The 1,013,969-nt window shown below is 42.2% G+C and overlaps 5 protein-coding genes and 2 long non-coding RNA genes across 12 annotated transcripts; 1 reads left to right on the top strand and 6 right to left on the bottom strand.

Moving 5' to 3' along the window:
* Positions 1 to 39,096: 39,096 nt before the first annotated feature.
* On the bottom strand, positions 39,097 to 799,152 carry bcas3 (BCAS3 microtubule associated cell migration factor). Of its 3 annotated transcripts, XR_007957928.1 has the most exons (25): positions 798,782 to 799,152; positions 782,717 to 782,805; positions 777,457 to 777,511; positions 774,224 to 774,299; positions 766,306 to 766,412; positions 735,969 to 736,050; positions 702,647 to 702,719; positions 666,272 to 666,373; positions 643,139 to 643,215; positions 635,965 to 636,041; positions 633,021 to 633,104; positions 628,094 to 628,264; positions 601,038 to 601,134; positions 518,126 to 518,259; positions 507,730 to 507,994; positions 440,888 to 441,038; positions 428,555 to 428,599; positions 410,402 to 410,532; positions 405,716 to 405,881; positions 390,680 to 390,780; positions 378,983 to 379,086; positions 370,000 to 370,196; positions 368,472 to 368,569; positions 81,564 to 81,732; positions 45,266 to 45,393 (listed from the first exon to the last, which is right to left on the bottom strand). XR_007957928.1 is itself a non-coding variant. In XM_052035317.1 (24 exons), the coding sequence occupies exons 2-24, from the start codon at positions 782,785 to 782,787 to the stop codon at positions 45,245 to 45,247; spliced, it is 2,613 nt and encodes an 870-aa protein (XP_051891277.1). In that variant the 5' UTR covers positions 782,788 to 782,805; positions 798,782 to 799,152; the 3' UTR covers positions 39,097 to 45,244. The 3 variants fall into 3 exon arrangements, 2 of the variants coding, with proteins under 2 accessions (XP_051891277.1, XP_051891278.1); XM_052035317.1 differs by lacking the exon at positions 81,564 to 81,732 and having other exon boundaries at positions 39,097 to 45,393; XM_052035318.1 differs by lacking the exons at positions 81,564 to 81,732; positions 428,555 to 428,599 and having other exon boundaries at positions 39,097 to 45,393.
* Positions 799,153 to 806,196: 7,044 nt separating this feature from the next.
* LOC127581411 (protein phosphatase 1D-like) lies at positions 806,197 to 821,579 on the bottom strand. The gene is made up of 6 exons (XM_052035811.1): positions 821,166 to 821,579; positions 814,819 to 815,065; positions 814,439 to 814,563; positions 811,480 to 811,670; positions 809,607 to 809,843; positions 806,197 to 808,803 (listed from the first exon to the last, which is right to left on the bottom strand). Exons 1-6 carry the CDS (start codon positions 821,509 to 821,511, stop codon positions 808,381 to 808,383), a joined length of 1,569 nt encoding a protein of 522 aa, XP_051891771.1. The 5' UTR covers positions 821,512 to 821,579; the 3' UTR covers positions 806,197 to 808,380.
* A 6,484-nt stretch (positions 821,580 to 828,063) lies between these two features.
* Positions 828,064 to 840,175, bottom strand: LOC127581170 (pinopsin-like). The gene is made up of 5 exons (XM_052035252.1): positions 839,869 to 840,175; positions 838,395 to 838,577; positions 837,402 to 837,547; positions 832,605 to 832,844; positions 828,064 to 828,210 (listed from the first exon to the last, which is right to left on the bottom strand). Exons 1-5 carry the CDS (start codon positions 840,116 to 840,118, stop codon positions 828,064 to 828,066), a joined length of 966 nt encoding a protein of 321 aa, XP_051891212.1. The 5' UTR covers positions 840,119 to 840,175.
* Positions 840,176 to 855,006: 14,831 nt separating this feature from the next.
* On the bottom strand, positions 855,007 to 956,812 carry LOC127581461 (flotillin-2). Of its 4 annotated transcripts, none has more exons than XM_052035908.1 (11): positions 956,631 to 956,801; positions 922,409 to 922,490; positions 908,995 to 909,033; positions 881,919 to 882,042; positions 877,533 to 877,651; positions 866,724 to 866,837; positions 865,516 to 865,635; positions 862,952 to 863,166; positions 860,985 to 861,168; positions 860,302 to 860,451; positions 855,007 to 857,837 (listed from the first exon to the last, which is right to left on the bottom strand). In XM_052035908.1, exons 1-11 carry the CDS (start codon positions 956,792 to 956,794, stop codon positions 857,799 to 857,801), a joined length of 1,350 nt encoding a protein of 449 aa, XP_051891868.1. In that variant the 5' UTR covers positions 956,795 to 956,801; the 3' UTR covers positions 855,007 to 857,798. The 4 variants fall into 4 exon arrangements, with proteins under 4 accessions (XP_051891868.1, XP_051891871.1, XP_051891870.1 ...); XM_052035911.1 differs by lacking the exon at positions 908,995 to 909,033 and adding an exon at positions 897,970 to 898,060 and having other exon boundaries at positions 956,631 to 956,793; XM_052035910.1 differs by lacking the exon at positions 908,995 to 909,033 and adding an exon at positions 896,999 to 897,089 and having other exon boundaries at positions 956,631 to 956,793.
* A 14,753-nt stretch (positions 956,813 to 971,565) lies between these two features.
* On the top strand, positions 971,566 to 979,616 carry LOC127581467 (uncharacterized). The gene is made up of 3 exons (XR_007957957.1): positions 971,566 to 972,438; positions 974,856 to 975,054; positions 976,349 to 979,616. It is a non-coding gene; the product is annotated as an uncharacterized LOC127581467 (long non-coding RNA).
* Positions 979,617 to 983,478: 3,862 nt separating this feature from the next.
* Positions 983,479 to 999,016, bottom strand: eral1 (Era-like 12S mitochondrial rRNA chaperone 1). Its single transcript, XM_052035902.1, has 11 exons — positions 998,851 to 999,016; positions 995,542 to 995,697; positions 993,745 to 993,872; positions 991,064 to 991,141; positions 989,780 to 989,826; positions 989,621 to 989,682; positions 989,416 to 989,528; positions 988,048 to 988,512; positions 987,198 to 987,347; positions 986,090 to 986,170; positions 983,479 to 984,746 (listed from the first exon to the last, which is right to left on the bottom strand). Exons 1-11 carry the CDS (start codon positions 998,912 to 998,914, stop codon positions 984,624 to 984,626), a joined length of 1,467 nt encoding a protein of 488 aa, XP_051891862.1. The 5' UTR covers positions 998,915 to 999,016; the 3' UTR covers positions 983,479 to 984,623.
* Positions 999,017 to 1,007,470: 8,454 nt separating this feature from the next.
* Positions 1,007,471 to 1,013,935, bottom strand: LOC127581466 (uncharacterized). Its single transcript, XR_007957956.1, has 3 exons — positions 1,013,703 to 1,013,935; positions 1,008,988 to 1,009,095; positions 1,007,471 to 1,007,542 (listed from the first exon to the last, which is right to left on the bottom strand). It is a non-coding gene; the product is annotated as an uncharacterized LOC127581466 (long non-coding RNA).
* Positions 1,013,936 to 1,013,969: the final 34 nt, after the last annotated feature.

Genomic DNA, 1,013,969 nt, shown 5'->3' with positions numbered 1-1,013,969 from the left:
TCTGATAAATTATTAACGACCGTTAGATTCTACGGTCGCCATATAAATGAGCAGGTTATGTTGTCGCTTCTGGGATCCTGGGTTTTCACAATGGAATGCGCATTATGAAAGTCTCGGGTCAGGTAAAAAGTGATATGGTAGATATTAGATGCAGTTCCGCACTAACCTTCCCAATATAACTGTGACAGTGACTTGTTAATGGCCGGGACACGCGTATGGTTTCAGATAATTGGGAAACAGTCCTGCGAATCCGCAGATTTGAGACGGGTCCGATCACTAGGTGATCGAGTGCCGATGGAATACGTATCGATAGACAGGGTCGAAACCTCTAAATAACAGAAGGAAATTAGATGTGAAAACCTCGGAGAACAAGAACTGGCGCAATCTCGGCGGTAGTTAGGACAACAGGTGCTACCTGCTCGGGTTCAGAGTTCACAGCTCACCTGGATTTGAAATCTCCGATTCGCCGAACGGAGGAGGTTGTTTACCCTGCATCATCCAGGATACAGTAATAAACACTTCTAATCATCAGTACCTATTGCTAGTTTTTATTGAGTGGAAAGTTCCGACTGATGGTCACATTGCGGAGCTCAATGCATTCCGGCTCTAGGTGGTTCGTATCTCCCAGCCATTCCCACTGGGCTTTGGAGCAAGTGTTTAGGTCCAAGCATGATTCACTCAGACCCAGGGGAAGTGCGTCTTCCGTCCATACCTTTGGGAAAGTGATGGGAAGAAAACAATGACATGCCATTGCTATTTGTGTGTTTGTCCAAAGAACAAACATGGAAGGGAACATGAAAACTAGAAGTGGTGTGAGTTCGGAGCGCACATGTTTCCGCTGTTGGCCACGTGGTTCATCAGTTCAGGAAGATTCCTTTTTATTTACAATTTTTCGCGTAATTGCAAAAGCGAATAGAGCCAAAAACAGAAGCAGTGGAATACTTTGTGACCAGATTGTTACATCTACAGATACAACCCAATGCATTCCGCGACTCTGATAATCATGGAAATTATATAATTGTGCTGGTAATTGACAAATCCTTTTAGAAAACGCATTTTGTAGATTCGCGAATACAGAAATGGCGACAACTTTAATGGCCACCTTTATATCTACCTATCTGTTCGCCTATTTATCTGTCTGTCTGTCTAACTGCCGACCTATTTCCATCTGTCTGTCTATCTCTTCCTATCTATTTATCTATATACATCTATGTACCTGTCTAGCTGTCTATCAATCAGCTATCAATTAATGATTCATTATTTTATCTATCTATCTATCTATCTATCTATCTATCTATCTATCTATCTATCTATCTATCTATCTATCTATCTATCTATCTATCTATCTATCATTAGAATGTAATTAGGTAAACCAGTCCCTTGTGTCTGAGTCAGGTGTGATCACATTTTGGGATGTTCTTGTAAAATCCTCTTCCACTTCGTTATGGTCCCATACTTGGGATTATGAAAAATCTGTTTGTCCCCGAGCCGATCCGGGTTGGAAAGCGTTACGTGTAAAAATAGCCGGCGAAGCCAAGCAACCTGTGCACGGATCTTTATCTCAGCTTCTGTAAGTTGTACAAAAGGAGCGAGTAAAGCAAATAACTCTATTAGCAGAGGGGTTGTAGGGGGAAAGAATTTGATATAAACCGCTAATTAGTTGGGAATGTACGTTTAGCAGTGGGATCGACAAAGCAGCCAACTCCTCGGGTCATTTACTGTTGAATATTATATTCATCTATCCATTGAACGGCGAGAGCAATTTGTTACAAGGTTTACATGTCATGTGCGGTCACACTACCTATTATACACACCATAAACCGTGCGTTTCTGCATCGCTGGGAAAAATAACCCGCTTCCCAATGTCCTGGTGCTGCATAACCTACTAAATCGAAACATAATATTTAGTATGTATTAAATCAAACGCGTGGACGAGGCACGGAACTTATCACCAGTTTTACTGTCTCTGTGACTTTCATCCGTTTTTTCCAATAAAGTAATATTTCGGGTAACAATATTATTTTATTACCAACTCACACTCTTACTCGGTTGAAATATATTTACCCAAGTAATTTCTTAGTCTTTTAGCAGTTCCGTCGGACAGTAGACATGCGACAACAATTGCCTGAAATAAGGGCTAAATCTCAGTCCGAATCATTTCTATATAATTAAGGCAAGATGTCGTTTAGTGTAGCTGTAAGACGTAATTTATAGCAAATATAATCGCGATGCTCAAAAAACTGTAATCATTGGGCGCACGGTTTCAATTGCTCGCACCTTGTAGTTTCATCTTCATGCACATTTCATTTCAATGTTGGATTGAAGATCGCTTTGGCATGGGATATGTTAGTATGGCTGTATGTTCTCATTGACTAGACTGCCAGATTTTGGCTGATGCCAACGATTCCTTGGAAAGAATGATAAATCAGGACTAAAAACAGAAAATCTGAAACACTCAGCAGGCACGGCGATGATCGCTCATCAGAATTGGCTAATGAAAGGTCACCGTGAACTCGGTCTCTTTCTCCACAGATGTTGCCTGACCTGCTGAGTGTTTTCAACAACTTCTGCTTTTACCTCAGATTTTCAGATACATCTGGTTGGAATGAGCCATTCCATCGCCATAACCTTGTGGTGGCCAACTTTTTTTGACCCTAAACTCTTCCTCGGGTTGCTCTGCCTTCCGCGTCTTCAGCCGACGGGGTTGCAGTGATCTCTGTGCATTGCAGCAAGTCATTGCGACATCGCCCCTAATAACTGTTAGCCGTGGGGACATTGACAGTCTCCCGGTAAATCCCTCGCTCAATTAAATGGCTATTCACAGATAACATCAGACCAGACGCTTCCAGAATATCATTAATTTCCTCTGGTCATCTTTGCCCAAAGGCTAATGACAATATTGTGTCTATATTAATATTGATAAAAGATTAAATAATGTAGGAATGTCAAATCTTGCCGCGTCTGATCATAGTAACTCGGCACCGCGTATTAACATTCCACGACATCAATTTAATCACTTTCTGTTACTAGACAGAACTCCGGATCCAAACCATTACACACATTGGGGAGTTATATATTTATCCTCCAATATTATTACCGGAGAATAACGGTGTAATACTTTCCAGCACCATTTACCCCTGTCCTTAGAAAATTACTATCTGTGCCTTCACAGGTGCCGGGTGAGGGACTTTGTTCTTTCAAGTACAGGGCAAGAGACTGCATTAATACCACTGAGAAGTTCTTTACTCCTAGGTTTCTCACTTAAGGCAAAATTTCCGCGCAATTCTATACAAATCGAAAATCAATCAAATTCCAAGTATTTTCGTGTTTAATAAAGTAATTCTTTAAAAAAGATGAATCACAGAATAAACCCTGCGATTAATTTATCTGCTAATAATTTGCCTTGATTATCTGCTCCTTTTCTTTATTTGTCTTCAGATTGGCCGCTTTGTGCACGTGTGATGCTTTAATCAGTGCTGTTAAATTAGGGAAATATTGGTTTTAATGTCAACTAGGAACAGAAGACCAAAGAAACCAAGCCCACTACAGATTTTCCCTCGTCATTAGCCTTTTTTTTGTTTTTTAGTGTTAAAGCTCCATTTCAATAGTTATCAATTTTTTAAAAAATGAGGATTCCGTGGCACATATCCGACCTTGCGTTTGAGACTGAGATAAGCAAGATTCGGGTGTCGAGCACTGGATCCTTGCGCCAGGCGGAGATCTCAAGGTTCGTTTCTACCTGGTAAAACCGCACTGGAAAATTAAACAGACAGGCAAGCCAATAATCACAATCGCTTCACCCAACACTGAAACCTTCCACTGATCAGACGAAATTGAAACCTTCCTTCCAAGAACTTCTATGATTTTTAAGTATGAACAAAAGACTGTTGTGCTGTTCCCGTCAGCCCCTCACCCATCCCTCGCTAAATCGCTGCGGCGGGTGGGAATTGTCTGACGGACGTAATCCCTTCGTTGTAATTAACCCAAATCCGCAGACCATTTGCAAACTTTCGACGACTACGAGTGGCCCTAATTTGTTGCCTCTCTGCGTGTCCCCGGTTGATGCCGCAGAGTTTGATAGCTCTTTCTCTCTCTCTCTCCTTCTATCTCTCCCTCTTTGCTCCCCATCCTCCCCCCCCCCCTCCCCCTCCGCACCTTCTCTCTCACCGCCAGGTATCGGTTGGGGGCGCTGACACCAACAACTTTTCGCAATATTCTGGATCACAGAAAACTGGCGGGTCGCCGCAGTGATGCAGAACAAACAGCGCGGCCGCTGTGCACAGCAAACTCGCGGGTACTTTTCCAAACATAACAAGTATCGTAGTGAGCGCCTCCAAATAGAAATGTGCTTAACTGTTGTTGTTGAATGCAAATGAAGGCAGATTATTTGGGCTTCAGGACATCTCCGTTCAATTTTAAAACTTGCAAGTGTTTGGTTCAAACTTGGCTGCGAGTGTGAGGGTTAACGGACGAGAAACTAACATTAGACGCCAGGGGTGGCACTCCGTGGCCGAATGGTGGATCCTCTGGTACTGGGGATGCGCGTCTCACCGGTTCTGCCCATTGCAACCCGAGCGGTAGAAGGGACATACATTGCCAAAATGACGGGGATGAGATAATTCCAGATAATAAACGTGCAGATTGTCACTCGTATGAGGAAGCGGTAAAACGCATCTGGGGCCAGTGTTGTTCCAAGAATAGTGGACAGGGGGAATCAGACAAAATATTTTTTTAAGTTCATTTAATAATCTTCACAAACAAAATTCATTTATTGCATTCACTAAGGCACAAAGTATTAATTTATCATTCCTAATCTATTATATACGAATTAGTTATTTCTGATGCACCGGTCAAAAATATGAGCATTTGTAAATTATATATATGTTTCGTTAAGAATTACCTAATGATCGTCGCCATTGCCTAGAACGAACGACCGACCATTTCTTTAAAAGCATAAAACTATTGTTTGTTCTGATTAATGCCAAATTTCAAATGTTATAGCTAGATTCAAATGGTTTCTGAGAAAGGCTCTTATCAAAAGGTATCGTTGTGCTAATGTAAATACAGGGCTATCAATATCTTCCAAACAGTTTAATTTATATTAGAAAGAGAAAATATGTTTTTGCAGGGATGTTATAAAAATTGTGGTCTCTTCAATTCTAGGAATCTCTAAATTGCCATTGAGAGTTAAAAGACAAAAGAGGTATTTGCAAGTGAAAGGTTAATTTTAAATCAATCCTTTAAGTATAATCGAACACCATGGCACTTATCGTATCGACAACCATTGGTCAGCAGTAATCTCCACTTTAATAGAAAGAGTATGCAAGAAAGAGAGAGAATGGTCTTTGAAAGAGGGAAAGGGGTTGTTGCAGCAATGTTCTGGATGAGGTGGTCACATGGGGCAAGGAACAATTGATTGATTAACTAACAACGTCCCCTCGATTGTTTGCTTGGGAAGAGGAGGGAGGGGATGCAAAACGCAGATAACGAGTGAACGAGTGCGTGAAAAATATCCAGATAAGAAATGGGAGTAATTCGAAAATAATATCATCCCTGTGAGGGAATGTCGTTCAAGGAATAATAAGATTTAGCAATCGACTGTCCCTTGGAACTCAAAACAGAACAACGCGAAAAACGCCGTGATATTAATGATATAAATTGATTATTACGTATTTATACCACAGATTATTGTTATATCTATATTAGTTAATAGAGATGATTATATACATATATATCGATTAATAGAAATTATTAGATACGTGAAATTGATTGGTTGAAATATATTTCCATTAATACAGATTAATTTGTATAATGTATGTTAATATATATATATGTGAGCATAAAATAAAGCATTGTGAATACTGAAATCTGAAATTAAAAAGAGCTGGAAAACTAATAAGCGTTTCCTGCATTTTCTACATATATATGTAAAATATATATATGTATAAATAGATTGACATATAGGTCGACATATACAGAAATAACTCCATGAAGCAGTACACAGTTCGATACATAAGTATATAAACACACACAAACGTGGTAAACAAATGTCACTGGAGAGAAATAGAGACATTAGTTTAAAACTGCAGCTCATCCCACCGGGGCCGAGATGGGTGCAGTGATTTTCAGAGATCTCTGAAGCGCCCAGGGTGCAAGGGGGCTGGACTCACTGCGCCAACACGGTGCAGACATTCACTCAACTGCCATGAACAGGGAAAATTTATTAACAGTCTCCCGCTGCCTTTGATCAGGCAACTCTGACCCCGCCTGTAAATCAGTTGAATGGTGGAACAGGTGGATTTATTTTCAATCAAAAGTTTGCTCAGTAGCCTCCGGGCTCTGCTTATTGGGCCGAGTGAGGAGAGAGCGCTGTCGTGTCCGGCGCGGTGGAGCTGTGAACGCGGCCACTGACAGGCGGGGGACGCCCCGTCTCGGCCCCGGCACATTAGCTCATTCTCGCTGCCCCAGAAGCGGCTCCAGTTCCAATCAGCCGCCTGGCCAGCCGCTTTGATCAGAAAGCGAGCGACCAGCAGCGACTGACACCGAGAGTTAGGCTGTGCTGTTCTCTCCGCTCCTGTAACCGCGGGTACCAACCACTCCCGGCCCTCAGTATTTAAGGCCATTTAAGTGTCACCAGTCCAGTGAGATCAACACCAAACTTATTCCCCGCACATAATGAGGGCTGTCACGTCTCGTCAGACCAGCAGCAGCACTGCGCTGACCCGAGGAAATCTTTTCACCAACGTACCTGGCTAGCTTGCCATTCCTATCACTATCAGTGAGGCAGATGGAAGGGTTTGCCAGTATAACTGACATCCCACACTGACTACATGTGCCAGCGTCCCGCAGGAGGTTACAACAGCGGAGACTCCTGGGGCCCATTTACTGAGATTCATTGGAGTGTTTATTTTTGTAGAGAGGAGTCATTACAAAGAAAAAGACCTCAGAAAGCAAGTGACCTGGTTCGGGACTCGGCCGGTCATTGGGTCTAATCGCGGAGAACGCTCAGAAATCGAACTAAGTTTGTGAGTTGACAAGTGCTAAATGTGAGGGTGTTGATTCACTCTCTGGCAGCGTTAACCTTGTCCCAGGACCTCCGATACCCCGCCACCCACCCTCAGGATCCCACATTCGGTGCTGGAAATCCCAACCACGTAACCGGGGCTCCCTGCCAAACGCCTGGTGACACAGACCCGAGCACCGGGCGAAGGTCTTGAGTTGTGCAGTTCATCTTCAGCCTCCGAGCCAGAGAGGTCTCAATGGGAGCAAGTTCGCCGCGAAGGGGGGGGGGGGGGGGGGGGGGCAATAAGGATTTCATTAATAAGGAGCTCGTACGACGGGATCTTGGTACCTGAACCGCGCAACTCTGGAACGGAGGTAACGCGAGCTTCCTGCAACAGTCCAATGTCCTCGCCTCTGTGTAAGACAGGGTGGAACCGGTCCCAGAAGGATGGGACCGGTTCCACCCCGTGTACCACGGGCAAGGACGGCTGTAGGTAGGTGATGGGACATGTGAAATCTCGCTGGCTACAGATTGGTGAGCCATCAAATTCTTGCGCGCGTTGCAGAAATGGGGGAGTTCAGGGACAGGGGTTATTTCATTCGATTCGATAAAATCAAACCGAATCTCGATTCTGAAGCCAAATCGATTGGTTCCCGACTCCTTCACACCCTCAACCCCCAGGTCCCAGAACCAACTCCAACTCTCTGTTCCAGTGGAGAGAGAAACCCGACAATTTTAACATTAAAAAGAACATCAGCCAACTCGAGTTCATCAAACTGGAAACATTAATTGTTTCCAAACGTGCCGCAATGTCATTCCATCAGTTGTGAGGAAGGCAGCCTTTCGGCCCATCTTTACCCCCCTCCCCTTCTGTTCCCCATTCACTCGCCTGGCAGCCTGGTTTCCAATCTCCCCATTCCTCCTGACGGGGTTCCTGATATTCTGCTCATCAACCATGACACACGGCAAATCTCCGTTTTATGAGCTTGTTTAAGTGTTTTGAATCCTGGAGTTTTCATAACCTTATAAAATGCCAATGCTTTCTGAAAGAGATTGTAAAACCGCATAGCCCAGGGCTCACAACATGCCTGCCTTGCTCTGCCTAACACGGAAGCAAAGTGAATGGGGCGTGGTTGCGATGGAAAGGCCAGCATCTATTTTCCTCCCTAACTGCCCTTGGGAAGTTGGTGGTGAGCAACCTTCCTTAATCATCGCAGTCCTTGTGGGGAAGGTGTTCCCACAGAGCTGCTGTAGGGAAGGAGTTAGATCCAGCCCTGATGAAGGAACAGCAATATTCCAAGTCAGGATGGTGCGTGGCCTGAAGGGGAACCTGCGAGTGGTGGTGTTCCCAGAGGCCTGCTGCTCTTGTCCTTGGTGGTAGAGATAGCGAGTTTAGAAGGAGATATCCAAAAGAAAATGCAGAAGTTTAGAAAGTTTTTGGGATGGATTAGAAATTCCTCATTTCTGTCATGTGGACCCAGCACTGGATGGCAGGAAAAAGACACAGGCAAAATTGTTAATTTAATCATAAGATCACTAAAGACCACAAATAATTCTGTATTGTATAGCAAATTATTACAGAACACTATCCTGCCCCAAAGAGCTGAAGTACAAATATTAAAAAAATCCTTCCAACTTCCCATTACAACATGCCCAATTCAGTTGATACTGAATCTTTTTACTACAAGTTGTATTACTTCTGAATAAGATTATTTTAAGGAATGATTGCTTCATCAGAACTGAACACAAATGCCAACACAATCTGACAAAACAGGGCACCAAAACTGCAGGGCACAGTATAGAAGCAACTGCAGTTCACTCAGTCCTAATGTAATGTGGGTCATATGGGTGGGTATGAATGGGATAATGTCATTGCACAATCAGCTGCCTGGTGCAGAAGCTAATTTTCATCATGTCTCCAATTGACAGTGCTGCTCCCCCACCCCAACCCACCACCTTCCACCTCACACTCCCCATCTCACACCCACATACACACACACACACACACACACACAGACACACACACACAGCCACATACATACCCACATATGCACACCCACATACATACACCCACACATACATACCCACCCACACACACGCACACACGCACACACGCGCACACACGCGCACACACGTGCACACACACACACACGCGCGCGCACACACACACACACACACACACACACACACACACAAAGTAAGTTCTATCATTCACTATCATCTCTCATCTCACAATAAGAACCCATTTCTTAGATTGGTTGTTCAGGATGTGTTGTCATCACAAATGTGTCAGCACAAACCATTTTTGCAACATCAAAATGGACTCTCAGTTGAGTTGTGAGCACTGTTGTTCCTGGATAGGAACTTAGTCAAAGTGAAGGACATCAAGTGTTCAAAACACATGCACAGTGTAAGGAAAGCTGCAGATTGGTTCTTGTGTCCCTTCTAGAGCACTGGATTGTGGGAGGGTTGAATGTTTCAAACCCAATTGCTTTGTACAGAGAAGAGCAAAGAATTATACTGAGGTCCCTCCAAGGATGTGCCCGTTATTTGCTTATGTACCACGACTGCACAAGGTACTTGGCTCTATGTAAACCCACACAATCAACATGTGGTTACAGGAGGTATCACTTTAGAAATTGAGGCTTCATTTACATCAAATACACAGTTGAGTTATCCAGGAGTTATGCAGAAATATTGATCCTATATCCAATCTACATTTGTTAACCTTGTTTTGTTAGCATAGTTTCTGGGTATAACAATATGAGACAGTTTGATGAGAAATTACCTGACAATGTAAAGAAAGCAGGTTAAGGTCATTGAAGAAGTTCAGCAATATTGACCTACATCACTAAGCAAAGGTCCAGAGGCTTTAAGAAGAGCCTTCTCAACAACAGCTGACTGGAAGCCCCAATATACAAAATATTTTGGTGGATTAAAGCATTGCTTCTCAGTGTCACATGACTGACACAGAGTGGACAGTCCCATGATTTCAATGACTGGTGATCAAAGTGACGATGAATGATTACAGAAACAATGGCCCTGCTGTAGACAGTAAGAATATGTAATCCTGTTGAGTGGAAAATGGGTATAAATCATCCTACTTGGTATAAACTGTGAGCATAAAAAATGTTCCTGAATTTTATCAGTGATCATAATCTGTTTTTACAATGTTGTCACATATATACTGTCTGACAAACTGACACTCTTAATGTGTTTGCACATTGGGTAAATGTTGTGCAATTTATATCTAAGATTGTGATTTCACATGTGGTCCATGTACATGTGACTTCACTGGAATGAGTTAGATCAAAAGAAGAAATGTGTCATTACATTTGGTGAAGAAAGCAGAAATATTCACATTTCTATAACATTTTTTAGAACCTCCGGACATACCAAAGTGTTTCATAGCCAACAAACCTTTAAAGTATAATCATTGCTGTAAAGTTGGAAGGATTGTCCATCACCTCCCTATATGCAGAGGCAATACAATATTCCCATTTCCACAGGGTACTGAGTGGGTCAGTCAGTGTAAACCACTTGTACAGAGTGGCAATGAGTAATTCATTGGCTGGAGATGGGATATGTGAAATCTCACTGGGTACAGATTGGTGACACATCACATTCTTGCATGATTTCTCAGAAACCAGTGTGACCTTTATCATCCCTTACTCTCTTTCATTGATTGAAACCATTACATTTGCACTTTAACTGTTTGTACATGTATGTTGTAAAATAAAACATGATACACAACATTCTGGATCTCATTTGAACAATCATTTCTCATTCTTGGGAAAGAACTGATTGAGGTAAAATTAGATGCGACAGATCAGTGTCCAGTCACCTGTCGTTCACCCTCGTCAGGTGGTTGGAGCTGGTGGAAGGCCTCTCCACTGGGTGCTCATCCTGAAGTTCCTCCCCCAAATCCACTCTGGGTCTACAGAATCATTGGGATGTGACATGTAACATCCCATTCGTATGGAATGGGTAACCAGCAGAGGACAGATGGAACAAAGATCTCGACCACCCATGATATAGTTGAATGGTGTAATGTGTCTGTGATGCTGAAAGCCTCCTGCTGTTCCAGTGTTCCAGGCCATTGTCATATGGTTTGTACATTTAATGAGAACCTCTTCTCACTTTTTGGAGTAAAGTTCAGATTACGTTTCCACCTACTCTAATCTACCTCTAATATCTTCTCCCAGAATTGGCTGTTGCAGAATCAATGTTCAGCTTACTGACTCAGGTTGGAGGCATCACTCACATGCTGGACATCTGATTCCTGGGTGGTATCCAGCCTTTCTCCCCCATAAACTACAGTTCCTCCAAAAGACAATAACTCAAAACCAAAATCACCAAACAAATTCTGTGGATATTGGAATGGCTTCTTCAGAACTCCTCTCCCTACACACTAAATCACACCAAATTCACCCAGCACTCAATGCTCACTGACCTACATTGGCTCTCAATCAGGCAGCACCTGGAATTCATATCCTGGTGTCCAAATACATTTATGGCCTTGCCCTTTGTATTTCTGTATCCTCTATTTTCCCTCCCAGTCTCTAAGATCTCTGCCCTCCTCCATTTCCATCCTTTTGGCAATATCCTGCTTCTAATTGGTCCAAAATTGGCAACTGTGCCTTGAGCTGACAAGGTCTTGACTTCTGCAATTCCCTCCCTTCCTAGATGTCTCCATTGTGTTACCAGAACTTCCTTTTCATTAAGACGTGTCTTTAAATCTCTTTTTTAATCAATGTTTTGGTCAGCTGTGCTTGTAATGTTCTTTATGAACACAACTTTGTGTTGTTGACTTTTGTGTCTGGATATGGATGACAACCTTGGAGTGATAGTCCATTCCCAGTGAGTGGCTGAGTACAGAATACTGACAGTAAAACTAAACACCATGAATGAATCTAAAAATGAATGATTTTCACAGCACTATCATTCTACAAGAATGTTATGAAACAACCTATAAAATGGGTTTTTTAGTAATAAAAATATGAATATATCTCATATTGAACTCGAAAACTAATTTCTTTAACAAAATTAATCTTTTGGTTACAGTTATTCCAATACCCAGTGAGTTTATTGGGTGACACTTCTTTGACTTTAACTTTTAGTCTTTAACTATTACTAATTCTGAAGAATCAAGAAGAGATGTCGACATTGACATCAGTTAGATGGTGACACCCAAGCTGACATTGCAACATGGAACAATTCATTTCCTTCTGATAACACAGCCCAGTGCTGAATGAACAAACATATACAATTAATGGGATGTTTGCTTGTCCTAAAGGAAATGTATATGTCTGCAAAGGTTTGAAAGATTTGATAATGTTTCTGTAATATTATTCCACAGGGCAGGTGTGGAATATGAAGTATCTCAGCAAAGTGGGAGCTGATCCCAGGTGAGGAGACAGGGACTAGTGCATCCATTTGGTGAGGAAACAGGAGCATCTGTGCCAAACATGCAGACAGGGACCGTTGTCTACGTCCAGTGAGGAGATAGTGGTGTCTGTAGCTGAGGAGGAGTCAGGTTTCTATATCCATTGAGAAGATGCCGATGTCTATATCCAATTAGAGAGAGTGTTGTCAGTATCCAATGAGGGGGTCAGTGGTGCCTGTATCCAGTGAGCAGACAGTGGTGTCTCTCGGCAGTATGGGGTTAGCGATATCACTGTCTGCTCACAGGATACAGACACTATTGTCTCCTCACTGGATACAGACCCCAGCCTCTCCTCACTGGATACTGACTCCACTGATCCCTCACTGGATACAAACACCGCTGTCAATCAATGGATACAGACACTGCTCCCCTTGCTGGATTTGGACATCACTGACTGCTTACTGAATATAATGGGGATAGGGGTCAGTGGTGTCTAGAAGCATGACATGCCTTTTGCAATTCTGCTCCTGACTAGCTTAAGCTAAAATTGCCAGCTCTTCGAACATTGGGAAAGATTCAGGTTTCATCCAGTGACTGATATCTCCAGCAATGACGGACATCCTTTGCACTAAATGAAATCTCCATCAAACAGTGAAATTTCCAGTCAATGGCATCCCCTGCAATGGAGATCTATTCTACTAACATTAGAAAAGTAGCTGAGATCCCCTCCAGTGAGGAGATTCCCTCCAGTCAGTGAGATTCCCAGCACCTTATACAATCACCTCCAACGCTGCCCTGCTCTCCTCCTTCTGGTGACACAGAGGCCCTTTCCAACATCTAAGGATTTCATTAGTGAAACAAATCAGTTCTGGTGATAGATCCTTGATAATAATTTAAATATTCTCCCTGTGGATACTTGGTGACCTGTTCAAAAGTTTGCTTTTTGTCATATTCAAGATTTTTTTCAATCATTTGTATTTTCCAGATTGGTTGCTTTGTTCTCACCACATTAACAGTGGAGAAAATTCACCCTCAGTAATTTCAATGCAAATGTTATTGAAATAAAATGTAACTACTTTAAATAATCTGCAGATCAATGAGTGCATTCCACTGATGAAAACTGGTTGAACCGCAGCCTTACCTCCTGTGGCACATTCTCTACTCTTGTTCTTCTTAAGCAGTCCCAAGAGATTGGGGATGATTTCTTCCACTCTGTGGGTTCTGAGCAACTGATGATGCCAGTGTGGGATCCAGAGACCAGACAGGAGGTGCCTGATGAAGCAGGCAGGTGGATAGTTTGGGAGGTAGTGTGCTCTCTTCACATTTATGCTGGACTTCTGTCTGTTGCCAATCCAGGAAAATCAGTCTCTCAATACTACCCTAAAAGCTCTTTCTTCACTTTGAGCAGTCATGGGCCAGGGATTCCTGGGAGTTAATGGGAATGCTGCAATTCTTCAAGGAACATCCATGAATCTTTTCGTCTGTCCACCTGGTAGATTCTTCCCACAACAGAGCTTGGAACAGAGTGTGTTTCAGGAGTCTGGCACAGGGAATGTGAACAACATGGTCCACCCAATGGAACTGACTGAGTCTAACTAGGACCTCAGTACTGGGGACCTTGGCCTTGGTTGATGTTACTTCACCTGTCCTGCCAGTGAAGGTGAAAACTTTGCAGAGACTGCATAGGTGCTACCTCTGCAGTGCTTTGAGGGCCTGATGTAGGTAATCCAAGTCTCAGGAGCATATAGTAGGGAACTAGTCACTGCTGTCTGGTGAATCATGAGTTATATGGCAGTTTTGACATCAAAGTTTGTGCTGGTGCACAGAAGGCCATGGTAAATGTCATTATCAAGGCCTGCCTTTGGTGAGAGGTGGCTCACAAGATAGGGGAAATGGTCCACATTTTCCAAAGTCTCACCATGAACCTTTACTGATCAAAGGTGGCACATCAGAAATGGGTTGGATCAAGGGATTTTGGCTCGTAGATGTTGAATGCAAGGTCCAGACCTTTGTATCCTTCAGTGAATCAGTTAACAATGGTTTGGAGCTTGAACATTGAGCATGCACAAGTGCAAATGCTGAATAGCTACTGCAGCACCAATACTGACATAGGGATGGCTTGGATTCTAGAGTCAAAGCTTGAACAGTTTTCCATTAGTTCTGTCCATTAGCTCCACTTCCAGTGGGAAAACTGTGGAGGTGCATTAGAACAGTAAGAAAGATTGAAGAAAGAGTTGGGGTGATAACATGGCCTTGCTTGTCACCGGCCTGCATTGAGATTGGCTCTGTGGTCGACCCATTGGTCAGGATTACAGCCTGCTTGCCACTGTGAAGCAAGTGTAAGATGGAGATGAATTTCTATGGGCAGCTGAATTTGAGGAGAGTTCTCCACAATATCAGCTGATGGAGTTAAAGGCTTTAGTGAAGTTAGTAAAGGCCATGTATAAGCTTTTGTCACCTTGATCACTGAAACTTATAAGAGGTCAGGCCTGACAGTCAACATCCACAAGACAAAGGTTCACTCCCAACCTACCAATGCAGTACAACACAGCCTCCTGACAACAAAGGCCCACAGAACCCCCTGGAAAACATCTCATTGCTCTACAGTCCTTTCCAGTTGGCAGATAAAACCCTTCAGTGAGGTTGTTATAAAGCCACAGGGCTGTTCCCTGCAATTCTGTTGGAGTTGTGCGGAGCAGATCATGTTCACCGTTCCTCTAGAGGGACAGAATCTACACTGCTTTTTGTGGAGCAGCTCTTCAGCCACTGGGAGGAGGCAGCTGCGGAGAACCCTGGTGTTGACTTTCCTTGTGGCAAACAGCAGGGAAACCCCTCTGTGGCTGCTGCAATCTCAGTTGTCTTCTTTAGAACATAGAACATACTAAAGACGTATGGGTAGGTTAATTTGGGGTTTAAAATGAGTGGCACGGACTCGTTGGGCCAAAAGGGCCTGTTACCACGCTGTAAATAAAATTTAATTTAATAAAAAAAAGCAGAGGAACAGGCCCTTCAGCCCACCATGTCTGCACCAACCATGATGCCAATCCAAACTAATCCCATCTGCCTGCACATGGTCTGCATGCTTCTGTCCCCTGCCTGTTCATGTGCCTGTGTAAATGCCTCTTAAATGTTGCTATTGTATCTGCTTCTACCACCACCCCCACCCCCACACCCCCCCCCCCCGCAGCCTGTTCCAAGCACCTACCACTCTCTGTGTAAAAACCTGCCCCACACATCTCCTTTAAACTTTCCCCTCTCACCTGAGACTTATGTCCTCTAGTATTTGACATTTCCACCTCGGGATAACGACTGGCTATGCCTATCAATACCTCTCATCATTTCTGTCATTTCACCCCTTAGCCTCTGAAGCTCCAGAGAAAACAACCCAAGTTTGTTTAACCTGTCCTTATAACTAATACACTCCAGTCCAGGCAACATCTTGCTGAACTTCTTCAGAAACCCTCTCAAAAGCCTTCACATCCTTCCAATAGTGCAGCGACCAGAACTGCACACAATAATCCAAATGTGGCCTAACCAAAGTCTGACATGGTGATCTATTTACAGTTACAGTTTTTAGTCCCTTGACATTTCTGCACATCAGCCTAAGAACATAATTTGGGATAATTTCATTGTCTATCACCACCTTTGGGCCCAAAGTTGAAAGAATCCCAATCATATTTAGAGTCATAGAGTCATGGAGCTATACAGTATGGAAAAAAAGGCCCTTGAGCCCAACATGTTGACCAAGACGCCCAACTGAGCCAGTCCCATTTGCCTGTACTTGGCCCATATCCCCCTAAATGTTTCCCATCCATGTACCTGTCCAAGTGCTTTTTTTAAAATGTCATAATTGTACCCACCTCTACCACTTCCTCTGGCAGCTCGTTCCACACACCTTCCACCCTCTGTGTAAAATAGTTACCCCTCAAGTCACCTTTAAATCTTTCCCCTCTCATAAAGCTGTGCCCTTTGGTTTTGGATGCCTCAACCCTGGGGAAAACTCTGTGGCTAGACACCTTTTCTATGCCCCTCATGATTTTATAAGCTTCACCCCTCAGCCTCCAATGGTCTAAGCCTAGCCTACTCAGCCTCTCCTTATAACTCAAACCCTTTGGTCCCAGTGACATCCTCGTGAAACATTTTTTTTGCACCCTTTCCAGTTCATTATCATCCTTCCTATAGCTGGCGACAAGATTTTTTTGGCTGAAATAGTTTCCTGTTTAATGTTGGAATTATGTACAGTTCTTGAGAGTTGTTCATTTAAAGGTGTAATCAACTGAATACAAACTGGTGAATTATAAACGGGAATGGACATAAATATTCCAACATACAGACAACGAAACTTGAGTGAATTGGACTGGAAGGTGAGAGAGGTTCACAAGGGGAAGCTTGGAGCTGAAGTTCATTTTGATGCACAAAGCCGGAACATGCTGGAAACACTCAGCAGGTCAGGCAGCATCTGTGGAAAGAGAAATGGAGTTAATATTTCAGTTCGGTGATCTTCCCATCACTCTCCAGCGAACGGGGTTCGATCCTGACTCCGGGCGCTGTCTGTGTGGAGTTTGCACGTTTTCCCTGTGGGTTTCCCCCGGGTGCTCCGGTTTCCTCCCACATCCCAACGGCATGCGGGTCAGTGGGTTAATTGGCCGCTGTAAACTACCCCCTAGTGTGTGGGTGAGGGGTAGAATCTGGGGAAGGGGAGGGAATTGATGGGAAATGGTGGAGAATAAAAATGAGATTAGATTAGGATTGGTGCCAATGTGTGGTTGATGGCGCCGCCGACTGTCCTGTACTGTGTAACTTCATGATTCCATCTCCCCATGAAAGTTCTCTGGCTTACCCAGTGTTTCCAGAATTTTCTTTTTTTCCCCCAGATCTCCAACATCTGCAGTTTTCATTGAAATTCTATTCAAACGTCGGGGTTTTGAACCATTCGGGATACTTATACTTTACATTTAAATTATTGACGTCATTAAATTATTGAACATAACTGGGGACGCAAGAATTGCAATGCTGGCATCCGGAGCAAAACAAAACAAACTACTGGAGGAAGTCAGTCGGTCGAGCAGCATCTGTGGGGGGAGATGGACAGTCGACGGAAACGCGGAGGAAACCCACGCGGTCACAGAGACTCCACACAGACAGCACCTGAGGTCAGGATTGAACCCGGGTCACTGCAGAGTGATGGAAAGATCACCGACCCTGAATTGTTAACTCCGTTTCTCTTTCTACAGACGCTGCCTGAGCTGCCGAGCTCCTCCAGCAGTCTGTATCTTTGTACTGAACATGACTAGTTCCCTTTGGGAGGAGCGACCGCAGAGCGAACACAGACTTTGTGCAATGCGCCAGATCAAAAATAACAACTGGCGAGCGCTTGAACTGCGTCCGTATCATTCTAGATTAATAAAAATCGGGATTTGTTGAAGCATTCGACTAGTTAAAGCACTTGCAAGACCGAAGGAAGAGCATAGATTGATTTTGTGCCTGTATAAAATAATTTATAACCGTGTTCCGCCTGTTCTGAAGGGCAGGTCCCACAGCGGTTCCACTGCAGCCACGGGGAACAGAACGAAAGATCGGCAGGAGAGAGAGTTCCAACATTCATTCTGTTTTCTTTTCAAATCATGGCACCATCTTATTGCTGGGATTCAGTTTACTGAGTTCGAGTCTGTTAGGATTGCCCCGAGATAGCTGCCTCTCGTCAATGTTCTTGAAACTTTAGGAAGTGAATTAACTTGGCAGCGGCACTAATAAACACATCGCGATATTCGCGACAAATCGGAGTTAGGCCAGGGACCAGGGGTTTACAGACCCTTCCTTCCACACGGTTTCCTCTGCCGGGGGAGGTTCGATCCCCGCGCTGAGGGTCACACAGGGAGAAGATCCCTGGACTTGGCCAATATCTAAATCTTCAATGAACTCAGCGATGCTGGTCGGAGTTTGCGATTATCCTCCGTCTTGGCATTTGCTTTAAGAGCCCCCTGGATGATTTAAACCAACATTAATTTGCACAGAGTCACGTCTTGTTGGTGGGGACGTGGGAGGTGACGGACGCGCGACACAGAGAAAACCAGTTGTTTCTTAATGAGAATTTGATTTAGGAGGGACCGGGTTGGCAATCACCGAAACACTTGGGAAACAGCCACTGGAAGTGAAGAATGAACTGCCGAGGCCAGGAGTGAGCAGATCTGATTAGCTGCCAGTCTTTGCAGAGTGGGAGAATCCATTTAAAATCTTTTCTTTTAGTCGCAACTTTGACAAAAGTCCAAACAGAGATCTACAGACCGGGGATGCAGCGGGAGGACAGGAATGTATTCTGCAACCTAGCCCCCTAAACACCAAATGTATATTTGTTCCCTTTCAGGGGCTCTGTTGCTTTAATCGATGGGAAAATCCTTTCTTTGGAAGACAGCGACTTGACATCGATTTCAGGAGCACTTCGTTGTGTTCACCCCTGTGATTTTTGTCCGCTTGCTCCTTTCCTGGCTTTGTATTGGGCCACAACTTTAGCCTCTTCTGCGTGTTTTGGAGGGGCTAAAAGTGATAAAATATGACCAGGGATTATCGAGCGATTCTGTTGGGAATTTAATCTCGTCACACCAACATCATGTTATGCAGGCGACAAAGGAGAATTGATTTCCCCTATTTACCCATTATATTCTGTATCGGAGAGCCACTTTCGGCTGAAGCTGTATGGCATATGACACCATATCAAATCATTAACTTGTTCACAAGGAAGCTCTTCTACTCGATTCACGACTTAGTTGAACAGGGGTCTGAAGGGTTGAACTGAACGGTTTGATAAGTCTATCCTATATTGTAGAAAGTCCCCTCTCCTTTATTTCCTTGAACATCACAGGGTGTGACCCAGTTTGGGAACTTCTCCAAGGACAGGATGGAATTTGGTCCAATTCAGCGGCAATCCCACCGCTCTCGACGACACCGGTGGCCCCGGTTTCCCAGTTAACCTCGGCTTTAAACTCAGCCGCTGAGGATCATTGATCTGACTTCGTGTTTCCAAACCTACTTCAACGTCACCGCCACTCATGAAATATCTCAACGCGAAACCTCGAACGATGTAGAAAATCTGTCGCAATTTCGCCACGCTGACTTCAGTTGGACGAGTTTCAAAGGGCTCGCCGCAAACTAAACCCACTAAACCAACTCAGGCCACTAATGCTCGAAGAAGACTGGAAAACACGTGGAACTGTCAAATTTGCACATTAGCAGGAATAACGGAGAATAACATTAGCAGGAATAATCCCCGCCTTACACCGAGGGACAACCCTTGTGTCTGAACACTCTTCATTCCTCAGCCATCTAAAAAGGCATGATCTTGAAGAGACTTACCTCATTGACGGCTACTATGCTTATTTTGGCCAACAACCTCCTTACAACAGTGACGGATTTCAACGGCAATTCATTGATTTAAAGCGCCCAGGAGTGGGAAGGATTTTGCACGATTTGTAATGGGCCACTGTTAAATCTTCTGCTCTCACCATCGACACGCTCCAGGACATAGGACATCAATACTGGAAAAACATTTTCCATCAGAAATAGTCAAACATTGGTTTCCTGGGATTTAATGCAAAAAAAAGATGACCAAACTTTACAGGGGAAGTGTGGACACTAGCAGAGGCTCGCGTTTCAATCTTCACAAGGCACGGTTGGCAACATCTGTATCCTGGACACATGAAACTACCTTCTTTTGAGAAGGGTTTCTCTCGGCCCTTCCTGAACCCCCGAGTGAGGGCAGTCACACCTGCGCTGATTCCGTCAGTGAGAGTGTATGGGCCTGCGGAAACTCGCGGTATTTGTCTTAGAGAAACAGGCCGCTCGCACTTGCTGTACACGCAACTTTGCAGCGAAGTGGACATGCCGTCGGACACCGAGAGGCGCTGGAGGTGACTCAGGACGTACCTGTAGCCGGGACCGTTCACTGAGCCAGGGCAAGAGGTTACAGGATCATGGCTCCAAACATGAATTACAGCCTCTGCTGAAATCAAGATGTTTAAACCAGTTCTGCATTTGCCTGCTGGGACCCAGGAAATCGGAAATGTTTCGAGACAAACAACTCAATTTTGACTCGTGAATTAGTGTTTGAGTTACACCAAAACCCTAACACGCAATGTGCAGTCTATCCCGGCGGCATCAGCTCACGTTTATCTGCAAACCCCATTGAGTCGAAGATCAGAACTCGGCTGTATCCGTTCATTTTATACTCCTACTGTTGCAGCTTCAAGAACTTACCGCTTGGCCGTTTGATGGCGAACCGGCGTTCAGCCGTTGAACCTTCTGATCCTTTAACAACTCACCTGGTGACATCTTGACTCCTTCCCGGTCCAAATACTTCTTTTCAAATTTCAAAGTACCCACTCTGTCTATGAAATAAATTCTCCATCTTCCTGACCAACATGGGACAGAGACTCCAACCAGGCCGCTCAGGGAGATGCCAGGAAACACGGCTTCGCCCACAGGTTGGAGACGCGGGGAGACCTGGAAGCCTCCCCAGAACCCTGGGCGTCGACTGAAGCTTTCGAAACAGAGACTGGGGATTTTTTTTACTGGGGAAACTTATTCAGTGATGTGAAAGAGAGGCGAGTACATGAAGCTAAGCCGTGGATAGCATTGGCGGAACTGGGTAAAAGGGCAGAACCAACTCATCTGTCCTTACTGATGGATGATCGCACCATGTTCTCCCCAGTTTTAAGGCAGTTTGCAGCGGAAGCACTCATCTCCAGTGGAACATAGAACATACAACACAGAACATACAACATAGAACAGTTTCCCACAGGAAAAGCCCCTCCGGCCCACCACGTCTGCCCCGACCATGAGTGTGGCGACCAGAACTGCACACAATTCTCCAAATGTGGCCCAACCAAAGAAGTCAGCTGTAACATGACTTCATAATTTTTATACTCAGTGCCCCGACTGATGAAGGCAAGCGTGCGGTGTGCCTTCTTTACCACCTTATGCACTTGTGTTGTCACTTTCAGGGAGCTTTGGACTTGCACCCTAAGATCCCTTTGTGCATTTATGCTCCGAAGGATCCCGCGATTTACTGTAAACTTTCCTTTTGTATTCAACCTCCCAAAATACACCATCTCACACTTGTCTGGATTAAAATCCATCTGCCATTTCTCAGCCCACATTTCCAACTGATCCATATCCCGCTGTGTCTTTTGACAACCTTACTCACTATCCACAACACCACAAACTTTCATGTCATCTGTAAACTTACTAATCATACCACCTACAATTTCATCCAAATTATTTATATATATCACAACAGAGACCCCACCACTGATTCTTGAGGAACACCACTGGTCACAGACCTCCAGTTAGAAACACACCCTTCCACTACTACACTCTGTCATCTATGAACAACTCAGTTTTGGATCCACCATGGATTTAATTTTCTGGACCACCCTACCATGAGAGTCCTTGTCAAATACTTTACTGAAGTCCATGTAGACAGCATCCACTGCCCTTCCCTCATCAATCATCTTCACTACTTCCTGAAAAAATTCAATCAAATTTGTGAGATAGGCCCCCTCCTTGCACAAAGCCACACTGACTGTCCCTAATAAGTCCATGCTTTTCCAAATGCCAGTAAATCCTGTCCCCAAGAAACTTCTCTGCTAATTTCCCAACCACTGATGTAAGGCTCACCAGTCTATAGTTTCCTGGATTATCCCCATTGCCCTTCTTAAACAAAGGAACAACATTGGCTGCTCTCTAGCCTTCTGGCACCTCACCCGTGGCTAAAGAGGACACAAAGATCTCTGTCAAGGCCCCAGCAATCTCCTCCCTTGCCTCTTTCAATATCCTGGTTTAGATTCTATCAGGTCCTGAAGACTTACCCACCTTAATATTTTTCAAGAGACCCAACATGCCCCTGAATTTCAACATACCCCTCACTGATTTCACTGTCATCCTTCTCCTTGGTGAATCCTGATACAAAGTACTCATTGAGGACCTCACCCACTTCCTCTGACTCCACACATAAATTCTCTCTGCCTTTGAGTGGACCTACCCTTTCCCTAGCTACCCTCTTACTCCTAATATATGTATAAAATGCCTTGCGATTCTCCTTAATCCTACTTGCCAAGGACATTTCATGGCCCCTTTTGCCCTCATAAAGTTCCTTTATATTTCTCCAGGGTCTTGTCCGATTTCAGTTTCCTCTACCTTACATATGCTTCAAGAAACCCTCCACATATTTCCTATAGTGTGGCCACCAGAACTGCACACAATACTGCAAATGTGGCCCAGCCAAAGTCTTATATAGCTGTAACATGATTTGCCAACTTTTATACTCAGTGTCCCGACCGATGGAGATCTGACGAGAAGTCACCAGTTACCCCGAGTTCTGAGAGTAAAATCTTAGGTCAATTTTTGGCAACGCCGGAATTTATAGAGTGAGACAATCTCGGTTTTGCTCCCACAATGTGTAGTGTCCAGCCCAGGGCAGTGTGATCCCACCCCGCCGTTTGCAAGCTCAAACATCCATAATAAATATGGTCTTCGGACACAAAGTAATGAAGTAACACATTACACAGTCTTCAGCTAACAAAGCACAGCAGAGTCTGGAGACCCCAGGTTTAATTTTGGCGAGGTTGAGAACCCCAAGGTTAATCGAACTAAGAAGTCTTTGGCGGGGCCTGTAGTCAGCCTTTGATCGTTTTACATAACGTTAACGGAGGGGACGAGATCAGGATGAGAATTGCCCGCAGGTGTAGCCCGGACCAGATGCCGGCGATGAAACCTCACAGACAAGGGATGTGGCAGGAATTCCCGTCCCTTTTCGTCGCCCCCTGCAAACAACTGAAGCAACAGAAATGTGGATTTCATTTTTGATATTACTGATCCCTGCTTGTGCCAAACAACGTTAAGTCACCTAAGATGAAAACCCGCTGGCTACAATCAAGTGTTCTGAAACATTTTCAAAACAGATCATAAACATTATTGGATAGACCCTGTGCCTGATATTCACAGAGCGGTGAAAGGCTGCATCTTTCATCTGTATTTCCAGCAATTCAAAACTAAATTTATTAAGAGTGAAAGCTTCATGGATCAAGTGAGTCCAAGACCTAAGCAATTCCGCCCCCATATCTGCCAGCAATAAGCACCGTAGCAGGGAAGATTAACTCTCTATGGAGCCACATCCCCTAAATATCCTTGCAAAAGGGAAGGGGTTAAATCATGTAGATGTATCTTGGAAGAGGCAAATGTATGCAGGTCAACGCTACCAAAGATATCAAAGTGCTTCAAGATCTGGGTTTAAACTCAGAACCCAAAACCAGGGAGGGAAGTTCAGCTGGTGGTCCTGGGGGTCTGAATGGACAAATCAAGATTGGATGGTTTCATTTCTTATTGGGGGATTAGTTTTCAATGATTCACGCTTGGGACGCTACCGTCTTGGATACGGTTGAGGCTTACTACCAGTTTCAGGGCTTTTTTTTCACGGTTAGTAGCTCTTTCTGACCTGCTAGACTACCTCAGGCAGTGGTTCCTTGTTGTTCTGGGGCCAGAATCCCATCCAGGCCCGGAGAGCAGGGAACATGAATGTGGAGGTGTAAGGTCTTATCAAGTTGTCTCCTGAAGTATCCAGTAAGAGTTGGCAACTGAGAGTGACCATGACTCCTTCTCTAACACTGCAACCTGACATAAAACCAGCAGAGAGGAAAGAGAAAACAGAGCGGAGGACTGGAAATCGTGGCCCCAAATAAAAGGGGGTGTTCTATAAAATAAAGGATCTGGGCCTCTTTGATTTACCCGAATTTGTTCTGCTTGTACAGACAGTGAAGCCATTACTGACATCTCTCAGTTTTCAGATCAGCCATTAGTGTTTTAGGGCCTCTGTGTCTGCTCTTTGACTGGGAGTTTTGAAAGCTCCTGAGGGACAATTAAAGCTTTCGATCATTGGAGAAGAAACACAATTCACAGGAGCATGAAACCTAGCCCTGGTGAACTCTGGATCTCAGTCTAACTTAGGCAATTTGAAACAGTCTCCTCAAATTATACAGTGTTTTTACAAACCCAGGATGTCTTGAGGCACTTTATCGGCTGTAAATTCTTTTATAGACCAGTCACCACTGTGACAAGGAATCCCAGCAGCCAATTTGTGCCCAGCAAGCTCTCAGAGAAGCAGGGAAAGAATGACCAAATAATTTATTTTTAGTGTTGTCAGTTGAGGGATATATATTGTCCAAACTTTGGGAAGGAGTCTCCTATTCTTCCATTTCCCTGAGAGGCTGATGGGACTCAATTTAATACTTAATCTGGATAACAACATCTCTGACAGTGCAGTACTCCCTTAGTGCCAGACCGGAATATAAGCTTTGGGCCCTAACGCAGCTCTTGAACCCATGGGTTTAAAGCTGTGGGTGAAACTAACTGAGACATAGTTGACATCAAGGAAAACTAAATCTGTTTGTCAAGAACAGAAAATCCCCTTGAAGATTTATTCAGGAGTCTCAGATAAAAACATTTTGACTGACTAGAAAACCAGAAATGACGGAAGCTGGATTACACACGTTCTTGCTTGGACTGTGGAGACAAATTGATTGGTTGGGATACTGGATGACAGATTTAAGTAGAGTTTATAATATGCAACTATCCCATTTTGTATGAAAATTCTGTTATGATCTGTGGATAAAGGGTGGGCCAATTAGTTCTATTTCTTTTTGTTCAGGATTGTGAACCATTAGAAGTCTGTTGCTGTTCAGTCACTGTGGGTACTCAAGGCTGAGGTCGATATATTAATGGGCACCAAGTGAATGAGAGGTTGTGGGGTTAGTGCAGGAAAGTGGGCAAGGCACGATCCTAGGGGATGGCAGAGTGGCTTGAGAGCCCTTTAGACTTCTGTTTCTTCTGCCCTTATGATACAACTGATGATATGTATCGAGAATGGAGAATGGGAATCAGCAATCTCTCTCGACCCCTCCTTCCCCAAAACATAGAACATAGAAAACCTACAGCACAATTCAGGCCCTTCAGCCCACAAAGCTGTGCCGAGCATGCCCCTACCTTAGAAATTACTAGGCTTACCCATAGCCCTCTATTTTTCTCAGCTCCATGTACCTATCCAAAAGTCTCTTAAAAGACCCTATCTAATCCGCCTCCACCACCGTTGCCGGCAGCCCATTCCACACACTCACCACCAAGCTAACAACATGTCTATGGCTTCAGCTGGTAATTCCCAATGTGACTCAGCTCGTAACTGTCTTTGGTTACTGCCTGTCTAACCTGCGATCCTGGTCATTGACCACTGGAGCTTGCAGAGCCTGGCTGGTGTGTACTTGGTCAACCAGCAGAAAATGCAGGTTAAAAAAAGACTTTCAATGTCTTCTTCCACTCTGCACAAACCTGCAACGCAAAGGTACCACTTTTACGTAATTCACAGAGGAAGGAGAATAGGTGGAAACAGAACATCTCTTACTGTTGTCAGAAGGTCTTTGTTGGTAGCTCTGTTATCTCTCAGTTAGTCCATAAGTGAATGGTGCCGAATGGCACATTCCAGGGTGCAGGAGTCTGTGCTGAGGGATGTACTGAAGCTTGGTACAGCCACTGGAAAGGTTCTGTGGGGGAGGGCCGCGGTCTAGGACCCTGCTGCCACTGGACACTGAGAACCTGGGTCCTGGTGTAACAGGCTTTTAAATGTTTCGTGAGTGCATTGTATAACATGAGTAGCACTGACGCATTATAAGAGAATGTATTGATTTGATGGTAAACTGAATGTAGAGAAAGAAGTGTGACGACTGTATTTCCTCCTGCAAATATTATTGTGAATAAAATATATTTTCAAATTAAAAAATAGTTTCTGGATTCAAGCACATAACCAAGATTCCAGTGAGCACTGAGGGGTGTTGGCCACATTGTGAAAACTGTGTCAAATCCTATTATTGGTGCCAGCACGTTAATTAAACCTTTGTCTGTTGCAGGTTAAACCTTTACTGGGAGATGAGATAAGGAGCAAACAATGTACAGTTAAAGATAAGGTAACTCCACACCAATCTGGGTGCTGATTATTGGCAGTAATCTGGGAGTTGACCTGTGGATTACTCAACAGTATTACCCAGAATCCAGCCTTGAAGGGGAAACCTTTCCTTCTCACAGTGAAAACAGCCACCAAATGGTGCCCTCGTTGAAACTGATGGAAGAAAGCTAGGAAGGCAGTCTCTGGCATCACAATACTTAAGATATCACCACACCCCTCCTCTTCCTTCTCACATCACAGCCTGACTTCCAGCTGTGCCCGGTGGGAGCTCTCTCATCTCTGAAATCAGAAAATGAAGGTCCAAGCTATGTAATGCTGGCTGGAACCTGGTGCCAGGCGGAGGGAGTGCTCCCCTCCAAGTTCCTGTCTACCCTCTTAAGTGACTGTGAAGTAACAGTGATATTATTCAAGCAAGTTCCTCTGGTATCCTGACTTGAACTTAAAAACAGATAATCAAATTGATGTTTACGGGAACTTGCCATGCACAAATTGGCTGACTTTCTCCGCAATACAATAATGGCCACAGTTCAAAAGTATGCAGTTGGCCATCCCAAGGTAGAGTCATGGTGCTTTATATGGGAATGTTCCTTCAATGCATCATTTTTAATTCACCAAGTGACCGGCAACTATCAGAGAGTCACAGTACACCTCAAATTATAGAGGGGTTGTGTTAGAAAACTGTCTATATTACAATTTTCCGTGACACAAATTCTTGATAAAAATTGACAAAATTTGTTGATTCTTTTGCATTTTGTGTTTATCTTGATATTTTTTTCTCACATAAATTGACCTTGCATCTTATTGTCTGCCTGCACTGCACTTCCTCTGTAGCTGTTACACTTTATTCTGCATTCTGTTATTGTTTTATCTTGTACTACCTTGATGCACTGTACAATGAATTAATCTGTATGAACGGTATGCAAGACCAGCTTTTACATGTGACAATAATAAACCAATTCCAATTTTTATGGGAGTGATTTATAAATTCTGTGAGGTCGAATTTCTGTTACCCGAATGGCTGTAACATAGGGGTACATTGTACCTGGGTGCATTTCATACCTGCTCTAGGGTCTGGTCTCACAGCATCACTCTAGCCTGAATCTCAGGAAAGGAGTGGAACTCTAGTAGACTAATGGTCAATAGTTCTTCTCCTAACTAAGAAAAGTATTTCAAAGCAGCTTTGAGATACCTTTAAAACACAGCTGCTGTTTTCAGTTGGCATTCCAAGGGTCTATGAGCTGGCTCCCTGAGTTTACACTGTTACGTCTGACTCCTTTATCCTGTGATGGAATCTATTAGGAATGTAAACTTGAGCTGACAATGGCTGTCAGATATATGATCCATTAATGTCCTCAGCCAGGGCTTTCCGAGTGCCTGAATCCAGCTCTGTGTGTTACAGGCAGTCACATCCCACTGCCACTGGTGCACATCCCTCAGGGTTGATCCCCAGTTTGTGTCATGTTAGATGATTTGTCATGAAGCAGAGAGAAACAGTGCAGTACAATACGATGACCCTGAACTTGTGGAAGGAATTCGTGAGAATTTTCCATTGACCCCGACGGGTGTGTCCAGGTCAGCTGGAGGTGACAATAAGACTTGGCTCAGCTGTGATGCCTTCACAGTTGAATATCATGTCAACAAGCAGAGTCTGGGTGAAATATTGAGAAGGGCCAGTTCTCTCGCTGCTATCTCTTAACTCCGAGACAAATCAGCACTGTATCTGTTTTGCTCACCAGCGAAGGTCCCAGTTCCCATTCCAATATTTCATTGACTGACATCACTTCTGAGGGTGGCACGTGCTCAGGTACTGGGCCTCAGTATTGCTGACCTTGAGCAAGCCATGAGTGGGTGGTGTAGGGGCTAGCTCCCTCTGGAGAGTGGTTTCAGTGCCACTCTGCACTCTACAGTTACAATGCTGCACCAGACAATTCCGGTCAGGGAGACCTCCTGATGGAGAAGATAATAATAACTCAGAAAATAAATCTTTCTCATCTCAACTAAAACTATTTTGTTGCACACTTAACAGGAGTTCACCTCTAGAGTCTGTAGGTACCGTGGCTTGATTGTATTTACCATGGAGAAGCTGGAGGAAGCTGGGGAATTCAGTGACAAGAACAATGATGTCCCAACACATATTGATATTATGAAGTGAAGGTGGTCTTCAGGCACATAAAGGTGGATAAATCCCTGGGGGCTTATCAAGTGTACCCAAGGGTGTTGTGGGAAGCAAGGGAAGAAATTGCTGGGGCTTTGGCAGAGATTTTTGTACTTGCCTTAGCCACGGAGAGGTACCGGAAGATTGGAAGGTGGCGAATGTTGTGCCTTTATTTAAGAAGGACTGCAAGGACGAGACAGGGAACGACAGGCCGGTGCACCTAACAGCAGTGGTGGGGAAGTTACTGCAGGTGATTCTGAGACACAGGACCTACCTGGAGTTGGAAAGGCAAGGACTGATTAGGGATAGTCAGCATAGCTTTGTGCACAGGAAATCACGTTTCAAAAAATTTGATTGACTTTTTTGAAGAGGTGACAAAGAGGATTGATGAGGGCAGGGTGGTAGATGCTGTCTACGTGGACTTTAGCTAGAGAGGATGCCAGAGAGGGTGCAGAAAAGTTTCACAAATATGTTGCTGGGACCGGAGGGCTTGAGTTATAAGGAGACACTTGACAGGCTGAGACTTTTCCCTGGAGTGAAGAAGGTTGAGGGGTGACCTGCGAGAGAATTATTAAGTCATGAGGGACATAGATAAGGTGGATGGTCAGGATCTTTTTCCCAGGGTAGGGGAACATAAACTAGAGGGCACAGGTTTAATGTGAGAGAGGAAAGATTGAATGGGGACCTGAGAGGCAAGTCTTTCACACAGAGGGTGGTGGGGATATGGAATGAGCTGCCAGAGGAAGTGGAAGGGGTCACTACAATTACAACAGTTAAAAGATATTTAACAGGTTCATGAATAGGAAGGAAGGATATGGGTCAAATACAAAAAAAAATGAACTAGCTCAGGCAAGCAACTTGGTCAGCATGAGTGGGTTGGGCTAAGGGCCTGGTTTCAGTGCTGTACAACACTATGACTATATTAAACTCTATTTACTATACACCTTGATTCCAAACCACTTCAGTATTTTCTCATTTCATTGCTAGTTCTTTTGCCGATCACTTTATATCTAAGACTGTGGTGAGAGGGTTAAATTACCAGAATATCAATTTGGGAATACATTTGGGAATTTATTTTCCTCAGTGATGGTGTCCATGAAACTGACAAACTGTTATAAAAACTCATCTGTGTCAGTAACGTCCATCAGTGAAGGGAATCAACAGTCTTTACCTGTCCTGGTCTGTATGTGACTCTAAATACACAGAATCAGATTCAGAATTATTATCACTGACATATGACATTAAATTTGTTGTTTTGTGGCAGCAGTACAGTGCAAAGACATATATATGGCCAGGGACTGGTTCCAGGGCGACAGGGACGTGCTTTGTGCTGACATTGTTGCAACACCCACATCCTGTGCTCAGGTTCGTTAGGAATAAGACAGCTCCTTAAATCTGAGCCACTTGCTGTACAAACCTTCAGCCACAGGAAACAGTGAGGAGACCATCCCCACCATCTAACCCTCACCATGGAGTTGTGCAGCAGCGAAACAGGCCATTCGGCCCAACCTGTTCAAACAGACCAACTGGCACCCACCTGCACTAATCCTTTCTTCCAACACTTGGCACGTAGCCACCTAAGCCTTGGCGATTTAAGTTCTGGTCTGGACATTTCTTAAATGCTGTCAGCACCTCTGCTTCCACCATTCTCTCAGGCAGTGCATTCCAGGTGCTCACCACTCTCTGGGTGAAAAAAGTCCCCTTCCAGATCCCCTCTGAATTGCTAACCTCTTACCCTAAATCTATTTCCTTTAGCTTTATTCACCTCTGATAAAGGGAAAAGTTTCCTACAGTCTATCCGATCTATACCCCTCATATTTTTATATACCTCATCATGTCCCCTCTGAACCTCCTCTGCTCTAGGGAGAACAGACCCAGCCTCTCCAGTCTCTCCTCATCATTGCCTCCATCCCAGGCAACATCCGCAGTGAATCTCCTCTGTCTTTTTTTTGCTGGATACAAAAATGGTACCATTATATTCTGTATTGTAATCCCACACTCCTTCTCTGAGCACCTTGCTCTCGAGAGGACACCAGCCTTCAAAGTGGAGGAGAGAGGAACTTTAGATTGGAGTGCCCTATCCTGAATGGTGGTACTGGTCCTGCCTACAGACTGAATATCTTCATTGTGATCCTTTGTAAATGACTGTTAAAACAAGTTTGTAAGGCTCTACAACCAAGGCACTTCCCCAAGTCTCGTGAGCACCAAGGAGCAGGGCTCCAGCACCACAGACGTACACCTGATGGTTACCATCAGTGGGATCTGGAAATTGATGATTATCAGTCGCTTTTACTAATTACTTGATGGACTGGAGCAGTTCCAGATGCAGAGCCCCAACATCTGTGTGCAATTAATCAGAATAAATAATCAGGTAAATGGATTCAGGTGTAGTCTGGGCAGCTTCCACCAGGGTTAGCGAGGGCTTAAACCCTCATTGGATGGAGCCATTCTAAAGAGCAGACGGTGTCTCAAAGGGACAAGCTGAGGGAATCCCCCTGATGATTTGATGTAAGGACTAAAACATATGGGTCAGATGTTCCCTGCGTGGAAGTAGCTAATCTCAGCCCTGGGCACAAGACAGGGCTACAAACAGGCGAACAATATCAGGGTGGGAAGATACATTCCAGCTGTACAGATCTCTGGTTAGACCCCATATGAAGCACTGCATTAAATTACCTGCCCCCACCTCAGCAAGGCTATATTGGCCCTGGGGAGAGTGCAGTGCAGATTCACTAGAATGACGTCGGGGCTAAAAGGGCAGAGCTATAACAGGTTGCAGAGTCGAAGCTTCTATTTCCCAATACAGAAGTATAAGTACTCATCTAATTGAGTCAGTTAAAATGATTAAAGGGATTGATTGGTGGACGGAACCTATTTAGTGGTGGAATCCAAAGCAAGCGACATAAAAAGCAGGAGGTCAACAGGACATTTAAAAACTGAGATCAATATCATTTGTGTCTGGGGGGATATTAAAGGCGACTGGACTCAGGCAGGTAGATGGAGTCAAGGCACAGATCAGCCATGAAGTAGTTAAAAGGTGGCAGGGGGTGAAGGCTGAATGGACTGCATTTTCTTTGTTGTAACAATCCTTCTGGAATGCTGATTGACTGGTCACCCACTCTGGAATAATCTGTGTGAAAGGGCAGTGGACCTGGATTTTGCAGTAACTTTGAACGGGGAATAAGATCAATTCTTGAAAAGGAAAAGTTTACTGGGCCAAGGGGAGAGGGCAGGCCAGTGAAACTGATTCAAGAGCCCTCCCCGTGAGCCGGCACAAACACTGGGCACTGTGGCCTTTCTCATGCAGAAGGTTGTGTGATTGTAAAAAAACAAAATAACGTCTGCCGTACCAGCCGGGATCTCCCAGTGGCCAGCCATTTCAATTCCAATTCCCATTCTCACACTGACATGTCTGTCCGCGGCCCCCTCCACTTCCAGGTCATGGCCAATGGCGAATCAGAGGAACAACTCCTCCTATTTCACCTGGGCAGTCTCCAACCTGGTGACATGAACATCGAATTCTCAAATCTCTGGTAACTGCTCCCCCTCTGTCCCTTTTCCCCTATTTTCCCTTTTTTTCCTCTCTCCTCCTGATCCACCTCATCCTCATCTTTCCCCTGCCTCATCCTCTCCATCTGCCCATCGCCCACACTCTCCTCCCACTGGTTCCCTGCCCCACCTCCTTCCTTTTATTCTACGCACCACCTATCATATTCCATTATCTTCAGCCCTTTGTCACTTCCACCTACAGTATCACCTCCTGCCCTTATCTGCCCATCACTCCGCTCACTGGATCCACCTATCAGCTGCCAGGACTTGCTCCATCACCCCTCCAACCCAGCTTTTTATTCTGGCTCTCTCCTCTCTATCTTTCCAGTCCAGATGAAGGGTCTCGACCCAAAACCTCGACTATCCATTTCACTCCACAGATGCTGCCTGACCTGGTGAGTTCCTCCATTGCTTTTTGTGTGACTCTAAAAAAACTGCAGCCACTGACAATCTTCACTAAGTACCGACTCCTGAATGGACTTGAACAAAATGCAACCAGAAGCTGGCTCATTCACTACCTCAGGGGCGATTGCAAAGATCTGAAAACAATCAATTATTTGTTGCAAATTCACTGTTGAATTATAAATGAGTGGAATCAACAGCTTCAATGTCATTCCTATCAGAATATAGATCATAGAATCACAGAACAGTGTGGCACAAAAGGTGGTCATTTGCTCCATGTATCCCATGCTGGCTTGTTAAGCAATTTATACCCATTGCCACTGCAAATTACTTTCCTTCAAACACTGATCTGATTTACTTTCGATAGCCCTCTTTGACTCTACTTCCACCACCTCTGCAGACCACAAATTCCAGATCACAGCCACTGTCTGCATAAAAAGGTTTCTCTTCACATCCACTGCATGTCCTTTAATACATCTACTCTCACTAAATCTGAGTGACCTGTGTAGCCAGTATTTTCTGCTCTTGTTTTAGATTTCCAGTATATTTTCCTCTGTAAACAATGTTATACCACAATTATTCCACAGCTTCATCTCTGAAGCTCCTTAAAATATAGAAATATCAAATCACCAGAATTTCTTTCATGGTGAAGATAAAGGATGGATTATATTTACTTGCACTAATTCTCACCCACTTACATTACTCTACAGACTGCAATATCCTGGCCGTTCAGGATAATGGACTCTCTGTTCTTTTACATCATATGTAACAGCACCTCCTGTTAAATAGTTTCCTATTACAAACATTATTATGTGTATTGTAGAAACATTACACAGCAGTGATGCCACTATGCATTCTTATATGATGAATATTATCTACTTATAACCCTGTGGCTATTCTATACATTGCTTTTTGAGCTTTTACAATATTGATGTAATACCTTACTCATGTTTTACTCTGTATTGGAAGCTGTAACTTGTGTAATGTCATTGTTATCTTATGCAAGACATAGTACCTGTGTCATCGTTGATAATGTGTGTCTACACAGGTTATAGTGAAATGATACTTCTACATAATGTGCAGGGACATTAACAATCCGCATATGTTTTTCTCTCCATTATACACAGTGCACACATAATTCCATAAGGCTTCTGCTTTATGTCAAACTGTATTGTAATGATCTGTTCCAGTTAACGCATAATGTATCATGCCTTGGAATAATTTTGTATTATATTACCAATATCTAGTTAAGTTTTTATATATTTGAGATGTGTTTTTATAATGGTCACTGTACATAGTGTGGGATTCTCTGTATTTTTGCTATAGGCACATCAAATATCTGGAAATATTTACACCACACCCGAACCGATCTCTACCTTTTACATGTCCATTAATTCCTGGACCAAAACATGTTCCAGATCATGAGAAACCATTTTTTTTATTTAGCGGACGCAGGTGTCACTGGCAAGACCAGCATTTATTGCCCATCCCTAGCTGATGAGAAGATGGTTGTGAGGCACCTTCGTGAACCACTGCAGACCTTCTGGTGAAGGAGCCAGGGGCTCAGTAATGATGAATTTATTTCCAGATGAGGTTGGTGAGCAAGTTGTTGGTACATATTAACTTAGAGCGCTGTTGACAACATTTTCCATTGATCTGCTGATGATTGAGGAGACACTGATTAGGTGGTAGTTAGCTGGATGGAATGGGACATATTGGTATTGGTTTATTATTGTCACTTGTACCGAGGTACAGTGAAAAGCTTGTCTTGCATACTGATCATACAGGTCAATCCATTACACAGAGCAGTTACATTGGGTTAGTGCAGAGTTCATTGATGTAGTACAGGTAAAAACAATAACAGTACAAAGTGTCACAGCTACAAAGTGCAGTGCAATAAGATGCAAGGTCACAACAAGGTAGATCGTGAGGTCAGAGTCCATCTCATCGTATAAGGGAACCGTTCAATAGTCTTATCACAGTGGGGTAGAAGCTGTCCTTAAGTCTGGTGGTACGTGCCATCAGGCTCCTGTATCTTCTACCTGATGGAAGAGGAGAGAAGAGAGAATGACCCGGGTGGGTGGGGTCTTTGATTATGCTGGCTGCTTCACCAAGACAGCGAGAGGTAAAGACAGAGTCCAAGGAGGGGAGGCTGGTGTCCGTGATGTGCTGGGCTGTGTCCACAACTCTCTGCAGTTTCTTGCAGTCCTGGGCAGAGCAGTTGCCATACCAAGCCGTGATACATCCAGATAGGATTCTTTCTATGGTGCATCGATAAAAGTTGATGAGTGCCAAAGGGGACAGACCAAATTTCTTTAGCCTCCTGAGGAAGTAGAGGCGCTGGTGAGCTTTCTTGGCTGTGGCATCTACATGATTTGACCAGGACAAGCTGTTGGTGATGTTCATCCCAGGAACTTGAAACCCTCAACCCTCTCGACCTCAGCACCATTGATGTAGACAGGAGCATGTACACCGCCCCCTTTCCTGAAGTCAATGACCAGCTCTTTTCTTTTGTTGACATTGAGGGAAAGGTTGTTGTCATGACACCATTCCACTAAGCTCTCTATCTCCTTCCTGTACTCCGACTCATCGCTGTTTGAGATATGGCCTACAACGGTGGTATCATCTGCAAACTTGTAGATGGAGTTAGAGCAGAATCTGGTCACACACTCATGAGTGTATAGGGAGTAGAGTAGAGGGCTGAGGACGCAGCCTTGTGGGGCACCAGTGTTGAGAATAATCGTGCCGGAGGTATTGCTGCCTATCCTCACTGATTGCGGTCTGTTGGTTAGAAAGTCACGGATCCAGTTTCAGAGGCAACCGTATATTGTTACAGAGATACCTGGGCAATTTTCATCCTGTGGAGTAGATACCAGTATTGTAACTGTAGGATGCAGCAGGGGTAGAAATCTGGTGAATTCTGGCTGGCACGTTTATTGTCTGGGATATTGTCTGGACCCATAGACTTTGCTGTATTTCATTCTCTCAGCCATATTTTTATATCATGTAGGCTGAATAATATTGGAGAGTGGCATCTGTGATGATTATCCACATGGCGCTTCTGGCTGTATATGATTGCAATTGCTTCTGTCTTGTTATGGGGACTCAAAGAAGCATACAGCACAGAAACAGGCCCTTTAGCCCTCTATGTCGATGTCAACCATCTATACAGATCCCATTTAATAGCATTTGGTCTGTAACCTACTATCTCTTGATGACTCAATGCTCATCTATATACTTCTTAAATGTTGTGAGAGTATCTGTGTCTGTCACCCATGAAGATAGGAATATTCTTGGAGACTTCTCCTTCAGTTACTTGCCCACTACCATTCAGGATTGCAGTACTTTGATCTATAATTCTTTTTATTGCATGCTGATTTTGCTGTTAAGCACCCACACCAATTGTGTTAGCTTTGCTGTGTTAGGACTTCATTTTTAGGTACTGCTCCCAGCTTTCCTCATTGATCCAGGGAAATGAATAAATTAGAACAAGTTACATATGGGCCAGATCAGGTACAAACAGATTTAGAACATTCATGACTCGGGTGGGTTCTTACACGAATCTGGTCTTTGCATTACCAATTCTAGCTTTTTAAAACTCTATCAATTTCAATCTTGAAAAATTTAACCGATTCCAACCGCAGCCATCCACAGAGTCAGCTCCAGACTGTGCCACTCCTTGTATGAGAAACTTCTTCCAGATTTCACTCCGGCCTTGCCTCATTTTCAAGATTCCACCACAGAAAGAAATAATTTTCCTGTGTCCACCTTAGTAAATCCCTTAGTTGTGTTAGTCTCCATGAGGCCATTGCTGAAGCTTCCAAACTTAAGGAAAAACATGGCAAGTAAATGGAACTGAGGTGCAGAGTGAAAGAAACCAGGGTAGGAGCATAGAGTCATAGAGCAATACAGCACAGATACAGGCCCTTTGGCCCAACCAGTCCATGCTGACCATGTTGTCCACCCAGCTGGTCCCAATTTCCTGCGTTCAGCCCACATCCACATTGGGGGCCTCTGTTTTTGCTGAGGGCACCAAGCTGACTCCTTACAGAGAAACTTACACCTTGCTTGTCCCAGGTTGACAGCTCTGCAAAATTGTGGCCGTGGTCACATCATATTGGAACAGAACCAAAGGTCTGCCAAGTCTGTGACTGTAATGACAATGAAGCAGTGCCTCATGTTTGGGTAACTGCTCTTACTGTGTCCTCCTGCTCCAGAATTCTCCACCTCTGTCCTGGTCCCTGGTGTCACCAGCCCTCCACGATTTCCCTGGGGTGTCTGGGAATTGCTGATTAATCTCCAGAACATACAGCGAACAATCCATCAAAAATCATTGGGGTACTAAACATAATGGTGCAGTTATTTAATTTGTCTTGAACACTTTTGTCTATTAATTATAGAAATATTAGGACAAGGATAGGAAGGCAGTTTCAGTGACAAACAAGAATCATCCAATTAGGTTAAAACGTACATTCGCTTGCTGATAGGTTCCGAGCTACAAGGATGGAAGTGTCTTCTGACCAATGGCAGGAGAGCAGAGGCAGTGTTGTTGGCATGCGCTGAAAGCTCCAGAGCCGATAACCTTGGTTTAGGTCACCAGCTTGTACAACAGTTCCACAGCTCTGTTTGGGTAGGTCTAAACAAGTGTGGACACACTAGGTGTACACAACAAGGGGGATTTATTCTAGCCGCGTGAACTGATGGAAATGAAGGAAATCAAGAGGAAGACAAAGCATTCAGACATAAAGAAAGACAACCTGACTGGCGGCAAAGAAACCAGTCAAAAAGGAAAAAGAGACAGAAAGCACAGAGAGTATGTGATAGAAAGAATGAGAGAGAGGAGGAATAAACAGTAAAAACAAATAGCTCAGACAGGAAAGAGCAGAACAACGGGGAGATTGGCTGAAAGAAAAAAAATGTAACTGCAAAGGAAAATATTAAAAACAGAAAGGAAATATTGACAGGAGGAGGATAAGGGGGAGAGAGAGAGAGAGAGAGAGAGAAAGAGAGAGAGAGGATTCAATGATATAACAGAATTAGAACTGGGGCCTTGACAAAGATCTTGTATCCTCTTTAGCCACAGGCGAGGTCCCAGAGGACTGGAGAATAGCCAGTGTTGTTCCTGTTTACAAAGGGCAGTAGAGACAAACCAGGAAATTATAGGCGGGTGACCCTGGCATCAGTGGTAGGGAAATTATTGGAGAAGATTCTTACGGATACGATCTACCTGCACCTGGAAAAGCATAGACTTGATAGGGACAGTCAGCATGGCCTTGTGCAGGGGAGGTCATGTTTTATAAACTTGACTGAGATTTTTGAGGCTGATGATTGATGAGGGTAGGGTAGTACACATGGACTTCGGTAAAGCATTCAACAAAGACCCTCATGGTATGTCGATCCAGAAGATTAAGGCATATGGGATCCATGGTGACTTGGTAGATTGGATTCAAAACTGGCTTGGCCATAGCAGAGGATAGTGGTGGAGGGGTGTTATTCTGACTGGAGGTCTGTGACCAGTGGTATCCACAGGGATCAGTGCTGGGGCCTCTGTTGTTTGTAAAATATATCAATGATTTAGATGAAAATGTAGGCGGGTTGATTAGTAAGTTTGCAGACAACAAAAAAATTGCAGAGTTGTGGATAGTGAGGGAGGTTGTCAAAGGATTCAGCAGGATACAGACCAGTTGGAAATGTGGGAAAGAAGTAGCAGACGGAGGTCAAGTGTAAGAGGAAGGTATACAGTAAATGGCAGGACTGTAAGGAGCACAGATGTACAGAGGGATCTGGGGTGCAAGTCCACTGAAAGTGGCAACACAAGTAGATAGGGTGGTAAGGAAGGCATACAGCATTCTTACCTTCATCAGTCAGTGGGTAGAAAAGTCAAGACATCATGTTGCAGCTGTATAAAACTTTGGTCAGGCCACATTTTGAGTATCGTGTGCAGTTCTGGTCACTGCATTACAGGAAGGATGCGGAGGCTTTGGAGAGGGTGCAGAAGAGGTTCACCAGGATGTTGTCTGGATCAGAGAGTATTAGCTATAAGGAGAGGTTGGGCCAACTTGGATTGGTTTCTCTGGAGTGTTGGATGCTGAGAGGCAATCTGATGGGAGTATATAAAATTATTAGAGGCACAGACAGGGTAGACAGTCAGAGACTTTTTCCCAGGATGGAAATGTCAAATACTAGAGGGCATAGCTTTAAGGTGAGAGGGGGTAAATTAGAAGGAGATTTATGTGGCAAGTTTTTTACAGAGAGTGGTAGTTGCCTGGAACGTGCTGCCAAGGGAGGTGGTGGAAGCAGATCCAATAGCAATGCTTCAGAGGCATTTAGACAGATTACTGAGGGATGCAGAACATGTGCAAGCAGATGTGCAGTTTAAATTGGTGTCATGGTCAGCACACACACTGTGGGGTGAAGGGCCTGTACCTGTGCTGTACTGTTCTATGTTCTCTATGCAAGAAGCAGTCAGATTAATAAAGAAAGCCAGGCAGAGGCAAATGAAGTCTGAAACCCAGCTTTGCTAAGAGCTGTGGGAAGTTCACCTGTTTAAAGCACTCAAGACATTTTCACGCGTTAGATTTACAATCTATTTTTATTAATTGGACTGGTTGAAATTAGGAGTTAGCAATTAAATTAGCAGCAAAAACAGTACCCAGTATCATTACAAAATACAGGAAGTCAGTCACCGTGCATTGTATAGAAGCAAATCTACAGCCAGCATGGAGCAGACAGTGAGGTGGCAATTTACCAACTGCAGGGCGGAAGACAGACACTCCATTGGCAACTTGATAATGACAGGGATGAGGAAGAGTTCAATCCCTTTACTGCCTGCATGTCTGCCTTTGATCGTATGTGTGAAGGCTGGAGGCACAGTGCGTCTGATAAAAAGTGACAAATACAATTCACTGCAGGACCTGATGTTTTACTGTATTTACACCACAGGCCCTGATTAGGATCTAATCTGGATCAAAGAATGATGGGTGGAGAATCTGTGGTGGCGCCAGTTCATGGTTGTGATTCTGTATGTGGTGAGTTCCTGATTTCAAGGGCAGGAGGGAGGGGAGGAAGTGGTGAGTAGATGGAAAAAACTTAATGGAGTCAACAACAGAAAAAAAATTGGATAATTTGTGCTTGGCATCTGCCAGCAATTGGTCCAAAGGAAAGACAGACTGTCTTGAATTTTCATGCAATGTCTTTCAGAACCTGATGACATTACTATATCCTTCACAACCAGTGAAATATTCTTGAAGCATGGCCATTATTGTCGTCTAGGAAATGCAGCAGCCAATTTGACATGACAAGATCCCACAAATAACAATCTGACAATGAACCAGGTAATGTTTTAGTTTAATGATGTTGTGGAGGGATACATATTGTCCGGGACATCAGCGAGAACTCCCAGCACTTCTAACTGGTGCAACAAGATTGTTTACGTCTTCCCCAAGCCAGACAAAGCCTTGGCTTTAGCAACTCATCTGAAAGACTCACCCTCAGCACTGCACAAGCATCAGTTTAAGTTTTGTCTCTGGGGTGGGAATGAATCACAACCTTTTAACTTGAGTGGATCTAAAGGTGTGGAAGGTAATAGTTTTATATAAAAAACAGGAAACAAAATAAATAATTGGTTGATGAGATGAATCTAAGTGAAGCATTTAAAAAAATTTATCACTGTTCAAATCATGCAAGTAAGCAACTGACTCTCACCACAGATATCAGATCAGGTCCGAGCTCTCCTGCCTGTTTCCCTTCACACTGCTTCCGCCCATCAGCCATTGTTTGTCTGTGTGCCTGTGTGTGTGATGTATGTATGTACATGTGTGTGTACTGTGTGTGCATGTGTGGTCTATGTATGTAGTTGTGTGTGTGTCTGTGTGCGTGTGTACATGTCCATGTGTGAGATGTGTGTGTATGTGAATGTACGTGTGTACTGCCCACAGGGCAGGGCTTGATTCCAACCCACAATACAGAAACAAATGGTCACCTCGGTCTCTCTGCTGTGGTGCCTCCAGTATTCCTGGGTATTGCTCGTGCATGCTCCTCCAGTTTTCCTTATTATTTCAACTCCTCTGCATTCTTCTTCCCACCAGAGTTTTCTGCACATTATTCCCTTTCGATATATACTTTTCCTTCTGCTAATCCCTCACTCTATATTCCTCCCTGATAGTCCCCTCCCTTGTATCCCCTCCTATTCTTTACTTTTCCAGTTTCTCGATGATATTTATGAACATTTCCTTTTCCCAGGTGCCCTGGTGATATTACTGGAAGGAGTAGGAGAGAGAAGGGCTTCACTCTGAGCCCTCTGAATCTGGAGATTGGGCCCCTTGGACCTTCATCTGGTTCATTTCAGCAATGTGAAAGCAGCCTGACCCTCTTACCACTGTCCAGCCACATAGACAGACATAATCCATACTGTGATCACAGCACTAGGCCCACCACAAACATCTCCAAGGCTGTCCAAGCAGCCTTTGTGATTTCGAAAACTCCCAATGTAACCCTTCAATATGTCAACGCTCAAGCAGCAGGAAGTTCCCATAGGCACAAGACTATAAAATGGCTGATAACAATCTCACAGACTAAATCCTTAGATAAAACATAGGCATTTAACCAAACATCTCCACCATAGCATGACTCAGGGCAATGGTCATTAGGTTTCTGCTGCAGGAATAAATCAGTGAGCTTGATTTACACAAAGGATTTTGCAGCTCTAATTTGGATTCACAGGGTCATTTCTATACTGGCTGAAATATATTTTAAATAATTATTAATTCACTTCCATATTACAATTGTTGTGATTAAAAATAAAGTTATTTTAACTACTAGAACAAAAAAAAGTGTAAATGGCTGAGGGGATATGGAGCTCTGACAATCAGACCAGGAAGTCCCAGGTTCAGTGCTGAGTGATCTCATCTGCAGAGGACTACAACTGGCCTCAGAGTGAGGAGAGGGGGATGGGTTACGACAGGGGTGGTGCGGTGCTATGGTGGAGAAGGGGGAGTCAATTAAGGTACCTATTCCTGATTACAATGACTTTTTTGGAATGTATGGAGTGAATCGTTGCTTGGATTCAGCTCTCAATGATCAAATACGCAGCAGGCACACAGTGGCTGCAGTCACAAATCGAAAATGATCATTTGATCATTTGGGCAAAACACGAGAATGTATCCCAATTATCAGTTGGTGTCCATGGAGTTCATTCCCCATTGGTAGAGCCAATGGAAATCAAAGTCAAGTCAGAAGTAGTGCCAGTGGAACCCACAGCCTACTGTGGTGCTCAGAGAGTGTGCCAGTGAGGGTTGTAACCCAGTGATAGGACCCATGAGGCTCGGTCGTTAGTGATGGTTCCCACCATATTTCCAGGAAGCACCAGGGTACAGTGAGCCTGATGCTGTCAGCACTTATAGGAGTCAAACCCCACTGAAGTTAAAGTACCTTGGTGTCCATAGACACTGTCCCCCAGAATGGGTGGGTGTCCATGAGTCCCATATCCCAGGGTGGGTGGAGTCTGTGGGTCCCATTCCTCAGAATGGGTCGGTCTTTGGATCCAATACCCCAGGGTGGGCGAGTGTCCTTGGGTCTCATCCCCCAGAGTGGGTGTGTGTCTGTGGGTCCAAATAACTGGCTATGGATCCCCTCCCTCAGTGAAGGTGTGCCCCAGCCCCTAGGGTGAGTACCCATAGGTCCCATGCCCCAGGGTGGGTGGGTGCCCTTGGGTCCCATCCCCCAGGATGGGTGGGTGTCCATGGGCCCCAGCCCCTAAGGTGGGTGGGTGTCCATAGGTTCCATCCCCCAGGGTGGGTGGTGTCCATGGGCCCCAGCCTCTAGGGTGGGTGGGTGCCAATAGGTCCCATCTCCCAGGGTGGGTGGGTGACTATAGGCTCTAGCGTCTAGGGTGGGTGAGTGTCCATGGCTCTCATCCCCCAGGGTGGGTGGTGTCCATAGGTCTCATACCCCAGAGTGAATGGTGTCCATAGGTCTCATACCCCAGAGTGAATGGTGTCCATGGGCCCCATTACCCAGGGAGGTGTTGGTGATTGAGGGCCCTACTCCCCCAGGCTGGGTGGGGTTCTGGGGGTCCAAGGGTCCTGCCTCTCAGTGTAGCTGGGTCTCCATGGGTCCTGACCACAGGGTGGATCCTATCCTGCTTGCAATTGACGATAAAGTTAGTGACCTGACCAAATGAAACCAGGTATAAAACCTCAACGCATCTATAAAGTAACTAAATGGACACTATTCCCTTCCCCCACAGATGCTGCTCGACCCGCTGAGTTCCTCCAGTGGATTGTTTGTTGCTCCAGATTCCAGGAACTGCAGTCTCTGGTGTCTCCGGTAAACCTACCTACAAGGTTAAGGGCCGAGAGGTGGGAAGTGGGGTCATTCTGAATGGCTGGGTGTGTACGCAATGGGAAAAATGACCTCCTGTAATGTCGTAATTGGCTGTGATTCCACAAAAAAAACTGTTCTTTAGAGAAAAAAAACTTTTGTTTAAATGAAACTAATTTGCACTGGACTTGTCCTCTTCTGTGAGCCTCAGAACTGCTGTCACAGGACTGACATGTTTCACGATGATTCATGCAGCAAATCTTTGTGATGCTGTTTGTGGTCTGTGTGTTGTGGCTGTTCAGCCTGTCTCTAAGGGAGACCTCAGTCCGAGTGAGGTAACCAATGGTTGCAGATTACATTGGCAGCTTTGGGTGAGACAGTATTCCAGTGAGTGACGCACATTGGCTCTGGTCTAGTACCACACTCACTCAACCTGCAATCTGTGGCACAGCAAAATCCCATCACATGGGAGTGTACGGGGTCAATGCCGACGAGTGTTGGCAGCAGCTGCTCTAGGACTGCCTACATTTTGTTGGGAAGCTTTGGTTGAACACGAAAAACAGTGTGTGTTCCTACCAAGGAATTCAAGGGCTCTTTAAAAGTGCCTGTCTCTGTCAGGCAATAGTGCAGTTTAAAAGAAAAATACAATTTTCCTAATTTTAAAGCCAAATCCATTTAGCAAGTGGTATCTTCCATAGCTTGGCAATATGGCTGGTAGCAGACCACATCGGTGGCCTTGTCCCAAAGAGAGGCAGGTCAGTTCCCCTGAGACCCCTGTCCCAGAGACGGCCAGGTCAGTTCCCCTGAGACCTCTGTCCCAGAGACGGCCAGGTCAGTTCCCCCGAGACCCCTGTCCCAGAGACGGGGAGGTCAGTTCCCCAGAGCCCCCTGTCCCAGAGACGGCCAGGTCAGTTCCCAGAAACCCCTGTCCCAGAGATGGCCAGGTCAGTTCCCCAGAGACCCCTGTCCCAGAGACGGCCAGGTCAGTTCTCCAGAGACCTCTGACGCAGAGAAGGCCAGGTCAATTCCAGGGATGAGCCGTCAGCCTGTCTAGAGCACCTACCCAATACAGGGGTGCTTGCATGCCTAAGACTCGCATCTCATGGGCAGTCAGTACTTCAAAAGAAGAGTGACTAAACTGAGGGAAAAATGACATAGTTGGATGTAACATTTTTCCACTAGTAATTTACAGTAAATAAAAGAATTTTTGGGAACCTTACTGCCGGCACGTTTTTCTTTCAGTAATCTCTACCACTAGAATTCCTTGCACATTTTTATTTTTTAAATGTTTGACTAGTGATATATGAAGTATCTCTATTGATCCAGTGTGTCCTGACCACATCACTGGAACAGTTGGAGCACAGGGACCTCAGAGTCTGGGAACTGAACACTGAGCTGACTGTAATCAATTTACCCCTGTGATTCTTCTTGTTACATCAGTGAATGCTTTGGCCTTGAAGTTTCCCAATCATTTCTTCCAACCCCATTCCAAGAAGGTCAGTAGCACTCTTCGTCCAACTCGGATTTGCAGTAACCCTGCACTAATTTTGTATCCTGTATATACCATTTTTTGAACTATTTGTGCTTGCACAATTTTTCTGTCTGCATTTATTGTATGTTCTCTGTTCTATGTATGTCCTCTGTTGTGTGAGTCTGGGGGAAACGACATTTCGTTCCTCCATGTGTTTTACAGCATGTGGGTGAATGACAGTAAAGAATAACTTGAACTTGAACAACATGTTATGGATGTAAATGGAGTCCGTGGGCAAATGATCCCTGTACTTTTTAATGTCAGAAAACCAGTTATAGGAATCCACGTAAGAGTGGAAAATCTTTAGATGATAACAGGTTCTCAATAAAACCTAAATGGTATCAATTTAACATTCCTAGTCAGGCAACAGTGACTATTCTAACCCCAGAAATAAATTGTTGCAAGTATGAAATAACTGAAATAAAACAAAATAAAGATTGTACGTCCCTGATTTAGGAGCTTAGCTCATCCCTTTGTTAGTATCTGTAGCTGAGAATTCAGTAAGACCTAGAGGTCCAGAAAGCAAACACTTCACTGTATGGTACAAACCATGAACTAAGAGTTAAAGCTGTGATTGCATCCACCATTTGGATGACAGCGTCTCTCTGCAGCAATTACTGGAGAAAATGAGATAATATCCAATGTTCCATTTTGTTGACCTGGTCAGCATTGGCTCTAATTGATAGTGCACAGGAAATCACTGGCGGAAGGGGTGGAGGGAGGAGGAGGAGGAAGAGTGGGAAAGGGTAGGTTGAGGAGGAAGGGATATGGGGAGGGATAAATAGTGGGGTTTAGGGGAGTAGGAGAGGAAGGGGGGCTGGGGTGAGGAAGACGAAGAGGGGGAGAAGAAGAGGAGGCTGTGTGAGAGGGCTAAGGGAGAGGAATAGCTAAGGGGCTTAGTTGAAACTTGTTGGGAAGAGGCTGAGTGGCTGGTTCTCGTTGGTGGGCAGTGGTGAACGGTAACCCTCAAAATTGCGTGGGATGCTTCCGCTGGTGGAGCCTGAGCTGTTGCTAAGAGTCTCGATGCTCCCCTCTCGTTGAAGCTCTGCAAGAGAAATGAGAGAAGCCTTTCAGCCGACGTGGTGCAGGGGATCAGTGGGAAATCACAATATCTCTTGACACTTCACCCTTCTTTGTTAACTTAGATATTAAGTGAATCAAGGAATACGGGGTTAGTGCAGGAAATTAGTACTGAGGTAAATGATAAGGCATGATCCAGTTGAAGAATGGAGCAGATACCAGGCACCAAATGGACTACTCTTGCTTCTATTTCTTGTGGTCTAATATTAACTTCCTATCTCTGAAGGCAGAGAAGCAAAGTTATGAATGAACCATGTAGTCCCAATGACCCATTGCTTCAATGAGCCAGGACTAGGAGAAAAGGAAGAACATGCTATCCTCCACAATGTCCTTCACAATCTTGGAATGTACCACAGCTTCAGAACCAATGAAGCATGTTTTAATCTACAGTGACTGTAGTAAATTGAGAAAAGCAGAAGGCAAATGGCACACAATGAGTTCCCACAAGCAACAAGTGAGTAACCGACCAGGAAATCTGAATTGGTTCTGAATGAAGTCCATGGAGCTGGAAGATTGCTCAGGGCTCATATTTATTCTGCAATAAAAGCAGAAAATGCTGGAAACACGCAGCAGGTCAGACAGCATCAGAGGAAAGAGAAACAGGAGTTAACGTTTCAGGTTGAAGCCCCTCATCAGTTCTGAGGAGTCTTGAAGCTGAAGTAATTACTCTGTTTCTCGTTCCATGGATACTGTCAGACCTGCTGAGTGTTTCCAGCATTTTCTGCTTTTATTGCAGACTTCAGACATTTGTAGTTTTTTGATACTTATCCTTATCCTGTTTGGATAAATTATAAATGACAACCCTAGGGTCCCTAGCCATTGGAATCTGGAGATAATGGGGAATTTATGAGAAGGCATTTAAATACTATTGTGTCACTTGATTCACACCTCACTCTGTTCTCCTCATAAGACTATTGAATGGTCCTCTAGTATGTTAAAATGGACTCTTGACCTCACAATCTACCTCGTTATGACCTTGCACATTATTGTCTGCCTGCACTGCACTTTCTCTGCAGCTGTTACACTTTATTCTGCATTCTGCTATTGTTTTACCCTGTACTACCTTGATGCACTGTGTAATGAATTGATCTGTATGAACGGTATGCAAGACAAGCTTTTCACTGTACCTCGGTACATGTGACAATAATAAACCAATTCCATTTCCAATTCCAATCCGAGACTTATCGCAGTTGTCCTGATGGTGAATGATATCAAAGCTAACATCATTCTTGGCCATGCCTGATATTTATCCCACTGATTTTCCAGTGAACCTCACTGGGTAACGATCAGGAAGGTAGAATAAAAGTTAAAAAAAAACTGCATATGCAGGAAATCTGAAACAAAAATTAAAAAGTCCTGAAAAAACTGAGCAGGTCAGGTGGCATTTGTGAAGAGAAAACATTTCAAGTCTGGCACCCTTGATAAGAACTGAAAAAGTGAAGAGTTTCTCAGTTCTGATGAAGGGTTCAGGACCTGAAACATTAAATATTTCTCCTTCCACAGATGCTGCCTGACCTGCTGAGTTTTTCCAGCATTTCTTGTTTTTTTGTTGGGAAGAAAGAATGATCTTACAATCATTTTGTTACCACAGACCCCCAAAGCAATGCACAAGCAGTGAAGTGTAGTCACTGTTTTAATATAGGAAACCAGTATCCTATTTGTAAACCTCAGACTCCCACAGACAGCAACAAATCTGATTTTCTTGTGATGTTGAGAGATAAATGTTGGGCAGAACACTGATAAGAGCTGTCCCAGTCTTCTTTGAAAACAACTCTCACAGGATATTTTGCATTCACATGGGAGTGCAGTAAGGGCCTTGGATATCGTCTTGTTCAGCAGCAAGAACTCCTGTCCGACTCCTCACGCCTGTCTCCCTGACTTATGGCAACTAACCAGGGTGCGTCACCAGTGCGGAATCAGCAACCTCAGCACGGCCCAGAGATTGAAGCAGGCCCTGTGGTTCGGTTGCCCACCGGACTGTGCGGTTACCCACTGAGTCATCGTGTTCTGGAAGCAACGTTTGCTCAAAGCTGGAATAATCACTCTGTTAAAGAACACTGAGTGAAAATGCCACTAAGCCACGCCTTACTCCCCGCTCACTGGCTCGCTGCCTTGGCCAAAAAGCTTTCAGTAATAGTCAACATCTGCAAACGTATGCTTGAAGTTTGCTTTTGATTACTGAACTGAGTGTTTATGTTCCTGCAAACTCAGGCATTGTTTGCCAGGCTGGAGAAAAGGGAGGGGCAGGCACTGTGTTTATCTACCCCATTAGTACTGTTCTGCCACCCACCAGGAGCTGTACAGGGCTTGGCCTAAACTTTCCTCTCTGGAAATGCATCCTCTGAAGTTAACCTATGGCACAAGTTACAGGAGATAGGAGCCTGAAGACCCACACTCAGCGATTCAGAAACAGCTTTTCCCCTCACCATCAGATTTCTGAATGGTCCATGAACCCAAGAACACTACCTCGTTATTGCTTTTTTTTTGCACTACGTATTTGTTTTTGTAATTATTAGTAATCTTATGTCTTTGCACTGTACTGCTGCCACAAGACAACAAAGTTCACATTGTGTAAGACAGTGATAATAAATCTGATTCTGATTCTGAAAAGAGACTGGGAACTGACTGATGAATGGCAGGTATAGGTCATGGAGAGTTTCAAAGGATTTGAAGGACTCAGGCCAGCTAAACAGCAGCCTTGGTCCTACCACTACTGAAGGCACACACACCAACAAGCATTGGCTTCAGGACAATAACTCAGCATTTGGTGAGATCACAGGATCTGATAGAGAATAGCACAGGCTATCCAGCAAACCCTGCTTCCAGGCTTGTTTTATATTCTTTTAATACTAACTTCAATTTTTTGCTCTTCAGATTACCCCAGAGCCTCTTATCTGGGCAGGAAAGGAGACATTTTCAGACTCTCTGCTGCAGTGAGATGCAGCACCCACTGGTTGGGGCTGGAATCTAGAGAATTCTCTGACAGTCATGAATAAATCTAATAAGATTTTACGGAAAAAAACCTTCTTTATTCAGGTCAGTGAGAGTAGTGAACTCACCTCCACAAGGAGTAGCTGAGGGAAGCAGAGGAGTGAGAGGAATAGTGGATATGCTGATTGGAGGAGATGAAGAGATGAGCGAGTGGTGCAATGAGACTTGTGACAAATTAACACAAGCACAGACCTAATGGGCAGAATGATTGCAAACTCTGTGTCAAGGCAGTCCCCAGGTTACGAACACCTGAACTACGGACATCCATACATACCAACGAACTCCAATAATATTATTAAATTTCAAAAGTCCAATGTTCATACAGATGTTTGTTCCTACGAAAGGTGGAACGAGTTTCTTTTTCTCTCCACTCCTAGAAATTGTTTTTTTTCTTATTGGTCTTATGAGCTTTTGATGCCATTAATTTAAATGCTGTGGAGGTGCAGTTCCCATATCGAGTGATTTTTGTGTATTTTCTGACTTACGAACATAATTGACATGGATTCTAATGGGTGATGCTCTGACAGATAGCTCAGGAATGAAAAATCATCTCTCTTAAGTATAAGCAAATAATAAACATATTTCTGATCTCTGAATGCGGGGTGAGAGTTTTCAGAAATGCCACTGAAGTTTTTACACCTTATGATCTCCAGCATCAGTCTTATGCAGTCCTCTTATGTCAGAGACCTTTGCTGGCACATTCCACCCAGCCCAGAGCAGACAGCCCAGAGCCTGATGGTGGAGGCACAGTTTAGAGTGGGAAATAGGCCCTTCACCCCAGCGAGTCAGCGCTGAGCATCAATCACCCATTTACACTGTCTCCATTAATCCCTATATTCTCCCCTCCTCTCCAGATTCTACCCCTCATCTACACACTAGGAGCAATTTACAATGACTAACTAACCTACCAAACCACACTTCTTTGGGCTGTGATTGGAAACAGCAGCACTCGGGGAAAACCCCCACAGTCACAGGGAGAATGTGCAAACTCCACACAGGGAGTACCCGAAGTGAGGATTGAATCCGGGTCTCTTTTGTTGTGAGGCAGCAGCCCTACTAGCTCCATGACTGTGACTCCCATCGGGATTTGGGTTGCAGAGAGTTGGATGGAGGGAGAGGGAGGGCTGGGTCCATTTCCCCCGCTAGTAAAAACGTCATTTGATGTCCTTCAGAAGTCAGCATCCAGTTGTTCCTTTTCTCTGAGGGATCAAATTATCCACTGCCCAGCTGGACCCAAAGCCTTCTCATTCTGAGGTCAGATACAAGAGTGTTGGACAAATTCTGGTCAAGTGTTACAAGAGCTGTGGCCCAGAAGTTTCTATCCACCAACTTTAAGGTTACCCACAGGAGCAGTCACAACTTAAATCGTGTCAAGACAGATTTGTAGCTTAATACTGCTTATAGCATTATACCAAACTGACAGCTCCATCCAGAGATGATACAAGGTGACTGCACATTAGTAGTTTGAGTGAAGAAGGTGGGCTGCTCTTTACAGGCAGGGACTGTGACACACAGAATGAAATGGCACAACAGGAGACCATTCAACACATTGTGTTAGTTCTTGGAAAGAACTATCCAATAGGCCCAGCTTTTCTGTTCTGTCCCTGTTGCTCAGTGAATTTGTTCCTTTTCAAGCATATATTTATTTTCCTTTGAAAGCCTTGAATGAAGTTGCTTCCCCACATTTCAAGTGGCATATTACTGGGATAGAATGAAAGCTAGATGCTAAAACAGCATCATAATGCAAGGTCACCCAGAAAGGACATGAGCATGGCTGGTGTGGTGCAATGGTACACTCAGCGCCAACTTCGGGGAGAGGAAGGAGGAACAGTGTGGGAAAATATTAGAGAAGGAACCTTCTTTTGTCTGGTTTGTAGACCTCCAGATCTTTGAACATAAGTTCACTCCATCGTTCAGTGACCACCCCCTCCTCTCAATCTTTGTGCTGAATTCAGGAAGTTAATTTGATTCTGTGTTGACAACAGTGAACTATCCCACACTATTACATGACTTATCCTGTCTGATGTTTCGTCTTCATCTGGCACTGGAAGCAGCTGTCTCTAGTTAGACATCTCCTGTCTGGGCATTCAATGCACAGCATCCAATCCAAAGCTACAGTCAAACTCAGAGCTGTTTCCCATTGCATCCAGCCTCTGAATTTGCAATCTGTGGTTTAGGAAATCTCTTAAATTTCCCTCCTCCAGCAGTCTTTTGTTCACATGGTCTCCTGGGTGTGGGAGGGAGGGTGAGTGTCTCGCACTTGGCTGACAACACAATGAGATAGAATCTATTTACCACTGCGGATTGGGTGGGGCCATTGGCTGTAACGTTATCCATAGCACCTCTGAAAAGCTGGCAAAGGCTGATGAAATGTGGTCTTGTGAGAATCCTAAATACATGAGGTTAGAGGAGTGTCTTATTACAAGCACATTATAATAACTAGGCAGAAAATTAACAATCTCACTTGAGACTTTACAAAGGGTGGCTGGAGTGTTTATAGTGCTGTCACTGTGTGCTGCCATCTTGGGCAAACCTTGGGTGAAATGTCTAATACTAGAGGGTATACATTTAAGGTGAGAGAGGGAAAGTTCAAAGGAGATGTGTGGGGCAAGTTTTTTTACACAGAGAGTGGTGGGTACCTGGAATGTGCTGCCTGGGGTGGTGGTGGAGGCAGATATGATAGAGGTGTTTAAGAGGCTCTTAGATAGGCACATGAATATGCAGAGAACATGCAGAAAATATGCAGAGAATGGAGGGATATGGACCATGTGCAGGCAGAAAGGATTAGGTGTCATTCGCTTAATTAGTTTGGCACAACATTATGGGCCGAAGGGCCTGTTCCTGTGCTGTACTGTTCTGTGTTCTGTGTTCAGGCCTGAACATTGAGGGAGTTTGGTTGGAGATCTATCCTACGCAACTTGTGGTAAGTCAAAACCTTTATTCCAAATGGCAGAAAAAATGATTTGAGCAAATTTGATTCTCCTAAGGTCACTTTTAAACTGCATGGCATCATCAGATAAATAGAACCAGCCCTCAGCTGATACAACTTGCAACAGTGCTGAGCCAAACAGAGCAGGAGATCCTGCATTTAGTAGTTGTTCTGTGCTGAACACATTCACAGGCTGAGGAGAAAAGAAAACTGACGATTCTGCAGCTAGAATATAGCAATTTGCTTTCCAACTAATCACACTTGCCTCTGCTCTTTCATCACAGCCCTGCAAATTCTTATAGTTCAGGTACTTATCCAATTTCCTTTTGAAGGTACTATTAAATCTGGCTCTACCATCCTTTCAGCAGCACATTCCTGATCACAACTTGCTGAGTGAAAATATTTTTCCTCTTCACTATTCAGTTCCTTTGATGTTTATTTTAAATTTGTGTCCTCTGGTTACTGACTACAAACCAGAGGACAATGGAAACACTCTCCCAATTTACTCCTTCCAAACCCATTGTAATTCTGAGGATATGCACTAAATCGTCCTTAACGTTCTCTGTTCTAAAGCCACTGAATTATGTACATAATTGTTTTTTTTAATGCTTATCTATAATATTAACATTGGCATCAATTTATTGATAAAGTACTTTGGGATACATGACATGGTGCTGAACTGTCCCCTGACCTTTGCTGAAGGCTTTCTGCTGGGAACTTGTTTACTCACCCAGCCCAGTGACAAAACTGAATTGGGCTTGACTGCAATCCCTATGGCCAACCAGCCTGCTGATACTGTATAGGTTCACTCATCAGGATAGGTGGCTTGGGTTTGGTGCCTGGGGAATCACAGCCCAGCATAAGGCATGACTTCCAGGAGGGCAGTGTAGAAAAGCTAAATATCTTTCAACTTGAACAGATGGTGTTCCTATTTATTTGTTTGCTGTGTATTCAAATCCCACTGTGCACAAGCACTAGGCAGATACTTCCAGTGCTGAGGGAGTGCGCTACTGTTGGAGATCTCATCCTTTGGATAAGACAATAAACCCATGGCACTGTACTGAGGAAGAGCAGGAAAGGTTATCCTGGTCTCCTGACAATCATCATCTCATTCTATTGTGTTAAAACTGTGAATAATCTTCAAAGTGACTTCAATGTTGTAAAGTACATTGGGACATTCCGAAGTTGTGAAAGCAAGTCTTTAAACACTATACAATACGTCATGAGATAAACTGTACCAAACACTTGGTGCAGAGCAGAGACTCACTCAGTGGGAGAATTGGGCTGGAGAACTGATCCCAGCAGCAAGCATGCCCAATTAATTTTAAGGAATTGGAAATCATGACAGATATCTCAGTTCTCTGATCTTCCCTCCCTTCATAGATCGTTGTAAAGCTTTCCTTCTACCAGAGGTAATACCCTCTTGAGGGTACTCGCTGCTGAGTCAATATGTGACCACCTTAAGCAGTCATGGCGTGGATCACAGTCACGGAGATGGGAGCAATAGGATAAGTGATGGAATGATAGCTCAGTCACACCTTGTAATAATGATCTTTACACTCACCTCTAACAGGCATTGTACTCAAAGTTTAATTTTTAATAAATTCTTATTCTGAAGATACACATGCAGTAATTTTAACTGCTCACTACTACTTTTAGTCTGCACTGTTTAACCTCTATGCAATCCTTTATTTTAGGGTCTTTCCTCAGTTAAATCATTCATGAATGGCCTGTTGCAATAGTTTTATACTTCTCTGGGATCCTTTATTTATTCATTAATCATTCTTAATTTTCTCTTTCGCTCAAAACATTATTCCCATTTTTACAGTTCAGTGTTGAGTGTGTTTCTCTCCATTGCACTCTCTCCTCTCCTAATTCAGTATAACTGACTACAACTAAGAAATTAGTCTTTGAGCATGAACCTACGCAGCAAGAGTTGCAAGGGTATTGCACTATAAGAGCACTGCAGGGCAAGTCCCTCCCTCTGAAGAAAATGTGTCCCCTCTACCTCTCAAAGATCAATGGCTAAGTCAACAGAGTGCAGGGATTGAGCTTGGAATCTACCTGGCCTGCTGACCAACACACTGACAGCTGACCAACATGGCTGGCTATGTGCTTGCATCTCCCAGCCTGCTTACAGTGGATGAACATTTAAACACAGAGCAGTAATATCGGCCTCTTGTTGCATACACATCCATGCCAGGAATGCATGTAGATGGTGACTCACTGAGCCTCTCCCAACCCTACCAGCCCTGCAAGATGACACCTTCCTGGAAAATAGTCTCCACATAATTTCTCCTGACCACAGTCCCCCTCTCAGCAGAACTACTTGTGGGTTAATCTTGCACAGTTGTAACTCTGTAAAATCGACACAAACTCATATTTCTGTGGGCATGGCTTTGAGGTCCAGTGAACTGCGGTGGATGAGAATGGCAGAAAGCCTTGTCGGCAAGGAAGGTTTTGAAGTTGCCTGTTGCTACAGGGGGTCATGACCTTTAATTACTGCCATCTTAACACTTCCCATAAGGGCTGCAGAAAATAATTTAGCAGTTATTTCATCTTCCAGTTATTCTTTTCTCACGTTAAAAATAATCTGCTTTAATGGAAAATGTGATTTTTTTTTATTTCCCTCCCCAGCACTGCTTTGTTTTGATAGCTGCGAGAGGTGCGGGGGCTGGAGCTGGCTGAGGGGAACTGGCGACTAAGGGCCAGCTACAAGTAAAGGCAACAGTTCTGCATTAATGAAGAGCCAATGATGATTAACTACTGACTCAATCCCTGTGGCCTGACCCCCTGCTCATTGATGTGTCTCTGGTTTATGGTCTCTAGTTTTCAGATAAACTCTTTACAATCCATCTCGTTTCACTGCCACCTCATGTATTGACCATGTCTCCTTCAGTGGGAACTCAGTGGAACTCCCACACTCCACCGTGGCAAAAGAATATTAAAAGATATTGTCAGCCAATTGCAATGAAAACCTTGTAGTCATTTAGCACCTTCACTGTAGTAAAGCATCCCATGGTTTCTTAAAGGGTTCACTGGATCATTATCAGACAAAGATAAAGTATGTGCCCAAGGAGGTGACCTACAACTTGGTCAAAGAGTTTTGTCCTGAGGTCTACTGTAAAGCACCAGAGGGTGGAGAGGTTGAGAGCTCAGGGCCAAGACATGACAAGGTCTGGCTACTGTTGTTGACACGTATGATGATATGCCTCTATTTAGGTGCAATAGTCTAGAAAAGTAAAGATCTTCTTGTTCCCAGGAGAGATTTTGGGTGAACTCCCTGCTGGAAAGAATTTGGGTTGAGATTCATTCAGTTAATGACAGGGCCATGAAAATGGTATTAACGTAGGGTTAAAGTAAATGGGTGGTTGATGGTTGGTGCGGCTGAAGTGCCTGGTTCCATTCTGTATCTCTCTATGATTCAAAGAACTGTGGCTTCTAGAGCAGAGAAATATCTCAGCAGTGAGGTGGGCAGTACACACACACACACTTCTTTAATGCCAAGATTTTAATTCTCTTATGCAGCAATTATTGATTAAGATTTGCTCTGCTATCAATGACAACATATGTTTCCAGCACATCCCAGTGGTTGACCTGTTATCCCAGCTGTACAATGCAAACACCCACTCCCAGTCTCTCAGCTTTAAACAGACCTCTGTCCAATCACTGTCCCCACTGTATCTTTTCTAAATGGCGGGCACTCTAATGCTGTGGAAGGAAGTAGGGGTACATGGGAGGCCAACATTGGAGGAGTGCACAGTTTTTGGATGGTTATAGGGATGGATGAGGTTACAGAGTTAGGCAGTAGTGAGGCCAGGGAGGATTTGAACATAAAGAAGAATTATTTAATGCTGAGGCATTTCTGGACCAGAAGTGAAGGTAACTCAGTGAGGAAAAGGGTGAGGGGTGAATGCGATTTGGTGCAAGATACAGGCAGCTGTGCTTTGATGAGCTTGGCTATGGTGGGCAGTAAGGTCAGCCAGGATGGTTGCTGCTTATCCAGGGTCTTGACTAATGTTATGGTGGGACATCAGTTAAACCCTAGGAAATATTGTGGGCTCCCTTGACGAAACATGCACTTAAATCCAGAGACGGATGTCCTGAATTGCCTCCAATGTTGTTCCATTCACATGCAACAAACCTAATTATAATATTATGTGACAGCAGTACTGCCAATGAAATCCCAGACGTCTATCAGCATACAGCAACAATTGGATTTTAGCCTCTCAAACTTCCCACAATTAGAGCTGTCAGTGAAGAGAACTCGTGTGCCAAGAAATACTGAAACCCCCATCCAAGGCAAGAGATTGCCTTTGAATTTATTACAAGCAAGTCCAATAAAGTTTGCCTCTTCAGTTTCAGACCAAATATCTGGCTCTGTCACTACATAACCCTGCTCCACACACACACACGATGAGAGGATCACAATTTGGTTCCGTAGTATAAATTTCCAAACCTATTTATCCGATGGACTTTTACTTAACAGAAAATGCTTAGATTTGCTGAAAGAATGTTTCTCTTCATTAGAAGAGAACCAAGAAGTGGAAATTGAACAGAAAGAAGTTTCAGTTTATAGCACCTTTGATGATCTTGGGACATCTGAAAACACTAGCAGCCAGCAAATTACTTTTCAAATACAGTTCCTGTTGTAACATAAAGAAATCTGGCAGGTAACTTGGACATAGCAAGTTCCCACAAATACCAATGGGGGGAACTGATGGGATCCGATAAGAATAAAATGGGATTAGTGCAGGATTGGTATAAGTGGGTGTCCGATAGTCAGTGCTGACTCAGTTTCTGTGCTGCATGACTCTATGATTCTAAAACTTGGAAGCCAAGGGAACTGCGGAGTAGGACAGTAATAGACCAAGGAAATGTAGACAGGCTGGTGGAATGGGCAGGAAAGTTGGCAGATGAAATTTCATGCTCAGAAATCTGAACTGTTCCATTCCTGCAGGAAGGAATAGGAGATGGAACATAAACTTGTGGGACCAATGCTAAAAGGGGTACAAGAGCAGAGAAGTCTGGGAGTATATGTACATAGTTCATTGGAAATGACAGGGCAGGTTGAGAAAATGGCTGAAGAAATACATGTGATCCTGGAATTTATGGAACAGTGAGAATAAGAGCAAGGAAATTAAAATGAACTTTATAACACACTGGTCTGGCCACAACTAAGTTCTGTATTTAGTTCTGTAAGCCACACTTTAGGAAGAACTTGAGGCTTTCGAGAGGGTGCAGAAGAGATTTACTAAAATAATTCCAGGAATGAGGCAATTTAGTTCTATGGATCAACTGGAGAAGAGGGGCTGTCCTCCTTGGAACAGAGGAGGTTGTGAAGTGATCAGATATTTAAAATTATGAAGGGTACGGACACATAGATAGAGAGAGAGAGAGAGAGAGAGATAGAGAGGGAGAGAGGCTCTTCACATTGGCAGACTGGTCAAGAATGAGGGGACATAGAACAAAGATAATTGGCAGAAGAACCAAAGCTGTCATGAGGTTCTTGTACACAGTAAATGGCTAGTGCCTGGAATGGTAGTGGTGAAGTCACATTCAATTGTAGCATTCAGTAGGGAGCTCAGTAAGTATCTGAAAGAGCTTTCTGGTCTCAGGGAGAAGGTGGAGGAATGGGGAGAGCTGTATTGCTTTTATATTGAGCTGGTACAGAGTCAACAGGCTGAATGGCCTTCTTTCATGTTGTAACTGTCCTGTGATTCTGTGTTCTCATATTTAACTTTATCTCAGGAAGGGCTCACCTATTCTGGACTGCAAAGGGTCTTACCATCTGGCCCCTTTTTAAAATAATCAACCTGCCACCGTGAATTATTATTTAACAACTTTTGTTTATTATTATTACTGAATTTAATGTTCATTTGGTACTGATATCATGAGAAGAACTGGCTAAGTTAGATCACTAGGTCTGCCCACGGAAAGGGTCATGACTGAAGCTGAGAGAGGTTCTGGCTCTGTAAATTGGGGTGTTCAACGACTCTATTATTTTATCCTTGACCTTTACATTGTAAGGTCCCAGCGGTGCATGGAGAAAGTGTGGTCATGTCACAAGTGCTGCACAGTTTAAGAATGAAGCCCAACAGAAATACAATTATTTATATTCAATCTTAGGCGATCCTGTGCATGAAGATCAATGTCAAGATCATAATGTACTGTTTTAGTTCTCTCATTTAGGAAAGGATGCACTGTCACTGGAGGCAGTGCAGAAGAGATTTACTCAGCTAATTCCTGGGATGATGGGGTTGTCCTATCATGAACAGCTAAAATAATGTTAGGTCTGTATTCCCAGGAGTTTAGAAAAATGAAGCGTGACCTTAATGAAACATTTCAGATCCTGAGGGGGCATGAAAGGGTAGATGTTGAGACGTTTCTCCTTGTGTGAGAGTCTTGAACAAGGGGGGCATAGTTGCAGGAGGGTGGTCACTTAAAACTGAGCAGTCTCAGGATTTTGTGCCACACAGGGTGATGTATCTCTGGAATTCTCTCCCTCAAAGGGTTGTGGAAACTTGATCATTGGGGTATTTAAAGAGAAGGTAGACAAATATTTTTGAAGATCAGGAAGTGGAGAGCTATGTGGAACTGGTACAGAAGAGAAGTTGAGGTTGGAGCAGATCAGTATGATTGCAGTGAAGCGTGGAATAGCCTTGTGGGCTATTCCTGCTCTGATTTTTTTGCCTCGTTGTGGTCTTGTAATGTTGTTTGGATACCAATCACTTCTCTCATGAATTTTGGGAGTGAGAATTTTTAGCAACCAGAATCAAAAATGATGATTCATAATCATGGTACTTCACTCAGCCATTGAAGTAGATATCAACAGATCTTTTAACAGGGAACTGCTGAAAGCAAAGCCATTAAAGGTGATGGGGAACTAGCAGGAGATTAGGATTATGTGGGACTATTAATGAGGAGTAAAACATCAGCACGTTGGTTAAAATAGGCTGTTTTGGTCTTGCTCATTTACTTTTTTTAAAGTTGTCTCAAATCTGCTCTATTAGAAGCTTCCTATTATTTCTGTGTGATCTTTTTCTATATCATATACTTGCCATCCTATGGCCTAAATGAGATTGGCAATTAGTGCTGACATATTGGCAGTTCAGAATCAGAATTATTATCACCGACATATGATGTGAAATTTGTTGTTTTGCGGCAGCAGTACGGTGCAAAGACATAAAAATCTATAAATTACAACAATAAAAAAAAGTGCAAAAAAAAGGATAATGAGGTAGTGTTCATGGGTTAATGGATCGTTCAGAAATCTGTTAACTATGGGCCATTCCCCACTAAGAACTGCATTGTGGACAGTATATTCATTTTAATGGGAACAGGAGTGTCCTGAGCTTGTTCGGCCATTTAATTGGATCATGTCTACTTTGTAACCCAATTTCATTTTCCTCCTTTTGTTCAATATCCCTTAATAAGATAACTTAACAAAAATCTTCTAATAGGTCCTGAAAGTTTCAATTGACCTGAAGTATCCAGAGCATTTTATGAGAGAGAATTCCAGATTTCCAACATGGTTTCACTGCTGAATGGCCCAGATGTAATTTTAAGGTAATGCATCCTTGGCTTGGAGGCAGACACCAGACCCTCACTCTCTCTCTGTACTACTGAAGTACTTAAGCACTTTAAATGCTTCAGTCAGTCCACCTTTCTTCCTCAAGGTAACAATGCAACTTTAATTTTCCCCGTTAAGCCCTTCCGCAGAAAGTAGAGATTTTCATCCATCAGTCTGGGCTAAATTCGTACAAATTGGGCAGAAGGGCCTGTCTCTGAGCTGTATAATCCCATGACTCTATACATCAATGATGTTTAGAGTGGAGAACATCCGTCAGTGGCAAGATGGCACAGTGCATAAGTACCTTTGAACCAACCTGCACAACCCTAATCACTACAGTTTAGCAACACCGTGACCACTTTGATCACTTTGCACTAAAATGGACTTTGTTTTTATTTGTTCTTTCTTGTAAAAATTGTGTATAATTTATGCTTAATTTGTTTTTCTTGTGAATGCTGTTTATCTAATGCTACGTGCCTGTGATGCTGCTGCAAGTAAGTTTTTCATTGCACCTGTGCACACATGTACTGGTGCATATGAGAATAAACTCCATTTTGACTCTGACCTTTGCTAAACACAGTATTCCAGACTTTGTCCATATATATTTTTCGTAACAGGATATTCTTGCGATGTATTTTAAAATAAAGTGCATACACAAAGGGTTAAAAGAAGGCATGGGTTGCAGGCACCGAGGGTGTGGATCTGCTGGCAGACATGTCAACTTGTGGGGTATCACAGCTCACCTTCCATTTTACACTGATACCATCAGACTCGACCATCTCATCACACCCAATAATCGAAAATGACTGGGATTAAGCAGTGATTTTAAAATAATAAAACATCCCATTGCACTTTGCAGCAGCATTCTGAGATAAAGCAAGTCTCCTTGACACTTTTGGAAGGGTGACCAGCAGCTTGATCAAAGAGGTGAGTTATAAGCATCATATTAAAGGAGGAGAGAGAGAGGTTTGTGCTTGGGTAGCTGAAAGGAGAGAGTCAATAGGGGAAGAGGTTAAAAAAGGAAATGGGCAAATAGGCCAGTACAGAATGAGTCCAGAACGGCTGTGAACCCAATGAATGTCACATATACAGGGAGCAAGGCCTTGGTTGGGTTCTAGACTCCTCACCCAGAGGAATCATCCACCCTACATCTGCCTTGCTGAGCCCTTTTGCATATTTCAATGAGGTTATCGCTCATTCTTCTAAACTCTGGCAAATACAGGCCCAGCCTCACATCTTTGTACGACAGACCTACCATCCCAGGAACCAAAATTGTACATAATACTCCTGGTGTGATCTCACCAAGGCCCTGTAATTGTAGTCAGACGTCTTCACTCTTTTACACGAATCCTCTCGCAATAAAGGCAGATATACCATTAATCTTCCTAACTGTCTGCAGCAACTTATGTTAGCTTTCAGAGACCCAGGTCCCTTTGGACACCAACATTACCTCATATCTCGCTGTTTAAAAAGTACTCAGCACTTCTGTTTTTTTTCTACCAAAGTGGATAACTTCACATTTTACTACGTTGTACTCCACCTGCCTTGTTGCTGCTCACTTACTGAGTGTGCCCACATTCCCTTGAAGCCTCTTTGCATCCTCATCACTACTCGTGTTACCACTTAGTTTCAGCCCTTGCAGAGTCCCACTAGTCGCAGGCTGCTAGCCTGAGAAGGACCCATTTATTCCCACTCTTTATTTTCCATTTGTTAGCCAACTCTCAATCCACACTAATGAATGACGCCCCCCCAACCTCATGCTCTAACACTGTTCACCAGCTTTATGCGAGGGATCTTTCAGAAAGCCTCCTGAAAATCCAAGTTTACCACGTCCACTTGTTCCCCAATATCCTCAAAGGACTCCAATAGATTCGTCAAACACAATTGACCTTTAAGAATCCATGCTTACTTTGCTCAGTCATATCAATATTTTCTAAGTTTCTTGATATTACATCTGTAATATATTCCAGCATTTTCCTTTCTACCAATGGCAGACTAACAGACTTTCTTAAATGGTGGGATTACATTTCCTCTTTCCAATCTGCAGGAACCACTGCAGTGTATCGAGAATATTGGAAGATGATCACCAGAGCATTCTCTATCTCTCAAGTCTGCAACGTGGATCATCAGGTCCTTCGGGTTTATCAGTTTTCAGACATTAACTTCTCTAGTCTTATTTTTTAAATAATAATTTTATTTCCTGACTTGCATCAGACCCTGAGTTCTCCAGTATTTCTGGGAGGAATTTTGTGCCTTCTTCCGTGAATACGGATTTAATATCCCTGCCTTTTCCTTTTTCCCTATTTGGACCCACTGAAATTCACCTACCGCTACAACAGGTCTACAGCAGACGCAATCTGACTGGCTCTCCACTCTGCTTTGGAGCACCTAGACAACAGCAAAACATATGTCAGGCTGCTGCTTATCAATGACAGCTCAGCATTTAACACCACCATCCCCTCAGCACCAATTACCAAGCTTCAAAACCTGGGCTTCTGTACCCCCCTCTGCAACTGGATCCTTGACTTCCTTATCGAGAGACCACAGTCAGTGCAGATTGGTAATAAGATCTCATCCTCGCTGACAATCAACACAGGTGCACCTCAAGGATGCGTGCTTAGTCCACTGCTCTACTCTCTCTACACTCATGACTGTGTGGCTAAACACAACTCAAACTTAATCTAAAAATTCGTCAATGACACCACTGTTGTTGGTAGAATCTCAGATGGCGATGAGGAGGCGTACGGGATTGAGATAGATCGGCTGGTTGAGTGGTCTCGCAACAACAACCTCGCACTCAACGTCAGCAAGAACCCATGAACACTACCTTGTTATTCCTTTTTTTTGCACTCTTTATTTATTTTTGTAATTTATCGTAATTTTATGTCTTTGCACTGTACTGCTGCCACAAACAACAAAGTTCACATTGTATAAGTCAGTGATAATAAATCTGATTCTGAAGAGAGACTGGGAACTGACCGATGAGTGGCAGGTATAGCTCGTGGAGAGTTTCAAAGGATTTGAAGGATTCAGGCCAGCTAAACAGCAGCCTTGGTCCTACCACTGCTGAAAGTACACACACCAACAAGCATTGGGTTAAGGACAATAACTCAGCATTTGGTGAGGTCACAGGATCTGATAGAGAATAGCACAGGCTATCCAGCATAGCCTGTCACTGGCTCAGTGCCAGCAAACTCTGCTTCCAGGCTTGTTTCATATTCTTTTAATACTAACTTCAATTTTTTGCTCTTCAGATTACCCCAGAGCCTCTTATCTGGACATGAAGGGAGACATTTTCAGACTCTTTGCTGCAGTGAGATGCAGCACCCACTGGTTGGGGCTGGAATCCAGACAATTCTCTGACAGTCACAAATACATCTAAGAATTTTAAGAAAAAAAAATCTCCTTTATATGGGTCAGTGAGAATAGTGAACTCACCTCCACAAGGAGCAGCCGACACAAACAGCGGGTCATGCTTTGCTGAATTCCACTCATCAGGCTTTTTCTGACACCTGCCATCTTTATCTAGACTGGCCTAAAATGTGACTCCAGAACATAACTCATTCAGCCCAATGACAAGATTAAGCAGCAACATTGTACTGAAAGAATCTCTCTGGAAGACCTAAAATTTAGAGTCCCTCAATGCTTCCATCTGCAGGGCTGTGATCTGAATTCAGCCTTGACTGGCACAAGCAGAATTGTCAGTTAAATACAGATATGAAAGCAGTTTTGGTTGTTACAAACCAGTTCTTAGTGGATATTGGCATGCAGCAAAATTCCCTAAATGCCAATCCTACCAAGTGTTTTAACAAGGTGAACGCTGTTGTAGGAAACATTTTCCCACAGAGTAATTACTGGCATGAATAACATGTTCATTTTGTCAGCCTGAAGCCCTCAAAATTCAAACAAAATTAAACCAAAGCCATCAGAACCAATAGCAATATCTCATTTTCAATCTTTCCCCTGTGGCTGGTTCTGAAGTCAAGGTTTAACTAGATTGGCAAGTTACTTGAGTGAATAAAGATGGAAAGATGCTGACAAACGCAGATCAGCTGGGGCAGTGTCAGAATATAGTTTTTACTGAACGAGAGTAGCATTATTCTGAGATTGCTTCCTCCAAAAGTGAGCGTTGAAACAAAGCTTTCTCTGTACAGTAGCTGTTGCGTAGACATTAACAATATCTTGCATTTATATGACACCACTAATCTTGGATAACAGCCCAAGGCACTTTAAAGGCGCAATATCAGACAAAACTAGATGTCAAACTACATAAGAAGATACTGCGCAGAGGACTAAAGCTTGGTCAAATAGATTTTAAGCAGCATCTTAAATGGCGAGTGGTAGAGAGGGGAATTGTTTACATGGAAATTCCAGGGGGAGTCTAGATGAATAAAGGCACGGCTACCACTAGTGGTATGATGAAAATTGGGGGAGTGCAAAAGGTTAGAAACAGAGGAGTGTAGAAGTCTACAATAATTGTAGGAAGTTACAAAGACAGTGAAAAATGTAGCCATGGATGGATTCAAAAACAGGGATGTGAATCTTAATATTATGGTACCGGGAGAGCAGAGGTGTGTGCCTAGAAATTGGCTCATGTGGCACCTAAACAATTAGTGCTAATCTAGCAAACCAGTGTGATATTACCTGGAGTAAATCAAGTTTGTGATCATCTCTGGGTAAAATTGCAACCATTACAAAATTAAACGGGGCACTTCCTGCTGGCAGATCAGACCTGATCTTCGCAGAACATCAGAGACACATGCAATGATATCATAGCTTGGCATCATACCTGTCATGCTCTACTGATTGAATTGAGAATGACTGTCATATGGAATTCACAACAAAAGGAGCAAAACCCATGGTTTGTACCATCTACAGGATGTACTGCAGTAACTCACCAAGCCTCCTTAGAATGCAGCTTCCAAACCCACCACCTCTACCAGCTAGAAGGACCAGGACAGTAAAAGCACGGGGAACACCAGCCTCTGGAAGTTGCCCTCCAAGCCACAAACCATCCTGACTTGGAAATATATCGCTGTTCCTGCACTGACCTCCCTCCTTAACAGCATTGCAGGTATACTCACACCTCAAGAAGGCAGCTCACCACCACCTTCTCAAGGGCAACTAGGGACGGGCAAATAAATGTTGGCTCAGCCTGCAAAACCCACATCCCTTGAATGAATATAGAAAAGAAATCTGCAATGAAATGCAAATTTATCTCCATTCTGACTTTATCACATGATTGCAACATCTGAGATTCATATTTCATATGCCAAAATATTTTACCTTGCTCCATCATTGTGTGTGGCTTTTTACTTTAAGCACCTTAGTGCATCTTGCTGTAATACCTGCCTCACTGATCATCCTGCAGCTCACAGTGGTGTGGACCACTCATACCACAGGACTCCATCAGGGCATTATACTGTGTGGGAGGTTGCCACACACACTGACAACTGCATTGTCCCACCTCCCATGCATTTTTCCGCTCACTTTCATGGCAACATTTAATGCATCCTGAGCCAGGGTGCCTTGGGGATCTGTCCTTTCAGGTTTGACAGCCTTTTCTGCACACAGCTTGGCATTATGTACCGGTCGCCAGCTACTGTCATGAGTTACTGCTTCTTTCATATAGGAAGAGCACGGGGCACTTTCAGTGGTTCCTACAACCAATTTTGTGAACCCTTGAGGGAGTCGACCTGGCATTAGTACTCATTGCAACAACCTTTTGGGTAATTAAATGGGTCCAATCCAACTTCCAGACAGTGAAAAGTAGTAAGGTGTAAGTTAGGTATGGACACCGGAGTTTTATACTGGTACCTGTTAAGAGTGTTATGGTGCTTGCAGATCTGAGTTACACTGCCAGCTTGACAGTGATTTCCGAACCACAGAAAATTTTCTCTTTGCACTAGTTTTGGAGTGCTGCTTAGTTTTAAAAATTATTTTTCGTAAGGAATTAGCTGAACTGTGAACTTATGAACTGGAAAATGGTGTGCAAAATACGTCCTGGGATTTCTCAATGGCTATCCACCTTGACTCTGCATTAGTTGTGAAGCTGAAATCATGCGAGGTGTCAGTCATGACATAGCTCTTGATCCCCAGTCAGTAAGCTGGGGTTCTAGTCCAACTCTAGGGCCTTGTGGTAAGTAAGCTTGCCACTTCCAGGGGTGTGCAGCCCTTCACGAGGTTAACACCTCATGTGAAATGTGAGTTTAACATCTTACTTCTATCCTCTAAGCTATATGTCAAAGATCCCAATGTACTTTTTCATCATTGGGGGTGGTGGGTGTCAATATATATTCCTCGATCAATATCATTTAAAAACAGATATAACCGCTTCTGGGGCTTCGCCAGTTTTCTAAAGAGAAACACAAATCACAACTTTCAAAGTCCCTCCTTGGTGTTACACAAATTTGGAATGTTTTCAGAAATCCCTACTTATCTTGGTAATCTTCAGCTGACTACACTCAACATCTCCTGATAATTCAAAGCCATTACTGCACTATATTTTTAAAATTATTCAGTAATCCGTACATGTCAATATCAACAATACAACAAAGCGAATATAGAGCTAATAGATTTTAACTAACAGTAGCTTGTGTTGGTGTTAAGTCCTAGGTGCTTTACAAAAATACTGACCATGTAATGAACCACCCTATAAATCAGGCTACAGAATGGTGCTTAGACCCACAGCTCAAGGTGCTTTCTGCTGGTGATGTCATTGTCAATACACCCTGTCCCTCATGGGGCCAGTGAAGAGGCCCTTGGTGTCATTCAGCAATCATGAAGAGACCTCCCCACTTTGTAAAATAGCTCTCCTTTTGCCTGCCACTCTCCAGTAAATTGTTCTGAAGAACTATTTGCCGTGAGGACTGAATTCATTCTACCCATAAGTGACAGAGTGGCAAGATGCATAAATGATACAATGACATCCAGTCCTGATGTATCAGTGAAGGGGAAGCTAGGGCAGCTCTGAATAGAAGAGATTCTTCCTCATCATCTCATACTGTCACTGTGAATTATAGTCAGGTCCTGGGCAGTGAAAGCAGCATCCTCAAATCAATGGGACACAATTCTCCCCATAGAGCTCAGGAAAATGCAGGCCACTTTTCACACACTGGCCTTTCTTGCAAAGCACCGGGCTATTCAGGTCCAAGCTTAATGTTTGCTCCTTCCCTTTTCTATCTTGAGTGTCTCTTAAGTAGTGACTGCAGCATCGAAGAGCAGACAGCTGGCCTGAGGCTCCACACACACACAGACAAGACAATTAATTCCAACAGAAGAGGAGAATTCTGGATTAGCTCCTCGTCCTTGAGCCTCTCTGTTGTGGAATGTGCTGTCGCAATTACAAGCTAAAATCACACTTGGGACAGGAGTGGCAATTTTAAACAAGGCTGCCCCCTCACCCTGCCATAGACACAGAGGATTAAAACCAGTAGGTACACTCCCCATTTTAACACCATAGATCAGTAAGGCCTCAGGTCTAATCACTGGTCTGCAGCTGAGCTTGGGTTACAGGACAGGATGTCAAAGTAACTGGCAGGGCAAGCCCAGCTGATCCATCAAGCCTGCCCCATGCTCCTGGCAGCCAAATCATTACCAATGAATCGTTCTTTCTCCACCACCCACTGCATCCCTCATTCCCTCCACAGACACAGGAGAACCACAGGGCCAGTAAGGGGCTAGAATCACTGGAAGAAACCCTAACTTTTCCAAGTGATCAAAACCAAACCAGGAGACCCAAGGGTTACCTGCAAAGACTTGATATCACTCTGCAAGGCAGACATGAGGGAGGGAGTGGGCAGACATGAGAGGAGGGATCGGACAGAGATGAGGGCAGGTCTAAGCAGAGTCAAGGAGTGAGGAAGGGGAGGGTCAAAGGAGGGTTCTGGAGGGAGATGACGTCTGGGAAGGTACAAGCTGGGTCGGGATGTGGAAGAGACAAGCCAGGGATGTGGGCTGATAGAAGGGTCAGGGCAGGGCAGAGAGGAGGGAGGCTGGACAAGGCAAGGGTCATGGGGGCAGGAACTGAGGGATTAATTACCACATCTGACACAATAATCATCCTGTCCATATGTTGAAGCAAAGACTCATCTACTCTATCATTCCTGAAAATCCCAAATATATGAAATTCCTTACTCAGTCTTCTTTGCTTCCTACAATTGACTGTCTTTTAAAAGCTAAAATTAACACCATCCAGTCATTAATTCCTGGTTTACCTCATCTTCGCTTTTGCTCTTTTCAACCTTGATGTGTCCTACACCATGGACTTTGCCCGATTACCATCCACTTCATTAAACTTTAAGATCCTTGGCCCAAGGTACAGCTAAGGCAATCCCTTGCATAAGCAGATGAGTTAATTATCAGACAGAAAATTACAGAGATTCCCACATATCCACCAAAAACAGTGAGAAAGAAACAAAGGTTTATATTGTCAAGAAAAATTCAGAGAATTGCCTTCGGAGGGACTGTCTGTTATGCTGCCCGATTTCTCACCTGACTGAACCCTGATGAGACACAGTGCGGTAAACTCCCCCCCACAACACTCCCCAACCTGCCCCCCTCCCCTCAGTTTAGACTGATCTAAGAAGAAATGGTACGCATATGCACCTTAAATACCAGCCTACCACAGTAAGTGGCTCAGGCAGGACAAGATTCTGGTAGCCTGCCCTCATCAGAGGTCAAAGCAGCGGATAAAATTTCTTTCACAGGAGGCTGTGCTCACAGTTAAAAGGAAAACCTGCCCTTTGTCCATCTGAGAAATCCCATGCAGTGTTTTTGTAACCCAAGGGATATTTAGACAGTTTTGTGAGGGAAGGAATGGAGAAGGACCTCACATTTTGATCAGGAAAACTGAAATTTGTGGCATAACTGCTTGGAGAGAGACCGATGGGGAGAAAGGGAGTAAAAAAGAGAAAAGAAAGATCTGCCCAAAGCAACTTGTTGCTGTGGCCCAAATTCATTACAGAATGTCACCCTCTGGCTTCTGACTGATCGCTAGTTCTTCCCCCCTTCCTCCTTGAAGATGCTGGTTAGTGTTCAGGTTATTCCTTCTGGAAGGCTCTGATGGTACCATAGGTCTCAAGTATTCTTGCTGGGAGGATTGTTGAAGAGAGGATTGTACTTTTGCCAAAGTGTGGTTGGTTTGCTGCTGTCTGCAAGATCTGCCCCGTTTCAGGTCAGTGAACTATCATCTGGGCTTGCTGGCTAGTGCAGTCTTTGGCTGTTCTCCATGCACAGTCTCGCTGCCCAATGCGGTTTACATACTGCTCTGGCATCTCCACACATAATGAGCCTGGGATCTTTCTAGTTTGGAAGGTTGAGTTTAAATTAAAGTAGATCTGAGAATTTCCCAACCATTCTCAAATAAAAGCAGAAAATGCTGGAAATGCTCAGCAAGTCAGGCAGCATCTGTGGAGAAAGAAACAGAGTTAACGCTTCAGGTCAATGACCTGTCTTCAGAAATTCTGTCATCTCAAATATTCTCCATAGATTCAGCCCTATTTGTTTATTCCCTCCAACACATTTTGTGGATGGACAAATCTCCATGTAGCTAATTCTGATCTACTCTGACTTTATAATTTCTCTGAAGGAAGGCTCAAAGGGGAAAAGCAACTTTAATGGTCCCCTGACCAGTTGCTAAGGTACCAATCTCAGTAAACTTCAGCTCATCCAAAGCTCTGCTGCTCTATTCACCCATCACACCAGCTCCAGTCTGGCCAGGCTTTGAATTGTCAAATTTTCACCTCTTTAGTTCCCACCATCCATCAATTGTTCTCATCTCCATTTGTGACCTCTAACTTGCTCAAAATTTTGAGTTCTCTGCACTCCTAGCTTCTTGTGCATCCCTAAATTCCTTTGCTTCACCAGTAGTGACTGCCTTCAGTAGCTTGGACAAAATGCAGGTTACTTTTTTTGCCTGGAATCCTGTGACTAAACTTCTCTACCACCCTTAAAATCTAGTTCTTTGATCAAGCTTTAGATCTGTTTGTGTGACTTGGTGTCAAACTTTGACTGATAATGCTCTTCTGAAGTGCGTCTTGGGATAGGTTTACCATGCCGATAGAGCGATACACATGCAAATTATTGTTGTGAGGTAAATAGGTGCAACAGACAGGAACTGAAATTGACTGAGTCCCTTGGGCCAGAGTTTTGAGAGGTCTCCTACCCATCCTGTGTCTGCTAGGTGGGCAGATAGCCAAACCAGATGGACATTTCAGCACTGATTGCTGCTTTTGAGTACTCATGTACGTGAGGGGGTTAAAACCACAGCCGGAATGGTAGATTATAAACACTTGCTGCATGAAAAATGGTCCATCGGATCAGCACAGGATGTGTGTCCTTCTGACCGGATGCCTGGAAGCTGTCACTGATTTCAATAAATGAATCTCTTTGTAACAAGACCGACACTGGGTCATCCACAACAGCTTAAAAAAAGACCATTTTGAAAATGAACTGTTAAACCATTAGAGATTGTTTATTCTTGTTCCACCCAAAATTTACCCCATATTCCTTTTACCAAATTCACCATTCATGGCGATTTAACCCTTTGCTATTCTGCATTTTTTCTGTGCAGGTTGAGGGCACTTCTGCAACACCTACAGACTGCCTGACAGTCCTAGTACACTCCAGGGTCCCCAAGCCAGTCACTCCACAGGACTTTCACTCAGGCACTGTGAAGGGGAAACAATATTATGTGGGAGCTTGCTGACATACACATTTCCTACATTACAACACTGACTATGCTTTCAAAGTCCTCCACTGGCTGCGGATCTGTTTTAGGACATCATGAAGTTGTGAAAGGTGCTACAGTGAAAGAATAGTTGGGCAGGGTATTGGAAACCCAGTAGTAGTAGCTTACCTTGGCTCAGTGCTATCAAGGTGTGCTGTATATATTAGAACTCATTTCACCTCTTTACACAAGATGCTCAGACCATCTGTAAGTAATTTCAAGTCTGTCTGAATGGCTCATGCCTCATGGGATCTCATGGTGCATCTGAGCTTCTTGTTAGGAATGTTTTCTCTGATCAGTACTACACTACAAGAAAGACCAAACGTACAGAAGTACAAACCTCCTCTCCTCTGTTTCACCCTCCCCTGCAGCAACTCTCTCAAATCCAGCAATAGAAATCTAATCCTGGTGTCTTGTAGCTGGGATTGCAAAGAAATCATGCTTGAAAAATAGGTCCAAAAAAAACTCCAGTCAAAATGGCAATGCAGACAGTTAACAGGCCTGCATAAGCTACTCACAGATATTCTGCACAACCAGGCTTATTCTAAAATAGGGCAAGAGAAGAATCCTAATTTCTTTAATTAGGTACACAGAGTAGAAGGGTGCCTTTGGCATTCCTTCCTATGAAGATCAGTGGAGGTTTAGGATTATCTCACCTGCTATATTTGCCTGGTGAGATTGTTTGGCCTAAGAATCTTTGCAATTTCTCTTCATTGTCCAGTGAAGAGAACAGTGAACAGTGAAGTTCTGGGTGCACTAATAGAGTAACGATACAATGGGGTTATCACTCTTTCCTTCTGATCACGTAAAGAAGAAGGAGGAACTGCATCTCAGGATGTCCAAAGTGTTTTACCACACCTCTGATGTGCGATCACTGTTGTAATGTAAGGAAACACAACAATGGACACCAAGCTCTCACCAACTACATGATAATGGCTAGATAATGTTTTAGTAACATTGTTAAATATTGACCAGAACACCAGAGAGAAATTGAGTGTCATGGGATCTTTTGCATCCATCTAAGAGGATAGGCTGTCCTTGATTCAACAATTGATCGGTAAGCCTGCACGACTGACAGTGAGGACCCCCTCAATACCACACTGAAATGTTTGACCTAGACAATGGGCACCTGTCTCTGTGCAAGGCTAAGCAACACTCACCAACATGAGATGTGCTCTTCAGCTATCTCTCTGGCTTCCTTATTTGCAGCATTGCAGAAAGAGAGTTTTATTTCTTTAAATCACTGGCAAGTCTTCAAAGGGTCAAAATACAAAACATCTTTTAACCTTTTTTTCCTGAAATTTCCAATCAGAAACAATGAGCTCAGAGCTGATGTGTGTGGAGTGTTAGCCCCAGGAACCGGACAGATATTAATAAATCTCACTGGCTCATTTGACCTTATAGGTCTCTTATCTGCTATTGCAGGGTTAAAACATCCTGGTAACACTCAGTCATCACCACCTCAGGCATGCTATGCTGCGATAAATCACGCCTTTCATGAACTCTTGGGGTTAATGTCTTCGACTTGATGGTTTTGCCCTCTAGCTTTTCCTCATCCTATCTCAAGTGGCTGGGGTCTGCTCCCATGGATGCTGACAGCTTGCTAGTACCTCATCCAAGGAGCTATTCTTCATGTGCAAAACAAGTCCAACAACATTGCTAATCAAAGCTTGCCACTATTTGCCGGGTTCTCTGGGTGTGTCCACATTTATAAGGGTATCCTTGGACCATGTCAATATTTCCTTTAGTGTCATGATATTCTAACAATAGTTTCCTTTGTACTACGAGGAATGAAAAGCAATTTCCATTAATCTTTTCAGTTTTTACAACCTGTTTGCCATTAAACAAGAACATTAGAATATAGGGAACAGGAGCAGGAGTAGATCACATGACCTCTCAAGCTTTCTCTACCAAGTCAATAACTTCACACCCTATCCAAGTTCATCTCCACCTTCCTGTCTGGTTCCCATGTCCCTTCATTCCCTCAGATCACAAAATCACCCCCGAATATACCGAACAACTGAGCCTTACAGAACTGCAAAGATTCACAACCCTCCTGAGTGGAGAAAATTTCTACTCATTTCAGTATCAAATGCTTATCCTGAGATAATTCACTGTAATGATAAATTCTTCAACCAGAAGAAACAGCCCCATAATATAAGCCTCATAATTCGATCAGCGTTTGTAAGAAATTCCATCAATTTGTCAGGGTTGATGAGTGGTTCAGGCCCAGATCCCGTCTGCTACACTGATCACCCAATAACACCAAGGGTATTTTGACTGTGATGGGCTCTCTTTGTTGACCCAGTCTCCCCTTTCAGCTGCCCTCATGCTCCCCTCTTGCCCTTCCTCATGCTATCTCTCTGCTACGCACCTTCTACTTCCTCCTTTGTCCCCCCTCCATTGCTCACCTTTTTCTCCCTCATTCTCCCCTCCATTCCTCCTCTTAGTTTTTCCCTCCCTCACATCCCTCCTCCTTTGCTCCCCCTTTCCCTCCCTCACTCCCTTCCACCTAATCTCCCGTTCCCCTCCCTTGCTCATCCCTTTTACTCTCCCTATTTAAAACTTACCACCTCCCTATTTTTCCTTCCTCACTTTCCTCCTTATCCCCCTCCCCTCCCTACTTTCCTCTAGTCTACATTCTCCCCTCATTCCCTACTCCCCATCCCCTCTCGTTATCCCATCTCACCCCTCTTGCCCCCCTTCCCTCCCTTGTGCATCCCCTCCATTACTCTTCCCTTCGCCCCTCCCTCAGTCTACTTTTGCCCCCTCAAGTATCCCTCCTTTGTTTGGCTTCTTCCCTTCCCCTCCTTCATGTTCCTTTTGATATTCTCCACTCATTTCTGCTCCTCACCTCTCATCTCTTCCCGCTTGCTTCCCCGTTTCTCCTGTTTTCCCTTCCCTACTCTATCCTCTTGCCCTCCTTTTTCCCCTTTTCCTACTCTATGGTCTTCCCCTCCTTCCTTCTCCCCGCGCCCTCTTCACTTCACATGCTCTTCCATCGTCCTATCCTTCTCCCTGGCTCTCAGAGTTTCCACATAACATCTCCTGGCATGAAGCTACGTGCAAAAGTCGGGCCGACCCGACCTTTGTAAAGGAGTAATAATAAATGTCACATGACCATATATCACACAATGAGACAAACTGTGGCTAAGGTATCTCATGACCAAAGCTCCAAGGAGGCCAGCTGCCAGAGTTGGTGAACTTACTCGGCAGCTTTGCCCGGGGCACTTCCCATTCCTGATCACGAAGTGCTGATGATTCAGATCAGGAACAGAACTAGAATTAGGAGCTGTGCCTTCCCAAGGTCAGGATCCCACAGAGTGAATGGACACTGAGATGATCCACTGGATGTCCTGTGCAGCTGTGAGTGTACTCAACACTTCTCCAATGCACGGTGCAATATCATTCCAAATATTATAGAATTTTTCGCAATCTATTATTAATAACAATGTGTACATTAAAAATTGAACTTCTTCAAGTGTGAGTTCAGACTCTAATTTTCATAAAGAATCACTGCCCTGAGTGCTTGTTCGGTCCAGGGTTACACTATTTGTCCTTTGGAATAATCAAGTTATCACTGCAATGGCTTTGAATGGTGCAGGCTGTAACCCATGGCAACAGTGCCTGTGCATCTGCAGGACCGGCAATGGAGAAACAGTCTGGAGAACAGGCTGCGTGTTTGAGGACTACAGTGATGTCTCTCCATCCTCCCGCAGTGAGCCCCAGAGGAAGGAAGCTGCCTCCCAATGGAGCAGGGAGAGAGGATCAGTCAGTCAGCACACAGTACACTCTTGCCCATACGTTAGCCATAAGCACATGTGGATAATTGGGAATCCAGATGTGACTAATTGCATCTCTAATTAGCAAATAAAGAATTGAATAATAGACACCATTGCTAATCATGTAATCTTAACCCTAAGCAAAGGCTGTGTACAAGTGAGCTTGGTAAAGAGCAGTAATTGTTTTTGTTATTGTCTTTGATTACAGAATGGTGGTGATGGATAGTTGTTAAATAAATGTAAAATACGTTTATCTGTGTTGTGTGAAGTGAGAGGTAGTTTCTACTAAAATTAGTGGAACAGAGTGAAAGAGTTTCATAATATTAATCAGAAATTCAACCGGACCAGCCACATAGACACTGTGGCACAAGAGCAGGTTGCAGACTGGGTGATCTGTCACCTCTTGACACTGGAATACCCTTCCATTATCTCCAAGGCCCAAGTCAGCAGTGTTGGGGAACGCTGTGCACTTGCCTGGATGAGTGCAGCTCCAACAACACTCAAGCTTGACACCATCCAGAACAGAGCAGGCTGCTTGATTGGTGCCCCATCCATAACTCTAAACAGTCATTCCCTGAGATAGGGTCTTGGACCTGAAACGGTAACTGTTTTTCTCTCCACAGATGCTGCTTGACCTGCTGAGTGTTTCCAGTGTTTTCTGTAACTTCAAATTTCCAATATCTGTAGTTGTTTTGAAGTTCATCCCTTCAGTGACATGACATCTACAGAATCCACTAATTACTCAGTCGGCTATTCTGAAAGTGCCTCCCAAACCTGAGTGCTTTACCACCAGGAGGGACAAGGGAAGTAGGCACAAGGGAACACCAACAAACCCCCTCCAGATCACACACCAAACAAATATGTTTCCAAGATCAACAATCCTTCATTGTTGCTGGGTCTAAGTGCTAGAACTCCCTACCTGATGGCACCAGAAGGTATGCAGCGGTTCAAGAAGCTGGGTCCTTTACCATCTTCAGAGATAATTAGGGGTGGAAACTAAATGCTGGCAGCAATTAGAGCCAGCAATGTCCATGTCTCAAAAAATGAATAATGAAAAAAGCCTTACATGTAAGTTAGCAATTCCTTTAAACTCAGCCACACCTTTGTAAAAGCAAATAGTGTCACAGTGGTTAGAATGTTCTGCCCTCAGACCTCCTGGAATAGCATCAGCCAGAGTCAGTGTTTTCTATATTAGCAACTGGGACTTGTACTCGAGATCAATGAGGAGAAGCATCTGGAGTAGAGGCTGGGGAGTGAGTGTGTAACCAGCACAGAAGAGAAGTTGAGGCCTGGGACAAATCAGCCGTGGTGGGGCAGGTTTGAAGGGCTGAGTGGCCTATTCCTGCTCCTTTTTTCTTATGATGTGAGGTGTTTGTAAATTAAACAATTCAGAAGACCAATCAGCACTCCAGTGCTGCATTCAAATTTTCCACAAATTTATTGTTTTTATTGAACTTTTAGGACTCCAATCCCAGAGGCTCTGATTCAGTACATTCTTCCTTCTTGACAGAACCTCTGCAATTTGTCGTCTGTGGTTTTTATCCCCCAGACTAATCAATATACATATACGAATGATAGTTTCATTGACTTTCCATACAACAGCATCCCTATGGAATATTTCCTTCACAAACACCTGCTGGGAGAAAATAGTGTTTGGTCACTAGCACTAAACACAAGCGACAACATTAGGTACCATGATGCTGCTCTCCTAACATTCAGTTCCTTGACTTCACTGGAACCAAATATGCCAATTGCATCCAATCGATAGTTTTGCACCCACCTAGTGCTGGCAACCTGGAACCTCAGCACTCAGTGGTAGGAGCACCTCTGTCTGGATTCATTACATTGAAATTCCTTCCCTGCTAGTTATCCAATGGATAGCTGCTCTTTACAGTTAACTAACTCAGGTAAAACTGAACGGTTCCCTAGTCTGACAAGATGGACTCTTGACCTCACAATCTACCTCATTATGACCTTGCACCTATTGTCTGCCTGTGCTACACTTTCTCTGTAGCTGTAACACTATATTCTGCATTCTGTTATGCTTTTCCCTTGTACCACCTCAATGCACTGATGTGATGAAATGATCTGTATGGGTGGCATTCAAAACAAAGTTTCTCACTGTACCTTGGTACATGTGATAATAATAAACCAATTTTCCAATTTACTTTGTGCTAGATTCCTCTTGGCCCAATTTGTTAAATCACTGTTAACCCAACAAACCCACAGAGGAAAGTTATGCAATGAGTAAGAGGTTAAAGTCTTAAAATCTTCATGTTCATATTCCTCCTACGGCCCTACCAGCTTCCTTCACTGTAATCTAAGAACCAGGATTAGAGGATTCCATTGATTTCAGAGAGTTGTAGTGGTGAGGAGGCACAGAGACAGTGAGTGGCAAGGTCATGGAGGCATTTGAATGGGAATTTTAATTACAAATATTAATAACCATTGGTTTTCCTGCGGCTTGAATGTGCAGTAGGATTTTGTTGGCAATGTCAAACGAGAATTGGGCATACTTTACATCACTGTGTGTGCCCAGAGGCCTCTGCGTGCTAGCACGGAAGTACTAACAATAATTTGGTCCATGGTCTTTTGTTCTGGCCTGAAGATAGCCCTTGGGCACCTCTGCCATGGCTGCTGCTTTGTTTTAATCCAACCAATGCACAGCCTGATGATGTTGTCCTGACTGTTGCTCCACAAAGAGTTAAAACCCTGTTCTGCACAAAGCAGTGCTTAAGGGGGTGGGAGAAGGAAGGGGGGAGCATTGTAGGTAGATAGTGGGGGATGGGATTGGTGCTGGTGCTGTGGGATTGCTCAATGTGGTCAGTAATGAATTTTATGTTACATTAAAGCCACATAAATGGTCGGCCCAGCACAGACAACAAGTGGCCAGGCACCACGGGCTAATCTAATGATGTAAAAATAGAGACAGTACCAATTATATGGCAGCCCATACCACACTGCTGCAGGGACTCCCAATGAATAGCTACAAATTAAATTACAGGCTAATAGACGCACTACAAGAGGGGGCAGTCAATGCTAACTGCATTACAGCCTTGTGACCTTTCTGCTCTGAGCTGCACGGTCCAGACTCAGACTTACACCCTCTGGAATATGAAAGAGCCTGTTGTTAAGGGAAAGCAGTGGAACAAGGCAGTATCCCTAAATGAGTTAAACACTAAGCTGTCAAAGTTTCCCTTTGTTTATGTGTCACTCTCCCGATACCCGGCTCAACCTTTCCATTACAAGCACATGGGCAACAGTAAACACCTCGTACTTTCTGCTACTTTGTTCTCCTTCAGCCCTACGACCCTGAGAACTCTCCACTCCTCTATGGCCTCTTGCACATCTCCGAGATCCAACACTTCACCACTGATTGCCATTGCTTCAGCTACCAAGCTCTGGAACTCTCTCTGGGTACCATCCTGCCTCGTTACCCTAGTCTCATCCTTCTCTTCTTCTTAGGATCAAGGATATCTTCATTCCACTCCAGTTGTGTGGTTCTGAGGCAGCTCATGAGTGCTGCACAGGATCCACGGGATGTTCCACGGGATGGTGGATGTACTGTTTGGGATGTTGTTTGCTCCTTCTATGGTTTGCACTTGGCCTCTCATATTTTTTTCAAGGAGATTTTGAGAATGCATTTTAAGTATTTGCTCTGTCCTCCTGAGAATCTTTTCCCATGACAACAATATGCTTGTTACAGAAGTCTAGTGCTCAGTATGTCTGTACACCAGAGCTGAGTGGGCGTGATCAGAGCCTTGATGCTCAGGATGTCTGCTTGGAAGAGGATGCTGATGCTGGTTTGCTCATTCTGCCAACAGATGTGGAATATTTACTCAAGACAGTGCTGGTGGTACTTTGAGGTACCAGCTGGAGATTGTCCATGTCTCCAAAGCAGGGATCATTGCTGCTCTGTAAGGCTAAAAGTTCTGAGTTCGAGATCTTGGTCTTTTCCTCAGTTTGCCAGAAGGTGCTGGCTCGCTGGGGGTGGGGGTGGATTCTGCCACAGATTTCCATCTTCACTGAGAGGTGGCTCCTGGGATAGGGAAAGTGATCCACATTTTTCGAGATCTTGTTTAGGGCCTTGATTGTTGATAGGATGATGGTGTACTGACCTTTATCTTCCATTTGTTTAGTGTAAGGCACATCGTCTCATATGTCTCAGTAAATGAAGCAATGATGATTTGGAGCTCTTTCTTCTGGTGTGTGGAAGCATCCTCTGTGTAGTGTAACTTCATGACCAAGGCTGGAGTGACCTTGGCTCTGGAGTGGAGACTCACCTATCTCTTTGACCAAGCTATTGGTCACCTGTCCTGGTATCTTTGTGGCCACCACCAAATGACTCTCCTTTGAATAGTTTACTGTGTTAAAGGTACCATATAAATTTAATTTGTTATTTTTGCTTTGGAAATTTCAAAGAAATTACTCAAGCCTTTAAGATGCTAATATTTCCCCTTCCTTCCTAGCACTCCCTGTTATTAATCTCCCCCCTTGACTTTCTCTCAGCCAGCACCAGCAGCAGGGTCAATGGGGACAGCTCTGGGTTTGGCTCTGACCTTCCTTCTGTGGACAATCAGCTTGTAGCACTCACATAAAGACTCGGCTGGGTTGCCCACAAGGTGGAATTCTATCCCATTGCAATCACCGGCTAAAGGAGAAGAGGAAAGTAAGAGGGAGAATCCCTGGAGTATCAACGTCTGGACAATCAGCAGAATTGGACATGGAGTTGCTCCTCCCTTCTCCCTGTGTTACAATTACTATTGCCACTGCTCCAGGATTGTCCCGGGATCTCCACAGTAATCGAGGATTAATCTCCAACACACTGCCACAATCATCAACCAGCAGAATAACCAAGGGAGAAGTTACATCGAATGCTTTTCCTTACCAATTATAAAGCCACCTACTGAGAGCTAATCATCATATCATTGAGTAACAATCTGCGCTGTGAGCATGGGCGGGTCAGGCAACACAGGACTGGGTAAGTATTTTTGTAAGCAAGAGATGAAATCTCCAGGTCTACATCCAGCCACAGCTAGGAAGCCTGGATACAATCCCAGTAGCAGGGACTCTGTCGGGGGTTTGATGCCAGTCACGTCTCAAAAAACACAGAGTGAAAAATCAGGTAACAACTTCATTGGTGGGCTCAACAGTGGGGCGAGATGCACAGAAGTAAACATGAGGCAGAATTAACGTGTAATTGGAACAGGAAGTTCCAATGTTTTCAGGAATTTCCAGGAATTTCCAGGAAATCCCATATATTGCTAGGGCAATTCCAATGCCCTAGCAACAGATCAAGCTCCTGAACATCAGTAGGCCTCAGGTTTCTCTTCTAAATATATCACATAAGGTGGTTGTACATTGACAGTGCTGTTTGTGGGGGAAGGGATATTGTGTAGGGTCAGAGAGTCATATGATAAGATATAGTGAGGTTGACCCGGCCTATCTCCCAGCAGTTCTGCAGCTCTTACACTAAAAATGGATTAATGGATGTCAGACTGGAAGCATGTCAGCACATTCTTGAGTGTTTTTGAAGAAAGCATTATTTGAACAGTAATCAGCCTGTGAGCCAATGCAACCTTAATTTATACACACTTTTATCCACCTTAGCACTCTGCCCCCACCTTCCATCCCTCCTGCCGAACCCCACCTAATATTCCAATATTAAATTGGCACCAATAGGTTGACTGTCTAAAATTTACTAGACTCAGTAAGTACACATGCTAAGTGAGAGGAATTCCATTGAAAGCTGCTGGGTTTCTCTGGGACATAAGGCAGAACATCAGGAATGGCAAGTTAGGAGCAATTGGCTAACTTCATACCCAGACAGAAGGGCAGGATCAGGATTAACTGGGAGTGGGATCATGAAATCAATTTTGATGGCTGCTTTGCTGTTAATAAAGGAATGATAGTAACATGACAGCCTCCACAGTGAGACATGGTAAGGTGAATAATGTTAAAAGTCTTCACAAGATCACAAGACAAGGGAGCAGAAGTAAGCCATTCGGCCCATCGAGTCCGCTCCAAAGAAGAGAAAGGGAAAAAGAGAAAGAAAAAAGGGAAAAAGAAAAAAAAAGAAAAAAGAAATGAGAAATGGGGGCAAAAAGTCTGGTCCATGAGCTAAAGGAGAAAAAAAAACTATTCCTTTCTAGCCCCAATTTCGGGCCTTATCCCCATATCCCTTGATACCTTGACTAATTAGATACCTATCTATCTCCTCCTTAAACACCTCCAATGATCGGGCCTCCACTGCTGTACATGGCAAAGAATTCCATAAATTCAATACTCTCTGGCTAAAGAAATTTCTCATCTCTGTTTTAAACCTGTACCCTCTAATTGTAAGATTGTGCCCTCTAGTCCTGGACTCACCCACCAAGGGAAACAACTTGGCCACATCTACTCTGTTCAGTCCTTTCAACATTCTAAATGGTTCTATGAGGTCCCCTCTCATTCTTCTGTACTCCAGTGAGCACAGTCCAAGAGCCGACAAACGCTCATCATATGTAAGCCCTTTCATTCCGGGAATCATCCTCGTAAATATCCTCTGAACCCTCTCCAACATTAGCACATCCTTCCTAAGATATGGGGCCCAAAACTGCACACAGTATTCCAAATGAGGCCTCACTAGTGCCCCGTAGAGCCTCATCAACACCTCCCTACTTTTATACACTATACCTCTCGAAATGAATGCCAACATAGCATTCGCTTTCCTTACTGCCAATCCAACCTGGTGGTTAACCTTTAGGGTATCCTGCATGAGTATCCCCAAGTCCCTTTGTACTTCTGTACTTTGAATTTTCTCCCCTTCTAGATAATAATCTGCCCGTTTATTTCTGTTTCCAAAGTGTACAACGGCACATTTCTCGACATTGAATCTCATCTGCCATTTCCTTGCCCATTCTCCTAAACTATCTAGGTCTCTCTGCAACCTTCCTGTCTCCTCAATACTCCCTACTCCTCCACCTATCTTGGTGTCGTCTGCAAACTTAGCCACTGTTAGTGGTCTGCACCAGGGAATTTCCTGGGAAGTTCACTCCTCAATGATCCAATGATGATCCAATCCAAAGGCTGACAATGGCACCTACCTCTGACTGAAATGGCCCAATCCAGTAACTGCCTCATAATGCACTGATTCTAACTGTGAGCATCTCAGGTGTTGAGGTTGTCACATCACAGGCAGAGGGTCATAGTAACCTGAAGCAACAGTACAGTCAGGCCACGCATCGAAGTGTGTGTGCATTGGATTTACTCAAACTAGATCAGCTCGAAGTGATCATGTTGCAACATTGGAAGTTTCCTTCCCGACTTATTTCAGCAGGGTCTGCTTGGCCATTCAACACTGGCTGGTTTGCTTCCTATAGCACAAGCCTAAACTGGGCTCTCTTATAAGTGATCTAATGGTGGAGATGCTGAGAGTGTCTGGATGTAGGTCACGCTACCTGGGAAATAGATACAATCAAGAGTGCAGAGTGGCACTGTAGCTCCAGTGACCCAAATTCAATTCTGACCTTGGGTACTGTCTGTGCAGAGTTTGTGGGTTCTCCTTGTGAGTTTGTGGGTTTCCCCAGGGTGTACCGGTTTCCTGTCACATCCAGGTGATGTGCTGGTTGTGGGGTTAATCGGCCACTGTAAATTGCCTCTAATGTAGATGGGTGATAGGTAAATCAGAGGAGTGTTAATGGGCTCTGACAGCTGGCATAGACAAAGGGAATATGAAGAATGAAATCAGCTTTGCAACCCATTTAAAAAGTTACTCATTGTAAAGTATAATGGGCCATGGAGATGAAACCTACTCTGATCAGGTTATCATAACCTCCTACAAGGCTTATGCCACAGACAATTTAGTGCTTGTGCCTTGAAACTGTAAGGATAGATTTTGTACAGTGCCTAGAGCGAAGATGACCAAAATGTATTGAAAACTAATAAAGGAAATGGAAATTCATTTCCTATTTATGATTTTAACTGGCAATTTTAAGACTTCTTGAACCTAACAATACCGATAGCACATTGCTTTTATTGTAAGGTGGTAAAGATTCCAGTTGTCTAGGTGAGAGTCTCCCCAAGTAGTTATCTCAGTTTCACTGCAAGGTCTACTTTTGAGGATTATGCGCCAATGGGACTCCTTCCTTACCTGTTCCAGAGCCCACAATGTCCCTGCTGGGTGACTCAGACATGGCGTCTGCCAGACGCTCACGAAGACCTTCGTCTGTGTTATCGATAGAAGACATCTGTCGCAGTCCAAAGCTCTCTGGCCAACTGCCACATACTTCCAGTAGTGTCACACTAACGGTCAAACGTGCCTGAAACAAGAGAAGAGCCGGGGTGTCATTTACACTCGCTCCTTCCACTGTCTCCCTCTGAGGCTCCAGTAGAGCAGCTGGCCGAGCTCACACTCCTTCACAGCTTCCATAATCCTGATGTCCTGACCTCGTTTGTTGTTATTTGGTGGCCCATTTATGGATAGGGGATGTAAGTCACTTGAGACATGACATGTGGTGAGAACAGTGTACTTGGGTAGAAAAAGTGACTTTGCATATTTGACGTCTAAAGCTCTCCTTTGCTGGGGAGTTCCTTGACATATATTTCTGGGTGCGCTGTAGACTTGTTGATACAGGATGGACTCCTGTAAATGGTCATTAACAATTAGCAGGGTGGTGGACAGCAACTTGGAGGGATCTTGCTCTATTCCTTATCTCATATTAGAGCTTTTGGCATCAACAACTACCCTCTAGGCAGTAGCTTAGGGCTGAACCTCAACAGTAGACTAGGGCTGAACCTACATATCTTGACTCATGAATGGAGAGGAGAGCCTGATGCTTCTAAAGGGGTCAAACTCTAGTCCCAGGTGACTTTCCCCCTCTTCCCACAACAATTTGGAAAATATCTCGCCTTGTGGCCATGTTCAGTCCCCCAACCCCACCCCATTCTTCAAGTTGAAGCTCAGATTATGAGACCAAGCAGGTTAATTTCAATTTTCAGCAAGGTTCACACAGAGGTAGAGGAACCCTGGATGAAATTCCTCGCCATTGCAAACATAAGCAAAGTGTGCATGCTTCCTCCCCCAGCACAGAGGGAACAGAGCAGCACAGGGCACTGATTGTACGCAGAAACTGCCTGGGCAGGAAGGTGTTCAATCAATGGACAGTGCATTCGTCAACTGAGCTAGAAGACCTTCTGAATGCAGAACTGTAAAGAGCTAGTAACTCCATTCTTTGATCTGATTACACATAACATGAATCATCATATAATCATGCAACACAGGAGGCCATACGCCAGCTCTTTGAAAGAGCTATCTGGCTGATCCTTCACCCCTGTATTTTGTCAGTGCCTTGCAAGTATTTCCTTTTCACAACATATTTCATCTGAAAGTTACTCTTGGATCTGCTGACACATACTTTCAGACAACATGTTCCAGATCACACTATTTACTATGAAAAGAATTCCTCACTCTTACTTGTTCCAGTAAAACTAAATCTGTGTTCTCTTCTCAAGCCTTCTTACGCTGGAAACAGTATCTCCTTATTTACTCTGTCAAACTTTCATGATATTTGAATACTTCCAATAATTCTCTCCCTAACCTTCTCTGGAGAACAATGTGTTAACTGTTTGTCATCTGATATTATTTCTTATTGCATTTATCCCATTTTCCTTGCTGCGGTTTCCTCCACCAACTGCCCTGTGCAGGAAGTGTGCGTGTGCAGCGATAAAACTGGGAAATGATTAAGTGCTCAGTGTTCTAAGGATAGATTTCTTGGCTGTCACAGCCCTTAAGTGGGGCTGTACAACCTCACCCACACTGATGGCTACTGACAGGTTGCTGAGAGTCAAGGCAGACTGGGGTGGTCGGGGCTGTGGGTGCTACATGAGGTTGAAGCCCATCTTGAGAAACTCTGACCCATAAGAGCACTCTGCTAACTCCATGCATGAACCCTCAGGACCTGTTGGCAAAGTGGCTCAGATATGGTATGCTGTTATAATGACAGAATGAAGAGGGAGATAACCAGGATCTGGCCTCTACGGGCACCTGCCGACATTGCAGTAACTCCAAATAAACGTCAGCAGTGCAAGGCTGTGGGGGAATGAGCAACTGAGATAGCCTTGTGGAGAAACTGATGGTATTTGGTGTTCCGCAGTGAACATCTATGGCAGAGTTTCAGTTGGGAATCTAACTTTGATCTTGGGCACAGTGAAATGTGGGTTAGTGCAACAGAAATGGGACAAAGAAAGCAGATTTTTCCTAAGGCCATTGTCAAAAACTTACAAGATATGTAAGAGCAGCATTAGGCCATTTGGCCCATTGAGTCTACTCTGCCATTGAATCATGGCTGAATTTTTTTTTCAAACCCCTTCTCAACTTCCTGCTACCTAGCACATCTCCACTCCCTTTCTACATAGCACCTTTCATGACTTCATGGAAAAACTTGTGCTCCCTCAGTACCACACTGCAGTAAGTCCCTGGACTGGGGACCTAAAGTCAAAGCCTCCTGAGTTGGCTCCCACTGGGGCCATGGCTGACACTGGTTCCCTGGTATGATAAGATGGAGTCTTGACCTCACAACCTACCTCGTTATGACCTTGTACCTTATTGTCCTGCTGCACTGCACTTTCTCTGTAACTATACCACTTTATTCTGCTCTGTATTCTTTCCCTTGTACTACTTCAATGCACTGTGTAATGAATTGATCTGTACGAACGGTATGCAAGGCAAGTTTTTCATTGGACCTTGGTACATGTGAAAATAATAAATCAATTACCAATTTTTACCAGCACTATTTGTCAGAAAAAGGGGAGCATTCCGACACTGAGCCCTCGGTTCAAGAGAGGAGGCTTGTTCTGTGTAACACTATCGTCACTGTCCAAAATTTACAAGAACACCCACAAAAAATGCACACAGACAGACAAGGTACAAATGTACATAGAAACTCAGACAAATGTGGCTCTATCTCCGTACACCCTGTCAGAATCACATGCAAAGTGAAGTGCACATGCAAACAAGTGCATGTATCCAGTGAGCCATATGGACATTCTGAATTGTTCAAACCCACACTTTCCATGCTCTTTCCCCAGTGTTATTTTATTCTGTTTTGTCTCTCCACCTGCCGAGTCACTACAGGTTCAGACTCCAACCTCTACGTGACCCGACTTTACACCAGTGAGGAATTACTTTGAATGTCTTGCTTTCCTCTCACATTCCATTGAGGAACAGGAGCTCCCTGTGGAGTTGAGAGCAAAAGGAGAAAGAGTGCCAATGCAATCCTCATCTAATTGTAAAAACAGGCACTTTCAAACTAACCTCGATAGTTTGTGTACTTAATAATTGCATTTAGTTTTCTGCAGTTTAGACTGGACAACAAAGCTCAGCCATGAAACATCAGGTGTTATTGGGTAGAGTTCATAGAATGTCAAACTTTTAGGAGTGTCCTGGAATATCCAAGAATTGGTGATTTATCATCGGGACACTGCTGCAGGCAATACCGAGGAGAAAAATCAGAGTGGCATTAAACAAAATTGAGTTTATCCATTTCTATGAACATTCTCATTTATTAGTTCCAGAAATTTTGGATGGGTGTGTAAGTAAATTTATCAGCAGTTGATATTAATTCAATTGAGTCACATTGAGTCAATGCACTGTGAAAAGAAAACCGTCTGGTTCTTTGACCGCTAGGAGAAGTGAAATGGCAGGGCCATCTGAAACAGATGTCAAAAAATAAAATTTACAAAGTTGGCAAATGTTTCTGTTCTGGAACAAGAAAACCCAGTGAAAGACAGGTCTCTTGATCTTGCTACATGCTTTGAAAGTACTTGCTGCCTCCCACTGCATCCTACTTGTGATGCTGTCATCCCAACAGATGTATCTCTTGGTATCTTCCGATGATCTGGCAGTGGTCCCAAAGACATGGCCCAGAACTGAACAGAGTGCAGCAATCCAAGTAGCCCCCTTCAGCCCTCACGATCTCTGCACCCTTCTCTTGCACACCTCCCACGTTCATTGCTCCACCCGCTGCGTCTTGAGTAAAACTTTGGAATTCCATTTTTAAATCTCTCCATCTCTCTCTCCTCCTTTGAGAAGAGCCTTTAGGACAACTTCTAGCCAATGTTTTGTTGGCCCTAAGATCATCTCACTTGGATCTGTGTTAAATTTTGTTTGATAACGTTCCTGTGATGTTTTACCATAGTAAATATATAAGTGCAAGATGCAATGTAGAACTGCAGTATTCTAATTCTTGTCAACATGGTGCTTAAAAATATCAGCTTTCAGGAGGCACAGGTGGGCATGTAAACAAAAGCCTCATTGATCCAAAACCTCCCCAACTTTTGTTGGGAAATCCTTAAAACTATTTATAATGAAATATTAGGTCTGAATTTTGTGGACAGTCAAGAGGGTAATTCCCATGAATGCCCTGAATTCACCACTTAGATGAAGATGACCAAATTCAGGATCAGCTATTCTAATTGTGTCCTAATTTACTGAGTGGACAGATCGTGCTCACAGGATCGCAAGAGGTTGCAGAGGTTTGTAGACTCAGCCAGCTCCATCACAGGCATAATCCTCCCCACCATCGAGGGGATCTTCAGAAGGCAGTGCCTCAAGAAGGCGGCATCCATCACTAGGGACCCTCACGATCTGGGAAATGCCCTCTTCTCATTACTACCATCGGGGAGGAGGTACAGGAGCCTGAAGACCCACACTGGAACAGCTTCTTCCCCTCCGCCATCAGATTTCTGAATGGGCCTTGAACCCATGAACACTACCTCGTTATTCCTTTTTTTTGCATTATTTATTTATTTTTGTAATTTGTAGTAACTTCATGTCTTTGCACTGTACTGCTGCTGCAAAACAACAAATTTAGTGTCATCTAAGTCAGTGATAATAAATCTGATTCTGATGTCAGTCCAGCACTGGCTTTAGGGTTCAACTGGACACCATAAACATATTCCCAAATGTGGACTGACAGACAGTGAGAGGGTTGGCAGAGTTTTTATAAAGCTGGAAACTACAGGCCAGTTTGTCTTAAACATCTGTCATTGGGAAAATGTTAAAAACTATTACCAAAGATGTTATAGCAGAGCACTTGGAATAATCAGGAAATGAGGCAAGGATCAACATGAATCTTATGATGGAGTTACAAACAATGTGCTGGAGGAATTCAGCAGGTCATGCAGTATTTGTGGGAGGAAAGAAACTGTCGATGTTCGTGTTGAAACCCTGCAGTTTCAAACCAAAATGTCAACAATTTCTTTGTTCCCACAGACGCTGCTCGACCCACTGAGTTCCTCCAGCACATCGTTTATTTATCCAGATTCCAGCATCTGCAGTCTCTTGTGTCTCCATCATGTTGGAGTTCTTTGAAGTGGCATCACGTACTGTGGATAGAGGGGAACCAGAGGATGTACTGTACTTACATTTCCAGAAAGCATTTGATAAGGTGCTGCATCAAAGGTCATTGTGGAAAGTAAAAGCTCATGGTGAAGGAGGCATGGATAGAGGATTGGCAGGATGGTAGGAAATAGGCAGCAGGCAGATCTGGCTCTTTTTATGGTTGGCAAGTAACTAGGAAAGCTAACAATATTATTGGAATTGAACAGAAAAATAAGGAGACATAAGACTGCAGATGCTGGAATCTGGAGCAAAATTACAAGCTGCCAAAGGAACTTTTGAGGGAAATGGACAGTTGATGTTTCGGGTCCTGACTCTTCATCTGGACTGAAAGACAGAGGGGAGATAGCCATTAAAAAGTGAGAGGAAGGAGTGATGTAAGAGCTGGCAAGCGATAGGTGGATCCAGGTGAGGAGGGGTGATGCTTCAGTTATACTTTGGTGAGATCACATCTGGAGAACTGGATGCAGTATTGGTCTCCTCATTTATAAAGGAAGGAAATAAATGTGTTCAAAGCAGTTCAGATAAGGTTTATTAGATTTATACCTGAAATGGATAAGTTGTCTTATTAGAAAATGTTGGACAGGCTAGGGTTGTATCTGCTGAAGTTTAGAAGAGTGAGGGTATTGACTGATTCATATAAAATCCTGTGGAGTCTTTTGACAGGGTGGATGTGGAGAGGATGTTTCCTTGTGGGAAAATCTAAAACTAGGCTTTAAAAATAAGAGGTGGCCCACTTAAGAAAGAGAAGAGGGGAAGTGTTTTCTCTCCGAGGGTTGTGAGTTTTTGGCACTCTCTTCCTCATAGGTGCAGTGCAGGCAGTTTTTGAATATTTTAAGAATACTTGATAAGGAAGGAGTGAAAAGTTAATGTGTGGACAGGAATGCGAAGTTGAGGTAACAATTACATCAGCCTTCCACCATTTCTAAAACAGTGCCTACACTTTAAAAATGTATTTAATTAACAGTGAAATGTTGTGAAAAATTCTGAGGCAGTCTTTTAAGGGGCTATAAGAGTTGCAAGTCTTTTTCTTTATAGGTGACCTCTCATTGGTTGCACCCAGTTCCTTGTGCAATTGCATGGGTCACACAGTTAACACACAGCTTCTGCACTGTATCTCTGCCTTTTCCTGAAGTTCAAGCTCAGCCTCTGACGTTAGACCATTGGTATCTCTGAACGTTCTCAACCCTTACTATAAGTAGCTTTAGCATCAACAGGGAACTTGCACAAACCTCTGCCAGAGTCCAAATTTGGGCTGTCAACTCTCCAGGACTGTGTGATAGTTTGCAATTTCTTTTGTTTATTACACAAAAATAATCGAGATGAGACAGAAAGACCATTCAACCGATAGGGCTCATTCACTGAGATATTCCACAATGTGCATTGAAACAATTTGCCAACATTCTATCAACAGTTGAAGGATATGAGCAGCTGGCACACTATCAGTTCCCCTCTGACTTCAAACTATGTTGTTATCCCATTGCTCTGGTGGGACCATTTTCACCACACAGATCCCAGCAACTCAAGGAGGTGACTCACCTCCACTTTACACGGGCAGTAGATTCTGGCCTTGGCAGCCTTACATCAGGTGCTGTGAATAGATGAAAAACTAGAACCCGTTTGCTTCCATTTGGCTGTGGGTAGATGGCACATTGCACAGTGAAGGTGCCATACAACCGATAGAAGAATGAGTGACAGGGTTGATCTTGTGATGAAAGTTGAAATGACTGAACAGAACTGGCTATCCCAGTACAATAATTCTTCTTTTGTCTGGATTATGGGACAATAATATTGTTGAAGTGGTTAACCCAACACCTGTGATGGAACCTGGAATCTCTCACCTCTAAAACAAAGGCCGCAGCCTGAGTCAGTGCAGTTTTTATTTAACCTTCAATCCCCTGGTCCATTCCTGGTTTCACAGAGTTTCCTTTGGATTCTTTGACTGAATCTGTTTGGAACATGTGTCCTCATCTGCAATCAACAACTCTGTCACAGCAGAAATCCACAGCTGAATTTCTGTATCACTAGGTCTGAGGTACTTGCCCTTTAGGATTCATTGTAACTCAACCTTCTCAATTTAACTGGAGTTGTTTGTTTCTTTGTCCCTCTCTCTGTTTCAACTAGAGATCTGTGTTTTCTCAAGAAAACTAACCCTGCTTCTGTTTTCCTTTTGACAGTGTGGGTCCTCCTGCACAATGGCCTGTGGCCTACCAGCAGCCGCTGCAAGGCCAGCCAGGCTGCCTAAAGGTATCTCCTCAATTCTGGGGCAAGGTCCTGCCCTTGTCAGTTGTATTATGCAGCAGACAATTGGTGCCTAAATGGGGCAGGCAATATTTGTAGGTGGGATGATTGAGTGAAGAAATGATTATACCTGACACCGTCCTGCCCAAGGCGTTAGACCTTTCCACATGTCTCTTTCAGTTTCTAAACTGAGTCCTGGCATCAATGTAGTGAATTTACTGTCCCCTCTGCAAAACCCAGATTATAGGTAATTTAGTAAATTGCTAAATGGAGTTAGAGTCATAGAGAGATACAGCATGGAAACAGGACCTTCAGCCCATGGAGTCCGCACCACTATATACCACCCATTTACACTAATCCTGCATTAATCCACACTCAACAATTCAGAAACAGCTTCTTCCCCTCTGCCATCAGATTTCTGAATGGTTCATGAACCCAAGAACACTACTACCACGTTATTCCTTTCTTTTGCACTATTTATTTATTTTTGTAATTTATAGTAATTTTATGTCTTTGCACAGTACTGCTGCTGCAGACAACAAACTTCACGTCATATATGTCAGTGATAATAAATATGATTCTGATTTCTTTTTCATAGCAAATTCCCACAAACAGTGGTTGTCACATAAATGAAGGAGAACCTGCCAACACTGAATGGTATTCTTTACGTCAAACTGGGTGTTGGTTTAATCTCTCATTCGAAAGACATAACCTTCGGCAGTGAAGCGCTCCTGTGAAATGCACAGGGTTGCCAGCCTGGATAATTTATTCAAGCGTCCTGGAGTAGGACTTGAATCCACACCCTTAATCATTAGTCATTTTTATAATTCTCTTCACATTCCCATCAACTCCCTTGGATTCTATCACTCAATTACATACTGGGGGCAATGTACAGTGGCTAATTAACCTTCCAATCCTCATGCCTTTGGGATGTGGGAGGAAACCGGAGCACCCGGAGGAAATCCATGTGGTCACAGGGAGAACGTGCAAACTCTACACAGACAGAAGCCGAGGTCAGGATTGAACCCGGGTCTGTGACACTGAGGCAGTGGCTCCATTAGCTGCACCACTGGGCGCTCCTAATTACTCCCAAATTAGTTTTTTCAGTTTTCAGCGCACAAAACTGTTGAGAACCTTGCCACAGCACCATGAACTCTGGCCAAAACCTAGCACTGTAGTGCTGTGCCACTGTTATGCAAAGGAAGTTGGGATGGTTTTCACCTTTCACTATTTCAGGGTGGTCCAAGGCACTGTGCAGCCAAATGAGGTATTTTTAGACACCATGGTAATGTAAGAAAGGCAGAAGTCAATGTATGCATAGAAAATTCCCACGAACGGTGGTGTGTTGTGGGTTGGTTGTGACATAAATGAGGACGGACCTGCCCGTTCAGCTTCCAACACTGAATGATATTCTTTATGTCAACCTGAGAGAGCAAACTGGGTGTTAGTTTAATCTCTCATTCAAAAGGCGTAACATCCGACAGTGAAGCACTCCTGTGAAATGCACAGGGTTGTCAGCCTGTTCACGCCTCCTGGAATAGGATTTAAATCCATAGCCTTATGACTCAGTGGGAAGCAGCATCTGTGGAGGCAAAGGGATGGTCGATTTGCCTCCACAGACACTGCTTGACCCACTGAGTTCCTCCAGCAGTTTGTTTTTAGCTTTAGATTCCAGCATCTGCAATCTCTTTTGTCTCTAACTTAGAGGGAAAGGCTGACAACTCTCTTGTGACTCCAGTTCCTGAAATAGCCTCTCACAGACTCATCTTGAGAGGGCCATTGTACGGCACTGTCATCTTTGATCTTGAGAACAAATTCTTCAATTAGTTAATAAAAATCAGTCGCCAGTTTCCAGACAGAGTCTGACTTGGACCCTGTAGGATATGCTGGTTTAAGTATTCTGATGTACCGCACACCCACATCATATTTACAAGGAACCATTAGACCTTGGGGTAGAGATGGCAGATCCAAACCCCAGAGAGTCTTGGTTGGTGGATGCTGAACAAAGACACAGTTCACATGTTGAGTGCTCCTTACCTTGTAGCAAGTGAAAGGTGTTGTTAAATCCAGTGGCTACTTTGGGGAAACAATAATTAAAGCATGATTTTCTTTTCTCCTCTCTCATTATCAGTTCAGTGTAGCTCCTAGTTTTGCACAGTTTTACCATTACAGAAAGATCAAGGTTGTCTTTATTTTCCTTTCTGTGTGGGATTGGGATTTGTATTTACAACTCATGGTTGGGAGCTCCACAAGTATTGGCCCACTACTTTGCATTACAACGAGGCTGGGAGATCTGCCAGCTCTCCTCTTTTCAAACTCATCCCACTGTGATTGTTCTCAGGAGTGACCTCTGGTCACAATGGCCTTACTACTAATGCTACCTTGTTGCCATCTCACGAAGAGACCTGCCACCAGGAGTGACCTCACCTTCCTGACTCGGATCTTCATCCTAGTCATCGAGTCATACAACACCGAAATAAGCCCTTTTGATTTATTATTATTATTATTATTATTGTCACATGTACCGAGATACAGTGAAAGCTTTTGTTTGCATGCATCCAGACAGATCAATCCATACATAAGGACATTGAGGTTGTACAGAATGCAGAATATAGTGTTACAGTTACAAAGAAAGTGCAGTGCAGATAGGCAATAAGGTGCAAGGGCCATGATGAGGTAGATTGAGAGATCAAGAATTTATCTTTATCATTTAACAGGTCCATTCAAGAGTCTTATAACAATGTGGTAGAAGTTGATCCTGATTGTTTGTGAGTCTGAGCACACGCCTTCTCCCCAGTTCCCATGAACTTTCCCCAGACGCTACCACTCACCTGCACATTAGAGGCAATTTACAGTGGCCAATTAACCTCCCATCTGGCACGGCTTTAGGAGGAAACCGGAACACCTGGAGGAAACCCATGTGGTCACAGAGAAAATGTGCAAACTCCACACAGACAGCACCAGACATCAGGATTGAACCTAGGTCAGTGGAGCTGTGAGGCAGCAGCTCTACTAGCTGGGTTACTGTGCCATCCCTATCAGACCAAATCAAGGAATTAATCATTAGTAGCAGTGAGTCAGAATTTCCAGGGGTTCAAGTCTCCATCTAGAGATTTGAAGACAAAACCTAATCTGATTTCTACTGTAGTGCTATAGGAAAGCTATACTGTCAGAGGTGTTGTCTTTCAAGATGGAGGCCCTGGCTGTTCATTACAAACGAACCTAAATGATCCCATGGCACTTTTCAGAGAAGTGTCCCTGCATTCCCGGTCAACAATTTTCCTTCACTATAAAAGTTAACAGTTCATTATCGCAGTGTTGTTTATGAGATCTGCTTGTGCACTAATTACGTGCCGCATTCCTCACATTACAGCAATGACCATGCTTCAGAAGTATTTTGTTGACTGCAAGGCACTGAGGGATGCCCTGAGGTTATGCATGTTTTTTCCCTTGTATTTTACACATGTTGGCCCTACTTTCTGGAACTGTTTTTGAAATCCCAGCAGAGCAGCAGGTACCTTGTCAGCCATCTCATCTGACCATCCTGCATTGTCGCTCCACAGTGACACACCGCTTTTTAAAAAGCACGACATGAATGAAAGTTTTGTTGGACAGGATTAAATTCTTTGTCCTCTTTTACTCTAATCCATTTGGGATTTCATGGATCTTGCATTGGACTCATCAGGAAATCTTGTTTTACAGCACAAACAGTTTGGGCCAGAAAACAGTCTTGCATTATCATTGTCAGCAGGTTTCCAGTTTGATAGACCTTCTATAATCATTGACGATACAGCAGAGGTTGGAGGTAGGAACAAGGGGACGATGGCACAAATATCAGTCCCAGTACCACCTGCCTTGATGCGAGAGGAGACAGATATCAGATTAAATGATTAAATTTGTATCCACTGAGCTATTCATTTTTAATAACTTGTGAACTATTACAGACTGCTGCAGACAGGCAGGGAAGGCTGGTGAGATGAAATACTAGTACTGTGTACAGGGTCTCAAACCATTTGTTTGGCCACTTCATCTGCATAGCCTACTTATTACAGGAAGTGAAGAATCTGGAGTCAGCAGCCAAGACAACACCGAGTCGTACACTTCCTTCAGAAAACAAACCTCTCAATGAAGCAACTTTCTCATTAAAATTGTCAAGACTCAAGGACAGTGCTAGTTCTAAGAATGTGATCAAACCAGTTAGGAGGATGGAGGAAGGTAATAGAGAGACAGGAGGGATTATGTGCTTTGCTAATTAAAATTAAAACTTTAAAGTTGGGTTAACACTGAACAGTGAAGTGTGCAATGACATCTGTGTGTGTAATCAGCGGCTTGGCTTTCAACCACTGCCAACTAAAATAGCCAAATATAAAATCCACTTTACAGATCATCGCAGCAGTTCAGGGTCTGCCAAAGCAAACAGTCAAAGTCTGAAGTTTGCTTTACAAACCTGTGATTGGGGAGTTGAGAGAGGGCAGGCTTCCAGCAAAGTAATTGCAGCAAGCTTCAGACCCGAACCTAGGCATAAATCTATTGCACAGCCCAAATACGTCCACAGCACCAGGCATTAATGACATAGGAGCAGTCAGGAACCAAAACATACACGCACCAAGGTGGCCAGCAAAGACAACAGTCAACAAAACTTGGTCTATTTTAGCCCAGTTTTCTCCCATCCTCTTCTGAAAGTGTAAATTCTTAGAGGGTTACAGGTTCTAAAAGTTCCAAATCTTTGAGGTACCTGTTCCAAGGAAATATATTCAGCTTCCGTGGCCAATAACCTTCATTTCATTATGGGTTACACAGGCACCAGCTGTCAACACAACCTACACTGCACAGGTGCAAACTGTCACTGGGTTATGGATGCCATGCATACAGAATGGGCTATGAATTCTACGTGGGCTGAATCCCATCACAAAAGGGGTTAGTAGGTGTTGATTTTCATTGAAGTACAATTTCTATCGGCAATAAGCAGTTTTTAGTAAGTAATCCAACCAGCCATTCCTGGTGAATGAACTTAAACATAAACAAGATATCCAACTAAGGGAGGCAGCACAAACAGGTTTAATTTTGTTCTTTATATCTACCATTTGCAGTTTTCAGTGGTCAGCTGTGAACTTGATTTTACCTTCTTGACCTATACATGCTAAGGCCAATATTGACCTCAACTTACGTCTTCACTGAGGTCAGCTGTCAGCCCAAACCAAGGATCGAACTTGAAAGTTTCCAAGTCCATATGGCACAGACCCTTACAACTGCATGTTTAATAAATCATGTTGAAGGACCCAGTTCAACACTTCAAATAAGTAACTGCACTGCAAGGTTTGTCTTACAGTCAAAAGGATGCTGTCTCTTTCCCAAAACGCTGCAATCATTGGTTATTCTTCAGCTAAAGACCCATTAAGTATTGCCTGCTCAGCTACAGGCAATGACACCTTGCCTGATGCTGCTTTTTATACAATGTCTATGCTGGGTTAACATTAGGAACAGGATTTATGGTCACTATTTCCCTTCCTTACCTGAGGGTGATGAGATCATGAGTAACACCCCAGCTGAGTCCAGCTAGCTCAGTACAGGCATTGATCAAACCTGGAGCTCAGAATCACTGTGAATGGCCATTTGGTTCAGGGTACAAGTCAGTGTTTGTCTCTGAAAGCATCGAAAATGGTCTAGGCTAGTTCCTGCTTCCTTTCCTCCTCACAACCTTTTCTCACTTGCTGAAGTGTAGTAATGGAAAACCACACAATGTCTATCTGGTGAATGGGGAGCTGCACCTCTGTAGTTCCCAGAAATGGTGCCCACAGAACTAGGCTGCATCTACACTCTAACCACCACCTCTATCAGGCAGAAATTCATGCACCCCAGCCCCACTTACAACTTGCATTTAATACAGCATAATGTCCCAATGCACATACAGGAAACAGCATAAAAATTGCTCACTGAGCCACATAAAAAGAAGCTTGGGTAGATGATTCTTATGGAGGAGGTTTTAAAGGAAGTGAGATGTTGGACGGGACTTGGGAAGGGAACTCAGGAGCTCAGGGCCTTGTTAGCTGAAGCCATGGCCGCCAGTGGAAAGGTGGATACATCAAGGATATCTAAGCGACTAGGAATGGAGGAGAACAGAGAATGCAGGGGGTCATAGGTCTACAGTAGGTTACTGAGTTCAGGCTCAGTAAGAACACCAAGGAATATGAATACAAGAGTAAAAGTCAAACTATCTTGATAGGGGAATGGGCTGTAGCACATCAATAAGCATACCCAACATGGAACCTCTGGATTTATGACCCCTGACCTGGGACTTTCATGACACAGTTGTTTCCACTTGGGACAGTCAGGATACTGTGGCACAGCTGATATCTCATGGTACTATTATTAGACAATGATGCCAGCTTGCGGTCTGTTTGGCACCATTGCAAAGTGCCCAAAAGTGGCTTCATGAAATATATAAAACATGTGACCAAAAAAAACAAGTTAGTTTTACTCAAATACATTACACATTACTGACCTGACATCAGAGAGACAGATAACGTGCACTAAGTATCAGTCTACATCAACATACTTGCAATTCAGAGATTCCCATTCAGAAAAAATTACCCTGTAAGGAACCATCCACAAATTACCTGCTTTTTCATAGAAGCATCCACTGCAAAAAAATCAGCAAAAATGAAACTGATATTCAGATTATCAGCACTTTTGTCATAATAGTATATCTAAAAGTAACTGCGATTATAGATTATACTCATTTTCGATCTCTATATGTGAGGTAGTGATTGGTTTTAGACTGATGCTCAAGGAAATATTGGTGAAGAACGGAAGGAGCGCTGCAATAGAGGTGCCGACATTAAAGTGAGACCGCACCTCCTTCTATGGGTGGGTTTCCAGAGAACACTGAGTCACCCAAAGCCCTGTAAATGTTAACCCACTCAGGAGACTGCCTCAGAAAGGTTCCAGTCAGTATCTCCACAAATCCCTGCTTCAGCCAAAACTTGGTCACAGAATGGCCTTGAGAAAATATACTTGACTAATTTCAACAGGCACATCTTCTCCATTACCCTGAAAGTCTGGCTTGCATTCTGGGTGGCCATTTTCAGGAAGGTGGGTTTCAAGTTGAGTTATGTAGCAAAGAGGTGCAATGCCTTGACTCTTTCCAGACTCGAGCTGCAGCATGAAAGCAACTCATCAAGAGTCTGCCAGAAAAAAAGAAATAGCAATCTGGAGCTACACATGCAAAATGCTGGAGGAACTCAGCAGGTCAGGCAGCATCTATGGAGGGAAATGAATAGTTGACGTTTCAGGCCAAGACCATTTCATCAGAACTGGAAAGAAAGAGGGCAGAAGCCAGGGTCTCTTTATTTCCAGTCCTGATGAAGGGTCTTGGCCCGAAATGTTGATTGCTCATTTCCCTCTGTAGATGCTGCCTGACCAGCTGAGTTCCTCCAGTATTTTGTGTGTTGCTCCAGATTTCCAGCATCTGCAGAATCTCTTGTGTTTCCAAATAACAAACTGATAGATGATGGATAGGTGGGTTGGGTGAAAATGGGTGTGTGAGTAACACCAATAGTAGATATGGCCACCGAGCATCGGCTATGGCATTGAGTGCCTGGGGTGGTGTAGCGGTTAGCACGACACTATTACAGTGCCAGTGATCGGGGTTCGATTCCCGTCTCTGTCTGTATGGAGTTTGTACGTTCTCCCATGTCTGCGTGGGTTTCCTCCAGGTGCTCCGGTTTCCTCCCACATTGCAAAAGATGTACGGGTAGGTTAATTTGGGTTTAAAATGGGCAGCACAGACTCATTGGGCCGGAAGGGCCTGTTACCATGCTGTAAATAAAACTTAAAATTTTTTTTTTAATTTAACATTTGAAGTGGTGCTGTTTATAAGCAAGGTGCAGGGGTGTGTATAGTCTTTTAGAGCTCTCAGTTTGCACTGGCTGACTACAAAAATAGAAAAGCTTGTGTTCAAATGGTCTTTCACAATCCCAAGATAGCTCAAAGCACTCTTCAGCCAACAAAGTATGTTCTTTGAGGCGCAGTCAGAAGAGGATGTGGCTAAGGAAGCTGAATTTCATAGTAAAATGTATCACAGCAACATTATTAAGTGAACATCTGACACTAAACTACATTATGCTGGTAGATGTGTATAAGCTTAATCACAGTGGAGATTTTAAGAAATATCTTAGAGGTGGAAAGCATTTAGAATGGGAAATCCAGGGCGAGAGAAGTAGGTGAAAAATTCCAGTGATCTATGGATACACTGTTGCTGTTGCAAACTTGGCTGATTCCACTCTCATTCCGCCCTTGCTGTGCTAATTTGTTCAATTAGCCATGGTCCTCAGGTTGGAATTCACTGAAAAAAAGATGCCTGCTCTGTCAACAGATTAACTAACAATAAACTACATTTTACAGACACACTGCTTAAAGGACTATCAGTGGCAGACAAAGGAACGCCCTTGTCAAACATGGGGGCAGGAAACTTTCTTCACAGCTCTCTGGATAAGTCTGTGGCTGGAGGGATTTGCACAATCACAGCAAGGTCAGCACTAAACTTCACACCTCGAGTTGTGGCATCTAACACCACTGACCCTTCCTGGCGACATAAATCTTCCAGAGAAACTAGGGGATTATCTGGCTAAGAGTGTTACCCGTGTCGTGTGAGGTGACTGGGCCAGTTGCAGTAGAACTTAAGAGCTGTACGCAATAATAAACAAATAACATGTGCTGCTCTGGGCAGTGGCTTACACATTACCCCATTCTTGCATCATCCGAACTGGAGCACCTGAAGGAAACCCTTGTGGTCACAGGGAGAAAGTGTAAAGTCCACACAGACAGTGCCGGACAGCAGTCAGGATAGAACCTGGCAGGTTCATTAAAACTTACAAAATTTTTAGAAGGCTTAACTTTGAAGATATGGCAAGTATGTTTCCCCTGGCCAGGAGTCTAAAACTAGGGGGTCATATTCTCAGGATTTGAGGTAAACCATACAGAATGAAATGAGGAGAAATTACTTCACTCAGAGGTGTCACTCCAGTGCAATTCAAGAAGGCATCTCATTATCAACTTCTAAGTGGCTACTGGGAATGGGAAATTTAAATTGGCTTTGTCAGCAACACCAATATCCCATGGTAAATTGGTTTATTGTTGTCATATGTACTGAGCTACAATGAAAAACTTGTTTTGCATGCCATCCATAGAGATCATTTCATTACAACAGTGCTTTGAGGTAGTACAAGGGAAAACAATAATAGAATGCAGAATAAAGTGTTACAGTTACAGAGAAAGTGCAGTGCAGTCAGCCAGTAAAGTGCAATGCCATAACAAGGTAGATCATGATGTTAAGAGTCCATCTTATTGTACTAGGGGACTGTTCAATAGTCTCATACAGCAGGACAGAAACTGTCTTTGGGCCTGGTGGTATGTGCTTTCAGATTTTTGTATCTTCTGCCCGATGGGGGGGGGGGGGGGGGGGGGGGGGGGGGGGGAGAAGAGAGAATGTCCGGGGTTGAACAAATTTTAAAAATACTAGATATCCAGGTGAAGCAGTGATTCTCCTGCTTTTCTCCAACCTGGTGTACTGCATTCAGTATTCACAAAATGGTCTGTACATTGGAGAAACCAAATGCAGGTTGGGTGATCACTTGGCAGATTACCTCCATTCACTCTGCAAGGGTGACTTCAGCCAGACTCCTGAACCAATCACCTCTCTCACACTCCCTTCCTGGCAGTGCTGACACATTCTCATACCCTTCACTCTAACCCTCTCAGTTATTCTGTTATTGTCACATTGGCATTTCTTTTTTCACTACTTCAGAGTGCTCGACAATCTTTGTACCATTCTGCTGTTTTGTGCTCGTTGTTGTATTTATTGCTGTATTTACTCTGACCATGTATACTGTTCACCCTGTGAGCTTCATGTGAACAAGGCATTTCATTGCACCCTGGTGTATATGACAATAAACTAAACTAACCTAACCTAGTCATTCTCCATACAGCTCCCAATCTGACCTCTCTGTATTTGGCCTCCAGTACTGTTCTCACAAATCCTGACGTAAGTTCAAGGAATAGCATCTCATCTTGAATCTTGGTGCACTGCAGTCTTGGGACTCAATGCTGAATTCAATAAATTGAGGTAAATAGTCCTTCCTGCTTTTACCTCGTCCAACAGCACTTGCATTCTGGATTCCTTGGTCTCCATCCGATCACAGAGGTTTTCTTTATTTAACAATTCTCCCCCTTCACTGCAAATTAACGTTTTGTTCCTCCTTGGAATTCTCCATCCCAGAGTTATGGAAGCAAAGTCATTGAATGTATTCCATGGTGTTGGAATTATTCGGGAATCAAAGAGTATGTAGAGAGCGAGCAAGTAAGCGAGGGGGGGTGGAGAGAGAGAGAGAGAGAGAGAGAGAGAGAGAGAGAGAGAGAGAGAGAGAGAGAGAGAGAGAGAGAGAGAGAGAGAGAGAGAGAGAGAGAGAGAGAGAGAGAGAGAGAGAGAGAGAGAGAGAGAGAGAGAGAGAGAGAGAGAGAGAGAGAGAGAGAGAGAGAGAGGTGTTCAGGCTAAGATAGTCATGATCTAACTGAATAGCAGAGCAGGCTCCAGGGACAGATTGGCAAACCCTTGGTCTGCTTTCTATGTTTTTATGTTCTTACTTTTGCAGTTCTAATGAAAGGTCATTGACCTGAAACACTGACTCTGGTTCTCTCTCCAGAGATGCTGCTTGACCTGCTGAGTATTCCAGCATTTTCTGTTTTTATTTCAGCTTTCCAGCATCTGTGGTTTTTGACATGATTTCATTAGAAATGCTCATAATATTTTGTGTTTTTGTCCAATGGTATCAGGGTAAATAAGCTAATACAACAAAAGCAAGCATCGTCTGTGCACTGTAACTCAATGACTGAAATTCGGACTGGAGGTGAGCAAGGGTGAAGAGTTGCCCTTTGCCTTGTTTTTTAGCCCCATCCCAGTGGGAAACTTGTTGGAGATGTGGTGCAGTACTGCAGCAAGGAAGACTGAGAAGGACGTTGTTTTGGACATTAGAAACAGAAGCAGGAGTAGACCATTCAGCCTCTTTTCTGCCATTCAATAAGATCATGGCTGATCTCTAACCTCACCATTGCTTTCCTGCACTAACCCTGTATCACTTGATTTCCTCAACTCAGCGAGTTAGTATTGCACCTTGAGTTGAGGTGAGTTCCACCTCTCAGAGTCAGGAGTTGGAGCAATATTTGGAGCGGGACCTTTGAAAAGAGGTGAGTCTCTGTGCTTGTGAGCTTCACCTTGCAAAAGTCTAAAAGAGGCACATTTGCAAATTGTTACTAGTTGTTTGGTGAATTAACAGCAGCGAATAAAAGGAAGGCAGGTATAAGTGGAGCAGCAATTGTGGGAGTGGACCAGGGTTAGAGCGGAGCACTTGAGGCTTTTGGCTCAAGAGGCTTTGGCGAGAGGAAGCGGAAGCTAAGGTAAGTCTCTGGTAACTTTCTTTCTTTCTTTGAGTTTTCCTTTAGTACCAGGCTGGAGTAGTGAGAATGGCTCCTGGGTCAGTGGTGCGTTCATCTTGAGAGATGTGGGAGTTCTGGGAGACCTCCAGTGTCCCTGACAGCTACATCTGCACGAGGTGCATCCAGTTGCAGCTCCTTACAGACCGTGTTAGGGAACTGGAGCTGCAGCTGGATGACCTTCAGTCCCTACGGGAGAACAAGAAGTTCATAGATAAGAGCTACAGGGAGGTAGTTACTCCTAAGCTGCAAGGAGGCAGGTAGCTGGATGACTGTCAGGAGAAGGAAGGAGAATAGGCAGGTAGTGCAGAGTACCCCTGTGGCCATTCCCCTCAATAACAGGTATACTGCTTTGGATACTGTTGAGGGGGATGACCCACCAGGGGAAAGCTGCAGTGACCAGGTTTCTGGCACTGAGCCTGGTCATGTGGTGCAGAAGGGAAGGGGGGAGAAGAGGAGGGTGGTAGTGATAGGGGCTTCCATAGTAAAGGGGGCAGACAGGAGATTCTGTGGACGTGAAAGAGACTCCCAGATGGCTTGTTGCCTCCCAGGTGCTGGGGTCTGGCACATCTCGGATCAGGTCCACAGCATTCTGAAGGGGTAGGGTGAACAGTCCGAAGTTGTGGTACATATTGGTACCAATGATGTAGGTAGGAAAAGAGATGAGGTCCTGAAGAGGGAAAATAGGGAGTTAAGTAGGAAGCTGAAAAGCAGGACCTCAAGGGTAGTAATCTCTCGATTGTTGTCTGTGCCACGTGCCAGTGAGGGTAAGAATAGTTTGATTTGGCAGATGAATGTGTGGCTGAGGAGTTGGTGCAGGGTGCAGGGTTTCAGATTTGTGGATCATTGGGATCTCTTCTGGGGAAGGTATGACCTGTACAAAAGGGACTGGTTACACCTGAACTCGAAGAGGACTAATATTCTTGCAGGCAGGTTTGCTAGAGCTGTTGTGGAGGGTTTAAACTAATTTGGTAGGGGATGGGAACCAGAGTGATAGGTCAGAGGTTGGTGCATTTCGTGTACAAGTAGATGCAGCGTGTAGAAAGACTGTGAGGAAGGATAGGCAGTTGAAAGGGCAAAATTGCAGTCAGTTAAATGGGCTGAAGTGTGTCTACTTTAAGGTGAGAAGTATTAGGAACAAGGGTGATGAACTTAGAGCATGGGTACGCACAAGGAGCTACGACGTGGCCATTACAGAGACTTGGCTGTCGCAAGGGCAGGAATGGCTGCTGGATATTCTGAGGTTTAGATGTTTCAAAAGGGACAGGGATGGAGGTAAAAGAGGTGGGGGAGTGGCATTGCTGATCAGGGACAGTTTCACAGCTGGAGAAAGGGAAGATGTCCTGGAGGGATCGTCTACTGAGTCAGTGTGGGTGGAAGTCAGAAACAGGAAGGGAGCGATTACTTCATTGGGAGTATTCTACAGACCCCCACTTGCAGCAGAGACACTGAGCAACAGATCGGGAGGCAGATTTTGGAAAGGTGAAAAATTAACAGGGTTGTTGTCATGGGTGATTTCAATTTCCCTAATATTGATTGGCACCTCCTTAATGTAAAGGGGATGGATGGGGCAGAGTTTGTTAGGAGTGTCCAGGACGTTTGTGAGGATGGCGTACAACGGGCTGATATGCTAGGGCATGTCGACGTGGGGAAAGAGGATATGCTGGATCTTTTGAAAAACATTAGGATAGATAAGTCACCGGGGCCAGATGGGATGTATCCAAGGTTTTTATAGGAAGTGAGGGAAGAGATTGTTGTGCCTTTGGCGATGATCTTTGCATCCTCACTGGCCACAGGAGTAGTGCCAGACGATTGGAAGGTGGCAAATGGTGTTACTTTGTTCAAGAAAGGGAGTAGGGATAACCCTGGGAATTATAGGCTAGCGAGTCTTACTAGTGGTGGACAAATTACTGGATAAGTTTCTTAGAGACAGGATTTATCAGCATTCGGAAAAGCATAGGCTGATTAGGAACAGTCAGCATGGTTTTGTGAGGGGCAGGTCATACCTCACGAGCCTGATTGAATTATTTGAGGATGTGACAAAGCATATTGATGAAGGTAGAGCAGTGGATGTGCTGTACATGGATTTTGGTAAGGCGTTTGATAAGGTTCCTTATGGAAGGCTCATTCAGAAAGTCAGGAGGCATGGGATCCAGGGAGATGTGGCCGTGTGGATTCAGAATTGGCTCACCCATAGAAGACAGAGGGTAGTTGTAGATGGAGCATATTCTGCCTGGAGGTCGGTGACCAGTGGTGTTCCGCAGGGATTTGTTCTAGGACCCCTGCTCTTTGTGATTTTTATAGATGACTTGGATGAGGAAGGGTGGGTTAGTAAGTTTGCAGATGACACGAAGGTTGGTGGTGTTGTGGATAGCGTAGAAGGTTGCTGTAGGTTACAACAGGACATTGAAAGGGTGCAGAGCTGGGCTTAGAAGTGGCAGATGGAGTTCAACCCGAAACATGTGAAGTGATACACTTTGGAAGATCGAATTTGAAGGCAGAATACAAGGTTAATGGCAGGACTCTCAGCAGTGTGAGGAACAGAGGGATCTTGGGGTCCATGTCCATAGATCCTGCAAGGTTGCCATGAAGGTCGATAGGGTTATTAAGAAGGTGTATGGTGTGTTGGCCTTCATTAATCGGGGTACTGAGCTTAAGAGCCGTACGGTAATGTTGCAGCTCTATAGAACTTTGGTTAGACCACATTTGGAGTATTGTGTTCAGTTCTGGTCACCTCATTATACAAAGGATGTGGAAGCTTTAGAGAGGGTGCAGAGGAGATTTACCAGGATGCTGCCTGCATTGGAGAGCATGTCTTATGAGGATAGGTTGAGTGAGCTAGGGCTTTTCTCTTTGGAGAGAAGGAGGATGAGAGGGGACTTGATAGAGGTGTACATGATGACAAGAGGCATAGATTGAGTGGACAGTCAGAAACTTTTTCCCAGGGTGAAAAAAGGCTAACATGAGGGGCCATAATTTTAAGGTGATTGGAGGAAGGTATAGGGGGTCTGTCAGAGGTAAGTTTCTTACACAGAGAGTGGTGGGTGTGTGGAGTGCACTGCCAGCAGAGGTGGTGGAGGCAGATACATTAGGGACATTTAAGAGACTCCAAGATAGGTACATGAATGATAGAAAAATGGAGGGCTATGTGGGAGGGAAGGGTTAGATAGATCTTAGAGCAGGATAAAATGTCAGCACAACATCGTGGGCCGAAGGGCCTGTACTGTGTTGTAACGTTATATGTTCTGTAACCCCAGCTCCACCAAGCTTGGATCTGGTCCGTCAGTGGGACCATGGAGCAGATAGATAATGTTGAGGTATGTTTATAGACAGTCAAACTTCAGTCCAAACAGCGATTTTTCAGCCAGCATCAGAACCAATGGCCTCATTCTATGCCATCGTTGTGATTGTAGTGTTGACTACTGTTCACTCTGCCACAGAGAGAGAGAGAGACTAAGAAAATGGCATCCCAAGTCTGCATAACTTCAAAAAAACTTGCATTTCTGCAGCAGCTTTCCCAACTCGAGATTGTCCCAAAGCTCTCTCCCAAATTCAAGCTCTTTTGAGATATACTTACTTACTGTTGTAATTTAGAAAATGCAACAGCTAATTAATATGTGCAAACTCCCACAAACATGTGTCACAATCAAGCTTTAAGGTGATGGTTAAGGTATAAATATTAACAAGGAGACCTGGGAGAATACCTTTGCTCTTCTTCAGATATTTGTATAGGATCTATCAGTTCTTTCTGATGGGGATGAACTAGGGTTTGGTTTGACCTGTCGCTTGAAACACAGACACCTCTGACAGTGCAGCATTTCCTCATACAGGACTGAGAGTTTCAGCCTGGATTATGTGCTAAACCTCTGGAATAGGCCTAAAATCGACAAGCTCCTGACCTAAAGAGGAGGGACACTGTGATCAACTGAGGCACAGTTGTCAGTTGACTGAGCAGCAAATAGTTCCCTCTAATCAAGTTTCCATACAGTGGAGAGCTGAATTCATCTTGGGGACAAATCTTCCTAAACCTGCCACTGTTGTATTTGGAGTGATTAATGAGGAATCACTCAGTGGGATTTAGAACAGTTAAGGATTTTAACCAATTTAATCTCACCTAACACACAATCAGATCAAGACACTGTGTTTGGAAATTCAATGCACAGACTGGAATCGGCCTTTTTAGGTCAGACTTACTAAGCTTATTACTCCAAAAGCAGATCTGGGCCTGCCTTGTTTTGTCACATTATTGCTATGCAGAATGATATTGAGAAATTCTGTTTAATTGTGAGAATGAGTTTGAGTGGTTGGGATTATGTTCCACAGCCTTGGGCCACTCAGCGAATAATTATATACTTTCCAGCACAAACCATCACCAGACTAGCACAGGGGCTGGAGGTAACTCAGCATGGAAGAGCATCAGTGTGAACTGGGAGGGAGTTAGGGTGGTGGTGCCACTGGAGAAAGGATGAGGATACTAAGTATAGGTACAAGGGTGAAGAATTTTATCACAGAGACATTTCTGGGAGACGGTATAGGTCCTAGCACAGGAACCATTGGGTATTTGGGACTTGGCGTGAGCTGATATATGACTTGTAGAGCTTTAGATCAGCTGAAGTTTATAGAGGGTGTAAGGACCACAACCTACCTGGTTTGAATGGCTCAGTGACATACTGGGTGGTGTATTTCCTGAATAATCCATTGGGAGGAGCTCCATAAATAAAGGATATATTTAAAATTATTTTTTTAAATTGCATTGTATATTTTGAGAATAATTCACAGAACCATGGTGCTGATTGCTGATTTCTTGCCTCTTGTCTATAAATTCGCTATAAATAGACACTTGTCTCTAACCCTGGCTTGATTAAATTATTTTTTCTTTGGTTACAGAATCCGAGTGTCTGATCTCTTCATCTATAATCTCACATGGTCTGCTGTCACGGCAGGTTAGCAACCGTGTCACTGGTTGTCCGATCGAGAAGGAAAAATTGGATTTTTTTTGATGAAAACAATATCTGATACTGTCTGACTCGAAGGAGCACATCTGAACCTTGGAGGGCTGTAACTTGAGGAGAATTAGAAGCCGACCGCTGCGGAAATTATTGACAACATCACTGAAAATAATTTATCACAGATACATTTCCTTACTCTTGCTGTAATCTAATCTTCTGTAGGTTTAGACCCAGGGTTGAGATGAAGAGGATGTTAATCAGTTCTTATATATATATATATACACATACACACACACATATATATATATATATGAAAAAAAAGCACAAAAAAACTCTGCTCAACTCCCGTGTCAAATACAAGCACATATACTGACTGAAGGAACACAATCACTTATGGACCAATTGTAGCAAAAGGGAATTGGCAAAATCGAGAAGGGAACTGGCAAAGTTCATCTGCACAAACAGTTCATATCCCCAGGGACACAATCAGGATGTTTGCAGCGAGAAGAAAAATAGTCAGAGGCTCTCTACACTGTTTTCTCTTCAATCCTCTTGGGAGTATCCTGGCCCTGTCCTTGGGGGTAGTTTTGGGGCATGCACCTGTAGCTCAGCTGAGAGAGTATTCTTTGTGTGTGAAGCTAGATAGCCTAAGCAATGGGCTACTCAACTCTGGGAGAGGTGCACCCTAGCTGGATTCGCATTTCACCTGATGCCCACAGAAATGTACTGTCCATGGGACTCAGTGGACAGTGATCAGGATAGCTAACTCCAGAGTTTTTTCCTCTTAGTTCAAGGGCCTGGTGTTCAAAGGTTGCTGGTGCTCCCTCTAACCTTGCTGATATCAGCAAAATCAATACAAACCTTGGATCAAACCTGTACATCCCTATGTGTAGTCAAGCTGCTTTGCATTCTGCTTTGAAGCAAGGACAAAATAACAGACTCCAGAAGTTGTGCAGATTTCAGAATATTCTTTGATTGACAAAGCTTTTGGCAAAATATTGAAATATAGCAGTCCTCATTCAGGTGAGAATACCACTTTAAGAACATGAGGGTTCAGTTCTCAACTTACTTTATGCTCTGCTTCCAAGCACCTCAGTGATCAAGGTGACTTTTGACCCTTATATTTCATTGGTGAATTCTTGACAGTCACTTCAGGCCAGGATAATACTTGAACTCTGACCTCCTGAGGTGGTAGCTGAGAACGTTACAACCCTAAACCATCAGCAAAATAACCAAGGCACCTCATTACTCACTACTAACGCACTCTTTTACAAGTTTACCAATACTGTTTTAATCACCACGATCAGATGATATATGGAGTGACGACGACTCATGGACACCCCTTTCGATATTTCACACACATTCACACATGCACAAGCCCCTTAAAAGAAATTCAATCACAAACTGTCAGGACTAGCAATGGTTTTAAGTACACTGGTTGGCAAAAGTCAAGTTTTTTCCCCTCCACTCTTCTGATGTCCCTGATTCCTCCCTGGGTTATGGCTCCAATAAAGCCAAGCTCGTGAAGCTGGGGGCGGCACACTGGTACAGCTTGTAGAACTTGCCTCACGGCTCCAGCAACCTGGGTTCAATCCTGACCTCCAGCACTGTCTGTGTGGAGCTTGCATATTTTCCCTATGACTTTGTAGGTTCCCCCTGAGTTCTCCAGTTTCCTCCCACATCCCAAAGACATTTGGGTCAGTAGGTTAATAGGTCACTGTAAATTGCCCCTGGTGTGTAGGTGAGTGGGAGAATCATGGAATGGGGGCAAGGGAGAATTGATGGGAATGTGGAAGAAAAAAATGGGATTAGCACAGGATTAGTGTAAGTGGGTGCTTGATGGTTGGCACATACTCAATGGCCTGTTTCTGTGCTGTATGACTCTGTATGACAGTCAGTACCAAGCAAGCTACTTAATCAAGGTACACAGTCACCCAACAATCTCATACATAAAGACACACACTTTACATTTGGAATTAATGATCATGGACAAAAGAACTGGCTGTTTTCTTTTGCCCAAGGGGCACTGAAATATTGTTTAACCCACACCCAGCACAATCACCGCCTGTGATAAGATAGCCAACTCAGCATAGTGTGGTGGTTCCTGGTTCGTACAGCCAATGTATGTTGCTAACTACAGAGGGAGCCATTGATTATTTCCAGTGGTCTATGTCTGTCAGTAAAATCCCGAGTGTCAGTTGACCTCGGGACCATCGTCAAAAGAGAACCCAAAAAGAGCCAAAATTGATGTCCTAACAATGTGGCAATCTGTGTCATCAAGTACGGGAGATTATCAAACCTGTTTTATGTAAAGAAGGGTAAACAGCAGATGGTGAGCAGATGGCAGCTGGGGGTGGAGGTGGTGGGGGTGGGAGGAAGAACCAAAGACACAATTAAAGAGAAAGGGTTTTTAATAGCTAAGAGTGAGGTGGCAACATTGATGATTTAAAGAGGGGAGTTCCAGAGGCAAGGTGGTTGTGGCCGACTATATTTTATGGTACAGACCAGCCAGTACAGATTAAAGTTGATCCAATTGAGGTACTTAAGATGATAACATGATTTGAAAGGTAAATTGAAAGAAACTATTATCTTCATGGATTAGCTCAGAACAAGGAGCAAGCTCTTCAAATGAGAACCATACTCTTCAAGGGTGACATCCAGAAACACTCAAGCAGAGTGGTGGAAACCTGGAATCCTCTTAAGAGGATGCAGGTGATATGGATCAACAGAAAGGTTCAAAATTCAGATTGGTGGTTTTCTGTTTAGATAAATATCCTCAAGAAACCAAGGTGGGGAGATGAAGATATGCCATGATCTGACTGAACGACAGAACAGACAAGGGCTGAATGCCCTCCTCTTATTCCTATGGAAGAATAGTTGCTGCAGGTGACTTGTGAGGGAGCAGGAAAGAAGTAGTTGGGTATTAAAAGGCTGAAAGGTACAGCTGGGGTTTTAAGGCTGGAAGGGACTGCTGAACTGGATCTAACAGACCCTGGCAGGTATGGATCTTGAAGTGAACTTCCTGGAGCATGGGGCACCAGTGGAGACAAGAAATGGGAGCGTGGCACTTTACACAAATCCATCCACCCATCCATCCTGATGCAGGGCTTCGGGCTGAAACATTGACAATTCCTTCCCCACCCCCCCCCCCCCCCCCCCCCAACAGATGCTGCTTGACCCGCTGAGTTCTTCCGGCAGATAGTTTGTTGCACTATCCAGACTCCCTGATTCGATGAAATATGTCTCAAAGACTTAATACCTCTCTCTGCTGATAATTTCTCATGACTGAAATTAACTGGACAAGCTGTTTTAAATAAAAACTGGACAAACTGGACTACCTGACTTCTCTCTCCCACCCTTCTGAAATGATGCTCTGTCATTTGAGATTTTCGAATGAATGAATGAATTCTAAAACAGAACAGTTTTGGAAGATTATGAGTAACAATTTCCTCAGTTACTTCTTTGTTAAACCAAGATGGAACCTATCAGTTCCTGGAAATACGTCTATATTAATTCTTCTTATTTTCTCCATTACTTTTTCCTTTAATCCTTATTAAATCCACCAAGCTTCTTCCCTTCATTCATTTTCAGTTTCCTTTTACTGCTGGTATTTTGTCCTCTCTCACTATTTGTTTAATGTTTAATATCTGCCAATTTCTTTTGGTTGATTATAATATCAGATGTGTCTATCTACAGTGGGTTCATTTGCCAAATCTCCTAATGCATTAATAAAAATTTTACGGTTAATCTTAATAGGCTTTGCATGTTTTTTAAACAACATAGGAGCAGGAGTAGGCCACTCGGCCCCTCAATCCTACCCTGCCATTCAATACAATCATGGCTGATTTGCCCCAGGTGTCATCTCCTTTTCTGTGCCAGTTCTCCACAATTCTGATTTTTCAAAAAAGTATTATTCCTGCTTTAAATAGTTGTTTGGGATACAGAATTCCAGACATTCACCACCCCAGCGAAAGGAAGTTCATAAGCCTCTCAGTTTCAAATGACTGCCCTTCAGTCTTGTATATATGCCCTCTCATTTGAGATTCTCCCACTGTCAAGCCCCTTCAGGATCTTGTATGTTTTAGCAAAACCATTCCTCATTCTTCTAAACTCCGGAGATTATAGATCTAATTTCTGCAACTGTTTATGATAGGGCAAACTTCTCATCCCAAGAATTAGCCTAGTGAATCCCTGCTGGATTGCTCCCAATGGCAGTATATCCTTTCTTAAATAAAGGGACCAAAACCATGCACAGTAGACCAGGTGTGACCTCACCAATACCCTGTACAATTTCTAATAATTCTTTCCTATTTTGAAATTCCAACTCTCATGCAATAAAGGCCAATACGTTATTTGCCTTCCTAACCATTTGCTGTACCTGTTGATTTGGACACAAGAACACCAAGATCCCTTTGTAGTTCACTCATCTGCAATCTTTCTCCATTTAAATAATAGGCGCCTTTAGATTGCTCTTATCGAAGTGCAAGACCTAACACTTTCCCACATTAAACTCCATTTGCCAAGTTTTAACAAACTGACTCCGACCTATCAATATTCTGTTGCCGAGACCATATATCCAATATCACAATATAGAAATACCAGCCTGCTGGATTTTTTCTTTGTACTTCTGTGAACTTTTTCTTTTAACTTTAGACCATCTCTCACTTCATTTGTTGACTATCATTATCTAACATCTGATGAGATATTGCCTCAAGGCGCCAAGACAAATTCTCCACTCAAGCTGACTGCCATTACAGAAGCTGCTTTTGGGAGCCCAGGACCAAATTAAAGGGGAATTACTGGGACCTTGCTGCCAACCTTGTTCTCAGCCCACTTATAGTCACTCCCAAGTCTTGTCTATTCTACGCTGCCTAACCCCCTTGCATGATCCCCCTGCCAAGGCAATGGACTCTCTCCCCTTCCAACCCCTCCTTCTAGAATCTTGTCATCACTTGTTTGATATGTGGAGATGATCCAATCACTGACAACAACTAGAAATCAATAAGATTTGGTTCAGGGATTATTTCAAGAAAGCATCATTTCTCAAAATGTGATCAGTAGGACCTTTGTGTAAAATGAGCTTCAAGACCAGTATTTTACCTTACATGGACTGTTCAGAGCCTGATGGTGTAACCTTATCCCATTTGTTGAGTATATGTTTCATGAGAGTCTTCAAGTCCCCCTGTGCTCTCCCTTCCTCCAGGTTCTCTCCTTTGTTGTGGGAAAGAGCTCTTACTTTGAGGCATCGCTCCTGACAATTTAATAGTGAGGGAGTAGTTTTGCTTCCTCTGCTATCCTTGCTGATAGGGTTTTCTCAGCCAGCATCAACACCAGATTACCTCATGTTCACCACCTAGCTGTTTGTAGGATCTCACTATGTATAAATTGAACACTGTGTAAAGTGATGTGTGATGGGTGAGCTTGTGAAATGAACAACTTCCAGTGTCTGATATCAAATGTCAATTCTTCATCTGCGAGTCAAGACAGTGAGGGGTGGGATGGGGGCTGTCAGGGCAGGTCCTTTATCACATCCCAGCTCAGTCTGTCCTCACACAATGCATACAGTCATGGAGAGTCAGAAAGACATACAGCATGGAAACAGGAAAGGGTTAATTAAGATCCATTAAATGTCCTATGGAAAGATGCAGTTGCACACACATCACTTCGAGGGGGAACAAGACGTGACTGCATGCTTGTGCCACACTCTGAAGTGAGGACATCCCAAGTAGACTGCTGTTGCTTTGAATCTGCAACTGCTGGATATTCCTGCAGTCCTCAATCTTAATCACAGAAGCACTTCACAAGACTGACTCCAAACAACACTCACACTGAAAGCCACTCTCAGGAAGGCACTGCAAAAACAACCTGCAGTAGTTACAAGCTGCCCCTTTTACCGTCAGGCCGTGCTGGGCATAAGCAAACACTTGGAGCTGACGATGTGTCAGATATACGACTTGTTTGGTTATCTGGGTGGCTTGTTTGCTGTCTCGGACTCCTGGAGCCAGAGGTTAACCCAGCTCCTCCTCCACAAATGCTCACTTTGAATTGATAACTACTCTGTTCCCCTATCATGATCATTGTCTTGTGCTGTCCGGAGGTGGAAAATGCCTCTCTCCAGTTTGAATGAATCCATTCAAGTGATTCTGTCCAGTGAAATAGTGTGTTGAGAGTTTTATGTGTTTCCATGTATTCATTGACCTGTGAGCTGGTTGATGCACTCTAAGAAAATAATCATTTCTGCAAACCCCACACTGGTTTCTTGGAATGCCAAATGCCATTCGCTCATCTGCCTTGCTCATCTTCATTTGTTCCCAACCAACAACCCTTCTGGTTTAAAATCTTCATCCTTATTTTCAAATCTTTCTCCGTAACTAAAAGCTCTGCAAATTTCCTGCAATCCATCTCCAGTCTTGGCCCTTTAACACCTCTCTAATTTCCATCAATTCACCACTAACAGTGTTTGCAGCTTCCTAGGCCAAAGCTCTGGAATTTCTTCCCTAAATCTCGGTCTCTTTCCTTCTTTGATGTCATAATATCCCCTCATACTGTTCAGTGTGAAATTATATTTGATAATGCTCCTCTGAAGCACTTTGGGATACATCACACTAAAGGTGTCATTGGTGCTGTTGCCAGCAGACTCAGGAGATGGTTCATTGTTCACAGGTGCATAATACCAGCGTGGTAGGTTTAACATTTAGTGATGTCACTGTTGTCAACATCATATCAGAAGGTTTGCCAAATGGACCATCTTCAATGAACAGATCCAATGACTGTACCTGCCTGGGACTAGGCAAGGTTGTGTGAGGCAACTGCCAAGGTCAGCCTCTCAGGCAGCGCCTCAGTGTTGGAGATGATTTACTTCCACTCTGGTTCTGTGTTGTTTTGAGGTGCTTGATGAGACTAATGTGGGATCTGTAGACTCTGCTACAGGTGGGCAAGTGGGTATTAAGTGAAATGATGTACTCCTTCAACAAAGCTTCTGTGGGCTCCTGATGAATGGACCTGAGCATTTCAATGCCATCCCCAAAGTTCCTTCTCCACTTTGAAAGGTCGTGGGCCAGGGGTTCCCATCAACCAGTGAGGATTCAACACTATTTCAAGCAGGCTTTGATAATATGCTAATCGTTCCCTCCATCCATCTGGCAGTTTCTAACTGTGACTGAGCTTGGAGTAGGGTGTTGGTTTTGGGAATCTGGTGTCAAGCCTACTTATTGCAGTCACAGAGTTGGCCTGGGAGATGATGCTGACACTTGTCCTGCCTGTGAATTTGGAGGATTTTGTGGAGACAGCAGTCTGGTACCTTTCTGATGCTTTGAGATGCCTGCTGTAGGTCCTTCACGTTTCAGTAGCTCACAGGAGGGCAGGGATCACTGCTGTCGAGCACACCATGAGCTTTGTGCCTCATTTGAAGTCTTGAACTTCAAACACTGTCTTCCACAAAAAGCCAAAGGCTGTGCTGGTGCACAGAGGCAATGATGAATTTCACCATCCATCTGTACTTATACTGGAGAAATTAAAGGAACAAATGCTGATAAATTGCCAAGACCTGATGACCTGCGTCCATGGGTTTTAAAGTAGGTGGTAGATGGAAATAATTCCAGAATGATTTCCACAGATAGGACAGTAGCACATGTAACCCCATTAATTAAGAAAGGAAGAAAATAGAGAACAGGGAATTATAAACAAGATAGCTTGACATTGTTAGTAGCAAAAATTAAGAGCTCATAACAGGGTATTAACAATGGGAATGAGCACAGTTAACATTGATTTACGAAAGGGAAATCATGTTCAACAAATCTGCTCTTTGAGATTGTAACTGGCCGAATCGATAATAGAGAACCAATTGATGTGGTGTTTAGAAGGTCTTTGATGAAGTTCCACACAAGATGTTATTAAACAAGTTTAGAGCAATTGGGATGGGGATAATATACTGGCCCAGATAGAGCTTTGGACAGAGAACAGAGAGTAGGAATAAATGGTTCATTTTCAGATTAGAAGGTTGTGACAGCAGGGTGTCAAAGAAGTCGATACAGTATGAATGTATCAAGTGTAATATATCCAAGTCTGTTGATACAAAGCTGGGTGGCAGTGTGGGCTTTTGGAAGGAAGCAGAGAGGCCTTGAGGTTATAGACAGCTTAAGTGAATGGGCAAAGACGTGACAGATGGAAAATAATATATGTGGTCATTAACATTGGCAGAAAAAAACAGTAAGGCAGGGTATTTATTTAATGGTGGGGGATTAGGAGGCGTTGCTATTCAGAAGGTCCAGGTTGTCCTTGTACATAAATCACTGGAAATTATCATATAGGTATGACCAGCTAGTAGGGGGACAAACATTACATTGGACTCAAATCCTCTTGTAATAAAGGCCAAATCTAGAAATGTCTTGCTGTTATTATATATCCTAGTGACACCACATCTGGAATGTTCTGTATAAGTCTGGTCTTTTTATGTAAGGTAGGATATACTTGTTATAGAGGGAGTGCAGCAAAGGTTCACCAAATTGATTCCTGGTTTGGTAGGTTTATTATATGAGGAGAGATTAAGTTGACTGGGCCTTTCCTCTCTTGAGTTTAGAAAAGTGAGAAGTGATCTTATTGAAATGCACAAAATTCTTACTGGGCTTGACAGCGTAGATGCAGGGATGGCGTTTCCCCTGGCTGGGATGTCTGGAATCATGTGTTACGGTCTTAAAATAAGGGTTTGGTCTTTCAGGGCAGAGAAACAATTTCTTCAGTTAGAGTGTGGTGAACCTCTGGAATTCCTCGCACAAGGGAGCTGTGGAGGCTCAGTTGACTATAGACAGCAATAGATTTTTAGATATTAATGGATATGGGATTAGTGCAGGAAAGTGGCACTGAGGTAAAGGATCAGCCTTGATTGTATTAATGGTGGAGCAGGAATGAGGGGGTCAAATAGTCTACTGCTGTTTACACTTCTCATGTCTGCCCTCACTGGGAGACGTCACCTGAAATATGGGAAGGTTTCCATGTTTTCCAAGGTCTTGTCATGAACCTTTAAGGCGAGGGGAGGTTTTGTACAGAAGGGGTAGGACAATAGATCTTTGTTCTGCGATGTTGAATATAAGGCCCATTCTCTTGAATTCTTCAGTGAACAAGCTGACAAAGATTAAGAACTCAACCTCCAAACACAAGCACATGGAAGCCTTGACTACATATTGCAGATCGATAACTGAGGTTGGGATGTTCTTTGTTCTGAAGTGGAGGTAATGTAGGCAGAATAGTTTTCCATTTGCTTTGTAGATTAGCTCCCCTCCAGCAGAACACTTGTTGGAGATGAGGTGCAGCAATGCAGTAAGGAAGATTGAGAGAAGTATTGGGGTGAAGACAGCCTTGCTTGAGACCTGTCTGCACTGACATTTGGTCTGCTGTAGGCCCACTGGTTAAGATCACAACTTGCATGGCACCATGTAGCAGATGTGAAATGGGAGCCTGGTTTCCGTGGGTTGCTATGCTTAAGAAGTATGCTCGATAGAACCCCTTAATTCACAGGCTTTTGTGAGGTCAGAAGGGACCATGTTTACGATGATGCTGCTCCCCTGCATTTCAAATGAAGCTGTCATGCGGTAGAGATCATGTCCACAGTACCTCTGGATGGACAGAAACCTCACTGCAGTTTGGGGAGCAGCTCTTCAGCCACTGTGTGAAGATCACTGAGGAGAATGCTGGTGATGACTTGCCCTGTGCCAGACAGCAGGGAGACACCTCGGTCTCCTTTTTTGAAGATGGTTATGATTATGACTTCTCTGAGATGCGGTGCAGGTCCTCCTCTTCCCAGATGTGGATTTGTGACTAAAGTTGCTCTCTGCTGAGTTTCACTGCCTAGCAGGGATGTCATCTGTTACCAGGTCTTATTGTAGGGTAGCTGATGGCTAGGGCTGGCAGGTGGCATTGTGAAACAGCACACAATGATCATTAGCCCTACATCGTATGCCTGGAAGCTAAAGATATGGCTAAGGAAGACTTCTATTCTGACTGTGAAAAACTCTTGGTCCATTTCCCAGAGGGAGATAAACTGATCTTCCTGAATGGCTTTATGCTGGGCTTGTAAAAGAAGCAATCCTCACAAATGAAGAGACTATCAAGGAAGGGGTAGGGAACGCTAATTGCATTGGGGTTCTCATGCTGTCAATATTCTTGGACCGCGGTCTTGCCAGAACCAACATCCTGTTTCTCAGAAAGGCAAACACACAATCTCATGGCAACACCACCGCCCAGACACACGTTAGATTATGTCATCGCCCGAGCAAGGGACTGCAAAGATGTGCCCATCACCCACTCCGTGACAAAGACTGATGACGGTAGGAGTGGCCACTGCCTAATTCGCTCTATTATCTCGTTAGCCTGGCCTCAAACGACAGTGGCAATAGAAATACTGCTGCAAGAAAATCAGCTCTGAAGGTCTCAGGCACCCGATATGGGAAGCAAGCTCGTCTCTGACAGTACCTCACCGACATCCTGTCAAATAGTGGACACAGGTTTACATTTTTGATTCAGAAACAAATTTTGTCACCTTCCTTCTCTCCTCCCTCCTCCAAACCCCCTCTCCACCCCCACTGTTTACTCTCACACCAACTGGCTGATTGAATTGTTGACTGACCTTTGACCCATCGCAGTCTGCAGCCTTCAAGCCACCCTCCCATGCAGTGATTGGATCTCCTGCAGTTTTATGAAGTTGTTCTTTGCTAATAAAACACTAACTGCTGGGCTTAAGTGCTTCTTCATGACCCCCTGGTTACCACCTAGCGATGACCTCATGACCTTACTTCAGGCCCAGTCAATTTTGACCGTATTTTTGCTTTTGCTCTAGGCTCAGCTTTGAAGCAAATGCAACATTTCCTGTGTTTGAATCGAAGCCCCGGTATCTCTCTGGGGCTGTTGGCAGTCTTCTCCTGACCTCTGAAGTCCCACGATTTCCTGTCAATAACACCTATGTATTCCAGCTGCTAGTCAAAGCAAACAAGCCTTTTGGGTTGAATTCAGAAAATTCACTAGCGGCTCCAGAAAAATTAATGGCCTGGAGGCAACCCCCTCTCATCTACTGAACATGTCCATATATCCTGGACAGGCCGCCAATCCTTCAGAATTTTTCTGGGGTCTCCAGGAACTGAAACCTAATTTCCAGGACACACATGGCAATCAATACTCAAGAGAACGGAAATCAAAGATTATTAAAGAAATGAGGTGCTTTCATTTCCTTTAATGATCTTTGTTTTGACATTCTAAAGCTATTGGAGATGGGGCTGAGGGAAGGATGCTTCGCTGGGTGGACGATAGGTCAGGTGATGTAACCTCTAGGAATCTGTCCAACTAGATTTGGAAACCCTAATCCCAAGCCAAGGCCTCCCGGATGCCGGATGTTTTCTGTGTATGCAGCTGTCAATGGCAAGCAAATTTAAGAAGGAGATTTACGAGGAGAAAGAGTGAGACCGATTGCAAACCCACTTAAACACAAGTGTTTACTGTTAAAGCAGGTCGGTACTGCCAGCCTACTGATAGGTGGATTCACTGGGCCTCACACTGGGGGCATCATTATCAAGCCAATAGGGTTTGCCTTTTGGAAGTGGTCAAAATGCAGACTGGCTGACTTTACTTTCATGTCAGAAAAGGTTCATAGAGACCCTGTTTCCATGGAAACCTGATGCCATTAGGAACGACACAGTATATGTTGTAGTGGACAAGTCAGAGGCAAATGTGCCTCTCACAACCCCTCACAGTATCACCACTTGCAGCCCTAACAATGCTTTTTAAGCTCACCCTCCTGAGCTAAACAGTATGATGCAATTCAGAGCTCCCATCAGCAGGCGCTTGTTCCATATGTCAGTGGCACATGTGGAGTTATTTTTCAGGATTGTTCTGCAGTTTTTAGAAATTTAAACGTTATTTTCCAAGATACTCTCAAGGACAAAAAAATACAACCTAAAAAAACCTCCAAAATTTTTTTTCAACACATTTATGTGGGCTGTGAAACAGACAGCTTCGAATAAGAACAAAAGTACATTAGAAACAGGAGCAGGCCACTCGGCCCCTTGAACTTGCTCTGCCATTCAATAAGATCATGCCCTCAACACTTTCCCACTCATTCCCCATATCCCTTGATCATTTGTAGTTTAAATATTTTGCAACCTCTGCCTTAAATACATTCAATTAGTCCACCTTCATGGTTCTCTGTGATTAAGAATTCCTGAGATTTATGACCCTTTGATAGAAAAACAATCCTCCCCATCTTCCTTGGCCCCTTATTCTGAAACTAGGGAATTATCCTCTAAGCACCCACCCTATCAACCCTCCACAGAATCTTATATAAGATCAGTTCCCATTCTATTACATTCCAAAGAGGATAGGCCCTCTCTGCTTCATCTTTCTTTTAAGTTAACCCCTTCATTAAAGGAATTAACATAGTGAATTTACTCTGCACTGTCTCCACTGTAGGACCATCCTCCCTTAAATATGGAGAGCAAAACTGTATGCAATACTCTGGGTGCAGTCTCAACAGCACCCTGTAAAGTTGCTTCAATACTCCCCCACTTTGTTCTCAACAAAGGCCAACATTCCATTAGCCTTCCTGATTACTTGTTGCACGCTGACATTTTGTGTCTCACGTACTATGACCCTTATTTCACTCTATCCTGCAATATTTTGCAGTTTCACACAGTTTAAATAAAAACTTGCTCTTTCATTGTTCCTTCCAAAGTGGATAACCTCACATTTTCCATATTATCCTCCACCTGCCAACATCTTGCTGACTCACTTCCTAGCTAAATCCTTTTGCGAGCTCTTTGTGTCCTCCTTACAACTTGCAGAGCCATCTACTTTTGTATCATTGGCTTATCTGGCTACAATAGGTTCCTTCATCCAATTCACTAATATAAATTATAAATAATTGAGGCCCCAGCATTGATTCCTGAGGCACCCAATAGTTATTGACTGGCAATTGGAAAATGACCTATTTATACAGTCTCTGTTTTCTGTTAGCGTGTCACTGCCCTATCCACGGCAAACTGATGCGCTCTTATCTTGTTCAGTAACCTTTTAGGTGGCACTTTATCAAGTACCTTCTGGAAATCCAAATACTCTACACCTATATGTCCTTTATCCACCTTGTTTATTACATCCTCAAAGAACTCTAATGAGTTTGTTACACACAATTTCTGTTTCATAAATGGAGCACTTGAACTGCCAAGGCATAGAAGGCTATAGACCAAGTGCTAGCAAATGGGCTATCAATGAGTAGATGATGGTCAGCATGGACATGGTGGGCTGAAGGGCCTGTCTCTATGCTGTTTGACTCTATTACCCTAAACCATTCAATGGGTTACAAAGTTCACTTGTCTTCCAGAGTGATGTGATTGAGGAAAGAAAGTTAATCAGAACATCAGAATAAATTCCTACAGCTTGTCAAAAAAAACATTGCGGGGTCTTCCATAATCATCAGAAAATGGCATTAATTTAACATCTTATTCCAAGGAGAGCATTCCCTCAGTTAGCCCCCAACCTTCTGACCTGGAGGAGAAACCAGTACCAGAATGACCTGCTGCCTACTGTTGAATCAGTCTTCCATCACATCTGTGTCTGTTACCATCCATTGGTTGAGATAGCTGTAAACTTACAGCAGCATGTACCTCTGGGATGTACACATGGTCACTGCTGCTTTGGGCTGTGGTACCTATAGACTCAAGTGGGGGAAAGCAGGACAGGGGACGAGGGAAAGTATTTTCAAAGAGCCAGTCTATAACCTTCACAAATAAAAGGAACACATAAATGAACCTAAATGAGATTGTACAGCTCCTTATGAATCATGCAGTGTTTGTCTGCATGATTTGGTGTCCATACAGGACTGATGCTGGCCGGATATGAAACTAATGATGAGTGATCACTCTCTGAGGACTCAGCTCATACTGCACAATAAGACATGATGATTAAAGATCTTACTGATATACAAACCAGGAGGCCCTGGGTTCAATTCCCCAGTCTGCGCAGAATTAGCAGATCTCCAGGAGGGTAACAGGTCTACATTGGTTTCCAATTCCCTCGGGCAGGTGGGAAAGGGGAATAAGCCTGGCCCTTGCTCCTGATTGCAGTCAGTCATGGCAGTGATGACCTCCATTGTTGAATTGCTTGCCAATACCCACTATTTAAAGCTATATATTACCCAGAACTGTTTAGAGAGATGCAGGAGGATAGTGCATCCCTGGATCTGTTCCCCAGTGCCTTCAACTGAAGATGAAAGCTAATGTAAGACATATTGAGATTTTAGGAGTGTTGAAAACATAAAATGACACATTCAAGTTTATGTGCCATAAATCTGCAGTCAAGACAAGATGCTGCTCTAACCTTACACATCTCAGAAAGTGAAGAATTAGAGCTTTACAAAATCACAACAGAAGTGACTTTATTGGATAAATGCTGGATTAAGTCCCCAGCAACTGTAGCTTCACAACCGTCAGCAGGATCCGAGTACAGCAGGGCAGTCATTTGCTGACCTCATATGACCACGCTGGAGGTTTTCCAATGAAAACAATCAATACCAATAACTTTCATTTATATAGCACATTTAGAGTAAAACTTCCCAGACATGTCACAGGACAAAATCTGCCACTGAGCTGTTAAAGAAGACAGAATGGTAGAATTGTTTGTGCATAGTGTCCAGCTCTTTGTACAGCATTCCATTCAGTCCCATATCCCATGTTCTTTCTCCACCATCCCGCATATTGTTAACTTCCAATATTATCCAATTCCTTTTTAAAAGTGACAATGGAATCTATACCTTCCACACTTTCAGGCAGTACATTCCAAGCCATAAGCAGCTATTGTGTAACTACTTTCTTACCTCACATTCTTTCTCTATAGTGATTAAAGAGAAAGCATCTCATATGCCTGTATAACTGGCTTATTGACCTGTCCTGCTACCTTTAGGAATGTGTCAATAAATACACTCCTGTTTCCCCCACATCTCGCAATCTCCTCTTGCTGTCTATTCCCTTGCCATGTTGCAAGTGCATCACCTCACACTTCACGAAATTAGAATCAATGTGCAACTTTTCTGCCCAACTGATCAGACCATCTTTGTCTTCCTGTGGTCAAGTCTTCCTCCTCACTCTCAATCACAAGGCCAATTTTTGTAATCTGAAAATTTCTTCATCATAACCTTAACACTTTAGTCTATATTAACATATTTTGAAAAGCAAGAGATCATGTACTAAGCCCTGTGCAACCCAGTGGCAGATATCTTCCAATCACAAAAATCCATGTAAATCATTCTCCTCATTACCATTTGTGCCCAGCCACTGAACCAGTGTCAGATCCATTTTGCCACTCTCCCTTGGATCCCATGGGACTTTACTTTTTTGTTCAGCTTGCCGCATGGGACCTTGCCGAAGTCCATGTAGATTAAATTACATGCACTGGCCTCTTTGCTCCTTCCTTGATACTTCCTCAAAAAATTCATACATGGTATTCAAATTTGACCTTCTCTTGACAAAACTATACTAAGTATCCTTGGTTAATGTAAATGAAAATTTACACTGTCCCTCAAAATTGACTCCAATAATTTGCCCACTGTCAAAATTAAACAAATTATCCTGTAATTGCTAAGTTTTTCCCTTCAATTCTTTCTAAACAACAATACAATGTTTTCAATCCTTCAACCTTCTGGGATCACTCCTACAGCCAGGGAGGATTGAAAAATTATGGTCAGAATATTTGCAATTTCCTTCTTTACTTTTTTTTTAACAGCCTGGGATAATCTGATCTGGTTCTGGTGGTTTATCCACTTTCAAAAATGCTACATCCCTTTAAACTTCTTCTTATATCATGTTTATCTCATCCAATATTTCATACTTTTCCTCTTTAACTACGCCACTGGTATTGTCCCCAAAGCCAACTTCTCACCCATGCTACCAGTGACCCTTTTATTTCAGTCACCAAGGAATAAAATGGTCAGTGCTAGATGGATAATTTTGAAAATTAGCCTTTCATGTGGGACTTTATCAAACATTTTGTAAAGATCACATCAATGACATCTACCTCACTAATTTAATTTACCCGCTCTATCACCTCATCAAAAATATCCAATCAAGTTAGTTGAACACAATTTTTGTTGTTAACAAGGTGGCTCTCCTGTATCAATTCAGACCTCCCATTAATTTGTTTCTCTTATTATTATTCCCAAAAGGTTCCCCAACACCGAGATAAACCTGACTGGCCTGCAGTTGCTGAAAGAGTCCTTGCAGACCTGTTTGATTGCAGCCCTGTTTGAACAGGGTACGACATTTGTCATTCTTAGTCCTTTGGCATCTGTCTGAAGAGGACAGCAAGATTATGGCCAGCTCCTCAGCAATTTTCCTTCAATCGTCTATCAGAAAATTGTGCTGCATCCCATCCAAACTGGGTGTCCTTCCTTAAACATAGCCATCCTTCCTTATACATTTTCCATACAAATTTTCACTTGGTTCATTATCTTTACTACCTTCTCTTTTACTGAGAATTTAACAACTTCCTTTTCTTTGGTAAGAACAGACACAAAACACACATTAAATACTGATCATGCATGGAGCACATTTTTGTTTCTATATTTATTCATCTTATTAGCTTGAAGTCAGTTGCGATATTGTGAGCTTAGGGCAAACAATTATAACAATTTTGTAAATGAGATTATTCCAAAAATAAAGAGCATAAAGTCTCCGAGAAAACAACTTCTATTCATGCTGCCTTTAATGTAGAAAAATGTCTGAAAATGCTTTAATGAAGGTGTGGGGAGGAACCAAACATTGGGCCAAAGGCATTAAAAGCTGCTTTTATTCCAGAGATTTGTTTAGTACAACCTCATTTAGGTTGTGTAGGCATACTAGTAAAATTCGTGTTAGAGGTGGGGATGAGATATTGGTGAAACTTTTCCTCCAATGACTCACCTGAACATCAGATTTATTCATCAAATTTCAAAGGAAACCAGTAAATGGAAATCGTTCTGTCCTAACATTTTGTGTTGGAGGTTTTGGATGAGACAGTAAACTGAAGCCCTATCTGCCCTATTGGATGGGCGTAAAAATCCCAATATTTTATAAAGAATGAGGAGTTCTCCACAGTTTCCAGACAAACATTTAGCCCTCAATCAACAACACCAATATTATAAATACAAAAAACAATATTATATTTCTATTTGTGGGGATTTACTGTGCAAAACCACTCAGGCTTTCTATCCATCATCAAAGATCCCCACCATCTGGGCCATGCCATCTTCTCGCAGCTACCATCGGGCAGGAGGTATAGAAGCCTTTAGTCCCCACACCACCTGGTTCAAGAACAGCTACTTCCCTTCAACTGGCACAACCCTAATCACTACAGTTTAGCAACACAATGACCACTTTGATCACTTTGCACTAAAATGGACTTTGTTTTTTTTTGTTCTAATTGTGTTCTTTCTTGTAAAAATTGCGTATAATTATGATTTTCTTGTGAATGCTGCTTATATGATGCTATGTGCTTGTGATGTTGCTGCAAGTAAGTTTTTCATTGCACCTGTGCACACATGTAGTTGTGCATATGACAGTAAACTCAACTTTGACTTTACCTTACTGCAGGTAAATGGTTGTGGATTGCTTTAGGGAATGAAAGCAGATATATAAATGCAGTTATTTTCATAAAGAGTGAGCTTTAAATAGCATCTTAAAGAGGAAACTTGGAGAGAACTAAATACAAGATTTGTATTAAACTTGAGGTTTTGGGGAACTAGAGCCAAAGATGATGACCAAGTAATGGGAGCAATAAATGAGTAGGAATTGGTGCGGGGGAGAAAGGGGCAACTCAGCTGCTGATGCTGACATTTATGGAGAGTTGATGCTGGGATGTTGATCAGGGCAGCACTGGAATGTCCAAGTCTGGGGCTGATACCCATGTGGCTTTCAGCAACAAAGAGAGTTAGGCTCAGGCAGAGTTAGAGACAGGTGATGCGAGAAATGTGGAGGCAGGTAGCTCTTGAGAGGAGAGAATATGGGGTCAGAACTTCAGACTGAAGCTGAGCGGGATGCTGAAGGTCTGGATCAGCCTGGGACACTGGTCAGGAAGACAAATCCTTGGCCCAGTTATGAAGTACATGGAAGGGACTAGGAATTTTAGGTTCAGTTTACCCAATTTTACAGGAAATTATAGCTTACCCACGACTGGAAATCCGAAAGCCATTTAAAAACGGGTGAGATAAAGAGAGGTGCAGGTGGATATCTTCAGTGTACATGTGGAAAGTGAGCCCCCTCCATTTGCAATATAACACTAAGGTTTAGATGGAGATACAAGAAATTCTGCAGATGTTGAAACCTGGAGCAACACACACAAAACGCTGGAGGAACTCAGCGGGTCAGGCAGCATCTATGGAGAGAAATAAACAGTTGACGTTTCAGGTCAAGACCCTTCATCAGCACTGGAAAGGAAGGGGGCAGAAGCCAGAATAAGAAGGTCGGGGAAGGGGGAGGAGCACACGCAGGCAGGGGATAGGTGAGTTCAGGTGGGGGAAGGGTGAGAAGTAATAAGCTGAGAGGTGATAGGTAGAAGAGGCAATGGGTTGAAGAAGAAGGAATCGGGTAGGAGAGGGCATGAGTTGGGAGGAATCTCGGTGCTCATTCACTCCTTTTGCTTGCATTTATGTGCACTTGGAGGATGAACTCCAAGCGATCAACTCAATCACTGAAGCATTTCTAAACACACCACCGTGTGGCACTGAACACTGAGACCTGCATCTAAAGAAGTCCAAATTGATCACTGATTGAGCAGAATTGCAAATTCCCTACACCTGCAATCAACCAGGGTTCCTGACACCACAAATCACAGATGGACATCAAGACAGACAGAATTGACCTCAGTAGTGATGGCTACCAGTGTCAACCAGCAACTACAGTCTGGGCCTGTTTATGAAGGAAAGACTACTTAATGAGTTACTGGAGTGTTGATAGCAGCACACCGCCATTAACCTTGACGTTTAAGGTGGAGGGCACTGTGGGAGGAGAGATGTGGTGGAATCTCTTGTTCAACCCCAGCCTGAATACAAATAGGTTTTTTTTCATCAAATTTCAAAGGAGACTTTAATAAATGAGAATGGCTCTGTCCTGACATTACACAGTGCAGCTCAATCTCAAGCTGACTGCGAGGACTCTCTAATCTCTTGTGATTTATGGTGGGCTCTTCCTGCATCTCTGTGTTTCGGGAGGGCTGCATATGTTTGGAGACAGGCTGGCGTCCGCACTCACTCTGGCAGCTCCTGCTGCTCTACCTCCACATTGATTTACTTAACTCCTAGCGAGGTTGTATCTTAAAATAACGTACAGTTAAATTGCATTAAAACATCATTCATTTTTTTCTTTAAACATTCTCATCTGGTATTAATGTTACTCTTCTTAATTGCAGATACAAAGAATATTCAAAATGTTGGGCTTCAAATCCTGACCCAGAGTCGACGTTTACCTACAATTGGAAAACCTGTGGAATTTGGAGCCCCCTCCCCAATTTCCCTCCTCTCACCTTCCCCCCAACACCCTCTGTCCTCCACCCATGCAGCTTTTTTAAAAAAATACTCATTATAATACCGAGAATTATTAGACAAATACCAAGACAGAATCTATGGAACACAAGCAAACCTAAACATGAGTCCGTTCACGCACAAATACGCAGTACAAGTGCACACACAAAACTTTCCACCTCCCAGATATGACAAATGGAAGCCCCATTTGCCCCTGCACGTGGCAACATTTCAAAGAACAGCTGGGAGTTCTCCTTGATGTCCTGGTCCAATATTCATTTCTCAACTGATGTCACTAAAATAGATTATATGATCACTTAGCTGTTCAAGGCTTGTGTGTTCTTATGTTTTCTTCTTTATGACAATGATTATATTTAAGGTCAGCTCGAAGTTGCAAAAGGCGCTTTATAAATGCACCTTTCTTTCTTCTGCCTCAACACGAATGGTTTGATTTTAGATCCTTTTCTTGCCCTTGAGGAGGTTCAGCCTGCTGTGGTGTGGTTCTGCAGGCATTATCAGCCTCTCTCTCCAAGGTGGTCAGTCATTTGGCTTTCTCCCCATTGATGGGGAGGAGTGGAACTTGCCCCAATACCTTTCTCATACTAAATGCATCATATATACATTTAACAACAGAAGCCACGGGATGCTGATCAGCAGCAGGAACCCTGGCATATCTTCTCCTCCCCCTAACACGGTTGCTGAGACTAACTGTGACACTCAAACTGTGGGCATCTGGGATCAGCTGACACTGTGCAGATCAGAGCAACCCTGGTGCCATGAGCTTGGTTTTATTGCTTAGATCTGTAATTTATCTAGATTTTTAAAAGGCCTTCGATAAGGTGTCACATAGTAGATTAATGAAGAGGGTCAGAGCATGCGGAGTCACGGCAGAAGCAGCAGAATGCTCAGCTAGCTGGCTTCAAAATGAAAAGCAAAGAGCAGGGATTCAGAGTAGCAGAAGGTGGAAAATGGGAGCACACTTAAGAATACTGTTGTTTCAGTTTATATTAACAAATTACACTTAACAATCAGCAACACAATTTTTACATTTGAGTATGATATCAAATGGGGGGGGGATGGTCATTACCATGGGAGGACGTTTTACCATAAAATATAAGGAGACATTAATAAACTTCCAGAATGGGCAAATGAATTTCAAATCAGACAAGCGTGAGGGGTTACATTTGGATAAGAAAAGTAAGTAGGCCAAATATGACTTGGAAAGTAGAATCTAAATGGGAAGAGGAACAAGTCATTAAAGGTGATAGCACAAGGTAACAAAATTGCAAAACACAGGTTCATTTCCAAACAGGTAGAATTGAAAAGTCATAAACCTTGTGCTAAATATCAAGCTCTGTCCAGACCACACTAGAGCACCCTGTACAGTCCTGCTATCTATATTGTAATAAAGATATGGTGGACAGAGAAGGGTAATAGTTGGGATGTATTCTGCTTATCAAAAAAAGGATAAACAGTCTAAGTTTCTTTTCTCTTGGAAAGGGAGGACTGAGAGATGACCTGAAGAGGTCTTTAAAACTTCCACTTGAGAGGAAAAGAAAAAAAAACTAGTCGCCATTTACATAAGGTAATCACCATTAGATCAAGTAGGAGAAACCGAGAGTGGTGAGTACATGGGACTCATTGCCACAAGGAGTGGCTGAAGCAAATACTGTAGTTGCAATTACTTATCCTCAGAGGACAGATAAATATGTAAGAAAGGGAATAGAGAGCCATGCTGATATGGATAAGGAGACTCAAGCAGTAGATAATTGCCAGCACGGACCAGTTGGAGTGAATGGCCTGTTTGTGTGCTGTATATTCGATGTAATTTAATCCAAGGTAGACACAGATCAGAGTTTGGTTTATTTGGAGGAACAGATGAAAGAGACCAGAAGTTGGCAATTCCATAATTAAGTAAGAGGCACAGTATTCAATGTCACTAAACCCAATGGAAACTCTGAGATCCAACAGCCTAACTAAAGTCAATTTACAAATACTTGACCTCTGTACACAAAATTGCAGAGAACCTTTCCTTTTTGGGGGAAATAAGACAATAGGAAACAGATGCTGACTGATTAAAGACATGCAGATAGTGAGTGGACTAGTGCTTATATCAGTTTACATATTGTTTTTTAGTGAGCAGCTTTCTCGCTCTCAGTTTCACTGACAATCCATATATTAAGTCATAACATGCCCCTCCCAAGGGAGCTGTTACAGACCTGCATCTTACATTCAATCAAACACACTAATAGTGACAAGGCAGTCAGCAAATGGGCTCTCTGCTGGTGAAGGCTGTGTAAGTGGTGGAACATAGAAGAAACAGAAGCTGAAGTGGGCCATTCAGCCCCTTGTGCCTGGTCTGCCATTTGTTAAAATTATGGCCAATCTTTTACCTCAGTGCCCCTTTCCTGCACTGACCTCATACCCCTCGATACTCTTCATATCTAAAAATCTATTGTTCTCTGTTTGAACATACTCAATGACAAAGCATCCATAGCCATCATGGGTAGAGAATTCCAAAGATTTACTGTCCTCTTAGTGAAGAAATTTCTGACCTGAATGGCTTTGGCTGTGAAGTGCTTTAAGATATCCTGAAGTCACTTTAGAAATGTCAGTTCCTTCATTACATTCTTATCCTAGTAATGGCTCGAGTGGCTCCTTACATTACGTCATGTGTTTTAAAATTTGATCATCACATGGAGGGGGAGGGAACCATCCCTACCCTAAAACTCCTTTCCAAGAAGCCTTCCTTCTCACACTGCATTGGTCACCTCACTCTTCTAAATTATTTGCCCAGTTCAAGCAATTTGGGAAGAGATGTAAACTAATGCTGTCTGCTCTTTTGGGTGGACATATAAGATCCAATGGTACCATGCTGAGGAAGAGCAGGGGAGTTCAGCATATACAGCATAAAAAAAGATGATCAGGTCATTTATCTCTCTCTTCAGATGCTGCCTGATCTACTGGCTATTTAGAGTCATAGAGATACAGCAAGGAAAAAGGTCCTTCAGCCCACCAAGGCCGTACCAACCATAAACCACCCATTTACATTAATCCCCCACTAATCCCATTTTTATTCTCCTCCAGATTCCACTACTCACCTACACACCAGGGGCAATTTACAGTGGCCAAATGAACCAACAACCCGCACGGCTTTGGGATGTAGGAGGAAACCAGAGCACCCAGAGGAAACCCACACTGTCACAGGGAGAACGAGCAAACTCTTCACAGAGAGCACCAGAGGTTGGGATTGAAACTGGTTCTCTGGCATTGTGAGGCAGTGGCTCTTCTTGCTGCACCACTGTGCTGCCCATTTCTGGTGCCTTCTGTTTTATTTCATTGGGATTTGCAGGATCTTGCTGTGGTCAAATGACTGCCACCTTTCTTACATATAAGAACTGCAAAGCATTTTTAAATGTCTCCTTTAAGGTTACATGGTAATCCACTACACTTTGGTTATAAAATGCATTCAGACTTCCTGAAGTCAGTTCAGAAATACAAGTTCCTTCTTTACATTCTTATTCCAAAAAAGACTGGCGTGGTTCTCTGCTCTATGCGGCATGTTCTGTGAATTGAGGTTCTTAGCATTTGTCCAGGAGTTTGAAGAAAACTTGAGTTTGGTATTCTGTAGTTTGGAGTAATTGGTCTGATCGTCCAGAAAATGCAAATCTTTGAGACTTTAATTCATGCATTTTTAAGTATTTTACAACACACCATTTATATATTTTGATTTGTAGAATAAAATGGAGGAATTTGTGAATCAAGTAGGCTGTGGTATTCTACTGTTGACAAGGTAACATGTCTGTTTCTTGGTTCTTTGTTCAAGCTGGTTCTTACCATGTCACAGAGGAAATTTGAGCCCTGGGAACTACACGATGATATTGGCAGACGAAGGATTGTTACATAGGCTAATGCACCAGACACTTTGTGACGAATAACTGGGTAAATAAATTGTAGCACGGGTTGGTCAGGAGCCCATGGAGATCCCTGTTCTTCTTCATCTATTGTTCTGGGATCCTTGTTACCTACTGAAATGGACAGGTGGGGCTGCACACACGTTTTCTCAGCAATACCTTGGATTCTGTAGAGTGGGCTTGGAGTGCCCTGAGTTTCTGACTCAGAGGCACGGCACTACCATCAAAACACTGTGATGTTGAGCACTGGAGCTCTGTGTGGTATACTTGGGCAACCACTGAACAACAGAAACTCTGTGTCTTCTTTAGACAGGGCCAGAAGGGAGCTGGGCCTGAAACACAACAATGATAATACAAGCTCCCATCTGAAGACCTAAGATCACCGCAGAAAGATGCAAGGATTTCACTACTGAGAAATGTTAGACGAGGAGTGATTGATTTTAACTGGAGATACCTAGTTTTCTTTTTACACTTCCTGCAGGCAGGGTGCACACTTGTGCCATCCAATTCCCCATCAACAAGCTTCAGTTGTTACTGATGCAAAGTTTCTGGCCACCAGTCTTAATTCCCTCTATGTGGCTTTGTGTCAAATTTTGTTTGACACTGCTCTTGTAAAATGCCTTGGGATGTTTTACTACATTAAATGTGCTATATAAATGCAAGATGAGGCTGTATTGTCAAAGAAGAAGGGACACAGAGAAATTCCCAGCAGTAACTGAGCAGATCAAAGAGAAAAATCAGAGAGGCAGATACCCTGAGGCATTCTTGTGCAGCTTTTGGTCAACACCAGTATTCCTTGTTCAGATAACAGGAAATAATACAGAAAGGTATGAAGGAAAATGAAACATATAAAAATAGAAAGGCTTCTGAGATTGGGTTGAGAGCTTGCGGCACAATTACAAATGGCATTGTTTTTAATGCTTAGCGTGGGAATAACTTCAACAATTAGCAGTTGTAATCTTGTAATCCCTGCAGTATAAATTTTGGTAAATTGGCACATGTTCCAAGGTACAGTGAAAAACTCATCTTGTATACCGTCCATACAGATTAATTCATTACAACAGCGCAGTGAGGTAGTACAAGGGAAAACAATAACAGAATGCAGAATAAAGTGATACAGTTACAGTTGAAGTGCAGTGCAGGTAGACAATAAGGTGTAAGGCCAAAACAAAGTAGATTGTGAGATCAAGAGTCCATCTTATTGTATTAGGGGACCGTTCAATACTTATAACAGCCGGATAGAAGCTGTCCCTGAGCCTGGTGGTATGTGCTTTCTTCTGCCCGATGGGAAGGGGGAGAAGAGAGAATGTCCGGGGTGTATATTTGTGTGTGTGCATGTGTACATGGGTTTGCATGTATGTGCATTTGCTGTGCCTGTGTACATGCATGCTTTGTATGCATGTGAAAATGCTTGTGTTAATACCATATGTGCATGGAGAATAAATCAGGCATAAGTGCAATGGCTCTCATTGTTGAACAGCCATTAACCCTTAAGGTTTAGGCAGAACAGAATGGCCACTTGGAGTGCAGTACAAGATGCTCAACAGACTGTGTCCCACAGCAAAGAGTATTGCTTCCAGACAGTGGGGGGGGGGGGGGGGGGGGGGAATGTAAGGAGAGAAAGTCCTGTTCACTCACACCACTTTAAAAAAGCACAAGGGACTTTCAGCATCTACCACTTCCTCTCACACCACGGCCTGGCCTTTCCCTGACATCGACACATTCTGTCTTTCTGAGAAATTCCAAACAGCATTTCCTCAACAAAGATCAAACCGTGGGATAAACTTCTCTGGGAATCCTCATCCTCCTCACAGCCCATGACTGCAGGTACTAAGAATAAACTAAATTCCAGGAAGTCTTTGGACTCAGAAAGCTTCTCTGGGAAAACTTCTGGTAATCCTTAACAAAAGTGATCTTCAGGGTCAAAGACTTACAGTTGATCAAATGTTGTGACAAAAATATCACCTTTCTCAACACAGCAGCTCCTTGACTATATGAAATGCCAATATACTGGGTGTCAGATAGATTCAACACCACTCCCCACCCCTTCTCCACTTTACACACTGATGTCAAGTGTGGGAGTTGCAATCAAGTCTTTTTATCCAGCACCCACTGTCCAACCAAAGGTACAAGTCATGACTCCCTCTTTACTCTGCTTGGACCTTCATCAGGATAGGAAGGGGGTGAGGGAAGACACCAAAAATTTCATTTGGATATTCTTCCGTGGAATGTAGGTTATCTGTAGTTCCTGTAAACAAAAGTCAACAAATGTATAGGATATCGGTAAAGTGCGGGTGATATAGGAGTGTCAGAGTAAGTGATTTATCAATGTTACAGTGAGTAACCTGGTGACTATTACAGTGATGGATAGGGTATAGTAGAGATTGAACAAGTGAGGGTTGGGCACAGTAGTGTAGCAGTTAGCGTAAGGCTTTACAGCGCCAGTGACCCAGGTTCAATTCCGGCTACTGTCTGTCAGGAGTTTGTACGTTCTCCCCGTGTCTGCGTGAGTTTCCTCCGGGTGCTCTGGTTTCCTCCCACATTCCAAAAGACGTACAGGTTCAGAAGTTGTGGGCATGCTATGTTGGCACCGGAAGCTTGGTGACACTTGCGGGCTGCCCCCAGAATACTACACAAAAGATGTATTTCATTGTGTGTTTCGATGTACATGTGACTAAAAGATATCGTATCTACTAGAGAGTATTATCGTGAAAGGTTTAGGTACCTCAGAAAAGGTGAGGGGTTGGTATTTCAGAGAGTGAAGAAATTCCTCCTCGCCTCTGTCTTAAATGGATGACCACTCAAAGAACGTCTCAGCACTTACCTTGTTAAGCCCCCTCTGAACCTTATACGTTTCAGCAAGATCACTTCTCATTCTACTAAAACTTCCTCATTAGATATTCCCCTTATCCCAGGAGTTATTTTAATGAACCTTCTCTGCATTGCCTCCAGTGCATCATGTCCCTTTAGACAAAAGTTGTATGCAGTACTGAAGGAGTGATCTCAGAAATAGTCTGTGCAATTGTGGAAGGACTGCACTATTTTTATAGTGCTACCTCTTTGCAATAATGGCCAACATTCCACTTGTCTTCTTAAGTACTTCCTGCACCTGCATGCTAACTATCTATGTTTCATGCACAAGGACCCCCAGATCCCTCTGTACAGTAGCATTCTCTACCCTCCATTTAAATGACATGGCACTTTTCTGGTCTTGACACTAAGGTGATTAACTGCACACTTTCCCACATATAGTCCATCTGCCAAGATTTTGCCCATGCACTTAACCTATCCATTTCCCTTTTCAGATTCTTTATGTCCTCCTCACAACTTACTCTCCCACCTATCTTTAAATTATTAGCAAAACTGGCTCCATTCTTTCATCTCACACAACAAAATAAACTGTAAATGGTTGAGGCCCCAGCAGTAGTTGCTGTGGTACCCCATTTGCTACAGCTTGCCAACCTGATCCAGACCAGCCAGAATTCTCTTTCTATGCTAATATTTTATCCCCAACAACATGAGCATTAGGTAGTGCTCTGTCAAAGCCTTTTGGAAATTGAAGTATGTTGCATCTACTGGTTTCTCTTTATCCATCTTGTTGGTTACATCCTCAAAGAACTCCAATAAACTTGTCAAGCATATTCCTCTTTCACAAGCCTGTATTTTAATTATGATTTTCTAAAAGTCTTGCTACCACTTTCTTGATAATGGATTGAGTCTGACAGGGTAACACAGTGAGGGTTGCAGGGTCTTCAGAATGTTACAATGAGTGGTTTAGGTCTATCAGAAAATGTTACCTTCAGGTGTGTGGTATAACAGAGACTGCTATAAAGAAGGACTTAGGTTTCATAGAAAGGGTATGGTTTTGGGTCTGGTATCAGGGTGTTACAGTGAAGAGTTCTGGTGTACCAAAGTGTTATAATGAGGGATGTTAGAAATATCAGAATGTAACTGAGTGGTTTGGATTTGTTTGTGTAACAGTGTGATGTGTGGGATATATCAGAGTGTTACAGTAATAGGTGTGGGACTGTCGGTGTAACAATGAAAGGTTTTGGGAATGTCAAATGTTAAAGTGTAGGGTATTATAGAATGAGGGGATATAGTTGCATCATAGTTACAGTGAAGTGACAGAATATTACAGTGAAGGACTTTGGTCTGTCAGTGTTACAGTGAGGAATGTGGGGTTTATCAGAGTGTTTCATTGGCAGCTTGGGGTGCATTGGAATGAGGGATGTGGCATATATCAGAATGTTTCAGTCAGGTCTGGAGCAATGTCACAGCTTTACAGTCAGGATTCTGGGTCTGCACTGTTACAGTGAGGGGTATGAGGAACATTGGAATCACAGAACAACCAATCATGCAATGTAATGCTTTTTATTATTTCAGTGTATGAATAAAGCCCTTGTGAACTTGTCGCAATAAAATTAGACCTTGCATAGATGCATTTCTAAATCATAACCGAATGGCCTTTCCCTAAACTCCAAGAGACAGTGACCAGGCCCTGCATTTCATCATACTGTTTCCTGTGCAGCTTTCAAAATAACATCTGCAGAAGTGATTTCTGCATGAGAATCCTTAAACTGAAAACGTGGGAGTAAAATGTGAAGTCAGTAATGGGTGCTGAAATATCCATTGGAGTCTCTCCACTATAGTTGCTGCTCTCCACAGCCCACCGTTGATGTTTCATTTCAAGGAGTTGTGCTTCTTTTCTAGTTTTAAGGCTCCCTACCAGTCACTCACCAAGGGACATCCTTTGTGAGGCTGGATAGCAAGTGTCACCAGGCTACACGACTATGACTCAACAAGTGTGTGAATGCCTTCTAGCAGTAATCATTGGCTAACAATGAGGAGGAGAACACATGGTTGTTCCTTTTCCCTTCTCTGGTCCAATCCACAACATTTGACAGTAAGAGGGATGGAAGAAGAATCAATAGAAACTTCCAAAAGGGCACTGGATAATTATCTGAACAGGAATTATCCCGGGCAAACAGCACAAGCTGCAGTGACCAACGGGTCCTTCAAAGAGCCAGCACAGGCACTGGGGGTCAAAGATGTTAAATGATTCTCACAGTGATACAGCATGAAAACAGGCCCTTCGGCCCATCAAGGCCATGCCGATCATCATCCACACATTTACTCTAATCCCATTTTATTCTCCCTATGTTCCCTTCAATTCTCTGCAGATTCCACCCCTCACCTACACACCAAGGGCACTTTACAGTGTCCCATTAATCTACCGACCTGCACGTCCTTGGGATGTGGGAGACAACAGGAGCACCCGCGGGAAACCCATGCAGTCACAAGGAGAATGCGCAAACTCCACACAGACAGCACCAGAGATCACATTTGAACCCGGAATGTGAGGCAGCAGCTCTACTAGCTGCACTACGGTGCAGCTAAATGACTAATTCTTACTGACAGCAGAGCAAACCTAGCACAGGAAGGAATTTATCATCCTGCACTGCCACGCCGGGTAGTGCACATATCTGCTGGCTACTCCAGCAGCCTTGGGCTCAGGTAAGGGAGTTATCACCTTCATTCTTCAATGCTAATTTATGGTGGCAACTTTCTATGCTTTCTGCCATTCCACTTAGTGATACAGGTCCCTCCAATGTGAGAACTACCTGCTCTTTAAACCAACTGCATATGCATTCTGAAAGTTTTACAAACAAATTGTTAAACTTTTCAGCCAAAGATATAACTTCAGCAAAATCTCAATACTGAGAGTGAACACAAACTGGTGGGAAAATTACTGACCCACATTAAAGAAGGGGCTTCACTTCCCCATCTCCCTTGCATCTGAACCCCAATGGGAGAAAGACTCAATTTAACACCAGGGATCATAAGTTGAACTTCCTACTGGAAACTGTGGTAACTCATCCCTGTGAATAACAAATGGGTCACATCTGAGGGCACAGCTAAAAGTGGGAAAAGTATGGGACAAACATTTTGTTCCCAGGCTTTTTTTATTTACACATTTCTATTTAAAATAAAAAAAAGTTGTCAGTTCCCTGGTCCCAGAGTGCCTGCCTTCCCTCAGGAGCCCTTGGGTTATGTGAAAGTGCTCCATGCCAAGACACTGTGGAGGCAAAATGGAGCCTTCCCTTTGCTCACTAAGTGACATAGTCCTGATGGACTGTGTGGTCAGTGAACGGATCTTTGGAGGCCTGAATCCCAGCCAATGCTTGCACTTCAGCTTCCTGACCTGGCAGTCATTCAGACAGACCCTGCTAAGTGCTATTTCCTAAATACACCAGCATTTCATAACAGCCTTACCACATTGCTTTCCTCTACAACCCAGTTCACAGAGTCGGCATCCTTTCTGGTTAACCTACATTGGCTACATTTGGAAACCATGAGGCATCAGATCAACATATTCCTCACCTCTTCCCTTTTCTTCCAACATGTTTAAAAATTCTCACAGTGTTGCACAAACAAATGACAAAAGTGGATTTTTTTTCCACAGATTTTGTTGAGCAACTGCATCGAATTAAGGTTCAATAAATTGCACAGCTTGTCACCAAGCCTCTCGCGTTGCAAGTGACAAATACATTAATTGTCTAACAACCCGAAAATAACTTGGATTTATATAGCATTGTCAGCAAAGCATTCCAAATGCTTCACAGTGGCAAGATCAAACAAAATTTGACACAAATTAGGACAGAAAGCTTAATTAAAGATGTAGGTGTGATTGGAGTGTCTTTAAGGAAGGTGCTGAGAGATTTACGATTTTGCCGCCTTAAGCCAGAGATTCCAAAAATGAAACCATGGAAGTCAAGCATGGGAGTGACCAGAAATGGAGAATCACAGAGGAGGTTTGGAGGAGATAGGGAGGGACACTCACAGAACGTTTTGAAAACAAGAACTATCATAAAATTATTTCTTCGATAAGGTTTTCTAAATTAGCAACACTCATTATGTAAAATCACAATTTTACTCTTTGTGTATAGTTTAATGAAGGGCAATTCATTGCAATGAGAGATCTTGGTGCCTGGTGTGAGAAATCTGTCTCACTGTTGGCCAATTTTGATTAGCCTTGCACAAGTGGATTTCTTTATTATTCACTCGTGGAACATAGGCATCCCTGGCAAGACCTGATTGCCTTTGAGAAGATAAAATATGATATCTTTATTAGTCACATGTACATCAAAACACACAGTGAAATACATCTTTTTGCGTAGTGTTCTGGGGGCAGCCTGCAAGTGTCGCCACGCTTCCGGCGCTAACATAGCATGCCCACAACTTCCTAACCCGTACGTCTTTGAAATGTGGGAGGAAACTGGAGCACCCGGAGGAAACCCACGCAGACATGGGGAGAACGTACAAACTCCTTACAGACAGTGGCCGGATTTGAAGGCAGGTCGCTGGCGCTGTGAAGTGTTACACTAACCGCTACACTACAGTTCCTGCCCAGAAGAAGGTGGTGCTGAGCCACACATCTTGAACCTCTGCTGTCCATGTGGTGAAGAAGCTCCCACAGAGGTGTTGGGAGAGTGTTCTAGGTTTTAGACCAGAGATGATGTCCCATTGCAATTTGCCTATCGCCGAAACAGGTCTACAGCGGATGCCATCTCCCTGGCCCTACACTCAGCTCTGGAGCATCTGGACAGTAAAGACACCTACATTAGACTATTGTTTATTGACTACAGCTCTGTCTTCAATACAATAATCCCAAGCAAGCTTGTCACCAAACTCCAAGACCTAGGACTCAACACCTCCCTCTGTAACTGGATCCTTGACTTAACAAACAGACCGCAATCAGTGAGGATAGGCAGCAATACCTCCAGCACAATTATTCTCAACACTGGTGCCCCACAAGGCTGCGTCCTCAGCCTTCTACTCTACTCCCTATACACTCATGAGTGTGTGGCCAGATTCTGCTCTAACTCCATCTACAAGTTTGCAGATGGTACCACCGTTGTAGGCCTTATCTCAAACAGCGATGAGTCAGAGTACAGGAAGGAGATAGAGAGCTTAGTGGAATGGTCTCATGACAACAACCTTTCCCTCAATGTCAACAAAAGAGCTGGTCATTGACTTCAGGAAAGGGGGTGGTGTACATGCACCTGTCTACATCAATGGTGCTGAGGTCAAGAGGGTTGAGAGTTTCAAGTTCCTGGGAGTGAACATTACCAACAGCCTGTCCTGGTCGAATCATGTAGATGCTACGGCCAAGAAAGCTCACCAGCGCCTCTACTTCCTCAGGAGGCTAAAGAAATTTGGTGAGAGTCAAAAGGGACAAAGCCAGCCTCCCATCCTTGGACTCTGTCTTTACCACTTGTTGTCTTGGTGTAGCAGCCAGCATAATCAAAGACCCCGCCCACCCGGGACATTCTCTCTTCTCTCCTCTTCCATTGGGTAGAAGATACAGGTGCCTGAGGGCACGTACCACCAGACGTAAGGACAGCTTCTACCCCACTGTGATAAGACTACTGAACGGTTCCTTTATACAATGAGACGGACTATGACCTCACGATCTACCTTGTTGTGACCTTGCACCTTATTGCACTGCACTTTCTCTGTAGCTGTGACACTTTACTCTGTACTGTTACTGTTTTTACCTGTACTACATCAATGAGCTTTGTACTAACTCAATGTAACTGCACTGTGTAATGAATTGACCTGTACGATCGGTTTGTAAGACAAGTTTTTCACTGTACCTCGGTTGAAGTGACAATAATAAACCAATACCAATGAAGGATTAGTGATAGATTTCCAAATCAAAATGGTGTGCAGCTTGGAGGGGAACCTGAGGATTGTGGTGTTCCCATGTGCCCGCTGTCCTTGTTTTTCCTGGTGATACAGGCTATAGGTTTGGGAGGTGCTGTCAGAGTAAATTGGTTTATTATTGTTACATGTACCGAGGTACAGTGAAAACCTGATTTGCATACCATCCATACAGATCATTTCTTCAACATCAGTACATTGAGGTAGTACAACGGAAGAGCAATAACAGAATGCCACACAAGTGGATAGGGCAGTTAAGAAGGCGTATGGTATACTGGCCTTCATTAGCCGGGGGATTGAGTTCAAGAGCCGACAGGTAATGTTGCAGCTCTATAAGACTCTGGTTAGACCACACTTGGAGTATTGTGTTCAGTTCTGGTCACCACATTATAGTAAGGATGTGGAAGCTTGGGAGAGGTTGCAGAGGAGATTTACAAGGATACTACCTGGGCTGGACAGTATGTCTTATGAGGAGTTTGGGCTTTTCTCTTTGGAGTGACGTAGGATGAGAGGAGACTTGATAGAGGTATTTAAGATTATGAGAGGCAAAAACAGAGTGGACAGGCAGCATCTTTTCCTCAGGGTGGCAATGGCCAATACTAGAGGTCACCCGTTTAAGGTGCGTGGAGGAAAGTTCAGGGGAGATGTCAGAGGTAGGTTTTTTTTTTAACACAGAGAGTGGTGGGTGCCTGGAATGCTATTAGATAGGCACATGGACGAAAGAAAAATAGAGGGTTATGGGAGGTGAAGAAGAGAGGGGGATAGATTGAATGGGGATCAGCACAACATCGTGGACCGAAGGGCCCGTACTGTGCTGTACTGTTCTATGCTCTGTGTTCTAGAATACAGAATAAAGTGTTACGGTTACAGGGAAAGTGCAGTGCAGGTAGACAATAAGGTGCAAGGCTGTGACGAGCTGGGCTGCTTGCCCTGAATGCTGTTGATGTTTTTATGTTGTTGGACCTGCATTCATCCAGGTAAGTAGAGAATATTTTAATCACACTGTTGACTTATTTCATGAGGATATCTGGAGGTGAATCACCGGATACCCGGTATCCTGTGTGAAGCACGGGATACCCGGCCTTCGACCTGCTCTTGTAGCTATAGTATTCCTATGACTAGTTCAGTTGAGATAATTCCTAGGGTGTTGATGTGAGGGATTCAATTACGGTAATGCCGTTGAATGTCAAGAGTAGGTGGTTAGACTTTGGTCATTGCCTGACATTTGTGTGATGTGAATATCATTTGCCACTTATTAGACCATAGCTGCATGCTGTCTGGGCTGGCTGGATGAAGGTACGGACTGCTTCCTTTGTGGAGAAACTGTGAACAGTGTTTAGTGGACATCTTCACTTCTGACTTTGTGATGGAAGGAAGGTCATTGATGAAACAGCTGAAGGTAATTGGGCCTAGGTCACTGCCCTGAAGAATTCCTTCAGTTATGTCCTGGCACTGGGATAACTGACCACCAAGAACCATAACCATCTTCCTTCATGCAAGGTATGACTCCAACTATTGGAATGTTTTCCTTTTGACACCAACTGACTCAGGTTTTATCAAATGTTACCTAAAATCTCCCAACAGGCAGCGTATAGCCACACTGGACAGAAGGTTCTGCCGTTGGGTAATCTTTGATCTTTGCAGGGTCTGAGGCTGCATTCAGCATCTGGGTGAACTTACAGATAATTTACTTTGTCAAAGTACTTTAACATACAATGAAATGCCAGATCGACAAAAGGTTATGCAGCTCATCTGCTGAATATATCACAGGTTTTTACATATGTTACAAGTAAAAACTTTAAACTACAAAAACAGACGGAGCCCTGTGTCTGTGGACTATTAGAAAGTAATTTGTTTAAGTAACTTAATTAGCATCCGTCCTGTTTAATAAATGACCTGGCTTCCCCAACTCCAAACACAAATCCTGCTCCCAAATAGAAGGTCAGTTGATTACATAATTAATTAAAGGTGGCGGGACAGTGTGCTGGGGCACTGATGTCTCGTGCTATTTAACGAGGAAATGTGCTTATTGCATTTAAGTCTTGCATGCTTTTAAGTTATCAAATCTCCAGAATTGTCCCAGGAATTAATGATTAAACTTCTAGGCACAACTGCAAGCAACACCCGAGGAAAGAAACAATGGAGAATTAAAAAAAACTGTGCCATATAAAAACTTTTCTTTGCTTTCTTTCACAGAGAAGGAAACAGCCCCTTCAAGCCCAACTCATCCATGCCGATCAAATGACCATCTAAGCTAGTCCCATTTGCCTGTGTTTGGCCCATATCCCTCTAAACCTTTCCTATCCACGTACCTGTATAAATGTCTTTTAAATGTTGTTCCTGTACCTGCCACAATTATGTCCTCTAGCAGGTCGTTCTGTACATGCACCACCCTCTGTGTGAAGTTTCCCCTCAGGTCCCTTTTAAATCTTTCCCCTCTCACCTTAAAGCTGTCCCCTCTAGTTTTTGATTCCACTTCTCTGGGAAAGAGAGTGTATGCATTCATTTAGTAAAACTATGTTCAACTGACAGTCAAAATACACTCAATTGGATTTACAAGGAGTCTATTTGTTTTCCAATTGGGAATGGATAGGTGGGGAATCTAGATGATTGATGTATTGGGTGGCCAATGGTAGGGGCATGGGGCTTGAGTACAGCAGGGATGTATCTATCGGGCAACAAACAGGGAAGCTCATTGAAAGCTGGATGTCATGTGATGATAACTTTAAGGATTCAGTCAGGCAGGGTTGACAACCCAGCAGGATCACACTCCCTCTTACTCTGCCAAAGTGATTCAGATTATAAGAACAGCAAATATTGGAAACATTCAACAGTTCAGGTAGCATCTGTGGATAGAGAAACAGCGTTAAACATTTCAAGGTTTCTCTTTCCACAGATGCTACCCGAACTGTTGAATGTCTCCAACATTTCCTGTTTTTATTTCAGATTTCCAGCATCTGCATTTTTTTGATTTACATTTACAAGTACTAGGTTTAACCATTCCATTTCACCACTGGAGGAAACTACAGCTTTAATTTGCTACAATTACTAGTAACTGAAACACAAAAAAAATGTGGATGCTGGAAATCTCAAATTAAAAATAGAAAATGCAGCAGGTCGGGCAGCATCTGTGAAGAGAGAAACAGAGTTTCTGAAAAAGCATCTGGAAATGCATAGACTTGTTAGGGACAGTCAGCATGGCTTTGTGCAGAGAAGGTCATGCCTTACAAACTTGATTGAGTTTATTGAGGAAGTGGCAAAGATGATTGATGAGGGTAGGGCAGTGGATGTTGTTTACATGAACTTTAGTGAAGCATTTGACAAAGTCCCTCGTAGTAGACTGATTAAGGCACATGGGATCCACGGTGACTTAGTGGATAAGATTCAAAACTGGCTTGGCCATAGAAGACAGATGGTAGTGGTGGAGTGTTATTCTAACTGGAGGTCTGTGACCAATGGAACTCTGCAGGGATCAGAGTTGGGCCCTCTGTTTGTGATGTGATGGAAACTGTAGATGCGTTGATTAATAAATTGCAGATGACACAAAAATTGGTGGAGTTGTGGATGGTAAGGAATGTTGTCAAAGGATACAGCAGGATATAGACCAGTTGGAAATATTGTCAGAGAAATGGCAGATGGAGTTTAATCCAGATTAGTGTGAGGTGTTGCACTTTGAGAGGTCAGATGTAAGAGGGAAGTATACAGTAAATGGCAGGACCGTAAGGAGCACTGATGTACAGAGGGATCCTGGGGTGCAAGTCCATAGCTCCCTGAAAATGGCAACACAGCTAGATAGGGTGGTACAGAAGGCATATAGCATGCTTGCCTTCATCGGTTGGGGTGTTGAGTATGAAAGTCGGGAAGTCATGTTGTAGCTGGATGAAACTTTGGTTAGGCCACATTCACGGTATTATGTGCAGTTCTGGTCACTGCCTTATAGGAAGGATGTGGAGGCTTTGGAGAGGGTGCAGAAGAGGTTCATCAAGATGTTGCCTGGATTAGAGGGCATTAGATGTAAGGAGAGGTTGGACAAGCTTGGATTGTTTTCTCTGGAGCATTGGAGGCTGAGGGGAGACCTGATAGAAGTGTATAAAATTATGAGAGGCATAGATAGCAGTAGATAGAGTCTTTTTCCCAGAGTGGAAATGTCAAATACTAGAGGGCATAGCTTTAGTGTGAGAGGGGGAAAGTTTAAAGGACATTTATGAGGCATGTTTCTTTTTTACACAGAGAGTGGTGGGTACCTGGAACACACTGCCAGGGGAGGTGATGGAAGCAGACATGGTAGCAATGCTTGATGAGCCATTTAGACAGGCACATGAACAGGCAGGGAATGGAGGGACATAGACCATATGCAGGCAAATGGTCTTAGGTTAAATTAGCGTCATGATCGGCATAGACATTGTGGGCCGAAGGGCCTGTTCCTATGCCGTGGTTTTCTATATTCTATGAGATAATGTTTCATTTCATTGACTTTTCATCAAAACCAGGAGAAATTAGATATTGAACATGTTTTAAGTTGCAGAGAAAGGGAAGGGATGGAGAGAACAAAGGGAATGTCAGTGCTGGAGTGGAGAAGGCTGGAAATATTGCAGCATTCTCATATATTTCTCATTTTACGGTAGCATAGTGGTTAGCGTAACGCTTTACAGTGCCAGCGACCCGGGCTCAAATCCGGCCGCTGTCTGTAAGGAGTTTGTACGTTCTCCCCGTGTCTGCATGGGTTTCCTCCGGATGCTCTGGTTTTCTCCCACATTCCAACAGTCGTACGGGTTAGGAAGTTGTGGGCATGCTATGTTGGCGCCAGAAGCGTGGCGACACTTGCGGCCTGTATTTCACTGTGTGTTTCGATGTACATGTGACTAATAAAGAAATCTTATCTCTTGTATTACACAGAACCCGCTTGTTTTATCTCTCTCCTCTGTTGCCACTCATCTCCTTCCATTTACAACTGCTCAGCTACAGTTATCGTGTTCATTACCCCTCAGTCAGCACCCCCACCTTGTTTATCATTCACACTCTCTGTCTCCTCCCCATCAGACATTTTTTTTGTTCTCTCCACACCTCCTCCTTCTCTGCAACTCAAAACATGTCCAATTTTTAACTTTTCCTATTTCTGATGAAACGTCCACCTGAAACATCAATTCTGACTCCCTCTTCACTGACTTATGTGACTTGCCAACTATATCCAGTATTTCCTGATTTGGTTTCACAGAGGTGTCACTGAGTCATTCCTGTGTCCCTCCTCCACACTGTTCTGACCCACTCAGCTTTTGCCTTCCAAAAATTCAATTCATCCGAAACTTTGTCAGCTTGTCTTTCCACACTTTGTCCTGCTCGATTATAGGAAGAGGCAATGGAAACTCTACATTGGGTTCTTGTGTCCCCGAGTTTCCAGTTTAAAACTTTCTGTGATCAAGTCATAGAGTTGTATAGCACAGAAATGGGCCCCGTGGCTCATCACATCCGTTCTGACCTTTTTGCCTATTTGCACTAATTCCATTTGCACACATTGGATTTGTATCCTTTTATCAAAGTGGAGAGTGCACCTTGTAGAGCATACAGACCTCCATAACATGGTAGAAAGAGTGATATTTAGTGGGTAGAAAGTGTGATGTTTAGGGTGCTGGATGTTCTGATTAAGCAGGCTGCTTTATTCAGCATGGTGTTGAATCTTGTTCGAATTCCACTCCTCCAGACAATATTCACACACAGAACCTGCCTTGCAGACAATACAAGTCCCTTGGGGACTTAAAAGCTGCACCACTTACTGCTGGATACTTGGCCTCCGACCTCCCCTTGTAGCCACAGTATTGATGTGGCTGGTCCAGTTAGGTTTCTGGTCATTGGTGATCCCCAGGATGTTGATGGTGGTAAATTTAACAGATGTAATTCCACTGAAAGGCAAGAATAGATGGCTGGACTTCTTTGCTGTAGACAGTTATCGCCTTTTACATCGTGGCACAAATTATAAATGCCACGTCAGTGCATGCCCAGATATTGCAAGTGGACCCAGACTGCTTCATTGTTTGAGCAATTACAAATGGAATTCATAAGATTTGAAGAATTTTCCTCTCACTCACTTTGACTTAATTTTTCTTTGCACCTTTCAATGACCCCTTTTCCTCTGACAATGGTCCCTGGTGCGTTAGCCTCTTCCTTCACCTGATGATCAGCAAGTGTGCCTTCAACTGTCTTGACCCTAAGCTCTGGAATTCCCTCTTTAAATTTCCCCATCCACCTTTCCTTTTAAGATCTTCCTTAAAACCTCCTCTCTTTGACCAAGTATTTTTGTCATCCGTCCTAGCCATGCCCTCCTTCGTTCAACGTCTTTCAAATCACCTTTACCTACAATAAAGGCATTGTGATATTGAATGTTGATGATGACAGCAAACATTCACAAATAGCAATATAATAGTAAGCAGATAGTAATTTTAATTGAGGGATTAATATTGGCCAGGACACTGACAATAACTCTCTGTTCTTCCTTGAAGCTGTACCACGGGACCTTTGACACTGAGTGATAAAAAACACAGAAAAGATACAGGAAGTGAAAGAGAAGTTTATCTTTTGAAGGGTTAACTTTTAAAAATTTAATTGCATTTCTGATCTTCCCAATTTGAAAGGAAAGTTCAAGAAATTAACTGTTAAGTTAATGCAGGATTGAGATACAAAATAGCCCCATGCATGGGAACAGAAAACTACTGTGTACCAAGGGGTTAAAGCAAATATCTGTGCACATGAATAATGACATTAATAATGACATACATGATTGAACTGTTTGGGAGTCACCTCACCAACAAGCACACAGAAAACCTTCTGCACATTCCTCACTCACCGGGCGCCAAGTTTTACCAAACTGTTGTTTAACTAGGCTCCTCACTGCAGTAGCAATTCATGTCCAAATAATCATCCATTGTGTAATATAAACAAAGGGCACAGGCTGGCATTACTATGAAGTATGTTGTGCAAGTTCATTACCCTCAAGGCATAGAAGTACACACACTATTGCTCATTTACACACACAGACACACACAGCGTTACTTCACTGGTATCGTTGTTACAGTAACATATAATCAACATCTTTCTTCTAACAAGTCGTGCTTGAAGTTCAGACAAAGTTTAAAGGTGAATGGGTCAAGTTTTATGCCTGGGCTGTTTGAAGAAGGATGGAAGTATGTAGGGGTCTCCCGATTAAAGCAATCAGCAAGTTACCAATCTACATTCCTTCGAAGTATATGACCTACCTATCAGGACATATTGTACCCAACCTGCACTGTATACCAAGCTTAGGGTAATGTATGCAATGAATGAAACTACAACTGAAACTGACAGTCACTGTGTATGATACGAGTTTGGTTAAATGTACCTTGTGCTGTACCTCTGAGTACAACACAACATAACCTGTCCTGGAATCACATATTCAACATTTACTGGGATAGGCACATAATTCACCCAGTTTTCAGCTTTGCAGTGATTAACAGGGGTTAACAACGAATCATAAATGATAAAGAACTAGATATAGGTAGTTAACACCGAAATGCACAAATGATGCAGTACATGGTACAGTATAGTAGGATCCATGTGATATTATATTAGATTTACAGAAACAGGACAGAGGCACAAGGTTATAATATTCAATTTAAGGAGCTAACCATGAGACATAGATGATAAAAGTAATAGATAAGACTATTGTATGCAATGAAGTCTTAGAAACATGGAGTTAACAATGAAACAACACTCAATAGAAGTTAGCTATCAATGTTTGCTTGGCAAATGCTATATCAGAACACTGAGATACCAATGAATTGTTATCTTGCATTTTATGTGTGGTGCACATGTGCAGGATTATAAGGGAAGAAGGAATTGTCAGCATTGGTGGACTGTGTACTTAACTGGTTCTGGTGCTTAAACCGAGATGTATGCGGCCTGCATAAAAACAGGAATAGATTGCCAGCTTTACCTGTGTATACTGTGGAATAAACATCATTCCTGCATTCCCTGTTTAAAGCAATGAAGAACTCTCTGACCTGTGCTATCATCACAGTTTGTTTTGCATATGGACTCAATAAATATACCCAGATGTGATTTCAGGTGGTAAAGTTGGACAAAAATTAGATTCTGACTCCTGAATATCGCCCAATCACACGTGCAGAATGGACCAATTGCAGTGGATTCCATTTTCAATTTGTCATTTCAGATCCTCCTCAGGTTATGAACTCCCGACTTATGTACTGTGTTTGGGAGACCAGTGGGATGAATGGGCATGGACTTACCGGCTGCTACGGGGTTACAAGCATCTTCTCTCAGGTGGGAATGGGGCATTTCCACCTGCCTTCTGCCCCCTTTGTTCATTTCTGACTTACAAACAGATCTCAGGATTGGAACCCTGTCATAACCTCAGGACTGCCTGTATGTGATTGGCTCCAATTCATCTTTGCATCTTTCTTAAAAGAAAAAATAATTTTACATTTCTGATTGTTCCCTAAAAGAATCAGTCTCTGGCATCCTGATTTTCCAGATTCTGTTAATCTTATTGGAGTTAAAGGTGCTTTTTAGGATCAAATATAGAATCCATTTAAGATGTCTTGAGGAAAAGTTGATAGATTGTTAAGGGCCCATAGTTATCAGCACTGGTTTGGAGACTGGGATGTTTTACGTATGAATGTGGTTGTTGTAATGCAAGGATAAGACTGTGTCCAATGTTGATCACCATTTGGTTAGATATACAGGGAAGAACTGAAGAGCATCAGTATGTTATACATGCAGACAGTTAGTTCAGATGCTAGGAGGATTTCTACTTCAAACATTCACAAGAAAGTTGGAAGGCATCTTGAGTTGTGGAGGGAGATGGGTCGACAGGATGTCCTGGAGTTGGCTGGACCACCAATGGGGCTGAGAAAGGGATTTCACAAGAGAAGCTAGCTTCATATTTTGCCTTGCCCAGAGTTTTATGTAGATGTGGAAGTACGATTGTCAATCCTCTGGGATTTTCCTGATGTCCCTAGCAGTTGAAGATTAATTCCATAAGGACTGCTGAAGAACCCAGGAGGAATATGCAGGCTTCAAAATAAATCATTTGGACACTTTCTGTTATTGGTTATAAAAATACTGGAGGTGGAAAAATAAAATATTAGAGGCAGGTGGTACTGCAATGAAACTTCCAGAACTATGTCCAACCAGAACTGCCCCCCTATAGTGCAACCACAACTGCTGTGGCCCAGTGACCTGCTCCACTGACAGGGGCACAAACCCATCCACGAGCTGGTGTTTCCTGCTCTGAATCTTCTGTATGTAAAATCATGAACTATTAAAACACAACGTAGTCTCATCACAAGATTAAGAGAGGACTCAAAAGAAACTGACATTCACTCTGGAAAACTGAAGAGAAACATGCTTAATCTGTATTTTCATATTTCAGTCAGATTTATTAAAAAGGAATAACCCAAACTCTGACTCAATGTGAAGGGTAACACTTATTAGCAAATAATTCTTATCTCATTTGATAAATCCCTCTTTCTTCTTGCATATTGACCCTCCTGCAGTGGACAGAATAAATCACAAGTGAAGAATGAAACTTCCCAAAGACGTAACAACAGGAAGTTTCTGGAGTGGAGCTATGCGATTGGCTGAAGGGAGCACTTCCTACAGATCTGGCTTTTGTAAGACCTCACATAAGCATTTGGAATGCACTGTTACAGCCACATTTCTCTATAAAATTAGATGATGTTAGTTGAACAAATACTGCAAAGAAGTATGAGAAAGTTCTTTCAAAAAGTCTACCCTTGAGAGGTAAACAGTTGATTTCTTTTCTTTCCTTTGCCTAAATTTTGTTTCACTGCCCTCAGTTCCCATCTTAAGTGTCAGCTGTGCTCAGTAGCAGCATCCCAACCTCAGGGTAATAAGGCAGTGGATCCAAGTACCATTAAAGAGACTTGAGTACATAACCTAGGCTCATTCTGAGGGAGAACTGCACTGTCAGAAATGCCAACCTTCAGATGAAATATTAAATTGAAGTTCCTTCTGCTTTCTCTGGTGGCCAGCCACTATTCAAAGACAATTAACAGAGCACACCCTGTGTTCTGGCCTATATTTATTCCTCAACCAACATTCCTAAAATGGAATGTTTGGTCATTGCTGTTTGTTGGACCTTGTTCTGCACAAATTGGCTGCTGACTTTCCTACATTACAGGGGTGAGAGCACTTCAAAATGTTTCTTTGACTTAAAGTCTTTGAGATATCCTGAGGTCATGAAAAATCATATAATAATGCAAGTTCCTTCTTTTTCCTCCCTTCCCATTGCCCCTGTGTGGAACTAAGACTTTGCTATTGTTGACTAGAGCCCTGAGGGGCAAAAGGATCAGGTTGGGTGCACTCACATATCATTTGATTAAAATATCATCACTTGGCAACAGGATTGTGGAGAGGAATAGGTTACGTTTTGAATGGAACTTATGACTGATGCCAAACACTATCATTCAAGTAACCAATGTGTTAGGTGCCATCCTATAAACTTTACCAGATAGCATTTCAATCCAGACCCACACCAGTTTATTAATTTTTTTGATTGAAACTGATTCTAATACATTTATAAAGGATTAGCAGTAACTTTGCATTTCATGACTGTAGTGCTATGGTCATGCTTCGCGCTGAACCCTTAAATCACAATTTCATTTAGTGACAGATGAACAATGATGATTCTCACTCAATCATGTGACCAATGGAGTAGTCCTATGAATGTGGGGGAAGACTGTGAAATTCTTCTTTCAATGGATAATCCTTTTGATTGGTAATCCAGTTAGAAATCCAGAGATTGCTATGAAATGTGATTTCTAAGAATTGACTTCACCAGAAGGTCATTAATTACTCTTGATCCTGGCAAAGGACCATCCTATGAATACCTGACATAGAGATACACAGAATTTACAACACAGAAACAGCCAATTCGGACCAACTGATTTCTGTGAGTGTTTAGGTTACACATGAGCCTCCTCCCACAGTACTTCATCTCATACAACTGCATTTCCTTCTATCCCTTCCTTCCTCATGGACTTATATTGATTCTCTTTAAATGTACCTACGCTATTCACCTTACCCTCTCTATGAGGTTGTACGCATCACCTTCTGGGTAAAAAGCTTTTCATGGCCAATTCTCCTCTTTTCTTACAAGAAGTGTCAGGCCTCTGGTTTCAATGGTTGAAGGGTGCAAGATCCCGACCCTCATCAATCCTAAATTCCAGATTCCAGACAAAAGCAACCAGACAAACCAGCACTATTTCAAGAGCAAAATGCTGCAGATGCTGGAAATCTGAAGTAAAAACAGAAAATGCTAGGGATATTCAGCAGGGAAGTTGGCATTTGTGGAGAAAGTTAGTGTTTGAGGTTGATAACCTTTCATCAAAACTGGTGAAAGGTCAGTTGCATTGAAGGTCATCAACCTGAAATGTTAACTTTTTTCTATCTACTGGTGTTCCCTGACCAGCTGAGTACTATCAGAAATTTTGGATTTTTATTTCATATTTCCAGGATCTGCAGTATTTGCTTAATGATTACAGTTTAATTCACTGCCACTTCTCTTCCAGTAATGCCCAGCTTGAAGAGGCTCTGCTCCTTTACTGTGACCACTTTCACTGAATTCCATTTCTCTTCCTGATTTTGATGAAGTATTTACCAAAACTTGTTCCCACAGTCACCTCACCTTTCCTTGGAGAATATCTCGAGCTCTAATCTATTTCATGTGGATTCCAACTGAAATTCCACATCTCACATTTCGGACCCACCCATGATTACAGATATCTTTGAGATATTCAATGTTTCTCGAATGAACATTCTGGCCATTTTTGACAATTTCCAGCCCTCCTCTACAATTTATTTCCAGTTTTCCCAGGGCTTTGACTTCAAGTTCAAAGTATTCCAAATATAACTCATCACCAAGTTGGTTGTTGGGCTCCATCAATCAGCTACTATCTTTATTTATGGGTTATATTAAAAAAAGACTCCAGAACTTAAAACCTTTTTTGAGCAAAAAAAAACTTCCTGGTGCTTTTGAAGACAAGAAAAGTCTTAAATAACGAGTGTGTTGTTGTCTTTGATTCTTCTGATAGCTTTAAAATATTGCTCCTTCAGGTCATCTGGAAGAGGTGTCATGTTTTTAAAGTTCCGCCAAATCTCTGAAGGAAAACAGAACATTTATTGGTGCTGATGATGCAACATTTGTATGAAGCCTGTCTGGGAGTTTCTCTCATTTATTTGAACTTTCTCTAGTTCGGCCTGGTTTGGCAAACTAAGAGATCACATGAGCAAGGTCTCACCCTATCCCATAGGGTCCAAGGACGTGGACTGTGCTTGTCCAGCCAGCCCATGCCTGACTTTGAAATGTAAATTCTGTTAACGTATCGTTTCACTGCTGGTGAACATCCCTTCAGCTACTAGGCCCTAAGCACTTGAACTCCCACCGTTAACTGCTTTGCGTTTCTTTCTTCTTTTGAGAAGTTCTTTATGTCCTCTTTGTCTTAATAACTCTTTGTATAACTGGATGTCAGAGATTATTTTTATCTGGTAATGCTCCAGAGAAGAACCTTAAGATGTTTTCTTATGTTCAAGGCAAATTACTGTTATTATATCCAACGGATGGATTAACATATTGGCTTACAAACAATACAAGTGCCAAATGAGTCTGCATCGTGACCACTGAGCTCTGGCTTTAATTGAAGAAATTATCATTCCTTTACCCCAGCACGCTAGCATGCTTAACAACCTGATAACAAATAATGGTGTATTGCATGTGGAAAGAATAAGCCAATGCATATTTCACTCAACCCAATGCAAAATATGTGGAGTCTCTGCACATTATTATCATGTAGAAATACAGCCTTTCTATATGTATTTATCTCTGTCCGTCTCCATCTCCCCTCTGAACACAATGCAGCAAAGAACAAGGCCTCAAGACTTCATGTGTAGGAATTGTCCATCACATGGGCTCTATCATGCCCCAGATGGAATCTTTGGGGAATGTTTTACCACCCAAGTGCATTTTAAATAATGAACACCTGAAAAAAGTTTAGTACCAATTCCCATGGTTCTAGTTCAGGTACTGTAGATATACACCAGCCATGTAACCAATTCTTATTTCAGTGTCATCCAAGCAGCCTTGATGCTTTCACCTAACTCACTTCATGCAGTGGTGCTGATTAATTCCTCTTCTTAAAGGGGCAATGTAACCATGGTGCAAATCTTGCAGGATCACTGTTGATGATCATACCAATGGTTTGAATTTTTTTTAAATAACCTATTTTGAAAGCAATAACAGAAATTATAAAATGGCTCATATCAAAAACTCACAACAGAGTCCCAAATAGATCACTCCAAGAGCAGTCGATAGTCACTGGGATGAGAGTTACCTGAACGTGGGGAAAAAGATGAAGAGAATCATGTAATCTATCCCATGCATCCTGCATCTTCAAAGGTAATGGTCCACACACAGAAGATGCACTTGGGAAGAGTACCAGAGTGAGATGTGATAAGCTGAGTATTGGGTGAGTGAGCAGGAACAACTGGTGAACTCAGGGTTAAAAACAATTTTTAAAAGAAGCTCATAAACCTATGAATTCCAAGGTCATGACATTATGAGGCGTGAGATTTCAGAATGAAAAGCATGTGAGAGACACAGAGGGCTACTGTGTTCTGAGGCTGAGGCAAAATGTAACTGTAATGAGTTTAGTGCTGAGAATCACAAGTCTGAAATAAGACTGTGGAACACTGATTGTGGAATGAATCTTGAGGATAATAAATTAGATGAGGATGATACTAATTGGCAAGGAATGTGCAAAGTTCACAGAGTAGACACTTTCAGTACTGAACTGCAGAAGAATGTAATAAATTGGTTGCTTCTCACTTCTGTCCCATTTACCCACTTCTCCATAGGCTGGTGAGTCCTTGTTGGGGTCTGGGTGACCACTCTCTGTCACTCCGGTTAAACAACCCCTTTTCATGTGTCATTCTAGAAAGGGAATGCCATTTAGCAAGTTATCCCTGGGCAGCTAGATATAATAAAGTTCTCCACCAAATCCCACACACACATTTTTCAGTCGGGACAGTCATTAAGACTAGTCAAACCAAGCCAAAAAGACATCCTAAACTGGACCCCATGGTAGATGACCCTGTACAACAATTTCCTGTCGTAAGTAGTTTATCAAAACTACTGCTATCAGCACCTCTACAAAAAAACCCTTTTACCTCTCCATCATTGCTGTTTCCAATTTTGTTTTCTCCTCAAAGAGCTTGAATGTCTCACTGCCTTCTGATCCATTTTTCATCTTTCTCAACTAGTTGCTTGAAATTTGCCCCTCCTGTAATATTGAGGCAGCCCTAACGTAAACACTATTTTACCTGAGTACTCAGTCTTATGCCTCCTTTTCATACCCAACGTCTTTGACACAGCCAACCACATATCCTCATTCACCACCTCTCTTCCATTGTCTAGATCAGTAAGCCTGACCTCAGTCCTTATTCAATGGACATTTAGCAATCCTCTTCCAATCCTGAACACTATCACTGGAATCCCACAATCATTCATCCTTTTCCCCATCCATATGCCTACTGCCTAGAATGGAATCTGCTGCTTTTTCTGCTTCTCCTTAGGCTGTTCTTCAAGATCCAGGATGGCTTGCTTCCACTCCAGTTCTGTGGGTTCTGAGGCGACTCATAAGGCCAATGTGGGACATAGCTTTTGTCTGATGTAGGGCAGGAGGTGTTTGGCAGGGCAATCAGTTGTTGGTTGCTTAGTGGTGCACTCCTTCCATCATTTACACTGGACTTTTGGGTGCTCCCGATGCTTGGGCTCAAGGTTCCCAGTGCATCCTGAACTCTCCTTCTTCACTTTGAGCGGCCATGGTCCAGAGAATCCTACTAATTGGTTGGGGTGTTGCATTTATTCAAGGAGGTTGTGAGCACATCTTTGAATCTTTCCCTTCATCCACTGGGTAATCATTTCCTGTGACAGAGCTTGGAATAGAGTGTTCTGAGAGTCTGTCGTTAGGATATGAACGTTGTGTCCTATCCAACAGTGCGGACAGAGTGTAATCAAGGCCCCAATGCTGGGGATATTGGACTGAGAGGATGCTCAAGTGCACTGACAGCCCCAAGCTAAGCTCTATCTCTGTACTGACCTATCCCTGTATAATCTCTATCTCTGTAGCTGCAAGTTTGCTAGAAGTGACTTTGGATGAGTTTTGACCTCCTCACCCAAACAATGGTAATTGGTTTATATTGTCACATGTACCGAGGTACAGTGAAAAACTTTGTTTTGCATGCCATCCATACTGATCATTTCACCACATCAGTACATCAAGGTAGGTAAGGTCATCTTCAGGCCTGAGTCCAGACTCTGCTCCCAGACAGATGATTCCTCAACCACTGTCACAGCTCAAGCCAGTTTGTAACCTTGGTGGCTGTACAAACCTGAGCTGAGTTGTTGACCTCATGCTTTCCATCACAAGAATTATTTACTTCCATTTCAACCTGTCATAAAGCTTTCACTTTTTCAAGGTTTCATCATTCCAGAAAACCTTAATTATAACACCAATCTGGCCAGATTTTATTCAGCGAATCTCTTTTGTAAAGAAGGCTTTAACAGCACCATGTAGTTATGCTAACAGTTTCCTGTGCCTTTGCTGTTTTGATTTGGCCTTTCTATATTAACTTCTTGCTGAGACAGGTAAAAATTTTTACTGTTTGATGGAGAGGCTGTAGTGAAGTTATTCTCCTAACCCAAAAAATCAACAGAGCTGCTGTTACTGTGTAAGTACCTTCAATTATTTATGGAGCTGACAATGCCAGGTTAACTCTGCATTGTAGTTTCCTGAATCAAAGAGCCATTTTTATTTAATTTTTCATTACCTACCATGATTATACATTTATTTTTTGTACTAATTTATTTCAAGGCAGAAGAAGGGAAGACTAATGGCACCTGCTATTGATACCCAAAATATGGTCCACTGTGGGAACAGAAGGTACAGCAGAGAACCAGGTCACTTGGCCCAGCCAGTCTGTGTGCTGGTGATTTTGCTCCACACCTGCCACCTCCTTGTCTAATGTCATGTTTCATTCAGCATCACGTCAGAATGGATCCTGATCTTGCACAGTTTCTTGTCCTCTCACGTCTCGGAATAAGCTCACTAATTTAGTCTCACTTTCATACTATTTTGCAGCATTTGCATGATATCAACTCTCCTTCCTCCTTATGTGGAGACTATTAAAGAATCAAAGTTGTCTCAGTTTCAATACCTTACACCTAATTCAATCAAACTGTCCAAATCCAGTACTATAGGATATATTTCTCTACATAAAATACATGAAAAAGAACACATTTAAAGAAAAAAATAACCCAGACCTCACAGGGTTAATCAGCAGTTCATTTCCCACTTACATTTTAGCACATAAACTTTTCAGTAAAGTACAATAATCTGTCTTCAAATCTTCCACGGCTTCATCCCAATCTTTCCCTGTAACCTCCTCCAGTTCAACAAGCCTCTAAAATCTTTGTATCCAAGCAACACCAAACACAACACTTGTATATGTACAATTTAATATACAATAAGAAGATGCTTCGCAGGATTGTTACATCAGCCACTATATTGGATGACCAACAGCTTAACCAAAGTATTAAGTTTTAAGATGCTTCTTAAAGAAGGAAAAAGGGTAAGAGAGGCAGACGGATTTAGGGAAGAGATACCAAGATTACGGCCTTGCAGTCATGCATTGGATGTGGAAACTGCAACTGCGCCTTGTGTTAAGACATGCCTGGCTAAGACATGCCTGGCTGAATTTCCAAACTGGCACAGAACAACCTGAAAATGGTCGCTATTGCATTTCACTCTACAGCAAGCACATTTTCTAAAATGATCTAATTTCTTGGGCAACATCTTCAATAATTAAGTCCAAGTCATTAAGTTTGAAAATGAATGAATTCTGGAAATCAAATATGAAATGAAAGTGATGGAAATCCATAAAGGTTCACAAGGCACCTGAAAGAATCAAAGCTGCCTCATGTCTCTAATTCCATTTGGAACATTACTCTTTTTTCCTTTTAGATACTGACATTTTCTATTTATACTCAAGTGAAAAAAAGAAAGAGCTTGCATTTATACAAGCTGTTCATGACCTCAGGATTTCCCAAAGTAAGTTTACAGTCAATGATGTATATTTGAAGTGCTATCATTATAGAAAATAATGTCACCAATTTGCATACAGGAGCTCTCACATTTAGCAATGTGCTAATTACTAAATCAAATGTTCTTTCTCTAAGTGCTGATTCAGGGATAAACACAAACCAGGTCACCAGTGAGAGTTCCTCTGCCTCTCTTCAAAATACTGGGTGAGAGCTTAAATACTCAGCTAACAGAGTGAAGTTTGCTGTCTCTTCTGAAGATGGCACTCCCGACAGGGCGGCACCCTCTTAGTGTGGTGTTAGCTTGATTTTTGTGCTAAATATCATGGAGTGGGTCTTCAGTTCACAACCTTTTGACTTGTGAGAATGGGGCGGGGAGGGGTGGGGAGGGAGGGAGGGAGGGAGGGAGAGAGAGAGAGAGAGAGAGAGAGAGACAAAGAGAAAGAGGAGAGAGAGAGAGGTATAGCTAATACAGTGAAAAAGTGTATCTTGACCAGATTTAAAATCAATCACTCTTGATTTAATGTTATAATTCTGTCCCAATCTAACAGCGTATAAGCAAGCTAAACGTGTTTTAAAGCCTGGCTGTATGGAGTTCACTCACAGCTCCATGCAAATTAAAGTGCTGGCCAAAACCTCACTTCTCTGTTCTGACTACCTCCGTGGTATTTGCAGATGTAACAAAAATTGTTGCATTTTCCCACTACTTCCAGTTTAATTTTGCCTGAAAGACCCAAACCCAATTTTATGTTGGTCTTGAGAGGAAAGAGCCAGCCTATACATGAAATGGTTAATTGAGACGTTTGCATGACGAAAATCGCTCAGTGCATGTCGTATCGTCTCCACTGCACTGGTCGCAGGAGAAAGAGGCAGCTGGATGAGAAAGGAGGGCATGTCAATTCTAATCAGCAGAAATGGCTTTTCACTGCAGCTATTTGCAACCCTCCAAGGAGTCACAGAGACTGCCCATTAAAGCCCTGTTAAAACACTTCTGATGTTGTTGGGAGCGGAGAGCCGGAATAGCGCAAGGAACACTGAATCCTCTCTGCCTGAAGCTGCTCACTGGTACTGTCAATACTATGAGCAGTAAGGTGCAAGATGAACAACAACCTAATTTCTCCATCAAAGTTTTATAAGCTCCCTGGGCGAGAGAGATGTGTGGGTGATCAGACAAGCCAGCATCTCACCGTTCTCACGCCGACCTTCAGCTCTGAACCCTTTAAGACCTCTTTTTTTAAGCAAAGGGTTGTCCTTCTCTCAGCTTCTTTTTTAAAAAGAGAAACATAATAGAAGACAGATTGTCAGCTGGGCACAATATCCTGGTTTTTGTAAATGTCATCAGATAAATGAAGCATATTAATAAAAAAAAGTCATCTCAGCAAAAACAGGGAGTGACACAGTGCTAAACCAGCTGGCATGGCAAACATTATATATCACAATAGCGTTTTATCAGTTGAATGTAGTTACCACTTTGAATGAATTTTAATTGATGTCTGTTTTCACTCATCCTGTAACTTGAAGGAAAGGTAACTTCATTGGTGAGTACTTCGTCAACCCTATACTATAAATGTAACTACACTTGAGGAGTACTCCACTGGTGGTAAACTGCTTTGTCTGCCTTGACATTGGTAAAAGGTTAGATAAATGCATATCATCCATTCTTACCATCCCTGAGCAGTATTTAGAGTGAATGATAATCTGCCACACTTCTGCACGATTAAATATTATTCATGAAAGCAGTTACACAAGAAGCTACCTATCTTTTAATGACCTTTGGTGTTAAGCTTGGCTGGGTCAAGATGTAATGGACCAACAAGTGTGGTACAGAGCACAGCACAGAGTGAATGTATTCAGGAAAGAAAAAACAACATTAATTTACCACTTTAAAATTTGGGAGTACAACTTAAGTTTTCCAGTAAATGCTGCTAAAAGTTGATTCAACAATTCTGGTGATAGTCACTGAGGTGCCTGCAAGTGAAACCTGCTTCTGGTAGCTGAGACGATGGTCAGGCAATGAGGCACATGTAAAATAAAAACAGAAAATACTGGAAATACTCTGCAGATCAGGCTGCATCTGTGAGAAGAGAAACCAACGTTTCTAGAGACCCTTCTTCAGAACTGAAAAGGAGACAAAAGAAGCTTGTCAAGGTGCAGGGAGGATGTCTCTGATAGGATGAAACTGGCCAATGAGTGAATGGGGATAAGCTGGCCAATGAGTGAATGGGAACAGCTAGAGGGTGAGAATACAGACAAAAGAATATGGGTGTTGTGAAATGCAGAGCAGGAGGCCATTCCTGGTAGGTCAGGCTGAGCATGTCCTTCACTCCCAGAGAGAAAAAAAGCAAACTAAGCTGATATTACAGATGGACGACTGATACAGATCAAGAAATCAAGTTACCTTAAGTTGTAGAATTTAATATGGAGCGCAGAGGGTTGTTCAGTTTCAGCAAGCAGAAGCTGGGACTTGGAGCAAGAGCCCAGAAATTTCAAAGAGGTGAGTCTTGGGGCTTTGTGTTCAGCTTCAGCTAGCAGAAGCGTTAAAGAGGCACATTTGCATATTGTTAGTAATAATTGATTGGTTAATTAGCTAATTGGCAGCAGCCAATAAAACAAAGTTAGGGTCAAGCAGAGCAGCTGTTTTGGAGCAGTCATTATTGGAGTGGCGAGGCGAGGCGAGGCTTTGGTGTGAAAGGGCTGAGTAAGTGACCAACGTCTGGAGAGTGAGAGCAGCTCTTCAGGAAAATAAAGGGCTTCAGAGAGAAGACATAGGTAAGGTTTTTATTTTATTTTGTTGTTGTCATTGATTTGGCTTTAGTTTAGGAGGCTTTGGTGAGCAGAAGCCAAGGTGAGGTTCAGGTAAGGTCTTTTTTTTCTTATTCCACAGTTAGAGCAGTGAAATGGCAGTCAGGGCAGTAGTATGCTACTCTTGTAGGATGTGGGGAGACCTCCAGTGTCCCTGATGACTACACCTGTGGGAAATGCATCTGGCTGCAGCTCCTTACTGACAGTGTTAGGGAACTGGAGCTGGATGAACTCTGGATCATTTGGGAAATTGAAGAGATGATAGACAGGAGTTACAGGGAGGTAGTCAAACCTAGGGTGCAGGATACAGGTAGCTGGGTGACTGTCAGGAGAGGGAAAGAGGATAGGCAGTCAGTGCAGGGTACTCCTGTGGCTGTTCCCCTCAATAATGTTTATTGTATATAGTTTTGGATACAGTTGAGGGGATGACCTACCAGAGGAGAGCCACAGCAGCCAGGTCTCTGGCACTGAGTCTGGCTTGTGGCTCAGAAGGGAACGGGGGTGGGGGAAGGGGAGTGTGGTAGTGACAGGGGATTCATTGGTTAGGGGAACAAACAGGAGATTCTGTGGACGAGAATGAGACTCCTGGATGGTATGTTGCCTTCCAAGTGCCAGGGTCAGAGACATCTTGGATTGAGTCCACAGCATTCCTAAGGGGGAGGGTGAGCAGCTGGAAGTCGTGGTCCACATCAGTATCAATGACATAGGCAGGAAGGGTGATGAGGTCCTCAAAGTGAGTTCAGGGAGTTAACTGCCAAGTTAAAAGACAGGACCTCCAGGGTGGTGATCTCAGGATTGCTCATGTGCTAGTGAGGCAAGAAATAGGAAGATGGTGCAGTTTAACATGTGGCTAATGCGATGGTGCAGGAGGGAGGGCTTCAGATTTTTGGATCATTAGGCTCTCTTCCAGGGTAGATGGGACCTGTACAAACGGGATGGTTTGCACCTCAACTGGAAGGGGACCAATATCTTTGTAGGAAGGTTTGCTAGTGCTGCTGGGGGAGGGGTGTGGTTTAAACTAGAGTTGCAGGGGGGTGGGAACCAGAGTGGCAGGGCAGCAAGTGGAGTGGCTGTGGGGAAAGTAGATAGTAAGCCTACAAACGACAGAAATGGTTAATGAACATGGTGGGACTAATGTTCTAAGATGTGTCTACTTCTGTGCAAGGAGTACTATAGGCAAGGCATATGAGCATGGATCGGCACATGGAATTATAATGTTGTAGCCATTAGTGAGACTTGGTTGCAGGAGGGGCAGGACTGGTAGCTCAATGTTCCGGGGTTCCAATTTTTTGGACAAGATAGAGCAGGAGGTATTAAAGGGGGAAGGGTGGCATTACTCATCAGGCAAAATGTCACGGCTGTGCTCAGAGGACATACTGGAGGGATCGTCTACTGAGGCAATGTGGGTGGAACTGAAAAATAAGAGGAATGACCATGTTAATATGACTATATTATAGACCTCCTAAAAGTCAGTGGGATATGGAGGAACAGGTTTGTAGAGAGATTGCAGACAGTTGCAAGAAAAATAAGGTTGTGATAATAGGTGATTTTTAACTTTCCACATATTGACTGGGACTGCCATACTGTAAAGGCAGTGGATGGCATAGAGTTTGTCAAATGTGTTCAGGAAAGTTTCGTTAATCAATATGTAGAGGTCCCAGATAGAGAGCGTGATACTGGATCTCCTTCTAGGGAATGAAACCGGGTCGGTGACAGAAGTGTGTGTAGGGGAACACTTTGGATCTTGTGATCATAATTCCATCAGTTTCAAGATTTCTATGGAGAAGGATAGGTCTGGTCCTTGGAATGAGGTTCTAAATTGGAGTAAGGCTAAATTTGACGGCATCAGAAGGGATCAGGCAGGCGTGGATTGGGATAGGCTGTTTTCCGGCAAAGAGATGCTTGGTAAGTGGGAGGTTTTCAAAAGTGAAATATTGAGAGTGCAGAATCTCTGTTCCTGTTAGAGTAAAAGGAAAGGCTAACAGATGTAGGGAACCTTGGTCATCAAGGGATATTGAGGCCCAGGTAAAGAAAAATAAGGAGGTGCATATCAGGTATAGGCAGTTAGGATCAACTGAGGCACTTGAAGAGTACAAGAAATGCAAGAGAACAAGAAAGAAATCAGGAGGGGGAAAAAAGGAGTTGCTCTGGCAGACAAGGTGAAAGAGAATCCCAAGGGTTTCTATAGCTATATTGAGAGCAAAAGGGTAGCAAGGAACAAAATTGGTCCTCTTGAAGATCAGTGTGGTCATCTATGCATGGAGCCAGAAGAAATGGGGGAGATCGTAAATGAATTTTTTGCATCTGTATTTACTCTGGGGAGAGACACAGACTATAGAACTCAGGCAAAAGAGTAGTGTGGTCATGGACTGTACCCAGATTATGGAAGAGGAGGTGCTGGCTGTCTTTGAATTAGGGTGGATAAATCCCCAGGCCCAGACAAGGTGTCCCCTTTGGACCTTGTGGGAGGCTAGTGTAGAAATTGCAGGGGCCCTGGCAGAGATATTTAAAACATCCTCAGCCATGGGTGAGGTGCTGGAGGACTGGAGGATAGTTAATGTTGTTCAAGAAAAGCTCTAAGAATAAGCTGGGAAATTATAGGCCAGTGAGCCTGATGTCTGTTGTGGGTAAATTATTGGAAAGTATTCTAAGGGACAGGATATATAAGTATTTGGGTAGATAGGGCCTGATTAGGGATAGTCCACATGGCTTTGTGTGTGGTAGGTCATGTCTAACCAATCTTATAAGAGTTTATCAAGGAGGTTACCAAGAAGGTCTGAGGGAAAGGCGGTGGACGTTGTCTACATGGACTCTAGCAAGGCCTTTGACAAAGTCCCACATGGGAGGCTGGTCCAGAAGGTTAAGTTGCTTGGCATTCAGGATAAAGTAGCCAATTGGATTCAACATTGGCTTAGCGGGAGAAACCAGAGGGTGGTAGTAGATGGTTGTCTCTCTGATTGGAGGACTGTCTAGTGGTGTGCCGCAGGGATCGGTGCTGGATCCGTTGTTATTTATCATCTATATTAATGATTTAGATGGTAGCGTGGTAAACTGGATCAGCAAGTTTGCAGATGACACCTAGATGGGGGGGTGTAGTGGACAGTGAGGAAGGCTATCAAAGCTTGTAGTGTGATCTTGACCAGCTAGGAAAATGGGTTGAAAAATGGCAGGTGGAATTTAATGCAGATGTGTGACGTGTTGCACTTTGGGAGGACAAACCAGGGTAAGGCTTGCAGAGTGACTGGTAGGGCTCTGAGGTGTGTGGTAGAACAAAGGAACCTGGAATATAGATCCATGGTTTCTTGAAAGTGGCATCACAGGTAGATAGGGTCGTAAAGAGAGCTTTGGGCACATTGGTCTTCATAAATCAGGGCATTGAGTAGAGGAGTTGGGATGCTATGTTGAAGTTATACGACATTGGTGAGGCTGAATTTAGAGTATTGTGTGCAGTTCTTGTCGCCTACCTACAGGAAAGATATCAATAAGCTTAAAAGAGTGCAAAAAATTTACAAGGATGTTGCCGGGACTTGAGGGCCTGAGTTATAGGGAAAGGTTGAGTAGGTTAGGACTTTATTCCCAGACTGCAGGAGAATGAGAGGATATCGTATAGAGGTATACAAAATTGAGGGGTATAGATAGGGTGAATTCACGCAGGCTTTTCCCCTAAGGTTGGGTGAGACTTGGGTTTAGGGTGAAAGGTGAAATATATAAGGGGAATCTGAGGGGGAACTTCTTCACTCGGGTGTGAGTGTGGAATGAGCTGCCAGTGGAAGTGGTGGATGCAGGTTCAATTGTAACATTTAAGAGAAGTTTGGATAGGTACATGGTCTGGGTGCAGGTAGATGGGACTAGGCAGAAGATCAGGTTGGCATGGACTATGCTGTTTCTGTGCTGTAGAACTCTAACATGCTCAGAAAGAAGGCGAGGTGCTGTTCCTCAAGCTTGCGTCAGGCCTCACTGTGACAGTACAGGAGGCCACAGATCGATAGGTGAGAGTGAGAGATGGATGGGGAATTAAAGTGACAGGTAACGGAAAGCTCAGGGTCACATCTGTGGGCTAAACACAGGCATTCTGCAAAGTGATCACCCAATCTACATTTGGTTTCCCCACTGTAGGGGAGACCACATTGTGAACACCGAATGCAGTTCACTAGATTGGAAGGATTGCAAGTGAATTGCTGTTTCACCTGGAAAGAATGTTTGGGTCCCGGGATGGTGCAAAGGGAAGGCATGAAAGGAGAAGAGTTACATCACCTCTGGTTACAAGGGAAAGCACTGCAAGAAGAGAACTGATTGGTGGGAACAGAAGAGTGGACCAGGGAGTCACAGGGGGAACAGTCCCTATGAAATGCTGAAAGGGGAGGAGAGGGGAAGCTGTGTCTGGTGGTGGAATCCCTTTGAAGGCGGTGGAGGCTGGTGGGTTGGAAGGTGAGGACCCGGAGGAGAGGGAGTGAGAGCAGAAGTGTGGGAAATGGACGAGATGTTGTGAAGGGCTTTGCTAACAATGGAGGAGGAAAAGCTAAGGTTCAGAAATAAAGGAGATATTTCAGAGGCACCTATACCAGAAGTCTCAACATTGGAGAAAATACAATGGAGATGGAGAAATTGGGAGAATGGAAAAGAGTCCTTTCAGGAGGCAGGATGGGAGGAAGAGTAGTCAAGATCGTTGAAGGAGTCAGTAGGCTTGGAATGGATGTTAGTAGTTAGCCTATCTCCTGAGATGGAGACAGATTCAGAAAGGGAAGGAAGAGTCAGAGATTGATCATGTGAAGGCAAGGGCTGGATGGAAATAGGCAGCAAAAGTAATGAAATTTGAGTCCTGCATGAGTGCAGAAAGAATTGAGGGAGTGGACCCTGGCAAATGTGAAACACAGACTGCTCCACATATCCCATAAAAAGACAGGCAGAGCTTGGTAACCCATACAGAAGCCCACAGCTACGGATGGAGGGGAACTGGTTGGGCCTCTGCCCAAAGGAGGAGTGGGAGCAGAATGAGGCACGTGGTTTGCTCTGGAGAGGTTCCTTCACTTAGGTTTGGAGGATAGGTTTCTCATTCCCAAATGAGTTGTTGGGATGGACACCCTAGAAAAGAAGTGATAGCAACTTGCCTCTTCTCATTTTAAGTTGTCCACAGCAAGAGGGAATAACTGGACAAGGCAGTGTGGGTTCAGGATCAGTGCTGGGCCTGTGTGTGGAGGTATAATATAATCAAATTTTTCAATGGCTTTTCAAGAAGGCGAATGATGGTTACTCCTGCCTGACTCCTTGCTCCCTCCCCCGTGCTCCCCAACCAAATCCACTCCTAACCCCCACACCCAAGCCCAGCACTGACCCTGATCCCACACTGCCTTGTCCAGTTCCTATTTCTACTGGCCCTGACTGGTTGAGAGTTCACAGACAGCCTGGGTCTATTCAGCACAGCTTGTCTCCACTGTTGAAATGTTTATGAGTGGAGATGCTGTACAAATCAACAGTTCCAGATAAATATTTAAAAAAACATTGAAGATGTAAAACCACAAATGAAACAACAACATTAGAGGGGGGGAAAAAAAACAGGCTGTCCTCAAACTGCCATTTTGGGAAAGAGAGGATCCTAAAGCAGCTGTGGTTAATAGAGTCTGTATCATGGGGTCATCCAGGGTGCTGCCTACATTCTTCCAAAGGGCAAAGCACCAGCTCTCCGTAGCCACTGAATACCTGGAGTAATGGAAAATTCATTTATGTTCAAATATTCTGGAGGAGGAAAGAGTAACACATACTATCCCCAAGTATTTGTGAGGATTTTTATACGGTGATATGCCCTGCAGATAAATTTATTTTAACACATCTCAGGGAGCAATTTAATAGACCCAGCACAGTTCAGGATATCCTCAAAGCTTAAACAAAATGCAAGTTTAGTGCATTGGTCAAGGTGGATCTAATTGTGACCACTACTTTTTTTGATGGAACTTAATTTTTCATTTGCTTTTTGTTGTTCAAACTCCATTGTTTTCAATGTAATTTAGCTTCCTGTTACAGTAACGCTGTTCTCTGATGCCTTCATTCTGTTTGGAAGGTGGGGCATTCTGGGCTTCCTGTCACTCCTGTTGTCCAATAGCATCCCCCTGCAGGGGCAGAAAGAGCTCCCCTGGTGGTACAGAAGATAACTGCGCCACCTGCTGTGGCACAGAAAGATTCAAGCATACAAAATGGTTACGGTCCATCAAATGCCCTCCAGAAGCATTCAGGATAAGGGGGGAAATATACACAGCTTCTGGTCAAAACCTAGCAATTACATGGGAGATATATTAAAGTTCATGTTGATTGTTTTAGTTACAGTGCAGTAGTACAATGCAGGAAAGGATGTGTGGATGTGAGTGTGGATATTCCAGCAATGGTTCATATCCTGACATTAGTATCAAGGCAGATTCATGAAGGTTAGCAGCTGTGGGACACAACTTCACAAAATAATTTATTTCTAATATATATGCCAGGTGAGTAAAGCTCCATTCTGACAATACAAATGTATAAAGTTACTCCTAGTGAAACTCCTGGGTTCAGTTCCTATCATGAGCAGCAGAAGGTACTGGGGTAATTCTATTCTTGCATTTGCAGCACGTAGTGCATGTTTGCAACATCAAAGCTTTGATTCCTGACCCTGGGTAAGGCACAGGAATAATTCTGGTGCCCATGAAACCATAGCATTTGTGTGCCAGCTTCTTCAGAACAGAGGGAGACAACAGGAGCAGGAAAGGATATGAATGTCAGCTGTCAGTCTCACTATATAAGAGAATACAAGCCTCACCAAACATATTTCAATTCTGTTGCCAAATATTGGGGTTTACTTTCTTTTGAAATGTGGACCCAGCTGCCTTAACGTAACTTGAAGCCTTGGAATCTTCAAGTTCCTTTGTAGTTTTCTAAGCATGCACCTGGCTTCCATTAAACAATTTCTGTGAATGCCCTAAGATCTCTCAAAGCTGAGTATTATCGAGTAAAAATGCATGGGCTCGCAACAAATAGGGTACAATTAAAACAAGGAATATCAGAAATGTAAATGTAGCTTCAAAAAAAATTCTATCTTAAAACAAACCTTCTATCCCCATCTCTGAGCCATCAACCACCAGTACCGCAAGCTTCTCCCCCACCCCCCGACTATGACTGGAGTCTCTACTCTCCCGATGTGGTCATACACATTGTGCCTACTGGGAGCAAGTTGATTCACAAGAAGAATGAAAAAAGGAATGCCAGACTGACTAATCCAACCTGACACACTGTCTCCAGCTACAGAGAAACTTAGCATGTCAGTCAGGTCAGCAAAGGTCAACTAGACAGTCAATAAAATATTCAATAAAGCACTCTGATATCATGGATCTAATACTTCCCAAAAAGGCTGAAATCCCTAATTTCTCAACATGCAATTTAAATGGGACTCACTGATGCAGTCAGAGCATGCACAATTAACAGTTTTCAACCCACGTTACTATTACATCAAAGGTCTGCAGGGATTCTTCCACACAGCATCAACGTAAAAGGGAAAAATCAAATGCTGTCTGACCAAATTTTCACATTATATTTATTTTCCAAGTTCCTTACTATAGCAAAAAATCTTGTCCTGCTTTCTGTCACGATTTACCCAAAGTATTTATTTTAATAGCCAAACTACTGCCTTGCTGCTGTGGATTATGGCTGGCGAGATGCCATTCCTATTGGTCCAGCATTCTGGCATTGGAACTGCATACCACAGGACACCTCAAAATGTGCTTCACTTAGTGCTGCTTCATTGGCTGCTCTGACTTTTTTTTCAACTATATGTAGGCCTTTGGAGCTTGGACAAGAGCAAGAGTTCCTGAAACGGATCTGGAGCAGTGCCATTCTTGCACCAAACAGGCCCACAGCACAAATACTATCTGCAATCCAATACTCAATTTGGAATCTGAAAGTGTGATGAGCAAAATTCATTCATGAGATGTGGATGCTATTGACATATCTGCATTTAATATCCACTCAATTGGTAGTAGTCTCCAAAGTGATGGGGGCAGTTAACAGTCAACCACATTGGTGGGTCTGGCCAGTCTCAGTAATGAATGCAAATTTTCATCTGTGAAGGATATCAGTGAGTTTTGACGATGGTTTCATGACTACCATTAATAAGGTTAGCTTTTTGTAAAATTCCAGCTTTATTAAGTTCTTGAAATTAAATTCTCCAGTTGACGTGGTGGGATTCAAATGGTCTCTGGACCAATGTTCCACAATTCGCGGCCACTTCAGTAACATAACTCCTATGTTATTGTAGGCATTCATGAAATACTAGACAGGGATCAATGTCCAACCATTCAGTTCTGAAGAAACACCAAATATCCATGGTAGCTGCCTGATCTGCTGAATATTTTCTGTATTTTATGGTCTTATTTCAGATTTCCAGCATCTGAAGTACTTGGCCTTTGTGGAACTTTACACTGTATTGGAACCATTCCAAACAGGGGCAGTGTGACTTAGGACGGAGGGATAGGGGTGGAGGGTTGAGAATGGTGGGCAGGGGGAGTGTGGGGTGTTGGGGAGTGGGGAATGGTTGGATGGGGAGGGGTGGGGTGGTCGTGCATGATGCTGTCCAAAGTAAATTGTGATTCTTTTCCTAACAATACATGCCTGTGAAGATCTTGCTTCTGCCATTCTGCAGTGCCACATACCTAGAAATTCCTTTGTACAAGAAAGGCACTGTGTGGTTGAGTATTGGCTTAACCCAGAATAGTGGAATCTCACACCCATTTCGGGATGGCTTAGTGCCTGTCAGGAAATTCAACTCCTGACTTTTCAGGGGGCTTTTCCTTTGTGCCAGCACCTTTTTTTCTGGCATAAAACTTCACCACATGATGTCAACAACAGTGCAACATTGTAAACTGGACCCCACTGATCAGGAGTGGGAGAAGGTCACTCGGCCTCTCCTCTGCCATTTAATAAGAATGTGGCTAATCTGATTGTAACCCCAACACCATGCTGACGTTTACCAATAGTAACCTTTCATCCTTTGCTTATTAAGTATCTATCTATCTCACCTCAATGGGTCTTACTTACTCAGAACAACCGGGTTTTAGGAATTCCATTTCCCCTTGAACCTTGCCATTCCAAGGCCCAGCAGAATCTATGTTCCTTGTCCTCACTGAGCTCTGTGTACTCCTGTGACCAAACAAAGGCTAATCCTTGTCACATTTCATTTTGCTGCTCACTGCATGCATTGGGGAGGTCCCCCAAATTCCATACAGAAGGAGAGACCGCTCTACCTTCAGCCCCCCAGGAGCAGGATGAATGGGCAGGGGGATTTTTTGACAATGTAGGCTTCTCCAAAGCATAGGCATTCGTAGGCTGCACTCATACATCATTAGACCTTACAGAGACCTGTCAGGAGCACCTGGTTGTAGCAGAGGTTCCCTATAGCCCCCTTAAACCATAAACGTGCCTGCTGTGGATGCTGACACAAGAATCTGCAGATGCTGGAATCTGGAGCAATACAGAGAACTGGAAGAACTGCAAAACCTGCTGAGTTCCTCCAGTGCTTTGTGTGTGCTCCTGCTTGGATGCTGTCCTTTACCAGCCCATGAAGTAGTTGACAGGCCTGGTTTCCACTGTTCCACCCTTTAACATGTATTGAAGTTTCTGGTCTCACTATTTCTCACAACCCAAGAAGGAACTCAAAAAAAAAAAAGAACCCTTGCATTATTAAGGCTTTCTTTGAAGAGTTTCTCTTTCATATTTCTCCTTGGTAAAGTTTAATTCTGTCTAAAGCCCAGATCAAAGACTCGATTACCTAACTTTCTTCCAATAATTGAAAATTACTCAAAATGATTATGGTGCTTTTTAACATCTCACATCGCTTTGCAGTGACAGCACATGATGAGATCTGAACATGGCTGCGGTATTGATGTCATGCTGTACATCGGAAAGAGAAAGGAAAACTCCACCATAACATGTAAATAAAAGCATTTACATGCTGCCCACTTAAACTGATAGCCCACAGGCAACGGACATGTCTCTGTGGAAATTCTGTTTAAACACAGCAGTGGAGATTGCTTCTTGCTGGGTTACCACCATGTGACCCAGCTGTTACTTAACTGTACTTTTAGCCCATTAGGAATCAGCACTCAGAGCATTAAACTCTAACTGTCACTCTTTATAATATTTCTGCGGGATCCATTCAGCACCAGGCAACAATAAAGCCTCAGTCTTCCCACAGAATGATGTGCTTGTCCCTTGGTATTGCAAGTAACAAATAGTTACAGATCACCTAAACAGCTTTTGATTTCTACACAATAATATTCCTCAATGATATGAGTTTCTTACATTTCTTTTACACCCACACACCTCAGTAGTTTTTTATTCTGTGACCTGGTGCAAATCATTGCCAAGAAGTTCTCCAAACTCTTTCCTTATACTATGCTTGTTGAGTTAATGGTGTAGTCTTGAAGAAGTTATAGATTCATACAAAGCAATTGTAAATTGCAATACTGTGGAGATCTCAGGATTATATCTAGTACTGGCTGTACAGGAAATCGCTGCCTTTCAGAGAAAAGTGTGACACTGTGGAGTGCCAATGCACAGACAGGAGGGAGTGTACACTGGAGACACAAGAGACTTCAGATGCTAGAATCTGGAACAAAAATCAAGCTGCTGGAGGAACTCAGTGGGTCAGGCAGCATCTGTGGAGGAAAATGGACAGTTGATGTTTCAGGAATGAACAGTGCTGAAACACAGACCCATTTAAGTATTCACTGTTGCAAGAATGAAAATGTCCTCTAAGGTCCCGGATCAGTCAGAAGAGGCTGCTGATCCTTAATATTAACTTGCTAATCCAACAGTGTGCTGATACACTGTCTAATACACCATTTGGTACAGCATGCTGATGCAGTTCTGGGTACAGAATACTGATACACTGTCAGGTACAAAGAGGTGATATTCTGCTTGGTACCTGGCTGTCACTCTTTTAACTCACAGCATTAAATCAGCTAATAAAAGAGGCACATGTGGTGTGAAACTGCAGAAATTTGGGAATAAGCAAGAGGGAGGGTCCTGCTCATTCCAGATACAGAGGGATTCTGGGTGAGATACAGAGGCATGTTAATACAGACATATATTGGATGTCTGATAATATGATACATGTTTCGTGTTCACCACGCACACTGGAAGGTACAAACAAATGCTTGGAAATGAAACAACTCAACAACCCTACCAGTGGCTTTGCCACATTAAGGAATGATGATGATCATCACAAGAAATCTGTCAGCTTTTATTCAATAAGAGTTAAAAGTAATGTAGGTTGACAAATGGCATTGTGTACCAGGTGGGCTTGGAGAGTAGATGAGAGAGAAGAAGGGGTTAGAAAGCCATGAAAATGTTTCATTATAGGAAGGATGTGGAAGCTTTAGAGAGGGTGCAGAGGAGATTCACCAGGATGCTGCCTGGATTGGAGAGGAAGTCTCCATGAGGATAGGTTGAGTGAGATAGGGCTTTTCTCTTTGGAGAGAAGGAGGATGAGAGATGACTTGACAGAGGTGTACAAGATGATAAAAGGCATAGATCGAGTGGACAGTCAGAGACTTTTTCCCAGGGCGAAAGTGGCTAACGTGAGGGTGCATAATTTTAAGGTGATTGGAGGAAGGCATAAAGAGGATGCCAGGGGTAAGTTTGTTACACAGAGAGTGGTGGGTGCGTGGAACGCACTGCCGGCAGAGGTTGTGGGGGCAGATACAGTACATTAGGGACACTTAAGAGACTCTTAGACAGACACATGGATGATAGAGAAATGGAGGGTTATGTGGGAGGGAAGGGTTAGATAGATATTAGAGAAGGATAAAATGTCGGCACAACGTCGTGGGCTGAAGGGCCTGTACTGTGCTGTAATGCTCTATGTTCTAAAGCTCCTGCCAATCAGTGCTAAATACAGGGTGAAACTTTTATCCAAGTTGTAGGCTGGGTTGACCATAACTCATTTCACTTTGAAATCTTAGCAGAAGAGATGGATAACATTCTCACCTTTTGGAGCTGGATCTGAACTCCTGAATTCAAAGCCTGATCTAATTTCCACTTCACCTGAAGTCAAAGCCAATGGAGCAAGGCAGTCGCCTCAGATTGTTAGAATGAAGAGATCACCATTTACAATGACCACATTCACTCCACATAAAGTCAGTGTCGGGAAACAGAGCAAACTCAAATACTTTATGCCTCAGCCTGGTTCAGAACATGCTATTTTGACATCTATGCATGATGAAGCTACTTGGAAGAAAGAAAAACGTCTTGCATTTCTGTAACCCGTTTCACAACCTCATGATACCTCAAAACACTTTACAGCCAATGAAGTGCTTTGGAATTGTAGTCAAGCTGTCGGAAATATGACAGCCAATTTCTGAAAAGCAAGCTTTCACTGACAATGACCAGATAATCTGCTCTGGTGATTGTGGGTAAGAGGTGTATTGCCCAGGAAACCAGGGTAACTCCTCTGCGCTTTATTGAAATAGCATTTTGCGTGCAACAAATCTCATACAAAAGATGGCAGGCCAACTGTTGCAACACTTCCTCAAACTGCACATGGGTGTCAGCATCAATTCTTCTCCTGGAATCTTTGGAATGGGACATGAACCCAGAACTCAGAAGTGAGAGTGCTACTCACCGTGCCACAGCTGACACTGCCAATGTAGAGAATGTTTATTGGTAAATCATTCAAATAATGGCTCTGGGATGAATCTGGCAGTGTATAAGAATCTTTTGTTCACTATTTTTGAAAGATGTTAACCTGATTTTATTAAAGTACTCTTTTATATTGTGGAATTATAATTAAACTGTATTCAAAGTTCATTGTCTCCTTGCATTTGTGGGATGCTTTATAAACAAAGAATACATTTACAGTGCCTGCTGAATTTTACGACAACAAACTATTAACATAAACCTCTCTTTATAACAAACTGTTCTTCATGTCCCAGCAGAAACTCCACTAGTCAGCAGAGGGCCTCAGACCTATAGACACAATGTCCAATATTTGGGACTTTATCCCACTGCTCATTCAGACTAAAACTGACCGCCCCAGCTCCAACCACCTATATGACAGCACTGACTGTGTGTAGGACAAGACTGATTGTCCCAAATCTGCATAACAACATTAGCCGTGCATAGTAAGTACTGAGATAGTTTTGTTTTGCATAACAGCATTGATGATGTGTATACTGGAAATGAATACCTCAATACTAAGTGTGCAAGGAATAAAATTACCCTTTGCCGAGTTTGCTAAGGTCCTATTTATTTGTTTGTTTATTGGATGTAGCATTTATTGTCCATTTCCTTTTGTCAGGCAGGAGGTACAGAAGCCTGAAGTCCCACATCAACAGGTTCAGGAACAGCTACAACCATCAGGTTTGCGAACCAACCTGCACACCCTTAATCCTACCTCAGCAACGGAACACTATGGACCACCTCTTGCACTGCCATGGGCTTATCTCTGATTGCATTTCGTTTTGGAATAGTGTCTTGTTTTGCACAGCCTTTTATTCACTGTCTTGTATAATTTATGTTCTGTGTGTTGTCTGAATGCCTGTGATACTGCTGCAAGCAAATTTTTGATTGTGCCTGTACCTCACTGTACTTGTGCACATAACAATAAACTCAACTTGACTCCTTTAAGTGAGGAGAATCTTGGTGAGTCTGAAGTCACATATAGACCAGAGGGGGTGAAAGGCATTAGTGAACCAGATTAACTCAGGATACTAACAACCAGGTTAGGACATCAGCATCAATTTGCTTGCTTCAGTGTTGTATACATTGATCTCACTGTGTAAACACATGAATTAATGCTGCAGATAGCATGCTTTCTGATGTTAGAAAACATGGAAATGCCCAAATGAGGCTAAGAAATGGATTTTATTCCTTTCCTCTAAGAACCCCAGTTCAAAGGTACTTTGATAGGGATGAAATCTTGATAAATCCACAGGAAACAGGGGAGGCTAATACTGGACAGATGACAGATCCAGATTCCTCTACTTTGCAGCCAAGTTGGGAGGTTTTCTACCAAACACTGGTGCTTTTTGTTGGCTGTCCACTCTCAGCCCAGCATCGATTAAAAAGCTGGCAGAAAATGAAAACTGGCTATTCAAGGTCTGCCCTGAGGTCCTAAATTCAAATCAAATTTAACAGTGGCGCACAGGAACAATGGTTCCCAGTCCTCTAGCCTCAGCTGAAACTTTTATTTGTCACATTTTACAAAGAAACTCCCTCAAAAGCTCTCAGAGTACAAAGGCACACCAGACTTGAGCTGAGCCTTGAAATGGGTAAAAGGCACACACAAACACTTTCTACAGACACTTTTTACACGCGGCTTTTGTCATTCCTGACAATCAGAGCTTTTTGTTCCTATAAAATATTTTACATTTATTTTCTTTGAGACTGGTTCTGTCTTGTAATTTTTCTGAGCTGTTTGAACTCTGCCATTTCGGTCCTTTTGAAAGAATTATGGTGCTAATGGTCATGGCACTGAATATCTAGATAATTACATTTTATTTAAAAATTTTCCACCCCCATCTCACCGTCTCATCCTATCAATGGACAAGGGAGAGTGCAGAGCTGGAAAGGCCTGAAGCTCTATGGTATAAGGAGTAACTCAATGCCATAGTCACTATTCAGCACAACATCAGCTACAACAAACCCAACTACAGGGTGTTAGGGCTGAGTAGATGAGACAGTGCTCTCATGCTCGGTGGTGTGGTACAGTGGCTGTGGTTCAGCTAGTAGTTCACTCACCACTGTGCCAGAAGGTCATGGCTTTCAGCACACACCAGAACCTCCAGCACCAAATTCAGGCCATGCCTGTCAGAGGTGCCAACTAACTGAATGAAATGTTAAACAGAGGCCCCACCAGCATTCAGCTGGACATAAAAGAAGGAATGCAGAGGCGTTTTCCCCAGTGTCTTGCCAATATTTATCCTTAAAACATCATCGCAAAACAGATTACCTGGTTATACCACATTGCTGTTTGTGTGTGGGGGGGGGGGGGGAAGTGGTGTCACTGAGCATACTTTTGCTGCCCTGTTTCTTACATTACCATAGTGACTGCACTTCAAAGGTACTTAGTTATCATCAATGTGTTTTGGGACATCATAAGGTCGTGAAAGGCACCATAAAAATGCAAGTTCTTTCCATCAAGTTTTATTTATTCCCACAGAAGTGCAGAACAGACAGTTACTCTTAGTTTGGCCTCACATGAACACCTTTTCCTGGAAGGTCAGGGAACCAGCAGCAGGGACACAAAGTAGCCATTGCTTTTTCCCTCTCGATTGTGATGCCAGTGGTAGTAGATGTCAAATGTGCCACCTACAGTAGTGGCTGTCACTGGTTCTGGTGCCAATCCTCCAGCTTGCCCTTAAGGATCAATCTCCAAGTCAGTGCAACAAATAAAGCTACAGAGGCACCAGAGAGGAAATCTTTGTGCATGTTTGTTTACTAATGATAAAAATATTAGGCATGGTGAGAAAGGGCTAGTTGATTGAGAGTCAAGAATCATGCGATGGGATAATGAAGAGATTCCTAATGCCAATCACTCATTTGTGCAAGGGCAACTGGGGATGGACAATAAATGTGGCATTAGCAGCACTACCTACTTCCTTAATGAGCTCTTAAAAAGCAGTCTCCTGCTAAAATCATTTCAAGCCATAAGCATGACAGCAGAAATTCATCCTCTGTTATATGCACCAATATAATATCCTGCAGTAATGCTGCCAATGGAGCTGGATTTCAGAAGCAGAGTTCAATGATCAGATGCTATACATCACGCATTTAGCGCACATAAAAATTGATGAATTTCTATCCTTGAACTTTTCTTGCATCCTGAAATCCCAGTGCTAACAAGGATAATTTGATGGGGATTTCTTATTTATCATTAAAATTACATCAGCTGGAAGTTCTTGATGCTTGTTAACATGATGAATGGATTGACCCTAGAACACTTGCTTTGTAGTTGGCAGAAATAGTGGCTGGTGATTAGGATTGGACATATTCCTGGAAGTGTCATCACATGGCCCCATGCTTCTAACCCCATCTCCTTCCCCACTCTCCCACTGTGGGTCGCCCCAAAATACCCATCATTACTTCCTCCTTGCCCAAAAGGAAAACAGGGGACTAGTTTTTTATAACTCATATTAATGATGTGGGCATTGCTGGTAATACCAGCAGTCACTGCCCAATCCCAGTTGCCCTTGAATAAAGTTTGCCAGGACATTTGAAAGTCAGTTAAAACTCAACCACATAGGTGTGGGAATAGAGTAATAGAGCAATACAGCTCGGATAAAGGCCCTTCGGCCTAACGAGTCCATGCTGACCAGGTGCCCACCCAGTGAGTCCCAATTTCCTGATTTGGCTCATATCTCTCTAAGCTCCACCCATGTATGTACCTATCCAAGTGCTTCTTAAATGATGCTATTGTACCTTCCTCAACCGCTTCCTTGGCAGCTCGTTCCATGTACTCACCATTCTCTGTGTGAAAAAGTTGCCCCTTAGGTCCCTTTGACTATTGTAGACCTCTAAATTGCTAACACAAATTTTACTCTTTCATATCTGCTGCAGTGAGATCAGACCTGAGTTCAAGTGCAATCTGGTCCTGGGACAGTGATCTCCTCCAGCTACAAGAACCCTGCATGGAACAAGGCTCTGTATGACACTGGGCTCACAGCACAAAACTGGCAGTCTCTGTCAGAGTGGTGTGTGAAATGGGAATTTGCCAAGCTGGTGAGGGAAGGATTGCACTTCTGAGGTGGATGTTAAGGTACACTTAGAAGTTAAGGCATAATTGGAGATGTACTTGGCATTCCCTTGGCCATACCTTAAACAATTTTAAAGTTTACCTTGATGGACCTCTGCAGCCTGCCAGGTTTTGCTGAGTGGTATGTTAGAGAGTGAATATGACAATGGGCATAATGTTCCAAGTAAGACTCTGAGTGGTAGTGATTATAGAGGCTTCAATTTAATTTTTGAATCAAAAGGAGAATGGTCTGCCCACATTAAGGCCCTGGAAATGGCTGAAAGGGGTTAGTAAGTTTAACCCCTTCATCTTAACTTTCCTTGTGGAGGGAGTTGAAGTGTAATCCACCCAGTTAACTGCAGTATGTTCAATCCAGACACATTCAAGGGGCCCTGGCATCAGTTGTCTGCCACCCTGAACCCAGCCTAGTCATTCAATGCTCAGCAAAAGTACATGGGATGGTTCTCAGGGCTCAAGAGCATGGGAGACTGTGGGGAGCATGTGGGGAAGAGGAGGAACAGGGTTCAAATGGAGGAGAGCCAAGGGCTGGAAGGAAAGAGATGGGGACGTGCCCAACGCTGGGAGGGAAAGAGGGTGCCAAGTGGTAGGGTTCAAGGGAGAGGGATGGGGAGTAAGGTTTGGAGGGAGGAGATGTTAGGGAGTTGGGAGGGGATTAGAGGGTGACGGGGGTTGGGTAAGGGGGGGGTAGGATTAGACGTTGAAGAAGATTCAGTGAGAGGGAGAACTGAAGGTGAGAATGGTCAAGGGAACAGTAGATCCGGGGGAGGGGTGGTGGTGGAGCAAGGAGGAGGCTAGGACAATGGCATCTGTGCCTGAACCCACCTGTGGTACATGTGGGAGCATGTTTGCAGGTGGACATCTACGTGCATGCATGTGTGTGTTACTGTCTGTGCAGAAGAACCTGATCTCCACTCATCTTGGACCCCCTTGGCACAGGACCATGACCTCACTCTAATGAGTCTGTGTGGTGGCTGATGTGCAATGGCCAACCTGTGTCGACAGTCACTGCAGCAACTTGCACTATTGCACATGAGGTTTGGAACCTGGGGACTTGGAACTTCAGGACCGTCATGGGCAGTGACAGACCAGCATGTCACTCTGCTACCAAACTTTGGGAACTCAAACACTGTGACATTGACATTGCCTTGAGTGAGACACGAAGGGCAGGAGATGACCAGCTCTTCTGGAAGGGCAAACTGTACCAGGCACACCACCTTCATGGGGACGGTTTGGCTGTCAAGAATGAGCTAAGCTGGCATCTGAATGATTCCCTCCTGTGGGATGTGAATGTCTCATGTCTCTCCTGCTCACTCTAACACAAACAGCACATTGTGGTCATCAGTTTACTGACCCATCCCGGAAGCTGTGGGTTTGGACTAAGATGATTTCTCCTCCAACACTGGAAAAATCCCTCGCCTGCGTCCCAAAAGGAGACAAACGTAACTGCCCTGGGCAACTTCCGTGCCAGGGTCAGAAAAGATGCAGCCCTCTGGAAACGTGATGGTAAGCAAGGCTAATTCCAAGAGTCCTCCTCCTAATTTGTTATATTTCCTGAAGTGATGTAAACCATGTAATCTTTGTGAGTGAAAGAAGTTAAACACAGAACATTATGAAGCAATTTACCATAGAGTTTAAGCAATAAATCTCCTCAAATATTTGCATTCTGTAAATAAACTGGGCTAAGAATTGATTTTGCAAAATAAAGCATTTGCAAAGTTGAGGGCTCCATTTGTAGATGTTTCCGGAAGGAGTTGTAAACAGAGACAGCTTTAAGCAAGCACGATCTGTGACTTTGGCTGGAGGCTGAGGTTGGGCCATACATCAGAGAGGCGTAGGACGAGGAAGTGTTTGGGAAACAGTTAGTAAATCATGTGCTGGCCAGTCAAGCTGTCTCTAACAGCAGGGGAGAGCCACTGCCAGAAAGGCAGCTATTTGCAGCCTATCCACACGCAAAACATTCTCAGCCTTCGTAGGTACAACACTAGTAAATTAACACACACAGCAGGGCAGTCATTAACATGGTCAACCTTAGCTGCCCCCTGTAGTCATAAGCTAGAGCTCCAAAGCTCCTCCAAGACCATAAATCTGCCGGCAACAAGGGCCAAGTTTCATCAATGCTCTGGGCTGTGCATGAGTATCATTGGCAAAGTCTATGGCCTCTCCAGGGAAAGGATCAAGAGTGGGGAAGCCTTGAGTAAGAGATTAAAGATGGAGAAGTTAAAGGCCTCTCGTGAAAATTAGAACTGCATCTCACAGGGTGCTGCCTCATTCACTTCACTATTCCTGGACAGATTTTTGAAGGGCCCAGATACTTTAGATGGAATCTATTCTGTCTAAAAGCCTTTCTTAGTACTGCCTCTGTGTGACTCCCTCCTCCTTTAAGATATACCTTATCTCTTTAACTTTTGGATATGAACCCTGTAAAATCCTTCTTTTGTGGCTGGTGTCAAGCTTTGTTTTAACTAGTATAGAATTACTTTGGGATATGTTTCTTCAAAGAAGGTACCATCTTAATACAAATTGTTGTTACTGAAAATGCTCCTAAAAAGAGATTTCGATCACACTCTGGGACGACAGTAAATATCCTACCAACCTGCTGGGCAGCTTTCACACCTTCATCTGGAGAGAAGGGCTCATGGCCCCGGGTGAAGCTACTGCTACTTGAGGACAGTGCTTCTGGGGTCACTTGCCAATTGTCTGCATTTCTGTCCCTGGTCTTGCACAGAGTCTTCTGCTTAATAGATCAATTTGTGTGTTTGACATGTGCATCCAATCTGGTGGGCAATGTCAGTATCCAATATTTGTTACATGTAAAATAACTAATCACAAGTTAGAACATAGATTTCAAACAAGGGGCCAAATATCATAGGGAATCTGGTATTAATGTTGTTAGCTGAGGGATGTAGACTGGGATGCAGACTGGGATGCAAGTGAGAAATGTGTGGAGATCACCACACATTTCACCTGAGAGATGGTGGTTTTGACAATGCAATGTTCACTCAGTATTGGACACCAAAATGTTAGCCTGGATTGTGTGGTTACATTTCTGGGATTTGATCCCACACCCTTCTGACTCAGAAGTGAGAGAGCTACCCACTGCACCACAGTTAACACCAGAGAAACAGTGCATGGCAAGGCTCACTCCTGTATATACGTATATGAACCGCCTCCTTCAAGGAAATGATACTCTGCATTTGGCTACAAAGCATTGCATAACATGGTGAGCAGGCAGGGAAGGCAAACAGAAGCAATGAATAAGAAGAATATTATAAGGAGGACAATAAAAAAACACAAAAAAGATGATACTGGTTATAAAGAAATAAAGCCAGTGATTCATAGAATCATAGAGAAATACAGCATGGAATCAGGCCTTTCAGCCCATCGAGTGCATGCTGACCATCGAGCGTCCATTTATACTAATCCAAAAGTAACCCCCCCCTTTTTTTAATTCTCCCCACATTCTCGTCAACTCCTACCACTCACCTACACACAAGGCACAATTTATAGTGGTCAATTAATCTACTAACCTGCATGTCTTTAGGATGTGGGAGGAAACCGGAGTTCGCTGGGGAAACCTATGCAGTCACAGGGAGAACATGCAAACTCCACACAGACAGGATTGAATTGGGGTCTCTGGCACTGTGAGGCAGCGGCTCCACTCGCTCTACCACTGTGCTGCCCAATCACCTGCATTAATCCAAATTCGTGAATCACAATCTGTTTAATTAAAATATATTTTTGAAACAGGTTCTAAATCAAAGTACACAACTGCAGAGCAACACCAGGTGCTATCACTGTCCAGTGATTTTTCCAAAGCTCCATGCAACTACTTCAGATCAGTACCAGTCCTTTGCCAACTGCTTTAGCTGACGTGTCAAATCACTGAAGATATTGGTGCCTGAGTGGATCCCAATGTGGCAAGTTAAGAGGCTGAACTTAGGAGGGATGCTGAATGTAGCAGAAATCACACAACTGCAATGCTGCCAAACACACCTTCCATCTCACTTAGGAACTACCCCCTTCCTCTGCAGCACAGTACGAAGGAAGGCTTTTAGCATATGTTGGAAAGGTCATTGAAGGGCCCAGGTACTTCAGATGGAGTCTATTCGGTCTAAAAGCCTTTCTTAGTACTATTTCTGTATGACTCTCTCCTCCTTTAAGATACACCTTATCTCTTTATCGATATGAGCCCTCTGCACAGTACAAAGGAAGGCTTTTAGCATATGCAAATATTCAGTCAGCTAGTCAGGAATGTTTAGCTTGCCGTTCCTGTGATGCAGTATCATTCATGGCTGCTGACGTCTTCAACTCACCTGTGGAGCAAATTCAAGGTCATTTCTATGGATTCTCAAATATTGATAAAAGTCATCAGTTCTGCTTCATTTCCTACAGTGGTTTTGAATGCTTTGCCTATGTGACACTTCAATGCAGTTGTGTGAATTACTTTAAGAGATTTGCATGACGTAACAAGGTGTAATATAAAGAGGAGCACTTCTATTTTGACGGCTCCATTGCCAGCACACTGCACTTTGTTCCTCCACTAGTTCTGAAGGGACTTAAAGTGTACATTATTGGTCACCTTATGTAATGAAGGATGTTAATATATTGGAAACAGTTCAGAGAAGGTGTACGAGATTGATACCTGGAACAGGCAGGTGGTCTTAAGAGGAAAGAATGGACAGATTTAAACTGTGACCACTGGGGCAAAGAACCGAGATGACGATTGAAACATGTAAGATCCCGAGGAGTCCTGACAGGGTGAATGTGGAGAGGCTATTTACTCTTAAGCAACAATCTCAAACTAGGGATGTGTTTTATAAAAAGGGATTACCTGTAAGAAAAAGATGAGATTTTTTTTCTCTTTTAGAGGGTTGTAAGTCTTTGGAACTCTCTTCCTTAAAAGGGCAGAGGACGCAGAGTGTTTTGGATATTTTTAAGGCAAAGATAGTCAACTTCTCAGTAAGCATAGGGGAGAAAGATTATCGGGAGTACATGGGAATGCAGAGCTGAGGTTACAATCATATCACCCATTACCTTAATGAGTGGTGGAGAAGGTTTGAGGGGCTAAGTAGCTACTCCTGCTCCTAATTTGTACATATGTTTGAATGTTCATTGCTCCGCCTGTCCCTTTTAGCTCCTGCTTAAAGCTTCACAGCATAGAGTATTTGGCAGCTTTAAAGTTAAGTACTTCCTTGTGATGCCTGCGAAGGGTCATCAAAGAAAGTGCCCACTGTTGGAATTCGGCAAGCTGGCTTTTCTGTTAGTATAAATTTGATGGAAAGAATAATAATTTGGGGGCTGGGGGAAGGAGGGCTGGAGATTGGTGGAGATCAATGTTGAAATATAGTTATGGTGGAGAGCAGTGTGTTGGTGTGTGATTAGGTGGAGGGGGGATGGGGGCTGGGGTTCATAAAAAAGAGTAAAAACTGGAGGATTTTTAACATACAGAGGTGGTTCCTTGTAGAGGCAGAATCCATAGGCAGATCCCCTTTAAGTCCTGCTGAGGTAGGTCTCACATTGGTGGTGAGGTGCTGCTACTGAATCAGTTACCCAGATGCCTCTGCAGACTGGGACTTCATCATAAGATCACAAGACAAGGGAGCAGAAGTAGGCCATTTGGCCCATTGAGTCTGCTCCAAGGAAAAGGGAAAAAAGAAAAAAAATGAGAAATGGGGAGGAAAGGAAAAAAAACTATTCTAATCCCAATTTCCGGCCTTATCCCCATATCCCTTGATACCCTGACTATTTAGATATCTATCTATCTCTTCCTTAAACGCCCCCAATGACCTGGCCTCCACTACTGTACCTGGCAAGGAATTCCACAAATTAACCACCCTCTGGCTAAAGAAATTTCTCCTCATCTCTGTTTTAAACCTGTACCCTATAATTCTAAAATTGAGCCCTCTGGTCCTGGACTCACCCACCAAGGGAAACAGCCTAGCCACATCTACTCTGTCCAGTCCTTTCAACATTTTAAATGTCTCTATGAGGTCCCCTCTCATTCTTCTGTACTCCAGTGAGTACAGTCCAAGAGCCGACAAACGCTCATCATACATAAGCCCTTTCATTCCGGGAATCATCCTCGTAAATCTCCTCTGAACCCTCTCCAACATCAGCACATCCTTCCTAAGATATGGGGCCCAAAACTGTGCACAGTATTCTAAATGAGGCCTCACTAGTGCCCCGTAGAGCCTCATCAACACTTTTTTACTTTTATACACTATACCTCTTGAAATGAATGCCAACATAGCATTCGCTTTCTTTACCACTGATCCGACCTGGTGGTTAACCTTTAAGGTATCCTGCACGAGTACCCCCAAGTCCTTTTGTACTTCTGTACTTTGAATTTTCTCTCCTTCTAGATAATAATCTGCCCGTTTATTTCTGTTTCCAAAGTGTACAACTGCACAAATCTCATCTGCCATTTCCTTGCCCATTCTCCTATACTGTCTAGGTCTCTCTGCAAACTTCCTGTCTCCTCAATACTCCCTACTCCTCCATCTATCTTGGTGTCATCCGCAAACTTAGCCACAAAACCATTTACTCCATCATCCAAATCGTTAATGTGCAAGGTAAAAAGAAGCGGCCCCAACACCGACCCCTGCGGAACACCACTAGTAACCGGTAGCCAACCAGGACAGGATCCTTTTATTCCCACCCTTTGCTTCCTGTCAACCAGCCAATGCTCCACCCATTCTGTTATCCTACCTGTAATTCCATGACCTCTCATCTTATTAATCAGTCTCTTATGCGGTACCTGGTTGAAGGCCTTTTGGAAGTCTAAATACACAACATCTACCGCCTCTCGCTTATCCACCCTACCTGTGATTTCTTCAAAAAACTCCAATAGGTTGGTCAGGCAGGATCTTCCCTTCACAAAACCATATTTGGCTAGGACCTATCTTGCCTTGCACCTCTAGGTATTCCATAACCCCATCCTTGAGGATAGATTCCAATAACTTTCCCACCACTGACGTCAGATTAATAGGTCTGTAATTTCCTTTATGCTGCCTCCCACCTTTCTTATATATGCACAAAATTCATGGAATAAGTTTCCACTCCTGGACTTCTACAAACATCAGTCCCTTCTGGAGGCTCCATATAAATACAATCCTGGAGGCCAACTACAAATGCTGTCACACTCCCTACAAATGCTGGCACTCTGCATGGTGCCCCTCACAATTACTGGTATCCCCAACAAGGAAAACAGCACTATCAAAGAGTATGTATTTGTTAAGATACAACAAAATTAACAATACTAGCTATTTAAAAAATTAAAAATAAATCAAGAATTCTCAATATATTATGCTCACTATGGCTTTGTATGGATATAAATCTGATAGACTCCCAGAAAACAATGTACAGTTTGATTACTTGATGAACTTGGAGGCTGTTAAGGGTATGTCACAGGACAGTAGACTCATGGTTTTGCACCAAATCCCAGTGGCTGTAGTTGAAATCCCGACAGGGCAGTCCAAACGTTTGATCATTTGAGAGCTGCCATCAGATCGAACAACAACAATTAACATTCATTGTGTCCTTAACAAGGATCTTCAAACGGAGGATCAGGAAGAAATATTGATACCAAACCACAAAGGGAGTTATTATTTTAAGGAGGTAAAATCAGAGATATGCAGAGGTTTAGGGAAGAAGTTTGAGGGATTTGGCAGCAGAGGCACAATCACTAATGGTGTGACAAAGGATATAATGATGGTGTTTCAATGATGAGCAAGACCAGAACCACTGGGCTGTTGCTTCTGAGGTTCAACTGAGCATGAGCTCTGGTGACCTTAGAAATCTACTAAAACCCTTCAGATAAATGGGACATTCCACCTCCCCTTGCTCTTGCAAACATATGATTCCAGTACCATAATGAATGGTTAATCTTTTCAGGAAAACTAGAGATTGGCAGTAAACGCTGTCTTTCCAACATTGGCTAAATTCCAAGAGCACAAAGTAAATAAGACCAGCACACATTTATAATATAACTTTGCAAGAACCAAGCACTGGATAAAAGTTCAAAAATGAAATCTGTAAATCAGTAAGATCCCTTGATGTTGTCCAAAGAAATATTTCACTTAAAGATCTCACCAGGTTTATTAAAGAGCAAATCACTCAATTAAAAAAATGAACAGTAAAACCCTCTCATGAACCACTGTTAAGAGGATGAAGGGAAGTCACTTATTTGACTTCAAAGTAATCTGGTCATTCATGCAGGGCTTAATGATGAATGCTCAGTAAATAAGGTCTTTAACTCAGAAACTTTGGGAGTGCTTGTCGATTAAAGGGTTTCTAATTTGATGCCTGTTGAGTGCTGTCTCCATCGTTGCGTCACCTGTGCAACAAGCTTCTGGGTGTCTCAGAGGAAATCGGCCAATGCCATGGAATCAAGGAAGGCAAAAGCAAGCCAGGCCTGTGACCTTTAGGGTCAAGGGGTCATAACCTCCAGCCCTGAACAGTGAAGTGGAAGTCTTTAAGGATATGCCTGATGGCTTCAGGTAGTTTTAGATTACCTCACTTCCCAAGCCGAATGTATAGGAAATCAGATAGAATCTGGGGCACAAGCAAGGGACAGACAGTAAAGCTTGTGTGTGTGTGTGTGTGTGTGTGTGTGTGTGTGTGTGTGTGTGTGTGTGTGTGTGTGTGTGTGTGTGTGTGTGTGTCTGTGTGTGTGTGTGTGTGTGTGTGTCTGTGTCTGTGTGTGTCTGTGTGTGTGTGTGTCTGTCTGTGTGTGCGCGTGCGTGCACGCGCGGTGTTTGAAGGGAACGGACTGAAATTGACAAGTCCTATCTAAAAGCCTAATTAGTTAAAAAGATTGGAGATGCAAATTTGAGTCCCTGAGCAATAAGTGTCAGGAAATCATATGAAGCTGTAATTTGCTGTAAGCTCACTCTATGACTTAATTTTTAAAAGGTCATTCCTGGGTAAGCAATGTCTTTCTCTGCTTGTGGAGTGACATTAATTGTCAATATTAATAACAGATAAGCACTGATAATTGTGTCAAACTCCTCCATTGGAGTGAAACGATGACTGAAATATTTAAAACTCAACAGTCATCACAGAGAAACAAAGGACTGCAAATACTGGATTCCAGATGAAAAACACGATGATGCTGGAGGAGCATCCGTGGAGAAAAACAGGTGGTCAATGTTTCAGGTCAGGATCCTTCTTCAGGACTTCAAGCAGTCCTTCAAAGGATCAAGTGTACATTAGATAATAGGGGAGGGATGGGTTGGGATTATTCCTTTTAGTTGAGGGGTTCACACTTTACACCAATCAGAGTGTGAGACACTGGTGGGGAGAAGGGACCAGGATATATACTTCACCACAGTTTCCATTCTGCAGATTCAGGTGCTGTTGCTCACGAACTAGATGATCATTGGAGAACAGCACAAAAGTGAGATGTTTAATTAGCCCTTGTGTCAGATTGGTTGGTGTCAGTGGGAGAGTGTGGAGGGTGGCAGGATGGGGCGGGTGATCCGGTGATTTTGTTTTTTTGATGTTTTTAAATTGTCCGCCAGCAAAGGTGACATGGTTGGAGTTCTTAAATAATGTGTCATGCACACTGAACGATGACTGAAATATTTAAAACCCAACAGTCATCACAGAGAAAGAAAGGACTGCAGATGTAGGAATCTAGATGAAAAACACAATGATGCTGGAGGAACTCAGCAGGCCAGGCAGCATCCGTGGAGAAAAGCAAGTGGTCAACGTTTTGGGTCAGGATCCTTCTTCAGGACTTTAAGCAGGACTTCAAGCAGTCCTGAAGAAGGGTCCTGACCCGAAACGTTGACCGCCTGCTTTTCTCCACGTATGCTGCCTGTCCTGCTGAGTTCCTCCAGCATCATTGTGTTTTTTGACAGTCATCATGGCTGCTTTGAATGAAAATAACAGATTAAATCTGTGGCAGCCACTTTAGCTGTGGTCACATGAAAAGTAGTTAGACAAGCATACCACTGAAGTATTTCTGTTCTGCTTCACACCTAGTCCACACCTTCCAATATTGTTAATTTAACTGCTGATTAATGATTACACCTTCCTAAGAATTTCATCAAGTCAGATCATCCAATCCAAAGGAAGCAACAATACTGATTGGTAAAATTACTCATTGAAAAATAAATTTTTAAAAAGTTCTAATTCCCATGGGAGGAATCTGATGGACAGACTGCATATACAATATCTACAAAGCCGGTTAATTCATCCAGTCTCCACAGATGCTGCCTGACCTGCTGAGTTCCTCCAGCAGCTTGCTTTTTGCTCCAGATCCCAGCAGCTGCAGTCTCTTGTGTCTCCAATTCATCCAGGCTAATCTGGCATCACCTCCCAACCTCTCACCTCTACCACCAAAGGGACATTCCCCCAGCAGGTTCCCTTTCTAGTCACACCCCATCCTCTCTTGGAAATCTATCGCTGCTCCTTCATCATCACTGGGTCTAATTGCCTATCGAACAGCACTGTAGTGGTGAGCTGCATTCTTGAACTGCTGCTGTTTAAGAAGGTGGCTCACCACCATCTCCTCAAGGGCAATTAGGAATGGCCAATAAATACTGACCTTGCTGGCAATGTAAATATCCTGTAAAAATGAATAAAAGAAATTCTGATGGGAGGGCAATCTCAGAGGAATCCAAGTATCCCTGTTGGTGAGAGCTGGACATACACTGCCTTACCTTGTCTGATTAACTGAACACTTTGGTGGCACAATACTACGAAGTAATAGACTCTGGGAGGTCAGGCAATGGATGAGAACAGGTATCACACTGACATTACACTCCACTTGAACCTGTTGGTTACTCATGTGGTGAATTAAGTTAAAGTTTCCCCAGACATGCTTTGGGATAAGCCAGCTAATCCTTAAATTACCTCAGCATATCTCCAAACAAGTAAATAGGTTGAATGAAGCTGGTTGTTTGTCGTGTGCTCTCAATGGAGAAATGGGGTAAAAGGACAGAATGGAATGGGTGGAGTCAATGTCTGGATTTTCTTCTTCATTTGGTCACAGAGAATTTGTGCAAACTGTATCGAGAGGGGAAAAGGGTGACTGACATTCTGATAACTGCATTGATTCAATATTTAAATAACAAGACCATGAGAGAAAGGAAACATTTAAGAGCAGAAGGACATATCTGCCTTCTCAATGGGAGAATAGCATGTACAAAGCTCGCTGAAAGTGGCGTCACAGGTAGACAGGGTGGTGAAGTAGGTGTTTGGCCTGCATCAGTCATGGCACTGAGTATCGGAGTTGGGACATTATGTTGCAGTTGTACAAAATGTTGGTGAGACCACACTTGAAAGGGGAACTAAAAACTAGAGGTGATAGGTTTAAGGTGAGAGGTGAAAGATTTAAAAGGGACCTGAAGGGCAACTTGTTCACATGGAGGGTGTTGCGTATATGGGATGAGCTGCCAGAGGAAGTGGTTGAGGCAGGTACAATAACACAAAAGACATTTGGATAGGAGGAGTTCAGAGGGATATGGGCCAAACACGGGCAAATAGGACTAGCTTAGTGGGCACCATGGTCAGCATGGATGTGTTGGGCTGAAGGGCCTGTTTCCATGCTGTATTACTCTATGTCTCTACGTGGCACATCCAGAACGTGAGAACGGCAGGTTCAAACAGCTCAGCACATTCTGTAACATCGCAAATTTGGGGTAAAATTTCAAATGGGTAGGTACACAGAATAGATCAAAAATATATTCTGACCAACTGTCAGGTGGGCTGGTTCAAACATGTGGAAGTGATCCATCCTCTTTATCATTCCTGCCCAAGCTACATTCTGAATAAGATATCAATTATGAATGATCACATTCCTTTGATGGCATTCAGCAATCTCCATTTCTGCTGTTATTCTGGATTCATTAAGATTCCACTACAGTCCTAGAAGGGTTAATGTCAGACTTGAAACTTCCTACCCTGTGGCAAACCAAACGCAGCTACTTCACCTCATGGAAGAGCTACCTGTTTTATTAATTATTTGTGAATAATTTGCTCACCATGATACACTGCATTGTACAGCAAGGGTTCCATTTAATTTAATTCAAAACTAAAGTTATAGTGGCATCCAACCCACAGGGAGGATATCTACAGTGACAAAGAGCCACACCACCTGCAGAGAAATGGCCAATTTCATTCAAGCAAAGAACTGATAAGTGAAGGGTTTGTAAATGGGAAAAAATGAATGCCCTTAAAGCCATTTGTGTTAAACTTAGAAACTGAATTCCTGTGTTGTCATTGTTGGTGATGAATTTGTAGCTGATCTGCAACCTACAACCAGTTTGCAGCCTGAACAACTCAAAGTCAATAAGAATGTTTGATTGCATTCCAGTGAATGAAGGGCAGTTGGCTTCTGGAAGTTATAGAGAATTTACAGCAACGAAACAAGCCATATGGCTCAATCCATCTATGGCATGTTCATGCTCTGCATGAGCCTCTTCTCACCATATTTTATCTCAACCTATCAGCATATCTTTCTATTCCTTCCTACCTTATGTTTATCTAGTTTCACCCAAAATCCATCTATGTTATTCACCCTCATGTCTTGTGAGAGCAATTACCACATCCTAACTAGTCTTTCAGTTTATCCTGAAGTCTTTTATTGAGTCATTAACCATCTCCTTATACTTATAATTACAATGACTCTGCCTAATCCTGATGAACAGGAGGTGCTGCCTCAAGAAGACAACATCCATCATCAAAGATCCCCACCATCTGGGCCATCTTCTCACAGCTGTCATTGGGCAGGAGGTACAGAAGCCTGAAGTCCCACACCACCAGGTTCAAGAACAGCTACTTCCCTTCAACCATTTGGTTCTTGGACCAACCTGCACAACCCTAATCAATTTAGAAACACAATGACAACTTTGATCACTTTGTACTAAAATGGACTTGTTTTTTTATGTTCTAACTGTATTCTTTCTTGTAAAAACTGTTTTGAATTTATAATTTTCTTGTGAAAGCTGCTTGTATGATGCCATGTGCCTGTGATGCTGCTGCAAGTAAGTTTTTCATTGCACCCTTGCATACAGTACATATACTTGTGCATATGACAATAAACTCGACTTTGAGAATCTTTGTTTGTCATCTGCTTTTGCCTCCCTACCCTACTCCTGCCTCATTATGCCCATCTCATACCCTCCCTTTCATTTAAAATTGAGTTGTGTAGGAACTTGTCCTCGCAGAGGGTGGTGAATCTCCTGGAATTCTCTGTCCTGGAGGGTTGAGGAGGCTGGATTGTTAGGGGTACTTAAGGATCAGGGAATTGAGGGCCATGGGAGAATGGCAGAGAGGGGCACATCAGCCATGATCATAGTGAATGGTGGTGCAGGCTTGAGGGGCCAAGTGGCCTACTCCTGCTTCTATTTTCTTCTATTCCTTATGTTTCATGATGTTAGATTACAAACTTGAAATTGCTCACTGGGATCTTCTCCTTAGAAAATATGCAGCTTCTATATTACTGCGGAAGCTATCCTTTCTGGTCACAGTTTGAAACGTTAATGTAGAACCTTACTGTCACTTTGTGAATTGTCCTGATGATGTTCAGAGATGTGATTACTGATTAGGATTCAAGTGGTGAATCCCATGGTCAATAAACAGCTCTTTAATACTCCAAAATCCAATCCAATACTCCAAAATCCAATATTCCAAAATCCAATCTCACCTTTAAGGACAAAGAGATTGCATTCTGAAGCAGTGTGTGCAGCTACCCAATTCTCTGATCATAAACCACATTTGTAAAGGGATCTAACTGTACTAGCTAATCCAAATCATACAGATAAGCCTCCTCGAAGGCCATGTAAGGTTACAAACTGTTCATCGAGATTAGAGAAATGGGATATACCCAGAATTAATGATTTGGAAGATTTGCTTTTGTACTGGTTCTAAACGTGGAACAAAACCTTCATAATAAAAATCCTTGCATCTGTTGTGATTATAAGTATTACGACTTCTTCACTCGCTAAATCTGTGCTTACCTCTTTTTTTAGTTGGTCAGTTTCTACTTTTCTGTTTACCAAACAATCTTTTCTTCCCAATTCCAAACAATTTTGCAACTACATTCCACCAACAATTATTTAATCCAAGCATGTTCTGTAACATAACTACCCAATCACATCCCACCCCCCAAAAGAGGCTAGCCAATTCTCTAAGATGCAGTTACTATGAAATATCCTCAACAATTCCACCCATTGCTCCTCAAATACATCACTAAAACAAACAGGTCAGGTGCAGGTAGTGAGATAAAGTGGCGGAGAGGGAGAGGGAGAGGGAGAGGGAGAGGGAGAGGGAGAGGGAGAGGGAGAGGGAGAGGGAGAGGGAGAGGGAGAGGGAGAGGGAGAGGGAGAGGGAGAGGGAGAGGGAGAGGGAGAGGGAGAGGGAGAGGGAGAGGGAGAGGGAGAGGGAGAGGGAGAGGGAGAGGGAGAGGGAGAGGGAGAAATTGTGCACTGTTGATTGGGTGGTGGAGAGAAACAGGAACAGAAAACCATATTAATAGATGGAACACTTTTGGCTCTGCTGGGAGCAGGGTCTATGATTACTGTCACAATTTGTCAGGCCCAAAAAATGAAGCAAGTTCATTGTGATGTATGTAGTGGATTTACTATTTTATTACCATCAATTGGAAGCAAATTGCTGCTCCAATTATTGCAGATACTTCAACCATTTGGAGGAAAAACACAAACATTCTTTTGAAGTCCCGACAAAGGAACACTTCAGACCATTGGACCTGATTGGAAGTATCAATTCTAGTTAGCTTAGCTAGTGACTGAGAAAGTAATGTTGGATGGAGAACTCCCTGCTTTAGATTCTGCCATTGAATTCTTGCAGCACCAGAGCAGGAAGACAGGGTGTGACTTGATGTCTCATTTGAAGGAAAGCATCCAGGCAACTACGCTGCACTGGAGGATAAACTGAGCTTTTGGTTTCAGGCCCTGACCCAAGCAACATCAAGCTGTCCAAATTATATGTGGGAGAGTGGGGCAGGAAGGCAGATTGAGTTGAATAACAGCTTTAAACTGATGGATTCTGACCATCAAAACTTTCACTTCCAAGAAGCTGTTGAACCTTGGGGGATATGTGGTGGGGAGGAGTAGGGGGCGCAGTTGGTGGTTGTTCAGTTAGAAATTTCACAGCCGAGATTAATAGATTTTCATTGGATTAAAGCAATACATGGATGGAGAACTAATGGAGCAAATGGGATTAAGATATAGATCAGGCATGGTCTGGCTGCAAGGTGGAACGAGCTCCAGAGGCTGAATAACCCACTCCTTAAGACTGTTACAGAATAAGCTTCCTTACTAACTACAATAAGAATTAAATCAAGGACAGGGATGTAAATTTGTAATAAGATGTGAAAATTGTTGATTGTTTTAACAAAGAAAATACATTGATAACAGCTTTACTGACAAACCTGGGATTAAAGAATTCATTATGACAAGGTTCAACGACATCAGCTAGAAAATGATAGTGTAAATCTCAAGAGAAAACAGTTTAAGCTCCTAATTCTGCACACTGATGAAATTACTGTAACAGGAACTAGAGTGCGAGGCGGGGATTGCTAAATGCAATGTTTCCTTTCAAGGCCCAGTTTATCTGACACAATGAGACAAATAAAAGGCCCAGTTCCACAGTTACAATTTGCTGTTTATCTTCCTCCTTTCCAACCCCCACCTTCAACGGAAGTCCATGTGGAACACCCTGGCTAGCCTCGGCCTAACCTCCCCCATCTGGAAGGAGACTAACCAGCCTCTGGGCTACTTTCAACCCTTCCCAGCTGTTGGGTTTGGTTTTTTTTTGTTTTTGTGAGGTTGAGAGAGCATATTTGTATAAATGATTGCCATATCCCCAGCCAGCTGTTGACCCCACTCTGGTCCTATGCATGGCATGTTTTTCATTTCTCTTCACGGCAGTCTGGAGCTGACCTCAGTGGAGTTAGCACGCTAGCGACCAGCCTTACGTGTGAATGCCAGGATGGAGCAGACAAAAGATGCACAGTGTAGTTCCTGGGGCCGGTGTTTCGCTGCAGGCTAGTGTCAGGGACCTCAGTCAGGAGAGGTAGGATCACTGCACAGACAGGAGGTGCAGAGGTGGACGCCTACTTGATAGCTCACTTTTATTTGATTCAAAAAAGATTTTTATTGTTAGGACTAGATGAAATCTTAAAAAAAACACAGACAATAGATTCTGGTTGGTTCACTTAAAAAAATAAAGTAAGACCTGCGCCTGTGCATCACCAAAGTGCACTTTCAAAGAATCAAAAAAGCACGTTTTTTTAATTCAGTGATTGAGGAATTAGATTGTGCAGTGCTGTTTCTTTCAACACCACATGATTTAAAATAAACTTTGGATGAAGAGATACCCAGTAATGGTCATTTCTGAATTATTCTTCATCACTCCAGAAATCCGGGGGGTGGATAAAGAAGAATCAGCAAAGGGTCTTCAACTTGAAGACTTAACAGTGTTTCTCCTTCCACAGATGCTGCCTGACCTGCTGACTGCTTCCAGCATTTTCTGTTTTTAACCAGTGGAAGTATTGTGATTTCTGGAAGACATTTGATATTGCAATATAAAATGCTAAGAGCACATGAGGTTAGGAGCTAATATATTGTCATGGATTTGGAGTGGCTAGCTAACAGAAAACAGAGAACATCTTATCATCAGATTGATAGTCAGTAACTTGTAGAGTGTCACAGGGATCAGCGCTGGGGCCTCAACTATTTACAATCTATATCAATGATCTGGATGATAGGACCACGTATACTATAGCTAAATTTGTTGATGATACAAAGAGTATTGTTGTAAGTTCTGAGGAGGACACAAAGAGCTTGAAAAGGAGTATAGATAGACTGGGTGGGCAAGAAGTTCAGATGGAGGGAAGATGTAAGTTTAAGAGTCAGGAAGTTGTGTTGCAGCTTTATAAAACTCTGGTTAGGCTGCATCTGAAGTATGGCATTGAATTCTGGTTGCCCCATTATAGGAAGGATGTGGAGGCTTTGGAGAGGGTGCAGAAGATGTTTACCAGGAAGCTGCCTGGATTAGAAGGCATGTGCTATAAGGAAAAGTTAGACAAACTTGGGCTGTTCTCTCTGGAGCGGCAGAGGCTGAGGCGAAACCTGATTGAAGTTTATAAGATTATAAGAGGCATAGACAAGAGTGGACAGCCAGTATCTTTTTCCCAGGGTCGAAATGTCATTTAAGGTGAGGGGGGTAAATTCAAAGGAGATGTGCAGGGCCAGTTTTTACACAGAGAGTGGTGGGTGCCTGGAATGTGCTGCTAGGGGTGGTAGTCGAAGCAAATACGAATAGAGGCATTTAAGATGCTCTTAGATAGGCACATGCATGTGCAGAGAATGGAGGGATAGGGACATTGTGTAGGCAGAAGGGATTAGTTCAGTTAACCATTTAATTACTAATTTAATTAATTTGACATAGCATTGTGGGTTGAAGGGCCTGTTCCTGTGCTGCACTGTTCTATGTTCTCCACCTTGGAAGGAACAATGAAAAAGCAAATTATGATTTAAATTTCGTGTGACTACAAAATGCTGCAGTACAGGTGTTCTGGGGGCCCTAGTGCTTGAAACACATTGGGTTAGCATGTAGCTACAGCAAGAGATTAAGAAGGATCATGGAATGTTGGCCTTTATTGCAAGGAGAATGGAGTATGAAAGTGAGGAGGTGATTGGGGTAAAGTGAGATTGCAGAGTCAAGCTAAAGTCAGATTTGCCATCACCAGAGCAGGCAAAAGGGACTGAATGACTCACTTCTATCCCTAGTTCATACATTTGCATGAGTGAAGTTAGGAAATAATTATACATATGAAGATTGGTAGAAATTTGGAACCTTTCACTGAATGGCAATTGATGCTAGGTCAACTGTTAATTATAAATCTGACTTTGATAGAAAAGTAGGTGTGCAGAGTTAGAATGTATCAGCTTCAATCTAAGCAAATGATAGAAAAGGAATGAGGGTCCTATGTTCAGTGGAAGCAGGCAGGGGTAAAATGAGCTGCCAATTCTCTGCTTCATGCTAGCACCCAACATAATATCTACCCCAATGTCTGCTGAGAATCAAGATGCCTAGTGTTACTGGGCTTCATCACATCTACAAGAGGCCAAGCTAAGAAAACTTTCACACATCTGAGTGATGGGCCATGGCTAGCAACTGAACCCATGACCACAGTGGGAAGCATCACCAGAAATTAGCCACTCATTTTCACTATATGTGGGTTTAATTTAAATAATCATTACTTCTTTCCCCCTACACTTTGTGCAGCCAACTCTAATGACAAATAAAAGCCACAGGTCGAGGCAAAGGACGTGATTAACAAGCCAGGAGCATTGCCTTTTTCTGGGGCCACACTGAACTTAAACCTGTTCTGAAATAAATGTTTTCGTTCGACAGATAATCATCTTGTTAAAGTTTACCAGCTGCCCGAACTGCTCTACCGTCGTATAAATTAAGAAGGGACAGTGTGCCTGTGCTAGAAATTTCAGGTATTTGTTAGATGTTTATTCAAGTTCAGAATCGCAGGTCTTGCTGTTAAACAGCACAGAAACAGGGCCTTCAGCCCACCATGTCCATGCCATCCATGAAGAACCCACCTATACTAATCCTATTCCTCACAATAATAAATATCCTTTCATTACCCAGTCTCTAGATGAGTATGCTGTGTCCTAGATTGGGATCACAATGTGGCCCAGTGTTGGGACTGGGTACCATATTCTTTCAGATGTGACCTCAGGTACAAGTTCCCAATCTTCCAAAAAGGTGCATTAATTATCACTTTACCCTGGTTAGGCCAGATACAAATTCAGAATCTGCTTTACTTCATAGTCAGATGAGCCAACACTCAGAAAAAGAGCATTAGAAAATCTCACTTGATGTTAAACCACCCTTTCTTGCCTCTTGGCTAAGTAACTCCTCCAGGTCAGCCTCTCAATACAGAATTAGAGGTTTGCTCTGGGCTTGGTTGCCTCACCTTGGGAGAGACTGAGGATACCAGATGCCATGAACTTTAGTTCCCCTTCCAGATAGGACAATGAAAGCTTGATTTCTGACTGCTTCCCTGTAAAAGGATTGAAACGCCGAACAAAACAGGCCACTTAGAAGTTGATTTGTTAGAGATCAGAATGCCAAGTCTTCAGTCCCTAATGTGTGAACATTATAATGGATGCTCATTGTCTTGAGGCAATCTCGATAGTTGTTTCATCTGGCACTTGAGTCACATTCACAGCATTTGGCTGTTCTGCGAGTTTGACTCCCTTGAGACCAAACTTTATCTCGAAAACTGTATCTTAATATAAATTCCACACAGCTCCCTTCTGTAACAAAATGAGAAAAATCCCAAACATGACAGTGTGAAGCTGTGTTAGTTGAGAGAAAAAACAATGGATGTGCTGATCAGAAAACTCAATAGCCTTCCCAAATGAATCTTAACCATCAAATATCAAGCTGCATCTCTCTTCACATGGCAACAACAACATAATTTTTATCCTAAGATTAAATCCCAGCAATAATCAAAGCACCTACGCCTGAAATCTACTGGAGAGGCAGGAAAAGAGAGAATATGTGTTTTGGTGTGCTAAGTGTATAAAATGCTACACTCTGTATATTTCCTTCCTGGTTTTAAATCAGACAGTCTGCATGGCCTAAGAATTAAACTGGGCACCAAAATGCTAATTTTCAAACGAAAAAATGTGCAATTATTTCCATGTATTTCTGTGTTTTATGATGTGGAGGCGATAACTACTGATGTTATTAAAGAAGAAGGAAATTTCAAAGTTATCCCCATTTTATAGCAAGCAAAATAATAGTCTACAGAATGTTAATGAAATCATCAATTTTCCTAGCAGCATGTGGTGATGTTTCCCCCCAGCCCAACTACTTTGGAAACTTCCTACAGTAGCTCTATAACAGCAGGGGTGAGAACTTCAAACTGAACATGCAGCCGCTCTGGAGCTTGGGAACTCAACACTGCCACGTGATCGGCTGGGATGCGGATTTCAAAAGCACTCAAACATGAATTTCTTTCCGCATTACGATTTTCAAGGATCTTTCATGTTAACCAAGAAGCTCAAGCTGAGACCTTGGGGAAATCCCGGAGTTGTTGGATGAGGTAGGGGAAAGTGGAGGGGTTGACGGATGTCCCATTTCCAAGCTCTTGCCCTGTCCCCAAAAGAATCACAGAGTATGGAACTGAGCTGAGCCAGTGAGCTCAGTGCCATCTGAGAATAAGTGAACTGTGCACAGAGGTATGGAAGCCTAATGGCAACTTGTCTGGCAATGCAGAGGACTAGGCTGACAATCCAGTGATGTGAATTCCCCTTGGCAGCAGAGGAATTTAAATTCAGTAATTAAACAGATTTCAAAGCTAGTAGACACCATCACATTGTTGCAAGGATATTCACTATTGCTCCTTCGGGAAGGGAATCTGCTGCCTTTACCTAGTCTGATCTATACATGCCTCCATACCCCAGCAATGTGGTTGACTCTTAACTGTCTTCTGAATAGACTGGCAAACCACTCAGTTCAAGGGCAAATACAGATGGACATTGGGTTTGTCCTTGCCAACGATTCTTACATTAAGTAAAAGACACAATCCATTGCGTCTCAGTTCTACCAGTACATTTATGCCAAAGCCACTCTACATCAGTGCCAATTCAGTCTGATACCCTTGCCTTTTGTAGCACGAGTCAGTGAGTGGCATTTGTGGCACAAGGTTTGGATTCAAGTCACACTGCAGGAACTTGAGCAAAAGTCAAAGTTGATATACCAGTCAGACGTACTGTCTTTTAGATGAGCTTTAAATGAGGCCTCCCATATCAAACCAGAAACAGGTTATCAAATATTGATCAACAGATTGACACAGAGCCATTGGTGGAGCTGTCCCAGCCCAGAAACTGAGACCAGATTACTTCCAGACTGATGCTGCCACAGCTGAGGGAACATTGGAGGTGGTTGTGTTTTGGACAAGAGATTAAACAAAGGGCTTGCCTACGCTTGCAGGGGGACACCCCACAGTGCTTATTCAATACAACGAGGGGAGTTCTCCCTTTTGCCCCAACCAATTTTTAACCTTTAATCAATACCATTTAAAACATGATTATTTATTTTGTTATTGTTTATTGAAGCTTGCTGTGTGCAAATCGGCTGCTGGGGTTTCTACGTTATGGCAGTGAATACACTTCAAAAGTACATCATTGGCTGCAAAATGCTTTGTGAATTCTGGTCTTGCTGGAATGATCCAAAACAGAATGGAATAGTTTGCAAAGGGAACAAGACAGGAGGGTAGTACTAAATTCAATAAGCATGCCACAGAAATGAACTTGCAGCAATGGCGCAGATGTAGTATTGAACACATAAGTCCAGGCCACTGTTCCACAGTACTCTATCTTTACTTCTGGTCCTTTCCAGACACCATTCAATGGTGATCCTCATTGTAATGCACATATCTGAAATGGCTCATCTGCTGAGTGCAAGGGTGGAGGAAGTTGGCCTATGCTGCTGAAAGGTTGAACATATGCAATTGACTCTAAATATTGACATTGGCCAAAGCAACAGCGAGGGGTATTGTACACATTAAATCAGCCAGGATTTCAGCTTCCAATTAATAATCAGTGAAACCTGCTGGAAATGTATGTGAATGTGTGTTAAACACAGGAGTCTGATGGCTCCCATGATTGAATACCTTGCTAAAATGGTCTGGGCTCACACAATGAAGGCGACCACTTGGCAAGGCCCAGCTTTAGTATTCAATAATCTAGGAGCAGAAGAGAATCACTGAAAAATGCAGCACACTGCACATTCTGTACATTCAGATCTCCATTTAATCCCATTTTACAGCTCTTTCCCAAAGACATACTAATTTAAAAAAATGTTATCCTTTTGTCTTTTGAACCTAGTATTCTGAGTTTAGCTTCCACCACTTTCTGGCAATCTATGTTCTTTCTTTTTTCAAACTTCTCTTTTCAATTCTGGATACCTGTGTTAGTGGGATTAAGCAAGGTAGGTACTTTGGCTAGAGAACTGAGTGTTGTGTATCATCACCTCAGGTAAGGGACCAGCCATATACAATTACGATGAGGACACAGTCCCTCATGCAGTGGGCTGTGAATCTTGAGTCTCTATCCTGAGGACTGTGGATGCAATAACAAAACAATACAATGGGAGATTGAGCTGAGTTGGAAAATCAGTATTGATCTCATTGAACAGCAGAGCAGGCTTGAGGAAATTTACGGCACACTCCAGCTCCTAATTCTCATGTTTCTACTGGTAGTCACCAAACAGAAGTCTTTTTTTATTATTAATCCCATCAAAGTTTTGTAATTTTGAAAACTGCCATCAGATCTTCACTCTCACTGTTTTGTTAAAAAGAACCCCACTTTTCTGGTTGTTCCTTACAACCCAAGCCTCTCACCCTCGGTTTAACCAGCTGTTTGCTTTGGTTGTGCCATCACCACTGGGCTTTTGTACTCCGTGCCCTATTAATAAAACCTGAGATAGTTTCTGTTTTTTTGAAGAAAATGCATCAATGCTATCTCCCACCTTTAAAGATCTGTATATCTAAAGCCTCCAGCCCGTCTCCTCTTCTGTTCCTTTTAAATTTATTTTATCATTTAGTGTTTTGCATATTTTCTCTCCTATTAATCTTCCCAGAACATATCAGCTTGCACTTCTTCTTTGTTTCAACTGCTCTCTCACATAAAATCTCCAAGCAGCTAACTACATTCCTCATTTTTGTGCGATTTGCAAATTTTGATATTGTGCGTCCTGTACCCTAGGATTAATGGTCCGAGCTGTGTTTCCCAAGGGACCCCACTGATTACATCCACCAACAACTACTCTCTGTTTCCGGTTCAATCTTTCAGGGGAGAAGGGGTGAAAGTATGGTGGTAGTGGTGGGGGGTTTGGGTGAGGGGAGAGGCCAGGGGTTGTTTGGTGGCAGGGGAAGTAGAGGAAACAGTTGACATCAGTTTTGCACAAATCAATCTGTATCTCATTTAGCTGCCTTTCACTCGCCTGCCCCTCGAATAATTTGCACCAGTTTCAGATCTTCATCTTCCAGATAGCCAAGCTGATTTCATTTCCAGCTAACTGTCTTTGTTTGTAAGTCAGGAAGTTCGGGTATTACATGATACAACTTTAACACAATTAAAGGAATTAGAGTCTAAATTTAATAACGTAATGTTAAACCCAACACAGAAACGAGCTGTAAGAGGCTGTGCTGGTACAGAAACTATTACAAACAGTGAACTTTAACCTTTGGCAAACCACCAATGGTGCTATGAAGGTTGCTGTCAGCAGTCCACAAACCTGGTCTGTAAATCAGAATCACAAGCATCTGATTTATTTTGCTGATGCTTCTGGCATGATTTGTGAACAAAGTTCGCACTTAGTGCTGTTTTTAATAAGAGCTCTCCCTTCCCCCATCCCCAAAACATGAACCCTGTTTCTTTTGCTCCTTCTCTTTCACTTGTGTCTGATGTTAACAATTCAGTGCAGAACGAGTAAAGATGACAAGATCACAAGATCAAAATTATCAGCTCCCAACCAAGCGTTCACAACAGATGAACATTTTTGCGCCCCTCCTGCTGCGCCCTCACATTCATTCCCGATTTTCATCAGTCCACAAATGTGGCCATGCTTTCATCTACCTTGACAACCAGCTCTTGACCTTCCTCGTAATGCTTCTCTCACTCTCTATCCCTAAAGTCCCTCCTTTAAAGCATCCTTAGAATTGATCTCTTTGATCATACGTGTCTTAATATTCTCTTACAAAGTTCTGTGTCAACATTTCTTTCTATACTGCTGTTGAAAAGTATCTTGGGACACCTTACTACAGACACCACATACTTCTGGTTATTGTTGTTGCAAAGCCCTGCTTGAATTATTGCAATTAAGTTAAAAACAACCTTGCTGCAACAGTGAGGTCTCTTGAAAAGTAGCAAAAAAATGCTTTAAGTCTTAATTATTACAACAAGAAAAAATGGAAATATGCAGTGGTCTGCGAAAGAGCAAAGACAAATTAACATCTTGGGTGTGTGCACCCTTGCACTGACAGACTCACTCTGCCTTTCCTGGAGTCACTGTTTTCATTTCAAGCCTTCACAATCTGGGATGTCCCACAGAGACAGTGCATCTTTCCAAGTACAATAACTTACCATATGGAGCAAACTGCAACATTAGGAATTCATGGCATAAGTTCAATATGGATCAGTGGCCTAGAAAGTTTGGCAACCCAGCACTTTGTTGTAATGCTGGCATCAGACTCATCAATACTTTGTAAAACCGGACACCACCGGAATTTATGGTGTCAGCCAGTGCGTTTCCAATTTTAATGGAGCTGCCATTGGATATCATGACTGCTGGGGATATCTCTGGCACTTTCTGCAAGGAATCATGTAACTTGCATTCCATGACTTAAAATTTCTCATCAGTAGATAATTCTAAATGTCTGGCAGTGGAATCTACCCTCCTTCAAAGATCTGGTTCAATTGACTTAGCAGAACAAGGCAGGCACGGTAGTGTAGCGGTTAGCATAACACTTTACAGTGCCAGCGACCTGGGTTCAAATCCGGCCACTGTCTGTAAGGAGTTTGTACGTTCTCCCCGTGTCTATGTGGGTTTGCTCCGGGTGCTCCGGTTTCCTCCCACATTCCAAAGATGTACAGGTTAGGAAGTTGTAGGCATGCTATGTTGGCGCCGGAAGCGTGGTGACACTTGCGGGCTGCCCCCAGAAAACTACGCAAAAAGATGTATTTCACTGTGTGTTTCGATATATATGTGACTAATAAAGATATCTTATCTTATCTTAGAACTGAATTTCAACATGGAGTACTGTGCACAGCTACTACGGGATTGCAGGTTTAGCACAGGTGATCAAGGACTAATTTCAAGACACAAGAGACTGCAGATGCTGGAATCTGGAACAAAAACAACGAACTGCTGGAGGAACTCAGCGGGTCAGGCAGCATCTGTGGAGGCAGAGAGATGGTTGACGTATTGAGTTGAGACCCTGCATCAGGACTGAGAGTGTGAAGGGAAGATAGCCAGTGACATGAGAGGGAAGGGTGAGTGAGGCAGGGGCTGGCAGATAATAGGTGGGAGTACGTGAGGAGGGAGATGATGGACAGGTGGAGCTAGGTGGTGGAAGGGAGTTGTGGAATTGGGAGACAGTGGCCTGTGGTGATGGATAGAAACAGGTAAGGAGGTAAGATGGAGCCAGGTGGGGGAGGGGGAGAATGGAGGTAGAGACAGAGGCTGGAAAATGATAAGTGAAGACACAAGAGGCTGCAGATGCTAAAAGGACTAATTTCTAGTTGAATGTCTAATAACAGCTGTATCCTTTAGATATACTGTAGATCCTTTGCAAATCTTTTGCTTCTCATTTATTGACATGGTTAAAAAATTATTCAGCCAGTTGTCCTTTTGGCTGTCTGAACTAGTGTGTAATTTTTGTGTTCAGTAAAGTACCCTGAATCATGGGGTTCCAGAGGTTCCAAGGGTTCCAGATAAAAGGAGAAGGTGTGTTCCAACAGTCAAGATACCCAATGGCCTTAGCATAACATTTAGAAACCCACTGTCTGTCTCTGTGAACTCTGGCGGTGTCCAGTATTATGAAGTATTGATGAGTACAATGCCTGCATTAAAACATGATGGGGACTTTAAGATCTAGTGATCTATGTTGAAATTGTGCTGTCAATTCCTACTGCTACAGTTATCTCCACATAGTTCAAAAGGCAAGTGAATGCAGTACCAGCATTAGATCAGGAATAGGCATGCAGGCTACTGCTTCTGCATTGGGGATACCGATCACCAGTCCTCACTTCCACTCAGTTGAGACTGACTTGCTCAGAACAGGCCTATGCTTTGATTCTGACACCACCCTAACCTCAGCACTGAGACACCAAGACAGCCATAAGGAGGAAAAAGCTTGTCTCATCTTCCAAAGCACCTTGGGACACATTATAAAGCAGATTTGCAGGTCTGAGGGGTTAACTCATACCCCTAATTTGTATGTACATTAAAGACACTAAAGACACATGAAAGACACCATATAACTGCAAGTTATAGGAAAAGCCCTGCCCGAATCCTTAAAATTAAGTATGAAAAGAACCTTGGAGACACAAGGGACTTCAGATGCTATAATCCAGAGCACCAAACTAACTGCTGGAGGAATTCAGAAGGTCAGGCAGCATCTGCAGAGGCAGAAGGATGGTTGATGTTTCAGGCTGAGACCCTGCATCGGGACTGATGCAGGGCCTCGACCCGAAACATCGACCATCCCTCTGCCTCCATAGATGCTACCTGACCCGCTGAGTTCCTCTGGCAACTTGTTAAAAAGAACCTTGTCTCATCAGCGAGGCCCTTTAAGTAGTAGCAAAAGAAAGCAGCAACCTTAACAAGTTACCTTGTATTGTAATGAAGTACGTTTGAACTGCAGTGATAGTTGTGATCTGGGAGATCTGAACATCATTCAAACCTATGCCAAGTCAGAAATTATTTACAAATCACTCCAGTTCAAACCACATTTTTTTCAAAAAGCATTTGAACACTTTGTTTGCAACTGAACTCTTGTAGCAGACTCTGGAGTATTTTATCCATTTAACACTGCACTGCTCCAGTCTGCCTTTCTGTACTCAGGAGGACCCCATGTCCATACATCACAATTATCTTTATTCTTTATGATCGATTTAGGAGGCCCCAAGCAGATGAATGATTTGTTTCCACCTCCTGGCCAAAGACTTTACTTCTGAAGCTGAGTGTCATGCAAGTCAAACGGATACTTGTTTATCTCTCTAACCGAGTTGCTTCAGTCTGTTTGGTCCAGCTCTCTTATTCGGGCATCTTAACTCAATTAAAAGGAAATGAAGACTGTCTGACCGACATATGAACCAGTATTCAGCTGAGGGCAGTTCGTTTAAAGCTGGCATTTATCATTTGCAGTAATTGCCAGCAGGTGACTTCCGACTTGAAACTACTCTTAAGCTCCCCAAAATTTATGTCATTAAAGGTCCAGTGTGTCAGTTTGTTATGTCACTTGCAAGTGAAGAAATGAACTTATAAACCAGCTATGGTGGTGGAATTGTAGAGACCAGACGTTTCCCTGCTATTGAGCATTCTGACATAATATTTTTTTATTTTCTCTCCTTATCACCTCCTCCCCTGAAGCTACTGGTGCTTGCCTGAGGTATGACTTTACAGAGACTGACCGGAACCTTACTGTATGATCATTTTTCATGTGCAAACCAAGAAAGCAGGCTGTTCAGCTGTGGAGTATCTCATGCTATTGATAAATGTACACATCTATCTTCCAGTCAGGAGTAGTAGACAGCAATTGTTGCTGCCATCAAAGCTAATTATTTCCTTTCGTCAGGCAATATCATACTGAGACTTAGTGCAGCAGTCCAATGGTGTTTGTGTCAATGTTGGCTCTTCATTAGATCTATTGAAACAGTCCCTCTCCTCTGCCTTTTCCCTATAAAAACACTGAATGTTACCAATAAATTTACTTCTGCTGCCCTTTCAGGCACACTTTCTAGATTAAAGCTATCCTTTGAACTGAAGAAAGGGAAGGTGTCAGTCTCATCACATCCTTGACTCCTCCAAAACACACTGCTGCATAACTCTCCATCTCCGTTTACCATTACTGGCAGCAAATCCTCCAGGTTCTGCACAGTTTTTCACTGTACCTCGGTACAAGCGACAATAATAAACCAATACCAATACCAATACCAATACACCTGAGATCTCTCCAAACACAGAGTATAAAAGAAGTAAAGTCTTGCTAAAACTGTCTGGTGCACTGGTGAGACCATACTTGGGAGTAACTCTGAGAATTTTGGGTTTCCTTATTTTAAGGGAGGATATAATTATATTGGAGGCTCAATCGGCTAATCCTTGGGGTGATGGGGTTGTCTTATGAGGAAGGACTGAACAGACTTGGCCTGTATTCATTGGAGTTTGGAAAGATTAACAATGAACAATGAAATGTAAGATTCTGAGGCAGCTTGACAGGGTAGACCCTGAGGGGACATTTCCCCTTGTAGGAAAATCTAGAATTAGGGGACATCATTTCAGAATAAGATGGGGAGGGAAAAATTCTTCTCTCTGAGGATTGTGAATCTTTGGAATTCATGAGCTCAGATCTGTGGAAGTTGAATTATTGAATATTTTCAAAGCTGAAACAAAATTTTTGGGCTACTGGGGAGTCAAGGGTTATGGGAGACAGGCAGGAGACTGGAAAAGAGGTCCAAGGTCAGGTCAGCCTGAAGCTTACTGAGTACTGGCACAGGTTCAAGGGGCCAAATGGCCTTTTCCTGCATCATTTTTCTAATATTCTTCAAATGGCTTTCTCCTTTTTGAAATCTGCTTCTTCACATCACATTGTTGGAGCTTTTACACAATTCTACCTTGTTGTCTCATTCCTCCATAACTTCCAGGGATACGTTTTGTCATTAAGTGCTTTAATTCATACTTTAGGTGATCTAACTAAAACAACACCTTAGATTTATGTAGTGCCTTTAACACTTCACAGTTGCATGGCTCAAACAAAATTTGGCACAGAAGCACAAATGACCTTCAAATATTCCTTTCCTTGACCAACCAAAGGTCGTGTATTGAAAGTGATATTGAATTTCATGATCAAAGTCTGCCTTCACTGAGAGGTGGCACCAGAGATATGGGAAAAGCTCCATGTTTTCCAGGATCTTGATGTGGTTCTTTATTGTTGGAGAGCAGCGCAGGCAGGGCAGGTTGACAGAAGACCTTTATCTTGCAGACGTTGAGTGCAAGTCCCATTCTCTTGTGACAGCATTGGAGGTCGATCCCTGAGCACGCACCAACATCATGAGCATACTGTAGCACAACTGCTGAGTTTTGAGTAATCTTGGCTCTGGACTGCAGCCGCTGTAGCTTGAATAGCATCACATTAATGCTCAAGTTTATTGGAGGTGAGATGCAACACTGTGGCAAGAAAGATTGAGAAAAATGTTGAGACAATGATGCAGCTGAGTTTGACACTGGCCTTCACTGAGAATGGGTCTGTTGGAGACCCATTGGGTAATATCATGGCTTGAGGGATGTCGTGGAACAAGCGCAGGATGGAGACAGTTTTCTGTGGGCAGCCGAGGATGTTCCATAGTCCCTCCCAAATGCTAGAGTCAAAGGTTTTATTGAGGTTGAAAACAGTCATGTATTGTGGCTGGTGCTGTTCCTTGCATTTTTCTTGGAGTTGTCACACGGTGAAGATCGTGCCCACTGTGCCTCCCGATGGAGAAAGTCCCAAAAACTCACTGTGTACTAGGCAGCTCTGATCTTGTGAGATGAGAGGTGATGTCTCAGGATGGCAACATCCATCATCCAGGCCATGCTCTCTTCATGAGGTACAGGAGCCTGAAGACCCACACCTCAAGGTTCAACAACAGCTTCATCCCCACTGCCGTCAGGTTCTTGAAAAACCCAAACACTACCTTGATCCATATTTTTTTTCTTTCAACTTGCACTAATGTTGTTGTTTATTTTAGTTTATTTTGTCATGAAGTTATGTATAATTTACGTTAATTTATGTTAACATGTGTGTCCTCTTCTTGTAATGTACTATGCTGCTGCTGCAAAAAGGTAACTGTCATTGCATTTATACCCTGGGTATATATGCCTATGACAATAAACTTAAATTTGAAACTTGATTTTCTACCCTCTGTATGCTTCTGAGACCTAGACTATCCTGCTCAGTCACCTCAAAGCACTGGAAAAATCCTCCAAATTCACTGGAAGCATAAGCAAACCAATATCAGTGTTCTCTCCTCAGTCAATATTCCTGGTATTGAGGCCCTAGCTGTACTCAGTCAGCTATGCCGGGCAGCCACATTGTTCGTTTGCCCGATCCCTAAATCAGTCCCTGGGAGATTACTGCTCTCAATTTGCTAGTGCCTTGAATTTCTTTGTATGTTGATTTTAATAGTAAATTAAATTGGTAAAATGGTTTATTGTTGTCACATTAACCGAGGTATGGTGAAAAACTTTGTTTTGCATGCCATCCATACAGATCATTTCATCACATCAGTGCATTGAGGAAGTACAAGGGAAAGCAATAACAGAATGCAGAATAAAGCGTTACAGTTACAGAGACAGTGCAGCGCAGGCAGACAGTAAGGTGCAAGGCCATAACGACATAGCTATAAATTCAGCAAAAGTGCAGACAACTTTGCTATTTGAAGAAGAGCAGAGAACTCTTCTGTTTGACATTCCTCTCTCATCAGCACCAAATGATAAATTAACTGGTCATTTACTGGTTGATCTTGCCTGTGGAATCTTACTGCCCAGTTTACCAAGCTCACATTAGCCACTGCATTTTAAAACAGATTTCAGACATCTCTGTGAGAGTCTGTTAGGATACTGCAGAAAGGCAAATCTATCTGAAAGCAAATATTATAGAGAAACCAAACTTCCCGACTCTTTGTGCAGTTAGATCAATTTTAATCTGTTTGCCAAAGTTTTCTACAGGTGATGAGAGGACACAGATCATCAGGTTATTTTGAGGTCAGCCATGCAGTGAACCATATGGACAGGGTCTCAATAATTCCAAGGTCCATTTTCTGTATTAAAAATAAAGAAACACTACAGATACTGTAAGTCTGAAATAGAAACAGAAACTGCTAGAAACACTCCACATTTTGGGAAACTTCTGTGGAAAGAGAAACAGTTAACATTTCTGATCTAAAACGTTAACTGTTTCACTTTCCACAGTTGCTACTTGACCTGCTGAGTGTTTCAAGCATTTTCTGTTTTTTTTCATTTATTCTGTATGGTTTGATTTATAATTACTTTGTTTCTCTTCCTACATGCTGAAAGAAAAACGCTTTGTGCAATTAAAGAACTGTTTTCCTTTGGTTAGTTACACAGAGTTTTGGAAAACAGGAAATCTCAGCAACATGTCAATTTCTTCAAGTGGTCGAGGAGTGCATTAATTGTTATTTGGGGAGGGGCTGATATGGTGCTTAACATAAGAATAAAGAAATAGCAGAAGAAGGGTATTTAGCTCATCTTCAACTTCAGTACCCCTTTCTGCACTAACCTGACATCCTTGATTTCCTTTAATATTAATTTATTTTGAATATACTCAGTGACTGATCTTCCGCTGCCTCCTTGGGTAAATAATTACAAAGATTCAAAGATTCTGGTGAAGAAATTTCTTCTCATTTTTATCATCAATAGCTGATCTTTATTCTGAGACTGTGACCTCTGGTTCTGGACACCACAGACAGGGGAAACCACCCCCACACATAGCTTGATCATCACCATAATAATTTTGTACAAGCAGCATAAATTTTGTATGTTCCCAAGAGCATATTACTTGCGCATCCTGGGAATGTATGAATATTCACAGGGTATCCCCAGCAGGTTGCAAATGATTGCCAATAATTGTTTAAAATCACCATAGGTATTGGATCTCCAGAAGTGTGTCAATATTAGAAAGGATTCTCCAGAACTGTGCCAATATTTCCAAGACATCCCCAAGAATCGGCATGGGTTTGAAAGTGGTTCCTAGGAGTATATCAGGAACCACAGGGGATGTACAGCTAATGTGTGTTTGTAGGGGTTCTCGGTAGTGTAACATTAGATGCAGACAATTTCTCAGTAGTGTGTCAATAGTTGGCTTGGAACTGTCAGCATTGTGTCAATATCTGCATAGGATGCCCTAAAGTTGTAGTTTATTTTTGGGGATTCCCCAAGAGCTTGACAATACTTGCAAGCGATCCCCAGGAGTTGGTCAGCATTTGCAGTCAATTTTCCACGGAATATATCAATATTTGCTTGGCATCTCCAACTCAGAAACATTTTGTATATCCCATTTGGACACCAAATGGGGCATAAGCCAAGGATGTTTAACATTCTTCAGTTCAATATCACAGGGGAGAACCTACAGTGAAAAAAACTTTTGCTGTAAGGAAAATTTTGTGCTTTATAAGAAGTATACCGAACATGCAAAAATAATTTTAATAAAATATTTTCTCCCTGCAACTGAATACTTTTAAAAAGGAATTAAAAGTTTTTTTTATATTGAAGGAAATCCCTCCAAGTTAAAGGGTTACTGAGTTGCAGGAGGAACCACAGGCTGGCATCAAAGTCCTGTTGTGCCATGCTGGTACAAGTGCCCTCCCAGCAGTTAGCAGATTCTCTTTCTCTCTGTTAATTCTTTCTCCTCTGTTTAGTGAGTGATTTTGCCTTGTCCCAATGCCTGGGCTCAATGCCACTACTGCCACAGTACACTCCTGTTGTGTGATAAGGGAGGTGGACAGCTGAGGGTTGAAAGTTAATCAACCTTACAGATTAAAGCTAAATAAAACTGAAGACTGAGCAGAAACTCTGGTGTTCATTAACTCCGTGACTACTGGATTAGTGCAAGGGTTACATGGGCTGCAAAAATTTTACTGTGTCAAGTTATGGTTCAAATTGTTCCAACCTTTGAAGGACCATCAAGGGATTATACCTCTTCTTCACTGAATCAAATAAGAGGAACTGGAGTGAAAAACCTTGATCGGAAGGAAATTTTTGTACTTCATAGGAACACTCATCCACACATCAATGTGAAATAAACTATGTACTCCTTGCAACACTGATGCCTAAAAGTGAATTACTCAGCAACTTGTTTTGTGCACGATTTAATCCAATTTCCATGTAAAATAAAGCATAAATAAACATCAGGGCTTTAACTGGATGGATCACAATTCTTTTTGTGTTCTCCATGCATCAGACACACTAATGCCCAAAGGATGCCAAACATAAGCAGTGGCATCCAATGAGGAGCAATGCATATCTGGATACCTCTTTCATAATTTTCTGTGGTGCTTGCATGCTCTACGTATCACTCATACAGAGGCTGGCTTCCACAGTCCCTGTGAGACCTGCTTCTGTGCAACTTAAAGGGGATTTCCCTGAGCAGTTTTCAGGCAGATTCTCGCTCAGATCCTCTATTCACCACCCTCCCTCCGGGGTTTTGATTCCTACTCCACCAAGCTTTCAAACCTCACTGATCAACCATGTGACCAACCCATAGAACATAGAATATTACAGCACAGTACAGACACTTTGGCCCACAATGTTGTGCCGACATTTTATCCTGCTCTAAGATCTATCTAACCCTTTCCTCCCACATATCCCTCCATTTCTCTATCATTCATGGGTCTATCTAAGAGTCTCTTTAATGCCCCTAATGTATCTACACCCACAACCTTTGTTAGCAGTGTGTTCCATGCACCCACCACTCTCTGGGTAAAAAACTTACCCCTGAGATCCCCCTTATATCTTCCCCCAGTCACTTTAAAAGAACCCAATTTCATATCCTGACAACATAACTATATTCTCTGGAATTCTCTCCCTAAATATCTTTGCCTTTTCTTTATCCTTGCTGTGGGGATGTTTCCCCTTGTGGGCTCATCCATGGGTTTTGGAATAAGGAGCAGGTGGAGGTGTGAAGTGAGGTTTGAAAGCTTGGTGGAGATGCAATGGCTGTGAAAAAAACTCGAGGGTCAGCTACTTCTAATTTCAAACTCATCTCTGGTGAAGGTCAAGCACATAGGATGAAATTAATTGTAGTAGTTCAAGACTGTGGTTCTCCACCATCTTCTGAGCAGTAAATAGTGATGGGTAATAATAGATGGCCTTGCCTATATCCCATCAATGAATAAAGAAAGGTAATATTTCTTTGTTTAACCTAATTTCATTTTTCAATTTATTTCCCACTCTCTGTTGCCCACCATGGATGCATTCCGTGTCATCCCCCATCAAATGATGAGCTGTGCCCCTGTCCCAGGCCAGTTCAGGTGTCCAGGATACAGAGACATTTCTCCACGCCAGCCCTCGAACCCCAACTCTGACTGGCATCCAGTCACCACTTCCTTCCCACAAGAATTAGCTATTGGGTTAGTGGAGGATTGCGGGCACAAGCCTGTTCCTCCTCATGCAGGATATCAAGAGAGTTTTTGACCCATTGATGGAGAATTTCAGTGACAAGGTTAGAATGGAGAAGCTGGGCTTGCTTTCCTTGCAGAAAAAAGGTCAAGAGAGAAAGAAATGTGCAAGATCCTGACTGACTTGGAAGGATAAATATAGGAAAACTGTTCCTAACTGTACAAGACACTGGTGAGGCTGCACTTCACCTTGCTATAGATTATTATACTGTAAAGAGTGCAGAAAAGATTTATAAGGATGTTGCTGGGACTCAAGGGACTAAGTTATAGGGAGAGGCTAGACAGGCTAGGACTTTTTTCCTTGGAGCATAGGAGACTGAGAGGTGATCTGATGGAGGTGCATAAAATCATGAGGGGCATAGATAGGGTGAATGCACTCAGTCTTTTTCCCAGGGTTGGGGAATCAAGAATTAGAGGGCATAGGTTTAAGGTGAGAGGGGAAAGATTGAATTGGAACTTTTTTTTACAAGAAGGCTGGCATGTACGTGAAATGAGCTGCCAGAGGTAGTGGTTGAGGCAGGTACAATAACAACATTTTAAAAGACAGTTGGACAGGTACATGGATAGGAAGGTTTAGAAGGTTATGGGCCAAATGTGGGCAAACAGGACTAGCTTGGATGAGCATCTTGGTTGGCACGATGCAGTTGGGCCAAAGGGCCTGGTTAAATGCTGTATGACTCTGTGTTTCTATTAGCAGACAGACATGGAATTAAAACGCTTAGCAAAAGATGCAAGGAGGACATGAAGGAAATGCTTCTATGCAGAGTGGTGACGATCTGGAATTTGCTATTGTGAAGAGCATTTAAAATGGAATTGGTTTGGCACATGAGGGAAAACAACATGCAGGGTTTTGGGAAAATAATGGGGAATGGGACTGAACGGTTGCTCTAGAAAGAGCCAGCACAATTCAATGGGCTAAATGGCCTCCTTCTTGATCTGTTATGCTAACTTGATTCAAGCTGCACTGGGCTTGGTGGACTTGTGACAGATGTAGTGAGGGTAGACAGCTTGGAATATCATAGATAATTAGATAAAAAGTGGCCTAAAAACTATTTCTGACATCTGCACATGTCAGAGCTCACGGACAATAAGGTACTTGAATTAAACTTCTATTTTAATGGAAACATTAATACATTTTGACTAAACAGAGTAATTTCACGGTTATAATTAAGGAAGCAACATCAAATGCAAAAAAAATGGGAACGAACAACTTTCATTAATGCAGCATCTGTCACAACCTTTTGTAACACAGGAAATAAAACAATTTGACCCTTGTGGGCTCCCATAAACAACAATGTGATGATGACCGGATTTTGACCATGACAAGGGGATGATGGAGAGCTGGCCCAGTCAGCCATCCCTCTGCTACCCTGCTGCCAGAATGCAGTCAGAGGTTAGACTCACAGACTGCTTGGAGAGGGTTGGTAACAGTCCTCGGGGTAATAGCAAAAAGTTACTCAATGGTCTTTCGGAATGGGCAACTTCCCTTCTTCCAGAGACACAAAGTCAAATTAATTCTCTGGACTTTTTGCCAAATGACCATAGCAACAACATCAGCAAATTCTTGCACTTATGTAGCACTTTTAATTGCAGATATCATTTTTAGCTCATCTAAAACTCCACTAACATATTCCAATTTGAACCAAGCTCTTCATTGCTGTGCTCCTGTATTGGTTTTGCATGAATTTCAAAGTTCTGTTTCTTGATTTTAAATCTCAATATGCCTTCACTCCCCCTTATCTTTGTAACTTCCTCCAGTCCTAAAGGAACTCGGTGTTTCTCTAAATTACATAACCCTGACCTTAATCGCTCAGTCACTGGGAGCCATGCTTTCAGCCACTTGGGCCCCAAGTCTGGAATTCCTCCCCTGAACCTCTTTACCTCACTTTACTCCTTCAAGACATTCCTTACCCCTTTGGTCCTTACTTTATGTGTCTAACCTTCAAATTTTGTTTGAAGTGCTTGGGATATTTTATCTTGTCAATGTGTTGAAAGAAATGCAAATTTTGTTGCTGTCAACATAGTAAAACAGAGAATTCCTCAAAAGAGTGCCATGGGATTCTTTGCATCTATGTGAGAGGGAAGATGGTGCCTGCTCTGGGAAGTAGGACACTGATGAACAGAATCAACATAAAAAAACTTGTATTATGAACCAGGTTCAATTTTGCAGGTCTCCACAGTTGGACAGCCTGCTGATAATGTGTCTCACTCATCATCAAGGCTCATAGAACTGTACCACAGAAAGGTAATGTTTTGGAATAGAAATGAGAGCGGGGAATGGCGGAAATAAAAAGCTAAATATGTCTAATGATAATCGCATTGTGAAATATATTGTGAAGGATGTTTTAAAAATGAATGCAAGGCTACTGGGTTTTTCTCATGCTTAGGAAATGCCCTGGATGTTTATTCTGTGAAGTCGGAGGCCATTTTATCGTAGACAATGCAGGAAATATAATGGAAAGCAATTTTAATCATTTCAATGAAATTGACTGTTTGAACAAAAGGCATTTATTTTTCAGTTAAATTCAACTGCAGTCTTCATGTCTGACGATCCCACCCCCACCTAAGAAATCTACCATAAAGCAGACTGTTACAGCACCCTCATTACAGCATCTTTAACCAAACATTGTACAGTTCATGATTTTAAGGAGTTTTGAATTCTGAAGAAAGCCACATGTAACATGAGCTCCTGCTGAAACCCTGGACCCACACACAGCACTGGACAGCAATGTTACTGGTTGTTGCTGCAAACAGCCAGACTGAATGAGAGCAGTGCGATTTTCCGCAAGGCTGATCAAACAAGAGTGTAAATGCAATTGCCTGTTGAGCTAATAATACACAGAGAAGGAATCAGAGAGTCAAAATTTTATGTCAGATGATGTAGGTGAGTACAAAACGTGAGCAGAAGTGTGTGCACATAAGTGACTGCACAATCCTGTCAGTTGTCACTTATTTTAGTCTAAAATTCTCCAGTTTGCAGCTGCAGCCACAGCACTCTAATGCAGCAGGTGGGTTGGGTGGTTCAGGGCAGGATGTTGAGTCGTGACAGGAATACTTCAAGGATGTAAGCTGCACTGGCATGGATGCTGCTGAAATTCTCAAGTGTTATTGCAGCTACATTCATCCTGACTACTGGTCAATATTATCTCACTTTTGCCTTCTAGACAGTTGGGAAGGGGTGGGGTGGGGCTGAGAGGAGCTTTGAGACATCAGGAGGATAGTTCACCCTGCTCTAGTTGAATCATCATTGACCAGTAGAGCTTATGGTTCAAACTGATCTTTCGGCTGTTGAAGGTGGAATCCTCAATAATGTTGGTGTCACTGAAGGTGAAGACAGTTAACTGGATTTTCTTTTAAGATGGGCACCTATGTAGCATAAGTATTAATCAAGTCACATGTTATGAGGTCCTGTTGTAGGCTGATATGAGATGCTTCATTTTCAATGGCAATGGCCCAGGATGATTGACATGGGGAAATGTATACAAATAAGGCAGGAGTACAGTAGCAGTCATGACTTGAGCTTCAGGCTAAAGCACATGTTTGGGAAAACATGCAGAAAACCTTACTGTCAAGAGAATTTGATGCTGACTTTTTAATGGCTAAATAAAAAAGTCTTTCTTCTCCCTATAATACCCTTCACTGTGACATTTGAAAATTCTTTTAAAAATCAGTTGTTCCTGATGTAGTATGTTCAAGGTCGCAGAAGGACATGACATCAGTCTCCTTCCTCTCCCCCTTCTCAGCCGTATCCACTTGGAACGTCAAGACTGGCAGTCTTCAAAGGCTGAGATCTGACCACATTATTGGGCCAGAGCAGAGGGAGGGCTCCAGGCATCATTTTCTTTTTGTCACAGAAATACACCTGTGACTCAGCTGCATAAGATGCTGTATGTTCCATTACCTCAAAGACAATCATAACTATTTGTCCAAAAACATAAGAAACACTTTATTACTGGGGAGACCAGAGGTTTGGAATGACACTTTGAAATTGTTATTTATGTTATCAAATCCACCCATGGGCCTCTCTATCCCTGTAACTTTCTCTGGCTTTAATATCCACTGAAATTTCTCTGCTCCTTCAATTCTGGCTGCTTTTGGGTATCCCTGATTTCAGCTGCTCCCCAATTACTGGCTGTGCTGACGGTTTGAGCCCTCAAATTCTTTCTCTAAACATCTGCATCCTTCTTTACTTCCTCAAAGTCCCCCTTTAATCTTGTCACTTTGACGAAACTATTGATCACCTGTTCCAATAGCTCTTTGTATAACTCAACATCAAATTATGTTTGATTATCTGGAGGACAAGATTCAAGGATGTTCTCAAAGCATCCTTGAAAAAAAAATGCAATATCCCACTGATTCCCGGGAATCCTTGGCTCATGACTGCTCAAAAGAGCATTCAGATGGCACTCAGAACTTTCTGTGAGTCCATGCAACGGGAGCACACAGAAGCCCAGTGTAGATGGCAGAAGGGGGCATACCACCTGACAAACTACCAATCCCCCTGCCCTGTGAGGCACCTGCTGCTCCATCTGTGGAAGAATGTACAGGTCCCACACTGGCCTTACCAGTCACCACAGAACCCACAGAGCCAGACTGGAAGCAAGATGTCCTCAATCCTGAGTGAATGTCGAAGAAGATGATGGATGATGCGCTGGGATGTCAAAGGCTTGCTGAGGGCAGGGAATTTTGAAGCAAAAGGAGAGCAGCCCTGAAATGACTGTGTGAATATCAGTGAATGAATGCTTCGCATGTTCATACAAAATTCCTTGCAGAATATTTTAATGGAGGTGCCAAACTGTACTAAACAACACCTTTGTTTTAAAAGTGTTCAAAAGAATTTCACACGAACATGTTAAGAGTTAGTATGTTAACATTCACATACCCTGTAATTTTATAGCTAATGTTTCTTTGCACCTTATGCTAATGAAATGTAACAGGGCCCCATTATATTAGAATCTTTGTTGTATCCGTGCAAGGCATTAAGGAGCAAGTGAACCTACACTCCTGAACAGACCATTAGTTTAGTGATTTTGCTCTAGGCCTGAAATGACCGAGATTTCCCTGGAGTTACAGCTCCACAGTCTTCCTGTCTCACATAATCAATAATATCTGGCATTCTATACATAAAGGAGCTATGCAACATATGCAGTTGAACAAGCATGCAATACGGAACTTCCTGAGCTTATCTTGAACCATCCTGCTGGAGCAAAACGGATGCCGGATTCCAAAAAATCGAAGCGTTTCATAGGAGGGGAAGGGAAGCTGGTTTCAGCCTTGCAGGGAACGTTAGCTACACTGCAGCAGTGTCTGGAGACTGTTGTGGGGTTATGACCTTCCTGCATATTCATAAAAAGGGCCTCATTCATCATAATTCATCTCAAAACGTTAACCAAGCTAATGGGGTGATGTGTGAAAAGTGATTGGACGCTTGGAAATCAGTCTCCTGGCTCTGATGGAGAGGCTCTAATTGATTTCATTGTGTGGTAAATAACCCGCCTGCACACAGCATCAGATCATTATCTAACTGCATTTCAATTGATTTGCAGTAATCACAACATTTTTTTTGAAATAGACATGTTGAGAGCTTACTGTATGGGACAGTGCAGTCTTACAAAAATCAGAAGACAACTGGGGTAAAAGGACGATATGCTGCTTGTGCAGACAGGCAAGCTATTTGTTATTTTGAATGTTACACTGACTAACCATTCAAGAAAACTGTCTCCAATCCATAAAAGAAATTTGATTGTTTCTCCCCCCAGCTGAAAAATAAGGACTTTCTCCAATGGTCCACAAGTTTTGATACCTAAACGTCATCATCTAATTGCTAATTCTTGACTTCTCCCACCATTTCCCTGCAGGCCAGCTTTTATTGCCTGACTCTAGTTGCCCTTGTGGTGGTGGAGAGCACCTTCCTGAGCTTCTCTGGTCCTTCTGCTTAAAGTACTCCACTGTGCTTTTGGGAGGTAGTGCCAGGATTCAAAGTCAAAGTTTCGTAATTAATAATTAATAAATAAATAAATAAGGCTTTTGTTGTGAAAATACAAATCAGAAATACTGAGGAAGCAGGTAAATCAACAGTTGACATTGTAGTGATCCTATCTGTTGCCTGGCTGTGTTGGTATTGGTATTGGTTTATTATTGTCACTTGTACCGAGGTACAGTGAAAAACTTGTCTTGCATACCGATCATACAGGTCAATTCATTACACAGTGCAGTTACATTGAGTTAGTACAGAGTGCATTGTTGTAGTACAGGTAGAAACAATAACAGTACAGAGTAAAGTGTCACAGCTACAGAGAAAACGTGGTGCAATAAGGTGCAAGGTCACAACAAGGTAGATCGTGAGGTCCATCTCATTGTATAAGGGAACCGTTCAATAGTCTTATCACAGTGGGGTAGAAGCTGTCCTTAAGTCTGGTGGTACGTGCCATCAGGCTCCTGTATCTTCTACCTGATGGAAGAGGAGAGAAGAGAGAATGTCCCAGGTGGGTGGGGTCTTTGATTATGCTGGCTGCTTCACCAAGACAACGAGAGGTAAAGACAGAGTCCAAGGAGGGGAGGCTGGTGTCTGTGATGCGCTGGGCTGTGTCCACAACTCTCTGCAGTTTCTTGCGGTCCTGGGCAGAGCAGTTGCCGTACCAAGCCGTGATACATCCAGATAGGATGCTTTCTATGGTGCATCAGTAAAAGTTGGTGAGAGTCAAAGGGGACAAACCAAATTTCTTTAGCCACTGAGGAAGTAGAGGCGCTGGTGAGCTTTCTTGGCCGTGGCATCTACGTGATTTGACCAGGACAGGCTGTTGTTGATGTTCACTCCCAGGAACTTGAAGCTCTCAACCCTCTCGACCTCAGCACCATTGATGTAGACAGGTGCATGTACACCGCCCCATTTCCTGAAGTCAATCACCAGCTCTTTTGTTTTGTTGACATTGAGGGAGAGGTTGTTGTCATGACACCATTCCACTAAGCTCGCTATCTCCTTCCTGTACTCCGACTCATCGCTGTTTGAGATATGGCCTACAACAGTGGTATCATCTGCAAACTTGTAGATGGAGTTAGAGCAGAATCTGGCCACACAGTCATGTGTGTATAGGGAGTACAGTAGAGGGCTGAGGACGCAGCCTTGTGGGGCACCAGTGTAGACAATAATCGTGCCTATTTCAGCCAGGCAACAGAAAGGAATACCATAGTTAGCCTCAATGGTCCCAAGTTACAGTGGAGAAATATGATCAGGATTGAAGTCCCTGACTGATGTCATTGCATACTGTTCATGGAATTGTTACAGCACAGAAGGAGACCATTCCCTCTACTGAATCTCCCAGTTCTTTGTGGAGTAATCCAGTCAGTGCTCTTTCACTGTATCCCAGCAAATACTTCTAAATATTTGGCCAATTTCCTTATGAAATCCACATGTGAATCTGCATCCACATCCACCCCATGTTTGGACAGTAATTCCACATTATTTTTATTCATTATGCAAAAAAAAACTTTTGCTCAATCATTCCTAGATATTTTGTCAATCATTTAAAAGTTATGTTGTTGGCTTTAGTATTTCAGAGGAATGGACTTATGGTCGAGAAGCACAGGTTTAAATTCCACCGTACCAACTGGGAATTAAAATACAGTTAATTAAATAAATCTGGAAGAAAAAGAGAGTACTAATATCAGCCATGGGCAGCGTCCTAGCTTCAATCATTTGAAGCAATACATTATGTTAATGGTTAATGTATTGCTACCAAATGTATTGCTACCGAATTGGTTAATGTATTGCTACCAAACCCAATGAACTCCCCATTGTCTTTTAGGTAAGGAAGTCCTTACCCTGGTTGGCTCTTGTGTGATTCCACATCCTCACCAATGAGCTTGACTCATGCAAAATTGGGTAGATATCCCCAGCCTAGTCATACAACTAATAATGATGTAGCCATTACTTTCAGAATCATAACTTTCCTCACTTCTCTATCACCAGCCACAGGTCTGTTCTGTCCCACCAGAGGAGGTAGTACAGTGGGACATACAATTTTAAGGAAATAGTCCTATGGTCTGAGTTTAGTAATTAGATTAAGCTCTGCTGTCCTGAAGCATCCAGTTTCAAGGAATGCTCAGGAATTGCAATCTGATCACTTTTATAGCAGCATATTAACGTATACGCTCTTGTAAAGGTGCTTAACAGTTATATGAGGGGATAGGGGTACAGGGGATAGTACCCTGCTGGTCCCACCTTATGCATGCCCAATCCAATTGTGAATGGTAGTAGGCATTTAAACATCTAATGATAGGAAGAAGCATTATGAATATTCCAATCCTCAAGTAATGGAAAAGCCTACCACAAGAGTGAAAATGAGAAGACTGAAGTGTTGCAGAATCTTCAGCCAGCAGCTTCAAATAAATGATTTATCTCGGTTTCCTCTGGTCCCCACCAAGACAAATGCCAGTGATCACACCAAATGATATCAAGAAATGGTTGAAGGCATCGGCTGCAGCAAAGACTCAAGTCTTGAAGTCTTGTGTTCCAGAACTTATTGTGGCTCCACCCACGATTGTTCTGTATAGCAATACTAGTATCTACCAACATTGTGGAAATTTACTCAGATATATGCAGTCTACTAAAAGCAGGACAAATCTAACCTGGCCAACTCCCAATCCATCAGTCCACTCTCCATCACTTGCAAAGTGATGGAAGGTATTATCAGTAGTGCTCTTAGTGGCACTCATTGATCATTAGATAGGTTGCTGACATTCAGCTTTGGTTCTACAAGGAACACTCATCTCCAGACCTCCTTTTAGCCTTGGTACAGAAATAAGCAAAAGAGCTGAATTCCAAGGGTGAGGGGAGAGTTTGCTCTTGATAACAAGGCAATATTTGACTGCATGTGACTCAAGAAATCCTAGTAAAAATGAATTTGGGGAAAGACAGCAGTTGGAGTCATACCTAGAATTTGATGGCTGTGATGGTTAGAGGCCAATTATCTTGAGCCGCAGGGTATCGCTCCTGGAGTTGCTCAGGGCAGGATCCTGGCTTCAACCATTTTCAGTTGCTACATAATTGACTTCTCTCCATCATGAGGTCAGAAATGGGTATCTTCACTCATGAGTTCAACTACCCTGTCTTGGCATTCACTAAATCCTAATGACTAGAAATTTAATTGGAACCATCTCAAAATACAGTGGCCACTAGAGCAGGTCAAGAAGCCAGGTATTATGATGTGACTGACTCTGAAGCCTTTCCACTACCTATAAGCACAATCACAAGTCAGGACTGTGTTGCAATTCTCTCAGTTTGCCTGGGTGAATAAGGCTCCAACAATACATTCCAGGACGAAACAGCCTGCTTGATTTGGGACCCCATCCACTATCCTAAACATTTACCCCTTCCACAGGATCTACAGGATACACTGCAGCAATGAGACAAGCCGTGTTCAAAAGCATCAGGCAGACCTACCACACCCACAACCAGGAAGGACGAAGGCAACAGGCGTGTGATAACACCACCACCTACAAATCCCCCAACAAAGTTACGCACCATCCCGACTTGGAAATATATCACCAATCCTTCATTGCTGCTAAGGTCAAACTCCTGGAATTCCCTATATCTCAGAACTCTGGAGGTACCTTCAACTTATACAGTGGTTCATGAAGCTGATTTTCAAAGGCAATTAAGAATGGAAAATAAACGCTGGCTTTGCTGGTACCAGGAAGTAGCTGGAGTGAAGACAATTCATCAGATGGTATCAGATGTGCTGCATATTTCTGTCATTAAATTAGTAGTGTACTGAAATACTGTTGGACTCTGATGTACTTATGGGAAAGGAAGCCATTTATGTAGACCTTTAAGAATGACTGCAGGCGTCGGGTCATAGAGTTACACAGCACAGAAACAAGCTCTTCAGCCTAACACATCCATGCTGACCTAGAAGCCTACCTGAGCTAGTCCCATTTGCCTGTGTTTGGCCCATATCTCTCTAAATTTTCCCTATCCACGTACCTGTCCAAATGTCTTTTTGACACTGTAATTGTATCTGCCTCTACCACTTCCTCTGGCAGCTCGTTCCATACACCCACCATCCTCTGGAAAAAGTTGCCCCTTGGATCCCCTTTACATAGAACATAGAACAATACAGGCCCTTTGGCCCACAATGTTGTGCTGACCTTTAAACCTTGCCTAAGACTATCTAACCCCTTCATCCCACATATCCCTCTATTTTAAATTCCTCCATATGCTTATCTAGCAATCTCTTGAAATTGACCAGTGAACTTGCCTCCACCATCGCCCGAGGCAGCACATTCCATGCCCTAACCACCCTCTGGGTAAAAAACCCTTGAACTTCCCACCCATTACTTTAAAGCCATGCCCTCTTGTATTGAGCATTGGTGCTCTGGGAAAGAGGCGCTGGCTGTCCATTCTATCTATTCCTCTTAATATTTTGTACACCTCTGTCATGTCTCCTCTCATCCTCCTTCTCTCCAAAGTGTAAAGCCCTAGCTCCCTTAGTCTCTCCTCATAATGCATACTCTCTAAACCAGGCAGCATCCCCTCTCACCTGAAATCTATGCCCTCTAGTTTTAGATTCCCCTACCCCCGAGAAAAAGACTGTGACCATTCACCTTATCTATGCCCTTCATGATTTTATATAACGCTGTAAGGACATCCCTTAGCCTCCTTTGCTCCAGGGAAAATAAACCCCTGCCTTTGAGTATATTTCAGTATACACATTCCTCTGCTTGTTGATTTTAATGAGAAAGTAGAAGTGAGTTCGAAGGAGAAACAGAAGAAATTGTAAACCTTAATTAAAGAGGGAGAATTTGGCAGAAAGCAATGTGTGCAAAGCAAGTCCCTCCATCACAGATTCAGAGAATAAGAATAATACGATGCCGAAAAATTCATTTATGCAATGAGCGTAACACACTGTGATTTTCTTTGAAGTGTATTGTTCAGGAATTGCCGACCTATGACTCCCCAGGAGCATCTGTTTGTTTTTTTCAAAACCCTACGAGCCATCTTACCCTCTGGTAAACTCAGCCATTTACTTGATTAAAAGTATTAATAATTCATGAAAGGAGTGCGCTTGATGGCCAAATGGCCCAGTCTTGTTTTAATGCCACTTATTGTACAATTGTTATTAGGGAAGAATCCATTGCATGAAGATTTACAGTCTGTTAGAACTCAACACCAGAACCTGAGAAGAGAACCAGGGTTGACATTCTGACACAGTTCAAAAGAAGTAACAGAAGCACTTGTCCTCTGATGTGATGTTAAATCGAGATCCCACTTATTTTTTTCAGGTGAATATTAGGGAGTCTTGGTGCTATTTGAAGAACGGGAATGCCTCCCATAGTCTTGCCCAACATAAACCACCTAAAAAAGTTTCCATGGCTTTTCCCTCTGACTGTAGATCATTGAACGTAGAGAATCACCAGTATATTTATCAAAAGCAGCTCCTCCCAAATTCAAAGCCAAGCTCAAAGCACGAAACACGTTGAGGTGTTTGACATTGTAACAAGGTGCGATATAAAAGCATTTTATATACCAGGAACTCTGGTAAAGATCCTCTGCACCCACACCAAAGGCCTGATATCCTTCTTGGCAGGATGAACCCAGAATGCAACACAATTTTCCAGTTGTGGCCTAACCAGTGATTTAGCCAAACTTTCTTGCTTTTATACTCTGCATCCCATTATTGTCAAGGATCCTACAAGGTTTTAAAATAGATTTATCAAGTTTTTATGGCCAAATTCATCTATATTAGTTGGCATGTAGGCATATTCCAATGGAGTTCATGTATGGGCAGCTTGCAAATGCTTCCAGGCCCCTGCACTGCCCTGGGTTCAGATTCAGAGATGTTAACAAGAGGAAGCTTGTATACATAAAACTGAGACCACAAGGGAATATGGTTAAAAACTGGAGATCTGTGCTACATCAGCTTAGTTAGAGAGATAATAGAGGGGAAGGAGAAGAGTTTAATGCAGGAAAACATCTGTTTCAAAAGTTAATCCTGCAAGGAGTCTGTGATTTATACTGCACTATCAGAGGCAAAAAAACTATCATTCAAGAATATGTCTCTTTAGTTAAATCATCTTCTGAGACAGGAGCTTGTCGTACATACTTGTTTCAGAACTTTTACAGTTCCACACTATGTTTATTCACAAAATATCACATAGAAGGAGCTGCTCTTCTACGTGATTGCTTCTAAGATGGTCTTTCCTATTGTGATTTTCAGAACGTTGTACTAAAAGGCCAGCACACCTACCTCTCAAAACTAAATGTAGCATCTGTGATGAAAATGAACAGGACATTGTGCAAACTGTTGCACCTGTTTGGTGCCTATGTCATTCATTGCAGTGTAAATCTATTTAAATTGTTGGAGTGTGCCATCATGCTACTTCATGAAGATCAAGCTGTGTGTTCGTTCAAGAAACCAGACATGTTTTCATGATTAAAATTTCATTTTATGGCAATGAACAGATTCATTCCAACTGCTGTGGACTTCCCATGGGAACCCCTGCCCATGACCTCTTAAAACAACAAAGGGGCAGAAAATCTCAAATAAAATAACATCTGCCATCATGGCAAGTCAATTTAGCTGTAGGTTTGACTTTCCCTTTGTAAAATTAAGAAGTGTGCTACATTCACAGAATTAATGGTCCAGCCCTCTGGATTATCAGTCCAACAACATTAGTACGAGTGTGCCCTATTGTCATTGGAGACTCACTAGGAAAGACTATTGGAAATAGGAACAAATGAATATGAAGTGACAGCGATGTACATGGGTTAACAGCAATGTCAAGAATGTCAACCAGAGTCCAATTGAATTGGAATCAACTTTGCCACCAAGATCATCAGTTTCCACTTGATGGCACCTGGAGATCTCTTGTGGAACTTTATGACAACGATGCACAAATAGAAGCACTTATGCTTAGCCCCATGGTGTTGTTGGGGTCACAGACTTGATGCTCTTCCATACAACCAAGGTTCCAATTTTAACATTATCATTGAGGGCAGCTGTCTAATAAATGCCAGCTACTTTGTCTTCAAGTAGGGAGAGTTAACCTAGGAGTGCTCCAGTGCATGTCTGAACCATCACCTTGAGTTCAGTTGGTTTTGGAGGGACCATAAAAAAGATGATTGATAATCAAAACTGAAGGTTCATTCATAACAAAAAATTCCGTTGAATACTACTGATAAAGTTGAGGTAATTACGTTTCAGTACCTGGTCCCTTTATACAATTAGGAGCAGGAGTAGGACACTCAGCCCTTGAAACTTGCTCCGCCATTTAATAGGATCATGGCTGATCTGATTGTTACTGTGACTCCACATTCCCGTCTACCCCTGGTATTCTTTCACTTCTTGTTTATCAAGTATCTATCTCCCTTTGCCTTAAAAATATTCAAAGACTCTGCTTCTACCTACCCCACCCTCCAATTGAGGAAAAGAGTTGAAAAAACTGACTACCCTCTCAGAGAAAATAATTGTCTCATCTCCATCTTAAATGGACAACCCTTTATATTAAATGGTGATGCCTTGTTCTAGGACTTACTTTAAGAGGAAACATCTTTGCCACACCCATACTGTCAAGAACTTTCAGGATCTTACATGTTACAGTCAAGTTGCTTCTTATAAAGTCCAGCAGATAAAAGCCTAGCTACTTTAATCTTTCCTGAGAAGACAATCAGTCTGGTAAACCTTCTCTGAATTGTCTCTAAATGCATTAACATTATTCTTAAATAAGGAGACCAATACTGTACACTATTGTGCACCTCCCCAGCCACCATCAGTCCTCACAGGGTGAGTCCTTTGTCACAAGTGGCCCAATGTCTCTGTCAGTCCATGGCTCACTATTCAGGAAGAGTTGGCAGCATATCTGCCATGTACGTATATGATTTCAAAAGTCTACAATAAGCACTATGAGATCCAGCATGTATGTAACAAATGTGTGCAACACTGAAATCTCAGTCAGGAGCAGCAAACAGCAGCACATTAATGGCTCAGCTGTAAAGTATACCAGAAAATAATTATCTATAGGCATTGGAGCAATGTTTTCAAGAGAGAGGTAGAACATTCATTGAATAGAATATGAGAAGGTTCAGGTTGGGTCATACTACTCCACCACAGATCCAGTTAGTCATCTAGAACCTTTTTATCGCTGACTTGTTCAAAGGCTCCTTTCCAAGACACTAAATACATAACATATCTAGTTCAAGTGCACATTAATGTTCCATAATAATGTGAGTTTCTCCTGGCATCCTTCTCAATATACTTGTGTCAAGCATCACCAAAAAATCTGAACGTTTAGCTCATACAGAATATTGCAGATTATTCACTGCAATTGTCTATATAACAGCCACTGGACCTCAAAATCTAATTCAACATGTGAAATATTTTCAGTTCTTTCAGTGAGTGACATGTATGAAATTTAAATAAATGCAGGCTTTTATTTAATATTCTCTGAATTTCTCCATCTGAAATCTTTAGGGGCCCACAAGCATCTGCACCAAGGATCAGCTGAAACATCAAACTTGATGCAGATCAGTGTCCTCAATGACGACAAAACATTCTTGCAAGTAATCATTTATCCAATCACCTACCTTTTTAATCTACCAGTTTGTAGCCAATCTCTCTTCCTGAGGTTTTGCCAAGAGCTTAACATGTAGTTTTACTGTTAGCCAGTATGTGGGGTTTTACTCAGATCTAATTCAATTTTGAACCGTGCAGTGATGAACTAAGTACAACCATCTCTCTAAATGTGCCTGATTCTTCCATATTCAGATTTGCCTTCTTTTAATGTAGCTCAATAAACAAATCATTATTAAAAATTAGTTGCATTGTGGTTTGTGTGGAAAGAACATTGTTTAAAAGCAGATGGCACATATCAGGAAGAGCTATACCTTAATACAGTGTGGAATTGCTGGGCAAAGAATGGTAGAATGATAGAACACAGAAGGAGGCTCACTCCACATGTGCCAGCTCTTTATAATGAGCCATTCAATCAGTACCACTCCTATGTCCATTTTACCAGCTTCTGCAAAATCTTCCCCTTTAAACATGTTGAAAATAATCAGCTTCCCCGATCCTTTCAGTTAATGAACTTCACATAGCAGCAATATAATACATAAAAACACCTCGTTATCTCACCCTTCATTCATTGGTCACTTGTGTCCTCTGATTACTGACTGATGTTAAATCCCCTCTTGAGGATAAATGTATACCAGATCTCCGTATATTGCTGTCATGCTTCAGCTTTTTGACTATTTGTCCACAGAAAGGATTTGGAAACAGGTTATATTTGAATTGTTTGTTTAAAATTAAAGTGGGTTCTGAAAAGTTTACAAAAATTTCTTAAGGACACATGCTGTAGCTACTGAGACAAAGAGAAGGTATATGTTATGGGTCCTAATGGTTTCAATCCGATACGCCGAAAATTCCTTCTCCTCCCACAGATGCTGCTCGATCCATTGAGTTCCTTCAGCAGATTGTTTGTTGCTCCAGATTCCAGCATCTGCAGCCTCTTGTGTCTCCAAAGTTATATGTTAATGAGCCAAGCAGTGAAGCTATACTTACACAAAAGCCTGAAACAAATAGTTCACCTTCTTCTTAGGCAGCCCCAAGAGATCAAAGATGACTTGCTTCCACCCCAGTTCTGGGGATTCTGAGGTGATAAGGCTAACGTGGACTCACAGACTTTGTCATAGGTGGGGAAGGAGATAGCTTATGGGACAAGGATTGGGATGGGGGTCGTTTGTGAGGTGCTGCACTCTTTCTGCTGTTTGCATGGATCTTCCATGCCCTCCTGATTCATAGACCTATTTATGTTGTTCAGGTCAACTAGCTCGTGTTTGTAATGTACTGTACACTATGCTGCTGCTGCAAAAAGATATTTTTAATGGCATTTATACCCTATGTATGTCTATGACAATAAACTTGTTAAGCCAGTCCTGATGAAGAGTCATGACCTGAAACGTCAACTGTTTATTTCCCTCCATAGATGCTGCCTGAGTTCCTCCAACATTTTGTGTATGTCACTCTAGATTCCAGTATCTGCAGAATCTCTTGTGTCAGTGAGATGTTGCGCTTTTCAAGCAGGCTCTGAGAATGTCCTTGAATCTTTTCCTCTATCCACCTGGTCATCTCTTCCTGTCACAGATTACATTCAAATGGCTCTGTTGCATGGGCCTCATCTTTTGCATGCCTGACACCAAACTCCTGAAAGCAGTTAATTCATCACCTCACCACAGGCTCCCAACAAACATTTGCACCAATTACTGTTACAAATGTTCATCATTTGAACCCAGCATGGATGTCTGCCAAAACTCTTTCCTGTAAATGCAGAGGTAGACAGCTTTCTGATGTGAGAACTGGTACATCACTGAACTGGGAAGAGATAGGAGATCTACCACCTCCCATGGTCAGAGGTAACAAGAAAAGGATAATAAATGCTTAAAGTTGATCTGGATAGCCTACTGGGAAAAAGGTCTAGGTAGTTTATTAGAAGACTAGTGCCAACCAAGCAGGGATAGCAGAAAAGGAGGGTGAAGCTAAGATATTGGAATCATGCAACATAAAGCTGGATACAGTTAGAAGGACAGTGGCCTGAGTATTGTGAATAATCTGAGTTTTCCTTTTTCCTGCTTTAAACATATTGTCATTTTCCTCTTTTGAGGAATCTTGTTCTACACTTCACTCTACAGCCAAGATGAAGGACAACTAACCAACCTTTTCCAGTAATCCTCCAAAAGCAGGGAACAGGAAACATGAGCCTGTTTGCCTTGTTTTTACTCTTTCCCTGTAGGAATGGCAAGTTTACAATTCAGTCTTGGACTGAAGTGACGTAGGAAGAATAGCTGAGGAAAAAATATATGAGGTGTTTTGCCCAACACTGGAACAACCTCTTAGGACCCTAAACCCACGCAGGTCACCCTAACAAACTGCTCTGTCATGCCTCTCCACCACCAACATGACCTGTTAACTCCTTTATCCACAACACACCCACCACACTTTTGCACCCACACTACATTTCTCCAGCCTTAACCTGCATCAACAGCCCAAATAATTTCCCAATCTACATGTGTTAGCACATACTACTGATTGTTAGATGGTTGAACATTGGTTTCTCATTTGAGTTCTTCAAGAGAGCACCAACAGTAGAGCACTGCTATTGTCAGACCATTCCTGTGGAAAGGTCAAATGTGTACAGGAGCAATTGAGAAGTGATGCGTGTCAGTACTCAAGTTGATGTCTCTCATTCCTAACATATTGGCGTTAAGGCCAATTGCAAAATATCACCTGTTGTCTTGGCTGAAGTGAACTAAATGAGCATAGGCCAAAGATTAAACCTAAGAATTTTATCTGCATGGCTTACTACCTCTGCCAAATAAAGTTGGAAGGGAATCCCTCCAATCTAGTGTTGGAATATTTGGAATCAAGGCTTTGCAAATATTATTTGAAGTAACGTGGCCGATTCTGAGAGAATTGCCAGAGTTTGGTTTCTGGATTCAGATATATAATAGAATACATAGCATACATTATTCACCTGAGGCTAAGATCCAATCTCACCTTTTTGAGGTTAACGACAGTAATGCTCTAGGTAAGCAGCCTTCTTCCAAGAAAAAATGAGCATTTATTTCTCTCTGTTGCATTTATTCCCAGAGTTAGTGTTAGGATTAGAGTGGCATAAAGTGGGCACAGAGACCTGGAAGCATGCCATAAAAAATACTTGTTTGAAGTCAGATGTTTTCTGCTCAACCTTTAAGACTGGTTTTGAGAAAATACATCTATTTGCGACTCTCCACAGTATATTATAGCTGCTGAGAATCTACTTGGGGTGTCACAGTGGCTCAGTGGTTACATTCTGATTCCTGAGTTAAAATGTTAGTCCACAGTTGCACTCTAATAGTGAATGTGAAAGATGCCGAGGCATATTTTGATGAGCAAAGAATCTATCCCTGGCCACTATTCACATTACACAAGCAGATTATCTGGCTGGTCATTACCATGTTGCTGGCTGGGAGCTAGTTGTGTTTCATTCTATTAGTGACTACACTTTGCCAGTACTTCACTGACTGTAAAGCACTTTGTAACAACCTGCAAGGTGTTATATAAATGGAAGTCCTTTATAAGAAAAATTGCTGGAAACATAGTGGGTCAGTTTAACATCAAAGGAGCAGAATCACTCAGCTCCCAAAGGACAACATAAAACTGTCCAAATTTGGCACGAACTAACAATCTCATTCCAGGCTACTATTTGGCTGGTGTGGGAAACAAGAATATTGTCACATGGGTTCAGTCAGGAGGTGGGGTTCTCAGGCTAGGATTGAGTAATATTGTTAGCCAGAGTGGAGAAACTTTCCTGCGTCACACCTGACCTGTGAGTGTCTGATGCTTATGTGGAAAATGTTCCATTCCCAGGAAGAGCATCTCAGATCTCTGTCATAGTATGATAATTAAAAATAGAAACATGTAGTGACTGTTTGGGAAAAACAGTCACTGGGATATCAGACTCCCAGCTTGTCACTCTGTCTCAGTAAGGCTTGGGTCACAGGCATACAATTGAACACAGTTTTCTAAAGATGCACACTGTTAACTATTTTTATTTACCAAGGGCTGGCACAGATGCTCAAAGATTAGAGCTGAACGTCTGTAAATTTATATCAGAATATTGCTTTTGTTTGCTAATTACACAGATCTCTTTATTCACCTGGTTAAAATTCTAATTGAATAAGATCCACTTCATTCAACAAATATGACACAGCTTCTACAACTGTCATAATTTAAAAATTAAGAAAACGAAAAACTAGTGTTTAAGCTAACCCTATTTTAAAATAGAGGACTGAACCTGAGGTACAAGGAAGTTAACACAATAGGCCATATCTTTCAAACATGCAGAGTTATATGTAATTGGCTCAGTTTACATTAGACAAAAAAACTAATTGACTTTCTCTTGTTTAATGTTTTCATTCCTCTCACAGTGATACATGCCTGATGTAAGATATCTCCTGGTTGCGGTGCATTGCTTAGGTTGTTGAAGGATCATGTGATCCCGTAGGCAAAGATGCTCCACTGAAGAAACAGAAATGTAGGTGCCATGCAGCCCATCCCAACTTGGTAACAACATTCACTGAGGGAAAGACTGAAGGTTTGAGTTCCACTTCAGAGATATGGGTGCATACTCTAGGCTCACACTCCAGCGCAATAGTGAGTGAGCGCAGCGCCAGGTGTCATCATTTGAATAAAACAGTGAAAAAAAACTGGCACACATATAAAACCTTTCACAAACTCAGAATATCCCAAAGCACTTCACCATTGTTGAAGTATTTTTGAAGTGTAGCCACTGCTGCAAACTGGGAAGAACAATTTAAGCACAACAAGATCTTACAAGCAGCAAAATGTTGATTGCCAATTTTTTATATATGGAATGAATGATAAACAGTGGCTAAATAACTCCTCTGATCTTCCTTGAAACAATCCCATGGCCCACGTCTACTGCGAAGAGCAGCTCAGGCTAACGTCTCCTCTAAAAAATGGTGTGTCTGACAATGCCACAGTCTCTTTAGTGCAGGGGATGGTCCAGCCCTTGGACTGAGACTGGGCACCACAGCCTTCTGACCAGCTGAGACAGATGACATTTAACCTCTCATATGCAGCATCATAACCTAACGGTGGGTAGGGGAATCCCGATGTCCTTCCTAACATTCATTCCTGATATAATAATAATAAATGTTAAGAGGCACTAGAGTGGATATCCTGGTCATTTATCTCATTGACCTCACTGTGTGCACATTTTGCTGCCACATATTCCTCCTATATCAAAGCTGTGAGCTCTCCACATCCTCAGGGCATCCTGACATACTTTAAGGCCGATTAGCTACTTCTAAAATGCAGCTTCTGTCACAGCAGCCAAGTTCTGTACAGCAAAATCCTCAAACTGCAGCAAAGATACTGCCCAAATAATTCTTAGCAATGTTGGCTAGAGGCAGAGAGAGGTTCAGGACAGAACTGTTTATGGACACAAATGATCTCTCAATATCCCATTGCATATCCACCTGAACTCTCCATTTTATCTGCAATAGAATTTTGCACAAGTGACACTAAGTCTGAAATCACTTCACATGCCCTACACCCTGCAGGAGCCTGGTCAAATATCCAGGAGTGTGCTACTCATGCACCTTAGAAAGCATCCTATCTGGATGCATCATGGCTTGGTATGGCAACAGCTCTGCCCGTGACCGCAAGAAACTGCAGAGAGTTGTGGACAAAGCTCAGCACATCATGGAAACCAGCCACCCCTCTATAGACTCTGTCTATACTTCTCACTGCCTCAGTAAAGCAGCCAGCATAATCAAAGATCCCACTCATCCTTGACATTCTCTCTTCTCCCTTCTTCCATTGGGCATAAGATGCAAAAGCCTGAAAGCATGTACCATCAGGCTCAAGGACAGCTTCTGTTATAGGACTATTGAACGGTTCCCTAGTACTCCTGACTTCACAATCTACCTTGTTATGACCTTGCACCTTATTGTCTGCCTGCACTGCACATTCTCCGTAGTTGTTACACTTTATTCTGCATTCTTTTATTGTTTTACCTCGTACTACCTCAATGCACTGGGTAATGAATTGATCTGTATGGACGGTATGGAAGACAAGTTTTTCACTGTACCTTGGTACATGTGACAATAATAAACCAATTCCAATTCATGCACAAATGGCCTAATTACAGTTATCAACTGGGTTTTAGATGGCACTGATTCTTGTCACACAGTTGTCTTATTTGGGTCAAACTGGGGTAACCATTGAAAATGTCCGGCTTCACTCTCTCTTGGTCATCTTTAGCAGATGAGCTTGTTCTGAGCAGCAATAGCACTGAGCAGACAGATCTCTCTTCTTCCCCAACTGAGATGGCAAAATTTAGCCTTTTGTTCAGCTTCAAGTATGACTATCAGTCAACCAGTGGCCTGAAACTCATTCCTGCTGGCCATTGTGGGGAAGAAGAGTTAATCAGTATATTGATATTAGAAAAATCAGGCCTGGCTTAAGACATGTAATTCATCAAAAAATAATCTTGACATTTGACCAACATCACCCAAAGAAAGGGTTAAATGGTATAATATTAATGCATGAAATGTTCAAAGATAGCAAAGCAGTAAAAGTTTGTGGGAATGTGACCAGATTGCACTGATAGACCTGAAAATTGAACTCAGATTGCACTGAGCGCGAGGCTTACCAGAAAGTTAATGAACTGAAAGCGACCTTGATCAGTGAGTCAGAGACAGGGATGTGAGGCACTCCCCTCCTATGCTGCCAACCTTTGCTATAACATTCATCAAACTTCCCCCTTGATCTCTCAACCACAACTTGCATGTTTTCTAATCAGCTTCTAGGCCCGAAATACACCCCCCAAACATCGTGTAGACTGTACAACATCCACCAAGGGTTAACCCTTTGAGGATAATTATGATATTTATGAGTCTATAAGAACCAATATTATGATGATTTTATCAGCATATTAACATGGGAAAGCTGTAAATGGGAGAAAAGAAAGATACACTACAGAGGAAGGAAGTGCTACATGTGGTAAAACTGCATCAAAAGCGTACGAGGGCAGAACATAGGAGAGAAGAGGATGAGGAAGTCTGCTCAGTCCATCTAACTCATCCATGTAGAAAGGGAACAACAAACACTCTGCTGGAGGAACTCAGCGGGTCGAGCAGCATCTGTGGGAGGAAAAAAATTGTTGACATTTCCAGTCGAAACCCTGCATCAGGACTGGGATGCAGTCTACACGAAGAACTGCAGAAAGCGACTATAGCTCGCAGAAGCATCAGGAAACACACTAACAGCAGTAACAGCACAGTAGGAGTTACATTAGAAACAAGAACTATAGGAGCTATTTGGCCCTTTAAGAGTGCTCCACCATTCATCATAATCATGGCTTAATGGCATTTTCCTACACCATCTCCATATCGTTTGACTCCCTTAATCCAGGTTTATCAATCAATCGCTGATTTGAATAATTGAGCCTCCACAGCTATCCAGGGTAGGGAATTTCATGGATTCACCACCCTCTGCATGAAGGAATTTCTCCTTACCTCAGACCTATGTCTTATTCTGAGATGGTGAGCCCTGGTCCTAGACTCCTCAACCAGGGGAAACATCCTCCCTGTATGCAGCCTGTCAAGGCCTGTAAAATATTGTAAGTTTAAACTGAGATCTAAACTCTGAAACATACAACCTTAGTCCAGCCAATCTCATGTGGCAAACCTGTCATCTCTGGAATCAGTCCAGTGAAACTCCACTGCACTCCCTCTGCAGCAAGTGGATCAAAACTGTACACAATACTCCAGGTGTGGTCTCACCAAGGTCTTACATTATTGCAACAAGGCAACCTTACTCTTGCATTCAAATCCTCTTATAATAAAGACCAACATTCCACTTACTTTCTGCAGGAAGACACCTTGGTTCCTTGGAATATCAACATTACCCAATCTCTCACAATTTAAAACATGTTCTTTGCTTCTGTTTGGTGAATCAAAGTGGATAGTTACACATCATTCTACATTATGTTGCATCAGCCATGCTTTTGCCATTTACTCAGCTTGTCTATATCCCCTCAAAGCCTCTTCACATCCTCCTCCACAATGACAATAATGCTTAGTTTTGCGTCATCAGCAAACTTGGAAATATGACATTTGATCCCCTCAGCCTGATAGAGATCGCGAATAACTTGGTCCCAAGCACCTTCTCCTGTGCTGCATCATTCCACAAAGAAGCCCCTTGCCTTTAGCATACATACCCATCATAAATGATATTCAATAACAACTTGCCCTATTAGTCTAAGTATGAGCCAATATCTGAACAATAATATTATCAATAGCAGCTTCAAGGATAAAGAAAAGAGGCAAAATAATTTCAAATCAAATGTGCATTTCAGCACAGGAGGCTTAAGAAATTTGGCATGGTCCCCTTTGACACTCACCAATTTTTATCGATGAACCACAGAAAGCATCCTATTCGGATGCATCACAGCTTGGTATGGCGACTGCTCTGCCCATGACCGCAAGAAACTGCAGAGAGTTGTGGACACAACTCAGCACATCACGGAAACCTGCCTCCCCTCCATGGAGTCTGTCTACACTTCTCGCTGCCTCGGTAAAGCTGCCAACATAATCAAAGAATCCACCCACCCCAGATATCCTCTCTTCTCCTTCCTCCCATTGGGCAAAAGATATAAACGCCTGAAAGCACGTACCACCAAGCTCCAGAACAGCTTCTATCCTGCTGTTATAAGACAATTGAACGGTCCCCTAGTAAGATAAGATGGACACTTGACCTTACAATCTACCTCGTTATGGCCTTGCATCTTATTGTCTACCTGCACTGTACTTTCTCTGTAATTGCAGCACTTTATTCTGCATTCTATTATTGTTTTACCTTATATTACCTCAATAACTGTAGTACTGAATTAATGTGTCTGGATGGTATGCAAGACAAGTTTTTCACTGTACCTTGGTACAGGTGACAATAATAAACCAGTTCACTAATTTACATTATTCAAAGTGATTCAGCAATGGCTGAATGAGTAAACAAATTACTTGAGTGATATAGGAAAATAATACTTGAGTGATATAGGATGGATGTCATAACTCAATGGCATGGCATTTGTGGGCTGTCATTTTGTTGCCCTGCACTTTACTATCCAACTGCCTACTGAAAACTCTTCTATTTTTCAAGCTAGTGAGTGACCATTGGTTTACAGACTACTTTTGATGTTGGTGGCTCTTGCTTTTCTGCTCTTCCTGTCAGGATGGTGTACCTTTATTATTTAATGAAACGTGGGCAAATGGGACTACGTAAGATGGGAATCTTAGTTAGCTTGGACCAATTGGGCAGAAGGGTCCGCTTCTGTGCTGTATGACTCTATAACTCTATATCACCAGCACTGAACTGCAAACATAATTTCAGACTGGACCAGTATCTGATTAATAGTACTTCACAGGATTAAATGTTCTTCTGCATCCCAATGGTCTCTTTAATTTAAGGGCAATGCTGGAGTTCTTATTCCTTCTGTCTATTCATGACTTTTGTTGTTGGTTTCATACAGATGGTGCTGCTTGCAATGGCATCACTAGCTGGAATTTTCCTCGTGGTAGGCTAGACTCCGCAATCACTCCCCAACAGTCACTTCTTTTGAAGGTGGATGGGATACTTCTGATGATTATGAAGGATACGCTTGATCGTATATTATCTGTTCTTATCCTTGTGGTCTTTTAGTTCAGATGTTCAGTTTCATCTACATTCAGTTTAAATTTAACATTACTTGGAAGTTGCTGACCACCAATTTCAATAAAGAGATCCTTCTGTGTAATTATAAGTGACCATGCTTCAAAGGTATTTAATTGGATGTTAGAAGCCTGTTCACTCAATCTGTTAAATCTCCAACTTCCTCCAGTTCTGACAAAAGGTACATTGTGGCCTTCCAGACTTAATTTTGAATTCTCCAACTCCAGGTAACTATTTATTTCTTTCTGTATCAGCCATTTCTGCCTATCATCATTTTGGTTCCTTTCTTTTAATGCATATGGTCTGGCCTACTGGGCATGCTCCATACACGCACTATTAAGAATACTTGGACAAAGAAGCAAAATGTGCTTATAACTGCTACTCTAACTCCCTCCATCAACCCACTTGGTCTCACCCTATCAGAGATATTCCCTTTGTCCTATCCATCCCTTTGCTACTTTCTCTGGTACTGAAAACTAAATTACTTTTCTCTCCTGGTTCTGATGAAGGGTTCTGGACCTGAACAGTTAACTTCTTCTCTCACTGCAGATGCTGCCTGCCCTGATGAATATTTCCAGCATTTTCTGTTTTTATCCTGTTAACACATCAGTAATGTGATGTTGTAACTATGCCACTTACACCAGTTCTTACTGCAGGTGTATTCCATCTTATTGGAAAGACCCACCAAAGAGATGTCCTAACTTTCACTCCCTTGCATCCACTTCTCTTCATTTCTCTTTCCCTAATGAAAGATTCTTATTGGAGCACTCCATCTTGTGAAACCAGCTATCCTGCAGTATTTCAGCTGTGTGACAATTAAAGTGTAAGCTATGACAGATATAGCAGCAGTAATTCTAACATAGGGTGCACCTGAACTGAGCCTAATCAACCTCTCTATCAATATCCATGGACCCACACAAGGGTCACTGAACAGCAAATAGGGAAACTGACAGGTTTTCCTCTTTTTGTCCTTGGAATACTCAATATTCTAATCCATATGATATCAACTAATTGAACACAAAATGTGATCCACTGCAGAAACTAGCTGGTTTGTACAGCCAGTAGTGGAACCATCAATGTATCCATCTCCTAGGCCACCGGAAAACCTAAATACGCCCTCTAAATATGTAAAACTAAATTCCTAATCCTATGGAGGTACAACAGGTCCATTCCCTGTAATGTTTCCTTAACCAAACCCATTTACCTCACCCTGAAAAGTTAAAAAAGAGTCTCATATTGAAGCACTTTGAATTGCATTCCAGGTCTCCTTTGTAGTCACTTTGCATCCGCATATTTGAATATTAATTCACAAATAGTATTTCAAAAATGAAAGGAAGAAGGAAATTCCCAACGTTTTTCTGAATGTAGTTTTGAAGTCTCTGCTGCTATGCACACAGCCACAGTAAACCCTAGAGCTAACTGAAGCTTCACATGTTCACTTTTTGACAAGACCTAGCTTTCTTTAGGTTCTATAAAAGACTTAACTCCACATTGTGACCATAATTATCTGCAGATAAGGGTCTATATTTTGCTCAAACCTTTGTAAACCCCAAGATAAATCATTACACTAAATGAAGAAATATGGCCATTTGGCCGTACTTGCAGGTCAAAGCCTCTCAATCTGTCCTTGTTAAGTCACTGCCAAATGTACATCTGACTGAGCATGTGAACCAGCTGCCAGCAGACATCAAAGCTGTGGTGCGTGAGGGAAAGCAAGAACCAGTACTCAAGGTCTGTGTCACCAGCTCAGGGCTCGCCTATGTTCTTTCCAACCAGTACATTTACTTCCCATTATGAATCAGATACTCTCCCACTTCCTATTGATTGAAACCAATCAGTTATCATTAACCAGATTCACTTCCTATTCACCTGGATCGAATTCCTGATCACATTCATTTTCTCCTGAGATCGGTAGAATCTCCTTTTCAAGATCCAAATTCTTAAATTTTATTTACTGCTTACTGATTCAAATTGCTTGTCACACTCCATTCTGTTTAATTGTAAATTAAATTGGCCTTTGTGTTAACTTCCCAACCAGCAAGACCAAATCACGTCCTAATGATCCAAATGGAAGTTCAAACAGTATTATCATGTCTACTGAATCCATACCAAATCACAATATGCAATCCTAAAGCAAAATACTGCAGCTGTTGGAAATATGAAGTAAAACAAATAGTGCTGGAGATACTCAGCTGGTCAGGCTGTATAGGGGAACCGGCATCAACTTTTCAGGTTGATGGCCTTTCATCAGAATCCAGTTCTACAAAAAAATTTTGCCTTTCCACCAAATTTTTGAAATGCCTATAATAACCCATTCTGAAGAAAAGTTATCACCATATCACCCTGTTGCTCCAGATTCCAGCATCTACAGTCTCTTGTGTCTTCTCCCTGAAACATGAATTCTCTTTTTCTCTCCACAGGTATTGCCTGGCTTGCTGAGTGTTTCCAGCACTTTTTGTCTTACTTACATCATTAAATATTCTTACAATATAAACTAAATAACTAATCACATTCAACCTTAATAATTTCAAACTAAATTACACCTTGGCAACACGTTGAAGCTTATCCCAAAGAATTGCAGCAGAGGTAACCATGGAATATTTGCAGAGTTGCAGGCTATTATTCATTTGGAATACTGCAACCTTGATCTATCTTGTTCTTTCTCTCCTGCATCCCAAACTACAAGCAGAGCCCTCAAGTATTGCACAGCATGAGGCCAAGAAGGAAAAAATGAAGCCCATCTCTTCCGCAAGTTATCAAAGGCTTCAGATGGTTTGAATAACTTCAGATATTTTGTATAGTTTCCACCTTTTTTTGTATTAGATTTGAGTATATACATTGACCTGCACTGCAGTACTGATATCAGAGGTGCTCTTGTCTACTCTCCCATTCAGAGAAAATAAATACACATGTACTACATTGTACAACCTGAGCTTCTCCCCAGACAAACAGGATAAAGGCTTGTGTTTAAGTAGCATCAGTGCTGAGGAATCTGACAAAGCAATTCACAGCCAATTAACTACTTTTGGAATGTTATTTTGAAGCCAGAAAGAGTAGCTAATTAATCTGTCTGGATGGGGTGGTTGAGAGATAGATATGGGCCAGGATGCTGGAAGAATTCTTTTCTCTTCCTGAAGTAGCACAATGGGATGATTTACATCCACCTGGACGGGTGAATAAAGCCTCCATTTAATATATTTACACATTAAAGTAAAAACACTGGAAATACAATGTAAATACCTGGCCTTTCAACTCAGAAGCAAGCTCTCCTGTTAAATGCTGAAGCTTTGCCCCTGGAAGCCCATCTTCATCTTCTTTCTTCTCCCCATCTACTTGTATTTGCTTGGCAATGTAACCTGAAAAGATACTTCCAGGTTGCACTTCACTGCTGACACCCAGTCTTACATCTCCCTTGATTCATCCACTGCTGTGGTGTCATCAGTTTGCTCGTTCGATATCCAAATCTTGGTGGGATGCAATTTCTTTCTATTAAACTTTGAGAAGATCAATAATATTTAATCTCTCTCCACCACTATTTACAAGTTTGCAATGCAGATGTTACTACAGCCCTCCTCTGCAATATATCCTCTCATAGCCTGCCTTGCCCCACGCACTGCTGAAGCCCAGATCCATGCTTTCATTTACTTTAAATGAGGATTTTGATATCCTCCTGTTCACTCTCCCAGTCTCTTCCCCCACACAGGTATGAGGGAAGAGGAATGTTCCCTCATACAGGAAATGTTTTCTCCATTACAGAACTTCAAAGGAGCTCACTGATAGGATGTTATGAAAGGTAGTATTTTTATAAATGGAAGAGATCCTTTTTAAATGTGGAAAGTGCTGGAAAAGGTTCAGATGGGTCATGCAGCATCTTTTGAGACAGATACCAAGTTAAGATTTTAGGTCAATGATCTCTCACTGAGATTAATGAGAGTGTTCAGCTGAGGGTTTCAAACATTTTCTGTTTTTATTTCAAATATGGGCAAGTCTGAAGTTAAGTAAACATTTATGAGGCATTTAGACAGGCACAATAACAGGCAGAGGATGGAGGGATATGGACCACATGCAGGTAGATGGGATTAGTTTAAACTGGCATCATGGTCAGCACAGACATTGTGGGCCGAAGGTCCTGTTCCTGTGCTGTACTATGTTCTATGCTCTATTTGCTCTCACTTACGGAGGGAAACAGCACTTCCCACTCTCTTCATCATGATGTGTAAAAAAACTTACTGCCCTGCGATTTTCTTAACAGTTTAATCCTGCAAATCTTTTTTGTCTTGTTGTGTAAGAAATGACTAATACCAGTTCAGCTGCCAGACTGATGAATGCCTTCCCTTCATTTATGCTGGAGTACTCACATGAAAAAAACAGCCAAATTGCCCAGTGTCACACAAACTAAGATTTATTTGCACAAAATTGCATTCGGAAAGAAGAAGGGGAGATAAAATACCAGGGTAATAAAGAGCAAAGGAGAGGGGACAGCAGAGTAATCCAAGCAAGAAAGATCATCCATGAGATTACAATATGACAGAAACAGAGTGAATTCAAGAGCAACAGCAATTCAAGTCCATGTTGGGAATAAATGCAAAGCAGTACCCAGTAAGTTCTTAATGCAAATTCCTTTGTAGCTGGACTTTTGCATTTGTTCTGTTGATGATAAAAAAAGCTACATGTCCTAACAAATATCATACCCCTAGCTTTGAATTCCCATTATTTCCACTACTATCCTGAATAGTAGATTATAGCAACCTATATCATACCTTAGCATAATGAGATTTGTCCAGTATCTGATTTGAGTTTCATCATTATTGTCTCTGCCCTGATTATTTTAAAGTAATATTCAGGACTTGACGTATCCAATTTATATAATATTGTCAGAACTCATTCATGAATAATCAACTTCTTTCTAAGAATATTTAGAATTATTCTGCCTATTCTTTTCTGGGTCTTCTCCAATGCCTGTCTATCTCCTTCTGTACTAAGCAAAAGTGCTATCTGAAATTTGTAGTACACACCTTGCACATTTTCAGTATATATGTTTTCTAATGACAATCTATACCAATATGTTCCTAGGGAAATACTCCTGTAGCGTACTATCTGCTAAGACATTTGAGGAGGCTTATTCCTTTCACCCATTGTTTTAATGATTTTATGATTCTGATCATTTTTTTTGGTTTTAAGTAATTAAAAACCAAAGGAAAGCACCCCTGGAAGACCTACCTACAAAATAATTTTTTTCATCAATATAACTTTGAGCCAGCTCTAAATGTCAACTATGCAGAATTTGCATTTTCATTCATTTTATTACCATACATTGCTTTCAAAATGTTTGTACAGATTACTGCCTAACCTCATTGTTTGCCATTGCATGAAAGAAAATGGAGACTTTGTAGAAGAAATAATTAAGCTAAAGTCTGAACTGGTGTGCAGTTGTTACTCTTACCAATTTATTTGTTTTATACACTGAAAGTTGAGGCATAATTTGGCTTTTTAAAAAAATAATTGAAAATACCTGTTCCTGACACTAACAAAGACAAAAGGCCTTCAACAAGGTCCCACTTGATAGGCTGGTCTGGAAGGTTAGGTCCCGTGGAATCCAGGGAAAACTAGTTAGGTGGATTCAAAATTGGTTCGGAGGTGGGAAGCAGGGTATGGTGGTTGAAGGTTGTTTCTTGGAATGGAGACCGGTGACTAGTGGTATGCCGCAGGGTTCAGTGTTGAGACCCTTGTTATTCATTACTTATATTAATGATCTGAATGCAAATGTGCAAGGCTTGATCAGTAAGTTTGCAGATGACACAAAATTAGGAGGTGTTGTTGATAGTGAAGAAGGTTATTGTAGATTACGGGGGGATCTTGACCAGTTAGGGAAGTGGGCCAAGGAGCGGCAAATGGATTTCAATACGGATAATGTGAGGTGATGCATTTTGGAAGTCAAACCAGCATAAGACTTATACTATGAGTGGTAGGGCACACAGAAGTGTAATGGAACAAAGGGACCAAGGAGTACAAGTGCATAGTTCATTGAAAGCGGCGTCACAGGTAGACAGGGTGGTGAAAAAGACATTTAGCACACTGGCCTTTATCAGTCAGGACATTAAGTACAGGAGTTGAGACATTATGTTGCAGTTGTATTAGTTGTTGGTGAGGCCACACTTGGAGTACTGTGTAAGCTTTGGTCACCCTGTTATAGGAAAAATGTGGTTAGACTGGAAAGAGTGCAGAGAAGGTTTACAAAGATGTTGCCAGAACTAGAGGGCCTGAGTTAAAGGGAGAGGTTGGCCAGGCTGGGTCTTTATTCCTTGGAACACAGGAGAATGAGGGATGACCTTATAGAAATGTTTTAAATTGTGTGGTGTAGATAAGGTGGACGGTAACAGTCTTTTCCCAGGGTAGGAGAGTACAAAACAAGGGGGCATAGATTTAGGGTGAGAGGGGCAAGATTTAAAAGGGACCTGGGGGGCAACTTTTTCACCCAGAGGGTGGTGAGTAATGGAATGAGCTGCCAGAGAAAGTGGTTGAGGCAGTTACAATAGTATCATTTAAGATGCACTTGGAAAGGTACATGGAAGGGTGGGGCTTGGAGGGATGTGGGCCGAACGCAGGAAATTGGTACTAGCTGGTTGGGCACCGTGGTCAGCATGGACTGGTTGGGCTGAAGGGCCTGTGTCCATGCTGTATTGCTCTATGACTCTATAAAACCAGAAATAGGACCAAAAATGCAATCCCCAATTACACTACCGATGACTAATCCTACCCTGCTGTGATGACTACCCTTCAAATGTACCTTATTGGTCATAAAGCACTCTGGAACCTCCAGTGTTGTGAAAGGTTCTTTTTCTTACTATAAACTGAATGATGCAAATTTTCCAACCAGTTGTCTTAGATGTTCTTTAAAATGTTAAGAAAAGCTCCACAGATTCTGCAGAGAAATATTAGTCTTGTTACTTCAGATTTCACTGTTGGTTTTCTTGCCTGAAAAGGGATCTAAACTATAGCAGGTGAGTTTCTCTGCAAAGCTGATGTACCGATGCACTGCCATTTCTTAAACGTGCATGTTGCTACCTTTCATATTAGCTTCTTTCATTGACATCCTAAAGAACTTTATGCAATACTGTAAGAGCCATCCACCATCTAGCTGAATGTTCTCTACTTGTGCATTTGTGCAGGCCTCCACTGGCACTTTGCTCTCGTGAACGTACCTTGTTATTAAGCTCTCATATTCTAGTTCCACAATGCACACTGCAAGAGCACTTTTTAATAGTGCCTTTAATGAAGTAAAAACTTCTCAAGATGCTTGATGGAAACATTATCACACAAAGGTATTAGGGCAGGTAACAATGTTTATCAAAAAGAGCTGGGTTTCAAGGACTATCTTAAAGAAGGAATTTAAGGCAGACAGGTTTAATCAAGGAACTGCAGAGCTTAGAGTTTAGGCAGGTAAAAGTGTGGTCATCGACAATGGAGCATTGGAAATGTACAGCAATGTATAAGAAGCCAGAATTGGATAAGTACAGAAATCTTGGAAGGGTGTAGGGCTGGAGTAGGGTATGGAGTTAGGGACAGGCAAGGCCCTGAAGGGATTCTTGGAATGGCTCTGGAATAGCTCTTAAATTTGACAGTAAACCAGGATAAAAAAAAAGTATGATTTGGTGCAGTTCAGAGCTGCATGGTATCACAACAGTAGCGCTGACAGTAGGTAGTAACACGATGTAGTACTGCGGCCTTCTCCTGGTGGGCCCAGATATGGTATCGCCACAAGCAGTACTTTTTTTTCCAGACTTTGAGGATCACAAACAGTGATGTGTGCTGCATAAAATTACAGAGTAGGCACTTCCCTTTGTCTATACCAACTGAAGCAGTTATGTAAAAATAACATACTTGTTTTAATTTGAATGGTATTGAAAGTTTACTGGATGTTAAAGTTAATATTTACATATACTACATTGTTTACGTATTTAGTTCTAACACTGCTCATAATCCCATACCTTCATTACCTTTACACCAAACTATATCATACATTGCATATTCCATGTCAATTACAATTCTTTGGCCAACTGGGATCTATACTGTATCCACTGTCTAAAGGCACCCAAAGTAACCCAGTGCATAACTTACCTTGACCAAAGCTAACAGGGTCCATTTAGGATGTTACGCATAGCAGCTATCCCAAGGAGCACCATCTCCCCAGCCACTCGAAGTCACCAATGCACTATCCCTCCAAAGACCAAAGCCCTTGACAGCAGTGGCTCTGATGTTACCCTCACCATACTGCTCTTTATCAGCTGCTGAGAGCCAGTGGGTAAGATGTACAATACCAGACTCTACTTACTGGATGACATAAAGATTTGTGCCATTCCCACATCCATGCCTGAAAGACCCTCAGCAACCAGGAGGAGCCAAGGATCCCACAGATCCATCAAGTCCTCCTCAGTGTAAATAAAAACATAGAGGGAAACTTGTCAAAGACTTCATTTAAAGTTGGGTGCAAGAAGGGAGAAACCAGCAGAGACTCTGAAATTCAAAACCAGCCCTTTCATTTTGTACAGCATATGGCTTGGAACCAAGCCCCCAAAAGCAGTAGCAGATTCTGCTTTTACTCGTTTTCGTTCTGCAAATATGCTTGCCCAGAGTGAAATTTCACTGGCATGCTGTCTCTGATCTGATTGCAATGGAAAGAAAAATGAAAGACAGCGGCAGCATGTGCTTATTTCACCCCATAGTGAGACATAGAGAAAGGAACACGTGTGCACAGCAGAAATGAATTCAATTCAGTGGGCAAGAAAAGGCACAGCTTTTCACTGCTTTTCTCAATGGTACTTTTTAACCAAAATTCATTATGTAAAATGATAACAATTCAGTAATAGTACATAATTTAAAGTTTCATTTTCATAAGGTAGGTACTACCTACCCTGACTGCAGTCTTCACCCACAGAGTATTATGCAATGGTCCGGATGCTACACTATTTGGTAAGTTTATGCCAGTAAGGTAAAATGTAATTTTTTTTTCACAGAAGTATACCAAAATTATGACGGATTACAAATTCTACCTTTGATATAATTTATTTTGGATCCCAGGCAAAAGCCACACATTTTTATGCTTTTTATTTCTTCTATGATAATCATTGACAACAGAACTACCCCACATCAACCAAAAATATTCTTTAACAGAATTGAAGGAGAAAATAAGTCCTGAGGATAGGGAGCGAATTTCCTGCAAAATATAGTCTCATTTCATGAATTAAAATATAATAAGGTATACAGTTAAACAATGTTCAAAATGAATGTTCATGACTTATCAACACACTTATGTAGAATTATTTCAGGCTGATGTTTGACATAATTTGATCTAAACAACATGGTACAATGATGTCACATATGTAGCAACATTTGAACCTCACTATGAACACCACCAATATGAGTGGCAGAGGGTGCAAATTAAACGGAGATCATCTCAATCAACAAAAACAAGAGTAAAGTCTGCACTGACATCAGCAATACTGTGTCCAATCAAGCAGAGGGCTGCAATTTTCAACAGCATGGGGCAACATAAAAGGCAATCCATGCTTGAAAGTTGAAAAGTCAGTATTGCAAACTGCATAGAAAGAAGGGACGGGAAAAAGGAACGGAAAGAGTGAAGGGCAGTGAGGAAGATTGGAAGAAAAAATGACAGATAAGGCAGATAGCAGGAGACAATAAATAAAATCAATGCCTAAAGAGACAAGGTCTTCCCACTCCCTGGGAGCTGTATAAGAGGAAACAGTGTCCGTTTGTGGCTGGCGATAATACTTTCCATTCAATGGAGTTTGCAGCTTGCTGATTCATATGATTGCAGGCCGGCGCCCTGCTGGCGAGCCTCTCCACTGAAATTAAATCCACTCTCTTCAGTTATAAATTATAATGCTCTATAAACAACACTCCCACTGGGAATTGAGAGAGATCTGTGCACAGTCCACTCACTGTTTCTTGCTCTGCTCCTCTGCCACAAACAAGGGCACACTGTGTGTCTGCTGCTGTCAGGGTTCCTGTAGTAATTTACACAGTGTTTGATGTTTGGATAGAGAATGGGAATGGGCAAGAAACAAAAGCCAGGCTGGGGTGAGGGGGGTAAGGAGAGGGAAGGGAGAAATAAAGGGAGAAAAGAGAACTACAATGAGTAAACAAGGAATAATAAATTGAATCAGATAAATTAAATAGCTTCGAGAGTGGAAGGAAATGAAAAAGACAGATTTTAAAATTCCCGTTCTTGTTTTGAATTCACTACAGGGCTTTGCTGCTCCCTATCTCAGTAACCTTCACAGCCCTTGCAGACCTCTTTTAATTTTAAACACTCTGCCTCTGGTGGAGCCACCTGCAGCTGCCTCAACCCCAAACTCCAGAACTCTCTGCTCCACTCCATGCTTCTTTAAGAACCACCTTAAAATCTACCCCTTTCCTGTCATCTGACTGGGTTAAGTGATATGTGATAATTCTTTTGTGGTGCTTTGAGATATTTTTCCTTATAGTAAAGAATGAAAGTTGACGTTGTAGGAAAGACAATGATGTGCTGCCAGTCCATCGATCTTGAGTTGTACTTGAGTCACTGGTTTGCCATGTATGCAGGTGCGTAGCTAGCAGTAACACTAAAGTTAAGGTGATTGAGACTCATATCTTTCCATGGAACTTGGTTAATCCATTGTTAACTTCTGTTATGATTCACCAGTGAAGACTCCAGTGAGGTACAGGCAATTCTGTTATAATGATTCTTTCCCTAACGGTAATTGGTTATATTGCGATTGATGGATTAGATCAGAATATAGAACAGTATAGCACAGGAACAGGCCCCTAGGCTCACAATGTCTGTGTTGAACATGATACTGAATTAAACTAATTTTTTTTCTGCCTGCACATGATCCATATTCTCCCATTCCCTGTATATCCGTATGTCTAACAGCCTCTTAAACGCCACTATTGTATCCACTTCCACCACTCCCCCGGCAGCCCATTTCCAGGCACCTACCACTTTCTGTGTAAAAAACTTGCTCTGCACATCTTTAAACTTTCCCCCTCTCGTCTTAAATGCATGTCCTCTAGTACTTGACATTTCTACCCTGGGAAAAAAAAGAGTCTGACTGTCTACGCTATCTATGCCTCTCATAATCTTATAAACTCCTATGAGGTCACCCCTCAGTCTCCGATAAAGGAACACTATTAGTAATATGTGGGCTGCATTGGCTATAGAGCAATTGTGATCGGGGAAACCTGTTTAAATCTGTGCTTTGAAGGCAATTATTGCTGTAACGTGACTTTCTACAATGTGAGGTTTCTTAGGACTGTAACTATCGTGTTATAGTAGAACTACCTGTACCACAGCAAACATCAAAAGAGCCACAGGCAGAGAGGAAGATAAATACAGAAACCGAGCAAGGAAATCTAATAAATAGTCTGCATTTAGATTGTACACATTCATATAACTGCGAAGGCAAGAGGAAAGGAAGGAAGAAGTCACAGAGGGAACAGGTAAATTCAGTCCCAAACAAACACCAAAGAATCTCATTTTGTCTCATCTTGGCTACTCCTATTATTAACTATGGAAGGAATATTAACTCTTTCCATGTTATTTCTGCTGCTATGTATTTACCTGCTGTGCAATCTGCCCTCTCTCTCAGTCATGCATCAACTCAGCTCAACACCTTGCTCCAGATCAGAAATGGATGGGATATCATGGTGAAGAAGACAAACAATAGTTTCGAGTCCACTCCCTGATCAATCTGTAGTAAAATAAAGGGAAGATTTTGTGCACTTCTGTTGGTGCACTGGATTTGCTGCATGAGAATATCAGATACATTCTTCCTGGTAGGCATCAAAATTGCTGTCTATGCAGGAGCTTGTTAACATGGGAAGCCTTTTGCTGGGACATCTTATGGTATGAGGTGGGACACTAGAGAAAAATGAGAACATCCAAATGGATGAAGCAGTAACTTACTTGTACTTCCAATTTATTATACTCCAGTGCTCTACTGTGGAGAAGCCAAATGCAGATTAGGTGATTGTAGAACATCTTCATTCAATCCACAAGGGTGACCCTGAGCTTCCAGTACCTTGTCAATTAAATTCTCCATCTCACTCCGAGCTCTGTGTGTTTAGCCTCCTACACTGTTCCAATGAAGTCCTACACTAGTTCAAAATCAGTGCCCACTTTACAGTCTTCAGGACACAGCAGTGAACTTAACAGTTTTAGACAATTAACCATTCCAGACTTGTTTCTCACTTTTCCAGCAACTTGTTTCCTTCTCTCCTTTTCTGCTACTGCCAATGTCAATTATTTTCTCTTTCACAACTTCTTCAAACATATCTTTATTATCTTCTCTCAGCAAGGACTACTACCACTTTTGTCATTCAACTTCTGATCTCTGCCTACTCACAGATGTTTCCTTTTGTTCTCTCCCTCCTTTTTCCACAACTTAATACTTGCTTTATTTCTAACATTTCCCAGTTCTGATGAAAGGTGATCACCTTGATGGGATTATACCTAGAAGCAAAAACTAGAGGGGAAAACAGAAGACTGGGAAACTTTTAAAAACTTACAGAAAGAAACTAAGAAGGTCAATAGGAAAGAAAAGATGAATTACGAAAGGAAGTTGGCAGATAATATACAAAAGGATACTAAGAGCTTTTTTAAATATATGAAGAGTAAAAGAGAGACACGGGTAGATATAGGACCAGTTGAAAACGGGGCAGGAGAGATTATAATGGGTTACAAAGAGATGGCAGACGAACTAAATGAGTATTTTGCATCAGTCTTCACTGTGGAAGACATCAGCAATATACCTGATAGTTAGGGGTTTCAGGGGATAGAATTGAGGTCAGTCAAGATTACTAGAGAGAAGGTGCTCGGGAAGCTAAATGGACTAAGGACAGACAAGTCTCCCAGACCAGATGAAGTGCACCTCCGGGTTCTGAAGGAGGTGGCTTTAGAGATTGTGGAAGCATTGGAAATAATTTTCCAGGCATCAATAGACTCTGGCATGGTTCCAGAGGACTGGAAGGTCAGGAATGTAGTTCTGCTGTATAAGAAGGGAGGGAGACAGCATAAGGGAAATTACAGGCCTATTAGTCTGAAATCGGTGGTTGGAAAGTTATTGGAGTCGATCCTCAAGGATGAGGTTATGGAATACCTAGAGGTGAATGACAAGATAGGTCCAAGCCAGCATGGTTTCATGAAGGGAAGATCCTGCCTGACCAACATATCGGATTTTTTTGAGGAAATCTCAAGTAGGATGGATAAGGAAGAGGCTGTGGATGTTGTGTATTTGGATTTTTAAAAGGTCTTCGACAAGGTGCCGCACAAGAGGCTGCTTAATAAGATGAGAGCCCATGGAATTACAGGAAAGATATTAGAATGGCTGGAGCACTGGCTGCTAGGCAGAAAGCAAAGGGTGGGAATAAAGGGATTCTGTTCTGGTTGGCAGCCGGTTACCAGTGGTGTTCTTCAGGGGTTAGTGTTGGGGCCGCTTCTTTTTACACTGTATATCGATGAGTTAGATTATGGAGTAAATGGTTTTGTGGCTAAGTTTGCAGACGACACCAAGATAGGTGGAGGAGTAGGACGTATTGAAGAAACAGAAAGGTTGCAGAGAGACTTAGACAGTTTAGGAGCATGGGCAAAGAAATGGCAGATGAGATTCGATGTTGAGAAGTGTGCGGTTGTACACTTTGGAAGAAGAAATAAATGGGCAGATTATTATCTAGATGGGGACAAAATTCAAAATACAGAAGTGCAAAGGGACTTGTGGGTCCTCGTGCAGGATACCCTAAAGGTTAACCACCAGATTGGATCAGCGGTAAGAAAAGCGAATGCTATGTCGGCATTCATTTCGAGAGGCATAACGTATAAAAGTAAGGATGTGTTGATGAGGCTCTATGGGGCACTGGTGAGACCTCATTTGGAATACTGTGTGCAGTTTTTGGCCCCTTATCTTAGGAAGGATGTACTGATGTTGGAGAGGGTACAGAGAAGATTTACGAGGATGACTCCCGGAATGAAAGGGCTTACGTACGATGAACAATTGTCGGCTCTTGGACTGTATTCATTGGAGTACAGAAGAATGAGAGAGGACCTCACAGAAACATATTGAATGTTGAAAGGACTGGACAGAGTAGATGTGGCTAAGTTGTTTTCCTTGGTGGGTGAGTCCAGGACAAGAGGGCACAGTCTTAGAATTAGAGGGTACCCATTTAGAACAGAAATGAGGAGAAATTTCTTTAGCCAGAGGGTTGTGTATTTATGGAATTCATTGCCACATACAGCTGTGGAGGCGCGATCATTGGGGGTGTTTAAGGAGGAGATTGATAGGTATCTAATTAGTCAAGGTATCAAGGGATATGGGGAAAAGGCTGGGAATTGGGGCTAGATGGGAGAATAGTTTAGCTCATGGTGAGGTAGCAGAGCAGACTTGATGGGCTGAATGGCCTACTTCTGCTCTTTTGTCTTGTGATCTTGTGACGCCACAGGGCCGTCACCCCCAGCAGGAATTAGAGGAGCATACATGTAGGGAGATCACAGATAGATGTAGGAATAATAGGGTTGTAATAGTAGGCGATTTTAACTTTCCTAATGTTGACTGCGACTGCCATAGTACTAAGGGATTAGATGGAGCAGAATTTGTTAAGTGTGTACAGGAAAGTTCTCTGAAGCAGTATTTAGATGGCCCCACTGGACAAGGGGCTACACTCAGTCTCCTTTTAGGAAATGAGACTGGTCAAGTGGTTGATGTGTCAATGAGGGAGAACTTTGTGACAGTGACCAAAATTCTATCAGTTTCAAGATATGGAAAAAGATGGGACTGGTCCTCAGGTTGAAGTCCTAAATAAAGGGAAGGCTAATTTCGATGGTATCAGACAGGAACTTGCAAAAGCTGATCAGGAAAGCCTGTTTGCATGTTGAGGGGCATCTGGCAAGTGGGAAGGCTTTGAAAAGTGAGATAGGAAGAGTTCAGGGCCAGCATGTTCTTGTTAGAGTGAAGGGCAAGGCCAGCAAGATTAGGGAACTTGGTTTACGAGGGATATTAAAAGTCTGGTCAGGCAAAAGGAGGCATATGTCAGGCATAGCAGCGGGGATCAAGTGAGTCATTTGAGGGATGTAGGAGTATACTTAAGAAGGAAATTAGGAGGGCAAAAGGAAGACATGGGGTATCCTTGGCAGACAAGATAAAGGGGAATTCCAAAAGATTTGGTAAAGATATTAAAAATAAAAGGGTAGATAGGGAGAGCATGGGTCTCCTTAAGAATCAGTATGGTGAATTATGTGTGCAGCTATGGGAAATGGGCAAGGTTTTAAATGAATACTTTTCATCTGTATTTACCATGGATAAGGACATTGAAGTTAGTGAGATCAGGGGAGGGAACAGTGATATCCTGGAGCATATAAACATTACAAAGAAGGAGGCGTTGTAGGTCTTGAAAAGCATAAAGATGAATAAATCCTTGGGGCCTGACCAGATGTATCTAGGATGTTATGGGAACAACAGAGGAGATTGCCAGGGCCTTGGCAGAGACTTTTGTATCTTCATTAGCCACAGGTGAGGTTCTGGATGACTGGAGGATAGCTAATGTTGTGCCTTTATTTAAGAAGGGTAGCAAGGATAAGCCAGGGAACTATAGGCTGGTGAGCCTTCCATCAGTGTTGGGAAAGTTATTGGAAGGGATTCTGAGGGGCAGGATTTATTTGGAAGTGAGTTAGCAAATTGAGTACAAAATTGGCTTGGTGGTAGGAGGCAGAGGGTGCTAGTGGAGGATTGCTTTTGAGAGTGGAAGCTTGTGACAAGTGGTGTGCTGCAGGGATCAGTGTGCTGGGTCCTCTGTTGTTTATCACTTATGTTAATGATTTGGATGAGAATGTAGATAGCATGATTAGTAAGTTTGCAGTTGACACCAAAATTGGTGGTGTAGTGACAGTGAAGCAGGTTGTCTAGATTACAATAGGGTACCTATCAACTGGGAAAGTGGGTAAGGGAATTGCACATGGAATTTAACTCAGACAAGTATGAAGTGATGCAATTTGGGAAGTTAAATCAGGGCAGCACATGCACAGTGATTGGCAGGACCCTGAGGAGTGCTGTTGAATAGAGAGACCATTCCAGACTTGTTTCTCACTATTCCTGAAATATGTTTCCTTTTCTCCTCTTCTGCTGCTTCTGATTTCATTTATTTTCTCTTTCACAACTTCTTCAGACATATCTTTATTATCTTCTCTCAGCAAGGACCACAACCACTTTTGTCATTCAACTTCTGATCTCTGCCTACTCACAGATGTTCCCTTTTGATGAAGGCAAGCACACCGTATGCCTATCAACATTCCTAAGAGTCCTGACATTTACTGTATACTTTCACTTGTCTGGATTAAACTTCACCCGCCATTTCTCTGCCCAAATTTCCAACTGACCTGTACCCTGTTCTACCTTTTCACAACCTTCCTCACTATCCACAACTCCACCAATTTTTGTGTCATCTGCAAACTTTATTAATCAGACTACCTACATTTTCATCAAAATCATTTATATTACAAACAGGAGAGGTCCCAGCACAGAGCCTCACGGAAAACCACTGGTCATAAACCTCCAGTAAGAATAACACCCCTCCACAACTACCCTCTGTCTGCTATGACCGGGCAAATTTTGCATCCATGTTACCGATTCACTGTGGATCCCATATGATTTAATCTTCTGGATGAGCACTACCATGAGAGATCTTGTCAAATGCTTTACTAAAGTCCATACAGACAACATCTAATGCCCTACCCTCATTTATCATCGTCACGTCCTCAAAAAACTCAATCATATTTGTGGGACAGCACCCCTCCCGCACAAAACCATGCTGATTATTCCTTATAAGTCCAAGCTTTTGGGGATAATTGGAAGGAGGATTGGTTGGGAGATAGGGAAAAGTTTTTTTCATTCAGAGGCTCGTAGGGGTCTGCTCGTCACTGCCTGAAAGGTGGTACAGACAGAAAACCCTCATCCCATTTAATGAGTCCTCCCGTGAGCTTTTGAAGGGTAGTGATCTGCAGGGCTACGTACCTGGTGCTGGAAGGTGGGATTTGGCTATGTGGTCCTTTATTGATTGGCACAGACACATTGGGATGAATAGTCACTTCTGTGATATAAATTTATGATAACCCTGATTCTAAAGCACTTTGAGATATCCTGAAAGAGCTATGAAAGATAAATAAGTATCTCTTTGTTCTTCATTCATTTAAATCGTGGATGATCTGTGATCCTGAGCTTGCAGTCATTCATCATCTTAGTTCCCTGCCCCACTCCCTCTCTGAGCTCGCTGTCATCATCCTCTGGCACTGGTCCAACGATGCCCAATCTAAGCTTAGAAGCAATTTCAGGGATCACTTTTTGTTCTCTTTCCACAGATGTGGCTGCACCTCTGTTTCAGTTTGCTTCTTCTTTCTTTTCTGTCTCCAAATGCCAGGTTTTAGAGTAATTTCAACCTTGACAACTTTGCTCTCCACCCTTACAGATATTCTTTCTGTTCTCTCCAACCCTGTCTGCAACTTAACACAGTTCTCCATTTTTCTATTTCCGATGGAAAGCCCTTACCTTGAAACATTAACTCTATTTATCATATTATATTGCTGAGCTGGAGAAAATTCTCTCATATAGGGACGACTGCTGGGCTAACTGTAATCGCAACTAAAATAGCACTGAGACTTTTAAGACAGTGTCACTCAGTATTACAGCCAATTAATCCATGGACCAAATCTACCTGTATTTTTTTAAATATGTTAAGTAGCTCATGGCCAATAGCATGGATTATGGATAAATTTTGATTATAGATCAGTGGTCTTGGTTTATTTCAGTCAAATTCTGCAAAGAAACAACAAATGACATGTGACGGAAGATGGAAAGAAGCTGGAGAGTGCAAAGATTTATGGGAGTGGGGATACGCAGAAAGAACATAGAACAGTACAGCACAGGAACAGGCCCTTCAGCCCACAATGTTGTGCTGAACCAATTACATTAGTAATAAAGTGCCCAACTAAACTAATCCCTCCTGCCTACACAATGTCCATATCCTACAATTTCCCTCACATTCATGTGCCTATCTAAGAGCTTCTTAAATACCCCTATCGTATTTGCCTCCACCACCACCCCTGGCAGCACATTCCAGGCACCCACCACTCTCTGTGTAAAAAACTTGCCCCACACATCTCCTTTGAACGTTCCCCCTCTCACCTTAAATGCATGCACTCTGGTATTAGACATTTCAACCCTGGGGAAAAGATATTGGGTGTCTGCTCTATCTATGCCTCTCATAATCTTATAAACCTCTATCAGGTCTCCCCTCAGCCTCCGCCACTCCAGAGAGAACAACCCAAGTTTGTCCAACCTCTCCTCATAGCACATGCCCTCTAATCCAGGCAGCATCTTGGTAAACCTCTTCTGTAACAGTCTTCATGATTAGAAGTATTTAGTTTCCAAAATGGAAGGCTAACCTTTTCTTGGGGTCAGAATAAGGGTCCGTCATATGGAGTGTTGAAGTGGAGACGACCCACCCCCCTCCACCTAACCCTGCTTCTCTCTGTTGTTCTATTTGTATTTGTTTTCAATCAATATGGTTTTCATCGACTTATTTCAGTGTTGCCATATGTGATCTGTATCCTGATATAATGAAGTAGAGTGGAGTAAAAGTAATTTGAACTTTTGAGCTTGCATATCTGTCGTCCGTTTACAAACTGTTTAGGAACTATAAAGGCTCACTTGCTTGCATTATTGATGAAGAATTTAGAAGTGCAGATGTCACAAATGCTCCATTTAAGATTCAGCAGGTTTGCAAGCCCCCACTGAATCACTGTCTTGTCCAAAAGCAAAGCGCAGCAAAACGAGCCTCTTCTTCAAATACTGAGCCACCTAAACCCAAGTAGGGGTTTGGCTCTTAGTGGGAGCCTTCTTGATTGCATTCTCCATAACATTATCCAGTACATGCTTCTACCAAACCAGGTTCCTTGCAGAGTTAGTATGGCAAAAGGCTGGAGTGTGTTTCCAGAGCACATCATAATTAAAGGTGGCTCATGACTTCCTGAACTCTGGCAGTGAAGCTCAAACCATTTATGAAATTCAGTAAATTGAGATTATTTTATAATTCAAAACTCACCCAAATTATGGAACAACAGAAAGAAACTGAGTCACATTTCACTTCCTGTTGTTGTGAACAAGCTTTTAACTGGAGAAAAGCAGAGTTCACCAACAAGGGCGGCAGAGACAGGGTCAGCTTCTCCCCACGATGCCGTCCTTCAGCAACATCCAAGAGCAATGTTTTCAAGGCACCACTAACTCCTACCTTGAAAAGCAGGACACTAAACATTATAGAGATTCTTGGTTAGATTTTGTGTCACAAACCAGCAACAAAAGAAACACACTGAGCATGATTCAGTGTTAAAAACTATTTTATTAATCACTACTTATGATAATACGGAAAATAAAAGTAAAAATGTTAGTATTTTAGAATTCAAAAATGTTAAACCTCGAACGTTAACCCCAAAACTAAACTCTTCGTGTGTGTGTGTGACAAAGTCCAAAACTCCCAGTTCCTGAATGGTTCTTAAAGTTCAGTTCCGCAAGCCATAAGGTGAAACATGAGCAAGGGCTTCTTCAACAACCACCGTTGTCTGAAGATAAGATGTAGATGTAGAAAAACATAGAGAGAGTACATACGAAATCCAAATGTTCCACGATGGAACCCAAACGACACTTCAGTGTTTACTCGGTAGTGACTTCCTCACCCCGAAAAGCATCCGAATCGTGGTCGTCCACACACAAATACCTGTTTCCTTCTACAGGTCAGCAACAAAGTGAACTCCACCGGATTACTTCCAACTTCCATACATGGATTTCAGTGGCAAACACAGTTATTATTTCTCATCCATCGATAGAGAAAACAAGCAGGCTGGTGTCTCTCTCCCTTCTCTCTCTCTCTCCTTCTCCTTCTGACTTCTTCAACAATGTCATTACGTCCTTTATCTTCTATTGACGTAAGCACGCCCCACACACACATACACACACACTCTCTATCTTAAAGGGACTTTCACTGAGTCCATAACACCTCCCACCTAAAAAAAAATTTTTCCAAGAAAATTTTAACCGCGCATACAGTTAGTAATGTTAATAATTATCATGCTACACAACTACAGACTATCAGATTAGTACAGATACATGTTTCCCATTTAACATCGAGAAAGACAATCAGCAATCACATTATCTTTGCCTTTAATATGAGTTATCATGAGATCAAACTCTTGCAAAATTAAACTCCAGTTTAACAGCCTTCTGTTCTTGTTTTTGACTCGGCTCAGAAACACCAATGGGTTATGATCTGTATACACAGTCAATGGTTTCTGAGCGGTGCAAACATATACACTGAAATGTTGCAAGGCTAAAACAAGCGACAGTAATTCTTTCTCTATGGTGGAATAATTCTTTTGATGCTCATTAAATTTCTTTGAAAAGTAAGCTACAGGATGGTCAATATCATCAAGGTCACCCTTCTGCAACAACACAGCTCCTGCAGCTTCATCACTGGCATCTACTGCTAATGAAAATGGCTTTTCAAAGTCAGGTGTTTTGAGCACAGGATGGTAGCATAAAATGGCTTTCAGCTTCTTAAATGCTTCTTGACAAGAATCTGTCCAAACAAACTTTACTCCCTTCTTCAGAAGATTAGTTAGGGGAAGAGCAAATATCAGCAAAGTTTTTACAAAATTTTCGATAATATCCAACCATTCCCAAAAATCTTCTAACAGTCCTCGTACCTGTGGGAATAGGGAACTCAGATATTGCTTGAACTTTTGCCTGAATAGGAGCTTGCTTGCCTTGACCTACAACATAACCAAAATACGTCACAGTGGCATGGCCAAATTCACTTTTAGCCAAGTTAACTGTAAGGTTAGCCTTGGAAAGTCTTTCAAACAACCTTTCTAACGCAGAGATGTGATCCTCCCATGTATCATTCCCAGTCACTAAGTCGTCAATGTAGGCATCTGTATGTTTTAACCCATGAATCACTGAATTAATCATTCTTTGAAATGTTGCCAGAGCATTTTTCATTCCAAATGGCAAAACATTGTATTCATACAATCCAGAAGGGGTTACAAAGGCTGAAATCTCCCTTCCTCTATCTGTTAATGGAACACACCAGTACCCTTTTAATAGGTCAATCTTTGTAAGAAATTTTGCCTTTCCCACTCTATCTATGCAATCATCCACCCTAGGAATAGGGTAAGCATCTGACTTTGTTACAGCATTCACTTTCCTGTAATCTGTGCAAAATCTAACAGTTCCATCAGGTTTAGGTACAATAACACAGGGCGAACTCCAATTTGAAGTAGAATGTCTAATAATATCATTTTCCAACATGTATTTTATTTCCTGATCAACAAGTTTACTTTTTTCCACATTCATTCGATATGGGTGTTGTTTGATTGGTTTTGCATCCCCAACATCAACATCATGGGTAATTATCGATGTTCTGTTTGGAACATCTGGGAACAGATTTTTAAATTTTAAAATTAATTCTGTCATCTGTTGTTTTTGTGAAACTTGTAAATGGTCCAACTTCGTTTCAAGGTTCTCCATGATATTTTGGTTTTTCAGTTTCGATGGAACAATATTTGGTCTAAATTGGCCTTCCTCAACATCAACATCAGGCATTCTAGAAACAACCTTTTCACCATCCACCAAGGCCACAACTGAATCCCTCTCATAATAAGGTTTTAGCATGTTTACATGACAGAGTTGTGTTTTCTTGCGTCTATCTGGTGTTTTGATTATATATGTTAGATCAGTCACTCGAGATTCAATAACATAGGGTCCAGAAAAACGAGCTTGCAATGGATTATTTTGGCTAGGGAAAAATACCAACACCTTTTGCCCCACTGCAAATGTCCTAGGCCGAGCACATCTATCAAAATATGTCTTCATTCTTATCTGGCTGGTTTTCAAATTCTCTCTCGCTAGCTGGCAGACTCTCTCCAACCGAGTTTTAAATTTTTGGACATAGTCCAACAGACTCAAGTGAACTTCCTCATTAACCCATTGCTCTTTTAACAACTCCAAAGGTCCTCTCACCCTATGTCCAAACACAAGCTCAAACGGACTAAATCCGATTGACTCCTGGATCGATTCTCTAACGGCAAACAAAAGTAAATGGATACTTTCGTCCCAATCCTTGGTGTTTTCAAAGCAATAAGTCTTCAGCATATTTTTGAGAGTAGAATGAAATCTCTCCAGAGCTCCTTGAGATTCTGGGTGATATGCAGATGATACAATCTGCTTTGCTCCCAGCTCATAGACTATTTGTTGAAAAATTTTTGACATAAAATTACTACCTTGATCAGATTGGATTTCTTTTGGCAAACCAAACAAGGTAAAAAATTTTATAAGAGCCTTTGACACCGTCTTGGCCTTAATATTTCTAAGGGGTATTGCCTCTGGAAATCTAGAAGTGACACACATGATGGTTAACAAATACTGATTTCCAGTCTTAGACTTTGGTAAGGGGCCAACACAGTCCACAATCACCTTCGAAAAGGGCTCCCCAAAAGCAGGAATTGGCTTCAAAGGAGCCACAGGGGGTTTTTGATTTGGTTTACCTACCATCTGACATGTGTGGCAGGTTCGACAAAACATCACCACATCTTTTCTCAAACCAGGCCAATAGAATTGTTTCAAGATCTTCCCTACAGTTTTATTCACACCAAAATGACCACCCAAAGGCATACTATGGGCCAGGTTTAAAATCTCATCCCTATAAACTTTTGGAACAACAACCTGATGAATAACTTCCCATTCCTCAGTAACAGGAACATGAGGAGGTTATTCATCAGGTTGTTGTTCCAAAAGTTTATAGGGATGAGATTTTAAACCTGGCCCATAGTATGCCTTTGGGTGGTCATTTTGGTGTGAATAAAACTGTAGGGAAGATCTTGAAACAATTCTATTGGCCTGGTTTGAGAAAAGATGTGGTGATGTTTTGTCGAACCTGCCACACATGTCAGATGGTAGGTAAACCAAATCAAAAACCCCCTGTGGCTCCTTTGAAGCCAATTCCTGCTTTTGGGGAGCCCTTTTCGAAGGTGATTGTGGACTGTGTTGGCCCCTTACCAAAGTCTAAGACTGGAAATCAGTATTTGTTAACCATCATGTGTGTCACTTCTAGATTTCCAGAGGCAATACCCCTTTAGAAATATTAAGGCCAAGACGGTGTCAAAGGCTCTTATAAAATTTTTTGGACATGGGGAGGTCTCCATTTCCTCCTTAACACTCCATTTTTGACATAATATCCACTTGGCACTTTCTCAATCTCCTCACATGAGAGAGCTTTTTCTTTCAATTCTGTCAACTCAGGGTCCTTTGTCTGTTCCACCATAAAATCCTTCCTCGACAAAGACAAATCTTTAAATTCAGGCTCACTATAAGGATGTTGATCCTCCAGTGAAGACAGAAAAGTCTCAGATAAGGCATCATAATTTTCTTCCTGTTTAGGACTGTCACAAGGAACTACATCAGACTGCACCGGACTGTCTGTCTTGGCTAATTCTCTAGCTCTAGCTCGAGTCACCGCACATGATGGGTAAACATCTGGATCATTCTCAGACTCATCAATCCTTGGTTTGGTTGTTAACCGTACCACAGGATCACTTTCTCCATTTGCAAGGTCATTTCCCAATAACAAAGAAACTCCTTCCACTGGCAAACTAGGTCTTATCCCTATCTCAACTGGTCCTTCTACGAACTTTGACTTTAAAATCACCCTGTGAAAAGGGACAGACATGGTCTCACCTGTAACGCCTCGTACTAGATTTACTTCACCAGTGTCACTTTCTTCACCAAAATTTAAAACACTGTCCAGCAAGAGAGATTGACTAGCCCCAGTATCTCTAAGAATTTTCACTGGCACCTGGGGTGACTCATCATTCAGTGAAACAAAACCCTCTGATACATACGAACGGAATTCCTTTCTCACCTCCTCCAACTTTTCCGCTTTTCCCTCTTGCAAGGACTGATCTTTAACAGCATCTCCTGAACCTTTTTGATTTTTAATTGCCTGAAAGCAAGCATTGGGCCCAGCTTCCTTCTTTTTCTTCAAAAGGGCACAATTAGATATCACGTGGCCAGGTTTCCTACAGTAATAACAAGTACGCTCAACAGGTTTCTCCAGCCCTGGCTTCTTTTCATCTTTTCCTTTTTGATTACCTCCCAATTTAATCTCTGGTTTACCTGGATTGTCTTTGTAACTCTTTTGAAAGGTTTTAGGTTGTCCCCATTTGGATTTATGGGTTAAAGCATAATCATCTGCCAACCTAGCAGTTTCTTGTAAAGTTTCCACTGCCTTTTCATTTAAATATGTTGTTAATTCAGCTGGAACACATCTTTTAAAGTCTTCCACTAGTATCAATTCTGTCAATTTATCATAATCCCCATCTACATTTTTAGCCAGGCACCATCGTTCAAAACATATTCTCTTTCCATTGGCAAATTCCATATAAGTCTGATCTGCAGATTTCCTCAAGTCTCTGAATTTTTGTCTATAAGCCTCAGGGACCAATTCATAGGCCTTCAAAATAGCTTGTTTTACCTTGGTATAATCAGCTGCATCCTCAACAGACAAAGCAGAATAAGCTTTTTGAGCTTTACCTTTAATCACACTCTGTACCATAAGAGCCCATCCTTTCTTTGGCCAGTTTGAACTCACAGCAACCTTTTCAAAATGTTGGAAATACTGATCAACCTGATCTTCGTCAAAAGGAGGGACTAATCGAACCTCCCTGCTGGCTGAAAAACCATCATCAGAATCAGATTCCACACTCTTTTGCATCATTTGTAAATCATGCTGCCTCTGTTTCTCCTTCTCCTCACTATCCAGCTCCATCCTCTTCAATTCCATCTGCTTCATTGCTAGATCAGCCTCTATCTTCATCTGAGTTAGCTTTTGTTCGGCCTCTATTTTTAACTGGGTTTGTTCTCGTTCAGCCTCTAATCTCTTTTGTTCTCGTTCAGCTTCTAATTCATTTTTCTCTCGTTCAGCCTCTATCTTTGCCAGCTGCACCTGTGCCTCAGAAATTGCTATTTCACTGCCAGGAAACTGTTTTAACACTTCCTTCTCAAATACCTTCTTTTCCACATAATGGCCAGCTATCAGTCTCTGAATATCTGCCTTTCTCATAGACTGCTTTACTTCTGTAAGGTTTAGCCTTGTAGCAATCTTTATCAAATCATCCTTTTTCGCCACCTCCAATCCCTTTTGGGTTGGTGACTCCAAAAATGCCTTAATATCCATTGCTGCTGGTTTCCACACACACAAGCCAATTAAAAAGAATTTGGATTGAATCCCGAACAAATCTTGTCAATCTGGGGAACGATCCCAGACGACACTCGTTAATCTTTGGATTGGATCTCGAACAAATTTCGTCAATCTGGGGAACGATCCCAGACGACACTCGTTAACCTTGGGAACTATCCCGGACGAGCCCCCAATTTTGTCACAAACCAGCAACAAAAGAAACACACTGAGCATGATTCAGTGTTAAAAACTATTTTATTAATCACTACTTATGATAATACGGAAAATAAAAGTAAAAATGTTAGTATTTTAGAATTCAAAAATGTTAAACCTCGAACGTTAACCCCAAAACTAAACTCTTCGTGTGTGTGTGTGACAAAGTCCAAAACTCCCAGTTCCTGAATGGTTCTTAAAGTTCAGTTCCGCAAGCCATAAGGTGAAACATGAGCAAGGGCTTCTTCAACAACCACCGTTGTCTGAAGATAAGATGTAGATGTAGAAAAACATAGAGAGAGTACATACGAAATCCAAATGTTCCACGATGGAACCCAAACGACACTTCAGTGTTTACTCGGTAGTGACTTCCTCACCCCGAAAAGCATCCGAATCGTGGTCGTCCACACACAAATACCTGTTTCCTTCTACAGGTCAGCAACAAAGTGAACTCCACCGGATTACTTCCAACTTCCATACATGGATTTCAGTGGCAAACACAGTTATTATTTCTCATCCATCGATAGAGAAAACAAGCAGGCTGGTGTCTCTCTCCCTTCTCTCTCTCTCTCCTTCTCCTTCTGACTTCTTCAACAATGTCATTACGTCCTTTATCTTCTATTGACGTAAGCACGCCCCACACACACATACACACACACTCTCTATCTTAAAGGGACTTTCACTGAGTCCATAACATTTGTCACAATGTAATAATATTTTTACCATTTAAGATGTTATTTTACCTTTACATATCTCTTATATAAAACATTTCACATTTCATAATGTCAAGGAAGTTAAAAAAGGGAAATGGTTGCTTTGTGCTGCCTTAGATCTAAAGTTCTTCATCAAAAACAGAAATACTGGAAGAACTCAGCCAGTCAAGCAGCAACTGTGAAACAAGAAACCACTCAATGTTTTGGGTCAACGGCCCTTTCTTAGAACGGGAGAGAGGGGGGTATTGAGAGTTTACAGTTTTCAAAGCAGATCTGGGGGGAAGAGTGAGATTTAAGTCAAAAGAGATCAGTTGAGGTCAGGTGATAAGGAGCATGAGTACCGGCCATTAGCAAAGGATTTTATAGAAACTGGGTGAGAACAGGACAAAAGCACAATGATCGGAAATGATGAGAGACCAGAAGTTGGAGAACTCAATGTTCATTCCAGAAGGTTGCAAAGTGCCTGGACAGAAGATAAGATGTTGTTCTAATTTATGTTGGGCCTCGCTATGACAGTGGAGGACGCCATAGACAGACAGGTCAGAGAGGACGTGGGACGTTGATTGGTTTCTCTCTCTTCAGATGCTGCTTGACTGGCTGAGTTGTTCCAGGATTTCTGTTTTTGCTTCATATTCCAGCATCTACAGTTTTACTTGTTTTCTAAAGTTCCTTATACTTTTCTCAAACAGCATTTAAGTTAAAGAATCTGATCAGTTTAAATGCAGCATCACCTCACTAGCACAATGTCAAGAAATTGCAGGTGGGTTAAACAAAATATCTAATGGTCTAACAATGGATATAAAATTCAATGTAGACAGGTATTCCAAGTGGTGAATTGATCATGCACAAAACTTAAAATAACCAGAGGGTCTTTGAAGACTCAGTACTCAATAACACCATCTAGTGCAATCCATGAAACCGATGTTGAACTAAATTGCCAAACAACAGAATTCAAATCAGAGAAAATGGATGATAAAACCATTTGACTAAACCTTGAATACTGTCCTATTCTAGTCACTGAGCAGGGGAGTCACAGGGCTCTTCTTCCAGTGTGAAGCTCTAAGTTAACAAAAAAAGAGTTGGGGGAAAATAATTCATCTTTAGTTACTATTACACAAGTATCAGCTGCTGGCTGCAGTTGCCTTGGTACATTTGTTCTACTGAAGTCAATGGGAGAGAACGTGCAAAAAGCGTAGCTGGGTCCAATGCTCATGCACATGTTTTGCATTAGCAACAAAAGGCAAATTCCTCCCCTTGGGATCCATGCTGCAATAGAAGTTGATTTCACCAAAGTATTTAGGATAACTTTCCTCTTTGCACTTTGTTAAGACGAAAAATTACTCTACGATAAACTGAAGTAGGATAAGATAAAATTGAAACCAGTAAAAGATAACTTTTGTACTTATTACTGAAATTTATTTTTCATGGAGATCCATACAGTGGAATTGGCAAAAGGTCCTGAATCATTTAAGAAACCGTTAAATATGCTGGAGAGAGTGCAGGACTCTTGATATTAGGTAGCTCAAATGGCCTTTATCATAGGTTAACTGTACTGTAAATTCAGCACAGCAGTATTGATACAGAATGGGATACAGTTGTGCTGGTCTACTTAACATGGTCTTTACCACGTTTCTCTCTGAAAAAAACATTGATTTTCAATTATAGGATGCTGAAAAATAGTGTAACAGGATCTAGTTTCTCGCTAATTGTAGATAGAGGGGTGACTTGATTTAGGAGGTTCAAAGAAATTGATTGAGTAGAATGAAACACTTTATGATGGTTGGGTGCATGGAGTTCTAGCCTTAAAATGAGAGCCTGAGACTGAGAAGTGATGTTCAGAGACCTGGAGAGCTTGTACATGAATCACTAAATGTTAATGGCATGTACAGCAAGCAATTTGGAAGACAAATGGTACTTTGGTCTTTATTGCAAGAGAATAGAGTGCAAGAGGAGGGATAGCTTACTGCAATTATAAAAGATCCTGGTGCAAGAACTTCTGGAATGCTTTGTCCCAGTTTGGCCTCCCTACCCAAGGAAGGATAAACTTGCAATAAAAGGAGTGTAGCAAAGGTTCACCATATTGATTCCTGGGATAATGGGTTTGTCACGCAAGGAGAGATTAAGTAGACCGGGCCTATGCTTGAGTTTAGAAAAACTGAGAGACCGTACAGAGTAGGTAGAGTCAAAGAGCAATACAGCACTGATATAGGCCCTTTGGCCCAGCAAGATCATGCCAACCACAGTGCCCACCCAGCTAGTCCCAATTTCCTGCGTTCAGCCAATATCCCTCTAAGCCCCGCTCCTGCATGTACCTATCCAAGTGCTTCTTAAATGATGCTATTGTACCTGCCTCAACCACTTCCTCTGGCAGCTCGTTCCATATACTCACCAACCTCTGTGTGAAAAAGTTGCCACTCAGGTCCCTTTTAATTCTTTCCCCTCTCACCCTAAACCTATGCCCCCTAGTTTTGGACTCCCCTACCCTGGGGAAAAGACTGCTCCCATCCACCTTATCTATGCCTCTCATAATTTTAAACATTTCTAAAAGGTTGCCCCTCATTCTCCTACTTTCCAAGGAATAAAGACCTAGCCTGGCCAACCTCTCCCAATAACTCAGGCCCTTTGGTCCTGGCAACATCCTCGTAAATCTTTTCTGTACTCTTTCCAGTTTAACCAGAATCAGGTTTATTATCACTGACACATGTCATGACATTTGTTGTTTCGCGGCAGCAGTACAGTGCATGACATAAAGACATAAAAATTACTGTAAGTCACAAAAATAAATAAATAAATAATATGAAAGAGGAATAGCAAGGTAATGTTCATGGGTTCGTGGACTGTTCAGAAATCTGATGGCAGAGGGGAAGAAGTTGTTCCTGAAATGTGGAGAACAAAACTATACACAGTACTTCAAGTGAAGCCTCACCAACAACTTATACAACCTCAGGCCAGCATGCTAAACACCGTTTTCGCCACCCTGTCTACCTGTGACGCCGCTTTCAACAAACTATGCACTTGTACTCCAAGATCCCTCTGTTCCATTACACTCCCTAGTGCCCTACCATTCATTGTATAAGTGATGCTTGAACTCAAGCAATAAGAGGCTTTCCTCAAATAATCATAACTTTTTTCTCTTCTTTTACACATTAGTTGATTTCTAAGCCTTATTTTACCTGATGTATCTTTAAACATTTAACATCTTTCAGACTTGACATCCAATGGTTTGACTTTTCAAAATGCATCACCAGATGCAGGGACAAAGTTTTCCCTGGCTGGAGTGAAAAGAACAGCCTCAAAATAAAAGGCAGAACAAGAAATTCATCGCCCCGAGGATAGTAAATCTTTGGAATTCTTTTACTAAGAAGGCAGTGGAGACCCAGTCACTGAGTATATTCAGGACAGACATTGATAGATTTTTAAATATTGAGGGAATGAAGGGACATGGGGTTAGTGCAGAAAGTGGCACTGAGGTAAAGGATCAGCCACGACCTTATTAAATGGTAGAGCAGGCACATGTGGCTGAATGGCCTTCTCTTGCTATTTTTTACACTCTTATGTTCATTTGGGAGAGAAGGTAGGATACTGAATTGTGGAACTTTCTGCACCAGGAAGCAAAAGAAAACTGGAGAAACCAGAGAAAACCCATGCGGTCACAGGGAGAACTTGCAAACTGCACACTGACAGCAAAAGAGGTCAGGATTGAAACTGCATTGCTGCAATATGTGGCAGCAATTCTATTTGCTGCGCAACTGTACTGCCCAATTCAATATTGACTGTGAAAAGCTTGTGGCCCAGCACTGATCCAGGTGTCATTTCACTAGTCATAACCTTCCAACTTAAAAATGACCTATTTATTTCTTCTCGTTATTTTCTCTGTGTTAACCAATCCTCAATTCATGCCACAATGTTATACCCAATCTTTTTTCTCTTATTTTGTTTCACAACCTCTTGTGTGGCACCACACTGAAGGCCTTCTGGAAGTCCAAATACACCAAATCCACTGATTGCCCCTCATTATTCTGCTAGTTACAATCTCAGAAGACTCTAACAGATTTGCCAAACATAACTTCTCTTTCACAGATTCATAATGAATCTGTCTGACCCTGTTACTATTTTATAATTGCCCTGTTATTGCTTCATTAATAATAATGTAGCATCTTCCCTTCTACTGATGCCCGATACTCTATGTCAGGTATGCACTATTCACTATCAGTAGGTCTGCATATGTTTACCGGTATGGCTTAGTATTCATGAGATTTCCCAGTACTTCCAACATTACCCAAGCCTGCTGCCTGGGATAAGACAGCTGTAATACTGTGAAAATGAAATTGCAATTTTCTCGTATCGCTCTATAAAGTGACATGTTTATTGTATGCTTTCTGACCAGTTTAGTTTGGAAACTGAGATTGTGAAAATCGACATCCATGCAGAACGCCAGCTGTTGTGTCTTCCCACGGTTGTAATCTTGTTGTTTAGACGTTTAACTTTAAGTCATATAGACACTAAGGCAGTCTCCAGACTGTTGTCTCGGAAATGCTCACATCACTAAGACCTTCCTTTCAGCTTTCATCCTTAGATACTTACTCATGGTGATTTTGCTGAAGATTCCTTGGTAGTGCTGGTCAGTTTGTGCTTCATTCCAAATATGGTTAGGCATGCTCCAAACCACAATCCAATTTCAGTCTGATTATGCATCTGAATGACTGGATTTGGTGCATTTATAAAGCAGACCATGACTAATTCAGGAAATAAGTTTGGAGACACAAGAGACTGTAGATGCTGGAATCTAGAGGGAAAAACAAACTGCTGGAGGAACTCAGTGGGTTGAGCAGCATCTGTGGAGGCAAAAGGATAGTTGATGTTTTGGGTCGAGGCCCTACATCAGGACAAATTACTTTTCTGCAGTGCATAGAAATTAAAGAAAGAGATTCTGTAACTTCTGTTTATAGGAACTCTGCACCATAGTACAATTGATCAGTTGGGTTTATAGATACACTTCCCAATACTTATTATTCAACCAAAGTCTTAATAAAAATGGTCTAGTCATTATCACTTTGCTGTCTGTGGAAAAGCTTGCTGTGTGCAAACTGGGTATGACGTTTCCAGTTTTCTTCACTGTCCCATAATAACTTCACTACTTCTGCTCTTCTACTACTTGTGAAAATCAGTGTGTGTATTTGTGAGAGAAAGGTTGAGAGAGATGTGAAATTTAACAAATCCACCTCAGGATCAAAGAAGCAAATCTCAAATAAAATTAGAGAATATTTAGCAGCAATTGAATTGTGGAACTACAGGATTAATGGTGCAGGTGTAGAGCTTTGACCAGAATGCAGGAAGGTTTTGACGAAGTCTTAATATTGCCTGTTTTCCAATACTAATAGATTGCTTTGTGGAAGCAAAGTAATTTTGTTTTGATATTTCTTTGAGTTCCCACAATAGAAACACAGCCTAAAGTAATTTGTCCAAAGGAGCTCATGAGGATAACTGGTATGAAAAAAGTGTTGAACAAGGAACTGGGTGTCTCTGTGAGTCAGCTGCCTTGTGTAGACTCAAGGAGCAGTGAGCTGCAGGAGGGGTAATATGAAGTTTTTGACTGCAGTAATCATAGGCGTCTGTCCGGCAGCAGACTGCAAAAATAGCAGCAGCTGCTACTCCTTTCCACCAATCCACAGGCGTTTGAACACCTCCCAGCCAATTACCAGGCGAGTGACTGCACAAACATGGAATTATTGGTTCGGGTGGATGCTAACGCTCATGCTGGCTTTTCCTTCTGACTGCACTTGTACTCTTCATCTCTTCCCCCTCCTTCTCCTCCTTCCAGGCATGAGTACAATAGCAAACACCTGATAACCATCTCAACCTGCACTTCTGCACAGATTAAATTGCTACCACCTTTCTGCAGGCAGCCGTTGCAATTTACTGCAAAGCACCACAACTTCAAAAGAAAGTAGTCAGTCAGCCCAAAGCTTCACACACACAGACATACAGTGCTCTTATATTTAACCCTATGGTAACAACTCATAACCTAAAAACTATTTCATGTCAAAAATGAAAGCAACCGCAGAGTATTGTTCTGTAAATAAGAAGCAAGCTCTTCAGGCAAATCTTTGACCTTCAATGCATGCTGTGCACTGTGCCTTTCAGTGCCACCATCCTTAATAACATTTCCATTCTGATTTAATCTTTGCTTTCTGGACAATTTGACCAATAATGTTTTTTTGTGGAATGGAAAACTGCTAGAATGAAATAAAAGTCAAAATTCAAATGTGCAATGTGATATTTTTTGTTAAATAAAATGATTACTTTTCAAAAGTCCAAACTGTTCTGATTTTTGTTGCTGCAACAAGAAATGGGGATATTTGGTGGCAGAGTGAAAACAGGTGCAAAGTGGGTACTGGGCTATTGAAGCTTGTCTTTTGTACATCTGGTTTTAACCTGAAATTTTGGAGTGAATTGATGATCATTGTGATTTAAACATGCCTGTGGTGCTAAAACAGACACCTGTGGTTAAGCACTCATACACAGATTAGAAGCAACTGTTGTGGAGTACTAAAGATTTGAGGTATGCTGGCTGACATACCATGTTACATACGGAAAAAGGATAGGCAACTTTTTAGATGTGGAACCGGAGTTCAGGGTGAGGAGATGTCTTGGCTCTCAGCTCCCTCTTTCCTCTAGCAGCGGGTGCTGCTCTGTTGGCACTCATCTCCTCTTCCTCTCCAGTTCAAGAGGGATCATAAGCAAAGTCTCCAGGAATTCTCCTAGTCCAAGCACTTCTTTTGACCTGGTGTAGGAAAGGTTTCAGATAAAGTGGGGAAACAAGGCACTCACTTCCTCATGGTGAAGTTCTCAAAGAATTTCCAGGAAGGATTTTTAAGGGGAATCTGAGGGGGAGCTACTTCACTCAGAGGGTGGAGCGAGTGTGGAACGAGCTGCCAGCAGAAGTGGTGGATGCGGATTCAATTGTAACATTTGAGAGAAGTTTGGATAGGTGCATTGATGAGAGAGGTATGGATGGTTATGGTCTGGGTACAGGTAGATGGGACTGGGCAGAAAACTGGGCTAGATGGGCCAAAGGCCCGTTTCTGTGATGTAGTGCTCTATGACTCTATGAAGAATTGACAATATATTCCAGGAAGTCCCATGATATATCTCTTCCATAGATCTCTTCCATCTCCAGTGGCAAATCAACAATTCTTAATTCGTTTTATAGATTAGAAATAAAGCATCAAGATAACTCAAATTCAAAATGTTAAACTGAAAATCTTGAATTAAGTGGCTCTTTCAGAAACTTGATAGTTACGTCACTTTCGAAACAGTATTGTGGTCATTCAATGTAATACATGGGATAACTTGAATTTTAACATCGTGACCCCAAACCTATCAGATTTTTGTAATAAATCATCTGGTTCACTTCAGGGAAGAAAACCTGGGCTCCTTTTTCTTGTAAATGAACCACAACAATGTGGCTGACTTTAACTACCCTCTGTAATGGCCAATCAAGGCACTCGGTTTACAGAAAATAACAGATGGCAGAATGTGCTGGCCTTGCCAGAGATGCCCTTGTTCTGTGAAGGAAGCAGCGGATGTGATCAACGCCCACAAGAATTATTTGCAGGTTTCTTTAATGTAACCAATAACTTGGTATCAATCATGATGATACATGAAGTTATTCAGCTTCAATAAATGCTGGAGCATTATTTAGGCTTTCTCTTTCAGAAACTGAATATCCCATATCCAGAACTTTCTGTTATTAATTTATTTAAGACTTTGTTTACTCTGTGTGGGGCTCTCATGCAAATAATGACGCACGCACCGATCCCATCTCCTGAGAAACACTGCCCAGTTCCCTAAGATAAAAATATGTTAAATTTCAGACACTTAAGAAGTCTACGCAGCTTCATCTTGCAGATTCTTTCCCCAGATGAATGATCATGTTTTGGAATCATAATGTGACAGAATGCTCAATGTCAATCAACATTTTTGACATGGTCTTTTGCTCCAACCCAATCTTTCCCAAGATTTCGAAACTTTAATTCTTTGTCTGGCTCAGTTTGTTGTCTTCTCTCTCGAATCATGAGTCCCTTTGAGCCATCTTGTCCTTTTTCAGCATACCAAGAAACTGTCATTAAAATAAGGGAAATGAATTGTGTTGGATTCTGAGGAACAGGTGAAAGTTTACCACATTGGAATGCTGCCCTGTAGAGAAGCATACTGGTCTCCAACTCCAGTGTCACTCAGTTCCAATTATATCACTGATACTCTTTATACGAACATATTTTAAAAGCTATGTTCTTAATTTCTTGTCAAAGCCCTTAAATCATCCATCTTTCATCTTGGAACTGCAGGATGATGGTCATATTCATCATAGAGTACAAATAAAATGCAGCAAATACTAAAGAAAGAAAGAACAAATATGTATGCAGTGTCTTTCATGATCTCATTATGTCCCAGGTTGTTTTACATTTAATGAAGTGCTTTTGTAGTCACTGTTGTAAAAAAACACAGCAGCCAACTATTATGCAGAAAACAACAATTAAATAAATTACCAAAAATTTAGTTTTAGTTGCTGATTATGGGTTAAATGTTGGACAGGACAGCAAGGGAACCACTTGGCTCTTTGTTGAATGCTACTTTAGGATCTTGTACATCCCTCTGAAAGGTTTGATAGGCCTTCAATTAACTTCTCTAGCACATTTGACACTGCAGTGCTCCTTTGTGCTGGGATTTGAACCACAACTTTCTGACTCACTCATTAACAGTGGTCAATGTTCATGGTATATAAAAAATTTAAAGAAAACACAAGTCAAGCAGAGATAGATATCCTACCAGTCAACTTCTCAGTGTTTGAAATCATCACAGTTTGTTCATTGTCTTTGATACTAACCAGATAAAATTAGCTTTTGTATGGTAGATATTCATTTAGAGTGCAAATTTAAATACATAAAAATAGAAGAGATTATTTCATAATCTTGTATTCCTCCAGAAGACAGGATGCAAGTAGTACTACAGACTATAAAATCAGGACTGCAAACCCTACCTCTGTTCCACACATCTTTTGATGTAACAGAGTGACTGGGGTAACCTTTCTGGGTTGAAGAGTGAACACTTCTGTGTATAATTACAATGAAATCCATTTTAATCACTTATAATCTGTTTAAGAGTGTGGAAATTTAAAGCTAGAATCATATTACCCCTAAATCAGAATTCGAACCAATGTGCAACATTCTCTTATCCTGTGTTTCTGCTGTACCTGGTAATCTACTGAGTCAAGAAACAATTTCTCTGCTAAAGCATTCAATAGCTGATATAAGACAATGCCTAAGACCGAAGAGCACCTTTATTAATTGAAGCCCAGTTACTCCTATCTGTCAATAATAAATGATTTAAAAATACCACATTAAATCACTTAGAATTTCTGCACTGTAGCACTAGATAAGGTTTAACACATTGGTTTCAAAATATTACTGAAGAACATAAATAAACCAAAATTAAATACAGCTTGATCTGCCTATAAACTCTCCACTTGGGTACAAGTAAATTACTTAGGTAGAAACACAATAAACATTTTAGCTGGAGCAACAAACAATCTGCTGGAGGAACTCAGTGTGTCAAGCAGCAAGAAGGGGGAAAGAATTGTTGACGTTTTGGGTCGAAACCCTGCATCAGGACCGAAATGTTTTTTTCTGCTTTCTTATCAGTTCTGATAGGATCACACATGTTGACTGACCCCATTGATACCACTGTTGGGGATTCTAATACGAAACACTGCCCCCTCTCACAGGAAAAGCTTAATGAATGATAAGATAACATTGTTCATAAACTGGGTGACCACATGGGTTATGAGGAGGATGCAGAGAAGTTTGGGTGGCATATAGAAAGGCCAAGTGAATGGACAAGACGTAGATGGAATATGCTGTGAGGTCATCTATCTGATAAACAAAATAGGAACGTGGAGGATGTTTTTAAATGGTGAGAGGTTGAAAAGTGTTGGTGTTCAGAGGGACCTGGGATTCTTATGCATGAATCACTGTAAGTTAACGTAGATATAACAACCAGTTAGGAAGGCAAACAATATTTTGGCCTTTATCTCAAGAGAGTTTGAGTTCAAGGGTAAAGATGTCTTACCGCAATTAAATAAGATTTTTAACATCAGTGCAACCTTCCTGTAATTCCACGTCCTTGAACCTGCTCTGCCATTCAATAAGATCATAGCTAAGCTGACTGTAACCTCAGTGATGTATCCCTATTTACCCGTGATAACCTGTTACGACCTTGTTTATTGAAAATCTATCTACTCCTGCCTTAAGACTCTCCAAAGACTCTGCTTCCACACCAGTTAAAGAAGAGTTCCAAAGCCTTACAACATATTTTTGCGTCATCTCTGATTTAAATAGGTGACACCTTAGTTTTAAACCATGACTTCTACTTTGATATTCTCCTACGAAAAAAAAGTCCTCTCCATATCCAACCTGCCAAGACCCCTCAGGATTTCTCTCAATCAAGGCCACCCTCACTCTTCTAAACTCCACAGGACAAGCCAAGCCAGTCCAACCTTTCCTTATAAAACAATTTGCCTGATTCAGATATCAGTTTGGTAAACATCCTTAGAATTGCTTCCAACACATTAACATCCTCCCTTAAATAAAGAGACCAATACAATAAGGAGACTGATGTTGTACATAGTACAGATATGGTCTTACTGATAAAAACAGAAAATGCTGGAAACACTCAGGCAGGTCAAGCAGCAGAGGTAGAAAGAGAAAGACCTGAAACGGTAACTCTGCTCCGCTTTCCACAGATGCTGCCTGACCTGTGGAGTGTTTCCAGCATTTGTTTTTATTTCTGATTTCCAGCATCTGCAGTTTTTTTGATTTTCATGCTCTCAATAATGACCTGTATCACCTTTACTTTTGTCCTCAATTTCCTTTGCAATAACTAATAATATGTTAGCTTTCCTAATAACTTCCTTCACCCTCATATTAGTCTTTTGAGAATCATGAACTAGGACCTCCAGATCCCTCTGCACCTCCAAACTCTACAATCTTTCTCCTTTTAGATAATATGTTTTTTTAATTTTTCCTGCCAAGATGGGTAGTTTCATATTTTCTCACAAATTACTCTATTTGCCAGATCTTTGTCCACTCATTTAACCTATGTCCCTTTGTAGTTTCTTTATTTCGTCTTCATAACTTATTTTCCTTTGTGTCATCAGGAAACTTAGCAACCACTCCTTTGGTCCTTCATGCATTTATGTAGTTTGTTAAAAGTTGAGGACCCGGCACTGATCCCTATGGCACACCACATGTTACATCTTGCCAATCAGAAAATGAGATTTATGCCTACTCTCTGTTTCCTATTAACCAACTAATCTTAAATTACACCAATATGTTACCCCTACAACATGAGGTTTTATTTTCCGCAATAACCCTTGATTCTGCACCTTATCAAATGTTTTCTAGAAATCTAAGTGTAGTGCATCCAATGGTTCCCCTTTATCCACAGCAAGTGTTACTTCTTCAAAGAACTCCAATAAATTGGTCAAACATGATTTCTCTTTCACAAAACTTTGCCCAATTACTTTGAAGAAGGATGGTCCAGCCATAGCTAACTAAGGAAATTAAGCATGATATCAAATTGAAGGAAAAGGCATCCGTTGTTTTGAAGATTACTGCCAGATTAAGTAGGAAATAGCAAGGATGAAGAAATATAAATTATCTCAGAGATTTCTACAAGTATAAAAAAAAGCACATGACTAAGGTAAATGTTGGTCCTTTAGAGGATGGAATTGGGAAGTTAATAATAAGAAATAAGGAACTGGCAGAGATTTTGAATGGTGACAAGCATGAAAGGCGTCTCAATAATAGTAGAAAATCTAGGAACAAAAGAGAAAGAGGAACTTAAAACTGTACTTTCATTAGAAAAATGGTTACTGCATTAGGCAAATTAATGGGATTAAAGGCTGACATCTGAAGCTGACAGCCTGCTTTCAGGGGTGTTAAAAGAAGTGGCTGCAGGGTTAATGGCTGCATTGGTTGTGACCTTCCAAATTTCCTTAGATCCTGGAAAAGTCTCAGAAATGCGAAAGGTGCAAATGTAACAACTTTATTCAATAAAGGAAGGAGAGATAAAACAAGTAAACTATAGGCATCTGACATTGGGAAAATGCAATATTGAGGAGATATTGTAGACCTCTAAAAAAAATCTACTATACAACCATTTGGCTATGTCAATGATTTCAGCATCTGGGTCACTGGATGACATTTGCAATTTCCACTTACCTGTGCTCTCTTCCACTAACTGGGTCTCCGGTTCTCCTACTCCCTTCCTACTCACCATGTCCCCTGTTCCTGCACGCTCTTTAACCACTCGCTGGGGCCCCGGTTCCTGAGCTCCCTTTAAACTCACCTGGTTCTGTTTCCTACACTCCCTTGAAATTTAGTGGGTTTACTGAAAAGTTCCGTATAGCATCTTTTAAAAAAGAGAATTAAAAGCGTGTTGGAGTATTAACAAAGTGACATCCAATAGTTCCAAAAATCTGCTAGTATGTCACCACCAAAGTCCTAAGTGTGACGAACTAAAGTAATAGAGGATATTTAGAAAATGAAAATACAATCAAGCAGAGTAAACATGGAATTATAAAAGGGAAATCGTGTTTTACAAGTTTAATTGAGTCCCTTGAGGACATAACGAGTATGGTGATAAAAGGGAAATATATAGATAAAGTGAGTTGGCAAAGATTTGGCTGATGGAATATAATATAGGAAAATGCAAGGTAATGGGAAGAATAGAAAAGTGAGATATTGTTCAAATGAGGAGAGATTACAAAACGCTGAATAGAGAGGAACATGGCTGTCCTCATCCATGAAACAGTAAGTAAGCAATAAGGTACAGAAAGCAGTTGGGATTGCAAATGGACTGTTGGCCTTTATTGCAAAGGGAATGGACTCCAAAAGTAGGGAAATCTTCCTACAGCTGTAAAGGATGTTGGAGAACCACACCTAGAATACCATATACAGTTTTGGTCTCTATTTTGGGAGAGAGATACTTGCACTGGAAACAGTTTAGAGAAGGTATATTAAGTTGGTTCACAAGATCACAAGACAAGGGAGCAGAAGCAGGCCATTCGGCCCATCGAGTCTGCTCCAAGGAAAAGGGCATATAGGGATGCTTTATGAGGAAAGGTTGAGCTGGTTGGACCTAAACTCATTGCAGTTTAAAATGAGAGGTGATCTTATTGAAACATATAAGATTCTGTGGGGGCTTAATGATAGGTTCCCAGAGGATATTTCTCCTTATGGGGCAATCAAGAACTGGGGGAATAGTTCCAAGTTGCTATTACTGCACAATAACACGCCAAATTATGTGTTGATTTTTTTGCGAACAGTAAAGATGTTATTACCGGCATTACATATAAAATAATACACGTATATCATACAGGACATAGATAACATAATTTGCCTTTGGTTATTTGGCGGCATTCTGATGCGGTTTACAACAGTTTACCTAGCACAGGGTGGATAAATGTTACAGAACTCCAGTTAAGCTGTAACAATATACTGCCTCATCCCAGATGGTCATGTTAGGCACCTTAGTTCTTTATTTTCACCCAATTATGATCACTCCTGTCTTATGATCAATTTTTCTTTGCAAGACGAGGAATTGGAATTAAATCCAGTTCATTATGGTTAGACTAATATTGAATTTTTGCAAATCAATATAATTTTAAAAAAATGACTCCACTACCACACTGATCAATATTGCTTAACTCTACCACAGTGCACCCTAAGAGGCTGTCAATAATGTCTAGCACTGTATTCCATTCTCTGCAGACTTCATTAAACTCACTTACATGGACTCAACTAGTAAATTCAGAATCACTGGATCCTAACCGCTTCATTTCATTTCAAAGCTCTCTCAGCTTTCTGTGTCCATTTGTATTTGCCAGAACCTCCAATTAACAAATGCAAAAGGATTCAGTCTAATGTTATTAAATCTCCCCACTGAATCCCCCACACATGTCCTTCAAACCATAATTGCTTTGGCCTCTATTCTAACCCTTGGACTATATTTTTCTGGTCATGTTATTGATCCTGTTTTTGGGACACCCAATTTTAGACAATTCGCTAAATCTCTGCTGTTATGGTGCGTGTGTACTTTAATCTCTTAGATTACTTCTGAGAGAATCATAGAAAGCGGGACATGATAAAAAAAAAACATCTTCAGGTCTTGAAGGAGCGAGGGTTAGACAACCAAAACCAATTGCAATCATCTTCATTCAACTCACCAATCAACGCTTTTGGCTATAGGTTCATTCTGAGAAGTGTTCTGGTTAAATTGTTTGATTTGCCTTACACAGTGAATGATTCACACGGGGTTATTTTACACAGCAAGAAAGCAACGTTTGGAATGCTTTTTAGATAAAGGAAAGCACAAAGGATAAGACAACGAGTAAAACCAGAGATACACTAGCCTGTTTCAAGTCTCTTGTACAATGATGGGTACAGATGATGTAATATAAGCTACTTGATTAAACTCATTATGATTGTTTCACCTGAGCAAAATTGTTTGTTTACTAGGTTTATTATTAGATATGTTTCACTGAATGAAGTTTCTCCTTAGTGACTATCCATTTTCATGGCTTCCTTTGCTTTTAAAAAATAACCATGGGAGTGAAGAATGGTGTGGAGGAAGTACATGCCATTTAAGCACTGAATGGAAACTAGCCACAGAGGGGTGAAGAATCGGCAGCAGGTCAAATTCTACTCACAGTTGAGCCATTCCAATATTCTGAGTTAAATGACAGGACAAGGAGCACAAAATTAGACTTCAAAACAAATCTATTGTCTATAAAATGCTATGAGAAGTCCTGTGGATTTGTTAAAGATACTGCACAAACACAACTGTTCCTCTGCATGTCTGTACCTCTTAGAGAGCTTCTGCCCAATCAGCATCAGTTTTGAATTTCATCCTAACCCTAGGAAAGTTCTGAATGGCGCAGCTTTCTTTCCTGTTTTCCCTAATCTGTAGACTTTAAAAGCCTGATAGGTGCTTTAAATCATTAACACAATTCCGCCAATAGCTGTTAACATTAGAACAGGAGTAGTTTATTTAGTCTGAGTTTGCTTTAATCTTGGTAGATTTTTTAAATTCCTAAAGTTGTTGCACATCTTTTTTTAATACCTTTACTTCTCATGTAACTATATATCAACCTTTCTATTTTCTCAGTAGATTCTACATCTCCAGGGTCAGTATTTTCATGCATTCACACATCTCTAGGAGAAAATGTTCCTGAATCTGACTTTAACAAAGAAAAACTCTTAAAGGAAAATGCATGTTTGTCATTTGATCCACCTTGTTGAGTAGCCCATAATGTAGACAACTATAGCTTTATCCAAATGAGCGCTTCCATGATGCTTCAAAGCAAATTTGAATCTCAAAACCTGGATGATGCATATAAGTTCCCGTTCACTACAATACTACAGGTACTCTCACAATTAAATAGCATTGGATGAGCACTTGAATCCCCAAGGCATACTACGATATGGACCAAGTGCTGGTTAATGGAATTAGTATAGATAGGTACTTGATAGTTGGCATGGACATGGTGGGCTGAAGGGCCTGTTTTGTGCTATATGAAGCTATGACTGCTTTTTCAACTCAGCACAAAAATAAGCTGTTTCATCAGTTCCCCCACTTCCAGGCATGATGCAGCCTTTGATTGTTAAGAATCGAAGTTCAAATACGAACTACCCTTATGCTCAATGTTCTGAGGTAATGCCTGCAATGTCACATTAATAATTAGGAAGAGGGAACCATAAGTGGGGATTGAACACAAAACAAATAACAGATACACTAGAACCCGTTTTCCCAGGCCCCATGTACTCTGCTGTCCGTCACAATTCTTCCTGCTGGGTTTGTACACAAATTGATGGTGTGAACTGCAAATACTATCTAAAGATCTGCTGGATTACCCTGAGACAAACAATTTATTTCATTCTCAAAAATCAACTGTGGTGAAAGTTTGCGTTCTGTAAACCACAGAATTAATTCGTTGCTGGAATGAGGATATCTAGGGGGGCTGCAGCTGGAGATGAGAAACAGAAGATGGAGAAAGTCCTTCCTTGAGGATGTTAACAGAAGGCTCAGTGAAAGAAAGAAGTATGGCACAGATTTCAGTACTGACAGGAGAGATGCTCAGTTGTGAAATTTATCCTTTAGCCTCTACTTACTTCTGCAAAAAGTATGACTCGACCAATATAAGGATCCAAAATGGGTTAAATTATGAGAGCTTAATGATTAAGTTTGTATTCTTCTTTAATGTAGAATATTAAATGCTGATCTATTTGAGGTGTTTATCATGATTATACAATTTGACAGAGAAGCTAGAGAGAAACTATTTCCATTAGTAGAAGAATCCAGAAAAAAGAGGCATATTCTTAAAGTAAAACCATTAGAAGTCAAATCAGGAAGTTCTACTTCACACAAAAGGTAGTGAAAATCTGAAACTTCTGCACCGCCCACCATCCCCCACCAAAAGGCTGGGGTTCACTGAAGGTTTCAAACAGAAAATAAAGATTTGTGTTAAGAAAGAGTACTAAGAGAATAGTGGATAGATGAAGTTAAGTTAAAGATCAGCCAGATGCCTGATCAGAAAGACCTGCTCCTGTTCCTCAGTACACTCTCAGCACTGTCCTCTCTAACTCCCCAGGTACTACGATGACACCCCCAGAAAGCTGGATTAAAATTCACTGAACTGAGGTGAAAGCACGCAATCTGAGATGTCACTGTGAGTTACAAATGCTCAAATCAAACATGGAATGGCATGTAATACTCTCTCCAAATTAACCCAGGCCCAGTCACAGTAGAGATCAGTGCTCTCAATATCCCGATTCAAGTGGTGTTATTTTACCTCATTCCATTTGCACAACGAATATGACAGACAATGTTGTAAATAAACAGAAACCCATAAAGGTGCAAAAGAACTTGTCCTCATACTGATATCAGTACAACAGAGCATTAACCTGCATTTGGCTCATGTTTTACCTTATCTCAGGAGTGCCCATTGTTGATGCTGGGTCCCATCCAGCACTATAAACCAAGTCCATCATTCAGTTAGATTATGGTTGATCTCTACCTCAATTTCATTTCCCTGCTTTTTCCTGACGTCTTCATACCTTTATTTAACTAAAAAAAACTTAATAAAAGAACATAACTTTATTATCACTGAAAATTTAAATTAATGCCACTTTTGCAATCTTCTGGGGGAGATGATACAGATGTGAATGAGTGCATCATAATTTCACCTATTAACAATGCAATTATTACTTGTTACTTTCCCCATATTGCCTCTGCTTATCTGGCCATTTCTTTAAATCTGTTCACGCTATCAAAACTCTTCATGATTTTGAATACCTGCGTTATGTGCCTGTGATGCTGCTGCAAGTAAGTTTTTCATTGCACCTGTACATACATGTACTTGTGCATATGACAATAAACTCCACTTTGACTTACCTTCCTGAAACCTTCCACAATTTAAGAATAATAATCCTGGATTGTCTAGTCTCACATGTATCTGAAGTCCCACAACCTTATCATTCTCAAGGATGAGCTGGGATAATATCCACCACCTAAAACGTGCTGTCACTGACTGCTTAAGCTCAGGGATAAAGATAACCACTTGAGGAAGGTGCTTGAGGGCAGCTGTTGCAGGTGAATTCTGCTCCTGCAGGCAAGGAGGTGAGAAGATTGGCAGGGAATTTTAAAAAAACTTCTTCAATGCAGATGGTGAATAGTAGAAAGTATGGTGCAGAAATAATGGAATAAATGTTAGTTCAGAACTGATTGCATGGTTTATTTGAAGGCAAATTCACTGTTTCTCTTTGCATTCCTATCATCTGTTATCCTTTTTAAATAAATTTAACCTCAAGCTAACTATTAATAGACAATTAATAGACTCGTGACAAAAATTCACAGTAAACTCTGACTTTAGATGTCAGGTCCAAAATAGTTAAGGCAAGGACAGTAACGCCATTCTAAAAACACATTCCTGGGCAATAGTTACCCAGGCTTGCTGTTTCCTTCTGTTTTCCATCTTACATGGCTGTGTGTTCAGTAGCATGTAAAGTCTGCCTCTGTGCTCTTCTGTGAGTTTCCCTGGAGCTCCGCTGTGCCGGGAGCTGGGAACGTGAACTAGAGCAAATGCATTTGTGAATTAGGGGGAGGGGAGGGTCATGAGCATGAACCTGGGCAGGCTGCTCGTTCCCCCAGGCAAATCCCAACTGCTGCCCCAGGATGTGACCTGTCACTTCACATAGCTGGTGATGAGTTGCAGGACTGTTGGTAAAGGTGAACACTGTGCAGGGAGGGAGGAAGAGGGGGAGAGAGAGATAAAAAAAATTGCTTCAGACTGGTGGAAATAGTTTCGCAGAGAGAAAAGAAATCCAAACCATCCAGGAGAAGAAACCTGAAAAAAAAGGTTGCTATTTTTGAGGAAGGAGAAATCATTGCCAGTGCTGGAAGCCAAGGCACATCTCACTCTGAGCCTGGGCTTGATCTCCATTGTAAACATTTGACAGCTAGATTAAATGAGTTACTTCAGGTCCAAGAGTAATGAAGTGCTCGCCGCCCAAACTGCACGCCCTGCTTTTTGTTCGTTTGAACTTTGCTGTGCTTCAAGATAACTTTGCAAAATTGCAAACACGTTAGCATTTCTGGAGATGAAGGAACTGGTGCTGGAGAAGCAGGGTGCTCTGCCATACAGCTGGAATAAGAATCCACATCTCTGCAACTCCAGAGGAAATGTTCCCTTTCAAGGCTCACCACTGGATTCGAGAGGTTCTGAAGTTTAACATCTTACATGTGTGCATGCTTACACAAATTAAATAGGACCAGGGGTTTTCTAGAGCGGTGCCCACAAATGAGGAAAAGGAAGGGAAGGCTGAGCAAGCTACGTGTCCAGTTCTGTCAAGTGAATATCCAAGATTAGGCCAGTGGCTTAGGTTTAGGGGGATGCCGGACAGATGTGCATGCTAAGCAAGGTTGATTTTGTTTAAACAGATATTAACATATGAAAAATGTGGGAGCATAGGTTGGACCTAGAAGAATCCCACTGGTGAAATACTGTAAACATTGTGACCTAAAGCTAAGCAAGGTTGAGAATAGAAGGGGAAACACAGAGAGAACTGGCAAGGTGGGGGGTGGGGGAAGAAGTGGGGTGTAATGTTATGGTTTGGAAGAATTTCGGATGGAGCTAGGAGAGGGAGTTTAGCTGGGGTGAGGGGGGAATTTCAGGTGGTCTGGAAAGGGGTGTAGTTCGATTTGTAGCAATGTACTTGTAAGGCTGGGGCAGGGAAGGGTTGAAGGTGAAAGGTCATTGACCTGAAACATTAACTCTGTTTCTCTCTCCACAGATGCCACATGACCTGATTATTTCCAGCACTTTCTGTTTTTTATTGTTTCAGAAGAGGGGTCTTGGGTGGGGATGTAAGTGTGGTGTAGGCAGGGCTGGGAGGGGGTATTAGGTAGGCCAAGAAGGATCTACAGCTGCTGAGAAGGCAGAACCATGAGCAACGTACAGGGAATGCTAAGAGGAGGACTGGGTACTGGGAGTGGGATACAGAAGCATGGTGCAGGAGGGACTGGAAGTAGGTCTGGGCAGGGCTGGCAAAGTAGGGTACAGATGGGATTGATGGGGAGCACAGGTGAATTGGCTTGGCTGTATGGGCAGTGAGCTCCTTAAACCAAACAAAACTAGTGTAGGTGTCATGTTCTTCTGGTTCAATGCACAAAGAAATGTGCCCAGGAACATTCACCTCAGAAGTCAATATTAAGTACTACTGTAATTAAACACTCTCCTCATTGGCTGAGCTTGGATGGGAAGTGTCATGTGGAGAACTTGTTTTATTTGCATAATGTTACTTAACACAGAAAAACATCACATATTACACATGGTGTAACTTGAATTTGATGGACATCTGCATGCCATTTATTGCAGAAACATTCGCCACTGAGATGGGAATCCTCTCAACTAAATGGCCTCCTCTTAACCACTGGTTTCTTACATGTGAAGCAGTTAAAGTCTGCCCATATTTTCATCACAGGTACGGTGGTTATTCATAAACTGTACTCTGCCGCATTTGACACCTCTCTCCTCCATTATGGTATTAATTGTGCCTGAGAGGAAAATCACTTTGTTAGAAGAATGACTGCCTTTCTCCCCTTTGCTTGCATCTCCACTCTAGCTCTGGAAATGCATTGTTGATAGCATTGAGTAAAGCTCTGAGTAAAGTGTTTCTCACTGTGCAAGAATTCCAACAAAGACAGAATGAAATTTTTTATTTGGTTTTAAGGATCTGAGCACTGCTAGCTGAGAAGGTGGTGGTGAACCTTCTTTTTGAATCACCGCAGACCAGGCGGTGAAGGTGCTCCAACAATGCTGTTGGAGAGGGGGTTCCAGGATTGAGACCCCAGCAATGTTTAAGGAATGGCGATACATTTCTAAGACATAATATGCAGCTTGGAAGGGAAACATGTAGGTGGTGGTATTCCCACATAGCTGAAGCCCCTGTCCTTCTTGGCATTAGAGGGTGCAAGTTTGGCAACTGCAGGCTGAGTAGCCTAAGGAAGTTACCGCAAGGCATTTAGTGGACTGTACAGGTTGCATCGGTACCAGAGGAAGTGAATATTTGGGGTGGTTGATAGGATGCCATGCTTTGCCCTGGATGATGTTGAGTTCCTTGAGTGTTGGAGCTGTAACCATTCTTTGATCTGCTATGGCTGCACAGTATGTATATGGTTGGTCCAGCCCAGGTCAATGGTGTTGATGTTGATAGTGGGGAACTTAGTGATGATGGGGAACTCAGTGATGGTAATGCCATTTAATATCAAGGATAGGTGATTGGACTCTCTTGTGCCTGGCACCTTCATGGTACAAATATTTCATGTCACTTATCAACCCCTAAATGAGGTCTGGGTCTTGTTGCATGAAGGCATGGACTGCCTCATTTGTTGAGTTATAAATGGAATTGAACACAGTGCAATCATCAATGAACATCCACAGTTCTGACCTTATGATAGAAGTATGATCAGTGACTAAGCACCTGAGAATGCCTTTAGGAACTTCTGGAGTCATATCCTGGGGAAAGGATATTGAAATTCAATAACTGCAACCTTTTGGGCAGGTTTGACTCCAGCCACTGGAGTGTTTTCCCCTTGATGCCCACTGTCTTCAGTTTACCAAGGTTCCTTGAAGTCACACTCAGTCAAATGGTATCAAGAGCACTTAGTTTCATATCAGCTTTGTAATTCAGCTCTTTGGTCCACATTTGGACCAAGGCTGTGATGTCTGGAGCCAACTGGTACTGGCAAAAACCAAACTGGGCATTGTGAACAGGTTATTTATGAATAAGTACCTCTTGACAACAATGTTGACAATACCTTACATCACTTTGTTAATGATTGAGAGTAGACTGCAGTTATCTGAACTGGATTTGTCTTGTTTTTATGAACAATGCATACCTGGGCAAATTTCCACATTGTTGTGAAAAATGCAAAATACTGAACTAAGCAGAAAATGTTCTTCCAATTATCCAAGTCCTCTCTGCACAGAGCGACAGATATTGTCAGTCTAACACATGTCAATTGTCTTTTCCAAGCCAACAACCTTTGTGTGCAAACTAATCATACTTCAGTAAACTGCAGTTATAATCCCACCCAAACTGTTAGCCATGAATGCTTAATTTCAATATGTAAATAAATGCAGAAGACAGCACAACTGTGGTTTGAAGGAAGAATAATTTTCTTTGTCAATTGTGTTTCAGATTTGTTTTGTAACAAAAATTCCTCTATTGCTGATTCCCTACACTTGGCTTCACCTCTTTCCATCCAGTATTCATCTGTGTCAATCTGACTTCCAATGACAGTGTAAACAAAAGATGCTGCATCTGCTGTCTGTTATGCAGCTCTTCTAATTTTCATTTCCATCTCTCCCTTTGTCGTAGTGAATCCATGATCCGTAACGTCCCTTGCTTTCATATATTTCTTACAAGGGTGCCTTTAAATAATCAATTCAAATGTAACACTTTTTTCTTAATTTGTATGTGTTCCAGTAATATTTCATTATTTTAGAATCTTTGCCTCTCTCAGCCAGCTTCTAGGATCTGGGATTTGTGGCCAGTTTCACCCCACTTCTTTATCAAGTACAGAGACTCCAAACACAGGTAGCAAGAGGTGAAGAGACCTTCTGTTCATCAGGACAGTAATTACTTGCATTAAGTCGCTTGAGGATGGTCACAGTTGTTCACTGTTATTCTCCCAATTCTCAGTGAGACTTTTTTGCTTGGCTATATTTGGTATCAACAATATTCCCAGCCAGAATGCAGATTAATTAATTCATTTTTTGAGAAGGGGTCACTCCTAGCATAGCCATCATTTATTGCCTGTCTCATATTCCCTGCAGTCTTTTCAGTGAGGATGGTCCCAATGCTGTTGGAGAGTTCAAAGACTTGGATCCAGCAATGATACAGGGATGGTAATTTGTTTCCAATTCAGGATGACATGTAACTTGGAGAGGAATGGGCAGATTGTGGTATTCTTGTGGATCTGCTGCCAATGTCCTCCTTTTTGGTAGAGATTGTGGATTGAGGAGATGATGTTGAAATCAGCTAGGTAACTGCAAAGCTTTCTGTAGGTAGTACAAACTGCAGTCACTGTGCACTAATGATGGAGGGAGACAGTGTTTAGGGTGATTGATGGAATGTCAGTCACGTAGGCTGCTTTAACTTCAATGGTGTTGACTTACTTCAATGTTGGAGTTGCATTCAACCGGGCAAGTGGCCAGCATTCCATCAGTCATCTGTAGCTTGTAGTTGGTGGAAAAGGTTTGGGGTGTCAAGACTCGAGTCACTCACCACAGGATCTACAGCTGCTGAGAAGGCAGAACTATGAGCAACATACAGGGAACGCTAAGAGGAGGACTGGGTACTGGGAGTGGGATACAGAAGCATGGTGCAGGAGGGAGGCCTGTGATGTGCTCTTGTGGCCACAATACTCTCGTGGCTGACCGAGATGAGTTCCTGGTCAATAATGACGTCCAGGATGTTGATGGTGCAGGACCCGGCAAAGATGATGCAATATAAAAGTCAAGGGTCAGTAGTTAGACTCTCTCCTGTGGAGTTCTGGAGAAAATATTTTCCTTCAGTGATCAGCTCCATTTCAGTGGGAAACTTATGGAGGTAAGGTGCAACATTGTGGTGAGAAAGATTGAAAAAAAAACGTGTCTGGGGAAAGATTTGAAAAAAAGTGACACGGCTTTGCTTGACACTGAATTTCATTGACATCAGATCTATTGTGATGTACTAATTAAGGATCATGGATTGCAGGCGATTATGAGGCAAAGGTAACATGGAGATAAAATTCTGCAGGCAGCCAACCCTGGATCACAGGGTGACAAATATTAAACCTCAAGGCAACACCCATATGAAGTGCTGCCAGTTGCTACATCATAACTTCGACTGAGTGAGAGACTGCAAGTATGTCTACATCATCTGCATTCTGACAGGTGCTGAGTGTTGAATAATCAGCTTTGTTATATCCATCAACCGAGCCACAAAACAGCAATGACAATGGAAACACTACACAGAAAAACAATGGACCCCACAAAGATAGCTCTTCTTGGTACTTCACAGACAGCCTGAAGACCAATGGCTCACATGAGCTGCAGAATGTCCACACTATCTGGATTGGCTCGAAGTCCATAATGATCAGCAGTTGTGAAGATACTCTTTTTCCTCTACCAGAAAGCATCAGATCTAACAACAGATGCAAACATAAGGTGTTTCTGGATTGGAAGCTTCATCATGCCTCAAGGGTAGCAGAAAACCCGGGAATGTGGGTGGAGGGAGTGTAGGAAGTGCAGCAACTGGCTGACAACCATGACATGCAGATTCTTCACGAGATCAGAACCATCTCTGGCCCAAATACCCAAGGCCTCACATCACTGACAGGCAAGAATGGAGATGAACCTATCAAGGGTAGAGAGGCAGGCAGCACCTGTTGGAAGGAATACTTTGAAGACCCCCTCATTTGTGACTCTGCCTTTGACATGAGTGTCAGGAAGGCAAAAATGTAATGAAACAATGGAAGACCTTTAAAGTGGAGACATTGCCACGAGGGAGAAGTATTGGGAAATTAAAGCCAGACATTCATGAATGCCCAAAAAGATATAGTGCAAAATAGAACAGGAGAAAAGGAAGATACGGCAGATATTGTGCTGCTAATCCAAGTGAGAGTCAGGTTGATTACAGAGAGTTCTGAAGGGAAAAAGGAAGTAAGGGTGGCAAAGGAAACACATGAAAAAAGATCTGCAGTAAACATGAATGGGAATCCAAAAATATTCGACAGGCATCTGAACAAGAAAAAGATCTTCAGAGGAAAAGTGGGGCTGATCAGAAAGCACGAAGGAAATTTACTTATGGAGGCAGAATGAGTACTTTACATCAATCTTTGCTTCAGAAAAAAGTTGTGGCTGGAATCTCAGCAAGGAAGGATGAAGCTGAATTCTAGGTGAGATAAAAATTGTTGAAGAGGAGCTAATAGAAAGGCCAGCTGGACAAGCTGAATCAGATTGGATGCATGTTAGGTTGCTGAGGGAAGTAGGAGGAGACATTGCAGAGGCTCTGGACAAAGTCTTTCAAACACCTACAGATACAGGGATGGTGCCCAAGGACTAGAAAACTGCAAATGTTATGTCCCTTTTCAAAAAATAGTGTAGGGATAAACCCAGCAACTGCAGACCAGTCAGCTTAAGCAAGTGGTGGGGAAACTTCAAGAAGCAATAATCAGGGAGAGAATTTGCAGTCACTTGGAAAAGTGTGGATTTATTTACTAGAGAAAGCCAAGATGGATTTGTTAAAGTCAAATTGTGCCTAATTAAGTTGACAGACGTTTTATTGGTGACGTTACAGGCAGCGTCAATGAGGGAAGTGTGGTTACTGGACTTCCAAAAGACATTCAATGAGGTCACATAACAGTCTTGTCATTAAGACTGAAGGCTATGGAATACCATGATCTGTAGCAGTATGGATAGACAATTAGGAAATAGATAGTAGTAGTGAAAGATTTTTCTTTGGAATGCAGGGAATATATTGGTGCTCCTATGTTAGGACCACTCTTTTCTCAGTATGAGGAGGATAATAATAGACTTAGACAGGCTAGTGGATTGGGCAGAAAGGTGGCAAATGAAAATTAACGGTGAGAAATGTGGTGTTATATTTTGGTAGGAAGAATGAGAAAAGGGCACCATTTGAAATGGGATACAAGACCCCAAGTGGTCTGGGGATATTTATACATCATTCATTACATACATTGGCAGGACAGGTTGGAAAAAAAGGGTTAAAAGGTTAAGTGGTTAAAAAATTGCACAGGATCCCAGATTTTATAAATAGAGGCAAAGTCATAATGAACCTTCATAGATCAGTGACTTGGCCACTACTGGTATCTTGTGTCCAGTCCTAGGAGTCACACCTCGGGAAATTAGTTTGGAGCAGGGGCAGAAGAGATGAATCAAAATTATTCCAGGAATAAGGGAATTCATTATGTGGATGGTGAAGCTGACATTGTTCTCCTTGGATGTAAGAGTAAATAGAAAGAAACTCTTCTCATTGGTGATATGGCCAGCAGCTCGACTTTGTTAGGAGTTTGAGGAGATTCGGTATGTCAACACAGACTCTTGCAAATGTGTATAGATGTACGGTGGAGAGCATTCTGACTGGTTGCATCACTGCCTGGTGTGGAAGCTCCAACGTGCAGGATCAAAAGAGGCTGCAGAGGGTTGTAGACTCAGCCATCACGGGCACAACCCTCCCTACCATCGAGGACATCTTCAAGACGCGGTGCCTCAAGAAGGCAGCATCCATCATTAAGGACCCTCATCATCTGGTATATGCCCCCTGCTCATTACTACCAGTAGGGAGGAGGTACAGGAGCCTGAAGACCCACACCTAACAATTTAGGAACAGCTTCTTTCCCTTTGCCATCAGATTTCTGATTGGTCCATGAACCAATGAACACAGCTTTGTTATTCCTTTTATTTGCACTGTTTATTTATTTTGTAATTTATAGTAATTTTCATGTCTTTGCACTGTACTGCTGCCACAAAACAACAAATTTCATGACGTATAAGTCAGTGATAATAAACCTGATTCTGAACCAGAGGACATAGATTGAAGGTGATTGGCAAATGAATAAAAAATGGCAAGAGGAATTTTTTTTTGCAGGTGTCCCTTCCAGCAGGAATTGGCTAGGGTCTTGAATGCAGTGGAACTAAGGTGATAATTAATAAACTACTGCACAGAAATAAGGCAATCAATGTGATACAAGTCTCTGGAGTGTGACTCAAAGCCACTTTTCTCTTATTCAAGGTGAGAATGCTACCAACTGAGTCAAGGCTGGCACTTACAGGTCACTTAAGACACAGAGTTTTCACAAAAGCAAATAGTTTCTGAGAGTGGTCTGATATCTACATACTGTATGCTTCATCTGCTGGGCAATATCCTCAGCAAAGGCCAATCTAGATTAGCACACTCTCTTATTTAGGAACATGATCCAAAAGTGGAAGGTGTAAATTGAGAATGACCCTACAGTCCCCAGGCCACGAGTTGCTTCACAACTACTTTGCTTTTCTAAAGAATTTTAAAAGCTAGAATGTATTTTATGCCTTACAATTAAACAGTCAAGACCTCCTGAAACTAATTGGTCTCACACAATACACATAATGTAACATAACACATCCAAACTGAGGAAAAGCAGGACATAAAAAGCATCGAACAATTCATTATTTATCCATTCTGTTAAAAACACTAAAACACATTAGACTCGGTGAACTGCATATGTGACTGAAATCTTTAGGAAAGCACCGAATAGTCTATTGTTAGCATTCTGTCTGTCACAACATTCAGACAACCCAGAACTGATCTGTAATACAGACTGGCCTCCACACTTCCACCTATTACTAAAAATACAAAACACAAACACAGAACATCAGACTACACTGAGTTTTCTGTGACATCTTTTTAAAACAGGAGGAGAAAGAAATTCAGCAAAAAAATTTACTTATTGTTGGATGATGCAGTTGAATTTTAAGAGAAATTGGATCCTCAAAAAATTGCTGACAGAATAAAAATGAATAACTGTGGGCCTTACTGGCAAGGCCAATACTTTTACCCATTTCTAATTGTTCTCAGATGATGTTGTGGATTTTAATTTTTAAACTTTTACAACCTTGCAGTGCTTTGATAGCACTGACATACTTGGCAGATCACGTCAGACTCAATCACATTTATGCAGTGGGACTAGAGTCATGGATAGGTGCAGACTGGTTAACAATGGCTGGTTTTGTTCCTCATAAGATATTAGCAATCCAATTGGAATTTTCCAATAATCATCAACAATTCACTGATGCTAGCTTTTATCTCCAGATATTTTAAAATCAATTTCTTACACTGCTATCTGAATTTATATTTTCTGGATGACTAAACTACCAGTCTCCACAGTGTGCTTGCATCTATAAAGTGTGCCTGCCATCTTTCTTATGCATTGATGAAAGCCTAAACTTTGACCATTCAATATCACAGCAAATTATTGCCATTTTATGTTCAGTGCACAAGAGGGTAGGTTGCACCTTTAACAAGCTTTCTGCTGGAGTGGAGGTAATCTGCAGGACAAATGGGAGATAATTCAACCCCTGAAAAATTTGTCTCCATCCTCCGTTTGCTACATGATACCATGCAAGCTGTGATGTTAACCAGCAGATCCACAGTAGACTGAATGCAGACCAGTGACAAGCAGGGCTGTGTCATCACCCCAACATTTTTAATCAACTTTTCTCACCGCTTCACCTCCACTCCAGGGCCAAGGTCAGCCCAATGTCAAGGTGCAGTATACAGACAACACATGTGTATGTGCATGTTTGAAGGTCGAGCTCCAAGTAGTCATCATGTTGTTCAATGAAGCACACAGGAAAATGAGCTTTACATTAAAGATACACAGAAGTCTTGCTCCCATTGTACAACACCAGCCCCAGAAAATAACGAGACCCTAGGAAGTGTGGAATGCTTCCCTGATTTCAGGAGCTACCTATCAGCCTGATGATGACCATCACATTCAGTACACCAGCACAGACTTTGACTGTCTGAGTTCAAAGTTCACTCCTCAGCCTTGGCACAAAACCCATTGTCTATTGGGGAGCAGTGATCCTGTGTGTTTCTGAGATCTGGACTACCGACAGCAGGCAACTCACAGCACAGGAAAAGTATCAGCAATGTTGTTTCTACAAAATCTTCTAAATCCAGAGGCAAGATAAGCAAACCAATGTCAACATCTTCTCTAGTCACTCAGTAATTACACTTGGCTCCACTGGGCAGGCCATATCACTTGCAAACTCAAAACCACCCTCCTGAAATAGGCTCTACAAGTTTAATCAGAGCAAGGGATTACCAGGTGGACCAAGGAAACAATTCAAGCAGGTTCTCAAAAGTGTAACAACCCTCTGACTTGTGGGAATCCCTGGCCCATGATGGCTCAGAATGAAGAGTTTTCAGGATAGAATTGAGAACCTTAGTCCCTCCATCAGGAGCATGCATGTATAAATGGTGGAAGAAGTGTGCCATCTTCTGAACTGGCCAGCCACTCATCCCATCCGGCATCTCCTGCCCCACGTCTCCAGGACCCACACTGGCCTCATCAGCCACCTCAGAACCCACAGTATTGGAGTGGAAGCAAATCAGTCTTTACCTCAAGGGATTGCATAAGATGAAGAGATAAAGATTCAGAACATTAACATATACTTCCCAGATAGAAAATTGACAACTGCAGGAGGATAGGTCTGAGAGGCTGTGGCTTTAGGTACGCAATGCCCAGCCCAATTTCTTGCACTCTCCTATTAGGTTACAAGGCAAGATGATTCATGTAAGTATGTAATGCTTGTTTCATAGTCAAAAGGTTGAGTTTCAGGTCCCATTGCAAGATTTGAGCACAAAACCCAGTCTACTACTCCGGTGCAGTGCAGTGGATATGCTCCACTGGTGGAGTTGCCTGTCTTTCAATTGAGACATTATCACAGCTAATTGCAGAATAACTCACGATTCTAAGCAGAACAGGAGTTCTCCAAGGTGGCCTGGGACAATATTTTTCCATCAACCAAAGACACATAAATTAGAATCTCTGGTCACTGTATAAGGGCCTTGCAGTGTGAAACTGACTGCACGGTCACAACATTGTCTACAGGTCAAAAGTATTTCATTGGCTGTAAGGTGTTTTGGGAAAGGTGCCTTATTAATACAGATACTTTTTCTCATCGTGATCTCATTCAGATAACTGGCTGTACTTTGGGAATCTAGAGGACAGATGCCTGATCAGTGACACCAGTGCCAAGCTCCGGTTTCCAGGTTTAAATACTGGGAATTTAGGCATTCTGTCCTTCTAGTGCATCATCGACTGTGTGTATCTGCACAAAGGGCTGTGCTGGAAGTGCAAACCACAGGGAATTACGCAGCTCCACCCCCACTGTCGGCTCCACTCTCTGGGTCAGAAGGTTGCGGGCCTATCTCACAATGGGAAATGGGCAGGCAATCTAGGCTGCCTTGTCATAGTACCCGTTCTTCAGATGAGATGCCAGACCAATTTTAGAAGCTGCCTTTTCAGTGTAGTGTTGGAGGCCCTCCTGGGGAAAAACAGGCACTTTTCCCGGTGCACCACAGAACATTTCTCATTCAACCAACCCCACCACGATAGCAGATTCATCTCACAGGCCATGGGATCATGCTGGTATGAATGGCTGCTGCAATCACCCGCAAAGTATCATGACAGTTCAAAAATAAATTCACAGCATGGGACATTTTGGAGGAAGTGCTATAGCATGATAATAGATTCCTTTTAATCCCATTATACATGCTAGCACAGGAAACAAGGTGAGTTGTAGAAGGGTTTTTTTCTTGTTTGTTTTGCAAGTTGTTTAATGCAACAAGAATGAGGTGAATCTGAAAGTACAGTCATCGGCCTGATATATTTAAATAAAATACGGTATTTTATCCTTTTTATTTCCAACGCCAGACTGGCGTTCAGTTTTGCACTTGCTGTAGGGCAAAAATAACTGTCTGGCTGAACAGTCGCAGCATAGTAACACACCACAGCTGGGTCCAATTACCAGCTACATCCTTGTAATGCCTCTCACTAACAAGGATAATGCGAGTGCGACTGTGAGCCTATGGATGCCGTAAAAGTTAGGTCAGGCATGTGAGAATAACAAATGAAAATATGAAACTAAAGTGACAGGAAATACAGTAGCATCCATCTTAAATGAAAACATTCCTGTGAGACTGAGCCACAGTGGCGCCTTAACCCCTCTATGCTCTGCTGTTTAAAAATTTCTATTTTCAACAGCTAAGAGGTGTGTTATTGATGAGCAAGAGTTAATGGTATATAACATGAATCCATCTAACAGGTACAATATTTAAAAGGTGCTTCTGTGTCACTGTGCTATGTTTAGGAGAGCAACATTACTGCTATTTACTCTTTCACCCAGTGCTGTACATCAGCCAGGAGTAGAGTCAGAAATTTTGCCAGCAGTTCAAGGGACCCATGAGAAAATAAGTGAATGCTGCCTGAAGACCAAGAAAAGTCAGGCTTCTTCCTTTCCAAACACTCTGGCTGCACTGGTATGTATGATGTTACTCTTTCAAAGGGAAAGCTTTTTGTAACCGTCAGTGTAAGCCTGGCTGAACTAGAAGGTAGAAATATAGGTTCAATCCCCACTCCAGGACTTGTTCTGCAATGCATGCTGACACTATAATGCAGCAATGGTTGGAATTCAATGTAGAAATGGCTGTTATATTTGCTTCAAAACAACAGTACTTGCTCTTCAAATTAATCGTATGGGAAATGTTTTGACAAGTTTCAAAGAATGATGATTCGATTAAAAATCAAGCAAGTCAGATAAATGGGACACTCCTCTCAAGGAAGTCAGATAAATGAGATACCCCTCTCTCCTCCCGTTCAAAATACCTTGCACTGTGAGGGCTAGATTCACATCAAAAATCATTTACTAAAAATTCTCATTAACTTTTAACATCCTTCTGTGTTTTCCCAGTTTATGTTTCTTTCAACGTTGCTGTTTGAAGAGTGAGTGATAATGACTTCATCAGGTTTGCAGGACTTATCCAGAATGACAGTGTCAGGCAGATGAATTAATATACACTTCCACTGACACATCTCTGAAGCACTCTGGGTTAACGAGCATATCTCAACTCATGTTAATTCAACCCATGCTCATTATTGGGTTCGGTAACTCCTTCCTGACAGATTTCTTAGTCCTTCAGCACTTGTTTAAAATGAAACCAGAATCAAATTTAATTCCAGATAGTTGACCAGCACAATCAAACAACAAAGTGGGCACATGGCCAATCCTGAACAAAGTCACATCTCTTAAGTAGAGAAGAAACAGGGGAGTTGGCTGCACTCCCCCTTGAGTCTGCACCACTATTCAGTGGAATCATGGCTGATCTGATCTTTGGCCTCAAACTCCATTTTCCTGACCCCTCCCCACACCCTTGTCCAAAAATTCAGCTGTGAATGCATTCAGTGATTCAGGCTCCACTGCTCTATAGGATAGAGAATTCCAAAGAGTCACAACTCTCTTGAGGCAAGAACTTCCTCCCTATCTCATTTTTTAGTGGTTAATCTTTTAATCTGAGAACAGGGCTACAAATTCCAGATTACCCCAGCAGTGGAAACACCCTCACAAAACCTAGCCTGTCAAGGCCCTTCAGAACCTCTCATTCTTCTAGACTCAATGTTTCCTCATAAAACAATCTGCTAATCCAAAGGGTTGGTTAACCTACTATGTACCATTTCTGAGGCAAATACCTCCTTGCTGAAATAGCATCCATATCACCAGCATCCTCTCCTGGTCCCTCCATACTGATGCGGTGATCAAGAAAGCACATCAGTATATATTTCTTAGGCATCAGATGCACTATAGAAAGTATCCTGATGGGCTGCATCTCAGCCTGGAATGGCAACTGCTCTGCTCTAGACCGATGGAGCCTGCAGAGAGTGGTTAACACTGCCCAGCCCTTCACAGGCTCATCACTTCCTTCCATCCAGTCCATCCTCACTGTGCGTTGCTTCAGGAAGGCTAACAGTATCGGCAAGGATGCCTGCCACCTTGGCCATTCCCTTTTCTCTCTTCTACCTTCTAAGAGAAGATGCCGGAACTTGAAAGCCTGGATGACCAGACTCAAGAACAGCTTTTATCCCACTGCTGTCAGACTTGTGAACCAATCACCTCTTTCACATCCCCTTCCCAGTGGTGCTGCCACATTCTCATACCCTTAATTCTACCTCTTCCGTTATTGCCACTTCAGCATTTCTTTTTGCACTACTTCAGTAGGCACTACTATACTTTGCAGCATTCCATTGTTTTGCACTCATGTTGTATTTATTGCTGTATTTATTATTACCATGTGCACTGTTTTCTCTGTCAGCTTCAAGCAAGCAAGGAATTTCATTGCACCCTGGTGTTTATGACAATAAACTAATTTGAATCTGTGATCAAAACTTTATGCACTACTCCGGGTATGGTTTCACCAGTAACTTGCACAGTGTAGCAAGATTTCCTTACTCTTGTACTCCATCCCCCTTGCAATAAAGCTCAACATTTCATCTACCTGCATGATAATCTTCTGTGATTCTGTTCTGACTATCAATGAGACAGAAGGCAAAGACTTCCTTCAAAGAAGGAAATGTAGATGAAAGGTTGTCTCTAAATGATCCTGGCAAAAAAGCACTTTCACACTTAAACTAATTGCCAGAGGCTTCCACACAATTTCTTGCCTTTTAAACAACAGCTTTTGGAAGCTGTTTCTTTACTGTTGCTGAGCTCCTGCTATTCAGTGAGGGTCTTAAAAGTTATTTGTTCTCCTCATTTACCTTGCAGGGGCAGATATACTTACCATGATGGTCCACAGTCCATAAGACCATGAGACCATAAGACAAAGGAGCAGAAGTCCGCCATTTGGCCCATCGAGTCTGTCGCCGTTCTATCATGAGCTGATCCATTCTTCCATTTAGCCCCACTCCCCCGCCTTCTCACCATAACCTTTGATGCCCAGTCCAAGCAAAACCCTCCCCAAAATTCTCAAAGACAGTTAACCAGAGAAAAATTATAAATGCTTTTTTTTTCAGCTGCAGCAACAGGAACATTAGGAACAGGAAGAGGTCATTCAGCCTCTTGAAAATATTCTGCCATTCAACTAGATTATGGCTGATTAGGAGTCCACACAAAGGGGATGGAGTAAGGAACAGCAAGGGATGTTCAAGATCAGTAAATTCATATTTTAATTCCTTCACATGCCCCTGTGGCTGATCTGTATCGGAACTCCATCTATACTACCTTGGCCCCATATCCCTTAATACCCTTACCAAAATAAAATCTATCACTTGGTTTTGAAATGTTCAATTAACCCCTGGCCTCAACAGGTTTCCAGATTTCCACCTTGCTTAAGAAAGTCAATAAATATTGAAATCTGATTGAGAGAAATGGAGAGAAATCTGTTGGCTTTGGGTTTCCCACACGATCTTCCAGTTTGCAAACATCTGCTTTAAACAGAGGAGTGCAGCCAGTGCAAAGAGCTCAGCTGGATGCATTCCTTTGGTGATGAGTCCAGGTTGGTATAAATGGGAGTTCAAAAGAAGGCTGTCATTCCATCTTTTCCAATATATTGTTTTGGTAAATAATAGATATTCTAAAGTTAAAGAAAGTTTAATTAAACTAATCAGAGTTCATTGTAATAGTCTGATTTTGAGATCACCCTTTAACCGTTCTAACCCCTTCATTGGTACAGATCCCATGTTTAGCTATGAAGACAATAATCCAGAAATGGGATTGTTGAATTGTGCAAAAGCCCATTAACCTGAAGTAGCTATCCACTCCTGGCTAATACCAGCCACCTCCCTGTTCAGATCTTCTATTGGGTGCCTTGGTGGGTCACCTGCCCTCCTAGCAAAAAGGACGTTCCTCCTGGCCCCTACCTCCTGTACTAGGACCTCAATATCTCACAGAGTAAATCTGGGGCCTCTCGTCCTCTACCTCTTTCCTCCAAGACAGTCACTATGTGTGTTGCTGCTGACCAGCGGTCATGGGGAGTGTGCCTTTTGGTGCTCATCTGTCATTGGAGGCCAAAAAAGTATTGTCAACTGTGCCAAATTGAATGTGGTAACATCCAGAAATATGTAGGTCCCGCTTCAGTGCATGTGTCTCTGTGTAAACCATCCTAACACCAGATTAAATGCCTCTCAACAATTTCATGTTTTGCTGGGGACTGAATTCAGCATTAGGATGAAACATAACAGTAGTTCTAGTGCTTCAAAAAATGGTGAAATATAACTTCTCAGCTGATGTATTATCTTGCTGCTGTGAAGGCTTCAATGACATTTTATTAAGTCAGAATCACAATACAAATGGATTATTGTGGCATTAGAGTTTCCAACATCTGTCAACTTCAATGTTTTGTCCAATCAATGCTAATTCACACCCAAAGAGTTCTGGGAATGGGAGATTCCAGAACTAGATCCATTGAAATTTGGCAATTCCTAATAAATAGGTAAATTGGTAAATTGGTTTATATTGTCACATGTACCAAGGTACAGTGAAAAACTTTGTTTTGCATGCCATCCACACAGATCATTTCATTACAACAGTGCATTGAGGTAGTACAAGGGAAAACAATAACAGAATGCAGAATAAAGTGTTACAGTTACAGAGAAAGTGCAGTGCAGGTAGACAATAAGGTGCAAGCCCATAACAAGGTAGATTGTGAGGTCAAGAGTCCATCTTATCGTATTAGGGGACTGCTCAATAGTCTTATAACAGTGGGATAGAAGCTGTCCTTGCCTGGTGATACATGCTTTCAGGCTTTTGTACCTTCTGCCCGATGGGAGGGGGGAGAAGAGAGAATGTTCTGGGTGGGTGGGGTCTTTGATTATGCTGGCTGCTTTACTGAGGCAGTGAGGTGTAGACAGAATCCGGGGGGGGGGGGGGGGGGGGGTGGGGAGGTGGTGGTGGTGGGAGGCTGGGTTCTGTGACATGCTGGGCTGTGTCCACAACTCTCTGCAGTTTCTTGCGGTCACAGGCAGAGCAGTTGCCATACCAAGCTGTGATGCATCCAGATAAGATGCTTTTTATGGTTCACCAATGAAAATTGGTGAGGGTCAAAGGGGACATGCCAAATTTCTTTAGCCTTCTGAGGAAGTAGAGGCGGCGGCGAGCATTCTTGCCTGTGGCATCTAAATGATTGGACCAGGACAGGCTATTGGTGATGTTCACTCCTAGAAACTTAAAGTTCTCAACCGTCTCGGCCTCAGCATAGCTGATGTAGACAGGAGAATGTGCACCTCCCCCCTTCCTGAAGTCAATGACCAGCTCTTTTGTTTTGCTGACATTTAAGGAAAAGTTGTTGTCATGACACCAGGTCACTAGGCTCTCTATCTCCTTCCTGTACTCTGACTCACCGTTATTTGAGATTTGGCCCACTATGGTGGTGTCATCTGCAAACTTGCAGATGGAGTTAGAGCACAATCTGGCCAAGCAGTTGTGAGTGTATAGGGAATAAAGTAGGGGGCTGAGGTTCCAGCCTTGTGGGGCACCTGCGTTGAGGATAACCATGGTGGAGGTGTTGCTGTCTATCCTTACTGATTGTGGTCTGTTGGTCAGCAAGACAAGGATCCAGTTACAAAGGGAGGTGTGGAGTCCCAAGTCCAGGAGTCTGGAGATGAGCTTGCTTGGAATTATAGTATTGAAGGTGGAGCTGTAATCAATGAACAATGGTCTTTACTGTCCAGATGCCCCACAGGTGAGTGTAGGGCCAGGGAGATGGCTTCCGCCATAGACCTGTTTTGGCAGTAGGTGAACTGCAGTGGGTCGAGGTTGTCTGGGTGGCTGGAATTGATGTGTGCCCATGACCAGCCTCACAGAGCCCTTCATGATGGTGGATGTTAGAGCCACCATGGGTAATCATTAAGGCATGTTACTTTATTTTTTGTAGGTACTGGGATGATAGTGGTCTTCTTAAAGCAGGCGGTGTCTCAGATTGAAGTAGGGAGAGGTTAAAAATTATACAATTTACCCCCACCAGCTGATCTACACAGGATCTGAGAACACAGCCAGGGACTCCATTGGGACCAGATGCTTTCCGTAGGTTCACTCTCCGGAAGGCTGACCTGAAGTCTGCAATGGTGAATGCAAGGGTATCAGCAAGGTTTCTAGCCTTCTGCCAGTGTGACTTTGCAGCTGATCAACTGACATCCTCCTTCTCTTTCTGTGACTGGTGTCCTCAGCAACATAACTTGAACAAGAAATGTGACAAGCCGAAAGATTTTGTTTACTTGAGAAACAGCGAAGGAATAAGAGTTATAGTGCATTATTGAATAGAGTTGAAAATAAGTGGTGAAGCGTAGAAGACCATTCAGCCCATTTCATTCACTGATTCATAAAGATGGACAAATGCCTGATCACAGCAGTGAACTCTTTTGAATTATTGCAGAACCTTTGCACCCATTAATCCCCCAACAGACTATTCTGTTGTTGATTGGGGGAAACTGGGTTAATTGGGAAAGTTTTTAATTGGGGGAGGGCGAATTATGACATTATTTGGCAGGATCTTGGGAGTGTAAATTGGGAACAGATGTTCTCAGGGAAATGCACAGAAGAAATGTGGAGGCTGTTTAGGGAACACCTGCCATGGGGTTCTGGATAGGTTTGTCCCACTGAGACAGGGAAAGGATGGTCGGGTAAAGGAACCATGATTGACAAGAGACGAGAAATATTTAGTCAAGAGGAAGAAGGAAGCATACTAAAGCTTTAGGAAGCAAAGATCAGGCAGGGCTCTTGAAAATTATAAGGTAGCCAGGAAGGAGCTTAAGAAAGGACTTAGGAAAGCTAGAAGGGTACAAGAGAAGGCCTTGGCGAGTAGAATTAAGGAAAACCCCAAGGCGTATTACACGTACAGGAGGATGATTAGAATGAGGGTAGGACCACTCAGGGATAAAGGGGGAAATATGCCTGGAGGTGGAGGAGGTACAGGAGGTTCTTAATGAATACTTTGCTTCAGTGTTCACCAGGGAGAGGGATTTTGACAAATGTGAGGTCAGCGTAGAACAAGCTAATGTGCTAGAGCATGTTGAGGTTAAGAAACAAGTAGTGTTGGAGCTTCTGAAAAACATTAGGATAGATAAGTCCCTGGGACTGGATGGGATATACCCCAGGTTACTACGAGAGGCAAGGGAAGAGATTGCTGGGGCATTGACTATGATATTTGCATGCTCCAGAGTGGTAACAGAGGATTGAGGATGGCTAATGTTGTTTCCTTGTTTAAGAAAGGTAATAGCGATAATCCTGGTAATTATAGACCAGTGAGTTGTACGTCGGTGGTGGGCAACCCATTAGAGAGGATTCTTATGGACAGGATTTATGAGCATTTGGAGAAGCATAGTTTTATTAGGGACAGTCAGCATGGCTTTGTGAGGGGCAGGTTGTGCCTCATGAGCCTAATTGAGTTTTTTTGAGGAGGTGACAAAACAAATAGATGAAGGTAGAGCAGTGGATGTGGTGTATATGGACTCTAGTAAAGCATTTGACAAGGTTCCCCATGGTAGGCTCATCCAGAAAGTCAGGAGGCATGGGATCCATGGAGACTTGGCTGCATGGATTTGGAATTGCTTTGCCCACAGAAGGCAGAGGGTGGTAGTAGATGGAGAGTATTCTGCCTGGAGGTCAGTGACCAGTGGTGTTCTGCAGGTCCCCCTACTCTTTGTGATTTTTATAAATGACTTGGATGAGGAAGTGGAGGGATGGGTTAGTAACTTTGTGGATGACACAAAGATGGGAGGGGTTGTGGATAGTGAAGAAGGTTGTTATAGGTTACAACAGGATATAGACTGGATGTAGAGTTGGGCGGAGAAATCGCAGATGGAGTTCAATCTGGAAAAATGTGAAGTGATACACTTTAGAAGAATGAACATGAAGGCGGCGTACAAGGTTAATCGCAGGATTCTGAACAGTATGGAGGAACAGAGGGATCTTGGGGCCCAAGTCCATAGATATCTCAAAGGTGCTGTGCAAGTTCATAGTTTGGTTAAGAAGGTGTATGGTGTGCTGGCCTTCATTAGTCGGGGGATTGAATTCAAGAGCCGCGAGGTAATGTTGCAGCTCTACAAAACTCTGGTTAGACCACACTTAGAGTATGGTCTAACCAGAGTTTTATGTTCAGTTCTGGTCACCTCATTATGGGAAGGATGTGGAAGCTTTAGAGAGGGTGCAGAGGAGACATAACAGGATGCTGCCTGGCTTAAGAGAACATGTCTTATGAGGGAAGGTTGAGTGAGCTAGAGAATTTCTCTTTGGAGCGATGCAGGATGAAAGGCAATTTGATAGAGGTGTATAAGATTATGAGGGGCATAGATAAGGTGGACAGCCAGCACCTTTTCTCCAGGGCAGCAATAGTCAATACCAGAGGACATCCACTTAAGGTCAGAGGAGGAACGTTCAGGGGAGATGTCAGAGGTAGGTTCTTTACCCAGAGAATGGTGGGTACCAGGAATGTACTGCTGGGAGTGGTTGTAGAGGCTGATACAATAGGGACCTTTAAAAGGCTCTTAGATAGGCACATGGATGTAAGAAAAATGGAGGGCTATGGGCTGTATAGGAGGGAAGGCTTAGATTGATCATGGAGGAGGTGTTCATATAGTTCGGCACAACATCGTGGGCCGAAAGGCCTGTACTGTTCAATGTTCTATTCTAGGTATTATAACCTCTTTTATGAAAAAGTCCTGTCATTACTAGTTTGACCCTGCCCTCCACAAACATTCAAAGCTGTTGGATGGAATGAAAACAGGTCCCTCAAGCCTGCCCAAACCTTCAGTCATACTTCAGTTTAAAGTACTGCTTGGAAGAGCAGTAATGTTTCTCTTTCTGTTTTATTGCTAACGGATATCAATCTTATAGACTGGATATTAAGGTAATAAAGGAGTGTAGGAATAGGGCAGGAAAATGGCACAGAATTAGATCAGCCATGACCTTGATGAATGGTGAAGCAGGGTCAAATGGCCAGGTGGCCTGCTGCTGCTTTTAACTCTTGTGTTTTTATGTAAAAACAGAAATGTTGGGGATGCCCAGCAGGTCGTCCAACATCTGTGCAAAGAGAAAGAGTTGAGGTTTCAGGTCAACGCTCCTTCATTGTTCTTGTGTGTTGCTGGCAATGTGTGTGTAGGCCTGGGCATAACTTTCACTGCTTGACTGAAACTTTATAAACCAGAATGTCGAGGGGTTGAAGTTCACCTTTGGTCGCTGGTGCTGACTGGGGTGCTGCAGAATTATAATCAGGTTTATTACCACTAACATATGTTGTGAAATTTGTTGTTTAGCAGCAGCAGTACAGTGCAAGATCATGCAAGACATAAAGATATAAAAAATTACTAGAAGTTACAAAAATAAATAAATAGTGCAAAAGAGGAATAATGAGGTGGTATTCATGGGTTCACGGATCGTTTGGAAATCTGATGGCGGAGGGGAAGAAGCTGTTCCTGAAACGTTGAGTGTGGGTCTTCAGGCTCCTGTACCTTCTCCCTGATGGTAGTAATGTGAAGAGGGCATGTTCCGGGTGGTGACGGTCCTTAATGATGGATGCAGCCTTCTTGAGGCACCGCCTCTTGAAGATGTCCTCAATGGCAGGGGAAGGGTTGTGCCCATGATGGAGCTGGCTGAGTCTACAACTGTCTGCAGCCTCTTTTGATCCTGCACATGGGCGCCTCCATACCAGGCTGTGATGCAACCAGTCAGAATGCTCTCCACCGTATATCTGTAGAAATTTACAAGAGTCTTGAGTGACATACCAAATCTCCTCAAACTTCAGATGAAGTAGAGCCATTGGGGTGCCTTCTTCATGATTGCATCAATGTGTTGGGCCCAGATAGCTCCTCTGAGATGTTGATGAAGCTGTTCACTCTTTCCACTGCTGACCCCTCAATGAAGACTGGTGTGTGTTCTCCCAACTTTCCCTTCCTGAAATCCACAGTCATTTCCTTGGTCTTGGTTTCCTTGTTAATGTCACTAAGTTGTACTCCCCTCCTGGTGTTTATTAATGAAACTAAACGTCAGAAGGAGCATTTGTTTAACACTAATGAGCGAAGATGAGTTTCTAACCCCAACGTTCTTCACCACCATCAATTTATAGATTATAATGTTGTTGCTATTTTTCTCAGATTTCCTGACAGTTACTTACTACACATGTAAAGTATCTTATGTTACACAAATTAACAGCCAGTAATGGCTGTGATGTTGAAGATTGTATTTTCACTCCTCTGGGGATACAGTTCTCCAATTCATCCTCAACAATATGGTGAGAATGAGAATGAGAAACACATGATTATAACTTGAACTGTCAGAAAATACCAAAACATTTTATAATGTGAAATATTCAGATTATAACTGGTCATAATTAGAAAGTTTGACATAGAGGACTTTGTTCAAAGAAAGCTTTCAAATTTTTGGATTTTTATCACATCGTTTACAGTGTCCTGGATTTTCCTGAGGGGCAGCAGCAGTTCCATGTGAAGTTGCCACCAGTTCCCTTCAGAAGTGCGGGATCCACACAGTGTATGAATGTGAAAGTCTAGAACTTCCTCACCTGTCACTTTGTCAGAACCCTGATGTTGGATTCCTCATTTACTTTGTATTTAAAAACTTAAAAAAACTTCAACTGTATTATTAAATTTTAGTAGGAATTTAGCATTCAAACACTGACAGCCAAAGCTGTGGCTTAACTGGTTGCCAAAGCATTTCTGCGCACAGGGCTTGATATTTCCACAGGTCCTCATCGATCATGTCAAAGCAGACTTCTTGGATGAAACGCCACTGGAAGATCCACTCCAATAAGTGTGGACTTCCCAGGAAGGGAAGCAGTGAGCAAGGGCAGATTGCTGCTCCCAGGAATCAGCCATTAACTTTGAATTAGCAATGATAGTTGATCAGTTTGCATTCAGAACAATCATTTTGTTGAAAACTAGACCACTTAGTCTGATAATGATTGGGGCTAGAATGTTGTCCAGGACATCTGGAGTATCCCTTAGTCCACTATTAATGATAATGTAGCCTCTTTAATGCTTTAATAATTCAGTCTGAACAGGTAGACAAAACATCAGTTCAAATTTTCCAGTAATTCCGACAGTGCAGCATTCCCTTCCTCTCTTTTAAAAAGATAAGCAATATTATCTGTTCTTGCACTGCGGTGAGATTAGAAACCACAATCTTCTGAATAATAATAAAAATTTACAAATAATGTTGAAATCAATTAACATGCATTTCCATGCATTCCATGTCTTGAAAAGTTTATTTTATTTTTTGATGATATCCAAAACTTCATCTCAAATGTTCTTAGGGATAAGTTTTATATTCATCAAGGGAAATGATTTGTTACCCCCAGTCGAGTACTGCAGAGACATGTTGCTCAGGCCAGCTACTAATGCTCTGCAGTAACAATGAGGCAATTAGTTATCACAGCAGGCCACTTCGGTCTTCCTCGTGTAAAAGTTTGTAAAACCCTGTTACTCACTCTGAACCTTCTTCCTAACCAGTTCTGCTAAGTCTGAGAGTTTGTTCCCATAAAAACACTTAACTTTGATATTACTGTTTATTTCCTACTAAAGCTTGATCTTGTGGTGGCAGCTTGGCCAATGAAAGAAAACATTGCCAAATTTTAAAACTTCCATTTTGCCTTATTTAGCTGGCCTGCTCTAACCTGCTCTTTCTTGGAGCTATTTGAAAGAACTGTTAAAAGTACAACTTCATATCGCACAGAATATTTGCCCTGCCAGTTCATGACAGAGTCCTTTTCCCAGGATGGAAATGTCGAATACTGGAGGACATAGGTTTAAGGCGAGAGAGGGAAAGTTTAAAGGAGATATATGAGGCAAGATTTTTCCACAGAGAGTGATAGGTGTCTGGAACACACTCCCAGCGGGGTGATGGAAGCAGATGTGATAGCAATGCTTAAGAAGCATTCAGACAATCACATGAACAGGAAGGGAATGAAGAGATATAGACAATGTGCAGGCAGATGGGATTAATTTAATTTGGCATCATGATCAGCATAGGCATTGTGGGCTGAAGGGCCTGTTCCTGTCTGTACTGTTCTATGTTCTATAACCTAACTATAACCCTAGCTTCAGATTGGGAATTTTATCATTTCCCCAGTACAAAGAGATTAAAAGCTGGAAATACACTTGGAGTGGAAAATGCATCTTCCTTCTTGTAAACAGATCCTCATTTAACTAAATATCTTGGTGCACTATGACTGCCACCATCCCATTGATAGTTGTCACCCTCAATGCTCTTATTCTCGTGTTTGGCTGACAATTGCTACCTGGGTCCATTGCATGTCTGCTGTCCCTCCATCTCCTGAGTCACTCCATCATCATTATGTCAGTAGCCCTCCCGATCCCTGATGCTGCATCCCAAATGCCTGTACCCCCTGACACCTGCTGTTTCCTCTCCTGTTGCTGCTGATCCTTCACTGATTCCAGGCCTAATCCTCCCTACCCCCTGATTCCAGTTCTCTCTTTCATATCATCCAAGCATCCCCCAACCTGCAATGGTGGAGCTAGCATTTGAAAGGCCTGTCCTCTCTCATAAAACTTTTGGCCTCATGCACAATAGAATTTTGGTGCCAAGGGCCTTGAACAAAACTGGTGCAGACCCATGAGCAGTGCTGCCTTAATGTGCTTTCCAGCGCTGCAGAATTTCTATCCCCAGTTCCTCATTTAATGTGGAATTGCTAATAGGTTGGCGTGTTGGAATTAAATACTAGAAAGACATAGTTACATTGTGCTTTCATGAGTTTAGGTCATCCCAAAGAGTTCTTTTGTTGGAAGTGGAATGAGAGTGTCTAAACTTATTTCATGTAGAATCCCAACAGCCACAATGATGAGGGAAGTTCATTCCATTAACTTGGAATAGATCTGATCTACTGTCCTAGCTGTGGAAACCTCCTCCTGCACAGACCAGTTCTTCACTATTACCCTTTGACAGCATATTTTAGAAATTCACTTATTCATGTAAAATGAAACATGCCTCAATGATTTTTGGGGATGGTAACATATGCCAACACACAGGTAGTCTAGTTTATGTAGATTCCACCTGGATCAGTTTATTAACTGTTAGAACTTGTATGAGGAAATTGATTTGAGACAAGACTTGGCCAGGACCATGAATCCATGGTGATCATCAATAAAGCAGCCACGTCTCTCCTTGTTAAGTTTTCTAATTTATATACAAAATATAAGTCCCAGAAACAGGCTGTTCTTCCCAATTAGTCCATGCCAACATATACTTCTAGTTGAGCCTCCTCGTGTCTTCTTTTAAATGCATCTTTGCTATTTACTTCAATCATTCCCTGTGGGGGTGAGTTCCACATTCTCACTTTTCTTTAGGTGAGGAAGTTTCTTCCGAATTCCCCACTGGGTTTGTTGGTGACAATCTTATGACCTCTAGTATTGCTCCTACCCAGAAATGGAAATATTCTTTCTGCATCCATCCACTCTATATCAGATTTTTAAAGACCCTTATTAGTTCACCCCAGGGGACCTCAGTCTGATCAAACTTTCCTGAAAATACTTTCCATTTTTGATAACGTTCTTGTAAATCTTCTCTGCAACCTCACCAGTGCCCCTATATCCTTTTAATATGTGAGAGAACGATATGCATAAGTATAAGTTTGGTCAGATCAAGATATGCTGTAGGTTTTTCATAACTTCCCTACTTTGTTGCCTTATACTTCATGCTCTTTTTAAGTGCCTTTCTAACTTGTGACACAACTTGAGGAGATTGCTGTGTTTATACTCTGAGTTATTTAACTCTGTCTAGACTTGTATTTTCCAAGTAATTAGTGATCTCCCTATTCTTCCTACTACAGGGCACTACCTCACAGTTATCTGTTGAACTTTATTTGCTAATTATTTGCCTATTCTGCAACATACTTTAATATGCACACAGCTGAAGTGACAATAGGCTGAGGAAATGGTTGGAATAGGGCAGCCATTTATGCATGCTGTTGAAGGAGCAGTTGGTGCCGTTGAAGCCAACTCTTCATATGCACCTCACTTTCAAATGAATCTATCAACCAGAACTGTTTACCCTTTTGAGATTGCTTTTCAGCCAAGTAGCATCCACTGTCCAAAGCATGACAAACCAGTTCTACTAGGCATTCATTGTAGTTTATGATAACAGACACATCCAACATTTGAATACAACTATAATTTTGTGAACTTCTTTTTCTTAATTTCTGTTAGTAAAATTTCTTCAGGTTAGTACAGTGAGTGTTAGGTGATACACACAAAATAAAAGGATTTAATAGGTAAATATTGGGATGCCTGTGGATTTTGTTGAGCTCTGGGCTCAGCTGGTTGGGCTTGCTCTGAAGTGCGCCAATACTACTGATTCAAAGCATAAGCACAGCTGAAAGCAGGCTACTGTGGTGAAGTGACATTTACCTAATTCAGCTATAAATTTACTGATAATTACTGGGCAGCTGACAATGATGCACTCTGACGAATACACTACCAATGTCCTTAAAAATCACATGATTCCTACAGAGATTTTAACTTTTTAAAAGGCCAACTCCACCCTCATTAGAATTGCAGATAAAATAAAAGGTCACATATTATTAGACAACAGAAAACATTCAATAGAAAACTGACTAAGATCACGTCCCAGGTGGAACCTGTTTCAGGTGGGCAGTTGACAAGCAGGATAATGAGGCCCAGGCACTGAAACTGACCAGGTCTTCCAACATAGTAGCCTGCAGAGTGAGACACATGTACTGAGAGCTTCCCACCTGGTGGGTTCTCCACCTCCACCCCTCAACTGAGTGAATGCGTTTTCCTGTTCTTGACTGTGGGATCAACGTGAATAGACAAGAAGGAATGCAACAGACTTCAAGAAAACATCAATTTCTGCGATCAAGTACAAGAGTCAGAAGAACTGGAGGTGCTGTGGGTCAGCATACTATTGTCCGTCAGTTGCACTGGTCATCTGAGAGATGAGCCGAGGCCACATACAAACCATTTTGGTTGGCAGAGTCCTCACAGCCCAAACTTTGCTCTGAAAGGCCAGACCATTATCCAGAGTCTTAGTAAAAGCAACATCACTTTTCAATTGTGTGCTGCACACCCCTAATCCTCAGCAATTGTCCTGTAGAGTCATGGAGTCGTAGAGTAATACAGCACAGAAACAGGCCCTTTGGCTCATCTAGTCCATGCTGACATGATCTTCTGCCGAGTCCCATCTACCTGTACCCGGACCATATCCCTCCAAACCCCTCCCATCCATGTTCCTATCCAAACTTCTCTTAAATATTACAAATTAATCCACATCTACTACCTCCGCTGGCAGCTTGTTCCACACTTGCACCACCCTCTGAGTGAAGAGGTTTCCCCTCAGATTCCTCTTATATATTTCACCTTTCACCCTAAACTTATGTCCTCTAGTTCTAGTAAAACCCTACCTTGGGGGAAAAAGCCTGCATGCATTCACCCTATCTATACCCCTCATAATTCTGTATATATCTGTAAGATTTCCCCTCATTCTCCTGCGCTCCAGGTAATAAAGTCCTAACCTATTCAACCTTTCCCTATAACTCAGGTCCTCAAGTCCCAGCAACATCCATGTAAATTTTCTCTGCACTCTTCCAAGCTTATTGATATCTTTCCTGTAGGTAGGTGACCAGAATTGCACACAATACTCTAAATTCAGCCTCACCAACATCTTGTACAACTTCAACATAACATTCCAACTCCTGTACTCAGTGCCCTGATTTATGAAGGCCAAAGTGCCAAAAGCTTTCTTTATAAACCTATCTGCCCATGACGCCACTTTCAAGGAACTATGGATCTCCCTTTGTTCTACTGCACACCTCAGAGCCCTACCATTCACTGTGTATGTTTACCCTGGTTTGTCCTCCCAAAGTGCAACACCTTACACTTGTCTGCATTAAATTCCATCTGCCATTTTTCAGCCTATTTACTTTGCTGGTCAAGATCACACAGCAAGCTTTGATAGCCTTCCTCTCGGCCCATCACGACCCCAATCTTGGTGTCATCGCAAATTTGCTGATTCAATTTACCATGTTATCATCTAAATCATTACCATAGATGATAAACAACAACGGACCCAGCACTGATTCCTGCGGCACACCACTAGACACAGGCCTCCAGTCAGAGAGACAACCATCTACTACCACTCTCTGGTTTCTCCCGCTAAGCCAATGTTGAAGCCAACTGACTACTTCATCCTCGTAACCTGGGGAAACTTACTGCTGATGACTTAAAACACATCACAAGTTCAATACTGAATCCTTCATAATATTTAGAGGCTCCTTTTGATCTGTAAGTTCAATCCTGTTTGTTGGCAAAAAGCAGGAAGCAAAATAGTATTATTCAACGTCTTCCCTGATAACCAGTGCTTCATTCTCCACCATGATTATGGTTTCCTGGTTTGATAATGCCAGGCTGCTGCCAGTGAAGGGTGAATCTGTGCTGTGGATATACACACATTAGGAGCTGTGCTTGAGACTACTTTGAATCCTCGTGAAGAATGACTGTGCACCTTAGCTTAAGTATTGTAGTTTATAAAAGTCTGTAAAATAGTTCAAAATGAAGGTTTCATGTTTATCAAAATAATAAACAGCTCTTGCTTGGAAAATAAAAGAAAATGTAGATGCTGGAAATCTATAACAATAACAGAAAATGCTGGAAATATGCAGCAGGTCAGGCTACATTTGTGGGAAGGGAAACTGTGTTAAAGTTTCAGGTCAAAGACCCTTCGTCAGAACTAGGAAGGAGAGAAAAGAAGCTTGTTAAGCTGCAGAGAAGAGTTGGGGAGAGGGAATGTCTCTGATAGGCTGAAAATAAAGGATAAAATGTAATCTGGTCGATGAGTAAATGGGAGCAGTTAGAGAGTGAGAACACAGATAAGAGAATCACAGAATCACGGAAACATACAGCACAGAACTGGGTCCTTCCAGCCCACCTCGTCCATGCCAACTGTGATGCCTATCTACGCTAATCTCATTTGCCTACATTAGGCCCATATCCCTCTATTCCTTTCCTATCCTTTTTAAATATTGTATCTGCCTCGAGCATGTCCTCTGGAAGCTCATTCTCGATATTCACCACCCTCTATGTGAAAAACTTGTCCCTCAGATCTCTAATTTACCCTTCAGATCTCCAACCACCCCCCAGATGTTCTCTCTATATGAGAACACAGATAAAAGAATGTAGGAGATATGAAATGCAGAGCAGGAAGACACGCCCGGCAGGTCAGGCTGGGCATGTCCTGCACTTCCGCAGAATAGAAGGGGGAAAGAAAAGCAAACAAGCTGAGCCAATATAACAGAAGGTTGGCTGATACAGAGAGAGAAATCAAGTTACCTGAAGCTGTAGAACTCAACAGTGAGTCCAGCAATCTGCAACGTGCCCAGATGGAAGATGAGTTGCTGTTCCTCAAACTTGTGTTGGGCATCATTGTAATGCAAGGCTTGTACCTGTTTGCTCACCCATCATCACCAATGTCCACTGCATCCACCAATATTCCGGAGGTGTGTAGAATTGCAAAAAGTACCTCAAAAAAATGTAATAAGGCAATACAATCATTTGGACATGATGGACTACAATCAGGTGCTTAAGTATCCATCATTGTAGATGTCCAATATACAGTGACCCAAAAGTGAAATTCTCTTCTAGGCTATATCTTGTTATTTGAATTTTAAGAAGTGTTTGATGTTGATTTAAAGTATTCCTGCTGGACCTGTAATATGGCCTTGTCTATACACTAAGTACAAATGAGAAATTTTATGGCAACATGATCACATGAAAGACCATCAGCAGCACCATGGGAAGGGATGAAGCTATCAAAGAAGCTGGGGAGTAATATTCCACTTTGCTATTTTTAAGCTATGGAGAAGTTATCATGTGAACTCTCCTTTTAACAATAATAATGAAATAACTCAACAACCCTTCAAAATTTTGGGATCATTTCCTCTTGAACTTTGCTCGTTGCCCTCCAAAATACATATCTGGAGAATATATGACTAAGAAAGATGTAATAGAAAGGACGGAGGATACCAGGAAGACTGCTTTTCCCCAAAGTTTTCCTGTGAACCTTTTCACTTCCTTTTCTTGGCGACTTCTTTCTCTAATTTGCAGTAAAAATATACACTTGTTTCACTTCCAGCAAGAAGCCCATTCCTTATTTGGATAATCTGCCAGAATGTAAATGCATCTTGAGAATTGAAAGAAATCGCTTGCTGATTGTTCAGTAGCTAATGCTGGTTTCAGATGCAGTAAAGTCAACACACTGGATGATTGTTAGGGTTAATTGTGACCCTGCAGGAAAGTGGTAACAAGTAAAAGTGAAGAACACCCAAGAGGACAAATTCCTACAGTGCCATGAGAAATAAACAACGGGAGGGAATTATTTCCTTTGGCAACCGCTACCTCCTGACTTAAAGCTCAAAGGAGCAGTGGGAATGCCAAGGTCTAGCTCGCTCTGCATTTACTCTCCAACATTCGTCTGCATTACAATCCTAATTTTTTAAAATCACAATTAAATTTGTGTCATGATTTCTGCACAGCCCAAGGGTGAATCTCAGCTGTGATAAATCACCTTCCACTTCACAAGTTGCTAATCGTGCACTCAAAGAAAAAAAATAAAACCACCAAGCTACAGCCTCTGAAGGAGCAATGGAATCCTTTCAGGTTTCCAACCCAGGAAACTTTCTCAGCAATGCACATAAAAAGGTGAAAGGTGCTCAAATGAGGGCTTCCAGACTAAGCAAATTGTGTCAGAAGTATATTTTAGTACAGGTGCAGTTTGTCAATTTTGGAGGGATTTGCTCATGGATTAAATCAATTTCCTAATTGGGCCTTATTTCTCTCTCCCTGACATGCTGCACCCATTTCAAAAAAATGCTGTCATTAAAGTAGAAAAGTCATCAGATTAAAAGGTACAAAAATACACAGAGTATTTTTAAACATATTTTCAGTCTGAATAGGACTTATTCCAAAGATTAGGCTCGGAGGATTAATGCAACATTTCATGCAATGTTCCAGTGCAAATGCCAATCCATTGAAGTCAGTGAATATCATATGATGGGGTATTGGATTTAATAAAGTTGCTATCATGGGAGTTTGAGAGTACAGTACTTCTATAATTAAATTGAGAACTTATAAAGATGCAAAGGCTTTAGATATTATTCCCACTGACCACCATCACAGCCCCGAATCCCACCCCACCCCCCACCACCTCTGTATCCCTGATCCTGACCGCTATCAGCCATAGAAGGCCAAAGGGAGATGAGGGAGGGAAAAGAGAAAAGTGTTGTTCTCATTCACTCTGCTGTGATGAATTTCTCAGGAAGGGTCAAACAGAATTGCTGCCTCCATCCCTTGATTACTGATGGTCTTGTGACACTGTCCCAACGAAGGAAGGAAATCAGCTTTAAAACGCAATGTAGCATGCTAAAATTCAATATATTAAAACCCAATATTTATGGTAAAGTACCAAAGTTATGGACTGCAGCATGTAGTGCCTTACATATTTAATTAAAGGTGTTCCATTTAACAAAGATATTTGCCGAGAAATGAAATTTCACTCCTTTTGATGAACTAAATGGGTGCATCATCCATCAAAATTGTGAAGTTGGCAAACACACCTTTAAAAATTCATTAGGGTATTTTGCACCAAGAACCACATGCCAAAACAGGACCTGTGGGATTCCCGATGGCACCATTCAGTTTTACGCACCTGCAGACACTTTGCTCTCCCACAACACCCGCTGCCCTTAAAGGCACTGTCCCCATCACACAAATGCAGCACCAACAGATATTAGGTCAGTTAGGGAAGAGGGAGAGATGTTTAGATTCAGTTAACAGGACCTTGACCTCAATGGGAGAGAGCAGATAACACATTGGTGTGGATGGAAGACTGGCAAGCAGGAAACTGAACCGAGTCATAAACAGGGCTTTTTCTCATTGGCAAAATGTAATGATTGGAGTACACAGGGATCAGTGCTGCTGCTTCAACTTTTTTTTAATTACGTAAATGACTTGAATGAAGTCATAAGGTATGGTTACTAAATTTACTGACAGCACACGGATAGATAGGGAAGTAAGCTGTGAAGAGGACATCAGGAGGTTACAAAGGGATATAGATAGAACAAAGAAAGGAAAATGAAATATAAAGTGGAAAATAGCAAATTTTGGCAGGAAAAATGAAGCATATAATCTAAATAGTGAGAGATTGCAGAGCTCTGAGATGCAGTGGGATCTGGGAGTTCTCGTGCATGATTTGCAAATGGCTTATATGTAGATACAGCAAATCATTAGGAAACCTAACAGAAAACCAAAGTAGGGAGGTTATGCTTTAGTTATACAGGGCAATGGTGCAACCGCATCCTGCAATAGGCAGATTGTCTTATGAGGAAAGGTTAATTAGGCTAAAATAGTATCTCCTGGGGCAAAAAGCTCAGTGGGTCAGGCAGCATCTGTGGACGCAAAGAGATAGTCAACATTTTGGGTTGAGACCCTGCATCAGGACTTAGAGTGTAAAAGGGAGATGGTAAGTATGAAGAGGTGAGGGGGAGAGGTGGAGCAGGAGCTGGCAAGTGATAGGTGGATCCAGGTGAGGAGAGGTTGATAGGCAAATGGAGCCAGGTGGCAAGAGGGAAGGGTGGAGATAGTGACAGAGTCTGGGAGGTGATTGGTGGAGGCTACAAAGGGCTGTGGACTATGGAATCTGATAAGAAAGGAAGGTGATGAATGGAACCAAATAAGGGAGGGATGCTGGACAGATGCGAACAGTTGGGGGGAAGGGATAGGGGACCAAGTGAGTTGAGTATGATGGAGCCAGATGGGGGAGGGAAAAGAAACCGGGTAATCAAGGGCTGGGGTGGGGGGAGATATAGAAAGAAGGGTGTGTGTGAGAGGACCTGCGTAGTATCTCCTGGCATTTGGAAGACTGCAAAGAGGACTTGACTGAAACATATAAGATCCTGAGAAGTCCTGACAGGGTGGGGGTGGGCAGGTTATTTCCTCTTGTGGAGAATTTAAAACCAGGGCTATTGCTTAATGGGGTTGCCCTTTTAAGCCAGGGATGAGGAGAATTTTTTTCTCAGGGGGTCATGTGTCTTTGGAATTTTCTTACAGGGTGAGTCATTGAATATTTAAGGCAAACAAGTAGGGTGAAAGGTTACTGTGGTATTTGGGAGTGCAGAATTGAGGTTATAATCATATCAATGATGATCTTGCAGCAGGCTTGAAATGCCAAGTGTCCTATGCTTGCTCCTAGACTGTACATAATCCAGGGACAAATGCATGGCCTTAGGTTTTCCCCAAGCATATCACACATCTTTGTCATGAACGCCTTGGAAAATGAAGTCCAGATAAGATATGGCATTTCTGAACACTCTCCGGAACAGGCTCTCATTGTGTGCCTCCTGGCCTGAGGTCCCGACATAGCCAATTACCACCCTATTGATTCCTCCACTTACAGATAACTCCCACTAGACCACTGAGGTCCCCTTTAAAAGAGTGTGTGAGTACTTAAATTCAGGAGAAACATCAGTGAGGGTTGCAGCAGTTGCTGGAGACACTGGATGGTGTCCCAGGAGCATTGAATGAGCTCTGAAAGTGCCCAGAACAACTGTTCTGATGTCAACAGTGCCCCTTTCAATCAGGAACAAAATGGAAAAGTTGAACATTGAGTAAACTAAGAAACATAAGTTGCACCCAAAAGGCCCAAGTTAGGCCTTTGATGCTGGAAATGGGTGTCACAAACATTGATGAACTCAGTAGCCAGGTGATTGATGACAGGAAACCTTTCACCTTGCTGGAATGAGAGTGGGGTATCCAAGGCAATTTTGCAATGGGCACTATTTCTAAAATAAGTATACGCTATCCCTTTAAACAGCTTTTATGTGCTGTTCGTTTAGAAAAACTGGCATAAATGGGTTCCAAATTCTAAACAGTTAAATGTTAATTACAGAAAACAATGCAAGGAAAACAAAGCACCATTGAGCTGGTCACAAAACAGAAGAGTGCTGTGGTTATTCACAGAACCTGCTCGAGTGTACTCTGAATATGTTTAAAGACAACTATTCTATTCAAAGACAGAGGGGCAGAGACTGGAACCCACAGCACCTGTTTCATGCGGATGGACAAGGAGCAATTTTGTGTATCAAGTTCCCATCTGACCTGATACAACACTGGACCAATTTTCAGGTGTCTGTGGCAGTTGTCAAAAAACAGGCATTAAAGTCCCCAATCTAAATGACCAACTTAATTCTGGTCCCCTCTGGGATATAGTGTACCAATGAATAGAGCATGAACTGGGCTAACTCTGCTAAGCAGTCAACAAAAAGCCAAAAGGAATTTCTGTTCCGTAATCTCAAAATCAGCACTGGTTAAGAAAAGTACCATTAGATGAACACATTTCCTATTCCCTTCTATTGACTCTCTGTGGCAAGTAGAATCAGACGATCATTAGAAAAACAGGCTGGGAAGTCTGATGTCTGACCATATATTAGATGTGTGGTCATTAGCATAGACTGTTGTAGAAATCATGTCAAATTTTCCAGTTATTTCTCTGGCTCAGCTAGTTTTTCCTCTCTCTTTCATGTGTTAAAGATATCTGAGGTAAAATTCCAAGCTGGTGCAGCACTGGCCTAAGCAGCCATTAACCGAGTTGAGTCAATGGTTTTGTGCTACAGGTGTCAGTTGACAGCAGTTCAGAGTGGGAAATGTGGCTAAAGGAATACTGAGTTCAGCTGCGGCTCCTCAAGTGGCTAAAAAGGCATATTGGATTCTTTCCTTTTACAGACCTGGTTTGACCAGTTTACAGACCTGGTCACCACAAGAGGACAGGTGAGGGTATGGAGAAGACTTGTGGAGGTGTTGCCAGGACTGGAAAACTGCAGCTATGAAGAAAGATTGATCAATCTAGGGTTTATTTTCTGGAACAGAGGAGGTTGAGAGGAGACTTAATTATGGTGTGTAGATTTATAGAGTAAATAGGAAGGATCTATTTCCCTTAGCAGAAAATCAGGGACCATAGATTCGATAGACGGATTAGGGGAGAACAAATTTTTCTTCACCCAACTGGGACCTTGAACTCACTTCCAAGGGTGGGAGAGGCAGGAAGACTCATCACACTTAAAAAGCCTGAAGAACCCAGACTTATAGGGTTACGTACCCAATGCTGGAAGGTGGATTTAAGCTAGCACAAAAGCAATGCAGTGATTTGCCCTCTTTTGTGTTGTAATTTTTCAGTGGTTCTTTGATGACTAACTCAGCATCACTATAAATTCAATTCTAGGTTGTGTCTTTTCCTCAAAACAAGAAAAATTGATATCCAAATAGAATTTTTAACATTGTCAATTTTGGTGGTTCAAAGTCTATCACAAAAACCAGCCTCCCCTCCACGGACTCTGAATAAACTTCTCGCTGTCTTGGAAAAGCAGCCATCATGATTAAAGACCCCGCCCACCCTTATATTCTCTCTTCTCTCTCTTTCCATTGGGCAGAAGATTCAAAAGCCTGAAAACACGCACCACCAGGCTCAAGGACAGCTTCTATCCCGCTGTTATAAGACTCTTGAACGGATCTCTTCTACATTAAAGATAAACTCTTGTCCTCACAATTTACCTTGTCGTAGCCCTTGCATCTTATTGTCTACCTGCACTGCACTTTCTCTGTTACTGTAACTGTAATACTATACTCTGCATTCTGTTATTGCTTTTCTCTTGTATTGCCTCAAAGTACTTATGTTTTGAAATGATCTGTATGGATGGCTTGCAAGACTAAGTTTTTCACTATACCAATACCAATGACAACATTTGAATATATGCACAGTAGTGTAGTGGTTAGCACAACGCTTTACAGCGCTAGCAACCCAGGTTCAATTCCGGCCACTGTCTGTAAGGAGTTTGTACCTTCTCCCCGTGTCTGTGTGGGTTTCCTCCGGGTGCTCCGGTTTCCTCCCACTTTCCAAAGATGTACAGGTTAGGAAGTTGTGGGCATGCTACTTTGGTGCCAGAAGCGTGGCGACACTCGCGGGCTGCCCCCAGGACACCCTATGCAAAAAAGGTGCATTTCACTGTGTGTTTCGATGTACACGTGACTAATAAAGATGTCGTATCTTATCTATAGAGAGATAAAGGTTCAGTAAGGAAATATCAGAATATGGGGTCTGGGAAACATGGTGGAGCAACTAAAAACCTGAGATTTCGAGTGTTAGAATTGGAGGAGTGCAGTGACCTTGAAGCAGGTTGCAGAATTAGGGAGTAAATTAAAAACAACCTTGAGAGTTTTCAACTGATGTTGCTGTCAGGCCAGGATAATGGTTAGCAAGCAAAGGTTTACAGTGCAGATATTTTTGTTCCTTCTGAACCTTTCATAATATCATCCTCACACTTACTTTGAAACAATTAGTCTTCTACATTGTGCCCTATGCAGGTAAAATGATATCAAGTGAGAACTGGATTTCCCCCCCGCCCCCCCAGGTTTTTACACAGTGAAATCCGAGGCTCACAATATATAAGTGTGTATTTGGTCTCCAAGGCCAACACAACAAGCCTGACTGAGAGGGTGAAAGACCTGTTCCTTGCCTTCCACGGGTTCTTGAAATGACCACTGCATGATTTTACTTCCATTCATGCTGAGGGGACAGGGGAGCCCTTGGGCTCTGGACTGAGGGAGGCTTCACCACTAAACGGTTAAAATTGGACAAGTCAGGGATTGGAAATCACATATGTGAGCTTGTACCAAGGACTGAAACACTGTGTCACCCATGTGCTAAGAAATTAGAGTTAACATAACTGAAACTTACCCAGGACAAGAGTAAGCTTCATCATGATCATGCAGGGCTTGAAAAAGAGATAGAAATTGGACGTTGTTATGCCCATTTTAGAATTGTAAAACTGGTACTAACTAGGCACGATTTCTGGCAAACCAACATCCTATTGGGAAACTGTAGAAGGGCTTCTGCTTCTGTATTTAGCATGCTACATCTGTTCTTTGACTACTTGGTGCTGATACTAGGTGCTTAAAATGTTCTATTGCTAGCATCCTTAACAATAACAGAAAAAAAAAATCAGGAGACCTGGTTAAAGATGATAATAGACATTGGTATTGCCTTCTTATATTTCAGTTTCTATGAGCTGGCAATTTCCTTTCTTATTCTAAGCCCTTGAGGTGAGTGCAGCACAGCTATGCAGGCCTTTATTACATGTAAAGTTCACAACTCCTTGGCTGATCTCTTGATCCTATATCAAAACACCAGCTGAAGAACTGTTTCCTGTCGGGCTGCCTTGGCGTGAGTAGTCCTTCTCTACATCAGCTTGCCAAGCCTTCATCCCTATCGTGAGGAAACTACAAAATATTCATTACTGTTCCCCTCACCCTTTCCCCCATCTCCCCCCCCCTCCTCCCAACCCACCTCCCTCAATATATCCCAGGCTTGACAGCCGGAACTGGCTGGAGGAAGTACCTTAATGGTTACCAAACTTTGGGAACTGTTTTGGCTTTGCTGAACTAAACATGTGTTAAAAGCAGACAACATTGGCAATCGCCACTTGACCTTGAGAGAGAGCAGGGGGGTCACAAATTTTCAGAAAACCACAAACTTAACCAGTTAATATAAATGAGCAAAGGCATGAGTAGACCGAGGGGAGATGTGAGCACGCTGATTTCCAGATGTTTGACAAACTGCTACAGAAACATTGCAAACCGGGGTCAACGGTTTCCGTCACGGCTCTGTGGGGTTCCTGGCAAGAAAAAACACAAGACCTCTCACAAGCATCAGGATTCTACGCAGCTGTCAAACTATTTAGAATGAAAGGTGGGGCGGGGGAAGGGGAAGAAAAATTAAATGAATCAAATGCCTCAGCTCAGATAAGGGGCTTGAATAGGTTTCTTTAAATAAAAACCTTTAAATTTCACATGAATTTACACAAAAGCTATTTGCTCTTCCTCAGCATTTGCCTTTGCCATTGACACTATGCACATCTCCAGGAATCTCCACTTTTCCTTTACATATGATAAATCTGTACATGGCTCTCAAATTTAGATCTAATAACCATAACTCTCAGCATTAAAGAACTGCTATAAACTGTGCTCCTTTTAAGGCTCTCTCTTTACTCAGGGCTGTAGGTACAGGAACAAAATATAATCTCACTAAGCTGCCCACTTTATTAATAAATTGGGATCTAACACCAGTAACAGAAATTTTTTCACTTCAGTGAGTCCTGGTTATTATTACAGTCGCATGTTTTATAATGTGTGCAGCTTATGGAATTTCTCTATAAATCTATTTTTGGTAACCATGCAAGGAATGCCACTGAGGGTTGCAATGCTGTGCACAGGACACTAGATTAAGCTGTAATAATGCTCATGAAGACAGTTAAAAACAAACAAGTAAACACAGAAACATTTATAAAATTGGTCAACATTTGACATAAAATTTCATGGACAATTTCTGCTGTATAAAACAAAGCGGATTCTGATAGACAGTATTCAACATCGGAGTTTCTCTCAGTCATCATTCTCTGTTGTAATTTTTTGTTCACCCCTGCACCATGCGTGACTATGGAATGCAGCTCGATTCCCTGACAATGCTTTGAATTAGCTGTCCAAAGGTACATGAGAGTGACATCTGACAATTCCTCCAACTTTCCTTTACACAGGTACTTCCACTCCATGTGTCCCTGAAAGCCATCAGCTGCAATGAGGGATCTATTGTGTGGGAAAATGAGGAGAGTAGTTATTTCCTACCCTCCACACTACACTCTTGCATGGGTGGTTCAGGAGCTTCTACAACGTGATGTGATGGCTCTCTCCCATATATATTATTTTTCTGTAAATAGAGACCGCTTTTAAAATAATGCATTTATGTTAAAACCTTCTTCACAAGGAGAGTGAATTTAGGTGGAATAGATCACATTGGGAATTAGTGGCGATGGATTAAGCTTATGATGGAAATATTTTTGGTGGCAGACTTGGAAGAGGGAAAGTGCAGTGAGAAGACTTGAGGCTGGTCTGATGGAGGCTACTGGGTGTTTCAGTCCTGTATGTTTCTTGGTAAGTGGGACCTTTGGAAAGAAGGGGTATCTGTTATAATTATTACAAGTAAAGGAAAGGGGGGGTATCTGTTATAATTATTACAAGTATCACTAAGGATGGTTAATCAAACCTGGCCTTGCCAGCTATGCCTGATGTTTATGAATGAATAATGAGGAAAAAAGGAGTCAATGTATATATCTTGATTAACAGTGGTCAACTGGAGCTCGTTTGATTGCCTTGAGTATCAAGGAGGAATACCTGGTCCAGAAATTGGCTTTTTTGTTACACCTGCCTCAGGAACATAGGATTACAAATAGCTCCTTGAGGCTTATAACAGATACCTCTTCTTTCCAAATGGGATCATGGCTGATTTGTGAATTAACTACATATATCTGCCCTTTCATCATTTATCTTCATATTTGGTTACTTCTTTAAAAATATACATCAGATTTAGGAGGCATGACATACCCTTTACAGATTCAGTCTGGTTTTGTCTGATCAACTGAAAATTTTCAACAGGTGCTAAGGTAACTTGCTGATAACTCCCTGGTTTCCCTCTCTTACCTTTCTGAAATAATGGACTGACATGCACAATTTTCCAATCTAATGCAAAGATTCTCAAAAAAAGAGAACCTTGGAAAATTGTAGTTAGAACATAGAACATTACAGCACAATAAAAGCCCTTCGGCCCACAATGTTGTGCCGACATTTTATCCTGTTCTAAGATCTATCTAACCGTTCCCTCCCACACAGCTTTCCATTTTTCTACCATTCATGTGTCTATCTAAGAGTCTCTTAAATGTCCCTAAAGTATCCGCACCCACCACTCTCTGTGTAAAAATCTTACTTCTCACATCCCCCATACATTCCACCAATCACCTTAAAATTATGCCCCCTCATGTTAGCCATTTTGCCCTGGGAAAAAGTCTCTGACTGTCCACTCAATCTATGCCTCTTATCATCTGGTGCACCTCTATCAAGTCACCTCTCATAATCCTTCACTCCAAAGAGAAAAGCCCTAACTCGCTCAACCTATCCACATAAGACATGCTCTCCAATCCAGGCAGCATCCTGGAAAATCTCCTCTGAACCCTCTCTAAAGCTTCCACATCCTTTCAACAATGAGGTGACCAGAAATGAACACAATACTCCAAGCAGAGAAACAAAGGACTGCAGATGCTGGAATTCAGATGAAAAACACTATGAGGCCTCCTGAGTTCCTCCAGCATCATCGTGTTTTTCACAAGTGTGGTCTAACCAGAGTTTTATAGAGCTGCAGCTCTTGAACTCAATACCCCAACTAATGAAGGCCACACACTATTTGCCTTCTTAACAACCCTATCAACCTGTGCGGCAACCTTGAGGGATCTATGGACATGGACCCCAAGATCTCTCTGTTCCTCCACACTGCTCAGAATCCTGCCGTTAACCTTGTATTCTGCCTTCAAGTTCAATCTTCCAAATTTCACCTTTCAGGGTTGAACTCCACTTCGCAGCCCAGCTCTGCATCCTATCAATGTCCTGTTATAACCTACAGCAACCTTCTACACTATCCACAACACCACCAACTGCAAACTTACTAACCCACCCTTCCACATCCTCATCCAAGTCATTGATAAAAATCACAAAGAGCAGGGGCCCCAGAACAGATCCCTACGGAACACCACTGGTCACCGACCTCCAGGCAGAATACGCTCCATCTACCACCACCCTCTGTCTTCTATGGGCGAGCCAATTCTGAATCCACACAGCCAAGTTTCCCTGGATCCCATGCTTCCCGACTTTCTGAATGAGCCTTCTATGAGGAACCTTATCAAACACCTTACTAAGATTCATGTACACCACATCCACTGCTCTACCCTCATCAATGTACTTTGTTACACCCTCAAAGAATTCAATCAAACTCGTGAGGCATGACCTGCCGCTCACAAAGCCATGCTGACTATCCCTAATCAGCCTATGCTTCTTCAAATGTTCATAAATCCTGTCTCTAAGAATCTTCTCCAGTAATTTGCCCACCACTTAAGTAAGACCCACTGGCTTGTAATTCCCAGGGTTATCCCTACTCCCTTTCTTTAACAAAGGAACAACATTTGCCATCCTTCAATCATCTGGCATTAATCATGTGGCCAATGAGGACACAAAGATCATCACCAAAGGCGCAGCAATCTCTTCCCTTGCTTCCCGTAATAACCTTGGATATATCCCATCCTAATGTTTTTCAAAAGTTCCAGCACATCCTCTTTTTTCACATTGACATGCTCTAGTGTATCAGCCTGTTGTACGCCATCCTCACAAACATCAAGGTCTCTTTCACTGGTGAATACTGAAGCAAAGTATTCATTAAGGACCTCCCTTACCTCTTTCGACTCCAGGCACATGTTTTCTCTTTTATCCCTGATCGGTCCTACCCTCACTCTAGTCATCCTCCTATTCTTCACATACGCCGTGGGGTTTTCCTTAATCCTACTCGCCAAGGCCTTCTCATGCCCCCTTCTAGCTCTCCTAAGTTCATTCTTAAGCTCTTTTCTGGCTACCTTGTAACTCTCCTGAGCCCTGTCTGATCCTTGCTTTCTAAACCTTAGATAAACTTCTTTCTTCCTCTTGACAAGATATTCTACATCTCTTATCAACCACAGTTCCTTCACTCCACCATCCTTACACTGCCTCAATGGGACAAACTTATCCAGAACCCCATGCAAGTACTTCCGAAACAACCTCCATATTTCTGTTGTGCACTTCCCCAAGAACATCTGTTCCAAGTTTACGCTCCCAAGTTCCTGCCTAATAGCATCATAATTCCCCCTCCCCCAATTAAATACTTTCCCATATCGTCTGCTCCTATCCCTCTCCAAGGCTATGGTAAAGGTCAAGGAGTTATGGTCACTGTCTCCAAAATGCTCTCCCACCGAGAGATCTGAAACCTGATCAGGCTCATTGCCCAGTACCAGGTCCAGTATGGCTCTCCTCAAGTCAGCCTTTCCACATACTGTGTCAGGAATCCTTCCTGGACACTCCTAAAAAACTCTGCCCATCTGGCAACTTCATGACTTTCATTCAATATTAATCTTTCTTTGTGCTTCAGATTCTATTCTCATCTTCTCTGTAACTACTGATGTAAACCTGACTTTCATTTTCTTATTTTAATTTGCAGTATCACTTTCATCCGTTTTTCAGAGATTTGCACTGTTACTGACACCCCCTTTTCCATATATAACCGTAAACATTCTTGTGTTAATTTTAATATGCTTTGCACATTCCCTTCCACACTTTGTTCTTCATTCTGCCTATTTTGTAATCTTTTTCTCTTCTTTTATTTCTCCCAGTTGTCAAGATACGTGATAGTTTTTTCCTTTCTGCATGGTTTTTCTTTTTGGTTTTATGTTTCCTTCAGGGTCATCTGCAACTTTCTTTCCAGCAAATTCATGTCTTAACGGTATAAACAGGTTCTCTATCACGTTAAATTCTGATCATCTCCTACTGCTCCATTATGGTTTTACCTGTTAGTGGATTTGAACAATCTCTGTTTCATCACACGGAAGTCAGCTTTATCCAAAACTTGAACCTTAGTAGCCGCTTTGCATCAATCCCTTTTGTTTACAAAAGGAGTTAGTATTACATGTAACTGGTGAGAGTAGTATATGAGGTTACATCATCAAATGGAAAAGATGAACCTTCATTGGCTTGATGAGCTTTTCTTGTCAGTCAAAAAATATGTCCTGCCTTTCAGACACAAAAGTATTCTGCTCACAATAAATTGCTTAAAGATCAGCAAGAGGGCCAGTTAATTTGTTTTAGGAGGAGGAACAATGATCAAGATACTAGGAGAATTCCCCTCTCTTTAAACAGTTCCATGGAACATTCAATTTGTACCTACACGTGCACTTGAACCACTGGAGTTGGCAAACTGCACCACTGACTGATGTCTAATTCAAAGGACTGTATCTCTAACAATTCAACATGGAACACTACACTTGAACAATACCTGAGGTTAGATACTCTTGACCTGAACTGGGGCCTGTTACAATAACTTAGAAACTGACTTAGAAACAACAGCTCTGCTAACCACACCAGGTGGACACTATATATTGATTCTTTACCATTAGATTACTTTTATTTTCCAATTACTTTAACACATTAAGACATGAATTCAAATTAAGTGTTAGCAGTGTTATAGTCTATATCAATCATATTGTTAGAAGAGGTAACTCTTCATACTAGTCAATGACAACTGTAACCTACTTAAAAACGTAAGAGTCATACACCACAGAAACAGGCCTTTCAGCCCACTGTGACCATGCAGAGGTTTTGTGAAGAATCTATGGTAATTAATCTGTCAATGTAATCTGGAGCCAAAATAGTCTCTTCTGGGCACCAGTGCAAAGAAAATTTTGGCACCCTCCCAGGAAAGCTAGTTACCAGAGGCTCCTCCCTTGGTGACATTTAACCTTTTAAACCAGACAAAGCTTAGAATTGAGGTATGAGTGTGGCTTTATCACCTGGTCAGAAAGAAATGTGTGCAATGGACAAGAGAAGAAAAATATCGCATTTTTATAGCAGCTTTTCATTTTTTTCAGAAACATCCAAAAGTGCTTTGAGAGAGATAAGTTACTTACTTTGCTATATGCCAACCACTGCAGCTAAATATGACGTCCACTTTACAGACAGAAAAGAAATGAATGACCATAATTTACGGAGTATTAGCAGAAGAAAATCAGTTAAGGCATTGGGAGAATTTATCTAATTAATGGGGCCTCAGTTTAACATCTTATCCAAGGGAAAGCACCTCTGAAAATGTAGCACTCCCTCAGTACTGCACTGCAAAAATAGCTTAGGTAGTACGACAGAGGGAAGGAAATATTATTTTAGTAGAGATATATGTTGTAGAACTTCTAGCAACTGAGACACATGGCATAATGTTTTCAAAACTGTGTGGTTCAGACATTTATAAATAGCAATCCCGTTGTACTCTGTTTAACAGGCATTTAAACAACATTCTTCCTATTTGACAGAGTGCTATGTCAAGGATATACTTAATTTAATAAGCTTTGGTTTATGCATCACTGAAGGATTGTTTTCCATGATGGATTGGAGCACGTTTCTGCTTAATGTTTGGTCAACAATGTCCTTACCCCTATTCTCCACATTTCATTAAGGTTATTTGCAAGTTACATGGGAAATTGATGCTATAATTAATCTAACTCAGATCAGTAAATTAGAACTAATTAGCAAAAGTCAGCAGAAGGTTACCGCAGCAGCAAAACTATTATACCCTCAAAGTAAAAACTTGGATAATTCAGATGTGTAAATTGTATGTAATCAGCAAAAATGTTGTTTAAATTGGCAAGAGGGTATGGACTTCAGCCTATGATACAGAGCACCAATGAGGCTGAGAAGATGAATGCCAAGATATACCCGAAAGGGGTCATTAGATGCCGCCAAACTTGGGATTCAAGGATCTGTAGAGGCAAGGTGAGACTGTGGGAGGTAAGACACTCCATGGTTAATTTTAATACCAATGTTAAATTTACAGGATTTTGATTCAAACAAATGAAGCATTCTTCTGATAATGAGGCAGAATGGTTCCTAGACTTTTATTTAATTCATTGACTCATTGGGTCACCGTATCCATTCCTCTTGGAATGACTCAATAACTCCTATGAGTTATTTTCCAAAGTTTGGCATTTGGTTTTCTCTCTGGTACTCTATATTTTCCCTAGTTGTGCAAGTAGAAACTTAATAGAAGATGGATGTGGAGTAAAACAGAAGTCAATGTCACAAAGCCAAACTCTGCCATTGTTTTGTATATATTCCACGATAGGGCATTGGCAGTATATAGTGTACTTGCATCACCACATTGCCATTCTTGCCTGTACTCAATTCAACTTATGTAGCTGCATGTTTCAGAAACCTTCTCTGACAGCAACTGCACTTAAGCTTTGTTTTTCTCCAATGAAAACAAACCAAGGGTGTACTGTGTCAACCCATACCTCACACCTTCCATTCATTCACCACAAGAACACCCATTTCCACCCACCTGCCAATTATCTAAATCATATTCATGAACTGGTCCTCAGAATATTGTATCACTCTACTAACTGTACCTTAATTTTGTGCTGCTAAATCATGTCCATTAGTAACTTCAAATGCTGCACAATGGGCCTAATGTGGGCAAATGGGATTAATGTAGATAGTAGCACAGTCAACATGGACAAGGTGTGCCGAAACAATTGGTTTCTGTGCCGTACATTTCAATGACTATATTATTCAACCATGCCTGGTATTTCAGATTCTCAATATCATTCAAGATTTAGCCTTTTACTGCCCAAACTGGCTCAGATTTTAATTTCCAGATTATCATAGTGTTCAAAATGTGCCGCGTGGGTAATATATATGTGTGGATTGAACACTGACTGGCAGACAGGATCAAGAGTAGGGATAGATGGGGACACAAGAGACTGCAGATGATAGAATCTGGCGCAAAAAATGTGCTGCTGGAGGAACTCTGGGTCAGGCAGCATCTGTGGGGGGAAATGGAAAGTCAGTGTTTCAGGTCAAGACCCTTCATCTAGACTGAAAGAGAAGAGGGGAGATAGCCAGTATAAAGAGTTGAGGGCAGTGGGGGAGGGATAAAACAAGAACTGGCAAACGATAGGTGGATCCAGGTGAGGAGGGGTTAATTGACAAATAGAGTCAGGTAGGGGAGGGAAGGGTGGAGATAGTGATAGAAGCTGGGAGGTGATAAGTGGAGACAAAACAGATTGCAGATGAGGGAATTTGATAAGAAAGGAAGGTGAGGAGTGGAACCAAATAATGAACGGAAGGTGGACAGATAGGAATAATGAGGAAAGGGCATAAGGGACTCAGCTGGAGGAGCGTGTGGGTGATGGGCAGATGGAGTATGTGGGGGAGGGGAAAGAGTGTGATAGGGAGCTGGGTGGGGGGGTGGCAGGTGTTGGAAAGAAGGGTGTGTGTGTGTGTGTGTGTGTGTGTGTGTGTGTGAGAGAGAGAGAGAGAGAGGACCTCAGTAGATCAGAGGAGAAACAGAGACAGCAGGTTATCTGAAATTGGAAAATTCAATATTCAAGCCTTTAGGTTGTAGAATACCCAGGTGTTATTCTTCCAGTTTGTGTTTAGTCTCACCTTGGCAGTGGAAAGGAAAAAATGGGACTTTCACAGGAGGGCAGGCAGGGATTATTCGGGTACAGCTGGGATCAGTGCTTGGGCCCCAGTTCTTCAAAGTACACATCAATAACTCAGATGAGGGAACTGACTGCACTACTTTGGCAGTGACATGAAATTAGGTGGGGCTGCATGTTGTGCAGAGGATGCACAGGGGCTCCAAGGCAATTTAGACAAGTTGAGTGAGTGGGAAAATATATGGCAGATGCAGTATAATGTGGATAAACATGAAATAATCAACTTCAGCAGGGAACACAGAAACGCAGAGTATCACTTAAATGGAAATGAATGGGAACTATAAAGGGACCTGCATTTCGCTAAACACCAGTCGCCGAAAGGAAACATGCAGGCCGACTAAGCCAATTGTTGCGACTTTGACTGAGCCACATGAAGACCAGAGCTGTACATGTAACACATCTTGATTTAGCAGAAGCAGACACACAGAGGAGGTACAGCAGAAGAATCTCCTGGGAGAATCTCTCTGAACTCAAAATACATCAAGTTTTTACAGTCTTTAAGAACAAAGATAACAGCAGGTGATTAAACGCAGTTTCAATAGTTACAATTACATAGATTACTTCAATATTTTTGGATGCAGACAAGTGGTTTGTGGAATTACATATTTATAGTGGGAGTATATCTCGTGGGAGTATATCTCATGGGATAAGACCAACTCTGAATTTTTATACACTTTTGCTGGGACACCCAAAACAGCCTTTTTTCTACTACTGAGGGATGGTTCTTTGGTGCACGAATACCCCAAACATTGATTCACAAATATGACCATGATCATGTGTTAAATGGCAAAATGGGCAGTTGGACCTTTCCCTGATCTCATCCCGGAGGTTTCAAGGAAGGCTGATTAACATAGTTATTTATCCATTTCATTTTCCTGTGTATCTTACAATGGTGCAAAGCTCAGAATGTCCTGCGCCTAATGGGTGGTTTCAGTGCCGTTACGGTATCGATGGGTGTCACATTATTTAACAAAGTATCTTTATACACGTGTCAGAAGAGGTCGTCTTGTCCATTTCCAAAGCATAACTATTGAATGGCCTCCCACTGTGAGCTGGTAACCGGCTGTCTTAACAGAGTGGTGTTTATTCATGCAGCTGCCCTTGTGACTTTTAAACTGATTACTGCTTGTAGATGTTACATTTGAAATAGTTTGAAGACTGGTTCTCATTTGTATTAATTGTTACTACTCCATAACTCCTGATTAAAGTTGCTTTATCCCTCACAGTTGTTGAATGAGAGATGATAGAAACATAGAAAACCTACAGCACAATTCAGGCCCTTCAGCCCACAAAGCTGTGCCGAATATGTCCCTACCTTAGAAATTACTAGGCTTACCCATAGCCCTCTATTTTTATAGAAACATAGAAAATCTTTATAGATGTATAAAGGGATCTCATATCTCTATGCATCAGGCACAGAAGGGAAACATGCAGGTGCAGCAAGCCATTAAGAGGGCAACAGGTATGTTGGCCTTCATTGCAGGAAGTTTTGAGGACAGGAGCAAGGGTGCATTGCTGCAGTTATACAGGTTCTTGATGTGATTCAAACCTGGAGTATTGTGCACTGTTTTGGTCTCCTTACCTAAAAGGATATACTTGCTATAGAGGGAGTACAACAAAGGCTCACCAGACTCCATCCTGGGATGGCAGGACTGTTGTAGGAAGAGAGATTAGGTCAACTAGTTTATATTCACTCATGTTTAGAAGAATGAGAGACAATCCCTTTGAAATGTACAAAATTCTGACACAGCTAGAGACACTGGGGTCTAGAACGAGGGGTCAGAGAATCAGGATACAGGTAATACGTTTAAGACTGTAGTGGAGAGACACTTCTTCACTCAGCAGGTAGTGAATCTGTGAAATTCTCCACCACAGAAGAAGTGGAGGCCAAGACACTGAATATGTTTAAGAATGAGACAGACAGATAACTGGACACAAAAAGCATCAAAGGGTATGGGGAGAGCATGGAAACACGCTATTGAGATAGAGGATTAACCACGATCATAATGAAAGGAGAAGCAGGCTTGATGGACCAAATAGTCTACTCCTGCTGCTATTTCCTATCTTTATATGTGCTGTTAAAGTTTAGGGAGATCCTTTTTAATAGTAGCTGTATCCTGCCAATTGGTTTCCGCCTTTGTCATCCTGTTGTTTCAGTTACCTTGCTCCTTGATTTTCCGCTCAGCTTTATGAAACAGTTTCTCAGCCTAATGAACTACCTCTATCATATACCGCTGTTAAGATGGGAACTCATTGCAAAGACTCATCATGGCTAAGAATCCATGACCTATCACCTTGAGATCTGGTGGGAAGGTACTGTGAACTTTGCTATTAGTTATGCCAAACGTCTATTTCAAACTGCAGCATAAGAATAAGATCCTGGCATTTCTATGACCGGGTCTGAATCCATGTCAGATTTAGGAAGTTTCTTCTCACCAATGACTACAAGGTTTACAAGTGATACATCTTTAGACAGACTCAACCTGTGAACTCAGGGCACAGTGTGTTCAGTATAAACTATTATTTTCATGCTAAATGGACCAATTAAAAGTATAGCAGCCAAGCAGAATGAAAATGACGAGTGAAGTTGGTGTTGGGACACAATAAGGCAGTATATTATGAACTCTGCATTACACCTCACTCAGTGCTTTATAGGAAGGGAAGTAATTCAATCACCTAATTATTTGACAGCCTCATTTAAAGATGCAAGCAGATAATAAAGTACAATACAGTACTGAGATTACTGGAGATGTTATTCAGAGGACATCTCGGATTAAATCCAGTTTGTCTATTCTGATGGTTGACATGGAAAATAGAATGGAATTTCTTCAAGAAATTCTCCTCATGTCCTGGACAAAGATCCTTTCATAAGTAACTGCATCAAAAAAATAATCAACTGCTAGAAATATTCAGCTAGTCGGTCAGTATCTGTGGAGAGAGTTACTGACTTCAAGTTTCAGATCAATGACCCTTCTCAGAAAATTATGAGGCAGACATTCTGAAGAAAGGTCATTGATCTGAAACCTTAGTGCTGTTTCTCTCTCCGCAGGTGCTTCCCGAACTGTTCAGTATTTCAGCACTTTGCAAGTGCTGACAATCTGAAATTAAACAGTTTTTAATTTTCAATAATCAACTGCTGGTTCATTGCATTTGCAATTGAATTTAATCTGCATGGAATCAATGCCTATTTATTTAAGTAGAAGATATTTTAAAGATTGATAAGATGCCACAGAATGTAAGGCATTCCTCCCTTTGGTTAAGTACTAAAGTATGCGAACGTATTCAAAATTGTGTGTTGATTGAGTTATAATAAGGGGTTTCTAACAATGAGCATCACTGTCACCTAAAAGGTTATTATGAAACACAGTGGCAATAACAGCCTAACTTATGATAGTGTTGCACATCCTATGTAGCAATACCTGCACCAAGTTTGCCTGCTAAATTTGTAAATGACACAACAGTGGTTATTGTAGCAACGGCAATCTATAAAATCAAAACCAGAGAGCACAATTAATGCTGACAGCACATCCGCCACATCAAGGTATCCCTAATTATTATCTTTCACCAGCTCCAGTACACACAGAGCAGGAAACAGGAGATAACGAGTGAATGCTTCATCCAATGTATGGCGGTGCCACTGTGGCACACATGGTCAGCTTGGCATGACACAGGAGACTGAGAACAGCATGGTACCGGGGCAGAGTAAGGATGAAATTAGTGGAGTGCATGGGCTAACTGGCACAACACAAACCTCTCTTCACAGAATGATTTTGAACTTTGTTTTCCTTTAAGTGTTTAAATTAAATAGAATGAATTTATTGGCAGGTCAAATTCTTTGAGTGGTTGTTGCCATGTGAACTCAACTTCCTAAAACTCTTATCTGCTACTTGTGTTGAGTGGATGTCAGATCCTCTAATTTAGCAATCTGAAGGGTCTTTGTCATCCTTCAGTTATGTTTATAATTGTCATCTACATTATTCTTCCTGTCTTCCACATAAAGCAGTTAAATCAATATATTTCAGCCAGTAGAGAGGTTATCTTTATTATGAGCATTTCTGCCTTTGTGGGCACTACTTCTGGAATAATTTACTTTGAGAATTATTAGGCAGCCAAACTGGAGCCACAGAGCCAAATTTGGCTTCAAATAAACCAAACTTGGACTTACTGACTTGACCTTGCTCTGATATACAATTCCTGGATCCAAACTTTTTAATACAAATAGTAGCTAAAATTACCCAGAGGATATGTCTTTATCCATGACACTACTCCCCTTTTCTGTCACTCCAAGTAGTACAGTGGACTTAGTAATCATTTGCACCACTGGAATATCAAACTTGTGCTCGTTCATCAAGATGATAGGGTGGCTCACCTGTATGAGAAACATATTCTCCAAAGAACTCGAAAATAGTTACAGTGATATCAGCCAAAGCTGATATCTACAAGGTAGCATCAACTGGTTTGATTGAACGATGGGAAATATGGTTCAATCAAGTAAGGCTGAAAGGAAGGAGAGGTAGGGCCTGGTAAATGAACACAGTGGGGCTGATGGGCTGAAGAGCATTTATTTCAATGCAAGGACTATTAGGGGTAAGGCAGATGAACTCAGGGTCTGGATTAGTACATGGAACTACAAATGTTGTAGCCATTATGGAGACTTGGTTGACAGGCAGCTCAATGTTATACAGTTCAGATGTTTCAAACGTAAAAGAGGTCAGGGAGATTGTCACAGCAGCACTTAAAGAGGACATGCTGGAGGGCTCATCTATTAGGCAATATGGGTGGAACAGGAAGAAGGGAGATGCAGTCACTCTGATGGGTTTATACTATAGGCCTCTCAATAACCAGCGGGAGATAGAGGAACAGATATGTAAGCAGATTATGGAGAGATGTAAAAGCAACAGAGGCTGAGATGGGGCAGATTTTTTTAGGTGCTTATAGGAAGGTTTCTTGACATAGTATGTAGATAGTCAAACTAGGGAAGGGGCCATACAAGATGCTTTATTGGGAAATGAGCCTGGCCAGGTGATCAGTGTTTCAGTAGGAGAGATTTTTTGGAACAGTGATCATCACTTTGTGAGTTTTCAGATAGTGGGAAGTGGTATCTCTAAATATAATGCAAATGGCACTTAGTTCCAATATTAGTCAGCATGTTGGAACTGATATCAATGTCCATAAGGACTTTTGCATTCCCTTATGCAACGTGCCCACAGAAAGTGAAAAATAGTTTCCCTCATTTCTTTCCCCCCACATTCAGGGTTGGCAATTTTACCCTTTCATTTGGCTTTTTGTGTTAACCTCAGCCCTATTTTTCTTGGCTTTTAATTTCTCTTTACCTTTTTATCTTGGCTATTCACGTAAAGTTTATTATTAAACAATTCTGATTTCTATCTAGTGCCCAACCTCATAATCCAGTTCCCATTTTAACCAGGTTACAGATTATTTGACCATATTTTCCTGTTATTCTTCCTTGTTCATCACACACACATTTCATACAGATTCTACAAAATACTTACTCAAACTTAATTTTTCAGTTCTAAAAATGCTTTGTGACATCCTGAAGTCATGAAAGGCATTATAGAAATCGAAGTTATTTTATTCTCCAGATGTTGATTGGCCTATTGTGTTTTTATTTCCTCTATTTGTTATTCACATTGTTCCAACAGCATGTTCTTCATGTTATTTTAATTTTAGTCAGAGTCAAACAGTATGGAAATAGGCCCTTCGGCCCAACTGTTCCATGCCGAACAAGATTCCCACCTAAACTTGTCCCATTTACCTGCATTTGGCCCATATCCCTCTAAACCTTTCTCATCCATGTACCACTGTTGGATCTCACTAAAATAAAATTGATTCATAGCACCAAGGAGTCATTGAAAAAGCAGATTGCTTTTAATAATGGGATTAGATTTTATCCATTTTTAATCTCCTCTGAAAAGGTGATGGTAAACCACCTTCTTGAATAGATGCAGTCGTGGTGCATGTACCCCTACGATGCTATTGGGTAGGGAGTTTCAGGATTTAGACCCAGCAATGATGATATATATAATGTGTGACTTGGGGTGTGAGTGGTGGTATTTCCAATGCAACCACTACTTTTATCCTTGTATATGATGCTGGTCATAGTAGACTCAGCAAGTAACTGCATTCATTACGTGCTGAAGGTGGAGGGAGTGAATATTCAGTGTCATAAATGGGGACCCCATCAACTGAACTGCTTTGTCTTGTTTATAGTTGAGCTTCCTGAATAGTGGAGTATTGTTGGAGTTGCACTCAGTTATAGAAGTGGAGAGCATTCCATCACACTTCACACTCATGCCTTGTAAGAGTTGGAAGGTGAGTTGCTCTCCACAGAAAACCCAGACTCTGACCAGATTTTATTCCTACAGTATACTTCTAGCCAATGGTGACCCCCTGGGTACGTTATGGTGATGTGGTGATGGTAATGCTGATAAGTGTCATAGGTATGCGGTTAGATGCTCTCTTGTTGGTCATGGCCATCTGTTGGTGATTGCATAAAACAATTGTTACTTGCCACTTTTCAGCCCTTGCCCGAATATTGCTGAGATCATGCGGTCATAGGCAACTTTAATATGTGAGGAATTCAAAACTATTCAATCGTACCATTTTCTGATATTAAATTGGAAGGAAGGTCATTGTTGAAGTAGCTGAAGAAACTACTTCAGCAATGGTTGGGTCTAAAGCAAGTATTCTAAGAAAGTCCTTTGTGATGTCCTGGGGTTGAAATGATTGACCTCCAACAATCAATCATCTTTCAAGTGACTCGAGCCAGAGAAATATTTTCTTCCTCATTCCCTCCCACTTCCTCCCCCCATTTCCCTCAATATTGCACTCAGTCAAATGTTCCCTTGACACCAAGGTCAGCCACTCTCTCTTCATCCCTGAAATTCAGCTCTTTGGTCAATGTTGCAATGATGTCTGGAGCGTGGTGGCCCTGGTTGCCAAAAATATATCTGAGATAAGACAAGGAAAGTGAGAACAAGAGATTGATCTAAACTTGTAAGGATTGTAATCCTGGAAAAAACAAGACTGCCTATCAGGATTTGGAAAAAGGAAAGATTAATGCCCCTTGTCAGAACAGTGGGTGTGAGTGTTTCTGATGAAGGGGCTCTACGTGAATCATTAACCTGCTTATTTTCTTTTCATGTGTTCACAGACCTGTACTTTTGACAAGCACGCTATGTATTATTTCATAAATGTCACATGGAATTGATAAAATTCAAACTAATTAGTTTCCTGCATTAACCAAGGCTAAATTAAGGATATTAAAGATGGGTTTGATTGGCTGAGAAAGATTAGGAACAATTTCTTTCCTGTTCTACATGAAAGGTCCTTATATAGAGCTTTCTTCATGCAGGAAATGGGACAGGGTTTGAGAAGATAAACGATGCTCTTTCAAAGAGGTAAGTTTTAAAAGTGGGTGGAGAAGGCGCAAATCAAGGATGCTGACAGAACAAACTGCAGAGAGCTGGAACAAAAGGTGGAGGCAAGCACTGATGATGCCCATGCAACAGGGAAGTAGAGCTAGACAAGTGCAGCCAATGCACGGTGGGATGAAGAACTGAAGATTTGGGGGTAAAGTATGGAGTGGGTAACGAATGCTGAAATAATGACAAGGTGGAAGACAACTGCAGACTGCAAGTGATTGATTGAGGAGGAACCAAGTATCCTTTGTGTGCTGTTGACTGTACCTCATGCTGAAGTATTCACTTAGTGTATACAATGAACTATTAAATACATCCCTACATACAACACATACTTGCAACACAATACATTTCTGGAAGGAATTTGCACCACAAACTGACCCCACAGTGAATAAGCTAGAAAAAATATTCACGATTGCTGTCGCATACCTCCCAGTGACTAATGACATAGTAGTATCAACAGAAGACTGAGGACAGTGGTGAGGGACAATCAGCTGCTGAAAAATGGAAACGGTAAATACAACACTCAGAAAATAATTAATAAAATGGATGTTTCAAATAACATTTCACACTTTATATAATGTATTGCACTTTATATATATTCATTTACATTTATTGTGATGGATTGCTGGAAAATTTGTCAATCAAAGAAAAACTTTGAACATTTATATGCCTGCAAGCATGTATCTCACATGCAAAATCCCAGGTCTATGTTTTACTGCTGATCCATTTATTGAATGCATAGGACTCACTGAACCTATACTGCAGAAAGACATAAACTCTGTTGTCCTGAAATCCCAAAGCACTCCACAATCAATTATTTTTTTTACCCAAAAGTGCAATCACTTTGAACGCAAACTTGAGAGTCAACTTGGACTCAGGAAGGGTCCAACAAAAAATAACCAACTCATGTTGTTGATGCTGAGAGAAAAAAGTATCTCAGGCTACAAAATGAACTCTCTGCTGTTGTCTGAAATACATCAAGGAACCTTACATTTACCTGAACGGGCAGGCAAAACTTTTTAACATCTAATCTGAAATGCTGCGAAAAGAACAAATGCCAAACCCATTATTCTCCCTACCTCCAACATCATCAGTTAAAAGCACTATTAAGAGGTTTGCTGGGAACACTGTTGGTGAAGGGTTAATAAGTAAAACCACAACACTCTCAGTGCAAGTTAAAGGTTACTGTGAACAATCATTTGTTTGAAAAACATTACATAAACATTTTTCCGGATGCAATTTTCAGTCCAAGGATACATTTCCCAGTAGAAATCAGCAGCTAAAAAGGAAATCATTTAGTCTTGATAAGTGCCAAATTGTATCCTTGTTTTCCTGCTCTGGTTTACTTTTACTAGCAATATAACTCCTGAAATTCTTCTGATCCTGACTAGACAAACATTCTTAAAGTGACAGTGTCCATTCAGTGGCCTGAAGAGTGTTTTTTTCTCTTAACAAAAGTAACTGTTTGAAGGCTAGGCTCAGTAACTTGCATCTCCGCGTGGAATTTTGGAAAATAAATTCTATGCTTCGCTGGTACAATTTGATTAATTATTTAGTCTTTGGAATCATTGTTGGTGGCCTAACCAATGGCATGTTTGAGAAATTCATGAAAGGAGTTCACAATCATAGTTTGAAACACCAAATGTTACTGACCTTCCACTTTCTACTGTTAGGTCTTACTAACTTGAACATTTAAAAAGCAACAAAGTTGTTACAATCATTATCACACTAATTAAACACTGCTGTGAAAGTGTTTTGTTTGCCAGCCCTCTCTCCCACAACTGAATGTGCTGACTTCCCTTGCCAATACAGTTGTGTGTACCCCATTTAGATATCATCCAGTTTATCACAGATCACACATGAAAGATTGATACACTTTTATAATGTGCTTTATTGCATGTATTAGAAATATCACAAACACTTCACACACATGGAATCATATAGAATGTACAGCACTGGTCTATGTTACACACAAGCCTCCTCCCACTGGTCTTTACCTCACTTTACCACCATACCCTTCTATTCCTCTCTCCATGTATTATCAAGATATCCCCTGAAGGCATCTTTACTGCTTGCTTCAACTGTGATGGTGACTTACACATTGTAACCACTCTCTACATAAAGATGCTTTTTCACTATTTCTCCCAGGATCAGTTAGCTTTGACGAGTGGCATCATGGATAAACCTGCTCCTGAACTTTCCTAATAACTACCATTCCGACAGGGGGTTGTCACCGGTCAGAACTGGGCACTCTGGATAATTTATCCTTCTGTGCAGACTGTCTGGCCTACAAAACAGCCTGAAATCGGCACTAACTTAAGAACAAACCTGGAGTATAAACTTCAGCTACTCTTAGATTGAAGGACTGTGGGAGTTTGCACATTTCCATTACTATTTCAAAATATGCAAATATAGAGAATTGTCAAAATACTTCCATGGAAGAGCTTGCAGTTTCAAAATCATTGAAAAAGATCTTCCTTTGCAACGTTAACTTGTGTACTGGCATTGTAATGTCCAATATGACTGACAACTAGGACTCTTGTAGCCAAGCAGAGGTATTCTAACTCTTATTAAATTGACTCAAGGTGAATTGATCCCCTTTCTATAAACGGTAAGTGAAATGAGAAGTAAGGCATGCACCTGGGAGCCTCACACTGGGAAATGTCACAGCCTGATTTGGGTATATTATGCAAGCTTCACAGTAGCATTTCTGCTCTCTCATTATGTTAACTAAACATTAGTGTAGGTTTTAGTTTAATCCCAGACTATTCTTAGCCACACGATCCTCTTTTCTGTCACCCATAAATCACCAGGATTAATCCTTTGCCCTCACTAATATTTTCTCCTTCACATAGATCTCATCTAACTGTCCCCTTGGTTTCAAGAACCATTCAATGAAGGCAAAGGGTTAACTAAGAAGAAGGTCCTTTTAAATCCAAATAGGCTGTACAAAATTGTTTAATTTGTTTAACCCCCTGATGACCTAACATTACTGCAACCTCTATTAACTGATATTTTGTTAACTTTCATTCAAACACTGAGCTGTTCCACACATACAGGGAACTACTATGTAGTTACTGCTGTAACTTTGGCTAACTGAGCAGCTACTTTACAACTAAGAATCTCTCACACCAAAAACTGAAATGAAAGTCTAGTTCATTTGCATAAGGTGATGACTGTTGAAGGAGAGGTCCTGGCCAAGGAGTTCTCCTGAATCTTGCATCATGGGATCTGTAATACATCCTGAACAAAGAGGTGAAACCTCATTTTAATAATTCAATGAAGGACATATGGGAGTGAAGCAATATTTCCACCCAGGTTCTGTACTCAAGATGCTGCTGAACTTTTCCTGCATTTTCTGCTTCTATTTCAGTCTTTGAGTGGAAGTTGAACCTAACACTCTGAAACAGGAGCAAGTGTTGGGTTTGCTTCCACACAAAGAACAGTGCAAAATTCTAATTTAAACATAAATTAACGGTGTACTTTTTAACTGCACACACTTCTTAAAATGTATTTTCTGCACTTTTATTTGAAGATAAATACATTAGAGAATTGCCAAGCACAGGTTAAGGGTATCAGGAGATTTTGGTATTTTCAAGTCCAACCACCTACCTCATGGGTGGCTGAAATCTTCCAGTTTGTAAGAGCTTTAAATTGACATTGCCGGAAACCTAAACTATTACTATTGTGATACTGACTGTTTTTACCATTATCCCAAACTGTACAGCAATTAGCAACATTGCTGTTTCCTTTGGGAAATGATTTCAAAATAATCCCAATCTCTTATTTAGGACTGGTTTTACTTTCTTGTCTTGAAACACTGAGGGCACCTTTGCACTCATCTTAACAAGCATCCTGATTTTTATAATGAGTCTGTATTGACCAACAAGAGAAGCATTGCTAAGATAGAGGAATATTCAAAGATATGGTAGAGAGCAAAAAAGGGAAATGAATGCCTTGCAGCACCTGAGGTACTGTTGTTTCAAAAGAGATAGTTTCTGAGGTGAGATGGAACAAAGGCAGGCGGATTCAGGATGACAGTCTAAATCATAGGTTTGATAGAGAGAGGAGGGGGAACACACAGTGGTCCAGGATGTAAGTGGAGGGTAGTCAATGAGGTAGCTTGGACAAGGCACAGAGAGATCATCTCCATCAAACTACAGGGTGAGGAGCATGAGAGGAAGGATGACTGTCCTTGAGGTTATGGATCAAGAGATGATTGAGGTGGGCCCAGGCATCAAGGAGATCTTGAAGCTGACGGGATTTGGTAACTTGCCCAGTCTTCAAGTCACACAGCCTTCAATGGTAATGGCCTTCAGCACTCTGAGAGTCCAAAGTTATTTTTACATTATTCTAATAATAAAAAGATGAAAGGGGTTAAAAAAGAATTTTATGAAGAAATTGAATGCTCATTCTGTTTAAAAATTTACCGGTGTAACTTCTACAAAAATCCTGAGGCAAGCTTTTTTGAGAGACATCAAATAATATTCATGAAGCCGACTGAAACTTTTCTGTATTGAATCTTATAGTGGAAAAATGTGGATCTTGTCACATTCATTAAGAAGATAAAAACATGTTTTTTGCATCCTGTTTCACATCAGACATACACTTTCTAGAAGGGGCCAGACAAATATAATCTTCAGCTTCCTGCCGGGGTTTGGCAAAAAAAATATGGGAGGAGATAGTCACAACAGAAAACTCTTCGAAACTACGTCCAGCATCAAATTAAAAATAACAATAGTGGCAAGGGGAGAGACAAGAAGCAGAACAGTATAGCATGCAATGAGTGATGAAATAAAGACAAGAGTCTTTAAGAGCATTAGTTAACAACATTCAAGCTCCAAATTTGGATCAGGCACTGTCAATAGTTCAATGGGTAAATGTGCTGCACGTGCACTATTGAGCCATTCAGATCAACAAAGCCCTAAATACAATCCCAGCCTACTCTAAGATAAGACTGTGGCATTCTAGTAAATGGCACAACATACAGGATATGAAAGAATAAATCCTCTGAATCAAGATGTACAGTGTGCATAGAGGTTCAGCCCTTGTGCCAGTCACTTCAATTCCTCCTTTGAAGATGAGCACTAAACTAGGTTGACATTCTAGTACAGTAGTGAGGCAGTTCTTCACCATCACAGGGGCAGACTTTCAGATGAAGTGTTAAATAGATACACCATCTGCTCTCTCAGGTGCTTGTAGAAGATCCCACGTACCATTTTAATAAGATATTTATCCTCCTGCTAACATCATGAAAAAGACACAAGAGAATGCAGATGCTGTAATCAGGAGCAGAAAACAAACTGCTGGAGGAACTCAGTGGGTTGAGTAGCATCTGTAGAGGTGAAAGGAATTGTCTCTTTAAGGTGAGGGAACAAAGCCATTGTAAAGAGAAGGGGAGGGGTGAGATAGGGGCTGGTAGGTAGACTGAGGAGGGGTAAGGAATGATGGGCAGGTGGAGCTGGGTTTGGGACGGGGAGGGATGGAGTTGGGAGACAGAGGTAGGTGGGTTATAGGTGGAAGCAGACAAGGGACCGGTGTAAAGAGGAGAGGGGGAGAAGTGAGGCAATTTTGGCTGTGATCGCTTTGCTGTTGGGGGAAGAAATCTCAACAGACAATAAACATACACAAAGCTATAAATCTGGCTTTGCATACTGGCACTAAACATATGCAACCATATTGATTACCAGATGCACTCACCATCTACACAATGAAATCAATGGAACCCAACAGGTATAAATAGGTACTGCCAATGCCTGTATTTAGGACTGGTGGCTAAGAGCTAATTCCTTCTCTATAGACTTTTATAGCAGAGAAGTAGGCAATTCAGTCCCACAGGTCCATGCTGGTGATTATGCTTTTCGTGGACCTTCTCCCTTACTTAACTCACTTCTATTCCTTTCTCCCTGACATTATCCAGGTTCACTGCATCTTCTCTCAAACTAACTGCCTTTAACTTAATAGCATGTTCATAAAACAAACTACTCATGAGCCTACAGTATCAATGACACCACAAAACATCAGGAATTTCTCAGGCAAAGGGGCCAAGGTAAATTCGTTCATCTATTGTTTGCTTTCCTGTGATACAAAATCATCTCGAAAAAAGGGAGGATGACGGTCACATATGTGGTATGAAAGGTGACTTGCCTATAATGTATACTATTGACATAAAGTAAAGCTATTGATATGAACCTATAATTACAAGCAGCTTCTCTGAAATATGTGGAAGCAATTAAGTTATGATGTCTAGAGAGACTGAAGTCATTCACAGAAATTAATGTGAAAACACTGTAAGGTGCATCAAATAAAACATAATTTCAAGAATTATTCAGTGCAGAGAGCTATTCAGCCCATCGTGTCTCAGCATATTCTGTGAAAGAAGTATCCAATTAGTCCCATTCTTTTGCAATTTTCTGTGCAGATCAGCAATTGTTTTCTTGTTGAAAGTTACAATTGAATCTGCTTCGACTTCCGTTTCAGGTAGTGCATTCAAGATCACAATAACTCACTGCTTAAAAAATATCTTGTGTCACCTCTGGGTCCTCATCTATATCCTCTGGTCATTGACCCTACTGGCTCTATCAACAGTCTTGCCTTATTTATTCTAGCAAAACACTGTATGATCCTGAAGACCAGTAGTGGTGAATTCCTGGAATTCTCTCTCCTGGAGGGTTGTGGAGTCCAGATCAGTGGAGGTATTTAAAAACGGGAAGTAAATACATTTTTGAAAGATTGGAGAATTGAGAGATATGGGGAAATTAGCAGAGCAGAAATGCAATCTGGGGCAGCTTAGCCATGATCATATTGAATGGTGGGGCAGGCTTGAGGGGGCTTTTTTCCTCCTTTTCTGTGTTCATGTGGATAGATTTTCTTTTAGCCTTCATTTTGACATTATTAAAATGTCTCACACATCAAGGTGATGCAGCTGAATCTACATTTATGGCAGGTATTGTTGGAGGTGCTGTGTAGATAAATGTGAGAAGACTTTGTTCTGTTTCAGAGGGTGCTGTTAGATATTTTAACCTGTACCTGTGGTCATCTCTCCCTTCAGTTTACCAGATCATCTGAAGCTGCAGGGGACAATACATAATTCCTGCATTGTACTAGCACATTTCATTTGAAACTATTTAGTTCAATAAGTTGATTGTATTCCATAATAATGTCACTCTAATTTATACAGGTCTACTTTACACTGGGAGTTTCCAGGATCTAAACTGTGAAGACTCAGTGCAAGGTCATTGTCATTATCTTGTTACAGTGCATCATATTTTGTGTTGTAATTTCCTGGAATTTTCAAAATAATACATCTTTGAATAAGAAAGGAAAGTTTCTCTCTTTTTCACAGCTTAAATGAAATTATGTTTTGGAATCATACAAGGATGCACATGTTTTTATAAGATCACATTCTGTTCACATTGTAACTGAAATCATGGAATTTGTCATGGATTACGGTTCCAACTGCATATGATATGAGAGGTGGACAGAAATTTCATTCTGCTGTTTATGCAGTAACATATTCATTAAGACCAAAAACAAGGAGGTAGGTTTGGTAAGACATCAACCAGTCCTTAATTTCTTGTTTGCAATTTATGTTGTTCTGTGGATTTTTAAATAAATCTTAAAGCTTTCTATTGACATGGTTATGAACTGGCTAGGAGTTTCTTCTCCTGCTATTGTGACGATACTGAGTAAACATCAAGCAGTAAGGATGTTGAATCATTTTGGGTTAATGGCGGCAACCATTCATTTAAAACAAAACATGCATTAATTTAGCACCGTGTAACATTGAAATATTGCATACCACAATGAATGACTTGCTGAATTGCAGTAAACTAGTGCAGTAGTCCAATGTGGCAGATGTTTTGTACAAAGTGATACTGTAAACATGAGATGCATACGCTCTGAATTTAGTTTATTCATAATGAAAGGGCTTCCACTTGTACAGTGCCTTTCCTAACTTTGACATCCTAAAGTACTTTATAGGCACTGAAGTACTTTTTATTGAAGTGGGAAATGCAGCAACACTACACAGCAAGCCCCTACATAATGACTATGAGGGTTAAAAGGAGCACGCTAAGAGGAAGCGCTTCCCCAATCATCTTCTTATGGTGTCATCTTTTTGTCTTGGAATCTAAAAAGAAAGTTGATGGTTTGGTTCACATCTTATCTGAGACAGATGGTATTGCAGGTTAAGGTTGACATTGCCAATAAGACAATGACAGTCTCCTGGCTCTTCCACGCAACCCTCCTCACAATATTCTTCATGTCTGCTGACATTTGATGTTTTCATATCTTTTTATATCCATACAGACTTCCCTTCACAGAGTGTTTGAGAGCTAAGTTTCAAACCCAGATATATTTTATCACAAAGACTACCTACTTTCATTTCCATCTCTGTCTCAGTGTTCTGTCACCGAAACATTCATGTATATTTTTGTTACCTCCAGACTTGACTGCTGGATTGATCTCTCAACTTCCTTTCAACCTTCAAAATTTTTGGTTCATAACCAAGTTCCGCTCTCCCATCACTCTTGTGACCTGACCAATACTGGCTCCTGACACCAATAGCTCGATCTTGAAAGCCCCTTGTGGTAAGATCCCTCCATAGTTGCACCTCCTCCAATTTATGACCATGCATGTACAATACGTGGCCACTCATTTCATCCCATCACCAGAGACTGGGCTTTTAACCATCAAAGTAGCAAGCTTTGTAGTTCTTCCCTCCACCTTTCCTCCTTACAACCTATTTCCTTAACCAAACTTTCAGGCAGCTGATCCTCTAATATCTGCTTCTGTGGTTCTTTGTTTGATTGTGCCACAACAACATTTTCCACTGACATTAATGAAGTTACAAAAACACAGACTGTTAATTCCAGCTTGCCAGTATGAATTGGCTGTTGCCAACAGTGAACTGCTTTAGTTTCATCAATCTCATGCTACCAGCGCAGTACATCTACAAACTAAAGTTACAGTTGTGGTTGGATTGCTATAGATTCAGTGGATGGTTCCATGAATTCAGGCAGCTTTGATTTCCCAATCATGGACATCATAAGCAAACTACACGGCTCTCTAATGTGAATCCTTGAAGCCACATGGTAATACTACATTTCTTTGCCTTACTAGTTTAAAAAAAACTAAAACATTTTATGTATAGCCAGAAACAACCAATTGCGAGGGCAGGTGTTGCCACTTTTTAAAGAAAAACACTTGTTACAACTTCAGACCAACCATGTCTAGAAGCAGGGTCACTCAGGGGTTGATGCTAGCAATATTTAATTGTTTTGTTCAATTCCAAAAATTCCTGAGGATTAATTAACAGTTTTTGAAGCAGAGCCTTTTGCCCTATGTGGGAGAATTTCTCATTGCAAAATCACAAAATAGGGGAAATGACCAAAAATTTCAAATAAGCGCATATAAAAACATTAAGCCTACATCAAAGTGTAGCAATGTTTCACAAAGCTTTAATTGAAGAAATATTGAAGTCATTAAATTCCAGTTGGTTTTATGTGCTGCAGATGCGACTTGGTGGAGGTGGGAAATATCTTTGTCCCATTGTAGGGGTGGGGAACAGAGACTAAATCGACATGCAGATTAATCCTCAAATTCCACAGATTTCTTTTATAAAGGAAGTCGTAGGAGATAAAAACAGCTCTAAATATGTTGCTCCCACGATCAGAGTGTACTGAAAGACACAGACAGTGAAATCCCTGACCTTCCAACCAAACCTTTCCAGATTTTATCAGGATAATTTATACTGCACTCTCAGGAGAGTGCAGACATTTATTTCCTCAGCATAACTTTATCCTTCTGAGGACTGTGTGCGAATAAGTTTCAACCAGGGTTGAAAGCACAATCTTGCTAAGATTCCCACTGTCTTCATTTCTTGATCTATCATTTCTTTTAATTTCTTTCTTTAACTGCACGTTAAATTTTCATATAGCTCAATGCTTACTTATTCTGTAAAGTTAATCTGTGTCTTCTGGTAGTAGTGAATGGCCATGGTCAACGGACAAGCAAATCGGTCCAAATGGGCAGGAGGAAGGAAGTGGAGCTTGGATTTGGATCAAGCAGCTAGTCTCAAAGGAGATGTGAACTTACAGGAATATTCACATAATCTTGAAGGGTACAAAGAGAGCTGTTTCTGTCTCACAGTCCTCTCATTCATACAATTCACAAGGAAGATACTGATTCAATTTAAACTCCTCAGCTTCACTACCATTAGGAGCAACACGCCACACAGAGGTGAGCTGCCTAACGAACAGAGGCAAGGGAAGAAATCAGCAAAGTTTACTATCTAGTAATGATTGTCGTTAGCCAGAGAATTAAGATCATGGAAATGTTACCTACTCATCCTTCAAGACTGGGTCGAGGGTGTACAGCCTACCAAGCACAAAGCAAAGAAAGTGGATATAAGATTCACAGAAGGAAAAGGCTCACATCCTCCTTGCATTCCATTCCCAAAACTCTCATCAAAGAAGCCTTTCTTTCACTGATGAGAATAACACCTTTCCTGTTTCTTCACCCCTCAACCCCTCTTTCTTCCCATTGTCACATGTATCTGTTACCTGGAAGTAATTGGCATTATGGTTAATCCGCTTGCTACAACAATAAACAAAGCTTTCCTCTGTCACTGCCAGCCAGGTGAACAGAAATGATCTAATAACAGAGAAATTAACTTGTGCGCACATAACACAGGAAATTACCTGCTGGCAACAGTGCACCTGGAATTATCTTGGGCACACAGTCCAGAAGCACAGGCTCATTAAAAATATAAAAATGTATACACATTATTAATATGGTAATAACATTTTCTGCCCTTTTTTTACCTATTTCCTCTGTGTGCTTTTTACAAACAATGCTATAAATAACTATTAGCATCATATCAAAGGAGTACACAAACAGCCATTGATCTATAATGGCACCAAGATACCTCCTTCCACAGCACAGCTTCAACCTTTTCTGGGCAATGTACTTCAGGGAAGATTATATTAATCTAGGATTGGGTGCAGGTCATATTCACTCCAAGATACTGTGTTTAAATGGGTTAGCATTTGAAAGATTTGTATTCCCTTAAATGTGGAACATTAAGGTGATATAATTAAGTAAACTAAAGGGAGCTGATAACACGGAAAGATACTATTTCATCAAGTGGTGGATAGGGGGGAAGTGTGGGGTGGTGAGTGGCAATGGTGAAGTCCAGAATAATAAGACATAAATCTCAAGAAGCACTTCTTCAACAAACAGCAATGGGAATTTAAAACTCATCTCCTGGGCTGGGGATCAATTGGAAGTTCAGAAGCGATAATGATAAGGTAGGGATGATAGGGTTCATATATGCCACAAAACTGCGGGAACTAAAGGAAGACCATGATGAAAAACAGGTAAAATTGTATGAAAAGCAGCCTGACCAACACCTGCAGCTCCACAGTAGAGGGGGGAATCAGTGAGTGGTCCACCTCACAGAGTGACTGAAGCAGGGCCATGAACCCATGAACACTACTTCGTTATTCCTCTTTTGGACTATTTATTTATTTTTGTAACTTATAGTAAATTTATTCCTTGCACTGTACTGCTGCTGCAAAACAACAAATGTCACGACATATGTTAGTGATAATAAACCTGATTCTGATTCTGGCGGGGCATACAGAGACTGGTTTCCTCGAAAGCCTGGACTCCAGTGTCCATGGCAGTTCAGGATTATTACGTCAAGCAATGGCAAGTAGCTGCAGCATACTGAAATAAATTCTTATCTGACAGAGCTGCTGGGCACATTATTGTTCTGTACAGCAGAGTCTAGTCTTGAATCATCTTAGATATTCCTGCCATTAAGCTGCTTCATCCTGGACGGTATCAAGCTTGAGAGTTGTTGTAGCAGCACTCATCCAGCAAGTGGAGATGGCAGAAAGGCTTTGGTATCAGGTGATGGGTCATTTGCTGCAGAATACCCCAGCCTCTGACCTGCTCTTGTGGCCACAGTAGAATTTCTGATCAACGGTGTCCTCAGCAAGATGATGACGAGGGACTCAGAGTTGGTAATATCATTGAATAGCATGTATGTTGCTTGCCAATTATCAGCCCAAGCCCGAATGCTATCTTGGCCTTGTAACACATAGGCATGGGCTGCTTTGTTTACTGAAAAGTTTTGAATGGAATTGAACATTGTGCAATCATCTGCAAACATTTCACTTTTGATCTTATGATGGAAGGAAGGTCACTGATGAAGAAGCAGAAGATAGTTGTGCAAGGAAACAACATTGAGGAACACTTTCAGTGAAGTGCTGGAGCTGGGATGATTGACCACCAACAACCACTCCTATGTGTGTGCTTTGATCCAACCATTGGGGTCTTATCCCCTTGATACCCATTCATTTCAGTTTTACCAGAGCTCTATGATGCCACACTAAGTGATGTCTTGGCAAAAGAAAGTTATAATGATAGCTAAAGTGAGTGGGCAAAGATTTGGCAAATGGAATATCATGTGGGAAGATGTGAAAATGTCAATTTTAGTAGAAAAAAATAAAAAAGCATATTATTTAAATGGAGAGAGATTGCAAAACTCCTGAGATACTAAAGGATCCGAGTGCCCTACTGAATGATTCACAAAAGACTAGCATGCTAATAGGAAAGCTAACTGAATGTTATTATGTTTTGCAAGGAGAAATGAATACATTAATAGGGAGCTTATGAATCTGTTAATTAGGGCATTGGTGACACAATATCTGGAGTAATTGGTAATTGGCAATTGATTATTTTCACATATACCGAGATACAGTGAAAAACTTTTGTTTCCATGCCACCCAAACAGATCATTCCATACATAATTACATCAAGGTAGTACAAAAGGAAAGGAATAACAGTATGTAGAATAGGTTGTTACAGTTACAGAGAAAGTGCAGTGCAGGTAAAGAAATAAGGTCCAAGGGCCATGACGACGGAGACTGAGAGATCAAGAATTCACCTTTATCATTTAAGAGCACTGTTCAAGAATCTTATAGCAGCAGGATAGAAGCTGTCCTTGAGCCTGGTGGTATGTGTTCTCAAACTTTTGTATCTTCTGCCTGACGGAAGGGGGGAGAAAAGAGATGGACCAGGGTGGGAAGGGTCCTTGATTATGTTGGCTATTTTTCTGAGGCAGCAGGAAGTGTAGACAGAGTCAATGGAGAGGAGGCTGGTTTGTGTGATAGACTGGGTTGTGTTCACTACTCTATGCAATTTCTTGCCACCTTGGGAAGAGTAGTTTCCTTACCAAGCAGTGATGCATCCGGATAGGATGGTTTCTACAGTACATCTGTAAAAATTGGTGAGATTCACTGGGGACATGCTGAATTTCCTTAGTCTTCTGAGGAAGTAGAGCCGCTGGTGCGCTTTCTTGGCCATAGTGTCTACATGGCTGGACCAGGACAAGTTGTTAGTGATACTACACCTAGAAACTTGAAGCTCTCAACCATCTCCACCTCAGAACCACTGATACGGAGCGTGTACTCGGCCCCGCTTCCTGAAGTCAATGACCAGCTCTTTTATTTTGTACTATATATCATAGTGGTCAGATGTAAGTGCATTAGGAGCAGTTTGGAGAAAGCTTACTAGATGAATACATGGAATGGGTGGGTTGTCTTAAGATAACTGGTTGGTCAGGCTAGCCTTATATCTGCTGGAAGTTTATAAGAATAAGAGTGAACAACTGAAACATATAAAATGTTGAGGAGTCTCGACAGGGTGGATGTGGAGTCCGTGTTTCCTCTTGTGGGAGAATCTAAAACTATGGGTCACTATTTAAAAATAAGGGATTGCCCACTTAAGACTGAAATTAGGTGGATTTTTTTCTCTCAGTGGTTCACATTGTTTTGGAACTCTCTTCCTCTGAGTACAGTGGAAGCAAAGTCTTTCATTATCTTTAAATCCACGGAACATAGATTCATGCTATGCAAGGGGGTGAAAGGTTATTGGTGGTGGGCAGGAAATGCTGAGAACATAGAATAGTACAGCACAGTAACAGCCCTTTGGCCTACAATGTTGTACCAAACTAATTAAACTAGTAATTAGATGCCTAACTAAACTAGCCCCTTCTGCCTACACAAGGTCCATATCCCTCCATTCTCTGCACATTCATGTGCCTATCTAAGAGCCTCTTAAAAGCCTCTGTTGTATTTGCCTCCACTATCACCCCTGGCAGCACCCACCACTCTCTGTGTAAAATACTTGCCTTGCACATCTCCTTTGAACTTACCCCCTCTCATCTTAAATGTATGCCCATTTCGATCCTGGGAAAAAGATACTGGCTGTCTACTCTATCTATGCCCCGCATAATCTTATAAACCTCTATCAGATCTCTCCTCAGCCTCTGTTGCTCCAGAGAAAACAACCCAAGTTTGTCTAACCTCTCCTCATAGCACATGCCCTCTAATCCAGGCAGCATCATGGTAAACCTCTTCTGCACCCTCTCCAAAGCCTCCACATCCTTCCTATAATGGAGCGATCAGAACTGAATGCAATACTCCAGATGCGGCCCAACCAAATTGAAGTAACTGAGTTACTAACTGAGTTGAAGTAACAATCAGGTCACTCACGAACATCGAATAGTGGAGGAGGCTCAAGGGACTGAGCGGCTTACTCCAGTGACGTTGTTGCTGGAATTAAGCTCTTTGGTCCATATTTGGACCAAGGTTGTGATAAGGTCCAGAGCTGAGTGGTCCTGGCAAAACTCAAACTGACTATCAATGATTAAATGCCAGCAGTGGTAACAATATCTTCCAATACTTTACCGATGTTTGAGGGTTAACTGTGTTTTGTCCTGTATTTTATAAATAGGACAGACCTGGGCAATCTTCTACATCGTGGGGCAGATGCCAGTGTAGTATTTGTATTGGAACAACTTGGATAGAGGAGCCATTCTTCTAAAGTGCAGGTCTGGTTTCCAAAGCCTTTTATATATCCAGTTATTTCAGACATTTCTTGCTCTCGTGTGCAGTGATTCAATCCGGATGAAGACTGGCGTCTGTGATGCAAGAGAGCTCAGGAGGAAGCTGAGATGAATCGCTGCTCTGCACTTTTGGCTGAACATGATTGTGAATGTTTCAGCCTTGCCTTTAGCATTCACATCCTGGACTCGGTCATGTTTGAGGATGGGGGTGTTCTGGAGCCTCCTCCCATTAGCTGTTCAATTGTCTCAATTTTTACAACCAGTTGTGGTTGGAATGCAGAGCTTTGATCTGATCTGTTGCTTTTTTTGTCTACTGCATGCTGTTTTTGCTGCTTAGCACACATACAGTCCTGTGTTGTTGTTTCACTAGATTGACTGGTTAAGTATGCCTGGTTTAAACGTGCTCCCATAATGCTCTCCTGCAGTCCTCACTGAACTAGAGTTGCCCACTTGGTTGTACCATTGGTAGAATGTGGGGTACACTGGACCCTGAGCTTACAGATTGTGGTGGCACACATTAATGCTGCTGCTGATGATCCAGAGCACTTTAAGGATGTCTATTTTGACCTGCTAGATATATTTTTGTCTTTCCTGTTTAGGCACATGACACAACAGAGTGTCAATGTGAAGAATGGAATTTATCTCCACAAGCACTGTGCAACGGTCATTTCTACTAATGATATTGTGGACTGACACATCTCCCACAGGTAAGCTGGTGGGGATGAGTTCAGTAGGTAGCGGAGACACTGTAGTGTAACGGTTAGCATAATGCCATTACAGCGCCAGCGGCCTGGGATCAATTCCTGCTGCTGTCTGTAAGGAGTTTGTACCTTCTCCCCGTGACTGTGTGGATTTCCTCCGGGTGCTCCGATTTCCTCCCACATTCCAAAGACGTACGGGTTAGAAGTTGTGGGCATACTATGCTGGCGCCGGAACAATGGCGACATTTGCGGGCTGCCCCCAGCCCATTCTCAGTAACACAAAAAGATGTACATTGAAATACACAGTGAAATACATGTGACTAATAAATACGTTACCCTCTGTATTTGCTTTCTGACTAACCGCTGCAGGTCCAGTCTGCGGCTATGTTATAAAGTCATACAACACAGAAATGGGCCCTTCAGCCCACCATGTCCATGCTGACCTTTTTTCCCATCTGCGCTAATCCTATTTGCCTGCATTAGCACCATATCCTTCTATGCCTGGCCTATTTAAGTGTCCGTCTAAATCCCTCTTAAACATAGTAATGGTACCAATTCCACCACTCCTCTCTCCACTTATTCCCTTCAGGATTTAGCAGACTGGTCAGTGGTGGTGCCACCAAGCAAATAGTAAAGGACATTAAAACCCCCCAGCCAGATTACATTGTGTGCCCTAGTTACTTTCAATGCCTCTTCCCAGTGGCGCACTGCTTCATCAGGTGAAGTTGAATGGGTGATTCTATCCCACTCGTGGGTTTGGAGTCATTTAAAGGGTGAGGACAGAAGGTTTCTTCCCCTGAAAGTTAACAGTGAACCAAGTAAGTTTTACGACAATCCAGTAGTTTTGTTGTCATCAAGACTAAGACTGGTGTTGTATTTTAGTTCCAAATCCCAGATTATTAACTGCCATCAATAATTAACATTGGCAATGGATTCTGGAGTACTATGCCCATCTTTGGTCTCCTTATCCAAGGAGGGAGACACTTGCATTGGAATAATTTGGAGAAGGTTCACTTAGTTGATTCCTGAGTCAGAGGAGTTGACATGAGGGAAGATGAGAAGACTAGGCCTGTTCTAATTGGAATTTAGAAGAATCAGAGGTGATCTGACTGAAACATAAGTTTTCAGGTGGATTGACAAGGTAGCTGTTGAGAGGATGTACCTACTCATTGGGGGAATCCAGAACCAGGAGCATGGTTTCAAAATAAGGGGAGATGGAGATGAGGAGTCATGAACTTTTGGGTGCTTGTGGAGGCTGAGTCTGGGAATATATTCAAGGCTAAGATAACTAGATCTGTAGGGGAATCGAAGGTTATAGCGAAGAGGTAGGAAAGTGGAGATAAGGTTAAGATTAGATCAGCCATGAATGGTGGGGCAGGAATGTTGCCAACCTCTGCTCTGATTTTCTATGTTCTCTCTTGCTTGTGTCACTCCCATCTACATTTAGTCAGAGCAGAAGTTCTAATTTACTGCCAATATTGTCAAAGTTTGAAAATAGCAAAAGTTACAGGTTCTGCAATGCCCACCTTCCCCACAACCTTCACAGCTCTCCAGACAGCAGAATCACTGTGGTTAGCAGTGGTCTATTTTATGAAGTTTCAGCTGGCAGCAATGCATTGGTGATATCGACAGTTGACAGCAAAGCAGTCCTTTCTTTGCTTTGAGGACTTGAATACAAGGTATATCTCAGTAAGGAAGTTATCACTAAAGAGTGAACACCTGCTGTATCGTTCCTCACATATAAGAAGTACCCCTGCAACCATTCTGATAAGTCCTCACCTCCCTACCCCTCCTTGCTCCTTCTTGTTACTTGTCCTGCTTTACTAATACTCCCTGTTGCGTTAAGCTTTAAAGGGAACATCTACTAATGCACCACATCTGGAACAACTGGCTAAGGGAGAAGCAAGTGATAAGCAACTCTTTCAGTACTATGCACACCAGTCCATGTTGATTTTAGCAACTTTAAAGAAGTTTAGAAAGTACCTCAATAAGTTCATCAGCCAGTAGTACTATATCTGCATCTAACCTGCCAACAACTTTTGAATAGCACAGTCAAGGTGATCCTTTCTGTTGCTAAACATTTAGTCCTCTATGCATGCGTAACATATGACTTTAGCTGGAGCACTGAGTTCCATTTAACAGCACTGATGTCAAATCAGCTGGCTGATAATATCATTTGCCTCCACTCCAACTTTCGAGGACATTAGCTTTCTACATTTCTAATCTGACTCTGTCAAGTTCCACTATAAACGTGCACATGCCCATACTGAAATCAATAAGATACAATGGGTGGTGATGCATTTGAATTTTGTGCCCTAAGTGTCTGTATGATACTATCACAGTGCATATCCCTCTGTGTCAGTCTCACATCTAATCATGGAAGTGTTCATCTATACATAATAGATTCAATCAGAGAAAGCTTCACAGCTACTCAATTCTTTACCTCATATTGGATCCTGTTCCCAAATCCATCCTCTATTCCATTTCACTGAGTACATTTTACTTTGTACAAACACAAACATTCTATGTATTATCAGTAACCATTTTGAGTCACTCTAAGTCCAAGTATGTTCCTTATATTTTTCTTTTGCATATATTTTCTAACATTTGTCCTTGTCAAGTACATAACATAGAGAAAAATAAGGAAAAGATGATAGCCGTCCCTGACAGTCTCCTGAACACCATTATTTTTTAATTTTGGACAAGAGAGGCTCAGCTCTTCTGAGTTTTTCCAGCATATTTGTTTCACTTCAGATTTCCACCAACCATTATATTTTGCTTTTGCTTTACTCATGGACCTTGTATTGATTATTTTAAAGATAAAGAGATTGAGCATGATTTAAGGTACAATATATTAACAGAGATATTTTGACATACATATTTTGCATACACATTGTTCCTAAAAGCAAAATAATATTCAGCAGATCAGGCAGCATCTGCTGGTTTAAGAACAAGTTGACTATGCAGATTATGAAGTTATAATTAATTAACACATTGTCAATGAATGCCAGGTGAGTGCAATGATAGAATCCCAAAGAAATGTGACAAGAAACAAGATAGAAAGAAATCTCTGCTGGCTGGGGCTGAATTCAGCTTCAGGCTCTCCTAAGTAAAGAAACTGTGGCTTTGGGGGTCAATGTTTAAGTACTTATGCTCCTAATAGGAACCTATGGGTCTGTCAGCGTCATGACACAAGGTCATTGCTCCTCTGACGGTTGGAGGGGTTAGTTATCCAACTCCAAGCATTGCTGCTGGGTGTAAATCGGACTTCAGTGCATTTTCCTGTAGAATTGGTGCTCCCATGTTCCAACTGACGGACTGTAACCACCTGCACAGTGCACAGGATCAAGAGGCTGACCTGCTTATTGGAACAATCAATTCCCAGCTGAATGGAACATTGTCAAAAGGAACAAGGGCTGAGATGAAGTCTTTAGAACATGCTTCTGATCCACTCATTTAGACCTGCTGAGGTTTCCTAAACTGATATGCTACCTACTCTTAAATGAGGTTGATACAATACACTGACTTTTCTGCAAAAACATTAAGAGGCTGTCACAGGACTGCACCAAGTCTTAGTTACTCGTTCAGCTTCGCTGATCACATGTGAAAGAGGTCAAAACAAAAAAAAACTCACTCCTGAAATTAAATTAAGTTAAAGCCAACAGTGTCACAATTAGACCTGAAGAATTTACTCACAGTGAAATAGCATCTTGGGCTCAGGTGACACAATAAATCACAATGTTAAGTATCACATTTGCCTGCAACTATCTATACTACTTGTATGATTATAAATATTATAATATTTATCTAGAATATAATGTATCAGAAACAACCCTTTTTGTTCTGGATGGGAAATAAAGCAGCATGCATCCAGATACTTCAAACCCAAATTTACTATGATCACATATAGTCACACCAAAGTTAATGCTTTTTAAATGTCAAATGCTTGAAATTATTCCTGTGTTTCCTTTCTTGGGCAGTCAACTAAAATGGAAGTAAATCTGGGAATGTGCATTAGGAACAGCAGGAATGCCAACAGTCTATTTGTCCTGTCATCACACCTTCCATCAAACACGTCAACCAAAATATCACTATCCAGGTTTTATCTGAAATATCCCTTTCAATTTACATTCAGTGAGGAAATTGCTATCCCATAGTGACTAGAGAGGATCTTTTTCTTAAACTGCAATGACAATCATTTATTGGATTATCATCTGACAATCCTCACATAGGTATCCTTCAAGATTGGCTTCTGATCATTCATATTAATTATTATTGATATAAACAAATAGGTCTGTAGTTATTCAGATGTAATCCATCGCTTTTTCTGCATTTCATCTTGTTTACAATTTGGTAGAGCTTCCCCAGCAGTTAGTTACTCCCTCATGATCACTCTCAGCACTTCACAAATATTGCCTGTTCTTTCTCGGTACCCTGATGTAGATGCTTCTTTCCCTGGAGATTTTCTTCTTTTAAACATTAATGGCACCCTGTTGATGTTGGAGTCCATAAATCTTTGTGGATTATCCCCAGTAATGCAGGGCATTTAGTCTTTAGTGAAAACCTTAAGGAAATGGCTATTGGATACATTAGCTACTCTGAGCTCATTCAGTTTCATTCCCATTGGCACTGGGACAGGAGTACTGAATAGCTCGACTCAGTATACCTACTAATCAGTTACCAAAAGTAACAAGTGCTTATTATATATTATAGCAGTTGGACTGGAGTGCATTTTGCAAAATACTACGGTGTTAATAATGAGAGAAACTTGCAGTTTATCATTTCAGAATAATTCTGACATTGGCAGTATATGCTGGTTGATTGCAGCTCGATCGTTGCAGATATATTATTCTTTGCTCAGGGTGGTGCTCAACATACAGACAGGTGGTATAGTCGTGAGAAAACCTTTCCTTGCTTATTAAATCCATCCTAACTGCTGTCAATGATACCAAAGGGCAGAGTTTCTCTGCCTTCAACCTGCATTCTCAGAGCACAGCCACGCTCGTTGGACCTGAAAGCAGTCACTATTTGCCACAACAAACTGCCTTTATCCCTCCCAAGGTAATTACAGGCCCAGGTCAAGGACTCCAGACCATATCGATTACACTTCGTTGCATTGCCGACCCCCAAGCACAGGCCGTCTCCACTCAGGCACGGATAGCTTTTAAGTACACTAGACGCCAGGCCTTCTCAGAACTCTCAATGCCTGTAACTGGAAACCGGTGACCAGTCAGCCTTATCAGTTCTTGCCTGTGGCACTGGGGAGATCTGCCCTGGACCCAGTGTATTTTGTTTTCAATGACATGAGCATCACTTTCTGTCCCATACTCTAAGTGATTTCTCAAACACCTTTACTTCCTAAATCTCTTGCTTTCCAATAGAAAGACAAACCTGCCACAGCATTTACAACATTTTTTCCCATTACGTTGACCATATTTTCTAACTTATATCCAGGAACACATTAGAGAAGTCGCAGAATTCCTGATGATGACAACATAGAAGGACTCCAGTTATTGGCTGAGTTGCTCTGAGTGCATTCGTTTCTGAATGTTCATATTCTTTAGCAGTTTGTTTCAAAATTCAAGATAATATATAGTGAAATTTGCTTTGAAGGAGATGGCCTTTTGGAGTTCTGTATCTGGATTTTTCTGTTTACTATAGCTCATTTATGACAAAAAGATACTCTCCACCAGGAAAGCAAAGTTCAATTTGGCCAGTTACTTTCAGTTTATAGGTGGTACCATGTATTCTTTGAAATGGATGCTAACAGCATCACATTTGCAAATTACATTGATAGGTGAAAATGTAGCATTCTATTTGTACAGTTTACCTTTTACAAACTAGATTAGAGAAGTTACTTTGTCAAGCAGTGCATCTTTGTCAACAGAAAAATCAAGCCAATTTTTTTCTGCAGTCAACCCATTATGAGACAAAGAAACATAAACCATAAAAGGTTTTATGAAACATAAAACCTTCATCCTGTATCTTACACCTACTGTTCCTATTGGACCACTGTTTCTACGTGTGATATAAAAGAGGATCTTCCTAAAAGTCGTCCATTATGACACTGCACAGCAAATAGGCAAGGCAAGATTCAAGCTCCAGTTCTAATCTAGTTGTCTTCCCACTCTAATACATCAGTCACACATTGAGCTATGCAATGGAGAATTTTTAACATTGAGTGATGGTTCTGCAGGAACTAAATGGCCTCCAGTTGACTAAGGGATCAGTAAAAGAAAAGCATTAAATCTAAGAAATGTTTACTTTTTCTCTTTCCACCTTCCACTGAAATGTAGATGCCTTGCAAGACTTATGGTTTCTGGAGTTGGTGGGCTCCTTGGGTCATCTGCCAAGGTGAGCAGGGACAATGAGGGTCAACAGGTCATTCTATTGTTCCCATAACATACGAATGAAGGGTCTTCAACCTAAAATGTTAATTCTGTTTCTCTTCACACAGATGTAGCCTGATCTGCCGAGTATTCCCAGCACTTTTTTATTTTAGATTTCCAGCACTTGCAGTTTTTGTTTTGAATTTCACCTACTTGTCGAATTCATTGCCACTTCTCTTCCAGGAATGCCTAACCTGAAGAAGTTCAGGTGAGGAGGCGCTGGTGGACATGTGTGTGTACTTCCCTACTCCACATTGCCACATAACCAGAAGATCAGCTGATAAAGCTGGTGGCAGTGAAAACAGAGATTTGCTGAAAGGCAAGGGATATGAAGTTGCTCAATTTTAATTGGGACATGCTCCAATTTCATGCAGTGGGGACAAGTTACAATTCGTCCTCTTGAGATCAGAGGCTGGCCTGTGAAGAGGAGGAATTCATTAATTCCAAATTGTTGCAGTTCCATTTTCAAAAATGTCACAAATTGAACACCACCACCACCACAATCTGGCGTAACCATTGAAAGCTAAAGAAACTGGATGGCAGTTTCACTGACACCATTGCAGACTATCAATAGTTAAACAATTCCTTTTAAAAGGTAAAAACAATACAAGAGAAGGAGGCATCAAAGGCCCTAATGGTTCAGCCTTAATTATAATTATCAATAAAATTAACATAAAGGCCCGCTTGATGTTTTTCAGGTTAGACATAACGATAAAGTCTGATAAGAGAAGGCACCACAGCAAGCAATCAAAGTGCTAGATAAACATCAACTCATAAATTTCCATCAATCCAACTGCAGCAGCCATATCTGGAGGATCACTTCCTGGTTCACAGAAGGTTATAAAAATTTATGATCCAGTTGAACATACACTAATTCAAACCGACCCAATCTCTTTCATGAAAACTCGTGGTTAAATCTTCAACATGAATGTGGGTTATTCTATTAAACCTGTACTTTCTGTTTTTTTGTTGGATTTATTTCTTTGCACTAAAATTCAAAACAATAAAGCCACATAGAGTAGAAGGACTCATAATTATAATAAGATCAAGTTAGTAGTGAACACAGACACACATGCCGTCCCAACCATGATTGATTTCTGTATGTACTCAGACATTCAGGCAAAACAATCCTTACTTAACAATGAAAAACAACAGGTCATTGTGCTGTATTCACCCTTTTATAACAATGGCAACGTGGGGAAGGGAAGAACACCCATATGTCCATCAGTCCTTCCTCACCTGGATCCACCTATAACTTGCCAGATCCTGTCTCCCCCTCCCCTCTTTACACTGGATATCTCCCCTTTACACTCTCAGTCCTGATATAGGGTCTTGATCCAAAACGTCAGCTATCCCTTTGCCTCCACAGATGCTGCCTGACCTGCTGAGTTCTTCCAGCAGCTTGTTTTTCACGACGTACACAAGAGCTGTCTGACATTACCTGTGGTTATCACCACAAGAAATCACATGGCACAAGAACATTACATCACAGCAATAACTACATTTCAAAAAAGTACTGCATTAACTAAACGCTGCTTTGGGAGGTACTACATATTCTTTTAACCACAATATATACTGGGAAAAGCACAACCTATATTGTGTACAGCAAAAAAATGCAGACTTAAAATGCAAATGGCAGGGCCCTGGAAAGCATTGTAGAACAGAGGGACTTAGGGGTAGAGGTACATAGCTCCTTGTAAGTGGAGACACAGGTAGGCAGAGTGGTGAAGAAGGCACTTGGCATGCTTGCCTTCATCAGTCAGGGCACTGAATGCAAGAGTTAGGGTGTCATGTTACAACTGTACAAGGTGTTCGTGAGACTGCACTTGGATATAAGGGGACACAGAACAGGCTGGGACTTTTCTCCCTGGGGCATAGGAGGCTGAGGGGTGTCCTTATAGAGGTTTATGAAAACACGAGGGGCGTAGACAAGGTGAATGGTCACAGTCTTTTCCCCAGTGTAGGGGAGTCTAAAACTAAGGGCATAGGTTTAAGGTGAGAGGGGAAATATTTAAAAGGGTAACTCTTTCACACAAAGGGTGGAAGGTATAAGGAATGAGCTGCCAGAGGAAGTGATAGAGGCGGGTACAATTACAACGTTTAAAAGACATTTAGACATGTACACAGATAGAAAAGCTTTAGAGGAATATGGGCCAAATGTGGGGAAATGGGAGTAGCTCAAGTAGACAACTTGGTTGGCATGGGCGAGTTGGGCTAAAGGGCTATTTCTGTGTTGTATAGTTCTATGACTATCATATGTAGTTTATAAAGTATAATGTCCTGGTCCCAAGAACATCGCGTTTAATAACATTGTCAAAAATTAACTATTCAACTCAAGCTTTAGTCACCTTTCAATCTCACATTCTCTACACTGCAACTTATGAAAAGAGTCAATGACCTAGAAACTGTCCAGTGCCTAAAAACCTAAAGTAGTGTCATGGGAGGGGGGATGTGAGGAAGGCCAGCTATTCACAAGGCCCCAGGCACATGATCCGAGGGCATTGTGTACGGAAGAATGAACTCATAACTAAACTCATACTAAGGCTTTTCCTGCAAAATCTCCCACCATTGTGAAGATCACAGAGGAAGTGAATTGGAAACCAGAGGAGGTCTCAGGGAAAGCCCATGTCAGGAAGGGAGGAAATAAATGCAAATCGTACTTGGTTGGAGTTGAGAGGGAAGGGATGATCACTTTCCAGAAACCATCAGGGATAGTGTTTGACTATGGAGATGATTAGAAGAGGAGTCGGTCAGGAACACAATCAGAGTAGGCTGTATAGCACGTTTTCAAAATGAAAACTGTGTGCTGTCTGAGCTTACTGTACGTGCCCAACTATCTCCAGGTGTCATATGCACAGAGGATCAGATCTAATTTTAAGAGTTCATAACTGGTATCCAACTGCTTATGGCAGTGGTGGACAATCCGTTTTGAGGGGAGGCCAGAATGATAACCTTAATCACTTCTGTGGGCCACTAGCATGAATGTGGAAGCCCCATGCTTCCTGCAAGGTCTTTGCAGCTGTAATTCTATTTGCAGTCTAACATCGAACTCGCATGGAAGTGCGACAGCAGAGTGTCAACTTCCTACAGTTTCCCAGCAGTTACAGTGGGAAATCTGCAAGCTGAACCTGTGACTCCATTCATTCCAATGGTGAAATATGGCCATGAAGGAGAGAGGTCATGATTCAGCTGATGTACAACTTTTAAAAAATAACTGAAATACTACATGTATTTAAAATTTTTAGCTACTAATATTTTTAAATTATAAATAAAACATGTTGGGAAGAGACAAATTTTAATTGCTTTGGAATAACTTTTCTAAGTTTTTGTGAACTTCAAGCAACATTCATAAACCTTCCAAACAGCACCAATTCTAACAGCACCAATTCTAACAGCAGTAAGCCTGCGGGTGTGGCTTACAGAGCTGTCAAAACATTTCAGGGTAGGGTCTGCCTCACCAATCAGTAGCCAGTTTTGGGAACACTTAACAGGTAAGTGAATGTTGGGGAGCAGTGAGTGAGCCAAAAACATATTGCAAGCTATGCATCATTGGTACATGGTGATTAGGTGTTTTTAAAAACATTGTGCTATGATGAATCCCAAGCTGGAGTTTCTTTTAATTTCAAAAGTGGTATTTAAATGCTAGTGATTGATGGTGATTGACTTTTCTACTTCTCAACAAGCTATCTGACGACAAACAATCTGCTGGACAAACTCAGCAGGTCGAGCAGCATCTCTAGCTACCTGACATCAAGTCATGGATCATCAGCTGGAATTCTCCAGACAGCACTGCATCATTTCCCTCCTAGTGGGACTTAGTTGTGCACAAAAGACCTAGGTGTGTTTTTCCCCACTTCACAACAGTGACATTACTTCAAAAGTACTTCATGGATGGTGAAATCGTTAGAGATGCCCGAGACTATTAATATACTTTAAATACAATTCTTCCTTTGTCTCTGTTTCCTCAATTTATGGAAAGCCACTTACCTTTGTATTAAGAGGAAATTTCAAGATTGGCTCCACTTTATCTCTGCAGTCCTGTATGCAATCTGTTCTGCTTTATGATCCATTCCTCCCCCTCCTTTTGTTCCAATACCAGCAAACTTTCAGCTATTACACACATGCAGTCTGAAGCTCTGCCCAAAATTCTTCACCTTGCTACTTTGCCCATCTTCAAAAGCCTCCTCAAAATCTACTTCTTGGTTACACCTTCTGTAACGTCATTCCTAATTCCCATTCACTGTAAAGCACAGAGGGAAAATACGTAATTAACATGTTACAATCATAGAATTATACAACGGCTCATAGTCACAACACAGGAGGCCATTCAACCATTGCGCCTGTGCCAGCTGTTTGAAAGAACTATTCAACTATAATTTCCCATAGCTTTAAATATTTATGTAAATCCCTTTGGAAAGTTGCAAATGGATATGCTACTCAGGTAATGCAGTACGTTCCAAAACAACTCTGCCCAAAAAACACCTAATTTTCCCGCTTAAATCTGTATTGCTTGATTCCTAAACCCTTCTATCAGTGGAAACAATCTCTTTCTATTAAAACTCCTCATAACATTGAAACTAACCTTAAATCTTCCCTGCTTCTGTGAGGAACATCTTGGGTTCTCTATTCTCTACACATGACTTTAGAGTTAGAGTATTTCATTAAGATTTGAATGATTTTCAGAAAGTGACTCTAACTCTGCCTGAGATACATGTTCTTGTTAAACCATCTTCCAATCTTTACTGTGATTTTTTAAAAAAATGTTTTCATTTCAAAAATCCTGCCAAGTGGTTTGGGTTCACTACATAAACATCACCTCTAGTCCATAACTTAACACCCCATAATTATAATACAATGTAAGTAAAGTCAATTAGACTATCAGATTCAATATGCAGGCCCTGTCATGAAACGGCTAAGGAAACCACAAAATCAATGACCATAGTGCTGAGTTAAACCTCACCTATCTAAATAATCACCATTAAAAGACAACAGGTTTTAAAGACTAATTCAGTCAATTAATGATATTTAATGCCAATGTGTTTAAATAACCAGCTGTTAACCATTTAAACTACTTTTAAATACAAAATCATTTAAAAAACATGCTCTCAGGTCATGTCATAGAATCACAGAATCATACAGCATGAAAACAAGCCCTTCAGCCCAACTCATCCATGCCGACCAAGCAACTTTTTCACACAGAGGGTGCGAGATATGGACAAGCTGCCAGAGGAGTGGTTGAGGCAAGTACAATAACATTTATAAAACATTTAGACAGGTACATGAATAGGGAAGGTTCAGAGGGATATGGACCAAGCATGGACAAATGGGACTAGGTTTGTACAAGCTTTTTTTAAACTTCCAGATACATAGGGATAATTTTGAAATATGATCATACTGGGGAGTCAAATTTATTCAGTATCATCATGTCACCTTTCCATTTGTCGAATATACAATGGATTATTTTAAGGTTCTGTACCTAATCGTGACAGATATTTACATACCAAGAACCTGCAAACTAGTTAATCCAGTTAATCAACCATGGGAAGAACATTGATCAGAGTTCCAGAGGAAGACTCTGCTTCAATTTATTTGTGCAGCAGGCTCAAGAGGCTGTACTGCAATTTGTATTCATATATAGCACTTTTAGTTCAATCTCTCATCTGAAGAATGGCACCTTCAATCATAATAATGGTCCTTTGGTGCTGCACTAAAATATTGGTATATGTTCTAAGGGGCTGATGGCATGGCTTCTGTTGCCAATTGAGCAAAGCTGATTCACTACTAACAAAGCAGTTACTTGATATTTACAATATCATGTGAACTTTGTTGCGATTAAGGTGTATGATTATTCTCTACAAACACGAGGCAATTTTTTTAACATACAATTGATGTCAGGAAAGTATATTAAGATATCCCAGAAGAGTTTGAAAGCTTAGAGTTGTGGGTCTCCTTGTGAAGGGCAGCTAACAGTAGAGTACATACCACACACACAGAGTGTACAATGAAGAAAGACTGAAATTTATGCAGTTCTCAGAACTTCCTAGGGCACTTTAAATGCAGCATTTTGATGCAGTCACTGTATGCAGCCAATTTGCACAGCAGGTTCCTACAAACAACAAGAGATGATCTGTTTTTAGTGATGTTGATTAAGGGATAACTCTTAGCCAGAGCACAGGGATGAACTTACCTAGCCCTTCTTTTTTGAGTATTTCTGCAGTACCTTTAACTGAAAGGGCAGATGGAGCTTCCGTTAAATATCTCTCTGAAAGACGACACTTCTAACAGTACACTGTTCCATAAGTACTGCAATAAAGTAGTCAAATCTTTGCTGTGAGATTGGAAATCACAGCTGACTCAGGGACGTGAGTCACAGCTGACATTGTTTAGAATATCGTATAGTACGAGAGATATCAAATTCTTTATTTAATTCAACAAAACAGTACCTCTTCCTTTATTTTATATTTGGTTGAATGCTTGATTACACATCAACCAGAGTATAATTACACAATCTGAGATCCCTATGTATGGATATTGATCTATGTATCTACCGTGATCATTGAATATCAATAAGATGTCAATCAAAGTTAATGAATACAGGATACAGAGATGGCAGATATAGGACATAAAGAATCAAACTGAGTAAATCTTATTTTTTATACACAACTGCTCATGTGTGCTGACTCAGCTGATTAATTGACCTTGGCCAAGGTGGCAATAAAGATATAACAATCCTTTGCACATTCTGCTCACTAATACACATTACAAGTACATATTGACAGGGAAGTGTCCTAGCAATTCAGTGGCATGTCTCAAACTCTGAGGTATCAGAGTCTTATTAGTACTTGAGCTGTTTCCAACAATTCCTTTAGGAAAGCAGGAAAAGAGATAAAACTGAGGAGAGAATACACATCACGAACCGTGAAATGTTAATTACTAGATGGTTTCTGAACAACAGTTGCTTTAATCTCACTACAAATCACTTGTTTTTCTTTCATTCTTATAGAAAGGGAAATGCCCATATGTATATAAAACCTTATTATATTGTGATAATGACTCAAAGCACTTTACATAATAAATGTAATGGAGTGTAGCGGCCATTATGATGCAGAGCAATTTACAGCAAAATGTCATTCAGATATAAAGAGATGATCAACTAGTTAATCTACTTTGGCTGAGGAACAAATATTGCTGAAGTTACAAAGAAAACTGTCTTCTCTGTACAGTACTAAGGAATTGTTAACATTTCCCAAACATGTGAAAAGGCCAGTCCGGATGAAGTGTCTGGACCTGAAATGTCGACTGTCCATTTCCCTCATAGATGCTGCCTGACCTGCTGAGTTCCTCCAGCAGCTGTTTTTTTTTACTTTAATAGTCCTCTTTAAGGATGGTAGGTCCAAGGATGCAGCCCTCCTTCAGTGGTACACTGTGATGTCTGGCAGACTGTGTTTTAATTCTATTCACATAGTTACTAACCTGTGTGCATTTTTACTTCAATAACTGAACAAACTAAAGCACTGGATGGAAGACAATTGTGACATGGAACTTCTGAGCACTTTTACATCAATGTACTGAACAAACTAAAGCAGTGGATGAAAAATAATTGTGATGTGGAACTTTAAACAGACAGTTTGGAAAAATAAGCTAAAATAAATAATATGTTACATATTTACTGTCAGGTATAAAGTCAATAAATATGAAGTTATTCACATTGATAAGAAGAATATTTTTATAAATGTAGGGTAATTAATACTAGTTGATGTTTACAGAATCGGGTGTCTTGCACATAGTTCACAAAACATTGGTGTAGCAAGGAACTAGGAAGGCAAAGAACAAGTTGGGTTTTATTGAAAAGAGGTTGGAGTATAAGAGTGAGGACACCTTGCTACATTTGTACACAGCTGTGCAGTGACTTGACTTCAAATACTATGCACAGTTTTAGTCTCCTTTGCACAAGAAGGATATATGTACCTTGGAAACAATGCAATAATGGTTTACAACATTTTGAGAGGTCGTGGGGAAAGATTAAGGAGAATGGTCTTCTGTAGATGAAAAGAAACATATAAGCTAATGAAGGAGATTGATGGGATGGATGTTCAAATACCATTTCCATTGGTTGAAATTCCAGAATCAGGATGTGATTTTAGGAAACAGTTTGGACATTTACAACTGAGGTCAGGATGTAACTCTTCTTTCAGAGGCTGGGAACCTTTTGAATTCCCAGCCCTAGAGGGCTATCGGTGATCAATAGTTGAGTCAAGGCTGAGGAGGTAGATTTTTGGAATCTGGGGGATCAAGGAATGTAGGCAGGATAGTGGAATTGCACCATTACCTCAAGTGGATGAAATTCATCTTCAAGTCAGTATGTCAACAGAGCCTTGATTGACTGATAAAAAGGGAATTTGAAAATCAAGACCTCAAACCTGGCAGAAAACTCATGGTCTACCCATGCAGCAGTGATACCTGTCTGGTAGAAAATGAATTTGATGTTTATATGCTTTTGAGACCTGGACTACCTACAGAAGGCACTTCAAATCATTGGAAAGATACCATCACCACCTTCTCCAAAAACCCTTCCAAGCTCTCTGGGAGGATCACATTCTCTCCCAGGCCAGTATAAACTAGTATTGAGCTGCTAGTTACACTCAATCAGCTTGAGTGGACAGGTCTCGTTGTTTGCATGCCTGTGCCAGACTCCTGAAACAGACACCCTATTGAGCTTTGTCATGGGAAGAGATTACCAGTTGGACAGAGGATTCGAGAATGTTCTCAAGCCTCCCTTGCAGAGATGTTACATTTCCACTGACATGTCTGGTCCACTTGAATCTCTGGTCCATGACCATTCAAAAGTGAAGAGTCTAATGGATGACACAGAGAACCTTGAGTCCATGCGTCAGAAACACGCACAAGCTCCAGTAAACTACCTTACAAATCCAGTCACAATTCCAGTCAGGTACCTCCTGCCCCATCTGTATAAGAGTCTGGGGGCTTCTTCCTTGGCCTGGTGTGCTATCAAGTCATCCTTGTTCCTGGGGGATTGTCTCAGAAGAAGAATGGTGTATCAGGCTTGAAGGGCCAGGGAGCCTATCCCTGCCCTAATTTTTTATGTTCTTATTACTCGTTATGTTTATTATTTTTTACGTTTTTATTCTTATGACTCTACAAATCACTCTTTGATCTAGAAAGAATACATACACCAAATGCAAGTTGAAAAATGCAAGGTGGAAGTTCGCAACTGCAAATGAAAAAAATTCTTGATTTCTTCAATATTCAGAAATTAATTGATCTCAATTTTGATTGCAATCAATGACTGAGCCTCCATAGCCCTCTGAGGTAGAGAATTCCAAAGATACACTACCCTCTGAGTGGAAATTTGTCTCCTCCTAGACTCTTCAGCTGGTGGAAATGTCCTTCTAGCAGTCACCCTGTTGAGCCCTGTAAACATTTTGTCAGTTTCAATGAAATCTTTCAATCTTCTACACTCTATTGAATATAAGCCTTGTTTGCCTCATCTCCCTTCATTCAGCAGACCCACCATCCCAGGAGCTATTCTGGTGAACCTTTGGACTTCCCTGTGTGAGGAGACTGAAATAGTACGCAATACTGCAGCTGCAGTTTCACCAATATAATTACAGTAGGAGTCTTTTACTGCTGAACTGAAATCCTCTCATAATAAAGGCCAACATGCCAATTGCCTTCCTAATTGCTTGTTACACCTGCACGTCACCTTCTTGTGTACAAGGTCACTCAGATCCCTTTGAACGTCATTTAAAAATATTTGTGCATTGAAGTGGATGGACTCTTGCCCATGCCTATATCCCTTGAAGCAAGTATCATCATTACACTCTCCTCCACAATCACAATCCCACCAAGTTTTGAGTCTTGTGTCATCACCAAACTCGGAAATAAGACATTTAGTCCCATCAGCCAAATTGTTGATATAAATGATGACGAGGTGGGGCCAAGCACTGATTCCTGCAGGAGCCCAGAGCCTGCCAATCTAAGAAACTGTCACTTATTCATGCTCTTTGCTCTCTGTTAACTAATTCTCAAGTTATGCCAGTATATTACCTCCAATTCTATGTGCTCTCAACATGTTGACCAACCTCATCTCCAAATACCTAGACCTAGGACTCAACACCTCCTTTTGCAACTAGATCCTTGACTTCCTGACCAACAGACTGCAAGCAGTAAGAATAGGCAGCAACGCCTCCACCACGATTATCCTCAACACTGATGCCCCACAAAGCTGCATCCTCAGCTCCCCACTTTATTCCCTACATACTCATAACTGCATGGCATGATTCTGCTCTAACTCCATCCACAAGTTGCAGATAATACCACCATGTCGGGCCAAATCTCAAATAATGATGAATCAGGAGTACAGGAAGGAGATAGAGAGCCTTGTGTATGGTGTCATGACAACAACCTTTCCCTCAATGTTGGCAAAACAAAAGAGCTGGCCACTGACCTCAGGAAAGGAGGGTGGTCTACACATTCCTGTTTACCTCAATGGCTCTGAGGTCGAGAGGGTTGAGAGCTTCAAATTTCTAGGGGTAAACATCATCAATAATTTGTCCTGGTCCAACCACATAGACGCCATGGCCAAGAAAGCGCACCAGCGCCTCTACTTTCTCAGGAAGCTAAAGAAATTTGGCATGTCCCCTTTGATCCTCACCAAATTTTATAGATGCACCACAGAAAGCATCCTATATGGATGTATCACGGCTTGGTTTGGCAACTGCTCTACCCGAGACCACCAGAAACTGCAGAGAATTGTGGACACAGCTCAGCACATCATGAAAACCAGCCTCCCCTCCATAGACTGTGTTTAACCTTCTCGCTGTCTCAGTAATGTAGCCAACATAATCAAAGACCCCACCCACCCCGGACATTCTCTCTTCTCCTCCCTTCCATTGGGCAGAAGATACAAAAGCCTGACAGCACGTATCACTGGGCTCAAGGACAGCTTCGAACCCGCTGTTATAAGACTATTGAATGGTCTCCTAATATGATAAGATGGACTCCTGACCTCACAATCTACCTTGTTATGGCCTTGCACCTTATTGTCTGCCTGCACTGCACTTTCTCTGTAACTAATATTTTATTCTCCATTCTGTTATTGTTATAGGGCAGGCACGATAGTGTAGCGGTTAGTGCAACATTATTACAGTGCCAGCAACCTGGGTTCAATTCTGGCCACTGTCTGAAAGGAGTTTGTACGTTCTTCCCGTGCCCACGTGGGTTTCCTCCGGATGCTCCGGTTTCCTCCCACATTCCAAAGGTGTACAGGTTAGGAAGTTGTGGGCATGCTATGTTGGCGCCAGAAGCATGGGAACACTTGCGGGCTGCCCCCAGAACACACTATGCAAAAAGATGCATTTCACTGTGTATTTCGATGTACATGTGACTAATAAAGACATCTTATCTTGTACCACTTGAATGAACTGATATGACAAAATGTTCTGTATGGATGGCATGCAAAACAACGTTTTTCACTGTACCTTGGTACATGTGACAATCTCCTGTGAGGGACCTCATCGAAGGCCTTCTGAAAATGTAATCACTGGTTCCTTCTTTTCTATTTTTACATGTCACATCCTCAAAGACTCTAATAGATTAGTCAAATAATTTCTCATTCACTCATCCAAGATGACAATGCTCACATAAAATATATTCCACATTTTCTCTACCACTGATGTTAGGCTAACAGGTTGGTCATTCCCTGCCTTGTCTCTCCCTCCTTTCTTCAATAGTGGTGTCACATTTGCTATCCTCTAATCTGCAGGAACCATTCAGAATCTATGGAATGTTGAAAGATAATAAACAAAGCATCCAACATCTCTATAACCACCTCTTTAAAAAACTTTGGCAAATAATGATCAGGTCCTTGGGAATTATTGGCCTTCAGACTCACCAACTTCTTAACACTTATTTCCTTCAGTTCCTCATTCTTGCCAGACCCTTGGTTTTCTAGTATTACTGGCAGGTTTGTTTGGGTCTTCTTCCATGAAGATAGCAACAAAGTTTTTGTCTAAGTTCTTTGCGATTTCCTTATTCTTATTATAAATTATCCTGTCTCTGTAAGCAGCCACATTTGCCCTTGCTATTCATTTCCTTTTCACAAACCAATCAAAGTTCTTACAGTCCATTTTATGTTTCTCGCCATTTTACTCTTGTATTCTACCTTCCTTTTCTTCATCAATTTCTTGTCCTCCTTTGCTGAGTTCTAATATGTTTCCAATCCATAGGCATACTGCTATTTCTAGCAACTTTACAAGCCACTTCCTTTGATTTAATACTATCTTTAATTTCTCCTGTCTGCTACACACAGACCACTTCTCCTCTTAGATTTTTTTCCTTAAAGGTTTTATTTTTGAAGATCACACATTATTTACATGATTTCATAAAATCATGGTACTAATTAAGGGATGAAGAATAAATTACTACTCTATTTACAGACGGCATGATCTGTGTTTGGAATGCAACACTACCCCCAATTTGTTGCCCATATAGAATTACAGAAGCTAGTTATTTTAAACACATTTAGACGCAGCAACACCAATACTTACACATTCTTTCTAGCTTCTAGGTAATATATCATCAACATCACAACCAGAAGCCATTCTGAATTCTAAAAGTAATGCTCCAGTCCAAAATCAATATCTACACAGCTCCAAAGGTACGCAACTCTGATCTGAGCATGAAATCCCATATTTTTATTGTTTCCCGCTGTACAGAATTCACATCCAAATATTTAAAACATCTTACAATTAACTACTTTTAAAAAAATTCTCAACATAGTAAGTACATCTCAGTCTTCTGCCAAGTTTTCCCAAGAGATCACAGTGTAATTTAGCAATCTAATTGCTTTTGTGTAAAATGGAGTTTGTTCAGTGTTTTCTGTTTAGGTTCAGGAGCAGTGGCTGAATGGATATTTCAATGGGCCATGTTACAAAGATTTACAAATTGCTTATGTTTATTTGCATTTTATAGGAATCCTGATCCAAGCATAAAATGTTTCTTGGATGCTTACAGCACATTTATTAACCATGAATAACAACTACAGTGGAATGTTTTTCTGAAATGGTTTAAAAACTATATCAGATGCAACCACATAGTGTAAAATTAATCACTAGAAAGCCTATAGAAATAGAGATGGGCCAAGTTATGAATATAAATGAGTTAGTATATGTGTTAAAATGTAGACTAGGTAATACTGAGCACACTACTTTTTACAATCTGTCCACTTTGATCTATTTTTATTCTGAATATTGTATATAGTTACTTAAACATTTTGTGTTGTTGCCAGCATTGGACAAATGGAACTGATGGTGTGAGTGAACTGAATTTGCTCATATTCCACAGATAATCACCTCTTACTTGGTTATTCATAGCGGTTTCTCAATAATGTCAATAACACTCCTCATGAAGTCCTGAAACTTTTTATTGCTGTGCATTATCACACAGCCACTTGCGCATCAATACAGAACAGTCACTACTGTGGAATGATGCAACAATACAGCTCCAAAGTCAGCTCCGGGGAGATTCCCAAACAAGTTACCCCACTCCACAGGTTTTATAACGCAAGAAATACCGTACCAGTGCTGTATCAAAAAGCTTTGAAAAGATTTCCGACCTACTATGGCCTCTGGCTACTTCCTTAAGCATAGTTTAGTAGTCTTTTTTTTCTGTTGCTTTGGTCTTATGGATATTATAACCCATTCTTTCAATGGGTTTATAATTTACTGGCTAGGAGATGAGTTCCATGCATGTATCTAAATATGCATATATGGGCCTCTCTCTTGGCCATAGGATACCAAATTGCAGCCAGAAAATATAAATGATGAAAATCAATCCTGTAGACTGGTAGCTGCAGTAAAAATGCTGCCTTTAGTCCTTTGGCACTATTTGTTTTGTTTTTTTTAAATGGTCATTAAAGATAATGAAAGATGATTGAATATAAATGTTTGAGAAAATTGGCAGAAGTGGGTTTGGGCGGAAGACCAAAGCAAACCTCAATGTTAAAAGTTAAATTGGAAAGTGCCTTAGAAATTACATGTTAAACTACAGTACTACACTATTAACTCACTGCTCATTGCTGTTAACTGGGTGGCACCAAATCCAAATAGCTCAAGTCAATATGGACTTGGACTGTGTCACTGGGCTTGCACAGCAAGCTAGATTGTTAGAAAATATCATACATAACAGGAACTGGTGGTTCACTGAAAAACACTGAGCAACCACAAGCAGTGTAAGGTTTTTAGAAACTGACTCACAACCTTTATTTATGCCATTTGAGTTGTGTATCTGGATTACATCACACTGTGAGATTAAAATCAATGTAAAAAGAAGTTTTTCCAAAAATGTACTTGCCACATGCAGACTACGTGATGCATCCTTTACAATTCAAAGTCAATTTTAGCTTGACCAGCTTGTTGAGAACTAACAAGCTTGGGTGCAATGCTGGTTTTGTGCCCTACCTGATTCTATTTTACATTTAAGTCAACAGAGAGCATATTCAATTGGGTGTACAAGCAGATCCCATGGAATTTCCACCTGGAGACAAATTATAATTAACCCTTTATTCGGAGGTGAATAATGAACACATGTTTAGAAATATTACCAGATATGTCCAATATAGCAGAATGTGGAAATGTCACTAGTGAAACCTTTTCTGTTGTCACTGCTTGTGAAGCACAGCAAGACAGGCAATCCTGCAGATGCCTTCTGAATACATCAGCAACGATCCTTGATAAACTCACAGCTTCAATTTCTGTAGCAAGTGTTTCTCTCCTGTCTTACAGACATAAAATATACCCTTGAGAGGAAACAACAGTGTGAGTCACATGATTTGAACTTGAATTTTCTCGTGGAAGTTCAGGGAGTTCCACATGCTTAATCTATTCATTCATAAAGGTACATTAAAAAGTAAACACACATGTTTTTGCGGGAAATACTGTAAAGAGGAACTTTTGATCAATCATTCAGAACATCATGGCACCCACAGTAATTCTATGTTGACAAGTACAAGTGAAATGGCTTGAAGGTGGAAGAAAACATAACACTGTTTCATAATATGGTGTCAACTTACATGAAAGTGGAGAGTATCTTGCTTGCTACTTACAATCAAAATGAGGACATTTTAATTGTGAGTTGATTTAATTGTCTGATTTACCACTGGTGCTCCAGATCTGCTGGAGCAGAACACAAGAGTTCCAAACTACCAGATATTTAATGTGGGCATCAGGAAGCAGAAGTCCTGTGCAATGTGTTTAGGCAGACAGACCAAACAAAGGTGTCAGTTTTCTCCTATCAAGTTGTTAAGAAATTACTTTGCTATTGCAAATGGATACTTGCCTTGCCAAAAACACCCACCTCCCATAAATGAATAAAAAAGATTTAATGTAACATAAGCGGCTCACTCTCACAATGAAAATCATTAAATGCATAATCTAGTCACTATCAGCCATTCAATGATCACCCATTGACACTGTGCACAGCCAGTGCCAGTCTACCATCAGACAAAAGACATTTACAAGAGTATCAATTTTAAACACATTATTACTATTTCTTGAAATGGTTTTCAACACAGCAAAAATATCAAAGGAATTTGCCAATAACCCAACAATCTTAACTGGAGCATCACAAGCTTTCAATGAACAAAGTCTAGCAGTTAAAAGTATTACATCTCCTCCTCTCTCTTCACAAAATGCATTTTGGTTCCCTACCTGATCCAGCATCAATCACTGTTGAAAGAGTTCTCCGATCAGCAATTACCCTTGATGATCCAGGCATGCTCACAGGTTCTGAGCGGACGGGCTGGATTCTGCCACCGTAACATAGAGAAGTAAAGTGTTACACACCCAAATGGTGAAAGTAACTGGCCGGTTATTTACAAATAGAGCTTTCAATATAATGACTAAAATTACAACTAATCTTATCCATGAAGATGTTCTACAACTTGGTCAAATTCAACATTCTGCTGCTCAGTTTGTCTGTCAGAAATATAACAATGACAACCCTCCACAGACGAGTTGCAAATAGGTGCCTCAGACTACCACATGGGGAGATACTTCACAGCACTTTGGAGAGAATCTTCCCAGTCAGACAACCTCAGCTCCTTTGGTTACATTTTCACTGCTTAAGGTTTGTGAATTTATCCCATTGACTTAGGCTCATAATCAAAGCTGACACCCCATGCACAGTGAGAGAGGGCTGCACAACTGAAGTAGTTTAGATTAGATGTTAAATTGATCTCTCAGGTGAATGGAGAAAATCTCAAGCTCTATTTAAAGTAAGAAAGTTTTACTTATTATCCTGAGGCCAATATTTATCCTAAAACAAACATAATTAAAACAGATTATTTAGTAATTATCACAATATTGTCTGTGGAAAAACAACATATTGGGTAGCTGCACACTTATGGATTTGAATCCCTTCTTGCAAATGCCGATATTGGTATTGGCTTCTGGAACTTGTATTCTGTTGATAGAATCCTGAAATCTTGATAGTCAGAAAATACCCTTCACTCTCATTAGTTGATTTCCTTTACATTCGTAAAGCTCTGTGCAAATATGGGTTAATTTATGCAGTAATGTGCAGCTAGTGTAAGGATTTAATTCTATTACCATTTAGGAGCTAGAGGTGGACATCCCAATTGCTGAACCTGGGGCAGTTAATACAGTAGATACTGCCTCACTTGTGAAATGGAAATGCAGAAAACAGAACTCATCTAATGATCCAAAAAAATTGGTCTTTGCCCAGAGAGCAGTCTGAATAAAACTCCAGATCACTTTACACCAGAAGATGTGTCCTGAGGAATTGTTCATCTTCCAACAACCCATGCAGTGGTGTGGAAACAATCAAGTACTTAGTTTCAACCTATCTTATGCCAGCAATTTCCCAAAATGCCTGGGACATGCACCTTGGCAAAATGAAGACTTAACAAAAGGCAGAAGTTGGAAGAGACCAAAAAAGGTCTATAATGCCAAAAAAACAAGAGTGATTCCAACAAAGGTTAAACAGTATTAAGTCTAAAGTGGCCAGGCCTTCTTGACTGGGTGCCCACCATGTCAAATTTAGAGCCCCATCCAAACTCATGAATTATTGAAAAGAGGCTTGTCATGCTGATAGCAACTTCATTTCCTTATCCCAAGTTGTAGGCTATTCAAACACATGGTGTCGGGACCAGATCTTCCATTCCGAACAAAGCTCTGCAGCATCACTAATGTTCACAAATTTTGTTTATTTCCTTACCTCAGACTATTGAGTTCTAAATCATCAGTATCAAAGTCCATTAGTGGCTGTGGTGTGTCACAAGGCCCATGTGACTGAAGTACTGAGGAACTGGAAGAAATCACTGTTGTTTGTCCTGAAGGATGGATTGTCTTAAATTGAAATTGTGGGCCCATCCACAAACGCCTGTGGGGTCCTGTATGTGTCACAATCTCCACCTGAAAATAAACATGTCATGTTGAAAAGTCAAGAAAGCCATGGGAACATTTATGAACACTGTATATCTGTGGATACTGCATTAAACACAGACCACCAGAAAATCCTCTGTATGTAAATACCGTCATAGGAAATAGCAGCAGTAACAGAAGGGAGTCAGTCATCACCTCGAGCTTGCTCGCTACTCCCACAAGATGATGGTTATTTCAACACCATTTCCCTATCCTAGCCCCATATCCTTTGATTAATATCTAGATACTATGAATTTCCATTTTGAATCAACTCAATTACTGAGCCACTGCCATTCTCCAGGGCAGTGCATTCCAAAGATTTACCACCCTATATTAGCAGAAAATTTAAAAGGATCCCCAAAGGCTTGCATTCATTAATATGGCACCTTATCACACATTATTCCATATGAAGTGAAGTGCTATCACTGTTCCAGTTAAGTAAATCTTGCAGCCATTTTGTGTACAGCAAAATCACATGCACATCATTCAAACAGACAACAACCTGTCTTTAACAAACTAAAATGTTACAAGGCGCACTTCACAGTCATTTTCAGAATAAATTTGACATTGCAACAAATAAGAGGTAGGAAATGAAGTAGATTTTAAAGAACAACTCAAGGGAGTAAAAAGAGGAGAGGATGAAGGTTTAGGAAGGGAATTCTAAAGCGAATTTACCAATTTGTTTTTGATGATGGAGGATGCATTACTGACACGGATGCCTTGTACTTCAAGTAGTGCCATGGAACAGTGACACAGGGCCTATCTTTCATGCTTCATCTTAAGGCTGGAAAGATCTGAAAATGCAACACCTCTTCACCCCGGCAGTGGCTTTTTGTCTACATATTCAAGTCTGGATTTAGACTTAAATACATTCCAAAAATGTTTTCCAAAGTCCTTGTGAGTTGCTGTTAGACTAGGATTTTCAAAATCTTTGCTGCAAAGATTAAAAGGGTTAAGATGAGTCCAGAGTATGCAGATGAAATGAAAGCTGTGTGAGCATTTGGGCTGACGAGTAAAGAGGCCTTTGCTTTTTCTGCTTTACTACATACTCTTAGTGATACTAATTGCCTCCTTAGAAATAAGGCAAATGGGGCAATGGGTAGTGTAGTGCTGATTGCATGCTATCCTTTTACCATGGCAATCTACACTGTGCATCCAACACAGCCTGGCAAGGCTCATTTAGATAAAATGAGATAACTGGGTACTCAAGCACATACAAACCAAATCAAAGCTACCCTTCATTCAATCTGAATTGCAAAATGCATGCTGACATTATTCTTTTCACGCAAGCAATACAAAATATATTGAAAATATTTGGTGAAAACAGAACAAGAATAGTTTGAGTGGAAAATGGAATCATTCAAGAACTCTGACAGTGAGAGCTTCAAAAGAGCAAGGCACACCCTCACACACTCCCACAGGGACAATGAGGGGGATCCACAACTAAAACCACAATTCAAAAAGTGATATGTTGCAAGAGAAGCAGATGGGTACTTCTGCTTTGTTTTATCTATTTAATTCTCTCAAATAAAAGTAATGGTAGGGACTTTAGACTGTGGTAGGTAGTACCTGGGGTGGAATAAGGTCCCTAGAAAAATTAGTATTCCAGAGGGAGTAATTTAATCCAAGGGTTATTAACGGCAGGAAAGTTCAGCCCCATGCCATGCTCCTCCTGTACTATGTCGGAAATCAGGGATCATGTGTGTCCAGCTGCAGCTTGGAGCTGACAAGCTGGACAGCTGGATTGTGGATGGATTCATTGTGGAGCATCTGCATAGCATATTTAGAGACAGGCAGACCATGTGAAAGTGACAACATTATCGAGGAAGCAGCATCAATGCAGAGTAGGGATGTCTTGCAACAATTGTACAGCGCCTTATTATGTGCAGTTTTGATCTCCCTATCTACGCAAGGATGTTCTTGCTATGGAAGGAATACAGTGACAGTTCACTGGGCTAATTCCTGGGATGGCAAGAATAACATGAAGAAGGATTGGGTCAATTAGATCTATATTTGCTGGAGTTTGGAAGAATGAGAGGTGGTCTCATAGAAACTTACAAAATTCTAACAGGACCATTTTGTGCAGTTCTGGTTGCTAAATTATAGGAAGGATGTGGTTGCGCTCGGCAGAGTGCAGAGGCGATTCACCAGGATGTTGCCTGGATTAGGAACTTTAGTTATGGAGAGAGACTGTTTGCCCTGGAGTGGAGGAGGCTGGGTGACCTGATAGTGGTATATGAGATTATGAGAGACATAGATAGGTAGATAGTCAAGATCTTTTTCAAATGGTTGCAGTATCAAAAAACAAGATGGCATAGGTTTAAGGAATTTTAAAGGGAATCTGAGGGTAATTTTTTTTTACAAAGAGTGGTTGATATCTCAAACCTGCTGCCAGAGGAGGTGGTGGAATCAGATACAATTACTACATTTAAGAGGTATGTAGGCAGACACTTAAATAGGCAATGCACATGAGGGTATGGTCCTAATATGGGCAAATGGGATGAGCAACAAGGTTGGCATAGACATGATGGCTGAAGGACCCGTTTCTGTGCTGTATGACTATGACTGGAGAGGTTAGAGGCTGGGAGGATATTCCCATTGACAGGGAACTGCAGAGTCAGGGCTCACTATCCAAGGATAATGGATAAGCCATGAAGGACTGAGACGAGGAGAATCTTCTCTCAGAGGGTGGTGGACCTGTGGAATTCTGTATCACAGAAAGCAGTGCAAGTCAAATTATTAAATATATTCAAGAAGTTGGATATAGTTCTTGCGGCTAAAGAGATCAAAGGTCATGGGGAGCAAGCTGGAACGGGGTACTGAATTTGGATGGTCAGCTATGTTTATATTGAATGATAGAGCAGGCTCACAGACCAAGTACTACTATTTTCTATGTTTCCGTGTCAACAGAAGTATTTCAGAGATTAGGAACATTGTTTTGATAGTGAAAGGTGCTTTCCAAAATTTAACTCGACACACCTCACAAAATCATAAAGGACAGACGAAGCCTATTCAGTTCATCACACCAATGATGGCTCTTTGAAAGAACTATCCAATTAGTTTTACTTTGCTAATTTGGAAGTTAATCATAAAAGTGTTGTATTCACTCACAAAATAAAGTTTAAATAATGAAGCAAACAAGCACATGACTTATATCTTATTCACAACACACTTTACCAGATGGCCAGAGAAGCACAGGCTCCAGGGATTTAACTGAGAATATTTTTTCTGTTTCTGTTCATTACCCCCTCTCGTCCCCCTCCACCATCAACACAGGTCAGACTGACCTGCCTTTGTACAACAGAGTTGAGTAAGATCTCATGGGAATTATCCAATGCACAATTACTAAACTAAAACTTCCGCCATGTACAGCCTACCGCAGTTATGATAGCACATCAAAGTAACATTTAATCCAAACTGCACCCACAGTGAATATTTTTAAAATATTGAGCCAGATGCGGTCACACTAAGTATTGGAAGATTATGATCAGACAGTAAGTGATGAGTGTTCACGTCGACCTGAAGTGATGTTTTTCTGAAGCCGAAATATCCATGGGTGGCAGGTCAATGCAGTGTGCATAACGATGCCATGGACTTATTCCTCATTTCCTTCAATTCATCTTTACTGAAATCGATTCTCACCACGGGAGAAGACCGTCTGCTCCCAGGCCCCTGCTGCTCCTACTGTTACAGCTTTTGATCACAACCTGGAATATCTGTATGTTTTATAATGAAGACATTACTGACATCTAAACTAAAACCTTTTTTCGGTGGTAAGCATAGAACAATCAGCAAAATCTTAAAATTAAGGCTAATCACAGAAGGACTTCTTCAAACAAAAGGTAGTGGAGATCCAGAACAAACTACCCAACAACCCATCCCATCAGGCACCTCCCACCCCATCTGTGATAGAGTCTGCGAGTACCACATAGGCCTCATCAGTCACCGCAGAGCTCACGGAACTGGTGGAAGCCAGTCAGCCTCGAGCCAGCGGGACTGTCTAAGAAGTCCTCTTCTGATAAAAAAATGTCAGCGGTTCTATGTTGGCTAACCTTCAATCATCCTCTACCCTCTGCACCTGGACTTGTTCAGTTCCTTCTAACTGTGAGCCTAGCTGAGGAAGATATATAATATGCATCTCTGATTAGTTATATTACATGTACTTTGTGAATGCATTCCAGATTCCCTTTGACCAAAATTATAAAGGCTTCCATATCAAGCTCTTTACTCCATCACAAGAAAATTGAACAGAACGTATGTATGATGCCACCATACCTGGTGGTCAAATTCTTCCTTCCTTGCAGAGAAACTTGGTCTAAAACACACTGGTGCAAGAAAGCAGGCCAGAAGTAGGTCTCAAGCCCATTCCACCATTCAATTATATAACAGTTGATCTAAGTATTACCTCCATTCATGTAAATTCTAAATCTATATCTATGTGCCATAAAAATCTATTAAACTCAAGTTTTAAACTTTCAATCGGCCCTAACCAAAGCAGCTTTTGAGGGGAGGAAGTTGGAGATCTCCACTACCTTTAGTGTGCTGAAGTGTTCATCGGAATAGCCTCTTGTTCTGTGCATGCCACCAGAGAAAGGTTGCAGTTTGGATGTCAGTAATGTCTTCATTATAAAACATATTGCAGACTGTGTGATGATGATTATCAGTGTGCCAAAAATCTGCAGAAGGTCCTACTGATTTTTAACAGCAAGCCTTCTGAACCTGCTTGATTCTGGCACCAAAGGACCCTGTAACTTCAATTCTAGAAAATTTATCATGTGGATTTACAACTTCATCACCTGGACATTAAGCACTGCACAAGTGAAACACAGAGAGGAAATCTGGTCTGGCCAATATCCTTTCCACAACAGAAGTGATTTGAATGGAAGGTAGATCAGTCAGGTGCTAGTTTAGGAATATGATTCCTGCTCCTGATTTCCCAGGGAAAGTTTAATCCATTATTTCTTTGTTGTACCCAAAATGCTGTCAGACATGAGATGGCACCTTATTTACAGAGGATGACATAATGAACCCACACCAAGGCTTTCTCTGTGCAACAACAAGTTGGATTTATATGGCACCTCGAATGTAATTAAATGTCCCAAGATATTTTACAAGAGAGTTAGCAAATAAAATGTGAAACTGAGACACAGCATGACTGGTGATCAGAAGGTTGGTCAAAGATATAGATTTTAATCAGTGTGCAAAATAAGAGAAATAGGCAGAAAGAGTTTTAGAGTTGGAATTCCAGAGCTTAGTACCTAGGTTGTTGAAGGCATGGCTGCCTATGGTTAATGTTAATGTTAACTTCATTCCTTGACTACATTCTTGCTGGTAGGCTAATCTCTTCCAAGTTTCCTTTAACACTCTAAGCAAAGCCAGACGGTAACCAGAATTACAGTGCTGAGGGGAGGGACTCATGTCTTTTATATTTCAGCTCTGGTGGATTTTGGATTCTGGGTTATGATGTCAGCATAAGCCAGTACAATGGAGCTAATGAGAAAACATAAACATTGGCACTCTAGATTTAACAAATATAATCTAGGATTGCTATGCCGCAATAATGGAAAAGTAAAGCTAGAAAACAGTTAATTAACAAAGTATTAAAGGGCTTGAGGAAACACAGCCACCATTAACAGGATCCCACAAGCAGCAACGTAATTACCACACTGATTCAGGGTTAAATATTTAAATGGAGGAATGCGCTCATCCTTCTTTGAAAAAGGGAAATGGTATTTAACAGGACAGAAGGTCCTTGCTCTCATTTAGAAGACGGTTCACCTCTGACTCGATACTGGATAGGAAACTCAGATTATATATTCAAGAGTCTGAAGTCAGATTTAAATTCCTCTGCCACAGAGGTGAGATTCCTAGCACAAAGTCACTACTGACACCATCACTAGAATTTCAGCACACAATCGAGCAAATTATCTCTCAACAGATTTTACAGTGTCTATGATAGGTAATCTGCAAATATTGAGATTGCCACGCTTGAATTCACATCACATTTGTCACAACACTGTGACAGCTGCTTTAGGAAAAGTAATTGACCCAAAAACCGAATGAAACAACTCCATTAATGCACAATGCAGAAAAACATTCATTATGCAAAAAAACTGACACTTCAGAGTGTTTTCAAGGCTAATAACCACATCCTGAGGCTGATATGACAATTTTAAATTACTTATATCTAGTTCTCCTGGTTTATGAAGGCATCTGAACCCTCTCATTAGATTAATGATATATCATCACTTCTGCGTCTGCATTATTCTATTTCCTTTTGCACCTGAATCCTTCAATTAGATTCCAACCTATAATCTTTGCCTGGGTCAATATTTATCTATATGGAATAGATACCTGAACTCCTTGATTACTAAACCATCCCTCAATTAGATTCCTGTCTGAAACTCATTCCCAGGTGTCTATTACTGTATTTATAAACCACATGAAACTTTTGATTAGATTCCAGTCTGTAACTCATTCTCGTGCATCCGTTATTCTTTATACATAAATGATTTAATGTTTTAAATTTGACTCCTGCCTGTAATCTGTTCGGGTATCCATCATTCTTTATATAAAATATGTGAATCACTTGACCAGATTACCAGCCTGTGACCATCTATCTGTCTGTAATTATGGCTTTAGCACATGTTACAAATATGGTTATTGAAAAACCATGATGTGGGAATATCTGTAAAAATCTCTTGAAAGCAGACCTTGAAACTTGTTGCTTTAGAGTCTTCAACACTGTGTGAGAGGAACAAGCATATTGGCTGCTGAAGTTGATTGGTGCAAAAGAGGAAGTACAGGACAGAATACAGCACAAATTGGATCACAGTGGATTGCAATAATGTCTGGTCTCTCAACAGTCAACCTCTTCTGTTCTAGTTGAAGTGAAAAAAGTTAGACATCTTTTCAAAAGAAATAAAAGGAATCCCGCAATATTTTCACAACAGGGCAATTAATTTTTTCCAAATACACAGGGAAAAAAACACAGCAGCTTTACAGATTAAGCACTGACACCATCAGTGTTGCAGAGCTGAAAAATGAGCAGATGCTTGTGCAGTTTTCACTGAGGCTATGGACAGCTGTTACTGCTGAACCGGCTGTTCCATCGAATGCAGACATATTGTACCTACCTTGCATTCTGACAGCACGCATTAACTGCACTGCATGCTGAAGAGGAGATTTCAGCAACAGCTGCTCTACAGCACAGCACAGTAATGTTTGCATCACCTTTTCTTGTATTAAAACCTGTCTGGGACAGCCATCCCTTGGGACAGTCCTGATGTAGCTTTTAAAAGCAGGTGAGTTATTCTTCTTCCCCCCCGGAGCCAGGGGATAAACTCACTACAGCATATATGACACTGCATTAGAAAGAGGATGTATTATCCTGAACTCCCACTCAGAGGTTTCACAAGACTAATGTGATGAGAAAAAGTACCAGAGTGATCAGGATAATTAATGGCCTTTGTCCTTTTCCAACACACTGAATAGACAAAGATTTTACTCCATTCACGCAATTAAAGTGGTTATTATCAAAAACAACTTCATTTAAAGTTTGAGGCAACAGTAAAAGCAGAGGGCTTGTGATACACTGACAAACCATGTTTCAAAGTGATAGTGTCACAATTGCTGCCCAGGAGGCCAAAGGCATCACAGTCAGAGGTTTATCCTGCAAACTCACTAAACAGCAAATTCAATGGACTAACTTCCAAAAGGCAATTGGATAAAAACTCGAAGGGAAAAACTTACAGGACTATGGGCATAGAGCTAGAGTGGGAGTAATTGGATAGCTCTTTCTCAGAAACAGCACAGGCATGATGGGCTCACTGAACCAACTCCAACCAAAAATCCCATCAGAAACAGCTCAGATTACTTTTTTAATTCTTTCATAGGATGTGGCACTGCTGGCAAGTTAACGCCCATTCCTAGGTACACCTGAGAAGTAATAGTGATTTGCAGTGCTTGTGGGGAAGGTACTCCACGAGGTGATTATTGATCATTTTCCGTTAATGACATCTTGTTATTACTGAAACAACTGTGTTTGTAATTCTAAAATAAAATCATTAGTTGCATAGTGTTTTGGCCATCCTGAAGAAATGATAACTTGCAATGTATAACTGCAAATTTTTGATCCTAGAATTGGAACATTGGGCTAGAAGTCACTATAAAAACAAATGTTGAATTGAAGCAATGATCCAGGGATTCAATTCCTCTACAGAAAATGATCAAACAAGTTAACAACAACCTGCTTATGTGGCACCTTTAATGAAGGAGAGCACACCTGTGAAATGTTGTGGTGTATAAGGTGAAAACTGCACACTGAACCACATGAAAGGCTAGTAGGACTGGTATAAGAATTTGGTTATAAGCAATTAAGCAAGGAGTACAGAAGTTTAGAGAGGGAATTCCAAGACTAAGGACCAAGCAACTTAACTTACAGTTACCAAGAGCGAGGCACCAGAAATCATGTTAGTGGAAGAAACTAGAGATCTCTAAGAGTTGGAATGGAGGATGTTACAGAAAGAGAGGCATGCAAGGCTTTGGAAGGAAATAAATGTAAAGGTGAACATTTTAAATATAAGCCTTTCCCGGAACAAGACCCAAAATAGGCTAACAAATGCAGGACTGATGGATTAAAGGGATTTGGTGTCTGTTAAGAAATGGGCAGCACAGATTTGAGCAAGACCAAGTTTATGAAGGATAAAAGTCTATGTTTAGCACAAGGCTCTGCTTCATTAACAGTTAATAGAAAGATACCTCTTTGGAAACCTCACCTGTGATAACCATTCCTCATCTTCTTGGCCACTGTGGTCTGACCCAAGACTGTCACAAGACTCATGCCGTCTAAAGGTGGGTCCGGGACTGCCAGGTGATACCACTGTCAGACGGAGAAAATATCATTAGCACTTGTTGCTGACAATCTAACAGTTTTCACTCTCTGCCAAGTGCTATTTGCTCTGTTTTACTGCAGCATGTAGAACAGCAGTGACTATGCCTATGGGTGGCCTGTCAATATTGAAACATTCCTAGAGACCCCTAGGAATATGTACATAATCCTAAGAGCTCTTGAAAATACTGGCAACGTTGTTATGGGTCCTTTATAAGTGCTGGCACTCTCCAAAGGACCCTCTGAATTATCTGATTCTCCTGGGATCTCTCTATAAATAGTAGCACTCTCCTGGGGATTTACTACAAAAACATCACACGTCCCAGGATCCCTGTAAGACCCTGTAAGTTCTTACTTGCAAAAGACAGCATCAGCTACTCAAGGGAAAACTGTGGTATCAATGTGTAAAGCTATTTTTTATGATTGTATAGCAACACAATGAATATGCCAATAAGTACGGAAGAACAGAATGAAAATTCTTCAGCGCAGAAGCCAAAAAGTACATTATTTGCTTGGCCTCAGATGGTCAGAAACCTAAGAACTTTGACGACTGTTTGCAGTCCCTTTCCAGGCTCTAGAGTGCCCATGGCTCCTACAGTCAACACCAGCAAGTGACTGTTTAAATATTAAGTTGTAAGATATTGGCCTCTATTTTAGATCTGTTGATGTAACTGTGGGAAAGACCTAGTTATTGCAAATGCTTCCTGTCCACAGAACAATCAAATTCATGAAGGAAGTGCTTGCAGCAGGAAATTCCTCTCCGCAATCATTTCCTCGACATCCGAAGAAGAAGTCAGTATGGCTCGGACATGCTCTTCACAGAAACAAGACCAGGACACTGCAGCACGAGCAAATGACATTTCACCTGACCACCAATTACAATTATGAGTTCAATTCCTCTTTAACGATAACATACTGTGGTCTGAACTGTTTTGTGCTGGAGACATGAGGAGAAATCTGTTGGAGACAGATTGTGTCTGCTCATGTCAACATAACGAGAAGCAGTTGTTTCCTGTTCACTGAATAACCTGTTTGCCAATAATCATTCAGTTATCAGGAAGTGAGTGAGAGCCATAAACAGCTGAGTGGAGTGCAGTCACAGTGTTTAATATAGGAGCTCTTGCCATTAGTCATGTAGCATATACACACTGTCTCATCCTCTCTAGAGCCTATTATAAAAGGATTTACAACATGGAAATCTCCTTTAGAAAAGTCATTTATTCTTCGTCAGGTGCAGCCTGTTAACATCAGATACAGTAATTTAATTAAAAAATAGCCCATACTTTCAATTTTTGTCAACTTATGTAAAACATTCATGAATATTATTCCATGCATAAATATAGCCTAAAGCATAATGACACTTAGACCAGCTGCCCCACACTCTCTTCTCCTTTGCACATGTATACAGAGACACCAAGACTGTCTCAGATTCACGCTTAATAACAAATCAAAATACTTTAACCCAAAGCTTTGACTACATTTTCTTGTTATGGGAGCTTGCTGTGTAATCCCAGAGTTCCATTCCACCTACATTACCAAAAGTTTCACAGAAAATCACAAAAAAATTATCTGTAACAGCTGGTAAAGACATACCATAATATCATTTGATAAAAACAGGATTATACGTATTCACTTACTGAGAGCAATGACCCTGACTATAGGTAACAGCAGGCATTTCAACAATATAGGCAAGGGCATTTTTGTGGAAAAATAGACTGAATTGCAGAGTATGGTCCCAAAACACCAGTACAAAATGCCAACAGCTCCTACAATAACAGCATGATTCAGTCACCATTAACCTCCATCTTTAAAATTGTTTCTCTGTTTTCATTCTAAGTAAATAAATTATGATCATGCATTCACAGCTATTGGCTGGCCTTAGTTATTTCAAGCAAAGAGGCTTATGGAGCACTGTGCAATCTTCATTTATGTTCTAAGATATGAAAAACCTCCCATCACTGCCATAAAAATACAAAAGAAATTGGCTTGTACAAACACTGGAATTGAAATCACAGCTGGCATTTTTCCCTCTATTTCTGTACCACTTTGTAAAATTAGCTGAACAAAGATCACTTTCATCCCACTTACATCCTGAACACGGCCACTCAGTGTTACACATAAAGCTGCTCAAAGATTCCTCCTTGATTCCTGACCCTAGGGTGCAATAGCTGTACACTAATTAATTATTAAAGTTTTCTAACAATCAGCCAGTATGAAGATTGTATTTCTCTTATCCTTCATTAGTGTGTCCCACAGGAGTGGTCAGAGTACTGTGCGATTACCTTGTGGCTCATCCTTCAGCCCAGGGGACAAGGTCCAATCCAGGCTGTTGCCTGCATCAGGAGTCCGCAGTTTCCCTTAGTCAGGCATATTTTCTCCACCACTTCTTTTGTAAGGAATTGACTCTGAAGTCAATATTATAAAAGGCAAAGTTTTTTTAAAAATTGATTGTTTTGTTTTAATCACATCAATACATTTTTAAAGCGATTGATTTATTTTCTACCTGACATATTGGCAGTTGAACTATTAGCTACTCTCTCCATGAGTTTTCTAATGGCTCACTTTCTTTATGGCGTTAATGTTTGGTGTGTCATTACAGGCAGAGCCACAGTGAGTTAGAATCTGGGTGAACATTCTCCAGCAAAGAAGATAAATGGATGAATCATTCAGCAGCAAGGACAGGGGATGGACTTCATCTTTGTATGGAACGAAGGGGAAAATGTTGTTGAATTTGTAAATTAAGAAAAATGAACTTTTTTTATATGTGTAACCTAGTACTGAAAACTCTCTGAGTTTACTGTAACCTAGCAACTTAAATTTATTTATTCTGCTTTTCACATGATGAAATGTTTCACAGTTTTGGAAGATTCTGCTAAGACATCAGGAGTATGGACAGGTACATGGATAGGAAAGGTTTAGAGGGATATGGGTCAAACGTGGGCAAAATGGGACTAGCTGAGATGGGAATCTTGGTCGACATGGAACAGTTGGGTCAAAGGGCCTATTTCTGTGCTGTATGACTTGATGAGGTACATTGCCCAAAAAAAGGGACAAATCTAATCTGGCCAATTATTTCCCAATTAGTCTGGAGGCTGTCATCAACACTTATTCTCCAAACATTCTGTTCATTGAAGCCCAGTCTGCATTTTGCCAGGACCACCTGATTTCAAACTTCACCATAGCCTTGACCCAAATATGGACCAAAGAGCTGAATTTCAGAGGGGGAGAGTGACTGCCCTTGACATCAAGTGTGGCAATAAGGAGCCCAGATCAAGGGGAAAACACTTCAATGGTTGGAGGTATGAATTACCCGAAGGATAATAGTTATGTTTGTTGGAGGACAGTTGTCCCAACACAGGAGATTGCTGGAGGAGTTGCTCAGGACAGTGTTCTTTTGCCAAACATTTTAAATGGCTTTATCAATGACCTTCCCTTCATCATCACATCAAGTGCAGATGTTCATCAATGATTGCACACTCTTCAGTAGAGGGCATAGGTTTAAGCTGAGAGGGGGAAAGTTTAAAGGAGATGTGCAAGGCAAGTTTTTTTGCACACAGGGTGTTAGGTGCCTGGAACGCACTGACAGGGGAGATGGTAGAAGCAGAAACTATAGCAACATTTAAGAGGCATTTAGACAGACACTTGAACAGACAGAGGAATGAGGGATATAGACCATGTGCAGGCAGATGGGATTAGTTTAAAGTGGTATCATGGTCTGCACAGTCATCGTGGGCTGTAGGGCCTGTTCCTGTGCTGTATTGTTCTATATATTTCCATTTGTGACTCTTCGGCAAATAAAACTGCCCATGCCTGCATGGGTATGGGTTGATAAGTGGCTAATAACATTCGCACCACAGAAGTGCCAGGCAATGACCATTTCCAACAGCTGCCTGCTAATGTCCACTGTATCGCTTTGTGATAAGCATCCCTCTATCCTAATCTGCCCATCCCTTGCAGTGCCAGTTTTTGAGGTGTTGCTATGCTCCACCTTGGTAATCATGCCCCTTTATCTCCTCTTCCTCTAACACCTCCTTCTACTCCTGCCACTTCTCTTGTTCTGTCTTCCTCTTCTGGGGAGTGGGAAACATGGTCTAACATCATTTCAGCAGTCTTTTTGTCCAATGTCATAACTTTGCAGGGAACCCAATGGGCATTAGGACTTCATGCAGTGTCAGTGAAATCCAATTTCTGGGCCATTATACTTTGAGTTATAATTTGGTGATGTACATAATTTTTATGCTTTCAAGCTCTTGCCATGACTATGGTGTAGCTATGAGCAAATAATGCTACACTTCCAGCAAGGAGATTAGTGTACAAGAAATTACAATCAGTGGTGCAAAAACTGTGCATAACACTCATATTTATGTTACTGCACTTTACAAGTATGAAGTAACTTAATCCTGATTTATCAGTCTTTGTTGTTGAGTTCTTGTGAATGCTGCTTACATGATGCTATGTGCCTGTGATGCTGCTCCAAATAAGTTTTTCATTGAACCTGTGCATACGTGTACTTGTGCATATGACAATAAACTTGACTTTGACTGATATGAACAAAAATGCACTTTTTTTTCCTTTCACATCCGCTATCCATTAATCCCTTGCTTCAACATGTTACTTTTGTGGTTTAACAGCCACATGTTAGAGCAAGAGGTCAGCAGATATTCCTAGCTATGAAGGACTTAAGGCTACAAGGAGGACACAGGATCTGGGTGGCACAAGCAAAGATCTGATTCAAACATAATATGTGAAATGGCCTCTCTCCTTCATTGCAAGGGACCAATGGCTTAAAAGGCTCCAGGGATATTGAGTAAACAGTTCTTGATACACCCTGAAGCCAATTCTCACTGGCAGGCTCTCTCAGGAATAATGAACAGCTCAGTGAGAAACTAAAGAATGCCCTCCACCCACAGAAAATTAGCCAACAACAATTAGTGCTTCAAAAGACTAAATAGAAAAAAAATTCCAAAAAGACAAATGAATAAAATGGTGACTTTGGAAGCACAACATGAATATTTAAAATCATTACTTCAACTGAATTTAATGTGCTTAGAATAACCTTGAGCCTTTTGCCAAAGAGGCATGTGGATGTCTGTTGGAGACAGGCTGTACCTCTTCAACACAAGCAAAGGAAGTCGAATCTTGTTTTAGAATAATTAATTGCCAAAAAGATTAACCACTTGTCAGGAATGCAGATTTTCTCAAAACATCCTAATGTAAGAGCAAGGACTTGCTCTTCACATTTTCAAGCAGGAAAGCAGAAATGTGATGTAGTGGTTTTAGGCAACCGCTGTCCATCTCAGCCTGCGATGTGGAGCTCAGACTACAAAGAGATCCCAAGACTGCACACAGTGTTGGAGAAATCCGACTTCAGTAGTCACTAGTGCTAACCATGTGAGAACTTTGATGGAATTGAATGTGATGACTAATGTGTTTGCATGTTTAGTATACTCATCTTCTTCTTTCCTGATATGCAATCTGGGAAAGACTTGGAAGCCCCTACGTTGACTTCAGTGCTGTGAGGAACTCCTAACCTCTGAAGCGTTAATGCTCAGTGGAAATTGTGAAAACATATGAAAGAATTTGGGTGAGGTTCAGGCATCATGGTCCCCATAACCCAACCATCCCCCTTTGTACCATGGACCATAGCCAGCAAAGGATAGATAAGTCACCGGGGCTGGATAGGATATATCCAAGGTTATTACGGGAAGGGAGGGAAGAGATTGCTGTGCCTTTGGCACTGATCTTTGTGTCCTCACTGGCGACAGGAGTAGTGCCAGATGATTGGAGGGTGGCAAATGGTGTTCCTTTCTTCAAGAAAGGGAGTAGGGATAACCCCAGGAATTACAGACCAGTGAGTCTTACTTCAGTGGTGGGCAAATTACTGGAGAAGATTCTTAGAGACAGGATTTATGGGCATTTGAAGAAGCATAGGCTGATTAGGGACAGTCAGAATGGCTTTGTGAGGGGCACGTCGTGCCTTGCGAGCCTGATTGAATTCTTTGAGGATATGACAAAGCACATTGATGAAGGTAGAGCAGTGGATGTGATGTACATGGATTTTGGTAAGGCGTTTGATAAGGTTCCTCATGGAAGACTCATTCAGAAAGTCGGAAGGCATGGGATCCAGGGAAACTTGGCTGTGTGGATTTAGAATTGGCTCACCCATAGAAGACAGAGGGTAGTTGTAGGTGGAGCATATTGTGCCTGGAGCTCAGTGACCAGTGGTGTTCTGCAGGGATCTGTTATGGGACCCCAGCTCTTTGTGATTTTTGTAAATGACTTGGATGAGGATGTGGAAGGGTGGGTTAATAAGTTTTCTGATGATGCTAAGGTTGGTGGTGTTGTGGATAGTGTAGAAGGTTGCTGCAGATTGATAGAATGCAGAGCTGGGCTGAGAAGTGGCAGAAGGAGTTCAACCTGGATAAGTGAGAAGTGGTACACTTTGGGAGATCGAATTTGAAGGCAGAATACAAGGTTAATGGCAGGGCTCTTAGCAGTGTGGAGGAACAGAGGGATCTTGGGGTCCACATCCATAGATCCCTCAAGGTTGCTGCGCAGGTCGATAGGTTGTTAAGAAGGCATATGGAGTCTCGGCCGTCATTAGTCGGGGTATTGAGTTCAAGAGCCGTGAGGTGATGTTGGAGCTCTATAGAACTCTGGTTAGATCACACTTGGAGTATTGTGTTCAGTTCTGGTCGCTTCATTATAGGAAGGATGTGAAAATTTTAGGGAGGGTGCAGAGGAGATTTACCAGGATGTTACCTGGATTGGAGAGCATGTCTTATGAGGATAGGTTGAGTGAGCTAGGGCTCTTCTCTTTAGAGAGGAGGATGAGAGGTGACTTGATAGAGGTGTACAAGATGATAAGAGGCACAGATCGGTGGACAGTCAGAGACTTTTTCCCGGGGCGACAAAGGCTAACATGAGGGGACATAATTTTAAGGTGACTGGAGGAAGATGTAAGGGGGATGTCAGGGTAAGTTTTTTACACAGAGTGGAGGGTGCGTGGAACGCACTGCCAGCAGAGGTTGTGGGGGCAGATACACTGGGGACATTTAAGAGACTCTTAGATAGACACATGAATGATAGAGAAATGGGGGGGCTATGTGGGAGGGAAGTGTTAGATAGATCTTAGAGCAGGATAAAATGTTAGAACAACATTGTGGGCTGAAGGGCCTGTACCGTGCTGTAATGTTCTATGTTCAAACAGTCCTGACAACATTCACACATGGCAAACAGGCAACTGGATGAAGGTTGCAAAGGAACTGTGGTGCCTACAGCAGAGAAAGTAACAAGTAAACTAATAACCCGTGCCAAACTCAAAAGATCTTGCATTCACATTTTACAAAGAATGGGTAGCTCTTGCACATTTAGGTCTGATTGCAATTAGAGTCAAATTTATTCTGTTCATTTATTCTGAACCTTTTCAGTGATCCGGGGATACTTGTATGGTTTCACAGATGCACAGAACCTCATTCCACATTTACTAAAGATTTTATTCTGCAGGATAACTGCAGGGATTTCAAAACAAGCTTTGCAAAAACCACAACCTCCCACACCGTGACAAACAAAAAGGTAAAAGCATTATCCAGGTACCCAGTGTGGAGAGAGGGAAAAAAACAGTCACTGGGTATTTGTTCGCTGACCCTAGAGGACAAAGGTCAACTCTAATCAAATATAATGACTGCTAATGCAGACATCTGATCACTAGCTAACTGCAGCAGCCTATGAGATTCCGTGCAGAGCCTCGGTGAGTGGTCAGCTGGGGACTTTCATCTCCACTTGGACAGATAATGTAACCAAACAACTGACAGAATGCTAATACTTCAACAAAATGATAGGCAGCTACAAATTCTTGAACTGAGCTGTTCCTTAATGATAATCATGATGTCCCATTTGTTTTTCATTATTGTTCTCATTCACATGCTGAATTTAACCCCATACACCCAAATGATCTTTATCCCATTTTCCCGACTTCTTTTGGAAAACCATCCCATTAATAGTCCAGCTTGGTTGTCTTTTTAATGCAAAGTCTGCCACTTCAATGTAGTTTGCTCTTGGAATCTGAGTAACATATAACCGCACTTGGGAGTATTGTGGGCTGTACTTATCGCCATGCCACAGGAAGGATGTGATTAAGCTAGAGAGGGTGCAGAAAAAATTCACAAGGATGTTGCTGGGACTGGATGGCTTGAGTTATTAGAAGATATTGGATAGGCGGGGACTGTTTTCCCTGGAGCAAAGGAGGCTGAGGGGTGACTTTATGGTGGTTTATAAAATCATGAGGGGTGTAGATAGAAAAAGATAGTCACAATCTGTTTCCCAGTGCCAGGGTCTAAAACTAGTGGGCACAAGTTTAAGGTGAGAGGGGAAAGATTTAAAAGGGATCTGAGAGGCAAGTTTTTCCACAAAGAAGGTGGTGGGTATATGGAATGAACTGCCAGAGGAAGTGGTAGACGCGGGTACAATTACAATGTTTAAAAATCCTTTGGACAGGTACATGGATAGGAAAGGGAGAGATAAGGGCCAAATACAGGCAAATGGGACGAGCTTAGGTAGGCACTTTGGTCAGCATGGCTGAGCTGGGCCGAAGGGCCTGTTTCTGTCCTGTACAACTCTGTGACTCTATGGCTCCATGACACTGCCAATGTGTTACTTAATGCCTCCCCTGAGTGCAGGATAGCGGTCACGAACAGATCAAAGCAAATGGAGCTGGTGCTGTTTCTTCCAAAAGGATATTCAGGAACCAGTTCTTTTTTTCCTGCAAAAAAACAGCAGCTTGTGTGCTAACTTCTTGTAGCAAGACCAGATATTTTGAACTTGGGTTCAATACTTGCAGCCTCTCAGATGCTACCACAGCCATTTCCCTACAAGTTTTCAAGATTAATCATGACTCCTGTCCTCATTTGACATTCAACACACACATTTTAGCAGAAGTCAGTTGGTAATGATGGGAGGAAGGAATCCTGGCTCTTTATTTAAACCCAAGGTGTTAAGTCTAATTGTATTAGTCGTTTACTCAAAATGAACATAATTTTACATCTTTCTGACTCATATCAAAGAAATTAATTGCAGTGCTTATTCTTCTTCAGGTTTTCAAGACTTATGGATAACAACTTAAATACACTGCAGCCAAGACTCTAAAGGCAAATAAAACACATCCGACTTATATCATTATCAGTAATGTTCTTTGGGTCACTTACATGCTGCATTTCAGTCACTGCCATCCTTTCTAACCCCAGGATTCCCAGCAGAATACCTGCAGTTTACTGGACTGTAGTTAGAAAGAAGTAGGAGGGGTGGAGGAGAGTAAAGTATTTTCTCCTATACTGAGCAGGGTAATTCATGGTGGCATGATCAAGGAACATCAATTATTTTCCCAAAGACGTTAGTAGGACCAAAATTACCAGCATAGTGTATATTCACTTAGATGTGCACATGCTTAACAGGTGGTGAAATACTTCACAACTTTTGCCAAGCTATTAAGTAAGGAAAAGGGCTCTTACTATGGCCTTATGATGTGATCAACAAATCATATTTTATAATCATACAATATAATGATTTGGCAGATAGTGTGTCACCTTTCTTGTTAAAGCTCTAACCCAGTTATGAATCATGCTGGAAATGTAACAGAGGGATGTAAGTATCCATAGAAAGAACAATTGGGCCATAAAACTTCTGCAGCATTTCCTGGGGGGGAATTGCATGATCTCTCAGTGCCTTTGCACAACTGGTTGATGGAATATCCGGAGGACTATCCTAACCTCTTCCATAACAAGTTTATAGCATCACAAGGTTAACTATTTGTTTTAAGTGGAGTACTGAAGCAGGGCTGCAATTTAAAGATGCCATAGGTAAAGCCTCTGAGATAAGAAAATAAATAAAAATATATTTTAAAATTGCCGCATAATAAACTTCAACATGTGCCTGTGTTAGAATTTTTGGTCTCTTTATTTACAGGAAACCTGGTTGCATTTGAGTTCAGTTCAATTTCAATGAATACAATAACCATTAATAATCTTCTTCACTATTGATTAGTTCCATCGCATTGTATATAAACTGACTATAGTAGACATAAAAAATGCCAGGGCCAGTATGTCAATGACAGAACACAGCACATATTAGATCTATTCATACACAAAGCAAGGGTAAGGCCAACATTTACTGCATTTCTCTAATTCCCATTGAACTGAGTGAGCATTTCAGAGGGTAGTTATGATACGTGGGTAGTCCAGATCACTTGTCGTCCAGAAACAGTAAGATAACAGTTTTTCTTCACTGAAGGAAATTAGTTAACCAGATGGATGTTTAGAAACCTTGATGGTTTCATGGCCGGTATTATTGACATTAATTCATAATTTACTTAATTTTTTGAATTTCCTCAGTTGCCATGGTGGCAAATGAACTCACGTCAGACCAATTATCCGGGCCTCTGGATGCTGGTTTAGTAAGCTAAGCAGTATTTCACCGCACCACAGTCCAGTCCGTGAAAGTTATCTTTGGGGACTTTGGGAATTTTGGAGAAGTTGGAGGAAAATGCAGACAGGATTCCCAGTCTTCAATCCTATTTAGTAACATCTGTGGAAACAGCCCTTGTGGATACCAGATAAAGCTAGCATCTGCTTTAGCTATTGGTATCCAACATGATCAAATACTGTGATACCACTCACTGTGCAAGCTTGTTAGGAAGAGCACCAAGTGTGTGTGTCACCACTGGTATGAACAGCATGGTGGAAGCATGCCTCAGCACAACTCACCATCAGATCTGGAACATGGAATAGTTGGCCAGGAGCAGGCAATTATCCATGTGGACCTACTCTACTGATCAAGTAGGTCATGACAAATCTGATGCAGTTATTAGAGCACAGAAGGCGGCCACTCAGCCTAATTCCCATACCTAACTAAAATCTGCCAATCTCACTTCTTAAAAGTTCCAACTGTACCAAAGCCCACATATTTTGTGTTATGGGTTCCAAATTTCATCTGAAAGTGAGCTTCCTTGTTTCGCTTGTAAATGACCCGGCTCCAATTTTACATTCCCGTTGGTTTTCTATTTTCCATGAACAGAAACAATTTTTCTGTAGCAAAACAATCAAATCTTTAAACATATTTTAAAAAAATCAGGGAAAATAACTGAGGGAATGAATATGATGCAAGTCACAGTCTGTGCAGGGAAAACCTGCAGCTGGAAGCACCACAATATTGCTGCCACTAGGATCCACATACCATCCTAAGGAAAGAGGCTTTGCTGAACAGGAGTCACTACAATATTGGAGACATAAGAAAGACTGCAGATGCTGGAAATCTGGAGCAACACACAAAATGCTGAAGGAACTCAGTGGGTCAGGCAGCATCTATGGAAGGAAACAGACAGTCGATGTTTCAGATCGAGACCCTTCACCAGTACTGGGATGCAGTCTTGATGAAGGACCTCAACCCAGAATGTCAACTGTCCATTTCCCACCACAGATGCTGGCTGACCCGCTGTATTCCTCCAGCATTTTGTGTGTTGTCACTACAATACTGCGTTCAATATATTGCAGGGTTGCACTATGAAAATGATAAGTAAGGAAATACTACTTACTTGTAACCAGCTGGTTCTGATAATGTTGGACAGCATCAGCACTGAGCAACAAAGGATGGTTTGCATTGAAAGGCGGCTGAAGTTCGTTCCACTGTGGAGTCCTGCACAGCAGAGGAGAATAAAAACACAACACATTTGGGAAGGACTGCTGCACACAGAGAACAGGCAGATACTGCAAGTATTTCAGGGAGGTTGTTAACTTTGAGACTGATATGGATTATCATCATTACAGAAACCATGGAGACCTTTCAAATAAACTCTAGCCATCTTTTGAGTACTGACGATGTATCCCACTCTTTCAGTTTGTCCCCATACTGTTCCCAGGCTACCATCAAAGATCACTCAGTTTTCAGTTGCCAAGCATTGTGGTATCATAAAAAGTGTCTGACCTCCTGCAGTACTGAAACTATGTGACCAATCATTTTTGCTTATTACTACTGTGGCTACATACTTTCTCAAATTTTAGTGATGTACAATATGGGTATTTAAAAGTTTCAATCTACTGCCTGTTCAGTTTGCGAAACATCCAGTTAGCATGGAGTTGATCCTTCCAAAATTTGGGTTGTATGTGGACAGCAATTTTATAACATTAGGGCCTAGTACCAGTGGGTACAGAACTGCTTCGGTATGAAAGGGAAATATTGTGGAAGAAGTCAGTGGTGATACATTCACGACATAATTACATCTTTCATAACTATAAATGGATTTTGGAAGACTGACTAAGTTACTCTTCCTCATTTTACACTTACTGATCCAGGCTGGATGGAGAAGTCAAATGTGATCAATTGCCTTTTAGCGTTTCTTGGTTCAAAAAAAATTGTTCAGAGGATATGGACATTTTTGGCAACCTCAGAATTTATTACCCAGCACTAATAGCGTCCTGAACTGAGTGGGTTGCTGGACAATTTCAGAGAATAGGGTGAGTCAACCTCATTAGTGCATCTGGTATCACATGCAGACCTGACCAGGGAAGGATGACAGATTTCTTTCCCTGAAGGCAATGGTAAGCGAGATGGGTCTTTTCAACAATCCAGTAGCCTCATGGTCACCATTGTTGATAGAAAACTTTGATTTTTTTTGAGTTCAAGATTTTATTTAATTATTTGAACTTTAATTCTCCAGCTGCTGTGCTCACATTTGAACTCATGCTGCCAAATCAATATTCTGGGTCTCTGGATACTATTCGATTAAATTAACCAACATGTTACTTTACCACTGAAAAATTGTAGCCTTAATCAGATTTATAAACTGAATTTTAAGCATTACTGTTAGTTCCCTATATATCAGGTTTTTTTTACATGGAATTATGCAGAATGCTTCGTATATTAATAGGCTATGTGACCCAACTGCTCTGTGCTGGTATTTATGCTCCACACAATTCTATCAGCGTCCTCTTACACACATACAAGCAGTGAACTGAGGTGATGAAAAGCTCTTTGTAAGTGCAAGATCTTTCCTTTCACCTCATTCTATCAACCTGATATTCCATTCATTTCTCCCCATTGCAGCAGCACACCCTAAAATGCATCTCTGCTATTTCCTTCCACCACTAGTGACAATGAGTTCCACTTCCTGGGCACTTTCAGGTTAAAGATGTCTATCCTAAGTTAGCTTCTGGATTTATTTGGACTGAATTCAGGTGACATTGCAGTAACAGATTAAATGCAATCTGAATCTTGAAACCTGACCTGACACCAAAGTAAATTACAGTGGGAGTCCCCGGTGGAGACTGTCTCACTACATTCTGGTTTGGCATAATTTCAGACCTCAACATCCGCCTTAGACTACCCAAGTTGGTGCAAGGCAAAGCCACCAATTTGTGGTGCAGGCACATCCCCACCCAAGGGAGTGCAGCTAACAAAGGGAGAATTCTGCATCTAACATTAGCTGCAAGTTCAAAACACTGTGGGAGTGTCACATAAGATGCACATTTCAGACCATAAACCACATTGACTGATTCTGTAACTCTTGATGCCAAGTGACCCTTAGAAGACTGCATACTTCTAGGATCACTCCCCATTTGTGATATGCATCTCATCTCTGCTTGCTACCTCTCCAGACAGATGGAAATTGTGAACTCACCCAGCCATGTTTCACAAGTACAATACATTCTGGCTAATTTTATTCGTAGAACAATACTGCTCAAGGGAATCTGAAAATCCTGAGCCATGTTATTAGGGTGCTGGGACTTAACAGTACCTCATAGCCTTGGTGTCATCCCTGAAACTCAACAATTTCATTACGTTGGCTACCAATTTCCACCCTGTGCTCATCTTCACATGGTCCATCTCTGACCCTTCCCTTCCTTTTCAGGATATCTCTCCTTCCATCTCAAGGGACAGACACCCACCACAAGCTTATAAACTCCACAGCTCTCTTGACTATACTTCCTCCCACCCTGACTTCCATAAAGACTCGATTCTATTCTCCCAGTTCCTCATTCTCCATCAGAATTACTCTGATGGTGGGACTTTCCACACAGGTACCTCTGATATAATTTCCTTCTTCCTGAACCATAGCTTCTCCTCTACTATAGTTGATAGAGCCCTTGACCAAATCTAATTTATTTCCCACAACACTGCTCTTCTGTCCCCACCAATCACTCCCCTTCTTATGGCACATTCCCATCGCACCATCCACAGACCCAAACAGTCCTTCTAAATGAAGCAACAATTCACTCGAATTTCTTCCAATCTAGTGTCATGTAATCAGTGTTCACAATGTGGTCTCCTCTTCACTGGAGGAATCAAATATAGATTGGGTGACCACTTGCAGAGCACCTGCCTTCAACCTGCAGGGGCAATTCAGAACTCACCGTTGCATGTCACTTTAATTCTCCATGCTACTCCATGGCGGCCTGCACTGTTATAATGTGGCTCAAAGTACAGTTGAGGAACAGCACATCGTCTCCTGACTGGGCACATTGCATGCTCTGTAATCAATATGAAATTCTAGAACTTCAAGCAACTTGCATACTCTGTCTCTATCGGAACTGGCTATTTCTGCTCTAAGTCATCCATCTGTGATACTGACTCAATTTTTCTCTCTCCATGAGCACAGCCAAACCTGCTGGACATTTCCAGCATCTGCAGTTTTTAAATTTCCATTGTATCACCCTGATTCTTCCCATTCAAAAATTGTTCTATATGCATTGGGACTACTGCAATGATGCTGAGTCCTTTATGTCTTACTCAGACAGCACTCTAAAAGCTGAGCAGCCGTAGCCAGTGGTGGTTGCACCTGCCCTCATTATTCAGAGCTTTGCCTGGGGTATCACACATTTTTTTGGTTAATGTCAACAATTTGGCTAAGGTGGCAAGACACCCTAAAGTTTTGGATCTCTGCAACAGAGCAAAATAGATGATACTTCGAGATGACAAATATATTTATGATTATAGAGGCTGCAGATGCTAGAATCTGAAGCAACAATCTGCTGGAATAACTCAGTGGGTCAAGCAGCATCTGTGGGAGGAAAGGAACTGTCGACATTTCAGGTCGAAACCCTGCAGACTGATGCAGGGTCTTGACCCAAAACATCGACAATTCCTTTCCTCCCACAGATGCTGCTTGACCCACTGAGTTCTTCCAGCAGATTGTTTGTTGCAATTTATGATTATACTTTTAAAGGCAGATATGATGAGGGTGCAGTACTTTGAGAAGATCATGTTCAATCTTACCTTTCTGCAGTATAACAAGGACTAACATCAGTAGTTCTAAAGTGTTTTAGATCCTGAGACTGCAAAAATTGCTGTGAAAATGTAAGTTTTTCTTTCTTCTGTTAAGACTGTCCTTTCCATTTAATTACCAACTTGCAATTACGCAGAACGGAAGTGAAAAACTAACTGTGATTAAAGCAATTTTTTAATAAGATTTAATTTAGAGGAGAAAAATTCAAAATAATATTTGACTATATTTATCTTTCTCCCTTAAGAACAACCGTTATAAAATCTCCATGTGTGGTATTTGAATTATCCAGTTCCCAGTTCTGGGCCTTGGTAATTTTGGTTGCTTTTTTAAATATTCTCATTAAAAAAGATTTCATTGCTGGCCTTCTCTAAAATACATAACTTGAAACAACTGGTCTGTGACAAATGAACTTACGAACTTCAAGACCCATTACATCTTTTAATTGTAACAAAATCACGTGAAAATAACTTAAAAAAAAACAGAAGTCATGATGGTGTATGGAATGAATAAATCACAGGAGCAGCAAATTCCCCTTGGAGAAAGCAGTAAGCAGCCTAGGTAAAGTACTGCTGATTATAATTACCACTTGTGCAGTATTGAGAGGGGTTTGCTGGGATGGAGGAAGGGTGCCCAACTGGCTTTGTTACCTAGAAATTTCCCAAGACATTAACCTTCAAAGAAAACATGAATAAGTAGTTAGTCTCTGTAAAAAAAAGCTAATCAAAGTTATGATAGCTACACCTCCCCCTTCCAAATCCTGCCCTGTGACTCTTCCCAGACTAAATAAGCGATTGACTGATTGAAAATAGGCCATCCTGAAAGGGCACAGTGTCTGAAAGGGAACAGTCTCTGAAAGGACCTCCAACCATTGCTTCCATCTGATCACAAGATCACAAGACAAGGGAGCAGAAGCAGGCCATTCGGCCCATCGAGTCTGCTCCAAGGAAAGGGAAATAGAAATGAGAAATGGGGAATGGGGGAAGAAGAAGAAGAAAAAAAACCTATTCTAATCCCAATCACCGGCCTTATCCCCATATCCCTTGATATCCTGACTATTTAGATATCTATCTATCTCCTCCTTGAACGCCCCCACTGATCTGGCCTCCACTGCTGTACGTGGCAAGGAGTTCCACAAATTCACCACCCTCTGGCTAAAGAAATTTTTCCTCGTCTCTGTTTTGAAACTGTACCCTCTAACTCTAAGATTGTGCCCTCTGGTCCTGGACTCACCCACCAAGGGAAACAGCCCAGCCACATTTACTCTGTCCTTTCCTATCAATATTTTAAATGTCGCTATGAGGTCCCCTCTCATTCTTCTGTACTCCAGCGAGTACAGTCCAAGAGCCGACCAACGCTCCTCATACGTAAGCCCTTTCATTCCTGGAATCATGCTCGTAAATCTCCTCTGAACCCTCTCCAACGTCAACACATCCTTCCTAAGATGTGGGGCCCAAAGCGGCGCACAATATTCCAAATGAGGCCTCACTAGTGCCCCGTAGAGCCTCATCAACACTTCCTTACTTTTATACACTATACCTCTCGAAATGAATGCTAACATAGCATTCGCTTTCTTTACCACCGATCCGACCTGGTGGTTAACCTTTAAGGTATCCTGCACGAGTACCTCCAAGTCCCTTTGTACTTCCGTGCTTTGGATTTTCTCTCCTCCTAGATAATAATCTGCCCGCTTATTTCTGCTTCCAAAGTGTACAACTGCACATTTCCCTACATTGAATCTCATCTGCCATTTCCTTGCCCATTCTCCTAAACTGTCTAGGTCCCTCTGCAACCTTCCTATCTCTTCAATACTCTCTACTCCTCCCCCTATCTTGGTGTCATCCGCAAACTTAGCCACAAAACCATTTATTCCATCATCCAAATCGTTAATGTACAAGGTAAAAAGGAGCGGTCCCAACACTGACCCCTGCGGCACACCACTAGTAACCGGTAACCAACCAGAACAAGATCCTTTTATTTCCACTCTTTGCTTCTTGTCAACCAGCCAATGCTCCACCCATTCTGTTATCCTACCCGTAATTCCATGACCTCTCATCTTATTAATCAGTCTCTTGTGAGGCACCTTATCAAAGGCCTTTTGAAAGTCTAAATACACAACATCTACCGCCTCTCCCTTATCCACCTTACCTGTGATTTCTTCAAAAAACTCCAATAGGTTGGTCAGGCAGGATCTTCCCTTCACAAAACCATGTTGGCTAGGACCTATCCTGCCCTGCGCCTCTAGGTATTCCGTAACCCCGTCTTTGAGGATAGATTCCAATAACTTTCCCACCACTGACGTCAGACTAATAGGTCTGTAATTTCCTTTATGCTGCCTCCCACCTTTCTTATACAACGGAACTACATTTGCGACCCTCCAGTCCTCCGGAACCACGCCAGAATCTATTGATTTCTGGAAAATTATCGCCAATGCCTCTGCTATCTCTAAAGCCACCTCCTTCAGAACCCAGGGATGCACCTCATCCGGTCCGGGAGACTTATCAGTCTTTAGTCCATTTAGTTTTCCTAGCACCTTCTCCCTAGTAATCTTAACTGAACTCAATTCCATTTCGTGAGACTCCTGACTAACCGGCACATTGCTGATGTCCTCCACGGTGAAGACCGATGCAAAATATTCATTCAATTCCTCTGCCATCTCTCTATCGTCCATTATAATAGCTCCTGCACCATTATCAATTGGTCCTATATCAACCCGTGTCTCTCTTTTACACCTCATGTATTTAAAAAAACTCTTAGTATCCTTTCGAATGTTATCTACCAACTTCCTTTCATAATTCATCTTTTCTTTCCTAATGACCTTCTTAGTTTCTCTCTGCAGGTTTTTAAAAGCTTCCCAGTCTTCTGTTTTCCCACTAATTTTTGCTTCTTTGTACGCCGCCCCTTTTGCTTTTATTTTAGCCTTCACCTCTCTCGTTATCCACATTTGTGCCTTTTTTCCATTAAAAACCTTTTTTCTTGGAATATATCTATCCTGCAATTTCCTTATTTCCTGTAGAAATTCCTTCCATTTCTCCTCCGCCGTCCCTCCAGCCAGCTTACTCTTCCAATCAATTAGGGCCAACTCCTCTCTCATACCATTGTAATTTCCTTTGTTCCACTGAAATATCGATACACCAGTTATCAGCTTCTCCTTCTCAAACTTGAAACTGAACTCAATCATATTGTGATCACTGGTTCCCAGTGGTTCCTTTACCTTTAGTTCCCTAATCACCTCCGGTTCATTACACAGCACCCAATCCAAAACAGCCGATCCCCTGGTGGGCTCTTCAACAAGTTGCTCTAGAAAAACGTCCCTTAGACATTCCACAAACTCCCTCTCCTGAGTACTACCGCCATTCTGGATTTCCCAGTTCACCTTCATGTTAAAATTCCCCATAATTATCTTCACATTGTCACTCTGGCATGCTTTTTCTATCTCAAACTGCAACTTATCGTCCACTTGCTGACTGCTATTAGGGGGCCTATATATGACTGCTACTATTGTCCTTTTACCCTTGCTATTCCTTAGCTCCACCCACAAGGATTCCACCTCCTCTGACCCAATATCCTTCCTTTCTATCGATTTTATATCACTACTAACCATCATGGCCACACCTCCCCCTCTGCCTACCCGCCTATCCTTCCTATACACTGTGTACCCCTGGACATTCAGTTCCCAATCACATCCATCATAAAGCCATGACTCGGTGATTGCCACAATGAAGTATTTATTAACCTGTAGTTGTGCCACTAGATCATCTACTTTATTCTAATGCTACGTGCATTTAAATATAGTACGTTTAGTCCGGTATCTGCTATTAATTTTGTTGTACTTCTATTGTTCAGCAGATTATCCTGGCTTTCCACCTGTCTATCCTTCTTACCATCTTCACTACATACTACCTTAGACATGTTCCTATATACCTCATCCCCTATCCTAACATTCTGTATCCTAACATCCTGACTTGTTGTACTTCTATTATTCAGCAAATTATCCTGACTTCTCACCTGCCTGTCCTTCTTGCCATCCTCATTGGACTTGTTTCTATAAACTCCCTCCTTTACCTTAGCATCTTGTAACCTAACATCCTGGTTTCCATCCCCCTGCCAAATCAGTTTAAACCCTCCCCTACAACTAAATCAAACATTCCCGCCAAGATATTGGAACCTCTGGAGTTTAGGTGCAACCCATCCTTAGCGAATAGGTCATGCCTCCCCCAAAAAAGGTCCCAATTATCCAAAAATCTGAAGCCCTGCCCCCTGCACCAGTCACTCAGCCACACATTCATCTGCCAGAGCTTTCTATTCTTCCTATCATTGACACGTGGCACAGGTAGTAATCCTGAGATTACTACCCTTGAGGTCCTACTTCTCAACCTTCTCCCCAATGCCTTGTATTCCTCCTTCAGGACCTCTTCTCTTTTTCTACCTATGTCATTGGTACCTACATGTACCAAGACTTCTGGCTGCTGACCCTCTCCCCTCAGAATATTATGGACCCGGTCCGTGATATCCCGTACCCTGGCACCAGGGAGGCAACACACCATCCGAGACTCATTGTCGCTATCGCAGAATCTGCTATCCGTACCCCTTATTATAGAATCTCCAATAACCACTGCATTTCGCTTCCTCCGCTGGACCACAGTACCAGGCACGGTGCCAAGGTCCCGGTTGCTGAGGTCTTCCTCTATCAGGTCATCCTCTCCAACTGAATCTAAAATGAGATATCGGTTTTTGAGGGGGACCGCCACAGAGGTGCTGTCTACAAACTCTTTATAACTCCTATCTATTTCCTGCTCGCTCTCCCTAACCAACCGAAGGTCATCGAGCTGCAGCTCCAGACTCTCAATCCGTTCCTTGAGGAGCCGCATCTCAGTGAACTTTGCGCAGATGTAGTTATCGGGGAGTCTGGCAGTCTCCCAGGGTCCCCACATCTGACACTCCAAACATAAGACCAACCCTAGATGCATCTTGCTGAATACCACTGAGTTCAACAAATAAACTAATAACTTACCCCCTCTCTATTAGTCTCGCCTCTTTCCCGCTCTCGCCGAAGCCCGTTGAGCCAAAGCCTAACCCACTCTGCTCCCTGATGTTGTCTCCTTCTTAGGCATTCGCTTGGTTTGAGGATGACTTACTTCCACTCCCATTCTGTGGGTTCTGAAGTGGCCATTGAATCCAGTGTGCAATATGCATACTCTGCCATAAATGGAACAGGAGGAACTCACTGAGGCAGGTGGGATATGGTGTGTTCCTTCTACTTTGCTGGGAAGGGACCCAGCATACTCCTGATGAAGGGATCCAAGGTTCTCAGTACCCTCCTGAATGCTCTGTTGCCATTTTGAGTGCTCATGGATCAGCAATTCCCATGAGTCCGTTGGAATCTTATTCATTAAAAGAGGGCTTTGAGCATATCCAGGGATATGATATTCAGATGATAATCTCTTGTCAAAAAGTTCAGAGTAGAGTACATGTTTTGGGAGTCTAGTGTCAGGCATGGGAGGCCACATCATTCATGCAAGAGCTGGCTGAGTGCAATTAGAACCTCAGTACTGGGGATGTGAGCCTACCAGAGGATTTGGAGGGTTTTACAGAGAAAGAGTCTCTAGTGCTTTGAGATGCCCGCAGTACACAGTGCAAATTTTCATCCAGAAAGTCATAAGACATGGGATCCATGGAAACTCGGCTGTGTGGATTCAGAATTGTCTTGCCCAAAGAAGGCAGAGGGTGGTAGTAGATGGAGCATATTCTACCTGGAGGATGGTGACTAGTGGTGTTCCAGAGGGATCTGTTTGGGACCCCTGCTCTTTGTGATTTTTATAAATGATTTGGATGAGGAAGTCTGCAGAAGGTTAGAGGTGTTGTGGATAGTGTACAAGGTTGTTGCAGGTTACAACAGGATATAGATGAGATGCAGAGTTGGGTGGACAAATGGCAGGTGGAGTTCAATCCAGAAAAGTGTGAAGTGATACACTTTGGAAAATCAAACTTGAAGGCAGAGTACAGGGTTAATGGAAGGAGTCTTAACAGTGTGGAGGATTCCTTAATGGAAAGAGTCTTAACAATGTGGAGGAACAGAGGGATCTTGGGGTTCAGTCCATAGATCCCTCAAAGATACTGCGCGTTGATAGGGTGGTTAAGATGGCATATGGTGTGCTGGCCTTCATTAGTTGGGGAATTGAGTTCAAGAGCCACGAGGTAACATTGCAGCTCTATAAAACTTCAGTTAGACCACAGTTGGAGTATTGTGTTCAGTTCTAGTTGCCTCATTATAGGAAGGATGTGGAAGTTTTGGTGAGAGTGCAGAGGAGATTTACCAGGATGCTGCCTGGATTAGACAACATGTCTTATGACAAAAGATTGAGCGAGCTAGGCTTTTCTCTTTAGTGATGGAGGATGAGAGGTGACTTGATAGAGATGGATAAGATTATGAGGGGCATAGATAGAGTGAGCAGTCAGCACCTTTTTCCCAGGGTGGCAATGGCCAATACTAGAGGACATACATTTAAGGCGAGAGGAGGGAAGTTTAGGGGAGATGTCAGAGATAGGTATTTCACCCAGAGAGTGGTGATGGGTGCCTGGAACACACTGCCGGGGGTGGTGGTAGAAGCTGATACAGTAGGACACTTAAAAGACTCTTAGCTAGGCACACGGATGTAAGAAAAATGGAGGGCTATGGGCTGCGTAGGAGGGAAGGGTTAGATTGATCATGGAGTAGGTTTATATGGGTCAGCACAACATGGTGGGCCAAAGGGCCCGTACTATGCTGTACTGTTCTATCTCTAAAGTAGGCGGAGAGCAGGAATCACTGCTGCCCAGTAGATCATGATCTTTGTGGCAGTTTGAGGCCTTGATCTTCAAACATTCTTTTCTTCACATGGCTGCAGGTTTTGCTGATACACTACTGGCATTGGTGGATTTCAACATTCATGCCTGCCTTCTCCCCAGATATGGGAAGTGGTGTATATTTATTCCAGTATAGACCTTTGTTCACAGGGGGTGGGGATCTGATGTGTAGTTGGGGGGAGGGAGGGGAATTAGGTGTTTGTTTTGGAGATTTTCAATAAAAGGTCAAGGGTATTCTATCACACAGTGGAACTAGGCCTTGTAGATAGTGGAAAGGCTCTGGGAAGCCAGGCATTCACTACAGAATGGCTCTTGTAGTCATAGTGTGGTGTATATATTACTAGAGGCTTATCAATCTGTCCAGTCTTGTTACACACATGGGCTGGACTGCTTCATACTGTGAGTGGAATGGAACACACTGCAAACACCAGTCAACGTCCTTGTGTCTGACATTATCATGGTGGGAAAGCCAGAGAAGATGGAGATGAAAATGGTTGTGTTCAGGAAACCTTGTGTAGCAGTGTTCTGTGGCTAAGATGATTGACATCCAAACTGCTTTCAATCAGTGGAAAGGCATCTTTCAAAGAGGTCAAGATCCCTTGGAACCTTCTGCATAATGGGTAGCTCATGACATTGACGATCAGAATGAAATGCTTTGAAGATTAATTCTCCCTTGAGGGTTTGTAGTATTCCTTATCATTGCTTCATCATGCTTAATTGTCTTTAGAGGAGATTGGATATTAAACATTTTCCCATCGTGGGATAAAGGGGAACACATCCAGAGTTCAAACTCCCTGGGGAAAACTGAATAGGCACTTTTGAAGTGCAATTTTACAATAAACAAGTTTTAAAATGGCAGTCTGTAGTCAAATCCCTAAAGTCTCCCAAGTTCCCAGTGGTCTGTGCTCAGTTTGCAGATCTCGGGCAGAATTAGACTAGACTAGATGTCCCTAGGTAGTCTTGTTTCTTGTGTTAGCAAGAAGAGAAATCAACCTGGGTTCCCACTCCAGGCCCCCATCCAGTAAATTAACAACAAGGTAGGAAAGAAAAGAAGACAGAACAACCATTTACATAATACTTCTCACAACCTCTGATGTCCCAAAGTATTCTACAACCAATGAAGTACATCTGAAGTGCGGTGATTGATAGCCTCTAGAAACATTGACTCCATTCGAGCAAAGAACCACGTGATAATGGCCAGCTAATGTTTTTGGTTGAGGGCACTGGAGATCAAATGTGCTATGATACCCTCGAGACTGACATGTCTCCTCTTGCTCCTTCTCTGCCTTCATACAAAATTGATTATTTTGAAAACAGCAGAAGATGCCCGATGTCTCAAAGAACTGCACCTAGCAGGTGTGAACAACAATGGGAGAAAAGACTGAGAGTAAAGATGGAAATAGCTGTGGGTGATTCCCACCTTTTCTACTTTTTATCTAGATCTAGTTTATAGAAGCTACTAGGCAAAAACTAACTCAAAAAGATAGCCAGAACCACTCCTAATGAGATTTTCTTCTCAATGAAGGTTATCAAAGGAAAACGTAGCTAGTAATAGCTAAAGTTGATCTTGTCTTTCATTGTCTTGCTATTAAAACGCATGAGATCCCAGGTGATTGTTGTTCAGTAATTGCAAAGCTGGGATATAATGATCACAAGATGAATATAATGACTGTCAATGAGATTCAAAGTATTCATCTCATTAAAACAGTCTTTCAAATTTTCATTAGCAGAAACTGGAAGCTTTGTTGCATCACAGTTTCATTGATTTAGCATGGCTCTGATGCTCAAACACTGGGTTAAAAGCTTTATTTACTGATCAGAGTTCCCGTTGTCTATAACTATTATTATACTTAACCAATCCTCTGGTTCCAAGGCACTTGAAGCTTTATTCTTATTTATCTGCAATGCTTCTATCCTCAGCTCCCACAGCAGCCCTCCCTCCTCTCATTCTCAAAATGGAGACTGGGTGCACAAAAAGCTCTTGATGCCTCAAAGAAGGAATACAATTAAGCAGACAATATTGCAATTTATTATGTGTTCTGCATCCCCACTAACTGTCTGTAAACACAAGAATGGTGTGATCCTGAACAATTCAGTCCTGGGTTTAATTCCCAGTCTCTGATGAGTAATGACACAAAGTAATTACAGATAATGAAGTTTGTTTGTTTTATCTTATTTCATACAGACAAATCTTCAAGATTTCTCCCTTTTTGGTCATTAACATTTTTCTATGATTCTGGGATACCTACATCTCCACCAGTTTATCAAGGGTCTGCTGGTCACTGTTTCTGTGAAGTTGAACATCTTGACTTCAATACTCATCTATTTTAATTTACACATGCATCACCCAATGTCTTCCCTTGGTTCCATCTATGGAAGCCCCCTTCTGCCAGAGATCCCTCTCTTGCCCGCTGGCGAGATGCAGGCCTCTTGCTACAGAAGACGAGAGTTCAATGTCAGCCTCAGCCTCCAACTGCACCACTTCTGATAACCCTGTAGATTGTACGACATAGGCCATTCAGCCCCATTACTTCATGCTGGTGTTCATAGGACCATAAGATATAGGAGCAGAATTAGGCCATTCGGCCCATCGAGTCTGCTCCACCATTCAATCATGGTTGTTTTTTTTTCAACTCCATTCTCCCATCTTCTGCCAGTATCCCTTAATCCCTTTTACCAATTAATCTGATTTACCAATCAAATCATGCTCTACATGTGCAGCCTCTACCTAGGTCACCTAACCAACCCCAGAACTTTTTTTTTGTTTCTTTTACTCTTATACCTACCTAATTCTATTTAACTGTTTCTAAACACTTTGCCTCCATTACTTCCTGTGGTAGCAAACCTTACATTCTCATTATTCTCTGGGGAACAAAGATTCTTTTGAACTCCTTGTTTTTTTTTACTGACTTACTATCCTCTTTTTGTGTGACTAATTTATATTTATGTCCTCCTGGAGTCCCCCACAAATGGAATCATTTCTTCAGTTATTATATCGAACCCCTTCTTAAATTTAAGAACTGCCATCATGTCGCTCTTCAACCTTTTCCTTTCTGAAAAAAGCATCCATCCTATTCAATTTTTCCTGATAGTCAGAAGCTCTCAGTTCTGGGATCATCCTTGTAAATATTCTTTCCCCTTTCCCAAGTACCTCTATCATTTTGTAATCAGTAGGCCTAAATGTTTTCCTTAAGGGCCTTGAGCTGAGTGGCTTGTTAGATGGTTACTACTGCTTTGGAATCACATGTAGTCGGACCAGTTAAAGATGGCAGATTTTCTCCTCTAAAGGACTTCCAATTTTAATGTATAATGTGGCAGTTTTGTGGTCACCATTATTGACATGAATTTTTTATTCCAGATAATTTAAATAACTGTGGTGAGATTTCAGCTCGCATTTAATCCAAACCTCTGGTTTACTCTGGTTTAGCATAACATCCCTGCTGTCCAGTACCCTTCCTCTAGAAGCGAACACAGTGCTTTGTCAGTAGTTTTTAAGGGGTGATGTAAGAGTGGAGGGTAGAAGTATTGCAAATGTATGAGAATAAACCTGTTAACCTGTGATGCTACATTTAATGATTTGTGAATCTGTATCCGTATCTTGACTCTGCATGGACACGTAGTTTCCAAAGCATAGGTGGCTTCCTTACTCTTCTTACATCACATTATACTCATCTCTACTAAAGTTCGATGATTGCTTATGCGCCTCTTCTACGTTTCTTAACATCTTTTACATTATCCCAGTTTTCTTCAGTATTTATATACCCTCCAATTTGCTGTAATTCACTAATTCTAATATTGTACTTTGATTCCAGTGTTCAAATGACTAATGGATATGGAATACCACAGTATTCCCAGCACTGTGGAACCATCACCTTTCACCAGTATGTGCCATGCACTTGGGACTCCAGTTCCATGTTTTAAAATCAGCACTTCCATGTTAATTAGAACATAGAACAGTATAGCACAGTACTGGCTCTTCAGCCCACGATGTTGTGCCAATCTATATAAACCTATTCCACGATCAATTTAACTCTTCCCTCTCGCACAGCCCATAACCCTCCATTTTTCTTATATCCATGTGCCTATCTAAGAGTCTTTTGAATATCCCTGCCATTTGATATTCCCTTATAGTCCATTAAGTCTATGCTGGCTCACAAAGCAATCCCATTTCCCCACTAATTTTTCCTCTCACCTATTCTGTCCACAATCTCCCCACATATCACCTACACACTAGGGGCCATTTACAATGGCCGGTTAACCTACCAACCCCACGTCTTTGGGATGTGGGAGGAAACTGGAGCACGTGGAGGAAACCCATGTGGTCACAGGGAGAACATGCAAACTCCACACAAGCAACTCTAGAGGTCAGGATAGAACGTGGTTCACAGGAGCTGTGAAGCAGCAGCTCTACCAGCTGTGCCATGCCTAGATCATGACTGACCCAGCCATTTATAGATGAAGCCATGCAGAAGTGTCACATTCAGGAAATATGACTTAACATTTTACCTGGCCAGAGACCAGCTCGCTCGAGGAGAAGTCAACAGCTCCAGCTGAGTATCATCGCTGATCTTCTGCACAGTGGTGACCGGCCGTGGTTCGATCGTGTGTTCCACCAGATTACCATAGCAACTAATTATGAACAGAGAGTCCACCACTGACTGCTTTGATTGATCTAAGGTTAGAAGAAAATGGCTTATGACATTAACAGCAATGTTAAAGTAATTTTAACAAATATGCAGTGCCAAATAATCAGAGTCTTGTGTCTGAAGTCCAGCCTAAATAGATACCTGAATTTAGCTGTCCTTTAAGATATTTAAAACCTGAAGTGGTGACTGGCATATAACACAGATATTTTAGGCTGAAAGTTCTGCATTGAAAGAATAATTCTACTACTGATAGCAGACAAAGTAATCTAAAGGGTGGTTTTATTACTCACTCCAAGTAATCTCTTATTCCACACTACATTTACCCCATCTTTCATCAACTCTTCTCACCATGATGTTATATTTCATAGAAACATAGAAACTATGGCTGAGAGAGCGGCTGCTGCTCCTGTTCTGAAGTGATCTAATCCACTTGCCTGGTCTATGAGAAAAGCAATGTTACTGAACATCATCCAATAGTGCTGGAGAGTTCCATTTTTGGAATGTTGGGATGTCCCATAGTCATGACCATTGCTATTTAGGTGATTTGTTGATTAGTGATTATATTACCAAACAGCTAAACCAGAGACCTGGACTATAGATCGGATAACTCAAACTGCAGAGTCTACTACTTCCCAGAACATGCTTCAGGTTAGCTGATATGATCGGATGTGGACAGTGGTTAAGAGAGAAAAGGCCTTGGTCCAGTTGTTTCTTCTACCTGCTTAGACAAAGATTTGGACTGAGATAAAATGAATGTTGACTTAAAATGCAGAAAAAAAATTAGCATATTTTTTGAGGACATTACTGAAAAGATCAGCATTTTTGCCCATCTTTAATTGCCTGAACTAACTGTTTTGCTTGGTAATTTCAGATGATAGTTGATTTGGGCCATAATGGGTAAGTGGAGCAGATTTCCTTTCCTGAAGGACATCAGTGAGTTAGATGTGTTTTTATGATATTTGGTGCAAAAATATTACTGTAGATGCTGAGAATTCAAAACAAAAAGAGAGAACACTAGGAGCACTCAGCAGTTCACGTGGCCTCAGTGGGGAGAGACACAGAGCTGACAGTTCAGGTGAAGGACCCTTCATCAGAACTAGGGAAGTGAGTAAGAGGGAGAGGTGGGGAAAATAGACAGGATGCTGGTGATAGGGTGTAGACCAAAGTTGTCAAGGTAACCTTTAATAAAAATGGCAGCTGGAGGCAGAAATGAAACAAATTGAAAAAAACCACATAAACAGATGGAGAGAGGGAAAAAGTGTACTTACTTGAAGTTGTTAAATTCAATGTTAAGTCACATGGTTGTAAATATACCCCGATGAAAGATGAGACGCTGTTCATTTAACTGATGTTGGGCATTGTTGGAGCAATGTAGGGCAAAAACAGAGAGGTTAGAGTTGGAGTGGGACAGAGTATTAAAGTGAAAGGAGACCAGAAGTGATTTTGCGAATTGAACAGAGGTGCTCTGCAAGGTGGACACCCAATCTGCCTTTGGCCTCTTAGTGTAGAGGAGACCTTATCTTTAGCATTGAATGCAATACATTAATCAGAAAAAATGCAAGTGAATCGCTGATGCATTTAGTAGGAATTTTTGGATTCCTGGATGTTGAGAAGGGAAGAGGTGAAAGAGAACATGTTGCATTTCCTGTGGTTGCATGGGGAAAGTGCCATGAGAAGTAAGTTGTTAGAGATGGAAGAGTGGACCTGGAAGTTGTGTAGGAACAGTTCCTTCAGAGTGGGAGGAAAGGGGAAGGTGAATTCCTATTGAAGGGATGGAAGTTATGAAAGATGATCTGTTGAATGCGGAGGCTGGTGGGGTGGAAGATCAAAATAAGGGAAATCTTATCCTTGTTCTTTTTGGAAGGACAATAGGTGAGAGCAACAGTGCAGGAAACAGAGGAATTGCAGTTTAGAGCCCTATCAACTGCGGGAGAGGGAAAGCCACAATTAGGGAAAATGGAAGACACTTTAAAGGTACTGGTGTGGATAGTCTCGTCATCAGAGCAGAAACAATGTAAACTTTAATTCTCATTCCACTCCCACTCTAACCTATCCGTCTTCAACCTTCTTCATTCCTCCAATGATGCCCTATGTTAGCTCAAAGAACAGCACCTCCTCTTTTGCCTGATTTTGTAAGGACTTAGGAACTTTATAATAGGACTTTATAATAAATTTAACAATTTCAAGTAACCACTTTTTTTTCCTCTTTCCATGTTGTGGCTGAACCTGACTGCTTCACTTTGTTTCAAGTTTCTCGCCTATTTCCAATTGCCTTTTCTTTGAGCAATTCTTAATTTAACAAGTAAGTGAAAATTTAAAAAAAACTGCAGATGCTGGAAATCTAAAATAAAAACAGAAAATGCTGGAAATACTCAGCAGTTCTGATGAAGGACCTTTGATGTGAAACATTAACACTGTGTCTCTTCCCACAGATGCGGCCTGACCTGCTGAGTATTTCCAACGTTTTTACTGTTGTTATGTTATCTTGACAACTTCAGTCTGCACCCTGTCACCTCTGGTCTCTCCAACACTTTCTCTTTACAATTTAAAGCACTTACCTTTTCACTTTTTCAGTTCTGGTGCAAGGTCCTTGACACAGTAACTGTGTTTCTCTCCTGAGTGATGCTGCCCCACCTGCTGAGTGTTTACAGCATTTTCGGTCGTTTGAGTTTAATGATCACCCTTCTTATGGTCCATATTTATTTAATTAATTGAATGTAAATTCTCCAGCTAAAAATCAATGACTGTAGTTTGAGTTATCCAATCTATAGTCCAGGTCTCTGGTTTAGCTGTTTGGTAATATAATCACTAATCAACAAATCACCTAAATAGCAGTGGTCATGACTATGGGACATCCCAAGAGCCTTACGGCCAATTATACTTTTAAAATGCAAATCATTATTGCTTTGATAGAGAAGCCTGGTGGCTAATTTGCACTCACTAAGGTCCCAAAAACAATGTTCACAGAGACTCAACTATTGAAGTAAACACCCAATTCTGCAAAGAACTGCCACGACATCTTTTTATGCACACCTTGCCTTTGTTTAATAATCTAGCACCTTAAACAATGCTGCAGTCTCTAGAACAGCTGTTGATGGGGCCTAAGTGAATTGCAATAAACTAAAGTTCATTTTCCACCTCACTAGTATCCCTATCCCATGCTCACTAGAAGATTTAAGGTTTAGTTCTCAGTTTGTACTACAATTTGTTCTTGAGATGAGGGGAGGTTGTGATGGCGGTGGAGGAGAGGGGATAATGCAGAAGTAAGTGACAACACCCAGTCGGTGCTTTTGGAACAGAGGAGTATAAACATTGGTTAAAGTAGAACATAAGAAATAAGAGCAGGAATAGGCCATGCTGCCCCTTAAGCCTGCTGATCTTCTACTTCAGTGCCATTTTTTCTGCCCTATTCCCAAATCCCTTCATTGGTTTAACATCCAGAAATCTGCTGATCTCAGTTTTGAATGCAATCAATGACTGAGCCTCCACAGCTCTCCTGGGTACAGAATTTCAAAGGTTCACCACTCTCCGAGAGAAAAAAATTTCATTCATTTCAATCTTAAATGGCCAAAATGGCCAACCCTATATTTAGGGACTGTGGCACCTAGTTCTAAACTCCTCAGGCACAGGGTAGCTCCTTCCTATATCTCGCCTGCCAAATTTTGCATCATTCAATGAGATTGCCTTATATTCTTCTAAACTCTAAAGAGGAGAGACCTAACCTCCACGTGCCAGGTCTGCAATCTCAAGAACCAGGCTGGTGTCATACAGCACCGAAGCAGGCCTTTCGGCCCACCATGTCCATGCTGATCATCAAGTACCCATTTACTCTAATCCTACACTGATCCTATTTATTTTCCTCACTTTGCCATCAACTCCCCCAGGTTCTACCCCTTACCTGCATACTAGGGGCAATTTACAGTGGCCATTTAACCTATTGACCTGTATGCCTTTGGGATAGGGGAACAAACTGGAGAACCCTGAAGAAAATCAAACGGTCACAGGCACAAAATTGAACCTGCATCGCTGGAGTGGTGAGGCAGCAGATCTACAGATGAATCTTCACTGCGTTCCCTCTGTGGTGTGTATATCCTTGTTTGGACAAGACAACCAAAATGAGATACAATACTCAAGGTGCACTCTCACCAAGGGCCAATATCTGCAGCAAGACTGAGGTCTTCTTGCAATGAATTCCATTTGTCTTCCTAATTGCCTGCTGCACCTGCATGTTAGCTTCCAGTGACTTTTAAGTTGTATTTCTTTTCAAAGACAGTTCACTTCCTTAATCTAATTCTATGTCAAATTTCCCCACTGAGGTACAAGGGGAGAAACAAAGGACTGCAGTTGCTGGAATCTAGATGAAACAAGATGATGCTGGAGGAACTCAGGAGGCCTGGCAGCATCTGTAGAGAAAAGGAGGCAGTTAACGTTTTGGGCCGAAATGTTGACTACCTGCTTTTCTCTATGGATGCTGCCTGGCTTGCTGAGTTCCTCCAGCATCATCGAGGTACGGGGGGAGTTACTAAAAGCTGCACAGGGCACTCACCTTTCTCTCGTTTCAGGCCAGTATTGGTTGGTAACCAGGATCGTGATGAAGAAAATGTGGCGGCAACACAGAACTCTCCACCTACAGCCTTGCTCGGAGAAATCTGCGGTACGGACCTAGACTTGCTCTTACTGTAAAACAATGAAGGAGATTTCATAAAACGCTGGCAGTCATCATCCATTTCTGCTCTCCTTGCTCTTATGCACAGTCATTGTTTGATTAGACACTTCTTATGCTAAAATGTTGAAGTTGATCACAAAAAAGTCTGAAATGGCTTTGCATCAATGCCAATAATCTGTGGTTAGGTAATACGTTTTTAATGAACATTTGATAAGGCATCACTTCAACAAAGATGAACAACTGGACAGTGATTAACTCTTTAATTAGCAATTCAGTTAAATCTCACTGCTGTATGACTGGAAGTATTCCTGTTCCCGGGTTAAAAGTTCTCAAGGTCAGAAATGCTTTAACCAAAAAGTGAAAAACTGCAGTTGATGGAAATTTTAAGTACAGAAAATCACAAAGACCTTGATGGGAGTAAACATAAATATAGACATTGACAGTTTGCTCAGTCAAAAAACCCGAGGAAGTATGGGAAAGCTGATTCCAGAATCATACAGGACCAGAGGAGGATATTTGGCCCATAATCCCTATGCCAGCTATTTGAAAGAATATCCAATTAATCCCATTTCCTGTTCTTTCCTTGTTCAATTGAAAATATTTCCTTTTCAAGCACTCCAATTCCTTTGGAAAGTTAGTACTGAGTTTCCACCAGACTGCATGGCAATGTATGGTCAATAGCATGCAAAATATAACAAGAAAAATAAATATGTAGTCCTGCATGAAGGAAATAAATATCAATCAACTTTTCAAGTCCTTAGCAAGTGTGGTTCAAAAACATGTACAATCTACTACAACATGAGGTTTCTGATTTGGTAATGGCCATGTACAAACTGTCCAAATGATCAAATGAATAAGTAGTTCTTCAGTAATCTAATACCAACACCTTTCAAATACAAAAGTGCAAAGCAACATTCCCCAGCATTACATGATCAGGTGGGAACACTCTTGTGGCATCCAACCCTACCAATCTATTTCACAATTGTATAGATCTCAATCAGATTTCCCCTGAGCATTTTCTCTCAACCTGTTCAGTTTTATCTCCCAATTTTATCAATCTTTGCTGATATTATAACTTCTCGGTTCTGGTGTAATTTTCTTCTCCAGTGCCTCAATATCTATTTTTAATATTGAAAACAAACTGTGCTTTTCAACACACATTCTGTTTGTGGGCTCATCTATCTTTCAAGAGGTTTATTCCACTAAGATCAATGGTCCTGTGTGATCGAAACAAAATCATTGTCAACTTTCCCCCTCAACGTATGAACCAATAGTTGTTTTATTTTAAAGAAACGAACACAAGAGTCTGTCAGTAGTTTCACTACGTGCACCCAACAACAGATCTCCACACCTCATAAATCACTGTACGTTCCCAATGACCTGCACATGACAGGTTTAACCATTGACAATAAAAACAATCATTTTGATCCAGAGGACTGTCAGTGGACCAAATCCAACCCCAGAAGTAGATTGTGGAGTGTTTGATTTAAATTTAAGTAATAAATAAGACTGGCTATACCACCATAAATAGGCCAGACTCTTGAATGAAACTTGAACAAAGTTTGAGAGCTTACTGCTGGGTTGTCTTGAATACATGTAGGTAGCATTTTGATGAAAGTTAGTGCCACTTCTGATTTTAATCTAGGATGGCTGACATCAGGGATCTGACACAAGCAAATGTTAGGCTCCACTTTTAGGGATGAATAGATCTCTAATTTAACCTACAAGTGCAGTTTTTTAACATAATAGACCACCTGCTCCTAATCTGTTCTACTCAGTTATAGAGACAAGTTGCAATTGCATGAACATAACTTCCAAGTCTATTCCTCAAAGCCCGTTGCCTTGGTTAGGAGTTCAGCCACCATTCAGTGAGGCCAACAGCAAGATGGCAATAATTAAGTCCTCTCGCTCTGAGGAACAGCAGAACAAACCTCAAATCAACATCACTTAAAAGCATCAGGGAGCCAGATCATCCTTTGGTTAACGCTCGTCAGAGGCTTGTAGAGTTGTGCAGCCTGTGGGAGGTAGATAGTTGTGTGCGGTGCCTTCAGAAACCATTAAACTGCCAGTACAACCATGGAGTTGTAATCCAGACTCAGTGTCAGGAATTTGTGACTGCAGTTTATTGGAGTTCCTAAACTTGCATTTGGAGTTTTCAACAAAACCATTGCACATACTTCTCACATAGTTGTTTTCTTACTATACATGTGCATATATTTAAAAAAAATTTTTGTCAAGTAGGAAACAGCAGGAGAAGAAAAATGGGTGTTGCAACATCAGCTTTTCATCTCTGGGCTGTGGAATCAAATCCAGCCCTGACTAATGAGATGAAAGCTCCTCTACCGCTGGCTCAAAGTGCTAGGAGTTTGAGCTGTCACAACTCAGTTCCCAGCGGGTGATTTTGCTCAGAACAAAACTGCCCTTAATTTGGTGCCAATTAACACTAACATTGACACAGGGACGACGGGAGCAGTAACTAGAAAAATGTTATATTGACCCAGCTGTGAGTGTTCCTCAGCAGTGGGGCATCTTGTTGTACCAAAGTGGCTGGAATTTCATCTGCACCCGGACATGTTGAATCTGTTTTGAGAATGCTGGGGATTGAGATGGAAACCACTCTGCTCCCCAGCACTACCATTTGTCATCTTAATGACCATTAAACTACAAAGAAATGGAAGCACACATGTCCCCAACTTGTTGATGTTATTATGGTAGCTCTGTAATATCACAATTCACTTTGAAGCAGGGTTGCTAACTCCTGTCACAGGAACAGAGGTAGGCCATTCAGCCCTTGAGGCTGATTCAAATGAGCAGACAGCTCATGTGTACCATCAATTCTCTATCTACCTCGGTTCTGTAGCAAAACAGTTTGTCTCAGGCAAATGAGCAGGATTGGATTGGATTGGCTCCTTGTCTCCACACCACAGATGTTACAGCACTGCCTGAAATAAAATCTGACCTCTATATCTTAATATACTCTTGCCTGACAAAAATATCAGCCTCAGATTTAAGCTGTCATCTCCTGCATTTTGTGAGTGAGAGTTCCACACTTCTACTGTCCTTTTAACTTTCCATCTTGAATTTCCCTACTACTGGCCCTTCATTTACACAGAACATATCGTAGAGCACAGGAACAGGTCCTTCGGCCCACAATGCCAGTGCCAACCATGATGCCAATTTAAATTAATCCCACCTGCACATGGTATATATATCCTTCCATTCCCTGCCTGTTCATGTGATAGTCGAAATGCCTCTTAAGAGTTGCTATTGTACCTGCTTCTATCACCTCCCATGGCAGTACCTTCCAGGTACCTACCACTCTCTGTGTAAAAAACTTGCCTCGCGCATCTCCTTTAAACTTCCCCCCTCACCCCAAATCAATGCTCTCTCGTATTTGATGTATTCCACCAACTACCTACCCTATCTATGCCTCTCATAATTTTAGAAACTTCTATCAGGTCGCAGTTCAGCCTCTGATGGTCCAACAAAGACAATCTAAATTTGTCCAACCTCTTCTTATAGCTAATACTCTTCAATCCAGGCAACATCCTGGTGAACCTCTTCTGCACCCTCTCCAAAGCCTCCACATCCTTTCTGTCATGGAATGACCAGAAAGGCACACAATACTCTAAACGGTGCCTAACTAAAGTTTTACACAGCTGCAACATGACTTCTCAACTTTTATATTCAATGCCACAATTGATGAAGGCAAGCATGCCATACGCCTTCTGTACCACTCTATCCACTTGTGTTGCTACTTTCAGGAAGCTATGGACTTGCACCTTATTTGACCTCCCAAAGGAGGTCAACGCCTCACACTTGTCTGGATTAAACTCCATCTGCCATTTCTCTGCCCATATTTCCAACTGATCAATATCTTGCTGTATCATTTGACAACCTTCCTCACTATCTACAACTCTGCCAATTTTCGTGTCATCTGCAAATTTACTAATCAGATTACCTACATTTTGGTCCAGATCATTTACATATATCACAAGTAGGGGTCCCAGCACTGATCCCCAGAAAAGCAGCACTGGTCACAGACCTCCAGTCAGAGAAACGGCCCTCCTCCACCACCCTCTGTCTTCTATGGCCAAACCCATTTTGAAATCAATCTGACAAGTCTCATGGATCCCACGTGACTTAATCTTTTGAATGACAGATCTTGTTAAATGCTTTACTAAAGTCATGTATGCAACATCCACTGCCCTACCTTTATCAATCATCTTCATCACCTCCTCAAAAAACTCAAACAAATTTGTAAAGCATACCTCTCCCTGACTATCCCGAATAAGTCCATGCTTTTTCCAGATCTGAGTACATACTATCCCTAAGAATCCTCTCCAATAATTTCCCTTACCACTGACGTAGGGCTCACTAATTTCCTAGTTTGTCCCTATACCCTTTCTTAAACAATGAAAACCATCAGCTATTCTTCAGTCCTCAGGGACCTTGCCTGTGGCTAAAGAGGATACAAAGGTCTCCATCAAGGCCCCACCAATCTCCTCTCCTACCTCTCCCAATAGCCTGGGACATAATCCTTACACATGACCAACTGGAAGTTGAAAACACTCTTTGATATTCAACAGTTTTTCTGGCTCTCTATTTATAATTAACAAATTAAGAGTTTCCAAAGAAAATTAAAACATTGATAATCCTCCACTGATTCTTCTCCTGGGTTTCCTGTAATCATATTCTAGAGACCAATCTTCATCTCCTGGAGACTTCCACATGGAAAGTCAGAATGCATCCAAATGTGCAGTATATTCAGCAATCTCTTGCTGACTGTCTCACTAAAATAGGATTCTGGAAAAACAAAACACTATTTTCTTCCACAGATTTTCAAAGTTTTAACAGCTCAACTCTAATTATCAATATGTATTTAAATGAAGAAGTGTGCAGAAGAATGATTTGAGAGGTTTATTATTCACTATCAACACTCACGCTGTCCAGCTACAAGAGGAAATAGTGTTATTAGCACAAAAAGGTTAAGAGGCAGTTTCCTGTAAAGGTCGGAGTAGAAATGATGGTTGCTAATGACTAGAAACATGAATTACAACCAAAATGTGCTGACAGATGTGTTAGAGTCTCACCCTTTGGGCTGGAAAGAGAAAGGAGTCAATGGCTGATGTAAATATGAAAAAGAAAAAGAGGAAAAGTGATAATGAATTGTCATTATTTTTCAACCATTGAAAATAAATGGCAAATTGCAAATGAAAAAGACAGTATAGTAATAATCTAACCCTCAGGGTTGCCAACATGATTTCTCCCACCCAAGTCTAAATATTCATCGCCCAGAAAGTCCAGCGTTAATGGTTGCTAAACAGTAATAGTCTCATCACTTGAACTTATCCAGGTTCTTTTTAAGCACAGTATATCACATTTACCACATGCAAAGTAGTCTGTTCATGAGGTTCACAAATTGAGAGCAGATGAAATGTTTTCTGGCATTTTAGCTGAATCTTTTTCTGACTTTTTTTTCCATTCTCACTGTTAATTTAATTCTACTATATCCATCCCTTTATAATTTTAATCATCTCAGCCACTCTCTCACAGTTCACATCTTTCCACATTCTTGAATGAGTAATCTGAGCAGTTATCACTGTTGTTACCCTTCTCCTAATTCTCTCTGTAACTTCAATATTGCTTACCACGTGGAAGGAGAGGCAGCAAAATATTATAATCAGAGTGGGTAATGTATTTAATTATCCAAGATATATTATAAAGATTGAGAAATCAAAATATGAGAATGGAGGAGTTTTCTGAAATAACACAACTTGTTTTGATAGGACAAACGTATGTTAGTATAACGGGAGTACCCCTCAGGATTTCCACGTCTTCAGACTTTGAATAAAGGAGAAAAGGATCTCTCTCCAGTGGTGCTTGTGAAGGCATTAGCTGAGCAGTTTGTGACCAGGCTACCTTTAGCTAGAGACATCCAGGGAGTTCCTCTTGAAATGTTCGCTTTCCTTCTACCAACATCCCTCCCAGTAAATCTTGGGCACATTCAAAGTGTCGCAGGTTTGTTTTCCTGTTTCAGCTCCAAATCCAAACACATTCCTGGGTGAGTGCTGCTGATTATATGCCCTTTCAAGGCCATGCGTTTCTGTGCTGTTCCCAAAATGAATCTAAGACTAACATTTTCCACTTACTTCAGATTAAAATGTAAATTTATTAAGTGACTATACACATGCTAACTAGTGACGGTAAAATATACAGGAGTGTAATCTAGCACAGAGCCCCATATCATGTATATAAAAAGGTCCTGCATATAAGGTGTCTTTCATGAGCTCTCAAAGTTATAAATTTTTTCTGTCTCTCCCTATATGAGGAAGGCGATATTGAAGTTATAGACAGGGTTAAGAGAAGGGTAACAGCAATAACAACTACCCAGACTGCTTAGTCATAAGGACAGCTTTACACAATGTGGGAAGATAATGCACTGTGAGATGTTATACAATCAAGTACTTGCTAAATATCTCTTCTAAAAGATGGCATCTTGGGTAGTGCCACACTTCCTCAGTACTGCTTTGGAATGCCAGTCAACGTAATGAAAATGTCTTCTACAAGAGAACGTGCAAGAAGAGTCACTGTCAATTGGTAAACTACTCACAGATGATGCAATTCTCAGTTCAATCTATGGAGCCTGAGTTTGCAACTGAACTAAAATGTATGAAGTATTCCCCAAAATTCATGTAGTCAAAGAACTCTTGAAACAATCATCAGGAAAAATTAGATATTCTTGTCAAGGAGGATTTCAAAATAATGGAAGAAAGAATGTAGGAAAATGTAAATTATTCACCACAAAATGGTTCTCATTTAAAATGTTGACATGCCACATGTGAACATGAAATAAAAGCAACTCTTTGTCGGAGTTAAATTTATGAGAGCTATTTTGAACGTCTTTTCAAATTCTGGAAATTACACAGTATTTTCAAAAAATAAAAACCCATTAATCTGGGTTGATTGTGGCAGAGCCTGCACAAGAACATCAAATGCACTTAATGTCTACCTCAGACATGATCTAATAGCAGACGTTAGTGATGAGCAGCTTAACTTTTTAACAATATGACAACATGTCACGACAAACTAAATAACTAACAGATGCAGGAAGGGACGCCCAGTCTGACACTCTGCTATGGTAATTGATTGGACACTCAGAGTGTGAGCAACAAGTTATATCAGCCTATTGAAACTGTGACCGTATGGAAGTGGTTAATAACATGGTATAATAGGATTTACATGATTGATGGAGGCACTCGGCATACACGTATTGCAGTCCAGTACTAGCAATCTGTAAAACACCTGACAACGTCTGCCACCACTATTAAAAGCCCAATAGCATCTCTGATAAAATATTCAGACTTAAATCTATTTTAATATCCATTTCTATGAACATAGGAACATAACAAATAAGAGCAGGAGTAAAACATATAGCCCCTCGAGCCTGCTCTGTCATTCAATAAGATTATGTCCTCTGCTCCATTTCCCTTACTCTTCCCCATGGCCCTCAACTCCCATACGAGTCAAAAATCCATTTTGGTCTTAAATATATTCAATAATTCCACCTCTGCAGCTCTCAGAAGTAGCGAACTGCAAAAATTCATGACCATCGTCATGTTCCTCCTCATCTCCATCTTAAATAGGCAACTCCGTATTCTGAAACTGTGTCACTTAGTTGTAGTTTCCACCTCCAAGGGAAACATCCTCAGCATCAACTTGTGAAACCCCTCAGAATCTTGATCTCACCTCTCATTCTTCTAAACTCCAAAGAATAATGACCCAACCTGCTGAACCATTCTTCATGTTAAATGCTTTATCCCAGGAATTGAGTCAACCTTATACGAACTGCCAACAATGCAAATAAAGTCCCCTCTGTGCCGCTGCTTCCTCCTTGCCCCAAACCCCTCACTCACCCCTCAGATCCCTGCCATCATCAATCTTTCACACCCTGAATCTCTCCTTCTCATACACTCCATCCCTCCTCACCTACCTTCTCTGGACTTGCCCACACCCCACTACCAGTTATGTAACCCCAAGAGAAACCTCAGGAAATGTTTTTTTCTCTGATGACTGCTCTCATTACGCATTCAAACTATTCAATGCTTATCCACTCACTACCCTCCTTGCATCCTGAGGTTCATGCTTTATGCCACATGTTGGCACAGCCATACTGTTGACCTCTCCTTACAACACCTCAAAACTATCCTGGTCTTCAGTTCCACTTTATCCTTCACTGCATTTGGTATTTCAAGAAAAAAAAATCTTTTTTTCCTCTCAGATACCATAGGTTGCAAACTTTAACAGCTCTTGCATTCTAAAATTATATCTCTGAATCCCTCTCCCCCTTTGCTTTCCTCTGACTGCAATTCTCCCTCAAGTTCCACCTTTTTCCATGTTTTCACTATCCCTCCCATCTTCCCCTCCCTGATATGAAGGATCAGTTCTCAGCAGAGGCATCTGTTTCATTCCCTAATGTTCCCATTTTATTGAATTTTGAGTCCAATGTGATGTTGAGCTCTTCTTCTGCTGTTTCCATCACCAGGCCCATTTCATGGGCGAGAGTCCTCACCCCAGACTGTGAATTTATTTCTCCCATCTCTAGAATTTACAATCCAGCTGCACTCCATTGCCTCTGCATAGCCTCTCACTCTCTCTACATGTATTAATTGGTAACTGCTGATGCGGCATTGACTCTCTCAATTTTTCCCAATGCATTACCTTTCAATGCCACAAGAAAATTAAGGTCTTAAGGACTCCACAAAGAAAATCCTTTAAAAAAAATCATACTCAACCCTAAGGTACTGAAAACAAAGAGAAAAAAGACCCCTCTTTAAGTAAGGAGATCAAAGCTGTACACAGTGTAACCAACATACTACAGTTGTAGCAAGACTTTCCTAATGTTTACTTCATTCCCCCTTGCAACAAAGGCCAACATTTCATTTGCCTTATTATATCTTCTGACTTTCTGTTGCTTTGTACAATGACATTCTGTAACCTCTTTCCACTTAAACAATATTCTCATTTTTCATTCTTCTTACAAAAGTGAATAATCTCATATTTCCCGACATTATGCTCCAACTGCCAAAGTTTTGCCCACTTGCTTAACCTTTCGAAATTTATTTGCATAATCTTTGCATCCTCTTCAAAACTTGCTTTGTCTCTCTGTCTGTATGGTCACAATACATGCCATCCCTCCACTGAAGTTATTAATATAGATCACAAATAACTGATGCACCAGCAGTGATTCCTGTGGCATCCCATTAATTATAGCTTGCCAACTTGAAAGTGAACTATTTATCCAAACTTTGTTTTTTGTTAGCTAGCCAATCCTCTGCAGCCTCCCCTCCATGGACTCTGTCTAGCTGCCTCAGGAAAGCAGAAAACACAATTTCTTCCCGCCCACCCTGGTTATTTTCTCTTCTCCCCCCTTCCATCAGGTAGAAGACACAAAAGCTTGAAACCATGCACCACCAGGCTCAAAGTCAGCTTCTAACCCGCTATTATAAGACTCTCGAATGGATCTCTTATATGAAAGCTTTATCTCAAAATCTGCCTCATCATGGCCCTTGCACGTTATTGTCTACTTGCAATGCACTTTGTCTGTAACTGTAACACTATATTCTGCATCCTGTTATTGCTTTTCCCTTTGTACTACCTCAATGCACTTACAGTATGTTTTGAAATGATCTGTATGGATGACATGGAAAACAAAGTTTTTCACTGTATCTTGGTATATGTGACAATAAGAAACTAATTACCAATATTACCCCAATGCCATGAATTCTTACCATGAACAGTAACATCTAATATAGCACCCTATTGAATTGCTTCTGGAAATCCAAATACACTACATTTACAGGGCCCCCTTTATCCACACTGCTCAATACATTCTCAAAGAACTTTAAGAGGTTTGTCAGATTTATTTCCCTTTATAAAACCATGCTGACTCTGCTTGGTTGTCAAGATTTTCTAAATGTCCTACCACTATTTCATTTAGATTCCAGTATTTTCCTAATTGGCCTAATGTTTCCTACTTTCTCTCTGCCACCTTTCTTGAATAGGGGCATATCAATTGCAGTTTTCCAATATGCAGGGACCTTTCTAGAACCTAGGGAATTCTGGAAGATCACAACCAATATATTCACCATCTCCTCAGCTACTTCTCTTACACCCTAGGATACAGGTGATCAGGTTTGGGGTTTCTCAGCCTTTCTTCCCATTAGTTGCCCAATAACTTTTCTCCAGTGATCATGAGATAATTTTAATTTCATCTTCCCTTGCCCTGAATGTTCTACTATTATTGGAATGCTTTCAGCATATTCTACTGTGAAGACGAAATATTCATTCAAAATTTCTGCCAATTCCTTATTTCCCATTACTAATTCCTCTGCCCCATCCTCTAAGTGATCAATGCTTACCTTAGTTGCTCCCTTTTACATACTTATAAAAACTTTTATTGCCTGTTTTTATATTTCTTCCCAGTTCATTCTGATAATCTATTTTCTCTGTCTTTATTCTTCTAGTTATATTTTGCTGGTTTCTAAAAATATCCCTACTTTCTGGCCTATCACTATTCTTCACAATAATGTTTGTCTTTTCCTTCCGTTTCCTTAGTTAACTATAGCTGGATCGTCAATCTTTATTTCTTAACAGAATGTATCTTTGTTGAAAAGTACAAAATATCTCAAATGTTTTAAGCTGCTTATCATTCATCTTACCTTTTAATCTCTTTCCCAGTCCACCAGCCAACCCTGTCTTCATACCTATATAATTGAACTAAGTTTTGATCAGGGCAGGCTGCCCCCAGAACACTCTGCGCAAAAAGTTGCACTTCACTGTGTGTTTCGATGTACATGTGACTAATAAAGAAGTCTCATCTTAAATCTGTCACTCTCAAACTGAATATAGAAGTCTTTTATGTTGAGACCAATCTTCTTATTCATGAGATCACAGATTAGTCCTCTGTCATTGCATATGACCAGATCTAAAATACTCTGTTCTTCATTGGTTCCATAATATTTTGTTCTAAGAAACTGTCCAGGATGCACACAGTGAATTCATCCTGTGCCTTACCAACTTATCTTGTTCAAGCTATATGATGATTATTGTCATCTGCATTTATTGTAAGCCCCCATGATGTCTTGATTTTCACTATGGCCTCAAGTAAGCTACAGTTACAGCCTCTATAAACTACTCTACTTTGGGTGGAGATAAAAAGAACAGTAAGGGAAAATGTGATTACTTTCCCTTACTCTTTTCTTATCTCCACCTGAATCTCATCTAGATCTCCTGAACCAAGACCACATCTCATTACTATGCTAATCTGATCTTTTATTAATAGAGCTACCTGCCTCCTTTATCTTTCTGCCAATCCTTCCTTTATTTTGCTGGTGAGATTTTACTTCTTGGTACATGTCCACAATTTTAGAACTTGTCAAGGGAGTTCCTTTCACATAGGTTGGGGAAAGTGGATTTTCCTTTTGATATCAGCTAGGCTCAGTTATGGCACTCATCACTCACACCTGTGAGTCACAATGATGTACACTTGTAGATGTGTGCATGTACACACAGGTGATGAAAGGTGAGTTTGAGTCTCAATCCAGATACCTAAAAAATAATTTGAGGCTGACAGTTCATAGGAGTACCGGGCGAAGTGATGTACCATTGATGCAAAGGTGCTTTCTTTCAGATAAGTCATCAAATCAGATCCTGCATGCCAATTTTGGCAGGCATGAATGATTCTAAACATAACTAAGAGAGGAGGAGAATCTTGGCAATGTGCTGGCTAATATTTATCCCTTAACCAACACCTCCAAAAACAGATTAATTTGTCATTGCTTCTTGTAGCATATTCTCTTACACAATCTGTCACATATTCCTGCACAACAGTTACAACGGTTTGAAATAGTTTGTCAAATGCAAAACACTTTGGGATATCCCAATGACATGAAAGGTGTTAACTGAATAATAATCTCTCTGTAAATATCACAAGGCAATTCACTGCAAAACTTTGTACACCATGCCAGAAAGTCAATTGGATGGAATATTTTCTTTGTTACAAGTCACATCAGCAATCTAACATAAGAAAGATGAATGCAACTAAATGAGGCTCCGTCACTGGAAAATTTTCATAGTTTTTTTATGAATTATAAAGCCAAAGACATTTTTTTAACTTACTTTTTCCACAAGATATGGATGTTACTGCTGATTATCCATCTTAATTGACCCCCAAGCTGAGTGACTGCTAGGCCTTTTCAGAGGGCAGTTGGGGCTAACTACATTGGTGTGTGTAGTCACATTTTGACCAAACCAAGTATAGATGCCATATTTCCTTCCCATCTCACTGACCAGGTGAGCTCTTATAACAATCCGCTAGCTTCATGGTCACCATTACTGATGCAAGCCTTGTATTCAAGTCTTATTTAATTACTTGAAAACAAGTTTCTGAGCTAGCATTGTTCAAACTTGTGTCTCTGGATGAATAGTCTCTGGAAGCTAGTCCAGGTGCTTACTTACTAAACAGAAACTCTTTTTCAATTTAAATGCAATACACTATGCCTTAATGATTTATGACGTTTGTGTGAAATGGCAAAAGCATGAATACCAAATGCTTAAATGAACACTAAAAGCCTAAGCAATACAGGACTCTAAATTTGTCTGCCAAGGTTCTTTCTTAAATTCTTATAGCTATTAAGCTGAATGCTTTATGGAGCATCAGCAAAATGTTCTCTTCTTCCCACCAATAAATCTGACTTCAGCTTCTTATAGTGTAACTTCCCCTGTGAACTGTTTGTAAAGTATCCACGTCACATGTTTATCAACACAGTGTTTACCTGTTTTAAGGTTGCACAGAAAGGCACTTTAAATAAGTACATTAACAAGTATGCTGTAAATTAAATCCCCTCAAATGGGTCACAGGCTACTGAACTTGGCAAAATTCAATAATTGATGAAAATAATTTACATCTACACCCAATCAATTCATAGAAAGCAGATAAAAAATAATTGCAAAGGCCGGGAACTCAAAACGAAAGTAGAAGGTGCTGGAAATCCACAGCACAGTAGGCAGCATCTGCAAAGGAAATGATGAACTGAAAGATATGCAACCATTTAATCTTTCTTTCCTCATTTTGTCAATTTGTAATGCTAAGAAAAAATTCAACTAAAAACAATGATGTACCCATTTTATTCTACAGAGCTGACCTCTCTCATAGGTTTCCTGCAGTTTCTAATTTACTTCTATTGTTTCAGAGACCAGACTGGTTCTTTAAAGGCCTCAACCATAACTGCTGGTGTTTTAATCAAATCCTCTGAGCTCTTGGTCTACCTGGAAATACTGCATTAAGCTGAATCATTTCTTTTCAACCTGTCTTCTTATGCTCACATTTTCAGTGGTGAGAAGGTGTCCTACCACGTTATTTGATTCTTATCTGTAATTATATTCTGCAAAAATTGTAACAGTAAACACCATAAAACATGTTAATGCCATAACATATCTCTGTAGCACATTCTATCATTTCCAGCTGTAGAACAAAAATATTAGCAGATTTTTTTCAAATGTTCATCAAGGTCATGATCATGAAACAGAAATTTATATCCACAATCCTGTTATAGCATATGAGACAGCAGTGACTTAACAAAAACAATCAAAAGTAACAGAAAATAATTAAACTGTGGAATAATGGCAATCACTTAAAGGATTAAAAGCTGCTCATGAAGTGAAGGCACCAAATACCAGAAACAAAGACTTTTTTTTTGTTAAACTACAACTATTTATTTACTATCTGCTCATGAAGAAGATCCTAATTTATGTTAAACTATGCAAGTGTTTTCAGGTTACAGTTTGAGTTTGCAAGCTGGCACAGACATTGATAACTTAACTAAAAATATTTTTTGCTTTATTTTTTTCATTTCAACTGTAAATCATCAATTCTTTACTCTCATTTTTGGTTTCTAATCATACATACATTTCGACCAAGTTAATAAAAGTCTCCTAGTTCGTTTTGAGGCATTGTGATGCTGCTGCAAGTTAGTTTTTTCATTGCACCTGTGCATACCTGTACTTGTGCATATGACAATAAACTTAACTTTGACTTGTGGATATACGGAAATGGAATGGTGCAAGTGACTCACAATTCTTTTGGTGTCTCATATGATTTCTAACCTGTTCTTTAGGTTCTTTGCTGTCAACGGTTTATCTTTAACTGAGGCCAGTACTGGCAACACACTAGTGTCACGGAATTATAATTTTGTACCCTAACTTGCTGAGCACTAATTGAGTTTCCCAGGTTGTCAATGGGACAAGTTAGCCAAACAGTGTAGGAGTAAAACATTAAATGTAAAGATTGGCTAATTCTAATCCAAACTACTGTATCAAATTAGCAATCTTTAGACATTTACAGAACATGGGTGTTGCAATCAAGGGCAACGTTCATTGGCCACCACCAATTGTCCTTGAGCCATCTTCTTGAACTTCTGTAGTCCTGGCAGTAGCTTGCTGTGAGATAGGGTCAGAACACATGTCAAGGACAGAGTGATGGCTGAGGAGTCATTTTGAAGCGCTCTTTCCAGTGAACACTGTCTGTATCTCCAACCTTGATAAGATCTCCTCCATTCTTGGCTCTCAGCAGGTGGGCCTTGGGTGCCTAGACAGCTGGTGGATTTGACAGCATCTAACAACCCACATATGTTGTGGTTATCAAGTTGCTGGACCTCCTCTGCTCTTTACACCTGCCATCTTTCCTTTAGGCTACGGGTTTCTGTTGGACCTCTGCCTCCAGATGCCTGTAGAGGTACTCTTTTTCCATTGAGGCATGGTGGAGTTTCTAGTCCATGAACACCTCACATTTTCAGTTAATTAGGTCTAATTCTGCTTCTGGCCAATGGTAACCAGAAGGTGGAAAACCTAGAAACAGTTATTAAATGTCAAGGGTAAGTGGTAAGAGTTTCTCTATTTGGGAATCACAATTGTCTGGCACTTCTGTAGGGTGAGGGCTACTTGCCACTTATTAGCTCATGCCTGAATATTGTCAGGGTCTTGCTGCATGTCGGCATGAGCAGCTTCTTTGATTGAGGAGTTGCAAATAGAATTGAACATTGCTCACTTATGGCTGCACACCTTGACATGATGGAAGAAAGGTCATTGATAATGCAGCTGAAGGTGTTTGAGTCTAGATCACTGCCTTGAGGAAATCTCGCCATGATATCCTGCAGCTCTGACAACCACAACCATTTTCTATTGTGTGAGATATGACTCCAGTCACTGGAGTGTTCTCCCATTGATGCACATCATCTTCAGTTTACCAGGGCTCCTTGGTGCCACATTCAGTTAAATGCAACCTTGATTTCAAGAATAATCACTCTTGCCTCAGTTCGGGAATTTAGCTCTTTAATCCATGTTAAGTCCTGGAGCCAAATGGTCTTGGTGAAATCTAAACTGAGAATTGGTGAGTAGGTTATCAGTGAGTAAGTCTCACTTGACAGCACTGTCAATAACACCTTCCATCTCTTTACTGATGAATGAGAATAGATTTATTAGGCAGTAATTAGCCAGATTGGATTTGCCCTGCTCTTTGTGACATAGCTGGTCAATTTTCCACCATAATGGGCGAGATGATATTGTGGTAAATATACTGGAACAGCTTGGCTAGAGGTACAACTAGGATGTTGTCTGGTCCTGTAGCCTTTGCTGTATCCAGTGCTCAGCTGTTTCTTAATATTACATGGAGTGAAACAAATGGACTGGAGATTGGCTTCTGTGTCAGAGGGGATCTCAGAAAGGAGCCAAGAAAGACATATGTTTGGGAATTCTGGCTGAACATACTGTGAATGCTTCAGCCTTTTCTTTAGCACCCACCTGCTGGGCTCTGCCATTCTTGTGGATAGAGATGTTCTTGGACATGTTCTGGATATGTTCTTCTCCTCCCATTAGCTGTTTAATTGTCCACCACCATTCATGATTAGATGCCTTAGGACTGCAATGCTTTAATCTGATCAGTGTGTTGTGAGATCACGGAGTTCTGTCTATATAAAGCTTTTTTTTCTGTTGACTATGTATGTAGTCCTGCCTTGTAGCTTCACTAGGCTGGCACCTCATCACTTCCAAGTATGCCTGGTAATGCTCCCAGCATGGCCTTCTGTATTCCTCACCAAAACAGGGCTGATCCCCTGGCTTGAGAGCCATGGTAGACTGAGTGATATTCCAGGCCACTAGGTTACAGACTGTACATTCTTGCTGCTGCTGATAAGCCACAGTGCTCCATGGATGCCCAGTTTTGACTTGTCAGATCTGTTCTGTATTTCCATTTTAGCACAATTATAGTGCCACAAAACATGATACAGGGTGTCCTCGATGTATCTCTGCAAGGGCTGTGTGGTGATCACTTCTAACAAGGCCTTCATGGGAAGATGCTTCTACCACAGGTAGATTGGAAGTCAAGAAGAATTATATTTCATGTTGGTTCACATACTACTTGCCACAGACTAAGTCTGGCAGCATAGTTTCAGTAAGCCAGTTTCTTCTATGCTGTTGCGACTGAGCCACTCTTGGTGATGGACATTGAGGTTCCCCCACCCAGAGTACATTCTAGGCCCTTACTATTTTCAGTGTTTTTTCCAAGTGTTGTACAGCATGGAGACCACTTGTTCATTAGTGGTGGGAGATTGGTAAATTATAAATAAGGAGGCTTCCATGCCCATGTGTGACCTAATACCTTTAATCTTCATGGGCTACAGAATTAATGTTGAGGACTCCAAAGGCTATTGTCTCCTGCCTGTATATCACTGAGCTGCCAATTCTGGTGAGTCTGTCCTGCACCCAGGGATTGTGGTGGAAGAAACTACTTTCTGAGTCCCAGTTCATCCTTTGCTGGTTAATGGAGATGGATTTGACCTCAAACTGGGGGAATGACTCAGGCTTCTGCCATGACCAGAAGCTGATGCAACGTAAGCACAATTTGAAAATGAAAGGAGGGGATATAATACATGCTGTCCTACTGTACTGCCTAGTGAAGATTGGCTAAGGCTTGTTCATTTTCAAGATGCCATTTGTAGTCGTATAACCTGCTAAGCTCACTGATGAGACTTGTATATAAAATGATATAACAGCAGGCTGTTGACACTTGTGGAACCATATGTTTAGAAGAGTCACCAAGGTAGAAATTAGTCTTTGGTGACTCGCTGTGACATGCATTTAGCAGGTGACCAAAGATGAAGTTGAACCACACCACCTTCAGGACAGGAGAGTTTGCCAGGACAATTTAGAGGCAATTTTACTTTGCCTCATGTTTTACCTACACTCGAGTGTTTGCTGGGCTATTTTATGTATCCCTTGCTGATCATGCCCCGTGAATGTTGAAGGGGCTGTACAAATTTTGGCCTTACCCTGCATCAAACCATAACTATACCTGGAAAACAAAGAAATTCCCATTGATAACCGTGTAAAATAGAAAGAATAGCTGTATGTGGTGAATGGATTAACTCACAGAGGAAGTCTGGAGCCAATATCCTGAGCCTCCAAGGTATTACACAGAATGATATGGACTTCTGAAAGTAAATGGGGGAGATAATGGGAGAATTTGGGAAAAAATAGAAGTTAAACATTGGGATAAGATCCCAGACAACTTTATACTCGATGTTGGAAGTAATCTAACTTTGACAACTTGATATTAGTCCACACAGCTGCATAACTCAGGATTAAGTGTGCTTTAATAAATTGTAGTTAACATCAAAAGCACTAAAAAATGGCCACTTCCAGAATAAGCAAATGAAAAGGGACTGCTTGAACCTTTTGTTGCATTTTCATGTGTATCCTCTTGTAATTTGCACATTCTGTTCCAATTTTGCATTAGTCTTCAATCACAGTTACAGCTGTTTCTGGTTCTTTGGTGCCTGTATCTACAGAGTAGCCCATGCAAATACTTCATACAAGGGAAAAGCTAATTGGAGAGAAAATACATTGACTTCATTAACTCAAGCAATGCTGTACAAAGGATGCAGTGCAGGCATGCTGGGATGGTTTTTGGGAACTCACCATGGAGCTTTTAAGGAAAAACATCCTGCCCCAAACAGGTAAGGTCTTCGTTGAGGGGGAGAAAGATACAAATATAGAATTAATCCATCAATAAAAAGGAAACATGCCTCAAAAAGGTCCAATTTGAAATAAAATTTTGTACACACACTTTCATTTCACTGAGCACCAACAATTAGGGAAAGAAAATGCAAATACTGAAAAAAAACCTCAAAACTGGAAAATGCCGGAAATGCAGCTTTACTTTGACCAACAGACTGGCACACGTGGAAATGTGTCACCAAATTTAATAGATTCCTGACCAAGTGACTGAGAAATCTGCACAGGTAGTTTCTGTTTCTGTTCATCTGATATGTGGTGGCCACTGTTTATAGACCCCGTCCCCGCAAAGGAACACCAGACCAGCTTAACTCCATTCAGCTTAAACAGGTTTAGACTCAACCCCCTTTGTTATGAATGATGACAAATACCACCTGAAACAGTCACAGGTCTTTTCAGTTTTAAGATGTTCATAGATTTGTTAAGTATTTCCAGCATTTTCTCTTATTTCATTAAAACATGATTTTATCAATTTTTAAAATTAACGGTACAGACTGGGTAGTGAGTCATCCTTGGACATGTGGTATAGTGCGTATATTTCTATCTGCACTGTAAACTAGGTATGTTGCATGACAGCAAGTATCTGAGAGTGGTGCAAGCTGTGTTGCTGCTGGAGGGGTCAGTGTTTACAGAGTGAGGCAGTCTGTTTTGATGATGGAAAGGATTGTGTTTATTTGCTTTGTGTCTCAGATAAGTGGAGCAACTGCAGAAATGGAGTTAGTCTCCTGTATACAAATGTGGTATTTATGGAACACAATTTTATGTTGTTGCACTATAAACCGAGATTTGTTCCATTTGACATTTTGTTTTCTACCACGTTTGTCTTCTACATCTAGCAAGTTTGTACATCTTTATTCCCAAGGAGAACAAGGCGTCAGGACATTTCTCTAAATGGCGCCAGTGATCTTTATTCAACTAACAAGGGGCCACAGGGTTGGATTACTTAGCTTTATCAGTTCTCTTCCGCCATTTCCACCCTAAAATGCCCCCAAAATAATACCCACTGTTCACTTGGGAGAGGGAAAGAGATCAAACTCATATGAACAAACCTCTACAGCAGAATTTAACTGTATCACTGATAGGTCAAATAAATTTGAAGGCATTTTTGTATTATAGTTGTTTTGTTATTTTATTGGACTCTTATCAAGAGAGTGACTCATTACTACATTCTAGATTTATGAAAGCCTGCATCAAAGTAGGTTGGAGGGCAATTGTTCATCTGTGTACTACTTCAGTATTCTGCAACTCATGCAGAGATAGAATCTATAGCATGCTATCACTGAAGACTACAGTGAAGATCTTATATCTGCTACTGAGGAGTCTCTTGGAGTATTTCATCTACACTACAGCCTCAGAATGTTATGCTATGTCTAATTTTGTTTGTTCAGTTTGCTTGAGTTTAGTTTCTTCACAAAACTTTTACAAAATGGTATTCTTTTCTGGCACACTTTTTTTAAGATGGATTAAGATATCTTCTGAATTTACCCATTTTTCTCTCTTTGGAAAATTTTCACTTGAATATGACAAAGAGTCCAGAAGGCATTGGATACTGGCTGCAAAAGATTATGTCCCCAAGGCATTACATACTACTTTGAACTTTGCAAGTGTCATTAACAATGGAATAGATGGGAGTCTAGGTTAGCTTTTAAGACTATATCCTGTGACCAATGGCTAGGAAAAAATAAAATGTTAGAATTCACCGTGCCAGTTCTCAGGACCTGGTCTATTTCATTGACAAGAGACCATTCAAACCAGTGGAGAAATGTTGGTCATCGCATTGGTGTAGATTGAGTTACAGGAAATCACTCAAACTGATTCTGTAAATAAATTCCATTTCTGAATTTAGCCTGTCTGAGTGCTGGTCTGTATGTAATTGTCTCAAACCATCTGAAACCAGTATAGAAGAATAACTCAAAGTTAAACTTAATTTAGAAGTACTACTATGATTGCAATAAAGTAATGACTGTTGATTCAAAAATAAGATGCAAAATCAAATAACATCACCCTGTTTTGTACATCATAACCCGCAAACCACACTCAACTGATTGCTAAACAGGTCTTGAATCTTGGATTATAAACTGTTCAAACACTACTATTGTGTCTTATAGCTTTAGCTAAAGCCTTCCATTCAATTACCAATGAGTAATAACCCTTAGGTACCCATTATTTTCTATTTAATTAAAAGGTAACAATTAACTTTCAAACCTAATGGTAATGAGGTTGAACAAAGCTTTGCATCTGCTTGGCACCTTGTGATGTTTAAATAGTTACTGGGCAAAGTGTGCAGTCAGACCCAAAGTCATGACACTAATAAAGTGCTACCATTTCAGAGTAATTTTTTTCCTCTGACAACCAATTAGTCAGGAGCTTCCCTTCCCATCAAAATCATGTGCCTCTCCGTTTAGTCATCCAGCATGGTTTATTGAATTAATAACTACACCAAGGCTGATGATATTACCACTGGGATATTAATAATGGCACTATCATTACTGATAAATAATTTGCCATTAATTGGCAGAAGATACCAAGCCAGGGTTAGTCTGCCTGAGACACATTTGCAGCTTATTTTTGTCATCATGATTGAATCAACAACTTTTCTGTCATATTGTATCATATTTAAATATTTTCTGTCTCAATTTACATTTTTACCACTTGATGATTGATTTGTCCACGGGCAAGTTTCTTTACATGCATCAGAATATTTATTTTAACCTTTTCATATGTTTTAAAGAATCCATGGATACCTTTTCCCAAATGATTTGAAAACAAGCTGGTAAGTGAGTCTTAAAAGCTATTTCAGGTCAAGTTTCAGATTTAAGCTATTATCACATGCCTAGTATTTTTATGTTTCATGTATTATTTTTACTTTGGAGGGTTTAACTCAGCAAGAGCAAAAGCAGATGACTTCCATTATTTGGGCTTTCTTGGTTTATAGTTCAAATTCCAAAACAATTCTTGCTCGTTTATTTGCTTGTTGATTGAACTATAAAGCCATGCTTGCTGGTTCATAATTCTAACTGTCAAGATCTCCTCCCACAGTTCTACAAAATCTCCAAAACATCTTTCCTCCAACTCCAAAGATTCCATAATTTCTCCAATCCCAATGACTACCTCAATTGTCATCAAACAATTGATCTCCTTTTCTTCATGCTCTAAAATCTAAACATATCTCCCTCGACAATACTGCAGCACACAAAATCTTGCATTTTTCCTATGAACTATCTCAGTATCCAATTCAACAAAAGTTGTTTGATGAATAGTCAATTCTGGCAGTGAGATACAACACCTAGGCTAATTATGAACATGTTGGGATAATGTTGAAATTTTAAAGTAATATAGGGAGTAGAAGTATAAAACAATACTTTTAAAAATAACTGCAGTCACATCAGTGATTTGAGATATCAGACACTTATCAGTCAGACTAATCTGCAATTAGTGGGTTAAGCAGCTGGACCCATGAAGTGTCTTGATCCCCTCAAGCACTCCCTTAAAGCTACTGGCTGCATAGGTGTAATTACATCTGTTTGATTCACCTGGGACCGACAGTCTTTGCATCTGCTGAAGACACACTCCATGTTCTTTGCCTCCAGGCCTCCCAGCTATTAGCAGCAAAGCATTTGTTCTATACCCAGTGCATCATATACAACATTGAGCCAGATGGTCATTGTCCACTATTGCAATTAAATAGTGTTGTGATGTATTGATGGTGGGGAGAGGCAGGCAGAACTCTATAAGTATTTGTTAATGCATGCAATGAGACTGTTTTTTTTACATGAAACACTTGAAGGAAATAGATTTAGTTTTTCTCATCAGTTTTTCTGTAAATGGTTCATACTGTAAACTCCAAACAAGTTTAAATTTGCAGTTTCATTATCACAATTCATGGTTGATAGAAGCAAATTCACGCTGCTTGGATGAATAGGGTCAATCATGTGGCTCTTTCCTCACATGTCCTTTTTGATATAGGATGGCCAGAAATACCATCAATACCCCAGATATGATCTCACTGGTGCCAACCACAGTTTTGTGTAAACATTCCTTTCCCTTAAACCATTTACAAAAATTGTGAATAATAGCAGTCATAACTACTTCAGTTGTTGCCCTTCCATTGGAATCTGGTTGACAACTAGATACTTACACATGTGTAACTACTTATTACTGTTTACCATCTAGCCATCGGCCAATGCATTTAAGTAGATTTCCTCCTATCTCGTGGGCCGACCTTGGACTATTTCTTCTTGAAATCCATGTTAGTAATAATGGAGGAAAAATTCAACTTTGGCAGGGGCACAAAGTGGGTGGAAGTAACTCAGACATTAATTGAGAGCTCTCTCCAAGGATGAATGTTGCCCCCGATATCTTTCATCTATTTCTAAGGTTTGTATTTCCTCAAAATTATCCACTAAATTAATAAACATGTGGTCTTTTGCTCCTCGAGGCTTGATCATCTCTTGCTCTACTTAAATACTTACTCAACAGTGGAAATAAGACCTGTGGATCTAAAATTCAAACCCCATCCCGTTTTCTGAAAATAGGAATCAGACTTGACTTTTTAAGAGTCATTTTGATGAGCAAGAAATATTCACAAGAAAGCTTTAAGTTAATTAGGAAAATAGGAACACGAGTCGATTGTTCAGCCCCTTGAGACTGTTTCATGAGCCAATTAAATCCTGCCTGACATTTATCTTGCCCCATCTACCTGTCATAACCCTGAATATTCTTGCCTAACAAAAAACTAACAATCTCAGTTTCGACTTTTTCAAATGAGCTCTAGCCTTAACTGTTTCCTTGGGAAAAGAGAGTTCCAGATTTCAAGTATCTTTGTGTGAATGATTTCTTTCTAGCATCCCCGTAAGGATAGTCTGGGCACTAATTTCAAGAATATGTGATCTTGTTCTCGATTCCCTCGCCAGAGGAACTAGCTCCTTTCCATCTATCCTATCAACATTTTTATCATGTCAAACACCTTAATTAGAGCACAATTTAGTCTTCCACTTACAAGGGAATACAAGTCCAAGCAGTGGATCCAAGCCTCCAAACTTAACCCTTCTAAATTTGCAATGCAGCTCCCCTCCACCTCTCACAGATATGTTGTGTCCTGAAATAAACACAATATTTTAGTTGGGGTGTAACCAAAAGTTTGCTAAGCACCCTTCCGCATTCCAAAGCACTCTTTGGTTGGCTTCCTCATTCAACTATCTCAAAAATGTTTCTATCTCTGTCCTAACAGCACATTGTCATGTTCGCAGACCCACAATAGCTCTTTCTTTAAGCAATGTATCAATTTTAAAATTTTCATCTTTGTTTTCAGGTCACTTCATGGTCTCACCTGTTCCTATCTCTGTAATCTTAGTCATAGAGCAATACAGCATGGATACAGGCCCTTCGGCCCAACAAGTCCATGCCAACCACGGTGCCCACCCAGCGAATCCCAATTTCCTCCATTTGGCCCATATCCCTCTAAGCCCCGCCCCTCCATGTACCTATCCAAGTGCTTCTTAAATGATACCGTTGTACCTGCCTCAATCACTTCCTCTGGCAGCTCATTCCATGTACTCACCACCCTCTGCGTGAAAAGGTTGTCCCTCAGGTCCCTTTTAAATCTTTCCCCAGATCTTTTCCCAGCTTCTCCAAATCTTTAACACTTCGAGATATCTTTGCCCTCCAGGATCATCTCCAAATGTAATTACCTTCCATTTGGTGGCTATGCCTTTGACCGCCAGAACTGTATACCCTGGAGTTCCCTCCCTAAACCTTTCTGCATCTCTGTTATTCCATTTATAAGATGCCCTTAAAACCTGCTTCTACAATTTCTACTAATGTAACTTACTGTAAGTTTTTGTTTGGCAGATTTTCTATGAAGCATCATTGGATATTGTGCCATGATAAAGGCCTATATAAATTGAAGATAATGTTATGTTGTTGTCCTTTGCATCCAAGCCCTCTGTCGTAAATGACATATTTGTTTTTACAGAGTCTTCAGACAAAAGATATCAAAGCTAAGAACACTGTCAACCTTCACTTGATAATATCATACATGAGCCTGCAACCACTAGGAATTGGTACACAGTATGATGGTGTTTTAATTAGGTGGAACTTTGTGCCTTCTGGGATTACTACATTTAACTGACATTTACACCACATGTTGTTTTCTATCAGGCAAGAACCTCAGGAGCTGGAGAATTCTACAACAACTCCTTAAAAAGAGGAATATCAAGTCAGGTAGTTTATATTTCTTGCACAACCAGTGACCAAAGACTCACGTTAAGGCTGTAAAAGTTAATTCCATTTGGTTTCCTTTCGAAGAATAGAGAAGAGACCACTATCCCAACTACATGTACACCTGGATCTCACTGGTGATCAATTGTATGAGTATTTGAAATCCTTCAAAAAAATCCTTTGTCTCACATATTGACCTGTTTACTGTTCTTTCTGGCCACTTGCTGGATTTGGAACACAATAGTAAACCCACAAAGCTGAGCTCCCAGTGAGGATTGATGTCCACAGATAGGGCAACCTTAAAGTAAGCTTGCATTTTATGTAAGTGTCATACACTTCCTCATGGAGTCATAAAATTGTACAGCACTGAAACAGGCTTTTTGGCCCACAATGTCCATATCACTCATGGTAGCAACCTAAACTAATCCCATTTATCTACAAGAAAAATTCATTCAGGAAGCCTCAATAAATTTTACAATGAATGAAGTACTGTTGACATGTAATTGCTGTTATAATGTAGGAAATGCAGCAACCTCCTACAAACAGCAATGTGATTATGATCAGATAGTCTTCAGATGGATGTTGAAGGCAGGATAAATATCCAGGTCAACAGAGATAAACTCCTGTGCTTCTCTTCCACATTTTGGAAGAAGGGTTACATCTTCCAGAGGCAGTAAATTTGGCCTTGGTTTAACACCTCACCAGAAAATGGCATCTCTGACAGCAGAACAATCCGACAGCACTGTCACAGAGTCATACAGCTCAGAAAGGCATCCTTCAGCCCTCCATACCAACCATCAAGTACCCATCTATGCTTTTCCCATTTACCAGCACTTGGTCCATAGAAGCCACGTCCAGATACCTCTTAAAGGCAGTGCATTACAGATTTCTAGCACCTCCTTTATAAAACACTGGTTAGTCATCACACTAAAGGAATGATGTGAACCTATGCTCTGGCTAATGAAAGCAGGTATCCTGTATGCCTTCTTCACCACCATATCTACTTATGCTGCCATTTTCAGGATCCTTGGACTTATACACCAAGGTCCCTCGGGCCCTGGCATTCATTGTGTATGCCCTGCCCTTATCAGTTCTCCCAAGGTGCATCACCTTGCCTTTAATCAAGATTAAATTTCATTTGCCATTGCTCTGCCCATCTTACCAACTGATCAATATCATCCTTTAGCCCATGACTATCCTCTTCACTATCAACAATACCGCTAATATTCAAGTCATCTTCAAACTTACTAATCATACCCCCCACATTCATATCTAAATTGTTAATGCATCTAACAAAGAGGAGGGTTCCTGGCACCTCCCCTTGTGGTACACCACTGGTCACAGGCTTCTAATCACAAAAACTACCCTCCATCTTCACCATCTGCCTCTTTCACCAAGTCAATTTGCTATCCAATTTGCCAACTTGCTCTGAATCACAAGAGCTCTAAACCCTTGGACTAGTCTCCCATGTGGGATCCTGTCAAAGTCCTCACTGAAGTCCATGTAGAATACATCAACTGCACTGCCTTCTTCGATAGAATCTGGCATTTTCCCTCCCACTGAAGTTATGGTTGACTAGTCGGTAGTTCCTTATTTTCTTCCTTCCTCTTTTCTTAAATAGTGGAGTTACATCTCCTACCTCCCAATCTGTAAGAACCAATCAGGAATCTATGGAACTTTGGAAGACAATAACCTGTATGTCAGTATCTCCATCTACCAGATCCCTTCACTAAAAATATTCCTTAAAACAGCAGTGAGATTTGCGATTGATTAATATGTTTTTATTGGTTGAGAGTAGTGACTAGGGATCCCATCATTTAAGATCTCCAACATCACCTGAAAAGCTGGATAGAGCTTTGGTTTAAAGTTCCAACCAGAACACAATGATTCTGACAATGCAGCACTCCTTTCAGAACTGCATGAATGTTGTACCTTAGATTAAGTGTTCAATTCTGGGAGTGGATCTGAAGCCACGTCATTTAACTAAGTGAGTGTCTACTAAGTGAGTCAAGTATCATACGAATCACGAAGCACTGGAATACAAATATTTTGCTGCCTGATCATCATTGTGTTTTGTGGGACAATTTATCATCCCACAATTTTCCTGAGCTCAAGAGTACAGCTGAAACTAAAGCCCTTGCATGTTGCATTAAGACACAATGAGGTAAGGACCAGGTGCTCAGTCAGTAACTGGGGGAAGTTCAATATTACTGAAGACCAGAAGCTGTTGCTTGGGAGGCAAGTAACTGGCTGAAATTTTGGGTGAGCTGATTCCAGGAAGGAACTTGTCTACTGGAAAGGAAACGCTGGGGTCAGTAGCCAGGATACAAGTACAGTACAGTTAGGAATAAGCCACAGTTGCATGCACCAGCCACACTAAGCTGATAATAAAGGTTATGATTCACGATATTTTGTTTTGGACTGGAGATGTTCAATAGCGGGGTATCATCAAAACTGAGATCAGTAGGTTTTTAGAATATAGTGATATCAGGGAAATTGGGATCATTTTGGAAAGTGAATGTAAATAAAATTCAGTTACAATCTTGTCAAATGTCAAGGTCAAGGGGTTGTGTTCTCTTATGTTCTTATCTCTTAAGTTCTTACTCACTCAGATTTTTTAAAACAGTTTTAAACATCATGATATTTCTTGGACCAAGAGTGTATAGTAACGTTGAACTCCCTTAATTCTCTGTCCTTTGTGAAATGATGGCTATGCACAAGTATTTTTAAAAGAAAAAAGAAAACTGCACATTTGCACAGTTATATTTAAGTGGTTGCAATTAGCATCCGACAGACAGCTATGAGATGGGTGCTGAAAACAAGAGTCCAACACTTTGTTGCTACTGTCAATATTACCAATCGTGTAATGAAGAATTTGAACAAGATTGTAATCTGGATAATGTCATGTTATGATAGATTACTGTACGTCACAGGAAGAAAACAGGGTATTTATGGAAACTTCTGCATGTTCTGCTTCTGTGTGTGTGTGTGTGTGTGTGTGTGTGTGTGTGTGTGTGTGTGTGTGTGTGTGTGTGTGTGTGTAGACACATGTGTTTGGTGTGTGCAAAGGGGAGTATGTGCGTGAGTGTGTTTTGATCTGGATTTCCATTTGCACTTTCTTGTCCTCCCTTCAACATAACTAAAATAAATCTTGTCTTAACTGCAATAATTACCACACTTCAAAAGCAGTTTAAGATAAGATGATTTTTTTTAGTGATGTTGAAGGGGGGATGAAAAGGTTGACTGTGAAGCACTTTGGGACAATTTGAGGCTCTGAATAGCAATGCAGGCAAACCCTGGGAACTGCATTTCTGGAAAGCTGTCTGTACCATGATTTTCCGTAACATGAAGCCGCATCATCTGGGCATGCATCAAGAAATGAAAGTTGAAAAAAAATGTTGTGTTTATTTATTTACCTTTTTCACATAAATTTTGTAAGAACAAATTTTTAGTCTGTATCCCAGAGTTTTTAGTGGTGATATGTGAATTCAGTAAGGGCGAATTTCCTTTACCCAAACTGCCGTAATGTGGGGGTCACTTATATATAAAGGCAAGTCTGTTTACCTTTTACTTAGAGATTGTTATTTGTAGTAAGGCAAAAAAAAAATGGAAAACTGGTCTGGTCATGACTATCAAGAAAAATTAAAGTCTGTATAAAATCAAAGGTAAAGGCATACAATGTATTCACAAAATTCATTGTCTAATGATAGAAAATTTCAGAATTCAGCAAAGGAGAACCAGGGCATTGATAAAGAAAGTAGAATTTATGAGGAGTCTACTGTGAAACACAAGAACAGATTGTCAAAGTTTCTCTGGTTATGTAAAGAGAGAAATATTAACCGGCATTGATGTGGGTCCTTCACAGACTGAGATAGAAGAAATTATAAAGGTATTCAAGGAAATTACAGAGAAATTAAACAAATATTTTGTGTCAGCTTTCATGTAAGATATACATAACCTCTCGGAAAGAGTGGCAAAGCACAGGTCTAGAGTGAATGAGGAGCCCAAAAGAAATTAGTATAAAGTTACATAGATCTGATGAGCTATACTGTAGTATTTTGAAGAAGCAGGCAGAGGCCATAATGGATGCACTGATTGTCATCTTCCAAAATTCTATTAACTATAGAAAGTTCTCATGGATTAGAAGATAGCAAATTTAAGAAATTAAGAAAGCAGGGAGCAAGAAAGTAGCAATAAAATGTATCTTGAATAATAGCTATCTAAGAAAGTATGTGCCAGCTATGAAGATTCACCAGATTAATTTCTGGGATGGCAGAATTGTCGAATGCGGAGATATTGAGCAGAGTGGGCCCATATTCACTTGGGAAGAATGAAGGATGATCTCATCAAAAAACACAAAATTCTTGTGGCTTGATAGGGAAGTTGTGGAGATGACGTTTCCCCGACTGAGGTGTCTAGAATCAGGGGTCAATCTCAAAATGAAGGGTAATCTACTCAGGATAGAAATGTGAGGAAATGTCTTCACCAGGAGGATAGTGAATTTTTGGAAATCTCCAACAAAGAGGGACGTGCAGGTTGAATCTTTGAATATTTTCAAGAAAGGTAGGTTTTTAGATATTAAGGGATATGGGGTTAATGCAAGAATGAGACGCTGAAGTTAAAGGTCACCCACAATCTTATTAAATGGCAAAACAAATTGAGACACAAAAGATTGCAAATGCTAGGGACACAAGGTGCGAATGGCCTTCTGTTTTATTTCTTATGTTCTAACGTTTTTGCTGTGGACAAATTGCTGCTATACATCCAAAGTATATCATTGGCCTTGATGACATAAGATTGTGAAAAGTGCTAAAAAAAAATGCAAGACATTTTAGTTGCATTTTTTAAAAAAATTCAGAGAAATGCAGCATTAGATAAACAATCAGCTAACACAAGCCATACATCCTTCATCAGATGCTCATTTATATTAACTGCTGAAGATTTGACTAATGAAACTCTGCTGTCTTCTGAACCCTCTTTCACATTGGCACACATGTATAAACAACCTACAAATGCACAGCAAATCCAATACAAATGTGTGTGGCATTCCATATAAATAAGGAGTTCAAGTTTCACCAAGCAAACTGCTGGCCCACAATTTAAAAATACATTTTACCCACCCTATTGCACAAGATCAAGATCAGCAGCGTCACCACTCATTTCACAAACTGCTGCCTGTAAGGAGTTTGTACATTCTCCCCGTGTGTTTCCTCCGGGTGCTCTGGTTTCCTCCCACATTCCAAAGACATACAGGTTAGGAGCTGTGGGCATGCTATGTTGGCGCCAGAAGAGTGGAGACACTTGGGGGCTGCCCCCAACACATTCTTAGCAACGCAAAATATCAGTGAAGGGTTCTTCCCCTATCACATCTTTTGTTTTAAATCAGATGCTGACCAATCTACTGTACAACCCTATTTCCTTTGTATTACCCAGCAAACTCTTATGGCAGTAATAAAGAGAACTCAAATGGAAACCTACGGACAGACCTCTTCCAAAATTCAAAATAAGAAAAAAAAAACAATTGTTATCAACTTCTAAGCTCTAATCTACCGAACTGCCTTTTGACATGTCCCACCTCCCGGGTAGTCGATTTCACATACTTTTAGATTTTTTCCAGCATATTTTTTTAAAAACAGCCATATGGTATACAATTAAATCTACCTTGTCCTAAAATTAAGTAAACACTACCTTTACTTTTAAGTATATTAGATACAAATGATTATCTATTCTGAATTTGTGGTTGTTTATTTTAGGGCCTCCTTAAGGTGCCACCTGCTCTTATTCCATCTGTTTAAGTCATCAGGACAGTAACACCAAAGGGACAGGTGCAGTTTGTAGTCAGGTCCACTGGAGCTTATTGTGGTGGAAGCTGTATTTAAAAGAGACCTGCCATTTGCTAAATTTGCATGTGGATATGCTGAGCCAGCATGAGTGGTGTCTGTACATATGTTTTGTGTTAATCTGTTTAGTTCTTTGCACATTAAAATCATACTGGAAACTCAAGTCAAAATTCATTACCCTGTGCGCTTTGTGATGGTTCCCAGTGTCATGGGCTGTTTGATCTGTGCCAGGGGCAGCACAATCGTCAGGGTTGGGATGGGTGAGAGCCGTGGATTTCCCAGGTTGTTGTTTGTGAAACTGTTGTAACTGTCTTGGCTGCTTAGTTTGCCTGCAAAACAAGAGAGAGAAAGAACAAGATGGAATGATTTCCCAAGAAGTACAAAGGTACATAAAAACTAGGCCATCTGCCTAAATAATGAATTACAAAAATTGTCCTCCTGTAACACTAAAGACAATAACCTTTTGAGTGGGATATTCTACCCCTATGGCACTGAATAAACTTTCATTTCATATGATTCAGTAGACAAACGTGGCATATAGTGCTTTATATGATGCTGAGTAAAATATGGTTTAATGTTACATCCACATTACTATCTATTAGGTAGGAAGCTAGCAACAGCTGTATCCATTGTGTTAGCTTGGTATCTGGAATAACTCCAGCAGTTTACGATTGGTGTTCATAGTGTACTGATATTGGTATTGGTTTATTATTGTCACTTGTACCGAGGTACAGTGAAAAACTTGTCTTGCATACCGATCGTACAGGTCAATTCATTACACAGTGCAGTTACATTGAGTTAGTACAGAGTGCATTTAGGTAGTACAGAATGCATTGAGGTAGTACAGGTAAAAACAATAACAATACAGACTAAAGTGTCACAGCTACAGAGGAAGTGCAGTGCAGGTAGACAATAAGGTGCAAGATCACAACAAGGGAGATTGTGAGGTCAAGAGTTCACCTCATCGTATAAGGGAACTGTTCAATAGCCTTATCACAGTGGGATAGAAGCTGTCCTTGAGTTTGGTGGTATGTGCCCTCAGGCTCCTGTATCTTCTGCCTGATGGGAGAGAAGAGAGAATGACCAAGGTGGGTGGGATCTTTGATTATGCTGGCGGCTTCACCAAGGCAACGAGAGGTAGAGACAAGAGTCCATGGAGGGGAGGCTGGTTTCTGTGATGCACTGGGCTGTGTCCACAACTCTCTGCAGTTTCTTGATTGATAGATAAGATAAGATAAGATAAGATAAGACAAGACAAGACAAGACAAGACAAGACAAGACAAGACAAGACAAGACCCAGCATGACTGTAATGAACTTGCTCCAGGTAGCAGAGAGGGGCTATACGTGCTAATTAACATCTGGAGTGAATCCAGTGGTGATAATCTGAGTACTAGTCCAAAGCCTTCAAGTCTTGCACTGGCTGAGTTCAACAGTTTTAAGTCAAGCTTGAGGTGTAATGATCCGAAGCCATGCTTACATATGTCCTCTAATGTCACACAGGGTAAACTTAGCCATACAGTCTTAGCAGGAGGCATCCGCAACAATAAAATACTGATTTTACTTTTGTGCAAGCACATACACATTAAATATTTCCAGTGTAGTTGTAATCAATCATATCATGTAAGGACATAAACAGTAAAATGATTCACATCAAAATTTTGCCTGTTAATCATTTTAGGGACATATTATATTCAATGTCAACAATCGAAGGCCATACCACCTTTGTGATCTTCCCCCCTCCTTTCTCTTCTGTTTATTCTTGGGATATGGTGTCATTGGCAAGGCCAGCATTTATTGCCAGTTGTCAGCAGCACTTGAGAAGGCGGTGCTGAACCAGAGCAGTCCAAGTAGTGAAGATGTAAGTTTGGGAGTTCCAGCATTTTAACACAGCGATGAGAACTGAACAGCAAAGTTGAGATGGTGTACAACTTGGGGAGGACCAGCTAATGGTGTTTCTACATCTGCTGCCATGGGCTTTCTTGACAGTGAAGGTTCCAGGTTCATGATGAATTTGTGGTGGGTTACAGAAATGTATCCTTTATCTGGTACCCACTGCAATCAAGGTGGAGGGGGTGGATGTTTAGTTTTAGTTTTTCTTCATTTGCTGTATACTACCCAAACAACTGTAAGTATTTCAGGACCAAAAGAATGTCTTTCACATACCTTGAGTGGTCCCGCAACAACAACCTCTCGCTCAATGACAGCAAAACTAAGGAGCTGATTGTTGACTTCAGGAAGGGGAAGGAGGGCAAACATGTGCCAATCTACATTGGGGATCGGCGGTGAAGAAAGTTAGCAGTTTTAAGTTCCTGGGTGGTAACATATTGGATGACCTGTCCTGGGCCCAGCACCTAGATGCAATCATAAGGGCACCAGCGTCTTTACTTTCTTAGGAGGTTAAGGACGTTCAGCTTGTCACCGAGCACCCTAACAAACTTCTACAAATGTACTGTTGAAAGTATCCTGGTTGGTTGCATCATAGTCTGGTACGGCAATTCAAATGCGCAGGAACGTAAGAAGCTGCAGAGAGTAGTGGCCTCAGCCCAATACATCACGGGCACATCCCTCTCCAGTAACTACAGGAAGCGCTGCCTCAAGAAGGCAAAATCCATCATCAAAGATCCCCACCATCTGGGCCATGCCATCTTTTTGCAGCTACCATCAGGCAGGAGATCCAGAAGCCTGAAATCCCACACCACCAGGTTCAGGAAAAGCTACTTCCCTTCAACCATTCAGTTCTTGAACCAACTGGCAAAACCCCAATCACTACTTCAGTTTAGCAACACTATGACCACTCTAATCACTTTGTATTAAAATGGACTTCGTTCTTTTTTGTTCTAATTGTGTTTTTTTTTCTTGTAAAAATTGTGTATAATTTATGTTTAATTTACGTTTTTCTTGTGAATGCTGTTTATATGATGCTGTGTGCCTGTGATACTGCTACAAGTTTTTATTGTACCTGTGCATATGACAATAGACTTGAAGACTTTGAGGATCAACAATGTCAGATCCTGGATGGCAGCAGAGGATCTGATGTCCATCTTCTTTGCACTGACACTAATAAAGTTTGGTGTGCTTCAGGGCAAGAAGTAAGAGTTTCACTTCCTTGGCTTAAAAGAATCAGAACCAGGTTTATTATCATTGACATATGTTGTGAAATTTGTTGTTTTGCAGCAGCGGTACAGTGCAAGACATAAAAGGTACTATAAGTTCTCATTGAATAAATACAATAGTGCAAGAGAGGAATAATGAGGTAGAGTTTAAGGGTTCGTGACCCTTTCAGAAATCTGATGGCGGAGGGGAAGAAGCTGTTCCTGAAACGTTAAGTGTGGGTCTTCAGGTTCCTGTACCTCCTCCCCAATGGTAGTAATATGAGTGCATGTGGGTCCTTAATGATGGATGCCGCTTTCTTGAGGCACTACCTCTTGAAGATGTTGTAGATGGTGGGGAGGGTTGTGCCCGTGATGGAGCTGGCTGAGTCTACAACCCTCTGCAGCCTCTTTCGATCCTGCACATTGGAGCCTCCATACCAGGCGGTGATGCAACCAGTCAGAATGCTCTCCACCATACATTTGTAGAAATTTGCAAGAGTCTTTAGTGACATACCAAACCTCCTCAAACTCCTAACAAAATAGGGCCGCTGGCGTGCCTTCTTTGTGATTGCATCAATGCGTTGGGCCCAGGATAGATCCTCTGAGATGTTGACACCTAGGAACTTGAAGCTGTTCACCCTTTCCACCATTGACCCCTCAATGAGGACTGGCACGTGTTCTCTCGACTTCCCATTCCTGAAGTCCACAATCAATTCTTGATTTTGCTGACACTGAGTGCAAGGTAGTTGTTGCGACACCACACAACCAGCCGATCTATCTCACTCCTGTCCACCTCCTCATCGCCACCGGAGTTTCTACCAACAACAGTTGTGTCATTGGTGAATTTAGAGATGGTGTTTGAGCTGTGCCTAGCCACACACAGTCATGAGTGTAGGGAGAGTAGAGCAATGGGCTAACCACGCATCCTAGAGGTGGAGATGTTATTACCGATCCGCACTGACTGTGGTGTCCCGATAAGGAAGTCAAGGATCCAGTTGCAGAGGGAGGTACAGAGGCCCAGATTTTGAAGCTTGTTGATTAATACTGAGGGGATGATGGTGTTGAACACCGAGCTGTAATTGATGAACAGCAGCCTGACATATGTATTGCTGTTGTCATTGTCAGAGAAAACCAACTGGATTTTGGACCCATAAGGGTTAATTTCATTCTGGGATTCTTTCAATGCTTTGGTTGGGAAGGTGACTAATAGAAAGTATAGCACATATGTTTATTATCCCATCAACCCACCAAGAGTTATCTTTAGCTCCTTAAGAGACGGTAAGGAAGGAAGAAAGAGCATACAATGCAAACCACAGTAACGTAATACCTATTGTATTTTGACAAAAAGCCATGGGTTCTTCAAAGTCAAAAAGCAACAGAGAAATCTGCAGTCACTGTCTCATGGAGTCCTATTGAAGGAAAACAATTCTGCACATTTTTCTACAAAGTTACATGTAATATGGTCTAAATAAATATATAAAAGTTCCAAAGGAAGATAAAGGCCATGATTCTCAGTTCACTACAGAAACAATTTGGAATGCTGACCACTTAACAAAAGCAGTAAGAGAAGGGGCAGGAAATATGACACGTCTGAATGTTTAAGTGTAGAAGCTTACAAGCCAAGATGTCTTTACTCCCAGATCAGACTGCACATAAAATAATAGCCAGACTGCAGAATTTGTACCTCAGCCCATTTAATCATTTACTTCACAAAGTGAATCAAAATGTGGATTTATTGTTTACTGTGAATTCCCCTGGTGCAGATGGTGCTCCGAGGATTAGGGAGGAGTTCTTGCGTAAATGAAAGAGAATAGGTTACTGGGAAATAAGTGGGTGAAAGGGATCAATGGGAATACACTGAGAACTGGCACAGACTTGATGAGTGGAATGGTCTCCTTCTACATCGTGAGAAATATGAAAAATATTAAGAGTGACTAAAATTATATTCCATTGGAATGTGTTAAAAAATGAGAGAGTTTAAACAAATCTAGTATGTTTAGAAAATAGACTGACTTTACTGGTAATAACTAATTGGGGCAAGTGTATTCCGAAGTAAACCAAGATTTTAACTTATTATTGCTGGACCATAAATTCCATACAATGATGAGGGTTTAGACCTATTTGACTTCCATGTGAAGAGAATAAATGGGAAAGGAAATTCTTGATCCATTGGAATTCTGGACTAGGTAATGAACTAGATTGAATTTCTCTGCCCAGCTCAAACTAGCTTATCAGTATATTGTATAACTAGGAAATTTCATATAGCTAATGTTCTTCAATAAAAAGGCACACGAACTTCAAATATTCTTTTTGTTCAGGGTGCTTGAATCTAAATGTACTAATTTCATGGCCAGAAATCCAACTGTCATTGGAAAGATCAAATGTGTCTGCCCTAAAATAGCTTAAGCTGGTTTAAGCTTGGTTTCTACAGAAACAGAGTGAGCTGAATTCTAATATTCCACCAAAGGTATTTATTTTTCATTGATTCTTTTAATGCTGGGTATTGCTCCTTGTACATTTGCCATATTCCACTATCTTTCTCCCATCACAATATCACGTTGTAGCTCAATATTTTCACACTCATCTCTCCTGGACTTTATCTCACCCTGACCTCTAATTACTGCATCTAGTCTCATTCATCCAAGGTGTTTGAACTTTCCATACAGGAAACATTATTTTCTACTTTTATACTGGTAAAGTCATAAAAAAGGGTTTTCTTTGCAAGGATATAGTATTGCGATTGTGAATTTGCAATAAGCATAGGTCGAGAATTCAAATCTCACCAGGGTACAATAAATGTGTTAATTTATGGCGAGTAAATAATGACCAACTGCTTCACTGATGTTCTCCAGGAAAAGGAAGCCATCAACTCTCTTCAGAATGGCTTACACTTGATGCCACATTCCATGGCCAAGCAAACAATTGTTACAGAGAGACAATTAGAACCAGGCAATAAATGCAGCCTTGCCACCATCACTGACACATTCTGGGAGAGCGCTTGAAATACGTATGTGTGCTTTTACACAACTCAGTATACTTTAAATTAGCAAAGAAGTAAAATGCAAGAAATAAGAAACAAAAGTAGAAAGTGCTGGAAACACACAAGAGAAGCCTTAAATCTTCTGCATGCTCACATCTGAATGCATTATAGAAAATAGTTTATAAAGTGCCAAGGACATCCCAAGGTTCTCCTGAACATATTTTTGAAGTCTAGTTTGACACTTCACCAGAGTTATATTCTGTTCATTGCCAAACCCAACTGAGAGGCAGCCTTCCAATAAAGCAATACACGTTGGCTGTATTCTTAATCTGCAAACCATAGCATGTTCATTATATGAATTGGAACCCCCACCCCATCCCAAGCCCAACCCCCCTCAGGTAATGTTTGAACTCTAAGGATTTTTGTTTTTGCACCCCAAGTTCGACTGAACTTTTCTTACTAAAAATGCAGTTACACCAGCAGGAATACCTAACATAAAAAAATATGAGCATCTTTTTTAGATGAGAGTTACTCTGCGAAAAAAGTCAAAAAGTAGTTTCTGAACTGGAAACAGGAACCTAGAGGTGGTTTTTGTAAGTGAAGGAACAATGGTACAGAGTAGACTGACCATATCCCCCAGCTGCTCAAGATTCAGCACAGGAATGCTAATTTGTAAATCCTACGCCAGAATACACTACCTTATTTTTAAGTGCATACAATGTCACTTGCAGTTGCCTGTTAATTTCTAGGTATGTCAACTGTTTATTTTAACAAGAAACAGAAATACATTAAAAAAACAAACAAGGAGCAAATGTCAATGAAAAGGAAGGAAAATGAATGAAGAGAATTAATCTGGTGAAATTGGAATCAAAATGCTCAAAATCGACAGGCAACAGTGAATTAAATGGTTTTGAAATTCGTTTTTCTTTGTTTTGACAATACTCTGAAATGCTGTCTTTGTTCTTTACAAAGGGGATGGTATATTAAGGATTAGTCTCCTAAATAACCAAAGCCTTCTGTGTAGACACTACACAAATCCCTGATCAAATCCGCCCAATTCTGGGCTGAAGAGGGTTCTTAAAATTTCAAAACAGCTACACCACCAACCGCCAACAACCCCCACCCCCACTCCAGATCAGCCAGCCCTTTTGTAAGAAAGAAATAACAACAAGAAAAGGTTCTCAAAAGAAACAGGAGATACTGCAGACTGCAAGGAGATAATGACGCTTCAAATAGAGTAAAGGTAGGAAGGAGGAAGGAAAAAACTCTTAATGAATTTAGCCTGTCTCTAAAAAGCGACTTCAGCTTTTGCCACCACCGCTCTGTGCTTAGAGAACTACAAGTGCATTCATTTGAAGGCAAGATAACTTTTAACAAACTAGTCCTTTATCAGAATTTCTTTATAGATGTTGTTGGTTACTTTCTGTTAACAAGCAACTGATTTTGTCATTTGTTTCAGTGTTAGAACAGGAAATACACAAAATAGCCCTCTCATGTGCAGATATTGCTTAATGAGAATCCTGTTAGTTGTAATATTATTTAAGTTATCCAAATTAAGTAGTAAGCTAGAAACTCTCTGTGCCATTGCTGGAGCCTGTTGCATGAGCAACATGAATGTGGTGAAGCAAGATATGAACACAATGTATTTACTGGAGACACAAGAGACTGCAGATGCTGGAATCTGGAACAAACAATCCGCTGGAAGAACTCAGCAGGTCGAGCAGCATCTGTAGGAGGAAAGGAATTATTGACATTTTACGTCGAAACCCTGCATCAGGCCAATCAATGTATTTATTGACTGCAGTAATTTGACATTTTCAACATTAAACACTAAATAAGAATGTTATCATATCAAATCCATATTAATTACAAACTGCTAAAACCCATCTATAAAGTGATATTAAGGTATTTGTTTTATTTGTTCATTCATAGGATGTTGGTTTCTTAAGTCCCTCTAATGCCTTACTTCCACCATAATTTTGTGGGCTCTGAGCTGACGAATGAAGCAAGATGGGAATTACAGATAGGAAAGATTCGGCCAACGGAACAGGCAGGTGGGTAGTTTGTGAAGGTCTGCTCCTTCCGCCACTTACACAGAACCTGTGTGTGCTTCCAATGCATGGCCTCAAGGTTCCCAATACCACCCCAAATGCTCCCTCTTCATTTTGAGCAGTCAAGGACCAAAAATTCCTCGGGGTCAGTGGGGATGTTCTATTTCTTCAAAGAGGATTTGAGCGCACCATTGAATCCTTTCTTCTCTCTGTCTGGTAATCTATTCCCACGACAGATCTTGGAATTGAGTGTTTGTTTTGGGAGTCTGATGTTCGCCATGTGAACAACATGAACTGCCCAATGCAGCAAAGAATATGGACATTGCTGAAAATCCTAACATTTACTGCTTATTCCTAATTGCCCTTGAACTGACAAGGTCATTAAGAGACAACTATATCAATATGTTTGGAGTTACATACAGACCAGGTTAGGTAAGATGCCCCTAGATGTCCTCACTTGGAGGATATGAGTGAAGCACACAGGTTTTAAGACAATCCAATAGTTTAATTGCTACCATTACTGAGGCTAGCTTTTTAATAATTTAATTTAAATTTTAATTCCCCAACCACGTGGCAGGATTCAAATGTGAGTCCTGATGCAGGGTCTCGACTCAAAACATCAACGACTCCTTTCCCTCCACAGATGCTGCCTGACCTGCTGAGTTCCTCCAGCAGTTTGTTTTTTGCTTCACATCTGTATCCCTTGATGAAAGGTGTAAACTTCTGGCTGCTAGTCCATTAACTTAACCATGTGTTAGAGTAAATAGGTGCAAACAATTATTACAACGCTGCAGTGTTGGGCAGTTCTTATAACAGAAAATTGTTGCATGTGAAAACATATAGCTTAATTTGCAGAATTTTTTGTCAGCTAAAGGAATAATTAAGTCTATACTGTGGAGGCATTCTAATAAAATGTTGAAAAAAAATGAACTTCACTGACTAATTTTTGAAAAAAAACCAACAGATAGTTGGTTTCCTAACCATAACCTCTAATTTTAAATCCTTTTACTTCATTTTGTTTTTAATTCGAACCCCTTGTCCAGGTGTCAAATTTAACAGCATAAATGCCAGGAACAAACTCAAATACTTTGCCCTGGAGTCACAACTGAAACAAAATAAAGTCAGAAGGACTGTCAGAGTTTATAGAACAAACACTGAAATGCATCATACCTTAACCTAGCCCAAACCCCCAGCAAAATGATTGAATACCATGAGCAGCAGTTGGCTTGGAGTTAGCTTAATGTTGACCCATGTCCCCCTCTCTCTCTCTGATCTCAGAAAAACTGAGTCTAGAAGATCCAAATATCACATGAGTGACAGCCAAGAGGTGTTCCAGACGAGTCTGGTTAAAGAGATCCACTAATTTTACATCCCTCTAAAGAAATGCCCCTCAAGCTAGCTTGCTGGGAACATGGTAAATTGAAAATCACCCATGACTCCCAGGTGCGTTAAAAAATCAAAACTCTGCAGACCGATGCTAGAACACTCATATCCACATGCAGTATCCACTAAGCTAATAGCAATGGGTCCAAACATTGATGCTATGGCTAGAATGTTCTGCTCCTTTAGAATGTCCAATATCAGGAGTGCAGGGGAGAGGAATTAAGGCTGAAGGGCATTCAAAACTGGTGCTAGAAAATAAATCTATAAATAAAAGCTAAGGATCATAGAACAATCAGACATCAGAAAAGCTATTTCACATGAAGAAGTAGCTTTTGTACTTTACCCTGAAATGTTTTCTCCTTCATTTGGTTTTTCGAAATGAACTTTGTTCACTTGGAACCTGCAGATTCAACTCCAGACTTAAGGGCATCAGACAAGTCCATGGAACAACCAGAACCGACTTCGGACTCCTCATTAACAATGAATAGAACGTTTTGGTTTTATTTGTTTAAATAAAAAAAGGAAAAAGAAAAGAAAAGCAGGCTCCTTTCCCACACTGTTTCTGAGATTCATTCAGTCCTGTGATAACAATCAGGCCCAGGACAAAGACAACTGAGGCTCTTTAGTGTTTTGTTTGACAACATTCGCTTCAAAGGTAATTTGTAATGTTTGAGGATTAACGGTTACGGCACATGAAAAACTGCAACTACATTCCAGTTTGAAGCAACAAAGTTAAATAAGAGGTGATGCTCCTTCAGTAAAAGTTTCCATTCAAAGTGTACTGCAAAGATCAACTCCAAATCAACACCCCAAACTGAACTAACACTTTGTGAACAAATGTGCCGAGTCTAGCTGGCTTGGAATATCAGCCAACATTGTTCTGAGTTGTCTTTCAACCATCTTCTGTCTTTCTAAAATATTCTTGTTGGTATGTTCCTTTTCAGACCCCTTACTGTCAATCATCATGCACAAATAAGCTAACACTGTGCTACAGTATGAATGCTCTTCCATGTACCACCTCAGACGTCAGGGTGGCATCCTGACCAAAGCACTGTACAAGGTTTGGTACGTCTTTCACTTATAGGAATGTGGATGACTTGCTTTCACTCCAGTTCTGTCAAAGACTCTACCAGGGTTGAGGGGCAGGTGGGTGAGCGTACGCTCGCACTGTCATTTTTGCTGGACCTCCAACTGCTACTGATGAAGAGACACAAGGTGCTTGGCCACCTTGATATTGACTCAATATTAGATGGTACATTTTTTACAGAGCATCCTTAAAGTTTCCTCTGCCCTTCCAGTAATCTCCACTCATGACAGAGCTCACTGTAGAGCACTTGCTTTGACATGTGAACAATACGGCCCACCATTGCAGCTGGCCAAATATTATTAGAACCTTGATGCTGGGGATGTTAAAGGACAGTAAGGTTGGTTCAATTATCCTACCAAAGGATTTAGAGGACCTTGTGAAGACACTGATGATGGCACTTCTCCAGTGCTTCAGGGATCATCTGCAGGTCCTGTCACTGAAGAATACGGGAGGGCAGCGATCATTACTGCCCAGCACACCATGATCTTTGTGCTCAGTTTGAGGTCTTGATCTTTGAACTGAACATTTTTTTTCCTGAGATGGCTGAAGGTTCTGCTGGAGGCAATGATAAATTTCATGGTCAATGTTGCCTTTGCAGAATAGTGGCTCCGTAGGTAAAGAAAGTGTCCACATTTTACAGTATCACATCTTGGCCGGAGGAAGTGGTGTTGTGCAATTGTAGCAGGTGGAAAAAGGACCCTTGTGTAACAATCGTTCCATTATTTTGTACACCTCAGTGAATGAATCGATGATGATTTGGAGCTTTGTCTCTGAACATGCGCATACGCATACTGCAGTTTAATGACTGAGGTTAGTGTGACCCAGGATTTGGAGTAGAAGCAACAGGTTAAATCACTCCCTATTCATCATGTAGATGAGCTCCACTCCAGTAGGAAGCTTGTTAGAGGCAAAGTGCAATCCTGTGGAGAGAAAGATTAAGAAAAGTGTTTTAGCAATTACATGGCCTTGAGTAGACCTCAGTCTGCACTGAGATTGTGTCTATGGTGGACTTATTAGTTAGGATCATGGCTTGCATATCATTATGTAGCAGAAGTAAAATGGAGAAAAAATTCTGAGAGCAGCCAAATTTGAGAAGATTCTCCATAATCCCTACCAATTAACAGATTTAAAGGCAGTTGCAAGGTGACAAAAGACTACATATAGAGGTTGGTGCTACTCCCAGTCATTTGTTCGAGCTACTGCAAGATGCTGCTGATCATGCCATTGTACCTTTTGATGGACTGAATTCAGTCTATGTTTAGGAAGCACTACCTCGGCCACTGGAAGGTGGTGGCTGCAGAGGATCCTTTCAAAGACTTTCTCTGGGGCACCAGCAGGGAGATCACACTGTAGATAATGGCATCAGATTTATCTCCTTTCTTTAAGATGGTCACAATTATGACATCTCCAAAGTCCCCTGGTGTTACCTCTTCCCAGATGTCTGAGATAAGTCTGTGAATTTGCATCCTTAAGTTCCTCTCTGCCAAGGTTTTAAACTTCAGCAGGGATATTGTCTGCTCCAAAGGTTTGCACTATTCTGCTGACATATGGCATTTTCAATCTTTCGTTGATCTAGCGAGGTAGCAAGATAGTCTGTTGTGGAATGAGTCAAGGACTGGCCCTGATTGCTTCTATGTCCTTGTTGGCCTCTCCTCCATTCTCAGCATGTGGATGCTTGGATATCTGGTCAGTAGATGGTCTTGGCAGGGCTGAAGGATCCACAAATGTCATGATTAACAGATATTCACTGGATCTCCTGCGGTCTCTCCACCCCCTCCACCCCCCCCCCCCCCCCCATCTATTCTTCAGGTCACGACTTTTCTTTATATGGGAACTCAACCTTCAGATGCCTACATTATTCCCTTGAAATGTGGTGGAGTTTTCAATCCAAGAGTGCCTTATGTTTTTGGTTTATTAGCTCCTGGATCTCCTGGTTGTTTTCATCAAATCAGTTCTGAAGCCACAGTGCTTGAACTGCCAGGAAGTCCACCATAATTAGCACCTGTTTAGAAAACATCAGGACTGGTGCAACTTCTGTAAGCATCAACTCATGCCATGTAACAGTTTGCTTTTCTTGGCTTTAAGAAATGGAAAACCTTCAGGCTCAACTTTGTGATTAGGATTTTGCCTCCAACAGTATAAAATATTTACCACCACATAGTAATTCAGAATGATTGAATTCCCTTCTGCCTCAGCAAGTTTTGGTTGGAATTACTGCTTTCTCATTGATTAATAAGGTGTTAATAAAAAGGGCAAGTTCTGAAAGCTGAAGGGGGAGGATTTAAAGATTTAATTGGAGGAGACTTTGAAAACTAAAGTAGTTCTCTGCATAACCTCAAAAATCTTATAAGGTACTAGACTAATGTTTTATTCCATGAAGAAGCAACAAAGTGCCATAAGTTCTGGAAATCTGAAATGAAAACATTTAGTACTTTTATCTCCCAACCCAGGATGTGCTTTCTGGTATCTGGAATATCAACAGGAAAAAAGTTACAAAAATGGAGCTACACTTAGCCTAAATTAACCCTTCAAGGTTAGTGCTGGGATATTCCCTGTGAGGAAGGAGCCTACAGGGCCCACTATGAAGTAAACTGGAGGCTGTTGCCAAATAAGAATAACATATTTTAAATAGTTGAGAGCATAGAAACAGGTTTGTGCCAAGTGCTAAATGTGGAAAGACTTAAATTCACCACTTCTTTCTCAAGGGCAAATTGGGATGGGCAATAAATGCTGGTCTTGCCATTGACACCCTCATCTTATACACAGATGTATAAAGGGAGAGACAGAAGAAGAAAAGGAGACACAGATAAAGACAATTTGTTGTTTCATATGTTTTTCTTTATCATTTCTAACACTGGCACAAGCCGGTTAGACTGAATGGTTTGTTTCTGTGCTTTAAACTATATGTAACAGATCACCTTAATGTCTCCTTCTTCTCAAGCACGATATCCCAACTGAATGGCTAAATGTAAGAAAAGGTACAATTGAATCCGGCATGCAAAATACCTTGGAACACCAATCTATGAACAACAATTTACACTGCTTTTATTATTGTACTGAACTACATTTTAAATGCACCTTAGTAAATTTACTATTAAGCGTAAGATAATTCTGAATGCTGAAAACACTTCATATTGATAAGTTCTTTGAACAGTTGAGATTTTACTGTGTTTAGCATAAGCTCAATGCTGCCTGTTAGTGGATGACTAGAAGGTAAACTACAGCACTCCAGAGAAAAATCTGCTAATATTCCAAACTCCCTATGCTCAGTAGTTTCCCAGAGATCAGGAGCTCCCCACACTGGTGACCCAAAGTGGAGAACAGACAACAAATCAAATCAATCTAAGTTTAGGGCACCAATGCATTAATGCACTTTGACACTGGGCTTGGTGTCAGTACAGTTTAAATTTTTTTAAATTTCAAAATTCATTATGATAGCAACGATCATGCATCACAGAGTTTGATTTGAGACTGTGACCACCACATCACCATCTCTGGCCACCAGTTATTCTAGCTGGGTGAAAATGCTTGAACATCGATTATTTACTGAGAATACTCCACTGGGAACCCATTCAATAATATTCTTTAATAAGCTGCCAAATCGGTGACCACATAAATGCAGAATTTGGAGTGGAAAAGACTATTTCTTTCTATTGTGTCAAATGCAATTATTCAGGCCATACAGAATTCACTGAAGTAAATGAGATTTAGCCAGATGTTCAATTTAAAATCTTAAAGTATGTTCGCGAATGAAACCTCAACTCCTTGGCTTGCTCCCCATTGATCAGTGCTGCAAATGTAGTACTAAGCTTCTTATTGCCTCAAAACATCATCATCCAGTCCACAGACAGTGAATATCTTAGAGTGTTAAAACCATATGGGATCATTCCCATTCCTTTCCTCTAAGTTTCCCTTTATGTGCCGAGGCCTTAACTTTTGCTTGGGGCAAGATTCTATGGGCACTAGTTAGCTCCATGTCCAATTCTTAACTGCGAATCTTAACTGCAGGCTGTTCCTCCTTAAATGGTATCATAACCAAGTTGCCCACTTACTAGTTTTATCTAATATTCACACATTCACTCAAATGTTCTCAGAAGCAACCAAATAATGCACGCAAGCATGCATTAATGAACATGGACTTGCACATGCATGCACATACACCCACACTCACCTTTGCACGGTGATTAGGAACAGGAACACCTTTCCCTTATACACTGAGATGCCACTTAGCTGAGATCAGCTAAATGAACACAGATCAGAAATTGACCTTACAAAACCATTCTGGTCTGTGTAGATTAATTCTACACCCAGTACTGTCTTTAGATACTAAACATATCTTTTGTTTGAAATGGGTGAAATCAAAAATATTTTAAGTATCTTTTTTGTTTAAAGTTCACACGCAGAGAATTGAGTTCCCAGGTTTTGGTTACTCTGGAGGACTTGAAAAACTTGCTTATTCACTCCCTGTGGGTACCAGACGGCAGATCCATTGATGAATGGTTACCCAGCTGTGTATCGCTATCTTTCAGGAAACCCCAAGTTTCACTGACTACATTCTCTAAACCTTAAAATAACTTGTAAATCAGTTTCAATTCTGACTCCAAACTAACAACTGAATTTGTATATATTATATCTATTTATACAGGATTTGATTAACAGTCTGCACCTGGGACTATGGGTTTCAATGCATTCCAGGCCTTAGAATAGTGCGATATATATTTAATATGTATTCCTGGGTACGTTATATTCCTCTGCATCTGCTTCTTTCCCCAGACGTTTAGTAGTAAAAAAAAGTCATCGTTTGGGAATTTACCATTTTTTCAAAAGATATAAATAAAAGTAGGAAGGTGAATGCAGAGGAAGTACAATAGTTGTGCTGCTGTGCTGGAGGGGTGGGAGGAAGACAACTTTCTTAAGACTGTCACGTCGAGATCAGCAGCCAGCCTGCCTGTATTCCCACTGTGGTAATCATTAAAATGCTCACTTCCAGAAAAATAGGGAGGAAAGAGAGTGCCGGAGCAAAGAAATCCCAGCAGACAAAGTGAAAACAAATTAAATGCGCCATTATAAAATGCAGATGCTGTAAAGAAAATAAACTTGGCAAGATTTACTGGTTTTTGCGAGGATCAGGCATCTGTGGAAAAGACATCAGCAGCTACTCCCAGGTAATACCATTCCAAGGCCACACTCTCTATATCCAGCTCTTTCCCTCCTCTCTAATAGCTGTAAGCTCATTTATTCTCTGTCAGAGAACGGGGTCGACAGAGACTATGTGAAAATGGCAATTCGCCAGGCCCTTCTGAACAAAAGCATAGAGACGATGAAAAGGAGGATTTAAACTTTCTGAAATCCGTGGCACTCAAAGATTTCAAAATATTAACTCCTGAAATTCTGGAAATAATTTATTTTAGAAATAAATTAATAATATTTAGGATTTTAACACAATGGCCTAGAATTTCCTCTAAATTTCTGTCCGAAATCTAAAATTTCCTCCTGTTGCCTCAGCAGATAAGAACAGTGGCCCCATCACCTACAGAAGATAATGTGAAGGTAGAGCCTGGCATGGCAGCTGATTTTGCTAGCCTGTGTTGGTGACTTTGCTGCCCAGAGACCAGAAAAGAAATGGCTATGGCCATTGATAGAAGGTACAATTTGGAGAGAAAGGATGCAGTCATGGATACCACACTCTCTCCTTGCACCACACTCTATAATAGATCATCTAGTCACTGTCACAAAAGTGTTTAGGGGATCTTACTGTACATTAGACATCACATTTCTAATATTACAATTTCCAGTGTCCAGCACTGGTGTGAAGCACTTTGGGATGTACAGAGGCCCTGAAGGACACTGTAGAAATGCTAACTCTGCTTTTACTCTCCAGTTATTTCAAAACAACATGGCTATAGAAAAATTCTACTCAGTGGGGCAATGTTCGTGTGTGTTGCACGTGGAATTTTATCAAAAACCCAGTTGTATTTAGTCCTCAGAATGCCAAACTCCATCATGTCCTCTGAACGTGTAATGAGCTCACATAGGCAGGTGCCTGGACATGTATAATGTTGTCTTGTAGCATTTAACACATTTGGACATCGCTTGCTTGTTTGCCCAAGTGTTGTGCAAATGACATGGGCCTCTCATGCAGAAGTGTGTTTTCACTTCCAAGGGAGGCCTGTTTGTGTACAACCTAAATAGAATATGCTTGCATGATCCATTGCCATGGAAATTACCACCTGAATCCTCTTGCAGATAAGCCCCCTTTCAGTTAACTCTCACTACATCTCTCATGTTCCCTCCAGCTGAAACCCACTTCATAATGTGCTCTACCACTACCTATTCCCCAGCCAATCACAACATCCCCCCAACACGCCATCAATATGATCCTCAAGGTAAAAATCCCCAGCAGCCTAGATCATTCCCCCAATGCCCCCAACCCATCCTCCATACATCCCATAACTTGCAACTTACCCAAGTTCCTCTGCTAGCTCTTCAGTTGCCCATCCAATCTGTGCAGATGCAGTTTTATGAGTCCATCTCTCTGTGGAACAATTTCTAGGTGACTTCTATTTTCCCTTCCCCAATGGGAGCATGCAAGTCCAAACAGTTAAGTAGAATTATCACTTCAGATCAAACTTTAATCTTTAACTATATTTCATTACTAATGAATGAACTGTTCTTTGCAGAAACTTTTTCATCCAGCACGTTGACACACATTTTACACTACAAATCCCACATAATTATGTGTCTATTATTGGCTACAGGATATGATATTAATCTCAAAAGCAAAGAGTATAAAGAGTGCGTATACCATAGAAAGCAAGAAGAATCCAATCAATGGTTCATGAACTGTAGTCAAGCAGTTCAGTTCCATTTCAAATTCTTCCTTATTCACTTTTTTTCCACTTGTTTTTTTCTCTGCAAGTTTATAAAGTTATGGCCCTAAGACTATTGCTCATTTGTGCTTACATCCTTTATCAAAACAGTCAAAATCAGTCACAGCCTGTTAAATTATGATACCATGGAATTAAGTTTTATAGAAGTGATTAAAGGAGGATGGAATTGAGTTGTCTTGTGGCACAGGAAACACCAGCGTCAAACGTTATGACACAAGTTCTCCTTATGCTTGTGAATAGGTTCTTGACACATTGTGTGAAGAGTCAAGTCTGAATTCAGTAGACCAATCTACTTTCTGCATTGTAAATGCCTGCTGTAAAATAAACTCCCAATTAATCAGAAAAGACACCAAGATAAGAGAGATCTTCCAGACTTGCTGGTCAATATTTACCCATCAACATATATTACCTAAACAGATTTTCTAATCATGATTTCAATGTCTTTTTTGAGTGTGTACAAGTTAGACTTCCACCTTGCAACAATGATTCCTACATTTCAAAAATACTTCATTGGCAGTGAAATGCTTTGGTATGTCGAGAGATTGTGAAAAGTCCCAGATAAATACAAATCCTTTTCTCTTTTCTCCTGAAACACCATTTCAGAAAAACCACAAACGTAAAACATCATCAATGAGGCTGTTTTACAGCAGCAATGAGAACCTCCCAGTGCTGCTCTGAGCGTAAACAAGATATTAGTGAGACATATGGGATGGTTCTCCAACAAAAACAGTAAGTCTTTCATCTTATTTCAATTGTAAGCTCTAAGGACTACCCTGCAGCCTTGAATACAGGTCTAATCTCAACCTATTCCAGAAATATAACAGGGTCAAACATTTTGGGGTACTGTTAACAGTAGTAGAATTCAAACACAGATCATCAGATGTTTCTAGGCATCTCAGTTTTCCACATCAGCCTTGTGTTAACTGACCTACCACAGATCCCAGAACTGTGATACCTTGAAATTACAGTTCCCACCTTTGCTCACATCCTTCCTTGACCTGGCTCCTCTGCATCACTGTAACCTCATCCAGCTACAAAGTCTTTTGAGATCTCTGTATCTTCCATTTTTAACTTTTATCTTACATTGGCAGCTGTGTCTTCAATTGTCTAGGCCCTAAGCACGGAAGTTTTTAGCCCTAAACATTTTACCTCTTGTTCCTTCTTTAAGACATTCTTCAACACCTGCCTCTTTGATCACCTACTTTAATATTTTATTATATGGCCCAGTATCTAATTTTGATTCATTATAGTCCTGACTAACAGTTTAGTGGTTTTATACATCTTACTATGTTAATGTTACTGTATAAACATGTCAGCGTGCCAATAAACAAGATGGTTGGTGTGCATATGACAAGCATTGTCAGCCTGTCTATAAACAAGTGTGGCTGGCCTACCTGTAAACAATCAAAGTCAACCTGCCTGTAACGTACATGGTCGACCTGCCTATAAGCAGGTATAGTCAATATGCCTTGAAACAAACATGGTTAGCCTCTCTATTGACATGGTCACCCATCTGGCAACATGCATGTTCACTTTGCCTATAACACTGAGGTAGTCAGGAAGAGTGACTAAACTAATGAATGAACAATCCAGAGTCTGCCCACACACGTGAGCTCGAAACTCACCAAGGCAGCTGAGGAATTTAGATTCAGTTAACTGAATAATCTGGAAAAAGCACTTAGTATAGTGACCACGAAACTAATAGATTCTCGTAAAAATCCATCTGGTTCACTCATACTCAGCAGGGAAGGCTTATTTGAGGCTTATACATGACCTGAGACCAACAGCAAAATGGTTGATTCTCAACTACCCTCTAAATAGCCGCAAGCTGTTCGGTTCCTTTGAAACTACTAAAACAAAACAGAATGGCCTGGATCTTGATGGCAGTTCCTGTTTGTTCCATTTAGAATTGCTGGTATTTACCCAAGAGCAAGTCCAGGATTTCCACAAGGAGCCCAGTGCAGTGCTCCGTTCTTCTGAGAGTCCCCAGAGCTTACACTGGGGAATCGTCTGTAATTTACTCTGCGACCCCATTGATTTCAATGGGAATTTTAAAGCTGTGGATATAAACCAAAGGGGAAGGTGAGTTCCAATCTCAAAATTATTTAGGTGAATGTTTTTAATAGTTTATAAATGTTTACAGCAAACTTTAATCTTCACCTTTTTTAAAAAAATTAAATAGAGATCCAATTAAGCACACACAATCCTGTTATATCCAGACATGAGTGGTGGTGGTCATTTGAACAACTAACAGGAGCAGGAGATTGTACGGACATTCCATTCTCAATATGATGTCCAGAATATTGGTGCAAAAGATAAGACTGAAGGATTTGCAACCACCTCTGAGCAAAAGTAGAAAGTGGATAAAACATCTTGGCCTCTTCCTGAGGTCTCCACCATCACTGAAACCAGCCTGCAGCCAGTTTGATTCACTCAGTGTGTTGTCAAGAAACAATCAAGTGCACTTGATACAGCTAAGACTATAACCTCAACTACAACCACGTCTTTGGTGAAGATTTTTGCTCCAGAACTCAGCCAAACTCTTCCAATGTGGCTATATCAATGGCATTTACCCAGCAATATGGAAAATTGCCTAGATAGATCAAGTCTACAAAAAAGGAAAAGTCCTACCTGCCATTACTACCTCATCAATTCACTTTCAATTTTATGCAAAGAGGAGCAAGTTGTCTTTAACCGAGCATCATTTAATGGAGAGCCTATGCCAACTGATAGTAAAGTTTGGATTCTAGTAGGACCACTCAGCTTCAGATTGCCTTAGTTCAAACATGAAGAAAATCTACAAGTAAGGTTAGAATAACAGCCTTTGATATCAGGAAAGCTTCGAGGAGCCCTAGTGAGACCTGGAGGCAATGGAATCAAGGGGAAAACTCTCCAGTAACTGAGAAAGATGTCTAGGCCCATTCAATTATTGTTTTATGAATGACCTGGCCTGCATCATATGGTTAGGAATTGGTATTGTCTGGTATTCAGTTCCATTTGCAGATAATGGGTGGAAATATACTTTTGTTGGTGGTTCAGTAGAAAATTGCTCTTCATGGGTCAGCACATTCCTGACTTCTGTGGCTGTGTATGGCAGTGTGGAAGTCAGAAACAGTTGGAGATCAGGTACTGATGCACCAGATTTTCCACTGTGTTGCAGCATTCAGCAGTGACAGGAGTGAAGGTTAATCACAATGAGCTAAAGGGTCAGCTACACATCACATCTGGCCCCATGGTTTAATAGCATGAACTCATTCACTTGAATGGGGTTGCCAACCTGGATTGAAAAGGCAATTACTTTGCTTTTTAGCTTCATTTTACTTAATAATTTTAATTAAATTATATTACTTAAATGCTTATAATTAAAAATATTAACTTTTAGTTTTTAAGAATCTTTAAAATAACTTTTATTTTTAAATTATTTTAATCCTTTCAAATCCTTTTTAAATGCCTCTGGTTATCAGCAGAATTTAAAAGTGGTTAATGACTGCCAGAAGGCCAGAAGGGCAGTTTAGGTAAGACCTCTAAATCCACCATCAAGGGGCTAGTCACTACTCCCGACCCTTCTGCCTTTCAGGACAATCTCGGTAGTGAGGTTTGGAGAATGTGTTGACCTGAAGAGCTATAAAAGATTAGTGAGGCAGTGAACAGCATGAGGATGGGTATGAGGCACAGGACAGACCATACGTGATCCAGCACAATGAAGCAATCTGATGCTGTCTTCAGCAAGACATACGCTACCTTCATACCCTGTAAAGGGGCAAGTATATTTGGACCACTCCAGCAGTAATGATAAACTCCAACAAGAGACAAACAACCTCAACTGATCATTCAACAGCATTACCATTGCCAATTCCCCCACTATCAACATCTTAGCAGGGGGGAGGTGGGGGATGAATCATCACTGATCAGGAACTTAACTGGGTCAGTCACATAAATATCATAAATAGGTCCAGCAACACTCAGAAAGCTCAATCAGAATCAGAATCAGGTTTATTATCCCTGACATATGTTCTGAAATTTGTTGTTTTGTGGCAGCAGTACACTGCAAGACATAGAGACATAAAAATTATTATAAGATACAAAAATAAATAAATAGTGCAAAAGGGGAATAACGAGGTAGTGTTAATAGGTTCATGGACCATTCAGAAATCTAAATGTCATTCAGAAAAAAGCAAACCACTCAACTGGTATTATATCCATCCTAACTCCCTCCATTTCCAGAGCACTGTGTCTGGAGTTTGGTCCATCTACACACAGAACTCAGAAGGTTCACCAAGACTTCTTTAGGAATACTTCCAGAATACCTCTATAACCAGAAATATCAGAACAACTACCTGCGTGCAGATCACCACACTATAGGGAAGATGTGACAGGGCTGGAGAGGGTGCAGAGGAGATTTAGTTATGAGGAGAGACTGTAAAGGCTGGGTCTGCTTTCTCTGGAGCAGAGGAGCCTAAAAGGGGACATAACTGAGGTATATAAAATATGAGGGGGATAGATTGGGTAGACTGTAGAAAACATCTCCCCATAGCAGAAGTAGATAAAACTAGAGGACATAGTTTTAAGGTAAGGGGTAAAAGATTTAGTGGGGATCTGAGGGGGGACCTTTTTCCTCCCAGAGAGTAGTAAGAACCTGGAATACACTGCCTGAGAGAGTGGTGGAAGCAGAGTCACTGATAGTATTTAAGATGTGTCTAGACAAACACTTAAAATCCCTAGGTGTTGAAAACTATGGGCCAAGTGCTGGAAGGTGGGCTTTATAAGGATAGGTGCCCATTTGTCGGTGTGGACATAGTGGGCCGAATGGCCTGTTTTCCTACTGCATGACTCTACAACTCTATGTTTAAGAGACATTTAGATAGGCACTTAAATAGGCAATTATAAAAAGATATAACCCTACTGCAACGAAATGGGTAGATGAGCATAAAGGTTGGCTTGGACGTTATGGGCCAGTTTTGGTGCCGTAGAACTCTACTTGCTATTGTCCCTCCAATCACATACACTGACTTAATCAACAGTGGAACTCTGCACTCAACAGCATTGCAGGAAAACCTTCATCACACAGACTGCAACGGTTCGGGAAGGAGCTCAGCATCAAAACCAGTTATAATGATAGGCAATAAATGCCACTTTCCATAAATGTGAACAAAAGAAGTCAAGATTCAGCCAACATAAACTAGAAAGCACAATTCTAAAGACCATAGGGCAGATGCACAAGTTATTTAGAACATTGAACAGTACAACACAAGAACAGGCCCTTTGGCCCACCATGTCTGTGCTGACCTAGATGCCAATCTAACAAATCCCATTTGACTGCACATGGTCTATATCCCTCTATTCTATGCCTTTCACAAGCCTGTCTAAATGCCTTTTAAACACTGCTATCATATCTGCTTCCACCACTTCTCTTGGCAGTGTGTTCTAGGCACCTACCACTCCCTGTGTGAAAAACTTGCCTTTCAAATCTCCTTTAAACTTTCCCCCCTCACCTTAAACGTGTGCCCTCTAGTAAATGACATTTCCATCCTGGGTAAAAGACTTTGACTATCAATCCTATCTGTGCCTCTCATAATTTTATATACATCTATCAGGTCTCCCCTCAGCCTCTGACGCTCTAGAGAAAACAATCCAAGTTTGTCCATCCTCTCCCTTTAGCTAATACTATCCAAACCAGCCGACATCCTGATGAACTTCTTCTGCACCCTCTGCAAATCCTCCATATCCTTCCTGTAATGTGGTGACCAGAACTGCACACAATACTCTAAATGTGCTTATACAGCTTATGTCTTATACAGCTGCAACATGATTTCCCAACTTTTATACTCAGTGCCCCGACCAATGAAGACAAGTATGCTGTACGCCTTCTTTACCACCCTATCCAGTTGTGTGGCCACTTTGAGGGAGCTATGGACTTGCATCCCAAGGTCCCTGTGTACCTCGATGCTCCTAAGGGTCCTACCATTTACTGCATACTCTAAAACCATTCCAGGAATGAAGGACTCTAGTGGCATGGATTGAGAACACTGTGAGAGAATCTGAATGAGGTAAAGTCAAAAAAGTCAGGACAGAGGAGGTAGAGAGAAACTGTACCCAATGATCAATGAAGGTGATTAGCAAAAGTGACATGAGAAAAACAAACAGGTGGTTCAGGTCTGAAATGTGGCATATTCAATTTGGGCTTCCAAAAGGGGATCTGGAAAGGATTTATAGGACTATGGGGAGAAGGCAGGGAAATAGGACCATCTGGATTTGCCTTGCACTGAGCCAATACAGATTTGGTGGGACAAATACCCCTTCCTGATGTAACTTTTCTGAGACTCAGTGAAGATTTTAGTATCTTATGATAATATGGTGATCCTTCATAAACTGTTGGCTTTAGATTTATTTTCTTCTTCGTTTTCAAACTACCTTTCATGAATCTAATAGACTTCAACCCTCCCTACCATTTACGAAGGGAAAAGACACAGGATGCTGTTTAAGACTCAATAATGGTTATGATCTAAATGAACTATGCATTTTACATTTTTATCTTTCTGTTCTGAAATTTGCTCTGTAAGTATTTTTCACAGACAAGAACACCCACGTATAGTTCTACTGCTGAGTGGAAACTTCCCAGCTGGTTTCCATATTGTTACTGCACTCTTAGCATCGTCCTTTACACTAGTGACCTTTTCCATAGCACATCACTGTGTAATCTGTAATCTACCAAACTCGGAAGAGGAAATAACAGCGCCCTGGTGAGAAACATTGCCATCTGACCCAAGGAGGACTGTGAGGAAGCAGCACTGGCTCTGAGAAAGTATGGGAAAGAAATGTAGACAAGACACTAAAAATAATCTGGCTGTATTGCCAGGAAATAAAAGAAGTCTGTTTGACACAGCAAGCTGTTGGAATTCGCTGTATCTGAAAGCACAACCATGCATCACAATAGAAAACAACTCTTTACAACCTTCCAGTTATCAAGTTTACTTGTCTCTTGAGAAAACTGCCAGCACAGCTCAGTCCCAATAAATACACACACACTTATAGGAACTTGTTTGCCAAGAAGTTGTGCAGTCCAAGAGCAAATCAGCCTTAGATTTATTATTGTCGCTCTTTTGTGAGTTTCAAACCAGATTTTTGCTTTTGTTAATCTAAGCACTTTACCAAATTTTGTTAGTGCACACTGAGTATTACAGCTGCTATCAATCTCAATTACCGATTCATACGTACGCTGAAAACAAGCCCTTTAAGGGCTTACTGAAACCAAGAGTATAACGGGTGATGTGGTGGTATGGTAGGTTGTTGCCCTCCCCTTCCACAATGCCTGATTAGAGAATGGCACCATAAAACATGTTTGTTGGCTCACTCAATAAAGCCACCATCTGGCGTTCTATGCTGTCCAAGACAACTGGACTGCACAGAAAATACTATATTTCACATCAAACCAAATTAAGAAATATAGATACAAGTTGGGTCAAAGACATCAGTTTTAGAAATGTCTTAAAGGAGGAGAGAGATTGAAATAGAAGAGTGTAGAGAAGGGCTGTATGCTTGAAGAAAGTCACCAAGGAGGGAAAAGGGGAGGAGGCCATTGATTGATCTGAACACGAAGATGGAAATTTTTCAATTAACCTGGAGTCAATATAGGTCAGGAAGCATAAGGATGATAAGTGATCTGTACTTGGTGTGAGAAACAGAATAATGGAGAGTAAAGGAGCAGTAAAAGTAGGCACAAAACAATGGCAGGTATTGTGGCAAAGAAAAACTTTAATAGATTTCAAAACTATCGAGACTACAGATTTGGCTGTGGGGAATATTGTATTGTATTAATAACACAAATGAATTGGAAGAAATCTGCTACCCTGCAGTTTGATCAGGAAAGGAGGTGATGTGGGTTATCTGGAGGTTACAATATAATATTCAAATGGCGCTGAAGGGACATATTATCAATGGCACATATTATCACGTGCTGAAGGGACCACATTGCTTCAAAGACGTTGCTAAAACAGTGATAAATGGGCATCTGTTTAATAGAACTATTTGCAACTATGAAATAAAAATGAGTAATATAGCTCTCGTCTCTTCATCATCTATCTCACTCCCACTTTCTCACCCTGTACCCACACTCCTTGAACCTTCAGTGATCAAAAATGTACCTGAATCATTATACTCAACAGATGATCAGCCATGATCATCTGGGGCAGAATATTCCAAAGAATCACAAATCTCTAGTTTCTCCTCACCAAAGTCCTAAATCATGACCCATTATCCCAAGATATGACTGCAAACATCCCCTGGAAATGACAATGAAAATAGAAGTATAAAGGCATAAAACACTGATTGAATGTGCCGTGCAAACAATATACATTTTGCTTGTTATATATGGATATCCAAAGAAGGAATTTGGTAAAAGCATAAGAACAATTTGAACCCTTTTTACCCTGTTCATCTACGAATTTATACCAATGTCAATCACTTAGTTAAGGAGATGTGAGGGCCCAAGACCACTGACTGTAGATTTACAGATGAAAAACACGATATGCTGGAGGAACTCAGCAGGCCAGGCAGCATCCGTGGAAAAAAGCAGGCGGTCAACATTTCAGATCAGGACCCTTCTTCAGGACTGAAGATAGGAAAAGGGGAAGCACAATATATAGGAGGGAAAAGCAGAGCAGTGATAGGTGGACAAAAGAGGGGAGGCAGAGTGGGCACAAGGTGGTGATAGGTAGATGCAGGTAAGAGATGGTGATAGGCAGGTGCGGGGGAGGAGGGGAGAGCAGATCCACCAGGGGATGGGTCAAAGGTAAGAAGGGGGGTAGAAAAAAAGAGAGATAGGTCAGGAAAGGGAAGAAAAAAAGAGGCATGGTTGGTTGGGGGGTGGGGGGTTGTAGTTGTGGGGATTACTTAAAGTGGGAGAATTCAATGTTCATGCCGTTAGGCTGCAAGGTTCTAAGACTGAAAATGAGGTGCTGTTCCTCCAGTTTGCACTTGGATTTCTCCTGGCAGTGGAGGAGTCCAAGGATTGACATATCTGTGATGGAGTGGGAGGTGGGGTTGAAGTGACCGGCAATGGGGAGATGCAGATTGTGCTTATGGACGGAGAGCAGGTGTTCTGCAAAAAGGTCACCTAGTCTGCGTTTGGTCTCGCCAATGTAGAGGAGGCCACACTTGGAGCACCGAATGATGGAGATGATATTAAGGGAGGTGCAGGTGAATCTCTGTCTCACCTGAAAGGACGGTTTGGGTCCCTGGATGGAGGTGATGCAGGTGATGTAGGGGCAGGTGTTGTACCTACGGCAGGGACAGTGGAAAGTCCCCGAGGTGGGAGCGGGACAGGTGGGGAAGGAGAAGTGAACTAGGGAGTCACGGAGAGCGCGGTCCCTGTGAAAGGCAGAAAGGGGTGGGGAGGGGAAGATATGCTTGGTGGTGGAGTCCCATTGGAGATGGTAGAAGTGGCAGAGAATGATGTGCTGGATACTTAGGCTGGTAGGATGAAATGTGAGGACAAGGGGGACCCTATCCTTGTTGGGTCTGGGAGGGGTGGGGATGAGACCAGAGGTGCAGGAAATGGCAGAGATGTGGGTGCAAGCTCTCTCTTGACCAAAATAGGAGGGAAGCCACAGTTAGTAAAGAAGTTGGACATCTTGGATGTCCTGGAGTGGAAAGCCTCATCATGAGAGCAGATGCGGCAGAGGTGGAGAAATTGAGAAAAAGGGATAGCGTCCTTGCAAGAGACAGGGTGGGAGGAGCTGTAATCGAGGTAGCTGTGGGCATCCATGAGTTTGTAGAAGATGTCGGTGGATAAGGAACCTCCTGAGATGGAGATGGAAAGATCAAGGAAGGAGAGAGAGGTGTCAAGAGATAGTCCAAATGAATTGGAGAGTAGGGTGAAAATTTGTGGCGAAACTTATGAACTGTCGAATTCCGCATGAGTGCAAAAGGTGGCACCAATGCAGTTATCAATATAGTGGAGATAGAGTTGAGGAATGGGGCCGGAGTAGGCTTGGAACAGAAACTGTTCAACATACAATGAAGAGGCAGGCATAGCTGGGGCCCATGCAACTGCCCATGGCTATGCCTTTGGTCTGTAGAAAGTGAGAGGAATCGAAAGTGAAGTTGTTTAGGGTGAGGACAAGTTCAGCCAGGCGGAGGAGAGTGTTAGTGGAAGGGGACTGGTTCTGTCTCTAGTCAAGAAGGAAGTGGAGGGTAGTGAGGCCATCATGATGGGGAAAGGAGGTATATAGGGACTGGATGTCCATGGTGAAAATGAGGTTGTGCGTGCCAGAGAACTTAAAGCTATAGAAGAGTTGGAGAGTGTGTGATGTGTCACGTACGTAGGTGGGGATTGAACCGGGGGGGGGGGGGGGGGGGGGGGGAAGGGGGGGGGGTCCAGGTACGAGGATATGAGCTCAGTGGGGCAAGAGCATGCGGAGACAATAGGTCTGCCGGGACAGTCTATCTTGTGGGTTTTGGGGAGGAGAGTAATCCCCACAATCCCAACCCCCAACACCTCCCCCCACCATGCCTCCTCTTTTCTTCCCTTTCTTAGCCTATCTCTCTTATTTCTACCCCCCTTTTTCCCTCCTTACCTTTCCATCCCCCGGTGGATCTGCTCCCCCCTCCTCCCCCCGCACCTGCCTATCACTATCTCTTACCTGCATCTACCTATCACCACCTTGTGTCCACCCTGCCTCCCCTCCTTTGTCCACCTATGACTGCTCTGCATTTCCCTCCTATATATTGAGCTTCCCTTTTTCCTATCTTCAGTCCTGAAGAAGGGTCCTGACCCAAAACGTTGACCGCCTGCTTTTCTCCATGGATGCTGCCTGGCCTGCTGAGTTCCTCCAGCATCATCGTGTTTTTCATCTCTAGATTCCAGCATCTGCAGTCCTTTATTTCTTTAGTAGAGTTACGGAATTCAGCTTCATACTTTAAGTTTTCATGATATCAGATACCCGCTCCGAACAGTAAACATTACAGATATTGTCATTTAAAATGCTGAAGCTGCTTTACATTATGGATTTATGGACAGTGAATCTGTTTTGATGTTTTTGGGAGGGATACCCAAGGGCAGTTTTCCCACGATTCCTGTGCCATGTTATAGAATATGGTCAAACTTGTCCTGTAGTCAGTATTCAGAACAGAAATGAAAGTCAAAAGATGAATTAAAACTTGAGACCTAAAGATTGATCTACTTAACAAAATAACTTACTAGTTGGCAAGAGAAGATAGCACAATAAATATGAATGACAAACATTGTTTAGAATGTGGTATTCCCCAATTCATCTGGCCCTGAACTTATTTTTTCCATATTCCCCATCCATCCTTACTCCCACACATATCCTTAGTGTACCCTGAGCAGACACAAGCTGAATGCGTTTACAGGTTTTCCCCCTGTGTTGCTTTTATAAACTATTCAGTGGGATTTTATGAATTCTAATTACTTGCAACAATACTAATGGCAATGTGACCTTTCTAAATGTCAAATGTCAAAGAACTTTACATCAGCCAATGACAGCGTGTCACAATAAGGACTTGTTGATGTTCCTCCTGAGATCATCATTAGCATTGTCCACATATAGATACTAATACACATATTGCATGCTTCACATGGCAAAAGATTTCATGCAATAAGTTACTTTTAGGTCACAATGACTGATGGTCACTATTTATCTAATACTGCAGTTTAATCCCTTCAACATGAATTCTTTTGTCAACTTTCCCCATTATGTCATATTTCTATTAAGAGAGGTCATAACCAAAGACAGAATTCAATAACGTTAAACTTCAGATTTGGCTAGGCCAGGTAAACACCCCCAATGAAGCCAACAAATTACAAGTACTTTACAAGACTACAAGAGTAATGTGCTTGATCTTTATTGTTAGCTGTGTTCAAAATCCAAAGGGTATGATCTAAACTAGTATACTGAAGGATTAGAGCAGATTTGGGGGAATATTTTTCCCCCACAACTTCCAGAGGCCTTGGAACTCACTGCCTGAAAGGCCATAGAGGCACTTCATCCTCATTTTATTAAAGCGTCTCTGTGTACTTGAAGATTTGTGACCTGCAGAGCAATGGCTCAAATAGCATAAGGTGACTTTTGGTACAGAAGCTCCTTTCAACCGGCATGGATGTAATGGAATGGATGTTCTTCTTCTGTATTATAAGTTTTCCTTGATTCTAAGAACACCACTTACCTCACGTCTAGTGTGGTTAAAACCATTATTCATAATTTTTTTTCATTTCCAGATTCATCACTGCCTTCCTCACTGGCTTCTTGAGCACATCCTACCCAAATGCAACTCACTCATGGGCAGGTCATCAAGGTGGGGGAAGAGAGCCACAGGAATAAGGGAAGACAAAGGAGTGTGGGGGAAGAAAAAGAAGGGGTGGGGTTACCAGAAGTTAGAGAAATCGATGTTGAAGCCATCTGGTTGGAGACTCCCAAAGCGGAATAAGAGGTGTTGTTCATATGTTCCAAGGAAGGTCAGTTATGACCGCCTTTGATTCTTGATTGAGGCAGATCATATCGTTGGGACTGTTTTTATAGTTTATACTTGGTACATATGACGTCCTGGACTAAATTTGACCAGTTAAGAAGGTTTGAGACTCTCTTCCCTCTCTGACCAACTTTCCCCTGCTATCTCTGTAGTGAGAGAGTGTTCAGTCCTGAAGGACTTACCATCCTGGCAAAGGGGAAAGCTTGATGGACCACTGCCTGTCAATTTTGGGTGTACTTATGAATCTGGGCACCAATTGCAAAATGACATTAGCTGAGTCCTGAAACCAAATATTTTGGCCATTGAAAGGGACAGTGAGACATGAAAAAGAGCAGTGGATTTACTTTTTGAGTCAGATGGTTGAAATGTGTGATTGATGTGTGGATGTGCCACCAGTTTGCTGAACTGCAGCAAGGCGGTTCCAATTAAAGGAGACAGAACTCATCGCAATGCCAGACTATAGAAAAAGAAACAATATGAGCCTTGGGCTGGGGCCTGCATTAGTATCGGAGGCATCAATACAGATCTGAGACCAGACCAAAACAATTCGATCTAGTGCTTACAGTTCTTGCACCATTCCCAAATTGTGCAAGAGCTTTTGATGTGACTTTTACTGGGTACTACTGCACTTTTCTTTTTAAGTGCAGGAACTGGAACTGATTGATAATTTTACACTGGTTTGGTATTACATTTGTAAGGAATTCATTGTGAAACAGCAGGGCTTTCTTTATTTCTAATGAAGAGTTTAGGGTTATGTTTATAATTCACTTAAAATTAGCATGGAATTCTGATTCTATATCAGTACAGAAAGCATTCAGAAGTGGAATGTGAAGCTGCAAGTTCATAAATGCGTGGCTACATTGTCATGAAGCAATTCTCTAATCATCAAGAGATAAGAAGAGAATAGTTCACTGTATGCTATAAGTGGGTCATTAATGTATTTAGGATCTTTAGATCCCACTTCCACCAATTTGTGTAATATTATCTTTAAATATTGTTTTAATTTATTCATTTATGGGATGTGGGTATCAGTTGCAAGGCCAAAATTTATTGCCTTCAAGAGTGTTGATGATCTTCCTTCTTGAACCGCTGCATTTGACGTACAGAAGATGTTCCCACAATGTCACTGGGTACAGATTTCCAGTATTTGGACTCAGCAATTACAAAGAAATGCCAATATAAATTCTGTCTTGAAAGGGAACCTGCAGTTATTGATACACTCATGCACCTGCTGTCCTTGTTTAAAGCGATCACAGGCTTGTGAAGTGCTGATATCCTAGGCAAGTAACCACAGTGCACTTTGGAGGTGGTATACACCACCTGTGATATACCAGTGGTGGAGAGTGTTATGCGAGGGTGCCAGAAGAGGTACAAATCAAGATGGGCTGCTTTATCCTGGATAGGGTCTAGCTATTCAAGGGTTATTGAAGCTGCATTCAACCAAGTGTGTGGAGAGTATGCTATGTCACTCCAATGTGCACTGTAGATAGTGAAAAGGCTTTGGATAAGTCAGGAGTCACTCATCTACTCTTATATTTAGGTAGCTGGCCCAGTTAAGATTCTTGCATGACTACTTGGTTATAGATACTCATGGCCTACAGCACCTTGTGGATGCCCGCCAAGTCTCCAAAAGAACTGTGAAGTGGGGACTCCTCCCCTATATTGTCACGAATGGATGAATCAGCAACACGTAAGCTCGTGAGGAGGAGATCATATGGATTTGCTCCATTCATTCATTCAATCACCATCTGCCACAGGCAAGGGGTGAAATGTTGTTCAGGACTCGGTCAGCTTCATCAGTGGTGGTCCTACCAGCTATTTTCGATTAAAGGCATTAAAGACCCCACTGCCTCAGAGTACCTACTGCATCCTTGCTATTTTCAGTGCTGCTTCTAAGTGCTATTTATTGTGGAGAAGTACCAATTCATCAGCAAAGGAAAATCAATTGGTGATGCTCAGTGGTAGGTGTTCATGCCCATGTTCCACTTGAAACCATGAGCACGGTTCTGGAGTCAATGTTGAGGACTCTCAGGGCCACTCTCATACTTGTATACCACAACTCTCTGGACATGGAGTCATTCATTGCCTAGACTGCATAAGGGAAGCCAATTTCCTTCTGCAGAAAGAAATTAATGAACAGGATGGTTTCTTACACAAGCCAATATTTTTGCAGTCTTAATTACTAACTTTTTCCAAAAAATTCCAGATCATTTAATTACTAAATTTAACTTCCTGGGCTACCATGGTTGCATTTGAACACAACTCATGGTTTGTAAATCCAGAATACTAGAGTGGTGATTTAACCATCATTGCCACCTGAGACCAGACCTGTACTGATACACCGCTTTTTCATTTTAGTGAGGTTGTTCTGGAAAGAAGAATGACACTTAGACAATTCCTTTCATGGCCCAAAGAGATTAACAGCCAATAGAACATTTTGAAGTGCTATCACTGTTGTAATGTACGGATTGTAGCAAAAATGTATGCATAGCAAGCTCACACAAATATCAGGGATAACTTCTGCTTTTATTCAAAGTAGTTCTATGGGATAAACTGCATTTGAATGAGCTTTGTAAATAAGACCCCTCTACTTTGCACAGAGCTGCTCGTCCATGTGAAGTGCCTTGTGGCATTTTACAATGCTTCATAAATGGAAGTTGTTGTTGAAGGTTTGAATAATATGACAAATAGCAAATACTTCAGAAAGGGGAATAAAATAATTGCATAAATCTGGACTAGAAGCCAAGTAATTGTGACTTCATCTATTGAATTGGCAAAAAGAGAGTGATAATATCAATTTTGAGGATCTTACTGCATATTGTCCTCTATTAAATAGTGGGTAGAAGAAAACAGCAAGAGTATTATCTTCATAAATCTTAATCAACATTTCAAATTATTTAAAAGTAATAAAATTAATTGTAAACAGAATGCTTTCATGGCTTCTATTTTTTGTAATAACAAAAATTACACCCCTTGAATGAAGAAGTCATCGCGACAGCCTGTCCTGGTCAAATCACGTAGATGCTACGGCCAAGAAAGCTCACCAGTGCCTCTACTTCCTCAGGAGGCTAAAGAAATTTGGTTTGTCCCCTTTGACTCTCACAAACTTTTACCGATGCACCATAGAAAGCATCCTATCTGGATGTATCACGGCTTGGTACTGCTCTGCCCAAGACCGCAAGAAGCTGCAGAGAGTTGTGGACACAGCCCACCGCATCACAGACACCAGCCTCTCCTCCTTGGACTCTCATTACCTCTCGTTGTCTTGGTGTAGCAGCCAGCATAATCAAAGACCTCACCCACCCGGGACATTCCCTCTTCTCTCCTCTTCCATCCGGTAGGAGATACAGGAGCCTGAGGGCACGTGCCACCAGACTTAAGGACAGCTTCTACCCCACTGTGATAAGACTATTGAACAGTTCCCTTATACAATGAGATGGACTACGACCTCACAATCTACCTTGTTGTGACCTCGCACCTTATTGCACTGCACTTTCTCTGTAGCTGTGACACTTTACTCTGTACTGTTATTGTTTTTACCTGTACTACATCAATGCACTCTGTACTAACTCAATGTAACTGCACTGTGTAATGAATTGACCTGTACGATCGGTATGCAAGACAAGCTTTTCACTGTACCTCGGTACAAGTGACAATAATAAACCAATACCAATACCAAAGCATTTTACAGTAAAAACAGCTATTAGCCAGGAATAGGACAGTAAAACAGGCAAAGAAAGGATTGCAATGGGAAAGTGGATCTGTCCTATTTCAAATGATAACATTTCTATTTTCATTACTTTGTGTAAATGACGCTGTAAATTGCATTGCGCCCTAGCTCAGGGAACTGTGAACAAAATCCACAGCAGCATTTTCTGTCAAATTTTCTTTCGTATTTTTTGGCTGGAGCCGTGTAAACAAGGGCGATCTATACCTGTTGGGCAAAATCATATATAGATGATAAATTTAAATTGAATGGACAATTCTAACTGAATGGAATTTTGTTTTGATAACTGTCCAGTTGACTGTAGTTCAGTAGTTCATGCTCCACACCAGAAATGTTATACCCCCCCCCCCCCCTCTCCCCACCTTCTTATTCTGGCTTCTGCACTCTTCCTTTCCAGTCCTGATGAAGGGTCTTGGCCCGAAATGTCAACGGTTTATTTCTCTCCATGGATCCTGCCTGACCTGCTGAGTTCCTCCAGCACTTTTTGTGTATTGCTCCAGATTCCAGCATCTGCAGAATTTTTTGTGTCTCCGCATATTACAAGTTGCCACACTAGTGTAGCACTGAGAGAAAAGGTCATGGATACATCGCACATTAAACAGAAACCCACTGCCCTCTCAGGCAAAAGCAGAAGAACCCAAGGCACTGTTCAAACAGCCGGGAAGTTCAGAGCCATGATCTATCCCACAACCAACGCGATTTAAAATAGGCCATTTTTTCTTATTACTGTTTGTGGGACTACTTTTCCATGTGTAAACTGAATGTTTTTATTTTCCTTTTCCTGACAGAATTACACTACATTAGAATTGATTGTGAAGTATTTCAAGATATTGAGAATGACACTATTGATATGTGAGATTTCTTTTGTCTGAGAGCTTCAAGAGAATATATATGTTATCTGGTTTGGAATTTTGATTCTTTTGAATTTAAGAATTCATTACAGAAATCCATAAAATGAAATGGCAATTGGCAACTGGAGTCAAGATATAGAACCTTTCAGAGTTATGATTATTCCTAGTTTTTCACCAACCAAAAGAGTAGCCTCCATTTTACAAAACCAGGTCCTGAAGATGGTGGTGTGAGAGGTCAGGATGCCGAGTTCACACTTCCAAAATCTACTTCACTACATCGACTTGGTTTTAATCCCTTTCTTTGTAACGTCCCCCAACCTTTTGATTTTTATGCTCTCCTCCATTTCTAGCATCTTGAACACCTCTTGACTTTAATTATTCCATCATTTAGCTACCCAGCCCTAAAATCTAGAATTACTTCATGAAATTTCCCCGCCTCTTCATCACGTTCTTTTAGACACCCTTTAAAATCTACTTTTTTGACCAAGCTTTTGACCGTGGGACCTTATGAATGATAATTACTCCTCTACTTCATAACATTTTGATTTAGTTGTGGCATATCAATGCAAATTGTTGGTTACCTGTCAACTACTACGTATTAACAGTTAGGGTAGAAGAGAAGTCAAGCTACATGGTAATAAAAGCAGAGAGTAGAATTTTGTCAATAAAAGATATAAAAGTTGTTAATGTTGTGCAGAATGAAGAAAGCAGTCTGGCCTTTGCTCAGAATGAATTCAACAAGGTCCTGCTTGGTAAAACAGTCCAAAAGGTTAAAGTACATGAGATCCAAGGTGGCCTGGCTAATTGGTTCCAAAATTGTCTCGGTGATAGGAGGCAGAGGGTCATGGTGAGTGACCAGTGGTGTGCCCCAGGGATCAGTGCTGGGACCCATGCTGTTTGCAATATCTACTAACAAACTTGGATGTGAATCTAGGAGGTAAGATTAGTAAGTCTGCAGATGACACCAAAGTTGGTGGTGTTGTGGATAGCAAGGAAGGTTGTCTAAGGCTACAGAAAGATATAGATTAGATGGAAAGTTGGGTGGGGCGTTAGCAGAAGGAATTTAAACCCAACAAGTGCAAAGTGATGTATTTTGGAAAATCAAATAGGGTAGGACATACACAGTAAATGAAAGGGCACTAAGGAATGTTGAAGAGGGGGACCTTGGGGTTCAAATCCATAGTTCCCTAAAATGGCAACACAGGTAGCTATGTGGTGAAGAAGGCATATGGCATGCTTGCCTTCATAGGTCGGAGCACAGAATAAAGATGTTATGTTGCAACTTTACGAAACACTATGGGCAGTACTTGGAGTATTGTGGGCAGTTCTGGTCACTACACTATAGAAAGAATATGGTTATGCAAGAGAGGGTGCAAAAGAGATTCACCAAGATGTCGCCTGGATTGGAGGATTTCAATTATGGAGAGAGACTAGAGAGGCTGGGCTTGTTTTCCCTGCAGCAAACAAAGCTAAGCAGTGACCTGACAGAGGTATATAAATTTATAAGCTAAATTATAATTATCTAAATTACAAATGATATAGATTGGGTGGGGTGGGTGTTATATGGTCAGAATGGAGACACATGAGACTGCAGATGCTGGAATCTGGAGTAAAAAATAAATTGCTGGAAGAACTCAGCAGGTCTAGTAGTATCTGTGGAGCCAAAGGGATGATTGACGCTTCAGGTTGAGACCCTGCATCAGGAATGAGTGTATAGGAAAGATAGCCTGTATAAAGAGGTGAGAGGGAAGGTTGAGGCAGAGGCTGGTGGGTGATAGGTGGAATCCTATAGATGTATAGGCAGATACATCTGTTTTTCCCAGGGTAAGGGTATCAAAAACAAGAAGGCTCAGGAGGTAGGTGAGAGGATGGAGTTTTAAAGGGGATTTGAGGGGGGGAGTTTTTGTTACACAGAGTGGCTGATATCTGAAACTTGCTGGCAGAGGAGCTGTTTAAGAGACATTTGGACAGGCATTTAAATAGGCAAGGCATAGAAAGATATGGACCTAATGCAGGCAAAGGGGATTAGTGTCAATGGGCAAAAAGGTCAGCATGGATGTGATGAGCCAAAGGGCCCATTTCTGTGCAGCGCAGCACCATGAAGCAGTATCCTTAAATATTGCAATTATCGAATCAGAGTGGGTGAAGGGTGCTTCAAAGTATAAATTCAACACAGCCTTCAGGTGATTTTAGCTCATCAAGATGACACCTTATCACATCCTTAAAATGATATTGAAACTCTTCACATATACAGAATTACTTAGAACTGCAATGATTAATGCTTTGCAAGTTCAGTGGGAAAGGAAAAGGATGGCAACAGCTGTTTGTACACAGCAATTATGATGCAGAATGGTAAGCCTGAAGGAGTGATGGAATCAGATTCAAAGTACCTATCAAAGGGAATTGGGTAAAAATCTGCAGGGCTTTTGGGAAAGAAAAGGGGGGGTGGGGTTAATTGGATTGGTCTTTCGAAAAGCTGGCACAGAAATGATGGCTGAATGGCCTCTTGTAATGCTATATGAATCTATGTCAGAATAAATAGCAAGTGAGCTGCATACAAGATCAATAAAAATTACATTCAGCAAGTTAGGTATGTCAGGTTGAATTCATACAGAGTGAAAGGCTGATCAAGCATCTGGAAAAACTCCCCTGCATTTCTCTGAGTAAATTTCCCACCAGCCTGTTCCATAGATCAGACGGGTCTTTAACAAACACATATACACTGGAAAAGGTAGATGTAAACTGACTATCCTGTCAATTTCCAACACCTGTGCTCACATAGGAGATAGAGCTACATGAAGAACTACCAGTAGGCTGCTGGCACAATTTGAATTGAATTAGTATCTTTAGCCGGGAAGGTAAAAGATTGATATAAAAAGTAATGAAAGTTACATGGTTTTTGAAAATATTTTAAGTGGAACGAGGAGACGGGGAAAAGTCATCTGTTTAATTTTCGGCTTTATCTTGGCAAGTTCCAAGCTCTTCTCCTGACTAATAGAATATCAGCCAAGACCATAGAACATTTGTAATAACAAGCAGTTTATAATAATAGTTTATTTTAACTGGGGATTAGTCATGGTAGAATCTGCTACAATGACTTCTGATGGCAAAGGCACTCAGTACACAGTTAACAGGAATCTGTCGAACTTGTCCATGAGAGGCTCCACAAGCTTTCAAGGTTAATATTGTTATGATAAATTTCTTTTGGTGCAGAAGATATTAGTGTGCCTTAGCAAATCCCTCAGTTAGACATGAAGCCAGAAACAATTTAATTTGCCTGTCTGGCAAATATCTCCAAAAACTAATGATTATGACATCATAAAACATTAACTTAAGATAAAATTTCACAAGCTGGACGAATAAAAAAATGATTTAAAAATAGGTCCTGTTTTGTTCAAATCCATGAAGAACTGCAGACTCAGACTACCCAGTGTCAAAGTAATTAATTATTACTTTTCTAATTACTCAGTGACTATACAGTATGGGAGGAGGATGTGATTGGTAGATTAGTTGGAGCTGCTCTACTACAATGGAAGTCCACATTTGTTGAGCGATATCCTTGATCAGCGATGGTGTATGTCTTTCTCTTTCAGTAGGCTCCAAGTTCAAGCCATGGCTCTACAACCTGGGTATGTGATTTAGTCTGACACTCCAGTGGAATACAAAGTATGTACTGCCCTGCTGGAGGTGCCGTCTTTCAGATCAGATAAGTAATTCAAAAATAATTCATTGACTCTTACATGGTTTGAGATATCCTGAAGTTGAGCGCATTCTTAGTTTGTGCTTTTTTAAAAAATATTTTTGTAATGTATTATGAAATAAAGGTAGAAAGGGAAAGTTCATTTTATTAACAATTCCTGATAGATGCTGTTGTTTCAAGCATGCCTAATTGTGTAAACTCGTGAGTTCATTTCTGAATTGGCTCTTAATTTCTAGCAGTTGGATCATAGAAGATATAACATCTGTCTTATACGTGACTAGCACTGTGTCTTGGAAAATGATGGGCTGTGAGAAAGTCTGAGGGAAGCAAATATGAAGTAGTTTAATTTGGTGAGTCAACCTATATCTATTCAACAAACGAGCTGCTGGATGAACACAATGGGTCAGGCAGTGCCTGTGGAGGGAAGCGGACAGTTGTTGTTTCAGGTCAGGACCCTTATCTGGAAATGTCAATTGTCCATTTCCCTTCACAGATGCTGCCTGACCTTCTGAGTTCCTCCAGCAGCTCATTTTTTTGCTCCAGATTCTAGCATCTGCAGTCTCTTGTGTCTCTATATTTATTCAAGGTTCTCCTTGCACTAGCAAGAGGATGTAGGATCTTTTAGTCCTCTTCCATTTTTTTGGTATACCCTCCGAATGTATGTGGAGGGCTAACTAAGGAATTGTTGAGTGTCTATGTATATGGAAAAGATAGCTTTTTATGTTAAAAATAAAAAAAGCTGGAGATAGTCAGCAGGTCAGGCAGCATCTGTGGATAGAGAAATGAAGTTAACATTTCAGAACTAGAGCAAGTGAGGAAACAAGCCTTTTTAAGTTGCTGAGAAGGGGAGTGGAGAGAACAAAAGACTCTCTGAGGGTGGAGAGCAAGGTGGCACAATTGCTTTTGGTGCCATGTAGTCAATTCAAGCTAATCCATCTGCAGGAGTGTAAATAAAGTGAGGTGAACAAGAACAGTTAGAGAGATAAAAAGACAAGAAACATGCTGAAACTGTGAGGCAGAGAACATGCCAATTGCTGGAAATCTGACATTAAGCAAAAAGAGCACTGGAAATACTCAGCAGGTCAGATAGCATCTGTGGAGAGAGGAAACTGAGTGATGTCATAGCTGACTGACCTTACATCAGAATCAGTCAGAGTGCTCTAACGGAAGATCAGGTGGTGTTCCCCAAGCTTTATTGGAACAGTGTAGACGGCCAGGGGCACAGATCATAGAATGGGAGTGCAATGAGAATTAAAGTGACAGGGGTCACCTTTACAGTCTGAATAGGCCTCTGAAAAGTGTTCACCCAATCTGCATTTGGTTTCTTCAGGATAAGAGACCACATTGTGAATGTCAAATGCAATGCACTACATTTTTTGCAGCCTGTACCACAGTCTCTTCCAGGCATTTCCCCTCCTCTTCTATGTATTGGGTTGAGAGAAAGGGAAGATCCTACTGATTGAGCAGGCCTCAAATCCTTGACTCCGATATGCTTAATCATTGAGTAGTTTTAAGGCTGACAAGGATGACTATTGGTCATTGAGAATCAAGGGGTGGGGATGGTGAGATTGGTGGTCAGGTGGGAAATTGGGGTTAAGGCTGAGGATTAAGCATGATATTACTGAATCAGGCTTGTGATGCAAAATAGCTTACTCCTGTTCCTATTTCTTACATTCCCATTGTCCTATTATAAATCTATGATGTGAAGTAAGTCAATGAAACATATCACGTTATTATGGAGGTGGTGATTCCAAGAAATTATATTTGATGATGCAGTTTCACAGCTTCTGATAATAAGAAATGTACAGAAAAATGGAAAATCCTAATGACAGTAATTACGAATAATATAGAAATAAAATTAAAAGATTTGTTGCGGTCCCACATGTTGGTAAAGAACTAAATTTTAGTATGTTTAGATGTTTTAACAAAACAAGTAATTTTGCTTTTCTGAATCACATTCAGTTCCTGCTATGAATGGTCACAGATGCATAAAACCTACCCTACAGCATGGTCTCATTACTGCCTCCAGCAACCTGAACTCTCAAGGAAGTAACAGGCTGGTAATGCTACACCACTTGTGTAAATTTGAAGTAGTTTTGGCTCCACTTAAATTCACTCTGTGTGGGATAATTCTGAAATATAGCAATACAAAGTGCACTTAATGAGACCATCCCCAGTCGATAGTTTACCACGAATTGTTTTCACACCTGCTGTAGTATAAATGTGGAGGAGTGCAAAGTCAAGTTTAAATAACTTTCCGAAATTACAATCAAATTGAGATTTGTGGGGCAAGGCTCTGCTGAAATAAATTGGTAAATTGATAAACTGGAGAGCAGTCGCCATACCAAGCTGCGATGCATCCAGATAGAATGTTTTCTATGGTGCATCGATAAAAATTGGGGAGGGCCTTTAGCCTCCTGACGAAGTAGTGTAAATAAGAACCTTCATTTAAATCTGTACCTGGTGTAATGCATTTACTCAGGATCTCCTACCTCTGGAGAGGGTACAGAAAAGGATAGCTAAATTGATCCTTTGATTAAGCACCTGAGCTGCAAATTGAAATGTCAGAACTGGGGATGTTTACATTGGAGAAAAGTGACACAATGGACAACTTATTGAGACATTCTGAACTGAAAGTAATGGTATCTGTTACATAGTCACAATCCCCACAATGAGTGGGCACAAACTCAAATTTATCAGTGGAAAAGTGAAAGAGTTTATCTTTAACTACTTCATAAGGAAGGTGGCAAATATACAGAACAGATTGCCCAATGAGCCAGGCAGTAGAGGCAGACAGCAGTGGCAAATGCAACAGGAAACTGGCTGGATAATTGGCAGAGACAAAAATTAAGGGGTAAGAGAGAGGGAGAGAGAGAGGGAGAGAGAGACAGATAGAGAGAAAGAGAGAGGGTATACATTTTTCAAACTTTATAAGTGAATATACTGAATGCCTAACAGTTAAAAATATCCTTTATAAAAGTCGTGATTTGTTGCCAAACCTTTCACAATGCAGTTGATTAACAATTTACAGAGGATAAAGGCAATAAAAAAACCTATTTTAAAGAGAAGAGCCTGAAAGTATTATTCTTATTTTAAATTTGCTGGTTTATTTGGACAGATGGCCTTCAAAGGAAGTCAACTGTACCGTCAGTAAATTTTGTTAGCAAGATCCTGCAGGATTTCCAGTGGCTGGATATATCCAAAGCATGATTGTGCAGCAAAAGACAGGCGCTAAACTGTGCAACAGGTCAAATTATTACCACTAGTGGCTGTACACAGTACAATAAAAACACAATTGATGCTCATTTCCTATTTGTTGTCTTGAATATGAATGAAGTTCTGAAATATTCATTAGACTGGAAGAACTCTATATCCTGACAGAAAGATTTCCCCTCTGTGCTTGATGCGCAGGAAGTCCTAAGGGACAAGCCTGCACCTGTGCACAGACCAATTCTTATATTTCATATTTCTCACAACATTGAGGAGGAGATTTGGCCCATCAAGGCTATGACACTCCCAGAGCAACCCCGTCAATCCCAGCCCTCCACATTTCCCTGTAATAAATTCTCTCTCACATGCCCAGCCAGTCTACCCCAATTCTTTTAACGGTCAACTACACACTAGGAATAATTTACAGTAAACAATTGACCTACCAACCAGCATGTCTTTGGGACAAGGGAGGAAACCAGCATACCTGAGGTAAGCTCGTACAGTCACGGGAGAATGTGCAAACTCCACACAGACAGCATTGGAGGTCAGGATTGTAACCAAGTGAGACTGTTAGCTGCACCACTACACTGCCCAGTACCTTGCAGAAGGAAGATTGAAACATACAGCGAGGATCCAGTATGTTTCAATTTTAAGGCCCTATTACCTCATTTGTCTGTGATGATTATCAATTTTCATTTCCCTTTACACCATTTGTTCATCCTCCACTCTCTCCCCTCATTCCCAATGGGGGAGAAAAACCAAGCAGTGCTGTTTATCCCACCTCAACAGATAACTATTCAGCACCATTGTTAAATGAACTCACTTCTCTGGAGATCTTTAGCACATGCCACAATCCTGTGGGAAGGGAAGATTCTTTCTAATCTATAACCATGAATGTTTTTAGAAAAGCATTATAAATACACCTGAAAATGCCAGCAAGAGAAATCCCAACGCGTCAGAAAAATTTACAGCCTTAGTGGGCTAGATGGGTTAATGAGATTAAAACTAAAACAAGGCAATGATTGTCAAAAATGAGAAAGTCAATTTAATAAACTATGGTAAAACCTTCAATGATCACTCCCTTTTGCTCTATTTCATAACCATTTACATCTTGGTACCAATAAAATCACAGACAGTAATGAGGCAAAAAACAAAGATCAATAGATCAGCAATGACAACAACATGAGATATACTGCCAGTAGCAGACTCCAGGTTTATTCATCCTGACATTAATACACCTAACATCCATGTAATGGACTAAAACCCAGCAGATAAACACATTTGCCTTGTTCAGTTTTATTGAGAGTGGCTTGAATTCAAGCAGCTTCCAGCAGCTAATATGTTTCCACGTAATGGTTTTGTTACTGCAGAGTTATTTCACAGTCTGTACACCAACAGCCAAGAACATTATCCTTTCTGACAATGATACCTGAATGAAGTCATTATTTCCACCTGCCTCACCAATTCTCTTACCTCCTGTACACATAGGTCTGAATTGTGCTGACTAATAGTCAATGGTTCCAAAGGGAACTACTGGCCCTCAGCCATTCATACCTCAGGAAGTCTGGGACTTCTATGCACGTGTGGCTTAACACTGAAGTCCGAAGCATCCTGAAGGCCAGATGCTGGCATATCTGACTGTCTATTCTGCCTTTGGCCTTGCTACTGAGCCTTGCAAAGATTCACTAAGGAAGGGTCTGGTTTCACTTCATATCTGTCCCTCAGCCTTATGCCAAATTCTGTGGTAAAAGGTAAGTGCTATTTTAGTTTATTTTAATGTCTCTAAATAGTTGTTGGTGCTTTAATGAGTTTTTAAATATATTTTTTTCAAAAGAATTGTTACTTTTAATTATTTTAATCTATTTGAATAGTTTTTAAAATGTTGATCATCAGAGACATTTTAAAACTGTCAAAAAAACTTCTGCAGTCCTTGACAGCCGGCAAGCTGCTAAAGGCTGTCAAGCCAATCCAGGGGCAGGTCATGAGTAAGTAAGCCTGAGGCCTGCTTGCTGCTTGGACCCTGCTCTGCCTCGCCGAACACCTTCTGGGTACAGAGGGTCAGCTTGTTCAGCCCTTCTCATCCTGGAAAATTGAAGACAGGCAGCAAGTCCAGGCAGTGGACTGAGTCGGGGCTGCTCTGCCCATTGATCTCTTGCTGCATACAGTTAGTTCTGTATGTTTGGCGGCCCTGTAGTATTTTGCAAGCTACTTCAAAGTCAAAGTCGAGTTTATTGTCATATGCACAAGTACATGTAAGTACAGGTGCAATGAAAAACTTTCTTGCAGCGGCATCACAGGCACATAGAATCATATAAGTAGCATTAACACAAGAAAAACATAAATTAAACACAATTTTTACAATAAAGAACACAATAGAACACAAGAAAACAAAATTCATTTTAGTGCAAAGTGATCAACGTGGTCATAGTGTTGCTAAACTCTGGTGATTAGGGTTATGCCGGATGGTTCAGGAATGAAATGGTTGAAGGGAAGTAGCTGTTCTTGAACCTGGTGGTGGTAGGGGCATGAACAGTGAATATCACACAGCTGTACAACTATTAAGGACATCATAACCAAGGCTGATCAGATAGCCATTGAATGAAATAATGTTGGAGGCCATTCACTCTATGTCAATTAGTCAATGCTTTGAAAAACTAATATACACTTAGCTCTACTCTCCTGCTCTTTCCCCATAATCCTGAACATTTTTCACCTTCAAGTATTTAGACAATACACTTTAGAAAACTGTTAATGAATCTGCTTCCAATATGTCGTGTTTAATTACTGGAATGGAAACCCAGACTTCACAAGAACAAATCCACCATGGAACATTGAATTCTATAAATTTGTTGTTTTTTGGGTTGGCATTATGAAAATCGACCTGGATCCAATCCGGCCGAAGTGTGACTCAAGTCCAGCACTACATGGTTGACTCTTAATACGCCCTGACACGTTTTTAGTAAACCACAAGGTGCAGAAACAGTCTTTACTAGAAGTTCCACTGTCACCTTCCCAGGATACAAAAATGCAGTATTACATCTGACCAGTTCCACAGGTAAACTGTATCAGATGATCGGAGATTATGTACAGTCCACAACCCACAAAGTTGAGCCCTCAAGATGACAGTATAAACAAACAAAATAAAATTAATTCACCTTGGAATGCTTTCTTACCTATCCTGGGCTGATTATAAAAATGCTGTATTGTCAAAATAGATAAAATCATATTTGTAACACACTCTCAATTCTGCTAGATTTGCTATAACATTGCTGACATTTTAATTCTTTAATGTCCAATCATCAATTTGATTAATGTCAATGAAATTAAATAAATTTTGTTTTTACAAAGATCAATTTTGCCAAAATAAGTTTCAAAAGGAATAGGACATTTGATAGTTCTCATTTTCTGTTTCTGACTAGAGTCTTCTGTACCTTAAAATGAATGGTCTGGTGATTGTAGAAACAGAAAACCCAGGTTTTGTATTTATACAAAAATATGATGCACATTAAGCAGATGTGGATTCCTGATAGCATCGTCTTTTATTGTGACAAACTTCTGAGCCGTATAGCCAGCAAATACTAAAGTCTGAGCTACATTCTAGACTCAGTCTTAGAAAATCAAAAAAAACTGCAGATGCTATAAATCTGAAATACAAAATGCTGGAAACACTCAGCAGGTCAGGCAGTATCTGTGGAAAGAGAAATAGTTATCAGAACCCTTCATGTGATGAAGGGTGCTGGACCTGATAAAGGGTCCTGACCTGTAACATTAAGTATTTCTTGTTCCATACATACTGCCTGACCTGCTGACTGTTTCCAGCATTTTCTGTTTTTGTAACTGTCTTACAACTTTAATTGTCTTTAAACCCAGGTTAGAGATTGGAAAACTGGTCAGAATATTATTTTTGGCTGTTTTCAAATCCTTCCATGCCTCTATAATCTTCTACGGCCCTACAACTTTCCAGGTGTTCCTGCTATTCATCTCTACACCACAAAAGCCACGCCTTCATTTGCCCAAGTCCAAACCTCTGGCAGCAGAATGGGATTATTTCATTCTGTAATTTCTTTGATTCAATCGTTTCAAAGACTGCATGTGAAAATGTATCTTAGATGAATATATTTGTAGTATCAGGTAACAAGCAAAGCTTTAAATTACAACATTTTATTGAGTTATTTCTATGTGGTGTTCCTATGATGACAGAAGATCAGAATTTATTTTGCCGGTGATATGCCTTGTGGTGAATGAAAGACACGGGGCTTTGAGATAAACTTCAATCATCAATTTACAGCACACAGACGAAACTTGTATATGTGCACATCATTGTTGACTTCTTTCACTGAAGCATATAAAATTATGGGAATTGCACTAAATATCCAGAAATAAAGATCTTCTACCAATCTGCCTACTGCCAACTAGGCAGCCCGTCACTGCATGATGATTAAGACCCAAGACGAGACCCTGAAAACATGGATCACTTTCCCAGTTTCAGAGGCCACCTCTCTGTGAAAGTAAATTATCAATGACAAAACTCACTACTGCCTCTAGTATGCCAGCATGGACTTCAGTTGACTGAGGAAAGCATGTCATAGAGCTACACAGTTGTACAGAACAGCAACGTCCTTTAGCCCACTGTGCCAATGCTGACCTTTTTGCCCATCTAAGACCTTTTGCCCCTTTTGATCACAGAATTCTACAAGTTCATAACCATTTGAGTGAAGAAATTTCTCATCTCAATCCTAAATGTCTTGTCCTGTAACCTAAGACTGTGACCTCTCCCTCCAAACCCCCAACTAGAGAAAACATCCTCCACGTGTCCAGTTTGTCTAGCTCTGTCATAATTTTCTCAGTTTCATTAGATCCCCTCTTCTTCTTCTAAACTCTGGTGAACAGAAATCTAGTCAATCTAATCACTCCTCACACAACAGTCCTGCCATCCCAGGAATCAGTCTGGTTCAAACTTTGTTGCACTCCCTCTATTGAAAGTATATCTTTTCTTAGATAAGGAGACCAAAATTGCATATAATACTCTGAGTAGTCTCACCAAGGCCTTCTATAACTGTAACAAGACAGCCTTTTTACGTTACTCATATCCTCATGCCATGAAGGCCAACATACCATGTGCCTTTTCAGGAGAACAGAGAAATCATTTCAAGGACATCCAAAGTCTCCTGAGGAAAAAAACGTAACAACCTCAGTGACTCATAGGGATCTCTGATCCGTGATTGCTTAAATTGGACAAGGATCATCTGGAGAGTCAGTGAACACCTTGATGATGGGAGTGCATGAAGGCCAAATGCAAACTGCAGAAGGAACACACAATATCCTGTGGAAGCTATTCAGATGCCCAGCCTCTGGCACAGCCTGTGTAGCCCATATGGGACTCATAACGAAGGATTATAGTCACAAAACATTGACTATTTTTCTTTCCACAAATGCTGCCTGACCCACTGAGTTTTTCCAGCATTTTATGATTTTGTTGCTGTAGAGGTAATGCTGCTTTGTGCAAAGCCTGTCATAAGGGGCTTTTGCCAGCCTCATGAATTTCAAACAGCTGAGATTATTAATATGGTTTGATAGAGTACTGGTTATGTTATTAAACTATCACCCAGAGTTACCGATCATTGATCCAAGCACTTGAACTTAAACAACACCAGAACAACCGGGGAACATAAATTCAAGTAATTAAATAAATCTGGAATTAAATTTAAAAAGTCTCGGTAACAGTAACCTTAAAACTACTGAGCTGTTATGAATGGGCATCTCACGGCCTTGATGGAAAGGAAATTTGTCATCATTATCCAGACTGGCTCATGTGTGGCTCCAGAACCACCAATGTGGTTGACCCTTAAGTATCTCCTCAGTTCAGGGACAATTAGGAACAAACAATAAATGTTGGCATTGCCAGTAATGTCCGCATTATGTGAACAAATAAAAAAAAGTATAATAAAGCCTTGACAAATACTATAAATACCTTTATGCATATTTAATAAACTACTAATAACATTTTATGATTAAAATAATTGCACAAAATGCTGAATGAAATGGTCAATCAGCAGTTGAGAAAAGGTGTTCAAACAGCCTTACGACAGAAAGGACTGAATTTCAGGAGGAGACACTTTTAATAGAACAAGGTCCTAATGCAAACTCTCTACCCAAAAATATTCATGTGTTCTTTCAACAGTAGTTGGCTTTAAAGGGAAGTGTTCTCTCCTGAACTTGGTTTATTGTCTGTACTCCCGCCTGAATCAGAAGGATGAGTGTTCAAGTCCTTTAAGATAAAACCTACCTCTATAACTGAGCTTTTGTTTCATCTCTCCTAATATCTTCCAATTTGGATTGGTGTTAAATCTCGCGAAGGCCATTGGGCATGTTACTTTGGTAAAGTTCCATATAAATGGAAGATGTCAATGTTGCAAAACTAAGAGCTGCTCTCTTTATTCAGATTTTGACTGACCTTGTGAGTCTTTACAAAATTTTCCCCATCATCCAGTACTCTTTTCTTAAAATTCCTATAATACACAGCCTCTATGATCTACCCTCAATATAGTTTAAGGGTCGTAATGTCTTATTGACTGAGTAAAATATTCAAATCTAAATCAAGGTTCGCACTTATGAAGGATAAATGAAACTTCCAGATGCCATTAGTTGTGCAATAATGAAGTACATAACTGAAAACATGATGCAAGTCATTAATCGGTGATCTGTTCCAGAAAGTCAACTTATATTTTACATGGGTTGAGACATTTTAAGGAGCTCCACTAAAGCCATATGAATTATTACCCACTGGAAACACAGTCTGACTGCTCAATGTCTTGATAATGCTGACAAACCAAGAACAGTAGTCATATGGCTATCATACCTTCATTAACAGCGCATCAAATTCCAACAGTTATGAAACAGGAGTAGTGAGGCCAGCTACAATTAATCTCTGTGGTTTTGGGGAAGGAAAGGGAACATGGGATAAAAACAACCAAAATTTCTTGTTGCTGATCCAGTGACCCATACCAGAAACTGAATACTTGTTCACATAAGGTGATTATGTGATTGGGTTCAGTTGTAATGTTCTGCCATGTTTGAACAGCCTTAGAATCCAAGCTTATGCAAAAAGGATGGTCACACAGGCAAGAAGGTGATGGTTTTCTCCACTCAACAGCTAATTGAGTCTTGGGGCAGGAATAGTAAAAAATTATTTTTTTAAAGTACAGAACAATATATAATCTGCTGGTAATCCCAAAATAAATTGCAAAACTTTAAAATAATCATACAAAATGCAGTATCATAGAATCATAGAAACATACAACACAGGAATGGGCCCTTAAGACCCACCTTGTCTATGCTGAAATATGTCGGACTCCAGTCCACACTAGTAAATATTAACTAAGCCCAGACAAACTTTTGTTAGAAAGCACTTGATCCATATATATGTACAATAATATTTACATTACCAAACAATAATTAACATTCTGCTGTTTTTTTCTTTTAAGAGCTTTCCATAGCTCCTGTCCACTGCAGTACATAAATGTCCTTAAAGCTTTCATTGAACCATTGAAACTGGATTTATAAAAATTGCAATAGGGTGGCACAGTAACATAGCTAATTTTAACCCAGGCTCAATCATTGTCTGTGCGGAGTCTGCACATTCCCCCCCTTGTGCCCTCCCAGATTTCTTCTGGGCACCCTGTTTCCTCCCACATCCCAAAGATGTGCAGGTCGGTAGATTAACTGGCCACTGTAAATTGCTGCTAGTGTGTGGATGATTCAGATTAGTTTATTGTCAGATACACAGGGTGCAACGAAATTCCTTTTCGCATGAAGCTCACAGAGTAAACATTATACATGGTAATAATACAACAATAAATACAATGACGAGCGCAAAACAGCTGAATTATGCAAAGATTGTAGTGCAAACTGAAGTAGTACAAAAAGAAATGCTGAAGTGACAATAATGGAATAACAGAATAATCAAGAGAGGTAGAATTAGAGTCCAAAAACATGGCAGAATCTGAGGGGGGTGGGATTTGATGAGAACATGGGAACAAGTAAAAAAAAATAGGATTAATGAAGGTTTAGTCTAAACAGATGGTGGATGGTAGGTAAAGACCCAATGCACCAAAGGGCTAGATTCCATACTGTATGAATACAGAACAAGGTGCCTTTCTTAAGGTGGAAAAGTAGAAGGATCACCATGTGTGCACACAGACAATGCTAAGCGCAAGCTAAATTTACACAGGTTACAAAAACTTGCTTTAAATAAAAATGAAAATGGAGCAAAACTATATTTGAACCATGAACATCCAAGATTTTTGTGGTTTCATCTGCCACTTAGGAATCACATAAAATCATAGTCTGATGGAATGCAGAGAAAGACCATTTGGCCAATAGTGCTCTTTGAAAGAGTTCTCCAATTAATCCCACTTCGCTACTCTTTCTCCATAGTCTTCAAATGTTTCCCCTTCCAAATATTTAACCATTAACCTTCAGAAATAATTATTAAATCTGCTTCCACTGCCCTTTTAGGCAGTGTGTTTCAGATCATAACCTGCTGTATATTTAAAAGAAACATTCTGAAGGTTGCCTTCAGGTTTTTTTTGTTAATTACCTTATATGTGCCACAGGGGACAGTAAACATCTCTTTTAAATTTCCCTTTAATCTTCCAAGGAGAACAATCCCAACTTTTCTAGTATCTCATATATGTAAAAGCTAAACATACCTTCGAAATTTCCTACATCTCAATCTATGGTAATATAGGGAGGGATTCTAGATTTATAATTTACCCACTAATCAGATGACATTGCTACAATACAAGGAAAGCATGCTCAGATTGAAAGCATTGGCTGGGCTTTGTAGGATAGATTGTTAGGACTCACTTACTCTCTGTGGCCCATGGGCAATAGCTTGAGCATTCATGCGCTGAACAGAAATAGCAATTAATAGGACAGGTTCCAAGAGAAATAAATAACTAGCAAATTTAAGCTTTTATAGAGCTTTATGGCACTTTCACTCTCATTATAAATTTTGGTGCCTAGGGAGAGCAAACTCTGTACATCATCCTCCCTACTTTATGAATTCCATCAGTTGCTTGTCTCTGAAATGCTGCAGAATTTTACAGCACACTAGTAAACCATTTAGTCCTTCTTGCCCTTGTTGGTTTCCTAAATTCCAAATTCTTAGTCTCTTGCCTTCCCTATGCCCTCTAAAATGTATTTTTTCAAATACAGCTCTATTCTTTTTCAAAAATTTCTTATCCCACATCCACCATTGTTCTGCTAAATCCCTCCCACTCATCCCGTTCCACTCCGCAGATTTAACATGTTTTCCATTTTGCGTACATTTCATTTACCCAACTATTATCAACCACGCTTTGATGGTAGAATATACTCACCCCTAAGTCCACTCTGATGACATGAATGTAAAGTCTAAGCTAACATGCCACAGTGATACTGTAGGAGTACTGCACTGTTGGAGGTGGAAACCTTTGGATAAAATGTTGAAGTCACCAGGTGGATGCAAACAATTCCATCGCACATTTCCAAAGAACAGCTGAGAAGTTCACCACAGTATCCTGGGAAACATATATCCCTTAACTAACATTACTAAAATAGATTATCTGATTATTATTACATTGTTGTGTGTGGGAGTTTGTTGTGTGCAGATTGGTCGCCACATTTCCTACATTACAACCATGAGTACCTTGGGTGGAAAGTGAATGGGGTAACCTAAGGTTTTGAAAGGTGTTTAAAAATGCAGATCATTTCATGCCTCTTACTTTGGCATCTCCTCTGGTTTCTCTGCAGCACTATTCTATTCGATAATATCTTCTCAAACCTCTAACATCCCTATCAGTTCCCAAAGACACTCGCACACATAACCACACTCCATATTTTTGACAACCCACTTATGTTGCAAAGAACTATTCAAAGAGATTTTTGTTTTGATGTGACCACTTTTGGGGATGACAGGATACAGTCTGGAGATTAAAAGTTATATATCGTTGGCAAAGGTGCAAACTGGGGAAATTCTAGGCACAAACTCAGGTTTCATTTCCTTCCTCTCACACAGAATGACTTCCTGTCAATTCCACTCCCCTGTTCTACCATCATCTTTTTTAATCAACTTTCCATCACATTTCAGCCACAAATATACCCTGAAGCATGAAAGCCACAGTTTTATATCCCAGGATAAAAGTGGATAGCTATATTTCTATCTCAGTTAACGATTTTAATATGGCTCATGTAACTCAAATCTTCAGTCTTTAAAATAAATAAACGAGGTGGTGGCATAAAGGTGACTGTAACTGATGCAATTATTTTAAACATTTTTCGAGTATTACTTCTGAAACCCTAATGATTAACCTGAAGGAAAGCGCTACATAAAATAGACCTTTAGAACAACACAGAGCAGTATCAATGGAACTGTAGTGTGTTATTGTCATGAGAGCCAGATATGCTCCTGGTGTTGAAACAAAGCTGGAGGAGCAAGGAGGAACTAGAGAAGAACAACACAGCACAAGAGTAAAACTGAAAACACATCGCCCCCAGCAGGCCAACTTTCAAACAGTATAAGATACCAAACAAAATTACAAAAATCTACCAAATACCTTTTCCATCTCATCACAAAATACATTCATTTTGAACCAAAAACATATACAAAAACAATGATCCGACAACTAAGATTTCAGGAACTATCAAGGATGTGGAATAAGTTTTCTCACCCAGGACTGGCCTAATCCATCAAATCAAATGTCACTGGGGACACTCACACCAGTGCTAATCAGCTGCCCATCCTAAAACGGGCCAAGTGGCCTTCCTCATCAGCAAATAATCCTGTGACCTTGTGATGAGACTAACAAGTTCGTTATAACTCTTTCTCAATCTGACCGATATTCATATTAGATGAGAAGTTTCCTGCTGCATGGTCGTGCCCAATATATCTGAATGGAGTGAATGGCCAATCTCTGATTCCACAATATCACAGCATCCCACTAATTATATTTTACTGAAGAGATGATAAAATCAGAACAAATATATTAATATGGGGTAATCACATCCAAGTTCTTATAAATAAGGGTGCTGTAAAAACAAATAGTGCCATTTTTTCAAGGAGGTAACAGAGAGAGTAGACAATGGTAATCCAGTAGATTTAATTTATCTATATCTTCAAAAGCCTTTTAATAAGGTACCACATAACAAACTAAACAATAAGCTCATTGTATGCAGAGTCAGAGGGCAAGAAGCAGAATGGATTGTATGATGACTTTATGACAGAAAACTGAGAAAGGGAGAAAAGGGAAGCTATTTACAGTGGAAGAAGGTGTATAGTGATGTCGCACAAGGATCTGCACTGGGATCACTGCAGACAATAATTTTCATTAATAATTTCAACGCTGGAATGAAAAGCAAAATTTCTAGATGTTCAGATGATACAAAATGGGAGGGAAGAGTCAGCAATGAGGAGGATTGCAAGAAATGGCATGAGGAACTAATAAACATGAAGAATGGGCAAATAACTGGCATAGAAAGATAAATACAAAGTAATACATTCTGCTGGAAGAGGAAAATTGTGTCAAACTATTTGACACAATTATCTACCTATCATTAAAGATCCCCCCCCCATCCAGGCCATGCCACTTCTTGCATCTACCATTGGGCAGGAGGTACAGAAGCCAGGTGTCCCACACCATCATGTTCAAGAACAGTTATTTCCCTTCAACCATTTGGTTCTTGAACCAACCTGCACATTTCTAATCATTTCTCAGAATAGCAACACTATGACCACTTTGCATTACAATTGACTTTGTTTTTTTAGTTCTAATTGTGTTCTTTCTTGTAAAAATTATGTATAATTTATGCTTAAATTATGTTTTTCTTGTGAATGCTGCTTATCTGATGTGTTGTTCTTGTGATGCTGCTACAAGTAAGCTTTTCATTGCATCTGAGTATACACGTACTTGTGGATATGACAATAAACTCAACTTTGACTTTCAGTGTCATGGAAGCTGCACTCATCCAGGGAAGTTGAGAGTATTTCATTATGCTCCTGACTTGTGTCTTGGAGATGGTGGAAAAGTTCTGGTATGTCAAGAGTAACTAGCCACAGAATTTCCAGCCTATGACCTTCCCTTGCAGCCACATTACTTATGTAATTGATCCAGATGAGTTTTTAGTCAATAATGACTTCCAGGATATTGGTAGTGTGGGATTCAGTGATGGTAATATTGTGGAATATCAGAAGTAGGTGGTTAGCCCCTCCTGTGGGGGGTAGTCATTACCTTGCATTTTCATGGCACAAAAGTCTTGCTGTATAACTTGTTGCTTGAAGGCATGGACTGCTTCACGTCCCAAGCAGTTTTGAATGGAACAAAACATTATGCAATCATCAGCAAGCATCCCTATTTCCAACCTTGTAATTGAGGGAAGGTCAGTTGTGAAGATGGATGGACTGAGGCCCTTGGGAACTCCTGATATACTGGGGCTGGGATGATGGAGCTCCAATGAGCACAACCATCTTCCTTTTCACAAGGTATGATTCCATTCATTGGAGTGTTTTTCCCTTTCTGCCCACTGACCAGTTTTATCAGGAGTCCTTCATGTCACACTCAGCCAAATGCTACCTTGATATCAAGGACAGTCACCCTCATATCACCTCAGGAATTCAGCTGTTTGGTTCATATTTGGACAAAGGCTGTGGTGAAATTTGTACATGAGTGGTCCCTGTGAATCCCAAGCTGGGCTTCACTGAGCGGGTATTGATGGATGCCCAATATTGAACTGCCAGTTTTGTTCTAAGTGTAGGTTGAGTGAGCTAGGGCTTTTCTCTTTGGAGTGAAGGAGGATGAGACATGACTTGATAGAGATGTACAAGATAATAAGAGGCATAAATCGAGTGGATAGTCAGAGACCTTTTCCCAGGGCGAAAATGGCTAACATGAGGGGGCATAATTTTAAGGTGATTGGAGGAAGGTATAGGGGGGATGTCAGAGGTAAGTTTTTTACACAGAGGGTGGTGGTTGTGTGGAACGCACTGCTGGCTGAGGTGGTGGAGGCAGATACATTAGGGACATTCAAGAGACTCTTAGATTGGCAGATGAATGATAGAAAAATGGAGGGCTATGTGGGAGGGCAGGGTTAGATATATCTTAGAGCAGGATAAAATGTCGGCACAACATTGTGAGCCGAAGGGCCTATACTGTGCTGTATTGTTCTATATTCAATGTATCACATTTAGCATGACTCTCATCCTGCAGAACAGAATGGAAGACATCCTTGGTGTGACGACAGTACTTTGCATCCACAAGGACTGTTTGGTCGCCACTTCGACTAATGCTATTATGGGATAGTTGCACCTGTCACAGGTAGACTGATCAGAATGAGGTCAAGTAGGTTTATCCTTCGTGTTGTTTCCCTTAATACCTGCTGCAAACCTGATCTGCCAGCCATGTCCTTCAGCACGTGGCCAAATTGGTCAGTGTTGGTGCTATCAAGCCAATCATAGTGATGGATATTGGCATCCGCCACCCAGATTACACATTTTATCAAATCACCAAGTAGTCTTCTATTCCAGTGACTATACTTCTAATTTCACCTTGTTCCCCACAGTATAACAATAAGTATGTTTCATATGTATTTAATTTGTTGTGGTGCTTCTTTATGTCCCAAGTTACAAAAGGTGCTATCAGAACAACAAGATAGGTGACATCAGGGTTGGTCCTAATGAATAGAACGCTACATGTTCAGAGTCAGGTAGACTAGAGTGAGTAGCAGCAGTGGAAAAATTCAGACTGTCAATGTCATATCAGCAGTTAGGAATGAATAGAGCTAGAGAGGGTAGGTGTGAGGTATTGCATTTTGGAAGGACAAATCAAGGTAGGACATACACAGTAAATGGTAGGGCACTAAGGAGTGCGGAGGAACAAAGGGATCTGGGAGTTCAGATACATAATTCCCTGAAAGTGGCGTCACAGGTAGACAGGGTTGTAAAGAAGGCTTTTGGCATCCTGGCATTCATAAATCGAAGTATTGAGTATAGGAGTTGGGATGTTATGGTGAGGTTGTATAAGACATTGGTGAGGCCAAATTTGGAGTATTGTGTGCAGTTCTGGTCATCTAACTATAGGAAGGATATCGGTAAGATTGAAAGAGTGCAGAGAAGATTTATTAGAATGTTGCCGGGTCTTCAGGAGTTGAGTTACAGGGAAAGATTGAACAGGTTAGGACTTTATTCCTTGGAGCACAGAAGAATGAGGGGGGATTTGACAGAGGTTTACAAAATTATGAGGGAAATATGAGGTAAATGCGAGTAGGCTCTTTCCACCTAGATTAGGAGAGATAAGTACGAGAGGACATGGCTTTAGGGTGAAAGGGGAAAGGTTTAGGGAGAACATTAGGGGGAACTTCTTCACTCAGCGAGTGGTGGGAGTGTGGAACAGGCTGCCATCTGACGTGGTAAATGTGGGCTCACTCAAGTTTTAAGAATAAATTGGATAGATACACGGACGGAAGAGGTCTGGAGGGTTATGGACTGGGTGCAGGTCAATGGGACTAGCGGAATAAAATTTCGACACAGACTAGAAGGGCCGAATGGCCTGTTTTCTGTGCTGTAGTGTTCTATGGTTCTATGGTAAGAGGCTGTAAGAGGAGATCCAGGTGGATCAAGAATTCTGGAGACAGGAGTAAGAGTCCACAATCTGGGGTGAGGACTCCTGACCAAAGAAATAGGCACAGAAGAAAAAGCAATGGAAGAAAAGCTCAACATTTTGTCAGGCTCGGAATTCATTAAAGTGATGACATGGGGATGAAACTGAAGCCTCTGCTAAAAGACTGTTTGGAATCAGAGGTGCGAAGATCAGAAGGTGTGGTGAAAATATGGCTAGGAGTGGGATTGGGGCAAGCAATGGGGTCTGCAGAAAGTATCTGGAGGAGGATTAGAATTCAAGAGCTGTAGAAGTTTAAAATCTTTGATGTCTGAAAGAAGAAAATAAATTTTAAACAGGGACTCTATCGAAGGATAAAGTGGAACTGCAGACCAGGATAGTTTTGAGATAGAGCAGTCAGTGCTAATGCAGATGGGTCAAGAGCATGCACATATTGATGCACAGCATAAATGTGGATCTCAGGATGTGACAAGAGCAGTGATTAGAGAAACACAAGATAGTTCCTCCTCCCACCCTCTCCTTTTCTATTTGCCATAGCTTCCCCTCTACCATACTTGATAGGTCTCGCAACCATTTCTCTTCTATTTGCCACGCGTCTCCTCTCACCCCCTTGTCCCAATCAGGAAATGATAGGATTCCCTTTGTCCTCACCTTCTACCCAACCAGCCTCCAAAATCAGTGGATCATCCTCTATAATTTCCTCCACTTTCAATGGAACTCTAGATACATCTACTGCTCCCCTTCCCTATCGGCATTCTGAAGGGAGCATACCCTCTGCGAGTCCCTGGTCCATTCTTCCATCTCCACCAACTGCTCCTCATTCCCTATAGGAAATTAGATGCAGATTCAATAAGGGTACAATCGCAATTATGAGTGACCTTGATCTACACATGGATTGAGCAAACCAAATGAGCAATAATAGGAGAAGGAATTTCTGTGGTGTCTTCATGATGGGTTTTTGGACTAATACATTGAGAAACCAAACAGAGAGCAGGCCATCCTAGATTGGTACTCTGCAATGAGAAAGAATTAATTAACAATCATGTTGTGCAGGGTCCCCTGGTGAGAAAGTTGATTCCAAAACTTGGGTTCAAGGTATGAGGTGCAAGTTGGCTATGAAGGGTTGATAATGGATAATGAATAGGCAACGTCAAGCATTTAAGGAGCACAGAGATAAATGATATCAATGGTTCAATCTGGTTTGCCGTGAGAAAAACAAGGAAGATACTCAGCTGCAGTTTACAAAAAAATTAGGGATAGTATTAGATCAAAGGAAGAGAAGCACAATATGGCCAGTAAAAGCAGCAAACTTGAAGATGGGGAACATATAATATTCATCAGAGAATTGATTAAGAAGGGGAAAACAAAATATGAAAGTTTCTAGAGGGGAAAACTGATTATAAAAGCTACTATTTATGTATGAAGAGAAAGGGGTTAGTGAAAATAGTGCAGGTTCTTACAGTCAGAAAAGGGAGAATTTATAACGGTGAACAAAGAAATGACAAACCAATTAAATACATATTTTCATTCTATCTTCACAAAGGAAGACACAAATAACTTCCCGGAAATGATGGGGAACATAGGGTCTAGAGAGAAGAAGAACCAAATGAAATCAGTATTAGTAAGGAAATGGTGTGAGGGAAATTGAACGGATTGAAGGCTGATAAATCCCCAGAGCCTGATAATCTACATCCCAGAGTACTTAAGGAAGTGGCCTGAGAAATAATAGATGCATTGCTGGTCATTTTCCAAAGTCCTATAGATTCTGGAACAATTCTAACTGATTGGAGGGTAGCTAATGTAACCCCACTATTTAAAAACAAAAGAGTTTGAGAAAAAACAAAGAATTATATATCGGTCAGCCTGACATCGGTCATGGGGAAAATGCCAAAGAAATTTAAAAGACATAAAACAAAGCACTTAGAAAACAGTGACAGGATCAGATGAAAATAGATTTATAAAAAGGAAAATGTGCTTGACAAATCTACCGGAATTTTCTGAGGATGTAACTAGCAGCAAAAATGGGAGAGAACCAGTGAATGTGGTGCATTTGGACTGGCAGAAGGCTTACAATAAGGTCTCACAATGGAGACTAGCATGCAAAATTAAAGCACATGGGATTGAAAGTGAGGTGCTGAAAAGGATGGAAAAATGATTGGCTGACAGGAAACAAAGATTAGGAATAAAAAGGTCTTTTTCCAAGTGGCAATTAATGACTAGTGTGGAGTCCTCAAGGATCAGTGCTAGGGTACCAGCTATTCACAATATGTATCAATGACTTGGATGAGGAAATGAAATGTAATATATCCAAGTTTGCAGCCAACGAAAAAGCTGGAAATGTGAGATGTGAGGAGGATGCAGAAAAGCTCCAATGTGATTTGGACAAATTGAGGGAGTGGCTGATGCAGTGTAATTTGGATAAATATGAGATTATCCACTTAGGTGGTAAAAACAAGAAAGGAGATTATTATCCAACTAGCAACAGATTGGAAAAGGGGGAGGTGCAACAAGATCTGGATGATCTTGTGCCCCAGTCACTGAAAATAAGCAGCAGGTGGTTAGGAAGGCAAATGGTATGTTCGTCACATTAATCCCATCTTCCAGCACTTGGCCCATAGCCTTCTATGCCCAGGCAACTCAAGTGTTCATCTAGATGCTTCTTAAATACCACCAGTGACACTGCTTCCATCAGTCTCTCAGGCAATGTGTTCCAGGTACTTGCCACTCTCCGGGTGAAGAAAGTACCCCCTCTGAATCTCTTCCCCCTTACCCTAAATCTACATCCTCTTGTTTTATTCATCTCTGATAAAGGGAAACGTTTCCTGCAGCCTACCCTATCTATACCCCTCATAATTTCATGTACCTCAATCATGTCCCCTCTTAAGCTCTTGTGCTGCAGGGAAAACACACCTAGCCTCTCCAGTCTCCCATCATAACTGAAAGGCTCCATCCCAGGCAACAGCCTGGTGAATCTCCTCTGCACCCCCTCTACCACCATCACTCACATCCTTCCTATGGTGTGATGACCAGAACTTCATGAAGTACTCCAGCTGATGTCTGACCAATGTTTTATAAATTTGGATCATAACTGCCCCACTCTTGTATTCAATGCCCCGACTAATGATGACCAATATCCCATATGCCTCTTTAATCACATTAGCTACCTGTGCTGTCACCTTTGAGGATCTTTGGACTTGGTGTCTCTCTGTTTTTCAATACTCTAGAACCATTCATGGTGTATGTCCTGGCCTCATTACTACTCTCAAAATGCACCACTTCACATTTATCAGGATTAAACTCCACCTACCTTTTCTCAGCCCACTTCACCATGTACCCTAAGACCACCCTTCATACTATCAACAATTCCACCAATCTTCATGTTGTCTGCAAATTCACTAATTATACTTCCTACTTTCATATTCAAATTATTAAATGTATGTAACAAACAGTAAGAGTCCCAACATCAGGCTGGTGGTGCACCACTGGTCACAGGCTTCCAATCATCAACCCTGCACCATCACCTTCTCTCTCCTATTACCAAGTTAATTTTGCATCCAATTTACTAATTTACCCTAGATCCCATGGCCTCTAACCTTTCCAATCAGTCTCCAATGTAGGACCTTGCCGAAGGCCTTAGTGAAGTCCTTGTAGACTAAATCAACTGCACTGCCCTCATCAATAAACTTTGTTACCTTTTCAAAAATTAGTCAGACAGAACTTCCCCCAGTAAAGTCATGATGACACATTCCCTTCCTTTCCAAATATAGATTAATTCTGTCATTCAAAATTGTTTCCAATAATTTCCTTACCACTGATGTTACGCTATAATTACCTGGTTTATCCTTGCTGCACTTGTTGAATAATGGTTTGTTCAATTACATTCATATGGCAATTTGGTTCATGGTGAGTGCCTGCTGGGTTCCCAGCCAAAGTTATGAGCTATGCCATGAGGGTATACTGTTCTGAAATGGGTACAAGAGCAGAGGGACCTAAGGAACATGTGTATACATTATTGAAGTGGCACAAAAGGTTAATAATGCACATATAATTGTGGGCTCTATCAATTGATATACAGAGTATAAAAGCAGAGAAGTTATACTGAACCTTGATTTTACATTGGCTCAACCTCAGCTGGAGTATTGTGTTTAATTCTGGTTGCCACATTATAGGAAGGTTTTGCAAGCATTGGATAGGGTCCAGAAAAGCTTTACAAGAATGGTTCTTGGGATGCATGGCTACAGTTACAAGGATAGATTAGAGAGGCTAGGGAGAAGAGAAGGCTGAGGGGAGATTTCATAGAAGTATGTAAAATGATGAGGGCTGTGGTCAGAATGGATAGTGGGAGACTGTTCCATTTGGTGGAGGGTCAAGTCACAGATATAACAGAGGAGAGAATTAAAAGTGACACAAGCAAAAACTTCTTCTACCCTGCATGTGGTTGGAATCTGAAATTCACTCCCCACAGATGTGCTGGAGGCAGGTTCTATGGTGGCCTTCAAAAGAGAACAGCATAACTATATGATGGAGAACAATTTTATAGCTAGGGAGGATGTGCTGGTGGGTGGAAATGGAGATTTGTACAGAGCTGACCTGTATAGGAAAGGACAAAAGGACACCCTCTGTGCTGTAACCATTCTATGATTCTACGATAACCCTTGTCACCCAGTCGCCATCTTTTGGTTTGCCATGTTGTTGCTGAGGACTAATGCAGAATAAACACATTGCAATTGTTGCCAGGGTACTGGACACTGATCTTCATGATGCACTGCCTCAGGCCACATGCTACTTACATACTGAGAGACCATGGCAATGTATTTGCTTATAACTTTGCTATGCTATAATGAACATGCAGTAAATAGCCATGACAAAGTGAAAGACTACAATCCTTACAAACACTCCTGCTTGCTCAAGTTGCATGTCTCTAGAAAGACAGAATGTGATGAAGTTGTCTCCATTTGCAAAGAGACCCTTGGTGACATACCATACGCATTAGGATGCTGCAAACAGAAAGATATTATTTACCTCTCTACTAGCAAGCTGGAAGGAGACAGAAGCATTACAATTTACAATGATTACCTCCATAATCACAGGCAATGCAGTCCTTGCCCTTCTCTGAGAATGCAATTGGAGTTGGGCTGAAAGGCGCAATGTTTTCAGTGGAACAAACACCTAAAACTTTTGTCATAGCTTAAATTCAGGTAAACAGTGCTCAATATGCATATATTACTACAGTGTGCATTTCGTGCTGTCAGTGCAGAGTTTGCACGATTTCCCTGTGACCACACGAGTTTCCTCGGGTGCTCCAGTTTCATCTCACATCCCAAAGACATTCAGGTTTGTAGGTTAATTGCCCACTGTATATTGGTCCTAGTATGTAGTTGAGTTAGTATGTAGTTCTAGGAGGGTGGAGTTGATGGAAATGTAGGGAAAGTAAAATGGGTTAGGGTAGGATTAGTGTAAATATGTGTGCTTGATGGTCGGTGCAGTCTCCATGGGTCAGAGGGCCTGTTTCCGTGCTGTATCTGGCTATGACTCCATGATTCTTAGATGATGATCTCTTCCTTGATTGAATGCCACAGAAAGTATTTTACACAAAGTATAATCAATAATGAGTTAATTGGGTACTTCGCCTTTATCTCTGAATGGTGCTAAGATACTGATTACATAAATAATGCGATGTGTTCTCTGATGACCACCTGAACAAGCAGTTAAACATCTCAACAAAAAACCGCAACTCTGACAACACAGCATTTACACAAAACTGCAGAGTTGATTCAGCTTAGAATATGTCCTTAAAACTTAGACTTTGATTTGATTCTGAGTCTTCTAGCATAGAGGTAAGAGTGCTACTATAAAGCTAAAATGTAGCTACAGTTCCTGTATCTGAAATTCTGATTAGCAGTGTTGAAAAAGCACACAAAGCAATCACTGAAGTGTCTCATCATACAGTCTGATTGGACCTCTTTGGACTGGCATGACAGAAGTTCCACAACCAAAAAGTACAGCACAACTTGAATATTACAATAGCTGACCTTGCACCTCCCTTAAAAAAACTCCCGTCAAAGCTACAAGCAATGGCAATTTTTCCAGCACCTGCTTTTGTTCCATTGTAAATCTGCAAGAGCTTTTGTATCTAATCCCAGGAGTCTACACGTAGCAGTGAGTGCCAATTCCAGACACTGCATCTCCTTACTTGACACTATGAGGTCAATTATATTTTCAGTTGATAACATTAGCATGTATTTGCTAACCCTACAGGAAGTAAATGCCATTTCAGTGTATTGTGCTTGTGTTCACAGTGCGAGCGGGATCTAAGCCAGGGGTCAGCAATTGTGTGCCGATATCATAATTAGTGCACTTCGTCACCCGCCTATTGACTTACAAAAATACAACGGGGTGTGTTAACAGATAAAATACAAAGGAACCCAAACAAAGTTTGTGTTGGCTTGTTAGGCTCTGCAGGAAGTATCCCCTTATCAGCTGTGAATTAAGAGTTTTCCTTAGTTCGTGTTTCTATAAGGGGCCACACGCGGCCGGGGGAGTAGACAACTGCAAAACCAGACTGAACGTCCACTGTAAGATCCGAAACACACCCTGATAAAGATTTCAACATTAGATATTTAAACAAGACTGTGTTTTGCACAGGAAAAAGGGACAAACAAGCAGGAATTTAAATGTTTTTCAAGAGGGGCCTTGAGACACAGCAAGTGAAGTTCTTAAATTAGGTAACACTGAAAAAACCTGGATGATGTGTTTTCCCACTACCAGAACTATTCTTTGGGGTTACACACAAAGATAAATGGTCACACCTGATGTTAAAGTATCAAACAAACAAGAATAATTGCAGGGACAGACAACCAAGTCCCAAACAAGTCTGAAGACCACAAAAATACTGAGATTGGAATAGAATATTTTTACAAGTAATTGAATTACAGATCACAAGGTAAATCCCAATGAGGAAGGTATTAAGCCAAACTAAAATCTAGAGGTACTACTTTCTTACAGAATGGAATTAAGCAGTATATCCATTTAAGGAACAAAATCAAACAAAATGATGCACACTATGGATTATAATAACTTACCACTTGCATTAAGAGTATTCTCAAACTAAATTCTAATTGAAGAATTCAAATGCATTCTGATTTATAACCTAAGTGGTGAACTTCTACTCAGTAGCCACATGGGTTGATCCAGCAACATGGGGGGGATTGCAATCCAGCAAAGGCTAATTTTAGATCCTTATTTTCAAATCCCTCTGTATTGTACCCTAAGGTGAACTTGGATACTACTGGAGTTCTGATAAGTTCCACTTACAATCAGTTCAAAGCACAGGAGCTTAAAATAAGGGTATTTCTTTTATTCTGACAAAAACAAGGAACTCTCACTGCATGTAGTGCTTACATCATAGACAATGTCATCAACGTGTCCTCTGACCACACAACATATTTACATACCTAAATACAAATACACCGCACTGCTTTCCCTTTGTAGAAAATATCTATAAACAGTTTTCACAGGTAAAGTCTATTGACTGGCTTCCCTATTTAACTTGACCTCCCTAACTTTTACCTCCGATGTTGTTTCTGGTACAGAAGAACTCACAACCTCTTGACCCACTGTTATTCTGTGACTCATGAACAATACTTGACTCTGGATTGATGTTTGGAATAGTTTCACCATTATACACTACTTCACTGTCTTCAGGTACGATCAATTGATCTAAATGGACATTTCTGGCAATTTTCCAATAACAACTAAGTATCCCTTCAGATTGCTGATTTGGATTACTTCATCAATGTCCCATTGCTGAGATTTGCTTACTGACCTAATAGCTTGAACTCTTTCAAGGTCAAAATTTCTTTATTTTTCCTCTAAACAGTGCCCCCTACATTAGCAACAAACAATCTGCCGGAGGAACTCGGCGGGTTGAGCAGCATCTGTGGGAGGTAAGCAATTATCGCTGTTTCGATAAAATGTCAACAATTCCTTTCCTTCCACAGATGCTGCTCGACCCACTGAGTTCCTCCAGCAGATTGTTTGATGCTCCAGATTCCAGCATCTGCAGTCTCTTGGGCCTCCCCCACTCCATTTGCTGCCTCTTTACCCTCCTCTCTAAGGAATGTTGTACTAAACTCAATCATATGTGATAATGTAGATTCACCAACAGATCTGCTGGATCTGGCTTTCATATTGACAGTTTCAGTGTGTCTGGCATGTAACTCATACAAATCACTTCTTGCGAATGTATGTAATGACTACTTGATATGCCCATTTTCAGAATCCTTGATCACTTGATAATTCAAACCTGCAATTATAGGATGTCTGTAAAGCTTTAGTTGGGCACTTGCCAAGGCTGGTCATTTTCAAAGTGCATTTGAAAACCTGGTTTCGTATCGCATCTTCTAAGCTGCCCAACCAATTTCATTGGTTGTTATTGGGAAATCTTCAACTATGAACTTCGGTATGAATATCGAACTACCATGACCAATATTTCATGATTTATGCAGCAAACTGGATAGAGCATCAACATGACTAGCAAAAATGCTAATTTGCAATTGTTTTTACCAATTTTTGCCTATAATCAATGGTTGTCCAGTGTAGTCCATTACAATGATGGGCAACTCAAGACACTGGCTATTGTAGTATACCACACATTGCATCACTCCAAATGCTTTCAAAACCTGTCATGATTAGGTCTTAAGAGTGAGCTTGGCCCTAAGAGAAGATGCCTGAACTGTTTGTCACCCTAAGAGAGGATGTCTGAACTGCTTGTCATACATAATGGAATAGGTCACATATGGTTAGAACATATGGGATCCAGGGTGAAGTAGCAAACTGGATACAAAATTGGCTTGGTGGTAGAAGGCAAAAGGTGGTAGTGGAGGGTTGTTTTTCAGATTGGAGGCCTGTGACCAGTGGTGTACCACAGGGATGATGCTGGGTCCTTTGTTGTTTATCATATATAATAATGATTTGGCAGAAAATGTAAGCGGCATAACTAATAAGTTTACAGATAACACCAAAATTAGTGCTATTGTGGACAGTGAAGAAAGTTCTTGGAATTTAACTCGGACAAGTGCAAAGTGACACTTCTTGGGTAGTTAAACTAGGGCAGGTCATACACAGTGACGTGAAGAGTACATTTTTCACACAAAGCACAGTTGGTATCCGGAATGAGCTGCCAGAGCAGGTGGTGGAGGCAGGAACAGTAACAACATTTAAGAGGTATCTGCACAGGTACTTGCAAGAGCAGGGCATAGAGGGATATGGAATTAATGCAGGCAAGTGGGATTAATATAGATATACATGACAGTCAGCATAGACGTGGTGGGCCGATGGTCTGTTTCTATGCTGTATATCTATGATTCTATAATATCCAAATACTGTATACCACACATTCCTATTGGTTCACCCCTCTCTATCTCATTGATGTACTCCAGCCCTACAGCCATCCATGATCTCTGATCTCTTGTGCATCACCAATTTCCAGTGTTCCATCACTAATGCCCCTGCCTTTAGCTGCCTGGGATATGATTTCTACAGTTCCCTCCCTATACCACTCTGCCTCACAAACTCTATTTGCAAAGCACACATTAAAGCTAAACATCTTCCAAAGTGTTGATTAAGTCTTTGGTTATTTGCTCCAATATCTTTGTGAGGTTCTGTGATGTGTAAACCATGGGGTTGAATATGAGAAGCTCTGATTTTCACATGGGTGTTGCGTACAATATTCTACCATTTGGTTAAAGGTCTGTGCATCTGATTTCCCTTTTGTAAAATAAAAGTGTGAAGGTATTGCTCCTTGCAAACACAGTGTTTGCTTCATATGGATTTGCGCCAATGTGCAGGATGATTCCTAGAAAATGTGGTAGCATGAAAGCAATGTTGTGATAGCCTACTGTCAGAGGACATGTCAACTCCACTCAAGATGTTATCTGCAGGTCACCCTGCAGCAGGTGCCACAGCTCTGTGAGAGCCTCTCTTGTAAGATGGAGGAGTATAAACAGATCTCTGAGTGGAAGAATCTAAAAATACAAGCCCTAAAGTCTTTCCTGGCAGCAGAAATCACCCAGGTGTCACTGCTTCACCATTTGCTGATTCCTTATAAGATCTTCTTTGTCTAAACCTTATAGTGTGATTGAAACCCCCATATACTATCTACATGCCCAACACTGATGTAAATGATTCATTGCTGGGGTTATATGGAGAAGAGTGGGAGAAGGTTCACATAACTTATTGGGACTAATGGTCTATTTCTGCCCTTTAAATACTAAACAAATTATGAAAGACAGTGTAAACAGTAGCAGTAACCAAGAATTATGAGCAAAAGTATTGGCTAGAAAACCATTAAAATGGTGTTAAAAACAAACTTGGATGAAACGCACCAGAATCTACTGAACATCAGTTGTGCAAATAGTCTCCCTTTAGGTAGGTTCTCAGGATTCCTGATTATATAAATTCTATGCATGTACCATGGTGGGGTGGAAGGAGGATTTTACCTGAAGTCGTGAATTTGCAATCTGAATAAATGTTCGAGTAAGTGAAGCTTACACTTACCTGTTGCAAAATCTGCTTCTGGCCCCAAAAATAACACAATGCAAAATGATGTTTAAGTAGCATTCTTGCAAGTTTGTCTGGTCTCAAATTTATTCCATGACATTTTGCACAGGAAAATTACAGGATACAAAAAGAGGGAATCTGGTAAACTACAAATGGGAGAGAATATAAAGACAAAAATGCTTTATATGCTCCCAGAAGTATTTGTCACTGAGCCAATTGGAAGTGGATGGTAATTGTGGATGTGATAATGAAATCCAATAGAAGACCTGGAAATGACATTGTTTGTCAAAAAAGAATTACTACAGCTTTAATATAAACTCTCAATTTAAGAAAATATTAACTGTTACTCACTGTGAAGTGGTGACCCAGAGGGACTGCTTGAAAGACCAGGCACAGGACTGCAACGTCCACCTTGTTTGGTTGAAAGTTCCTGTTCAATGTCTTCCAGCCCAGCACTCTTCTGAAATCGACTCATGCGATTCACCACACGAGGAGACATGTGAGTTCGCACAGAGGGCTGCCCACCGTATGGATTTACCGGAAATACATGTGAGGTCCCCCTCAGTGTGCTGATTACCACCCAGCGGCAGTCCTGGCTGAAACAAATATCTTGCACCTAGAATATAAACATAGAAATAGCAGATACTATATTTTCTGCATTATGCATTTTGTACTTTTCAAGAAATCCATCATCATCACAATGGGCCGAATAGCTGTGTTACATAATTCAAAGTGAATGAATCAGTTTTTGTACTTAATAACAGTTACTGCATACTGTGAACTTCAGTGTCACACAAGGTAATATCATGTTATATTGAATGCAAGTAATAAGAGAGAATTGTTTACATAATCCAAACGTTAGGAAGAAGGGTATACCTTTCCGAATACTTATTTCTGATGCAGACACCCATCAAGAGCAGTTATCAAGAGATAGTAAGGGCGCTCATAACTGTCTCCAAAATCTTCTATATGTACACAGTTATCTCCTGCATACACTGAGCTTTTGTGCACTGTGCATGTACAAATGGTCAATGTCTCCTCTCAGAAAGCGCAATGATAAATAAAGAAGTAAAATGTGTTGAAATGACAGACTCCAGAAGAACTAACATCATGGGTGGCAGATTAAATGGTAAAGGTTTTGTGTCAAAGAACTTAGAGCCATTTGATGCTGAAACGTCATTGGCATGCCTGCGTCTTGATGTGAGCATACTGATGACCTTAACTGTCTCATCTCATTTGCTAAAGATCACCGAGTGCTAGAAGAAGACTGGAAACTCTGTAAATACTGGACTTCAACTACAGCTGATCTGATGTGCATTTACATTTCATCATACTGTCAACTGTGTAGAAGTCAGTCATCAGGCATTGGCAATGCCTGACCATGTTCCCTCATCCCACAGTTTCTGCTAAATGGTTCTAGAGGTCTTATGAAGAATAGGGTTGTGTCACTGAGGGTCATGATATCAAAATCCTATTCATTATAAATGTTACATCTGATATCACAAGAATTCTTACTTAATGCAAACCCATAAAAATATACTTATCTTGCCATCCCCTTTAGATTATGAGATTTTGGCATCTAAATTTTGACCTGTGCTAATTTCCTATAAAACTAAATTCAACCTGTCAGTCAGATGCTGTGAATATATCTTAAACTTGTCCAAGCACAGAAGTATCTTAAGTATTCCTTAAAGAAAGTGAATTTGTTAGGTTTCAGTCTGATGTAATTTTAACAGGGATACAGCTTCAGTCAAGTTTAGAACAAAAGTACCTTGGGATAAGGTTCAGGATTGTCTATGATTCATTTCAGTTGGTCCTTTATGCAACATACTCCCTAAGCCCTTTATTTCCTTCTCCCTCTTGAAAGTCTGTCCTCAAATGTGTCAATGCTATCTGCTTCGAACTTTAAGTGGTGACAGTCTCCACATTCTTACCATTTTCCGCTCCTCCTAAATTCTTTATTTGCTCTATTTACTGTTATTTTATATTTATGTTGTCTAGTTGTAGGCTAACCCAATTTCTCCACATCAGCCTTGTCAAACAGGTAGTGAGCCAATCAGGATGCATCTAACTCCAGCATATTTGGAAAACCCAACCTGTCAGTTCGGTGCTTCTCAGATAAAGATCCTTTCATTGGTAAATAGTCTAATGTTTGTCCTCCATTACCTACAGACTGCCACACTAAAGGGAAGAGATCTCTTCTGATGGTGTACTAATACAATGGGGCCTCACTCTTGCTAATGCGGATTATATGGTGTCCTCAATTTGGGGCATGCCAGTTTTCTCCCCATTACTAATATATCTCACTCTCAGGTAGTCAAGGAACTTGTTATAGATCCTTGCACTGTAGGTTCAATTTGAAAGGAGGCTTTGCCATTTCTTCCAATCTCAGCTATAAGGGAACATCGTTGGGCCTTGGGCTTTAAACACACAAGCACATGAGAAGTTCCAGTTTGGGGACACAAGAGACTGCAGATGCTGGAATCTGAAGCAAAAAACAAACTGCTGGAGGAACTCAGCAGGTTGGGCAGCTTCTGTGGAGGGAAATGGACAGTCGACGTTTCAGGTCGAGATGCTTTATTTGGACTGTTCCAGTTTACAATTTTTTTTACCGCATTTGGCATTGCAGCAGTCTGATTACTGCACTGAATATCAGATACAACAGAGGTAAATTAGCCTAGTATCAGTTACAGCCTACTATCTACAGAAGACCTTTCAGATTACTTGGCTAAACTAGCACAGGAATTGCCTTTAATTCAGATCAGCCACGAGTCTATAATCAATCTGGAATTAAATTTCCTGCTATATGGGGTTGGGGGTAGAGGAGAAGGAGGAGGGGGAGGAGGTGTGGAGTAGAGGGGATTGAAAAGCTCAGTGTAAACAGAGTCTTCAAATGCAGAGAGTGAGACAGACAGGGATCAGATTAACAGTGACATGTCGCTGCACTGAATGACTTGATCAAAGAGTCAGTCACTCAGCTATGAGCCACAGCCAAGCACTCACTTCAGTCTCAGTTTCAATACACTCCCTACTTAACTAACAGACAGCCGTGATAAAAATCTTAACAAAAATTCCAGTCATGCACAGTGAACAAAAAAAATCTGTATTCACTGTCATGTGCATTTAAATCTGTGCCCGCAAGCTTTGCAAAAAAAAAGAAGTTTTAATCAGTTACCTTCGACAGATACTTGGCTGTGTGATTGACACATTACAAATGAATGCCATATTCAGCAAATCAGAAGACAGGTCAGAGTAAAACCCGTACCTACACTCTTTGAGTCACAGTGACAAGTTCTAACCAGCTCCACACTAACTGACAAGGTTCACAGTTTTCTCATCAGTATCCAGTTATTAGTCCTATACTTCCACACTTTAATAGAACCTCAGTTCTATTAAAGGGGAAAAGGATGATATGGTGGGAGTTATTTCTGTGCCTGGTCTTGATAAAAGATGAGGTGAATTTTTGTTTCCATCTTATCAGAACATCCTCACATCTCTGAACAAAAGAACAAACAAAATTCAGACACTTCATTTACTCATTCACCTGAACATGACATCTTATTTAGACTCAATGGCGCAAAAATAAATTGCAAACAAGGTTAAATATTTGTTCCTTAAGTATATAATGGAAGAGTCCCAATATAATATACACAAACTGTGGTACTTGAGCTTCAAGTTCCTGAGTGAACATCACCAACAACCTGTCCTGGACAAACCACATGGATGCCATGGCCAAGAAAGCTCACCAGCGCCTCTACTTCCTCAGGAGGCTAAAGAAATTTGGTTTGTCCCCTTTGACTCTCACCAACTTTTACCGATGCACCATAGAAAGCATCCTATCAGGATGTATCACGGCTTGGTATGGCAACTGCTCTGCCCAAGACCGCAAGAAGCTGCAGAGAGTTGTGGACACAGCCCAGCGCATCACAGACACCAGTCTCCCCTCCTTTGACTCTTGTCTTTACCTCTCATTGTCTTGGTGAAGCAGCCAGCATAATCAAAGACCGCACCCGGGACATTCTCTTTTCTCTACTATTCCATCGGGTAGAAGATACAGGTGCCTGAGGGCACGTACCACCAGACTTAAGGACAGCTTCTACCCCACTGTGATAAGACTATTGAACAGTTCCCTTATACAATGAGATGGACTCTGACCTCACGATCTACCTTGTTGTAACCTTGCACCTTATTGCACTGCACTTTCTCTGTAGCTGTGACACTTTACTCTCTACTGTTATTTTTTTACCTGTACTACATCAATGCACTCTGTACTAACCCACTGTAACTGCACTGTGTAATGAATTGACCTGTAAGATCAGTTTGTAAGACAAGTTTTTCACTGTACCTCAGTACAAGTGACAATAATAAACCAATACCAATACCAATATACAGTGATCTTCATACACAAACTGTGATATTTAAGTAGATAAAGCATAATTCAATTAAATATATACCAAATGAGGTAATCAAAGAGAGAGAAAAATCCTTCTGTGATGCTCGAGCTGTGATATCCGGGTATAAAAAGGATTCCATTATAATAGTATCAGCTTTGGCCCAGTAACGCTCTTGCCTCTGAGTCAGAAGATTCTGGATTTAAATCCCATTCCAATAAGTAATGCTCAAAGTTCTAGACTGATGTTGCAGTGCAGTTGCCAGGTTAGAGGTTCTACTTTTGCATGAACTGAGTGCCAGCTTACTCTCTCATGCAAACTTTCTTTTCCTGTGAAGTTCTCCCCTGTACTCTGACCAATATTTACCCCTCAATCAAAATTTCTAAAATATGGCAACTAATCACTTTCACTTTGCTGTTTGTGGCAGCTTGCTATTGCAAATTTGCTGTCAAATTCCTCATATGGCAACAGTGACTTTACTTCAGTTCTGGGAAAGGATCATCAACCTGAAACGTTAACTGTGGTAATCTCTCCACAGATGCTGCCTGACCTGCTGAGTATCCCAGCATTTTGTGCTTTATTTTAGATTTCGAACACCTGCACTTTTTTAGAGTCATAGTGTAATACAGCACAGAAATAGGCCCTTTGGCCTAGCTCATCCATGCTGACCAAGTTGCATACCTGAGCTAGTCCCATCTCCCTCTAAATCTTTCCTATCCATGTACCTGTCTAAACATCTTTTAAATGTTGTAATTGTATTTGCCCCTACCACTTCCTCTGGCAGCTCATTCCACATACCCACCACCCTCTGCGTGAAAAACTTGCCCCTCAGGTCCTCTTTAAATTTTTAGTTACACTTTAGTACTTCATTGGTTGTAAAACACTTTAGGATGTACAGAAGTTGTGAATGATGCTAGAGAAATGCAAGCTTTCTTTTTATAAAGGTCACAAACTGCCACTGGAATTCATAGAAATTAGTTTTTCCTCTCATCAGAAATTGAGCAAGTGAATACATCCTCATGGATGCAGAGAATTGGAGAGGCATAAATTATACCACTGCTTATTGAATTATTCTATAGGGATATAAGTTGAAAAGTTTTGTCTGTTCTTCTTGCAGAACAATCGCCTCCCAAAAATTTATCTCCAAGTATCAACACTAAATGCAATGAATTTCTAGGCAAATGTTTCTTATTCTTTCCATGTGGAAGTTCACTGTTTGAATCAATAAAAACTCTCAGCTTTATTGAAAATATAATAACAAGAAAACTTGAGGTTTGTACACGATGACCATCAGTATTTTTCATGCTGTGCTCGTATTAGATCAAAGGCCTCTTTTAGATATGACCCCTCTAATATACTTTAACAACCTCAACCTATTCCAGCCTATTGCCTCATATCGCAGGCCAAACTCTGTACTGTCCTAAGTACATTCAATAGTTCATCAGGAAGCAGAAAATTGCATAAACTCTGTCATACAATAACAATAAATGACTTCCATTTAATCAGCATCATTTGTGTTAAAACATCAAAAAGGTGCTTCACAGAAGAATTGGTACAAAATTTGAGAGATAATATTCAGAAGATTTCCTGAAAGAGAGATAGCGAGAAGAGATCTTGGGGACAGGTTCCAGAGATGGCTGAAGGAACTGCCACTGAAAGGGGTGGTGATGATTATGAGGGGGGAGCAGTAGAAGATGATAACACCTTATGAATACATAGAATTTTTAACATAGCAAAACATCCCAAGGCACTTCACAGGAGTGACAATCAAGCAAATTTAACATGATTTATTTAAGTTCTAAACTTTGTCTTAAAGAAGGAGACAGGGGTTTAGAGTGAGAATTCCAAACTTTCAGGCCTTGTAGCTGAAGGCATGGTTGCTATTGGTGATTAAAACCTAGGGAATGCATGAAGCAAGAACTGGTGGAACAGAGTTCTCACAAGGTTGTAGGGGTGGAGAGGGTTACAGAGATAGAGAGGAGCAAGACCACAGAGTGATTTAAACAAAAGAAAAAGCAGACTAGAGTTAGAAAAGCAGAGTTTATCTTCTAAGACAAAGGGCTAGGGGTGTAACCAGAATTTGAGGTTGCAACATAGTGAAGAGGTGCAATCAGGTCTGATTGGAATGTGTTATATTTACAGTATTAATCAGAGGGACAGTTTTTAAAAGTAAACTAAGGATGAGACACCCAGGGTTGCTCTTGTGCAACCTCCCAGTAGCTGGTTCAATAGCCACATTGGCAGAAATCTCCGAGCTGATCATGTGACACTGAAGGGAATGCTAGGCTGCTGAAGGTAAATAAGAATTGAGCAACCAGTTGATGGGTGATTGCTTTCCAACCTTTAAAGGGAATGAGGAAGTCAAAGGTTAAACTCACTTGTAAAGAAGAATTACTAGACATTAAACATTCAAAGATTAGATCTATTCAATGTTGCAGGTACAAACATAAGAGTATTTGGAGATAAGATGGAAACATCTTCCTTTATCCCTTTTAACAGAAGCAACAATGACAGAAGGAAACTTGCATTTTTGCATCATAACAGAAGCTAATGATAAAATCTCCTATTATTTTTCCTGTTTTAAATCATTTCATAATTAGGTCTGTGTTCTGGGGGCATGGAGCTTTATTCCCATTGGATAACGAAACACTCATTATTATGCTTTTTTGAGGAATAAAATTTAAATATATATATTGGAGCTTTCTTTAATGACCTTAAAGGAGAGTTTTCTTTAAAACTCATCAAAATTCATCCTTTCAATGTCAAATTTCATCTGTAATTGACATTTACTGAACATTTAATAAAACAACAAAGTAATTGCGTTTCATAAACTGTATCATGATATCAGGCAATTTGTCACATAAATCCCTTTCCACCAGAGATCACCATCCATTTTCCCTCACCCACCAGTAGTACTGAGGCCAACTACGGAGTACCAACTGCTGTTCTCCAAGGAGACCTGCCAACAATGAGGTTATATTTATCCTGTGTTGAACACCCAGGAACTATTGTGACCGTTTGCATCACTCGGCTACTCCTTTCCCATATCTGCAACGTTCCTTCATTTTCTCTATATTTTTATCTATTATCCTTTATTCTTCTCCTGTTCTTCCCTTTTTTCTCCTCTTAAATATTTTCTCTCTCCCTCTCTCTGTTTCTCTCTCTCTCTCTCTCTCTCTCTCTGAATTTTCTAGACAATTGAACTACAGAGAGGTGGATCTATGAGTTGAATAACATCTGTCTCTGGCACATAACTGGCTGAAGGAGTAAGTATCTATCGTGGCTGAAGAGCTGAAATTTAGAAATCTGAACTGTAAATGGCTTGTTCTGGAATCTAATTAGTCATAGTAGTTCTCAGATACCCATCACACCCCAATTTGATTTCACTATCAGTCCTCACTAATGTTTTACTGAACCTTTGAATCACTCTCAATCAGTTTTCTCCCCTTATTTCACATAAAAAATGATGAACCTGCCTAAACCAAATGATTTCTTGCATGATAACAGCACCGTCACCAATCTCAGATTTCATACAATTGTACAGGGCCGAGCCATTGGAATGTCTGAACAAGCGAGGAGCAGGTTATTGGAGTTTATTTATATTTGAACGGAACAGACAGCAAAACCACTAGGCTATTGTATGTGGGAAAGAAGAGTAATAGGCCTCACTATGACCAGATTAAACTGCACAAAATACCTCTGAAATTAGCTGTGCTCACTGACTCATACAAACTTCTGTCCAACAACACCCCAGGCCAGAAATTCTTCCATGCTGGGAAAGGATCCTTAAATTTTAATTGTGCAAAAGAACAGGCCTCACATGTTCAATATATCTAAAAGACTTGCTCTAGTGGAGGAAGTTTGATAGGTCCTGAACTGCAGATCATGTAGAGGTGCTGGGATGGGTGCTGTTGGAGAGAGGCCTGAGATTTTGGAAAGGGGGAGTCGGATGAGGGAGGAGTTGTACAAGAGCCATCAGCTGCCAAAGAAGTTTGGAAATCAGGACCTTGATAATCAGATTGAAGCACTGGAAGAAAGGTAGGGCAGTACCTGGTTGCTGGGAATGGATCAAGATAGGGCGAAGAAGTGTGGGGATCAGAAATATGATCTTGCCAGGATATGGTGGTGGGAAGCCTGAAAGGAACGTGCAACATGAAGTAAGTACTTAGCTTAAAGGGAGATCTACCTGTAGATGGTCCAAGTGCTGGACCCTGAGGTCTCAGGCTTGGCCAGTTAGGACCCCAGTACAAGGGGGGGATAAAGATGTTCTTGTACAATAAAGATGAACTCAACCTCACAATCTACCTCATCATGAGTCTTGCACCTTATTGTTTACCTGCACTGCATTCACTGTAACTGAAACCATAACATTATATTCTGCATTCTGTTATTGCTTTTCCCTTGTACTACCTCAGTGTACTAACATTGTGAAATGATCTGTATGGATGGCATGCAAAACAAAGTTTTTCTCTGTATCTCGGTACATGTGACAGTAATAAAAAAATTACCGATTACATTTGGATCACAGAATCACAAAGGACAGAAAGGAACCATTCGGCCCATTGACATGTCAGCTCTCAGAAAAAAACTACCCAATTTGTCCCCTTGCTCCCTTCTCTTTTCTAGCAACTGTCTATTTTTTTCCTGAAGTAGAGATTTAATTCCATTTTAGTACTCAATTTCATTATCATTGAATTTGCTTCCACCACCATTTGAACCAACACATTTCAGATCACAGTGTAAGAAGGTACGAAAATAGGAACAGGAGGAAGCCACTCAGGCCCTCAAACCTGCCCCGCCATTGAATATGATCATGGCTGATCTGCCCCAGGCCTCATCTCCTCTTCTGTGCCAGTTCCCCTAAGCCCTCAATTCGCTGACTTTTCAATAAGTTATCTCTTTCCTCTTTAGATACCCCCAATAAACCAGCCTTCACAACCTTCCGGGGTAGCGAATTCAAGAGATTCACTACCCTCTGTGAGAAGTTCCTACACACCTCAGTTAAATGACAGTCCCTTAATCTTGTAACTATGTCTCCTCGTTTTTCGATTCTGCCACTTGTGGAAACATCTCGCCTTCTCATCTGTCATGTCTCCTCAGGGTCTTACATGTTTCAGTAAGATCACAGAGTGAAAAATCACTGAATAAAAGAAATTCTCTTCTTCCTCCTGACTCTCTGCTTTCCAAGTGAAGATAAGGCTTCAGAGATTTCTTCAAAGTTTCTAGGTTCCTACAATGCAACACATCAATTGGCCATGAAATATTCTGTTATGTTCTGAAGTTGTGAAATCCACCAAATAAATATAAGGGTGTCTTTCTTTATATAGACGACAGACAATTTTGAAGTTCCAAACAAACCCTTGGCTGGCTGAGCTGTCAGTACATTTTTTCTTAATCACCACATTCATTCAGAGACAAAGGTCAATTTATAACAACAGTTTGTGAGTTAGAACAAGCAGAGTCAGGCAGCCACATAGATAAAGCCACGTCCCTGCCGTCAGCAGGCCAGTTTTATCATTCAAGTTATTTGTTCAGTGCAGAGATAAACATAGGTTTCAGGCCTTTTAATGTTTGCACAAGATGATCAAAATGAAAATGGTTTCAGAACACAAACCTGGATGCCAGTCACTGATAAAATGGACTACTTGTGCCCTCTAATACCCTGAGGCTGCTACTGCTGTGGAATCTGTCCTTGCTCATTGTGAATAATCTCCATAGCATTGGAACAACATATAAACAACTGTACCTGTATTGTATGTACGAATTGTTAATGTAGATTTTACACAAACTGTATTCCAAAATTTTAGGTCTTTTTGGATTTCTTGGGATGAAAAGGAGCTCATGGGTGAAAATGGGATAGAGCAGCCCAAGCAAATTAAATCCACATGTATTATACAGAAAACCAAAAGCTGAACAGTGCACCAGGGGCTGTTTAGAAGTCATTGATAAGCTGCTCAGACTTCAGCTTTGTGGCTTCTAATGTCAGCTCAACTTCTCAGTATTTGTAACACACTCCAGCCTCTGCAACACCTGATATGTAATCATCCCTTACCAACCGTCACTCTATATCACAGATTCTCAGACTGAAGGTTGCAAGGAGATCCGTGCCTTCCAAGAGGGAATTGAATTTCTGTCCATCAAGGAATGACCCCATACTCCCAAGCAGAAGCTCAAGAATTCTATATTCTGTATCTATTTCTCTATTTGGCCACAAGCACATGTAAATATTTGCATGAGATTTCAACTCCTAATGTAAAACCATTGTTCTGTATGAAATCAGATACAAGTCACTCTGTCAAACAAATTTTTTTCAGCCTATCCAGTGAGTAGTATCAACATCTAAGCTCATACTGTACCTTAGCCTCTGTCTCTCCACGATGTAAGGTATACAAATGATGAACCGCACTCTGAGAGGATGAACATGGATGCGTCAGGATCCGAAATACATGAAAGTCATGACCTTGTGTGTCAGTGGTGACCAGCAACATTCCTGAAATTAACATTATAATTTGTTAACAAGGGATTACATTAAAAGTATACATGCATTTTTAACTAAAGTTTTATATTGCTAAGTTAAAGGTAACAAAATGGTCCTATAAACCAGTGAAGTAAAGATTTGACTGTTAAATTAAGGTTGTGCACTGTGACAGCACTCTTCCTGCCTGGTAACACCCCGTCAACCACACCTAGGACCCCTCTTTTGTAACTCTATGAGGTTCATTATAAGTACATCCTTGGTATTATTTAACCATCCTCCAGTCACTGCGTTCTAGTGGAGAAATAATCGTGCGTTCACTGAAGACTGCTTTAGTTTTATCAAAGTTTGCTCAGTGATTTTCTGCAGCCCAGTCATATGCTCTGAGTTGGGGTTTTGAAGTGAAAGGCCACTTTAGTCCACATCAAATGCAAGACACTATCTTGATAAAGGAGTTGAAGTGTGCACTAGGTGTAGCCATCTTGGCTCACTCACCACAACTTGCAGTTTACGGTGGATTTAACTTAGTAAAAGGAGGAGCAGATAAGTTTAGAGAAGTGATTCTGGAGCATGACTGGTACTGTTGGAAACATTTAAATTGATTATTCACAACAAGTCAGACTTGGAAGAGCACATACTTGGTGGCTATGTGGAGCTGCAGATCACAGAGATGGGAGAGTGGGAGTGAGATTTGGAAACATGAATGAGAATTTTTAAACCGTGGTGTTTCTTAACCAGAAGCCAGCAAGCATAGGGTGAAGAGTTGAAAAAGACTTGATGGAAGTTAGGATATGGGTAGCAAAATTTAAAGAAGGATAGAATGTGGATGTGAATGTGGAGTACACTGGAATCAAGTCATGGGCTGTCACTTGATGTTCCTGCTGGACTTAATTCAGAAGGCACGGTAGTGTAGCGATTAGTGTAACGCTATTACAGCGCCAGCGACCTGGGTTCAATTCCCACCGCTGTCTGTAAGGAGTTTGTACGTTCTCCCCGTGTCTGCGTGGGTTTCCTCCGGGTGTTTTGGTTTCCTCCCACATTCCAAAGGCGTACAGGTTAGGAAGTTGTGGGCATGCTATGTTGGTGCCGGAAGTGTGGCGACACTTGCAGGCTACCCCCAGAACACTCCATGCAAAAGATGCATTTCACTGTGTGTTTCGATGTACATGAGACTAATAAAGAAATCGTATCTTAGGAGGCTCCTCAGAATCACTCCCAGCTGCTCAGCTGATGATCTCTACTACATTTCATAGTTTGTTATTCATCACTCAATCATGGAAGTCCCCCAAATTCCATACTCCAGGCACAGGCATTTAGAGACTGCACTCATGCTCTTCCCTCACAACCCCTTGCGCAAAGAACAATATCTCCTGAGGGCACTGTTCTTTAACAGGCTATCCAGGTCCCTGTAACCTCTTGGGAACACTCTCCCACTTGTTCCCATCTTTGAGGCATTGGTTCATTCAGTAGCTATGATCCCCTGTAGCTAGAAGAGTATTACTTGTACTTTGTATCTTGGTACATCCCTTTAGGAGCTAGCTGCAAAGATCACACCTGCTGACATCAACATGGACTTGCAATTCTTCAACAGAAGTTAGCAAATCAAGTTCTCTTTATGCAGCTTCTACAAACAGCATTGGGTTCACTTGGAATGCTGTTTTAACATGAAGAAAAAGGTATGGAGCAACTTTTAGGCCATTTACTCAACAAATTCTCCCATGGTTTCATCTAAAAGGAGGAAAGGTGGAGTTACTCTATCTTACTGGACACCAGGAGAAAGGAAATGCTTGGTCGTGGGCACCTTTCTTGGTCTCTTGATCAGGAGGGTAAATGGGAGGAGCAAATAAACCCAGGTACAGTAGCACCATATGGAGCAAGGGGAACAGCAGAGCCAGAAGAATGATGAGGCATCCTCTCCCAAGGCAAGCACATGACATATTTCTTCTTCCTCTGGACCTCTTCCACCACGACCTCTACTGCCATGTCTGAGAACATGTGCACTTTCTCACTCAGCCTCTGAACCATCAATGCATGCTCCAGATCTTCAATAGAAAGAGCTGCAAGCTGCATCAGTTCAATGACAATTGTGCCCTGTCAGCACTTGACTGCTGAAGCTGCAGATCCCTTCTTCAGTGCTGCCTGGAAAATTATAATTATGACGATCAGCAATTACAACAAAAATTACATGCTGAATCTACACTTCCAGGCAGGCATGTCTCATTAGCAGAGTTCTCATTTCGGCCTGTTTTCACCCTTTGGCCAAAATACCACTGTTTAAATACACTGTTTTCTGAGTAAATACATTGTTTGCTGCAATGTAACGACACTGTTTAAATCAACTCTGATGTTTTGCTGGAAAATTACCCCTACTGTATGTGCACTTCAACTGTGCAATGGTGTCAATGCTTATTTCAGTTTTAAAAATTAGTCACTTTAATTAAAGATTTAAACATTATGAATTTCATCTGGAACCGAATTATATCAGCTGCTTGTTTTATCCAATACACAACACTTAATGCAATTGACTGCAATGGACTTATAAGGCACATCATACTGTTGATCCCAGAAGAATTTCTCTACCCCATCAGGAATCATCCACCCTTTTCCCCTTAAAGCATGGGTTTTTATGCCTTTTCAGCCCTCCTAGGACATTTCATGGTTCTGGGTAGACAAAGAATTTCTGCTACCATGTTCCATTGGGTATCACAACTTCACTGGGCAGGCTAGATGGAGCAGCTCGTCTTTTCCTGTCTGAAATCTTTGTACATCTGTAAACTTTCTTGGACTGAAGATTTTTAAAAAATCTCATTAAATATCAATAAGTCAAGAGATTCTCCAAAGCACATCTATCTGCGCAGATCCTATGGAATCTCTGCCTACTACAACATCTAGGTGCTTCCTAGATTATTTCTGGAATTCTGAAACTATCCTCCACAGAGAAATTCATTCCATGTGAAAATATGTGTATGAAGAACCTCTTTACACTGCTAGACATCACAGTATTTTCAAAAACAGCAACAATTTCTCAGTTTAAGTTCCAGCAATGACATACTTTTCCTCATCCTGCTGAATAAACAGGAATTCTACATTAATTCCATTTGAATGCCTGTAAGTGTAAGTCCCTGTAATGTCTGTAAATCCAATCAGACCTCTTGAAACTGTGTTCAGTTTAAATCATAAGAACAAAATGGTGATTGTGATTTCCTATGTATAAAACAGAGGGGCAACCAAATCACATTTCTGAAAAACTCAGTTACCAATCTGACACAGTGAATGACTTTGAGAGCAGAATACCCAGCTGGAAAAGTAGATGGTGGATTCTGTGGAATGGTTCTCTAGCACATTACTAAAATCATTTGGCAGAATGCCTCATCGCCTGAACTCACAAACGGGCACCAAGAACACTGGCTGTGAGAAGGGCCCTCCTTATTAATTCCTTCATGCACATTCAGGGCCTCTATTCCACCAGACGCTGCCCCAAGGTTGCAATCATCCACTTTCTTGTGGCCTCTGAGTTTGTCAAGAAGGTCTGGAAAAAGGGGGTCCTTATCAAGGTTCATCCCCAACAGCTGTGTAACACAGGACTCTGCTAAACAGGCTACTCAGGGAAGGATATCGTGAAAAACATCAACTGCAGGTGGAGGATTATCAACTCAGTGAAAGGTACATTTTGACCTGCCCAAAACTTGTTGGTCTTCCACTGTACGGAGATCTCTGCAAGCAACTGCTGCCAGACTGGCACAGTCCAAGGTTCAGCTGCTTGGGCTGAAGGAGGCACTGAAGCTCAATGCAGCCACTGAAGCTCAATGCAGCCACTGAACAGGCTTTGTGGGAAAGTACCACAGTCTAGGGTCTTGCTGCCACTGGACACTGAGGGGCTGGGCCCTGTGTAGCAGCCTCTCCAATGTTTTATGGATAGCAGCATTGATGTATTGTAAGAGAATAAAGTGAATTGATAGAACAATGAACAGAGAGAAAGACATGTCCCAATTTTATTTACAGTATATATTATGAATAAAGAATATTTATAGATTAAAAAAAAGACTGGCTTTGGTTTCCAGCTCAATCCACAGAGGAGTGATCTCATTTGAAACTCTTCCTTTGAAAACTCAAACCACCATTCAGCAAAGATAGATGGGCAAGAAGGTAGTTGTGGATGGGTGTTTTTCTGACTGGAAGTCTATAACAAGTAGCATACCACAGGATTGATGATGGAACCTCTGTTGTTTGCAATATAGGATTTGGATAAGAACGTAGGTGATCTGACTAGTACGTCTGCAGGCAACACAAAAATTTGTGGAGTTGTCGATAGCAAAGAAGGTTGTTTACGGATACAGATGGGAAATGAATTAAATCCAGATGAGTGTGAGGTAATGCACTAGTGAAGAAAGCATTTGGTATGCTTGCGTTCGTAGACTGGGGCATTGAGTATAAGAGTTAGGATGTCATGTTGCAGCTGTACACAACATTGCTAAAACTGCATTTAGCATATTGTGTACAGTTCTAGTCACCACACTACAGGAAGGAAGTGGAAGCATTAGAAACAATGCAGAAGAGATACATCAAGTTGTTACCTGGAAAAGAAGACTGCAGCTATTAGCAGAGATTAGATAGGCTGGGTTTATTCTCACTGGAATGTAGGAGACTGAGGGGTGATCTTGTGGAGGTTTATGAAATGATAAACCTCTATAGATAGATAGTATAGATAGAGTTGTTTTCTCAGGGCAGGTGAGGCTAGAACTAAAGGGCACAGGATTAAGGTGAGAGGGGAGAAAAATAAAGGAGAGCTGAAGGGTAAGTTTTTGTTTCACAAGGTGGTGGTTATCTGGAATGAGCTGTCAGAGGAGGTGGTAGTAGCAGATACAATTGCATTGTTTAAAAGGCACTTGTACAAGTACTTGGATAGGAAAGGAGCAAAGGGAATCGGGCCTAATGCAGGCAAACAGGATTAGTATAGATAGGCATAACGGTTGGCATGGACAAAATGGGCCGAAAGGGCCTGTTTCTGTGCTGTACAATCTATGATTATGTGAATGTTTTCCTAACTCCTGCTGCAAATTTCATAGCAATTCTGAATGGCCACAACCATCAGTGAGCTTCAGAAAGAAAGTGAAACCTGTTTTTGGTATGTTTATTGTCTCTGGGAAGACCAGGAAAATGAGACCATTTCAGCTTTTCCTGGCATTACCATTTGCATCTACAGCAAAAAGGTGTCAGAAGAATGGGGAATCACTAAATAATCATATAACACTAAGATATGCAAATTCAAAGCTGTTCAGAAAAAGATGCAGGAAAAACTTACTTATATTGTCCTTAAACAAAGAAATGTTTGCAATCTGCCAATTTGTCATTTAAGCAATTCCAGTCAAGCAAAGTTACATTCCCTCTTTCCAGTGGCAACAAATGATCACAAGGGCATTAGTTACAGTAATCCTTCATTCAGACAAAACTCACTTGTTTATAACATGGTTCAAGACATTGCAAAGCATTTCACAATTAACTTCTTCCAAGTGTTATTCAGATGAGCAGGCAACGATTTTATATCGACAATTTCACAGGCATGGTCATGCAATGAAAATCAATTATTCTGCTTTTAACGATGATGTCTGGGAAACAAAAATCAGCCAGCACACTGGTAACTGCTCTGTGCTTTGAAATGTGTCTAAGAGTTTTATTATTAACCTGAATCAACAGAAAAGCTTTGGTTTTAAGAACTCATCCAAAGCATGGCAAGTCCAACACTGCACTGAAGGTATAGTCTGAATTACATTCCAAAATCTGGAAAAGCTTGAACCCACAACTAACCTTGTATAATATGCAGAATTAAAGAGCTGACAGATGACTTAATAGAGGTCCTTAAAATTATGAAGGGACTTTGATAAAGTAATTATAGGGATGATGTGTCCGTTTCTGAATCCAGAACTAGGAGTCATTAATAAATCTAACAACAGATTCAAAAGATACTTTCCTACCCAGAGAACATTTACTGTGTGAACTTGCAATGACATGGGGATAATTGAGATAAAATAGCATTTTATGGACTTAAGGAGAAGTTAAGTATGTCCATTACAGAGGAAGGAATATAAAGTTATGCTGTATAACATAACATGTATAAGGAACACTGGGAAAAGACTAAAATAAAAACAGAATAAGCTGGAAAAACTCATCAGGTCAGGTAGCATATGGAGAGTGAAACAGAGTTAATGTTTTAGATTGATGGCTTTCCATCAGATCCTTCATCTACCTGAAACGTTAACTCTGTCTTCCTCTCCCTAGATGTTGCTAACCTGCTGAGTATTTCAACATTCTCTGTTTTTATTTCAGATTGCCAGTACCTATCATTTTTTAACGTCAAATGGGAAAGGATTCAAGTGGATAAAGTGAATATATGCTGCTATATGGAGACACAAGAAAGATATATTGCTCTCACCTGGACTCACCTATCACCTGCCTCTGTGTGCTCCTCCCCCTCCCCCCACCTTCTTATTCTGGCTCCTGCCCTCTTCCTTTCCAGTCCTAATGAAGGGTCTTAGCCTGAAACATCAACTGTTATTTCCCTCCATGGATGCTGCCTGACCTGCTGAGTTCCTCCAGCACTTTTTGTGTATTGCTCCAGATTCCAGCATCTGCAGAATTTCTTGTTGTCTCCATATTGCTGCTGCAGCTGCAAATATATTCTTCTATAGACCAGTTGGTTGAATGCCCCATTATTGAACTGGAGATGCTATGACTTAATAGAAATGTGTGTCAGCTCTGAATGACATTTTATGATAATGAACATGATTAAGGTATGGGATTGTTACAGATGGTTACTCCAACTGTGAAAATAACTTATTATTTCAACAAGATGTAAAGTCAGAACACTGAAGAAGGCATTTATTCAACTGAACTTCCATGATATAAAGTGACCCCAAACAAGAATAGCAGGGTAACTCGGACCAGATTTAGGATCCAAAAATATAATTCTGTCATGCTACTCAGAAAAATAAATTTACAGATATGACAAACAACCTTATTCATAATCCCACAGAAAAAGATTTAATCAACAGTTACTAGTGAACTGTCTGGCTGCATATCACAAAGCTTGGAAAGTGGAGGGTATGGAGAACAGGGGAGAAAAATGAAACCTGCCAGTGGCAGCTACCAGCTAAAGACTGTACATGGCAGCAACACAGCCATGGCAATTAAGAAGGAAAATGAAGCACTAAAGCTAATGAAGGAAAAGCTGGGTTAACACAGTGACAATCCATACCAGTTGCTGGTGTAGTATCTCCCCACCCCCCAGTTCTGTTAAGCTTGGCCAGAAAGTTCTACACACTCTTTTATTTCTGGTTTGTTTGTCCTCTTTGAATGTTGAGGACTTGAATTTGGGATGATGTATCACCGCATTAGTGTGAAAACCTAAAGCAGAATATCTAGACCTGCTGACAATGCTACGTCTTTCCAGTGTCCTGACCAACATTAATCCTCAAACAACGACTGTCTGGTCATTTCTATTTTACTATTTAACGTATCTTGCTATATGCAAACTGACTATCATATTTCCTGTTTTACACCAGTGACCAAATTTCAAGGGTCTTTCATTCGATGTAAAGCATTTTGGGATGTGCTAAAGTTGTGAATTGTTCTATATTACTGCAAATTAATTCAAAAAGAACAGTCATTAAAATGTTGTACAATGCTGGGAGCAGTTGGAGAATGCATCTGGATACTTCTAATTTGTACAATATAACACTGTTTGACTGCAATTTCTGTAGGTTTTAAGGTTGTTATTGAAAAGTGCAAGGAGAGACCAGAAATAAGGTTCTGAATTAGTAAGGCTGATGCCAGTATAAGAAAGGAGCTGGCAAAAATAAACTAGGAGCAGCTACTTGCAACTAAGTCTATAGATGACCAGTAGGAAGCATTCCAAAATTTAATACTGAGAACTCAGAGCCAACATGCTCCAATAATGGTGAAGGGTAGGACCAACAAGTCTAAGGAACCTGGATATCAAGAGATCCTGGGTGAGAAAGAAGGAAATATAGGTACCTCACGACAGGTTTAGAGAACTGAAAATAGGCAAGACTCTACAGAATATAGAATGTGTAGAGTTGTACTTAAAGAAGTAATTCGGAGGGTTGACAAGATTGAGGAAAATCCCAAACCATTTTATAAGTATATTAGGAGCGAGAAGGTAACAATGGAGAGAAAGGTCCAAAGGGAAAAAAAAGTGTGTGGAGCTGGAGGATATAGGAGAGGTTTTAAATAAATACTTCTTACCTATATTCACTATGGAGAGGAAATTGGAGTTATAAAGAATTCAGGAAGCAGTCTTTTAATATCTCCATTGAAAAGGAAGAGGTATTAAATGTTTTAGTGGGCTTAAAAGCTGAATAAATGCCCAGAACCAAATGAGAAGGATCCCAGGTTGCTGTGAGACAAGGGAGGAGATTGCAGGGACTCTGACAATGATTTCTAAATCTTCACTGGTCACAGGTAAGGTGCTAAATAATTTGATGTCAGAATATGTGATACCTTTATTGAAGGGGAGCAGCAATCAGGCAATTACAGGCTGGTGAGCTAACATCAGTGGTAAGGAAATTATCGAGAACATTTCTGAAGGATAATCTGTGCTTGGGAGAGGCAGGCATTAGGCAGATATAGTTGGCTTTGGGGTTAGTTGGCTTTGTTAATGAGAGATGCTGTCTGACTAATTTATTTGAATTTTTTGAGGAACTGACCAAGTGTGTCAACGAGGATAGTGTCGTTGATGTAGACTACATAGAAGGTCCTACATGGGAGACTGGTCCAAAAGGTAAGAGCCAAGGATTTAATGCAACTTGGCAAATGGATCCAGAATTGGCTTGGTGTCAGGAGGCAGAGAGTGATGGTCAATGGTTGTTTTCATTATTGCAAATCTATGGCCAGCGGTGTACGGCAAAGATTAGTGTTGACAGTTTAAAGATCTGGATTTAAATGTAGAAGGTAAGATGAGTAAATTTGCAAGTGGCACAAAGATCAGTGCTGCTGTTGATAGTGAGGAGACTTGTCTTTGTCTGCAGAATAATATTGAAGATGGACAGAGAAATGGCAGTAGGAATTTAAACCAAAAACATGAGGTGATATACTTTGGGAGGACTAATAAGACTAGGAATTAAGCAATAAATGGTAGGATCTTTGGAAGTACTGAGGAAGAGGGATCTACTATATATGTCTAAAGAGCAGGTCCCACTAAGGACCAAAGATGGCATCAGTGCATGGAGCCAGAGGATATAGGTGAGGTTTTAAATGTATACTTCTTATCTGTATTCACTCTGGAGAAGGTCATTGTAGTTGGAGAATTTAGGAAGATAGGGTGATTAAGAAGGTGTCAGGATAGTTGGCCTCATTAGCCAGAGCACAGAATATAAAAACAGAGAGGTTATGGTGCTACTACATAAATCAGTACTTTGGCCACAGCTGGTGTACTGTGTGCAGTTCTGATCGCTACGTGAGAAGAAAAATGTGACTGCACTGGAGGGGTGCAGAGGAGATGCACCAGTGTTGCCTGAGATGGAGTGTTTCAGTTATGAGGAGAGACTGGATAGGCTGGGCTTGTTTTCTTTGGAAAGGAGGTGTCTGAGGGGTGATCCAATCTAGATATACAAAATTATGAAGGGCATAGATAGCATAGACAGTGAAAAACTTAGAGGGCATAGGTTTAAGGTAAAGGGTAGATTTACAGGGGACTTGAGGAAGAATTATTTCATCTACAGGGTGGTTAAAATTTACAATGCACTGCCTGAGGGGCTGGTGGAGGTAGATTCATAACATTTAAGTGGTATTTAAATGAGCACTTGAAACGTATAGAAGGTTATGTGCAGAGTGCTGGGAAATGAGAATAGCATACTTAAGTATGTCATGGCCAGCTTGGACATGGTGGGCTGAAGGGCCTGTTGCCATGCTGTAAGACTCTATGGCTATGATTGTCAGGGTGTGATTCAAACTCTAGTCTCCAGTCCACTGGATGCTAGTCCAATAACCTAATCATTATGACAACATTAACTATTGACAAGTTCACCACTATCAAGTTAAAGGAGGAGAGAAAATATCAATTGGAATCCTTTTCCAACTGGGGAAAGATCGGATGTGTGGGCATCATTAGCCTTGGAAAAATAAATTTTATACATGATTTTATTACACTGAAGTGTCCCAGTGCTGTATTACAACAGGTATTCTGATTTTACAGTTATAACCAGATAACAGTAAGTTCAAAATCTGGCCACAAGTCTTGCAAAAACACCAAACTATCACCTACACTTTGAGTATTTAATGACTTACTGCTAGTTGAAAGTTGAAAGTTGACGTGGAAGAATCTGACAATTTCATGTGAATTGTAGACGCAAGAGTCCTGAAGCAGCGTTTCGACCCGAAACACCGACAATTCCTTTCCCCCCACAGATGCTGCTCGACCCCCTGAATTTCTCCAGCAGACCATTTGTTGCTTCATGTAAGTTGTATCAGTCTGGTGCAGATACTCAGGTGCTGTAATTTTTTTTTCAAACCTCTGATCTTTTTGTCCACAATGGGTGCTACCTCCTGTGCATCAATTTATGAGCAACAGGCACACCCCTATCAAAGTGTCCTTTCTGCATCTGTTAGTGCAGATTGAGAATGTCACCGGTGAAGATGATTCTCAGAAGTTATTCAGTCTATATTTTAATATACTGTATATTTTGAGGGTATGTTACCTTTTAAATTTCTACCCCTTCCCAGCAATTTTTTTCTCCCTCTGGACTTCGCTAGGGGTCAGTATTCCTAGGTGGATTTCACCTTCATCTGTGTTAATGTTGCTTTGATACAATCATTTTGAGGCTCTCCTGAGCAATCTGGTACTTTCTACACTCAAACCAAAGACTCCACTGTGTTTCAGGAAACAATGATTTTGCAAATTTCCATTTTAAGAGTTGTGGGAGAATCTGCAGATAACTCATGGAATTTGGTGACATGACAAAGCTTTCCTCACAAAGCAAACTTGACCAGTTTGGTGTATTTAAATAGACAAGGAAAGAGAGGGGGTGAATTTTGTTAGGAGGTGATAAAAACCCATAAAATCGGGTCTCATCTACCACTGGCTAAGTGGATAAGGTGGCAGTTACAACTCACACTGACGGAGCAAAATCCAAGTGTCAGGAGTTAGGAACACTTAAGTATTGCAAAAGCCCTTTGCAAAGAGTTACAGTCCATCATCCCATATCTTTCTGCAAATGCACAATCCCATCATTACTCAATAAATGAGAATGAAGCCTGTACTGCTCCCACATCACTCCCACCCCACCACACTACACTGCTCCCATAACATTCCTGCTCCAATATCTCACTAGTTTTAAAAACAGAAATTCATAAGGGGTCACAAAACTCATCAGATTTGTATATCTTCTCCATGAGCTTTCCATATCTTTCATTTGTCATCTTAAAATTATATTATTTTGGTTGGTGGTTGGTCTGTGGTAACTTGAAAATATTTCAACTCGTACCACTTAATTTTTTAGATAATTGACTGAATTTTAGAAATTGGGACAAAGGCTTCCACAGGAATGTCTCAGTTTCAACAGCATCCCCAGTATCTGCTGCAATATTTCACCTCAGCTCCAATAAGATTCTGGACAGAATGGAGCTAACCTATAAGACAAATGGGAAATGTTATAATATACATTGCTTCCACTCCAGAACCAAGGTCACCCAACTTCTGTAGTCAAGCTGCAATACATTTGCATGTTCGGAGGCTGAGCTCCAAGTCATCAGCAACCTGTTCACTAAACATTCAAGAGGATGGCCGTCACACTTAACATCCAAAAGACAAAGGTCCTCTTGCAACCTGCCCTACATAACCCTCCAACAATAAGGTTCACCTCAGTGCCCTGGAAAACATGCACCACTTCTCACAGCCACTACTCAGGGAAGGTACACATTGATGATGAAAGTCACAATTGCCTTCAGTGTATCAGTGCAGCCTTTTGCTGTCTAAGAAAAACAGTGTTTTACGTCAAACGATCAAGTGTCAAACCCAGGACAAAGATCACTGCCCAGTTGCAGCAGTGAGCCTTGCCCTTCTGTATTTGAAAGCTATCACTAGTGTTTATTGTTACACATTCTTCCAAATCTACTGCAAGGATAAGCAAACCAATTTCAGCATCTTCTCCCAGGTCAGCATCCCCTGCCACTGAGGACTTAACTACACTTAGTCAGTTCCATAGACTAGGCCATGTCATTTACATGCCAATACAGTAAAGCTCCTATAATCTGGTATCCTATTGTTCAGAAATCCTGATGATTCAACATTGGTTCAGAGTGCAAACAGGGTGTGAGGCCAGTTCCAGGAGTATGGAATGCTGCCGGAGTCTGGGATGGGTTGAGAACACCTAGGGTTAGGAACATGGGTAGGTATGAGGCTGGAGTGGGGTCCAGAGTACATGTGTGTTTTAGATTGTTGAAATTGACAAGCTGAAACTCCCCAGTGTCTATTTCCCTCCCCCTTTAAACTCAATGAACCTCATTTTTCAGCTCCTTTTAACTTCACCAGGTTCACTGAAATCTTTATACCAAATTAAATAAAATTGTATTTGGGGTATTAATAAGAATATCATGCAAAAAGCTGGAAAATCTGCTAATCTGACATCACCAAACTCCCAAGGGGGTTGCGTTATTGGAATTTTACTGTACCTGGCTCTCAAAACAGCTATTGTATTCCAAACTCTTGTCATGAGAAGAAATTACTAAGTGGACAGAAGAAATGATTATTGGATGTTCTCAAAGCCAAATGAAAACATGCAACATCTCCAACTGGATTCTGGGAATCTCTGGCCATGACTGCTCAAAATGGAGAAGGAAAATTCAGAATGGACTCATTAACCTAGAATCCATGCTTTGGGAGCACAAAGAAGTCCACGTAAAAGGCAAAAATGGTGCAGCATCCCAAACCACCCAATCAGCCATCCCATCAAACACCTCCTCCAAACTTGCGGCAGAGTCTGTAGTTCCCACATTGGTCACCTCAGAACCCATAGAGGTGGAGTGGAAGCAAATCATCTTTGATACAGAATTTCTAGAAAGGCATTAGTCTCTGCAGGGGGTCTCAGCTGTATATCAGTACTTGCTGGAGGTCCCTTGAAATGTTTCATGTGGTCTTCAGGAGTGTGTACACATAGGTAACCTAGGTACACATAGGTACCTATTCACATAGGTAACCTAAATATGCATCAATATTTAGGTTCTTCTTAAGAATGTGTCAATATTTGCAGAGAATTTCCAGGGCTGTGTCAGTTCAAGAGGTGAACCTTGGCAGCACCATTTAATGATCCCTTCAGTGGTGAATTTTAACCAATGTGCCTGGGTCATCAAATGGAAACAAGCAAAAAATCTATTATTGGTTTTTCTTTTAACACTTGTGTTTGGGGATTCCCAGCATGCTTGTATCCTTTTTGATACGTGTTCTAAAGCTAGCAGTTTTATTTGAAACCCCTCCCTTTACACTGCTGTTAACACAACACAGCACACGTGCCATCTGTGAAATGTTGTTTACAATCATCTTTTCTTTGAAATTATGCAGCATCGAGGGTGTGGTTGGCGTAAATCTGATTGTTAATGGTTGCTTTGTTGTTCAACTTGCTTATCTAATACAAAAAAGTGGGGGAAGTCACACCATAAGAAAAAGTCCACTGATGCTTATCTTGTGCAAGAACAGCTAATTGGATTCAATCAATGGAAATGTATTTTGGCTGAAAGGGCAATAGCTTACTTCAGTCCAATTTACTGTTTCCCGTTTTTCACACCAATTACTTAAGACAAAAAAAGCTACTTAGCGGAAAAAGGGAGGGTAACAAGCAAAACTGAGATCATCCACGTAGAAAGGGAAAGACATGGTTATAGAATTAGAAAGTGCTGTTTATGTTGTAGCTGAGTCTGTAAACACTGAACCAGACACAGCACTGGCCATAAACTAACCCACGCCCCAACGAGGTGCCAAGCCACAAAAAGCATTTGCGTCAAGAGGGAATAGGCGGAAGAGAAGGGTTTCTAATTATAGGCTGTGGAAGCGGAAGCACAGAGTGATTGGAAGTTTAAGCGTTGTGGTGTGTTTATCTGGGTGTTTCCTCTCCAGCCTGGGTTTGATAGATGAGGGCTGGCCTACAGGGTGGGATGGAAATGCTAGTGGCACAAAGTGTTCCCCAGAAGCTGGTGAAAACTACAGTGTCTCACTCAGGCTTTTGTGGTCTCACAGTAGTGTATAATTTTGAACTAAAATGAGTGAGCAACATGAAACTTGAAAGGAATTTTATTTAGGCTTTTGGCCACACAGGCTGGATACTTGATAGAACAATGAAAAACTGTTAGCCACATAATATCAATGGAAAGTAATTCCAGGCATCTTAAGAGTGTTAGATTTAAGACTACAGATTCTTATGATAGGTTATATATTTGACATATAGCTTGTTCAGCAGTAATTATAAGTAAATTTGAAACATTTTTAATGCCTTAAAATTTCTCTTGTTACTTTGCAACATAGAAAAGAGCAGTAGTCCATTTCATCCTTTGAACCTGCTCCATCATTCAAAATGATCATAAATTCAGTTCCCTGTTCCTACTTTCTCCCCTTATCCCTAAGAAAAATATCCAACTCCTTCCTGAAGATATATATTTAATGATCTGTCTTCAATTGCTTTCTGTGATAGTGAATTTCACATGTTCACTGTGCTCTGGGAAAATAAGTGTCTTCTTGTCCCAATCTTAAATAGTTTAACCCTTATCCTTAGACTGTGACTCCTCGCCCTGGATTCCCTGATAATTGGGAACACCCTGCATCTAATCTGTCCGGTGCTGTTAGAATTTTGTACACTTCCATGAATCTCTCTCAATCTTGTGAACTCTAATGAACATAGACCTAATTGATCTAATCCCTCTTTATACATCAATTCAACCAAGCCAGGAATCAGTTTGGTGAACCTTTGCTGAACTTCCTCCATAGCAAGAGCACCCTTCCTCACATAAGGAGACCAAAACCGCACACAATACTCAAGGTGTGGCTTCACCAAGGCCATATAAAATTGCAGCAAGATATTCCTGCTCTTATACTCGATCTCGCTATGAATGCCAATGTACAATCTGTGTTCTCACTTGCCTGCTGCATGTGCATGTTTACCGTCAGTGACTAGTGCACAAAGGGAACCTCTCCCTTTCCCAATCTATCACCATTCAGTTAATAATCTGCTTTCCTTATATTGCCACCAAAGTGGTTAGCCTCACAGTATTCAACATTATACTACATCTGCCCACTCTCTCAATTTGTCCAAATCAACCTGGAGCTTCCTGCATCTTCCTCATTGCTCATCCTCCCACCCAGAGTTGTGTCATCCACAAACTTGGAGACATTACATTTCTCTTTCCACTCTCTGCCCTAAATGGTCACAAAAATTTAAATTTATTTGGCTCCACTTTTCATTTGTAGTTTTAAGTTTCGATCCCTGAATTTTCACGGTCTAAAAATTTATTATGTGGTTTATGGAGAAAACTAGCTGTTGTGAATTGCTAGCCCAAAGCCAAAAGAGAGATTTCAACTCACTTGTGAATTGCCTTGTATAACTTAATTGAAACTGGCACAAAAGGAACCTTACCTCAAGAAATTAAGTCTTAGGAGAGGCAAAACATTGGGGAGATGACTGTCGAGAACCAAGGTGGAAAATTTTGTAAGAGTATCTTGCAATACTTTGCACTAATGATACTGGAAGTGAAAATTTCTATTGTCACACCACTTGACCACTTAAAGTATACGTTGTTGTACCATGTCAGCAGTTTTCCATTGTCTCTGCTCTACACTGTTGATGGCAATCTGAATTTCAAATCAGCAAATCTGAATTAAATTCAGCACTTCTCTATCTGCAGGAATTCCTGCATTATTTTTTAATCAGTACACAGATGAAGGAAGAAAAACAAGGAGAGCTATTATTTCAGTACCAAGATAAAAGAAGAAGGTACACCTGGTCACTAACAAACCTGAATCCTTTCAGCAATACGGACATTGAACCATCCAAAAAATGGAAGAGCATAGGACATAGAACATTACAGCACAGTTCAGGCCCTTTGGCCCACAATATTGTGGCAACATTTTATCTTGCTCTAAGATCTATCTAACCATTCCCTCCCACATGGCCCTCCATTTTTCTATCACTCATGTGCCTATCTAAGAGTCTCTTAAATGTCCCTAATGTACCTGCCTCCACCACCACTACTGACAGTGCATTCCACACACCCACCACTCTGTGTAAAAAAAGCTTACCTCTGACGTACCCCCTATACCTTCCTCCAATCACCTTAAAATTATGCCCCCTCATGTTAGCCATTTTCGCCCTGGGGAAAAGTCTCTGACTGTTCACTCGATCTATGCCTCTTATCATCGTGTACACCTCTATCAAGTCACCTCTCATTCTCCTTTGCTCCAAAGAGAAAAGCCCTAGCTTGCACAACCTATCCTCACAAGACATGCTCTCCAATCCAGGCAGCATTCTGGTAAATCTCCTCTGCACCCTTTCTAAAGCTTCCACATTCTTCCTATAATGAAATGACCAGAACTGAACACAATACTCCAAGTGCAGTCTAACCAGAGTTTTATAGAGCTGTAACATTACCTCACGGCTCTTGAACTCAATACCCCGACTAACGAAGAACAACAAACCATACGCTTCTTTAACAACCCTAACAACCTGCGCAGCAACCTTGAGGGATCTATGGACGTGGACCCCAAGATCCCTCTGTTCCTCCACACTGCTAAGACCCCTAGCATTAACCTTGTATTCTGTCTTCAAATTCGATCTCCCAAAGTGTATCACTTCACACTTCTCTGGGTTGAACTCCATCTGCCACTTCTCATCCCAGCTCTGCATCCTATCAATGTCCTGTTGTAACCTACAGCAACCTTCTACACTATCCACAACACCACTAACCTTCATGTCATCTGCAAACTTACTAACCCACCCTTCCACATGCTCATCCAAGTCATTTATAAAAATCACAAAGAGCTGAGGTCCCAGAACAGATCCCTGCAGAACATCACTAGTCACTGAGCTCCAGGCACAATACACTCCATCTACAACTACCTTCTGTCTTCTATGGACGAGCTAATTCTAAATCCACACAGCCAAGTTTCCCTGGATCCCATGCCTTCTGACTTTCTGAATGAGTCTTCCATGAGAAACCTTATCAAATGCCTTACCAAAATCCATGTACATCACATCCACTGCTCTACCTTCATCAATATGCTTTGTCATATCCTCAAAGAATTCAATCAGGCTCGTGAGGCATGACCTACCCCTCACAAAGCCATTCTGACTGTCCCTAATCAGCCTATTCTTCTTCAAATGCCCATAAATCCTGTCTCTAAGAATCTTCTCCAGTAATCTGCCCACCACTGAAGTAAAACTCACTGGTCTGTAATTCCCGGGGTTATCCCTACTCCCTTTCTTGAACAAAGGAACACCATTTGCCACCCTCCAATCATCTGGCACTACTCCTGTCGCCAGTGAGGACATAAAGATCAGTGCCAAAGGCACAGCAATCTCTTCCCTCCCTTCCCATAATAACCTTGGAAATATCCTGTCCGGCCCCGGTGACTTATCTATCCTAATGTTTTTCAAAAGTTCCAACACATCCTCTTTCTTCACGTCGACATGCACTAGTGTATTAGCCTGTTGTACACCATCCTCACAAACATCAAGGTCTCTCTTACTGATGAATACTGAAGCAAAATATTCATTAAGGACCAATTTATGCTCCCAAGTTCCTGCCTAATAGCATCATAATTCCCCCTCTCCAATTAAATATTTTCCCATATCGTCTGCTCCTATCCCTCTCCAAGTCTATGGCAAAGGTCAATGAGTTATGGTCACTGTCTCCAAAATGCTCTCCCACCAAGAGATTAGAGACCTGATCAGGCTCATTGCCTAGTACAAGGTCCAGTAAGGCCTCTCCTCTGGTCGGCCTGTCTGCATACTGTGTAAGGAATTCTTCCAGTACACACCAAACAAACTCTGCCCCTTCTATCCCCTTTACACTAAGGAGGTGCCAAACAATATTAGGGCAGTTGAAATCACCCATGACAACAAATCTGTTATTTTTGCACCTCTCCAAAATCTGCCTTCCGATCTGCTCCTCAGTGTCTCTGCTGCTATTGAAGGGGTCTGTAGAATACTCCCAATAGAGTGATCGCTCCCTTCCTGTTTCTGACTTTCACTCAAGCAAGTTTTTGCCCTTCTGCTCTATAGGAGGTTTCTGTCCTCCCTGAGCTCGCCTTAGGACACCTGCATTATGGTGTGACAGGTGTACCGCCCCAGTCAAACTCCCCACCTGCCACTGTCCCTGGAGCGGGTCGCGCCTGACCACCCCCAACCAGAAGCAAGAGCCCCTCAGAGCTCGCCTCCCCACCTCACCGGGTAACTGAAAAAACGACCATAGTAGTGGCAGAGGATATGAATGGAAGCTCAGTGTGAATGCTAGCAAACCAGCAATTTTCAATCCATGGGCCCAGTGGGGAAGTAGTGCTTGTGGGTTGATGAAGTCATGCCAAGCCCAACTAACAAAACTATTCATTTACTGTTTAGCTAAAAGACATTAATACTTTTCTTGCTGTTAATGTAGACCTTATGGACACACAAAATCTAAGAAAACTATCAAGGAAATAAAGTGGAAGAAAATGTGATCAGTATTTGATGAAATGCATTAAGTAAATCCATCACACTCAAAACACTTCTGATGCAGGGTCTCAACCTGAAACATCGACTGTCCCTCTGCCTCCACAGATGTTGCCTGACCCACTGAGTTCCTCCAAATGTTTTGCTCCAGATTCCAGCATCTTCAGTCTCTTGTGTCCACACAAACTATCCGTACATGGAGGGCCCAATAGCTTACTGAGGTGAGCTCTGTTGGCACAGGTTGTCCACTGATGTCATTTGAGCTCCCACTCTCATCTTTAACGTACATAACACCAGCTCCTTCCCTCATCACAATCCCCACCCTCTAATCCCCTCCCTTCCCCACAACCCTGTGACTTGCAGGATACCTGACTATCTTCACACATAGTGTGCATGACCTGCTCAGTAATATTTGCCTTGGGCCTTCTGTGCAAAAGGACTTTTGCTGCCAGGAGATCTTCCATTACCTGGCACTGGCAACCTGTGGTGCTTCTTCCAGCAATTTAGAATTTTATAATCCTTTTATATTTTTAACATTTACAAGAAACTTTTCCCTTGGTCACAGGCAAAACAGTTCCAATTTAGGCAGGTTTGTACAGTTGCTTTTCCATGGTCTGACACCTGTGTTAGTAGTGAAACAGATGAAACACACTGATGCTCTGAAACAGAAAATATGCAGAGAAAATTCCTGGTGAGAAAGAGAGTTGCTGCTGGAACTCTCTGGTAGGAGACTCCAGAACAGGGGGGAATAACATTTAGACATTCAGCAGTGTGGTCAGAAAACTGCACAACAGTGTAGTAAAAATCTGGAACTCACACCTCCAAAAGGTGAGGTATGGTTACAGGCGGAATTGGCCGTGTTGCCAATTGAAAATTTCAAAATGGGAAATCAAAGCTTTCTGTTAGGCAAGGATGACAAGGGATATAGAACCAAAGAAGGTAGATGGGGTTAATATTTCACCTACAATTGAATAGCAGAACAGGAGTGAGTGGCTGAACAACCCATTCTTGTCCTTACACTTCTAAAATCAAGATCAGATTCAAGACTTGTAAAGGGCAAGTGTGGATGGCATGGCTGCTCTATTGCCTTGCCTGCCCAAAAATTGAAACAAGACAAAAAGTGTAATATTCTAGTCTATACGCATATTATCCAACTTTTGCAATATGATTGAGTTAGAGCTTTTCACAAAATGCCAAATACATAAATATTTTGAAATTCAAGGTTAGCGAAAATTTCATGTCAGTGAAATTACTCTGCCACAGCCACACAGAGAAAACTGGATACCTGGGAATAATTACAAGACTGTAAACACATCAAGAAGTTCAGATGATTTTACAAAAACCATGAAAGTGAAGCTGGAATTACTTATGAGCACCATCATAAGCCTTCAGTTAGATCACAGCCTTCTAATCACTCCCATGGCCTGCATTATTTTTATTATATACATTATGGAGTACGCAAGAGTTGCTTTTATTTTGTTTGAGTCTTATTTTTGTCAACAGTAGTTGTTACAATATTGGTCGCAATGACGTCAGCACTCTGACCAGACCACACCTCAAGTTCTGCATTAATTTCTGGTCGCCAAAACATAAGATAAACATCCACGCTGTGGGGGATCCAGAGATGCCACAAAGCTCGTCCCTAATGATTAGTCACTTCATCTGTGATTTATTCAAACATATAAGTTAGAAAATGAAGCAATCTCAAGACATTTTGCAAGATCGGACTACTTTCAGCATTCTATTTGTTTCAAGTTTCCAGCAATCACTCCAATCACAGATCCAGCATGCACTTTTGTGTTTTGCTTCCTCTTGCTCCCCTATTCATCTACAAACTAAATGGCTTCAGTTCTGATCGCTTGTGCTCAGTTCTGGTCGCCTCACTACAGGAAAGATGTGGAAGCCATAGAAAGGGTGCAGAGGAGATTTACAAGGATGCTGCCTGGAATGCGGAGCATGCCTTATGAAAGCAGGCTGAGGGAACTCAGCCTTTTCTCCTTGGCGAGACAGAGGATGAGGGGGGACCTGACTGAGGTGTATAAGATGATGAGAGGTATTGATAGGGTAGATAGTCAGAGGCTTTTCCCCAGGGCTGAATTGGTGGCCACAAGAGGACATAGGTTTAAGGTGCTGGGGACCAGATATAGAGGAGATGTCAGGGGTAAGTTTTTTACTCAGAGAGTGGTGAGTGCGTGGAATGGGCTGCCGGAAACAGTGGTGGAGGCTGATATGATAGGGTCTTTCAAGAGACTGTTGGATAGGTACATGGAGCTGAGTAAAATAGAACGCTATGGGTAAGCCTAGTAAGTTCTAGGGTAGGAACATGTTCGGCACAGCTTTGTGGGCCAAAGGGACTGAATTGTGCTGTAATTGTTCTATGTTCGATGTTCTAAAAGCACTATGTCACACCCTGTTGTTCAATTTTTTCCATCCCTCCCTGTATCTGCACTTAATTCACACTTGTTTTCTCACTCCAGTTGTGTTAACTCTGTTTCTTACTGCACAGATGCTGCTTGGCCTGATGAGAATTTACTGTTTTTATTACAAGTCCTGGAGCCACTGATATAGAGGAAAGGCAAATCCTGAACTGATATCTGGAAGGATTTTTTCACTTAAATATTGATAAATAACTGAAATTCTACAGCCCCCGTTTGCTACATTAGAAACAGTAATTGGTCTGAAATCATATTAACACAATAAATCTGTCTGCAGACAAATTGTACAATGAGTATCTATTCCTGTCGAACCCAGGTAGTTCTTTATTAACTTGCAGCTCAAACTGCAATGAATTGGAGCATTTGGTGCCTTGGCATTCCATTCCAGGCAAGTCAGTTCAATTTATGCCTATTTATTTCTCATGGATTGTCTTGCTTCAATTTTAAGAGTCTGGAAATTTGAAAAAGGCTATTCTTGGTATTGTAGCCTCATTCGTGGATAAATCTTATAGCAAAATTCCGATATCTAATAGCCTTAGTGACAAGATACATGCCAATTAATACCATGTGATTGTCAGGTTTATATGTGAGCCCCAATACAGCTGACTCTTAATTTCCCTTGAAATCTCATATTCCATATTCCCTTATTATATAGGAGGCCATTAGCCTCATCGAGCCTATGCAATGAAGAGAAATCCCTTCAATCCCAGTTCCCCACTCTATTTTCACTGTAACTAATCCTCCCCACAATTCCACCATCCACCTACACATTAGGGGAAATTTACAATGACCAAATAACCTACTAACCTGGTCATAGGAAGAACATGCATAGGTAGCACCCAAGGTCAGGATTGACTTATGGGGCAGCAGCTCCATTTGCTGTGTCACTGTGCCACCTAAAGTGGCATGTGAAAATGGCCAAGTAAGTTATTCAGTCATCTAATTACTTCATAAAGACCTAGCACTACCATCTCAAACAGGGACAGACAACAAATCTGCCTTGCCAGCATCACACATACTTTAGAAGATTTTTCTTTGAAAGCCAACATGGCCCACAACAAGACTGGCCAATCTATCCCTCAACCAACATCATTAAAAACAGATTGACTGGATATCATCACAATCCTCTTTAAAATGGTTGCTGCATTTCCTGAATTACAACACTGACTACATTTCAGAAAATAATTCATCAGCTGCTAGTTGCTTTGAAATAAAAGGCACTATACAAATGTAATTTTTAATTTTAAAAACTTTGACACCCTGCTCCACTTGCACAGCCAAGTTGGAGGGAGACTGTATGGAGATGGTTCCAAGACAAGTAAACATTTTCTTTGTAAAATCATGTCTCCACTACTTCCAAAGTAAAAGGCAAGGTACTTAATTTGTTGGCATAAGCCCAGGGAATGCTGACAGAGGACACAGACTATCCTTCTGTTTTGGTGCAATTGAATGAGACACATTTCCACACTCATCAGGTGTGATTTAAATTAACTATGTTTCCATTGCAGTTTTCTGTAATTCAGTGGAGACAAAGTTAAAAAATATTATACCAAAAAGGTGTTTTTTGAATCAGTCCAGAAATAAAGCAACTACCATCAACATCAATGCACAGTAGCAGACATGCTCCGTGGGGATTCTTTTGACTGGCACCACAATACATCTATGCATCTGCTTCACGTTCCCATCCGTGAAATGGATGGATTCTGGGCCCTTGAGAGAAGCCTTTTCTACCGCCTTTGAATCAGGAAATAAAGATACTTTAAAAATGATAAACACCTGGAACATATCAAGGCCAAGGAATCCTGACACATGTTTGGATAAGTGTAAGTTAGCAGGCCATCCTCCATATTGTGCTAATTAACCCAAACTCGTTCATGATATGAAAACAAATGAATGTTGAGCCTTGATTCTACACTATGCAGTACTCATGAACTGCATTTTGTTAGGTTTCATAGAACATAGAACATTACAGCACAGTACAGGCCCTTCAGCCCACAATGTTGTGCTGACATTTTATCCTGCTCGAAGATCTATCTAACCTTTCCCTCCCACATAGCCCTCCATTTTTCTATCATTCATGTGCCTATCTAGGAGTCTCTTAAATGTCCCTAATGTATCTGCCCCCACCACCTCTGTTGGCAGTGCGATCCATGCACCCACCACTCTCTGTGTAAAAAACTTACCCCTGACATCCCCCTTATACCTTCCTCCAATCACCTTAAAATTATGCTCCCTCATGTTAGCCAGTTTCACCCCGGGAAAAAGTCTCAGACTGTCCACTCAATCTATGCCTCTTATCATCTTGTACACCTCTATCAAGTCACCTCTCATCCTCCTCTCCAAAGAGAAAAGCCCTAGCTTGCTCAACCTATCCTCATAAGACATGCTCTCCAATCCAGGCAGCATCCTGGTAAATCTCCTCTGCACCCTTTCGAAAGTTTCCACATCCTTCCTATAATGAGGCAACCAGAACTGAACACAATACTCCAACTCTATTGACCTGCATGGCATTCTTGAGGGATCTATGGACGTGGACCCCAAGATCCCTCTGTTCCTCCACACTGCTAAGACCCCTGACATTAACCTTGTATTATGCCTTCAAATTTGACCTTCCAAAGTGTATCACTTCACACTTTTCTGGGTTGAACTCCTTCTCAGCCCAGCTCTGCATCCTATGTTGCAACCTACAGCAACCTTCTACACTATCCACAACACCACCAACCTTCGTGTCATCTGTAAACTTACTAACCCCCCAGCCACATTCTCATCCAAGTCATTAATAAAAATAACAAAGAGCTGGGGTCCCAGAACAGATCCCTGTGGAGCACCACTGGCCACTGAGCTCCAGGCACAATTCGCTCCATCAACAACCACCCTCTGTCTTCTATGGGCGAGCCAATTCTAAATCCATACAGCCAAGTTTCCCTGGATCCCATGCCTCCTGACTTTCTGAATGAGCCTTCCATGAGGAACCTTATCAAAGTCTTACTAAAATGCATGTACACCACATTCACTACTCTACCTTCATCAATTTGCTTTGTCACATCCTCAAAGAATTCAATCAGGCTCGTGAGGCACGACCTGCACCTCACAAAGCCATGCTGACTGTCCCTAATCAGCCTATGCTTCTCCAAATGCCCATAAATCCTGTCTCTAAGAATCTTCTCCAGTAATTTGCCCACCACTGAAGTAGGACTCACTGGTCTGTAATTCCCAGAGTTATCCCTATTCCCTTTCTTGAACAAAGGAACACCATTTGCCACCCTCCAATCATCTGGCACTACTCCTGTGGCCATTGAGGACACAAAGATCATCACCAAAGTCACAGCAGTCTCTTCCCTTGCTGCCCGTAATAACCTTAGATATATCCCGTCTGGCCCCAGTGACTTATCTATCCTAATGTTTTTCAAAATTTACAGCACAACCTTTTTGCTCACGTCGACATGCCCGAGCGTATCAGCCTGTTGTACGCCATCCTCACAAACATCAAGGTCTCTCTCACTGGTGAATACTGAAGCAAAGTATTCATTAAAGACCTCAGTGTCTCTGCTGCCTGCTGCACCATTTAATAAGATCAGGGCTGATTTTTTTCTTTAACCTCAGTACCTATTTCCTGCTCTCACTCCTTATCCCTTGTTTCCTTTAATCTTCCAAAAATCTTTCATTACCTTAACTGTACTCAGCAAGAAAATTCAAAGGGCCAGTACCCTCTGGGTGAAGGTATTTTTCTTAATCTTTGTCCTGAATGGATAATCCTTTAGTTTAAGACTATGAGCCCTGCTTCTAGACTCCGTCTATTTTGGAGTAATCCTGGCAAGTGCGAGGCAAGTCAAATAGGGGCAGACATATATAATAAATGGGAGGGTACTGACGAATGTAGATGAACAGAGGGCCTTGGGTTTAAGTCCATAGTTCGCTGAAAGTGGCAGCATAGGCAGGTGGATTGAAGGCATATGGCATACTTGCCTTCAGAGATCAGGACATGGAATATAAAACTTTACAAAACATTGGTTAGACGACACTTGGAGTCTTGGTGCAGTTCTAACCGCCACACTATAGGACAAATATGGCGGTGCTCTAGACGATGCAGAGGAGATTCACCAGGATGTTGCACAGGTTGAAGGACTTTAGTTATGAGGAGAGCTTGGATAGGCTTGTTTTCCCTGGAGCAAAGGAAACTGACGGCTAACCTGATATGGGTATATAAAATTATAAGAGGCATAGACAGGGTAGGTAGTCAAAATCTTTTTCCTAAGGTAGGGGGATCAAAAACAATACTGCATAGATTTAAACTGAGAGGAAACAGTTATAAAGGGGATCTGAGGGTAATTTTTTTACACAGAGTGGTTGATATCTGGAACTCACTGCCAGGGGAGGAGGTGGATTCAGATACAATCATTAAGTTCAAAAGATATTTAGACAGCCATTTGAATAGGCATTACATAGAAGGATACAGACCTAATGCAAGAAAATGGAATCAATGTAGATGGGCAAAAAGGTCAGCATTGACATGGTTGTACCATGACTCTATGACCCCAACTGGGGAAGCATCATTCTGCCAAAGCTGATAAGGATCTTAATGAGATTACCTCTCACTCTTCTAAAGAACACAACGAAATAATAGCAGGAGCAGGCCATCATGCTCTTCAAGCCTGCCCCACCACTTAATATAATCATGGCTGATCTAAGCTCCTCTTCTGTGCCATTTCTCCATACCCCTCTATTCCTTGATCTATCAAATATTTATCCATCTCCACTTTAATTAGTTCTAATGATCCAGCATCCACCACCTGACGGGGCAGAGAATTCCAGAGATACACCATCCTCGGCGAGAAGAAATTTCTAAATACCCCAGTTTTAAATGACTGTCCCCTTGTTCAAGACTCTCCCACTGGTGAAAACATCCCAACACCTATCCAGTCACACCCCCTTACGATCTTGTAGTGTTTGAATAAGGGTACCCCTCATTCTCCTAAACTTCAAGGAATACAGGCCCAAACTATTTTGCCTCTCTTGGTAGGACAACCCTCTCATCCCAGGAATTAGCCTGATGAATTTCCTTTGGACTGTGTCCAATGTTATTACATCTTTTTTTAGGTAAGGGGACCAAAACTGTACATAGTATTGCAGATGAGGCCTCATTAATGCCCTGTACAATTGTAACAAAACCTCCCTTTTTAAACTCCAACCCCTTTGCAATGAAGGCCAAAGTGCTGTTTGTCTTCTTAATTAATTGCTGGACCTGGCTGCGAGTCTTTTGTGATTCATGCACTAGAGCACCTAAATATCTCTGTACTTCACTCACATTCAGTTACTTTGGCTTTTGATTCCTCTTACTGAAGTGCATGACCTCACATTTCCCCATATTGAACTCCATTTGCCAGTCTTTTGCCCAGTCACTCAATCCCATTGCAGAATCATGATATTTTTAATACAGCATGCCCTTCCACCTATTTTCATATCATCAGCACATTTGGAAACTTTACATACTGTTCCTTCCTCCCAGTCATTAATGTAAATAGTGAACAACTGTGGGTCAAGAACCAAACCCTGAGGTACTCCCACAGTTACGTCCTTCTAGTCTGTAAAAGATCCATTTATTCCAATGCATTTCGTCGGCTATGTGGAACAGTCCATATCCCAAGCCTACACCGGTAACGCTCCCCAACTCTTTCTCCACTACATTGACAACTCCATTGGGGTTGCTTCCTGCACCCATGCTGAGCTCATCAATTTCATCAACTTTGCCTCCAACTTCCACCCTGCCCTCAAATTTACTTGGTCCATCTCTGACACCTCTCTCACCTTTCTGAATCTCTCTGTCTCCATCTCCAGAGACAGATAAACCACAGACATCTTTTACAAACCCACTGACGGACTCCCACAGTTACCTTGACTATATCTCTTCTCACTCTGTCAATTGCAAGGATGCCATCCCCTTCTCCCAGTTCCTATGCCTCTGCCGCATCTGTTCCTATAATGAGGCTTTCCATTCCAGGACATCTGAGGTGTCCTCCTTTTTCAGTAACAGGATTTCCTTTCCACCACCATCAATGCTGCCCTCACCCGCATCTCCTCCATTTCCTATGTGTCTGCCTTTACGCCATTCCACCACCCCCCCCCCCCCACCCCCGACATAACAGGGGCAGGGTTCCCCTTGCCCTCACCGTATCCAACATATCATTCTCCGCAACTTCCGTCACCTCCAACAGGATCCCCACCACCAGGTACATCTTCCCCTCCCCCCTCTCCACTTTCCGCAGGGACCGCTCTCTCCACGACTCCCTTGTCCATTCATCCCTCCCCACTGATGACCCTCCCAGCACTTATCCCTGCAACCGCACTAAGTGTTACACTGTCCCTGCACCTCCTCCCTCACCACCATTCAGGGTGCTGGACAGTGCTTCCAGGTGAGGCAGCACTTCACCTGTGAATCAGAGGGTGTCAGTTATTGCATCCGCTGCTCCCGGTGCGGCCACCTCTACATCAGTGAGACCCGATGCAGACTGGATGACTGCTTTGCTGAGCACCTTTGCTCCATTCGCCACAGAAGCAAGGATCTCCCGGTGGCCAGCCACTTCAAATCTACATCCCACTCCCATACTGACATACCTATCCATGGGCTCCTCTACTGCCATGTTGAGGCCAGACGCAGGTTACAGGAACAACATCTCACATTCCGCCTTGGTAGTCTCCAACCTGACCGCCTCAACATTGATTTCTCTAACTCCCAGTAACCCCTCCCCTCTTCTTCCCCCCCTTTTTTCCTCCATCCCCTTTGTCTTCCCTCACCCCTTTTCTTTCCCCTTCCCCTGCCCTTATGACTTGCCCATTTATTCCCCACCTCCTTCCCTTTATTCCATAGTCCACTGCCCTCTCCAACCAGATTCCTTCTTCTTCAGCACTTTGCTTCTTCTACCTATCACCTCTTCAGCTTCTTACATCTCCCCCATCCCCCACTCACCTACCGTCTCCCTCTCACTTGGACTCACCTATTACCTGCCAGCCTGTGCTCCTCCCCCTCCCCCAACATTCTTTTTCTGGCTTCTGCCCTCTTCCTTTCCAGTCCTGATCAAGAGTCTGGACCCCAAACGTTGACTGTTTATTTCCCTCCATAGATGCTGCCTGACCTGCTGAGTGACTCCAGCACTTTGTGTGTGTTGCTCCAGATTCCAGCATCTGCAGAATCCCTTGGGTCTCCATTTATTCCAACTCTGTTTTCTATGAGACAGCCAGTTTTTAATCATTTCCAACACACTTCCTCTGGTACCACGGGCTGTTAATTGATGCCACCCACATGGCATCTTGTCAAATGCCTGTTGCAAATCTTAATATGCTACATCTACAGGTACCCCTCTATTAACTCTCCCTGTTACATCCCCAAAGAGCTCAAGCAAATTTGTCAAACATGGTTCACCTTTCATTAAACCGTGTTGACTAGGTTTAATTATATTCGGCTTTCCTAAATGATTAGCTATTTCCTCTCTGATTATTGACTCTAGTATCTTGCCAATAATAGCTAACTGACCTGTAGTTCCCTGCCTACTGCCTTTCTCCTTTATTGAATAAGTCAAGAGGGAATAGGCTCTCCCATTCTGATTCATGTAAGGACCCATTCCATTCTCCCTGTTTCTTTAACTCCACTGTATCTGCTCTGATGACAAGACTTTCCACATCAATGCTTCTGGAATGTCTTTTTTTTCCTTCCCTTCTATCATTTATGACAAGAATCTCAATGAATTCCACCAGTGAATTCCACCATGTATACTAACCCTTAATAATCAGTCAGGACTGCAGGAAGTAAAACAAGAAAACAGTGAAAATACTCAGCAGAACTCCAGAATTCTGATGAAGGGTCTTCAACCTGAAACTTCAACGTGCTTTTTTTTGTCACAGATCCTACCTGACCTATTGAATCTTTCCAGCATTTTCCATTTTTACTGCAGGAAATAACATCATTTGCAGAAATAGCTTGGGCTGCTTTAGTATAATTACTGCAAAATAACAATATTGCCTATAAATGGTCAAGGCTAATGTGCCTTTTCAAAAAATAAGTCTCTTCGAAATTTCAGATTTCCTCTATTTTGGAGTAAATTTTAAGTTACCCCATGGAAGAGAATCCTGGTTTTTGCTCTGTCTTCCAGAATTTAGAATATATTTAGAATCTATTGGTATCAAATAAGTTTCACATGACTTTACAAGTAACCCCATAAATTTCACAAAGTTATGAGAACTTATCTGCTCGAATCTCTTCACCAACAAAATGATCAACATTGAGTTTCACTTAGAGGCAATGAAGATATGTAAATACTGATATTCTGTATCTCAAACAGAAAGAAAGAGCATTTTTGTGACATCTTATATCTTCAAGACGCGACAAGCAACCATCACAAACATAAATGTAAAGTTTGTATTTAAAAAAAACTGCTACACAGTCAGGAGGACTGGGCCAGAGCAAGCTTTTTTGTTTTCTTGAGGCTCTGATACTCCAGTAGAAACCAAGGTATTTTGGACATGTGATGTTAGCAAACAATGAAATAGAGAGGACAATTAAGCTTGGTAATTTGGAAAGAAACAGAAGTGGAAGACGACAAACAAGGTAAATGGATGGGATCACAGTAGCTACCAGTAAATCTCTATAGCAGCCTTGAGATGAAATTCAGGAGAACTAGTTCACCAAGTCAGCAGAAGTTAATAGCAACACATGACTGACTAAAGCCAATAATTAAGCTATACAGGTGACCCCTGCATTACAGCAGTTTGGGTAACAATATTCAGCCTTACAGAATTCACAAATCACTACCAAGAACGGAAGATACGGAATAAAGTTCGCTTATACGGAATTTATGTGGGGGGGGGGGGGGGGATAAATAAACAAACACAAATCTTTTCCCCAACTCACATTTCTTGATGTATGCGCAGATTATGCAGCCTCGCATTTCAGAAGATCGTGATACAGACTGTTTTCTAGGAATGCAAACCCCACCCCCTTAATGCAGGGGCCACATAAATGGTAATCGGTTTATTATTGTCACATGTACCAAGATACAGTGAGAAACTTTGTTTTGCATGCCATCCATACGGATCAGTTCAACATCAGTACATTGAGGTAATACAAGGTAAAAGCAGTAACAGAATGCAGAATAAAATGTTACAGTTACAGAGAAAGTGGAGTGCAGGCAGACAACATTGTGCAAAGCCATGACGAGGTAGGTAGATCATGAGGCCAAGAGTCCATCTTATCATACAAGAGGTCCATTCAATAGTCTTATAACAACGGGATAGAAGCTTTCCTTACGCCTGATGTTACGTGCTTTTAGGCTTTTGTATCTTCTGCCCATTGGGAGAGGGAAGAAAGAATGTCCAGGGCGGGAGGGGTCTTTGATTATGCTGGCTGCTTTTCCAAGGCAGCAATAAATGTAGACAAGAGTCCATGGAGGGTTTTTGTGATATGCTGAGCTGTGTCCACAACTCTCTGCAGTTTCTTGCAGTCTTGGGCAGAGCAGTTGCCATACCAAGCTGTGATACATCTGGATGGGATGTTTTCTATGATGCATCTATAAAAATTGGTGAGGATCAACTGGGACATGCCAAATTTCCTTAGCCTCCTGAGGAAGTAGAGGTGCTCGTGCACTTCCTTTGCCATGGCATCTACGTGGTTGGAGCAGGACAAACTATTAGTGATGTTTACATCGAGGAATTTGAAGCTGTCAACCATCTCCACCTCAGCACCATTTATATAAACAGGAGTGTGTGCACCACCCCATTTCCTGAAGTCAATGATCAGGTCTTTTGTTTGGCTGACATTGAGGGGAAGGTTGTTGTCATGACACCCTGCCACTAGACTCTCTACCTCCTTCCTGTACTCCGACTCGACATTATTTGAGATCCGGCCCACTACAGTGATGTCACCTGCAAACTTGTAGATGGAGATAGAGCAGAATCCGGTCACACAACCAGGAGGACCAACCAGAAGGACCAAGTTCTGGGCCAGATAAAGCCTTTTTGTTTTCTTGAGGCTATGATACTCCAGTAGAAAGCATCATATTTTACATGTACTGAATTTTAAGAAATCCCCAAAAAGTAAGGGAACTAAATTAATGCAAGTTCCTACTTTATAATGAATCTTGGTTATCATTTACATGAATGGTCATTCAACACAAAGCTGGTTCCCACAACTAAACAAAATGAACAGACAGTCAATCTGAGTTTGTGCTAGTGGTGGAGAGAGGGAATTAGACCTGAACAATAAAAGGAGTTTTCAATTCTATTTGAGGTCATTTAACTTCAGCCTGAACAAGCAAATTTTCTGTATTCTTCTTGGAATCCAGATGACACTGGCAAAGCCACGTACACTGTCCATTCCTCGATACCAAATCAGTGTTGGTGATAATGGTGGTCTTTGTCCTGAACAGCCCCACCTTGTGTGCTAATTGTGCTCTCACAATGGTATTGAATGAACCTCTTGTCAGAGGGCAGAGGAGTTCTCCCACTTTCTTAACATTTATCCCTGAATCAACATTACCTGAACAAATCATCTTGTCATCACGCTACTGTTTGTGGGAGTTTACTGTGTGCAATTTGGCAGTTTCTAATTTATGGCAATGACTATATTTCAGAAAATGTTTCGTCTAGTCCCATTTTCTCTAATAGAACCATAGAACAATACAGCACGTTACAGGCCCTTCGGCCCACCATGTTGTGCCGCCCTTCAAACCACACCTAAGACTATCTAACCCCTTCCTCCCACATATCCCTCTATCTTAAATTCCTCCATATGCTTATCTAACAATCTCTTGAACTTGTCCAATGTATCAGCCTCCCCCACCACCCCAGGCAGCGCATTCCATGCACCAACCCCTCTGGGTGAAAAACCTCCCTCTGACATCTCCCTTGAACTTCCCACCCATTACCTTAAAGCCACGTCCTCTTGTTTTGAGCACTGGTGCCCTGGAAAAGAGGCGCTGGCTGTCCACTCTATCTATTCCTCTCAATATCTTGTATACCTCTATCATGTCTCCCCTCATCCTCCTTCTCTCCAATGAGAGGAGCCCTAGCTCCTTTTGTCTCTCCTCATAATCCATACTCTCTAATCCAGGCAGCATCCTGGTAAATCTCCTCTACACCCTTTCCAATGCCTCCACATCCTTCCTATGAGGCGACCAGAACTGGATACAGTACTCTAAGTGTGGCCTAACCAGAGTTTTGTAAAGCTGCATCATCACTTCATGGCTCTTAAACTCATTCCCCCGACTTATGAAAGCTAACATCCCATAAACTTTCTTAGCTACCCTATCTACCTGTGAGGTGACTTTCAGTGATCTGTGGATATGAACCCCCAGATCCCTCTGCTCCTCCACACTGCCCAGAATCCTGCCATTTACCTTGTACTCCGCCTTGGAGTTTGTCCTTCCAAAGTGTACTACCTCACACTTCTCTGGATTGAACTCCATCTGGCACTTGTCAGCCCAGCTCTGCATCCTATCAATATCCCTCTGCAAGCTTCGCCAGCCCTCCACACTATCCACAACACCACCGATCTTTGTGTCATCTGCAAACTTGCTAACCCGGCCAAGCCTCCCTGGATGCCTTGGCCTCTGACCTTCTGAAGAAGCCTACCACGCGGAACCTTGTCAAACGCCTTACTAAAGTCCATGTAGACCACATCCACTGCACTACCCTCATCAATCTTCCTGGTCACTTCCTCAAAGAACCCTATCAGGCTTGTGAGGCAAGACCTTCCCTTCACAAAGCCATGCTGGCTGTCCCTAATCAGTCCATGATTCTCTAAGTGCTCATAGATCCTATCTCTTAGAATCCTTTCTAACAGCTTACCCACCACAGACGTAAGGCTCACCGGCCTGCAATTCCCTGAGCTATCCCTACTACCTTTTTTGAATAAGGGGACAACATTCGCCACCCTCCAGTCCTCCGGTACCATCCCCGTGGACAATGAGGACTCAAAGATCCTAACCAACGGTTCAGCAATCTCCTCCCTCACCTCACAAAGCAGCCTGGGGAATATTCCATCAGGACCCGGGGACTTATCTGTCCTAATATTTTCTAACAACTCCAACACATACTCTTAATATCTACATACTCTAGAACATTACCCTCACCAACACTGTCCTCAGCATCATCAAGACCCCCCTCCTTGGTGAATACAGAAGAGAAGTATTCATTGAGAACCTCACCCACAGCTTCCAGGCACATCCTCCCACCTTTGTCTTTAATCGGACTGACCTTTAATCGGACCTTACCTAATGTCCAGTCCCATTTTCTCTAATTTTTTTTTAAACCTTCTATGACCGATGTAGTTTTTAAAGAGTGGGACAAATTAGGTATCAGTTGTTTTCAGGATCTGTTTGTTGAAGGAAACTTTTCTTCGTTTGAACAATTGTCTACCAAGTATAATTTACCAAAAACTCATTCTTTTCGATATTTACAAATTAGAGATTTCCTTCGATCTCAATTACATTCTTTTCCTATGAGTCCTGATAAAAATTTGTTGGATGTAATTTTTAATTTGAAACCTTTTCACAATGGCTCAATATCTAATATTTATGACAGGTTATTAGGAATGAGTAAGGTGCCACTAGATAAAATTAAAAACGCTTGGGAACAAGATTTGCAGATGTCAATTTCTGAGGAAACTTAGAATGAAATTCTTAAATTGGTTAATACTTCGTCTTTATGCGCGTGTCATTCTCTCCTTCAATTTAAAGTGGTCCATGGAGTTCACTTATCTAAAGATAAACTATCCCGTTTTTATTCCGATATATCTCCTTACTGTGACAAATGCAATTATGGAGTGGCTTCTTTAAATCACATGTTTTAGAAGTGTCAGAGTCTTAAAAAATATTGGACAGAGGTCTTTCAAACTTTTTCGGTACTTTTTAAAATAAATTTCAAAGTTAATCCTTTGACTGCATTATTTGGGATCGTTAGTGAAAAAGATATAACTTTGAAGGCTTCTGATCTACACGTTCTGGTTTTTATTTCTCTTATAGCCAGGAGAGCTGTGTTGCTTAAATGGAAGGAAGTTACTCCTCCTACTCATGCTCAATGGTTACGGGATGCTATGTCACACCTGAATCTAGAGAAGATTCGTTGTTCAGTTTTTGAATCTAATGTAGACTTCCAACCCTGTGGGGACCTTCTTTGAATTATTTTCAATATCTTTGATTTGGTGACTGAAACACAGACATTGGCTGACATTTTTACGTTTCAAGGGTTTTTCTTTGTTTTTTTTATCCAACAGCTTCGGTTTTTGGTAGTGGGAGTAGATTTTTTTATAATAAAATATTCCAATTTTTCATTTATTAACTAACTATTACATGTGACTATTAATTCAGAGTATTGTGATCTTAAGTATGATTTAACACAACGTATTCTGTAATATTTTTACTCTCTTTTTTGATGCATGTACTCTGTATTTTTTCTCATGGAATTAATAAAAATATTGTAAAAGGAAAGAAAATGTTTCGACGGTCATGAGATGCTTTGTGTTGTTTTGAGATAATGTATACTGTGTAAATGCAAGCTTTTGTTTCTATTTCAAAATGGCCTTTTAACAATGCAGAACTCCCTCAGCATCGCACTAGTTTACATCTTGATTAGTCTTGATTACATCTGGCTTGAGGCTTGACCCAGAGTCTTCTGACTGTGAGACAAGACTGCAATCCAATGAAACAAATGGAATTGCTGATCAAACTTAATCATGATGAGAAGTTATAGATTCCACCAATACCTTACTGACACAATGAATTACTAGGTGTATTGCTGAACCATAATCCTCTTCTTCTTGTCTTTACCCAGACAGCAGAACAGCCATTGTAGCTGGCTTTAGTATTAGTGGACTCAGGAGGGGCAAGGGATAAAGAAGTCAATCAAAGAAGCATCCTTATTGGAACATCTGTGTGTGCGTGTGTGTGTTGACATCAGGATAAGAAAGGATCAGATTCAGCTTTGGTACACCCACAACCAATTATCCTGCCATGCTCACAGTCTGGTTTCACACATACAAATAGCTAGAGGATCTAAGGAATTGGACACCATCTTCAAGAAAGGTGGATAGGAAATCTGAAAATAGTGGGGCAAATGAATGTTAGGTAATAATGAATAAAAGTAATAGAAAATCACATTTAGGCTTTGCTGTGTAGGGTAGGATTAAAATAACTCAGATGCTCCAGTGCACCAGTATCAGTTGATCCTCTTAAACATCAAGACTAGTTGCAGATAAAATAAATTAAGCACTTACATTTGTACTACTTAAAATTACAGTATTACCCGACTAGTGTGCTATTAGTCAACAGTGAACATACAAATTAAAAATATATGAATTAAATAATTCAAAAACATATGGAGAGTAAAATCCAAAGTATTGTTGCCCCTGAGTTTAGAACAGGAAATCTGTTATTAAATTTAATTTTGGCCACTTCAAAACAAAATAAGCCCAGCAAAAGAGACAGATACAATGTTGTGGTATCAGTGGAAACCCCAAGTAATTTAACATTCCCCAAACTAGCAATTTTCCATTATGGCACCCCTCATCACAAAGTACACAAAGAGCTAGCTCATTACAGTCCCACATCAATAGCATGGAACAGCAAACTTCAGAATATCTAATCTTATTTAGCAATAATGATACTTTGCTTCAGAATCTCCCAGTGTGAGAATTTGCCCAAGGAAGGAAGCACACGGTGGGCTTGCAAAAGTGCACTGGATCTGAATCAACTGCAATTGATTGCAGACTTGCTACAATGTAAACAACAGCATTATTTGTTGTGAACTGGGCTCAGAAGAAACAATTACTTTCTGATGGCAGCTGTAGACATCAGAGAATTCTCATCTTGTATAAATGTCCAATGTTTTTTGAGTTGCCAGTATGTTGGGAGTTAGTTCAGCATTGCCTTCAGTACACCATCAATGATTCAACCATGCTCAGTCTGGATCATGTTGGCCCAACATACCTAGAGCAATTTCACATTAATGCACTTCACAAAAGAGATGTAGGATGTGGCTCAGACATGTTGTCCTTAGGCAAAGTTGCATGGCCTTATGGTATTGGAGCATCCAACCAATTACAAAGTACAAGTTCATGCTGATGGAGCATGTGTGATGGCTTTATGATGGCAGGACAGCAAGCCATACTGCATTGTGTGTCTGTGTAAAGAGCATGTCAGTTGTACATGATGATCTCTATAATGAGCAAATCAATTAATTAATTTTAAATTAAATTACAAGAATTTTGGTTTTTAAAAAGGATGTCCCCAATCTTTATCCTCTTTCGTCACTTTGTGCACTGAGTACAATTCAATGCCATTACTTCATGCTTTCTTCTCACCGTGTAAAGGTAGTGTTGGTGGTGAAGAATGTCATCCAACTTGTGGGCAGTCATCTGCATTTTAAGCTACATTTAGCATTTAGATAGAGGATTCAGTTTCTGCTTCAGCAAATTCTAAATTTTCAATTTTGAAACCGAACTCCACCAAACTAAAATCAATCCCAGCATAATGAACACAAAATTTAGACCTATGCTTTTAATTTTCTATGCTCTATTAGGACTTTTAGTGGGAGACTCGTGGATACTGCAAAACCTTTCTTTTAAACATTCTCTGGGTGACTGGTTAGACAGCTTCCCATATTGTGGGCAGTCACGGTAGAGTAGTGGTTAATGTAATGCTATTACAGCGCCAGCGACCCGGGTTCAATTCCCGCCGCTGTCTGTAAGGAGTTTGTACGTTCTCCCTGCGTCTGCGTGGGTTTCCTCCGGGTGCTCTGGCTTCCTCCCACATTCCAAAGACGTACGGGTTAGGAGTTGTGGGCATGCTATGTTGGCGCCGGAAGAGTGGCGACACTTGCTAGCTGCCCCCAGAACACTCTACACAAAAGATGCATTTCACTGTGTGTTTTGATGTACATGTGACTAATAAAGATAAAGATATCTTATATGATGGCATTGGACTGGTCAATTATTGAGCTCAATATACTGGGTCCAGTTACTAATTTCTCTACATTTATTTATTAGCAGAGACAATATATCTACATGACATATAAATAAGAATACGATTGAGCATGGACTTATGAAAGGGAAATCATGTCTGACAAATCTGTCTGAGCTTTTTTTAAGGTTGAGACTAGCAGTATAAATAAGGGCAAACCAGGGGGGTGTGGTGTATTTGAGTTTTCAGAAACCTTCAACAAGATGCTGCACAAGCAATTATTAAACAAAATTAGAGTACATGAGATTGAGGGTAGTATGTACATGTAGATTAAAGATTGGTTAATGGATAAAAAAATGGAGAATAGAGCAAGCAAGTCATTAATTTAGTTAGGAGCCAATAACAAATGTGGTTTTGTAAGGGCTCAGAGTTGTGGCCCCAGCTGTTCATAATTTATATCAGTGATTTGGATGAAGGGACAAGTGCAATATATCCAAGTTTCTGAGGATACAAGGCTGAGTGGCAGTGTGAGCTGTGAGAAAGATTCAGAGAGGCTTCTTGGGGAAACAGACACAATAAGTAGAGTGAATTCATGGCAGAAGGAATGTGGAAAAATGTAAAAGTCATCACTTTGGTTCAAAAAAAGTATTTTATATGGTGAGAGATTGAAAGATGTTGGTGCTCAAAGGGATCTCTGTGTCCTTGTAGAGAAATCACTGAAAGCTAACACATAAGTAATTAAGAAGGTAATAGTATGCTATTCTTTATTGCAAGAGAATTTGAGTACAATAATGAAGACCGCAAATCATATACAGAACTAGTGAAACCACACCTGGAATAATGTTCAGGTATGGAATCCCTACCTAAGAAAGGATAGACTTGTGCAACAAAGGCTCACCAGATTGCTTCCTGAGATGGTAGGGTTACCTTTTTGAGAGGGATTAAGCAGACTGGGCCTGTACTCTCGTAATTAGGAAAATAAGTGGTTATCATTGAAACATACAAAATTCTTAAGACATTTGACAGGACAGATGCAGAGATGATGTTTTCCTAGACTAGGATGTCTAGCACTAAGTACCATGGTCTAAAAATAAAGTAAGGTTGGAATTAAGAAGAACTTTCTTCAACTAGAGGATACCAAACTTTGAAACTCTCTTTGCAAAAAGGCTGTGGAGCCTCAGTTATTGAGTATATTCACAACCTAGATTAATAGATTTTTGGATATTAAGATAATTGAGGGAAATGGATTAATAAAGGAAAACAGTGCTATGGTGAAAGATCAACCATGATCTTATTGAATGGTGGAGCAGGCACAAGAGGTTGGTAAGTTTACTCCTGGTCTTATGTTTAATGCATTCTATCTGCGTTTTGAACAGAAGGGAAGTGGATTGTCACCACCTACCCTGACAGCCTCCAAAGCAACTGAACCCGTGGTCACCGTTGAGGACATAAGCTCAGTCTCCCACAGAGTGAACAGCAAGGAAAGCATCTGGCCCAGATGGTGTCCCTGGCCGTGTGCTCAGATCTTATGCTGATCAGCTGGCAGAAGTATTTGCAGACAGATTTAACCTCTCCCTGCTTCAATCTCAGGTTCCCACCTGTTTTAAGAAGACCACTATCATCCCGGTACCGAAGAAAAACAAGGTAACATGCCACAATGACTACCGACCAGTGGCTCTGACATCCACCATCATGAAGTGCTTTGAGAGGCTGGTCATGGCATGCATCAACTCTAGCCTCCCAGACAATCTCGACCCACTGCAATTCGCCTATCGTCGAAACAGGTCTACAGCACACACCATCTCCTTGACCCTATGCTCAGCTCTGGAGCATCTGGACAGTAAAGACACTTATGTTAGACTATTGTTTATTGACTACAGCTCTGCCTTCAATACAATAATCCCAAGCAAACTTGTCACCAGACTCCGAGACCTAGGACGCAACACCTCCCTCTGTAACTGGATCCTTGACTTTCTAACCAACAGGCCGCAATCAGTGAGGATAGGCAGCAATACCTCTGGCATGATTATTCTCAACACTGGTGCCCCACAAGGCTACGTCCTCAGCCTTCTACTCTCTATATACTCATGAATGTGTGGCCAGATTCTGCTCTAACCATCTACAAGTTTGCAGATGACACCACTGTTGTAGGCGGTATCTTATACAGCAATGAGTCGGAGTACAGGAAGGAGATAGAGAGCTTAGTGGAATGGTGTCATGACAACAACCTTTCCCTCAATGTCAACAAAACAAAAGAGCTGGTCATTGACTTCAGAAAAGGGGGCGGTGTACATGCACCTGTCTACATCAACTGTGCTGAGGTTGAGAAGGTTGAGAGCTTCAAGTTCCTGGGAGTGAACATCACCAACAGCCTGTCCTGGTCAAATCATGTAGATGCCATGGCCAAGAAAGCTCACCAGCGCCTCTACTTCCTCAGGAGGCTAAAGAAATTCGGTCTGTCCCCTTTGACACTCACTAACTTTTATCGATGCACCACAGAATGCATCCTATCTCGATGTATCAGGGCTTGGTATGGCAACTGCTCTGCCCAGGACCGAAAGAAACCGCAAAGAGTTGTGGACACAGCCCAGCGCATCACGAACACCAGCTTCCCCTCCTTGGACTCTGTCTTTACCTCTTGGTCTCTTGGTGAAGCAGCCAGCATAATCAAAGACCCCACCCACCCGGGTCATTCTCTCTTCTCTCCTCTTCCATCAGGCAGAAGATACAGGAGCTTGAGGGCACGTACCACCAGACTTAAGGACAGCTTCTACCCCACTGTGATAAGACTATTGGACGGTTCCCTTATATGAGATGGACGATGACCTCATGATCTACCTTGTTGTGACCTTGCACTTTATTGCACTGCACTTTCTCTGTAGCTGTGACACTTTACTCTGTACTGCTATTGTTTTTACCTGTACTATAACAATGCACTCTGTACTAACCCAATGTAACTGCACTGTGTAATGAATTGACCTGTACGTTCGGTATGCAAGACAAGTTTTTCACTGTACCTCAGTACAAGTGACAATAATAAACCGATACCAATACCATGAACACCACCTCGTCATTCCTCTTTTGCACAATTTATTTATTTTTGTAGCTTATAGTAATTTTTATATCTTGCACTGTACTGCTGCCGCAAAACAACAAAGTTCACAACATATGTCAGTAATAATAAACCTGATTCTGATATTCAAGGAGAGTACTGTGGGACATAGATGCATTAATTTCGTTGCTATTGTAACTTGATACTTTTAGTTGAGAGGGTGGGGTCATGGTATTGGTATTGGTTTATTATTGTGAAGAGGGCATGTCCCGGGTGGCGAGGGTCCTTAATGATGGGCGCAGCCTTCTTGAGGCATCGCCTCTTGAAGATGTCCTCGGGGAGGGTTATGTCCGTGATGGTGCTGGCTGAGTCTACAACCCTCTAAACCAGATCCAAACCAGGGGAAGATGATCCTACAAAAACTTAAAAAATCACAATTCTCTCAAAGAACTTTAATTTTGAATTGGTTGTCTATTTTTATCTAAGTCCCTGAAATTCATTAGTGTTCCTCATTCAATCACAAACACACAGCATGATATGCCCCAGGGCCCTCCAATTCTTATTACTGAATGTGGCCATCATTGGTACAACCCTTCCTGAGTTTGACACCAATGAACTCCAAGCTATGAGAATTCCAGTTAATTCTGCTTTTATAACAACATGCAGCACACAACCTGAGTGACTGCAATAAAGTTCACAAACTGAAACCTGAGGAACATATTCAGCATTATTCAGTTGGTATGTTAAACAAGGATTCAATTAGTTAAACAAACTGATAATATTCATTCCTCTTGCACCAACAAGACATAAACAATTTTCAACCACATCCCAAATTGATCAACACATTTTCCACGAGGCAGTCCCATAGCGTGCTGAATATCATCATGTATATCTGAAATCCTTCCCATCATTAGCTTTTGGAAATGGTTTGCTTCTTGGAGTATTATCCTTGCTGTACATTAATGAAATGTTTTTTGTAACATTGTCACTTAAATCTTTGGGTCACTGTTGCTTTGGGTCCTTTGAAAGCCTGGACAAGGTGTCCTCAAGAATGGAAGAATTAGGAGCTGGAGTAGGCCACACAGCCCCTTAAGCTGGCTCCATCATTCAATAACATCATGGCTGCCCTGATCTTAATCTCAACTTCGCCTTCCTGCCTTTTCATATCACTTGACTCCTCTATAAACTGTAAGACTGTTTATTCTGGGTTTGACTTTACTCAATGATTCACAGTTCACAGCCTCCCAGGGTAAAAATTTCATAACTTTCTGAGAGAAGTAATTCTTTCTTACCTCAATCTTCAACTGTTCCGAAGCCCTGCCCTCTAGTTCTAGAGTCCTCCACGAAGGGTTTCACCCTCTCAACATCTACCTTGTCAAAACTCCTAAGAGTCGTATATGTTTCAAAAAGATCATCTCTTATTCTTCTAATCTCCATTGAGTTTACATCCAACATTTGTACATAGTATCGCTCACAAAATAAAAGGTTGAAAATAAGAGCTGTTTAATTTTTGTTTAGAAGCATCATTAAGTCAATTTCAATCAAAGTCCTTGCCAGCTAAGCTGACACAAGTAGTTTAATAACCATTTTACATCATTTGCCTGAAACAGCAATGCTGTTAAAAAAAAACAATTATCACACCCCCATTAAAAACATTGCCTCATTAACTGGTTTAGGCTTTAACAATCTCCTACTGGGCAGCAGTGTCAAGTGTCTTGGTGAGGTATGACACAGCAGCATAGAAGATAGATGTCTCAAGAAAGGAGGAAGGAAAAGAAACTTGTTGTTCTGATGTACTCTCAGGGTCAATCATTCCTCCAATCCTAATATTTCCATATTATCACCGAACAAATTTTAATGAAACAATATTCTATTAACTTATTAAAATAAAATAGTAAATTGATAACTCTAGAATCAGCTCCTTCATTCCACAAAATTCACTCAATAGGAAACACTTATTGTTAAGAGATCTGATAAAGCATTATTTAAATCATTGATTATCATAAACAATATGGTTTATACAGTAACTGGAAAATAATCTAGCTTTTCTCCTACATATAGCACATGGGAACTTCTTGCGCTGCCTGTAACTGTCGCTGATCTTAGGCTGTTAAAGTTTTACCAGACCATTTATTAAATCTGTGGAAAACACAGAGCAGATATACAGACCAAGCCTCCAAAAGAGAAAAAAAACAAACCCACTGTTGATTTCTGAGCAACCATCCATTCACACGTCCACACAACCAGACCCCTTGCTACAATCAAATTAGCAACTTGCTAACTTTTCAGTGCTAAGTAAGACATTTCCAAGCATAACACTATTACAGCGCCAGCAACCCGGGTTCAATCCAGCCACTGTCTGTAAGGAGTTTGTACGTTCTCCCCATGTCTGCGTGGGTTTCCTCTGGGTGCTCCGGTTTCCTCCCACATTCCAAAGACGTACGGGTTAGGAAGTTGTGGGCATGCTATGTTGGTGCTGGAAGCGTGGCGACACTTGTGGGCTACCCCCAGAACACTACACAAAAGATGCATTTCACTGTGTGTTTTGATGTAACGTGTGACTAATAAAGATATCTTATCTTATCTTACTGCTGACACAAAGTAAAGTAGAAGCAGAATGGAACTCCCATTCACTACAAACACACTAGATTACAAGTTGCATGTATTTTTTGTTGACTAGATAAGTAAAATTGATCACAAAACACATTTGCAACTTTATTATGCTCATAATACACAATTGCAGGTTTCAATCACAGATGTTAATGTAAATTGTAAAGGGTATTGGTGCTCCTCCTGTGAAACTGATTCACATATATGTAAGTCACAGAGAGATACAGCAGAGAAACAGGCACTTTGCCTACCAAGTCTGCACTGACCATACATTTAAACTAATCTACATCAGTCCCATTTATTATTCTCCCCACATTCTCATCAACAAGGCCTGGATCCTACCACTCACCTATACACTAGGCAATTTACAGCGGCCAATTAACCCACCGACCTGCACGTCGCTGGGATGTGGGAAAGAACTGGAGCACCCGGAGAAAACCCACATGGTGACAGGGAGAACGTGCAAATTCCATGTGGTTAGCACCTGAGGATAGGATTGAACCCAGGTCTCTGGTGCTGTGAGGCAGCGGCTCTACTAGCTGTGCCTCTATTATGCTGCCCTGCTAACCTAGAATTTAGTAGGGATGACCATGCTATCTGAAGGAAAATTCTATTCAGCAGTCATTTAGTACTGCGCTCAGTTGCCTTAAGATGGTTTAAGATTTGGAGTGACATAAGGTACAAGCTGCCTTATTTAAACTGGAATATGGGAACCATAGCAGCAATCCTGCTGGTCCTTCAGCACAACCACATGGAGAAGGAACAAAGGCAAGGCCACCTTGAAGAGGAAGTCAAAGTGGGAAGGGCCCAGGCGAGGATGACCTATCCTCCATTCTAGAGAGGGCATTGACTATGAAGCCGTGGGGCCACATGACACTTGGTGGGGAGTACCAGTGGCAATTTCATTACCTGCACTGCTCTGAATACATCCTGCAGTTCCTTTACAGAGGACTTCATACTTTATCAATGCCTGCTGCATGCTTCAAAACTTGAGAGGAGAACAATTCCCTCTGGTGTTGCATAGATTTGACTGAAATGTAAAATATTAATAAAACTGGCCTGCAGGCAGCAGATAAGGCTCAACCATCTTGGCCAGGCAGATCTTTGGTGACTTTTATAATTCAAACTATAACATCATGCAGTAACATGCATTCTCTCTCCCATAAAGTGAGGCACTTCTAAATTTTAATTTTTAATATAAGTTGCATGGTTAAAATGTTGAAAAGTTTCCCAGTCAGCCTGCTGAGTGAAAAGCACTGCAGCATTAAATCATACAGATTATAATGCCAAATTACAGTCCAATACTGTACTAATTGATTTCAGCAGCTGGGAATCAATAATTAGCTCTGAGTTTACAGCAAGGCTATGACAATAGAAATATATGTAAAGGAACTCAGATGAAAATAAGACCAGCCGTGATTCTGCCCGTGATAAAAGGATCAGAAGCCCTTGTGAGCTGCCTGACCTGCCAGCTTAGCTACACCTCAGGAACACCCGGTAACTTCAGAGACAAAATGGGAAGAAGAATTTTGAAAAATGTTTGAACCATAATAGATGGAGAATTTGCAGCAATTTAGTTCCTTGGCCACCCAATGGTTTTTAAAAAGGTGTCTCCTTTGCTTTTACTGGATATTAAGCTATGCAAACATTTGTCATTGAAACAATTACATCACTTAAAATATCATGATGCCAAAGTTAATTTTTATATAAAGTTAAACACTGTGGCACCTTCTTTAACCTGCTCTCTGTTGTATTTTACCAGCAATGTGTCTCAGCAATTAGAACATTTGTGAATTTAAAAAGCAAACAAAAAATAGAATCCTGATGAATGTTTTTATGGCACTGATTGTACAAGATTTCCTCTCAGACAAAAGCAGCTTCCGTTACAGTAGTTATTCTCGGCCTCTTTCCCTGATCAAGATCACATAATGACAGTAGCGTCACAGCAGTTGCAGTCCACTGGTCCAAATGTAAGATGTCTTGCAGATATGTTCCCACAGAAGGCAATGCCTGGAAATTTGTTCCTCATGCCACAACAGTCAGGGTACAAAAATGCCCTCAAAAACAGGTCCAAATTTGAAACTATGTAAAATGTTCTAATTAATATGTAATTAACAACCAGCAGCTAAAAGCAAAGCCATGATGGGAATCTCATCTCAAAAGCACTTTTATACAGCTGAATACAGAGGGACTTAGACACTGACTGAAATTAACACTGTAAACAAGTTGAAGAGCAGGGAGAGTGCTCAACGACCATCGGCCGGTCGCACTCACATCCACTGTGATGAAGTGCTTTGAGAGGTTGGTCATGGCTGGAATTAACTCCTGCCTGAGCAAGGACCTGGACCCAATGCAATTTGCCTACCGCCACAACAGGTACACAGCGGATACAATCTCACTGGCTCTCCACTCGGCTCTGGAGTACGTAGACAACAGCAAAACATACATCGGGCTGCTGTTTATCAATTACAGCTCGGTGTTCAACACCATCATCCCCTCAGTACTAATCAACAAGCTTCTAAACTTGAGCCTCTGTACCTCCCTCTGCAACTGGATCCTCGACTTCCTCATTGGGAGACCACAGTCAGTGCAGATGGGTAATAACACCTCCACCTCACTGACAATCAACACAGGCGCACCTCAAGGATGCCTGCTTAGCCCACTGCTCTACTCTTTCTACACTCATGACTATGTGGCTCGGCACAGTTCAAATGGCATCTATAAATTCGCCAATGACACCACTGTTGTTGGCAGGATCTCAGATGGCGATGAAGAGGCATACAGGAGTGAGGTAGATCGGCTGGTTGAGTGATGTTGCAACAACAACCTCACACTCAACATCAGCAAGACCAAGGAATTGATTGTGGACTTCAGGAAGGGGAAGTCAGGAGAACACACACTAGTGCTCATTGAGGGGTCAGCAGTGGAAACAATGAGCAGCTTGAAGTTCCTGGGCATCAACATCTCTGAGGATCTATCTTGAGCCCAATACATTCATGCAATCACTAAGAAGGCACGCCAGCAGCTCTACTTCATTCGGAGGAGATTTGGCATGTCACCAAAGACCGTTGCAAGTTTCTACACCTGTACAATGGAAAGCATTCTGACTGGTTGCATCACTGCTTGGTATGGACGCTCCAATGCACAGGATTGAAAGAGGCTGCAAGAGGGTTGTAGACTCAGCCAGCTCCATCACGGGCACAACCCTCTCCACCATCAAGGACATCTTCAAGAGGCAGTGCCTCAAGAAGGTGTCATCCATCATTTAGGACCCTCACCATCCGGGACATGCCATCTTTGCACTACTACCATAGGGGAGGAGGTACAGGAGCCTGAAGATCCACACTCGACCTTTTAGGAACAGCTTCCCCGCCACCATCAGGTTTCTGAACGGTCCATGACCCCATGAACACCACTTCGTTATTCCTCTTTTGCACTATTTATTTATTTTTGTAAATTATACTAATTTTTATGTCTTGCACTGTACTGCTGTTGCAAAACAACAAATTTCACACGTCTGTAGTGATAATAAACCTGATTCTGATTCACTCTGTGCCTATGATCGTCTAACACTTTTCTGTGGATGTTGGGAATTATTGTCAGACTTTGTGGCTTCACTTCTGACCCATACTTGATAGAGAACAGAAACTAGAATGTAAGGTAAATGCGGGAAACTAAAAGTGGGAAGCTGATAGGGTGCACCTTGAAGTGTTAAAACATTGGAAGTGTGTGATGCATTCTATACTGAGAATAAAGAGCTATTCAATTGTCATGCCCCTATCCCTATTATTCTGGAAAGGAATTGCTCACATAAATTTTATTCACTGCCCACTCCCAAATCACTATTCTTGCTTAATTAAGATTAACAAGTTTATTTTTAATATTCCTACTTTTTGCTTGAGTAATTACATTGAGGACCACCTATCTTCTCAGGCAGACATGAAAGATGCTGTGATTGTGTATAGGGTGCTGTCCCCAGTGTTCTAGCCAATATTTATACCTCAGCCAACACTACAACAAAAATTGATTATCACTTTGTTTTACAGAAAGAGCTTACTGTGTGCAAACTGGCTGCCGTATTTCCCAAATTACAACAATGACCACACTTCATAAGTCCTCATTGGCTACGAAGAACTTGGAGGTATCCTGGCAATATAAAAGGCAGTAAATATATGCATCTCCTTACTTAATAAGTTTATAAGCAGGTATTGCGAAAACTGCAGCCATTAATCTGGTGTCATATCCAATACTGCTTGAGCTATGCTTCAACCTTGTCCTGAAGATGTTGATATTGATATTGATAAATCTTACAATCTTCAGTTATTTGAAGTGAATCATGCTCACTTCAGCTTGATGTTTCCATCTCCTAACATGGATGCAGTGTTCTCTGTTTAAGTAGGTTTGTAATCAATCTCATGCTTTTAGATCATAAATCTCATTTCTCACATTTCCCCAGCATTAACAGCCCTAAACACTGTTCTTCCACTGGAAAGTGCGAGAAAGCAGTTTTGTACTAAAATTTTATTTCAGACAAGTACCAAAGTCAGTACAGAAATGGAGCAGGTAAAAAAACTGCATCTGTGGAGATTAGATCAATGGCCACTGGTATTTTTAGATGCCTATATATTTAGTACTGCATGACACTTCAGAGGTTGGACAGGAAGAATAGCAGAATCCGTGTATATTTTTAGATGTGAGAAAGTGCACAGTCTTCCAAAATACTAATAGTTTACGATGTGAATACATCTGGGCTTATATTTTACTTATGTAGAATATTTCAAAAATTCAGAGTGACTGGGGATTGCTATAGAGACACTGCTTGAAAAGTGCTTTATTTAGATTTATGGTTTCAAAACACTAAAGCACTGTTGACGTAGAAAATGGATCTGCGCTGCACATTCATTCATTACAGAGCTTGGTATGCTTTGCATTTCTTAAATAATCTTATCTGCAACATGCATTGAGTGTTTACCTACTAAAAATACATTTCATTCCCTTTCATGTAATTCCCTTCAATGTTGTTCACTGTATCTCAGTACATATGACAATAATAAACAAATTCCTATTCCAATGAACTAACTTTTCCAAATCATTAACATGTTGGCAACAGCCAAACGTTACATTGGAGTGGCACCCTTGCCTCTGTTGAATGGTTCAATCCATAGAAATGAGCATATAACCTAGCTGCAATGTTGATGGAGCACTGTCAGAGCAGTTAACTTTCGAATTAGACCAATGCCCCAGCTGCTCAGGTGCACAAAAGAGTCAACGATTTTTATTTGAAGAAGAGCAAGGAAGTTCTTCCAGGTGTTCTGCCCAAAGCTTATTCCTCAAAGAAAGTGACTGAAAACAGATTATCCAGTCATTATCATACTGTTGCCTGGGGGAGATTGCTTTGCTGTTTGGTTGCTGTGCTCTCTGCAACAGTGACTACACCTTTAAAAGTACTTAACTGACTGTATAGCACTTTGGGACATTAAACATGCTACAAAAGGCACACCTTTTCATTTCTTTAATTGCATCTTCTTCAGCAGTCTCTTTGGATCACTTCAGTTCTTTGGATTCTGAATTGAATAATAAGGTCAGTGTGGAGCCCACAAATTTTGCCATAGGTTGGGCAGGAGATGTTAGGTGGACTAAGGGGATGGATAGTTTGGGAGGTGGAGCACTTCTGCCTCTTACAGTGGGCTTCTGAGTACTTCCAACACAGACTTGAGGATCTCAGTGCCATTCTGAATGCTCCTTCTCCTCTTTGAGCAGTCAAGCACCAGGGATTCCCAGGGGTCAATGGGAATGTTTCAATTTTTTAAAGTTTGAGAGTATCCTTGAATCAATTCTTCTGTATCCTGGTAATCCCTTTACTCATCTGTTTCATGAATCTAGAGTTGGCCATTCAAACAACCTGGCCGGCCTAAAGGTGCTGACTGCATGTAATTAGAGGCTCAATGCGGGGGATATTGGCCTGGGAGAGGATACTGATATAGATTTCCTTAAACTGCCAGTAAGTTGAAGGATTTTGTGGTATGGTGTTGACGGTGTCCTTCCAGTGTGCTGAGGTGCCTGCTTTAAAATAGTTCATAGCTTAGAAGCAGCTAGGAGAACAGGAATCACTAGAGCCCAATAGACAGTGAGATTCGTTCTGCATTTGAGGTCTTGATCTTCAAACACCCTTTTCCTCAGTTGGCCAATGGCAATGGTGACTTTCATTATCAACCTTCACTGAGAAGAGGCTCTTGAAATATGGGAAGTGGTCCATGTTTTCCAGGACATTGCCATCAACTATTGTTGATTTCAACAGTGTAAGAGAGGACCTGACAAAAGTAGATCGGTGCACATTCTTGTGATAAAATGGCTGCTGACAAGCAGGAGTCTTGAATGAGTTAATGAGTTAATAAGAGTTCAGGGTCAGTATGTTTCAGGAAAGATGAAAGGCACTGTGATCAAGGAAGTGTCCTTAGGAATATGGAGTGTGTAGGGGAAAATTTAAGAAAGAAATTAGGAAGGCAAAATGGGGCCATGAAATGTCCTTGACAAGTAAAAATAAGGAAAATCCTAAGACATTCTATATCAGAAGCAAGAGGGTTGCCACAGAAAGAGTAGGTTCCCTCATGAACCAACAGGGTATCTATGTGTGCAGTGAGGCAATGAGGGTGAGGTCCTAAATAAATACTTCTCATCTGTATTCACCAAGAAAGATAGTGAGTTCAGGGAGGGGTACGTGGATAATCTGGAGCAGGTCAGTATTACAGAGGACATGGTGATCATTATCATGGGACATACAAGGATTGATAAATCCTCTGGGCCAGATGTAATCTCTCCCAGGTTGCTATGGGGAGCAAGGAAGGAATTGCTGGAACCCTGACGAAGATTTTTGTTGACCACAGGAGAGGTGCCAGTAGACTAGATAGCTAATCACACTCCTTTATTTAAGAAGAACAGTAGGGATAAATCAGATAACTATAGGCCGGTGAGCTTTGCCTCAGTGGTAGAGAAATTATTGGAAAAAATTCCAAGGGGTAGTATTTATGTACATTTGGAAAGGCAGAGCTGATCAGGAATTGTCAGCATGGCTCTGTGCAGGGGAAATCCTGCTTCACTAAGTTGATTAAGTTTTTTGAGGAGGTAACAGAGAAGATCAATGATAGCAAGATAGAAGACGTTGTCTACATGGACATTAGTAAGGCATTTGATAATGCCCTACATGGAAGGCTGAACCAGAAGGTTAAGGTATGTGGGATCCAAGGCGATCTGGCTAAATGGATCCAAAACTGACTTGGTGTTAAGAGACACCCAGAGGGTAATGGTGGAAGAGTCTGTTTCCATAGTGTATTTTTCTATGACTCTCTTGATGAAAGTAGTGCTGTATAGCAGGGACAGGTTCACATTTAGTGTGAGGCCTCTGACCTGCTCTTGTTGCCTCTGGATTTATGCGATTAACGGTGACCCCTAGGATTTAGATGATGGGGATATATCCTCGTAGATAGTAACACCATTGAATTTTGGTTAGACGCACTCTTGTCAGAGATGTTCATAGCCTAGAACTTCTTTGAATCATAGAACAGTACAGCACAATACAGGCCCTTCGGCCCACAATGTTGTGCCGACCTTTAAACCTTGCCTAAGACTATCTAACCCCTTCCTCCCACAGATCCCTCTATTTTAAGTTCCTCCATATGCTTATCTAGCAATGTCTTGAATTTGACCAATGTACCTGCCTCCACCACCGCCCCAGGCAGCGTATTCCATGCCCCAACCACTCTCTGGGTAAAAAACTTCCCTCTGATATCTCCCTTGAACTTCCCACCCATTACTTTAAAGCCATGTCCTCTTGTATTAAGCATAGGTGCCCTGCGAGAGAGGTGCTGGCTGTCTACTCTATCTATTCCTCTTAATATTTTGTATGCCTCTTTGGCAAAAATGTGACTTTTCCCTGATCAGCTAATGCCTAAATGTTGTCTATGTCTTGCAGCATGCAGATATTGACCAGTTCATGTGCTGAGAAGTTATGAATGAAACTCAATATTGCATAATCATCAGTGAACATCTCCACCCCTGACCTTGGAAATGGAAGGTAGGCCATTAAAGAAGCAGTTGAAAATGGATGGGCCAAGGACATTACCCTAAGTAACTCCTGCAGCGATAACCTGGGGCTGAGATTACTAAGCACAACCATCTTCCTTTGCCCAAAGTATCACTCCAACCACTTGCTTTGTTGATTTCACTTTTACTAGGACTCCTTGATGCTGCACTTGGTCAAATGCTGCCTTGGTGTCATGGACAGTCGCTCTCATGTCACCTCTGGAATTCAGCTCTTTGGTGAAGGCTGCGATAAGGTCTCAATAAGACTAGGCTTAGCAAAACCCAAATTGAGCATCAGAAGCAAAGCTGCATTTTACACAAAACCAGTAAGATCTAGCTCCTTTTCCACTCAGTTATTGATTAATTGTCCTACAAATAAAATCAACCGCATGTACACATTGGCTCGATCCACTTAGCAATCATGAAACCAATTTTATTGCGGAAAAAAACTCTCTCTTTAGATAAACAAAGAGATTACCCTTATGCATATTATTCTAGCTACTGAGAAAATGAACCCTGCAGAAAAAATATGCAATCTCAGTGTCTGTGCTCAGTAATCAAGGACCACCAAGACATTTCAGTTTTATAGAGAATATGTTGCTGGAAATTTAGGCACAAACTACCACTTACAGAACACTCAGACATACCAGTGGAGTTATTCAGTATGTACCAGTGGTATTACCATGGCTAGTGATAGACTGAGGTTATTATATTTTTTATTATTTAAAATTGTCCTCACATGGAGGTGATTACAGAGAGATCTCATAGGTTATTAAACAGGTTATTAAAACATACAGAAAATACTCATGGAAATGTCCAAAATCTTGAAGAGCTTTTGTAAGAGCAATGGAGAAGAAAATAACACCACAGCACTGGTAACCAAAGAATCCAGAAGGTACGTGCAGGACAACCCAGAGACTGCATGAGGAGATTTGTTTTTCTTTATACAGTATTGTGATTTAAAATATAATGTCTGAATAGACAGATGAAGCAGGTGCAAAAATAATTTCCAGAAGTGAACTGGATAAGTAAATGAGAGAATAAATGTTCCAGAGCAACAGGGAAGCAGCAGGAAAGGTTCACTGCTTTTCACGTTATATGTTAATGATCTGGATGACAGAATTGATGGCTTTCTAGCCAAGTTTGCGAATGTTACAAAGATAGGTGGAGGGGCAGGTAGTGTTGAGGAAGCAGGGAGTCCGCAGAAGGACTTGGACAAGTTGGGAAAATGGGCAAAAAAGTGGCAGATGGAATAGGGAAGTGTATGGTTATGCACTTTGGTAGAAGTTTCTAAATGGAGAGTGAATTCAGAAACCAGAGGTGCAAAGGAACTTGAGAGGTGTAGTGCAGGATTCCCTAAAGGTTAACTTGCTAGCATTCATTTCGAGAGGACTAGAATACAAAAGCAAGGATGTAATGCTGAGGCTTTATAAGGCGTTGGTCAGACCACATTTGGAGTATTGTAACCAGTTTTTGGGCTCCATATCTAAGGAAGGATGGTTCAGAGGAGGTTTACGAGAATGATCCCTGGGATGAAAGGGTTAACATATGAGCAGCATTTGATGGCTCTGGACCTGTACTCACTGGAGTTTAGAGGATGAGGGGGGAATCTCATTGCAACTTACTGAATATTGAAAGGTCTGGATAGAGTGGATGTGGAGAGGATATTTCCAGTAGTAGGAGTGACTAGGACCAGAGGGCACAGCCTCAGAATAAAAGGACGTTTCTTTAGCCAGAGGGTGGTGAATCTGTGGAACACATTGCCACAGACGGCTGTGGAGGCCAAGTCATCGGGTATATTTAAAGCAGAGGTCGATAGGTTTTTCATTAGTAAGGGCGTCAAACGTTATGGGGAGAAGGCAGGAGAATGGGGTTAAGAGGGAAGAATAAATCAGCCATGATCAAATGGCAGAGCAGGCTTGATGGGCTGAATGGCCTAATTCTGCTCCTATGTCTTATGGTCTTATAGGAAAGTGGGATAATTGGACTCTACCAAAGAGCCTATGCATGGACTAAGGCCTCCTACTGTATCATTCAATAATATAAATCATATAAAAATATTAATACAGATATCTAGCACATCATGTGAGCTGACACCGGCATTGACCATCAACTTGCACACTATTCCCTAATTTATGACATAGACTTTAGCAAAGTTCTTTATTGGATACTGATGCTTCTGACATCCTAAGGTCATAAATGGCCTGATCCAGAATACACTACCTGAACAAATGTTGAGAATGGAATCAACAGTAACTATCAAAAGGGAACTAGATAAACACTTAAAAGTAAAAAAATATACAGAGCTGTAGGGAAAGAGCAGGGAGACATTAGAATGCTCCTTCAAAGAACCTACAAGGCACAATGAACCATGTCATCGTCTTCTTTTTTGCATGATTCTGTGATTTAAGGAGTGCAAGTTCTTTACTTCCCCATATTGTTGCAACAGCACGAGAACATGGATTCAATCCTTGTGGCATCATGTTCCCACTCTCAACAGAATCACCTTGGACATCCATATAGGAGAGTCTACCACTCTACGGCTTTCCCAGTTGTTCGAAAAGATTCAAAATGCTGAAGGTGGGATAAGCTGAGTACCTCTCTACCAACCACCTCTTTATCATTCAAATAGACATGATGGTCTGAATGACTTCCTTCTGTATAAAAAGAGAGTGGGATCTTCAATCCTCCTTCTCAAAGGCTGCTCATCTCCTTGTGGCTATTCTGGAATAGCATTGGGTAACCCTTGGGATTACTTCACATACATTTAGGTCTAACTGATGCACTGGCTTGGTAAATTGTGGAGAAAATGCAGCATGTCTAACTTTAAACAAAATACCGCTCTTGATATTAAAATGGTGACTTATTAAATATGCATTTCTGCCTAGTTGCCACAGACGCAATGGATTTAATACTTTAATAAATGTGTAATGCCATGCATACCCCAAGTGGTTTTAAAAAGTAAGTTTATTCATGGAATGTTACTTCACAGTGTACAGGATTTAAGGACAAACCAACTTGATGAGGTCAATAATAATCAAGTGTCCTTGTCAGACTGGTTTGTTTACCTGCAATTGCTGTGGATGCTGGAATGATGCGGCAGTACTAAGGCTTCCAAGTGTGCCCACATTACAAGCATCACAGCACTATTTTATTCAATAATCATTTTTGTGGAATCTTAATGCAATCATCAAATTCTTATTGCTCAATAGCAAGGAATCTACTACGTGGCACGGTAGCTGAACTAGTGGAGCTGCTATCTCACAGCAACAGAGACTCAAGTTCAATCCTGACCTCTGTGCTGTCTGTGTGGAGTTTGTATGTTCTCTCTGTGATTGTGTGGGTTTCCTCAGGGTGCACTGGTTTCCTTCCATATCCCAGATGCAGACTGGTAGGTTAATTGCCCACTGTAAGTCACCCTTAGATGTAGGTAAATGGTAGAATCTAGGGGGCAGTTGATGGGAACATGGGGAGAATAAAAATGAGATTAATGTAGGATTAGTGTAAGTGAGAGGTTGATGGTCGGTGTGGAAACAGAAGGCTGAAGGACTTGTTTCTGTGCTGTGCCTCTCTATTTGGCCTCACAATCCATTTGTAGCCACCCACTAAACATGAGATTGTTTTGTTAACCACTCACTTAGTGAAGAAACCAGTTTGCATATTCAGTCCAACAAGCTTCTGGTATCTTACCCAAGAAGTTGCTCAACAAAAAGGAATCATGAGCATGTGAGTAATATAACAGTCAAGATTAAATATCCATGCTTTGCAATACAATCACTCCAATATTTATTTAACTCTCCATTACTGGCTGCAAAGTAGAAGCAAGCAAACATAAAGCCATCAACAACAATTGCATACTGCTCAGAAAATGCACAGAAGTGCATAAACAAAAGCTGCAAAGCAGTAAGAGAATTAATTATTGTCCTACAAATCGTCAAGAAGTCATTAATTAATAAAGCCTTAGGAATCCCTAACAACTTTCCTGCTACTCTTCACAACTGAGTGTCCTGCTGCTGATGGGGAGAAACAGAGGACAGTACAGAGTTAAGAAAGTGAGCAATTACAGCTTCGTTAAATGTGCAAACAAGCATTAAAAGGAGTACATGGTTTAATCTGTATTCCTGTGGACTCAGTTTCATTTTATTCATATGAATGCAGGGAAAAGCACTTTCTTGGCCAAGAAGCAGTGATTAGCTTAATATTTGGATGTGTTACACCTCACAGTTCTACCTCACTGTAAAGTTATATACTCAAAGCCAGTCAAGGTGGTTGCCTGAATCAAGGGCCCCATGTAGCCATTCCCCTGAGCTACTCCACTCAGCCAATTTCACTTACAAGCACACAGATTCTTTGCTGCTTATCTTGCGTGATTTCAAAGAATTACAGTAGGAAAACCTCATTCTCCCTGCTAATCATGTCTAAGCTCAAATCAGAGAAGACCACCTCACATCACCCACATCAATTCCTAACTAGATCCCGGAGCAAACCACTGACTGCCAACTGCCTAACTGCTACTATTAAAATATTTCCCTAATTTCCACCCTGGAGTCACAGCCAGTGAACAGGAACAACAATCATGAAAAATGCAGCATCTTAAGTGAATGTTTCACAACTGTTTTTTTTAATCCTTTAATTAGGATACTTTGAATTAAAGCCATGTACCGCAACTGGTGTGCCAGGCTGCTAGGGCTCTTGCTCTGTACTGACTGCTACTACTAAAAAGCAGGGTAATCTTTCCAGAGTAAAATAAAGCAATTGCCTGGCCCAGCCACCTTCTATCCATTGCTGTATCATTGCTGCCTCAGCACATGGAAAAAAAGGGAACGCAATCTGCCAGCAGTGGTCTTGGAAGTTGTTTAGAATCCTGACCCTCCAAAGATGAAAGTAACTCATCTCTTGCAGACAGGAGAAAATAAACTACGTGAAGATAAATAAACTCTACGACCTCCATGAAAGGACCTTACTGTCAATTCCAGATCTGACATCAAATATCTAGAGCATGAATATGAATATAGAGCAACCTAACATCACCTATCTGATCAAAGTTTAGTAAAGCAGTTAACTATTATTCCAATTGAAAATGCAACTGATATGGATTGACAAAGGTTCCTCCCCAGGTGGCCTAATGGATCAAGATACCAGCAAAATGGCAAATGGGCTGCCTTGATCCTCTGCTCACCATAGAGCGTGGCACCAGAGGAGATCATAGGTAGGCAGGGTTTCTTGGGACCCAAGGAGCAGAAGAGGCTATTCAGCCCCTTTAAACCAGTTTCATCATTCAATTAGATCAGAGCAGAGTAACACCTTCACTTAATTTGCCTCCATTTGCTTCCTCAATACTCCTACCCAAACAAATTCTATCCATTCTACATCTTCAAAATTTCAATTGAGGCAGAAACCACAGTGAAGAGCAGCCAGTAAGTTCACATTTGAGTGGGAAACTAGAACTTTGTTGCACCTACACTAAGAAATGCCAGCATATTTACCCACACTGAACTCCACAAGTACCTGGTGTGTGTGTGTTTTACTTAAAACAAACATTCTTCCTGCTCACACATTTTCAGCCAAATATGTCTCTGTGTTATCTAAAAAGTTGTTTAAAAATCTCTGTTCCTTCATCAGACTTCAATATGTATATGAAAAGTTGAAACTTGAATACTCATGCTTCATTTGCCATATTCCACCTATCAGAAAATATTCCTTTATCCATATTCTCGGTCTCCTCCTGACCAATTATTGACACACATTCTAAGAGTACATCCAATTCCTCATGCTGTCTTTTTTTTCCAATAACCTCATGCAGAATGTTGTCCAACATCTTCTGAAAGTCTATTTGGATGACATCCATAGGCAGTACCCATTTATGATTTTAGTAATTTCCTGAAAAAAATTTGGTTAGTCAGATATAACCTGTGCCTCCCAAATGTAAAACGCCATGCTGATTCCCACTTGTACAAGTGCTTGTTCACACTGATTCTAATGATAGATTCCAGTAACTTCACCACAGCTGAATCTAAACCTGCAGGTCTGCACTTAACATTGTCTTCAATGAAAATAAAACACAGGAGAGATGTAAAATGGGCTGTTTATTTGTTATTGTCCATCATAAACCACAACACAAAGTTAACACCCACCCCAGGGAATTTTAAAGATGTAAAAACAAAAGAACCAGAAACTGGAATAGGCCACATAGTCCCTTGTGCCTTCTGTGCCATTTAATGTGATAGTGGCTGATCCTGCACCTCAAATCCATTCTTCTGCCTCTGATCCCCTCGGTATCCAAAAATTTGTCAATCTTAGCCTTAAATAAACTCAATAACTAAGCAGCATAAGCCCACAGTGTAAAAGAAATCCTTCCAGTTAGTGTGAAATACCCTTTGCCCCAAGGCACTACCTTCTGGTTCTCGACTCAAAATTAAGTAAACAGACGCTGGCATCTGTCTTATCAATCCATTTGTTCTTCTAAAGTCGGTGAGCATAAGCCAAACTCATTCAACCTCACTTCATAGGACATCCATAATCATACTTTCTTCTGTTAACTTCTTTAACGTTACTGCTTAGAAAGTGAGTTGTAATGAGGTCATCAGGTGGAATGGATCCGAAAAATTACTAAAAGAGGTGAAGAACATATTTAACATCACCTGCGATAGTCATTAATTCTGGGCATTCTTGCTGTGTGCATTAATCCTTTGCCAACTATCCAGTTTGATGAAGGGTCTCAGACCTGAAATATTAACTGTTTCTCTTTCCACAGATGCTGCCTGATTTGCTGAGCGTTTCCAGCATTTTCTGTTCTTATGGCCAATTCAACAACCATTAATTCCCAAATGCCCTTAGCTCAAAGGCTAAAATGCTCAGAAAATCAAATATAGGACACGGAACAATACAGCACAGAAGGGGCCCTTCAGCCCTCAATGTTATGCCAACTTATATAAACCTACTCCATGATCAATATAATCCTTCCCTCCTACACAGCCTATAACGCTTCATTTTTCTGACATCTATGTGCCTAAGAGTCCTTTAAATGTCCCTCTTGTATCAGCTTCTATCACCACCCCCAGCAGTGTGTTCCAATCACCCACAACTCTGTGTGTGAAAAATGTACCTCTGACATCTCCCCTAACCTTTCCTCCTCTCACCTTAAACGGACATCCTCTGGTACTGGCCATTGCCACCCTGGGAAAAAGGTGCTGGCTGTCCACTCTATCTATGCCCCTCATAATCTTATACTCCTCTACCAAGTTGCCTCTTATCTTCCATCACTCCAAAGAGAAAAGACCTAGCTCGCTCAACCTTTCCTCATAAGACATGTTCTCTAATCAGCATCCTGGTAAATCTCCTCTGCACTCTCTCTAAAGCTTCCATATCCTTCCTATAATGAGGCGACCAGAACTGAACACAATACTCCAAGCGTGGTCTAACCAGAGTTTTATAGAGCTGCAACATTACATCATGGCTCTTGAACTCAGTCGCCCGACTAATGAAGGCCAGCACACCATACGCCTTTTTAACCACCCTATCAACTTGCACAGCAACTTTGAGGAATCTGTGCACTTGAACCCCAAGATCCCTCTGTTCCTTCACATTAACCTCATACTCCACCTTCAAGTTCGAGCTTCCAAAGTGCATCACTTCACACTTCTCCGGATTGAACTCCATCTGCCATTTGTCCACCCAACTCTGCATCCTGTCTATATCCCATTGTAACCTACAACAACCTTCTACACTATCCACAATACCACCAAACTTTGTGTCATCTGCAAACTTACTAACCCACGCCTCCACTTCTTCATCCAAGTCATGTATAAAAATCACAAACAGCAGGGTCCCAGAACAGATCCCTGTGGAACACCACTAGTCACCGTGCTCCAGGCAGTACACGCTCCATCTACTACCACCCTCTGCCTTTTGTGGGCAAGCCAATTCCAAATCCACACAGCCAAGTTTTCATGGATCCCATGCCTCATAACTTTCTGGATGAGCCTACCATGGGGAACCTTGTCAAATTTCTTACTAAAATCCATATACACCACATCCATTGCTCTACCTTCATCAATTTATTTTGTCAAATATATCAAAGGAAAAGAAAAGATGGCAAAATTAGTCTTTTTTTTAAGTTGATTGATTTTTAAATGATTATTTTTCCTCCCCTTCCCTGCAGGAACCAACCCATGTGTAAGCTTTCAGAAATTATTTACCTCCTGACTCCCCAAAACCTGCTGACTACCTACCTTACAAGTCAAGAGTATGATGGAATTAGCTACACTTGCTTGAATGGAAGCAGCTGCAACAACATTTGAAGCTCAACATTATCCAGGCCAAAATAGTCTGTTTGATCATCTTATGCATTGGAATATGCCATACAATCCCTTCACCACTTGCACTACATGGCAGTAGCGTAATACCTACTGCAACTCATCAAGGCTTCTTTCACAAAACCTCTCACACATATGACCATCACTACCTGAAAGGAGAACCAGGTGGATAGTAACACCACCTTCAAATTTCTCCCCAATTGACTTAGAAATACAAAACTGTTCTTCATCATCAGTAGATCAAGAGCTTGGAAGTACCGAATAGGAAGTCAAGTCAAAGTCAAAGTCAAAGTTGAGTTTATTGTCATATGCACAAGTACAACAGGTGCAACAGAAAACTTACTTGCAGCAGCATCACAGGCAAATAGCATCAGATATACAATATTCACAAGAAAAACATAAATTAACAACAAAAATTATATAAAATTATACGAGAAAGAACACAATTAAAACAAAAAAAAAGCAAGTCCATTGTAGTGCAAAGTTGTTAAAGTGGTCATAGTGTTGCTACACTGAGGTACTGATTAGGGTTGTGCAGGTTGGTTCAAGAACCGAATGGTTGAAGGGAAGTAGCTGTTCTTGAACCTGGTGGTGTGGGACTTCAGCCTTCTGTACCTCCTGCCCAATGGTGGCTGCGAGAAGATGTCATGGTCTGGATTGTGGGGATCTTTGATGATTGATGTTGCCTTCTTGAGACAGTGCCTCGTAGATATTACCAATGGTGGGGAGAGATGTGCCCATGGTGTATTGGGCTGAGCACACGATTCTCTGAAGCTTCTTACATTCCTTCACATTCAAATTGCCATATCAGACCATGATGCAACCAGACATAATGCTTTCAACATATATCTGTAGAAGTTTGTTAGTGTTCGGTGACATGCCAAGCCTCCTTAACCTTCTAAGAAAGTAAAGACACTGGTGTGCCTTCCTTGTGATTGCATCTATGTGCTGGGCTCAGGACAGGTCATCTGATATGTTAACACACAGGAATTTAAAGCTCCTGACCCTCTCCACCACTGATTGCCCAATGTAGACTAGCTCATGTTCGCCCTCCTTCCCCTTCCCGAAGTTAACAATCAGTTCTTCAGTTAGCACACAGCACCACAGAAGAGATTTTATTAGAAAACCCTGCATTACACGTTTACCAGGGAGACCAGGATTGGGCAATAAATGCTAGCTCTGCTGGCGATGCCCATATCCCAGGCATCATTTTTTTTTAAAATTGTGCCAGGTCATGTTCTACAGCTACTCTCCAATCTTCATTTGGTGCATCAAGGCAGTAAGGCTACTAAACATGATCCTGTTCTCTATCTTTGTTATAAACATTCACCAGCTAGGCTCACTGGATAGCACTCAGTAGTGGAGAGCCCAATGATTTTCATCTGCTTTGTACATGGGAGATGTAAGCCAATTGGAATAGTGTTACTGTGGTTTCAGCTGATTAGCTAATGCAGAGCAGATGAGATATGTATATAAAATTTAGTACCATTTTCCAAGGTGCAAAGAAGATCATCTAAAGAAGATTGCAAGGACAATGATTTAACATGGATTTACAAGGTGACTGGAGTGAAGTGACTAAAAGTTCCTTTCAGCAACTGGGGCAACCACCAGTAATCATAAATTCAAATCACGGATGAAGGACTAAAAAAAATAATTTCAGTCAGAGAGTTCTCTTCCTGAACAGGTGATGGAAGCAGATTTCTTAATAATTTTAAAACTGAGTGGACACATATTTGAAGATGAAGAACTTGTAGGGCCATTGATAAGAAGAAGGTTTTTTGAGGGCAAACCTTACTGCTCTTTTAAAGATAAGAAAGGCCAAAGGATCTACTTCTATGTCAGAAGCTTACCAATGATTCTACATGTCCCAAACCAGTGCTGATTACAGATCATTTACAAAGCAAAAATGCAATTAGCCACATGTAACTTATGTTCTCGATCACACTGGCTAAGATGGATTCATTGTGTGCCCATTCAAGATCTTCTGACAATTGTGTCTCACACAATATACACAGGTTCTCTTGGAATTTCCGTCAAAATGTCACAATAAAAATTTAAGAGGTAATTCATCCCTCTGCCCTCTTGTGAAATCTATTTGCAGTGGATTGCATGTGAGCTGTCTGAGGTTTTTAGCCAGTTGATAAACTGGAAAACAAGACCTACTGAACAATCATGTTTAAGAGAGTTTTCCATGCAAACCAAACCACTGATACTTGCAATGAGCCAGCAGTTAACCACAAAAACAAAATCTAATTCAATAGGAATTTATTTATTTGTAAAAGTATGGCAAATTATTCTCTGATGCATTTCAATTGAAACAAAAATTATATTGCGCCTAAACAATTCAACAGCTGTGAACAGGACATCACCATAAGTAATGAGAAGAAAGGTAGTGGCTAGGGGAATCATAGGGATCAGCAAGGTAGCAAATTCAATGCCCACTTTGTCCCTAATGAGTGATTCTTCAATATCCAGTTCCAGCACCCAATGGTACCACTAGCTTCAGAACCTGATAGCTGGAAAAGTGGCAACCAAACAGGGTTTATGGCGGGGGAGGGGATCAGATATGTTTGTTTCTCCTGCCCAGTAAACTCGAAATAGAAGTGTAATTGTTTGGAGGATCAGACTCAGACAGGAAACCTCACAAGTAGTGCAAATGGTTAACAAGTTAGTGGGCAGCACCCATATGAAACCAAATGAGCAATATCATCAAGACTGCAAGTCTGCAAAATGACCAAAAGAAACAAAGAAAAAATTGTTGAAATGAAATGCACAACTTTTTGTAATCCAGGGCCCTGACAAAATTCCAAAATTTGACACACTGCCTGCACAAGGTCTTGAAATGCAATTCAAAGTATGTTATCCTTCAGATTTATGCATTTAGTATTTGTAATGGGGTACACTATTCCGGTTAGATACATTCTAGGAGGAAGTTTCATCAAAATCATGCCTGCAACAAAGTGAATTACAAGACAGGGAAATTGTGAACAGAAATCTTTATCCTGCCACGATACAACAAAATACAATGCAGCTTCACTCACTCAGCTCTACTCTTGGTTTACTATGCTACAGCGCCCCTAGATATATTTCTACTTGGTATACGCCATGAGCGTGCTCAGTGGACCAGGAATTCTGGTGGAAAGACCCATTCTCCCAACTGTCAGTATTTTCAAGCAAAGTAAAGAAAAGTTTAAGAAAATAAGTTAAGGTAAGATATATTTATTAGTCACATGTACATTGAAACACACAGTGAAATGTATCTTTTGTGTAGAATGTTCTGGGGGCAGCCCGCAAATGTCGCCATGCTTCCAGCGCCAACATAGCATGCCCACAACTTCCTAACCCGTATGTCTTTGGATGTGGGAGGAAACCCACGCAGACACGGAGAGAACATACAAACTCCTTACAGACAGCGGCCGGAATTGAACCCGGGTCGCTGGCGCTGTAATAGCGTTACGCTAACCGCTAAATGAAAACAAAACATAATTTTCAAAAAGCTCCTATGACATTTTCTTTCTCCTGGTATTATTTATAGCAATATCATGAGGATTAAGCTATAATTCCTGGAGTATTCAGAACATTACCAGAGACGTGACAATGTAGGTATGCCATTTTTTCACCTGGCTTGCAATAAATGTGATGGCTAGGATTCTAGAACTGAATTTTATTTAAACTATGATGATAAGAATACATGGGCTTCTGCGTAATGATCTATCATGCAATGTAAAGCACTTTTCACACCATGAAATACATTTCACTGCATACATTGTAGCTCAATATTTAGTCTCTGGCAGTTGCCAATTCCATTCTTCAACTGACTGCAATATCTGCCTAGAAGCAAGCAGAAATATGCCCGAGTGGCACAGAGTAACTTTCTCCATTCCCTGCTTAGCCATTCCCTTAGATAGCAGGTCCTGTCATATTATTTTAAATTGAGAAACTATGGTTAGGGCCAACACTTTAATGTAGGACACCACCAAGGTTAAGAACTATGACAGGAAAAGTGATTTATAAATTATGAACAAAAATCTAAATCGCCATGCCATAACTCAATATAGCATTTTTTATTTAAGCTTTGTTCTTGAAGTTTATTATGTTACAGAACTTTTGATATACATCTACTTTGTTCAAAGCAAGAGCATGTTTAGCACATCAGGAAATCACATGGCCCTCAGAAGTTATTTGTCATGGGTTGAATTATGAGAAGTGTGGAGGGAATTCATAAGGACTATCTCCTCAGCAGAGGAGTCAAAACCAGAGGGAACAGGTTTAAAGTAATTGGCAGAAGGAGAGGGAAGACGAGGAATATATTTTTCACCCACTGATTGTGGGGATCTGGAACCCACTGAAAGGGAGCTGAAGGCAAAAACAAAGCTTCAACACACTTAAAAAGTACTTGATGTGTCCTCAAAGAGCTGTGACCTGCAGGACTATGGATCTAATGCTGGAAAGTAGGATTAGTCATGGTAGCTCTTTTTCAACTGGCAAGTACATGGTGGACCAAATGGCCTTCTTCTGTGTCACTGACTTTGTATGATTCTAGACTATGTCAAGCTGAAAAAAATCTGAGTTACACCTTGAAATGTCAGGATTTCCCTGGATCACTGAGCCAAGATATTAGTAGAGAAATTTAACATTCATCCGATGATGAGGGGTTTTAACAGTCCAAATAAAACTCTTCTGTGGCCTAGTAAATTGGTAAATTCGAGGAGAAAAAACAGGAATGAGGAGAATTTAGTTTTAACATTTCATTAATATGCTAAAGAATGCAGATTCAATTGTAACTTTCAAAATAGAATTCCATAAATACTTGAAAAGCAAAAAAATGCACGACTTGGCAAATTGGAAAATTTAAACTGGTAAATTGGTTTATTATTGTCACATGTACTGAAGTACAGTGAAAAACTTTGATTTGTATGCCATCCATACAGATCATTTCATCACATCAGTGCATCGAGAAAACAATAACAGAACACAGGATAAAGTGCTACAGTTACATAGAAAGTGCAGTGCAGGCAGACAATAAGGTGCAAGGTCATCACGAAGTACAGCGTGAGGTCAAGAATCCATCTTATCACACTAGGGGCTGTTCAATAGTCATAACAGCAGGAATAGAAGCTGTCCTTGAGCCTGGTGGTACGTGCTAAGGCAGGAAAGTGGAACTAATTGGATATCTCTTCCATAGCCATGATGGGCCAAATGGCCTAAGATTCAAGGCAAAGTTTATGCTGTTTAAAATTGCATTTAAGAAAATAAATCAAATGATTCAAAATTCATAGTAAATATTCCTAAAACTCCAAAAGCTCTTCTTCAATGTAAAAGGAAATAGGAGCATATCTCAAGTTAATCCTCTAAGAAACATGAGTGGAATGTACAAGTTCACCGGTGTGCTTGACAGCACTTGTCATTGTCACTGGATATGAAGTGGGAAAACGTTCCCATGACTCATTTTAATCATTACTTCACTGACGAAACTCAAGCACAGGGCACTATCAGTTGCACCAAGGTTCAGGGAATTGATTACAATTCAGTTGAATTCTAAGGTTTATCACTAACTGCATTCTCCCCATCACCTCGACAACTTCACTTTTAAAAAAAAAGTTTTTAAAATATTGGGAGACAATCAGATAATTTGTCAGCAATGATTATTCGAACAGAAGATAAAGTAATGACGTGAATGCTGGCAGCCACTAAAGCTGAAATTAAAAGAGCAGACCATTGGTCTCCAACCTTTCAAATCTCAAGAGCCAGCTGAGAGTTCTGCTAATGTAACAGGGACTAGAAGTTGTTGAAAGGCCAGAAGTGGTCCACTAATTCTCTCCCTCGTGCTGCTTTCTGATTGAAAGCTATGCAGATGCATTTCCTTTCCAGTCGAATGAACATTCTGGGCAACAGATAAACATGCACAAATGCATCAGAATTTGGACACAATTCTAGATTATGAACTGGTTCCTTCTGACTAATTCTCTACCTGGTCCTATGCTCTTAAGGAAGCTGACTTATCCTTCCAGTCTCCCACCGCTGCCAGGAGGGTTGGTAGCCAGACGAGACACATTTAAGGTAATGCGATAAACAAGAATGAGATGAGAATTATTTTTTTTAACATAATGAGTTACTCCAATTCTGGAAATGCATTGCCTGCAGTAGATTCAGCAGCAAGTTTCAAAATGGAATTTGATAAATACCTGGAAAGAAAAAAAATGCAAGGCTCTGCATAAAAAGCAAAGAAATGGGATGTATTCTTATAGCTCATTCGGAGGTACAATGCCCAGTCTTCACTGGAATAGTAGGGACCAGAAGCAGCCCAGCACCACAAATTATGGCAGAGCACAGCACCACAGATTGCCAGAACAGCCCTAAAGTGGCTATTTTTAATTTGTGAACTTCAGCCTTCCTCCAGTTTCCAAATTAAAAGTTGAGAGCCACAGCTGATCACATTCCTCCTATCCCAACAGCTAACACCAATCCAACTGCTTCTCTTCTGTGTCTGCAAACTCAGTAACAGCCCAAAATCAGATGGGTCTCTCAGCTGATCCTCACTCAGAGCTATATTAATTGTGTTTCCAAACCAATCAGCTCCTAAGCAATTCAATAACCAAATGCACATGGTGCAATGCTAAACCTTGCAAGTCATTAAGAACTCTTATTCAATGCACCTCTGTGGTGATAGACAGTGGAGACATCTCAGAACTTGACTTCTTGCTGACTGTAGCATAAATTAATGACTTAGATTTACATGTAGGGAGCAGATAAAGAAGTCTGCAGATGATACAAAAATTGGCTATGCGGTTGACAATGAGCAATAAACCTTTGGACTGCAGCAGTGGATCCATGAACTAGTTAGTTAGTTAGTAAGTACTGTCAGTAGTAGGCACCAAAGCATATGACAGAATGGGCCTGATATTAAACATCCGCAAAACAAACACCCTCTGCCGTAATCGAAAAGCAAAATACTGCAGATGCTAGAAATCTAAAATAAAAATAAGGAATATAGTAAATACTCAGCAGGTCAGGTAGCATCAGTGCAGAAGGAAACACAGTTAATGATTTGGATCGATGACCAGAGCTAGGAAAAAGTAAAAACCAAACATGCTTTGAGGTGCAGAGAAGGGAGAGCAATGGAAAGAGCCAAGGGAATGTCTGCTAGGGTGGAAACCACGAGAGACTGAATGGCACACGTGCTGCTGTTACAGCAGAAGAAGGTGGTGTGAAGGCTTGTTTGTCATCAGAAGTTGATGAAAGGCCATCAAACTGAAACATTAGTTGTGTTTCTTTTTTCACTGAGCTGCCTGACCTGCTAAATATTTCTGACACTTCCTGTTTTTATTTTTCCAAACTGCTGTCAGCCACAGAAAATCTCATCACCTGGGTCCTTCTCAACAAATGAGGGAATGGTCTAGTAGTGGGAGAGTCTAGGACCAGAGGACTCAGCCTCAGAATTGAAGGACGTCCCTTTAGAACAGAAATGAGGAGAATTTCTTTAGCCACAGGGTGGTGAATCTGTTGAACTCATTGCCACAGAAGGCTGTGGAGGCCAAGTCACTGGGTATATTTAAAGCGGAGGTTGATAGGTTCTTGATTAGTAAGACCATCAAAGGTAATGGGGAGAAGGCATGAGAATGGAGTTGAGAGGGAAAAATAAATCAGCCATGATCGAATGGCGGAGCAGACTCGATGGGCCAAATGGCCTAATTCTGCTGCTATGTCTCATGGAGTGCAAGAGACATCATGTTCCAATCACATAGAGCTTTGGATACTGTGTATGTTTGTTCTCCCTACCTAACCAAGGATACAAGCAACAGAAGGAGAGCAGAGAAGGTTCACCAGATTAATTCCTGGGATGGCAGTTTAAGAAGTTCAGTAGATTGAGTTTAGACTTTCTAGAGTTCAAAATATAGGAGGTAATCTTACCAATGTATACAAATTTCAAAGGATGTGACAGGAGAGATAAAGAATTGATGTTTTCCCTTGGGCTGGGGAATCTAGAATTAGAGATCAGTCTCAAAATAAAAGTTTTGTCATTCAGAAACTTCTTCACCCAGACTGTCTGAATCTTTGGAATTGAATACCCAAGTGAACTGTGAAGGTTCAATCATTAAGATACAGTTGGTAGGTTAATCGGCTACTATAAATTCAGTAAGTTGCCCTCAGTGTAGGTGGATGGTAAGAGGATTAGCGGGGGGGTGTGGGGGAGGCAGGGGCATGGTATGGTGTGGTGAGATGATGGGGATGTAAGGGTTAAAATGGGATCAGTGTAGGTGAGTGTTTATGGTCTGCATGGCATAATGGGCCTGTTTCCATGTTGCTTGAGTCTAATCATTTTTTTTTAGCTATTAAGGGAATCAAAGGATATTTATGCAGGAAAGAAATACTGAGGTAAAAGAACACCAAAGACTTTATTTAGAAGCGGAAAAGGCACGTGGAGTTAAATGGCCACCGTTTGTTTCTATTTCTTATGCTCCTTCTTAACTGGGTATATAAGTGTAATGAAGAACCAATAATGGAGGGGAGAAACATTTGGCATTACTGAGGTAATCTAAAATTGTACATCTTTTCACATGATGTATTAAAGTTCATTGGTATTGGTATTGGTTTATTATTGTCACTTGTACTGAGGTACAGTGAAAAAACTTGTCTTGCATGCTGATGATAAAGGTCAATTCATTACACAGTGCAGTTACATTGAGTTAGTACAGAGTCTATTGAGGTAGTACAGGTAAAAACAAGAACAATACAAAGTAAAGTGTCACAGCTACAGAGAAAGTGCAGTGCAATAAGGTGCTAGGTCACAACAAGGTAGATTGTGAGGTCAGAGTCCATCTCATCGTATAAGGGAACCGTTCAATAGTCTTATCACAGTGGGGTAGAAGCTGTCCTTAAGTCTGGTGGTACGTGCCCTCAGGCTTCTGTATCTTCTACCCGATGGAAGAGAGAAGAGAGAATGACCCGGGTGGGTGGGGTCTTTGATTAGGCTGGCTGCTTCACCAAAGCAGCGAGAGGTAAAGACAGAGTCCAAGGAGGGGAGGCTAGTTTCCGTGACACGCTGGACTGTGTCCACAACTCTCTGCAGTTTCTCGCAGTCCTGGGCAGAACAGTTGCTGCACCAAGTCATGATGCATCCAGATAGGATGCTTTCTATGGTGCATCGATAAAAGTTGGTGAGTGTCAAAGGGGACAAACCGAATTTCTTTAGCCTCCTGAGGAAGTAGAGGCACTGGTCATGGCATCTACATGATTTGACCAGGACAGGCTATTGGTGATGTTCACTCCCAGGAACTCTCAACCTTCTTGACCTCAGCACCGTTGATGTAGACAGGTGCATGTACACCACCCCCTTTTCTGAAGTCAATGACCAGCTCTTTTGTTTTGTTGACATTGAGGGAAAGGTTGTTGTCATGACACCATTCTACTAAGCTCTCTATCTCCTTCCTGTACTCCAACACATCGCTGTTTGAAATACGGCCTACAACGGTGGTGTCATCTGCAAACTTGTAGATGGAGTTAGAGCAGAATCTGACCACACAGTCGTGAGTATATCGGGAGTAGAGGGCTGAGGACACAGCCTTGTAGGGCACCAGTGTTGAGAATAATCGTGCCAGAGGTATTGCTGCCTATCCTCACTGATTGCAGTCTGTTGGTTAGAAAGTCAAGGATCCAGTTACAGAGAGAGGTGTTGCATCCTAGGTCTCAGAGTTTGGTGACAAGTTTGCTTGGGATTATTGTATTGAAGGCAGAGCTGTAGTCAATAAACAATAGTCTAACATAGGTGCTTTTACTGTCCAGATGCTCCAGAGCTGAGTGTAGGGTCAAGGAGATGGTGTCCGCTGTAGACCTGTTTTGGCGATAGGCAAATTGCAGTGGGTCGAGATTGTCTGGGAGGCTGGAGCTGATGCATGCCATGACCAGCCTCTCAAAGCACTGCATGATGGTGGATGTCAGAGCCACTGGTCAGTAGTCATTGTGGCATGTTACCTTGTTTTTCTTCAGTACCGGGATGATAGTGGTCTTCTTAAAACAGGTGGGAACCTGAGGTTAAAAGTATACCTCCTTAAATGGAATCTGGAAGGTTTATGTTGCCAAGGTAGCTCCATGGGCTACAGTAAAATGACTAAAGGGGGAGATGGCAGCAGTTTTTACTGATGCCTCCCAGCTCCAAGGACTCCAGCTCACTCCTGATTTCGGGTGTTGTCTGTGTGAAGTTTGCACATTATCCCTGTGACAGCATGGAGTTCTATCGATGCTCTGGCTTCCTCCTCCATCCCACAGACATACTGGTTGGTTAATTTCTGTTATAAATCACCACTTAGTATAGGTAGGTGGCAAATGATTGCAAGGGGAGTTAATGGATATGTGAGAGAGAATAAGTGGCAGGGTTACAGGGAACTTAGAGAGAGAATGGGACTGATATGATTGCCATGTTGGAAGATGGCATGGATTCCATCAGTTGAATGGCTTCCAGGCCATAATTAGTGGGTGAGTCCCACAGGGACAACAATGTTGTGCAGTATTATTGTCCAACATTCGGATCAGGTACTCAAGTATTCCAACCTTTTAGCACTAAATTAATCAAAATTCCCAAAACCTAAGAGTGAAAATAGGAAGGACCCATTTCACTTAGTAGAGAGTGAAAAACCAAGGCACAGAGTTAAAGTAGTTGGTTGAAGGATTAGAAGAGCTATGAACTGCAAGGCTACAGATCCAATGCTGAAAGGCGAGATTTACCTGGTAGTTGTTTTTGACCAGTCCAGATATGACAGACCTCTTGGACTCCTTCCTTGTCATAAACGTACAGTCACAATTTCAGTTGAGATAAAGGCAGCTTGGTACTCTTTGCTTCCAAACCTCAGGCCTATTACTATTTCTGTAAATTTCATAAACTTCTTCCTTTGATTTAATACTATAATTTACTTTCTCATATCAGTCCGGACAGTTGCAGCTTCTCACGCTGCTAATTCATTTTTAGATGTGCCCGGTATTGCTCTCAGCATACTGTTTTACCTTCATTACTGAAGCAGGGATAATCCTCTGATGTAACAACAGAATACCAGGCCATGAGGTTACAGATTGCAGCTACCTCATGGTGCTACCCTGTTTTGAGCTGCAAGATCTGTTCAGAGTCTACCCTATTTAGCACCATGATAGTGTTATACAATATGATGGAAGATGTTCCCGCGTGAAGATACAAGAAGTGTCCATACTGTCACAGACAGAAGCATCTGCCACAGATAGACCAATAAGGATGAGGTTTACCACTCACAACGGCTAACTCACTGCCTTTTCCCTACCTATCTGGCAGCTTTGCCTTGAAGGACTCACTGAGTTCAGTCAGTCATAGAGATGCACAGGACTGAAACAGGCCCTTTGACCGAACTCGTTCATGCTGACCGCGAAGCCTATCTACACTAATCCCATTTGCCCACATTAGACCCATATCCCTCTACTCCTTTTATGTGCAAGTACCTGTCCAAATGCTTTTTAAACATCGCAACTGTACCCACCTCCACCACTTCCTCTGGCAGCTCTTTCTATATAAGCACCACCTTCGGTATGGAAAACTTGCCTCTCGGATCTCCTTTAAATGTCTGCCCTCTCACTTTGAACCTATGCCCTTTAGTTTTAGACCCCCACCTTAGACTCTGAAATATTTACCCTATCCATGCCGCTCATAATTTTATAAACTTCTATAAAGTCATTCCTCAGCATTCTACATTCCTGAATAAACCCCAAACAAAAAATGGCCCAGGAGAGTGGTGACATTTTGCCTGCAGCTCTCCTTATAAGTAACACCCTTCATTCCAAGCAACATCCTGCTGAATCCCTTCTGCACTCTTTACGTTACCACATCCTTCGTGTAGTGTGGCAACCAGAACTGTACACAATACACCAATACTTTATACAGCTACAACATGACATCCTAATTCTGATATTCAATGCTTTGGCCTATGAAGGCAAATACGTCCACCTGTGTTGACATTTTCAGGAAGTATTGGCACTAATAAGGCACTGTTGGTGTTGAACATTGAAGACTTTTCATCCAGAGGATGTTCTGTGCTTCTTCCATGTGTTGTTTGACCTGGAGGAGTACTGATTCATCAGCTGAGGGAGAACGTGAGGTGATAATCAAGAGATTTCCTTATTCACTGTTTTGCCAGATCCCATGAGACTTCAAGAGAATTAATGTTGAAGACTTCTTCTCACAACCTCTACACTACTGTACAGCTTCCTGTGGTGGGTTTATCTGTCTGGTGGGACAGAACATACCAAAGGGACTGTGCTGGATGAGCACACATGTCGCCTGTAAGGTAATATTTCATTAGAACAATTACATCAGATTGTTACTTGATAGGTTTGTGGGACACCTTTTCCAATTTTGACTCTCACCCCAAGATATTTGTGAGACAGATACCGCAAAGTGAATTGGGCTGGGAGGTGTGCCCAAATTCAGATCAGTGCAATGTGCTCATATAGCTACAACATGACAGTTATCTTGTAACTGATTGGCTTCCTAAGCCATTTCAGAGGGCAATTAAGAGTTAACCAGCCAGTCATAATTAAGACAGACTGAGTAAGGATGGCAGATTTCTTTCCAGAAGGACATTAGTGAACCAGGTGGGTTTTTACTATAGTCTAGTAGCTTTGTGATCATCATCACTATCTGTTCCAGATTATTAATTAATTTCAGATTCCACATTTGCCATGGTGGGATTGGAACTCATATCTCTGGATTATTAGCAGGGTAATGTAAAAGCTGCAATCCTGAAGAGCTGCCATTGCCAAAGAACTGTAGGCCAACATGAATCAGCAACATCATGACAAAAAAGCCTGGAGGAACTAGTTGGGGGGGGGGGGGGGGCTGTTGGGAACTCTGCAATTAAGTATCTGGAACATTTTCATCATTTTGGATGACAGTGAAATCCAAGTTGTTTCCAGAACTAACACGTTTTTAAACTAAAACAAAATTCTTATGTCACATGCAACATTAAGTAGGCCCACATGGAATCTATTGTGTTTATGTTTGGACAGCATAATAAGTTTACTTCAATCTGTCTGTGCATTCCCAATTATTTACTGGAAAAAACGGAAAGAATCACACTGATTCTTTACATATACAACCCTAATACTCATGTCTCAATTGCGCAGCCAATAAATTTCCTCTGACAGTACATAAAGAGCAATTTATAAATCAAATATTTGTTGAAGTAGTTTTCTTCCTTCTCCCCATCCTTTACTCAGCTGAGTGTCCTCAGGTACAATTACAAAGGCATCAGATTCCAATCTAAGTACATGATTTTCAGTGCAATGGGGCAGATTCTCAAGTGGATTTCCACATACTTTAGCATTCTTAAGGAATTCAGTGTCTTAATCAGAATCAGGTTTATTATCACTGACTTATGTGTAGTGAAATTTGTTGTTTTGCAGCAGCAGTACAGTGCAAAGACATAAAAATTACTATGAATTACAAACCCACACTAACCTAAACTCAATATGTATGTCTTTTTCAAAAAAGGGATTCCGAAGAACAATCCAGGCTGATTTTTCTTCCCCTCTCTAACAGAATTTAATTGATAGCATCTGCACTACAAATCTGGCTAATGAAGAATCCGCATTTATATATTTCCTTATACATCCTCAGGACATTGCAAATACTTCTCAGTGAATGAATTACATTTTTCAAAAATGCTTGAATATATACCAGGAGACCTGCCCTATTGTGTTCCAAATATCTATCTTCAGCCAAAGTAGGGTATTATTTTAATCTGAAAGCATTCCTCACTGTACTATGTGTGTGTCAGTTTAGATTACATGCATTGGTCCTGGAGCACAGTTTGAACCTTTTGACTCAAGAGGCACGCATGCTATCTTGGGGCCAAGGCTACCTCGTAGTTTTACTGACTCAACATAGACTAGAAACCAAACACAGCAGCTGCCAACTTCTAAATGCTCAGCAAAACACCAACCAGTAGATTTAAATTACAAGGATAGAACAGTTAGCATTTGATAAGCCAAGACTCACTCATCTCTCTCATGAAGAGGTTAAAGATCCCAATAAGCCATTCAAAGAAGAGCTGGGGAGTTCTCCTCAGTGACTTGAACAATATCATCAACATGACTAAACAGATTATCTAATCATTTTCAAAATAATGTTTGTGGGAACTTGCTGTTCATAAACTGGCTGCCACATTTCCTACACTGTAACAATGACCATACTTCAAAATTACCACCTCAGGTTGTTTTGGGACATCCCAAGGTGGAGAATTGCAACCTCTTCCTTTACTTTAAAATAGTATAGTAGAAGGAACTATTTCCTTATTATTGTTCTCATTAAAAGGAGACTAAGTTGTTAGAAGCAACAGAGCACCCTGAAGCAACTGTACTAAACTGGATATCACAGCTCTTGTCAAAGCACAAAGTGAAAAGTTATGATTAAATGTATCTCAATGCCACCCCCTGCAGGTTCAGTCTTGCAATATCAAAGCAAAGTTATTTCTAAGCCTTTTTTGGTATTAATAAAATTCTAACTAACTGATGTAAACCATTATCCTGTCATCGTTACAGGTTCAAAATGCATTATTTATAATTACTAAAAGAATAACTGTAGACAGCTAATAAAATTCACTAAAATGGTCAGGAACAAAGTAATTTATAAAGATTATTAGAAATCTGAATGCACAAAATAAAGTGAAACGTGGAAGTACAAAAATGTGCACCAATTTCACTACATTGATAAAAATACACAAACAAAATTCCTGTATTAGTTTAACAGAGAAATCAATTCATGTACAGAGGGAATTTATCCCATAACTGCATCTATGTCTCTGGGATAAGAAGCTTTTTTCAGACAAAAGTTTTCATCAGTAATATCTGTAGCGAAACTGATCTATAACAGCAGTCAGGAAGGCTAACTGGAGATGATCTTTATAGCTCCAAGTCTGAATTCAGGTATATTTGAAATTTTATATTAAACAAGGTCTTTTCAGAAAGGCAATCCTTCAATAAGATTTCACAGTTACCTGTTAAGAACAATACAGTCAGCTCCATTTGAAGTAAATATTATATTAAGTTCCATCAGTGAATACAACAAAATCTTAAACTATTTGTTTGTTTATGGTACTCTACTCATTCTTCACCAACTTATTCTTCGGAATTCCTCCTTTTCCTCTCTCTATTCTAAGTCTACCATGCTGTCTGAATCATTTCATAATTTAGCTCAGTGAAGCAAATCTTTCATCCTTGGATTACACATTCTGGATTGTTGTTGGCCTGGTTACTAACTAATCAAACCACAATATAGTCAATGCACACACAAAAAATCTCGTAGCTTGCACATTCCTGTAATATATCTAAGTACAGAGCATGTACAACAGAAAACTATTATACATTGAACTTCTAATGGATGACAAAAATGTGAGAGAGAAGTTAGAGTAACTCTAGCTAGAACTGGATTGGAATATGTTGTGCAACATGGAACCTAATGAAGATCCAATCATGTGTTTTAAGTTGGTGAGTCAGCGGATGGGTGGACTAACACAGATGCTCAAGTTTTGAAAGACTCCAAAGCCTTCTTGAATGCATTCATGTGGGTGCTAAACTTCAGAAGAAAAGCACAACAACTGAGAGCTGCAGCATCCAAGCAACACTCTCCCAATTTCAAGGCACCAAATGGTTTCTTTCAGCCCCCATTGAGCCAGCTGGCAGATCAGTGGCAAGAATTGCCTCATTTTGCACTTCCTTCAGCAGCCGCCCCAGGATCTAGGAAATGTCTGGCTCTGGACAATATCAGAGACGTGGAGGCTTGCTTCTTTATGCTGAATACATGCCAGTGACTGGAGTGTGCTTGCTACTTTGCACGCAACAAATTTAAAACATCATTACTAGTATGATATATATAGAGCAAAGCAATCCACAAGTACTGAGCAACTAAGTCCAGGATCAGGTAACTGGTTCCTCAATAACTTTTCATCAGGTTAAAAAGATAAATGTTAACACAGCTCCACTAAATACCTCTGAAATTTAACGTTTTACTTTAGATTCATTCCAGTGAATCAACTAAATATAAAACAAATATTATGGCTAGTATGTACTATGGTTATCAGTATTATCAACTTAAAGATGGTATGTTCTGTGAAGAGTCCACACCTAATAAAATGCAAAGTACAATGCCAAAACACAGGTGTATCTTAGGTCTCAGAGATACACCTCTTTAACTATTGAAAGGTCTGTGAATGAGGCATGATTTAGTAATTCCCAAAACGTTGTTTTGACATTATAACTGATTGGGTGCCCTGTGTCAAAAGTACTTTTTTTTACATTTCACTCCCATTGTAAAAATTGATTGATGAACTTTTTTTGACAATGAGAAGAAATATAATACACAAATTCTTAGGGTATGTAAACCAATGTTAAAAACTGATTAACTTTTTCAACTAGAACTTATTGTTTTGCATTTCATTTTGATTCTGGACATGTGTGCTTGCTTGAACAGACTTGTATTTTGAATCCTATTCATTGTGAAAGAAGCCCTTGCTTGACTGATCAATGTATAGTCACACTGAAGAGTCCTCTATTCACAGAAAACAATAGCTGATGATCCTGTCACATCAGTGGGGATGAGCTAAACAGGTCCAACTCACAGCACCTCTGCCTGCAGGCATGGTTAGCTGTTATAGAAATAACACAATAACCAGGGCCGCATTTTGTTCCAACTCTCTTTGCTGGGCAAGTGCTAATTGGGAAGGTGCTGAAGTACTGGCCTTCAATTACACACACACACACACACACACACACACACACACACACACACACACACAACACCAACCATCTCTAATCCTTTCCACTTCTCTCACTGAATTTTTTTCTTTTGCAATCTCTTAAAAAAAAGGTAGACTAACAACATCCAAAAGAAAAAGATTTTTGCAAGCTGGAGTTGTTCCGGTTTCCCCCCTAGAATTTTGATGTTAATGCTAATTTAAAACATGTCACACTACTTTCACGATCTTATGTTGTACTACATATTTTTCTCCATGCTTATGTAGGAAACAATTGGATCCTTTATGATAAGAATTGCTTGCAAGGACAAATTTTACAATACAAAATGTTTTACTATAATTGGGAACCAGCTGACTGAGGGTTACTGACTAAGTTTGAGGACATAAACAACAAAAGTGGCTTCAGTGATGAGTCAGCCAGCTGGAAATAAGAAAAAAATAAAGACGCCTCTGCTGAAAACATACAGAAAATCTATCTAGGTGGGTGAAGAGAAAAGGTGCGCTAATGTTTCAGGTTGGAACCATATGGCCAAGTGTCCACACACAAAACATTAACTTGCATTCATATAACACTTTTAACCTAGTATATTATATATCCCAATCACATATGTTTCACAGGAGCATGATCAAATAAATTCAACATCAAATCACATAAGGAGACACTGGGATAGGTGACCAAAAGCTTGACCAAAGATGCAAGCTTTTAAGGTGTTAAAGGGGGAAAGGTGGGAAGGTGGAAAGAGACGGTTATTGAGGAAGGGTATTCTGAAATTGAGTCACCGGAGGTGCAGCATCAAAATCGATTGGTCAGAACTGAGCAAAATGACCTTAGTAGAAGGAGGAATTATGGAGGCCTTGGAGGGATTTGAAAACAAGGATGAAAATGTTTAAAATTGAGACACTGCCAGATCAGAAGCCAATTCTGTAATTTTACAAAAGCAGGCAGACCGGCTATGTGCTTCCAATAAATTCTGTAATCATTCTGGGCTCCACACTCACTTTTAAATCACATTTTCTACGTGTTAGCCAACGGTGGTACTCTTGTTTCTGAGTCTGAAGCATGCAGAGGTTCTATAGAAACACAAGAATTTCTTTCTTTGAAATTGACAACATACACTTCTCAGTGCTTATTATTTTTAAGATCAACGGTTTGTGAAACCCAACTGGAATAAAACTCTTAATAATGCCCTATTAAGTACTTAGGCCATGATAAATGAAGTGTCACAGTACAGGACACAATGAAGGCTGAGAAAACCAGAGAAGGTAATCAGAAAGTCATCACTTGGCAACAGGCTTTTAGAGCTTGGAGATTGTACGAAACATAAAAACATAAGTAGAAGCAGAGAAGGCTACAAGGGCTTTTAAGTCTCTTCTACCATTTGACAAGAACATGTTTAATTTTAACCATTTTCTTGCCCAATTTCAATTTCTCAAATCACCTAGGCTCCAAATATATATTGCTTTCAACTTCACATATAGTTCATGACCAAGAATCCAGAAGCCCCTTGAAGTACAGAATTCTGAAGATTCATGCTTCTTGAATGAAGAAATTCCACCTGATATGTCCTATATCTGTTTATCTGGAAATCACACGTCCTTAGTTCTGGACTCTACAGCCACATAAAACTGCCTCTTAGCATCACATCTACTCACCCTAACACAAGACAGCTCTCTTATCCCAGATATCAACCTAATAAACAAGCATTGCACTCCCTCCAAAGCAAGTATAAACCTTCCTGAGTAAAGCAGACCAATACTCTAGGGGTCTCATCAAAACAAGTGTATAATTGTAGCAGGGGTTCCAACCTCTTGCACTCCAACTATTTACAACGAAGACCACCATGCATTTTCCCTCCTAATTTCTTGCTTCACCTGCAGTCTAACTTTCTGTGATCCATGTACAAAGCACTCAAACACCCAAGTTTGGTCAAATATTGGAGACACAAGAGTGGAAATGAAGGCTCTCGACCTGAAACATCAACTGTCCATTTCTCTCTACAGAGTTCCTCCAGCTGTTTGTTTTTTGCTCTTTATTTATTGTTCCTTCATTCTTCTAACCAAAGTGAATAAATGCACATGCCACCTTCCTGCTCACTTACTCAATCTGTCTATATGCCTTTGTACTCCCTCTTGTGTCCTCCTTACAACTTTCCCATCCAGCTCTCTATTATCATCAAACTTGAATACAATACAATCAATACCTTCAGCTAAGTTATTAATGAAGTTGTCAATAATTGCGGCTCAAAGTACTGATTTTTTTCAGCACTTCACTTGGTCTAGCAACAGAAGAATAAAATTACTGATATTCCCCAGCCGAGAAACTGCATAATGATCCTGCACCAGTTCAGACCTGGTGTAGAATCCACAAGACCATTCATTTCAATTGAGATTTTAAGACTGCGAAGAAAAGGGGTAAAAATAAATAGTTACTTTTTTAATACTTTGATTTGCTGTAATATTAAATTATTTTAAAGTGCCTTTAGTTTATTTTTCTTTATTTTTTTAAACAGTTTTTGGAACAGAAGCATTTCAAAAGCTTGACAGTTTTCAGAGACACAAGAAATTCTGCAGATGCTGAAAGTGGCTTTAACCGGCTGCAAGGCTGGAGGGTGGCTCTTTCAGCTGTTCAATGGGCCTGGCTTTTTCTTGCCCTTGTGAGATGACTATGTTGTTTAAGATCTCACTGACTGGACCAGAGATACTCTCAGCTGACAACTTCAGTCTTGTGAATGTGATCCAAGTATGGATCAATTAGTTATCTCAGCAGCCATTCCAGACAGTCTGCCCTATACTGCAAAACCTGGGTCAGTTAACCACATGATGAAACCTTGTAGATTATACTCATCATCTAAGCCTCACAGATTTAAACTTTTCTCTAGGGTAATTAATAATAGCATAAGCCATATGAGATGATTTCTAACTTCATTCTCAATTCTTACTGTGTTAGCATTGACTGTTACCCACCAGCATGTATCATTGATCCAGTGCCTGATTACATCCAAAGATGAAATGTAGGCATTTTAAGATCACTGAGGAATAATTTTAACTGCCCATTATATCTTAAACAACACATTGGCCAGGAGTTAATTATAGCACTGCATTTATCCCAAGTTAGTCCGGCATCTGTTTCAGTAACACAGCTGCAAGACCATGCAACAGTGCTGCAGTTCATACCCTGGCTATTCATCATTTTATACAATTTGAGATGATTTATCCCATTCATGAAAAACTCTGTTCATTGTGTGAACAAATCTTCAACAGGTGAGTCCAACAATAATGAGAAACAATGCAAATGTGATATCTGAGAATAAAAGGTTGTAACAGTGGAAGCAGAAAATTACAGGCAAACTTTCTGCACCTTATGACAAAGAATGTGCAATTCACAGGAGCTTAACTTTCAAAGAAACACAGCACTGCAGGTCCATTTTCTTTTTCATATTTAAAGAATGTTATATGAATTCTGTGCTTACCAATGACAGGGACTCCCAATTATTAGCATCTGAATATTAACTCTTAACAATTCTTCATTCTATCTTTCTTATTTCATATTATTTTTTCTCAATATTTCCACCTATAACTTGTTACAACATCACATCTGCACTCAATATTAATGGCACATCTCAATGCTGGACAGCACTTCTGTGGATTCACTGAACTTAAACAGGTCAGACTTCCCAAAAGATGCAAAAAAAACACTTCATTCAGAGTGGATGGATCTCTGAAATTTAGCCCGTTAATTTAACCCTCAAAAGTCATGATTAACACAGAGAACAAAGACGCTGAACATGGTTTGCAAAAGAAAAGCACGAATGCCCCAGTTCTAAAATGATAAAGTGAAGCTATTCTGATTAAGCAAAAATGGAAATAAACCAAGATAATTATTCAACATTGACAAAAGGTCATTAACCCAAAACTTTACTTCTCTCTTCATAGATGCTACCTCATCTGCTGAGAACTTCTATCATTTTCTTTCAGATTTCCAGCATTTGCATGTCTAAAAAAAGGAATATACATTGGGCCGGTTTGCAGAAACCCTAACATTGAGCCAGGAGGAAAGGAACAATGAGCAGCAAGCTGAAGCTAAAGATGAAATAGGTGATTTTCAAGAATAGATCCTTGTTACATGCAGCAAATATGGCTCAACTTTTATCAAAAAATGATAACCTTTGATTCAACAGGAATAGTTAACATATAGTTTAGGTATACGAGAAAATCTGTTCAGAAATTGACATATTCGTTGGGCAGAATGTTACCAAATTTGGGGCAAGGCATGTGAGAGATGCAAATGTTTTAAAGCCCCAAGTAGCTTTTTGTTCAATCTTATAACTTGTTATGTTAAGTGGTACATGCAATGGATAAATCAATTTCAAGACAAAAAAATTCTTCTGTTAGTTATCATTCTTGTGAATTGACATGAATTGCCTTGGGTCTTCATTTGTTTTTCAGTGTAATTATCACCATGTCACTATTTTTCTGTTTGAGAGCTGTCAGTTTCAAAGTGCCTGAACAGTAATATTACTATTCACAAACAGCAATGTTACAGTTTGATTGTATGTTATTTAATGGCAGGAGAGCTGGAGGGGGATATATTCTATAACACAGTCTCAAATTACTGATGGTTTACATGTACTATTCAAGCTTTGCTTTCATGGCTTTTAATGTCATCAGCGACCTCTCAGTTGCATTACAGCAATGTAGTATACTGCACACCAAGCTTTTCAATTTATGTCAGAGCATGTTACTCCTTCGACATTTTCTTTCATCCACTCTTTAAGCAACATAATTCGTCCCACAATTTAAAAATAAGCAAATCTCAATACTGCTTACGAGCCCAAACCTCTTAAGTTTTATTTGGTCTGTGATGAGCCTTGAACAACCACAGTCTCCTCGAGTTTGCTCAGAAGCCCTGGGCAGTTTGACAGAAATTTGCCAGTGATTTTCATAAATTAGCTTCAGGATATTACTTTTGTGCTTTTTGGCTTCTTGTAGCTTGAGTTTGGAAAGAGTGATCTATGAGTTTGCTCATTGACTAGATAGAGATGGCATGATGGATCTGAATGTCTTTACACAACTTTACTGCATCCACCAAGTAGAGTTCAGTGTTCAGAGTGAACAGTAGGACCCCGGGGAGTGTTGTGGAACAGAAGGACCTAGGACCGCAATTACACAGTCCCCTAAAAGTGGTGTCACATGTAGACAGGATGGTGAAGGTGGCGTTTGGCACGCTGGCCTTTATCAGGAGATTGAGTGTAGGAGTTGGTACATTATGTTGCTGTTGCACAAGACATTGGTGAGGCCACACCTAGAGTATTGTGTACAATTCTGGCTACACTGTTATAGGAAAGATGTCATTAAGCTGGAAAAAGTGCAAAGAACATTTATGAGAACGTTGCCAGGACTCAAGGGCCTGAGGTATAGGGAGAGGTTAGGTGGGCTAAAACTTTATTCTTAGGAACATAGGAGACTGAGGGGTGACCTTATAGAGGTGCAGAAATCATTAGGGACATAGATAGGGTGAATGCATACAGTCTTTTTTTCAGGGAAAGGGGATTAAAAACCGAAGGGCATAGGTTTAAAGTGAGGGGAAAGATTTAAAAGGGACCTGAGGGTAACTTCTTCATGCAGAGGGTGGTGCGTATATGGAATGAGTTGCAAGAGGAAGTGGTGGAGGCAGGTACAATAACAACATTTAAAAGACTTTGGACAGGTACATTGATAGGAAAGGTTTAGAGGTATATGGGCCAAATGGGACTAGCTGAGGTGGGCATCTTGATCGGCATGGACGAGGTGGGCATGTTTCTGTGCTGTATTACTCTAGGACACTATTTAACCCTCTTTAAATTATTGCAGTCAAAACTTCAGAAAACATGGTAAGATGGTAGCACATTTGTAGACACCACTTATTGGAACACATTGAGTGGTGACATGCTTACTTGTTGAACCAACTATGTTGCATGAAATCCAACCATGTTGAAATTTGCACTCAAAAACAAGCAGCAATTAACACTTGAAGGAAATAGACTGTACTTTGCTGAATTAATTCTGCAGATTGATGTAACAGTACATTAACTGATCTGGTCAAACTGTACCTTGTGCACAGATTTATCACCAAGCCACAAGCAAGTCATTCAACAGCTGGAATTTGTGCAAAGAAGAACCATAAGGCTGGCTCTTTACAATCAGTGGATTTAGTTATGATAAAGGATCAGAGAAACACAACACTTTCAGCTTGAAAAGCTAAGAACTGAGAATGTCAGAAAAGTAAGGATAACATTAATTGTACCACTTAATGGTAGGTTTAGACAGAAACAAGTAGCAGTGATATCTTTCAAGGGAAATGACATGTACCTATGCAAGAAAGAGACTGAAGGATATGCAGCTAGTGAGAATAGGATGGAAGAAGTTTGTGTCCAGCACAAACCATTTGGACTGAATAATCTACACATAAGCTGCAACTTCTAGATAACTTCATGTATGAGCTGATAATCAGGAAATTTGGAACCAATATCAATTTAGAATATTTTTCTGCATGAAATAATTCCTCAACACTTGGAATGGCTTTCCATGCACAATCAAGAGTTATTTAAGACCCACTAGTTAATAGTCTTTCATATTTCTATCAATCTTTTAACCAATCACATGAGATACAGTATATAATGTGGAGATGGCAGAAATAATAGCTGCCACTGCTGTGATTTAAGCTTAATATAAGGCATATTACAAATCATTAAATTAATTAGGAAATAAATGCTTGAGGGAAGTTGATCGATTCATTTAGCCTTGCTCATTTCTGTTAAGATTGGTACATTTTTGAAGGTTCAATTATAGATGCACCATGGTGTTCAGAGAGTTAATATTTGAAAACCATGAAGACAAACTAGTTGCACTTACCACTGGGATTGAAAGCCATGCAGGAAATGGGTTTATTATCATGAGCCAGGAAATGAGCCACTATGCCTTTACCTTCAGCATCCTCACTGACAAGCACCTGCATTATAAAGCAAAGGGAATAAAGTCAGAATAACAAGACTTCCTACGGAATGTTCCTTGTTCAAATACAATGATCTATAATCAATAAATGGCCAGAATAATAGTCTGCCCTAAATGAAAACAGAAAATATTCAAAACACAGGAGAAACATCATCTGCAAAATATTACTAGGTTAGAATTTCCGTTATTTTCAACTAAAATTGATGAAGGCTTCCGCATGAACACCAATTTGACTTGCTTGTAGATGCTGATAGACTTGCCATGTTTTTCCTGGTTTATTTCTAACTGTACTAGATTTTGTTTTACAAAAATAACCAATACTAATCCTCTTAAGCACCAAAAGAAAACTTAGAATCATCTTCAAAGAGTATTCCTACTGTCATAGCTAATGATTATACTTCAGTAGGGCAGCACTAAAATTTATTATCTGGTCACTACTGTTTGGAAGAACATGTAGTGCATAAATTTGGTAGTGCAGTTCCCTACATGACAACAATGACAGCATTTTAAAAGGTGTTTAACTGGTTGTAAAGTGCTTTGGGACATTCTGGGGCTAAATACTCATCTATCTTCTTCTAGTAATGTTTTGCAGATGATTTGCAGAGTATGATTAACACTGGTATCATATCTGTAAGTCCAGGCAATATTAGCAAGCCACCCAAGCTTCATTCTAGTTAACGATTCTATTTTAACCTAATCTTCATGTGGTACTATCAATAACACACTGCTCTATTTTCTAATCCAGTAAAACTAACTTGTGTTTTGTTTCCAAACACTAAAAATGGCATCTCACGCACACATTAAAAACGAAATTGTGGGCTTTCTGCTTGAAAATTAATTTACATAAGACTTCATAAATAAATAAAACAATAGACATTGAGGCGCTAAACAAGAATGTACTGTCGGGAAACCATTCCATTTGACAGTATATGCACATGTTTACATTGTCTGTGTGTGCATGTTATATACACAGCATCAATAATGTTTGCTTTATTCTACCACAGCAAATTCTCAAATTTTCACAAACAGCTGCACAGCACGAAACTCCTAATGTGTTCAGAATTGCACAATCTGAGAGCTATTTCCAGCACAGACATTCTGTCAATGTTGATGTATTTACTTGAACATGGTTTCTATTACTATCCTTCAATACACAGCACAACATCCACTGGCGCCTCCTCGAGAGATGGAGATTAGAAAAGTAGTTGAAAAGAAAATTATTTTCCTTTCAATAATTCAGTTTATTTTGTGGTAATATCAGGTATTAACCAACCATTATACAAGTTTGACAAATTACATTTTATTTTGCACAATAAAGCAAAAACATTGTGATTTAACGTGTTCTACTTCACAGTGCAGTACTGAGGCAGTAGGTGTGCTGAATTGCTGGAGGTGAGATCTTCTGGAATGAGATATTAAACAGATCCCATGCTGATGTAAACAATCCCAGATACTATTTAGAAAAGAGACTTCTAGTGTCCTCGCCAACTAACACCACTGAAAGCAAATTCCCACATCATTTGTCTAACTTGCTGTCCATGTTACATTTGTGCTCTTACAGCAGACAACTAGATGGCACACAGAAATAAAGGAACAATATGAAAACCAAATCTTCTGGATTAATTTTCAACTATTTAGTAGGAAGAAGAAGAAAATTAAAAATAGATTGCTGAGAATTGATTGTACTGTCCCTCAAGACATTGCAGCTAGTGCTGAATAATGCTGTAAGCACACACTCCAGTTGAAAAAGTGATCTTATCTGTAGTAGCGCACCCAAACTGAGTAACCAGTACATGTGGCAATGCTACAATTCCTTTCTGATCAATACAAAAAGTACAGTGGCATGCAAAAGTTTGGGCACCCCTGATCAAAATTTCTGTTACTGTGAATAGCTAAGCAAGTAAAAGATGACCTGATTTCCAAAAGGCATAAAGTTAAAAATGACACATTTCTTTAATATTTTAAGCAAGATTACTTTTTTATTTCCATCTTTTACAGTTTCAAAATAACAAAAAAGGAAAAGGGCCCGAAGCAAAAGTTTGGGCACCCTGCATGGTCAGTACTTAGTAACACCCCCTTTGGCAAGTATCACAGCTTGTAAACACTTTCTGTAGTCAGCTAAGAGTCTTTCAATTCTTGTTGGAAGGATTTTCACCCATTGTTCCTTGCAAAAGGCTTCTAGTTCTGTGAGATTCTTGGGCCGTCTTGCATGCACTGCTCTTTTGAGGTCTATCCACAGATTTTTGATGATTTTTAGGCCATGGGACTGTGTGGGCCATGGCAAAACCTTCATCTTGTGCCTCTTGAGGTAGTCCATTGTGGATTTTGAGGTGTTTTTAGGATCGTTATCCTATTGTAGAAGCCATCCTCTTTTCATCTTCAGTTTTTTTTAAAGATGGTGTGATGTTTGCTTCCAGAATTTACTGGTATTTAATCGAATTCGTTCTTCCCTCTACCAGTGAAATGTTCCCCATGCCACTGGCTGCAACACAAGACCAAAGCATGATCGATCCACCCCTGTGCTTAACAGTTGGAGAGGTGTTCTTTTCGTGAAATTCTGCACCCTTTTTTCTCCAAACTTTCCTGCGTCCTCACCACAAAATTCAGCATCAGAAGTTTGCAAAGGAACATCTAAACAAGCCTGATGCATTTTGGAAACAAGTCCTGCGGACTGATGAAGTTAAAATAGAACTTTTTGGCCGCAATGAGCAAAGGTATGTTTGGAGAAATGACTGATGACTGAAATAAGCAAAACATTTAAAACTCTACCAAAATAATGTGGGAGAAAACAAATCAAGCAGGTTATCTTAGTGCCCTCTCTCCAAACTCTAACCCTCCTTGTGTGCAGAGGAGAATGACACTTTTGTGTACTAAAGGAAAAAAAGCTGATCCCACACTGCAGGGAGTCTGGGATTTCAATGTAACAAAACAGAAAAGTGCTATTCTCCCATTTAACATCACTCAAGATTTGAATGACAACATTGAAATAAATGGAAAGGGTATTTGAAAGTAAAAATGAACAAGGCAGATAAAGACGATTGAGTCCATTTGGTCAATCTCAGCTTTCAAATAAATGTCACATTATATTCTGTCACTTCCATGAAAACATGTGCTGTGTTGTTTATATATTTAAAAAAATACTTATCGGTTTTGTATTACCTTGGCTGTGTTAGATATATTTTTACTTCTAAATCAAGGCTGTAATTTTTGAGGGAATACAGCACTGTTGGAGACACAGGCTTTCTGTTGAGGCATTAAGCGGAAGTTTACCAAGGGGAAATTAACTGTAGTATTATTTTAAAAAGAGCAGGCATATCCTGATGTCCTGTTTCACAATCTCCCTTCTTACATTGAACGTGTTTTTTTTCTCTCTAAAGTTTACTGCACTTTTAAAAAAATATTCATTCTATTCCCTCTTAGCCCTTTTTTTCTCATTCCTTCACTGTTTTCCTTATTTATTTGCAAAAAGGGATTAAAAAGAACACACAATGTTGTATATTGACTTCTTGAAACATATTTCAAAGATGAGCTGACATCTCTTTATCATTGCTATTGTTATTTTCTCCAATGGACACCATAGAAACATGGCAGCCAAGCATTGGTGCATTCTTTTAATGTGCTATCATTGAGTTTAATTAAATGGCTGAAAATCACCAGGGACTCTGTAAAAAGGCTGAGGTAAGTGAGAGAGGAAGTTGTGCAGTTTTGATTTATGATAGTTATTAAATACAATGTACGTTGGCCAAATAAAAAATCTCACTCACTTTAATCACTACTTTGATGTTACTCATTTGAGAAAATGAGCAAGAATCTTTAAAGTAACAGAGCGCCAAAGTAGGAGACATTCATAACTAGGAATGTTAAATTTAATCAAATTTTCAGAATAAATGGATCACTAACTTTCATAAATTTTTTTATATCCAATTCCCCTTCCATCTTTATTTTAAGATGGAAAGCACATGTCACCTTCCCGATGACTAAGCTCATTTTTTCAGGGTGTTTCACAGATGAAGATCCATGCCTCAATCAGTCAGGACAGTATTAGGCACTCTGTAATGGCTAAGTGACCCTTGGTTAGGAAAGCAACAAATACACTCCTAATTGCAATCCAATGTTGCGGGTAGAGCACAGGTTTTAATGTCAGCTGAGGACAGGTTCAGTCTCGGATGCCTTGCAGCACCCTCACCACCTCTTGCTGACAATGATAGGGCAGGCACAGTAGTGTAGCAGTTAGCATTATGCTATTACAGCGCCAGCGACCCGGGTTCGATTCCAGCCACTGTCTGTAAGGATTTTGTACGTTCTCCCCGTGTCTGAGTGGGTTTCCTCCAGGTGCTCCGGTTTCCACCCACATTCCAAAGACGTATGAGTTAGGAAGTTGTGGGCATGCTATGTTGGCACCGGAAGCGTGGCGACACTTGCGAGCTGCCCCCAGAACACTCTATGCAAAAGGTGCATTTCACTGTGTGTTTCGATGTATATGTGACTAATAAAGATATCTTATCTAGTCTTGCTTGTATACGAATAATGTAAATTGAGCAAGGCACAGAGTAACCAGCATCACCAGGTCCACCCTCAGCAATTTGTCAACCTCTGGAACGGAAGTGAAGAAAGCAAATTATTTACAGACAATAAAACAGTTGTTTCTCTACTTTCTTCAGGCTCTGCTCTTGCACAATTTTATTTTCAAGATCCGTGATGAAGGTTGCACCTTTTATCACCATAGCACTTTTTACAGAAAGGTCCACAAATTCGGAGCGTCTCAATTGATTTCTAACATAAAATCAAAATGTTACTGAGGAATTCATCTGGTGCTCACCTTAATTTCATAGAACAAGAGTAACTGCAGCAAAACATACAAACCTTGGATAATTTACAGATGGACAAGATCATGAAAGGATTTGTAAACAAAAATGAGTTTCAAAACACATATTTCTTTACCAGGATTCTGATATTAGTATCACAGAAGAGGCTAGAGAATGCAACAGGCACCTTTGTAGTCTGTATAACGGCACTTGCATTCTATGTGCATCTAATACAGCACAAACATATGCAAGTTTACAAAGCAGTAAGTTCAAGTAGATGGCCTGAAAACTCCTTTATGTGGTGATAAATACCTACTGATGGACTATATTTTTCTACACTTAACTTTAAAGACTGGTGGTACAAATACGGATTTGGAACGACTCCACAATCCTTTTGGCACATCCATATCACTTGAGCCAAGTCTATAAACGAACGACAGATGACAGCATCATCCGGCCTTTATATCACTGGACATTTATAGGCACAAAAGTCAAAGCCTCATTTATCAGAAAAGAAAGAGCTGCATTGTAACAGCACTTTCACAGCTTTCTAAAACTTCTCAAAGTCCTTGACATCATACAACATGGCATACAGCAAGATCCTACATTGTTCATATGTTTTTAACCACTTACTCCATTTCTTTTTGGTCGTATTGATTGGGAGAGGAATGTTAGACCAAACAATGAGGTAATAGGTTTTTGACAGTGTGGTGGATTTTCTAAAGCCTGTCAGAACAGGGAAGAGGTACCTGGGACTTATATGATCATCTGAACAGCAGCACCTCTGACAGTGTTGTATTCTCCTAGACCTGCCCAGCAGTGAACCATCAAGAGTTTAAATCCAAGTCCTGGTGTGTACTTTTGAAATTATGACCTTCTGACTCAGGTCAGAATACTATCCACTGAGAAAACAAACAACGTTATTGGGCACAGTAGCAGACTAGTTAAGTTACTAGACGAATAGCCCAAGGCCTGGACTATTGACCAAGAGACAGCAGTTCAAACCTCAATATGGCAGTTGAGGAATTTAAATTCAAGTAATTAAGTAAATCTGGTCTAAAAACTTAGTATCAGTAATGGTGACCATAAACTATTGAATTAAAAACCCATCCAAGTCCTTCAGAAAATCTGCCATCCTTATCTGATTTAACCTATATGTGACTTCAGACTAGCAATGTGTTGACTCTTAACTGTCACTTCAGTTCAAGGACAATTAGGGATATGAAATAAATGCTGGCTTTGCCAGCAAAGTCAACATCCCACAGATGAATAAATAAAAAAATTATCACATTTGGAAGCAATATTCAAGTTTTAACCAAATGCAACAATCCAAACTTCCACTGGATCACCGCCTGCCATGGTTAGGTTTAGTTTAAGCACTAGAATCACACAAATCTATGCTGCACTGTACAAAGTGACGAGGACTTTAACAGAACTGAATTCAATAAATTCACTTTTTGGAGGTCTTGGGACGCAATTCTCAAGCAAGCAATAATTCCCACAAATCAACATGAGATTAACGGCACAATGCCTATTTAGGTGGGGTTCTTAATATAACAGCTAGTTACATCTGGAGAGGTGAAAAGCAGCTCACCAGACTGAATGAGGATGTCCTCTTTGCTTGTAACGATTGCCAACACAAATAAAAAAACCTTTACTTTGCAAAAAAGAACATTATATTCACATCTGGTATAAAATGTGACAACACAGCAGGGAATACTGCAGTAGGAAGGTCCAAAAAAAACAAGTACTATCTGAAACTTCCCTTAAATATTGATAAACTAGATATCCTGATGTTTATGCTTCTCTCTTCTCAATGCTGCTTACTCAAATCCGATAGATAGCAAGCTCAGATTTTAAATAATGTGATTGGGACCTCAGTGGATCATCATTTTGATGGACAAAGAACCCATCAATTGTAACCATTATCTCTCTGAGTCGTTGTATGCCAGGAGTCTCAGCATCACATGATTCCTGAAATTTTACATCCATTCACTAAATGCTACCAGATAGAACCAATTTTGTGCACATCCAAAATAACTTGCACATCAAGTTACACTGAAGTAACAAGAAGAATTTTTATATAGTGTTTTTACATAATAAAAAAATCCCCCAAAAAACTTAATGGAACATGTTCAGAAAAAACTACGTTAGGACAGATGACCAAAACATGGCCGATTAGGTGGATATTAAGGCGCATCTTAAAAGAGAGCAGTAGAGAGTCAATGAGTATAAAAATGAAAGAAATGGAAGGCAGAGGTAGGCAATCCTTATCTTATATATAAGGACACAGAATGATGCCACTTGGCCCATCAAGTCCATGACAGTTCCCAAACGAATAATCCCATTAGTCTCACTCTTCCTTTTCTTACTTCACTGTACGCTGCAACTTATTCTCTCTCATGAACACATGCTCATGAACTCCTGTTTGTTATTTGTTTCAATTAATGTACGCTAAGGGGTAATTTACAGTAATTGATTTACCTACTGATACTTCTTTGGAATGTGCGAGGAAACCAAAGCACTAAAAGGCAACCCACACGGTCACAGAGAGAAGGTGCAAGTTCCGCATCCAAGGCCATTCAGCCTTCAGGTCTGATCCACCATTTAATGATCACAGCTTATCTTTTATCTCAACACCCCTTTTGAAAGAAAGTAAAGAGTCAAGGGGAGAAGCAGCTGATGATATGGTCATCAACAGTAGAGCATGAATCGCCAAGGCACAGTAGGCTACAGACCAAGTGCTGGAAAATAGGAATAGTGCAGATAGATACTTGATGGGTGGCATGGATGTAGTGCGCCTGTTTCTGTGCTGTGTGAGTTATGAAAGAGGGTAGAGTTAGGGAAGGGCAGAGATCCCAGGGGTAAAGCTAAAGATACTTACACAGATTATTGTAAAATTAATTCACATCTAATCAATCTATTTTCCACAACTAATAGCATTAACTCCAGGCAGTCCCCCAGCCAGAGAGTTAAATACTCTTGGCTGCTACTATGATCAAATAAGCTATTGCCAAGATTCTGCTATTGTTATTCAAAGAAGCTCACGTATATAGTTAACTGACACCTGCTGAAACAGGGCTGTTGAGAATGTGCTGTCAGCAAAGGAACTGTTCTGTGCTTCCTCAACATAACCTTTTTTAGGCCCCGGTTAATCAGTATGGTTAATTTTCGAAAGTACCTTGCCGATTTCACAGTGTTTCTGGTGATTGTGCCAAGTAATTTCTAAAAATACATACTGTGCGGCATTGAAGATGGGAAAACTTAATTGGATACTTTTCTAGGCATTTTGCATGAAGCACTTTCAAAGGAATGCTTTCTTTGCAGTGCATGTACTATAATGACTTTGAGTTTTAATGAATTGGGTTGAACTCTAGAACAAAACTCTTAACAAGAATTTTTTTTAAATTGTTTAAAACTACATCTCAGGAATGAACAATTTTTTGATAATGTAACTGTTGGTGAAAGAACAAAACTATTCCAGTGTTCTCTATACAAATAGATAGAAGGGCACTGGAGAAGAAAATTGCTCTTTGCTTTCATAAAAGGATAAAGAAAGGGCTCACATTTACAACATGTTCCCAAACCCCAAGCTGTTGGATCTAGGGATCCTCTGCTGACATTTCAAAGCATCCTATTCCTTTTGTGAGTCTCCATGAACTTGTGGAATTGCTAAACATAAATCTCTTCATACAGGTCAATTTATTCTTAGTTTATTGCTCATTTCAGCTTTACTTTGTGATGCCCTTAACTCTTTCAAAGACACACTTCTATCCACAGTTCTATCCACACCATATATAGCAAACATTAGTGATTACTCATAACAAATTATTAGAAATTTTAACCTTCTTTCACTTCACAAAATCATGCAATGCATCATGCAACATTCATAGCGGTTAGCGTAATGCTATTACAGCGCCAGAGACCCCAGTTCAATTCTGGCCACTGTCCGTAAGGAGTTTGTACGTTCTCCGTGTCTGCATGGGTTTCCTCTGGGTGCTCCAGTTTCCTTCCACATTCCAAAGACATACAGGTTAGGAAATTGTGGGCATGCTACGTTGGCGGCAAACACTGGCGGGCTGCCCCCAGAACACTCTACGCGAAGGATGTATTTCACTGTACATGTGACTAATAAAGATATCTTATTATGCATAAAACACCCGATCGTTTAATCTATGCTACAGGAACAATTCTAGCAAATGAAAATAATATTTTCTATTTAAGTACCAAAAGATGAATCTGCATTCATCTAATGACTTTCATACTTTATTAGTTAACTCTTAAGTGTGAACACTAATTATTTGTCGTCAGAAGCCAATTTGCACACAATGCCTCACAACCAAAAACTGTGGTATTGATTAAGGAAAAGATATTGGTCAGGACAATAGGGCAGAGATTGCTTTGAGATCTGAGATGGCAGACAGGACTATGGTTTAATGTCACATTATTTCAGCACATCAATATAAAGTGCTCAGTTTCTGGAGTGCAGCACGAAATCAAGGCCTTCTGACTCAATGGAAAGAAAACAACCAAAAGACTGAAAGTGACATTTATACATAGCAGTGATATTACCTGACGGCTCCAAACCAGCATGAGCCAGAGTATGTCCACAGCATCTGGACATCTGAAGTCCACATACTCCCATTTGTGAAGCAAATTTTCCAGAGAAAACATAAGAACTGGTTTGATGAAAATGACCAAGAGATCCATGAGTTAGTTAATGTCAAACACAAGGTGTTTTGTAAACTGCAAGGATAAAAAAAAGTTGTACAGACACTTCAAAGCTGAGGTCCAACTGAAAACTTCATCACCAAAAGAACAGATAATGGTTGGAGTGGTCGCTGATAACCAAGACATGCACAGATTCTTCAGTGCATTCAAGGCTATGCTCATTCAAGTTTATTGTCCAGGGCATAAATGCCATGAAATGCAGCACAGTACATTACAAACATGACAAACATAAATTACATAAACTTAAATTAACATAAACTATACATAACTTACACAGCAAAATAAACAGAAATAACATAATGACATTAGTGCAAGTTGAGGGGAATATAGTGCAGGGTAGAATTAGGGTTTTTCAAGTGGTTCAAGAACCCGATGACAGTGAGGAAGAAGCTGTTGTTGAAACCTTGAGGTGTGGGTCTTCAGGTTCCTGTACCTCCCACCTGATGGGCATAGCCCAAATGATGGGAGTCCTTAATGATGGGTGTCACCTTCCTGAAATGTTGCCTCTTGTAGGTGTCCTCGATGGTGGGGAGAGCTGTACCCATGATGAAACTGGCTGAGTCCACTACTCTCTGTAGCCTCTTGTGTAGATGTGCATTGGAGTTCCCATACCAGTCAGAATGCTTTCCACTGTCCATCCATAAAAGTTTGTCAGTCTTCGATGACATGCCAAGTCTCCTTAAACTTCAAAGAAAGTAGAGACGCTGGTGTGCTTTCTTCATGGTTTTTCTATGGCACAAACACCCAAGTGTCTACCTCAATGAATGACAAGAATGGAGGAGAGCTCATTAAAGATAAATAGGCAGTTAGTGCCTGCTAAGAGCACTTCAAAGAACTCCTTCATTGAGATGTTGTCCTTGTCTGCATATTGCAACACACTAAGTCAGTCCTATCTCCCCATAATGCCAAAAGATTATAAAGGTCATTGCCAAATGAAAACAACAAGGCCTCTGGAGCAGACATTAGTTCTAAAACTTGGTGGAAAGGAACATCTGACACAAATCCACAGCCTCATCTGGGAAAAGTAGAACACAATGGGGACCATCAGAGACAGGTTAGTTTGAAATCCACACTGTGACTTGGGGAGTGGATCTTTGGCCACTGGGAGGAGATGGTTAAGGTTAACACCTGCGATGACCTTTCCTGTGGCAAACAGCAGGGAGACCCCTATGTAATACCACAACTGGAGTTGTCTCCTTTCTAGAAGGTTCTCATGATCACAATATCTGGCAACCGTTAGACCATCATGAGACAGGTTAGTTTTACCCTATTGATCATGTGTTGTTGCAATAGTAATCCTCCTCAGTACAAGTGCAGCTTCGGACATTTGGAGTATGTGCTTGGCTGAGGAGCCAATGGTGTGAAGCTACCATCCGCGGGATTATGACTGAACGCCTCTAAGTCAGAATCTCGCCTAAACAAAATGATACCCAAACGCCACGGATTGCATAACTGGCCTCGGATAACTGGCCACTGCTGTGGGGCAGCAATCGTCACGAAGTGCCGTTGCTATGGCCTGGAGCGCGGACGGACAGGCACCACCTCTAAATTTGTTTAGCACACCGTATGTTCTTGGGGAACTCGGGGCTAAAACATTCACAGACAACCTAATCACTGTACCCCAATCATCAAGGGGTAGAGCGGACATGATCATCACCACACAACTCGTGCTTAGCCCACTGCTTTACTCTCTCTACACTGTGTGGCTAAGCACAGCTCAAACACTATTTATAAATTCACCGATGACACCACTGTTGTTGGCAGAATCTCAGATGGTGATGAGATGGTGTACAGGAGTGAGACAGATCAGCTGGTTGAGTGGTATCACAACAACAACCTCGCACTCAATGTAAGACCAAGAAATTGATTGTGGATTTCAGGAAGGGGAAGTCAGGAGAACACACACCAATCCTCATTGAGGGGTCAGCAGTGGAAAGAGTGAGCAGCTTTAAGTTCCTGGGTGTCAACATCCCAGAGGATCTGTCCTGAGCCCAACACATTGATGCAATCACAAAGAAGGCACGCCAGCAGCTCTACTTTGTTAGAAGTTTGAAGAGATTTGGTATGTCAGCAAAGACTCTTGCAAATTTCTGCAGATGGTGGAGAGCATTATGACTGGTTGCATCACAGCCTGTTATGGAGGCTCCAATGCACAGGATCGAAAGAGGCTGCAGAGAGTTGTAGACTCAGCCAGCTCCATCACGGGCACAACCCTCCCCACCATTGTGGAGATCTTCAAGAGGCGGTGCCTCAAGAAGATGTCATCCATCATTAAGGACCCTCACCATCTGGGACACGCCCTCTTCTTGTTGCTACCATCAGGGAGGAGGTACAGGAGACTGAAGGCCCACATTCAACGATTCAAAAACAACTTCTTCCCCTCCGCCATCAGATTTCTGAACAGTTCATGAACATTCCCTCATTGGTTTTGTTATGGACTATATATTTATTTTGTAATTTATAGTTTTTTATGTCTTTGCACTGCACAGCTGCCGCAAAACAACAGATTTCACATGATATAAGACAGTGATAGTAAACCTGATTCTGATTCAACTCTAAAAAATGCAACTGTATCTGGCCTTCAGGGATTTTATGAAAGTCTTTGATTTTGCAAACCAAGTGGAACTGTGTGGAATCCAGTGTTCATTCTTCTACACGATGGCATGCAAGCAGCAATTGTAACTGCAAGATCCACAACAGACCCAATACCAGTGCAGATTCGGATCAAGCAACATTTTGTCATCACTCAAATCCGCTTCCTAATAATATCGCACCTTACTAACAAGATTCCCACAGTAGTGGAAATCAAATGGGAAGATTTGTCAACTCCATTCCAGAACTAAGTCACCCAGTCCCGATGCGGGGTTTCAACCCAAAAAGTCAGCAACTCCTTTCCCTCCACAGATGCTGCTCGACCCACTGAGCTCCTCTAGCAGATTGTTTGTTACCTCAGTCATCAAACTGCAGTCTGCCTATGATACTACAGATGTGCACTCTCACAGGCTAAGCTGCAAGTCAACTCATTCACTGGAGCATAATGAGCTTCACACTTAGCATCTTTAAGGCATAGGTCCTCTTCTAAATTGGCCCTGCCACACAACACTGACACCCAACATATCTCCAAGCTACCTCTCAGGGATGTGAATTTACTTACCATCTCCAATGTACAACATTTGTCTGTCTGAGGAAATGAGTGTTTGATGAAAAGACCTTAAACTAAGCCCTTAGTCTACTGGGCAATAGTGACTCCCATCTTCGAGAAATAATCTATCTAGAGGCATCTAAAAGCTTTGGAGAAGTACCACCAATGCTGCCTCCTGCAAATTCTCTCAACCCATCGGTGGGATAAACAGACCAAATTAAGTATCCTCTCACAGGCCAACATCCCAGCATTGAGGCTCTGATTATACTCAGCTAATTCCAAAGGGCAGGCTCCATCATTTGCCTGGCTGGCACCAGACTCCTGAAACAGGCACTTAAAATGGTAAAATCTTAACTGCCCTGGTTCAAAAGCAATAAATGTCGGCATCAAATTTAAATAAAAACTCTTGAGTTCCATGGCAAAAGATTGCCAGGAGGATAGGGTGAATGCTTCAAGGATGTTCTCGAAGCCTTCTTAAAATATTGTAACATTCTTATCACTTGTGGGAATCCTTGGTCCGTGACTGATAAAAATGGAGATGCAGCATGCAGGAAGACACAGAGAATCTCAAGTCTTTTCATCAAGAGCACACAGAAGCCAAGTGAAGACAGCAGAAGTGCACCACCTCCTGCAGCAGAGTCTGCAGGCTCTACAGTACTTCCATAGCCACCTTAGAACTCACAGAACTCTTCAAACTTGAGAAATTGCTTAAGAAGATGATTAATACAATGATGCCCAGTTTCTACGGGAAATACCTGCACTTCAACATTACGTCAAGTCTGTTTTCTTCAATCATCAATTAGCACTCTCGATTCCTGGCCAGAACGTCCTGAATTCAAGTAACTCTTCGGTGACTTGAGCACAAAAATCTATATTGACACAAAGCTGCAGTGAAAGTGTTAAAAATAAAAAAAACCTGCAGATGCTGGAAACCTGAAATAAAGACAGAAAATGCTGGAAACACTTAGCCAGTCAGGCAGCATCTGTGGAAAGAGAAATGAGTTAACATTTCAGGTCCAAAACTCTTCATTAGAACCCCTTCAGGAGTGTTGCTCTGCCAGAGGTGCCATCATTCAGATCAGATAACAAATTGAAGCCTTATCTGCCCTCTCATTGATATAAAACAACCAAATTTGGATATAAACCCATGGTCAATACTTATCCCCCAATCGACATTATATAACAGATTATCTGGTTATCTGTGAAATTGGTTGACAAACTTACAAGAGTGACTACACCTAAAGTATTTAATTTTCTGTAATGTGCTTCGGGAGGCTATGGAAGGCAAGTCCTTTTTCCTTCAATACTTCATTCTCTACTTATATTACATAAACACTGGAAGTGAGCATCTGATGCTTTATATAGTTCTAGAATTGTTCACGTTACAGCACAAGGTAAATTGGGCAACAATAAAAGGATTTTGGTAAACCAAGTTGCTCAGAAATTGAAAATTAAACTTTAACTTGGCCATATTGGATTGACTTCATTCCTTTTCTGGATGAAACCCTTTGAAAAGGTCCCTGTATGGTAGCAAATAGTTACAGGTTATTCACCATGATCACTAACATTTACAAATCTCTCTCAAAACACAATATGAAAGGACAGAAGCCAAAAATTGAACAATTTTGGGCTAATGGAGAGCAAAACTTGGGCTAATTTCAGTGGCATTGTGTAACTTAACTGGAGCAGACCTCAGTTACACCAGATTTCCACCCCATTCATCGGGGTGATGTATGATTCTTCTCTCACCTTGTTCAGGTGGCTTTAGTACCTTTTCAGAGTGCTCCTGCTATAGATTGGACACTTCAGTCATACAACCCCACAATTGGAGGTGGTGGTGATATACCCCATCACTATAATTCCAATGATGGAATGGCACTGCCAGGATTTCTCCTCTAAGATCCACGAAAGCAATCTAGGTTGCAGAATGCCTTCCAGACTTCAGGTGAACAAGTTGCATTACCCTCACATGAATAAGAATGCACTTTACATAAACCTGAGGCGTAATCATGGAACATGCTGGAGTGTCGAGTCATTTGACATTCCTAAGGAATAGGATTGTTTCATTATTTCAACCTGTTTATTTTTTAAAAAGTAATCTTTCAAATCAATTCATACATGGAATCACCTAATCCCTGGAATACGAGCTGGCATAATAGGGACTGAATTTCAGAGTTTAGGGCGTAGATAGCTGAAGGCATGAATAACAGTGGTGATGTGAAGGACAGTGGGAGTGCTGAAGAGCCATGAATTGGGTGAGTATATTGCAGAATATAGTATGTTGCTGAGGAATAACTCATCTCTGACCTGATTTTAATGGCAACACAGCTATTCCTCAAGATTTATTGTAATTAACCTACCAAGGCCTCGTGTGTTTCACATGGTTTTTAGGTAATTATTGATAAGACTTCTTTACCCACCACCCCATTTTTTTTTATCTTCTTCCTTCCCACCATCCCCCCCTTGCCACTCAAGTTCTTGAGCCAAGAAAAGGGAGTATTTTCCTGGCTACCACTAACACAGCAGAGTGATAGGACTAAGTCAAATCCTTTGATTTTCTTTTTGCTCAAGGAAAAATGTAGCTGCTTCTCCTCCACTATAAATGAGATCAGTAACTCATGATGTGGGAAAACGTCAGAAACAGAAACCTCATCCTTGCCACCTCGTAGAACAGTGAATCTGACACCGACGCACAGGGTGGTACCAGCCCACCACCTGTAACCAATAAAATATTTACAACTGTGTATCTTTTTACAACTAAAAGAGATGGAATTCAAGTAACTTTGAAAAAAACAATTTAAAAAAAAGCACTAACATTTCAAATGTGATCGCTTAACTGTATATAGCTTTATTAGGTGTTAGCTTTGCTCAGTGTAGCACTCCCACCTCTGGGTCAGAAGGCTGAGAGTTCAATCCCTGCCATCAGCTTCCCCACACCACCCCAAACCCCTCCAGCATAATGTGGAGTGACAATTTGGAAAAGTGTTGTGAAAATGCAGCCATGCCTTAAGTGCTGTCCTTTGGATGGAACTTTAGGCTGAGAACTGTTATTGTTCTGGAGCTTGAGCTGCATATTAAAGCCCCCATGATAAAATCCAAAACAGAGCAGCCAAACCTCCAGGTCCCTGATAATATTGCCCCTTCAATTAACACCACCAAACACAAATTGATTACTAATTCACCTCATGCACATTTACCTCCCTATCTCAAACTGACCCCCATCCTCTGCATCAACGTTCTGCAATCTCTACACTCACCCAATTCAGGCCTCTTCAGCACTCCCCCCATCCTTCGCATCACCACTGTTATTCACGCCTTCAGCTACCTACGCCCTAAGCTCTGAAATTCAGTTCCTAAACCACTGCACCTTTCCACCTCTCTCTCCTCCTTCAAGACACTTCTTAAAACTTACCTACTGTCCCAATAACTCTTTACATGATGAAGTGTTAAATTTTGATTACATTCTTCTGAAGCATCTTGGATTGGTGCTACACCAATGCAAATTGCTATTGTTGGATGCTTCATTTACCCATGTTCAACAAGTACACACTGTATTCTTGCTATTATCAACTGACATCTCTGAGAGACACGGCAAAACAGAGACGCAGGTTCTTTCTTACTTCCTTAGTGTAGGTAGCCAGATATTCAAATAATAATGTCGACCTTCATTTACACAGCATCTTTAAGTTGGTAATACTTCCCAAGTTCCTTCAAAAGGATATCAAACAAAATTTGACACCAAACTACATAAAGAGCTATTAGGATAAAAAGGAGTAACTTTGAAAGAACATCTTGAAGAGACTGTGCCTATAGCTGCCAAGGCCCAGAGCTCTGAATTCCTTTCCCAATTGGTCATTTGCATCAAAATCTCATTATATGGCAGTGCCAACTTCTGTTTGATAACAATCTTGTCGCACGAGGAACATATTGTTTATATACTGTACATGGATAAATAGAGAGTTAAAGAGGCATAAAACATTTATCAGGGAATTTCAGAACTTAATACATTGATAAAAGAAGGCATGACCATCATCGGTGGAGTAATTAAATTCAGAATTGCTCAACATGCTAGAATTTAAGGAGTGTCATTACCACAGAGGACTACTGGCCTGGAGGAAGTTAGCAATCAGGAGATGCAAAACTAATTTTAAAATTGAGGGATTGCTGGATTGGGCATGAGCTCAGGGGTCATGAACAAATGAGGCACCGCAAATTAGGACACAGGAGGGAGGGTTTTGGAGGTGTTCAAGCCATTGGAAGAGAATGAATATAATACATAGTATCTGTTCAATTTGGTTTCTGCTCCAAATATCATTGGGTGCTACCAATGCCACACATGTTCCTCAAAAATAGTAAATGAATGAACTTGATTTTAAAACAATTAATTTAGATCTCTGTAAATCCGGATAAATTTACAGGAGTAGAAGCTCCACTTTTACAGCCAAAGTAACTAAAGGCACAAAGTTTCTATGTGCAAAGTGCAGTTTTGGATATACAGATATATTTTTGTAACTTGTTCCCTAAACTTGACGCAAGATAACACAGTTCAAAAGACAAAGATCGTAAACTGCATGGTGAATGGGGGTGGGGTGGAGGTGGTAGGAATGGCTTTCTGTCCTTATTCAAAGTGGATATCACATAGTCTGAGAGTCCCATGTGATTTCAGGTGCATGATGTTGTTTCACATTACATGAACAGTCATCAAATGGAGACATATGGAGACCAGATGAAAGGTCATCAATCTAAAGCATGGACTCTGCTTCTCGCTCCACAAACGCTGCCTTACCAGCTGAGCCTTTTCGGTCTTTATATCACATATCAGAATTGCATTCAGGAAAATGAAATAATCGGTTATATCCATGGGCTCATATTCAGATAAATTATAATAGCAGGTTACTGACAGCTTAGCCATCTGTGGGGGGAAAATACATTGAACAGACAGCTACAACGCACATTTCTCCCAGTTCCATGAGCACTAGAATCCATCCAGCAGTCATCTAAATGATAATTCTGTAAGTGCTAAGCTAAACTTGGAAACTGAGCACTGACAAGTGTTCACTCTGGAGGGCTTCATAGTTAAACCCAATATCCACAGAATGTCCTTTGGGACACGGATGGGTTGGGGCCTAGGAATGATTATTAAGAGCATAAGTCTAAATAAATGGTTCCTCTCAACACCAGGGTTCTGTGGTCATTGCAATGTCCAGTTGCTGCCTGAAGGAGCTGATTTTAATTAGCTTTCTATCCTTGTTCATCATGAAGTGCTTCAAGAGGCTGGTCATGGCACTCATTAACTCCAGCCTCCCTGACAACCTCGACCGACTGCATTTCACCTAAGGCTGAAACCATCTCCCTGGCCCTACATTCATCTCTGGAACATCTGGACAGTAAAGACACCTATGTTAGACTATCATTTATTGACTGCAGCTCCACCATCAATACTGTAATTCCAAGCAAACTCATGTCCAAACACCTACACCTGAGACTCAACACCTCCCTTTGCAACTGGATCCTTGACTTCCTGACCAATAGACCACAATCAGTGAGGACAGGCAGCAACACCTCCGCCACGATTATTCTCAATACTGGTGCCCTGCAAGGCTTCATCCTCAGCCCCTACCCTACTCACTATACACTCAAAACTGCATAGCCAGATTCTGCTCTAACTCCATCTACAAGTTTGCAGATGATACCACTGTAGTGGGCCACATCTCAAATAACAATGAGTCAAGAGTACAAGAAGGAAATAGAAACCCTAGTGACATAGTGTCATGACAACAACCTTTCCCTCAATGTCAGCAAAACAAAAGAGCTTGTCATTGACTTCAGGAAGAGGGGCGGTGCACATGCTCCTGTCTACATCAACAGTGCTGAGACTGAGAGGATTGAGAGTTTCATGTCCCTAAGAGTGAACGTCACCAAATGGCCTGCCCTAATCCAACCACATAGATGCCACAGCCAATAAAGCTCACTAGTGCCTCTACTTCCTCAGGAAGCTAAAGGAATTTGGCACGTCCCCTTTCACCTTCACCAATTTTTATTGATGCACCATAGAAGGCATCCTATCTGGATGCATCATGGCTTGGTATGGCAACTGCTCTGCCCATGACCACAAGAAACTGCACAGAGTTGCGGACACAGCTCAGTACATCACAGAAATCAGCCTCCCCTCCTTGGACTCTGTCAATACTTCTCGCTACCTTGGTAAAACAGCTAGCATACTCAAAGACCCCACCTGCCCCCGGACATTCTTTCTTCCCCCTTCTCCCATCGGGCAGAAGCTACAGAAGCCTGAAAGCACATACCACCAAGCTCAAGGACACTGTTATAAGACTATTGAACAGTTTCCCTAGTGAGATAAGATGGACTCTTGACTCCACAAGCTACCTCGTTATGACCTTGCACCTTATTGTCTACCTGCACTGCACTTTCTCTGTAACTGTAACACTTTATTCTGCATTCTGTTATTGTTTTACCTTGTACTACCTCGATGCACTGTTGTAATGAATTGATCTGTATGAATGGTATGCAAAACAAGTTTTTCACTGTATCTCGGTACATGTGTCAATAATAAACCAATTTATCAATTTAGCTGGTTTGGTACTGCCCAGAGTTTCATTCAAGGAATAATCAGGAAGAATTCTGTACATTCAGTCACCCTCCCATTTGGAAAAGTCTGAAATTCAGGAACAAACTGAGAGGTGAAAAAATGGGAAGAAGATAAAAGTGAAAACATAAAGAAAAAAATGAATTTTTTGATTAAGTAAACAGGTAAATGGGTCAAAAGTTCTTCTCCAAAGCACATAAGCTCATAACTGAGTTCAGACATCACTACACAAATCTGGAGTGATATGTCGACCCAACTATGACATTAACGGTCACACTACTGCTTTCAATTGCAGCCCTGCACAAAACACAAACCAGCCCCCTTGCTCAGTCTGACTCATTTATTGGAGACAAAAGAATGTCTCTTTGACAGAAAGCAGAGCTGCTTTAATGAAGCTGAGGAAGACAATATTACGCTGAGCAGTGAATTTTGCTGCTCTTTTAAAAAGTGCAACAGTTTTAGGTTACATCTGTAAACCGGGTGCAATCTGCTGGAGGATGATGCACAAAAAAGGATCACATTAAGGAGAAACCACATAGAAATACCATGACTCGCAAACTGCTGCTTCACTATTCAAATTCACTTCACAGAACAAGGTGAGCATTCTTTTAATCATGGAACACTATAAAGCCACTTCAGGCTGCAATGCTCTCATAGAATTGTTGGTAACATTGTCTAGAATCTCTTAGCCGTAATGCCATCTCCACTGCTGCACTCATTTCAATATCTGCAGTGCCCTTTGGAGATTGGAAATCCAAGTACTGAAACATATATCCAAGGAAACAAAGGAATTAGACAAGGGCTTTTACTTGTAACACACTCTTAAAAACTGCAGAACTTTGATCATAGTTTAGAACACTTTATCTTTTCCCCATCTCACAAACCTCCAACATTTCCCCATGGGCACGTAACCACCACTTTCAATTGCTCTTATTCATGAGAAGGATACCCAGAAAGATATACTTGTTTAACTTACAAACAGAATAAATGAATGATCTATTTGCGATATAAATATGAAACAGGCATACTTCACAATGTAAATTGATGTTTTAAAAGCCTCAATTTAGACCTGGGGGCAGTAGAAGGCCATTCAGACCAAAACACATCACAGTTCCACGTCAGCCATCCACTTTAATATTATTTCCAATATCTTTCCTTATTCCTTCACATTATTCTTGAGTGTTAATCTGATTTGTAATTTGATCAACTAAACCCGTGGCAATAAATTCATATTCTAATAAGCCTTCACATGAATAAAACTCTTCCTTTTTATGTTTCTTTAGTTAATGCTACCAAATTCAGCAGCTTTCATCATTTACCATTCCAAAATTTTGAATAATTCTGTTAAATCCTTCTTAACTTTTTGTAACCCAATGATTACAGCCTTAATTTTCTCTCTGCACGATTATATATCCTCTAATCCCAGGTAGAATCCCAGCAAATTGGTCCAACCACGTAGACACCACAGCTGAGAAAGCTCACCAGTGCCACAAGTTTTTCACTGTACCTTGGTACAAATGACAATAATAAACCAATTCTAATTCCAAATTAACTATGTACATTTTCAAAAACTCCAATTTCAAGCAAAATTATGTTTGCAAATTGTTCACGTAATTATGTAAGGATATTGGAGCCTTAGGGAATGTACATTGTGACCTAGGCGATGTAATGCAAAGAATCCCTACACTTCCTATTTTTTATATTTAATAATTAATATTTAAAATCAAGAATTCCTTCTTGTGGCATTATCCATCTGCCTTTCAAGTTTGGGGAAATCTTTTGGCATGACTTTTTCTAAGCTAAAGTGAGCTATATCAAAGAACAACAAAGACTGGAGCCAGAATTCCAAGGAAAAGGCATATGCTCTACATCATTGCATCCAACTTAAATCAAGAAAACTGGTGGTTGGCACCTTGTAACACCATCACTAAAACATTTATCAAGGTCCCTAACACCACAATATTTAGGAGTAAATAAAAATCAAAAACAAAACTGCAGCTGCTGATAATCTGAAATAAAAACAGAAAATGCTGGACAATTCAGCAGGTCAGGCAGCATCTGTATAAAGAGAAAAAGTTAACATTTCAGCCTTGGGATCCCTTATCAGAACTGAGAGAGAAAGAAACAAGTTAGTCCAGGTAGTCTGTGGGCATTCTTCACCATCAGATTCAGTGAGTCGAGTTTTTTTCCAATGAGCTCACACATAACAGGTATGCTGTGCACATATTTTAAGCATTTGTCAGAGCCAAGACACATCAATTAATGTTGAACTCCTAATTGCCTCTGTCTGATTTTTAGCCAAACTAGAGGCAATAGGATAAAGCTTGACCTGATGATATATCAAAGGAACAGGTCATAATCCAATGTGCTCTTTGGATGCAACAAAGCCATACATATTAATGCAGTTCCAGATATAATCTCCAGACCAGTGAATAGTACACTATGAACCACTCAGTGACAAGGATACAGAGACTTCACAAGGATAAAATCATAAGAAACAGAAGCAGGTCTAGCCCTTCAAGCTTGGTCTGCCATTCGTCAAGAGCATGGCTGATGTTCTATCTCAGTGTCATTTTTCAGGACTATCCCTATATCCTATGATTCTCTTAAATCCAGAAATCTATTGAGCCCTGTTTTGAATGAACCCAGTGCCTGAGGTCCACAATCCTCAGGTGTAGAGAACTATAAAGGTTCTGAATGAAAAAATACTTCCTCATCTCAGTCCTAAACAGCCTAACCCTCGTTCTCAGTCTGTCCCCTAGTTCAAGACTCCTCAGAAAGTGAAATATTTTCCCTACATCAAGGTTGTCAAGTCCTTTATGAATTTTGTAAGTTTCAATGGGATCTCTTCTCATTCCTTCTAAGCTCTAGAAGATACAGTCCTGGTCTAATCAATCTCTCTTCACACGGCAAACCTACTATTCCTGGAACCAACCTAGTCAACCTTCACTACATTCTCTCCAATGGCAAACACATATTTTCTTAAGTAAGGAGACCAAAACTGTACACAATATTCCAGGTGCAGTTTCACCAGGGCTCTACGCAATTGCAATAAAATGTCCTTACTCTTGTAATCAAATCCTCTTGTTATAAAGTGCCTGAGTTACAGGGAGATGTTGGCCATGATGGATCTTTATTCTTTGGAGCATAGGAGAATGAGGGGTGACCTCACAGAAGTTTATAAAATCATGAGGTATATGGATAAGGTCATAGTCTTTTCCCCAGGGTTGGAGAGTACATAATTAGAGGGCACAGATAAGAGGAAAGAGATTTAAAAGAGACCAGAGAGGTAACTTCTTTACACAGAGAGTGATGAGTGCCTGAAATGAGCTGCCAGAGGAAATGATCAAGGTGGGTACAATTGCAACATTTAAGAAGCATTTGGATAGGTACATGGAGGGGAGGGGCTTGGAGGGTTATGGGCTGAACACGGGCAACTGGGACCAGCAGGGAGGATGCTGTGGTCGGCATGGACCAGTTGGGCCAAAGGGCCTGTTTCCATGCTGTATTACTCTATGACTCTAAAGGCTAAAACATATCATTTGCTCTCTTATTTGCTTGTTGCATTTGCATGTTCATGAGTGACTCTGTACAAGCACTCTCAGGTCCCTATGAAGATCAACATTATTCAATCTCTCACCACTTAACAAATCCTGTGCTCTTCCATTATGTTCGCTAATGTGGATGATATCACATTTGTTAACCACATTATATTCCATCTGCCATGTCCTTGCCCACTCCCTCAACATCCATATCCTCCTGGAGCCTCATTATATCCTCCTTTGTTTCTCACAATACCACCTAGTTTAGTCTGTCAGTAAACTTGAAAATATGGAATTTGGTCCCTTCAGCAAAATCATTGATATAGTTTGTGAGTAGCTGGAACTCAAGCATGAATTCCTGTGTCATACCACTAGTCAAAGCCTGTCAACCCAAAGAGGTTTTTCTTTTCTTTCTGTGTGATAAACAATTCTCTATCCATGTGATTATATTATCCCCAATTTCATTTGCTCTAGTTTTGCTTACCAACATCCTATGAGGGGCTTTATCAAAAGCCTTCTGAAAGTCCAAATACACAATGTCCACTAGGTCCCCATTATTAACTTTACTAGTCTACTAGAAAGTAGATAAACTGATAGAGTGGGCAACAACTTGGCAGATGTTGTACCACATGAAAAAAGAGAGGCTACCCACAGGTAGAAAAAAAAGAATTTCTTTTGAATGGTGAGAGACTAGGAAATGTTGATATTCAAAAGGAACTGGGTGTTCTTGTACACAAATCACTGAAAGTTAACATGCAAGTGGAGACAGGGAAACAAATGGTATCCTGGCCTTTACTGCATGAGGATTTGAGTACAAGAGCAAAGATGTCTTGCTACAACCACATAAGGTCTTGTTGAGAAAACAGTTGGAATACTGTGTACAATTTTGATCTCCCTATCTATAAAAATATATACTTGCTTTCGAGGGAGTGCAGCAAAAATTCACCAGCCTGATTCTTGGGATGGCAGGTCTTTCATATGAGGAGACAATGAGTGGACTTGCCTCTATTCTTTAGAGTTGAGAAGAATGACAGGTAGCCTCATTGAAAGATACTAATCCTTAGAGGGCTCAACAGGATAGATATAGGTAGGGTGTTTCTTCTTAAGGGCAGGTCATTTAGGACTAAAATAAGAAATTTCTGCATTCAGAGGATACTGAATCATTAGAATTCTTGAGCCCAGTTGTGGTGGCTCAATCACTGAGTTCATTCAAAACTGAGATCGACAGATTTCTGGGTATTAAAGGAATCGAGAGATATGGGAATAGCAAGACATTCAGTGGTGGCTTCGCTTCCTGTGGTTTACATTATTTTCTTGTTTTCTTGGCTGTTTGTAACTTCAACAAAAGGTGAAGTTGATCCCAAAGGCTTAATTTTAACTTATTCATGTTGCTGGCAAGGCTAAGATTTATTGTGCATCTTTCATTCCCCATGAACTGAGTGCTTTTCTGCGCCATTTCAGAGAGAAGAGTCAAAACGCGTTGGTGGTCCTGCAGACGCTTAGAGACCAAACAGGGTAGATTTCTTTCCATAAAGAACGTTAGTGAACTATATGGGTTTCATTATCATCATTATTCATACTTGCTTTTTATTCTATATTTATTAAATTACTTGAATTTAAAATTGCCCAGCTACGGTGGTGGGAATCAAACTTGTGTATCCTGGTCCAGGCCTCTGGATACTGAACCAAACATTGAACCTTTCTCCTACTGCACCCTTTAAGCATCAAAAGGACAAAGAGATAGGCCAAGAATGTCAGTGAAGTAAGCACGCAACCCCTTTTCATTGAAGTTCATCACAGCAGTAATATCCTGCTGGGTTCATAAGGAAGGTGGCCACTGAAGAAGCTTCCATTGCCACATTGGTCCAATAATTCTCTAACTCATCCAACTGGATGTACAACTCTCCTCATAAACCCTTCCAGATATGGCTCCTTACAACTTCTGAAAGGGGTTATAAGCAAAATGAAATGTTTGTTGCTTAGAGCTGTTAATTTTGGAATAAACTGTCAGCAGCTGCAGTGGATGATAGTTTAAAGGAAGTTTAATTAACAACGCCCTCAAGTTTCAGTAATTTAGATAAACAATTACTTGCTTCCTGAATCCAGATGTTTGTTTGGTAATTGATTTACTGAAAAGCCCCTGTTGCATGCAACACATAATGACCAATAAAGTCAGAGTAGCAGGAAACTATGGAATTGAACACACAAACCACTGGAATGTACAGACTGATGAATGTTGGTCTGCACAGCATCTCTAAAGATTCAGACTGTTCCACTGAATGTTTCCAACTTTTTCTATACTTCTCTTAAAAAGCTGCATCATCTGCATTGTTTTGCTATTTGCCAGACAGCAATTACATGGTATATTTAAATACCTGAAGCCTCTGGAATCACCAGTACTATATGTAAGGGATGCCTAACTAATCGGCAGTAAGTTACAGACATCTCTTCTGATTTGAACTCAATAATACAACTTACATAATTGGATAAATCAGTAAACAATTTTGAAATCCAAAAGCGATGCTGTAAGGATTGCAACCTCTTTAATTTGGAGAAACAAAGGACTGCAGAAGCCTCTACTTCCTCAGGAGTCTAAACAAGTTTGCCATGTCCCCTTTGACACTCAACAACTTTTATCAATGCACCATAGAAAGCATCCTATCTGGATGCATCACGGCTTGGTATGGCAACTACTCTGCCCAGGACCGCAAGAAACTGCAGAGTTGTGAACACAGCCCAGCACATCACAGAAACCAGCCTCCCCTCCATGGACTCTGTCTATACCTCTCACTGCCTTGGTGAAGCAGCCAGCATAATCAAAGACCAGACCCACCCGGGTCATTCTCTCTTCTCTCCTCTCCCATCAGGCAGAAGATACAGGAGCCTGAGGGCACATACCACCAGGCTCAAGGACAGCTTCTATCCTACTGTGATAAGACTATTGAACGGTTCCCTTATATGATGAGATGGACTCTTGATCTCACAATCTACCTTGTTGTGACCTTGCACCTTATTGTCTACCAGCAATGCACTTCCCTGTAGTGGCGACCCTACTCTGTACTCTGTTATTGTTTTTTTTACCTGTACTACCTCAATGCACTCTGTACTAACTCAATGTATCTGCACTGTGTAATGAATTGATCTGTACAAACGGTATGCAAGACAGGTTTTTCCATTGTACCTCGGAACAAGTGACAATAATAAACCAATACCAATACCAAGATGCTGGAATCTAGATGAAAAACATGATGATGCTGGAGGAAATCAGCAGGCCAGGCAGTATCCGTGGAGAAAAGCAGGCGGTCAGCATTTTGGGTCAGGACCCTTCAACGTTGACTGCCTGCTTTTCTCCACGGATTTTGCCTGGCTTGCTGAATTCCTCCAGCATCATCATGTTTTTCACCCTTTATTTTAGAACCAGTCGATCAAAATTTTAAATGGCATCATCAAAACTTTCTGAAACATACAGTTTCTGGTTCTCCTACAAATGCAAGGTCAGACATAGTCTGACATACAAATAAGATATCCATTTTATCCACTTAATCTCTCTCAAGTATAGCATTAGTAAATGTTTGCGATTCTTCTTTCAAAATATTCATAATCAAAACAATAATTCCACCTTCTGTCTGGCCCTCTGGTAGGAATAGGTGAGGGAATGGACTGGTTCCTTAGATAGCAGGTATGGCATATAAAGAGAGACTGAAGAGGCTAGGCCTCCATTCTTTAGCATTTGGAAGAATGAGACGTGACCTCACTGAAACAGACAAAATTCTCAGAGCTAGACCAGGTAGATATGAAAAGGATGTTTCTCCAGGCTGGAAAACTAGCAAAAGGGGTCATGGTCTCAAAATAAGAAGTAGAACTTTCAGGACTGAGGTGAGGAGAAATCTTGAGACACAAGAGACTGCAGGTGCTAAAATCTCTTCACACAAAGGGTATGAACTTTTGAGATTTTCTATCCAAGAGGGCTGTGGATGCTCAATCATTGATTGCATTCAAAATTGAGAGTGAGGGGCTGAATGGTCTACTCCTATTTCTTATGACTTGAAAAGGGCTTATGTATTACCAGAGGTATTTTAATGCAGCTCAAGAAATCCACAAAATATTAGGCTTGTGGAACTTCACAATACCTGTCCTTCCCCAACTGTTTCAGTATCGATGATTGTGACAACTCCAGGGACGTGCGGGCTACGTCGAGAGGTACTGTGTGTGGAAACCTCATCCTCAATTGCCCCCGAGGGTAAGCTGCCAGCCAGCCGACCAACTGCTTCCCCAAACATGGTGAGTCCTGTCTTGAGTGTCTGTATCAAATTCAAAGACAAAGAAGAAAAAAGAAAACAATCAAAGCCAGCATCAACACCCCCACTCCAGACACTGAAAACACAGCAGTATCCAGCCAGAACAAAAGTGGATCAATTGGAAACTGTTTTGATTAGTGCTAAAAAGTCTAACTGCAGTGATTAGAAAACACATTATAGCTGATCAATTAGTAGCCAAGTGTTTGTTTCAATTATTAATGATTTGACAATGTGCACGTTCTGTTAGTGGGCTGTTGTGAAATGGCTTCCATGGCCCAACACCAACAGGCGCCACACAGTATTGATGATAGTACACAGTCAGGAAGCCTGATTAACCTTTTAAATGCCACATCAGCTGCTCCCTCCATTAACGGTAATGGTGTTGCTCTCACATAAGCTGTTATGACTCATTTAGAAGCTATCAGGTAACAAGGGAATACAGAAACAGGCTTCACTAAAGCAATTAACTACCCTAGGGTTAAATCAACCTAAAGCAGATGGAAGGAGCCAAGACTCTAATTAGATAGTGATAAGACTAAATGGTTTTATGAAATTTTGGATCATGCAAAAGTCAGAAGGTCACAATAATTGCAAGTTTCCCAGTTTAGGTGTGAACAATTACTTAGGCTTAGAGTTACTGTCTTCTGGAAAGAGCATGCCAACCATGACAGCACAATGTTAATTAGCTTCCTCAAAGATAAAACCACATTTCTTTTCTGCCAACATACAAAAGCTGCAAGGTAATTGGCAGTTGGTTGATTGGCACTAAAAAATTTAATTAGCTAATGCATATATTACAATGGCTTATGGAACTTGGTGGACATACAAATTTTTTTCTTCCAGGCCGATCTGTTTATTAGTTGGAAGAAGACAGACCGTTTACAAGATTTTGGTGATTCACTCCAAGGTCATTCAAGGAAGCACATACTTCAATATTATGTGGATTGAAGGCAAACCAGCTAACCAAAGGGCAAGTTAATCCCTCCGATTTACTAACATATACCAGGTTCCTCGACAGTACCCAACCAAATGTATGATCTTTAAAACAATGAAGTAAACCCAGCACAGATTTCACCTTCACCTGAATACAGGACAGGGTGAGATAGCAGTCTTCAGTTGTTACACATTAATTTTTTTTCGTATTTTAAACCAAAATTGAGTATTTGATTGATAATCAGAGAAAAGCTGCAAGCTAAAGAAAAATCCTTCCAGGTACATGTATACTGTAAAAATTGGTCTTTAAAACTGGGCATTTTTAGAAAGAGTTACAATGATTGGGGAGTGGGGGGGGGGTCTATCTTGTAGAATGCTGCCATTCATACACTGGGTTATACAAAAGAGAATATCTATTTAGCCCAATATTTAAATAGAGCAATGAAGTAGTAATGTAGACTTAGTATATGACTGGTGAAACCAGTGAACTAGTAAATATTATTTCTGGGGTGATGGAAGAGATTTTTCACAAGAAACTGGGAAAAATCTCCAAAAATAATCATGTGGAATTATGACACTGATCAAGCTTACAATTTAAACATCTCCTCTGGAGCATGCAGCTCCCAATATAATTTCCAACATTTTAATTCTGAGTTTTACAGCTTCATTATCTCATCTGGGGCAGATGTTAAGGTGCTACAACAGAGGGAAAAAAAATCAGCAATCAGGATTCCTGCTCTTGCTCACTTATCCAGTAACTAATACTACAAATTTGTGACCACAGAAGTTAGAACAGAAACTACTTCGGCTGAAAGTTCCTCCAGTGATTGAATATTCTTTGATACTTGGGAAGTTTATTCACTGGACCCAATCACATTGGAAGATACTTAGCACAACCAAATAGCACACAAACAAATGTCAATGTTCAGTCATTTATACTGGCTTTTCAACCATCACAGAATCATACAGAACAGAAACAGGCCCTTCGGTCTACTATGCACATGCCACTATTGAGTACCTATCTATTCTAATCTAATTTCCATCACATGTTCTGTAGCCTTCTATGCCTTGGCAATTCAAGTGCTCATCTAGATAAATATTGTGAGAATCACTGCCTCTACCACCACCTGTGGCAATGCACTCCAGATTCCACCACCCTCTCTGCGGAAAAAAAAATTCTCCCTCAGATCCCCTCTAAAACTCTTCCCTCTTACTTTAAAGCTCGTCCTTTTAGTTTAGATACCTCTCTATTGGGAAACTTTTTCTTACTATCTACCTTACCTATGTCTACCATAATTTTGCATACATCAATGAGGTTCTCCCTCAACCTCCTTCATTCCAAGAAAAACAAGCTATCCAGCAGTGGACTAACCAACGTTTCATTAAGTTATACCATAACTTCGCTGCTCTATGCCCTAGCTGATGAAAGCAAGTCATCTGTGGCCTTCTTAACCATCTCATTTACCTATGCTGCTGTTTTCAGGGATCCTTGGACTTGTACATCGAGATCCCTCTGTCTTTCAATAATCCCTAGGGTCCACCATTCTTTGCAAATGTCCTAGCCATATTAGTCCTCCCAAAGTGTATCCCTTCACACTTATCAGGATTAAATTCCATCTGCCATTGCTCTGTCCACCAATATCATCCCTTAGCCTGACTACCCTCCTCACTATCAACACCACCAATTTTCATGTCATCTGCAAAGTTACTAATCACACCTCCTACATTTACATCCAAATTTATTAAAGTATACAACTGACGGTAATGGTCCCAGTAGTGATCAAAGTCTACTAATCATAAAACCAAACCTTCTATCGTCACCCTCTGCCTCCTATTACCAAGCCTATTTTGGATCCAATCTGTGAATTTGCTCTGGACTCCATGGGTTCTAACCTTTCGGACCAGTTTCCTTAGGTGGGACTTTGTCAAAGCTTCACTTAAGTCCAGGAAGACTACATGGACAGCACAATGGAACAGCTGGTAGAGCTATTGCCTCACAGCTCCAGCGACCCAGGTTGAATCCTGACCCCTGACGCCATCAGTGTGGAGTTTGCATGCTCTTCCTGTGACCACATGGGTTTTAATGGATCTAGAATTTCACTGCCCCTTCCCTGAATTTTAACTGCTATGTCCTCCTTCTTAGTGAATCTAGATGAGAAGTATTCACTTAGGACCTCACCTACGTCCTCTGGCTTCATACACTTTTGGTCTCAAATGGGTCCTACTCTTCCCCTGGTTACCCTCTTGTCCTTTTCATACATAAAATTGGTTGAATTTGCCTTTTCCTGCCAGTGGGTCAGGAATGGAATTCACCATTTACCTGGTAAATTGAAGGTGAAAAAAAGCGAGGAAGGTTATCAAAGGATACAGCACAATATAGATCAGTTGGAAATTTAGAGAAATGGCAGATGGAACTTAAACAGGACAGTGTGAGGTGATGTATTCTGGGAGGCCAAATGCAAGAAGAAAGTATACAGTTAATGGCATTGATGTTTGGAGGGATCTTGGGGTGCAAGTCCACAGCTCCCTGGAAGTGACAACACAAGTAGATAGGGTGGTAAAAGAGACGTGCAACATGCTTGCCTTCATTGGTCAGGGCATTATAAACGTTTGGAAGGCACGATGCAGCTGTATAAAGCCTTGGTTGTGCCACATTTGGAGAATTGTGTGCAGTTCTGGTCGCCACACAATAGGAAAGATGCGGAGGCTTTGAAAGGGGTGCCTCTTAAACATTGTTATCATACCTGCTTCCACCACTTCCCTGGCAGCACGTTCCAGGCACCTACCACTCTCTGTGTAAAAATCTTGCCACGTAAATCTCCTTTCAACTTTTCCCCTCTCACCTTAAAACTATGTCTTCTAGTATTTGACATTTCCATCCTGGGAAAAAGACTCTATCTACCCTATCAATGCCTCTCTCAATTTTATAAACTTCTATCAGTCGTCTCTCAGCCTCTGATGCTCCAGAGAAATCAATCCATGTTTGTCCAACCTCTCCTTATAGCTAATCATCTTTAATCCAGGCAACATCCTGGTGATCCGCTTCTGCACCCTCTCCAAAGCCTCCACATCCTTCCTGTAATGTGGCGACACCGCTCTCTGGTCATTTTTTTTTAATCCATTCATGGGATGTGGACATTGCTGGCAAGCCCAACATTTAAATCCCAATGAGAAGTAATAGTGTGGTCTTGGTTTAAAGTAAATTTATATCACTTAACAGGGACACACACCCCACCCCATTCACATTAAATATAATTCTCTTCATATGGGAGGCTTAAAATTGCAGATCTCCCTCGCAGATGCTAGACTTTTCATCAGACCTGTCGTGCTCTTCTCTGCACTACAAAGTTGCTCCGACCAGGCACTGTGAAGTCCCAACACTACCTCCAGAGACTTGTTCCAAATACATATTCCAGCATGCTATTGACTTTTTAATTGCTTGACCACATTGTCCAGACATTGAAAGTGGTGGTCTATCATCACTGCCAATTTCCTTTCCAAGTCGCCCTCTGCTACTACATCCCATTCATCATGTACTTACAATGCATATCTTTTTGACCAATTCGCAATACACTTTGTAAACAAATTACTGAAATCAATTGAAATGCATATTCAATAGAATTGACTGTGATTTACAAAGGAAGAAATTTAGGCAGATTAATGGCTCCTTTCTGTTGCCAATCCGGGCCTGGCTTCAAGTTTCATAGTTCACAGCATTTTGCTGCTTTGTGCTCCTTGATGTCATGTTCTGGTTTGAAGTTGTTTTAAAGCCTGCAAGCAGCTTAAACATTTAACTCACTGTCCCTTCATTAAGTGCTGAACTCACTTTGGCAGCACTGATGACTGTGGCAGTATAAGATTGGATGTTGTCTCCACAGGCCCCACCACGAGATCGATGACAGTGAATGAGCTGAGTAGGGGCAAAAGGACAGACAGTAACATTAGCTAAAGCAGTACAAGTCCAAAAGCAATTAGTAATTCCTATTTCCTTTCAGAAAAAAAGGCATAAGACTGTTTTCTTTTCCCTTCTAAGAAAACAAAACACTTTTGTGGCAAGTAATTTAGTTTCACCATTTATCTTATTAATCAACATTGTGAATTTTGATTAAAAGCAAAAAAATCCTTCCCAGTACATGGGAAATTAAACCACACACATTTTATAAACAATCTGGTACTTCTGCGTAATGCCAATCGATATTACCCCCCCCCCCCCCCCCCCCCCATAGTGCCTAAGAATAAGTTTATAATGGAACAGGCCATGTAAGTTATGATACTGTAATTATATGCACTCTGTAGTAGAGGTCTGCTGTGCAACTACTGCCAGAAGAGTGTAACTAGAGCATGACGGCTTATGTAGCAGTTTCCATTATAAAGGTGGTCACAGAATTTATTAGGAAATACATTTAAAAATAAAGGGAGAACTTTCGAATTAAAAGTAGGAACTGAATAACGTCCAGTTATCCCTCAATTAAGTTTGTAAGTGAGAGGCAAACAAGTAATGTAGGTCTTAACATGAAATTTGATATTGTGGAGGATCCTGGCATATTCTGCTCTGACTCTCGGGGTAAACAATACCAACATAAGTGAACTCCACAGTGTTCTAGTCATTGCTATCCCAACTCTTTTGCCACTCTGCACTCTCACCCCACTCAGGGGACTTGCCTTTGGGCCACTGCCGAAGAGTTAAGCTGCGCAAGACTTATTTCCTTAATTGTGCATTTCGGCACAGCAAGTTCCAGTGGCCCAATTATCTCATGAGACCTGAGGCTCAATTTTGAGCCAGTGTTCTAGTTTCCCAGTTCAGGCACAAAGCCGCTGAAGCAGCCGCAGCACAAAGCAGCCGCCAGCTAAGTTACAACTTGCACATTCATAACCAACAGCAAAACATATATCATATACAGATAAAAACACTGAAAACACCAAGTAAAACATCCACATTACTACACTTCTTTCCCTGGATTACTGTGTACTAACTTTTCTTTATTAATATATAAGATGTGCCTCCATATGCCGAGGCCAGCATTTACTGCCATCTCCAAAGTTGCCCCCGAGAAGATGGTGAGTTTGAACTACTGAAGTCCATGTGATGAAGGTGCTCCCACATAGAATTTTGATCCAGATAGTGTTAAGTATGAGAGAATTTGGACCATGAAGTGCTCCCGTGCACCTGCCGACCAAGACAGTTGAGGTCACAACTTTGGAAGGTGCTACTGAAGAAGCTTTTACCAGGGCACACTGTAGATCATAAACACTACAGCCATGGTACGGCAAGGATGTAAACAATAAATGTTGAAGGTGGCGCATTGGCTGCTGATTAACCAGGCAACTTTATTCTGGTTAGCATCAAGCTTGGTTGAGTATTGTTGGAGCTGCAAGTGGAAAATACCCCATCACACACCTGACATTCCCTGTGGATGGTGGAAAAGCTTTGGGGAGTCAGGTCAGTTATAGGCCACTAAATACCAAGCTCCTGCCTGCTTTTGAAGTGAGCATATTTTATGTCTCCTACTGGCATATCACAGTTGTTGAAAGTAACATAAGAGCATAAGTGGTAGGAGCAGGAGTAGACCATTCAGCCCCTTGTGCCTGCTTTGCTATTCAATGAGATCATGGCCTTTGTTCTATCTCAGCACTACTTTCCAGCACTAACCCCATTTTCCCTGCCTCTCTTAATATCCAAAAATCTATCAATCTCTTTCTCAAGTATGTGAAGTGAATGAGCCTGTGCAGCTCTTCTGGATAAAAAAAATTCCAAGGACTCTGGGTGAAAAAAATTCTTTTCGTCTCAAACTTTAATAGATGACCACTTGTTTTTAGACTGTGGTCTTTGACTTTAGACTCTCCAGCCAGGGGAAATATGATTCCTACACACACACTGTCAACCCTGTAAGAATTTTGTCGCATGCATGCCTTCTTTCGGCAGGGAGACCAGACGTACGTAATATTCTATGAGGTTATACCAGACCTTTATATTATTGCAGTAGGAAGCCTTCATTCTTGCACTCAAAGCCTCTTGCAATAAAGTCTAAACATAACTTTTGCCTCCCTAACTGCTCCCTGTACCTGCATGTTAACTTCCTTTGTGTTCCAAAAAAGCCATATCTCTCTGAACGACAACACCTTTCAACCTACCAACATTTAAAAGAAATTCCACCTATCTACTTTCTACATCAAGTGGATATCCTCACGTTTTGCCATTATATTCCATCTGCCATGTCCTCACCCTTTCACAACCTGGCCATATGCCCCTGAAGCCCGCCTGCATTCGCCTCACAACCCATATTGCCACCCAACTTCATATCTTCCGCAAAAATGGATTTATTATAGTGGTTCTCTCACCCAAATCACTGCTATAAATTGTAAACACTAGGGCCCCAGCACTGATCCCTATAGCACCTCACTAACCATAGCCTCCCAGAATGAAGTGACCCTTGTATTTCTACCCTCTTTTCTTTCCGTTAACCAACCCTGAATCCACACCAAAATATTCTAACTAATCCCATGCCATCCCCAAAACCCAAACAATCCCATATCCACTGGTTTCTCCCTTATCTATTCTCCTAGTTACAGTTATGGGACTGAGGGCTTGCAATTGACAATTGGGAATGGGCTTCTAACTCTAACCTCTGCAACCAAACCACTATTTTTGCTAAATATATAGAGCTTGCATGAAGTTCTATATTTTAGGAATAGGCTATGAATGTTGGCCTTGTTAATGTGCCGATGTCCATAGAATAACAATAAAAAGAAAACACAGAGGTCCACCTTACCTTGTTCTCAGCATAGGCAAGCCAGCGGCTTCCCAGTGCTATGGGGTTAGGATTTGGTCCTGGACACGGAAAGCAACCTGGAAAGTGAAGAAAAGTAGACAGCTGTAAAAATTCTATTCTCCATAGCCAAGAGACCAGGCAAGTGACTTTCCCTCAACCTCGTCACTGTGAAGACAAAAGAGACTGCAGAATTTAGAACAAAAACAGAACTCTGGAAGAACTCAGTGGGTCAAGCAGCATCTGAGGAGGTAAATATGTGAATTGATGTTTCAGATTGAGACCTGCATCAGGACATCAGGACACTCTGAACTTAGCCAGCAAAGTGTACACAAAGCAATCAGGTGATTCTCTTCTCAGAGCAGCCCTCTGTTCTCCAGCTCTGTGTGGTGGTATTCCTTCAGCAACTTTGCACAAAATCCATGACCCATTGACTATGGGCATAAATGAAACTACTGCCAGGACAACACTATTATAGCTTGACAGGTCTACACTAACTATCTCCATTATGTTGCTGGTCTATTAATTAGTAGACTGTCTGCTCTCAGACTATGTTTTATAGAGTGTCATGAAGCCAACAACATTAATTGAAAGCTACAAAAGAATCAGCAAGAATGTTGATAGAAATATTTTGGACCCTTGAGGTGAATGGCAATTAGCATAGAACTGTGTGTAATGAATACAATGGGCATATCATCAGTGACGGGTGACATGAAAAGTGCTATACCAGGTTTGTGTAACACAATACAAGATTTACACCTTGCGCAATGCCCTGGCTAGTGAATCTTCTGTTCCACTGTTGCAGGGAAGCCTGAGGAAAAAGTGTCTGCTAAGTGGCTATAATGCAGTGATGACAGGTTATGAGAGAATTAGTGTGTTGCTATCCTGGTGTTTCCGAGCCAGACTATGCCTATTCATATGCTATTGATTTAATTGATTAATTGCGCATTGTCTGCTTCCACGCATAAATGCAAGAAGAGTACTTTATTTATCACTTAGCAATCACTGTCATCACTGCTCTCCCCCCAACCCGCAAAGTCCTTTTAGCTATACTCAGGGCACATTTATTCAACATTTTGATGCTAATATCAATGCCAATGAAGAGCAGTTAAACCTAAATGGGTTCACAATTAATTAATTAATAGCTGCTGGCATGCTTCCCGCAAAGTTCCACTGCATTTTTAGACTGAACATTTTTCTATTTATCAATCCACAGCTGGACCACTGGCACGATGCAGCTCCCTTCTCACCCATCTCCAGAAACCATGAAAATCACTTAAATAGCATCTTCCTGAATAGCCCACTTACAGCCATACAGCATGGAAACAGGCCCTTTGGTCCAACTCACCCATGCCGATTGTGTTGCGCAGTGAGCTGTGTTATTGAGGCTACATTCATCAAGCTCATTATCTAACATTTGGCTCCCACCTAAAAAACTTAGATTGTCTTTATGTCTACTGGCTGCCACGCTGCCCTCAAAAAGCAGAGTTGATGTTATCACAACATTCATTCACAAAATAAATCCTGTTCTTTGATAAAAACACGAGATAGTTATAAAATACCTGACACTTGGTTGACTGTGGACATAGGATATGACATTTTACCTGTGGTGTGACAACAAAGGCAAACTTAAAAAAGTATGGATAGATCAGCGCCTTTAGTTTTTATGGGTATTAACGGGTACATAATAAATGATGTTTACCACATGGATACAAGGGTCCTCAAAATGTGCAAAGGAGAGTTTAATGTCTTGCAAATTCTTCAATCTTCTCATCCAACTAAAGGCATGAGGAAAGAATGGCAGAAGTGTGACAAAGTAGTGAAAAAATTATGAAGCATACATCATAAAAGGTACTGCATGCAACCACCAGAAATAGGGATATTACGAAGAATTATACAGAACCTACAGAACAGAAAAACACCACTTGGCCCAAATATTGCTGCTACTCAAAAGCCTCTGGCATCTGACCCTATCAGCATAATCTTTTATTTCTTTCTTGCTCCTGAGTTTATCCACCTTTCCCTTAAGTATAACTATATTCTTTATATTTGAGTTCCCTTAAATTACGCCATGGGATACTCATGTACAAGTGCTGAGCACAATCACGTGACATTTCTTCTTTCATATCTCAGTAGCGTCAACTTTTACAGTTAGATGAACAAGAGATATGTGGTAGAGGAGGAAGCACAGCCGTAGAAAGTTATGATCAAGGGATGTAGAAAGGGATGATCAAGGAGAAGGTTCTGATTCTGGAAGGAATGTGACAAGACAAATGGTAAGAACAAAGCTGCAAAGAGAAAAGCACAGGAACTGAACAAAAGAGATGATTTTTGGATACAATTAATAATTTTTTTCTTGTAAATTTTAAGGCCAGGATTTATTTATTGCTCTACTGCTAACTGCATCCATTGGTTGCTGTTACTGGACTTGTGAAGAAAGCCTGAAGGAAAATAGTAATTTTCTAAATGCACTTACTAAAGTGCACTTGCTTTGTGTCTATTCAGAGAACACTAAATCCACTTTAACTGCCACACAAAAATGTATACGGCACTGAAACTTAAATATAGGTTAATGCTAACCTAAAGGCACTTACTTTCAAACTAATGCACATTAGTTTATGTTGGTAAAAATGATAAACCTGCATGAGGCAAATACAAATAATGGGATATTTGACAAGTAACTTGAGGAGTTGGTGGCAGGGGAGGATGGAGAGGTAGAAATCAAATCTATCTCCTCATTGCAAACAGGCAAAGGGAATCAAATTCTCCCTGACTAATCTCATGAATGCACAACAGCATATTTTATTTTTGTTTTTGTTTTATTTTGCTGGACTGCATAATTGGGTGACAGATTTATTAAATGGAGACTGGGTAAAATGGGGTTACGTTGTACTGAGTTTTGAGGGAAGACAGTTTAAGGTAAGATGCTTAGAGGCTACTGTCCCTGGCAAGAAATTCTACAACTAAGGGCAATCGTTTCAGGTAAAAGAATCAGCCAAATTAGGATGGGAAATGGAATTGAGCGCGAAGGTTGTGAATCTTTGGAATTCTCGATTCCAGAGAGAACCATGCTTAGTTATTGAATTTTGGCACCAATAAATGAATTTCAAACAGAAAAGTGGAGTTGAGGTAGAAGATCAGCAATGATTTAATTGGCAGGGATGGGCAGGCTTGAGAATAGCTTATTCCTACTCCTGTTCCTCTTTATCAACTTTTAATAGGAACTATTTAGTATAACTGATTATAGCAATTAATAGGTTTTATTTATTTATTCATTTTGCAGGACTGGGCTTCACTGGCAATGTCATTCCTAACTGCGCTTGAGAAGGTGGCAGATGGCCGTCTTTTTCAACCACTGTAGTCCCACTGGTGAAGATTCTCCCACTGTGCTGTTCAGGTGATAGTTCCAGGGTTTAGCTTCAGAAATGATGAAGGAATGGAAATATATTTCCAAGTCAGGGTGCTTGCCACTTAGAGGGGAACCTGCAGGTCCCTTACACCTGATGCCCTTGACTTCTTGATACTAGTGGTTGCAGGTTTGAGGAGTGCTTTCGTAGTAGTCTTGATGAGTAAGTGCAGTGCACCAGGGGTGGAGGGAATGCATGTTTAGGGTGGTGGATGGAATACCAATCAAGAGGGTGAATTAGTGCCAAATAATGTTGAATTTCTTCAGTGGTGTCATCCAGGTAAGTGGAGAGTATTCTATCACACTCCTGACTTGTGTTTTGTAGACATTTGGAAGGCTTTGGGTGTCAGGAGGTAAGTCACATTGTAGCATACCTAATCTCGGACCTTCTCTTGCGCCCATAGTGTCCATGTAGCTGGTCCATCTGAGCTTCTAGTCAGTGGTGACCCCAGGATGTTTATGGTAGGGGAACAATAAAGGCATCCTTTCCCCTTTTCCTTTATAATCATTCTTGAAACTAATGGGTTTGGGCAATTCTTTGGCCATTCCCTCCCACTCTCTCTTTTATTGACTTGCTCATATTTCTTTAAAGATGTCGATGTAACAACTGGAGTATTTGTCTATATCTCCATTTTGATTAAACTAGCAGAGCTATGATTATTGACTAATATATTTGGAGAGACCTTGTTCTTGCTCAATTTGTCACATGGAATATTCTGAATGTAAACTCCTAAATTCAACTGGATTTAATACAGTTTAAATTAATTCCTTCATTGGGGAAGAAATGTCTGGCAACGGGAGGAAAGGAAAAAGAAAAGGAAAATGGGTTCACTCAGACTGCAACTGCGTACTTAATTAGGTACAGTGCATGTCTGACTTCACAACACAAATTCAAACTGAAAAAAGTAGGTAAAAAATAAATTAGATAATATTGAGGGAAGTGTAGGAAACTGATGGTCAGATTGCAAAATTGGCATGAAGAACTTTCTATTATAAATTTAGGCAGTTAAGGTAAATGAAAACATAAGTGTGACAAAAGTATTACAACAAGAGGTTAAATGACAAATACAGTGCAAGACCTCTAATGTGAAGCAGATAGCATTTTGTTTAAATTTTGATGTACATATATTTACATTGAATCTAAAGCAAGGAACAGGGCATTCAGCCCAACTGGTCTATGATGGTGTTTCTGCTCACGAGCAATCATACATACTCAAATTCTATTCTCATCGCAGCAATGCTTTCTTTCAGTCCTCAAAGTTAATTAGTATAAATAAATAAGCAGATTAGGAAAAGATCCATGACACTGCTTGCCAAATCTCTTAAAATCGCTGACTGTCAAGGTCAGCAAAACACTTTGATCGTGGTGGACAAGCTCTGTGACCTGCAGAAAGGCACTGTTGCCTAATCTCTCCTCGCATGACCTCATCAAATATTAACCAGCGAATCCAAGAAACAATACAGGAACATACTGCTTCATAGCAAAATGCCTGTAATTTTCATAGTTGCAACTTAAAGCCAACAGGTACAAATTCAGCTCTGAGGATATTATTCATATAACTTTGATTTTGAGTGTTTTAAGTCACCACTGCTGCCCTTATTTCTAACAGATTACCATAAATCTAAGATCAGAAGCTTGTCTCAATAGGTAGCTCTTGTCTTTGAATCAGGAAGTTGTAACTTTAAGCTTCATTACAAAGCCCGTGGACATAATCTAAGATCCTAAGTCAGGTACACGGCTAAATGCAGCTACATCGTCAGGGAACCCAGTGATGATTTTCTGCCCCTAAATCTCTCTGATTTGCTACAATTCTTCCCACCTTTGAACCCAGGCTCTTCAATCTCACTAATCTTCTCAAGAATTTTGCACATCTTTTAAAAAGTACCATTCTATTCAAAGGTACTATATAAGAAGAATTATGTTGTTGGAAAGAATTAGCACAGCCTACTCGTACTCAAGCCAGGTTTCTGTTGTTTCAACAAGGGTCAGTAGCTGTACCCAATATCTGTATTAATGTTATAAAAAAGTGCATGGAAATTAGAACCAAAGGTTTCCAGGATTTCCCTCATCTGTATGCAATGATCTCTCAGACTAAAGAGTAAATGTGCTCTATGAAGAAACAAACATTTGGAGCTAACTTTAGAACATGAAGTTATAAAATACCTTCAAACTACCAGGATTTAGCTCAGTACTAGCCACAACTACTAGAGTGTAACAATTTTAATAGATGACCGCTCCCCCCATCTCAGAACAAAGAGGCGTGGCTGAAAATGCTCAACTTAGACAAACACAGACAATCCACAAATAAACAAAAGAAAATTAATTTCCACCCCCTCAATTTTTCCTGCAAATGAAAATGAAAAAAAAAACTGCAGATGCTGGTAATCTGAAATAATAACAGAACATGCTGGAAACACTCAGCAGGTCAGGCTGCATCTGTGGAAAGATTCTGGTCTGGGATTCTTCATCAGAACCATGAAAGAGAGAAACAAGTTAGTATAGGTAGCTGATGGAAAAGACCATAAGACCAAAAGATAAAGAGCAGAATTAGGCCACTCAGCCTAACAAGTCTGCTCCACCATTCAACCATGGGTTTTTTCAACCCCATTCTCCCGCCTTCTTCCCGTAACCTTTAACCCCCTTACCAATCAAGAACCTATCAATCTTTGCCTTAAATACACACAATGACTTGGCCTGCACAGCCTTCTGTAGCAGCGAATTCCACAGATTCACCACCCTCTGGCTGAAGAAATACCTGCTCATCTCAGTTTCAAAGGGATGTCTCTTTATTCTGAGGCTGTGTCCTCAGATCCTAGACTCTCCTACTAATGGAAACATCCTCTCCTTTCATATCCGGTAGGTCTCAATGAGATCCCTGCTCATCCTTCTGAACTCCATTGAGTACAGGCCCAGAGGCATCAAACACTCCTCATATGTTAAGACTTTCATTCTTGGGATCATTCTTGTAAACCTCCTCTGGACCATCTCCAGGGAAAACACATCTTTCCTTAGATACCAGGCCCAAAATTGCTCATAATATTCTAAATGCTGTCTGGCCAATGCCTTATAAAGCCTCATGTGCTTTTATGTTCCAGTCCTCTCGAAATGAATGCTAACATTGCATTTGCCTTCTTTACTATCAACTCAACCTGCAAATTAATCTTAAGGAAATCCTAAACTAGAACTCCCAAGTCCCCTTGAACCTCCAATTTCTGAATATTCTCTCCATTTAGAAAATAGTCTGCACCTGTATTCTTTCTACCAAAGTGCATAACCTCACACTTCTATATGCTGTATTCATTCCACCTGCCACTTCTTTGCCCATTCTCCCAACCCGTCCAAGTCCTTCTGCATACTCCCTGCCTCCGCGACACTACATGTTCCTCCACCTATTTTGGTATCGTCTGCAAACTTGGCCACAGTGACATCAGTCTGGATCCCGGACCTGAAATTGCTTCTCTTTCCATAAATGCTGCCTGACCTGCTGAGTGTTTTGAGCATTTTCTGTTTTTATTCCAGATTTTCCTACTGGGACTGCAGGAATAATCCATAAATGGTTTTTGGAACTATCCTTTACACACAAAATGTTTTCATTTGTACAACCTAGAGAAACATTTGTTCTCGCAGATAGCTATCTATAAATCCAAATCAGATCAGTCTGTCTTGCCACAAACCAATTCCAAAGGGTCAAAACATCATATCGCAACATTTTGAAATATTGTGAAATCACTCGAAAATTCTTTTGCAGTACGTATAGCCTTGGTACATACTTGTGACGAAGAACTTTTTAGAGAAAGTGCAGCTATCAAAGGTGGCAATCTTCTCCTGTAACACAACTACCAAGACCCTGAGATAGAAAGGAAAAAAAAACAAGTCAGGAGACATTTCTCATATTATCTTCCTCTACTGTGCATGTAAATAAATATTTCAGATTGAACATGTTTAGCATTCTGCTCGGACGGACTGCAAGATTCAAATTTTAAAACTGACTTTAATAGTCACATATATTGCTGATCACAGTTATAATTAAAACTAGTAATAAGACTGCCATGGGTAGAAGTGGGTGTGCAACGTGTTGCCATCAATCAATACTTTTTAAGAGTGAGAAGAAAGAATTCTCACTGAGAATGCTTAGATTTAAGAGGTACCGTCTTTTAGACAAGATGTTACACTTAGCCCCACAGAATCATACAAAATTTACGACATAGGAGGCCATTTGGCCTATTGTAACAATGCCAGTTGAAAAAAGCTATCCAACCTAATCCCACCTCCCAGTGCACAGGTCTCAGCTATTCAAAGTAGTATTTAAATGTGATGAGGGTTTCTGCCTTGACCACTCCTTTAGGCAATGAATTCCTGACCCCCTACTCCTCTTGGGTAAAAGAAGTCTTTCTCATTTCCCCTTGAATCCTTCTACCTACTACTTTAGAACTATGCCTCTCTGATGAGGGAAGTATATCCAAATTGGTAAATTGGTTTATTATTGTCACATGTACCAAGGTACAGTGAAAACATTCGTTTTGCATGCCAACCATACAGATCATTTCATCACATCAATACATCAAGGTAGTACAAGGGAAAGGCAATAACAGAATGGAGAAAATAGTGTTACAGTTACAGAAAAGTGCAGTGCAGGCAGACATAAAATGCAAGTCCATGACGAGGTAGATTGTGAGGTCAAGAGTCCATCTTATCATGCAAGAAGTCTGTTCAATCAGGATAAAAGTTGTCCTTGGTCTTTCCTATTCATCTATACTTCTCAAAATTTTATGCACCTCAATTGTTTCCTCCACTCAGTTTCCTCTATTCCAGGAAAAAACAAGCTTACCTTATACAATATTTCCTCAAAGGTAATATTTTCCAGTCTTTACAACATTCTGGTAATTCTCCCCTGCACCATCTCCACAGCAATGAAATTTACTCTCAGGTAAGCAGACAAAAATCTCACAAAAATATTTTTAAGAAATGTAGGGGCTTTCTCCACTGCATCCTGGCGAATATTTATCAATCAACCAACATCAATTAAAAACAGATCATCAGGTCATTCTCTCATTGCTGACTGTGGAAGTTTGCTTTATGCAAACTGGTTGCTGTGTTTTCAACATTACAAAAGTAATAACTCTTCAAAATTGGATGGATAGCCCTGAAATTTTGAAACATGTTATGGAAATGTGATACATTTGATTTCTTCCCCACAAATGAGAAAAGGCCATGTGGTAGTAAAAATTGCTAGGACTATACTTAGGAAAATTTGAATGGAACAATGATAGATAATTGTGGCAACTAATACCAAAATAGCCAAATTTTGCAAGATTATTGGTAAAGATAGGAAAAGGGCACGTTACTGCCTGAAGTCTGCCTGAAAGAACAATTCATTTTCAGATCCCTTACAAAGAGATGGCAGTCTTAGGTTAGCCATTTTAAATAAACAAGATATTGTAGAAATATTCCTGTACCAGCTAAAGCATGTTATTAGTCATGTACATGTAAATTCTGGGATGGAGTTCTCTTATCCCATCTATTCCAGTATTCATGGGTTGGTATTTCTGTCCCCTGTAGTTTAAATCATTTACTCTTGAGATGAAAGCAAGACTGGCAAGAATATATTTGTTGCCCAGCCCTTAGTTTCTACAGAACAAAGTGGTGAGCTTTCTTTTTAAACATATGCCAGTGTTACATCTCTCTGTGAAATTCCAGGTGGAATTTTCCAGGTTGATAAACACAGCAACAATGAAAATAAATGACCAGCTCAGGACAGTGTATGGCTGGGAGGGAAAGCTAGAAATTTCAGTTGGTGTCAAAGCCTCCTGCAGAAAGTAATGTGGCAATAACAGAAGCGGTAGATATCCATAAGACCATAAAATATAGCAGCAGAATTAGGCCATTCGGCCCATCGAGTCTGCTCTGACATTCAATTATGGTTGATTTTTTTTTCAACCCCATTCTCTTGCCTTCTCCCCATAACCCTTAATCTCCTTACCAATCAAGAACCTATCAATTTCTGTCTTAAATACACACAATGACTTGGACTGCCCAGCCCTGTGTGGCAATGAATTCCACAAATTCACCACCCTCTGGCTGAAGAAACTCCTCCTCATCTCAGTTCTAAAGGGACGTCCCTTTATTCTGCAGCTAGGCCCTCTGTTCCGAGACTCTCCCACCAATAGAAACATCCTCTCTACATCCACTCGATCCAGGCCTTACAATATTCAGTAGGTTTCAATGAAGTCTCTCCTCATCCTTCTAACTTCCATTAGTACAGGCCCAGAGCCATCAAATGCTCCTCATACATTAAAGCCTTTCATTCTTGTGAACCTCTTCTGGACCCTCTCCAGGGGCCAGCACATCTTTCCTCAGATACAGGGCTCAAAACTGCTCAGAATATTGCAAATGCAGAGTGAACAACACCTTATATGGTAGTGGTGGGGCCGCACCTGATGTACTGCTTGCAGGTCTGGTCTCCTTACTTGAGGAAAGATATACTGGCTTTGGAGGCAGTGCAGAGGAGGTTCACCAGGTTGATTCTGGAGATGAATGGGTTAGCCTGTGAGGAGAGATTGAGTCACCTGGGACGATACTCATTGGAATTCAGAAGAATGAGAGGGGATCTTATGGAAACATATAAAAGTTATGAAAGGGATAGATAAGGCAGTAAGATTGTTTCCACTGGTAGATGAGACTAGAACTAGGGGACCTAGCCTCAAGGTTCGGAGAAATAGATTTTGGACAGGATGAGGAGAAAATGCTTTTTCCCAGAGAGTAGTGAATGTGTGGAACTCTTTGCCCAGGGAAGCAGTAGAGGCTACCTCATTAAATATATTTAAAACACAGTTAGATCTTTGCACAGCAGGGGAATTAAAGGTTGTGGGGAAAAGGCAGGTAGGTGGATTTGAGCCCACAGCCAGATCAGTCATGATCTTGTTGAATGGTGGAGCAGGTTTGACGGGCCAAATGGCCGACCTGCACCTATTTCTTATGTTCCTATAAAGCCTCAGCAGTACATCTTAGCTTTTATATTCTAATCGTCTCAAAATGAATGATGTCATTGCATTTACCTTCCTTACTACCAAGTCAACATGCAAGTTAACCTTAAGGGAATCCTGAACTAGAACTCCCAAGTCCCTTTGCACCTCTGATTTCTGAATTCTCTCTCCATTTAGAAAATAGTCTGCACCTTTATTCTTTCTACCAAAGTGCATAACCTCACACTTCCCTACACTGTATTCCATCTGTCATTTCTTTGCCCAGTCTCCTAACCTGTCTAAGTCCTTCTGCAGACTCCCTGCCTCCTCGACACTACCTGTCCCTCCACCTACCTTGGTATCATCTGCAAACTTGGCCAAAATGCCATCAGTTTGTTCATCTAGATCATTAATGTATAAAGTGAAAAACTGTGGTCCCAACACTGACCCCTGTGGAATTCTACTAGTCACTGGCACCATCCTGAAATGACCCCTTTATTCCCACTCTCTGCCTTCTGCCAGTCAGACAATCTTCTATCTCTGCTAGTAGCTTGCTTCTAACACATTGGACTCTTATCCTGTTTAGCAGCCTCATGTGTGGCACCTTGTCAAAGGCCTTCTGAAAATCCAAGTAAATATTGTCCACTGACTCTCCTTTGTCTAATCTGCTCAAAGAATTCTAATGGAGAGACTTTAGAGAAACAGGGCATGAGCTCTGGTTTTATCTGTACATGGGGTCCTAATACAAAAAGTATTTATTTTAAACTATGTAAACTTCCTAAAAAAAAATCAGCACCATTATGAGCTTCAGAGGAGTGAGAAAATAGCAAGCAGCTCCCGCATATCTTCCAAGTAACAGTCAGCGACCGAGTTTATCTATTCCTCTTTCCAGTCTCCTTTTTCCACCCGTTTATTATTCATGGACAACAGATTGAACATTAATAAATGGCCTCCAGAACTTTCTGTGCTAATTTCACTGCCAGTTAGTCATCAAAGCAAATTGCTAATGTTATAAATGATGGGAGAGATATTAATTCAGTTTTGGCTGGTAGTATTGCTCCTTTTCCTAGGACAACTGTCTGTACTGGCTCTGCATGCCCTTTCACTTCTGCTAATTGATCATCCATACCCTAAGCATGAACTTAACTTCTTTACTTGATCCATGTGCCTTCCCACCTTCTTGCTCCTGACCTAGCCCCATCCCTTTCCCCTGCTGCTTTGAAAGAATCTGTCTCCCAACCCTAATATCTCTTCCTCATTCTTGGCTACCTGTTTCTCTTCTTAATCCATTGAATTAATTTCATTTAACTCACAATTAATTACTCCCTTGAACTCACACTCAGTCCTCTCTACTCTCAAGTGAATGTAAAAGATGTCATGGCCTTATTTCAAAGAAACAAGAAGTTCTCTCTAGTATCTTAGTCAATATTTACCCTTCATCCATCACTGAAACAGATTATTTAACAATTATCACATTGTAGTTTGAAGGAGCTTGCTAAGTACAAACTGGCTGCATGTTTCCCACACTTCAAAAGGATTTTACTGGTTGTAAGTGTAGACACAAGAAAGACGGCAGATGCAAGAAATCTGGAGCAACACTCAAAAAATGCTGGAGGAACTCAGCAGGTCAGGCAACTCAACAAAGTTTCTCTATTATTTCTAATCACCAAAGCAATCCTGAGCCTCTAGCCTCAGTGAATCCCAGAGCATATCAAAACATGGGTCCCAACCCCAATTTGCAATATCAGCTGATTAGGTCATGATTCACAGACTAATACTGCCCACTGCATCAGAATCTCATTAAGGATGCCAACTCTCTCTGTACTCCAAAGGGAATTTATAGTCATAGAGCTGTTCATACGGAAACAGACCCTTCGGCCCAATTCATCCATGCCAACCAAGCTACCTACCTGAACTAGTCCCATTTACCTTAATTTGGCCCACATCTCTCTAAACCTTTCCTATCCATGTAACTGTCTAAATGTCTTTTAAACATTGTAACTGGACCTGCCTCTACCACTTCCTCTCATTCCATATACCCACTGCCCTCTGTGTGAAAAGGTTGGTCCCCACGTCCCCTTTAAAACTTCCCTTCTAAAACTTCCCCTCTCACCTTGGAATTGGAACTGGTTTATTATTGGAATTGAATTATTATTGTCACAGGTGTAGCGATACAGTGAAAGACTTGTTTGCATGTCATCCAGGAAGATCATGCCATACATAAGTATATCGAGATAGTAAAAGAAAACGGAATGCAGAGTATAGTGTAGCAGCTACAGAGAAAATGCAGTGCAGGTAAACAAAATGCAAAGGACACAACAAGGTAGATTGGGAGATCAAGAATTCATCTTTAACATGGGAGAGGTTCGTTCAAGAGTCTGATAACAGTGGAATAGAAGCTGTCCTTGAGTTTGGTGGTATGTGCTTTAAAGCTTTGTTTCTCCTGCCCGACGGGAGATGGGAGAAGAGAGAATGACTGGAGTGGGAGGGGTCCTTGATTATGTTGGCTACTTTCCCGAAGCAGCGAGAAGTGTAGATGGAGTCAATGGAGGGGAGGCTGGTTTGCGTATTGTACTGGCTACATTCGCAAGTCTCTGCAGTTTCTTGCATTCTTGGGCAAAGCAGTTGCCATACCAAGCCGTGATGCATTCAGATGGGATGCTTTCTATGGTGCATCAATAAAAATTGGTGAGAGTTAACAGGGACATCCCGAATTTCTTTGGCCTTCTGAGGAAGTAGAGGCGTTGGTGTGCTTTCTTGGCCGTAGCGCCAACATGACTTGACCATCTCCACCTCAGCACCATTGATACAGACAGGGGCATGTACACCACCCCGCTTCCTGAAGTCAATGACCAGCTCTGTCACTTTGCTGACATTGAGGGAGAAGTTGTTGTCTTGACACCATGCCACTAGGCTTTCTATCTCGTTCCTCTACTCTGTCTCGTCGTTGTTTGAGACCTGACCCACTACAGCGGTGTCATCTGCAAACTTGTAAAATTTGGCCACACAGTCATGAGTGTATAGGGAGTATAGTATCCGGCTGAGAATGTAGCCTTGCAGGGTACCAGTGTTGAGGATAATCATGGAAGAGGTGTTGCCACCTATCCTTACTGATTGCAGTCTGTTGATCAGGAAGTCAAGGATCCAGATGCAGAGGAGGCTGCAGAGTCCTTAAACCTATGTCCTCTGGTTTTAGACTCCCCTACCCTGGGAGAAAGAAGGTGACCTTTCACCTTATCTATGCCCCTCATGATTTTATATACCTCTATAAGGTCACCCCTCAGCCTTCTATGCTCCAGGGAATAAGCTGCCAGCCTATCAATCCTCTCCTTATAATTCAAGCCCTCCAGTCCTAGTAACAGGGAGCAGGCTGGGCCTGGAATTGGGAACCAGGGAGCAGGCTGGGCCCAGAATCAAGGATAAGGAAGCAAGCTAGGTCTGGAATAGGGGACCATGGACCAGGCTGAACGTAGAACTGGGAACTACCACCAAAGTGGATCAGAAATTCACCCTACCCTGCTCTTATGGAATCGGCTCCTCCCTATACTCCCGCTGCCTTGGTTGTCTTTACCAATATTCTCCAATTGCAATGGTTCAACCTCCTATAACATGGGCTGGGCCAACTCCACCACAATATCAAACTCTGGCAAATTGAGTCAGAAGCCTCAGGCACAAGTGTCACATTAGTTCAGCTTTTATTATTTCCTCTGGTATACTGTTATTGAATATACTACATCCTGCTTTTCCTTGCAATATTAAAATATAATGGGGCATATGACATTTTATTCATTTAACATATACTTTTTTTGTTTTCTTTAGGTTTTGATGATTTATTTAAAACAGTCTATGTCTGGCAGTGTGTGTGAAGAGAGAAACAGAATTAACACCTTTCATCAGTGAAGGGCAATGGCAGTCTAGTTTCTTTCAACATTCCTGTGCATTTTAAAGCAACTGCACTGTAATATATCAAGTAGTTTCAGGTTACTTCTACAGTTTTTTAACAATATGCACCAAAGCAAATACCAGCTAAAGCTAAAACAAATAAAATACATTTCAGATAAGTACATTTATTAACTATTTAAAACACTACACTTATTTCAAGGTAAAATCATGTAAAATTATTATAAATGTTTTAAATTATGAAGACAATAAACAGATATTTTAACACACATTCATGTTATTGCCTGCATGTTGACTACATCACTTTGGGGGAATCACAACAAATTTCCAGTTTTTAAATGAGATCATGCCAAGGAAAAGGTTGGGAAGCATACCGGAGCAACCCTGGCTACTGAGACGTAAAGAATTTAAAGGATGAAGAGAAGTAAACATATTTATAGAAATATATATTGACATATATGTCAATTACATACAGATAAAATAATAAAAATGAAAAAACATTAAAATTCAAACACAAGGAATTAGAAAAAAAGCAAAGGAAGCAAAAAAATGAAATGGAACAAGATCAACTGAAGCAGATTTCAGAGAAAGAAGGAATACTGACAAAATACATGCAAAGACTCTATTTAAAGAATTTTGGAGGTGATTGATTGTTTGATATGAAAGGCAATATAATCCTTCAATTAGGAGTTTACATCAACAAATGTAATTAATTTGTACACATTCAGAGGTTAGCACATTCAGAACTATTTCCACAGAACATCAATTACTGAACTACAGTTCAAAACAAACACTTTGAAAAATAATGGATCCTAAATTATCGTAGGCATGCAGTGTTTTAGATTGGATTTCCGTCTCAAAAATCAAAAGAAACTAAATACAAAATATTCCTCAAGTACATTCAGCTGGGCATGAGGAAAACCAAACAAGCAAAACTCCAAGTGGATCAACAAAACAATCATAAGTGAATAAAAAAAAACTTTACTATAGGGAAAAAGATGTAAAAAATGGGACGAAGACTGCAAACTTCAGAAATATATTACAAGAGCGGAAGTGAAAAATGTGAAATAAGCAAAAAAAAATAAACACAATAGTACCATACTGCCATTACAAAGGTTAAAATTCAGAGAAAAAACGGTGAAAGTTAGGATAAACATAAAGCAGATAAAGTTCTCAACAACAGCATATATACAACAGGAAAGACATGAAAGATCTGCAGCAACAAGCAATCTGCTGGAGGAACTCAGTGGGTCGAGCAGCCTCTGTGGGAGGAAGGGAATTGTCAACATTTCAGATTGGAACCCTGTATCAGGACTGGTCCAGAGTTTCGACCCAAAACAGCGACAATTCCTTTCCTCTCACAGATGCTGCTCGACCCACTGAGTTCCTCCCACAAATTGCCTGTTGCTCCAGATTCCAGAATTTGCAGTCCCTTGTGTCTCCATGAAAGATCTGCATTTCACAAGATCACAAGACAAGGGAGCAGAAGTAGGCCATTTGGCCCATTGAGCTCTCTCCAAAGAAAAGAAAGGGAAAAAAGAAAAAAGAAATGAGAAATGGGGAAATGCCCATGAGCAAAAAAGATGCTCCATGAGCAAAAAAAAACTATTCCTTTCTAGCCCCAATTTCCAGCCTTATCTCCATATCCCTTGATACCTTGATTAATTAGATAACTATATATCTCCCCCTTAAATGCCTCCAATGATCGGGCCTCCACTGCTGTACGTGGCAAAGAATTCTATAAATTCACTACCCTCTGGCTAAAGAAATTTCTCCTCAACTCTGTTTTAAACCTGTACCCTCTAATTCTAAGATTTTGCCCTCTGGTCCTGGACTCACCCACCAAGAGAAACAGCTTAGCCACATCTACTCTGTCCAGCCCTTTCAACATTCTAAATGTTTCTATGAGGTCCCTTCATTCTTCTGTACTCCAGTGAGTATAGTCCAAGAGCCGATAAACGCTCATCATATGTAAGCCCTTTCATTCCGGGAATCATCCTCGTAAATCTCCTCTAAACCCTCTCCAACATCAGCATATCCTTCCTAAGATATGGGGCCCAAAACTGCACACAGTATTCCAAATGAGGCCTCACTAGTGCCCCGTAGAACCTCATCAACACCTCCCTACTTTTATACACTATACCTCTCGAAATGAATGCCAACATAGCATTCGCTTTCCTTACTGCCGATCCAACCTGGTGGTTAACCTTTAGGGTATCCTGCACGAGTACCCCCAAGTCCCTTTGTACTTCCGTACTTTGAATTTTCTCCCCTTCTAGATAATAATCTGCCCGTTTATTTCTGTTTCCAAAGTGTACAACGGCACATTTCTCAACATTGAATCTCATCTGCCATTTCCTTGCCCATTCTCCTAAACTATCTAGGTCTCTCTGCAACCTTCCTGTCTCCTCAATACTCTCTACTCCTCCACCTATCTTGGTGTCGTCTGCAAACTTAGCCACAAAACCATTTACTCCATCATCCAAATCGATAATGTACAAAGTAAAAAGAAGCGGCCCCAACACCGACCCTTGCGGAACACCACTAGTAACCGGTAGCCAACTAGAACAGGATCCTTTTATTCCCACCCTTTGCTTTCTGCCTACCAGCCAATGCTCCACCCATTCCAATATCCTACCTGTAATTCCAGGACCTCTTATCTTATTAATCAGCCTCTTGTGCGGCACCTTGTCGAAGGCCTTTTGGAAGTCTAAATACACAACATCTACAACTTCACCCTTATCCACCCTACCTGAGATTTCCTCAAAAAACTCCAACAGGTTGGTCAGGCAGGATCTTCCCTTCACGAAACCATGCTGGCTTGGACCTATCTTGCCTTGCACCTCTAGGTATTCCATAACCTCATTCTTGAGGATCGATTCTAATAACTTTCCCACCACAGATGTCAGACTAATAGTTCTGTAATATCCTTTATGCTGCCTCCCACCTTTCTTATACAGCGGAACTACATTTGTGACCTTCCAGTCCTCCAGAACCATGCCGGAGTCTATCGATTCCTGGAAAATTATCACCAATGCCTCCGCTATATCTAAAGCCACCTCCTTCAGAACCCGGGGATGCACCTCATCCGGTCCTGAAGACTTATCTGCCTTTAGCCCATTTAGCTTTCCTAGCACCTTCTCTCTAGTAATTTTAACTGAACTCAGTTCCATTCCTTGAGACCCCTGACTATCCGGTATATTGCTGATGTCCTCCACAGTGAAGACCGATGCAAAATACTCATTTAGTTCTTCTGCCATCTCTTTATCATCCATTATAATTTCTCCCGCACCATTATCGATTGGTCCTATATCAACCTGTGTCTCTCTTTTACTCTTCATATATTTAAAAAAACTCTTAGTATCCTTTCGAATGTTATCTGCCAACTTCCTTTCATAATTAATCTTTTCTTTCCTAATGACCTTCTTAGTTTCTTTCTGCAGGTTTTTAAAAGTTTCCCAGTCTTCTGTTTCCCCACTAATTCTTGCTTCCTTGTATGCCCTCCCTTTTGCTCTTATTTTAGCCTTCACCTCTCTCGTTATCCACATTTGTGCCTTTTTTTTTCCATTCAAAACCTTTTCTCTTGGAATATATCTATCCTGCATTTTCCTTATTTCTTGTAGAAATTCTATCCACTTCTGCTCTGCCGTCCCTCCAGCTAGCTTGCTCTTCCAATCAATTTGGGCCAGTTCCTTTCTCATGCCACTGTAATTTCCTTTGTTCCACTGAAATATCGATACACCAGTTATCAGCTTCTCCTTCTCAAATTTGAAACGGAACTCAATCATATTGTGATCACTAATTCCTAATGGTTCCTTTACCTTTAGTTCCCTAATTACTTCCAGATCATTACACAGCACCCAATCCAAAACAGCCGATCTCCTGGTGGGCTCGTCAACAAGTTGCTCCAAAAAGCCGTCCCGTAGACATTCTACAAACTCACTCTCCTGAGATCTACTGCCTTGCTGGGTTTCCCAATCCACCTTCATGTTAAAATCCCCCATAATTATCTTAATGTTGTCACTCTGACACACTTTTTCTATTTCTAACTGCAACTTATAGTCCACATCCTGACTGCTATTAGGGGGGCCTATATATAACTGCTATTATTGTCCTTTTAGCCTTGTTATTTCTTAGCTCCACCCATAAGAATTCCACTTCTTCTGACCCAATGTCCTTCCTTTCTATTGATTTTATATCATTACTAACCATCAGGGCCACAGCTCCCCCTCTGCCTACCCGCCTATCCTTCCTATACACTGTGTACCCCTGGACATTTAGTTCCCAATCACATCTGTCATAAAGCCATGACTCGGTGATTGCCACAATGTCGTATTTATTAACCTGTAGTTGTGCCACTAGGTCATCCACTTTATTCCTAATGCTATGTGCATTTAAATATAGTACATTTAGGCCAGTATCTGCTACTGATTTTGTTGTACTTCTATTGTTCAGCAAATTATCCTGACTTTTCACCTGCCTGTCCTTCTTACCATCCTCACTGCACACTGTCTTGGACTTGTTTCTATAAACCTCCTCCCTTACCCTAACATCTTGTATCCTAACAAGATTTGTTTAAACCCTCCCCAACAGCTAAATTAAATATTCCTGCCAGGATATTGGACTCCTTGGAGTTTAGGTGTAACCCATCCTTAGTGAATAGGTCATGCCTCCCCAAAAAAGGTCCCAATGATCCAGAAATTTGAAGCCTTGCCCCCTGCACCAGTCACTCAGCCATGCATTCATCTGCCAGATCTTTCTATTCTTACTTCCATTAGCACAGGACACTTCACAATTTTTTTAAAGGTGCGATTACTGCTGTAATTTCAATTCAGCAACCAAGTTCTGCTGTTTGTCAGAACTTCTATGCAATAGAACATAGAACCTAGAACAGTACAGCACAGGAACAGGCCCTTTGGCTCACCATGATGTCAATCCAGCTGATCCCATCTGGCTGCACATGGTCTGTACCCCTCAATTCCCTGCTTGTTCATGTGTATGTTTAAATGCCTTTAAATTTTGCTATTGTATCTGCTTCTATCAGCTCCCCTGGCATCACAATACAGGCACCCACCACTCTCTGTGTAAAAAAAACTTGCCTCGCACATCTCCTTTAAACTTTTCCCCCCTCACCTTAAACCTATGCTGTCTAGTATTTGACATTTCCACCCTGGGAAGAAAATTCTAACTATTTATGCCTCCTATAATTTTATATACTTGTATCAGGTCACCCCTCAGCCTCCAAAGCTCCAGAGAAAACAATTTAAGTTTACCCAACCTTTCCTTATATCTAATACACTCCAATACAGGCAATATCCTGGTGAAACTCTCTGCATCCTCTCCAAAGCCTCCACATCCTTTCTGTAATGCGGTCACCAGAACTGCACACAATACAACAAATGTGGCCCAACCAAAGTTTTATACAGCTGCAACACGACTTTCCAACTTTTATATTCAGTGCCCCAATCGATGAAGGCAAGCATGCCATACACTTTCTTTTTTATCATCCTATCTACTTGTGTTGCCACTTTCAGAGAGCTATGGGGACTTGCACCCCAAGATCCCTCTGTATCAGTATTGGTTTATTACTGTCACTTGTACCGAGGTACAGTGAAAAGCTTGTCTCACATACCGATCATACAGGTCAATTCATTACACAGTGCAGTTACATTGAGTCAGTACAGAGTGCATTGATGTAGTACAGGTAAAAACAATAACAGTACAGAGTAAAGTGTCACAGCTACAGAGAAAGTGCAGTGCAATAAGGTGCGAGGTCACAACAAGGTAGATCGTGAGGTCGTAGTCCATCTCATTGTATAAGGGAACTGTTCAATAGACTTATCACAGTGGGGTAGAAGCTGTCCTTGGTAGAAGTCTGGTGGTATGTGCCTTCAGGCTCCTGTATCTTCTACCCGTACATCAATGCTCCCAAGGCTCCTGCCATTTACTGTATACTTTCTCCTTACATTTGACCTCCCAAAGTACAACACCTCATACTTGTCCTAATTAAACTCCATCTGCCTATTGTTAGAAACAGCCAGATAATGCAATTTTTTGTGATGCTTATTGAGAGATAAACATCAGCCAAAACACTAGGAACTTCTGCCCTTCTTTGAAAAAAGCCATGAGATCTTTTACATCCACCTGAGAGGGCAGACACGGCCTTGGTTTAACATCTCATCTCCAAAGTCAGCATATCCAACAGTACACCAATCCCTCAGCATTGTATTGGAGTGTGAGCCCAGGTGATGTAGTTAAGTCTATGGAATGGGATTTGTACTCACAAATGCTAACCACTGAGCCAAAGCTGACATCCTGTGCCAAGCACACCTTCCAAAGCAGCCTGGACTCAGAAAAGAGAGTGCCAGCTGAAACATGTGGTTGGGAAGGGGTATTGGATAAAGCAAGGGCAAATAATTCTCAGTGAAAATGGTAACTTTGAAATCCATGAAAAAGAAGATTTGTTGCTTGTGCTGCCGAAGGGGATAGAGGTGATGGATGATCTGTAGTTGGTACAGGACTGGATGTGTGTATGACTGGTAAAACTGATGGAGGACGGAGCTCAGGCCAGTGGTGTGGAAGGAAGTCAAACATGGAGATTATGAAAGCATGGGTGAGATGACGTTCAAGACAATTAACATCTTTCTGCTGTCAACAGGCTTGATTCAGAGTGAAGCAAAGGGACAAGTGTTATACAGCACAGAAACAGACCCCTCAGAGCACCAAACAACCTGCTGGAGGAACTGAGTGGGTCAAGCAGCATTTGTGTGGGTTGAAAGGAATTGTTGACGTTTTAGGTCGAGACCCTGCAACAGGTCACACCAACCACCAATTACCCATCCACATTAATCCCATTTACAGCATTCGGGCCTTGGCTTTCTGTGCCTTGGCAATTCAGGTTCTTGCCGCGATGCTTCTTCTGTGTTGTGCGAGTACTCACTTCCACCACCCACAGGCAGTACTTTCCCCAGTCATGCCCTGGGTTAAAAAAATTCTTCCTCAGATCTCCTCTAAACCTCTTAGTCCTTAACCTAAACCTATGTCCTCTAGTTCTTGACACCTCTGTCATGGTGGAAAGTTTCCTACTATCATCCCTGTCTCTGCCCCTCATACACTTGTTTCCTCTTCAGCCTCCTCCACTCCAAGGAAAACAAAGGCATCCTATCTAGATGATCATACCAAGCACATCCTGGTGAATCTCCTCTGCACCCTCTTCAGTGCAATCACATCCTTCCTATAATGTGGTGACCAGAACTGCACGCATTACTCCATCTGTGGCCTGACCAATGTTTTATAAAGCTGCACAATATCCTCCCTGCTCTTATATTACATTCTATGCTCTCCTGACATAGGCCAGCATCTCATAAGCCTTCTTCACCATCTTATCTATCTGTGCTGCCACCTTCAGGAACTTGTACACTGAGGTCCCTCAGTCCCTCGATACTCACTAGGGCTCTACCATTCATTGTGCATGTTCTACCTTACTGATCCTCCCAAAGTGCATCACCTCACACTTAAATTCCAAATGCCATTACTAAGTGTTTTGCCATGCCATAAATTACAGCCTGGCCAAAAATTGAAAAAAGGGATCCAATCAGGTTCTTAATTTTCTTCTGGGAACTGAATGTGTTTAGCTGACAGAAGCTTTTCACTGATCCATGATATCACATCATAGTGACATGGTGAAAAAGTATATAAGTAATCAAAGAGACCCAGGAATTGAAGACAGGTAATAGTTACACACAGGTTATTGTAAGGTAAACTCTATACGTAAGGTAAATCTGGATCACTGGTTCAGAGAAAAGCTTCATAGATGAACACAGACTTAGCTTGACAAAAGATAACTTTACAACAGAAAGCATCAGTGATTGGACACGCAGTACAGTTCAAGTAATATCTTGAGTCATTTAAGAGATTTTCAATGGAGACACTTGACTTTTCTATATGAATGGACTAATTCGGGCAAAAGGTCTCACTGAACCTGATTTACCTGTGAACTTTGGATTCACAGGGGTATTATATGACCCTCATTAGAAAATGTCACATTAGTGGCCCCATCTATCCATTATCGGGGGTTGGGGGAGAACCAAGCAATATTTTCCATCTTTTAATTCCAAAGTCTTTAATATTAAGGCTCCACCTGGAAGCCACATGGATGTTTTTTTCTCTCTCTTTTGTTTTTGTGAAGCTTTCATACTTCAACCTGTGATGTTTTCCACTGTTTGAGCTGAAAATTAGCATAATGTGGTTCTGGGACTCTAAATGTTGCACTTTGTGCTGCAAAGACACAAAAAAAAGCTCTGCATTTCACTGAGTGTGGGGAATTGTGGTTTGGCAACACAGTGCGGAAACAAACATAGTTTTAGTGACACCAAGTGGTAGAAATACTTTAACACCGAGTTAAAACTGACATTTTAAAAATAGAAGTTTCTTAACATCTTTAAAAAAAGTTGATAATGATAATGAAATACAGTCACGGACTCTTTGTTTGCATTGTCTAAATCAAGGGACTGTTAAAATTATGGACTTTCTTGCATCGAACTGTTAGAAATTATGCACGTGAAGGCTTTTGATGTAGACGAGATCCAGCTTGGCAGCAGTTCCCTGTGAGGGAACTCGCCTGCCAACATTCATTATCTGGACTAACATATGAAGAATGAACATTTGAACAAGGAATGGAGAACTACACTATCTTACAGAACTGAATCCTAGCAGGCCTTAACTCTTTCACAATTACAAACAAAAAGGAGTTATAAATGAAAGGGGAAAACAAGAGTATTGACAAAGTCACTGGCATGAATTAATCCATCACCCACAGAGCAAAAACAAAGTAATTCTGGTGTGTTTCTGGAAGTTTTTCATGTTGCTCACTTTCTCCTCTGACACACTTTATTGTTTCGGTGGCACAGATTAACATTTTATTAGTTCTGTTATTGTCTGCTCTACGTTGGTTGACCGGTAAAACAAAAAGATATGTTTTTCTGTTTTTCTTTTAAACTTCTGAAACCTTCTATCTGGAATCTCTGACTCCCATTTTTCCTTCCAATATATACACATACAAAATATGATTTTTTTTGAATATGGGAATATTTGAATGCTTCTAACAGAATACCATTGTTCACTGATGCCCTTTAAATGTTCTCTCAAATGTCTTGCAAATTCGCCATTTGGGAAGATATCATGTTTTCCTGGTACTTATTACCTTTTTGTACTTTCCATTTGTCTCAGACTTCATTTATGCAGATGTTATGGATTTTTCAATTCAATGTTTTAGCAGAACATTTTCCTTTGTGAATATGTGGAGAAAATGTTTAAATATCCTTCAGTTGCAACTCCTCAGTTTTCCTTCTAATATTCTCAACTTGAAAGAAATTCTTAATGGTATGCTTTGTCAATAGATCCCTCTCTCTCTCTCTGGCTCTCTGATCAATCTTTTGATATTTTCTGCATGTTTGCACGTGCATCTCAGTGAATCCCCTCCTTCCTTCATTTCATTTTATTTGCTAATTCACTTAGGATCATTCTTGTTTAGTCTGAAGTTACTGAGTATAGGTATTTATTTATCTTGTAATTTCACCATTGTCCCTTTAAAGGGGTTCTGTTTCTCCCACTGAGCACTGATGTACACGTCCCTCAAATCCACGTCCGTAACTGTTCCTTCATTTCCCTCATTTCTTTGAGATCCTGCCAATAAAAGTCTGGCAGGAACCTATTCTAACTTGCTTCTCTCTTTCCTGATTCTGATAAAGGATCCTAGACCAGTAACATTAACTGTTTCTCTTTCCGCAGGTAATGCCCAATCTGCTGAGTGCCACCAGCATTTTGTTTTTATTGAAACTCACCTATCTGGCTTCTAGTCTATTACAGCTGAATACCAGAGCACTCTGTGGCTACAGAGTATGTACAACTCTTCTGTATTAACCAAGGTCCCCCATGAAAGTTTCCCTGAAGGAATGCTTTTGTACATTTTCTCTTCGCCCCGCCACTGATATTCATGACTTAGAGCCACAGAGTTGTACAGGGCAAGCTCTTCAGTCCACCATGTCCATGCCAACCATCAAGTACCCATCTACACTAATCCTATCTACCAGCACTTAGTCCATAGCCTTTTATTCCTTGGTGTTTCGTTCTGATGTAAATCCCATCAGGCACCACTCTCTGGATGAAAAGATCCTCTAGATCTCCTGTCCCCTACTTTAACCCTATGATCTCTCACTGTAGACAATTCTGATACCTTTTCTTACTATCTACCCTATCTATATCCTCATAATTTTGTACACCACTTGCCTGATGCTTCCAATTTCAAAAAGAACCCTTCGTCACCCTCTGCCTCCCATTACCAATCCATTTTTAGATCCAGTTTATCAAACTGCCTTGGATCCCGTGAGTTTTAGCCTTTTAGATCAGTCTCCCATGTGGTACCTTGTCAAAGGCCTTATGAAGTCCATGTAGACTACATCAGCTGCACTACCACCATCAAAACATTTTGTTAACTCTTTGAAAAATTCAATCAAATTGTCAGACAGGATCTCCCCCTAACAAAGATATGCTGATTATCTTTAATTAATTCTTGCCATTCCAAGTTAGATAAATCCTGTCCCTCAGAAGTTTTCCAGTAACTTTACTACCACTGGCATTGGACTCACAGGCCTGTAATTATCTGGCTTAACCCAGATGCCCTTCTTGTACAAAGGTACCACATTTGCTGTTCTCCAGTCACCTGGCATTTCACCTATGGTCAGCGAAGATCTGAAAACCTCTGTCAGGACCCTAGAAATCTCCTCTCTTGCCTCCCAAAGTAACCTGGGATACATCCCATAAGGGATATCTTAGCAGTTTTACTGGTGAATAAATCCCATGGGGAGTTATTCACCTGTAAAACTGCTAAGACATCTAATACTTTCTCCTTTATAATGATGAAATGTTCCAGTGTGATAACGTGCAACAACAATTTCAATTTCACTGTCCACTTCCCTGAATTCTCCAACTACAATGTCTTTCTCTTTAGTGAATACAAATGAGAAGCATTTGTTTAAGACCTCTCTACACCCTGTGGCTCCACACACAGATTGGTCCCTAAAGGGCCCTACTCTTTTCCTTGCCTTTATAAATTTATTAAATGCTTTGGGATTTTCCTTAATCTTGTCTGCCTGAGATATTTCATGCCCGCTCTTTGCCCTTCTAATACATTTTTTTAAGTAGCCTCACTACACTCTCTACTCCTGATGGGCCTCCTCCATTTTCAGTTCTCTCTTTACCCAACCCTTGATGTCACTCTACATCCAGGGTTGCTTGGAATTACTATCCTTACCTTTCACCCTTATGGAACAGAGAGGCCTGAACTCAAAATTTTACTTTTAAATTACTTCTATTTCAGCAATCTAGTTTCCACTCTTGTGAAGTCACTACCCCTTGGTTCTTTCTCTTTATGATTCAATTTTACTAAGCTCTTCCTAATATCTCCTTCTATGCCCGCTAGTTCTAAATGCCCTACTGGGGGAACATTATCTCAACATCTACCCTGTCAATCCTCCTCAGAACCTTGTACGATTCAATAAGATCACCTCTCATACTTCTACAGTACTTCAAAGAATATAAGCCAGATTTCTCAACCTATCTTCAAACTCCATACTGCAACCATTTCATCCCAGCAATCAACCAGGTGAACCTTCTCCGAACTGATTCCTATGCAGGTACATCCTCCCAGTAGACCAAAACTGTATGAAATACTCCAGGTATAGAGCCACCAGCCCCTGTAACATTGAATCTTTTCTGCTCCTATCCCTTGCAATAAATATAGGAGCAGGACTAAGCCATTTGGCCTTTCGAACCTGCTTTGCCATTGATTCAAGTTAATGGTTGTTCTTCTACCTCAACCCCATTTTCCTGCACTATCCTCCTACCCCCTTGATATCAAGAATTCTGATCTCTGTTTTGAATGAACTTTGACTGACCCTCTACAGCCTTCATGGTAGGGAACTCCAAATAACCATGACCCTCTGTACGAAGAAATTTCTCCTCATCTCAATCCCCTATACGAGACTGTGACCCCTGAATCTAAACTCCTCAGCCAAGGAAAACATCTCCTATGAATCCAGCCTGTCAAGCCATAGAGGCATAGAATTCCATAGCACAGAAATGGGCCTTTTTGCCCACCACATTCATGCCGACCTTTTTGTCCATCTAAACTAATCTATATTAAAGCCCTGTAAGAAATGTGTGCTTTTTGATGTGATCTTCTACTCTTCTAAATTCGAGAGAATACAGGTCTGGTCTACTCATTCTCTCCTCATAGGGCAAACTTGCCATCACTGGAACCAGACTAGTGAATCTTTGGTCACTCTCTAAGGTAAGTACATCCCTTCTCAGGAAAAAAGACCTATACTGTACACATTGCTCCAGGTGCAGTCTCACCAAGGCTTTATGCTATTCCAATAAGGCACCTTTACTCCTGCACTCAATTACTCTCATAATACCGACCAACATCTATTAACCTTCCTACTCACTTGCTGCATCTGCATGTTCGGTCTCAGGGGTTGATGTACAAGAACATCTTGTACTTTTGAAAATGAATATTACCCAATCCCTCACCATTTAAAACACTCTGTTTTCCTGTTTTGGGCACCAAAGTGTATAATGTCACATTTTTCCACATTATATTGCATTTGTCATGATTTTGCCCACTCAATACTCCTGAATCCTCTGCACATCCTTCCTCCTCACATATGCACCAGATTTTGTATCATTAGTAAACTTGGAAATATGACATTCAGTCACAACCAAATCATTGATGTAGATCATGAATAACTGGATTCTAGTCATGATCCATGTACCCCACTAGTCAAAGCCTAACAACCTGAGAAAGATCCATTTGTTCCCAATTTTTACTTTCTATCCAATAATCACTGTTAGTACCTTAACCCAAACTCTGTGTTCTCTAATCTTGTTGGCCAACCAAATGCGCAGGACCATATCATAAGCCTTCTGAAACTCCAAACACACCACGTCTACCAGTTTCCACTTATCTAGTGTCACATCCTCAGAGAACTCCAGTAGATTAGTCAAACACGATTTCTTTTTCGTAAGTCCATTCTGACTCTGCTCAATCTTAATATTCTTTTCAAGGTGTTCTGTTATTACATTCTTGGTTGTAGATTTCAGCATTTTCCTTTCCACTGACAAAAAGCTAACAGATCAGAAGTTTTCTGTTTTCTCTCTTTCTCCTTTCATAAACTTGCTATACTCCAATCCACAGGTACCATTCCAAAATCTGTAACATTTTAACAGATGATAACCAGAGAGTTCACTATTTTTAAAACCAACCTTTTCTAAACACTGGGATGTAGATCACTGGATCCTTGGGATTGATTTGGTACCTTTTTTAAGTACTTAAGTTTCTTCAGCTCTTCATTCATGTTATACCCTTAGCCCTCTAGTAGTTTTAGGAGATTACATGCGTTGTCTTCTGTGAGTATATACACAAACTATAATTAAACTCCAGCACGCTTGGGACTTTGGTGGTGCTGGACAGATAGATTTTCCGGATTATTGAATGTTATCCAATTAATACTCCAACAAAATTTTAATTCCTTATGTTAGATGTTATGGAGTAGCATAAAAAAATTTCTAGCGAACCTGATAAGCTTAACGAGAATGCAGGAAACAAGACCTTGTTGAGTTTAAAGAGAGTGCAGAAACCAATGCCCCAGTTGGTTTAAAGGGAGTGCAAGAACGAGGGCCACAGTGGGTTTAAAGGGGGCACCGAAATTGGGGCTCACATATATTAATGAGAGCACATGAATTAGCACCCATGAACCAGATGCCAAATCATTGGAATTTCCAAACAATAGGATAGCAGGTTATCAGAGTTTTACTGCAGGTTATTGGAGTTTTACTGTAATTGTTTAATTCTTCCGTCACTTCCATATGGCTAATATAAATCCTCCCACCTCTGTCTGCAAGGGACCCACATTTTCTCTTGCTGGTCTTTTCCTTTTCACATACCTATAGAAGTTCTAACAGTCTGTTTTTAAGTTCCTTGCCAGTATATTCCATTTTATCTTTCTTTATCAAATTCTTGGTCCTCCTTTGGTGAATTCTAAAAGGCTTCTAATGCTCACACCTATTGCTATTTCTGGCAACATTATAAACTTCCTGGATTTAATACTATCATTAATTTCTCCTGTTAACCATGGATAGACAACTTGCCCTGATGAGTTTTTGTGCCTTAAAGGAATATATCTTATTCGCAAATTGGTAATTGGTTTATTATTGTCACATATGCCGAGATACAGTGAGATATAGTGAAAAACTTTGTTTGGCATAACATTCCAAAAGGTAAGTACAGCGAGGCAGTACAAAAGGAAAAGCAATACAGAATGCAGAATATAGTGTTACAGTTACTATAGTGTTACAGAGAAAGTATGGTGCAGGTAGATAAATAAGGTGCAAGGGCCATATTGAGGCAGATTGAGAGATCAAGAGTTCACTTTTATTGTACAAGAGATCCATTCAAGCGTCTTATAACTGTGTTATAATTATGCATTATGTGTTTAAATGCCAGTCATTCTCTGTCCACTGTCATACTTTTCAATTTATTTTCCCAGTCAACCACAGCTATCTCTCCCCTCATACTTCATAATTTCCTTTGTTTAGAATAAAGGCCCTAGTTTTACATTGAATAACATTACTTTCAAACTCAAAGACAAATATTATGGTCATTATTCTCTAAAGGCCCCTATACAACAAGATTATCCCTTAGTCCTTTCTCACTGCACAAAACAAGATCTAAAATAGCCTTTTCCCTGGTTGGTTCTTCAACATATTTATCCAGTAAACCCTATTGAATACAGACTATGAATTCATCGTGCAGTTTGTTCCTTGACTTGACTTGTCCATAATTTGACTTGTCCAGTCTATACGTGGAGTTAAGTCCCAAAAGGCCAACCTTTCGTAGCCCTCCTAATAATTTACTGTACCTGCATCTTAACTTTATACTTCAAATACTAGACCTCCAGATCCTTTTTGTCATTTTATTCAGCGTAAATAATAATTTACTTTTTATTCTTTCTTCCAAAGTGGATTATCTCTTATTTTCTCACTTTATGCTACATTTGCCAACTTCTTAACCACACACTCAAGCAATCCCTATCCACAGTACCGGCTAGCTCCTGCAAAAGGGAAGTGAAGAAAAAGTGAGAAAGGGAATCAAGGTTTCCTTGGTGAATTTGTCCATCAGACAAAACTGGAACTCAGACAAGATTGAGGGCCTTAAAGTGGTTAGCTTATCTTTGGTACCAATTTAGAATTAGGGATTCTCTTCTTTTATTCTGAATAGTAATACCCTCTTCTTTAATTCTGAATAGTAATACCCTTCTTTTATTCTGAATAAAAGAAGAATAAACCTCTTCTTTTATCCTGAATAGTAATACCCTCCTGTTTCCTATTATTGATTTTGGTTAGCATATTTGCATATGCAAAAACACTTAACATCTACTTCAGGTACAGACCCTTAATAGCTTTACCAGTCTGCGGTGCAAGTCAAGAACATATTGAGCACAAGTACACGTTGTAGATGTGTAGGAAGTCACTTTGTACCTATAAAATGTTGTTAGCAGCATTGAATTTCTAGGGCAAAGAAACCACCAGCAACTCAAAAATAAGAAAAGGTCAGTTTATACTGCACATGGTAAAGTTAAATCAGGCAGCTTAATATCAACCACAGGCGATACAGCAATGGAACCATGCTCTGATATAAATGGAAAGGCTCGCTGTGGGTCCCACAAAATATACTCTATTATTAACATTTTTAAAGATGTTATATTTAAAACTAAAAGGCCACAAGTAGAATAATAAAAACACTGAATAGTGGACGCATCATGGGTAAAAGCTGAAAATTTTCAGTTTTGTAATACAGTTATAATTCTTCTTGGGCAGTCCCTCAGGATCAAGGATGATCCTCGTACAATGAGGTGGTTCTTGAATGCCTTAAAAAAAAATTTCTTCCTCACACTTTACAGTGTGTATCTGATCCCTCCTTACCTTTTGTTACAATGTAGCTCATAGATGGGGGTTTTGAACTGGATAGACTTGACCATTTCACCAGTACGAAGAGAGTACAGATCCACACAGCAGTACGGTGGGCTGGTGACAGGAAAAAAACACAAACAATGTTACACACATGGTGAACTAATTCAAAATTATCCCAGGTTTATGATCAAGTTGATGTCACACTGTTAAAGTTTACAAAATGTTTATTTTTAAATCAAAAAGCAACCTAGCAATCTAAATAAAGAAAACAGAAGGAAGACGTCAGGCAATTCCAACAATTCCTGGTACTCATCTGATCTACTAGGCTAACCAAGAATCGTCATTACCTGATCAAAAGAATAAATTGATCTGGCGTGCCCTTTACAATTATAGCATGTAGCTAACCAAGTATTTTAATTTTGCATCAACTATCGCAGTGAGAAATGCCAATCTAAGAGCAAATCTGAGTAGTAAGTTTTTTTTACCCCACATACTTCACATTTGGTAGTAATCATATGAAGAGACAGAAGCAAAGGGCACTGATCAACCAATAAGAGTTGGAACAGTGTCGCTTGTGTTGAAAATCTACAATAAAAATTGAAAATACTCAGCATGTCAGGCAGTATATTTCAAGAGAGAATTAGAGTTACCATTTCAGGTCAATGATCAATGGCAGGCACGATAGTGTGGCAGGCACGGTAGTGTAGCAGTTAGCGTAACACTTTACAGCACCAGTGACCCGGGTTCAATTCCGGCCACTGTCTGTAAGGAGCTTGTACATTCTCCCCGTGTCTACGTGGGTTTCCTCCGGGTGCTCCGGTTTCCTCCCACATTCCAAAGACGTACAGGTTAGGAAGTTGTGGGCATGCTATGTTGGCACCAGAAGCATGGCGACACTTGCGGACTGCCCCCAGAACACTCTACGCAAAAGATGCATTTCACTGTGTGTTTCGATGTACATGTGACTAATAAAGAACGGTATCTGTACTGTATCTTTCACCATGACTTAGAAAAGTTAGAAACTAGTATGTTTTAAACTGCAGAGAGCTGGGAGGAGTGGAGAGGGTGAGGACCTAAAGATACTGAATAATCTAACTGGGGTGGTGTCAATTGAGAGCGAATGGTGAAGGCTTGCTAATCTACTAAATTGGTAATTGGTTTATTATTGTCATGTACTGAGATACAGTGAAAAAAATTTGTTAATTAACTTTGTAAAAACTAGATAAATGCAACTTATTTGCATTTGTGCATTGTCACCACCAAGCCAAACAGAAGACAGCATCAGTGGCTCAAGACTAACTTCCAGGTCCTTCTACTTAAATCTCAGAAAGCTCATAAATCTCTTGAAGGAAACTAGGCACCAAGAAGACTTGAGATCATTGTTAAGCAAAATACTTTAATACTTTCTGTGATCTAGCATACAGTCCGGAAATAATTTAGTTTGGTACTTAAATGATTAAATGTACATGGATGTAGAAACTACATAATTGCATATACCTACAAATAAATAAATCAACACAGTTTCCACTTGCAGAAGCTTGAGTTGTTCAAATGATTGATATGGCTATGGTTCACAATGGCTATGGCCATTACAGAAACGTGGTTGCAGGATGGAGATGATTGGGAATTAAATATCAAAGGGTATCAGATAATACGGAAAGATAGGCAGGAAGGTAAGGGATGTGGGGTAGCACCCTTAATTAAGGATGAGATCAGGGCAATAGTGAGAGACGATACAAGATCTAAGGAGCAGAATGTTGAGTCCATCTGGGTAAAGATTAGGAATAGTAAAAGGGAAAAAAGAAAATCACTGGTAGGAGTTGTCTATAGGCCACCGAATAATAACATTACAGTGGCACAAGCAATAAACCAAGAAATATCTGATGCATGTAAGAATGGAACGGCAGTTGTCATGGGGTACTTTAACTTGCACATAGATTGGGCAAATCAAGTTGGTCAAAGCAGTCTTGAGGAGGACTTCACAGAATGCATCTGTGATAGCTTTCTTGAACAGCATGTTAGTGAAACTACCAGGGAAAATGCTATCTTAGGTCTAGTCCTGTGCAAAGAGACAGGTAAAATTAACAATCTTGTAGTTAGGGATCCTCTTGGGAAGAGTGATCACAGTATGACTGAATTTCTCACACAAATGGAAGTTGCAATAGCTTGATCTAAAAAGTGTATTATGCCTAAACAAGGGAGACTACAACGGGATGAGGGGGTAGTTGGCTAGCATAGACTAGGAACACAGGCTATATGGTGGAACAGTTGAGGAGCAGTGGAAGACTTTCAAAGAGATTTTTCACAGTGCTCAACAAAAGTATATTCCAGTTAAAAGTAAGGACAGTAAGGGAGGGGAGAGCCAGAAATAAAAGAAGGCATCAAAGTAAAAGCTCATGCATACAAAGTCGCCAAGAATAGTGGGAAACTGTAAGATTGGGAAAACATTAAAAAGCAACAAAGAACCAGGAATAAGGAATAAGGAAAGGGAAGGTAGATGATGAAAGTAAACTAGCACAAAACATAAAAAGACAGTAGAAGTTTTTATAATTATAAGAAGCAGAAAAGGGTGGCTAAAGTGAACATAGGGCCCTTTTAAGATGAGAAGGAGGAATTAATATTGGGTAATGTGGAAATGGCTGAGGCTTTAAACATCTATTTTGTGTCGGTCTTCACGGTGGAGAACACATCTAACATGCCAAAGAGAGATGTTATGGATGCGATGGGGGAGTACCTCAACACATTCGCTGTTACTAAAGAGGTAGTGACGAGCAAACTAGGGGGCCTAAAGGTAGACAAGTCCCCTGGTCCTGATGGGATGCTGAAAGAAATGGCAGAAGTTATAGTAGACACATTTGTGATAATTTACCAAAATTCTCTGGACTCTGGGCAAGTCCCAGCGGATTGGAAGACAGTGAACGTCACGCCATTGTTTATAAAAGGGTGCAGGCAAAAGGTGGGTAACTATAGGCCACTTAGCTTAATGTCTGTAGTGGGGAAAATACTTGAAGCTACCATTAGGGAAGAAATAGCGAGACATCTGGATTGAGTGGTTCCATCAGACAGACACAGCATGGATTTAGGAAGGGCAGGTCCTGTTTGACAAACTTACTAGAGTTCTTTAAGGATAATATGAGCACAGTGGATAGGGTGGATGTTGTACACTTGGATTTCCAAAAGGTGTTCGCAAGGTGCCGCATAAAAGACTTATCCATAAGATAAGGATGCATGGAGTTGGGGGTAAGGTATTAGCATGAACAGAGGATTGGTTAACCAATTGAAGGCAGAGGGTTGGGATAAATAGGTGTCTCTCTGGTTGCCAATCAGTGGAGAGCGGGGTGCCGCAGGGGTCAGTCTGGGCCCGCAACTATTCACGATATACATTAATGATTTGGAAGAAGGGACTGAGTGTAGCATATCTAAGTTTGCCAATGACACTAAATTGAGTGAAAAAGCAAATTGTACAGAGGATGCGGAGAGATATAGATAGGTTAAGTGAGTGGGCAAGGGTCACACAGATGGAGTACAACATTGGTAAATATGAGGTCATCCACTTTGGAAGGAAAAATAAGAGATCAGATCATTGTTTAAATGATGAAAGATTGCAGCATGCTGTTGTGCAGAGGGATTTGGGAGTGCTTGTGCATGAATTGCAGAAGGTTGGTTTGCAGGTGCAACAGGCTATCAAGGCAGCAAATTAAATGTTGGCCTTCATTGCTAGAGGAATTAAATTTAAGAACAGGGAGGTTACGATGTAACTGTACAGGGTACTGGTGAGGCCGCACCTGGTCTCCTTGCCTGAGGAAAGTTATACTGGTTTTGGAGGCAGTGCAGAGGAGGTTCACCAGGTTGATTCCGGAGATGAGGGGGTTAGCCTATGAGGAGAGATTGAGTCACCTTGGACTATACTCGCTGGAATTCAGAAGAATCAGAGGGGATCTTATAGAAAAAAGTTATGAAAGGGATAGATAAGATAGAGGCAGGAAAGTTGTTTCCACTGGTAGGTGAGACTAGAACGGGGGGACGTAGCCTCAAAATTCGGTAGGGTAGATTTAGGATGGAGATGAGGAGGAACTGTTTTTCCCAGAGAATAGAGAATCTTTTGTGGAATCCTTTGTCCAGGGAAGCAGTAGAGGCTTTTTTCTTTCCAGCATTCGGGATAGCGGCGAGTGACTGCGCAGGCACGTGACGTCACTCGGAAGCACGCGGGCGATTTAAAAGTCAGAGGTTTACCTTCGGCTTTCTTTCCAGCAGTGAGAGAGCGGAGAGTGCCGGAAATTAACGAGGAGTGAGATTTTTTCTTCTTTCCAGTGTTCGGGATAGCGGCGAGTGACTGCACAGGTGCGTGACGTCACTCGGAAGCGCACGGGCAACTTAAAAAGAAGACTGCCATACCCAGTGGGCAGTGTTGGAGTGGGCAGCTGAGTGAGAGGGAGCAGAGTGGTTTGGGCTTTGGCTCAACAGGCTTTGGCGAGACCGGGTAAGAGGCGAGATTTATAGAGAGGAGGTAAGTTATTAGTTTATTTATTTATCTCAGTGGTATTTAGCAGTATGCATCTGGGGTTGGTCTTATGTTTGGAGTGTCAAATGTGGAGACCCTGGGAGACTACCAGCCTCCCCCGATAACTACATCTGCACAAAGTGCACCGAGATGCGGCTCCTCAAGGAATGTGTTGAGAGTCTGGAGCAGCAGCTCGATGACCTTCGGCTGATTAGGGAGAGCGAGCAGGAAATAGACAGGAGTTATAAAGAGTTTGTAGAGAGTACCTCTGTGGCGGTCCCCCTCAAAAATCGGTATCTTATTTTAGCTTCCGTTGGAGAGGATGATGTGACAAAGGAAGACCACGGCAACCGGGACCTTGGCACCATGCCTGGTACTGTCATCCAGCGGGGAAAGAGAAATGCAGTAGTTATTGGGGATTCTATAGTGAGGGGAACGGATAACAGATTCTGCAAAACCGACAATGAATCTTAGATGGTGTGTTGCCTCCCTGGTGCCAGGGTACAGGATGTCACAGACCGGGTCCAGAATGTTCTGAGGGGAGAGGGTGATCAGCCAGAAGCCTTGGTACATGTAGGTACCAATGACATAGGTAGAAAAAGAGAAGAGGTCCTGAAGGAGGAATACAAGGAGTTAGGAAGAAAATTGAGAAGTAGGACCTCAAGGGTGATAATTTCAGGATTACTACCTGTGCCACATGCCAATGGTAGTAAGAATAGAAAACTCTGGCAGATGAATGCGTGGCTGAGTGACCGGTGCAGGGGGCAGGGCTTCAGATTTCTGGATCATTGGGACCTTTTTTGGTGGAGGCATGACCTATTCACTAAGGATGGGTTACACCTAAACTCCAAAGGGTCCAATATCCTGGCGGGAATGTTTAATTTAGCTGTTGGGGAAGGTTTAAACTAATCTAGCAGGGGGATGGAAACCAGGATGTTAGGATACAAGATGTTAGGGTAAGGGAGGAGGTTTATAGAAACAAGTCCAAGACAGTGTGCAGTGAGGATGGTAAGAAGGACAGGCAGGTGAGAAGTCAGGATAATTTGCTGAACAATAGAAGTACAACAAATCAGGATGTTAGGATACAGGATGTTAGGATAGAGGATGAGGTATATAGAAACATGTCTAAGATAGTGTGTAGTGAGGATGGTAAGAAGGACAGGCAGGTGAAAAGTCAGGATAATTTGCTGAACAATAGAAGTACAACAAAACCAATAGCAGATACTGGCCTAAATGTACTATATTTAAATGCACATAGCATTAGGAATAAAGTGGATGACCTAGTGGCACAACTACAGGTTAATAAATACGACATTGTGGCAAGCACCGAGTCATGGCTTTATGACAGATGTGATTGGGAACTGAATGTCCAGGGGTACACAGTGTATAGGAAGGATAGGCGGGTAGGCAGAGGGGGAGCTGTGGCCATGATGGTTAGTAATGATATAAAATCAATAGAAAGGAAGGACATTGGGTCAGAAGAGGCGGAATCCTTATGGGTGGAGCTAAGAAATAACAAGGGTAAAAGGACAATAGTAGCAGTTATATATAGGCCCCCTAATAGCAGTCAGGAAGTGGACCATAAGTTGTAGTTTGAAATAGAAAAAGCGTGCCAGAGTGACAACATTAAGATAATTATGGGGGATTTTAACATGAAGGTGGACTGGGAAATCCAGCAAGGCAGTAGATCTCAGGAGAGTGAGTTTGTAGAATGTCTACAGGACGGCTTTTTGGAGCAACTTGTTGATGAGCCCACCAGGAGATCGGCTGTTTTGGATTGGGCGCTGTGTAATGAACCGGAAGTGATTAGGGAACTAAAGGTAAAGGAACCATTCAGAACTAGTGATCACAATATGATTGAGTTCCGTTTCAAATTTGAGAAGGAGAAGCTCATAACTGGTGTATCATACTTCAGTATAACAAAGGAAATTAAAGTGGTATGACAGAGGAGTTGGCCCAAATTGATTGGAAGAGTAAGCTAGCTAGAGGGACGGTGGAGCAGAAATGGAAGGAATTTCTACAAGAAATAAGGAAAATGCTGGATAGATATATTCCAAGAAAAAAGAAGGTTTTGAATGGAAAAAAGACACAAATGTGGATAACGAGAGAGGTGAAGGCTAATATAAGAACAAAAGGGAGGGCATACAAGGAAGCAAGAATTAGTGGGGAAACAGAAGACTGGGCAACTTTTAAAAACCTGCAGAAAGAAACTAAGAAGGTCATTAGGAAAGAAAAGATTAATTATGAAAGGAAGTTGGCAGATAACATTCGAAAGGATACTAAGAGTTTTTTTTTAATGTATAAGGAGTAAAAGAGAGACATGGGTTGATATAGGACCAATCGATAACGGTGAGGGAGAGATTATAATGGATGATAAAGAGATGGCAGAAGAACTAAGTGAGTATTTTGCATCGGTCTTCACTGTGGAGGACCTCAGCAATATACCGGATAGTCAGGGGTCTCAAGGAATGGAACTGAGTTCAGTTAAGATTACTAGAGAGAAGGTGCTAGGAAAACTAAATGGGCTAAAGACTGATGTCTCCCGGACCGGATGAGGTGCATCCCCGGGTTCTGAAGGAGGTGGCTTTAGATATAGCGGAGGCATTGGTGATAATTTTCCAGGAATCGATAAGACTCCAGCATGGTTCCGGAGGACTGGAGGGTCACAAATGTTGTTCCGCTGTATAAGAAAGGTGGGAGGCAGCAATAAAGGAAATTACAGACCTATTAGTCTGACGTCAGTGGTGGGAAAGTTATTGGAATCGATCCTCAAGAATGAGGTTATGGAATACCTAGAGGTGCAAGGCAAGATAGGTCCTAGCCAACATGGTTTTGTGAAGGGAAGATCCTCCCTGACCATCCTATTGGAGTTTTTTGAAAAAAAATCCCAGGTAGGATGGATAAGGGAGAGGCGGTAGAAGATGTGTATTTAGACTTTCAAAAGGCCTTCGACAAGGTGCCGCACAAGAGGCTGATTAATAAGATGAGAGGTCATGGAATTACAGGTAGGATAACAGAATGGGTGGAGCATTGGCTGGTTGGCAGGAAGCAAAGGGTGGGAATAAAAGGATCTTGTTCTGGTTGGCTACTGGTTACTAGTGGTGTTCCGCAGGGGTCGGTGTTGGGGCCGCTTCTTTTTACTTTGTACATTAACGATTTGGATGATGGAGTAAGTGGTTTTGTGGCTAAGTTTGCAGATGACACCAAGATAGGTGGAGGAGTAGAGAGTATTGAGGAGACAGGAAGGTTGCAGAGAGACCTAGATAGTTTAGGAGAATTGGCAAGGAAATGGCAGATGAGATTCAATGTTGAGAAATGTGCCGTTGTACACTTTGGAAACAGAAATAAATGGGCGGATTATTATCTAGGAGGGAAAATTCAAAGCACAGAAGTACAAAGGGACTTGGGGGTACTCATGCAGGATACCCTAAAGGTTAACCACCAGGTCAGATCAGTGGTAAAGAAAGCGAATGCTATGTTGGCATTCATTTTGAGAGGTATAGTGTATAAAAGTAAGGAAGTGTTGATGAGGCTCTACAGGGCACTAGTGAGGCCTCATTTGGAATACTGTGTGCAGTTTTGGGCCCCATATCTTAGGAAAGATGTGCTGATGTTGGAGAGGGTTCAGAGGAGATTTACGAGGATGATTCCAGGAATGAAAGGGCTTACGTATGATTAGTGTTTGTCGGCTCTTGGACTGTACTCACTGGAGTACAGAAGAATGAGAAGGGACCTCATAGAGACATTTAAAATGTTGAAAGGACTGGACAGAGTAGATGTGGTCAAGCTGTTTCCCTTGGTGGGTGAGTCCAGGACCAGAGGGCACAATCTTAGAATTAAAGGGTACAGGTTTAAAACAGAGATGAGGAGAAATTTCTTTAGCCAGAGGGTGGTGAATTTGTGGAATTCCTTGCCACGTACAGCAGTGGAGGCCAGATCATTGGAGGCGTTTAAGGAAGAGATAGATAGATAGATATCTAAATAGTCAGGGTATCAAGGGATATGGGATAAGGTCAGAAATTGGGGTTAGAATAGTGTGTTTCCCCACCCCCCCCCACCCCCCAATTTCTCATTTCTTTTTCTTTTTTCCCTTTTCTTTGGAGCAGACTCGATAGGCCGAATAGCCTATGGCCTACTTCTGCTCTCTTGTCTTGTGATCTTATTAAGTATATTTAAGACACAGTTAGATAGATTTTTGCAATAGTAGGGGGTTGTGGGGAAAGGGCAGGTAGATGGAGCTGGGTCCACGGTCAGATCAGCCATTATTGAATGGCAGGACAGGCTCAGCAGGCCAGGTGGCCTACTCCTGCATCTATTTCTTATGATCTAATAAATTCAGTAACATTTTCCACAGTACAGGACTCCTGACAGCAGTTATTTAAGCACAAAAATAATGTTCCAAATTCTCAATCATCTCAAACATGCTTCAGGGAACAAAACATTCCCCTTGAATATCGCCAGTATTGAATTTAAGATGTGGACAAGTTTCTTGATATTTATTCAATATTTTATTGAGAAAATGTATCTTCCCTTTGTTGCAACTAGTGGGGAAGCTGGGAGATAATACACAAGCTAATAACAGATGCTCAAAGGATAATACATGGGGTTTGAAATTTGCTGTAGAATTCTGAGATGAAGTAATGAAGAGGAAAATGAAATAATGGCAATACTCAAAACATTTTAAAACGTTATTTAAAAAAGGCTCACAATCAACTGTGTCAATTTCAAGAAAAGTTACATGTAAATTTTTAGAAAATTAGTCAGAAGACGAGAACAGAAAGAAACAAAGCAAGTTACATCTTACCTCACTACACAAAATTCTGATTATGGTCAAAGTCACTTGAAACAGACTGAAATGTCCATGCTGATCACAAATGTGCAAATAATTAAAGTTGAAAAATAGGAAGTATCAATGCGATTTAAACTAGGAAATTTAAACCAGACCAAAGTAATGTTTGGGTTCTGGCAAGAAATAGATCAGTAAGCAGCAAATAATCCACTATTTCTACTCTACTTTGAGTGAAAAAATGCTTCCTGATTTCGGCTACAAAAGATCTAGCTCACAAATTATCAGTCCCTTGTTCTTGATTCTCAACAGTGGATATAGGTTCCTGTACCTACCTTCTACCTACTATCTTAGATTGATCAGATTAGCCTTTAGCCTTCAATATCTGAACCATATTTTTAAGAAGTTTGTGGGAAAGAAAATCATGCCATTCCCTGAGTTTAAGGAGTAGATAAGAATTCAGAATTGTTGAATTTCAAATCAATCTCTTCCAACAGACCTCAGGGCATTTCTATTTACATGAAAGTTTCACAAGCACATATCAGCAGCAGAATGATATACAGAGTGATGTGGTAGAACATTCCTGAATTTATATATGATGGAGAGCAACAGGGCACAAAATCCATTTATTAATGAAATTTAAAGGTTTACGTGATAGCAGTGGAGTGAAGGTTTGACTTTCTCGCACCTCAGTTCCTGATTCATGCAGTAAGGGAAGGGCAGAAGCCAGCTTCTATGCTCACTGAGGGCAAAACTGAAGACAGTATTATACTGTTATAGCAAATGTAGATGCCAAAGACCACACCACCAGTTTCTCTTTTAGCCTCACCAGTCAAAGTAAGAGTTTAATAATGAATAAAAATATAAATAACTTTTCCATGTGTTTTATCTATAGCAGTAATAAAAAGAAATTAGCACCACCAGCAAATTCAGAATCATCTGGAATTACTGACCAACTTCTGGATCACTTCATGAGAATATCATGGTACTGTATGGTATCAAACTGTGAGACCCAAGTTCAGTTACACCATGATGTACCACAGTCATTTCAACTGAAACCACAGACCAATATGCACTCATTTGTGTCCTGATTCGACACCCTTTCTGGATCCTAATTCAGTCACTTTAAAAAACAGCATCCATTATATTGCCTTAAAGAGTAAAATACATATAGTAAAGTGCCTTAAAATTGTAAAAGTCAAATTCTTTATTTATCCACTGTTAATTAAGCATCATAGTATTACCCAAATCCTGCCAATTTAACAATTATAACATATTCCAAAGCAGCTACAATCTGATTTATATCATAGATCTAATGTACATTTTATCCGTAACATGCACTTGTGAAATAGTACTCTTACAAACAGCAAGATTTTTTATGTCCTGACGTGCATGTCACTGTAAATTCATGTCACCGTAAATTCATGTCACCATCAGAAGATGCCATTTTGTATCATTAGCCCCTTGACACCAATTTTAATTAATCTTCATAACTAATAATCTATATAAACTATTTGATAGATGGCATTAGTAAGGATAGAACCATAGAACACTACAGCACAGAAAAACAGGCCATTCGACCCTCCTAGTCTGTGCTGATACGTTATTCCGCTAGTCCCACTTACCTGCACCCAGTCCATAACCCTCCAGACCTCTCCCGTCCATGTATCTATCCAATTTATTCTTAATACTCAAGAATGAGCCCGCATTTACTACATCAGATGGCAGCCCGTTCCACACTCCCACCACTCGCTGAGTGAAGAAGTTCCCCCTAATGTTCCCCCTAAACCTTTCCCTTTTCACCCTAAAGCTACGTCCTCTCGTACTTATCTCTGCTAATCTAGGTGGAAAGAGCCTACTCGCATTAACTCTGTCTATGCCCCTCATAATTTTGTAAACCTCTATCAAATCTCCCCTCATTCTTCTACGCTCCAAAGAATAAAGTCCTAACCTGCTCAATCTTTCCCTGTAACTCAACTCCTGAAGACCCAGCAACATTCTAGTAAATCTCCTCTGCACTCTTTCAATCTTACTGATCTCCTTCCTATAGTTAGGTGACCAGAACTGCACACAATACTCCAAACTTGGCCTCACCAATGACTTATACAACCTCACCATAACATCCTAACTCCTATACTCAATACTTTGATTTATGAATGCCAGGATGCCAGAAGCCTTTTTTACAACCCTGTCTACCTGTGACGCCACTTTCAGGGAATTATGTATCTGAACTCCCAGAACCCTTTGTTCCTCCACACTCCTCAGTGCCCTAAAATTTACTGTGTATGTCCTACCTTGATTCGTCCTTCCAAAATGCAACACCTCACACTTGTCTGCATTAAATTCCATCTGCCATTTTCTGGCCCATTCTTCCAGTTGGTTCAGATCCCTCTGCAAGCTTTGAAAGCCTTCCTCGCTGTCCACTACGCCTCCAATCTTAGTGTCATCAACAAACTTGCTGATCCAATTTACCACATTATCATCTAGATCATTGATATAGATAACAAACAACAATGGCCCCAGCACAGATCCCTGAGGCACACCACTAGTCACAGACCTCCAGTCTGAGAAACAATCATCCACTACCACTCTCTGTCTTCTCCCACACAGCCAGTTTCGAATCCAGTTTACAACCTTTCCATGGATACCTAGTGTCTGAACCTTCTGAACTAACCTCCCATGTGGGACCTTGTCAAAGGCCTTAATAAAGTCCATGTAGACAACATCCACAGCCATTCCTTCATCTACTTTCTTGGCAACCTCCTCAAAAAACTCTACAAGATTTGTTAAACATGATCTACCACGCACAAAACCATGCTGACTATCCTTAATCAGCCCTTGGCTGTCCAAATACTTGTATATCCGATCTCTCAGAACACCTTCTAATAATTTACCTACTATTGATGTCAGGCTCACCGGCCTGTAATTACCTGGTTTACTTTTAGATCCTGTTTTAAACAACGGAACTACATGAACTACCCTCCAGTCCTCCGGCATGACACCCATGGCTAAGGACATTTTAAATATATCTGCCAGGGCCCCTGCAATTTCTACACTAGTCTCTCTCAAGGTCTGAGGAAATATCTTGTCAGGCCCGGAGGACTTATCTACCTTCATTCGTTGTAAAGCAGCAAGCACCTCCTCCTCTTTAATCTCTATATTTTCCATGACCCTACTGCTTGTTTCCCTTCCTTCCATATCCTTTATGCCCGTTTTCTGAGTAAATACTGATGAAGAAAAACTGTTTAAGATCTCCCCCATCTCCTGAGGCTCCACACATAGACGACCACTCTGATCTCCTAGGGGACCAATTTTGTCCCTTACTATCCTTTTACTCTTCATATACTTGTAGAAACCCTTTGGGTTTACCTTCACATTATCTGCCAAAGCAGCCTCATGTCTTCTTTTTGCATTCCTGATTTCCTTTTTTAGTATTTTCTTACATTTTCTATACTCTTCAAGTACCTCATTTGTTCCTAGTTGCCTATACCTGCTATACACCTCTCTCTTCTTCTTAACCAGAGTACCAATATCTTTTGAAAACCAAGGTTCCCTATGCTTGTTAACTTTGCTTTTAATCCTGGCAGGAACATGCAAACTCTGCACCCTCAAAATTTCGCCCTTGAAGGCCTTCCACTTACTGAACACATCCTTGCCAGAAAACAACTTATCCCAATCCACTTTTCCTAGATCCTTTCTCATTTCCACAAAACTGGCCTTCCTCCAATTTAGAACCTCAACTTGAGGACCAGACCTATCCTTATCCATAATTAACTTGAAACTAATGACATTATGGTCACTGGACCCAAAATGCTCACCTACACATACTTCTGTCACCTGACCTGTCTGGTTCCCTAACAGAAGATCAAGTAATGCATTCTCTCTCGTTGGTACCTCTATATATTGATTTAGAAAACTTTCCTGAACACATTTGGCAAATTCTAAGCCATCCAGCCCTTTTACAGTGTGGGAGTCCCAGTCAATATGTGGAAAGTTAAAATCCCCCACTATGACTACTTTCTGTTTCTTACATCGGTCTGTTATCTCACTACAGATTTGTTCCTCCAATTCTCTTGGACTATTGGGTGGTCTATAATACAACCCTATTAGTGTAGCCACACCCTTCCTGTTCCTCAGCTCCACCCATATGGCCTCTGTTGACGAGCCCTCCGGGCTGTCCTGTCTCCGCACAACTGTGATATTTTCCCTGACCAGTAATGCCACTCCTCCCCTTTTCATCCCTCCCCCTCTATCACATCTGAAACAATGGAATCCCAGAACATTAAGCTGCCAGTCCTGTCCCTCCTGCAACCAGGTCTCACTAATAGCAATAATGTCGTAATCCGACATGCCAATCCACGCCCTAAGCTCATCTGCCTTACCTACAATACTCCTTGCATTGAAATAGATGCACCTTAAAACATTTCTATCACATACAAACCTTTGATTTCTGTCTATACCTGCAGTCCTCGCATGACCATTTTCCTCCTCCACCTATCTGCTCTAACACTCCGGTTCCCCTCCCCCTGCAAATCTAGTTTAAACCCCCCCGGAGCAGCACTAGCAAACCTACCCGCAAGTATGTTTAGTCCCCCTCCAGTTCAGGTGCAAACCGTCCCGTCGGAACAGGTCCCACCTTCCCTGGAACAAGGCCCAATTGTCTAGGAACATGAAGCCCTCCTTCCTGCACCATCTCCTTAGCCACATATTTAGCTGCATGATCCTCCTATTTCTAGCCTCACTAGCACGTAGCACAGGTAGCAATCCTGAGATTGCAACCTTGGAGGTCCTGTCCTTCAACTTTGCACCTAATTCTCTAAACTCTCTTTGCAGGACCTCCTCCTCCTTCCTATCCACGTCATTGGTCCCAACATGGACCATGACATCTGGCTGCTCACCCTCCCTCCTAAGAATATCAAGAACTATTGTACAAATATTATGCAAATCAAAGGGATCAGACAAAGAGCTACACACATATATGGATCATACAGGGGGTTAAGCATGTGCATCACTTTAGACACTACTTTGGGCAACATTAGTGGAGTGAGAAACAAGGTTAACATTTCAGGTCAATTTCCTTTCATCAAAATTCTGTTTCTCTCACGACAGATCCTGCCTGATCTGTTGAGAATTCTCTGTGGCTTTTATGATAAATTTTCAGCATTTGCAGTGCAGTAAAAAACTGTTAGTCCAACACACTGAGGACTTCAGTGATGCTGGACAAGTAGGTTTTTCAAACTGGAGCAAGAAACAAACTGCTGGAGGAACCATTCCACGAATCTCTGGGCATTGAACTTAACTCAGGTTCAAGTGACTGTGATAGAATGTGAGAGAAATACTTCTTTAGATCCAAATTACTTGAACCCTCCTCCAGAGATTTTTTTCCCCCCCCCACTGGCTTACAAGGTTTGTTCCAAATGATAGAATAAGTATGCCAAATCCAAGATGATAGTTTATCAACACAGCTATAGGAGTAGTCATTGTATTTTGCACCATTCTAGACTGTTTCCTTACCCTCCACCCAACAAGTTCGCTTTAGAGCAGTACAAGCAGCTCATATTAAGAGTAAAGCACTATGATGACCTACAGTATATAAAAGCTATTCTTATTTGAATGACAGCTGATTAAAGGATCCTAATGTAATCAACAATTTTGTGAAGAATTAAAGGAGTTTTATCTGGACATAAGAACAATTAGAAATGGCTTGGATAATCACAGTTTCAAATTTCTACTTTGCACCAAACTGAATCAGTAGGTCAGTGAAGGGGCAAAAATAGATATTAAAAAAAATAGTTTCAGATTTTAATGGTTCTTAATAGGGGTAATTTCAACCTTACCTGCTTGGAAGAAACTAACTAAATTAGGTCAGCCTAACATTTTATACCCAGCTTGATTTTTCTTTCTACTGAAGTCAAAATAAAACTGGATCAGGTTGATCCAATCATGTCTGTTTCAGGTCCAAATTACTCCTAATTCTCTCTGAAACACTACTGTGGTAGATCTGTAATAATGAGGAAACAGAGAAACTGGCATTCTATTTCCCAAGGGCTTTGAGATCCCTGCAACTGAAGTGCCATCCTCACACCTAGGACAGAATTTCTGTTTCTACCTCCAGAAACACAAATAAAAACTTAACTAGTTTGAGACAGATGACAAGACTGGACTTAATGACTTACAATAAGCAAAGTCTATAGAAATCTAACATTAGGTCATTTAAAAGAAGATGCAGATTCCTCAGAAATAAACAGGTAATAAATAATCAATAATTTCCCATTTCAGAAATAGGCTCATATACACTCGTCGTAGGAGAAGGTAAACCAGCTTCTTAAGTTTGCACTACAGATTCTCAACTGAGTCACCAGGCCAGTCAAAAAGATGGCCCATTAAATTTCAGTACTCCCATCTAAAAAAGTAACATGGCACAGAATAATGAGGATAATGCTGCTCGAAATTCCATCAAATACTGATAAGGTCACTGAGGACAAACAGAGATGCTGGATAACAGGATTTACTTCTCCTAAATTTCACACTCAGTTCACTGATAATTTTACTAAGGGGATTTGGGACTGCTGGAAGTTTCTCCTCAGCCAAACAAGTTGTCCTTCATGATGTCTACTTCCCTCACAATCACTAAAGGCATGAAAAGGAAACTCTTATTTTAAAAATACCTATAAAAGGAAGTGCCACCTTGACTTTGCAATGAAATTTCCCTAATTAGAAGCCAAGAAGAGAAATTTTATCCTAAGAATCCTTTCTTATATTGCTACACTGTCCCTTGATGAGCCACTCATTGTCTTTGGCTGGAACTGTTCGAATTGTGTATTCTTAAATTTTCATAAAAATATAAATGAATATTCGCAATTTCAGCTGTTTTTAACTCAATCATTGTACAATAATTTAGACTTAACCGGATGCAGGACTGAGCATAGAACTACATGTTAATTTTTCAACAAGTCAGCAGCAGTTATTCAGATGTTACATTTGGCAAAGAATTCCACTGGTGGATAAACCATTGCAATTTACCAGGTTTTAAATATGGTTTGAGTTCCTCAATTAGCCACAGCTCCGGGTAGAAGATTTCAAAAGCAGAATTATTCAGTGTTGGGAAGCAACAAATACAAAGCCATTACCCTGATGGGTAGGCCACAAGAAAAGTCTTGACAATAAAGGAATGTTTTGCATTTTAGCCCATCAGTGACTAAACTGCTCATTGCTGAGTGGCAACATCATCTTCCTTGGTTATTTTAACTGACATTTCAATTCTCCACACTTCACAACAGACATTTCAGAGCCAAGCTTGAATTAGGAACATGTTTTATGCCACGCATTTTTCTAGAGGGTTGAAATGCCAGCATGCATCCGACTTTCCAATCGCAACTATAATTGTAACAACCGTTCCATCATGAGCTTCATATCTTTGAACATTTTGGATTACAGCTCTGAGGCATTAGCTGTTACAACATTTGGATAAAATACTTCCTGTCATCTATCTTTACATTCAAGATAGCAGCAGGCACTAGCATGTCCAAAGTATCGATAAGTATTTCTATCATTAAGTCACATTAATAAGAGCAACTATATACAGAAAGCTGCTATTTGCTATTCAATATCTTGGGTTAGGAGGTTCTTAGGAGGTTAAGGAGGTTCGGCTTGTCACCAAACACGCTGACAAGTTACTACAGATGTACTGTTGGAAGTATCCTGTCTGGTTGCATCGTCTGGTACGGCAATTCAAACGCGCAGGAATGTAAGAAGCTGCAGAAAGTAATGGACTCGGCCCAACACATCACTGGCATGGCCATCCAGGCCATGCCATCTTTTCACAGCTACCATTGGGCAAAGCCTTAAGTCCCACACCACCAGGTTCAAGAACAGCTACTTTCCTTCAACCATTTGGTTCTTGAACCAATTGGTGCAGCCCCAATCACTACAATTTAGCAACACCATGACTACTTTACACTAAAATGGATCGTGTGTTCTTTTTGTTATAATTGTGTTTTCTTGTATAAATTGTGTATCATTTATGTTTAATTTATGTTTTTCTTGTGAATGCTGCTTATATGATGCTGTGTGCCTGTGATGCTGTTGCAACTAAGTTTTTCATTGCACCTGTGCATGCATGGACTTGTGCATATGACAATAAACTTGGCTTTAACTTTGACCTTGATATTTTTGCCTGTTGAAAAGCATCTTCCACTTTTCCAAGACTCATTTTAAAGTGAATATGTCACAAAATGTAAAATTTGAAAAGGATCACATAATTGCTATTTAGAACTGAAATCCTGAAGCATTTAAACCGATTTACTTTCGATGTAGGTTTTGAGGCAATAAAAAAGAGAATTTGACAGTTTCCATTAGTTCAAGCTGCTATGTGAAAGAGGGAAACAGCCAGTTTGGAAGAGTTAAAGAACAGAAGAGATAAAGACTTTAACCTCGTCTTGGAGGTAAGGAAAGAATGAAGATACACTTATGCAGTGGGTCCTGCCAATTTTAATGGCAGGACCTGGTTACCATTTATTATCTCAGTTCCTGGCCAACTTCTGACAGATGGAGAGGATGGCTGGCTTTTAATGCAAGGCTGCAGTTAGGGTTCAGGGAGATAAGAAGAAGGGATTAGAAGGGTCAAAGGCAGTGGTTGTGGGTGGAGACTGGAAGCCAGAGGCACATTGTTTCAAGGGAATATCAGGCAGCAGAAGGAGCAATCGGGATAGAGAGCAGAGGGCCAAAGTCCAATATCAGAAGTGAGGGGTAAGCAGGTAAATAGGACCCAGCTTCTACAGGGTAAACCACTTAGCTACATCACTTCAGCTGCAGAATTTAATTTAAAAAGCTGGTTAATTTTGTGACATGCAAAATTTATTTGATTATGCAAAAGTAGGTAGGGACTAAAGTAGGGACATGTTCGGCACAACTTTGTGGGCCGAAGGGCCTGTATGTGCTGTAGGTTTTCTATGTTCCTATGCAACTTGAGGGTTTCCAGCACTCTTTTTTCAGATTTCCAACATCTGCAGTTTTTTTTTTCTGATTTAAATAGCCAACCTGCCTGCAAACATGTTGGCTGCCCATCCCCACTTAAAATGGCAGGTTGGAGGCAGGTTTCAGACTTTTAAAATTTGACCCAAACTCACCCAGTTAACATTATCCTCAGAGTGAACAAAGCAAAGAATGAAATAAATAGTGAGAGAGGAAGGAAGGTACAAATTCTGATACTTGATACAGTTTATAATCAGTGTATTTCAGTGATGCCAGACTGATTAAAAATGTTGCACAAACCTGTATAAAGACATTGCACAAACCATATTAAAATACTGCACAAGTAAGTGTGCAAATCACTACAATTGGGTTCACTATCAGCCAGATTAAACAATCTCTTGAAGAGCAGGGCTCAAAAAATTGCTTCTGGTCTGTGAGAAATTAAAATCCTATTTACAGGAAGTGCTTTGTTGATTAAAAAAAGTCTATATTAAAAAAAACAAAATGGCTCACATGCTGTTCGTTCAGATTGGGCTGCTGTACTCACTGATATGTTCCCACATCTAAACAGTTGTCATTATGGCAGAGGGTAAAGAACCACGACAGTGTAAATGTTTTTGTAGCATTGTACAGTCACAGCAGGAGATTCTGAAAACCTTTGATGCTGTTTTCCTGGTTCTATCACTTGAAGCTCTTTTTAAGCCTTGAACTGTCAACATTTCTTTGCAGTTGGATTCTTAATGGCTAAAAAAAGTGATCAAGTTTAACAATGTTCCTGCTCCATGCTGCATCCAAACACCAAAGGTAAAGGGCTTAAGTGAGGTGACTCAGCTCAAATACTTCCTTAACTCAAATATCATATTTTTACCCTGGACATTTCCATTCATTTGAAAAACAAATCAGCAATTCTAAACTTTAAAACACTATCTCACATAACCTATACTTGATAGGAAATGTTTGAACTATGCTATGATGAAAAAGCTGAATCATTTAGAAGCCAAATTGACTCTTAAGGTCATGTCTCTCTGATTAATCATAGTTATTACAGCAAAGGACAAAGAGAAAATCGTACAGATGAAAACAATTAATCTATTTTTGTAGGCAACAAGTAAGGTGGGTGGTAGCTGAGAAGTTTTATAAAAAAAAACCTGTCACAATATTCCACATTTCTGCCCGGCCTCAACAAACGCTCACCACATGAGAGGTTTTCCAAGGCCTGAAGGGCTACTTTGATTCAAGAGCACTGCAGGCATTAGCAGAAGCGTAATTAGGGTAAAAAGTTCAACCGCAGCTCCACGTCTAAAGCTGTGCCAGAAATTAACTTCCCCTCATTCACTGTAGTGTACTGTATTGAACTGAACTGAACCTTCCCTTACAGCCCATATTAAAAACACATTTTGGCTTTTATGGGGCTGCTTCCTATTCAAATTAATTATTGTGCCACTTTCTGGATGTAATTTCTAGGAATTGAACCACTACAAGCCCATCTTTATCTTCCATGGCATAGACAAGTAGCAATGAAAATGTATTGTGGACTCTAATACCTCAGATATAAATCACTATAAACTTCAACTGGTAGAAGTCAACTAAAACAAAGGGAGTGAAAGTAATGCAGTAAGAACTGTGGTATTAAAGAATGACTGAGTCAGACTTCTATTTTCTGTTGCAGATTTGGCTTTAGCTCCACTATGCTGGCTTTTGATTTTTTTTTAAAACAAAAAAGATATTCAACCCTTTGACTCCAGATGCCTTCTGCACCATTCCTCTCTTGAGACTAAGTGGTTCTTCAGTCATTTGGGGATCTTGTTCTACCAATCCAGGAAGTTGCCTTATGAAGGAATTTGTGAAATATACAGCTAAGAGCTGCTAGAGAGGGCCGAGAAACAAAATAATAACCTGGCACAAACTGCAAAACTATTGTATTTAAAAATGAAACAGACAATGCCACTTTTGCATAATCAAATAAAACGGATAACATGACCAATGCTATACTTAGTTGCCAACTATGACATCAGCAACTTAAGTTCTCTCAACCAAATGCTCTAATCTATAACTGATGTAAGAAGGTTTTGACACGTTTGTTGACAATATGGGTAATTTTAGGCATTAACTCAAGCAACTGAAGATGTTTAACTCCCAACAAGCTGAAAAACAGAATTATTTTATTTCCATACAGTCAGCTGACAGCAAACCATCACCATTCACCAACAGCCAATCAGAATTATGGAGGCAAGAGACTGGAAAAGGGGAAAATGCAACAGTTATTTACGTAAGTACCAATGAGGACAGTGGAGGTTTAATGCCACAATTCTCCCACAGGTTCTCATACTTTTCAACTTTGGGTTATACCATTTGTTTCTGCCTATTCTACTCCAGTGAGAATGAGGTACACAGATGCCCTTCTCAGTTACAATTACCCTCATCAATAACATCAACAACATCAAGCACATGTGCTTTCTACTCCAAGTTTTTGCTTCTTGGAATTTAATAACTTATATCAAAATGGTGAATAAAATGGTGAAATGGTGGTGGAGAAGAGTGAAGAGAAATGCATACTTTAAAAGTCTGCTTTTGAGCTAATGACCATAGCTCTTCCTATAACTTGATTACAAATGTATGAATGGTTCTAGGTGTCAAGAGAAGATTTTCCAGCAAAAAAATCTGGTGTAACTTCTGTGAGCAGCCTTCAAATACTGATAACTTGTACCATTCTTCTCCTGAGATACAACAATTTGCATTTGTCTAGCACCTTTAAAGTGCTCCACAGGAGTGGCGCAGCCAGCAGAGTTGCCACCACACAGCACCAAAGCCCCGGGTCCAATCCTCATCTCTGGTGCTGCCTGTGTGGACTTTGAACATTCTTCCTCTGTGTGGGTTTCCCACACAGTCACTTCTCACATCATGAAGACATGCAAGTTGCTGGGATTATTGGCCACTGTAAATTTACTCTGGTGTATGGGTGAGTGGCGGAATCACTGGGAAGCTGATTGGAATACGAGAAGAATAAGTTAAAGAGAAAATTAGTGGGGATGAGACTGCTCTGTGAGCCCACATATACTCAATGGGCTGAAATTATCTCCTTCTGTGTCGTAAGGAAATATGGAAATAAGCAGCTTAACTACTGTGTTGAGTGTCATGCATTGCTTCTCTAAAACTCAATGTTCTGCTGCTATCAAACAGAAATTAAATAAGAGAAAAAAAGGTAAGTTCTGAGGTTCAATTGATGACCCATGATCTCCTGGAACAATATCTATTGCCAACCAAGAACTTGTTCCACTGAACACAATACTTGTATCTCAGGGATATCCAAAATGCACCCTTTGGACTTCAACTGAACCCCAAGCCCTAGAAACCTGTTGATGTTTAAGCAACTTAATTTGCTCCTTTGTTTAGTTTCTGTGGGACTGGAGATTTGTGAAAGGCATTTTAGTGCTGTAGCCCCATTTGAAGACCTTTTAGTATCAGGAACTTGAGATGTACACAATTTAAGCAGCATAGATTTATATTTTATGTGTGGCCCCAAGGCTCAATATGAAACATACACCGTAAAATTACAAAACACTTGGCTATCACAGTTCTGACACCGAAAGTAGATTACCTGAAATTTTATTTACTGACCCATATTTTTGTCTCATAAATAAATTAAAATAAATAGGTATTAATCTTGCAATAATGGAGTGAGCAGGATTGGATTAAACATTAAATGCAACAAAACATCACTGAAGACAGTGACAGAGATTTACAAGCTTCCGAATGAAGTGGTCATTTAAACCCAAAATAAGTGAGTTGAAGATCAAAGGAAATGTAACAGGGGTACAAAATTAAAATTTAGTAAGTTATATCACGCTATACCTTTGCCTTTCTGAATTTCATATTACTTACTGTTTTAAATCTTTCCTAATCATTTGGTTGTCACTTAATTCTCCAACTACATTGTACATCTGTCTGAAGCACTGCTAATTATGCAAGCTGTTTAATGGTTCCAACGGAATTAGCTAAAGATAATTCAACCTCAATGAAGTTAGAGCTAAATATGATTCCTGTACATTATATTACTACTGATCATTTGATTGGATCATACAGCATACAAAAACACTTAACTCTTCATGTGTTCTGCCTCTTTAAAAGAACTAGTGTTAGTTCTATAACTCTTTTCCCTGCAGCCCTTCATATTTTTCCTGTTCATGCATAAATCCAATTTCTCTTTAAAGTTACTGCTGAATCTGCCTTTCACGTCATAACAATTTTCATTGAGAAAAAATCTCGATTTTCCCTCTAGTTCTTTTGCTAATTACTTTATATCTGTGTCCTTAAGTCACAGATCATCTTGCCAGAGGATAGCGTTTCACCCCTATCTATGTCCAAACCTTCCATAAATCTGGCATCACTGTTAAATTACATCTTAGCAGATGTATTCTTTCTTCTCTTTGCAGATCAGAAATGCCTCATTGTTAGTTCCATTGTAATAAATCTCCTCCAATGTGATTCTGTCATTGCAAGGCCTTGATGTCTTTCCTGAAGTATAGGATCTAGAATTGGACACAGAACTGTAACTAAACCCTAATAATGGTTTATAAAGGGTTTGCATGACTTCCTTGCCTCTATACACAATGTTTCTATTTTTAAAACCAACAATCTTTTATGCTTTTGTAACAATCATATCAATTTACCATGCTGCTTTCAATTATCCGAGTACATACACTTGAGAGTTGAAATAATATGTAATCTGTATAAATTAATATGAAAGTAATGGTGAAAAATTCACATGAAATAATAGTGCTGGGTAAATCCTTTCATGTTGGAAAAGTTATCAGATTAGAATTTAGAGCAAAATGCTCAAATGAACAGAGCTTTACCCATCTATGAACCTATACTTTGCCTTTAGTTTTAAATGAGACATTAGGCTTTGTTTGTTTTCTTAGCAGAGTCTGCAATATCATGTGGTACTGATTTCTTTATAATTCATCTTCAAGACCAGGGTGTTGCTGGCAAACCCAGCTTTTCTTACCCATCCCTAGAGAAGATGCTGCAGTGGATCTGAGGAAGGTGCGTTCACAGTACTATTGGGGAGGGACTTCTAGGATTTAGACCCAGTGACAAAGACCGACCAGTGTTATATTTCCAAATCCAGATGGTGTGCAGCTTGAAGAGGAACTTGCAGGTGTTAGTGTTCTGATGCACCTGCTGCCCCTGTGGTAGAGGTCTTGGAAGGTGCTGTTAGAATAGAGAAATAACTGCAGTGGATTTTATAGATGGTCCACACTGAAACCAATATCCACTTGTGGTAGAGGGAATGAATATTTAGGATGGTTATGGGATGTCAATGAATTTGGCTGCTTTGTCCTGGACGGTGTTGACCTTCTTGAGAGATGTTGGTTCTGCACTCATCCAACTGGAGAATTTCTTTCACACTCCTGACTTGTGCCTTGTAAATGGTGGAAAGGCCTTGGGATGTCAGAAGCTGACAAACTCACCAAAGAATATCCAGCCTCTGACCTGCTCTTGCACCAATGGTATTTATATGACTGGTGCAGTTGAGTTTTTGGTCAATAATAACCCCTTATATATAGATGGAGGGGGACTCGGTGATGGTAAATGCCAGTGAATGTCAATGGTAGGTGGTTAGGCTCTCTCTTGTTGGAGATGATCATTGCCTGGTACTTTTGTGTCACAATTGTTACCTGCTATCTCGTGCCTGAATGTTGTCTGGGTCTTGCTGCAGGCATGGGCTGTTTAACCTGCAGAGGAGTTGGAAGTGGAATTGAACATTGTGCAGTCATCAGCGAACATCTCGACTTCTGACCTTATGATGGAAGGAAAGTTATTGATGAAGCAGCTGAGGATGGTTAGATCCAGGACACTGTCTTGAAGAACTCCTGCATTGAAGTCCTGGGACTGGGATTATTGACCTCCGACTACCAAACTCATCTTCCTTTGCAAGAGATATGACTCCAACCTCAAGAGTGATTTCCTTTTGATGCCTTTTGACTTCAGTTTTACCAGGGTACCTTGATGCCACACTTACTCAAATGTTGCCTTGATGTCAAATGCAGTCACTCTCACCTCACTTCTTTGGTCCATGTTGGAACAAAAGCTATACGGAGGCCTGGAACTTAGTGGTAATGGTGAAACCCAAACTGGCATTGGAGAGTAGGTTACTGGTGAGTAGGTGCCACTTGAAAAGAGTGTCCATCAGTTTGCTGATGTTTGAGAGTAGACTGATTGAATACTAATTAACTGGATTGGAACGGTCCTGTTTTTTTGTGAACAGGACACATCTGGGTAATTTGCCTGGGAAATTGTGTTTTTCATACGAGTTACCCATATATTGTAGTTACGAAAACTCAGCAGTCGTACATGTACAGGGAGGTTTGTAAATGTCCTTCGGCCCTCAATTTTCATTGCCACCTTGGCTAAGCATATGTAACCACTTGAGGCTGCATGTTCTCAGCAGTGAAAATTATCTGTGGAATTTGGAGGGAAAGCATGTGGTTGGGAAAAGAAGTTAAAATTCTTAGAACATAGAACAATTACAGCACAATTCAGGCCCTTCGGCCCACAAAGCTGTGCCGAACATGTCCCTACCCTAGAAACTACTAGGCTTACCCATAGCCCTCTATTTTACTCAGCTCCATATACCAATCTAACAATCTCTTGAAAGACCCTATCATATCAGCCTCCACCACCATTTCCGGCAGACCATTCCACGCACTCACCACTCTCTGAGTAAAAAAAACTTACCCCTGACATCTCCTCTACATCTACTCCCTAGCACCTTAAACCTATGTCCTCTTGTGGCCACCAATTCAGCCCTGGAGAAAAGCCTCTGACTATCTACCCTATCAATACCTCTCATCATCTTATACACCTCAGTCAGGTCCCCCCTCATCCTCCTTCTCTCCAAGGAGAAAAGGCCGAGTTCCCTCAACCTGCTTTCATAAGGCATGCTCCGCATCCCAGGCAGCATCCTTGTAAATCTCCTCTGCACCCTCTCTATGGCTTCCACATCTTTCCTGTAGTGAGGCAAACAGAACTGAGAACAATACTCCAAGTGGGGTCTGGCCAGGGACCTATATAGCTGCAACAATACCTCCCGGCTCCTAAATTCAATTCCCTGATTGATGAAGGACAATACACAATATGCCTTCTTAACCACAGAGTCAACCTGCGCTGCCACTTTGAGCATCCTATGGACTCGGACCCCAAGATCCCTCTGATCCTCCACACTGCCAAGAGTCCTACCAATAAGACTATATTCCGCCAACATATTTGATCTACCAAAATGAACCACTTCACACTTATCTGGGTTGAACTGCATCTGCCACTTCTCAGCCCAACTCTGCATCCTATCTATATCCCCCTCTAACCTCTGACAGCCCCCCAAACTATCCACAACAACCCCAACCTTCGTGTCATCCACAAACTTACTAACCCACCCCTCCACTTCCTCATCCAGGTCATTTATAAAAATCACAAATAGCAAGGGTCCCAGTACAGATCCCTGAGGTACACCACTGGTCACCGACCTTCACTCAGAATATGACCCCTCAACAACCACTCTTTGCCTTCTGTGAGCCAGCCAGTTCTGGATCCACATTGCAATGTCCCCTTGGATCCCATGTCTCCTCACCTTCTCCATAAGCCTCGCATGGGGTACCTTATCAAATGCCTTGCTGAAATCCATATACACTACATCTACTACTCTCCCTTCATCGATGTGCTTAGTCACATCCTCAAAAAATTCAATCAGGCTCGTAAGGCAGGACCTGCCCTTAACAAAGCCATGCTGACTATTCCTAATCATATTATACCTCTCCAAATGTTCATAAATCCTGCCTCTTAGGATCTTCTCCATCAGCTTACCAACCACTGAGGTAAGACTCACTGGTCTATAATTTCCTTGGCTATCCCTACTCCCCTTCTTGAATAAAGGAACAACATCCGCAACCCTCCAATCTTCAGGAACCTCTCCCGTCTCCATGGACGACACAAAGATCATCGGCAGAGGTTCCGCAATCTCCTCCCTCGCCTCCCACAGCAACCTGGGGTACATCTCATCCAGTCCCAGCGACTTATCTAACTTGATGCTTTCCAAAAGCTTCAGCACCACCTCTTTTCTAATATCTTAATGCTCAAGCTTTTCAGGCCACTGCAAGTCCCCACTACAATCACCCAGATCTTTTTCCGTGGTGAATACTGACGTAAAGTATTCATTAAGTACCTCCACTATTTCTTCCAGATCCATACACACTTTCCCATTGCTGCACTTGATAGGCCCTATCCTTTCGCATTTCATCCTCTTACTCTTCACATACTTGTAGAACGCCTTGGGGTTTTCCTTGATCCTGCCCACCAAGGCCTTCTCATGTCCCCTTCTGGCTCTCCTAATCTCTTTCTTAAGTTCCTTCCTTTCAGCCTTGTACTCCTCCAGATCTCTAACATTACCTAGCTCTCTGTACCTTTTGTATGCTTTTCTTTTCCTTTTGACTAGATTTATTATAGCCTCCGTACACCACGGTTCCCGTATCCTATCATGACTCCCCTGTCTCATCGGAACATGTCTGTTCAGAGCTCCACACAAATATCCCCTGAATATTTGCCACATATCTTCTGTACTTTTCCCTGTGAACATCTGTTCCCAATTTAATCTCCCAATTTCCTGCCTGAGAGCCTCATAATTCCCTTTACTCCAAGTAAACACCTTTCTAGCCTGTCCTTTCCTATCCCTCTCTAGTGCTAACGTAAAGGAGATAGAATTATGATCACTATCACCAAAATGTTCACCCACTGAGAGATCTGACACCTCACCAGGTTCATTTCCCAATATCAAGTCAAGCACAGCCTCTCCTCTTGTAGGTCTATCTACATACTGTGTCAAGAACCCTTCCTGAACACACCTAACAAACTCGACCCCATCTAAACCCCTCACTGTCTGGAGATGCCAATCAAAGTTTGGGAAATTAAAATCCCCCATCACCACAACTCTGTTATTCTCACACCTTTCCAGGATCTGCTTCCCTATCTGCTCCTCAATAACCCTGTCACTATTGGACGGCCTATAAAAAACACCCAGCACCATTATCGACCCCTTACTAGCATTCCTTTGGTAGGAACCTGCAGGAAGGTCCATGGTGGTATTCACTTCAACCATAAACAGATTAGCTGCTCTCAAACTGTGCAAGGGCGTGGACATTGACACAAGGTACTTTGCCTTTTTAGGACCTATAGTTTCTCATTTCTCAACTGCCACTTCTTTTGATTGTGCTAACAAATACAATATGAAATTCAGGAGGAACCTCTTCATCTAGAGAGGTGTGAGCATGTGGAACTTGCAGCCACAAAAAGTAGTTGAAGTAAACATCACTGAAACATTTAAAAGGGAAGGATAGGTAAACACAGGCGAGGGAAAGGAACGAAGGCCAGGCCAATGGAGTAAGAAGAATTAGAATGATAGGATATCCATGGAGCACAGATGCCAGCATGGCCATGTTGCACCAATTGCCCTGTTGTACATTTAGTGCAATTCTATAAATATAAGAGGCAGAAAGCCATACTGTCAGATCCTCAACTGCACAGCCACAGGATTTCCCAGAACAGGCTCACGATGTATACCTAGTTTCAATAAGATGGGCATTCCCAATCACCCCTCCTCTTTACTCATTTTCTGCTGCACTTGATCATTGGCTGGGCAAGCCAAGGACCTTCTTGCAGATGCTTACCAAAGGATGGCCAGTGAGAATTTTCATTTAATTTCTTCTCTCACCACATCCTTTCCTTCTCAATTCCACAACTAATTTCATTGCTGAAGAAAATCTCTTCTTCTCCTTTGCTGCACAGCATTCTGATGCAGCTTCAATGCATGGATTCTAATTCTGTATGCCAACTGAAATAAGACACCTGAAAACCTGGCCAAAGTGATAGGATTAGCTTAAGTTTTGATGCAGCTGGAATTCATTCTCCTAACCTGTTGACTGGAACTCCAGCAATCAACTAACAGGTTTATTTTACCTTACTACATGCTTATTGAATGAAACACCCAGAAAGGGTTAGGAATTCCCAATATTGATAGCAGATTGTTTTTCTCTGGTCAAACTGAAGATACAAATAGTTAGTAAACCCAGTGATTCAACAGGACTTTTCTCTTTTCATTCAAAACAGCAGGCATGAGAACAAACACAGCCTAATGGTGAGACAATTCAATTCTAATCTCACCTCCACAAGGCACATTTTTAAAATGCCAATATTAAATGCATCTTCCATAAAGATATTTGACATTTGCTCTTCTTGCAGTTGAAATGTGGCAGCTTGGCTCAGATATATACACTCACTTCAAAGCCTTTCTACATTTGCATCTTCCTCTAATCCTGCACCTTAGCATGCATCTTTCAGCCCTTAGGCCTCTGAACTTGTGCATTTTCTCCACACCCATCCTCTCTCCCCTTCTTCATTGTTCTGTTAGCACTAAAGCCTTCAGCTTGATGCTTTCTTCGTCTTGATGCTTCTCTCTCTCACTTTGGCAGTTCAGTGACCTCTCCCATTGCTTTTCACTATTGTGAAATACTCCACTGTGTGAAGCCAGGAAAGATTATTGTATGCTAAAGACACTAACAAAATATCTTTGTTACGGATTTAATCCCAGTCCCTTTCCTGTTCCGATGCAGGGTCTTGGACCTGAACCATCAATGCTGTTTCTCTTTCCACAGAGGCTACCTAACCTGCTGAGTGTTTCCAGCATTTTCTGTTCTTATTTCAGCACCTTATCCAGATTGGCGTTCCAAGCCGGTGAGGGAAGGGTTGTATTGTCAGTGATGTCATCCTGTGGATGCATCTTTAAACATTCAAATAAAAATCTTAGCGTGTTCCTGGTGTTTCAGAAAGCACGCCTATCTCAACCAATACAACCAAAAATGGACTAATGTCATCTGAATCTGATAGCACTGGGAGAGCACTGAACACAACATGGCTATCGTGTCTGCACTTAAAGCACTTTGAAACATTTCCAAAAGGCATAGAAGAACTAAATAAATGTATTTCTTTTTTACTCTCAAGATATATTGAGTATATATATTGAGTAAAATTGTATCCTTAATTTTACATTACTGACAATGTAATAAATATTACAATTCTACAGCTAACGACTGCCATACTGAACTTGTTACTGAAATTTCAGGCTGCCTTCCAGCATCCTGCCAATGATGCCATTTTGAATAAGGAGAGGTTGAAGGAATTGCAGTGCTGCACCAATTTGCTCTGACTCAACATCCAACCAACTTGTGGTAAAATGACAGATGTGATCGGCCCACTGCCCAGTCCAAATGATCCTGACTAACTGAGGAAGAATTATCTTCCTAACCCCTTAAAGTAAACTTATTTGAAAATTCAATTCTCAACAGGGTGAATATACATTAAAATGAAAAAAATAGCAGCTTCAAATATATTACGTAATATCTAAATGCTGTTCTGCTCTGCGCCGGTGTTCACTGAGAGGCTTCATGAAGTAAACTGATGCAGGGAGAAATCAGCAGCCATTGACTACGCAGTGAAAACTTTAGAAGTCAGTTCTTGACCTTCAAAAGAACATTCCTATTCACATTCTAGAAGCCATCTGCACTGTAATCATTCCCTTATTTTTATACATTTTTTCAACATCCTTAGCAATGCTTCTCACGTTATTCACTGAATGAATGGAATCATCCAGTACAGTATTTCACCCTGACCATAAAAGTTGGCACATCTAAAGAATTTATTTAGAATTTTGAACTGTGGAATTAGTCATCAAAGCATAGTGATTCATCTTAAGCATCAACTTTCTGCATCAGCTTAAACACCATTGTGCTCAAACTCACCACCACACAACTGTACTTTCTTCTAAAAGTGGCAAATCATTGGATCTCACCCCAGTAAATGCAAACATTATACTGCAAACTACAAGGGCTGTTTTTGACATTTCCAGAAAATTCCAACAAGCCCAATTATGGAAGAGTTTACTGTCCCAACATAGGAAGAATACTCGAAGTTAATAGTATCCCAAATGACCACATCTCCGAATCTATATGAAGGCAAGCTGGTGTTTCGATGTACGTGTGACTAATAAAGATATCTTATCTTTTCTTATAATGATATTCACACCAAGACCAACACCTCTGGCTGTATCCAAGCAAGGAATTAGGATCTATACTGCTAGAAGCCATGCAATCACATCTGACTCCTTCCATCAACCAGACCCTTAAAGTTCATGTCTGTTATTTTAAATGACGTGCTTATTTTTGTTTTGCAGTAAAATGGTTACTGACGAGGACAACTGCAACAAGGCTGAACTGTACCCTAAAACTTCAGGAGGATCTACATACTTTTGCATTGTATTCTAAGAGCGATGGGCACTGATTTGTTATTCATGCCAGAGTCATGTAGCACAGAAACAGGCCCTTCAGCCCACCATGTCCCTGCCTACCATCGTACGTATCTATGCAAATTCCATTTACCAGCCCTTGGTCCGTAGTCTACTATGTCTTAGAGATTCAAGTGCTTCTTAAATGTTGTGAGAGCACCTGCCTCCACCACCATCTCAAGCAGTGCATTCAAGATTGCAACCATCCTCTGAAAAATGTTTCCTCAGATCACCTGTAAATCTCTTACTCCTCACCTTAGACCTATATCCTCTGGTCTTGGAGACCTAAATAGATCACGACTCTTAGTGTGATCACACTGGCTTCTTTGACATGTTTAGCTTCTTCGACTTCCATGAAAATACTGTCAGAATTTTTAAAAGCTGTGATCCTATGGGAAACACAGGAGATATTTGCCATGCCTTTAGGGATGGAGTTCTGCAGATGAAGTAGATTTTAAAAACAGCAAACAAAAGCATTAAAGATTTGGAAAAGACACTTAAAAAGCAAAACTTGTGACACAATCCTTTTGGACAGCTTTTTTCTCCACTAGTGCTAAATTCATTCTTCTTCTGACACAGAAGGAAGCCATTCAGCCCACTGAGTCTATGCCAGCTCTCAGAACAAACCTATCAATCCCACTTTATCAATTATCTTCACAGACCATATAATGTTGCAAATAACAGAAGAAGATAAATAACTTTAGTTGATTGTACTGGGCATGCTCTTGTGAACATTGTCGAGGAATGTCAACTTTGAATAGTCTCCTATACAGGCAACTCCTGCATTACGGCCGTTTGGGTTACAGAAATTCACCTTTACGGAATCCACAATGTACTACCTAAGACTTTGAGAAATGGAATAAAATTTACTCTCACAGATTTGATGTGAAAAAATGTAAATAAATAAACACAAAGTTTTTTTCAACTCTTGATGCATGCGCAGATGACACGACCTTGCATCACAGAAAATCGCAATATGGAGCATTTTCTAGGAACCTAATCATTCTCCCCCTCCCAACCCCCATAACACGAGGGTCACCTCTATTGCCTCTAACTTTCAACGTTGCATTACAATGTTGCAGTATGTTGGCAACAGAACATTTTTTCACCTTGGAAGGCGTCGGTAGACATTCTGTACTGTTGCAGCATTTGTATTGATGATAATGGAATGGGAAGTGCATTCCAGGACTTTGAACCAATGATAATGAAGCAAATAGTGGTCCATGTCCAAACTGAAATTATATAACTCTATAAGGAAACACCAGTGTTTTTGTTTGAGATTCTGCTCATGTTCTTCCCAGACCAGAGCTTGTGTGGCTGGAAATCTTAAGCAAATTTGCTGTGTATTTGAAAGATATTACAAAATGCAGTCACATAAAGCCAGTAATGAAAGGGGATGGACGAGCAGATGTTGAAACTTTTTCATTGACAATACTAAGCTCTGTACACAGTTGCTGCTGCAACCACCCTGTCTCAGCCCTATAGTCACTTTTCAGATGGAAAATGGTCACTGCCTAACATTTATTTCTGCAAATATTACCTTTCATTTATTAGCTCAAAGTACACATTTAAAAGTAATTTAAAAAACATTTCTATAGCACATTTAATGACTTCAGAATGTTCCAAAGCACTTTCAACCAATGTAGACATCTTTATAATATAGGAGATGGGGCAAGCAATTAACTCCCAGCAAGGTCTCACAAACAGCAACGAAATAAGTGATTAGCCATTCTTAGCCAGTTTTAGTAATAGTGGCTAAGGGATAAATATTGGCCAAGATTACTTACTCTAAATTGACATGGTCTACTTCGTTACCCACAAAGTTATGAATGAACACTATAGAATTGTCAAGAAAGCATTACTCCTAAAATTACAAGGAATTATAGAAACATAGAAACATTGAAAAACCTACAACACAATTCAGGCCCTTCGGCCCACAAAGCTGTGCCGAACATGTCCCTACCCTAGAAATTACTAGGCTTACCCATAACCCTCTATTTTTCTGATCTCCATGTACCTATCCAACAGTCTCTTAAAAGACCCTGTCGTATCCACCTCCACCACCATTGCCAGTAGCCCATTCCACACACTCACCACTCTCTGAGTACTTATCCTCAAGTACTCCAGCAGTTATGTCCTGAGGATGCTATAAATGTTCTCTGACAATCATAACCATGATTTTGTATGCCTGGTATTCCTCCAGCCACAGAAGGGTCTTCCTTTGATCCCAATTCTGCTAGAACTCCTTTTCATCTGTACTTGGTCAAGTACCTTGATGCTGAGAAAAAATACTCAGCTCTCAAAACGTATGTATTTTTCTGTGTGTGGTTTCAGCACCATTAATTGTGCATAGGACTCAGTACAATAGAATTTTTCCCAATGTATTTAATTTGTCAGCACTGCTTATTATTCCAAAATGTGGCAAAACTGATGGTTTATGCAACAATATTGCCAAAAAAGAAACCACAATTAAGATTAATCAAAGTTCAGCATTACTTTGTACACTACTACAACATATTTAAGAAACTGCTGTGCTAAAATGAGTGAAATCATACTGTGGAATTCAGGATTTAAGCATGGTATCTGCACTGCGTATAAATCTAGCATTTGCACCAGCAAAGCATAGCACCAGCACACAAGTACAAGGTCAGATTCCCAATGCACTAACCTTGTCATACCCTCCTTGAACAAGCTGTAACAACAAGTGTTCTGCTGAAAGGTTATTGATGTAAAACATTAATCCTGCCTCTCTGTTTCTTTCTCCATGGATGCTGCCTGACCTGCTGAATGTTTCCAGCATTTTTTATTGTTATTTCAAGTAGGGTGGAAGTGAGACCTGACTGGCACCATCTTAAATCCAGGATGACAATTAAGCTAATGTAGAACTGGAAATGGAGGGTGATCATCTGAGGCAGACATGGAAATCCAGCCATGCAGTTTTACAGTTCTTCCAGTGCCTAGAAATATAATTTTATGGTCTCCAAATTTGGAACATTGTTTATTTAATGAATAACTCAGCCATACAAGCCAGAATAGTCCCGGGTTTTATTTCTAATCTGCTAAATTTATTGATCGCAGCAGGAGTGAAAATATTTAATGATCTTTGAAAATAGGATAACTATAATATATAAGATTTTGAAATAATAAAAGGTAAAATTTTCTTTTTTTTAAATTCATTTTTGAGAACTGGATGTCACTGGCAAGACCAGCACTTATTGTCCATCCCTACTTGCTTCACAGAAGGTGGTGGTGAACCCTCTTCTTGAACTGATGCAATCCTCCTAGTGAAGGTACACCCACAGCACTATGGGGCAGGGAGTTTTGAATGAACACAATAATGGAGTCTCCATACCCCTCAGGGTAAGAGAAATCAAAAGGTTCACCACCCTCTGAGTGACAATATTTTAACTCATCTCAATTCTTAACAGTCTATCCTTTATTCTCAAACTGTGGTCCCTACTCCTAGACTCCGCAATAAGAAGATACATCATCCCTACATCCAGCCTAATAAACCCTTCAAGAATTCTGCAAGTTTTGATGAGATCTCTTCATTTTTCTAAACTCCAGAGAATGCAGTCCATCTACTCAATTTCTCCTCACACAGCAAACCCACCATCCCTGGAATCAGTCTAGTGAATCTTTGCAGTGCTCCCTCTATGGCAATTACATCCTTTATTTGGATAGGAGGTCAAAACTCTGCACAGTTCTTCAGGTACAGTCTCACCAAAGCCCTATACAAGTGTCTGTTCCTCAAATACATGAAGCTTCCATGAAGACAGATGCAAAGCAAGTGTCTGCTATTTCCTTATTTCCCATCTCTGCCTGTAAGGGATCACACTTGGGTCACCATCTCTAAATCCACCTTCTTCAAACCTCTGGGATGTACATAACCATAATTTGGTACTTAGCAGCTTTCAAGCTAATCAATTTCTCTGGTATTATTTTCTGAATAATACTTCCTTCAGCTCATCATGCTCTCTGGCCCCTTGATTCCCTAATATAACCAGTATGTTTTGTGTGTCTTCTTCAGGAAAGACATATGCAAATGCAATTGTTTAATTCCTCTGCATTTTCCTTATTCCCCAATATAAAATCTCCCATCTGTCTGTAAGGGACCCACATTTTCTCTTCCTAGTCTTTTCCATTTTACATACCAAAAAAAGCTCTTACAGTTTACCAATTTACTCCCATATTCTATCTTGCCTTGCTTTATCAATTCCTTAAGACTCCTATGCTGAATCTTAAAAGGCTTCCAATTCTCAGGCCTCCTGCTCTTTCTGGCAACTTCCTTGGATTTAATACTATAATTAATTTCTCTTGTTACTTTTACTTTTGGGTTTTTGTGTCCTAAGGAAAAATCTTTGTTTTGCAATTTATGGGGCCAAATGCAGGCAAATGGGACTAACATGGATGGGCATCTTCGTCAGCATGGACCAGTTGGGCCAAAGGGCCTGTTTCATGTTGTATGACTCTACTTGATGGATAGGCACTGTGGTCCTCCAGTCAATCACTGCCAGCTCGCCTCCTTTACTTTCATAGTTTCTTTTGTTTAAGGCCCTTGTTTTGCGTTGAACCACAACACTTTCAAACCCAATGTGCAATTCTATCATATTACAGTCATTCTTCCCCAAAGAACCCCATGGCAACAAGCTCATCAATCAATCCTTTCCCACTGCACTACTGAGATCGAAAATAGACTTTTTCATAGTTGGTTCCTCAATTGATTAAGAAAAGCATATATTCAATCAAATTTACTACAGAAATTTGATTTCATTCAAGGTATCAGACACAACCTCCCCTTAACAAATTTTCTGATTTTGAATGCTGATTTAACCTGTGCGTTTGATTTTTTCCCCCAATACTTTGCCCACCAGTTATGTCTGGCTGACTAACCTTGTCCATTTATCTATTCCTTTCTTCTATTTTAAACAATGATACTTTTTTAGTAAATCTCCAGTATTTGGCACCCACCAGCAGCCAACAAGGAAACGAAAATAATGATCAGGTCCATTCTTGCTTCTTTTTACAACCCAAAACATATTTTAACCAGGCCTTGTGATTTATCTACTCAGGTGAATAATTAAACAAAAATAAATCCATGGTTTCAGGATAATGGTGACAGCTATTTAAAATTAAGATGATGCAAAATTATTTATTCAGAGGGTTGCAAATCTTTGAAATTCTCAACACCAATGCTTAGTCACTAAGTCTTAAGTGCACATCAAAGGATTCAAAAGCTATGGAGATATGGTGGTTGAGGTCAAGGGTACATCATGCTCTTATTGAATGGCTAGATAGCCTAGTTTTTATGTGTTTTTAATTCCAACAAGCATCTGCAGTGCCTTTCTCAGCATCACGTCTCTTCTTCGTCATTCGTGAAATAACACAAGATAATTATAATTTCTAAATAAGTTGCTATTCAGCAGAAGTAGCTGGAAAAAAGTACAAAATAAAATGAAACCCTGGCTTTTACTTCACTTACAATAATTGTTAAATACTTGTTTGTATGAATTCCAGAATGCAGCATCGAATGACAGGCACTGGCATGTCTTACCAACCACGAGGGCTGATGGTTCAGCACTGCTGCCCTCACTCGCAATCTACATTGGTGTCATGTATATTTTATTCTCCAATGTGCAAATGCTGCTGCTGGAGAAGGCAAATTCTTTCCACACTCCCACCCCCACCCCCACTATGCCGCATCTGGTTTACATTTTTGACAAACATGTTTCCTCTCACCCTGCTGATCCTGTGCTTTTGCACACACCAAGAAGTGGCCTTTTCTCAGCAAAATTATCAATTTTGTGAAGACCTGTGAATAAAAGCAGAGAGAAAAATAAATCAGAACAAAGAAGGACTTTCATCAACACACATGTCATCGCTTCAGTGTCTGCCAGTTCTCTCTCTCCCTCAATCTGCCACCCACCCACTCTCATCCATTAGTCACAAGAAGATGCAGTTTAGGGGCAGGAAGTGTGTTAATGGAACTACAACTCTAAGTCTGTAATCAAGTCATGCTATAAATATTTCCAAAATCAAAAAAAATGAAAACAGGGCATTCTTTTCTGTGGTCCACACCAAAAAAAGGAAAGCAAAAACAAAATACAGAGAGATCAAATGGCAACATGCAATGGAAAGATAAATTAGCTGGGGGTGGGTTGACTAAGTATGAAAGAGAAAATGGAAACACTGCAAGCATTTTAGAGCTGTAGAGTCAGCTGCAGCATGAAAAATATTTTACCTAGGAGGGACATTAACCTTGCAAACAAACAGCTTTAAACAATTAGTGCCTGAAAAGCCTCCAATGCCTGTTGCCTTATTTCCATAAAAAAACCAGCAAAGAACCTAGCTGCGACTATAATTACTCCCCAGGCACAAAAACATCGAAAAAACGTGTCCATTGGGGTGTTAAAGGATTAATGATGGATTAATATTTCTGCTGAAAGAAACAGCTGATGTGCACTGTTTTGGCATTAAAATGTTCCTTTAAGATTTGTTCAGTTTGTCTGTAAAGTTGTCCACCTTGTAGATTAAACATCTGGATTTGGGAAAACCAGAAGGATTATGCATCCATATGCTCCATATTCCCTGCACATCCCTGCAGCATACACATTGTCAAACAGAAAAAAAATCAATAATGTAATACAAAGGATCAAAATAACTGGAAGAAACTAGTGAACAAACATCAAGGAGATGGGATTCACTTCAGCTGACTCCAGATAGCCCTCAAATCAGCATCAATTTAAGGCAGGTAGTCCTAATAAGAGTCAGTAGACAACTTAAGAACACAAGAAATAGGAGCAGGAGTCTGGCCCATCGAGCCTGCTCCACCGTTCATATGATCATGGCTGATCTGGCCTTGGACTCAGCTCCACCTACCTGCCTTTTCCCCATAACCTTTAATTTCCCTACCATGCAAAAATCTATCTAACTGTGTCTTAAATATATTTAATGAGGTAGCCTCCACTGCTTCCCTGGGCAGAGAATTCCAGAGTCATAGTCATACAGCACAGAAACAGGCCCATCGGCCCAACTCGTCCATGCCAACCAAGATGTCTATCCAAGCTAGTTCCATTTGCCTTCGTTTGGCCCATATCCCTCTAAACCTTGAGATTCACTATTCTCTGGGAAAAGTAGTTCCTCCTCATCTCCATCCTAAATCTACTCTCCTGAATCTTGAGGCTACGTCCCCTAGTTCTAGTCTCACCTACCCCTAACTATTCTGGCAAGCTGTATAATTTCATTGGACCAGTTTATCTATTTAAAGTGCCAATGTCTCCCATGCTAGACATATCAGATTTAAATGAGTACACAATATTGGGGGATACATTGAGGACTGGTTAACAGGTAAAAAAGAGATTAGGAATAAAAGAAGTGATTTTCAAGACTAGTGGGACACCGCAGGGATCAATGCCAGGTCACAGGTTTTCTCAATCTGCATCAATGATTTGGATGATATAGGGCTCTGTTAAGACCACATCTGGAATATTGTGTAGAGGTCTGGTTTCCCTGCACAAGGAAGGATATGCTTGCAATGGAAGGAGTACCACAAAGGTGCACCAGACTGATTCTTGTGATAGCAGGTTGGTGCATGAGAAATGATTAAGCAGACTAGGCCCACACTCTTGCTTAGATGAACAACAGGGTGACGTCTTTGAAAAGTGCAAAATTCTTAAGAACTTTACAAATATATGTCTAGCATGGGAGACATTAGCACTTTAAATAGATAAACTGGTCCAATGAAATTGCATAGCTTGCCAGAATAGTTAAATTGTCTACCAACTCTGATTAGGCCTACCTGCCTTAAATTTATGCTGATTGGAGGGTTACTTGATAAATAAGGAGTTATCCATTCAGGACAGAGATAAGAAAAAAATTCTTCATCTTGAGACTAATGAATCTTTGGAATTCTCTGCCCAAGGGGGCTGTGGAAGCTCAGTCACTGAATATATTCAGGAAATCAAGAGATGCATTCCTGCTAATAGCAGCAATTGCTAATAACAGGAATGAAAACATGTACAATTCAAATAAATAGAAAGTCACCTTTCATAGGACACAAGGATGATTTAAGGAAGAAATTAGTGCCTGTTGATTGTGCAGATAAACTCCATTCCAGAAAAACTTCTGCCCTCCAAAAATTCTGCAGATTATGACTGGGGTGTATTAAAAATTATTTGCATTTGCTTATTTTCTGCTTGAATTCAAGATGACAGCTAAGACTTAAATAATCAGGTTTAATACCAGAAATAAAATATAATTATATTAGCATCCTTAAAGCATTGCTTTCTCAAAAATAAGTTACAATTATTCACATAATACAAAAAACATCCCAGTTTCTATAAATATACAGTAATTAGACATATTGTAAAAATAAGTAAATAATAACAAAAAAACTCTCACAACATTGAAAGCTCTCAGGAACTGTGGTGTCTACATACTTACAATCACAAGCTCTAAATGTCAGTGGAAATTTCCAAATATTTATGCAGTAAACATGCTCTTATAGAACCACAACATTTTAATCAAGGAAATATGGGAGCTCATTTAGCATACACCCTAACCCACACATGTAGGTAGGCACATTCACACAAGAGATACCCTACAGGCAACATATCCGGAGAAATGTCACATTGGCTTTGGCCAACAATTCCAAAGGGAATTGCTGGCATTCAGCCGCTGCCACATAAGTCCTGGACCTACACAGCCGCAAAGTAAGTCCAGGATGTGTTGAGTGACAGATGCTGGCACATCTTGTATCACTGGATTCCAAATCAAATCCAGAGGTGAAGCTTTGTATTGCTAGATTCCCCAGCATTACATCAGGAAATCCACATCTCCAATGCTACACCAGTGAAATCTGGCAAAGGATCAAAGATCTCACTCATTTCAATGGAGTTTCTCAGCCTAGAGATAAGGGTTTTAAAAAGGTGTCATTTATTTTAACATTTATTTCAACATTTATTTCATTGTTTTTTAAAATTATTTATTAGCATCTTAATGTTTTATTTAATTGCATTATTTTTCATTTTAAAATAATTTGTCTTTTCAATTTACAGCAACAACCAGTTTTAAATGTCTCTGAATATCAAAAACATTTAAAAATTGTTAAAAAGCCCCATACACTTTGACTGGGTTAAAGGCTGTCAAAATAGTCCAGAGTTGGGATGCTGCAGTACATCTTGCTACACCAAATGCTATTCACCTCCCAGGTATGGAGGGTCAACCCAATTAGCCCTCCATGGTCTGTCGAGTGGGCAGCGCGGAAGATCCAGCAGAGTTTGGTCCACGTTTAGTTACTCTCTAAATGACTCAACCACTAAGTATCAAAAAATCGTAAGTTAAATCAATTTTATTTACTTACCGACACAGTACAATGGGGTACAGTAGCATTCAGGTTATATTACTAATCTAGTTATTCAGAAGCATGGTCTAATGTTTTAGAAGCAAATCCCAGTAGGGCAGCTAGTGAATTTAAACTTAGGTAAAATGACTTGGAACAGATAGATAATTTCAGGAATGGTGACTGTAAAGCCACCATACAGTCAGAAAAATCCATCTGGCTGTCGGCACTAGTCTGCCTGCATGTGACTCCAGACTTACAGGGTTGTCACATCAATTAAGGTCTCATGGGTTTGGCCAACATATTAGCATTGATTGAGGATTAGTTAAAGGACAGAAAACAGTAAAAATAAACTCATTGTTTATAATTATGCAGTCTATTACCAGTGGGGCAGCACCACGTCATGCCTCAGCTATTCACAATTTATGTTACTATCCTATAGGAGGGGGCAGAGAGTCTCCAAAGGGATACAGACATGATAAGACAGTAGGCAAGAAGTTGGTAGGCTTAGTTAAAGCAGGAAAATCAGAGATCTGTCAATTTCGTATAAGAACAGAAAAAAACAATACTTTTTAAACACTGAGAAACTAATAAACATTGGTGTGCAGAAGGATCACATGTTAGTTCATGAGGTGCATCAAGTAAACATGTAGGCACTGCAAGCACAAGGAAAGCGATATGTTAACCTCATATATAACATGTGCAGCATGGTCTCAGTACCTGCTCAAGTATGAGTGGGTTGTGACCCAGTCATGAGCTATGAAAGAATTCAGATTAAAATTCAGATTAGTTTATTAACATATACACCAGGGTGCAATGAAATTCTTTGCTCACATGAAGTTACAGAGTAAACAGCAGACATGGTAATAATAAATACAACAATAAATACAACAACAAGCGCAAAACAGCTGAATGGTGCAAAGATTGTAGTGCAATTTGAGTAGTGCAAAAAGAATTGCTTAAGTGACAATAACAGAACAATTGAGAGAGGTAGAATTAAGAGTAGGGAAATGTGGCAACAATACCAGGAAAGGGGTGATTGGTTCAGAAGTCTGATAGCAGTGGGAAAGAAGCTGTTCTTATGTCTGGATGTCCAGGCTTTCAAGCTCCTGTCTCTCATCCCAGAAAGTAGAAGAGAAAAAATGGAATGGCCAGGGTGGCAGGCATCCTCGACAATACTGTTAGCCTTCCTGAAGCAACATGCCATGAACATAGAACACAGAAAACCCACAGCACAAAGCTGTGCAGAGCATGTCCCTACCTTAGAAATTACTAGGCCCTCTATTTTTCTCAGCTCCATGTACCTATCCAAAAGCTTCTTAAAAGACCCCTATTGTTTCTGCTCCCACCACCGTTGCCAGCAGCCCATTCCACGCACTCACCACTCTCTGAGTTAAAAAAAACTTATCCCTGACATCTCCTCTATACCTACTCCCCAGAACCTTAAACCTGTGTCCTCTTGTGGCAACCATTTCAGCCCTGGGGAAAAGCCTCTGACAATCTACCCGATCAATGCCTGTCATCATCTTATCATCATCTATCAGGTCCCCCCTCATCCTCCGTCGCTCCTAGGAGAAAAGGCCGAGTTCCCTCAACCTGCTTTCATAAGGCATGCTCTGCAATCCAGGCAGCATCCTTGTAAATCTCCTCTGCACCCTTTCAATGGCTTCCACATCCTTCCTGTAGTGAGGCGACCAGAACTGAGCACAGTACTCCAAGTGGGGTCTGACCAGGGTCCTATATAGCTGCAACAATACCTCACGACTCCTAAATTCAATTCCCTGACTGATAAAGGACAATACACAATATGCCTTCTTAACCACAGAGTCAACCTGTGCAGCTACTTTGAGTGTCCTGTGAACTCAGACCCCAAGATCCCTCTGATCCTCCACACTGCCAAGAGTCCTACCATTAATACTATATTCCGCCAACATATTTGACCTACCAAAATGAACCACTTCACACTTATCTGGGTTGAACTGCATCTGCCACTTCTCAGCCCAACTCTTCATCCTATCTATATCCCCCTCTAACCTCTGACAGCCCTCCAAACTATCCACAACACATCCAACCTTTGTGTCATCCGCAAACTTACTAACCCATCCCTCCACTTCCTCATCCAGGTCGTTTATAAAAATCACAAAGAGTAAGGGTCCCAGGACAGATCCCTGAGGTACATCACTGGTCACCAACCTCCATGCAGAATACAACCCTTCAACAACCACTCGTTGCCTTCTGTGGGCCAGCCAGTTCTGGATCCACATTGCAATGTTCCCTTGGATCCCATGCCTCCTTACTTTCTCAATAAGCCTCGCATGGGGTACCTTATCAAATGCCTTGCTGAAATCCATATACGCTACAACTACTACTCTCCCTTCATTGATGTGTTTAGTCACATCCTCAAACAATTCAATCAGGCTCGTAATGCGGGACCTGCCCTTGACAAAGCCATGTTGACTATTCCTACTCATATTACACCTCTCCAAATGTTCATAAATCCTGCCTCTCAGGAACTTCTCCATCAGTTTACCAACCACTGAGGTAAGACTCATTGGTCTATAATTTCCTGGGCTATCTCTACTCCCTTTCTTGAATAAGGGAATAACATCCGCAACCCTCCAATCTTCTGGGACATCTCCCGTCTCCATCAATGATACAAAGATCATCGCCAGAGGCTCCACAATCTCCTCCTCTTTCCTAATATCTACATGCTCAAGCTTTTCAGCCTGCTGCAAGTCTTCACTACAATCACCCAGATCTCTTTCCGTAATGAATACTTTACATCAGTATTCACTAAGTACCTTCTGGATCCATACACACTTTCCCACTGCTGCACTTGATAGGCCCTATTCTTTCACATCTTATCCTCTTGCTCTTCACATACTTGTAGAATGCCTTGGGGTTTTCCTTAATCCTGCCCACCAAGGCCTTCTCATGTCCCCTTCTGGCTCTCCTCATTTCCTTCTTAAGCTCCTTCCTATTAGCCTTATACTCTTTCAGATCTCTAACATTAGCTAGCTCTATGTACCTTTTGTAAGCTTTTCTTTTCCTTTTGACTAGATTTATTATAGCCTTTGTCCACCACGGTTCCTATATCCTCTCATGACTCCCCTGTCTCATTGAAACATGCCTATGCAGAACTCCACACAAATATCCCCTGAATTTTTGCCACATTTTTTCCGTACTTTTCCCTGTGAACATCTGTTCCCAATTTAATCTTCCAATTTCCTGCCTGAGAGCCTCATAATTCCCTTTACTCCAAGTAAATGCCTTTCTAGTCTGTCTGTTCGTATCTCTCTCCAGTGCTAACGCAAAGGAGATAGAATTATGATCACTATCACCAAAATGTTCACCCACTGAGAGATCTGACACCTCACCAGGTTCATTTCCCAGTACCAAATTAAGCACAGCCTCTCCTCTTGTAGGTCTATCTACATATTGTGTCAAGAATCCTTCCTGAACACACTTAACAAACTCCACCCCATCTAAACCCCTCACTGTCTGGAGATGCCAATTGATGTTTGGGAAATTAAAATCCCCTATCACAACAACTCTGTTATTCTCACACCTTTCTAGGATCTGCTTCCTTATCTGCTCCTCAATATCCCTGTTACTATTGGGCGGCCTCTAAAAAACATCCAGTAAAGTTATTGACCCCTTCCTGTTCCTAACCTCCACCCACAGACTCCGTAGACAGTCCGTCCACCACGGCCACGTTTTCCACAGCCGTGACACTATCTCTGATCAACAGTGCCACTCCCCCACCTCTTTTGCTTCCCTCCCTGTCCTTTCTGAAACATCTGAAACCCGGCACTTGAAGCAACCATTCCAGTCCCTGAGCCATCCAAGTCTTCATAATGGCCACCACATCATAGCTCCAAGTATTGATCCAAGCTCTAAGCTCATCCGCCTTGTTCACAATACTTGCGTTAAAACAGACACATCTCAAACCTGTCTGAGCATGTCCCTTCTCTATCACCTGCCTATCGTACCTACTACTAGCTTTCTCTATTTGAGAGCCAAACACCTCTTCCCCAATCTCTCCAGTTCCATCTTCTGCCTAGTTCCATCTACCTGGACCATATCCCTCCAAACCCCTCCCATCCACATATCTATCCAAACTTTTCTTAAATGCTACAATTGAACCCGCCCTACCACTTCCGCTGGCAGCTCGTTCCACACTTGCAACACCCTCTGAGTGAAGAAGTTTCCCTTCAGATTCCCCTTATATATTTCATCTTTCATCCTCAACCTATATCTCCCAGTTCTATTCTCACTCAACCTTAGGGGAAAAATCCTGCATGCATTCACCCTATCTATACCCCTCATAAGTTTGTATACCTCTATAAGATCTCTCCTCATTCTCTTGCATTCGGGGAGGGGGGGGGGGGGGGGGGATAAAGTTCAATCTATTCAACCTTTCCCTATAACTCAGGTCCTCAAGTCCCAGCAACATCCTAATAAATTTTCTTTGCATTCTTTCAAGCTTATTGATACCTTTCCTGTAGGTTAAGTGACCAAAATACTCAGATAGGTGCACACAATACTCTAAATTCGACCTCACCAAAGTCTTGTACAACTTCAACATAACATCCCAACTTCTGTACTCAATGCCCTGATTTATGAAGGCCAATTGCCAAAAGGTCTCTTTACAACCCTACCTTCCTGTGACACCACTTTTAAGGAACTATGGATCTGTATTCCCACATCCCTTTGTTCTACCACACATCTCAGACCCCTACCATTCACTGTGTCTTACCCTGGTTTGTCCTCCCAAAGTGCAACAACTGGGCGGTACAGTAGCATAGCGATTAGCATAATGCTATTGCAGCACCAGCGATCGGGGTTCAATTCCCACCGCTGTCTGTAAAGAGTTTGTACATTCTCCCCATGATTGCATGGGTTTCCTCCAGGTGCTCTGGTTTCCTCCCAAATTCCAAAGACATAAGGGTTAGTAGGTTAACATGGGTGTATTTGGGCCGTGTGGGCTCATTGGGCCGGAAGGGCCTGTTACCATGCTGTATAAATAAAGTTTTAAAATCTTAACTCACATTTGTCTGCATTATTCCATTTTCCAGCTAGGCCATTTTCCTAGCTGGTCAAGATCATGCAGCAAGCTTTGATGGTCTTCCTCGCTGTCCATTACACCCCCAGTCTTGGTGTCATCCACAAATTTGCTGATCCAGGTTACCACATTACCATCTAAATCATTAATATATATGAATATCAACAACCGATCCCTGTAGCACACCACTAGACACAAGCCTCCAGTCAGAGAGACAACCATCTACTACCACTCTCTGGCTTCTCCCGCTAAGCCAATGTTGAATCCAATTGGCTACTTTATCCTGAATGCCAAGCAACTTAACCTTCTGGACCAGCCTCCCATGTGGGACTTTGTCAAAGGCCTTGCTGAAGTCTATGTAGATAACGCCCACTGCCTTTCCCTCATCGACCTTCTTGGTAACCTCCTGGAAAAACTTATAAGATTGGTTAGACATGACCTACCATGCACAAAGCCATGTTGACTATCCATAATCAGGTTCTGTCTACCCAAATACTTATATATCCTGTCCCTTAGAATACCTTCCAATAATTTACCCACGACTGATGTCAGGCTCACCGGCCTATAATTTCCCGGCTTATTCTTAGAGCCTTTCTTGAACAACATCGGCTATCCTCCAGTACCTCACCCGTAGGCTAAGGATGTTTCAATATCTTTGCCAGGGTCCCTGCAATTCCTGCACTGCCTCCCACAAGGTCCGAGGGGAGACCTTCTCAGGCACTGGGGATTTATCCACCTTCATTCGCCTCAAGACAGCCAGCACCCCTCTTCTGTAATCCAGATATAGTCCATGACCTCACTACTCTTTTGCCTCAGTTTTTAAGTCTCTGTGTTTGTCTTCAGAGTAAATATGGATGCAATAGATTCATTTAAGATCTCCCCCATTTCTTTCGGCTCCATGCATAGATGACCACGCTGATCTTCAAGAGGACCAATTTTGTTCCTTGCTACCCTTTTGCTCTTAATATAGCTATAGAAAGCCTCTTTTTTTCCCACCCCATTTCTTTTTCCCTTTTCCTTGGAGCAGACTCGATGGGCCGAATGGCCTGCTTCTGCTCCCTTATCTTGTGATCTTGTGATCTTGTGATCTTGTGATTCTCTTTCACCTTGTCTGCCAGAGCAACCTCATGTCCTCTTTTTGCCATCCTGATTTCTCTCTTGTTCTCTTGCATTTCTTGTACTCCTCAAGTGCCTCAGTTGATCCTAACTGCCTATACCCGATATGTGCCTCCTTTTTCTTAACTAGGGCCTCAATATCCCTTGATAACCAAAGTTCCCTAAACCTGTTAGCCTTGCCTTTTATTCTAACAGGAACATACAGATTTTGTACTCTCAACATTTCACTTTTGAAAGCCTCCCACTTATCTTTGCTGGAAGATAGCCTATCCCAATCCATGCCTGCTAGATCCCTTCTGATGCCAACAAAATTGGCCTTACTCCAATTTAGGATCTCCACCAGTCCTATCCTTCTCCATAATTTTCTAAAAACTAATGGAATTATGATCACTAGATTCAAAGTGTTCCCCTACACACACTTCTGTCACCTGTCCTGTCTCATTCCCTAAGAGGAGATCCAGTATCGCGCTCTCTCTAGTTGAGACCGCTACATATTGATTAAGGAAACTTTCCTGAACACACTTGACAAACTCTATCCCATACAATCCCTTTACAGTATAGGAGTCCCCGTCAATATGTGGAAAGTTAAAATCACCTACCATCACAACCTTATTTTTCTTGCGACTGTCTGCTATCTCTCCACAAATTTGTTCCTCTAAATCCCGCTGACCATTGGGAGGTCTACCTAAGAAGGTAAAAATGCTAATGTACTTTCTTAATCACCTCATCAGTGTGAAGGTAAGCTTGCTGTTGATATTGATGCCAAGGAACATGAAGCTGTTAACCATCCCCCCATCTCTACAGCAACTCCATTGATGAGGACAGGGTTACATTCACCACCCATCCCCCCACCACACCGTCTGCTTCCTTGGGTCAACAACTAACTATTCTCTCTGTGACATTTTCACTGTGACTACATGGTTTTCCCTGGGTGCTTCAGTCTCCTCGTACATCCCAAAGACATGCAGGTTGGTAGGCTAATTGGCTGCTGTAAATTAGGACTGTTAGGAGAATAAAATGGGATTGGTGTAGGACTAGAGTAAACAGGTGGTTGATGGTCAATGTGGAATCAGTGGGCTGAAAGGCCTGTTTCTATGCAGTATGATTCTATGACTCGAAGAAGAAAAAGGTCCTTGCCCTGCTCCAAGGTTGCAGTTGCAACTGCAACTGCAGCTGGTGGCTGGCAGATTTCAGGATATCCTTAATGAGAGTAAAGGTAGGACTGATTAGAGACAAAGTGGGGGAGGATGTGCCTGGAAGTTGTGGAAGTGGGTGAGGTTCTCAATGAATACTTCTTCTCAGTATTCACCAAGGAGAGGGGCCTTGATGACACAGAGTTGGTAAGGTTAATGTTCTGGAGCATGTAGATATCAAGAGAGATGATGTGTTGGAGCTGTTAGAAAATATTAGGACAGATAAGTCTCTGGGGCCTGACGGGATATTCCCCAGACTGCCCCGCGAGGTGAGGGAGGAGATTGCTGAACTGTTGGCTAGGATCTTTGAGTCTGCGTTGTCCACAGGAATGGTGCCAGGGGATTGGAAGGTGGCAAATGTTGTCCCCTTATTCAAAAACGGTAGTAGGGATAGTCCAGGGAATTACAGACCAGTGAGCCTTATGTCTGTGGTGGGCAAGCTGTTGGAAAGGATTCTTAGAAATAGGATCTACGAACATTTAGAGAATCATGGACTGATTAGGGACAGCCAGCATGGATTTGTGAAGGGAAGATCATGTCTCACAAGCCTAATAGGATTCTTTGAGAAGGTGACCAGGAAGATTGATGAGGGTAGTGCAGTAGATGTGGCCTACATGGATCTTAGTAAGGCATTTGACAAGGTTCCACATGGTAGGCTTATTCAGAAGGTCAGAGGTCATGGGATCCAGGGAAGCTTGGCCATGTGGATTCAGAATTGGCTTGCCTGTAGAAAGCAGAGGGTTGTGGTGGAGGGGATGCATTCAGATTGGAGGGCTGTGACTAGTGGTGTCCCACAAGGGTCAGTTCTGGGACCTCTACTTTTCATGATATTTATTAATGACTTGGATGAGGGGGTAGAAGGGTGGGTTGGCAAGTTTGCAGACGACACAAAGGTCGAAGGTGTTGTGGATAGTGTGGAGGACTGTAGGAGATTGTAGAGGGATACTGACAGGATGCAGAGCTAGGCTGACAAGTGGCAGATGGAGTTCATAACAGAGAAGTGCGAGGTGGTACACTTTGGAAGGACAAACTCCAAGGCGGAGTACAAGGTTAATGGCAGGATTCTGGGTAGTGTGGAGGAGCAGAGGGATCTAGGGGTTCATATCCACAGATCACTGAAAGTTGCCTCTCAGGTGGATAGGGTAGTTAAGAAAGCTTATGGGATGTTAGCTTTCATAAGTCGGGGGATCGAGTTTAAGAGCTGGTGAGGTAATGATGCAGCTCTACAAAACTCTGGTTAGACCACACTTGTGTCCAGTTCTGGTCGCCTCATTATAGAAAGGATGTGGAAGCATTGGAAAGGGTGCAGAGGAGATTTACCAGGATGCTGCCTGGTTTAGAGAGTATGCATTATGAGGAGCTTTACTCTTTGGAGAGGAGGAGGATGAGGGGAGACATGATAGAGGTGTACAACATAGTAAGAGGAATAGATAGAGTAGACAGCCAGCGCCTCTTTCCCAGGGCACCAATGCTCAATACAAGAGGGCATGGCTTTAAAGTAATGGGTGGGAGGTTCAAGGGAGATATCAGAGGGAGGTTTTTCACCCAGCGAGTGGTAGGTGCATGGAATGCGCTGCCTGGGGTAGTGGTGGAGGCAGGTACTCTGGTCAAGTTCAAGAGATTGTTAGATAAGCATATGGAAGAATTTAAAATAGGGGGATATGTGGGAGGAAGGGGTTAGATAGTCTTAAGCGAGGTTTAAAGGTCGGCACAACATGGTGGGCCGAAGGGCCTGTATTGTGCTGTACTGTTCTATGGTTCTATGGAAACAAACTTATCTGGCACACAGCATCTCACAGATCTTCAGATGGGAGAACTGCACCTTGAACAACCAGGGCTGTTATGGGCTTCTATGGCTTCTTCCCCTCCATATTCTCCAACTTTTCCAGTTCTGCATGCCCTCTGCCCATTTTCTCAGTTATGGTGTATTCCAAGGGAAATGCATATGAATACACTATGACTAGTAGCAACTAGCTTAGTTAGAAACTCAGCAAAAAGCATTTCAGCAACCCCATATAAATTTGTAACAGAAAGCACTACAGGAAAATATTAACCACTTCTAAAATCACGGCAACAGCCAGAAGAAATCAACCAGCAACTGGTATTAAGTGCAGGATTCCTGCAAACAACACTGGGAAGTGGTGCCTTCCCACTGATAGACATGCAATCAGTCATGGAAGATTAGCCGGGGCATGTAGCAACAAAATGGCAGCACCTGCATCAAATCAGCAGTGTTTCCTGCTTGACATCAAGTCTGCTCTGCACACTTTCAGCTGACCTACACTATGCTCTCACCAATATGGCATGGCACATTGCCATGCTTGCCAACTTGGAGCTTGAAGGTCTCCCACAAAAAGCAGTTATTACCAAGATCAATTCTTTGTGAGGTCTTCCTCAGTTTTGTACAAGTGCCATCTTAAAGTATATGCTCAAGTCTGTGGAGTGGAAGAATACCTTTACTTGATTCCAAGCTGAAAGCACAATAACTGAGTCAACATTGGCATCAAGACATCACAAAACCCAATGAAGTCCCACAAATGAAAACTATCTTGCTTGCCCACATTTTACATAGTTAAGGAGGAGCTCAGAGGAGCATTCGCTTTCTACTAATGTGTAAAAACAAAACATATTACGGATGGTTGCATAACTGGTCATAGCCATTACAAAATAATGAAAGGAGGCCATGTGTGGTGGTAGCACTTTTGCTAATCTGTAAACAGATTTTCCAAGAAAGCAATATTTTACAAATTTTGAAATCTTTAAATATCAGTGAATGAGGTCAGTTTAATCAAGATCCCTCCTTAATTCAGATCAGCTCTAGTGACCATGGGAGATTCTGGTTGTTTGGCAACTAGCAAGTTAAATAAACTATTCACCCAAAAACTTGGAGTGAAACTCATGGAATCATATACCACAGTGGGAGACCATTCAGTCCACTGAGCTTCTGCCAGCTTTTGAAAGCGCAATCCAAAGAGCATTTCACTCTCATGTTCTTTCCCCATAGCCTTGTAAATTCTTTATTTAAAGTACTTAAGCCTTCTACTCTTGCAAGTTACTACTCAATTTAATCCATCACGTTCCTAACAATGCATTCCAGATCACAAAATGTCATGAAAAAATTCTCCTTATCACTCTTCTGTTATCAACCCAATACCAATGGTAAGTTTATTTTTATTTAACATATCAAAACCCTATTAAATCTCCTATTATTTTCTGCTCTGAGAATAATACCAGTGTCTTTAGTCTCTTCACACAACTGTTTTCACTCCTTCTTGTGAATCACCTGTGTCCTCTCCAAGGCCTCGAAATCCCTGAAGTTGGTGTCCAGAAGGGAATTCACCAGCAAAAACCAAACCAGTTATAGTCATAGAGCAATACAGCATACCCCAACCAGTCCATGCCAACCACAGTGCCCACCCAGCTAGTCCTAATTTCCTGCATTCAACCCATATCCCTCCAAGCCTCGCCTCTCCATGTACCTATCCAAGTGCTTCTTAAAAGATACCATTGTACCTGCCTCAACCACTCCCTCTGGCAACTCATTCCATATACTCACCACCCATCAGATCCCTCTTAAATCTTTCCCCTCTCACCTTAAACCTAGTTTTGGACTCCCCTACCCTGGAAAAAAGACTGTTACCATCCACCTTATCTATGCATCTCATAATTTTAAAAACTTCTATAAGGTCTCCACTCATTCTCCTACGTTCCAAGGAATCAAGACCCAGCCTAATGAACCTCTCCCTATAACTCAGGCCCCCTAGACCTGGCAACATCCTCATGAATCTTCTCTGCACTCTTTCCAGCTTAACCACATCTTTCCGATAACAGGGTGACCAAAACTGTACACAGTGCTCCAAGTGTGGCCTCACCAATGACTTATACAACTGCAACATAATGTCAAAACTCCTTTACACAATACCCTGACTGATGAAGGCCAGTGCGTTAAATGCCTTTTTCACCACCCTGTCCACCTGTGATGCTGCTTTCAATGAACTATGCACTTAAGACTCCTAGGTCCATCTACCCCATTACACTCCCTAGTGCCCTTCCATTCACAGTATAAGAATCTGCAAAAGTTCAGCATAACTTCCTTGTTTTTGTACTTTTTGGCCATTTTTATAAAGCGAAAGGCCCCTATGCCTTCCTAACAAGTCTTACCTTGTCCTGCCACTTCAAAGATTTACACGTTCACAACCTTAGGTGTATCTGTTCCTGCCCTCACCTTTAAAATTTTAACATTTCACTTACAATACCTTTGTTAGTATCAAGCAAAAAAATCTCTGACTGAAGCAAGTGTTTTAGCAATGGAGATTAGCTGAGAGAGGGGAAAAGCAAAGAGGCAGGGAAGAAATACATCAAAACAAAAATAAAAGAAAGAAAAACAAAATTAAAAACAGATGCAAGAAGAAAACTCTAAAAAAAAATTTAATTCATTATGCAGTGCATAATACAAATAATAAGCAAAAATGCACGTTTGTCTATATCTGCAGCGGCATTTATCATTAATGTAGAATCTATTTGATAGTTTTTTTTAAAAAATCATCATCCCACATTTCAATGAACATGCCATCAAAGAGGGTAGAGATCTGAATATGAGGGAGTGCGTGGAAAGACTACAAGAAGTCTGCTTTGATTGAGATCAGTTATTCTTTTTGTTTATAATAGGTTAGAAACATCTGGGAAAGTCTAAAATAAATACCAGATTTTCATTCTGCATTACATGAAACAGATAATGCATTCAAGTCACTTCCGTATTTAATGTAGAATCAATTTAAAAGGCATTGAAATGTTTCTCTGCAAAGTCCTGGTTGTCTGTGTGTACCACCGAGATTTCTAAAAGGAAACGATTTGGATTAAATCATTACAAAACACAGAACAGCAGCAAACAAACAGCAGATCATGGTTGAAGTTTAGACCTCCAACGTCCTCTGCAGCCGCCTTCCCTCATTCCATGTGCTTCAATAGGAAGTGACACACAGAAACTTTGATCAATTTGATTTCACACTTGATATTTACTTACATGTTACATTTATTTTGCACTACCTCAAGCACTAAAAAACATTATGAATCATTCCTAAGATTATACTTCCAACTCCTAACCTAGCATTCCACTGTGTTTAAGGAACTCATTAATTGAAGCAATCGCAACTTTACTGTAATGGGCGAACAGTTGTGGTCAACAGATGGACTCACTTAAACTCCCTTTCTCTGCGCACCCACCAGAATTTAATTGTGTACACATGCAACACAGTGTACTATATACAGCATTGAAGATAAATGAGATTTCTTCTATGGATTTGGTTATTTAGTAAAATTGGATCAAAACTTTCGTCACAACAGCACCACTCTGACAATTTGGCAAAAAAAAAAGAGAAAATATTATGAGGAACTATGAATGTCCACAAACATCCATGAATTAATATAGCCCATTATTAGATCTTCCAAAACATTGCAAACTAAATTAATTATTTATTGCAGTCTCTGCAATGTGCATAAATCCAGCATTATATGTGCAAAGCAAAAATAATACAACATGCAAAGGAGATAAATGTTTAATTAATCTGCTTTAGGTATCAGCTGAAGAATTAATGATAGGAAGGATGCTAAGAGGACACCTCGTTCTTCTTTAAGCAATGGCACTGAGTTTACCAAATTAACCTGAACCATGAGGACAAATAACAACTTGCTTAATGGTTCAGCTGAAACTTCTCTCCAAAAATGTAGCATTCCATTAGTAAGGTACTGTTGTAACATAAAATATTATGTACTCAGAGCAATGTAAATTAAATGATGGAAATTTAAAGCATCTTAGAAGCTCAGAGATTTGGACGTTAAATATTTCGGCACAGCTTTGTGGGCCAAAGGGCTTGAATTGTGCTGTAGGTTTTCTATGTTCTAAATACATAAAGCTTTGAAAGTAGCTGTAGAAATTGAAAAAGCTATTTAAAATGTATTTGGGGTGCTTAAGTAGTGGCATGGAATATGACAATTAGGAGTTATGTTAAACTTTTATAAATCACCAGTTGGACCTCCTCTAGAAAATGGCATCCAATTCTGTCCACAAGAAATAAATAGTGGTGATCTACCAGAATGATACTAGGGATTCAGTTCTATGGAGAGACTGGAGATGATGGGATTATTTTCCCAGAATGGAGATGGTAAAAAGGAGATTTCATACAAGTGATCAAAGTGGTATAAGATTTTTATTGAGTAATAAGGAGAAATGATTTCCACTGATGGGTGAGTAAGTAACCAGTGAATGATGACTTAAGGTAACTAGCACAAGAACCAAAAGGGAAAAGGACAAGTTTTTTTTAAATGCAGCAAGTTATCATGAGTTGGAATGCACTGCCTGTAAGGTTGGTGGAAGAAGAATTAATAATAACAAAAGGAAACCGGATGTATTCAATGAACTACCGAACTGGGATTTCAATTCATAATCTTCTGAGTCAAGAGAGAAGAATGTTTGCTAACTATGTCAATCTGATACCAAGTGAGTGAACCAGATCTTAACTGTGATACCAACTCACAAGATGGCCAGCAACAGCTTAAGAAAAGGGCCTTAAATGGCATGCTTCCCAAAAATCTCAGATGTAACTAATGCACAAGACTAAAGATATGAGGACATGAGACTAAAGATATGACTTTGATTCCAATATGCATCACCAGCAATAGTGCTACATGGGAGGATTTAAACTAGATTGGCAGGGGGGTGGGAGCAAGTCATAAGATAAAGCAGTAACCTGTGAGAGCAAGGTTAGTAATCAAGATAGTCAGGGACACAGTACAGGGAGGGAAAGGAATACTCAGTTAAACTGCATTCATTAAAATGCATGAGGATTAACAGGTAAAGCAGATGAACTCAGAGCGTGGATTGGCTCTGGGGACCGGGATGTTATAGCCATAACAGAAACATGGCTGAGAGAAGGGCAGGACTGGCAGCTCAATGTTCCAGGATACAGATGCTAGAGGTGTGACAGAGGTACAGGTAAGCGAGGAGGTGTTGCCTTTCCCCAGTATTGACTGGGCCAGACAGAGTGTTAAGGACCTGGACGGGGTGGAGTTTGTGAAATGTGTCCTGGAAAGTTTCCTGAGCCAATATATAGAGATGCCTACTCAGGAGGGTGTGATACCAGACCTCCTCTTGGGGAACAAGGCAGGGCAAGTAACCGAGGTGGCAGTCAGGAAGCACTTTGGCTCTAGTGACCATAATTCTATTAGTTTGAAGATAGTGATGGAAAAGGATAGGTCAGGTCCACAGGTTAGAGTACTAGACTGGAGCAGGGCTATTTTTTGAGGGAATTAAGCAGGATCTAGCAGAGTTCAATTGGGAGAGCCTGTTTGAAGAGAAAGGAATGAATGACAAGTGGGAGCATTTAAGAGTGAGATAGCAAGAGTCCAGGAGCAGCACGTTCCTATAAGGGTGAAGAGTAAGCCTGGCAAGTTTAGGGAACCCTGGATGATGAGAGATATTGAGCTCTGGTCAAGAAAAAGGAGATCGGGGATGAGTGAATCCCTTGATGACTACAAAAAGATTAAAAATATACTTAAGAGGGAAATCAGGAGGGCAAAGAGAGGGTATGAGATGGATCTGGCAGGTAAGGTTAAGGAAAATTCCAAGAGGATCTATAGATATATTAGGAGTAAAAGGGTGGCTAGGGATAGAGTAGGTCCCCTTAGAGATCAGCACAGCCGCCTCTGTCTCGAGCCACAGGAAGAGGGTGGGATTTTTAACAAATATTTCACCTCGGTGTTTACTGAGGAGAAAATTATGGTCGCTCAAGAGATAAGGGAAACAAGTGGAAATGTTTTGGAAAACATTCATATTACCATGGAGGAGGTAGTTGCAGCCTTACAGCACATTAAGGTGGATAAATCCCCATGGCCTGACAGAGTACATCCTCGGACTTTGTGGGAGGCTAGAGAAGAAGTTGCAGAGACCCTTGCAGAGATATTTGCTTCATCATTAGCTATTGGTGAAGTTCCCAAAGACTGGAAGATAGCTAACGTCGTTCTGTTGTTTAAGAAGGGTAGCAAGGACAAACTAGGGAACTACAGGCCAGTCAGCCTGACATCAGTGGTGGGGAAGTTTCTAGAGGGAATTCTACCAGCATTTGGATAGAAGAGTCTGATTAGGAGGAGTCAGCATGGCTTTGTGTGGGGGAAGTCATGTTTGACAAATCTTTTAGAGTTCTTTGAAGAGGTAACCAAAAAGGAAGATGAGGGTAGGGCATTGGATATTCCAAAAGGGAAGATGAGGGAAGGGCATTGGAGATTGTCTGTTTGGACTTTAGCAAGGCCCTCGACAAGGTCCCGCATGGTAGATGGTCTGGAAGGTTAGGTCCCATGGAATCCAGGGAGAGCTGATTATGTAGATTCAAAATTGGCTCTGAGGTAGGAAGCAGAGTGTGGTGGTTAAAGGTTGCTTCTCGGAATGGAGATCAGTGACTAGTGGTGTGCCACAGGGGTCGGTGTTGGGATCCTTGTTATTCGTTATTTATATTTTAATGTTTTTTTAAATTTTATTTACAGCGTGGTAACAGGCCCTTCCAGCCCAACAAGTCCGCACCGCCCATTTTAAACCCAAATTAACCTACCCGTACGCCTTTGCAATGTGGGAGGAAACCGGAGCACCCGGAGGAAACCCACGCAGACACGGGAGAACGTACAAACTCCTTACAGACAGCGATGGGAATCAAACCCTGATCGCTGGTGCTGTAATAGCGTCGCACTAACCGCTACGCTACCATGCCGCCCACAATGATAAATGATTTAGATGTGAATGCATAAGGCTTAATCAGCAAGTTTGCAGATGACACGAAATTAGGAGGTGTTGCTGATAGTCAAGAAGGTTATTGTAGATTACGGGGGGATCTTGATCAGTTAGGGAGGTGGACTGAGGAATGGCAAATGGATTTCAATATAGATAAGTGTGAGGTTATACATTTTGGAAAGTCAAACCAGAGTAGGACTTACACTATGAATGGTAGGGCACTAGGGAGTGTAATGGAACAGAGGGACCTAGGACTACAACTGCATAGTTCGTTGAAAGCAGCGTCACGGGTAAGCAGGGTGGTGAAAAAGGCGTCCAGCACGCTGGCCTTCATCAGTCAGAGCATTGATTATAGCTGTTGGGACATTATGTTGCAGTCGTATAAATCATTGGTGAGGCTGCACTTGGAGTAGTGTACAGTTTTGGTCATCCTGTTATAGGAAAGATATGGTTAAACTGGAAAGAGTGCAGAAAATATTTATAAGGATATTGCTAAGACTAGAGGACCTGAGTTATAGGGAGAGGTTAGCCAGGCTAGGTCTTCATTCCTTGGAACGTTTGGGAAGGTGGGGAGACCTTATAGAAGTTTTTAAGATTATGAGAGGCATAGATAAGGTGGATGGTAACAATCTTTTCCCCAGAGTAGGGGAGTCCAAAACTAGGGGGCATATATTTAGGGCGAGGGAAAAGATTTAAAAGGGAACTGAGGGGCAACTTTTTCACGCAGAGAGTGGTGAGTATATGGAACGAGCTGCCAGAGGAAGTGGGTGAGGCAGGTACAATGATATCAGTTAAGAAGCACTTGGATAGGTACATGGAGAGAAGTGGCCTGGAGGCACATGGGCCAAACACACGAAATTTGGACTTGCTAGGTGGACGTGGTCGGCATTGATTTGTTGTGCTGAAGGGCCTGTGTCCGTGCTGTATCACTCTATGACTCCATGACTATGACTCTAATAAGCTGGTTCTGAATACTACGATACAGGGGAGTTTTAAATATTGGAGTCTATGTCAAGACAAGACCCAAGGCTAATCCCTAGAATATGTAAGGATTTTGGGAAGATCTTTCAACAACCCTAGACACATGAAGATGGCAAAGGACTGGAAAATGACAAATTTAACATCCTTGTTGAAAGGACATGCCAGGCAATTGCCAACCCTAGTTTAACCTTAGATGTGGAGAAACCTTTAGACACAATATCAGAGAAAATGGTAATAGGCACTTGGAAGAAGTAAGAGTTGAAAATGGAAAGCCACCACAGATTGGTTTAAAGCACATTAAAAGCAGCAAAGTAGCGTAGCAGTTAGCGTAACGCTATTACAGCACCAGCGATCGGGGTTCAATTCCCACCGCTGTCTGTAAGGAGTTTGTACGTTCTTCCCGTGACTGTGTGGGTTTCCTCTGGGTGCTCCGGTTTCCTCCCACACTCCAGAGACATACAGGTTAGTAGGTTAACACGGGTGTAATTGGGTGGGGTGGGCTTGTTAGGGTGGAAGGGCCGTTTACCATGCTGTATAAATAATGTTAATAAAGTTTTAAAGTTTGACTAACTTAACTGAATGTTTTGATGAAGTATGGAGAGGGCTGATGAAGGAAACGTAGATGGCGCGATCCTCAACATGGATTTTCAGAAGGTTTTTCGAAATGATCCCAAACAAAAGGCTTGTTAGCAAAATTGAGATCCATAAAATTAAAGGCTCAGTAGTAACAAAGATAGGAACCTGGTTTAAAGGCAGGAAGCAGAGACCAGCAGTACATGATTGGTTTTCCAGATTGGGGAATAGCACATAGTGGTAACTCCCCAAAGGTCAGTGCTAAGACTACTGCTTTTTTTGATGTATATTTATGACTTAAACGGGTTAAACAGGGTAACATTTCCAAATTTGCAGATGAAATAAAACTTGGTAAACGATGGGGAAGATGGTAATAGACTGCTGAAAGACATGGATAGATTGGATTAACAGAAGTACTAGTGGCAGATAAAAGGTAACACAGAAAACACTGCAGAAAGAAGAAGGAGGCAACATAGACTAAATAGCACAACTTTAAAGGGTGTACAGGACAGCTGAACCTGAGTGCACATATGCATAAATCTTTGAAAATGGACGAGCACATTGAAAGTGTGTCCAGAGTTTTATAAGTTGAGATAAAGAATACATAGCTGGAAAGTCATGCTGAATCTGTATAAAGGAACTGGACTATCGAAGCCAATTCTTGGTCACCAGACCTTGGGAAAGATGTGAACATCCTTGAGAATACAAAATAGATTCACTAGAATCATTCTAGGGATGAGGGATTCCAGCTACAAACTAAGTTTGTTCTCCTGGGAGCAAAGATAGATTGCTCAATCATGAGTCACCGTAGTCTAAATAGGTCAAATGGCTCTTTCTGTGCAGTAAGAATTCTAGCATCGAAAAATGATCTGGTACAATAGTGACACTGGGAAAGGTAAACTGGAATAACTTTTAAAAATAAATTGTGGGAATAATACAAGAAGATACTAGTTCAGAACTATTATATAACTCTAGGACTGATTAAGCTCTTCCATGGATCAACAACTGAATCGGATTATGTAAGATAGGTGAAAATCCTCTATTTATAAAAAATGTAAAATATGTCTTCTCTGCTCAATATTCAATTCTACAACGTCAGGTAAACAGAATTCTCTGTCTGTATCAGTCATCCATCTATGATATTGGCTCAACTTGTTTGGTTTTTTTCCCCTTTTTCCCTCTGGGAGTGAAGAACATGCCCAGTCTGTCCTGCCGGGCAGATCTTCCTGCAACAACAATCTACTGGAGAAACTCAGCGGTTGAGCACCATCTGTACTGTGAAATTGTTGACATCTCAGGCTGAAACCCTGCACCAGGACTCAACCTGCATGCAGGGCACATCTTTCTGCTCTGCATTTCACAACTCCTACATTCTTTTCTCTATATCCTTATGTCTATATTCTCACATTCTAACTGCTCCCATTCACTCATTGACCAGATAACCTTGCACTATTTATTTATTTTTGTACTTATAGTAATTTTTATGTCTTTATGTCCTGCACTGTACTGCTGCCACAAAACAACAAATTTCACGACATATGTCAGTGATAATAAACCTGATTCTGATTGTTTACAGTTTATCCCTATGGTCACCTTTGTTTTACACTGTCATAGACAGTCCCCTTCCCCCACCCTCCCTGCAGCTTAACAAGCTTCTTTTCCCTCTTTCCCTATTCTGACAAGGGGTCCTTGACCTGAAACATTAGTCCTGTTTCTCTTCCCACAGATGCAACCTGACCTGCTGAGTATTTCCAGCATTTTCTGTTTTTATATTTTAAGTAATAAAGATTGTATATACTGCTACAGAATATTTAAATTAATATGAGCTAAATAGGGTGCTTTCTCTATAACTGTCATATTAACTGGATCAAAGAAGGCCAATTGAACAATTTTACAAACACCACATTCTGGAAAAGAAATAAACTTTTGGAAGTGAAGGGGTTAAACACCATTTGAATTACTAGCTTCACACTTGGAAAGAAATTTCTTATCACCACAGTCACCTATATTAAGTCTGGGCCAAATCCACCCACCCTCAACTCCCACATCAAACAATCCCCCTTTGACAGTCAGACACAGTAAAACACTGTTTGTGCCATACTGACTGCAATCAGATTCTCTGTTATAATTCTTTTCACAAGCGATTCATTTCAGCTCGGAATCTTTCAGCCCGCGTGTTATATATCTACAACTCATTCTCTGTGGAAGTGTTCTGCTTTCATCTCCTTCCAGCCAGTCTCCGTGCTGTTGTTGAGCACTTCAGTCTCACAGAAAATCTGCTGAAGTTCAGATCAGGGCCAGTTGAAAATAAACAGAATCGCCACCCAGCTTTTGAACATATGCTTAAAATTTTACTGGAAGTGAGACAGATGAAGACACATGCAGCTGCATCACAATTAAAGGAGCAGTTAAAAGCCATGTGGACAAAATACAAATGGAGCCAGTTTAAACCTTGCCAATCCAAAAAACTGAAGGTCTCTGCAAACTATTGATACAGAAGGGAATGGGGAATAAATGAATAAATTGGTTCAGATCAATAGTGAATTACTTATTATTTCTCTGAACTTTGTCAAAAGGATCAACATTTCTTTATCCTCAGCAAAGATTAATTTGGCAAGTTTCTAACATGTACACTTTAACTGAGAACCAATGCAAAGATCATAGAAAATAAATTACTGAAGCAGAGGACGTATTCTGTTTGAATCTACTTCTGCAAACTTTTCTAGCCCTATTCACACCATTTCTACATCTTCATCTGCTACCCATCCATCAGCCAGAACAGGGCGGTGCAGCTGGTAGAGCCGCTGGCTCACAGCTCCAGCAACCTGAGTTCAATCCTAACCTTGGGTGTGTCTGTGTGGAGTTTGCACATTCTCCCTATGAGTGTGAATTTCCCCTGGTTGCTTAGTTTCCTCCAATATCCTAAAGGTTAATTGACCACTGTAAATTGCCCCTAATGTGTTGGTGAATAGAAGAATCAAGGGGTAACTGATGGGAATGTAGGGAAAATATAATGGGATATGTGTAAATGGATGTTTGATGTTCAGGGTGGATTCAGTCAGCCAAAGGGCCTATTTCTGTGCTGTACGACTCTAAAACCTCTATGAGATAGCAAATGCACTGTAGTTTTCTTTCTGATCCTTATTGCCTCACTAAATATTTCCCCTATATCTAAAGCAAAATTTACATCCTTGGCTGTGCAATTCATAGCTTCCCCAAACTTCTCTCCAACTGGCTGCAGGTCACCCTCAAATTTGGCCAACCGTCCCAGATTGTCTCAGATTCTCCAGGAATAAAAAATGAATCTCCAAGGCAATCCCCAATGAAAAAATATTTAAAAATTGTGTGTGTTTCTTCCCTTTTTGAAAACTTTCATTTATGGACTAGAGCAACATTGTGAAAAAGCTACTGCACTGGTATCCCAGACTCCTGGATACCATTGAGTTTGAATCGCATCACAGCAGTGGGAGAGTCTAAAATTCATATAATTAAATAAAATTTTTGAATGAAAAGTTTCAGAGAATGTAACCATGAAATCACTGGATTGTAATAAAAACTAATTAACAACATTCTGACCCAGTCTGGCCTTTATGTGACTTCAGACCCAACACTGTACTTAACTCTTAATTATCCACTGAAATAGTTTAGCAAGCCAAACAGTCCAAGAGGGTAGAGAACCAAAGGATTGCAGATGCTGAAATCTAGATGAAAATCACCATGATGCTGGAGGAACTCAGCAGGCCAGGCTACTGAGTTCTGCCTGGCCAATCCAAGAGGGTATTAGGGTTGGACATTAAGATCAACCTCTCTGCCGAGCACTTGTGCTCTGTTTACTATGGCCATCTTGAGCTCTCAGTTGCATGCCATTTCATCTTCCCTCCCCATTCTCACACAGACCTGTCCATCCTCAGCCTCCTCCACTGCTACGGCAAGGTCAAATACAAACTAGAGGAACAGCGCTATTCTGCCTGAGTAATCTACAACCCAACACAATGATCAATGAATTCTCCAATTTCAGGTAACCTGCACCCCCTCTGTTCCTTTCCCTCTCCCCCTGATCTACCCAGGTCCTCTTGCACACCCCCTTCTTTGCAACCCTCCCCCATCCCCCTGTTTCCCAGCTTCTTTCCCCTCCCCCAAGTGGTGCTTATCACCCACACACTCTACCCTTGCAGTCCCCTATCCCCTCTTCCCACTGTTCCCCTTTTTCCTAGCATCCCTCCATTATGGTTCCATTCATCACCTTCCTTTCTTACTAGATTCCATAATCCACAGCCCTTTGATTCTCCACCATCACACCACCCAGATTTTGTTGCTATCTCCACTCCTCCCTCTCACACCTGGCTCCATCTGCCCATCAACCTCTCCTCATCCAAATCCACATTGCTTGCCAGCTCCTGCCTCATCCCTCCCCTCACAACTTTATACTATCTACACTCTTAATCCTAACGCAGGGTCTCAACCTGAAACATCAACTATCCCTTTGCTTCCACAGATGCTCCCTGACTTGTTGGGTTTCTCTAGCAGCTTGATATTTGCTCCAGATCCCAGCATTTGCAGCATCTTGTGTCGACATAAAGATTAGCCTTGGCAGAAGAGTCCACATCCTGCAAACAAATTCATCTATCAGCCAGAAACAGGGACACAATTGTGTGGCGGTCAAGAATCATTTATTCAGATAAAGAGTGTTCTACAGATGCTGCTTGAACCACTGAGTTCTTCCAGCAGTTTATTTTTTGTTTGGATGACTCATCTCAACTTCCTTCTAAAATCCCATCATCACCAAAGTAATTTCAGTCCACTCCACATGATATCAAGAAGTAGCCAAGATACATCAAAGACTGCGGAGCAGACTGATGAAACTTTAAACTGGGTATCAGTTTCATACAGAACTCCTGCAGTCCAGAACTAGTCATGTCTAGTTCCAGTACATTTCCAGTACAGTTACAACCCAAGGCATCTAACGAACAATGTGAAAAATTGCCTGGGACTGCCCTGCCTATATAAAATAGGATGAATCAAATCAAGGAAATTAATGGCCATTTAGTCCATCCTCAATTATCAGCAATGCAATGGAAAATGTTATTGACAGTGCTATCAAGCAACACTTACTCACTGATAACCTCCTCACTAATGCCCAGTTTAAGGTGTCACCTGGACAGCTCAGCTGAAGACATCCAAATATAGATCAAAAACCTGAATTCCAAAGGTGAGGTGAGATATCAAGGCCACATTTTATCAAGGGTGGCATCAAGGAGCCTTGCTAAAACTGAAGTCAACGGGCATCAAGTTTGACATTCTAAACGTTGGTCACACTTTCCACAAGGAAGGTGGCTGTAGTTGTTGAAGATCAATCAGCCCAGCTCCAGGGCATTATGTAGGCCCATCTGCTACAGCTGCTTCTTCAATGACTTTCTTCTGCCACAAGGTCAGATATAGAAATATTTGCTGATGACTGCACCGTGTTCAATTCTACTCAAAATTCCTCAGAAAATGAATCAGTCCATGCTTTCATAGAGCAAGACCTAGACATCAATCAAGAATAAGCTGAAAGTGGCAAATGACAGTCACACTGCAAAAATACCAGGCAATGGCCATCTGTAGCTGAAACTCAACTTGACAACTACATAAACATTGTGATTACAAGTATAGGTCAGAAGTTTGATATCCTGCAGAAAATAACTTCACTTCCTGACACCCAAAAGTCTTTCCACCACATTCAAGACACTAGTCAGGAGTGTAATGGAATACTCGTCACTTGCCTGGATGAGTATAGCTCCAACAACACTCGAAGTCAACACCATCCAGGACAATGTAGCCCAGTTGATTGCACTTCATTCACCAACCCAAACGTTTATTACTTCATCATCATCACTGCAGTATGTGCATCTATAAAATTCACTGCAATACTTGCCGAGGCAGTACTCTAGCAGAACCTCCCACACCCACAATCTCCACCATCATGAAGGACAGACAGCAGGGGATTGGGTGCGCTACCATTTGCAGGTTTTCACCCAAGTCAGACACGATCATGACTTGGAAACAAATCACTGTTCCTTCATTATTATTAGGTCTAAATCACACAATTCCCTACTCAAGAGTACTGTAGGAGTATCTGAACTATTCAGATTGCAGCAATTAAATACTTTTCTACTCCAATCCCTTGCTAACAGTTTGCCTCTCAACCCCCTCATCCCAGGAATTAGCCTAGTGAATCTCCTTTGTACTGCCTCCAATGTTACAATATCTTTTTTTTTAGGTAAGGGGACCAAAACTGTTTGCAGTATTCCAACACCAGCACTCTGTGCAATTGCAACTAAACTTCCTGATTTTTAAATTCCAACCCCTTTGCAATGTAAGCCAAAATACTGTTTGCCTTCTTAACTACTTGTTGGACCTTCCTGCGAGCTTTTTGTGACTTATGCACTAGAACACATAGATCCCTTTGTACTTTCTCTCCATTGTACTCAGTCTCTCTCCATTTAGATAATGATCTGCGTTTTGATTCCTCTTACTAATGTGCATGGTCTCACACTTCCCCATATTAGACTCCATTTGCCACTCTTTGGCCCATTCACTCATTCTATCCATATTCCATTGCAGAATCACAGTATCCTTATCAAAACATGCCCTTCCACCTATTTTCATATCAGATAATTTGGAAACCTTACATACTATTCCTTCCTCTAGGTCATTAATGTAAATAGTGAACAATTATGGCCCTAGAACTGATTCCTGCAGTACTTCGCTAATTACCTCCTTTCAGTCTGAAAAGGGCCCATTTATTCCAACCAGAATTCTCTTGGTGGCCAGCCATTTTAATTCCATTTCCCATTCTCACACTGATATGTCTGTCCACGGCCTTCTCTACTGCCAAGTTGAAGCTAGATGCAGATTAGAGGAACAATATCTCATATCCCGTCTTGGTCGCCTCCAACCTGACAGTATCAACATCGATTTCTTTAACTTCGGGTAACCACTCCCCTCTGTTTCCCCCCCCCCTTGTCTTCCCTTATCCCTCTGGCCCCTTTACCCCTTCTCTTTCCCCTCCCCTGTCCTCACAACCTACCCATCACCCACACCTTCCTTCTTCTGGTTCTCCACCTTCTTCCCTTTATTCCATGGTCTACTGTCATCTCCAATCAGATTCCATCTTCTTCAGCCCTTTGCCTCTTCTACCTATCACCTCCCAGCTTCTCACATCATTCCTACTTTCCCCCCTCCCTTACCTACCTACCCCCCCTCACCAGGATTCACCTACCATTCGCCAGCTCGTGCTCCTCCCCACACCCTTTTATTCTGGCTTCTGCCCTCTTTCTTTACAGTCCTGATGAAAGGTCTCGGCCCAAAACGTCAACTGTTCATTTCCCTCCATACATGCTGCCTGACCCACTGAGTTCCTCCAGCATTTTGTGTGTGTTGCTCCATATTTCCAGCAGTCATCTGCAGTCTCTCTTGGGTCTCCATTTATTCCAATTCTCTTTTCTTTAAGACAGACAGTTTTCAATCCATTCCAACACACTTCCTCTAATTTATGTACCAGCCTCTTATGTGACACCTTATCAAATGCCTTCTGTAAATCTAAATACACTACATCTACTGGTTCCTCTTTATCAACTCTCTCTGTTACATCCTCAAAGGATTCGAGCAAATGTTTAAACACAATTTACCTTTCACAAAACCATGTTGACTAGATTTAATTATATTCAGCTGAAGGAGGAAAAGCAGTGAGAGTATCTCAGTGAAATTCTTTGTATTTCTTGGTGTGTAGAAAAATTTTAAGAGAACAAGGCAAGGTGTTCAGAGGAAGAGAAATTACCAGACCAAGGTGAGATGTGATGATAAGAGCTGAACCAATCTGAGCAGTGCAGGTGACAGAATGTACAGCTAGTTAAGGAAGTTTCAGTAAGGAACAAAGTGTAATCACCCATAACCCTAGTTTTCATCATTAAACATTAAATCAAATTGGAAATTAAAGATGTAGTGTCTGGGTTTACACTGACTAAAAGATTTCTGCTACAAATGGTGTATCATCAGCAAATGGTTGAAAGGAAAACATTACTTTCCTTTTTGCTGATGTTCTTCTAAGTAGGGAAAAGAAATGTAAAAGATCATCATTTGAGTTTAAACCAAGCTTTCCAATTTTTTTTATGTTTGCATTTGATCTTCCTACTAAAGTTCAAAGACATCAAACCAAGCAACTTGCTTCATATTGTCTGCCATCCTATTGAACTGCTATATCTGATTTTGTTACAGGAAAGGCTATTCAGTCCTATAAACTCTTTCCTTTTCAAAATATATCAGTCAAAAAAAGTCTTTCTTTTTACCATTTGTCTCAAACACTTCACCTACAATGTGCATTACACAATGATATACTGGTGTAAATGCTGTTCTTCTACTGCCTTTTGATAGAAATGAACATTTATATAATAACTTCATTTAAATCATACCACTCAAAATGAGGTTGCTCTTTGAAAAAAAGTTCCAATTAATTCCACTCTCCTGCCTGTTTTCCAAAAGTAAAACCATAGTGACAACACTGATCATTCTCATCACAAGTACGATTTCGCAGATATACATGCCTAAAAACTGGGCTGCACTTTTGGTGTGCTAAAACATTGTTGTGTGCAGAGAGCTAAGGTTAAACTGAGTCCCTTTAAATGATTCCAAAACTAGTTAAAAATAACTGATTAAACTAGTGTTAGCACAATTTTGAAAAGATACACTGAAACACAACTTCCACTGGTCCCCTTGGGAGCAGTGTCTTTGTAATTTTGCCATTTTGCAATCAGAAGAGATCATCATCCCTAAAAGGCACAATCCCTATGGCAGGCAGGCACAAACGGCACAAAGATTGCTATGGGGGAAAAGGCGAAGGATGAAGGACAGAGATAATTCACAGTTGTGCATGTTGCTGCTTCCTCACCCAGATAGCTGCTCTCCTGGAATCTCCTGCCACACCTCGCCCCACACTACCTGCAGGATGACCACTGAGCCAAACATAATAATATCTTTGCATTAATTATATTATCCAAAGGTACTAGTTGTTAGTTTAAGCACAGACTGAACACTTTGGAACATCTGTAAGCAGACTCACTGGGTTTTGCAGCAGCCTTCTGAAATGTGCCAATGTCAGCAGAATGCCTCTTTAAATGACATCTAAATGAAGAACATGGTGCAATGTATCCCTTGTAGTTTTTGTTCAACAGTCATTTCCTTGACTTGAGAGCTCTAATTTACGTCACAAGGGGTTGAAATGTGATTTGCATTACAAGTGACAATGAAAATCAAAAAACTACAGACACTGAAAATTTGAACTAAAACCAGAAAATGTTGGAAATTCTCAGCTGATCCGGCAGCATTTATAAAAAGAGAAATAGAGTTACCATTTCGGGTGAAAGACATTAACTGCTGAGTGGTTCAAGCATTTTCTGTTTTTATAAATAATATCATTGAATGTGTGCCTGACGCTAGGAAAAGGTTGTAAGCACAAATGCAAATCACATCTTAATGTGTTCAACCTAATTTCACCAGAAATGACCACCAATGCGATTTAATTTGTGTAAAACTGATCTTAGATCACAATTTTCTTGGAAGCATTTTCCTCAACAGGCCTATGGTGACAACTTGGACCTAATAACTTGTAGCATTAAATTTGCTCTGGTGAGTGAATTGTCAAAAATAGAAAAGGATACAGGGCACTCTTTGCAACATTAGGACATTCAAAAGCCCCAGCACCGATCCCAATGGGTCACCACTTCTAACATCTGGCCAAACAAAAAAGGCTAATTTTCTCCCTCCTCTGTTTCCTGTTAGCCAACCACTCTTCCATCCATGCCATTTTGTTACATTCTACACCATGAGCTTTAATTTTCTGCAATAACCTCTGATGCATCGCATTATCTAATAGCACCTGGAAATCTAAGTATACTACATACTTATCTTTATCCACAGCACATATTACTCCTTCAAAGGACTCTAATAAACTGGTCAAACATGACCCTTCTTTCAAAAACCATGTTGACTTTGCCTGATTACCTTGAATTTTTCCTGTGCCCTGCTATAATATCTTTAATAAGGGCTTCAAATATCTTTTTTATGACAAACGCTAAGCTAAGTAGCCTTAGTTTCCTGCTTTCTATCTCTGTCCATTTTGAATTGAAGAGTTATAATTGCTATTTTCCAGTCTCATAGCATCTTCCCTAAATCTATGAAATTTTAGGAAATTAAATAATTTTAGAAAATTATTTCTTTTAAGACCCTAGGATTAAGTGCATCAGGACAGTGATCACAGCACATGCTTCAGATGTGAACTGTACCAAGATACTATGAACAGTGAAAGAACCAACACAGATGCAATTTCCATTATATTGACCATTGGAAACCGAAGCAGGCAGATGCTGTGTACAAGGCATCGATATTAAATTGGAGACACTTTTAACTGAAGTCTCATGGCCAATCCTTTCATCACGTGCATCCAGTTTCTCTATGAAGGTTCAACAAAGCTTATAGGTTGCAAAGGTTCTGAGTTATGACAGCATAGGAGGACACAGGCAGTGGTGATCTGTGATGTCATTAGTTACATGACTGATACAGGAAAATGTATCCAGGCCAATTTTCCAATGTGCTTGATTTTTATCCAGAAATGAATGCTTGTACAATCTACCCAAGATAAAACCAACTGCATGGACAATTTACTCATGACAAGCATACACAAAATCGGTCCAATTTATAAACTACTGTCTTTGTGATATTAGCTGAGGAACAAACAGTAGCAAGGACTCCTTGAAGAACTTCCCTCATTTTCTTCACAGTCGTACGACAGAAAGCTTTTACATCCACCAGAGAGAGTATATAGAGCCTTGGCTTATTGGTTCACAGAGTAATGGAGTTGTACAGCACAGAAATAGGCCCTTCAGCCCACCATGTTCACGCTGACCTTTTTGCCCATCAACATTCATCCCATTTGCCCACATTAGCTCTGTATCCTTCTATGTCTTGCCTAGTTAAGTGCCTATCTAAATGTCAATAGAGTGATTGTACCTGATTCCACATATAAACCACTCTATGTATAAAACAAAATTCCCCTCAAGTCCCCTTTCAAGCTCCTTCCTCTCATCTTAAATCTATGCCCCTTATAATTTTACTTACCTCTGACAGGTCACCCCTCAGTCTCTTTTGCTCCAGGAAAATATGTCCATCCTACCCAATCTCTCCCCATAACAGCCAACATCCTGGTGAATCTCCTCTCCACTCTTTCAGCACAACCACATCGTTCCTATAGTGTGGCAACCAGAGCTGCACACAATACTCCAAGTGTGGTCTAACCAGTGATTTGTAAAGACGAATCATAATGTCCCAACTTTCATATTCTCTGCCCTCGCCTATGAAGGCAAGCATGCCATATGGCCATAGGATTTCTTCACCACCTTATCTACTCGTGTTGCCATTTTCAGGGAACAATGGATTTGAACCCCCAGTTCCATAGTTCATCAACATTCATTAGCACCCTACCATTTACTGTATATGTCCTACCCCTACTTGACTTCCCAAAATGCATCACCTCACACTTTTTGGGATTAAAGTCCATCTGCCAATGCCAAACCCAACTTTCCATCTGATCTTGATCCTGCTGTGACCTTAGATAACCTTCCTCACTATCCACAACACCACCAACTTTCATGTCATCCACAAACTTACTAATTATACCTCCTACATTGACATCCAAGTAGTTAATATACATCGCAAACAAGGGTCCTAGCATCGATCCCTCCATTACACCATTGGTCACAGGCTTTCAATCAGAGAATCATCCTTCTACTACTACCCTCTGCCTTCTATCACAAAGCCAGCTTTGGATCCAGCTTGCCTTGGATCCCATGTACCATGCATCAAAGTCACACCCTTGGTATTGCACAAAAATGTCAGTTTTTCAGTGGTGTAGACCTGAAACCACAATCTTCTGATTATGAGGCACTCAGAACTAACAATAAACGAAAGCAGTTTTCAATGCTTACTTGTCTGTGGTGCAGGCAGGACTCTTGCTGTCCGGATGGGACCATTACGGACGGAATACAGCTCCTGAGCCTCGCCACTCATCTGCAAAAAGAAACAATAATGGAATCAAATTTTCTGAAAAACATTTACACATTTTTTTCATTATTTTCATGAATACAAGCATTCAACACACTGTAAATGGAACGAGTATTTTACCAGGTGCTCCAGACCAGAGCCAATTAATTTCTCTCATCTCAAGCACCCACGCCATCTTTTGTTAAAATCTATTCATGTTTCATCCTTCCCAAGATATTCATCCGAGGCAAAACCCACTGACCTTACAATGTTTCTATCATAAAAACCATCTGATTTTACTTCCCTCTCATCCCAATCCTGCACTTGCTACAGTTCATCCACTACTGAAACTCTCACAAATCCCTTTCTGCCTCAAAACTCAACTATTCTAATGGTTCATGGTTAACTTCACATTGTCGATAATCTTTGACTGTGGATGACGCTACACCTACTGGGCCTTAGCACCTCCACCTGCAATTGGATTCTGGACTTCCTCTCTGAAAGGCCACAGTTAGTTCATATTGGAAATACCATCTCAAAAATCACCAGGCTGAGCACTAGAGCCCCCCAGGGCTGCGTTCACTGCTGTTCACGCTGCTGACCCATGACTGTTCTGCCAACTCAAGCTCCAACCATATCATCAAGTTTGCTGATGATACAACAGTGGTGGGCCTCATCAGCAGGAATGATGAAACAGCTTACAGAGAGGAGGTGGCAAGGCTGGCGGATTGGTGCTCAGTCAACAATCCCTCCTTGAACGTGGACAAAACAAGAGAGATGATTGTGCATTTTGGAAAGGCTCAGGCTGACCACTTACCCCCTGTGCATCAACGGCATCATTGTACAGAGAGTCAGCTATTATAAGTTCTTGGGAATACATATAGCAGACAACCTGTCCTGGTCAACTAACATCTCTTCCCTCGCCAAGAAGGCACAGCAGCGTCTCCACTTTTTACGGCAGCTGAGAAGAGCAAGCCTGCCCTCCCCCACTCTCACTACATTCTACAGTGGTACCACTGAGAGTGTCCTGACTAGCTGCTTCTCTGCCTGGTACGGTAACTGTAACATCTCTGACCGTAAGTCTTTGCAGAGAATTGTGAGTACAGCAAAAAAGATCATTGGAGTACCTCTTCCCTCCATCTCGGATATTTACAAAACACGATGCACACGTAAGGTTTATAGAATTATAGACGACCCTTCTCATCCCTCCCATGACCTATTTGTCCCACTGCCATCTGGCAAGCGGTACCGGAGCATCTGGGCCAGAACTACTAGATTGCACAACAGTTTTTCCCCCCAGCCTGTCAGGCTCCTGAATACCCTGGTAGGCAAATGCCGCATCAAAAGCTCTGGTTTGCACAACGGCATATAAGAACTTTGGCTGCTGCTGAACATGTTTATACAAAGAGTACAACACACTGAGCCTGTATTTCTCTTGTCCAACTCAGTTTTGCACTAACTCTGCACTAAATTTGTATTTTGTATGTAGTTTTTTTGCACTATTTGTACCTGCACTATTTTTTTTTGATTTTTTGTCTTTTGTTTGTGTTTATTGTATGTCTTCTGTTCTATGTATGTCCTCTGTTGTGAGAGTCTGGGGGAAACGACATTTCGTTCCGCCATGTGTTTTTATAGCATGGATGAATGACAATAAAGTAACTTGAGCTTGAACTTGAACACGAAAACTGATAAAAGTAGTTGACACTGAAGAAGTGTTTCAGGCTGCAGGAAGACATCAGTGGACTGATTAGGTAAGCAAAAACTCAACTGAGATAAACGTGAGATAATGCACTGGGGAGAGCAGACAAAGTAAAGGACAGTATAACATGGTAGGACACTAAGAAATATAGATGTAATGAGGGATTTGAGAGCATGTTCATAGATGGTAATGCAGGTAGATAAGTTGGCCAAAAAAACAAAAATGATCCATATTTTTAATGGACAGTGATAAAATACAAGACTAGTAAGGCCAAGTTTGAGTTAGTCCACTGTTAAACTATGTAGCGTGCTGGTCGTCACATTATATGAAGGATGCGACGGAACTACAGAGTGCAGAGAGGCCAGACAATATCAGGTATGTGTGGTGATTGGCTAGGCTGGGGTTGTTTTCTTTGGAGGCTATGTAGAAATTTAACAAATATCTTATATTGTGAGGGGACTCAACAGGGCGAACAGAAAAGAAGGCTTTTCCTTAACTGGTGGATATAGATTTAACTTAATTGGTGAAAGGAGTAGGGGGAAGTTGAGGAAGTTCCACTTATAACCATTCCAACTTTAACAAACCTCATTACAATATGCATGAAAAGACACCTATTTAAAGATGTTACTGGTCACTCTTTTTAAACCAGTTTTTACAGAAGATTCAAAAACCAAGTATACAGATAATAAAGGCAATATAACAGTAAAACTACAAGGTTGGAATTTTGTGAATGAAACATCAGACTCTAACAGCTTGACTCATGCATTAATTAAGAGGTCAAGGTATTGGAGGTACTGCATGGATTGAAAACTGACTGTCACATAGAAAACAGAATTGGAATAAATGGGTCCCTTTCAGGCTGAAGGGATGTAAGTAATGGAGTATCCCAGGGATTGGTTCTTGGTCCTCAATTGTTTACTATCTACATGAATGACCTGGAGAAGCAAACAAAATGCAAGGTTTCCAATTTTGCTGATGAAATGAAAATAAGTGGAAGGGCATGTTGTGATGAGGACATTATGATTTTGCAACGGGACATGGACAGACTGAGGGATTGGGCAAAAACCTGGCAAATGTGGGGAAGTGTGAAGTAATACACTTTGCTAAGAGAAATCAAAAGGTGGATTATTATCTATATGGAGAGAGACTACGTGACTGAAGTTCAGAGGGATCCAGGTGGTCTAGTGCATGAATCATAGAAAGTTAGCAGGCAGGTCCAACACATATTTACGAAAGCAAATGGCACATTAGCCTTTATTAGAATTTAACAATAGGGGGGTTTTGTTACAGTTGTACTGAGTGTTGGTGAGACCATGCCAGGAGTACTGCACCCAGATTTGGTCCCTTTACCTAAAAGGTAAGACAGTAGCATTGGATGCAGTCCAAAGGAGATTCACCAGGCTAATTCCCAGGATGAAAGGGTTCTCTTATCAAAAGAGGCAAGACAGTTTGGGTTTGTATTTCTTGGAGTTTAGAAGAACAAGGGGTGACCTTATTTAAACATTCAAGATCCTAATGGCACTTGACAGGGTAAATGTTGAGAGGTTTTCACTAGCGGGAGAGCCACAAACAAGGGAACATAGATTATAAAATAAGGAGGTGGTCATTTAAAACTGAGGTGTAAACAAACAACTTCTCTCAGAGGATAGTGAATCTCTGGAATTCTGTGCCCTCAAGGGTGTGGAGACCAGATCATTAGACATATTAAGGTGGAGACAGATAAATATATGAAAGATCGAGGAATTGAGAGTTACAGGGAACTGCGGCAGAAGAGGAGTTGAGCACAGCAAATTCAGCCGTGATCATATCTAATAGTGGGACAGGCGTAAGGGCCTGAGTGGCCTCCTTCTCTCCTATTTTCTTGCGTTCTTGTGACTCATTTGTTGGCACTCGGATCATCAAGCCAGAACACTGTGTATTGAATCCTCACTCAAATACATAATTTAGCCTTTCACTTCAGTGCAGGAATGAATGAAGGAATATTTCCCTGTCGGAAGTGTTATCCTTCAGCTGAAATGTTCAAGCTAGTTTTTTGAATCCCATGGTATGTTTGGAAGAGCACAGCTTTCTCTCAGTGTCCGGCAGACATTCATCCCTCAGACAAAACGACCAAAAACAGATTAACTTGTCACAGATCTTATTGCTGTTTATAAAATCCTTCAGTGTGCTATGTTCATCGACGTAACAGCAGCCACTGCACTTCAAAGATATGCACTGTGTGTGAAGTACTTTGAGGTGCTTCCCATCAGGTATAACTGGTGCCATATACAGACAAGTTTTTCTTTATGACAATGACAATTCATATCTTGAGGTAACATGAGCCTTTGTTAGAACAAAATGATGTTTTTTCTCGAATCCACAACTATAACCAACTATAGACCCCTTTCATTTCAATTGGGTATAATCATTTATTTCAATACAGTTCAGAAACGAAACCCAGCTATAAAGAGGTTAGTGCTAAACCCTTATTCACCAAGCCACCAGGAAAAGCCTCCTTCTGTGACCCTGCAGCAATGCTCATCTTCCATCACACTTTAAATATTCTCTTACTCTACAGAATGGGTACACAGCAACATAACAGACACTTAGCACGGAGGCATTTAATTCCCATTTGAGCCGGTGTCATTTCCGACCGACCCAATGAACCAGCTTTCTGTCTAATGCAACCTTTCATTAGCTACATCCCCAAGCTGCTGCAACACATACTGGTGGCTTCTTTGGTCCCATCTTTTCACCTTCCTCTTCTTTTCTCTTTCATTTTCCTAAATATAATGCTTCTGGGTTAGGAAGAATACCAGTAAAACAGAGAACAGTACAGTACAGGAACAAGCTCTTCGGCCACAATTTTTGTGTCAACCATGGGGGGACACATGATCTATGTCCCTCTATTCCCTGCCTGTTCATGCACCTATAAATGTCTGTTAAATGCTGCTATCGTATCTGCCTCCACCACCTTCCAGGCACCTACCAAAAACTTGCCATGTAAATCTCCTATAAACTTTCCCCCTCTGACCTTAGACCTATGCTGTCTAGTATTTGACTTTCCACCCTGGGAAAAAAACTGATTATTTACCCTGTCTATGCCACTCATTATCTTACAGACTTCTATCTGGTCACCCCTCAGCCTTCAATGCTCTAGAGAAAACAAACTAACAGTGGCACCTATCTTCGCAAAATTAGCTGCTGTTGCATGAGAATGCCACTGAAACCAATCTAAAGGCAACTTAAGAATTATCCCTGTTCAAGAGGAATAAAAATCGGTATCATACTCATTCAGGGCTTAACTCCTCTGGCACATTATAGAGTACCAAAGACAAAGAGAGCTTGTGTAGGGATGCTTCTCAAATTAGGAATTTCCATGGTCTCACGTCTTCCTTATTACTAGCATTATTGTACACCACCAGTTTTAATCACTTCATCATTAGCTACCTCTCTTCAGCTGCCTAGACTTTTTAAGATCCCTCTGTCCCTAAACATCTCCACATCTTGCTCTTCTATCGTTATCTTCAAAGGTTATCAATTCTAATATTCCCTCGTGTGATTCAATGTCAAACTTTGCTGTTTTACTATACAAGTGCAAGTTGTTATTTTTGTTGTTAAAATGGAATCCAGCATGGGAAAGGAGACCAGGAAAAAATGTCAAAATTATACCACTGCACTAAGCAACACAGATACAGAAAATATGGACTGAAGAAACATCAAAACCAGACCAGGGCATAAAGGCATTTCACGATAATTCAGTGTTTTTTTAATGTGGTATTAGTAGTTACAAAGTTTTGCAGTAATTCCACTGGGGCTGGAAATTTTCATCTAAAAAAAGCATGTCTGCTATATCTACTTGGTGGCTACCAGTCAAATTATAAAGTTTTCCCCGTGATTGAGTGAGAAAACTGGGCAATCTTATTCTTCCTAGGCAGTTCCTCAGGATCAAGAATGACTTCCTCTACTCCAGTTCTGTGGATTCTGAGATGACTTACGGAGCCAATGTAGGAACTGCAGACTCTTCTACTCATGAGGCAAATGGTATCAGATGGGACAGGCAAATGGGTAACTAAAGTGTGATGTGCTCTTTCCGCTGTTTACCCAATGCTTCTGTGTGCTCACGACACAGAAACTCAGGTTCTCATTGCCATCCCAAATGTTCCTTCTCCATTATGATTAGTTATTGGCTAGTGATCCCTAGGAGTCAGTGGGGATGTTGCATTTCTTTAAGAAAGCTTTGAGTACATCCTTGAATCTTTTTCTCTGGCCCCTTAGTTACCTCTTCCCATGACAGAGCTTGGAAAAAAGTGTCTGTTTCAGCTCAGGCATGCGAATGCCACGGCCTGCTCAATGGAACTGAATGAGTGCAGTTCAGGTCCAAATATTGGGAGGGAGAGAGGACACTGATGTTGATTCATTATCCTTATCCCTATATACTTCTGAGACTTGTACCACCTGTAGCACAAACCTGAGAAACACCATACCATGGAATCAACTGTTACTTCTATAGATGTGGCAGTCAATTTACACACAGACCAAAGTGTGATAGTGGAGTTGACTGCTGGTAGATTATTTGTCAAGACACTAGTAGATCTAGACTGCTTTGATGTAACCCTGAACTGGCAGAGTCAAGTTTATTGTCATATGCACAAGTACATGTATGCACAGGTGCAATGACGAGGACTTGGTTTAAAAATAATAAGCGAAAAAAAGGCACATCTTACAAATTAGCGTTCACACCCTGTTATACAATGATGTCAGTCTAGGTTACATGCTCCAAGTCATAGAGTGAGGCACAGACACAAGACCTGTGATGTACTTGAGAAGGTGGTGCTAGCTGAGCTAAGCTGACAATGTGATATTCTAGTAATGCCCTCTATTCCACCACTAGCCCAGCAACATGGATAAGGATTAGAACAGAAAACAAATCAGCCTACTGTAGTGAAAGGTGGTTTCAACATCGAGTTCTATCAGAATTCAGTAAAGTTAACTTCCCAAGCATCAGATAAATAAAATGAAAACACCTTCCTTCTTTGAGCCTAAAATCACAGTAAATTGCAAGTAATGGCATGGCAGTTTTGCTTGGTAGTTTACAAATCAAATATAAGCTAGGGAGTAAATATCAATGTTTTGAATGAGAGAGAGGAAAACAGCTATAGTTTTCTGTTAAAATGTGCTGTGCACAGTGATTAATAAAGTACACATTTTTCATTCATTATTAACTTAAAATCCATTTAGTTGGAAACATTCCTTCATTAACAATCTCAAAGCAGTGAAGTGAAATCTTGTTGCCCAGAGAGAAGTGATTTCCTTTTTTCCGTGTTTGTAATTCACAGTCATCGTAAATAATATATGCTGGAAAGACCAGGGAGGTCAACTGTGTCGCTGCTAAATGTAGCAGAAACGCAATCTGTCTTGCCAAGCTATTCTACTACCCAACTGTTCAAAAAATGGCAAAAAGGCTTCTTCAGATGAATCTATCCTTTGCATTAGGATGTATTTTCTCCATACAAAGTAAACTGCTCAGCTGACAATGATCATTCAAGAGAAGTGATTAGAGCACCAGTTCAGAGAATTATTAGAATAAGGAGAGAACAAAAAGGTAAAAGTTGAAAAGACAAAGAAAAAATGAATAAGAAGATATCATAATAATGTAAATTCTATCCAGTGAGGAGATACCAGAGGTATGCAATTTTAGTTATGTGGGGAGACTAGGGTTGTCCTCCTTAGAGTTGAGAAGGTTGAGGAGAGATTTAACAGAAGTGTTCAAAATTATGAGAAAGCAAATAAGAAATATTTTCAGTGGCAGAAGGGTTGGTAACTAGAAGGCACAGATTTAAGGTAACTGGAAAAAGAGGCAAGGTGACAACAGATTTTTTTTACACACACAAGCTGCTCTGAACTGTAATGCATGCCTATAAAGGCTGTTAGAAGCAGTTTCAGTAATTATTTTCAAAAGGAAACTTCGTAAGTATTTAAGAAGAACAACATGCAGAGCCACAGGGGAAAGGCAGGGGAGTTAGGTTATTTGGTTTGCTCTTTCAAAGCGCTGGCACAGAGACAATATACTGAATGGCCAACTTCTATGTGTAAGATTCTATGACTCACTGCTTTTGCAGGTGGCAGCTTCAGAAGTGGCAAGAAGCAACCAGAGGCAAATTGTGAAGACAGTGATGACTCCAAGTGCAGTCCAGATGACTGGAACATTGATTTGCCATGAACATCAATCAAAAACAAAGGACCAAAGAATGAAACCAATGGAAATATATGAACATTCCATAATTTAGCAGGTGACAATGCAAATATATAAATACTTAGTTATACAATGGATCCTTTAGACAAATCAATTTATAGATTTGCAGTTCTAGGGCTATAAAAGAAAATTAAAGTTTTAATAACTTTCCCCATCATGTGCAACTGTCAGAACTCTGCTGCATCCAGAAGGAATAGGAACAGTTTCCTGTATTTTTACTTTTCAAAGTCTTAGATGTCAAAAGACAATTATTAACAAGAAATATAAAATAACGGTGCTGCATTGATCAGGGCATAAACGAATTCCCAAGATTGCACCATGTGCACTGGTCTACCAATCAAAAGCTTTACCATCTCTGATTTTAAAGTGCTGAGAAATCCCATCAGTTCACAAATGCCACTCAGTAAGCAGTCAGAACAATCAAGACTTATTTATGCTCTGACGAAAAACTCCCACGCTACACAAAATGAGATTCATATGTTTTACAATGCAAATTATGTGATCAGCAAAGTGAAAATATCTATGCATTTTGGCTCAAGGTAAAAGCCTCTATTCATGTGAATTAAGGTACTGAGCTCTGATTACTATGAAGCTTTAATCAAATTTTCAACATTATTTGCCAGCTGTTCCCCACCTCAAACCTTTTTTTCCATTGCACTATCACCATAAATAATAAAATCCACAACTATGAAGGAAAATAAGAGAAAAATTAATTAATCAATGACAAAGTAATTACACCGGAATGCCTAGAATCACAGAAATTTATAGAGCAAGGAACCACTTGGTCCATCATGCCCACGTCAGCCAAAAATGCACGCAAGTTAATTCCATTTCCAAGTGCTTGGGCCATACTTGTTAAATGTGGTAAGATGTTCTGCCTCCACCATCTTGTCTGGGAATAAGATCCAGACCCACCACACATTACACATTGAGCAAAAAATAAATCTATCAATTAACCTAAATTCATACCCGCTAGAAATAAGACCATGACTGATCTTTTACTTCAGCATCACTTTCCTCCATAAATCCCTCGATTCCCTTAATATCAAAATCCCCTTAATTTCAAAAGACATACAGGTTAGGAAGTTGTGGCCATGCTACATTGGTACCAGAACCGTGGCGACACTTGCAGGCTATCCCCAGAACATTCTACGTAAAGATGCCTTTCACTGTGAGTTTCAATGTACATGCGACTAATAAAGATATCGTATCTAAAGATCTATCTATCTTGGATATATTCAACAACTGAACCTCCACAACCCTCTCGGATAGAGAATTCCAAAGGTTCAGTATTTTCCAGGTGGACAAGTTTCTTCTCATCTCAGTCATGATTATCCAACCCCTTACTTTGAATATGTTACCCCTGGTTCTACATATCCCAGCTGGATCCCTGAATCTGCACCATCAAGCCCCATAAAAAACATCCTTGCTTCAGTCCTCCTCAGGCCCCCTCACCCACCTCTTTAACTGATGACTATTTTGATGCTGCTCCCTGTATTGCATGGAGTTCGAGAATTTCATCACCTATACTGGCAGTTTCAGAGCTGACCTCACGTTCACATGTCTGACTCTTCCCATCCCTTTCCTGACATCAATATTTCCATCTCTGGGGATACGATAGTAACTGATATTGACTATAAGCACAGTGACCAGCTATCATGACTACACCTCCTCCCACCCTGTTTTCTGTAAGGACTTTTTTCCACTTTCCCAGTTTCACCAGCTCTATTGTACCTATTCTGATGATGCTTTCCAAACCAGTGCTTCTCCTCTCCCATGATTAACAGAACTCCCAATCCCAACTGCTCAGTTTCCTACACTTCTGTTCTCATCCCCCTCTCCTCCCACCCAGAACCAGGACAGTTTTCCCCTTGTCCTCACCTTCCTCCCAGCTAAACTCCACATTCAATGGATCAGAATTTCCGTCACCTTGAGCAAGATGCTACCACCGGATACATCTTCCCTTCTCCTCCTCATTCAGCATTCCAAAGAGACTGTTCCCTCCATGACTCCCTGGTTCACTCTTCTATCACCACCAACAACTTCCCTTCTTACAGCAGTTTCCCAAGCAGGCATAGGAAGTGCAAACCTGCCCTTTTACCTCTTCCCTTCCCATCATCCAGGTACTCAAACAATCCTTCCAGATGAACCCGTATCTTCCTATTTCTATATTCACAGGTTTGTGGTACTGGTAATAATCTAGTTAGAACCATCTTTGAAGAGTTGCTCTTTAATCTCCTACTTAGCTCCCTATAAGCTACCTCAGAGCCTCGTGGTAGATATACACAGTGGCCATAACTGAAATATGTTTTAAAAATTGGCAAAGAATGGCAACTAAACTTTCCTGGTAGACTTTTGAGAATTGCAATAGTAACAAGGTGGTGAAAATTGGGATTAACTGTGACAGTAGCAAAGTAATAAAAGAGGAGATTATGTTTTAAATCAATACACAGCAAGTCCATTAAGAGAAGGGAAGGAAACATCCACTTAATTTTAGGGAGTGAACCTGTGCAAGTGGAAAAGGTGACATTGGGAGAGTAACATGAAGGCAGTGATCATAATTCATTGGATAAAAAAATGAAATAGGAGTAAAGGGTCTAAGCTGATGTAAAGCCAATTTCAGTAGGCTCTAATATGATTTAGCAAAACTGGATTGCAAATAGCTATTTAAAGATTAATCAGTGTCCAATAAAACACCTAAAAACAATGTAGAGGTATGGTGTAAACAATGGTGTCCCTACAAAATTTTCCAAATCTATTGGCAGAAAAAACAAACCAAAGTTGTGTCGTCTCCCAGGCCAACATCCCCAGATTCAGGGTTCTAATTACACTCAGATGGGTGGGCCACATCATTCATATACCAGCCACCAGACTCCCAAAGAAAGGAATTCTATTCTGAGCTAAGGCAAGTCGACGGATTACAAGGAGCTCAGGGAAAATATTTCAAAGACATAGTCTCAGACCCTCTTGCGAAACATGCAACACCCTCACTAAATCTTCAGAGTCCAATCAAAAGGGGAAATGGAACATCCAGGAAGGCAATGTCGACCTCAAGTCTCTTCCTTGAGAGTGCAATGGAAGCCCAGAGAAAGCAATGGAAGGAATACATCATTTCCCATATCATCCAGTCGCATACTCAATCACCTCCTTCCTCATCCCTTAAAGGAGCCTACATAGAACTCTTCAAGCACCTCAGAATCCACAGAAGTGGAGTACAAGCAAGTCATCCTTGACTTGAGGGACTACCTAAAAGGAAGAGGGGAGTTGTGGAGGACAGAGGGAGGGAAGGTGAGGTGCATTAAAGGGTGAGATAGTGAAAGTTTTGTACAAAAATTCCCCAAGGAAAGAAAAGTGGGAAATCCCCAATTCCAGTCCGCATGGATGTCAAACAATATATAGAGCAGGATAAGCTAAAAGGGGAAACTCACGACAAGATACCAACAACTTAACACAGCAGAAAGCTTATAGAGTTTAGAAATTAAAAATGTGCATAGAAAATATTGGCACGTAAAATTAAGGAAAACCCTAAGGTGTTCTATGAATACAGAAGGCAAAGAAGATTAGAATGAAAAGAGTATTCCCATTCTGGACTAAAATGGCAGCCTGACTATGAAGGCAGAGACATGTGTATTCAGGGATGACAAGCACGATGTAGGCATTAATAATGAGAGGAGACGGTCTAGTCTCAGTTTGTTTTCTTTTGGAGCAAAGAAAAACTGAGAGGAAGTTAAACTGAGGTGTATAAAATTATGAGAGGACTTAATATGGTAAGGAGAGTTCAGTAGCTAAGGGGCATAATTTTAAGTTAATTAGTTGGATTACAGGGAACTTAAAGAAAAAAAGTTACATGGTGAGAGTCTGGAAGTCACTGTCTGAAAGGTTAGTGGTAGCAGAAATTCTCACTACCTGACTAGCCAAAACTGAGCCAAAATGACAACAAAATGATTAAGAGCTCTTTCAGACTGAATATTAAATGCTTCAGCTCTAGGAAACTCGCTCTTTCTTTCTGTCTGCATTAGAACTGGCTATTTCTGCCTGTGATTACTTTGGCTCAGTTTTTCTTATTCTATTTGTATATTCTGGACTGCTGGGCATGTCCCACAGCCTTGCCATTAACAACACATTACACAGACAAAGAAGCTTAATGTGCTTATGCAACAAACAAAGGGCTGGAGGAACTCAGCGGGTCAGGCAGCATCTATGGAAGGAAATGGACAGTCAATGTTTCGAGTTGAGACCCTTCATAAAGAGGGGAGATAGCCAGTATAAAAAGGTGGGTGGGTGGGGGGGAGGGGTAGAGAAAGAGCTGGCAGGCGATAGGTGGATCCAGGTGAGGGAGGGGGAGAGTAGGAATGATGTAAGAAGCTCGTAGGTGATCTGTGGAAGTGACAAAGGGCTGAAAATGATGGAATATGACAGGAGAGGACAGTGGAACATGGAATAAAGGGGAGGGGAACTGGTGGGAGGAATGTATGGGTAATGGGCAGATCGAGAGGGCGGGGAAGGGGAAAGAGATGGGGTGATGGGGGCTGGTGGGATAAGGAATAAAAAAAAGGGACAGAGGGGAGTGGTTACTGGAAGCCAGAGGATCGACGTTAATGCCATCAAGTTCATACTGAGGCAGAATATGAGGTCCTGTTCCTCTAACCTGCACCTAGCCTCAGCTTGGCAGTAGAGGAGACTGTGGACAGACATGTTAGTGTGTCTCTCCATTAATGTGCATCCATCAACTCATTTGGACTTAGCCTAACAGAGATATTCCTTTTGCTCTTTCCAGCCCTCCCCCAACTTCTCTCCTATTGAAAACTAATTTGTTTTTCTCTTATTCCCAGTTCTGACAAAGTATCCTGAACCTAAAACTTTAACTGTTGCTCTTTCTACAGCTGCTTCCTGATCTGCTGAGTTTTCCCAACATTCTTCACATTTATTTCAGGTTTTCAGCATCTGCAGTTTTCTGATTTTCACTTTGGTGACATTTAGTTTTAAAATCATGATGAAGGCATAATCAAATATACTATGGATTCATATAAACTGCTTCAACAACTTCAAGTAATAAAAGGGGACATTTGGTTTTCTTAAAAGGCCATTATTTCCTTCAAGGCACCAACATGGAACACTTTCTCCTCAGGAGCAGCCTGCCACCTCATAATGCAGAGTGTATTGTTACTTAAAGTGTCACCAGTTTGTGACCTCGTCTTTTATAGAACGGCAATCCAGTTAGCTCATGTCTTGTTTACAAAGTAGTATTTTGGGTCATTTGCAAATGTATTTTTTTAAAATGATTTCACAACATCTGAGGTTTAAACAAGAAAAACATTTAAGACTACTAACTAAAGTGCGGTCCTGCTTAATCGGCAGTAGTTCAAAACTGAATATCAAAGAATTTTTTTTTTAATTATATTATTGCTTGTATCAACTAAGTTGTCTGATATAGGAGCACTTTCATAAAGCAAATGCATTTCTTTATTACATGTGTGCTAAACAGTTGAAGTAACTTAATATAGACAATGTTAAGCAATCCTACAACAAACAGATCAAAGCTCACAATCCTACCACATCCAGCTACGAAAGGTGGCAGACAATAAAACAGCTAACAGGAAGAGGCAGCCCCATGAGCACCCACATCCTCATTGATGGTTACGCTCAGCGCTTAAGTGCATTTTCAGCCGGTAGTGCTAAGTGAGTGATCCATCTTAGATACCTTCTGAAGTTCCTACTAATATAGAAACCAGTCTTCACCAATTCAGTTCACTCTGCAAAGTGCAATGGATACCACGATGCTACAACCCCTGACAATATCTGAGCCACAGTCCTAAAAAAGTGTGCTCCAGAACAAGGTAAACTGAAGTACAGCTACAACAATGACAAACACCAATAGAACATAGAAACATAGAAAACCTACAGCACAATTCAGGCCCTTCGGCCCACAAAGCTGTGCCGAACATGTCCCTACCTTAGAAATTACTAGGCTTACTTATAGCCCTCTATTTTTCTAAGCTCTATGTACCTATCCAAAAGCCTCTTAAAAGACCTTATCGTATCCACTTCCACCACCATTGCCAGAAGCCCATTCCATGCACTCACCACTCTCTGAGTAAAAAACTTACCCCTGACATCTCCTCTATACCTACTCCCCAGCACCTTAAACCTATGTCCTCTTGTGGCAACCATTTCAGCCCTGGGGGAAAGCCTCTGACTATCCACACAATCAATGCCTCTCATCATCTTATATACATCTATCAGGTTCCCCCCCCCCTCATCCTCCGTCGCTCCAAGGAGAAAAGACTGAGTTCCCTCAACCTGCTTTCATAAGGCATGCTCCGCATTCCAGGTAGCATCCTTGTAAATCTCCTCTGTACCCTTTCTATGGCTTCCACATGGCAATGTGGACAATTACCCAGGAGTTCCCAAAATGCTGAACAAGTTCCTTTGATCAAGTCTTAATCATCATCAAGTGATGGAAGTACTACTGACAGTGCTAGTTTATGGCACTAACTCACCAATAATCCACTCACTGAGTTCCTCCAAGATTAGTTGTGCTAGATCTTAGCTCAGCTGTGATGCAAACATTGGCACAAGAGTTGAATTTCAAACATGAACTACAAGTGACTGCATTAATTTCAAGGCAATGTGACACCAAGTAGAATTAATGTCGCTGGGAATTGGATGAAAACTCTCTACTGATTGGAGTTACTCCTAGAGCACAGGAAGACATGTTATATTGTTGATGGAGGTGAACCACCTCAGACCCATCGCCACAGGAGTTCTTCAAATCAGTGTGTAGGTCCAACTGTCTTCAGTTGGCTCATAAATGACCAGCAATTGAGATGCTCACTGATAATAGCATAATGCTCAGTTCCATTTGCAGTTCCTCAGAAAATGAAGAATTTCAAATCTGCTTGGAACAGGACCTGGATAATCCTCAAACATGGGCTAGTAAGTAACAAATAATTACCATATTCAACAAGCGAAAAAATCTAACCAGCTCCCTTTGATGTTCATGAGTGTTAAAATTGCCAAATTCCACATCATCAACTTCAGTGATAGGTGAGTCACCATTGACCAGAAGCTTAACTATCAACCACATTAACAATGTGACTGCAAGAGCAAGTCCAAGGCTTCATATTTTGTGGTTACTGACTCACCTGCTGAAGCCCCACAGCCTTCCCATACTCTCCACCTGCCTGGTCAAGTGCAGTTCCAACAATGTTCAAAACGTTTGACAACAGCCCACTTGAATGTACAGCAAGGAGCATAATGAACATTTCAAGCACACTTCTGAACTCATGGCCTCTAGTGCAGGTGCAATGGCAACAGAAGCAGATAAGTGCCATTACCTGCAAATTTCCCCTTGTGCCCTAACTTGAAAATATATCATTAGTCAAAGTCCTGCATCTCCTTATCCAACACCAATATGAGTCTACCTACACCGCAAAGACTGTAATAATTCAAGAATCAACTCAATTACACTTCTCAAGAATAATTAAGTTTGAGTATTAAATGCCATTTTAAAATTCACCTACAAATATAAAACTTTATCATGCTCTCACAAGACATTTGGTAACCTTAATCTGTCAGTATGCCTTCCCATAATCAATATCACCTCGAACTTGTTCCACTACAGTTACAGGCCTCAACCCCAATATTATAACATTTAAAACACTACCTCCAGAGATTACCAAATTGGAAAGAAAAATATAATCAGTTATGGGTTGTAATTTCCATATGTTTAGTGAGAATATTGAGTGATTGATGGACAAATCCATGCTGTCCCCCACCTTCCACAAGACTATACTGATCCCTACTGACTTGGCCTAGAATCAGATTTGTCTATACCATTGATCATAAGTAACTGACCAAAGAATAGTATCAATGTAGGAACAGAAGAAATTTTTTTTTAAATTCAGAAAGCTGAAGATCTTTAAAATTCTTCACTATGAAATACTACCATATTTTTAAAAAAATTATCATTATCACTGATCTCAGGGATATTATACTCTATTTTATTTGACAGAATTACCAGTCACCGCACTGAGTGGAACAGTGCCTTAGCAGGTGGTGCTGCTGCCTCACAGCTCCAGTGATCCAGGTTTGATCCTGACCACTGGTGCTGTCTACATGGTGTTTGCTCATTCTCTCTCTGTGATGACACGAGGTTCCCCCAGGTGTTCCGGTTTCCTCACACTTCCCAAACTGTGCTGTTTGGTAAGTTCATTGGATTTTTATAAACTACCCATAGTGTAGGTGGGTCATGGGAGAATCAGGGGCCAGTTGATGCACTTATGAGAAAAAATAGGTTATAGGAAAATAAATGGGGGAATGGGATTGCTCTGAAAGCTGGCAAGGACTTGATAAGCCAAATAGCCTCCTTCTGCATCATAAGAGAATACAGGCCATCCTAGAGTTATGAATGCTCGATTTACGGACACCTGTACCTATGAACAAGCTCCCATAATATTATTAAATTTAAAAGTCTGACTTATATACAAATGTTCGTTCCTACAAATGGCAGAACCAGTTTCCTCGGTCTCTCCACTTTTAGTAATTATTCTTTCTTATCATTCTGTGTTTTTGATGCCATTCATTACAATACTGTGAAGTATGGTTACCATTGAATGATCTTTGTGTATTTTCGGACTTATGGACATTTGTAAAAAAATGGAATCCTTTCCTTAATCTAGGTGGAAAGAGCCTACTCGCATTAACTCTGTCTATGCCCCTCATAATTTTGTAAACCTCTATCAAATCTCCCCTCATTCTTCTATGCTCCAAGGAATAAAGTCCTAACCTGTTCAATCTTTCCCTGTAACTCAACTCCTGAAGACCCGGCAACATTCTAGTAAATCTCCTCTGCACTCTTTCAATCTTACTGATATCCTTCCTATAGTTAGGTGACCAGAACTGCACACAATACTCCAAATTTGGCCTCGCCAGTGACTTATACAACCTCACCATAACATCCTAACTCCTATACTCAATACTTTGATTTATAAATGCCAGGATGCCAAAAGCCTTTTTTTTACAACCCTGTCTACCTGTGACGCCACTTTCAGGGAATTATGTATCTGAACCCCCAGATCCCTTTGTTCCTCCACACTCCTCAGTACCCTACCATTTACTGTGTATGTCCTACCTTGATTTGTCCTTCCAAAATGCAACACCTCACACTTGTCTGCATTAAATTCCATCTCCTCCAGCAGATCGCTTTTTTGCTCCAGATTCCAGCATCTGCAGTCTCTTGTGTCTCTCTAATTGATCTTTAACTACCCTCAAAAGCTGCCCAGTGGGCCTCTCAGATTAATCAAGGCTACCTCTGGCACTACAAAGAGAAAGCCCATCACCATCTTAGGGTAAGTAGTGCAGTAATAAATGCCAGTTTTGTCAGGAACAGTCACATCCAAAAAGTGAATTTAAAAAAGACAGAAACTAACACTTTTCCTTTTCTTTTGTGTTAACTCAGCATTAATCACAGTTGAACAAAGGAATGCCCACCATACAACTTAAAATGACCAAATATAGCAGCAGCTACTGATATCCTGGACTGCTGACTAACATGTTTTTTACCTCACAATACTCGAGCCTATGAAAATGTCTGTCCACTGCTTAGAAGCCAAATTGTCACATCCAGCACTTTGCTCATGATAGTTCTAAACCAAAGAGAAGTTAATGCAAAAATCACTCAGAACAAACAAAATTACACATTTCAGCAAGGGACAAGAAGCAGGTGCTAGGAGACAGCAGAATGCCATTATTCAGTTTCCCCATATAGGAACTGCTGTAAACATATCAAAAACACTCAGCCATAGAACCTTCCAGCTGTCGACACCTAGTTTTACAGAGTGTGAATTGTACTTTTATATTAGGACTTCATGGCAAAAGAAAGCAACTGCAAAACTGAAGTGATGAAAACATCTTCAGGAAATTAAGAGAAAATACGGATTTTGGTAAAAACTATTTACTCCCAAAAAGTTGATCAAATTCATTAACACATTTAAGAAATAAACAATCATCAAATATTCATAAAATATTCATTAAAAAACATGACATTTCTTGTGACTCTTGGTTTGTAAGTGGTAGATGGAGGTTAATCCCGACAAGTATGAGGTGTATGGCATGCTTGCCTTCATCAGTCAGGACACTGAGTACAAAAGTTGGCAAGTCACGTTGCAACTGTATAAAACTTTGGTTAGGCCTCATTTGGAGTATTGTGTGCAATTCTGCTCACCACATTATAGGAAGAATGTGGAGGCTTTGGAGAGGGTGCAGTACAGGTCCACTGGGATATTGCCTGGATTGGTGTGTATTAGTTATAAGATGTTGGACAAACTTGGATTGTTTTCTCTGGAGGGTGAGTGGTGACCTGATAGAAGTATATAAAATTAGGAGAGGCATAGTAAGTAGTGAGAGATTTTTTTTCCCAGGGTGGAAATGTCATATAGTGGAAGGTATAGGTTTAAGGTGAGAGGGGGAAAACTTAAGAGATGTGCGTGGCAAGGTTTTGTTTTGCACACATAGATTGGTAGGTGCCTGGAATGCAATGCCAGGGGAGGTGGTAGATGTAGATACAATAGCAACATTTAGGAGTCATTTAGACAGACACAGGATCAGGCAAGAAATAGAGGAATATAGACTATGTGCAGGCATATGTGATTAGTCAGATTGGCATCATGGTTGGCACAGATATGGTGGGCCAAAGGGTGTGTTCCTGTGCTGTACTGTTCTATGTTCATACAGGGTGATTGAGTCATATCGCCCAAGTAAGCCCTCAAATTGCTCCCTATTCTGTGCTGAGGTATTATATTGCAACTAAGCTAAGCGAAGAGCATGTGGGGACCACAGAGAAAAATAGCTGCAGGTTTCACAGCGTTCAAGAGGTATAAATGTGGTTTAAAAATTTGCAAGTGGAATAGTTTACATCATCCATTCAGAATATTTATTTACTAGCTCACCCATAGGTCAGCACTCTCAATAGTGCAACAATAAGCCAAATCTGTGCAGTGGGGAAAAGGTTGGGGGGGGCGGAATGATGGACCTTATTTTTGTGGTCAGATGTTTGTAATACAATTATTTGCCCCAAATGACTCAACGCTGTGGACATGGTGGTGTTAACTTAGCATTAAATTGTTAAAAGGGAAGAATACTATCACCATGTGATGGCAACCATGCATGACTGCTGTTGAAACTGTCATTGTAGCACAGTAGGTGGCCTGCTCAAATGGAAGATGAACGAAGCGGTAGACTAAGTTTTTGTTACAGGCTGAGTTTGACTCTTAAATGCATCAGTTCATGGGCAACTAGTGATGGACAATAAACACCAACATTTCCATCAATGTCCACATCCCATCATCGAATATATAAAATAAAACTGCAGTGCTATCCTTGGACATCTTTGATGTCCATAATGGACGATGGAAGTGGAATTATATTCTATCAGAAAATATATAAGGCTTCATTAGTGACAATATGTATAACATAGGGTAAAACCTCAGGAACATTTTTCAACCCTTTCCCTTCGAAGTACAGCCACTCTAAAGTCACGATAAAACCATGTTCCTGTAATAACAGCTGTCATAGCTTTGTTGTGAACACAGCCAAAACTTTAATTACAGAAAAAAGAAAATGAGACAACCCCAATCAGTATATCAGGATGTTGTGCAAATCAAATAAAAGGATCCATTTCAAAAATTTTCAAATTACACTTGCTTTCTCCCAGATCTGTAAAAAGGTATTAATCTTAATCTGATTTTCATTAATGACTAATACTGTTTTCAACCGCAGCATTCATCTGGAGTTTCCATTTGTTTCTAGCCACATAAACAATTCTTCTGCAAAAAAAAGTTGGAAATTAGAGAAATCAAATGAACATCTTTTGATGCAATGCAACATGTTAAACATATAAATACGCTCCAGCTTCTTTGAATGGGTCTTGCATCAGTACATTTCTAAAATGAAATACTATATTTTGTGGTTTCTAAAACTACAGCACAGGTTTACACCATTAACCCAAAAACTCAGACTTCAAAGAAATATAAACATTTTCTCTATATAAACTCCTCCTCCACATAATCTGTTTGCTGGGAACAAGCAGCAGCATCAAGAGTGGATAATGAGTTAACAAAATAACCAAAGCTAAGTGAAACAAGGACGTATTAGCTCACCCAGTTTTTTTTGAATCTCTGAATTTATTACAAAAGGAAGTCCGAGTGACTTAAATGCTGGGTTGAATACCAATGGGAAATATCAATAGGCTAAGTCACATCCACAATTGAGTATTGTTTGATCCATGTACCAACAGTCTGAGTTTCTGGTCTGAGAAGTTTCACAGCTCCCGTCATTAGAATATAACTGTCTCCTTTCTCAGAAATAAATTACAGTTTCAGATTAAATTTACTGCAAATATAAATGCCACAAGACATGTACATAGAAGATTCCTGGCTCTAATGTGCTTTAGGCCAAAACAAAATAAAATTAATGAACTTTATATTGGCCAGAACATGTTATACAGTAATGACCTAGACAGATTAGCTGGCTAGAAAACAAACCTATCTGTCACAACTGATATTGAACAATCAATCGAATTAAAGGCAATAACTGGAGAGATAGCTCAGTTCAGACACAAATCAAGATGCAGCCAAGTCATTGCCTTGAAGGACAATGGGGAACTTGTACGGCCATTCTGGATAACTGACTTACGGTGGACCAAATGGATTTCTTCATTCCTAATTATCGTGTGATGTTGCACATTCTTCACCTTGATTATGGGGCACAGAAACACCAAATTGTCAAACACGTCTTCCACAATTGTGATCCACAATTTAACAAGTCTTCTAATGTTGTTACACCAGATAAATCCCACCAATGCTTGTTCTTCCCACTGTAAAAAAAAATTCTTAATATTTCCAGCTGTTGACAAAATATCTACTAATTTTTGTGCTCAGCTTTCTTATGAACTTGGATTCATGTCATTCCATTTCGATTGCCTGGCAAAGGTTCCTTTACTGTTCTGTTTTCTCCATTTTAAATTGTTCCTTACTGATATATACAAGTTCAATGGGCTTTGCACTGAAATATAAGCTGTTCTCACTATGAAGAGATCTACAATAGGTCAATCACCTTTTAAAGAGAAAGATTGATTGTGTTTTTTATAGTTTAGCTGGAAATATTAATGAGGTGTTCAGAAATTCCAAGACTTGCCATTAGGACATCTGCTCTTTTTTTTATATAATGACCTAGACTTGGGTATACCAGGCATAATTTGGAGGTTTGCAGATGACAAACACAGGAATGAAGTAAATAGAGAGAAGGATATCAAGGCTCTAGGAAGTCATAAGGAGACTGTTAAAATGGACAGACACACATTGAATAAAATTTAACCTTTTTAACATTTTTGTAGGTGGTATGAGGTAAGGCAATAGGAACTAAATTTTAAAGGAGGTGCAAGAGGATATAACTGGGTAAATATGTACACAGAAATCTAAAGGTGGCAGGACAAGTTGGAAGGAGGTTAAAAAAAAGCATTTGGAATTCTTGGGTTTATTAACAGAATATAGTACAAAAGCAAGTTATTTTAAACTGTTTTGTGGGGTTGAATGGGCAATCCCTGTATTCAATTCAATATACCAATGTACAAAGAATGGCAAAGGCTCCGAGAAAGTACAAGTGACATGTGATAGAATGGTATTAAATAAAAATGCAGTTGCTGGAAATCTGAAATAAAAACAGAAGACTAGTTCTGGTGAAAGTACATTAATCTTAAACACAAATTCTGTTTCTCTTACCACAGATGCTGCTTGAATTGCTGAGTATTCCCAGCATTTTCTGTTTTTATTTTACTTGAATATTACCTGGGCTGAGGGACTAGAAGCTGGATAATTCTCCATAGAGTAGAGAAGATTAAAAGGATTCAAAATTATGAACATTTTACCAATAAAGGAGAAATTACTTCCAGCAACATCGCGGTTGATAACTAGAGGACACATATTTAAGGTGGCTGATAAATGAACCACAGATGACTTGATGAAACATTTTGTACATAGTGAACTATTGCAATCTCAAAAGCAATGCCCAAAAGGAAGGTGGAAGAAAATTCAATTGTAATATTCAAAAGGGAATTAGATAAATACCTGAAGAGAAATGACAGGATGACAGGTAAGAGAGGGGAATGGGATTAATTGGATAATTCTAAGAAAGAGCTGACATACATATGCAATGAACCATATGCCTTTTATTGTGCTGGTTCATTTTATGATCTTTGCTTCTAATAAGTTTCAGGCTGGTTCCTTTCATCAGAACTGATCAATTTGCTATACACAGTTGTGTTGCTTATGTTTCCCAGTTCTGTTGATGAATCCCATCTCAGAGACTCTGTTCTTTCCTTTACACAGTGACTGAACCATCCCGATGTCTCTGTCAATACTCCCCTTTAAGACAGCCATCAAAAGTTCAGTAACAATTGAGGATGATTCATCAAACTGCTCCTCCGTTCCCAACTTCTATAAGCCTTGTTATGATGAAGAATTAGCAGTAGATCTGTGTATCTGAACCTACATCTTAACATTATACATTTCAGTCTGCACCCAGCATAAATTCTTATTCTATTTCTGACAAATTTCACATTTATCAAAATTCAAACTTTTCTTACCACAATAACAATGATAGTAGCAAGAAATCAAACATTAAAGTAAAAATGATTTAGCAAGAAATGCAATGCACAATGATTAAAACATAAAAAGTGTTTGGCAATATGCTAATTTTTTAACATTGTTATGGAATCTTTAATTCATTTTAAGCTTACTTCAGGTTTTAATTTTACTATGGACTACAATGTTTTACCACTGGAACTGCTTAATTCATTATGTGCAATTAAAAGAATGCCTATCAGGAATATTAGTGAATAGCAGTTTAAACAATGCTGTTAACTTTAAATTTCACATCAGTTTTGTCAACCACCTTAGTCCCTTTTCAAAATATCTTGCCTGTCACATTTTATAAGGGAAAGCTGTAGGCCACCCATGCATGGACTGAGATTGTAAAATACCGACTCTATAATGCAGTTAACTAACCAAATTTAACATGGATTGCATCTGAGTCAGACAACATAGCAATAAAATCTCATAGACCAGCTTCAAGGAGGCCTTCAAACAACATTTCCTTTCAGAGTATATCTGAGCTTCTCAAAGCTACCTTGATATTTTAATTTGTGTCATTACATCTGTGTTGGAAGTGTCATTTGAATTTTGGATAAATATGAGAACAGCACACAAAAGTTCCTCATTTTGAGGAGCAAATTTAAGGCAAATATTCTCAATTTCACTTAAACAACCAAACAGGGTGCAATGTACTCACAAAAATAAATGTTTACTAGTGGAGCAGTGTCATGCAGTGTTGGTGCACAATCAAAACACTGCTGATGAGCACAATTCTAAATGTAACCCTTGCTAAAGCTTATCAGTAAATCCAATAAACTGAAAGACGCAAAGACCATTTTCAACTTTACAACCAAAAGATATAAAGTGTGTTCCACACCCAATGGTGTACTGATATACTGTGCCAATGGCAACTAATATTTAGCCTTTTCCCCTTTAACTTGTAACACTCAATAGGTTTGAAACTTTTAGCATATTTTGGCCTCCATTTGCAGCTTGCCTTGAGTGGTGGCTGAACGAAGATTTGGTACCATTCTTGTTGGCTCCTAATCACATTTATTTTGCATAAAGAAGCAAGATAAATGTGATTATGAGCCTTTCTATGCCAGTTTCCTACAGAAATGAATAACTACCTCAGAATAGAAATATCTTATCTATTATGTAGCATTATTTTTCTCTTCTTATAAAATAGTGCCTGGTCTACATATGTTTCTGCTAGTGAGTCATGATTGAAATTGGAAATTCATTATATAAAGAAATTATCTATCCACTCATTTTATCATTCTAAGAGGTGGGTTAAGATTGCAACCCTCAACTAAGTATTTGCAATATTAGGAATAACAGCATCTGGATTCTCCTTCCAAAGGACAACCTTGGAAAAGACGTGGAGAAGAGGCATCACTCCAAAAGAAGAATGGAAAATAGTGCTGGCAGGAAACAGCACAACGCAACCCAGCTCACAATATTTCCTATATCTCCTAGCAATTTCACAGCAGAGGGTGGAAATGAGATGCCCTTCTACCAATAAATGAGTTAAATAATCCAAGGTGCAAGGGTCTAAAAGCCAAATAAAGTGAGAGAGAAGAAACGAATAATATGTCCAGATCTGCAGGGGAAAAAACATTATTTCCTGTTGACACCAGCATTTTCTTTGGCATATTAGCACCAATAACAGGAGGAATGCACTGTACAATTTCTGCACAATATCATTTGCTGCTTTCATTTGACAGGATTTAAAGATAAAGGCAAGTTGTGGTGTAAATTGCTTCCAGATTTAGGACAATGACTCCATAAAACAGACAAATGGTATATTAAGTTCAAAGTTTGCTGCCAAACTTAAAATTCCAGCCTGCTCCTCAAGACAGACTTTGTCAAAATTCTGGTCATTAAGACTTCCAATTAAGATAGGTTAAATTAACTTTTTTTTTAATTCACAATTGATAATTGAAAATCTGAAAAAAGTACATAACAGCCAGCAGATTTTACTGTTGCTTTTCCGGTTCCCAAACCTCAAGCTTTTCATTAGCAGCTTGCAATATCCAACTAAACACATGCACACAGTATTCTGGTGCCACCTCTTGTTTAGTTACTGTACTGTAACTTCATACTTTTAAATAAAAATCGGCCTAATAAACAGAGAAAAAAATCAAGCTTTTCGTTTCCTTTGCTGAAAACAATTGTTAGAACAGAAACTGGAACAAATATGCATTACTGCAGCTACAATGGACGCTGCAATAACATTTTCAGATTCCATTTGCATTCTTCACCATGGTAGAAAAAGTTTCTTGTAGTTACTAAGTTTGCATCAGTAACTGCCAGGAATAGCTGTGTTATAAAAATGCAAGTGATTAATTCCAATTCCCTACTCATATCAATTTCTTTTCCTATACTTCTGAACATGTTCTTGTTGTGAAACCTTTCTGAAGTCTTCTGAATAATTTTGGAACATCCCAAGTTTGTGAAAGATTATATAAATGTTAATCTTTCTTAAGCTTGTCCGGTATTAAATATAATGCCGCATCAACACTCTGTGGAAACTCAAAAGGCTACTGCCAGGTGTGATTACTTCAAGTACCCACTTCATAAACTGCAATTTATAAATACCGAACTACCCACACTGTTTTACTGTACAATATGTATGAAGCACACAGTTCAGACTTTTCGAAGTTCATGTATTACATCTCTGACAAAAAAAGCTGTTCAATATCTGAACATAATGGTTCCATATGTTCTCACAGCAGTGGGAATGCCTACCACAGCCTCAACATTGTGGCAAAGGTGCTGACCAGAAGTCATGTACCTTACACACAGCTCCCCGTAGTCAAGAGAAGGAGGAAACTCCAAAGGAAAAATCTTCCCCAAGCTGCTGCAGCTAGGTGAAAGTCACATGGCTAATCCCAGGCAACAAATTATCCAATCATCTGCCTTCACACACACACAATCATGTGGCCCTGGGAGATGAAATGAAAGGAAGATTAAAAACACCAAAGAGATTGTAAGAATAAAAACTATCGAGTTCAACAAGAGTATATATTCAGTGAATATAGATTCTATTAAGTGTAAAAGGCTTTTCGAAGGAGAAAAGTCATGGCCCTGCAAACCAAAAGCAGATTTTGTGGACTTATCATTTCTCTTCTATGTCAGAATGGAGTGTGTAGAAGATTGCCCCAAACATAGAGCAGTCAATGCTCCCAAGAATCATTAGTGTCTAATTTCTAGTCTTCATAAAAATTGTAAGTACAAGAAGAAATGGCCACTTAACCTTTCCTGAAATATGACAGCATAGATAGTCTTTTTTAGAAAGTCAAGCTCTTTTTCACCAGAGTGGAAAGGTCAAATACTAGAAGGCATAGGTGAGAGGGAGAAAGTTTAAAGAAGGTGTGTGAGGCAAGTATTATTTTCCCCACACACAGAGTGGTGGGTGTCTGGAACACGATGCCACAGGAGGTGGTAGAAGCAGGTGCGATAGCAGCGTTTAGGAGGCATTTAGACAAATGAACAGGCAGGGAATGAAGTGATATAGACTGCATGCAGACAGATGGGATTATTTTAGATTGGCATCATGGTTGGCACAGGGACAATGGTTCCTGCACTGTACTGTTCTATGTTTTATGCAATGTGAAAATTAATTTATCACACAATGACAAAACAAAAATCCATTCTAGAAGGTTGTGACCAGTGTGTTCAGCAATAGTGCAAGAAAAATCTTCTGCTCTTCATTTCTGGTAGACAGACCAAGAAAGAAAGATCCAACTCTATACCATTTGGTTAAAAATCTGATTCAAGGAGAATTCAATGTATTATTTTAAGGCAGGTTGTCCCAAATCAGGTTTTTATTTTTCAAGGATTTGCTCCTTCACAGTAGGATATAATGAAATGAAATATGAATGAGAGATCACCTCCTCTGAGCTAAGGTTGTCAATATATGGACTGAAGTTTGCAATATAGTGGACTGTTTAATTGATTAAAGGTAATATGAGACATGAAGTTTCAAGGAAAACAAAAACAGAGACATCTTTAATATCATAAGTGCTAAGGTCAACAACATGATAAGCAGTTGTTTATTGCCCCTATATTTCTCTATAATCCTTTTATATAAATAACATAATATCTGATGGTCCAAGACCATTTGAAAGGAAGGATCTTCCAACCTGTTTTGTAATTCTAAGCTTGCCCTCTAGATACCATAGTTCAACATTTTGCAATCTTCACACCGTTACAAGCCCTTCACTCCGATATAATTTGTTCTTTGACTTGACAGAGATGTGAAATTATCAGTGTCATAGCCAGACTGATAAGAACTCTTAGTTATCCAAATATTAGGTTCCTTTCAAACAAGGATACTTTCAGATCAATCTTTCTTGGGCTAAGCTGGATACTGTATGCCCTTATGCTTTCAAAGGATCTGAATCTCCTATTCACAGATAATTGGATGAGAAACAACAATGGGAGCATCTGAATAACAGATAGTGCTGGATAGTAACCAGAGATAGATCTGTTGAGTTAGGATTCTTTCTATTTCTCAGGATCTCATAATTTATTTTCCTTTGAAGAGTAACAACATTGGTAGTTTCACATTTGAGTCAACGTCTGGCTGGGCAAGACCATTCCAGGAAAAGTTTATAAGTTTTGTTGGTGTTTCTTTTCTTTTCATTCTATTTGCCAAAGAGTAACCTTTATTGTGAAAGTCCCAACAACTTCACTCAAGGATCCTCAGAAAACCTGCAGATAAGCAAGACGGTTTCCTGGACAGCAATTATTAATCCCACCTCTAAAACATTAAGCATATGTCATTAAAGCATTTTCAGTCTCTAAAATATTGTTCACCGAAGACAATAAATTGAATCTGAGCAACTTTCTGATGGGTTAAGCACTCAATTATCTTGGAAGCATACCTTCCACCCAAGAAACAATTTGCTTGGACATCTTCTCATTTCTTCCATTGATCCAGTTTTCAGAACATTACTAGCAACATAAATAGGAGTAGTTTCTTTGCGTCACCACAAGAGTACTACCATTTGGTCACCCCAGCTGAGTCTTTTGGAAATTGGCTCAGATTCTTTCAAATTGACTCCAAGGTAGACCACAGAGCAGATGGGATAAAAGCTAGCGGAAGGGAAGTGTTTCAATGAAACTGACTAGCCAAGGAATTAATTATTAGAGAAATAAATGTGAATTAAAACCAGATGGATTTCAGTGCATTGCACTACATGATAGTTAGATGTGGTTGCACATTCCAAATTCCTGCAGGACACACTCTGTGGATAGCAACATTTTCAAGAGATTAAGAAAAAACAGATATAGAGTGAAGACAAGAAGGTACAAAACAGAGACAGCAAGCTTGAAGGACAGCATGTGAGAAAGAGAGAAAAAAAGAGCCAGAGAAGGAAAAGAGACAAAGAGCAAAAGCAAAATATAATTCAGAACACTGCAGAAAATCAAGAGAAGAAACTCTACTCAGAACTACACCTGCCACATGAACACCCAAAAGTAAAAAAGTCTAAAACTACAGCATAGATGATAAAAACAGCAGAAACATCAGCATTTTAAGCATATTTTTGTATACAATACTATTAAGAAGGCATGATTACTTTTAAACTGTAAACTCTTTAATACTCAGAATGGGGTTAAATTTATTTAGTTCACAGCAAATACTTTCCATTACAGTATTTCAATAATTAACTGAATTCATTGACTTAGTTATATGTTCATATCATACACATTAACATTGACTCTCTGATGCTCTTCAGAAGCTATCTGGCAATAAGATCATCCTCACAGACCTTTTCTGACACCTCAGATCTCCAAGAACAGATCAGGAAATGCTCAAGGCAGATCAATTTAGCATGTGAATGAGTCAGATGGATTCCACCCAAAACATTAGCTCTTCACTTCATGCAGTACCTGACTTTTCTGTCAGATGCTGAGCCATTGCTGTGCATTTCCAGCATTTTCTGTTTTTAATTTCAAATGGCTTGTGTTTCTGGGATTTTTCCATCAGATCGAAGAACATTCTGTCTTAAGAGAAAAACATGCTTGGAACATCTTGCATGCAGAGATTTTAGTGATATAAATGGATGCAGCACATGGGACAAAACATGTCCTTAAGGCAAAATCATTCTCATCAGATCCATTCACAAATGAAGCAGGCTACACTGTAAATACTCTGGAGGATACAGTTCAGTCTAGAGTGCACCAGAATTGATCATAATGAAATAGGCATCCCAAACCACATAGACCTGAGAAGTCAGCGCAAACAATGATATTTCATTTATAAAGGACCTCACTAAGACTTCTAGAGATCCCATGTGAATGGCTAAATAACCGCCAAACAGTATACATAGTCATAATCAGTAAATGCATGTTCAAATACTTCTTGGTGGTGATGGCCAATGAACCAAACTTGATCAAGACATCAGGCAAACTGCCAACACTTTTTCTAACAGTGTCATGGAACCTTTCACTACCAGAAAGGCAAATGGAACTTCATTAACATCCACAACCAAAAATTTGCACCCAAGATCATTACATAAAATGCACAGTGCAGAAAATGGCCATCATGGTCACCTTATGTGCTCAATGTAAGGTTTCTTCCAGCTCTCCTCATTTCACCCATCAGCAGATCCAACATTCCTTTCTCCCTCTTTTATTTCCCTTAAATGAACGTATACTGTTCACCTCAACTACTTTTTATGCTAGAGGGTTTCACATACTAATTATTCTTTGTGTTTTTCCTTAATTCCAGATTGGATTTATTAGTAAGTATCTTATATTCATGGTCAATAGCCTTGATCTTGCCTGCAAGTTAAAACATCTTTTCAATATCTATTTTAACAAAACCTTCGTAATCCTAGAGAAGGATATTCATCTGGAAAAGATAAACATCCTCCCCATACCTACCCTGCTGAGCAATCTCATTCTTCTAAACGTGAAAGAATTGAGACCTAGTGTATTCAATCTCTCCTCATAGGACAGGCCTGCCATTCCAAGAAAGTTTGCCGTACTTCCCCTGTATCAAGTATATATTTTTTATGGTAGGGAGATTAAAACCGTACACAATACTCCAGGTGTGGACCCACCGAAGCCCTGTATAAATGCAGTGAGACATCTTTACAATTCTACTCAAAAATTCTCTTGCAACTTTTTAAATGTTACCAGACAAGCAAAACAAAGATACACAAATGATGTCCACACAGCAATAGATTTCTCTAGTCTACCTATAATCAATGAGCAAAAGATACAATCTAATCAATGAACAGAAGATGCTTTGGTACTTTTATTTTTAGGCTATAATTATACAAGTGAACTTTTGTTCTTTTTCCCTCTCCATTAAGGGCTGATAGCACTGCTTGATACAGAGCTGAATGGTACCAATCACTCCCCAACCACTAATTGGACCATTACCTGACTACACATTGAACCCAAGTCAGTGAGGGCCATCGACATTGGCACAAAGATCATTAGCACCACAGCCAAACCTAAACCTTAATTTGTGTACGTGCAAACGTAAACAATCACACAGGTTCCTGCAATTAAGAGCAGGCACCTTTCCCAATTTCTTTCACTGCCAAATTCAAATGGAGAGCTGTAACACCTCTATTGATGCACCTACTAAGATAAACAAGCCAATGAAGGAAGCTGAAGTGAGGCAAAGTAGGTGTTCTGCACTTAAAAAGAGAAAACAAGACAAAATAATGACTTACAGGGATGCTCCAGATTTGCATTCCATCTGCATATCCAATAAGCAGCAGCAATGGGGGATCATTTCCAGCATTGTTCATCTCATGATACTCTGGATTTCTTGCAAGATCTGCAAAAAGATTTCATGGTCACAATACAGCAACTGTGAAGATCTCATGCTGTCAACAAATTCTTAAATAATTTCCAGCTCATTCCAAAATGCTAGATAAATATTCATTCCCATTTACTTCAGATGCCAGGGCTGACACTCCAATACAGTATTGGTGGGGTGGTGCAGTCTTTCAAATCAGGCAATAAAGGGAGATTCAGTCTGCTTTCCAAGGTGGACATAAAACATCCAAGGTATGAAAAGAACAAATGGCATTGTTCCGCACAAGTTTTACTCCTCAACCAGCATTACTAAAGCAGATTATTTGGTCATTATCACGTTGCCAGATATGGGTATTGCTGTGCTAAAATCTGGCTGCTGCATTTCCAACACTTCAACTGTAATTGAGTTTCAAAAGAATAAGTGAAAGATGCTATACAAATACAAGTCTTTTATTTCCCCCATCTGTGAAAGAGCTTTGCCAAGAAATTCATCTCCTGCCAGCATCACCAAATCCATTAAATACAAGTAGCAGCACATTGTGTCCTGCCTCCAAAATTCATTCCATTCTGACATGACTAAATGGTACAATTAGCATTAGACTGCATTTCAAGGATTTGGGTTCATGTACCACTACAGCAGAAAATTCTACTGTATTCTATGTACAATTATTTAGAGTTTGATGTGCAGTCACGTTAAATGAATAGCAAAATCATTTGGCACACAGCAAAGACCCACATACATCAAGATAATATTGATCTGACTCATCCTAGCTGAGGAAGCAATCTCAGTGACAGCAGCAGAAACTTTCTTTTAACTTTGCCACGTAGCAGAGAGGGTAAGTGTCAAGCTAGTTCACTTACCTCCTCTCTCTTCTCATGAAGCTGCTTGGGATATTTTCTATAAACACATTATTGGAATAAGAAGATTTTTACCCTGCATAATGTCATTGCTGCAATTTAAAGAAAGCAAATTACCTGTGCCAACCTTTTGCTATTCAGTCAGGATTTGAGAAGCAGAGGGATGAGACTTACTTACAACAATGCAGGAGGCCATCTAGCCCATTGGGCTCATGCTGGCTCCCCAGAGTGCAATCCCATCACTTCCTTTCCTTATTCTCTTTATTCTGTCACATGCCCATCTACTCCCCTTTCAGTTCTGTGTCACTTATCTGCACTAAAGGATAAGTTATAGTAGCCAATTAACCTTCCAGCGTACTTTGGGAAGAAACCAAAGAACTTGACAAAAATTTACAGTCACAGTGAGAACATCACAAGGGCAGAATTGAACCGGGATCCCGGGGGCTGTGAGGCAGCAGTGCTAACTTCTCCACCACTGTGCCAACCTTAGGATCTCGGTGTACCAAGGGCTAGTATGCAGCTACAGCAAGTAATTACAACAGTTAGTAGAATATTTTCATTTATTGCCTGGGAAACTGAGTACAAAAATAGGGAGCTTATGTTCATCCAGTTATACAGGGCATTGTTAAGGCCACATCTGGAATACTGTGTACAATATAGGTCTCCTTATTTAAGGAAGCATGTTAACGTGTTGGAAACAGTTCAAGGAAAGTTTACTAGACTAGGGTTATCTTATGAGTAAAGGTTTAACAGGCAAAGACTTGTATCAGCTGGAGTTTAAATCCCAAGGGGTCTTAACAGGGAGGATGTGGAGAAGATATTTCCACTTGTGAAGCACCTAGAAGTACTGATCATTGATTAATGATTATGGGGTCACCCATTTTAAACAAAGGATCTTCTTTGGCATTCTCTTTCTCAAATAGTGATAGAAGAAATCTTTGAATATTTTTAAAGCAGAGGTTGATAGATTCTTCAAAAGCAAGGAGGTGAAAGGTTTTCAGCATAGGTAGGAAGGTTGAGTTGAGATTACAGTCTGATCAACCATGACATTAAATCTCAGAACAGGCCCAAGGTGCCGAGGGACTCCTCTTCCTTGTTCAGATTTAGTCTGAATAATGCAAAGATCCAAGTGTTGCATAGAATGGAAACATAGAAGATCAGTGACTTACATTTAATCATTTTTGAAATTACCACCTTCATTCCAAGAAAAAAAATTTCAGTTATCCTCGTGAACCCACATTTCCATACGTCTTTAATCTAGTCAGCAGTCTGAAAAGTGTAAATATCATGGAATGCAAACAACTGACCCATGCATCTGCAGTAGACTATAAAATAAAAATTAGTCTTAAAACTGCTATGTGCAGATCACAGTTGATCAAAAACTATACGACCACTGGTCAAAGCAATACATTTTGTGCTTTGTTCTGAAGCTCGGCTTTTTTTTTTAATACAATTGGTTCAAAGTCGTCCTGAAAATTCACTAATAAAATCTCTCAAACAAAAGTGACTTGCATTGTAAAAACCAACTACAGTAAATTTGGTGAATACAGGTTCCAGCTGCAGATACACAAAAGTTAGAGTTTTACATTTCCCAATGGAGCCCATTGCAGCTTACATCAATTCTTAAAAACCATAGTGTATGGAGCTCAGACAACAAGTAGCACATTTCCACAGCTTAGGGCAGGCTTCCAAACAGGTCTGAGGTTAACATGAATGGATTGGCTCCAGGATATATGGGACTCAGTCTCTGGAGATCTAAAATGGCAGGCCTCCATTAGGCAACAAATTTGAAGATTTTTTTAAGAAAATGAAGAGGCAAACAATATTTCATTCTTTATATGTGGACAAAGGAGAAACACTTTGTATTTTCCCTCTTCTTTAGCATTCTGCTGATATTCCTACACTAAATTCTGAACTCACTCCTCTACCCACCCCACTCGAAAGCCATGTCATGTCACTATCCAGTTTCCTATTTTTAACTTGCCCTGGGTCATTCTGCTACGTTAAAGCTGCTGCTCCTGTACACATTAAAGCTAGTTAAATTCTATTTTGCTGAGAAATACTAAGCTCAGATCAACATTTCTATTCACACTCAACAATCACATTTACAATTACTTTTCTACTTCAATGAACAACTATTCTTGGTTCAACTAGATCAAACATTAAGTAACTGCTTTAAGTGAAACATTTACTTACAAGAAGTTGCAAGTAATGAACTGAGTGACCAAAATGTCAATAACTGGAAAACACTTTCACAAAAGCAAAAAATGTGAGAAATGCACAGCATCTATTAATAAAGAGACAAGCAAAACACTTCAGCTTGTAGGTTCTCAGAAATGGAATAACCTAATCGTCTGATCTAATCCCAATATCATTATTCTGACAACAAATTTACACTGAAATATTCAACAATTAATGCTGACTAACAGTGCATTGCTAGCATTTAAATTTAGAATTAGTTTCATATTCTCTTTTCAACACTGGAACATCCTTTATTCCTGGACCAAGATTTATGCCAGGATCAAGAATGATAAGTAATTGCAATGAACTGGAACAGTCACTAATAAATCCATTTTCCACAGTGGCAAGAATGTATTACACACTACCACAAAGGAGTGACTGAGGTCAATGGCATAAATGCATTTAAGAGGAGGTTTGCTAAGTGATTATGTGAAGTGAGAAAGAAACAGATAACAGGGTACAATCAGGATGTATGGTGGCTCGAGTGAAGCATAAACCCCCATGGAAGAGCTGAACTAAATAAACTGTTTTTATGCTGCAGGTCCTGTGTAGTTCCAGGTCATAAACTAAACAGGATATGGTGACAGTATAGCAGTTAAAGTACCAGAATAGTAATTCACAGGCTTGAACTAACAATCAAAGTTCAAAACCTATCCAATGACAATGCAGGATTTAAGTACAGTTAATAATCTGGAATTTTAAAAATACTTTTCATTAGTAATGACAACCACAAAAGTACAAATTGTGGTTTATTAATGTCGTTTGGGGGAAGAAATCTGCTGTCTCACTGATTTGGCCTATTTGTGACCCCAAACCTTAACCGTATGGCCCGGCAAGCCACTGAGTTGTCCCATTAAGTTATGCTGAAACAGAGAAAAAAAGAATAAAACTGCTGTCTAAATTGGAAGAGCTTTCCTACAGGCTAGTCAAGCAACAGAAACATCCATCACAGATAATGTGCTACCAACACAATCTCTGGGTATGTCCCAACTCACCAGGAAGTGATACTGCAGGCAGAAGGGATTAGCCCTGGAAGTCCTCAACATTAATTTTAGACCCCATTGTGTCTCATGGCATCAGATCGATCACAGGCATGGAAAACCACCATCTCATTGCCATCTACCATCCTCTCTCAGCTGAGGAATTGATGTTCTTCCATTGAACAACACTTGGAAGATGCACTAAAAGTATGAAGCATAGAATGTACTCTGGATGAGGAACTTCAACATCCACCATCCAAGAATAGTTTGGAAGTCCCAGCAGTGGCCAAATTGGCCAAAAATGCTGGAAATACTCAGCAGGTCATGCAGCATCTATGAAGAGAAAAAAAACTGAAGAACACAGTTGTCAGAGTGGGTATGTGGCAGGTAGTGAGTGAACCAACACAATGAATAATCTTACTTGACCTTGTTCTCACTAATCTACCTCTGGAAGATGCATCTGTCCACAAAAGAACTGGTAGAAGTAACCACTACACAGTCCTTTGTGAAGATGAACTTTGTCTCCACAAAAGAGTACTCTCTATTGTGATGTATGGCACTACAATCATGCTAAATGGGATCAATTGAGGAACTAAACTCCAGACAAGGACCAAACGGTTAGGACTGAAGTGTCAAGGTCAGATTAACTGCCTTTGATATCAAGGCTGCATTTGACAGAGTATCGAGGAGCACTGGTAAAACTGCAGCCAAGGGGCATTAAGGAAAAAAACACTCCAGAGGTTGGAGTCATACCTAAATAAAGGAAGGTGGTTGTGGTTATTGGAGGTCAAACATCCTCGCCCCAAGTCATTACTGCAGCAGTTTCTCAGGACAGCCAAACCATCTTCAACTGCTTCATCAAAACATTCCTTCCATCACGAGATCACAAGTGGGGGTGTTTGTTGATGACCACACAATGTTCAACTCCATTTACAATTCTCCCAAATGAAAGAATCCATAACTATATGCAGCTAGACCTAGACAACATTCAGACATATGGTGATAAGTGGCAAGTAACATGCATACCACAAAAGTAATAGGCAATGGTTACCTTCAACAAAACAGTCTAGCCACATACACTTGGCATTTAATGCATTTCCATTGCTGAGTTCTTCATCCTCAGTTGAAGTAATTACATAAATACTGTGGCTGGCTATCCTGAAGCAAGTGATTCACCTCCTGACACTCAAATGTCTTTCCACTATCTGCAAACCACAGGAGTGTGATGCTATACTCTTCACTTACCCGGATGACTGCAGTTCCATAAACTCTCAAGCAGCTCCACAGCATCCAGGATAAAGCAGACCACTTGCACAACCCTAAACATTCATTCCCTCCAAGACAGTGGCTCTAATGGCTACATTGTGTACTATGCACTGCAGTTACTCACCTAGATTACTCCAATAGCACCTCCCAAACTAGTGACTTCTACCACCAAGAAGAACAAGGGCAACACGAGCATGGGTTCGCAACCACTTTGAAGCCACACACCATTCTGAATTAGATATATATCAACCTTGATCATTGCTGGCTCCTACCCATTTGCACCATGGAAATGCCTTTACTAGAAGGAGCGTAGAGATTAAAGATGACTCACCATTACCTGTTCAAGGGCAATTAGAAATGGGCAATAATATTATCTTTGAAAGTGATACTCATATCCCAAACACTGAGTAAATTAATAAAGAAATTCACTTAGAACAGAGACAAGAATTTATATTTAGTCAGTATTTCAATAAATTTCTATTGTTTGCTCCAGCTCTGAAAAAAATGATCTCAATTTTAAACTTGAAGTTGCCCTTAACCACTCTGAACTAGTAACCCACTGGCTTAATGCCCACACGTACCTGAAAGCACTGTTCTAGATTTATTTTCCCTATTCCATCTGAATAATATGCAGTTAAAATACTGTTCAGATCATTACATATAAATGGGATTAATGTAGGATTAGTGTAAATGGGTGGTTGATGATCGACACAGATTCGGTGGGATGAAGGGCCTATTTCCATGCTGTACATCTCTATGACTCTACGATATGCAGTTTTCCAGTCTGTCAATTCCAGCACCTATAAGTCTTTTGAACAAAAAAAAATTAAGCAACTACAACCCATACATTGCACAGATCATCAGATGTACAACTTTCTTGAATAGTGACTGAAGTTATTATAAATCATGCTCCACATCAAATATACTTGCTTCTAATGTTATGTCCAAGGCAATATTCATGAGGGAATGGCTCTCATGAGGGAGGATATTATCACGTCTCTGCTACCTATACTAAATCCTATGTGCAATGGATTTTCTTTATTATTTAAGGGATGCAGGTGCTGCTGGCAGAACCAGCACTTATTGCCCATTCTTAATTGTCTGTAAGAAACTACATTACCTTTTTGAACTGCTGTAGACCTTCTGGTATATGTTCTGACATCGTTATTGGGTAAGGAGCTCCAGGAATTAGAACCAGCAACAATGAAAGAACAACAACAGATTTCCAAGTCAGGATTGTGTGCAAATTGGAGGGTGCTGGTGTTCCTGAGCACCTGCTGCCCCTGTCCTCTTAGCTGCCGAAAGTCATGAGTTTGGGAGGCACTGGACAGATAGCCTAAGTGAGCACCAGTAGTGCATTTTGTGGCTGCTATGCACTGCAATGGTGGAGCAAATGAAATTCAGGATGGTGGATGAGATGCCAGTCAATTGGACTAATTTGCCCTTAATGGTGTTGAGCTTCTTAAGTGTGTTGGCACTGTATTCATCTGGGCATATGGGTGTATTTCAGCACAATTCTCATTTGTACTTTGTAACGATGCAAAGATTTTGGAAAGTCAGATGAGTCACTTGTTGCAGGATATCCAGCCTCAGATCTGCTCTGGCAGCCACAGTATTTATGTGGCTGGTTCAGTTGAGTTTCTGATCAATGGTGATCCTCGGGACAATGATGGTATGGAACTTGATAGTAGTAAAGCTGTTGAATATCAAGGGTTGGTGGTTGGACCCTCTCCTGTTCGAAATCGTCATTGCCTAGCACTTGCATCGTATGAATGTTACTTGCCACTTAACAAGCCCATTCTAATGTTGTTCAGGTTTTGATGCATTCAGACATAGCCCACTCTATTCTCTTAGAAGCTGCAAATAGTATTTAATGTAGCAACATCATCAGCAGTAAACATCCCTACTTCTGACCATATGATGGAAAGAATGGCTGGGTCTAGGACATCACCCTGAGGCAGTACAGTCCTAGGCTGTGATGGTCAACAACCAGAACCATTTTTTTTCGTTCAAAGTAAAACCATAATCAGTGAAGCGTTTTTTTTTACCAGAGCTCCTAGATGTCACAACTGGTCAAGAACTACTTCTTTCTCAAGGCTGACACTCTCACCTCACCAACTGTCACTCACGGACAACGGTATGCAACAATTTTTAATGTTGTCCCAATACCTTTCTCAGGCAATACATTTAATCTGTTATTTTGAATCCATACATTCATTTCCACCAATCACTAATCTGTGCACACCAAGTCAAAATGCTCTATTATTGTGTTGTTGGGAGTGTTTCACAGTTATGATATGAATATTTCTACTTGTGATAGGAATGAATTTTGTTACTCACCCACTACTATTTCTCAAAAATCTTAATGAAATATAGATCAGCTACACTGAAGTTGGATCACAATTTTGCACAAACAAACTATGGTTTGCAAGAAAATTAAGTTAAATGGGAGAAAATTGCAAAGAAAAACAAAGTATTTATTTACCATTAATATCAGCTTTTTCAAAACGGACCCAGACTATTTTTTCTTTCTCATCTGTTGGAGGTGAGCCAGTGTATGCCTAGAAGAGAAAGCAAAATTGAGGGAAAGAGATCAAGGTAAGAACTTATATCTGCTTTCAACAGTGAGCAGCAGCAGCAAAACAACATAGAACAGTACAGCCTCTTTGGCCCACGACGTTGTGCCAACCTACATAAACACCTACTCTCTGATTAATCTAACCCCTCCCTCCTACACAGTCCATAACCTTCCATTTTACTTTCTTCGATGTGCCTATCTACGAGTCTTTTAGATGTCCCTCGTGTATCAGCCTCTACCACCACCCCCGGCAGTGCATTCCAGGCACCTACCACTCTCTGTGTAAAAAACCTACCTCTGACATCTCCCCTAAACTTTCCTCCTGATATGTCCTCTGGTATTGGCTATTATCACCCTGGGGAAAAGGTGCTGGCTGTCCACTCTATGTATGCACCTCATAATCTTATACACCTCTATCAAGTCGCCTCTCATCCTGTGTGAGAGGCAACTTGATAGAGGTGTATAAGATTACAAAACCCCTAGCTCACTCAACCTTTCCTCACAAGACACGTTCTCTAAGCCAGGCAGCATCCTGGTAAATCTTCTCTGCACCGTCTCTAAAGCTTCCACATCCTTCTTATAATGAGGTGACCAGAATTGAACACCTCTAAGTGTGGTCTAACTAGAGCTTTATAGAGCTGCAACGTTACCTCGCAGCTCTTGAACTCAATCCCCCGACTAATGAAGTCCAGCACACCATAGTCTTCTTAACCACCCTATCAACTTGCACCGCAACTTTGAGGGATCTCTGGACTCGGACCCCAAGATCCTTCTACACTATCCACATCTCTAACATTCATGTCATCGCAAACTTACTAATCCATCCTTCCATTTCCTCATCCAAGTCATTTATAAAAATCACAAAAAGCAGGGTTCTCAGAACAGATCCCTGTGGAACACCACTAGTCACCGACTCCAGGCAGAATACTCTCCATCTACTACCGCCCTCTGCCTTCTGTGAGCAAGCCAACTCAGAATCCACGCAGCCAAGTCTCCATGGATCCCATGCCTCATGACTTTCTAGAGGAGCCTCCCATGCAGAACCTTGTCAAACACCCTACTAAAGTCCATATACACTACATCCACTGCTCTACCTCTTTTTGTCACCTCCTCGAAAAACTCAATTAGGCTCGTGAGGCATCACTTGTGCCTCACAAAGCCATGCTGACTATCCCTAATAAGACTACGCTTCTCCAAATGCTCATAAATCCTGTCCCTAAGGATCCTCTCTAATAACTTACCCACTCACTGGTCTATAATTCCCAGGATTATCCCTATTAGCTTTCTTGAACAAGGGAACAACATTTGCCATCCCCCAATCCCCTGGTACCACGGAGGATGCAAATATCATCGTCAACGCCCCAGCGATCTCTTCTCTCGCCTCCTGTATTAACCTGGGGTATATCCCATCCGGCCCCGGGGACTTAGCTATCCTAATGTTTTTCAGAAGCTCCAACACTACCTCTTTCTTAACCACAACATGCTCCAGCACATTAACCTGTTCTACGCTGACCTCACATTCGTCAAAGTCCCTCTCCCTGGTGAACACTGAAGCAGAGTGTTCATTAAAGACCTCCACTACCTCCTCCGCCTCCAGGCACACTTTTCCCCATTTATCCCTGAGCGGCCCTACCCTCACTCTAGTCATCCTCCTGTTCTTTACATACATGTAGAACGCTTTAGGATCCTTGGGCAATAGCATGGTAAAACATTCCAAGGTGCTTCCGAGGAGTGTCATCAAACAAAATTTGACACCAAACCACATGAAGGACAATAACCATAAGCTCGGTAAAAGGTTTAAAGGAGCATCGTAAAAGAAGAGAGGTAAAGAGGACAAGAGGGCTAGACAGCTGAAGCCACAGACACCAAAAATGTAGAGCAATTAAAACTAGGAATACTCAAAACACCAAAATTGGAGGTGATGAAGGATTGCACAGCTAGAAAAGATTACAGATAAAGGATCATTTGAGGCCATGGAAGATTTGAAAGCAAGGATGAGAATTTTAAAATTAAGTCAGCAAGTGCAGGAGTGATGGATGGATGATAATAATATAGTGGTCAATCAGGAAAGGATGAAACAACAGCTGAGAGGTTAAATTTATCATGAAAGATAGAGCACACCGGATTTCTTCTCCAGAAGGCCAAAGGGCAACCTGATAAAGTATGTGAAATATCCTGAAAAGGTAGGCACAGAGATGATGCTTTCATTTATAGGGGAGATGTAGATACGTGGCTATATTTATAAAAGTCACTAATATATCCAAGAGTGCCAAGAATATAGTGCTTTCTCCCATAGAGAGTCAATGAGATGATACCCAAGAAAACTAAATCAACACAAAGGAGAAAAAAAAAAGGAAATACCAATAAAGTGTGATGAAGAAGGGTAGGAAGTTGCCTCAGTGAAGAATAAACAAGTATCTGTTGGGCCAAATAACCTGTTTCTATCTAATCCTTGATAAATGGAATTGTAGAGCATAATTTCTAAAAGTTCACATCAAATTAAGGAATAAAGTATTTACAAATAAAACAAAAACAAAATGCTGGAAATGCACAAAGGGTTTATCAGCAATGTATGGCTGACGTCATGCAAAGAACTCTGATTATGTCACCAACTTAACTGAGATGTCCAAAGGTTGTTGGGCTCAAGTTCCCTTTAAATACTTGAGCGTAAAAATCATAGAGAGTACTATATTCTTGCCACTCTTGGATATGTCAGTGCAATAGTAAGAGAATGCAGCAGCTTCAGTCTGGTATTTTTGAGGAGGTATTAAAAGCGAGCCTCATGTGTAGTCAACTGGGCTTAAAAGATGCCATGGCATGATTCTGAATATCATTGAAGGAATTATCATGAATTTTTACAGCTTGGTGCTAATGGGAGCTTTCTGTGTGAAATTGGTAGCTGTGTTTTCTGGTTTATAATTATGCTTGCACTTCTTTGGCGGTAAAGCACTTAGGACGTCCTGAGTGGTGCTACTTCAATGCAAATCTTTTTTTTCCTTTCTTGGTTTTCAGACTTGATCCAGATTAACACAAGTTTTTTTTTATTTTCATGTTTGCTGTTTGTACTTATCCAAGAAACACTACTGCATGTACAGCAGAGATGTGAACTGGCTGACAATTTACACACTTGTGGCACTTACCTGAGGGACTACATCTTGCAGAAAGGTGACAACACTCTCCATATATGACTGTTCCCTGAAAATAAACACAAATATTTCACTACAGAACTCAAAGTTACCTTAGAATCACACAACCATATCTAAAAATGACTGGAAGATTTTGTTTCAGCAGCTAAAATAGTGAAGGGGGTGGAGGTGAACTTTACTCATAGAGTTACCAAATCTGGTTGAATATTATTCAGATTTTTTTTTAAACCAAATGACGTCCTGTCTCCAACCACCCTATTTCCTCACTCAACACATTCATTTTCATGACACACTACCTCCCCAAGCTAACTGGAAAATGAAGAGATTATTGACCAATACACAGAATTGCAAGTATTACAGAACGAAAGGAGCCAATTCAGCCCATCAAGTCCATGCCAGCTCTATGCAACAGCAACCAGTTAGTCCCATCCCACCTCCCCCCCACCCCCACTCTCCCCAAAGCCTTGAAAATTTTTTATTCATATTTATCCTGTTCCATTCTGAATGCCATGATTGAGTCTGCTTCCACTATCATACCCTGGTACAGCATTCCTGATCATAACCATTCTCTCCATGAAAACCTTTTGGATGATTCTTGGTTGTCAAACAACCTTTCCCTCATTTTGAGCATTCTTGGCTAATAAACAGAAATGCTCAAAAAATTGTTTTTATTTTAAAATACCTTTGATCATTGTGTTTTTTTAAATACCTTTGATTACCATTCAGTTCTTGAACCAACCGGCAAAACCCTAATCACTACAGTTTAGTAGTGATCACTATGATCACTTTGCACTAAAATGGACTTTGTTTTTTTTTGTTCAAATTATGTTCTTTCTTGTAAAAATTGTGTATAATTTATGTTTAATTTATGTTTTTCTTGTGAATGCTGTTATATGATGCTATGTGCCTGTGATGCTGCTACAAGTAGGTTTTTCATTGCACCTGTGTATACATGCACTTGTGTATACATGCACTTGTGTATATGACAATAAACTTGCCTTGACTTGACTTCATTTCATCAGAAGACTTTGTCACAATGTTCTGGAATATGGATTAAATGATCTAATAATGTATTTGGTAGCTCTTTATTTTACAATCATGCTTATGTAAAGAGCTTCCTTTCCAAACAGAATTACAGTTTTATTTCAGGTTGATTATTTAGTGATTCCAATCAAATTTCCTCATCCTATACCACTGTTATAGCAGTATAACTATCTTGTTTTACCTTTGAGCAAGAGGGAAGGTTTGGGTATCACAGGCCAGCCAAATCACCAAAAATAACATCCCACAATTTGGTTGTATGGTTCTACCACTCACCCACACACTAGCGGCAAGTTACAGTGGCAAAATAACCTACCAACCTGCATATGCAACATGAGGTGTGGGAGGAAACCGAGGCACCCGGAACCCACACAGTCACTGGGAGAAAATGCAAGCTCCACCCGGACAGCACCTGTGGTCAGGATTGAACATAGGTCTCTGGCACTGTGAGGCAGCAGCTCTACCAAGTGCACCACTGTGCCGCCCTTGTGCTGTTGTTTTCGCTTTCATAGAACCATAGAACACTACAGCACAGTAATTTTATACACGAAGGCTTGAAAAGTGGTATTCTTAGTACTGTTCTTTCATTGTTCAGTACGTCCTAACTCAAAACACCAAAATTACCACCAGCAAATTTAAAGTCATGCAAACTAATTGGATTTAAATTTTATGTATGGCCCCAACGACTCCTTGGCAACCATCTAAACAGCTTTTGCCTTGGGCACATCTGCATTAATTAACAGACAAATTCTTGTGCCACACTGTATCAGAACTGGGATAAAATGACAATGCCTTGGAAGTAATGATTGTTTAGGCATAAAATCAAAATGAAAATCTGAACTATCCATGGCCTCGGCCAATCCAAACCTTATCTCAAGGACACAAGCTTTTTCCATTTTCAACCCAACTATCATCATTAATCCTACTGTCCAGAGAATTTTGTCCTAGGTGCACTCTACCGCAGGTGGAGAAAAGCGCTTACAAAGAGTACCAAGCTGGCCTGACCTCACTCTACCTGAGCCAGAGGACACAGTTTTCTTTCATATGCAAAATAAATATAGATGGGTCCCATCAAGCTTGAGTAGGGTAGCTAGCTTCTACTTGTGACCATAACCTGCCATGTGCATAGTTTGTCATTAGTTATTACACTATGAATAGAGAGCCAGGCAGGCCAGTGTGTGCTGAGCAGATTATTGACACCGCATCCACTGTCCTGGAACTGGATTCGCCTGTTCACATTGACCCACATAGTACATGTTATTCAGGTAGGAGAGATAAATAGTGAAGCAAAATAAAAGCAACAAAGTCAGTACAATTTCAGAATTCAGAGTAGAAGAGCAAAAGAACTGTAGAATGCACCACCTATTGGCCAAAGGGATTGACTGAATAATTCATGGAGAAAGGTTTGTCTGGATTTGAGTAAACTGTTGCAACAAGAAAATTGCATGTCCTGTAGCAGGTCCTGTAGCAGAAAACAACTGAATAGTCATCACTCAAAAAGTATCAAAGGCAACTGAATGATAACATTTTTGTTCTATAAATAATAAATTACAATTTCCCAAGACTTCAGCACAGAGAAATTCATTGGCCAACAATATGGCAGTCAAATTTCTGTAGAAATGTAAAAGAGCAGTCACTAAAAATGGTAGAAACACTAACTGCATTGAAATTGGATTATGGCAAAAAGTCCTTCTCTGCCGTTCACTGAGCAACAAAAAAAATCATAATCAGACCATCCAGAACAAACTGAACTATAAGAAACAAATGACTAAATACTGGAATTTGGATGGAATATGCTACAGTGCAGTAAAAAATGTCATATAAGCAGCTCAGATATGCTAGTGCTGCATCCACCTCATAGCCAGAGTCATCCACGAATCAAGGCCTGCATTATGTCTTGACTTGGTGAGGTACGTCGATCAGGCCAATATACATGGAGAAGTTCCATCCAACTGCAGCCCCATTCAGCCAGAGCTGCTCATCAAAACATTACCAACTGAGCCTTCTCAAGGTTGAGAGATTTTTTTGAACTACAAGAGATTCAAGAGCTCTGGGAAACTGGCTAGAAGATGAATTTAATTCCAAAGATCATAGCCCTTAGTAGTGATGGAACAGTCTCAAAGGGCTGGTCTTAATTCTGATGTCCTTATGAAAATTCCCTCCAACGCAACTATTCCTTAATCCAGTGGTATTTCCAACACAACTTGATCATGTCCATTTTAACACCATTGCCCTGTCTAGAAATCACCCATGTGGAACATCCTGAAAAGCCATTAAAATCAAACACACCCAATACAAAACCACCCCAGCACCACTGGACACCTGGTATGGAGTGTATTATAAGCATTTGTGCTGAATAACAAGTTCAAATCACTTTACAAACACTGCATGTGCTCCATGCCAGAGTTTGCAAGACCTATTTCATCTCTTAAAAGGGATGTTCTTCCCACACATTTCCTTTTCTTTGGTCAATTGGGACTTGGCATATAGGTTGGTTGATCTAGAAATCAATAAACTGTTGTCAAATTGTGTTTTGAAACAATTTTCTGAAACAACTACATTTGCCAATTTTGGCACCAGTAGGTGAGAGACTTCATGACAAAATATCCCAAAATCACATAGTACTTTCTCAGCCAGAGGAATGAATTGGCAATTGGACGTGCCACTGATAAAAGTAAATGCTATTTCAGGTATTCATTATGCAGATGTTCAGGAGTCAACCAAAATGAAGTGTCAGAATGTGCTGAAGACGGACCTGCAGCTAAATATAAAATGGATAGTTATTAGGAACGATGTAAATTACTCAGTGCATGCTTAATGTATTAATTGAGACATCCATTTTGCAACTTCAGTCACAGGAGGAATTAAAGAGGAGGGCTGCGGAAAAGACAACTTATTCAGAGATTTAGCATTACATTTGACTACCTTTATTTCCTTCCTTTAGGAGCTATTGAAGCAATTCAACATACTTGAGTATGGAGACAAGCTTCTGAGAGGCACAATGGGAATAGGGAACACAACCAAATTGACAGACAGCAGAAACTGACTGTTCTTCGAACAGAAAAGGGGAAGGGAAGATTTGATTTAAAATGTTTAAAGACAGGAATGGTAGGGCCCTAGGGAGTATTGAGGAACACAGGGAATAGTGCAAAAGTCCATAGATCCCTAAAGGTGACACCACAGGATAGATAAGGAGGTGAAGAAGGCATACGGGATGTTGACCTTTCTTAGCTGAGCCATACAGCGTGAAGGTCATGGTACAACTTTATAAAACATTGGCCAGGCCACAGCTAGGGTACTAAGCACTGTTCTGGCCGCCACACTATGAGAAGTGCATGGATGCAATGGAGAGGATGCATACTAGGATGTTGCCTAGGATAAAATGTTTCGGTTATGAGGAGAGACTAGATAGGCTAGGCTTGTTTTCCTTGGAGCAGAGAAGGCCAAGGGAACCTGACAGAAGTGTATAAAATTATGAGGACATAAGAGTAGATAAGTTCATAGGACATAGATAATGGCATAACGACATTATAAGGACATAGATAATGAGAAACTTTTCCCCCCCACAATGGAGATGTCTAAATCCAGCAGGCAATGGTTTGGGAAGTAAGAAGGTTGAAGGAGATTTGAGGAAAAAAAATGTTCAACCAGAGGGTCACTGCATTCTAAAACACACTTCCTGAGATAGTGGTGGAGGCAGGTACTCTCACAACATTTAAAAAGTATCTGGATGAGCACTTTGAATTACCAAGGCATAGAAAGCTACAGACCAAGTTACAATCTCAAAGAACTATAATTTTGTCAAACATGATTTCAATGTCATAAATCTATGTTGACTCTGTCCAAACTGATTATTATTTTCTGTGCCCTGTCACTACTTCCTTAATAACAAATTCCAGCATTTTATCTACTCTCTCTCTCCTCTCCACGCTATCACAAGCATTCCCTTTGTTCACTCCACCCTCCCCATTCTTATGCAACTTCAAACATGTTCAATTTCTAACTTTTCCTAGTATCAAACTGAAATGTTAACTGTTTCTCTGCAGATTCTTCCAGATGTGCTGGGTACTTCCAGCATTTTCTGTTTTTGCTATTGTCTTCATCAAATTTCTCGTTTAGATTAAGTGTTCAACAATCTTTGCAGCAAAACCAATAACCTTAAAAGGAGCAAATATATTCAGTATTAAACAATTCACATAAACAAATTCCTTACGTTACTGCCTGATGTCGGACCATTATTCCACCAGCACAGCGACTGGGACGACGTGGAGAGTCTGTGGCCATAACTTCTCTTCTCTACCACTAAATTGAAAAGAACCCAAACTGTTAATTTAATCATATATCAAGAAAGAACCCACACATATAATATTATTCTTAACATTAAGATGCCCCAAAGCATTTTGCAGGCAATGAAATACTTCACAATTACAATCACTGTTTTATGGAATCAAGAAAACACCTCAGAAACACACCTAGCCACAGATATAGCTACAGACAAACATTCCTGTACTTGTCCTATTTGTGATCATAGATGAAGGCTGGGGTAGGGAAGGGGAGGGAGTTATCTCAGCACAGATTAAGTCTGGAGTAAATGTCCCCAGCAACAAGATTCAACCCTAACTTCATAAGACTACTAATGTAACATCTTTCCACCTTCCACACCAGTTATTTGGTGGCTAATTTTAATGCCTAAATAATGGCATTTCTGTGCTTTGAACCCATGTCTATTTAGTTATTCTCAATTATTTGGAAAGACACGGTTAAGGGTAGCTTGATGGTCAAGATTGGGGAAGAACGTTAACCTTGAACTTTGAATGCTGCCACGTAATTATTAACTACTGCCAAAATTGTACAGTGGTTTGCTGATTAGCTGAGGTGGCATAGGTTTAACTCACATCTTTCAAATTTGCCAGAAAGTAAGAATGGATGTGCAAGGATGTTAGTATGTGCTTGAGATGTTGCATGGCTAGAAGATCAGTGTATAATATTGTCAGTGGTGTATGAAGGGGTACTTGGAGGAAGAGTAAAAGGCCATTCCCACCTTACTTAGAGGGTGCGATTGTTGCTATATGGTGCCAGAGCATAGTACCTCACCTCATCCCATCTCATCTCCCCTCTACACAGACAGACACACAAACATTCACTACTGCCTGTCCACAACAACGTACTTTCATTCAACCACTCTAGGTTAGATTCAAACATGAAATTATACAATAATTAGCCTATAAAAAAGATCCATGTACACGTCACAGTTTCTTAATTTAACAGGGAAACAAAAAGCTGGACTTGTACACTGGTGCCAAGATGGTCCAAAACCCTGGATTCTACTTATAAAAGTTAGTATATCAGAGCTTACTCCAGCTATTCTCAAAATCAAGAAACTCATGTCTAATCATTAATATCACCTAATAGAGTATCCATTACTAATAGCTAGAACATGCAAAATCCACTGTGCTGTCTGCATTAAAAATAGTTATTTAATACATATACCACAATCAATACATGTTTCAATAAAACTTACATAAATAATGAATAGGAGTAAGTCTATATTAACCAGGATATGCACAGTAAGCCAATAATCAATAAATTTATAAAAAGACAACTGGGCCTGATGTTTCATTGTGAAGTTAGTGGCTTAAGGAAAGTTATTGATCTTAAATAAGAGAGTGAGCATGATTCTCTATAATTCAAAATGATGAATTTCATTTCATGACAGTATCAATTTTCTGAGGCTCACAGCAGTATCTTCTGTGAAAACAGGAAACCAATATTTCTGGGGGAGATGGAGAACTTTGTTCCAGAACTACAAATTACATTGCACTGATTATTTCCTTATTGCACACAACTGAAGCTCACCTCAGTAACATTCAGTTCCATAAGGCACAAATAACACTCACTTAAATTTCAGTAAAGTGCATCAGTGCAAGTGTGAATCTTTCATACAACAAAAGAACCCAATAGATTTTCCAAGCATGAGTTGCAGCAGAGTGGAGGCTGCAAAGCACAGTTTGGTCGGTGTGGCACTAGAATTATGTAGTGTTGGTCACTCAATCAATCTGTTTTCAATCATCAAAGTGATGGAAGCCATCATCGACAGTGCTATCAAGCGGCACTTATTCACCAATAAACCGTTCGCCAATGCTCACTCAGAGTTTTGCCAGGATCATTTCACTCCTGACTTCCAAATATCTACCAAAGAGCCTTGTTCCAGAAGCAGGATGAGAGGGACTATCCTTGACAATAATGCAGCATTTCACTGAGTGTAGCATCAAGTAGCCCTGGTAAAACTAAAGACACTGGGCATCACAAGGTAAACACTCCAATGGCTGTATTCCTACCTCACACAAACAAAAGTGCTTGCGGGTATTGGTGATTTATCATCCCAGCTCCAGGATATCACTGAAGGAGTTCTGTAAGTCAGTGTCCGAGACTCAAACACTGACCTTCCACTTGCAAGCCATTTCAACTCCCCTTCCCGTTCCCGCACTGACCCATCAGTCCTCGGCATTCTCCACTGCCAGGGCGAAGCCAAACAACACCCCATATTCTGCCTGGGCAGTCTACAACCCAATGATATGAACAATGAATTTTCAGGTAACCCACCCTCCCTGTGCTTCTTTCTCTCTCCTTCTGGATCCCCCCTACCCTACCGCCCCCACCCCATAACCCAGTTACATTGCCGTCCCCTACCTGGTTCCATCTGCCTGTAATACATACTATATCTTCTGGTTCTTCTATCCACTTCCCTAACTGGTTCCATGTGCCCGTCTTCCCTCTGGTTCCACTTATCACATTCCTTACCTTCAGATTCCAGCATCTGCAGCCTCTTGTTTCCACATCATCTTCCAGCCCCTGTCTTTGTCTCTACCTCCACCCTCCCCTCTGTCCACCTGGCTCCATCTCCCTCCTGTTTCCTCTTTCCTTATCTGTCTCTACTTATCACCCACCAGCCACTGTCACATGCCTCCACCCCCCCCCCCCCCACCCAGCTCCATCTGTCCACCATCTCCCTCCTCACCTGGTTCTACCTATCACCTATCAACCCCTGCCTCATTCCTCCTTCTCATCTCTTTATGGTGGCTATCTCCCCTCAAAACTCTCTGTCCTAATGCAGGGTCTTAACCCGAAATATCAACTGTACCTTTGCCTCTACAGATGTTGCCCACTGAGTTCATCCAGCAGTTTGTTTATGTGAGAGTTTTCTTTCACTGACAGTTTTCAAAAGGGTCCTTCTTCCAGTGCCCACACTCCTCTCCCACTCTCAATCTTTCCTTCCCTTTCTCCAATGACAATTTGCATTGCCCATTCTCCCACTCCACAGAATCAGCACAATAAGTGCACAATTGAAGAAGTAATCCAGAAGCCTCAATCTAAAGAAGACAGGGGTTCAATTCCCACCATGGAAGATAAAGGTTAATTAATATAGAAGAAGCTAATATTGGTAATGGTGAAACAACTGGAGCATTGCAAACCTAGATGGTTCACCAATATTTTTCAAAGAAGGAAACCTACCATCTTTAATAGATTGTCCTGCACTGGACTCCAGACTCAGAGCATTATAATTAATTCTCAATTGACCATGAAAATGGCCTAGTATGATGCAATTACAACTCTCACTGCAGGGATATCTCAAAAAGACAACTTTTGTCAGGGGCAATTAAGGGCTGAACATTAACTGCTCACAAAGCCCACATCTCATAATAGAATATATAATAAAAACACAGAATGATTAAATTCATATTATGTCAGCTTCAGATATTCCAAAGATTAAACGGTCAGGTCAATAACTTTAAAAAGTACTTAAGATAGGAGTTTAACAACTCTTCAGTAGATAGTAAAGGAAACAATATTAAAAGGAACAGATGTGAATATAAATGTAGAGTTGGGATAAAGATGCTTGGACCAAGTAAAATTGACAGAAGGATATCAACAATTACATTAAAACGGAACATAAAAAGTAACAGTCATAGAGCTAATCAGCACAGAAAACTTTTAACTTGTCCATGTCGACCAAGATGCCTATCTGAGCTAGTGCTATTTGCGTGCATTTGGCCCATATTGCTCAAAACCTTTCTTATACGTGTACCTGTCCAAATGTCTTTTAAACATTGTAATTGTACCTGCCTCCTCAGCTTCCTCTGGCAACTTGTTCCATATGTCAAATGCCTACCAAAGTCCATATAGATGACATCCACAGCCCTACCTTCATCAATCTCCCTCGTCACCTTGTCAAAAAACTCAACCAGGTTAGTAAGACACAATTTGCCCCGCACAAAGCCATGCTGGCTTTCCCTAATCAAGCCATTGGATTCCAGATGCTCGTATATCTTATCTTGAAGCATTTTCTCCAGGAATTTCCCTACAACTGACGTGAGACTCACCGGTCTATAGTTCCCCAGATTTTCCCTTGTTCCTTTCTTAAATAGAGGAACAACATTGGCCACACACCAGTCCTCCGGGACCTCACCCGTGGTCAAAGAGGATACAAAGATTCACAGGGGGATGGGAACCAGAACAATAGGTCAGTAAGTGAGGGAACAGGCAGGACGGCTGATGTCAGGGATTGTAGTATTAGGCAGATTCCCAATAACAGATGTGATGAGACGAATGGTTTGAGGTGTTTGTACTTTAATGCTAGGAGTATTATGGGCAAGAGTGATGAACTTAGAGCATGGATCAGTACATGGAACTATGATGTTGTGGCCATTACAGAGACTTGGTTGAGGGAGGGACAGGAATGGGTGATCAATGTACCAGAGTTTCGAAGAATAGAGTGGGGGGGTAAAAGAGGGGGAAGAGTTGCAATGTTAATTAGAGATAATATATCAGCTGCACTCCAGGGAGACATTATGGAGGGCTCGGACACAGAGTCTATTTGGGTAGAACTCAGGAATAGGAAGGGTGCAATCACTCTCATGGGGGTGTACTACAGACTTCCCAATAGCCACTGAGACATGGAGCAATGGATATGCAAACAGATTAAGGAAATGTATAAAAATTACAGGGTTGTGGTAATGGGAGACTTCAACTTCCTGAATATAGATTGGGACCTTTTTAATGCAAGGGGGTTAGATGGGGCAGAATTTTGAATGCCCCCCTTCACTGTCCACTACACCACCAATTTTGGTGTCATTCGCAAACTTACTAATCATATTAACAACATTGTCATCCAAGTCATTAATATAGATGACATACAGCAGTAGACCCAGCCTCCAATCTGAATAACCATTCACATTAGGCTCACCAACCTGTAGTTCCCTTCAGCCCTTTTTAAATAAAGGCATAACATTATCCATCCTCCAGTCTTCCAGTACCTCACCCGTGGCTATGCAAATAGATGATGCAAATCTCTCTGCCAGAGTCCCTGCAACTTCTTCTCTAGTTTCCCACAATGTCCTAGGATACACCATCAGGCCCCAGGGATTTATCCACCTTAATATGCCTTCAAGACCGCCAGCACCTCATCTTTTGTAATAGGGATAAGATATCTTTATTAGTCACATGTACATCGAAACACACAGTGAAATGCATCTTTGCGTAGAGTGTTCTGGGGGCAGCCTGCAAGTGGCACCACGTTTCCAGTGCCAACATAGCACGCCCACAACTTCCTAATCCGTACATCTTTGAAATGTGGGAGGAAACCAGAGCACCCAGAGGAAACTCACACAGACATGGGAAGAACATGCAAACTCCTTACAGACAGCGGCCAGAATTGAACCCAGGTTGCTGGCGCTGTAATAGCGTTATGCTAACCGCTGCACTACTGTGCCTGCCTCCAATACATCACTATTCATTTCCCTTAATTCTTTAGCCTGCATGACCGTCCCCACAGTAAATATAGATGGGAAATATTCATTCAACACCTCGCCCATTTCCTGTGGTTCCACACATAGACAATCACATTGTTCTTTAAGGGGACCTATTCTCTCCATTTTGCTGTTACTATAAGCATAATCTCTTAGGGTTCTCCTTTACCTTACCTGGCAAAGCTTTCTCAGGTCCTCTTTTTGCCCTCCTGATTCCCCTTATGTCCTTCAGAGAACGAAATCTTCTCTCCTTACCCACTCAAGCCTAGAAATAATTCCAGTTCACACCAATATGGCTGGCTCATAACTGTACTGTGAAGTTGCCTAGCAATCTACTCATAGTTAATAAAAAGGGCTACTCTACCTTCTCTGGATAACTGAGTAATAAAGACTGGCCTTGTTACAACCATCCATTTAGAATAAATCATTAGAGAATAAAAAATTAGAGAAAGACTTCATAAAGATAAATACAGGAATAGTTAAATATTCTAAAAAGGTGATCCAAGGGGCACAGAGAAACTCAGTGGTGAGAAACATTACCAGGAATACAAAGTACTTTCAATACTTCAAACTGAGGTTAGTCAGGGAAGAAGTAAAGCTTTTAAGAGTTGCTCAAAAGTAAAATACTGAAGATTCTGGAAATCTGAAATAAAAAACAGAAAATGCTGGAAGCACTCAGCAGGTCAGGCAATATCTGCAGAGAGAGAAACAGTTAATGTTTCAGACTGATGGCCTTTCAGAATTGGAAAAAGTTAAGTCAAACAAGTTTTAATTTGCAGAGAAAGCAGACAAGGAAGCGAGCAAAAGGAAAGGTCTGTGAGAGCGCTGACCAGGAAAGATAGAATACCACAACTGGCAGTGTCATTCAACCAATCCAGGTCTATCTCACTCTTTAGGGTTAAAGTTAGGGTCAGCATTTCCAGAATTTAATGTTTATATTTCATAGTAGCTGCTTTGGAAAAGAAAGTTCAACCAAGCTTCACAAGCTCAAGACATACCAACATATTTCAAACCTGGGAATTAATTTTGAGGTATTTTCTCTTTGTAATGAAAGGAACATGGCAATCAATTTGCTTATAACAAGGTTCCACTACCAGCAATGTGATAACAAGTGAATTGTCCGTTTCAGTGATATTAGTTCAAGGATAAATATTGGCCAAGGCACTTCAAACGGTACTTCAGGATATTCTTCAGCCATTTGAGAGGGCAGACAAGGCCTTGGTTTACCATGTCATCCAAGCAACAACACAATTCACAATGCAACATTCCCTGAAAGGGACAAATCCAACAATGCAACATTCTGCCCTGGTAGTGTTAGCCTACTGAGCTGCAGAGAATAAGCACATGTTAGACAAATTGTGACTGATTACTTCCTTCCAGTGAACATAAAGGAATATATTGAAAACCTACCCTCAAATTAAATGTTCCGAGGTCACATTAGGCACTATATGAATAAGTTTTATTCTTTCCTTGCTGTTACTTTAAATTGAAATCCTCCCCATGACACCACATTAAATTTTAGTGCAGAGGATTAGATAGCTGGACTTACACCACTGGGACATACATTCAAATCCCCTAACTTTCAATAGAAATAATATTCCTCATTCTTAAAATCACCCGTTGCAAATTATAAATAAATATATTACAGTAATTAATTTCTACAACTGTTCAAAGTTTCAGATCAGACTAAAGAAAATAATGAAATCTACTGTCAATACAAAAGATACTTTTAAAGCTAAACCACCAAATGAAGCATCACATTGATAACAGTGCATTAAATCATTTAAATGCAAGAAATATGAAACAAACCACTCTCTTACAAGTTATCTGCATAAGCTCCAGTTATTATTCTGGGGAATCTTAAATTTCCTCCATTAGTTGCACTGAGATATTGAAATCTATACAAATGTCAATAAAATAATGAATTAATTTTGTACCTTTTTCCTTCCAAACTTTTACATCTCTAATATTTATTATGAATAAATTTCCATATCATTCAACCAGCTATGCACAGAACGTTCAAAAGGGTTTAAACTGGCCCTAGAGGTTTAATTCTGTTATTATTTTCTTATTTGCCACATTAACTATATATGAAACAGCACATTTTTTATCCAGCAATCCAATCAGAATACCTTATCTCAGTCACCTTGCTGCAGGGAGCATGTCACCTCAGTGAAGCAACACTTGTCATCAACCTTAGAGGGAATGGCTAAGCAAGACCATCTTTGTGATTTTTATAAATAACTTGGATGAGGATGTGGAAGGGTGGGTTAGTAAGTGTGCAGATGATATAAAGGTTGGTGGTGTCGTGGATAGTGTAGAAGGTTACTGTAGATTACAACAGGATATTGATAGAATGCAAACCTGGACTGAGGAGTGGCAGATGGAGTTCAACCCGGATAAGTGTGAAGTGATACACTTCCAGAGATTGAATTCGAAGGCAGAATACAAGGTTAATGGCAGGACCCTTAGCAGTGTGGAGCAACAGTGGGATCTTGGGGTCCACGTCCATAGATCCCTCAAGGTTGCTGCGCAGGTCGATAGGGTTGTTAAGAAGGCATATGGAGCGTTGGCCTTCATTAGTAGGGGTATTGAGTTCAAGAGCCACGAGGTGATGTTGCAGCTCTACAGAACTCTGGTTAGACTACACGGAGTATTGTGTTCAGTTCTGGTCGCCTCATTACAGGAAGGATGTGGAAGCTTTAGAGAGGGAGCAGAGGAGATTTACCAGGATGTTGCCTGGATCGGAGAGCATGTCGTATGAGGATAAGTCGAGTGAGCTAGGGCTTTTCTCTTTGCAGAGAAGAAGGATGAGAGGTGACTTGATAGAGGTGTACAAGAGGCATAGATCAAGTGGACAGTCAGAGACATTTTCCCAGGGCAACAATGGCTAACACGAGGGGACATAATTTTAAGGTGACTGGAGGAAGGTATAAAAGGGGGATGTCAGGGTTAAGTTTTTTTTTTACACAGAGAGTGGTGGGTGCATGGAATGCACTGCCTGCAGAGATTGTGGGGGCAGATACATTAGGGACATTTAAGAGAATCTTAGATAGACATATGATTGATAGAGAAATGGGGGGGGCGATGTGGGAGGGAAGGGTTAGATTAGAGCAGGATAAAACGTCGGCACAACACTGTGAGCCAAAGGGCCTGTACTGTGTCGTCGTGTTCTTTGTTCTATGTTCTAGTAAGACCAACATTCTCATCAAATACTTAATTGCGTTTTCTGTGGTCCTTTGCTTTGACCCAATTAAAATGAAGAAAAAGGTTTGCATTTATATAGCTTCTTACACAGTCTCTGGCTGTCCCAAATCACTTTATAGGCAAAGTTCCTTTGAAGCATATCCACAATTATAATGTGGGAAATGCATTAGCCAATCAATTCACAGTAAGCTCCCACAATCAGCAATGAGATAATGACCAGATTGTCTGTGTTAGTGATGATGATTGATGGATAAATGTTAGATGGCACACTGGAAGAACTGCTCAACTTGTCTTCAAAATACTGCCTTGAGGTGTCTTACCTCAGTCAGAGGATAATTGGGACATCAATTGGATTGGCATCATGGTCAGCACAGATATCACGGGCTGAAAGGCCTGTTCCTGTGCTGTACTGTGTTCCATATTGTAAGTTAGCATATTACCTTAAGGAGAGGGTTTTCAGCACAACATTAATGTATCATTTGGAACAGAAATTATAAGTCTCCCAATTCCATCTACATTCTTGACTAGGTCATCTCCAGTAAAAGAATATAACGAATTAAATTCCTTTTCATTTCTCAAAGAGAGAGATGCTTCAGATTGGACAGTTATTAAATAGAATAACAAATGAATCACGCCAGGTTGCTAAACTGCACCACAGAATATCACAGGAAAATGGAGATAGAATAACCATGTATAGGTGACAAAAGATCTTTCAAAATAAGGGAAAACGTTTAAATAATACAAATAAGTGATCACTTTTCAAAATGTGTCTTTGGAATCCATAATCTCTGCAGCCCTTTGAGGAAGTGAGACTTTGAACATTTAGGCAGAGGTATATAGACTCTTGATAAGTAAGGGGCTGAAAGGTTACCACAGAGAAACGGGAATGCACTGTTGAGGTTACAATCAAATCAGCCGTGAACTTATTAAAATGCAGAGCAGTCTCAAGGGGCCGAGTGGCCCACTCCTACTCCTAATTATTATGTTCATACCTAGACGATGGACAACCTATATATTGGGAAGTTGACACAAACTGCACAGAGAGGAACATTAGAATAAAATGGCTGACCACCCATCTACAATTCAAGTCAAAATGGGAAGTTAGCGTAACACTATTACAGTGCCAGCAGCCTGGGTTCTATTCCAGCCACTGTCTGTAAGGAGTTTGTACGTTCTTCCCGTGTCTGCATGGGTTTCCTCCCACATTCCAAGGACATACAAGTTACGAAGTTGTGGGCATGCTATGTTGGCACCGGAAGCGTGGCGACACTTGCAGGCTGACCCAGAACACTCTATGCAAAAGATGTATTTCACTGTTTCTTTCGATGTACATGTGACTAATAAAGATACCTTATCTTATCTACCTCCAACACTTCTCTGAAGCAAATGACAAGACCACGCTGACCAAGTTATTAATAAACAGCACAAGCCAAAGAGCAAAAAAGCACTGCAAACTAGGAACATTAATGAAGTCTACAGACTACAACAACAGCAATAAACAGCTGTCAGATATATTTGCTCAGAATTCCCCTTCACATTCAGACAAGCATGTGGGAAAAGACTACGGATGGTATCACAATTATTGACAGTCACAGCAACACTGTAGGTGTTGTGCTGAAAATCCTCTCCTTTGGATAATATGCTAACTTACAACATGGAACACAGTACAGCACAGGAACAGGCCTTTCAGCCCATGATATCTGTGCTGACCATGATGCCAATTACTGTAGGTTCAAATTCCCAACACACAGAATCTAAATTGACACTCCACTGCAGGGCTGAGTAAGCAAATACTGCCCCTGGGCACTACAGAGAAAACCCAGCACCATCCCAAGGGTGCCACAGAGGGAGCCCTACACTATCCCAATGACACCACAGAGCAAGCCCAGCATTGCCCCAAGGTGCCACAGAGATAGCCCAGCACTGTCCCAAGGGCGCTACTGAGAGGGCTCAGCACTGTCCTTGAGGTGCTACAGAGAGAAACCAGTACCCTCCCAAGGGTGCTACTGAACAAGCCCTACACTATCAAAAGGACATGAATGAGATAGACCCGTAGAGTCCGAGTGGTGCTTCCGAGAGAGGCCGGCGCTGTCAAAATGTGGGGTGCTACTGAACAAGCCTGGCACTGTCCAGGAGCACTACTTTCAGAGCAGTTCAGTTGTAGAACTACCCGTTGACCTCCTGTAGCTCTTCACAGGCGAAGAGTGAAGACGAATGTTTTCTTCAGGTGAAACATAAGACTATAAATGGATCAGAGGGTATTGATGCAATTTTAAACCCACTCATTCTGCTCTTATTTTGTGTACACTGATTTTACAATGATACGATTAAATGCAGCAATTAAAAAGCAAAGTACAGCAGATGTAACAGCAGATTTTCTTGCAGTATAAACCTAAGGAACTACAGTGTCACCCTTGGCAGTGAAGTATAATTATAGGCTGAACTATCTGAAAAGGCAGTTTTCTTTATAAATTTATACGTAAGTATTTATAATGGGAAAGTTGACCAGGTAGATAAATAATGTAGTATTAAACAAAAATAAAGTGGAGTTAATCGAAAAAAAATTGTGTAATTAAAAAATCACTTGGATGGATATCAGAAAAAAATTCACATAAAGAAGAACTGCAGAAATCAGGAATTCTTTCCTGAAAACACCATACTTAGTGGAACAACTGGAGCTTTTAATATTGAGTGTGAAAGGTTCAAGGACATTAAGTAATATGAAGCTAAGAGACAGAAAAGTGGAGTTGAGGTAAAGATCATCTGTGATCTAACTCAATGGCAGAGAAGGCTCAAAAAGCTGAAGATTATGTTAATATCTGCATACAACAAGGACAACAAAAATCAAAAATAATCAAACTCTTTAAGAAAGCTGTGGTTTAGCCTATGGCTGTTTTCTCCATCATCAGTGGTTAGAACAGAATTCATAATAATGTAAATTTCATGTGGTGTATGGACAGAATTAGCTCAATGGGATGTAAAACCCTTTCTTGTACATCCCAAAGTCTTAATGGTTTGCTACATTACGCAAGATATGTTTGCCTGTAAATCTGAGCAGAATTCTATTCCTGTGCCTTTCCCTTTACTTCAGAAGACAATGATGTTGCCATTGTTCGGAACTGCATTATCAGCTACCGAAGTAAAGCTGAACTTGGCATCCCACATTATCATCACGCTTGGTTAGCGAGATGGCTCATCAATTCACTACGACCATGGGTAGCAATAATTCAAACAAAGAAATAACAGTAACCTGTGTACATTATTCATAAGATTATGGGGATGTCAAGGGTGACAGTACTCAAGAGTTCCCCTTCACATACAGACAAGCGTGTGGGAAAAGACTACGGATAGTATCACAACTATTGACAGTCACAGCAACACCTTAATTCAATTACTGTAGGTTCAAAGTCCCAACACACAAAATCTAGATTGACACTCCACTGCAGGGCTGAGTAAGCAAATACTGTCCCTGGGCACTACAGAGAAAACCCAGCACCGTCCCAAGGGTGCCACAGAGGGAGCCCTGCACTATCCCAATGGCGCCACAGAGCAAGCCCAGCATTACCGCAAGGGTGCCACAGAGATAGCCCAGCACTGTCCCGGGAGCACCACAGAGAGAGCCCAGCACTGTCCCAAGGGCGCCACTGAGAGGGCCCAGCACTGACCCTGATGTGCTACAGAGAGAAACCAGTACTCCCCCCAAGGGTGCTACTGAACAAGCCCTACACTGTCAAAAGGACAGGAATGAGACAGACCCGCAGAGTCCGAGTGGTGCTTCTGAGAGAGGCCGGCACTGTCAAAGTGTGGGGTGCTACTGAACAAGCCTGGCACTGTCCAGAAGCACTACTTTCAGAGCAGTGCTGAGAGAGCACGGCAGTATGAAATAGGCGCTACTGAAAGAATCTATTACTGCCAGAGGGTGCTACAGAAAGAACCTGTTGATGCCCCTTCTCAGAGAGGCCAGATCAGTCCCAGGGTGCACTAGTGAGAGAAACACACAAAGAGCTGGAGGAACTCAGTGGGTCACGCAGTGTCTATCAAGCGAAATGGATGGTCAACGCTTCAGGTCCAGACCCTTCATCTGGACTGGGAGAAAGAAAGAAAGAAAGAAGAGAGATAGCCAGTATAAAAAGGTGGAGGAGTGCAGCAAGAGCTGGCAGGTGATAGGTGGATCCACACGACGGGGAGGGGGGCGGGCGGGTGGTGGGAGAGGATGTGTGATAGGCAGATGAGGAAAGGAGGGTGGAAATGATGTCAGAAACTGGGAGGTGATAGGTGGAAATGACAAAGGGATGAAAACTATATAATCTGAGAGGAAGGTGGAGCATGGAATAGAGGTGGAGAGAGGAACCAGTGGGGAATGTCTGGGTGATGGGCAGATGGAGAGGGTAGGGGAGGATGGGGAGGGGAAAGAGTTGGGGTGATGGAGGCCAGGTAGGTCAGGAAGAGAGAGAAAAAAGAAAAGGGAAACAGGACAGAGGTGTAGCGGTAACCGGAAGCTTGAGAATTCAATGTTCATGCCACCAGGTTGGGCACTGCCCAGGCAGAATATGAGGTGCTGTTCCTCTAGTTTGTGCTTAGCCTCGACTTGGCAGTGGAGGAGGCTGAGAACAGACATGTCAGTGTAGGTGTGGGAAGTGGAATTAAAATAGCTGGCCACCAGGAGATCCCAGCTGGCATAACAGACAAAGCGAAGGATCTCAGCGAAGCGGTAACCCAATCTGCGTTCAGTCCCACCGATGGGGGTCACAATGGGAGCACTGGATGTAATAAATAACACTGCGGGATTTGCATGTGAAGAACTGCCTCACGTGGAAGGGCTGTTTAGGGTGCTGGTAGGCGAGGCAGTCTTTCACATGTGAATCCCATGGTGCTATTTATTGCATCTGGGGCTCCTGTTTTGGCCTCCTCTACATCGGTGAGACAGACACAGATTGGGTGACCACTTCACTGAGCATGTTCACTCAATCTGCCATGCCAGCCAGGATCTCCTGGTGGCCAGCATTTTAATTCCACTCCCCACTCCCACACCTATATATCTGTCCTCAACTTCCTCCACCGCCAAGTCAAGGCTAAATGCAAATTAGAGGTACAGCATCTCATATTCCACCTCGGCAGTGTCCAACCTGGCAGCATGAACATCGAATTCTCAAACTTCCGGTAGCCACTCCCCCCATCCTGTTTACCATTTCTCTCTCCTCCTGATCTGCCTCGCCCCCATCACAGTCTTTCCCCTCCCCCACAGTCTCCATCTGCCCATCACCCACACACACCTTCCACTAGTTCCCCTCCCCACCATGCTCCACCTTCCTCTCCTATCAGATTCCATCACGTTCAGCCCTTTGTCACTTCCACCTATCACCTCCCAGCTTCTGACATCATTCCCAGTCTCCCCCCATCTGCTGATCATCCCCTCACCTGCATCCACCTATCAGCTGCCAGCTCTTGCTCCAATCCTTTCCTCCACCTTTTTATACTTGCTATCTCCTTTCTTTCTTTCAGTCCAAATGAAGGGTCTCGACCCAACACGTTGACTGTCCATTTCCCTTCACAGATGCTGCCTGATCCAGATTTCCTCGAGCACTTTGTGCGTTGCTCCAGATTCCAGCATTAGCACTGTCATATGGCGCATTACTGAGAGGGCCCAGGATTGTCCCAGGGCACACTACTGAGAGGACACAGCACTGTCCTATACCGCACTACTGAGAGCCCAGCACAGTCCTAGGGTGAAATACTGATAGAAATTAGCACGGTACCAGGGCGCACAACTGAGAGAGGCCAGCACGGTACCAGGGCGCACAACTGAGAGAGGCCAGCACGGTACCAGGGCGCACAACTGAGAGAGGCCAGCACGGTACCAGGGCGCACAACTGAGAGAGGCCAGCACGGTACCAGGGCGCACAACTGAGAGAGGCCAGCACGGTACCAGGGCGCACAACTGAGAGAGGCCAGCACGGTACCAGGGCGCACAACTGAGAGAGGCCAGCACGGTACCAGGGCGCACAACTGAGAGAGGCCAGCACGGTACCAGGGCGCACAACTGAGAGAGGCCAGCACGGTACCAGGGCGCACAACTGAGAGAGGCCAGCACGGTACCAGGGCGCACAACTGAGAGAGGCCAGCACGGTACCAGGGCGCACAACTGAGAGAGGCCAGCACGGTACCAGGGCGCACAACTGAGAGAGGCCAGCACGGTACCAGGGCGCACAACTGAGAGAGGCCAGCACGGTACCAGGGCGCACAACTGAGAGAGGCCAGCACGGTACCAGGGCGCACAACTGAGAGAGGCCAGCACGGTACCAGGGCGCACAACTGAGAGAGGCCAGCACGGTACCAGGGCGCACAACTGAGAGAGGCCAGCACGGTACCAGGGCGCACAACTGAGAGAGGCCAGCACGGTACCAGGGTGCATTACTGAGAGAGGCCAGCACGGTACCAGGGCGCACAACTGAGAGAGGCCAGCACGGTACCAGGGCGCACAACTGAGAGAGGCCAGCACGGTACCAGGGCGCACAACTGAGAGAGGCCAGCACGGTACCAGGGCGCACAACTGAGAGAGGCCAGCACGGTACCAGGGCGCACAACTGAGAGAGGCCAGCACGGTACCAGGGTGCATTACTGAGAGAGGCCAGCACGGTACCAGGGTGCATTACTGAGAGAGGCCAGCACAGTCCTAGGGTGCATTACTGAGAGAGGCCAGCACAGTCCTAGGGCGCACAACTGAGAGAGGCCAGCACAGTCCTAGGGCGCACAACTGAGAGAGGCCAGCACAGTCCTAGGGCGCACAACTGAGAGAGGCCAGCACAGTCCCAGGGTGCATTACTGAGAGAGGCCAGCACAGTCCCAGGGTGCATTACTGAGAGAGGCCAGCATTATCCCAGAGGTGTTGCCTAGCAAACATTGTACTGTCCAAGGGGCAGTGCTGAGGGAGCACCGCACTGTCAGAGGTGCACTGCCGAGAGAGCCACTTGACCCTGCTCTTCGTGGGATCTTGCTGCGCGCAGACTGGCTACTGCATTCCGGTTACTGCACCGTCGGCCGGTGAGCTTTGGGCGCCCTGTGGTGATGACAGGCGCCAAGTTGTTTCTCTGATGGGGGGAAAGGCAGCGAGGTTCCCGCCGGTCCATTGTTGCCCGGTAACGTCCTCGCCTCTGGTTTGAAAGCCGAGCCCAGGGCAGCCGCTTCTCCCTCCTCCACAACTTTGTCCACACAAGTAGTGTACTGTTCCGCACAATCAACAGACAGGGCTAAAATCGGATACAAACCCGCTATTTCCTCGGGGGCTTCACTCGGCAGACGTTCACAACAAGTGATCAGGCACCAAGCGTGCTGGGACACGACCAGCCGGGACCTTGCTTGATTGACATATGCCGCAGCCAATCCAATTGCGAATTGACGCAATGCGTCGCAATTACCGTGTGCCAATCTATCGTTTGAGCCAATCAGCGCGCGGTGGGCGGACTTCTCTGCGCCACTACAGAACCAGGCCTAAGTCTAGAGGGGAGCAGGTTTCGGTTTATTCGTCAAAACGTTAGAATTTCCATAACGTTCTGTCAGCGATCTACATTAAATGCATCATTATTTCATCCGCAAAGGGAAAAAGCCATTTAGAGTCAGCAATGCAGAATAAATGTCAACCATTCCCAGTGATGACTCTACGTTTTGTTTACATCGAAATCTCGCGAATCTTTGACGACATCTCGCGTTCAAGTGTCAATCACAGGGCTCTGGTCCCGCCCACCGACGCACGTGGCAGCATTGCGTCACGCCCACTTGTCAATCATCCGGAATGTCAGGAGCCTTGAGCAGACCGAGTTGATGCATCAACAGGGTCGGGCAGCATCGTTGGGGAGTCAAGGAGACTTCGTCAGAACTACAAATGTGGAAAGGCAAGCTTGTTTTAAATTGCAGGTGGACAGAGTAACGTTAGTGAAAGGGTGCAGGCCAAAGTTGTCAAGGTAAAGGTTGCTTTAAAAACCAGCAACTGGAACAAAATGATACAGAAACAATCTGAAACAGAACAAATTGAGACAGATGACACTGCAACTGTGAACAAAACAAAGGAAGGCCTTGCTTGAAATTGTTAAACTCAATGTTAAAGTCATAAAAGTTGTCAGGTGCCAAGTCAGAAGATGAATCAGAATCAGGTTTATTATCACTGACATTTATCAGGTGAAATTTGTTGTTTTGGGGCAGCAGTACTTGTTGTTTTGCGGCAAAGACATAAAAAACTATAAATTACAAAATAAATACATAGAGCAAAAAAAGGAACTATGAGGTAGTGTTCATGGGTTCACGGACCGTTCAGAAATCTGATAGCGGAGGCGAAGAAGCTGTTCCTGAATCATTGAGTGTGGGTCTTCAGGCTCCTGTACTCCCTCCCCGATGGTAGTAACGAGAAGAGGGCATGTCCCGGGAGGTGAGGGTCCTTAGTGATGGATGCCGCCTTCTTGAGGCACCGCCTCTTAAAGATATCCTCAATGGTGGGGAGGGTTGTGCCCATGATGGAGCTGGCTGAGTCTACAACCCTCTGCAGTGTCTTGGAGCCTGCATAATGACACTATGATGCAACCAGTCAGAATGCTCTCCACCGTACATCTATAGAAATTTGAAAGAGTCTTTGGTGACGGACCAAATCTCCTCAAACTCATAACGAAGTAGAGCGGCTGGCGTGCCTTCTTCATGATTGCATCAGTGTGTTGGGCCCAGGACAGATCCTTGGAGGTGTTGACACCGAGTAACTTAAAGCTGCTCAACCTTTCCACCGCTAGTGTGTGTTCTCCCAACTGGAGATGGTGTTCCTCAAGCTTACACTAGACATCACTGGAACAATGCAGAAGGCCAAAGACAGGGAGGTTAGAGTGGGAGTGGGACAAAGACTGAAAGGTGACTGGAAGCTCAGGGTCACCTTGTGAACTGAACAGAGGTAGTTCTGCAAAGCTGACCCAATCGGCATTTAGTTTCTCCAGTATAGACAAGACCACATTGTGAGTACCAAATACAGTACACTAGACCGAAAAAAGTGCAAGTGAATCGCTGCTTCACCTGGTGGGATCTTGGGTCTGGATGGTGATGAAAGGGCTGGTGTTACATCTCCCACCGTAGCACAGGAGAGTGCTGTGAGAGGGGAGTTGTGGCGGAAGAGTGGACCACGGAGCCATGGAAGCAATGGCCCCTTCAGAATGCTGAAAGGGGAAGGGACGTTGTGCCTGGTGGAATCCCAATGGAGGTGGCAGAAATTATGCAGAATGGTCTGTTTAATGTTGAGGCTAGTGGGGAGGAAGGTGAGGACAATGTTCTGCCTGAGAGGGGGAAGGACAGTATCAGCACACTGTTTGTCTTGCTGATAGCTTGCTGCAGCTGCATGTTAACATTCAATGTGAAGAAGGACACAGATCCATCTGAACACCAACACCATTCAATCTCTCACCACATAAAACAATCCTTTCTATTTTTCCTACCACATTATATTCCTTCTGCCATGTGGTCACCAATCCCCTTAGCCTAAACCCCTGATGCCTCTCTACCTCCTCTCAAGAGGCCACACTGCCACCCAATTTTGTATTATCAACAAACCCAAAATTGACCTGTTTATTCCTACTCCAATAACCAACTCTGAATCCACGCCAACCAAATAACCTCCAATAACTTGCGATAATTTTGTTTAATAATCTCTTGGGTGGGACCTCTTCAAAGGTCTGCTGAAAGTCCAAATTCGCAACAACTGTTTTGTCCCTATCTCCCCTGCCAGTTAGAATCCCAAAAAGCAAACAAATTTGTCAAACACCATCTCCCATTTATAAATCTCGGTTGACTGTCGCATCCTATTATTATTTTCTGCTACCACTTCCTCAGTAATAGATTCCAGTTTTGTGCCTACTACTGATGTCAGGCAAACTAACTGAAAGTCTCATTTTCAGCAACACACACAAAATGCTGGAGGAACTCAACAGGTCAGGCAGCATCTACAGAGGGAAATAAACAGTCAACGTTTCGGGTGGAGGCCCTTCATCAGGAATAGGACCATTCTCATTTTCTCTCTCTCAAATAGGAAGGATTCACATTTGCAAATTGCAATTTATGCAAATAAAACATAGAACACTACAGCACAGGGACAGGTCCTTCAACCCACAGTGTCTGTACTGACCATGATGCCAATTTAAACTAAACCCATCTTCAACACACACCCACATCCCAGACATTTATATAAAAAGATCCCAGCCTTGGGGAGCACCACTCTCCTACCATCCACTTTTTGTGAAAACTATTGTGCTTCTTCAGGTTTTTATCCACGCTGCCACTGATCACACTGCTTCATGGGCCTCAGTTTTGCTAATCAGCAGAAATCTAACCTCCACTATTAACAAAGGAAATCCAACAATCAATTTACAGAGAAAGCTCCCAGAAGCGACAATGTGATAACAGTCGGGTAATCCATTCCAGTGACTTTGGCTGAGGGATAAGTGTAGGCCGGGAACTTTCTTTTTATTCCAAAATAAACTTTATTCATCATAAAAAAACAAACTATATACAACAATAAAACAGTGCAAACCTTTACATTCGTGTATGGATCAATCATTAGTGTTACCTTTTTATGTAAAAAGCACAGCACCAATGCCACTCATGGGGCTCCCTGAGGGCTACCCCAATCCTGTATTTACAATATTTAAGGGGTTTTCTCACCTGACCCCACCCCTCCCTCTCCAGTGGCAGAAGAACCCTAAACTGTAGTCCTTCCCCACCAACCCCTTGCGTTGGCTGCACCCAGCTTCAGTGCGTCCCTCAGCACGTACTCCTGCAGCCTGGAAGGTGCCAGTCGGCAGTGTTCCCCCACGGACATCTCGCAGGGCTGGGAGACCAACAAGTTTCGGGCCAACCAAAGTGCGTCTTTCACCGAGTTGATGACCTTCCAGCAGCATTTGATGTCCGTCTCTGTGTGTGTCCCCGGGAACAGCCCGTAGATCAGAGAATCCTCTGTTACACAGCTGGTGGGGATGAAACGTGACAAGAACCATGGCATCTTTCGCCACACCCTCCTCACAAACCCACAGCCCGTAAAGAGGTGGGCGACTGTCTCGTCCCCGACGCAGTCCTCCTGGGGGCAGCGCGCGCTGGGACAGATGTTTTGACCACGCAGGAAGGATCTGACTGGGAGGGCCTCTCTCACCGCCAGCCAAGTGAGGTCTTGGTTCTTGTTGGTGATTTCTGGCGATGAGGCATTCTGCCAGATGGTCTGGACAGTCTGCTCAGGGAACCACCCCACAGTATCCATCGAGTCCTTCTCCTGCAGTGTCTGCAGGATATTCCGTGCTGACCACTGCCTGCTGGACTTGTGGTCAAAGGTGTTGGTCTGGAAGAACTTTTTTACGAAGAACAGGTAGTGCAGCAACGTCCAGCTGACTGGGGCATTGTGTGGCCACAGGGCCAGGCCCATCCTTCGCAACACCGGGGACAGGTAGAACCTCGGTACGTAGTGACACTTGGTGCCCACGTACTTGGGTTCCACGCACAGCCTGATGCAGCCACAGACGAAGGTGGTCATCAGGATGAGGGTGACATTGGGGACACTTTTGTCCCCATTGTCCAGGGACTTGTGCACGGCGACCCATCGGACCGTCTCCATCTTGGATCCCCAGATGAACCGGAAGATGGCGCGGGTGATTCCCAAGCCAGAGGAGCGAGGAACAGGCCACACCTGCGCCAAGTATAGCAGCCCTGAAAGCACCTCACACCTGATGACTTAAGTTCTTCCCAGTTATTGAGAGGAAGCGCCGTTCCCAAAGTCCCAGTCTCTGCTTCACCTTCCCAATCCACTCCCGCCAATTTTTGTTGCCCGTCCCAGTCCCTCCGAACCAGATCCCCGGCACTTTCAATGTAGGCCAGGAACAGAGCTTTAGTCTGTCACTTACAGCTGAGAGAGCACACGGGGGCTCAAGAGGCACCTCCAATAATGTGCACCTTCAGAACCACCTCTTGCATAGCGTGGCATTCCATCAGCACCTCTCCAGACACCCCATCCCCAATGTTCAAGTCAAGTCCAGTCGAATTTATTGTCACATGCATGAGTGCAGTGAGGTACAGGTACAATGAAAAACTTGCAACAGCAAAACAAACACATAGATTCAGACAATGTACAGAACATACATTATACAAGGCAGGGAAGAAAAAGACTGTGCAAAACAAGACATTAAAGCAAAAATACACAGAGACAACTCCATGGTAGTGCAAGAGGTGTCTTGTTGCTGAGGTTGGGTTAGGGTTGTGCAGGTCGATTCAAGAACCTGATGGTTGTAGGAAAGTAGCTGTTCCTGAACCTGGTGGTGTGGGACTTCAGGCTTCTGTACCTCAGCCATATTCCTCTAACAAGGCAGCGTTCCCCAAGCAGCATAGCACCACCTCAGCAATGCTCTTCCCACAACATCGCACTCCCTCAGCAGTGCCCTTCTGACAGTGAGGCACTCCCGTGACAGTGTCCTTCCCACAATGCAGCACTCCATCAGTGATATACTCATTCAGCTCCACTGCCAGCGAAGCGTTGAGCAGAAGATCTGAGACTGACAGACACACGGCAGGAAATTAAATGACAAAATGTTTGTGGGTGGTCATGGCAAGAGAGTTCCAGAGGATCAGATCATTGGATGAGCTGTTGAGACCAGTTAGACAACGAGGTGCTTTTCCCAGAGCTTACCTGGAGCTTCATTCAAATGGTGTAGGAGGTCAAGACAGAGTTGTACAGGGATACGGAATTAACACAACAGGCTCATTTGACAAAATCAATGGAGGCGTTCAACAAAGTGGTATCCCATCTCATAAGCTCTATCATGGGCAGTCATTGTGGTACATGTATGAAGGTGAGGTGGTACACTTTGTACTCTGCCTTGGAGTTTGTCCTTCCAAAGTTAATGGCAGGATTCTTGGTAGTGTGGAGGAGCAGAAGGGTCTGGGGGTCCATATCCACAGATCCCCGAAAGTTGCCTCTCAGGTGGATAGGGTAGTTAAGAAAGCTTATGGGGTATTAACTTTCATAAGTCGAGGGATCGTGTTTAAGAGCCGTGAGGCAATGATGCAGCTCTATAAAACTCTGGTTAGATCACACTTATAGAGTACTGTGTCCTGTTCTGGTCGCCTCATTATAGGAAGGATGTGGAAGCGTTGGAAAGGGTGCAGAGGAGATTTACCAGGATGCTGCCCGGTTTAGAGAGTATTAGAGGAATAGACAGAGTGGAAAGCCAGTATCTCTTTCCCAGGGCACCAATGCTCAATACAAGAGGGCATGGCTTTAAAGTAATGGGTGGGAAGTTCAAGGGAGATATCAGAGGGGGGTTTTTTACCCAGAGAGTGGTTGGGGCATGGAATGCGCTGCCTGGGACGGTGGTGGAGGCAGGTACGTTGGTCAAATTCAAGAGATTACTAGATAAGCATATGGAGGAATTTAAAATAGAGGGATATGTAGGAGGAAGGGGTTAGATAGTCTTTGGTGAGGTTTAAAGGTCGGCACAACATTGTGGACCGAAGGGCCTGTATTGTGCTGTACTATGTTCTATGAATGTCATAGAGTCATTAAATCAGGGAGAGATACAGCACGGATCAAGCCCTTCAGCCCACTGTCCATGCCGACCATCAAGAACCCATTTACACTAATCCTACATTATTCCCATCTTTATTCTCCACTTTCTCATCAACTGCTCCCAGATTCCACCACTTGCCCACACACAAGGGACAGTTTACAGCGGCCAATTAACCCACCGACCCGCACATTTTTGGGACGTGGGAGGAAACTGGGAGCAGCAGGGGGGAAACCCACGCAGTCACAAGGAGAACATGCAAACTCCACACAGACAGCGCCCGAGGTCAGGACGTGAGGCAGGAACTCTACACATTGTGCCGCCCCACAGGTGCTGTGGGACAGGGAGTGGGCGATGTCAGTGACTGAGGAGTAAACCGGGGAATCAGAGGGAAGGATTCCTTCGTAATCTATTGAGGAGGGGAAACGTTGGGTGCGTTTGGTGCTGGCATTGTCCTGGGGGTAAATAACTCATTTATTACAAAACAGGAGGCCATTTGGCCCATCAGGTCTATGCCAGCTCCCAGGGCAGCAGTCTCATCAGTCCATATTTCCTCCCACATGCCCTTCAGCTTCCCCCTCACCCCCGATGCTTCTCCCACACAATAGGGGTAATTTAAGTGGCCAGTTAATCTCACAACCCGCACGTCTTCGGGGTGTGCGCGGTAACCAGAGCGCTCGGGAGAATCCCACATCCCACAGGGAGAACGTGCAAACTCCACAGAGACAGCACCCGAGGTCAGGATCAAACCCGGAACCGGAACCATTGTGCCAGGGTGCCACCCCAAGCAAAGGGGGATCCACTGAACGCAGCACCCTGGTGAGGACAAGGGGAATCCTCCCGTGTTTTGGGGAGGGAGAGGAAGAGACGAGAGTCAAAATCTGGGAAACAGGACAGGCACAGCGGCGGATCCTGCCAGCAAGGATGCAGGGGGACATCCCTGTTACCTGCACCACCCCCCCCCCCCCCCCACACACACACACACACACACATGGGTCCCAACAATCCATCAGTCTCCAGCTGAACACAAAGCACATGCTCCCTCTTAAATGGGGTGGTCCTGCTTTGGGAACAATGGACTGAAACACAGAGGCAACTGGACAAGGAGACAAGGGTATTGATAAGAGAGCCATCATTTTATTTAGCAAAACAGTAGAGTAACTAGAGACTAATACTTGGAAACAGAGCTTTCAAATATATATATCTATACACATATATATATTAATACAAAATTAGTAAAACCCATCTGTAAATGTAGCAGCACCATCAGTATAAGGGGTTGGGGGTAAAGCTCCCTCAGTGATAAAGGAGGATCTAGCAAGTGGCACAAGGAGGGACCCCACAAGATTCATTTCCTCTTCTTCACCCTACCTTCATTAGGAAGATAAGCTCTGGATTAGGAACAGGAGGTTGGGCCTCTCCGGTCTTGTTCCGGAAATCAGTTGGGCCACGCAGGAGTGTGGCAGCTTGGTTGCTCTGGGACGACTGCGACAAGAGGTGAGGGTTTACCACCTGGCCGATCAGAGAGTAGGTTCGCAGGGAGACGTTTGGCTCACTCCCACCGCCCCCCGCCACCAGGCTGGCCTGTGATTGGTCGGTTCAGAAGGAGCAGGGGTTCAGCAGCCGATGGCCAGCGGTCACGGCAGGGAGCTTACAGTGGTCCTTGTGCCGGATGTGTGGAGGAGCCACACAGCGGTTCCTGGGCATTTATTGACACAAGACACACACGCACACACGAGTACACAGGCACACACACACGCGAGCACACAGGCACACACACACACAAGCACACAGGCACACACCCGTACATACACGCAGAGGAACAAGCAGACACACATAAATAGGAGTATTCAGGCACAGGTACGTGCACACACACACACACACACACACACACACACACACACACACAAGCAAACATACACATACACAGGAGCGTACCAACAAGTACACAAAGAAGCAGAGGTACACACACATATACACAAGGAAGGAAGCACGCACACAGTACAAAAGCACACACACACATACCACACAGGAGTATGCAGGCACACGCACACATACAGAGTACGTGAGCAAACACACACAGGAACATGCATGGACACACACAGACCAAGGCAGCCACCTTAACTAAAAAACAGGACCATATATTGGTTTGGAACCTCTGCCCGAAAAGACGCGAACTCTGGGAATGTCAGACCAAGAAAACCCCAAAATTAAAAACAATCCTAGTCAATGGGTCTCACAAAGAAAGACAGAGTACATAATGACTGCCCCTTACTGTGAGCTCCCCCAAGACCCTCGGGTTACTGATTTAAAACACTTATTTGCTGTGCAGAGATGATTGGCTTCCTACAGAAATTTCCAACTTAAATATCATTTATTTAAAACACACAAGTGAAGCAGAAAGGGGTTAAAACAGATTCTTCACCAAACGAAAGGCTGGGGTTCATGATGGAGGTGGGAGAGAGGAAGCGAGACGAGGGCTCACAGTTCACGGGGCAGAGGGGGGAAGCAAGACGAGGGCTCGCCACTCCCCACAACCCCCTCCACTGTCTGAGCATGACCCACACATTTCGGCAAATTGTGCCACAGCCACCGGCAGGTGCAGATCCCAGCCGGACCCAGGGGCTGGCAAACAGCCAATCCACTGGGCTTCAGTTCGGTCCCGGCGGGAGGCACTGACTGCCCGGCGCAAGGGTGGAGTGCCCGGCACGTGGGGCGAGTTGAACCCCTCCGGCCAACCTGACAGAAGAACCCCGTGCCCATCTCCAGGCTCAGCCAGGAGAGGCCAGTGAGGGGAACCAGGACGACACCCGGGCAGCCTCCAGGGAGCAAGGAACAAGGGACAGTGTCCGAATGGATGCATTTCCTGAACTTCCTGAGAGAAGGAGGGAGAGGAAAGGTAAGAGGGCTGGAGGGAGGTGAAGGGGGGTTTGGCGGGGGGGGGGGGGGGCGCGAGCATTAGAGGGAGACGGAGAGAGGGCTGGAGGCAGGCAGGGGAGGGGGAGAGAGTCTGAGTAGAGGATGGAGAGAGACAGATAGAAGGGGGAGAGATAGAGTGAAGGAGGGTAAAGCAAGAGATAGGGGGAGGGCGACTCGTGCACAGGTGGCAGGAGGGGTGGGGGAAATGGAGGAGGGGATCGGGGGGAAGAAATAAAATGTCAGGAGTCGTGCCCCTTCACAAACCGACGGTACAAAACATCAGCACTCTCGTGTTTTTGATTCTCTTTACAGACATTAAAATAATTATTTGTTTCCAGCACCCCGGTGCCTGCCCCAACCCCTCCCGCCCCACCCCCCCGTCAGCACACACAGATGGTCTTCCTGTGCTGGGGGAGCAGTGCGTTCCTCAGCCGGCGCTGCCCCCTCAGGCTCCTGCGGGTCGCCGGTTTGTCCGATTGCCTGCGGCGGCCGGGGGCGGGGGCTCCTGCCGCCCCTCCCACCCCCCCGCGGCCCCCCCGCCCCTTCAGTCTCTTGGCGGAGCCAGGCGCCGCCCCGTTCAGCTCCTCCAGCGTCCGCTTCAGGCCCCCGCCGGCTGGGCTCCATCCCGGGCCCGTCGCCCAGGGCGACCGCCGCCTGTCCCCCACTGGGGATGGCCCCCGCCCCTGGTTCTCGGTCGCCGCAGCGACGTCAGGCAGTGGGCTCCTCCCGCACCGGGGCTCCCTCCTCGCCAGCACCGGGACGAAACCAGCGCAGAACCAGGGCGGGGAGAGCTCGTCGGTAGCCTGTGGGGCAGAGGACAAAGGTCAGGAGGGAGGGGGGAGGGGGTGAATCGTCCCACTGTGCTGTGGTGGGGGGGCACGGCGCGGAGGGAGGGAGGGAGAGGAGGGGCATGGCGCAGAGGGAGGGGAGGGGCACGGTGTGGAGGAAGGGGGTGATGTGGAGGGAAGGCGGACATGCCCCCAGCCCAGCCAAGAACCAACATTTCAGATCTCACTGGAAGTCCACGTGTTCAGTGGGTGGGGGGAGAGACAGTCGGACTGTGGCCACTTGCCCAACCCCACCAACGCCCAGCAGCTGCTGTACCACACTCCCTCCCCACTCACTGAACACTCAGCTCTCCCCTCCCCTCCGGAATCCACCCTCCCACCCGGCACCATTTGTACGTTAGGACTGAGGGGTCATCAGGTGGCCACAATTTAATGGGCGGTCCTTGGCTATTCAACTGTGACAGGTATCACATTACACCCCGGAGACTTCAGATGCTGGGATCTGGAGCAACACAGGAGATGCAGGAGGGACACGGCAGGTCAGGCAGTATCTGTGGGGGGGGGGGGGGGGGGGGGGGGGGAATGGGCCGTCGAGAGCCTTCATCAGGACCCAAAACACTGACCATCCACCTCCCTCCACGGATGCTGCCTGACCGGCTGGGCTCCCCCATCACGTGACTCCCAGCCCGTATGGCCGCCCCCCAACCTCCACAATACAGTCGGGCAGGGGTGGGACGTCGCGATGACGGTGGTGTGGGGGTAACAGGCCGACCACGGAAGGAGGGTGAGACGAGGGGTCACGGAACTCGCCAGTGTACCTTCGGTGGTGTGGCACAGGGCGGCGGCGGCTGCAGCCGGGTCTCCTCGATCTGGTGGGTGGGGCTGCCATCCAGCTTGAGCCACAGCTCCTCAGTGCAGAGTGGCCGGCAGCTGCGGGCAGGCGGGTCGATGCAGATCACCACGGCGCTGGTGTTGTCCGCGCGCAGCATGCGTTGGCGCCACCGGCCCAGGGCCCGGCTCACCAGCAGTCTGGCACTCGTGGGCCCAGGTTCCTCCTGCCCAGGACACATAAACCAACAGTGACCACCTCCAGCCGTGCACCCAGCACCCACCCACACCGGGCAGCCCACCAACCCCAGCGGCTCACCCACGGGTGATCTAACCCAGAGGTTCCTGTGGCAACGACAGCCCCAGCATTTACGTTACAGGGGCTCCACTCAGCCTCAATGCAGCGGCTACACCAGATGCTCCAACCAGAACTGAACCGTGCCCATGTGGTCCAACCAGACCTAAACTGTGCCCATGTGGTCAAACCGGACCCAAACTGTGCCAGTGTGGACCAACCAGACCCAATCTGTGCCCATGTGGACCAACCAAACCCAATCCATACCCATGTGGTACTACCAGACCTAACTGTTCCCATGTGGATGAACCAGACCCAAACCGTGCCCATGTGGACCAACCAGACCCAATCTGTGCCCAATGTGGGCCAACCAGAACTGAACCATACCCATGTGGTACTACCAGACCTAACTGTTCCCATGTGGTCCAACCAGACCTGAACTGTGCCCAATGTGGACCAACCAGACCCCACCCTTCTGTAACCATCTGAGGACATCAGGAGCACTCGGATTACAGAGTTGGGGTTATCTCAGGGATTCCTGGGAACTACGAGCAGCCGTGTTGCTGGTTCACCAAATAGGTTTTTATTTCCTTTTACTTTCTTTGTAAACTTTCCTACCGGATTTATTGAGGATTAAGATCCCCATGTTCTGTCTCCCCATCACAGAGCATGGAAACAGGCCCTTCGGCCCAACTCATCCATGCTGACCAAGATGCCCAGGTAAGGTAGTCCCACTTGCCCACATTTGGCTCAGATCCTTCCAAGCCTTTCCTATCCATGTCATAAATCAATGATGACGGATGTTGGTATTACAGCCGCCTCCACCACTTCCTCTGATAGGCACAATAACAAAATTTAAGAGACATTTGAACAGGCACATGCCTTGGACAAGTACAAGACTTCAATGTAAATATTTCTCCCACACCCACCCTACTCAATCCCACTATCACTTGACAGCCTCCCTCAGCCTTCCCTCGCCCAGAGGAAATATCTCCACTTCTTACCCGATAGACATAAACCCTCAGGACTGGAATCATCCGTAACAAATGGCTGTAGGTGCTTCGTTGCACAGTGGAGAGCAGAACACTGCGCAGTTCTGTTGATAACAGATCACCCCCACCTTCCCAGTGGCAGCTAGGGAAGGGCAAGGAATGCCAGCGACACCCAATGCCCCAAAAAATCCAACTGCCTGAGAGGCCATTTGCAGGGAGGACGTTTCCCCTGATGGAGGGGTGCAGGAGCAGGGGGCACAGGTTAAGAATGAGGGGTGGGCTGTTTAGGCTGCAACGAACAGAAATTTCTTCTTGGGGAGAGGTCAATCTCTGGAATCCTCCACCCTACACGGGATGTGGAAGCCTGGTCTTGTTCATTCAAACAGAGATCAGTCAATCTCTGGGCTTTAAGGGAATCAAGTTACCTGGGGATAATGCTAAGGTGTTGTGAATGGTGGAGCAGGCTTGAAGGATCTGTTCTTGCTCCTGTACCTTACATTCTTATGTTCAACGTTAACCAGGAGGGTGGGCTTCTGTGGGGCGGATCGAGAAGATGGTGGATGCTCAATGTCTCACCAGTAATTGTTTCCTGTCCTCGTTGTCATGGCAGATGGTGACAGCATCCTGGGCGGGAATCATGTTCCACAGTCCATCACTGCCGAGGATGATGTACTTGTGGTCTCGGCAGTTGATGGTGTGAACACTCGTGTCCGGTTCTGGCGAGACCACAAACTCGCCGCTGTAAAAGTCGTAACTCCACAGATCCCCTGTGAGAACAGATGGGAAACTGAAATGACTGGCCAGGCGGGTGACTCTGTGTGTATGGGGGCACAGCCATCCTCCTCAACAAGCCCAACCCCACCACCAGCCATCAACTTATTGTAACATCCCGTTCACATGACTCCCGACAGAAGGTTGGCGGGCTAATGAGAAACTGAAAGTAGCATAAATGGGTCTTTTTCTGGTTGGCAAGATATAGTGAGTGATATGTCGGAGATTTGGTGCTGGGCATCGATTTTTTAATAATTATGTAGTGACTTGGATGAAGGCACCAAAACTACGGGTGCTAAACTTTTGCTGGTGACAGATGGTTAGGAAAGCAATCTGTGACCAGATCATAGAGGCTACAGAGGGACGCGAGGGTGGGTGATGTAGGTGAAATGAGTGGGAAGAGAAGTGACACATGGAGAGTGTAATGTGGGAAAATGTAAAATTGTCCACATTGACACGAGGATTTAAAAAAACATTACAGGCGGTCCCTGGTAACAGACCGGTTCTATTTTTACAGATGTCCTTAAATCAATTTGTCCATAAGTCAGAAAACACACAAACATCACTCGATATGATAACTACACCTCCACACCATTGTAATAAATGGCATGAAAAGCACAGAAAACTGATAAGAAAACATTGGAAAGGATGCAGAGGAGATTTACCAGGATGCTACCTGGTTTAGAGAGTATGCATTATAAGGAGAGACTAAAGGATCTGGGGCTTTACTCTTTGGAGAGAAGGAGGATGAGAGGAGACATGATAGAGGTGTACAAAATATTAAGAGGAATAGATAGAGTGGACAGCCAGCGCCTCTTTCCCAGGGCACCAATGCTCAATACACGAGGGCATGGCTTTAAAGTAATGGGTGGGAAGTTCAAGGGAGATATCAGAGGGAGGTTTTTTACCCAGTGGTTGGGGCATGGAATGTGCTGCCTGGGGCGGTGGTGGAGGCAGGTACGTTGGTCAAATTCAAGAGATTACTAGATAAGCATATGGAGGAATTTAAAATAGAGGGATATGTGGGAAGAAGGGGTTAGATAGTCTTAGGCGAGGTTTAAAGGTCAGCACAACATTGGGGGCCAAAGGAAGTAATTTAGTAATTGAAAGAACAATTACTAAAAGTTGAGAGAGAGGAAACTAGTTCTGCTGTTTGTAGAAACAAATTTAATAACTTTATGGGAACCTGTTCATATGTAGGGGCCTCCATAAGTTGGACGTCATAACCCAGGGACGGCCTGTATCTAAATGATGAGAGATTGCGAAGCTCTGAGATGCAAAAGGATCTGGGTGCCCTAATGCATGATTCACAAAAGGCTAATGTGCAATTACAACAAGAACAGGTGGTCCCCAGGTTATGACAGGGTTCTGTTCCCGAAAACTGCACGTAACCCGAACAGTTGGAAAGTCGAAAATGCCACCACCCAGCAATGTACTTACATTAAAACAAACCCAGGTCGAGCAGCAGGGCTAACCTGAAACGCCCTTTCCTCCCTCAGATGCTGCTCGACCCCGTGAGTTCCTCCAGCAACAAACAATCTGCTGGAGAAACTCAGTGGGTCACGCAGCACCTGTGGAAGGGAAAGGAATTGTCAACGTTTCAGGACGTTGGTGCAGGGTTTTGACCTGAAACGTCGACAATTCCTTTTCCTCCCACAGATGCTGCCTGACCCGCTGAGTTCCTCCAGCAGATTAATTGTTGCTCCAGATTCCAGCATCTGCTGTCTCTTGTGTCTCGAGTTCCTCCAGCAGATTGTTTGAATCTCCTGGATCTGTAGTGAAAATGCTGTCACTTTCCATTGCTGATGCCTTAATAAAGTCCTAAATCAATTGGTCAAATCCGTACTACATTAATGCACTCTGTACTAACTCAACATAACTGCACTGTGTAATGAACTGACCTGTACGATCGGTCTGCAAGACAAGTTTTTCACTGTACCTCAGTACAAGTGACAATAATAAACCAATACCAATACGAAGGCAGTGCACTGGGTGTTCTGGCTGCTGCCACGAGAGGGCCACAGATGGGAAGGGGTCCTGAACGGGCACTGAACGGCCACAAGGTGGAGGCAGAGACCACAGACTGCAGCCAGGACACCCAGACCAGGGAGGTGGACAGGCTGCAGGGCGAGACTGCCCCTGACCCTCTCACACAGGCTATATAAGCAAGCCACAGGAATGGCAGCTCCCACCCCCTTAGCTAGAGGCCCAAGCAGTTGATCTTGTTCAGTGACAGGCGAGAGGCATCACACCCACTGCAGATGCAAGTAAATTGGTTTTGGTTTATTATGGTCACATCTACTGAGATACAGTGAGTTTGCGCACCATCCAGATAGATCATGCCAAACATAATTATATCGAGGTAGTTGAAAGAAAACAAAATGCAGAATATATTGTAGTTAGAGAAAGTGCAGTGCAGGTGGACAAATAAAGTGCAAGGGCCACAACGAGGTAGATTGGGAGATCAGGAGTTCAACTTGAGTGCATGAGATGGGAACAGTGTAGTGAGGTACAACAAGTAGCATGGACGTGGTGGGGCAAAGGGGCCTGCTTCTGTGCTCCCTCACTGTGACCCTCAGGACCCAGGGTCTCTACAAGCAGCAGTGGGTGCTGAAGAAGGGTGGGGGGGGTGATAAAAACCCAACAGACAATTCCCCCCTCCATCCCAATCCCCCACTCCCACCCTAGACCCCCACCCCTCCACAAACCTGTTCCCCTCCGCCTCCTCTGTAAACACCACCCCCACCCCACCCCGATAACTCACCCAGGGCCCTGGCCACTGCGAGGAAGGGGATCTGGTCGATGATGGTGCTCCTCCGCACCGGGCCATTGTGGGTCAGTCGGGGTCTCTTCCACACCACTCGGTTCACCCCCGACTTGTTGATGACACTGCGGAGGGGATAGGGCGGTGTTAAAAACAGGCCACGCACGGAGCAAACAACAGCCACAGAGAGTGGGAGAGGGAGGGGGGGAGGGAATGAGAGGGATGGAGGGAGGGGGAGGGAACGAGAGGAAGGGAGGGACACAGTATCATTGGGTGGGACACAATGGTGAGAAAGGAGGATTTATGACCCAGTGTCGATCCAATCCCCAGCCCTCCCACCCCCACCAATTCCCTCCTCTACCCCCTCAGCCTGGAGTTACCTCCCACCGAGCCCCTCGATCCTCTCCTTCTCCTTGGGGAGCTCGGGCTTGTGATCCTGTGTCACCTCCAGGGCCTGGACAGTGCCCTCGCTCTGGCCCTGACCCAGGGGTGGACAGTCCTGTGCCCCCAGCACCACGCCAGAGTCGCCCACGTGTGCCACGTACATCTTGTCCCGGCAGATGATGACCACGCTGGCAGTGGTCCCAGACGTACTGGGCAGGCCGGTCAGCGTCTTCGGCCAGTCAGCTGCAGGGGAGAGACAGAGAGTGGTGAGGGGGCCAAGGGGAAATCCTGAATCTTGTAGCAACACTACTCACAGGCAGAGCTCCTACCTCTGGTCTGTCTGGGCAGGTCCTAACCCTCCTCATCCCCTACAATTGGGGGGAGGAAAGAGAGAGAGGGGGGGGAGGAAAGAGAGAGGGGGGGGAGGAAAGAGAGAGGGGGGGAGGGAAGAGAGAGGGGGGGAGGAAAGAGAGAGGGGGGGGGCGGAAAGCGAGGGGGGGGGAGGAAAGGGGGTGGCGGAAAGAGAGAGGGGGAGGAAAGAGAGAGGGGGGAGGAAAGAGAGAGGGGGGAGGAAAGAGAGAGGGGGGAGGAAAGAGAGAGGGGGGAGGACAGAGAGAGAGGGGGGAGGAAAGAGAGGGGGGGGGAGGAAAGAGAGGGGGGGGAGGAAAGAGAGGGGGGGAGGAAAGAGAGGGGGGGAGGAAAGAGAGGGGGGGGAAAGAGGGGGGGGGAAAGAGGGGGGGGAAGAGAGAGGGGGGGTGAGAGGGGGGGAGAGGGGAGAGGGGGGGAAAGAGAGATTGGGAGAGGGAAGGGACACACACAGGGAGACAGAGAGAGAGCATGGAAATAGGCCTTTTGCCCCAACTCACAAAAGAGAAAATATGTGAGAGAGTGAGTGAGTAAGAGAGAGGGGCGCACACACATACATACACACACACACACACACACACACACACACACACACACACACACAGTGTGAGAGGGAGAAGTGAATGGGTGACTGCCCACACTCCCAAACAACACCCAAAGAGGAGCCACAGTCCCAGTCTCAGCTCCAGGGCTGAAGCTGTAGACAACAGCACCAACTTGGGCAAACCTGTAGCTGCAGAGTTGCACAACTCTGCCATCTCTCCTCCCAGAGCAGTTGCAAAACAGATAACACACACCTGCATTCCAGCACAGCGCTGGGGCAGCCCTGCTGTCTCAGGCAGATGGAAAACATTCTGGGGCCACTCTTTGGAGGAGTAGTGTTCTCCCAGTATACCCAACAACCAATCAGGCTAAATACTACGTAATCTGCACAGTACCCCCCACTATTCTCCATGGGATCTTGCTATGTACTAATCGTCAACACTGCGCACATCAGAACCAAGACCGTGTCTCAAGAGCCCACCCGAGGGCAGCTGGGACTGTCTCAAGATGCAGATATCAGTACAGAAATGTGAATGGTGCCTGACAGGAATGACAGGAGTCTCCCGACTCTCACACTCTGTGGGCATCATCGGGATTTCACTCCTCTCCAGTGCCAACACAGAACACACAGCAGGTCATGACTGTGTGTGTGTGTGTGTGTGTGTGTGTGTGTGTGTGTGTGTGTGTGTGTGGGCGCACACGCGCGCGCACACCTCTCTCTCACACAAAACTTGGAATGCCTGGAGAGCCCCAACAGTTGTGGACACACATATACACACTCACATGTACTCTACCCCGGTGTTATACAGTGACAGACCCATCCCTGCCTGTACTGTACCCTGGTACTATACAGTGACGGACCCATCCCCACCAGTAGTGCCCTGGTGCTATAAAGTGACAGACCCATCCCCACCTGTACTGTACCCTGGTGCTATACAGTGACAGACCTGTCCCCGCCAGTACTGTACCCCAGTGTCATCCAGTGACAGACCTGTCCCCACCGGTACTGTACCCCGGTGTTATACAGTGACAGACCCATCCCCACCGGTACTGTACCCTGGTGCTATACAGTGACGGACCCATCCCCACCGGTAGTACCCCAGTGCTATACAGTGACAGACCCGTGCCCACCGGTACCGTACCCCGATGTTATACAGCGATGGACCCGTGCCCACCGGTAGTACCCCGGTGCTATACAGCGACGGACCCGTGCCCACCGGTAGTACCCCGGTGCCATACAGTGACGGACCCATCCCCACCTGTACCGTACCCCGCTGTTATACAGCGACAGACCCATCCCCACCGGTACCGTATGCCAGTGTTATACAGCGACAGACCCGTCCCCACCAGTACCGTACCCCGGTGTCATCCAGCGACAGACCCGTCACCACCGGTACCGTACCCCGGTGTTATCCGGCGACAGACCCGTCCCCACCGGTACCGTACCCCGGTGTTATCCAGCGACAGACCCGTCCCCACTGGTACCGTTCCCCGGTGTTATACAGCGACAGACCCATCCCCACCGGTACCGTATGCCAGTGTTATACAGCGACAGACCCGTCCCCACCAGTACCGTACCCCGGTGTTATACAGCGACAGACCCGTCCCCACCGGTACCGTTCCCCGGTGTTATACAGCGACAGACCCGTGACCACCGGTACCGTACCCCGGTGTTATCCAGCGACAGACCCGTCCCCACTGGTACCATACCCCAGTGTTATACAGCGACAGACTCGTCCCCACCGGTACCGTACCCCGGTGTTATACAGCGACAGACCCATCCCCACCGGTACCGTATGCCAGTGTTATACAGCGACAGACCCGTCCCCACCAGTACCGTACCCCGGTGTTATACAGCGACAGACCCGTGCCCACCGGTACCATACCCCAGTGTTATACAGCGACAGACCCGTGACCACCGGTACCATACCCCGGTGCTATACAGTGACGGACCCGTCCCCACCGGTACCGTACCCCAGTGTCATCCAGCGACAGACCCGTCACCACCGGTACCGTACCCCGGTGTTATCCGGCGACAGACCCGTCCCCACCGGTACCGTACCCCGGTGTTATCCAGCGACAGACCCGTCCCCACTGGTACCGTACCCCGGTGTCATCCAGCGACAGACCCGTCCCCACCGGTACCGTACCCCGGTGCTATACAGTGATGGACCCGTCCCCACCGGTACTGTACCCCGGTGTTATACAGCGACAGACCCGTCCCCACCGGTACCGTACCCCGGTGTTATACAGTGACGGACCCATCCCCACTGGTACCGTACCCCAGTGTTATACAGCGACAGACCTGTCCCCACCGGTACTGTACCACACTGTAGTACATTGAAAGGCCTGACCTGCATATTGTGTAGCTCAGTGAGGGTTTAAGCATTTATTCAGAATGGACACTTCAGAGCAAATGTTTCAGGTTCCGGACACTTCATCAGACCTTTCTAATGACGGAAATTTAACCTGAAACATTAGCTGTTCCTCTCTCGTCACAAGCTCCTGACCCACTGACTGTGTTCAGCATCTTCTATTTTTATTCCCTTCAATCAATACCCAGTTTCTGTTCTTTCACCCGTGCTCTGGGATGATTGGCTGCCCCATTTCCTACTTCTGGACAGACTGACAAACATACTTCTTTGTCTGCAAAGGTTGAAGTGTTTTGGGATGCGCAGGGGTCGTGGGAAGTGCTGTACTCCAGTCCGGGTGATCACTGCCCAGCCAGTACAGGCTCTCCCATTAGTCACACTCCCTGCTTTTCCCCACACCTGCATCTTTTTCCTGGTCAGGTACACCTGCCAGCTCTGGATCACCACTATCCGGCTCCACTCTGGCCATTTTGCCAATCGTCTGAAATCCTTTCTGTGGAAACCACTTGTGCTCATTTACTCCAGCTCACTTAATTCTGACTTCCCCACTAGTGTCCTCTGTTCCCAACTTATCCAGTCTCTGCACACACCAAAGTCCTGCATCCCTGGGAATATTCAGGTAAACCTCCACGTGCCTCCTGATTGGAGGATCAATAAGAAGCTTGACACCATCCCAAACAAAGCAGCCCGTTTGACTGGGACCTCATCAACTACCTTTTTTTTATATAAACGTTTATTAACTAATAGCTCTACAAAAAAGGACAACCAGTGTCAATACACTACAACTAATACAGAAGAGAAGAAACAAACTAAGCAACTACATAACTACAGTAAAATAATGCGAACTAATACCGTGAAACACACACACACACACACACACAACACTACACCCACCAATGCAACACTTCAAATAAGAATCGCGTTCGTACCGTCCAGGACACACGCAAACCCAAGGGGCCCACTGAGTGCGGAACTCAACCAGGGTGCCCGCAGATATCATGTGCTCCCTCTCCAAGGACACCCGCGCGCGCATGTGAGCACGGACGACAGGCAGGCAGGTGGACCGGCCGGAACCCTCAGCCACACACCGCCGTGACCTGTGGATGGCCAGCTTGGCCAGGCCCAGCAGAAGACCCACCAGGAGATGCTCCGCATGACCTACCCTGCGCCGGGTGACTGTAGATCAACAGCGTGAAGCTGAAGTGCAGCCAGAACTTGAGCAGCAGCCCCTTCAGATATGCAAAGAAGGGCTGCAACCTCTCGCACTCCGCGTACACCGTCTCCTCCCAGCCGCAGAAGTGACAGGCGGCCAGGGTGTCGCTCATCAACTACCCTAACACACTCACTCCCTCCACCACTGAGCACAGTAGTGGCAGTGTGTGTACCACCTACAAAATGCACTTCAGTTGCACCAACAGGACCTTCCACACCCACGACCTTAGTCACCAAAGCTACAACGGACAGCAAGCGACTTGGAAATACATCACCGTTCCTTCAGCGTGGCTGGGTCTAAATCCTAGAGCCTAACTCAAGCATGGCTGGAATTTCCCCAAGATCTTCCCCTGGCTTTGAAAACCTATATTAAGCTCCATTAACCTTCTCTGCACTCCCATAGATACAAAATGAAGGGGCAAGAACAGTAGGATGACACCCTTATAACCCAGAAGCCTTAACCAATGACCCAGAGATGCAAGTTTCCACTCCCAACAACAACTATTCTCTGGATGACTTCAACCTTGCTAGTTTGTAGTCTCTCCACCACAGAAACAGGTCCTTCCCGTTCACCCGGTCCACACCTCTCACAATTCCCCGAGTTGAATTCTCACTTCCCTGCCCACCTCGTCGATCCTATCTTCCTGAAGCCTGAAACTGCCTTGCCCGTTCGCACTCCAGGAATGTCAGTCCCGGGGGTCATTCCCCAGGGCAGGGATTTCCCCAACTGTTGCAACTCCCCGTCGCCTAGCAGCGGCATCTCACATGCCCGCGGCGTTACGTCACCACGCGCAGCCCCATTGGACGACTCGGGCCGCCACCCTTCCCACGACGAGCGGGCTTATTGGCCAGAAGGGCCATCAATCTCAATGACACGTCGACACCCACAGTGCGAGCGGGTTTGAAGGTGTATCAACGTTCGGTTGTACATGTAGCCAGTTGCGGGGCTCTGGTCAGTGGTCAGTGTCCATCGAGGGCATTTCAGGCCAGGAATAAATCCCCCCAACACCCCTCAAGACTAGCCGCACTGTAATACTTTCACACGACCCACCCTGCCACAATCTCAAAGCTTTTAGAGATCGCGCTTTTATACTTTAATCCCATTAAATTAATTCGTGTGTCTCAGATGTGGCTCCAACTGGCCGCGGATTGCGAACAATTTCAAGTGTTTTTAATAAAATTTAAAGTCCCAAACAGATGATTAAACGATAAACATCGAAGAGAATTAGACTTTAATTTAATCGGCAAGGTTAATTTACTTTCGCCGCCGTTTTGAAAGCTTTGGCGCCTTGGAAACCAACCGCCACATTTGAATGGCGAGACCTGGCTGCCTGCGAATCGCGGTCAGAAAATAGGTGTGGTGGGGCAGCCGGGCAAGGCAGGGGCAGGAGATTTTAAGACTTTGCGCCGTCTGATCACAGTTGGGGTCTGAAGGTTGTTAAATTCAAAGGACACGCACACACCCGCCAGTGACGAGTTCGGAAGAGCGCTCCAGGCAAATGTCAGGATGTTTCCCTGAAACATCCAGCGAGCTGAACTGCCGATCGGCTTTACTTTACAACACCTCCCCCCCACACTCCCCTCCATCCCCCGCCTGAGAAGGCCTGTAACCCCAGGCCGGCTCGAAACTTCATGGGAAACCGAGCAGTAGAGGGGATGTCGGCAGTGACAAGCCGGGCCGATTCTAAAGTAAACAGCGGCCGGGCAGGCGGGGCGGATGCGGGGACATTGTTCCAGGGGCCGAGGCCGATCGTTGCGGCTTAGAATGTAGCCGAGTGCGGCCCGGGCAGCGCTCAGGCCGCGGCCGCCGCTCCGTTTCCCCGCACCAACCCCCCGGCCCTGGAACTCACGGAGCTTCTTCCACATGGCGTAGTGACAGGCGATGAAGCCCTTGCGGATGGCCCCGCGGAACTCCTCGGGATCCTCGGACAGGAAGCCGCGCTGCTTCTTGATGCACTTCCAGAGGTTGTCGCGGGCGAACACGGCCGCCTCCCGCCCGCCGTGCCCGTCAAACACGGCGAAGAAGGCCACCCCGGGCCGGGTCCGGGGCCGCGGGTCCTCCTCCTCGCCGCTCTCGGCCTCGCCGGGCCCGGACTCGGGTTCGATCACCACCTGGGTCACGTCCTCCATGTATTTCCTGCCACCCTGGTCCGAGTGCACACTGACCCGCAGCGAGAACAGGCTGTGGGCCGCCATCCCCACCGCCCCGCCACCGCCGCCGCCGCCGGGTATTGTTTACCTCCTGGGCTGTTTGGGCATGCCCGGAACGTCGCCAGGCACGTCAGCGCGCACGGCTCGTCGGCGCGCACGTACGTTCCACCCCCGCGGGGGCGCGCACGCACACACACACACACACACACACACACACACACAGAGCTAGCCGACCGCATTACGTCATGCGCAGAGGCTACGTCAAACCATCGCAATGACGTCACTATATCGCTTGTTCCTACGTCATCGCCCGCCCAAAAAAAGCCGTTGTAGTCCGTTAGATGACGTCATCGTGCATGAGGTAACGTGGCTCCCAGCGGAGAGGGCCCATTCCTGTCAGAGCCAAAGGACCTCTCTGTCCTCCCGGGACCTCCTGTAAGTTCATCATCTTCCACCCACCTCAAGGCAGTGTGTCTATCATAATGTTGTGGTGCGGTGAGGGAGGGAGCTGAGTCTGGTATGGGGGAATGAGCTGGGTCAATGGCACCAATATTTGGTTGGGGAGCATTTAGACAATAGTGATCATAAGATATTGAGAATAAGGAGCAAAAAACAAACTGCTGGAGGAACTCGGAGCAACAAGCAATCTGCTGGAGGAACTTAGAGTGAGGTTGGGCAGCATCTGTGGGAGGAAAGGTATTGTAATGTTTCAGGTCCTAATGCAGGGTTTTATCGGGAAACGTTTTTGGGGTCAGGCAGCATCTTTGGAGGAAATGGACAGTGGATGTTTTGGGTCAAGACCCTTCATCTTGGGCAGAAAGGTAGAGAAAACTAATAAGAATTAGGTTAGCTATGGAAAAGGAGAAAGAACAATCCAGCTTAAAAAAGACAATTAAAGGAAAATCAAATTCAAATGAATCTTGTCCAGGTAAATTGGAACCAGAAGTTGACAGGCAAAACTGTAATAGAACAATAGAATGCCTTAAGGAAGAGAGGTCTCAGTACAGTTGAGACACAATCCCATGAGGGACAAATGAAGAACAAACAAATCCAGAGCCTCCTGGATGACAAAAGGGATACTGAGGACAATGCAAAAAAACATAGCTGTCTATGACATGTTGAAATGTCAGTACCAGCGAGAACTAGGCTGATTAAAAAAAACAGAGGGGAAGTGAAATCTAAAATAAAACAGGCAAAGGGTGCATGAGTAAATATTAGCTGTTGATAAATATAGGAATTCTAAAATGTTCTATAGTCATATAAGTATTAAAAGGATCATACATGGAGGGTTGGAGCCCATTAAGGACAAAAATTGCAACTTGCACATGGATGCTTAGGGCATTTTGCATCTGCCTTCATCAAGGAAGTGGGTGCTTCCATTGTAATAATGAAGGAGGAGATGCACAAACTGCACAAGTTAAAATTGATAGCATAAATACAAGGTTGATTAAGTGACAGATGACAGAGAGCCATGGTGAATGGTTGTTTCTCGGGTAGGTGGATAGTGATGTTCCCCAGGGACCAGAGTTAGGGCTGTTATTTTTTTGATCTACATTATTGACCTAGACTTGTGTGTAAAGCCAAAATTTCTAAATAATCAGATGACACAAAACTCCAAACTTGTCAGTATTGTGAACTACGAGGAGGATGGTGAGAGATTGCAGCAGGGTATAAACAAACTGGTGGAATGGGCAGATGAAATGTAATACAGAGGAATGTGACGCAATGCATTTTGGTGGGAAGAAGAAGACAGGCAATATAGATGAAAGGATACTATTCTAAAAAGGGTGTAGGAGCTGAGGGACCTGCGTGAATGAATGCACAAATTAAAAGTGGCAGGGTAGGTTGAAACAGTAGTTAGGCAGATGCAATTCTGGGTTTAATTAATAGAGACATAGAGCAGGGACATTATGTTGAAACTTTATAAAACACTACTCCGGCCTCAATTAGAGTATTGTGTTCAATTCTGGTTGCCACATTGCAGGAAGAATGAAAAGGGTCAGGAAAAGATTTGCAAGCATGGTTCCTGGGATGAGGGACTACAGTTACAGAGACAGAGTTGAGAGAACGGGACTATATATTTTTGAAGAGAAGGCTGAGAAAATATTTGATCGAAATATATAAGACACAGGGTCCAGACAGTGCAAGGCTGCTGACATATAAAACAAAGGGGATGAAAAGTAGGAATGACATGAGGAAAAACTTGTTTACTCAGTGTGAGGTTGCAATATGGAATGCAGTCTGGAATGCACTGAGGATGTGGTGGCAGATGACACTGTGGTCTTCAAGAGGGAATTGGATAAAGATTTGTTGGAGAAAAATTTGCAAGGCCATGGTGGAAGGCCTGGTGGATGGAACCAGCATTCCCCAGGGTTGAGTGCAGAAGCAGAGTAACTCCTCTCGCATTTGCTATTGTCCTTTATCGCTATGACAGAGGCATGTGAGAACATTGTTTACTTTCTCTCAAAAAGTGTTTGCTTCTTGGATTATCTGAGCAGATATCCTTTTAGAACTGTGATCATTTGAGGTTTTTAAGGCTCTCATCTTTGTTCTTACCAGGGTTCCCCTGCAGCAGAAGGGATGGGAGCAGTGTTCACTTTAATATTCTCTTGTTGCTAACTAAAATAATGATATTGTAATAAATCACACAGAATTAGAATCAGTTTATTATCACTGACTTGTATGTCATGAAATTTGTTGTTTTGAGGCAGCAGTACAGTGCAAAGACATAAAATTACTATAAATTACAAAATAAATAAATAGTGCAAAAAAAAGGAATACCAAGGTAGTGTTCATGGATGGTTCAGAAATCTGATTGCGGTGGGGAAGAAGCTGTTCCTAAACCGCTGAATGTGGGTCGTCAGGCTCCTATACCTCCTCCCTGATAGTAATAACAAGAAGAGGACATGTCCCAATGGTGAGAGTCCCTAGTGACGGATGCCACCTCCTTGTGCCTGTGATGGAGCTGGCTGAGTCTACAACCCTCTGCAGCCTCTTGCGATCCTGTGTATTGGAGCCTCCATACCAGAGTGTGATGCAATGGGTCAGAATGCTCTCCATCATACATCTATCGAAATTTGTAAGAGTCTTTGGTGACATACCAAATCTCCTCAAACTTCTACCGAAGCAGAGCCGCTGCTGAGACTTCTTCATGATTTCATCAATGTGTTGGGCCCAGGTTAGATCATTCTGTGTTATTTTGGCATGGTTGGCAGGATCCAAGCAATATGTAGAAGAAAAAGGAAACTACTTCCAAAAGAATCAGAGAGAGAGCAAGAGAATGCAGAATATTGGGATGGATGCCACCTGATGAATTTAGTCTTGTTGCTCAGTCCTGGATTTAAACAATGAGGCTCATTAGGGATTGGAATAAGGAAAGACCCCAAAAAATGACCCTATCTTTGTAGAGATTGTGTGTTAACAAGACTCTTGATTAGAGGGGTGGATCCCATCTCAGTTACTATCGTTCCTGCTGGGAGTCGAACCAGTGTCGCAGGGCCTGTTGCTTCACCCTGAGAATGACCCTGATGTTCACACTTGCTAATGTCTGGGTGAGGCGGGCTGGGAGATGTAGAATATTGGGGTAGATGCCACCTCCTGAGTTTAGTCTTGTTGCTCAGCTGTTGATTAAGAAATGCCCGGGGATTGGAAATGCAAAATTGGAAATTGGAAATCAGATAATCCTGACCAAGGTGTAAATCACATTGGGTGGACAATACTGACTGCAGTTTGAAGTTTACAAGAAGAGGAAAAAAGGTGCAACAGAAGCAGAAGTCCAGACTGCAGAGGGAGAAGAAACCACAGTCCAATCCTTAGTAATTACCAAAGCTAAAGGAAGGCAGAACAACAGCGATTGCTCCCAGACAATGCAGGGATACAGATACAGGGATAGAGTGAAACAACGTCAGCAACTATCAGGGGAAACTGTAGGAGTGTGGTTCATCAGACTCTGGGATCTTACTGATCAAGAGCTACAGAGGTCTGGGTGAGGCGGGCTGAAGGCTGTGATTTGTGTTATTTGCCTGTTACATCTGATACTGCACAGAATAAATAGTTTGGAAGGAGGCCATTCAGCTCCACTGCTCTGTGCCAGGTGTTTCTGCTCCGCACCACCCTCTTCCCCTCTCTTGGTCTCGCTCTGACACCATGTCCTTCGACCCTTCCTCTCCCTCTCCCTCTCTTGTGTAAAATGCACATCTGTCGTTCTTGAGGACTCCCTGAGATATCCATGCTGGGGGTGGAGTCATTGAGCACAGAAACAGCCCCTTCAGCCCATCAGGTAGTGTAGCGGTTAGCGTAATGCTTTACAGCACCAGCGACCCGGGTTCAAATCCGGCTGCTGTCTGTAAGGAGCTTATATGTTCTTCCCGTGTCTGTGTGGGTTTCCTCCCACATTCCAAATTCATACAGGTTAGGAAGTTATGGGCATGCTATGTTGGCGCCGGAAGCGTGGCAACACTTGCAGGCTGCCCCCAGAACACTCTATGCAAAAAAAGATGTATTTCACTGTGTGTTTTGATGTACATGTAATTAATAAAGATATCTTGTTTTATCTTATCAAGCACTCATTTACACTAATCTTATGCTAATCCCACTTTATTCTCCCTACATTCCCATCACGTCCCCCCAGATTCTACCACTCACCTACACACTGGGGGCAATTTACAGCGGCTACTTAACCCACTGACCCACATATAAAATCAGAGCATTATACAGCACAGAAATGGGCCCTGAGGCCCAACATCCATTCCTACTGAGTTGCCTCCCTGAACTAGCCCCATTTGCCTGTGTTTGGCCCATATCCCTCTAAATCTTTCCTATCCATGTGCCCGTCCAAATGTCTTTTAAACATTGTAGTTGTACGCACCTCTGGGAGCTCGTTCCACATGCCCACGACCTTCTGTGTGAAAATGTTGCTCCTCAGGCCCCCTTTAAATATTTTCCCTCTCACATTAATTAAATCTGCCTTCTGTAGTTTTAGACTCCACTACCCTGGGAAAAACACTGCGACCATTCACCTTATCTACACCACTCATGATTTTATAAACCTCTATAAGGCCAACCCTCAGCCTCCTATGCTCCTGGGGAAAAAAATCCCCATCCTATCCAGTCTCCATGGGATGTGGGAGGAAACCGGAGCACCCAGCGGAAAACCCAGGCGGTCACAAGGAGAATGTGCAAACGCCACACAGACAGCACTGGAAGTCAAGATCGAACCCTGCTAACTGGAGCTGTGAGCTAGCAGCTGTACTCGCTGTGCCACTATGCCATCCGTAGTATGTGGACCTTCTGCCAGAATGAGGTGTATTTCATGCAGGAGAAGTACCAAGGGACAGAAATACAACACAGATGCATTACTTGTACAGTTTATTGAGTCAGCCACTCTCACAAACACTGGGCAGTGAACAGGGAACGGATTTCTCCACTGAGTCAGTGACAGCACTGAGCAGCCTGTTCAGAAGGATCCAGAGAAACTCAAAGGAACAGCCCTCAGAACAGATGTGGAATTTCTAGACACAATTAATAAGTGTCAGCACTGGCAGATGTGTTTGGTATGGCTGGTGGATTCAATACAGAGTTCATGGAACCTATAGAGAGAGGCTGCCCTGCCCACTGATCATACAGCCGCGTCTTTCTCCCTGCTCACCTCCATTCCCTTTCCTAGAATCACAGAGATACAGCAGAGAAACAGGCACTTTGGCCCGCTGAGTCCGCACCGACCATCAACCCCCCAAATACACTAACCCTACATTAATCCCATTTTCTATTCCCCCACATGCCCATCAACCCAACCCAACCCCCCCCCCCCCCCCACCGCCCAGATCCCACCACTCACCCACACAATAGGGACAATTTACAGTGGCCAATTAACCCACTAACCTGCACATCGTTGGGATGTGGGAGGAAACTGGAGCATCTGAGGGAAACCCACTTGGTCTCAAGGAGAATGTGCAAATTCCACACATAAGACAAGTTTTTCACTGTACCTCGGTACAAGTGACAATAATAAACCAATACCAATACAGTACCTGAGGTCAGGTTTGAACCTGGGTCTCTAGTGCGTGAGGTACTGGTTCTACTAGCTGCACCACTGTGCCACCCACCTTTCCCACCCCTTCTAATCCTGTTCTCCCTTCACTCCCCATGCTCTTTAATATTCTACCCAGTTTAATTCCACTCCCCATATCCTTTAGTATCCCGCTGTTCTAATCCCACTCTCCCCAGCTGCAGCTGAACCTCTCATCCAGTCTCGCCCTTCAATCCCATTCCCAATACATTGTGTCTTGGGATTAGCTGGGATGTAGCCAGTGCAATGCTGGAAGCAGTTCTGATTCAAGGAGAAGGAAATCTTAGCCCAGGATGGAAGGAGTGACTGCGCTGAGCTGGAACTGGGCAAGAATGTAGAGGAGTGTGCTGGTGTGTAGGGGGAGCTGGGGGAGTACACTTGTCTTCTGGTTGGGTGTGGAGTCCTGAGCAGTGACTTTTAGAGTGAGGTTTACAAATCAGGCAGAGAAAGGAGTTGCTGATGGAGAGGGAGACACGGGGGCGGGGGGGGGGGGAGGTTTCTGTTCCTGGGGGCAGCATCATTGGCGAGCTTCAGGCTGGTGAGACTCTGTTGCCACCCCCTTCAGAGAGGGTGATGGTCTCGGTGTGACTCCCTGCAGTGGAGCTGGAGGTCGTCTCTTCATCCCCGGCAAACGGGTTGCGGCCGCAACACACAGTGGTCAGCAGGCAGTTCCGGAACTGCAGGGGGAAGAGAAAGGAGAAACGGTCAGACCCTGGGGAAGAGGAGAGGGAGAGGGAGAGAAAGGAGAGGGAGAGGGAGGGGGGTAGCGAGAGAGAGGGCCAGGGGGAGAGGTTATCGATAGACATCCCAATACACTTTACAGCCAACAAGAGTCGCAAAGAGGTACAGCATGGAAAAAGGCTCTCCGGCCCACCATCTCTGTTGACCATCAACTGCCCATTTTAACTAACCCCATCTTCAACAATTTCTTTCCCCCCACAGATGCTGCTCAACCCGCTGAGTTCCTCCAGCAGATTGTTGCTCCAGATTCCAGCGTCTGCATTCTCCTGTGTCTCCAATATTTATTCTCATCTCATTCCCACCAACGCCTCCCAGATTCTCACACTCACTCACACCTTAGGGAGCAATTTACGGGTAGCAATTAACCTACCAACCCACACATCCCTGACTATGATGGCTGAAAGTGTTTGGGATCCCACTGAGAATCTCAAGGACATGTATCAGGAGGTCACAGAAGCCCAGCGGCACCTCACAAAATACCCCCTCATCCGTTCCTACATGTCCATCACTGAGTCTGTAGTGCTCACATCAGCCTCCTCAGTCACCCCAGAACCCACACGACTGGAGTGGAAGCAATTATCTGAGGGACTTAGACTCTGTCTTTACCTCTCATTGTCTTGGTGAAGCAGCCAGCATAGTCAAAGACCCCACCCACCTGAGTCATTCTCTTTTCTCTCCTCTTCCATTGGGTAGAAGATACAGGAGCCTGAGGGCATGTACCACCAGACTTAAGGACAGCTTCTACCCCACTGTGATAAGACTATTGAACGGTTCCCTTATGCAATGAGATGGACTATGACCTCATGATCTACCTTGTTGCGACCTTGCACCTTATCGCACTGCACTTTCTCTGTAGCTGTGACACTTTACTCTGTACTGTTATTATTTTTACCTGTACTACATCAATGGACTCTGCACTAACCCAATGTAATTGCACTGTGTAATGAATTAACTTGTATGATCGGTATGCAAGACAAATTTTTCACTATACCTCGGTACAAGTGACAATAATAAACCAATACCAATACCAGTTCCTGTCTCTGCGAGGCAACAACAGCCTACATTTATGAAACGCTTCCCCTCCCTTCTTACATCATGAGCTGGTTTCACAGGCTGGCAGGCTACTTCCTTTGGCTGGGGAGCCAGTAGGTTCATAAAATCAGAACCCAAGAAGGAGGCCATTCAACCCATTGTGCCCAGCCTAACCCCACTTTTCCAGTCTACATCCTGGTATGAGGAGGGGTTCTGCCTCCTCCACCCTTTCAGGCAATCCAGACCCCTTCCACCCTCCGGACCCCTGGATAAGGGGTTAGCCAGTCCCAACTGCAATTAGGAGAGGTTTCTTCATTTGGAATATTGTTAATCCTTTTCTCTGGAGCATCAGAGGCTGAGATGTAACCTGATTGAAGTATATTAAAGTACGAGAGGCATAGATAGGGTGGATAGTCCTTTTCCCAGTGTGGAAATGTCAAATACTAGAGGGCAGAGGTTTAAGGTGAGAGGGGGGAAGTTTAAAGGAGATTTACGAGGCAAGTTATTTTTTATCCAGAGAGTGGTGGGTGCCTGGAACACGCTGCCAGGGGAGGTGGTGGAAGCAGATACAATAGCAACACTTAAGAGGCATTTAGACAGACACACGAACAGGCAAGGAATGGAGGGATATAGACCGTGTGCAGGCAGCTGTGCAGTTTAAATTGGCATCATGATCGACACAGACATAGTGGGACAAAGGGCCTGTTCCTGCGTGATACTGTTCTACGTTCTGCACCCCAGAACCCTGCAGGAGCTCGGTCAGTGAACATATTACAGGATGACATTGACAGGTTCTTGGACATTGGATGGGAAAATGGACAAGGCACAGGATCGGTTGTGATCTCACTGAAAGGGGAAGTAGCTCAAGAAGTCAAATGGTCTTCTCCTCCCAATCCTATTCATCAACCCACCACATCAAGTAACAGTGACACAGTTGGTAGAGCTGCTTCATCACTGCTCCAGCAACCCAGGTTCAATCCTGACCTCTGGTGCTGTCTGCGTGCATGTTCTCCCCGTGACCACATAGGTTTCCCCCGGAGCTGCAGTTTCCTCTCACATGTGTAGGTTAGTAGGTTAATTGGCCGCTGTAAATTTTCCCAAGTGTGTAGGTGAGTGGTAGAATCTGGGAGGAAGATGATGGGGATATGGGGAGAATAAAATGGGATTAGTGCAGATGGTTGGCATGGACTCAGTGGGCCAAAGGACCTGTTTTGTCATATAGCACATAAACCACAAGGAAAATAACAATCAGGCGGCAGGTTCAGAACCCTTCCCCTGTGTGTCTCTGGCCTGGCTGAGTGAAGTGCTGTCTCTGCTCTGATCTGCATTCAGGTTTCACTCCAGAGAAAAAACTTTAAAACAACTTTGTTTATACAGCACGGTAACAGACCCTTCCGGCCCAACAAGCCCACACTGCCCAATTACACCCATGTTAACCTGCTAACCAGTACGTCTTTGTAAGCACAAAAATGTCACCCTACGTTCCTGGTGTAGTACCGAGGGAATGCTACACTTCAGGGGGCATGCAGAGCTAAGGCCACGTCAGGTGGACACAAACAGTCTCACAGTATTGCCTCAAGAAGAGCAGGAGGTTCCCCCTGGTGTCCTGGGTGAATAGTTATCCCTCCACGTGGGATCTTACCCTGTCAGCTGCTGTATTCTCAACGTCATTACACTTCAAAAGAGTCTTGTCAGCTACGAAGCACTTGGACATCCTCGGGTAGGGAAAGAAAGCAGTGCTGTAATCTGAAGTGTTTTTAGATCAGCCACCCTGAGACACCATCCTCAGCCCAGCCACCAGGTGCCAGTGGCAGGCAGAATCCAGAGGCCGGGGAGGGAGGAATTCTGATAATCCGCTATCCAACCATTCAGAAATCCTGATGATTGGGCATCCGGCTCTGCAGGTAATGTTTGCCACACTCCCCATCCATTCACTGGGACCTGCTCCCCACGCTCTCTTTAACTCACCTCTTCTGTTTCTTGAGCTTCCTTTTAAATTTAGCAGATTAACTGAAATGTATAACATCTTCAAAAAAAAACTGCTTTTAAAGTGTTGGAATGTTAATAAAATCTGCTGGTCTGGCACCAGTGAAGTCCCAGACCTGGCGGATTAATGGAGTTTTACTGGGAAATTCATCCTGCGTCACAGATCCTGCCTGGGCGAGACGCCTCAGAGCCTTGAGACCCAGCCACATTCCCGGGTTTCTGTAAAAGTTAGACAACCAAGACTCTGCAGAACCAGGAGAAAGGAAAGGCAGCACAACACAGGCAGTGCTCCTCCCCCTCCACCCACCTTCTTATTCTGGCTACTGCCCTCTTCCTTCCCAGTCCTGATGAAGGGACTTGGCCCGAAACATTGACGGTTTATTTCCCTCCATGGATGCTGCCTGACCTGCTGAGTTCCTCCAGCACTTTTTGTGTATTGCAGCACAACTAATGTTGCCTGACCTCCATATTCTGCTGGCGTTGGTGGGAATATTCTAGAGTTGGTGAGAGTATTCTCCCAAGCACAGCTAAAGGCAAACATGGGGAGAAATAAGGGGAACAAAGGACTGCAGATGCTGGAATCTAGATGAAAACACTATGATGCTGGAGGAACTCAGCAGGCCAGGCAGCATCTGTGGAGAAAAGCAGGCGGTCAACGTTTCGGGTCAGGACCCTTCTTCAGGACTCAAGAAGGGTCCTGACCTGAAACGTTGACCGCCTGCTTTTCTCCACAGATGCTGCCTGGCCTGCTGAGTTCCTCCAGCATCATAGTGTTTTTTATGGGGAGGAATAACTGCAGGGGCACGAAAGAAGATTGCATTCATGTGTACTATCTTCAGTGTTTTATTAGGCAAAAATAATTAGAAATATTAAAAAAAAACTATTGATTGGTCAATTCTTGATTGTCAGTCAGGTAAGAAGCTAGCTGTTAACCATTCAGCAGCCTGAAGACCCACACTCAATGTTTCAGGAACAGCTTCTTCCCCTCCGCCATCAGATTTCTGAACGGCCCATGAACACTACCTCATTATTCCTCTTTTGCACTATTTATTTATTTTTGTAACTTATAGTAATGTTTATGTCTTTGCACTGTACTGCTGCTGCAAAACAACAAAATTCACGACATATGTCAGTGATAATAAACCTGATTCTGACCATTCCACTGCAGAAGGTGGAGCACAACATGATTAACATGTCAGGTGACCAATGTCAGGAGTGCCTGGAGGCAGGGCAGAGTGAGGTTTGGCAGTCGTGTGATGAAACCTCTAGGAGGGTCGGAACTGTCCAGTGAAGGGGTGAGAACTGGTTGTACCTGTTTGTTCATGAAGACATAGATGACGGGGTTGTAGATGGTGGCAGTCTTTGAGAAATAGGAAGGCATGGAGGCCAGAGTGGGCTGAATCACAATGTCCTTGTTAACAGCAACCACCATGGCAAAGCTGGCATAGGGCAGCCAGCAGACTAGGAAGGCCATCACCATGGCAATCACCATGCGGGTCACCTCTCGCTCGGCTCGCTGTGTGGTCTGGCTATCCTTCTGCTGCTGAGCGATCTGTGGAGGCAAGAGACAGAGCTCACTCACATGCTATGGAACCTCATCAATGGGGGTCAGGATCACAGCACCAGCAATGGACCATTGTCCTGTTAAACTCTTCCAAGGCAAGAGTTAGACACAGGATGAAGCTCCCTCTACACTGTCCCATCACACACTCCTGGGGTCAGACACAGTGAAGCTACCTCCGCACCATCCCATCACACACTCCCAGGGTTAGACACAAAGTGAAGGAGTAGGGAGTATTGAAGAGATAGGAAGGTTGCAGAGGGACCTAGACAGTTTAGGAGAATGGGCAAGGAAATGGCAGATGAGATTCAATGTAGGGAAATGTGCAGTTGTACACTTTGGAAGCAGAAATAAGCGGGCAGATTATTATCTAGGAGGAGAGAAAATCCAAAGCACGGAAGTACAAAGGGACTTGGGGGTACTCGTGCAGGATACCTTAAAGGTTAACCACCAGGTCGGATCGGTGGTAAAGAAAGCGAATGCTATGTTAGCATTCATTTCGAGAGGTATAGTGTATAAAAGTAAGGAAGTGTTGATGAGGCTCTACGGGGCACTAGTGAGGCCTCATTTGGAATATTGTGCGCAGTTTTGGGCCCCACATCTTAGGAAGGATGTGTTGATGTTGGAGAGGGTTCAGAGGAGATTTACGAGGATGATTCCAGGAATGAAAGGGCTTACGTATGAGGAGTGTTTGTCGGCTCTTGGACTGTACTCACTGGAGTACAGAAGAATGAGAGGGGACCTCATAGCGACATTTAAAATATTGATAGGAAAGGACAGAGTAAATGTGGCTGGGCTGTTTTCCTTGGTGGGTGAGTCCAGGACTAGAGGGCACAATCTTAGAATTAGAGGGTACAGTTTCAAAACAGAGATGAGGAAAAATTTCTTTAGCCAGAGGGTGGTGAATTTGTGGAACTCCTTGCCACGTACAGCAGTGGAGGCCAGATCAGTGGGGGCATTCAAGGAGGAGACAGATAGATATCTAAATAGTCAGGGTATCATGGGGATAAGGCCGGTAATTGGGAATAGAATAGTTTTTTTTCTTCTTCTTCCCCCATTTCTCATTTCTATTTCCCTTTCCTTGGAGCAGACTCGATGGGCCAAATGGCCTGCTTCTGCTCCCTTGTCTTGTGATCTTGTGAAGCTCCCTCTTACACTGTCCAATCACACACTCCTGGGGTCAGACACAAAGTGAAGCTCCCTCTTACACCGTCCCATCACACACTCCTGGGGTCAGACACAGAGTGAAGCTCCCTCTACACTGTCCCATCACACACTCCCAGAGTCAGACACAGAGTGAAGGTCCCTCTGCACCGTCCCGTCCCATCACACAATCCTGGGGTCAGACACAGAGTGAAGCTCCCTCCTCACTGTCCCATCACACACTCCTGGGGTCAGACACAGATTGAAGCTCCCTCTACACTGTCCCATCACACACTCCCAGGGTCGGACACAGAGTGAAGCTCCCTCTACACTTTCCCAACACACTCTGCCAGGGCTGTGTAGTGCTGCACTGATTGGTGAATTGGGAGCACCTGACTCCAATCTGTGAGCTGGCTGCAGCAGTCAGTGTGGTAGGAACTCTGGGGTTGAGAGGAGGTGGAGAGAGGTTATAGTTCTTCATCCACCTTGTTGTGGGAGAGAGGAGAGGAAGAGGAGTTTATTTTTGGAGAAAAGAAGGAGACTCCTTATATACTATAAGGTAGGTGACTGTGTGGCAGAAGACTGTTGGAGGAGGCTGAAAGATTGCTGGGGTGGGGTTGCAAACCTATGAAGAATCAAGGACTGTGTAAAAAGACAACTTTAATGCCAGTGAACTCCCTCCCTAGCCCAAATGCCTGGCCCAGGTCAGCTGGGGCTGTCTGGGTGAAGAAGGTTTTCCTTACACCTTTGGACTTTAAGGCCTCAGCAGCTTCCAATTGACCTGGGTGAAGAGGCTTCTCCCAGCTGAAGAGCTGGAGCTGTGAAACAACGGAGCCACCAGATCTTGATCAGTTAGGGAGATGGGCTGATGAATGGAAAATGTATTTCAACTTGAATAAGTGTGAGATGATGCATTTTGGATAGTCAAACCAGAGTAGGACATACTGTACAGTGAATGGCAGGGCACTGATCAGTGTTGTGGAACAGAGGGACCTGGGAGTACAAATGCACAGTTTGCTGAAAGCTGCCATGCAAGTAGACAGGGTGGTGAAGAAGGTGTTTAGCATGCTGGCCTTCATCAGTCAGGGCATTGAGTTCAGGAGAAGGTACATTATGTTGCAGTTATATAAGACATCGGTGAGGCTGCACTTGGAGTATTGTGTACAGTTTTGGTCACCCTGTTATAGGAAGGACATTGTCAAGCTGCAGAAGAGATTTACGAGAATGCTGCCTGGACTAGAGGGCCTGTGTAATATATTGGGAGAGGTTGGCCATGCTGAATCTTTATTCCTTGGAGTGTAGGAGAATGAGGGGTGACCTCATAGAAGTTTATAAATCATGAGGGGTATGGATAGGATGGACGGTCATAGTCTTTTCCCCAGGGTTGGGGAGTCCATAACTAGAGGGCACATATACAAGATAAGAGGGGAGAGATTTAAAAGAGACCTGAGAGGTACCTTCTTTACATGGAGGGTCATGAGTACCTGGAAGGAGCTGCCAGAGGAAGTGGTCGAGGCGGGTACAATTGCAACATTTAAGAGGCATTTGGATAGGTATGGAGGGGAGGGGCTTGGAGGGTTATGGGCTGAATGTGGGCATCTGGGACAAGCAGGGAAGATGCTGTGGTTGGTATGGACCAGTTGGGCCAAAGGGCCTGTTCCTGTGCTCTATTACTGTACGACTCTATGACCATCCTGAGCTTCCCCAACCCTTCCCCTCCCCAATTCATCTCCCCTCTCCTTTGTGTTATTTCATTGTACGGTCATTGTTTCTGCTGGGGTGGGTGTGGTTTTTTTTTACCTGATAACCACCCCATCCTCTCCATTGGCGGGATCCCCCTACAGTTACATGGGTGTAGCAGCTCCATTGCTCCTGTAGCTCCGTAACCATTCAAACTATTGTTAGCAAAAAATAGGATGAAGAGTTATGTTCACCCAAACATGACCACGGAGGCCTGTGTGAAGATAGCAGCCAAGGTTTCAGCCCCTTGGTGGTTGTTGTGGCCTCAAGTGTATGGGAAGGATGTGTTCTTTCTGAAGACTGAGCGGGTGCCTGGCTCTGAGCAAGGTGCTCACTATGGGTGGGACCTTCCTGCTGGTGGTCCCACTGGAGACCACCACACAGTGGGTCATCTTCTCCAGTGTCCCACCCTTCATTGCTGGTGAGCTCTTCCTCCCCCACCTGCACCATCTGGGGCAGCAGAGTTTGGGGATCACCCCATTCCTGCTCGGTCTTCGGGAGAGCAGCCTCCGCTGTGTCTCCTTCCACCACTGGCTGTTCATGCAGCTGGTGCGGGAGGAGGATGCTGAGGGACATTTTGGTGTCCAGTGCAGGGACAGCCTACTGCACCTTCTGTACCTTGTACATCGTGCTATGGAAGAACTGGTGTCCACTGTCTCTCTGGAGGCCTTACGGGTCCAGTGGGCACAACAGGGGCTGGGGTCTATCTTGGACTGGGGTGGGTCATGTTTTAATGTAAAACTATGTAAATACTGTGATGAAAGTTGTATAAATAAGGTTGGACACAGGATAAGATTCCTGCTAAACTTTTCCAGTTCTGCACTGTGACATTTCCCATTCTCTCACCCATACTTATCCTCAGGATAGAAATGACCTGATCCAGTCACATTCATTACTCCCTACACACACAACTATTGTGGGACTAGAGCAGTGGCTTCAGACTCCCTCCTCCTGAGGGACATAGTGAACTATATCGACAAGGCAACTAATGTTGTGGGTTATTCTACTTTGTGACAGATTTACCAAATTCCGATTCTTAACTTGGCTGGCTTTGAACCCACAACCTCTGGGATTTATTGGTTTAAGACTGGAACCAATCAGGTTGAGTCTTGTTGCAAAGAACAACCTGCCGGGGGAACTCAGTGGTACGAGCAGCATCTATCGAGGGAAATGGACAGTCGATGTTTTGGGTCAAGACCCTTCATCTGGACTGAGAGAGAGAGGGGAGATAGCCAGTATAAAGAGGTGAGGGGAAGGGGTGGGGCAGGAGCTGGCAGGGAATGGGTGGATCCAGATTGGGGGAGGGGAGGGGGGGGTTGTTAGGCAGATGGAGGAGGGAAGAGTGTAAATAGCGACAGAGGCTGGGAAGTGATGGGTGGAGGCAACAAAGGGCTGCAGATGATGGAATCTGATAGGAGAGGAAGGTGGAGCCTGGAACCAAATAAGGGAGGTGGGAGGGACAGTATGTTGATGATTAGACTTGTAAACTCAGAGACTATGGTTTGAGTCCCACCAGACACCACAGATAATGGGCAGGATCCATGGGCTGGCTGGTCTGCAGTGACTGGGGGGCCAGAGAGCTGGGTTACGCAGATCCGCAGAGTGACGGAAGAGGATTGGGAGCGAAGCACGGATCCCTGGAGCAGAAAGATTCACCAAACTCACGGCTCGGAGGACCACCAACAGGCTGGCGTAGGAGAAGATGATCAGGCTCAGGGGCATCATGAAGCAGGTGACGAACAGGACGACCACGTAGCTGTTGTTGTTGGTCCCACCGGTGTACCAGTTCGGTCCACAAGATGTCCGCAGTCCTAGTGCCCAGAAAGGAAAATGTCCTTAGTTAGTGAAAGCAGTTGATTGGCATGTCCCACAGAGAGGTGGTGCCCTCCCATTGCCTCAACCCACACTAGGGGCACCTAGTGTGCACACCCCCTCACTACAGACACGCACGTGGGCACACCAAAGGGAAGTAAGAAATATTTCCAATTGTTTGCACACAGCAAGATCCTACAACAGTAACATGATAACAATCAGGAAGTCTGCTTACTGGATTGAATAAGCGATGAGTCACATCATGTTTGATGTGTGTGTGTATATATGGATGCGTGAGGGAGAGATGGCTGTGATTTGAAAGCAACAGCCTCTGGTGCCCCAGAGGGCAGACACCAAAGGGCGTAGGGGAAAGGAAAGGAAAGTCAACCCTGGGGACGGTCAAGGTCCACAGGAGAAAGTGCAAAGATTCATCCAGGGGAGAACCAGCGGGAGATACTGGGATACTGAGGGTGGACCTCTTGGAGGCTTTTACTGAAATGAATGGGTTTGGTCAGCATGGGATTTCAACCCAGGAACAAGTGTCATAAATGTGATATGGTTATTAATAACTCCATTTGGGAATTCTGGAGAAACAGTGAAATATTGGAATTCTGTATCAAGAGGGCTGAAGGAACTTGACTGTCGGCTAGATTCAAGGCTGGTACCAGTAGACCTGTGGACATTGAGGGACTTGAGATAATAGGATCCTGGTGGGAGCGGGGACTGAAGGCAGAAGGTCATCACACAGGATGGACAGGTAAAGCAGCTCGAGTGAGCGACTGGTGATGTCTCTGGTGGAATGGTGTTGTGGAGAGTGGGGATCCTGAGTCCTGAGCATGCTCTTACCCTCGGGAACATAGCTGCACCATCCGAACAGAGGTGGGGCAGTCCAGACCAACGACCAGAGCCAGGTGAAGAGGCAGCCCCAGACCGCATGCCGCTGTTGGAAGCGGAAGTCACCCATGGGTTTGCAGATGACGATGTACCGTTCGAAAGCCAGGATGGCCAGTGACCACAGTCCCACAATACCTGTCCAGGAAGGACACAGCAAAGATCTCACTCACTCTTTCTGTGAACCAGCTGCTCCCTGCAGGACCAGGATGGAGGCAATCTCAGCCTTGTCCTGACTCTGTCCTCTTGTCCTGTTCTGTACCTCACTGCTACTGTCAGGCAGAGGGTACAGAAGCCTGAAGCCCCACACCAGCGGGTTCAGGAACAGCTACTTTCTACAACTATCAAGTTTTTGAACTGACCTGCACACCCCTAACCCTACCTCAACAACAGAACTCTACGGACCACCTCTCGCACTGCCATGGACTTGTCTCTTTTTTTTGCACTTATGTCTTTTTTTGCAGTCTTTTGTTTTCTCTTCACTGTCTTGGATAATTTATGTTCTGTGTGTTGCATCAACCTACGTCCCTATGACACTGCTATAAGCAAGATTTTCATTGTACCTGTACCTCATCATACTTGTGCAGATGACAATAAACTCCACGTGACTTGAGTTGACTCCCTCATTAGTTGCCTCCATTGATCTGAAACTGCCCCCTTCTCTCTCTGTCCCGCCACACTGGGATTTCCTCAAGATGAGTCCGTTTGGGACATCTTGTGCTACCAGTGCTTCCTACAGCACAGGGAGAGGGACCTTTTTGTCTCTCTCACAGGATCTGGCGTCGCTGGTGAAGTCAACATTTATCGCCTATCCCTAGCTGCCCCTGAGAAGGTGAGGGAGAGCTGCCACCCTGAACTGCTGCAGTCCTTCTGGTGAAGGTGCTCCCACCATGCTGCTGGGGAGGGAGTTCCAGGCTTTGGACCCAGTGACAGTGAAGCACCGGCAATAGATTTCCAAGTCAGGATGGTGGGTGACCATCTTGGCTTAGACATGCACATCACCATTCAGCCCATCACACTGTACTGGCTCTTAGAGAGAGGTCACTGATTAGTCCCACTTCCTGCTCTTTAAGGAACATGTGCCAAGAGTTATGGAATAGAGTACTTGAATCACCAATGCATAGAAGGCTACAGACTAAATATAGGTAAATGGGGCTCGTATAGATGTACAATGGTCAGGATGGAGATGGTGGGCCAAAGGGCCTGTTTCTGTGCTTTACAACTCTAGTAACGATCAGTCATGAAGTGACAATGATGGAATAGGCTTGAGAGTCCAAATGGCCTCTTCCTGTTCCCAATGCACCTGGCTCAGACCAGGATCAATCCAGATATCTCTTCCTTAAGGACCAGGGGTTCCCTAGGTCATGGACCATGGGAGGGGAAGCCCCCCCCCCCCATGGACCCACAGGGGCAGCCTAGGATCACCCACCTGTCAGAGACACCATGAAGCCTTCGAACTGACATACGGTCTCCCCCAGGGTGAAGTAACCGTTGAGGTTGTTGGAGAAGCTGATCGTGCTGCCAAAGAAAGTGACCATCAGGTTGGCCACGGCCAGGTTTACCAGGATGTAGTTGAGGGGAGAGCGAAGTTTCTTGTACTTGATGGACACCAGGATGACCAGACCGTTCACAAAGGAGGCCAGGAAGACCACCAAACCCATCAGCGTGGCCACTGCCATGTAGGTGCTCTTCGGGGCAAAGTACGGCCATTGGGGACCATCAAAAGCGCCGATGGTCCCGTTGTAGGAGGCTGGAAGAGCCGAGGAAAACTCCATCGGAGTAAAATCCCCTGGTGGTAGTTCTCCTCCTGACTCTGAGGAGCTTAACCATCCATGATCTACAGCGGGAGCTCCGAGGGACCGTTAAACCCTGTTATAAAGGTGAAGCAGCTTAGCACCATATTAGATGGGCTCACTCCCCAGGGACTGTAATCTTTCTTACCATCCATTTAGGATAATTGCTGCTTCGAGGGGATTAGTTTTTAAAGTGCTTTCTTTAATTACAATTCACTGAAGCTGTGGTCAGTTTCCCTGTGACTCCCAGCTGTGGGGGGAGTCAGTTTGAATTGACTTTGAAGATCTATTTACTTTTACCTTGCTGAGGCCCCAACTATTCATGATCTGCATTAATGACTTAGACACAGAGACCAAGTGTACCCTAGCCAAATCTGCCGATGATACAAGATCAGTGGGTGAGCAGATTGTGAGGACACACAGAGCCTGCAGAGGGATATAGAGAGGGTAGGGGAGTGGGCAAGGCGTTGGCAGATGGAGTATAATGTGGGGAAATGTGAAGTTATCCACTTTGGAAGGAAGATTGAAAAAGCAAATTTTTATTTAAACCAAGTGAGATTCACCTCCTGAACAAAGCCTTTCCACCATCTACAAAGAGACCAATCAGCATGGTTTGCTCTCCACTTACCTGGATGAGTGCTGTTCCAAACACATTCAAAAAGCTTGACACATTGATGCAATCACGAAGAAGGCACACCAGTGGCTCTATTTCATTAGGAGTTTGAGGAGATTTGGTCTGTCACCAAAGACTCTTACAAATTTCTACAGATGTACGGTGGAGAGCATTCTGACCCGTTGCATCATTGCCTGGTATGGAGGCTCCAATGTGTAGGATCGCAAGAGGCTGCAGAGGGTTGTAGACTCAGCCAGCTCCATCACAGGCATAACCCTCCCCACCATTGAGGACATCTTCAAGAGGCGGTGCCTCAGTAAGGTGGCATCCATCACAAAGGACCCTCACCACCTGGGACATGCCCTCTTCTTGTTACTATCATCAGGGAGGAGGTACAGGAGCCTGAAGACCCACACTCAGCGATTTAGGAACAGCTTCTTCCCCTCCACCATCAGAATTCTGAATGGTCCATGAACACTGCCTGGCTATTTCTTCTTTTATGCACCATTTATTTTATAATTCATAGTAATTTTTATGTCTTTGCACTGTACTGCTGCCACAAAACAACAAATTTCATATTGTATAAGTCAGTGATAATAAACGTGATTCTGATGAAATGCTGTGAGATGGAGGGAAAGAAGGGGCCTAAACTGAAGCAGCTTCCTGGGGTTGAGTACCTGGAGTGGGGATCTGCTGTTAGTTACAGGTGATGATAAGGAAGTGTCCACAGTGGAGGGAGAGAGATCTTGAAAAGATCTGAAGGAGCTCGGACACAAGAAGTTAGAATGTGGGTACAAAGATAATTAGGAAGGCTAGTGTTAGCCTTTTATTGCAAAGGGTATGGAGTAACAAAGTAGGGGAATGTTGAAGCAACTTTACAGGGCACTGATGAGTGCACCAGACATTCAGTGCGCTCTGCTCTCTGGTAATTAAGGATGTACGTGCACTGGAGGCGGCAAAGTGCAGGTTCACTCTGATCCCTGGGATGAAGGGGTTATCGTATGGAGAGGGGTTAGGCGGGTTGGACCAGTATGTGTTAAGGAGTTCAGAAGAATGAGGTGATCTTATTGAAACATATCAGATCCTGAGGGAGAGTGACAGGGTGGGTGCTGACAGGATGTTTTCCCCAGTGGGGATATCATTTCAGTAAAAGGGGTCACTCATTTAGGATGGAGACAAGGAGTAATTGGCCTCTCTCCCTCTCTCCCTCTCCCCACTCTCTGACAGCAGTCACTGGCTCCTGATGAGGTGTGGGAGTGTTTCAGAAGCTGTGATGCTGTGTTAGAGATTGAAACGGCTTCCTGGGGCTGAGCACCTGGAGCAGGAACCTGCTGTTAGTTACAGGTGAACTGAATCGGTGATTGTGATGGCGAGGAAGTGTCAGAGTGGAAGGAGAGATATTTTGAGCAGATCTGAAGGAGCTCGGGTAGGTTTGAGCTGACCTCAAACATGTCGCCAAGGTTTGACACTTTCCCTGCTTCGGGGAGCAGTTTAATTTTCAATCAGTTTTTGGATTTGGGCATCATATTTATTGTGTATTCCTAACTGCCCCTGAGAAGGTGGGAGTGAGCCCCTGTATTGAACCACTACAGTCTGTGTGGTGAAGGTGCTCTCTCAATGTGCTGTTGGGGAGTGAGTTCCAGGATTTAAAAGTAGTGGCCATGAAGGATCAGTGACATATTTCCAAGTCAGGATGGTGTGTGACTTGAAGGGGAACCTGCAGGTGGTGGTGTTCCCCTGTGCCTGCTCAGCTCGTCCTCCTCGACGGGAGAGATGGTGGGTTTGGGAGGTGCTGTCGGAGTATCCTGGACAAGTAACTGCAGCGAATTTTGTCAGTGGTGCATACTGCACCAGGGAATGAATGTTCAGGGTGGGGTAGGGGTAGTGGTTCAGGTGGGTTAACTTGTCCTGGATGGTGTTGAGCTTCTTGAATGTCCTGGAACTGCACTCATCCAGGCAAGTGGAGAACAAACCATCTTGATTTTGTGCCTTGTAGATGGTGGAAAGGCTTTGGGATGTCAGGAGGTGAGCCACTCGCTGCAGGATCCCTAGCCTCTGAACTGCTCTTGTAGCCACAGCGTTTATGCGGCTGATCCAGTTGAAATTCTTATCAATGGTGACCGACAGGATATTGATGGAGGGGACTCTGTAATGGTAATGTTATTGAATATCAAGGGTAGGTGGTTAGACTCGCTGTTGGAAATGGTCGGTGTTTAATATTTGTGGTGTGAATGTCACCAGCCCACACCTGAACATTGCTGCATGCAGACATGAGTTTCTTCATTTACTGAGGAGTTGTGAATTGAATTAAACATTGTACACCTATCAGCGAACATCCCCAGTTCTGAACGTGAAGAAAGGAAGGTCATTGATAAAGTAGCTGAAGATGGTTGGACCCAGGACACTGCCCTGAGGAACTCCTGCAGTGATGTCCTGGGGCTAGGATGATGGACCTCTGACACCCACATCTTCTGTGTAAGGTCTGACCCCATCCACTGGAGTCCTTGATGCGCCTTGGCTTCAGTTTTACCCAGGCTCCTGGATACCACACTCGGTCAATGCCTTGATGTTGAGGGCAGTCACTCACACTTCACTCTTGGATAAAGTATCAATAAGCTCAGGAGGCAGTGGCTCTAGAATCTTCATCATCATTTTTGCATCAATACAACAGGAGCAGAAATGACAAAAAGTGAACTACACTGAAGTGCTCTACATCCAATGAAGTTGCTGCCCTTCTACATCCACCCCAGAGCAGATGGGACCTCGTATTAACATTTTGTCCAATCGACATTAGTACTGCCCCTGTGGCGCTCAGTTCAGTGGATTGCCAGCCTGGATTGTTATGCTCAAGGAATTGTTGAAGATGGCCAATGAGGGCAGGGCAGTGGATGTTGTATACAGAGACTTTAGTAAAGCTTCCAACAAGGTTCCTTGTGTTAGGCTGATCCAGAAGATTAAGGCACATGGGATCCATACAAACTTGTTAGATTGGATTCAAAACTGGCTTGGCCATAGAAGATGGAGTGTAATGGTGAAGGGGTGTTATACTGACTGGAGGTCTGTGATCAGTGGTGTTCCACAGGGATCTGTGCTGGGGCATCTGTTTGTGATGTAAACAAATTGATTTGGATGAAAATGTAGGTGGACTGATCAATGAGTTTGCAGATGACACAAAGATTGGTGGAGTTGTGGATAGTGAGGAAGTTGCCATATGTCGGTTGGAGGTGTGGGAAGAGAAATGGCAGATAGTTTTTAATCTGGACAAGTGTGAGGTGTTGCTCTTTACGAGGTCAAATACAAGAGCAGCAAATGGCACGACCCTTAGGAGCATTGATGTACAGAGGGGTCTTGGCAAGTCCATAGCTCCCTGAAAGTGACTACACAAGTGGATAGGGTGGTAAAGAAGGCATGCGGCATACTTGCCTTCATCAGTTGAGGCACTGAGTATAAAAGTTGGTAAGTCATGTTGCAGCTCTATAATACTTTGGTTAGGCCACATTTGCAGCACTGTGCAGTTCTGGTCAGTGCATTACAGGAAGGGTGTGGAGGCTTTGGAGATGTGCAGAGAAGGTTTATCAGGATGTTGGCCTGGATTAGAGAGTATTAGTTGTAAGGAGAAGTTGGACAAACTTGAATTGTTTTCTCTGGAGCATTGGAGACTGAGGGCCAAACTGATAGAAGTGTATAAAATTATCCCCGTGCAGGCAGATGGGATTGATTTAAATCGGCATCATGTTCAGCACAAGCATTGTGGGCCGAAGGGCCTGTTCCTGTGCTGTACTGTTCTATGCTTGGAGTGAGACTATGTGGCAGAAACCTCTGGCTCAGAAGGCAGTTCACTACCATTGAGTCACGGCTGAAGTGAAGGTGGAGTCCAGGAGCTGGTTTTTTCCAGCCGATCTCGTCGATGTCTATTCAATGAGCTATTATCATTAGTGCTGTGGTGAACTTGTTGTAACTGTGAGGGAAGCTTTTCCAGTGAAGCAGAAGCACCCACCATGTTGCTCTAATCCCTCCCCAAGGTTTAATGTTAATGAAGTTAAGTTAAATGATGCAGCTGAAACCTGTCAACCTGGAGATCCTGGCTAAGTCGTTAGGTATCCCAGCCTGATGATGATTGGTGTCCTTCTGAGTGACCCTGGGGTGGTTCTCAAGTAATACTCAAAAGAATTTGCGACTCTGAGCACTCAGTATGGAGCAGGAGTTCAATGTCCCGATGTCAGGGTGGAGCTGAATACTGCTGGGGATTATCAGGTGTAGACTTTCCATCAGAGCTGTGGAGGTGTCAGAGCTCTTAGCAGAGGACCTGTTGAAGCATGGTCACTCCTGGAATGTAGGACATGTGGCAGCCGGTGTGTGCACAGGAGGATCCCACAAGCCCTTCATAAAATCCCAATGCATTTATCAGACAAGGGAGGGAGTCTCTCTGGTGTCCCTGGAGGGTAGAAGGGGCTGAGTTTAATGCTTGATCCAAAAGCCAGCATCTCCAACAGGGCAGGCAGAGTTGGTGCAGGACCTGGGAGAGCTGGGGGCGAGTTGGCAGTCAAAGGTGTAACAGAGTGAGCCACAGATCAGAGGCTGTGAGGAGAAGATCTGGCGACAAATTTATCTCTCAACCAAAGTGGCTAATAACAAATCTCGCTGTATCTCTTGTTACTGCTTGTGAGATCTTGCTGTACACACAGCAGCTGCCACTTTTCGACCAAGGATAATAATTATTTCACAGATATCTAAATTTAGCAAAATGAACCATTTTATTGATTGTGTACATAAGTTAAGACATCTGGTGTTCAATCCCACACGTGTGGGGCTGAGTGGTTTCCTGTTCCTCTGCTCGCTATGACTTGGCTGTTTCAGGTTTAATAATGTTCAGTAATGGGTGTCTGTCACATTCACTCCGTCACTCGCTAACTTACACTGGCCTCTCCTCTCCCTGTCTGTGCACTGGTGGTTTAAGGAGGTGGGAGAGGGTGATCAGAGAGTGAGCACTAACTGCCGCACCGTCAGGTCCAACGGCAAGGATGTCCAAGTTAAATGGTGACCAGGTTCTGAGGCACAGACTTGGCACACCTGAGCACGGACACACATACCCCACATTAAAAGGATCTGAGCATGGGCGTCTTCCACTCCTCAGAGGAAGAGGGAGCAAGTCATCCTCAGCCTCAAGGGAACCCTAAAGAAGTCTGGAAGAACTCAGTAGGTCAGGCAGCATCTGTAGATGGAAATGGACAGTGGACATTTCAGTTCCTAATGCAAAATGTCAACTGTCTACTTCCCCCCCACAGATGCTGCCTGACTTGCTGAGTTTCTCCAGCATCTGCAGTCTCTTGTGTCTCCCTGAGGAAGTCTGGTGTGAATGGCCGCTCCACTTGTACTGCCACCTCAGCAGCTCCAGGGGTCACTGTTAATCCAGGTTTGCCAAACAGCAGTAGAGCAGGGACTTAGTTCATCTGCTCACACCGTGAACAGTGTGTTGCTCACCTTGGGCTGGTGTAAACAAAGATTCACATTTCTAGAGCACCTTTTACGTAAAGCACAACAGGGTAGAAATGTCAAATACTAGAGGGCATAGCTTTAAGGTGAGAGGGGAAAAGTTTATAGGGATGTGCGGGGCCAGTTTTTTACACAGAGAGTGGTGGGTGTCTGGACTGGGCTGCCGGGGGTGGTGGTGGAGGCAGACACAATAGTGGTGTTTAGGGGGCTTTTAGATAGGTACATGAAGATGCAGGGAATGGAGGGATATGGATTATATGCAGGCAGAAGGGATTAGTTTAATTCGGCATCATGCTCAGCACAGACATGGCGGGCTGAAGGGCCTGTTCCTGAGCTGTACTATTCTAGATTCTATGTAACTCAGGAGTGTGATGGAGCACCTGCCTGGATGTATGCTGTACCAACAACTCTCAAAGAAGCTCGACACCATCCAGGATCAAGCAGCCCACAATCGGCACCCTAAGCACTCCCTTCTCCACCACTGTTGCACAGTGGCTGCAGTGCGCACTGTCTACAAAATGCACTGGAGTTACCCACCCAGGCTACTCCCACAGCACCTCCCAAACCAATGACAAAGGCAGCAGGCACAGGGGAACGCCACCACCTGCAGGCTCCCCTCCAAGTTGTGCACTGTGCTGCCTTTGATATAAGTCGCTGCTCCTTCATCATCTCTGGGTCTAAATCCTGGAATCCCCTCCCCTGTGGGAGCACCGTCACCAGAAGGACAGCAGTGGTTCAAAAAGGTGAATGGCCCTCAACTTCTCAAGGGCAATTAGGGATGGGAAATAAATGCTGGCCTTGCCACTGACACCCAGATCCTCAAAATAAAAAGCACCCCAATGCACTTTACATCCAATAAGGTGTCTTTTGAAGTGCAGTGACTGACATCTTGTGGGGAACAAGGTAGTCAGACTGTGCATAGAGATCCCACAAACAGCTATGTGAAATTGACCAGAGCTGATGTCTGAGGGATATGTATTGACAAAAACCATTCGCCTTTCCTACAGAGGGAGCCTGGCCCTCTCAGTCTTACCTACACGTCCTACAAAGAGAACAGAGAAGCATCAGAAAGCCTGCTGATCATCGACAACCTGACCTTGAGCCAGAGTTGTTCCAGGCTGTGAGAACGGTGGCTGAGGAACAGATTTTTAAATTGTTGCCTCAGCCCCTCCCACATTGGCTCAATGCCCATTAACACTCTGATAGTAATCTGGGTTCATCCTGCTTTCACTAATCTGTGGCCCACTGCCCTCTGAGTCACTCCTCTCAGTGGGGAACTACAGAGAGAGGAAGGAGTTGTAAACAGCGAGTGTGATAAACACTTACAATCTTCAAACCAAGTTGGTGATTATTTGATTTGGAGGCCACAATTATAGAGTGAGTGGAAGGCTGTGATTTGTGTTATTTGCCTGTTACACCAGATACTGCACAGAATTAATAGTTTGGAGAGAGGCCATTCGGTCCCACTGCTCTGTGCTGGTGTTTCTGCTCCTCCTTCCCCTCTCCCGGTCTCACTCCATCACAGTGTCCCTCCTTTCTCTCTCTCTCATGTAAAATCCACGACTGTTGTTCTCGTGGACTTTTGATATACTGAGTGCCGTGCTGGGGGCGGAGGCATTGAGCACAGGAACAGGCCCTTCAACCCACCAGGTCCATGCTGACCAGCAAGCACTCATATGCACTAATTTTACACTAATCCCATTTTATCCTCCCCACATTCCCATCCACTCCCCCCAGATTCCACCCCCTCACCTACACACTAGGGGCAATTTACAGCAGCCAATTAACCCACTGACTCATATGTCTTTGGGACGTGGGAGGAAACTGGAGCACCCCGGGGGAAACCCACACAGTCACAGGGAGAACATGCAAACTCCACACAGACAGCGCCCGAGGTCAGGATTAAACCCGGGTCTCTGACGCTGTGAGGCAGCGGCTCTACCCACTGTGTCACTTGCAGCTATGAAGAGTCACTCGGGACTTTCAGAGGGGAACAAGTTCGGCATTTGAGAGAAATAATTTGCAGGGTTACAGGGAAACGGCAGGGGGAATGGGCTACTGCTTGACAGAGGCTCATGATGGTCGATGGGCCCAACAGCCTCCATCACCACTCTCTGGCTGAAAGAGAAAAAGGAAATCCAAAGGTTAACAAAAGTAAAATGTGAAATAAAGAAAAAGGATCTGCACTTTGCAAGGAACCACAGAGACTGCAGATGCTGGGATCTCTGCACTTTGTAAGGCAGCTTTAAGATTCATAGGAACATTTCAAAATATGTTTGGAAATATATAATCACAGGAGTTAGAAAAAAGATAAAAAGTCTTGGTGCAATAATAAGATTGGAGCCATGGATAATATTCTCCTGGCAAACCCACCCACCTCGCAACAATGACCTGTAGGTATCTCTGTTTCTCTTCCTCAACCCTGTGGCAGGCAGGCACAGTAGTGTAGCGGTTAGTGTAACGCTATTACAGTGCCAGCGACCCGGGTTCAAATCTGGCCACTGTCTGTAAGGAGTTTGTATGTTTCCTCCAGGTGCTCCGGTTTCCTCCCACATTCCAAAGATGTACAGGTTAGGACGTTGTGGGCATGTACGTTGGCGCCGGAAGTGTGGCGACACTTGCGGGCTGCCCCCAGAACACTCTCAACGCAAAAAGGTGTATTTCACTGTGTGTTACGATGTACATGTGATTGATAAAGATCTTATCTGTGATCCAGGCTGACCCATTACAATCTCTTCTCCCTCCTCTCCCAGCCTTGGTGAAGTGGCTGTTTCTCCTGACGAGGCCCAGCAGGCTTGTCCACCCCTGACGTGTCCTTCAAGCCAAAGTGTCGGTGCAGTGATGTTTCTGTGTTGTGCTCAGTGCCACCTCCGGCTGAGGTCATAGTTTGGGAATTCAGCAGACTGTTTGTCCCTGAGCTGTCTGCCCTGTGAACCATCAGTTTCCACAGATCACAGTTCATCAGCTGAGGATTTCCCTTTGGGGCTGGGTCACATCCTGGCGAGGAATGGAACACTGCCCACTAAACTCTCTCCCTGATCCTGCCCGTCCCTCCATCCTTTGCCTTTTTGGATCCTTTGTGCTACTTGTGATGGGTTAGATCAATGATAATTCCTGTGAAGCACCTCGGAAGGTGCTGTTTAAGTGAGTTGATGATTATAATTAAAGGGCGTAGGGTTGGAAACCTTGTTCCTCACCTCACACCCAGCACGATTAGGGTGTCTCTTACAACACTTCTAGGTCTCTCCCCATCCCTCACATGAGGTCTGAACTCCTGATGGACTCCAGGGTCACAGATGCTGGCAACTGGCCCATTCATACACTGACCAACACCAGCAGGCTCTTTGATAATGGGAGGCATCACAATCATGCACAGCCCTTCTCCCTTTTATCATACACAGGCAGCCACTCATCAACGTGGGGTCAAAAACAAACTGTGGGAGGAGGAACTCAGCGGGTCAGGCAGCATCTGTGGAGAGAAACAGTTGATCCAGTCCTGATGAAGGGTCTCGGCCCGAGACCTTGACTCCCCATTTCCCCCTACACATGCTGCCTGACCTGCTGAGTTCCTCCAGCACTTTCTATGTTGCTCCAGGTTCCAGCATCTGCAGTGTCTCGTGTCTCCATCAACATGGGGTCAACGGGCAGTGATGGGGAGGGAACATTGGACAGTGAGAGGGAGTGGTCAATAAGTAGTAATGGGGAGTGGTCACTGGGCAGATTGCACTACCCCTCTTTGCACCATTCTGCTGTTTTGTGCTTGTTGTATTTATTATTACCATGTATACTGTTCACTCTGCGAGCTTCATGTGAGCGAAGAATTTCATTGCACCCTGGTGTATATGACCATAAACTATTCTGAATCTGGTGAGGGAACAATGGTCTGAGGGAGAGAGATCAATGGTCACTGGCAAGGACAGGCCATTTCCCTCCCTGCCTCTGGACCAGAGGCTGTAGGACCAACTGGTACCATCCTGCCCAAGACTGTCTTGATGCTACCAGCAACACACCCAAACATTGTGTGGGAGCCTAGTGCCAAATCCCCAAGGACTGAATGGCATTGGCCGCAGCATCTTCACCAGACTCTCTCCCCCAATGATCGGACCACTCCATCTTATGGGGAACTGCACGCTGGGGCCCAGGACTTGAAGACGAACCAGTGGGAAACCCCTCACAGCAACACCTGGGGAAAAGAATTTCTCAGGAGTAAAGTCACCAATTCTACTACTTTATTAGTTATAAGATAATTGGAATGGAGGCAAATAATGACTCTTCATCTGTGGGCAAAATCACTATAGTCTCTTCACCTTCTAATGAGCTGTGTAGCTAGAGAATGGATCATGGAGGGACCAGACCTGATTGCTTGGTAATTGGACCTCCCACAAGGTTCACTTTGCAGAGGAATTGAATGAAGAATGACACAAGAGCTCAAAGTTTCTGAAGTACGAGGGCAGGTTTTACAGTGGTCACGGGAGGAGGTTGGGGGGAGGAGGGATGAGAAAGTGGAGCTCATGGGGTCAACATTCAGAAGGTGGCTGAATACTTCCGGTGTAGCCAGGACTAGAGGGCCTGAGTGATAGGGAGAGGTTGGCCAGGCTAGGTCTTTATTCCTTGAAACGTAGGAGAACGTGGGGCGATCTTATAGAAGTGTTTAAAATTATGAGAGGCATAAATGAAGTGGATGGTAACAATCTTTTCCCCAGGATAGGGGAGTCCAAAACTGGGGGGGGGGGCGCATAGGTTTAGGGTGAGAGGGTGGTGAGTATATAGAATGAGCTGCCAGAGGAAGTGGTTGAGGGAGGTACAATAGTATCATTTAAGAAGCATAGGTACATGGAGAGGAAGGGCCTGGAGGGATATGGGCCAAATGCAGGAAATTTAGATTAGCTGGACAAAAACGTGGACTCATTGGCCAAAGGGCCTGTATCCATGCAGTATTGCTCTATGACTCTATAACTCAGCCCCTGCTTACAAAGAAATGTCACTTGTAACATTTCATGAATATTGGGCCAGATTCCAGCTCAAAGGAGCAGAAGGATCCAAGTGGACCATGCAAGGATGTGGCCTGAGTGTTTGTACCTCAGTCATGACTCATCCAACCAGAACACATCCCAGGTGGAACTGCTGTAACCCACACAGCCCAGGAACCAGCAGTCTGGGCAGGTGTCCATGCTCCACACACTCCTCTTCCTCCAAACCCTGTCGGCACAACCACAGCCTGAGCATCAAGACGTTGCCCCCTGGTCTCACCAAGAGTCGGCTCACATTTGTGGTGAATTTCCTTTTAGTCCTCATGAAGATAAGGAAGAACAAGTGTTTGGAAAAGAAGACCTATCCACTAACCTCTCCTTCTTCATTTCTGCATTGCTGTACCACTATCACCTCACCAACACTGGGATAAGACTCAGTACCCAGCGAAGACTGCTGTCCTGTGGGGAGGGAACTATCTCTTTCCCCATCTCCTGGGGTGGTTTTGCCTGGTCTGATGGAGGAACGCTATTACAGTACCATAGAATCAAACCGTACAGAAGGTGGACATTGGAGCCATTGTGTCCCTCACAAACCTTTCCTAGGGCTCTGCAAACATTTAGATTTCCAGGGTTCTGGCCAACCCCATTGCCGGGAGGAGCTACACCAACAGATTACAAGGGCATCACCCACCACCCCCTCCAAGAGACCTGGACAGGAGTTCAAATCCCACCCCAGTAGATGGGGAATTTAAGTTCAAGGAATAAATCTGAAGTTCCTTTTTAAAAAGCCAACCTGAGTGATGATATCAGGAAACCGATGTACTGTCGTAAAAATCTGGTTCACTAATGCTGCTCCTTACCTAGTCTGGCCGAGATGTGACTCCTGACCCACAGTGTGGTTGTCTCTTAACTAGTTTCTCTGTTTGGATGCAATTAGGGATGGTCGATAAACAACATTGACAGTGATGTCTGTGTCCTATGAATGAATTGGAAAGTTGGTGAGGATGTCAGTGGTGAAGTGATTATAAAGACGTTTCCAAAGGCTGCCACAATTCAAAGTTTAATTCAAATAAGTGTGAGGTGTTGCATTTTGGAAAATCAAATGAAGGTAGGACTTTCACAGTGAATGGTAGGGCCCTGGAGAGTGTTGTAGAACGGAGGGACCTTGGATTTCAGCTACATGGTTCCCTGGAAGTGGAGTCACAGGTAGACAAGGTAGTGAAAAAGTCTTTTGGGTCGCTGGCCTTCATCAATCAGAGCATTTAGTATAGAAGCTGGGAGGTCTTGGTGTGGTTTTACAGGATGCTGGTGAGATGTTCAGTTTTGATCATCCTGCTACAGGAAGGATGTTATTAAACTGGAAAGAGTGTAGAAAAGATTTACAAGGTTGTTGCCAGGACTTGAGGGACTGAGTTGCAGGGAGAGGTTGGACTGTTTGGGAATTTTTTCCTTGGAGCATAGGAGACTGAGAGGTGATCTTGTAGAGATGTATACAATATGAGGGCATAGGTTCATGGTGAGAGGGGAGAGATTTAATAGGAACTTGAGGGGCTACTTTTTATAGCTGAGGGTGGTATGTATGTGGAATGAGCTGGCAGAGGAAGTGGTTGAGACAGGTACAATAACAACTTTTAAAAGACAGTTGCACAGGTACATGGATTGAAAAGATTTAGGTTATGGGTCAAGTGCGGGCAAATGGGACTAGCTTGGATGGGCATCTTGGTTAGCATGGACCAGTTGGGCTGAAAGGTCTGTTTCTGTGCTGTATGAGTCGATGAAGTGTTAGTTCAGTAAGATGCAAAACATTCAGTATAATGTAAAGTTCACCACAACGAGCAGCTTCCAGCATTCATTAGCCCAAGCATTAAACCAAGGCCAAAGCTGGTGGTAGAGGCTGTAGGTCTGGGAGATGTTGGAATTATCTAGACACATCTGCAGTGCATGTTGTAGGTGGTGCACAGTGCATCTGCTGTTGGAGGGAATGAATGTTTTGGGTGGTGGATGGCTTTGTCCTGGAGACTGGAGTAGAGAGTCTTCCATCACACTATTTACCTGTGCCCTGCTGATGGTGGAAAGGGTTTGGGGTTTAAGGGGGTGCTTCCAATCTTGTCTGCCATTGCTGTATTCTGAGTAGATTTGTTTCTCTGGAGCGAAAGGTGGAAATTAGGATTGAAAAAGAAAAAAATAAAAGCCTCCAAAGGAAGCCTACAGAAGTTGCGAAAATCAAACATCATATTGAGATCCCAGCCTTGCACAGTTTTTCAGTTAAAAAGGTTATCTTTGTAAAGGTTGAAAGTACAACTATTTATTGTCTTCTGACTGAAAGGAGATTTAAAAAAAAGATTTAAAATGAACCAGGTATTGCAGCCTTGAGTCATGCGCAAGCTGTTTAAAGCAGATCTCTAGTGCTGGGTTTGTACTGTTGAATCTTCTAATGCCAATCCTCTACAAGCAGATTAATTTAACACCTCAACAGTTCACATTCTGCTGCACATTCATTAATATCTAGTTTATGCACCTTTATTCAATTCCTCTTAATTATTCAGGTCCAAATGACCCAATTCATAGTTTGTGCTACTTTATTATTTGTACAATTACTATCAGCCAAGTGTTTCCTACTCCCATGTTCAGATCTCTGCAAGCACTGTTACTACAAAAACATCCACACAACACATTACAAGCTTCTGCCTGGTTTTCTGAGTGCCATCTCTATGTTACCTTCTATAGATTACATTTCACACTGAAGTTTGAAATGCAAACTGTCCCAGGTTTAATCACAGAGCAAAAAATCTGCAGATGTTGAAAAATCTGGACTAAAAGCAGGAAATGCTTAAGCTGTCATCAGGTCTTCAAGAACAGCTACTTCCCTTCAACCATTTGGTTCTTGAACCAACCAGCACTACCCTAATCACCAGAGTTTAGCAACACTGTGACCACTTTCATCACTTTGCACTAAAATGGACATTGTTTTTTTTTTGGTTCAAATTGTGTTCTTTCTTGTTAAAAATTGTGTACGATTTGTTTTATGTTTTCCTTGTGTATGCTGCTTATATGATGCTGTGTGCCTGTGATGCTGCTGCAAGTAAGTCTTCCATTGCACCTGTGCACACATGGACTTGTGCACATGACAATAAACTCAACTTTGAAATGTTGAGTTTAAGTCTCTTCACAGATGCTGCTTGACCTGCTGAGTATTTACAACATTTTCTGGTTTTACTTCATGTTTAAATAATCTGCATCAATTCTGTAACCAAATGTGTCTGATCTCTGCACACCATCAGTTACTAGTCAGCAACCAGATGTACAATGTGCTCATCAACAGCAGGAAATGTTTTCTGGAGCTTTGTTTCTTGCTGAAATGTGGATTCCCCTAAATTTACGTGTTAGAATCTGTTGTTCACCAGTGCCCAATCCCACCAATGTACGAGGGAGAAACCTGCATTTATACGGCACCTTTTGAGTGCCGTTTGCAGGCAAAGGTAATGCAAGCTCCCACAAACAGCACCATTTTAATGACCACTTCTTGTGATGCTGGTTAACACAATGGGGCGAGAACTTAACTAGTGATGTGGATCCAGTTTCAGTGTTGGTGAAAAGTCCTCAACCTGAAATTGATAACCTTGTATTTTGCCACAGCTGCTGCCTGACCTGCTGAGTGCTTCCATTCGTTGGACTGAATGAAGAGAAAAGGCTTTGGGCCAACATATCAGTATTTATCATATTTCACTGAGAGATTACCATGGATGCCATTCAATTTCAAAAACAGATTACATGAATTACTTCCTACTGTATACATAATTGTACCACTAATTCTACAGGTGTTATCGAGTACATATTAAATATACCACATTCGCTCCTCTTTCTACTTAAAGTTTTCAATGCAGATATTTTGATTCATTTTTTACAGATGCATCATTTGTAACAAATCAAAGTTATTTTTGGCAGGAAAGAAATATGGTAAAATTAATTTAAAAAAGTTTACATTGTCAACGCATTAAAAAAAAGTGTGGCTAGTTGTACATGCCACAGTCCAGTTAATAGCATCCCATTGGCTCAGCAGTGGTGTTGGAATTTGGACTAGTCAGAGGTTAAAGTGCAAAGTTAAAGCTGGTCTGGACTTCCCAAAGGGGAAGGGAATGCACAGATCAAACTTTTCACTGTGCCCTTTGAACACCCAACAGCCAGCATCACACACCTGGGACCACAGTCAGTCCCTACCTTCCCCATGCTGGAGAAGATCTATTTAACCCAGAGCCAAAGGCTGCTTTATGATACTCATCCCCATTGTACCGGAGATCAGGGCAGAAATGGAACACACGAGAAACCTGGAATCAGAAAAGGTCATGTCACAATGACACTGTAACAAGTTCCTTCACAGTAATGGAAACAAAGTCCATTGGGGTTAAAAATCTGTTCTTCTCTCCTTTGTGACTGAGCTGTGGATTAAGGCTTCTGTTTCAGGAACACATTTTGAAAAAAAACAAGAAACGCGTGGAGCACCCGGCTGATGGTTGGTGTGTCAGCCTGCACCACTCCTAGAGCCACTCAGACAGGGGGGGGGGGGGGGGTGGGGGGCAAGCTCACACACCAAGGATAACTTTTAAATGGCTTTCTAGAATTTGCAATAATCTCTCAGATTGAGACTGGAAACTTCAGGTTACACTAAACTAGTAGGAAACTATTTGTATTGGCGAGGGCAGTTAATAAATTAAAATCACACTGCACCACATGCTGCAATGAGCTGGGTGTGCATGACAATACACTGCTTTTGCAACAAAGCCACTCATTAGTTTAAAATACATGTGTTAATGTTTGAGTTGATGCAGTCTGGAGGTGGATTTCATCCAAGCTGGTTGGTTTACATCTTGAATTTAAGACTTTGATAAATTGGAGAAACGTTGTTTAGCTGCTGCGAGGGAATTTTTGGGTGAGGGAATCTGCCACCTTCAGTGGTAAAAACAACCTCAGTCCTTTTGGACTCTTACCGACCATTCCTCAGCACAAGATAGGAAAAAACCCAGAGAATCGCAAACTTATCCTGCAGCCAGTGAACACGAGGCTAAAAAGCATCAAAGCCTCCAAACTGAACTCTGCGATTTCACTTCAGACTGTAAGTTGAGGTGCGTCACTAGAGGACTCCACTGGTGGATTCACTTCAGGGTAAACGTACTCTGCGCAGTCACAAATATGGAACTCTGGTAAATGACCCATAGCCAGGTATCCTGGCTACTCCCCATGGCCGTGGCTGAGGAACCATCCTTCTACCAATAAAGATGCAGGGAAGGGGGTGAAGTTGTTTTCTAGCTCTACTAGTTGGGAGTGTAATGGTATTGACAGCTCTCTGCAACCTGAGGTGTTGCATCTGTGTTGTAGTTCCACAGGCAACAACCAGTAACCCATCACCTCCGCTGGACATTTGTATTTGTCAATAGCAGAGATCCAAATGGATATGATCACTGGTGTGTAGAGGACATTTTTAAAGGTGATTATTAATCAAACTGGAGACCACATTGAGGTACGCACGTGGTTTAGTCACGTACATAGTACATGGGACATTCAACAGCTGAGACTAAAATGTTTTTTAGTATATATAAACTTTATTTTTTGCAGGTTGTGTACCCTATACCAATCCCCACAGTGACTTTCAATTTTAATGTACACAATCTCACACCATACCCAATATCAGTCCTGCAGAACTTCCAAAAATATCCTCTACACATCCTCAACCACCCAACTGCAACAAGTCACTTCTCTCTCATTCCAAGACGATCATTAGGAAACTATCCAGGATTAGCTATGTCCCCTGGTATCACCATTCCATGATCAAGTTAGACCAGTGACATTGGGGCAGGGCAAAAATACATCTGGCCTGTTGGAGCTTTCAACTCTTTCAGTACTTGTCATCCTTTGCTTGGTTTCTTGTCCATATTGCAGGATATGTCAGGGAGATCTTGGAATGTCCAGGGAGTAGCTTAAATTTAACAAAGGCACTTCAAGAGTTCAGTGTCCTCTGAAGGTTAGTGGAAATCAGTTTAGGTATTCCACATGAAAATTAGAAGCTGAGTACAGGAACGACTGGCCTCACCAGGTTAGGTTAGGCGCTGAAATCGAGAAACAAGAAAAAGGAAGGAAGCTGCAGAAAGTTTCAAAAAGCCAACTTTACATAAGGCTGATGGATTGTTTGGATGAACAACTCACCTCTAGGCAACCTGCAACATGGACAAGTGTTATGTACCCTGAAAGCAAAGTATGAACAACAAATGAAAACCAATCATTGAAAATTTGGATTATTTTAAAAAAACTGATCAATATTCTGAACCAGATTAAATTAAGGCACCAGAGGTTAAAAAGAAAACCAAAAAAAAATTTAAAAAGGAAAATCACACAAATTATCCGTAGAAAAGGTGATCCTTAAACAAGTATTCTGAGGTGCAGATCTGTGGAGTAGTACTTTCTGTGGGGGCACATTCCAAAGTTGTGTCTCTGATGATCAAGCCTGGGCATTGGTTAAACTGTGGATCAAAGGAACCTAGGAGAGAAAGAGAATGTAATATTGAGAGAGGAGTTGAACAGCCAGAACCTGCACTCTGATTAGAGCTCTAGTGATGCTTCAAACAGTTCAGCGAGCACAGCTTCAGGAACAATTCCTGCAGCTCTTTGATACCTAAACACACAGCAGAGGTTTAATTTAAAGAAACAGCTGCTCAAAAAGTAAAATGTGAGCTAAGAAACAGAATGCTGGAAACACTAAGCAGGCCAGGCAACATGTCATCCTGAAACATTGCTACTAGTTCTCTCTCCACAGATGCTGCTTGACCTGCTGAGTATTTCCAACACCTTCCACACGTTTTTGCTCCTTCAGATCTTCAAGTTTAAGCTGTGATAGTCTAACTGCTCCCAATCTGGAGTGCAAGTTGAACTCGCCCTAGAGGAAAAAGTAGCATAACTGATGAGCCTAGGATTCCTACCTTTCTGTTCAAACTCACCCAATAATCCCTCAATAAAACACAACTACGTAACCGCAATCACAGCTTCGTTATAGGCAAATCACATCTAAGTAACTTGGAATTTTCTGAAGAACAGCAGGGAGTCGATGAAGAAATTGCAGTTAATGCGGCATAGTTGGACTTTCAGAAGGTGATTAATAATGTCCCACGTAACAGAGTCATAGAGCATGGAAACAGGCCCTTCGGCCCAACCCAGTCCATGCTGATCAAAATACCCACCTGAGCTCGTCGCATTTGCCCACGTTTGGCTCATATCCCTCTAAACCTTTCCTATCCATCCACTTGCCCAAGTGTCTCTTAAATATTTTATTGTACCTGCCTCAGCTACTTCCTCTGGCAGATCATTCCATTTATGGACTACCCTCAGGGTGAAAAATAGCCCCTCAAGTTCCTATCAAATCTCTCCCCTTTCACCTTAAACTCATGCCCTCTGGTTCTTGATTCCCCATCCCTGGGTAAAGTGCTGTGTGCAATCACCCTATCTATGCCCCTCATGGTTTTATACACCTCTATAAGATCACCACTTATTCTCCTACACTCCAATGAAAAATGTTCCAGCCTGCTCAACCTCCCTCTATAACTCAGTCCCTTGAGTCCTGGCAACATCCTTGTAAATCTTTTCTGCACACTTTCCCATTTAATGGCATCTTTCCTATAGCAGGGCAACCGAAACTGAACACAATACTCCAAACGCAGCCTCACCACCTTGTACAACTGCAACGTAGCATCCCAACTTCTATACTCCATGCCCTGACTGATGAAAGCCAGTGTGCCAAAAGCCTTCTTCACCTCCCTGTCTTCCTGTGATGCTATTTTCAGGGAACCATGTACTCATAGGTCCCTCTGTTCACTCCCCAGGCCCTACCATTCATTGTGAAAGTCCTAGCCTGATTCGTCTTCCCAAAATGCAATACCTTGCACTTATTTGAATTAAACTCCATTTGCCGTTCCTTGGCCCACTTACCCAGCTGATCAAGATCCCTCTAATTCCTGATAACCATCTTCACTGTCTAACATTCTTGCCACCAGAATTGAAAACCATGGAATAAATTCCTTGCATAGAAAATTGACTAAGTAACAAGAAACAATAGTGAAAAAGGGTGGTTTCCAGACTGGAAAGAACTGCAGTGGAGTTTTCCAGGGTTCAGTACCAGGACCACTGGGTTTCTTTACATCAATAACGAACAATTTCCAAATGTGCAGACGATGCAAAACTTGAGGCTTTAGCGAACTGTGAGGACAGTCATAGACTTCCAAGAGACAGAGCAGGCTGGTGCCAGATGAAATTTAATGCTGAGTAATGGGAAGTGCTATGTGTTTGTTGGAAGAATAAGAATTGATATAGATTAATGACACAATTCTAGAAGAGGCACAAGAACAGAGTTATCTAGGAAGTATGTGTACATTCTTGATTGAAGGTGGTCAGGCAGGTTAAAAAGTGCTTTAAAAAAGCATACAGTATTCTTGGTTTTATAAAAAGAGAATACAAGAACAGAGATGAACTTTATGGTTATGAGTGGAGTACTGCAACACTTGGTGCAACACTTAAAGATAAAAGAGGCTTTGGAAAGGTTGCAGAAGAGTTTTATTAAAAATTATTCCAAATAAAGATCTTTAGTCATATAGGAAGACTGGAGAAGCTGGGGTTGTTCTCCTTGGAACAGAGGTTGTGGTGTGGAATGCACTGCCACAGGTAGTAGTGGGGGCAGGTTCTGTTGTAGCAGTGGGCAGGTAACTGAAAAGAAAGAATGTGCAGGGCTATGGGGAGAGAGTGGGACCAGCTATATTATTCTTACATGTGGCATGATACAGACCTTGATGGGCCAAATGGCCTCCTGTTGTGATCCATTGTGATTCCATAAAACTCTTGTATCAATTGACTGAACGAGTGAAGTTCTCTGCCATCAAATGGCTGAACATACAACGGGTTAAACAGGCACATTTACAGCATTGTACAACATCACTGGAAAGGGACGAGGCACTGACCTTTGATAGATCAACCCCTGTGAGAGCCTGGACAGAGGCAGGGACCTCAGCCAGTAGACGTGTGACCTCCGATGTTACACGGTTACTGTCTCCTCCAAGAATCACTATTTCATCCGTCTTAGCAAGTGGAGCTGCAATCTCTGCGGCAATCTGGGGACAGAGAGGTTACCATGAATAGAAAGCAGCAACACCATGGCACAAACCTTCCTCCATCCCCACTTCTCTGGTCAGTCTCCAACTGCCCCTGTGGAGTGCCACAGCCCATAGACAACAGCGACTGAGTGCTGTTGGATGGATGTTGAGAGAATGAGGCTCACACACTCACATGGCATTAAAACTACTGGAAGGAACTCTGACACTGCTCATCCGACACCAACCCAAATCCCTTGCACGTGCTGTCAGTGTGCACAGCTTTGTAATCAGCGAGCACACTTGAACATCCAACATATTTACTGCTCAGTTTCAGACTGTGACTGATGAATACAGGAGACTCTCTGATACTGAGTGAATGCCAGCTCTTCTCGCTAATCCCACTTCCCCAGCCTGTTCACCCTTTTCAAATGCAGATCTATTTCCCTCCTGAATCAAGTTATTTCCCCTCGTTTCCTTCACCTGCTCCACTGACAACTTGGAAACCCTACTGCACTGGTCTTCCTGAAACATCTTTACACCAGCCAAGTTACCTTGGGAAGGGCATCCAGCACCATTGCCATCTTGGCTGCGTCTCCATACTGCTGATAACCTGCCGCCTTCAATCGCATTCTCTCAGCGTCGGCTTTTCCAATGGCTGCAATAGAAGAAGCCTCAGCCTCTCCGATCTTGCGGATCTTTTCAGCTTGAGCCTGGGCGATCAGAACTTGCTTCACTCTGCAGACACACGAGACCCACCAGTGTTAGCCCAGCACATTCCACTGCCATAGGATGTCTGGGAATTAAGCAGTTTTTGCAGTGTGACCACTGATCTAAAGTGGGAGGTTGGGCAACCATTTCACACACACCAAGATCTCACAAAAGATGGTGGGCAGGACACCGGGTGATTGCTCCTGCTCGCAGTGGAAGGGCAGGTTGTGATGAGGATATTAAACTTCCGCAACAGGATACAGTGAGAGACTGGGCAAAAACTTGGCAAATGGAGTTCAATGTGGGGAATGTGGTAAGGTGAATCAAAGGGCAGACTGTCATCCAAATGAGACTGCAAATGAGTGACGTTCAGAAAGCACCATGATGCTGGAGGAACTCAGCAGGCCAGGCAGCATCCGTGCAGAAAAGCAGGCGGTCAACGTTTTGGGTCAGGACTCTTCTACAGGACTGAAGGTAGGAAAAAGGGAAGCTCAATATATAGGAGGGAAAAGCAGAGCAGTGATAGGTGGACAAAAGAGGGGAGGCGGGGTGGGCACAAGGTGGTGATAGGTAGATGCAGGTAAAAGTCAGTGCTAGGCAGGTGCAGGGGAGGAGGGGAGAGCAGATCCCCCAGGAAATGGGTCAAAGGCAAGGAGAGAGAGGAAAAAAATGGGGGAATGTAGAAAAAAAGTTAGGCTAGGAAAGGGAAGAGGAGAAGGAGCACGGTGGGGAAGGGGAGTGGGGAATACTTAAAGTGGGAGAATTTAATGTTTATGCTCAAGTTCAGAGGGATCTACGTGTTCTGCTGCATGAATCACAAAATGCAATGAGTAAGAGGACAAACTGCATACTGGCCATTGCAAAGGGCTCGGAGTGTAGAAATAGGGAAGTTTTGTTACAATTGTACAGTGTGTCGGTGAGGACACCTGGAGTACTGCACACAGTTTACCACAAGGCTGACTTTACTGAGATATACAAGACCCTGAAGGGACATGACTGGGTAGATACTGAGATGTTTTCACTCATGGGAGAGACTCAAATGAGAGGACATAGTTACAAGGGGCTGCTCATTTAAAACAGAGGTGTGCAGACATTTTTTCACCTGCAATCTCTGGGTTGTGGAGGCTAGATCATTTAAAGTATTTAAGGTGGAGGTAGACATGTTTTTGAAAGATTATGGAATTGAGGGTTATGGGGAACTGGTACAGAAGAGGAGATGAAGCCACTATAGATCAGCTATAATCATATTGAATGGTGGGCCGAGTGGCCTACTCCTGCTCCCGTTTCCTTGTGTTGCTGCTCAGAACAACACGGGCGGTAGTTTCACATCCTGCCTGGCACCACAGAGCACAGAATTCTACACGTCTAGATTTGTGTGTTCAAGTATCTGGTGCAGGACTCAAGTCAACAATCCTTGGTTCGCAGGTTGTAAACAAAAATATCATTCAACTGTAATTGATGAGATTTCAAATTACTTAAGGAATAATTCATGCATTTCCCCAGCTGTTAGCGTGTGGGTCCAGGAGGGGTGGGGTGGGGTGGGGTATACGTAAAGTGGAGAGACGAGATGCCTGCTGGATGGAGCTCAGGTATACATCCACTATGAGCTAGTATAGCAGTGGAACAGGCAGCATGGGCAGAATGGCCTCCTCCTGTTGTTGTGACCCAGCTGTGATTTAGAAACGACAGAAATACATTGCACTTTGTGCTGCAGACAACTCCTGTGGTGAGGTACACCACGAGAGTTTCATTAACATGAAGTAAATCTACTAAGTGAAAGCAGTAATGGGGACACACATCACACACGCACTTTTGGCCTTCTGCAATCTGCTGCATCCTGAATGCCTCTGCTTCTGCCGGCCTCTTCACCGTCCCGATCAGCTCCTTGTCCATGCGGACAATTTCTTTCTCCTCAATGTCGATCTGCTTCTTGCGCTGGACCACCTCGATCTCGATTTCTTCCTGTCGAATCTTCTGCTGCTCCTTGGCCCCCTGCAGCTCGTAAGCCAGCTGAGCCTCTGCTTTCTGGATGCAGGCGAGAAAACAAAGTACAACGTTCAACCCAGAAAGTGTATCCACTTTGGTCTTCAAAGGCATTGCACAAGGCTCAAATTTCTCCCTTACACGTTTAGTAATTAGGTTAAACATTCCTCTTCCTGCCTTTTTGTGCTGCACTACATACCTCCTCCACTGGGCTACTGGATTAACATCTAATGCCAAGTCTCAACAGCAGAATTAATTTCAATGAGCAAAACAGAGAAACCTTGTGGAAAAAAAGTCTCCTCCAAGGAGACTGCAATGGTGAAGTCGTGTACAAGATCATTTATAGGCCTGGCGTGTTTTCCTATGTTAAAGCTGTTACATAAATGTGTGTTGTTGACAGTCTGCAGCATCCCGACTGGGACACGTTTGTCATTCCCACATCACTGGGGAACACTCCCCAGAGTCCCCACCTAATCACTGTGTAGGTTGAAGGAGGCATCCTCCAACACAACAAACATCATTCTCTCCACTGATCCTACAGCCTGAGAGTAGGAAAAAAGTAACTGAAGACTGTGAACGCCCTGGGTCAATTTCTTGGTATGTGGTAGGTTTGCAGGTCACAAGGATCAGCCTTGGTGTCACAAAGTGATCTGGATCAGCTGAGAAAATGGGCTGAAACATGGCAGATGGAATTTAATACAGACAAGTGTGAGGTGTTGCACTTTGGGAGGACAGACCAGGGTAGGACTTACACAGTGAATGGTAGGGCTCTGAGGTGTGTGGTAGAACAAAGGGACCTGGGAATACAAATCCATAATTTCTTGACAGTGGCATCACAGGTAGATAGGGTCGTAAAGAGAGCTTTTGGCACATTGGCCTTCATCAATCAGAGCACAGAGTACAGGAGTTGGGATGTTATGTTGAAGTTGTATAAGAAGCTGGTGAGGCCAAACTTAGAGTACTGTGTGCAGTTCTGGTCACCTACCTACAGGAAAGATATCAGTAAGCTTGAAAGTGTACAGAGAAAATTTACATGGATGTTGCCAGGATTTGAGTTATAGGGAAAGGTTGAATAGGTTAGGACTTTATTCCCTGGAACGCAGGAGAGTGAGGGGAGATCTTATACAGGTATACAAAATGATGAGGGGTATAGATAGGGTGAATGCATGCAGGCCTTGTCCCCTCAGGTTGGGTGAGACGAGAGGTAGAGGTCATAGGTTTAGGGTGAAAGGTGAAATATTTAAGGGGAATCTGAGGGGGAACTACTTCACTCAGAGGGTGGTGTGAGTGTGGAACGAGCTGCCAGCGGAAGTGGTGGATGCGGATCAATTGTAACATTTGAGAGAAGTTTGGATAGGTGCATGGATGAGAGTGGTATGGAGGGCTATGGTCCGGGTGCAGGTAGATGGGAACAGGCAGAAAACCAGGCCAGCGTGGACTAGATGGGCTGAAGGGCCTGTTTCTGTGCTGTAGTGCTCTATGACTCCATAATGCATTAACATTCTTCCTTAAATAAGGAAACTGATACTGTACACGGTACTCCAGATGTGGTCTCATTTAACTGGAGCATAACCTCCCCGCTTCAGCATTTCATTTCCCTTACAAATAAATATTGTCAGCTTTCCTTGTTACTTCCTGTAACTGTGAACAAGCTCTTTTGCGAACCATGCATTTGGACATCTAGCTCCCGGCATCCCAAGAGCTCTGCAATCTCTCTGTTTAGGTAATATGCTTTATTTAAAAAAATGTTCCTGCTGAAATGAATACATTTTCCCCACATTACACTCCAATTACCAGATCTTTGCCCTCTCACTTAACCTGTCAACCCTTGTACCCTCCTTATGTCCTCTTTACAACTTACTTTCCGACCTCCCTTTGTGTCATCAGCAAATCGAGCATCTGTGCCTTCAGCACCTCCGCCAAGTTATTTATATAAATTGACAACATTGAAGCCCCAGTAGTGATCCCACTGAACACCTCTCGTTACGTTTTGCCAACCTGTTAGCCTTCCAATCTTTTATCCAGGCCAACACGTTACCCCCACACCACGAGCTTTTACTTCCTACAAGAACCTTTGATGGAACACCTCATCAAATGCTTTCTGGAAATCTAAAGGGGAGCTGGTTAAACACACAAAGGAGAAAGGAATACTAGATAAAGTGATGGAGTGAGATGTAGTGAGGTGGAAGAGACTGTAAAAGCACAAATACTGACACAGAAGAGATGGGTCAAATAGTCTGTTTCTGAGCTGCTGACTCATAACTGAGACAATCCTTGGCCCAATAATCAGATAACATTCCATATATAGTACAGCCTCTGGCCTCATTAAAATCCCACTGGAAGTGTTGGATGTATAAAGCACTCACATCCCGTTGTGTAAAACACACATACCTTTGTATTTATCTCCTGATTAAAAGCCGCCTTCTGCATTTCAAAGGCTCGCTTGGAGTCTGCCATCTTGGTGTCTGCACTATACTTAACATCCATGGCTTCCTTCTTGCATTCAGCTTCCTGTGGGTTTTAAGGACACAGTAGAAGCACAAGACTAATCAGGCTCAGCTGTTATACCCACTGTGGTTGAAATGTCCCTAAGCCCATCCACATAATACTGTCACTAGGTGGAGATTAAACAAATAAACCTTCTAGTAATGGAAGATTAATCTCCAGAATATCATCGCAGCACCCCGGAGAGAAATCAGGTTTTAATCAGAACTGAGCATCTTTGTATCCTTTAGAAGCATTGGTTATAAAAACGCTAGCAACAGGGTAGTTCCTGGGGAGGGGAGGGAAAGATCTTGTTTCACTTGCGGTACATTGGGCAACAAAACATCTGCTCCCATTTTGATCGGCTGTGACAAGGCAGTCTACCAGCAGGCTGGACCAATGGCGGGAGTGCCGGACCCAAGGGGTCATCAGAGGAAAGCTCAAAAACCCCTAACCAGGTCTGGCAGCAGGTAAACCAGAGGATGGCTGCATCCAAACAGGGCTGTGTCATTTGGTGGTAATGTTGATTCAGGGCACAGCCAGCAGCCACTGTTGAGCATGTTCCTATAGAGGAATCTCCAGGACGGGGAGATCTATGCAGCCAAACAAAGAGGGGAACAAAGCAGCTTCCATCACACCCAACAGGTGGGGATGAGAGGGATCGTAGGGTCCAGATGTTCTGTCAACACACAGAGCAGGTGCTGCCAATCCCCAGCAACAGCCACACTCACCACACCGGCCAGGAGCACCACTCTCCTCTGCCCACCTAACACAGCCTCTGCAGTGCCTCTGGTTCACTGCACACCAAGTCACTGCAGCAAGACGCCAGGTTTCCAGCACTGCAGGGTGTAACCCGAGTGGATGTCTTTTTTTAAGTGCAGGGGATAGGCAGCCGTGAGCAATCAGACTCCAGCACCAAGGGCACTGGAACCAAACAGCACTCGGCAGGGTAGTGCCAAGTGGGGTACCAGTGTACCTGAATTCTGTGCTTCTGTATGATGTGACCACAGGTTATATGTCAGTATGTTTTCAAGCTCCCGCAACAAGAAAGCAAAACAGTCCCCCACCCCTCTCCCAGAAACCCGGGACTTCGGTGATTAGTGAACAGTGATTACCCGGATCCCGGCGTCTCTCTCAGCTTCTGCCACTCCGATCTCCGCATCTCTCTGCACCACCGCTGTCTGCGACTTCCCTAACGAACTCAGGTACTCCACTTTGTCATAAACGTCCTGTGAGACAAGAGCAGAAGCTTAAGAGAATGGAGACCAATTACACTTCACACGACCATTCTAGGAATTGACTCAGCTGTAGGCATCAGTGTGGCTCCTGGCTGTGGAAACCAAACCCCATCCAAACACATAGCATGAGGCGACACAGACTGAACTACAGGTGTCTACCACTGAAACCATTCTCTTCATTTGACTCACCTGAACCAAAGCCACTCTATTTGCTTCACACACCCTTAGATACATTAATGACTTGAATGAGGGCATTAAATGTGGAATCTTCAAGTCAGTGAAGGACACACAGCTGGGCAGGAGGGCGAGCCCTGAGGAGGATGCCGTGAAGCTCCAGGTTGACGTGGACGGTTGGAGGACTGGGCAGCTACATGGCGATGCAGTATGGTGTGGATGAACACAAGGCTGATTATCTGAGTGGCAATAGGTTGGGAAAGGGGAGATGGCACAAGACCTGAGTGTCCTTGTGCACCGATCGCTGAAGGTAAGCAGGCAGGTGCAGTAGGCAATTAAGGAGGCAAATAGCATGCTGTCCTTCATAGTGAGAGGATGTGAGCAGGAACGTCTTGCTGCCATTGTACGTGGCCTTCGAGGTACTGCACCTTAGCAACCGTGTGCAGTTCTGGTCTCCTTATCTGAGGAAGGATGTTCTTGCTGAGGAGAGACTGCTGCAAAGATTCATCAGACTGATTCCTGGGATGGCAGGAATGACACAGGGAGAGAGATAGGTCAATTAGGCTCATCTTCACTAGAGTGGAGAAGAATGAGAAGGAATCGCCTAGGAAGCTACAAAATTCTAATAGCAGCAGACAGGAAGGATGCTCCCAGAGTTCAGGACCAGGAGTGACCGTCTAAGGATGAGGGATGTCATGTAGGACTGTGATGAGGAGAAATTTCTTCACCATTAAAAGTTAGTTGAAGCCAAATTATTGAATATATCCAAGGAGTTGGATACGTTTCTTAGGGCAGGAGGGGTCAAGTAATATGGGCAAAAAGCTGGAACAGAGTACTGAATCTCGATGATCAGCCATAATTGTATTGAATGGTGGAACAGGCTCAAAGGGCCAAATGGTCTCCTCCTGTTCCTATAGAACACAGAACAGTACAGCACAGGGTCAGGCCCTTCGGCCCACAAGGTCTGTGCTGACCATGATGCCAAATTAAACTAATCCCTCCTACCTGCACATGATCCATATCCCTCCATTCCCTGCTTATTCATGTGCCTGTCTAAAAACCTCCTGAATGCCGCTATTGTATCTGCTTCCTCCACCACCCCTGGCAGCACATCCCAGGCACCCAGCACTCTGTGTAAAAAACTTGCTCAGCACATCTTCTTTGAATTTCCCCCCCTCACCTTGAAGCTATACACTATAAAAGACTCCGGCTGTCTACCCTACCTATGCCTCTCATGATTTTACAAACTTCTGTTAGGTCTCCCCTCAGCCTCTGATGCTCCACTGAAAACAACCAAGTTTGTCCAATCTCTCCTTATAGCTAATACCCTCTCATCCAGGCAGCATCCTCCTCTGAACTTGCTATTTCTGTTTCTATGAAAAGGATAGTTCTCACACCAGACCTCCAGTTCTGTACGATGTTCAGCAACCCAGAATGTTAACCCAGTTTCTCACTCCCAGTTCTCTGACCTGTTGACGGTTGCCAGCTTTTCTGGTTTAATTGAGTGGTTTGTTCTGCAGAGAGCTGCCTTGAAGTTGAAGGAACAAAAGGCCTCCTTCTGTGCACAATGATTATATGATTATAAAGCTAAGACTGAAGTGCTGGAAGAGCCTCAAGTCAACAACAGTTACCGCATTTTTGATGCTGCAGAATACAGACAAGGCTCGCCTTTCATTCAGTACAAAACCAGCAGAGAATTAATCTGAACCACAGTGTAATCCTATGTTCTTCAGTATTCCTTATTTTTAAAGACTATCTAATTCCCTTAAAAGAATTTAGGTTCTTTGGATCCTGGTGTCAGATAATTCTCTACCCATAGATCTATTTCTTATTCCTGGTTTCTTCAATGAAGACTACATTTTAAAAAAGATAGTCTCAACACCATGTTGGAACTAATTTTATCCTGCCTAAAAATTACCCCCACTTTATTCCCCTAGCCCCACATCCCAACCTTTGCTCAAACAAGATCAGAAGTGGCTTTTAAACTGTGCCTCAAAAGGCAAGTCATCTGAGGCTCTCCTGGCCCAGAGGCAGATGCTGTTGCTTTAAGTCCTCAACCCAGAGACGCAAACACTGAAGTCCAGGCTGATCCCTCCAGTGAACTACCGAGTAGGGCTGCACTGGAGGTGGAGAATCTCTCAGGTGAGATGTTAAACCGAGGTCCCGTCTGATTTCTCAGACTAACACGAAAGATCCTCTTGACAGTTGTTGGGAGAACAGCTGGAGTCCTCCCCAGTACCCTGGAGCTAAACAACAACAAATAATCAGCTGGAGGAACCGTGATGCTACTCAACCTGCTGAGTTCCTCCAGCAGATTGTTCGTTGCCCTGGAAGCTAAAATTTGTTCAATTAACATCCCTGGACCAGATTATCCGGCCACCTTCTGTGAATTGGCTGTCATTTTTCCTGCCTTACATCACTGACTACATGACTAAAAAAGTGCTCCATTGGTTGCTAATTTTTTGCAGCAACTTTTAGTGAAAGGCACTGTTCAGGAGCAAGTTTTTTTTAAGATAGAAACATAGAAAACAGGGGCAAAAGTTGGACATTCATCATATTCATGGCTGGTGAACTTTGCTCCAAGTAACAGGACAATTCCCGTCAAGGGCAGAGTCTCTTCACAGAGCAAGTTCCTGCACACAACTGCAGCAGAGAAGCAACACAGTACATAGGCTATGCTGAGAGATGGAGGGAAGTGTCAAGGGAGGGACCCAGCAGGGACTGAGAACCCATCTCCAGAGCAAGAGCATCAACAACAAAAAAAATCTGGAAATTTAATTCAGATGCTCAGTATTTTAAATGGTTTTCCAAAAATCAACACATTCATCAATGGCACTGACCGAATATTTTCTTTTTAAAAATGTACAGGAATTCTAAGAATTCTGTTGACTAATGAACTAGGGAGTGTCCTAAATCACAACACTCACCAGGAAATCCTATGCTGTTCATTTTAGTGATGAAATAAATCAAAAAATCACCTTAATTTTAATTAGTGTTGCTTCACAGGGCATTTTCCACGCATGAGATGTTTCCTGACAGCCGCTGTACATGACAGGAAGCAGCCAGCCAGACAACAAATGCTGGACCACAACTCAAGTTCCCGATACTACTGCCCCACATGGAAAGTCACTTATTTCATCGGCCAGCACCTTCCACATTGTTTCCATCCCCACAGCTTGGTTAATGCATCAGCTGAATCGCCTGCAGTCATCGATGCTTAAGCTTTTCAGAATTACAGTGCTAGTTCTGCATCAGAGTTAGTGAACCATTAAGTTTCATAAAGTTCCATAGGTTTACCAATCCATGGATTTAACTGTGAAACGAGCTAGGTCCATGAAATCACACATTCACCTTTGACTGTGGCTTGTGGGTTTAAGCTCCCACTCCAATGAAGCAGTGCAGTAGCAAGCGAGGGCTGCATTGTTGAAAGTGTGGTTCTGTCTGTTCACGTGAATGCTGGAAATCCATTCTGCGTCCTCTGTCAAACAACATCTCTAAATAAACACTTTGGCCAGCCCATCCCACTGTGCACAATGACCACTGGGACAGTTTAAAATGATGGATAAGTTTGCAGTTTAAGTTGTGAGAACTATTAAAAACGTCCACTCTTTCTCAAGGAAACAATAACTTAAATTGGTATAAAGTTTCCAAAGCAAGGAAATATATCAACGTGCTTCAAGGGAGTATTATCAAACAAAAATAAACTGAGAATATTTGGGAGTCAGGAATGATGACCAGAGCAGGAGATGTGAAGTTGCATCTGAAAGGAAGAAAGTTTGAGCTGGAAGTTGAGGCATCTGAATGCATAGTTGGAAAGAGTGCAGCAATTAAAAGCAGAGGCAAGCAAGCTGCCAGAATTCGAGTACAGAGACTGCAAGGGCTTCACAGGCCTGCACGGGGTGCAGCGGTGGGTCAGGGTGGACGAGGCATGTGGCCACAGAGGGAGGAGAAATTTAAAACCAAGGCACTGTGGAGCAGAAGCCACTGCAGGTGATCAAGCGCAGACAGGACAGGCAAGAGAGACTTGGTGCAAATTTAGATATGTGAAAAATAAATGGAAGTGGGAGGTGTCAGGCAATCACAGGGTTAAAGGAATCAGATATTCAATACATTTATCAAGTGGTGGGAGATGTAGGCACTGCATATCCATGTCTGGTCTTCAAGGAGGAGCCAAAAATTCTCACCACATTCTTAGCGTGACTTTAAATTTCAATCTAAAAATATCAGCTGTGTGAATTACTTGGCATTGCATTAACACTGCTTAAAATGTCACAGGTTACAGAGAGAGGATAGCCAGTACTTCACTGCATGGAAAGGAATGGCCTTCTATTTTGCAATGTTATTGCTCACCCAGTAGCAAAAGACATTGAAAATTTTCCTTAAGAGATCTCTGAAAATTCCCACCCTAAGTGTCCTTTTATAGGAGAATGTGGTGTAGCTGCAACGTGTATGGAAAATATGACTAATGGATATTCCCACAGCACTATTTAAAAAAAAGATTTCTTTGGATGCTTTAAATGAGATGGATAACACATGAGAAAAACAAATGGGTTTGTTCATAGTGCAAGAGAAAGTGGGTGGGAGTAACACAGAGCACATGCACCAGTACAGATGAGATGGGCCGAACAGTCTGTCACTGTGCTCCATGTTCCGTGTAATTAGCATTCCTCCTTTGCTGATGATTCAGCGAACCCTCATAACAGGTACCACGTGACTGAACATGTGCAGCAGACGAGGCTCAATGCCTCCTACATTACATCAAAGTCAACGTGCCACATTTTAGGCCTGACTGGATACCCTTTGGGTCAGTGCTGGGGGAGTGTCAAACTGAGGCCCATCCTCCTGTTCACAAGGATCTAAGAGATCCCACAAGACAGACAATTTAAAGAACAGGAGAGTCTCCCAGAGCCCTGGCCAATGTTTATCCCTCAACAAACATCACCAATAATATTGGCTGCTTTGTATTATAACAATGACTGCACTTCAAAAGCACTTTGTCACAAGAGTCATTACAGAGCAGCTCTATCAGCCCATCGAATCAATGCCAGTTCTCCGTAGAATAATCCAGTTGGCCCCATTCCTCATGCTCTATCATGGTAGTTCTGCAGGTTAACTCCCCTCCAGCACTGATCTAATGTCCTTTTGACATCATTAATCATCTCCATTTCCACCCCCCCCTCATGGGCAGTCAGATCCAGGGCATTAACCCTCACTGCGCAAGCAAGTTCTTCCCCCATCCCTTGCATTTCTAGCCCCAAGCTTTAAAACTGTGCCCCCAGTCCCTGTACCTTCAGCTAATAGGATCAACTTTTCTTTATCTACTTCTAATCCTCTCATAATCTGCACAGCTCTATAAAATCTCTCCTCACCCATATTTGTTCCAAGAACTACTCATCTTCTCCGACCTGATCCTGTAGCGAAGATCCTCCCTAGGACCATTCTGGAACATCTCCTCTACTCACTCCCAAAGTCCCTCACAACTTTCCTGAAGTGTGGTGACCAGATCTGGATGCAACCTCCCAGATGCAGCCTGACCACAGCTCCACAAGAACCTTCCGTACTTCAGTGGTTGTAAAGCACACTGCAAATACCTGAGATTGTGAAAGGCACAATAAAAATCCTTCTTATTGTTAAACTGCTGTTATAAAAGTAAAACTAGTATTTATAACATGCCTGAACACATCTCATGCCAGTTTTCACTTACAGCTCCAAACCCTCAATGATGTAGAAAGGTTACCGCTGAGTCAGGGTTACAACCTGATAAGCCATTACCATGTTGAATGGTAGAGGCAGCTTGAGGGGCTGAGTGGATCACTCCTGCACCTAATTTGGATGCTTAGATGCTCTACATCCTTATATTGCCACAATGTTATTGCAAACCTCTTCTACACCTGGATCCTATACTGTGGATATCTCTCTTCATTGCTCCTTTATTATCCTTGCTCATCTTTGCAAATCGTTCCATTGCGCAGTCTTTTCCAGCAATGCCATTCTGCCTCTGCAGCCTTCCCTCTCCCAGTTCTCACCCATTCCCCATTCTGTACCATCTGGGAGAGACATCAGTCAGACTGGCATCTTGCTTCATTTCCCTCTCTCTATGTTCAATAGCCTCCTTAAAACCTATAAGAGGCTGTGGTGGAGAAATTTATTGCTGGGAGTCAGGGTCGACATGATGAAGGGCTGTCAGTAGTACCCATCTCCATTCTGTTCCAGTAAAGTCACTGGATGCAAGTACAACTGGGCAGATAACCCCTTACCCATTTAGTGGTGACAACCAAAGACCATTTTCTTTCCACTGTGACGCTCTGGTCTGGTCAGCAGTTCAAGGTAGCAGCTCACCAGCACCTTCTCAAAAACAATAAATGCTGGCCTTACCAGTAAGGGCTCAGATCCAAAAAATGAATTCCTTGGGAATCACTGCTCGGGTCTCAGCTGCAATTGAAAATTCCCCAGTACCTGTTCAGAGAGGAAAGCAGGACTTGGGAAGAACATGGACCTTGTATCTAGCTAAATGGACAGGTCAAACCTGGATAAGTTTCCACATGTTGGGTGGGTGCTTTCTATAACTGTACTGGAACAGCTTGGCTAGACATGGACTAGTTTTGAACCTCAGTCTTCAACACAACAGCAGGAACACTGTCTGCATCCATTGCTTTTGTTGTATCCAATGCTCCCAAATGTTTCCTAATACCATGTGGAATGAATTACTTTGCCAGCAATCTTTTCCTTTTTAGGTCAAGACAGCTTTGAAGAAAAATCTCCTTTGAAAGTTGCCAATGAATTTCCTTCCACCTCCATTTCAGGCAGTGCCCACACAATTTCCCTGCAAGAGTGGAATCCATATCCATTTAGCCCTCTCTAATGAATGCAGTCTTAGCGTTACTTTTCCCAAGTTCAATATCAATGAGGCAGATGGAGATTGGGTGGGGGAGCGTCGAAGAGACATGCAGGATATCCAACAATATAAAGAGGTATGAACAAGCCTGCACATGTTGATTTGATAACATTAAGGATATATGGAAAACATCCTATCCTGTTGCATCACAGCTTGCTATGGCAACTGCTCTGCCCATGACTGCAAGAAACTGCAGAGAGTTGTGGACACAGCTCAGCACATCACGGAAACCAGCCTCCCCTCCATGGACTCTGTCTACACTTCTCGCTGCCTCGGTAGAGCAGCCAACATAGTCAAAGACCCCACCTACCCTGGACATTTTCTCTTCTCCCATCGGGCAGAAGATACAAAAGCCTGAAAGCACGTACCACCAGGCTCAAGGACAGTTTCTATCCCTCAGTCATAAGACAATTGAATCGTCCCTTGGTATGATCAGATGGACTCCTGACCTCACAACCTTGTTATGACCTTGCACCTTATTGTCTGCCTGTACTGCACTTCCTCTGTAACTGTGACACTTTATTCTGCATTCTGTTATTGTACTACCTCATTACACTGTTATAATGAAATGATCTGTATGGATGGCATACAAAACAAGTTTTTCACTGTACCTCAGTATATGTGGCAATAATAAACCAATTCAATTCAGACACATGCTCCTCCAAAAGCTGCACGTTTAAAGTTTTAAGCTTATCCCTGCCAAATCTGAGACTCTTGAACTTGTACATTTTGGCTACTCAATGCTTTCATAGCTGAGCCATTAAGGAACCTTAAGAGAATGTTTCTAACATTTGCTACGGGCCTGCTGAGTTGGAAGAACTGCCTTGAACTCGCGTTATAGAGATTTGAATAAAATTGACAAGAGGAACATTCAAACCCAGGTAGGAAGAATCAAGTTTGCAAGTAGCCAATTCGTTCAATAATAATCCCAGCAGCAATGACCAATTTTAATTCATCCAAAGAGAGTCAGGGAACCAGAAAATGGAACAGAACATTAACCTCAACTCCAAGGCAAAAGCAAGTGGCCACAGCTGTAGGGTGCTGTCGGTCCTTTCCCCCCCAAACAGGTCGTCACACCACCCCACATCAGAGCTTTGCTCCACAACCTGGCACATGGGAACAGACAAACCAGAACCGCAGTTAGCCAACAACGTCTGTGTGGAAACAGCTAGCTTCATTTCCGGGCATTCCCTCAGATCAACAGCATACATCCTGGGATGCATTAACATCAGCTTCCTACCTTGATCAGGACAACTTAGGGCTCCAAGTATAGAAATCATTAGCAGCCAATGCAGAGGTACTAAGTCATTAATTAGAAACCTTCACCTCAAGATGGTTGGGTGGAAATGGTTATGATACGTAAAGCCCTGCTTAAAGCAAAGAGCATTGGCTTCAGTCATGGTCACCGTGGACATAGTAGCCTTCCTAATGCTACAAGGACAGATCACATGAACAAATTATGTTCCCCTGACCAGAAGACATAGAAAGCTGAAATGTAAACAAAATTGCCAGAGACAAGCAGCAGGCCAGGTAACGTGAAGGGAAAGAGAAGCAGTTAACATTTTAATTAATGAACTTTCATCAGGAGTAGAAGTTAGACATAAGGGGGATGGAAAGGGGAGAAAAGAGATCTGGGATAGAGTGGATGACAGAAGAGATTAAATGGGGTGATAGTACAAGGTGAAAAAGGGAAAGAAAGAAAAGGCCAGAACAGAACCATCACAAACTGTCAAAGGAAGATTGTGGGCCGAAGGGCCTGTTCTGCGCTGTACTGTTCTATGTTCTATGTTGAAAATATGTCGATGCTGAAACTGAAAAAGAACAAAAAGTGTCAGAAATCATTATCTGAAGTTCTGACTGGATGTTGAGCCCAGGAGGCTGGAGTGTGCCAAGTTGGCAGATGAGCTGCTCCTCAAGTTTTTGCTGACAGGGTAGATGGGTAATACACATGGCAAGTAGACAGGAGTGATGGCAGACCCATTGGTTCAGCCTGTTCACTGTATGACATTTGGTCCCCTCAACCAAATCACTGGGACAGACACCATGAAATTTTTTTTTTCTTAACCATGGCTTCCCATCCACCACAGTTGACAAGGCTCCATATCCTGCTGGTCTCACCCCCTCTTTCCACTCACAAGAAGATTAGAGCTTCCCTTATTTTCATTTTCCATCCAACCAGCCACAAACAACAGATCATCCCTCGTAGTTTCCACCAACAAGCACACCCTCTCCTCCCACTATTCCGAAGGGATCATTATAACTCCACCATAGAGGACATCTCCAAGAGGCGGTGCCTCAAGAAGGTGGCGCCTCAAGAAGGCGGCATCCATCACTCTCACCATCTGGGACATGCCCTCTTCTCGTTACTACCACTGGGGAGGAGGTACAGGAGCCTGAAGACCCACACTCAGCGATTCAGAAACAGCTTCTTCCCCTCCACCATCAGATTTTGAATGATCCATGAATACTACCTCGTTATTCCTTCCTTTTTGCACTAATTATTTATTTCTGTAATTTATAGCAATTTCGTGTCTTTGCACTGTACTGCTGCCACAAAACAACAAATCTCACGTCATACAAGTCAGTGACAATAAACCTGATTCCAATTCCCTGGTTCATCCATTTTCACCAATATTCACTTCTTTATAGTTGGATTATCTTGACGAGAGATAGCCCACTGGGTCACCAGGAGTCAACACCAGCTCACTGGCACCTGACTAACAGAAGTACCCTTGGAAAGATGGTGGGGAGGCACCTTCGTGAACTTGTGGTGAAGGTACTCTCATGGTACTATTGGGAAAGGAGTTCCAAGATTTAGATCTACTGCCGATGAAAGAACAGTGATATAGTTTACATCAGTGTGGCAGGTGACTTGGAGTGAAGCCTGCAAAGAATGGTGTTCCCATGCACCTGCTGCTTGTGCTTTTGGCAGTACAGGTTGGTGCTTGAGAGTTACTATTGAAGAAATCTTCAATAACTGCATTTAGCAGATGGTAATCGCTGCAGCCATGGTGTATGGTTGGTGCAGGGAAGGAACATTGGTATTGGTTTACTATTGTCACTTGTACCGAGGTACAGTGAAAAACTTGTCTTACAAACCGATCGCACAGGTCAATTCATTACACAGTGCAGTTACAGAGGTGACTGGGTTCCAGTCCAATGAGCTGCTTTGCTCTGAATGTTGCTGGGCCTGCACTCATCTTGGCGAGCAGAGAGCATTCCACCAAGTGGTAGGGGGAAGTACAATTCTAACAACTTTTAAAAGACATTTGGACAGGTACATGGATAGGAAGGGTTGAGAGAGATATGGGCCAAATGCAGGCAAATGGGACTGGCTCAGATAGGTACCCTGGTCGTCATGGACAGGTTGGGCCGAAGGGCCTGTTTCCGTGCTGTATTACTCTATGACTATGACTCAAATGTGCCTTGTGGATGGCGGGAATGGTTTGTGGAGTCAAGAGATGAGTCATTCACCAGAATATCCTAGCCATCAATTTGAAGAAAGTGATACCTGTGAGCTTACTCCACTTCCTTTGTCTGATCCAGTGGCTGACAGAAGCATTTTTAATTCATTTAAATTACTCATCAGTAAATTCGTGTTGAAAGTGTTCTTTTACCTTGATAGTGAAGCTGAGGATCTCGATCCCCATGCGGCCTACATCAGGAGCAGCGACTTCACGCACCAGCTGAGCAAACTGATCCCGGTCCTGGTAAATGGCTTCAACAGTTAGGGTGCCTGCAAGAGGAAGAAGTGTAAACTCTGGGGGGTGAACCAGGCTCAGTGTGGACCCTGCTCTTGTAACCAGCAGGGAGCTCATACAGTCTCCATCATGGGCAAGTACCAGGTAACCTCACAATATTGTATTATCTGGGCAAGTATAAAGTGCTGCACTTTGGGAGATTCAACATAAAGGGAGAGTACACAGTTAATGGCAGGATCCTCAACAGTGTTGATGAACAGAGGGATCTTGGGGTCCAGGTACATCGCTCCCTAAAACTGGCATATGGCATGCTCGCCTTCATTGGTTGAGGCATTGAGTTCAAGAGCCAGGAGGTTATTTTCCAGCTTTATAAAGCTTTGGTTAGGCCACATTGAGTATTGCGTTCGATTCTAGTCTCCTCGATATAGTAAAGATGCGGAGGCTTTGGAGAGGGTGCAGAGGTTTACCAGGATTCTGCCTGGTTTAGAGGACGTGTGCTATGAGGAGAGGTTGGACAAGCTGGGGCTGTTTTCTCTAGAGCGGTGAAGGCTGAGGGGAGATTTGATAGAAGCTTATAAAATTATGCAAGCATAAGACAGCCAGTATCTTTTTCCCAGGATTGTAATGTCAAGTACTACAGGGCATGTATTTAAAGTAAGAGGAGAAGTACAAAGATGTGTGAGGCAATTTTTTTTGTTTTTACACAGAGTGGTGGGGGCCTTGAATGCACTGCCAGGGGTAGTGGTGGAGGCAGACAGCACAGGGGCGTTGAGAGACTCTTAGATAGACTTATGAATATGCATAGGAGGGAGAGGTATGGTCAATGTGTGAGGAAGAGGGATTAGATCAATAAGAAGTCATTGGTTTAATTAGTTCTGCACAACATTGTGGGCCGAAGGGCCTGTCCTCTGTCGTACTGTTCTGATGTTCTATTATTACCAGCTTGAAAAATTTACATAGTTCGATTTCCACAAGTCAGGTCATTTGTAACCAGAGGAGCCCCTGTATCTGTCAATGATTTACATGGAGGGAAATATTTCTAAGTCTGCTGATGGCACAAATCAGGTGGGATCGAGAGTTGTGAGGAAGGCATAAAGAGGCTTCAGGCAATTTAGACAAGTGAGAGGGCAGATGAGAAATGCAGCATAACACAGATAAATGTGAAATAGGCCACTCTGGTTGGAAAAGCAGAAAATAGAAGGCAGAGTATTGGTGACGGATTGGGAAATTGATGTATAATGGGATGTGGCTGTGCATCAGTCACATATGTGAACATACAGGTGCAGCAAGCAGTTGTGGCAGCAAATGACACTTTGGTCTTTATTGCAAAGAGGTTTTGAATTGAGGAGCTTTGATGTCTTACTACAGTTATTCTACGCCCTTGTCAGGCCATAACTGGAGCACTGTGTGCAGTTTTGATCTTCTGACCCAAGGAAGATGATGCATGCCAGAGCAGAGTACAATGAAGGTTTACACACTGATTCCTGCGATGCCATGACTGTCGTAAGAGGAGATTCTGGGTCAAATAACCTGTATTCACGAGAGTTTAGAAGCAGGAGGGATCTCACTGAAAATGTATAAAATTCTCACTGGGCTTGAAGGGCTCGTGGATGTTTCCCCGGCTGAGGATTCTACAATAAGGGGTCACAGTTTCAGGACGAGAGTTAAGATATTTAGAATGAGATGAGGGGGATTTCTTCACTCAGAGGCTGTTAACCCTGTGGAATTCTCTACCATGAAAAACCATGGAGGCCAAATCACTCAATATAATTACAAAGGAAGTAGGTAGATTTCTACACTGTAGCGGTTAGCATAACGCTATTACAGCACCAGTGACCCCGGTTCAATTTCAGCCGCTGTCTGTAAGGAGTTTGTACGTTCTCCCCGTGTCTGTGTGGGTTTCCTCCCACATTCCAAAGACGTACAGGTTAGGAAGTTGTGGGCGTGCTATGTTGGCGCCGGAAGCGCGGCGACACTTGCGGGCTGCCCCTGAACACTCTACGCAGAAGTTGTATTTCACTGTGTGTTTCGATGTACATGTGACTTAGATTCGATGTATCTTAGAAGCCATCAATGGATGTGGGAAGAAAGAGTGGGAATGCAGTGTTGAGATGGAGAATCAGCCATGATCTTAAGGAATAGCAGAGAAGGTGCGAAGGGATAAATGGTCCACTCCTACTCCTCTATGCTCAGCGGGTACAATTATTGACTTTACAACACACCAAACTAAGGATTCATGCCAGTTATGAATTTTTAAAAATAATCTGTCTTACTTAATAATGAGAGAGATGATTAAGAAAATCAAGTGTGGCATTGTCAAATTTGGATTTTAAGTTCTGATTCATATAGACAATTTATTTTAGGATTTACAGATGCCTGTGTATCATTTATATTGGTAGGGTATGCATTCTTTATAAGCAAATGACTTGAATTGAATTTTGAGTTGGTTCCCTCACTGGTTATGACAGAAAAGTTTTTATTTGACTTATGAGGGAAACTACATTCCATTTGAAAGATCAATCCCCACAGCATGCAGTGCCTGTTCTTTGTACATCACTCTGCAAGCCTGCTGTTGGAAAAAGCCAGCAGTAACTTTGTAGTCTGACGTGACCAGTGACATTTCACCTACATACTTCTGGTGTGGGGGGGGGGGGGGGGGGGGGGGGGGGGGGGGGGGGGGGGGGGGGGGGGGGGGAGGGGTGGTGGTGGTGGTGAACATGCAGCAGGCAGATGCAGTTAGAGACAGGTGGCCATTCTGGATGAACCCAGTCCAGGATCCTATCCAGGCTGGGAGTCAGCTGCATTGGGTTATCTGATCAACAGTGGAGCTGACAAGTGCAGCCACAAGCCAACTGCATCTACAAACGTACCTTCACTCAACACAGCCTCAGCTGTTATAGAAGCAAAGACTTCAATGTTTTGATTGTTGTTAGGGCCCACACATCATCTGTATGTAAATACAGCATGGGCCTTTGGAGGCCCTGGATTGAGTTGCTGTTTTCTGAGCTCCCTCCCTCCTCCTCGCTCTCATGCTTTGCAGGGGAGGTTGGGAGCTTTCCCATTGGTAAAGAACACAGGTAAGACAGGAGGGAAATCTAGCCACCACTTAATAATAAATTGCATTTGTAAAGAGCCTTTAACAAAATGTCCCAAGGTATAGGAGTTTTATCTAACAAACTTGAATACCAAGGCACACAACAAGGAGCAGTGATGAAAAGCTAACAGGACAGGAACATTGAAGATCACCCAACCAACCTTGTACTTGGTCTACACTCAGCAATAACTGTTTCCAACGGTCAATTATGAACCTTGCTGCCTGTGGCGGAAGTTCAGAAGGGCTCTGTTGGCATGGATATGGTGGGCTGAAGGGCCTGTTTCTGCACTGTACGACTTTAGGACTCAAATGAGAACACTCAGCATTCAGCCATCCAGACTTACACACACAAGCGGCGAGTCTGGAACTTACTGACAGACACCGAGGATTCACCTCTGCGATCCAGTGCCAGGCAGCCCTGGCCCACAACTCCAGACCCCACTGATTTCAATGGGGATTCCAGAGCAGCAGATAAGGAGGCAAAGGGGAAGATTTTTTCAATCACTTTTGTTTGCTTTCACGTTTTTAATGATTCCTAAATACTTCTGTGCTTTTAATAAGCTTTTATTTTTAATTTTCCTCCACTATTTATTAGGATTTCAATAGCTTTTAAAATGTGTCCAAGTGTCAGGGACAAACACAAAATGTGTGCCATTGCTGATGGAGGAGAACTCTGCCCCAGCTTTGCCTTTCGTCGGGGCTTTCACAGAGATGGAAGCCCTACACCTCGCTGCTCACAGCCCTGTCTTTATTCAGACCATGCTGCCTGACATGAAAGTGCAGAGAGCCTTAGGCACTGACCCAGGTAAGTGTGGGAGTGCAGGTATCGTGGGTGGTGATTTCAGATGGTTGGGAGGATCTGGGCCAATGAGTGAATGGTTGTTTTTGGCAATTAATTCAGCAAACTCTTCTGACCTTTTATCTTGGAGCAGAGTGCTGTGACTGAGGTACTGGGCCATGGGTTGAAATCCCACCCTGGCAGGTGGAGAGGAATGACCTGCTGTGAAGGCACGTGTGTGCATCCTTATCCATGTTGGGGAGGGAAATGCCTTTGGTCCTGCGAAAGAGGACACACCAACCAAGGCTTATAGTCGGTTATTTCCAGTCACACCACCAGGGTAGGTTACAATTGGTGCTGAATTATTAGCTTGTCTGGATAAATTCTTTGTTTGGATGCAAATCAAACAAATTTAAGACAGACGAATTACCCAGGATAGCTCGGAGGTGTCCTTCTAGAGTCTGCAGCACCACACTTTTAGTCTCTGTGACACTTTTCCCCAGGAACTGCTCACATGCTACGGCTAGCAACTCCTGGTCAGTCATTACTTTCACCTGTATACAGGGAACACAACATGAGCCAACAGCACATGACAAACAGCTAAATATATATTGTTAATACTTTAAGGCTATTAACAGAAGTGTTATAACACTTACTGGAATTAAACTACAACTACACATCTGTAATACTTTTTAAAGATTAATGGATGTTAAAAATTGCAGAACTACACCATAAAAGCAGATTAAACACTGCAAAGAAAGCACAAAGCGCACCTTTAAAAATAAAGCACACCAATGCATAAAGCAACAAAACAGTATTGCATCCTGTAACTTTAACCTGGCAACTGTGAAATCTAGAGGGAACCAAGGAATTTAGAGTTTTCATTCTGATTTTCTAATAGGCTGGAATACTTACATACGCCCATCAACCTAATGAAATTTCACATTTAGGTGCTGCCAAGTTAAGTTGTTACAGGATAAATTTTTCATATCATTTGGAGCTTAGGTGGAAAACGTGAACCTGATTGGTCTGGATGGAGCCATTGCAAGTGCATGCAATCACACGAATCACACCAATTACATTCACTACAATGCAGCAATTCAATACGACTGTGTGGCATGCAGCTTTGACAGTCATGGTCTAACTGGCAAAATAATGGGAAAAAAATTACACAAAATGTGGAGCTGACAAAAGGCAACGGGGAGGAAGTGGGAAAGGGGGAGAGTCGCATGTGGAAGAGGTAGGGAAGTTCAAGGAATTGGCCATTGACTGTAGAATTGTGAGCAAGGGAGCATGTGAAAGCACCCTGTTGGTAGAGCACTACTGTGGTAACAGAATGGCAAGACACTTAATGTTAAAGTGCAAATAGCTGAGGAAATATAACGCATCTACCTTCTCAATCAACCACCCTTAAATAGCAACTGGATACACATTGACCTCAGTTGCAAGGAGATACAGACAGCTCAAGGGCAATTGGCTGGTATCTCTATAACCCCCACCCCCCCCCCCCCCCCCCCCCCCAGCTTCAAATTATTATAATTCTAAAATTCTCAAGTTTATGCTTAGTTAGGAACTTTCCTCAGTCTGGACGGTGGCAGGGTGAGGGGAGGAGAGAGAAATCCCAGAATCAAAGTCAGAAACTTAGGAGGCTGGATATCACTAGTAACCTGGTGACAGCCACCAGTTACTCCAAGCTTCCATTCAATCACCACCTCTGTCACCACAATTTATGTTCCCATTGGAAGATACAGGCTCACATTCTGGAGGATACAAGGGGCTTGAAATTGGTGAAACATGTCCACCACCTAATGCTGGCATTTCTCTTTTCACTTTACCAGTTCACACCGGCCCCATGCCTCAGTCCATCCTCATTTCTCCACTCTTTTTCCTTGTCCTTTCCAGCTAACAAGATTCCTGTCTCCTTTACCCCTCCTCTTTCCAGCACCTGCTCTCATATAGTCTAGTCTATGCCCCTCCATTCCTTCAGGATTTACCTCTAGAGCTGCAACCAGACACAGACATGCTGGAACATTGGACTAGAGCAGCAGGACCAGGAGAATAACCAAGAGCTGAGCAGAGTGAATACCCCAAGGTGCCCAGGGTGGTGGCAGTTTCAGCAGATTAACCTGTGGCCATAATCACAACCAGAGCTCTAGTCAGTGGGTCTTCAAGCAAACATTTTCAGCTGATTTTTTAGTGATGTACCTGGAGCTCGCTCTTTGTGCAATTTATCTTTCATTTGCTCTTTTCTCCCCCCCCCCCCCACCCCCTTGCAGCTGATCATGACTCCACTGCTACTGCTAGGACGCTCCATGCATTTTCCAAACCACCAGAGTACCACCAAGGCAAAGTTTTCTGCTATGCTAACAAGGGAAAGAGTTCTAATGAAGGGTCTTTGACTTGAAACATTAAGTTTGTTTCTCTTCCCACAGATGCAGCCTGACTTGCTGAGTATTTCCAGCTTTTTCTGTTTTCATATTATGGAAGAACACAACCTTTGCTTGACGCATTTATTCTTGGTTCAAATCTCAGAGACCGGAGTTGAGGCCTGCCCTCTAATATGCAGATCTGTTGATCACTGCAATTATTTATTTAATTGTCCTTCCAAAGCTCTTATTCTAGATTACTTCAATTCCTGTTCATGTTTTTAGAAATTCACCTTGTAGAACTTCTTCAAAAAGCAACAATTTTGGAATCACAGCAGTTCCTTAGTTTAATGCCTAATAAAATAACACAGCAATTAACCATAATTCAGCTTTGAATCACTTGCACTTTGCTGTACTTAAGGCCTTTTCTCTTTATAGAGGGATATTTCAATTCGCACAATAGTCAGCTTAAATTTGATAATTCAGGTCCAAACTGTTGGCAGATTAAGAGTCTAGTAAAACAAATTAGAGTTCTCAATCTCAGCCTTGTCACTGTAGTCCAGAATGCTGGAGAGACTTAACAGAACAGAGAAGTAGGGAAGGAGAACCACTGGATTACATAACACAGAACCCATTTGGCCAATGTACTGGCACCAGGAAAGCTCTCAACACCCAGGTCACACAAGTCAATGGTTCTAGATCTGGATCAATAGAAACTGCAAAAAAAAATACTCCTCATAGGTTAACTACTGAAAGAAAACAGGACTTGTATTTACACAACGTCTTTCCTTGGAACATCCCAGAAGTGATTTGTGGGAAACATGCTTAGGCAAGAAGTGCACAGCAAGCTCCCACAAATACCAATCTGATATTGACCTACTAATCTATTTGAGTAATATTGATTGAAAGAGATATTCACCAGGATACCCAAGGTGAAAGTGCTTCCTCCTCACCCCTCTCTAAAATAAATGGAATGGGATCTCTAATCTAACAGTGTAGCGCTCTCTCAATAACAGATTTGGGTTTTCCCCTCAAGTATTTGGAGTGGGACCTGAAGCTTCAACCTTCCAATTCAGAGGATTGGCCATATTCAACAAAACAGGTCACAGGAAAATTAAAGCAATCCTGCTATTTGAACCTAGTCAGCTCTGGCTTGCAATGTGGTCCCCTAATTGCCCTCTGCAAAGTGCAGGCATTTAGTGGGTAGAGAATTCCAAAATTGGACCAACTCTCGGGAACTTCCAGGCAAATCACTTGTACTTATCTAATTGGTTGACTGGCTGCATCACTGGACTCTCATCCAGAGCCCTGGACCACTGGCTTAGCAACATCAGCTCAACTCACACCATGGCAGCTGGGGACCTTAAATTCACTTCATTAAATACCCATGGAATTCAAGAACTAATATCAGTTGTAGTTACCATGAAGCTACTGGGCTGTAAGAAAAAAAATCTAGTTCATTGACGTCGTTCAAGGACAGAAGCCTACCGCTTAACCCAGTCTGGCCTATATGTGACTCCAGACCAACCAGTGTGTTTGCCTCCTAACTGTTACCTCAGTTAACAATTAGGGCTGGACAATAAATGCTGGTATTGCCAGCAGTGTCCAGATCTCAAATAAATAAGGGAAGAGTCTGAGATACATTGTGCCATTTATGGTACAATATGCAAGATATACAAAACAGATGCAAATAATCAAAAACAAAAGAAATTTTTACTGCAGGTCACATGTCAACTGCTATAAAGTTCAGTGTGAATTCCAAAGGGACACCCATTACAAGGACAAAAAGTAGGATGACTGTTACCAGACCTCACGTGGGACACACTACTTTCCTTTCCCCCATCCCTGAAGCAAAATGTCTCCCTTACTCATGCTGGTGAGAGAGACTGGGAGCCTTCGTTTTCATGAAGCCATTTTTTACATGAGCCCAAAACAGTTTGGGAAGTTTGACAGCATCATATTGGAAATGCCCGGTCCACGCAGGTCCAGGGGCAGTTACCAGCCAGGCGGTGATCAGGGTAGGAAGCTGGACTCTGAATTAATTGCACCCAGTTTTCATGCGAGGCCAGTAATGGGACTACATAACATCCCCAACCACTGCCTCACCTGAAATCAACACTCTATGGACCTTCACCCAGTGCATTCACTTACAGAGCAGTCAGGGAGGAGTCAAAAGCACAAATGATTAATGAGCTTAAAAACCTGATTACGTCTCAACAGCAGTGATGCAGAACACAGGACACAGGGATGACCCGATTACTCATTAACTCCTTCAGTATGCAGCATAGGAGAAAGCATTCACTTCATGACTAAGAGATATTTTTTTGATCAGTATTCACCCCATTTCTACTCAGGAACTTCAAACCCAAAGTTACAGAACAAGCGCTGGTACATGGGATTAGTATAATTGGTACTTGATGATCGGCATGGCTGTGGTGGGCTGAAGGGCCAATTTCTCTACTGCACAACTCCATGACTATTCAGAATTGGCAGGTGGGGAAAATTAGTCAGGAAAATAAAGAGGGGAAATTAGGAAAAAATAAATCACAATGAACCTGAAGTGTATTATGATGATGAGATAGGAAACTTTTTTGTAAATGTCAGAGCATTGATCCATTTGGTTCTAGTATCCAGTAAAATACTGCTACCTTGAGTGGGGGTATGTGAATGCAAGTCTGACATGCCAGCATGTACAGTGATCAATACGTTAGATTGTGGCAGGTGAACGTGATCAAGTTATGTCTCCCAAGTGGAAGGGTTTATGGATTTCAGATCTTTTCTTACCTTCTAAATCTCAGTCAAGTTCAGCCACAAAGCAAACCCAAAATGGCAGATGGATCACTGAGTACACATTGCTGGAAACTTGCTCCCAACAAAGGTGGAGACTGCAGTGATACCAGGTGTGAAATTGGCTGGGGTTGAGAAAAGGCTGGCTGAAAGATGTCCCCAACTGAACTGATATTTTAAGAAACATTGCCAGAAAGGAAGAGCATCTCCCATCTCATCAGCAAGTGGACACCTTCCCTTTCAGTGTCTAACAACCTTCCACATAAGGGGCATAACCTGCCACACTCTGTGAGATGAAGGCAGTGAACAAGTTTGTAAATTCAGGAGCAGCGGACTGGAGTGCAGGGAGGGAGAGGGGGCTGAGATTTTGGAAGTGGTTAATCATGCACAGCACAAGCTGTGAAATCTAAATCTAAAGCAACTTCTAGGATCAACTCACACTGAAAACAAAGTGCTAATCATGCCCAATTTTAACATGTTTCTGAGCTGAAATTTAATTACATAACACATGGTCGTCCAAGTTTAACTATCTACCTTCACTCCACCCACACATTAATTTTCTTACGTCAGACAGTGATTCTGTAGGTTGAATTCTCTGAACTGTTTTATAGAAGGCACTCTACCATTTGGAAGCAGAAATGCAGTACTTCAGAAAATTTAAAGTAGAAGCTCCATTTGAAGAGACTCTCTGCCAATCTTGCCCCTTCTCCTATGCTAAAGGCAGACAATCCAGCAGGGATAGTGTCCCCAGAGGGAGGAGGGGTGTGCTAGCTCATCCGCTGCAATGACCAAGTAACCGAGCTTTGTGCCTGAGCTGACAGTAAGCACTGCCAGGATTATCTGACTACAATGGGTATTACAGCCATACTCAATACTGCCATGAAATTCACTGTGTAGCAGTGGCTGCCAGCTAACAATTGAGAGCAGGGGTCCCACCTGAACTTATAAGAGTGAGATATGGCAGAGGACGAACAGGGGCAACCAAGTTGTTGCCTCATCTGTCAACACAGAGCGGGGATAAGATTGGGATCAGGTATTGGGACCCTCTATGCGTTAGCTATTTGTTGGCTGAAGAGAAGCTACTGGGGCAGCTTCTGCTACCCTGGGAAAGTTAAATCGTTTTCTCTTCTTCATTAAGATAATGCTACCCACTCCTCCAACAGAACAGGTCCCACCCTTTGCAACATTATCCCATTATAGGCTGCCAGGAACTACACAAACACAGCCCAGAGCTTCACTGCCACTATCTGCACTCCTGCTTTTCAGGTATGTGAGACTTTTCACATCAGGCCCTCATATAAACACACTGGCAGCACCCAAAAACAGAAATGTACTTCCAGAGCTTCAGTCTAAATAAAACTTTTGATGGATTTGGGTAAGTTGATTGCACTTTACGTCCAACATTTGCCCACTCCCTTGCATTAAACAGTGAATGATTCTATGGGACTTTCCTTTGAACATAAACTCAACCATTTAGGCACAGCTTCTTTCCCTCCGCCATCAAATTTCTGAATGGTCCAAAAATCGTTATTCCTTTTTTTTTGCACTTTTTATTTACCTTGTCATTTATAGTAATTTTTTGGTCCTTGCACTGTACTGCTGCCACAAAACAACAAATTTCACAACATACAAGTCAATGATAATAAACCTGATTCTGATTAATGCCCGATGAAAACCCATCCCAGCATAACCACTGGAAGACTCCAGCACAATTAACGTACCCGCAGGAGTCTTGTTCTTAGCTCTTTGCTTCTGTAGTTTCATGTTCCAGTTCCCACTTAACAATAGCCAGGATCTTTGGGCACACTGTAAGCATCCATTGGAGGGGGCAAGTACAGTACATTTGAGAGAGAGCACTTTAACAAGTCAACTTCATAGGAAGCTCTGGTTCTGCCAATCCCAGATTTATTCAATATCTTTGAACTGGAACTGAACCCAGGAAAGTGCCTACACTCATTTCGCTTTAAATCTCGACTCTGTCCCCTGATCAGGCACACATTTTTTTAACTTTACTTTTAAACTTGCCTCTGCGTCACTCTCTATGACGTATGTGAAAGAAGCAACCAGTATGTCACGTTCCAAATCGGAGACTTTTAGAGTGAAGAGGTATTGGAAAATACAAGCTTCTGCTATTTTAATGAATTATGTTCAACTGAAAATCTGGGTGAGGGCCTGGAACAACTGACGGATTTACTCAGGGTGTCATATGTGATGCTGGTCTGAATTATTAATACAACATCAAGTGCTGAATATGGTTCTCGAACAGAGCCAAGGGCATGTTGGAAGACCAGGAATGGATGGCCATTGAGTACCGAGTGGGACTTGTGTTTAGCAGTACAGCCAGTTGAGGAGGAGAGGGACTGGAGAGGCTAGGACTTTTTTCTGTAGGAGACTGAGAGGTGATCTTACAGAGGTGTATAAAATCATGAGGGACATAGATAGGGTGAATGTACACAGTCTTTTTCCCAGGATTGGAGAAAAAGGAACTAGAGGGCATAGGTTTAAGGTGAGAGGGGAGAGATTTAATAGGAACTTGAAGGGCAACTTTTTTTTTACTGATACCCAGAGAGTGGTATCTATGTGCAATGAGCTGCTGGAGGAAGTGGTTGAGGCAGGTACAATAACAACTTTAATAAAAAGTTGGACAGATACATGGAATAGGAAAGGTTTAGGTGGTTATGGGCCAAATGCGGGCAAATAGGACTAGCTTGGATGGGCATCTTGCTTGGCATGAACCAGTTGGGCCGAATGGCCTGCTTCTGTGCTGTACGACTAAGGGCAGGCTGAAAGTTCAAGTACACTGTTAATAACTCCCACTTAGCAAGTTTCTACATAGACAAATTTTTTTTAAACAGAAAGAAATGGATTAGTTATTGAAATAGAACTATTTACAAGGTTATGGGGAAATACTGGGGCTACAGGATTATTAGATATTGCAATTGTATGGAGCCTTCATGAAACATGGAATTCCATGTATGTCTGGTCTTCCTTCCCAAGGAAGGATATTACACGCAATAGAGGGAGTGCAATAAAGGTTCACCAGATTGATTCCTGGGATCAGATTGTCCTGCGAGAAGAAATTAAGCAGTTTATATTCTCTGAAGTTTAGAAAAATGAAAAAAAAAATGAATATGCAACATTCTCATGGGAATTGCAGGGTTGGTGTGGGGATGAAGTTTCCGCTAGCTGGGGTGGCTAGGATCTGGGAACACAGTTGCAAAAATAAGGGCTATTCAGGGTTGAAATGAGAGTTTCATTCCGAGGATAACGAGCCTTTGGAATTCTCTACCCTAGAGCGCTGCAGAGACCAAGAGGTTAAGGGAGGGAAGTTAGTGCAGGCAAGAGGCACCAAGGTAAATGATCAGTCGTTATCTTAATGGAAGGTGCAGTAGGCATGAGGAATTGAATGGTCTAATCCTACTTCCATTCCATATGTCCTTATGGTACAGGATCAATGGGCTGAATGGACTGGGAGCCACAGATCCTTTTGATTTCTGGAAGTTACTACTGCTACCATAAAAGACTTGATTGGTGGCAACCAACATCAACACAGAAATGGACTACTGTCACTCTCACAGATAGTAGCAAGCTGTGTTGGTAGCAAGGACACACCAAATAACAACTGCATGCATATTGACTGAAATTGATGAAAATTACATCAGGTGTATCTTTCACAATATCCAGGAACTAATTAAAAAGTGAAGAAAACAAGCTCAGGTGCCAATGCATGAATCAGTGGCCAATTATCTCTGCAGCTAACAAGGTCTCAGAGGAGTGCCATGTATTTCCTTCTCCCCTGGGTGTTCCGCACTCCAGAGGTGGCCCAGTGCAGGGTGAAGAAGGGAGGCCATTGTCTGTGGCTTGGGCCTGATGGGGCAAATTACTCAGCCTAGCTACAAGTTTTCACTTAACTTTATAGCCTACTTAATAAAGACTATGCCACATGAGAGTATCTCTTTCAATAGTTTGGTTCCTTACCATTCAAAGCTGTAGCTTATACCATTTATGGACAGTTTGTATTTTAGTTAGAGGAATTTCTCCAAATAGGAATACGATTTTTTATCTTACATAGAAGATTAACTGCTCTTGCTGTCATCCACGAAAACAGAGACACATTCGCAATGGTCACAGATGATCACACGGGTCTGTCTCCCTCTGGTTAAATGCACTTCCTAATCTTGACAGGCAAAAAAGATTTTACTTGGTGCCCATGAAATGGCTGCTAACTTTAACAAAGGGTGCAGGGGGAGTGGAGTGATTGGAAGTGAATTATAGCTGTGACCCCACCCCCCTCCGCCTCAGATTTCTAAACGGTCCATGAACCCACAAACACTACATCGTTATTCCTTTTTTTTGCACTTTTTACTTATTTTGTCATTTATAGTAATTTTTATGTCTTTGCACTGTACTGCTGCTGCAAAACAGCAGATTTCATACAAGTCAGTGACAATAAACCTGATTCTGACTCTCCATGGATAGCAGGGGAACACAGGACTGGGGACCTGAGTCCAATGAAAATGCACAGGAACCTTTGTTAAAACTTCCTAAGTCCTGTACAGAAAAGGTTTATTAACAAGGTGAGACAAGCCAGTCCAAAGGCCCAAATGGAACAACTCTTTCAAAATAAAAATAAATTCACCCTTCACTGAGCATTAATACATTATAGCTTAGCTACCTAACCTAATTAATGTTGATGAGAGAAGAACTAGAACCTTAATTAATGCTCAATATTGCATCACAAAAAAGATTCTCCCACATTCCAAGTTGTCAATCACTAGCACTGAAGGGCTGAGACTCTATCACTGATCACAATGACTCTTCAATGGGCAATAACCTTGTACCTTCAACAGTAATCTTCTGAGAGCATAGCTTCTCCCCCCTTATCACCTGATCCCCTTATCTCTTTGGGATCTTGCCCAATACTCATGCCTCATTTACGAGCCTAGTCAACGGGTCTTGGCAGGGCTATTCAACTCTGGAGTACGTCACAGTTGAGTCCAGTGCTGCCCTCATCTGGACATTCACACATGCTCTTGCCGGCACATCCACTCTGTAGCTCTGGGCCAGTGCAAATTTCTTACTGGCTTCTCTCCTCTCTCTCTCTCTCTATAACCTACAGATCTGGAAGGCCAACTCCTGTTAATTTAAAATCAAGATTTTAAGAGAAACATTAAAAAGATTTTGAACTAAACTAATTAACCTATATTTGAAACCCTTCACTAGACAGGACAGAATGCTGGTACCTGCTGGTCTGTATGTTTCAACACAACAACCAGTTCCTTTCACTGGTAGGGGAATTCTGAGACAATTTAAACCAACAGCAAATCTACTATCATCTAGGTCATGGAGGCTGAATCTGTGAGCAGAAACATGGGCCCATGTGGCCTAAGTCTGCTCTAACATACACTCTCCAGCTCTGCATTTAAAAAATCCAGTGTGATTTACGTCTCACTTATGATTAAAGGGTCTACACAATTTATATTCAGAGTCAAGTTCTGACTCTTACCTCCAATTTAAAGATTTCCTCAATAGTCATCTTTTCTCAATGTCTTAGACTTATATATTAATGAATATTAACTATTACAAAGAGGGACTGTGTAATCTGTTCCTGTTCATAATCTGAACACACAGTTGGTCAGCAGAACAATGAACCCAGCAATGGAAATTCCTGTGAACTGTAAACTCTTCAAAAGGCAATAATTCACATCACACTGGAGGTTGTTGTATTGCCAAAGTGCATTTGTCATAAACACAGAAATAAAGCTGACAGCAGATAAGCCAGGCTTCTAAAATGCGGAAAGTTTCTATAATTAACAGTGCTAAGAACTTCCCAATTTTGTCAACACAAACTCTGTCATCTGTAGGTGAAGTAATTTACCCCTGCACTACTGATTGAAGATCTACCCTGGTCTCCCTTCATTTTCTCAGATACAAACTATTCCTTGGCCAGATGGAGCTCTGTCTCCCTGTCTTCTATCTTGAACCGTCCACTGCCTCTACGTTACCAATCTGCATGTCTGACATCCAGCCTTGGGTGAATTGCCATTTCCACATGTTAAACTTAACGTGTGGTGCCAGAATCGGATACAACAGTCTCGGCAGAAAGTACATCGGGAGTCAATGTTCAGGATTGCTTCAAGTGCTTAAAGCCAGTAATGTATATTTGAAGTGACCACACTTTTGAAATATAGCAACACCATTGCTAACTTTCACAAAACATGCTAACAATCAGATACAGGATGAGGGGGAATTACTGACCCGGAAATGGAGTACAGCTCCCCTGATTTTCTCTGAAATAAAACCACAAGGTCTTTTACTGAGATCGCAGAAGTCTCGCCAATCATCAGCTCCTCTCAAAGGTGAGGAAGCAATAGAGGAAGAAAGCATCTTCAACTCAAAAGACTGCCACCCTCAATGTTACAATCCTGTCCAGATTATAGGCTCAAGTCTCTCAAACGGGGCCCGAACATACAATTTGGGATTCAGAAAGGGAGAATGATAACAAATGAGTCATAAATGATACTCTATATGTTGAACTAGTGTTTTACAATTCTTTAGCAGAACTTCCATGCTTTTATAAACATACATCTACGTTGCTGAGGTCAAGGATCCCACATGAATCTTTTAAATATGCTAAATACACTGCACTATTTTAGATAATTAGACTCCAGAAATAATCCTGCACGCACACTAAGTCCTCATTATCTGCTGGTTTACCATTCATGGATCCACATACTCACAAGGTCTAGGTCAGGATCAGGAATGTGGGCAGGTTTATACACAAGCTGAAACTGAGATATACTGAGAAGTTGTTATAGCAATGAAAGAGTTGGCGTTGTGTGTCACTGCAGCCTTAGTGTCATTGCCAGTGGCCTTAGAGGTTTGTTGTAATCCCCAAGGAGTCTGTTCCCTATCCCTCATGGATAGCAAGTGTTTAGGATCTCTGTGAGCCTTGCGTCGTGCCAAACTGCATCAAACCCTGGATTTGAACACTTGTCCTTGGCTTTGGATGCCTAGGGAGACTGGTGGTTACAGATAGAGGTTTCAGTGAAAACATCCACATCGAGGAACTAACCAGGGAGCAGGCTATTTTTGATCCGGTATCGTGTAATAGGACAGGAATAATCAATGCTCTCACAGTAAAGGATCTCTTTGGAAAGAGTGATCATACCATCCAAGTTTCAAATTCAGCATGAGAAACTTGGATCTGAAACCAGTGTCCTTCACTTAAATAAAGGCAGTTACAGTGTAATGAGGACAGAAATGGCTAAAGTGGACTGAGAAAATAGTTAAAAGGTAAGATGGTACATGAGCAGACACCAATGGAGATGTATTTTATAAATCTCAAAAGGAACATACTAGTGAAAAAAATACCACAAAAGAAAAATGCACTTTGTGGCTATTTAATGGTTAAGGAGGGTATTAAATTGAAAAGATAGAGAGACAATGTTGTGAAGGTTAGTGGTAGGCCAAAGGATTGTGAAATATTTAGAAAATAGCAAAGGATGATGAAAAATTATAAAAAGGGAGAAGAGAGAATGAGAGTAAACTAGCAAATAGCTTCTATAGGTATATTAGAAGAGCACAGCTAACATAAACATTGGTCCCTTGGAAGAGAAGACTGTGGATTAATAATGAGAAAAAGTAGTAGAGATTCTAAATAATTATTTGGGTCAATTTTCACTTTTGAAGAAACTAAATACATCCCAATGATAATAGACAATCAGGTTCAATAGGGAAGGAAGCATCTAAAACAATCTCCATCAAAAGAGAAGATACCTTGGCAACTAATGGGGCAAAAGACCGACTAATCCTTTGGATCTGATGGCCTGCATCGTAGGGTCTTGAAGGAAATGACCACAGTGGATGCAGTGGGCATAACCTACCAAAATTTCCTGGTTTCTAGAAAGGTCCCAGGAAACTGCAAATACACTACAATTCAAGAAAGGGGGAAGACAGAAAGTAGGAAACTATCGATCCGTCAGCTGGGGGAAAAGCTGGAATCTGTGATTGAGGAAGTAACATGATTGAGAAAATCAGAAGACAATCAAGCTTGATTAAGGGACTTCATAATGGCAGGAACGGGGGGGGGGGGGGGGGGGTGGGGGGAATATCCAAGCAGAATCTTCAAATGAGGCCACACAGATACAACTGGGAAAGGGGGCAATCACTGCTGAGTGTACACTACAGGCCTCCTAACAACACGAGCTGGAGAAGCAGATATATAGAAAAGTAACGGAGTGATACAAGAGTAATAGGGTTATAGTTGTAGGGATTTCAACTAGCTCAATATTAACTGTGAAAGGCTCAGGAGGGGGAGGGGTCAGCAGGGCAGGGAATGGAATATTTAATGTGTGTCTAGGAGAGCTTTTTGAGCCAGAATGTAGAGAGAGTGGGGCCAACCGAGCTATTCCTGCTGCTGTTTCTCTTTCTCATGCGTGCAGGTCCTTCCCAGGGTATGAACACCCGATGTACAGCCCGAACACACGAGTGAGCGTTTGGCAGACCAGCGGGATAGAGCTCCCAGTTGCTGTGGGACTGCAGGCATCCTCTGCTATGTGGAAACTTGGTTTGTGGCAACATCTGAATGGTTCAGTTAAATGCCCTGGTCTAACTACACATTGCCCTGGGTTGGCCTAGGTTTTTACTTGAATATATTGCCAGGCAGCAGCATGTCCAACTTGTTACGAACAGCTCTCGGGAACAAAACTCCATCAAGCCTCGGGGGACCTGTATGTAAATCAAACAAATAAAAACTCTACTTGGGAGATTTCTCTGCAGCTTAGATTGGAAATGTACATCAGACCAAAATTATAATCCTACCATCTTGAAATTGCCAGTTTACATTGAAACTCTGAACATTCATTTCCCATTATCCAATCTTGATTTCCTTTTGAAGTTTTTTTATTCCAATAAATTCTTCCATCTTTTGTTTGGTTGTGATGTCAAAAGTGTGAGTTTACTCAAGATTTCTTTTCCCTATTCGTTTCTTCAGATAATTAATGTCTCTCTCTGCAGCTTACCTGGTGTGTAGAAGGTTATTGCTCTAGCTCTGCTTTTTCAGTCTGCCTTAAACAGTTCCTGATCTGATGACTCTGTTACAGGAAATTAAATTTCATTGTAGAAAGGGTTCCATGATATAACCAACAGATTAAGTTCACAGCAATGAAAAACAAATTTAATTCCTGGAACTAAAAACAATGTTTTTTTTGGGACTGTGGAGCTATTTGTGTGAGTGACCCTTACGACAGTTAACGCTACACCCTCTGCAGTCTCTACATCCTCATACTTAATGAAAAGCCTTATTTTAAATTCTTTGTTGTTAATTATTAAAATTTAAGAGATTATTTGGGGTGTAGGAGCCAATTAAAATACAAAATTCAGATGTGAAATTTTTGTAGTTGACAATCAAATGGTGATGTACAACTGTTGATTAAACAGTAAATGCATTATTACATTATATTCAGAAGCTGCTCACAACTGCTGCTCTGTTGAACACAATACACTAACTAGTCTAACCAGTGTTTTATAATTCAGTAGAACCAGACTTTTGTACTTAAAGGTCTCCATTTGCAAATCCAACGAACCTGTCTACATTTAATAAAAAGGTAATCGGTGCTAATAGCTATATCCTCCCGCGATATTGCACATTCATTGCCAAGAAGGTGTGGCCAGTGAAACCACAGGTAGCTATGGTGCATGCAGGCACATGAAGTACCATAAAAAGCTGATGCCCCTTTATGAGACACCAAGACAACTTAGGATGCTTGCGACTTCCCACAATGTATGGGCTCAAACCAGGGAGAATGCCATTCATCTTAAGGTCATGCAGTTCCATTTAACCAGGTGAGGCAGAATAGAAACACATGTCAACAACAAAGAAAATAATCAGAACCTACAAAGTTAACTGAATGTTAGAGATAAATGTTCCCATGGTTCCAAAGTGAACAATCAGCTCACCACCAACATTCAAAGGTGGAAAACCATGAGCAAAGTTTTACATTTTACATCAGATTGTGTGCGAATGCTTCATCCACAAACATATAATTTTGGGATTTACACTGATACTGTATGCCACTCAGCTCAGCCTGAGAAACATGATGTTCCAATGCAATACACAATGGGCCTTGAATAAATAGCCTCAAGCCTGAATGTTATCACAGTCAGGCTCTGTTAAAACACGTTTTCCACCCTTGAACATTATTCATATAAAAATTACAGATTATGTGACCTCCTACTGTTTTGTTAAGTTAAGCAAAAGCATTAGTAAGCTTTAATTATGCCTATTGACAGACTTAGGTTGCAAAGAGTTCTTTTTTTTAGAAATCATTTTTTTCGGGATTGTGGGGTTATTTACCTGAGCGACCCCTGTGACAGTTAGTGCTACCCCCTCTGCGGTCTCTACATCCTCACACTTGGGCTGAAGCGTCATTATCTCAAGGGAAATCCTGTGGAAAACGTAAAACACTCGCAAATTCCAGGTCACATGACAGGCCTCAAACCTCACTTCTCTTTTCTCGTAATCCTTTTTTTCTTTAAACCCCGACCAGAGGTGCTGTACGGAGCTCAAAATAAACCCAGGCTGAATAAAATAACTGATAAAGTAAAACGATTAGATTGGTCCCATTAGATTGGTCCCAAGAGGCTGTCTTTAGGAGATCTTCACAGCATAGGTGATTTCAGTCAGTTATAACTCCTGATAAAGTTGCTAAAGCAACCGCATTATTCAGTGAACTATTGCACATGACTTTTCACAAAGAACGAGCCATTATATTGAACAACATGGCTTATTATTCAAGACGAGCAATAATTCTTAACACTCAGTCAACCCCTCAACTTAGCGCAGGAGGCTGCAACTTTTCTCCAGACCGGAATTGTGTGTGTTGTCACGGTGAATGCATTTCATAACTGGTTGATCTTATGAATTCTGATGAAATGTGAGCTGTCCGTTAGAGAATTGGAACTTCTAATCAATAATTTGTTCGTAAGGGGCGTAAGGCTTTCTTGGCTTTCAGATGTGTGGAGTGGCAATGCATTCAATGCACATCCACTATTAAATATCTTTAGTCAATATTTTAAATCCACCTAATCCATCCCACCTCTTCCTTGCCCATTGCCTCTTCGTTGGGTTTAATCCGCTTCCTTTGTGCGATACCTACAGTGCTACAGGCCATGCCAATTGGATAAAGCGGTGAAGGTGCTGCAGTAGAGCTCAACATTCAGTTGCTGCTTGGGGGGAGAGGGAGGGAAGGAGGGTCGATGGGGAGGGGGAAGGGGAAGGGGAAGGAAACAAGTCAAGAAAATAGAGCATGGTTAAGAACAAGTTACCTGTGCAACCCCTGTAACATATACAGGGACCCCCTCAATGGTTTCTATATCCTCACACTGACAGACGACAGTCATGATCTCCAGAGGTAGTCTATGCAGCAGGAGTTGGCGGGGGGCGGGAGGGGAGGGGGCGGGAGGGGAGGAGGCAGGACAGCATACATTCAGTCAGAGCAACTATCAGAACAAAGCACGAGAAATCCAACTCCCAGAGACAGTCAGAAAATCAATTCATATTTTTTTCAATAGGCGTTCAAAGTGATTTAACCCTTGAAGAACTGTAATAGCACTTTAACAGTCAAATATTTCTGTTTGCCCTTATAGAAAGCATGGTTTCTGCCCCCAATCTGCCATTAAATCCTCTGAAGTTCCCATGTCCGAATCAATATTCCAGTAACGTGATGAATTAAGTACACCGGACTTCCGTATGCATGCTTTACACACTCTTGTTTGGCCAATTCCAAATACTTAAGTAGACATCTTATAAGATCAGTTTTAAACCACCATGCATAAACATGTCACAGCTGCAAAGTGCTTCAGTTCCCAAAAGGTTATCAGCTAGAAATAAAGTGCAGTTTGGATGGTGTTCTTTTGTGCTGGCAAAACACCAAATTCTATCCCAAGAGTTGGAGGCGTGTCTGCTTTCCTGGAAACACCCCGACTGAAGACAAAAAAACCCTCTTATACTCAGAACCTCTGCCCTATCTTGATGACAGCGACACTGGATAATCCTGGCCTTGGTTTCTGGGTGTCCTGTAAACAGTGTACAAGTAAAACAACAAAGCATTGGCTTCATTTTGAGGAACAAGGTTGGCAAGAAATAAAAAAACTGAGCAGATAACACACAACACATCGTGATTCACCATCAAACAGAGCGATGAGAAGCCATGAATCTCCTGGAAAAGAAATGTGGCTGAGAATTTTGTGCACTCACCACCTACCCTGCCAAGTTTTCCCATGTAGCTTTTTCCTTGGTTTTTTTGTTGAGGAAAGTTTTTTTATTATTCATTTATTGAATATGGATGTCACTGACAAAACAATGGCATTTATCAACCATTCCTAATAGCTCCCAAATTGAGGAGGTAGATAAGTAAAGGATGCAATGCTGAGGCTTTACAAGACAAGGATGTATTGCTGAGGCTTTAAAAGGCATTGGTCAGACCACATTTGGAGTATTGAGAGCAGTTTTGGGCCCCATATCTAAGGAAGGATGTGCTGGCATTCAAGGGGGTCCAGAGGTGATTTATGAGAACGATCCCAAGTACGAAAGACTTAACGTATGAGGAGTGTTTAATGGTTCTGGACCTGTACTTGCTGGAGATTAGAAGCATGAGGTGGGGGGGTGGGGGGGGGTTGGATTTCATTGAAATCTACAGAATATTGAAAGGCCTTTGACAGAATGGATGTGGAGAGGATGTTTCCAGTAGTGGGGGGGGTCTAGGACCAGAGGGCACAGCCTCAGAATAGAAGGATGTCCCTTTAGAAGAGAGATGGAGGAGGAATTTCTTTAGCCACAGCATGGTGAATCAGTGGAATTCGTTGCCACAGATGGCTGTGGACAAGTCATCGAGTATACTTAAAGCGGAGGTTGACAGGTTTTTCATTAGTAAGCGCGTCAAAGCTTTCAGGGGGAAGGCAGGAGAATGGGGTTGAGAGGGGAAGATTAATCAGCCACGATCGAATGGTGGAGCAGACTCAATGGACCAAATGGCCTAATTCTGCTCTTATATCTTATGGTGTTAAGTATCATCTGCATTAATAATACTGGAGTCACACAGGCGTAGCAGATTTTCTCCCTGGAAGGATTTTAGGGGATCTTTTTGGACAGTAGTTGCATGGTAGCCATTACAAAGATCAGCTTTGTTTTAAATTCCAGGCTGTTTTTCACTTTTTGAATTTCATTTCCTTAATGTCCATCGTGAGATTTGCTTGCGTCTCTGGTGCAGATCTCCAGATGCTAGTCCGTTTACGTAAGCACTATGCTGTCATACCCACACCGGGATGTGGGCATTGCTGGCAAAGCCAGCATTTTATGTCATTCCTAACTGTCTTTTAAAGTGGCGGTGGTGTAGCCACCAACTGTCTGGGACGTTGAGAAGTTACCAGCCCCCGTCCCAGTAACAGTGGCCTTTGGGTGAACGTGGCAGGAGTACAAATTGACTGCTGAAGTATTCGATTCTGTGTGGTGATGGTGGCAGGATTGTCACTATAAGCTAGCTCAGCCAAAATTGGGAAGACTTCAGGCAAGAACTGTATGCTGCAACTCAACTGCATAGAACACGAGGACGTTCTGCACTTGAGCAAGTAGTTTATGGTACATTGAGGCTTTAGAGCGAGATTTACAGTTTATTCAGAAATCACACCAGAGAGATGGAAGGCTTACACTCAGTTTTTGGCATGTTCTCCCAATTGGAGATGAGCTTCTAGTCACAAGGAGTCTGTGCAATCTGCTAATTGCCATCAAGAAGTCATTATGCAAGCCATTAAACTGCAAAGTATTTGCCCAGTTCCCTCCATATATTTTGTTACTCAATCCATATTTTCCAATCCACAGGCACATTCCATCAACACTCCTGCAAGTTTCTAGGTCAGAGAACTGAATGAACATGAACAGGGCAGATTATTAACGTATGGTAAAAACAACGGTGCAGGAAACAGAAAATGTTTGCATCGTCGCATTAGAAATATTTGATCCCAGTACGTCAATAAAATGCCGTATCCTCTTCATTTACATGCAATGGTCTCACTGCAAATTCATTCCCGTTTTTTCCAAATCTACAACCAGTAAGGCCAGAGAGAGCTGTGACAGAATAAAATGAGGCTCCTACTTTCTCAAAATAAAAGATGAAGGAAAAATAAAAATCACTTTCTCTGATCACTAAGTGGAGTTGAGTCAGGGTGATCTGCACGATATTTCACTGTAGTAATGAACTTATGACAAAAATTCAATTAACTTAAAAATTCTCTAAATTCATGAAAATTGCAAATGTATTTGGTGGAAGGTAATGCTGGACTAGCAAATATGGATCATAAAACAAAAATGATTTCTTGTTAGATTTCAGGGATTAATACAATTCCCACGATGCTGCTCTCAGTTAGACTGTAAAGACTGTGAGGAATCAAGAGTTGTTGCACCTGAGCTTGCCTTTGAAAGAGAACAGTGTCCCTTCTTAACTGATCTTGTGGCCTGGAGTAATCCAAGCTGAAGTGTTGAGAAGTTGGGAAGCCATGAGTTATACAGTATAAATATTGGCCCTTTGGCCCAACTCATTCATACCAACTAAGGTGCCTGCATTTGGCCATACCCCTCTAATCCTTTCCTATCCATGAACCTGTTCAAATGTCTTTTAAACACTGTAACTGTACCTGCCTCTACCACCTCCTCTGGCAGCTCATTCCATACATCCACCACCCACTATGTGGAAAAAGTTGCCAGCCAGATCCCCATTAAATCTTTCCCCTTAAACCTATGCCCTCTACTTTTAGACTCCCCTATCCTGGGAAAAAGATTCTGACTGTCCACCTTATCTATGCCCCTCGTGATTTTATAAACCTTTAAAAGGTCATCCCTGAGCCTTGTTCCCTCCAGGGACAACAGTCCCAGCGTGTCAAATCTGTCTCCATACCTGTAATTCACCCCAGTAAAGAAGAGTTTACTTGCTCACTCACTTCAGTTGCAACAGTCAGCAAGTCAGAGTGAGCTGACTACACGCAACCAGCAAGTCTGAAGGGAAAAATATTAAATGAACAAAGCCCCAGCAATAATGGTAGAAAGTGCAAAATCTGCATCAAAAATAATAGGAAACTGGCAATAGGTGACCCAATTTCAGGGTCCTGTTAAAGGATCACACTGAAGGGATTTCCAAGCATCAAATTCAACTTCAGAGAACAGAAAGTAGTCCAACGTTCCCTGCCTTTGACCATTTTGGGTTGCAATAAAATGGGTTTCTACCTGGTGTGTGGAGGAGAGTTGTTGGGTACTTAGCTCAGTGCCTAGAATACAATGGTACAGTTATCAGCACTAAGAAGCCAAGGATAATTCCAGATGCAGGAGCTAAGCCAGATATTTTTGTCCACACTATTCATGTGTTTCACACTACTTAGCATTTGGCAATGATAAATGATTATATTTTCATTTAGCAGGGAAATTGCATTCTGCAAAAGAGATGCTACTCTTAATTAAACATTAGAAGAGAATGACATTCACTTGAAAAGTGCTCATTGCGGGAAAAAAAATCACTGTTTCCAAGGTTTCACAGCTGTCTTGTATCACTGCAGTTTTCATGTATAAATTGTCTGTAGCCCATAGGAATTAAATCCAGTTCTCACTGTAATGCAATCCATATTAGCTCAGATAATTAACGCAAGTTATTATGGTTGGCCTGGATGTGGTGGGCCGAATGGCCTGTTTCCATGCTGTATGACACCACTAGTTATGACCATTTTAAAACATCACATACAAGATCAAGACAGTGATATTGACTAGTCGACTGCATATCTGGAAATCAACAATGCACTAAATCAATAACTGATAAAGGGAACCCAATTTGGAAACCAAGTCAGAACACAAACAAACAAATTTCCTTTATGATGTCGCAAAGACCTAAACTAGCCCAACATGCAGATAAATGCAAATGTGTTCCAATCAATGCTATATCATTTAATTAATAATTGAAAACATTTTTCTTTAATGTGTGTGAAGTTCTCTTCTTCAAAAAAAGGTATGGGCTGGCAGTAAGTGTCTTCTAACACCATCATCAATAGCCTTTGTTCATTTGCAACTCTGCATTCTGAATGCTGGCACCAGGAATGAATCCATTCTTCAGTCAAAACAGACACCTGCACCAAGGTCAACTGCCTATGGATTAGGAGCAGGAAAGCTGTGAAGCTTTCAACTACTTAACACAAGGACATGTAGAGCAGATGATTCACCAGATCAGGGAATTGACAGGCAGTATTTCTTATTCTGTACAGCCTTGAACCCACTGAACTTTTAGGTGCACCTCTACGGTAAGCTTTTTAAAAATCTGATTCATTTCTTTCCTGCCAAATGTGCACCAGGAAAGTTGGGGATATACCAGCCCAGTTGTTCAATTTAAAATCATTGCAGATTATGAAACAACAATATTGTTTAAACAAATGCATTCTATTCTGAAAATGCAATGACCAAACTTTCCAACACTAATTCACATGCAATTCAACAAGAACAAGCCTTTAACACTCATGACCAAGGAAATGCCCATCATGAAGGGCAGATATAATTTTGTATCTCCTTCAATGAAAAATCAATGCATTTGAGGTGAGTGAAGTTTTTTGTATCCAAGGGTCATTATGGCACTCCTGAAATAACCCCGCTTGAAACAGATAACATGTATTCTGTGAGGGTTTGGTATCCCTGCAACATACCATCAAGGCAATGGATGATCTCAATGAGATTGGGTATTTTTGCAGTATATTAGCATCAGGGTCTGTAGTAGACCAACACAGTTGAAATATCCTTCAAGCTGCTATCGGAGAGTCTATAAATTGGAACTTGAGCAGGGCAATGTCCTGTAGTGCTACTCTGGGATTTCCACACGATGGATGCTCAGGACATCTGGCTGAATTATGGGAATGAGAACTTCCAAACTCAGTTCACCAAAACCTGAAAAACAGGTTTGCAAACCATGGCTAGACAACAAGCAAAAGCAGCAATCCGGTTCTCTCTGTGCAACTCTTACTTGCACAACAGCGAACAAGCAAGTGTGTGTGTGTGTGTGTGTGTGTGTGTGTGTGTGTGTGTGTGTGTGTATGCACGCGGGAGAGGGAGAGAATATGCACACCTTGGGTGCAGAGTGAAGCACACACATTATTCACACACAAGAATAAAAGCACCTTCCACATTTTATAATTGAAAGCTGAAATTGATAATGTGAAAAGTGCTGCTGGTGGGACTACAGCTTAAACAGGGGATTTGGGGGAAGTAAGTGCCAGCATTGTCCACATCCTGTAAACACATTTTTTAAAAATCAAAATGAAGTCTCCAAACACCAGAATCAGTACTAAAATACTGCAGACTAGTTTTTGGAGAAAGGATCTATCAGAGTAAGAGGGGGGATACATTTCTCACTATATTAAAGACTGATGGTCCACTTATTTGAGAAAAAATTACAAGCTGAATGGCGATATAGGACCCTATCATATGCTCCGTGTTCCAGCAGCCTTTTTATTTTAAATTAAGATTACAGAAATGCCAAATATTTCAGAATACAACAATGGGATCATCTTCTCAACGATAATTACTCAGCTGCAAGACCCAAAGAGCAGAGTCATGAAGCACATCATTGGTTAAGTGATTGTGTTTAAATGTTCCCAACTTTGAAACAGTGGGACAAAATTAAAAATGGGCATGATGTATCCCTAACCAGATTAAACTGATGGTAGTAAGCACAGAAAGGATTTGCAGCGTGGAGGTTAAAAGCTGTGATTGTGCACAACAAAGATAGTGCACTCAAAATAAGGACTAAATCTGTTCAAGTGGCTCAGGAATTGAGGACTACAATGAAATAAATATGTTTTAAGTCAGGACGTTGGCTAAGCTGTCTCATGAAAACCATACTTTTACAGATCTGGCTCCAATCCCACTCTTGTTGGAACAGCTTCACCAGTCATTCCAAACTCAGAACAAATGTTCTTGAAAGAATGCTGCATGACCTTTCCCCTACTCGGAACAAAGGTGTGCTCTGGCACTATTGCTTTCTCACTATAATGGTCAGCATTAGGGGAGGCTTGCCAGGGTATCCAGTTGTGGGCTCATATCCAAGGTTCTTGACAGTCACATCGCTATTGGGAAGTGACATTCAGAGTGCCAGGCCTTAGACTAGACAAGCGATACAGCCAACCTAGCCTGCAGAGGTGAGATTGCAGCATAACTGGCAGCAGGTCATTGCAGGGGCTGGAAGCAGGAAGATCTCAGGGAAAGGATTAGAGACAGAGAGATTTATAACAAAGACTTTATTTTGCGATGTCTGTAGTGAGCATCTCTGCTCCAAATGCTTCCAGACAGTTTTCTGCTCCTCAGTCTGGTCTGAGCTGCAAAGAGAGCAGGTGCAAAAAGAGTACAGAAGTTGGGACACCATGTCGCAACTGTACAAGTTGTTGGTGAGGCTGCACTTGGAGTATTGTGTGCAGTTCTGATTGCCACAGTATAGGCAGAATGTCATTAACGTGGAAAGGTGCAGGAAAGATTCACGAGGATGTTACTGGGACTGGAAGGCTCGAGTTACAAGGAGGCTGTGCCTTTTTTCCTTAGAGCATAGGAGGCTGAGGGGTGACCTTGAGAGGCATAGATAAGGTGGATGGTCACAGTCCTTTCTCATCACCCCCCCTCCACCCCCAAGGGTAGGGGAGTCTAAAATTAGAGGATATAGATTTAAAGTGAGAAGGGAAAGATTTAAAAAGGGACCCAAGGGGTAACTTTTTCCTCACAGAGGGTGGTAGGTAAATGGAATGAGCTGCCAGAGGAATCTGTAGAAGCAGGCACAATTACAATGTTTAAAAGACACTTAGACAAGTATATGGATAGAAAAGGTTTAGAGGGTTATTGGCCAAACGCAGGCAAATGGACTAGCTTGGACAGACATCTTGGTTGGCGTGGACAAGTTGGGCCGAAGGGCCTCTTTTCTATGCCCTATGACTCAGACTGTATCACCCACCCTTCACTACCTGTACTGATACTGAGAACATTGCAATGGTTGACCTAGCCTAACCACAGCCACAAACCTTGGTTTGTAAATAACTGGGGTTGCAACATGGTATAGTTTCTGAGAATTGAAGCAATTAGGTCAGTGTACTTTGGAAACAAATGTGCAGTTTTGCTAGGGGCACAACAAGGCTGCAACAGGGAGGGAACAATCCAGTTTGTGTCTGCAATGTCTACTCTGCAGATTTAGAAAATAAGATGAGAAATCAAGAACTAAACTCCAGTGCTATTTTCTTTCTTGTCAGAAACATTCTGCATGGTTCATGTGCAGTGCAACACAGCATTAAACTAGTCAGTTTTATTTTACAATGAAACTGGATCAGTTTTGCAGAATATTGATATTATTTTGCTTTTAAAGGCAAGCTTGTAAAATTTATGTAACTTGTACTTCACAAAAATAAAAGACAATTGAAGAAAGCTGGATCCCAGTCAGTTTGAGACTCAAGATTAAGTTTCACGAGTGAAGTGAAAAAGCCAAGCTGTTCCTGCTCATTCTCCACATATTCCAATTGCAGACTTTTCCCTCCACACAAGGAGGGAGTAGAACTCTGGCACTGTTTCTGTGCATCCTCACCCAAGACAAACTCCAGACTTTTCCCCTTCAAGAGTTCTATATATTTAACTTTTTTTTGCACTATTTGTTTTTGTAACTTATAGCAGTTTTATACCTTGCACAGTACTGCTGCTGCAAAACAACAAATTTCACATCATAAGTCAGTGATAATAAATCTGATTCTGATTCAGTTAATTTCCAGCTCTCTAAACCCACAAGTCTTAGACTCATTTCAAGGACAGTCCATTAAAACAGTCAATTTTGACAGATTATCTAAACACTGAAATTAGGAGAGGTGGAAGCTTAATAAAACAACTAACCCTCTTACAATTCAATTAAAATCTAGGTGTTCCCATAATTGTTACATAGAACAGTACAGCACAAGAACAGGCCAAACACAATGCCAAATTAGGAAGTTCTCAAGTATTGTTCTCAAATTATGACAAAATTCACTGTAGGAGAACACTTCAGCATTCACATTCAAGGATATGATCAGTAGGGTGGTTCTCTATTCCCACTAACATCAAAATGAGATAAAGTTGTCTTCTCTATAACCTTCATGCTGCTTTTAAATCTTCTTAACTTCATTTGTTCTTAAGGTTAATGCTCTCTTGACACTAGTCTAGCCATGTGAGGTACTGATTGCCCAGTGGATTAAATGCAAATACAAAAGCAAAATATAAAAGGAATCCAAATTAAAACCTCAACAGGTCAGGCAGCATCTGTGGAGGCACATCAGAAATGGAAAAACATAGGAGCTGTAGCATGTTTGAAACAAGTATAAAGCAGGGGTTAGGGAGGGGTGGGATAATCAAAATGGAAGATGTATTTCAGGGTGGAAGGCGGGAGATGTTAAATGGCAGAAGGGATAGCGATGTGATAAAAACATGGGTGGAAAGGGGGAGAAAAGACCAGTACAAAGCAGGTGTAAATGGGAAAAGCAGAGTCATCTGACCCAGGGCTACAGGACACGCATTACTCCTTCCCCAATGCACACTGCCTGCAGAGAAGGACTGAAGCACACATTTTCCAGTATATTATTAATACAGCTTTAATACCAAATCTAAGCAGCTTACGCCCATTATTTTGGCACTGGGATGATTACATGCCAAAGGCATGTAAAAAATGATCAACTCCACATAACAGTGGAGGTGTAGAAACTTTATCGCCTCTGGTTAGAGGAAAAACAATTACACCTGTGCACGTCCACAGAAGTGGCAAAATAAAATTAAAGAATGCTCAAACCAGCAGACTAACTACAAACTCTTAAGAAACTGAAGTGGGGTATTTGGTCCCTTATGCATTCCCTGCCATTGAATAAGTCAATGTTTGCCAGGAAGTATACCTGAGATAGCATTTGTTCAAATTTCTCTTTTCTGCTTCCAAAGGTTTCAATAAGAGCCAAGAGCATCTCCAAATGAGTCCTCTGAAGCTTAATATCCAAGAGACAGCTGGCCAAACCACTAATGGGATAACAGCTGCTATCAAAATAAATCCATGCACAAAAAGACATTTATGTTCAGTATTTTCTCATGTCATTTCAGTTTTATTTGATCTGAGATTTAGTAGTTTCAAGCAAAATAGTGCTGAACAGGTCTGAACCAAGATAACCAACTCAGAGGCGTTAGCAGGTTACAAAATTGGCCATTTTGCCCTTTGATTTGGTTGAATGTGCAGCAATAAAAAAGGTGAAATCAAAGTTCCTACATCTGTTGTTGCCAAATTAAGGAGTGGAGACTAAATGTCAGGTAGCTTCCCAGCACTCAGCATCAAGGTTTCCAATGCAATAAAGCCAGGCTAAAACAGGAGGCGATCCCTTTTTGAGAAGCACAGTCTGGGAATGAAGCGACGTCTTCAGCAAATTAAGGAAAAAAGACAAGAACAAGAGGAAATGAAGTTCCTCTGATACAAATCCTTGTGTTCCTCCATTGCTTTCCCTTAAGATTTGGCTCTGAAGTGAAGGACTATCAAGCAAATCCAATGACTTTTCTTGGTAGTTGCTCATCCATTGTACAAGAACTTTGTGAAACTTCCTGCACATCAGCTCAAATGACCTTAAGCTCCAAGGAGGACTCATGAAGCACAGTCACGATTGTCACCTTGATGAAGGCATCAGGCAAATGTGTCCAGATAAGATGAACAGCCAGGTAGTCTGTGAATTAACAGATTGATGTCGTCCAAGACACCCAAAAGAATCCACTTCAAACAAATACATTCATAATCCAATACTTGTAAATATCACCAGGAAACAACATTCTGCTACTGCCAAAAGAAGTGGCCAAAGTTAATGTGGCGAAAGCCTTTAGGAGCATTTTAGAACTCTAATATGTGCAGTCCTCAATGGATTTACATCCTGGGAAATCAGTCGTCATCTCATTGCATGGTGAACATTGCCTCCAGGCTTGTGGGTAGCTCTCAGCTTTTCAAGATAGGATGAACATTTGAAGCTGATTTGTAATGTATTGCACCATCCAAAAGAAATCTAAAAATTACAAGTGCACTTGGTAAACATGGAATTAATAAAACAAAGAATTAGTCTCCAAGGCAATTCACAAAAGGAAATAAAGTACAGATTTCACTTCCACATGCAGAGGAATGGCATTGAATGAACAACATAATGCTATTATAGCCATTCCTGAGATGCTTCCAAATTGTTTTTCTAGCACGTGGCCAAATGCAGTTTGCTTTTAGCATCTGAAAAATTCTTGAGACAACTAATATGCATCATTTATACCTTTATCATTTCTGCTTTTGAAGTCTCTTCAGACGATTTCTGCAATTAAGAGAAAGTGGTTGAGGCAGGTACATTAACAACATTTAAAAGACACTTGGACAGGTACATGGATAGGAAAGGTTTAGAGGGATACGGGCCAAATGGGACTAGCTCAGATGGAAATCTTGGTCGGCATGGACCAGTTGGGCGAAAGGGCTTGTTTCCATGTTGTATGACTCTATGACTCTAATCTGGGGTAGAAACAGAATAATCTTAAATACAGTTGCAAGAAATACTGTTCTTCTTGGTTTAGATGGAAGCTTTTTAATTTCAAGTTGTTGAATGGCAAGTTCTGTAAATTTCAGAGTTGGCTCATTAACGGGAATAATTTCAATTATCAGATTGTCTGCAAAGTGCTCCAGATCAATGAAAAACAAATTAAAGGCAGGCAGAATAAAGGGTCTTTTTCAGGCTGGAAGGATGAAACCAGCAGAGTGCCTAAAGAATTGGTACTTGGACCTCAATTATTTACTACCTATATTAATGACTTTGAAGAGGAAGCAAAGTTTAAGGTATCCAAGTTTGTTGATGAGACAAAAATAGATGGGATGGCATTCTGTGATGACAATATTTGGACTCTGCAAGAGTATATAGACAGGTTGATTGAGTGGGTGAAAATTCAGCGAATGGAATTTAATGCAGAAATATGAGAGGCCATGCTTATCAGCAGGAGGACACAAAATAGAGTTGCAAGAAATACTGTTCTTCTTGGTTTAGATGGAGGCTCTAATTTCAAGTTGTTGAATGGCTTAAGTTCTGTAAATTTCAGAGTTAGCTTGTTAATGGGAATAATATCAATTATCTGTGCTCTCAGACTCAAAAGGCTGAATGGAGAGAGACTGCAGATGAGTACAGAGGGATCTAGGTGTTCTTGTGCATGAATCACTAAAAGGCAGGTGCATGCTAGGGTGGCACAGTAGCGTAGCGGTTAGCGCAAAGCTATTACAGCTCCAGAGACCCGGGTTCAATTCCCGCCACTGTCTGGAAGGAGTTTGTATGTTCTCCCCGTGTCTGCGTGCCCACATTCCAAAGGCGTACGGGTTAGGAAGTTGTGGGCGTGCTATGTTGGCGCCAGAAGAGTGGCGACACTTGCGGGCTGCCCCCAGCACGTTCTCAGTAACAGAAAAAGATGCATTTCACTGTGTGTTTTGATGTATGTCTGATTAATAAATAAATTATCAGGTGCCTCAAGTAGTTTAATAAGCAAATGGCATATTGGCCTTTAGTGCAAGCCTGTTGGGTTTAGAAATAGGGAAGGATTGTTATAATTGTGCAGAGTGTCACACCTGGAGTACTAGCTACAGCCTTGGATCACCTATTTGAGAGACTCCATAATAACAATGGAGACAATCCAGAAAAGATTCACTCAGCTAATTCCAAGGATGAAAGGACTGACCCGTCACTAACAGCTAATAAAAGTTAGATGTGTATGCTTTTGAGTTTAGAACTGAAAGAAGGTGATGTTACTGAAACCTATAAAACACCCTAAAGGGGCATGACAAGATAAATGATAAAATGCTTTTACTAGTGGGAGAGTCTCGAACAAGGGGACACATACAAGATAAAGGGCCAGTCATTTAAAAATTAGTTACATAATAAGAATTTCTTCTCACAGATGGTGGTGGATCTCCAGCTTGCAGAGTTATGGAGGCTGGATCATTGGGCATATTTATAGTAGTAGTAGGTAATTCCTTGATCGTTCAAAAAGTTGAGAGCTGTGTGGAACTGGCCCAGAAGAGAGGAGTTGAGGCCTCTGCAAATCTGCCTTGATCATTACTGAATGGCAGGACAGGCTTGATTGTCCATATGACCTATTCCTGCTCCTACTATAGATTCAGAGTCATGTAGCATGGAAACAGGCCCTCTGGCCCACTCCAACCATCCAGAACCCCTTTGATACTAGTCCAAAACTAATCCCATTTGCTCCCCCCCTCACCTCTCACTGGGTGGCAGAGTCTCAAACAAGCGAACACAACTGAAGATTAGGGGCCAGTTATTTAAAACCAAGGCATGTAGAAATTTCTTCTGACAGAAGATGGTGAACCTCTGGAATTCTCTGCCCTGCTGGTAATGAAAGCAGGATCTTTAGAAGTATTAAAGTGGAGGTGAATAAATATTTGATAGATCGAGGAAGAGAGGGGTATGGAGAAGTGTCACAGAAGAGTAGTTGAGGCCAGCATAGATCAGATTAAACAGTGGGTTGGCTCGGAGGGCCTGATAGCCTATTCCTGCTCTTATTTTGTGTTCTTGTGCTCTAGAAAAAGTCTGAATTCCACGTGGACAGCACCCAAAGTCAGGAATGAACCAGGGTCTCTGGAGCTGCAAGGCTACAGCTCTACCAGCTATGCTGCCCCCAATTTTCTTTTGTTCTCGTGAAAGGCAATTGATTTGAAACACTGAATGCGTTCTTCTTTCCACAGAAGTTGTCCCATTTGCAGAATATTTCCAGCAGTTTTTCTCATTTCCAACATCCACAATATCTTGTCTATTCGAGATGGGGGGGAGAGAGAGAAAAGGGGGGAGAGAGAGAGAGAGAGAAAAGGGGGGAGAGAGAGAGAGAGAGAAAAGGGGGGAGAGAGAGAGAGAGAGAGAAAGAAAAGGGGGGAGAGAGAGAGAGAGAGAGAAAAGGGGGGAGAGAGAGAGAGAGAGAAAAGGGGGGAGAGAGAGAGAGAGAGAAAAGGGGGGAGAGAGAGAGAGAGAGAAAAGGGGGGAGAGAGAGAGAGAGAGAAAAGGGGGGAGAGAGAGAGAGAAAAGGGGGGAGAGAGAGAGAGAAAAGGGGGGAGAGAGAGAGAGAAAAGGGGGGAGAGAGAGAGAGAAAAGGGGGGAGAGAGAGAGAGAAAAGGGGGGAGAGAGAGAGAGAAAAGGGGGGAGAGAGAGAGAGAAAAGGGGGGAGAGAGAGAGAGAAAAGGGGGGAGAGAGAGAGAAAAGGGGGGAGAGAGAGAGAAAAGGGGGGAGAGAGAGAGAGAGAAAAGGGGGGAGAGAGAGAGAGAAAAGGGGGGAGAGAGAGAGAGAGAAAAGGGGGGAGAGAGAGAGAGAGAAAAGGGGGGAGAGAGAGAGAGAAAAGGGGGGAGAGAGAGAGAGAGAAAAGGGGGGAGAGAGAGAGAGAGAAAAGGGGGGAGAGAGAGAGAAAAGGGGGGAGAGAGAGAAAAGGGGGGAGAGAGAGAAAAGGGGGGAGAGAGAGAAAAGGGGGGAGAGAGAGAAAAGGGGGGAGAGAGAGAAAAGGGGGGAGAGAGAGAGAAAAAGGGGGAGAGAGAGAAAATCGGAGGAGAGATAGAAAAGGGGGGAGTGACATACAAGGTGGGAGAGAGAGAAAAGGGGGGAGAGAGAGAAAAGGGGGGAGAGAGAGAAAAGGGGGGAGAGAGAGAGAAAAAGGGGGAGAGAGAGAGAAAAAGGGGGAGAGAGGGGGGGAGAGAGAGAGAGAATATGCAGGACAGCACTTGAGAGGGGCAAACAGAGGTGGGGGAGGGAGAAAAGCCATTAGAGGATGGTGCTTTAAGTGAGGCTATTAAAAAATCCTTGCACTAGGAATAGTGTGTTGCTTCTCTATAGTAATAAAAATGCCCAACTAAATCAAAACCAGAACCAGTAGTGTCCTGTTGAATTTAAAATTCAGTATAAACAGGATATGATAAATGAAATCTAGGGCCAGGACTGCATTTCAAACAAATCCCTGGAGGCTACTTTACATTTCCATTTCTTTGACTGTCTACAAGGGGCCATTTCTGATAAAAAATTAAAGGAGGTTTCCAGGAAAAAAGGTAACTATTAAAATCAAAAACACACGGCTGTCAGTAAATGCTGCTCAAGCAAAGAGCGTCAGTGATCCCTGGGGCACCAAATGTCATTATAGATGGAACCAGAAGTGGGGGGGGGGGAATGGGTTGGTTGCCAAATGGACAATAAAAATAAGTTGGGAGAGAAGAAAATGAATAAAACTAAAACTAATCTGTTGTTGCTGTTAGCAATTCTTCTTAGGCAGTGACTCAGACAGAGGTTTGGCTAATGAAAAAAGATGTCTCCTTATTCTGAGGCCATGCGCTCAGCTCCTAAACTCTCCCAATGGAAACATCCTCTCCACATCCACTCTATCCAGGCCTTATCCACTCTATTCAGACTCAGTCAAATCCTCCCTTGGAATTTTCTCCAGTAATTTCCCTACCACTAACAAGAAGCTCACCAGCCCATCATTCTCCCTAGTCACCAGCCTGTAGTTACTTGGCTTATCCCTGTGACCCTTAAAGAACATCGGCTATCATCTAGAAGATACCTCAGCTGTGGCGAACATGCAAAAATCTTTGATAGGGTCCCAGCTATCTCTTCCCTCGCTTCCCACAGCATCCTGGATTAGATCTCCAGGGCTGAATGAGATCTATCAACCCTGATGTATTCCATGACATCTAACACCTCCACCTTCTTTACATCGACATGCTCCAGACTACCATCACACACTTCCTTCTCCTTGGTGAATACAGATGAGAAGTATTAAATTTAGGATCTCGCCCACATGTCCTGGCTCCACACCTAGATTATCCTTTTAGTCCCCAAAGGGACCCATTCTTTCCATGGCTACCTTCACTTCTGATATACTTATAGAACGCCTTGGGGTTCTCAAATCTTACTTGCCTGTGCATAATTTCATTTAAACTGAGGCTGCATTACTCAGTAGCTACCAAACTGGTTTGACCCAATACTGAAAACCAAAATTTAACAAGCATACACTTTTCCCCACACACCCTCCTCCTTTGCACCCTTTCCCGTTCTTCTCTGAAACCTCTCCACCTTCTTCTGTTCCTCCCCCCCCCCTTCCCACTTACCTATCCCTTCCACCCTGAACCGCCCACTCTCCAACCACGGGATGCTGACCCACTCCCAGGGTGAGGCCATTGTGCTGACTGTTGCCCATCACCTTCCTCAGTCCAAGGAGCTGCACCCTCCAAGGCCTCTAGCCTTACGGAAACTCTCAAAAGGTTTCCTAGGAAACAACCCTGTGGAATCTGGGATCAGTATGGAGCCCTCCTCCATATTGCTACATTTTGAGATTTGATTCAAAAATCGCTTAAGCTAGGGTAACTTTGAGCCTAGATTTATGTCCAAGGAATGAAGCAACTGTGATCTTCAGCTGAAGTGAAAAGACAGCACTTCCAATACTTATCACATTCCAAAATTCCTTAGATTATTGACCAGTTCCCACACGACAAAAGGTAATAAGTGACTCCACTATTTAAGAAAGAAGGGAGAGGAGCAGAGGGATCTAGGGGTTCATATCCACAGATCCCTGAAAGTTGCCTCACAGGTGGATAGGGTAGTTAAGAAAGCTTATGGGATGTTAGCTTTCATAAGTCGTGGGATCGAGTTTAAGAGCTGCGAGGTAATGATGCAGCTCTACAAAACTCTGGTTAGACCACACTTATAGTACTGTGTCCAGTTCTGGTCGCCTCATTATAGGAAGGATGTGGAGGTATTGGAAAGGGTGCAGAGGAGATTTACCAGGATGCTGCCTGGTTTGGAGAGTATGCATTATGAGGAGAGACTAAGGGAGCTAGGGCTTTACTCTTTGGAGAGGAGGAGGATGAGGGGAGACATGATAGCACATCATTGTGGGCCAAAGGGCCTGTATTGTGCTGTACTGTTCTATGATTCTATGAAAACAGAGAACAGACCAGTTAGCCCGACATCAGTAGTGAAAATGCTGGAATCCATTATTAATGAAATCAGTACAAGAGCGCTTAAAAATAACAACAGGATTGCGAAAAGTTGACATGGACTTAGAGAAATCATTTTTGACATCTGTTAAGATGTTTTTTTTGAGGCAGTGACCAGTAGAATAGATAAGGGGGAAACCAGTGCATGTGGTTCAGAAGCCCTTCAATAAGATGCCCCACAGGAGTTATTATACAAAATTAGAACACATGGGATTTGGGGGTAGCATTCTGGTGTGGGCTGAGGTTTGGTTAATGAAAGAGCAAATGGTCATTGTTGGATTGGGAGACACAGGATCTGTGCTGGGACCTCAGCTGTTCACAATCTATAGCAATAATGAGGGGACAAAGAATAATGTATTATTCACCCAGCAGAGCTGGGTGACAATCTGGATCATGAGTGACTGTGGAGCATGAGAAGAAAGTGAGGAATCAGGAGGTGTACAGACAAGATAAGTGAATGGGCAAGAACAAAGCAGGAGGAATGTGGAAAAAAAAATGAAATCATCTGTATTGCCAGAAAAAGTGAAGCTTATTTCTTAATAGGGAGAGATTGAAAGGTGTTGGTGCTCAAATGAACCTGGGTGGCCATGTACAGGAAGCACTGAAGATTAATGAATAAGTAACTCGAAAGGCAAACTGTATGCTGGCCTTTACTGAAAAATTATTTAAGTACAGTAGAGATGTCGTTGCAATTATACAGGAGCCTGGTAAAAATGAACTCTGGAATACTGTGCCCAGTTCTGATCTCTCCACCTTAAGGATATATACCAGTAATAGAGAGATTGCCACCCAGGCTCTCCAGATTGATTTCTGGAATTGTGTGTTTGTTGCTCAAGGAGAGATTAAGCAAACTGGACTGATAACTCAAGTGTTCACAGGGATGTGACGTGAGCTCATTAAAACATATAAAATTCTTAACAGGCCTGAGGTGGATGCAGTGATGATGCTTCCTCTGCCTGGGCTGTCTAGAGCCAGAGGTCACAAGCTTAAATGGGTTGGCCATTCACAATTGAGGCAAAAAATCCCTTTACCCAAAGACTGGTGAATCTTTAGGATTCTCTACCCAACCAAGCTGTGGAGGTTCAATTGCTGATCATATTTAAGTGGACAGATTTCTGGAAGTGAGAAGTTAGTAGTTGCTATTACTATGAAGGTGCTTGGGAAGCTTAAAGGCTGGGGGTAGATAAGTCAACTGGACCAGATAGACTCCACCCCAGGGTCTGAAACAGGGTACTGAATAGGCATTAGCAGTGATCTTTCAACAATCACTAGATTCAGCAATGGTTCCGGAGGACTGGAAAATCTCAAATGTCACTCCACTCTTCAAGAAGGGAGGGAGGCAAAAGACAGGAGATTATAGTCCAGTCAGCCTGACTCCAGTTGTTGATAAGATGTTAGAGTCCATTATTAAGGATGAGGTTTCGGGGTACTTGGAAGCACATTATAAAATAGGCTGAAGTCAACATGGTTTCCTTAAGGGGAGATCTTGCCTGACAAATCTGTTGGAATTCTTTGAGAAAGTAACAGGCAGGATAGACAAAGGAGAGTCAGTGGATATTGTTTACTTGGATTTTCAGAAGTCCATTGACAAGGAGCCACACATAAGGTTGCTAAACAAGATAGGAGCCCATAGTATTACAGGAAAGGTACCAGCATGGACAGAAGATTGGCTAATTGGCAGAAGGCAAAGAGTGGGAATAAAGGGGGCCTTTTCTGGTTGGCTGGCAGTGACTAGTGGTGTTCCCCAGGGGTCAGTCTTGGATCCACTACTTTTCATGTTATATGTTAATGAGCTGGATGACAGAATGGAGGGCTTTATGGCCAAGTTTGCGGATGATACAAAGATAGGTGGAGGGGCAGGTATTGTTGAGGAAGCAGGGAGTCTGCAGAAGGATTTTGACAGGTTGGGAGAATGTGGCAGATGGAATACAGTGTAAGGAAGTGTATGGTCATGCACTTTGGTAGAAGGAATAAAGGCGTAGACTATTTTTCTAAACGGGGAGCGAATTCAGAAATCGCAGGTGCAAAGGGGACTTGGGAGTCCTAGTGCAGGATTCCATAAAGGTTAACTTGCAGGTTGAGTCAGTAGTAAGGAAGGCAAATGCAATGTTAGCATTCATTTTGAGAGGACTAGAATATAAAAGCAAGGATGTAATGCTGATGCTTTATAAGGCGTAGGTCAGACCACATTTGGAGTATTGTAAGCAGTTTTGGGCCCCATATTTAAGGAAGGACGTGGTGTTGGAGAGGGTCCAGAGGTGATTTACAAGAATTATCTGGGAATGAAAGGGTTAACATAAGAGGAGCGTTTGATGGCTCTGGGCCTGTACTTGCTGGAATTTAGAAGGGTGAGGGAGGGGGGATCTCACTGAAACCTACTGAATATTGAAAAGCCTGGATAGAGTGGACGTGGAGAGGATGTTTCCAGTAGTGGGAGAGTCTAGGACCATAGGGCACAGCCTCATAATAGAAGGACGTCCCTTTAGAAGAGAAATGAGGAGGAATTTCTTTAGCCAAAGGGTGGTGAATGGATTTCATTGCCACAGACGGCTGTGGAGGCCAAGTCATTGGGTATATTTAAAGCGGAGTTTGATAGGTTCTTGATTAGTACGGGCATCAAAGGTTACGGGGAGAAGGCAGGAAAATGGGGTTGAGAGGGAAAAATAAATCAGCCATGGCAAATGGTGGAGCAGACTCAATGGGCCGAATGGCCTAATTCTGCTCCTATGTCTTATTATGGCAATCAAAGGATATAAAATTAATGCAGAGAAAGTGGAGGTGTGGTCACAGATCAGCTTTTGTCTCATTGAATGGTGGAGCAGGCACAAGGGTCCGAATGGTGTACAACTATTTGTATTTCTTTTATTATGTTTATAATTTTCTTAGTGTACTACTCAGATAGTGGAATGGATAATTGAACCCACAACCTCTACATGGAGGCAAAGAGCCTATCCACTTAGCCAAGTTAATACAAGTGAATTACACAAAATCACAGCACTGCTACAGATATTTAGAACTCTATCCAGTCTCCTCACATTCCATCTACCTTACTTCAGCTTCTCCCCATATCTTTCCATTGTTTTATGACTTTCATTTTGAAAGACTGCAGATTTGCCTGTGCCTGAGAGTTCCCCAATCTAACCATTCTAAGTGAAGAAATACCCCTTTAGTTCCCTACTGGATTTACCACCAACTATCTGAAATTAACGACTCCTACAGTCTGCAACCAACAGTATGCATTAGAAAATTGCATATGTAGTGTACCAATAACCGTTCTGACAGTTGTGAAATTGCATGGAACTTTGGTAACAGAGCACAATAACTTCCCCCCCCCCACCCCTACAGGAAACAGACTCCAAACTGCCTACAATATCTGAACAGTACCAGAGATATTCAATGTTCAAAAAAGGGAACACAGCCAGGATGAGTGTTTGAACATAGCTCCATCAAGCTACACAAATCAGAAAACTCTCCAAATGATTTGAGAATTTTTAGTGAGGTATCCCATGAGAAGGCAGGGAACCTGGAGTGGAGGACAAGTAGCAGAATGGATTGCTGGTTAGCTTCGAGACACATAGCAAGGAATGGGAGCCGATGACAGTTATTAAACAATGAAGAATGTGATAGTGGTGTTCTGTACTGGGACCACTGCTGTTCACAATGGAATTAAGAAGCTAATTTTATGGTGGGAGTGGGAAGAATAGGTTAATCCCAAGGACTGCAGCAAATTACAGGAGAATGTTAATTCATTCAGAGTGGACAAATAACTGGCAAATAGTTCAACACAGATAAATGAGAAGTAGTGCATTTTGGTAGGAAGGGACAGATCTCATTACTTGGAAGGCACAGGTTTAGGTAGGGTAGAAGATCTTGAAGCAGAAACAAATCACTGAAAGTTACACCACATGTTAACACAGCCATAAATCCTAATGCTTGGTTTAATTATTACTTCTAGAGGGATAGAATTGAAAAGTAGGGAAGTTCTGCTCAATCTATGTTATTTTGGTTACAACTTGGAGTACTGAGTACAGTTCTGGTCACCATATTATGAAAAGGATATAGAGGTATTGGAGTGGGTAGAGAGGATATTTGCAAAATGAACAAGAATTATGAAGGTATATACATCAGGACAAGGAGTAACAGACTGGAAGCATCCGCAAGCAACTTCAACTGGTCTCTAGGGCCAGAGTCAACCACAGGAAGAGTGAGGCTGTGCTCTTTGGCAACAGGCCCAATTAATCCTCCATAACCATCAGCTCCAACTACCTGAAGAGGCTGGGGATCTGGTTCAGAGGAGCCAAAGCTAGAGCAGATAGGCAAGGTCCAACAAACACTGGGAATGTGGAAGCAGAGCTCCATCCCGATGGCAGGCAAGAACCTGGTCACTTAGGTGCAAGGTGCTCTCAGTGTTGCTGTACGTGGCATACACGCTGCTCCTCCACCAGAGCAGTCATCTGAGCAATCTTCCATTTCATCTGGGGATCCAAGATAGAGAGAGTCACAATGCACATCTCCAGAGAACCATACCCAATGTTGCCCTTTCCCTGAAGGTCACCTTTGTACTTGGCTGCATCAAACTGCATAGAACCAAACTACACACGTTCTACCTGTCCAGTGTGCTGAAGGATGAGCATGGCCTCCATGCTGCGGACCATTCAATTCAGTTGGACTCTGCTGCACTACCTGTTCTTCAAAGGAATGTTCCTTCAGAAAAATACCTTTGACCACAAGTCTATCAGGCAGTGGTCAGCTCAGAATGCCCTGTGGAAGGACACAATGGATCTTGTGGGACAGCTTCCCAAGCAGACTGTCAAAACCATTAAACAGAATGCTTCATCTCCATAACTCATCAACAAGCACCAAGATCTCTCTTTGCTGGCAGTGAAAGAGGCCCTCTGTCAGATCCTTGCTGCATGGAAGGAAGTTTATTTTTGAGATAAGAAAGTCACCCAAGTCATCTGTTGGAGATTCAGAATGAATCACACAAATCAGGTCATGATGTACTAGTGTCCAGAAGGGGGAAAAATGTGCCCAACAAGGCCCTCATCCTGATGCCCACCTTGGTGTGATGGTATCAAGCTGTGGGTAGAGCCTAAGTACACAGACACAAAGTGTCACCACATGCTGAAGTTCTACCTATCCCTGGTGTTGTGAAAGATGAGCCTAACCTCGTTATGTGCCACATTCCACTCAGTTGGACCTCAGTGCACTACTTGTCATAGAAATATTTGCAGAAAAGTTTCCGTGAAAAAACATTTATGACCACGAGTCCAACAGTGGTCATCTTGAGATGACTGCGGTGTGAATGAGACAATCATCCACAACCTTGTAAACGACATGTTTGCCAAGAAGGTCCCGACAGGGACTTTGCTGAGGTTCACTCTGAGTAGCTGTGTAACAGAGAATTACATGATCTATGTGTGGGCTGTTTCCAGGGATACCGAGACAAGCATCAACTGCTGTTGGAAGAGCATCATCTCGGTGAAAAAACACATTTTGATCCACTCAAAACTTGCTGGTTTTCCAGTGTAAGCAGATGTCTACAAGCAAATACTCCTGACTGGCATATGCCAAGGTACCAGAGTACGTGCTGAGGGACATAGAGGGAAGCTAGGTGCAGCCATCACAAAGGCTTTGTAGGGAAGGATCAGTTTATGGCCCACCACAACTGAAAACTGAGGTGCTGGACCCTCTGTAACAGCCTTTCAAACATTTCACAGGTGTATTGATGCATTGTAAGAGAATGCATTGAATTGATGGTACAAGTTACATAGAGAAAGATGTATAACAATTACATTTACAGCATATATTATGAACAAAGTGTATTTCGGAAATTAAAAGATTGGGTCTCAGCTCTCTTCAGAAAAAGTGCCTTGGGGTGGGGGAAACAGACTGAAGATTTTGACAGTGGTAGAGAGAGAATGTTTCCCCTTCGTGGGGAAGAGTAGAACAAGAGACCATCAACACAAGATTGTGACCAGGAAATCTGGGAGAGACTTCTTTAACTCAAGCGCAGTGAGAATGTGGAACTCGCTCCCACAGTGGGTGGTTGCGGTGAATAATATTTACGCATTTAAAAAGAGACTCGACAAAAATTTGAGGGAGATAGGAACAGAGATCCACATTGCTGGAGGTAGATGAGGAAAGACACCAGGAAGCTCAAGAACAACATATGCACCGGCATGGACTAGTCGAGCTGAATGGCACGTTTCTGTGCTGTATATCTGGTGTAAATCTGTGCAATATTTAATACATTTATGGAAGAATTGATAAAATACTTGTTTGGATTTTGGGTGGAACTTCGACATGCAAAGACATAAGAGAGCTTGCACACAACGAGATTTAATTTGTCCTTTCTGATTCACCCCTACAAAGCTGCAGCAGTGACAAGATCCCCAAATGCAGGAAACATCAAAAAACTTTCCACTAAAGCATACAATGACAGTAGCACAATTAGAGCAGGAAATATCATTTTGTTTGTTCACATAATCTACAATGAACCAATGGTTTAGGAATGTTTAGGACTGGAGAATGGATTTCTGTAAACTGCCGTTCCAGTGCAGAGAATTAAGAACGTCCTGTATAAGCTATCGAGAAACAGTTCAGCACGTGAAATTCAATACTAGACAGCAAAATGTAAAGGAGTTACATCATGCAGTGAACAAACCAACACAAACACCATCATATCAAATACATTATTCCAAAATGCTTGTAGGGACACAGCTGTTCTTTAATAAATAAAATTTAAAATATTTCCATCAATACATAGCTAAAAAAACAAACTCTGAGTGAGTGAAAGAATTTGGATCCACTTATCTCTCCCAATTATGTTTAAAAATCAGTGATAGGATATGTTTACCTTATCCCTTGTTTGTGAAAGCATCTTCCCAGAACCAAACACAGTCACATTTCCAACAATGACATAACAAAAGGCCAAGTGACCAACTCTGCTTTACACTTATGATTAGCGTTATTTTTATTACAATATATACTGTCTGCACCCATTCCCTTGTTTTCTCGGATTTTAACTTGAACCCAATGATTTAAGTCTGAACTCTTAATTTTACAGCTGGAAAAAATACAATTATTTAATGGTGCCAATAATGCTACACCCCATTCTCATTAAAAGATAGACATTTTAGTTACTTAAATACACTTCCCACAATGTTCAAGGAAACAGGCAGGTCCTGGGTAGGTTGTGTCAATGTTCCATTTTTGTGATTTTGGAATAGTTTTCTCCCATTCCAGCTACCTTATTGAGCTTTTCACCACACTTCTCCATGGGCATTGCATTTTAGTGAAACATTCAACAATATAGGAGGAAATCATTCACAATAGAAATTATATTAGCAAAAATTGCTTACAGCTGATTAGCAGAGAAAAGCTAGAGCCAATCTAGCCCTTAGTGGCATGTCACCATCTGATGAATAACATTGACCAAATTGATAGAAAAAATAAAATGCATCGAGATCACATTTCCTGAGATAGAAATGAATGGAGAGGCTGGCAGCTCCGCCCATTTTCCATAGTTGGTAAGTGATCATCTGCACTGGGTAAAAGATGACACTTTACATTTCATTCCCATCAAATATTCATTTACACAGCTTCTCTCATACCTTGGAAAGGAAGAAAGAGAGGAAAGAGAGTAGAGAGAGAGTCCTTGCCTGTCTCACCTCTGTGTCTGTGAGACGCACCACCAGGCCCAGGCCCATCCCCCAATGACATACTGCTTTTGGTCTGATCCACAGCAGCCACCTAGAAAAAAGAAAGAAGGACTTAGTCACAAAGTTGAACCACTTTCAAAAGGAACTTTAAACTCCTGTAAGCCCACCGCAAAACTTGGTGTGAACCAAGGCATTAACACAGCCACAAAGGAACAGTGACACATGATCAAGGTTCATGTGCCATCTTTCTTTTCATTTCAAAAAATAAACTTTACACATAAATATATTCAAGAAATACAAGGACAGTTCATGGTTTCCTTTGCCTTCATGGTATCATCCAGTCTATACGTTCTAGAGTTATCAAGTCAATACATTTGTACTGTCACCAAGTTAATATATTCTAAGTACAAAGCACCAATGCCACTCATGTGGCCTCTAAAGTATATACCCTTCAAGTGTTTGTGGCACTGTTACACCGGACCCAGCCCCTCAGTGCACAGTCTAACTTTAGATTGAAGTCCTTCCCCGCAAACCTTTGCTTTGGCTGTACCAAACTTCAGTGTGTCCTTTAATACATACTTCTGTAGCCTGCTATGTGCCAGATGGCAGCACACATTTCAGACATCTCACTGCACTGAAAGACCAACAAGTTTCAGATAGACCAAAGGGCATCTTTCATCGAGTTGATGATCTTCCAGCAGCGCTGAATGCTTGCTTTGGTATATGTCCCTAGGAACAGCACATAGGTCAGAGAGTCCCTTATTATGCAGCTACCTTGACAAAGACCCTTGCTTCCTTTTCTGGACCTTCTTTACAAATGCACAGTCCACGAAGAGGTGGATGATCGCCTCATCCAGTCATTGAGGGCAGCATGTGTTGGGAGTGAGACTTTAACCATGGAGGAAGGATCAGAAAGAGAGGGTCCCTCTCACTGCCAGTCGTGAAGTCTTGGTGTAGTTGGCGAGTTCTGTTGATGAGGCATTCTGCCAAATAGTTTTGACAACCTGCTTGGGAAGCCACCGTGTCCTTCTCTCACAAGAAGAATGCATGATGGACTTGTGGCCAAAGGCTTTTCTCAGAAGGAAATTTTCTCTGAAAGAAAGGTAGGGCAGCAGACTCCAACTGAATAGGATGTTAAGCAGCAACAAGACCACGTCCATCTTTTGCAAACCAGGAACAGGTTGAACATCACCTTGTGCTTGAGTACTTCAGCTCCACACATAGCTTGATGCAGCCACACACACACACACACACACACACACACACACAAAGGTGGCCATCCGGATAAGGACAATGTTGGGTATGCTTTCCACCCACCCCACCATTCACTGGAGACTTGCGGATCGCGACCCATTGGACATGCTTCATCTTGGATCTTCATGTGAAATGAAGGTGCTCAGCTGAGGGCTATTGAACCCCACAAAGTTCCTTCACTTTTAATGAGGTCATGGCAAACCTGTAAATTTTGCAAAGAACAATCACTAGGGAGATGGAGCTCGTTGACAGAGGCACCAATCAAAACAGCTCTGGAAAATTCCTCCTACGTGCTTCTCGTTATTAGGGTAGACAATCTCTGCAATACTCCTAACACCACCTCTGCAGAGATAGTTCTGCATCTTTGAAAAATGGATCGAGAAATATGTGTTATTAGCATTATGAAGCCATTGCTTATTCATATGACTCAACAAATGCCTTTTGAAGGGCATTTAAATAAAACTCTGAAAATTCAGTGGAATATTTCACACCAACATTCCATCAAACTGCTTCAGGCTCATTGAGCAACAGTGAATTCTTAAGCAACCAATCAGACTCCACCTACCAATGTGCAATTCTTCACAAACCTTTATTCCCAGTACTTTCCCCTGATACAATGATCTTATTACTACACAGCATCTGGAGTGTGAGTTGGATTCATCAGAACTTCAGATCAATTCTTTCTTTTTCAATCTTTTTATTAATTTTCCAATTAGTACAAAATAATATGAGTAATTATACATCTGGTGTAGAGAGATCTGGATAACAATCATAACATTTAATATATATAATCACAAGGAGTAAAAAAAGGTAATCTAGACCTCCAGTTCTCTAAGTGAACGACTACAAAAGGAAAGATTGAAAAGAAATGAAATTTAATTATATGAAAGAAGAAACCCCAAATCAAAAAAAATTAATAATAAACCAAAAAAACCAAAAACTTCAAAAAAAATTGGACTGATATTTCTTCAATTAAAAAGAAAAATAATATTATGTCGTCAACTCCGCTCCTCTGCATTCAAGGGTTATTGAAAGGGATCTGAAAAAGATCAGCTTATATCATATGGAAATATTGAACAAATGGACTCCAAACTTCCTCAAATTTAAGCGAAGGATCAACAGTACCACTCCTAATTTTTTCTAAGTTTAAACATGCTATGGTTTGAGAAAACCACTGAAAAGTGGTGGGAGGTATTGGATCCTTCCATTTGAACAAAATGGATCGCTTAGCTATTAATACGACAAAGGTGATCATACGGCAAGCAGAAGCAGATAAATGGCGAGATTCCATCATTGGTAACCCAAAAATTGCAGTAGTAGGTGGAGGTAAACATTTTGGTGAAGCACATTTGTCAGCAGAAGCTCACCTGAAGTTAAGCATGATGTCAGGGTTGTAATCCATCTGCGACACAGACAAAATCAGTGTACAGTGAACAGGGGTTGTGGTGGGGGCTGAAGGGAATAGGCTTGGCCTTCACATTATGTAACTGGAGGAAATTTCACATCCTGGAATGGATTTGGACAGTCAGACAAATCACACACACATTGGAGCCACTAACAAAATACTGGAGGAACTCAGTGGGTCAGGCAGCATCTATGGAGGGAAATGGACAGTCAATGTTTTGGGTTGAGACTCTTCACCAGGACTCTAACACTATGGAGATGTTGAGAGAGGCAAGATAGAGTTGGGTTCATCAACATACACGTGGAAAGCCACGGAGAAATTTAATATGTAGAGATGCACAGTGATAGGCCATTGGCCCCAGTCAGTCTCACTTACCATCTGACCTATATAAAACCAATCAATTTATGAGACAGAAGAGGGGAAGGCTTTCTCCCTCTGCAAGACCAAGAGATTATGTTTCTTATAAGCTCCCTTTTGTTTTAAAGAAATGGTGTTCCTAATGAAAATATACTGCAGGCTGACAGTTCATCATTGTTGACCAATCTTAATTGTAACCCATGCTGCAGTTGTTTTTACTATAATTACAAAATGAATATTTGATATTCCATTTCAGCATCACCGACTAGACAATAAAGTGCTTTGAAATCCAGGGAATACAAAGAAGTTGCTCGTTTTGACTATTTGTAGATGACTAATCTTAAACTGATTTGGATCCACTTCAGCTCTAAATCAGAGATATAGGTGAACCATGAGGGAAAAGTTTTTAAGAAAAAAGATGAACAGGAACCCAGCCATGAACACCATAAGCGTATGTACTGAACACGCCAGAGTGTCTCTTCAACAATCCCCATGTACTTTCTACGCCAATGGAGAAAGGGCTTAGAGCCTGGGGTTCCAAAGCAAGACCCTGGACCCTTGAAGTATTAGCGCAAGCTAAAAAAAACTAGTTGGGCTCATTTGATCTTGATCCATTTTTCTGTACTTGTTCACAAAGCCCTATATGCACTGTTAATACTTAAAACGTCGGCAGCTTTCTTCTGTTAAGCTGATGGAAATTTTCAATAATGGGGATACACTGGGTGTGTTAATATTTATGGGCAACATCCAGATATAAAAGTTTAAAGAACATTAACTCAGAGAAAGTTGGCAGTTAAAAGGAACTTGGAGCGAGAAGCACGAGAGTACAAGGACATACAGTGGCATGCAAAAGTTTGGGCACCCCTGGTCAAAATTTCTTTTACTGTGGATAGCTGAGCGAGTAAAAGATGACCTGATTTCCAAAAAGTTAAAGATTTCTTTAATATTTTAAGATTACTTCTTTATTTCCATCTTTTACAGTTTCAAAATAACAAAAAAGGAAAAGGGCCTGAAGCAAAAGTTTGGGCATCCTGCATGGTCAGTACTTAGTAACACCCCCTTTGGCAAGTATCACAGCTTGTAAACGCTGTCTGGAGCCAGCTGAGAGTCTTTCAATTCTTGTTTGGGGGATTTTCGCCCATTCTTCCTTGCAAAAGGCTTCTAGTTCTGTGAGATACTTGGGCCATCTTGCATGTACTGCTCTTTTGAGGTCTATCCACAGATTCCCGATGGTTTTTAGGTCAGGGGACAGTGAGGGCCATGGCAAAACCTTCAGTTTGTGCCTCGAGGTAGTCCATTGTGGATTTTGAGGTGTGTTTAGGATAGTTATCCTGTTGTAGAAGCCATCCTCTTTTCATCTTCAGCTTTTTTTTTTTACAGACAGTGTGATGTTTGCTTCCAGAATTTGCTGGTATTTAACTGAATTCATTCTTCCCTCTACCAGTGAAATGTTCCCCTTGCCACTGCCTGCAACACAAGCCCAAAGCATGATCGATCCACCCCCGTGCTTAACAGTTGGAGAGGTGTTCTTTTCATGAAATCCTGCACCCTTTTTTCTCCAAACTTTCCTGCATCCTCACCACAAAATTCAGCGTCAGAAGTTTGCAAAGGAACATCTAAACAAGCCTGATGCATTCTGGAAACAAGTCCTGATGGACTGATGAAGTTAAAATAGAACTTTTTGGCCGCAATGAGCAAAGGTATGTTTGGAGAAAAAAGCGTGCAGAATTTCATGAAAAGAACACCTCTCCAACTGTTAAACACGGGGGTGGATCGATCATGCTTTGGGCTTGTGTTGCAGCCAATGGCAAGGGGAATATTTCACTGGTAGAGGGAAGAATGAATTCAGTTAAATACCAGCAAATTCTGGAAGCAAACATCACACCATCTGTAAAAAAGCTGAAGATGAAAAGAGGATGGCTTCTACAACAGGATAACGATCCTAAACACACCTCAAAATCCACAATGGACTACCTCAAGAGGCACAAGATGAAGGTTTTGCCATGTCCCTCACAGTCCCCCGACCTAAACATTATCAAAAATCTGTGGCTAGACCTCAAAAGAGCAGTGCATGCAAGGTAGCCCAAGAATCTCACAGAACTAGAGGCCTTGTGCAAGGAAGAATGGGCAAAACCCCCCCCAAACAAGAATTGAAAGACTCTCAGCTGGCTACAGACAGCGTTTACAAGCTGTGATACTTGCCAAAGGGGGTGTTACTAAGTACTGACCATGCAGGGTGCCCAAACTTTTGCTTCGGGCCCTTTTCCTTTTTTGTTATTTTGAAACTGTAAAAGATGGAAATAAAGAAGTAATCTTGCTTAAAATATTAAAGAAATGTGTCATCTTTAACTTTATGCCTTTTGGAAATCAGGTCATCTTTTACTCGCTCAGCTATTCACAGTAACAGAAATCTTGACCAGGGGTGCCCAAACTTTTGCATGCCACTGTAGGTCTCGGGACTTGTTGGTGAGTTTCACTGAGCAGGAGCCGGGACTTGGAGCGAGAGTATAAAGAATGTAGTCTCAGGACTTGCTGCGAGTTTCACTGAACAGGATCCTAAAAGAGGCACATTTGCAAATTGTTAGTTAATAATTGATTGGCTAATTGGCAGCAGCCAATAAAAAGTTAGGGTCAAGGAGAGTGGCCATTTTGGAGTGGACCAGTGTTAGGGTTGGGAGTTGAGGCTTTGGCATGAAGAGGTGGAGTAAGTGCCCCTGGTGTGGGGAGTGAGAGAGCTCTTTAGGAAAAGAGGCTGCAGTAAGAGGACACAGGTAAGGTTTTGAGTGCAGCCTTGCTGACAGGAGAAGTGTCGAGGCTTTGGCTTGGGAGGCTACAGTGAGTGACGGTGAGGTTCAGGCAAGGTCTTTTGGTCTTACTGCACAGTTAGAGCAGTGGAAATGGCAGTTGGGGCAGTGGTATGCTCCTCTTGTGGGATGTGGGAAATCAGGGAGACCTTTTAACTGCCAACTTTCTCCTCCTGATGACTGCACCTGTGATTCTTACAGACTGTGTTAGGGAACTGGAGCTGGATGAACTCTGGATCACTTGGGAGGCTGACTGGTTGATAGACAGGAGTTACAGTGAGGCAGTCACACCTAGGTTGCAGGACGCAGGGTCACTGTCAGGAGAGGGAGAGGGAACAGGCAGGCAGTGCAGTGGCCATTCTCGTCAATAACAAGTTTACTGCTTTGGATACTGTTAGGGGTACAACTTACCAGAGGAAAGCCACAGTGGCCAGGTCTATGGCACTGTCTGGCTCTCAGAAGGGAAGGGCTGCTGGGATGGAGGAAGAGCGATAGTGATAGGGGATTCATTGTTAAGGAAACAGATTGGAGATTCTGTGGACAAGAATGAGACTCCTGGGTGGCATGTTGCTTCCCAGATGCCAGGGTCAGAGACATCTCAGGTAGAGTCAACAGCATTCTTAACAGGGAGGGTGAGCAGCCAGAAGTAGTGGTACACATTGGTACCAATGACAGATAGGAAAAGGGATGAGGTCTTGAAGAGTGAATACAAGGAGTAAGAAAGGAAGCTAAAAAGCAGGACCTCAAGGGTAGTAATCTCTGGACTGCTACCTGTGCCACGCACCAGTGAGGGCAAGAACAGGAAGATATGGCAGATGAATGTGTGGCTGAAGAGTGCAGGGTTTCAGATTTGTGAATCATTGGGATCTCTTCTGGGGAAAGTACGACCTGTACAGAAGGAATGGGTTACACCTGAACTCAAGGGGGACCAATGTCCTTGTGGGCAGGTTTGCTAGAGCTGTTTGGGAGGGTTTAAAAATAGGTTGGCAGGGGGATGGGAACCAGATTGTCAGGTCAGATGGAGCAGTTGGTGTAAAGGTAGATGCATTGTGCAGAGACTGAGGAAGGACAGGTAATGGATAGGTCAGAAATGCAGTCAGTTGGACAGGTTGAAGTGCATTTACTTTAATGCAAGAAGTATTAAGAATAAGGGTGATGAACTTTGAGCATGGATCAGTACATGGAATTATGATGTTGTGGCCATTACGCAGACTTGGCTCTCACAAGGGCAGGATTGGCTGCTGGATATTCTGGGGTTTAGATGCTTCAAAAGGGACAGGAGCAGAGGTAAGAGGTGGGGGAGTGGCTTTACTGATCAGGACAGTGTCACAGCTGTAGAAAGGGAGGATGTTGTGGAGGGATAGTTGAGTCAGTGTGGGTGGATGTCAGAAATAGGAAGGGAGCAATCACTCTGCTGGGAGTATTCTGTAGCCCACCTACCCACCGCCCCCCCCCCCCCCCAAATAGCCACTGAGGAGCAGATAAGTAGGCAGATTTTGGAAAGGTGAAAAATAACAGGGTCGTCATGGGTGACTTCAAATTCCCTAATACTGATTGGCACCTCCTTTGTGCAAAGGGTTTAGATGGGGCAGAATTTGTTAGCTGTGTCCAGGAAGGATATGTGAACATGCCAAACTAAGAAGATTAACACCCCAGTAATCTCTTCCCTCACTTCCCATAATAACCTGGGGTATATCCCATCTGGTCTCAGGGACTTACCTATTCTGATTTTTCAGAAGCTGCAACATTACCTCTTTCTTAACCCCAACATGCTCCAGCACATTAGCCTGTTCTATAGTGACCTCGCATTCAAAGTCCCTCTCTCTGGTGAACAATGAAGCAAAGTATTCATTAAGGACCTCCCGTACCTCCTGGCAACTGTTCCCTGCTTTATCCCTGAGCAGTCCTACCCTCACTCTAGTCATCCTCCTGTTCTTCACATACATGTAGAACACCTTGGGGTTTCCTTAATCCTACCTGCCAAGGCCTTCTCATGCCCCCTTCTAGCTCTAAATCCCTTCTTAAACTCCTTCCAGACTACCTTAATTCTCAAGTCCTGCCTGATTACTCTTACTCTTGACTAAATGTTTCCCCTCTTGTCAACCATGGTTCCTTCACACTTCCATGTTTTCCCCTGTCTCAGTGGGACAAACCTATCCAGAACCCCATACAAGTGGTCCCTAAACAACCTCCACATTTCTGCTGTGCATTTTCCTGAGAGCACCTGTTCCCAATTTACACTCCCAAGTTCCTGCCTAATACCATCATTAATCGCCCTCCCCCAATTAAATACTTTCCCATATTGTCTACTCTTATCCTTGTCCATCAGGGAGATGTGGTCACTATTTCTGAAATGCTCGCCCACAGAGGTCTGTCACCTGACTAGGTTCATTGCCTAGTACCTTGCTTCAATGTTCACCAGGGAGAGGGACTTTGAATGTGAGGTCACTGTAGAACAGGCTAATGTGCTGGAGCATGTTGAGGTTAAGAAAGAGGTAGTGTTGCAGCTCCTGAAAAATCAGAATAGGCAAGTCCCTGGGACCAGATGGGATATACCCCAGGTTACTATGGGAAGCAAGGGAAGAGATTACTGGGGCATTAATGATGATTTTTGCATCGTCCCTGGACACAGGAATGGTACCAGAGGACTGGAGGATGGAAAATGTTGTTCATGAAAGGTAATAAGGATAATCCTGGGAATTATAAACCAGTGAGTCTTGCATCACTGGTGGGCAAACTACTGGAAAGGATTTTTAGGGACAGGATTAACAAGCATTTGGAGAAGCATAGTCTTATTAGGGATAGTCAGCATAGCTTTGTGAGGGGCAGGTCATGCCTCAAGTCTGATTGAGTTTGTCAAGGAGGTGACAAAACAAATTGAAGAGGATATGATGTATATGGATTTTAATAGGTTGTCTGACAAGGATCCCCACGGTAGGATCATCCAGAAAGTTACAAGGCATGGGATCCATGGAAATTTGGCTGTGTGGATTCAGAATTGGCTTGCCCACAGAAGGCAGAGGGTGGTGGTACATGGAACATATTCTGCCTGGAGGTTGGTGACAACTGGTGTTCCACAGGGATCTGTTCTGGGACCCCTGCTCTTTGTGATTTTCATAAATGACTTGGATGAGGAAGTAGAGGGGTGGGTTAGTAAGTTTGCAGATGATAAAGGTTGGAATTGTTGCAGGTTACAACAGGATATAGACAGGATGCAGAGTTGGGTGGAGAAGTGGTAGATGGAGTTCAATCTGGAAAATGTGAAGTGATACACTTGGGAAGATTGAACTTGAAGGCAGAATACAAGGTTAATGGCAGGATTCTTAGCAGTGTGGAGGAACAAGGGAGCTTGAGGTTCAAATCCATAGATCCCTCAAAGTTGCCACGCAAGCCGATAGAGTGGTTAAGAAGGTGTATGGTGTGCTGGCCTTCATTAGCTGAGGAATTGAGTTCAAAAACCATGAGGTAATGTTGCAGCTCTACAGAACTCTGGTTAGACCACACTTGGAGTATTGTGTTCAGTTCTGGTTGCCTCATTATAGGAAGGATGTGGAAGCTTTAGAGAGGGTGCAGAGAAGTTTTACCAGGATGCTTCCTGGATTAGGGAACATGTCTTACGAGGAAAACTTGAGCAAGCTAGGGTTTTTCTCTTTGGAGCAATGGAGAATGAGAGGTAATTTGATAGAGGCCAGCCAGCACCTTTTTCCCAGGGCAGCTATGGCCAATACCAGAGGACATCCATTTCAGGTGAGTGGAGGAAGGTTTAGGGAAGATGTCAGAGGTAGGTTTTTTTTTATTAAACACAGTGGTGGGTACCTGGAATGCACTGCCGGGGTGGTGGTAAAGGCTGATACAATAGGGACATTTAAAAGGCTCTTAGATAAGCACATGGAAGAAAGTAAAATGGAAGGTTATGGGCTGTGTAGGAGGGAAGGGTTAGATTAAATTGTGGAATAGATTTATAGGTTGGCACAACATCATGGGCCAAAGGGTCTGTACTGTGCTGTACTGTTCTACGTTCTAAAGCCAGTTAGCTGTTTGGTGGAATGGTGCCCAGTTTTTCTCCATGTAAATGACACCTTCAAGTTACTCCACAAAAACAGGTATTGGACTCAAAACAGGAATGTTTCTGTTCAGACATGTAGCATCTATTTTTAAATTCATTGGTTATTATTTGCTCCCATAGATTTGGTATGTGCAGGAAGCTTATTTCAGAACATTATTGGCTTTGTAGTACTAATATCTATTCATATTGTACATCAATGATTTAGATGAGAACTGAATGCAACATGAACAAGATGAAGAGAGGCCTTAAGGCAATTTAGACATTTGGTGAGTGGGCAAGTATATGGCAGATTCAGTATTACATGGCCAGGTGTGAAGTTATCCACTTGAGTAGGAAGACCAGAAAATTATTTATATAATGATAGATTACAAAGGGACTCATGAGCTGGTACATCGGCCAAAGATGCAGGTAAAACATAGTTAAGTGACAAATGGTATGCTGGCTTCCAATGCAAGAATGGCTTATTACAATTTTACAAGGCCTTGGAAAAACCATAGCTTGAGCATTGGTCTCCTTACCCAAGATATACTTGTACTAGATGAAATGCAACAAAGGCTCACCAAACTGATTTCTGGGATGGCAGGACTGTCATGAGAGGAGAGATTGGCTTCATCAAAGCTATACTCATTAGATTTTACAAGAGGACCTTCATTAAAAATAGACAAGATTCTGACAGCTGGACAGATGATTGAATGCAGAATGAATGTTTCTTCTGCTTGGTGTTGGAGTGGGGCAGGGGGAGGATCTAGAATGAGGGGGTTACAGTCTCAGGATACAGGATAAGAATTTAAGATTGAGATGAGCAAATTTCTCCACACAGGGTGGTGAATCTGTGGAATTCACTACTGAGGGCTGTTGAGGCCAAATTGCTGAATATACAAAGTGACAGGTACATTTATAGGCCCTAAAGGTATCAAGTAGTATGGAGTACAGGAATGTGGCATTGAGACACAAGATCAGCCATGATCATATTGAATGATGGAGCAGAGTCAAAAGGATATGTAGCTGCCTCCCGCTCCTATTTTCTATGTTTAATATGCTAAATAGTCCAAGTAATGATGCATAGAAAAAAAAGCAGCCAACTAAAAATCTAGAATTTACTAAAGCTAGAATTTTAAGACTATGAGTGCTCCAAAGCAAAATAAACAAAAGATGTAAAGGATTACTCAGGAAAAGTAAGCCACCTGTGACTATCTTCCACCAGTGGCCTCACCATTTCTGGAGATGTACTTTCATAGAGGTATCCCTCAGCTCACATCCTGCAGTAGCCAATTAACCTGCCAAGCTGCACATCTTATCTGGCCATAGATGCCATCACAGCCATGCTTGGTTCCCATGTAAGTGTGGGTAGCACCATGGCGCAACTAGTAGAGTGGCTGCCTCAGCACAAGACCTGGGTTCAATCCAGAGGGCTGTTCTACACATCCCCATTTTGCATTAAAATACAAAAGATTTATCAGGGTCCCCATATTCCTGGCACAGCTCTGTACTGCACATTACCCTGCCAAATATCCTAGCTTAACAAATGCTCCAGCTTGGATTAGTTGATGCAAGACCAGCTTCACTGAGCTCTGAACTTTTCATCTTGATGTGATTAAGCGAGAGTACAGGAAGTATCCACAAGGATATTGCCTGGAATGGAGGAATTTAGTTATAAAGGAGAAATTAAATAGACTGGGTTTGTTTTCCCTCGAGCAAAGGAGGCAGAGGTGACAGGCATCAATAGGAGAAATCGCCAATGCTGTTTCCCATGGTAGCAATGGCCTCTAGTTTTAGATGTTGGTGTAAGGTGAGAGGGAGAAGATTTAAAGGGGATCTGAGGGATAAATTTTTTCAGTGTACTAAGTATCTGGAAATGAGCTGCAAGAGGAGATGAAGGCAGGAACAGTAGCAACATTTAAGATGCATCTGGACATGTGCTTGAATGAGCAGGGTACAGGTATATTGAATTACTGCAGGCAAGTGGGATTAGTATAGATATGCATGATGGTCAGCATAGATGTGGTGGGCCAAAGGGCCTGTGTCTATGCTGTACAATTCTAGGATTCTATCATAGTACAATCAGTCTTCCAGTTGTGAAAGCTGGAATCAGTTTACATCTCACGTGCCAACTCCCAGGGGTGCAATCCCATTAGTCCCTTCCCACTTTCCTTATTTCCCTGCAACTTATTTGCTCTCATATGTGCCCTTTAAGCTACACAAAGGGGTAAGTTAAAATACCAATTAATTTACCAGCACATCTTTGAAACTGGAGCACTTGGAGGAAGCCCACATGGTCACATGAAAACGTGCAAACTCCACACAGACAGCACCGGAAGAGCCGTGAGGCTATGCTATCTGTTCTTAAAGTACATTTGACTCTCTTAATGCTTCTTTGTTCTCAAACCAGCAACAATTTGGAGGTAGTGTACAGAATGACAGTGCTACTTCCACTAAATGTAATGGAGCAATGCACAAAGCCAGAGACCTCCAACAGCAAATGGACGAGGGAACAGACGTGGGAACTCCCCAGCCACAATCCATCCGTGGTGCTACTTCCATAGCTAATGTGAAAAAACAACACTGGTAAGAGAAATTGCCAGTTGGCTGGCAACTGTAGCAGCCTCCTCTTCCTCCCACGTTAGGGATAAATTAGAATTAATCTGCCAATTATCTCCTCCTCATGTAACACCTCCCTTACAAACTGAATTCAGCAATGTACAATCTGGGGCATTCAGACAGCCACCTACATAATTTAAATACCCTATCTTAACATTCCTTAACATTGATAATTGGTTTATTATTGTCACATGTACTGAGGTACAGTGAAAAACTGTTTTGCATGCCATCCATATAGATCCCTTCACATTAGTACATTGAGGTAGTAAAAGGGAAAAGCAATAACAGAATGCAGAATAGTGTTACAGTTACAGAGAAAGTGCAGGTGGACAATAAGGTGCAAGGCCACAATGAGGTAGATTATGAGATCAATAGTCCATCCTTTCATTTAAGAGGTCTGTTCAATAGTCTCATAATAGCTTCCTTGAGCCTGGTGGTAGGTGTTTTCAGGCTTTTGTATCTTCTGCCCAATTCTGGGTGGGGTGGAAGGAGACAGAATGTCCACTTGTATTCCTTCACCATCATAGCATCTTCCACAAGTTGAGTGTCTCAAATTTAAATACAATGCTGTGTGTTTTGGTATTTTACATATAACTGGTATCATGAGCTTCGATGGTGATATCTGATACAGAGGCGTGAGAGTGCAGTGTGTGGCTGCGCTTATGTGGTGTGCAGGAAGGGGATGTGATTGTGAAAACTGAGAACTTGGTCAGATATTGGCAAAAGGCAGGTGTTGTGGATTGAAACCTGTAACCGAGTCTCATTGAATTTAGTTCTTTGCTAAAATTCAAAATTCATTTCTTGCAAGAGCTGCCAAGGGCTCCTGATATCCCAGTGACCTGTTGAAGGACTTTAACTATATACAATATTTAAACAAGAGTGACTTAACATCTTAGTTTTGAACTTCGCATTTTTTGACCAATAAACCTGGCCACAAACAAGCATCAATTTCTCTGGAGTCAACTGCCAGACTAGTTCTAAAACATGGCCTTGAGAATAACAGGGTTGAAATGACATCATAATTCACAACAAAATCCTTGCACATAAGCCAGCTGCTCAGATTTTGACTTTGAAATATCTCCATGAACCTCTCGCAAAACAATGAAGTGTTTTAAAAAACAGAACGCATGATATGTTAATTGTTTTAAAAAGGATCCATGCAGGTCCTTATATTCTACAAACCCTGTTTGGGGTGGGGGGTGGGGGGGGGGGGGGGGGGGGGGGAAGAAGAGAAACCAAGCTGAGATTAAGAAAAAAAAGCCTTTGGCTCCTTTGTCAAGCCCCTTTCCAGCAGTCACAAGTTGTATCTGTACCAATGTTCAAGCATGTGATGTTTTTATTTTGAAATATTCTTAAATCATTTCCACAAACCACTTCCACTGCTAATGACAGGCCTGTAATCACAGATCCTTTATCCTATTGCAAAAGCTCAAAAAACTATGTATTGAGAATAAAATCTGTATTTGAACTCCTGGGATTTTATTGGTTATACGCACCATATGCAAGTTTCCACTTGATTTGATTACACTGCATTGAATTGCTGGTCAGGACTTCACAAAAAACAGTTCTGAAACTCATTTAGGTGACCACCCCCCCTCCCCCCATGTTAAAAAAGTGGGGCAAGGGAAATTCAGCCTTACAGAATTCACAAATCACTACCAGAAAATCTAGTATGCAGAACAAAAAATTTGCTCTTATGAAATCTGTGGAAAAAAGGTAATTAAACAAATACAAAATTAATTTTTAAACTCATCTACCTCAATGCAAAGCTGCTTCATCTGCACATTATGGAAAAATTGCAATACAGACCATTTTCTAAGAACACAAATCCCACCCCTCCCCCCATAATGCAGTGTCTCCTGTACTAGTTTTGACAGGGGTTTGTTGGGGGGGGGGGGGTGGTTGCTGAATGTAAAAACATGAACAGATTTGAAAGCAGCGACAATCAGAGTTGGAGACTGCAGATACGAGTCAGACAGCACTTATGGAGGGAAATAAACTGTTCATGTCAGATGAATGTCAGATTAATGGAGTGCATGAAGATTGTAAAACCTGCAATCTGAGACAGTGGGTGAAATAGAAACCCATGCCAGCTCCTGCACTCCACCCCTTGCATCTAACAGAGTTTACAGACTGCCATTAGGACTGATTATTGTCAACATACTCCTCATCCACACATTTTGAATTTAACACAATTTAACTGGCAAAACTATTTTCATCTCATGGGGAACAGGAAGCACAGCACACCAAAGTCTTCCCTCGTATTTCAATGAAGTTGACCAGAGTCTGAGGTTTGAAGTTCAGCTCAAGGTGAAAAAAAGACACTTGTTTGTGGAAAAAGGTTCAGTTTAGTCATGTTTCACCTGATCAGTTATCCATGATCCCAGTAACTTAGAGACTTACATTATTAGGCAGATATGACTGCTAGATTACATAGGATCTGCAGCCCAAATAGTCTATGCTGGCCTTTAAGCTCCATTTGGGCCTTCTCTAATCTTTCCTCACCTAAATCTATTAGCATGCCTCTCTTCCTCATATGCTTATCTCACCTCCCTTTTAAGTGCATCTATATTATTCATTTCAACCATACACTGAATTGTGTTACCATTCTCAGGATACACAAGTTCCTTCTGAATTCTCTTTTACTCGAGAGTTACTAGTTGTTTAAAAACTCTGTGGGTCAAATCAGGATAATTGGTACTTCAACAGCACCTTTAACGCAACTAAATATCACCAGATGCAGCATTAAAAGTTGACAAGTTACTTTGAAGTATTGGGAAAGGTGACCAAAAGCTTGGTCAAAGAGGATGGTGTCAGGAGGAAACTCCAAAGTTTGGGGTCAAGCCAGCTAAGAGTCTAACTGCAATGACAGAGCAAAGGAAAAATCAGGGAAGCACATTTGATACAGCACCCATTTTAATAAATTTGAGAACCCCTTCACAGCAAGTGCATTTATTATTAAAGTTCTGTGTGTTTCAAAGGGTCATTGTTGCCTCCTCAATGCACTTCCTGTTGGATTAAATTCCATTGTGCCTAATGCAATCAACATGTTTCATCCATGCAAATGATTGCAAATTTCTCAGTAAGGAATGAGAACTTCCTGCTCATTTCAAGTAGTATGGGAAATGATTGGTAATTGTAGCTTTGAAATATATTAGTTATTCTATCCAGTTTCTTTTCAATGTTGCACTCAGTTTAGAAGATAAAGTTGTGGGCATGCTGTGTTGGTGCCGGAAGCGTGGCGACACTTGTGGGCTGCCCCCAGATCGCTCTACACAAAAGAGGCATTTCACTGTGTGTTTCAATGTACATGTGACTAATAAAGAGATCTTAAAGTAAGATTTTTTAAAATTACACAAAATAAAGAAATCAAACAACTTTTGAAGTGATTATGAATCCAGTCAACCAGGCATCCACTGACAAATTTATTTTCAAATCTGTGGCTCTGTTCCTCTGTACTTTGACTAAACACAACAGTTTGCCCTACCCTCATTATATTGAAATTGACATTCAACATTTAATTTTAACTTAAAATCAACACAGCTGTGATTCTGTTTTACAGTCTAGCCTCTGATTCCATGCACTTTGTCAGCTCCCTGATCAAGCTCGGCTCCAGTGTTCTACTCACTCAGTCCTGCTTCAAACCGCATCCACCATAAGCATTGCCTTCTTTCATTTCTATGGGATTAACTACCACATCTTACTGCACTAAACCCCATTTTACCCACCTCCATTGGCTGACTATTTGCCAATTCATTCAGTCTCATACTCTGATTTTTGTAACCCTCCAATATTAATGTACTTTCACTCTTTCCATTCAGGTCACCTTTCACTCCCTTAACATGGTTAACTCTTAACCTCTTCCTCAGCTCAGAAGCAATAAGGAATGGACAATAAATAGTGGCATTACCAGCCACATCTACATCCCATGAAAAAAATAAATTTGGGACATTCTCCATGCCATCACCGTTCTCCAACAGCTGTTCGTTCAGTCACCTGGCCCCAAACTTAAATTCCATCCTACAGCTTTCAACCCCAGAATCTCTGACCCTCCCTGAAACCAGCTATTGTTGGTCAACCTTCCGTATTAAACAAGGCAAATGCCAGAAATCAGAAAAATCCCTTTCTGGATTTGTTTCTCTTTCAGAGATAGGTTAGCAACCAATAACCATTTCAAGTCTGCCCACTTCCTCTCATCCTGCCGCCCGCAAGGACTCCCTTCCATTCTCGCACTTCCTCTATTTCTAATGTATTCCGATGACAAGATTACCCTCAGAAGTGCCTTCGAGATGTCTTCCTTTTACCTTAACTTGGCTCTCCCTCCAGAGATGATGGAGCCCTTTACCACATCTATTTCCTGCATGTCTGCTTTCAATACCTCTCCTCCAGGCCAGAGTAAGAATAGTTTCCCTCTTCCTCGTCTTCCATGCCACCAGCCTCTCATCCAGTAGATCATCACTCAGTTTCCACCTCCTTCCACTAGGTGCATCGTCCCCTCCTCTTTCAGCATTTTGAAAGTACCATTGCCTTGGCAATTTTCTGACCACCTCGTCCTTCTCCACCATTCTCATAGCTCTTTCCTATGTAGCCAGAGAAGTTTCACCTATTCTGCTACTTCAGCGTGCGAGTGCCCTCCTGTCCTGTTCCAACAAGGCTGTAGTAAACTTGAGGGACGGCACCTCATTTTCTGCCTGGTACATTGTAATCTCCCAAACTTGTAATGTGAAATCGTTGAATTTATTATTTTACTTTTCCTGATTGCATCACTCCTTACTAATTTCTCTGTAAGATTATCCATCCATGGCTGTTTTACTCTCTCCATAGATGCTGCCTGATCTGCTGGGCATTTCCAGCATTACTCTTTTGGTTTCAGCAACAATTCTGACCTGCATTTCACATCTCTGGCCCCAACCTATCGGAGGTATTTCCTTTATCCTATCCATCCTCCCCCAACCTTCCTGCAATTTAAGAATAACTTTTGAGGTTCTGATGAAAGATAGTTGACCTGAAAAATAAAGTTTTTCTTTCCAGTCACTTTATTTCAGATTTCCAACATCTGCAGTTTTTTGATTTTCAGTTGGGTCTTCCAGCATTTTTCATTTTTAACTTCACCGTTTTTGTCCCCAGTGTTGGAACACCTGTATGAAGAACCCAGAAACATTCCCTACCTAAATATTCCACTAAAGTGCAAATTGTGGTAGTTAACTTTCCCTCATTTTCATAGAATCTATTATGCACAGAAAACAGGTCCTTCACCATAACTTGTTCATCATAATTTCAATAACTCCATCATAATCCCATTTGCCTGCATTTAGCCCATATTTCTTCAAACCTTTCCTATTCACGTAACCTGTTCAAATGTCTTTCAAACATTGTACCTGCCTCTACCACTTCCTCTGGTAACTTGTCCTGTATACCCACCACACGGTCAAAAACTTACCTCTTGGGTTCCCTTTGAATATTTCCCCTCTCACCATAAACCTATCCTGTCTAATTTAGACTCCCCTGCCCTGGGATAAAAACTATGACCATCCACCTTATCTTAGCCCCTCATGATTTTATAAACCCCTATAAGGTCACCCCTTAGCCTCCTTTTAATCAATCAAAACTGGCACAGATCTTGCAACTTTACACCTTTGAAAGACAGTTATCAGAGGATTGTAAAAAGATTATTTTCTAAAACGATGCATTACAAATCCTGGTGCACGCGAGGTGTTGCACCTTTAAAACTGCAGTGTTGTCAGCGGCATACCTGATGTACCTCAAAAGGTGGGACATACTTTGAGAAGTGGCAAGCTTTCATATTGTTCAAAGCAGCATATCCATGAGCAATTTTTTTTTAACCTAGAGGGCTCAAGAAATAAGGGACAGAAAATGAGGTGATTGATTTAAAATGTGACAGGAAGAAAAAAACTACACAGCTAGCTATAAGGGTCCGAAATACACTGCCAGTAATGGTACTGAAGAAGAAATCAATTGTGTTTAAAAGGTCACTGGCTAAGAAAATGAATGGAAAGAATCTGCAGGGCTGTAGGGAAAGGGCTGGAGAATGAGACCAGCTGAAATGCTTTTAGATGGAGGTAGTGGGGAGAGCCAGCCTTGGATAACTAAGGAATAAAAGGCAGCATCAAGTTTAAAACTCATGCATACAAAGTCGCCAAGAGTAGTGGGAAATTGGAAGATTGGGAAAACTTTAAAAAGCAACAAAGAACCACTAAGGAAAGGGAAGGTAGATTATGAAAGTAAACTAGCACAAAATACAAAAACAGATAGTAAAAGTTTTTATAATTATAAAAAGCAGAAAAGGGGGACTAAAGTGAATGTAGGTCCCTTAGAAGATGAGAAGGGGAAATTAATATTGGGCAATGTAAAAATAGCCGAGGCCTTGAACAACTATTCTGTGTCTACCTTCATGGCGGAGGACGCATCTGACGTGCCAAAGAGAAATGTTATGGATGCGATGGGTGAGTACTCGATACAACCGCTGTCACTTAAAGAGGTAGTGACAAGCAAACTAGTGGGCCTAAAGGTAGACAAGTCCCCTAGTCCTGATGGGATGCATCCCCGGGTACTGAAAGAAATGGCAGAAGTTACAGTAGAGGCTTTTGTGATCATTTACCAAAATTCTCTGAACTCTGGGCAGGTCCCGGCAGATTGGAAGACAGCAAATTTCACACCACTGGATGTAGCCAAACTATAGGCCAGTTAACTTAACATCTGTAGTCGGGAAAATGCTTGAAGCTATCATTAAGGAAGAAATAGCGAGACATCTGGATAGAAGTGGTTCCATCAGGTAGACGCAGCATGGATTCAGGAAGGGCAGGTCCTGTTTGATAAACCTACTGGAATTCTTTGAGGATATAGTGAGTGTAGTGGATAGAGGGGAACAGATGGATGTTGTATACTTGGATTTCCAGAAGGCATTCAATAAAGTACTGCAATAAAAGACTTATCCATAAGATAAGGATGCATGGAGTTGGGGTAATGTATTAACATGGATGGAGGATTGGTTAACCAATAGAAGGCAGAGAGTTGAGATAAATGGGTGTTTCTCTGGTCGGCAATCAGTGGAGAGCGGGGTGCCGCAGGGGTCAGGGCTGGGCCCTCAGCGGTTCACAATATACATTAATGATTTGGAAGAAAGGACCAAGTGTAGCGTATCTAAGTTTGTTGATGACTCTAAATTGAGTGGAAAAGCAAATTGTGCAGAGGATGTGGAGTGTCTGCAGAGAGCTAGATAAGTTAATGAGTGGGCAAAGGTCTGGCAGATGGAGTACAATGTTGGTAAATGTGAGGTCATCCACTTTGGAAGGAAAAATAGAAGATCAGACTATTTTTAAATGGTGAAAGATTGCAGCATGCTGTTTTGCAGAGGGACTTGGGAGTGCTTGGGCACGAATCAGAAAAGGTTGGCTTGCAGGCGCAAAAGGTTGGTTTGCAGGTGCAGCAGGCAAATGGAACATTGGCCTTCGTTGCTGCAGGGATTGAATTTAAAAACAGGGAGGTTGTGCTGCAACTCTACAGGGTACTGGTGAAGCCTCACCTAGAGTACTGCGTGCAGTTCTGGTCTTCTTACTTCAGAAAAGATATACAGGCTTTGGAGGCAGTGCAGAGGATGTTCACCAGGTTGATTCTGGAGATGAGGGGTTAGCCTATGAGGAGAAATTGAGTCACCTGAGACTATACTCGCTGGAATTCAGAAGAATGAGAAGGGATCTTATAGAACTATAAAATTATGAAAAGGGATAGATAAGGCAGGAAGGTTGTTTCCACTGGTAGGTGAGACGAGAACTAAGGGCCATAGCCCCAAGATTCAGGGACTAGATTTAGGTTGGAGATGAGGAGAAACTGCTTTTCCCAGAGAGTAGTGAATCTGTGGAATTATCTGCCCAGGGAAGCAGCAGAGGCTACCTCATTAAATATATTTAAGACAACAAGTTAGATAGATTTTTGCATAGTAGGGGAATTAAGGCTTATGGGGAAAAGGCAGGTAGGTGGATCTGAGTCCATGGCCAGATCAGCCATTGAATGGCAGAGCAGGCTCAATGCACCAGATGGCCTCCTCCTGCTCCCATTTCTTATGTTCTTATGTTCAATAGACCAAATAGCCCCCTTCATGCTATAACCATTATGTGACTCATATGACTTTGAATCATCCTTATAATGCAACATTGTGATGTGAACCACATTATTATTTAGCAAACTGGAAATTCTACCAAGTCAAGAACTTTTTTTAAACTATTCCATTTTGGATTCAAATGTGCCCACTCTGAGGCTGAAAAACTCCTCTACTGGGCAGTCCTGGTCAGTTTTGTGGACATTTTGAGAATATCAAAGAAAAGTTTGCCAAGTCCACTGAAGCAAAAGAATGGCAATCTGACTTTAAGTACAGAGAGCAAACACTCCAGTACCCTGGGACAGATGCAGGCTAAAAGTACACTTGATGCTAATTTCAGCCTGACTGTAACTGCCACCTTGAGAAGTAATTTGATCGCAAATTATCCAACAACACGAGAAGTGAAACACAGAACTCATTGAGGGAGTGGTATTTAATCTAGTTGAATTTGGAGTTCCCACACTTGAGTCCTTCTGGACTTTGTATCGTACTCCACAACTTCAGGTAATTCTCATACTCTATCAGAAGTGGCTATTTCCGCTACAAGGCATCCATCAGGGATATTGGCTGAGCTCTCTCTCTCTCCATGAGCACAACCTGCCCAAGGTCCTTCAGCACTGCATTTTGCAACTTTTCATGTTCCTTTGTTTGTAGTTGCTATCTGTCCCATTGATCAGATAACTTCTACATCACCCCCTCAGCAACCCTGGTCTCATCCTACAAGATATTCTATTTATTCTACCAATTTCTCCCCAACTGAAAACTGATTTATTTTCTCTTTCCACGGATGTAGGGAGGATAAAATAGGTTTTAATGTAGGATTAGTGTAAGTGGGACGTTGATGGGTGTCACAGACTCAGTGGACTAAAGGGCTCATTTCTGTGCTGTATCGCTACGAACCTGAGATGCTACCTGACTGGCTAAGTGTTTCCAGCATTTTGTTTGATAATTAAAAGAAAACTATGCCCCAGGGATGGCTTGAAGTAGTGCAAATACCACACTGGTTTATCTGGGACTGAGCCTCTGGAATTAAGGTTAAGGGACACAGAACATTACATGCCATCCAGCTATACATTGTACTCGGTTTGATGTAGACAGAAATAATGGATGCGTCAAGAGCCCTCATATTTATTGAAATCATCACCATTTGAAAAGCGTATAAGTTTCATGCTTAGCACATATGGAAGAGTTATATAAAAGGTGGCAAATTACTGCATGCAGATAATTATAACCAGACAAATGAAAGCTCTAGTTCTTCAAATATGTCCCCTTTCTGTGACATCAATGCAATACACAGAAACCTTGTGGTCTACAAATTACTTGTTCCATTTCCAATTGCAAGATGTAGTGTTTCTCAGTTCTATTTTTTCTCTCCATTTGGGAAATGCTCGCTCCATTGCCCATTTCCAACATGGTCAATTCCTGCTCCCAGTTTCCATGGTATATTGACACCAAATTTTCTAGTCACAGTGATCACTGCACCTGTAGTTGTCTGCCTCCCAAATGTGGTTATCAGATCCAGTGCTGCACTCACAGAAGGAGATTTGTGGCTTGTGCAAACTGGATAAACAGTAATGTAGCTCTTTAACCATAAGACTGAGAAATCATTACAGATGGAAAGAGTCTACAAAAGGATACATGGATCAGAATATTCATGATAAAGTCATGCAGAGAAAACAAAAGTGAGGGAGTATGTTTGGTGGGTAACTAATGGGTGGGCACTGTAAATTCACACCCTTGCAAGGGTTTAAATGGCAAGTTTATCAGCAAGGTATCAGCGGAGCAAAGTTTATGGAACAGCAGTAGAAGGGTAGTAGTTATTGGACTTCTGCATTTAACTGCACATTTTTTGGCACTAAGCAATTTAATGAAGTTGTCCAATTTACTCCATAATAATGAATACTGATGGTATTTTGGGCAAATGTAGAAATTGAGGAATTTCAGACTGACAAATCTGATCAAACATCTAACCCAATAATGACATGATGCACAGGGCAACAGTCACCAGTAATTCAGCAACGCTACTTAGAAACACAATTTGGGACAAAGTCTATATAAATTTACATTTTATGGAGATTTCCCTTAAGTTCCCTTTCCTATAGCTTACGCAACTGGTAAATGCAATGCATCACATGTAGTCATAAAACCCAGATTCAGTACCAAATTAGCTGACATCACTGAAAATGCAATTTCAGTGTTGGGTTTGATAACTTTTCTTTCCCCCAAAGTACTTTTATTCAGTTCCTTTCTAAAACCTGTAATATCTTCCAGTTCTGAGGATGGATCCAAACCTCAAAAATTAATCCACTTTCCTTCACTATTAATTTGCCAATAGCTTTGGATCATTTCAGATTAGGGACATTGCAAATTTTTTTTTGCTGTTTTTCAGGAAGGGGTGGGGAATCAGTGTTGGGGTTGGCATGATGCAGTGGGGTGGGGGAGAAAAACAGGGGAGAAACTCAAATGTGGTCTGCATTTATGAAGAGTTCCCGTTTCCAAGGTACTTTTCATCTTCTTTAAGACTTCATGATGCTTTACAGCCAATTAGGAACACAAAGTGTACAGTCATGTTTTCAATGTAGGAAGCACAGCAGTCAATCTGTAGGGGCAATTGATACAATATATGGGGGGGGGGGGGTTGTATTCCTAGAAAACAGTCCATATCACAATTTTCCATAACACAAAGCCATGTCATGTGCACATGCATCAAGAAATGAGTTAAAAAGATTTTACTTTTCTCCCGCCACATTGAGTAAGACCGAATTTTATTCTGTACATCAAATTTTCGGGTAGTGATTTGGGAATGCTGTCAGGACGAGTTTCTGTTACCTGAATGGCCGTAACGAGCGGATCACCTGTACACAGCAAGCTCCCACAAAAAAAGCACATTATACTGTATCTTCATAAGTAAACTCTTCTATTAAGTAATGTTGAACTTGACACCTCTGTGCTAATGTCCTGGAAGCTCTTGTAACTACCCTCAGATGAGGTAGGGTTTTAATTTAGAGTCTCACCCAAGAGAGAGTGCCTCTGACAGCACAGAATTCCCTTTGTTGTTCACTGGAACATCAGCCTAGATTTGGTTACACAAGAGGGACTGCAGATGCTGGAAATCTGAAGCAACACACAAAATGTTGGAGGAACTTGGCAGATCAGGCAGCATCTATGGAGGGAAATAGACAGTTGACATTTTGGGTCGAGACCCTTTTTCAGTACTGAAGAAGGGAGAAGCCTAGATTTGGTTGTTCAGTTTTCTGGACTGGAGCCTGAACCCACAAATCATACTGTTGAGAAGTGAGAGTACTACCCACTTAACCCAGATGAGATGCGAGTGTGTGGGGTGGGAATGGTTAGGGGAGGCACAGATGTTGGGGAGGAAAGATGTATGAAAGGCCCAACAAGGCTCTCACTGCTAATTACTACCAATTGATGTAAAGCAAAAAACTGGAGGGATGGTTGTGATGGCGTATGGTTGAATAACTGGCTGGTACTCACTTGAGAGGCATGAAGTATGGTGGCTGGATAACAGAATGGTTGACATCAGCAGTACAGTAGCCTGGGCTAAAGGAAGAGGTTGGGCAGGCTAGGGCTTTATTCATTCGTAATGGTTTATTATCACTTGTACCAAGGTACAGTGAAAAACCTGTCTCGCATACCATTTGTGCAGATCAATTCATTACATAGTGCAATGAGGTAGTACAGGGTAAAAACAATAACAGAATGCAGAATAAAGTGTTACAATTACAGAGAAAGTGCATTGCAGGTAGACAATAATTTCATCATATAAGGGAACCATTCAATAGTCTTATCACCGTGGGATAGAAGCTGTCCATGAGTCTGGTGGTACATGCCCTCAGGCTCCTGTATCTTCTGCCTGATGGGAGAGGAGAGAAGAGAGAATGACCCGGGTGGATGGTCTTTCATTATGCTGGCTGCTTCACCAAGGCAGCGAGAGGTATAGACAGAGTCCATGGAGGGGAGGCTGGCTTCTGTGATGTGCTGGGCTGTGTCCACAACTCCCTGCAGTTTCTTGCGGTCCTGGGCAGAGCAGTTGCCCTACCAAGCCATGATGCATCCAGATAGGATGCTTTCTATGGTGCATCGATAAAAATTGGTGACTGTCAAAGGGGACATGCCAAATTTCCTTAGCCTCCTAAGTAGATGTGCTGGTGAGCTTTCTTAGCTGTGGCATCTACATGGTTGGACCAGGACAGGCTATTGGTGATGTTCACTCCTAGGTACTTGAAGCTCTCAACCCTCTCGACCTCAGCAGCATTGATGTAGACACCACCCCCTTTCCTGAAGTAAATGACCAGCTCTTTTGTCTTACTGACATTGAGGGAAAGGTTGTTGTCATGACACTATGTCACTAAGCTCTCTATCTCCTTCGACTCATCGTTATTTGAGATACGGCCCATTACAGTGGTATCATCTGCAAACTTGTAGATGGAGTTAGAGCAGAATCTGGTCACGCAGTCATGAGTATATTAAGGAGGAGAGTAGAGGGCTGAGGATGCAGCCTTGTGGGGCACTGGTGCTGAGAATAATCGTGCTGGAGCTGTTGCTGCCTATCCTCACTGATTGCAGTCTGTTGGTCACAAAGTCAAGGATCCAGTTACAGAGGGAGGTGTTGAGTCCCAGGTCTCAGAGTTTGGTGATGACTTTGCTTGGAATTATAGCATTGAAGGCAGAGCTGTAGTCAATAAACAATAGTCTATGTAGGTGTCTTTATTGTCCAGATGCTCCAGAGATGAGCGTAGGGCCAGGGAGATGGTGTCCACTGTAGACCTGTTACAGCAGTAGGCGAATTGCAGTGGGTCAAGGTTGTCTGAAAGGCTGGAGTTAATGCATGCCATGACCAGCCTCTCAAAGCACTTCATGATGGTGGATGTCAGAGCCACTGGTTGGTAGTCATTAAAGCATGTTACCTTGCTTTTCCTTCGATACCGGGAACATAGGAACATTGGAGAATGATGGGTGAGCTTATAAAGGTGTATAAGATCATGAGGGGCATAGATAGGCTGCATGCACTCAGTCTTTTTCCCAGGGTTGGGGGAATCAAGAACTAGTGGGCATAGGTTTGAGGTGAGAGGAGAAAGATTTAATTGGAAAGGTTTATAGGGATATGGGCCAAACACAGGCAAGTGGGACTAGCTTAGATGGGAATCTGATCAGCACAGATGAATTGGACCAAACGGCCTGTTTCTGTGCTGTATTACTCTATGACTCTAGTAGCCCAGCCTAATTCAGGCATCTTCAGATGGGGAGGGGATTAAAAACTCAATAATGAATTATGCAAACTAAAAAACAGCAGCAGGACTTAACAGAGTCAGTTCTCTGGAACAGTTAGAAACCTTTTAAATTAAATTGAGAGAGTCAGGATGCCTTTTGGTACCGATGCATTAGTGGAATTTAATTTATTGAGCTGTTAGGTCAGAACAGTATGCTCCCAGAATACTGAGAGAATAGAAATCAAAAACCTACGATGCTGGAAATCTGAAATACAAACAGACAGCTAGAAACATTTAGATCAGGTAGCATCAGTGGAGAGAGGAAGAGCTCGTTTCAAGCTGAAGACCCTGAAAGATATTGATATTCAGAGGGGGTTGGGTCTCCTTGAAGATACACCAAGCATATAGTATATGCTTATAGAAGTTGGGATGTTATGTTGCAGTTGTAAGATACATTTGGTGAGGCTGCATTTGGAATATTGTGTTTAGTGTTGGTCACCATGTTACAGGAAAGATTCCATTAAGCTGGAAAGACTGCAGAGATGAGATGTTGCCGGGTCTTGAGGGACTGAGTTGTGGAGAGAGGGCAAATGGGACTGCCATAGATGAGAATTCTTGTTCAGCATGGACCAATTTGAGCAAAGGGCCTGTTTCTGTGCTGTATGACTGACTTCATCAGAACTGTCTTCAAACCAAAGTGGGAATTCTGATTCCAGAGATGCTGCCTGACCTACTGCCTCTCTAGTATTTTCTGTTTTTGTTGCTCTAATAGATATATTCTTAGTCATAGAGCATCTTATATTCAATTAGCACAAAAAGACACATTTATAAGTAGTGGGACAATATAGAGCTTTTTCTATACTCTTTGCTTAACCTATAATTTCCATCACAACAACGTGACTAGCTTCTCCTCCCCCCACCACAAGTAAATCAAAATGTTTCCAAAGCTCAGTGTTAAAGGTTAGGGTGCACACCACTGCTGGTGAGTGACTTTTACACTTCCTTTGGTGCTGGCCATCTCCAATGCCTTCCAATTAAAAAACATCTTAAAATTCTCCTTCGCCTATTTCAAATTCTCTTCATGGCCTGACCCCTCTCCAAATGCCCCCACCAACTTCATGAAGAAATTGGCAACGCCCTAATTCTGGCCTCATGCCTATCATGTCACCAATGATAGCAGTGGTTTCACTTGCCAAGGCCCTGTCTGCTGCATTCCTACTCTAAGGTACTGTCTGAAACAACTTTTTGACTAAATTATGCCACCTTTACACACCCATCAACTTGTTTGCTAACACTGTCAGAGTTCTATAGATGCCTTTCCTAATTGCACTATAAAATAGAAGCTGCGATTGTTGGTGTGTCAGTGTACACAATGTTAAATGAGAGAACAGCATCTATACTCTGAACTGACTGGATTTGCAAAGGTCACTTGCTGCTTAGGTGTTCACTTGAGTGCAGAGAGTGTGCTCCCCCACCCCTCCTGTACTACATACCCCAGAATCTCACCTTGCATTGCCTCTGCTGACTTTTTAAAAATCAACACAAATTGACCCCACTGACAGCTGCTGTCTGCTTCATTGGCTTTGGTCCCAACTCATTCTCAACACCTCTGCCCCTTCTGCACAGAAAATGCCAGAAAGCCAGATGGAAAGATAGTAAGATGTTATATAATAATCCAGAGGGCAGGATGAGCCACTGTAGCTATATTGTACATCTATACTTCAATGGCAAATCAGTAGAGGGTTTCCTCCAGGTGCTCTGGCTTCCTCCTACATTCCAAAGACGTACGGGTTAGGAAGTTGGGGGCATGCCATGTTGGCGCTGGAAGAGTGGTGACACTTGCGGGCTGCCCCCAGAACACTCTACTCAAAAGATGTACGTGTGACTAATATAGATATAGAGAATTCAGCCCTGGCAGGTTGGAGTGACAAGTATCAGTTAAGCTTGACCCAGTCCTGTGCACACACCCATGTCACTCTCCACCCAGCAGTGTAGAAGTCTGGAGTATGAATGCAGGTTACAACTTAACTTCCTCATGTCAGTCTCATCTCCCCATCCACATCCTCTCCCCTTCCGAGTCCATCCCACCCAATATCTGCAAGCACCATGATTTAGCCCAGGACCTTCACTGAGTAAATGTGCTAGTTTGGCAGGGCAAACCTTTCTCAAAGAGGCCCCATCAAATTTGCAGTTAAAACCCAGGACAATTCCTCCACAACACTGACGCCAACATTCTAGCATCCGGACATTTATTTTCCACACGGATAAAGAGAGAATATAGTTATACATCAATATACAGGCTCAACAGGTCAAGCTTCACAGGTTTTTTTTGTTGTAAATGTCCATACCTTCAGATCTCAAGTCAGCAGGCAGTCTGGATCCTGGCCATTTAGTCCCGGAACATTTAGTCCCAAGCTGCTGGGGAGTGCAAAGATTGCAAAAAAACAAACTGTCTTAAGGTCTTTTATAGCCCTATACTGACAATTTCCTTCAGACCAACAACACTGTCAGATGTTAGTTGCTTGCACAAAATGAATTAAAACAAAATCTGGCATCACAGGTAGACAGGGTGGTGAAGGCGGCTATTGGCAAGCTGGTCTTCATCAGTCAGGGCACTGAGTATAGAAATTGGGATGTTATGATGCAGTTGTTCAAGACATTAGTCAGGCCACATTTGGAATATTGTGTTCAGTTTTGGTCACCCTGTTTAGGAAGGATGCCATTACACTAGGAAGAGTGCAGAGGAGATTTACAAGGATGTTGCTGAGACTCAAGGGACTGAGTTATGAAGAGGTTGAGCAGGACGGGACTTCTTTTTCTTCAATCAGAGCGTAAGGAAATGAGGGGTGATCTCAGAGGTGTATAAAATTATGAAGGGCATAGATTGTGTGCATTGACCCTATCTTTTTCCCAGGGTTGGGGAATCAAGAACTAGAGGGCATAGGTTCAAGGTGAGAGGGGAGAGATTTAATAGGAACCTGAGGGGCTGTGTTTTCATGCAGAGGGTGGTCAGAGAATGCCCTGCCAAAGAGGTGGGAGAAGGCAGGTACATTAACATTTAAAAGGTACTTGGACGGGAAAGGTTTAGAGCGATATGGGACCAGCTTAGATGGGAATCTTGGTCAGCATTGACCAGTTGGACAGTAGGGCCCTTTTCCGTGCTGTACGATTCGATGACACTGGATACCACGCTCATCACTTGGTAAGAAAGTGATGTACTTGAGACAATGATGAAAACATTCTTGAAGCATCTTCTCTGTCTAATGAAAATCTCCTGCTTGCTTCAGGGGTTTGGTGTCAAGCTTGCAGACAATGTGACCCTCCACAATGGAGCTGCTTGAGCATAAGCAGACCCTCAATCCTGAGATGATCTACTGTCCTCTCCTACCGGATTCCATCTTCTTCAGCCGTTTGCCTCTTCTATCCATCACCTGTCAGCTTCTTACATCACTCCCTTTCATCACCCCTCCCTCCCCCACCCACCTACCCACCCCCTCTCACCTGGCCTTTCATAGTAAGGTACAAAGGCTGATGACAGAGAACTGGGATGACCTTGGTTCTGGAGAGGGAATTGAAGGTTGATCAGGTTCCCACCTGCCCCACACATTAACTCCACTGTTGCTCTGAGCTTGGAAATACAGTTTCCCAAATAAGATTGAGAAGAGGCTTGGTGCAAGGACATGCCATGCTCTGAAGTGGGATAAGGTCAGTGCCAGTCCAGTGATATGACGACTGCCTGTGTCATACAGCAATAGAGCCCAGACACAGGCCCTTCAGCCAACCAGTCCGTGCCGACCACGTCATTCTGAAGGCAGCATAAAATGGTAATACATTTTTGTACAGAACCAAATTTGAGAAGTATCCTCAATAACTCCTCCCAGCTGATAGCTAAAGCCTTTTAAGATGTCAGGAAAGACTATGTATGGTGGATGGTACATTGTGAAAATCAGATCCCTTTCACCTCCTGCCTGGTGAGATCTGCACTGTGACTCTGGGAAGTGGTGGTTGAGGGGAATTCATACAATATGGCAGTAGCAGGGAGACCACCATTTAACCCAATCAGAATGGACTCCTTTATTGGAGGCAATCACAATTACAGCATTTGAAGTTTGCTGGCAGGCTCTACTTTACCCAGATAGGAGAGATGAGGTCATGAATTTGAACTACTATTTCTCTGCCACATTTTAACCTAGTCTGCTCCCAAAGCTTTGGTGTTTTTCAGCTCTTTGGCAGGCTGGGGGAGCAGCAGGTTATGGAAGATGGTGTGCTGCTGGATAAAGTCAAGGACAATGGCATCAAAGACACATACCATAGTGCCCACGGGGATGCAGTCAAAATTCACAGGAATTATTTAACAATTGAATACTTGCCTGTTGAATTACTTCACTCAATAGAAAATGAGCAAGTGAGAAGGTGTGGTGTGTCAGTGATTGCCAGAGTCAATTTCAGAAGCTGCTTGGAAGTGGCTGATCTTGAATATTCGAGGACCAAGTGGGGGTGTGGATCACTCTGGGCTGCAGGACAGCAGCTTTGCTCCTGGGCAATTCCCAATCAATTCTTTACGTTCTGATCCAGCTTCACAAGGCTTGAGAATTTCCAGATACCAGAAAAGTGAGAACTGCGCACCTGTTCTCTCCCTCCAACACCAGTGTTGGGTGAAAGAAACACCCAGCCTTTAAAAGCATATTTTGGAACAACACACACAAAATGCTGGAGGAACTCAGCAGGTCAGGCAGCATCCATGGAGGGAAATAAACAGTCGACGTTTCGGGCCGACCCTTCATCAGGATATTTTTTTTTAAATATTTAAGGAAGTCAGCAAGCAGTGGGGAAAATACAAAATGATCTTCCATCTATAGTTCCCACCCTAATTATTACAGCTTCCATTGGCTACAAATGCATTTCACTCCTTTAATAGTCATGACTATACAACAACCTTAGATGTCTAAGTAACATCTGAGCAAAGCCACTCAACAGCAGTGAATGTGCCCATTGGCAAAGTGCCTTAAGCCATTAGATTCTGCAATGCATCCCAGAAACAATATGGCAGAACCGGGAGCTCCGAAGACTGGACTGCCGGCTAACCAACAGCCCACTGTATCGCACCTCTATCTGCTGTTGGATCTAAACACTGGGTGCAAGGTTGGGCAGTGAGAAAGGCAGTACTATACATGGCCATCGGCACTGGAGAAAGTGTGCCAGGAACCAGCATGCACCCTTCAGTTTGTATTCAAAAGGGTAACCTCGTTCACCTTCTCTACTTCCAGTCTGAACAGGAAATACTTCAGCCCAAGCTTCTCAAACCACAAAACCCTTCGAATGGTTCTGTGCTCAGGTAGCTGATGCTAAACTGGGCCATGATGACTGCACCAAACACCTCAAACGAAGTGGGAGAGAAACCTACTGACAGCAGTGTGCCCCATTATGTGGGCAGTATGGAAACACTGAGCAAGTAAAACAACTTGCCTCCAACACAGTAGAAAGTCACAAGATACTTCACAGGAATGCTACTATGACACCCAATATATGGGGATATTATTTACCCAAAAGCTAGGTCAAACATCCTCAAGAGGAAAGAGGGAAAAAGATGGGCGAGTTTAAGAAGAGAATGCAAGAGTTTACAGCCCAGGCAGCTAACGGTTCAGCATTAGATATATGGGAGCTTAGAATTGGAGGAAATCAGAGATCTCCGAGTGCTGGAGGATGGAAGAGCTTAAAGGCTGGGGCTACATAGAAATTTCCAATGAACACAGGGACAATAGGACCTGGAACAGGTTTGAATGCAAGCACTGAGTTTGTAATGAGCTCCAGTTTATGCAGAGTGAAAGATGAAGGCAGGTCTGGACTGGAATAGATCAATGTGGAGAAAACAAGCACAAACGAGCTGCATCAGTAGATAAACTGAGACGAGGGAGCAGAAGGTTATTTATTCCTGTGGCAAAAAAGAGAGTTTACTCCTTTTTAACTGTATGGGTTTGTCTCTGCTGGCTGGGATAAAAGAACTGTGCATATGAAGGAATGGAGAAGCATACTGGCAGAGGTAACCAGAGCACTTATTATATAGAGATGGAATGGGCTAGAATCAATAGTCGACCTTTACTAGATATGAGCAATTAGCAATTCTCCACGTCTCCCCAGGATCTCCCTCACTCATAAATACAGCACCAAAACCAGGGCTGGTTAGTGGGATTAAGGAGGTGCCATGGGTGACCATTCCTCTGACAGTGAGACAGGGTGGGGGCTGGAAGGAAGTGCTGTATAATGGCCAGCAGTACCAGGAAACCAGAGTACTGGAAACCAGCATCCAGTCTGCAGCTTGAATCAAGAGGCTGACCTTGCTCACCTCTTCTACCCCCAAACTACATTTGAACCCAAACAGGAAATACTTCAGCCCGAACTTCTCAAACGACATCAAACCCTTCGATAATAGCTAATACAAATCTGAAGAGTGAAAAAGTGAACAGAAAATGATGCAAACACTTGCAGAAGAATTAGGTTGTGGGGTGAATTCCCACGCCAGACTCAAGCACAAGATCCAGGCCAAAACCAAAGTGCTTTACTGAGGGAGTGCTGCATTCCAGATGAGACAGTAAGATCTGATATGAATTGATCAGTGGGCAAGACAAGTGTTTCACTGTACCTCAGTACATGTGACAATAATAAACCAATTCCAAACTGAAGATCTTTATGCTATCTTAGTTTGACAAATCACATACTCGTATTCAAAGAGCAAGGCAGTTTACCCCATATCTTGGCCAATATTTATGCCTCAACCATCACAAAGGGAAAAGCGTTTCCAGTTATATATCATACTGCTTTTAGTTAGAACATGTGCAAAATGGGTCTCCATAGGTCATAGTACTTTGAAGACCTGAGGGGGAAGTTTTTATTTGGGCAAGGATCATAAGAATATATGAAGATGAATCAAACCTCATGACCCGACAAGATCCCTTCACCATTCAGCGAGACCATGGCTGAGCTGATGCCTCATGAAGGCGGCAGCCATCACTAGGGACCTCAGCATCCGGGACACGCCCTCTTCTCATTACTACCATCAGAAAGGAGATACAGGAGCCTGAAGACCCACACTCAACAATTTAGGAATAGCTTCTTCCCCTCCGCCATCAGATTTCTGAACAGTCCATGAACACTTCCTCGGTATTCCTTTGGTTTTGCACTATTTTGTAATTTATAGCAATTGTTATGTCTTTGTACTATACTGCTTCCACAAAACAACAAATTTCACATCATACAAGTCAGTGATAATAAACCCGATTGATTCTCAGTTTCACCGTCCTGTCCTGCATGTTCCTCACAACTCCCAGCTCCCCAACAGGCCAAAGAGAACTCTCCACTCAAAAGCGCACCCCACCTTAGTCCACCCACCCCAACAGAGAGGACAACATTTAAAGGCCAATTTTATAAACCGATGAAACCAGAATGTATTGATAATCTCTTCTCCATTATAGATCAAAATTATCTTTACATGTGTTACGAATACATGAGGGGTATGCCGGTATTATAAACTGGAAATTCCTTCTGTAACTGAATGGTTAATGCCATGCCTTCAAAGGCTTCTTACGCAAGATGGTGAAATTCAAGATGTTGAAATGAAACCAAAATCCAAGCTTTGCACTGCACTGAACGGTTTAAGCAATTACCACATAACCCCATTTATTACTTCCTTTAAATGGAAAAATACTGGAGCTGTTATGTAGCACTCTGTGGTACAGTCAACCATCCATCTGCAGTTATACACCCTCATTCACACATGCCAACCATCAATACAACATTAAAAAAAATCACTGCAACAGGATAGTGTGTTACGTTTTGGACACAGGAATCTGATTTCACAGAAAAAACTTAATTATTCAAAAATCTCAATCCCAAAAAAGGATAACTGCCAAATAATTAAAAAAAAACGCAGGACCAACTCCTGTTGCCGGCTTTTAAATCTTTCACCAGGAAATGCAAAACCTTTTCACCGTGGTAAACGATGAAATCCATTCATTATAGAACAACAAATAAACAAGGAACTTCAGAAAATAACATGCAAATCAAGTTTAAAAGAATTACTGGGGGAAAAACTTTGTAAGGGAAAATTAGCTTTATATGAATAAAAGAACTTTTAAATTACAGTAATTTTTGAGTTCAAACTGAGCCCAGATCCCCCACAACTGAGGGGGGCACAAGCAGAGCAGCTGGTGGGTCGCGTCACTGACACACTCCAGCCCCCGGCTCCGCCCCTCTGACCGTGCGGCCTAGCGCCCCGGAGTTGCAGCCGGAGCCGGACCCGCTCCCACCTCCCTCAGTCCCCGCCACTTCACCCCCCCCCCCCCGGGGGGCCTTTCCCTCTCCTCCCCCCCGAGGTAACCCCCACCCCTCTCCAGTGCGGGTTACCTGACACGATCAGCGCCTCGTTGGGTCCCACCGTGTGACAGTTGCCCATCTTGGCCGCCCGACTCTGCCCCCTCGACGCTCCACAACAACAACAACAAGGCGCAGGAGCCGCCCAGCGCAGCCGCCCCGCTCCCCGGCAGCGGAGCGGAAGTCACCGCCCCCATCCTTGTCGCACTTAAACCGTTCCCGCCAACCACCCGAGTGCGGGGCGGAAGTCACTGCCCCCATCGTTGCCTCACTGAAACCGCCCCCCCGGACAACAGACTGCGGGGCGGAAGTCACTGCCCCCATCGTTGCCTCACTGAAACCGCCCCCCCGGACAACAGACTGCGGGGCGGAAGTCACTGCCCCCATCGTTGCCTCACTGAAACCGCCCCCCCCGGACAACAGACTGCGGGGCGGAAGTCACTGCCCTTGCCCCCACTGGTGCCACCCAGAAACTGCACCGGACAAGTTTGCACTTGTACAGCGTCAATTGCTCAACGAATAAATTTCCACATTTTGAAATTACTTAATAACGACCGATTCTTGCTTATTATTTCTGAAAAATAAGTCACGAATTTTATAATTAACTCAGTTCCTTCAACAAACCAGCAATTCCTACAGATTTCTACCTACACGTGTATTTAAATATGAATTATTAACAACACAGATGGTGGAAATCTGAAATAAAAGAGAAAATTATGGAAACATTCCTCATCTATCAAAGGTTGTCGACCTGAAATGTTAGTTCTGTTTTTCTCTCCACATACCGCCCAGCTTGCTGAGGGTTCAACATTTTCTGTTTTTATTATCTTTTTAAAGATGATTGCTGCCTGATTATTCATTGCCTTGGAATCATCCACCCTCATCGAGAAGATCTTCAAGAGGCGGTGCCTCAAGAGGCGGCATCCATCACGAAGGACCCTCACCACCCGGGACGCGCCCTCTTCTCGTTACTACCATCGGGGAGGAGGTACAGGAGCCTGAAGACCCACACTCAACGATTCAGGAACAGCTTTTTCTCCTCTGCCATCAGATTTCTGAATGGTCCATGAACCCATGAACACTACCTCATTATTCCTTTTTTTGGACTATTTAGTTATTTTTGAAATTTAAAGATTTTTATGTCTTGCACTGTACTGCTGCCGCAAAACAACAAATTTCACGTCATATGTCAGTGATAATAAACCTGATACTGATTCTGATCACCTCTGGCACTGACAGGGTCCACACAGAATGGTCTCTGGTTCACAATAGAGATCTTTGACAACTGTGTTTGCTCTTTCCTGTATACACACACAAACACACTTACTTTCCGGCAGCAGCCGTCCCTTTACAATAACATCTCCCTCCTCCCAGACACAATGGAAGCAGTTCAAAGGAGCAGTTCACCACAACCTTCTCAAAATAATTAGTAAGGGGCAATAAATGCTGGTGTTGCCAGTGATCTAGCCAGGATCAACAAACTCATGGACTGGCATCCCTGGTGCAGTGGACTACAGTCACACTACTGAATCAGGAGTTTGTGGGTTCAAATTTTATTCCAGATAGTTGAGCCCATGAACAAGACTGGCAGTCTAGCAGGCCAGCAAGACAGCCAGGTCACTGTGCTTGGAACAAAGCAATAACCAAGGTCCATCACCACAGCATTCTTGATATTAGCAGAGCTTCTAATTTCAAAGATATGCAGGCATCTCTGTCTCTGTCTCTGTCTCTCTCTCTCTCTCTCTCTCATATCTTGAGTTAATATTTATCCTTCTTTACAAGTGCAGATTATCTTGATGTGATCACATTACTCTTTGTAGGAGCTTATTTTGCCTTAATTGGGCATTGCATTTCCTATATCTCAATAGTGGCTACATTTTAAAAGTGGCAACAAAGCAGTGCGCAGTTACAAATGGTGCCGTAGAAATTCTTGTGATTTTAAACTTATTGGACCTCAGTTTCCTCGCTTTACAAACATCAATCAACTCAACACAGGCAGCAGGGGACAGCAGCCTTCTGAAGGTGAGCAGCAGAATGACGGCATAACTTCATGGATTTAATACTTTTATTTTTATATTTATTAATTTTTTGTGATCTAGCAAATCCAGCATTTATTGTCCATCCCGAATTACCCTTGAGAGCCACATACTTGCTGCAGTTCTTCTGGTGAAGGGGCTGTTGTGGAGGGAGCTCCAGGAACTAACCCGGTGCCGATGAATAAACGGTGATAAGGATGATGGATGATTGGCAGGACGTACCCCATTGTCAAACAGCACTTCACAAACACAGTGCACAACAAGTTCCCACAAACAGCAATCGGTTTATCATTGAATCATTGGGTCGACGAGTGGAGAAGGTTGCGTCTGAGTGTATTGAAGAAACTGTTCCAAAAACAACGTGCACGGTCCAGGGACAGATGAGCTGCCTGAGGGAACCTCGGGAGGGTGCTGTAGACAGGTTCGCCACAGGGGGGCAATGTTGGCATCATCAACTGCACAGGAAAGTGTTGACAAAATGATGGTGCTGGTGGCTCACACTGTCCCGTCCAACTCCTCACTGACACCCCTGTCTGAAAACCACCTCCCCTCTCCCAGGCATGTTCCCATCCACCACAGGCACTACCTCGGCCTTGCTGCTGCTACCAGTGAGCCCCAGACACAACCACCCATCCTCTCCTTCCCATCACTCAAACACAACCCGTCGCCCTGCTCCTGTGACCACTGACAGAGGCATCACTCAGTGGGAACTCCTTCACAGGGAACCCCTGTAAACAATAACATGCACACACACGCGCACACACACACGCGCGCGCACACACACACACACACACACACACACACACACACACACACACACACACACACACACACACACACACACACACACACACACACACACAACACATTCCTAATAATACCGACAGCACAACAAAGATTCCTATTATTAATCACAGGGACCTCTGGTAGACAAACTTGTGGTGAGCACCTGTGGGTACAGACATTTTCCAGAGGACCCTCTGCATGGTCCTGGGCACTCCCTTTAAATACATTCCAGGGGACCCCCTGTAAATACAGACATACTCCAGGGGTAAATACAGACATGATACAGGGAAATACCCAGTGGCAAACAAGACCCAGAACTGACTGGCTGATTGAAGGCAGGGGGGTAGTGGTGGATGGGTGCTTTTCACATTGGAAATTTGTCACGTGGCAGACTGTAGGGATCAGTGCTGCAACCTTTGTTATTTGTAATATATATCAATGACTTGGATGAGAATAGAGGGGGTACGATTAGTAAGTTTGCAGATGACACAAAAATCAGTGGAGTCATAAATAGCGAAGGAAGTTGTCCAAGGATACATGGGAAAGTTGGGCAGAGAAGTAGCAGATGGAATTTAATGCAGAGTGCGATTTGGGAGGTTAAATTCCATAGGACACATAGAGTAAACGGAACACAGGTGGATAGAGTAGTGAAAAAGGTATTTGGAATCCTTTCCTTCATAGGCATTGAGTACAAGAGTTGGGATATCATGCTACAGCTGTACAAAACATTGGTTAGACGGCACAGGATATTCTGGTCACCACACTGCAGCGAGGAGGCAGAGGGATTCGAGGGAGTGCAGAAGAGATTCACCGGGATGTTGCCTGGAATATTGGACAGGTTGGGTTTGTTCTCACTGGAATGCAAGAGACTGAGGGGTGACCTTACAGTGGTTTATAAAGTTATGAGGTTTATGAAGCCATAGGATAGAGAGAGTCCTTTTCCCAAGGCAGGGGAGTCTAAAGCTGGAGGGCACGGGTTTAAGGTGAGAGGGCAGATCTGAGGAGCAAGTTTTTCACACAGATGTCTGGGAGGAGCTGCCAGAGGAGATAGTAGAAGCAGATACAATTACAATGTTTAAAAGGAGTTTGGACGGGGACTTGGATCGCAAAGGCATGGAGGGATCTGGGCCTATGCAGGTAAATGGGATTAGTGTAGATAGGTGTATGAGGTGACCTGAAGGGCCCATTCCTGTGCTGTATGATTCAATGATTCTATTCCAGGATGGCTGCAGGTGGTAGGAAGCAGATACAATTATAACATCCAAACAGCGTTTGAACAGGTACTTGGATGGGAAGGTGTAGAGGGACACGGGCCTAATGCGGGCCAGTGGATTAGTGTAGATGGGCATCACGGTCAGCACGGACAAGGTGGGCCGAAGGGCCTGTTCTATGATTCTATTCCAGGGGAGTCCCTCTAAATACAGACACACTGCCAGCAACCCCCTGTAAATACTGACACACTGCCGGGGACCCCCTGTAAATACTGACACACTCCCAGGGACCCCCTGTAAATACTGGAGAATGTGTCAGTATTTACAGGGGGTTGCCGGCAGTGTGTCTGTATTTAGAGGGACTCCCCTGGAATAGAATCATAGAACTCCCAGCCACTCCCTGTTAATCCTGACACATTCCCCAGGACCCATTGTAAATACTGAGACATTCCCAGGGATCCCCTGTAAATACTGACACTACCAGGGACCCCCTGTAAGTACTGACACACTCCCCAGGACCCCCTGTAAATACATACACATTCACCAGGACCCACTGTAAATACTGAGGCATTCCTGGAGACTCCCTGTAAATAAAGGCACTGTAACCATTGATGTACCACAGGGATCGGTGCTGGGACCAGTGTTTTTGTCATATACTATATATAAATGACTTGGATGGGAACGTAGGCAGGTTATTAATAAATTTTCTGGCAACACAAGAATTGGTAGAGTAGTACGTAGCAAAAAATCATGGCCTTTTATTCTTTTATGTGGGCTTTGCAGGCTGAACCAGCATTTAATTTTGTTTTATTTCAAAAATAAAAGTTATTCATAATAAAAAATATACACAAAGGAAGAAACAGTGCAAAAAACTTTCAGGCAGACCAAAGGGCGTCCTTCACCGAGTTGGTGACCTTCCAGCAGCACTTGATGTCTGTCTCGGTGTGTGTATCCCTGGGAACAGCCCGTAGATCAGAGAGTCCTCTGTCACGCAGCTGCTGGGGATGAACCGGGACACGGACCCTCACATCCGTCTCCACACCCTCTGGGCAAACCCACAGTCTGCAAAGAGGTGGGTGACCGTCTCCTCCCCAACGCAGCCCTCCCGAGGGCAGCGTGCATTCCTGCCAGGTACAGCACAAGTTTAGTCTGGGTGGATCACCCTGCATTTAACGCCCGACCCTAGTTGCCCCTGAGAAGGTGGTGGTGAGCTGTCTTCTTGAAGTGCTGCAGTCCTTGAGGTGTGGGTGTACCCACAGTGCTGTCAGGGAGAGTTCCAGGATTTGGACCCAGTGATGGTGAAGGAATGGTGATATATTTCCAAGTCAGGCTGGTGTGTGGCTTCCAGCTGGTGGTGTTCCCCATGTAAATACTGACACACTCCTGGGGACCCTCTGTGAATTCTGAGACTTTACAAAGGACCCCTGTAAATACTGACACATTATGGCATTTTCCAGGAATAATGAATATACTGAAAGACTTACAGGAACCTCCTTAAAATACTTACACTCTCCCAGGGGCACTGAATTAATGACAGGAACCTCTGAAAATATAGAGTACCCTCTGTAAATACTGTGCCGGTTTCTCAGAGAACCCCTTGTAAATAATGACACACCCACGGGTCCCTGTAAGTAACGATATACCCCTGAGCAGCCTCAGTAGATACTGAGACACACCCTGTAAGAATTGACTTGGAGAATCTGTGTACACAATGAAACACTCACAGGGATCCTGTAAATACTGACACGCTCCTGGGGACCCCCTGTAAATACTGACACACTCCAAGGGACATGGTGAGAATAATGAGGCACTCCCAGGAATACTGCCTGAATACTGACGTGCGCCCAGGGACTACTGTAAAGAGCTGCACACTGCCAGAGATCCCCTTATAATTATTGAGACACGATGAGTGACCTTCCAAGAAACACCAGGGAGACAAAAATTCTCCCGGGAACCACTGCAAGTTATAAAGGACATTATAAAAGGACACCCCACCACCTTCCAAACCCCCCTGGAAACACAGACACACTCCCAGACACGACGAGGTATGCAGACACACTCTCAGACACAAATAGGAACACAGATGCAGTCCTAAGAACACCCTGTAAATACATTCCTGGTGATGCCATGTACATACAGATACAAACTAAAGAGAGATTGTAGGGGGGAACCTGATAAAGGAATTAGGAGGGAAAAGAGGGGCCCAAATAACACTGGCAGTCAAGATTAAGGATAATCCCAAAGCATTTTATAAGTTTATTAAGGACAAGAGTGTAACCAGTGAAAGAGTAGTGCCCAAAATAGCAATCTGTGTGGAGTTAGAGGACGTAGGTGAAGTCTTAAATGAATACATCTCATCTGTCTTCATTAAGGAGAACATTGTTGAAGAATTCGGGGAAATTCTACAACACGTTATCATTTAAAAGGAGGAAGTATTAGGTTTTCCTCGGCTTAAAGGCGGACAAATGCCCAGGACCTGATGAGATGTATCCCCGGCTGCCAGGGAAGGCAAGAGAAGGGAGATTGCTGGGGTTCTAAATCTTTGCTGGTCAAGGTGAGATGCCAGATGGCTGAGGATATCAAATGTGGGGTCTTTGTTCCGGGAGAACAGCTGGAATTAGCCAGGTCATTCCAGGTGAGTGAATCTAATGTCAGTGGTAGGGAAATCATTGGACAAAAAGTCTGAGGGACAGGATTAATCTACATGTGGAGAGGTGGTGAGTAGCCAAAGATAGTCAACATGACTTTGCCAGGGTGAGATCCTCTGATCAATTTTGTGAAGGGCAGTGTGATTCAGTCTCACAATGTACGAAACTCTCACTGTTCTCAGACAAGCTTAAAAATGATGGCTGGTTGATGGAGTAAATCTGGAGAAAGTGGCCCGTGTGGCAGGAGAGTTGGTGACCAGGCAACCTTGGGTCTATTTAACATGAGAAAGGGGAAGTGGAGAATGATTTTCTGAGGCACATTGTGGTCTGGAATCCACTGCCTGAAAGGAGAGAAGTGCGGGGAAAGGGCCAAGGTTGGAGAGTTTGTTTCGATGTTCACGGTGAGGTCCTGGACCACTTCCCATACCCGAGGAGCCGCCTCTCGGTGAGACAGACGTTGATAATGAAACTCACTGCCATCTCCAATGCACCAGCTCAGTCATCCCTGCCTTCCTTTATACTTTGGAGATGTGGACTACCTACCGCAGGCACCTCAAGCCATTGGGGAGGTCTTGGTAAAATCCTCCCAATCCAATGGTTGGATAAGTGAACTTCCCTCAGACCAACATCCCCAGCAATGAGGCCCCAGTTACGCTGCTGGTTACGTTGGGCAGGCCATGTTTGTCAACACTGCACTCCTCAAAGTCACGCTGTTCTGGAGACTCAAGGGCTCTGAGCTCTCGTTGTGGAAAGAAGTTACCAGGTGGACTGAGGAAAAGTTCAAGGATGTGTTCAAAGCTTCCTTGAAGAACACAGGACAGTACAGCAGAGGAACAGGACCTTCGGCCCACAATGTCTGTGCCGGACTAAATCTCTTCTGCCTCTACATGATCCATTTCTCTCCGTTCCCTGCATATTCAGGTATCTATTGAAAAGCCTCTTACACACGAATATTGTATCTGCCTCCACCACCACCCCCAGCGGCCCGTTCCAGACACCTACTTGCCCCACACATCTCCTTTAAACTTCCCCCCCCCCTCACCTTAAATGCATGCCCTCTAGTATTTGACATTTCTACCCTGACAAAAAGATTCTGACTGTCTACCCTATCTCTGCCTCTCATGATCTTATCAACCTCTATCAGGTCTCCCCTCAGCCTCTGCCGCTCCAGAGAAAACAATCCAAGTGTGTCCAGCCTCTCCTTATAGCTCATACCCTCTCATCCAGGCAGCATCCTGGTGAACCTCTTCTGCACCCTCTCCAAAGCCTCCACATCCTTCCTGTAACGGGACGACCAGACCTACACACAATACTCCAAGTGCAACCTAACCAGAGTTCTATACAGCTGCAGAAATGCGACGTCCCCACTGGCTCCTGGGAACCTCTCGCTCCTGACTGCTCGAGGTGATGTGGAGAACCTCGAGGCCGTGTGTCGGGAGGACGCAGTGGGTTCTGAGGGGGCTGGTGAATCTGGAGACTCTTCCACCGACTGGGAAGGAGAGGTGGACGGGGTGGATTGGTCAGTGTTTTGCGAGGTGGTGTGCTCCTTTCACTGTGAAGGGACAAAACAAAATTAAATTTAAAATTAAACTTCCTTTGACACTCCCCCTCTGAGTCTTCCCAGCAAAACTCGAGAAGGATTCCAGCAATATTCTCACTGGTATCCTCATCTCCCCCCTCACTCTCTGAACCACCACTCACTGCTCCCTTTATTTCTCTTCTCTCCAAAACATTCTCTCTATTTCCACTCACTCTCATTCCCTTTCTGTTGCTTCTTCTCTCCCTCTCTCTCCCTCTCTCTCTCCCTCTCTCTCTCCCTCTCTCTCTCTCCCTCTCTCCCCTCCCTCTCTCTCCCTCTCTCTCTCTCTCCCTCTCTCTCCCTCTGACCCTCTCTCTCTCCCTCTCTCTCCCTCTCTCTCTCCCTCTCTCTCTCCCCCTTCTCTCTCTCTGACCCTCTCTCTCTCTCCCTCTCTCTCTCCCACTTTCTCCCTCTCTCTCTCTCCCTCTCCCTCTCTCTCCCTCTCTCTCTCCCTCTCTCTCCTCTATCTCTCTCCCTCTCTATATCGCTCTCTCTCTCAGTCTCTCTCCCTCCCTCTCCCTCTCTCTCTCTCCCTCTCTCTCTCTCTCTCTCTCTCCCTCTCTCTCTCCCTCTCTCTCTCTCCCTCTCTCTCTCCCTCTCTCTCTCTCTCCCTCTCCCTCTCTCTCTCCCTCTCTCCCTCCCTCTCTCTCTCTCTCCCCCTCATTCGCTGTGTTTTTCCGATGCTGTGGGGTTAGCCTTGCTCAGACAGCGCGCTGAAGGTGTGGTCCCGCTGCGGTGCTGAGGGTGCAGGGCCCTGATAGCAGCCCCACGCCCTGCTGCCCTCCAGCCAACCCTCGGCTCTGGCGCTATCTCAGAGCGAAGGGCTCCTGTTTTTCATTCTGCACCGGGCGGTGGTCACAACGTCACAGAACCTGCCCTGGGGTGAGGGGGGAGGGGGAAATGGCTTGAGCCCAGGTCTCCATCATCTCAATGACTTTCAATGAGACCCCCTTGCAGAGAGACCCTCAAACAACCTTCCTAACCCTGTTCTGGCCCCACAACACCCCCCTCCCACCCCGTCAACAGCTCTGCACTCCCCCAGTCCTAGCCTCTTGCCCTCCCTCAGGTTTAACTCTGTGTTTAATGCCTTGGAGTGAAGCTCCCAAACTACTCCACCTCTCTCTCCCCCTTCAAGCAACTCCCTAAAACCGACCCCCTTGGTCCAGGTCACCTGTCCTAATGGAATTGGAATTGGAATTGGTTTATTATTGTCACGTGTACTGAGGTACAGTCAAAAACTTTGTTTTGCATGCCATCCATACAGATTATTTCATCACATCAGTGCATTGAGGTAGTACGAGGGAAAACAATAACAGAATGCAGAATAAAGTGTTGCAGGTACAGAGAAAGTGCAGTGCAGGCAGACAATAAGGTGCAAGAGCCACAACAAGATAGATTGTGAGGTCAAGAGTCCATCTTATTGTACAAGGGGACCGTTCTCGTAACAGTGGGACAGAAGCTGTCCTTGAGCCTGGTGGTATGTACTTTCGGGCTTTTGTATCTTCTGCCTGATACATGCGATGATGTCTCTGTGTGGGTAGGGCATGGTACATGGGGGTTAGGTTCTGGACTGGATCCAGAGACATGAGTTCAAATCCCAGCTGGGGAAGTCAAATAATTAATTAAATCTGGAAATAAACAGCCATTCTTTGGAGTTTGGAAGAGGGGATCTTGTTGGAAGGTCCTGAGCAGACATGGAAAGATGGATACGTAGATGTTTCCACTAGTGGGAGAACCTCACACAAGAGGCCTAGTTACAGGAGTAGGGATGATCATTTACAACTGAGGTGCCAAGGGACTTGTGGAGTCGCTGGAATTTTCCAAGGTTGTAGAGGCTGGATGACTGATCATTGGGGTATTTGAAGAGATAAACTGAAAGATCAGGGGGTTGAGGGCTTTGGGGAACTGGCACAGAAGAGATGAGGCCTGGGGCAGATCGGCCATGATCAGTTGGAATGGCAGGGCAGGCTTGAGGGGCTGAGTGGCCTACTCCTGCTCCTGTTTCCTTATCTCTCAGTAACAACGTGTGTGAATCTACTGGGCTGTGGCAAAACTAATGCACTTCAGACTGAAGATCTCTGTCCTAACCCAGCCTGACTGGACGTGACTCCAGTGTGGTTAACTCTGAATTACCCTCTGAAACGGTCAATGAGGAGCTCGGTTTAGGGGTGGGTTTCAATGCCCACACACACTGTGAATGTAGAAGCAAACATTAACCACCCATCTCCCTGCACCCTGAGCCCGGCTGGTGGGAGCCACAGAGTCAGGGAGAGGTGCAGGGGCCAGAGGGGGTTACAGAGACAGGGAGGGGTGCAGGGGCCAGAGGGTGTTACAGAGACAGGGAGGGGTGTAGGGGCCAGAGGGGGTTAAAGAGTCAGGGAGGGGTGTAGGGGCTGGTGGGGGGTTACAGAGACAGGGAGGGAGGGAGGGGTGTCGGGGCTGGTGGGGGGTTACAGAGACAGGGAGGGGTGTAAGGGCCGGTGGGGGGGGGAGGTTTAACAGGATGAGTGTAGGGATGGAGAGGGTTACAGCAGTGGAGCAGTGGGTCTGACTCTGAAATGGCCCAACAGAAACAATTGGCACTTCGTCTGATGTGCGGATCTTTAAGCGTAAACATTCACAGGGTGCTGGACAAAAAGGAGATGCAGCTAAGCATGGCCAACCTTTCAAGTAACCTGCTCAGGTACAGCGGAGTGAACAGCTGCTCACACCGGCAGCGTCTGGGATGGTTGTGTCTTGGATTGGGCTGCGGGTGAAGCTGGACTGTAACATGTCGGTGTGTGAGGAAGCAGAGGGCTGTGGTGAAGGGTAGTTTGTGAGTGCGGCTGGAAGTGGGTAGTAGTATCTCACAGGCACTGGGCTGAAACCACTTCTGTTTATGTTGTACATCGATGAGTTAACAACTGGAGTGGGTGGGCCAGCTGCAGAAAGGTTGGACAGGCTGGGCTTGTAATTGTTGGGATTTTCGACGAGTCAGAGGTGACATAAAGCATACGAGGTCCTGAGGGGTCCCGACAGGTGGAGGGAAGAACTAGGGGTTCACCCTTGAAAAATAAGAGGCTGGCCAGACAGAAATGAGGCTTTTTTTTCTCTCAGAGACTCGAGTCTTTGGAACTCTCTCTCAAAAGAAGGATGTGGAGGCTTTGGAGAGGGTGCAAAAGAGGTTCACCAGGATGCTGCCTGGATTAGAGTATTAGGTATAAGGAGAGGTTGGACAAACGTGGATTGTTTTCTCTGGAGAGTCAGAGGCTGAGGGGAGACCTGATAGAAATATATAAAATTATGAGAGTCATAGATAGGGTTGACAATCAGAGTCTTTCTCCCAGGGTGGAAATGTCAAATATTAGAGAGCATAGCTTTAGGTGAAAGTTTAAAGGAGATTTATGTGGCAAATTTTTTACACACAGAGTGGTGGGTGCCTGGAACACGCTGCCGGGGGGGGGGGGGGGGGGTGGTGGAGGCAGATAAGATAGGAATGTTTAAGAGGCATTTAGTCAGACAGGGAATGGAAGGATATAGACCACGATGGGATTAGTTTGGATTGGCATCATGGTTGGTACAGACATTGTGGGCCAAAGGGCCTGTTTCTTCTACGCTGTATGTTCCTCAGAGGGCAGTGGAAGCAGAGTCTTGTGAATATTTATGAGATAGGTCCTCGATGAGCAAGGAGTGACAGATAACCAGGGGTAGATGGGAATACAGAGATGGAGTTATAGTCAGATCAGCTGCAATCATTAAATGGTAGGGCAGGCTTGAGGGGGCGAGTGGTCCACCTCTGCTCCTAAATCACATGTTCCTGTGTTGGTCTAGAGGGAGCAAAGTTCAGATTCACGATCAGTCCTGAGACGGAGACCCAGACGATCGAAAGCTTTGGGGGCCGGGACTGGAACCAGCAAAGACAAGGCTGGGCAGCATCGTAAGTTACAGGTTGTATAATACGAGAGGCAGGCTGCTGAGAGGTCCAGGGATTTGGGGACGTTTACAAATCACTTAAAATGACAATTCAGGTGGGTTAAACCACAAGAACACAAATGGAAGACCGCAATTAATCCCAGGGGAAAGACCCCTTGCATCTCCCTAGTGCCTTTCACCGGTCAGGGATCTCCAAACACTTCATATAACCAACCAAGCTCTTTCAAAGCATGATCAGTGTGTGTGGGATGTGAGGCAGTGACTTGTGCACAGCAAGCTCCCACCAACAGTGCTATGACTGTCTTCTGCTTCTTAGGGAGTCCTTCTTCCATTCCAGAGCTGCGTGGTGGAAGTTGCTGTGGATTCTTTTTAACAAGGGGTGGCTATTTCACACCGGCTATCACATGGAGCTGCCAGAGAGAGAGGTCTTGGTTCAATGAGTGGAAGCTCAGGATGGCTGCAGAAAGACAGAATCCAGGCAGACTCACCCCTTCTTCTTTGGGGAAGGGCCACAGATTCCCTCACTATCTATGGATACCCATTAATATATATAAATGTCCTTGTTACATATTTTATTCATTGTTGTGCCTTGAAGGAGCTTATGAATATTTACACTATGTGGTGTGTCAGCTTCAAGAGTTACTGTGCTTTTAAGTGGCTCTTTTTTTAACCTGAGTAATATCCACTTTACCAATCCATTATTAACCATCCAGATCATGTCTCTTTATCACAGTAGTTTACAGAGGAGACACTGCTTTGGAGGTCAGAATCAGAATCAGGTTTATAATCACTGACTTATATGTCATGAAGTTTGTGTTTTATTTTAAACTTTATTTATACAGCACGGTAACAGGCCCTTCTGCCCCAATGAGTCCGCACCATCCATTTAAACCCACGTTAACCTACCCGTACATCTTTGGAATGTGGGAGGAAACCGGAGCATCCGGAGGAAACCCACACAGACACATGGAGGATGTACAAACTCCTTACAGATGGCAACGGGGATTGAACCCTGATCGCTGGCACTGTAATAGCAGCAGCAGTACAGTGTAAAAACATAACATTACTATATATTGCTATAAATTACAAAATAAATAAATAGTGCAAAAAAGGAATAACAAGGTAGTGTTCATGGACCATTTAGAATTCTGACGATGGAGGGAAGAAGCTGTTCCTGAATCACTGAGTGTGGGTCGTCAGGCTCCTGTACCTCCTCCCCAATGGTAGTAATGAGAAGGGGACATGGCCCAGATGAAGTCTCATCCAAGAAATAGTACCTGTGACAGTGCGGGACTCCCTCGGTACTGTGCGGGCGGGCAGTGGTCTGGAGCGTCAGCAAATGAGCCATAGCTCACATGATGTGCAGTGGTGCATCTGCAGAGAACTGGTTAAGACCACAGTTGGAGAACAGTGGGGGAATATGGCTCCACACAATAGGAAGGATGTTGAGGCAATACTGAAATTCACTCCACTCAGACTGTTGCTGCCGTCAGGAAACAAGATGTGATGAAATTCTTGCTGTTTTTTGTATTAAAATGGAGTTGATTCATTCCAATTTTGGGGAGATGTTTAGAACAATGCTGGGATGGGAGAATGGATAAACAAACTGTTTACGGTGATCGACAGCCTCGGCTACAGGGAAGGTGTAGTGTTTGGGTGTCAAAGTGATGTGGCTCTGTCCAATTCCATGGGTACAAGGTATTTCGGGAATGTGCTGCTCTCTATGTTTGATTTGTTTACCAGACATCTCTGGCAGCACCAGTATTTATTGCCCATTCCTAAATACCCCTGAACTGAGGCTGCAGTTAAGAGTCAACCATATTGATGGGTCTGGGGTCACATAGATACTGGGAAAGGAGGGCAGATTAGTCAAGCTGACAGCTTTAACAAAGTCCAGTGGGACCAGCTTCTTCACATCCCAGAGTTACTTATTACTTATAAATACAGGAATCTTGGGGTCCGAGTCCATAGCTCCCCAAGGCATGCTTAGGCATTGAGTTCAAAAGTCAGGAAGTTATGTTGCAGCTTTATAAAGCTCTGGTTAGGCCGCATCTGGAGTATGGCATTCAGTTCTGGTCACCCCATTATAGAAAGGATGTGGAGGCTTTGGAGAGGGTGCAGAAGAGGTTTACCAGGATGCTGCCTGGATTAGAGGGCATGTGCTATAAGGAGGGGTTGGACAAACTTGGGTTGTTTTCTCTGGAGCAGTAAAGGCTGACAGAAGTGATGAGGAACTTAGATAGATTAGACGGCAGGTATCTTTTTCCCAGGGTCAAAATGCCTAATATTAGAGGGCATGTATTTAAGATGAGAGGGGGAAAAGTTCAAAGGTGTGCAGGGCGTTTTTTTTTTCACACAGAGAGTGGTGGGTACCTGAAGTGCGTTGTCAAGGGTGGTGGTGGAGACAGATAAGAGAGAGGCATTTAAGATGCTCTTAGATAGGCACATGAATATGCAGGAAATGGAGGGATGTGGGCCATGTGCAGGCAGAGGGATTAGGTGTCATTAGCTTAAATAGTTTGCCACAACATTGGGGGCCAAAGGGCCTGTTCCTGTGCTGTGCTGTTCTGTGTTCCATGTTAAATATCCAGCTGACAGGATTTGAACTCATGTCCCTGGAAATAACAAACTGATCATAATTACAGGCCGTTACAACACCCCAACTGCTTCATCAATGTACCAAGTTCGGGAGCTCAGGGCCTGATCTCGGCTGGGCATGTATGTAAGTCCCAGCACAGTCAGCTCCCATGGCCTTTACCCCATCGCTTCAAAGGTGAGAGGCTGATGCAGGAGTGGGGGAGAGGGTTGGGGATGAAAGGTGCCTTGCCAGCAACACCATCTCCTACAAACTGACATTTCAGAAACAATAATGACTAGTTCAGTTACATGGCTGGAAAGTGGGAATGAAGGATACCATTGCTAGCATTGGGCACGTGTCTGTATATATATGCAATCCCTTGCTGCTCAGCCCCCGTCATAGCTCAGAAAGCATCAAAAGCCTCTGCTCTCTAGAACTGAAGCCAAGGCCATCCATGCCCCAACCACAGGATCCCAGTGACCAACAGTCAGTGAAACAGAAAGGATCTCGGGACATCAGCCGGTCGGGAGGATTCCTGGAAGCTGCCTGCTTCTCGTGCTGACACACAGACGGTGGTGCAGGGGAGATAGACCCACTCGAGCCTTATCAGGCTGCTCTCCTCAGGGCGTCGCCTGCGGCAGGCCCTCCACCCTAACCACAGCAAGTCCGCCTGCTCACAACATTCCAGCCTCCCCCCACCTCCACCCTTATCAGCACCAAGCAACCAGAGGGACGCTGAGTGAATGGTTAACTGGAGAAACCCTCTTTTGGGGTATGCAAATGAAGCCAGCCCATAATAAGGATGTAAGAGGGAGTGTGTGTCTCTGTGTGTGTCTGAGAGAGCAAAAGCGAGACAGCAAGAGAGAGAGCGAGTATGAGCGAGGGCGTGAGTGTGAGGGCCAGAGAGAGAGAGTGAGTGTGTGTGTGAGGGAGAGGGAGAGAAACCGGGGAGGGGTGGAGGGAGAACAAGAGGGAGACCAAGGCAATAAAGAGGCAAGTCTGAGCTCTCGAGCCTGAGGCACTGGTCAGTGGCAGGAGAGTGCGGGAACCACGAACCCTGCATTGGGAGGGAGTGTCGTTTCTCACAGGAGGTAGGTTGAGGAAAATTTACCCTGCATCTTCTCTCGTGTCTGTTGCTTCTTGCAGTTCGGACTTCTCCCTGGCACCAGGGGTGCACATTACACACAGCGCAGTGGTCACTCAGCAACCTTCGAGGCCGGTGCCCTGTCTCCAAGCCCCAAGGTTTGGGTCACACTCTGAGAGACACATTTTGAGTTGGCACCCCACCACAGCACTGAGGGGTGGGGGCAAGGGGGGGGTAGATTGAGGCCAGCAGGGGATCACCTGGCGTTTGGAGGGTTTCCTCACCTCCCTGCCTCCGAGGTTACTGCTCAGTCCTCCTGCCTGAGACTCCAATAGTGGGAAAACAATTCTCTCTACCTTTCTAATTCCTTTCAAAATCAAATCCCCATTCAACTTTCTGTACCAGAGAGAAAACCCCTCTACTCTCTGCTCCTCAGTTAACCCTTGGAGTCCTGGGTTGCATTCTGCTGAATCTAGACAACAGCAGGTGCAGTGTGCTGAACTGTAGGAGGCAGCTTCCGGAAGTGGCTCATAGTTCATTGCCCTTTTGATTACTTCACATCCCTGCCCTCTGAACTTCAGCGGTTCATGATCTGCCAAATATCCTGACTGCCTTTGTTTTGACCTTCTCAATCTTTAAATGTTAGGATGCATCCTGTTTTGTTCCAAAGGGGGTTTTGTCAAATTCATTTGCCAGTTTTGTCCATTCAATCTCTCAATGCCTTGTTATTAATCTTATATTACTGTCTATATCTCTTACACTGCCACCAGACTTTACATCCTCAGCAAACTTGGACATTCCCATCATCAATAAATAGTTGAAAGCCCGCAGATAGTGTGAAGCTCTTTGATTATTGGTGTCACAGGGTGCATGGAATTAAACCTGGGTTCTAATGACAGGTGTGCTCAAGAGAATGGCGAAGAGTCCCAGCTCAGGACAAGAGCTGAGCTCCAGATTATTTGCTGTTCTTATTCTGTAGTCATTGCTATACAACACGGAAACAGACCCTTCGGCCCAAATCACCCATGCTGAACAAGGTGCTTTCCTGAGCCAGTCCCATTTGCCTGCATTTGGCCCACGTCCCTCTAAACCTTTTCCTATCCATGTATCTGTCCAAATGTCTTTTAAATATTTTAATTGTACCCACCTCTACCACTTCTTCTGGCAGCTCATTCCACAGTCACTACCCTCTGTGTGGTAAAAGTTGCCCCTCAGATGCCTTTAAAGCTTTCTCTTCTCATCTTAAACCTGTGCCCTCTTGTTTTAGACTCCCCCACCCTGGAAAAAGACCGTGACCATCCACCTTATCTATGCCCCTCATGACTTTATAAACATCCTCAAGGCCTCCTTCGCTCCAGGGAAAGCAATTTCAGCCTATCCAATCTCTTCTTATAAACTCTCCAGTCCTGACAAACCTTTTCTGCACCTTCTCTGGTTTAATCACATCGTTCCCATAGCACGGTGACCAGAACTGCACACAATATTCCAGGTGTGGTCTCACCAAACCAACGTTTTCTACAGCTGTAACATGACTTTCCAACTCTCGCCTGATGAAGGCCAGAGTGCCAAGTGCCTTCTTCATCACCCTGTCTACCTGTGTCACCACTTTCAGGGAACTCTGCACCTGCACCCCTTGGTCTTTCTCTTCTACAACCCTCTCCAGTGCTGTGTCATCTGCTGTGCAGGTCCTGCCCTGGTTTAACTTCCCAAAATGCATCACTTGACCTTGTCGGAGTTAAATTCCAAGTGCCGTACCTGTGCCCACTTTCCCAGCTGATCTAGATCTTGCTGTCTGGACCATTCCAGCAGGGATTGGACGCTTAACTCAATGTGTGGACACAGCATCTCAGGCCATCGGGAAAAGCTCTCCAACTGGTCCCATGACATCCCTTCTCCACCCTTTCCTGAAAACTCAGGTAAAATCAGCTTCCCTAGCCAAGTGTCCCAGAAAGCAGAAATGTTGCTTTATTTAAATGTGGCATGAACCAAGGTATGTGACCCTGCCTCCTCCAGGGGTTTGACACAATTCCCACCAGGAGTCAGGCTGGGACTAGGACATCATAACCTCCTGAGCAGTGGGAACAGCAAAGGTCACATTGCCATCACGCACTCTCACACCCGAGACAAAAGGCAGTTCCTCTTTAAGGGGTAGTCTGATTATGTGGGACCATGTGCTGCCTCAGGAAAGTGCCAAGTGTGAAACTGCAAACAAAGTTAATAACTTCTTCAAACTGTAAAGTTGTAAGGAGAAAATATCGAGTATGAGACCATTTCAATCAGGTCACACAACATGCACCAACGATAAATTCATAATTAGTAATTTGTTTAAAAAATGTTAAGTTCACTTGATTGGGAGTTTCAGTTCTCTTTTCCAAGAAAAACTCAACTGCTGCTGAACTAAAATTGTTGAATTGTCTTCCGCAGATGGAGAGAGAGAACGAAATGGGCCAATTAAAAGCAGGAGACCTCTCTTCCTGCTCCAAACCCCAACTTTCCCAGCAGCAGGCGGTGGGCGGAGGTCAGTTAACCCCGGAGCGGCGAAAGGTGAGGAACGCAGCTCAGAAGTTCGAGGCATTGAGACCGATTCGAATGTAAAGCAAAGGTGGTCAAGATCGGAGCAAATGTGAGTTGTCCTTAAAATGGAACCAGTGGGCCAGCACAGCAGGTGGAGAGTGGGGAAGTTGGGTTGTTCTCCCTCGAGCAGAAAGATTTTAAAAAGACTTTAAAACCATGTGGGGGTGTGATGGTGTAAATGAGGGAACCTGCTTTCACTGGCAGGTGGGGACTCAGATTTAAGACATTTGGCAGAACTTGCAGAGAAATCCCTTTCACTCGGTAAGTTACGGTGGCCTAGAACGAGCTGCCTGAAAGGACAGTGAAATATTGGAAAAGGAGAAATTTCCAAGGCTGAGGGGAGAGAGGGAGAACAGGACAGATTCTATGAATCGGCATGGGGTTGTACCGTATTGTGCTTGGATATCAATTGATGACATATGATCTTTTGGGGTAACGATGCTGCTATTGTTGTGTCAGTAACACAGCAACAGTGGAGCAAAGCACAGTGGTGAGTTATGGATGGGCTATACAAGGTTCTGGGTGTTGTTGCTTTAATCTTCGTTGTACCATTGCTGACTAGCTCCTGTTCCTTGTCTTGTATTCATATCGAGCAGTCCTATTTTGAGAAAATAACCTTTCCTGTTTGACTTCTAAAATAATTCTTAAACCGAAAGGCAGCTGGTCCTCTCTGTGGCGGACTAGGGGTGTGAACGGCGATTTAACGAGTCAGTGAAGTGGGCAGATCCCACTTTTAATCAGTGCCTGACCTAGAGTCCTTGGTCAGTTGGTGTGTCCCGGGACATTGCCCATAGCATGGAGCCTGCAATCGTCGAGTCCAGAGTCTTGAAGACTTTAAACACTCTGCTCTCTGCCCAGTTCTGAGGAAGGGGTGCTGACTCAAAACGTTGATTGGTTTCTCTTTGCACAGAAACTGCTTGACTGGCTGAGTCCTTCCAGCATTTCTGTTTTACAGTTGAGAGCTTTTCTGGTTGATGAGGCCCTTGTATAATACAGTGCAGGGGAGCAGAGAGCACCTGCATTTACATCGAGCGGACAGATCGCTTCTGCTTGCCACAGCAGGGCACAGAGATATTCATCATCTCACAGAAACAGAGGATGCTGTACCACCACCTGCATTAGGTGATGATATGGTAATGAAGACAAATCTTCTGCCTCTCCTGTCTACTCTCCCCCATCAACACACACAAGCACAACCCCCTACCCATCCATTCCAGTCACCACATGGTTTGCTGTCTTCTCTCTGAGCCCGGGAGCTGTTTCCTCGATTGGTGGGTGAGGTGGAAGGTGAGAGACTGCAGCTCTATCTGCTCCTCCTGACTGTGCTGCTTCCTCTGTTGCAGGCTTTACACAAGCGGACACCGAAGAGGTGCCTTGTGCTCGGGACAGGATATCATCATATACTGTAAGTTCACCATTATGTTACTACAGTATAGATGATGTACTATCCAGGGCTTGACTGTCCAACGAGTCCAAGTTCCAACCATCACTTTCAGTGAACAAGAGATCTGTTGAGGTGTGAATCCAAAGAGCACGGAAAGTCCTCACCCACTGGTGTTAAAGAGCAGTATGTTGTCACTGATTCCTGCTGTCGCTGGCAGCTTGCACCCTCATTTGTTTGCCAGTTTTGTTTTCAGTAGGATGATGTTCTTTGTCTGAAAGTCCCACACAAGTTGCAGAACTGTGCTGAATTCCTTGCTTAAACACCCCCATGACTGCAAAGTTTGTGCATGCTCTTGGTGTTCAGTGAATTCTTTCTCCAGGTCCCTGCCACTCTCGTTTTACATTGAAAATCCCTGCTCCCCTCCCTCTGCATTTACTCTCAGGACGGACTACTGGATACCGAGGGGGTGTCGGTTAAACCGTTACCATTACTTGTTTAAGTACTGGTGACGGTTATAATCGCTGCTCCCAGAAGCAACTCAGCAGCTGGACAGAGGAGGGGGAAACATCTGCATCTCTTCTGATTTTAATCCAGCTTCCATCTCACAGGAAACATCTCTCTAATAGCGTTAATCCGGGCTCCCCACACAGTTTAACCGTGCTCCACCAGCTCCATGTTATAAAATGTATCGCCACTGATGTTGGCCCAGCTCCCTCACTAACTCCTCTCCCCACCACTGTGTTATTTGCTCTTTCTCCACTGATGTTAATCCAGGTCCCCCCGAGGACCAGTGACACTGACGTTATCTTTGCTGCTGTTGAACCAGCACCCTGTGTAACTCAATGCATCTCCACTGACAGACACAGTGCCAGTAGGGATTGCATCAGCGTTGGTAACATTCTCCCTCCCAAGCAGACAACAAACTATAACCTGGACCAATTTAAAGTACGGAGGAAGATCACTTGCCAGCTCCTGCTCTATCACCTTCCAGCCTCTGTGTCACTATCTCCACCCCTCCCTCCTCACCTGGATCCACCTATCGCCTGCCAGCTCCTGCCTCACCCCCTCCCCCTCACCTCTTTATACTGGCTATCTCCCCTCTACACTCTCAGCCCTGGTGCAGGCTCTTAATCCGAAATGTTGACTATCCCTTTGCCTGATGCTGCCTGACCCGCTGAGTTCCCCGGCAGCTTGTCTTTTGAAACCAAAAGTACCCCTGGACAAATAATGTCATCTTGATGCATTGCACAATGCCACAGACGTCATCTTCTGAAGCCAGTTCCAGTGACCAGTCAGCCCCGCACCAGGCTTAGCTCTAACAGCTTTGACTGGTTTCTAACCTTTCCCACCCTTGTGGCCTGTGCTTTCCTTCCACTAGTGCAGTGAGGCATTCAGACATATGCACAGGCGGGGAACAGAGAGAGAGAGACGATGTGCAGGCAAATGGGATGTTAGATTGGAACTGGTGGGCCGAAGGGCCTGTTCCTGTGCTGTACTGTTCAGTGTAAATGCAAACAGGGCATTTCTTACTCAGTCTAGTTCACGTTCTGATGCAATTGGTCAGTCCAGTGAATCAGACTGTGGTGCAAGTGAAGGTTTAAAGACAAAAGTTCCCTCCCTGTCCTGAACAGACAGGCTGGGCTCAGCAGCAGGAATCCCTGACCCATATATAACCTGGCACCAAGGAGCTCCGAACAATTCAGTCATGGAAATGCTGCAGCCGGTGTGTGCAGCACCATCTCCTACATAACAATGTAACGTGAGAAGCTGATGCTTATGAACAGAGAAGTGATTGTTTGATGGTTAGAGACAGGCCAGGTGATTTGCACAAATTCCTCTGCTTTATTTCAAAATAGTGCCACGCAATCTGAGGCAGGGGGGGCCCCCTGATCATCCAGATGGTGGGACCTGCATCAGTGCTGCACTCCAAGTACTGCCCCAACACTGCAGTGGTCTCTCAGTAGTCCCTCCTCACATCAGTGCAAAACTCCCTCCATGTCACCCCTCCAACAGTGCGGTGCTCCCTCGGTATTGCTCCTCTGATGGTGCAGTACCCCTGTGCTGACCCTCTGACAGTGCAAAAACTCCCTCCAGTACAGCACTCCCTCAGTATTGACCCTCTCAATGTACAGTACTCTCTGTGTGCTAGCAGTGCAGCACTCCCCTTGTACTGCCGCTGACAGTGCAGCCCCCCACCCCCGACAGTGGATTTTATGCTCCACTCTCTGCTGCAGATTGTGAATGCAGAACCTTCAGACTGGAGATAAGAGTGCTCCCCACCGGGCCATCTCTCTCAAACAGACAGTTCTTGCTTAAGCCGAGGCGCTGGAAGATTGATTGCGGCCCACAGCAGCCGCTGGGTGTTTGGGCAGGCAGGGAGCCCCTGCTTTTGATGGGAGTGATTATCTAACCAAATGCCAAGTGTGGATAAAGCCTTACTGCAGCAACTTCTATCAGACACTTAACGGATCAGTCACCACTCTCCTTAGATGAGTCAATTCCCCTTTTCCTCACGGCTTCCTTCCTCTGTGCATTTGCTGCGGCTTAAGATCAGTCAGGTTATTTTTAAACTTTTGAAGTTCACAGCAACATTGTTCAACAGTTTTTCAGAAATATTCTCTCCGAACACACTGCACGTTGGACCAACAAAACATACCGTTGGACCCAGCACTCTCACCTTGCATTAATCCATTGCCATCATCCTTTGAAGCCAGTGGTGGTGGGAGGGGGGGCAGCCAGCACTCTCCCAGGTGTCCCTTAGTCTCTGTCGGGCTTGTTCAGAACTTTTCTTAGTGTTTGGGAAATCTTCCAATCAATCTGCTTCAAATGAAATTCAATCCAGTAAATTGTTGCTGCTGATGCACAGGACATCATTTCTGAATTTCGTTTAGAGGAATGGGCAAGAGCTTAAAAGGACTTCACTGTAGCCAGAACATAAGTACGATCAAAAATAGCAGATTACAAATGACTTGTAATCTTGAGTTTAGAAGATGGTGGTAATCTGTTTGAGGAGTTAAGAGAATTAGATACAGGACTCAGAAATTATTCTGTTGGGGGTATGGAATGCCTCCCGACTTCACCCCTGAACACCCTGGCTGTGAAAGTTCTGTCCCAGGATCATTTTACAACCAGTTCTTTTAGGGATGAGGACAAAAAGCACGATTGCTCACAAAATGTGCCAGAGATCTGGAACTCTCTCCCTTACTGCTGTGAGCCGGAGTGGGACTGACCTGGGTTTGTTTGGGGGGGGGGGGGGGGGGGTGCAGGATGTGGAACGAAGAGACGAAGAGGGGTAATGGGAGCAAGGCTGATTTTATGGACTATGCCACCCTCTAAACCCCCAACCAAGGGAAATAATTTCCACCTATCAAATTGCCCCATGACCTTCTAAATTCTCAGGACCAGAAGCCAATCCTACTGTAACCCTCGGACTCCAGGTATCACCTGGGAATTGTACACAGTTCTCCATCCAAGGCCGGCATCTGTCTGGTGATGTGGAACTCAGAACTGCCCTCAGTGCTCCAGGTGTGGTCTAACCAGGATTTTGGAGAGATGCAGCAGGTCTTCTGGGATTCCACACACAAAGGTCAGGTCTCTGTGGTACAGCTTATGCTAAAACTTTTCTTTCTCTGTGCATTTATAGAGTCATAGAATTGTACAGCATAGAAACAGGCCCTTTGGCCCACTGCGTCTATGCAGACCATCATGTAGATCTATACTAATCCCACCTGCCTGTCTTAATTCCATAGCCCTCTGTGCCCGGCTCATTCAAGTACCTGTAAAGATGCCTCTTTAATGTTGTTACTGTTCCTGCCTCCACCTCCTCCTCTGGCAGCTCATTCCAGATTTAGCCCTCAGATCCCCTTTCAACCTCCTCCCTCTCACCTTACACCTATGTCCTCTAGGTTTGGACATGGGAAACAGACTCACGCTATCTACCTTATGTATCTATGCCTCTCATAATTTTTATACACCTCTACTAGGTAACCTCGCAGCCTCCTTCACTCCAGGAAAAACAGACCCAAACTATCCAATGTCTCCTGATAACTCAAGCCCTCCAATTCACCCGGGACACATCGCTGGACTCTGAGGGGGTGTCGGTTAAACCGTTACCATTACTTGTTTAAGTACTGGTAAGGGTTATACCGCTGCTCCCAGACTCATCTCAGCAGCTGGACAGTGAAGAGGTGACAGAGCAGAAGGATGCAGCTGAAGCAATGATGGGCTGTGGATTTATAACTGGTCGTGACTTTAACCGATGCAAAATAAAAACTGCAGGAATAATGGAAACGGATATGCCGGTGAATTAATGAGAGGAGCAGACCAGCCATATTACTGTGTCTTTTACAGCCAATCTCCCTTCACTGGAAAAAAAACTCTGCAACAAACTCTGCTCATGAAACTCAATTTAAACTATCAAATCCAAACTCTCTCTGTCAAAATCAGAACAATTATCCATATTCAGTGACTATTTGCGACATTAAGCGTGCCTGTGAACGTGTGCTTTACCAAGAGGGTCCCCCTGCATTCTATGCAATGTAAATTCAATCCAAAGTCTCTCTCCTCTGTCCCATTTAACTGCCATCCTTGAGCTCACTGATTGACAGAGGCACCTGATCAAGCAATGTCTTGAATATAAAATTCTTATCTCCATTCACAAATTTCTCCACAGCCTCAGCCTCTATCTTTAATCTCTCCCAATCCTAAAACCAAGCATCCCGAGCCCCTCCCCAACCAATTTTAATCTCTCTACTGCTTGCACCCATGCCTTCAGCTCTCCAGCCCAAAGCTCTGAAACTTCCTTCCTAAATCTCCCTACCTCTCCCTTCCTTTAAGGTGATCCTTCAATCTCTGAAAGCTGGGACCACAATTAAAGGTACCTTATCAATAAAAGAACTGAGTGCAGAGGTCCCTCAGCAACACATAGAGACCAGCCCAATTTTTGAGTTCTTATCTCTGGAATGGAACTTCAACTCCAGCAGTGGTTGGTATAGCTGTCTTACAGCTCTAGGCACCCGGGTTCCATCGTATCCTTGGGTGCTGCCTGTGTGGAGTTTGCAGGTTCTCTCTGTGGAGTTCTACTAGGCGGTCCAGCTTCCCCCCACATCCCAAAGATAATTGGCTACTGTAAATTGTCCTTTGGTGTAGTTAAGTGGCTAAAGATGCACAGGGGAGTTGATGGGCATGTGTGAGAGAGAATAAAATTGCAGCACTGCAAGCAAAAGGGTAGTGTAGGAATGGGATTGATGAGGCTGCTCTGCAGGGAGCTAGTATAGACCCAATGCGCTGAATGACCTCCTTCTGTGTCACAGAAAGTTAAAATGAAAGACTCTGGGTAAATGTGCTGACCTGGATCATGCCAAATGCTTAATAACTGGAGCAGGAAGTCTAATAACATAAAAAATTGGAAGCAAATGAAATGGATTAATTCAGGGAACTAGGTAGGATTAAAGTAATAGGATTTCTTGAGGGTGTGACATTTGGGAGGTGTATGCACATTATGTTGACCCATGACCTGTTTCTTTGCTCTAGTCATTCTATAACCTCCAGTCTCAAAGCTTAGACAGAAATTCCTTGTTAGTCAAGTCAAACAGGATGGAAACTGGCCTCTCAGCCCACGAGTCCCTGCTGATCATCAAACACCCATTTACACTAATTCCATTTCTGTGTTATTGCAATTACTTATTGTAAGTATTCACAGCAGTGATATTATGAACATTCAATAGTTTGCTGCAGTCACATCACCCGAGGGAAGGCTCTGCAAATGGAGCCTCCCGGAATCAGATTGTTTACTGCATTCTTAACATCAGCTCCCTGTGTATCTCCACGTCAGTACACTGGGGCTCAGAGATAAGGGGTGGGGCACTCCAACCATCCACTGTGCTATCTTCCCCAGCAGCTTCCAACCAAAAGCACAGAACACTGCTGTTCTGAGTGAGTGTAAGGTCTTAAAGGCCTTGTAGGTTAAATAAACATTATGGCTCCCTGACCCTGCTCCCAACAGAGAAAGGTGGGGTCACAACAATGGGGGCAGGGAACCTCTGTCAGAACTGATGATGGGTCATTAGCAGCTGCTTGTTGGTGCAGAGTTAAAGGAAGCTGTTGTGTGCTCCATATGTTCACCCCCAGCACCAGGCCAGAGATTGGGGTGGAAACAACATCAACTAAGGACTACATTTCCTCAATGTCATGGATACCCCTGCCATGTGGGTCAGGTGAGAACAGCAGGAACCCCCATGGTTAAATAGCTTTATACACAAAGACAGCCTCAACCTTAACCTACAACCCAGAGAAAGGATGCCATGCTCTCTCTACACAACAGCACATTTCTTGCTTTCTGTCCTCTTTGCAACTCTCAATCCAGCACCTTCACCCCATGGGATGGTGGGTAAGCCATTGGTGCTACATCACATTCACTCCCTCTACACTCACAAATCTCAAATTGCATTGCTGTCATTTTTGAAACAAACGCCATGTTTCCTACATTGCAATAGTGACTGCACCTCACCGGCTTTAAAGTGCTTTGTGAAGTACTGAATAAATGCAAGTCTATTTCCTTCCTCTCCGCGGAAATGTAAACCTCGCTGCAAAGACATTGTTTTCCCTCAAATTGCTCAGTATGCCCCAACCATCTTCGATGGATCTGCCAGAACCCTTTGGACCACCATTTACAATTAACCCTGTGCACTACCTACTGAGTTCTAGAGACGTCTTGCATCAGCAAAACTGGATTGTTCACACCTTGCCCTTCTCCACTGCCTGCAAACCCACTGGACCAGCGTCCCGGCACTGTGCCTGATGCAAGTTTGAAAGAAGATGATATAGCTGGGGGTGACAAGGCTGTGGTAGCAAAAGGCTCCCACTGTTCGAAACGTCCCAGGACACAAGTTAAATAAGGAGTTATCATGTAGAGAGATGATTGCTTATTTCCTACCTTAGACAGAATCCCTCCTGCTGAGGCTAAAGGAAGCGAGATAGAAAGCGAAATGGAAGGCTTGGCATGAAAGTGCTGATCTTTCTCTGTACCGTTCTAGTGTGCATCAGTTTCATTAAATGACAGGAGTTTCATGAGGCTGCTGAAACAGGGAATGACTGAAATTTTTCTTTAATTATGTTCTGACATTTCACAACCAATATACACACATTCAAACAGCCTAATGATTCAGAAAATGCCTGATCCAGAAAAGGAAGAGACAATATTTCCGATTACCCCATTAAATGTGTTAATCACAGCCATAAGCCATGCTAACACCCTGGCCAGCAGACCACTCACAGAGCTTGGAACTTGACCACTGTGGGAAGTTTGGAGTCTGTTTACGTCAGGGCTCCTGCCTCACTGATAAGTGACTAACTTTGTTAAGTGTAAGCACATTCACAAGTATTTAGGGTATGCTTGTGCCACAATTATGTCAGTAGGGTACAAAAGTTCAAATCTCACTGTGAGGATTTGAGTTTAGTCTAAATATCTGGAAATATGCTGCCATCAACCAAAGGGACTGTGAAGCTGTTGATAGTTGTCGAAACCCACCTGGGCCAATAAAGTCCTTCGCAGAAGGAAACCTGCTGGTCTTGTCTTGTTTGGGCCCATAAATCACACATTGATGAGGTTGGCTTTGACCCTCTGAAGGGCTACAGTGACAAATTTAATGAATGTACCATAAAGACTGTCCTTGCCAGTAATATCCACAGCCCAAGAATGAATGAACACTGTTTTACCCCACACTAAGGGAGACATAATAACAAACACCCAGAGTACACCCACATCTCAGGGACCGCAGTGGTTTAAGAAGGCAGCTCACCAGCACCTTCTCAAGGGCAACTAGGGACGGGCAATTAAATGCTGGCCCAGCCTGCAAAGTCCACATTCCTTGAATGAATAAAAAAAATCCCAAAAGCCTCCCTGCGATTGAACATCAACACGAACCCAAAATGTGCACTTGTCAAGCGTTTAGTAGTGGGAACTGATTGCACAAGAGAATATTTAAATTGAACTCCACCATGGAAAAAGTCTTTGTCCACGTTCCTGGCAAACTCCCACCCTTTTTACTTCAGTGAGCTTTCCTGTGAGACAAAAGGCTTGGCCTTCCCCACAGGCGTCCAAAGCTTTGGGTCAGGTTACAGGCTTTCAACACAGCTTGCTTGTTGCACCTGCTGATTTGGTGGGGTGAGGTTGGGGTGAGCGGTGAGGGGGTGGAAAACAGTCTCTCAGCCATCCTTTTGGGTGAACAGCTGACTCACTTCTTGACTTTCACACGCAGTCTCAGCTGCACGTCGCAGAGAAAAATGTTCATCAGGTCCTGCCCCACATCTCGGGCTATTTTACCAATCAGCTGACCTCCCTGGCCAATCAATAATTTCTGCAACATAAAAGGTAAAAATAACATTTTAACAAATGGTCGTAAGATCTTGCAGCACTTCACATGCAGAGAATTACCAGTGAGACATACCCAATACTTAACAAAATGAGATCAAGAGATGGCTGAGATCCAGGTGATTAAGATGAATAGAGGGATTGTTGGGATAGATGGACAAAATCTTAAGGACACTGGTGATAGAATTCAAAACCAGACCTGCAGACTTCAAGGATAAGATCAAGGAGAAATTCAGTGAAAGTACAGAACTCACTCACTCCAGGAAAACACTGTGGTGACTGGCAGATGAATGCAAGGTTCAGACCACAACCGATAGATTTTTGTGTGACAAGCATAACGAGGTGTGCGTGCGTGCGTGCGTAAATGGAGAAAAAGTCATGGGGACCTGAGACAGTGGCCGTCGGTCGGCAGCGATCAGCACACTGCTCATGTGACACTTTGTTAAATCGTGGAGAGGTGGGACACTTGTCGTGGGGCAGTGATCCAATTGACACAGGGCTGCAGGTTATCCCACAACGGCAAAAGGTTGGGAATAATCGATCTGATGGATGGACTAGACTAGTTGATAGTAAGTTCTTTAAAAGAAATAAGAAAAAATAGTCAACAAACATGCAAAGTAGAGAAAGGACAGATGTGCCAGAGCTGTAGCCAAATGGTTCACAGGAAGGTCTAGACATCCTTTCAAATAGAGACTGGTACAGAAAGGGATTGTCGGTTACACCAATCTACAGATTTCTTCAGATGCTATTCCCTACTCTCCCCTCCACCATCTGCCCATCACTGACCTGGATCCACCCATCACCTGCCAGCTCTTGCTCCACCCCTTCCCTCAATCTGTTTACGCTAGCCACCTCACCTCTATCTTTCAGTCCAGATGAAGGGTCTCGACCCAAAACTGGACTGTTCATTTCCCTCCATAGATGCTGCCTGATCAGATGAGTTCCTTTAATGTTTTGTGTGTTGCAACAGATTTCTTTAATTTTGTACAACAATCTGCTGGGGGAACTCAGTGGGTTGATTAGTACATGCGGGAGGGAAAGGAATTATCGATGTTTCAGGTCAAAACACTGAAGCAGGTCCTGATACAAGTTTTGATCCGAAACAGCAACAATTCTTTCCTTCCCACCACCCCCCAGATGCTGCTCGGCTGCTGAGTTCCTCCAGCAGATGGCTGTTACTCCACACTTCAGCATCTGCGGTCTCCTCTTTAATTTTGTGGGTGTGTTGGAGTAGTTGTTTCATGAACAGATTGTACTTAACCTTTCAAGACCTGCATGAGCTCTGCAATCTCAGAAACAAATTTGGACAGTCCCTATGTGCAAACTCACCGCGTGATTCTTCCTGGCAACAGTGAGGTTCTGTAGGATTCGGAGCTCCCCGCTTGGCCCTTCTTCCCACAACTCCGTGTCCTGAAAGTTAACAGATGGACAGTGTTTCTGATTTCATATTCACCCAGGACAGACATCACGGCGCTGATCTATACCCAGACTTCCCGAACCACCGGAGCTGACAGGAAATGCAATATATCAGCTCCTCCATGTGTCAGAGTTGGGGCGTGGAAGGGGGTGGGCTCTGACTCTGACAGAGCTGGGAATACCAGCCAAGGCCGTGTTGAGGGTGGGACTCAGATGGGGGCTTTGAAATTAAGGTCAAGCTTAGGTTCCCGGTGTCATCACTAGGTGCATTTGTGTATAGAACAACACATTAACAAGAAGAGTACTTCTTAAAATAGTGCACATCTTGTCATCTCCTCCCCAGCTCTCAGACTGAATGCAGCAATTAGTGCCAAGAAAGTGGCAGTTTTGTAGAGGGAGATTCCAGAGGGAGGAGACTTGGATTTGTAGAACTTCTGATCTCTTCATCAAACTACTCCAAAATGCAGTAACAGTGTGCACTCTCTACAAAATGCACATTACACCTCCCAAACCTTTGGCCTCCCCCAGGACAAGGGCAGAACACCACTGGCTGCAGGTTTCCCTCCAAGTCATAGATCATCTTGACTTGGAAATATGCCACTGCTGGGTTTCAATCCCAGAACTCCCTCCCCATCAGGAACACCTCCACCACACTGACAGCAGCAGTTCAAGACGGAGGCTCGCTGCCCAATTCTCAAGGGCAGTTAGGGATGGGCAATAAATTCTGGCTGTTCATGGCTTGAAAAATGAATAGCAAACCAATGTGCACACAGCAAGATCCCTAAAGCAACAATGAGATGAACAACCAACCAGTTTTTTTGGGGTGGGGGAGGGGTGGCAATGTTGGAGAATGGAAGAAATACAAGACCCTTTTTGAATGATGCCAAGATATCAAGAAGACAGGAGGTTGGCTGATTAACTTCTTCCAAAGTTATGAGTGCACCAGGATCCGTCCAACTGAGACAGGATGTTTAATGGGAGCACGTGTCTGATCCACCTGAGCTCAATGGCCCACCAGTACCTGTGTGATGTTGTACGGCACCTCCTGAGGCAGGTATTCCAGTAACCGCTCCCGTATCAGGTTACAGCAGATCTCCTGGGGTGACTGATCAGTGAGGACAGCACTGTGATAATCCCACTGTCTCGGCTGGGCCTTTGACACAAGGTAATGCTGAACACCAAGAGAAATTATTGTGTGAGAACCAAGAACACTTTCGGGGACTGCAAGTGTCAGTGAGTTAAATAATCAGATCTTCTTTAACATCACATAAACATTTGCTCCTTAAACCACTTATACCGTCTGCTTCATTCTCCTTCCAGATTAAGTTTTTTTTAAAAATAAATGTCTCCAGTATTTGAAAACTTTGCCATAGTGAATTATTTGATTTAATCAACTCATTGTTTGCACTGGAGAGGCAATTTAAAACCAGAAGATCTGGAGCAGGTATCTCCACAGTATGCCACTAAAACCCATTGCTTAGGCACAAAGCTCCGATCGTCCGAGGTAAGCCTGCGGTACAGGTCTACAGGCAGAGGTTTATATTAGCTAGATAAACCCAAGCTTTGTGTAACTGACATAACTTCACCTCTTTCTATTGCAGCTACCTGGTCATAAAGGCCTGCAATCTATGAGAATCAGATTTATTATCACTGACTTAAGATGATGTGAAATTCGTTGTTTTGTGGCAGCAGTAGAGTGCAAACATAATAATGAACCCATGAACACCACCTCATTATTCTTTCGTTTTTGTACTATTTTGTTACATTATTACATTACTATTATTACATTATGTTTTATTATTTTAGCCCTTTTTGTTACACTTGGTCGCTCCCAAGGCAATGAGCAGTGGAAAGCAGCTTTGCGCACTCACCCGTAGTGTCTCCACTTCCTCGCCATTGACTGCTGAAAGCATGAACACCTCCTTAAAGTGAGGCCAACCCTGCCGGTTCTTCCAGTCCTCAGGGGTGCTGTCTGGAGGGGTAGATCCCTGCTGCTGAGCAGTCTCTGTGCCCTCTGGCTGATGGATGCTGTTGTCACTGCCAGAAACACAATCACCGGGTAGTGTTGGATGATGTAAATCTCGCTGTGAGTGGGTGCCGGGTGTTTCCTTGAACGTATCAGATGTGCTGTCTTGGGCTCTTGCCTCTTTGACTGGCATGCCTTCTGATTCATCACTAACATTTCCAGTTCTGTCTCGCCTGGACGGCGTGCTGGTGGTAGGCTGTGGCAGTGAGTTGAACTGTGACTTTATCTTCAGTTTCTTGTTGTTCACTACTCCTTCCGTCAACCTGATTGTCAACTCCAGAAGAAGGCCTTTATTCTTCAACAGGTCCACCTAGAACCAAGAGGCTGCAGTGTTTCTCACTGTTCTGCTAATAAATCCAATTTATTTCATTTGCTGAGCTCTCTGGATTTATTCTGAAATTACCCTAGGATCATGCACAACATCTTAAGGGCCCCTCACTAACGGAAAAATCAAGATCTTGCGTGTATATCGATCACCTTTCACAATCACAGGATGTCCAAAATTGGGAAACACTTCTGAAAAATAGCCACTGTTGCAAGTTAGGATGTGCAATAGCCAACTTGTGTGCAACAATCTCATAAATTTCATGAGATGAGTGATGTTATTTTTGTGGTTGAGGGATAAATCAAATCCAGGATAGCAAGGGTGCCTTGAATTCTTTTACATCCACACAGGAGGGCAGATGGAGTTTAATAGCTCACCTGAAACATGGAGTCACAAAAGCAGAGGACTGCTCAAGTACAAAATTAAAACCCAATCCAATCATGACGATCCACACTTGGTCTGAGCAGATATAAACTTTTCCATACCCAGTCCAACCACTGCCGTAAATATAATTATCTCAAACCCGTTGTTAATACTTAGCAAATCATTCTACCCTGGATAAAGTCAGGTGGACATGGTATGGGCTGACTCAAACCTGAATGTTATTTCAAAATATCCACTCACATCTCATTGGGACAGTACAGCATCAGTAGTGTCAGCCTGACCTGGGACTTGTGTTCATGTCTCTCGACCAGGGTTCAAACCCAGAGACAAGTCAGTCAGGAAAAAACAGCCCTACTGACTTTAGTACTTACTTTAAAAAAACACCTTGCTTCTTTAAAGTAGTTATTATTTCCCAAGTTATTGCCCCCTAGAATGGAGGTCCAGATTAATACAATAGTGACAAGCCAAGTAGAGAGAAGGTAACGTCAGTTCCTTGCTGCCTACCTTATTCAGGGCGAGAACTGCTGGGATGTGGGAATATTGTGAAAGGCATTTCAGCACTTCGGTGTGGAGCTTGTTGCGAGTCCAGTGGTCAGACACGTCGACCAAAACAACCACTAGGAAGAAAAACACAATGATATGAAGCATTTGAGACGTGTCCTGCAGATACAGCCACGGGTAATGGTCGGGGCTAAGATAAACCACTCACCCAGGTCTGCTGCTTTCACCGAGTGCCAGGGGTCAACCAGCAGTGACTTCTCCAAATTGTGCCTGGCAGGAAAGGAATAGTTAACTTGTTAAAAACAAATGATGTACACAGGCCCGAGAAAGAAGAAAATGTGACATAAATGTAAATGAGACAAGGAACCTTTTCTTTTTGATGGGAGAAATGAGTCCAGGGGTGTCGAGAAGAATCTGCAGAAAGGGCGAGAGAGAACAAGGTCAGAAACAGTATTGGAATGAACAGTGACCCGAACTTACACAGAACATTACCAGAAACACTTCACAGGGAAATCAAATGCAGAGCACAAAGGGAAAGGGAGATGGGTACCTGAAAGTGTTTAAAAAAAAACACACCGAGACTGTTTTTGAAGGATAGTGTGGGGCAGTGGAAGGGACAGAGTGGTCAAGAGCTATTAATAAAAGTCAGAGGTTGTGAAGCTATCTTCTTGTTACAAATGTATGCTATTTGAAGGATGTGACGTCCTTCGGTGAGGAAAGGTGGAGGTAATTTGTAGGAGTTTTCTTCTGAGATGGGAACTGAGGAAGGTTTTAAAAGACAGAAGTAGATTAGACTTGGAGAGTTAGGCACTTACAATGCAGCCAGCAATGAGAACCAGGCACGGGTTGGAAGATCAGCACTTATTTAAGAATGAAACCAGGGAAGAATGAGGTGCATCTCAAAGACAAGAGGACATGCAAAAGGAAAACAAATGGGGGGAGAGGTTCAGGAGTGCTGGGGAGATTTCCTTTGAAGGGTAAGAAACGACAACTAGAACAAAGATATCAAACATCTATGATTTGCTGTCTTGGCACAGTACGTGGATAATAGGGGGTCTTGCCTTTATTCACCAAGTACATGGCAGATCGTGGGTTCAGGTACGGTTGCACTGATAATTTGGAGCAGGTTGAGTATTGAGGACAAGGAGGTGTTAGATGGCATGACAATCATAAGAGTTGATAAATCCCCAGGGACAAATTAGGTCTATCCCAGGTTGTTATGGGAAGCAAGGGAAGAGATAGCTGATGGATATTTTTGTATCTTCATTAGCCAAAGATGAGGTGCTGAAGACTGGAGGATGGAAGGGTCCATTTCTGTGCAGTACAACTCTGACTCTATGAGATGATTCAACATCGTGAAAGCGGTGTTTCAAAAGGGTGTGAAAAGTGGGCCGAACACATGATTTAATTTTTCTTTTCCTGCCATGGTCAATATCCTGGTGACATCTGCTTTCCAAGTCTGCATGCTGGTGAAGAGCCACTCTGCAGCAAGAACTACCAGCTTCGGCAGGGAGCAGAGAATCTGGGTCACACAAGTATATAGAATAAGCAGGAAGCCACTAAGTTCACTCATGACCATGTGCTCTCTGAAACAAAAGTGCAGCTTGGATCCTTTGAAGGGTAAACAAATACTTGAAAGGTAGTCACGCACTATTTGTGTCTCCCCCTCCGTGATGACTCCCTGAGCTCGACATCGTGTCGTGTGGACTTTGCTGGAAACCGGAAAGACCTGCAACACAACAAGCAAAGAATCAACTTTCATTGAAGCTGAACAGATGCAGGGGATGGCTTTTCAACAGCCACTATTTAAACCAGAAAGACAAAGGCAATATCCATTCAACAATTCACCCAGCTGCCTAACTCTTCACAAACACATTTTAGCTTCATGAATTGTAGTGTATCCCATGGGAAACGTACATTCTGTTGTTGTCACCAGTTCTCCGGTAATTGGAACTTGGAGCATTCCCACTTCTACTGGAAAAGATCAACAGGCAGTTGATGCTCAAGAAGAATGTTGAATGCTCAATGGGTAAATAAAGTGAGACACAGCTGAACCTAAAGGGAGGAGGAAACAAAAACGGGAGCAGTCGGCTGGTCGGTCTCCCCCCCACCTGCTCCACCATTCAAATTGTGACTGATCCAATTCTGGTGTCAACATCATTTGCTTTCACTCTCCTCATGCCCTCTGACTCCTTTGTAGTTTAAACATCTGTCAATTCTTGCAAATATCATCAATGACTTGCCCTCTGGAGCAGAGAATTCCAGGGAAGCTCCCAACAGTGGCAGCTGTGTTAGACAGATCTGGAACGTGCGAGGTAGTTTTTTTTTGGAAAAATCTCTGGGCCAGGACTCTTGCTGGTGATCACTGTATCAAGTATGGTTGATGGCCAACAGCCAAGAACAGAAAGAGCTCAGCTAGGATGCCCAGGTGTTGACAGTGAAAGTCTGGGACCCAACACAAAGACTGATACTTGAAAGGTAACAGAAGACTCCATGTTCCTTATGTGATAATTGATTTTCTCTTTATCTTTTATGCCTATGCCAGCATTTACTGCCCATCTCTAATTGCCCTTGAGGTGGGGATAGTCACACAGCACAGAAAATGGGTTCTTCAGCACACCATATCCATGCCAACCCTTTTTTTCCCATCCACATTAATCCTGTTTGCCTACTTTAAGACTGTATCCTTCTATGCCTTGCCTATTCAAGTGCCTGTCTAAATGCTTCTTAAGCGTAATGATTGTATTTGATTCCACCACCTTCTCTGGCAGAATGTTCCAGATATCAACCACTCTCTGTGTAAAACAAAAACTCTCTTCAGATCCCCCTTAAAACCAGCCTCTGTCCCACCTGGCTCCATCTGCCCATCATCCCCTTCCCATCTGGTTCCACCTATCACCTTCTAGCCTCTATCCTCCCCCCTCCCCTACGTACTATTATATACTGTAGATCTTTCCTGTTCCCTCAAATCCTGATGCAGGATCTTGGGTCTTGACCTGAAACATCAACTTATTCCTCTTGCCTCCTCAGATGCTGTTTGACCCACTGAGTTCTTCCAGCATTCTATTTGTTGTTCTAGACTCTGGCACCTGCAGTTTCTTTTGTCTTAATCCCCTTTAAAACCCCCTTCCCCACATCTTAAACCCATGAAGTCTTCTTTTTAATATCCCTACCATGGGAAAAATAGATGTCTTTATTAGTCACATGTACATCGAAACACACAGTGAGATGCATCTTTGCATAGAGTGTTCTGGGGGCAGCCCGTGAGTGTCGCCACGCTTCGGTCGCCAACATAGCATGCCCACAACTTCCTAACCCGTACGTCTTTGGAATGTGGGAGGAAACCAGAGCACCCGGAGGAAACCCACGCAGACACGGGGAGAACATACAAACTCCTTACAGACAGCGGCTGGAATAGAACCTGGGTCACTGGCGCTGTAATAGCGTTACGCTAACCGCCGCACTACCATGCCTGTAAATATTCTATCTACGCCTCTCATAATTTTATACACTTTTATCAAGTCACCCCTTGGCCTCCCTCACTCCAGGGAAATTGAACCCAGCCTATCCAGTTTCACCCCATAACTAAAGTCCTCCATCACAGGTAATATCCTGGTGAAACTCCTCCCCATCCTCTCCAACACAACTACATCCTTCTTGTAGTGTGGCGACCAGAACTGCACACAATACTCCAGGTGCGGTCTAAACAGTGTTGTGCAAAGTTGCAAAATAACATCTGATTTTTTATATTCTGTGCTCTGATCATGAAGTCAAGCATGCCACATGCTTTCTTCACCACCCTGTCTACCTCTGTTGCCAAGAGTATATCCAGTCTCTGACCCGCTCTTATAAGCTTGGTGTTTTTGTGGCTGTTCCATCTGAGTTTCCAGTCAATGCCACTAGATGTCAAGAACAGTCGGTTAGACTCTATCTTGTTGAAGATGGTCATTGCTCGGCACTCTTGTGACATGAATGCTACTTTTCACCTATCAGCCCATGCCTGTATGTGTCTCCTTCTTGCTGTGTGCAGGCGTGGACTGTTTCATTTGCTAAGGATTTGTGAATGGGACTGAACAGTTTGCAACTAGCAAACATCCCCACTTCTGACCTACATTTCTTTAAAGGTAGATGCTACATTACTGCATGTCTTCCCCTGAATAACGGAAGCAAGTTTTGAAGTTGCTTAGAGGTCAATTAAATGTGTATGTGGATCTCTAGGGAAGGGAGGGGTGGTGGAGTTAGTGGCAAGGAGGACTATAAGCAATTTTCAGAGAAATGTCCCAGACAGAATCAGAAGGCACAGATCTTTCCACAAAACAGTGTTAGGTTTACCTTCCTGCCTAGAAGCTGATTTGACAGAGTGGATTTACCAGCATTCGGAGCACCGATAACTGCGACTCTCAGCACTTGTGGGTTTGTTGGCTGGTCTGGCCGATGGAGGAGGAGGTTCCCCTGCTCGTCTGTGGGAGAGAAGCGCAAGTTTAGCCACGGATTGAGTAAAGGTGAAGTATAGAGCACACGATCAGTTTCTGATAACCAGATGTTTGCATCCACCTACACTGCTGCATTCAGACCTGGGAACTGGGCTCTGGTTTAATGCATTCTGATTGTGCATATTTACTAAAATCATTCTGGTGGGTTACAGAGGGTCAGTTATGAGGAATTTATTTAACTTAAGCCCCTTAACTTTAGAAAGTTGAGAGATGATATAAGCAACAAGAGGGTATGGGTGCTGCAGTCATTTTTGACCACTGCAAAGAGATTGGTAAATTTATGTTGGGGAATCTCACTGTGGGTATTTTACAAAGGGAGCTAAAAGAAGTCAAATACAAGTCAGTCATAATTGAACTGAACAACAGAACAGGGTTGAAAGGTTGAATGGTCCATCCTTGTACCTGGGTACCAAATAACATCGTCCGAACTCATATTCTACACACATCACTATTTAGAAGACAAAGAACTGATTAGAATGTGAAACATTATTTCAAGGCCCCAAACATTTCAACAATAGTGACTCCAACTTTCTTCTTCCCTTGTGCTCTAAGCTTGAGATAGTGAGAGGCAATGGTGTCAGGGATGACAGAATTTCCTCTTAGGAAATAATTACTCACTGGGAATTCATTATTCCCAGTGTAGGTCCATCACTTTGGAAGTAAAGCTTCCTCTGCCTTGTCCATCAGTAGGTCTTCACTCCAAACACTTGTCCTATGTGGTAAATATGCCACTCAACTCACCACTCATGACCTTTTCAAAGCAAAGTTGCTCACTTGTACATAACTGTCAGCAGTTAGTACTGAGTGAATTAATTTCACACATAAAAGCAGAGGAGTGATGGAAGAAATCAGATCAGGCTTCATTGTGGAGACTGAAGCAGAATTAATGCTTCACGTCAATATCCGATCATTGACTAATCATTGGTTCTGGTGAATATTTCCAACAGTTTCTGTTTCTATTTCAGTTAACATAGAACTGTACAGCAATGGACAGGCCATTCGGCCCACAATGTTGTGACGATCTTGATGCCAAGTTATACTAAATATCCCCTTCCTGTGTATCATCTATCTCTCTCCATTCCCTTCACATTCATGTGTCTATCTCAAAGCCTCTTAAACTCCACCAAACAACCTGCTTCCACTACTACCCCTGGTAACCCACTGCAAGCTCCTACCACTCTCTGAGTAAAAAACTTGCCCCCCCCCTCCCCAAGCATCCAGCATCCACAGTACTTTGCTTTCGTGTTATAGTTTTGCACATGCCTGAACATCCTGGATGCAATGAGCAAAACTGGGAAAGGCTCCTGTGCTCCATCAGGACTATTCCTTGAGTTTAAGACACCAGTCTCTCTCACTCTGCCAATTCCAAGTCCAACAAAAAATTCTATGTTAAAATATACTCACAAAACTATTCCAGGGGAAACAAGTGGAAACAAAAACAAGACCACCAATAATCATCAGATCATGGAGCATCTGTGAACAGATATCCTGAAGCATAAACTATGTCTGTCACTCACTCTGTCTCTCTCCACATTTTTAGCATGACCTGGGTATTTTCATATCTGTGATCATTTAAATAATATTCACATGTCACTTATTCAACCTTGAAGGAACTACAGCTCCCAACAAAACCTACCTTTATTGATGGAGACAGCAGGAGGATGTTGCACAATGACATCCTCAGTCGTTGGTTTTCTGACACCCAAGATTTTTCCCAAAGCTGAGTTGCTTCCATAGTAACTGCCTGGTAAACAGCTGACCCTGTTCAGCCAGTCATTCAGCAGAAAGGCACCTGCTAATAAGTACATATCAAGATTTTTCACAATGGCAAATTTTATTGTGAAGAATTATACAACAGATATTTCTCAAATCAAAATAATAAACTTGCAGAATAAGATTGCAAAACAATGGCAATATACCTTGATAAAGACTTAATTTTTATATGATTAACAGGCTCAGCAACTTCCTTTAGTCTGGTGCCATATTCAAAAAAACTACTCATACATTGTGATCGTGGAATATAATACATTCCATGGCATAGATTAATTCTATGAAACTTCCTTTATGTACATTTTTAAATGACTTGATCTTTGTACAAATTTTCCCACAGCAAGAAAGGTCATTTTATGCAGTAGGTGCCCCCATTGAGCCACTCTGATATTTCTAAAGCACCAAAGCAAGACAATTTTCTGCTATAATCAGTACATTTTCTTAGGACAATTCCCTATTTCCAAAAATGGAACAAAACATAAATTGCAGAAATCACTCGATAAAAGTGAAGGGAACACTTAAGGTATTTGTTACGTGTGAATGTCAAATCTAACAAGGCCTTTTTTTTAAGGCAACAATCTGAAAAGCAGTACCAGTCCTCACTTCCATGACTCATTTCACGTAAGAGTCCTTCTTTTGGAAAATTTTCTGCACATCATCTGCTTTAAATCTCCATCTGAGAAGCAGTCAACATTAGTGCAAGACTTATGATTTAAGAGTGCCTTATATCCCTCATTTTGAATTTTAAAATATTTAATTTCTACATCACACAAAAAGGACTCCACTTGTTTAAAATGGAGCTGGAACTTGCATTCATATCACACTGAATATATTCACAATGTAACAGACTGATTCTAATCAAAGTATGTAAACAAAGATGCTTGTGCTTAATTTGATCAGTGACTGTGTCATAAAGTCAGAGTAAAACAGCACAGAAATAGGCCATTCAGCACAACTTGCCCATGCTGGCCGTTTCCTGTGAGCTAGTCCCATTTGCCTATGTTTGGCCCTCTAAACCTTTCCAATCCATGTACCCGTCTAAATGTTTTTTTAAACATTGCAATTGTACCCATCTCCACCACTTCCTCTGGTAGCTCATTCCATATCTCCACCACCGTGTGAGATAAAATTGCCCCTCAGGTCCCCTTTAAATCTTTCCCCTCCCACATTAAACCTATGCCCTCTAATTTTAGATTCCTCTACCATGGTTAAAAAAAAACTGTGATAATCCACCTTATCTACACCCCTCATGATTTTATAAACCCCTATAAGGTCTCAGCCTCCTTTGCTCCAGGGAAAACAGTCCCAACTTCTCCTGAAAACTCAAGCCCTCCAGTCCTGGTAACATCTTGTTGGGACACCCCAATATCTTCAGGAGCAGCTCTCAGCAAGTTTCCAGCCTGTGTTACTAAAGAGCCCCCATTTCCAAACATTAGTGCCTCAGTGCGTTGAGCACCACCCCCCTTGCATTGCCTGCCTGCCCATTGTGTTCAGTGAAAGCTCTAGAATGCTTCAGACAAGAGTTAGGTGCAGAATCCATTGAACGGACTGGGTCTGCATGTGTGGTGTGTGGACCCCAAGTGTGGGACCGTCGGGCCCGGGTGTGGGGTATGGGGTCCGGGTGTTGGACCCTCAGGCCCAGGTGTGGAGCCCAGGTGTTGGACCCTCAGGCCCAGGTGTGGAGCCCAGGTGTTGGACCCTCGGGCCCGGCTGTGGGACCCTCGGGTCCAGGTGTGGGGTGTGTAGCCTGGGTGTGGGGCCCTTGGGCCTGGGTGTTGGGTCCAGGTGTGACGTGTGTAGCCCGGGTGTGGGGCCCGGGTGTGGTGTGTGGAGCCGGGGTGTGGGACCCTCAGGCCCGGGTGTTGGACCCTCGGGCCCGGGTAAGGTGTGTGAAGCCGGGGTGTGGGGCTCTCAAGCCCGGGTGTGGGGTGTTGGACCCTCAGGCCCGGGTGTGGGGTGTGTAGCCCGGGTGTTGGACCCTCGGGCCCGGGTGTTGGGTGTGTAGCCCGGGTGTTGGACCCTCGGGCCCGGGTGTGGGGTGTGTGGAGCCAGAGTGTGGGACCCTCGGGCCCAGGTGTAGGGTATGTAGCCCGGGTGTGGGACCCTTGGGCCCGGGTGTAGGGTGTGTGGAGCCGGGGTGTGGGACGTGTGGAGCCGGGGTGTGGGACCCTCGGGCCCGGGTGTAGGGTATGTAGCCCGGGTGTGGGACCCTCGGGCCCGGGTGTGGGGTGTGTGGAGCCGGGGTGTGGGACCCTCGGGCCCGGGTGGGGTGTGTGGAGCCGGGGTGTGGGACCCTCGGGCCCGGGTGTGGGGTATGTAGCCCGGGTGTGGGACCCTCGGGCCCGGGTGTGGGGTGTGTGGAGCCGGGGTGTGGGACCCTCAGGCCCAGGTGTGGGGTATGTAGCCTGGGTGTGGGACCCTCGGGCCCGGGTGTGGGGTGTGTGGAGCCGGGGTGTGGGACCCTCGGGCCCAGGTGTTGGGTGTGTGGAGCCGGGGTGTGGGACCCTCGGGCCCAGGTGTGGGGTATGTAGCCTGGGTGTGGGACCCTCGGGCCCGGGTGTGGGGTGTGTGGAGCCGGGGTGTGGGACCCTCGGGCCCAGGTGTGGGGTGTGTGGAGCCGGGGTGTGGGACCCTCGGGCCCGGGTGTGGGGTGTGTGGAGCCGGGGTGTGGGACCCTCGGGCCCGGGTGTGGGGTGTGTGGAGCCGGGGTGTGGGACCCTCAGGCCCGGGTGTTGGACCCTCTGGCCCGGGTGTGGGGTGTGTGTGGCCCGGGTGTGGGACCCTCGGGCCCGGGTGTGTGGACCCGGGGTGTGGGACCCTCAGACCCGGGTGGGGGGTGTGTAGCCCGGGTGTGGGGCCCTCGGGCCCGGGTGGGGTGTGTGGAGCCGGGGTGTGAGGCCCGGGTGTGTGGAGTGTGGAGCCGGGGTGTGGGGCCCTCAGGCCCGGGTGTGTGGAGTGTGGAGCCGGGGTGTGGGGCCCGGGTGTGTGGAGTGTGGAGCCGGGGTGTGGGGCCCGGGTGTGTGGAGTGTGGAGCCGGGGTGTGGGGCCCTCAGGCCCGGGTGTGTGGAGTGTGGAGCCGGGGTGTGGGGCCCTCGGGCCCGGGTGTGGGGTGTGGAGCCGGGGTGTGAGGTCGCCTCCACACCCGCGGGGCCGGGGGTGTCCGGCCGCCACTGACCTGATCCGCGGCTCCGCCGGCTCAGGCTGCCGAGCCCCCGGAGCAGCACCGTCCCGCCCAACATCGCCGCGGCCGAGGTCCCGGGACTCCCCTCAGCGACCCTTCCCCACCGACACCATGACAGGCCCGCCGTGCATGGTGGGAGCTCACCGGGAACGCTGGGATAGCTTGGGAGGCTCCGCAGCGCCACCGCCAGCCCGGGAGGGCGCACTGCCGCTCAGCCAGACCCCGTCGACTGGAAACTCATCAGGCAATGAAGTCCAGTTTACCGCCGTCTGCACAGGTCCATGTGTGCACAGGGGCAATGAAAAACACTCGCAGCAGATCACAGGCACACAGCATCATAGAAGCAGCATTTACGAGAAAAACATAAATTAAACATAAATTATACACAATTTTTACAATTAGAACAAGAAAAAAACAAAGTCCATTTTAGTGCAAAGTGGTCATAGTGTTACTATACTGAGGCAGTGATTAGGGTTGTGCCGCTTGGTTCAAGAGCTGAATGGTTGAAGGGAAGTAGCTGTTCCTGAACCTGGTGGTGTGGGACTTCAGGCTTCTGTACCTCCTGCCCGATGGTAGCTGCGAGATGGCATGGCCCGGATGGTAATGCTATTACAGCGCCAGTGACCCGGGTTCAATTCCCGCCGCTGTCTGTAAGGAGTTTGTACGTTCTCCCCGTGTCTGCGTGGGTTTCCTCCGGGTGCTCCGGTTTCCCACATTCCAAAGACGTACGGGTTAGGAAGTTGTGGGCATGCTATATTGGTGCTGGAAGTGTGGCGACACTTGCGAGCTGCCCCCAGAACACTCTACGCAAAAGATGCATTTCACTGTGTGTTTCGATGTACATGTGACTAATAAAGATATCTTATGGTGGGGAGCTTTGATGATGGATATGCCTCCATGAGGCAGCGCCTCCTGTAGATACTACCAATGGTGGGGAGGGATGTGCCCGTGATGTATTGGGCAGAGTCCACTATTGTCTGCAGCCTGGACAACAACCAGGGGCGCTTAGAACTCGCCTGCTAGCTGCAAAACTAACAGGAATAATTACTGCAATTTTAAAAATATTTTTTCAGCACGTGTATCTTCAAGAACATCTTCTTACTTTGTTAATCCAGCCCAGCCAAAAGCCATTCAGGCCATCAGGTAGACACTAGCTCCCAGCAGAGCAACCCCATCCATCCCAACCCCATCCATCCACCCCAGTCTCCTCATTCCCCTGTACTCCCCGCAACTTATTCTCCCTCACATGCCCATCAACTTCCCCTTGATTCTTTTTCCATTTACCTACAGTAGTCATTCATTACCTAGCAGCACATCTTTGACATGTAGGAGGAAATTGAAGCAGTAGTCAGGGAGAATGTGTAATTTCCACACAGACAGCCCCCAAGGCCAGGATTAACCCTGGGTCCCTAGAGCTGACTGCTGTGCCAGACTGTTCAATGTCACATTTATTGTCCATCTCTAATTCCCATTAAGATCATGGTAGTGAGAGTAGCTGCTCTGAAACGCTGCAGTCCTTCTGCTGAAGGTGTTCCTACAAAGCTGTCGGGCAGGGTGTTCTGGATTTAGGCCCAGCAACAATGAGAGAACAGAATCAGGACAGCATGTGAGATTTGCAGAGGAACCTGCGGGTGGTGGTGTGTCCATACACCTGCTGCCCTGCTGTCTTCCTAGGCTTGGGAGGTGCTGTTGGAGTAGCTTGACTGAGTAACCGCAGTGCATTTTGCACATGATACACACTGCAGCCACTGTGCATCAGCAGTAAAAGGAAGCAATGTTTAGCATGGAATGGAGGGATATGGACATTATGGGATTAGTTTCGTTTGGGGTTTAATTAGTTTGGCAGAATATCATGGGCCGTAGGTCCTGTTCCTGTGCTGTACTGTTCTATGTTTTATGGTAAAATAAACAGTCAGAATCTTTTTCCCAGAATGGAAATGTCATATACTAGACAGTATAAATTTGTGGGGAAATTCAAAAAGAGGATATAAGAACCAATAGGTGATACCAATAAGGAAAGATTGAACAGACAGAGGGTATTTTCTTTAGATGTAGGTGATCTAACAGGTGTATAGAAAATTAGGAAGGAGATTGATGGGTTAGACATAGAGATGTTGCCACAAAACTTGGGACCAACATAGAATTTAGAGGAAACTTCTTTAACCAGAGACTGGCAGGAATGTGGAATTCACTCCTTAGGGAGGGCTTGTAATCAATAGCAGAGATGCATTTGAGGAAAGGCTGAAAAACCTCAGGAGAGAGAAAGGAACAGAAGGTTGATGGGGTGAGATGAACATCTGGTTTGGAGCTGGAATTTTATACAAAATCAAGATCTATTTGGAGCCTTTGAGCATCAGAGACCCTGGTTTCGAGGCCAATAGTTAAATATAAATGGCCAAGAAACTCATCAACAGAATGAAACCACAAGCATCATATTTGAGAGTGGGAATTGTATACAATAGTTGAAGGGAAGGAGATGTATGAATGGAATAATTAACACCATTGATCAGCAATTGAATTCCATATTCTTGCCACAGTGTCTGATGGCTCTTACTCACCATCAGCTATTACTATTTTTATTTTTTTTAAACCTTGCTTTACTTTTTATCTCACTTCTTACCCTTGATCAATAAACCAAAAACATAGTGATGGTCCTGCACTCGTGTTCTCATCATTGTCTCTACACCCAGAGAATGTCATTGTCCTGTTATTTTGTTCAGTCAGTCAGTTTCCTCTTGTGTATTTTTATTTTTGAAGGACCCATCTTGTCTGTGCTCCTCCTACAACTTTGATTACGGTACTTTAGGGACTAAATTGCCTTTTGAAGTCCTTGCAAAGTGCCTGATATTGATTCGACACTGGAGGGATGAGAATTGTGTCTGTGACCTTGTCTGTGTCATTAGCGACTAACAGTAATGTAATATTACTTTTTCCATTTACTGAGAAAACCATTGGCTGTTAGGCCGAGACAGAGCAATCAATTTATCCATCATGCCTGTGAATAAAAACTAGAGTCTAACAAAGTCATCGCTCTTTATGTGCATTGCATTAGAAATCTCTCTGTTATGGGCTATCATTATTAATGTTATAATACAAATCTTGCAACAGCAGAGGAGTAAATGGTTTTGTGTTTCTGATCAACTTGTTTTAGTCTTTATCTGCTCCTGTCTGTTGTAGGTAATGAGTTTTTCCTGAAGCAGCATCCTGGATGTCACAGCAACATTTGATGCCTTCGTACAGCTAATTGACCCCTTGAAAAAGAAAAATTCAAAAGTGAGGGAATTCTTTGGCAGGAGGGGAGTCTAGTAAAAAAGGGCAGAGCAAAAATTTGTGTTGGGTTGTGTTGAAATCTGGAACTCACTCACCCAAAACACAGCCTGGAGTCAATTAAAATTGGTAGGTTTGCATTGGGTTTGAATATCAAGGGGCAGGGAATCTAATCAAGGAGATGAAGTTAAGCCATCTGAACATATTGAATGATGGAATGTGCTCGAGGGGCTGAGTGGCCTCCTCTGGCTTTTTAATTCCTGTACGATATCTTTGCTTGAAGCTGATCGTGTGTTTACAAGTTACAAAGGTAACAAGACATGAATTCCTTATTCCTTCCTCTCAAAAGCTTCCAGCCTGTGGTTTATCACAGGTTGATTCCAGGAAATGTTGTGCTGCCAACATACCACATTGTAGTGGAAATGGCAACAGGATGACAGCCCAGAGCTTCACGGGTGAAGGAAGAAGAAAGCCTTACATTTTCATAGTGTCGCTCAGATGCCTCAACATTATTCATAGCTAATGGACAGTGTTTTAAGGGTAGCCAGGTTGTAATATGGGAGACAACAGTGTGTGCATAGCAAGCTCCCAAAAAATATGATCACAACCAGATGATCAAGGAATAAATGTTTGGCCAGGAAACCAGGGAGAGTTCCAGAGCATTGTTTCCTCAAGATAGAACCATATAATCCTTTGTCCACCTGAGAGGAGGCAGGGCCTCAGCTTACTGCCTCATTTTTAAAGGCAGCACCTTCGATTGTGATGGAGAGTCAGCCTGGATTATTTTGCTCAAGTTTCTGGGGTAGGACTTGAACCCACAACATTTGGGTGAGAGGTGAAATAGGAAAGCACAATGCGCTGAGCCTTAGCTGACTCCTGCAATTGAACGTGAATGCAAGGAGCACTGAAAGAGTTATTTCAACAAGAGATCAATGTTCCCACCAGAGAAAGAATACCAGAATCCAGCCACAATCTCAGATAACAAAGGACTAAGATCAATAATGGTGCCAGTTGTAGCCTGAAGATAGGATAACTTGCATTTCCATGGTAACAGCATAAATTATTACGTCCTCTCCACTGGGTATGATGACAGACAACGCCACCAACATATTGGCCTTTTATCTGGATTTCATCTCCAGCCCGCATTAGACTAATGGGCATAAGTCATTTGCCAACCTTTACCTGGTGCATTTTGCTGTTAATAATTTGTGTTGGGGGAGCTACGAATATAAAAGAAAAACAATGGTCAGGGAATGATTGATCGGATACATGCTGTTACCTCCAGATCTGGCTACTCCAGTGAACTCCCTGCCACCTTTTCTTCAGAGAACATAACCAAAACTTTGTTGCCCATGTCCCACTAGGCTGTCTGTCCGTTACTCACTGATCTATATTGGATCCCAGTCCACCATTTGTTTGATTTTAAGATTTACTGTGTCGTTTCCAAATCCCTTTCTGACCTCTCCCTTCCTCACCTCTGTAGCATCCTACAGCCAAGAGGGTCATCCTTTAGCGAAGGAACTCTGCTGTCCTTACCATGGTTCCAGAAACACAGTGCGGTTGACTCTTAACTGCCCTCTGAAGTGGCCTGATTGGCTTTAGCAAATGTCCAAATGTAACAAGCATCATAAGGCCTGGTGCGGTTCAAGGCAGCTCATATTAACGTCTCAGGGAGGGATTAGCAGCAATACCAACACTGGTTAGAGAACAAAACAAACTTCTACCCACATCCAGTTCTGGCCTCTCACTCTTCAACTGCCTCAGCCCTGAGCTCTGGAATTCCCTGAATTTTATCTGCCTCATTCTCCTCCTCTGAGGCAAAACCTGGCTCTCTGAATGAGCATCACAGCATGAGATATAGACTGAAAAAGCACCTTGAGAGGTTTTAGAGGCTGCTTAACAGCAGGCTGGTTATCTTTGAGTATAATATACAACGACACAATGCAGAATACTGAAAAGCAAGCTTGCTACTCTGCCCTGGCTGATGGCTAGATTTATCTATAGAGGTAGCAAAGCCCCCAAAACTAACCTTAAGGGAGGGCTCTCGTTCCTGAGTCAAAAGGGTTTGATTCCAGTTCCAAATACCCAAGGTTAAAATACAGGGTGGATCTCCAAGGGGAACGCTGAGGGAGCACTGCATTGTCACAGGTGTAGTCTTTTGGATGAAATATTAAGCTGAGGCCCTTTCTGCTCCTTGAGGGAGATGCAATGCAAATCATCCAAAGAGCAGGGATGTTTTCCTGGGTGTCCTGGTCAATATTTATGGTTCACTTGGTATCACTAAAACAAATGAGCTGGTCATTTCTAGCCGTGTGCTCATGGGCTGCCATGTTTCCTACACCACTATAGCGACCACATTTTCAAAGAGTTTCACTGCCTCTGAGGAATTTTGGAACAGCTGAAGTTGGGAAAGGTTCTTTCTATCTGTTACATCCTAAATTTTTGCAAATGACTTGGGTTCCTGCTGGGTAGGAAGCCCAATAACTGATCTACATAAAACATAGAACAGTACAGCACAATACAGGCCCTTCGGCCCACAATGTTGTGCCGACCTTTAAACCTCACCTAAGACTATCTAACCCCTTCCTCCCACATATCCCTCTATTTTAAATTCCTCCATATGCTTAACTAGTAATCTCTTGAATTTGACCAATGTACCTGCCCCCACCACCGCCCCAGGCAGCGCATTCCATGCCCCAACCACTCTCTGGGTGAAAAACCACCTTCTGATGTCTCCCTTGAACTTCCCACCCATTACCTTAAAGCCATGTCCTCTTGTATTGAGCATTGGTGCCCTGGGAAAGAGGTGCTGGCTGTCCACTCTATCTATTCCTCTTAATATTTTGTACACCTCTATCATGTCTCCTCTCATCCTCCCTACTGTTCCCTACTCTCCGACAGGGATTGGTCAGTTGAGCTGAAAGTTAAACCCACCAGGTATCCAGATATTTTGCTCCTACCCAGTTAAAAACAGCCACCTTGCAATCATACAGCTGACAGTGGGAAGTGGCTGGAGTCTGAGTGCATTCCATTAGTTCATAAGATAATAGGAGCAGAATTAGGCCATTCGTCCCATCAAGTCTGCTCCACCATTCAACCATGGCTGATTTTTTCAACCCCATTCTTCCACATTCTCCCCGCGACCCTTAACCCCCTTACCAATCAAGAACCTATCAATCTCTGCCTTAAATACACCCAACGACTTGGTCTCCACAGCCCTCTGTGGCAATGAATTCCACAGATTCACTACCTTCTGGCTGAAGAAATTCCTCCTCATCTTAGTTTTAAAGGAACGTCCCTTTATTCTGAGGCTCCTACTAATGGAGACATCCAATGCAGCTTCAGTGCATCACATTACAGCTCCAAAGCATTGGCTTTACCTCAGGTCCCCAAGAATGCCACAACAAACTTTGAACTGCATTACTGACAGTTTAACAACAATTTGGATGTCAGTAACACATCTTATAATCATACTTGCTAGAGGCACGTAATTAATAATCGTCGTCTCAAGAGCAGATAAAAATGAGAACTTTCCCTTTAATTCAATAATCATTTGAAGGCCATATGCAATATACACTAATCTGCAGTTTCAAATGCACCTTAAATTGATTCCAGAACTAAAGTAGAGAAAGGCATTTTCTGTGTTACTACACTGACCTGACATAACTGAAATATCAATGCTCATCCTCCTGGCAATGTTTGGTTCTTAGGAAATGTTTCTGAAGTTTGATCTTTCACACTTGCCTTAAATTGAGGTCATGAAATAAATCACATGTTTTACATCCAACCCACCACCTGAATAGAGCATTAACTTTCCCTGCGCAGGGAAGGAATAATAAATCCTAAAGGGAATTCAGGAGATTTTTTTTATCCCGGTAAGTGCAGGGAGTGGAAGTCAGATGAAGCTGGATAGGTACAGAAAGAAGAAAGGAATGGAGGAAGTAGTGATGGGGGAAATGGAGAGGAGCAGAAGCACTAACACAGACTAGACAGGTGGAATGACGTTTCTATGTGGTACATTCTACGTATATATGTTGCAATCAAGGTGGAGTTTAAAATCAGCAAAAGGTGTAATTTTAATAGTTTACAGCTTGCCTTTATTAGTTGAGGTATTGATTTCAAGAGTCAGGAAGTTATGTTGCAACTTTATAAAACCCTGATTAGGCTGCAACTGGAGTATTGCATTCAATTCTGGTTGCCCCATTATAGGAAGGACGTGGAGGCTTTGGAGAGGGTGCAGAAAGGGTTTACCAGGATGCTGCCTGGATTAGAGGGCATGTGCTATAAGGACAAACTAGGTTTGTTTTCTCTGAAGTGGTAGAGGTTGAGAGGAGACCGGATAGGTTTATAAAATTATGAGAGGCACAGAGAGGCATAGCCAGTATCTTTTCCCCAGGGTGGAAATGTTGAATACGAGAGGACATGTGTTTAAGGTGAGGGGGGTAAGTTCAAAGGAGATGTGTGGGGCAAGTTTTTTTTTTACACAGAGAGTGGTGGGTGCCTGGAATGCGTTGTCAGGGGTGGTGGTGGAGGCAGATACGATAGAGACATTTAAGAGGCTATTAGATAAGCACATGAATATGCAGGAAATGGAGGGATGTGGGCCATGTGCAGGCAGAGGGATTAGCTGTCATTAGCTTAATTAGTTCAGCACAACATTGTGGACCAAAGGGCCTGTTCCTGTGCTGTGCTGTTCTATGTTCTATATTTATTGGGTAAACTTGACAGGTATTCCCTGGAATTTAAATAATTGAGAGATGGTGTGTTTAGTATGATAAAGGGTAGAACAGGATACAGGGTAGCCGGGGAATCTGGAAACGGGCCATAATCTTAAAACTGGAGCTGAGCATTCAGGATTTAAAGCCCCATTTTTGTTATTCAATCATGGACGTGGGCATCCCTGATAAGACCGGCATTGTCTGTCCTCCTGGCCCACCAATTTGGTGTCTCGCTGGGCCATTTCAAAGGCAATTAAGAGCCAACCAAAACAGTGGGTGGGATCATGCTGACAGCCAGCTGTGCAGAAAACTGCCAAGTGCCTGTCAGCAAGTTCCACAGTTCAGTGGCTGTACACTGCAATGATGATATTCAGAACGCACTGAGGTCAGTTGCTTGCCTCTCACCCCACACCTGGACTCGCCATTGAGTCCACAATTGCGCTGTAACATAATTTTCATTCTGGAATTTCAGTTCCCCAGCTGACAGAGTGGCATTTGAACAGGTTTCTGAACCAAAAGCCCCGGTCTTCAGATACCAACCCAGTAACATAACCATTATGCTAATAGCCTATTTAATTAATGTAGAGTTTGGGTAGGGTCAGATTAGACCAAAATGAGATGTTGCTTGCCTTTTACATATGAAGTGCTCCAGTTTCTCCAATGGGGAATGTTGAAACAAGTTGAAACAGATTGCATTCTCTCTGAAATGAATGTGAAGACAGTCAACATTGGTTGAATCACAATCAGTACATGAGATTTCCACAATACATTCAACTACTATGTTGATCAGGTAATGGGGCATTTAACTTTAATCTAAACAGGGACCCACTGATGAAATAGAGAAGGATCTGGTGCAGTAATAGTCAATGCACCATGAACAGCTTCAATCAGAAGGTGGAAGGGATAACACAAAATCCAGACCAATACTCTGGTGATGCAGCTGCTGGCTTTCAGATAACATGTTAAACATGGAGGTCTGTTCAGTCTCTTAGAGGAATGGAAAGAAATCACACAGCACCATTCAAAGAGCAGAGGAGGCTGTGTTCTCATTAAATCTCATCAACAGGAAATGTTACCTCTCTCCACACATGCTGCCCGACCTGTCGAGTATTTGCAGCGTCCACCATTTTTTCAAGTTATCCCATTACCCTGGCAGATACTTATTGTTCAAAACAGATTATCAGGCCGTTTATCTTCCTCCTGCTTGTGGAAGCTTGCTGTGAACAAATTAACTGCTGCCTTTCCAGGACTACATTGCAAAAGTACTTCACTGGTTGTAAAATGTTTTCTTTGGGACAATGAGGATGCTAAATTATTTATTTACTTATCACAAGAAAGGAGGAATCCATTTGGCCCATTAGGTCAATGACAGCCCCTAATAGGGCAATCCCATCAGTCCCATTCCCCCCTCCCTACAATCCTCTCCCGCCCACGAACTGCTCTTTGATTCCTCTGGCACTCATAACATACAGTAGCCAGTAGCACGCATCTGGGATGTGGGAGAAAACTGGAGCACTCAGGGGAAACCCACACAGTGCTAACTCCACACAGACAGCATCAAAGGTCAAGATTGAACCCAGGTCTCTGGAGCTGTGAGGCAAAGGCTGATGTTGCCGTAGAAATGCAAGTCTGTTTTTTTTTAGTGTAACAGCCATGTTTTGCAAGAGAGCTCTCATTCACCTTTCAGGATGGGTAAAGCATTTCAGAGAAACAGACCAGAGCTGATGTTTGCAGATGGGCTGACTTTTAATGTAATACATTAACACAGGGATAAAGGGCAAGTGAGCACTTGCCTGTCACTGTGCACTAAATTACCTCAAAGCCTTTTGTTTAATGACAGACACGGCAGTGCCTTCAGGCAGCAAGGAGAGGAAGATCTGTGCCAGAATCTTATGGCCACAGGCTTGTTTGGAGATGAAAATATTAAGTAGCCTATTATAATTTCCAAACAGCCTAATTAGGATTTCCATCTATAACTGGAGGCAGCTCTCATGGGACAATATATAGTTACATAAAATGAAAGGTTCAGTGTCTATACAAGGACATAACACAATGGGGAGATTCATCAAAAGCCTTGGGTTGAACTCTCAAGTCAGGAGTGTGGACAAGATTTGAGTCCAGAGATTGTGCTCTAGCTATCACTCACCTCTATTCAGCCCTTCTCCAAGGCTGCAGTAGTTTTCTTTGTGTTCAGCAAGGTGGGGGATGCTACTTCCAATGCTTCAGTCAGAGTCTCGGGACAACCCAAAGCGCTCTGTGGTCCATGAAGTGTGAGCACCGTTGTAATGAAGGAAACAGGACAGCCAATTAATGCAGGGTTTTACAAGTAATGTGAAAGTGACTAGATCATCTCTCTTTACTGATGTTGGTCAGAGGACACTGGGGAGCACTCCCCACTCTTAGACATGGTACTGAGGGACCTTTAACATCCACCTGAGATTTAACTGGGTGGATCTGTTCCAGTGGATTTTAATTGTGAATAGCTGGTGAAGATTATAGATACTATGCAGGGGAAGAGAAATAAACTTACAATGCAGCATCTCCTTCTTGAAAGGAAATTAGGGATGGCACAACATTGTGGGCCGAAGGGCCTGTCCTGTGCTGTATTGTTCTAATAACTACCAGTCTGCCAGCTATGTCCACAACACGTGAGTGAGCGAGAAATTTAGTATCAGCAGGGTAACTGCTCATGGTAACATCCAATGATGACTCTGAGGAGCTGTCTCTGCTGGAGAGAAGCAGGATAACAGAATGGCCGTTTGGCACTGAAGGGAGAAGTTTCTGCAGTAAGAGTTGTGATTCCTTGGAACTGTCTACTTCAGAGGGCTGTGGATGCCCAGTTGTTGAATACGGAGAATACGGATTTCTTCAAAAGGCATATGGGGATTGGACAAGAGAGTGGATCTGCTGTAAAATTCAGCCAGCATCTATTGAATAGGGGAGCAGGCTCAAGGAGCGACATGACCAACTTTTGATTCCTTTTTCTCTTGGTCTTACTGCTAAGGATCAAAGATTCGGGTTGAGACACCAAAGGGAGGGCTGGCACTTGCAATGCAAGGCAGCAGCTTCAGGGGTAGGGCAAAATAAAATGCGCAGAGACAAACTGTTATGTCTGTCCGTTGTCTGAACACAGGTGTTCATTTTTAAAACACACACAACTGCTCTGGAGAACCTGACGTGCAATTATACTGCCAATGACAAGAACTAAGTTTATACCCAGGGAGATTCCTCAAGAGCAACAAGACTCATACTAAAAAATAAGCTATGTTTATGGAATGTCTTTCATGACCTCAGGATGTCAGAAAACAGTTTGCAGCACAAGGGTTGTTTTCAGAGTGTTGTCACTATTGGAATATGGGATTGGTTGGTCTATGTATTTTTGGCTGTGTCAGTCAAGAAGGATGAGGACTAGCATGGTTTCTTCTGGTTATGGCACCTCAATTTAACATCTTACATTAAGGGCAAATCCCAGGCTCCCGTCAGTCACGCAGTGCGGCTGCAATCCACAGTATAGGTGCTGATTCCTCCAATCTTGCCAGAAACCATCGACTTCCCAGGCAGCTGGAGACGGACCTTGTGATTTAGGGAATATCTGGGGCTGTTTACACACTGGTATTGCTAACAGTAATCATGGATCCATTTTGTATTTTAAGAAATTGAAAGAGTCTTAAATAAACTAACAATCTTTTAATAAAAAGCACCTGTAAGAACAGAACCATCTACTTATTAATTGAGAGACAGTAAGAAAGTGGATATTATGAAAAGGTGCTCTGGGCTCTTATTATAGGAGAAGGAAATTATAGTTATAAAGCACTTTTCAAAATGTGCCAAATCAACATGCAGTCAATAGGATATCCTTACAGATTTAACATTTCAGGTCAAAAAACCCATCTGCAGCACCGGGGAAGAAAAGAAAACAATTTCTGAAGAAGGTTCTTCAACATGAAATGTTAACCGTTTCTCTTTAGAAACTGTCTACCTCACTGAGTATTTCCAACATTTTCTGTTGTAAGAGATACAAAAGATGGCAGATGCTGGAATCTGGCGCAAAAAACAATCTGCTGGAGGAAGTCAGTGGGTCAAGCAGCGTCTGTGGGGGAGCGGAAATGCTTTCCCCCACTGCTGCTGTATTTTCTGTTTTTATTTCAGATTCTGGCACTTGCAGTTTTTTTGATTTTCAAATGTAAAATCTAATTTACACCCTGCAACGTCCCATGATAGCAGTTTGATAATAACCCAGAACACCTGTTTTAGGTGATAGCCGATATTCACCAGTGTGTTGAGGGAAATGCCAGATGTGTGATCCCTGCCGATCTCCCACTCCAAGAAACTTAAATCCTGTGCTTATTATGGAAGAGATTATTTCATTACTAAAATGACAGGTATTTAAGAAGCCAGGCATTCATGAAGAGTTTTCATTCAACTTCATTTTTAAAGCATTCTTTAGTAAGGTCACTCTCCTCGACCCTCTCTCTCTCTTAGCCTCTCCCTCCCCGCTTTCCAACTGTATCTGCTACAGCCCTCAATCCCCTGCCCTCATCCTCCTCTTTCACCTTCCTGAACCTTCCCCTCCGTCTCCCACCATCTATTTTTATCAGCTATCTCTGCGCCTTATTCCCTCCAATATTTTGCTCCAACCTCTATCCTATCCCCCCCCCCCCCCTTGTGCTATACACCCTCTGAATGTAAGTACTTGTTACAATTCAGAATGGTCCTCCCTCTTCACTTAGGCGCACGGACAGTAGGCTGTGTCTTTGCAAGTGCCACCAAGGCACAGCTCCTGCGATGCCTGCACCACCCAGCCTGGTACAATGACACCCTCAAGCAGAAGGCCACCTGGACCTGCTTGTTGGACGGCATGCAGTACTTCGCCACCATGGAGACCAACCCTGTGGAGAAGGAGGAACGCCAGCTGTGGTTAGAGGTGAGGTTAGAGGCCATTTCTTATATTCCTCCAGGATAAGTCTTTCCCACGTCCATTGTGTCTTCCAAAGTCCCGTACTTATGTTTGCCCTCCCACATGCCAAAAGCAGTTTGCATGTATGCTGATGACACTCAGCTCCACCTCACCACCATGTCTCTGAACTGCTTCTTCACCACCCAAGATTACAGCCTGAACCATAAGGTGGTCATTCAGCTCCACCTGCCTGCCACACCATTCAATACATAGAGACATAGAAAAATAGGATCAGGAGTAGGCCACTCGGCTCTTCGAGCCTTCTCCATCATTCAATGTGATCATGGCTGATCCTTATCTCAATAACAAACCCTTTGATGCCTTTTATGTTTCAACCCTATTGATTTCAAAAATATTCAGTGGTTTGACCTCACAGCTTCCTGCAGTAGAAAATTCCATAGGGTCACCATCCTCTGAGGGAAGAAATTTCTCCTCACCTCATCCTAAATGTTTAACAACATATCTTGAGACTGTGACCCCTTGACCTTGATCTAGACCAGCCCTCCACCCACCAGCTAGCCAGGGGAAACATCCTCCCTTATACCAGCCCTGTCAGAAATGTGTACAATTCGATGAGATTCCTTCCCATTCTTCTAAATTCTGGCGAGTACAGACCTAGTTTACCCAGTCTCTCATAAAACAGTCCCACCATTCCAGGAATCAGTCTGGTGAACCTCTGCTGCACTCTCTCTAATGAAAAGTACATCTTTTCTTAGATAAGGAGAGCAAAACTGTGCACAATTCTCCAAGTGTGGTCTCAGCAAGGCCCTGTAAGATTGTGGAAAACCATCCTTGTTTTTGCACCCATGGCCATTTCAGCCATGGTGCTGTGCTGGTACAGATGTTGCTTGACAAGCTGAATATTTCTAGCATTTTCTGATCTTATTTTAGATTTACAGCATCTGCAGTATTTTGCTCTTAGAGGTCAGATTGGGAGTGGAATGGGGAATTTAAATGACCTGTGACCTGAAAAATTTGATCATCCTAGTGGACTGAACATAAGTCTTTGCAAAACCATCACCTAACCTAATTTCTTTCCCAATGTAAGCAAAATGGCATTCTAGAAATTTTCTTCCAGAACATTTCCACCAGCAGAGAGACTCAAGAGACCGCAGATGCTGGAATCTGGAGCAACAGACAATCCGCTGGAGGAACTCAGCGTACCACCAGCACACTTCATCTTCTGCTTTTGAGGGATGCCTTAAAATGATATTTGCCCTAAAAGGCCATTTAAAACAGCCCAGTATCAAATCCTCACTAGATTCACCCTTGTGAAGTGCCTTGGGACATTTTTTCTACATTAAAAACTTTAAAGTCCAAGTTGATAATGGTAGGCAATCCCTTTATCCAGAAATTTCCATCCTAGCTGTGTCTGATTCGTGGATCCATGGAACTCCTCAGGTTAAGTGATAATTTCATTGCCATTTTAAGTGTAACCTACAATGTACAAGGTCAGGTGTGCAAATGCCCAGGTTCTCCTGGCCCTCCAGTCAGTGGCGGCGCCACTCATTTCCTCCAACTCAACATTTTGCCCTCCTCAGCAAATATCATTAACAATAACAAGGTGAGCGGGATAGAGGAAGGGGAAAGCCAAAAAGCTGATGCAAAATAGCCCAGAACATCGGACGCAAACTGAATGAGATCTCTGGACTGACCACAGCAGGAGGCAGGTGTTTATGCAACGCGCATGCGCCGCCGGCAATGGTGCGCACTCTCAGCGCCGGGAGGGAAGGACACCAGCCGTCAGCGGGGGCGGGGGAATGCGCATGCGCTGCCGGACGCCGGGAACCGACATGCGCCCTCGGGCGCTGACAGCGCGCATGCGCCTTCAGCTGCTGCGTCTGGCGTTTTTTTTGCCGCAGAAGCAGCGCGAGTCGAAGGAGCGAACGAATCCATGACCTTACCCACAGTCTAACTATGCAGTCCTGTCAGCTCCACAGAAAGTAAGTGTCCGTCTGCCTCCCTGGGTTACCTAATTACTCCCCCCTTCCGAGTCTGTCAGAGATCATCCCTTTATTTTCAAAGAATATTGTGGTGGCGTCGGAGAGTTAACAAAAGAGGGGCGGGCGCCCGGCAACCGGACTTGCTGGCGGATGTTCCGCGACGCCTCTTCGTGGATTGGTTCCTTTTGCCCTCACCGGGCGGGGCAGTGACCGGCAGCCTGGTTTTCC

This window comes from Pristis pectinata, chromosome 21 (genome assembly GCF_009764475.1).
Source record: "Pristis pectinata isolate sPriPec2 chromosome 21, sPriPec2.1.pri, whole genome shotgun sequence".
Classification (NCBI taxonomy): Eukaryota; Metazoa; Chordata; class Chondrichthyes; order Rhinopristiformes; family Pristidae; genus Pristis; species Pristis pectinata.
The sequence above is the reverse complement of the archived record's forward strand: the minus strand, read 5'-3'. Positions and strand labels throughout refer to the sequence as shown.

Coding starts and splice junctions, on each gene's coding strand:
- bcas3 (XM_052035317.1), bottom strand. CDS start 782,787: ATGGCCACAGACTCTCCACGTCGTCCCAGTCGCTGTGCTGGTGGAATA. Junction 777,512..782,716: donor GTCCGACATCAGGCAGTAAC/GTAAGGAATTTG, acceptor GTTTATTTTCAG/GGAACAGTCATATATGGAGA. Junction 702,720..735,968: donor CCTGCCTGCACCACAGACAA/GTAAGCATTGAA, acceptor TTTTATTCACAG/GTCTTCACAAAATTGATAAT.
- LOC127581170 (XM_052035252.1), bottom strand. CDS start 840,118: ATGGCAGTGGCCACGCTGATGGGTTTGGTGGTCTTCCTGGCCTCCTTT. Junction 837,548..838,394: donor GTGCAGCTATGTTCCCGAGG/GTAAGAGCATGC, acceptor TCTGGGCACTAG/GACTGCGGACATCTTGTGGA. Junction 832,845..837,401: donor TGTTGGTGGTCCTCCGAGCC/GTGAGTTTGGTG, acceptor TTGCCTCCACAG/ATCGCTCAGCAGCAGAAGGA.
- LOC127581411 (XM_052035811.1), bottom strand. CDS start 821,511: ATGGCGGCCCACAGCCTGTTCTCGCTGCGGGTCAGTGTGCACTCGGAC. Junction 815,066..821,165: donor CGCCATGTGGAAGAAGCTCC/GTGAGTTCCAGG, acceptor TCTCCCCTGCAG/CTGACTGGCCGAAGACGCTG. Junction 808,804..809,606: donor CCTGTGCCACACCACCGAAG/GTACACTGGCGA, acceptor TCTGCCCCACAG/GCTACCGACGAGCTCTCCCC.
- LOC127581461 (XM_052035908.1), bottom strand. CDS start 956,794: ATGGGGGCGGTGACTTCCGCTCCGCTGCCGGGGAGCGGGGCGGCTGCG. Junction 877,652..881,918: donor ACACCTCCGAGCTATCCTGG/GTAATTCGTCTG, acceptor TTCCTCTTGCAG/GCACCCTAACTGTTGAAGCC. Junction 857,838..860,301: donor CAGGGGTTGATCTATCAAAG/GTCAGTGCCTCG, acceptor TTTCTCTCCTAG/GTTCCTTTGATCCACAGTTT.
- eral1 (XM_052035902.1), bottom strand. CDS start 998,914: ATGTTGGGCGGGACGGTGCTGCTCCGGGGGCTCGGCAGCCTGAGCCGG. Junction 991,142..993,744: donor ATCAGCTTCTAGGCAGGAAG/GTAAACCTAACA, acceptor GTTGTGTTGCAG/GTCTTTCCGGTTTCCAGCAA. Junction 988,513..989,415: donor CAGTTCTCGCCCTGAATAAG/GTAGGCAGCAAG, acceptor TCTTGGTTCTAG/GTGGACCTGTTGAAGAATAA.